The following is a 1,150,901-nucleotide window of genomic DNA, read 5'->3' as shown; positions in this document are numbered from 1 at the left end:
CCCAACCCTGTCCTGGAGGAACACCAGGCCAATTGGGTTTTCAGGCTAGCCCTAATGAATATGCATGAAGCAAATTTGCATGCCTATCACTTCCATCATATGCAAATCTCTCTCATGCATATTCATTAGGGCTAGCCTGAAAACCCGATTGGCCTGGTGTTCCTCCAGGACAGGGTTGGGAATCACTGGTATAGAGTGAACATAAGCAGTGCCTCCGCCGGGTCAGACCACAGGTCCATCCTGCCCAGAAGTCCGCTCCCGCGGCGGCCCAAAACAGGTCAAGACCTGTCTGAATCATCAGAAGGGGCTCCCTTGCCACCTTGGTTTCCCATTTAAGTCCTGCCTTCCTATCGAAGTCCTAGCCCTCCGGTCTTGCACATGCACGACCAGGTTAGTTTATACTCATTACCTGATTAACTTCCTATACTTGTGTTACATCCCAGCTCCTCCCTCAGTATCCCACGATCCCTTTATCCCTCAGGAATCCATCCAATCCCTGTTTGAATCCTTGTACCGTATTCTGCCTGATCACTTCCTCCGGTAGCGCATTCCAAGTGTCCACGACCCTTTGGGTGAAAAAAAACTTCCTTGCATTTGTTTTGAACCTGTCTCCCTTCAGTTTCTCAGAATGCCCCCTCGTATTTGCTGTCCCCTTCAGTCTGAAGAATCTGTCCCTATCCACCTTCTCTATGCCCCTCATGATCTTGAAGGTCTCTATCATATCTCCCCTGAGCCTCCTTTTCTCCAGAGAGAAGAGCCCCAGCCTATCCAGCCTCTCGGCGTATGAGCAGTGTTCCAGCCCTCTTACCAATTTCGTTGCTCTCCTTTGGACTCTCTCAAGTACCGCCATGTCCTTCTTGAGGTGCGGCGACCAATACTGAACGCAGTATTCCAGATGTGGACGCACCATCGCTCGATACAATGGCATGATGACTTCCTGTGTTCTGGTTGCTATGCCCTTCTTTATGATGCCCAGCATCCTGTTGGCTTTTTTCGAGGCTGCTGCGCACTGTGCAGATGGCTTCAGTGATGCATCCACCAGCACACCCAAGTCTCTCTCGAGTCTGCTGTCTCCCAACAATACCCCCCCTAATTTGTAGCTGAACAACGGGTTCTTTTTCCCTATATAGTGGAACACTATTGTTTAATCTGGGGCTCCTCCCCTATTTTTCCTCATTGGTTCTTTTTGCTCTGACGTTACTTGTGCTCAACTTTTTAGCGTGCTTGCGCGTCTCTTCGTACTCTCCTTTCTCTCCCCCAGCCGGCTCATCTCAACGTTCCTGATGAAGGGGTATTATTCTCCCGAAACTGGGCTTGGTTGAACGAACCTGATATTGCATCTGTCACCTGCATTGAACGAACCTGATATTGCGTCTGTCACCTGCATTTTCCAGGCTTATTCAAGCTAAGTTGGCTGTGGCCTTTTTTCTTTCTTGGGGAGTAGGCTAGGGAGGATTCTTTGAGTGTTTTTTGCTATTTTTCACTCTCAGTGTCACTTTTACTTTATTGTGGTTTAGCATTGATTTGCATTTAGATTTTGCACACGTGGGGCAATCCATGATGGTGTGCAGGCAGAGGTGAATCACCTGTGTCTCTTGAGTGTAAGCGCTGGAGTTTTTCTCCCGTCGCTGAACCTTCACACTGAAATTGCCCCTCATTCTAAATTTAAATTTATTCATATTTATTTATTACTTTAGGGGTGACTGGTTAGCATTTTACACTCTCTGAATCCTCAGACTTTTTTGCCTTTATTGTGAATCTTTTTAAGTATCTCTTGGCAATTTTTTGAGTAGTTATTTTGTGCTATTCTCTACTTCTGACATTACCTGGTAAGGCATTCCACAAGGATGGTCCTATATAGCTAAAAGCTCTATTCCTGCCTCTGGCCATACCCCCAGTTCTGCCCCAGCCCACCCTTAGCTTCACCTCTCCCTAGGCGGTTGCCTGCTGTGTGCAGTCAGGGTCTTAGCAAGCTATAATTGCACCCCTTCCTTTTTTGCATTGCCCCCCAACCTCTTCCCTATGATATATCAGAGTTTAAGTTGTGAGTTTTGTAACATATTAGATGATGGCAGATAAAGACCCGAATGGTCCATCCAGTCTGCCCAACCTGATTCAATTTAAATTTTTTCTTTTTAGCTATTTCTGAGCTATTTGTACTTTATTCAGAATTAAAAATACAATCATTTTTTTCTAATTTTCTAATCATGTTGGTTTCAGTCTCTGCTTTCTGCTTTCCTCTGTCTTCTCTTAACTCTTGTACCAGGGTTTTGTGTTCGTTTGTCATTTTTCTATCTCCTTCATCTCCTCTACTACATCCATCTCTAGCATTGTTTTTTTCCTCTCAATGTTCTTCAGTTTATTTTTCTCCCTTTCGTCACTCTTACTCTATAGTCTTCAATTTCCCTCTTTTTACTGTCTACCTACAGCTTTCTATCTCTTGTCTCTCACATTACACTTCTCATTTACCTTCCTCTTATTCCCCAGTATTTCACTAACTCTACACTCTATCTCCTTCCATCCAACATGTCCTTCTTTCTCTCCCCACATGCCTTCATCACCTTGTGCTTAGATTACTGCAACTCGCTACTCTCAAGTCCTCTGCTCTGCCATATTTCTCCCCTTCAATCTGTCAAGAATTCATCTGCACAACTCATATTCCTTGAGAGCCTCTATACTCACATTACCCCTCTCCTAAAGTTGCTTCATTGGCTTCCTATCCATTTCTGAATACAATTCAAATTCCTCTTACTGACTTGAGTATTCACTCAGCTGCACCTCACTATCTCTCTTCACTTATCTCCCCCCCCCCCCCCCTTGCTGATCTCTGCTGATAAGTCCCTCCTATCTATGCCCTTCTCCTCCTGTCAACTCCAGACTCCGTCCCTTCTATCTTGCTGCATTGTATGCCTGGAACAAACTGCCTGAATCCCTATGGTGTGCTCCATTGCTGGCAGTGTTCAAGTCCAAGTTAAAAGCCCACCTCTTCAAGAGTGCTTTCAACTCCTAACTCCTCTCACCTTGGGTTCTGAATCCACAACTCCACTGCCCCGTCCCTCCCTCCCTCCAGCCCCCAAAGCAGCAACGGCAGTGATCCTGCCCAGACAACCCCCCATCCCTCCACACAGCCCCCGAGGCAGCAGTGGCAGCGGTCCTGACCAGTCAACTCCCCTCTATTCCTCCATACAGCCCCTGAAGCATCAGCCAGTCAGCAGAAGCAGCGCTGTAAACAGGCTGTTCACGGCCAGCCCCAGCAGGGCCTTTCCTATGCTGCATCACTTCCAACATAGCAGGAGACCAGATCCACATGGAGGGAGAGAGGTGCACCAGAAGTGTGTGTGGGGTGAGGGTCTAGCAGGTCCAGCAAGGTAAAAAGCAGGTGAGGGGAGTTGGATGGATGTTGGACCCATAAGTGAGGGGGAGAGAAGGGAAAGGAGATAAAACTACTTTTAGAGTAACTCATCAACCAGAAAGCATGAATTTTAACATTGTATTAGCAATTTAGCATGAACTGCTGTCCTCCTCTCTGTGGGTCCCACTATGGCTAGTGCTGCCCGATTCAGGGAAAATTTTTTTTGAATCGATTCAATTTTGCCTATTGAATTGATTTTTTGATTTGCTTTTCCTGCCCAATTGGTCAATTTTTTTTTTTTTAAGGCCTGGCGGGTTTAATTTTGTAGTCTCTTCACCCACCATACATCCCTTTGCCCTCTCCAATCCCATGCCGATGCTGTGGTGTAAACAAAACAAAAAAAAACTTTTCCTCTCTCTGTTAGGTCTTAGCTCATGCTTGCTAACACCAGCTCTGGCAGGATACACATTTCAAATCTGACATAATGTAATCACAAAATAGAAAATTATTTTTTCTACCTTTTTGTTGTCTGGTCATCTTATTATTCAAATCATATTGGTCCCAGGCTCTGGTTTCTGTTTCTCTTCTGTTATCTTTCTCACCAGGGTCTCCTGCCATTTGATGTTTTTTCTTTCTCCATGCTCATCTTTCGTCTTTGGACCTTTCGTTCCACTGCTATATCCAACATTTCTCTCTCTAGCCCTCCATCTTCAATGTACCTTCATTACCATAATTCTACCCTTTGTTATATTTATTCTCTTATTACATTACATTACAGATTTCTACTCTGCCATTACCTTGCGGTTCAATGCAGATTACAAAAAGAGTTATAGAAGGAGGGTTACAAAGTTAGATCAAAGTTTCAGGATTGCTCAAATGAAGCAAAATATCATCTGCATACGCAGAAATTTTATATTTCTGACCTGCATAAGGAATACTCTGAATCTCCTTTGCCTGCTGAATAGCCAATAACAAGGGTTCCAGTACAATGTCAAAAAGCAACGGAGATAACGGGCACCCTTGTCTAACTCCCTTCTCCAGGCAGAAATGTTCTGAAAAAGTATTATTAATATATAATCTGGCAGAAGGGGAACTATACAAGGTTTGAATCATTTGTATGAATCCAGATCCAATACCAAACCAATCCATTGCTTGATACATGAAAGTCCACTCTAAATGATCAAAGGCCTTCTCTGCATCCAAGGATATACCGTCTAGGAAAAGCAGCATAATATCTGTTTTACAAGTACTTGTGACCAGGATCGGCCACTGCTGGAAACAAGATGGATCTGTGGTCTGTCCCAGCACGGCAACACTTATTTTCTTATGTATTGAATTCTGTCATCCCAGCTCAGTTATTCATCTGAACAATAAAATAGCTGAACTATTAGTACCTCTTTCTATAACTCATGCACAGTACAATTTTATCTGGGATTGTTCCTATAAGGATGAACTCATCTCAAAGCCATGAGCTGGAACACCCTAACCTTCAACATAAAATTTTTGAAATGCCTTGTTTTAAGCCTGAGGGAAATAGAAGCCCCCCCCCCCCCCTCCCACCACCACCATGTAACAATAAATATTGACGGCAGTATTCAGCACAGTAAACATCAATTAAAGCTTTGTTTGAAGTCTGAGGTAAACAGAAACACAACTTAAAATGTTTTTTCTTTAACCATAGCACAAAAGATATGTTTTGTGATGATTGAACACGTGACTTCTACTGTGAAATAAGATGTACATTTAAAACCTGTGAAACTTGCGCATTAATTGGGGAAAGCCTGCCGCACACATGCCACAAAGGTTCTGTGATGAGGGTGGCTTCACTACACATGACCAAGGAAAATGAAACTACCAGCACACATCTGCACATGAGCCAGAATGTTGTTCTGTGCATAATTATTAGCTTCACAAAAATTTCTCTCAAATAAAGCTAATATTTATGCTCAGCATATTATGGGGCTCATTTACAAAAAATAAAGACGTCCAAAAAATGGCATAAACCTGCACTTGAACGTCTTAATTGCCAAAATATCCAAGTGCTGATTTTCAAAACTGACTTTCTGGACGTCTTGCTAGGCTTCCTAACCAATGTGTGTCCAAAATCCAAGGGGGCGTATTAAGGACAGACTTTGACGTGGACATCATGCAGCGATAATAGAACCTTAGATATCCATAGCTGGTCCTGTTTTAAAAGTGTCTAAGTGTCAAATAGGTACCTAAAATGACCAGATGACCACTGGAGGGATTATATAATGACCCTCCCACACTCCCCCAGTGGTTACTGACCCCCTCCCTTCCCACAAAGATTTGAATGAAACAGTACATATCTGTCTTTAGAACAGCAGCACCTGGTAGGGGTAGTAGGTAGGGGTGGGTGGGCTGGTGAACCATAGATAGGAGGACCCAAGCCCATATTCTACTCTTATCTACTACAATTATGGTAGAAAGTGTGAGGCCACCAAAACCCTGCTATCATACCATATAGGTGACACCTGCAGCCATAAGGGCTACTGGGGTGGTCGACAGGTGGGTATAGTGGGTTTGGGGGGAGTTTTGGAAGGCTTACCATAAAGTATAAGGGGGTTATGATGAGATATACATCTGGCATCCTTTATGTGATTTTCAGGGGGGAAAAATTGGACGTCTAGCGGTTTTGAATATGGACGTTTCTCTGCCCTGACTTTTGGACATCTTGCGGGAAATGTCCAAAGTCGGACTTGGATGCACTATCAAAAACGGCCCTCTCTGTGTGATATTATTTTTGTTTTCTTTGGACAAGTGCTCAGAGCTGTTCCTTCCTCTTCTGACTTTTAAAGCTGTAGTGTGAAGAGAGAGAGCCGAGATTGACCTAAAGCAGTAGGAAAACAAGAGTGAGCGGGTTGGGAGGGCTACACCATGCACAGCAAGTCCTACCCATGCCCAGTAAGAGGAAAATACTGGCACACTGGATCTGTCAGGAGACATCACTAGAAAGCGTGCCTGCATCTTCCCTACTTTTCTCTGATGACCTACAGGTGCTGCTGCTTGTGTAGCTTTCTACATTAACCTCTGAGTGCATGAGAACATTATGAGAATGGGGGATTATGATTGGGGTGGGGGGGAGGGGGACAGTAAGTGATTAGATGGGAGGTTGTAAATAGATCAAAGTGTTGAGTGAGTGGATAATGTGATTGTGAGTACTGGATGCAGCTAAGGAAGTGTGTGTTTCAGTTCCATAGCCTTAGGTGGACCCAGGCTCTCCCATAACAGCACACCTGGGATGTGGTTAGTGGGGATCCCTATGCTCTGCCACCTGAAGACTCCTGGCATCTCCACCAGGGCTCCCCCCCCCCCCCCCCATCCCCTGCCATTGTTTCACTTCTACAGTAGCAGGTTGGGAAATGGCAATGGGGCCTCTTCTTGGGCATGGCCCGCCTATTGTGCCGCAATGTCCTGTTTTCCACGTAGGTGGGCCATGCCCGAGAAGAGCCCCCACGCTAGCTGAAGACTGCCTGTCTCAATTGCCTCTTCCGGACAAGTATGGAGGATGGGGGGGGGTATAGGGGTGAGTGGGCACAACTGAACATGGCCCAGAACATGACTAAAAACCAGGTGGCTAGAAATATTGTGCCTCTGTGACTTTTTCTTTGGATTTAAAACAGTGACTTGCTTCCTTCCATTACAAAAGATCTGCATATTTCTAAATCCATGTGGCCAGAGAAACACTACTGGCTTGCAGAAGACACCGAGATTTGCTTTTCCAGTGTTGTACCAGCTTCAGGGTGCTGCAAGATCATAACCTGGCTCTGTCTTATATAGTCATGAGGTATAGGCATGCTCTGTTGACCCATGTTGTCCAACTCATTGTTTGGGTTAATTTTCATGCCAATCTGGTTAGCCCCTGGCACATTATCTGCTGCTTTCTGCATTATGTTGTGCATGAAGAACTCTGTGGTGCTATAATCAGTGGGCACAGGGGCAGCTGGGAGCTCAGTGAGGTCCTGGACTCCAGGGCTTATTATTGATGTTTCAGGAACATTTGCAATTTCTGAACCGCTTGCTTCCCAGTCAGTGTTGTCATTTTCCTGCTTCAACAGTTCCAACATCAAAGATGCCCTGAGATTCCTCTCTTCAAAAACATGTATGCTAGCTGCATCAGGATCTTGGTCTTGAAGCAGAAGTTTCAAAGTGGGTTTCAGTCCATTCTAAATGTCAAACAGAACACAGGAAACTAAGTTAAAAACAGATTATTATTTTTTTTTTTTTTAAAGACACAGACGAGTAAGGAAATGCACCATTTTCTATTGTGTCACAAAATGTCTGACAGAGAAGGGATCCTGTAACCTAGGTGCTCAAATTTACACGTATGTTATATGCATAAATGTTTGAGATACTAGCATTTACCTGCATGTGTTCAGACCTATGTATGTGATTGCTGGCATGGTGTCTAAGTGCTATCTGCAAACACTTACTTAACTTACATAGCGTGCATTTACAAAGGGGTATTCATAGGGGCGGAGCAAGGGTAGGATATAGGTGGGGTTCCCACTTACATGCATCTCTCCCGCGCTTAGGTCCATGCACTTACACCAGCTCTTTAGGCAGTGTCAGTGTGAACGCTTACATGTTAGATATATTGATACAGTTGTATTATATAATGCAGGCACCCACTTCCCTTTATAGAATAGAGTCTTGCTACTTAATTGGAGGCATCCAGTTATGGAATTGCCACCTAAGCATTTTCCACATACACCCAAATGAAAGAAATCCTTCAAAGAATCTAGTCCTTGGAGAGTACCAAGGAATCATTTTGCTAAAGAACTAGAAACAAATAGGGCAGTTAAATATGTTAGCTGTTTGTGCTCATTTTTATTTTATTCATTATTTTTATGTTGTTCCATCAGGCTTGATACAAGCTTGTACTGGTGACCCCCCCCCCCCTACAGTTTAGAAAGCACTAGCTGATGCCCCGGCGTTGCACGGGTATTTAATTATAGCAATAACACTGTAAATGGATTCAAATAAAGATACTTTATAGTGGTGAATGAAATTATTTTTTAACAGCTTTATAAAAAGTACAATATTCAAATTATAATGTGAAATCATTGACAAAATGAATACAATACAACTAACACAAAACTTGATTATAAACAACATTTTTAGGAGCAAGAACATATAAATTCTTGGGTGAACCCACCCTTGAGCAAGCAACATAGAGTTGTCCATGGGAAAAACAGGGGGATCTTAAATCCACTCCACAGTATGTAATAGTCTGTCCCTGTGATTTGTTGATTGTGATAGAGAATGCAAGTCTCACTGGAATTTGCAATCTCTTAAACTGAAAAGGAAGATATGTTGGAATAAGTGGCATCCAAAAGTTTCAGTATTGATTTAAACAACTCAATATGTGGAAACTCAGGTTGAAAAGAAACTCCATGCAGTTTTTTCCCGGTTCAGAATGGAACCTGTGTTCCTAGTTCAGCATATGTGAGTACTCATGTAATGTAATAACATTATGAACTGGGGTGCATGAAGGAAACAGTTACAAACACAGTTAGAACATACAAACTCTATATGTATGGTGTCCGTGGTAGAATAGAAACGATGTCCCTAGTGGTTATAGTGTCATAGAAAGTGTTTTATAGTTGGAACTAGCTGATTACCCGGCGTTGCCCGGATATTTATTTATCCCAAAATGTCCAACCCCCTACATGTCCCACCCCACTATGTCCCACATGTCCCACACCCCACGTTACCTCCCCCCCACACATGTCCCATATGCCCCACCCCCATGTCCCAACCCCCTACCCTCCACATGTCCCAAAGGAATGTCCCTCTCTATGGGGCTGAACTTAGACTTAAACGGCATCGGGAGTGTCGGTATTCATCTCTGCGAGCCCGAAAACTATGGGTTGGACATAAATATCTGTCGCTTTTGATAATTTTAACATATCACCCCTTCCCACCCCCAAAGTATTTTACCCCGTCCCACCTGCACAATATTTTTCCCCAGATAGTAAGTCATATGTGTACCAAGTTTGGTTGAAATCTCTCCATGCGTTTCAGAGTTATGCTGAGTATTCATCTGTGAGCCTGAAAACACTATGGGGTAGATACTAAAATCTGTCATTTTCAATCATTTTTACATATCCCCCCCTTCCCACCCCCACAGTGTTTGTCCTCAGATAGTAAGTAATGTGTATGTCAAGATTGGTTGAAACCGGTCCATGCATTGAAGAGTTATGCTGGAACATACATACATACACACACACACACATATATTCAAATTATAATGTGAAATATTTGACAAAATGAATACAATACAACTAACGCAAAACTTGATTATAAACAACATTTTTAGTTTCACCTCCGGGAGCAAGAACATATAAATTCTTGGGTGAACCCACCCTTGAGCAAGCAACATAGAGTTGTGGGCCGCAAGACCCCCAGAACATATCACCCCAGGTAGTGAGGGATCTGCATACCAAGTTTCGTTCAAATCGGACAAGCCGTTTTTGAATTACTGTGAGAATGGCAGCTCTTTACATTTTTTCCATTGACATGAATGGGTGAAATCTGATTTTCTGTTTGTAGCTCCGCCCACGTGTGCAGGTGGGCCGCGAGACCCCCAGAACATATCACCCCAGGTAGTGAGGGATCTGCATATCAAGTTTCGTTCAAATCTGTCCCACAGCTTTTTACATTTTTACCATTGACTTGAATGGGTGAAATCTGATTTTCTGTTTGTAGCTCCGCCCACGTGTGCAGGTGGGCCGCGAGACCCCCAGAACATATCACCCCAGGTAGTGAGGGATCTGCATATCAAGTTTCGTTCAAATCTGTCCCACAGCTTTTTACATTTTTACCATTGACTTGAATGGGTGAAATCAGATTTTCTGTTTGTAGCTCCGCCCACATGTGCAGGTGGGCCGCAAGACCCCCAGAACATATCACCCCAGGTAGTGAGGGATCTGCATACCAAGTTTCGTTCAAATCGGTCCCACAGCTTTTTACATTTTTTCCATTGACTTGAAAGGGTGAAATCTGATTTTCTGTTTGTAGCTCCGCCCACGTGTGCAGGTGGGCCGCGAGACCCCCAGAACATATCACCCCAGGTAGTGAGGGATCTGCATACCAAGTTTTGTTCAAATCGGTCCCACAGCTTTTTACATTTTTTCCATTGACTTGAAAGGGTGAAATCTGATTTTATGTTTGTAGCTCCGCCCACGTGTGCAGGTGGGCCGCGAGACCTCCAGAACATATCACCCCAGGTAGTGAGGGATCTGCATACCAAGTTTCGTTCAAATCGGTCCCACAGCTTTTTACATTTTTTCCATTGACTTGAATGGGTGAAATCAGATTTTCTGTTTGTAGCTCCGCCCACGTGTGCAGGTGGGCTGCGAGACCCACAGAACATATCACCCCAGGTAGTGAGGGATCAGCATAGCAAGTTTCGTTCAAATCGGGCAAGCCGTTTTTGCGTTGGCAGCTTTTTACATTTTTTCCATTGACATGAATGGGTGAAATCTGATTTTCTGTTTGCAGCTCCGCCCACGTGTGCAGGTGGGCCGCGAGACCCCCAGAACATATCACCCCAGGTAGTGAGGGATCTGCATACCAAGTTTCGTTCAATTCGGTCAAGCCGTATTTGAAGTACTGTGAGAATGGCAGCTTTTTATAATTTTACCATTGACATGAATGGGTGAAATCTGATGTTCTGTTTGTAGCTCCGCCCACGTGTGCAGGTGGGCTGCGAGACCCCCAGAACATATCACCCCAGGTAGTTGGAATTACTGTGAGAATGGCAGCTTTTTACATTTTTTCCATTGACATGAATGGGTGAAATCTGATTTTATGTTTGTAGCTCTGCCCACGTGTGCAGGTGGGCCGCGAGACCCCCAGAACATATCACCCCAGGTAGTGAGGGATCAGCATACCAAGTTTCGTTCAAATCGGTCAAGCCGTTTTTGAATTACTGTGAGAATGGCAGCTTTTTACATTTTTTCCATTGACATGAATGGGTGAAATCTGATGTTCTGTTTGTAGCTCCGCCCAGTTGTGCAGGAGGGCCGCAAGACCCCCAGAACATATCACCCCAGGTAGTTGGAATTACTGTGAGAATGGCAGCTTTTTACTTTTTTTCCATTGACATGAATGGGAGAAATCTGATTTTCTGTTTGTAGCTCCGCCCAGGTGTGCAGGAGGGCCGCGAGACCCCCAGAACATATCACCCCAGGTAGTTGGAATTACTGTGAGAATGGCAGCTTTTAACATTTTTTCCATTGACATGAATGGGAGAAATCTGATGTTCTGTTTGTAGCTCCGCCCAGGTGTGCAGGAGGGCCGCGAGACCCCCAGAACATATCACCCCAGGTAGTTGGAATTACTGTGAGAATGGCAGCTTTTTACATTTTTTCCATTGACATGAATGGGAGAAATCTGATTTTCTGTTTGTAGCTCCGCCCACGTGTGCAGGTGGGCCGCGAGACCCCCAGAACATATCACCTCAGGTAGTGAGGGATCTGCATACCAAGTTTCGTTCAAATCGGGCAAGCCGTTTTTGAATTACTGTGAGAATGGCAGCTTTTTACATTTTTTCCATTGACATGACTGGGTGAAATCTGATTTTCTGTTTGTAGCTCCGCCCACGTGTGCAGGTGGGCCGCGAGACCCCCAGAACATATCACCCCAGGTAGTGAGGGATCTGCATACTAAGTTTCGTTCAAATCGGTCAAGCCATTTTTGAATTACTGTGAGAATGGCAGCTTTTTACATTTTTTCCATTGACATGAATGGGTGAAATCTGATGTTCTGTTTGTAGCTCAGCCCACGTGTGCTGGTGGGCCGCGAGACCCCCAGAACATATCACCCCAGGTAGTTGGAATTAATGTGAGAAAGGCAGGTTTTTACATTTTTTCCATTGACATGAATGGGTGAAATCTGATTTTCTGTTTGTAGCTCCGCCCACGTGTGCAGGTGGGCCGCGAGACCCCCAGAACATATCACCCCAGGTAGTGAGGAATCTGCATATCAAGTTTCGTTCAAATCGGTCAAGCCGTTTTTGAATTACTGTGAGAATGGCAGCTTTTTACATTTTTTCCATTGACATGAATGGGTGAAATCTGATGTTCTGTTTGTAGCTCCGCCCACGTGTGCAGGTGGGCTGCGAGACCCCCAGAACATATCACCCCAGGTAGTGAGGGATCTGCATACCAAGTTTCGTTCAAATCGGTCAAGCCGTTTTTGCGTGATCGCGGCACATACATACATACACACATACATACCTCCCATTTTATATACATATAGATAGCAAGCCTTGATATTACAGTACTAACTCATGCTGCCCTCTAGTGCTGAAAAAGCATAATCACACCCTGTCACTTGTACACCGTAAGAAAACAATGTTTGCGGACAGTGCTTATCTTTTTCTAAATACTGTATTATGAGGGTGATTTGCAAAGTGTTTTCCAAAATAGCCACTCTCAATGTAGTTCAAGCCCAAGGATTTCACCAAGAAGCCAGAAATCAATGTTCTATGACAATATTCTATTTACTTTGGGGGGGGGGGGTCAAATCTGACTCCAAAACAATTATGTGGAACAGAACAGAAAGGGAACCTAATTTAAGATGTAGCATATAGGATTTGTCTTGGCGTATTATCTGCTAGTAACAGAAAACCCAATATGTAAAAATGTAGTTTATATTATTTGCAAATGCTTGTCTACTATGAATATGCTATCAGATTATGCAATAATAAATGCAGCTTCAATATGATGCATACATGATCCTTTGCAAGATACCATTCAGTATAATTACTCCACTTTTAATTTAGAGAGCAACTCTCAACGGAAGAAAAAGCCTCAGGTTTTCTTAGGGTAGAGCATAAATGCTCAAACCTCCTCCACCAACATCATCAGCTAAAAAAACTTCTGAAGAGAATGTGCAAATTACCACATTTAACTCTTACTGCAGGACTGAAATAGCTCTCGCTCCAAATTTGTGAGGAAACAAGTGCTGAGGTCTCTGATCTCTGTATTTCCTCTGAATATCTACTTATTGTATTTCACTGAATGTCCAGCACTCTTGATTGTAAACTGCCTAGAAGTCGCAAGATTGTGGCGGTATAGAAGAATAAAGTTATTATTATTATTTAGATGTGAGCTAACATTTCACGGTCAAAGGACCGTTTCTTCAGGGCTTATTAACATTCACTATCCTCCAATATTTCTGTGGAAATAAATAAATAAATATTGTATATCAGTTGCCCTAAATGCACTCCTTTGCTTAACACCATTCCTGGCATGTGTGATCTTTATATTTTACACAGAATAGAAGGAAATTGATCTTTCTATTTCTTTGGTGTTGTACTACAAGGAAGGTTTAGCTTCTTGGAATTTTGGTTTATTTTATGTTTATCATTTTTGGTCAGCTATTATGTATTTGCCATTTGTGTACTGTGTGTATGAACAAGGTATTCTGTTACGATGAAGTTTCTATGTAGCATTCCATTTTTTTTTATAGTGAAGGGGATATTGTGAGGTGAGATGGGTTTTGTTGATTATTTTTCTGTATTGTGATTTATAAAATGACAGTTGTACAGAATATTGTTTCTTTTTATTCTTTAATAAAATTATTTCAACATAAAATCATAACTATTCAAGGCTTGTATGGATGGGATCAAACAGTTGACGGGTGGGGACAGACAGATTTTGCGGGAACGGGGACAAATTTTTTCTCCCATATCATTCTCTAGTCTGTGTGGCCAGTCTGCCAAAAATATTGCCTCCCTCCTACATCCCATTGGCTTGTTTTGTGCTTTTTTCTTTTGGACGTTTTCTTTGAAAATGGTTCAAAAATAGATGTACAGAGAACTTGCCATATTTGAGACTGAAAGTTGTTTTTCTGTTTCAAAAATGGTCATGTTCACTACTGGATTTCAGTGTGTGTTCCACAAAATGTCCAAACTCAGATTTGGACATCATATAAAAAATGCCCTCTATATGTACAAGAAAAATAATTAGTTAATCTAACTTTATTACAGAAATTAATGCAAATAATACACATACCTCTAGAAGAGCTCTCTCATTTATTTTGATGGCAGTGCTGTGTTCTGGATTTGGAATATTTGTCCAAAACCATATTTTCATCCTGCAAAATGTATATTAATTTAACAATGAGCTACTTACATAGTTTGGTTATAAAATTTAAGCTGAGTAAATTTATGGTTCTAACAGATAAACAAAACACAGAAAATTCAGTGTGATGGCTGCAATGATCCAGTATAATAATTAGCACCATAAGAAGGCTGCAGAGTACTCCAGGCCTTAGCTTGAAACAGACTAACTCTTGCCTGTTTTCACAGCTTACCATTTTCACACAGACTGGCAGTGCTACATAGAGAGGATGAAAAGGACAAAAATAAAGAAAATCGTCTTTATGCTTAAAATACTTATTTATTGCTGCAGCAGTTATATCAAGAGGAAGACTGTACTGTGATAAGAATAGCCTTACTGGGTCAGACCGATGGTCCATCCAGCCCAGTAGCCCATCTTCACGGTGGCCAATCCAGATCACAAGTACCAAGCAAAAACCCAAATAGTAGCAACATTCCATGCTACCAACCCAGGGCAAGCAATGACTTCCCCCAAGTCTATCTCAATAAAAGATTATGGACTTTTTCTCCAGGAACTTCTCCAAAGCTTTTTTAAACCAGTTGTGTTACAGCTCTTACCACATCTTCTGGCAATGCGTTCTAGAGTTTAACTATTCTCTGAGTGAAAAATATTTCCTCCTATTGGTTTTTAAAAGTATTTCCCTGTAACTTCATCGAGTGTCCTCTAGTCTTTGCAATTTTTGATGGAGTAAATAGAGGAAAGGCAGGAGAGGGGAGATATGACTGAGACATTTAAATTAACATTAGGTGAGTCTCTTTCAAGTGAAAGGACAATCTGGAATGAGGAGGAATAGGATGAAGGTGAAAGGGGATAGACTCAGAAGTAACTTCAGAAAATACTTTTCCACGGAAAGAGTGGTGAATGCAAGGAATGGCTTCCTGGTGGAGATAGTGGAAACAAAAACTGTATTTGAATTTAAGAAAACTTGGGACAAGTACATTGGATCTGTAAGAGAGAGAAGGGATAGTAGATGGCACGGATAGGAAGACTAGATAGACTATATGGTCTTTATCTGCCTTCATTTTTCTATGTTTCTATGAATTGACCACTGTTGGAACCAGGATACTAGACTAGATAGACCTTTGATCTGACCCAATATGGCTATTCTTATGTTCTTATCTACCGTGTTTCCTTGAAAACAAGACAGTGTCTTATATTCATTTGGGGGCCCCAAAAAGTACTAGGTCTTATTTTCGGTTAGGGCTTATTTTTTTCATGTACATGATCATCTCTCCCTTCTTCTCCTTTACCCCAATTCTTCCTCTTTTCTTTCCCCCACATGTGCAACATCTGTCCTCCCCGCTCACCCATCCCCTTGTGCCTTCCCTCTGCATCATCTTTCTATCCCTCCCTCCCATCCCTCGTGCAGCAGAACCCTTGAGCACCCTCCGCTGCGCAGCCGAACCGAAAATGACCCACCATCCTTTCCTCCCAACCAATCCCCGCCAACCATGACCACAAATACCTTGCTGCAGAGGAGCATCGGGCCAGCAGCACTCACAGGCTGCTTTGCAGCTTTCTCGCTGGGGCCATCTGTGTACTGATGATGTCAGTGAGACAGCCGCGAAGCAGCCTGTGAGTGGTGCTGGCCCGACGCTCCTCTGCAGCAAGATATTTATGGTCGCGGTCGGCAGGGATCGGTTGGGAGGGAAGGATGGAGGTTTGGTGGTTCGGCTGCGTGGCGGGGGAAGCGCGCCTGCCTATGACTAGGGCTTATTTTCGGAGATAGGGCTTATATTAAGACCTACCCCGAAAATCATGCTAGGGCTTATTTTCAGGGTAGGTCTTATTGTCGGGGAAACACACCGGGGAAATATTGTCGGGGAAATATTTTAATAGCTTATACACCAAGCTATTAAAATATTTTATTGTGTATTGTGTTGATATTGTAATGTAGCATACTAAAGCATACTTTATATTGTAATTTGAATATTTCACTGCTGTAATTGTCTATTGCATTCATTTAACTGATGCTTGTATACTGCCTTGAGTGAATTCCGTCAAAAAAGGTGGTAAATAAATTGTAATAAATCGATAATAAATATAGGTGCACAGTTATGGAATTACCTCCAAAAGGACCATCCTTTGCTCACATATTTGCAAATTACTCAACAAAACCCAAATTGGTCCTAGGCAATCAGACACGTTCACAAAACCTTTCCCATATAGTTCCCCCTTCCATTTCATTGAACAAATTTATTAGATTTCCTGAGCATAATATGCAAACGGAAGTTATTTCATGTTGCAAGTTAGTTTCACAGAATTAATGTACATACTTCAGAACAATTCCAACAAGTATTACATGGAATAACCAGTTCTATTTACCTTTTAAACACCAATGTAAAAATGGCTGTTGAGATCCCTAATGAAATGACGACAATGCACACTGCAATAGCGATGACATTTTTATAAAACGGATTCTCATCTGTTAGGAGATAATTCAGTACACAATCTGATGATAGCTTGTCTGATGTGAAAGAATAATTATAACAGAAAAAGACACAACAAGCTCAGGAAATCACATCTGCATTTCTGAATTCCAGCTGTGGCATGTAGGTTTAACTTATAAAACAAAACTCTGAGCCAATAAGAACTGTGAAAACACAAAAGATGATTTTCAAGGGGCATTACAATGGTTTTAAGTATCTCTGTAATTTATTAATAGGAAATTTGTGACATCTGCTAAGAGAGCTAGAATACGGTGTCTAAACGTTGTTTAGGATCCAGCAATTGTGGTGAATCCTGACTACAAAAGCAATGTGGCAGCTTCCTCTTTCTCTGATGCTGAAAAGTCAATTCTAAGGAGCACCACTAAGCTGATTCTTGGCCCTCAGAACTGGGATCCAACTTATTTGACGGAGAGCTCCACCATTCACTCTACTTTCCATATCTATTTCTTCTTGACATCTTTCCCATTATCTTTTCATCAACTCACCTCTTTCCTATTCAAAGTCCATTCCCCTTTCTTAGTTCCCAACTCCTCCTAGCCAATAGTCTGTACCTATCTGTCACCTCCTCCAAGAAACCATACTTGTTGGGTTCCCATTTCTTTCCCTAATGTTCCATAATACCTTCTCGTTGATCCTTAGCATGTACCCCAATCTGGACACCATCCTATGGATTCCTATCTCTTTCTTTAATGTTCCACTTTGCTCTAACTTAACTCAGCATTTCACCTTCATATCACTCTCCTCTGGCCCAGCACTTACTTTTCTCTGACTCACCTGACTCTGACAGCCCCTGGCTCAGAGTTCCTCCTCTTTGGAGGCAGTAACAGCAACTCAAATACAGTATAACAAACTTCTCCTGCTCCCTATCAGCTGTCTCCGGAGCAGTCCTTCCAAGTGCTGCCTATTTAAAAATATGTGCTTTCCACTTTTAAACAAGCCACACTTGCTCTGGGGACCATAGTACAGCTCTTCTGACATTTTCAGCCTGAGTTTGCCTGCATCATAGGACCTGTTATGCTACTCTTGGCTTCCATTCTTCCATTGCCCTGTTCCTTCTCTGTGTAACAGCTGAGGGTTGCTCTGAGTCCAGGGGATCCAATTAAAACTGGTTGGGAGTACAGATAACCTGGAGTCTCCTGGAAATCTCAGATATTTGGCCTGCGTTCAGCATCAATACAAGAAGCACAGCAAATGCACAGTGCAAAGGATTACCAGATTCCATAGTACTGAAATATCGTGGAAGGCTCAGGGTGCCTTCACCAGCCTGGGTGATTCCTGCAATCTCCACTTTGTAGAATGTATGTTCTGAAAGGTTTGTTAACAGATGGCTGGTATAACTGGAAGTATTCAAAGTAATATCTGTAATCCCCCCCCAAAAAAAAGAGGATGGGTTATGACACATTTTATTGGTTATACATAACAATTCTCCAAATATAATTTTGAACATGATATGTGGAGTCTTCATACATTCCATTTACATATAAAATGTCTCCTTTGGTATTAGTCCCCCTGTAATTCAGTCCAATCCAATGAGACCATGGAGGGGCATTTTCAATATGATGTCTGATTTGGAACGTTTTGTGAAAACATCCCAAAATTGAGTGATGAACAGAATGATTTTCAAACCAGAAAATCATCTACTTTCAAAAATCAACATTTTTCTAGATTTTTTTGTGCTCAGCATGTCTTTCTTTAGGTACCATAAAAATGCACAAAAGCAAGCAATTGGGAAGTCTGCGGGTCAGCATTTTTAGTAGACTAGCCATTCAGACATCCCAGCACAGCAGTGGGGTAGCCTAAGAGCACTGTAGTGCATTTCACATAAGAGGTCCCACTCCCAAGAACAATTTTCACCATAATCCTCTTGTATTGTACTGTGAGCCCTCCAGGCACACAAAATAATCCAACTGTACCTCATTGTGCACCACTCCAATAGTCCTCAAGCCTATAGGTGTCACCTTTATGTAGGTATAGCAGATATTTAGTGGGTTTTGGAGCACTCACACCTTCCACCACAAGTGGCCTGTCTCATCAATGTAATATCCTTCCAGTGGCATACCAAGGGGGGGGGGGGTGATCTGCCCTGGGTGCACGCACCAAGGGGGTGCACAGCTGGCCATCCACCGGGGAATAGGCTGCCACTGCCGCCATCGGGAACAAGCCAGCGCTGAGCTCTCCCTGCTTTTCTTCCCCGTGGGGCCGACCAACTCTCGCAACCAAATGTCAATTCTGACGCCGGAGAGGATGTTCTGGGCCAGCCAATTGCTGCCTGGCTGGCCCGAACGTCCTCTCCGACGTTAGAATTGACGTCGGGCGGCGAGAGTTGATCGGCTCCATGGGGAAGAAAAGCAGGGAGGGAGAACTCAGCGCTGGCCTGTTCCCAATGGCGGCAGTGGCAGCCTTTCCCCGGCGGAGGTGGCAGCAGCATGTTTCCCAATGGCGGTGGCATTGAGGAGGGAAGGGAGAAAGAAAGAAAGAAAGGGGGCAGGATGAAACAAAGAAAGAAAGAAAAAAATGGGGCATGGAGAGAGAGAAAGACAGACATAGAGAAAGAAAGGGGGCATGGAGGGAGAGAGAAAGAAAGAAGGGGGTAGGGTGAAACAAAGAAAGAAATGGGGTACGGAGAGAGAAAGAAAGAAATGGGGCACGGAGAGAGAGAGAAAGACATACAGAAAGAAAGAGTTCATGGAGAGAGAAAAAAGAAGGGGGCAGGATGAAACAAAGAAAAAGTTGGGGGAGGGAATGAGGTCTGGAGGAGAGGAAGCATACAGGAGCCTGAAAGAAGGGAAGAAATATTGGATGCACAGGCAGAAGAATAAAGTGCAACCAGAGACTGATGAAATTACCAAACAAAGGTAGGAAAATGATTTTATTTTCAATTTAGTGATCAAAATGTGTCCGTTTTGAGAATTTATATATGCTGTCTTTATTTTGCACTATGGCCCCCTTTTACTAAACCGCAATAGCAGTTTTTAGCGCAGGGAGCCTATGAGTGTTGAAAGCAGCGTGGAGCATTCAGCGCAGCTCCCTGCGCTAAAAGACACTATCGTGGTTTAGTAAAAAGGGAGGGGGTATATTTGTCTATTTTTGTATAGTTGTTACTGAGGTGACATTGCATAAAGTCATCTGCCTTGACCTCTTTGAAAACCCACGGAATATAAATGATAATTAACATTTTCTCTGCGTACAGTGTGCTTTGTGTTTTTAAAATTTTATTGTTGGTAAATCATTTTGACTTGGCCACAAAGTTAAGGGGGAGGGAGGGAGAGGAGCTGCTGAAAGACATCTAGTAATCCTTGCAGGCTTGACTGTGCAGGGAATTATTTTTGTAAAATCATGTTTTGTTATGTGACTGGCATTATTTAGGCTTTAATTTCTATGAATGAATAGAATGAAAATGATATAAAATTACTTGCTTGTTTTTATGTGCGTGCGCTGAAGGAAAGTGGAGAGAGTGGGCTGAGGACGCTGAAGGGAAATGGGGAAGAGAGAGTGGGGAGAAGATGCTAATTTATAAATTGACAATTGTACAGAATATTGTTTCTTTTTATACTTTAATATAATAAGTTCAATATAAAACAATTCAAAGCTTGTGTGGATGGAATCAGGTGGTTTGCGGAGATGGGGACCGAGCTTAAGGGGATTAGTCCAATAAAATAGTATTTTCTTATTTCTCATTATTTGTTTTATTTTTTTTTGTTAATTTGTAAAGTGGTGATTGTTATGTATCAGTTTTTTCAAATTTACATCTACTGTCTTTATATGTTGCACAGTATTAGAGGACATGTGTTACTGTTTTTGTGGTGTTGTATGCAGAGTCTGGTTTCTTGGCGGTTCAGTTTAACTTTTGTCTACATATTTCTATTTTTAGTTTGTAGTTATTCCATATTGGGCGAGGGTGTATCTCTGTTCTGTGTGTATGAAAAGAACATAGTTTTCAGTTGGCATTGACTGCAGGATAAATTGACTGTGCGGGATCTGGCTTGTTTAGTTTTACAATGTATGTGTTGGTGTTCTAGTGCTCACTGCAGTGTTTAAGATGCTGCCTTTTCCTAGGTACACTCTTGTTGTGCGATATGTGGATTGTACTAAAAATCATATTTTTCATATAGATGGGGCGGTGTCAAAAAATGATGGGCCCTGGGTGTCACATATGCTAGGTATGCCACTGCATCCTTCTTTGCATTTGTTACACTGAATGATATACACCACATTAGAAGATGAACATGTGAAGGATCCCTTTATGTTGAATGTTTTTCCCATATGAGTGACCGTGGGATCTTTTGAGATGTGCTCACACAGTTTACAGCTTACCACACCGCAAGGACATGTATCATTCTTTGGATTTGTGAGGGGAGCTTGCTTTTTACCAATTTTTGTTTTAGATTAGGTGGTTGACAGAAGGCCAGCATGGTTCATAGACAAAAGCGCGCGACGACAAAGGTGCAACAACAACCCAGCGCAGACAACTGAGTGCAAGGCGGAAGCGTGCCGAAGAAAAACAGTATTTTAAGGGGCTCCGACGGGGGTGTTGGTGGAGAACCCCCCCCCACTTTATTTAATAGAGATCGTGCCAGCGTTGTGGGGGTTTCAGAGGCTGTAACCCCCTTATTTACTGGAAACTTAACTTTTTCCCTCTTTTTTAGGGAAAAAGTGAAGTTTTCAGTATAATGTGGGGGGTTACAACCCCCCAAACCCTCCACAATGCTGGCGCAATCTCTTAAGTAAAGTGGGGGGGTTCCCCCCACACCCACCATCAGTGCCCTTTAAAATACTGTTTTTCTTTGGCGCGCTTCCACCTTGCGCTGGGTTGTCGGCGCGCCTTTCTTGTCACACACTTTTGACCTGTCACCGGCCAGCACAGGTGGAGCCAGGGCTGAATTAATGGGCCCAAAAATATCAGTAGGGCTCCAGGGCCGGCATTAGGGGGGAGCAAAAAGGGCAGGGGCCCCCCCCAACTGCCTGGTGAGGTCTTCTACCCTCCCTTCTATTCCCTCACTACCCTCTCACCTGCAAGCGAACTGAACTCAGGCCACAGGGCTCTAACACGGCGCGCGCTGGTTTCCCTTCGCATCCGAAACAGGAAATTACATCATTCCTGTTTCGGAGGAGAAGGGAAGCCAGCACGCGCCGTGTTGGAGCCCCGTGGCCTGAGTTCAGTTCACTTATGGGCCGTTACTATGGACACAGCAAGACGCTTTCCCAATTCCCGCCCAATACCTATCTCAGTGCCTCTCCGCTGGAGTTACTGGGCAATGGAAATGGGCCCAGATAGGAGAGAGAGAGCTCGTGGGGGTGGCAGACTGCCCACCACACCCTGAGGGCCACAGCAACTAGCAGATAACCGCCCAGCATACAAGACTCAAGCAGTCGACTTCTAATTAGTCACACTGGATGCTAATCATTTTGAGACATGAATAATCCTTACAGGAAGGATAAAAAAAAATCCCAAACGATTAGCATCCAGTGTGATTGACCATTCTACAAAGGTAGGGTTTTATGGGCTCTCTTACAAGTGTAGCCAGTATTCAAAGGACCACTGCTAAAGTCCTCTTTTTCAATTTTTTTTTTACCAGCACTCTAAGGCCAATACTCTAACTGAGCATCTGCATTTACTCATCACTTGAACATGGAGGGGGAAGGAGATAGATGCCAGACCAGGGGCAAGGAAGGGGGGAGGGAGAGAAAGGAAGGAGAGAAAATGCCAGATAATGGAGGGGGAGGGAGAGATATAAGAGGAGAGCAGAGATATGCCAGGGTATAAGGGAAGTAAAACTAAGGAGGCAGATGCCAGACTAGAGGGAAAGGAAGGAGAGGAGATGCCAGAGCATGGAGGGAGAGATAGAAGAGAAAGAAAGGCCAGAGATGCCAGGCCATGGGGTTGAGTGGGAAGGAAGGAAGGAAAGGAGAAGAGAGAGATACCAGAACTTAGGGGAAGGGGGTGGAAACAAAAATGGAGAGGGGTGAAGCTGAAATGAATCATGTACACAGGAGAGAAGGGGAACAGGACAGACAGCTTATTGAAGGACATAGAAAGAGGGAAATTGCCATATGGAAGATAGAGGGCGGACACTGAGAGAGAGGATATGCTCTTTCATTTCTGGATGGAAAGGGCAGAGAGGGCAGTGGATGGAAGTTGTGAGACAGAGGGTGAACAGTAGATAGAAGGGGTAGATAGAGGGGGACAGACGCTGAATGGAAGTGTGTGGAGGGGGCAGACATTGAATGGAGGAGGGGTGAGAGACGCTAGAAGGAAGTGGAGAGGAGAAAGAAAAAAGGGTAAATGCTGGATTGGGAGAAGAGAATAGAGTTAGATACTGAAAGGGATGAGGGAAAGAGGTGGCAAGCTATAGGTAGACACAATGAAAGAGGGAAATTGAGGACTGAATAGTAAGAGAGAATTTAGACAAAGGCAGAAAATAAATTGAGAAAGAAGAACAGGAGGAAAAGAGCGGAGAGAGAGATGCCAGAGCAGGGGGGAAGGGGAGGAAACATGCACCACACCTGGGAGGAGGAAGGAGATACCAGATCTGAGGGGAGGAAAGGAGGAGAGAAAGAAGATAAAATCTGCTAGGAGGGAGGGAGAGATGGAAGGGAAAAAGACAGATGCCACACCATGGGGGGAGTGGAGAGAAGTAGATGGATACCATACCAATGAAGGGGGAGGGGGAGATGGCAGGGAGAGGCAGATAGTTTCTGGAAGAGGCATAGAAAGACAGCAGATGCCATTTGGAAGAGGCAGAGAGAGGACAGACAGTGGATGGAAAATGAGAAGATGAGGAAAGCAGAAACCAGACAACAAAGGTAGAAAAAAAAAATCTATTTGTTTTATTTATTTTTGCTTTAGGATAAAGTATTATTGTAGCTGTGTTGATGATCGTTTATTAATAGAAAATGGAAATAAGGCGATCATGTTATATTGGACTAATTTTAATATATATATATATATTTTTTTAACTAATTCAGAGACCATAACAGGAAAGGGATACTGTAATAGCAGTATAGTTTACTGACCTGAAGAAAGAGGTTTTAATCTCTGAAAGATAATTGAGAAATGTATTAGTCCAATAAAATGATGGGCATTAAATTTTCTTCCTGCCATCCACTATGCCCCATGCCTCCTACCCAAATGCAAAATATAAATTGGTGTCTAGGAAGGAAAGGGGGATTTGTTCAGAGATGTTTAGAGGTTGCATAGAAGAAAAACTGTATACTGGCACTGTTTGTTTAGAATTTAACAATAAAAGAAATAAAGTGGAAATAAAGAAGCAAATAAGAAAATGGTTCAATAAATGGGGGTGGGGACGGGGTGGGGCAGAGGCCCAGTGGACTTGTGTGCCTAGGGGCCCTCGACAAATTAATCCTGCCCTGGTTGGAGCTGTCTTTTAGTAATTCGTCTTCTTGGAATAGTGGTTGTAGATCTCGTATAATTTTTCTTAGTTTTTCTAGCTCTGGATTGTATGTCACTACAAGGGGGGGGGGCCTGTCTGTGGTTTTCTTGTCCTTGTAGTGTAGTAAGTTTTCTCTGGGTGTTTTAAGGGATGAGGCAATATTCTTGGAGAATATTTTAGGGTTGTATTCTTTTTGTTTGAAGGATTTAGTCAGGGTCTTTAGGTGTTTATATCTGTCTCTTGGGTCAGAGCAAATGCAGTGGTATCGTGTGGCTCGGCTATGTATAATGGAATTTTTTATATGTGAAGGGTAAAAGCTGGAATTCTGGAGGTAGCTGCATCTGTTTGTAGGTTTCTTATTTTAATTTATTCTAAATTCTTTATTCATTTTTAAACGTACAATAAGTGCATCAATATAATATAACAAATAGATCATAAATATATCACTTAATAATCTTTAAGAGTACACATACAATGCTATTAACCACCATCCTCCCCATCCCTTCCTATTATATAATCAAATACAATGTACAATGTACAATGTACAATAATAAAATAATAAAATTATCCTCCCTCCCCCCTTGTAATTGAACCTGTAAATCAAGGGGGAAAAAATCATTTAATCATTGCAATATTTTGTTAATGGCTCCCAAACATCTTAAAATAAAAAGGATACAAACAAAAATGATACAACCGCATAATAGTCTCCAACAATATTGCCTCATCCCTTTAAAACAGGGGTGGGTCATGGAGATAGGGGCGGGGGGAAAGAGATGACAGTGGCAGTGTGGCTCAAGAGGGAATGCCAGTGCACAGCTGCAAGGGGCACCAACAAACCTGGCTCCATCCCTGATAAAAGGAGATATTTTACCTCATGCTGTGTGTCTCACTGGGACCAATAAAAACATGGAACATTTCTAGGTTTGTTCACATCCTAAAATCACTGAAGTATGGTAAAATGATGCTTTTAGTAGGTCCATTTCAAAAGTGTGCATTCATTTCTGGCTTCCACTAGGCATTTAGCTAATAATCTTATGAGACTTTTCATGCATGTAAAGCATATCTGACACATGAAAAAGTGATCATATAAAACGATGCATGGCATGAATATGGACCATGAGTAGACATCCTGGGAGTGGAGCTGGGGGCAGAGTTGCAAAGTACATGTGTACCTTATAAGATACAGTGGTACCTTGGATTACGAGCATAATCCGTTCCAGGAGCATGCTCATAATCCAAAATGCTCGTTTATCAAAGCGAGTTTCTCCATAGGAAATAATAGAAACTCGCTTTGATACATTCCCACCCCTCGAGGCCAGCGGCGCTGCTCTATCCCCCCCCATGAGAACTGGCATTGCTCCCCCGGAAGGCCCCCCCCTTCAATCCGGCACCCTCCCCCCCCCCGCGATCCGGCACCCCCCCCCGAGATCCGGCATCCTCCCCGCCGCGATCGGGTACCCTCACGCCGCGATCGGGCACCCTCACGCCGCGATTGGGCACCCCCCCCGCCACTGCTTACTGTCATCTGGGCACCGGCATGTCCTGTTTGTTGGTGCCAGTGCCCGAAGATCGGCCTCCTCTTCTTGCTGGGCCTTGAGCATCTGCATATGCTCAAGGCCTGCGAGTTCACGTTCTCTCTTGGGGTGGGTGGGTTGGATTGGTTTGGCTTTTGAATAATTAAATATTTATATAGGTGCTTACTATTTCTTTATAAAGATGAAAAATATGACATTTGTACTTTTGGAAGGTTATGAATATACTTCATTAATAACTATATAATAATTTTTGATGGGAAAATGTGTTGATCTTATTATCTATTCTAAGGATTTTAAGTGATGTATAAAGTGTAAAATGTATTTTTCTTGTATTCACTTAATGAAAGTATTAAAAATGAATAAAGATATTGAAAAAAAAAAACCCCAAACATTCTTGAACCTTGTACATTCCAATCTGCAGTCTCTTTTTTTGTTCATTGTGTTCGCCTTCACTGCAGACCTGTTGGATTTTTCTTTGTTTTGTCAAAAAGTTAGATACACATCTAAAAAATGGCCATTTTTGGAAAAAAAAGATAGGCATTTTGCAGTTTTGAAAATGAGCATGTTTTGTACTGAAATTCTGAGCATCTTCCACAAAACTTGGAATTGGATGTTATATCGAAAATGCCCCTCCACATAATTCTGGAAGCTTTAATAAGACCTTTAGGGTACAGTATATAATTGAGAGACACATTCTAGCATACATGCAAAACATTCTGCCATCTATAGTGGTCTGATTGAAATAGTAAAAAATACAGGGCAAAGAGACAGTCTGAGCTGGAAAAAAGTACCAGAAAGAACCCATCAATTCACTGGTGGCATGAAAATGATTTGACTGACCTAAAGTTTTGTTTCTTAACGTATCTGTGTAATATATTCGGTACCCCCGCAGAAAACCTAAGCAGTCTTCATCAGGAATTTCTGTCCATTTGACGACTGCCATGTGCTTTGTAATTTTCTGAATAGTGATGTTAGCTGGACCCGTCCTAGGAACTGAGAGCAAATATTAGATATCTATATCTACATACATTCATATATACACATTCAACAATTAAGTATGTCAATTGATTTAGAGTTTAGCTTTCCTTATGAGACAGATGCAAGGGTTAGCTTTTCTCCCCTTTTCATCCTTATTAGGGATGTGCACAAGAAAAATAAGGGGAAAATCAGTTTCTTTTCAGAAAATTTTGCTTTGTTCCCCAATTTTTATTAAATTTTTTTCTGTTTATTTAACAAATCACTGTTAATTTTTTTTAACCAGCATTAGAACTTTTTAATAAGCAGAAATTTATTGTATGTATGTAGGGGCATTTTGATACGATGTCTAACATAGAAACATGATGGCAGATAAAGGCATCCACTATCTTCATCTCTCCTTAAGAGATCCCATTTACCTATACCATGGACACGGTCTTTGTTTCCAACACCTCTAACAGGTGACCATTCCAAACATCTACCACCCTATGTCCATAGATTGCCCCTGAGCTCGGTGGTGTAGTAAGGGGGCTGTGTGTGTGTGGGAGAGGGGGTGGGGGCAGACCAGGTACTGTCCTCATGGGGGCACTGGCATCTCTCTTTCTCCTTATCCCCCTCCCGGGTACCTCTTGAAATACTTGTCAGCGTAAGCAGCATCTTCAACCTACTACTCGCACCAGCTTTGGCTCCCTTCTGAGGTCACTTCCTGATCACCGGACCAGGATGTGATATCAGAAGGGAGCTGAGGCCAGCACAAGCAGCAGGTGAACGATGCTACCTGCGCTGGTGAATGTTTCAAGAGGTAGGCAGGAGTGGGGGAGGTGCTCCAACAGCGAGGGATGCACAGCATGATGGGGAAGAGCAGGAGGGGTGCAGTGAATGGCGATGCCAGGTGCCACCACCCCTATGCCAACCTTCCTAGCTACACCACTGCCTGAACCTATCACCTCTTAACTTCAACCTATGTCCTCTCATTCTGGAGCTTCCTTTCAAATGAGATTTGCCTCAAGTGCATTTATGCCACATTGGTATTTAAACATTTCTATCATATCTCCCCTCTCCCATCTTTCCTCCAAAGTATACATATTGAGATCTTGAAATCTGTCCCCATATGCCTTATGACAAAGACCACTGGCCATTTTAGTAGCCTTCCTTTGGACTGACTCCATCCTGTTTATATCTTTTTGACAATGCAGTCTCCAGAATTGTACACAATATTCTAAAGGAGGCCTCACCAGAGTTTTATACAGGGGCATCAATACCTCTTTTTTCCCACTGGCCATACCTCTCCCTATGCACCCTAGCATTCTTATAGCTTTTGCTGCCACCTTTCAACCTGTGTGGCCACCTTAAGATCATAGTAATCAAAAACACAGAAATCTCCCCACTCCCAAAATAGAGGCAATCTAAATAACAATCAGTGGTGAGAAAAAACACATTAGAAGGAGGCCCGTTTCACTAATCGAGTCTTCAGGGGAATTATAGTGCTACACCATTAAATAATGTGACTTGATCACCTTAAGTCACAAACAATAACACCAAAAGGTGAAAAAAGTCTCCAAAACTGGATACAGATTCACTTTATTGCATGCAAATCTCTCATAAATATTAATTGTGAATATCCTGAAAGCCTGATTGGCTGGAGTGCCTTTAGGATCAGGTTTGAGAACCACTGAACTAGGACATTTCTTTAAAATTGTCTCTATGGTTTTGAATGTAACATATTAGGAATATGTTTCCCTCTCCATGATTCTTATGCTCTATTGGGCCTCATAGTGTTGCAACACCCTGAAAATATGAAGAAAAACACCTTCAGTACAAAAGTCTCTTTGTCTCTTTGTTTATTCCATGTCAAATGGTCCAGAGCTTCCCGCTCGACTATCTCAGAAATTTATGACATTTTTCAGAGAATACGTTGGGACCTCTAATAAAGATATCTAAAGTTTTGGGGCATGATCTCAACTAGGTCCAGAGTTAGAGGCCCCTTATTTGGACCACTTTTTTGTATTCATGGAAGATGCCGAGTGGGGACTTCCTTGAAATTGGACCAGTTGACATGGAATTACCCAAATAGGTCTTTCCATCTTTACTCACTCTCTTCTCATCCTCCAACAAAATGGCAATGCTACATGTTTAGAAGTGGGTTGGGCTAGTATTCTCTAACAAATCTTCAGTGCTTTGGTACTGTTAGGGGAATGGGACTTGATATATTTCCTTTCTGTGGTTGCAATCAAAGCAGTTTACCTATTATACTCATATATAGGTACTTATTTTATACCTACATCAGTGAAGGGTTACTTGCCCAGAGTCACTAGGGATTGAACCCAGTTCCCAGGCTATTTTACTAACCATTAGCCTGCTCCTCTACTCCTTTTATAGAATAGACTCCTAATGGAAGAACCCAGTTATAGAAATGCCAACCATATTGGTTTTTATAACTTTTGTAGTTCTTTTTATACAGAGTACATAATTGAGAGAGCAGTGTGATGGCCTGTTTTGGTTTTGGAAGGCTTAAATGCATAAAAATACACTAATATAAATAATACAACTCGCCATAGTTAAATAGAAATGAGAAGTGATAACTGATCCAAATTGCCACCTACCCTGCTTAGGGCACTGAGAAAACAGGCAATTATAGTTTGGAAAGGTAAGCATAGAACCACAATACTTGCCAGAGAAATAAAGGCTCTGTTCTTCCCCTTTTTTGTTGGAAAGAAAGAAAGAATGCAAACATACCCCCTTCAACGACATAGATGTAAGCCTTGCCAAATGTAGTCTCTGTTTTTCTAAATGAATGACAGTTGCACTGCTTATAAGTGTGTATCATGACCATATAACGTTTCATCTCCTCAAAAGGACCTAAAAACAAAAATATCCAAATCAAGGTGTCACACATAAGTAAATGTGATTATGCTAGTAAATATTCAAAATGATCATCTAAGCTGTCTCTGACCTGGTGATAAATTTTTGGCGTTATGGGCCATCATTACTTTCTGTACATGGCAGTGTATTCATTTGTGCTTTGTGAACGGTATAGTCTAGGAGGTGAAGCACTTCTGTGCATGGAAGAAGAACGGGATTGGGGGTAATTATGTCTGATGATCTCAGGGTGGCAAAATAGGTAGAAAAGGCAACAGTCAAAGCCAGGAAAATACTTGGGTGCTTAAGGAGAGGAATGGCCGGATGAAAAAGGAGGTGATAATGCCGTTGTGTAAGTTTCTGGTGAGGCCCCATTTGGAATATTGTGTGCAATTTTGAAGACTGCACCTTCAAAAAGATATAAATAGGATGGAGTTGGTCCAGAGAGCTGCTACAAAATTGGTTAGTGGTCTTTGTCATAAATTGTATGGGGACAGACTTAGAGATCTTAACATGTATACTCTGGAGGAAAGACGGGAAAGAGGGGATATGATAGAAACATTAAAAAATCTCCATGGCGTTAATGTACAGGAGGTGAATCTTTTTCATATGAAGGAAAACTCCAGAAGGAGAGGGCATAGGATGAAGTTAAGAGGTAATAGGCTCAGGAGTAATATAAGAAAATACTTCTTTACAGAAAGGGTGTCAGATGCGTGGAATAGTCTCCCAATGGAGGTAGTGAAAATGAAGACAGTATCTGAGTTCAAGATAGCATGGGACAGCCATGTGGGATCTCTTAGGGAGAGGAGGAGATGATGTATGTTATGGATGGGCAGACTGGATGGGCCATTCGGCCTTTATCTGCCATCATGTTTCTATGTTTCTACATGAAGAAATAGTTGGCCTCATTACCATCCATTTTAATACATTTCAATACAATTTGTGACATTTCTACTGTTCATGTTAATATTGGCACTCAAGTCCTCTGAACATATAGCGTATAATAATGTGTACGCAAACCCGGCATTGACCATTGGTGGTAGTTATGAGCATTGGCCTCTCCATTCTTTTTACCGGTAAGTTGTATCAGAGTCATTCCAAAGTTCTAACTAGAGAGTTGCGCGGGGACAGAAATCCCACCCGTCCCCACCCGTCCCCGCCAAAATCCCACCCATCCCCACCCGTCCCCGTGAGGAATCCCTCCGTCCCCACCCGTCCCCGTGAGGAATCCCTCCGTCCCCACCCGTCCCCGCGAGGAATCCCCTCCGTCCCCACCCGTCCCCGCGAGGAATCCCCTCCGTCCCCACCCGTCCCCGCGAGGAATCCCCTCCGTCACCATCCTTCCCTATAAACTTCAGAAATAGTTATTTTATTTAATTATGCTACTGAATTAAAGGCTCTGGTAGAGACCCATTTACAAATAAGCAAAGAGACTATTAATTTGGAAATATTATTTGGGAAGAATACATACTTTGTAAATGGGTTTCTACCAGAACCTCTAATGTAAATATAAAATATAAATACTCAGCTGATGAGAACCCACAAACTGTCAGCTGAGGACTTCCTTTGCAGTTGGCCTGGGGTCCCTTTTGCCAAGCTTGGCAGGCAGCAGTAGCGTCCCTGAGTCACAGATGCTGGCACCTCAGTGGCTCATGGATGCTGCCAGCGACTGCTGCGCTTGGTGGAGGGGAGTTCTGACCATCTCTAGAGGAGGTCCTCTGCTGGCGGTGCTTGGGGATCCCCACCAGTCACAGCAAGGGCCAACAAGTACTTCAACACTGTAGAAATAAAACCAGAAATGCATTTCCTTTTCTTTTGAACACAAAACAAAGATATCTGCCATATACATTTCCCAAGGCAGATGACTCTATGCAATGTCACCTCGGTAACAAAATACAAAAATAGACAAATACACCCCCTCCCTTTTTACTAAACCACAATAGTAGGTTTTAGCACAGGGAGTTACGCTGAATGCCTCGCGCTGCTCTCAATGCTCATAGGCTCCCTGCGCTAAAAAACAATATTGCGGTTTAGTAAAAGGGAGCCATAGTGCAAAATATAGACAGCAGATATAAATTCTCAAAACAGACACATTTTGATCACTAAATTGAAAATAAAATCATTTTTCCTACCTTTGCTGTTTGGTGATTTCATGAGTCTCTGGTTGCACTTTCTTCTTCTGACTGTGCATCCAATCTTTCTTCCTTTCTTTCAGCCTCCTGTATGTTTCCTCTCCTCCAGACCTCATTCTCTCCCCCAACTTTTTCTTTCTGTCTCCCTGTTCCCCCTTCTTTCTGTCTCTCTGTCTGCCCCCTTTCTTTCTTTCTCCGTGCCCTCCCCCAAGCCACTCGGTTTGCTGCCACCGCCATCGGGGAATAGTCCCCAAGCCACCGCTGTCCCAAGCTTTCCCTGCAGAAGCGTCGCGCTGACCAGCATTCCGCTCCCTGACGTCAATTCTGACGTAGGAGAGGAAGTTCCGGGCCAAAAAGGCATTTCTCCTCATTCCATCCAGCCTGAGCCCCATCTCTCCTTGATCCAGCATTTCCCTTCTGTGTCTGTCAGAATTACCATTCCACCTATTTTCCAGCATCACCCTTCTTTGTGTCCATCTCACCTATATCCCTATCTCACCACTTTTTCAGAATCTTCATTTGTCTCTGTCCTTGTCTTTACCCCATATTCACCATTTGCCCTTTCAATGTCTTTATCTCCCCCCCCCACACACACTTTTTCAGCATTACTTATATGTCTCTATTTCACCTCCTCTTCATGTCCCCTCTGTATCTCTATCCTTATTCAGAAGGTCCTGCTTACCCTTTCTCTTCTTTGTGTCACTATCTCCATTTTCAGCTTTCCCCCTTTTTCCTTTGTTAATGCACCCTGTAGCCAGAATCTTTCCACCCTCTCTCCACTCCGGCCCAGCCCAGTACGAAATATTTCCTTTTGTTTCTCTCCCCTCTCTCTTCTCCTCCCTCACCCACGAGTCCTGCATCTGGCCCTCTCCCTTCTACCTGCACCTGGCAACACCCCCCTGCTCCGCGGCTCTCTTAAGCAACTCGTCAGCAGCGGTGATCAAGACAAGCTGCCGACATCGAGGCCTTCCCTCTACGAGTCCCGCCTTTGTGGAAAAAGGAAGTTGAAACAAGCGGGACTCGCAGAGGGTAGGCCCCGACGCCAGAAGCTTGTGTCGATCGTTGCTGCTAAGTTGCCGAAGAGAGCCGCAGGTAGAAGGGAGAGGGAGATAGGAAGGCTGTAGAAGCTCCGGAGCATGACACCGAACCCGGCCAGGATGATTTCTTTTTCAGGCTGCTGCTGCCGCTGCCATCCCCCACCCGAAATGACAAAAAACAGCCTAATGCCCGCGTCGGGAAATAGCCATGCTGAGCAGTGAGCTCAGCACGTACACAGATGAAAGCCTTGCTTGCTGATTGGTCCGGCGGCACGGTGGGGCGGGGCCGCCGGACCAATCAGCAAGCAAGGCTTTCATCTGTGTACGTGCTGAGCTCACTGCTCAACATGGCTATTTCCCGACGCGACGCCAGACTTGCATCGCCAGAATTTAGGTAGGTTGTTTTCATCCCCGTGGGAGTCCCGTGGGCAAGGGGGCGTCCCCGTGGGAGTCCCGTGGGTCAGGGGGGCATCCCCGTGGGAGTCCCGTGGGCCAGGGGGCGTCCCCGTGGGAGTCCCGTGGGCCAGGGGGGGAACCCGCGGGATCCCCGCGGGACCCGCGGGATCCCCGTTCCCGTGCAGACCTCTAGTTCTAACAGCATGTGGAAGTTGCCCTGCTGGCAAGGCAAAGTGAGTCCAGCCAGTTCCTATGAGATCCTCTGGCATAATTTTTTTTTTTTTTTTATAATCTTTATTGATTTTTAAACTTTGACAGTGCAATACAATTAATTGAACATAAACACTGCATAAAACGCACTATTAAATACACAATTAATACATAAAACAATCATTTTCTACCCCCTCCTCCCAATTACTAATACAAGAAGACATATTATGTGATTACAATATTATAATTAGGTAATTTTAATAATCAAAATACATTTCCCTTCCCCCACCTCCCCCTGGATATGTAAGGAAATCTAATAAAAAGAGAGATACATGACAATTACTATTTTTGTAATTCTTTATTAATTTTCAATACTTTAACAGTGCAATACAACAAATGCAACATATAATGATAGAACAAAAGCACATTCAACTTTCACATGTTCATAATCAACCCTTTTCCCCCACCCACCCATCCATTCAATAATCATTCAATAAAACACAAAAACATATCTAATATAATAAAATGCTAGGCCGCGCATGCGCACTAAAAAAAACGTGTTCCCTGATCCGTCCCGAAAACACGAGTGCGCATGCGCACGTTTTACGTCATCACCTACTCTCCACCTCGCGCCACCTATCACTGTCATCACCTGCTCTCCACCGATCACTGTTCCTCCTGCACCATGCCACACCAGACATGTCCGCCGCCGGCCTCGAGCTCCTGGGGGCCGGCAGCGCTGTGCTGAGGTCCCGCCTCCCGCTTCTGCACTACACGGCGCCGCCAGACCCGGCCCTACACTGAGATCCGCGATCGGGTTGCCATGGAAACCCTGCCGCAGCCTTGCAGCTAGGTAGGGGGACAACAATCGTGCTTATGTTCAAGCCGCCGCCACGACTCCCCTCTCGAATCGCACCAGGATCGAGAGAGGAGCTGCGGCGGGGGCTTGAGCATAAGCGCCATTGTTGTCCCCCTACCTAGCCGCGAGGCTGCGGCTGCCTTCCTCACCCGGCTCACATTGAATCCAAGTAAACAACCGAGGCTGCCTAAAGAAACAAAGTTTCACGGTGCTTGGCCCGCAAAACAATTCCCACCGTTCCTTCCCTTCCTCCATCAGGTACAGTTCACCTCCGCCTAAGTTAAAAGGAGTTGCTTTGAAATTGGAGCCCTGCCGCCACCGTAACACATTCCCTCTGCCGTGGTCCCATATGTCAGAGAAGGGGCGGGACCAAGGCAGAGGGGAACGTGCTACAGCAGTGGCAGGCCTCCGATTTCGACGCGGCTCCTTTTAACATTGGTGGATTCACTGCACCTGATGGAGGGAGGGAAGGAAAGGTGGTTGGGCGCTGTTGAGCCCCTCTTTAGCCTTAGACCCTCTCCTAACTGCTCCCTCCTGTCTCAGACCACTGGGGGGAGGTGCCTGTCTTCAGCTGCAGGGATGGAGGGAGGGAAGAAGAAAGAAGGGGCCCTGGCAAGCGAGTTATCAAAAGCCAACCATAGTCTGGGACCCCTACATGATATGAATAATGACCAGACAACAAAAGGTAAGAAAAATAATTTTATTTTCTGTTTTGTGATTACAATATGTCAGATTTGAAATGTGTCTTGAGGGAGGCTTCCGCCGCGGCTTTGGACAGAGGGGTACCATTTTCGTGGGAGCCGGCCTTCGGAGAGGCTTGGGACACGGGGACGGATGCGGGAGGGGCTGCCCCTGCGAAGGGCTTTGGTGGGGGAGCCAGCCAGACCATAAGTGTGGGGACGTTGTAAGTGCGGATTGGTCAAGGAGCCGCCGCTGCTGAAGCTTTGAAATTGCTCTCCCACTGTCACTCCCTCCCGCCCCGGCTCTGCCTCTGCCCCTGCCCAGGTTCAAAAGCAGGAGACATCTAGCACCCGTTAATCTAACGGGCTTAAACACTAGTATTACAATAAAAACCTTACCCTGTTCTGAATATTGATATCTGGCATAATCTTAATAAACCCAACCCAGGTTTTGTCATTAGCGGCAATGCTTCTGCTTTTACTGCAACCAGGGAGCGAAACTGCAGAAGTTGTTAAGACTAATACTAAGCTGAGCAGGAGGAGTACTCCGAACATATTTCTGCCAGTGCAGTGGCATACCTAGGGTATGTGGCACCCGGGGCCCATCATTTTTTGACCCCCCCCCCAATGTAAAAAAATATTTTTTTGTAATGACCATGAAACGGAATAAATGGTCAGAATAGAAACAGGCAGTGAAAATTTTCTTATATTCCAAACATAACATAACATAAATTATGTCTGAATTGTCATGACATCAGAAGCACATATGGAGTAGTTGCAGGTGATGCTTGGGACAGTTCTGATTGTGTTAGTTCGGTTTTATGTGTTTTTTGAATAGAAGGGTTTTTATTTCTTTTTGAAGGTTTTGCAGTCTGTGGTCGATGTCAATTGGTTGTAGAGTTGGGGGTCGAGTGTTGCAGCTCGAATGGCTAGGAGGTTGTCGAACAGTTTTTTTCTTTTGACGTTTTTGGTTGGAGGGTGTGTGAATGGTGCGTGAGTTCTCCTATGTCTGTTTGAAGTGGATTGAATTATTTAGCTGAAGAAATTAGTTACCCCCTCATCCCACACACATTAATTCTCTTCCATTTTTGTTCCCATTATAAAAAACATTGATAAGTTCCCAGAAAAAAAATACATTAAAATAAGAAGTGAAAACAAAGGCCCCTACAGATGAGAACATAACATAAGAATAGCCTAACTGGGTCAGACCAATGGTCCATCATGCCCAGTAGCCCATTCTCATGGTAGCCAATCCAGGTCACTAGTACCTGGTCAAAACCCAAAGAGTAGCAACATTCCATGCTACCGATCCAGGGCAAGCAGACACTTCCCCCATGTCTTAATAACAGATTATGGACTTTTCCTCCAGGAATTTGTCCAAATCTTTCTTAAAACCAGCTACACTATCTGCTTTTACCATAACTTCTGGCCACTTCATTTTTAAGTTTAGATCTTTCCTTTCAAACAGAGACCTTGCTAGATGTCAAATACAGCACAAGGTAACTTCACATGGACTTAGCTGTGCAGGAAATGTGAATCTCCTCATACACCCACCATATAGTGCAAAAATGTGCAAAGGTCTGTTTCTTTCTTTCGATCACTACATAGCCTAATGCCACACAAGCAGCGCTGTTACAAACATATTCTGTAGGTCAATGCTAAGGATAACAAAGTTTCCTTCCTTGGACCAGAAGGAGATAAACCACTGGAAGAGATCCCAAAACAACACCCAAAGACCCACTCAGTGTGTGAACCAGTTGAGTGGAGTGGACTAACTGGGGGGTGGAAATGGGCCCGGAGTTTGCTCAGCAGAATTTCCCAGACCACCTCTTCCTCTCAACACATTGACACGCTGCCACCACCACCACTAGAAACACCTCACTGGGTAGGCCAGCTATGCTATAAACTTTATAAAACACATTATTATATTTTCTTATAAAGCACATATTTTAACTGAACTCTCTGACATCCTCAGCCTTTCCATTCACAAAAATAGAAGGAAGAAAAGTTCCCATTTCCTGCTATTTCATGTCCCCGGCCTATACAATATTTTTTTTCTGCAGACCCTTCAAAAGTCTGACCAAATCCTCGTTTCACTTGCATTATAAAGTACTGAGGATGCCATCTCTCCCCAATCCCAGGTCCTAAAGTCTAAGACAGTAGCGCAAACTAATGCTGCCAGATTCAGGAAAAAAAATTTCGATTCGATTCAGCCTATTGAATTGGTTTTTCAATTCGATTTTCCTGCCCAGTTGGGTGATTTTTTTCAAAACTCCTGGTGGGTTTTTATAGCTTTTTCACCCCCTTTGGCTTCTCCTAACCACACTGGCGCTGTGGTGTAAATAAAATAAAGAAACAAAAAGGACTTTTCCTCTCTCTGTTAAATCCTAGCTCACGTTTGCAGTCCAACACCAGCTCTGTCAGGATATACATTTCAAATCTGACATATTATAATCACAAAACAGAAAATAAAATTAATTTTTCTACCTTTTGTTGTCTGGTTATATTTCAAATCTTGTTGGTCCAAGGCTCTGGTTTTCTTCTGATAACTTGCTTGCCAGGGTCTCCTTCTTTCTTCTTTCTGCGTGCTAACCATCCATCTGCCAACTCTGTCCTCCCTTTCCATTTCCCTTCCCTCCCCAGGAAGTCTGGTATCTTTTCTTTTTTTCATCTCCCTCCACAGATCCACCTTTTCTTAACTACCCTTTCATCCGGCATCTCTCCCTCCTTCCCCACCACCCCAGAGTCCACCATCTCTCCCTTTCTTTTCCCAATTACCCTCCTATCCAGTATCTCTATCCCTCCTCCACACCATCCCTTGTGTCCAATTTCTCTCCCTTTCAGTTCCTTCCCTCCCTAAATCCCATGGTCCATCATTTCTCTCCCTCTCCTCTATTTTCAGACCCATTATTTCTTCATCCCCCCCCCCCAAAGTTTGGCATATGCACGTCTCTTTGAACACCCCCTTCCCTCTGTGTACTTCTAAACCAGGGTCCCCCCCAAAGGCCTGTGCCCCCTTAAAGGTCTGCCTGTCCCCCCTTGAAGGCCTGCACCCCCCTTGAAGGCATGTCCCACCCCCTTGTAGGCCTGTCCCCCCCCTTGAAGGCCTGTCCCTCCCCTTGTAGGCCTGTCCCCCCACCTTGAAGACCTGCCTGCCTGTCCCCCCCTTGAAGGCCTGTCCCCCCCTTGAAGGCCTGCACCCCCCCGAAGGCCTGTCCCCCCCCCCTTGAAGGCCTGTCCCACCCCCTTGTAGGCCTGTCCCCCCCCCTTGTAGGCCTGTCCCCCCTTGAAGGCCTGCCTGCCTGTCCCCCCCTTGAAGGCCTGTCCCCCCTTGAAGGCCTGTCCCCCCTTGAAGGCCTGCACTCCCCCCGAAGGCCTGTCCCACCCCCTTGTAGGCCTGTCCCACCCCCTTGTAGGCCTGCCCACCCCCTTGTAGGCCTGTCCCCCCTTGTAGACCTGTCCCCCCTTGAAGGCCTGCCTGCCCCCCCCTTGAAGGCCTGTCCCTCCCCCTTGAAGGTCTGCACCACCCCCCCGAAGGCCTGTCCCCCCCCCTTGAAGGCCTGCCTGCCTGTCACCCCCTTCCCCCTTGAATGCCTGCCTGCCTGCCCACCCGCCCCACCCCGAAGGACCGCTCGCCCCCCTGGCCTCCCCACACCACCTATGAAGCAGCACTACCTATGCTCCCGGCCTTGCTGTTCAGTCCCCACCACCACCACCACCCCCGAAGGACCGCTCGCGTCAGCTATCCCTGCGCTGCTTCCTGCGCCGCATTCCCGCCCCTCCTCTGACGTCAGAGGAGGGGCGGGACCGCGGCGCAGGAAGCAGCGCCCAAGCAGCTTAGGGATAGCTGACCTCGCGATCCTGCTGCTTGCTGCTTCACAGGTGGTGCAGGAAGGTCAGTGGGGCGAGCGGTCCTTCGGGGGTGTGGGGGGACTGAACGGCAAGGCCGGGAGCACCCCTTCAGGGCTGGCACCCGGGGCGGACCGCCCCTCCCGCCCCCCCCTTGGTACGCCACTGTGCCAGTGGGTTGTGGTGCTTTGATACTAGTTTTTTCAATCAAGAGGGACAGGCAGGTTCCATTGATTCCTACAGAACTTACCTGCTCCTCACTATTGAAATTGTGATAGTAAAACCGCACCCCCCCCCCCACACACACACACTAGCAGGACTGTAAGTGACAGACTCCTACTCAGCATAGAGGAAATAGTGCTAATAATCAGTACTTTATAAGATCAAGGGAGCCAATCACATCAGTGTTAGGCAACTAAGGCCCTCTTTTACTAAGGTGCGCTAACCGATTAGCGCTAAATGCTAATGCGGTGCATATTAGTCTATGGACGCATTAATGTTTAGTGCATGCTAATCGGTTAGCGCACCTTAGTAAAAGGGGGGTAAATATATATTAGGAGAACAAACAACAAACCTAATTTAGTTTTAGGAGCCAAATTAGGTGCCATTTTTAACATATGGCTTAGGAAACTAAGTTCAATTGAAAATAGATAAATTAGGCACCTAGATTTATTTGTAAGCACAGTGAGGCAGTCTATGGACCCTTCACTAAGCACTATATTCCTCTCATCGCAGGATATATTGGAGGTGGCAAGAATAATGAATGAACTGAAGCATTAGTCTCCCCATAGGTATGGCCAGGGGATTGGTGGTATAGTCTAGAGCAGTGTTTTTCAACCTTTTTACACCTATGGACCAGCAGAAATAAAAGAATTATTCTGTGGACCGGCATCGGTCTGTGGACTGGCAGTTGAAGAACACTGGGCTAAGTCGTGGGCCAGACCCCGCCCATCTCTACCCAATCTCCACCCCAGACCCCGCCCCATAATAGTACTAATTGCACCTTGCACATCCCGTGCCACATCTGGAAGCCTTCCCTCTGACGTTGCTTCCGGTTCAGGCGCAGGATGCCCGTAGGAGCCACTGCCCGTGGCTTTGTGCACTGAATCAGTTAGGAAGAGGGAGCTGGCTCGCAGATATCGCTGCATCGATCGCACCGTGGACTGGCAGTTGAAGAACACTGTTTTTGGCCTGATGCAAGTACTGGCCCTGTGGACCGGCAGGAAATTTCTGTGGACTGGCACTGGTCCATGGACCGGTGGTTGAAGAACACTGATCTAGAGGATTGGCTAAACACCTGAGAGAAACTTCTGGAAATTCTGGAAGTCACAGAAAAGAGTCTGGAGATGAGAGAGATTTGCATATAATGGAAATGACAGGCATGCAAATCTGCTCCATGCATATTCATTAGGGCTAGCCTGAAAACCCGATTGGCCTGGTGGTCCTCCAGGACAGGGTTGGGAACCACTGACCTAGAGGGTATACAGAGAATATAGAGAAAGATCAGGACCCTCTTGGGCAAATATTTAAAACTACTTATGTAGTCAGCACAGGGTGTCAATTGCATATAAGTTTATTTTAAATTTGCATATACAGTGGAACCTTGGTTTACGAGCATAATTCGTTCCAGAAGCATGCTCGTAAACCAAGTTACTCGTATATCAAAGCGAGTTTCCCCATAGGAATGAATGGAAACTCGCTTTGATTCGTTCTACCTCCTCCTCCCCCCCTGAGGCTACTGGCGCTGCTCCATCCCCCCCTCCCCCCGCTCTAATCAGCATCGCACCCCCCTGAACCGGCATCACAAACCCCCCCGCGAACGCTCCCCCCACGAGAACCGCATCGCACCCCCGCGGTGGAAGCGGCATCCACCCGCCCTCCCAAACATGCTCTTTACCCCATCTGCTGCTTGTGCGAGTGAAAGAAAGCTCCCGCCTCTTGCCTGGGTTGGGCCTTGAGTATCTGCGCATGCTCAAGGCTTTCTGGCTCTCGTTCTCTCGGAGAGAACGAGATTTCGGAGAGAATGAGATCCAAAAGGCCTTGAGCATGTGCAGATGCTCAAGGTCCAGCCCAGGCAAGAGGCGGGAGCATTCTTTCACTCGCACAAGCAGCAGATGGGGTAAGGAGCATGTTTGTGAGGGAGGGAGGGCGGATGCTGCTTTCATCAGGGTGTGATGCGATTCTCGCGGGGGGGGGGGGGTTGCGATGCCGGTTCGGGGGGTGCGATGCCTATTAGAGTGGGGGGAGAGGGTGATGGAGCAGCGGGGGGGAGGTGCTCGTGTATCAGAACATGCTCGGTTTGTGAGACAAAAGTTTGCTGTGTTTTGCTCGTCTTGCAAAACACTCGCACACTGGGTTACTCGCAAATCAATGTTTCATTGTATATTTTGACCATGCGCTATGTTAAATGGCCAGAATTTATGTGCTTCATTTGGTGGAGGATTTAGGGTGGGATGTAGAGAGTGGCAGGTATAACTTTACTGCTACTGAATATACATATAACTTTAGATGGATAATTTATGTTTTTTTTTATTATGTTTATTAAAAATTTTATATACTGCATAATAGCCAGCAAAGGATCCAAGCAGTTTACAATTTATCCATTTAAAGTTATATATAGGCCCACTGCTGACCTTGATTCTATAAATGATGCCTACTGGTAGGCACCTAGATCGGGACACCTTCTGATGTAGGTGCCTAACTTAATTTTTTTAATTGTTTAATTGGCACTGATAATTGACAGTGTCATTAAAAACAGATTAAAAAACAATTAGCAAAAAATTAATTTTCTGGTAGAAGCCTACATTGGTAGGCGCCATGTAGGCATCTACACCAAGGTGCATACTGATGCCTAGCAGTGTCTACCCAAAAAGTAGGCATGGTTAAAGGCAGGATTTGAGTATGGATTGCGTTCGGCACTAGTATACGTAAACCTCAGGCACCAGTATATTAGGCCAAGAAAACCCTGGCCTAATATACTGATGCCTAAATTGTAGACACCTACCAGTGAATAAGTTGATTTAGCTGCTGCTGGGCGTGGTTCTATAAAGGGCGCCTAACTGTGAATGACATGTGGTAGGTGTTATTTCACTAGGTGTTATTTCGCTAGGTTTATTTAAAAATTTGATATACCACCTTATCAAAATTCAAAGCAGTTTTACATAATATATAAAAACAAAGAGTAGAAAGGCATACATTAAAAACAAATTATAATTATTAAAACAGTCAAACACATAGACGAACATTAACTTACCGAAACAAAATGAAAAAGGGTAGAATACATTTGTGTAATGAAAAAGAGAGGGAGAAGGATCAAAACAAAAGGGAGGGAACAAAAAATAAATAATCTAGCACTTTGTAGAAAAGATTAAAATGAATAAGAAAAGCAAGGAGCGAAGTTCCATTACAGTCCTTAAAAGGACTATTATACTCCAAATGTGTCTTTAAAAAGAAAGGCCTTCAAGCTACTTTTAAATTTATCAACTGATGAACTTTCTCTTATATAAGCAGGCCCCCTGTGCCCATCTACCACTCTGCTCTTTGGAATTTTTACCTAAGTCTGATATCCAGCAAAGATATCATTCTGAAAACACCACCAGATATTTGAAGCATCTTTCTGATTACTTTACTAGACATGCACCTTAGGTTCTGAAGGTATATCCTTCCTGCTGTTGGACAATCCATGCTAGGGTTTAAAAAGGCGAGTCAGGACTAAGCTATGGTATCGAGCTGCGCTCCCTTGTCGGTTGTATAGAGCATTACTTCTCAACCCTTTCCTGGAGGCAAACCTAGAGCTCCTTTTACTAAGCTGCGTTAGGTCATTAACGTGCGGATAGCGTGCGCTACAATGTCGCGTACGCTGGACGCTAATGCCAGCATAGAACTGGAATTAGTTCTAGCCGCGTAGCGCTAAAAACGCTAGCGCTAAGCTAAAAACACTAGTGCACCTTAGTAAAAGGAGCCCCTAATCACTTGGGTTTTCAGGATTACTAGAACGAATATTTATGAGATAGATTTGCATCCAGTTGGTCTCCAGGCATATGCAGATTAATCTCATGCATTGGTCTAGAAGTGTATGGGGGTGGGGGAGAGGAAGTTACAGAGAAACTGAGCTTTTTAAAATATGGGCCTCATTCCTAGCAGGTGCTCTTAAAAACAGATTTTACCCATTCCTTACCACTCTGAAGGTCAATATATCATAAGATCATATAATTTGAAACCTCTAACTTAGATGTTTTCATACCACCTTGGGTGAATCTCTTCATATAGGTGTTCAATAAATCCAAATAAATATCATATGTACATTCATTGACACTATCCATTTACGTATGCTACTGAATATCCGTGTGTAACTTGAAACAACTAAGCTGGATGTTTCAAGATATATATGCTATTTGTGCAGGCCAGCTGCATGTTGATTATACGAGTATGTTTAGTGCAATCCCTTATTCTGAGTCAACTCGACTATTGTAACATCGCCTACTTGGCACTCCCCCAGAAGTACATGCGGCGATTGCAACTAGCTCAAAATACAGCGGTTAGACTACTTTGTGGACTAAAGAAGTTTGATCATGTGACACCTTCCTATCGACTTTTACACTGGCTACCGATGGAGGCACGTGTGAAATTCAGTTTGGTTGTTTTTGCTTTAAGGTACTTTATGGCTTAACCCCTAAATACATAACAGACCTTTTCTTTTTCTCAACCAACAGACACAAGCGAAGCTCACACCTGAACTTCGTTTCTCCACCGGTTAGAGGTTGTAAATTTAAAAGTCATCGTCAACATCTTCTAGCACATCAAGCAGCATTATGATCTTGAACAATTGCTTGTGCCTACTACCTATGGAGAATTCAGGAAACGCCTGAAAACACATCTATTCCTGAAATACTTAGGAAACCAACCTATTCAATCTTAGTCCTTAACAACCGAGTGCAAGAACCACCTGTCGCTAAATCTGTACTTTGTTTATTCACCCAATCTGTAACATTTCTAATCATTGTAAACCGCATAGAACTTCACGGTCCTGCGGTATATAAACTGTTATTATTATTATTATTGAAAATCACCATATCAATTGTTGCCGTGAATTGATGGCATGGAATGCTGCTGCTGCTATTTTGAGATTTTGCCAGATACTTGTGACTGGGATTAGCCTCTGAACATAAGAACATAAGAATTACCACTGCTGGGTCAGACCAGTGGCCCATTGTGCCCAGCAGTCCACTCACACAGCGGCCCTTAGGTCAAAGACCAGTGCCCTAACTGAGACTAACCTTACCTGCAGGATACTGGGCTAGATGGACTATTCTTATGTTCTTATGCCCCAAATCCCATACCCTTCTTGGAGAGATAGCCTCCAACTACATGACTGTTTTGAATATCAACCTCAGTATAACCTGATTAGAGTGGAACCAGCCAAAAGGTGGTATAAATGTCAGAGCAATTTATTCAAAAGATGGCACTATTGCTATTTCTGTGTGAGTGATGCCACCCATCTTAGGCAGTGATAAATGTTTGGAACAATTTGGACACCATTTGAGTTTCTGGACAATTTTAGTTTAACAAGTTGACAGCTATAGAATAATTTCTTTATCCCTGATGTAGGTATTTTCTGCCAAATCACAGTTATGCTATGTCATTTTTGTTATGTTAGGACATTTGCACTCTCTGTTGATTAGTTCTGCATTTTTTCCTTCAATATTATCTGTAGGATTTATTCTTCTTTCTTTGCATTACTGATTAGAGGAGCAACATGTATTTAGTGGAAGATCTAAGGGGTTCCTGCAGTAGGAAAATCGTCTCTCTACCCACCACATCTCGTTCTGAGGTCTGCACCTGGCAAACCAGGACACTTTAACAGCAGTTATATGAGTACAGTGACTGTCTAGATGGCCTGTGTGGGTGGTTGGTATCAGGAACTGGCATAGTGGTTAGAGCTACAGCCTCAGCACCATGAGCTTGTGAGTTCAAACCCCATGCTGCTCCTTGTAGTAGGAAAAGGAAGGTGATAATGCCGTTGTGTAAGTTTCTGGTGAGGCCCCAGCTGGAATATTGTGTGCAATTTTGAAGACCGCACCTTCAAAAAGGTGGTCACTTAATCCTCCAGTGCCCCAGGTACATTAGATAGATTGTGAGCCCAATGGGACAGATAGGGAAAAATGCCTGAGTAACTGATTTGTAACCTGTTCTGAGCTACTTTGGGAGGACAGGCTAAAAAAAATTGAATAAATAAATAATGCTCTTGTAGGTAGCTCAATGTTAACAGATCATGGAGGATTAAAGACTAAGGGATAGATTCAATAAAAGGTGCCAGTTCTTTGGTGCAAAAAAATTGAGTGCTATGTAAGTATTCTGCAACTGTGAAGTTGGGCACAGAAACCATTATAGAATACTAGTCAGTATTTGAGTGCCCAACTTTAGGCCCTTACTACCTAAATACTGTCAGTTACGCTTGCTCCCCTTCTTGATTCATTCTCTCTTAATACATTAATTCATTCCTTAGTAATCTCAAAATTAGATTACTGTAACTCTTTATTAAAAGGGGCTTACCAAAAGGATATAAGACGTCTTCAACTCATTCAAAATACTGCAATAAAGATTATTTCAGGCTCAAAAAAGTTTGATCATGTCACTCCCTTATTACAAAATGCTCACTGGTTGCCTATATCTTACAGGATTACTTACAAAATAGCTCTCTTAGTCTTTAAGACATTAAAAACCAATACTCCTGCTTTTATAGATAGGCTCCTGATTCCATATAGTTCGTCCAGAGTTCTCAGATCAGCTTCACAATCTACTTTAAATGTTCCCTCTTTAAAAGTTATCGGAACCCGCCGTGCTTCAATTTTCTCCGTTACTGCACCTATGTTATGGAACTCTCTCCCTTTGTACTTAAGATTAGAACAAGATTTGCAAATATTTAAAAAGAACTTAAAGTGTCTTCTTTTTAAAGAAGCCTTTGACTGACAGTTTACTTTTACAATATTATCAGTTAATTTCTTTTCCCTTAAATATTGACTATAAACACTCATTCTTACGACCTTTCTTGATCTCTTATTCTTTCCCTTTATTTCCCTTATTTGTTTCCCTTTTATGTACCTTTTTAACAAATATTGTATTTCTTCCCCGCTTTCCCATTGTTTCCAGTTTTCTTCTTGTCTAAAGGATGTAACCCTTGTTCGTTTAGTAGAATATTATGTATAAGTGAGTCCATTTTAAATTCTGTTTTATTTTATGTAAAACGCTTTGAAATTGGAAAAGCGTTTAATCAAACAATTTAATAAACTTGAAACTTGATATAAACTTTCGGCTATTTAAATGGCTATTTAATGATGCTATGTAATGCTATTTAATGGTCATTTGAAAATAATGAATTCCTTTATTTCTGACTTGGATTAGATCTGAACCAGTGACGTAAATGATGTGTCCACACACCAGTCTAGTTACATTTCGATTTAAGTTAGCCAATCAAAGCAAGAAGCACTTTTAACATTTCATAGCAACTGAAAAGCATCCCAGCAAATCAACATAAAGAGTTAAAATAATCAGGTCTTTCCTGGAAGAGGGCAGATGAAAGTTACCTTCTAAAGTATAATTGGTCCTTTTTTCCTCGACTGCCATCAAATTCATATCTAATGAACTAGTACCCCACTCAATCACAAAGCAGGGGCGACGAAAAAGGGGGCTCCAGGTGAGAAAAATATTTTTCTCTTGAACTGTGGCATTGATTTGTTTTAATTGCTCTGGAAAAAGTAAATAATGGTGTTATTGCACAACAGTAAAATAAAGATAGACATTGTCAACATACTTGATAATACAAAATCACCCCAATGTAAGCAAAAAAATTTCTTACAAAAGCTACAAAACTGGTGCTTAAAGGGACACAGAATAGAAGCAGAGAAAACTCAAATATATCAAAGAAGGTTAAATATTAAATGTTTAAATATTTAAACAGTGGTGTACCTAGCATATGTGACACCCGGGGCCCATCATTTTTTTGACACTCCCCCCTCCCATCTGTATGAAAAACATGATTTTTAGTAATAATCCACACGTCACGCAAGAGTGTACCTAGAAAAGGCAGCATCAGCATTTTACATACTACAGTGAGCAGTACAACATCAATATACCATAGTAAAACTAAACAAGCCAGACTAGTACAGATCAATCCTGCACAGTCAATCCTAACAGAAAACCATGTCTTATTTTATTGAGAAAATTCAGTTAAAAATAAATGATTATTTTCAAATAAATAATACGGAAGATATCTCAGTGGAGACTTTATGGGATGCTTTTAAGGCAACCATAAGAGGCCAAATTATTTCTTTTTCGGCGTATACTAAAAAAAACAAATTAAATATCAATTTTCTAGGTTAGAACAAGAAATTAAGATATTGGAATCAAAATTAAAGGATAAATGGGAATATTCTATTTTACAAGATCTTTTGAAAGCTAAAGGGAAATATAATGAGATTTCTTCTACAATGATAAGGAAAGATTTATTTTCTCAACAAGCATTGTATTATGCAAATTCAAATAAGGCAGGAAGATTACTGGCAAATTATTTAAAAACAAAAAAAACGAAAAACAAATGTAGTGGCGATAAAAGATGAAAAAGGAAATTCTTGTATACAAATTGATTCTATTTTAAAACAATTTTTACAATTTTATAAAGATTTGTATTCTTCTGAGCCTTATTTAGATAAAGAAAAAGATGGATTGGAATTTTTAAATTTAATCAAGGGGCCGAAAGTTCCTGAGCATATAAAAGAAAGTTTAGAAAAGCCAATATCAATTAAAGAATTGCAAGCAGCATTGAAGTCCCTTAGAGTTGGATCCGCTCCAGGTGGAGATGGTTTTATAGTAGAGTTTTATAAATCATTCCAAATTACACTATTACCATATTTACTAAATTTATATCAGAATCAACTAACTAATGGTTGTATTACAGGTACCATGGCAGAATCATTAACTATAGTCTTGCCAAAGCCAAATAAAGATCCCACTCTGGTTTCAAATTACAAGCCTATTTCTTTAATTAATGTTGATGGAAAACTTTTAGCTAAAACTTTAGTAATACGTTTGGGTAAAGCTCTCCCTTTTATTATTGGAATGCACCAAACTGGATTCGTTGCTCAAAGACATTCTTCTAATAACACTAGGCTTGCCTTGCATATGTTGAATTTATCAAAAGCTTTAAATGATCCGGCTTTTTCTATATCCCTTGATGCAGAGAAGGCCTTTGATCGTGTTGAATGGACCTTCATGTATCAAGCGTTGGAATGGTTTGGTATTGGTTCAGGATTTATACAAATGATTCAAACATTGAATAGCTCCCCTGTTGCTAAATTGTATATTAATAATAATTTCTCAGATGGCTTTAGGTTGCAGAGGGGGGTTAGATAAGGCTGGCCTTTATCTCCTCTGCTTTTTGATATTGTTTTGGAACCCCTGTTACTAGCTATTCAGCAAGCAGATGAGATTCAGGGTATTCCTCGTAGAGATCGGGAATATAAGGTCTCGGCTTACGCAGATGATATATTGTTCTATTTGAGAAATCCTGAGACAACCATTCCTTGCTTACTTAAAATGATTGAGAAATTTGGAAAATTTTCAGGTTACAAGATAAATTGGAGTAAAACAGAAATTCTTCCACTCAATGTCCATTGTACAAAAGGTTTGTTTGATTCATTTCCCTTTCTATGGAGGGAAGATGGAATAAAATATTTAGGCATTTGGATTAAAAATACAATGGAAGAAACAATAAAAATAAATGAAAAATCGTTATTACAGAAGGTCACAGAAATGTGTGAGCAATGGAATCCTTTACATCTTTCATGGTGGGGGAGAGTCCAAACTATTAAGAAGATGATCTTGCCTGTGGTTTGTTATCAGATGGGTATGTTGCCGGTTTATTTTCAAGGGTCCTTTTATAAAAAATTAAATAGTATTCTCATAAAATTTATTTGGCTGGGTAAAACTACCAGAGCCTTGGTATCTTTAGAAAGGCCAATTTCAGAGGGAGGGGTAAATTTTCCCAATTTTTATAGGTATCATCAAGCCTATATTTTGCGCCAGGGTATGTATTGGGTCCTATAAATCAATATATGTTATGTAGGAACCAGAGAGAACAAACTACATCAAAATATAATAACTCCCTGTGAAAAACACTCTGTCTGTTAGAATATGAATCAGTGGTCAGTGCTCAATACACTAACCCAATCTCTAAATCAGATAAAATATAAACTAATTTGTTTCTTTTATAAGAGGTAGGCCGATGAGGTTGTTTCCCTTTCTAATAATAATAATAATAATAACAGTTTATATACCGCAGGACCGTGAAGTTCTATGCGGTTTACAATGAATTAGAAAGATTCTATGAATTAGAATGAATTACAATGAATTAGAAAGATTCAATGCAGTTTACAATGAATTAGAAGATTCTACAAATTGAATGGAACATTCATAGCTAGAGATTAGTGCAGCTGATAAGCAGATTGCTGGCAGCACACGGGGATCTGAGGCCCCTCCTCTTATAAATGAAACAAATTAGTTTATACTTTATCTGTATATGTATTGGGTCCTCCCAGAGCTTATGGAAAAACTCCCAGATTGGTTGTGGCTTGAATGGCAACTCATGTCTCCTTTGCGCCTTTGTCATGTGCTCAGTATCAAAATGCCTAGTTACAGTAAAGATAACAGAATATTAGCTGATACATGGAAAACATTGTGTTATGTAAGTAATTTAACAACAATTCCAATTCACAAATCTACAAATCAATCTATATGGCTGAACTCCAAGATTCAAATTGGCGGAGAAAGGCTCGCCTGGAAGCATTGGATGATAGCAGGAATACGTTTATTAGATGATGTTATCTCTAATGGTAAAATGTTTGAATTTTCACAGTTGCAACATAAATATGGTCTTAGTAAATCAGAATATTTTAGATGGTTGCAACTGAAGCAGGCCATTCAGGTGGGGTTCCCTGAATGGAAAAACCTTAGTAATCATTTTAGTATGGAGTTCTTATGCTTTCAGGCGGACTTCTTGGTCACCAGGCCACCCAGTGGTATAAATTGCTGACTGGATTTATTAAAAAGAAACTAAACACTGGTCTGAGAGACATTTGGAGTATTGCATCTCAATGGCCATGAATTTGGACTTGGAGGATGAGATGTACAGTGTCGGCATCTATGAGACAAACTTGTTTTTTTCTGTTACATAGAGCATTATGGACCCCTGTTCGATTACAAAAATTGGATAGCTCTAAGTCTAATAAATGTTGGCACTGTCATCTCGAAGCAGGGACTTTAGATCATTTATTATTCTATTGTCCATTTATTATGAATTTCTGGAAATCAATTTGGGACCAAATTAATTGTTTATTAGACAACCCAGTGGCATTATCACATGATACTGTGCTATTTGGTATGGCAATGAGAGCAAAAAGTCAGATTTCTACAAACAACAAATTATTACTTATAATGACTGGGGTTGCCATTCAACAAATTACATATAATTGGAAAAATTGGAGTAGATTAAATTATAATTTCTGGTGGAATTCCTTATGTCATGTTTATAAAATGGAAAGATTTATTGCAATACAGCGCGGTTTTTTCAGGAAATTTCAGGATGTGTGGGAGCCATTTACAAAGTATTGTACCGATTAGATGACATTTTATTTTATTTTTTTTCCCTTAAATTTACAAGTTTGATTGTGAGGGGGGTAGGGGAGGGTAAATTTATTGTTACATATTGTATAAGGTATTGATTATATGAAAAGAAAGGGTGGGAAGGGTGGGAGATAAGAGCATATTATTTGTACCATTGATGATTATTAAGTGTTATATTTATTGTTAATTTGTTTGGATATATTGTTACACTTATTGTAAATTTGAAAATGAATAAAGAATTAAAAAAAAAAAAAAAAAAGAAAACCATTTTTTTCAAACACACAGAACACAGAAAACACCTTTGCTTAGTATGGAATATGTAATCTCAAACTAACTCCTCCCCTTTTACAAAACTGTAGTGTGGTTTTTAGCCACAGTGGTAACAGCTCAGACGCTCATAGAATTCTGAACATCAGAGTTGTTACCAACATGGCCGGCGCTAAAAAACGCTCTACAGTTTTGTAAAAGGGGGGATAAAACAGAAATAAGTAGACAAAGAAATTGAACCACCAAGAAGCTGGACTCTGCATACAATGCAACACCACAGAAACAGCGATGCATCTCCCCTAAAGCAAAAAAAATAAATAAAATTTTTTTCTACCTTGTCTTCTTTGGTTTCTGCTTTCCTCATCTTCTTGTCACTCTCTTCTTTTCATCCTCTGTCTACCCTCTCTCTGCCCCTTCTATATAGCATCTTCTCTCCTTGTATTCCCCTTCCAGAAACTTTATGCCTCCCCCTTCCATCTCGCATCCATCTTCTTCCCTTACCTCCTCCAATGGTCTGGCATCTCTCTTCTCTTCTTCCCTTCCCTCTCCCACACCCCCATAATCTGGCATTTCACTCTCTCCTCTCCCTTCCCCCATTTCCATCAGCATCTGCCCCCTTTCTTTCCCTCCAACCCAATTTCATCTAGTATCCTTTCCCCGCACACCAATTCCATCAGCATCTGCCCCCTTTCTTTCCCTCCAACCCAATTCCATCCAGTATGTTTCCCCCTTATGTCTCTCTCCCCTTTCCCTGCACACCAATTCCATCAGCATCTGCCCCCTTTCATTCCCTCCAACCCAATTCCATCCAGTATCCTTCCCCCTTATGTCTCTCTCCATTTTCCCTGCACACCAATTCCATCAGAATCTGCCCCCTTTCTCTTCCTCCTCCACCCTTCCATACCACCCTGACCCCCTTTCACTCCCTCCACTACCCTTCTATGCTCCTCTCTCCCTCTAAACCAGCAAGGTCCCGCGATGACTGCATCTGCTGCCTCTGCTCCAGAAGACGTTAGTGACGTCAGAATGGGTGGGCCAGCAGATGCAGGGAGTTGAGGCAAGGTCCCGCGATGACTGTGGCTGCCAGTCCACCCCCCTCCGACATCACTTACGTCTTCCAGAGCAGAGCTTGCAGACGCAGTCATCGCGGGTCCTTCCTGTACTTCAGTGAGGCTGACTCTGCTTCAGAATAAATATGGCAGCCGCGCTGAGGTGCAGGTGCCATTTAGAGCAGCACAGGAGGTTCTGGACCCAGCTGGCTGTGCACCCCTCCTAGGGCTGGCACCCAGAGCGGTCCACACACCCCACCCCGCCTTTGATACACCACTGTATTTAAATTATATGGGGTCCTTAGTGTGAGGTGTTAAGCTTCAAGGAGCAGATTATAAGAATCTGCTCAACTGCTTATAGCCAAAGGAAGAAACCCACTGGGTTCCAGCCGCACACCATCATAGGTACCTTACTGTGTGCTAATAGTGCCTTTATAGTGATTACAGTGACTACATAAACAAACACTTCAAAGCAACCTTCTTTGATATATTCTTTTTTTTAGTTCAAATATTTTTATTTCATACCTATGGAGTATGATTCCGGTGTCTCTCGGTGCTTTGAATACTTTGATATATTTGAGTTTTCTCTGCTTCCATTCTGTATCTCTTTAAACATACCTGATAGAAATAGCTATTGCTGGATTGGTGTTTTAATTTTTGACATAAGATAACATTTATAGAATTGCAGACACATGAATTGCACCAATAGGATTGCTAAGAAGAATAAAAAACAAAGGGCCTCTTTTACGTAGCCGTATAGCACAGGCCGCTGCAGTAATGGCCCCGAAACACATAGGGCTTTGGTGCCGTTGCCATGCAGCAGCTGCTAGCATGGCTTTGTAAAAGTGGGGTGGGGAGGGGGAAGAAGTAATGTATAATGTGACATAAGTTTAGTCACATTAACTTTGTTACAATATATTCATTCTTGTTGGTTAACTTGTATGTCTAACACCACAACCATAATACTGTACTTTATCAAAGGTAAGAACAAGAGGCTATTTTTATAAAACCACTAATTATGGGGTTCATAATAAAAAAAAAAACGTCTAAAAAGTGTCCTAAATGGTTACTTGGATGATCAAAAAGCCTGATCGTCCAAGTACCCATAACCAAAGCTTAGGCCTTTCCCCTGCCTCTAAACGCACAGAGAGAAAAGAGGGAAAGGTGGGCCGACCTACACCTAGGCGTGCAGCAGGTATAACCAAAACCTTAGGCAGGTTGCCTAGTCGGCACTTATATCTTTTTGACTTAGACGAAGTCAAACCAGGTCTAAGTGCCGAAAAAGGGGCCGCTGAGCTGATGGCTGCTAGCGCAATCAGTTCAGTGGCCCGGCAACCTACCCATCCACCCACCGCAACCATCGCGGCAGGAGAGATGGCTCATCTCCCCTACCGCGATGCCATCACTCCTCTACCTGAACTGCCGCGACCTGCGGCAGGAGAAATGCCCTATCTCTCCTGCTGCGGGTCGCGGCAGTTCGGGTAGAGGAGTGATGGCATCGCGGTAGGGGAGATGAGGCATCTCTCCTGCCGCGATACATCACACCCCCCCCACACACAAAACATCAGGGCAAGAGGGAGCCCAAGCCCTCCTGCCCCGTGCACCCGTGATAGCCCCCGACGACATCGGGGCAAGAGGGAGCCCAAGCTCTCTTGCCCCGTGGCACCCCTGATCTCCCTGATGACATTGGGGCAGGAGGGAGCCCAAGCCCGGCCCATGTGCTTAAGGCCCGGCCCACAGGAGGAGCCTAAGGCTCCCGGGCCTATTCTGATTGGCCCAGGCGCCTCAGGCCCTACCTGTGGGCGGGGTTTCAGCCACCTGGACCAATCCGGCCCCATTCTGGACCCAGCTGGCCTGCCGGATGGGCGGGCTTGGCACCCGTCCATCTGGCCAATGTTGAAAGGTACGGGGAAGGGTGGGGTGGGGGTGGGGGGTCGGGGGGTCAGCCGGGGGTTGTCACTGGTTGGCGGGGGGGCTGATCAGGGTTCGGGGGCAATCGTTGGGGGGAGGGGGGTTGTGTTGAGGGCAGGAAGGCCTGGGATCCCTCCTGCCCGTATTGTAGTGGGGGGTGGGGGATAGGGGGTCGCCGGGGCCAGGAGGGCTTGGGCTCCCTCCTGGCCAGATCCAGTCGGGGGGGGTTGCCGGGGCCAGGAGGGTTTGGGCTCCCTCCTGGCCCGATCATATTCGGGGGGGGGGGGTCGCCGGGGCCAGGAGGGTTTGGGCTCCCTCCTGGCCCGATTGTACTCGGCGGGGGGGTCCCGATCATCGGGGCAAGAGGACTTGGGCTCCCTCTTGCCCCAATGTTGTCGGGGGTGCAGCGGGTGCCCGGGGCAGGGGGGCTTGGGTTCCCTTGGGTGTGAGGAGCATTTTCCGAGGCAGTTTGAAGCCCAGAATGACTGCACGGGCGCAGCGAGACACTCGCGGGAAAGTGAGGTCGGCAGATTCCAAGATGGCGGATAGCCACGAGGTCCCCATGTTTACGATTCAGGAAGCGGCCATACAAGAACTCACTAAGTCCCTGACTCTTGTTATGGAAGACAAACTAGCGAAAATTCAAACTTTTATGGAGGACTTCAGGGAGACACTGGAAACGCAAGCTGGCCGGTTGCAGAGGGTGGAGGACCGAGTGGCCCAGCAAGAGGACCGTGCAGCCAACTTTGAAGAGCGCTTGAGGGTCTTAGAAACGGCAAAAACCACCTGCCTGGACAGACTGGAGGATCACGAAAACCGGAACTGCAGGAACAACTTAAGATTCATAGGCCTTCCCTCCGCTGTCCGGGATGTCGACCTGAGGACCTGCTTAGAATCATGGCTGCAGGGAAGATTGAACCTCGGCGAGACGGGGAAGCGGGTATTGATTGAGTGCGCCCATCGTGTGGGCCCCCAACGTGAGGGTGAACATCGACCCAGGCCGGTCCTTGCCCGTTTCCTTAATTTCGCCATGAAGGAACGTGTTCTCGCCTGTTTCCGACGGAGGGATGGCTTCAACTACAAGGGGCATAAGGTCCTGGTTTTTCAGGACTTCTCCCCCCAGGTGTCCTCACGCAGAAAAGCCATGGTGCCTCATTGCAATATGTTATATCAAAGAAAGATAAGGGTGTCCCTGCTCTACCCTGCCAGAGCCCGGGTCTCTTACAATAACAAGATCCACTACTTCGAGAACCCACGTGATCTGGAGAGATTCATACAGGACCTACCGGCGCCTCCACGAGTGGAACCGGAGATGGCCTAAACATGAGGACACTGCACCCTCTGGTCGAGGCTGGCTATGGCGTGTTCGGCTGCACTTATTCTGGCATGCACCCCTTAGCACTATTCTTCTGCTGCCGATAACCCTGAGAGCCAGCAGCACCGCAAGCGCTGACAAGGTTTCTACAGTGCCTGCCGGCGACATTGTGTCCTCAGCCGGGAGCGGCCTACCCACCTCGGGAGCAACTCACAGCCTGTACCACCTGCACCTCTGGCGAACCCACCTTTCTTGTGCTTTGAAGCTTTTGTGGACCTGGTGTATCGCAAGGAGTGAGTGAGGACTGCTGGGATCGCTGTCATGCTGCGGTACGCTCCCAGGTTGGGGACTTTGCAAGCTGCGGAGGCATCTATGAGTCAGGTACTTGGTGGCTGATGTGCACCGCTCATGTTGAACTGCTGTTGTCCCATGAGGGAGCGGCGCATCTCATCCCATAAGCGAGACTGATGGTTTGGGGGTTTTCTCCCGTTCTCTGTCCCTTTGGGAAGACAGACCTACTGTACTGATTTACTTTGTCTGAACAGGGGCGAAGGTGAGCGGCCGCCCCTCTGTCTGTCCTCCCTTTCTGTTGCGGAGGAGCTATCGCTATTGCTGTAGAGTGCACTCCTGCTTCTCTTGGTCTCTATGTACAGGGTTTTGACGCTGCGATGATGAATATTAAGGGGGCTAGAGGGGGGCCATTCAAACTCATGGTCCCTACAGGGATGCACCTGTTTTTTCGGTGTCTCCCCTGGCCTCCCAGGTGTGCGCCACATGCTCATACGCTAGTATTACTCTTGGTGTGTTTTGTTCCTGCCCTCTGTGGGCATGGCCCGGAGCTGTTTCCCTATTTTCTATAATTACTGGTTTTAGCATGGTTTTCCATGCTGGGGTTTGGGGGAGGGTAGATATGGGGGAGGGGGGATGGGTGAGACTGCATGGGGGAGTGTGTGTGTGTATGGATTGGGTTTGTGTGCGGGGTATGTATGATGATTGTTTGGATGTCTGTATGGTTCTTGCTACGATGAGTCGCTACATTAACCTGAGCAAGTCCCCAAGGTATCTTATGAGTGAGTGGAGGCATTGGCTGGGACGGCCTCCACCGCTCGGTTTCTGGTTCTTTACTGTATACTATATGCATATCTGTCAGCTCAATGGTACAATTGCATGTTAAATCATTGAACGTAGATGGGATCCATTCGCCCATCAAGCGTACCAAAATTCTAACGTATCTCAAACGTGAACATACTGACATAGCATTCTTACAGGAGACCCATTTGAGTTCTGGGGAACATGGGAAACTACGTAGGGGCTGGGTGGGTGACTCGGCCTCCTTTACAAACCGGAAATGCGGAGTGGCTATTCTCATTCATAAGAACATCCCCTTTCATATGCACAGCCAAATTGATGATCCCAAGGGGAGGTTTATCATTCTTGTAGGTGAATTGTGGGGCAAACCTCTAATTTTGTGCAATATTTACGCTCCTAATACGTACTCTCATCCTTTCTTCACATCAGTGGTGGGACATTTGGCACCCCTCCTGCCTCAACCGATTATCATGGGGGGCGATTTTAACTTTGTTGCGAACCCACAGTGGGATCGTCGACCGACTAAACCAATACCACGGGGCCACTTCACTAAGGGAGTACACTTCCTAATTAAAGAACTGGGATTGTTAGACTCATGGCGCACGTTACACCCCACTGAACTTGATTTCTCCTTCTATTCTCATCCTCACTCGTCTCACTCGCGCATCGACTACTTTCTGATCTCTGCCTCTCTGTTTCCGAACCTATCGGCGGCGACCCTCTTACCACCTCTTGTATCTGACCACGCTCTGCTCAGTATTGACTTACGTTTTGGGTCTCCAGACACGAGGCGTATCTGGCGGATGTCCCCATTCCTTTACAAAGATGCGGAGTTTCGGGACTTTTTTCAAAAACGATGGATGAAGTTCCATGCAACTAATTCAGTAACAGATGTGGACCCCGTTGTCTACTGGGAGGCGGCTAAAGCGGTCATGCGGGGTCACATCTTGGCTTACACAGCATCCTTGAATAAAAAACGGGACGGGGAACTCTTGGCGCTGTCACGGGACCTTGCCAGCTTCCATTCCCTTCATATCTCTCGTTTGGACGATGTTTCCAAACAGGCCATGTGTGATGTCAAGGAAAAAATTAACCTCTTTTTGGATCAAAGGGCCAATCGTAATATATATTGTTACAAATACAAACTATACCGCTGGGGACGGGGAGATTGCTGGCCAACCTGGTGCGCCCACACAAAACTCAGCACACCATTACTGCTATTAAAGATAAACGGGGCGACACGCATGTCACTCACTCAGCCATTACAGACCAATTTGTGCAATTCTACACTGACCTCTATGCTGCACAACTGTATGACGAGCTCGCAAGCGATCGTTTCTTTCAGGGCCTTAATATACCCACCTTGTCGGATGATCAATGCCTTGCCCTTAATGGTCCCATTCTGGGAGACAAATTACAGGTGGCCATTAAAAAGCTCAAGTTGGCCAAGACTCTGGGTCCGGACGGCTTTGGCCCCGAATTCTATAAGCTGTTGGACCCCCCAGCGTTAGCATCTTTACAACAATACTTTATGGGACTCCGTAGTGCTACTCCTCCCGAGAATTCACATAACAGGGCGCACGTTATTATCCTCCCCAAATCTGGGCGCCCACTTGACGCATTGGGGTCTTACCGACCCATCTCTCTTCTTAACCAGGATATCAAACTTTTGGCTAGTATCTTAGCGTCGCGTCTCAATAAATTCTTACCCACGCTCATCCACGAAGACCAGGTGGGTTTTGTGCCTGGCAGGCACGCATCTATGAATCTCCTGCGGGTCTTAGCGGTGCTACAACATCCTCGAGTAGCCTTCGACAAAGCGCTTATCACTAGCCTGGATGTAGAAAAAGCGTTCGATATGGTATCTTGGCCCCACCTTTTCCAGACGCTTGACCGATTCGGGATCAAGGGGGATTTTATCGCTTGGCTGTCGGCTCTGTATCATCTCCCCACATCCCAACTCTTAGTGAACGGCGCACTCTCTGGTCCGTTCCCTCTGGGAAGGGGCACGCGTCAGGGCTGCCCGCTGTCACCCCTCCTCTTCCTTCTCTCGCTCGAACCTCTAGCGGCTCGTATTCACCAGGATGTAGAGTTGGAAGGTTTAAGAGTAGGCTCTAGCGAATTTCGTATTAGTATGTTCGCGGATGACATGCTTTTATACGTTAACAATGCGGCCCGGACTATGCCTGCCCTGATGTCCCTCATTCGGACATACGGTGTCTTTTCGGGTTTAAAAATCAATTTTGACAAAACGGAGGCTCTTTTGTTAGGGGGCCAGCAGACGGAACCTTGGTGTGGTAGTCTTGGGGCAGGTATAGCCCCGGGAAAGCTGAAATATTTAGGTATCATGCTTTACAGAGACCCATACAAGCTGTACGAGGCCAACATATCAGCTACCATTGGACGGATCAAAACTCTGCGTATCAAATGGCAGTCGCTGCCTCTTTCACTCTTGGGGCGCGTGGCCCTGGTCAAAATGGTGATGTTCCCGAAATTGCTCTATCCACTACAAACCATACCCATCTGGATTACTCGCGCGGATGAGCGTGCTTATCAGTCTATCATTTGCTCCTTTGTGTGGAAGGGGAGAATGGCACGCATTAGCTCCCTTAAATTAACCCAGAGCCGAGCACGGGGAGGCTTGGGCTTGCCCTCCCTACGCATTTATAATGTCACCGCGCTCCTTCACTGGATTCACGAACAACTGGTTTCCTCGCGCCGCTACTCCCCTGAATCTTTATTAGAGGACTGCTGCTTACCCTGGTCCTTTTCCTCTTTTCTTCACGGAATGGGGGGAGGGGGAGCACGATCCTGCCCCACAGTGTTACCTTTCCTTCTCTCTTTTAGACGAGCGTGGCGCTGGTGGCGTAGCATTCAGAATTTGTATGCACTTAGCGACATTGAAGCATTCCTGGCCATGAGGTTGCCCACTGTATCCCCGTTTCTCTCCCTTCTGAGGAATCCTAACTTCACCTCTGGAGGGGGGGGGGTCTGGCAGGTCTGAGGGATCGCACCGTCCATGATACGACCGTAAGGGATGTCCTGGCTATGGGTGGGGGGAATTCCCTTCCTTTGCACAAATGCGGCTGGCATGGCGTCTACCCCTAGCGCACATGTACACTTATTTGCAAATTCACCATTATTTTCACTCCTGGGTACACACGCATGGGGATAACTGGAGCTGTGGCCCTTTGGACCTAGTTTTTCTTGCCACCCCTACAGCGTCTAATAAGATTTCTACATGGTATGGGGCGGGCAGAGATCATTTCGGAGAGGGAAGCCTTCGAGTGTTAGGGGGGGAGTGGTCCACAGAGCTGGGCATGCAAGTAACTATAGATGACCTTCACTCTCTATTTCACACCCTATACTTACATGTGAAGGCCTCGGGTCTGCAAGAAACACAATACAAAATATTACATCGGTCCTATATCACGAGAGCTAAAGGCTTTCGCATGGGATTATGGAATGCTGATACTTGCACCAAATGCACATCCCACAGGGGTGACTATGTCCATTCATTTTTCACTTGCCCCAAACTGCAATTCTGGAACCAGGTACAGCTCCACTTGGCGACTGTTTTGCACTGCACAGTGCCCTGGAATCCTCCCGCCCTACTATTGGGAGATGTTACGGACCTCACCCACCAGGGTTTAGATGTCTCAGCTCATAAATTCATCCTTCACGCGCTACTCGTGGGCAAACAGCTCATCTTGAAGCATTGGGCTTCTGAGGAGGTACCGACATATAGCATGTGGGCGACACGGATGCAACTCCAAGCGCGATTTGAATCGGATACTTATGCATCCCGACCTCAGCCCCATTGGAAACTCTATTGTTCCCTTTGGAGGTTATCTCTGGACCAGAACGTTTAGCCACTCCGCAGCACGTGAATGTGAACGGGCTTCTGTTGTGTGACCAATGACCCCCCCTGACATTGTAAATTATGATGCTGTATCCCATTGTAAATTGTGATGCTGTATATCATATCTCTGTATTGTCATGCTTACTTTATGTACTCTTCTCTCTGTTCTGGTGCTGTAGGTCACAAGTTTGAGTATGTGTATAAGTTAGCCATGCACGACTGAACAGTACCAAGTTTTTTCTTGCTCGGGTGACTCATAACCAACAACATGAATGTGAGTACCATGAATGTGAGTATGGGGATTGTTTGGAGTGTGTTTGGTTGTACGACTGATGAGTCTGGGGTGTGCATGTTGTGTGATTGGGGAGGATCGTTTGGGGATCCTTGTTGGAGCTATTGGTGCTGTTGCATATTCATATTTGAAATTTTAGACGAAGGTTGCTGGATGATTCACTATTGTTAATTGCCTGCTGGTCACTGGGGTGATGGGCCTCCGCCTCATACAACATTGCCTGTTCATGCACCTGTATCTGTTATCTGTTCATTGCTTACATGCTTACGTACTTGGACCGATCCTTTTTAATATTTATATCAATGACTTGGAAAACGGAACATCCAGTGAGATCATCAAGTTTGCAGATGACACAAAACTCTGCCGGGCAATCAGATCACAGGAGGATAGTGAGGAACTCCAGAGCGATTTGTGTCGGTTAGAAAAATGGGCGGAGAAATGGCAGATGAAGTTCAACGTGGAGAAATGCAAGGTAATGCATTTAGGCAGTAAGAATAAGGAATACGAGTACAGAATGTCAGGTGCAAGTCTGGGAAAAAGTGTACAAGAAAGGGATCTGGGTGTACTGATAGATAGGACCCTGAAGCCGTCGGCACAATGCGCGGCGGCGGCAAAGAAGGCAAATAGAATGTTGGGTATGATAAAGAAAGGAATCTCGAGTAGATCGGAGAAAGTTATAATGCCGCTTTATAGGGCAATGGTCAGACCCCACTTGGAATACTGTGTCCAACATTGGTCTCCCTATCTAAAGAAGGATATAAAACTGCTGGAGAGGGTGCAGAGACGAGCAACCAAACTAGTGAAGGGTATGGAGAAACTGGTATATGAGGATCGACTTAAAACACTGGGATTGTTCTCCCTTGAGAAAAGGAGACTGCGTGGGGATATGATCGAAACCTTCAAAATACTGAAAGGAATCGACAAAATAGAGCAGAGAAGATTATTTACATTGTCCAATTTGACACGGACAAGAGGACATGAAATGAAGCTAAGGGGGGACAAGTTCAGGACTAATGTCAGAAAGTTCTGCTTCACACAGAGAGTGGTTGGCATCTGGAATACTCTCCCAGGGGAGATTATTGCAGAATCGACAGTCCTAGGCTTCAAAAGCAAACTAGATGCATATCTCCTTGAGAGAGGCATATAAAGTATGGTTGGCTATAAAATAAACCAGGTGTATACCTGGCAGGGCCTCCGCGTGTGCGGATCGCCGGACTTGATGGACCGAAGGTCTGATCCGGAGATGGCGCTTCTTATGTTCTTACATTTACGTTAGGTCTGATGGTGTGTGCGCAGTGTTAGATAAATAGGTGATATATGACTTGGTACTTTAAGTACATCGTTTTATTATCTTTTACACATGTTTTGCCCTCACTCTATATTGACATTGAAATTGAACTTGTTCTTGTATTGTTTTTGTTATTACAAGTGGATGTCCCTGCGTTCTTCTTGTCTTAATAAAAATGATATTAAAAAAAAAAAGAAAGATGTCTAACGTACCTGTTACAGTTGCATCCGGGATTACAGAAATGGTAGATGGTGATTTACTAATTTTATTGCTTGCAGAAATATTGATTGTAAAATACCCCATGGAGAGATTTAAATACAGGTGGGTCTCTTTTAGTTTAAAGATATAACTTTTTTTCTTGCATGTAAACCCCTTTTTCTTGTATTGACTGCTTTGTCTTTTAATTTCAACGATATATTCATCCACTTGTCTATGTTGTTCATGCATCTGTATATAATAAGAACCAGAAAATACTGCAACTGAATGAAAAAATTGATGTAAAACTCACATTTCATTATAATTGAAAACTGCATTTAAATATAGCCTTCTTCATTTGAAAGCATACCAAAGTGCTATGCTGTCAGAATAGTGCTTCTCAACCCTCTCTGGAGGGTTGTGTTTTTAGGATTAACACAATGAATATACATGAGAAACATTTTGCATTCATTGTGGTCATTCTGAAAATTCCACTCTCAAGACATTTTGCCTTTTTGTATAAGTAGAGTTGCTATATGGTTCTAGAGAAAGGAGGACAGATTAGGACATCTGGGTTTTACTTCCATTGCTTTCCGTGAAAGTAAACACTGAATGTCTCAATCCATACTCTTTTTTCTAGAGCCATATGGTAATCCTATGTATAAGGAACTTGGACTTGCTAAAGAAGATTGCAAAGTAAGATGACACCTTCTGAAATCAAGAAAATGATCAAGTGTGGCACAGTGGTTAAAGCTATATCCTCAGCACCTTGAGGTTTTGGGTTCAAACCCACACTGCTTCTTGTGACCCTGGGCAAGTCATTAATCCCCCCATTACCTTAGGTACATTAGATAAATTGTGAGCTTGCCAGGACAGACAGGGAAAAATGCTTAAGTACCTGAATAAATTCAAGTAAACTGTTCTGAACCCCCCTGGGAGAATGGTATAGAAAAACTGAATGAATAAATAAATAAATGTTTTGTTTGGGGGGAGGGCATTGTTTTATAAAAGCACACGTAAAATGAAGTGGGTAATTTTATAAATGGGCACCTAGAACCAGGAGTGAACAGATCTTTGAATATCTGCCCCCCCCCAAGGAGGGGGGCAAGAAGCACTGACACATGTGGACAACTTCAGACATATGAGGGGCTGCTGAAAAGTTCTCAGCCCAACCAAGAAGTTATTTGACACTTTTCATTTCAATGATATGAAATGATTTGAAAAATGTGGAATAACTTGTAAGTTTCATGCCTCCACATCATTCCCTTCTTGATTGGGCTGAGAACTTTTCAGCGGCTCCTCATAAACTTCTCCTGAGGCGGAGGGGAGTTTGTTACCAAAAGGGGAAAAAGGAGCAATGTTATTGCTAATATTATGACCCAACCACAAATGGCCACATGAAAAAAACAGGAAATAAAATGGTCTTCACTTATAGGCGAGCATATAATAAAAAAATATATAGGATCGATATTCAAAGTAATTTAAGTGGCATGTACATGCACGGAGAACAGACACATATATGTGTTCGGAGCTGGTGAGCAGGAGGATCTGTTCACTCCTGGTTCTAGGTGCCCATTTGTAAAATTACCCACTTCATTTTACGTGTGCTTTTATAAAACAATGCCCTCCCCCCAAACAAAACATTTAGAAACAAAATGGAAAACTAAACAAAACAATTTTTCACTGTATACCCCTAAGAATTACCCTTACATCAATTGTAATCAAAAATACAGAAAGAAAGAACCAGCAACACCAGTAAAAATATCCATGAAAGTGCATGTTCAAAGGCAGGACAGAAGCCAATGTGGCTTTACAAAATCGACCTCCAAAACCAGCCCCCTGTAGCACACAAATATTTTCACACCCTTTTATACCCACTCAAGAGAGAGATGAAAATATGAATATCTACTCTATGCATATGCATAGTTCTTTTAAAAAGCGCAAACATACATTGCAACTCCATCCTGCTTTGTCCAAACTAAATTCCTTGGAAATCTACATGTGGACCATGTAAAAGTATGCATGTTCTTGTCAGTATCTCTATGTAAATGTACTTATTCTCCTGCACACCATTATCTGCATGTAAAACATGCTTTACACACAGGAAAACCTCTTTAAAATCACCCATAATGAAGGAAATTCTAAGCACCACAAGAAGAGTCCACAAACACCGAACAACAGAGAAAGCAGTGGGAACGGACAATGAGCAATCCACAAGTGCTGGTTATGGTTATGGTACTTATTTTTAGCTTATCCTATACGGAAGAGTAGGCCCTTACTTTATTCAGTACTAGCACTAATGGCTGAAAACACGCATGATCACTTACACCAGTGTTCTTCAATGCAAGGCCTGGATGCCACCCTTGGAGACCTCTAGGGTGACCCTGATCTTAATTCAGGATTTTTTCTGTTACAATGTGCTTCTCTATCCAAGCTCCCCATGGAAAGGGGAAATTAGATGAGGAGAAAGAGCTGCATGCTTGAAGGACAGGGTATTTTTCAATAGACCGAAACATAGAATGCATTTGGAAATGCCTATCTCCTTGAGGATACCCCCAATGAAATGTTTAAAGGTGGGCTGGTAGGGATGAATGTTACTGACATACTTATACACTGGTCAGTAGCGTCTCATCCCCGTGTGGGATGATATTTGGTGACTTTCCGTCATTTCATTTGGATCCAACTTAAAAATGAGTGAAGATCACTGACTTATACCAGCCCTATAGTTGGTATAAACCAGTGGTCTCAGACTCAAACCCTTAGTGGGGCCACATTTTGGATTTGTAGGTACTTGGAGGGCCGCAGAAAAAAATAATGAATGTCTTATTAAAGAAATGACAACTTTGCATGAGGAAAAACTCTTTATAGTTTATAAATCTTTCCTTTAACAGTTAAAGGAAAGATTTATAAACTATAAAGAGTTTTACCTTATGGAAAAATTGTCATTAACTATTTTTTCTGCGGCCCTCCAAGTACCCTATTTTTTCTGCAGCTCTCACATTTAAAGTTTAATATCTTTCCTTTCTCAAAACTACCACATTTCAATCACTATATTGAAAATAAAATCATTTTCCCTACCTTTGTTGGCTGGTGACTTTATTTTTCTGTGCTCTTAACTATGTTTCCAGGGCCTTCTTGTCCTTTGATTGTTTTTCTCTCCGTCTTCACTTTCTGCCTTGCATCCATCTTTGGCATTAACTTAATATTCAATTTTTCTGCTTTCTTTTCAAAATCTACGTTTCCATGTCTTACCTTCCCTTCTATCTCTCTCTTCTTCTGTCCCTATTTCCATGGTCTGACATCTCGTTCTTTCCTTTCTCTCCCTCCCTCCTTCCTTCCTTTCCCCTGGTCTAGCATCTGTCTCCTTCCCTCTCCCAACTTTTTATTTCTTTCACCCTGCCCCCTTCTTTCTTTCTCTCTCTCTGTGCCCCCTTTCTTTCTTTCTCCATGCCCACCCTTTCTTTCTGTCTTTCTCTCTCCATGCCACTTTCTGTCTATGTCCCGTCTCCCTTCTTTCTTTCTGTCTCCCTGTCCCCCCCTTTCTTTCTTTATTTCTCCCTGCCCTCCCCCAAGCCACCACCACACTGGGGAACAGGCCGCCACCGCCGCAATCGGGGAACAGGCCAGCGCCGAGGTCTTAGCTCTCCCTGCTTATTTTCCCCAGCGCAGACCGACCAATTCTCGCCACCCGACGTCAATTCTAACGTCAGAGAGGAAGTTCCGGGCCAGCCAGGCAGCGATTGCCTGGCCCGAAACTTCCTCCCCAATGTTAGAATTGACGTTGGGTGGCGAGAATTGGTCAGCCTGCGCTGGGGAAGATAAGCAGGGAGAGCTAAGACCTTGGTGCTGGCCTGTTCTCCGATTGCAGTGGCTTGGGGGAGGGCAGTGAGAAAGGAAGGGAAGCAGAGGACAGATCACGAGCCGCATGCTTGAGACCGCTGGTATAAACACAGAAACTGGAGCCAAATCCCCCAAAACAAAACACAAAGGCCTAAACTCACTGCATTGAACAATCAACGCTAAACCAGATCTTACTGGTTTAGCATTGAAGTATTTTACTCACCAATGCACATAGGCCCAAAATCTCTAAATGGCGCCAGTAAACTCAATAAAAAATGCCGTTGAAATTACTTTTTAACTGAGTTTCAAGATGCCTACTAAAGTCTAATAAATCAGCACCAGAATCGTGCTTCCATAGGTGCTTTAGGACGCCTAACACCACTGTGAGCATGGTTAACATTAGAAGTAGGGTTAGGCAACCTAAAGCGCCTACAGAAGCGTGATTCACATCAAAGGTAGGTGCTGGAAATATAGGCCAGGAAAACCCTGGCCTACATTTCTGGTGCCTACCTTTGCCGAAGGTGCTGTTCTGTACCTGGCACCATTGTGATTGACACGCGATCAGTGGCCACTTCTATGGCAGCTGTCAACAAGGGCGCTGGTTACAAAACCTGGGCCATAATGATTCACCGCGGTCTTGTCTGTGCTTCCTAGCAGCTTCTGACTGCTATGTAAATGTAGTAAAATGAGGTCCTTAATATTAAAACTAGTACTCCAAGCGATGCTCTGACTTTGCCTATTGAATCACAAAATGAAATGTCGACTTTTAACACTCCAAATTTACTGGCTGGTCTGGGGGTGCCGAAAATGTTAAAAAACATGGCTCAGACACATGTGTTGAAGGCACTTCTGAGCTGTGTGTGTCAAAGCTTAGATTGCCCATTGCATGTGAGGTTCAAGTTCATCATATTTTTTTTGGGGAGGAGAGGTGCTGATTGAATGAGGGGAGCACTTGTCCCACTGAAACAGTGTAATAAAATGTTTTCATATTTCGCCCCTCCCATTTTGTCCCCTTAGGACACGCACCTATGAAGCATTCCTATAAAGCACGCTTATGACTGACGCGCTTGCGCACATTTATGCCTCTTTCTGTGGACTATTCTGCCAAGTGTCAGTTGCTTTCTCTAACAACTGATTGGATGGGATTTCCATGGGCCTCCATGAACCTCATTTGCATGGAAAGCTGTTTGAACATCAATCATCATTTTCAAATGGGACAATTTACCATGACCACAGCAACCCACAGAATTATAATGGTGATTTTAGAGCATCTGGGGCCACAGGATTTGGAACGTCCAACCAAGGATATTTTTTGAAACAGATCATGACAAAATCTAATATTTAAAGTCTTTATTGTCACGCATCAGTTCAACCCAGATGTTAGTATGTATGTGCATAAATGATAAACTTCTATAAATTATTCATGCACCTGTAAGCTCCACCCATTCTCTGCCCAAACTCCACTTATGCAACTGTCCACTGGCAAAGTATGCACCATCATATTATGATTTGTACTTTTCTGCTAGTTATTCTATAATAGGTCATTAATGCATATGTGCAAGACTGGAATAGCACCATTTAGACAAGTAGTCTCAAACTCGCGGCCCGCCAGGGTCCTATTTTGAGGCCCTCGGTATATTTATCATAATCACAAAAGTAAAATAAAACAGTTTCTTGATCATATGTCTCTTTACCTATAAATGACAATATTATTATTAAAACCTAGCCAAAAGGAAAGATTTATAAACTATAAAGAGTTTTACCTCATGCAAAATTGTCATTTCTTTAATAAGAAGAAATTAACTATTCTTTCTGCGGCCTTCCAAGTACCTACAAATCCAAAATGTGGCCCTGCAAAGGGTTTGAGTTTGAGACCACTGATTTAGACTGACTCCTGCTGCCTGAAACTAGGTGGCTACTTATAGAATTACTCCTGTGATGTCTAAATATAAAATAAAGATTGCATCACAAATTTATGATACAGGAATCTGAGAGATCAGGAGAGATGTTGGATCATCAGCAGGAGAGGGGAGTAAGGAAAATTTCATGCCCACACTCTTTGGGTTCAGGTCCACCCAAAACTGGCCATCTAGCTACAGCACTAATCCAAACCATGCCCAGAACATATCCCCTTCAAATCTGTGCCTTCTGCAGCATCTACATATGCAAAAACAGCAGCATTGTAAAATTTGTATTTCCATATGAATGCCATTTATTTGTACAAATGCATATGCAGTAATTGCAAAAGTAGATGCCATACAGCCCTACTAAAATAACCTCAATATTTAACTTCATTTGCATAATATATAAGTGAAATGTTACCTCCCATCTCACGTAAACTTCCCGTCTGCCTGCAGATGTCTGCTTAGAAGAGAGATTTCTAATAATTGGACTTTCTGTCAGCTCTGCAAAGGAAGAACTGAGAATATGAAATATTCATCATTTTGATTCATAAAGGTTTTATTTTCCAGTCAAAACAAGATCCTAAATTGCCTTTTTTTTTTTTTTTTAAATTTCTTTATTGATATTTTGAACTTGACAATGTATACAGTACATGCATGCAGTCACCTAAGGGGTGAATTGTCTATAAATGATCCTGGAAGGAGGATCTCACACTGTTACGTGTATACAGGAAGGCTCATTCTATAAAAAGTCGTTTACCGGTAACTTTCTCTTTGAAATTACCTAAAAGAAAGGTCCAGTACATAGTTATAACTGGTCTCTGATACAGACACATTTCCTGATTTATCTTATGCACACACGTGTGTGTTTTAAACTCAGTCCCAACCTCATGGCCAGGAATGCTTCAATGTCGCTAAGTGCATACAAATTCCAGACATATAGATTTAGGTTCATACACTCTAGGCAATTTAAACAAGGCTAAAACACTATTGTAGCCACAGAAACGCCTATTAAAGCTTAACTTCTCAAGGAATTTTTTAAAAGTCATTTCTGGGCAGTCACTGAAGAAAACAGAGTTCAGGGCACATATTGCTTTCAGAACCCCCTTTACGGCTTGCATGTTTGCAGGCTCACAGCTGGATGCAAAAGGGTAATGTGGTACTGGGATAAACCCCTATGGCAGGTACCTTTCTTGCCCACCCTTTATGATAGTGTTCTGTGAGGGAACCTGAGCTGTTCTGTGAGGGAGGTTTTTTGACTAGTGAAAGTATCAAAAGCAGTTTTGAATTGTACCTTTTGGTTGTATACTGCTACATTAGTCTGAGGCTTTTTCTCCCTCTTTTTGGGTGCATGCTGGGTTTGAAGAGGGGGGTACCTCGGTGCCACGATCACACAACATTTTGAATCATATGAACATATTATATGTTGTGCGTCCTCGTATAATTTGTTAAAACAGTAGTGCACCACCTACAGAAACGTTGTATTTTTTTTTTTCCAAAACAGCCTGCTGTTTGTTGAGGCAAAAATACATGATTGGCCATTTCATTACTATTTTAATCTGCTGTAGGTAGCATGCCCAAGATGGGTTTTGAGTTACACATACATCTTTATTTCTTCATTTAGTTATAATACTGGTCACTCAGGCAGCGAAGATAGACAACCAAGTCTCCAACCTATTGACAACAACCCCAGACTACATGATGTTCAGAAAGGAAATAAAAACTATACTCTTCAAGAAATCCCTTAATAAAGCTTAATACCATGATAAAGCTTAACCCCCCTCTTACCATCCCCTCCCTAACCCCAGATCCTACTTTTCCCTCTCTTGGAAACCTTCTCTGATCTAACGTTGTAACCCTTCTTCCATAACTCTTTTTGTAATCCGCTTTGAACCGAAAGGTAATGGCGGAATAGAAATCTGTAATGTAATGTAATATTTATTTCTATTTATAGATTTCAAAACAAGTACAAGTTTGCATATGTTTTAACTCAGACAAAATTGCCACAAAAGAAAGTAGATATAAAAGTGAGCTGATAATTTTCAAAAGGAAAGTACATACTGTAGCTGGTTAACCCCCTTTTTACAAAACCATAGCGTGGTTTTTACCATCGGCCGTGGCAGTAACAGCCCTGATGTTCATAGGACTTCTATGAGAGTTGGAGCTGTTACTGCTGTGGCCGGCGCTGAAAACTGTGTTATGGTTTAGTAAAAGGGGGGGAAGGGTGTTAAGTTCTCTGTGTGTGCTTTTTGCCTACATGGGAAGTTATAAAATTACTCCCTTAGTGGGAAAATGAAGGAGGAGATAAAGAGACTGGCCTGAAGTCACCCAGCAGTAGCACAGCAAGAGAAGTTTGCACCTGGGGCAGAAGCTCTGGGAATTGCTGCGCCAATTGTCTCCAAGCTATCCCCAGCATTGCCATGCCATACCATATGTCTCCCCTCAATGTTCCCCCTCCTCACAGCCTTCCCCTCATACTTCTTCAAATCTTCACCAGTCATGAGCAGCATCTCTTACCGATTGCTCATGCTGGCATCATCCTTTCCCTGATTTACACCTCTTGGTCCCTGCGAACAGGAAGTGACATAAAAGGGAGGGATGAGGCTAGTATGAGTAGCAGGTAAAAGATACTGCTCACAACTGGTGAAGATTTGTGGAGGTATGAGGGGATGGTGGAACAGTGTGGAAATTCCTAAGGGGAGACCAGGAGTGTACAGCATGGCAAGGTGTCGGTGAACCTGCCAAGGCAGTGCTCAGGGTAGTTTGCCGCTTCACTCCTCTTTACTATACCAGTGTCACCCAGGAAGCCAGGGATCAACAGATGCTCTCCTGACTTCTGGTCCATTTGAAAGGATGATACTTGGAAGGAATGATTCTTCTATGAGGAAAGGCTAAAGAGGTTAAAGCTCTTCAGCTTGGAGAACAGATGACTGAGGGGAGATATGATAGGTCCATAAAATCCTGAGTGAAATTAAATTGATTGTTTTACTCTTTCACAAAGTTAAAGTTTAGAGGACACACCTTCAAGTTAGGAAGTAATTCCTATAAAACAAATAGGAGAAAATATTTTTCATTCAGTGTATAATTAAACTCTGGAATTCATTGTTAGAGGAGCATTATTTACTTTAAAGATCACGAGGATAAATTCCAGTGCAACTTTTGGGATTTATTTTCATATTTATACATCATTTATAGCCTAAGCAGTTTACATTCAGGTACTCAAGTATTTCTCCTGCCAGGCACTTGCAATCTGGATTGGAAGCAAGGTACTGGGCTTGAAGGACCTTTGGTCTTACTCAGTTTAGCTGAAGGAGTCTGGGACTGGTTTTCCTAAGTGTTGAACTAAGTTTTCTCTTTAATAAAATGCTGAATTATGTTTAGCTGCAGACCTAACTTATCTCATGTTCTAGCCTGCTTGCACTGGGGTGTTAGCTTGGGCATTCTAGCTTCTTATGGCTATCTCAGCATATATGATATTGTATTCCGCCTTCTTGGACATGTTACAGAAAGACTGCAGGGCTTAGATAAGTGACCTGCTAATGACCTGCTAGTGTGAGCTTAGTACCAATGATTGTTAAGAAAAGTAACACGTGAAAAGTTTTTTCTAGAATTCAGTTGTATAGGCAGAAGAATGTATAAATATTTCTGTAACTTCCTGATTTTGGGACTTCTGAAGCCAGCTTGGAGCTCAGGAGTCGCATATGTATGCTAATAAAACCTGTTGCTTTCTTCAAGTCTCTAAGTTTTGTGGCTGCCCAAAGTGACCTTTCATGGCAATTTTTATGTTCTAATATAAACCTGATAATCATCATTTATTGGGATACTATAATAGTCTATTCTGATACAAGCTACAGAATTACTCATTTGTTTTGCATACTTACCATGAGGGACCACAATCTCCTGACCCCAATCACAGTGGAAACAAGCGGCATTTGGTATACATCTAAGCTGAGCAACAAAAGATGATGAAAGGTTCGACTCAGCTATAGTCACAATGATTTCTTTCTTTGTTTCATTGGCCTACAGAGCAAAGAACTTATGTAAATAAAAATGCATTACAATGAGAAATTATGCTAGAAATCAAATTTACACACAACACAAATTTATACACTTTTTAACCTGAGCCCAATATTATTTCATTATGATTTAAAAAAAATCCATTTATCCCTTTATGTGTACTTAGAACACCAGTAAATGTATAACTGGCCTATCAGATCAGAACAAAGCTGGATTCATAAATTACACAGTTTACAGCCAAGGGGGACATTTTTGATAGGACGTCTAAGTCTGAGTATGGACGTTTTGGGAAAGATGTCCAGAATACAGTAGAGAAAATGTCAATTTTCAAAACAGCAAGACATCTATGTCTTTACTTCTTTTGAAAATGACCTATCTAAATGTTTGACCCCTAATACGTCGATCTTTTTTAGCCATTTTCAAATACAAAGATGTCCAAATTAAAAAAACGAACAAACACAAGCTATTGGGATGTCCAAGAGCCAGCATTCTTAGCAAACTGGCCACACAGACATCTGAGCAGAGCAGAGGGGCACTCGAGGGTACTGTAGTGAATGTCACAATTAAAGTCCCAGGTACATGTCACCTGCTTATATTGTGTGGTGAGCCCTCTATAACCCACCCCAAACTTACTGTATCACACCAATAGCCCGAATGCTTGTAGGTGACATCTTTAAGAGGCACTCCTTACTACTAATAATGGCTTAATAGTCAATAGTAATATATGCACTCTTCCCAAGAGAACTTACACTATAGCGACATTACTCGTAACTAGGATCTTCAGAATGCCAATAGGGTAGCATAACCCGTCTTGGAGGCAGTCGTCATCGATCCCATATTTTTATTTCTTTTACTTATGTGTGTAATATATATTAATAAAATTATTTTTTTATTTTTTCAAATCTTCAATTTATCTGTTCTCCAATATCTGTTGTTAGTACCTTAATGCGTCTGATGGTCCCACCAATATACATTTTATTGCATGGGTATAATATCATATAAATAACCTCTATCGTGTTACAGTCAGTATTCACTTGAGCTGTATATCCTTTTCCTATAAAGGGATGAGTCCACATGCTACCCTGAATGCATATGGGCACCACTGGCAGGAACCACATGTCATGTGATACCCACTGTAGTATTTCTGCTGTTTCAATTGCATACTTGAATTGATCAATTCTATGTTTTTTGTCGACGATAGGAGATTATTGGTCTATCACCCATTGAATCCATGGCAAGTTTAACCACCTGCCAGTGTTTCAGTATGATCTGGTTTATTTGAGGAAACAGAAGTTAAAACTTTTGAACAAACATGATAAGACCCTCTTTTACTCTTTCTGAGTTGTATTGCAGCAATAGCTCAAGTTGGGCATATATGGCTCTTTTGTGGGCTCGGGTTACTACATCTGATGGATAACCATGCTGGAGGGATGTGTTTCATATCTCATGCCATATCAATATTCCTCTAGAGAATAACATATTCTTTATTGACATAGGAACTGACTTGTGGGCAAACTTTGTTTTAGCTGAAAAGGATGGAAACTGTGAAACCTCATGAGACTATTTCTGTCTGTATCTTTATGATATACAGTTGTAATGAGGGTTCCTTATTTTTTAATTATTTTCAAATCGAGAAAAGAAATCTCCTGGTAATTAACAGTAGCTGTAAATTGAATGCAGGGGTCATAAGAACATAAGAATAGCCTTACTGGGTCAGACCAATGGTCCATCAAGCCCAGTTCTCGTGGTGGCCAATCCAAGTCACTAGTACCTGGCAAAAACCCAAGGTGTAGCAATATTCCATGCTACCGATACAGTGGCAAACAGTGGCTTCCCCTTTGTCTTTCTCAATAACAGACTATGGACTTTTCCTCCAGGAACTTGTACAATTGATATGCAATGTGGTGGGGTCTGGGGAGAATATATACACAGAAACAAAAATAAATAAATGGTTGCCACCATGAATCTTGTGAGGCTGCTACATGAAGTTTTGGCAGCTATTTTGAAAATGTATTAGAGGTGGGTCCAGCCGTGGCAATGGGCAGGATAGAAGAAGTGTTCTTTCTTGCCCCTGAAGAGGCCATTAGACCACCAGGATTCTTAAGACAGGCCTGGGGACAGCCAATTGACCACCAGGGTGGCTACTCTCTGAGAAGGAGAGGAGAGAGATACCAGACCATGGGAAGAAGAGAGATGTCAAACCAGGGGAAGGGGCACAGAAGGAGCAAGATACCAGACCTGAGAGGGGAAGGAGGAGAAGAGATTCCAGCTTAGGGGAGGGGGAAGGGAAGGAGGGAAGAGAGATGCCATATTGTGGGAAGGAAAGGATAAAGATGACATACCATAGGAGGGGGGAAAGGGAAGACAGAGATGGCAGACTGGGAAAGAGAGGGAGGAGATGGTGCACAGGCATGGAAGAGAAGGGGGAAAGAAAGGGAGGAGATGATACACAGGAATTGGTGAGAAAGGGAAGAGATGGAAGAAATGTTGTTTATGGATAGATGAGAATTAGGGGAAGAAAGAGGGAGGTGATGGTACCCATGGATGGGAGGAGGGGAGTTGAAGTAAAGAACAGAGTGCGTGGATAAATGGGAAGGGAAGACATGAAAAAGTAGAAAGATTTGCGAAGAACGCAGACAGATGGAATAATGTTGAATGTTAAAAAGTTAATGCCAAAGATGTAGAGCAGGAAGTGAAGGAGAGAAAAAAAGCAAATGGATAAGAAAGCCCTGGAAACAGTTAAGAGCACAGACAGAAGGAAGTGCAACCAGAGACTGGGAAAAATGATTGGAAAAATAAAATCACCAGACAACAATGGTAGGAGAAATGATTGAAATGTGTCAGATTTGAGAATTTACATTTGCTGTCTATATTTTGCACAGTTCAGAAAGAAATTAATTTATTTCTATTTCTCTGGTATTGTACTACATACAGAGTCTGGCATCTTAGGGTTTTGTTTGTATATATTAGTACTTTTTAGTTTGTAGTCCTGTATTTGTATGGGGTTTATTTGTGTTCTGCATGTGTGGCTGAGGCCAGGTGTTCCGGTAGGAATGAATGTTGAGAAGCATTATTAATGTCATAGCCCTATGTAGGAAGATATTTGTCATCTGTCCTTCAGCCCTTTTGGACCCAAAATGGCACTCACTTAAAAATTAGTGAAGACCACTGCCATGGGGTTACAATATGGCTTCAGAAAAAGGAAGACAGTTTAAGACATCAGGGTTTTACTTCCATTGCTTCCAATGGAAATAAAACCCGGATGTCTTAATCCATCATTCTTTTTCTAAAGTAAGTCCAGTTTGGTTTCTCTCTAAAATACAATAAGCCATATGCTATAGGCTAATGTTAAGGACTGTCTGTATAGATTCAAGATTCCTGAAATGACTGAGTGAAAAGCATAAGTTATTCTGAGGGCTTTACTAGATAGAATTTTTATTTCTTTATTTTCTGGCTTTGTTTTGTTGCTTGGAAATAGACATTGTTTGTGCTGTTCAGTTTGGCTTCACACTGAGAAAAGTACTAAACCATGTGCTATTGGATTGCTTTTACACTGGAAAAAAGCACAAAGTTAATTGGGTGTGATTTTATGAAGGCTGTTCTTGATATGTTTTGCACATTAGAACTAAAATTATTGTCTGGACTAAAATATCACTAGTATTGAGCTGATGTTTGGCTTTCTATGCGCAATACAGAACCCAGCATACCTTATAAGTTGTACTTTCATTGATGTTCTTTCAATCAAAATAAAAGTTAGACCCCCCCCCCCCCCCACACACACACACACTACAGGCTTAAAATTTGTACTTGCAAAGCCTTATGCCCATAAAAGTATATAACATCATCTTTCTGCTTTGAGCAGGGGGATGCAGGGAAGAAAATTAAGACTGCAGGGACAGTGAGGGGATGGGGATGAAAAATGTACTTCACTGTGAGAATTATATAATTAATCTATCTTCAAATACTTCCTTTTGATTGTTGGCTAGTTCAACTGATTGAGCAGTTAACACTTTATGATATCTTATTGGCATACTCTCTTCAGATGATGGTTACACTTTAACTAATTTTGTTTTAAACTTTGCAGTGGTTGCTTTTATACTTACAAAATTCCAGTCTCTGGATGACATTTCTCTGTATCGTAACTGATATTCTTCTGCATTGCTATTTTGTATCCACTGAAATATTAATTTATGAGATGACCAGTGGACGACCACATCTGATGGTGCATCACATTTTACTAAAATAAAGGAGTTGTTATGATACACAAGGCAAAAGGACCATTTCACAACTCAAACAACATTACACAACATTAAAATTATGAAGTACAAATGTAGTGCACATTTTGCAATTTCCGTTTTACAAATGAGATTTACTGCTGACATAGCAACTTGTTAATAAGCATAGTGTAATACAGTGTTTCCCAAGTCAGCCCAGGAGTACCCCTTGCCAGTCAGATTTTCAGGATATCCACAATGAAAATGTATAAAATTGTTTCACATACTGTACATTGCCTATGTGTGAGGGAGTCCATAGAACTCTGCCACTCCCTTGCAGAATATTTCCCCAGAGAGTCAGAATCACAATAAGGAAAGGGTTACACTCCACCTAGTGGACACTCTCTCACGTGAACAGAGCACTGCCTGATAATATACCGTATTTTCACGTAGATAACGCGCACCCATGTAAAACGCGCACATGGGTATAGCGCGCGAAAAACACAAATTTATGTACAGAAATTTTTATATACCGCGCACACCCGTATACCGCGCATGCTGCCCGACTCTCCCGTCGCCGCCCGACTCTCCTTTCACCCGCCCTGACTCTCCTCTGGCCACCCCGACTCTCCTTTCGCCCACCCCGACTCTCCTCTCCCCCTTGAAGTCCTGTCCCCACCCTGAAAGCCTGATGCCCCCCTGATGTCCAATTCACCCCCCCCGCAGGACCAATCGCACCCCCACCCCGAAGGACTGCTCGAACACACCCGCACCCCCACCCCGAAGGACCGCTCGCACGTACTCCCACCCGCACCTGCACCCCCACCCTGAAGGACCGCTCGTACCCCCACAGCCTCCTGACCCCCCCCCCCATCATGTAGAAGCTCCTACCGGTGTCCTGCTGCTTCCTCTTGGCGGTCCCAACTCCCCGACACGATCGGGGTAAGAGGGAGCTCAAGCCCTCTTGCCCCCCCGACTCTCGACACGATCGGGGCAAAAGAGAGCCCAAGCCCTCTTGCCCCGCCGACTCCCCAACTCCCCAATACGGTACTGTTAACCTAGAAAGGGGAGAAGGGAAAGAAGGAAGTAGAAAGGAGCAGCTCTCAGGAACAAAAAGGAAGGGCGAGAGAGAGAGAGAAAGGAAGACCTGTGGAGGAGAGCAAGAATGAGAATCCTGACTACAGATTTAACTGTTCCCTTTGCAGAACTGATTGAAGAAACTATAAGAGTTTTTAAGATGGAACTTTGATTCTTATGCCTGACTGATAAGCTGAGCCTACACAACAGAGGCAAGCTGAGAGAAATGTGTTTGGGCAGGGAAACTTCTAAGTATAAAGCAAGTTTGCTCCCAGTTATTTTGTTCTATCCCACTTTTCCATGGACTTGAGGAACCTCAAACTATATTTTGAAGAACATAAGAATAGCCTTACTGGGTCCATCAAGCCCAGTAGCCCATTCTCATGGTGGCCAATCCAGGTCACCAGTACCTAGCCAAAACCCAAGGAGTAGTAACATTCCACTACAGATCCAGAGCAAACAGTGGCTTCTCCCATGTCTTTCTCAGTAACAGACTATAGACTTTTCCTCTAGGAAATTGTCCAAACCTTTCTTAAAACCAGCTACGCTATCTGCTCTTACCACAACCTCTAGCAATGCGTTCAAGAGCTTAACTATTCTCTGAGTGAAAAAATATTTCCTCCTAATGATTTTGAAAGTATTTCCCTGTTATTTTGAGTGTCCCCTACACTGTAGTCTTTGTAAATTTAGACGGAGTGAAAAATCGATCCTGTTGTACCCATTCAACTCCACTCAGGATTTTATAGACTTCAATCATATCTCCCCTCAGTCCAAGCTGAAGAGCCCTAACCTTTTTAGTCTTTCCTCATACGAGAGGAGTTCCATCCCCTTTATCATCTTGGTTGCTCTTCTTTGAACCTTTTCTAGTGCCGCTATATCTTTCTTGAAATAAAGAGACCAGAATTGAACACAATACTCCAGGCTATGAGGCAACAGACTGTAACCTAGAAAAGAATACACCTTTTTCATTGAGAGCATTCTTATTTGTGATTGAATCCTCTTCCAACAGCTTTGAAAGGCTGTCACACTCCATTATATGCAAATCTCTTTCATGTATATGAAAACCTGACTGACAAGGGCATACTCCAGGACAAACTTGGGAAACACTGTTGAAATGCACTAGAAAATGTGTGCAAATGTATAAATATACTTGTTTTAGTGCCATTATACTTTATTGGCCCTGACAACATTCATATGCACACTCTGAGCTTCCTAGAGTTCAGTTACCATTTACACATTAAGAACAATGTGTGCACTTAATCAACATCCCATGAGACATTTCAAGTATGGATCCCACACTGAAGTTAGAATACCACTGCTAGAGGTGGCCCTCTTAAAAGTAGGACCTACTTCCAAAGAAGGATCCCTCTTAGCTTGGACCTCCCAATGAAGGGATTTCAAAATTACTGGATCTAATGACCCTGGACTGCTAGACCCAAGAACTGAGGATTACTCAACATGTGAGCCTTGGACGAAGCATCCTTAAACCTGTGAATCTCAAGTCTAAGAGCTCTGGGGCCAAGTACCCCAGTATAAAAGCCACTGAAGACTCTGAAGACATCTACAGAAGAGCCTTTGACCAAATGTGTCAGACCTTAAAGTCTCAGGCCTTAGAATCACAAACAGAAGCCAGATCTGACACCCTCAATCTAGGGGACTTTGACCTAGAAGCATCAGACTTGAGCTCCACACATGAGAACTTCAGAACCCAGAACTTCTATACCCAAGATCGCTGTGTTGAAAAACCCTAGATCTAAGATTCTCAGACCTGGGTATAATAGACCCAAGATTCCCAAATTTGTTCCTGTTGGACCTTGAAGGCTCAGACTCCAGAACAGGGCCTTTAGATCTGGAATCTTTAGATCTGAGAGGCCAGACCTAGGAGCCTCAAGTCTTAGAATTTTGAACCTAGAATCCTGAAACCCAGTAATCCTAAAATCAACACCCAAAGACCCAGGACTCCTGTGTCTGGACACTAGTGGTATACCTAGCATATTTAACACCCCTTCCTCTGTACAACAAAATTAGTTTCAGTAATAATCATGAAATAAAACAAGTAATAATAATGGCCAGAAAAAACCCACAGATAGTTAGACTAACAAAAGATTTTCTTTTAGAGGAAGAGTATTTTAGCACTGACATTGTTTAGAATTATTTTATTATTTTATTTATTTAATTCATTTTCTATTCCATTCTCCCCATAGAGCTCAGAACGGGTTACAGGTTAACATACATAATATACAGTTAACAAGTTACAATTTGCTATAATTTCAGTACAAGATTTTTTGATACAAGTTTGACACATACCAGGGATCTAATACCAATATACATGTGGCTCATTTTACATTGTATTGGTATTTATGGAAGAAAATGTAAGAGGTCTACCTGAACCAGAAATAGTTTTCAAGGGTGACAATGCAGAGGATCTGACATAAATCTTGAGCCACACTGACAAGTTAAAGAATGATAAATCACCGGGATAAACACCTCGGAGTACTGAAAGAACTCAGACATGAAAGTGCTGATCTGCTGTTAAAATCAACCATAGTACCTGAAGATTGGAGGGTGGCCAATGTAACACTGATTTTCAAAAAGGGTTCCAGGGGTGTTCAGGGAAATTACAGACCAGTAAGCCAGACTTCAGTTCTGGGCAAGACCTCAGCACTATCCAGACAGAGCTGGAGGACATCAAGTTAGTGGTGAGATTCAAACTACTAACTGGTTAAAGTTAGGACAGCAATAAAATTGTCCTAATGTTGTCTGAATCTGGTAAGTACCCTAGTTTGAATATTGCTGCTAACTGGAAATCAGTGAAAGCCTGAACTGATGGTCAGATATTTAGTGCTGGCTACTATAATAGAATATCCATTTTCTGACAGTGGCACAAATGACCTTAGTGAATGTGAAAGTCAGCATAAATGGTATGCTATGGCTACTTTTTCTGCGGCTTTAGTAAAAGGACCCTTTGCTTTCAGTAAAATTAAAATTTTGAAAATGGCTGTCACTCATGCGAGAGTGCTTATGAGATATTAATCCAACAAGTATACTAGCAAAAAGTAGATTGTTCAGTCTGATAAAGAGTTCCTTCAAATCAGGCCAGGCTGCAGTATTACTGATATCTTCTGACTGGGTCTGCAGGTTTTGATCATGTGACTCTGAAACACTTGACTTCTGTATAACATAGAGTACTTTATCATCATTATTATCTGCATTAGTTGTAGTGCAGTCTAATTCATCATTTACATCTTCATCTTCATCTTCATTAAGAACATAAGAATAGCCTTACTGGGTCAGACCTATGGTCCTTCTAGCCTTGAATCCTGTCCTTGTGAAGGCCAATCCAAGTCACAAGTACCGGGCAAAAACCCAAATAGTAGCAGCATTCCATGTTACCGTCCCGTGTCTGTCTCAACAGCAGACTGTTGTCATGATGTCCAAGAAAGCTTTCACAAAGTTAGAACCATTGTCTGTTCTAACAATTTTTTGTCTGATGGCAAACTATGAATATCTTTGAGAACTGATGCCAGATGTCACATGTATTGGAACCCTTCAGTCTTAAGATCAAACAGACAGACTTCCTCTCTAAAGACTCTATCAATGCAATAGACAGTCACCCCAATGGGGTTACCACCAATCTGTTCACCAAGAATTGCAACCAGCTTCAGCTTCATCTCCACTTTACAGTAACCCAACTCATCAGTGTTCTGTAAGGCTGGAGACCAGTAAACCAGTTCAACAACCACAGGCAACTCCACTGTTCTTATAGGCTACGTTCAATGAATAGCAAAACTTAAGATGAGATGATCCACTGTTTGTGTGACAAGGTTTGCAAAAGCATAATCCTGTTCCAGGTTTGCTGTTTCATTTGGTTTACTGTAGAATTCTCATTTACTTCTCACTCCCACTTTTACTTTTTACTGCAAGCATCACATGTAATTTGAGTAAAAGTAGTAAATATTGGCAAAGTTACTAGGAACACAACAGGGTGAACACAACAGAAGTACGCAGAATTGCAGAGGCACAGAGTACAGATAACTAGAATTATCAGGATGCATGTAAATCTAAGATGAACATTTAGTAGGTACATAGTAGTACTGCCCGATTCAGGAAAAAAAAATTTGATTCGATTCAGCCTATTGAATCAATTTTTTGATTCGATTCGATTTTCCTGCCCAATTGTGTGTTTTTTTCAAATATCCTGGTGGGGTTATTTTATAGCCTCTTCATCCCCTTTGCTCTCTCTTACCCACACTGGCGCTGTGGTATAAACAACATAAACAAACAAAAAAGACTTTTCCTCTCTCTGTTAAATCCTAGCTCACATTCGAGGTCTAACATCACCTCTGGCAGGATACACATTTCAAATCTGACATATTTTAATCACAAAATAGAAAATATAATTATTTTTTCTACCTTTTGTTATCTGGTCATTATTCATATCTTGTTGGTCCCTGGCTCTGGTTATCTTCTGATAACTTGCTTGCCAGGGTTTCCTTCTTTCTTCTTTCTCCATGCTAACAATCCATCTTCCATCTCTGTCCTCCCCATCCGTTTCCCTTCCCTCCTCCGGAGGTCTGGCATCTTTCTTTTTTTTTCGTCTCCATCCACAGATCCACCTTTTCTTAACTACCCTTTCAACCAGCATCTCTCCCTTCTTCCCCACCACCCCAGAGTCCACCATCTCTCTCTTTCTTTTCCCAACTATCCTCCTATCCAGTATCTCTATACCCCCTCCACACTATCCCTTGTGTCCAACTTCTCTCCCTTTCTGTTCCTTTCCTCCCTAAATCCCATTGTCCACCATCTTTTTCCCTCTCCTCTATTTTTAGACCCAAAGTCCGGCATATGCATGTCTGTTTTTCCCCCCCAAAGTCCGGCATACGCATGTCTCTTTGAACCCCCCTTTCCTCCCTCCCTCTGTGTACTTCTACACCAGGGCCCCCCTCTCCTGAAGGCCTGTCCCCCCTGAAGGTCTGCACCATCCCTGAAGGCCTGCCTGTCCCCCCTGAAGGCCTGTCCCCCCCAAGACTGCACCCCCGGAAGGCCTGCATGTTTCCCCTGACCTCCCATGCATCCATTTACCTAATTCCAGGAGCGGAGCAGCCTGCAGAGAGGATCGCTGGTGCTAGTGATCTTTGCAGGTTGCCATAGGCCTTCAGAGCTTTTCTTCCCTCTGCTGCCCTCTCCTCTGATGTCAGAGGCAGGATCGCGGCAGAGAAAACAGTTCCAGAGGCTGATGGCAACCTGCATAGATTGCTAGCAGTGGCGATCCTCTCTGCAGGCTGCTCTGCTGCCAGAATTAGGTAAATGGATGAGCGGGAGGCTGGGGGGAAGCCGGACACCAGCACTTCCCAACTGACCCTCTCCCTTCGCCCTCTACAGCAGGAGTGGCAGTGGCCGGCCAGCAACAGGCAGCGCTGCCGCTCCTACTTTGGGGGGAGAGGGGAGAGGGTCAGTCATTGAATCGGGAGGCCGATTTTTTTTTGTTTTTAAATCGATTCGAATCGATTCACCCAAAGTGAATCGGTGAATCAATTTGAATCGTGAATCAGGCAGCACTAGTACATTGTAAATGATACTAGTATTATATGTGTATACTGTATATATAGGATGATTGATTATAGTATAAATGTGTGCATATACATAGAATGATTGATTATGGTATAAATGTGTCTATTGAAAAACCATCTCAGAAACGCAATCTCAGTATTGTAACATTTACAGAAGCTCCTGCATTGTATTGTAACACTTTTATTTATAGAAGCTCATATAAACCACTCTGATTAGAAGGAGCTTTGAGGTTAGCTACGATTAAGGAAAGAAGTATACGGTAAATTTCTTCAAAATCAAAAATGTTTAGCATTGCTGGGGTACATCTATGGAATAATTTACCTGGACAACTAAGATTGTGTACAAATTGAACTAACTTTAAGAAGCTCTTAAAATCACAACTTTTTGTTGAAGCCTATTTGTAATGAGGCTAATTTCATTCTAACTGCCTTGATATATTGTTACCATATAAGATGAGATTTTAAGAATGTTGGTCTTTTATGTTAATATGTTTTATGGTAAATTTTTTGTGTGTGTTTGCTGCTGGAAACCGATTAGATATTCAGCGGTCTATAAATGTTTTAAATAAATAGTAAAATTATTACTCCAGTAAAAGTAACAAATTTTATCCTGATATTCTTTACAAGTAAAAGTAACTAGTTACATTTACCCCCTCCACACACACTTTTTACTAAACTGTGATAGCGTTTTTTAGTGCAGGGAGCCTCATTGAATGCTCTGCGCTGCTCCCGATGCTCATAGATTTCCTATGAGCGTCAGAAGCAGCGTAGAGCATTCAGTGCGGCTCCCTGCGCTATTAACCGCTTTCGCAGTTTAGTAAAAGGGGGATTTACTTAGTAACTATACAACACTGCTCAGTTGTCATCTTTACAGCAGACACTACCACAGACAGGGATTAGGAGGACCACTCTGCCATCACCAGGAGCTCCAGCTATTATAACAGCAATCGCTCTCTGTGGAAAATTGGAACACGTTTGACTTTGGTTAGTGCTGCCAGTGCCCATATGTCATCTTTACAGTAAGCCAAATCACATGCATTTGGTGCGTGACACATGTATCCATGGCCCTTTTCCAGTTCAAAAGCAAAGCAGCAATAATCTAACACATTGCTGATCTCTTTACTTTTCCTGCTTCTCCCACTTTCCTGGCTCCTGTAATCCACCAAACATGTTTCAGTCCACTGCCGGTAGCACTAAAGAGAGGCTGCTTCTGGCCAATGCTTGGGACCTTTTTTTCTGCCACTCCTGCCTCCTCTGATACTACTGGTTTTGGAAGGCAGGAGCGGCAGAAGAAAGACCCCACGCTGGATGGAAGCAGCATCTGTTCAGTGCTACCAGTGGTGGACCCAAGCATGTTAATGGATCACAGGAGCCAGGAAAGCAGGAGATGCCAGCTAAACCACTGGGGAGTAGGGGAAGAAGAGGGACAGCATATCAGTGGGAGGTGAGAGGAAAGGATGCCAATGTGGTGATGGGAGAAGGAGATATAAAAGATTTACCCGGATGGTATGGGAAAAGACAGATAGAGAAAGAGATGCCAGAATGGTGTGTGTGTGTGTGTGGGAGGAGGGGTTTGAGAAAGAGAAAGAAATGCCAGTATGATGTGGGGGAGGAGAGAAAGAGATGCCCAAATGGTGTTGGGGGAGAATGAGATAGAAGTGGCAGGATGGTGTTGGGGAGAGAGAGAAAGAAATGCCAGGACGGTAGGGGGAGGGAGAGAGAGAGAGATGACAAGATGATGGGGAAAGAAGGAAGAGGGAATGGTGCTGGACAAAGTCTTTTCAAAAGAAACAACTTCATCACCAGTTACTCAAACTTATGGTGTTCCTCAAGGCTCAATCCTCTCCCCTTTACTATTCAATATTTTTCTAGCTCCTCTCCTCACTCTGGCCCAGTCTATTGGATTCACAATCTTTGCATATGCAAACGACATCCAACTTCTTCATCCTATTGACCCCGCCAATATTCGCAACATACAGGAAATAAACTCTACACTAGACAAAATCAGCGATTGGCTCCATACAAACATACTTTCTCTCAACATAAATAAATCCTGTGGCATACTCTTCACGATCAGAAACAATGAAACTACAAACAGACAAATTTCCATCAAATCCTGCCCAATTCAAATGGAATCTAAAACAAAATTGCTCGGAGTCATCTTAGACAAAGATTTAACTTATCACGATCAGATAAGCTCCGTTATAAAAAGTTGCTTCTATAAACTTTGTCTTATCTGCTCCTTAACTTCTAACCTCGAAACTGCTGCTATCACAACTCTGATTCACTCTTTAGTCATTTCTCATCTAGACTATTGCAACTCTCTATATAATGAGATCACCCAAAAGGAATCAAGTCATCTGCAGCTTATTCAAAACATGGCAATCAAACTCATATACAAGGCAGGAAAATATGATCATATCACTCCTCTTCTGCAAGAAGCACACTGGCTACCCATCTCACATCCCATCACATATAAAATCCTACTGCTTGCTTTTAAATCAAACTTACACGCTTACCAGCTTTTCTTGATAAACTTATCATTCCCTACTCTTCTCCACGGACCCTCAGATCAGCTTACCAGAACTTACTGACTGTCCCCCCCCATCAAGGAATTTTATTACGCTAGAAGCACTAATTTCTCTGTTACAGCTCCAACCCTATGGAATGCCATGCCATCTCAACTCCGCCAAGAAAACTCACTTGAAAAATTCAAAACTAAACTAAAAACTTTCTTATTCCAAGACGCATACCATAGCGTTTAACATTACCCCTTTTTAACAGCACAGCAGTATACAAAATGAACCGCTTTCCAAGAAGCGCCCCCCTTTCCTGGTGTTTTTTCCTCCCCCCTCTTCCCCTCCTATATTTTTATTTTTAATGATGTAATTACAAATTTTCTCCCCCCTCTCCCTCTAATTTGCGTGTCATCGTATTTGTCCATTTAATGTTCCACCTTTTCTTTTTACCCCCATTCTTAAATTTATTTTAATGTTTTTAGCTTTGTAAACCGGTTAGATACATGATGATGGTCAATATATTAAAACTAGTGTTTAAGCTCGTTACATTAACGGGTACTAGAGTAGATGTCTGTCTATCTTTTTCTCTCTCTCTCCGTGTACGCTGTCTGTCTTTCTTTCTGTCTCTGTCTCCCTGGCCCCCTGCCTGCCTGCATTTCTCTGTTGTGCCATGCCTGCCTGACTCTCTGTGACCCCTTTCCTATGTCCTTAGTGTCCCATCTTGTCTTTAGTGCTCTCAGTGCCTCCTTCCTATGTCCTTAGTGCCCCCAGTGCCACCTTCCTATGTCCTTAGTGTCCCATCCTATGTCCTTAGTGACCTCAGTGCCTCCTTCCTGTCTTTAGTGCCCCCATTGCCACCTTCCTATGTTCTTAGTGCCCCCAGTGCCTCCTTCCTGTCCTTAGTGTCCCATCCTATGTCCTCAGTGCCTCCTTCCTATGTCCTTAGTGCCCCTTCCTATGTCCTTAGTGCCTTCAGTGCCTCCTATGTCCTCAATGCCCCCAGTGCCACCTTCCTATGTCCTTAGTGTCCCATCCTATGTCCTTAGTGCCTTCAGTGCTTCCTTCCTATGTCCTTAGTGCCCCTTCCTATGTCCTTAGTGCCTTCAGTGCCTCCTATGTCCTCAGTGCCCCCAGTGCCACCTTCCTATATCCTTAGTGTCCCATCCTATGTCCTTAGTGCCTTCAGTGCCTCCTTCCTATGTCCTTAGTGCCCCTTCCTATGTCCTTAGTGCCCTCAGTGCCTCCTATGTCCTTAGTGCCCTTAGTACCCTCAGTGCCTCCTATGTCCTTAGTGTCCTCAGTGCCTCCTTCCTATACCCTTAGTGCCCTCAGTACCTCCTATGTTCTTAGTGCCCCCAGTGCCACCTTCCTATGTCCTTAATGCCTCCTATGTCTTTAGTGCCCTCAGTGCCCCCCCACCCCCAAAGCCAGCCAGCCTGCCTGCCTCCCTCCCAACCCACCTGTACAGTAGAACCTATCATTTTTCTAACCCTCCCTCCCATTCCCCTGTGCAGTAGAACCCTTGAAAGCAGCATGTTTCCATCTCCCCCCCGCCACTACCGCCGAAGTGCAGCCGACCTCACTTACCCTCCCATCCGACCCTCCCACCACGAGGTGACCAGAAACCTCCTGGCTCGAGCAGCGGCCGCAGCACTCTAAACAGGCTGCTTCGCGGCCTTCTACTGCCCGCGATTCCCTCTGCCGCGTCACCGGCAGAGCAAATCAGGGCAGTAGAAGGCCGCGAAGCAGCGTGTTTAGAGTGCTGCGGCCGCTGCTAGTCAAGAGGTTTGTCGGGACCTTGGGAAGGGAAGGGGAGAGGCCAGACCGCGGTTGGAGGGTTGGATGGGAGGCTCAATGGGGGATGGGATGTGCCGGGGAGGGGAGGTAGGGGGGGCAAAGACAACGACACTGGAAAGGCTATGGACCTGAGCTTGGAGGATGACCAGCATTTGCTGAGGCTGCGGCTGCCTGGAGACTATGTTCAGCTGGCCAGGAACCCTGTTGGCCTGCACTGGACACTCCAAAGAGGGGAGCAGAAGGAACGGTGGTGGCGACAGCGGTTTCTTTCACAGTGAGTGAGGAGGGGAAGCTCCAGAGTGTTCCCTGCCGCTGCGTTCTAAAATAGAATCCGGCCACGGATCACACACCACAGCGGCAGGGAACACGAAACTCTAAGTGCGCATGCGGCGCTTAGACTTTTATTATATAGGATGTAAGTCATAAATGTGGGAGGGAGAGTCATACATTAGGTCATGCATTTTGGTTTTGCCCCATAATTCAGCACTTTTGGAAGTGAATAATAAATTATATGTCAAAAATAATTGGAAGATCTTTGTGCTGTTCTCCTTCTTTTTTTATTTTGGATTTGCCAGAAGCTTTTGGCCATTTACCTAAAGGAAATAAGGCGTTGTTTAAACCGTGCCGAGCTCTATAATCATGGAGAGGATGCGGTATATAAACTTAAGGTTTAGTTTAGTTTAGTTTAGTTGTGTAGGAAAATGAGTCTTTTGGCTAGAAAATGTATACTTCAATATTGGACGATCCCTGATTCTCCGAGGTTTTGGCATTGGCGGAACCAAATACATCAGTTGGCCATTTGGGAAGCTAGAGATGCTGGAATTATAAGAAAGCGAAAGATGTTATTTATACAAATCTGGGATTCATATTTGTAAGATTTGCATCCTAAGGGCCGTAGTGCGATTTTAAGTTGGATCTCTTAATTGGGCTTTTATTTAGTTAAATGAAGAGCGTATTATTGGGAAGAAAGTACTATTGGGTGGGGAGGGGTGGGTGTGGAGAGGGACGGTAAAGGTTCAAACACATATATATAAAGTGGGGGTTTATTGAAATTGGAATTTGTCTTTTATTATGTATATTATATTATAATAGTTGATGCATTATTGATGTGCTTTGATGTTGTATTTGTTGTATTTGATGTTTGCATCAATAAAAACTGTTTGAATCTAAAATGTAAATAAACTTGGAAACTTGGCAAAGGGGAAATGGAGCAGGAGTGAGAGAAGAGATAGGAACCCTTGCTGAACCCCTGGGGAGGGAGGCAGAAGAAAGGAAGAGAGGGAGAGATGCTGGCCTACTAGGGGACAGATTGATACATCTTTTTTCTGTAGCCACATGGTAACCCTAGGTATGGTAGACATGGAGAGAAAAGAAGTGCCAAAAGGACAGAGACCACATAATTACAAAAGTAAAATTATCAGGCAACAAAGGATAGAAATTGTTTTCTGTTTTCTATTTATTAATTAGAATATATTAACCCTTCTTTACAGAGCCGCGCTAGCATTTTTAGTGCCAGCCGCCGCGGTAACAGCTCGGAGCTGTTACTGTGGCGGCCAGCGCTAAAAATGCTAGCGCGGCTTTGAACAGGAGGGGGTTAGTTTATGCAAGGTATACATTTGTGAGTTTTGGCACAAGAATAAGTTACAGCAAGTGAATCTTGCCTTGATGAATGAAATTAATCGCATAACTCAAAACTGACAAAAAAATCATCTGAATGAATTATGGAAAAATATTCTTCTATTATGGATGTGAGAATATTTTTCATTTCTTGGGTTGTTTTTTTTTTCCTGATTCTTTTCATCATTTATGCATTGTATTGATGATCTTAAAATACAATAAAAATAAAATATATAAAAGAGAAACACTTATGTGGTCATATAACACCCCCTCTGGAGCATTCATGGGTTTGGGGCCCAACCTAGCAGGAACCCCCAGGGCCCATGTCCAACTAGGGTGACCAGGTTACCCAATCCAGAAGGGAGACTTTTTTGGCCAGTCCTGGTTTTAAAATTACAACCCAAAGCAACACAGTATTTTGTAGTCCATGATTCTATCCACTGAAAACAATGCTGCAGGTCCCATAATGCACTAAGATGGGGTTGGCAGAAATCCAGGACTGGCCAAAAAAGTCTCCCTTCTGGAATGGGTAACCTGGTCAACCTAGGTCCAGCTTTGTTGGACCCTTATATATATGTCACCTGGTTCCTCCACCTAAGGTAAAAGAGTATTCATGAGTAGGATTTTTTCTCCCTTTTCCCAGGAAAACTACAAGAAATACTTCAGTAAATGTAATACTTTCACAGTGAAATGCCACCAAACACTTCAGTGAATTTAACTCTCTCAGTATTTTTCACACTTCTCTCATCTGTGACCTCTCTCCCTCACAGATATCATCCAGATACCCATCAGAGCTGAGAAGTCGCATTCTACTTACTCTCTTCTCAAGAAAGCTCCTCCCGTCCAGCACAGTTTTCCATGGAGAAGAGAGAAATATACATTTCACTAAGCACATGTCCTTATTTGGATTTTGCCAGGTACTTGCTACCTGGATTGGCCACCATGAAGACGGGATACTGAGCTAGATGAACCATTCTTATGTTCTTATCAAAAACTGTCAGAGGAATTTTCACAAATCAAAATGCCATATCCCACTAAAACCCTTCTAGGGAGGTTTTTGGGTTTTTTTTATCAGCAACCAATGCTGTTCACAAAAGTGGTTTGCATATCAAGCCCTTAATTTAAGCTACCTTCACAAGATAAAGAACACATTGAAAGTGTCATACCAATCTGTTCTGGTATAATGGAGATGACCTTTGATCTTAGCCTGTCTTCAGTGCTGTGACTGGGTGAAACAAAAATAGTTGCATTCATTTTTGTATACAGATCATTACGGTCCATTTTCAGAAAGGTGTTCATTGTGTTGGCTTGACAAATCCTCTTCGGCCTTCCAAAGGGAAAAAAAATAAAATTACAAGAATTCTATTTCTCATATTTACCAAATTGTAAATACAGCAGTGTTACTATTCTTAAAAAAAGTCAGAACCAGAAGCAATTGTTATTGTCAACATATCTAATCTGCTCAATCCTACCCTGATGTAATAGATTCTTAATTGCGAACTCATTCAGGGAAAAGCTGCTTGCTGTTTCATTTTGGTTGGTAAAAACCCCCAAAACAAAACCAACAACAGATGATCGTTTAATAATTAGGTCTTCTATTCTTTGGTGTTTATAAATTGTAAATGTAGGTGTTATCTTAGGCTTCCACAGCTGGCGCCATAGTTCTTGTGGCTGTCTGGGTGGTGCCACACATGAGTATACTTGACTGATGTTTCAGCTGTCTTGCTATGGCTTTCTTTAGCTACAGTAGGATGGCTGAAACACCAGTCAAGCAAACTCAGACATGGCACCACCTGGCCAGCTGCAAGAATCTATATATATATAGGTGTTTATTTTCCAACAAATTATGGATTTTTTTTTATTAGAATACATAAATATCTGTGTTTATCTATATTTTTGCTCTACGGGTACTATTCCTGGTGAAATCAAATATATGCATTTGTGTCTCTTATGAGTCAGTGCAGAAAAGGCATAAAAACTAAGTGGAAGCTGCTTGATAAGCTAGAAGAGGGGTAAGAGAATACCAGGGAAAGTGGTGTCTTTCCAGTGTTTATCAAATAATCATCTATATTATTATTATTATTTTTTTTTTTTTGCATCATGGGTGTTTATCAATGTTGGTTGTTTAAAATCTAAAACCAGAAGCCCTAATAATAATTGTTGATAATGGTACATTATGTATCAGTATGAACTGTTGGTACCCTTAAATATTAAGTGTAAGTCAGCTTCAAATGTGCTTCAAGGTAGTAAAACAGGAAAAAAAATCTCAATATTCATTAATACTCCCTTTATAATCACAGATGGATCTACAGCACTAAAGTGCAGTACAATGTTAGTGTGTGCTAAAGCCATTATTACATGTTATTATTAAATATGTTCTGTTGCATAAAACAGGACTTACTTTAAATAATGCCTATTAACATATGTTAATGTGCAATAGTTCACTTTAGTAAGTTAGCCCTATGTGCCAACCATTATTATCACTATGCCACTGCTAAAGTTCATAAAGAAACCATATAAACTGTGTTTAGAAAAGTGGACTGAAAACCAGGAGAAATCCACTAGCACTACTTGTGACCTTGAGCAAGTCATTTAACCTGCTACTGTCTCAGGTATAAACTTACCTCCTTATTCTATTATTAGGCACCAACCACACATAAAGTTTATAGGATGCTAGCACACATGCGCATCAGAGACATCAATAATAATTAGCATTTACATGTGCAAGTGTTACATTAAGTGCTATTCTATAAGGTACATGCCAAGGTCATTTAGTGTGTAACTGCAAGGGGGGTGTACATGTCAGTAGAACAGGGGTCGGCCAAGGGTGTGTCACCATGTGACATACGCATTTTATACCAAGGTAAATAAAAAAGGAATAGAAAGAGGCATAGGCGTCGGAACGGGGGGAGGCTACAGGGGCCATGGCCTCCCCCCAAATTCTTGGTCACTTTTTTTTGGGGCCTTTCTACCCACTCTTCTCCTGGTGGTGTTGCTTAAATCTTCAGGCAGCCATCGCAGCCGTGCAGAGTCAGATAGCAGGCCTGCTCTGAAATACTTCATTCTACTTCTGGAGGCGGCCTGCTCATGGATGCTGCATGGCGGCGGCTGAAGATTTAACTAAAGCACTGGGAGGAGGTGGGTGGGGGACTCGGTAGCTGTTTGGAGGCTGTGTGCTAGGACAGAGCTCCTGGGCCCCCCAAACAAAGCAGTGTTCCGCTGTCTATGGGAAGAGGTATGGCCAATAGGAAAAAGGAGGCATTGATGGCCCTGTATATGACTCTGGTGAGATCTCATTTAGACTATTATTTATAATTCTAGAGGCCGCACCTTCAAAAAGATATAAAAAGGATGGAGTCAGTCCAGAGGAAGGCTACTAAAATGGTGTGTGGTCTTCATCATAAGGCATATGGGGACAGACTTAAACATCTCAATCTGTATACTTTGGAGGAAAGGCGGGAAAGGGAAGATATGATACGAGTCGAGTTTCTTTCATTTGAAAGGAAGCTCTAGAATGAGAGGGCATAGGATGAAGTTAAGAGGTGATAGGCTCAGGAGTAATCTAAGGAAATACAATTTTTTTACAGAAAATAAACAGTCTCCTGGAAGAGGTGGTGGAGACTAACAGAAAGTGGAACAGTCTCCCAGAAGAGTTGGTGGAGATAGAGACTGTGTCTGAATTCAAGAAAGTGTGGGATAGGCAAATGGGATCTCTTAGAGAGAGAGGAAAAGATAATGGTTACTGCAGATGGGCAGACTAGATGGGCCATTTGGCCTTTATCTGCCATCATGTTTCTAAAAAGTAAATGCAAAATATATTTTATGGTTTTAACAGAAGTAACTGTGAGCAACTGAACGTATCACTTTTCCACATAGTCCCCATGCAAGACAATGCATTTGTTGTATCGTTCAACTAACTTCTCGAGACTACAACGGGAACTCAAGGCAGCCATTTTTATGACGGCTTTGCAAGGGGCAGGAGAGTAGGACGATCTATCCTGCCCCACATCGCCGCTAGACCACCAGGTAAGGTCTGGGGAAGGTCCAGGATGCAGCATTCCTCCATAGCCCCAGGTACGTTAGATAGATTGAGAGCCCACTGGGACAGAGAGGGAAAAATGCTTGAGTTCCTGATTGTAAAAAAAAACCGCTTAGATAACCTTGATAGGCGGTATATAAAATCCTAATAAACTTGAAACTTATTTCTCATTTCAGAAGGGGAATAAACATCACTGTCTTAACAGATTGATGTCAGGATTTAAACCTACTACCAAGTATGTTCAGGTTTTGACAGACTGCTCCAATTTGAAACACACTGACCTGGAGGGATAAAGGGAAATCCCTTAGTGATGGTTGTCCCTCAATAAATCCAAACTGTGACAACATCAGGAGAATAAACATTTAGATTTCTAAACTGGATAAGATAAACATATATGTGCTGGCGCATACACATTTGTGTGCTAATTTTTGACCCGTTAAGATGAGAGGGCATAGGATGAAGTTAAGAGGTGATAGGCTCAGGAGTAATCTAAGGAAATACATTTTTTTTACAGAAAGTAAACAGTCTCCTGGAAGAGGTGGTGGAGACAGAAAGTGGAACAGTCTCCCAGAAGAGGTGGTGGAGATAGAGACTGTGTCTGAATTCAAGAAAGTGTGGGATAGGTCAAATCCAAATTACAAGTACCAGGCAAAAATCCAAATAGTAGCAGCATTCCATGCCACAGATCCAGGGCAAGCAATGGCTTTTCCCATGTACTTGTTATTATACTTTTGGACTACTGCAATACACTTTTTAGAGGAGTTGGTCATAGAGAGATCAAGCGTTTGCAGCTCATACAGAAAGTGGCTATGAAGCTGCTCTTTCATTCTACAAACTATGACCATGTAACTCCATTACTGAGAGCTGAACACTGGCTGCCAGTATCTCTCACAGGATGACCTATACACTTTTACTTTTAGCATTTAAGACTCTTCATATTGGATTTCCTCAATTTTTAGCACTCTGTTTGATACCTTATGTTCCCACACAAGCATTATGCTCCAGTCAACACCACCAATTGACGGTTCCCTTGATTCACACCGTCCTATTTTAGACTTTTTGGAAAATAATGTGTAATGTAGTTGGACCTACGCTATGGAATGCTCTCCCCATATCCTTTCAAACAGAATCCTCTTTCTCAACTTTTAAAGTATGATTATTATTTTAATATCTTTATTCATTGTAAAGCCAAAAATAAGTGCAACATATTTCACAGACAATTTACACTTTAATAGCACTTAAAATCAGTCAAAAGGGCTGCTTTTACTAAGGTGCGCTAGCGTTTTTAGCACGCACTAACCACGCGCTAAATGGAAAATACTAATGTAAGCTCTATGGAGGCGTTAGCGTTTAGTGCATGCAATATTGTAGCGTGCACTATGCGCGCGCTAAAACATGCACCTTAGTAAAAGGAGCCTTTAGTATCTGATCTGGGTTAGAAGACATGAGAGGCTGTGTTGGCCTAGAGGTCCTGTCAGCCAGAGCAAACCTACTTGCTTTCCTATCTTATTGCTATATATTTCTTTTCTTTATGAAATTTTAACCTGATGTAAACTGCTTTGATTGCTTTGCCCTAGGTGGTCACTCAGTCAATAAACTTTGAACCTTGTGATAAATGTTTAAGTACTAGTTTATGAACATTTCAAATGCAAATGGCCCTTCTACAATGAACCAAAATCCAGAAGAAGGAGCAAAGTCCACCTTGTAGAGCAAAGATTATGCGTACTTTGTTTTTGAATGCTTTATATTGTTTTATCGATACAGAATTATTTTAAAATGTGCTTATATATGTTTTTATGTAGTATTTTATTTCCTGAAGAAGATAATTTTATTGTCGAAACTTGGATCCTTGTTGGGACTTACACAATAACGTTTTCCCTTTTGGACTGATTTGATGTCTCACTTGCCCTCTTTTTGTGTGTCTTTCTACAATGACCATCTTATCCAGTCACATTTTCAAGACTGTCACAAAGATATCTGTGAGGTAGATTCACCAGTTTGGGGTGCCTCTAGGTAAAAAATGGAAAATACTCTTTTAGTATGGTAGGGCCACAAATGTGTAATTCCCTGCCTGATATTATTCATCAGATCCCAGAGTATTTAACTTTTTATAAGACTTTAAAAGTGCGTCTTTTTCAGAAGGCTTTTAGTACTACCTAAGAAGGGGTAAGGGCTGATCATTTGTTTTAATTTGCCAAGAATATTTTGTCACCGTTTTATTTTAATTTTTACAGTCTAGTTTTGATATGTATCTGTTGTTTGTTTAATTTATTTGTGTGTATACTGTAACCCACATAGATTGGTATGATTTGCGGAAGAAAAGTTTTTAAAATAAACAAATACTATGAGACATCCTATGCAGAGAATGGAAGCTTCTAAATGATTTGCACTCTACTACCCAAGAATAACAGCCAAATATTACCTTATAGGCTTTGCAGCAGCAGCAGTATTTACAGTCCACTAAATAACTATAAACTTACCAGTCCACATATACTATGTAATTGGTTGATTTGGAGGCCCATGGTACAGACATCCATGAACAGTTTACAAACACAAGATTTGTGACTTTCTTAGAATAACAGTTTAAGTTATCCTGCCAGTCTGTAAATAGAAGACAATCAATGAAAAGTTTAAGGACATTTCTATATTTGTTTAAAACAAAAAGTTATTAGTAGGGGGGAGGTTTGGATAGGGCTTCTTGGGGGGTAGATGGAGCACGGGGTGAGGGAATGGGGGGGGAGTTGGGTCGGGGGTGTGTGTGTGAAAAACAAACCTACCTATTGTTGTACTTCTTGTTTTCTCTGGCTTGTTGTGCTACTTGTTTACTGTGTTTGCTTGTTTGTTGTATAACAATAAAAAATGATTTACACTACAACAAAAAGTTATGGGGCTCATAATCAAAACTTTAAAACTTCCAAAAAAAACGAGCCTAAGTCGGCACTTGGATGTCCTAATAGCATGGATATTCAAGTGCCGATAATCAAAAACAACTTTCTGGACATGCAGCAGCACTTCTATGCTGCTGTGCATCCAGAGAGCAAAAGGGGCGTGTTGGGAGGTGTGTTATAGGCAGGAACTGGGCAGGCTTCAACCTGGACGTACCCCAGTCATAATCAAAGCTTTCCTAGAGGGAACATAGACGCCAGCAGTTAGACCTGTTTGAGTTGTGTCTAAGTTCCACAAAGGTGCCCAAACTGACAAGAAGACCACTGGAGGATGTAAGGCTCCCCCAGTGGTCACAATCCCCTCTCACCACCGAAAGAGCGACCCCCCAAAACCTGTAGGGTTTCCATCAGCTGATCGTGGCAGAAGGAATCCTCATCAGCTGAGCCAGTTTAGGGAATTCCTGGCGGCTCAGCTGATGGGAATTACCCCTGCCAGGATAATCTGAGCCGCCTCCATTTTGAGCCAATCAGGACCTTCGGCCCCTCACACTGCATCCCAAGATGCATTAGGAGGGGGATGCCCCCTCATTTGCAGCACATGGCCCTGTAGGCATGAGGGAGTGAGCTTCTCTCCTGCCATTTGCTCTTCCGAAGGTACAGGGGGGTTCCGGGGATAGGGGAGGGGGCCCAGAATGTTGGGAGAATGTGGAGGGGGTAGAGGCAGAGATGTCAGGGGGATGTGAGAGGGGTTTTGGGGGATATCAGGGGGATGTTGGGATGTCAGAGGGTTGTTGGGAAGTCAGGGGGATGTCGGGGATGTCAGGGGGAGGAATGTAGGGCTCCGCTGCTTAGATGATCCTGGCAGGGGGAATCCCCATCAGCTGAGCCACCAGGAATCCCCAAAACCAGATAAGCTGATGGAGATTCCTTCTGCCATGATCAGACAAGGTAGTTGGTGGGTATATCAATAAAACATGCTTTTATACATTTTTTATATGGACATTTTTATTTTTGAAAATGGGCAAAAAAGGTAGACGTCCTAAGGACCAAAACTTATGCCTAGCTCATTTTCAAAAATAAAAGATAGACGTTTGGCAGCTTTGAAAATGGACATATTTGCTGCTGGGTTTGTAGACATCTTGCACAAAACTTCCAACCTCAGACTTAGGCACATTTTTTTATTATGCCCCTCTATGTATTTATTTAAAATATTCATACAGTTATAGTTATTTTATTTGATATACCGCCATTTTAAACAAAAAAGTCAAATCAAAGCAGTGTACGGTAAACAAAAACAGCGGGCAAAGCAATGTACAATAACCTACCATCCATTTCTGGGCAAGCCACAACCAACACAGATATGCATTAAAAAAGAAAACAAACTACACCATTAAAATCAGGCAACAACAAACAGAAATAAACCCTATCAAATATAACGAAAAGACAAAATGCATGACCCTTTACCCTCTCTCACAGGTCCAGCATCTCTCCTATTCTCTTCCTCACGCATCCATGTGATCGCTCTCTTCTCATCCCCATTCACTTATCCCCACCCCCACCTCACTCCAGCATCTCTCCCCCTTTCCCTGTGGGTCCAATATTTCTTCTTCTCAGTTTCCCATCCCCTCATTAGAGCTCTCTTATCCCTCTCCCCCCACACCTATGATCTGGCATTTCTCTCCTTCCCTTCCCCCTCCCACAGTCTGGCATCTCTTCCCACTCCCCCTTCCATCCCCTACCACTTACCCCCTACCATGGTTTAGAATCTCTCCCTTCCCCTTTCATGGCATCTCTTTCCTTCCTTTTTCCTTTCCTTTCCTTTTCTTCCCTTCCTCCCCAGAGGTCTGGCATCTCTCTTTTTAATTTTATTCCTCCACCCCTACCCCCACCCCCACAGGATCTGGCAGGCAGCATTAGTGAAATAATGCCTTCAGTGATCCCAGAAGTTGTCCCTCTACAGCACCCCACCTAGGTGGGGACAGGAAGCAGTAGCAGAGGAAAAGCTTCTAGGGCCACCAAAGTATCCTGTCCTACATGGCCAGCGCCTACTTTCGACACAACCCACAAATCTGAAAGGCTTTGTGGGTTGTGTCGAAAGATTGACAGAATGCAGTGCTGCTGGAAATAAGAATAGTGAGACAAGTACTGAATCCTGCTAGGGGAGGGAGGTGGGATGCTGAACAGGAGCTCGTTTGGGAAGGCGATGCCCCCCCCCCCAACTATACTTATGCAACAGGCAAACCATTACAGACCCCCATTATGGATCAGCATTGTGGCTTAAACCTTTGAATCAATATTACAAAACATTTCCATTCATAGCTCCCAGTGCATGGAGGTGTAGAGCTAATGTTTTTTAGACATAGCATTAGAAAAGCATGATATAAAATACTTGCCTAGAAGGAAGTAAGAGTTGCAGAAATGGGCTGCAGTCAGGTCCTTACTGTAATACAAGGGTGTCAAAGTCCCTCCTTGAGGGCCGCAATCCAGTCAGGATTTCCCCAATGAATATACATGAGATCTATTTGCAAGCACTGCTTTCATTGTATGCTAATAGATCTCATGCATATTCATTGGGGAAATCCTGAAAACCCGACTGGATTGCGGCCCTCAAGGAGGGACTTTGACACCCCTGCTGTAATGACTTACCAAATGGATACAGACATATGTAAAACTGGCAGCACAAAGTGATCACAACCAATCATGCCTTAGAAACTGAGTAAGGACAAAACCAAGACAGTACTATACTACCGGGATTACTTTGCATACATTTGAAAAGACTGTCATAAGCTCACCTTTACAGATGTCGTAACTAGCAACCCCATGGTCTGACAAAAAAATAGGAAAAGGACACAATTTAATTTCATTTATTAATCTATGTTTCACCTTTTTAATTTTACCGACTGTAGAAGGTAGATTTCAGATTAAAACATATAATGCATTAAAACAATTAATAAAGTAGCAGATTATACCCATATACAATTTACCCATCCTACACACATTTCACAAGACCTCACCTATAAACACAAATAATTTGCGCTGGCTTTAACAAAGCATTCACCTTGCCGGCCCACAGTAGAAACCTCTAGCACAGCTTTGTATAAGGAGCCCTTAATTTTCAACAAGTGAAAATGGGAGGGAGGGGAACTCAGAGGGACAAGAAATGTTTGAAAAAAAAGGAACCACTAATCAATATGTTTATAGCAAAAGTTATTTTCATTTTCCCCACTCTTGAACAAAGAAGAATGAGACCAGGAGTTTCAAGGTACTAGTTTTGATAGATGATTTCCAATGAGTGTTCAATGAGTGTTTGATAGATTTAGGGGCTCGTAACACAGGCCAACAACAAAAATTCTTGGTGCCTTGGGTTTTTTGACCTGTTCCTGGGGTTATTTGGGGGCGCTGATTTAGAAAATTCCATTGGATAAACCACATCAGCTCTAGTTTCTCAGATATGGTTGAATCTATGCCTTTGGGATAGCAGAGCTTTGGGCAAAAAAAGATTGGCCTCTGAGGGAATATATGGTGGTTGGAGGACAAAATGTAATCAATGAACCTTTGGTAGTACGAGATAGAATCATACTGCCACCACTACATATAAAGCCAGGCCTAATGAAACAATTTGTAAGGACTTTGAATAAAGACGGTTTGTGCATTGAATACGTGGCGCATTTGTTACCTGGACTTACCTGGAAAAACTGAAGGCAAGAATTTTTGATGGTCCACAGATCAGACAACTTATATAAATGACCACATTTCATAGCATCAATGAATGAAATTGAATCATGTGCCTGGTCTTCATTTGTTCTTGTTATGAAAAACTTTCTTGGCAACAAGGCAGATAACTACACACAATTAGTACAGGATATGCTCTTTCATTTCAACAGGCTGCACAGGTCACTTAGATCGCTTTCCAGATAACCTTGGTGACTTAAGCAAAGAGCTAGGTGGCAAATTTCACCAAGACATAAAAACAATAGAAGCCAGGTACCAAGGAAGATGAGATGCACACATGATGGTAGACTATTGTTGGAATCTTATGCGGGATTGTCCTGGCAGATCCCACTCTCAGAAGTCTTAAAAAGGAGCTTCTTGTATGTCGAATGACTGGAATGTTGGTATCATAAACTTGTGCATTTGGTATGAAATAAGTAGATTTTCATTTGTACACTTTTAATTTTTAATATATTTCCTTCACACTATATTAAAATATCCAGAGTTTTTAATGGGTAAGCAGAATGAAGAATGATATATGGCACATGTTCTGTATCTCAAAAACTAGAGCTCATAGGAGAAAACTAGTACCATTTTTGGAAACAGCAGGTCAAATGTACCCAGAAACAGGTCTAATATTTGAGGCACCAAAATGAGTGTTGACCAGTCTAATCAAAAGAAAAAAATGCCCAAAAAATGGCATAAGTGGCAGATGGATATGTTTCTCAAACAAAAACATATAAATCAAACTCAAAGGAAAAACATGTTTAAGTTCTATATTCTTTAGAATAGATAAGAGTGTGGACCAATGGCAAACCTGTCTTTGGACCCATTTTCTGAATTTGAGGTGGAAGTGTTCATTTGTGAGAAATAGTGGAGTTTGCTGAGTGGTTTGTTACCTTTGTTTGCCTCTGTCTGAACCTTTTGACCCTCACATTTCTTGCCTTGCTTTCTTTGTGTCTCACTGCTTCAAGACCTTGCTCATATCTTCTGGCCCCTTCCCTCAGTTACACTCATCCCTTGCTCTGTATCTGGCCTAGCGCCTTCAGATCTCTCTCAGACAGATTCCTTAACCATCTCCTCACCGCTTGAGGGGCCATGGTGCCCCCAGGACCTGCCAGGGCAATATATGGTTTGAAGATTCAACTCTTGAAGGCCTCACTCATTGATGCCCTACAGCCATGAGTTGGGAGAAGGGAGTGGAAAAGGAGACTGCAATCCTGTGTGCTTCCCACTCCCCCTACTATGGTAGCAACTTCCATATACTTTACACCTGTGTCAGGTGCTGGAGTGGACAGGGTTACCAGACGTCCGGGAAAACCTGGATATGTCCTCTTTTTCGAGAACTGTCCGGATTCCCAGATGGACTTTCCAAAACCTGGAGGTTGTACAGGTTTTGGAAAGCCCCGAGGCTCCGGCTGTATCTAGAGGGCCTCTGAGCATACGTGGATAACATCACTCACATCTGCACATGCTCGAGGCCATCCAGATGCAGCTGGAGCTCGTTGGAGAAGAAGATGAGGCTTTGAGGAGTGGTGGTGGGGCTGGGGACAGAATGGGGTGAGGCTGGGGATGGAACAAGGTGGAGATGGGGGCAGAATGGGGGGAGGGGAGGGGACATACAACCAGGTTTGTGAGGCTCCAAATATGGTAACCCTATGAGTGGACAACCTAATTTAAACTGTTATTGCTGGCTGTGGCAGGCTCTAAGACATTCCCTGCTGTCACCTATTTTCTAGCTAGTGCGGGCAGGGCATAATAGTTTGTGGTGTGGGTGGGGTCCTGGAGGTGATAGGTTTGAGTCCCACAGTTACTTCTTCTGATGTAGGGCCCATTGAATGCCTCCCCATTGGGCAGCCCTCAAGTTGAGTATTTTACATTAAGGGGGGAGTGTCAAGGGCAGGATTTGGGCAGGGTGTGGGCCGACCTAGACTTAGTTGTACTGCATGTATAACCGAAAGTTTTACAACACCGCCTAGACGGACGTTGTGACTTAGGCCATCTAAAAGGAGGTCTAAGTCACAAGAAGGTACCCAAAGTGACCAGATAAACACTGTAGACACAAAGTACAAACCTCTACACACTCCCAGTGATCACTGCTCCCCCCCCCCACCCCCATAAAAATCATAATAACAACTTTACATATCTGCCTCCAGAACATCAGCACTTGGCAGCCTGGCAGAGAGATAGCTTAAGTGGTCTTGGGGGTGGGTTAGTGAACCATGGAGAGGAGGACCCAGGCCCATTGCATTCTTGGTGAAACATGTGCACTCCCCAAAAACCCTTTTGTACTGTCAATTAAGTGGCTCCTGCAGCCATAAGGGCTATTGGGGTGGTAGATAGATGGGTTTAGGGGGGCTCACCATGACATATAAGAGACTGTAGTGAGATGTTTATGTGGGACCCTTTTTGTGAAGTTCACAGCAATGCCCTGTAAGGTACCCCACTACTCTGGTGCCATGTCTGTATGTCCAGTCCTTCACTTTTCTGGCCCCTCCCATGCACAAAAGGTCTTTTTCTAGGCATTTGTGACTTGGATGAATTTTTGGACGACAATGGGGTATAAAGATGGATGACTTAGCGGTCTGGGCGATCAGACGGCTGGATGTACAGTTGGATGATTTAAAAAAAAAAAAAAAAAGTTGGACATATTTTTTGAAAATGGACCTTTTCCCGTGTCTGACTTTGGGTGACTTGCAACTTAGGCCCAAAACGGACTTAGACATTTCTTTTGATTATGCCCCTCCACGTCTTATTTTGTATGTTATGGGTATGGCGGTATACAAAAAATAAAATTATTATTATTATAAGGCCCTTGTATAAGGGCGGGCGATAAATAAACAAACTAACCATTGTACTTTAGATGAATGGCCATTAGACCAATTGTCCATTACATGAACTGTAAATAGACCAATTACCACAGACCAAAGTTGTGCAGCCAAGCGTGAACCAGCCTGTGTGCTAGGAATTTGAAAAGTTACAATTTGGTTAATATCTGAAGTTAACCAGACAAATATTTGACTACACAACAGCTCATGATTCCAAGCAGCTCAAGGAAGGCTCTCCAGACTCAGTTTTATTGTTTTTATTACTTCTTCCTGTTTTCCTTAAGGATCTATGAATCCTACCCCCACACACACTTTGGATGACCAGCAAAAATTCCTGTTTAGTGTGTCCAATGGACAGCACCACATTTGATGGGGGACATACATCCTGGTTTAAATTAGACTTTGGGGGCCTTTTATTAAGGCGCGCTGATTTAGCGTGCGCTAAATGCTATGGGCGCCTTAGCATTTAGCATGCGTTAAATCGGTTAGCATGCCTTAATAAAAGGACCCCTTTTTGCATTATCTGATTATCTAACATAGAAACATGATGGCAGATAAAAAACAAATGGCCCAACCAGTCCAAGTTCAAAACCATTGTAAAGTGATTTTCCTTTAACATTGATAAGGATTAAACACACCCTGAAATTGTTCTAATTACCTGGACAGGACTGGTACTCTTTACTACAACACTTCAGGTTACCATCTGGAACTGCACCTGCAGATAGAATAAATTAATTTTAATATCACTAATAAGAGTTCTACGAACAAGTCTTTTTTAATGTCCTCATTGAAGTTCTGTATTCAAATACTGATCGCATATTGATTTAGGTTTTATACTAAACAAAGCAAATTTCTTTTAAAAAATTAGCAAGAGCACCTACCCAATAACAATTAGCATGAGCTGGGCATGCTTTCTTTAGTAATGCAGGGCAGAAATTTCTACCATGGCTGTGCTATGAAAAGTGAAAATGTTGATCAATTAGGGCTCCTTTTATCAAGCCGAGCTAGCGGTTTAACTCGCGTAATACCGTGCGCTAAACTGCCAGCTGCGCTAGCCGCTACCGCCTCCTCTTGAGCAGGCGGTAGTTTTTAGCCAGCGTGAGGGTTAACGTGTGATGAAAAGTCGCACGCGTTAACCCCGCTAGCGCGGCTTGATAAAAGGAGCCCTTAGTTTATTGTGCTGTGGTGTCTCTACAAAAGTGGGTAATGGCTGGGGACGTGTGCAGTCCTGGTTAACACAATGAGGCCCTTGCTGGTTTCTGCATGTAATCCAGGCTCAAATGCGCAAAAAGTAGTCGCTCTAGCCAAGTGGGTTGCTTTGGGCCGATTCATTGTCCGATTTTAAAACAGCGATCAACATACAACGGACTTTGCATGCAACATTCCTCCTATCTTAAAATGCCTAAACCAATTCTTTACTTCTCAAGTGCGCTGTTCTCGCACTTTGGCTGTGTTGGCTATCAATCCCGTGCGTGCGCCGCTGGGACTGGGGCAATGTGTTCAGGCACTTGGAGCACCAATGGGACTGGGGTAGAGAAAGGGGGGAAACAATTAACTGGTTGCCACGGGTACGAGGACAAGGCCATTCAACATCTGTCCATTAAAAAAAGAAAAAAAGATTTCCTGCCCTGAACAGCTAAGTGGCAGAAGGCTGCTTTGGGGACTTCCCCTGCCTCTCAGCTGCTCGAGCTTCCCTTTGCCGGCTTTGTGCATGTGTGAGAATAACTCACACCATCAATTGGATGAGAGAGACTCAAACCTCTGCGCGAATCATTTGCATGCAATCTTTTTGGTACATCGATTGCTCTTCTGCAGTCGGCCAGAGAATCAGCCAACAGTGATCCAGTCGATATTAGCGATTATGTTTAATGCATCCAGGCCTAAGACAGTGTTGATGACATCACATTTACACACACTTGCTTGTGTTTCACAGCACCAATATACCTGTTTTGAACATTGTTGTAAATACAAACAGCAGGAAATATTTCATTTTTCTTCCTGAAAAATATAAAATAATATAATTTGTGAAGCTATTCACACATCAGTTCTACAGTCAACAAATAATTCCCCAACAGCTATGTCCTGTGAATGTCAGATCATCTATAATCAAAGATGTTTTTCCATGGAATGCTTAAGCCATAATTAAATATTTTCTCTATATGTAATATTAAATTTAAAGCACAAAATTATACAATTTGATAGAGAGTAGAGGGTTGTTTAAACATATACAGTGATTCTGTAATCTACTGTAGGTGCCCACATTTACATGTTCATTGCATACAAGATCGTTATGCTTAATCTCATAGTACGAAAAGCTAGGAAGGAGATCAGGAGCACCAGCCTGAACAAGCTACCATCTGCATGAGATACAGAAAAACATCAACAGGTTATATCAGTGAATTCCCTAGAAAAGTCTAGCTTTTCCTCTACCTCCATCTACTGGTAGGCGGGAACAGTGCAGCTTAGACAAGTGTTTCCCAAGTTGGTCCTGGAGTACTCTCTTGCTACTCAGGTTTTCAGGATATCTACAATGAATATGCATGAAAGAGATTTGCATACAATAAAGGTAGTGATTGCAAATTAATCTCATGCATATTCATTGTGATTATCTTGAAAATTTAACTGGCAAGGGGGTACTCAAAGACTGACTTGGGAAACATTGACCTAGACAACAAGGAAACTATACTATTACGTACATGCATACTGGGTCAGATCAATGGTCCATTAAGCCCAGTAGCCCGTTCTTACGGTGGCCAATCCAGGTCACTAGTACCTGGACAAAAACCCAAAGAGTAGCAACATTCCATACTACCGATCCAGCGCAAGCAGTGGCTTGCCCCATGTTTTTCTCAATAAGACTATGGACTTTTCCTCCAGGAACTTGTCCAAACCTTTCTTAAAACCAGCCACACTATCCACTCTTACCACACCCTCTGGCAATGCATTCCAGAGCTTAACTATTCTCTGAGTGAAAAAAAATTTCAAATTTCCTCCTATTGTTTTTAAAAGTATTTTCCTGTAACTTCATCGAGTGCTCCCTAGTATTTGTAAGTTTTGACGGAGTGAAAAATCAATCCTGTTGTACCCATTCAACTCCACTCAGGATTCTGTAGACTTCAATCATATCTCCCCTCAGCTGTCTCTTTTCGAAGCTGAAGAGACCTAACCATTTTAGCCTTTCCTCATATGAGAGGAGTTCCATCCCCGTTATCATCTTGGTTGCTCTTCTTTGAACCTTTTCTAGTTCCGCTAAATCTTTCTTGAAATAAAGAGACCAGAATTGAATTCAATATTCCAGATGAGGTCACGCCATGGATTGATACAGAGGCATTATAATATTCTTAGTCTTGTTAACCATCCCTTTTTTAATAATTCCTAGCATCCTATTTGCTTTTTTGGCTGCAACCGCACATTGGGCGGAAGATTTCATTGCATTGTCTACGATGATACCCAGATCCTTTTCTTGGGCGCTAATCTCCAAGGTGGACCCTAGCATCCAGTAACTGTGATTCAGGTTATTCTTCCCAATGTGTATCAGTTTGCATTTGTCCACATTAAATTTCATCTGCTATTTAGATGCCTAGTCTTCCAATTTCCTAAGGTCTGCCTGCAATTTTTCACAATCCACATATGTTTTAACAACTTTGAACAGTTTAGTGTCATCTGCAAATTTAATCACCTCACTCGTTCCAATTTCCAGATCATTTATAAATAAGTTAAATAGCACTGGTCCCAGTACAGCCCCCTGCAGCACTCCACTGTTTACTCTCCTCCATTGAGAAAAATGACCATTTAACCCTACCCTCTGTTTTCTATCCAATAACCAATTCCTAATCCACAATTGAACTTTGCCACCTATCCCATGACACTTTAATTTTCTCAGGAGCCTCTCATGAGGAACTTTATCAAAAGCTTTCTGAAAATCTAGATATACTATATCAACCAGCTCACCTTTATCCATATATTTATTCATACCGTCAAAGAAGTCAAGCAAATTTCTGAGGCAAGATCTCCCTCGGCTGAACCCATGTTGACTCTGTCTCATTAAATCATGTTTGTCTAAGTGTTCCACAATTTTATTTTTTACTATAGACGATCTTCATTTACTACAGACGATTTTAGCGACAGGTTACAGATCACTAACAGCAGGTCAGCAATTTAATTTTTGAGTTCTTTTAATACACTGGGATGTATACTTTATCAACTGGCTCACCTTGATCCACATGTTTATTCACACCTTCAAAGAAGTCAAGCAAATTTGTGAGGCAAGATCTCTCTCGGCTGAACCCATGCTGACTCCGTCTCATTAAATCATGTTTGTCTATGTGCTCCACAATTTTATTTTTTACTACAGACGATTTTAGCGACAGGTTACAGATCCAATCTTCAGGTAATACCCTGGGATGTATACCATCCAGTCCTGGCGATTTATCACTTTTTAACTTGTCGATTTGGCTTAGTACATCTTCCAGATTCACCTAAATTTCTTTCAGTTCCTCCGCATCATCACTCTTGAAAGCCATTTCCGGTTTAGGTGAAAAAAAAAATATTCAGATTACAATACAAATGGAATAGTATGTTATGTTACAATGTTAACACAATGCACAATAAAACATTTTAATAGACAACATAAGGGATAAGCAAAGAAGAAGTATAAGATAGAAGAGAGAGAACACCAGAAGTTAGAAAATAAGGGACTAATTTGAAGAAAGTTGCACATGAGGTAAGACTAGTGCTTGAAGATTCATCTAGGGTAGGAGTGGATAAACATGTCCTACTATAGTATGCATAGACAGCGGAATGCTTTTTTTTTTTGGGGTGGGGGCAAAAATCTCTGCCCTAGTTCCCACCCCAGACCGAGCCAAGCTCTGTCCCAGACCCACCCAAGCTCCGCCCCAGACTCCTCATTTGTAAATGCCATTTCTTCATATACTGTACACACAATATAATCTTATTAAGTTTCCAACTTTATTTAAAATTTGATTAACCGCCTAATCAAAATTCTAGGTGGTGTACAATATAAAATACATGCAAGTATTTAAAATTAACAAAATACAAATACTCGGGGGTCTAGATGCGAGACATGACGTACAGAAACAAATGGAGTATGGGGTAGAACTACAATCTTTGAAGATAAAGAACAAAAAAGGAAAAGACAAAAGGGGGGGGGGGGGAATAGTCTGATCTTCCTGTTGTCCTAACAAGGACAGTTATGTTTCAAATGCATCATTAAATATAAAAGTTTGTAATTTTGACTTAAAATGGTTTAAAGTTAATTCTTCTCTTAAGTAACCTAAGGTGGAGTTCCATAGAGAAGGGGTGGAGACTGAGAATATACTAAAACACGTGGTGTTTATGATAACCAAGCCCTGTTTACACACTGACAGGAAGGCATTTCACTCCCATTTCAGAAAGAAGAGGAGGAGCCTAGTTGGTAGAGCAGCTGGTCGAGACCCAGGGAAGCCTGGTTGAAATCTTACTGCTGCCCTTTCTGATCTTAGGCAAGTACACCATGGTGTTGCTCCTTTGAAGTTTCATTGAGATAAGGCCTCTTTCTTGGCTTGGGTACTTGGTGCACTAGGTAGTTATTTAATGGATGACAGAACATAAACTGAAGCTCAACCCAGATAAAACTAAATTTCTACTGCTTGAAAAGGACAAAACCCCTTCTATAACAGAGCTAGAAATAAAAACCACCAAATATCCCCTACAACCCACTCTCAAACTCCTTGGAGTAACAGTAGACAGAGATTGCACTCTTCAGGTGCAAATCAACAAAATCACACAAAAAGCTTTCTTCACCATGCGCAACCTTCGCAAAATCAGAAAATTCTTTGAAAAAGAACAATTCAGACTCATAGTTCAATACCTTAGTCCTAAGTCTATTAGATTACTGCAATATCCTCTACCTTTCTTGTCCTACCTACCTAATAAAACAACTACAGACTGTGCAGAACACTGCCCTCAGAATGATCTATTCCCTTGGAAAATTTGACCACATCACCAACGCCTTCCTAGACTCACACTGGCTTCCAATACAAGCCCGCATCCAATTCAAACTATACTGTATGTTATTCAAAACCTTAAACGGAACGGCACCCACCCACCTAAACAACCGTCTAAACAGGAACTTCTCAACCAGACAGAGGAGAACCCAATCCCCTTTCTCCTTCCCCCCTTTTAAAGGAACTAAACGCAAAAAGATGTATGACAACTTACTTGCAACACATGCAGCTAAATTGGACCCCTCCATCACCAACCTACTGACAGCATCAACTGACCTCAAGGCTTTCCGCAAAGAAATCAAGACCCTACTATTCAAGAAATTCACCCAAATGTCCTAATCCCTTCCTTTCCTCCTCTCTCCCCCTCTTAGAACCCACTCATCAAAATTGCTTTAGACCTTACGCCTTAATTGTAATTTGTATTTCTCTTCCTGGAAATGTCCAGTTATCGTTCTGATGTAATCCGCTTAGAACTGAAAGGTACAGGCGGAATATAAGCCAGTAATGTAATATTGCCTGGTTTCTGCATTGGTGGCGAGTATTTTTATATTTCCTTCATGTTTGTCACCCATGTGAGGGTTTGTGACTAACAGATGAAATTATAATTTAGTCTTTTTATTCACCCAATAAATTCTATTTTTAACCCAATGTACTGGGGTTGAAGTTAGTTTGTGGAAATACATGATGCAGGTGCAAGAAATGCCCAGCAAAACAATAAACATCATAAAACTGAAAGCTTTTAATTCACATCTTTTGTGATTGCTATGCTGTGTCATGAGTTCTAAAGATATAACATGGGCATTCACACTCTTCTCCTCCCAAAACCCACAAGCATAAAGGAAGCAAGAATAGGCAGTGAAACAAAACAACTTTATTAAAGTTCAGCTCAAGTACCTAACCTCTCGCTCCTTCCCACACTAACACTGACATCATACTCTTTTTAAGCCCAGGTATTCAGCACTGGGCTGTACCCAGATACCAGTGCCAAATAACTGGGTATTGAGAGTCTTCTGGCTGTTATTTGGGTACCAGCAATATTCAGACAGGTACCTGGATAACTATCCAGACTAGAGAATGACACAGTGAACAAACACCGCGGTGAGCCGTGGCTAAGGAGACACCATAGACTGACTCACCGCAGATAGGTAACAAAACTTTTCACCGCCCGTGAGAATGGTGAAAAGCTTTGTCCCTACAGTTGGAAGCATCCCCTCATTCCTTACCACCATTAACCACTTATGGAGGGTACGTGGCACTGCCAGGGTCTCCCGCCCCCTTCATCCCCAATGTGGACTGTCAGCTCCTACTGGACTAATTCATCTTCCTGCACCCTGACTGCAAAGATCTCCTACTTCCTCTCAAACATGCTGTACAAAATGTTTCATGTTCATTGGATCCACGGATTCATGACAGCCACCTTCCTAAGAAAGCTTTCCTGTACAGTTCAAGCTATTTACTGAACAATACCTGGTGTAGTCATTCACATCTGTCCTCCATCAACATTAATGGGACAACCTACTCCACATCTCTGGTAACTAATGATTCTATGGACATTCCAGACTTTATTTCATATGCTGTGCATCCACTACCTCTTGGTATGGGGAACGAGACATTTCACAAGCTGCTGAATTTTACAGAACTCCATACCTACATTGAACAACTTAAGAAAACCTCCACAGAAGTGAATCACTTTTGAAAATGGACAGATTGCACAAACTGTTGAACATTTGATGTCAGCCTCAGCATTTTCAGTGAATCTAACCAATGTCAGCAAAGGCCTATGAGAGATCATATTATTCATGTCTAATCTTAGGGCATGTCATTGCAAATAGCCTAAATTAAATCAGTGCTTATAGGTAACAAAGGACCTTGATACAGCTAAGAGGTGCGAAGAGGTTAAGATGTGCTAAGATGTGTTAATGTCTGTGCTTAAGATGGACAGCTTAAGAACATAAGAAGTTGCCTCCGCTGGGTCAGCCCAGAGGTCCATCGCGCCCAGCAGCCCGCACCTGCGGCGGCCCATCAGGTGTTCCTTGACTTATCCCTATAATCCCCCTTTTTCTTCTATCTATACTCTTCCTAACCTATCTCTACTTTTATCTGTACCCCTCAATCTCCCTATCCTTCAGGAATTTATCCAATCCTTCTTTGAATCCCTGTAGCATACTCTGCCCTATCACAATCTCCGGGAGTGCGTTCCATGTGTCCACCACCCTCTGAGTGAAGAAGAACTTCCTGGCATTGGTTTTAAACTTGTCCCCTTTCAGTTTCTCTGAGTGCCCCCTTGTACTTGTGGTTCCCCATAGTCTGAATAATCTGTCCCTGTCTACCTTCTCTATGCCTTTCATGATTTTGAAAGTTTCTATCATGTATCCTCTAAGTCTCTGCTTTTCCAGGGAGAAGAGCACCAGCTTTTCTAACCTATCAGCGTATGAAAAATTTTCCATCTCTCTTATCATTTTCGTCGCTCTTCTCTGGACCCTTTCAAGTATCGCCATGTCCTTCTTGAGGTACGGCGACCAATACTGGACACAGTACTTCAGATGCGGGCGCACCATTGCGCGATACAGCGGTATGATGACTTCCTTCATCCTGGTCGTGATACCCTTCTTAATGATACCCAAAGATCTGTTTGCTTTCTTTGAGGCCGCCGCACACTGTGCCGATGATTTCATTGTTGTATCCACCAGCACACCCAAGTCTTTTTCAAGGTTACTTTCCCCTAGCAATGATCCCCCCATTGTGTAGCTGAACATTGGGTTCTTTTTCCCTGTATGCATGACCTTGCGTTTCTCTATATTAAAACGCACTTGCCACTTTTTTGCCCACTCTTCCAGTTTCTTTAGGTCCCTTTGCAGGTCTTCACATTCTTCCACGGTTCTAACCCTGCTGCAGAGTTTGGTGTCATCCGTAAATTTAATAACTTCACACTTCGTCCCCTTTTCTAGGTCGTTTATAAATATATTGAACAGCAGCGGTCCCAGCACCGATCCCTGTGGAACACCGCTCATGACCCACTGCCAGTCCAAGTATTGGCCTTTTACTCCAACCCTTTGCTTTCTTCCTGCCAACCAGTATTTAATCCATCGGTATACATTCCCTTCCACCCCTTGGTTCCACAGCTTCCTAAGCAGCCGCTCGTGGGGTACATTGTCGAAGGCTTTTTGGAAGTCGAGGTAGATGATGTCTATGGATTTCCCTTTGTCCATCTGGCTGTTTGTCCCCTCAGGTGCATGAGCTAGCACAGATAGCTAAGATTAAACAGAAACCATTGTCAGAGGCATACTGGAAATTACATTTGACTCCAGTCTGTAAGGGACAGGCTCTCCCTCTATTCTTCTCCAGTCTCTCACACCTCACCTTATTCACCATTGTTTCAAACAGTTTACAAAAGATAGGGGTACTTAGATTCTATTTTTAGAACAAGCCTCAAATGTATAAATATGGGAGATTAGAACTTCCCCTCTCTCTTGCCCTCTCTCTGGAACCCGAAGCTTGGAACATCACCCTCCACCTCCCACCTCCCTTTTTCTCTCTACCTCTCTCTCTTTCTTTGTCCTCACAGCACCTATTCAGGAAGCTGTCTTTGCTCTCTCATTCACAAGAGCACAGACGCAGTCTCTGTAAAACTTATTTCTACTATTGTAATGCTTGATGTATCTTTATAAATCTTGCTTTTCTGTAATATTAAGCGTATTTCTGCACAATATATATATTCTTTATGCAAGCACTCTTAGTGGTCTTTGTCAGTAATTTTACTTCCTACTGAATCTTCAACAAGGGTATCGAACCCAGGACCTGGTGAATTGTAAGGCTGCTTCAACATCACGCCTACAAACCTTACATTTGGGGGGCTAAACCTTACAAGAACATAAGAACATAAGAATTGCCGCTGCTGGGTCAGACCAGTGGTCCATCATGCCCAGCAGGCCACTTCCGCGGCGGCCCTTCGGTTAAAGACCAGTGCCCTAACTGAGACTAGCCTTACCTGCATACATTCTGGTTCAGTAGCTTTGTCTTGAATCCCTGGAGGGTGTTTTCACCTATAACAGCCTCCGGAAGAGCTTAAGCCTTGATGCAAGAAGCTCTGCTTTTTCTTTTGAAAGATTTAGATCATGAATAAGATCATTGAGCTCAGCTTGTCTATAGGTCTCTGGTTCTGAATCTGCATCATTCACATAATCAGGATCAGTTTGCCTCTTGATATGCCCTACATTCTGGTTCATATATGCATTTCAGGAAATTATTAAAAATTTGTTTGGTAAATTTCAATAATTTAATAATTTATATGTATTTCTATGAAATAATTCACTGATAATGCTTTTGCATGCATTTTGTATGAATGTGATCTGCTGATAATATTCTGTTTTTTTGTTGTAAATCACATAGAACTGAAAGGCTTTGCAATCATACATAAACTTTTGTTTATGTTATACATAAATCTGTTTATGTTATACATAAATTTGTTTATGTTATACATAAATCATACATAAACTTTATGTTATGTTATACAAACGTAGGGGTTGAGCAAGGGAGGCTGTGTCCCCTGCCCAACAAAGATACCCCAAATCAAAAGTTTGTACAAGTATATGCATTTCCAGTTGAAAATATATATTCAATATCTATCAAAAGTCAACTAATTACAAATACAGCCTTTCAATAAATATCTAATAATATACAGTCAAACCTTGGTTTGCGAGTAACGCATTTTGCGAGACAAGCAAAACACTCAATCAAATTTTGACTCACAAAATGAGCATTGCCTCGGTAAACGAGCACGTGTCACGTGTAAGGATGCACATTGAGGAGCACTTATGTTGTGCGTGCTGCGCTTAGCGACGTTGTGCGTGTCTATATGTAATTTGTGCATGTGCGATTGTTTGGCAGGACGGCGCTCGTAGCAAGTATAGCAGCCAGCACTTCAAACGAGCACAGTTTATGGGAATGGAAGCCCCGAAACAGGTATGGAACAAACAGAGCCAAGTTGCTGGAGAGGAGGGAACCAAAGGTGAGACAGGGCCTTTTAAGCTGTGACTTGGCATATCTGCTATTCACATCCTGCCTCTTTCCTTTTTTCCCTCTTGCCTTCCTCGAGCTGTCTGCCCTTGTGCTCCTCCAACTTTTTTGTGGCAATAGCGCTGCAGCGAAAGTGCTTTAAACCGATGTGGGAACCTTTCTAGTGCTGTGTCCTGCCTCTTCTGCTTACTACAAATATTTTGGATGTGGAACAATTTGTCCGAGTTTCCATTATTTTCTATGGGGAATTTTGATATATGAGCGCTTTGGATTGTGAGCATGCTTCTGGAACGAATTATGCTCGCAAACCAAGGTACCAATGTAATTGTACAAAGGAAATGTCTCACTGAAAATTTAAAACCAAATTTAAAACCATATAACTATCTGTAGAGAGTCCCCAACCTATTCCGGCTTCATTTTCCTATATAGTATTATGTTAAATGACTGTGACATCATTTTCCAAGCTTCATACAATTATTGGTCAAAAGCATTTCCATTCCATATAAGGCATTCTTTACAGTTTCCTCATATGATACAAGTAAGTTTACTTTAGGATTTAAATAACTTTTTTTTTTTTTTTTTTTTAGAGTTCAATAGTTTTTTATTGAGTATTTTTAGAAAATACAGGAAGCAGTTCAAATACATGACGTCAAAATAAAGCTTTCTGTATAAAGAGCATATAAATCTATATTTAACTATAGAGGAGCATAACAGTGAGAAAGGTTCCTACTATTAGAACTTAATGTGAAGAGAATATAAGAAGAAAGTGAGGGAGAACAACAGAAAAAAGGGAGAAAGATGAAAGAAAAATAAAGAAAAGGAAATTAAAGAAAAGGAAGACAGGAGTGTCTACGAAGCAGAACGTACATAGGTATCTAGGAATGACCAAGGTGATTTGTTAAACTTCAAGTTCGTGAGGGTTCTGGATGTAATTTTTTTTCTCATATGCATATGATTCAAATCTATGGTACTTACACAGAGAGTTCCACCAAAAAGTATAGTCTAATAACGAAGATGATTTCCAGTTTTTCAGAATGTGCCTGAGAGCAGTCACAAACATGGTATCAATGAGTTTAGGAGGACAATTTGATTGTGCAAAGCAGGGATGTTGAGAGCGAAGGATTACAATGTCCATAGAGATCTCTTCCGAGCAGTTAGTAATAGATTGTATGGTGCTCCAAATGCGAGTCCAAAAGGATCGGACCTGTGTACAGTGAAAAAGCATGTGGTCGAGAGTTCCTACATCTTTTAAACCACAGTTCTTCAACCGCCGGTCCGCGGACCGGTGCCGGTCCGCAGGAAATTTTTGCCGGTCCGCACAGGGCCGGCAAGATTGACTCACTTCAACTTCCTGCCGGTCCGCGCAGGGCCGGCAAGATCAACATGTGAAGCGTGCGCTGGGCCGGAGAGATCTTGGGGAGCCTCCGACAGTGGCTTTCTCCCCTCTCTGCAGCTCTCCTTTACTTCCCAGCGCAGCGATTCACGAAGGCAGCCTCGGGGCTTTTGCTGAGTCGCGGCTGCCTCTGATGATGCAACTTCCTCTTTCCTCAGAGGCGGCGCGACCCAACAAAGGATCCGAGGCTGCCTTCGTGAATCGCTGCACTGGGAAGTAAGAGCTAAGGCGAGCGCATGAGCGATCGCTCACTATTTTCAGTGGCGTCGCTCATGCTTCTGGTGTCGCTCACTCGAGCGGAGGTGAGAGGAAGCGGCGGCGGTGGCGGTCTGCCCTGATCGCCTAAGATGCAGCAGCGGCGGCTCCTTTCATGATCCCCGTAATCAGTGGCGTATTAAGTGGGGGGCGGTCCGCCCCTTGTTCTCATTGGTGTAACGCCGGCCCTGCAGCTCCGGACTTCCCCACACCTGCCCCCCCTTCGGATCGCTATTATTTTAAATGTTATAGCGGCGGCGCTGTATCCATCAGTGGAGACGTCTAACCTCGGCCTGCCCCGGAACTCTTACTGCAACAGTGACTTCCTGTTCCTGCCTAGACGGGCGGCTGCTGCAGTAAGAGTTCCGGGGCAGGCCGAGGTTAGACGTCTCCACTGATGGATACAGCGCCGCCGTTATAACATTTAAAATAATAGCGATCCGGGGGGGGGGGGGGAGTCCGGAGCTGCAGGGCCGGCGTTAGAGGGAGTAAGAGCTGATGGTCCCGCAGGGGGAGGGAGGAAGGAAAAAGAGGAACCGAAGCATGGCAATTTTGGGAGAGCAGGTGTGGGGAAGTCCAGAGCTGCAGGGCAGAGTGTTGCGGTACCCAGCTGGAGGGAGAAGGAAGATGAGGGAGGGAATGAAAGGAGATGCCAGGGCTTGGAGGGAAGGAGGAAGGTATGCCAGACTAAGGGAAAAGGAAGGGGGAGATGTGAGAGCATGGAGGGGGAGCGAAAGATGGAAGAAAAGGAAAGGAGATAGATGCCAGAGAATCAGGGAAGGGAAGATACCAGACTATGGGGTGCAAAGGAAAGAAAGGAGAAGAGAGAGATGCCAGAGCATAGGGGATGGGGGTGGTGACAGAGAAAAAAATGGAGAGGTGGCAGAGCTGGCTGGCTTTGGGGGTGGGCAAAATCTGGAAGACAGTGGGGGGACATAAGAAGGAGGCACTGGGGGCACAAAGGACACAGGAAGGAGGCACTGGGGGCACTATGGACACGGGAAGGAGGCACTGGGGGCACTAAGGACATGGGAAGGAAGGAGGGAGGGAATAGAATGGGACAATTGTTGGGCCTGAGTGCAGAAAGAAAGAAAGGATACACAGTCAATTAATAGATGTCCCCTTTTGATGAAAAAATAAATGGTCACGTTACCACTGACTTACTTTCTCTTCAGCAGAGTCAGCATCCGCACTGAGGTGCAGGAAGGTCCCGCGATGACTCGTCTGCTGGCTCTGCTCTGGAAGAAGTAAGTTACGTCGGAGGGGGTGGACCCGGCAGACGCAGTCATTGCGGGACATTGCCGCAACTCCCTGCGTCTGCCGGGTCCACCCCCTCCAATGTAACTTACTTCTTCCAGAGCAGAGCCAGCAGACAAGTCATCGCGGGCCCTTCCAGCATGCGGCTGCTGAGTCCGCTCTAGAGCAAGTACGTCGGAGTGGGGTGGATTGGCAGCAGGCAGCTACAATCATCGCGGGACCTTGCTGCATGAAGGGAGAGAAAGGAGCAGGACTGCTGGAATGGAAGAGTGGTGGAGGGAAAGAAAAGGGGCAGGGTGGTATGGAAGGGTGGTGCTGATGGAATTGATGTACAGAGAAAGGGGAGAGACATAAGGGGGAAGGATATTGGAGGGAAAGAAAGGGGGAAGATGCTGATTGAAGAGGGGTGGATGGAGGGAGAAAGGGCAGACATTGGATGGTAGTGGGGAGCCTATGCTGGATGGAAGTGCAGATGGGAGAGATAAGGGAGCAAATGCCAGAAGGAAATGGGAGGAGAGAAAGAGGGGAGCAGATGCTGGATGGAAGTGGACAGAGAGAGGAGAAGGTACTAGATGGAAGGGTTGGAGAAAGAGGGTACATGATGGAAGGAGGGGATAAATAAAAGGAGGGCACATGATGGGGAGAAAAGGATTGAGTTAGGGAAACACTGGGGTGAGGGAAAGAGGTGGCAAGCTTTAGGTAGACAGTAAAAAAGGACATTGATGAGAGGGTAGTAAGAACATAATCTAGACAGATGCAGAAAATAAATTGAAAAGGGAAATGAGGGAAAAAAGGGAAAGGGATTGCAGAGAAGAGGTGTGGGAGAGGGAAGGAGAGGAGAGAGATGCCAGACCAATGGGGGTGAAAGGAGAGATGAAAGGGGGAGGCATACAGTTTCTGGAAGGGGCATAGAAGGAGAGAAGATGCGATATAGGGGAAGAGAGACGGCAGACAGTGGATGGAAGGAAGAGAGTTACAAGAAGATGAGGAAAGCAGAAACCACAGAAGACAAAGGTAGAAAAAAAATTTCTATTTATTTATTGCTTTAGGAGACATGTGTCACTGTTTCTGTGAAGCATTGTATGCAGAGTCCAGCTTCTTGCTGGTTCAATTTAACCTTTGTCTATGTATTTTTATTTTATCCCCCCTTTTACAAAACTGTGAAGCGTTTTTTAGCACCAACCGTGGTGGTAGCAGCTCTGATGCTCAGAATTCTATGAGCATCAGAGCTGTTACCTCCGTAGCTAAAATCCACACTACAGTTTTGTAAAAGAGGGAGGGGTTAGTTTGTTATTGCATATTCCATAATAGGCGAAGGTGTGTTCTGTGTGTTCGAAAGACATAGTTTTCTGTTAGGATTGACGGTGTAGGATTGATCTGTGCTGGTCTGGCTTGTTTAGTTTTACAATGGGTGTATTGATGTACTGTTCACTGCAATATGTAAGATGCTGCCTTTTCTTAGATACTCATGTGTGACGTGTGGCTTGTTACTAAAAATCATGTTTTTTCGGACAGATGGGGGGGGGTGCCAAAAAATGATGGGCCCCGGGTGTTACATATGCTAGGTACGCCACTGCATTATGTAAAGATACCAGAAAGCTGGCGAAGCAAAAACTTTAAGTAAATTGTTATTCTTCTAAGTTTTGAGTATTTAACCCTCCCACAATCTCATGGGCACTCGTTTCAAGTTTCAAGTTTATTGAGATTTTGATTTAAATGCAATATCAAATATTTTCAATGTGTATAACAAAAATAAATTTTGGGAAATAAATAAAACCATTTGAACAATAAACATACAAACATATCCATAGATGATTAAAAATACATAAGGAGTACAAGGATAAACTACATTTGTTTAAAAATGCGTCCTCCGTGCCTGCTCATAAATTTGTGGAATATGTAACTTGTCGCTCATGCATATTTTTTTTTGCACACACCTCATCAATCCTTAGAGGGAACATTGGTCTGGAAGCTGCTGGGCAGGGGGGAAAAAGGGACAGCTGCTACTGGAGAGGGAGAAGGAGAGATGCTGCTGGGAGGAGAGGAGGGAAATGAATCTGGGAAGCTGCTGGGCAAGGGAAAAAAAGGGATAGCTGCTACTGGAGAGGGAGAAGGAGAAATGCTTCTGGGAGGGGAGGAGGGAAAGGAAGCTGCTGGGCAAGGAAAAAAAGGGACAGATGCTACTGGAGAGGGAGGAGAGATGCTTCTGGGAGGGGAGGAGGGAAAGGAATCTGGGAAGCTGCTGGGCAAGGAAAAAAAGGGACAGCTGCTACTGGAGAGGGAGAAGAAGAGATGCTGCTGGGAGGGGAGGGAAGAGAATTACTGCTGGACAGGAGGAGGAGGGAAGGGAGAATGAAAAAAGGAAGGAAACAGCTGGCAGATAGATTAGAGGAGGGGAAGGGGAGACACAGGCATGAGAAAGTAGAGAGATTGATAATAGGAAGGGGTCAGCAGAAAAATAAGCAGAGAGGGACAACGATGATAGATCTGGTGTAGGAGAGATAAAAATGAAGAGAGCAGTGTTAACTGGAATGAATCATGTAAAAAGGAGAGAGGGGGCACAAGCTGGATGGAAAGGGGAGAGGGGCATAGAAAGAAGACAGATACCATATGGAAGGGGGAGAGGACAGACAGTGGATGGAAGGGGCAGATGCTGGATTGAAGAGACAGAGAGGGCAGACGCTGGAAGGAAGAGAGTGAAAAGAAGATTGAAAGCAGAAACTAGAGATGACAAAAGGTAGAAAAAATTAATTTTATTTCTATTTTGTGATTAGAATATATCAGATTTGAAATATATATCCTGCTAGAGCTGGTGTTAGACATAACTGGGGACTGCAAAGCCCAGGCAGTGCTTCTTTAGCTTCCAGCTGGCTTAGGGCGCTCTCTGACCAGGGGGCAGTTGCCCTAGTTGCACTCCCCTAAAACTATTCCTGTCATGTGTGACTGCAGTATTCTGTTAGCATGATATTTCTGTGTAGCATTCTGTAATAATTTGGCTTGTTCAGTTTTCTTGATAGTAGAGGGGATATATGTGAAGGGGAGGGGAGACAGGGGTTTTGTTGATCCTGCTCTGAATTATTTGTATTTGTAAAATGACAATTGTACAGAATATTGTTTCTTTTTATACTTTAATAAAATACATTCAATATAAAATCATAACTGAGGCTTGTGTGGATGGGATCAGATGATTTGTGGGGACCGACTCGCGGAGATGGGGCGGAAACGGGGTTTTTAAATTTTAGTCCTAGTAGTTTGCCGGTCCACAAAATAATTATTTTTTTTTTGCCGGTCCACGGGTGTAAAAAGGTTGAAGAACACTGTTTTAAACAGTTCCAGCAAACAGAGTCTTGTTTTAAATTGGCTTTCCACATGCGAAATGGAGTCCATACTGCATGCCACATAATAAAGAACATTGATTGTGAGACTCTAGAAGATAAAAGTGGGCGATTTGTTGAAGACCAGAAAAGTTCCCAATCAATGTCAGAAAGCGGAATAGTGAGTATAGTTTCCCAGTGTTTCATAGATTGGGGTGTAAAAGTGAAGGAATGATCTCTTAAAATACTGTAGAAAAGAGATATTGCCTTGCCTTTAAGTAGAGACAGTATAGACCAATGACGAATAGTATGAGTGGAAGTCATGAAGTCAAAACGTATATGCATAGAAGACAGTGTTTCAGTGAGTGAGAGCCATTGTGAATAAACAGAAGGAGGCAGCGAATATGTAGAGCAAATAATATCAAAAGGAACAGACAGATTTGGAGTAGACAATTGATGGGCAAACCATAGACCCGCCCGCTGCCATCTTTTCCATGAAAGGGATTTGCCATGGTTTTGAATTTTAAAGTTATTCCAAAGGGACATGAGTGGACTATCATAAACTGAGATCTCAGCCAATTTATCTAGAAGATGAAGAGCATGTTGCGTTGAACTCAGCAAAGAGTACCTTCTCAAGTGTCTGGGTATTGACACTGTTAGTAGGCAGGAGGTGTGTAAAGGCATGCATAAAAATAACTTAAATAACTTAAATGTTTGATTATACAACAATCCAATAGAGTGTAAAAGATCACAATATAGTGTGAGGCAAAACTATATTTTGAACTTCAACCTCAAGATTAGTCCTGTATTTTCTAGCTATGCTACAGCACAGGAAACAGAGCTACTTTACAGGAAACCAGAAATCAGGTTTGTATAGCAAAGATTAGAAGAGCCATTCTAAAATTTGAGAATAGCAGGACCAACAAAGCATGTATCTTTAGAACACAATCCCTGTTTGAATGCTGCACGCAACATTTCCAAATTCGCAAGCATTCATTCTGGGACCCCAGGCATACACACCACAAACAATACAATCCTATGTAACTATTATAAGAAGGAAATATTAAATAAGCAAGGCTTTTAACTCATAAATCTAATTCGGTAATCTTAAGCAGGAATTGAATGCAATCAAAGCAACTCCCATCACTCCACAGAATCATACTAATTTACCACTACTGCCTCAAAGAGTAATGCAATCAAGTAATAAATGGATCACAGAAACATCCACCCTCACGGTTGCAACTACAGAATTATTTTGCTCCACTGGAACATTGCAGTGCTCAAAAAAGAATTCAAATGGATCTGGAACCAGTGAAGGTAACTCATGAAGAAAAGCACCCACAAAGTTACAGTAAGAAAGCTCAATCAAATACTATCTATAATTAAGAAAGAAAATAAGAATTCAAAGCTGATGTTGGGAACAAATGACCTGGCCAACAACTCCCCACTTGCAATGCAGAAAGCCTTTCAGGAGCTAGGGGAGGGCTTAAAACCTTTTGTAAAGACTGTTGCTTTTTCAGAAGTACTGCCTACATATGGAAAGAGGAGAAAAGAGTTAAAAACACAGAGGACTTCAAAGGTGGCTCAAAGCCTGGTGTCATCAAGAAGGATTTAGGTACATAGGAGGATGGGAAAATACATGGAAGGATAAAAAACTATATTGTACTGATGGGCTACATCTTACTACAGCAGGAAAAATAATCCTTGCTGAGAAATTTAGACAATTCTAGGTGTTTAAACTAGAAGGTGGGGTGGCATATGTATGAAGGACAATTATGGAGGCCACCCCCAGCAAAAGACAAGATGTGATGGTAGTAAAGATTGCAATGTAAACAATATTAGCAACTTACTTCTTAGCAATGCAAAAAGGAGATTACCACTCTAAAATAGCTGGAAAGGAATGATCCGCAGTCTAAGCAACAAAGTTCATGATCTACAAGCCCTGATGTTAGAGGCAGACCTGAATATTGTTGCTATCACAGATATATGGTTCAGTGAATCCCATGAATGGGATGCAAACATACCGGGATATAATCTTTTTAGGAAGGACAGAGATGGTGAAAAAGGTGGATATCCAAGCAACTGAAATACAGACTTCCAACTCAATCACAGCAAATTGATAAAGATCTGATCGCAGATATCCAAAAGTTCAGAAAGAAAGAGGAGGTGCTACTGTTAGGTGATTTCAATCTGCCGGATGTGGACTAGAAAGTTCCATCAGTATAATTAGAAAGAAGTATGGAAATTGTGGATGTTTCAAGAGGCTCTGCTCAAACAAATGGTGACAGAACCCACGAGGGAAAAAGCAATATTGGATCTGGTCCTCACAAATGGGGAGAGTATCTCTAAAGTTTGAGTGGGTGCCCACCTGGAAAGTAGTGAACATCACATGGTTTGGTTTGATACAACAGCTACAGACTTTAGTAAAAATAGGAGAGTACCTGAAGAAAGAACTGCTAGGAAAGGAAGACATAAGAGAAGTGGAAAAACAGTGGGCTAAACTGAAAGAAGAATAAAAATGGCTACTGACCTTTATGTGAAGACAATAAAAAAAAAAAAAAAAAAAGGAAACCGATATGGTTCTTCAAACTAGTGGCATAGAAAATAAAGGCAAAAGAGTTGGCATTCCTGAAATATAAAAAACAAAAAGAGGAGTACAGAAAGGACTACTAGGTGAAACTGAAAGAAGCTAAGCGAGAGATATGACTGGCGAAAGCATACGTGGAAGAGCAAATGGCTAAAATTGTTGAAAAGGAAGAGAAAAGTTTTTTCAGATATATTAGTGAAAGGAGGAAGATGAAAAATGGAATTGCAAAACTAAAAGATGCTATGAACTGATATGTGGAGAGTGATGAAGAAAAAGTAAACATGCTAAACAAATACTTCTGTTCTGTGTTCACAGAAGAAACTCCTGAAGAAGGACCAAGATTGTCTGGTAAAGTTACATATGAAAATGATATAGATTCTGTGCGGTTCATGGAGGAAAGTGTTTCTGAACAACTTGAAAAATTGAAGGTGGACAAAGTAATGGGACTGGACAGGATCCATCCCAGGATATTGAGGGAGCTCAGAGAGGTTCTGGCAAGTCCTATTAAAGATTTGTTCCACAAATCTCTGGAGACAGGAGTGGTTCCTGGGGATTGGAGAAGAGCGGATGTGGTCCCTATTCACAAAAGTGGTCACAAAGATGAAGTGGGAAACTACAGGCCAGTAAACTTCACTTTGGTTATTGGAAGAAGCATTGCTCAAAGAAACAATAGTGAAATTCCTGATTTTATTAAAGGTGAATTGTGCCAAACAAGCCTTTGACACTGTTACTCATAGGAGACTCTTGAATAAACTTGTCAGGCTGAAGTTAAGACCCAACGTGGTAATCTGGATTAGAACCTAGTTGACGGATAAACCTGAAACCTTTAGGTTCAAACAATTTTTATTGATGCAAACAACAATAAATACAACATCAGGGCACCCCAAGGGTGCACAATACAAACAATGATGCATCATATATAATAAGATAACAAGCAGGTACAGAAGAAGAATAACAGCAACTAAACTCCCCCCCCACCCTAATTACTGAGGGCAAGCGAGACCAGTGGGGGCAGAAAGGCACGCCGAGGCCCTGGACTCTGATGAGCCCCGAAGCTGCCACCCCCCTCCTTTTCATACCCCCATCACTACCCCCCTCCCTTCCCCCTCCCTCCCCTCGTGGTACTCTCCATCCCACCCCACCAGTACTCACCATTGCTCTCCCATCCCTACAAACTGGCGCCCAAATTAGGACACCCATCTTAAGACCACACTTCGTCCCTTTGGATGCAAGGATTGCAAATATGGCTCCCAGATATTCAAGAACAACATCTTTCGCTTCCTAGCCCCTCCTGCATCTCGCGCCTCCCAGATGGCCAGCTGATGTAATTGGTTCTGCCAATGCCAGAATGCCCGTGGGTCAGGGACCGTCCAGCTCTGAAGAATACATTTCCTGGCCAGTAAGTTCATTTTCCTACACAGAGCCCGGCACCCCCTAGGCAAATGGCCAAAAGCATCAGGCAAATCCAAGATAAAGTGGGCCGGAGTACTGCGCAAAGCTCTCCCAATTAACAAAGATATGTAAGAGATTATATGCCTCCAGAAGTGCTGGATAATGGGGCAGGACCAAAAGGCATGTTCCAAAGTGTGACCCCCCGCCCCACATTTATGACACAGTGGTGTAGGGAGACCTCCACTATAATACAACTTTGTACAAGTCTAATAGGCATGTAAGGTCACCCTATAATATGTTTCACGCAAACAGGCACATGAGGTCGCCCCGGGCGTCACCCTCAAGGTTCGGGCTACATCCCAATGGTCCAAATCAATCTGCAATTCCCCCTCCCATTTACCCCGGATGAATTGGTAGTCCTTGGCTGGTTGTAAATCTTGCAAACTAGCATGGATGCTAGACACCGAGAGGTACTCCCCCTTCTCCCGAGCAAACAACTCCCGCAGCCTGGCCCCCAAATGTTTGCGCAATTGTGCTCTGGCGAGGGATCCAACATAATGCTCCACTTGATGACACGTGAACTGCGCTCCCCAGGTCTCCCCCATCTTAGCTAGCAAAGCTGCATGGGTCAACAGCTCCCCATCAACCCCCAATATATGTTCCAATATTGAGACCCCTCTTGCTCCCCAGGACAGGTACTCTCTGGAGTCCCTTCCCAGAGGAAAGGCCAGATTACCCCACAAGGGCAAGAGATCAGTGACCATCGTATCCCCTCCCAGAGCGAGTACAAGTCAACGCCAGGCCGCTTGCAATGTGCGAAATAGTACACTAGGTCAGATAGAAGAGGGCAATGCCCTCCGGGGACTGTGTAATAATGCAAACACATCATAGGGAGCAAAAAACTCACGTTCCATCTGAAGAGGGGTGTAGTAGCTGGTCATATTCACCCAATCTCTCAAACGGTGAAGCAAACACGCATAATTATAGACCCGCACATCCGGTAATCCTAACCTCACCCATGCCAAGGCCCCAGCAACTGAGACAACTGCAATTTCGGTTTTTTGGCCATCCAACAGAAACGAGTAACCCCTTTATAAAAAATGTGCAAGTCTTTCTTCATCAAGCACAATGGCAGAGTCTGCAAAACATACAGCCATTTGGGAAAGATAAACATCCTGACCAAACAAATGCAAACCTGAAACCTTTAAAGTGGCTATGCACTAGAGAATGACACGGTGACTGCTACCCATGACTAGCTGCAGGTAACCTGCCAAAACTGGAACAGAAAAAAAAGAAGTCACCACGGGTACAGGGCAAGGCCATTCACCACCCCATGGAGCGGTGAATGGCCTTGTCTCCACAGTAAAGTGAGGGAGCGCACGCGGTCACTGATCGCACGGTCCAGCATCCTCCTCCCTCCCAATTGCCGCCATGCAGGCATCTCCCGTCCCCGCCCCTTCCCTTCGTGGCGATTTTCATTTTTGTCTTCCAGCGGCACGAGCGTTTTAACAAGTCGTGTGCGTCTGTTTGAAACTTGAAACTTCTCCTCTGATACAACTTGAAAAGGAAGTTTGAGTGGGTGCCCTCAGAGAAGAAGTTTTGGCTGCCACATGTGACTTTAGAACATAAGTTGAAGAAGGTTACATGAACAATGGGTGACGGCTAGGGCAGAAAAGCATCAGCAACCATGGGGAAATCAATCTATAGGTACGGAGACTCAGGGCCTGAGAAGCCATTGCTAGTCACATTACCATATAGCCTGTCACTTTCAGTACCCCTACCGACATACTGTAGAATGAAAGGCATGGTAGGGAGCAAACTTTCTCTAGCAGGATTTTTCTTGGCTTGATCTCCATTTCCCATACTCTGTCATTCACATCTAGCTACATCTTCACCCTCTGACAATTATGTGGTCCCCCTCTCCCCCAGCTTTTACTGCTCAACAGCTTTGTCTTTTAGAGAAAAGCTATACAACCGACAGACCCTTTGCTCCTATCAGTGCCTGCCATCACACTTACCATCCCCCACCCTTGCATGGCTTTAACACTAAAATATAGCACCAACTATATTTTATCCTGGCTGCCAAGGAGCTTCCACACTTAGAGACAGTCATTACATATAGAAAAAATAGAAAAAAATAAAAATGATACCAGAGGATCGCCACCCATGGAAGGCATCACTAGCTATGTGATGGAGGGTGGTGCCGACAGTATGGAAGTACATCTGTACTTAGTGGACTCCATTAAGACAATACCCTCAATCCAAAACAAAAATAGAGCCTGTTTGAAAAAAAAAAAAAATGCAGTATCTCCTAATCATGCATGCCAAACAAACTACTTTCTTTTCCACTACATTCCAACTCTTTTCAGCAGCCATGTAAATAGCGAGGGGGGGGGGGGGGTGGGGATGAGGAGGAGGAGCTCGGGCAGCTGTGAGACAAAAAAATGAAAATCGCCACGAAGGTAAAGTGAGAGGAAGGGAGGGGAGGGAGATGCCTGGACCACATGAACATACACAAAACAGATAGCTTTTCACATGCTTTTAAACATTTTCTGTCTTTCATTGCTGCCAGTCTATCTGAATAGATCTAAAAACAAAAAACAAAAACTCTTAAAGCAAACAATGCTGAAAAATAGATTTACTCCTCATGCAGTAGGCTTGTTAATTCTGAATTTGGTGAGTGAGACCGCATGCATCGCTTTTTGTAAATTAATAAGCTTAGCAGTCATGACAAAATCTGAGAGACTGCAAGAAAAAGAAGGTGGGTTGGCATGATTAACGGCAAGGCCTTCCAAGCAGAGGAAAAAAAGCACCATCTTGCTTGAAGGCAAATGTAAATTCTCTCTACCATACCGTTTGACCATTATATCACCTCAGAAGACTCAACTGGAGACTGAGGTTCTCTTGGAATACCTGGCAGAAATCCAAACAGTAGCAAAATTCCAGAGCTCAGACTGTGATCTCATAATGCCTTATTCCACCAATGCTTAAGAGACAAACTCATCAGTGATGTCACAGTGCCTTGATTGTCCTATATTTGGCTCACATAAGAACATAAGAATTGCCATACTGGGACAGACCGAAAGTCCATCAAGCACAGAATCCTGTTTCTAACAGTGGCCAACCCAGGTCCCAAGTACCTAGGTAGATCCCAAGTAGTAAAACTGATTTTATGCTGCTTATCCTAGGAATAAAGCAGTGGATTTCCCTAAGCCATCTCAATAATGGCCTTTTTGTCTACCCTATCTATATCAAAAATTGTAACAGTGATCTTAGATATATGACACAGAACCTAGAATGAGATCAAACTTTCGAATAATAAAAGTACAAGAGGGCATTCAGAAAAGTTGAAAGGGGACAGATTCAAAACGAATGCTAGGAAGTTCTTCTTTACCCAACGTGTGGTGGACACCTGGAATGCGCTTCCAGAGTACATAACAGGGCAGAGTATGGTACTGAGGTTTAAGAAAGGATTGGACAATTTCCTGCTGGAAAAGGGGATAGAAGGGTATAAATAGAGGATTACTGCACAGGTCCTAGACCTGTTGGGCCGCCGCGTGAGCGGACTGCTGGGCACGATGGACCTCAGGTCTGACCCAGCGGAGGCATTGCTTATGTTCTTATGATAAAAATATTTTGGAAAAACTGATTAGATAAATTTTTTAGACACACATTGCTCAGAGGTGGTTTTTTTTGTGCACTCTGGTCCTTTTCAATCTGTTTCTGGTATAGCATTGTCTACAGTACTGGGAGTGTATGGATAAACAGATTCTCCTCTACAGGAATATGTTCAGCAATTAGCACAAATAGATACCATTGGGGGAGGAGCGAAAGAGGGGAGCAGACAATGGAAGCAGAGAGGGGGCAGATGCTGGATGGAAGTTGACAGAGGAGAAGATTCTGGATGGCAGGGGTAGAGAAAGAGGGTACATGATGGAACAGAAAAGGGAAGAACATAAGAATTGCCGCTGCTGGGTCAGACCAGTGGTCCATCATGCCCAGCAGTCTGCTCATGCGGCGGCCCTCAGTGCCCTAACAGAGACTAGCCCTATCAGTGTACGTCCTTGTTCAGCAGGAACTTGTCTAACTTTGTCTAGAATCCCTGGAGAGTGTTTTCCCCTATAACAGACTCCGGAAGAGCGTTCCAGTTTTCTACCACTCTCTGGGTGAAGAAGAACTTCCTTACTGTTCTGTCTGTGGAATCAGAACGAAGTAGGGAGATTGTTTATGCCTTTCAAGAGGCTCTGCTCAGACAAATGGTGACGGAACCCAAGAGGAAAAAAGCAATATTGGATCTGGTCCTCACAAATGGAGAGAATATCTCTAATGCTTGAGTGGGTGCTCACCTGGGAAGTAGCGATTATCAAACAGTTTGGTTTGATATAACGGCTAAAGTGGAGAGCGGTCGCACGATTTCAAATGTATGGACTTAAATGCAATGGGAGAGTACCTGAAGAAAGAGCTATTAGGATGGGAGGACATAAGAGAAGTGGAAAGACAGTGGTCTAAGCTGAAAGGAGCGATAAAAATGGCTAAGGACCTTTATGTGAAGAAAATAAATAAAAACAAGAGAAAAAGGAAGCTGATATGGTTCTCCAAACTAGTGGCGGAGAAAATAAAGGCGAAAGAGTTGGCGTTCATGAAATATAAAAAAAACTCAAGAAGAGGAGTTCAGAAAGGACTACAGGGTGAAACTGAAGGAAGCCAAAAGAGAGATACGTCTGGCGGAAGAACAAAAGGCTAAAAATGTAAAAAAGGGAGACAAAAATGTTTTCAGATATATTAGTGAAAGGAGGAAGATGAAAAATGGAATTGCTAAACTAAAAGATGCTGGGAACCGATATGTGGAGAGTGATGAGAAAAAAAGCAAATGTGCTAATCAAATACTTCTGTTCTGTGTTCACAGAAGAAAATCCTGGAGAAGGACTGAGATTGCCTGGCAAAGTTACACGAGAAAATGGAGTAGATTCTGCGCCGTTCACGGAGGAGAGTGTTTATGAACAACTTGAAAAACTTAAGGTGGACAAAGTGATCCAGGGGATCCATCCCAGGATACTAAGGGAGCTCAGAGAGGTTCTGGCGAGTCATATTAAAGACTTGTTCAACAAATAACTGGAGACAGGAGTGGTTCCTGGGGATTGGAGGAGAGCGGATGTGGTCCCTATTCACAAAAGTGGTCACAGAGATGAAGCGGGAAACTATAGGCCGGTAAGCCTCACTTCGGTTCTTGGAAAAATAATGGAAGTGTTGCTGAAAGAAAGGATAGTGTACTTCCTTGAATCTAATGCGTTACAGGATCCGAGGCAACATGGCTTTACAAAAGGTAAATCGTGCCAAATGAACCTGATTGAATTTTTTGATTGGATGACCAGAGAGTTGGATCGAGGACATATGCTAGATGTAATTTACTTAGATTTCAGCAAAGCCTTTGATACGGTTCCTCATAGGAGGCTGTTGAACAAACTTGAAGGGCTGACATTAGGACCCAAAGTGGTGAACTGGGTTAGAAACTGGCTGTCGGACAGACGCCAGAGGGTGGTGGTTAATGGAAGTCGCTTGGAGGAAGGAAAGGTGAGTAGTGGAATCTCTCAGGGTTTGGTGCTGGGGCTGATCCTGTTCAATATGTTTGTGAGTGACATTATTGAAGGGTTAGAAGGAAAAGTGTGCCTTTTTGCAGATGATACCAAGATTTGTAACAGAGTAGACACCGAAGAGGGAGTGGAAAATATGAAAAAGGATCTGCAAAAGTTAGAGGAATGGTCTAATGCCTGGCAACTAAAATTCAATGCAAAGAAATGCAGAGTAATGCATTTGGGGATTAATAATCGGAAAGAACCGTATATGCTGGGAGGTGAGAAGCTGATATGCACGGATGGGGAGAGGGATCTTGGGGTGATAGTGTCTGAAGATCTAAAGGCAAAAAAACAGTGTGACAAGGTAGTGACTGCTGCCAGAAGGATGCTGGGCTGTATAAAGAGATGTAGCCAGTAGAAGGAAGAAGGTGTTGATACCCCTGTACAGGTCATTGGTAAGGCCCCACTTGAAGTATTGTGTTCAGTTTTGGAGACCGTATCTGGCCAAGGATGTAAGAAGACTTGAAGCGGTCCAGAGGAGGGCGACGAAAATGATAGGAGGCTTGCGCCAGAAGATGTTTGAGGAGAGACTGGAAGCCCTGAATATGTATACTCTAGAGGAAAGGAGGGACAGGGGAGATATGATTCAGACGTTCAAATACTTGAATAGTATTAACGTAGAACAAAATCTTTTCCCGAGAAATGAAAATGGTAAAACCAGAGGACATAATTTGAGGTTGAGGGGTGGTAGATTCAAGAGCAATGTTAGGAAATTCTACTTTACGGAGAGGGTGGTGGATGCATGGAATGCACTCCTGAGAGAGGTGGTGGAGAGGAAAACGGTGACTGAGTTCAAAGAAGCATGGGATGAACACAGAGGATCTAGAATCAGAAAATAATATTAAACATTGAACTAAGGCCAGTACTAGGCAGATTTGCACAGTCTGGCCCTGATTCTCCAAAAGAGCATCCCGATTTTAGGCAGCTGTAGACGTCCTACAGCTGTCTAATCAGCCAATCGGGATGCACGTTTTAAAAAAAAAAAATGCTCCCCAGGCAGGCCTGAAGGCGCCTCCGGGAGCCTAGGGAGACCCGCAAGATGCCTAAGCTCGCCTACAGGCCTTAGGCGAACTTAGGCGGCCCTACGCGTCTCCCTAGTAGAGGAAGAGACGCTTAAAATGTAGGCCAGCAAAATGCTGGTCTACATTGTAAGTAGACGCGGCCGCTATACTGATCGCGGCAAGGGATCTCCCTGCTGCAATAAAGTTCAGGGGAGAACCAGGGGGCTGAACACTGATGGTTGGTAGTTTGAATGATGAAGGGTGCATGAGAATCAAGGATAGTTGAAAGAGCATATTTGACCTGGAGAATACTCAGGGGAAGAGGGAGGGAAGAGGAATAGACAGTAAGAGTAAAATTGGCATTAGTAATTTTAGAAACAGTGTCATTTGAAATCAGATCATAGGAGTCAACTTTTCAAAATGATTGGAGGTGCTCAAAAGCCCCACCCCAGACCACTCCCAAACTCTGCCCTTGACCTCATCCCCAAAATAATAGTACTAATTGTAATGCCATTTTTTTCCATTCATTTTTCATATATACACACAATATAATCTTAACAATATATAACGGTTAACCACAAAATTAAACTACACTATATGCTCAAAATTCATTTCTACCAGAACACCTGGCCTTGGTCACACATGCAGAACAATAGATAACCCCTATGCAAATACAGGACTACAAACTAAAATTACTAATATACACATATAAAACCCTAAGATGCCAGACTCTAAATGTAGTACTACACCAGAGAAAAAGAAAAATTAATTTCTTCACGAACAGTACAAAATATAGACAACAGATATAAATTCTCAAAATTGCCACATTTCAATCACTAAATTGAAAATAAAGTCATATACCCTACCTTTGTTGTCTGGTGATATTCTTTTTCTAATCATCTTTTCCCATTCTGTCTGTGCTCTTAACTGTGTTTCCAAGACCTTCTTATCCATTTACTGTTTTTCTCCCTCTTCACTTTCTGCCTTACATCCATCTTTGGCATTAACTTATAACATTCAATTTTCTTCCATTTTTCTGCCTTCTTCTCAAAATATATATGCTTTTCCATGTCTTCCCTTCCCATCTATCCATGTGTACCATCTCCTTCTGCTTTCTTCTCCCCTATTTCTAGCTATCCATAAAAAGCATTTCTTCTCTCTCCCCTTCCCCTCCATCCTTGTGCACCATCTCCTCCCTCTCTCTCTCTCTTCCCTCCTCTGTGCACCATATACTCCCTCCCTCCCTCCCCCCTTCCCCCCCCATCCCTGTGCACCATCTTTCCCTCTCCTCCTCCTGTGGACTGACATAAGAACATAAGAACTGCCATCTCCAGATCAGACCCTGGGTCCATCAAGTCCAGTGATATCTTTTTCCTCTCATTCCCACAGCATCTTTCTCCTCTCCTATGGTCTGACATCTCTCTCTCCTTCCTTCCCCACCCCCGGGCTACCTTAAAACAGCTCCAAGGGGCCCTGCGGTACGGGCATTTCTTCCCCTTCTGTCCCTCTCCCTGTCTTCCTTTCACCTTCCCAGTCTCCTTTCATAGTCAAATCTTTTTTTGGGGGGGTGGGGTCCCGGCGTGACAGCCATTCTCACAAGCTGCCAGAGCTACTCCAAAGCTTTTCCTTTGCCATGATCTGTCCAACCTCTGTCACAACTTCCTGTTTCCAGCTGGGTGGATTGTGGCACAGGGAAAGCTTCAGGGTAGTGCAGGCAGCTTGTGAGAATGGCTGCCATGCCAGTGCCCCAATGAAAAAGAAGATATGACTTTAAAAGGAGACAGGGAAAGTGAGGGGAAAATATGCCAGAAGCACACGCTGACCATGGTCACATGAGTTTCCAAAAATATTGGGGGTGCTTGGGCATCCACAGCACCCACAGAGCTGGCGCCTATGAATCAGATGACACTAATTTAAATAAGTTCAAATTGAATTTATTGCACAAATAGTTGAATAAAGTCCTAAGAATAAATGTTTAAAGGGACCTTTTATTGAGTTGTATTAAGGGCTAACATGCACTTAGCATTACAAAAATAGACTAACTTGGGACATGCTCCCATGCGAGTGTACACCACGCATGCAGTAATTCATTTTTTGAAAAAAAAAAAAAAAAATTTTTTGAGGGGCATGTTAGAGATGGCGTGCGGGCATTCAGGCCAGTCGGGTTTTCAGGATAGCCCTAATGAATATGCATGAGAGAGATCTGCATATAATGGAGGTGCCAGGCATGCAAATCTGCTCCATGCCTATTCATTAGGGCTATCCTGAAAACCCGACTGGCCTGGTGGTCTTCCAGGACAGTGTTGGGAACCACTGAGTTAGTGTATCAACATTACCAAGAGTTAACTGGTTATAGCATAATTAACGCAGGAGTCCCTAAATAGATGGCGCTAAGTGCTCCTGTGGTAATTTTTTTTTAATGACAGACTGTTAATGCTTCTTACTTTACAGGAGTCCAATTAATATAAATTCCAGTGTGTAAATTGTCATAAAAATAAAAATCACTGGTTTTAAATTCAATTATGTATAAAGTTCTTTTCAGTTATTTTTGTGTATATATGTGCTTGTGAATATATAAGTGCTCAGTGCCCAATCTCCTGCATTGGAACCACAGTAAGATCAAATAGGGACCATCATCACACTTATACGTCCCTTTTGTTAGTCAAGATCTTAATATTTTAAACATTAATTAGAAAACCATCAGTGCTTGTTCTTTACTCTCTGTGATTGTTATTATTAGAAGAGGATTTCTTGTTGTTTTCATGGGATCCTTTGTTACATCTAGGTGGTTTGATCTTTAGTCTTATCCCTGCCCTTGCTTATTGTGGCACATTTAACAAATAGAGTGTAGTGCAAATTAGGTTTCTTGTGATAACTGTGCTATATAACTCTAGGACCAAAATGCATAATCCATTAATTTTTTTCATATTCATTTAGGATAATGGGAGCTAGAGAAAAAATGATAGGATAATTTATTAAGTAACTGTCCTCATGAGTAACCAGGATCGCTCCGGATCACTCATGTTGTAGTCAATCTGTATTGATGATAAGAATATTAATTAACAATATATCAACAAATTTTATTATTTAACATTAACAGTAAAAATATTACACAGTGCATTTTAATCAATTTAATAAAGACATAATTTTAATTGATTTGATTTTAGTTGATACTCTTCCTGAAGAAGCCCTTCCGGTGAAACTCAGGACTGAGTTGGGGAGACGCAAGAACGTTCACATTAATTCACTATTTTCAACAGCAGGTGGTAGAATCCTGCAGAGCCACAATTGGAATCACTTACCAGTGCTGGAATTATAAAGATAAGCGCCTCTTCTAATAATAACAATCGCAGAGAGTAAAGAACAAGCACTGATGGTTTTCTAATTAATGTTTAAAATATTAAGATCTCGACTAACAAAAGGGACTTATAAGTGTGATGATAGTCCCTATTTGATCTTACTGTGGCTCCAATGCAGGAGATTGGGCACTGAGCACTTATATAGTCACAAGCACATATATACAGAAAAATAATTGGCCAATCAGGGACTTCCTTAGACTCCTCCCTAAGAAAGTCCCTGATTGGCTGAGGCGCCCCAGACCCCTCCCAAGGGAGGAGCCCAAAGTGTCTCAGCCAGTCGGGGCCTTAGGCCCCTCCCCATGCATCACATGATGCACGGGCCATGGCCTAAGACCAGTATTGCGTTGGACCAGGAGAAGCAGCAGGAGCAGGAGGACTTTGTGCTTCCTCCTGCTCCCAAAGAGGCCTAAGGAGCAGGAGGGACTGGGCACCCCTCCTGCTCCCAACATTTTTAAAGGTACAGGGAGGGAGGTGAGTCTGGCCTGGACCAACTATGGGTGGGCTGGTCGGGGATGTGGTGGGCCAGTCAGGGGGTGGTGCGGTCAGGGGGAGGTTGAGCCTATGGAGCAGGAGGGACTGAGCACCCCTCCTTCTCCCAACTTCTACATACGGGGGTGGGGGTGGTGGTATCGGGCCCGGGCCAGGTGTGGGCAATTTTTAACTCTCCTGCTCTCTGCTGCCCTTCTCCACAGTGCAGCCCCGCTTTAAAACCATGGACTCGCACTGCGGGAAAGGGCGGCAGAGAGCAGGAGAGTTTGGGGAGCTAGAATAGTCAGGGCAGGCAGAGAGCAGGAAGAGTCAGGGGAGCTAGAGAGAGTTGGGGTAGGCAGAGAGAGCAGGAGAGCCAGAGAAAAGAGTTGGAGCAAAGCATTTTTTTTACACAAGCGACTGGTCCTCACCAGTCACTTGTTCTAGATTGGCCAGCCAGTCGGTGTGTAGGGAAAAAAGTGTTGTGAATCGCTTCCTTGCTGCTTTACATGCCGATTCCCCTCATTTGCATGCACGGATCAGGATGGGATCACTACACAGGTTAGTGAATCAGGTCGGAGGGAAATCGGGTCACAAAGGGGTCGCAAACCGATCGGTACATGATCGGTTTGCATAGTGAATCTAGCCCAAAGACTAGGGGACACTCAATGAAATTGCAGGGAAATACTTTTAAAACCAATAGGAGGAAATATTTTTTCACTCAGAGAATTGTTAAGCTCTGGAATGTGTTGCCAGAGGTTGTGGTTAAAGTGGATAGCACAGCTGGTTTTAAGAAAGGTTTGGACAAATTTCTGGAGGAAAAGTCCATAGTCCGTTATTAAAACACGGGAGAAGCCTCTGCTTTCCCTGGATCGGTAGCATGAAATGTTACTACTCTTTGGGTTGTGGCAAGGTACTAGTGACCTGGATTGGTCACCGTCAGAATGGGCTACTGGGCTTGATGGACCATTGGGCTGACCCTGTAAGGCTATTCTTATGTTCATTAAACTAAATTGGAATTTTTTTAAATTTAGCCAGTGCTGTGCAAGGGGCTCAAAGTGCACTGCAGCTTCCTGTGACCCTGGGCAAGTCATCTTGCCCTCTGTTGCCCCAGGTACAAACCCTCCCCCCTCACTTAAATTGTGAATCTTCAAAGGATGGAGAAAGTACCTTCATATACTTTGTACATCTAATGGCACCATAGAAATGATAAGTAGTTGTAGTACTTGCATACTTTTAAGAGGCGTGTATGATGTTTATTTTGCTGTTAAGAGCTCTAATGTAAAACTCTTGTCAAAAGGGCCATCATGTTGTATTTAGTGGGAGCTGTGGTTTTCTACATGGGTGTGCCGCAACCTGTTTTTTTGTGGGTTGTTTTTTTTTTACCACTTTCGCTTCTGTATAAAAACATTGTGAATGAAACATTTCACCTACTTTCCACCTTTGTGCATGCCACATGCAGACAGTCAAGAAGGCAGCGTCGTAAGAATGAAATTCAACATAAGGATGTTGCGAGAGATTATAATAGATTCTTCCCTGAATTCCGAGACATCTGGTGGAAGTTCTGGCAGTAGGATAATGCTGGAAAAGTTTTCTGTTAAAGGTTTCAAATAAAAAAAAAAAAAAAAGACAATGATGTAAAAAGCAAACAAAAATCAGTCTTAATTTAAGTCATTTGTCATTCGCCAGTGAGTACTAAATGCTATTTTACTTTCTACACTTACCTTATTCCAATCCTCCACAGATAAAAAGGAAGAAATACTATCGACGATGGAGCTTAAATCAAATTGCTTTCAGTATGTGTAATAGAGAAAAGTAAGTCCAAAATCTGTCAGGCAAACTGAATCCATTTTCAAAACAGGGTGCTGTAGACTGCAACCATTCTATTCTTTTTTTTGTTGTTGTTGAACTAGAGTCCTAAAAGCAGATCACATTCAAATTTCCACAGAAAGGTTTCGTCAGTACTTAGTAACCCTAGAGGTCCACTAGTGCACAATTCACTGATTAAGAACTCTTTGGTCTTCAGAAAACTCCCACTGCTTTCAGTTCCTCCTACTCTGAGAATGACCTCATGGGGACATTCCCATCTCACTAGTGTTAGATTCTTATTTTGGTCATATCTGCTTAACCTGCTTTGCTGTTCATCTGGATTTTATCTAGAAAGCTTATCATGTTGTTTTATGTGAGTAACAGCATTCTTCAAAAAAATCTGAGTCTGAAAAGTTCCAGGTGATATGTAAGTGCAAAGGCTTTGTGAGGGTGAGAGAGGAAAGGAGAAAAGAAACAAGCGACTGGTATTTGCTTCTTACATGGATTTATTTACAAATGAAATAATTTTAATTTAATTTAATTTTAATTTAATTCTTATATACCGCTAATAACCGTGAGGTTTATTAACACACAAATTGTAGGGGAAAGATTAAATACATCTGGGGTAAATATTCAGCCAAAACTAAACAAAAATACTGCTATTCAAAATTGATGAATCCTGTTTCCTGTATGTTGCACTCCCTCCATTTTGTGATTTTTCAGTAAATAGCCACTAGTGCTGAGCGTTTTTTGGCTGCTGCCAGCGTTATGCCTGGATATTCAATCCTGGACTATGTCCAGGCACCAGCATTAAATATTCATGTTTCTGTGGCCGGATATTCCTTATCCGTTTAAGAACAACATTTAGCACTTAATAGCCTATGTGAAACTGGATAAAGACAGGACTGAATTTTATGTGGGTACTAGTCTTTAAGCCTGTTACGTTAACGGATGATATAACATAACATTGTGCTTATTGACCACGTAACCAGAAATTCAACGTGGTTTACAAAAAGTTATTAAAGTAAACATATTACATGAAATAAGATGATTCGTTAAACAGTCAAATATTTAGATAAAAGATAGGTCTTCAATTGTTTTCTAAAATGGCCATAGAATAGATGCTCCACTCAAAAAAACAAAAAACAAAGGCACTCAATGAATCATAGATAAACTTTATAAATTTGCAAGAGGAGCTCAGAACCTTTAGCTGGTATAGAAATCACAAACAGGGAAAATCCCTGCAATGTGATTCAATATGTCCTTACTGCCCCCAGTGCCTCCTTCCTATGTCCTTAGTGCCTCCAGTGCCTCCTTCGCCTGTCCTTAGTGCCCCCAGTGCCTCTTTCCATGTCCTTAGGGCCCCAGTGCCTCCTTCCTATGTCCTTAGTGCCCCCAGTGCCTCCTTCCCATGTCCTTAGTGCCCCCAGTGCTCCTTCCTATGTCCCCCTCACTGCCTTCCAGCCTTTGTCCCACCCCCTCCCCCGAAGCTAGCCATCCTACCTCCCTCCCTCTCTGCCGCACTAAAGCCTGCATGACTCCTTCCCTCCAGTGCCAAAAACCGATGCCTGTCCCCCCCCCTTACCGGCCCAGACAATTGCTACCTACCCATTATCTGTGCCAGCGATAAGCTGCCGCAACTAAAATCGCCACATGCTAGCAATAGGGAAAGCGTCAGAAACCGCTCAGCTGAAGGAAACTACAGCGCTTCTCCTACATTGCTGTGGAAACGTTCTGCACGCATCGGAAACAGACACTCCTACTGCACATGTGGTGACATGGTGCCATGGATCAGGGATCACGGCCGCATGAAGTTCCCACTGCGCATGTCCACTAAGGCTTTTATAATATCTGATAAGAAAATAAGAAGGCAGCCGGTCTACTAGATGCACCATGAGGAAGCGGCAGACTTACCAGCTGATCAATTTCCCTAGACACGTGGAGGGGCATAATCAAAACATATGTCTCTGTGCGATTGGTGCTAGGTCACCCAAAATCGGCAGCGGGAAAATGTCCATTCTCAAAAAGTAAGTCTATAATTTAAAAAAAAAAAATTCAAAAATTGTCTCTCTGTACATCCAGGCATTTTATTGTCCAGACCACGACTACCTCTATCTTTATACCACATTCTCAACCAAAAAAATATGTCCAAGTCCCAAATGCCCAGAACAAGACCTTTTGGATGTAGGAGGGGCCAATATTGTGATGAACTGGCCACCCAGTCATGGCAACAGAGCAGAGGGGCACCTCATAGGGCACTGCTGTAAACTTCACAAAAAGGGTGTCATATAAACATCTCACCAGAACTCCTTTACAGGTTATGATGAGCCCCCCTAAAACCCGCTATACCCACCTGTCTACAACCCCAATAGCCCTTATGGCTGCTGGTAGCATCTATATGGCAGTACAGTACAGTGGTTAGAGTGGCTTATGAGTCCAAGTCCTCTTCTCTGTGGTTCACTAGAAACCCCCCCCCCCCCAAGGCTACTTAAGACACCTGGAGGCAGCTCTACTAGGCTTTCCTATAGCAGGTGCTGATGTTCCAGAGGCAGGTATGTACATTTTTATTCTGAACTTTGTTGCGGGGTGCAATGGGGTCAGTAAACACAGGGGGGGTGTCTTTACTTTGTCTTTGTAGTGGTTATCTGGTCACATTGGATACCTTTTTGGCACTTATACCTGCTTTTACATCATCTAACGCGCAACATATAAGTTTCACCTAGGAAGACTCACCAAACATTTGATTATCACTGCAGGATGACTACCCTTATCACTGCAGAAACAACCCTTTCAGCTCTGTGTGCACAGCAGAATTCAGAGACCTAAAAAGTCCCTGGATAAGTCCAGAAAGCCATTTTGATTATTGGCACTTGGATGACCTGTCTTTTAGGACAATCAACTGCCGACTTGGGCGAGTTTTTAGACCTGTTTAAGTTTTGATTATGAGCCCCATATTGTATTGCAGCTTTGTTGTTTCCAGAGTGTAATTGACCAGCTGGTATGTTTGTCCCTGATGCAGTCATTTTGGCGAAACATGGGCATGTTTTTATGTCCTGGGAGAATGTTAATAAAGACTGTTTTTATATTTTATTTGGTCTGCTTCTCTGTTATTCCTCACTGAGTTTTTTGTGGTCTGATTTGTCTTGTTAACTTAGGAGCCCTTTTACTAAGCTTAGTGCTTGCTAACAGACATTAGTGTGTGCAAAGTGCCACACAGCCCATAGATATAAAATAGGATGTGCAGCATTAGCATGTGCTAATGTCCATTAGTGTATTTCAAGCTTTAGTAAAAGCTTAGGTGGTTAAGTGCTGAATACCGGCACTTAACTGCATAAGTGTCGACTCCATCTCTGGACCACCTCCAAAATAGCCTGCTATGGCTTTTAGCAGTCACTGCTTATATTCAGTCTACCATTAGTGAATTGAGATAGCCATTTGATACTAGGAACTGCGAGAGGAGAAGCATCCAGAGATTGTTCCTGGCCTTTCACGAATGTAGAAGTATACTGGGATACTGAAGGTCCTGAAAAGATCCTTATATTTGTTTTGTCATCCTCCATCCAACATGGGCCCTGAGGTAGGATGAATGACCTTCTAGCCACACTTGGAAATCTACTTAAAAGGAACCCAGGGATATATTTAAGTTTATTTAGTTGATATCTCATCTTCAATACAAATGAAAATCAAAGTGGTTTACAAAACATCTAGAAACAAAAAAATATATAAAAATAAAAGGGATGAGAGATAAAACCAAATAGAAATCCAACATAATATGCTTCTAACAAAGAGCAAGGAGTAATATTTTTCAAATCATATATATATCAGTAGCATTGACATATATGAGATGATCAGACAGCATGAATTAAACATGCTCCCTGGCTGATATTCCTGGGAGTCGGCTTATATGTGCTGCTGCTGCAAATTAAGCAAATGCTATGCAAGCCCCCTACCCCCCAAGCAAAGAAACACCACTCCTGAAGATACCTCAAGACCTCACCCTCTAGAAAAGGACCCTTAACCCCGAGTGCACCTGTAGAACCCCTCCTTCCAGAAAAGAACCCCTACACCTGAAAACATACCCCTTAGCTACCTTCCAGAAGAGATTCTCCTCCCATAGACCCTTCTAAGACATATCAGTGGTTTCTAGCAGGTGGTGCATGAGAAATCATCCATTATTCCTGCCCTATTAGATGCCCTTATTTGGAAGCCTGATCCCTTGTGAGAGTACAATGAGACAATGACTAGGGATCAACTAGGCCCATTTTGAGCCCGGTGCTCATTGCATGGTGATGTTCTATTGTACCCCTTCTTTTGGGGGGTAATTTATTGAAAAGGCTCATATAAAATGTTAAATAAATAAAATGCAGTGAAGTATTGTTCTGTTTTCAGTGATAAATTATACGTTATAAATTATGTCAGCATCCTCTTCTGTGGTGATTATGTTGACACAATAAAGCAGTGCTTTTCAACCCAGTCCTTGAGACACAACTAGACCCATCAGGTTTTCAGGATATGAATAATGAATATGCATGAGCTAGATCTGCATGCACTGCCTCCTTGGTATTAAATCTATCTCATGCATATTCGTTGTGGAGCTCCTGAAAACCTGATGGGACTAGTGCCCAGATTCTCAAAAATAAAATCAGCATTTAACGTGGTAACTAAACTGGTTTCCGATGGTTTAGCCTGCTTCCAATTTAGCGGCGGATTATCAAAACGGCTTATGGTGGTCTTTTGCAAGCTTTCTAGCAGTCTCCAACACTTTGGTATTCAAACGAGTGCTCTGATGGATTCTTAAACATAGCCAAGCCATTCTTCAAGAGTAACAATGGCTTTTGGTGACAAAAGTCAGCGACTGGTCCAGTGATGCCAGTACAGTGACAGCACTGTGAAAAATACATCTCTGGTGTGTGTTTTGCAAAAAATATTTCCAAATTGAAGTTAGCCGCCAACCAACACCCCCCCCCAACTCCCCTCAGCAGCGGAAGAGTTGCCCACACTCTCCCACCATCATGCAACCCATCACCATCCCTTTGACGACCCCAGCCCTCTCCCATACCTTATTTTCAAATGACTGGCTAGAGGGATGCCTATTCCCTATGGCCAGCAGGCCCGCCTCTTCAAAATGGCGGGCCTTCCATTCCCCAGTGCATCCTGGGGAGGGTCCTGGGGCTCTGATTGGCCCAGGTTTTTAAGGCCCCTTCTCAGGGTGGGGCCTTATGCATCTAGGCCAATCAGAGCCCTGGTTGCATCCAGGGAGGGGCCTAGGGCTCTGATTGGCCCAGATGCATAAGGCCCCACCCATAGGCCCATAGGAGGGGCCTTATGCATCTGGGCTAATGAGAGCCTTAGGCCCCTCCCTGGATTCCCACCTATAGGAGTGAATGTTGTGCTGCTGACTTCAAGGTAACAATGGGAGTGAAGAAGGGGAGGGGGAGAGAAATACTGCACCCAATTGGGGAGAGGGAGGGAGGGAGATGGAAGACCAGGGAAGGGAGAGTAGATAAAAGAGAGATGCCAGACCATGGGGAGGGAAAGGAGGTAGGGAAAGGAAGAAAAGGAGATGCCAGGCCATGGAGGGGGAGGAAGAGTTGCCAGGGCATGGTGAGGAGGGAAGGAGACTGAGATGCTAAACCAGGGAGAAAGGAGGGAAGGTGGGAAAGGAAAGAGAGGAGATACCAGAACATGGAGAGAGAGGGAAAGATCCTGGGGCATGGGGGAAGGGAAGCAGATGCCAGATAGTAGGGTGAGTTGGGGTGGGAATGAGGGAAGAAAAGGAGAAGGGAGAGATGCCAGAGCATGGGGAAGGGAGTGGAGACAGAAAGAGAAAATTCGAAGGAATAGAGAAAGAGGGCAGACGCTGGATGGAATGGAGATTGAAGAGAAGATGAGGAAAGCAGAAACCAGAGATGACAAAAGGTAGCAAAAATATTTTTTTTTTGTTGCTTTAGAATAAAGTAGTATTGTAGCTGTATTAATAGACATTTATAAATAGAAAATGGAAATAAGATGATCTTTTTATTGAACTAATTTAAATAAATTTTTAAGTAACTTTTGGAGACCAAAATCCCATTCCTCAGGCAGTGGCATATCAAGGTGGGGGGAAATGGAGCAGGGCAGAGGACAGTCCGCCCCAGGTGCAGCTCCTAGGGGGTGCTCCTCTGATCCCTTTTTATATTAGGAGGGGTGTTAAAAAATGTTCGCCCTGGGTGTCACATACCCTAGGTACACCACTGGATGGTCCCCACTTGCCTGTATGATAGGGCCTCACCCTGTCACAGTATGCATGCTCATGTTGGCACATATTCTTCTACACATACTGTTTGTTGGCTGTGAAATTTTATGAGAACAATTTTCTGTATGTAAAATGTTCTTTTCATACAGAAAATGCTTTATAAAATTACCCCCCTCCATCCTCCAAAAATGTATGATGAGTACCGTAAACCTGATGAGTGGAGCGAAGACCTGGCAACTTATTAAATTGCACTGATATAAAGAAGTAAGAATCCTAAGACTTTGTAATAAGACTTTGTAATATAATAACTGACTTGTGCTTCTGCTCTCTCATCCATTTTCTCCTCCATCCCATCTCCTGCTCATTCACAGGAGGAAGGCAGCAATGGTAGTCGTGGTAACAGTGGCAGCAATTAGCATACAGTACACTGGCATTTCCAGTTTAATAAGAAGCTTACCCAGGAGGGCTCAGAACTCACAGGATCTATGCTGACTGCTACTACTGGGCAAAGCTTACAGTGGATTTAAGAGAGGGGAGGAGTGGCCCTGTTTCTGTGACCCCCACTGATGATACAAACCCATTTGGGGTTCCAACTCAGTTTGGGAATCTAGCAGGACTGTTTATATGTGAATTGGATAGCCAGGAGTCAGTAGTGTACCTGGCTTGATGGCCGCCAGGAACAGAGTACCCCCTCCTCCAGCCAGAGCCCCCCCCCTTCTCCAGGCATTGTGGGGGGGTAGTGGTGCATGGAGCAGTTGCAAAACTGCAGTCCATATGCATGCGGCCATTGCCTCCACTAGTCCCCTGCCCCATATCAGGAAACTGATGTCAGAGGAGGCAGGGACCAGCGGATGTTCCACGCACCCTCCACTGTCTGCACCTGCCCCACCCTTGGCATGCTAAGCTGGGATTTTATATATCCTGAGTGGATGATGTTTCCTGAGGTATGTTGCAGCTGTCACTGTCAAAATATCATGTGTTCTTTATCTGGAAGTACAAAATTTCTTGAACAGTAATTATATACCATAACATGGTAAAAATACCACAAAATATTTTTATAATTTATTAGTTTTGAGCATGGTGCAAAACCCATCTATTTCTTGCACAGCAATTTTTATAAGTACTGAAATTATTATGCATTACTACATCTTCCTCTGAGGGGTCCTTTCTAAAGTGCTTTCAATACTTAACATGCAAATGAGCAAGTATTATCAGCTATTGCATAAATCTGCCAACTGTTACCACAGTTTGCAGGCACTAATTTGCTTTTTGTGTTGGGGGTGGGAATTAGGCTGGGTATGAGTGATGGAGAGTGGGGGTGGCTAGTATACAGCATTAGTGCAGGGAACACATTTGTGCATGCTTATGCACATGTACATGTATTCATTGCAAATAATATGCTGGGTAGGCCCCCAGCAGTCAGCATGCAGCTTTGTACCTAGTACTTGCAAAAACTTAACATACTTTAGTAAAAAACAAAACACAACAACCTACAGAAACCCTTAGTTTCAAGAACGCAAGAGAAAAGTGTTTTCTTAGCAAAAGGTGTCAGCCATTCAAACATTGAGAATTACTGTACTTAAACAGAAAACAGAGCTTCTTGCTACTCTAGCAGAAAAAGCAAGTGACACAGGAAGGAAAGCAGCTTAATGGTAATGACAAAAATTGAAGACAAGATCTTTTCCTGTTCTTAGAATTTCTTTTTTTTTTTTTAACCAAGATATTATTACCAAGAAAAGCAGAAGTATGCTTTTCTGCATTTTATCCCTGAACTGACTTTTAGGGCTTGCTGGTTGGGGCTGAGGGTCACCCCTGAAATGGGCCCACCATCAATCTGTAGTGTCTATGGCCAAATTTATTCCTGTTACCTCTCAACTTTAACTCAAGGCACAAAGTCTATTAACAGTTCCCCTCCAGTTAGTGAACTCATTAGAGTGGATAGTTCTAGAGTGGATTATTCACTATAGTGGATTATTCTTGCACTATATCTACTTGTTAAATACAGGAGTGGCATTAAAAGGACTTTTTATCTTAAAGCTAGAGTGGCTTTAAGATAAAAAGTCCTTTTAATGCCACTCCAGTATTTAACACGTAGGTATAGTGCAAGAATAATGAAAAGTAAAAGTAATAGGATTAGGGCAGTAGTCTCCAACTTTTTTCATGTAAAGGGCCGCAGAGTGAATACAAGAAAGCTCTGAGGGCCAACGATAGATTTATAGTTTACACATATAATTAATTGTGTAAACCACCTTAACCTGCTTGCTCAGAGTGGGCATTAAACATTAAAAATTGATTCTAATATTGATTCTACAACACTTCAAGGATATATATATATTAAAAAAAAATCACTTTAGTTTGGATTGTCAGCATTAGCAAATTCCACAAATGAGACACCTTAAGAGATTGTTTGTAGTTATATCAAGTGGGAAAGTTTGAAATTAACACTTTTCTAGGATTTGAAGAGCATTTCAGCTAACTGTTTGAGGGCCTCATACAGCCCTAGGGCTGCATATTGGAGACCACTGAATTAGGGTAAACTGGTTGCAACATTGATCATGGTAACATAGTAAATGACGGCAGATAAAGACCTAAATGGTCCATCCAGTCTGCCCATCAGCAGATTAGATTAACTTGTCTCTTCTCTGATATTTCTGGGCCGTAGACTGTAAAGTCTGGTATTGTCCTGGGTTCCAAATGCTGAAGTTGCCGTCCAAGTTCACTCCAGCCTATCCAACTATCCTGTTGTTTGCAGGATATCTACTGTACAGTCTGGCGAGTAACATCTTCATGTTCCATATTAGTGAGGTTCACATTGATGCCCACCCCAGCCCATCCTACACCGAATCACTATATATGGTACACAGACCTTGCAGGTCTGTCCAACACCAGCCTTAGTTCTTTAATTTGCATCCTTCATTTTCTAATTAGAGATCCTCTATTTTTGTCCCACGTTTCTTTAAAGAAAAACAGAAGTATAACTTCACTCACTTCCATTTACAGCATCTTTCATACATTAAGCAGCAGTGATGATATTATACCACTCCTTGCTCTTTAAGAGACTCTATCAGAGCCTCTGTTAGTTAGCCTGTATCCCTTTCATCTCAGCTTGGGATGATATGCTTACATTAGATGGATTATTGATCTTTTACTATCATCTTACTTGGGCTATGACAGAGTTACTGTGCTGTTATCCCAATGTGTTTGTAGTTAATTCTCTTTTAGATGTCAAAGGTGTTCCCTGAGTGCTGTTGTAAGCTTGCCTTCTGAACAGGTTAGGGGTAAGACTCTGACGGGAAGATTCTCAAAACTTAACATTGCCCTTAACGCGGTCGCTAAATCTGCTCCAACTGGTTTAACATGCATGTATTTTACCAGCGGATTATCAAAACGGTTTATCGTGGTCTTTTCTGAGCTTCCTAGCAGTCTCTGATTCTGCCATGCAAATGGTGTCATCAATATTTAAACGAGCATTCTGGGCGATTCTTCAGCATCGCCGAGTGATTCTCCAAGCGCGGTGTCGACTTTTGGCAACCAAAAATCAGTGACTGATCCAGGGGTGCCAGTACTGTGCTGGCACTGTGAAAAGTGCATCTCTGTGGCTCATGAAAAAAAATTAAAATTACAAGTCACATAAATTATAGTAGGTATTTTGGGAGAGGGGGCAACAGCAAGCTTCTTTAGCACGTGTATTATAGACGTGTCTTATGTGCCCACTCCCTCCCACCACCAAGCAACCCCCCAACACCCTCCCCCCTGGCAGAAGGAGGGATGCCCACTCCCTCCTGCTGCCATGCTCCAAGCACCATGCCCCATCATGCCCCTGCCCCCCCCCAGCTTGTTCATGAAAACCAGCTGGAGGGATGCCTAGTCCCTCCGTCCAGCATGCTCACCTTTTCAAAATGGCAGGTCTTCCCCTCCCTGGTGCATCCTGGGATGCGCCAGGGAGAGGCCTAAGGCTCTGATTGGCCCAGATACCTAAGGCCTTAAGCAACCTAGGCCAATTAGAATCTTAAGCCCTTCCTTGGCGCATTCCAGGATGCGCCAGGGATGGGTAGGCCCACCATTTTGAAGAGGCAGGCCTGCTGGCTGGAGGGTGTAGGCATCCCTCTGACTGGCCTTTGTGAACAAGGTGGGGGGGGCTGTGGAGTCATGGGAGGCATGGGGGCACAACAGTGGCAGGGGGAGGGTGTGGGCATCCCTCCCGCTGCTGGTGGAATGTATCAGGTGGGTTGCTTGATGGAGGTGGCAGGAGAAAGTGGGCATTCCTCCTGCAAATCTTTGATATGGGTCTTTTTAAAAAATTTGTGGTTTTATTCTGCGCATGTACTGATTACTCTCACCAGCGATCGGCATGTGCAGATTTAGTGACCCTCTGCGAACCTCATTTGCATGCATATTTTTAAAGAATGACTTGCCTTTTTGAAATCTTTACATAGTGACAGCAACCTGTCTGAATTTACCGTGAACATTTGAGAATCTTCCCGAGTGAGTAAATTATCCCCCTACACTTTTCAAAAGCCAGCACTTACCAATTGTACTGTTTTAACCCTTTTTTTTAATGTTCAAATCTATTTTTATTAAGCAATAGTAAACACAATAGTCATAACAACCATGGTATGCATTTTCAACAGACACCCGCGGAGGACTGGACTCTTATGCCCTCCCCGGACCCACCTCACCCCCACCCCACAGCAAAGAATCCTCAACCCCCCACCCACCCCTCCCCAACCCCCCACAGATACCGAAAACTCTTAGGCAGGGAACATCAAAGACACATAGAAGCACAGATTCAGAGGTGAAGTCTATTCAAAACACAGCTACGACTCTCAGGAGTCAAAATGTTCAAATACGGAGTCCAAGTGTGAACAAAGTCTCTGCTCCGGCGTCGAGAAGAACAGGCCAAACGGGCCTCCCAACCCAGAAGTTCATGAAGGCGATTCCTCCAATACCAGAAAGAAGGTGGTTCAGAAGAAAGCCAGCAACACAGGATACATTTCTTCCCCAAAATAAAACATTTACTAAGAAATAATTTTTCATAAGAAGTGTTCATATGCAAGAAAGAGAAATGGGCAAACAGCATAGACTGCACTGAGACTGGCACAGGGGTCTGCAACAAGCCCTGTAAAAAGGAGGCCAGCTCAGTCCAGAATACCTGAATCCCCTCACAACTCCAAATACCATGAAAGTAAGAGTTCACCTCCACCGAACAGCGGATGCATAATTGAGTATCAATACAACCCATATGGTAAGCCTGACTCTGGGAAGCATAGGCCCTCAGAACAGTGCGAAAATGACATTCACGTAATTCAGCACTATGTACCAAGCCCGCAGTGCATCTCAGGGCAGTTAACAAAAATTTTTCCCCCAAGTCTCTACCCAAGTCCCGCTGCCAGGCCTCCAAAATACCAGGGAAAACCCTCAGCGGGCAAAGAGCCAGGATCCGGCTATGCAAAACAGAGATAGAGACCCTGGAATCAGGATCTGCAGTCAAAAAAGTACAGAGCCGGGTCCCAAAATCCCCTTGCAAAGAAGTCCCCTGGAGGGAAGCCACGTAGTGACTGAGTTGACAATAAGCAAAAGGAAGTCCAATCTCAGGTACCCCCCTCCCCGCTAATTCAGCACAAGGTAAGAGAGACCCATCATCCCGCAGAACATGCCGCAACTGTTCCACCCCCGAGCCCTCCAATGACCAAACACAGAAGGTCCAACCCCCGGAGGGAAAGCTAAATTCCCCACCAACGGGAGAAGTGCACTAGTATGAGAGTCCTGATTCCACAACCGAAGGATTTGATGCCACACTGTCCACAAGGACCAAAACAAGATACTACGCCTACAGAGTCGCGGCAGTTTAGATAACGGGGCATGGAGGAGATACAATAGATGAAGAGGATAGAAATGATCCCGCTCCAGAGAAAGGTCCGTATAAAAAGAGGTACCCAACACCCAATCACTAATATGACGAAGCAAACAGGCCTGGTTATAAACCCTGATGTCAGGCACCCCCAAACCACCCCCGTAGGCAGGCCCCACCAACAAGGACCATTTCAATTTAGGTCTTCGTCCACCCCAACAAAACCGGATCAATAGGGAGGTGAGGGAACGAATATCCTTCTGCAACAAAGAAAGGGGAAGAGTCTGAAGAACGTAAAGCCATCTCGGGAAGACAACCATATGAAATAAATGAATTCGTCCCAACAAAGACAGCGGCAACGCCTGCCATTTGGCTAGCAACAGTTTAGTATCCGCAAGGAGTTTATCTAAGTTAAGACGATACAGTTGGGCCACATCCATAGTCAGCCTGATCCCCAGATATCTAAAAGAGGAGTCAGCCCAGCGCAACGGGAAACTATCCCCCCAAAACCGCCGAAGATGAACCGAGGAAGCCAGCGCCTCAGATTTCGCAAAATTCAAGATGAAGCCAGAGAAATCTCCATATTCCCGAAGGCTCTCCAATAGTACGGGCAAGGAACGCTGCGGGTCCGTTAAAAAGACCAATAGGTCATCCGCAAACGCCGCCAGTTTAAAATGGGAATCTCCCAAGACCAATCCCCGAATATCCGCATTGGCCTGAAGCTCCCGAAGTAGAGGGTCTAAAGAAAGCACGAACAGGAGCGGTGACAAGGGGTAGCCCTGGCGAGTCCCACGGCAAATAGGAAAAAAACCAGAGCAAGTCCCATTAACCAAAATCCTCGCCTCTGGATCACTGTACAGCGCCTGGATGGCACCAAAAAAGAAGGGGCCCAAACCGTACGTCCTCAGCACCGCAAAAAGGTAACCCCACCGCACCTTATCGAACGCCTTCTCGGCATCAAAACTAATGAGCATGGCAGGGCTACCGTCCTGTCCCACCCGTTCCAATGCTAACAAGATACGCCGGATATTCTTAGCCACCGGCCTATCCCTCACAAACCCCACCTGAGAGTCAGAGATCACCGATGGCAAAACGCACGCCAGGCGGGTAGCCAAAAGTTTAGCCAAAAGCTTCGCCTCATAGTTCAACAATGATATAGGACGGTACGATTCAGGCAAAAGAGGGTCCTTACTAGGCTTTGGGAGAACTATAATAGACGCTAGATTTACGTAGCGAGGGAGAAAGCCCTTAGCAACACTCAGATTATAAACCTCAGCCAACACTGGCGCTACGTCCGTCACCAACAACTTATAGAACTCACTCCGAAACCCATCCGGGCCCGGCGCCTTTCCCAACGGACTGACCCCAATCGCCCCTTCTACCTTCTCTGCGGTAATGGGAAGATCCAAAACGGCAGCATCCCGCTGAGAGAAACAAGGCAAATCGAGGCTGTCAAGATAAAGTTGCCCATCCAAAAGCTCTGGGCCTGGATCTGTATACACCTCAGCAAAAAACTCCCGCAATAGTTCACATATCTCCTCCGGCCGATGATGCAGCACCCCAGAAGAGCCCTGAAGAGCCGATATGCTCTCAGGTCCGCCCCTCAGATGCGCCAGGCGTGCCAACAATCGACTGCTCTTATTCGCAAACCGAAACAAATGAAACTTAAAGTACTCCCTCGTCCGCAGAGCCCGGAGATGCAACAATTCATTCAGTTCCTGCTGGACCTCCAAAAGCTGCGCTCAAAGCAGGAATGAGGGCGCCCTGCCGTACTGGCGTCTCAACACAGTCGCCTTCCGCTCTAAAGCCAGAATCCGCCTATGCTTCAGCTTCGACTCCCTGGCCACATAAGAGATGACATCCCCCCGTAAAACAGCCTTAGCCGTCTCCCAGTAGAGAATGGGATCATCATGATGCCGCTGATTATTAAGTTGAAAATCACGCCAGCGCTGTATCAAAAACTCATGAAAACGGGTATCCCTATACAAGTAACAGGGAAAACGCCAGGACCCTCTATTGTTCGGAGAGTCTGCCCAAATCCACCGAAATCCCACCCAAGCGTGGTCAGATATTTCAATGGGGCCCATATCAACCCCCAGTACACGGGGAAGCAGTGCGCGAGAAATGAGGATAAAATCAATTCGGGAAAGCGTCCCGTGCGCCCTAGACAAGTGGGAGTAATCCCTCTCCAACGGGTGAAGCACCCGCCACACATCAAGCAACCCCAAGGTGGATTCCAAAAGTTGACCACCCGTATAAAGTTTGGAGGTCTCTCTACCCCCCGAAGCAGAGCGATCCAACTTTGGATCCGGTACCTCATTAAAGTCCCTGCCCACCAGCATCGGAACATCTCCAAACTGCAAGAGTTGATTGCGAAGCCCCCTAAAAAACCTGGCCGAAGGATTGTTAGGAGCGTAAACATTACAGAGCAAAAGTGGCCGATTATCAAGTAACACTAAGGCAACTATGTAACGCCCCCTAGGGTCGCGGAGCACTTTCTGGGTGAGTAGGCGAAGACCCTTACGGATCAAAATAATAACACCTCCCTTTCCCCCCACGGCGGGCGCCTCCAAATATGAACCCACCCACCAGGTACAAAGCTTGGCATGTTCCACTGAGGATAAACGGGTCTCCTGTAAAAAAGCAATAGAGGTTTTAGAACGATTCAAACGCTGCAATATTTTGGAGCGCTTAATAGGGGAGTGGATCCCCCCAACATTCCAAGAAGTTAAAGTGTATTCCAGAGCAATCCACTCAGTAGCCAAATCACACAAGAAGAAAGAACCAGTAGAGTGCCAGAGAAGCATCCCAGCCATCGCTCCCCCGGCTTCTCGCCACCTCTTGCCCCAAGAATCAAGCCATACCCCTGCCACCAAGTCAATCCCCTAGCACAGAACCCCCCAACCCATCCCCCCCAAAATTCCACAAAAAGCCCCACCACAGAACCCCTGAAACCCTTCGAGACCCACCCCCACCCCCCAACTCCCCCCCTCCCCACCCCTCTATCCCCCCTCCACAACCTACCCTCACCCAATCTACACCCAAGACACCCCAAAAAGGGCATCACTTCCAGGAAACCAGGTACACCCTCTCATGGGAATAATGACCAGTACCCCCCGACCCACAAACCCCAAAACACAGAGAATAGCAAAAACATCCTCCATCAACCAAACCCCCCGAGACACTCAACCCACCCCTCCCCTCCACGAACACCACAGCCACAACACCTACCCTCAAGCACACTCACCAAGCCCAATCCCCAGTGCTCAAATAACCAGATAGGCCTGAACAGACCCAAACTAACAAAGGACAAGTAGGCCAACCCCCCTCCATCCCCCCACACATCAACCAGGCAGTCCCTCAAAAAACACAGAGACCCAACGCAGAGGGGAAGGAGAGAAACCCCCAGTCCAAACTCAAACCACAGACCCGGCCCCAGATATGGGTCTCCTCAGTCCACAGCCGCTCCCTGCGGTGATTCTTCAGGTATCATCTCTGTCACAAAACGCTGCGCGGCCTCCAAGGTGTCAAAATGATGAGCTCTACCCAGATGTGTCAACCTCAGGCGATCCGGGTATTGCAGAGAAAAAGCAATGTGGCGCTGGATGAGACGGGTGCATAAAGGTGAAAACCTGCGCCGTGCCTGAGAGACCTCCGCGGAGTAGTCCTGGAAATAAAGAATAGGCTTGTTGTCATACAAGAGCTTCTTGCCCTGTCGCAACGCACGCAGGACCTCCATCTTATGATGATAATTCAGGATACGGCAAATGACCACTCGAGGTCTGTCAGCATTCTCTCTCCGCTGCCCCAAGCGATGTGCCCTCTCCACCCGCAAGGGGCCCGAGGAAGATGATAGAGACAAAGACTCAGGCAACCAGCGTTCCAACATCGCCCCCAGCTCCACGTCCCGCACCGATTCAGGCAGGCCAACAAACCGAAGGTTATTGCGGCGGGACCTGTTCTCCAAGTCATCCACCTTAGCACGCAACGCAGCCAACGCTGTACTGTGGGCAGACTGTTCCTGGGCAAGCTGCTGGACGCGATCCTCCGCAGCACTCACCCGCTGCTGAGTCTCCTTGACCTCTGATGTGAGGGAGGCAAATCTCTGGTCCAGCGTATCCAGTTTATCAAGTATGCGCTGCAGTTTGTCCCCCAGGGAGCTCTCAAGGGCAGCCTGAACCTCTGCCATAACCGCGGACACCCAGGATGAGTGAGGAGCCTCCGGCGATGGGGGCGCCACGGGATCCGCCAACTTGGCCTCTGGCAGCTTACTCCACTCCCGATCCTTCCGGACCGCCTTAGTCGCCATGGCGATCCTACCCTAGGCTCCCAGATCTTGCCGCACCACCAGGAAGCTCCCCAGCACCGGGAAAAGACTCAACCCGGAATCCGGCCTGCAGGGGAAGAGCTACTCCGCGGTCCGGGGTTCAGAATCCCAGCCACATGCTTTCTGCGGCACCACGTGGCTACCGGGAGTCCCGAGCCCGAAACTGCAGGGCTGCTAGGAGGGCGAGTTCAGAGTTGCGCCGCGGCTCCAGTAAACTCCCCAGCACGGGGGAACCCGAAATCAGACCTGCAGGGGGAGAGCCGCACCGCGTTCCAGTTCAGCAGAGTCGCAGCCGCACGCTGCCTGCGGCGTCACGTGGCCGCCGGGCGTCCCGAAAATGTAAGGCAGAGCTGCTGTGAAAGGTACTTCCGAGTCGCGCCGCTTCTCCTGCAAACTCTCCAGTGCTGCAGCCAACCCGAACCAGGGGGAAAAAAAGCAGATTAATTGCCGCGCCGTGGTCTGGTGTAGCGGAGCTGTAGCAGCACGCTGTCTACAGCACCATGTTTCCGCCGGAAGTCCCGTTTTAACCCTTTAATTCTTTCCTCAATACGATCTGGTCTTCCTGTGGCCAGACCTTCTGTCTTAGAACACTCGGAGGGGCAGCTGTGGATCAGATTGACCTCACTGAACAGTTCATTGCAGGTGGAAATACTTGGTCCTGCTCCTTATGGCTCCAGGGAATAGCTAGTATAAGCCCTTATTACTTATCCTTCTCCTCTCTTAGTACCTTGAGCAGTGAGTTAGGGCTCCAACACTCATTGCTCCTCTACATCCTTTTTAGTTGAACACTCTGTAGAATAGGAAAGACTTCCTATCTGGAACTCCTCTAGGGGAGAGAGATCATGGCTCCTCCAAAAAGCTCATCATTCAATATTATTGGATCAGACTCTCTGGACGCACCTCCTGCTGTTATAGTTTGATTGGCATCTGGTTGTCTGGAGTAGGGCAAACGTAGCACAAACAGCAAAAAAGGAACAATAATAGTTATTAATACAGTTTCAAAAATGGCGTTTAGAATCCAAAAGTAGAGTAAAATAACTCAGCATAGGGAAAAACCCTTTTATAAATTTTCATAGAATCAATCATTGCACCATCTTGTTAGAATAAATGATTTTTAAATAACTTCATAGATTCATAAGTAATTCTTAAATTTCCATAATGTGAAAATAAAGGACCACCAGAGGGAAACGTCCCCCGAAACCCTAACCAATAGCAATGTGTTCAACCTATCTAGCAGAAGTCTATCTCCCAATGAACTTACTGTCCTTTCTCTGGGGTTATCTTTTGTTCCTTTTACCAACTACAACCCATTAGACACCAGAATTAGTTTATATAAACTTATCAGGAAATGCAATCTGTCCCTTTTCTTTCAAGACAAATCCACTATTCAGAATAGTACTGGTCTCTATAGACCATCCACATGGAACCCTCCTGGCAATTTGGACCCACATTTACAGGTTTTTCACAATTTAGTGGAAAAAGAGCTAGCATGTTTGGAAGAACAATCTTCCCACATAACCCGCAATGTCTCTAGAGAGCTTATGCAATCTGTTCAAGCTCTTGCTCATGATACTAGTATTACCATCCGAGCTGCGGATAAAGGTAGAGGCATTGTACTGCAGGACACCACGGCTTATGTTAGGGAAGCTCGTAGACAATTAAGTGACTCCCACTATTACAAACCTTTATCTATGGACCCTACAACTGAGTTATCGGACCTTATCCAACATGTTTTATTGCAGGCTTTGGAAAGTGGAATTATCACTGATGGAGAGTATCGTTTCCTCCATCAAAATTATCCAGTTATTCCAGTCATTTACTTCGTCCCTAAAATTCACAAAAGCCTTACTGCCCCTCCTGGGCGCCCTATAGTATCAGGGATTGGTTCCGTGCTGGAACCCCTGTCTGATTTTGTTGACTTTCATCTTAAAGAGCAGGTTTTATTAGCTAAATCATATATTAGGGATACTACCTACATGCTTAATTGGCTTCATGAATCCCAGTCGGTTCCACAGGGGGCTCTTTTAGTAACCTTAGACTAGAGAGCTGCACGGGAACGGGGATGACGGGAATCCCGCGGGACCCGCGGGGATCCCGCGGGTTCCCCCTTTGGGTCACGGGGATCCCGTGGGGACGCCCCCTAGGGTCGCGGGGATCCCGTGGGGACGCCTCCGAGGGTCGCGGGGTTCCTGCGGGGTTGGATCGCAGCGGGGTTGGTCGAGCCGCGAGGGTAGTCTCCTTCTCCTTACCTGCCCTGTCGCAGCACACATCCGAACGGAAATCTTCCCGATGTCAGCGCTGACGTCGGAGGGAGGGCTTAAGCAAAGCCCTCCCTTCCTCCGACGTCAGCGCTGACATCAGGAAGACTTCCGGTCGGCTGTGTGCGGCAGGGCAGGTAGGAAGAAGGCAATGGCGTACGAAAGAGGGGGGAGGGGGCGGACCGCCCCGGAGAATGTGCACAGCCGGTCAGATCCCCCGATCGACCGACAACAGGCCCGGCCGACAAATCTCCCTGCCCTGTAGCCGCGAATCTAAATTACCTCTTACAGCAGCTTCACTACTCCAGCTGCTGTAAGAAGGTAATTTAGATTCGCGGCTACAGGACAGGGAGATTTGTCCGACCGGGCCTGTTCTGTTGTCGGTCGGGTGCAAAAGCGCCACAAAGGTGGAGGCAGGGAGGGAGGAAAGGTGGAGTGGAGAAGAAAAGACGCTTAAGGGGGGAGAAGGCCGCTGAAAGTACTGGGGAAGACAAAGGGGTGGAAAAGAACGCTGAAAGGACATGGGGTAAACGGGAGAAAGGGGGGGGAAGGACCCTGAAAGCACTGGGGAAGACAAAGGGGTGGAGAATGTCACTGAAAGGACATGGGGAAGGCAGAGAGGGGAGAAGGAAGCTGCCTGACAGGACATGGGAAAGATGGTGGGGGAGAAGGACACTGAAAGGAAATGGGGAAGAGGGAATTGGAAGAAGACGCTGGCAGGGAAGAAGACAGAGGTGCCAGACTATGGGGGGAGCGGAGGGAAAAAGATGGGTGCCAGACCAATTTGGGAGGGGGGAGAAAGGGAGAGGCACAGTAACAGAGCAAATGGAAGACACAGAGAGAAGAGAGGCAGTGGATGGAAGGAATTGAATGAGAACATGAAGAAAGCAGAAACCAGGCAATAAAGGTAGGAAAAAAATTATTATTATTTTTTTTTTTTGCTTAAGGATAAAGTAGTATATTAGTTGTGTTGATAAAAATTTATAAACATTAGAGGCTCTGGTAGAAACCCGTTTACAAAGTATGTATTCTTCCCAATTAATATTTCCAAATTAATAAAGTCTTTTTGCTTATTTTTAAATGGGTTTCTACCACAGCCTTTAATTCAGTAGCATAATTAAATGAAATAACTATTTCTGTAGTTTATAGGGACAGGCGGGGACGTAGGGGATTCCTCGCGGGGACGGGTGGGGACGGAGGGATTCCTCGCGGGGACGGGTGGGGACGGGTGGGAGTCCTCACAGGGACGGGTGGGGACGGGTGGGACTTTGGCGGGGACGGGTGGGGACGGGTGGGATTTCTGTCCCCGCGCAACTCTCTACCTTAGACATCACATCTCTGTACACCAATATTCCCCAGATTAGTGCTATTGAGGTCGTCCGAAGACATCTTAGTACCTCTAATTTGTCAGCAGCTAGAGTTGAGTTTTTGGTCACTATTGCAAGTATAGCCTTACAGAAAAATTATTTTATGTTTGACACGGAATTTTTCTTACAGATCAAGGGCACTGCAATGGGTGCAACTATGGCCCCCACTCTAGCTTGTTTGTATGTAACTGACTTTGAAGAAACACATATTTACACCTCCAGTTACTATACTGATATTTATGTTTGGAAGCGTTACATTGACGACATTTTTTTAGTATGGACAAATACTCTTGAGACTTTTCATTCTTTTTTGCAATGGCTTAATGCTTGCAATGTACATTTACAATTTACAGCCTCTTACTCGTACACACAGATTGCATTTCTTGATATTCAAATCAGCTTATGTCATGATCATTTTGAAACTACTATTTTCCGAAAAGCTACTGATCGAAATAATTTGTTACACTATGCCAGTTACCACCCACGCCATTTAAGAGACAACTTACCTGTAGGACAGTTTTTAAGACTTAGACGCTTGTGTAGCAATAAAGATGAGTATAAGACGCGCTCTATGGACATGTGGCAACGTTTTTCTGATAGGGGGTACCCTTATGGTACCATCAAGAAAGCCTATAAAAGAGCTCTATATGCACACAGAACTTACCTCCTTCAGCAAACTCAATCTCCTGCAGAAGCCCGTATGGTGTGCACACTTCCTCACTCATACAAAGCGTTTAGGATTTAAAAAATCATCAAATCTCATTGGCATATCCTCCAGGTTCATAAAAGTCTCGCCCAACCCCCTATGTTTGCTTTTTCTAGAGGTAGAAATCTACGTGACCATCTCACCACTTCCCAATGAATATGCACTGAAAGCACTGCATGCACATAGATCTCATGCTTATTCATTGCGGAAATCCTGAAAACCCAACTGGATTGCGGCCCTCAAGGAGGGACTTTGTGACCCCTGTTCTAGAAGGTGCCTATTTTAAGCCTGGTTTATACCTCATACTCTGAAATTAATAGGGTGAAGACTGCTAAATTGAATTTATTGGCCATGAAAATAGATTTTACTGGAACTGAAATCAACACAGAGTAGTACTCAAAACATGGTTTTGTTAGTGTTTTCTTTTAGCTTCTGTTTAGTTGAGTGATCTTTGGCCTTTCTTTTCTTACATTATTTATCTTGATTTTGGGGATTGGATAATAAGAAATTAAAGATATTGCAGTTGAAGTTATGTTTTTCTAAAAATTGGGATTGATGATTGCATTTACCAAAAGTGCTTTAGGTGTCTTTTATAGAATCGGAGCCAAAATGCCAATAATTTGGCTACATGCTAGTCTACATAATGTCACCTAAATGAGATAGTGGGGTAGTTTGAAGATAGAGTGTGGGCAGCGCATGGGCAGGACACACTGTTATAGGGGTAAATTGTATGAGGGGTCGCTGGAAAGTTCTCAGCGCAACCAAGAAGAGAATGATGTGGAGCCATGAAACTTACAGATTATTTTACACTTTTCTTGACACTTTTCATTTCAATGATATGAAATGAAACATAAAGTGTCAAGAAAAGTGTTGAATAACCTGTAAGTTTCATGGATCCACATCATTCTCTTCTTGGTTGGGCTGAGAACCTTTCAACGGCCCCTTGTAGATGCTCTGTGATAGTGGTCTCCAAAGTGCGGCCCACAAAATCCTCTGTTGCAGTCCTCAAACAGCTAACTATCCTGGTAAATGTACTGTACATGCTTTCTCTCCTATAAAATGGATATGTAATCTTGCACATGCCTGCCTTTGCTTTATTTTATTTGTGATCTTGGCTTCTCTTTTAATCTGTATATGCATTCACACCATCTCTATAGATTCCACAGGATCTTCTCCGAGGTTTGAAGCTTGCTCTGCACAAAAACCTGTCACCAGCCCACTATCTCTCAGCCACTCCCCCTGGAGCTCTGATTCTCATTTTAAACAAGTCTATATAGCTCATTTACTTTCCTGTTTGTGTGGGATTTTTTTTTCTACCCTTTCTGCAATAAAATGGTGCTATCCCTCTGAGAAGCATGAAACCAATGAGCGAAGGGATGTGAGAAGAAGGAGATATAAGGCTATGGTAAGAGAAGTATAGAGAGAGTCAGTGCTGAGAAGCATGATTATCAAGGAGGAGGGAGATGGAAAGGGAAAGTTCTGGTCAGCCACCAATTGTAAAACGGACTTAGTTAATCATGGGGCCCCTAGAAGTAGAAAACTGTATGGCCGCCTAGTGTCCCTGCTTAAGGCAGGCCCTGTCAACAAGGGATCAAGCTCCAAATTCCTAGGTTCTCATAAGTTCATCCTAATGCCAAGGCAAGTGATAAGCCTCAACTGTTCAATATGGAAAACATCTACTACTTGATAGAGTACTTATAAACCTCTGAGTCAAAAGTAGGATATAGGGCCTAGAAAAGTTCTTTTCAAAAAGGTGAGTGCTATTATTTGGTGTGACTGCCTGTTAAAATGTACTTTTGACCTTTTTTTAAACATAGCTCTTTGGACGACGGAGACAGGAAGGGAGTGGTGAAGGAGGAGAAAGAAGTAGCAGAAAGACTTAACATGTTCTTTTCATCTGTATTTACAAATGAAGACACATCCAACATACCGGAACCTGAGCAAATCTTCAATGGAGTTCAAGCAGAAAAATCAACATCCATGGAAGTGAGCCTTGAAGGCGTATGCAGGCAGCTAGAAAAATTAAAAACTGACAAATCCCCGGGTCCAGATGGAATCCATCCAAGGATTCTGAAGGAACTAAAGGAGGAAATAGCGGAACTACTGCAGCAAATTTGCAATCTATCCCTGAAAACAGGCGTGATCCCGGAGGATTGGAAGATAGCCAACATTACGCCCAGCTTTAAAAAGGGATCAAGAGGTAACCCGGGAAACTACAGACCGATGAGTCTGACCTCGGTTCCGGGGAAAATGGTAGAAGCACTGATAAAAGACATCGATGAACATTTTGAAAGAAACAAACTTCTGATAACCAGCCAACATGGTTTCTGCAAGGGGAGATCGTGCCTAATGAACTTATTGCACTTCTTAGAAGGAATTAACAAATGGATGGACAGAGGAGATCCCATAGACATCATATATCTAGATTTCCAAAAAGCCTTTGACAAGGTACCCCATGAACGCCTAATTCGGAAACTGAAGAACCATGGGGTGGAAGGAGACGTACATAGATGGATCAGAAACTGGTTGGCAGGCAGGAAACAAGAGGGTAGGAGTAAAGGGCCACTACTCGGACTGGAGGAGGGTCACGAGTGGTGTTCTGCAGGGCTCGGTGCTCGGACCACTGCTATTTAATATATTTATAAATGATCTAGAAACAGGGACGAAATACGAGATAATAAAATTTGCGGACGACACCAAACTATTTAGTGGAGCTCGGACTAAAGAGGATTGCGAAGAATTGCAAAGGGACTTGAACAAACTAGGGGAATGGGCGACGAGATGGCAGATGAAGTTCAGCGTTGAGAAATGTAAAGTACTACATATGGGAAGCAGAAACCCGAGGTACAGCTATACGATGGGAGGGACTTAGGGGTAATGGTGGACATGACAATGAAGCCGACGGCACAGTGTGCAACAGCCGCTAAGAGAGCGAATAGAATGCTAGGTATAATCAAGAAGGGTATTACTACCAGAACGAAAGAAGTTATCCTGCCGTTGTATCGGGTGATGGTGCGTCTGCATCTGGAGTACTGCGTCCAATATTGGTTGCCGTACCTTAAGAAGGATATGGCGTTACTCGAGAGAGTTCAGAGGAGAGCGACACGTCTGATAAAAGGCATGAGAGATTGGAGAAACTGGGGCTCTTTTCCCTGGGGAAGAGGAGACTTAGAGGGGATATGATAGAGACTTACAAGATCATGAAGGGCATAGAAAGAGTGGAGAGGGACAGATTCTTCAAACTTTCGAAAAATAAAAGAACAAGAGGGCATTTGGAAAAGTTGAAAGGGGACAGATTCAAAACGAATGCCAGGAATTTCTTTACCCAACATGTGGTGGACATCTGGAATGCGCTTCCAGAGGGAGTAATAGGGCAGAGTAAGGTACTGGGGTTCAAGAAAGGATTGGACAATTTCCTGCTGGAAAAGGGGATAGAGGATTACTGCACAGGTCCTGGACCTGTTGGGCCGCCGCGTGAGCAGACTGCTGGGCACGATGGACCTCAGGTCTGACCCAGCGGAGGCATTGCTTATGTTCTTATGGATAAAGTTGCAAACCAGACATCTGCTGGCTATCAAAATTATTTTCTCTCATGTATATAGAATAATGTCTCTTTTAAACATAGGAAGCCTTTTAAGATTTTTTTTTATAAATTTTAATGAAGGGAACCAGTTAGTACAAAACTTATCTTAAAATATTTGGTTTCCTGAGAAAGAGCGCCTGGATCTAATCTTGGCAGATTGCTATCTTTGTGCTTTAACCTGAGCTAATTTATTGCTCTCCTTTTTGTTTTAAATTGAGCAAAATTATTAATAAGCTTCTAGGTTACTTTCTGAGAAGTTCTGAGATAATAAGACATTTCTCTGGGCAAGTGAGCATTATTTTGCTCTGTGCATTTGTGATTTAAAGATTGGGGATAAATGAGAAATTGAAGGGTTTATTGATAAAGACAGTTTGAATTTTAAAAAAGCAAACTTTCTCCTCCTTTTACTAAACCGCAATAGCGGTTATTAGTGCAGGGAGCCGCACTGAAAGATCCGCACTGTTCCTGATGCTCATAGAGTTCCTATGAGTGTTGGGAGCAGCGCTGAGCAGTCAGCACGGCTCCCAGCGCTAATAACCTCTATCGCAGTTTAGTAAAAGAGGGGGTTTATTAACTAGTTTCCATGGTGTAAAACTGTTTTCCCCATAGTTTTAAATTTGAACTTTCTGTCAGAGGTAGAAACTTAACTGTCACAGCCTATTGTATAAACAGAAGGTACAATAGGGCTAGTTCAGTCTTCATTCCTGCCCACCCCTAACATATCTTATACACGAATACAGGATGTCCGGTGCAGTACTCGGAGAGACCTCCCAGGAAAGAGACTTGGGAGTGCTAGTCGACAAGTCAATGAAGCCATTCGCGCAATACGCGTCGGCAGCGAAAAGGGTAAACAGAATGCTAGGAATGATTAAGAAGGGGATCACGAACAGATCGGAGAAGGTTATCATGCCACTGTACTGGGCCATGGTATGCCCCCCACCTGGAATACTGCGTCCAGCATTGGTCGCCATACATGAAGAAGGACACAGTACTACTCGAAAAGGTCCAGAGAAGAGTGACTAAAATGGTTAAAGGGCTGGAGGAGTTGCCGTACAGTGAGAGATTAGAGAAACTGGGCCTCTTCTCTCTTGAAAAGAGGAGACTGAGAGGGGACATGATCGAAACATTCAAGATAATGAAGGGAATAGACTTAGTAGATAAAGACAGGTTGTTCACCCTCTCCAAGGTAGAGAGAACGAGAGGGCACTCTCTAAAGTTAAAAGGGGATAGATTCCGTACAAATGTAAGGAAGTTCTTCTTCAACCAGAGAGTGGTAGAAAACTGGAATGCTCTTCCAGAGGCTGTTATAGGGGAAAACATCCTCCAGGGATTCAAGACAAAGTTAGACAAGTTCCTGCTGAACCAGAATGTACACAGGTAAGGCTAGTTTCAGTTAGGACACTGGTCTTTGACTTAAGGGCCGCCGCGTGAGCGGACAGCTGGGCACGATGGACCACTGCTCCGACCCAGCAGCAGCAATTCTTATGTTCTTAATTTATAGTCAGTTCTAGTTAGAATAACAAGAGGGGAGTTTTCATTAGAGTTTTAATTACATTTCATTACATTCTGAGAAGCAAATAAATAAATTACACAATATATCATATCTTTACTTTATCGGCACTTGATTTACCATCAACCTGGTCTATAAGGCCTCTAAATGATTTACATTGAGAACAAAAAAAAAAAACCAACCCCAAAACTAAATATTCATAATAATCATACATGGACAATTAATACAAGTCAATAATAATATATACAAAAAATAATGCATATTGGCCAATAATAAAATATACGAAAAAAGAAAAATGGATTTGATGGTATGGCTGCATTCAGTTTAGGTACCAAATAACTGTGAAAACAAATGAGTTTTGAACAGTCTCTTGAATTCCCAAGATGTAAGATTTCAAGAGGTGAAAGAAGACCGAGTACCAAGGAGCTTTCCTGAGAGGAGTTTTAGTTTTTGACCTGATGGGGTGTATTTGTTGATGATATTTTTCAAGATTGAGTGGAGACCCTCAGCTTGCTCATTTACTGAGCAGTGTCAGAGGGAGGGGAAGAATCCCTAAGAGCAGTGGTGATAAGTGTTCTTTATCACATTGGTCAACAACAACAAAAAAAGTTTTTCTTTGCTACTGAGAACCTAAGAAGCATTCATAGTTAATTTAATGATTTCAAATCTGTAATTGAAATTTAGCTAACACGTCAGGTTTCTGAGATACACGTTACTGATTTCTTAGACAGTTTGCCATATCGGAACTGTGTCCCACCAAACTTGTATTAAGGAGTTTACTCTGAAAACAAACACGAAGACAGTAAGGAGACATGTTACACAGCATATATTTATGCCTCTCTTAACTCACACAAAAGTGATGTCAGCATGTTCAGAAATGTTTGAGACACTTGCTTTTAAGCTTGTACTGTACATTTGTCTCTCTTTGCAAGAACCAACAATAGTCTCCCATCATACTGGGATTGAACTTTCCCTGATATTCGCTTTCCATCAGCTTGAATTGTATTTGTAAATGGATGGGAAGCCAATTAAGTGACTTTAGGAGAGAGGTAACATGAGCAAAGTGGCTCTCCCGGAATATGAGTTGTGCAGCCGAATTCTGAACAGATTGGAGGGGAGAGAATGGAGCGGAAGGCCTGAGAATAGTGAGTTGCAGTAGTCTAAGTGCGAGGTGATGAGGGCATGGATAAGAGTTTTGGTAGTGTGCTCAGGTTGTACCACAGGTTGAGAAACACTGCTCTAGAGAATCTATATTCTTGCTTCATAGAAAGATCACTAATATACCAAGGCATAGCACAATTCCATATATCCAACCTAAGTTGTAGATCTGTGTCCAATATATCTATAAAGGGCTTAATCATGGACCAAAAGAACTAGCATACACTTTTCCCCTAGTATTGTAGTTTCAATGAACTAATTTCCAAGGTGTTGCTCATCAGTGGTCCATTATATGACAAATTCCAATGAATAATGGTCTGAGCAGACCAAAGGCTGCTAGTCAACATCTGCATGATTTAAGTAAAAACTAATATTCAGAATATAAGATCCAACTGATGACTTGCCACATAAGAATCTCTAAAGCAGGGCTTCTCAACCCAGTCCGCAGGACCCATCCAGCCAATCAGGTTTTTAGAATATCCAAACACCAGACCTGTCTATAACATTATCTTCATTAGAAAATCTTTGACCTTTTGGACTAAATTCTCAGATGCCTGCACTGTACCATCATAACAGATGTCAACCACAGTTAAAGCAGGACAAAGGTATCTTTCATTGAGTAAAGTCTCGCAAATGTGCTGTTAAATAATATTGTCAAAGTGAATAAATCAAAATTCAAAATAAGAACCGACACTTATCTTTAGTGACTTGAGTGCCAATATCACAAAGGTAGCAGTGAACTTAAATGCCCAATGGGAACCCGTTTCACCAAATAAAGGCTTCCTCAGGGGTCAAATATCATGTGCAGCTATGCTCTGACTACAAGCAAAAATGGCGCTGTTATAGACAGGTCTGTTGTTTGGATTATCTGTCGATATATGTGCCTTGTTACCATTGTTCCAGTACTTTAGGTTTTTAGAATACCCACAATGAAAATACATGTGATAGATTTGCATACAATGGAGGTAGTACATGCAAATTTATCTCATGCATATTCATTGCACAAAAACCTGACTGCTCTAAGGGAAGGTACAGCAAACTCAAAATAAAAAAAAATTATAATAATCTAAATTTGAAGGGTCCAATGTATTCTCAAGGAATTCAAAACAGAGTAGAAAATAGGACCAAAGTAAATAACTTTGTATTCAGAGATATGTGGCCCCTCCGGAACACCAGCAGCTGCCTCCTTTCATCCATTTGCTGCTGGTTTTATTAGGAACCTGTAAATTAGGATGCAGCCTGTGCATTCTTCTTTAACCAATTTGCAAATCATTATAAACACCAGGCTATGTTCTTGCTGTTTGATTCTGCATTTTGTTATTGTTGTTTCAACCTTTCTAGCTTTGATTTTTCCCCCTCCTGAGAATCTAAAGATTGAGTAAATTGATTAGTTTAAATGATGAGCTACTTTTTCTACAAAGTTGCTGGAGTGCTCAAAAGTTAAAAACTCTCTTATCAAGTGTGATCGGCCAAGTAATTGCCCCAAGCTCAAGCATATTAACATAATTAATTGTAATACTGCTGAGTGGAAGTTAATCACAATCCATTGCCAGGCTCATTCCTTATGCATACTAAATGAGTCTAAAATTTGCTTCCAGATGCAATCTATTCATTGGCATTACATTGTAAACAAATAGGTGTTTCAGACTACCTTAATTGTTTGTTTTAAACAATTCTCATTTTTGAGTGCCATGAAGAATTGGCGCTTGAATACATGTGTGAAATCTCTCTCTCTCCATTGACTCAGGTATAAACTTAGGGGCCGAAGCAGAAAGCTGAAGTGGGCAAAAGTGTGTAGTTATTGAGAGATCTACGTGTACATTAGTGGTCAGATGATGCAGAAAGGGATTCAGCGCCAAAGTTGACTCACTCAGCAGACACTGGCACACGTAGCACATTAAAATGTCTGGTAACGAGGCCATTAGTCAACCCATCCTGATGCAGAAAAGTTCTTAAGGGAGCAGAATGTGAGTACAACACAAGAAATTTACTGCCAGGTCTGATGCAGCATAGAAGGGTTAGTTGCTAACAGTGACGTGGTGAGAGGCGCCCGGGGCGATGGCACCCCTCCCTGACCTCTTCTTTGCCCCACCCATCCCTTCCCTTCTCCTGTACCTCTTTAAAGTTCCCGGCACGAGCAGCAACCCCAGCCTGCTGCTCATGCCAGCGTCAGCTCTTCCTCTGATGTCACTTCCTAGGAAATGATATCAGAGGAAGAGCCGACACTGGAACAAGCAGCAGGTTGGGGTTGCTGCTCACACCGGGAACGTTAAGGAGGTACAGGGGAAGGGAGGGGGCGCACAGTAGTGGAGGGGGGCAGGGAAGGAGCGGGAGGGAGCAGGTGCCAGTGCCACCCCCAAGACTGCACCCGGAGCAAACCATTATCCCTTACTACACCACTGTTTACTAGTGCTGCCCGATTCACGATTTGAATCGATTCACCGATTCACTTCAGTTGAATCGATTCAAATCGATTTACCAGGACAAAAAATCGGCCTCCCAATTCGTTGACTGACCCTTCCCCCCTAAAGCAGGAGCGGCAGCGCTGCCTCTTGCTGGCCTGCCACTCCTGCTTTAGAGGGCGAGTGGGGATAGTCAGTCGGGAAGTGGCTTACCCGCTGGCCTCCCGCTGCTGTGCTGCCCATCTTCCCCACTGGCCTCCCGGAATCAATTTTCCTAATTTCAGCAGCCTGCAATAAGATTGCTGGCACTAGCGATCTTTGCAAGCTGCCGTACGGCTTCAGAACTCTCTTTCCTCTGATGCGGTCCCGCCCCTTCTCTAACGTCAGAGGAGGGGCGGGACCGCAGCAGAGAGAAGACATTCCGAAGCCATTTGGCAGCTTGCAAAGATCGCTAGTGCCAGTGATCTTATTGCAGACTGCTGAAATTAGGAAAATTGATTCTGGGAGGCCAGGGAGAACATGCAGGCCTTCCGGAGTGTGTGCAGTCCTTCGGGGGGAGAGGGGGAGTGCAGCCTTCTGGGGAAGGGGGGTGGTACAGGCCTTCAGAGGAGACAGGCAGGCCTTTAGGAGTGGAGTGTAGGCCTTCAGGGGGAGGTGCAGGCCTTTGGGGGGACAGACCTTCAAGGGGGGGACAGGCAGGCAGGCCTTCAGAGTGGGGGGGAGGACAGGCCTTCAGGGGGGACAGGCAGCAGGCCTTTGGGGGGATGCAGGCCTTCAAAGGGAGGACAGGCCTTCAAGGGGGAAACAGGCCTTCAGGGATGGTGGAACAGGCTTTCAGGGATGGTGGCACAGGCCTTCAGGGGGGACAGGCAGGCCTTTAGGGGTGGGGTGCAGGCCTTCAGGGGGGGGTGCAGGCCTTCGGGGGGGACAAGCCAGGGGAGGGGGGCCCTGTTGTAGAAATACATGGAGGGAGGGAGGGAATGGGGGTTCAAAGATGCGTGCATATACCGGACTTTGGGGGCGGGAAGAAATAATAGAGGAGAGGAAGAGGGATGATGCACAATCAGATTTAGGGAGGGAAGGAACAGAAAGGGAGAGAAGTTGGACACAAGGGATGGTGTGGATGGGAGATAGAGATACTGGATAGGAGGGTAGTTGGGAAAAGAAAGGGAAAGATGGTGGACCCTGGGGTGTTGGGGAAGGAGGGAGAGATGCTGGATGAAAGGGTAGTTAAGAAAAGGTGGATCTGTGGAGGGAGATGAAAAAAAGGAAGGATGCCAGACCTCCTGGGGAGGGAAGGGAAACGGAAGGGAGGACAGAGAAGGCAGATGGATGATTAGCACGGAGAAAGAATAAAGAAGGAGACCCTGGCAAGCAAGTTATCAGAAGACAACCAGAGCCTGGGACCAACAAGATTTGAATAATGACCAGACAACAAAAGGTAGAAAAAATAATTTTATTTTGTTTTGTGATTACAATATGTCAGATTTGAAACGTGTATCCTGCTAGAGCTAGTGTTAGACAGCAAACGTGAGCTAGGATTTAACAGAGAGAGGAAAAGTCTTTTTTGTTTGTTTATTCTGTTTAGCACCAGTGTGGTTAGGAGAAGGAAAAGGGGGTGAAGAGGCTATAAAATAAACCCACCAGGATGTTTGGGAAAAAACCCCCACACAATTGGGCAGGAAAATCAAATCGAATCGAAAAACCAATTCAAATCGAATCAAAATTTTTTTCCCTGAATCGGGCAGCACTACTGTTTATTAATGATCCCTGACCCAACCCCTACTGTCCCAGACACATGAAACACTCTGGCTAGACACAGCCCCCCCCTGAAATAACAGCCCCCATCTTTAAAAAAATCCCCGATGGTCTATTGACCTCCTCCTTTCCCCTAACCCAACTGCCCCTGCATCTGACATTCAAAATAATCCTGGTAGTCTACTGTACTCGCCTCCACTCCCTTCACCTCTTGGCCGTCATTATCCACTTCAAAATGTCAGAAAGCAGTATTGATGTCCACCCAAAATGGTGGCACATATCCAAAAATAATTGGGGTGGGACTACTACTACTACTATAATGCACACTAATAGGCACAGCCCCACAATTAACATGGCGGAAGGAAGAACGAGCAGTGCGGGCATGGAGAATCCCTCCCAATTTCTCCTTCTTCATGCAAGTTGACACTTTTAACACTGTTTGGGGTGGGGGGGGGAGAGAATGGGATGGGCGCTGGAGAATTAAGCTAAGCCTGCAACCAGTGCCATATTTTCCCCTATCCCAGCAGAGGAACACCCACCCCTCACACCCACCCCTTTACTTGCATTCAATTAACAACTGTCAAATCTTCTTAAGTGCTCAATGCTTTTAACCTTTAATCTACATCCAGTTCTTATACAAAATTCCTTTTTTAACTGCACTTTTTTTTTCTCTGCCCTATTGTTCTTTCCATAGATGTCTGTCCTCTGAACTTTAAAATACTAAACTGTAGTTCTATCCCTTCTTCCCTTCTGTATTAGTCGGACTGTATGTCTAATTGTCTACCCCATTATTTTAAATTTTAAACTGTAAAAATATATGTTTATATTTATTAATTTTTGATTTTTGTATCTCACTTAGTAAAACTAAATAAGCTATTAATCAAATTCTAATAAAAACTTGAAAACTTGATAGTTAATTAGATGTCTACATGCATGTAACATGTTCTGTAATTGATTACAATGACTATGTTAGATTGTCATATCTGTTGCAGCTGAGTGGAGCACCCGAGCCTTGTGGGCTTAGTGAATGATATAAGGGTGTAATACTGAAGTACTGATGTTCATCAGGGGCAAGGTAGTACCGCATAAGGGCAAACATACTATGAGCCTAGCTGCTTGGTAGGAGCTGGGGATCCTTGTGAAGTGGGTATGGGGCCTAGCTGGAATCACGGCTGATACCCATACAGTGGAAATGATATGCGCTCCTAGTTTAGACAATGAGGCAGGAGCAGAAGGTGAACAGTTATGTTAGACAAGGCTCGGAAGTCTCTGGCTGAGCTTGACATGATGGAATCATTGCTAAAGGTGCAGCCATGTGTTAACTCCAAAAGACACATCTCCATGTGTCCTCATTGCATGCCAATACAATGAATCTGATGTACAAGTGCAAGGTTACAGGTCAGGCATTCCTGACTGCCTATGTTATATATTTATATACTGAAGGGGTAACTTACTCAACCAATAGGTGAATGCAATAGAGTGACTAAAGGAAAATATTTGTAAATGAAAAAAGTCACTACTTGAAAAGTTCACTTCATGAAACTTTGTACATACTCTTGTATAATGAACTCTGCTCAGAGATGTGAAGGCATAATATTCCGCCTCACCCACCAATCATTGCAGTGTTCAATACAGACAAATTTCTCCAGGTTTAGATTCTGAAACTGTTGTGTTGCTAGCTGCTAAAGCTATGCTTAATTTTAATAGCTATAGCAAAAATATCAAAGAAGTCATTTACTTAACTTTGAAAAAGTAGCTGGAACCAAGCAAGAATACTATTTAAATTCTACTGCCTACTATTTAAATTCATAAATGGTGACAGCCCAGCCTACTTGAACAACCGCCTAATCCAAACTACCACAACCAGACACAGGAGAACCCAGACACCATTCACATACCCTCCAATCAGAGCCATCAAATGGGAACAAACTGTACAATGGCCTTCTAGCCACACAGGCAGCAAAACTAGACCACCAACTCTCTAATCTACTAATTGCAACCACAGACTACAAAACTTTCAGCAAAGAAATAAAAACCTTGCTATTCAAGAAATCCATGAAGACTAACTAACACCAAATGAAATATTTCAATCCTCTGAAGCAACCTGCCCCACTCTGTAACACCTCTGGAAATATCCAGAAATCCTCTTCTGTAATCCGCCTTGAACCGCAAGGTAATGGCGGAATACAAATCACTAATGTAATATAATCTTTATAAAATACTTATTGCCATAAATTAATCTCAATCAGGGAAACTTCAATATACAATCCAAACATTCTTTTACAAATTCTCTCCAATCTTTAATGGACCTCCTCAGTGCTGACACCCAAATGGCTCAATATCTTATTGCTACTGGAGATTTAATCACCAAGTCATCACCAGTCCAAGTTTATTAATGTAAATCTTCCCCTCATTGCAGACAGTTGTAAATCGCTGTAATTTCACTGCTGACTACTGTAAATCGTTGTAATTTATCGTAAATCTGCTTGTAATTTGTTGTAAATCTGCTTCAAATTTTGTTGTAAATCTGCTTGTCAATGCAGATCATTTGCTAATTGATGTAAACCGCCTAGAACTCACTGGGTATGGCGGTATATAAGAATAAAGAATAATAATAATAATAATAATAATAATAACAGTTCCTTTTTACAATATATAGTCTAAAGTGCCTTACAACTTACTCATTTTTTAAATCCTACTAATATTATTAATGTATCTTAAATGAGAATACTCATCTTAAGATTAATTTCAAAATCCTGAAGGGGGCTCTGTGCCATCATGAATCATGTTTCACTGTACGCTGTCTCAAGGATGTCCCCTTTATTGACTGTTGCCATCTCTCGGACATACTACTGTTTCTATTTGGTGTGTAAATCTCTAGCAGCATTGAGCTATGAACTATTTGAGTGACACCATTGAGGTCCTTTAAAGATTGGGGAGATCTTTATAAATAAGCAGAACATTCACCTACGTGCCTTCTGTGCCTGAGCCCCATATTATAAAATTGCACTCCATGTCTCCATGCATATACTAGTGTCAAAAATCACCAAAACATTCAATACAAGAAAATTACACAAGGTGGCACCAGAGTCAAAATTTATCATCAGGAGAAAAAAAGAACAACATACTTGGCAGTAAGATTATTGAACAAAAAAATCTCTTTTCATTCAAAGCTGATAAATCATTAAACAATTTAATATAAGAAGAGAGAAAGCAGAAACATGTCTAGCAATGTCTTATGCAAAACTGTGTTTCTGAATAGGATGGCAGATTCACATTCTTAATAGCTCGTAAACACATTATTAATCTTGGAGCCTATCTACTAACTGCCTTAAGATTCTGTGCATAACATGTGTTAATACCAGGGCTGGTGAAACATGATTAGCATGGTAAACATGGCAGGGGAAGGGGGCACCAAAAGCTGCTATTACTTACCCATACAAACGTAAGGAAGTTCTTCTTCACCCAGAGAGTGGCAGACAACTGGAACGCTCTTCCGGAGTCTGTTATAGGGGAAAACACCCCCCCAGAGCTTCAAGACAAAGTTGGACAGTTTCCTGCTAAACTGGAACGTACGCAGGTGAGGCTGGACTCATTTAGAGCACTAGTCTTTGACCTAAGGGCCGCCGTGTGAGCGAACTGCTGGGCAGGATGGACCACTGTTCTGACCCAGCAGTGGCAATTCTTATGTTCTTATCTCATTTATTTATTCATTTATTTATATAGCTTGTCTTCCCCAGGAGCCCAGAATGGGTTACACTGTACAGGATACATACACAGAAGTCTTCAGGATCAATAATACACATGCTACAGAGAACTTAAGACAAGTATCAGAACACACAATAGGTATACATCCCAGGGTACTGAAAGAACTCAAACATGAAATTGCTGTCTGTAGTACCTGAAGACTGGAGGGTGGCCAATGTTACACCAATTTTTAAAAAGTGTTCTGGGGAGATCCGGGATATTACAGACCTATAAACCTGACTTCCATGCCGGGCAAAACAGTGAAAACAATTATACAAAATAAAATTATGGACCACATAGACAAACATGATGTAATGAGACAGAGTCAGCATGGGTTTAGCGAAGGCAGGTCTTACCACACCAATTTGTTTGATTTCTTTGAAGGTGTGAATAAACATGTGGATAAAGGTGAGCTGGTTGATGTAGTGTATCAAAATTTTCAGAAAGCTTTTGACAAAGTTCCTCATGAGAGGCTCCTGAGAAAATTAAAGAGTCATTGGATAGGAGGCAATGTTCAGTTGTGGATTAGGAATTGGTTATCAGACAGAAAACAGAGGGTAGGTTTAAATGGCCATTTTTCTCAATGGAGGAGGGTAAATAGTGGAGTGCCACAGGGATCTGTTCTGGGACCGGTGTTATTTAACTTATTTATAAATGATCTGGAAATTGGAACAGCTAGTTAGGTGATTAAATTTGCAGATGACACTAAACTATTCAAAGTTGTTAAAATACATGCAGACTGTGAAAAATTGCACAGTCCTTAGGAAATTGGAAGACTGGGTGTCCAAATGGTAGATGAAATTTACGCAATGTAGACAAATGCAAAATGATGCACATTGGGAAGAATAACCCAAATCATAGTTACCAGATGCTAGGATCCACTTTGGAGGTTAGTGTACCTTTTTGCCACCCCAGTTCGTGTACAATCTTCAAGAAAAATCAGCTTGGAAATGCAGTAGCAGGTTTAAATCTTGGCTCCAGGCTGCCCACTACTGAAACAAGAATGCAGGAAGTGCCCCAACACTCACCTGACTGCCCTCAGCCCTAGCCCTGCTAAGTCAGACAGCAATGAAGGAATCAGAAACTGAGGACCTTCCCTCTTAGGCTGCACTGCCATAGGCTCTGCAGGTTCTGATCCCATCCACACACTGAAGTTACTTCCTGTTTTTGAGGGACAGGACCAGGACTGTCAGAGCTTATAGCACCACAGGCAAGAGAGAAGGCCCTGTGGCTTCTGTGTCCTTTATTGCTGTCCAACATAATGGGATTAGACACCTCAAGTACTGAATCCTCGAGGGACTACCAGAAAGAAGATTACTGAAAGTAAGAACTTAATCTTCCATCACTGTTTTCATGAGAGGCAAGCCTTAGAGAAGTAAATCAAGTGGTCCAACCAGTAAGAAGAAATCTGAGCATATCTTCCTGCTTTCTGCTGCCCCTTTCCATTCAAAGAAGAGATCTATAGCAGCCCTATTTATTCTATTTTCTCACTAGATGGTGTATTGGTGTTTTAGGGCCTGATATAATATTTATAGTGCTGCCGTTTCACAGATAAGGCTCTTGCTTATTGAGTCCTGGGAATTAGCATTATGGTATGGTAAGGTTCTGAGTGTGTTTTCTACCCAGGCTTTCTAACAAGTTTGTGCATAGTGTTTTCCAGGGGAAGGACTGTGTATTGGCCTTACTGAAGGAAAATCAAAACTTCAATATAATTTTAGTTTGCTATAATATCAGATAGTGCTTGCTAAGAATAATAGAACGTATGCATATGCATCTTTTTTTCCTTCTGAGATGGCAACTCTAGTGCAGGCGATTGTATAGGGGTAGTGTGGGGGAAGGGTATAGGCAATTGTCCTGCCCTTTTAAAAGTACACATGCTGTAAAACTGATGTACTGTACATACTTTTAACTACTGGGTGGAAGACAATTTTTACCACAAAAAATTTACCCTAATTGCTCTCCACTTTGTCTGTGCCCAGTTTCAGGATTATTCCCTTCTTCAGAAGTCTATTTAAATTGTGCCTACAAAGGACAAATAAGGAGGAAATGCCTCAGAGAAAATCTTTGGCGCCAAAAATTTTCTCTGAGGTATTTCCTCCTCATTTGTTCGTTGTAGGCACGATTTAAACAGGCCCTGAAGAAGGGAATAATCCTGAAACTGGGCACAATTGAGCCACATTACCTGGCAGCAATCACGTGCCAGAAACAATCACAGGGAGAGTTATCAACTGGAGAAACGCTATGAACCTGAGGAGAGCCTGAGATAAGCACTATGAAATCACTGGTTTGAGCACCTATTTAGTTTGGTGGATTTCAATTTTGTATTGCATTATTAAATATTTATCACAGAAACATTAGTGGGTTCACAATCATTATTTAAAAGCACAAGATGTGCACCTGTGATGGTGCTAAAGAGGCTTGAGATATGGCCTTTTATATACAGGTTTAAGCCTGGAACTCTGGTTTACCTGCGTCCCGATAGCTTTTACTCTTGCACTGAGGGTACATCTATCAAAAATTTAAATATTTTAGGTTAAGATATAGGGCTCCTTTTACTAAGGTGCACTAGGGTTTTAACGCGTGGAATAGTACGCGCTACATTGCCTTAACGGCAACATTGAGCTGGCGTTAGTTCTAGAAGCTTAGCGTGCGGTAATTTCCTGTGTGTGCTAAAAACGCTAGCGCACCTTAGTAAAAGGAGCCCATAGAGGTTATTTGATCCTTTTTGGCTATACAATCTTGTTACCAACCACTCTAAAGTGGAATAGAGGGATTGTTTATTACCCTCTGGGACTATTTGTATCATAGCAGACAGATTAACCGTCCACAACAGGTGTCTAAAAAAGACAAGGAACACACACACTTTCCTTCCCATTATGACTGATTGGTACCCTCACTGATATGTTTGAGGGAAGGTCAGTAATACTGCTAATTTTCTCCTACCCTTTTTTTCCTGCAACTCTACTTCCCTACTTCTCCCTTAAATACCTCCCAGCCTCAATTCCAAACCATATATACTTCTCATCTTATTCGCACAGCAATCCTAACCTCATCCACTCTTGTCTCCATCTCTTATTTCTACCCCTCTCTCATTCCACCAGAGCTGCCAAGGGGGCCTGATGTGGAAGACCCCAACCCTGCCCAGCTTTACAGTCTGCCTCCTTGCTCCACCCCTGGCTCAAAGGCCGCAGCACCAAAAGCCAACTCCTCCTTTGGCAGCTGGAAATGCCTTAATCAAATGTCATCACTCTGCTTCCTGCACCCCTCCCTAAGTCGTTATCACACTTACTGTTATACCCTTCCCCCACACTACCCCTGTACAATCGCCTGCACTAGGGTTGCCATCTCAGAAGGAAAAAACTGTGCATATGCATATGTTCTATTATTCTTAGCAAGCACTACCTGATATTATAGCAAACTAAAATTATATTGAAGTTTTGATTTTCCTCAAGTAAGGCCAATACACAATCCCTTCCCCTGGAAAACACTATGCACAAAGTTGTTAGTAAGCCTGGGTAGAAAACACACTCAGAACTTTACCACGCCATAATACTAATTCCCAGGACTCAATAAGCAAGAGCCTTATCCATGAAACAGCAGCACTGTAAATATTATACCAGGCCCTAAAACACCAATACACCATCTAGTGAGAAAATAGAATAAATGGGACTGCAATAGATCTCTTTACAGAAGCAACAAGCTAGCAGAATACTGCACCTTGGTCACATATGCAATACACAGACACACCCTCAGCAAATATGAAAAAAGAGACCATAAATCAGTCATAGAGATATGAAGGCAAAAACTGTAAACTTTATCATGTCATAAAAACATAAGAATAGCCTTACTGGGTGAGACCAATGGTCCATCAAGCCTAGTAGCCTGTTCTCATGGTGGCCAATCCAGGTCACTAGTACCTGGCCAAAACCCAAGCAGTAGAAATATTCCATGCTACCGATATAAGGCAAGCAGTGGCTTCCCCCGTGTCTTTCTCAATAACAGACTATGGACTTTTCCTCCAGGAACTTGTCCAAACCTTTCTTAAAACCAGCTACGCTATCCGCTCTTACCACATCCTCTGGCAACACGTTCCAGAGCTTAACTATTCTCTAAGTGAAAAAAATTTTCCTCCTATTGGTTTTAAAAGTATTTCCGTGTAACTTCATCGAATGTCCCTTAGTCTTTTTAATTTTTGACAGAGCGAAAAATCAATCCACTTATACCCGTTCTACTCCACTCAGGATTTTGTAGATTTCAATCATATCTTCCCTCAGCCATCTCTTTTCCAAGCTGAAGAGCCTTAACCGTTTTAGTCTTTCCTCATACGAGAGGAGTTTTCCATTCCCTTTACCATCTTGGTCGCTCTTCTTTGAACCTTTTCTAGCGCCACTATATAGATAAGGAGACCAGAATTGAACGCAATACTCCAAATGAGGTCACACCATGGAGCGATACAGGGGCATTATGACATTCTTAGTCTTGTTAACCATCCCTTTTTTAATAATTCCTAGCATCCTGTTTGCTTTTTTGGCCACTGCCACACATTGGGCGGAAAGTTTCATTGTATTGTCTACAATGATACCTAGATCCTTTTGTTGGGCACTAACCCCCAAAGGTGGACCCTAGCATCCAGTAATTGTGATTCAGTTTATTCTTCCCAATGTACATCACTTTGCATTTGTACACATTAAATTTAATCTGCCGCTTGGATGCCCTGTCTTTCAATTTCCTAAGGTCTGCCTGCATTTTTCACAATCCGCATGCATTTTAACAACTTTGAATAGTTTAGTGTTATGTGCAAATTTAATCACCTCACTCGTTGTTCCAATTTCCAGATCATTTATAAATAAGTTAAATAGCACCAGTTCCAGTACAGATCCCTGTGGCACTCCACTGTTTACTCTCCTCCATTGAGAAAAATGACCATTTAACCCTACCCTCTGTTTTCTATCCGATAACCAATTCCTTATCCACAACTGAACTTTGCCACCTATCCCATGATTCTTTAATTTTCTCAGGAACCTCTCGTGAGGAACTTTATCAAAAGCTTTCTGAAAAAGGCTCACCTTTATCCACATGTTTATTCATACCTTCAAAGAAGTCAAGCAGATTTATGAGGCAAGATCTCCCTCGGCTGAACCCATGCTGACTGTCTCATTAAATCATGTTTGTCTATGCGTTCCACAATTTTGTCTACGTTTTCCACAATTTTGCCCAGCACCGAAATGAGGCTTACCGGTCTGTAATTTCCCAGATCTCCCCTGGAGCCCTTTTTAAAAATCGGCGTATCATTGGCCACCCTCCAATCTTCAGTTACTATAGACGATTTTAGCAACAGGTTACAGATCACTAACAGCAGGTCAGCAATTTCATGTTTGAGTTCTTTTAGTACCTTGGGATGTATACCATCTGGTTCTGGTGATTTATCATCTTTTAACTTGTCGATTTGGCTCAGTACATCTTCCAGATTCACTGAGATTTCTTTCAGTTCCTCCACATCATCACCATTGAAAACCATTTCCAGTTCAGGTATAATCTCATACATCTTCTTCCGTAAAGACCGAAGCAAAGAATTCATTCAGTCTTTCCGCTATAGCCTTATCCTTCCTGAGCACCCCTTTCGCTCCCTGATCATCCAACGGTCCCACAGATTCCCTCACAGGTTTTCTGCTTCTGATGTACCTAAAAATATTGCTATGAGTTTTTGCCTCTTTTGCAAGTTTCTCTTCATATTCTTTCTTAGCTGTCTTTATCAATGCTTTGCATCTAACTTGCCAGTACTTGTGTTTCTTCTTATTTTCTTCATTTGGATTCTTTTTCCATTCTTTAAAGGATTTTTTTTTTTTTTTTTGCTCCAATAGCCTCTTTCACTTCACTTTTTAACCTCGCCAGCTCTCGTTTCCTCTTCTTTCCACCTTTGCTGATACATGGAATATATCTGGTCTGGGCTTCCACAACAGTATTTTTAAATAACATCCATGCCTGGTTTACAGTCCTAACCTTTGCAACCAACCCTTTTAGCTTCTTTTTAACCATTTTCCTCATTTTATCATAGTCGCCCTTTCAAAAATTAAATGCCCCCACAAGAGATTTCTTTTGCGATGTTACTCCCGAAATGGCAGACTAACATATACAGCAATATTAGAGACAGTGACATAGCGAGGGTGAGAGGCGCCCGGGGTGCAGGCACCCCACCCCCTCCCGTTACTTTGCCGATCCCCCCTGCCCCCTTCTCTTCCCTCGTACCTCTAGTTGTTCACCATGAGTAACAACTTCAACGTGCTCCTTGTGACCTAGGTGGCTCTTCCTCTGATGTAACTTCCTATACACGGCACCTGGAAGTGACTGATGCAGTCGCGAGAAACACATTGAAGTTGTTGCTCATGGCAGTGAACAACTAGAGGTATGGTGGAAGGGAAGAGGGTGCGTGCATGTCGAGGGGAGGAGAGGGAAGAGGCGGAGGGGGCAGAGAGGAGGAAGGGTGCCAGAGCCCCTACCAACATTACGCCTGGGGTGAACCACCCCTTGCTCCCCATTACTACGCCACTGATTAGAGAAATAGATACTGACATGTAAGATTAGAGATACACATTTCCCAAAGTTGTCAAATTCCAAATAATATGTTCAAAATATAATATTTTTTCTGCCTCTGTAGTCTGAGCATTCTATTTTTCTATTTGATTTGGTGCAAGTGTCTCTTAAGTTTTTCCAGAGACATTTCTTCTTTCTCCATGTCCATGATCCATGTTCTCTCTATGTCCCCATCTGTCTTGCCAACATCTCTCCTCTGTTTCCCTGTTCCTGTCCTCTCCTCATATTCACCACACCAAAACAGGGGAAATTGAGTGTGTAGATATACGTACAGTAGCTGAAATGTCTAACCCAATTATTTAGAAGCACCAAAGTCTCTAATCCTTTAAATAGCACACAATATCCAAGTTTCTTTATTTTAGTATATACTGTTTATCATACAGGTATCTAAACAGTTAACAATAAAATATAATTAAAAAATTTAAAGGAAGGAATGTCGTCAAAATAACCAAAAGTGGTCTAAAACCAAAATCCTGATAGGAAAGTTCCCTGTTTTGCTAGAGCTGCATCAGGGGAAAAGGACTCCAACTTCTCTCCATCATGCTCATCCATATTCAGCATCTGACCTCTTAGTTTCCCTATCTTCAACTTATATTCAGCATTGCCCCTCTCTGTCCCTATCCCACTCCTTTTCCATCATTGCCCCTGTGCATGCAATGCATAGGGGCAATGGTCACACTTGGAATACTGCATCCAACATTGGTCTCCCAACCTAAAGAAGGATATAAAAATGTTGGAAAGGGTGCAGAGATGAGCAACGAAGCTAATAACTGGTATGGAGAACTTGGAATACAAGGAACGACTCAAGAAACTGGGACTGTTCTCCCTTGAGAAGAGGAGACTGTGAGGGGACATGATTGAGACTTTCAAAATACTGAAAGGCATTGACAAAATAGAGCAGGAAAATAAATTATTTACCTTGTCAAGTGTGACATGGACAATAGGACATGGACTGAAGCTGAGGGGGGACAAGACCAGGACAAATGTCAGGAAGTTCTGCTTCACGCAGCGAGTGGTGGACACCTGGAATGCTCTCCCAGAGGAGGTTATTATCGAATCCACCATTCTAGGATTCAAAAGCAAATTAGATGCACATCTCCTTACGAGAGGCATAGAGGCATATGGGTGACTAAAACTACATCAGGTGTGCACCTGACTGGGCCTCCGCGTGTGCGGATCGCTGGACTCGATGGACCTTGGGTCTAATCCAGTGATGGCAGTTCTTATGTTCTTATGTACCTATGCTCAGCATCTCTTATCTATTCTGTGCCCGTTCCTCCCTTCTCTGCTCCCCTCCTTCTCTCCTCCCCTCCCCTCCCCTCCATTGCAGGCCAGCATATCTCACTCTCTCCCTCCATAGGCCCAGTGCCTCTCCTTATCTGTTTTACTCCCCAATCCAGTCTATCTCTTCCTTCTCTCCAGGTCCAGGATCTCTCTTTCTCTTTTCCTCCAGTCTGGTCTCTCTCTCTCTCTCTCCTTGACCCCATTCCTGGCAGGTTCAGCATGTCTTCTTCTTCTCCCACCCAGTCCAGTATACAGTGGTGCCTCACACAACGAACTTAATTCGTTCCAGGAGCAAGTTTGTTATGCGAAAAGTTCGTTATGTGAAACGCGTTTTCCCATAACAATACATGTTAAAAAAAATTATTCGTTCTGCAGCATAAAATATGCTAAGATGACATAAAAAAAGATAAATTTGTCAAAATGGTGAAAATGGTGGTCTTGCTGAGGCCAAACTCTTTGACGAGGTCACACTGTTTTACCCCACATTCACTCCTTCTAATTATTTCCCGTTTCATTTCAACAGAAATCACCTTCCTGCTTTTTTTAGAAGCCATGATATATAAAAAATATTGAGTTTATCTTAAAAGGACGACTGCCGTGATACGTGCGTGCGTGCGTGATTTAATTCGTAATGAAGAACGATTGCCGCGATACGTGCTTAAGTTAAGCGCAGTGACTAACGACTGCCTGCAGTGCCTGCGCGGAAGGATGCAATACATCGGCAGCGATCGTGGAAGCTCGGGCGACTTCGTTGTGTGAAACGAAGTTCGTTGTATGAATCATGACATGAAGTTCGTTGTGTGCAGCGTTCGCTGTGCGAGGCGTTCTTTATGCGAGGCACCACTGTATTTCCATCTTCTTCCCTTCCCCCCATGGGTCTAATGTCTCTACCTCTCCTTGCACTCCTCAAATGGGTCCAGTGTCTCTCCCCCCCATGCCCCAAGTCCTCCAACTTGACCACCTGCAAAAGCTGTCATTAAGGTGATGTGCCTCTGCCAACATTGGAGCTTTCCCCTTATAGTGTCCTGCCCATGTATAAACAGGAAGTTGCATCATAGGAGGTGGCACACCATACAAGGAAAGCCCTGACATTGGCACTTATTTTGTACCTGAGGCAATGAAATGTTAAGTGACTTGCCCAGAGTCACATGGAGCTGCCGTGGGAATCCAACTCACAGCCATAGAGTGCTGAGGTAGTTGCTCTAACCACTAGGCCACTCCTCCACTTTATTGGTTAGAAAACCTGGGTAGAAGCACTATCTAAAATTTTCAGATCAGTTCACTACATATAGTGCCTCCTAGTGAAAAGTCCCAATGTGAATGCAGCCTGCATGTTGCTAGTAACTACACTGTATTACAGTGAATGAAATCCCTACAGAACTGGGACAGTTAATCACTAAATATAAAAAAACATTTTGACTTATTATACCACCCTTCAACAGTAAATATAAGAGCGGTTTATACCAAACATTAATACACAATTAAAAGGAGAATAAATAAAGGCAGAAACTAAAGTGTCAAGTGACAATTCTTCCTCAACAGCAAAAATATGGGGGGAGGGGATATAAAGAAATATAAGATTTGTGCAAGTCTGTTATTGACACCTACCCTCTCTAGCCTCACCAGACACAACAGGTGGAGACAGAATGTTTCCAGGCTCATCAAGCTGAACTTGCATATGCTTGAGTACAGAACAGAACTGACAGGTTCACATGTAGCTGTGATCCATTCTAATCATGAGCTGCGAGAGACTAGTATTGCATCCATAAGTCATGTATGAGGGCAACATTTGACAGGCATGAGGGAAATGTGAAAGCAGCAAAAAGCAAACATGGAGCAACATGCTATCTTCTTGTCAAATGAGATTGTGCAGCTCTGTAGCCTAGATCCCTAACAAGGATTGAACTAGGAGAATTAGGATATGTCTTGGGGTATTTTCATAACAGGATGCCTATTTTAGCCTAAGGATATAAAGGTGCCTACAGTACAGTATATGTCTATAAAATGCTAGTGCAAATTATTTAGAATTCATGGCTAAAGAGTAGCATTTACACAAGCCATAGACCTAACATAAGTGCAAGAGCCTAAATGCAACATGGATGCATGTAACTAGGAGCCCTTGCCATGTTACACCCATGCTCCATCCCTGGATATGCTCTTTTGCAAATACATGGTATGGAAGATAAGCAGAATAGCACTTAGTGCTAGAAGGGCACCTAATACACACTAAGACCTAATATACACCTAATACACAGTAAGTCCAAATGGCCTGCAGAAAACTGCATCACAGAAAACAACCACATTCGACCCGAAGTCGGTCAACCTTCACAATTTATCCATTGCATCTCCTCACTTGACCTAAACACAGGCCCCACAACCATAAGAACATAAGAAGTTGCCTCCGCTGAGGCAGACCAGAGGTCCATCTTGCCCAGCGGTCCGTTCCCGCGGCGGCCCATCAGGCCCACTGCCTGAACAGTGGTCTCTGACTAATTTTATAATTTACCTCTAATCCTGTCCCTATAACCTTACCTCTACTCCTACCTGTACCCCTCAATCCCTTTGTCCTCCAGGTACCTGTCCAGACCCTCTTTGAAGCCCTGTAGCGTGCTTCTGCCTATCACATCCTCCGGCAGCGCATTCCATGTATCCACCACCCTCTGGGTGAAAAAGAACTTCCTGGCATTTGTTCTGAACCTTTCCCCTTTCAATTTCTCTGAGTGCCCCCTTGTACTTGTGGTTCCCCTTAGTTTGAAAAATCTGTCCCTGTCTACTTTTTCTATGCCCTTCATGATTTTGAAGGTTTCTATCATGTTTCCCCTGAGTCGTCGCTAGAGGAAAAGGCACAGGTGTAGCACTCTGGCATAAAGTCACTCTATGAAAAATTAGCTAAAGCCAAAGAAATCAAAACCAACACAAGATCATTCTCATCACCCTGGTTCACAGAAAACCTGAGAGAACGAAAACGGAAAGTCAGGAAAGCTGAAAAAACCTGGTGCAAAACACACAGCGCTGATGATAAAGCTACCTGGAAAACCCTTTTGAAAGAATACAAACTAGCGACACTCGAAACAAAAAAGGCACACTTAACAAACCTAATATCCAAGATCCCAAGCAGATCAAAGGCCATCTTCTCACTATCCAAAAACTTGCTTTCCTCCTTCCAAGGATCACACCACAACCTATAAACAAGCTTGGACAGTGAATCCCTCTCAAACGTCTTCCATGACAAGATATCCAAGATACGAAAAACCCTAGACTTAGAAGACAAAGCCCTGCCAAACACAACAACCCATGCAAGTTAGAAACTCTAAATGGCTTTAAACCAGTATACATTGATGACCTTAAAGGTACAATAGTCTCCCTACACCTCACAACCTCAATCTTGGACCCGTGCCTATCCACCACACTGCTAGCTACCAATGAATCATTCCTGAACTACATTTTACCTCTAATTAATGAGTCCCTACAATCAGGCATAATACCTCAGAGCTAGAAATCTGCCATAGTAAGTCCACTCCTGAAAAAACCCACCATGGATCTGGACAATCCAAGCAGCTAAAGAACAGTCTCAAACCTCCCATTTGTCTCAAAAGTACTAGAAAAGATAGTACTCGCACAACTGCGAGACTTCATGGAAACAAACACCACCCTCTCCAATTTCCAATCAGGATTCAGGAAGCACCACAGCACAGAAATGGTGCTTCTAGAGATCAGAAATGACAGCTGGAAAATCCTTGATGAGGGTAAAGACGTAGTGTTGGTACTATTAGACCTGAGTGCTGCCTTCGATACTATTGATCCAGACTACATTCCATTGGAATCCGTGATGTCGCCCTGGCATGGTTCTCCTCTTTCTTAAAAGAAATATTTCAGAAAGTACTACTAGGACTCTCCTTATCAGAACCAAAACCTCTCTGCTACAGAATACCCCAGGGTGCATTACTATCCCCACTCCTCTTCAACCTGTACGTCAAACCAGTACTCGACATCGCAGAAAAATATCAAATCAAAATCCACTCTTATGCAGACGACATCAAGACGCACAAATCAAAAAACTTCATTGCTGCCTAATTGAAATAAAGAACTGGATGACTGCAAACAAACTACAGCTCAACGCATCAAAAACCAAACTTCTCTGGATACATAAGAATTCCTGCACATACCCCCGCCCATCCCTCTTCTGGGGAAATGATACCCTTACAGCCAAAGACAACGTCCGCAGCCTGGGAGTGATTCTCAACTCAAACCTGTCGCTCTCAGATTACGTATCAAAATTAGTTTCTTCATGTTTCTATTACCTACGCCAACTAAAGTGCATCGGTGCTTACTTTTCAGAGAACGATTTTGCCCAGCTACTATATGCGTTTGTGTTATCCCACTTAGATTATTGTATGTGGTCCTGCTGACTTGCACTGACTCATTTAACAGCCCTTGTACTAAGACCACAGGAATGGCCCGATACCTTGAGAACTTTTCTTTGTGATGCCAGGTCATTTGCACTCGTATTTAAATGAGATTCGTGGCAATTTTCTTGTGGTGAAGATCAAACTTTACCAGAAAATTCTTTAACTACTCTTCCCTACAGCACAGTTAAGCTACACTAAAAAATCAGTTTTCCTGAGAAATTAAGAGTGTGGGCAAATAGTTGATGAGCTAATTTGCATAGCTCTTGAGCTCATTAGTTATTCTGCACCTGCATTGCATCTGCTTGTGTAAAATAATATGTGGACAACAAAATAATGTGCGTTACCATTCACAAAATCAAATATGAATGTAGGAATGGCCTAGTGGTAGAGCTGCTGCCTCAGCACTGAGATTGTGGGATTAAATCCCAGCACTTCTCTCTCTACAAGTTATTCGATCTTCGGTTACCCCAGGTACAAAATAAGTAAACCACTTTAAATATGTAACCACAAAAAGGCTGTATACAAGTCCCTTTCCCTTTTCCATCTGCTGTCACACATATAGACTGCAACCTGAACTTCAGTGTACCTGTCGTTTTGCATGGTTATTTTTAAATTTTTTGTTTTCTAATTTTAATTATTTCTACTTAATATGTAGGCATGTTGCTGGCACTGACAGTAACTACAGTCAAAAACGTAATACTAAGGTCCCCTTTTACTAGGGTTACCATATGGCTCCAGAAAAAGGAGTATAAATAACTCAGAGACTGTCACCCAAAGTGGCTCTAAAGAGTATTCTACCAAAAATGTAAAGAAACACACCACTTATAGAGATGCTACAACCACCTAAGCTTTTTTACTTATTTTTTAACAAAAATTTCCTTCAGAAAAACTTCTTCAGAAAACTTATTATACTGTATTCACTCAGGAAAAAGCCTCAGAGTAGGAGCCCACGCTCAGTCTTATCATAGACTTATCTTTCAGCGTGGTTTTTTCGCTCCGTGGTTCCAGTCATTGGCTAAAAAACCTGAGACTCAATTTTTACTAATAAATAGTTCAAAACGTTTTTATCATAAATATCTTTGCAAATTTTTGAAATAACTACTTGTTTTATATATAGCTGTGGATGCAACACTTCCTTAGTTTGAAAAAATTAGCAACCAAGCACTTATCTCAGCGTTCGTTTTAAACATAGAAACATAGAAACATAGAAAAAGCGGCAGAAAAGGGCTATTGCCCACCAAGTCTGCCCATTCCAAGTATCCCCCCCCTGAGTTTACTCCCTTAAAGATCCCACGTGAGTATCCCATTTTTTCTTAAAATCTGTTACGCTACTGGCCTTTATCACCTGGGGTGGGAGTCTGTTCCAATGGTCCACCACTCTCTCGGTGAAGAAGTACTTCCTGGGATCGCCATGAAACTTCCCTCCCCTGATTTTCAGCGGATGCCCTCTGGTGGTTGAGGGTCCCATGAGCCAGAAGATATCATCTTCTGACTCGATGCGTCCCGTGATGTACTTATATGTTTCAATCATATCTCCCCGTTCTCTTCTTTCCTCAAGTGAGTACAGCCGCAACTTCTTTAGTCTTTCTTCATACGTGAGATCCTTGAGCCCCATGACCATCCTGGTGGCCGTTCGCTGAACCGACTCGATCCTCAGCACGTCCTTTCGGTAGTGTGGGCTCCAAAACTGCACACAGTACTCTAAATGAGGCCTCACCATGGCTCTGTACAACGGCATCATAACCTCAGGTCTCCTGCTGACGAAACCTCTACGGATACACCCCATCATTTGTCTTGCCCTGGAGGAAGCCTTCTCCACTTGATTGGCAACCTTCATATCCTCGCTAATGATCACTCCTAGATCGCGTTCCGCCGTAGTTCTAACCAAGGTCTCACCATTTAGTACATAAGTTCTACGGGGGTTTCTCCTGCCCAAGTGCATTATCTTGCATTTTTTAGCATTGAAGCCTAGCTGCCAAGTTTTTGACCATTTTTCCAGCAGTAGTAGGTCGTGTGTCATATTATCAGGTAATAAGCATCTGCCTACTATGTTACAAAGTTTGGCATCGTCGGCGAACAGTGATACCCTTCCTCTAAGTCCTTTCGTCATATCTCTTATGAATAAATTGAATAGGATCGGACCCAGGACCGATCCCTGCGGCACTCCACTGATCACGTCTGATGCTTTGGATGGGGTACCGTTTACCACCACCCTCTGAAGTCTACCGCTCAGCCAATCCCCAACCCATGTAGTTAGAATGTCTCCTAATCCCATCGATTTCAGCTTGTTCAGTAATCTTCGATGAGGGACGCTATCAAATGCTTTACTGAAGTCCAAGTATACCACGTCCAGTGACTCTCCGGCGTCCAGTTGTCTGGTAACCCAGTCAAAAAAGCTAATCAGATTAGATTGGCAGGATCTACCCCGGGTGAACCCGTGTTGGTGTGGATCACGCAGTTTTTCTTTGTCTAGGATTGTGTCAAGATTCTGTTTAATCAGTGTTTCCATGAGTTTACACACTATAGACGTGAGACTCACTGGTCTGTAGTTTGCTGTCTCTGTCCTGCAGCCCTTTTTGTGGAGTGGGATTACGTTGGCTGTTTTCCAGTCCAAGGGGACCCTTCCTGTGCTTAGGGAAAGATTGAAAAGAACAGATAATGGTTCTGCCAGGACTTCCCTTAACTCCCTGAGCATTCTGGGGTGTAGGTTATCCGGTCCCATGGCTTTGTTTACTTTGAGTCTTGAAAGTTCGCCGTAGACACTACTGGGCGTAAATTCGAAATCCTGAAACGGGTCTTTCCGGTTATCTCCCGTCTGCAGCTGTGGACCAGCTCCCGGCTCTTCGCGGGTGAACACTGAACAGAAGTATTGGTTTAGTAATTCTGCCTTCACAGAGTCTGATTCTGCAAAGTTACCGTCCGATTGCTTCAGGCGAACTATCCCATCTTTGTTTCTTTTTCTGTCGCTAATATAGCTGAAGAAAGATTTATCCCCTTTCTTAATTTGTTTTATGTGCTGTCATGCTGTCAAATAATTGCCGCTGCCTGCCAACGTTTCGCGGATATAACATTTAGTCCACTGCTTCAGGGCTAAGGGCAGAAGCATTCAAGCATTGTTCTCAGCTGTAAATAATACAAAAAAGAAACAAGAAACTGACTTAGTAACGTTTCTTATCCTAGTTCACCTAAAACAGAGTGTAACTTACTGTTCTCAGCTGCAAAGGATTTTCCAAACCGAGGCAAAATGGCCCCGGCATTCATTTTATACTTTAACAGTAATATGCTGACAAAGGACGTTATGTCACGTGCTGACATCATCGTTCCCGACATTAACCCTTACAGGGAATAAAGAAGAATCTATCAGTAAAAATGCTGCCACTCTATATTCCTATTGAGCCCGCTAGGGGCTAAAGAACCCAGTCGATCAATCCAGCGTTGTTCTCGCTGGGCAAGATAACGTTTAAAGTTCCCCCCTCTATTACTTTGATGAACAATTTCAATGATTATAGCTTTGAGAGAGAAAAAAAGACACTGTGTAGAAAATAATCATGATTTTTTCTCTCTCAAAGCTATAATCACAGCTATATATAAAACAAGTAGTTATTTCAAAAATTTAAAAATTTGCAAAGATATTTATGATAAAAACGTTTTGAACTATTTATTAGTAAAAATTGAGTCTCAGGTTTTTTAGCCAATGACTGGAACCACGGAGCGAAAAAACCACGCTGAAAGATAAGTCTATGATAAGACTGAGCGTGGGCTCCTACTCTGAGGCTTTTTCCTGAGTGAATACAGTATAATAAGTTTTCTGAAGAAGTTTTTCTGAAGGAAATTTTTGTTAAAAAATAAGTAAAAAAGCTTAGGTGGTTGTAGCATCTCTATAAGTGGTGTGTTTCTTTACATTTTTCCAGAAAAAGGAGGACAGATTGAGACATCTGTGTATTACTTCCATTGAAAGCAATGGAAGTAAAACTTGGATGTCTCAATCCGTCCTTCTTTCTGGAGCCATATGGTAACCCTACCTTATACAGAGCTGCACTACTGATTGTGAACAAGTCCATTCTATTCCTATGAGCTTCTTCGCATTCAGTGCATGGTCATCAGTGGTGTGGCTTTGTAAAAGGAGCTCTTAGTTACCCAGTTAAGTAGTATCAGAAAACAGTTGTATATAGGTTGTTGGGTTTGAAAATTAATTCTCAATCAAATTAAGACTATCATTAAATGATATAGCAGCTGATAATATTAGATCCAGCTTTACTTTGAGAGAAAACTGCTTTAAGCCATTGCAAGCCCATAGCCCACAGCCTGAATAACACATAAGATGTCAAAGGAAGGACAAGGAAGACAGATCTTTGGAGAAGACATACCTTCATCGTTCTGCATGAGAAAATGACACTTGGTGCATTACACAGGGAGTGAAATCAGTTTCCATCACTGTCTCAAAACAACTAGATCTGCAAAAACTCAGGCTGGCCTAAAGGTACATCTTTATTAATTTTTCTGTTTAACAAAACTTGGCAAAGGCAGAAAAAGTGAAGTGTTGTGCAACATGAAATAACCAGCAGCACCTAGCTCACTGCACTGCCTTTGGCAACCAAACTGCTTGTGAAGGCAGTCTGCTGTGGAGAGCAGTCTTTCATTTTCTTTGAAAAATTTAACAGTAAAGCCTGCAAACAGAGCCGCTTCTTGCAGGAAGGACAGGCCTGTGGCCTGTGAAAGTTGTTATTATGGTGCACAGAAGCTAACAGAGGAAAAATATGCTGCACCAGGCAAAAGCCTATATAGGATTCCATGTAGCAGTCTCAAAATAACATTAATTTTTTTTTCATGACATACTGAATTGGCATTCAGCTACTGGGTTGGGCCTCACATGCTCCTTGGCCTTGCCAACAAAAACTCATCACACATGGCTAAAATTATACAAAACACCTCCAACAAGAAATCTATTGGCCAAAGTCAGGCAGTTAGCAAAAGCGCCGAAAGAGAAAATAAAAATAAGGACAAAGGGGTCAATGCAGTAGAGTCACAGGCTGACAGTTTTACCACGGCTTCTACTATGAGACTGATGAGAAAATATTCTGCAGCAATGCAGTAAGCTGAGATGCAAATTCAAAGCGCCCAGAACTTGTGGGCTAATCAGGGAAAGACTATCAGATAATTGCACACAAAAGTTCTGTGGTAAGGGTGGCTTCACTGTGCGCATGCAGTGGCATACCTAACATATGTGACACCCGGGGCCCATCATTTTTTGACACCCCCCCATCTGTATGAAAAACATGATTTTTAGTAACAATCCACACGTCACACAAGAGTGTACCTAGGAAAAGGCAGCATCTTACATACTGCAGTGAGCAGTACAACATCAATGCACCTATTGTAAAACTAAACAAGCCAGACTAGTACAGATCAATCCTACACAGTCAATCCTAACAGAAAACCATGTCTTTTCAAACACACAGAACACAGAAAAACACCTTCGCCTAGTATGTAATCACAAACTAACCCCTCCCCCTTTTACAAAACTATAGTGTGGTTTTTAGCCATGGTGGTAACAGCTCAGATGCCAACGCTAAAAAATGCTCTACAGTTTTGTAAATGGGGAGATAGAATAAAAATACGTAGGCAAAGGTTAAACTGAAGCACCAAGAAGCTGGACTCTGCATACAATGCAACACCACAGAAACAGCGATGCATCTTCTCTAAAGCAAAAAAAATAAATAAATAGAATTTTTTTCTACCTTGTCTTCTTTGGTTTCTACTTTCCTCATCTTCTTGTCACTCTCTTCTTTTAATCCTCTGTCTACCCTCTCTCTGCCCCTTCTGTATGGCATCTTCTCTCCTTCTATTCCTCTTCCAGAAACTTTATGCCTCCCCCTTCCATCTTTCCCTTCACCTCCATTGGTCTGGCATCCATCTTCTTCCCTTCCCTCCTCCAATGGTCTGGCATCTCTCTCCTCTCCTTCTCTCTCCCACACCCCCATGGTCTGGCATTTCACTCTCTCCTCTCCCTTTCCCCCACTTCCATCAGCATCAGACCCCTTTCTTTCCATCCAACCCAGTTCCATCCAGTATCCTTCCCCCTTATGTTTCCCCCTTTCCCTGCACACCAATTCCATCAGCATCAGCCCCCTTTCTTTCCCTCCAACCCAATTCCATCCAGTATCCTTCCCCCTTATGTCTCTTTTCCCTTTCCCTGCAATTCCATCAGCATCTGCCCCTTTTTCTCCCTCCACTACGCTTCCATACCACCCTGACCCCCTTTCTCACCCTTCACCATGCTTCCATACCACCATGACCCCATTTCTCACCCTTCACCACGCTGCATATCACCCTGACCCCATTTCTCATCCTCCACACCATTCTTTACCACCCTGACCCCATTTCTCACCCTTCACCATGCTGCATACCACCCTGACCCCCTTTCTTATCCTCCACACTGTTCTTTACCACCCTGACCCCATTTCTCACCCTTCACCATGCTGCATACCACCCTGACCCCCTTTCTCACCCTCCACACCCTTCCATACCACCCTGACCCCCCCTTTTTCTCCTTCCATCACCCTGCTATGCTCCTTTCCATCCAAATCAGCAAGGTTCCGCGATGACTACTTCTGCTGGCTCTGCTCCGGAAGAGGTAAGTGACGTCGGCGGGGGGCTGAGCCGGCAGACGCAGGAATTTGCTGCAAGGTCCTGTGATGACTGCAGCTGCCATCCACTCCCACCCCACCCCATCCCGACATCACTTACCTCTTCCGGAGCAGAGGCAGCAGAAATAGTCATCGCGGGACCTTGCTGCACTTCAGTGCAGCTGCCGTACATATTTCAGAGCAGAGTCGGCAGCCGCGCTGAGGTGCCATTTTCAGCAGCGCAGGAGCTTCCGGACCCAGCCGGCTGTGCACCCCCTTGAAGCGTGCACCTGGGGCGGACCACCCACCACCCCTTGGTACACCACTGTGGGCATGTCCCAAAAACAATGAAAGTGCCTGCACACGTCTGCAGATCAACCAGAATGTTGTTCTGTGCATAATTATTAACTTTATAAAAATCTCTTGAACATTACGAGGCTAATATTTATATACAAAACAAACTTACGGGCCATGCACAGATGTGTGTGTTGATACATTTGGTTTTCTGGGGCACACAGACAGAGCTGTTTCTTCCCGTTCTATCTTTTAAGGTTACAGGTACTTAATATGGTCAGAGAATAAAAAGGAAAATCTGACAGTAAATTCCTAGGCCTGGCATTATATTCTCTTGACTCTTCAACACTGCCTTGGAATTTCTCGTGTTGTACACACATTAAAATCATCTAATTACTTCTGTGCATTGTGGCCTACTGGCCATATTACCATTCATTTTAATATACCATGTGCATTAACTTCTGCATTGCACCCCTTCTTGCATGGTATAACTCATAGCGTGTTTTGATTCCTTGCAGTAGCTTTCTGGTTAGCCTCAGAGCAAAAAAAAAAAACCCCAACCAAACAACCTAAAAGAAAAATTGAGCTAATAAGATAAGTTTCTCAAAACCCTCAACCCCTTCTTCTAATATATGTCAACAATATGTTACTCTTGCCCAGTGAGCATCAGTAAAGTTGTAGTAAAGTTGTAGTAAAGTTTAGCAGTTTGTAAAGTCAGGACCAGTTTTCTTTAGGTAGCCACTGGCATAGATAAACCATGCAGTCATTACTTATCTAGTGTGCAATAAGTCATTCCAGGCCAGAATTTTAGTTCTGAACCAAAAGGGCTCACTTAAACTTGGATATTGAAGGGAAACAGAAACAATGTCAATAGCAGCTACATATAGGCTGAGACAGAAAAATAGTTTCACCATGTACAGTGCCTTATAAAGTTTCCCTGTGAACACTTTCTTTTGCTAGTTGTCTCTGGTACCTGTCCTATTACAACTTTAAGTAGAACAGGGGAAACAAAACCACAAACTCAAAAGCACAAAAACAAGAGTGGAATTGACCCAATCAGAATGGTGAGCACCAAAAAAGTGTCCTTCAACTCATCTGGAAAATGCAAATGCCTTTATTCATACAAAGTCTCACATATGCATCCAATGACTCAACGACATGCACATGTTTCGGCCTAACCGGCCTGCCTCAGGAGTCTTATGAGTCTTCAACGGGTGTATTAGAAAACTGTATAGTGTAAAGAGATGTGCACCCTCTAAATGCGGCTACTAAAATTCAAAGACGTAACACAGTGATGATCACAGCAGACGTTTTGCAACTGGGTCTGCCTCTTACTACTTCTCTCCTGAGAAATCCATTAAGCTCGGGAGTTGAAGACTCATAAGACTCCTGAGGCCGGCACATAGGCATGATTATTTTGATAAGTGCCCTGTAGTAAAACTTAACAAAGAAGAATTTATTTTCTGCAAATAAAGCAGTTCTTTAGTTCAGCAATAGACTGTTGGGACACAAGGGCCCTACACAATTATATCGGTCACAACCAGTGCCAAAGATACACACTCATACATTTGTGCACAGATATTCTCTGTTATTTCTCTTTTTTTTTTTATTCTGGGTAGCTTATAGTTTCATATATACACTGATTGGAAGAAAAGGTTGTACAAAATAGAAATGGACAATAGCATTTACTAATATAGCACATCCAGATCTTTCAGGAAAATTATCACAAACGGAGACAAAGGAGAGAGGAGATTTGTAATCCTGGCAGAGAAACATTTTTTGAGATGAGGAAAGACTAAAACGGTTAGGGCTCTTCAGCTTGAAAAGCGAAGGCTGAGGGGAGATATGATTGAAGTCTACAAAATCCTGAGTGGAGTAAAATGGGTACAAATGGATCGATTTTTCACTCCATCAAAAATGACAAAGACTGGGGGACACTTGATGAAGTTACAGGGAGATACTTTTAAACCCAATTGTAGGAAATTTTTTTTCACTCAGAGAATAGTTAAGCTCTGGAACGCGTTGCCAGAGAACGTGGTAAGAGCAGATAGTGTAGCTGGTTTTAAGAAAGATTTTGCCAAGTTCCTGGAGGAAAAGTCCAGTCTGTAATTGAGAAAGACAAGGGGGAAGCCACTGCTTGCCCTGTATCGGTATCATGGAATATTGCTACTTCTTGGGTTTTGGCCAGGTACTAGTGACCTGGATTGGCCACTGTGAGAACGGGCTACTGGGCTTGATGGACCATTGGTCTGACCCAGTAAGGCTATTCTTATGTTCTTATGAGACAGGCTTTTCTATGCAGCTGTCCCATGCCGGTCCACAGAAATTTCCTGCCGGTCCACAGGGCAAGCACGTGCTGTCGGTTCACAGGACCAGACAGTGCTCTTCAGCCGCTGGTCCATGGTGCGATCGATGCAGTGTTGTCTTCGGGCTGGCTCCCTCTTCCTCAGTGCTGCAGTGCACAAAGCCGTGGACAGAGGCTCCTACATGTGTCCTGTGTCTGAACCGGAAGCTTTCTCTCTGACGTCACAATGTCAGAGGGAAGGCTTCCAGATGAGGCATGGGACATGCAAGGAACTGCTGCCCATAGCTTTGTGCACTGTAGCACTGAGGAAGAGGGAGCCAGCCCAAAGACAACACCGGGGGGTGGCATAAAATGGCCAGGCAGGAACAGGCCAGATGGCAAGGCACAGCATGGAGGAAGGGAGACAACAACGGTAGGGGGAATGATTTTATTTTTGAATTTAGTGATTGATTTACATCTGCTGTCTGTTCAGGAAGAAATGCATTTGTTTCTTTTCCTCTGGGGTTGTACTGCATGCAGGGTCTTGCACCTTAGGGTTTGTTTGTATATATTAGTACTTTTAGTTTTTGGTCCCGTATGTGCATGGGGTTATCTGTGTTCTGATAGGAATGAATATTGAGAAGCATAAAGTGTGCTTTGTGTAGTTTAATTTTGTGGTTAATCATTATGTGTTGTTATAGTGTGTGTGTGTGTATATATATATGAATAATGAATGGAAAAAATGGTGTTACAAATAGTAATATTATGGGGGCGGGGTCTGGGGTGGAGATGGGTGGGGTCTGGCCCATGACTTAGCCCAGTGTTCAACTGCCGGTCCGCGGACAGGTGCCGGTCCACAAAATAATTATTTTATTTCTGCCGGTCCATAGGTGATAATAGGTTGAAGAACACTGGTATAGAGAATGATTCCACGCCGTATAGAGAATCACACCTCTGGGAAAAATAGACGCTGGAAATATAGGCCAGGATTTTCCATGCCTACATTTCCGGCACCTATCTTTGTTGTGAATCACGCCTCCATAGGTGCTTTAGGCCGCCTAACTCCACTTCTGGCATTAGCCACATCCACAGTAGTGTTAGGTGGCCTAAAGCGCCTATGGAAATATAATTCTGGTGTCAATTTTTTAGGCACTAATAGGTGCCTTGAAATTCAGTTAAAAACGTAGTTTGAATGGCATTTTTTACTGAGCTTCGGCACTTACCAGCACCTAAAAAATCAGTAATGATTAGAGAATCCAGTACAAAGTTTCCCCTGGGAGGCATTGCCATCCCAATACACAAATGCATGTGTATTAGGGAAGGCAAGACCTCCCTTTGCTGAAACTAGGACCTCTGTTTCTATAGGTTTCTGAGTAAAATATACAGAATAAGAAAATGCATATTCATTAGCTCAGATACCTTTCATGTAGCTAAGATCAAACCATAAGCCTTCTTTTGTTTCTTCTTATCTCCAGTGGCGTACCTAGGGTATGTGGCACCCGGGGCCCATCATTTTTTGACACCCCCCCCTATGTAAAAAAATATTTTTTGTAATGACCATGAAACAGAATAAATGGTCAGAATAGAAACAGGCAGTGAAAATTTTCTTATATTCCAAACATAACGTAACATAAATTATGTCTGAATTGTCATGACATCAGAAGCACATATGGAGTAGTTGCAGGTGATGCTTGGGACAGTTCTGATTGTGTTAGTTCGGTTTTATGTGTTTTTTGAATAGAAGGGTTTTTATTTCTTTTTGAAGGTTTTGCAGTCTGTGGTCGATGTCAATTGGTTGTAGAGTTGGGGGTCGAGTGTTGCAGCTCGAATGGCTAGGAGGTTGTCGAACAGTTTTTTTCTTTTGACGTTTTTGGTTGGAGGGTGTGTGAATGGTGCGTGAGTTCTCCTATGTCTGTTTGAAGTGGATTGAATTATTTAGCTGTAGAAATTAGTTACCCCCTCATCCCACACACATTAATTCTCTTCCATTTTTGTTCCCATTATAAAAAACACTGATAAGTTCCCAGAAAAAAAATACATTAAAATAAGAAGTGAAAACAAAGGCCCCTACAGATGAGAACATAACATAAGAATAGCCTAACTGGGTCAGACCAATGGTCCATCATGCCCAGTAGCCCATTCTCATGGTAGCCAATCCAGGACACTAATACCGGGTCAAAACCCAAAGAGTAGCAACATTCCATGCTACCGATCCAGGGCAAGCAGACACTTCCCCCATGTCTTAATAACAGATTATGGACTTTTCCTCCAGGAATTTGTCCAAATCTTTCTTAAAACCAGCTACACTATCTGCTTTTACCATAACTTCTGGCCACTTCATTTTTAAGTTTAGATCTTTCCTTTCAAACAGAGACCTTGCTAGATGTCAAATACAGCACAAGGTAACTTCACATGGACTTAGCTGTGCAGGAAATGTGAATCTCCTCATACACCCACCATATAGTGCAAAAATGTGCAAAGGTCTGTTTTTTCTTTCGATCACTACATAGTCTAATGCCACACAAGCAGCGCTGTTACAAACATATTCTGTAGGTCAATGCTAAGGATAACAAAGTTTCCTTCCTTGGACCAGAAGGAGATAAACCACTGGAAGAGATCCCAAAACAACACCCAAAGACCCACTCAGTGTGTGAACCAGTTGAGTGGAGTGGACTAACTGGGGGGTGGAAATGGGCCCGGAGTTTGCTCAGCAGAATTTCCCAGACCACCTCTTCTCTCAACACATTGACACGCTGCCACCATCACCACTAGGAACACCTCACTGGGTAGGCCAGCTATGCTATAAACTTTATAAAACACATTATTATATTTTCTTATAAAGCACATATTTTAACTGAACTCTCTGACATCCTCAGCCTTTCCATTCACAAAAATAGAAGGAAGAAAAGTTCCCATTTCCTGCTGTCTCATGTCCCCGGCCTATACAATATTTTTTTTCTGCAGACCCTTCAAAAGTCTGACCAAATCCTCGTTTCACTTGCATTATAAAGTACTGAGGATGCCATCTCTCCCCAATCCCAGGTCCTAAAGTCTAAGACAGTAGCGCAAACTAATGCTGCCAGATACAGGAAAAAATTTTTTGATTCGATTCAGTCCTATTGAATTGGTTTTTCAATTCGATTTTCCTGCCCAGTTGGGTGAATTTTTTCAAAACTCCTGGTGGGTTTTATAGCTTTTTCACCCCCTTTGGCTTCTCCTAACCACACTGGCGCTGTGGTGTAAATAAAATAAAGAAACAAAAAGGACTTTTCCTCTCTCTGTTAAATCCTAGCTCACGTTTGCAGTCCAACACCAGCTCTGGCAGGATACACATTTCAAATCTGACATATTATAATCACAAAACAGAAAATAAAATTAATTTTTCTACCTTTTGTTGTCTGATTATATTTCAAATCTTGTTGGTCCAAGGCTCTGGTTTTCTTCTGATAACTTGCTTGCCAGGGTCTCCTTCTTTCTGCATGCTAACCATCCATCTGCCAACTCTGTCCTCCCTTTCCATTTCCCTTCCCTTCCCAGGAAGTCTGGTATCTTTCCTTTTTTTCATCTCCCTCCACAGATCCACCTTTTCTTAAATACCCTTTCATCTGGCATCTCTCCCTCCTTCCCCACCATCCCAGAGTCCACCATCTCTCCCTTTCTTTTCCTAATTACCCTCCTATCCAGTATCTCTATCCCTCCTCCACACCATCCCTTGTGTCCAATTTATCTCCCTTTCTGTTCCTTCCCTCCCTAAATCCCATGGTCCATCATCTCTCTTCCTCTCCTCTATTTTCAGACCCATTATTTCTTCCCCCCCCCCAAAGTTTGGCATATGCACGTCTCTTTGAACACCCCCTTCCCTCCGTGTACTTCTAAATCATGGTCCCCCCCAAAGGCCTGTCCCCCCTTAAAGGTCTGCCTGTCCCCCCTTGAAGGCCTGCACCCCCCTTGAAGGCCTGTCCCATCCCCTTGTAGGCCTGTCCCCCCCTTGAAGGCCTGCCTGCCTGTCCCCCCCTTGAAGGTCTGCACCCCCCAAAGGCCTGCACCCTCCCGAAGGCCTGTCCCCCACTTGAAGGCCTGTCCCACCCCCTTGTAGCTTCTCCCCCCCCCCTTGTAGGCCTGTCCCCCCTTGCAGGCCTGCCTGCCTGCCTTTCCCCCCTTGAAGGCCTGTCCCCCCCCCCGAAGGCCTGCACTCCCTTGAAGGTCTGCACCCCTCGAAGGCCTTTTCCCCCCCTTGAAGGCCTGTCCCACCCCCTTGAGGGCCTGTCCACCCCCTTGTAGGCCTGTCCCCCCTTGAAGGCCTGCCTGCCTGCCTTTCCCCCTCTTGAAGGCCTGTCTCCCCCTTGAAGGCCTGCACTCCCTTGAAGGTCTTCACCCCCCCGAAGGCCTGTCCCCCCCCTTGAAGGCCTGTCCCACCCCCTTATAGGCCTGTCCCCCCCTTGTAGGCCTGTCCCCCCCTTGAAGGCCTGCCTGCCTTTCCCCCCTTGAAGGCCTGTCCCCCCCCTTGAAGGCCTGCACCCCCTTGAAGGTCTGCACCCCCCCAAAGGCCTACACCCCCCCCCGAAGGCCTGCACCCCCCCTGAAGGCCTGCCTGCCTCCCCTTGAAGGCCTGCACCCCTTGAAGGTCTGCACCCCCCCGAAGGCCTGTCCCCCCTTGAAGGCCTGCCTGTCACCCCCTCCCCCTTGAAAGTCTGCCTGCCTGCCCGCCCGCCCCACCCTGAAGGCCTGATGCCCCGACCCACCCCGAAGGACCGCTCGCCCCCCTGGCCTCCCCGCACCACCTATGAAGCAGCCGCAGCAGGATCGCGAAGTCAGCGTCAGCGATCCCTGCGCTGCTTCCTGCGCCACGGTCCCGCCCCTCCTCTGACATCAGAGGAGGGGCGGGATCGCGGCGCAGGAAGCAGCGCCTAAGCAGCGCAGGGATCGCTGACGCTGACTTCGCGATCCTGCTGCGGGCTGCTTCACAGGTGGTGCAGGAAGGTCAGTGGGGCGAGCGGTCCTTCGGGGGTGGGGGGGGACTGAACGGCAAGGCCGGGAGCACCCCCTTAGGGCTGGCACCCGGGGCGCATCGCCTCCCCCCCCCTTGGTACGCCACTGCTTATCTCTTTCATGTGCTTAGCCAAACTCTGGATTTTGCCATTTCTCGTTACGAACAAAACTTTTAATTGAAGGGCTATGATTTATGGGCATGGGGCTGATGGCTATGCATCTCCCTTTAGGTCATGTGAGTCACCCTGTACTCTCCCTGACGTAGTCTTACCTAAGATATATATTTTTTTTTTTTTAAGGAATGAAAGGAAGCTTAAAAACAGAATTGATATGAACAGTAGGAGGAAGCAGAGAGGAGGGTCCCCTTAGTAAAGCTGCTGTTTAGCCCTAGATAATTTATTTATTCCAGTAATTACAGAGTATAGGATTGTTAAAGTTATATAAGAAAAAGAAATTTTCAGAAAAGCATAAAAGTGCCTGTTTATAGTATCATTCTTCAGATCTAATTTTATGACCTCTTTCTTTTAAGGCTCAACCCTGAGGCCTAGAACACACACACCTGCACCTCCAATTAGCTTGTTCAGCTGCATTCATATTGGGTTTTCTGTGTGCAAGAGAGTAGGGGCTCACAGTGAGGAAAAGAACAGAAATATATTTTAGAAAAATTAAGAAGTCAGCCACTGTGAAAGTCACTCCCATCCACTTCAAATGTGAACCAATCAAATCTTAGGATTTTTCAGAATTTTGACAATAAGTAGAAAATCTGCAATATTTGCATGCACTGTCTCTATTGTAAGAAAATTGATCTTATATTCATTGTGCAAATTCCAAAACCTGACTGGGTTTCCACCCTTGAAGACTGAGGTTATGCATCTCTGGACAGCGGTATTTTCATAAAGTGGGTGCTAACATGTACATGCTGATTATATGTGTAACTGATTAGAAAAATTATGCATACGTATGTATATGTGCACAATGTCAGAATGCCAAAATTCCGCCTATGCATTATTCTGAAATTATATGCATATCTTCCTTAGCATTTATTTTACATATAGGCAGAATATGGGAAGAGTGCAGGCTAGACTGATACCCAGTTTTTAAATAAAACCTCTTTCATAAGATTATAGAGAGGAACTTTAATTCATTCTTTAGGTAGTCTTTTATAGTTCAGTGCATCCATGAGCTAAGCCTGCGATTGAGATTCTGACTCCATTTTATATTATAGAGCTTGCCTCATTTGTATGATAAACTTAGTGAAAGATAGATTCTCCAGGGGTGATTCCTTATGAAGAGGAGGAGTTGGGTCTGAAGAAACACTGTAAGTCTCTTCCACTGACAACTCTGGATAGTCACTAGAATTGTGCAGTTAGGTAACAGTCAGAGTCCTCGACATCATGCTCTCTCTCTCTCTCCCCAGTTGGACATCAAGGAGATGGATGGCAGTGTCTAGAGAAGTATCGAGGAGATCAACGTCCAGAGGAGATTGATGTCATGGAGAGCATAGAGTAAATTAATGTCGAGGAGAGTTTCAAAGAGATCGATGTTGAGGAGAACATCTACATGAGTGTCAAGAATGAGATGAACTGCGTTCTCTCAATGTGGACGTATGCGACGATGCAGGCTTTTGATGTCCAGGTGTCTGAATGCGAGGTGCTGATGAAGATGAAGGCCGATGCTCAGGCTGAGCTAAAGCTAACAATATGGAAGTAGGATTTGGCATGTATAGCTTAGCTACCTCCTTTTACAACAACATGGTAAGCTGTTCTTGCAGAAATGGTGCTGTAACCTGTATTTGCATGGATATCATAGGCGCATTAGTTGTGTGTCAAAGCACTGGTGACCCCAGTTTCGAGATGCACTTCAGAGGTAAAACCAACTCTAAGGATGGTGATCTGTCATCTGTGCATTGATGTTTAAGTGACAATGCCTGTGGTGAGGATGCTGAAGCAACATTGGAAGGGAAAGTATGCTTATGCTTTTTAGCCTTTTTACGTGGCTCCACCAATGCAGGCCATGCTGACGAGTTAGACATCAAATTAGATACTGATGTAACCGACATCATAGACATCGAAGTCGTTGGTACCAGAGGTAATGATGGATCTTACAGATCAGTGACTCCCACCATTTTCAATGAAGAGGACCCAAAAAGTTTATTGTACTGTAATTTTCTGGCTTTTAGTGATCTTTTCTGAAGTTTAGAACAGAGCGGGCAGGAAAAATCATGATGTTCAGGACCAACGCACTGGATATCATGAAGATGGGATATTGGGCAAGATGGACCATTGGTCTGACCCAGTAAAGCTATTCTTATGTTCTTATGTGGGTTGCCCTGTGACATCTATTGAAACATCTGACCACGATTACAACATCTCATACATTTAATTGTAATAATTAAATTGTAATGTAATTGTATCACATCATCACTAGGGGGGTTTACAGTTGTACTTGAGAAGAGCAGAGCAGAGCAGCATATTGGAGTGTGTGCTAGTATGAGTTATTTTCTTAGGACCATGTTTTAATTGAGCATTGGAATGTAAAAGTGTAATTTATTGGGAGCAGAAGAGCTTCTGAGTACACAAGAAAGGGGGCTCCTGAGAACATTAGTGGAAAATGTGAATGGTGAATGTGATCATCTGAAGGCTGCATATTAAATGATATGGGATAACTTTTCATTGGAATGGGCCCTTGAGTATTGTGAAATAATTTTAAGGTTGCTCAGCATTATGCAGCCACAATTTGGAACCCAAATAATACCCAAACTAACACAACACTTGAATGGAGTTTCTAAGGGAACTCCATGGTAACTTTCTAAAGTGAAGCCTTTAAACACAGAAACGCTTTTGTTTTTACCAAGAGATTTTAGGAGACAAATGAACTGTGAGGAAGAATTTGTGAAGCACTCTGACAAAATGCAAAAGTTTAAGGAGAAAATGTAGAAAGGTGTGAATGAATCAGTGCTAACATCTGAGTAGTCCACTTGTTTTATTAATAATCTAGGTAAGAGAAACAAGGTGGTGACAGTTTTAAGAAGAATGACTGAATTGCCCATTTTATCCTTGAAAAAATTGAAGCCACAGCCATAGTGTTAAAAATAGGGCCTTTCCTGAAACTAAGCAGGGAATCTGGGAAAAAACTACTGGCCACTGGGGGAGAGGGGACTTAATTCTACAACTGAGAACCTCTATTTAGATGCCCCTAGGACATGCAGTAGGAGCCTATTCTATAATGGAAACTGGCTCCCAGATTGGTTCACAGGCTTCCTAACAAACCGTACCTACCAGGTCCACAGTAATGGAGCCTTCTCCCACCACTGGCGTAACCCTTGTGGAGTCCCACAAGGCTCTCCCCTATCCCCCTCCCTATTCAATATTTACTTGACCCCTCTGGCACGAAGCCTAGCAAACTCTAACCTAAAATCGTTCATATATGCAGATGACATCACCATCATTGTCCCCATTACCTCACTCACTCTAGAAACGGAAAAACTCATCGCATCTATCCTCACCAAGTTAGAACTGTGGACCTCAAAACTCAAATTAAAATTGAACTCTGAAAAAAACCAAAATCTTCCTAGCGAGTCCCAACCACAAATTAACAAACACTTCCCTCAGATTGAATGGGCTAGATTACCCTATCTTACCCACCATAAAAATCCTTGGAGTCATCCTGGACCGCACCCTAACCTTCGATGACCATACCAGTGCCCAGGTGAAAAAATGTTTCTGTACCCTCTGGAAACTGCGCACCATCAAACGCTACTTCGACCACCAAGCCTTCCGTCTACTCGTTCAATCTCTGGTATTAAGCATATTAGACTACTGCAACATTATTTACCTGGGATCCTATAAAAATACCATCAAACGTCTTAGAACAGTCCAAAATGCGGCCGTCCGCCTCATCTATGATCTCAAAAAATACAACCATGTTAGCCCCTACTACACCAAACTCCATTGGCTTCCAGTAGAGGCAAGGATCATCTTTAAGTTCGCCTGCCTCTGTTTCAAAACTCTTACAGGATCTTCCCCAATCTACTTGTCTGAGCACCTTGAAATAGCAGGCCCCTCTCGCACACGAAACGCCCACCTATTCACCTTTCCCTCCCTAAAAGGCTGCCTCTACAAGAGATTCATTGATAGAACCCTAGCATTCCAAGCGGGCAAATGGAACAATTGCCTTACCGCCCTCATCTCCAACTCCCCGCCCTACCACCTGTTCAGGAAGTCACTAAAAACCTACCTCTTTGACAAATTCCGCTAATGCTGCCTTCCCTCCTTCCCTGCACCCTCCTGACCTCGACATGCCTCCATTCCCTCTGACTACGCCCCCCTCCCAAGCCACTATGGCCTCTCTTTCTCAATCTCTGTTTTATCTAATTGCCCTGCCTTTTCATTGCCTCACATTTAACATCACTGTAAATGTACCACTGCTATAACATGTAACATCGCTGTATACGTACAGTCTCTTCTTTAGTATATGCCTTTTTATTACTGCTATTTATGTAACATCTCTGTAAATGTAACAACACTGTAATATGTATCATCGCTGTAAATGTACAGTCTCTTCTATTGTTAACCGCATTGAACTTCCATGGTATTGCGGTATACAAGAATAAAGTTATTATTATTATTATTATTATTCCATTATAGAACACTACCATAACCTGGTACTAGCACATCAAATATTTATGTACCCGCAGTTACACTAATCATAGACCTGGTATAACTATGAGCAAGTAAATGTGGCCAAGAAAGCACATACTATATAGTATTCTGCCTTGATCCCACTAGACCCCAGGGAATGTCACAAGGTAGGCCCAGGGATGGGGGATCAGTTGCCAAATTCAAGCCGGCCTCTTTAAGAAGTGCCTGGGAGATATTTTGGGCTATGGTTTTATTGCCCAGTGCTCCCAATGATGTTCACTGCAAGATACATTGTTAAGTTTACATATTAATAAGGTGCAGTGGCATATGGTGACATTTATAGCAGGGGATTCAGTAGATGAGCTGAACCAGGCGTGACCTACCTCGGCACTCACCATGTCAAGTTTTCAGGATTTCTACAATGAATATGCATGAGATTTATTTGCATACAATGGAGGCAGTGCATGCAAATAACCACATGCATATTCTTTGCAACCTGTTTATAGTTAATCATAGTATCAGTTTACTTATCAGTCCATTGTCTTCATTTCATTGCAAAGTTCATCCGCTGTTAATCAAAAATAAAGTTTCATGGGCCAGCCCATTACAAATTTCATCCACTGTTAATCAGAGCTTGAAGTTCATAGTCCAGCCTGACATAGAACTGTGTTTTGCCTCCTTGGCGTCATCAGGAGTTGTGACTGCATAGAGTTCCCAATCAACTCTTTTCACTTCCACACTTATCATAAAGCTACAGCAAGAGGGAGATCCATTTCTAATGTTCTTACTGGTATAGGAGGGGCCTAGGGGATCTGGCCAATTGGAATCTTAGGCCACTCCCACATCACATAATTATCCACACTACAAAAATACAAAGACCAAGCTACCTCTTACAAAAACTCTCTACAAGCGGCTAAGAAACAATATTACGTTAAACATATAGCAAATGCACGTAATTCTTCAGCACTTTACTCTATCGTCCATTCACTTTCCCCATATGCTAGGAAACCTATCTCCAACCCAAATCGACTTGGAGCACAGGATCTTGTAAACTACTTTGACAATAAAATTAGAACTGTACGCGACAAATTCACCTATCTACCAAATACTGAGCCACCGAACTCCCCCACCTCAGAATACACTCCCTTACAGATTTCCTTAAGGCTATGAGACACCATTTCAAATGCTATAGAGCCCAAGTCCTCCTAGGGAGTCTTGGGGGATGCAGAGTTTATTGGTACCTGGTGCCCTACACCTGAAGGTAGATGACTGAGAGCAAGTTGTGTCAGGAGGAATGATGTATTGCAGCCAATGCTGCAGAGGCAGCAAACTGAAGTGGAGCTGTACTGTCAGTGGACTCTAGGACCCTGGGGCAGCCACCAGGAGCCCCAGTTTCTGGGCATGTGGCTGCTGCAGCTATTGTAATTGCTTGTTCCACTCCCTGTCGGCAGCGGAGACAACATCCAGGACATAGCCACAGGTTGGAGGGACATTCAGCAGCCGCAGGGAGGCTTCCAGCCAGGGTATGAGACACTGCTGTCAGTATAGTGGGCAGGGGCCGAGTCATGCTGCTTTGTAACTAGGGCTTATTTTTGAAATAGGGCTTATATTGTGAGCAGCCAGAAAAATCATTCTAGGGCTTATTTTCGGGGTAGGGTTTATTTTTGGGGAAACACGGTAGTGGCGGTCTAGATATCAAACGCCTGGATGTACAGAGAGACAATGAAAAAAAAAAAAAAAAATTTAGACATACTTTTTGAGAATGGACATTTTCCCGCTGCCAACTTTGGGCGACTAGCATCCTACGTCCAAATTGGACTTAGACATATGTTTTGATTATATGTCCTCCACGTTTTGATCCTCCACGTGTTTTGAAAACTTGGAATAGTTTTGTGTCATCTTCAAATTTAATCATCTCACTTGTCATTCTAATTTCCAATAAATATGTTAAACAGCACCAGCCCCAATACAGATCCCTGTGGCACTCTACTATTTACCCTTCTCCATTGAGAAAAATGGCCACTTAACCCTATCCTTTTTTTTCTGTTCAATAACCAACTCCTAATCCACAACAGAACATTGCCTCCTATTTCATGACTCTTTAATTTTCAGGATTCTCTCATGAAAAACTTTGTGAAAAGCTTTCTGAAAAATCTAAATTCACTACATCAACTGGCTCACCATTATCCACATGCTTATTTATACCTTCAAAGAAATATAGCAAATTGGTGAGGTAAGACCTTCCTTGGCTGAACCCATGCTGACTCTGTCTCATTAAACCATGTTTGTCTACATGTTCTATAATTTTATTTTTTATAATAGTTTCCATTATTTTGCCCACACTGAAGTCAGGATTATTGGTCTGTAATTTCCTGGATCACCCCTGGATCCCATTTTAAAAATTGCATAACATCGGGTGGCTAAACTCAAGCCATATTGTTTGTACAATTAAGCAAGACGTAAAGAACTGATCTAAGTTACAGTGTGTGTAGCACATGACCACAGCTGCACCAGATCTAAGGCACACTGATACTGGGTTACTCTAGTATTCTTTAATGGAGTATGGGCACTCAGATGCCATTATAAAATATCTTCTCACTGCATGGCATCAAGATGCCTACATGGAAGCACCCACTTATAGAATTGCTCCCATAATTTTATATTTCACACATTTTAAAAATATAATTGAAAACCTTTTTTGATATGATACATTGCATAATGATAATGGAAAAAAAAAGATCCCTGAGATGTAGGGGGAAAATATCTCATTGTCTTCCACATAAATGCATGAAACTATAATGCTCCTCAAGTGGTATATATATTCGGTTTGGTCTCTCTATCTTCCTGTTTACGACACTTCACACAAAGATGGTGCTTTATGCATAAATGATATGCATGAAATAATAAGACTATCACACCACTTAGGTGTTACACATCAGCTTGTCAGTTCTTGTTGCATATATTGTACATACAGTAGCTGAAGGATAACCTCAGGCACGGGTGTAGACAGTTTTGGGAAGAGTGTGTGCATGTGTACAATATAACAATTAGCCAAACGCCTCCTTCCTCACATGTATCCCCCACACCCATCTGACAGTGCACATCTATCAGTGTTTTTAGAAATCTTCACTGCAGCAATGACAGACTTGAATATTTTTTTATTTTCATTTTTTTTGGAAATATCCATGCAAACAAAAAGGGAGAAGAAAAAAATTATATTCTCAGCAAATCATTCAGGGCCCCTGCAAAATTTCTCTGCTTTGATTACATTTGAGACTTCCTGCACTATTCAAGAGTGGTACAAATGGTAACAGGGCAGAACTTTTTATATATACAAATATTATAGCCTACAGCCTGGCTGCCCTGGCTATTCTTACTATTGGAAACTAAGCAGCATCAGGCCTGGCTAGTACCTAGATGGGAGACCACCTGTTGGGCAGCAGCAACATAGTGGAGCTGCAAACCATTCCTATACTCTGCCATGAAACATCACAGGGTAGATTCCTCTTTGTGCATGTTGCCTTGAGTCAGTGGTCAACTCAGTGGCATGAATCATCCATAGGTATTATAGTGATAATTTTAGAAGCTCTATTCTTGTTTTGGACATCTGACAACTGGCATTTAGATGTCCATATTGCATGGATATCCAAATCCCAATTTTTTTAAAGCCAGGATATGGAGTGAATAACAATGTAATTTTTTCTTTGCGTAAATATCCAAACTTAGGGCTCCTTTAACTAAGCTGCGATAGCGTTTTTAGCACATGCAGGATTTGAGCGTGTGCTAAACTCGCGCTACGTGGCTAGAACTAACGCCAGCTCAATGCTGGTGTTAAGGTCTAGCGCATGCGGTAATTCAGCGCACGCTAAGTGCACACTAAAACCACTATTGCAGCTTAGTAAAAGGAGCACTTAGTTTCTATAAACTTTTTAAATTATATATAAATTTTTGCTTGTGTGGAATCCTCAGCAGGCTCTCAACCTTTTGTGTGCATCTCATATAGGAATCGCACGAGCCACTCTCTTCACCGGATCCTTTTTTATAATTTAATTATGCAAATACACCAATTGTGATAAATACAATATTTTAAATATTTATTAAGAAAGACTTATCTTTTTAATAAGTCAAGGGAGTGCCTCCACCGACATGCCATGTTTCAAATTCATTTCTTCAGGGTTGAGGCTCCCAGCACGAGATTCTAAAAACAGCAAAAAATACGTTCAGATCCTGTTGGTATAGAAGAGGATAACCTCCATACAAAAGCAAAAACATTTCTCTAATTTAATAGTGATAGTATTAGTTTATAGTCCTAACAATGAAAATAATATGCCAGCCAAAGATGCCTAACCGTATAGCACAAGTTATACTCAAGTCACGCTCCAGTAGATTTTATTTAGAATTGACGGCGTCTGATGTCAGATCCAGCATATTTAAACAGCAAAACAGCTGATTCTGGCACCGCCGATACCGGCATGTAACAGCTAGGGATGTATGTAAAAGTTTATCAGAAAAAGTATCCTCGTTACAGGATCTTCTTAGGATATTTATGTAAAGAAAAAATTGCATTAAGTTATCCACTGGGTAGCTGGTGTTGTATATTGATATTGATGTTTCCCCAGTCGATGAAATAGCCTAGAATCCAATTAATACATTTTGGGTGTGTGGTCTGGAAATATTTTGGTTAATACTAGGGAGGGGCCAAAATGTGGACATTGAATTCTGATCTCAGAAGGCGATGAGACGTCTATAACTAAAAAGACTGGTGTTATTTAGGACTGGTACTTGGCACATTCAGTTTACAGAAAGGTGCTCAGGTTGGGCAGCTGTCTACTGGAGCCATTAAGGCACATTACCTTCTTAATCCCCTCCCTCCCCTAAATGTGAACCTGGCAATACCAGGATCTATGACAGTGTCAGGAACTACAGACATTCTTAATAAAGCTTTGTGGTTTGTGCAGTGGACTGAGAACCAATGGACCCAGGTTCAAATCACACTTCAGCTGTTTTTTTTCCTTTAAACTGTAGGCCTTTATAACCCTGGCCTACATTACAGGCACCTAAGTTTTAAGTTAGGCGTCATTAAGTGTGATTCTGTAACGGGTGCCTTAGTGTGATTGACATGGAATAGGTGCCTAACTTTAGGCACTTTTTGTTTCAATGATATGAAATCTTTTTTAGGCACCCATTACAGAATCTGGCCCTTCATGTTTCTTTAATTGCTAATTTCCATGCTGCTGAAAATAATATTTTACAAACATATGAATAATACACAATTTTACTAATTTTCAATTCATTCAATAATACTAAATATTCTAATATTCCAGTTCCTTTGTTTGTATTCACGATATGTCCAATTGCTCAGTTTCTTCAATTAAAAAAATCTAGAAATTGTGATGAATAAATATTAAATGGTCACAAATTCAGCATGAATGCCTGGTGTTGCCAAATAGAACAATCCTTTTCTGGGTCTGAATTTCTCTCTCTCCTCAACTCAGCATAAGTTTCAAAATTTCTTCATCAGGATGAGGATTACATCTGAAAACATATAGGGCCACTTCACTAGTAGTAGCATGATGAGTTCCTATGCAGCGCGGGCCATTCAGCGCGGCTCTCTGTGCTAAAAACTGCTAGCGCAGTTTGATAGAAGAGGCCCATAGTTGTAATGTGGTCAGAACTTTTCACATGTAACAAATAACATCATTACAATATTTTGTAGCTATGTTCTAACAAAACATATTCTTATACTTTAAGTTCAGTTTTAAATACTAATTCAAAATAAGGCCATATACCAGTTTGAGATCTCACAAAATATTAGTAACTTCCACACTGTTATAGAATATGTTTGAACCATGCACAGCAGGCATTTATGGCAGGTTTTCATTAACCATGCCTAAATTTTAGTCATGTGGACGGGTGCTATGTGTATTCTGTAAACTGCACTTAATTTTGGATGTGGATTATAGAATAGTGCTAGGCGCAGATTTTTTTCTGCACTGATTTTTTAGGGGACATAAATAGAATTCCCCCATCATTGCAAAAATTGCTTGGCTATCATGAAATGAGTCAGGAGCTGGAGCAGATAGAGAGATATATAGTGGAGATCATCGGGGATATAGTGGAGCAGATATACCAGGCCAATGGTTGCTTCATGAATAAGGTTACCATATGGCTCTAGAAAAAAGGGGACGGATTGAGACATTCGGGTTTTACTTCCATTGAAAGCAACCAAGATGTCTCAATCTGTTCTCCTTACTTCCATTGCTTTCAATGGAAGTAAAACCCGGATGTCTCAATCTGTCCCCTTTTTTCTGGAGCCATATGGTCACACTATTCATGAAGCAGCTGGTTCAAGAACTAATCAGAGGGGAAATTAATTTAGATCTAGGAATCAAGAGCTGAAGCAGTCAGAGATATAGTGGAGATCATCAGGGATATAGTAGAGAAGACATGCCAGACCAATGACTGCTTCATGAAGCAGCTGGTTCAGGAACCATTCAGAGGGGAAATTAATTTAGATCTAGACCTTTCTAGTACATAGGACCTGGCCTAAAGGGTAATATTGCTGGCGCTGCTAGGCAACAGTGATCACAGTGTTACCACAGCTTTGTAAAAGGGGCCCTAAATATGACCATTGCATTATTTGCAACATTTCTTAAAAATAAACAGGCTGGACAGAATTATTAACTAAGATGGTATACTATTTGTACACTGACATTTCTTGTTCACGGCATTCTATACTCCTGTAAAAAGTTATATGTTGGAAAAACTTCTAGACAACAAACAAGTACAATTTGATGAAGTACTAAAGGAGCTTCCATTTTTCTTTTTATTAAATTGAAAGCAACCATAATATTTTTGATTTAAAATGCTGGGTTTTGTTGTACCTGAATAGAAACATGGAAGTCACTGCAATTGTGCCCTGTTATAGTTGGAGTGAAATTGGACTTTTAGGGTTAAACACTGTTGAATTTTATGAATTTGGTCTTAAATTAGAAGGTTTTCTTTTATGTCTCGTTTGATCAAATCTATTTGAATTCTAAGCATGGATGCGAATAAATTGTGCTGCCTTAGAAGTGATGTCATGGCATTTTTGTATGGCCCTCTTTTATTAAGCCACGGTAGAGGTTTCTACTGCAATCTGGGGCACTAAATACTCTGAAGCTGCTCAGACACTTATAGAATTCCTATGAACATCAGAGCAGCATCAGAACATTTAGGTCCCGATACTGCTTAGCACTTCTAATGTTAGGCGGCCTTTGTAGAATCACGCTCAGCACTTTTTAGACATCCTTTAAAGAATCGGGTTTTAGGCAAGAGTTAGATGTCCAATGTCATAATATTTTATTATTATGACATTATTAGAATGGCAATTTTATGGTGTTTTTCATTATAATTGTGGTACTGGGAGTTGGTTCTGTTTAATGCTTTTATTTATTTTTCTTCCATCAGAGAGAGTGACTGGGATACGAACCAAAAACAATAGAGTAGAAGGCTATAGATATAATGGGTGTGCTACACAGTGAGCTAGGCATAGTTTGGATGTCCTTAATGCGATCTGCTAAATAGCTCTCTGGGCTTTTATTTTTGTTTTATTAAGCTCAAAATACATTTAATAAGGCACCACATAAACAGGGCACATCAAACAGATATATTGCATGCAAAACCTTCTATTTTTGTGGAAAAACAGCAATGCTATTTGCTAATTAGAGGAAAAGATCCATTAACTGAAGCACAGCACATGAAAACACAGCTTTAGGTTTCTTGCTAAAAAGCTACCCTTTTTTCTGACTAAACAGTACTCCAATCAGCTCATTCTTGAAAATAAAGAAAGCACATGAAAAAAAAATATAGATTGCATATATAACTTCATTTGCAAAAGCTTGCAAACAGAAAAAAAATAGATACAGACCTTAGCATGGCTTCTACTTAATTTACAAATGGAGGTGTGCAGCTGCACAATGCTGACCTCATTATGAGATCATCAAGGTGCACCTGCAAGGTAGAATTCCACAATTAAAATATGTGCTGGGATTTGAACTCATGATCTCTGGAAGATTAGCACAGGGCTTTTACCTGCTGAGCTATAGCCACTTTGTTTTGGTTGTGGGGGTTCCTACCATGAGAGCTTAGTGATCCTAGCCATATGAATGTGAACATACCTGAGACAATCATAGCTTAGCAGATCCCTAAACTATCATATCAGATGTGAGGAAGAAAAACATTAGCAGAAGCTGTTATGGCTCAATGGGTAAAAGCCCTGTTCTCATCTTCCATAGGTCATAGGTTCAACTCCCAGCACATATTTTAATTGTGGCATTCTACCTTGCACTCTGGGCCAGGGTAGAAACCTCTACTGTGGCTTAGTAAGAGAGGAGAGAGAGAGAAGGAGGGTGGGGGGGGGGGAAAAGATAATTTTGAAAGCCCAAAAAAAGGTTGAGAGGGCTAGATGAGAAGGTAGTGGACAATGCAGTGAAAAATCAAAAGAGTATCTTTCAGATAAGATCAGCAGATCCTAATGAAGAAAGTAGAGAACAGGAGGAAAAATCCATACCAAATTATTAACTAGATAGGCTTTGGAGCAAGAGCCAAATTTTCAAAAATGATTGTCACTGCATTGACACTGTCTAGGAATTTGCTCAGTATTGGGATGCTCAAACACCCACTGCACTGGCTCCTATGCATGGGAATTGTTCAGACCTGGAAGTGAACTCGGGGACATTGTCAACTTTTTCTGACCTGTCAGATACTTGTGACCTAAAATCAGGCACAAGATGATGGACTTCATTCATCTTAGTCTGGCTCACAATTCCAAGAAGTTTACCTTTAGGGTACCTCTCTACTCCTTATCTGGGTTGAATATGAATATCATAACAGAATAATGCCAAGAAACTTTTGATTTTTTTTTTCTATAGGGCTACTAGACAGGCAGTGCTGTTCACATTATAGGTATTTTTTCTGTCCTTAGTGGGCTCACAATCTAAGTTTTTGTACCTGGGGCAATGGAGGGTGATTTGCCCGGGAGTCACAAGGAGGGGATAAAGAGTAAAGGGGATGGGACTTGGTATACCACTTTATCTGTTTGGTTTACATAGGAAGATGAAGTGTTACGTCACTTGCCCAGATCTCGATCTACTGTACTAACCATTAGGCTACTCCTCCACTCCAAACGCTTCCTCCTAATTAACCTTCGGTTTACAGAACGGCATTTTTCAGCTTCTCCCTTTCTGCGGACGTACTGTTCACTTTTATATGTACAGGAAATAACCACATGAGCCACTGGGTCTACTTCAGCTAACTTTTGCTGCGGTTTTAAAGCAACGACGGGGTATTTCAGCTAGCAAGAAATAACCCCCCCCCCCCGTCCCCCAAATCATCCCACTTCTCGTCTACCTGTGCCGCCAGATCTGTCCACGAGTTCGGGCTTCCCTCAATATTGCTCTCGTTCAAGTCCCGCCCCCCCCCCCACCCTCCAAGTGCGCCGCGATTGGCTGGCTGTCAGTCATGTCCCAGAGGCGGGCGGGACTGCGGTAGCCGCTGGCGGCAGTGCGGTTTGCCTTTCAGGGACGATGCTGGCTCGGGTGTTTACTCTGGATGGCTCAGGTAGCAATAGGAGCTGCGTCCGGAAAAGTACTTGAACACACACATATGTACGTAGCGAGTGCGATAAGTCATGGGTTTTAAGCACGAGACGGTGCTTCTGCTTAGCCAACCCGGCCACCGTGAAGGGTGAGGTTCGAGGGAACCTTTTTGCCTGCCTCCGGCTCTAACTTTCCAAGCGGCGCCCTGGCGATGGCTGGAAAAGTTCTGGAAGTGGCGGGCAGCGGTCGTAGGAGCTGCTGCTCCTCGTCGTCCTCCTCGGGCTCGGAGACCCTCTCCGAGGGGGACCCGAAAGCTTCGGCCCACGCCGACTTCTCGGATTCAAGACGGCAGACGAGGGTCGGGCGCAGAGAGGGCGAGGGAAGCCGGGAGGCGAAGACTGAACGGAAGACGAGCTCGGCCGGCGAAGGTGACACGCTGGAGGAGCGAGAGGAGGAGGTGAGTCTATGTTTTGACGGGATTTGGTTTCGCCCTGGGGCATGTGACAGGTTGTTCAGTCCTCAGCGGTACGAGTTGTCCGGAGCATGGAGCGTGGATTCCTGGGACCGGGAGGTTCTGTGACATCCTGACCCCTGGGAAGACGGATCACAGAGCTGCCGAGCTCCAGGAGGGAGACATTTTTCTCAGTCCTGGTTTTGAGTGTGTGTGTGTTTGTAATCCCCGACGCTGCCCCCTTGAAATCAGGACTGTAGGGCCCATAATGCACCAGAATGGGGATGGTGGAAGTTGAGGACTGGCTCCCAAACCTCCCTCCTGGATCGGTTTAAGTGGCAGCCGTGAAAGCCACAGAGCAGGCAGCTTCAAGACTTTCACAGGTTGCAGATAATACTTATAGCCTTAAGACAGACAGGAATGAAAGCCAGAAATTGAATACGTTCTTCCCATAGGTGATTGGTGACTAGATGTTTGGGGGAAAGGGGTGGGTAGGATGGTGCAGGGCTAGGGCATGCCATGCCATGATAATATGGGTTGTGGTGGTCCAAGTTAAAATCCCCTCTAAGTTGCATTGCCCCTCTATCTCTTCCCCCCCATAGTCCTCTTCTCACGAGTTCCATTCCTCACCATCGTCCCATCTTATTCCATCACCCCATACACCCCCATCTCTTTCTCTCCCTCCCCCCTTCACTCACACTGTTAACGTCCATCAGGCCACTGTCTGCCTAAGTCCTCAGCAACAAGAACAAATAGGAAGAGTGATCTTCCAATCCCTGCTACTGTCTCCCTGACTCCAGAGGCTGGAAATAAAATTAAATAATATGCAGGGCCAGAGTCCTGGAGTGCTTCTGCTGGCTCTGTTCATCTCTTTCCTTTTCACTCGAAGTAACATCCTATTTTGGGGAAGGAGGAGGAGGGAGACGAGCAGAGCTGGCAGTGGCCCGCACGCACTATGAAATGAGCCGAGGCAGCAGTGGTGTGCATAAGGCCTCTGGCCCTACACATGGTTTGTTTTTTGTTGCTGCCTCCTGGAGACGGTGGCAGGGAAGGGAAGATCACCCTTCCTATTTGTTCTTCCCGCAACAGACTTGGGCAGGTAGGGGAAGTTAGTCCTTGGGGCTGGGGAGGCTAAGTCTCCTCAAGCCTCTTAATCCAGGTCACCTGTGGTTCTTCGGAGTAGTTGTAAAAGAGTGTGCACTCCAGGTGGCTTGTGAAGCGATTTTCTGTACCTTGCATGTCACCATATGATAGCTAAGAAGTTCCCCTTGGTTTCAATGGTGTAGTAAGCATGTTGGTTTTCTGCAGTTCTCACTTTTGCTAGTAAACTGGATTACACTGAAGTTTTCTTATTTAGACCATTTCATAGTTCCTAGCCTTTGAAACCCCGCCACACAACTTGACGATTACTCCAGAACAGCTAGTGTTGTATAGTAACGAAGTAAATGTAACTAATTACTGTACTTAAGCAGAAGTTTTGATACTTGTAAAGAAGTACAGGATAATTTGTTACTTTTACTTTTACTGAAGTAATAATTTTACCAAGTTGTTTTTTTTTTTTACTACTTTTACCTAGTTACATTTTGATGCTTGCAATAAAAAGTAAATGTGGAAGGAAGATATAAATTATAATCCCTCAGTAAACCAAATGAAACAACAAAACTGGAAACAGGATTTTGCTATTGCAAACCTTGTCATGCAAACAGCGGATCATTTCATCTTAAATTTTGCTGTTCATTATATTATATATATCCTATAAAACAGTGGTGTTGCCTGTGTTTGACCTGTTTAGATGAGTTGGGTCACTTTAAAGCGGAGATGAAGCTGAAGCTGGTAACAATTCCTGATGAACAGACATTGTTGTGGTATTATTTTAGGCACTTTTTTACCTTTACTTGAATACATTTTTGATTTGGTTTTCATTATACTTTTTACTCTTACTTAAGTATCAAAATATGCATTTGCATTTACTTAAGTACTTTGACCCAGTTCTTTTAACAACACTTAAAACAGCAAAAGGTGATATGCAGTAAATATATTTGAATCTTGGAAGGAACACTTTTTAAAATCTTTTAAAGTTGAGGGAGGATTGTATAATTTAGGAAAACCCTGCTAGGGTTTAAATTCAATCTCCACAATTCGTGAAACTTTTCCAGCTGTAGAGTGACTATTGGACGTGAACTAGTACTCAAAAAGTGCCTCAGTTATTCATAGATGTGTCCTGTGGCGTAATAAGGGGAGGGCAGACCGCCCTGGGCGCCTCTCCTCTTCTCTGCCCCTCCCCCTCTCCTCTGCCCCCTCCCCCTCTCCTCTGCCCCTCCCCCTCTCCTCTTCTCCACCCCCTCCCCCCTCTCCTCTTCTCTACCCCCCCCTCTCTTTAAATGCTCGCCAGCACAAGCAGTATCTTCACATCAGCCTCAGCTGCCTTCTGATGTCACTTCCTGGTTGTAGGACCAGAACGTGACATCAGAAGGGAGCCAAGGCCAGCATGAGCAACAGGTGGAAGATACTTCTTGTGCCATTTCAAGAGGTACATGAGGGGTGGGCACTCAAGTGGTGGGGAAGAGTAGGGGGCACAACGATGCCTGGCACCACAGCCCCGGGTGCCAACCTCCCCAGCTAAGCCACACCTGTTAAGGTAACTGTACACACTAGTCCATGAGCCATTCCTGTGGTATGGAGGCTGATTACTGGACAAGAGGTGGTTCCTTCGATATATATACCAACAAAATAATCCTTTATGGCTCAGGGCACAGATGCTTTAGAGATGATCCAAACCTGTTAGCAGGTCTTTAATGAATTTGAGAGAGAAAATGGTAAAAAATGTTCACTTTTGGACAACAGTCAGAAATCCAGCCATCTTGGTGGCCTCTAGAGCCAACCCACCCACTAAGTGGCATAATTTGGAGGGGCAACATTGATGTGGCAATCATGGTGGCTATAGTGCCCTGAAATAGAGAATGACAAGGTGACAGAATTTGTCACTGTCCCTGTCCTTGCGGCAAACCATCTCCATGTCATTCTTTAAGGCGAGAGAGGAGAATAAGAGTATGGATGGGCACAACCACTGAACCTTAATCCTTGCATTGAAGAATGCTGTTATAGAAGGTCTGAGGTAGAGAATGACATGGGGAAAAAAAATCTGTCCCCGTCACCGGACCACAGTCCCCCTTCACTGCCCCATCCCCATAGCATCCACCCTTCCCTCACGCCACCTCATTGCTCTTCGGCACCCCTCGCGTGGTCTGTGTATCTCCCTCCCTCCCCCCTTACCTTCGCGGTGCGTTTTAAGGTTTGAGTAGCTTGTTGAAAGCTGCCTGAGTGTTCGTGCAGTCGCGTGCATGTGTGGGCGGAAGCTTCGCTGACGCAACCGGAAGTTGCGTCAGAGGAGAAGCTTCTGCCACACGTACGCTCCGGCACGTACCCACACGTACGCTCCGGCAGCTTTCAACAAGTCTCAAACCTTAAAACATGCCACAAAGGTAAGGGGGAAGGAGGAAAATCGATAGATTTGGGTAGGTAGGAAGGAGGGAGGGGGCCGCACGCGATCAGTGACCGCATGAGTTCCCTCCCTTAACTGCGGGGACAAGGCCATTCACCGTTCCATGGGGCGGTGGATGGCCTTGACCCCATACCTGCGGTGAGCACCTTTCCCCCTCCACTGTTTTGGCGGGTTACCGCGGCTACTCGCGGCTAGCTGCGGGTAACATCCACTGTGTCATTCTCTAGTCTGAGGCTGAGATAGACTGTAAAGAATGTCATGGGTTGGTTTCCTGCAGTTATCCACAAGAACGGGAACAGTGACAAATTCATTCACCGTGTTATTTTCTACTATGAAAATCCAGTACATGGTAACTCAGTTTTTGTCAAAACTAAGCTAACATGCCAGATGTCCTGTAGCTATGTGTATTTTTTTATTTTTTTTTACTGTGGAAGTCATTTAACATTTGGATGCATTTTGAAGCCTGTAGCCAAAGTCCAAAACACTCTATCTCTTGATAAATGGGGAGATATGTTAAAGCCAGAATACAGTACTGTATTAGTATTAGCCAAGAATTACATCACAGGGATTTATTTAAAGAAATCTGTTATTTGGACTTTTCTCATATTTACAATCTCAACAGTTACTGTGTTTTGGCTTTTTAGAGCAGCATAGAAATGTCATTGTAGCCGGCCTGGTGCCTTGAGAATCCACATATGCTCAAGACTTGCCAGGTCCAGGTTAGGCTTGCAGATGTTATGTTTAAATCCTTTTTATTGAGCACATGTTCAACAAACAGAAAGCTGTGATACAAAAGAATCATATAAAAGCTACTAGAAACAAATACATTTGCTCAAACATTTCAGTGATGAGAAAAACCCTCGCAGCACCCCTACCCAACCCACCCAACTAAGAAATCAATCGCCAAACCAAAATAATAATAAAAGAAAGAAATTTACTTGGGGGGGGAAAAGGAAATTATAGCCATAAACCTGTGATCTTCAAAAATTCAAAATCCGAAAATGAATTCCAAAAATGCACGCCCCATATGCGCATAAATTGCTTCCCTGATGTGGAATCCAGGTTCAGTATCTGAGTGCGTTCCATTTTTAGAAAAGAAATCATGTGCAATCTCCACTGCTGTATGGAGGTGCCCTGCGGAACTAGCCGGCTTGCAGATGTTATAAAACTATTCAAAGTTGTTATATTACCTGGGGACTATGAGAAATTAAAGGAGGATCTTGGGGGGTTGTAAGACTGGGATCCAAATGGCAGATTAAACTTAATGTACACAGTGCAAAGTGATACACATTGGGAAGAATAACCAGTCTTATGCTACATGATGCTAAGTTCTACATTAGGAGTCACCAGGGATTTAGGTGTTGTCATGGCCATACGTGAAATTTGCTGATCAGTGTGAGGAGGTAGCAGCCAAAAAAGTAAACTGAATGCTAGGACTTATTAGGAAAGGAATAGAAAATAAAACAAAGGATAGTTACTGTATTGCTCCATGCTGAGACCATACCTTTTTTATTATGTGCAATTCTGGTTGTTGTATCTCATAAAAAGATACAGAAGAACTGGAAAAGGTACAGAGAGAGGCAACTAAAATGATTAAGGGGAGGAATAACTCGTATGAAAATATTTTTTTCACTCTATGAATAGCTAAGCTCTGGAACTCATTGCCAGAGCAAGTGGTAAAAGCAGTTAATGTAGCTGGGTTTAAAAAAAAAAAAAAAAGGTTTCGATAAGTTCCTGGAGGAAAAATCCATAAACCATTAAAGTAGGTCTGGAGAGACTCATTTGTTATCCCTTAGTATAGATAGCATAGAGTCATGTTACATTTTGGGATTCTGCCAGGAGCTTAACTTGGATTGGCCACTGTGGGAAATAGGATACTGGACTAGATGGACTTTTGACCCAGTAGGGAAACACTCATCTTATTTCCTGCCCTCTCTGAATCGGAAAATTCACAAGGGGCGGGACCCTGCAGGTCTTGAGTATGCACAGATACTCAAGGCTCTGTGGTAGCCATTCTCCAGTAGACACTACGACTGCCATGTTGGCACTGGTGCCACCCTAGAGATAGTGGGGATAGGAGAAAGAAGTGGCTGAACATTTCACAGAGGGGGAGGTAATTAAGGAGAGATTTAGGTATCATAGAGGGGGAGGAGGACATTGCTGGACTATGGAAGAGTAGGGAAGGGAAGATGCTGGATGTGAGGTAGAGAGCCTTGAACCATCATTTATTGGGTGAGGTGCACCACTGATGATTCACCTAGGGTGTCTAGTGCCTTAGCTATTTACATTTGAGTGAGAATTATGTACTTCATGATTTTAATTCTAATTTAAATGATCTGGAAAATGTAACAAAGTTCCTAATATCATAGCTATTAGGCCTAACTACCTGTGATAACATGCTGTTATAGGACTTTTAGGAAGATGATTTCTAACATATCCAGAAGTGCTGATGAAACTCAGGGCTGCTGATTTGAAGTCTGGATATTTATTATGGCGTATAAACTGTTGGCCCTTGCATCTTCTCACCACAGTGTCATAATAATTGCATGTGTGATGGGTACAATATGCAGTAGAATGATGCTTAACTGTGTGTGCAACCTGTTACCTTAGATGTGCTATGATTATGTGGACTTTGATCAACATGCCTCTTGAGAAGAGGCAGAAAACCCCATGCCAGATCAGTATGGACTTTTGTTGTATTTCAGTACTTGCTTTTCCCAAGCCTTTGATCGAGGTGAGTTGCAATTCAGGTACAGTTGATGGATCCCTTCCTAGAAGGCGTACAGTCTAAAGAAGGGGTGTCAAATGTCAACCCTTGAGGGCCGCAATCCAGTTGGGTTTTCAGGATTTCCGCTATGAATGTGCATGAGATCTATTTTCATGCACTGCTTTCATTCTATGCTAATAGATCTCATTCATATTCATTGGGGAAATCCTGAAAACCCAACTGGATTGTGGCCCTCATGGCATCCCTGGTCTAAAGGGTTCTATTTACTAAGCTGCACTAAGGCAATAACATGCTATTATGCCAATATTGCAACTTAATAGGGCTTTTTTTAACTTCACCACATGAACTATGAACATACTCCATACCTATTTGGAGTCTTCCTGGTGAGTAATTATGTGTTTGTGTGTGGAGGGGGAGAGACAGAAACACCCCCTTAATATGTCTGCCCTGGATCAGTCTGTCAAATAAAGGATTATCTATGGATGAAATGGGATTCAAATCCTGGCACCTTGAAGAACAGGCATAAAATGTAGAGAGCAAATTCTGGAAGTGCGACAAGGCTGGAGATTAGTACGGTTCAGGATGGGGAAGAGGAGAAATGAGGGTGTCCAAGCAGAAGAGTATATAGCTTATAGGAAGAGACTACCACATCAACAAACTCTTGTAATATAGTGGATGAGAGGTCAGATGAGAAGGATCTTCACATAATACAGAATCGGTGATTATGCAGCCACAAACTGAACTGGAAACCCCAGGAAGCCAGGATGAACAGACAGATGCTGAAATGTTATCGGAAACTAGGGAGGCTAGCAAACTGCTGGGTGATTTCAATAACCCTGATATTGATTGGGTAAATGTAACATTGTGGCATGCTAGGGAAGTAAATTCTTTGATAATATCAAGGATTGCTTTATGGAGAAACTGGTTCAGGAATTGACAAGAGGCAAAGAATTTCTAGACCTAGTCCTTAGTGGAGCACATGATTTGATGCTGGGGCCGCTTGATAACCATGATCATTACATGATATAATCTCTGGAGTAAGTATACACAGGAAATCTAATACAATAACATTTAACTTTTAAAAAAGGACAGCTTTTGGCTCCAGGTCATGGCAGGCCCATGATGTTGCTCCTTCTCCTCCCCAGGATCCAAACATCTAAGCCAAAACTCAGGTCTAGACTCCATGGGACTCTGCCACTGCCCTGGTGAATTAAAAAAAAAAATTAATAGGTTGGTTACACATGTATTAAAAAAGGAAGAAGGAAGACCAAATGCAGCCAGCATGGCTAACAAGAGAGGTGAAGGTAGTTATTAGAGCTAAAAGAAAATCCTTCAGAAAATGGAAGAAGGATGCAACTGAAAATAATAGGAAACAGCAAAAGGAAGGCAAGTCAAATACAAGACATTGATAAGGAAGGAAGGCAAAGAAAGACCTTGAAAAGAAGATTGCATTGCAGGCAAAAACACACAGTAAAATCTTTCTTAGGTATATTAGAAGCAAGCAACTGGGAAAAGAATAATTTGGCCTGCTAGATGACTGAAGGGTAAAAGGAGTGCTCAGGAAAGACAAGGCCACAGTGGAGAGATTACCGGTAAATTAATTCTTTGCTTTGGTCTTCACCAAGGACAATTGAGGGGGAGATAACTTGTGTCTGAAATAGTAATCATTGCTGATAACTCAGGGGCAATTTGACAAACTAAAGAATAACAAATTGCCTGGACCATAAGAACATAAGAATAGCCTTACTGGGTCAAACCAATGACCCATCAAGCCCAGTAGCCTGCTCTCACAGTGGCCAATCCAGGTCACTAGAACCTGGCCAAACCCAAAGAGTAGCAACATTCCATGTTACTGATCCAGGGCAAGCAGTGGCTTGCACCATGTCTTTCTCAATATCTGTCCATCCCTGCCTCCAGGAAATTGTCCAAACCTTTCTACACTAGCTACACTATCCACTCTTATCACAACCTCTGGCAATGCGTTCCAGAGCTTAACTATTCTCTGAGTGAAAAAATATTTCCTCTTATTGGTTTTAAAAGCTTTTCCTTGTAACTTCAAAGTGTCCCCCTAGTCTATGTAATTTTTGACGGAGTGAAAAATTGATCCACTTGTACCCCCATTCTACTCCATTCAGGATTTTGTAGACTTCAATCATATAACCCCTCAGCCGTCTCTTTCTTTTCCAAGCTGAAGAGCCCTAACCTTTTTAGTCTTTCCTCATACGGGAGGAGTTCCATCCCCTTTATCATCTTGATCGCTCTGATAGAACTGAAAAATGAATTTGCAAAGTTATTGTTGGTAATCTATAATTTATCTTTAAGATCCAGCATGGTACTGGAAGACTGGAGGGGGGGGGCCAATGTAGCACCAAGTTTTAAAAAGGGTTCCAAATGTGATCTGGGAAATTATAGCCCGGTGAGTCTGATATTAGTGCCAGGCAAAAGAGTAGAGGCTGTTTTTTTTTTTTTTTTTTTTTTATAAAGAACAAAATTACAGAGCATATACATGAGCATAGATTGAGACAAAATCAACCTGGATTTAGTCAAAGGAAATCTTGCCTCACCAGTCGACTGCATTTCTTTGGAGAGATGAATAAACATGTGGATCAAGGTGAGCCAGTTGATATTATGTATTTGGATTTTCAAAAGGCATTTGACAAAGTACCTCATGAAAGACTTCTGAGGAAATTAGAAAGTCAAGGGCTAGGAGGTAATGTCCTATTGTGGATTAAGAACTGGTTAAAAGATAGAAAATAGACAGTAGGGTTAAATGGTCAATATTCTCAATAGAAAAGGGTAAATAGCCTAGGGGGAGTTCCCCAGGGGTCTGTGCTGGGTCCATTGCTTTTTAACATATTTACTAATGATCTAGAGCTGGGAATAACTAATGAGATTATTTAAATTTACTAAGGACAAAAGCTGTTAAATCGCAAGAAGACCTTGTATGACTGGGCTTCAAAATGGCAGATGATGATGTTTAATGTGAGCAAGTGCAAAGTGATGCATGTGGGAAAGAGGAATCTGAACTTGAGCTACATTATGCAGGGCTCCACGTTAGGAGTCGCTGCCCAGGAAAAGGATCTAGGTGTTATTGTTGAAGATATGTTGAAGCTCTCGGGTCAGTATGCAGCAGTGGCTATTTGCCTCATCATGAAGGGAATGGAAAACCAAAGATGAAAATGTTATAATGCCTTTGTATCGCTCTTGCTCCGTGGTGTGGCAGCACCTTGAATACTGTGTACAGTTCTGGTTGCCTCATCTCAAAAAAGATAGTGGAATTAGAAAAGATACAGAGAAGGGTGATAAAAATGATAAAGGGGATGGAACAATTTCCCTATGAGGAAAGGCTAAAAGTGGCTAGGCTGCTTCAGCCTAGAGATGAGATGTTTCAGAGGTGATATGATACAAGGGGCGTTCAATAATTTATCTATCACAGTCGGAAAGAAAAGAGTTAAAAAAAAATAAATTTCTGGCTTTTTTAAAAATTGAATTTTCAAAATGTATACAAATAATAGCAATAAACCCAAGTAGCTGCATTTCAAAAGACGTAGAGTACATTAAAGATTATAGTTGGGTGTAGTACAAGATTAAGAATGATAAAGGAAGGTAAATGGTTATGTTTTAAAGCTATAATGTCTTCTTATTTTGTATATCAGTACAGCCACAGTACCGTTTTGCCAAACTTCATTCTATCTGGCTTAAACAATGCATTTAGGTCCTCAGCGGGCCACCACACACTCAAGTTGTTTCATTGTGTCTGGCTTTATGCTCCCATTCCTCATCGGACCAATAGATATTTTTATAAATATTTTTAAGACTTATTATTTTAAATATAATTTTAAATATATGCTAAGAATACTTAGCTTTGTATGTTCGACGCTAGTCGGGAGGGAACAGCAATCGCCAACATGTTTCGCCCGTAAAATTCCAAGGGCTTTATCAAGGCTCCCTCTCCCTAAATAGATATAGAATACACCCAAGTGTTCATAAATATCTTAACCCAGCATATATATTTATAACATGCTTCATTAAAATCCTTACAACGTTAAAAAAATGTGTTTTTTAGCTCTCACCATTCACACAGCTCTCTCCACCATTGCGTCAGAAACGAAATGGCGGTCACGCTCTAAGTCAGCTGATTTATGCGTAGCCCCGACAATGACATCAGGGGCTAACGTCATACAGTTTTAATAGCATTTTTTAGTAAATGTAGTACAATTTAATGGATGACAAAAAATAGGGAGCCCCCGGGGGCATCTATTATATTAAGGAGCCCCACTCGAGCTCATTATTTAGGCCATTCGGGACTACAGTATTCAGACGATAAATCCATCGTTGTTCAAGTAGATTCATTTTACCTTCCCAATCCCCTTCATTTTCATCTTCACTAATACTGTCAATAATTCTCCATTTCAAATGTTGGGTACCATGCCCTTTATCCACCCTGTGCTGAACCATCGGGGCTAGCATAGCCCCGGTGTAGATGCGTGACTTGTGTTCATTCAAACGCACATTGACAGCCCTCTTGGTTCGCCCCACATACACCAGGTCACATGGGCAGACTAAAATATATACTACTCTAGTGGTTTTACATGTCGTGTCAGCCCTCGATTTAACCTTGTACCCTGATTGGGGGTCAGTCCATTGGAGCCCTTCTATCGCTAGACTACACCATTGACATTGCCGGCAGGTAGTATGACCAGTGTGAACTGTCCTCCTTGTATCAGATTTACTCAAAGCCTGCCCAATAGTCTTGCCCCTCTGATAAGAAAAAAGGAGGGGTTCAGAGAAACCATCATGCAAATGCAAAATGTGCCAATGCTTAATCAGGGAGATCAAAACCCCAGACGCTTTAGAGTAAGGAAGCACACAAATCAAACGTTCCTCTTCCTGCACGCGTGGTTTGTCCATCAATAACAGTTCCCTCTTGGCATACCGTGCCCGAAGGTAAGCCTGCCTCGTGGAACTTTTAGGGTACCCTCTATCTTTTAACCGCCCTTCCAAATCTTTAGCTATTTTTTTAAAATCCTCTAGCCTAGAGCACACTCTCCGCGCTCTTAAATATTGACTTATAGGGAGACTGTGTTTTAGATGGTAGGGATGGAAACTCTCAAAATGGCACAAGAAGAAGGTGAATTTATTGGATATACAGATGAACAGTTTAGGTCTGTATTGTCCAGACCTGCATTACTGGATGACATAACTGAGCCCCCGGGACTATCATCTTGGCAAGAGTGGGAACTCACTCAAAAGAGACTGATTCGGGCCGAGCTACACAGCAGTACACTTGTACAGTACCTGAAAAAGGCTGAGATACCGCTTGGATTACGTATCCTGAAAGAACCTATGCTAATGGGTATGGACAAATCATTTATGGACAAATGGATTGGGATACTCAATCAATGTTCCCGGGACCTAATGATACTATTGGTGGAGACTACTACTAACATTGAACATGACTTAAAGGTGAAATGTGTAGACATTGAACAGGAATTGTTGACTAAAATGGAGAAAGAGGAGTTTGACACTAAACATAAAGAGCTGGATGATTCATTGCAGCAGCTTCGGGAATCAATAAGACAGACGAAAATTAAGAAGTGGAAGAGAGATGAACGGGACTATGTGGCTGGCAAAGTATATACCTGGAATAAGAGACAGACATCAACGCAGATTAAAAAGAAAGTTGTATTTGTAGGTTCCACAGATGATTCTGAAGTCACAAGTGGGGACTCGGGGGACTCCTCTACCAACAGAACATCGGGGGACGAAGGGCAACAAATGCCATTGAGAACGCAAAGCACAAGGTCCAGGAACAGAGGACGGGGCCAAGCCCGGGGCAGAGGAGTGAAGTCGAAACAACAAAATCCCTAGTCGTCAACTTGTCCTCTTCTGTGGGACTTACACCAGACCAATTGCAAGTTTTACAATTTGGCTTAGGATTTGTTATCCAAGAAAGACCGGATTTTTTTCAGCTTAAAATAGCATTCCATAAATTTATCAGAAAATTAAATATTAAACTATTTTCTCAATCTGACAATATGACCCCAGATTATGAGGATCCTTCAATTATTAAGAAAGAATCCAAATGGGTTCCTCCAGGACTGATGGATCCGATACTTACTACCTTTAAGGACTTAGTTCTTGATGGGATAACCCGTTATGAAATATCTGCTAAATCTCTTAAGGCCCAATATAATTTGTCTTATCGACACCATCAGGCATTGCGACAGCTAAGGGATATGGATCAAATTATAATAACTAAAGCAGACAAGGGTGGGGCTATTGTTATTCAGGATGTACAACATTATCAGGAAGAAGCTGAAAGACAGCTGAGCGATATGATTGCATATAAAAAGTTGTCTGGTAATCCTACGGGTCCACTAATGAAGGACATTTTCAATTTTATCACTCAGCATTATGAATCAGGTCAAATTTCTCGTAAAGAATATCAGTTCCTGTTGGAAAAATACCCTAGGGTCCCGAGTATTCGTTTTGTTCCCAAGATCCACAAAAGCCTCACCAAGCCGCCTGGTAGACCTATAGTGAATACCAGGGATAGCTTGTTAGAACCGTTGTCCAAATTTTTGGACATTTTTTTAAGAGCTGAGGCAGGGAGAGTAAAATCTTACCTTAAGGACTCTTCTCACCTCCTTAGGGCCCTCCAGGATATTACTATCCCCCATAGTGATGTTATTCTTGTTACATTAGATGTGGTATCATTGTACACTAAGATACCCCAAAATGAAGCCTTAACTATTGTTGAAGAGGTAATGAGCAATAGGGTTGAACATCTGAGAATACCCACTCCTTTTCTTATGCAGTTGGCCCAATGGGTCCTTAAATATAGCTTTTTTGAATATAAAGGGACGTTTTACCAACAAATTGAGGGAGTGGCCATGGGAGCCACCCTGGCTCCGTCCATAGCAACATTGTATATGCATAAGCTTAAGTTTGAGATGGAGGTGATATACCCTTCTGATTTTTTTAAATTCATTTCTCTTTGGAAGCGATTTTTGGATGACATTTTTTTCCTATGGGAGGGCACGGAGGAAGGTTTGAATGAGTTCTTTGTATGGATCAATTCTATTAGTCCTAATCTACAGTTTGTCCCTCATTCCAGTACAACGGAGATAGAATTTTTGGATATTCTTATTAAGAAGGAACATTTGAAAATAGACACCACCTTGTTCAGGAAGCCGGTATCTCGCAATACACTTCTCCATTTTGAGAGTTTCCATCCCTACCATCTAAAACACAGTCTCCCTATAAGTCAATATTTAAGAGCGCGGAGGGTGTGCTCTAGGCTAGAGGATTTAAAAAAAATAGCTAAAGATTTGGAAGGGCGGTTCCACGATAGAGGGTACCCTAAAAGTTCCACGAGGCAGGCTTACCTTCGGGCACGGTATGCCCAGAGGGAACTGTTATTGATGGACAAACCACGCGTGCAGGAAGAGGGACGTTTGATTTGTGTGCTTCCTTACTCTAAAGCGTCTGGGGTTTTGATCTCCCTGATTAAGCAGCATTGGCACATTTTGCATTTGCATGATGGTTTCTCTGAACCCCCCTTTTTTCTTATCGGAGGGGCAAGACTATTGGGCAGGCTTTGAGTAAATCTGATACAAGGAGGACAGTTCACACTGGTCATACTACCTGCCGGCAATGTCAATGGTGTAGTCTAGCGATAGAAGGGCTCCAATGGACTGACCCCCAATCAGGGTACAAGGTTAAATCGAGGGCTGACACGACATGTAAAACCACTAGAGTAGTATATATTATAGTCTGCCCATGTGACCTGGTGTATGTGGGGCGAACCAAGAGGGCTGTCAATGTGCGTTTGAATGAACACAAGTCACGCATCTACACCGGGGCTATGCTAGCCCCGATGGTTCAGCACTGGGTGGATAAAGGGCATGGTACCCAACATTTGAAATGGAGAATTATTGACAGTATTAGTGAAGATGAAAATGAAGGGGATTGGGAAGGTAAACTGAATCTACTTGAACAACGATGGATTTATCGTCTGAATACTGTAGTCCCGAATGGCCTAAATAATTAGCTCGAGTGGGGCTCTTTAATATAATAGATGCCCCTGGGGGCTCCCTATTTTTTGTCATCCATTAAATTGTACTACATTTACTAAAAAATGCTATTAAAACTGTATGACGTTAGCCCCTGATGTCATTGTCGGGGCTACGCATAAATCAGCTGACTTAGAGCGTGACCGCCATTTCGTTTCTGACGCAATGGTGGAGAGAGCTGTGTGAATGGTGAGAGCTAAAAAACACATTTTTTTAACGTTGTAAGGATTTTAATGAAGCATGTTATAAATATATATGCTGGGTTAAGATATTTATGAACACTTGGGTGTATTCTATATCTATTTAGGGAGAGGGAGCCTTGATAAAGCCCTTGGAATTTTACGGGCGAAACATGTTGGCGATTGCTGTTCCCTCCCGACTAGCGTCGAACATACAAAGCTAAGTATTCTTAGCATATATTTAAAATTATATTTAAAATAATAAGTCTTAAAAATATTTATAAAAATATCTATTGGTCCAATGAGGAATGGGAGCATAAAGCCAGACACAATGAAACAACTTGAGTGTGTGGTGGCCCGCTGAGGACCTAAATGCATTGTTTAAGCCAGATAGAATGAAGTTGGGCAAAACGGTAAGATAACTACTTACTGTGGCTGTACTGATATATGGTTATATTCTTCATTCAAACCTACGTTAATACTGCCAAGGGGTTTCTTATTTTGTATAAGCACATAAAGTATTCTACCATTCATGATAAGTGACATATTGATTGTTTTTCCAATATAGTCCCCTGATAGTACATTTCATCTACTTTTCCTGTATTGACTTTAACCCCTTTGAAAATAATTCTTCTGTTTGACCTTCAAACCAGGATGTCACAGTTTCCTTGATGTTTTCATCACTTGAAAACTGCTTTCCACAGCGATTTTTCTTCAAAACTCAGAACAGGAAATAATCCAAGAGAGCCAGGTCAGGACTGTAGGGTAGATGGTTCAACTGCTGAAACCCATATTCTTGGATGGCAGCCTCTGATTGTCATGACGTGCACTGGCACATTGTCGTGAAGAAGAAGCATGTCTGCTGTGAGTTTTCCTCAGCTTTTTTCCTTTGACTCACACAAAATGATCATTGTATTGGTGTAACTCTCCCTGGTTATGGTTGTCTTGTGTGGCATGAACTTCAGAAGCACAAGTCCTTCATCTCAGAAGACAGTTGCCATGACTTTGCCTGCAGATTTTTTTGTCTTGAACTTTTTTGAGTTGGGGAATGACTTGTGCTTCTACTGCATTGACTCCATTTTGGACTCAGGATCTCTGTGATAGACCCAAGTCTCATCTCCAGTCACCAGATGATGAAAAATATTCACTTGGTTTTCACAGAGCATCTCCAAGTTCTCCTGAAGCACTGGAACCTTGTGGCCTTCGGACATGGCGTCGGCATTCTTGGAACCCATCTTGCACTAACCTTGGACGTGCCCAACTTTTCATTAATTATTTTCAAACTGTACCTGCCGAGATGCCCATTCCTTCAATAATTCAGGAATCCTTAATTAGTTTGTCTTGACTTTCTTACACATTTCTGTGGAAGTTGCTTCCACAGGCCATCGAGTGTGAGGGTCATCTTCAATGGACTCTCTAACTCATTTAAACTCTACCTCATTTAAGAAGTTTGGACAACTTCTTAAAAGAAAAGGCCATTAGCTATTATTAGATGGGCTTGGGGAAATCCACTACTTATTGCTAGGATAAGCAGCTTAAAATCTGTTTTACTCTGTGATCATGCCAGATAATTGAGACCTGGGTTGGTACTGCTAGAAACAGAATATTGGGCTTGATAGACCTTCGGTCTGTCCCACTGTAGCAACTCTTATGTTCTTATGGAGTGCAACATTTAGAGAAATAGAAACAGAAATACATTCCCAAGGTTCTGTACTGAGTAAAGTTATGAAGAGATCAGCTGAGAGAACAAAATAAAAAAAAGTCCTACAAAAGAGTGAGCAGGAAGAACTCTGTTTAAGCCTGAGGCAAAACCAAATCTAAACAGAATCTGTAGCATGTCTGTGGCAGAATCTGTAGCAGGAAAATATAGAATCCTGCCACAAGATGAGAAACGACATGGAAATTGGTAAGAAGAGCGAGGTGATTAAATTTGCAGATGATACAAAGTTATTCTGAGTAGTGAGGATGCAGAAGGATTGCGAAGACCTGCAATGTGACATAAACACGTTCTAGAAATGGGCTGCGACATGACAAATGAGGTTTAATGTAGATAAGTACAAGGTGATGCATGTCAGTAAGAAAAATATTATACATGAATACAGGATGTCCGGTGCAGTACTTGGAGAGAACCCCCAGGAAAGAGACTTGGGAGTACTGGTCGACAAGTCAATGAAGCTGTCTGCGCAATGCACGGCGGCAGCAAAAAGGGTGAACAAAACGCTAGGAATGATTAAGAAGGGGATCATGAACAGATTGGAGAAGATTATCATGCCACTGTACCGGGCCATGGAATGCCCCCACCTAGAATACCGCGTCCAGCACTGGTCACCGTACATGAAGAAGGACATGGTACCACTCGAGAGGGTCCAGAGAAGAGCGACTAAAATGGTTAAGGGACTGGAGGAGTTGCCATACAGTGAGAGATTAGAGAAACTGGGCCTCTTCTCCCTTGAAAAGAGGAGACTGAGAGGGGATATGATCGAAACATTCAAGATAATGAAGGGAATAGACTTAGTAGATAAAGATAGGTTGTTCACCCTCTCCAAGGTAGAGAGAACGAGAGGGCACTCTCTAAAGTTAAAAGGGGATAGATTCCATACAAACGTAAGGAAGTTCTTCTTCACCCAGAAAGTGGTGGAAAACTGGAACGCTCTTTCGGAGGCTGTCATAGGGGAAAACACCCTCTAGGGATTCATTAGACAAGTTCCTGCTGAACCAGAACGTACGCAAGTAAGGCTAGATTCAGGGCACTGGTCTTTGATCTAAGGGCCACCAAGTGAGCGGACTGCTGGGCATGATGAACCACTGGTCTGACCCAGCAGTGGCAATTCTTATGTTCTTATGTTAACTAAACCCTGATGTAAATTCCTGCACCTAAATTCTGCATGAATCAAGTATGCTCTATAACAGAACACATAATTTAGAGGAATGCTCACAGCCTGCTCATGCCCCTCCCATGGCCATACCCCCTTTTCAGATCCACAGATTAGAATTTACATGCAACACTTCTGTCCAACTATCTCCGTTGTAAAATACTATACTCTTTCTAATTTCACAGCTAAAATAGTGTGGTAGCCATGTTGGTCTACTTTTAAAGGTAATATATAGAAATAAAATAGAAATTTGATTTACCTTCGAAGGTTTACCTTCAAAAGCTAATAAAAAAATGCATTGTTAGTCCAATAAAATAGATATCACCTTATTTCATATATGTTTTGTTTATTATGTTTATTTCTATGTATTACCAATCTCGTAGGGAAATGCACATGCTCTGACTCTCTCACTTTGTATGTATGTATGTATAAGCAGTAGCTTTAAAGTGCCAAATAGGTGAAAAAGAATTCTCAAGGTTAGTGCTATTGATAATTCCATGTGGTACGGCATAGAAGGAGCAAGGCTGGTGTTACTCTATTAAATGCCAGGTCAGTCTTTCTCTTATACGTGGAATTGCTTGCTGCTCTCGCTCACGGTGAGCACAGAATTCAATGATCATTCCTCACATGCTGTCCTAGGCTGTTCTGCATGATCTGGCAATTGGGTACATATTCAGCAAGATAAACTGCATGGTTACCATGTCCCTGTGTTTCAAAGAGCTCATAACTTAAATCTGAGAACTACAGTCAGAAGGGCTCAGTGACTTGTACAAGGATACTCATGGAAGGATGATATGGTTGAAATCGCTTTACCAAAGCAAGTTCTGTTTTCTTCTCTGCAGGTCATTGATGCAACTGAAGTAATTTTATTCTTGGTGTATTTAACATAGATGTAAGCATTTTAGGCAGTGATACTGTGAATCATATGTGTTGGAATGGGGGGGAGCCACCGGGGGCCATGGTCTCCCCCAAAATTGGCAGTGATTCTGCTCTACCACCTTCCTCCTCTTTTAGCCGCTTTAATTTTTAATTTTCGGAATGTGCCATGTTATTCTTTCCTTCCTTCCTTCAACCCCCCACTAGCAGCACCCTGAAGCACAACATCTCTCTTTACCTCCTGACTCCCCCACTCCTCCTCCCTGGTCACTGTTATTTGAAATCTTTGGGCAGCCGCAGCATCAATGAGTTCAGACATGGAACCCTCCATTCAGCAGCAAATTCCTGTTCCTTCCTAGGCGGGCTGCTGCTGAATGAAGGGTTCCAGAAAGAACATACGCCACGGGCTGGGGTAGGAGGTTGGGAAGATAGGGAGGATAGATGCTGCATGGGCTGGGAGGGGGGGAGGCAGGGAAAAACAGATGTTGCACGAGCTGCAGGGAATGACAGATGCTGCACGGGCTGGATGGGGGAAGGCAGGGAAGGACAGATTCTGCACGGGCGGGGGGGGAAGAGAAAAAGAGAATTGTTGGACTAGGTGCATGGAGTGGGAGGGAAAGAGTGGTATACATGGAGAAAGGGAGAATTGTTGGACATAATAGTGGTGGAGAGGAGGGAAGGAGAAATGTTACACTGGGAGGGAGGAGAGATGGCTCAAAGAAGGGAGAGATGTTGGATTCTGGAGAAGGGTGATGGAAGGAGATAGAGAGTTGTCAGACCACTGGGAGGGGAAGGAGGGGAGAGAGAGATGTCAAACTGCAGAAAAGAGAGAAGAGAAAGAGATAGATGTTAGACCATGGGAAGAGGGCGGGAAGAAGAGAGATGTCAGACAATAGGAGGAGAGAAGGGGAAGACGGAGTGTACCCCGTCAGCCTTATCTTTACGAGCTTCTACATATTTCTGCCCTTCACCTTTTGAGTCTCTCAATGCCAATTTAGAACTTCTTCCTATTACTAATATATCTAAGAAAATATCTTGTTCTCCCTATTTTACCGTGTTGGCTATTTTTTTTTTCTTCCATTCACATCTTTGATTTTCTGACCATTTAACCTGCCCCTCTTAACCTTTCCAGAATTTTTTTTTTGCTTTCTTCTTTCTTCGATCTTTTGTAGTTTATACATGCAGTGCATCTTTTGTAGGTCCATACATGCAGTGGAACACAGTCAGGATTGACATCACATCTTTCAAGACTTCTTGGCTGGCTATAGCTGAAACTAACAACTAACAGTTCATTAGAAAATAAAACAACACAATCAACCTGCAAGATTAATTTTATGTATTTTTGCAATGTCCAGACATTAGACCCATATATTTGAGTTGTATTAAATTATAGATTTCAAATAGTGATGTGAGACACACTTATTTCAGTGTTTAAGAATGCAAACACATCATTTTCGTTCTTTTTCTAGAAATGTCTTTGTAGGTCTTTGCCAGTCTAATCCATGAGGAAGCAAATAAAATTTGGGTATTGCTGTGCATTATATATTTGCACAATCCTACTCTAGAGCATTTAAACTAATAAAAAAGAGTTTACTCCATATGCAACTTTAGAACCCCAATGAGGGGCATAATAAAAAAAACAAAACCATCTAAGTCCCCTTTTGGCCTAAGGTCTTAAACGTTGAAAGTAGAAGCAGGGAAAATGTCCATTATAAAAAAAAAAACGTCCAAAAGGAGGTTTGTTTGTTTGTTTGTTTTTTTATAATGGCCTGCCTCTATGTTCAGCTGTTTAAACGCCCAGACCACCACTATGTTTAAACTTACTACATATAATGGACCCAAAAAAGCCTAAGTCCCATATACCCAAAACAAGGGCTTTTAGGCGAAGGAGGAGCCAGTCCTTCGCCTAAAAGCTGGATTCCGTAACCGGTGTCTGTCAAAAACAGCACCAGTTTCAGAATCCACCCCCCCCCCAAAACAATGATCTGGGCGGGAGAGAGCCCAAACCGAGTCCAATGGGGCCAGGAGGGAACCCAAGCTTTCCTGGCCCGGGGACACCCTCTAACCCCCACCCCCCACTAAAATATGGGCAGGAGGGATCCGAGGCCCTCCTGCCCTCGATGCAACTTCCCCCCAAGACCGCCCTACCCCCAATCCCACCCCCCATACCTTGAAATTGTTGGCTGGATGGATGGGTGCCAAGCCCGCCCGTCCGGTAGCCAGCCATCCCAGGAATGGGGCCGAATTGGCCCAGGCAGCTCAAACCCCGCCCACAGGTGGCCACTTACCCTTGGGCCTCACTCTAAAGCCAAGGATGGGCAAGCTCTATATACAGAGGGTCGCATAAATGTCAAGCTACATCATTACATAATGTCAGAATCGGCTATTCTGAAAATATTTGTGTAATAAAGTATTGCAAATCACCAAAGCTCTGGTTAATGATTCTCTCTGTGTATACTTCTTTTGGTCAATGGAGGGCTGCAGATTGCTCATCCCTGCTCTCAACTGTTAGTAAATGACCCCCCTGAATCAGTTATAGAATTGATTTTAAGCAACTTTCAGTCTTTAGCCAACACGGAATGAATTTAATGAGTTTGAAATTCAAAGCAGATGCATAGTAGAGAAAGTTTAAATAAATAGGAACTGTATCGTAACTGTGTATATTTTAGCTCTCCTTGGAAAAGTAAGGAAAAGCTTATCATATTTACTGTGTGTTGAGTCACCCTGTCATACTTTCTTTGTTTTTGTTGATATACGCACCTAAGGCATGACCTTGGACACAGGTTATTATACAGTCAAAACAGTCTGTGGGTCAGTTAATCAAAGTCCATTCTTTTTCTGATTTATCAAACAGGAATGTAAGAGATAAATATAGACTTACAAAATCAAGCCTCGGCTATGGTGGATGTGTGGACATCTAGGGTAGAATTACCAGAGAGCATCCATTTTTTCTGAAACCAATTGAACCAGTCCTGGTTTTACTTCTATCGTATAAAAAAAAACAAAAAAACCCCAACTCCAACAACCCCAAAAACTTATTCAGGTGATCCCTAATGACCTGAATGCAACTATCTGCTGCACAGTTGTTCTACCAACCCAAGCCTATATGCATGAGAAATTGGCGGATATGGACAATCTCAGAACTGCCAGATGGCCCATTTCCAGAGGGAGACTATGTATGTATGTATGTATGCATGTATTTATATACCACTTCTTGCCTAAGTGGTTTACTTCTTGGCCAGTCCTGGTTTTGAACTAATACCATAGAGAAGAGGTGCCCAAAAGGTCGATTGCGAAGGCAAAGTGAGCCGATCGCAGAGCCCATCCCGGCCTCCGTGATAGACTTGCGTTGACTTCGCATTCTACCTGCATCCCCACGCCGTAAACAGGATGCAGAAGCTCTGGGCCAACCAGCCTGGCTGGCCTGGAACTTCCTCTCCGACGTCAGAATTGATGTCGGGGAGAAGAAGGCTGGTGGCCTGGCGCTTCTGCGTCGGGAAGCAGGGAGAGCAAATTTATCTCCTGTGTATTCATTGTGAATATTTTGAAAACCCAGCTGGCTGTGGTGTCCCACGGGCAGGTTTGGAAGGTGTATGCTAGTAATGAACATAGTATTGTCAGTTGGCTCCAGATTTACTGGACAGCGTTGATCCAGATTTAGGATTACCCTAGTGCATTCAGGGACTTGTAGTTCTGCTTTTCCATTTTCCAGACAGCAATCCTGGCTGAATAACTACATAAATAAAACCAATCTGACTTACGGCACATTTCGAAAATCAATTAAAACCGCTCTGTTTTTTTTTGTTTTTTTTTAACTTTTTATTTATTCAATTTATCAAAAAAAACAAACAAAAACCCGCTCAGTTTGACAAATTCATCTCCTAAACAGAAGCCTCTCCACTCTCAAGGATATATATCCCCTGTCTTTCACGATGCAATTTAATATCCTCTTTCTATTTCTTATGTAACCCTCATTCTTGCCTCTTGTAATTCGCTGATTGTCCAGCCTTCTTCGAATGTAAACCGCCTAGAAGTCTCTCGACTATGGCGGTATAGAAGAATAAAGTTATTATTATTATTATTTGCAGTTCCTAAGAAAAACAGTACTATAAATTCCTATATGCAATGGAGTAAACCCAGGATAGAATTAATTCTATCTGCTGAATCTGGAGCTGGTTGGTGATCCTAACAAGCAAATAGATGGCAAAGCTTTCAGTAGTAAACAGTGTCCAGATAAACCAACTATTGCACTCAGCAAACAGGACTCTGCAGACATGATGATCATTTCTCAGACTATGCAACTGTAGAGTATAGGGCTAGCCCAATCACCAGAGAGACTAGGCATTTGCCAAGTGTGGCACAGATTAGGGGACAGCAGTCCTGAGTCCACATAAGACTCATCACTGCTGGTATAGAGCCTCAATATCCAAGCATCCCATCCGAACTTCCTTAAGAGGGGATGGGACTCTGTAGCCTTGAGCATTCATAAATGCCCAAGGCCTTGTGTTGACAGCGACACACACGCACGCACGCACACACACACATACACGAACACCTTGAGGGAGGAGAGAACAGAAGATTATTTCACCACATTCTATGGCAACGAATTCCAGAGTTTAATTACACGTTGTGTGAAGAAATATTTTCTCCGGTTTGTTTTAAATCAACTAAGTAACTTCATCGCATGCCCCTTAGTCCTAGTATTCTGTTTTTCATATCTCTGGTGTGGGGGGGAGGGGAGGTGTGGAAAGTCCCATCCAAAATATTGGGTTTGGCTATGCCACTGCTGAAACCTGGTATAAATGCTTTACCCAAATTTGGCACACTGAGGCCGTGGTACTTGTGACCTGGCTTGGCCACTATTGGATACAGGATATGGGGCTTGATGGACCTTTGATCTGTCCCAGTAAAGCATATATATATATATATACACACACATATATACACCCCCCCAAGGGGTTAGAAAAAGAAGGCACTGAACACCTTGAGGGAGGAGAGAACAGAAGATGCTGAGCACCTTGTTGGAAGAGGTGGGAGGGAGAAAGAATGGGAGATGCTGAACATCTCAAGGAGGGAGAGAGAAGGAGAGAGTTGCTGGATATCACTGAAGGTATGGGGTAAGTAGGGAAGGGCAGGGCCTTGAGCCACCCCTTGATGGGGGAGCACACAGCTGAAGGTTTGACTAGGGTAGTGGTTCTCAAACCTGTCCTGGGGAAAACCCCAGCCAGTCAGGTTTTCAGGATATTCACAAAGAATATTGATGAGAGAGATTTGCATGCAGAGGAGGAGGTGCATGCAAATTTCTCATGAATATTCAATGTGGGTATCATGAAAACCTGACTGGCTGGGGTTTTCCCCAGGACAGGTTTGAGAACCACTACCCTAGTCAAACCTTCAGCTGTGTGCTCCCCCATCAAGGGGTGGCTCAAGGACAGGTTTGGGCCCACTGGCCTAGGATACCAGATACCTTTGTGTGGTCCTGGTAATGTGGCCACTACAACTATCCAGAGAAGTTAACGTGTAACAGTTCAAAACTCAGCAGTCTAGCACTGGGACACAAGCGGTCGCTGACAAATGAACATCAAGCTTAAAAGTGCATCAGACATATCACATGTGGCAATCTATGCAGCTGGCCCCAAAAGAGCAACCATGGAATGAACAGTTCGTTCAGTAACCAGTGGTACACCAAGGACTGTATGAGCAGTATAACTGCACCAGGGAAAAAAGTGCTTTCCTCTCCTTGGCGTTGGTGAAGAGACTGGGGATAGGGTGACAGTAGGCAAGTCACACAGGGAAAAACTATAATTCAGTACAGTTCTGGCAGTAGTTGATAACTTGTTCAAAAGAAAATTTATTTTTAATTTTAAAGTTTAGAAACGTCCCTGAATACCCTCTTTTGGGGGTAGGTCATTTTAGAAAATGAGCAGGACCCTGCATTCCATATACAACTAATACTAAAATCTGTTGGGTAGTAATGGCTGAGTGAATACACAGAAACTGTCAAGACTGCATTATTCTGCAGAATATTTGTAGGTCACTGTGACTTGAAATACAGCTTTTGGGCTTGGTCTGACTCGTTGCTGTGTCTCTTTGAGACTCTTTGCCAGACAGAAGTGCCCCTGGAAGTTCTGTGCATGCCATTGGCTGGAAGAGCTGCTTGTCATCCTGGTACTGAAGGCAGGCAGGAGGTTGGATTTGCAGGAGCAGCTAGCTGTGGCCAGCTCCCGGTAGCAGCATATCTTGTCTTGTTAGAACAGTACTTGGCATGTTTATGAATGGCACTGTTGCTGCTTCCCTTCTAAAACATTTGATTTAAGAATGTGTGGGATTTTTACTGGAATAGTTAAGTCTGAAGGACAATCAGTGAACCAGGCACTTGGACTGTATCCAGGGACTTTGCAAGGTCTGAATTTTCACAGTATGAAGGTGGAAGTTAAGTGAATAATTTTGCCTGTCCTTCACTCTGGTTGTAGTTTCTCAGAGGTGTCTTGGAAATGGATGAAAAAATTGTGAATTTGACAGGAAATATAGCCACAAGCAGAGACCCTTCATCTCTGCATTCGGTTTCCTCCTCGGCCTTGGACGATTTCTTCCAGGAAAATATGAATATTTTGTTTTTAAGAAATAAGGATTCCTTGATTTCAGAAGGATGGCAGAACAGGAGATCAGAAGAGGAAAATAAAATCCAGGTAGGAGAAGGGGCGAATGGCTCGGAGAGTTTCCTGCTAGACTGAAGTATGCTTGTTATGGAATTATACAGTATGTAAATAGATTTCTTCATTAGTATACAGATATATGTAGCTCCGTAGGTATAACAAAATATTGGATAAATTAATGAAACAAGGTACACTTGTGAGCTTTTTATTTCAGGGGGTGGAGCTTTTGGGAGTTGAACGCAGAAGGAAGAGTTCTGCTATCCTATGTACCCTTGTTTTATATTAACGGATGATATACTTGTGACTTACTTATCTAACCAATGCTAAGCATCTTTTATAGGGTTGTGTAAGAATCTTGCTTAACGAGTAACAAAAAGTATACAGAGCTGCTTAAGTTACCCAGTTCCAGGAGGAAGACTTCTTGGCAAGTTCTGGTTTTAAGTTACATTACAAAGCTGCATGGTACAGGGCTGAAATTACATAATGCACCAGGATAGGGTTGTTGGCAGGGCTAAAATTTCCCTTCTAGAACCAGATGACTTGGCAGATCTGCAGTCTACAGGTAACCTGAAACACTTGAGTAAATTGAAATGGGCAGATATCATCCTAGGGAAATAAAACCATTTCCACAGCAGTTTTTAGAAGCAGACAGCAGAATCATTACAAGGTGTTCTTGCAAGGAGTGAGGAGGGGCAAATGTTTAACCTACATAATCGTTAGGACGACATCTGAGCATTAATTACTGTGAAGTTTCTGCCTTTTTTGCCTAAGGTAAGGGTGTGTACTCTGACTAATGTTGCATGGACATGCTTTATTCATCTTTTAGTCCGTATCCCTTGTAGAAATCTATATAGTGCAGCTTAATCTTTAACTTTGGAGAGTAAGAACAATTTTTGTTGTCTGTAGTTTGGTGATGTGAGAATCAAATGAAGCTCTAACCTTTTGAAAGAAAGAGACGTAACCAGATTCTAGCTGCTTCTCTTTTCTTGTTTGCCACTATTCTTGTTTTTCACTAAAAATTGTGTCAGGTAATAGGTTTTGCAGAGTGGCCAAGTTAGCCAGTTCCAGGAGGGAGATTTTGGTTTATTTCTAGATTTCTGGCAACCTTATCCTGGTACATTATGGGACCTGCAACAGTAATTTTAATGAGTAGGATTGGGAACTACAAATACAAGACTGCTTTGAAATTTAAGGTCAAAATCAGGACTGGCCAAGTTTCCCTCCTGGAACTGGGTAACTTGGCAGTTCTGGTTTGGTTTGGGGAAACTTGCTCAAAGATGCCAAGCTACCTAATTCCAGGCTGGAGATTTAGGACAGACCTGGATTTCTGACTACTGTACCTTAGTGCATTACAGGACTTGCAGTACTGATTTGAATAGGTAGAACCAGTCTACAAATCCCATGCTGCTTTGGAATGTAAGTTGAAGACCAGGACTGGCCAAAAAGTCTCGAGTCTGGAACTGAATAACTTGGCGTCTCTGCTTGCTTCTGTTGGATTAACTAAAAATGACTGAAACTGAGAGCAGGTTTAGGGCCTTTGTAGGGCCTTTGACAGAAAAAGCTTCTGGAGGAGTGTGTGGCGCAGTGGTTGAAGCTACAGCCTCAGCACCCTGGGATTGTGGGTTCAAACCCTGCACTGCTCCTTGTGACAATGGGCAAGTCACTTAATCCTCCATAGCCCCAGGTACGTTAGATAGATTGTGAGCCCACCGGGACAGAGAGGGAAAATGCTTGAGTACCTGATTGTAAAACCGCTTAGATAACCTTGATAGGCGGTATATATATAAAAAAAAATCCTAATAACAGGGTCCCTAATCAGTTTGCTTTCAAGGTGCTGCCAGCTTGTAATCTGTGTGTCACTATAGATCTTGTCAAAGTAGATGATAGAGGCTCTGAATCCAACAGATATATTCCCCAAAGAAAGGCTGATTGTTTGTTTTTCTGTTTGGAATTGTATATCAACTTTTAGTATATGCCATAGGGTATTATTTTATGTACATCCTGGAAGTGAGTGCCATTAGATCTGTGTGGGACTACTTGTTACATACCTAAGCCTCTTTCTCTTCCTTTCTGATGTAGCTGCCTTATATGAGGGCTTTGTATTTATTTTCTAGCACTTGATTTTCATACCTCATGCCAAAATAGCATGAGACGTGATACTAAAATGCTCATGACTTCAGTTTGCATGCATTGCAGGCTCAGCACATGCAGATTGGCATCTTGCGTATTTAGTGTGGATATCCTGAAAACATGGCTGGCTGGCTATAGGGTCAATTGTAATACAAAAACACCCAAGTGTCTCCCGACTCTTTATAATAATAATAATAATAATAACTTTATTTTTATATACCGCCAACTATCTTGCGACTTCTAGGCGGTTTACAATAAAGAGAAGTGGTTTACAATATAGAGAAACTGTAGTTACAATATAGATAAACTGTAGTTACAATAAAGAGAGACTGTACATACAGCGGATTAAAGGGTATAACATTGTACATCTGGTAGTTCCAACATTAATAAATATTAACAGCAGTTTGTGTGCCGTGCTGCTTACACATGATTAGAAATGTTCCTTAAATTGAATATAGTGTTCATGGTTGGTGATTGGGTTGGGGTTTATAATTTAATGATTTGGGTATGTTGTGGTATTATAAAGGGGGCTGATGTTCTGGTTCGTTATCTAAGTATTTCAAGAACAGGTATGTTTTTAGGTGTTTCCTAAATTCACCATAGTTGGTTGTATATGCAATTAGTTTTTCTAAGTCTTTGCCCCATGTGGCTGCTTGGTTCGATAACAGTTGTTGATGGTATCTCTTATATTTACACCCTCTAGCCGGTGGGGAGACAAATTTCAGGTGTGTTTTTCTTTCATGTCTGTTGGTTGGGAATGAGAAGAGGTCTGTGATGTATTTAGGGGCTAGACAGTTTAATACCTTGAAACAGAGACATCCTAGCTTGAACTTTGTGCGTGCCTTCATCGGCAGCCAGTGTAGGAGTCTGTAGGAAGGGGTTATGTGGTCGTACTTCTTCAACCCAAAAATCATCCTGACTGCTGCGTTTTGTATGAGTTGTAGTCTTTGCATTTGCTTCTGGGGGATTGTCAGATGGGTGATGTTGCAATAATCCAGGTGGCTTAGTATAAGGGATTGTACTAGAATTCTGAAGGCTGAAGTGTGGAAGTAAGCCTTAATAGACCTAAGTTTCCAGAGGGTGAAAAACCCTTTTTTGATTAGGGAGTCTATATGGTCTTTCATGGTTAGACCTTGGTCCAGCATTACTCCCAGGACCTTCATCGTTGGTTGAATAGGGTAGTTAAGATTGTTAATGTGTAGTGATTTTGTCGTGTTATGTGCCTGTGGCGAGGCTATAAAGAATTTAGTTTTCTCTGAATTGAGCTTCAGTTTGAAGTCTGTGGTCCATTGTTCCATCATGTTTAGTGCTTCAGTTGCTGTTGGGGTGATTTCGGAGGGCGATGTATTAAACGGGATAATGATTGTGAAGTCGTCTGCATAACTAAATACTTTTACACCTCGCTGTGTCAGCTGCGTACCCAGTGAAGCTATGTAGACGTTGAAGAGTAGTGGGGATAGTGGGGACCCCTGTGGAACGCCTGATGGATTTCTCCATATTTTGGAGAGGTTACAATTGGAGCGCACTTGATAGGTGCGGGTCGTAAGGAATCCTCGAAACCAGTCCAGCACCTCGCCTCCGATGCCGATTGCGTCTAGGCATTGTAGTAATTTTTCGTGGTCTACCAAGTCGAAGGCCGAGCTCATGTCGAATTGCATGACTAAGGCTTTGTGGCCTTTGCTGAATAGGTTGCTAGGTGGACCATTGAGCTAAACAAAATGCTATAAAGTGGACCTCAGAATCCAAAAGGATGGATGCTCTTGAAGCATACAACTTCATAAGAGAGCCAAATTATAATCATTGGTCCGCTCCAGAAACAGATCAGAGAAAAAACTCCCCTAATACTAGGGAAGAAAAAGTTTCTGGCCCAAAATCCGGGCATTAAAGAATGGCTTGTAAAGGCCACCCAGCACAAAGAGTTAATCAACAAATGCCTAAGAGGTTACTATGAGCTAGCTGGGTGCTGCTATATCACTACAGAACAAACCCCTCTGGAGCTCCATGGAAGGAAGCTTCCTCCCCAGTACACTCACTGCGTGAACAGAATTCTGTGGAGGACTCTCCTGCCCTGTATGTAAAAAAAAAATAAAAAAATAATATGAAGCCTATTTCTATGCTGGCTTCTATGCTATCTTTATAACCCCTCTCTTCCTCCCATCTTGCAGGTAATGAAAACCTAAGAGACAATGAGTACAAGGTGAGGGGATCCCTGGGTTGAGGGCATCTGGTTTCTACTGAGCATTGGCAGGTTGGGCAAAGCAGTGCATTTCTCATAGTGCTACACTTCTCTAGCACGTGTCAGCATGGTTGCAGATAGCACTCTATGGCATTCTACTGCCCTGCAAATAAAAACGCTGCACTGTGCCACACATACTTATTAAACACTGTTTTGTTCTGTAGCACTGTGCTATAGAGAGCATATCTCTGTGCCCGGCTGAATGACAGTTTTTTTTCTTGGATATTTCTGGTTTGTTTTTTTGTTTGTTTTGTTTGTGCTGCTTCCTGGCAGAGAGGAAACGATTTGAGGTTAGCACTCGCAGTCCTGGAGGGTGCTCTGTTCCCACCTATGCCCATCTTTATTTTTTGAGGTCACATTGGTTACCTGTAGAAGCAAGAATACTTTTCAGATTTTATTTTTTTTGTCTAGAAAATTTTATTTGGTATAGTCCTGATTTATAATCCAATTTAAAATAAAAAATGAAGATCGTTCTTTAAGAACAAGTTCAAACAGATTTACTGTTTTCATTCACTTAAAGATATTAATAGATTGAAAATCTTTGAACAACTTTCAAGATACTGAAGGGAATAGACTTAGTAGATAAAGACAGGTTGTTAACCCTCTCCAAGGCAGAGAGAACGAGAGGGCACTCTCTAACGTTAAAAGGGGATAGATTCCGTACAAACGTAAGAAAGTTCTTTTCACCCAGAGAGTGGTAGAAAACTGGAACGCTCTTCCGGAGGCTGTTATAGGGGAAAACACCTTCCAGGGATTCAAGACCAAGTTCCTTTGATCTAAGGGCCGCCGCGTGAGCAGACTGCTGGGCACGATGGACCACTGGTCTGACCCAGCAGCGGCAATTCTTATGTTTTATCTTATCAAGCAGCTAAATTGAGTATAGAAATCATTACCTTAATAAAGTCTTCATCTTATCGAACATTCTGTAGAAATATCAAATCTTATCTGTTCAGGAAGTATTTTGTATTATCTTGATATTGTGTGCATTTGTAGCTACTAATTTATAGACTATGTTGTAAATTTCAAAATATATTTAGAAGTCTTGCAAGAGGATTGTGAAAAAATTGCAACAGGACCTTGTGAGACTGGGAGATTGAGTTTCAAAATGGCAGATGACGTTTAATGTGAGTTAGTGCAAAGTGATGCATGTGGCAAAGAGGAACCCAAACTATAGCTATGTGATGCAGGGTTCCACATTAGGAGTCACTGCCCAGGAAAAGATCTAGGTGTCATCATTGAGGATACGTTGAAACCCTCAGCTCAATGTGCGGCAGCGGCTAAGAAAGCAAATAGAATGTTAGGAATTATCAGGAAAGATTGGGATTGCCTTAGTTTTACTTTTTGGTGGGCGAATTTATGCTTTATTTATAAGTATGAGAAAATGAATGCTGACATGCTTGGGCATACTGAGATATTCAAATTAGTTTGGGGTCCATTGACATCTGTTGTGTTATAGTTGTCTTTTATCTTTATTTTCTATTGTTTTAGCACCCATAATAACAGGGGAGGTTGGGGGAGGAGGGTTATCTTTTGATGGGTATTATTCCCTGATGGGAAATGTTGGATGGGAGAGGGTTTTTTTTTATTTTTTTTGTATTGATACTGATTGATTATAAGTGCTTATTATGATTATTAATATCAGTATGTATATTGTTTTGCACTTTTTGTTAGTTTTGAAAACTTAATAAAGATTAAAGAAAAAGAAAACAAAGATGAAAATGTCATTGCTTTTGTATTGCTCTATGGTATTAGCACACTTTGAAGACTGTGCAGTTCTGGTTGCCATAGCTCAAAAAAGATATAGCAGAGACGGGTGACAAATATGATAAAAGGATTGGGACGACTTCCCTATGAGGAAAGGCTAAAGTGGCTAGGACTCGTCAACTTGGAGAAGAGTTGCCTCAGGGGAGATATGATAGAGATCTATGAAATACTGAGTGGCATGGAAAGGGTAGATGTGAATTGCTTGTTTACTGGGACTAGGGGGCATGCGATGAAACTTCTAAGTCAGGGGTGTCCAATGTCGGTCCTCGAGGGCTGCAATCCAGTCGGGTTTTCAGGATTTCCCCAATGAATATGCATTGAAAGCAGTGCATGCACATAGATCTCATGCATATTCATTGGGGAAATCCTGAAAACCCGACTGGATTGCGGCCCTCGAGGACCGACATTGGACACCCCTGTTCTAAGTAGTAGATTTAAAACAAACCGGAGAAAATATTTCTTTACTGAATGTGTAATTAAACTGTGGAATTTGTTGCTGGAGAATATGTTGAAATCAGTTAGCTTAGCAGAGTTTAAAAAAGGTTTTAATAATTTCCTAAAAGAGAAGTCCATAGACCATTATTGAGGTTGTTTGGGGGGAATCCACTGCTTATTCCTAGGATAAACAGCAAAAAATCTGTTTTACTCCTTGGAATCGTGCCAGATACCTGTGACCTGGGTTGGTCACTTTTGGAACCAGGATACTGGGCTTGATGGATCTTCGGTCTGTCCCAGTATGGCAATTCTTATGTTGGTTTAAAGTCTTTGCACTGTTGTTCACAACCGACCCAAATTTGCTCTGTTTCCAAAAACTGCCTTATCAAAGTACATAATAAGTTACACAGAATCCAGCTGAGCTGATTCAAATAGTCCTGGATTAACAATCAATGCCGTCTGTGTTGTATGAAATGAATTTGAAACAAATGTCTAAACATGTCAAACACAGTGATGCTTAGAGAACTGTAGGATAAAGTTATTCACAGATAAAGACTGGGGAAAAGCAGTAATAAAATTTCACTGTTTAAATATCCCTTGGGGCACTGTTAGGTCAGTTATTGTAAAGTGGAAACAGTTGTGGTACCAGGAATAACGCCGGTGGCGGTCAGCATAACATTCACTGCTGCTGGCTGAATATTGACCCTTGTGTGTTCTACTTTGTGGCTGGTGGTATCTGGGGCTCATGCTGTTTCACATACAATAAATACATAGACTTGAAGCTGAATGGTGAGAGACAGTGGACTTAGTAATAGAGGAAGTCCACAGACTGAGAAGTAAGAAAAGTGATGGGGAAGAGTGGGTGGGGTGTGCGGGGGAAAGATGTGCCGGGCAGAAATCCTCTACTGAATTTTGAACACAAGCTAACATAATTATGATACCTTTACATTATCACTATTATGTTTATTGATGTTCGATTTGTTGTACTGTATGTGATTCTGTTTGTGTATGTAGTCTATTGTGATCCGCCTTGGGAAGGGCAGGGTATAAATAAATACAAATACCTTACTATTTTTGCTTTTTTTAAAAATGTTTGTTTGTTTCAAATATGTTTATTCAACTTAAACTTAGAATTAGAAGCAAACAGAATACAGGTTAATAGACAAATAGTCTTGATTAGTACCAATCAGTTTCCAAGATTTACATCCAGTCTACCCCAGTACTTACACCAGACATTGAAATCTACAGGTGTGAGATTTTTCCAATTGTTACAACTGAGTTTCAGAACTATGGTAAGCATGAAGCTCAACAAATGGGTGTCTGCTGTGTTTAATGACTCCATAACCCCAATAGAATTCCAGATTAATATTTTGTACGATAATAGTTGCTTGCCTAAAATCAGAACTATCCTATCCTATACTTTGTCCCAGAATCGATGAACTACCCAATTAGAAAGAGTACTCACTTCTTGAGTATATAAGTATTAGCTCTTGAAGTGTTCTAGGTTGCTTCCCTGCAATTGCTATGTGCTTCTGGGAGTGGCCCTTTAGGGATGTTACAAATATACACTGGATAAACTAGAGATTCCACTATGTGTAGTGTAATCATGTCAACCAGTCCCATTGTTTAACCAATTTGTAACCAAGTCATCTTAAGCCCTACCTCTCCATCTCCAACCGAATTGTTCCCAAGAACTCTCATGCCTCACCTCTGTATCCTGCTCTCCTGTATTTTGATAATCTCACATTATACCTATATTCGCTGATTGTCCAGCTCTTCTTTGTTGTAAACTGCCTCAAACTACCACGGCTTTGGCGGTATATAAGAATAAAATTATTATTATTGTGTTAGATAATACGTGACTTTTTAACATGGTTGCATCCAGACATTCATGGGAATGTGCTAAATCACTGACTTAGGGGTGCCTGGTGGTGTAGTGACTAAACACATGCCCCTCCCCCCATATATCCCATACCTTCAAAGCTGGAAGAAGTGATGCTCACTTGCTCCTGCTTCTAAGGCTGTCATATTGAAAATGGTGGTTCCCTGCCCAGCATTAAGGCCAATTTTTTACCGCAGTCTAGTAAAGGACCCCTTAGCTAGCATGCAGGCTGCACTAAGTCCAATCCAAGGATAGTTTTCTTATAGTACTCCAAAAAATGCATCTATAAAATTATCAAAAGTCAAAGTGGGACAGTAAAAAAAAAAAAAAAAAGATAGCATAATAACAAAAATCTGAAACATAACAGATATTTCTGCAAATCCTGCAATGCTTCATGTCCTCTTTCCTTGGGCATCATTTGGCAGCCACATTTTCCTGGCATGCCACCAGCATCTCACTTCCTCATATCCAGACATGATCTTGTCTCTCATTTTTGAAAGATGATGTAGTTTGTTAGTGTTTTTAGACCACCGTTCAGCTACAGCCATCAAAATAGTTTAAAAATGTCAAAGTAACATGAAATAAAATAATGCCAAGATGGTTTACAGTATATCAGATAACAGAATAACATTAGGATAGTTTTACAGAATGTCAAATAACATAGCAGGGTAGAAGTCCACAGGTGGGAGAGGGGAGATATGCTAGACATTTAAGTACCTACATGACATAAATGCGCATGAGGTGAGTCTTTCATTTGAAATGGAGCTCTGGAATGAGAGGGAATAGGATAAAGTTAATAAGTGATAGGCTCAGGAGTAATCTAAGGAAATACTTTTTTATAGAAAGGGTAGTTAATACAGGAATAGTCTCTCGGTAGAGGTGGTGGAGACAAAGACTGTATCTGAATTCAAGAAAGCATGGGACAGGCATGTGGGATCTCTTAGGGAGAGTAGGAGATAGTGGATGCTGTGAATAGGCAGACTAGATGGGCCATTTGACCTTTATCTACCATCATGTTTCTATTAGAGTCTCCTTGGTATTAAGTACACTGAGCCTGATTCTATAAATGGCTCCTAAATCAGTAGGTGCCAAGGAAAATGGCTCCTAAATCAGTAGGCGCCTAGAAACAAGTCATTCAAAGTTAGGTGCCATTTATAGAATTGCGCCGGTAGCCATCTATAAGTTAAGGCATTGGTATTTTAGGCCAAGAAAACCCTGACCTAATATACCAGCATCTAACTCATTTCATGCCCAGACTGCCTCTAACCATGCCTACTTTTGGGTAGGCACCTTGGTGTAGATGCCTACTTCGCACCTAACAAGTTAGGTGCCTACCCCAAAATTAATTTGTTTGTTTTTAATCATTTTTTAATGGTGCTTTTAATTATTGGTGCTAATTAACCAATTAAAAAAATTGTTAGGTGCCTAACTTGGTAGGTGCCATTTATAGAATCGGGCCCACTGTGCCTCTTCCCTAAATCTCTTATGGGTAAAATACCAAAAATCACACTATAGTACCCCCTCTGAATCTGCGGTTTCAGTACCCACAGATTTGGTTATTTGTGATCTCTTCACTGGTGGTCTAGCGGTGACGCGGGGCAGGATCGATCATCCTACGCTCATGCTCCGTGCAGAGCCGTCATCAAAATGGCTGCCGCGATGTCCCATTGTAGTTGATTTTTAATTGTTTATTAATGGTGCTGTTCAATTAACTGTGCTGATTGAACCAATTAAAAATTTGAACCCCTCTCCCTTTTCTAAGCCGCGATAGAGATTTTTACTGCAGCCCAAAGCAGTAAATGCTCAGACGCTGCTTCAATGCTCATTGAATTCCTAAGAGCATCGGAGCATTTAGGCCCTAGGCTGTAGTAAAAACCTCTATCACAGCTTGGGGGGGGGGGGGTAAGTTAGGAGTCTAGATTGGCTGAGTGCGCCAATCTAGGCACCTAATGGTAGGCCCTGATTCTATAAAAAGTGCCTATCTGTATAATCAATATAGATTTTTTTGAAGTTATTGAAACAGACCATGTGTAATCACCAGGTACAAGGGAATAATTATATTTGGAAGAGTATTGGAAGTGATACCTCACAACCACTGTGTCCAACTGGTTGTTTTGGTTGAGATGTAAAAAACACAATATGCAGAGTGTGGGCCCCTTTTATCAAACTGTGGTTTTTTACCACAGGTAGTCGAGGTAAATGCTCCAAAGCTCATTCAGTTCATGTCGGCGTTGGAGCAGTTACCTTGCCAGCCCGCGGTAAAAAGCTCTACCGCAATTTGATAAGAGGCCCTGTGTTAATTAAATATGCCAACTGACAGGACGTATAGTGCAATAGTGGATCAGTTGTTGAAGAATTATACAAAGCAATACTGATAATAAGAAATATTCCTTTGTATGGACTTGGGTAGGTTCTTTAAGAAGAATTTCAGAACAGTTGTTTTTATGTAGTGCTGCCATTTGCAAGTATGGGACACAAGTATATCTGTTTGGTGCAGCATTAAATAAATGCAATTATTTATATATTTATTTGATCTTTGATAAAACTTGTTATAAAAGTGCTTATTGCTTAAATGGCTGATTTGCAAACACTATTACATTAACCCACGTTCTTTACTGCAGTTCCATTTTATGCACTGGGTCTTGTTTAATAAAAATGCAGTTTAATGGTGTTAGCGAAAAACATAAGAATATAACTGTTGCCATTCTGGGACAGACTGAAGGTCCATCAAACCCAGTATCCTGTTTGTCACAAATATCTGGTATGATCCCGAAAGAGTAAAACATAGATCTTATACTGCTCACACTAGAAACAAATACTGTCTTAATGACTTACATACATATCTTTTAGGAATTATCCAAATCTTTTTTTAAAACTAACTGCTCTTACTACATTCTTTGGCAACAAATTACAGAGCTTAATTAGCAGCTTCATTGGGTGTCCCCTAGTTCTTGTGTTTTTGGAAAGAGTATACTACCGATTCACAGCTAACCATTCTACTCAACTCAGTATTTTTATAGACCTCTTTCATATCTCCCCTCAGCGATCTCTTTTCCAAGCTGAAGAGTCCTAGCTGCTTTAGCCTTTTCTCATAGGGACGTCATCCCATCACCCTTCTCTGTACCTCTGCTAATTCCGCTATATCTTTTTTTTGAGATTTGATGACTAGAATTGCACACAGTATTCATGGTAGGGTTGCACCATGTTTTCAGAGATTAGGAAAGCTGGCAAATTTGACAACAGTATAATAATGGGTGATTTAAATTTCAAACATGATTTTGGATCATTGAGGTGTGTTGTATTAGAATGTGTGTGTGTGTGTGTGTGTATGTATGTATGTATGTATGTATGTATCATATAGGGCATGGTTGTTTGAGATTGAGTGATTCAATTACCCCAACATTCACTGGTTAAATGTTACATCGGGGAGTGCTAGGGAGGTAAAATTCATTGACATAAATGACTGCTTCTTGGAGCAACAATGTTGGGATAATTGAAATCACTCTTAATCTCAAACAACCATGCCCTATATGATATAGAGAAAGAACCCCACATCACTGCTAGACCCTAAACAGAAAGCACTCATACACATTGCCCTCACTGAGAAAAAATATGAAAAGAAGTGGAGAAAAACATCAGTTCAGCTTCATTAGTTAAAAAAAAACTCCACTTGGAGCAACTGGTCTAGGAATCAACAACAGGAGGAGCTATTTTAGATTTGGTCCTTAGTGGAATGCAAGGCATAGTACAGGAGTTAATTGTGTTGGGTCTGCTGGGAAACAGTGATCATAACATAATCAGATTTGAGCTGATACCTGGAGTGATGTCGCAAAAGAAATCTATAGAGGCATTTAATTTTCGTAAGGTAACTATGATAAAATGAGGAAAATGGTTAAAAAGAAGCTAAAAGGACCAATTGCAAAGGTTAGGAGTATAAACCAGGCATGGATGTTTTTAAAAAATACCATTGTAGAAGCCCAGACCAGATATATTCCACATATTAACAAAGGTGGAAACAAGAGCCGGCATGATTAAAAGGTAAAGTAAAAGAGGTTATTGGAGTAAAAAAAAAATATATATATAATTTAAAGAATAGAAAAAGGATGCAAATGAAGAAAATAAGAAAAGACACAAACTGGCAAGTTAAATGCAAAGCATTTGATAAAGAAAGCCAAGAAAGAATGTGAGGAAAAACTTCCCACAGGGGCAGCAGAATCGTGGAGGTAAAAGGCAAATGCATACACTTACATAGCCATTGCCAACATTGGTATATAGATCTCAGCAAAGGATGACTCCTAGTAGGAAAAATCTGATGAGGGCGCTTAGCATGAAGATAATACAGCAGGTGAATAGGAGCCATCAGTTGCTGCTCTAGAGAGATGGGTGTGTAAAACTGTGTGTTCTTTATCCAATCCACCAGGTATCGAAGAAGACAAGCTATGTTGTATCTCCTCAGATCTGGCAGTGCCAGTCACCCCGCCCCACAGATAGACAATTGAGCCAAAGTCATTCAGGGTTTTCTGTTATTCCAAAAAAAATTGCGTAATATAGTTTGGTACATAGTTAGATCCTTGTTAGTAATTTACAGGGGAAAAGTCTGTATTACATACACCCACTTAGGGAACAAAGCCATTTTGTAAAGGGCAATTCGACCCCTCAAGGCAAAGGAAAGCGAGACCAAAGACCCAAAAGATCCCTCGTCCTTCCCAGTAAAATTTTCCTTGTAGGCCTGAGATAAATTGCCAGTGATATATACCCCCCAAATATTTAAGTTTGTATGCCACCTTTCGCAAAAGGAAGGGAATTGTCCAATCCGCGTAATCATACCTACCAATAGCCATGGTCTCTGATTTGTCTAAGTTTAATTCCAAACTGGACACCTGCCCATGAGTATCAACCAACTGCAGCACCCACTGAAGAGACCGACCAGGCTGAGTCAAAAGGAGCAAAATATCATCCGCGAATGCCAGACAACGTACCTCCTCCTGCCCCATAGACAGCCCTGAAACCAACCCGTCTGCACGAATCCGCCGCTATAAAGGCTCCAAGGATAAAATAAAGAGGAAAGAGGGCAACCCTGTCGAGTACCACGTTCCACTGGAAAGTAACTGGAAACCAGACCATTAACCAACACTGCCGAACTAGGAAGGTGATACAAAAGACGAACCATGTTCTAAAAAGGTCCCCCCAACCCATAGCCCTCAAGCATGGCAAACAGATACTCCCAATTCACACAATCAAATGCTTTACTAGCATCAAGACTAATCGGGAGGCCCGGGAGGGAAACAGTAGCACTCTGGCCTAGGGCTGCCATCATCTTCTGAATGTTCCAAACCGCTTGTCTCCCCCGAATGAACCTGACCTGGTCTAACTGAATCAGATCAGGCAGAAAACCAGATAGTCGGTTAGCCAAAATTTTAGCCAGGATTTTAAGTTCGTAGTTAATCAATTAAATTGTCGATAAGATTCCACATAAGCCAGATTTTTTCAGGCTTGGGGATCAACATAATGTGTGCCCGATTTAACATGAGTTGGCAAGGCCCATGTTCTTCTTCTTATAACATTCCTCATTTTTGTTTTCCTTTCCTAATAATTCTTAATATTCTATTTGCTTTCTTATCTGCTGTTGCTGCACACTTTTTCTCCCTTACAAGTAATGGCCTTGGACAAAAAGAAACAGCAGATTTCTTCTACTTGAGAGCGTTCATTTCTAAAATTCTAGCATGCTTTACTGTTCAACATGGAAACACAATGAAGCAATCAGTTATATAAAGCCAATTCCTCTTTCTGCTTCATGAGGAAGTAATAAGTTGTATGACAGATTCCAGCCAGTTTCTGCACAATGAAATAATTTTTAGATGGGAATTTGATGATGATGAGTCTCGATCTTGCTGAAGATGGATGCATTGGCTTCCTCAGAATGGAAAGCTGAAGCATGTCTGCCAAATCCCCTTCCATTAAACTTGCAGCCAATCTTCCAGGGTACGTCTGTGATGATGATTTACTTCTGTTGAGATGCACAGGGGCATACATAGAAGAATGTGTGAAACTTTTGCCTTTTTTTTTTCTTTTTTAGCACAGCAGATGTGTAGTGTTCACATATCTTTTAATTCGGAGTGACTATGTACTACATATGCACAGTAACAAGGCTGCTTCTTGATCAGCTTTTAACCTTGCAGATCATGGGGGAATCAAATTCAATACATCTGAAGACTATGAGCCTTAAATGTGAATTTTCTTCTTTTTATGTTTTAAATCTACAGATTCAGACCTAGGGCTCCTTTTACTAAGGTGCGCTAGCGGTTTTAGCGTGCGCTACATTGCCACGCGCGCTACACGCTAACGCCTCCATAGAGCTTGCGTTAGTATTTTTTGTGTAGCGCGAGGTTAGCATGTGCTAATCTTTAGTGTGCGCTAAAAACGCTAGCGCACCTCAGTAAAATGAGCCCTTAATTTTTAGTGTCTATAAGATTGGGAAAAAAACTTACATTTAAAAAATTCAAGCTTGAGAGACAAATTAATCACTATAGAAACTGGAATTTCATTAAAATTTTGCATTAGCCACTCTCAGAATAAATCGGTACCAAGCATGAAATCAAGAAACAACAACAACAACAACAACAAAAAAAATCAGAAGATATGGCTTTAATGATTTGATTTCTTGATCAAAGGCAAGAACTTTAAAAAGATGTATTATAATTAATGTATGTGTGCCTTCAATACATTACCTTCAATTCTTTAGGCATGCATGATTATTATAGCTTTGCTTCCAGTTAGCTGTAGACTCAGTCAAAAATATACAAAAGGGGCTGATAACTCAACCAAAAAATATATGTTGAGTGACTCAAAGATAATGTAACAAAAAATTATGAAGAAAAAAGTCACTCTATATTCTTTACAACGCTAGGAAACAGGAAGGTTTGTTGAGACTTCATTACACAAAGTTTGAGGTGGTCTAGCAGTGTAATGTCGGTTCCCTGAAGCAGTACCGAAACATGCCACGTCAGAACCAGTTAAATTCAAGCTAAGTTTTGATCTTCTTAAATAATCTGTTTAAGATATAGAGCTTATAGCCATTCAGGCAATTGCAAGTTGAACATCTACCACTGTCACTGTTCTGACACTGTAATGAATAATGCGATGATTGGGTGGTGATGTGGTTTTATCTGCCTTAATGTCTCTGAGCATTAGTTTTAGAGCAGTTGATGGACATTTGCTTTTATTCTACTATAAAAGAATATAGAGTGATTTTTCTTCATAATTTTTTGGTCCAGTTAGCTGTAGGCTTTGCTGTTGAAAGAATATTGAGTTACCTTCAAGGACAGACTGCTCTATACCATATGCCAATAACTAAAAGTTTGGGGATGAGTTCTCATTGCATAGGGAGTCATTTTTTTAAAGTTTCAGACTTAATGGATTCCATAAATTCCCAGAGCAAAAATGAAGATGAAGAGTGAGGCAATCTGGTAATTCCCACAACAAATAACATGTCAAGCATGCCCCGACGGGACCCGTTTCGCCCATAAAGGCTTTTTCAAGGGTTCAAATGAGGAGCTCTTGTTTCAGCGTCCTCTCTGTTATGGGGCTTGGACTGCTCAGTAAGACATACTTAACATGACCATTTGTTTTTTTCCTCAAAACGGGACAGGACCCCCGGATCCATTCCGGATCCCATTCAATATAGTGCAAAATATAGACAGCAGATCTCAAAAGTGACACATTTTGATCACTAAATTTAAAATAAAATCATTTTTCCTACCTTTATTTGGTGATTTCATGACTGGTTGCATTTCCTTCTGATTGTGCATCCTCTCTTTCATTTCTTTCTGTCTCCCTGCTGCCCCAAGCCACCCTGCTTTCCCTGCCCCCGACAAGCCAAACCAGCCTACTTCCCCAACACACCCTAGCCAAACCACCCTGCTTCCCCGACGCAGCCTGCTTCCCTTGCCCCCCCCGACAAGCCATCACCCTTCTTCCCCTGCCCCCATGCACCCTGCTTTTCTGACCCATCAAAGTATGTGCAGCGACTGCACTGCACAAGCACCAGGCCTACAAGTCTTCTCTCTGCTCCCCCCCCCCCCCGACATCAGTTCTGATGTAAGAGAGGAAGTTCTGGGCCAGCCAATCCCTGCCTGGATGGCCCGGAACTTCCTCTCCGATATTAGAATTGACGTTGGGAAGAAGGCTTCTGGGCAGCAGTGGCGGCCCGGGGAGGGGGTTTGAATCAGCGCTGGAGGGAGGCTGGCTTTGGCGCGGCAGGGAGAGAGGGGTTTAGGTCTCTCTACAATGTTTCGTCTACAGCTTTGCTAGGTGGGGGGGATGGGCGGAAAAATGTAAAAACTTGGGTTTGTTTGAGGCTGGGGCTGCTTGTTTTTTTGGGAATCTCCCCTTTTATGATGTATGGATCGGTTTTTAGTATTTTCTGGTGTCTGTAAAGTGGACTGATGTTTTTGCTTGTACCTTAACTAAAGTTAAAAAAAAAAAAAAGAGCCAGCCCTGCTCTCCGGACTCAATCTTTGTTTCTGCTTTACCCAGCACAGCCTTAACTCCTGCAATCCTCCCCAACCCCGAGCCACTAACCACACCAGCCCCAACTGCATGCTGGCATCGGCCCATGCCCATCTTCACCTTGCATCAGGACACCGCCATCAAACTTAGCCTAATTAGTTTGCTCCTCTTTTACATCTTTTTAAAAATTTCATCTTCCCTTCCCCCATGAAGAAGGCAGGGAAACCACATGACGTCAGCACTCACTCCCTATGCTGCCACAGCCACCGTGTAAGTCCGGAACCCTGCCCCGCCCCCTAGTGCAGAAGGGGGTAGTGTTTTAGCCAGTAGCTGGTGTGCCCCTGCGTGTCGCGTCATGTCTCAGGTGCTTGTGCTTCCGGGTTGCAGGCGTCGGCGCTGGAGGGAGGGAAGCTGACAAGCAGCGGCAGTGGACCGGGGGGGGGGAGGTTGAATTGGCACTTGAGGGAGGGAAGGAGGCTGGCTTTGGCGCAGCAGGGAGGGAGGGGAAGCGATCCCCTGTCCCGTTGTCCCAGTGCACAGCTTCGGGACGCTGTCCCTGAAAACAGGACATTTCGGCGTCCCGAAGCTGTTTGTGGGGACAACGGGACAGGGGATCCAAAAACGGGACGGTCCCATTCAAAATGGGACGTATGGTCACCTTAGATATACTGCATTAAAGGATAAGTAAAAAGATTCAACAGTCGTGGTAATCTTCTTTTAATAGATAACAGTGAACTGGAATAGTAAGCTTATTAGCTATTAGAGAGTTAGCAGAATTACTACCGTTTCTGGGCAGGTCGGATCTTTGATTAAAAAAAGAATATTACAAGTTTCTAGGCCTTTCTACAATCAATTCCCAACCAGTGGGGTTGTTATTTGTTGTGGGAATTCCATAAATTTCCCCCTTCATTATCCAGATAATTACATATTAGAAATTATTTAGAGTGCACAAAACTGCCCTGTGATATGATAGCTTAGGGATCTGCTAAACTATCATATCACAGGGTAGTTGCTATTTCTAATATTATAAAATCAATAAAGCTTTGAACTTAAAAAAAAGAAAAAGAAACACCTGCCTGGAAACTGCTATAGCTCAATAAGTAAAAGCCCTGTGATCCTCTTCCAGAGGCCATAAGTTCAAATCCCAACCAGCTCCCCAGCACATATTTTAATTGTGGCATTCTACCTTGCATGTGCACCTTGATGATCTCACAATGAGGTCACCATTGTGTAGCTGCAAACCTCCATTTGCCATGCTAAGGTCTGTATCTAGTTTTTTTTTTTCCTGTTTTTAAGCTTTTGCAAATGAAGTTGTGTATGCAATCTATATATTTTTGTCATGTGCTTTCTTTGCTTTCAAGAATGAGCTGATTGGACCACTGATTAGTCAGAAAAAAAGGGTAGGTTTTTAGCAAGAAAACTAAAGCTATGTTTTTCATGTACTATGCTTCAGTTAATAGATCTTTTCCTCTAATTAGCAAATAGCATTGCTGTTTGTCCACAAAAATAGGTTTTGCTTGCAATATATCTGTTTTGATGTGCTCCGTTTATGTGGTGCCTTTATTAAATGTATTTTGAGCTTAATAAAGCAAAAATAAAAACCCAGAGAGCTATTTAGCAGATCGCATTAAGGACATCCAAACTGTGCCTAAGTTCTGGAAGAATGTCCAAAGAGTGCCTAAGGGCTCCTTTTACTAAGGTGCACTAGCGGTTTTAGCGCACGCTAACCCTGTGCTACATGAAAAATACACAAGCTCTATGGAGGCGTTAGCATGTAGCGTGCGGCAATGTAGCACGCGCTAAAACCGCTAGCTCACCTTAGTAAAAGGAGCCCTAAGTTCTGTCCATAAAACTCATATCTATGTGAAGCCCAAACTGATCTCAAAAGAAGACCTGGTTTCCATTCGCCTACAATATAGGCATGATATGGATGCCCTAGGTCGCTCGGTGTTATGTAAATGAATCAAAGGACACCTAAATTGAGTCATTGCCCATACCACACCCTTTCCACACCCACACCTATTGAGTTAGGTGTGAGTTTTAAACATGGCATCAGTAAAATTGTGGCTGCATCTTTGGACGCCTAAATACCAATTATCGCTTGTAAAGACCCTTAATTGACTCATTAACTACTTAGATTGGATGCTTACAGCACGTCTAATTTTAGGCATGACTTAGGTGCCCTCTATATAGAATCGGGGCCATCAGAATGTAAGTAGCCAAGAAATAATTGACTTTCTCTGTTAGGATTTAGGGAAGCAGTTGTAATATAACTAGGGCTTCTATCTGTTAGGATTTAGGGAAGCAGTTGTGATATAACTAGGGCTTCTATTCTTAGGTGTTTATAGAATATGGGCATTTAGGACCATATTCAATAAATGGTACCTGTTTCTAGACACCTAAGTCAAGTAGCACAAGCAGCAGAGAATGTGAGGTATGTGGCTATGAAACCAAAAATGTTTTCTCTTGTAGGTATGTCTCTTTGGAACAAGCTGTCTGGTCATTTGAGATTATGTATTGATCATTACAGTTTTAGGAAATTGCTAAAAACTAATATGTTTGATGCTTATGTTTAGAACTACAGTGGTACCTCGGTTTACGAGTGCACCGGTTTGTGAGTGTTTTGCAAGACGAGCAAAACATTCGCAAAATCGGCACCTCGGAAACCGAGCGTGCTTCGATTTGCGAGCGCCCCCCCTGCGACCGGCACCCCCCCCCCGCGAACCGGCACCCCCCCGCTGCCATCGGGCACCCCCCCGCCACGACCTGAGGTCCCCCCAACCCACCCGAACCCTCTTCTTACTTTTCTGTAGCCTCCGCAGCGGCACCGGCACCAGCATCTCCTGTGCGTGGTGCCGGTGCCTGAAGATCTGCTTCCTGTGCAAGGCCTGAGAGTTCACGTCGAACGTGAACTCTCACGTCGAATGTGAACTCTCAAGGCCCAGCACAGGAATCAGATCTTCAGGCACCGGCACCACGCACAGGACATGCTGGTACCGGTGCCGCTGCGGAGGCTACAGAAAAGTAAGAAGAGGGTTCGGGTGGGTTGGGGGACCTCAGGTCGCGGTGGGGGGTGCCCGATGGCGGCAGGGGGTGCCCGATGGCGGCGGGGGGAGGGTGCCGGTTCGCGGGGGGGACCTTCGGGGGGAGCAATGCCGGTTCTCGGGGGGGGGGGGAAGGTGGAGGGTGGAAACATATCAAAGCAAGTTTCCCTTACTTCCTATGGGGAAACTTGCTTTGATATATGAGCATTTTGGATTTCGAGCATGCTCCTGGAACGGATTATGCTCGTAATCCAAGGTACCACTGTACTTCTGTACATGTTATTTTCGTTTCTTCCAGAACATAGTTTGTTGTTTTTATAGTCTTGAGGTAGGATATCCCAGGTTGTATTTTGTTATTTGTTAAGATGTATGGATTGCTCCAGGATGATGTAAATGATTTGTCAATTGAAAGACTTATGTGTGATTATGTATGTATGTATGTTTGTTGTATGGAAACCGCTGAGATCTCAGGTGGTGTATAATTTTTTTAAATAAATAAGTGAAAAACATGGTTTAAATGCTGTTATAAACTGATTTTCAAGGCGCCTACTGGTGCCTAAAAAACTGACACCAGTAGGTGCCTCCGGAGGCACATCAAAGGTAGGCGCCGGAAATGTAGACCTTGAAAACACTGGCCTACATTTCCAGTGCCTACCTTTGCCAGAGGCGAGATTCTCTAAATGGTGCCATTGCATGATTGACACGCGATGATGGCCTCTGACCATGGTGGTGTTTAGAGAATCCGGCCCTGGGATGTGAGGGTACAAAAAATTAGTTTATAGAAACATGATGACAGATAAAGACCAAATGGCCCATCTAGTCTGCCCATCCGTAGTAACCATTATCTCTTTCTCTCTCTGAGAGAACCCATGTGCCTATCCCAGGCCTTCATGAATTCAGACACAGTCTCTGTCTCCACCACCTCTTCAGGGAGACTGTTCCATGCATCTATCACCCTTTCAGTAAAAAAGTATTTCCTTAGATTACTCCAGAGCCTATCACCTCTTACCTTCATCATATGCACTCTCATTGCAGAGTTTCCTTTCAAATGAAAGAGACTCGACTCATGCGTATTTACATTACATAGGTATTTAAACATCTCTATCATATCTCCCCTCTCCCGCCTTTCCTCCAAAATATACAGATTGAGATCTTTAAGTCGGGGCAGAAAAAGCACAAAACCTGAAAAGGAAGGATACAAGATAAAAATGTTCTTGCATGGTTTCATTCTTTCACCAACTGTTCTGCCATAGTTTCTTTCAACACTACCACCTCAGGAGCAATCTCAGCAAATTATGGAATCCCCCAAGGATCTATCCTTTCGCTGCTCCTTTTCAACATCTTTCTTGCACCGCTGATGACACTCTGAAAATCCATTGGATTTAATGCTTTCACCTATGCATACGACATCCAGCTTCTACATCCTGTAGGCTCTGAGAACTCCTTGGAAGTTCTTACTATCACTGAGAAACTAGAACAGATCCATCAATGGCTTGATACTAATAGGCTAGCTGTTAACATCACCAAGTCAAAAGTAATGATGTTTCCATGGAAAGAAGGACTTAAATACAACTCCCTCCATCTCTTTCAAAGGCATTATTCTTCAGGCAGTCACCACTATCAAAATTTTGGGGGGTTGTATTTGGCCAGAAACTGTCATACCATGAACATATTAGCAGTGTAGTAAAATCAACATTCTTCAGATTACGGCAAATTCGTTCGGTTTCTAAATGGTTAGAACCAAAATTGCTTTAACATATTGATCTACTCATTGGTCATCTCCAATCGATTATTGTAATGCTCTATTTCTGGGTATTGCTCAAAAAGAAATTAGACGCCTACAACTAATAGAGAACGCCTCTACAGAAATTATTATGAAAGCAAATAAATTTGATCACGTCTCACCACTTCTCAAAGAATCTCATTGGCTTCCGGTGTTGCACCGAATAAGCTATAAAATATGTTTACTAACTCTTAAAGCGCTGGTGTACAAAACCGCAGCCTTTACTGATAAGGTGCTGATCCCGTATTTCCCAATAAGAACACTGATCCAGTGATCAACACTTATTGACTGTTCCTTCACTAAAATCCATTAATACTTGCAGACAGTACATTTTTTCAGCTACAGCTCCCCAATTGTGGAATTCATTACCTATTTATATAAGGGAAGAGAGACATATAGATAGATTCAAGGGCAAGTTAAAATGCTTTCTTTTTAAAGATGCTTTTGACTTTTATTTTTTTTTTTAAACCCATTTTTTAGCCTATTTTTAAATTTCTGATTTTTTTCTAAACCCCACCTTGTGTTGCTTCCCTTATTGTCTTATTTACTATTAATTAATGTATTTCTATCCCTGCCTTTCCTAGTGGTTCAGTCAGTCTTGTAAGTCATGTCAGTAGCATTTGCATTTCCCCTTATAAGTTGTAAAATAATTTTAGTATTGTACATCGCCTTGAATATATGATTAGGTGATTAATCAAATTTTTAGATAAACTTGGAACTTGAGAATATGAAAGGAAATGATATTTTTAAAGAAAGTACATTTGAAAGTCTTCCTGTTGTATTTTAAAAAACATTTTATTTAACTTGGATAGACAACAAAGAAAGTTTATAGTACAAAGCACATACAGGCAAACCAAAATAAACATCACCATAGATCAAACTGTTCTTTACTAAACAAGCATGATCATGAGAGAGAAGAAAGATAACACCATTACTATTGAGTGATTTGTTCTTGGATCAAATTTTAACATATACATCATTTTGCCATTTAAGTGACTTTTCTATTGAGATGATCTCATCTACCACCCATGGAGACCACTCTGATCCCAACTTGAACTTAGGAAGTGTAACCCTCCAGCAAATCACTTCCACTTGGAAAAGGTATATTCCCACAGCATGCCTAAATTGTGAAGCCAACTCCCACCAGCCTTAAGGGCTATTGAGAATCTATTGCCCTTCCAGAAAGCAGTAATGGATGGATCATACCACCGAGTTAGCCACCGATTCTTAGAAACATGCATAGTGAGGAATCTCCCCTGTGGTGGTTCATGACAGAGTTTAGGAGTGGTTTGCCTTTGCCATCTCCTGCACAGTATGTGTCTCCAATATGTCACTGCTGCCCAACTTAGGGCCCCTCAGCTTATAGCACTTGGTATTCCTAGGTGGTCTCCCACCAAGTACTAGCCAGGCCTGACCCTGCCTAGCTTCCGATAGTAAGAGTGGGTCTACTCAGGGCAGCCAGGCACAACTCTGCTCCCACCATGTCTGCAAAACATAAAAGCAAGTATAAAAAGTAATCTTACCAACTTCCTATCATTGTTTTTACACAACGTTTTGCATACGCTGACACACAGTACTTATATTAACGTAGCTCTCTCTCTCTAAGACGCCGGCCCTGTGTTGATGCGGGTTCTCTGAGGCAGCATGGTGAAATGCGTCAGAACCCATTGAACCCCTACATTTAAAAGCTAAGTCTGTTTATTGAACTATTTGAAGATTTAAAGTTATTTAAAATAGGTGATTTAAAGTTTTTGAAATTTATTAAAAGGTTTAGCATATAATGCAATGATTGAGAATTTGAGCCGTATCAGTAGTGGGCTAAATTATGCTTACCCATCGGTCTCATAAGCAAAAAACGGTTCTCTGAGCACCGAGTAGTGTTACAAAGTTTGTGGTGCTAATTATATCAGTGTGTGCATATTCACTTATCTGTTTCTAGTTTAATGCACCTGGGGTAATTAATTCATTATATTTATTCCCGAATATATTTGAACATCATCTCATGGCCATTAATGTGCAGCACCAATGCCTGGAACAAACTGCCTGATTCAGTACGTCAAGCTCCGTTTCTGGCAGTATTCAAATCCAGACTCAAAGCCCTCTTCTTTGAAGTTACTTTCAATTCCAGACTCCAACCCACCTGCTAAGCACCAGGAAAATGGAAATTTCATATTTATGTGAATTGTTCGGTGAAGTAAGACAATAAGGGAAATCAGGACACACTTCTAGAGGTATTAAACTGCCTCCATGTTTCTTTCTCTCTCTCTCTCTGCGTCTTTGTGCAGTTTCCCGCCTTGATCCTCATGGTCTAATTGATATCAGATGTGCTTGAGCTGGGTAGCTTGATTTCACATTCCAATGCTGGGCATAGAAGAAAAGCTTTCTTGTATTGATTAGGAATGAAATATATTGTGTGGATCTGTGGATGAAAGGGGCCTTGAATGAATGTAGTGATTATGTGTATGAATGTATATTGAACATAAGAATTGGTTTTGCAAAACATATTTTATATATTTTAAACCTGAAGAAACTCTAAGGAGAAATCTTGAGGCAACATCTAGAAATGGTTAGGTTAGAATCAGAGACACTGTACCAGTCTTTGCAAAGCTCAGAGCAGGGAAAGGTCAGCTAGGTTGACCTCCAGCATAGGAAGGGACCTGGGTCTTCTATGTGTGTGTGTCAGTGAAACTTGAAACTGTCAGTTTTCCAAAGCAAGTTTTTTGTCTGACACAGAAAGCAGTTTTGGATTTAAAGTTTTCTTTGGATATGTTATAAAATGTTTATGTATGCTCAAAAATTAATGTAAACAAAAATATGACTTTAAAAACTTTGTCTTTGAGTTTGAAAAACTTGTAAAGGAATTTCTTTGTCCAAATCTAAGGACAGCCTCTGTCAACCGATTGGCTGACAAGTGTGATGTCAAACTGGACTGAAGATATATATTGGTGAATAATGGTTATAGGATTGAGATTCTTTGCCAGAATGCCAGCGTTTGGCATCTGTAAAGATCTCCCGGTGATGTAATAATCTTTTGAGAATTAATATGGATAATTAATAAACAATAATGTTTTGGAACCTTTTACATCATGTGCCATTTTTCATGTACCCTTTACCCATCTATGAACAAACCTGGCTGCTCAAAATTCAGATGGCTGCAAGCACTAGAGGTCTCCTTTTCCCCATAAAAAAAGTATTTAAAAAGTTTAAAATAAGTTTCAGAAGAGAATATTACCCTAAGCATCATTAGTAGGGTTGTTAGTCATTGACAGAGTTCTTGGAGGTAATGATCTCAAGGTGGCCAAACAGGTTGAAAAGCTGACAGCAAAAGCTAGAAGATGCTAGGGTGCATAGGGAGAGGTATGGCCAATAGGAAAAATGAGGTATTTATGCCCATGTATAAGATTCTGGTGAGACCTCATTTAGAATATTGTGTGCAATTCTGGAGACCACACTTTAAAAATATATAAAAAGGATGGAGTTAGTTCAGAGGAAGTCTATTAAAATGGTCAGTGGTCTTAGTCATAAGGTGTATGGAGACAGACTTAAATATCTCAATCTGTATACTTTGGAGGAAAGGCAGGAGAGGGGAGGTATGATAGAGATGCTTAAATACATATGTGGTATAAATGCACATGAGATGAGTCTCTTTCATTTGAAGGGAAGCTCTGAAATGAGAAGGCATTGGATGAAGTTAAGAGGTGATAGGCTCAGGAGTAATCTAAGAAAATACTTTTTTACTGAAAGGGTGGTAGATGTTGGAACGGTCACCCAGAAGAGGGTGTAGAGACAGAGACTGTGTCTGAATTCAAGAAAGCATTGGATAGACTATGGGATCTCTTAGAAAGAGGAAGAGATAATGGTTACTGTGGATGGGCAGACTGGATAAGAACATAAGAATAGCCTTACTGTGTCAGACCAATGGTCCATCTAGCCCAGTAACCCATCCTTATGGTGTCCAATCTAGTCGCTAGTACCTGGCAAAAGCCCCAAAAGAGCAACATTCTATGCTACCGATCCAGGGCAAGCAGTGGCTTCCCCATGTCTGTCTCAATAACAGACTATAGCTTTTTCTCCAGGAAATTGTCCAAACCTTTCTTAAAATCAGCTACGCTATCCGCTCTTACCACAGCCTCTAGCAATGTGTTTCAGAGCTTAACTATTCTCTTGAGTGAAAAAATATTTCCTCCTATTGGTTTTAAAAGTATTTCCCTGTAACTTCATTGAGTGTCCCCTAGTCTTTGTAATTTTTGATGGAGTAAAAAAATTGATCCACTTGTACCTGTTCTACTCCATTCAGGATTTTGTAGACTTTGATCATATCTTCCCTTAGCCGTCTCTTTTCCAAGCTGAAGAGCCCTGACCTTTTTAGTCTTTCCTCATACGAGAGGCGTTCCATCTCCTTTATCATTTTGGTCGCTCTTCTTTGAACCTTTTCTAGTGCCGCTATATCTTTCTTGAGATAAAGTGGCCATCATGTTTCTATGTTTAAAATAGTGTGCACTATTTATCACAGTTCTCTAAAAGGGGGGAAGGGAGAGAGCAAAACGAAACATCATGTAAAAAATATTGGAAACTAAATTAAACATAAATTTGTTGGCTGCATACTTCTAATATTTTTCCTGTATTTATCCAGTAATCACCTATTGTATTTCTGTTTTTTTCATTGGGGTGTTTATTAATTAACACCCCCCCTTTTTGCAAAGCCTTGCAGCAAAAGCCCTGAAGCCCTTTAAATCCCTATGGACTTGGGGCAGTTACCGCAGCAGCAGCAGCCTCCAGCACGGCTTTGTAAAAGAGGGGTTAAAATATAACATAAGCTTATGGCTTATGATATAAATCTGCTCCATATAGGAGCTTTCTGCTACAGGATGGCACTTACTGATGGGTGGAAAGCAGTACATGCAACTTGAATAGATTGTATAATGACAGGTGATGCAAAACACTGTGTGGCATGGAGAAATAAACACAAACAGAGATTTTCAAATTGTGGACCGTGACCCCAGAAACCCATGTTTGGGGTTGCGACCTGATCAGACCCTCCATGAGACACCATTGACCTGCACCATGATGTAGTCTTGCTATTTCTGTGGTTGTGTGAATAGGCTCATAGCCAAATAAAGACTGATGTGCTGCTTTAGTACCTCTCACATACATACATACATACATACATTTATGTATGTATGTATGTATATATAAATATAAAATAAAACCCTAAGCGCGCATGCGCACTCTTATCTGCGTGTTCCGTTTTCCGTGATCTGTAGGTTGCTGGCAGGCAAGAGTGCGCATGCGCACTTAGGGTTCTTTCCGTGTAAGGCAGATCATTGTCGTCGTTGCCCCCCCGAAGCACCACTCCCCGTCACACGCAAACCCCCGTACGACCCTCCCTTCATGCGGTCTGGCCGCCACTCTTAGTGCCTTGCCGTCCCCTGTCTTCCCTTCCTGTGGTCCCGACAAACCTCTTGCCTCTAGCAGAGGCTGTAGCACTCTAAACACGCTGCTTCGCGGCCTTCTACTGCCCTGATTTGCTCTGCCGTGTCTCTGATGATGTTATCAGAGACGCGGAAGAGCAAATCAGGCAGTAAAAGGTCGCGAAGCAGCGTGTTTAGAGTGTTGCGGCCGCTGCTAGAACTGGGAGGTTTGACGGGACTGCGGGAAGGGAAGGGAGGCAGCAAGGGACAAAGGGAGCAGGCCAGACCGCGGGAAGGGAGGGGTATGGGGAAATGCTGCTGATGCTGCATAGGGACGTGGAGGGGGAGGGAAATAACGCTGCTGCTGCTACACAGATAAGTGGAGGGGGAGGGAAATACTGCTGCTGTTGTTGCACAGATAAGTGGGGGGAGGAAAATGCTGCTGTTGCACAGGGAAGTGGGGTGGGGAGAAATGCTTCTGCACAGGGAAATGGAGGAGGAGGGAATGCTGCTGTGGCTGCTGCACAGGGAAGTTTGGGGGGGGGGGAAGAAATGCTGCTGCTGCGTAGGGGCCAGGGAGAGAGACAGACAGAAAGAAAGACATATATTCTAGCACCCGTTAATGTAACGGGTTTAAAGACTAGTATATATATATATATTGAATACAGATGTAGGATCCTTTCAGATTTAAATGTTTTCAAATGCATCCTCTTTTTGCAGGATGGATTTGTCAACATTATCTGAAGCCATGCTCTAGGACTAAATTTTTATTTGTGATATGTCATGTTTGTATCGAGCCTCTTTCAAATGTTTTCTGTTATCCACTTAAGCCTATCGTGTAGGGCAGTGATTTTCACAACTCTTTAAGTTGGGGGCTGCTTTGAATCCAGATGAGCTGAAGAAGAGCCACAAAATATCTTCACATGTAGGGCTTGATGCTTTTGCTAGCAGATGACAATAACATCTATCCCTTCAAGCCCACTTAAAAAATTTTCATTGGGGTATCCTCAAGGAGGCAGGCATTTCCAAATGTACTCTTATTCATTTTTTTTTTTTTTTTAGAAATTCCTTAAGCATGGAATTCTTCCCCCAATCTACTTCCTGATTTCATGAGCTTAGAAAGAGGCAGAAAGCAGTAAAGAAAAAAACAGAATGATGGTTCAGGCCACCTCAGAGATTTCCAGAGGCCACCATTGGCCCCCAGGCCTTGCATTGAAGAACACTGGTGTAGGGTATAAATTAAATTAAAAAAATTAAATAGAGTATTAGAAGCATCTGAAGAATGGTAACAGTTATCTTGCCTTGAAGAATAGATTCTCAGTCAGGAAGATTTTAAATAGTTGAAAGAATCTCTATAAAAACAGCAAGCATGCATTATATAATATTGCTATAGTTGCATTATCTAGAATTAGATGTCCTTGGGAATTTTCCCATTCTGTAATCTGTGGGAAAATTTGCAAAGTACATCTGGTCCTTTAGTTGGGTTACAAGACTGTATCAAGTAAGCTCTACCTTCCTCAGTTGATTTGTGGCAGTACAGACAGAGGCAAAACCTTATGGAACAAAAGTCTTTAAAAAAAAAAAAAGAAGAAAAGAAATGATAATAGTAAAGAAATTTTAGTTTAGGATTCATCATAGCCAGGTTTATAGTAAAAATCAGTTTAGTAAAATGCAAATGGCCAGGAGCAACCTAGGGGATGAACATAAGAATTACCGATGCTGGGTCTGACCAGTGGTCCATCGTGCCCAGCAGTCCGCTCCGCGGTGGCCCTTAGGACAAAGTCCAGTGCCCTAACTGAGACTAGCCTTACCTGCGTACATTCTGGTTCAGCAGGAACTTGTCTAACTTTGTCTTGAATCCCTGGAGGGTGTTTTCCTCTATAACAGCCTCCGGAAGAGCGTTCCAGTTTTCTACCACTCTCTGGGTGAAGAAGAACTTCCTTACGTTTGTACGGAATCTATCCCCTTTTAACTTTAGAGAGTGCCAAAAGGGGATAGATTCCGTACAAACGTAAGGAAATTCTTCTTCACCCAGAGAGTGATAGAAAACTGGAATGCTCTTCCGGAGGCTGTAGGACATAACATAAATCTTTATTTGTATCCTACAATACCTTCCAATTCGATGTGGGTAATAAGAGAACTATACAATAACAGTGCATTACAATTCAATAAAATATCAATAACCATAAGTTACAAAGTAGAAACAAGGGCCATAAAATCTTTCCCCTAAAAACTTACGAAACAGATAGGTTTTTAACATTCTTCTGTAATGTGAATAGGAAATAGATTAGAAGCAACAGTTCCATTTGCCAACATGCAACCTTATAAGAGAGTATTTGTTCCAAATACTTTTTATATAAACAGCCTCTAACTGATGAAAATGCCAAAAACATGGAGGCCTGCAACAAGCCAGTAGGTCAACTAAATAAAAAAAATGTTCAACTAAATAGTTTGGAGCCAAGCCATAAAGAACCTTATAGCAAAAACAACCAAATTTAAATAAGGTTCTTGCCTTCAAAGGAAGTCAATACAGTTTCCAGATTACCAAGTTTTTCGTATTTAATATACTGCATTTGGCAAATGTATCTACGTGGTTTATAATCAAAAAAATTTAAAACAGTGTGGGAAATGAAGTTACATCACAAACAATTAAAAGAATGACAGGAGAAAAAGATTAAAATTTAATTTAAATTGAGTTTAAATTCAATTTTAATTATAGTAGTGATTTTTTTGTTGTTCTGATTCCTTAGCAAAAATCACGGTGTTCTGTCTGAAACAAGTTAGTGCTGATTAGTTGAGGGTTTTTAAGCAAAAGCATCTGAGAATAAAAATGATTTCAAGAGGGATTTGAACAGTTGACAAAGATGTTGAGTAATATGGTCCGATTTCTTCAGCCTATAAATCAAGCATACTGCAGTGTTCTGAATTAAATTAAGGGGTCCTTTTACAAAGCCACGCTAGCAGTTTTATCGCACGCACCGGATTAGCGCGCACTATAGTGCGCACTAGCCAGAAATCTACCACCTGCTCAAAAGGAGGTGGTAGCGGCTAGCGCGTGCGACAATTTAGCACGCGCTATTCTGCGCGTGAAGGCCCTAGCGCAGCTTTGTAAAAGGTGCCCTAAGTCTATGGAAATGTTATTGGAAACTTGCAAAATAGACAACATTACAGTAGTCCAAAATAGATGGAACCAATGGTTGGACTAACAAACGAAAAGAAAAATCATTAAAATAAGATCTAATAGAACATAGCTTCCAGAGTGTAAAGAAATCTTTATGGACCACAGCATCTACTTGTATGTCCATATTTTTATATTTAGATTTATATCCCGTCTCCCGGTAGCTCAGAACGGTCTACAAGCAACATTCACAGTGAAGTACATTTAGACAATACAAAGATTATAAAGTAGTTTAAATACAAGGACTATACAGTAATTTAAGTAAAGTAGTTTAAATACAAGGACTATATAGTGATTAAGTACAGGTTAAGAGTGGACTATACAACAATTTAAGTAGTAGTTTAGAATGGAGAAGAGAGGGTAGAGGGGAGGGGGTTTAGGGGTGTGTGCATGTATGTATATAAGGTATGTTTTAACCCTAAACTCAGACAACCTATTTACTAAAGAAAACATGTAAATATTAAAAAGTAACAGAGAATTGGTGGATTTAAGGTCATCTGGAAATATTGGATGAAGGCAGGTATATGTACCTTAGATGATGTTATTTCCAATGGTAAGCTGCTTGACTTTTCACAATTGCAACACAAATATGGTCTTAATAAATCACAAAATTATAAGTGGTTGCAATTGAAGCAGGCCATTCAGGTAGGGTTCCTTGAATGGAAAAATCTTAGTGATAAGTATAGTTTGCCTTTCCTGTGTTTACAAGTGGACTATCTGGGACACTAGACTGCTCAGTGGTACAAATTGATATCTGGATTTATGAATAAAAAAACCAAGGACTGGTCTTCGGGACATTTGGAGCATTGAGATTAAGCATCATATTACTGCAGCTCAATGGCCATGAATTTGGTCTTGGAGGATGAGATGTACAGTGTCTGCATCTGTGAGACAAATCTGTTTTTTTTCTGTTACATAGAGCATTTTGGACCCCGGTTCGTTTACAGACGTTAGATAGCTCTAAATCTAATAGATGTTGGCACTGTCATCTTGAAGCTGGGACATTAGATCATTGTTTTCTATTGTCCGTTCATTCTTACCTTTTGGAAATCAATATGGGGTCAAATAAATAATTTGTTAGAAAATCCAGTGGCATTATCATATGACACTGTATTGTTTGGCATGTCAATGAGGGCTAAAAGCCAAATATCCTCCAATAATAACAGGCTTCTGCTCATTATGACAGGGGTTGCCCTAGAACAGATTACGAATAACTGGAAAAATTGGAAGAGGCTGAATTACAGTTTTTGGTGGAACTCTTTATGCCACATATTCAAAATGGAAAGGATAATTGTTATACAGCTGAGAAATTTTAAAAAATTTCAGGTTATTTGGGAGCCATTAACAAAATATTGCAAAGATTGAAAGTATTGTATAGATTAAACATTAATTTTTTTTAACTTTGGTTCATATATGTCCAGGGTGGGGTAGGGGGATGGGAATATTTTATAATTTCTCTTACTTATGAATAACTCTATAGGATACAAGGGAGAGGGATTATTCGATATAGTGTAGAATTTGATGATATACTAAGTGTGATTTAAGTATTGTATTATATGTTACACTTACTGGGAGCTTTAAAAATGAATAAAGATTAATATAATAAGTTATGGGGAGGGGTAATGATTGTTTTTATGTTTTAATTGTATATTTAAAGTGCCTTCTTTGTAGTTTTTATATCTAAATTAATTGTATGGCACTGTAAAAGTTTGAAAATCAATAAAGATTAATTTATAAAAATAAAAAAAAGTAACGGAGAAAAGGTTGAACCCTGTGGAACTCCATACAAATTTCTCCAAATATGAAAAGGTCTTGTTTGGTAGAACTCTAATATGAGCATGTGCCAAGACTTCTTATGGGGTCTCATTTGCATAAATATTTATATAAGGCAATAGGGCTGAAAAGTTAGGTAATGTGTGAAAAGAAGAAACACTTATGCATTGGATTTGGCCTTGTACATGATTGGGAATAAGATTTAAAAAATTTAGTTTGAAATCTGAAGAATATGGCCTTTGTTTACCAAGTTAGTGTCACTTTTCTATCCAGGGCTGCCTGAAGTGCAGGAGGAACACAGAATTCTCCTGGGTGTGGGGTTTGGCCTGGCCTAGATGCCAGCCTGCAAGTGGTAACAACTTTAGCCAGCCTGTCTCAAAGTAGGTCAAGCAGTTGTGAATTCAGAAACTACTGAAATTGCACAGCATCTCCTGCTTACATCTTTATCCTGCCATGTTCTATAAACTTATTTCTATATTCTTCTCCATTAATGCAGTTTTCACATCTCTTCCCCAGAACATCTCATCCTGTAGTTGTGTGGGATTATTTTCCCTCTCATAAAAGTTCTTATTGAGTTTCTACCACAGATTCCAGTATAGAATCCACTCTGATGAACCATCTGTCAATAGGTCATGGTAAAGAAGAGGAGGAGTATGCTGATCTAACATCCTGATTATGTACTGGGATTCATATTGGCATATCACTGTCTGTCTTCAGTGTTTTTGACTAGACTGTAAGTTTTGGAGATACAGAGGGAGGAGCTTAAGGAGGAGCCAATCAGGGCCTTAGGCCCCTCCCCATGCATCACATGATGCACCGAGAAGGGGAAGGCTCACTATTTTGGATCAGCGGGCCTCAGAGCTGGAGGGATCGAACTTCAGTCCTGCTGTCTTCAGACAAAAGTACTGGGAGTGGGGGAATGCCAGGGGAGGTTCAGAGGAGCATCCGGTGGCAGGAGAGAGTGGGCATCCCTCCTGCCTTTTTTGGGGGGTAGGGGATGGTTCGGGGTTGGTGCCTGGCATGGGGGGGCAGACCTCCATTTCTAATTTTTTTCTCTGGTGGGGATGGGAGTAGCATGGTCAGAGGGAGTGGGCATCCTTCCTGCTTATTTTTGCTGGCATGGGGTGGAGGGGTCGGTTCCTGGTGCCGGTTCATTGGGGGGATGTTTAGGAGGGCTGTCATGGGGGAGGGGGATCTTTTTTATGGGGCATTTGTGCCCATAAAAAAAAAGAAAAATATTTTCATGTCTTGAACAGCTGAGTGGCAGGAGGTTTCCCCTACCTCTCAGTTGCTTGGGGTTCCCTGCGCATGTGTGAGAATCGCTCTCGCTGCGATCAGTCAGATGGGAGAAACGAGAATTATGATGAACCTCCATGCGAATACATCTAGCTCTAAGTTATAGCCCTCGATGGAGACTACGTTGTTTAACTTGCTTGTTTACCAAACTTTTCAAACCACCCTCGTATATCAGCTGCATAAATTGAATGTGAAACTCCAAAAGATTTTAGCACTTTACACACTGGTGCCAAGTATACATTAAATGACAGTACTGACCCCTGTGGCACTCCTGTGGACGCAGATCGTATGGTTGACACTTTTCTAATCTTATCTGAATTTCTGTATCGCACTTATCCAGTATAGGTTCAAGGTGATTTACAAGTTAAGAGGCCTATGATGTAGTATGGGCAACGTTAGAGTTCATTGAGTTCATCATTGAGTGAAGGTAGTTCATAGCAGGCAGATAGGGCAAAGGGAGGAAGAGCTACATTTAAATTTTCTATTGAAACAAACTTGAAACTTTTGATTGAAGTATGATTCAAACCATTCCAACACAGTGTCCCTGATAACACATTCCCTCAATCAGTACAGCAAGACACAATGATCTGTTATGTGAAAAGTTGCTGATACTAAATAAGTTTTATGTCTTTCCAAACCACAATATAGCTCATCCAACAGAGCTACCAATAGGGATTCAGTATTATGAGCTTTTCAAAACCCATAATGAAATAGCTGAGACGCGTATTGTCTTCTAGATATTCTTCTGACAAAACACTACATGCTCAGGTATCTTAGCATCAACTGGCAAGGATCAAAAATTAAGAACAGTTTCACAGTACAGTACTTAATTTCAGCTGTTTGGCATGGCTTTCAGCATCAACAGACAACACAAATCTGTCACTGAACCTGTTGGTTGACACACATTCAAACAACCTTGCACCTTGGACACAAAGTCAAAAGTAAAACAAGGAAATATCTAAACTCTAAAATATTCTGTTTTATTGAGATTTTATAGAATGGTATACTGGATAGTATTTTATGAATGGGGCTTAATGGATCATTTTGTTTATTTGGTATGTTTTTACATTCTGTTTCTCTTGTGTTTTGATTTAAGTATAGTTTGGTGGTATTCTACTCAGTTGTTCTGATGGGTTATTAATATATTTAAAAAAAGGCTTATGCTGAGAATTTCCTAATGCATGTCTTTGATGATGACCTCACTGTATCTCACTTGGGCTGGTCTTGTAATGAAGCTATTGACCCAAATGATTCTCTCCCTATGACCAAAATTATATATTGAAGTGTTAGGTGACATCTTGAGCAGATAATTGTTTTAGTCTGACTGAAGAGTTAAGGTGCTTTTATAATTACAGGCAGAGTCGGCAGTACTTTCCTTTAATCTGCAGTCATATGATTTGCATTCTGTTGTGTGGTCAGTTATGAGGGCATTCTACCTTAACTTCAGTAAATGTAGGTGCTTAATACACTAATAGGTAAACTAAAGTTTAAAAAAATATATATATTTGGTGCTACTAAATAGAAAATTTCCCCCTTTGTGTGTTTTGTACCAGTTAGAGTCTTAATGGAGAATTTGTGGTCTGTAGGATTTTTTTGCTTGGAACAATGCTTCCCAATATTTTTGTGTCTGTGACTCCATTATTGTAACTCTTGGAAATGATTCTTTTTTTAAACATAATATTATTTTTAATGTAATTCCTGGAAATAGCCAGCTTTTTTTGTTCTTTTGATCCACCTCGAACTGAAAGGCTTTGGTGGACTACAAATCAATAAATGTAATAAAATTGTGTGACCCCCCCCCCCCCAGAGGTGCAGAATAATGATGCATGGAGAACCTACCTAGATTATGATCCCATTTGGGGTCCTAACCTACAGTTGAGAAGATCTGGCTTAGAGGGCCCAAAAAGAATGAAGAAACAAGGATAACAGTAGTTAAAAATTAGGGGTAATGAGGACGACATCCACAAGCAAGTATGGTGTGTTCTTGTTATCCATGTGTTCTGTATTCATGCAAAATAGTGGAACCCATTTTTTGCTATTCACAGGCATTTTTTTTACTTATTCACGACATGCACAGTATATTCCCATGAGGACGAAGAAATTCATAGAACTGTACGGGAGTATTGTAACACTAAAAGACTATACCTACTGTAGTTTTACAAAAGTGTATAAAATACATTTATAAAATGCACAGTATAATAAGCAAGTTGTTCTTTACAAGATGAGTACATGAAATGATGAGTTTATAGTGTTAGGTAGCAGCAAAAGCATACAGTGAACATGGTCACACATTTATTTTTATTTATTTATTTATTCAATTTTCTATACCGTTCTCCCAGGGGAGCTCAAAACGGTTTACATGCATTTATTCAGGTACTCAAGCAGTTTTCCCTGTCTGTCCTGGCGGGCTCACAATCTTATCTAATGTACCTGGGGCAATGGGGGGATTAAGTGACTTGCCCAGGGTCACAGAGTGGGTTTGAACTCACAACCTCAGAGTGCTGAGGCCGTAGCTTTAACCACTGCGCCACACCTTTTCCCCATAGGATCAATTGCTCCGTATTCGCATTTTCGGTATTCACAGGGTTTTCTAAAAATCTAACCCCAGTGAATAATGAGAGTGCACTGTAGTTAAGACTTTTCTCTTCTAGAAACATAAAAACATGACAGCAGATAGAGGCCAAATGGCCAATCCAGTCTGTCCATCTACAGCATCCACTATCTCCTCTCCCTAGGAGATCCCACATGCCTGTCTCGCTCTTTCTTGAATTCAAACACAGTCATTATCTTCACCACCTCTATCGGGATACTATTCCACACATCTATCACACTTTTGGTAAAAAAAAAAAAAAGTATTTCCTTAGATTTCTCCTGAACCTATCGCCTCTCAACCTCATTCTGGATTTTCCTTTCAATTGAAAAAAGACTTACCTCATGTGTATATATGCTACATAGGTATGTGTATATGTCTATCAAATCTCCCCTCTCCCGCATTTCCTCCAAAGTATACATATTGAAAACAATAGGCCTGTCCTAGCCGAGGATGGTTTTGATCCATTGACCTCTGGATTAAGGGCCCTGCATGCTCCATTCTTATATGGAATACTGCTTTAGTTTTTCTTGACTTTACTTTATCCATTCCAAATTCTCTGTTAAACTAGGACAGGTGAAGGTATTACTCTGATTGTTAACAAAGAAGAAGCATTTCTCTAACTTGTCAGTAGTTAAGCCACAAGTGAGTTATACTGATTCCTCTTGCTCATGTACTCGCCTTTTTGATTTAAACTTGCTTCTAATGAATTCAATTATGTATTTTTTAAAACCATATATAAGTAGGATTTTTGAAAGGAATCAATGTAACATATAGGGCTCTTTTTTCTAAGCCGCGTTAGGGCTTTAACGCGCGGAATAGCGTGCGCTACATTGCCGTGCATGCTAGACCTTAACGCCAGCATTGAGCTGGCGTTAGTTCTAGAAGTGTAGCGCGCAGTGCAGCGTGCGATAATTTCCTGCATGCGCTAAAAACGCTAGCCTACCTTAGTAAAAGGAGCCCATACCGTTGCTGTTTTGATTGGTGCATCTGTGCCTTGAGACTGCAGCTCCTCTGAGCCATAGTCTCGGAACTTGTTTCACTAAGGATTACTAAGATGGACTGTCTTATCTGATATTGATGGTACAGTAGTTTTTAAAGTTTTGTTAAATTATTGCTGATGTAGCCTTTTTTTTTATTTTTTTTTTTGTATAATTTACAGAAAGAATGAGTGCCTGTCTGAAACCTGAAACTATACTGGAAACTCCTATTTAGAGGGCTTCTGAAACTCACTTCACATAACGTCATTGGTTTTGGTTTAGGGAAAAAAATTCCAGCACAGCAAAGTACACAGTTTAGCTGATGAGAGCTTTGAAGTTTCATGCACTCTTCAGTGACTAAGAAAACCAGGCAGTGTCTGCAAAAACAATGTTTTAGAAAGTGCTGAGCTGTTCCACCATGCATGCAGGTCAGAGTTCTACTAAATGAATAGCTCTGCCTGGTGGTTAGTTGTTTTCTTTTAATGATCATCACAGGAAAATGAATACATAATATGGCAAAGGGAAGTAGTCTGCTGCTCTAACCACTTGAATGAGAACTAGGAAACTCAGGATTCAAGTCCTGCTAACACTCTCGTGCTCTTGGATCACTCACTTCACCCTCCATTCCCCCAGGTGTAAACCTAGATGGTAAACCCTCTAGGAACAGGATAATATCTACCTGCAACTCACCTTGAGCTACCAATGAAAATGTATGAGCCAGCGAGAGATCTCTTCGTAAGGTGACGGAAAAAGAAATATTAAGGAAATCTGAATTTGAAAAGAGGTTAGGGAATCCAGTTATGAAAGGGTGTATCTCGTGGTTATACAAAATCATACATGTGGATGAGAAAAAGAAAACATCATATATGAAAGCACGGGAAAGAGGCATGGGGAAGGAATGGTCAACTGCTGAACGGGGTGTAATTGTATTACATCTTTTTCATATAGCTAGAGTTCCTACTTTGGTGGAAAATGCTATTAAACTTTTAGTACGATGGTATATCACCCCGGTATTAATTGGCAAATGTGTGAAGGGGAAAAATGATGCTTGTTGGAGAGGATGTGTTGAGAGAGGTACATTTTATCATATGTGGTGGAAATGTCAAATCATTCAAAGATATTGGGAACAAGTGTTTTATTATGTGAGTAGGTTAATTCAGATTCCTTTGGATATGAGTGCTGAAAAGGCACGATTGGGAATTGGGCTGGAGGGATTATCATCTTCCTAATCCAAGTATATGGATTTGACATTTATAGCTGCCCGACTAACTGTGGCTCAACAGTGATGTACCCCAAATGCTCCCACAATAAGAGATATGAGGGATCGTTTAGGATTAGTATGTGAGAAATATAGATTATCGGCCCTGTTAACAAATCGATGGCTGAAGTATAACAATATATGGGGGAAATATATTGAGTTGGAAAAAGAGGATTTTTGAAGGATTTAAAATTTGTTATCCTGTCCTTATGAAAAGAAAGTCCAGGCCTCCTAAGCGGGGGAGGGGAAGGGAGTGGAAATGCTTTTAAATGTTTGTATGGTAAGGGTGTGTCATCTCCACATTTTATTGGGGTTCTGAATCATGATATGCTGAAATGTAATTTATGCTTTTTATGAGAGTATTGTGTCATATTTTTGTTAAAATTATTAAAATAAAGAATTAAAAGAAGAAAAGAAAATGTATGAGCCATACCCATATAACTATTTATCATATCTTCAATATGATTTGATGTATGATATGCTCGAGTATATGGTATACGTACTTCGCTGAACAGGAGGTGAGTAGTGGTAGATCTGTTGCTTCAGCACCCTGAGATTGTAGGATTGATCCTAGCGCTGTTCCTTGTGAGCCTGAGGAAGCCACTTAGAGCTCCTTTTACGAAGGCCTTAACGCGCGGAATTAGCGTGTACTAAAATGCCGCACGCGCTAGCCGCTACCGCCTTCTCTTGAGCGGGCGGTAGTTTTTTGGCTAGCACACACTAATTCGGTACATGCGTTAAAAACGCTAGCGCACCTTCATAAAAGGAGCCCTTAATCTTCCATCCCCCAGGTACAAAATAGGTACCTGTATACTATATATGTAAACTGCTTTGAATTTGCAACCACAAAAAGGTGGTATACAAGTCTCCAAGTCTCATCTTCTTTCCTTATTACGTACTTTCTACCTAGGATGTTATTTCCTGGGTATGTAGTATATGTATGGAAACTTGTGTATTTTGTTATGAAAACTTCACATACTGGCAATTGTTGAAAGAATGCAAGTGAGGCTCCTTTTTTTTTTTAGTGTTGTTTTCCTTCTGATTGATCACTTCCTCCAAGTGATTGCCTCCTAGTGATGTTTGCAGAGGAACAGGCTCTGAACGTGTGCATGTTTGGCAGAACTTTAGCATTCTGATTTGTCTCCTAAATCAATAGCTTGTCGTATGTACTGAGTGACAAGGATAGATAAACATTTCCATTCCCCTGACAGACGGCACTGCCTGCTTTATCGGCACTGACAGGATCGAAATCTGGAAATTCATCACTGTCAGCTCAGGACACAGGCTGAGATGTAATTCCACTGAATACCGACTGTCCAAGCTTCTGCATAAAATAAGGAGAACAAGACAGGCTGTCATGTTTGCTCTTCTGTAGGAAAAGGTCAGGGTTACTTGCGCCGTAATAAGAGAAAACTGTTTCTCCGTTCTGTTCTGGAAAAACATCATTTGCGTGCTTTCACTCTCAAAACTGACAAAGCATAGTATTGCTTTATAACACAGTATCTGTTATGCAATAGAGCAGTGTTCTTCAACCTTTTTACACCCGTGGACCGGCAGAAAAAAAATAATTATTTTGTGGACCGGCAAACTACTAGGACTAAAATTTAAAAATCCCGTTTCCGCCCCATCTCCGCGAGCTCGGTCCCCACAAATCATCTGATCCCATCCACACAAGCCTCAGTTATGATTTTATATTGAATGTATTTTATTAAAGTATAAAAAGAAACAATATTCTGTAGAATTGTAATTTTATAAATACAAATAATTCAGAGCAAGGATCAACAAAACCCCTGTCTCCCCTCCCCTTCACATATATCCCCTCTACTATCAAGAAAACTGAACAAGCCAAATTATTACAGAATGCTACACAGAAATATCATGCTAACAGAATACTGAAGTAAGCCATGACAGGAATAGTTTTAGGGGAGTGCAACTAGGGCAACTGCCCCCTGGTCAGAGAGCGCCCTAAGCCAGCTGAAAGCTAAAGAAGCACTGCCTGGGTTTTGCAGTCCCCAGTTATGTCTAACACCAGCTCTAGCAGGATATATATTTCAAATCTGATATATTCTAATCACAAAATAGAAATAAAATTATTTTTTTCTACCTTTTGTCGTCTCTGGTTTCTGCTTTCAATCTTTTTTTCACTCTCTTCCTTCCAGCGTATGCCCTCTGTCTCTTCAATCCAGCATCTGCCCCTTCCATCCACTATCTGTCCTCTCCTCCTTCCATATGGTATCTGTCTTCTTTCTATGTCCCTCTCCCCTTTCCATCCAGCTTGTGCCCCTCTCTCCTATTTACATGATTCATTCCAGCTTCACTGCTCTCTTCATTTTTATCTCTCCTACACCAGATCTATCATCGTTGTCCCTCTGCTTATTTTTCTGCTGACCCCTTCCTATCATCAATCTCTCTACTTTCTCATGCCTGTGTCTCCCCTTCCCCTCCTCTAATCTCTCTGCCAGCTGTTTCCTTCCTTTTTTCATTCTCCCTTCCCTCCTCCTCCTGTCCAGCAGTAACTCTCTTCCCTTCCTCCCCTCCCAGCAGCATCTCTCCGTCTCACTCTCCAGTAGCAGCTGTCCCTTTTTTTCCTTGCCCAGCAGCTTCCCAGATTCCTTTCCCTCCTCCCCTCCCAGAAGCATCTCTCCTTCTCCCTCTCCAGTAGCAGCTGTACCTTTTTTTCCTTGCCCAGCAGCTTCCCAGATTCCTTTCCCTCCTCCCCTCCCAGAAGCATCTCTCCTTCTTCTTCTCCCTGTCCAGTAGCAGCTGTCCCTTTTTTTATCTTGCCCAGCAGCTTCCCAGATTCCTTTCCCTCCTCCCCTCCCAGAAGCATCTCTCCTTCTTCTCCCTCTCCAGTAGCAGCTGTCCTTTTTTTTTTCCTGGCCCAGCAGCTTCCCAGATTCCTTTCCCTCCTCCCCTCCCAGAAGCATCTCTCCTTCTCCTTCTCCCTCTCCAGTAGCAGCTGTCCCTTTTTTTTTCCTGGCCCAGCAGCTTCCCAGATTCCTTTCCCTCCTCCCCTCCCAGATGCATCTCTCCTTCTCCTTCTCCCTCTCCAGTAGCAGCTGTCCCTTTTTTTTTCCTGGCCCAGCAGCTTCCCAGATTCCTTTCCCTCCTCCCCTCCCAGAAGCATCTCTCCTTCTTCTCCCTCTCCAGTAGCAGCTGTCCCTTTTTTTCCTTGCCCAGCAGCTTCCCAGATTCCTTTCCCTCCTCCCCTCCCAGATGCATCTCTCCTTCTCCTTCTCCCTCTCCAGTAGCAGCTGTCCCTTTTTTTTTCCTGGCCCAGCAGCTTCCCAGATTCCTTTCCCTCCTCCCCTCCCAGATGCATCTCTCCTTCTCCTTCTCCCTCTCCAGTAGCAGCTGTCCCTTTTTTTTTCCTGGCCCAGCAGCTTCCCAGATTCCTTCCCCTCCTCCCCTCCCAGATGCATCTCTCCTTCTCCTTCTCCCTCTCCAGTAGCAGCTGTCCCTTTTTTTTCCTGGCCCAGCAGCTTCCCAGATTCCTTTCCCTCCTCCCCTCCCAGATGCATCTCTCCTTCTCCTTCTCCCTCTCCAATAGCAACTGTCCCTTTTTTTTCCTGGCCCAGCAGCTTCCCAGATTCCTTTCCCTCCTCCCCTCCCAGAAGCATCTCTCCTTCTCCTTCTACCTCTCCAGTAGCAGCTGTCCCTTTTTTTTTCCTGGCCCAGCAGCTTCCCAGATTCCTTTCCCTCCTCCCCTCCCAGAAGCATCTCTCCTTCTCCCTTTCCAGTAGCAGCTGTCCCTTTTTTCCCCTGCCCAGCAGCTTCCCAGACTGATAGTGGTTTTCTCCCCTCCCAGCAGCTCTTCTTACTTCCCAGCGCAGCGATTCACGAAGGCAGCCTCGGGTCCTTTGTTGGGTCGCGCCGCCTCTGAGGAAAGAGGAAGTTGCATCATCAGAGGCAGCCGCGACTCAGCAAAAGCCCCGAGGCTGCCTTCGTGAATCGCTGCGCTGGGAAGTAAAGGAGAGCTGCAGAGAGGGGAGAAAGCCACTGTCGGAGGCTCCCCAAGATCTCTCCGGCCCAGCGCAGACTTCCGATGCTGATCTTGCCGGTCCTGCGCGGACCGGCAGGAAGTTCAAATGAGTCAATCTTGCCGGTCCTGCGCGGACCGGCAAAAATTTCCTGCGGACCGGTACCGGTCCGCGGACCGGCGGTTGAAGAACTGTGCAATAGAGGACATGTCATCGCAATTAAAGAAGAAAACGAATAGGTGTTTGAAGGAGATATCCTTCCACCAAGTCCCCAGTCACATGTACACTTTCAAGGGTCCCATTTGCAAAATATTCTCTTCAAGGCTAATGCAAAAATATCAAGCACTGTAGGTGAACCTTGCCCTCAAACTGGTTTTCAGGATCTTAGGCTTACTCTCCCATCCCCAATTTTGAAAACTGAGCACAACAGTCCTGTTTACCCAGATATGAGCCCTCCCAGAACAATTCTGGAAAAAAAAAAAAAAGCCTAATTTGACATCATACTCCTAAATGTTAAAATTTGCATCTATATCTGTCTGAAGTAAATAGAGCAGTTCTATAAGTGGATGCCTCCTTTTAGGTGCTCCAATGTCCATGGTGAAAGACTATTTTAGTATGGCATCTGGGCACCCAGATTCTGCTATGGAATACTAAACTAAACTAAACCTTAAGTTTATATACCGCATCATCTCCATAAAGATAGAGCTCGGCACAGTTTACAGGTAAATTCAATAAACGAGGGAAGGACATAATAAGAAATTAGAGGTTCTGAAGAGGATAGCTAGCTTTACATTTTAAATAGATAGCTTTACATTTTGGAGAAAAGCCAGGTTTTCAGATGCTTTTTAAATAATTGGAATGAGCCTAAGTTCAGCAGCGGGGCAGGGAGGTTATTCCAAATCTCAGTGAATTTGAAGAAAAGGGATTTCCCTAATTTACCTGCATATATGACGCCTTTTAACGAGGAGAAAGATAGTTTGAGTTTATGGGCGGATCTGTTAGTGTCAGGTCTCGAAGAATTCCAGGATAATGGAATTAGGGGAGGAAGAATGCCATGTAGAATCTTGAATATTAGGCAGGTACATATAAAGTGAATCCTAGAAATCACCAGAAGCCAGTGAAGTTTTGACAGAAGCGGGGAAACATGGTCAAATTTGCTTTTTGCAAAGATCAACCTAGCCGCAGTGTTCTGGATCCGCTGAAGTCTGAAGATTTTTATTGGCTAGACTTAGATAGATGGAATTAACATCAATGCATCTTGTATTTAAACTAGCCATACTGCTGGTGCTTAAATGCAGCAATGGCATACGTAACTTAGAGTATTCTGTAAATTTTGAGTGTAAGTGGTGGTGGCGCTCATGGGAACGCTCCTTGCCATTTATCTACGCCTTTGCAGATTAGTGCATAGTTACTTTTATACCACTTATCCCTTAGAAACAGAGAAAAAATGAAGGCAATTGAAGAACATAAGACCTATCGATTTTTATTTAATTTTAAAATTTTATATACCGGCTATATCTAGATGGTTTCCATATAAAACATACATAACAGAAAATCAACAAGCTGAGGCTTCATGACATTTCTTGCCCACTTCCATCTATTACCTATTCATGATATCTACTATTATCCCAGGACTAGCAGGCAGCCTATTCTCAACATATGGGTGACGTCATCCATGGAGCCTGGATGCGGACAGCTTCCCAAGCAGACTTGCTTGTAGAACTTTAGAAAGTTTGTGACTACTGCACCGCGCATGCGTGAGTGCCTTCCCGCCCAACGTGCATATCCTCAGTTTTCCACGGAGCTGAGAAGTCCTTTTTCGACGCTCTGCGCTAGACTCAGTTCTACTTCGTGCCTTCTCTCACCGCGGTTCGTGTTTTATTTCTTTTCAGTGTCGCTGTGTTTTTCTTGCGTGCTTTTTTTTTTTTAAAAAAACCAAACTTACTTTGTTTCTTCTTTCAGTCATGGCGGGGCCTGCCTCGTGGCCTCAGCCTGTGTCTTCGACCTAGCTGCAGCTATTTTCCCATTTATGTCCCAGCTGGTCACAGGTTTCAAGAAGTGTAGCTGTTGCCAGCACGCGATCTCCCTCACTGAAGCACATCGGTGGTGTATTCAGTGTTTGGGACCTGACCATTGTCCGGAGTCATGTGCTCACTGCGCAAACCTTCAACCTCGTGCCTGCAAACGTCGTCGAGTTCAGGTGGAAAAACTCTTTGGAGGTATGGATCCACTTGCCCCAGTCTCGACCTCGACTCCGGTCAAGCATCTCACCGGGGTTCTGCCTTCTGCCTCGACCTCGGCCTCGACTTTAATCAAGCCAGCCTCGTTCGGCGGGTCCTCGTCCTTGAGCAAATCTGCTAAGTCTTCTCCTGACGAGACGCTTGCCTCGCTGCCTCCCTCAGGTCAGGTACCAGCAGTAGTTATCAAGCTGCCCAAGAAGCATGTCTCCAAGTCAGAGTCATTCTTCCTCATAAGAACATAAGAATTGCCACTGCTGGGTCAGACCAGCGGTCCATCATGTCCAGCAGTCCACTCATGCGGCAGCCCCTAGGTCAAAGACAGTGCCCTAATTAAGACTAGCCCTATCTGCGTATGTTCCAGTTTAGCAGGAACTTGCCTAACTTTGTCTTGAATCCCTGGAGGATGTTTTCCTCTTTAACAGTCTCAGGAAGAGCATTCCAGCTTTCCACCACTCTCTGGGTGAAGAAGAACTTCCTTACGTTTGTACGGAATCTATCCCCTTTTAACTTTAGAGAGTGTCCTCTCATTCTCTCTACCTTGGAGAGAGTGAACAACCTGTCTTTATCTACTAAGTCTATTTCCTTCATTATCTTGAATGTTTCGATCATGTCCCCTCTCAGTCTCCTCTTTTCAAGGGAGAAGAGGCCCAGTTTCTCTAATCTCTCACTGTATGGCAACTCCTCCAGCCCCTTAACCATTTTAGTTGCTCTTCTCTGGATCCTTTCGAGTAGTACCATGTCCTTCATGTATGGCGACCAGTGCTGGACACAGTATTCCAAGTGAGGGTGTACCATGGCCTGGTACAGCGGCATGATAAACTTCTCCGATCTGTTCGTGATCCCTTTCTTAATCATTCCTAGCATTCTGTTCGCCCTTTTTGCAGCCGCTGCGCATTGCGTGGACGGCTTCATTGACTTGTCGACCAGTACTCCCAAGTCTCTTTCCTGGGAGGGGGGGTCTCTCCAAGTACTGCACCAGACATCCTGTATTCGTGTATAATATTTTTCTTACCGACAAGCATCACCTTACACTTATCCACGTTAAACCTCATTTGCTATGTCGCGGCCCATTTCTCAAGCGTGTTTGTCACGTTGCAGGTCTTCGCAATCCCCCTGCGTCTTCACTACTCTGAATAACTTCGTATCATCTGCAAATTTAATCACCTCACTCATCGTACCAATTTCCAGGTCATTTATAAATATATTGAAGAGCACAGGTCCAATCACCAAACCCTGCGGCACTCCACTCGAGACGTTTTTCCAGTCCAAGTATTGTCCATTGATCCCCACTCTCTGTTTCTTACCCACCAGCCAGTTTTTAATCCACGTATTTCACCCTTTATTCCATGGCTCGCAGTTTTCCTTAGTAGTCGTTCATGCGGATCCTTGTCGAATGCCTTCTGAAAATCCAAATTCCAGGGACTTTTCTCTGTTTTCTTCCATAGGAACATACAGTAAGAATTGCAATATTGGATCAGACTAAATAATCATCTAGCCCAGTATCCTGTTTCCAACAGTGGGCAATCCAGGTTGCAAGTACCTGTTAGAATCTCAAAAAGTAGTAAAATTTATGTTATTTACCTCCAAGGATAAGCAGTGGCTTTCCCCAGGTCTTCCTTTTTAAAGCACATTCCCTTTGCTTGTTTCCTCACTGCAATTCTCAACTCCCATGGAAAAGTCAATGGGCCTGGAGTCAAACCGTTCGTCAGGGGTAATGGCAGGTTTCTGAACTTCATGGATTGGATGTGCATTCTATTTGACAGTGCTTATTACTTCCTATGACCTAACAGAGTTTTCACATAGAGCGGGAATCCATCCCTGGTACTCACCTTGCTGGTCCTGCAACCCAATGTAGACATTTCTGTAGCACCTGGATCCATTTGTTCTGCATTTTTCTACTGGACTTTTCGTGATCTGTTGGATTCTAGTTGAAAGTCAGAAGACTCTTGTGCGATTTAAAGGAAGATTCTTTCCAGTCACAGCAGAAGAGTATGATTAACACTGGGTCCTGTTCTTTAAGGTACCTCTAACACAGAGGTAGGGAACTCTGGTCCTCGAGAGCCGTATTCCAGTCGGGTTTTCAGGATTTCCCCAATGAATATGCATTGAAAGCAGTGCATGCAAATAGATCTCATGCATATTCATTGGGGAAATCCTGAAAATCTAACTGGAATACGGCTCTCGAGGACCGGAGTTCCCTACCCCTGCTCTAACACTTTGTTCAGCGCACAAAGTCTTCTTTCTCAACTGCAAGGAAGAACTTGGACTTAAACTACCTTACTATAGTTCCTTTTTGCTGTACTTTGATTACAAGATTTTTCACCAGCTTTGAAGCAATTCTCCTGGACACGGTGGTCTAACTTGGCCAAGTTTTCTTCTCAAGGGATTGGAACTTGTATACTGCCTTTTTATAGTTTCACAACCACACTCAAAGCAGTATACATACAGGTACTTCAAGCATTTTCTTTATCTGTCCCAGTGGGATCACAATCTATCTAATGTATCTGGGGCAGTGGAAGAGTAAGTGCCCAGGGTCACAAGGAGCAGCACGGGGTTTGAACCCTCCACAACCTTAGGGGGCTTAGGTTGTAGCTGTAACCACTATGCCACATTCTCCTGCTCAAATGCTCGGGTTTTCCTTCTTTCTTTCCAAGTCCGCTTCATAAAGGCACCAGTCCTCCAGGGCAGAGTTTATAGTAAATGCATTCGTTGTTGCATCTCTTTACTAGTTTGGGTTGAGAAGATCTATTGGTCATGTTTGAGTTATATTAAGTATTGTACTTTTTGTTATAACAGTTAATAAACACTGTTCCCCTCGCCCTCCCTTCATTTTTCCCTTCCCTCCCTGAAACATGTTACAAGTACAAAGCATCCTTTACACTGGTACAGAAAATCTAAAACACAAAATTGCAATCTGGATAACGGTCCCACTGGACTATTTAAGAAATCCACCTCCCTTTTTTATAGTTGGGTTTCATATGTGGGTTCAAAACATTTAGAAGATTGGTCAGTTTCGTACTATTGTGCTTTAGGATGGAGGAGTAACCTTAATGGTTAGTTCAGTGGGCTGAGAACCTGGGCAAGTCATTTAACATCCATTGCCCGAGGTACAAAAATAGATTGTGAGCAAAGTAAGGACAGAGATAGCACCTGAACAGAGTATGTTAACTGCTTTAGTTATCACAAAGAAATATGAGATACACCTTCCCAAAAGGAAATTGGAATACTTGCTAAAGGTCTATAATTAGAAAGTTGCTGTTTTTCCACTAAAGGTTTATTTTTATAATAGGAGTTAGTAAAAGGGTAATTGACTTTGACTTGATATACTGCCTTTCTATGGCGCAACTAAAGCAAAGACAACAACAAAGGTGACCTGGGGTGTTCAGTTTCTTTATTATATATAGAGACTCAACATGATCGTGTTTCAGCCAGAGGCCTGCTTCAGGAGTCTGAATATTTGTTGAGATGGTTTCAAGGAATATCGCTGTAGAAATTATGTGATCTTATTTCATATGTAGATTAGCAAGTGTAAAAAGTGGTAAAGTGCTTTATAAATTTCCATCTTAAATTCTTGCTAGCTAAAACATGTGCACCCTTTCACTTTTGTGTGAAGAGTAGTTGATATACACACCAAGACAGAGTGTGCATGTTTTAGCTAGTGAGAATTTTAGACGGAAATTTATAAAGCACTTTACCACTTTTTACATATATACAATAAAGAACTTGAACCCCCCAGGTCACCTTCGCTGTTTGTCTTCACTGCTTTAGTTGTGCCATAAAAAGGCAGTATATCAAATCCAAGTCCATTACCCTTTTGCTAACTCCTATTATAAAAATAAACCTTTAGTGGAGAAACAGGAACTTTCTAATTATAGACCTTTAGCAAGTATTCCAATTTCCATAAAAATTTTGGAAAAAATTATATACAATCAGCTCACTTCTTGATAAGCATAATATTCTTCAACCCTTTCAGTCTGGGTTTAGAAAGATGTCAGCACCAAAACATTTTTATATTCATTGGCAAATTATATTAGAATGCTGTTAACTATGGGTCTTTTTCCTGCATTTAACTTTGTGGACCAGATAGTATTACCAAAAGTCAGACCATATCAGCCCTTTCTATAGAAAACTTCATTGGCTACCGTTTGAAGCAAGGGTCATCTTCAAATTCGCCTGCCTCTGCTTCAAAACCCTAACTGGCTCAGCCCCGATATACCTGTCACGCCACTTCGTCTTCCCAGGCTCTAACTGTACACGCAATGCCCACCTGTTTGCCTACCCCTCCCCAAAAGGATGCATCTACAAAAGATTCTTCGACAAAACCCTCTCTTTCCAAGCTGGCAAATGGAATGACTGCTTGACCACCCTCATCTCTCTTGCCCCAACTTATCTATCCTTCAGGAAATCTCTCAAATCATACCTCTTTGATAAATTCCTCTAACCCCCGCCCTCCCAACCAAACTACTAATCCCAACCTCGCCTCCCTCCCTACCCTTCCTCCCCCTCTTCTCCGGTTGTTTTTCCTTTCCCCTTTCTGCACCCCCCTTGCAACAGTTATTGGATCATTTTGTAATTGCCACTGGTTTATACCATACATTTGATAACTAATTCTCTGTACCTTCATTGCATATGTACAGTTTTCATCTCTTGTAAACTGCTCTGAACTGTTTTCTGATATTCTGTAACTTCGCTGTAAATGTACAGTCTCTTACCCTGTAAACCGCTCTGAACTGTTTTGTGGTATTGCGGTATACAAAAATAAAGTTATTATTATTATTATTATTATTATGGCAGCTTTGAACAATATGTCAGGAACAGTGCTCAAATGGATTAAAGGTTTAATCACTAGATCTTAAAGTGAAATGGTCAGGAGCTGTGGCAAACAGTGTTCCCTCTAAGCGGGCGGGTGTTGTGAGCAAACTTTTTTCACCGTGAGCCAAAAATATCGGGCGCCAGCAAGTTATGAGCCAACTCGCCCGATTCTCCTCTCGCCGCCCTGCCATCTGCCGTACGCCTCTTCCGATCGTGCGCTGTGACGAGAAACGTGTGCGCTGCGATGTAATATTTTGTGCGCCAGCGCACGCCAGCGCAGCTTAGCGGGAACACTGGTTCAAATGGTTTTATTTATTTCCCCAAATTTATTTTTGTTATACGCATTGAAAATATTTGATATTGCGTTTAAATCAAAATCTCAATAAACTTGAAACGAGTGCCCGTGAGATTGTGGGAGGGTTAAATACTCAAAACTTAGAAGTTTTTGCTACGCCAGCTTTCTGGTATCTTTACATACAGTGGCGTACCTAGCATATGTAACATCCGGGGCCCATCATTTTTTGGCACCCCCCCCATCTGTAAGAAAAACATGATTTTTAGTAACAAACCACACGTCACACATGAGTACCTAGGAAAAGGCAGCATCTTACATATTGCAGTGAGCAGTACATCAATACACCCATTGTAAAACTAAACAAGCCAGACCAGCACAGATCAATCCTACACCGTCAATCCTAACAGAAAACCATGTCTTTCGAACACACAGAACACAGAAAACACCTTCGCCTAGTAAGGAATATGTAATCACAAACTAACCCCTCCCTCTTTTACAAAACTGTAGTGTGGATTTTAGCTACGGAGGTAACAGCTCTGATGCTCATAAAATTCTGAGCATCAGAGCTGCTACCACCAAGGCTGGTGCTAAAAACGCTTCACAGTTTTGTAAAAGGGGGGATAAAATAAAAATACATAGACAAAGGTTAAATTGAACCAGCAAGAAGCTGGACTCTGCATACAATGCTTCACAGAAACAGTGACACATGTCTCCTAAAGCAATAAATAAATAGAAATTTTTTTCTACCTTTGTCTTCTGTGGTTTCTCCTTTCCTCATCTTCTTGTAACTCTCTTCCTTCCATCCACTGTCTGCCGTCTCTCTTCCCCTATATGGCATCTTCTCTCCTTCTATGCCCCTTCCAGAAACTGTATGCCTCCCCCTTCCATCTCTCCTTTCACCCCATTGGTCTGGCATCTCTCTCCTCGCCTTCCCTCTCCCACACCTCTCCTCATAGTCTGGTATCTCCCCTTCCCTGATTCTCTGGCATCTCTCTCCTTTCCTTTTCTTCCATCTTTCGCTCCCCCTCCATGCTCTCACATCTCCCCCTTCCTTTTCCCTTAGACTGGCATACCTTCCTCCTACGCTCCAAGCCCTGGCATCTCCTTTAATTCCCTCCCTCATCTTCCTTCTCCCTCCAGCTGGGTACCGCAACACTCTTCCCTGCAGCTCTGCACTTCCCCACAATTGCCATGCTTCGGTTCCTCTTCTTCCTTCCTTCCTCCCCCCCCCCCCCCCGCGGGACCCTGCGGCACCATCAACTCTTACTCCCTCTAATGTCGGCCCTGCAGCTCCAGACTTCCTCGCACCTTCTCCCCTCCCCCTTTGGATCGCTATTATTTTAAATGTTATAGCCGCGGAGCTGTATCCATCAGTGGAGATGTCTAACCTCGGCCTGCCCCGGAACTCTTACTGCAGCAGCCGCCCGTCTAGGCAGGAACAGGAAGTCACTGTTGCAGTAAGAGTTCCGGGGCAGGCCGAGGTTAGACATCTCCACTGATGGATACAGCTCCGCGGCTATAACATTTAAAATAATAGCGATCCAAAGGGGGAGGGGAGGAGGTGCGAGGAAGTCTGGAGCTGCAGGGCCGACATTAGAGGGAGTAAGAGTTGATGGTGCCGCAGGGTCCCGCGGGGGGGGGGGGGGGGAGGAAGGAAGGAAGAAGAGGAACCGAAGCATGGCAATTGTGGGGAAGTGCAATCCCCCCAATGCGTCCCCTTACCTTACCGACGCGTGTGTGCGCTGTGAAGAGAAACTTTGCGCTGCGATGTAATATTTTGTGCGCGAGCGCAGGCCAACGCAGCTTAGCGGGAACACTGGTGGCAAATTCATGGGAAGCTGACTATGGAGTCCCTCAGGGCTTAACAATCTTGTCAATTTTATTTAACGTTTTGATGAGTTCTTTAGGTAAAATCATGTTTTTCCACCAGGTACCAATTTATTTATGTATGCTGATTATATCACACTGTTGCCAAAAAGGATTTTTTCTTATACCACACAGGAAGATCACTTCAAAATTACTTGTATGCGTGTTGTCAATAAACAAGTGTATCAACACATAATTTTTATGGTCCTCAGTAAGTACAAATCAAAGCGTGTTAGTTTGTTTAATGAGTTGTAAGCTTATAGAAACCCAGCAGGGTATGGTAAGGGTAATATATCCCTGGACCTTATTATGTGAAGTGTTGTATATAATAAAGTCAACTCAAAGTGAACACCAATCAAAAATGTAATCTTTACCCTGTGGTTAAACACAAAAATTGTTAATTAAAAAAGGAGATCCTATCCACTGATGCAAATACCCAACAATAACGGGCGGTATTCAAAGTACGTAGAAAAATTCACAGTACATAAAGGAATATATAGGGTACTTATCTATATACTTATCTATATACTTCGAAAGTCCGTGCTGGATATTTGGATCTCACTGTTGTCAGAATCTGTTGTTTTACTAAAGTATAACTGCAGCCAGGGTCAGTGAAACACACTTTTGGACCATGTACAAATGATTACTGAGGTAATACTACCCCTTTCCCAACACACATAAGCTCAGAGTGAATAACTGATCCTTTCATAAGCTTCTCTATTTTTTAATATTACAAAATTACTTATATAGTATAAGTTTGTATTGACTCGGTTGAAACTTGGACCTGAGAATATCAATTAAAATTTAAATTTAGGTAACAACAAAATGCTTGCAGTAGGTTCTCCCCATTATCTATCTTTAGATGAAATAATACGCTTTCTTTGGAACCCCATATAAAGATGTTGGAAATCACTATTGTCCTTACATTTTCTTTTGAGCTGCCTATAAATGTAAAAAAATGTTTTTTTTAAATTAAGGTAGGTATTTAGGATTAAAAAATTTCTTTTAATTAATCATTTTAAAATCATAGTCCAAGCTCTTATCTTGCCCAGTTGAACTATTAAATATTTTTTATATTCTGGGAACTAGGGTCAAAATATCTAAGTATTTTTGTAGACTTTACTGAATACAGCACTGAGACAGGTATATGGGACTAGGGGATTTGATCAATGACTTTGTTGACAACTCTGCATTGGTTACCTATAGAAACTTATTCATTTTATAAATGGAATTATCATATTTTGAATTACAGTATTTACAACTTGGTTATTTTGCTTTCTGTCTCCTCACAGAAATATCTCCTTTTTTTCTGAAAGGTAATCTTAAATCTAAGTGAATCTTCAATTTTTTTTCTTATCAGGCAGCCAAATGTTGCAAGCCATCACCTGGTGATTTAAGGGCCCTTGCCAACTATGGGGTCCTTTTACAAAGACACGGTAGTGGTTTAACGCACGGAATACCATGTGTTAAACCGCCTGCCGCGCTAGTACCTAACACCTCCATTGACGAGGCGTTAGGATTTTAGGCTGCCGCGGGGGTTAGCGCGTAATGAAATGTCCGACGCGCTAACCCCCGTAGCGCACCTTGATAAAAGGAGCCCTATATGTGCTTTATGTTTTGAAGCTATCACATTGAAGTTAGGGGTGGGTGGAATAATACTGCAATCCTGATAAATATGATAGACAATCCAAAATGGCATCCATCCTGCAGATTTTTTCTCGGGGGTTGGGGGGGGTGGTGTCAGTATGGAAGGAGGGAATGGGCATCCCTCCTGCCAATTTTCACTGGTGCGGGTGGGGGGGGGGGACTGGATTTTCAGAGGATTGTGTTTGTGAGGAGCTAGCTAAATTACTAAACTGCTATAAGCGGTAGTGCATGCTTACCGCATCTTATCATATCACCTTTATAGAAGCTCATGTAGTGCAACACCTTTGCAGGGGCTCATATAGACCACTCTGAATTGACTCCCTAGTCATTAGTAGTGGTATAGAAGCTCTCAATAATCATAATCATAATCGCTGAACTTGGGATACACTAAGGCATCCTATGGAAATTTCCTGATCTGAACAGGATTAGTGGCATCGTATGCACTAATATTTTTTTAATGGCCACATGCCAATGGCAACACTAACGCATGGCCATTAAAAGGGGAAATCTGCCATTTAACTTCCTATGCTCATGAAAAACTCATGTAAGGACATGCTAAAGCTGCTTTTTTGTTGCAGCTTAATGAAAGGACTGCTTAAACTAAGTTCATATTTTTAATTCTGCTAGATAATGAAATGAGTGTGAAGGACTCTGATCATGTGCTTATTTTTGTCTGCAATTCCTTAACTTATTTCTTTTGCTTTTCTGTACCTTGTTAAATTCAAAATGCACTTTTTAAAATTTATTTTTGTAACTCTGTTTTTGTCAGAAGTGTTCACAAACAAAATTCATCATAGCCTATGGTGCAGAACTGATGGCTTATGAGAAAGCAGATAGCAATATGGCAGGATATGAGGTTGCAATAAGTTCATTTAAAATGATAGATGAGGCCTCTGTGATTTGAAAATGCAAACCCGGGTTGCCCTTCACTACTCTTTTGCTGGGCTGATTGTGGTAAAAGGAATAGGGAATGCACACGGTGTGAGGGTGTGTGTATATGGGGAAAACTGATTTTATTTAAAGGAATTATACTGTAATTCTCATAGGATGTGATTTTGAAAGCCTCATATGTGTTAAAAGTACATACAAATATTTATAAAATATGTTTTTAAAAAAAGGTGATACTACAATAATGGTAAACTTTGGTGTTTTCATGCCATTGCAGAAATGGAACAGCTGCAGTTATTTCAAACATGTTCTGCTAAAAGGGACATGAGGGTGGTTGTTAGCACTCTTTGTAACTGAGCCACAAGCAAGAGTAGCTGAAGACTAAGGCCCGGGACGGGCATCCTATACAGAATCGGGCCTACACCCACCCAAACTAAACCTGATTCTGTAACCGATGTCCATGTTACAGACACCGGTTACAGAACCGGTTACTGAATACGGGTTACTTTAGATGCGGCTACTATACTTAATCGCGGCAAGTGATCTCCCTGCCATGATTAGTATAGCGGCTGCGGCTATGGCCACCAGTCTCCCCTCCTCTCACCCCCGACGATCGCAGCAGGAGGGTGCCCAAGGTGAAAGAATTAGATACTGGGAAAGCTGAGGCAGAGAGAGCCGACCAGTAAAAGAATAAAGAACAAAGTTCAATATAGACAGATTTGGGAGATGAATGGGGATTACAAAGGGGCTAGAAAGGGGCAGGGAGAGATGGCAGAGGGGGTTGAAGGGGGATAAGGAGATATGGACTTAGGGGAGGATAGAAGGAGCAGATGGCAAAAAGGGTGACAGGGGTTCAGGGAGAGATGGTGGAGGGTTAAAAGGGGGGAGAGAGATGGACTTGGAGGAAATGGGAGAGGGAGAGATGAGCAACTCAGGAAAGCAGAGAGGAGAAGGAGAGATAAGGAAAGGTGGAAAGGAATATGGACTCAGGGCCAGAAAGGAGAGAGATGTCAGACTTAGGTGGATGGGCTAGAAGGGCAGAAAGGAGAGATGTTGGACTTGGGAGGGAAAGGAAAGGAAGGAAGGAAATGTTGAGTTACAAGGGTGGAGTAAAGGACGGAGGATGATGCAAAAATTGGTGGATCCAGTGGGAGAGTTTTGAAGGAGATGAGTGAGAGGAGAATGAGTACAGAGGGTAGAAATGTGGTAATGGGGAGCAGATAAAAGGGTCAGACCAATATGTAAGCTTCATAGATGCTATGAGGTACATAATTGAAACAAAAAGACAGGTCATCCAAGTGTTGATAATCGAAATGGGTTTTAGACTGCTGCTTTGCGTCCAGAGCGAAAAGGGGCATTTTATGAGGAGTGGTTAGGGCAGATTGCGGATCGACCAAACTTAGTCGTCTTGCAGCGATAACCGAAAGTTTGACGAGACTGCCTAGACGGAACTTATATGATCTGACTTAGGCGATATAAAAATAGGTCTAAGTGCCCAGAAGGTATCCAAAGTGACCAGATAACCATTGCAGGGACAAAGTACAGACCCCCACATATTCCCCTTGTGTTGACTGACCCCCACCACCACACCGCCATAAAAATCAGAATAAATCATACATACCTGCCTCCAGAACATCAGCACTTGGCAAAGGTGGCTTAACTAGTTGGGGGGGGGGAGGGGTCTACTGAACCATAGAGAGGAAGACCCAGGCCCATAAGCTACTCTAACCACTGCATACAAGATTCAATTGGCAACTAATGCCCTGCTTTTAAAATGGAATATGATTGATTTCATTGCAATGTTTTGCATCAGTTGTAGATGTCTAATTTCTTTTGCACTGAGGCCCTTAATTAAAGCATTACAGTAGTCAAGGTGTATAAATTTTTCATTTATGCAATTTTTCACAAAAAAATAAGGAAATATCAATCTTACATGTATTGTAATAATCATACCACAATAAAAGGGGAGAAGCTATAAGAAAAAGGCAGAATTAATTAGAAACGATTAAATAATTGCAATGAAAAAGGATGGCACTTGAGAAAGAATTAGCAAATTTAACCTTGAACAGAGATAGCAAACAACCTAAGGAGTACTAGTTATAATTTAACCTTTACCAGAAATAAAACTAAATAGCTGTTGAGGTACAGAAAACACATATTGTACCTCATAATCCACAACTTTAGATTCCATATTTGATATTCTGTTTTTAATTTCCAAATTTTCTGAAAGAACCAATGTACATTGGGAGGAAAGAGCTTATATTTGACTTTCCAGAGATAATTGCAACCGAAATACATCCATTCCAGAATCAAAAGCAGAGGTAAATAACTTCTTTGAATCTTAGCTAGAATGGTGCTGCAAATTTTCCACCAGTGTTCTTGATGATTCTTCCAGTTCCACCACAATAGCGGATTCCACTTCTCTTTCACAGCCCTGGTATACAGGGGAAACACCTTGGTCTAAAGGGGCCTGCATAGCTGCTTCCTTAAACTGAGGGTGCTTTAGTGGACTCCGCTCCTCTGGAGATAAGGTGACATCTTCAAGGGGAGAACGAGTTAGTTTCTGCCTCCAAGCGACCTCCAGCCAATGTTCCCTCTGGTCTCTGCATGCCAGAGCTCCACATAGGCATCCATCAATTCAGAAACAAAGAATAGTAGAAGCTACTTCAACCAGAAAACCCGGGTCTTCGATTTCCTTTTTACCATCGGTAATAACAGGAAAAAGTTCTGATGGCGTCATAGCAAGCAACTCAAGCCGCCTTCTTGTTCTAGCTCAACCTAAGGTGTATAATTTAATTAGCAGAGAGTGAGGATTCATAGTGCATAATGTATGAGGAAGAGTAAATTGAATCTGACATAATTTGAAGAAATATTTACCAATAATAGATGAGAGATGTGGATGAAAATGGAATTTAGAATCAATGATTACCCCAAAATTCTTGTAATGAGAATTCTTGTGTATGCAAGATTAATAGATTCCAGTAATGTTTGCTTCTGGTCTTTGGAAAACAATAGTGCCTTTGTTTATTTAGTTTTATAACATCTGGTTATCCTTCAGCTATTGAGAAATTGTTGATTTGAGTGCTGGAAGGTCATGTGTATTACAAGAATCAGGCGTTGTCAGAACTTGTATGTCATCTGCCTAAATGTAAGGAGTTCATTCCAAATTTATATTAATGTAGCTCATGGACCCATATAAAACATTACATAAAATAGGAGCTAGCAGGGAACTTTGTGGCATTCCACATATAAAAGGAAAAGAATCTAAAGTAATGTTTTTGCCATGATACCCTAAAGGTTCTGTCGGAAAGATAAGAATGAAACCATTGCTATGTCATAGCAGTTATTCCTATTTGCTGTAGTCTATTTGGTAGAATATAATAGTCTATTAGATCAAATGTGACAGAAAGATTAAGGGATAGCAGAAGTATGGCTTTGTCCTGATGTAAGCATGCCTATAACAGTTGTTTTCAGTGTTATGATTTGCATAGAAACTATTTTGATTAGGATGTAAGATATATGTTCAATGAAATGTATCTAAAATGTATTCTGCTATTTTTGAAATAAAGGGAAGATTTGCTCTAGGATGATAGTTGGATGTGATAGATCAGCGGTCTCAAACTCAAATCCTTTGCAGGGCCACATTTTGGATTTGAAGGTACTTGGAGGGCCGCAGAAAAAATAGTTAGGGGTCCTTGCACTAAGGCATGCTAACCGATTTAGCACACGCTAAATATTAGCACGTGCTAAATGCTAATGCATCCATTAGATTCTGTGGACGTGTTAGCATTTAGCACGTGCTAAATCGGCTAGCGTGCCTTAGTAAAAGGACCCCTAACTATTTTTTCTGCAGCCCTCCAAGTACCTTCAAATCCAAAATGTGGATTATCAGAAGCAATTGAGAAAAGATTATCAGCAATAATCCCATAATTTTCTCTTTTCCTTTTGTTCTTCTTTTGACGTGACCCCTACCCTATCCTAGTATGCTAAGCCCCTCCCTCTCTTCCCTTCCTTTTGCAATTTTATTTTCTCATTGTATTAATCTCTCACCATTTCCCACTTATTCTTTTTGGTACCAGTAAGTCTACATGTTTTGTCGCCCCCCTCTATTTTTAAAACTTTTTATTTTGTTTTTAATAATATTTGATAATTGTAAACCATTTAGGTATGCTTTTGATAAATGGTATATCAAAGATTAAATAAACTTGGAAACTTCCAACTGAATCATATCTGGGATAAAAATCTGGTGTCATGAGGCTTCATTTGCAACTACCCAGAGATTTATTCATGTCACCTTTGATATTATCTCCTCCTAATTCACTTTTTTATGATTTACCTCACCCTTTTTAATGTGCTACATTCATGCATAATATGTAGTTATTAATATTACATACTGTTCCTTCAAAAAGCTATAGAGCAATTTACAAAAACACAGAACATTAAACATCAATCCCTAACATCCCTTCTTCATAAATACCAGAGTAGCAACTATCCATTTCCTTCTGTCAGTTGTATAAGCAGCTACAAATAACCATGCTTTACACCATTTTCTGATATTTTCAATTTCAAAATATCATGCAGCTCCTCTGGAATGTTGTTCTATAAACTAAGACCCGTAAATGAGAAAACAGTTCCTTATATCACTCAGGGCTCCTTTTACGAAGCTGCGTTAGTGGTTTTATCGCACGTAGCTTTTTAGTGTGCGCTAAACCCGCGCTATATGGCTAGAACTAACGCCAGCTCAATGCTGGTGTTAACGTCTAGCGCAGCCAGCAGTTTAGCGTGCGCTATTACGCACGTTAAACCGCTAATGCGGCTTCGTAAAAGGAGCCCTCAGTGTTCTATCTCTTGGCACCTCCAATAAATGCTTTTGGGACAATTGCAAAGTCCTGCTTGGCTTATATGGCTGAATTTAAGCATCAAATTATCAAGAACTAATTCATAAATAACTGTAACAGCGAATACTAAAAATTAAATCCCTGCTGGATTTCATAGCTGTATTACCACTGCAACTGTATTTTGGATCAATTGTAATTTATACAGTTGATATTTAGGCAATCTGACATACAATGCACCTTGATTACTGCAATTCTTTGTAGTTCATGCACTGATTAAAGTAAGAATGTAAATAAAATATGTCACAGATAATAATAATAATAATAATAATTTTATTTTTTATATACCGCCTAACTAGGAATGGTTCTAGGTGGTTCACAACAAATAAAAACTGATCATACAGCGAAGAATACAATTTAAAATGGAAGTACATCAGATAATAAAACATAAGAAATGCATAACATTTTTAAAAATGACACTTCAATGAATATTCTGCAGACTGCAGACATTCAATATCAGATCAACCAATTTAACTTCTTGACAGACAGTTGAAAGCCTAGGCCTATACAAACACAATTGCTGAGTTTTTGAATATCTAAGCTTCAATTTATTGTGTCTAACCTTCCATTTTTTATCAACCCATGTTTAATTCTTCTGATTATCTTCCTTATCAGAAAACATGCAGAAAATCTGAATATCATATGCATACATGTGTATAATAAGATAATCCCATATTCTCTATCAACTTTGCACATACACAAACAATACAGGTGATAACCTAGATCCTTGTGGTATACCAGACTCAACCAGTCTAGGAGAAGCATACATATTGTCCCAATGTATTTGCTTTGTTCTCCTTTAAGATCTAAAGCATAGATCTGTTCGATCCCTAAAATATCTAATCGCTACAAAAAATCTCATGATCAGCTGTATCAAATGCAGTCTGGAGATTCCACGTAATGATTACACTGTCTCTGCCTTGTTCCAGCCCTCTGGAATTCCTGTTGACAAGCTCTTCTAAAGTAGTCTTTGTTCCATGACCAGCATGAAAACTTACTTGTCTAGCTGCCAACCTACCCACCAATTCCAAATGACGACCAAATATTGAATACCTACTTACCTGTTCAATATTTATCTAACAAATGGCAGCTAGCTAATGGGCCTAAAATCATCTACCCTAAAATGGGTAACAGAACTATCCTTCAGAATCAGGGTAACTATTGCTTTCTTCCAGGGGCCTGAGAGAACTCCTTCCTGCAATTTATCCAGTAATTATAACATCAATTCTTCCTTTATCAACCAGGCTGGAAGCACATCAAAATGTGACTGTATTTTTCTCATCTAATGTTAACCTGGGAAACCTATCCCATTTCACTAATTCACCCTGCCTGTATGCCCTAACTTTACATACTCCATCAAAACAAAATTCAGTCTCCCACAATATACCATCCACCACCTCTGCTTCATTTTTCATTGGCCCATATATATCTTTCAACTTTTTCTCAAAATACCTTGACAATTCCATACCTTTCTATGAGGTCTCCTTTAAATTGTTCTATACTTCCACATTATCTGATTTTCCCCACAAATGATATACAAAACTAAAATAATTCACACAGCCTATTTAGGGAGCCCTTCAACTTGTCAGCAAAAATGTTTCTTCATCTCCTTAACTTCTCTACTGTAATCCATCAGCATTCTCTTATGCTATTCTATAATGGGTGCTCATTTTTGAGTGCTGATATTTGAGCTCTCTTTATTGAATCTAGCAAATATGGAATTTTTCTAGTAGTTCTACCTGTTTTCCAAAAGCCCTGCATATGTACCATTAGGGCATCAACATTCAGCTGTGGCAAGCTATCTGCTGTTAATTCATATTTAGATCTAAATAATATTTGTGTTCCTTGACCAAATTTAGCAATAGTTGGTATGGTCCTTTTTTTTTTTAAACTAATACTCATTACAGAAGGAATCTCATCTTAAAACTGAAAAGGGCCATTTGTTCCAGAAAAAAAACCCATCAGATCCAAACTATGGGGCTCTTTTTATACTAAGATGCAGTAAAGCGTTTCCTTAGTGTGCCCTTTAAGCAGATTTTTCCTACACGCTAAGGCCATTTATACTGCATTCAGAAAATGGCTGAATTATACATTAATGTTGCCATTAGCATGTGTCCAGTAAAATGAATTACTGCGAGAGCACCTATTGACACCTATTTTGTAGATCAGTGGTTCCCAAACCTGTCCTGGAGGACCCCCAGGCCAGTCGGGTTTTCAAGATAGCCCTAATGAATATGCATGACAGAGATTTGCATATAATGGAGATGCCAGGAATGCAGATCTGCTCCATGCATATTCATTAGGGCTATCTTGAAAACCTGACTGGCCTGGGTGTCCTCCAGGACAGGTTTGGGAACCACTGTTGTAGATGGTAAGGGCTTATGCAGTAATCCTGTACTAATCGCACTACTGCGTACTAACTGATTTGCACAGGAATGCCTACTTTCCAGTCCACAGCTTATTAAAAGACTCCTATGTGTCTCTTCATGTGTGGGAACCTTAATTTACTGTCTAAATCCTAAATCTTTCTGTACTTTCCCTCTTCTCCCATCATAAATATTAAAATCATCCATATAAAAAAAAGTCCCAAAAATCCAAACATATATCAGAGAAATCTGTAACAAGTCTTCCAGAACTTCTACATCATTCCTCTGGGTTCTGTAAATCACTAATAACCCAAATGGTTTAATACCATCAGTTATAAGCATCAACCATTCCATCCCTTTTATACCAAGCAATTGAGCCCTATGGATATTAAAAGAATCACAACATAAAATTAAACAAGCCTCCATCCCATTTTTCTTTATTGGGGGTCAAAAACCTCCAAAAACGTTTGGATAAATTTTCCCCAAATTTATCTTATCATCCTTCCATGACCCTGTCTCTGTCGCACACAATATATAAATTTTAACATCTGGTAATATAGCATAAGTGGATGTCATTTTAAAGAGAATGCCACACACATTTATCATTCCACCAGAGGTCCATGCATGTGCTTGGGAGGGCCTGGGCCTGTCCACTTTCAGTTCAGACCTATTTAGTAGTTAACACACCATTGGTGTAGCTGGTAGGGATCCCCAAACTCCTGCCAAATCTCTAGGCCAGGGGTAGGCAATTCCGGTCCTCGAGAGCCAGGTCAGGTTTTCATGATATCCACAATGAAATATGTACGAGATGGATTTACATGCACTGCCTTCTTCAGATGAAAATCTATCTCATGCATATTTATTGTGGATATCCTGAAAACCTGACCTGGCTCCGGTTCTCGAGGACCGGAATTGCATACCCCTGCCCTAGGCTATCTGAAAACTGAGGCAATCGATGGCAGCACTCCCTGTTCATTACCAAGAACTGAGCATGAATGGGGCCCTGTCACTGGGAGCACTGTCACTGAATGCCCAGGGGTTTAGGGCCAAATTCTATAAACAGCGTCCTGATTGTAGGTGGCAGTAGTTGTCCTATCGCTGCCTAACCAGCCAATTGGAATGTACGTTTTCTTAAAAAAAACAAAACCCAACAACAAAAAACCCAAGGCAGGCCGCCTACACTGTAGGCATCTGTTGTGGGTGCAGGAAGGTGCCTAGGGATGTTTAAGCTCGCCCAAGGCTGGGTGTGGATGTGGTTTCACCCGGAAGTGGTCTTAGGCAAGCTTAAGTGGCCCTAGGTGTCTGAAACAATTCAAATAGACTTGACCGCTAAACTGATCACAGCAAGGAAATATCCCTGCTACAATCAGCTGAGCAGCTGTGGTTGGGAACCCCTGAACCCCACCACAAGTCAGCTGGTAGGAGGGATGCCCATGCCCTCCTGCTGCCACCTCAAACATCCCACACACACTGTCCTCGTTAGGAGGGATTCCCACTCCCTCCTGTCTGAACCCCCAAACAATTCCCAGCAGGAGGAATGCCCAATCCCTCCTGCTGCAAACCCCAAAACAATCCCCAACAGGAGAGATGCCCATTCTCTCCTGCTGGCACCCCTCCAACATCCCTGGCAGGGGGGATGCCCACTCCCTCCTGCCGGCACCTCTCTGAACACATGATCCGCCAAACCACAGGCAGTGGAATGCTTTTTTGTTTGGGGGGCCCTAACTCTTTGCCCAGACTCCACCTAAGCCCTGCTCCCTACCTTTGTTGTCTGGTAATCTAATCATCTTTTCACAATCTCTGGTTGCACTTCTTTCTGTCTTTGTTCTTGTGTTTCCATAGCCTTCTTATCCATTTGCTGTTTTTCTTTACTTCTTCACTTTCTGCCCTACATTCATCTTTGGCGTTAACTTTTAACATTCAACTTTCGTACATTTTTCTGCTTTCTTCTCAAAATCTACTTTTCCGTGTCTTCCCTTCCCATCTATCCATGTGTATCATCTTCGCTCTCTTTCTTCTCCCCTATTCCCATCTATTCCATAAGAAGCATTTCTTCTATCTCTCTTCCCTGCCACACCCATTGTTGTGCACCATCTCTTCCCTCTCTCTCCCCCCCTTCCCCTCCATTCCTGTACACCATCTTCTCCCTCTCTCTCCAGTGGTCTGACATCAATCTTCCCCCTTACACCCTCATATGGTCTGGCATTTTTTTCCTCTCCCATGGTCTGGCATCTCTCTCCTTCCCTCTCTCTTCCCATGGTCTAACAACTCTCTCCTCTCCTTCTCGCAGTCTGTATCTCTTTCTTTTCTCCTTCCTTTATCTGGTCTGGCATCTCTATTTCCCCTTCCAGTGGTCTGACAACTCTCTCCTTCTATCACCCTTCTCCAGAATCTGACATCTCTCACTTCAAGTCATCCCTCCCAGTGTAATATTTTTCTTTCCCTCCTCTCCACCACTATCATGTCTAGAGTCGAGTCGGTTCAGCGGATGGCCACTAGGATGATCTCGGGGCTCAAGGGTCTCTCGTACGAAGAGAGACTGAACAGATTGCGGCTCTACACTCTAGAGGAACGCAGGGAGAGGGGGGACATGATTGAGACATTTAAATACATCACAGGACGTGTCGAGGTGGAAGATGACATCCTTTTTCTCAAAGGACCCTCGGCCACAAGAGGGCATCCGCTTAAACTTACAGGGGGGAAATTTAGTAGTGACACCAGAAAGTATTTCATCACGGAAAGAGTGGTGGATCACTGGAACAGGCTTCCGGTGCAGGTGGTCGAGGCCACCAGCGTGCTTGACTTCAAGAATAAATGGGACATCTACGTGGGATCCCTACGAAGTCGAGTTAAGGAACTGGGTCATTAGCATTCAGACTTATCGGGGTGGGTCAGTAGAGTGGGCAGACTTGATGGGCTATAGCCCTTTTCTGCCGTCATCTTTCTATGTTTCTATGTTTCTAACAATTCTCCCTCTTCTTCCTTTCCCCATCTCTTTTCCTTCCACTCCATGCACCTATGCACAACAATTTTCTTTTTCTCTTCCCTCCCCCCACTGGCAGCATCTCTCTTTCCCTCAGTTCCCAGCACCCCATCCATGCATCATCTGTCCTTCCCAACCTCTTCCCAGCCCATGCAACATCTGTCCTTCCCTGTCTCTTCCAGCCAGTGCAGAATCTGTCCTTCCAACCCCCTCCCAGCCCATGCAACATCTGTTCTTCCCTGCATTTCCATCTGCCTCCCATGCCATATCTCTCCCTTTCCAACTATCCTCCTATTCTATACATCTCCCTCTACATCACCCCCAGGTCCACCATCTCTGCCTTTCTCTTTCCATCTTCCCTTCAAGTATCTCATTCCTCTTTCCTTCATAGCACCCCATGTCCAACTACTCTCTTTTTCTATCCCTCCAGACCATTGCCCACTAGTTCCCCATATTTCTGGCCCTATAACTCCTTCCCTTTCACTCCCCACCTGGCACGTCTTTGCAACCCATTCTATTTTTTAAAAAAAACAGTAACCAGTCCTGGGGGTTTCCTGGCCCGGCATGTCCTTTCCCTTCACCTCCGCTCACATTTTTGGTACAGGGAAATGCCAGCTGCGGCAGTGAATCTGAAATACAGCCTGCAGCCTCTTTCCCCGCGTTCCTTGTGCCGTGGTCAGTCCAGGCTGAAAAAGGAAGTTGCATCATTGGGGGTGGAACGCAACACAAGGCACATAGGGAGGGAGGCCACAGGCTGCATTTCATTGTCAGTGTTGAAAGCAACGTTGGACCGGCATGCATACCTGCCCTGTTCACACCCTCCTCCTAATGCTGGCCCTGCTGCTCCGTGCTTCCCCCGCCCCCCCTCGGTCGCAATTGTTTTAAATGTTATGGCAGCTGCAGCGCTGAATCCACCAAATGAGACTTCTAACTTTGGCCTGCCCCGGAACTCTTCATGCAGCAGCCACCCGCCTAGGCGGGAACAGGAAGTTGCTGCTGCATGAAGAGTTCTGGGGCAGGACGACGGCAGAAGTCTCATTTCTATGCCACGGCTGCTGGAACAATTAAAATAATAGTGATCTGGGGTGGAGGCAGGTATGGGGAAGTCCAGAGCTGATGGTGCCGCAGGGACCCACTGGAGGGAGGGAGGAAGAAAGGAAGAGGAGGAACTGAAGCATCGGCAATTTTTGGGGAGTCCCCGGCCCCTGTGGCCTCCTCCGTTCTGACGCCTATGCCCCAAAGCACACCCGGACCCCCAACCTTTATCAGCAAGGCCGACCAGAGGGATGCCTACTCTCTCTGGCCAGCAGGCCCACCTTTTCAGAATGGTGGGCCTTCCCCTTTCCGGTGCATCCTGGGGAGGGGCCTTAGGCGCCTAGGCCAACTGGAGTCTTAGGGGGACCTATGTCAAGCCCCCCCCCACCCGCAGAGGGCCCCAGGATAGATAGGGATGAAAAAGCTTGTCACATGACCAGGGATTTGTTCTCCCAGTCTTGATGAATTGAGAGGGAATAGATTTTAACTGCCAATGGACAGGTGCACTGTGAAAGAGAAATATATCCATTTGAGCTGAAAAGGGGAATGGAAAAGCCCATATAAAATGCTTACTGAGATAAGACTGACCAAATGAGTTCACATTTTACACACTATAAAAATAATCCATTATCCTTGCTCAGCTGCTGGCTCTGAAGGCCACAGTGTGTGCGGGCGCTTTTTTCACATGTCCTAGCGGGTTTATTTTGTAGCCTTTCCACCCACCCCATCCCCCTTTTCCCTCTCCAACCCCACACCTGCATTGTGGTGTAAATAAAAACAAACAAAAAATTCCTCTCTTTGTTAGACAGTGAGAGTGAGCAGGAAAAACTCAGTCAAACTAACTAATCTGGGTCCGTCTCGCCTATCTGCAGTTTCCAGTGAGCTAGATCATCCCATCCCATCATTAAGTGCATAAATAATTATTCATAGTACTTGAACTGTGTTATGGAACTACTATGTTTACTTGTATTATGTAAATGTAGCTTAAGATACTCTGTCACTTGTGCTAATATTCTACTATACTATATTACACACAACTGACAAGGTTGTTTGTTTACAGAATTTATTTTGATTTCTTTGTAAGTTCTTGACCACATTTAATTGCATTGTGTACTTATACTTGGTCAACGACTTTTTGTATGTTTGGAAAATTCAATAAAGATGATTGAACTTAAAAAAACAACAAAAAGACAGTGAGCTAGGACCTAACACCAGCTCTGGCAGGACACACATTTCAAATCTGATGTATTGCAATCAAAAAATAGAAAATAAAATAATTTTTTTCTACCTCCCACTGCCATATCCAACACTTTGTTTCTTTCCCACTATCTACCATCTCAATCTCTCTCTTTCACCTCTCTATTCCCTTCCATGCAGCATGTTTCCTTCTTCTCCTCTATTATGATGAGCAACATTTCTCCCTCTCTCCTTGCCCTCCACCCTATGTCCAACATTTCTCCCTCTTATCCCTTTCTACCTCTTCTCTCTTTCCCCCCATGTGCAGCATCTTCCTCTCCTCCCCCTCCCACCCATCCCTGTGTAGCAGCTTTCCATTCTTCCCATCTCCCTGTGCAGTAGTTTTCCCTCCCTTCCATCCCCCTGTGCAGCAGCACCCCATCGACTCTCCCATCGTGAGACCTGACATATCTCTGAGGCCTCCTGAAGCAGCAGCAGCGGCATTACTCTGAACGGGCTACTCGTGGTCTGCCCCTCTAGGGCTTCCCTCTGACACAGCAGAAGGAAGGCCCCGGCATGGCAGACCGTGAACATCCCATTCAGAGTGATGCTGCTGCTGACCGTCCATCACTGCCGCTGCTTTAGGAGGCTTTGGAGGTATGTCAGTTCTTACCTGGGGGGGGGGGGGGAAGGGAAGAGAGGAGGGTGTTGGTCGCTGAATCAGTGAGTCCAATTTTTTCTGATAACAAATCAATTGACCGAAGTGAATTGTGCAACACTACTGCAGAATTCAGATTTCTCTACCTTCACCTGCTGGCAGGAAAGGATAATACCCACTGGTTCAGAAAAGTGAAGCTGATGCTAAGAAAATATATTTAACCACCTATCAAAAATTCTGCATCCCCTAGCTTTCCTAATATCTGAATGCACAATACTCTGCCTAAATCTGCAGATAAAATGAATAATATATATATTTTTTTAATCCACACAATTCGCACAAAGGAGCTCACTAAGGAGTTCTCTCATTGGCGCGTAACTTAGGGTCCACTATATAGAATTAACCCCCCCCCAATGTGTCTAAGTATGATTTTAAAAAAAGCTCTCAAGAATACAATTGCCTTTAAAATTATGTGAGATTGTATGTAAAAGTTGTTTATTGTAATCCCTAACTACCATGTCTTAACTATTTATTCTGTGCGCTCAGCTGACTAGAGCTTCAGGGACAGTGCGTGACTGATCTCAACTAGCATTGTGCACATTAACAGCACTTCACTAAAACAAAATTCATTTATGTCATCCAACCAAAACAAAGATTTTATTGATTTGTATACAGCCATTAATGGTTGATGTGTGACAGTGCTTACTGAAGGCTTTTCTTTAAGCTTCTGTCTGAAGAACCCTCCCCCCCCAACCTTTTTCTAGAAGGAAAGCAGGTAATCAACAGAATGTGTTTCATAGAATGTTCAGAATCTCCAGTATCCGGTCTTGAAATAGAACGGGCTGATGTGGACTTATAAAAAGTAAGAATGCTAAAAAAAATTCTTTAACAGCAGTAGCAGCAACACTGCAGGAGCTTAGGCAGCACAATCTCTCCCTCTTAGATCACCAGCTGTGATAGAGTACTTCAGAATAAAAGAACCACAAGAAGCCACCAAACAAAAAGACAAGCACAGTCCAGGGAACAAGAGAGAATATATAAATATATAAAGTCAAGTGTGAGATCAGGTGCACAGATAGCAGGTTGCAAACATTAAGCCTGCATTCTTCTGCTATAGGATCTGCAGAGCAAAAGTGAAGCCCCATGGCAGAGAAATTGAATTGTATGGAGCTATTGGGGGCCTGTTTCCTAAGATGCTTTAGCATGTGCTAACTACCACATTAACAGCATGGCATGCTCACTGTAAATGTGTGCTAACTGCTGCTAACGATTAATACAGAAGGGACCATGAAATAAGAACATAAGAATACAGTAGTCTTACTGGGTCAGACCAACAGTCCATCAAGCCCAGTAGCCCGTTCTCACGGTGGCCAATCCAGGTCCTTGGCCAAAACCCAAGGAGCAGCAACATTCCATGCTACTAATCCAGGGCAAGCAATGGCTTGCCCCATGTCTTTCGCAATTACAGACTTTTCCTCCAGGAAATTGTCCAAACCCTTCTTAAAAACCAGCTATGTTGTCTGCTCTTCCCACAACCTCTGGCAATGCATTCCAGAGCTTAACTGTTCTCTGAGTGAAAAAAAAGTATTTCCCTGTAACTTCATCGAGTGTCCCCCCCTAGTCTTTGTAATTTTTGACAGAGTGAAAAATCGATCCACTCAGGATTTTGTAGACTTCAGTCATATCTCCCCTCAGCCGCCTCTTTTCCAAGCTGAAGAGCCTAACCTTTCGTCATATGAGAGGAGTTCCATCCCTTTTATCATCTTGGTCGCTCTTCTTTGAACCTTTTCTAGTACCGCTATATCTTTTTTGAGATAAGGAGACCAGAACTGAATTCAGTAATCCAGGTGAGGTTGCACCATGGAGCAAATAGGTGGAGAATGGATGGGACTTGTGCTTGAGAGTTGACACAGAGTTGTTTACTATGTGTTAACTGCACATTAGCTATCATATTAACAGTGAACACCACCTGAATAAATGTAGTTGACGGCATCGCATTACCTGCAATGTTCTTAATTCACAGGGATGACATTTCTTTTGTGTTAATTGAATGGGAAGAAACTGGGCATACTGTACAAATGTTGCAGTTGCCACATTTTAATATAGCTAATTAGCATGTGGTGGTTGCAAACATGTGCCTCACTTTAGTAAATATGGGTCTTAATGGAGTAGCTTAATGGTTAGTGCAGTGGATTGAAACTTTGTTGGGGATCCAGATATCAAATCTTATTCTTTGTTTATTGCAAGTGATTGATCTCATCTGATAGCCTAGATAGGAACCACCAGGAATCTATGAGTTGTTGCACAAACTCAGTAGTTTGCCCATTTTCATACAGTGGTTTGGCTATTATGAATGCATCACCTCTAACGCTGAAAATCTATCTCTGTTGGAGATGTAAATATGCTAGTTTTCCATGAAGGCGGTGAGAGTTATGCAGTTACACAAAGTTGCGTGACAGTGGGCCTAAATTAACCATTACTTTGATTTAATTACACATTGAAGCCTACTGTATGCATGTTGCAGAGCAGAAATTAACAGGAGGTGATTTTCCTAGAACATCTGTCCATCAGCTTCCCAGCATGCATCAACTGAGAAAGAGAAAGTGATGTTGATCCTCCTTAATTACCAAAGTCCAGTTGCGATCGTATCCCCCTCCTTCCACTCCCTTCCTAAACTTCTATACAAGGGAATAAAATGAAACAAGAATATAGCATTTGAATTAGAGAACAGATGACTGAAAGCAACTTTTAAAAGGAGGGAAAGGAGTATGTGATGAATCCAAGTAGCATATAGGAAGAAGGGGAAATAGCTTTTGTCTTCCATGCTATGTTTCATCATGTATGCTTTACTATTTAACCGTCATATCATACTATATTAACCATGCTTTGTAATGCTATGTTTAGCTGAACTATACTCGCCATGCTATCATGTTTAATCATATGATGTTTTACTATCTTTTGTCTGTTTGCCATGCTATCTTTTACCATACTATGTCTGAGAATGCAGCACCGTGGGTAGAGCTGCAACCTAGGCACCTTGAGGTTGTGGGTACAGGCCCACGCTGCTCTTTGTGACCCTGGACAAGTCACCTGCACCCCCATTGCCCCAGGTACATTAGATAGATTGTGAGCCCACTGAGACAGAGATTATGCTTGAGTACCTAAACCATTCTGAGCTCCCCTGGGTGAACAGTATAGAAAATTGAATGAATAAATAAATAAATAAATAAATATTGTACAGTTTGGTAGCCATAAGGGAAGAGATGATAGACTGGAGATATACAAGTGCAGGGAAGGGACATAGTTTGAGAAAGTGATGAAAATTGAGATGCAGATTAGTGTAAAGATGTTAGCCAAATAAATAATATCACAACTGACATATTAGGTACAAATATAAATTGATAGGAGACAGTTTTCGATCATACAAACAAACCATATAGGTTGATTCCATTGGAGCTTGTTTGCTTGTTTCTCCCATCTGGATTCATCATGCTAATAAAACACTTGAAACCTTGGTTGACTTCCCAGAAAAAGAACAAAAGTCAATGTTCCCCTATTTTACATTAAAAGTGCAAGCTAACATTTTAACAGCAAAAGTTATGATAGTTTATTTTAAAGCTAATTTTAGCTCTGCATGTGAACAAATATCCTTCTCTTGACGTCTCTCTCTTCTACCATCTCTAACGTTAAAGCTAATAGGGCCCACTTAAAAATGTAGCACTAGTTAGATGGTTCAAAGCGTCTGCTGGCTTATTTCTTCTTGTTTATATTTTGGTCTACTTTATAGGCTCTTGTTTTATCTTAAACTGTTTTATTTTACATAGATAAACATCTTGTTGGAATATAAGATATGCATCTTTTCATTGTAGTTCTACATACTTTCTTTTAGGCAGTGGTGTACCAAGGGGGAGGTGGTCTGCCCCAGGTGCACGCCTTAGGGGGGGTTCACAGCCGGCCAGGTCCGGGTCGTTCGGTGCCGGTCCGTGAAGGGCTGGCAAGATCGCATTGGGGCCATCGGCAGCGTCTAGGCTGCAACGGCGATGAGCAGCATCAGCGCCCCCCCCTCGCAATGCAATTAATGATCAGCAACGCCCCCCCCCAGCGATGACACTTAAAATCGGCAACGGGCCTCCTTCTACTCCCGGCATCAACAGCGCTTCAGATCGGCAAACACGGTGCTCAGTCCAAAGCTTCCCTCTGACTGAATTGCCTGGGCAGAAACAGGAAGCTGAGTCAGAGGGAAGCTTTGGACTGAGTACCGCGTTGCCGATTTGAAGTTCTGTTGATGCCGGGGGTAGAAGGAGGCCCATTGCCGATCTGAAGTGTCATTGTGGGGGCAGGGGGGGGCGTTGCCGATCTTGTTGCCAAAATCGGAAAGGTGAGAGGAAGGGAGAGAGATGGGCCTGTGGTGGATGGAGAGATTGAGAGAAGGGGGCTGATGATGGAAGTGGGGAGAAAGGGAGAGAGAAGAGGGCACATGATGGAAGTGGAGAGAAGCGGAGAGAGACGAGGGCAGATGATGAAAGTGGAGAGAAGGAGGAGAGAGAAGAGGGCAGATGATGGAAGTGGGGAGAGAGAAGAGGGAAGATGATGGAAGTGTGAGAAGGGAGAGCAAATGCTGAATGGAAGTGGAGAAAGTGAACACATACTGGATGTAAGGTGGGATAAAGAAAAAGGACATATGCTGGATGGGGGAAGAAGATAGAGTTAGTGAGATAGTGGAGGGGTGAAGGAAAGGGATGGCATGCTGTGGGTAGACACAGTGAAAATAGGGAAACTGAGGTCTGCAAAATAAGAAAGAATTTAATTTAGACAGAGGCAGAAAATAAAGAAGGAAGACCAGAGAAGGAAAGGGAAGAGAGAGAGGAGAGAGAGATGCCAGAGAATGGGGAAGGAGACAGAGATATCAGATCTGAGCGGAGGAAATGAGAAGAGAGAGATGCTAAAAACCACAGGGGGGAGGGAAAGAGAGATGAAAGGAGAAAGATGCCAGACCATGAGGGAACAGAGGGAAGAAAATGGATGCCAGACCAAAGTGGGGGGGTGGGGGGGCTAGAGGAGAGATGGTAGGGGAAGACAGACAGTTTCTGGAAAGGGCAGACAGTGGATGGAACGGGCAGATGCTGGATTGAAGAGACAGGGCAGACGCTGGAAGGAAAAGAGTGAAAAGAAGATAAAAGCAGAAACCAGAGACAACAAAAGGTAGAAAAAAAATCATTTTATTTCTATTTTGTCATTAGAATATATCAGATTTGAAATATATATCCTGCTAGAGACATAACTGGGGACTGCAAAGCCCAGGCAGTGCTTCTTTAGCTAGATGGAAGGGGTAGAGAAAGAGGGCACATGATGGAAGGAGGGGATAAATAAAAGGAGGGCACATGATGGGGGGGGAGAGAAAGGATTGAGTTAGGGAAATACTGGAGGGGGGGTGAGCGAAAGAGGTGGTGAGCTGTAGGTAGACAGTAAAAAAGGAAATTGATGAGAGGGTAGTAAGAACGTAATCTAGATGGATGCAGAAAATAAATTGAAAAGGAAAATGAGGAAAGAAAGGCTTGTTTAGTTTTACAATGGGTGTATTGATGTTTTACTGCCTCACTGCAGTATGTAAGATGCTGCCTTTTCCTAAATACTCATGTGTGATGTGTAGCTTACATGTTTTTTGTACAGATGAGGGTGTGTGTGTCAAAAAAAGATGGGCCCCGGGTGTCACATATGCTAGGTATGCCACTGCTTTTAGGATGCATTTGTTTCAGAAATTAATACTTGTGCATAATTTACCCCTACCCACCTTTTTACGAAACTGTAGTGCGGTTTTTAGTGCAGGTCATGGAGGTAACGGTTCTGGGACTCATTGAATTCCTATGAGCATTGGAAGTGTTACTGCCACAGCTGATGCCAAATACTACATTACGGTTTTGTAAAAATTGAATGCCCATCTAAAATTTAATTAAAACAGAAAAGTTCCCGTCTGTCTTCACTTCAGTTTTCTCATAGAAACATGATGGCCAATAAAGGCCAAATGGCCCATCTAATCTGCCTATCCACAGTAACCATTATCTCTTTCTCTACTCTTTTCATACTTTGCATATTGCTCTGTGATTTGTATGTACAGTATATCTCTCTACCTCTCTAATCATCTTTGGTGGGGGGAGGATTAGGCTGAAGATTTGTGCAATAGCATCCCAGATTTATTTGAATTCATTATACAGAGAACAACTAAGAGGGGCTTATCACATTTTAAAACACCAATACAAATTACCGTATATACAAAATAAGGGGACCTTAGTTTGTACATAACCCAAACAAAATCATTAATAAGTGCTAACGTGTTATCACATTGGTGTGTACCAATAGAGTTAACACATGTCTTTACCACAGGTTCCATTTTATGCAACAAATTTTACACAGACCATAGAAGTTTGCCTAGTACTGTCCTTACATCCGTATTACGGGAGTTGCCATCAAAGCTCATTCTGATTTGTTTTCCATATATGAGACAGAGACTGCAGAAGTCTGCCTGGCACCGGCCTTAGTTGCTCACAGCTCGAGTTGCCATCCAAGCACCGCTCCTGCCATCCTTTTTCTATTTAGGGATCTTCTGTGTTTATTCCATGGTGATGGAATTCAAAGATGTATGGGATAAACACAGGACACCTAAATAGAAAGAAGATGGCAGGAGTGGTGCTTAGACAGCAGTTTGAGCCGTGAGGAGCTAAAAAGAGTGCTGGGCAGACTCCTATGATCTCTGTCCTGAAAATAGCAAAGAAAGATCATTAATTGATTGTTTTAGCATTGATTGATAATGAATGTGTGGGTTGAGCAAACTGAATGGACCATTCAGGTCTTTCTATCTACTCTCATCTACTACAGTATGTTACTATAACATATGTTAATGGCCTTGGTGTGCAGTGATGCAATAGCAATATTTTAGTGGCTCCTAGCTATGGATTTGCTAAATAATAACAGGTCCTTATTATCATTACAATCTCTTTCTACAGGGTGGGCCATGGAAAAGTGTCTATGAAGACTGATAGGTAATTAGGTATCTTCAGTTTTTGGTTTGTTTCTCTGCTCTAGCATCCCTCTTCACACCTTTACCATTGGATCATATATACTATATTCCTAGAGAAGCATGAATGTGAATCTTTTATTTTGAATGTCTTTCCCCTGTGAGTAACTTTAGGGTCCTCTGATATATGCTTGCACAACTTGTGAGAGGGTTTTGTATCATTTTCTTATATTAGGGTAATGGATTTTTTTTTTTTAATGTGTGGACAATAGAAACTGAATCTATGAAGGTAGTTGCATCTGTCTGTTTCCTTATACCGGTAGTTCCCAAACCTTTCCTGGGGGCTCCCCAGCCAATCGGGTTTTCAGGATATCCACAATGAATATTTATGACAGAGATTTGCATGACTGGCTAGGGCACCCACAGAACAGGTTTGAGAGCCACTACCCTTCAGCTACCCAGTTGGGAAAGGCATTCATTCTTCCCTATGGATGTTGTATATATGATCCCATGAAAAAATGTGAAGAGGGATTCTACATTAGAGAAACAAGCCAAAAATTGAGAACACCTATCAATCTTCATAGACATAATATAAAAATTAGGGAATGACAACTCAGCTGAACATTTCTCAAAAGATCACTCCTGTAAGAACCTCTTGTAATGTAATCTGACCATGAGCTGAATAGTTAAAGGCGGAATAGAAAACCTGATTAACATAACAATAAAGGTGCTTAAACTTCAGGAGCATACAAGAAAAGAAAAACCTTAAAAATCAGAATGATTAGACACTTTCAGGCTCACACTCAGACCGTGGGAAGTTGCCAGCAAAACCGGAAATTCAATGCCAGCACTGTATTCAATGCCAGCATTACATTTATGGTTTATTTTTAGCTGGCTGGGACATAGCTGGCTATGCTAGTATTCAGTGACTCGCTGGCTAAGTCTCAATGGCCAAAGATACGCCATCCTTTTAGGTGGTTGTCTTTGGCCACTAAACTTAGCCAGCGAGCCAGTGAATATTGGTGGTGACCGGCTATGTCGGTCACTGGCCAATCCAGAGACCAGGATATTCAGCATGAGATAGCTGGCCATCCCCTGCTGAATATTGGTGGATGGCTGGCTATGTGCTCTTTAGGTGGCCAGAAGCTGTTCCTGGCTATCTAAATATTGCCGAATATCAGGCCCTTTGAGACTGACACACAAGAACTTGATGGATGCAAAAGCCAGTGCCTCTATGATCAGATATAGGGCCTTTGATCTGTGTAAGTGTTAGTTTCATCACCTCTGTTCCACCTTCACTGTATAGTGATAACATGTGCAGACAGCCTAATGCCTAAGTGAGCATGTACTATTTAAACCCAACTTTATTTCTTCTCTGATCTGATGGACAGGATAACTCTTGAAAGCTTATTGAAGATGCTTTGTTATTCCAATAAAAGATATCCTCCAAAACTCTGTTAATTCTTATTCTATCTTGCTATCTATATGAATATGTGAATGTATGCATATATTTAAAGCTTAAAAGCACACTGGGAGATATATAATGGCTCTAAGAAAAGAGGTTGTGCAGTGTTCATGTTACTTAAGCAGGAAGGAATGCTCTTACAGGAATGTTATTTCTAAAATAAGTGGCTTATGACTTTCCTCTTCCTGGGGGACTTTGCCTTCTGATACTTGAAAAAGCGTAAGAGGAGGAAAGGAGGAAAGTCATGCTGCTACAGTTCTGTTTAGAAGTTTAACATACAACTTAAACTGCAGGGAAATAATGGATGCACACGGCATCATTGTCTCCAGGGGTTTGCACTCTTTCCTCTATGCCTACTGTTTTGTTCCTCTTCTGAGGTACATCTGAAAATGAGAATCTCAAGACAGTCATTGATGATCATAAAACAAGTAGGAAGGATAGCAATGCTACTATTAAGATTCAAAAGCAAACTGTGGTGTGAAAGCTGCAGATACAGAGTTGCTGCATCAAGCAAGGTACATTTTCAGGGTTCTGGTGACTACCGTATTTTCACTCATATACCGCGCACCATTGTAAAACGCGCACACGGGTATAGCGCGCGGGAAACTGTAATTTATGTAAAGACATTTTTATATATCACGCACACCCCTATACCGCGCATGCCGCCCCGACTCTCCCGTCGCAGCCCGACTCTCCTTTCGCCCGCCCCGACTCTCCTCTGGCCACCCCGACTCTCCTTTCGCCCGCCCCAACTCTCCTCTCCCCCTTGAAGTCCTATCCCCACCCTGAAAGCCTGATACCCCCCCCCCCCGACGTCCGATTCACCCCCCCTGCAGGACCGCTCGCACCCCCACCCCGAAGGACCGCTCACACCCCCACCCCGAAGGACTGCTCGCACCCCCACAGCCTTCCCACCCCCATCATGGAGAAGCTCCTACCGTTCTGCTGCTTCCTCTGCTGGCGGTCCCGGCCCTTCTGTGTGCCATGCGTCTGAAATGCTTCCTCTTCCGGCGGTCCGGGCCCTTCTGTGAGCCCTGCGTCTGCGCTGCTTCCTCTTCCGGCGGTCTCGCCCTTTCTCTGACGTCAGAGAAAGGGCGGGACCGCCGGAAGAGGAAGCAGCGCAGACGCAGGGCTCACAGAAGGGCCAGGACCACCGGCAGAGGAAGCAGCAGGAGAACGGCAGGAGCTTCTCCATGATGGGGGGGGTGGGGAGGCTGTGGGGGTGCGAGCGGTCCTTCGGGGTGGGGGTGCGAGCGGTCCTGCGGGGGGGAGGGGGTGAATCGGACATCGGGGGGGGCGCGAGCGGTCCTGTGGGGTGAATCGGACGTCGTGGGGGGGGGGAACTATGTAAAAAAAACTTTGTAAAATGCGCTCACGCGTATAACGCGCAAGGTTATGCATGGTTTGTAAAAATAGTGTATAACGCGCGCGTTATATGCGTGAAAATACGGTAGTTTTAGGAGCAGCACATCTTACAATGCACAGATTTAGGGCCTGATTTTTATTAAGGTCTTATCACCATTTACTGTCTATGGTAAGAAAGCTTAGCAAATTGAGCAATAGAAACAGTAACATTGAACTGTGTTAATGACTTCATAATTTTTTTGGGTGTAAGTGTAGATGAGTTGATGAGGTGTTGGCGAGTTCATGATTATGCAAGTTAAATTTTCTATCCAATGAGATCAGTATCATCATGCATCACCAGCTTTATTCAACTCCTCCCTATGGATAGAAATTGTAGGTGGCAATTGGGACTCTCATTTTTGAAAAATCTGTAATTGTTTAGTTGCTTATATTAAGATGACATGCTTGGGGGGCACAAGCTTAAAAAAAGACTAAAACAATATCACTTATCCCATTTTGAAAAATTATATTATATTATATTAAATAATTATCAACTAAAATGTCTTGGTAACTAATTGCTGTATATACATGTATGCTCTAACAGTAGTGTGTAAGAATATACCATTTAATTACATTTAAATGAAGTTATAACAATTTGGGGGGCATAGGAGTTTAATAACAAATCTCAGAATAACCAAAAAGAACTATTATTTTTCTTTTAGGTATCTCAAGGAAATGCAAAATTGAAAGTATGTCTTATTATATGACCCGATAAATCTTCTGGTCATATAAAAAAATCTGGCTCATTTGCTGGTTTTGATACTTTTTTTCCCTCAGGTTAACTCAACCATTCTCCAAAGAAGATGTTTATATGAGTTTTCTAGACATCTATTTCTCCACAAGGGACTTTGTGTTACCAAATGTTTTATGCTGTTCTAGTGAAACAGGCAACAAGCACTAAAGGATATAGCATTAAAAATAACTTTCCTTTTATAATAACTTGACCTAATTGTAGCTCACACCAGGAAACTTTATTCTGAAATTTGCTAGGACTTGTTAAGACTCTCCATGAACTGATATGCTTTCATGGGCTGAACTGAATAATATGTTTCTATGCTGGCATCTTTATTGCTAGTTTTTACTTTCAGTGGGTTCTAAGCTCACAGGTGTTTTGCCTCATCTATCTTAAAAATGCAGAAACGCATCATGGGAAATCTGGGAGAACTCACTGCATAGTTTAACCTCAGTCCTAACTGCGCCAGCCACCTCACTCCGACATTGAGCCAGTTCCGACTCAGCTATGAAAGAACAATACAAATTAACAACTTTTTGATGAAAATTCTTGGCCAAGTCATCAACTGAAGGTTCTGAGTTACCGTATTTTCACTCATATACCGCGCACACGGGTATACTGCGCGGGGAACACAAATTTATGTAATAAAATGTTAATATAGCGCGCACACGCGTATACTGTGCATGCTAAAACCTCCTCCCGCCTACTCCGAACCAGCATCCTCCCCCCCACTCGCGTCACCCCCCCCCCCCTCTTATCCGAGATTATCTGATCTGGCATTCCCCCTGCGAACCGGCATCCTCCCCCCCGCTCGTGTCACCCCCCCTCCGCTCGTGTCACCCCCCCTCCCCTGCGATCCTACATCCCCCCCCAGCACCGCAAAGACAACTCTTACCCGATTGGGCACCGGCACCAGCACCCATGCACAGCATGTGCCAGTGCCCGAAGATCCTCCCTCGTTGGTTTGGGCTGGGCTGGGCTGGGCTGGGCCGGGCGGTGCGAGAGAGATCCTCCTTCTTCCTCTGCCGGGCTGGACTAGACTTTGAGCATTTGCGCATGCTCAAAGCCTTCTAGTCTCGCTCTCTCTGAGATAATGTAAAAAAAAAATAAATTGTAAAACGCGCTCACACGTATAACGCGCATGGTTATGCACGGTTTGTAAAATCGTGTATAACGCGCGCGTTATATGCGTGAAAATACGGCAATCTCGCCAGAGTGTAGATGCAGTTTTTTTCAATGTCCAATATTGGCAATTTCACGTATCCATGTCTGTGCAAATTATGACCACAGTTAGCCATTCCTGCCACTGTGTTCACATATTTATGGACCTGTACATTTAAAAATTGGCCGCCTTGCTTTCATTTTTGCTTCTGAAAATGACTAACAAGCGTCCAGGGAGTGATTTGCAAGCAGCAATGCCAAAAAGAAACAGTACTGCAAATAAAAATATGTTTGCAACATTTCTGAATATTCTACATGGTTTTTGTCAAGTGCTGTCCCATGCAGGAACCTAATCCTGTTTTTTCTATAGGATCCATTATTCACTTTCTGCAGTTTTGAGGAACTTGTATGGCTGGAACCTAATATCTATTCTCTCACAGATGCATTTTTTCATGGTCCGCAAAGATTTTCAGGAACCAAACTGCTGTGAATAGTGAGAATATACTATGATTCAGTAACCAAATTCTTCCCAATGATACTCATGAGCAATTGAAACAGGTTGCAGGATACACTTTAAAAAAATCTATAGAACATCAGCCTTCTAGTCCTTCAGAATTTTGATATTCTGCTTGATATGCCATAGAAAACTGTCATTTGGTACTGAAGAGTTAATATTTAACAATGTGCTTGGCAGAGGGGCTTTCAGTTTGGGCCTAGCACTGAAAACAGTCTTGGATGCTATGTATACCAGATGAGTTACATAAATGCCTAGCGAGAGATTCATTGACTGTGCTGGTGGCCATGGCTTTTGATATGAGTGGATCGTGGCGTCCTGGTATAGCAGTTATTGGAAGTAGATAACTCTAGAACTGTTTTTGAAGTGGTTGAATTATTTTGTTGTGGGTCAGAAAAGTCAGAGTGGAAACCCCTTACTTCAGAAGTGTCTCGGAGTTCCTCTGTTATGTTATGTAACTTCTGTTTGCAGCTATTAATTGATTATTTCCAGGAACAGAGCTTTTTTTTCATAAGTAGAGCAACAATTTTCAAATTTTAAAACCTGTCAAGCATGGGGAGGAGATATCCATCATGGCTTCATGTTTAGACCAGGTGGATGATGTAAATGATGTGTAGTTATTTGGTGCTGAATTACACTAAAACTGAACATTTTGGTAAGTTGTTTTCACCTGGCATTTGGGACCCCCCTCTTTCATTTAAGAACATAAGAATTGCTGCTGCTGGGTCAGACCAGTGGTCCATCGTGCCCAGCAGTCCGCTCCCGCGGTGGCCCTTAGGACAAAGACCAGTGCTCTAACTGAGTCTAGCCTTATCTGCGCACGTTCTGGTTCAGCAAGAACTTGTCTAACTTTGTCTTGAATCCCTGAAAGGTGTTTTCCCCTATAACAGCCTCCGGAAGAGTGTTCCAGATTGCTACCATTCTTTGGGTGAAGAAGAACTTGATGAGCTTTTGATCTAGGTTGTTTCCATTGTGCATGATGTGGGACTTAGACAGATTTATTTTGAGTGCTAAGCAACAGGTTAAGCAGGTGGTTAAAATCACTTTTTACAAGTTTCAGCTTTGAAGATGGCTGAAATATTTTTTACTTCCATCTGATTTTAACACTGTGTTTTAGGCCTTAATGCAGTAGTCTTCTTTGCAAGACCCGCAAGTCAATGGCAGCCCTCTGAGACTGCAGAGCTTGTGTAGAATGTCATCTTCCTGTTGAGATCTGGCACTTTTTTTTCCCAGCACTGCCGTCCTGCACTCTTCAAGCCGTGGGCAACATGAATGAAGTAATAATCTGCTATAGCTTCCTACCACCTATTGCTGCCTAACTTATGGCGCTGTTTGTAGAATATGGCCCTTTATGCAAACCGGATGTTTGGACTTGGTCTCTAATTGAGTGAGTGGGTGAGAAGGGACATAGAAAATGTGGACATTGCTCAGTATGTGAAATCATGTTGGAAGCTGATAAATATGACCATCCTGAGGGTTTGTTTTGTTTTTTCAAAATACTTGACAGATTGTTCTTCTACTCATGTTATATACCTGCTGAAATTTCCTTGTCATCTGCTGCAGATAGGTCAGACATATAGAGTTCTGAAAACTGGACTGATTGAAAATAGAAGTTGTTTATCATTGGGGAAGATGACAGCTCCTTTGGTACCACATTATATAGCTGCCCATCATAAATTCATTGATTTGTGATATTGTTGTATTGGACCACATATCTCTATCAATTCAGCGAGGAAACATTCAAAGGCATCTGTGGCAGATGGAACAGATATGGATCATTAAGTAGAACACCATTGCTTCTACAGAACTGATTAATAATATTCAGTGGAATGCTTTTTATTAATTATTGATTGCATTCTTGTGACTATACAATCTTTTTTGGACTGCTTAGCACTTTTGTTTTTATTGGGGGGTGGGGGGATTTTCCTCCATGCGTTGCATTTTTTGTGCTGTTTTATCTGTGACATCATCGCACTGAGACATTTGTACATGCTGATGTCTAGATGCAACACCAGTTTTTGGCACTTTCAATAATTGATAACGCCATCGTGAAGTTTGTGGTAGAATGGATTTAAACGCTGGGCTCCTGGACTGAGCTTCAAATTATTGGTGAGTCTAAGCTCGGAAGTACTTTTTCTTGTTTGTGGTTCATTGGAGAAGAAACTCTTGCCAGTTCCCTTGAGATAGGCAGTAGAATGAGTTTTTTTAAGATATAAGTATAGGTTTTCTCCATGATCTTGAACCTAGTTTTGTTGGATTTACAGTTCCCTTTACAATTACGATTTGAAGTACATGACTATATGTGTTTTACCTGTGATATGGAACTTGGGGCTCCTTTTACTAAGGTGCGCTAGCGCTTTAACGCGTGGAATAGCACGCGTTACATTGCTACTCGCGCTAGAACTTAACGCCAGCATTGAACCCTTAGTATTTGTGGAGTATTTTTCAGAGACCTATGACTGTGCATAGCCCAGATGCAGGACAATTTTGTGTGCTGAATTAAACAGGAGCAATATTTTCTGAGGTCTCATTTTCTCCATTTTTTTTTTTTTTTTTGGTATGTGTGATTATGATATTGCAGACAGTCTTCTGTCCTAGTTGTCTATTATGTTTATTGATTTTGCCGCTAATGGTATTTTTCATCTTCTTGTACTAATATTCCTGAAAAAAGTGACATTGAAAAATTTGCATTGAATGATGGTATTGAATAAAGTCTACTATTATAATGGTGAATTTATTGTGTTATGGCTACAGGAAGTTATGATCATGCCTGTGTGGTTTTATAGGATATATTTGTTCTTTTGCTGAATTAGAGGGAAGTCTGTTACTTAACCCTTCAGTGCTGTTTTTTTTGACCAGTTGTTTGACTTACAATGATGTCATTGTCACTTCTTTCTTTGCTACTATGGGTAACTTTCTTATGAAAAACTATAGATATGGGTCTCCAGTATTATAGTGGACCAATGGGGTAGTTATTATTTGTAAGGCTTCTCTAGCCTATGCCCAAAGAGTGGCAATGAAGGCTTTATTCTTTGCATCTTTGAGCCATCTGTGGTAAACACTTTAGAAACCTGAACATTTGGAGTAGGGATGAATATAGCATGACACATTTCCATTTCCTGTTGCATAGAGATGAATAATTTAAGGATTTGGGGGGGGGGACAAAGTGTCTAGGCTCAGGGTGGCATGCTGTGGAAGGTATTATAATCTACATCTTGGATCCAGGCTTGGGAGTATCCAGAGGAGATGCAAATGTGTCTATAGCCAGTAACATTTTCCTTTGCCATGTTTCAGCTGGTTATATCTTGTCAGGGATGAACACAGATTTAATTGGCGATGCTAATTAAAATTTTTTGTTATTAATAACATATCCATTGCATTTTCTTAGTAATGAAAGGCTATTAACAAGTGTTACGTGACATTTGGATCTATAGATGGCAAGTTACATGTATAAAGCAGCTACTGATATGTATATACAATAACTGTGGTTTATACAGTTTTGAAGGGGACCTGTTCTCAGGGTTACCAGATTTCCTCTTTAAAAAAAGAGGACATGTGATCCCATCCCGTTACGCCTTGGTCCCACATGAACCTTGTGTCTCCTTCCCCAAGCTCTGGGCCACTTCGTGGTATGGATGTTGATGCACGATGTCTGTGCATGCGCAGAGGTCCTCCAGATGTGGCCCTGAGCTCAGGGCCTTCCAAACCCCGGACAAATTACTGACAAATATTTTCCTACTTGGGATCATTTCACCAATAACACTTCATGACATTCATTCCTACCAGAACACCTGGTCTTGATCACACATGCAGAATACAGATAAACCCTATACAGATACAGAACCACAAACTAAAAGTACCAATATACACAAATGAAACTTTAAGGTGCTAGACTCTGAATGCAGTACAACACCAAAGAAATAAAAATAAATACATTTCTTCTTGAAGAGTGCAAAATATAGACAGCCGATGTAAATTCTGAAAACTGTCGCATTTCAATCACTAAATTGAAAATTACATAGAGCTTTTTATGCCAACAAAGACCTTTTGCTTCATCCTAACAACTCTCCAAGTGAAGACAAAGTAGTGTATGTGTTAACTTTCACTGACCGTTCTGCTGATATAGTTAAGGAAGGAGAATCCTGAGATTGGTGATCACCATTGAAGTGCCACAAGAATCAGTATTTAGTACAGTACTTTTTAAATTATACTTTTTATTAAAACAGTATACAGTATAACTCATAATCATCTCAGATTACTCAGTAACCAGATATAACCAGTTTACAACCTGGATGCCTGTTGCATAACTGTTCCTTACTGTGTCATATTTAATATACCTAACCTTCCCTTAGCCTCTTCCCCTCATATCCCCCTCTTCACACTTCTACCATCCATATCCCACATTCACACTCCCTTCCCTTCTACCCTCTCTTATCAATTGCCCCAACCCCCATATTCTAGTGCCTGCAGTGGCCTACAAGTTTCAATTGGTGAATATTTATAAAATTATTTATAAGGTTCTACATACTCCTCATTTACTGTGTAAGATTCATCATTCTGTTACACTATGCTGCCAATGAGGGCACTCTTTTCTCTATCCACTTCATCAATACATGCTTCTTGGCCAATTATAGCTAAGTCTTAATTATTATTTTGTACCCAGATGTTGCTTCAAGTGTCTTTAGTGGTGATGTGGACATCCTGTCTGCAAATGATGAAGAACCATGGGGTGGAAGGAGATGTACATAGATGAATCAAAAATTGGTTGGCGGGTAGGAAGCAAAGGGTGGGAGTGAAGGGACACTACTCGGACTGGAGAAGAGTCATGAGTGGTATACCACAGGGGTCGGTACTCAGACCGCTGTTGTTCAGTGTATTTATCAATGACCTAGAAACAGGGATGAAGTGTAAGATTATAAAATTCGCAGATGACACAAAACTTTTTAGTGGGGTTAGGACTACAAAGGACTGTGAAGATCTACAAAGGGACTTGAACAAACTGGGAGAGTGGGCAAAAAAAATGACAGATGAATTTTAATGTAGAGAAATGTAAAGTCTTGCATGTAGGAAACAGAAACCCGATGTACAGCTATACAATGGGAGGGCTGGTAATGGGTGAAAGTAGCCTAGAGAAGGACTTGGGGGTACTGGTTGATAAAATGATGAAACCATCGGCACAGTGCGCAGCGACCTCAAAGAAGGCGAACAGCATGCTAGGTATTATCAAGAAAGGTATAACAACCAGAACGAAAGATGTTATCCTGCCGTTGTATCGGGCAGTGGTGCGCCCACATCTGAAGTACTGCGTCCAATAGTGGTCGCCGTATCTAAAGAAGGATATGGCAATACTTGAGAGGGTTCAGAGGAGAGCAACGCAACTGATAAAGGGTATGGAAAACCTTTCATATGCTGAAAGATTAGAAAGACTGGAGCTTTTCTCCCTGGAGAAGCGGAGGCTTAGAGGGGACATGATAGAGACTTACAAGATCATGAAGGGCATTGAGAAAGTGGAGAGGGACAGATTCTTCAAACTTTGAAAACTACAAGAACAAGAGGGCATTCAGAAAAATTAAGAGGGGACAGATTCAGAACCAATGCTAGGAAGTTCTTTTTTACCCAAAGGGTGGTGGACACCTGAACGCGCTTCCAGAGGGTGTGATAGGAAGGGATTGGATGATTTTCTGAAGGAAAAGGGGATTGAAGGGTATAGATAGAGAACTACTATACAGGTCCTGGACCTGATGGGCCACCGCATGAGCGGACTGCTGGGCGCTATGGACCTCTGGTCTGACCCAGCAGAGGCATTGCTTATGTTCTTATGATGATGTGAAAATATGCAGCATATTAGGTACGTCAAGTTGGTAGATAAACAACTTCTAAACTTTAGTTTTCTTTATGTCTATATTTCTGTTCACTTACCGATTTAGTTAATTTAATTTGCCTGAAAGACTTATCGTGGAAACTTAAGTTTATGGTAGACTTGTCTTTACTCAGATTTACTATGCAGTTATTTCTCTTCCTAGACAGTTTCAAAATGGGGAAGTTCTTTTTCTCAAGCTACGATAAAATCAAGCCAGTGTCCTTGTGATAGTAAATAATTCCCTGCTTATATTTTAACTAGTCTTGAAGCCCGTTACATTAACAGGTGCTAGAATAGATGTGTCTGTCTTTCTTTCTTTCTGTCTCTCTCTTTCCTCGGCTGTCCACCATCACCCTTTGCCTGCTCCCCCTGTCCAGCAGTAGCCCTTCTTCCTTCATTTTACCTCTCTCCTGTCCAGCAGCAGCCCTTCTCCCTTCATTTTATGTCACCCCTGTCCAGCAGCACCTCTTCCCTGCTCCCCAGCAGCATTCCTTACCTGCTCCCCCTGTCCCTCTTCCCTGCTCCCCCTGTCCAGCAGAACCCCTTACCTGCTCCCCCTGTCCAGCATGCGGCTTTCTTGCCGTTTGTGTCTGCCCTCCTCTTCTTTAAAGTGCCACATAATTCTTCCCGCAAATAAGAAATTAACATAGCGGTGGAGTGGTGGGGCTGAGGCGTCCTTTATTTGCTAAGAGAAACTTGTGATATATACAGGTCCCTTAGCTGTGATTGTGACTCCTCTTCTTTAAAGCAGCCTACTGAGGATCACAGCTGGCTGTAGCGAACCTCGCAGGCCACTCTGCACCTCGGGAGCACGTTCCTTCTGACGCCATTGCGTACGTCAGAGGGAACGTGCTACCGAGGTACAGAGCGGCCTGCGAGGTTCGCCACAGCCGGCTGCAATCCTCAGTAGTCTGCTTTGAAGAGGAGCGGCGCTGTCAGCAGCGGTTGGTGAGTGATGTAGGGGAGAGTCGCCAGCGTGTTCCCTGCCTCCTTGTTCCAAAATGGAATTTGGCAAGGAGGGACACAGCACGGTGGCAGCGATCAGAAAACCCTAAGTGCGCATGCACACTTAGGGTTTTATTAGAGAGGATAAACAATAAAATTAAGCATAATAATAATAATAATTTATTTTCTTGTATACCGCCCCACCAATTAAAAAGAAATATAAAAACCTTATCTAAAATATTGCTCAGATCTACCTTCTTGTTCATCAAATAGGTAAGTTTTTTTTTAATGATTTCCTGAATGTTAAATATGAATATGCTTGAACAATCAGGACTTCATCTTCCCTGCCTGATATTCCAATGTCCTGTCCAAAAAAGTCTTATAACGACAGGCCCTTGGTGTAGGGAAGATGAGCATACTGGAATTTCTGATACATTTTGTCGAATAAGATAATTTCAAATAGGGTACCAAATAAAAAGGTAATAATCCAAAAAGTGCCTTGTAACAAATACACCCAAATTTAAAAAAACACTCTGGCCTCAAATGGCAGCCAGTGCAGTCTAGCATAAAAAAGACTGACATGATCATACTTCTTAAGATTGAAAATCAAGCGGACTGCAGCATTCTGAATCACTCACAGTCTTAATATTGTTTTTTTAGGTAACCCCAAGTAAACAATGTTACAATAATCCAAATGGACAGTACAGTTGATTGGACCAGCATCCAAAAGGACTCCATATCAAAAAACTTCTTGTTGGTCCTCAATTTCCACAATATGCCATAACTTTTTTTAATTGCCCGCATTTGTAGTTTTTTATGTTATGCTACTGAATATCAAGTAAAGTCTGTGCCCTTTGTACTCCAGCCCAGACTTCTCATGGTCTACTCTAGCCATCTCTCTCATTCTCTTTTTCTCCTTCTTCTATGTCAAGCTTGCTAGCTGTGGGACAGGGTGACCTAGCTAGCTACCGTATTTCCCTGAAAATAAGACGGTGCCTTATATTAATTTTGGGTCCAAAAAACACACTAGGGCTTATTTTCAGGGATGTCTCTTATTTTTTTCATGTATAATGATCATCTCTCCGTTCTTCTCCTCCACCCCAATTCTACTTCTTCCTTTCTCTCACCCACATGTGCAGCATCTTTCCTCCCCTCTCACCCATCCCATTGTGCCTTCCCACTGCAGCATCTTTCTATCCCTCCCTCCCATCTCCCTGTGCAGCAGAACCTCCTGTCCGACTCTTAACTCTCAGCTCCCTCCCGCTTCCCTGATTAGTAAAAACATACCTTTAAAATCTCTAGTGGTCCTGTGGTGAATCAGGGCAGGAGCAATCTTCATACGTTCATGACCTGTTCAGAGCCGCTATCTGAATGGCTGCTGCGAGTTCAGATCGCTCCTGTCCTGGGCCACCACCACAGGTATTGTAAAGGTATACTTTTTACTAATCAGGGAGTAAGGAAGGAGGTGAGTGTTAGAGTTGGCCTGGACAATAGGCAGGAAGGATCCCTCCTGTCCTGGCCCAACCCTGGATCACCAGGGCATATGGCAGGCCTGGTGGAGGCCTGCAAGGCATCAAGAGAGAGGGGGGACAGGGTACAGAGCCAGGCAGGAAGGGAGTGGAGACAACATTCAGAGTCTGGCAGGGAGGGAGGGGTGCTGGGTGCAGAGTCTGGCAGGGAAGGGAGTGAGGGAGGGATCTGGGTGCAGAACCTGGCAGGGCACTTGATTTAATTCCCCCTGGTTAATATTCGAGTCAACCTTTTTTTTCCTCCTTTTTGGGGAAAAAGGTTTCCTCAGTTTATGTTCAAGTTGATTTATATTCAAGTATATACAGTAATATTTCCGATGTTCAGCATTTTTATTTCGACCACCAGCTATGTTCCTGGATGTTCAATGCTGAGCCATGTTGGGCATTGTCATTGACTATCAAGTTGGATGTTAGCTACAAAAACATTTGTGATTAAGTGCAATATTTAGACCTTAACTGAAAAAGCTGAATCACTTATGATTGCTGTTTATGCGGTCCAATTTAAGTGGTCTTCTTATGCGATGATGGATTGAATTTTGACATTTAACAGCATAAATGCCAACTCCATCCTCAGTAAGCCCACAAATTAGCCAGTTTTGGCTCAACTGCTAACCACAAATATTTGGCAGCACTAAGAGGTTGCTCCTGAATGTTTACGGTTAGCCTGGACAAGTGATTTAAACAGCCAGGAGCCTCATTGGACTGTTTAAATTGCTTTGAATATCGGGTGGTCTATGTTTTGCTTTTGAAGAAGGGCAAGGAAACGTCTGTATTAAGTGTGCTGTGCATATATTGAGTGGAGGGTTGAATGTATTTTGAATGAGAACAATCTTGAATTCATAAAACATTAGAAATCTTCAAAGTTTGTTATCTCACACAGTACTATTTCATTATCTTAACTAGACAAGCCATTATGTTGTTTATTTGGAGTTAGCTCATACCTTTTTCAGTTGTAGCCTACCATGTAGGAACCCTTAAGTCTGTTCAGCTATTCACTGCTGTTTCCAGTTTTTATCCAGTTGTTAGCCATCAGGTTTTCTTGCATTGACATATTACAGATTAGGACCCCTGAGGAAGAAGTATTTCTTCGAAACACGTATATGTCGGGTCCGGCCTTTATTTGTCCTTTTAGATACAAACTGGTTATATTTTTGTTTGTCCAATAAAGACTTGGCATCCTGTACACCATCATTGCAGTTTTTGCTTTTGTTCTTATATTAAAATACAGCAGGTATTTCCAGGAGGACTCGCAGTCTAAATTTGGACCTGAGGCACTGGAGGTTTAATTAACTTGTGCAACATCAGAAGGAACCAGAGTGAGATTTAAACACTGGCTTTCCTGGTTCTCAGTCTGCTGCTCTACTCCACGTTTTGATTTCTTTTTTAAAATTCTTTATTCATTTTAAAACTTTCAATAAGTGCAATACAAGATAAAAAAACATTTTACACTTTAAGATCACTTAATATTCTATCAGAAACTAATTCAAATCAAATATCCCACCCCCAAAAAAACCCAACAATTACCTTCAGTTATGAGAAAACAAAAATTATCCCCACCCCCACCCCCATTTTGGATGTGTATGTTCAAAGGGAAAAAGTATTTACAGTATTTCTTTAAAAGAGGAAGCCCATTCAGATTATTTCACCTTCCTACCATATTTTTATAACATGTAAAAAGCACAATTCAGCAATAGTAAAATATATTCACAATACATAAAATATATTGTCTCCAAATTACAATGATGCTCTGCGGGGATTGTTGCAATTAGAGATTGTTAGCCTCACTGTTTTTAATTCCAATTACTAGTCTAAGAATACAGAAGTCATTTATTTTTCTGGGATTAAATGAATATTCATTTTATTAATTCAGTTGCATTCTATTTATCAATTGCAAAAAAAACCCCATTAATATTATTGCATATAAATAAAAGATTTAGAATAGTGTATTACTAAAATTGGTTTAACTAAAACTGTTCACAACTTACTGACCCAAAATATGGATTAGAATGATTTCCAAACTTTAATAATATTTGAGGCTAGAAGGTACTTTGTCTTCTCTCTGGAAAGTGATGGCAGTGCTGACAATAGAGAGCACTGGGATTTTGGTCTCTGGCTTCCTTAGGTACTCAAAGGTTTATAGGCTAAAGGAAGAGTGGTAGTAGCAGTCACAATGGTGACTGTCCATGATGATATTGTCTCCAAAGCCTTCATCTTGGTTTTCAAAGTCTGAAAAATGAGAGCTTTTCCTATTGGTTCATTCCTTTTTTTTTTTTTTTTTCTTGAAACATCTTTGCTGAGACCTTAACATTACAGTCCATTTAAAACTTGTTTATATGTATCAGTTATTGACCAGATATTGCTAACTTGTGAATAGCTTAATCAGTGACTGGAGGGTGTTTTCTCTGTCTTCTTATTTCTCAGTTCTTGAGAAGTAGCAAACTAGTGATAGCTCCATGATGTTCTAATGTACAGCAAAGTCATCATAACAAAATTTTAAAAGAGTCCTCCTTTGTCATATCCAGCCAGCCTTCAATGGAAAGTCAGTAGGTTCCTTTAATTCAGGGCCAATACAAGGGTACTGGATACATTGGGCATACTTCAGCCATGCAATCCTGCACCACCCTTTCCTAATTATATTTTGAAAATTAATGTTCATTACTATGAATAGAAAATTCTGAATTTTTGTGCAGACAGAAATACATACCATTTAGTCAGTCAGACTATGCTTGGGACAGGAGCTATCCATGCCTCTACACCAGGGGTAGGGGACTCCGGTCCTCGAGAGCCCTAGTCCAGTCGGGTTTTCAGGATTTCCACAATGAAAATGCATTGAAAGCAGTGCCTGCAAATAGATCTCATGCACATTCATTGGGGAAATCCTGAAAACCTGACTGGAATTCGGCTCTCGAGGACTGGAGTTCCCTACCACTGCTCTACACCCTCCCTATATGTTAACTATTTATTCAGGGTAGCAGAAAGAACACGATAGCATCGCAGTTACACATATGCCAAAAAAATGTGAGAAGTGATTATAACACCTTCAAATCCAGTAAATGTATTTTGAGATATTTAAACCCTCTCCTTCATCTCCTACCACTACCTCCTCCTCCCTTATTTATGGGGGAGTTAAGAACGTCACTTCTGGTGTTCAGTGAGAGAACACGTATATAACTACCCCAGTTATTCAAGAAGAGCCATCTCTTGCTTGGCGAGCCTGGGAAACCCTTGTAATCTGATGCTCATTGAAAATGTGAGTTCTTTCAGTGTCAGAAAGATGGTGACGATGTCTCCTTAATCTAAACAAAGATAATTTTTTTCTCTAGTAAGCATGCTTTTCTAATAAATATCCTGCACCCTTTTGTCTTTCATTTCCAGACTGTAAGGGACATTGGACAGCATTTCCTATACTGAAAATGTAACGTTCTTCTGCATAACTGAGACTGACAGGGCAGGCCCACACAGGACCATGAACCCTAGGCCCAATCTATATTTCTGATGTTCCTCTGTGTAAGTTTAGCTTTTTGTACCTGGGATACTGGCATATATGTCCTCAACAAATGCTTACAAATGAAAGAACCTCCCTCACCCCAAGAAGTCTGCAAAGATTAGGGAAAAGAGATGAAGTCCAACTCCAAACTAAGCAGAAAATGAAAATAATTCTATAATTTAATTTAAGAGCATTAACCGGATAAGCCCTCAGTCACACAGCAACCTCTGGAAACTCCAGGGAAAAGCTGTCGCGAATTTACACCCAGAAAGGTGTTACCGTATTTTCACGCATATAACGCGCGCGTTATACGCGTTTTTACCTACCGCGCATACCCCTCGCGCGTTATATGCGTGAGCGCGGTATACGAAAGTTTTCAAACATAGTTCCCACCCCGCCCGACGCCCGATTCACCCCCCCAGCAGGACCACTCGCACCCCCACCCCGAACGACCACTCGCACGCGCTCCCACCCGCACCCGCATCCACGATCGGAGCAAGAGGGAGCCCAAGCCCTCTTGCCCGGCCGACTCCCCGACGTCCGATACATCCCCCCCCCCCCGGCAGGACCACTCGCACCCCCACCCCGAAGGACCGCCGACTTCCCGACAATATCGGGCCAGAAGGGAGCCCAAACCCTCCTGGCCACGGCGACCCCCTAACCCCACCCCGCACTACATTACGGGCAGGAGGGATCCCAGGCCCTCCTGCCCTCGACGCAAACCCCCCTCCCCCCCAACGACCGTCCCCCCCCAAGAACCTCCGACCGCCCCCCCAGCCGACCCGCGACCCCCCTGGCCGACCCCCACGACCCCCCCACCCCCCTTCCCCGTACCTTTGGAAGTTGGCCGGACAGACGGGAGCCAAACCCGCCTGTCCGGCAGGCAGCCAACGAAGGAATGAGGCCGGATTGGCCCATCCGTCCTAAAGCTCCGCCTACTGGTGGGGCCTAAGGCGCGTGGGCCAATCAGAATAGGCCCTGGAGCCTTAGGTCCCACCTGGGGGCGCGGCCTGAGGCACATGGTCGGGCCCATGTGCCTCAGGCCGCGCCCCCAGGTGGGACCTAAGGCTCCAGGGCCTATTCTGATTGGCCCACGCGCCTTAGGCCCCACCAGTAGGCGGAGCTTTAGGACGGATGGGCCAATCCGGCCTCATTCCTTCGTTGGCTGCCTGCCGGACAGGCGGGTTTGGCTCCCGTCTGTCCGGCCAACTTCCAAAGGTACGGGGAAGGGGGGTGGGGGGGTCGTGGGGGTCGGCCAGGGGGGTCGCGGGTCGGCTGGGGGGGAGGGGGGTTTGCGTCGAGGGCAGGAGGGCCTGGGATCCCTCCTGCCCGTAATGTAGTGCGGGGTGGGGTTAGGGGGTCGCCGTGGCCAGGAGGGTTTGGGCTCCCTTCTGGCCCAACTACCAAAGGTACGGGGAAGGGGGGTGGGGGGGTCGTGGGGGTCGCCAGGGGGGGTCGCGGGTCGGCTGGGGGAGCGGTCGGAGGTTCTTGGGGGGGGCGGTCGTTGGGGGGGAGGGGGGTTTGCGTCGAGGGCAGGAGGGCCTGGGATCCCTCCTGCCCGTAATGTAGTGCGGGGTGGGGGTAGGGGGTCGCCGTGGCCAGGAGGGTTTGGGCTCCCTCCTGGCCCGATATTGTCGGGGAGTCGGCGGTCCTTCGGGGTGGGGGTGCGAATGGTCCTGCCGGGGGGGGGATGAATCGGACGTCGGGGGGGGGGGTGAACGGAGAGTCGGGACAGCGCACGGAGAGGCGGGGCAGTGCACGGAAGTCAGGGGGGTGAACGGAGAGTCGGGACAGCGCACGGAAAGTCAGGGCAGTGCACGGAAGTCAGGGGGGGTGAACGGAGAGTCGGGACAGCGCACGGAAAGTCAGGGCAGTGCATGGAAGTCAGGGGGGGTGAACGGAGAGTCGGGACAGCGCACGGAGAGGCGGGGCAGTGCACGGAAGTCAGGGGGGTGAACGGAGAGTCGGGACAGCGCACGGAGAGGCGGGGCAGTGCACGGAAGTCAGGGGGGTGAACGGAGAGTCGGGCAGCATGCGCGGTATAATCGTGAGCGCGTTATACCAAAGTTTTTGTGCTTATCATCGTGATTTCTGCGCGCTATACACGTGTGCGCGTTTTATACGGGTGCGTGTTATTTGCGTGAAAATACGGTAACTGCGAAACATCCCCGGGCTTACTCCGGATAATGTTTGTGGTGCTTAACTAGTGCAAAATGTGCAATGTGTGAAAAAACTCAAATGAAAAAAACACACATTATCAAAATAAAGAAGGAATTCATCTCTTACCCCTAAGCTGGGGGCCAAACTGGAAAGTTAGTGTCCAAATCCAACCAAGCTCAAAAATACACAGGATGTAAGGACTTAGCTTCTCCGTGTGTAATGGAAATGGTGATCCATAAGCAGTAAATGAAGTGAATGTCCACTTCATTTACTGCTTATGGATCACCATTTCCATTACACACGTAGAAGCTAAGTCCTTACATCCTGTGTATTTTTGAGCTTGGTTGGATTTGGACACTAACTTTCCAGTTTGGCCCCCAGCTTAGGGGTAAGAGATGAATTCCTTCTTTATTTTGATAATGTGTGTTTTTTTCATTTGAGTTTTTTCACACATTGCACATTTTGCACTAGTTAAGCACCACAAACATTATCCGGAGTAAGCCCGGGGATGTTTCGCAGTTAACACCTTTCTGGGTGTAAATTCGCGACAGCTTTTCCCTGGAGTTTCCAGAGGTTGCTGTGTGACTGAGGGCTTATCCGGTTAATGCTCTTAAATTAAATTATAGAATTATTTTCATTTTCTGCTTAGTTTGGAGTTGGACTTCATCTCTTTTCCCTAATCTTTGCAGACTTCTTGGGGTGAGGGAGGTTCTTTCATTTGTTAGCTTGTTGTTGTACCTCCTCCATTTAGGGTTCTATTTTTTGTCTTGCTCAACAAATGCTTGACATTGCCTGAGCAAAATGTTTCCAGTCAGCCGAAGAATTCAAGAGATGCAAGCATGCAAGTTTTAACCTGCTTTATTTTTAATGCAAACACCCAAATCTTACATCCATCTTGCAAACAGCTTGGTAAACTCTATATAAAAGCCAGCTTTTCCAGTATCTTACATAATATGACGCTGAGATTCTGTCCAATTCCTCAATTGTAAAAAGCTCCTCCATACTCTTCTTACGATCTTTGTTAAAATTAGCAGTCTTTGATCATTAACTGCCTAATGCTTGACTCCAGCGATTTCCTCTGCTTACTATTGATTTTCTCCTCTTCGTGCTTTTTTTCTCCCCTTCCTTTTGTGTTCACTTGTTTGTGTTTTGACATGTTCTAATTGTAATAAGAATTAGCTGTGCTGAGCCATTCCTTCCCCTCCCTCTATTGTATTTTTGTTGTCTTTGTTTTTTAGTAGTATAGTACTTTGTTAATTTTATTCTTTTTTTTTTAAATCTCCTTCATATCTTTGGATCATATGGTGGTATAAGAAGTGAACACACAAATAAATAAATATAGTGGTACAACTACAGGTATAAAAAAAATCCCTATTATCTAGGCCCGGGGTAGGCAATTCCGGTCTTTGAAAGCTGGAGCTGGGTCAGGTTTTCAGGATATCCACAATGAATATGTATGAGATGGATTTGCATGCACTGTCTCCTTGAGATGCAGATCTATCTCATGCATATTTATTGTGGATATCCTGAAAACCTGACCTGGTTCCGGCTCTCGAGGACTGGAATTGCCTACCCCTGATCTAGGCTATATGTCTGAGAGTGTAAAAAAAAAAAAAAATAATCAAAATCAAGACCTGTAAGATTCATGTTATGTAGAATCTTTCCTCCTTTTTGCAACAAATATTATTGGCGCTTTATGTCAAGATAGAGTTTCTTGGGCCACTGTTCTGTCAAACATTACTGCCAATGTGAAGAGCTTGTTTGGATTTAGCTCATGCCTTTTCAATAGTAATTCAAGGCAAGTTACAATCAGATAATGAACAATCAGAGAGCTACAATCTGAGGGCTAGATTTACTAAAAAGTGCTACAACTTTACCTGTGCTTTTACTAATTAACATACTATAAGATTTCTTAGCATTAAATCTTAGCTGCCAAATTTCAGACCATTCTTCAAGCTTCGCTAGGACCTTTCTCATATTATTCACACCATCAGGGATATCTGTCCTATTGCAGATTTTGGTATCATTCACAAAGAGGCAAATCTTACCTGACAGCCCTTCAATAATATTGCTTACAAAAATGTTAAAAAGAACATGCCCAAGAACCAAACCTTGAGGTACACCACTGATAATATCCCTTTCCTCAGAGAGATCTCCTTTGACCACTACCCCTGTCACTTTCCACGCAACCAGTTCCTGACCCAGTCTGTCACTTTGGGGCCCATCCCAAGGGTACCCAATTTATTTATTAGATGCCTGTGTGGAACACTGTCTAAGGCTTTGCTAAAATCTAAATTTACCACATCTAGCGCACTCCCTCTATCCAATTCTCTTCTCTAGTTACCCAATCAAAGAAATTGATCAGATTTGTCTTGACAAGACCTGCCTGTAGTGAATTCGTGTTTCCTCGGGTCCTGTAATCCACTGGATTCCAGCTCTGTTTTAAAAGCATTTCCATTAATTTACTTACCACAGAAGTCAGACTTATCGGCCTGTAATTTCCTACTTCTTCCTTACACTTTTGTGGAGAGGAACCACATCCTCCCTTCTCCAGTCATTCAGTACCACTCCCGATTCTAGAGAAGCACTGAAAAGGTCAGCCAGTGGAGTTGTCGGAATTTCCTTAAGTTCCTTCTGTAACTTCGGATGTACACTGTCTGGCCCCATTGTTTTGTCCACCTTTAGTTTAGCTAGCTCCTCGCGAACACAATCCTCTTAAAAATCGATCAGAGTCTACCACACCTATGTTAACTATTTGCGTTTGCTCCCAGCGCTTCAGCTGTGAACACCGAATATAAATATTTGTTGTTCCTGTCCTTGCTGATGCCTTCATTCAAAAGGGTGTCAGCAGCCCCTAGCAGCCTTTTGTTTCCCTATAGGGCAAACCATGTTCCAGTATTTGTATAGTAATGAACTGTTTTAGGTGCATTTACATATTTGCATATCATTACTATGCCAAATAGGGTGACCTAAATAATGCAGTGTTAGGACACCACAGTTAGCATTAGAACCTTCTAATGCAGTGGTTCCCAACTCTGTCCCGGAGGACCACCAGCCAGTCAGGTTTTCAGGATAACCTTAATGAATATGCATGGGGCAGATTTGCATACCTATCACCTCCATTATATGCAAATCTCTCTCATGCATATTCATTAGGGCTATCCCAAAAAGCTGACTGGCTGGTGGTCCTCCAGAACAGGGTTGGGAACCACTGCTCTAACTTGTTAAGAGGCAAGCCCTAATGTAGCTTAATAACTACCACCCCCCGTTTAATGTGATATATTCCCTACGTCTCCTTAATTTTTAAGCAATATTATACTGTACAGTCATCTCATGTCATGGCTATGATAAGTAGCTTTTCATGGTTTTCTCCATTATTTTAGTCTTGATATGCTACAAGTATCATAGAAACAGAAATATGACAGCAGATAAAGGCAGTTCATATTGACAAGATTGACAACTTTGAAAAAATTTTGAAGACAGCAGAAATAGTAAAATAATAGTATAGTTCATTGGTTTGATCACCATCTGACTAATCAATTTTCTTTTGCAAGAACTGCTGTTTCAAACCATAAGGCCAGTTTTGAAATGGCTGCAGTGTAGCTTCTCAAAGAATGGGCTAGATTCACTAAAGCCCTCTTATCTTTCCGATCCTGTTCTGCTCCATTTCCGATTCTTGCTGGGCGACCCTTTCACTAAAGGCTCCCCATGCAAATCACCTAATCGTAAACACGCCCGCAAGCAATCCCACAGATTGCTGAAGACCGCTTGCAACGCATGCATAGACCATCATTGATGGCTGTACGTGCGATCCCGCATGCGCCACTCTCCTGCACCAACGGGAGAAGGGGGAAGGGTTGGGGAAGTAATGGCAGACATGCAAGGCAAAGGCGGACTCGCTGCAGCCTCTAGAAGCACAGGGTGGGAACTGCTTGACTATGAAACTGAACATGAAACCTGCCCCGACTCTCCTGCTCTCTGCTGCCCTTCCCCGCAGTGTGAGCCTGTGGTTTTAGAGCAGGGCTGCACTTCAGGGAAGGGCAGCAGAGAGCAGGAGAGTCAGAGCGGCATTTTTCCCCACAGACTCAGCAGGCTTGCTGCTTGAATACAGGAGGCAGGCAGGGCAGCAGGCAAGCAAGGCAAAAGCAGTTGAATCCATGCATTTTAATTTGTGAAGTACATTCCAGGAAGAACAACTTATCCATTCTCTTTCCCAGAATACCAGGTCTCAGGCTGCTTATCCCGACACACACTGCCGAACTGAGAATGAAAGTTCCACTCACAAGTATGAGACTGAGCTTGTAACAATGGCAAGGCAGAGAGTAGAGTTTTTTTTAAAGTGCGTCTTATTAACTCCCCCAAGGACTGTTGTTTGTGCTACTGCTCTTGCTTAAAAAATGCAAGTGGAGTTTCTCGTATTCTGTGGTCAGCTGCAAGCAGGGAGTTTCAGGGCTGCAGGGCTGGTATTTCAGCGCGGGAGAGAGCAGGAAAAGAGTGAGCGACTGGTCCTCACCAGTCGCTTGGTTTCGGATCGGCTAGCCCAGTCGGTGTGCCTGAAAAATGTTGGTGAATCGCTGCCTTGCTAGATTTGCATGCAATTTCCCTAATTTGCATGCAAAGATCGGATCGGGTGTGGACAGGATTGGCAAGAAGGTTAATGAATCGGGTCGGGGTCGTAAAGGGGTCGCAAACCGATCGGTTTGCGTAGTTAATCTAGGCCAATGTTATATTAACCCTGATGGTTAGTCTTTTATGAATTATTAAGAAGAAAAAAATGTTCTAGGCTTTGAAATTAAAAAATGAGGAGGTCTTTGGCCACTTGTTATTCTTTAGGATAGCTTTATCCTACATCTTTTAAAGCGGTTGCCATGTCGCTAAGAAACCTCTTTGTATTTCTCAATCTTTTCAATTACTGTTGTATTTATTCTTTTCAGTACTTTTTAAAAAGTGATTTATTTATTTCTTAGCATGACTGATTGCACTAATGCTAGAGTAACCAAATGCAGTCAAACGGTGACCATATAACAAGATAAAATTACAGCAGACCCTCAGTATTCGTGGGGGTTGGAGGCAAAGCTGGCCTGCGAATAGGGAAAATCACGAATAATGTTTTTGGCCAACTCTTACCCTACCCTGCCTCCCTCCTACGTCCCTGATCTTACCTGGTGGTCTAGCGGTGACGCGGGGCAGGAGTGATCTTCCTATGCTCCTGCCCCGTGCAGGGCTTTGCTGTGAGTTCCTGTAGTCTCATGAGACTACAATGGGAGTTTCCGTTGTAGTCTCGTGAGACCACAGGAACTCACAGCACAAGTGCACAGCACAGCTTTGCACGGGGCAGGAGCGTAGGAAGATCGCTCCTGCCCCGCGTCGCCACTTGACCACCAGGTAAGGTCTGGGGGATGTCCGGGGCAGCGTTTCTCAATTAAAAATCAAGGCTATAAAAAAAAAATTGTGAATAACAGAATTCGCTATTGGGGAAACCGCGAATCGGGAGGTGGAGCTGTACAGTATACATCAAGCCAGGAAGCGGCCTACACATAAAGAGTAAAGAGCTGCAGATTTGATATACTGCTTTTCTGTGGGAATAACTAAAGCAGTTTATTTAAATTACACAGTCCGTTCTCATTATTTGTGTATTCCTGATATGTAATTTCGCTTATCCATTGTTGAATGAATTGTGACCGCTATTTGCCATTCACGTTTTGTGTTTGTGGCCATGGGTCCGGATTTTAGTTCTGGAAAATCTGGTAACCCTAGAGCAGGTCTTCAATGTAGATGAGACTGGCTTGTTATACAAGCAGGCTGGGAAATGGACATAATGAAAATGGCAGCAAAAGCCCCAGGATTCAAGGCATTTAAAGATCACTCCACTCTGCTGTGTGCCAATGCCAAGGGTGATTTCAATTGCAAGCCTCTTGTGGCTTACAGAGCCCAAAATACTAAAGGAAAGAACCTGAACTGCATGCCAGTCCACTGGAGATGGCACCGCAAAGCTTGGGTGATGTCCATGTTATTCTGGGATTGGTTCAACAACTGTTTCATTCCAGAAGTTGAATGCTATCTCCACCATAAAAACCTTGCATTTAAGGTATTGCTGATTTTGGATAATGCACCCAGTGTACTGTCAGCAAGACCTGAAAAATGCACACCCTGATGTTGATATGCTCTTCATGCCTCCTAACACTACATTCCTCATTCAGCCCCTTGATCAGTGAATAATAAAGGCTGTGAGAGCTGTACAGCAAGGACTGTGAAGCTTTAGATGCTGACCACGAAACCACTATGGGCCTTTTCTATCAAACTGCACTAGCAGTTTTGGTGCAGAGAGCCATGCTGAATTGCCTGCGCTGTTCCCAATGCTCATAGGAACTCTATGAGCGTTGGGAGCAGCGCAGGCCATTCAGCGCGGCTCACTGCGCTACAAACTGCTAGCATAGTTTGATAGAAGAGGCCCTATGTTTTGATTACTGGAAGATAGTGACAATATGTAATGTAATAGACTGTTGGCATAGCCTGGGATGGCATCACACAGGCTACTGTGAACAATTGTTGGAAAAAAGTTTAGTAAGACTGTGTAACAAACTTTGAGGACTTTGAAGGTGTTGTAGAAAACACAAATAGAAGTGTGGAAACCATCATGTACTGTGCTCGAAAAATCAGAGAAGAAGGACATGACACATGAAGATGTGGAATAAATTTTAGAAGAGAGTGCCATAGAGCCAACAATGAAGACTTGGATGAGATAGCGCAACAAGGTATCAGAGATAGTGATGATGGAGAGGTGTTAAAATTGTGCATCCCACGTCAGCAAAAATAGGATGGGCATCGATGTTGGGAAAACTGTTCGGTGACATGGAGGAATGTAATCCCATGTTGGAGTGCAGTCTAAAATTCAAGCGTCTGACAAGCTTTGCATTTGCCCCTTATGCTGAGTCACTTAAATACTTCAGAAGGAAAGCCAAGCAGACAAGGCTGACACAGTAACAGTTAACAAGTCACGAGACTCATGCACCAGAGGTTGATGTGACAGAAGTTGACTTGCCAGCTTTGACTCATGTACCAGAGGTTGATCAGGCTGAAATCAACCTACCAGCATCGACATCTCCATTTTTCTTTTACAGATACTGTCATTCTTGAGCTGTACAACTGTCCCTCTCCAGAGGTTGATGTGTCAGAAATCGACCTGTCAGACTCAACTTATGCACCAGAGGTTGATCAGGCTAAGGCCTTCATCTTCTACGTCTTCATCTTCTACTGCCATTCTGGAGCTGCAAGCCTCTACCTCTCCAGTTGTTGATGTGACAGAAGTTCACCTTGAGTGATACTGTACACCTGGAACAACCCTTGCGGAGTCCCCCAAGGCTCCCCACTATCACCAACACTTTACATAGCCACACTTGGTACATGCTTAGACAAACAAGGTATAATGTCAAACAGCTACGCAGATGATATCACCATCCTTCTGCCTTTCGACCAAACCACCCCCAACACAACGAACAAACTACACATTGCACTAGAAACTGGATGAGAGACACCTTGGATGAGAGACACACTGGATGAGAGACACTGTCAAAATGGATGAGAGACCACAAATTAAAACTGAACCAAGACAAAACCAAATTCATACTTCTAGAAAGAAACAAACCCCAACCATAACAAACCCAAAAATAAACTCCATCACGTATCCCTTACAACCCAACCTAAAACTGCTGGGAATAATGATAGGCCAAGGCTGCACCATGCAACTTCAAATCAGCAAAACGGTTCAAAAGGCATTCACAACCATGCGCAACTTAATACAAATCCGAAAATACTTCAACAACGAACAATTCAAACTCATAGTACAAGCGCTAATCCTAGGACTCCTGGACTACTGTAACATTCTTTACCTGTCATGCCCTACCAACATGCTAAAACAATTACAAACAGTCCAAAATACAGCCCTAAGACTAATATACTCGCTGAAAAAATACGACCACATTACCTCAGCTTTCTAAGACTCACACTGACTCCCAATACAAGCACGCATACAACACAAATTCTACTGCACCCTATTCAAAGCCCTAAATAAAAATGGATCAAGCTATCTGAACAACCGCCTAATCAAGAAAAACACATCCAGACCAAGGAGAACTCAAGCACACTTTACCCACCCCCCAATCAAAGGCATGCAAAGCAAAAAAATATATGACGGTCTACTAGCCACCAGAGCAGCAAAAAATAGACCACCACCTCTCAAATCTGCTGACCACGACACCCAACTACAAAACATTCAGGAAAGAACTGAAAACCATACTATTCAAGAAATTTGTCAAATGATCTAACCAAACCGTATCGACCATTCCCAGATCCCAACCATACTATAGCTATCAACCTTGTAATCTCCCTGGGAATGCCCAGGCTAATTTCTTGTTGTAAACCGCCTAGAACTGAAAGGTATTGGCGGGATAGAAGACATCAATGTAATGTATTTCTGTAAAGCTGGTTATTGTCAGGCAATGTTTCCATAATGGTAGTGTACTATCTCTTTATAAGTCTGTTTCACATTCTGCACTGTAGCATCCTATAGTACCTCAAATTGTTTTGTTCGGAAGGTCAGCATACTAAAGGCCCCTTTTAGAAAGCCCAGTAGTGTGTTCCAATGTGGCTAATGTACCAAAGCCCATTCAATTCCTGTGGGCTTTGGTACATTTGTCACAGTTGAATCGCTACCGTGGCTTTGTAAAAGGGACCTAATTGCTTACTGTGGTTGTGTGATAGAGTACAGTACATTGCTGTATTTATATTCTAGCACTGTTGTGTGCAATTTTTTTTGTTTAACAGTGTTTCTGTACTTCTAAGGGTGAGAAAACCATGGTGCATTGCATTGGCTGATGAGCAGACTAATTGCTTACTGTGGTAGTGTAATTACTATACAGTACAATACTATAGAGGTACAAGATCCTTTATCCAAAATCCATGGGACAAGCATATTTCAGATTTTAGAATTTTTCAGAATGATAATGCTAAGTCAACACTCCAACCTTTTCTGCTTCTCGCTTCCACCCTGAATGGAATCTGCAGCTCTCTTTGCCACTTTCCAGCCCTCTGACCTGAACTGCACAGGGGTCAGGAGAAAAGCATACACCTTCATTGGTTTCAGTGTGTGTCACGCTGGGAAAATTGACTATTTCTGGTTCATGTCAGATTTCAGTTTTTGGAGCTTTTTGGTTTTCAGAATTTGGGATAACATAGAAACATAGAAAAAAGCGGCAGAAAAGGGCTATAGCCCACCAAGTCTGCCCATTCCAAGTATCCCTCCCCCCTGAGTTTACTCCCTTAACGATCCCACATGAGTATCCCATTTTCTCTTAAAATCCGTCACGCTGCTGGCCTCTATCACCTGGAGTGGGAGTCTGTTCCAATGATCCACCACTCTTTCAGTGAAGAAGTACTTCCTGGAGTCTCCATGAAACTTCCCTCCCCTGACTTTCAGTGGATGCCCTCTGGTGGTCGAGGGTCCCATGAGCCAGAAGATATCCTCTTCTGTCTCGATGCGTCCCGTGATGTACTTATACGTTTCAATCGTATCTCCCCGTTCTCTTCTTTCCTCAAGTGAGTACAGCCGCAATTTCTTTAGTCTTTCTTCATACATGAGATCCCTGAGCCCCAAGACCATCCTGGTGACCGCTCGCTGCACCGACTCGATCCTCAGCACATCCTTTCGGTAATGTGGTCTCCAAAACTGAACACAGTACTCCAAGTGAGGCCTCACCATGGCTCTGTACAACGGCATCATAACTTCAGGTCTCCTGCTGACAAAACCTCTGCGGATACATCCCATCATTTGTCTTGCCCTGGAGGTAGCCTTCTCCACTTGATTGGCAACCTTCATGTCCTCACTAATGATCACTCCTAGATCACTTTCCGCCGTGGTCCTAACCAAGATCTCACCATTTAGTACATAAGTTCTGCGCGGGTAATGGATCTTGTACCTGTATTTATTTTCCAGCGCTATTGTGTGCAATTTTTTTGTTTTAAGAATGTTACTTCTATAAGCAGTACTGCAAATATTAAAAAAAATTAAATGTTTGCAACATTCTAAATGTTCTACTGTGGTCTTTGTCAAATGCTGTCCCATGTACTATTTTTTCCTATAGGATCCATTATTTACTTTGCACAGTTTTGAGATACTGCAGGAACCTAACTTCTGTTTTCCCATAAATGCAGCATTTTGTTATTCACGATTTCACAGTTCACAAACTTTTATGGGAAATCATACTACCGTAAATAATGAGACTATATGCAGGTACTTTTCTGTCCCTAGTGGAATCACAATGTACAATAAGAGGTGTAAAGTGGAAATTTTCATTTATTGTGGTTTCCAGTGAGAATTTTTCCAATTTTGGGGGGGGGGTGGGGGTTAAATTTTTTTTTTTCTTTCAAGAGCAATTAATTAGTAGCATATACTCTTTAGAAAGAAGGGTGTGTGTGTACTAAGTTTCATTCTTGTTGTTCTAATTCAGCCTCTCATACCGTTTAAGCTCCAGCTGTGACCAGAGAATATATTTGAGTATGTCCAGATAAATAGCCTTAGCTTCCTTTTTGCTTCACCCATTTTGAGTTTGCTTAGTTTTTGGGGGGGCTGGGAAAGGAGAGGACAAGAAAAACAATCAGTATCTTGAAACATTTGGAGACCCACCAACCTCTCATTAACTATGCCCTAGTTCTGAAAACTTTACTCAAAAATAAAACTCATTATCGTAGTTGTGACTGTTTTTATAATTGTTTTGTCATGAAAATGCAGCACAGGAGAAACAAAAAATATGGAGCCTGTTTGAAGGAAATAAAACTCAGCTGGTAAGACCCTCCTATCCGTGCCAACTCCAGACTCCGTCCCTTCTACCGTGCTGCGCCGCATGCTTGGAACAAGCTGCCCAAATACCTACGGCGGGCTCCGTCTGTCAGTGTTCAAGGCCAAGTTAAAAGCTCACCTCTTAGAGACTGCTTGTAACTACTAACTCCTTTCACTTTGGGTTCTGCATCCCTAACCCTATATGTCATATCTGTCCATCCAAGTTAGATTGTAAGCTCTTCCGATCATCTATTAAAAGGGGTCATCTATTAAAAGTCAAAATGTACAGCGCTGCATATGTCTTTCAGCATTATATAAGTGATAAATACATTACATTACATTAGAGATTTCTATTCCGCCATTACCTTGTGGTTCAAGGCGGATTACAAAAGAGCTAAAAAAACGGAGGGTTACAATGGAAGAACATTTGTCCTTTCTAGAAAGGTAAAGAGTAGGTTATATAGTTTCTGTGTGGCGGGAAGAGGGAGGGGGGAAAGACGGTAAGTTTGAAGTTAGGGCTGTTTCAGCAATTTCTTGAAGAGTATAGTTTTTATTTCTTTTCTGAACGTCTTGTAGTCTTGTATCATTATCAGTAGATTGGAGATTTGGTTATCTAGTTTAGCTGCTTGAGTGGCCATGAGGTAGTAGTAAAAGACTATTCATTACCAGTGTTTAAAACAGGCTCTAGACACCATGTAGAAAACTATAGATAGTGAGCCTGATTTTGTGGATGGATATTGACTATTATTGGAATTTATTAATCACCTTTAGAAGAGATTCATCCAAGGTGGTGTACAGAACAAACAGTTTGATTAAAAAAGAAAAATGACTAAGTATAAACATCCCTTTTAATAAACCTTAGCATGCGCTATCAGATATTAGTGCATGCTAAATGCTGGATGCCCTATTTTATATCTATGTGCCATGTGACAGTGCATGCTAGCTTTAGTAAAAAAAAAAAAAAAAGCCCCAAAAAGAGGTAAACTTGGAAACGGAAAAATGAAACCTAATAATAGGACTAACATGAAACAGTATTAAAAATATACACCTTTAATAGCACTACAAAAATATGATCAATGTCAGTACAATGCAAGCAGTACCATAATAGGCAGCATGGAAGCCCATTCAAATAGCATACATATATAGTAATGATTCCAGAAAAAGAAATGGAACATCTAATAAGTACACATTAGAACATTCCAATAACATACATACAGTATATACTGATGTTTTTCCTCCAGTGCAGTTTACTATGTGGAAATTTCATGTTTAATTTGTATCCAGCTAGATGATCAATTGTTAATTTATGCACCTGTATACAGTACATATTATGGATTTGCTAGTTTTGACAATCCCTGTTGAACTGGCAATCTGTGCTTTTGATTGGTGTATATTTCCTATCATGTTGTGTGCTTCAATGTCAGACTCTGCTGTAAATGCAGTGATATTTTTTTAACTACAATGGCATTTTCCTTGCTGTCTATTCCTTGATTGTTCCATATTCAATTTTGCAAGCCTTGATAAATAAGAGGCATTAAGTTGTAATCTGAAAATATTCATAATGTACTCATAATTATCAATTACATGTTCTCAGGTGCTGATTGAAATGTCATATATGTATACACAGGGAGAAATATTGGTTTGAATTTTACAGTAATAGAAAAATGTTCTTTATAAAGAGAAAGCAAGAATTACAATTCCACTTTTCTTAAATACCACCTGTTCCCTTCCACCCACATTAACAAAAAGCATATGTTGGGTGCATGAATTAGTTTGGACTGGACTGAGTTCACTAGTTTTGATGATTGTTGTTGCTTTTTAATAAAATTATAGGTGTTCAAAAAATAATTGTTAGGTTGCTGCCCTGTGCTTGCTGCTACCTTTCATTGTATCCCTTCAGGGGTAATTTGAAGGAGAAAAACTGGGCTGAATAGAATCACAGGGGACATTATTCTGTTGATTTCAATAGTATCTCACTGCAGGTGACACTTTGTGTGTTCTCAATGTGATAGCCCCGTTTCTAGAGCTATTTTCTAACATTTGACAGTGTAAAGAAAGAAAAAAATATTCTTTTCAAATATGTGGACATGAAATTGGATTATATAGAAAAAGACCAATGAGAGAGTTAATATAAACGGCGAATCAGAAATATGCATCTTAAGCTTTTAAAGGAAAACAGAACATTGCCGTAAGTTTTCTCAGGGTTTCTGCAGCTGGTATATTGCTTGTTGCAGGTTTCTGGGTCTCTCTGCATCTTGTCAAGTAGAACCGATATTTCAGTTATCATGCTTTGGCTTTCTTCAAGTTAAAATTATCTTCCAGGCAAGGAAATTCGACCATGTTTCTCCTCTATTAATCATAGCACATTGGCTCCCCATCGAACATAGAATCACTTATAAAATTATTCTACTTACATTCAAAACTAGAATCAGTAATCAACCGGAATTCATAAATAGACTTCTTATACCCTATACCCCCCTCAGATCACTCCACTCTGCTACACAACATCTTTTCAATATCCCCTTTTTAAAAAATATTAACATCATGCGCTTAAATATTTTTTCGGTTACTGCACCTTCCCTCTGGAACGCTATACCCAATTACATAAGAGAACCCGAATGGTTTTTAATGGAGCGATACATATTACTCGGCTTCAAGGGGAGAACATCTTTAAACTCACCAGAGACTTTTCCATTGTATGGGAAAATGAGACCAACTGATTTTCCCACCAAAATTCAAATTTGTGACCAACTGACTTTCCTGCCTCATTCACCTCAAGCCCCAACCAGTTAGATTTGAGGACCAACTATATAAAGACAAACTGCAGACCTTGCAGCATACCCTGAAGAAAGCCACAGCATGACGGCTGAAACGTTAGTTCTACATACTCAGATACGGCAAGACCCGAAAATCTGCATGATGACAGCCACGGAAGCCTAAGAGAACTTATGCAATCAAGACTTTTTGGTATTTTATTCTTAATTATTTTTTTTAATATTTCTATATTTCTCTAATGTTGAAAGTGGAGAAAATGTATAAATCAGAGAAACAAACTATTGCTTTAATCTATATTAAACTGCATTTGTTAAAAAGCAAAAAGTGACTTTGCAAGAAGCTGTAGGTGCACTGGCATCCAGCAACTAGTCCTTGAAACTTATTTGTATATTTATATTAAATCTCCACTCACTAGTACGCTTGTATTCTGAAGACCCTTAGCAAAATACAGCTGGAACTGAGTTGTGGCTTTGAATATGGCCATTAATAAAAATTAGTCTGCCAGCTATTATGCAGGTGGTAAGGGCTCGCATGCTAATCCTGTGTTAGTTAGTGTATGGCAATGCTGATACACTAACTGATTAGTACAGAGACTCCTAGGGACTGATGCTATAAAGGGCGCCTAACTTAATTGGCAAAACACCCTTAATAGCCTCAATAATTGGGGAAAAAATTTGAATTAGGTGATGGGCATCTATCTGATTCTATAAAAGATAGGCTTCTATTTCATGGTGCGTAGCGGCACTTAATATCTAAGTGGGTGTTTCTATGGGCGGAGCATGACTTAGGTGCTGCTAAGCACGATTCTCCAAAAACTGAAATGTAGGCCCTTAAAACCCTGGCCTACATTTCAAGTGCCTAAGATTTTACATAGTGCCGCTAGCCGCAGTTCTATATATGACACTTAAGTGTGATTGACATTCAACTCGCACTGATTTAGGTGCTGTTTATAGAATCAGCCCCTGTCTACCCCCAGACATGCCTCCTTGGCTAAAAAATAAAAAAAATCATTTGTAGTGCGTGGGTAGTGCGCACACATTTGCATCTTATCGTGGGATACCTCAGCATGCCCCGTGGTACGCCATTTGAAGCTGCAATAAGCAAACATTGGTGCTTACTGCACCTTAGTAGAAGGACCCCTTTGTACCTGTCTTGTACAATGTCCTGTGAACCTTTTGACAAATGTTATTTCCGAGAGAGGTGATTATGAACAGGCAGTTTCATGGGATCCACAACACTGCACATCATTTGTTAAAAAAACAAACCAAAAACAATGAAGCATAGCAAACACAAATATATTGTTTTAGATAATATGTATGATGAATCATTTTCGCATCTGTATACTCGAGGCATTTTAGCACAGCATTGGTATGAGTGAATTATTGTGTGGTGGTGGTGTCAAAAGAATGCTTTACATTTGCCAAAGGAGTAGAATAATGAACAGAATTGTCAGCCTGTTTCTCAATTTCACAAATCGTGCACTCAGCACTTGGTGCTCTACCCCTTGGTCCGGAAAACAAAGACACTACACAAGCGTTTTCAACTAGTGTGGAATTTATTAGGCCGCAGCCATAACAGCACTATTACATCACAACTGTCATCCATTGAGCAGAATAACCAATCAGGTATGACCACCACATGATCAGGTGCACAGCATATGCCTCTTCATCCTCTCCGAATCTGAGTTGCCGTAACAGCTTCCCCTGCTCGCTGGACCTATCCCGTTCAAGGATGTGTCCTCTCATCAGCAGTACGTTGCTGTGAAGATCAGGGCCTGGCCTCCCTGCCGTCCAAGCAAGGTGACATGCCCAATTTCCTAAGCAATGTAAAGGTGTATGTCGTTGACTCATATGCTGTGCTTACCCTCCTTTCCAGTCTGGCTGCGACAGAAGTAGAGGGTGGGCGGGAGGGAAGCCGCGTCCGCCTCATGTGAAGCCGGATCGAAAGGGGCGACCTCCCCTCCGCTCACCCTAATCTATCCTACCCCCCTTCCCCCCCCCCCCTGCGCCTAGCCGATTGGCCCCCAAGGCTTCGGCCGATTTGTCATCGCTCCTCCCTAGGTGGTTCGGAGCTTGTTCTCAAATCGTGCACTCAGCACTTGGTGCTCTACCCCTTGGTCCGGAAAACAAAGACACTACACAAGCGTTTTCAACTAGTGTGGAATTTATTAGGCCGCAGCCATAACAGCACTATTACATCACAACTGTCATCCATTGAGCAGAATAACCAATCAGGTATGACCACCACATGATCAGGTGCACAGCATATGCCTCTTCATCCTCTCCGAATCTGAGTTGCCGTAACAGCTTCCCCTGCTCGCTGGACCTATCCCGTTCAAGGATGTGTCCTCTCATCAGCAGTACGTTGCTGTGAAGATCAGGGCCTGGCCTCCCTGCCGTCCAAGCAAGGTGACATGCCCAATTTCCTAAGCAATGTAAAGGTGTATGTCGTTGACTCATATGCTGTGCTTACCCTCCACTACCCGGGATAGCGAAACCTCGCTTATCGCGGGTTCCCCCCAAGTGCTGTAGCTGCGGCCTATATGCTACCCACTGCATGGGTATGCAAAGGTACTGATAACTTTTCGTACTGAATCGCCTCAGTGTAATGAAATATACTCAACCCACTGCACGGGTTTCATCAACTGATATTTGCAAAACTTCATCAACTGATATAACTTCATTGTCTCCGCTTACTCAAGTTATGTATGCAACCCACCATATATATATGGCCCTGTACTGATGAGCCTAGCCAATGTAGGAGCCTAGCAAATGTACCGAGGAGGACATGCTATGTACTGATAAGCCTAGCCAATGTAGAGCACATGCGATGTGCTGATAAGCGTTGCCAATGTACCGAGGAGCACATGCAATGTGCTGATAAGCATTGCCAATGTACCGAGGAGCACATGCAATGTGCTGATAAGCGTTGCCAATGTACCGGTGGCCGTGGAAGCCCCTGCTGTTAGAGCCGCTGATGTTGTATATTGCTGATATTGTGCTGCCGTAGAAGCTGCCGCTGCAGTTGAGGCCGTGGAAGCCTCTGCTGTAATAAGCCAATGTAGAGCATTTGCGATATGCTGATAAGCGTTGATAAGCGTTGCCACTGTACAGCGGAGCACATGCAATGTGCTGATGTACCGAGCATGCAATGTGCTGATAAGCGTTGCTGATGTACCAAGGAGCACATGCAATGTGCTGATAAGCGTTGCCAATGTACCGGTGGCCGTGGAAGCCCCTGCTGTTAGAGCCGCTGATGTTGTATTGCTGATATTGTGCTGCCGTAGAAGCTGGCGCTGCAGTTGCTGATATTGTGCTGCCGTAGAAGCTGCCGCTGCAGTTGAGGCCGTGGAAGCCTCTGCTGTAATAAGCCAATGTAGAGCATTTGCGATATGCTGATAAGCGTTGATAAGCGTTGCCACTGTACAGCGGAGCACATGCAATGTGCTGATGTACCGAGCATGCAATGTGCTGATAAGCGTTGCTGATGTACCAAGGAGCACATGCAATGTGCTGATAAGCGTTGCCAATGTACCGGTGGCCGTGGAAGCCCCTGCTGTTAGAGCCGCTGATGTTGTATTGCTGATATTGTGCTGCCGTAGAAGCTGGCGCTGCAGTTGAGGCCGTGGAAGCCTCTGCTGTTGTATATTGCTGATATTGTGCTGCCGTAGAAGCTGCCGCTGCAGTTGAGGCCGTGGAAGCCTCTGCTGTTGTATATTGCTGATATTGTGCTGCCGTAGAAGCTGCCGCTGCAGTTGAGGCCGTGGAAGCCTCTGCTGTTGTATATTGCTGATATTGTGCGTAGAAGCTGCCGCTGCAGTTGAGGCCGTGGAAGCCTCTGCTGTTGTATATTGCTGATATTGTGCTGCCGTAGAAGCTGCCGCTGCAGTTGAGGCCGTGGAAGCCTCTGCTGTAATAAGCCAATGTAGAGCATTTGCGATGTGCTGATAAGCGTTGCCAATGTACCGAGGAGCACATGCCATGTGCTGATAAGCGTTGCCACTGTACAGCGGAGCACATGCAATGTGCTGATGTACCGAGGAGCACGTGCAATGTGCTGATAAGCGTTGCCAATGTACCAAGGAGCACATGCCATGTGCTGATAAGCATTGCTACTGTACAGAGGAGCACATGCAATGTGCTGATGTACCGAGGAGCACATGCAATGTGCTGATAAGCGTTGCCGATGTACCGCGGAGCACATGCAATGTGCTGATAAGCGTTGCCAATGTACCGAGGAGCACATGCCATGTGCTGATAAATGTGCTGATGTACCGAGGAGCACATGCAATGTGCTGATAAGCGTTGCCAATGTACCGAGGAGCACATGCAATGTGCTGATAAACCTAGCCAATGTACCGAGGAGCACATGCAATGTGCTGATAAGCCTAGCCAATGTACAGAGGAGCGTATCCAATGCACAGAGGAGCCTATTCGATGTACTGATAAGCCTAGCACATGCAATGCGCTGATAAGCCTAGCCAATGTACAGAGGAGCGTATCCAATGTACTGATAAGCCTAGCCAATGTACAGAGGAGTATATCTAGTGTACCGATACAGAGGAGCACATCCCATGTACTGATAAGCTTAGCCAATGTACAGAGGAGCACCTGCAATGCGCTGATAAGCCTAGGCAATGTACAGAGGAGCATATCCAATGTACCGATACAGAGGAGCACCTCCAATGTACTGATAAGCTTAGCCAATGTACAGAGGAGCATATCCAATGTACTGATAGAGGAGCATATACCGAGGAGTATATCCAATGTACTGATACCGAGGAGCACATGCAATGTGGCCTAGCCAATGTACAGAGGAGGATATCCAATGTACTGATAGAGGAGCATATCCAATGTACTGATAAGCCTAGCCAATGTACGGGGGAGCGTATCCAATGTGCTGCCTACCTAATGTACAGGGGAGCCTAGCAAATGTACAGAGGAGTATATCTAATGTACTGATGAGCCTAGCGATGTACAGAGGATCCAGAGTACAATGTACTGATAAGCCTAGCCAATGTACCGAGGAGCATATCCCCTGTACTGATAAGCCTAGCCAATGTACCGAGGAGCATATCCCATGTACTGATGAGCCTAGCCAATGTACAGAGGAGCATACCCGATGTCCTGATACAGAGGAGCATATCCAATGTACTGACGAACCTAGCCAATGTACAGAGGAGCATATCCAATGTACTGATGAACCTAGAGGAGCATATCCCATATACTGATGAACTTAGACGATGTATAGAGGAGCATTCAATGTACGGATAAGTCTAGCAGCCTATCCAATGTACTGATAAGCCTAGGCAATGTACCGATGAGCATGTACTGATATCCCCTGTACTGATAAGCTTCGCCAATGCACAAGGGAGCATAACCAATGTACTGATGAGCCTAGCGATGTACAGGGGAGCATATCAGAGGAGCATATCCAATGTACTGATGAGCCTAGCTATGCACAGAGAATTACCGAGGAGCGTATCCAATGTACTGATGAGCCTAGCAATGCACAGAGGCTCCAATGTAAAATATCTGGATCAGTGTGTAGATATCAAACTATGCTGTTGAGGTAACGTAAACCTTCTTAATGAAGGTCTTATGTAAGTCGTTAAATGGATAAAGCGATAGTAGGCCCTTTAAGGTAAATTAAAATGATTTGTGAATTTATATTAATTTATTGTTGTGTTGTACACCCCAATGTAAGGGCCGATAAAGCCATGTCCCTTCATGTATCGGACTTACCTCCCAGATGCTGATTATCGCATTGCCGCTGCTTGTACAGGATTCCAGAGGTCAGCTGATGTGGTCTCTGTGCTCTCGAATGAAGCCAGTGTTGTACAGTAGTATACATCGGATCCATGAATCGAAGTCTAAGGGCAGGACCTGTGAATCGAAGTTCCCGCCGAGTGGATGCTGCCCCAATCTCGGGAGATCCTATCCTAGGCTAAGCAATTGGACTATCTCATTTGCCCTCTAGCTTAGTGGGGTTAAAATTGCGGGCGGTGCTGAGCTCCAGCTGAGATGTGCGGCCGTAGAAGCCGCGGTGGTAGCGCCTCTTTGGTGCTGGTGGCTTCTTCGGCACGGCGGCATGGATCGTGACTTGTGCTGTCGAGAAATACTTATAGAATGATACAGTAAGTACCGGCATAAGGAGAGTGGAACATGATTGTATATCAGCATGTCATGTCAAAGGAAAACAGAGCGGCCTCCAACTAGTGTCTTCCTTGTTTTATGAGGTAAAGTTATATAGCAGAAATTAATAAGGAAAAAACAGTACATTTGTAGGTTGTCGGCAGTCAAATCCAGTTGCCACAGCTATTCCCTATTGCAAGTTCTAGTTAAATTCTCGGAAATAAGAAATTTATCACTAAAGATAATTCCCGGAAATAAGAAATTTATAGTTAAAGAAAATTCATTGAATGAAGAAATGTGATGAGTCCAGTGTCATCGCTGTCTCATTAATTGGAATAACTGGAAAGATAAATGCTTTTAATATTTCTCATCCCAAGGATAAGAATTATCGGATCATTAAAATTAGCTGATTGGATAGATGGGAAGACTCGAAATAACCCGTGAAGCATAACTTCCTCATCTAGCACAGCCCTGAAGGCAAGGTCTTATATTTTGCCCAGCACATTGCAGCCGAGAAGTAGACTCAGGTAGCAATAAGGAAAGCACAGAATGCAGAGAATTACACTCAGATAGCAATAGGGGAATCCGAATGCAGGGAATTGTCAAGATAATTAAATTTGTCGATCCCTCCCTGCAGAAACCGCAGCGATGGCCGTGCCGAGACATGTGGCCGTGGCTGGCAGCCTCCCGGGTGCCCGGAGCGGTCACCCGCCATCTGCCTCGTCGGACCCAGGTAGAAATGCAAATGCACTTTTCTATAGTTAAAAGAAAATTAGGACAAGTTCCTGGAGGAACAGCTCATGGCTGCCACTGAGACCCTGGGCGGGTGCCCAAAGCGGTCAACCGTCATCTGCCTCGTCGGACACAGGTAGATTCCTGGTGTTACGTCCAGACTGAGTCAATATCCAATGGTGCATTTCCACAGGTTTTACTCCCTCTGTCCAAAGAAAAGCGCACTACTGTACGCTGTTCTTCGATGGTGTAATCTTGCAAAGGAGCGCCTATGTTTCTGACCTCGCGGCTGCCACATGACTAAACTCCGAGTGCTACACCGAGCGTGGATAAACAATCCGACAGGCAACGTGCGAGTACATATGTTCCGGTTCTTGCGTAATTTAACAATTGCCTTTAATTTTTGATTCGCCCTCGTATTAGTTTGTAGGAAGTAATCAGGGTAAGGATGAACTGAAATTAGTTCAATTGAAGCTCTGTCCCTTTCTGAGGAAGTTTCAAGCCACACGGTGGCTGTAACAGTTTCAGTTTAATAACATTAGTCATGTTTGGGTTAATTAGCATTTTTGTTAAATCTGATTAATGATTAGATTATACGTTCTTTATTTGGGGTAATTAAGACACTGGAGCTCTGTTAAGAAGTATGATTCCTGCATAGTTTATACTGAAGAAGAGAACACAGAAAGAGAAATGAAGAAAATTAAACATTTGAACATAGAAACATTATTTTTCTCCTAATTCTGTTCAGTTCATCATGGAGAAAATTTTTTTTTTTTTTGAAAATGGTACTATGCTATAATCAGCACGAGTAACTAAGAAATACTGATGCACCAAATAAAAGGACCCCTCTTCCAATTGCTTTTAAGCTCCGAACCACACCCGATCCGCAATGGGCCCCCGTCGGGCCATACCGCCGCGTACAACGCCCCAGCCATGGGCCCAGGGCACGGACAGCAACCGTTAGCGGCCGGCCGTAGTCGGGATGCCACGCGGCCCAGTGCGGCCGCAGGCTGCCATGATGCCTGGTTCGGGGTGGGAGCATGGCAGCTGGGAGGCAGCGACCCCAATCCCCTTCCCCCACCGCCGGAGTGCTTAGGGAGGGGAAGGACGCTGCTGCAATGGGCCCCGCGTGGCAGGAGACCCCTATCCCCCCTTTCCCCACCGCCGGATTGTTCAGGGAGGGGAAGGAAGATAGCCACGCATCGCGGGAGGGATGGCGCCAGGGACCGCCGCCTCGCCGCAGCAGGAGATGGGCCGCGCAGCTAAAACCGGCCGCGTCGGGACGAGCAGTTGGCTGCCGCTCCCGGCGCCCCCGGCAACAGAGGCAAATCCCCCCCTCGCGGCACAGACGGGCCCGCAACGCTGCCCGTGCAGCAGCCCCCAGCGCTCACACCCGCAGGTCCCCTCACAGCGCCCGGGCCGCTGGGACCCCGAAGCCGCGGCCGTCCCCCCGCCCACCGCAAGGCACAGAGCCAGAGAGGGCAACAAACGAGGTGAGGAACCCAATGCCTTATTTTTTTTTTTTTTTTTTTTTTTTTTTGAGAGTGAGCGGGAAGGAAGTCGCGTCCGCCCCGTGCGCGCACCCGGACGGAGAGAGCGCACGCAGCAAGAGAGGACACTCGGCGAAAAGGAGCCGCAGACGGGAGCTCCCGGCCACGCGCCCAGGCCGCCCGTGCAGCGGCCCATCCCCGCCGAGGCCCCCAGCGCCCCCACCCGCCGGTCCACTGGCAACGCCTGGGCCGTCGGGGCCACCAAGACACGGCCGCACTCCGCCCACTCCAATGCACAGAGCCAGAGAGAGAACCTCCCTCCGTGGCGACCAGCCACCCAAATCCCTGCAAGCGAAGACGACGGCAAAGCCCGTTGCTGCCGGCCTGTGCAGTCGAGGGTGAGCGGGAGGGAAGCCGCGTCCGCCTCATGTGAAGCCGGATCGAAAGGGGCGACCTCCCCTCCGCTCACCCTAATCTATCCTACCCCCCTTCCCCCCCCCCCCTGCGCCTAGCCGATTGGCCCCCAAGGCTTCGGCCGATTTGTCATCGCTCCTCCCTAGGTGGTTCGGAGCTTGTTCTTAGTTGCATTCTAGTCAGGAACTTCTGCAGCATGAGAAACTGAATGTGTTCAAATATCCGGGGGGCCAGTGTAAAAGCAGCCTCCTATCTTCCATTTGTTTTATTTACCATAATTGAGGGGAAAAATAAAATACAGATGACAGCAGTGGGGGGGGGGGGGGGAAGGGGGAGGGACCATGAACATTTTGCAGCTAGAAAGTGAAATAAATGGGCAAATGAAAGCATGCTTGTTAGGCTTTTGTTAGAAATTGAACGTGGCATGGAAATAGATTTTTTTTCTCCATTGGTATTCGTGGTAAACAGGAAAAACTCCTCCCTGAAGACAAATTACAGCATGTGTGTTCAGTAACAAAATTATGGTGATGTCAGCTATAGATGAAGATGAAGTAGGTTTTTGTTTGTTTTGTGTTTAGCCCAGTTAAACTCATTTGCTTTCCCAGAATTGGAAGGTAAAGATATATAATCTCATTCTCTCTTGCCAAGCATCTTATTTTGGGTATCATGGTTTAAGGTCATTAAATCATTGCTGCATCTGTCAGCAAAAGATTCATGATATGTCATTTCCTCATTTGTAGAAAAGTGGGATGCTGTAAATATACATTTTACATTTCAGCTTCCTTTTGCTAGATAAGAGAACTTCAATGTTTTCTTTTAAAAATATTAATGCGTAGCCCCAATGGCCAACTGTTTTACCAGTCAAGGGTCTCAAACCTGTCTAACCCCTGAAGCAGCATCTGCCAGGCGAAACACAGCTGTGTCAGGTGTACTTTTTAAAAATTTGTTGATCAATAAAATTTTCTATGCTCTTGTCACCGTGTCTGCTCCAACGCTTTCATTCCCAATGGTTTTCACAGTATCCACAATGAATATGTTGTATTTATGATAGTATCAATGATCATTAATTTAGTGTTAATTTGCTGTTTTTTTAGTTTTGGTTTTTTTTTTGTTATTCATACATAAGGGGGCTCATAATCGAAACAGAAAAACATCTAAAAACCGGCCTAAATTGGCACTTGAACGATCTAAAAGACAAGTCGTTCAAGTGCCGATAATCGAACCGGGTTTTAGACATATTTAGGGATGACCTAGGCCTTCACAGTGCTGCTGAATGACCAGAGCTAAAAGGGGCGTGTCAGGAGGAGTGTTGAGGGCGGGATTTGGGTCTTAGGCCAAAACGGATTTAGACGTTTCTTTTGATTATGCCCCTCATGGTCTATTTTATTAGTATTGTGATGAGAGTCATAGATGTATGATATTTTTTTTTCTTAAAACCAATAAAAACTTATTGAACTAAAAAAGAAAGAGGTTTCTATGCACTGCTTCCATTCTATGTAGATATATTTTATTCATTGCAAATTTCTAAAAACTAGATGGACTTGCTAACTTCAAGGTGGTGCAGTCAGGACTGATTTTATTAGTGTGCCCAAGGTGATCATATGTACGCACTAAGCAGTGCAGATATTGACACCACCTCCAGTTGTCTTCTCACTGGCCTGACTTCAGAGCAGGGTAGGAGGGGACATAGATTTCCCAGGTCCACCTATAGCTATATCCATGTCTTAAAGACCATAATTGTAACAAAAACACTTTCACCAGAGTGGAATAAATAAAGGTACACCAGTAATGAAACACAAGCAGAAACCGATCTTAACAGAGGAAAAAGCCTCAGACAGGGGCCCGCCCACCTCCACAATGGTGGAATAGCGGTGTTCGGGCGATCACTTCACTGGCACAAAACCTCCTGTTTTGATGGTCCTAGCATTGTGTTTAAAAATTGCTTTCAGAGTTGAGTGAAGTAGAAGAAGATAATAACTTAACTTTCTCCTTTAAGGATCGGTACACCGGTGGCCAGCGTTTCACTGTCAAGTTGCCTCAGGGTGTAACAAGTCCGATCACACTAGAAACACAAGACACTCAAATCAAAATTAAGTTTAAATATCCGGTATGTACTATAACTTCATACATTGTGAAACTGGCTACATACCTCTCATCCGGACGACGCCGCGTCTCAAAAGATCCAAAGATGGCGGCATGACAAGCAAACCAGATTAAATCATGCCGGTGCAAGGTCGTGTTGGTTTGTAGTTTCACAAGATTCGGAGCAACAGTTTGATCGTTGTGTTTTAGAGCATATTTATCCAATTGATACCTAAAGACTCCTAAGACTCCTGATGCAGGCCGGGTGGCCGAAACATGATCATGTCGAGTCATTGAGTTACTTTGGATGAATGAGTTATTTTGGATGAATAAAGACATTTGGATTTATCAGATGAGTTGAAAGACACTTTTTGTGCACCATTCTGATTGGACATTTCCACTTTTGCTCTTGCTTGTTTGATTTTTGTGGATTTGTTTCCCCTGTTTTAGTGTGCCTTCAACCTTTTGACACATATGGACTGGCGGAAATAAAATAATTATTTTGTGGGCCGGCATCGGTCCGCAAACCGGCAGTTGAAGAACACTGGGCTAAGTAGTGCCCATCTCCACTCAATCTCTGCCCCAGACCCCGCCCCCATAATAGTATTAATTGTAACACTATTTTTTCCATTTATTTTTTATATATACACACAATATAATTGTATTAACAACACATAATGGTTATACCTTCTTTAAAATTGATTAATACGTTGCGCTCCAATCATTTTTCTGTCACTGCCCCTACTCTCTGGAATTCGCTGCCTAACCACTTGTGTGGTGAATCCGATTTAAAACAATTTAAAGTAAAACTAAAAACATTCTTGTTCCAGGATGCCTTTGGATAACAACTGTCCTTTTAAGGACAAAATTATAGTAAACTGTTACTTTTTACCCTAACCTATTGTACTTTCCTTTTATGTTGCACTTTTCAATAACGATTGTAGTTCTTCCCCACTTTCCTATTGTTTGAAGTAGGTCCAAACGTTTTATCTGTGCTTTATTATGACACTTGGATTTTATCCAGTATCCCTTGTTTTTATATGTTTTTACATTTTAATATGTTTTTATGTAATTTTATATTGTACACCGCTTAGAAACCTGATTAAGCGGTTTAAAAAATCTTTTAATAAACTTGAAACTAATAAACTTAATAAAGCACACTATGCTTTTTAACATTCATTCCTACTAGAAAACAGATAACCCCATGCAAATGCAAATCTTTCGCTAAGTGAGAGAAAAGTTTCCCTGGACTGGAAAACTGCCAATGTTATTCCGCTCCACAAAAAGGGATGCAAGTCAGAGGCTGAAAATTATAGACCGGTGAGTCTCACATCAATAGTGAGCAAACTCATGGAGAAGTTGATCAAGAACAGATTGGACACATTTCGGATGATGAAAGATTAAGGGATCCCAACCAGCATGGCTTTACAAAGGGAAGGTCTTGTCAATCCAATCTGATAAGCTTCTTTGACTGGGTAACAAAAAAACTGGATGAGGGCGAGTCCCTGGATATCGTGTACTTAGACTTTAACAAGGCTTTTGATAGTGTTCCACACCATAGGTTATTGAACAAGATGAACTTGTTAGGACTAGGAAAAACACTGACAGCATGGGTACAAGACTGACTTAGCGGCAGACTTCAAAGAGTAATGGTAAATGGTATCCCCTCAAAATTGTTAAAAGTGACCAGCGGAGTGCCGCAGGGTTTGGTCTTCGGCCTGATGCTATTTAATATCTTTATTAGTGATCTAACTCAGGGACTTTGAGGCAAAATTACATTATTTGCTGATGATGCTAAACTATACAACACTGTGGGCAAAGCAACAGAACCTGATGCCGTAACCAGGCCCAGCACTATGGAGAAGGACCTGCTTTTGTTGGAGCAATGGTCCAGTACTTTGCAACTAAACTTTTAATGCCAAAAAATGTAAAGTAATGCACCTTGGGAGCGGCAACCCATGCAGAACATACACCTTAAACAGTGAAAACTTAGCAAGAACCACTGCAGAAAGGGACTTGGGAGTTCTCATCTGGGAAGATATGAAAGCTGCCAATCAGGTGGAGAAAGCTTTAGCAAAGGCAAGACAGATGCTGGGTTGCATCAGAAGGAGCTTTATCAGCCGAAAGCCTGAGGCCATACTGGTGTCATATAGATCCATGGTGAGACCTCACCTGGAGTACTGTCTCCAGTTTTGGAGACCACATTATCAAAAGGATGTGAAGAGAATGGAGTCGATCCAGAGAATGACCACTAGGATGGTCTCAGGACTTAAGAAGAACGTCAGACCAGACTGCACTTATATTCTCTCGAGGAGCGCAGAGAAAGAGGGGACATGATAGAAACATTTAAATACATCACGGGTCGCATTGAAGTGGAAGAAGAAATATTTTTTCTTATGGATCCCAAGGCAACAAGAGGGCATCCACTAAAACTTAAGGGGGGAAGATTTCATGGTGACACCAGGAAATACTTCTTCACCGAATGGGTGATTGATCGATGGAATAAACTTCCACGCCAAGTAGTCGAGGCTAATAGCGTGCTCGACTTCAAAAGTCGATGGGACAAACAGGTGGGGGCGCTACAGATTTATGCATAAAAGATGGGAGGGTTCTTGAGTGGGCAGACTTGTTGGGCCGCCGGCCCTCTTCTGCCGTCATACCCTATGTTTCTATGACCAAAAACTAAAAGTACTAATATTTACAAACAAACCCTAAGATACAAGACTCTGCAAGCAGTACAACCCCAGAGGAAAAGAAACAAATGCAATTATTCCTGAAAAGAGAAATCAATCACTAAATAAAAAATCAGACAAATCAATCACTAAATAAATAAATTAAAAAAAAGCATTTCCCCTACCATTGTTGTCTCTCTCCCTCCATGTTCCTTGCCTTCTGGCCTGCCCCCCGGTGTTATCTTTGGGCCGGTCGAATGTGCGATCAACACAGTGTCTTTGAACCAGCTCCCTGAGTGCTACAATGCACAAAGCTGTGGGCAGCGGCTTCTCGCACCTCATGTGGAAGCCTTCCCTTTGACATTGCAATGTCAGAGAGAAGGCTTCTGGTTCAGGCGCAGGCCGCGCATAGGAGCCTTTTCCCATGGCTTTGTGCACTACAGCACTCAGGGAGCCGGCCCGAAGAAGCTGCGTTGATTGCACCATGGACCGGCGGCTGAAGAACACTGTCTTGGGCCCTGAGGACCCGGCACTGGTTCACGGACTGGTGGTTGAAGAACACTGGTCTATGCAACACAAAAGGAGGAAAAAGGTAAGCTATATAAATGTGATCCAAGAACTAAGAAAAGAAAGAAGAAATATTACTAAATCATCAAGACAAAATAGAAGTAAGAGAAACAACCCTCAGCAGCCGGTTCGTTAAACTGTAGGTACCACTACTGGACCAATAGTCACTTCCCCCTCCCTTCATTAGCAACAACAAATTGCAATAATTGTTTTGGTTAAAAAAATACTCAAAGTTTTTTTCCCTTCTAAGGAGACACAGCATTTGGCAGGAAATTTTAGAACAAAAGATGTGCCCAAAGCCAAAACTCTTGGTCTGTAGACCAAAAAGTCTTTTCTTCTGTGTTGCTTGGGATATATCAGGAAATATTTGGATTGTTGAACCAAAAAAAGGTATTATAGATATGTCTGAAGTAAGTTCGAAGAATTAAATCTCTATCAAACCCTAATGCAAATGTCACTATAAGAGTAGATCTCTCAGTTATCACTTACAGTTTTCCAGAAAGTGAGTTTTCCAGAAAGTTTGTTAAATTTATTCCACTTTTATCATTTTCAACTGAATCCATAGGAGTAGAGCTATCTCACTTATTCTCTGAGGAAATATATTGAGCTCTGACTATGGGTGGTAGACTTTCTTCTGGTATTAACAGAATCTCTCTCAAATATTTCCGGACCATTTCCATTCCAGGAATCAATGGAGACTTAGGAAAATTCAACAGCCTCAGATTATTCCTTCTCTGTTTATTTTCCATTAATTCTAATTTTCTATGCATAAAAGATCTCTCTTTAACAATCTCTGATTCTAGAGATTTAAGTGAATTAATCTGTTCTTCATGCTTCTGAATGATCTCACTCTGTTCTTTTAACTTGACTCCTTGAACATTCACCTGAGAGCTCATAGTCTAATCATACTATTGAAACAGCTTTTTTGAGGTTGGAATCCATTGCCACAATAGCGTCCCACAGTGTTTCTAAGTTGACTACAGCAGGCTTAGTTAACTCTCCAAACTGATCACATTTAGGGACATAAGTTAAGTTCTTACCAGCATCTCTGTTGGGTGTCATTAAACTGGCTGCAATGAGAGTCTCGTACCCCACTTCTCCTTCGGGGCTCTCCTATTGCACCTCTCACCGAGCAAACTGGAGTGCCACACCCTCCACAGAACCTTCTCCCCCAGGTTGGAAAGGAGCCTGGCCTTCAATCGGGCTAAGAGAAGGCCGATCAAAAATTAGGTTTGCCACTTCCTCTATCCAATTCTCTGGTCAGCCAGTCAAAGAAATTGATCAGATTTGTCTGACAAGACCTTCCTCTAGGGTCTTTCCTTTTTCTATTGTTCATTACACAATCTAGTTGGTGACCTATTTTGTGGGTTTTTTAGAAGGACAGGATCTCTAGATCCATGTCTTCCAGGAAAGAAATAAATTACTACTACTACTACTTATTATTATACTACTACTTATTATTTCTAAAGAGCTGAAAGGCGTATGCAGTGCTGTACATTTTAACATACAATAGACAGTCCAAGCACAGAAGAGCTTACAATCTAATTTAGACAAGACATTTCAGGATTGGGGAGGTTATAGTGGGTATAGGTATCTGACAGCAGCAGGGTTGGGGAGATTATAGTGGGTATAGGTATCTGACAGCAGTGAGGGGAAGTTAAGAGTTGAAAGCAATTTCAAAAAAGTGGGCCTTTAGCATAGATTTTAACAGTGCCAGGGATGGAGCATAACGCATTGATTCAGGCAACCTGTTCCAGGTATATGGCACCGCAAGAAAGAAGGGACGGAGTCTGGAGTTTGCAGTAGACAAGAAGGGTACAGATAAAAGGGGCTTGCCCGATGAGCGGAGATCACGGGGGGGGGGGGGGGGGAGAGGGAGGGGAGCATAGGAGAGATGAGTGAGGAGAGATATCGGGGGTTTTCAGAGCGAATGCACTTGTAGGTCAACAAGAGGAGTTTAAACTGTATTCGGAAATGGACAGGGAGCCAATGAAGCGATTTGAGGAGGGGGGTAATGTGAGATTAGTGGCTCTCATGGAATATAAGTCATGGTTCAGCATTTTGAACGGATTGAAGAGGCGAGAGAAAGGTGCGTGGGAGGCCCTAGAGAAGTACGTTGCAGTAGTCTAAGTGTGAGGTGATGTATTTTGGTCGTGGTTCAGAGAGAATGATGGATTTTGGTAATGTTATAAACTTGTCTAAGTGTATGTTTAGATCTTCTGCAATTAGCTTTGTCTTGCAGCATTAGATTGATTAGGAAGGCACTGAAGTGGTCTTTGGCTTCTATTCATTTCCCTGGTTGGCATTAGCATATGGCACAGATTAGTTTGTCTTTTAGGGAGTGGTCTTTTATTTTGCATGCTATGATTTCCATTGATTCTGAGAGGTAATCATTAGTTATGGTGACTTCAAAAAAGTTCTTATAGATGATTGTAACTTCTCCTCCTCTTTTTTTCTATCTGCATAGATGTAGTATTTTATAACCAACTGGAAGAAGGTATCTTATTATTTGGTCATTCTGTAATTGCAACCAGATTTCAGTTACTAGTAATAAACTTAGTTGGTCTTGCAATAGCCAGTCCATGATTGTCTGTTTTTCTTTTCAGGAATCTAGCATTAATATAGTAGTTACCAGGGTTGTAATTTCTTCTAGGGCCTATTAGCTATGATTACCTCAATTTTCCTGTTTATCCCATTGAGTTTGTACTATCCATTTTGTCCACATCTATATATTTGCACTTGCCCCCTCCCCAGCTAGATAATAAGATGTTTCCTTGTGCTGTAGGAACAGAAGTAGCATCATATCTAGATTGTTTGAACATTCTATGAGGGGGTGCTGAAAACTTCTCAGCCCAACCAGCTTCTTAAATTCTGAGTGTTATTTTGCCACTATAGCTGAAAAGTTATTATTTTATTTTGCAAAGTGCCAATATACAGAATCGTAATGCTATATTTTGACATTGTTTCAGATCATTGATTGAACCATGTCAATGAAAAGTGTGGTTTTTCAAGTGTGGAACTCCGAGCCATCATGAAGTTCCTATTCCTGCAGAAGAAAACTCCAAAGGAAATGCATGAATGTATGATGCAAACACTGAGTGACAAATGCCAATCATATTCCACAATAGAAGTGATGTGCAAACTTTTAGCATGGAGATTTCAAGACCGAAAATGCAGCAAGGTTTGGGAGGCCTCAAATGGTATCAACTCCTGAAGCTTTTGACCATGATTTTGGCAGATTGGCGAATGTTGGCTAAAACAATTGGTGAGACACTACAGATATCCTGGGATTGTGTTGGGTGGGAGAAGAGGTTGGAATCTGCAAGAAGGAGAGAGAAGCCCAACACCTCCACCTTGACCAGTAGGGCATGGTTTATGGGAGAAGTGGTAGCCACCATAGCAGAGGGCAGCAGCTGCAGTAGTCCTCAGAGCAAATCTAAGTTTTAGAGCAAGCAGGTGGAGGGTCTGGGAGTTAGAAGTCATGAATGTAGAGCAGTTTGTTGGAGGCAGAGTGAGCATTCCATAGGGTACATGAAAAAGGGAGAGAAGAGGACTGAAGAAGAGGAATAGGTACATGGTTAGGGCGGTTGCACATGTGGGGAAGCAAAAGGCGTGGATGGGCCAGGGTTGGGATTGACATCCCCAATGGTGAGCAGAAGAAGGAGTAGAAGAGTGCACCAAAGCATAGGGGAAATAATGGCATTGATGAAGGCAGGAGGTGCTCAAAGAGAATGAGATGGGTGAATGGAAGGGAGAGAATGTTTGAGCTCAAGAGCAGAGAATATGGTAGAAACATAGAAACATGACTGCAGATAAAGGCCAAATGGCCCATCTAGTCTTCCCATCCACAGTAATCATTATCTGGTGAGGGGATAGGAAAAGGGAAAGGATAGTGAGGACTTGTGTAGAGAGGAGAGGGAAAGGGGGTGAGATTGGGGAGAGTGAGAATGAGAAGCAGAAAGTGAATTGGAGCCATAGTGAGAGAGATGCCTAGGCACCGGTAAGCGTTCTAATATTTAGGCGCACCCAGTGTTTTCTTGGCCTAAATGACTGTGCCTAAGTTAGACACCCAACGGTGCCTAAATCAAAAACACGTCTATGATCTGCCCCTAGCCTCACTTACTTTTAGTTATGCTTTGAACTAGGCACCTACTAAGTTAGGTACCTCCAGGAATTCCCTATGAATGTCCTCAAGTTACTGTACTACTCAGCCTTGTCCTTTTGTAACTGTATTGTATAGAATTGTATTGTATCGCCAAATGCACTGTCCAATGTAACTTCTGTGAATGTTGGCCTGTAACCCATTCTGAGCTCCTGGGAGGCCGAGATAGAAATTGAATCAAATAAATAAATTAAAATTAATTCCACTTAGTACTAACCAGGAGGTGTTCAGTATCGATTATTGGCACCAATTTAGCCTATTACTTAAATTAGGCTCCTACATCAGCTAGGCGTGCCGATGTAGGCGCCTAACTGTAGGCGCAGTTTATAGAATTTTGGGGTATGTGCATACATTACCATATCTGCTGTCTAACTCAGATCACATAAAAGTAGGCACATCCTTTCTGCACATGCATTTTTAAGCACATATGCTGTCCAATTTATAAAAGTCCTTATCTGTATGTAAATCAGTCTTTACATGCAGAAGGATCTTTATAAAATTACCTCCATAAAGTGAAGAAGCTCTTGTGGAAATAGGACCCACTACTGGTGCTGAGCACATCACACCTGAAATTGACTTCATTTTCGGTGGCGGAGCATATCCCACACTCTAATCCTTTCTTCTTCTTTCCATAAGAAACTGACAGCTAAGCATGAGCAGGGTGTTGGTAGCTGGAACTGCGAATGCTGACTGCCACAGTGTTCTGATGGTTTGGGGATTTGCTCTGAGGATGCCTTCAGCTGGCGGGGCTTAGGGATCCCTTCCAAACACACTAATGGTACATGCCACTTCTGAGTGGGCCTGAGCCAAAAGTGGATAGGTCTAGGCACACTCAGACCCATGTAACCCATATGTGTCTACACTTCTGAATCAAAAGTAGTAAGGTAACATCCCATGCAACTGTAGTGGTAGTGTAGGAACTTAGCTTGCAGTATGAAAAAGCAGGAGAAAAGGAGACCAGGAGGATGGAAGAGGTAGAGCGCATTGTGGATATGGGAAGAAGGAAAGGAATCAGGGGCTGAATGATTATGAGGGGCATAAGGTATAAAAGTCATAGGCCCCTACCTACCTATTAAAAATTATTAAATTAAATGGAAAATAGGAGGTCTTGGGCACTGATCTATTGTTCCAATGGCTAGTCTGCTCCTGGAAGGGATAATGGAGGGTAGGGCTCTTAAGAATCAAGGGGAGAAGAGAACTCAAAGGAGAAAAGATAAGATGCAAAGAGGTGAGAATAGTGAATATGTTGAGACCCGGGAGAGAAACTTATGAGGGGGTCCTAAAGCTCACCAGCAGGCTAGCTGTCTTTCAAATTTATGCAGACGTAGGTGCCCCCTATAGCATCGGGGCTCAGGGCAATTGCCCTGTTTGCATCTCTGTAACACTAGGGTTACCATTTATGTAGTAGTGAAAAAAAAGAAGACACTTGGTTCCCCACCCTACCCCAGCTCTGCCTCCATACAAACCTCATCTCCTTTCCTTCCCTGAGTTTGGGGTTGCGTCTGAAGGGCCTCTGAGCATGCATGAATGTGGCTTGATGATGTCACTCACAACCATGGGTGTAACGTCATTATGGTGCATCCGTGCATGCTCAGATGCACTCCAGATGTGACCCTGAGCTCTGGCAGTGCAGGGGCCTTCCAAAACCCAGACAAACTGCTGGGTTTTCAAATTCTATCTGGACACCTGGACAGCCCTGTAAAAATAGGACATGTCCATGTAAATCCGGACAGCTGGTAACTATATCTAACACCATCCCTGGAGGGAAGAGATGTCAGGACCAAAGAAAGGGATGAGAAGGCAGCAAGTCAGAAAGAATCATATTGGAGAAACATATTGGAGAAAGAGAAGGCTTTTGTTCGATTTGATTGCAAGCATCTGCCATCTGACAGAGGATCAGAAAAACTGTAACTGCACTTGTAAATCACCTCAGTAAAAGTAGAAGTTTTGAGGAGCATGAATTCAATGACTTATATTTATACACTTTTATCAACAGAAGCTAAAAGATTAGACTCGGGAGATTGTTCTTCCCCAGTAGACAAGAACACCAATGCTAGAATCAGACCAAATGAGCCTGGGCTTGTAGCCAGGCATATAGGGGAAAGGGATTGGGCCTTGTATATCCATTTTTGTAGTTTTACAACCACTCTCAAAGTATTTTACATAGGTACTTCAAGCATTCTTCCCTATCTGTCTCGGCAGGCACCACATCACACTTCTAAAGGTTAAAAAAAAAAAGAGAAATTTGAAAAGAGGAATAAGAAGAGAGTTGAGTCTGACTAAACAAAAAGCAGATAAACTAGAAATACTAACGAGATGGAAAACTATTTCAATTTATTTAAGACGTGAGCTAATTTCTTCTTAAATGATTGACTCATAGAGTCAAGCCAGTCTCCAAATAATGATGTCTTCTACACCCCTATCAAATTTTCACATCTCTCAATCAAATATCTATTAAGTCTGTTAGGTATGTTAAACTATAAAAAAAAATCCTATCATGCATAAAGTCTGACTTTATGCATGATAGGAATTTTTTTTATAGTTTAACATTTTTGAGACTACCCTCTTGTAGTAAGAAACTAAAAACTCTAATATTCTTTTCAGCTTTTAGCAGAGCACTATTATCTACTGTTTTCTTATTCATGGAGCATCTATTCTTATTTTACTGACATGATTAATGTATTAGTTCTCTTATGTTATGCTTTGTTGAGCTTTGACATTGTTTCACGGTACCAATGATGCAGTCCATTGAGGATAAAGGCATTTCCTTAAATTGGTGGAATGTAAACTTGTAAACCAAATAAACAGATACATAATTCTATAGAAAATAGAATTTCATGATCTGACTTGCCATAAGTATAATCCCTAAGCAACTGTAATTATGTTAATGTTAAGAAGCACTAATTAGCTTTTTGCATGTGGGAAGGCTTTAAGAGCCAGAAAGAGAAGCAGTCTAGGAGTATCTATAATTGACTCATTACTCTTGTTCCTAAAAGTATTTTGCTGAAGTCTTTGTTTTCAAATAGAAGAAAGTGATTACCTAATGTGGTAATCATATCTGTCTATCTGTGTCCTGGTTTCTACTAACATACCAGCAGATTTGCTAGGCTGAATATGAAAACTTTTGATGGTGTAGCATACTTGTTCCCTGATTGCTGTGTTCTGTCATATTGGGATTGGCATTAATACATGGTATTTGCCTACATGGTATTTGCCTGTGTTCTGTCATATTGGGATTGGCATTAATACATGGTATTAGCTTGTGTAATATGCACTAAAATCACGATTCTGTACTTCCTGTTAATGCAGATGAAACTGAGTTAGCTCATAATGGTGGTAATTCAGTATAGTGTGTCAAAAGATAGGCACCAAAATACAGACGATGCTGGGTACTAAGGCCCAGATTCTATAAAAGACATCTAAAGTTAAGCAACTAGATTGGTGCATCTAGCTGATCTAGCACCTAACTTAATTATTTAAAAATCTTAGTGCCGATAACAAGCAATCAGCACCTCATAATTGGCTTAAATTACAATTAATTAGATGGTAGGTGCCTAACTCGTCAGGCACCTACCACTTTCAGGTAGGCATCTTGCCTAAGGTGCCTACCAGAAAGTAGGCGTGGCTAAGGGTGGATCATGGACACGTTTAGCATCTAGGTGCCTGTTTTGAACTAGGGTGCCAATATTTAGGCTAAGAAAACCCTGACATAAATAGGGGGTGCCTAAGGTTCAGATGCCTACCTGTGCCTAAGTCCACTTTATGTGTGGTTAGGCGCGATTCTAAAAATGGTATTTACATTACATTACATTTCATTTCTAGACTACAAAACCTCTCGGATTGATGTGGTTCACAAAAAATAAGAAACTGGACAACCCCAGCGACCTACAGAATAATCATTAGCCCTATTTAGTTTTCTAGAAATCGCACAAATAAAGTTGATTTTAATAGCTTTTTGAAATATATTTATGAATGCAACCTAGCAAACGGAGTACGTAACTCCCTATTCGAACTAGCTGCCTGATTGGCAAGCAAATGTTGTAATAAAAATTTCTTATAAGTGCAACCTCAAGCAGGAAGGAAAACAAACAGAGATGTAATGCGTAATGGGCAATCCACTTTAAAAAAGGTAAATAATTCCGATAAATACTCAGGTATCTGCCCATATAAGACTTTATAACAGAGGGTTCCAAATTTAAATAATACCTGAGCCTGGAATGGAAGTCAGTGAAGTTCCCTGTAGGATGCAATATGATCAAATTTCTTCAAATCGAAAATCAAGTGCATTGCCACGTTCTAGATTTTCTATAATCTGACTAAATTTGTACAATGCTTGGCAAGATGCACTGAATTACAATAGTCCAGAGTACTAAGTATCAAGAATTGGACCAAAGTCCTAAATGCCACAGGGTCAAAATATGATTTAATAGTATGCAATTTCCACAAAATAAAAAAGCTTTTTTTGACCAGTACTGAAGTAAAAGGCTTCATAGACAAGTTTCTATCTAAGTACACACCCAAAATTCTAATTTCCGATTCAATAGAGTAGGTAATTTTGCCTAGTGTCAAATCTCTGTCTGTCATTCAATTTGAAGGAGAAGCAAAAATGATCTTAGTTTTATCTGAATTAAGTTTTCATTTATAATCTCTCATCCAATTATTCATACTGCTCATGATCTCTTGAATGACATTAAGAGAAGCACTAAGATTCGCAGAAATAGAAATAACAATCGTGATGTCATCTGCATGACTAAAGATTTTCAAATTGAAAGCTGCTGGTTTCTCTCCCAAAGATGCCAAATAGATATTAAAAAGCACCAGGGACAGTGGGAAACTCTGTGGAACACCACACGGATTACTCCAGATTTTAGAAAAAACACCCTTGAAATACACGTGGTACATGCAAAGTTTTAAAAAATCCCGGAACCATTGTAGTACCTTACCCGTAGTGGTCAACTAAATCAAAGGCACTACTTAAGTCAAACTGCAAAGGCAATGTTTCCATTCCTCTGCTAAACAGGGCATATAAATAATTCAAAAGTGAAATAATGTTTCAGTACTGTGGGAGGATCAAAATCCCGATTGAGATGGATATAAGAAAGGAAATTGATCCAAATAATTCATCAATTGTTGGTAAACAATTCCTTCCATTAACTTCACAAATAAAGGTATGGAAAAAGCAACAGGTCTATAATTATTGACCTCAGCAATGGAATTTTTGGAACTTTTAACAAGTGGTGAGATTTAGAGAATGACACGGGTAAAAAATCTGTCCCCGTCACTGCCACATCCCCGTTCCCATCCCCATAGCATCCATACAAGTCTCAGTACTACAATATTTAGTTTATTCCATTCTTATAAATCAAAGTTCTGGCTGCTGAATTAGAGAAAGAGATGTTCAGCTGGCAGGGCTTTGTTTATAAATTTTTATCAACACAACTAATATACTACTTTATTCTAAAGCAAAAAAAATGAAAAATAAATAGAATTTTTTTTTCTACCTTTTGTTGTCTGGTTTCTGCTTTCCTCATCTTCTCATTCAATTCCTTCCATCCACTGTCTCTCTTCTCTCTGCGTCTTCCATTTGCTCTGTTACTGAGCCTCTCCCTTCCCCCCCAAATTGGTCTGACACTCATCTTCTTCCCTCCGCTCCCCCCATAGTCTGGCATCTCTGTCTTCTTCCCTGCCAGCATCTTCTCCCCACTCTCTCTTCCCTATTTCTCTTCAGCGTCTTCTCCCTACTCTCTCTTCCCCATTTCCCTTCAGCATCTTCTCCCTACTGTCTTCCCCACATCCATTCAGCATCTTCTCCCTACTGTCTTCCCCATGTCCATTCAGCATCTTCTCCCTACTGTCTTCCCCACGTCCATTCAGTGTCTATTCCTCTCCACCCCACCTTTCCTCCTTTTCTTCCTCCTTGCCCCTTACCTTTTGTAGCGCTTTCAGCCCCTGCAGCAAGAACACCTCTTAGCTGCTTTCACCATGCACCCGTGCCCCCCTCCCGGACAACAGGCCCTGGTCCAACAGGCAGAAGGAGTGTTTCCTGCTTGTAGTGCACAACTGTGTCGACAAACCTCCCTACCTCTTACCTTCGTTGCAGACGATTTCTAAACTGCCTTCTTACAGCAGCCGGAGTGTTGAAGTTGCATATGGCTGCCGGAAAGGTTGTCTCTGATGCAACTTCCGGTTTCCTCAGAGATGACCTTTATGGCAGCCACACGCAGCTCCAATGCTCCGGCTGCTGTAAGAAGGCAGTTTAGAAATCGCCAGCCACGAAGGTAAGCGGCAAGGAGGGAGTAGGGAGATGTTGGGACTGGGCAGCGGCAGCAGCAGCAGTGATCAGTAAGGAGGGCGGGAGCACGATAGGTGATTGCGCGTGTTCCCTCCCTTAACTGCGGGGACAAGGCCATCCACCACTCCATGGGGCGGTGAATGGCCTTGTCCCCGTAGCCATGGTGAACACAGTTTTTTCCCCACCATTTTGGGGTAACAGCCACCGTGTCATTCTCTAGTGAGATTATTATATGTGTTTTTTCCTTTTGGAAATTATCCCTCACCCAGCATATACAGTTGAAAACATCTTTCTGAAAAGTGAGACTTGAGGTCATTATAATCTTTGGCGAACAAGAGTCTAGAAGGCAAAATGATTTAGCATATTTAAAATATAAATTTTTAAACTGAATCCAGCTTGGTAATTTAAGATTGACATGCACTATGTGCTGCGTTCCTCGGTGGCTATGTTTTAGGCACTGTTATAGAATTGGGGCCTAAGTGCTATTCTATAATAGCGTCTGGGAGTGAGCCTGTATGCCTGGGCTATGGCTGTAAACAAGTCAAATGGACATCACCTCAACTGTTCCGTCTCTTTTGACCCTAACAGATTGGGCAAGCCTGTAACCAAGAGAACTATTTCCACCTGGCTAGCAGCTTGTATTTCCTTCTGCTATGTTCAGGCTGGGCTGCAGTTTGAGGGTCATGTTATAGCACACAAAGTCCGAGCTACGGCAGCATCAGTAGCTTTCTTACGTTCCACTCCTATTGATGAAATATGCAAAGCAGCTGCTTGGTCCTCAATTCACATGTTCACATCTCATTAATGTCTAGAATCCTATTGAAGACGAGATGGGCATTTTGGCCATGCAATATTGCACAAGTTATTTTCTTAATGGACAACTCTCCCTCCATCCCATTTCAGTAAGCTAGGGAGTCCCACATGTGAGAATATGCTGCCTGTTTGTCCTAGGACAGGGGTGTCAAAGTCCCTCCTCGAGGGCCGCAATCCAGTCGGGTTTTCAGGATTTCCTCAATGAATATGCATGAGATCTATTAGCATACAATGAAAGCAATGCATGCAAATAGATCTCATGCATATTCATAGGGGAAATCCTGAAAACCCGACTGGATTGCTTCCCTTGAGAAGGGACTTTGACACCCCTGTCCTAGGATAAAGCACAGTTACTTACCGTAACAGGTGTTACCCGGGGACAACAGGCAGATATTCTCACATCCCTCCCACCTCCCCCCCCACCTCCCCTGGTTGGCTTCTTAGCTTGCTTACGGAACTGAGGTACCGCGAGCCTATGTCGGGTGGGAAGGCATTTGCACATGCGCGGTGTGGGCAGTTGCAAAGTTTCTAAAAACTTGAAGTGACAGTTCACTTTGAATGCTGTCTGTATCGGTCTCTGTGGATGATGTCGCCCACATGTGAGAATATCTGCATGCTGTCCCCGGATAACACCTGTTACGATAAGTAAATGTGCTTAATGGTGGCAATCGACAGATTACCCAGATATTCAGCACCAGTATCTGAACAGTGGTCAATGCTGAATTTCCAGACATATTAAACTAATGGGTCTGGCTTTTATAAGGAACTCTACCATGGAGCTTAGATATTAATCCATACATTTCTTTCAGGATAGGTGTTCGTCATTTCCAGGTTATCCCAACATAAGGGATAGAGTTGGTTTTTGGTTTGGTTTTTTTTTGTACAAAACATGGAAATCTGACCTATCAATATAGTGATTTAAACCAAACTTCTCTTCCTTTACAGTCTTGGTATAGAAGTTTGTGAACAGTACTTGAATATAAATAGCTGCAAAAAAAAACCAGAGCATTTGCAGTTATTCTGAACTTGTCTCCAAAGTTTTAAACAAAGCAGAGCACCGAGTCATAGAATTACTGCACATAAAATTGCGGGTAATAAGTTAAGAAGTTTCAAATGAATTACCGGTATATACAGTACAATATAAACTTATCTCATCTTTGCCAAATGTTTTTTTTTTCCTTGCAGTGCACTGAAAGTAAACTCTTTAGTTTCCTTGGTGGGATAAATAGTGATATTATCCTTTAGTCAAGGAAATTATAGATCATTGTGCCCTTAAGTTAGAGGCTTTGACTGATGCATAAATTATAGGGATATGCATTTGTTAGCATGCATTTGGGTTGTTAGCAAAATCAATGTAACACGCATTAATTTATGAATTAGTTTGTATACAATTGATTTGCATGCATTAAAAAATATTATTAAAATATCTGAAAGGAACCAAAAATCATGAAAACTCCCTAAAACAAATGGAATATTTTGCTTATGCAAATTGCAGATGAATTCCTAGATGAGACTTGCTATTCTAGTAGGCAGAAAATAACACATAAAAGCTCTGTAATGTAGCAAGAAGAGGCTGGCATTTACATGAAGTGCTTTTGCGATGTTCAAAAATAGTTTTCAACTTTGACAATGCTATATTTCCTGTCTTCAAGATGTATTCAGACCTTCAACAGTGAAGCTAATACTGCTTTAACATTTTCACGCCAAATGAAAGAATGAGAGAGGTACCGGTTTCAGTCAGTTTAGCTGCATACGAGTGGGGGAATTTAATTTACCATGTTTAATGTGATAAAGGAAGAGGATATTATGCAGCCGGCAGAGATTTTACAAAGCACATTTTCTTGAGAGATGTTGCTTCATTAGATTTGACTGTGCTTTTGACTACATTCAGGCTGCTACAAAATTGTCTCAAGAATACAGAGCATGTGTAGGCGTTTATTTTGGTTCCAATTCTTATTGAATTTATCTAGCATGTAGTTTTAAGTTCTCAACTGTCTGCTGAGGATACACCTAACCAGTCAAGTTTTTTAGGGTTACCACAATGAATATTCACGAGATGGACTGTATCTATCAGAGATCCATTGTATGTAAATCTACATTATGCATATTCATAGTGGTAATCATGAAAATCTGACTAGCTAGGTGTGTCTCAAGGAGAGGGCTAAAAATTGCATTAGATTATGGATCCCAGACTCTCTGATCTGTTATATGTTTGCCTTGTTTTTTGTGTTATGTAGATTTTTTTTTCTAATCTCTTAAAATAGGTGCTTGTATTCAGATTCATTCTTTTAAGGAGAGTAATATTTTGTATACAGTTAATATGCTTAGGGGGGGTATTTACACATGTCCAATAGTGTTTTATGCTCTGTAATGACCTTTAATAATTCTGCTTGGACTTATGGGTAGAAAAGGGGTTTTTGTTTATGCGATGTGGCTGTTGGGTATCTCTAAGCTCCACCAACTAAAGACTCCTAGCATCCCTCTCTCCAAGAGATTGGGGGGGGGGGGGCGGGTCGCATAACTCTACTCCTATGCTTCCCCCCCTCACTTCAATACCTCTAAATCCTGTAGGTCTTTGCCAGCCTGAGCCTTCCCTTTGACTCAACTTCTCTGCTTTCCATCGGTTTCATGCTAGAGTAAAATCACTTTTAGAAAGTTCATTCTGTTTCCAGTCTGCTAAAATTTGGAACTCGCTTCATTCTGCTATCTGGCTAATACCTTCTCATTATCTTTTCTGAAGGCAATTGAAAACCTATCTTGTTTTTAATAAATGCTTCATTCAAAAATTGTAATACCATACTCTTGTTTTATTTTGTATTATGCCATGTGCTAGTCACTGGATTCAACTGTGACTTTGCTTTGGACCTCATAGGGAGAAGGTGAATTATAAACATGTTGAATTTTGAATTTCAGTAAAAAATTGTTTTACCATAAAAAGTGTGTGCACATTTTTGTAAAATAAGCCATAATATTTGTGGATATACTTTCTGTGGATTAATTTTCAAAGAAAGAGTATGCAAAGACTTTCTCACACAGGTTAGCCAGCCTATAATAAAGATTATTTAGAGTTTAGCATCTTTTTTGTAAAGATGGAGTTCATAGTTTTATATAATTCTTGAGCCCTATAGCTTCTATGTACCTTTGCATTTATCAGGAGAAGATGAGTTATAACGGCTTGGCACCCTTCTGTCTGGCCAACATTTTTTGAGGTATGGGGGTCATGGGGTTGGTGGGGGGCAGGCAATCGGGGGTTTGGGGGGGGATGTGTCGCGGGTAGGAGGCCCTGGGATCCCTCCTGCCTGTATTTTAGTGGGGGGTGGGGGTTAGAGGGGGGTTGCGGGCCAGGAGGGCTTGGGCTCCCTCCTGGCCCCAATGGATTCAGCCCGGGGGGGGGGGGGGTTGGGGATTGCAGGGCAGGAGGGCTTGGGCTCCCTCCTGCCCCGATCCTGTCGGGGAGTTCAGGGGTGCCCGGGGCAAGAGGGCTTGGGCTCCCTCCTGTCCCGACCCTGTCAGGGGTGGGGGGGGGGGTTTGGGGTGGATTCTGTAACTGGTGTTGTTTTTGACAGACACCGGTTACACAATCCAGCTTTTAGGCGAAGGACTGGCTCCTCCGCCTAAAAGCCCTTGTTTTGGACGTTTGGTGCTTAGGCTTTTTTTCGGTTGATTATATGGTATAAGTTTAGACATAGTGTTGGTCTGGGCGTTTAAACAGCTGAACTTAGAGACAGGCCATTATTTTTTTTTAAAAACCTCCTTTTGGATGTTTTTTTTTTGATAAGGGACATTTTCCCTGCTTCTACGTTCAACGTTTAAGGCCTTAGGCCAAAAGGGGACTTAGACGTTTTGTTTTGTTTTATTATGCCCCTCCACGTGTCTAAATTAATGTGGGAAATTTGCACATGCCAAAGAGCAGGTGTAAATATATGTGCATAAATTCCCTGGGGTAATTTTCCAAGTAGAAGTAGATGCATACTCTTGTTTGAAAATTCACCAGGGAAAAGTATGTGAATGCTGTTTATGCATCTGAACAATTATAAACTTACCCTCTAAAAAGTGTTTCATTGCTCAGACCTCATTCAATGTTCAGATTTTGGGGAAAAAGGATTAAAGTAGTACAGCTTTTTAAGATGTAAATATTGGGGCAGCATCAATGTAATAAACTGGATGGATGTAGGTTTTTTAAATCTGCACTGTTGGCATAGTCAGTTGATTGAATTCATTATTTGCTCGCTGGTCATTGCTGTATTTCTGATATAAACAGCACTATAACTTCTTCCACACAGTTCCGCATAGACAACTTATAAATAAACTGAGTTTCCTTGGAATGGACCCTAAAACGACTGACTTGGATAGGAATTGGTTAAGTGGAAAGTGATGGAGAATAATGATAAATGGAGCTCACTAGGAGAAAACTCCTATACGCCCAACTCCTATACGCATATGTCCTCTCCAGAATGGATTATTGTAACTCGCTATTTAACGGACTAACCAAAAATAATATCAGACGCCTCCAACGGGTCCAAAATGCAGCCATCCGCCTCCTACACAACCTCAACTACCGCGATTCCATCTCCCCGGCACTCCATGCTGAACACTGGCTCCCAATTAGCCAACGCTGTACTTTCAAAGCCCTAACAATTGCCCACAAGAGAATCTACTCCACCACCCCCTCCTACATAAAATCCAAACTTCCCATCTACAACCCCACTCGCACCCTCCGCTCAAAGTCAGAGACACGCCTATGCGTCCCCCCCGGAAGATCCCTGCTCACAGAAACTGCCCACAAACGATCCTACAGCCACTTCATTCCACACCTCTGGAACCAACTTCCCCCCCAACTTAGACAACAGAACTCATTATTAGCATTCCGTAAATCGGTAAAGACCCTCCTCTTCAATTAAAGATCTCCTCTGTCTCTCCCCCCCTTAAGCCCCACCCTCCACTCTCCTATCTCCTTCCCGAAATTCCAGTATAACCCTCTCTTACTCTATCCACTAAAAATTTGCATCTATATGCTTATAACTTTCCGTAAATTAAACTACAGTATTTCCCCCTTCTCTCTCTCTGCTTAATCTCCCTGTATTCAATTCTCTCTAAAAACTATAAATCCAACCACTAAACCTGTTGTACTACTTATATGTCTAGTTACTCCGCACTGTGTATGTTCATTTGTAAACCGTTCTGAGCTATTGGGAGGACGGGATAAAAATCTAAATAAATAAAATAAATAAAATAAAAAGAAAAGTGATGTTACCAGTGATGTGCTGCAACTTTCAGTTCTTTGTCTGATTCATTTAACATGTCTGGTGCAGACTTTACCAGAAAGTCTGGTGGGCTTTCTGATAAAGTTTGCCTCATTGCAGATGAATCCAAAATCTGAAATAGAATAGACAACCCTGATGGCATGGATATGGTATATAGGGACCCAGTCAAGCTTCAAGAATGGTCCAGAATTTGGCAGCTAAGATTTAGTGCTAATAAAATGCAGGATCATGCACTTGGGCTGCAAAGGCTCGAGGGAGTGATAGGTTTAGGGCAGGGGTTGGCAACCTTCTGGTCAGGAGCCATATGCAATTCTCTCACCAGGTGGCTGCTGCTCTTCTCTTGCTTCAATGGGTTAGCGCAGGGGTCTCAAAGTCCCTCCTTGAGGGCCGCAATCCTGTCGGGTTTTCAGGATTTCCCCAATGAATATGCATGAGATCTATGTGCATGCATTGCTTTCAATGCATATTCATTGGGTAAATCCTGAAAACCCGACTGGATTGCGGCCCTCAAGGAGGGACTTTGAGATCCCTGGGTTAGTGGCAGTGATTCCTACAGCTACCTGCTGCTAACTCATAAGCCTCTCCTCTGCCATGTCCCACCCTCTGTCAGAACTTCTTGTTTCTGCCTGGGCAGGATGTGACAGAGAGGAGAGGCTTCCAGGTTAGCAGCAAGCAGCTGAAAGAATTGCCGCTGACCCGTTGAAGCAAAAAAGAACATAATATTTGTGAGTAGGGTTTGGGAGGGGTAAGGAAATATGTTGCAGGAGGGATGAGAGTAGTGAAAGAGGGAGAAATGGACATAATGGTGGAGGGGAAGGAAAGATGTTGCATGGGGAGAGAAAGAGAAATGGACATGAAACAACTCTGTGCGAAATTAATGTCAAAAGTCTCATTATGAGGGGCTGCTGAAAAGCTCTCATCACAACCAACAAAGTTGGGGCAGCGTCCATTGAGGGCTATACACTTAATTCAGTGATTTTCCACTTTTTTCATTGGAAAAATACAGAATGAAAAAAGTGGAAAATTGCTGGACTAAGTGTATAACCCTCAACTTTGTTGGTTGGGCTGGGAATTTTGTTTTTCTTTATTTTCTATAAGTACTTGAAGTTTTGTTTTTGTGTTAGATGCATATATATCCATATCACATTAAAAATTGTATTTCAAACTCCCTTCTCTACCCATTGCAGCCCTTTGTGAATCTTAGGTCAAACAGGATAAATGGCTTTTTGCTTTAAAATGATTTTTGACCGCTGGTTTAGGAAGTGAAGTACTTATGTGCATGAAAGAGGAGTGGGCTTTGGGTGTGATCATATGGACTGACCAAACAGCTAGAAAAGGCAATACAAAAAAGCCAGAAAGAAGCTTGGGTGCATTGGGAAACGAATGACCAGTAGGAAAAAGGAAGTGATAATACCTTACTTTTGTGAGACCTCATTTTGAATACTGTGTACAGTTCTGAAGACTATAACTTCAAAATTATATAAATAGGATGGAGACAGTCCAGAAGGCAGCTACTAAAATTGTTAGTAGTTTTCATCATAAGGCATATGGGAACAGACTTGATGATCTCAACAGGCATAATTTGGAAGAAAGGTGGGGAAGAGAAGATATGATAGTTGTTTAACTACCTCTGTGGCAAAATGCACAGGAGGCAAGTTGCTTTCAGCTGAAAAGAAGCTCTGAAACGAGGGGTCATGGAATGAAGATGAAAGGGGACAGAGTCTTGGATAATCTGAGGACATTTTTTTGTACCAAAAGGGTGATGTATCTGTTGCATGGCTTGTAGCATGGAGGTGGTGGAGAAAAAGACTATCAATTCTAGCAAGCTTGGGACAAGTACACAGGATCTCATGATGAGGGGGTCCTATTCCCAGTCAAAGCAATAAGACTGCATCTCTGAATCAGCCCTTCAAGACAGTTATATAAATTGGGACCTCCGTTTTGGGTGCCCCCAATGCTGTGTGCTTAGCACTAATTCTACAACTATCTTGGCACTAGCATATTTTGCCATTGGTGTACCTCCTTGACACTAGTGTCTGTTGCCATGTTTAGGTGCACCCTCTTATACCATGTCAATGGCAGTCTTAAGTTGATGTGCCAAGTGACAATCACAATTTATAGCATCCTATAAACTACCCATATAATTGGAAGACATGTCCTTGGTCTGCCCATGTTTATGCCCTCCTTGCAGTTAGGCACTGTGGTACTTAGGTGCTATATTATAGGTAGTTCTTGGTGCACATAGGAGCCTGTCAATTAATGGTGCCTTTGATGTATATATGTGATGCATACCTCTAGGCACCAGCTTATAGATATGCTCTGGTTGTGTTTTGAGTTAGCATTGTATTGACTCAGCAACACAGGAAGCAGTTGGTCAAAGTTATTGAGCAACATGGTGCTTATGTTAAAAGGAATGTGTCTTTGATTTCATTGTATTTCCCAAAACCAGACTGATAATGTAGACTGGGAGACCTTGGTCTTCCTCGTAAGTTATCAGGGAGGTATTTCTCAAGATGTTGAAGCTTGTTTAGTAGACAATTTGAACCTTAACTGGAGAGAAATTCATTGAATTAGAGTTGCAGTAATGCCATTGGGTAGAAAGTCAAGGGCAGTTTTTATCTGTCATCGTAAGTTCTGTATATGAATGTTTTTCTTTTCCCGTTGGTCAAGTCAAGGGAAGTTTGTGCTTGAGGTAGAGGCATCTGTCATCACCATGCTGTATGCCCCCTGCATTCCCCCCCAGTATAGCTGCATCGTGCACCCCTGATGCACCCTTCCCTGTGGCCCTCTGTCTTGTACCTCTTCAAATCTTCACCTGCCTTAAGCAACATCTCTTCCTTGTTGCTTGTGCCGGACTCATCCTCCTCTGATATCACTTCCTGGTCCCAAAAGGAACTGACATTAGAGAGAGGGATAAGGCCGGTGCAAGCAGCAAGTAAGAGATGCTGCACATGGCTGGTGACAATTTGAAGAGGTACAAGGAGAGAAGAGGTGAGGTGTCTGCGCCCCCACCACAGCAGCACCCAGGGCGGTTGCTCTTCTTTGAACTTTTTATAATTCCAATATATCTTTTTTGAGATACGGCGACCAGAACTGAACACAATACTCAAGATGAGGTCACACCATGGAGCGATTTAGAGGCAGTATAATAATCTTTGTCTTATTTATCATCCCTTTCCTAATAATTCCGAGCATCCTGTTTGCTTTTTATGGCCACTCGTGCACATTGGGTGGAAGGTTTCAGCTTATTGTGAACAATAACCCCTAGATTTTTTTCTTGAGTGCTGAGCCCTAAGGTGAACCCTAGCATTTGGCAACTATGATTTGGTTTTATTCTTCCCAATGTGCACCATTTTGCATCTGTCATTTGGATGCCCCATCTTCCAATTTCCTAAGGTCTTCCTGCAATTTTTCACAATTTGTATGTGTTTTAACAACTTTTAATAGTTTGGTGTGTCATCTGCAAATTTAATCACCTCACTTGTTCCAATTTCCAGATAATTTATTGATATGCTAAATAGCACCGATCCCAGTACAAATTTTTATAGCACTCCACTATTTACCCGCCTCCATTGAAAAAATGGCTATTTAACCCTACCTTCTGTTTTCTGTCCAATAACTAATTCCTATTCCACAACAGAGCTTTGCCTCCTATCCCATGATTTTTTTTTATTTTCTCAGGGGTCTCTCATGAAGAGCCCTGTTGAAAGCTTTCTGAAAATGAAGATATACTACGTCATTTATCCACATGTTTATGCTCACCTTCAAATAAATGAAGCCAGTTGCTGAGGCAAAACTTCCCTTGGCTGACCTATTCAACTGACCTGGAACTGAAATAAGGCTTACTGGTCTGTAATTTCCCTAATCACCTCAGGAATCCTTTCTAAAAATTGATGTTACATTGGCCACCCTCAACATTGTACATCTTGGTTGCAGATTGTAATCATCTGCATGCAGATGCAGTTTCCCTTTTATATATTTAAATATAAAAGTATTTTTGTGATGCATATCAGTATTCCTATGCAGTGCACATGTAACATAGAAACATAGAAATAGACGGCAGATAAGGGCCACGGCCCATCAAGTCTGCCCACTCCAATGACCCTCCCTATCTATCTTTGCGGATAGATCCCACATGTCTGTCCCATCTGGCCTTAAAATCTGGCACGCTGCTGGCCTCAATAACCTGAAGTGGAAGACTATTCCAGCGATCAACCACCCTTTCGGTGAAGAAGAACTTCCTAGTGTCACCGTGCAGTTTCCTGCCCCTGATTTTCCACCGATGCCCCCTTGTTGCCGCGGGACCCTTGAAAAAGAAGATATCCTCTTCCACCTCGATGCGACCTGTGAGGTACTTGAACGTCTCGATCATATCTCCCCTCTCTCTACATTCCTCGAGTGAGTAGAGCTGCAACTTCCCTAAGCGCTCCTCGTATGGGAGCTCCTTGAGTCCCGAGACCATCCTGGTGGCCATTCTCTGGACCAATTCCAGTCTCAACACATCCTTGCGGTAATGTGGCTTCCAAAATTGCACACAGTACTCCAGGTGCGGTCTCACCATGGATCTATACAGTGGCATAATGACTTCAGGTTTACGGCTGACGAAACTCCTGCGTATGCAACCCATGATTTGCCTTGCTTTGGATGAAGCTTGCTCAACTTGATTTGCAGACTTCATGTCTTCCCTGACAATCACCCCTAAGTCTCTTTCTGCTTCAGTTTTTGTCAAGATCTCGCTATTTAGGGTGTAAATCCTGCATGGATTTCGGCTTCCCAGGTGCATGACTGCATTTTTTGGCATTGAAACTGAGTTGCCAGGACCTAGACCAGTGCTCCAGTAGAAGTAGGTCATGCATCATATCAACTGCCATTGAATTATTGTCTGTTGTGCTCTTGTTTACTACATTGCTTAGCTTGGCATCATCGGCGAATAATGTTATTCTTCCTCGGGGCCCTTCTGTCAAGTCTCTTATGTAGATGTTGAACAAGATCGGGCCCAGGACAGAGCCCTGTGGCACTCCACTTATCACCTCTGACATTTCGGAGGGGGTGCCATTCACCACTACTCTCTGAAGCCTACCTCCAAGCCAGTTCCCAACCCAATTTGTCAATGTGTCGCCCAAACCTAAAGAACTCATCTTGCTTCGCAACCTGCGGTGTGGTACGCTATCAAATGCTTTGCTGAAATCCAGGTAGACGATGTCCAGGGACTCACCAGCATCCAGCTTCCTCGTCACCCAGTCAAAGAAGCTGATCAGGTTGGATTGGCAGGATCTCCCCTTAGTAAATCCATGTTGGCGGGGATCCCATAGATTCTCCTCGTCCATGATTCTATCCAATTGGTGTTTGATTAGGGTTTCCATTAGTTTGCTCACTATTGATGTGAGACTCACTGGTCTGTAATTTGCCATCTCCATCTTGGAGCCTTTCTTGTGGAGTGGAATGACGTTAGCTGTCTTCCAGTCCATCGGGACGTTACCTGTACTAAGGGAGAGATTGAAGAGCGCGGATAGCGGTTCCGCTAGGACATCACCCAACTCCCTGAGCACCCTAGGGTGTAGGTTGTCAGGCCCCATTGCCTTGTTGACCTTGATTTTTGACAGCTCGCAATAGACGCTGCTGGGTGTAAACTTGAAATTACTAAATGGGTCAACTGATTTAACCCTTGTCTGTGACTGAGGGCCGGTTCCCGGCGCCTCGCGGGTGAAGACTGAGCAGAAGTATTTATTTAACAGTTGGGCTTTTTCCGAGTTCGTTTCTACATAGTCTCCGTCTGGTTTTCTGAGACGTACTATCCCGCCCGAGTTCTTATTTCTGTCACTGATATACCTGAAGAAAGATTTATCTCCTTTCTGGATGTTCTTTGCTAGAGACTCCTAGAGAAAAGAAAAAGAAAACAAAAAACCCCACAAATTATAAAAATTATAAATATAAACTAAAAAGGAACATGAATTAAAAAAATGTACAAAATAGATTCCTAAGCTATTTCAGCTATTTTACAAAGTCCCTAGCAAAGGCATTGAGGAAGATTGGGCCAAGCACTGGTGTCTTTGGCATCTTGCTGATTACGTTTTTCACCAGGCCTCTTTCACAACTACTCAACCAAATTCTAATTCAATTTATCTTACATCCACTAAACTTGCAAACTGTTGTTCTTTGTGGAACAGTTCAAAGGCCTTAATGAAATTTACATTTGTTTAGGATTTAGTTTAAAATACTTCTTCTGTTACATCGTGCTTTCTACTCAGATATGCTGTTCTATTTAGCCTCTCCCCTGGTACTGTGTATCTCTATATGGCCCATTAGATCTTCGCTCTTTTCAGCTGCAGCTTCCCTTGCCTGTTGAGATTTTATTCAAAGTTACTCACTGGTCATATTTTACCTGTCAATGTCTGGAATAAGCATTGGAGGAGAATCTAGCTTCCTCAGATTTAAAGCTGCTCTTAAGACATGGCTTTTTATCTGTTTGTTCCCCTCAGTTGCTTCATAACAACTGATCTGAACTCTTGGATGGAACTTGCTTTGTACTTTATATAACAAATGAACTAAAAAAAAGTATCCTTATTTGTCCTATACCTGTTTTGTATCCGACTGTTATATTGCTGTCCGTTTGTCCTTTTCAACATGTTTTTACTAATTTAATTTTTAACAACACTAGGGCCCTGTTTTACAAAGGTGCGCTAACCGATTAGCGCACTCTAAATACTAACGTGTGCATGTTAGTCTATGGACACGTTAGCGTTTAACGCATGCTAATCGGTTAGCGCACCTTAGTAAAACAGGGGGGTATATATCACTTTGGTAGTTAATTAAATTGATAAACCTTAAACTTGAGTAAGGGAACTGCTAGTACAGATTGGCAGGCTGAGGAGCATTGAGAAGAATGAAAGCTTTTATTTATAGGTTATACTTTTGGCATTTGGCATGGAAGGTTGGTGTATGCATTGGACAACTTCCCAGTGAAGGCGGTGAAAGCATAAACACTAACAGGATTCAAGGAAGTTTGGGGTAAACACAGATATCATTATTTATGAGGAAGCGAAGATAAAGCTGCAGGTCAAGCAGCGCCTGTGCTATTGCACCAGGTTAGGAAATTGAGAAGACTAAATGTACTGAAATCATCACCCGCCATCATATTTTGTGTCTCCAGATTTACTGTGAGCATTCCAGTATCAGCAGCAATGCCCTGACACAACAAATGACCTAAATCTAGACACTTTTTTCAGCACTGTTTTAACTGGTCAGTGAGAGAGGCTTTATAGGCCTAGGTGGAGAGGTCTATGATCATGGATAGTACTGAATGGTCAGGATCTGGTGTTAAAAGCCTCTCATGAAGAACTTAATAGCTTGGACTAATTCTTTGATGAGGCCAGAAGTTATCATAGGTAGGTCCTATACAATGTGAATGTTTACACCACTTTCAGTTATCCTCTCTTCAGCCTGCTGCTAACCGGGTAGGCTTGTGGCTATACCCCTGCTTTATATCAAAATACCATATTGTGGATTTGAGTCTCATGAGATCCTGAATTGATAAGCCTCAGTTGCTAAGTTCTCTCTTTTTCTGCCTAATGCCTAATACCTAATGCCTAATACTTTTTTCTTCTGTGTAACTACCCCCTATCCTGTTTAAGAGGCTAAAGGACTTTGAGTGCTGTATAAGGGATCCTGAAGCTATTCATTTTTCCCCCCATGAAATTTTATTGAAATTTTTAAAAACATTAGTACAAGAAATGCTAAACATGGTCCATAACGGAAGTATTAAATAAGCAGAGATTGAAAAATGAAAATTACGAACAAAAAAATAGAAACACAGCCCATATACAGATCTGGGAAAAGTAATAATAAACTTTTAAGTATTAATGAAGGACTCAAGAAATTGAGAAAGATAACATTGTAATAACATAACATCGTGCTTCTTAACCGTGTAATCGTAAGTTCAACGCGGTTTACAAAAGATTATAAACAATAACCAATAACAAGAAGAACAAGAAGTTGACCAAGTATTTTGAGAAAAGATAGGTTTTCAACTGAGTTCTAAAATGTTTCTAAGAACAAGCTGTAAGCAATAACGATTGAAATTCTTTATCGCGGGAAGCTGCTTGAAATGCTAAAGTATGATCAAGAAATTTCTTGCTTTTACAACCCTTAATGGATGGAAAAGTGAACATGGCATGAGATCTTCTACTATGTTTATACGATGCTATAGAAAATCTATTGACTATATAGAACAGAGCAGTGCCATACATAACCTTATAACAGAGACAGCCCAGAGTACCGTATTTTCACGCAGATAACGCGCACCCGTGTAAAACACGCATACGGGTATAGCGCGCAGAAACCACGATTTTATGTACAAAAACTTTTGTATACTGCGCTCACGGGTATACCGCGCATGCAGCCCGACTGTCCTTTCGCCCGCCCCGACTCTCCTCTGGCCACCCCGACTCTCCTTTCGCCCTCCCCGACTCTCCGTGCGCTGTCCCGACTATCCGTTCACCCTCCCTGACTTTCCGTGCACTGCCCCGCCTCTCCGTGCGCTGTCCCGACTCTCCGTTCACCCTCCCTGACTTTCCGTGCACTGCCCCGCCTCTCCGTGCGCTGTCCCGACTCTCCGTTCACCCTCCCTGACTTTCCGTGCACTGCCCCGACTCTCCGTGCGCTGTCCCGACTCTCCGTTCACCCTCCCTGACTTTCCGTGCACTGCCCCGACTCTCCGTGCACTGTCCCGACTCTCCGTTCACCCTCCCTGAACATGGGTGGGGCCCATGTGCCTCAGGCCGCGCCCCCAGGTGGGACCTAAGGCTCCAGGGCCTATTCTGATTGGCCCACGCGCCTTAGGCCCCACCAGTAGGCGGAGCTTTGGGACGGATGGGCCAATCCGGCCTCATTCCGTCGTTGGCTGCCTGCCGGACAGGCGGGTTTGGCTCCCGTCTGTCCGGCCAACTACCAAAGGTACAGGGAAGGGGGGTGGGGGTGTCGTGGGGGTCGGCCAGGGGGGTCGCGGGTCGGCTGGGGGGGGCGGTCGGAGGTACTTGGGGGGGGCGGTCGTTGGAGGGAGGGGGGTTTGCGTCGAGGGCAGGAGGGCCTGGGATCCCTCCTGCCCGTAATGTAGTGCGGGGTGGGGGTAGGGGGTCGCCGTGGCCAGGAGGGTTTGGGCTCCCTCCTGGCCCGATATTGTCGGGGAGTTGGGGAGTCGGCCGGGCAAGAGGGCTTGGGCTCCCTCTTGCTCCGATCGTGGATGCGGGTGCGGGTGGGAGCGCGTGCGAGCGGTCGTTCGGGGTGGGGGTGCGAGCGGTCCTGCTGGGGGGGGTGAATCGGGCGTCGGGCGGGGTGGGAACTATGTAAAAAAAATTTTGTATACCGCGCTCACGCGTATAACGCGCGAGGGGTATGCGCGGTAGGTAAAAACGCGTATAACGCGCGCGTTATATGCGTGAAAATACGGTATTAGAGTCACAATAAGAGGATAGAAGAGACCAGGTTTTTTAAAAAATAACTCTAGATGTCCCCATCCTGTCTGCCAAAGCAAGTTCACATCTATGATGAAACAAAAGTGAATTCCACCAAGCATGAACATTAAGCAAATCATAGCAAACCTGGTTGGCTTTCAGGTAACATTAATTTAAAATAGACTTTGCAGCCAATTGGGCTATACTGCTTCTTCTTCATGTTAGAGGTAGGCTTCACAATGTTTTTGGTTAAAGTTTGGGGTAATGGGTCCCAGACCACTGGAGATACACTGAGCTCACAGGGACATGGAGGAGATGGGTTTTTTAAATTTCAGTCTTAGTAGTTTGCCAGTCCACGAAATAATTCTTTAATTTCTGCCGGTCCATAGATGTAAAAAGGTTGAAGAACACTGCACTAGAACCTTTATCATACAGTCATTGACTTTCCAAAAGATCTTGAATATGGTTGAATATGACATTTTTTTTTCTTTTGCAGCAGTTGACTGATGATCTGAAAAAGTTTTAAAAGAAGCTAATCTTGGCCAAAACAAATGTGAAATAAATCTACCTTAATCCTTCTATAGTCAGAACCTGTTTTTCTGTATTGAGATTGACATTTCTGGTAGCATACTGTGTTAGAGGCCAAATTTCAAACTATGTGCTTATGGGTGCAAAGTCCATCAGGACTTCAAAATGAAATACCAGTGGGTGATCCATTGGCTTTACCCTAACCCAACCCTTGTTGCTGTTTCTTTTCCTGCTATGCATACTTTTCCCCACATGGAAAATAGGTAGGGATACATATTCAGCTCTAGTACTCATTAAAAAAAAAAAATATTGTACGCTAAAGTGAATTAACATATGTTAAGTCAATTGGCATGTGTTGAAAAGTTCAATACAAGTTTGTTTGTTTTTTTCCTATGGGTAAGCAAGTGTTTGTTTGTGGCAGTCTTCTTTGAAAGTTGCTTCCAGAAACATGGGAAAAAAATGCAATGTGAGCTATGTATTTGGATTTTATCATGGTTAATAAAAATAATTATTATTTTTTAAATTCTTTATTAAATTTCAAGTTGAAAACAGTGCATTAAATTATACATACAATTAACATTACAGACAGCACTTACAGTTGATCAAAGAATACTACAAAATATTTTCCCCCCTCTCACTCCCTCCCAACCTAATTTGAAAACAAAGACAAAGTGCTTTAAATTATAGATACAATTAATATCCTAAACAGCACTTTTATTTGATCAATGAATATTATAAAATATATTACCCCCCTCCCTCCCACCCTTCCTGGATATGCAAATCAAAAAAGAAAAATAAAAGGCATAATCCAACTAATCAGAGTTAACAAAATTTGTCAATTGTCCCCATGTTAATTTAAATAGTTTATTATGACACGATATTTCTGAATTCATTTTTTCATACATATAACATAAACATAAAGTTTCCCACCAAAAGGAAAAATTAAGTCTATCCAAATTTTTCCAGTAGTGCTGCCCGATTCAGGAAAAAAAAATTTTGTTTCGATTCGATTCGGCCTATTGAATTGGTTTTTCGATTTGATTCGATTTTCCTGCCCAATTGGGTGGGGTTTTTTTTTTTTTTTTTTTTCAAACATCCTGTTGAGTTTATTTTACAGCCTCTTCGCCCCCTTTGCCTTCTCCTAACCACACTGGCGCTGTGGTGTGAACAAAATAAACAAACAAAAAGACTTTTCCTCTCTCTGTTAAATCCTAGCTCATGTTTGCGGTCTAACACCAGCTCTGGCAGGATACACATTTCAAATCTGACATATTGTAATCACAAAACAGAAAATAAAATTAGTTTTTCTACCTTTTGTTGTCTGGTCATTATTCAAATTTTGTTGGTCTCAGGCTCTGGTTGTCTTCTGATAACTTGATTGCCAGTGTCTCCTTCTTTCTTCTTTCTCCCTGCTAACCATCCATCTTCCATCTCTGTCCTCCCCTTCCGTTTCTCTTCCCTCCCCAGGAGGTCTGGCATCTTTCCTTTTTTTGTCTCCCTCCTCAGATCCACCTTTTCTTAACTACCCTTTCATCCAGCATCTCTCCTTCCTTCCCCACCACCCCAGGGTCCACCATCTCTCCCTTTCTTTTCCCAACTACCCTCCTATCCAGTATCTCTATCCCCCCTCCACACCATCCCTTGTGTCCAACTTCTCTCCCTTTCTGTTCCTTCCCTCCCTAAATCCCTTGTGTCCAACTTTTCTCTCCCTCTCCTCTATTTTCAGACCCATTTCTTCCTCCCCAAAGTCCGGCATATGCACATCTTTGAACTCCCCCCCCTTCCCTCCCTCCGTATACTTCTATACCAGGGCTCCTCTCCCCTGAAGGTCTTTCTCCCCTTGAAGGCCTGCCTGTCCCCCCCTTTGAAGGCCTGCCTCTCCCCCTTGAAGGACTATCCCCCCTTGAAGGCCTATCCCACCCCTGAAGGCCTGCCTGCCTGCCTGTCCCACCCCGAAGGACTGCTCACTCCCCCCCCCCCCCCTGGCATCTGGCTTCCACCCCCCTGGCCTCCCCGCACTGTTTACCTTCCAGGAACAGCCTGCAAACAACATCGCGGTGCTAGCGATCTTAGTATCACTTCGGAGCTGTTTCCTCCATCGCGGTCCCGCCCCTCCTCTGACATCATTATGTTTATCCAACTAACTGCACTTCATTCATAAATTTTGCTCAACAATCGTTCATCAATAGCAATAATTCGAACTTGTTCCCTTTTCGAGACAAGCCCAAAGATTGACAGCTAGATCCTCAGATGCATCACTCCACATTCAATTCAATTTTATAACGTTAAGCTTAATGTGCATTGTCTTCACCGGATCCAATTTATAAATACATATAATACTCCATGTCCATCTTGATTCATAGAAAAGCGTGGTCTAGATGGATGACGTTTAGCTATTAGGGATCCGGCCTTGAAAAAGCTCTCTTCAGTGAAACATGTTGGCAAAAGGAAGTCCCTAAGAAAGAGAGATCACGAACTAAAAGATAAATTAAAATTTAAAAATTAAATCTATATATTTAATTATTTATAAAGTTGAACATGGAGTATTATATGTATTTATAAATTGGATCCGGTGAAGACAATGCACATTAAGCTTAACGTTATGAAATTGAATTGAATGTGGAGTGGTGCATCTGAGGATCTAGCTGTCAATCTTTGGGCTTGTCTTGAAAAGGGAACAAGTTCGAATTATTGCTATTGATGAACGATTGTTGAACAAAATTTATGAATGAAGTGCAGTTAGTTGGATAAGCATAATGGGGACATAAGATGACTCTCTAAGATCAGCCAATCCAGAAGATTCTCCATGAGTTCAGGCAGGATCCAATACAAACCCTGACACAAAATGAAGGCTTGATGATAATTATTTGTTCTTTTGAGGCTGGTAGGATTTGAAGATCTACTTAATGCTTTTTAGTCATGGTAACTAGTAAAGCAGAGCATATATTGTAGGGAGATTTTTTTTTTTTTTTTTTTTTCTTTTTTGTGAATTAGTTTTGACCTAGTTTTGTATGTGTTCTATGTACACATTATAAAAAAAACCAAAATAATTTTGAAGATAAAAAAAGCAGGGGAGAATTGGACTTGGACATCCTTCAAGTGGGTCAAGGTTATATTTATATTGTATACCAAGGTGTGGTGTACTTGGCCAAAAAAGTGATGCAGTATCGATTAAATTATAAGGCGGAAAGTGGGAAGGTAATAGAAGCAAGTACCAGCTGACACACAGTTACACAAAGTCCCTCAGGCTCTCGCTTTGTACTGGTCACACTGGAGATAAGTTGCACTCTAGAATTTAGAGAACACATAATTCAAAAATTTGTTTTTGGAACATGGGACCCACAATTCTATTTTCTATAGTTGTTGTCTGATTTGTTAGGTGAAACTATTGAATCTCTACATTGAGAGTTGCTCTCAAACTGAACCTAACAAATAGACTGCCCTAAAGCAGTGAAACTTAGAAAGAGGAAGAGCTATGTTTATTTTGGGTGGCCAGATTAGCAGATTCCTTTTGATTGTTTTGGGTTTCTAGTTCATTAGAGCTATTCTCTTCTTTCCATGATTGTAAATTTTAAATTATATGAGCATTTGTTCCCATTTTAACCCCCTTTGGATTTAGCTCAACCACACTAGCAACAGTCCTTCAGTCAGGAGCCAAAGGCCATGGTTTATTTTGTAACTTGAGTATCTGTGAACTTTGAGATTGACCATTAAGTGTCAACATTGTATAATGGCCAGAATTTCCTGCAGCTTTTGTTGAACCTGTGGCTGTGAAAGCTTCCCTCACAGTAGAAAATGACATGGGGACAAATTTGTCCCAGTACCCACAGGAATTCAATTTCCTCGTCATTGTCTCTGTCTCTGTCGTTGTCCCTGTCTCTGTCCCAATCCTGGAAGCTCTGCTTTAACTGCACAAGCCTCGAATACTTATGATTTTAGAGTGTCTGAGGCTTGTGCAGATGAGGACAGAGCTTGCAGGAATGGAACATTGACAGGTAAAGAACTCACTGGGACGGGACAGGAAAATGAGTTCCCTTGTCATTCTTTATTTCATAGCTTTTCTAGCTAGCTCTAGGAACAGACACCAGCCTTGTGAACCAAGAAGAGCACTGCCACTGAGCCATCGGGTTTCCCCACAGAAAGACATGGTATAATAAAAAAAAAAAAAGTATTTTGATCCATTTGCGCATAGACTCATTGTTCAAGCCTTAATTAAGAACATAAGAATAGCCTCACTGGGTCAGACCAAAGGTCCATCAAGCCAGTAGCCCGTTCTCACGGTGGCCAACCCAGATCGCTAGTACCTGGTCAAAACCCAAAGAGTAGCAGCATTCTATGCTACCGATCCAGGGCAAGAAGAGGCTTCCCCCATGTCTTTCTCAATAATAGACTATGGACTTTTCCTCCAGGAAATTTTCCAAATCTTTCTTAAAACCAGCTATGCTATCTGCTCTTACCACAACCTCTGGCAATGCATTCCAGACCTTAACTATTCTCTGAGTGAAAAAATATTTTCTACTATTGGTTTTAAAAGTATTTATTTTATGGGGTGTAGTAAGGCTTCTATGGGAAAATTGCAGGTGGTTCAAAATACTGCAATTTAACCGATTTATTCAGTGATTCCTTTTATGGTAAAACTACACTGGTTCCCTGTAATTGCCAGGATTCAATCTAACCCCTCCCTCTCTTTTACTAAGCTGTGGTAGAGGTTTCTCTATCGTGATCCGGAGCGCTAAATGCTCTGATGATGCTCCCACCCTCTTAGGAATTCTATGAGTGTTGGAGCAATGTTAGAGCATTTAGCTCTCTGGGCTGCAGTAGAAACCTCTACTGTGTCTTTGTAAAAGAGAGGGTAAATTAGGGGTAACTATTTTTAAAATTTTATATGGTGAAATTGTTATATGATGGAATTAGTCTATTATTACCGTGTTTCCCCAAAAATAAGAACAAGGGTGTTTTGTTCCAAAATTTTGTTTTATTAGAAGAATAATGATTTTATGGTAATTTATTCTGTAAGCTCCTGATACATTGGTTCAATTAATTCTTATTGTTGAGTAAAATGGTGTGGTAGCCAAGTTAGTCTACTTTTAAAGGTGATACGTATATAGAAATTAAACAAAACATAAAGGAGATAAGGTGATACCTTTTTTATGCATTTTTTTGATTAGCTTTCAAAGATAAGCCGTCTTCTTCACCTTATCTACTTTATGAGTATGTTTTGTTTTGTTCTTATTGTTGTAACTCACAATGAACTATTTTTCGTATTTGCGGACTAAAAGCTCTATATATTGTAGTGTAAAATATTAGACTCCAGTTGGCCATTCAGAAGACTGACTTGCAGAAGATCCTTGAACCTTTCTTAGAGAAATTATTGCATGACTGAGCTCAATAACAATGAAGGAGAAGGGATAAATGGGAGTATAGCAGGCCAGTCACAAGTGAAGTTTTATAGCAATAAACGTCTTGTAAGCTATGAAGAGAATAATTGGCTAAAGAATATATTACCCCTTCTCCAAACAATTAAGTAATTTGCTATGTTTATCATTCTACAGTAAATATAAATACTAGAGCAATATATTTACTGTAGCATTAAACAAAATAGACTGACTTATACGTATGTGTGTAGTTATAAAAATGTTTAAAGCATCAGCTATTAGGCAGCTTTGCAGCTTTGTCAAAAAAATAAGATGAAGTTTTCATGTGGCTGTTTGACTACTGTAGAGCACCACCTGGTGGCTCTTGCTTGAATTCTTAATTAAGATCTAGGCTTTGATTTATTTATTCATAGACACAAAACACGAGACACCTATGTTTAAGAGGTTTTTTTCTTGGCATAAAATAGAACAACTTGGGAATAACCTGCTTTAATTTCTGAACTAACGTATGTTCTGCATTGTGTAAACAGAACACTTGAGCTCTCTCAGAGGTCGATTTACTGAAGTTCATATAATTTTGCTTGCAAATGGTGATATTCCACATTACTTTTCTTTCTTTTTTTTTTTTTCTAAATCTTTATTGATTGTTAAACTTTGACAGTGCAATGCAATTATTTGAACATAAACATTTCATAAAACGCACTATTAAATACACAATTTTTACATAAAACAATCTTTCTCCCCCCTCCTTCCAATTATTAATTCAAGAAGACAAATTATGTGATTACAATATTATAATTAAGTAATTTTAATAATCAAAATACATTTCCCTCCCCCCACCCCCTGGATGTGTAAGGAAATTAAACAAAAAAAACACAACAAAAACATGACAATTATTGCGATGCAACAAAAGCAGTCAATAGGCTCCACGCTTTATTAAATATATTACTAAACCCCAAACACTCTGCATTCATTCTCTCATACTTATAAGTGGTACAAACATTTGTCCACCAAAATGTGTAATTCAGTCTGTCATAGCTCTTTCAATTATGTGTAACCATTTGAATGGCTATTCCCGTCATGATCAAAAAAGTCAACTTTTATATATATCCAAAGAAGGCTTAACGTGTAAAAGCGTACCACAAATTATGGCTTCATAGGTTAAGGGAATTGCTGATTCAAGAATAAGATTAATTTGTCCCCAAATTGACTTCCAGAAATTAAGTATCAAAGGACAATAATATAACAGATGATCCAAAGGACAATAATATAACAGATGATCACTATGCCAGCATCTATTAGATTTAGAACTGTCTAATTTTTGTAAACGAACTGGGGTCCAAAAAATCCTATGCAATAAAAATAACCAAGTTTGTCTCATAGATGCTGACATTGTACATTTCAACCTCCAAGACCAAATTCGTGACCAACGAGATACAGAAATATACTGTTTTGTCTCTAAGACTATTTTTTGGCTTTTTATTTAAAAATTCAGAAATTAATTTGTATCACTGGGCAGTCTGATTACTTTTCTATTGTGAAATTTATGAACATGTCCTAAGGACATCACAGCAAAGATAATTATACCTCTTGAGGTATGCAAAAAGAGGTATGCTAAGTACTTTTTGCTCATAATTTAGCACTGTGAATATTGTTAAAGAAATGCTGGTATGAAAATTCATATAAAGCAGTTAAATGAGTAACATTTTGAAAGTGTGAACATAAGCGTATGTATGTGAAAATCTTGTTTTCTAAATGTAAAGCCAGCCTCATGAATAAAATAGGAAAGTTGTGTCCCTAAAACCAATCAATGCTTAGTGGGTGCTAAATACTATGAATCCCATGTTATACCAATAGGTTTCTTAGCATTTAACATGTGCTAAACTTTAGAAAAAGGGAACCTGGGGGGGCGCTGCTGAGCCCGAGCAAGATGGCAGCTGATCTCTGAGCTCCCGCGATTTCCCTCAGTAATCGGGCAAACAACTTAACGGAATTCGCCCAATCTTGCTCGGAGGAACGCACACCGTGTCTACTAAGGTACCTCTTACCTCTTTTCCAACTCGTTTCACATCCACGATGTCGGACAAGAAAGTGGGGAAGCGGCATAAGCCAGAGCCGCTCTCCCCTTCAAAAGCACCGCTTCCTGCGTCTGCCGACGATTCTAGCCGCGAGATTCTCGCTGAATTGCGAGAATTGAAAGAGCTAGCCACAGACACCAAAGCCAGCACCGACGAAATAAATGAAAAATTAACTGTGATGTCGGCTGACTTTGCCCAGATGCAGACACGTGTTGGTCTGCTTGAAAACAAAATGGAGGCTGCTACCAACCAGCTAACTGAGCTGAAGAGACAGACAAATCGCATATCCCTGCTGGAAAAAGAACTTGCTGATAGCAATGACAGATCTAGGCGATGTAATATTCGTATACTGGGGCTACCAGAAAATGGAAGAGATAAAGATCTCATCAAACAATTGGAAACCTTGATCCCACAGCTGCTGGATATAACATTTCAAAGAGAATTTGAAATTGAAAGGGCACATAGGGTGCCTTCCCACCGTGCTGCTGGTGATCGTCTGCCCAGACCCGTCGTGATCAAACTACTGCGTTACCAGCATGTATTGGATATCATGCAGAGAGCAAAGATCAAGGCTCCGGTCAAGCATGAGGGTGCTACTATAATGTTTGTTCCTGATTTAAGTAAAGCTACTGCTCTCTGTCGCAAGCAACTACTCTCCTACAGACCACAATTAAAATCACTGAATGCAAAATATGGTCTGCTATATCCGGCTCGCATGAGAGTGACCTTAAACAACTCAACTAAAGATTTCCTGAAACCAGATGAACTAGCCTCCTTTATTGAGCAGCACTCTCCTACTCCAATCAATCAGGTGTGATTCACTCAAAGTGATATACCAGTAAAGACAAATGTAAGATTACTCATGTTTAAGGTTTGAAAATGTAACATCACGGTGTGCTTTTACTCTGAGTTAGATGGATCTGTGTTATGTTTTAAAATGTGTTTGCTTATTTAATATGAATAAGAATCACTGTGGAGGGTTCACAGGGATTTTCTTTGCTATCCTGTCTCTCTTAGTCGTTCTCACACATTTTATTGTGACTTGTTAGTCACTTACAGTTATTCAGGAGGTATACTAATTTTGAGTGATGAAGGTATATATTATATGATGACAACGATTTGTTTAATAATGTGTGCATTAATATGTCTCAATTTCCATTTAACTGCATACGCATTCCTTTTCCTATGTCTTCTTGAATATCTTTATGTCTCTTAAAATAGTGTCACTTAATACAAAAGGTCTTAATAATAAAGTAAAATTAAAAAAAATCCTAAATTACCTGGACTGTCAGCAGCCAGATATCATAATGCTACAGGAATCACACCTTGACACTTCAACGTCAGCCAAAGTGAGGTTACCCTGGTCATTACCGCCTTTCTTTTCTCCTGCAGTGGACAAGAAAGGGGGTGTAATAACTTTGATAAAGAAAACTAATGCCATTTCTATCCTGTCGTCTTCTTGTGACCTCAATGGTCGGTGGGTCAAGGTTACAATTAACTTTGCTGGTTTAAGTTATTGCATATTTAACATATATGGTCCAAATACGGACAATCCTGATTTTTTTCATTCCATCTCTGAATCTCTACTGGATGATGCATATTCAAAATTTATTTTAGCTGGTGATTTCAACATGGTTCTAAATCCGAAGATTGATAGAAAATCAACTTGCGCATACAAAAAAGGCCGCTCATGGTATGCACTACAGGACCTCATAAATAATGCCAAGTTGCTCGACATATGGAGACACAAACATAAAGGGGAGGAAGACTACACCTTCTTTTCGCCCCCACATTCCTCATATTCGCGTATTGATTTTTTTCTTATTAGTGACTCCCTGAGGACATCTGATATAGAAGCAGAGATTCTACCAATAACTATATCTGATCATGCGGCTATCACCATGCAGATCACAGTAAAATCATCTATCAAGTCTCCGAGACAATGGCGCTTTAACAATGCATTATTGCAAGATGAAGTTTTCTGTGATACCATAAGAAACCACATTCAAGAGTACTTTCTGTTTAATACACCTGAGCAGACATCTTGGACATGTTGCTGGGATGCCTTCAAGGCATTTATAAGGGGAATCATTATTACATTTACAGCTAATAAACACAAGAAATTAAGAGAAGATTTACATTGCATGGAGATGGAAATTAAAAACATTGAGCTTCAACATCAGCAATCACCGATGGACACCAATTTACTATTCTCTCTGAATCGTGCCCGCTTTAGATTTAACTCCCTCTTGAGTAATAAAGCTTCGTTTGCCATACTTCAACAATCTGCATCCTACTTCGCGGAGAACAACAAATGCGGACATTTATTGTCCAACTTTTTAAAAAGAAGGGAGGAAAGATCCCAAATTACTGTTATCAAGTCAGAAAATGGTGATGAACTTACAGAACCGACAGCTATATCTCATGCATTCATGAATTTCTACAAATCACTTTACTCCTCTGAACTTGATTCTCCGATGCTGATACCGTCATTTCTGGAAAAGATCAAACATCCGCGTTTGGATGAAGCTGATAACGTTTTATTAGACGAACCCATCACATCTGACGAGATCTCAGAGGTCCTAATATCCATGGCACTTAAAAAATCACCTGGACCAGATGGCCTGACGGTAGAATTTTATAAAGAATTCAAAGATGTACTGATTCCCTTCTACTTGCCATTCATAGAACATCTCATTGAAACGGGAGAGATTCACGGGTCTTTCACTGAAGCTACAATTATAGTCCTGCCAAAGCCTGGAAAGGATGCCCGCTACATTACTAACTTTAGACCTCTGTCCTTGATAAATGTAGACGCTAAAATTTTTGCTAAACTTCTAGCCACCCGTCTGCAACGTGTAATCACCAAGCTAATATCATCAGATCAAAATGGCTTCATCAATGGACGCTTTTCAAATGATAATACTCGTATCCTCTCTCATGTTATTGCTAAAGCACAAGATTTGGACACTGAACTACTAGCAGTTGGATTAGACGCGGAAAAGGCCTTTGACCGTGTAGAATGGCCTTTTTTATTTTCTGCATTGCAATGGTATGGCTTCTCTGATTCCTTTATTGCTAAAATTAAAGTACTCTATACAGCTCCCACCACCAGGACTCTCATAAATGGAACGCTGTCATCTTCATTCAGACCTTCACGTGGAACAAGACAGGGGTGTCCTCTGTCCCCCCTACTATTCGACCTAGCATTAGAACCCTTACTGTTACATATCAAACAAAATCCAAATATATGCGGATGTGGTCTTCAACAACAAGAAATTAAACTATCGGCGTACGCCGATGATATATTACTTTATATTACGCCTGCTTCATTTCCTCACTTACTTTCCTTGATTGACTCTTATGCGAAGGTATCTGGATACAAGTTAAACACCAGTAAAACCGAGGTAATGCCTCTAAATTGTCCAGCGTCTGAATCTGAAATAACATCGCATGGTGTAAAATGGTCTCCCAATTCTCTGAAATATTTGGGCGTTCTTTTCGGCCCTACCATTGATGAAACCATTCAACTCAATGTGGAGCACATACTGAATATCATAAAATCTTCAACATCAAAATGGTCCCCCCTGTCACTGACATGGTGGGGAAGACTCGAATCAATCAAGATGACATTAGCTCCGAAGATTAATTACATATTATCCATGCTACCCTTCTACTTGCCTCCTACTTTATATAAACAAGCGGATTCTCTTCTAACTAAATTTTTATGGAAAAACAAACAGCCCCGAATCGCATTATCTAAATTAAAGGCCCCACGCTATGCTGGTGGGGTTAACTTCCCTAGCTTCTTACATTATCACCATGCTTTTCTTTTACGTCAATGGACATATGGACACCATAATACTCTGCAATGTTGTTCACCAGCATGGCGGATAGTTGAACATAAAATGTATGGAGAACAAAGACTGAAATTCTTGGCTGGGACCTCACTATCAAAATCTGATAGGTCAGATAAAATTCTATTGGCATATAAAACAGCTGTTGATGCTGCAGACTCTACTTTTACATCTAGATGGGCAGACTCTTCTTTGATTCCCTTATGGAACAATGAAAAGCTTAAAATATCAGACAAACAGCTGGTCTGGCAAGAATGGCAAAATACCGAGATATGGCTAGTGAGGGATCTTCTGAATAAGGATAAATGGATCCCCTTTTCTGAACTATCACTTTCTCGTGACTTAGCTAAATCCCAATATTTCAAGTGGAACCAACTTTATCACTGCATAAGCCACTCACTACCGAACCTACTCCACCGAACTTCTGAACCTGGTCTATATGTATTACTGAACTCACTGCCTGTCCAGACAGCTAAAGCTTCTTTTTGGTATAAACTTCTTCAGAAAGCCTCATTTCTGGAACCCTTGGAAATGGAGGTGAAATGGATCAAAGATCTCAATCTACCTTCGGATGCAATTGACTGGTCTGATTTATGGGCAACATTATTTAAATCAATTAGATCTGCTTCATTGTTACAATCCACCTTCTTCGTATTACATAGGGCTATATGGACTCCTGTACTGTCTAACAAAATAAATCCCACTACATCCCCACTTTGTTGGTCCTGTAAACAGACTACAGGAACGATGGAACACCTAATATTCTCATGTCCTTTAATTCAGGACTATTGGAGTAAAGTATGGTTAACTATTTGTAATATATTGGGTCTAAATGATACTCTATCTTATGCTATCATCATAGGTAGAGAACAAGCTCTCTCAGGCTCTATTAATTCTGTTATGTCTCGATTATTCACGCTTATGATATCATTAGCAATCCAATCAGTCCTATATTGTTGGAAAGATCTCTCCAAAATAGATTTCCACATGTGGTGGAACTCATTATGCTTAATAGGAAAGTATGAACGTATTCTTGCGGAACGATCAAATACGCTATCTAAATTTAACATCATTTGGAAGCCTCTTATAGATTATTGTGGCAATTGACCTTTTGTTTTCAAACTGGTGTATGTAGATATGCTCATCATATATAACTTTGTTAATTGTACCTATTCTGATATCTGCTTATGCACATATATTACGTAGTAATAATTGAAGTTGTTACTAATGAGATTTTTGATATCCTCATCACACTTATTATTTTTATTAATACTTGTATAACATGTTGAAATGTATTCCCTGAATTGTGTTCATGTTTATCTACCTGTTATTTCTTTTCTGTAACTGAAGCAATACATAAAACCAATAAAAACGTCTGAACTCAAAAAAGAAAAAGGGAACCTTTTTGCACAAATGTTCATTTTTTTGTGCAGACTTCTCAAAATTTGGCACATTTTAGTATATTGGCCTCTTAGTCTGTGGCACTTGGAAACTGTAGCCTGATTCATGGAAGAACAATGTAAGATGTTGGAATTATTGATTATTAAGATTTCTTGACACACCTATCTAAAAGTATGCTCTGAATTGCTTGCAATCAACATAAATTATAGAAGACAGTGCATAGAATATTATTAAATAATACATAGAGCGGGTGAATTTATAAAACAGTATGACAGTTTGATTATCTTTTTCATCTCTGAAAGAAGTAAAATACAAATCAACTACAAAAATCTGGAATTCACTTTCTGTAGAGATTCATGCTACTCTAGTTATCAGTTTCAAAAAATTCTGAAAATATGATTCTTTCGTATGTCTTTGTCAAAAGTTTAGTTTGACCTTGACTTTCACTTTATGTAATGAAAATGCTGTTTGTAATCCACTGTTTTAGAAGCCTATGTTAGGATCTTGAGACTCTGTTTTTGATTTTGCTGTATTTTGCCTTTATGTAGCAATAATATTGTTGTTTGTAATCTGCCTTGAACTCCACTTGGTGAGGATTTGGCAGTTTATAAGACTATACATAACATAACTTTATAAAGGCTTTTTATGTATATATGCCTCAGAAGCTGCTGTTGTATAAAAATATGGATGGTGAAGTTAGGCACATACTTACATGCATCTTTAGAGTAGGTGTGTTTAGGGGAGGAGTTTGAATGAAACATGGGTAGAGTCATGATTTACCGTATATACTTGAATATAAACCAACCTGAATATAAACTGAGGTAACCTTTTTCCCCCCCAAAAAGGAAGAAAAACGGTTGACTTGAATATAAACTAGGGAGTTTATATTCAAGTGCCCTGCCTTGCACCCAGCCCTTCTTTCCTCCCTCCTTTCTTCTCTTCCTACCCAGCCCTTGATGCCCACTACAGGTTTGCCTGAAGCCCTGATGGTCCAGTGGTGAACCAGGAACAATCTTTCTCGTGTCCTGTCCTGATCAACTCTAAACCACCCCGCCTCCCTCTCACCTCCCTGACCCCTGCAGACCTTACCTTTAAAGCCCTGATGGTATAGCGGTGAAACAGGGCAGGAGCGATCTTCCTACGCTCCTGCCCCGTGAGAGCTGCAATCAAAAATGCCTGCCACGAGTTCCCATTACAGTCTTGCGACCTGGGTTGACCACTGTTGGAAACAGGATGCTGGGCTTGATGGACTTTTGGTCTGTCCCATTATGGCAATTCTTATGTTCATATGACTTCTTAGTGTTTATTAACTTAGGTATGATGCTGATGGGAATTTCACTAAACATCAGCAGAGTAGATGGCAACACAGTAGGCTCTGATGTTGTTCTCAAGAACAAGCTTTATTATAACACAAGTATCTTACTGACTTGAGATGAATTGTGTTTCAGCCAACTGACCTGCATCAGGAATCAGTATTTTCTGAAAGATGTTGTCACCTTAAGCTCTGTTTGGTGCTGTTTCAAAGGCTTTCACAAATAGAGAGTGTTCTTGTTGTGTCACATTAATGATCCCTGCGTAATGCAACAACATCCTTTGGCAAATAATAACTCCTGATGCAGACCAGTTGGCTGAAATACAGTTTATGTTGAGTCAGTGAGATACTTGTGTTATAATAATAATAATAATAACTTTATTTTTCTATACCGCCATAGTCAGGCGACTTCTAGGCGGTTTACATTATAAGAAGGCTGGACATTCAGCGAATAGCAAAAATCTTAATACAATACGATATCATAGATCCACTTACAATACAATACTGTGAGTCTAAATACAATAACATATAATACAGTCTAAATACAATAGTATATAATACAGTGAGTCTAAATATAATATTTATAATAAAGCTTGTTCTTGAGAGCAATATCAGTACCTATTGTGTTGACGTCTACTTTGCTGTTGCTTGCTGATGGGAATTTACCATTCCTGTATATGATTAATTTGCAAGGTCCAAACTCTGCCTTTGGTTACTATAACACTGATGCATGTTTCTATCTTTCCACAGCTTGATCATATACTCTCACCTCCCTCTATGCAATATCGGAAATCCAGTAACCCAGAAGTTTCTTCTAGCCTTTCTAAGTCCTCCAAATTGAAAAGACAGCTCAGTGCAGATGGACAACAGTTGAGAAGGGGGAGCCTTGGAGGAGCCCTAACAGGTAATATATAGATTGGCGTAGAATATTTTAAAAATGAATATTAGATAACTGTTTCAGTTGAAATACAAATTTATCTTAACTGAAAATTTGTAAAAGATGGATATTAAAACTGATATTTGCTTTTGCTTATATCTAGGGCTAGTACAAAAGTGTATTGGTGATATAAGTGAAAATTCAGTCATGCCCCTCCCCCCAACTTTTAGACCCTCCCCCAACAAGTCTAGATATGCCTAATTGGATAGTAAGAGGATCATTCTATAATGATCAGCCAAATGTGGGCACTAAAATGCAGGGTGCTGAGTATGAATTCTATAATGGCATCTATGGACCCAGATTCTTATAAAATATTTATTTATTTATTTTATTTAGATTTATTAACCATCATTTCATGAAGAGATTCACCCCAAATGGTTTACAATACATTGAATAGTAATCAGGTACTCTTAAGTATTTTCCCTGTCTATACCACCTTTAACTGGCAAAGCAGGATAAAGCGGTGTACAATCTAATATTTATAAAATATCGATAAAAGGCATCACCCATAATAACATACTCACAAAGAAAAAACAGAGAAGGGACAAATGGGTAGTACACCCAAGCAGCACCCAAGTCAGCCTGGATATGCTTGCCAAATAACCAGGTCTTGATTTCTGCCTTAAAACATTTAATGGATAGTTCTGAATTCCAGAGCAAAGGAGCTATAAGAAAGAAAGTATAATGTAGTGTGAACTAACAGCTAACGTACAGAATCCCATGTCTTTATTAAAGAACATTTATGCCTGCCTTTTACTGAACGTAACTGATAATGTTTATACGTTGGCGAACAAATACTGGCTTGCATTCTATCCATTCCCCGTGTGGTTCACTGTTGCTTCCCACTAATTGTGAATCTGCAGAATGGTATCACTTTAAATCTCTGAACTACTCCCCTTCTGCAGTGGAGAATAGCTCCCTTTTCAGTTTTTCCTTCTGCAAGCAAACTCAGAAGGTGTGTTCTGATCTGCTGTGTTTCTTTTTGTTATTTTCAAGTGTTTTGCCGTTGGTCTTTGAATTCTTATCTGTGTGGCTTCAGTGCTTGCAGGTCCCCTTCTTGGGGCATACTTCACCAGAGAAAGGATGCAGTCCCACGTGGTTGGACTGCTGCTCCCATGTCAATCTCATCAAGTACCAGTGGAGTCAGCCTGCTTTGTGTCCCTTCAGGAGCTTGGGGTCCATTCCCCTGGGAGCTGCTCATCTGCTGATTTATGAGACTTGAGCACAGGCTGTAGGGCCCCTCTGGGTATTATAGAGTCAGCTGTGAAGTTTCTTCTTCCCCCCCCCCCCCAGCATTTTTGGTGTGAAATTTCCAGCGGCGGCCATCTTGGATTTGTAGCAGGAGTGATTGTTGATCATGGTAATGATCCCTGAGTGTGTCACCTTTTCAAATCAGTTTCCATTTCACTTGTCATTTCTGACGTTGAAGCTCAAGGCCCAGCAACCCTCTACCTTTCAGTGTTCTGTTATGAGCAGCACTAATCCAAAGATGCCCTTTTTCTTTAGTCACTGACCAATGGGAGTCACCTGAAGGCTCTATGAAGGTAGCTAAGGCTATGTCTAGGTTCTGTCCTATGGCTGCAGACTTCCAACAGCTGTTTATACAGCTAAAAGTGGATTCCACAGTAGTACAAGTGACTAAGCACAGCTCCCTTCCTAGTGAGGGTGGAGTGATGCTTAAGGACGCACAGGACCGTAAGATGGACGTGATCCTTAAAAGATAGTTTGAAGTGCTGGCTTTGGGTATGAAAAGCCGCTGCCAAGCTCCTCACTAGCTGACTCCAAGAACCACGCAGACGTGCAAGGTACTAAAATGAGACAATATTTTATTTAAGCAGAGTATAAAAATATAACAGCAAAAATGTATTAGCAAAATATATTGTCTCAATTGGTATACATTGGAGGGATTGGTACAGGTAGATGTCAAGGCAAGAAATATCTAGCTGTAAGCATCCTTAGTTTACACAAAGGCCTGCATCGATTTTTGTAACCTTCTCTCATGGCTACACTTTCCACTCTTGTGCCAATCAAGGCTCATCTTATCATATTGCAAATTTGCTCCTATCTGCCATATACTATCATTTTCCGGTTACCATGGCTGCTCTTATCTATAAATGACCAATCCTTACACACATCCATAGTTTCTTCCTGTAGTTCTGTCTTTCCTTATTTGGCAAGTTGTGGGCAGCATTGCTAGCTGTTTTTCTGTGCTAGCCTGTGTCTGTTCGTCCTAGGTAGACATTCCTAAGACCTGACTCCTGTGTCTTTACATGCAGGCTTGTTTTTCTGTGCTTCTCTGTACCTTTTTGCTCACATGATCCAAGTTCAAATACATTACAGGCCTGTATTCTTCCAGCAAAGCCTTATTTCCCAGCAAGACCTACATAAAACTTAAGCAGACTGAAAATCCAAATTGAAATACAGGTCAAGCCTGCTTATAAAGTCTTGACATCAATGGTAAATAAGAGTTCCATTTCATGGGGGACAAAAGACCCTGCCTCAGGTATCAAAGCTGTAGCAGCCGCCTTCTTCATGACATGGGCCCATCATACCAGATAAGATGCGAGCTTCCTCACATCCTAGCACAGACTAAATTAATAATTAGCACATTTCACTTGGATCTCGTCAGATGACCTATCCGGACCAATCCAGAAACATAACTTAGATGAAAAGCCTTTCTGTATAGAGTCTCGCACAAGCCATGTAACAGAGGTGCCTTCATTAGATAAGAAACATAGGAGCAATGCCTCCCCCAAGAATCACACAGGCTGAGCATATAGGCATAGCTGGATGTCCTTGATTAGAATACAGTTCTGGTACATACCCAGAATGCTTCAGGCAGAAACAGCAAAGATGTATTCTTCTTTCTCTTCTTGCAAGGTTTAGACTGGAATGATTTCTTGCAAACAATGGTTCAGGCTTGATGATGTCAGAGAGGCCTAAATGCAAATAAGGAAACACCCCTACAGAAGATTAGCAAAGTATAAACCTAATCTTTCAAATTTTAATGCGGAACTTATAGTTTTCTATAAGTTATGCATGTAAGTATGGGACCTGCCCATTTGTGTGTCTTCCTTGCAGTTGTACACTATGTGGGTTGCACCTTAAGCTTGTAGAACACGCTGAAGGATTTAATAAATGGTGCAATTAAGATCTACTCTAAGCATCGGTTCTATAAAGTTCACTTAGCACTAAGCAATCTTTATAGAAAAGTGCTTACTGTAGATTTCTGCACCCAACTTTGGGCTCAATGACTTTTCTACATGTTGAAACCTGGTGTAAATCCTCTTGCCCAACTGGTGGTAGTTGGGTGCATAAATCAAAGTATTCTATAGTATCACACCTAATTTCTGGGAACTCCACTGACCCAACCATGTTCCTCCCATGGCCATGCCTCCTAATGAGTTGCACACTCTGAAATTTAGGAGTGCATGTTATAGAATAACATGTAGGGCAGGTGTGTGTGTAACTCCTAACTACTGCCAATTAATTGCTAGTTAACCACCCATTAATGCCAATAATTGATTACTGGCTCCCCACCCGGTGCATCCCATGATGCACTGCATGGGGTGGGGTGCCACCATTTTGAAGATGATGGTGCCCAGAGACAGAAGCAAGTGAGCATCACTTCTGTCTCACTTCTTCCTGGTATAGAGGGAGGGAGGGGCACTAGACTATCAGAGATATCTTTTTTTTTTTTTAATGAGACTCTGGGGAGAACTAGACTAGCAGGAAAGGTTTTGAGGAGGGGGAAGGTTACGACCACTATATGTATGTGTGTGTGTGAGAGGGAGGGAGGCCAGAGGACCATTAGACCACCCAGTTACTGCCTTAATTTTAACCGCAAATAGCTGTATGTACTGTGGGTTTGAGGGTTGTGCAGTTTGCTTCTGAACTTAGAGACATTATTCTGTATTTACTGTGCCTGTGAGGTAACAAGAGTTCAGAATTTGTTAATAAAGGGGCTTTTGTTTCACTTTTTATCCTTGTCTGAGTGAGTTTTATGAAGGCCTCACTTTCACAGCAACACACACACTACCACACCAGATAAATAGGACCGCATAAAAAGTAGTCGTATCTTTGTCTGGTTTAACTTATCCAGTTAACAGCTGAATATTTTAAAGACTTTGTAATTTATTGTGTAAACCGCCAAGAACTGATGGTGTGGCTGTACACAAAAATAAACTATTATTATTATTATTATTATTAATATTGGCCTTTCCCTGGATAAGTTCTGATTACCCAGACATTTCTCAGCATTGAATATCTGGGCATAAAGTTAGTGGTGGCAAAAAAATTCCTGACTGCGGCCAGCTGAATATTTACTCCTTTATTGCTACCATCAAACTCAATGCATTTGTTTTAGATAGGGTATAAGTGTTTATTGTTCTGCTGAAATGGCAGTTATTCACATTTAACATGTACAGGAAACTTCTCCTGAAAGAACTGGATTCTGTTGCTGTCAAAACACAAGGAGGGAAACCTATTTATCGTTTTATTAGTTTTAAAGAATGTGATGCAAAGTGTATTCAGAAATCACAGAGAAAATCTATAGGAAAGTTGCTGGTGTCACATTAGTTCTACACTTGCAGGAAAATTCTGTACCTGGGCACTCACCTTTGCGCGCCATTCAAATGTATGAATGTACAGAATATCAGTAGTTGTTGGTATGCATAATTGGCAGCAAATCAACTGAGTTCTGTTCTGTAAGGGTGCATGTAAATGCCATAGGTATAGATTCATTAATAGCCCTCAAAAATTGACACCAGAAAAAAAAAATTGGCGCTCAGCTTGAATAACCTTTATAGAACAGTGCATAGCACCAATTCTTGCATCCAGATTTGAGTGCCAAATCTTATACCTGCTGAAACCAAGTGTAATTCCTGGCAGCCATTTGTTTGTGCATCCCTGGTATTCTGTAACACTGTGTGCAAATTTTTGGAATGCTCTTGACTTGCCCATGCCCCTCTTATGGCCAGGATCCTTAGGTTACGTGCTATGGGATTTGGATGCTCAATTTTATAGAACAACGCATAGCCAGATGCATGCACAAATCCTAATTGTGCCAATTAATGTCAATAATCAATTGTACCCAATTATTGCCATTAATTGGCTCGTTAACCAATTAGCTTGCAAGTGCATCTCAGGATCACATTCAAATTTGAGTGACCTTTATAGAACCTGAGGGAGAGCACCTAATTGCAATTTGAGCATACCACTTATGCACGTAACTTAAGGAATACAGTTATATGCTCCTTTGTTGCATTTAGGTGCCTATAATTATGACAGGTCTATGGCTGGATGTACTGTAACTGTGGAACCTAGATTTTAGGCTTTCTGATGCCAGGTTATAATTAGTATTCCTTAATAGAATCTGGGTGCTGGCCACACACTCTTGGGCCCCTACGGTAGTTAATTTTTTTACATAAGAACTGTAATATCATTTTGGATGAAGGGTCATTGTGCCCTTTTTGCAAAGATCTAAATAGAAAAATTTTGAATAAGAATAATGTGAAATCTGTCCTTCTACCTAGTCTTCTTGATAGAATATATTAATTAGGTGATGTGAAGTGGTATATTTTTATTTAACCACAAACCATAGAAAAACTGTTTATGCAGTATTGACTGTGAAATGTGATATCGATGAAGGTGGTGATTATTCTTTTAAACTACCGTATTTTCACGCATATAATGCGCATGTGTGTATAGCACGCATACGCGTATAGCGCGCGGGTCCAAAGCATGTCTGTAAAAAATTTTTTATATAGCATGCATACGCGTATACCGCGCATGCTGCTATAATCTCCTCCCACTCCCGCTTACTCTTCTGGCCTGCGAACCGGCCTCCTCCCCCCGCTCGCATCACCCCCCCCCCCCGCGATCCTACAACCCCCCAGCACCGCAAAACATCTCTTACCCGATTGGGCACTGGCACCAGCACCAATGCACAGGACGTGCCAGTGCCAGTGCCGGAAGATCCTCCCTCATTGTGCTGGGCTGGGCTAGGCTGGGCTGTGCGGTGCAGGGAGATCCTCCTTCTTCCCTGTGCCGGGCTGGACTGGGCTTTGAGCATTTGCGCATGCTCAAAGCCTTCTGGTCTCGCTCTCTCCGAGATTCTCAATCTGAGAATCTCGGAGAGAGTGAGATCAGAAGGCTTTGAGCATGCGCAAATGCTCAAAGCCCAGTCCAGCCCGGCACAGGGAAGAAGGATCTGCTTACGTTGGAAAACTGGTCCTCGACATGGCAGCTGGGCTTCAATGCTAAGAAATGTAAGGTCATGCATCTCAGCAGCGATAATCCATGCAGAACTTACACCTTAAATGGAGAAACACTAGCTGCGACTTCAGAAGAACGAGACTTGGGAGTAATCATCAGTGCAGACATGAAGGCTGCCAAACAAGTAGAGAAGGCCTCATCCAAGGCAAGGCAAATGATGGGATGCATTAATAGAAGCTTCATCAGCCGCAAACCTGAAGTCATAATGCCACTGTACAGAACCATGGTGAGACCTCATCTGGAATACTGTGTGCAATTCTGGAGGCCACATTACCGTAAGGACGTGCTTAGAGTAGAGTCTGTTCAGCGGATGGCCACTAGGATGATCTCTGGGCTCAAGGGTCTCTCGTATGAAGAAAGACTAAACAAATTGCAGCTCTACACTCTAGAGGAACGCAGGGAAAGGGGGGACATGATTGAGACATTTAAATACATCACAGGACGTGTCGAAGGGGAAGACGACATCTTCTTTCTCAAAGGACCCTCGGTCACAAGGGGACATCCGCTCAAACTCAGAGGAGGGAAATTTATTGATGACACCAGAAAGTATTTCTTCACAGAAAGAGTAGTAGACCACTGGAACAAGCTTCCAGTGAAGGTGATCAAGGCCACCAGCGTGCTTGACTTTAAGAATAAATGGGACATCCATGTGGGATCCTTACGAGGGTCGAAATAAGGAACTAGGACATTAGCACTCAGACTTAATGGGGGGGGGGGGTCAGTAGAGTGGGCAGACTTGATGGGTTATAGCCCTTTTCTGCCGTCATCTTTCTATGTTTCTAAGGAGGATCTCCCTGCACCGCACAGCCCAGCCCAGCCCAACGAGGGAGGATCTTCGGGCACTGGCACGTCCTGTGCATTGGTGCCGGTGCCGGTGCCCAATCGGGTAAGAGATGTTTTGCGGTGCTGAGGGGGTTGTAGGATCGCGGGGAGGGGGGGTGACGCGAGCGGGGGGATGCTGGATCACAATGAAAAAAAAAAGTTGTAAAACGCACTCACACCTATAACGCGCACGGTTTGTAAAAATTGTGTGTAACGCGCGCGTTATATGCGTGAAAATATGGTAATGGTCCTGACAACACTGGTTTGGATTTATCACTGTCCATGAGGGGTGCGTCTACATACATAAATAGTTTTCATTGGATAGAAATAAATCGGTTGATGTTTGTCTAATGAGATTGTTGTTACTCTGACTCTATTTTCTTTGGATCCTTCATATTATACCATTTTAATGTTGGGAAATGTGTGTATGTAGTTGTTGGGTTGCATTGCTCTAGACAGAGAAATATTTATTTTATTTTATGTAGAAAGGCAAACAGTATTATGTTCCTGTGCTTAGGCAGGTATATTCCATAGCTGCACACACTGATAGGGAGATAGTTTCTCTCCTTTTTATTTATTTTAGCATAAGTTTAGGAAGACGAACAAGTGAAAATATACACGCAAGAAGGAGGAACGGAAATTAAAGCTGGAAGAAAAGCTAAATGCACGAAGATTGAAGAGAGACTTTTTACACAGACAGTACCTGTAAAACCCCCATACTAATTATTTGTGAATATACTTATAATACTGGATCCAGTTAGTTGGGTATATAGGAGACAAATGTTCGCAGATTTAACTTGTTGAAATTCTTAAATTGGTTTTAAATGGTTTTAAAATATTTTATTTGAGCAAACTGCAATTAAAGAATCTTTTGCAATTTAAAAAAAAACCCCACATTTGTGCTATATGTAACATTGAGTCTGATTCTGAATTAAATTTTAAATTTCATCCCAGTCAGGTTCTTCTTGCCAAATAACTCAGTCAAGATTTGATTGGTACATTTCTCTGTTCAGACCTCATCTGTACACTGTACATCTAGCCTGAGGTAACTTGGCTATAAAACTACATTAAAGATAAAGCAGGGCTGGTGTTACAGAACTACAGACTAAGGCTGGTTACACTGTGTCTGAATTTAAGAGAGCGTGGGACAGGCACATGGGATCTTTTAGGGAGAGGAGGAGATACTGGATGCTGCGGATGGGCAGACTGGATGGGCCATTTGGCCTTTATCTTCCACTATGTTTCTGAACCTAATTTTAAATATTTGTTAAATCACTAAGGTATTCTTTTACTAAACTGTAGTAAGTTTTGCACTTATGACATATATTAACACAAAAATAAATGTGCAGTAAATGCAGAGGAACATGTCCAGTATTTGCTCTGTATTTACTACAGAGGGCAGACAGCTACTGCACTGTTCAAGAGCATGGGCAGGAGCAAGTGGGAATCTGTCTTGCCCTAATGTGCTGCTAGAACACCAGAGAAGAATGGTTGGCCTGTGGAGGCGACTTCCAGTGGGTCCAGGAGGAGGGTTCATTGAGAGGGGAGAGAGGAAGAGCCGTGCCTGTTCAGGTGAGGGGGGGGGGGAAGAGGGAGAGAGGGAAACTCTGCTGGTTCGTGAGGGGGGGAATTCTGTCTGTTTGGGAGGGGCCTGATGGTGGCAGTAGAGGAGGAGGGACACTACTGGGAGTGAGTTTGCTAGGAATGCGTATATCAGGGGAGTGGGAGGGAGGGAGGACTCAAATATAAACCATGACCCTCATTTTGGGGCTAATTTTTGGGACCAAAAGTCTGTTTATATCTGAATATAAACAGAAGCTCTATCCTAATACTTTGTGTAATGATCATGGCTGTTAAATTTTGCATATGACTGAGCTTATTCTATAAATTCCATGGGAACCTGAGATAAAGTGGTCCAGATGACTTTAAAACTTGTCATCTGGACAACTGCATGAAAATCCTGGGTTCTCAGGAACAACCTGAGCTACCAAGCCTGTTTTAGCTTGCACCAAGCTCTTTTACCAACCACTACAACTTATATCTCCGGTGTTACCTGTAAGTTGAATATCACCCCTAGACTTTTGACTGTCCAAAATGTGATATCTGGTTTCTCTGTATCCAGCTCTTAGGCGTAGATGATCTCCCAACCCATAACAGCTTTTTCATTATTAAGTTTCAATCTATTATGAGTTAATCAGGTCTCCAAAATCTACAAACATTCTGTCAACTGGACAGATTATCATATTAAATCTTTCTACAAGCTGCTGAGAGTAGTACTGGCTGCTTAAATATACTATTGCTCAACAGGTTATCGAGTAATTATTCTGTTCTTGCTAAAAGGACAATGTGGCCATTTAGACTTCATGGTTTAGAATGGCTATATCAGCCAATCAGAAAGCATCCTATATCGTCTTCTAACCATTTCTGTGTGTTCAGCAAAGAAAAGAATTCTTTCCCTCCCCCCTCCCCCCCCCGCAATACTTAAGCTTAGCGCACAGATTGGTGCGACATATTTACCTTCCTACATTAGGCATCAAAACTGGTCCATTAACTAAGCTCTTGCAGTTAAACAATAAAGTTGACAGATGCTTATTTTCTTAAGTTGTAAACAGTAAATGGTGCATGAATGAAAGAGCAATGTGCTGTTTTGGCTGATGGCACTTATCCCAAAAGGGATTTAAGTAAAGTTTGTTCATGTATCCACAAGCAAGGTGAAATGTTGAAACCAGAGGAGAGCTCTGTTTTCTCAGAGAGGTAAATTTTTCCAGCTCCATAAATTTAGTAAGGAAATGTTAACACTGAAGTAAGCATTTCACACATTATTTCTTTATTGGGATCTATTCACTGCCTTTATGAAGAGACTCATCCAAGGCAATGCACCAGTGTAGATTGACATAAATAATTTATATTGTAGTAATAACATACCTATAGTAAAATAACCAAATGTCAGAGTAATATTCAACTAAAACAGTGGGGTGAACTTCGAAATGAACATATTTAAATCCTAGCATATAGTAAAAGCAATCGCAAGATAGCGTGTTAGTAATGTACATATTAAAACAGCACATGATACAGTGTCAGCAGAATACAAATGATACATCTTAATAGGTAGCATAAAAGAGCATTCATATAACATAGGTATAATGGAGATTGACACAGCAAGAACTGAAAAACTGGGGCATTATCAATCATTGATGACTCTTTGCAAGAGGGTGAAAAAAGGCTTCAGTGCAATGGGGCTGGGAATGAAGGGAGACTGCTCCTTCCCTCACGGTATTCCATGAATATCTCTGATTGTACGACTCCTGATGCAGATGTCTGCTAAGTTTTCATGCTTCTAAAATTTGGTGCTTGACACCCTTTACAAGCCTTTTTATAAATTTGATCTGTGGTTGTATGTAGTTTGTCAGCAACAGTCTATATGTGTGATCCCTGGTGCAGACATATTTATGTATTCAATTTTCTATACAGTTCTCCCAGGGTAGCTCAGAATGGTTTACATGAATTTATTCAGGTACTCAAGCATTTTTCCCTGTCTGTCCCGGTGGGCTCACAATCTATCCAATGTACTTGGAGCCATAGCAGTGGAACGTTTTTTTGTTTAGGGGTGCCCAAAAGCTCCACCCTAGACCCGCCCCAGACCTCACCCCCATAATAATAGTACTAATTGTAAACACCATTTCTTCCATTCATTTTTCATATACACACAAAATAATCTTATTAATAATACACAATACACTCTTTCCCCCCACCACTGCACAGCATTTCTTCCTCTCTCCTCCACCCACATGTGCAACGTCTTCCTCTCTCTCATTCTCTCCCATGCTACAAAGGGAGTGGGGAAAGAGAGGGAGAGAGGGATCCAGGGTGCCTCTCTCCTACCCCCTCTACTACCACATCCAATATTTGTCCCTCTCTTATCCCCCAGACTGTGTGCAGCATCTTTCACCCCTGCCTACCAGCTCTGCTACAACAGCGAATATCAGTATTACTATATGACTGTATAATAACCTTGTTTTAATAAACAATCATTGTAAATCAAAACACATCTTGATCCCGAGCTACTATAACAATTAAATGGCCCCCGACCCCGCCTTGCTAGTAAGGGTCTGAGGGGTGGCATATCTCCACATGCCCCATTGTCCAGGGTCAACCGACCTACCAGTCACGGCTCCCCGCCGGCCCACTGCTCATCCCTTGATGAGCTCAGCAGCCAGTAGCTCGGGATACCGCCCCCTCCCCCGAGCTACCCCTACCTCCCCGGAACTCTATCACGGGCGGATGGGTAGGAGAGCAGCCTCGGAGGACCTGGTGACTGTTTGGGTCCTCCGAACTCCCCCTCTTTATTTCCCTCCCATCGTCCACCTCGCCACGGCCTTCCCCCAATCCCGAGTCTTTCCCGCAGCGGGAAAAACCCACTCCATCCCATCTACCCAAGCCCCTGCCCTGAACCAGGCCCCTCCTCCCCCCGTGGGCGACCTCGCAGGCCTCCAGATCCACGTTAAAGGCACCTGTCGAGACAGGCTCTCGGGCTTTCTTTTCAACAACAGCCATAGGGCATTAGAAAATGCAAGGTGCAGGTAAATAGATGGTAGCAAATAATATTGGGCTAATAAGGTCTATGTTTTTTATAGAGATTTTCAGCTTCCAAGCTGACTAGCCCTGATGGTGTTCTTATGAGCATGCAGGTTGTCAACATCAATAATAGCAGCATGCAGACCCCAAAAAGAAGGCTGAGCAAAGCACTTATGTAATATATTGATTCCTGAGTTGTGGCGCATTGATCAGCAGTGGAAGTATTTGCTTCTGTCACTGAGAGCTGTGGAAGACAGCAGACCCTGAAGGGAGCAAATGACAAAGAACAGAGATGATAAACCTAGATTTTCATTAAAACATATTTTGGTGAATAAATTACAGTTTTGTATTAGTGAATGAAAAAGAATCTGGAGTGGCTTGAGGGCCAGAGGTCATCCTCTCTACAAGTTGTACCACAACAAAAATAAACATCGAAGCTATTCAAGAACTTCCTAATATAGAAGAATACATTTACAGCTGCCTTTGAGGAAATGTAGCATGGGTGACTTGGAAATCTTGCCACTGAAATCAGCATGTACAGTGGTACCATGGATTACGAGCATAATCCATTCCAGGAGCATGCTCGTAATCCAAAATGCTCGTTTGTCAAAGCGAGTTTCCCCATAGAAAATGATGGAAACTCGCTTTGATATGTTCCCCCCCCCCCCCCCGATAACCGGCATTGCTCCCCCCCGCTCGCAAAGGCCCCTCGCTCCAACCGCCCCCCCACCTGAACAACTTAAACACCCCCCCCCCCCGTCTAGTGCAGGCACAGATCGTGTGCCTAGAAGATCTTCCGGCTTCCGCTTCTGCCTGCCTGCCTTGAGCATGCATCTGCGCATACTCAAGGACTTCTAATTCTCCCTCTCAGCGAGAGGGAGAATTAGAAGTCCTTGAGCATGCGCAGATGCATGCTCAAGGCAGGCAGGCAGGCAGAAGCGGAAGCCGGAAGATCTTCTAGGCACACGATCTGTGCCTAAGCTAAACGGAGGGGAGGTAAGTTTAAGTTGTTCGGGCGGGGGGGGCAGTTCACGCAGGGGGGGTGCCGGTTGGAGCGAGGGGGGCCTTTGCGAGCGGGGGGGGGGGGGAGCGATGACAGTTATCGGGGGGTGTGTGCTCGCAAATAGAAACAACATTCGGTTTGCGAGTCAAAAGTTTGTTGAGTGCTTTGCTCGTCTTGCAAAACACTTGCAAACCGGGTTACTCGCAAACCGAGGTTTGACTGTATATCAGAGTGACTAATTTGCTTCCTGCAGGAGGAGAGAAGGAATGAATCACTTGGCTCTAAAATGCCTCCACAGCCAAGTAGTCAAGTCAAGGATCAGCATGGTAGAGGCTGACTGAAATCAAATCTACGTCTGTAAACATAACCAGTTCCGCCCCTACCACCGCTGCTATAAGTCAGCTTCCCCTCCCCCCTCACCAGGCCACCCTCCTACTGCCTTCCTCTCAAGTTTCAAGTTTATTAAAATTTGATGCAATGTTAATCATAATTCTAAGCGTTTAACAATTAAAAATTAAAAAGGGGCACAACTAACATACTTGTTATAGACAAGACATAACTTACATGAAAACAAAAGGATAGTAGGGGGAAATACAATTTAAAAAGAAAAGAGTACAATTAAGGGTAAAAACAAAAGGGCAATGGGAGAAATCATTTCAATGATGAATGAGAATAGTACAGAAAATGGTAGCGTGGACCCAGAGATCATTAGTATTCATATGGGGGGGTCTTTAATTGGCAAAATAGGAGGGGAACCCCTAGACTACGTGATGCTGAAGGTGTTGGCCCCTTTAAGATTGTGCCCAGGGGCAGTGCTCTTTCGGCTGGAAAAATAATGCAGCTTGGAGTTCAACACAAGCTTTATTATTCAATTTGTATAATTATGTGGTGTTTGTTTGCATTTGCATTATTTGCATCTCATTACTCTGCATTCCATGGTATCTTTTTTTTTTTTTTAATTTTTTATTTATAAATTTTCCATTCTTACAATATTTGAATCATACAATAAATATCAATTATTACATATTCAAAATATTATCATTAATAATTCATAGTATTTAAAATGTTATATGATAAAGATTATACAATAACATATAAAATATAATTCCCACTCCCTTTTTATATAATATATTTCCATTAATTAATCAAATCCCACCCCATTCATATATAATTTTTATCATTGTGCTAAGAAGCTAATCATTAGAATAATTTGTCAATGGTTGCCAAATTTTCTTGAAATTAAGAAGATTTCCCTGTTGTAACGCTATTATTTTTTCCATTTTATAAATATGACAGACAGAATTCCACCAGAATGTATAATTTAATTTGGTATAATCTTTCCAATTTTGAGTAATTTGTTGCATGGCGACTCCTGTTAGTATTAGTAATAGCTTATTATTATTTGCTGAAATCGGACTCTTAGTTCTCATTGCAGTACCAAATAATATGGTGTCATATGAGAGTCCTACATGATTCTCTAGTAACTTATTAATTTGGGGCCAAATTGAATTCCAAAATGCGTTTACATAGGGACAGAAAAAGATTAAATGATCTAACGTCCCTATTTCCAATTTACAATGCCAGCATCTATTAGATCTAGTACTATCTATTTTTTGCAGGCGCGTTGGGGTCCAGAATACTCTATGTAATAAGAATAACCATGTTTGATTCATAGATGCTGACCTTGTAGATCTTAATCTCCAGGACCAAAATCGTGGCCATTGAGATTCAGAAATTGTCTGACCAATCTCAATACTCCAAATATCCCTAAGACCTGTTTTCTTTTTTTTATTTAAAAATCCGTATATCAATTTGTACCATTTTGCGGCTTGGTGACCCAAAAAATCCGTCTGGAAACATAGAACCTGTAGACTATATTGATTATTTAGATTTTTCCATTCAGGGAACCCTACCTGAATGGCCTGCTTCAATTGCATCCATTTAAAATATTGTGTTTTATTTAATCCAAATTTATTTTGCAATTGTGAAAAACTAAGCAGTGATCCTTCTGATATGACATCATTCAGTGTTCTTATTCCTGCATTTATCCATTGTTTCCAGACGATTTTAAATCCGCCAATTCTGATCCTGGAGTTTATCCATATTGATTGATTTAGAGATTTAGCAATAGGTTCTGGTGATAGATTACTGATATATCTCAATGTTTTCCAAGTGTCAAATAAAATTCTGTGATCTTTGTATCTTTTAGGCATTGTTATAGTTATTAACTGTTCTGGATATAAAGGGAACAGGAGCCGCCATTCTAAATACAGCCAATCTGGTACATTTTCTAAAAGGTCTGGGAGGATCCAATACATACCCTGTCTTAAGATATAGGCTTGATGATACCTATAAAAATTTGGAAAATTTACCCCCCCTTCCACAATTGGTCTTTGTAATGATACTAATGCGATTCTTGGTCTTTTCCCACACCAAACAAATTTTGTAAGAACATTGTTAAGTTTTTTATAAAATGACCCCTGAAAAAATATTGGAATCATACTCAATTGGTAACAAACCACAGGCAATATCATCATTTTAATTGTTTGAATTCTTCCCCACCAAGAAAGATGTAATGGATTCCATTGCTCACACATTTCTGTTATTTTTTTCAATAAAAGTTTTTCATTCTCTTTGAGTGTGTCTTCAATTGTATTTTTGATCATAATTCCTAAGTATTTTATACCATCATCTTTCCAAATAAATGAATATGGTTCAAATAATCCTTTGGTACAATGAACATTTATTGGGAGAATTTCTGATTTATTCCAATTAATTTTATATCCAGAAAAAGTACCATATTTTTCTATTAAATTAAGTATACATGGAATAGTAGTTTCCGGTTCTCTTAAATATAATAATATATCATCTGCATATGCAGATAACTTAAATTCAAAACTGGTAAATGATATTCCCTTTATCTCCTTAGTTTTGTTTATTGCAATTAATAAAGGTTCTAGGACAATGTCAAAAAGTAAAGGAGACAGAGGGCATCCTTGTCTAACTCCCCTATGCAAGTTAAATCTATTTGATAAATTATTGTTAATATATAATCTTGCTCCAGGAGAGCTATACAATGTCTGGATCATTTTAATAAAACCGGATCCTATACCAAACCATTGTAAAGCTTGGTATATAAAATTCCATTCCACTCTGTCAAAGGCTTTTTCTGCATCTAAAGATATTAAAAAAACTGGATCATTTATATTTTTTGCTAAATTTAATGAGTGGAATGCTAATCTAGTATTATTTGATGAATGTCTTTTAGCAATAAATCCTGTTTGATGTACATCAATAATGAAAGGGAGAGCTTTTGCCAATCTTAATGCTAATACTTTTGCCATTAATTTGTTATCCACATTCAATAATGAAATAGGCCTGTAATTTGAAACCAGAGTAGGATCTTTGTTTGGTTTTGGTAAGACTATAATTATCGATTCTGCCATAGTACCAGAAATATTTTCATTCTTTATTTGATATTGATACAAATTTAACAGATGTGGTAATATGATATTTTGGAAAAATTTATAAAATTCAACAGTATACCCATCTCCACCTGGAGCGGATCCAACTCTAAGAGACTTCAATGCTGTTTCTAATTCTTTTAAAGATATAGGTTCTTCTAAACTTCCTTTTATATGATCTGGAATATTTGGTCCAATATATGAATTTAAAAAAGTTAATCCGTCTTGTTCTTTATTTTTATAAGAATTGGAAGTATATAATTCTTTGTAAAAATCAAGAAATTGTGTTATAATATCTTTTGTGTTGGTATGTGTGTTACCTTGTGTATCTTTAATTGCAATAATCTTAGATTTTCTTTTCTTTGCTTTTAGAAAGTTTGCTAATAATTTCCCCGCTTTATTTGAATTTCCATAATATTGTACTTGTTTGTTGAAAATGTCTTTCCTCACAATTTGAGAAGAAATCTCATTATATTTAACTTTTAATTTTAATAATTCTTGTAATGTATTATTTTCCCATTTCTCAATTAATTTATTTTCTAATAATTTAATTTGCTTTCCCATCTCAAGAAATTGTTTTTTTTTTTTGTTTGTTAATAAATGTTGAATATGAAATAATATTTCCTCTCATAGTTGCTTTAAAAGCATCCCATAAGATCTCAGCATTAATATCATCTGATTCATTAAATTGAAAGAATTCTTGCATTTTTATTTTAAAATCTTCAAGAAATTTTGAATCCGCTAATAAATCATTATTAAATCTCCAAATTAAATCAAAGTTTTCTATATCATAATTTTGAAGATTAATCCACACACCAGCATGATCTGAAATTATAATGGGATCAATTACTGCTTTTAAGACACGCTGTGCTATATTATTAGAAACAAATATATAATCAATTCGTGAAAAAGATTTATGGACCTGAGAACAAAAAGAAAATTCCTGATCATTAAAATGAAGAATTCGCCATATATCTACTAAATCACAAGATATTATCAAATTATCTAAGCCTAATGATTTCATAACTTTACTTGGTTTTTTATCCAAAATCGGATCCATTACAGCATTGAAATCCCCTGCTACTATTAAATTAGATGTAGCCAGTGGTAAGAGCAATTGTTGAATTTGTTTAAAAAACTCCATTTGATTCGTATTAGGAGCATATAAATTGAATAAATTCAGGGTTGTATTTCCCAGAACCATTTCGATATGTACCCATCTTCCTAAGGGATCATAATTAATTAATTTAAAACCTGCATTACATTTTTTGTTTATTAGAACAGCCACTCCAGCTTTTTTCTTTAAAGCCGGTGCAAATAAACATTTAGAAATCCAACCTCCAGATAATTTTTTTGATTCAATTTCTGAAAGATGGGTCTCTTGAATGAAGTAAATGTCCGCATTTTGATTTTTAAGGAACGATAATAATTTCTTCTTCTTAATAGGATGATTTAAACCATTGACATTCAGGGAATACATTTTTATATCCATCTAATTAATAATTATGTTGTGACCAATATTCTATGATAATTTACAAGATTAGTTCCTAGCACATTCAATAAAAATTTATCTCCTATCCCACCCATTATTTTCCCTCCCTCCCCACCCATTATCATATTCTGATTTGGAACACGCATTGGTCATGCAAAACCTAAATCTCCATCCCCAGGCAACTAATAATTCATTATATTATTTAAAAACATATTTCTAAATTCAATAAGTTTCCATGGTATCTTAAACTAACAAGTAACAGGGACTGGATTTTATATACCGCCTTTCTGTTATTACATTCAAAGCAGTTTACATATTATTCATAGGTATTTATTTTGTACTGGATCAATGGATGGTTACATGTCTTGTCCAGAGTCACAAGGAATTAAGCCCAGTCTCCAGGTCACTGCACTAACCATTAGGCTACTCCTTCTTTCTAATGTGTGTTAGGGCAAAGTAATGTGTGTTAAGTAAAGCAGTGCATGACTTTTCCATTTAATCTGCATTAAGGGGCAAAAACGGCATGATTCACGTCATGCACTTAATTAACTACTCCCTTTATTTCTAGATTAGGATAATGTGAGTAATCTTTGATGTTTTAAAATTCTCTTTTTCCAGATTTTTTTACAGTCTCTCTCATATCTTAGATCTGGGTGCATTTGAATTGTGAAAAGAAAATACGCTCAGAAATACCAGTGTTATTTAATGTAATAATTTTTTCTCCTAATGGCCTGTATCCATATTTCATGTAGCAAAACAAATGGGGGCTCATAATCAAAAGAGACAAATATCCAAAAACGGCCTAAGTTGGCACTTGGACGAACATTGTCAAAATACATCCAAGTGCCGATAATAAAAATGGGTTTCAGACATATTTATAAACGACCTAGGCATTCATAGTGCTGCTGAACGACCACAGCTAAATGGGGCATTTCAGGAGGAGTGTCGAGGGCGGGAGTTGGGCGGGACATGGGCCGGCTTAGACTTAGTCATACTGCATGTATAACTGAAAGTTATACAGCACAGGATCGACAGAACTTGGACGTTGTGACTTAGACCATTTAAAACATGGTTTAAGTCACAAAAACCCACCTAATGTGACCAGATAAGCACTGCAAACACATAATACAAACCCCCACGCACTACCCCAGTGATCACCAACCCCCCCACCCCCATAAAAATATTAATCACAATTTGAAAATTGTGCCTCCAGAACATCATCACCTGGCAGCCTGGCATAGGAAAGCCTAGTCGTGCTACACAGAGACATCTTAAGCCGTCTTGGGGGTGGGTTAGGGACCCATGGAGAGGAGGACCCATGCCCATAAGCCCCTGTAATCACTGCATTGATATTGAAACATGTGCACTCCCCTATTGAAGAACCAGTTATTTTGGCCTCCACTGACAGTTATTTTGGCCTCTCTTTATGCTGGTCCAAATAATATGAATTTAATAATCAAACAGCAATAGCTTACAGGAACAAATCACACAGCATACAGAGTGATAGAGCATACACCAGGCTGGCCAGACTGATGGAGAACTTCCGAAGAGTTCTGAAACTATGGTCCAGGGAGCTTTCTTTTATATGATTCTGACAGCTCTGGCCCACCCTGGTGCAGGTTACATTTCATATTTTCATTGGTTAATCATATTTATTATTATTGATTGGCTAGTATAATGAGTGATATTGTGTGCCACGCCCCTTCTTATCTAATTCTATCCTATTTCCCAGTAAATGTCCTGTTAATATATCAAGATCCTCCTTCGAGCACCTTGGCCTAACGGCTTTTCAGCTCTGTGGTTAGCTCTCTTTCATTCTTACATCTCTTGTTTCTTGCGCAGCATCCGTCAGTATCGTGGTGAGTCTTCCCCATCATCATCCTTTTCCTTGTGAAACTTCTATCGGCTGAACCTGCTAATAGAATTGTTTTTTTTCTCCAGCTGTGCCTTCTGTTTGACCTTGCTCTCAAGAAAGCAGAAGTGTCTTTCAGAGCTGACAGTTTTTAGTCAGAGTGTCCATTTTGCTCTTTCAGCAACATTTTAGGTCTTAGCTGTATTGGCCGGTTTCTGCTATATTGGGGAATTCTCAGGGTCTTCACCTGGGCTTTTCCTACACAGGACTTCTCTTCCCTTCCTCACTATACACCCCCAAAACCCTTTTGTACTTGCATATAGGTAGCTCTTGCAGCCATAAGGGCTATTGGTGTAGTAGATAAGTGGGTCTAAGGGGATTCTGGATGTGGTTTGGGGGGCTCACCATGACCTATAAGGGAGCTGTAGTGAGATGAATACATGGCACCCTTTTTGTGCAGTTCACAGCAGTGCCCTGTAAGGTATCCCACTATTTAGGTGCCATGTCTGGTTGTCTAGTCCATCACATTGTAGACCCCTCCCACGTCCAAAAGGTCTGTTTCTAGGCGTTTTTGCCTTGAATGAAAAGTTGGACGAAAATGTGGTATAAAGATGGACGATTTAGCAGCTTGGACGATCAGATCAGCAGGACGTATAGTTAGACGATTTTTGAAACTGAAAATAATTTGGATGTATTTTTCAAAAATGTGTCCTAAGCATTTACTTTGGACAACTTGCGACTTGGACGAAAATGCACTTAGACGTTCCTTTCGATTATGTCCCTCATGGTGTTTTAGCAAACATTTAAACATGCTCAGACTCCCTTGTTGCTGTATATAGCCCGGGAGTTTATTCCATTATGCTGGACCCACACATGAAAAGGCTGCAGCCCTCATGGTTTGCATCCTCAACTCTTTTCTAGTTGGTATAAATAAATCTCCACTCTGCTTTGTGTGAAATGTAAATTTCAAATTTCAGTAAAACTTTCCTTCCTTAAAGAGAGAGCGATAGAGAGAAGAAAAGATCAATGATAAAAATATTTGATAGTTGGCTTTGAATTTCAACATCTTGATTGGTAAACTCCTGTCTTATTGAATTTAGATTAGGGCATATTAGCATCTGGACTAATGAATCAGAATTAAAATAAAGTCATGTTCAGATGACTGGTTCTTTCTATAAATAGAAGTAGAATTGTATAAGATCTCTACTGTATTGCATTGAAAATGATACCGGAGCACCTTTTCTTCTGTTGCCTTTGTATTTGCTGATATTTCGCTGTTGCATTAACCATTACCTTTTTGGAAATTTTATACTTTTGTTGGGTCACACTGTAGTATGACTTGTGTTTCATGTTTTCTGTATTGGCTGCTTTACCAATAAAGATTATTTAAAAAAAAGAAAAAAGAAAAGAAAATTTAATAAGGTCAGCTTTCAATTTTTTTTTTATAGGAAGGTACCTTCTACCTAGTTACATTTTCCAGCAATCATGGCAGTCATCTTCAGAAGCCTCCAATCTTACTCGGATGCGCAGTCAGGCCCTTGGGCAATCGGCTCCCTCACTTACTGCCAGCTTGGTGAGTAGAATTAATTCTTTATATTAATTTTAAAAAGTATGTTCTGTGTCAGCTTTAAGCACACAAGAAAATTATCTTAACAAGGGTACATAATCCTACTCAATGATATAAGCAGTAGATTTATACTGCCCTATAGCAAAATCGTGACCTATATATTTGTAGTATGTTTGTGTACGTTGTATATGTTTCAGGGACTCTAGTTTATCTTGTCTACTATAAAGTAGTGCAGTCTGGGCAGACCTCCAGATTTTGGATGGTGCTTGAAGCAGAAGCATTACACATCTCAGCATGGAGGACAGCTGCCGTTATGGTGGTGAAGATGGTGGAAATGGCAGCTCCAATATCAGCATGGGTTAGGAGGCCATCTTAGCCTATTAGTTTTGATGGATCTTTCTTGCTAGCAGTAAATTTTCAACTGCTTTCTTTTTATCATTAGTAGATTGATAGTGGACTCTCATCTGAATTAAAATTTTCTAGCATTGGTTCTTAATTCGTTTTTTTTAATAACTGTTATTAAAAAGAGTAAATTTTAAAAGTATATATGTATAACCAAGAACAAAGTGTGGGTTCCAATATTGTAAGCTATGCTATCATTTAGTGCAGTGGTCTCAAAATCTTTGCAGCGCCACATTTTGGATTTGTAGGTACTTGCAGGGCCACAGAAAAAATAATTAATGTCTTATTAAAGAAATGGCAACTTTGCATGAGTTAAAACTTGTTATAGATTATAAATCTTTCCTTAATTGCTTCTGATAATTTTAGCTATACACAGCTGAAAGCAGTGCAACATGCAGAAAGTGAAGTTTAGACAGTTTTTCCACTATTTTGAGGCACATATCGAGGGCCTCAATATAGTACCTGGCAGGCTGCAAGTGGCCCGTGAGTTTGAGATCACTGGTTTAGTGTGATGGTTTGCTTTTCATTTTCGTGTTCTAACGATACTCCCAATGCAGTAAGGGTTTTAGCATAGCAAATTTCTCAGAAAAAAACAAGCTAAAGAGTATCATAGTTGGAATGTAGATATGCATACAAACCTATTGAATCAGAAATTGCTCCTGTTGTTATCAAAAATGTACTGAATTTACTATCCCTGTAGCAAATGGTCATCTTGGGGTGAAATGCAGGGCGTTGCTGCACTGGTTACTCCCGATTCTATATTAACAAGTGATCCCTAGTGACAGTATAGACTTTTAAGTTTTGGTAGGAGTAGGCGCTCCACCCACCTGCTGCACTGCTTTTCAGTCATTGAGAGTGAAGCAGAGATCTATGTATTGGTTACATAATATTAAAGCAGTTTTGGTTTGTTAGGAGGTTTGTTGACTGTTCAGCTTTCCTGTCTAAAAACACCTTAAACTTACCTAAGTGTGTCTTAGCTTGAGAGATCCAGTTGATTACATGATTATAGGAGATAAAGACAGTTGGATACCCATCTGGTACCTTGTGTATGAGAAGAAACAGAGAAGGTATACGAGCTTGCTTAGAGGAGAAATGTGAAGAAGAGGTTTACAAGAGAAGAACAGAAAATAATTGTTATAACTTCAGATATGGAAGGGGAAAACAACAGAAGTAGGTGCTGCTCATTCATAAACCTAAGGATGTCCCAAGAACTAAGATTAAATATACATTCACAAAACCATTTCAAAAAGTCAAAATGGACAGTAGACTAAGTCCCAATTAGTATTATATTGTATTTTATATATAGGGACAAGCCTCAGATTGTCCCTATATATAAAATTCAATAAACTACTAATTGGGACATAGTTTACTGTCCATTTTGACTTTTTGAAATGGTTTTGCGTATGTATATTTAATTAATAGACAACCATTTAATCTTTTTGGTCTTTTGTTGTGCCAAGAACTAAAGAGACATTTTGGTCCAGGGAAGAATTCTAAGATTTACAGATCCATTGAATTAAGTTTCACCATACAAATGGATGCAGCAAGAAGAAAATGTAACCAATCCAATCTTTAGTTTTATATACCGATTCTTCCCTCAGAAAGGGCTCGACTCGGTTAACAAGATTACCCTAATCAAGTGGAGAGAGAAAAATAGTCTCCACTCTAACCATTAATTTAAAGCAGGTGAATCTATCAAAAATATCTGGAAAAAGTAAGTTTTTACCATTTTCCGGAAGAATGGTATTTGAGAGAGTAATCTAATCTCATATGGAAGCTCATTCCAAATTTTTACAAATGAGAAGACAAAAGATCGACTGAAATTGGATATAGTTTTGATTCTCTTAATAGTAGTAAAGCCAAGTTTGTATTTCTGAATACTTCTAGAGTTAAATGGTGTGCCAGAATTAAAGAAAACAGGAACTAAAGTGAGAAAACCTCCATACAGAATTTTAAATATCACATAGGCGCATTTAAATTGAATTCTCCAGAAGACAGGAAGCCAATGAAGTGCCTTAAATAAAGAGGTGACATGATCATATTTATGCTTACCAAATATCAGTTTTGCCACAGTATTCTGGATGTGCTGTAACCTTTTCAGGTTACATTTGTTCAAACAAACATAAAGTGAATTAGCATAATCCAATTGTGATAAAATAACTGCCTGGACCAAAACAGTAAAATGTTGTTGGAAAAATAAATGACGAACCTGTCTAAGCATCTTGAGGCTGAGAGAACATTTTTTCGTTACATTACTAACTTGAGAAGAAAGAGAAAGTGAAGAATCCAAGATAAAGCCCAGGATTTTAGATGTAAATTAAATTTTCAATGGATCACCTGAAATTAATAACACTCTAGAGGGTAGCATTTCTGTTTTAGGGCCAAACCATAAAAGTTTTGTTTTTGTGGTGTTTAATTTCATACGTACCGATGAGGCCCAGTCCTGAATCCTTGAAATACAGGGATTTATACTGGATGTTAAACTTTTTAAAGAAAGGTCAATTTCGAGCAGAACAAAAATATCATCTGCATAAGTAGATTGATTCCATTAGAAATAATTTCAGGTATTGTAATGTAGTCATGTACATATTGAATAGAATAGGGGACAACGGTGAGCCCTGTGGCACTCCACAACTAGAGGTCCAAGGGGAGGACAGTTTACCTTCATTGTGCACCTGATACGATTTTAATGTTAGAAAACCTTTGAACCAATCCAAAACTTTCTCACCAAGGCCAATGAGAAAATGATGATCTCTATAAAGAACATTTTGGAACATGATGAAGGATTTTGACTTTTATTGAGCATGTTGAACAGTGTCTCAAACTTGCGGCCTGGGGGACACATGCGGCCTGCCAGGTACTATTTTGAGACCCTTGGTATGTTTATCATATTCACAAAAGTAAAATAAAAGTTTCTTGATCATATGTCTCTTTAGCTATAAATTGCAATATTATTATTTAGACTTAACCAAAAAGAAAGATTTATAAACTATAAAGAGTTTTACCTCGTGCAAAATTGTCATTTATTTAATAAGACATTAACTATTTTTTTCTGCGGCCCTCCAAGTACCTACAAATCCAAAATGTGGCCCTGCAGAGGGTTTGAGTTTGAGACCACTGATGTAGAAGAAAATCACACTTTCTATTTTGGGATCTAGAAACTAAACTTCCCTCTTCTCCCTAAGGGCTAGATTCACTAAAATCCACAAATCGATCCTATTCATGTTCTATACGTTTCAGCGTCAATCTGGCCAATCGATTCAGTAAAGCTTGTCCATTCAAATGTTCAAATTGTAAACACCCCCCCATTCGTGCACACATCTCGCTGTAACATCGATCCTTGTTGGTTTTGAAGCACATAACGCATGTGCTAGCTCTTTAGGACTTTACTGCATAGAAATGGGGTGGGGTTTAATCGCGGACATCATTGGTGGGCTCCAAATGTACCTACCGCAAAGCATTGTTGTCGTAAAAAAATGCAATATAGGAACTTTAGTTTTTACCAATCTCTCTTTTTTACTTAAGTGCAAGCTATATAAGCTGTGACCGTAGCTTTTTGAAATATTTGTTGGAGAGGTTTAAGGAGAAATAGCATCGGAGGTTTGTGAGCGAGCTGTGGAATTCCTCGAGTTCGTGTTCCAAAAGAAGCAGATAGTGTAGCCGACGAACGCCGTCCATTTCTCTCTGGAAAATTACTGTTAAGTTGCTAGAAGGCACAACAGTTAACAGCAGTTGAATACATTGGGATAATGCGTTGTTTTATACAGCCTAAGAATCCCAGGAGGCTGTGCGGCTCTTTCTGCCATAAAGCATGAAGCAACCAAAGGCGACTCCGTGATGTCAGATGCATGCAACAATCTAGCTGGAAGGAAAGTGGGGGAGGGATAGCTGGCCCTTTAAAATATATTTTTGATTTTTTTTTAAATTTGGCATTGATATATGAAATATACAATGTGCAAGGAGAGCACGGGGTTAATCCATGATTTTTTCACCATGCGCATTACAAATCTGAGATTCACTCCTGCGCTCACTATGCGCATTCCAAAAAAATAAAAAAAATATTTCTAATGCTTATGTACATGAAAGTTTACATATATTTAAAGTTTATATATATTTGGGATTTTTTGTGGGGTAGATATATATATTTTTAATGGGGTTCTTAACATGCATGCGGAAGTTGCTATGCAGGAATAGTCGGCGAGGATGTAAAGCGACTGGTCCTCAGCAGTCAAAACTTTTTGGATTGGAAAGGCCAGTCGATTTGGACAAAATGGTTTCATAAATCGATGCCTTAAGAAATTTACATGCCTTTTTACTCATTTGCATGCGCAGATCGGATCGGGTGCAGATGGGGTCTGGAGGAAGGTTAGTGAATCGAGCCATAGTCGGAAAGTGATAGCAAACCGATTGGTACACGATCGGTTTGCTTAGTGAATCTAGCCCTAAGTCTCTATATCGAGACTGGCTTCTTAAAAACAGACCCAAGATGGGGCTTATGAACAATATCGGACATAGGAAGGACAATTTTCTAAAGCCATTTACTTGGGTAGTTACATTTTTACTCTAGTACAAAGGCTTTTTGCAAATCACCCACCCGAAAACCCCCTAAAAGTACATACAGTTTAGAGAATCAATGCAAAGCTTGCTGGTACACTTTATACCAGTATATACAATTTTGAAAACTTATACAAATAGTGACAATATTTCTAGTATTTTAGGGGTCCTTTTATTAAGGTGCACTAAATGATTTAGCGCACGCTAAAGATTAGTGCACGCTAAATGCAAAGGCATTCATTATATCCTATGGGCATCTTAGCATTTAGTGCATGCTAAATCGGTTAATGCACCTTAATAAAAGGACCCCTTAGTCATGGTTTGCATATCTATTGCAGCTGTTAAGATGAAGTTTTCCAAGCAATAAACTATTGAAGCTTTTCAATGAATGCATAGGGAGAAATGTCTAATCATCCACATTTGTGCAAAATTCACAGGCATTTTTTTTAACCCTTTGAGGTGGTTCTTGTTTTCCAAATGAAAGTATGCATCTACTTTCACTTTGCAAATTAATTTAGGAGAAAAGCATTTATACTTCCAAATTTGTGTGGATAGATTTTCCAAGAAAAAATTATATGTATAGTTTAGAAATTTTTACATATTTTACATAAACACAACCTCTCATCTGGGAATGTTTCTTCCAACTGTGAGTAATTATCATGTGTTATAGTGATGTTACATGCATATGATTACTCACACATGCAGAGAGCAGTTTTCTAAAAGCCAATTTCTGCAAGTAAAACAGTTTTGTCCATGGAAATCACTAAGAAAATTAATCTTCCCAGTGTAAATATTCAGCACCTCAGTTTGACATCTCAGTGGGAATTGTCAATTCTGCTATAAAAAATGTAAACTAAAAACACCCTTCTTCTCAATTTATTAATTATAAATCTATGACCCATCAAAGAAAGGAAGACTTCTAAGTTCATTAACATGTAATATCCTCCCATTTTTTTTTATCAGTCAGTCTGAATACAGTATTTCTTATATACAGTAGTTAGCACAAGAGACAACTTTCTGTCAAAAAAATAAAAAATAAAAATTAAAGGTTCACTTGTCTGATTAAGTTCCCCAGTCTGTTCATCCAGCATGAATTTGTTTTGATTCAGCATCTGCCTCAGGGATCTGACTGGATCAAACTTCTGAAACTTCTTCTGTACTATATAACTTCCTCACAAAGGTCCAGATTATGCATCACAGCTATGAGTAGAGGAGAAGCCTAGTTAGTGGTTAGAACATCAGGCTGATAACAAGGTTCAACTTCAATTCTCATCACAGCTCCTTATGATCTTGGGCAGCTCACTTAACCCTCTATTGTCTCAAGTATTGAGATTAAATATGCCCCTGTCCTTGGAAGATTTAGGATCTAGTGTACCTACATGTAACTCACCTTGAGCTATTTCTGAAAAAAGTGTGAGCTAAATCCAAAAATAAATAACAAATATGCATTCTTTGGCTTGATTTTCAAAGGACAATGTGCACGTTTCCCCTGGAAAATTGATGTAAGCGATATATATACCCACTGCAGAAATTAGATTGACATGTGATAGCTAAAATACCACAGCACTCTCTCATAAGAACATAAGAGTTGCCATACTGAGACAAACAGGGAGAGTTAAAGCTACAGCCTCAGCACCCTGAGGTTGCTGCTCCCTGTGTCCCTGTGAGCAAGTCACCTAATCCCCCCATTGCCCCAGGTACATTAGATGGATTGTGAGTTTGTTTGGTTGAAATAACCATATACTCACCAGGATAGACAGAGAAAAATGCTCATGTACCTGAATAAATTCATGTAAACTGTTCTGAGCTCCCTTGGGAGAACAATAAAGAAAATTGAATAAGATCCATTAAGCCCAGTATCCTGTTTCCAACAGTGACAAACCCAAGTCCCAAGTAGAAGATTTTAAGTTGTTTATCCAGTGGATTTTCTCCAAGTACATCTTAATAATGGCTTATGGACTTTTGTTTTAGGAAATTGTCTAAACTTTTTTTAAACCCTGTTAAGCTAACTGCTTTCACCACATTCTCTGACAACAGATTCCAGACTAACAGAAGCAGAAGCTGAATTTGGAAGCCAAGTCTTCCTTAGGGTCATGCCCTCGAAGCCACTGAGCCAGAGAGCTGACCCCAGAAATTAAGACATTTTAATATAGGATTCTTTCCTTTTGTGCCTTTGCTGAGTATGACACAGTGAGTTATACACAGTATTTATATTAAAGAATGAACCTGCAATAATTTGATGCTGTGATTGTGAACATTTCAGCACAACCCTTTCCTGAATTAAAGCAATTTCAGCTTGCCTGTAGCATCTGTTCTTTTAGTGGTCATGTCTCTGTTGGTATTAAAACCATAAGTTCAGACATATAGAAAGGTCCAATGACTTGTTTATAGATATAACACAGCTTAGCCCATATTAGAACCCTTATCTCCCAGTTTCCCATTTGCTTTCTGTAACCGATAAACAAAAGTTAATTTCTAAGGTTGATCGTAATGGCAATGTTTCCTTATTTATTTCACCAAACGTTATTTGATTTCTTTTATGGTATGGATTTATGCCAGAGCTCCCTGATTATCAGGCCTGTTTCTCTCATAATTTTGTGAACATAAGATAAATTTGTGTGTTTATGAATATTTGCTAGACACTAACAAGGAAGTATTGCTACATTTCATCAGAACAACTGAAAATTGCTGGGATTTGCTATGAATATAATGATTTATCTATATGTAGAGAGAGAAAGGGAGTGAGGCAGACCGACATAAATATATAGATGATAGGAAAATAGAGAAGTTGTAGTAGTACTGTAACTGGAGTTAATGATGCATGGATGTAGAATCTTGTATTAATTTTATGCTATGCTATGTGTATATCCTTCATTTTTACTGTAATTAGATTGTATAGATTTTATAAATATACTGTATATCACATTAGCACCTACATATTAAAGATCATTAAAGGGAGAAGTCGGGAAAGGAGTCCAGCAGCAGTGAAGGAATTGTTCTACAGTGGTACCTTGGTTTAAGAGCATAATTCGTTCCAGAAGCATGCTCTTAAACCAAAACACTCGTATATCAAAGCAACTTTCCCCATAGAAGATAATGGAAACTTGAACAATTTGTTCCACATCCCCAAAAACTTAATTACCATTAGGGATGCCTCCACCGCTGCCTCTGCCACAGACCCATCCACGCGGCTCCTCCAATTCTCCTCCTCTGCTGCTGTTGGCTGCCTCTCACTGCGGGTGGTGCTGGCTAAGCAAACGCTGCCACCGCCGCCGCTGCAACAGAGCCCGACTGGACACTGTTGGCTCTGCCGCTCCGGATGCTGCCCCCCCTCCCCCCTGATGCCACTACCCCCTCTGCTGGGACTCTCAAGTGCTGACTCACTCCTGCCAGACGCACCCCGACTCCCAAGCTCCACCTGAGGCCACCGGCGCTGCTATTGCCTCTTCCCCCCCCCTCCCTGACTGGCCCTGTCCTTACCCCTGCACCGCCGGTGATAAAAGTGCCTGCCGCCGGTCTGCTGCTGAGCTTTGAGCATCTGCGCATGCTCAAGGCCTTCTGGATCTCATCCTCAGCGAGATTCTCATGAGAATCTCGGAGAGGGTGAGATCCAGAAGGCCTTGAGCATGCGCAGATGCTCAAGGCTCAGCAGCAGACCGGCGGCAGGCACTTTTATCACCGGCGGTGCAGGGGTAAGGACAGGGCCAGTCGGGGAGGGGGGGGGGAAGAGGCGATAGAAGCGCTGGTGGCCTCGGGGGGAACAATACTGTTGGTTCCCGCGGTCGGGTCGGGTGGGGGCTCGCAAATCGAGTCAATGCTCGGTTTACGAGTCAAAAGTTTGCTGAGTGTTTTGCTCGTCTTGCAAAACACTCGCAAACAGGGTTACTCGTAAACCGAGGTTTGACTGTATTTTGAACATAAAAGGGTTAAGCTGGGGAGTAGGGTTATGAGTAAAGACTGGGGCTTTCTAAAACTATCCTGAGGTCACAGTCTACCATGCAAGCTGTAAAACATCTTCACTGGAGTTGTGACTAGGGTTCAGGCTCCTTTTCTTGAGCAACACTTGGAGCACTGTGGCATTAGTGATCACAGCCTGTGGTGAGGCAGTATCAGATGTCGCAGTCGTAGGCTCATTTTGTATAGGGGGCTATGTATGAAAAATGGGACAGCCAGGTCGGAGTGTTCACCGTTTCCCCAGTATTTTACAAAAGGATGTGCCAAATAGGCATCCTTTTGTATAATGTGTGTAAGGATGCCAGTAGATGCACATAGAACTGCTGGTACATAAAAGGTGAGCAGCAATTTTACAACGCTACAAGCGGAAAAAAAGAACAATATTATAAGAGAGATTATACATTAAAATGTCAGTGAAAGTTGCAATTTCATTGCTTCACTATATAAGCACCATAATGGTGTCTGGGACAACAATGGGGCCCCTTACATAGTTTCAAAATCATTTATAGTCCACTAGCCAGCAATTAGTTCTTAGCGAATAACATAAAAAAGAAGCTAGATCAATAATAAATCTATGATTATTTTGTGTAGTTGACCAGTTTATGATTATAGAAGACCATTAATCCAACTATCATCTACGAAGACTATACTTTTGAAACATAATTGCTGAAGTGCTTTTCTAAATGCACTAAAATTTGATATAGATTTTAACTGGTTTGGGAGAGTCAAATAGATAAAAGCAGCTTATTAGGAAAACAAGGTAGTGAACAGCTTTTCTGAAATAATGCCCTTAGGGCTTGGGAATTGCAGTGGCAGTGCATCTCGAATATTATAATATTGACTAGTTGATGATCTACATAACAGATGGTTCATATACCAAGGAGTTAGGCCATGCAAAATTTTGAACAATAAGCAGCACAATTTGAATATTATTCTGACCTCTATCAGAAGCCGGTGCAAAATAATAAAAGGTATAATCCTGTCTTTTTTGTTTTTTTTCAATTTATAAATCAGCTGAACCACTGAATTTTGAAGAATCTGCATTTTCTTGAGTAAGTTCTTAGAAACCCCAAGATAGATGATGTTGCAATAGTCTAATTTACTTGGTAGTGATTCAACCACCAGTCTAAATTGATCGTGCCACAAGTATTTTCTGATGTTTCTAAATTTTTTCAAGACCCAGAATGCACTTTTTACAAGATGATTAATCTGATCCTTCATTGTTAATTATCCAGTATTTTTCCTAATATTTTTTATGATTGCTTTTAGATTATAATCTATTTCATCTACTTTGAGTGGAACCTTCTTCTTGAGTATGTATTTATTTTAAAATTTCTATACTGTTTTTTTCCGAAATGGTTTACAAAAAGTTACATACATAAAATATTATAAAAATCAGAATAAGATAGGAACAAAAACAAAGAGATTTAATCTTTACATAAGGTCAATTGCTCAAAGAAATGCATCTAAATGCATCTATGGGGTCCTTTTATCAAGGCGCGGTAGGGGTTTAACACGCAGAATACCGCGTGTTAAACCGCCTGCCGTGCTAGTCGCTAACGTCTCCATTGACGAGGCGTTAGTTTTTTGGCTTGCCGCAGGGGTTAGCGCATGATGAAATGTCCGCGCTAACCCCCGTAGCGTGCCTTGATAAAAGGAATCCTATGTGTTTTTACATTTTCCTAAATGTAGTCCTGTCTCTGTTTAGAACCTTTTAATAAAAATGTAGTTTTATCTTTATTTAATTTCAAATAGTTTGAGTTCATCCAATCCACAATTAAATGGAAACAATAGAAAACCTTCTGATGTATATCTTGTATCTTAGAGTCAACCTGAAATAAAACAGCAGAGGTTCTTCAGCAGTAAGAACAGCTCTCTTTCCTGCTTTCTTCAGTCAGTGGCACTGTGTACGTGCTGTCACCTCACTGGCTTCCCCCTGCTGCACATGCTCAGTTTTCACACATGCATGGGGCAGCATCAGAAGTGCATAGACAATGCTGCTAGCTGGAACAAGTAGGAAAGAAAGTTGTTCTTGCCTCCTAGGACTCCAGCTTAGGTATTTAATGCCTTGAGTTTGCATGAGGAGGTAGAGAATGTGGAGACCACATTGCCCATCTACCGTATTTTCGCGGATATAACGCGCACCCGTGTAAAACGCGCACACGGGTATAGCGCGCAGAAACCACACTTGTATGTACGGAAACTTTTGTATACAGCGCTCATGGGTATACCGCGCATGCTGCCCGACTCTCCTCTGGCCACCCCGACTCTCCTTTCGCTCTCCCCGACTCTCCTCTGGCCACCCCGACTCTCCTTTCGCCCTCCCCGACTCTCCTCTGGTTGCCCCGACTCTCCGTTCACCTGCCATGACTTTCCGTGCACTGCCCCGCCTCTCCGTGCGCGGTCCCGACCCGGAGTTTTCTCAGCAGAATTTCCCAGACCACCTCTTCCTCTCAACACATTGACACGCTAGTGGGTTTATTTTATAGCTTTTTCACTCCCTTCGGTCTGCCTGTCCCCCTTGAAGTCCTGTCCCCCCTTGAAGTCCTGTCCCCCCTTGAAGGTCTGCCTGTCCCCCTTGAAGGTCTGCCTGTTCCCCCTTGAAGTCCTGTCCCCCCTTGAAGGTCTGTCCCCATCCTGAAAGCCTGATGCCCCCCCTCGACATCCGATTCTTCTCCCCCCTCGGCAGGACCACTCGCACCCCCACCCCGAAGGACCGCCGACTCCCCGACAATATCGGGCCAGGAGGGAGCCCAAATCCTCCTGGCCACGGCGACCCCCTAACCCCACCCCGCACTACATTACGGGCAGGAGGGATCCCAGGCCCTCCTGCCCTCGACGCAAACCCCCCTCCCCCCCAACGCCCGCCCCCCCCAAGAACCTCCGACCGCCCCCCCAGCCGACCCGCGATCCCCCTGGCGACCCCCACGACCCCCCCCACCCCCCTTCCCCGTACCTTTGGTAGTTGGCCGGACAGACGGGAGCCAAACCCACCTGTCCGGCAGGCAGCCAACGAAGGAATGAGGCCGGATTGGCCCATCCATCCTAAAGCTCCGCCTACTGGTGGGGCCTAAGGCGCGTGGGCCAATCAGAATAGGCCCTGGAGCCTTAGGTCCCACCTGGGGGCGTGGCCTGAGGCACATGGTCGGGTTGGGCCCATGTGCCTCAGGCCGCGCCCCCAGGTGGGACCTAAGGCTCCAGGGCCTATTCTGATTGGCCCACGCGCCTTAGGCCCCACCAGTAGGCGGAGCTTTAGGATGGATGGGCCAATCCGGCCTCATTCCTTTGTTGGCTGCCTGCCGGACAGGCGGGTTTGGCTCCCGTCTGTCCGGCCAACTACCAAAGGTACGGGGAAGGGGGATGGGGGGATCGTGGGGGTCGCTAGGGGGATCGCGGGTCGGCTGGGGGGGCGGTCGGAGGTTCTTGGGGGGGGCGGTCGTTGGGGGGATGGGGGTTTGCGTCGAGGGCAGGAGGGCCTAGGATCCCTCCTGCCCGTAATGTAGTGCGAGGTGGGGGTAGGGGGTCGCCGTGGCCAGGAGGGTTTGGGCTCCCTCCTGGCCCGATATTGTCGGGGAGTCGGCGGTCCTTCGGGGTGGGGGTGCGAGCGGTGGGGGTGCGAGCGTCCTTCCGGATGATGAATCGGGCATCGGGCGGGGTGTGAAATATGTAAAAAAAAATTTGTATACCGCGCTCAGGCATATAACGCGCGAAGGGTATGCGCGGTACGTAAAAACGCGTATAACGCGCGCGTTATATCCGCGAAAATACGGTAGTTTGTCCAGTGGCCCATCTAAAGTTTGAGATCTGGCTGCACCTCTGCCTATAACTTACATGTGCAACTATGAGCTCCTCCCGTGTTTCACCCAGACTCTACCCATGTGCTTGCCCACCTTAAACTAAGTGCCATCACATTTTGGTGTCATTTTACAGAATATTGGCCTTTATATGCTTGTGTTCTGGTATTGTATTCATTTGTATGCATTCTTGATGCTTTTATGTTGGCTCCTTCCTTACAGAATTTCACCTATGATGGCCCAATTAAATTTTTTGAAAATAAGAAAAACCTATACCTATATGTGGCAATGACTAATCTGCAAAGCCACAAATGGTTAGTTGTTTTTTTTAATATTTTGGAGACAGAGGTCCCTTAGCCAAGGTGTATCAACTGATTTAGTGGACTCCGAAATGCCTATGGGCTACATGGCATTTAACACATACTAATTTGTTAGCATGCACTAAATCCATTAGTGCAGTTTTTCAACCTTTTTACACCTATGGACCGGCAGAAATAAAAGAATTATTCTGTGGACCGGCATCGGTCTGTGGACCGGCGGTTGAAGAACACGGGGCTAAGTCGTGGGCCAGACCCCGCCCCCTAATAATACTAATTGCACCTTGCACGTCCCGTGCCTCATTTGGAAGCCTTTCCTCTGACAACGTCAGAGAGAAGGCTTCTGGTTCAGGCGCAGGATGCACGTAGGAGCCACTACAGCCACTACCCGTGGCTTTATGCACTGAATCAGTTAGGAAGAGGGAGCTGGCTCGAAGATAACGCCGCAACGATCGCACCGTGGACCGGTGGTTGAAGAACATTGTTTATGGCCTGATGCACGTGGTGGCCCTGTGGACCAGCAGGAAATTTCTGTGGACTGGCACTAGTCCATGGACCAATGGTTGAAGAACACTGCATTAGTGCACTCCAAAAAAGGACCCCAACATAAATGAATGGTGGATTAAGGAAAATAGAGCTAAGTCAAAGAACCAATGAAGCCAGGTTTAAATTCTATTGCTGCTCCTTGTGATCTTGGGCAAGTCACTCAACCCTCCTTTGCCTCAGTTACAGACTTAGATTATAAGCCCTCTGGGAAGAAGGAAAATGCCTAGTATAGCTGAACTAATAAGGCATGAGTTAAATCTCAGTTGACAGCCCTGGCTTGAAGCAAACACTTTTATGAAACCCATGCATACTTGGGATCAGTGGCGTAGTAAAGGTGGGGGTGGACTGCCCCGGGTGTCATCTTGGTGGGGGCACCGGCACCTCTCCGCTCTCTACACCATGCTCATACCCTCCCTTTCCCCTCTTACCTCTCACCTCTCTACTGGTGCGAACAACTTCTCTGCTTGTGCCAGCCTGGCTTCCCTCTGAAATCACTTCCTAGTCTCGGGGTCAGGAGGTGACATCAGAGGGAAAGCCAACGCCAGTGCAGGAGAAGCTGCTTGCGCTGGTGAAGATTTAAAGAATTACAAGGGGGAAGGGAGGTGTTATGCCACTATTTTCTGACAGGTAGAATGATCAGTAACACTCAGGAAAGCACCCAGACAATATAAAGCATAAACAATAACACTTTATTATACACATATAAGAATTAAATATAAATTATCCTCACCTTGACCCCAGACCCCATCCTCACTATTGTGAACCCCTACAATAGATGGATGGAAAGACCAAAGGACTGTCCCGTGAGACGTGGCCAACCGTCATGGATTCTACTGTCAGGGTCAGAATCCCGGTCTTATATAGGATGCACACTGCGGAGTTCATAGTAAAAGCATAAACAGCTGGTCCTGCTGTTACAATTAGTCCTGCTCTTTGGTTCTGTATTTTGACAATACCCAGGTCAGGATGTCAGAAGGAGGTGTTTGCAGAAATTGTTTTCCCATGAGACTGGTTTCACTGTCCCTTTGAAGATCAAGGAGGTTAGGATGTTTACTGTCCCTTTCTTTTTGATGTAGTTTCCCATCTGTCTTTACTGAGGTTATTTGAGCGGCAAGGAGGTGTTGTATCCAGTTGTCATTCAAATAAAGGAAGTCAGGATAGGTGTTGCACTGTCTCTTTGATGCTATCAAGAAGGTGTTACAGAGGCCATCTGTTCTTTTGGTGTGATCAAGGAAGTCAGATCAAAGAGGTTCAGGTCAGCAGATTTGAGAATACATATTAGTAAACAAACTTATCAGTAATATGCTGGGTCAGCAGACTTGAGAATACATAAACAAAATTATCAGTAATATGCTGGAGCATAACTGGCATAACATTCCACCCTTGGATTCTTAAGTCTGTTCCCATAAAAAGTCCTCCTAATAGCTAAACACCTTTTGTGCCATATCTCAGCCTCTAGTAATAGCATCCCACCCATGGAGTGCAGTGGTAGCTTCAATATTGCCACAGAATGCAAGTTAGTATTTCATAAGTTGCATTCTTTGCCCACTGCAACATACTAACATTCTGTAAACATACTGAAAAGGGAGCTTGACTAGCAGGAATCACAAGTTCAACCGTACCAAGGACACATTGTTTCATTTCAAAATTTACACCATTTTCTATCTAAGGGTACAGAATGTGATGTGGTTTTTAAATCAATGCAATAAAGTTAATTCTTTGTGATATCATTAACGAAATGTAATATTAACTGATCATATCGTAGCGTTAGTTCATAATTATGTACAGTATTTGTCACCCATTCACCTTCCCTTCTAAATACATCTGCTACTCTGGAGCCAAAATATGCTTCTTTGCCAGCCAGTATTTCAGAAACAATAGTATCTATTCTACTTTTAAGCAAAGGTAAAATGGGAAAATTAATTTTCCCTTCATAATTTATTTCCTTATGTGCTAAACCTGGTGTCCTTGCATTCCCTAATATTTCTTGCTAATTAGGCCTTTCACTTGAAAGTATCACGTATTGGGAATCATGAAAATTAATAATCTTATTAATATTATATTTGTGCTCTTACTCATGGCATACATTTAGGGTAGCTTCATATTCACCATCGATCACCGCAGTTATCTGGTATCCCGTTTTTCTTAGCATCTTTGGTTAGGGTCTGGCTATGCTCCGGTTTCAATAGGCTTGCTATGCCACTCACATGCCTTCACTCATGTAAGTTTCAGGCCCCACCTCCAGAGACCAGCCCTAATGTGAAGTGGCAGGATATAGGCTCACTTCTATTCCCCAGTTGGTGCCACATAACAGCCTCATGGCACGGCACTGTATATCTGGTTGCGTCTTCATCTTCTCGGTCTGGTGAAATTTTCTCTTAACCCAGCATGTTAGCCAAATCATCAGAATGAGAGAGCAGAGCTGACCAATTTTATCACAAAAGGATGAAAGTCTATATGGAATAACATTTCCCAGTACGTGATTTTTCAAGGAAAATATTTCCTTATGATTGTTTATCTTCAATGCTTTAATTACATTAAACCCCCCTAGTGGTAAAAGAGAGTATAAGAGAAAAAGGAGAAAAACCACTTTCTGTACAGAAGGTGATAACATGTGACACAATACTTGTGTGTAAAGTAGTATTTGTGTGAGATGAGAGAAACAACACTAATGCACTTAAAGGTAGTCTGTAGGACATTCAGAAAATACACCTTTTTATGTTCTGGACATAATTATTATGTCATTTAAGAGAGACCATACACACGTACAGAATGTGATAACATTTGACACAATACTTATGTGTAAGGTAGTATTTGTGTGAGATAAGAGAAACAACACTAATGCACTTAAAGGTATTCTGTAAGACATTCAGAAAATATACCTTTTTATGTTCTGGACATAATTATTATGTCATTTAAGAGAGACCATACACACGTACAGAATGTGATACTAAAATAACTTATGTCATTTATGTGCACTGCACTGTTTATACCTGGTAAGTTGAACACCATTTTACCAGGTATAAAGCTTTCTAATTATTTCTCTTCAGATATCCTTTTATAATATAACCCCTAACTAAATTATCATTGGGCTGTATAGAAACATAGAAACATAGAAAGATGACGGCAGAAAAGGGCCAAGGCCCATCAAGTCTGCCCACTCTATAGACCCTTTGCCCTTAAGATTAACCAATGTTTTGCCCTGACCCACGTAGGGATCCCACATGGGCGTCCCCTTTATTTCCAAAATCTGGCACGCTGATGGCCTCTATTACCTGTGAGCCATAACATAAAATCATTGTGAGCATGGTCTTCATAAGATACTTTCTGGTATGTGGGGGAATCTTTTTTGGAAAGGGATATGGTACCATTTGGACTAATAGAAGGGGTGGAATAAACTCTGGAAATGGCCAATGTGCAATGTTGGGGTACCCCATAAGCTAAAACAGACAACACATAACAGAAACAGACAAACACAGAGCTCCGGCATGCTTTCTTCCATCAGTAATGATTCAGGGTTGAATTTAATCTGTAAATAAGCACACTATTAATCAAAAGAGTCACAAACAAATGTGGTATCCATTGGATTCCCACTATCAGGTCACATTGCTGGAAGTATTTTAAATGTGGCACAGTGAAATTGGTTCTCTGGACCATGTCTTAGATAATAAGCTTCTAAAAGAAAGAGAGAGATAGAAACTTAAGTTAATTGCTCTATATAGTTTTACTGGTCTTCTTTTCTATTTTCTTCCATTTCAAAGCTCTGTCACTCAATCGTAAGAGAATGCACGCAGGGAATTTTTATTCTATAAAATATACAAGAGAGGTTTACGTGCAGTTACAGTGGTTCACAATATTAGTGTTTTAGGTAAAAGACACATTTGCAAAATTACTTGGAGTGCAACTTCCTTATACTATCTAACAAAACTTTATACATTATAAAGGTCACTTAGCAATATTTCTACAGTTTAGCTTTCTCTATCACCTCTAGGCATCTGTAAGTATTTTTTGTGGTAGTCTGGTATATGTATATTGCCTCCCTTGCCAAGTGAATGCAAATTGTTCTGGACATTGCTCCACTATAGGGATAGTAAAAATGCAAGCTGTCATGTTAACCCTTTTTTGGATATCTGGCAAGGAATCCCATAGATTAATCCCATATTGGTAATTGTCCAATTTTAAAATTTGTAAAATTTTTTCTTCCTGCTTGTATAATTTTCCTCCCAATCCTGATATTTATATTCCTACACCCCAGCGTCCACTACAGCTTGTACCTGTTGCTCCCCAGGTTACTACTAAATATTTATCTCTACCTGCGGACACTGTTCTAATTTGGTCCAGGCACACACTGAGGCTCGGCATTCACATTATTGATTCTCCCAACACTTCCACCCTTTTAAATCAGGATAAAGAATGGAAGCAGTTTCCTCAGGGGGAGCCGTTGGCACCCTCTCTCCTTTGTTTACTTGTGCTTGAGGCATAGATTTCTTTCCCAGTCCTCTACTTTTATACATTCCCCATAATGTCCTTGTATTTTTTCCATCTATTTCTTCCCTCTTTACACCATCTTTTATTAATGCCAAAAACATATTCCTCCGAGACACCCGCTTAGCCCTGTTTGAATTGGATTGTCCTGTTCTCTTTTTATCAAAAGTATTTTGAGGTCCCCAGTCCCCCCGATTTCCTAACTGTCGGATCGCTTCTAAGGCTTCCAAAATAGTCCTGTCTATTTGATTGATCAACAAAGTTATCTTTACCTGTTTGTATGCTGGTGCAGCATACTTAATCATTTTATTTCTCATGGACTCAGTAAAAGGTAATGACATATATGTGTCAGCGTGACCTATTACTAAGGCTGCCTTCATAGACTCCTCCTTAATTCTCATTTGAGCATCTTTTAATGTATACCAAATCTTATCATTTGAGGGCCAATCAGATTCAAGTGGATATCGCCTCGTGTCACCCCTACTAATTATCTCTAATAAAGACCATTGGGCATTTTTTGCAGGATAAGGATCCTCCCGTAGTGCATTTTGTATTGCTATTTCTTGACTAATTTGAACAAATTTAGGGGCATCTGTGGCATCCCACATAATCCCTGCTGCGCCCATCTCCTGTACCCGAATTATCCATGGCATTAGTGGTTCCCCAGGCTGCTGTGTAAAGCGTGCCATCATATCCATGATTTCATGTGGAGTAACATCCTGCTTCACAGGCTCTGCTTCTAAATTTTCTGCCTGTTCTCCTTTAACACAGATATCCTCCTCACTGTTATTAGAATTTGAATCCCAAATATTCCCATCCCGTTTGTTTGGATTCCAATCATTCGGCAGATGATAAATTAAGATTTTAACTTTTCTGTAACTCACTTTCCACCTCCGTTTCTTGTATTTATATCGTGCATATTGCATAGCTGACTGTTCTATTACATTTTGATAGGTTTCTACCTTATCCATTAACAACTTATTCTGACATTGTAGCATTGTAATGGCATGCTGTTGATTACACCTATTCTTTTCCAGCTCTCCTGATTTCAATTGTAATTCATGTTTAGTTTCATGCAAATTCCTCCAGTCTGACAAAATCATCCTTCCTTGTCTAGAAATTACTTCTTGCTCTTCTCCTTTTGAGATTTTCACCTTTTGTAAGGAGGCACATAATTCATGTGGATCCCCACTTCCAAAAGTACAGGATTCACACAATCCTGCTTCTACAGACCACTCAGTGGCCATTAATTTTCCCATAATTTCATTCCCATTTGGAATGGAGGGATTGGGAGCCTGCTCCTCCACCCCTTGTTTTCTAGTTAACTTTCCTGACAACATGATTACCCCACTTCCTGGTACCAATTTGTTATGCCACTATTTTCTGACAGGTAGAATGATCAGTAACACTCAGGAAAGCACCCAGACAATATAAAGCATAAACAATAACACTTTATTATACACATATAAGAATTAAATATAAATTATCCTCACCTTGACCCCAGACCCCATCCTCACTATTGTGAACCCCTACAATAGATGGATGGAAAGACCAAAGGACTGTCCCGTGAGACGTGGCCAACCGTCATGGATTCTACTGTCAGGGTCAGAATCCCGGTCTTATATAGGATGCACACTGCGGAGTTCATAGTAAAAGCATAAACAGCTGGTCCTGCTGTTACAATTAGTCCTGCTCTTTGGTTCTGTATTTTGACAATACCCAGGTCAGGATGTCAGAAGGAGGTGTTTGCAGAAATTGTTTTCCCATGAGACTGGTTTCACTGTCCCTTTGAAGATCAAGGAGGTTAGGATGTTTACTGTCCCTTTCTTTTTGATGTAGTTTCCCATCTGTCTTTACTGAGGTTATTTGAGCGGCAAGGAGGTGTTGTATCCAGTTGTCATTCAAATAAAGGAAGTCAGGATAGGTGTTGCACTGTCTCTTTGATGCTATCAAGAAGGTGTTACAGAGGCCATCTGTTCTTTTGGTGTGATCAAGGAAGTCAGATCAAAGAGGTTCAGGTCAGCAGATTTGAGAATACATATTAGTAAACAAACTTATCAGTAATATGCTGGGTCAGCAGACTTGAGAATACATAAACAAAATTATCAGTAATATGCTGGAGCATAACTGGCATAACAGGAGGGCACGAGTGAGGCGCGAGGGGTGCACTTCTGCCATGGGCGCCTCCTACCCTTGCTATGCCACTGCTTGGAACTGACGGGAAATTGTTTTAAATATACACATCTTGATAGTTTTAAAATAGGAACTATCCATATAACTTTTCAGCCCACCCTAACCACAGCTCCTTGAAATCTCTGCATCCCAGGTCATCTATGGGCATTCCGAAATCAACATTTATGCACGTGCAATCTACATGCACAAGTGCCTACTATTTACATGTGTAAATGCTTAATGACCTGCTTTGTCTGTTTGCTTATTAGGGATTACAACATGACAAACATTGTAGGGAAACTTGTCACTTGCCTTCTAGATTATACGCGAGGAAGTATGGTGTATAGGTTCTGTGCACCATGTGCTCTGTGCTCATGTGACATATCCCCATTGTAGAGTAAGCATCTGCCATAAATAATAGCATAGTTGAACAGTGTAGGGATGAATAGCACAGCAGTGTGTGCAGCTGGGGGTTTGTTATAATTGGAACACAATACAACAGGAGAAGGAGAGGTCTATTGTGGACTAAATTTGTTTGCCATATATAAAACAATCCAATTTTTCCAGCAACTGGCACAGAAGATAGTGACAAAATATGTTGTGGAGTCATTTATCACCACATTAGTGAGATTTTATGAAGTTTATTGTTTTAATTATGTAGGTGAATATATACTATGCACATGAGTACTTGGATTCTCCTTCCCTTCCCCCCACCATCACTGTACAGAGAAAGGACTCTGGCTATTCCTAAGCTATTTACAGGCATTTATTGTGAAGAATACAGGGAGGGTAATTTCTGTTTGCTCTTGAGAATGATTTCTGGACTGTATTTGTTTAACAAAACATGCAAATAATTAAAGTTCATCTTATTCATTCTCAGTCGAGAGCCGAGAATTTGTCCTTTTGTGTTGTTTGGCAAGCTGGTTCTACAGCTGTACTTTTAACTTTTCAGATTAATCCATAGGAAAACAATTTATCAAAAAAATGCAAATGGAGAGAGTTCAGTCATCAGTTTCATATATTGCAACTGAGTCCCCCTTGAAATAACATTGTATGACATAAATATAGCAAGGTTTGAATTAAAATTGTATGGCCGTATCCTCTCCTTCTTTAGTAAGGATATAATTTCAGTGATATAATGTAAAAACATGTTAGCAATTTAAATCAGGCAGCTCTAGCCATGAAAGGAAGCAGCTTGTAATTTTTAAAGGAATTATGCAGTAGAAAGCAAGTAGAACCACTGAGCTGAGTATTTTCAGGATGTGCCAGAGAAGGCACTTTGCCCACACCAATTTATGCTGATGTCCGTTTTAGATGTTTTAGTGCAATGTTGCAAAGTAAAAGTGAATGAGTGTTGGATCTATTTGTCAACGACTGTTTTCAGCTGCTATACGAGAGGGGGTGTTTTGTCATTCTTTTGAGGGACAGTGCCCCTAAGTGGGTTAATTTTATGAATATCATACAAAATCCAATATAAAAGGTAACAAAAACTAATGTCACAGCTATATTTCAAGGGTTTCCAAGCCTGGCAGTGGAAGGAGCAGTCACAAACCTGTGGAGAAAAAGGCCTCAAACTTAAGTAGCAGCAAGAATATAGAAACCTCTAACTGCCTTCAATTGTGTCACTGGCTTTAAAAAAAAAAAAAAGCACAACTCCACAGAGAATTTGCTCCATATCTGAAAAAGGTTCAAACTACTGTCTGTGCACAGGAAAATTAGAAAAGCACGTATCTTTAGCTGGAGAATCAAAAACTCATAAGAACATAAGAATAGCCTTACTTGCTCAGACCAATGGTTTATCTAGCCCAGTATCCCGTCTTCACAGAGGCCAATCCAAGTCAAAAGTACCCGGCAAAAATCCAAATAGTACCAATATTCCATGCCACCGATCCAGGGCAAGCAGTGACTTCTCCCATGTCTGTCTCAACTGCAGTCTTTTCCTCCAGGAACTTGTCCAAACCTTCTTTAAAACTAACTACATTAACTACTCTTACCACATCCTCTGGCAACGTATTCCAGAGCTTAACTATTCTCTGCGTGAAAAAATATTTCCTCCTATTGATTTTAAAAGTATTATTCTGTAACTTTGAGTATCCCCTAGTCTTTGTAAATCTTGATGCAGTAAAAAAATCGATCCACTTGTACCAGTTATACTTTCCTTCCTACATGTGCCCCCCTATCTTCCCCACTTCCTTCTAATGTGTGATCTTTGTCTCCCCTGTGTCCATCCAATATACCCCCAACCTCCTCACTTCCAGCATGTGCCCTCTGTTCTCCCCCTTTCTATCCAGTGTCTGGCTCCTTCCCTGACACTCCCATCGCTGCTGTTGTTGTTTCTCCAACCCAGCAGCAGCAGCAAAAGAAAATACAGTTGTCATGGGTCCACACTGGACCTACCTGTGGCTGCCGACTCTACTCTGGAAAAATAAGTGACTCTGGAAGGGTTGGGGCCAGCAGCTGAGGTTAGGTACAATGCGGTCCTGCAGACTGTATTTGGTTTTTGCTGCTTCTGCTGATTTGGGAAAGCAGCAGTAGTGGTGGTGACAGTGAGAAAGCAGAAAAAGCAGTGCTTCCGGTGGGTAGGCTGCACAGTGACCCAGAACAACTGCATGGCCATTTATCGGAAGGTGCACAGCTTAGAGCCTGGTTTAATATGTGAGGAAGTATGGAGTGAAGGTTTTGTGCATCATGTGACTTGTCCCCATTATAGAATAAGCATCTGCCATAAATAATAATAATAATTTATTTTCTTATATACCGCCCTACCGACAGTTCTGGGTGGTTCACAACAAAGAATAAAACTGAACAATTCAGTGAAAGGGATACAATTTCATAATAAGAAACAATACTTCATAAGCAATCAAATGCAGCAGAGACTATTATTCATTTAAAATATTATAAAATCCGATGAAGAGAAACATAATAAAAAAAAAATCGCCTACAGCAGATTCTTCTAAAAACTGATCAACTAATGATTGGACCCATCACAATTAAGATCATCAATCTAATTTATCAAATAAATATGTTTTTAAAACTTTCCTAAATGGAGTATAAGAATAAGTTTGAATGATCAATGGATGTAACCAGGAATTAGACTTCCTGGCCTGGTACTCCAATGTCCTGTCAAAAAAAAGTTTTATAACGGCAGGACATCGGGGCAGGGAAGGAGAAAATACCTTCATTCACGTATTCATTGGGGGAAATCCTGAAAACCCAACTGGATTGTGGCCCTTGAGGACCGACATTTGACACCCCTGGCTTAGAGGGAACAATGTGTTATGTGTAATAGGTAGACTATCAAAGTGTGTTTGGAAGTTGCTTTTAATGTATCATACTACTACTACTATTTATCATTTCTATAGTGCTGAAAGGCGTACGCTGCGCTGTACATTTAACTTACAATAGACAGTCCTTACTCAAAAAAAGCTAACAATTTAATTTGACAGACAGGACACCTCAGGGTTGGGGAGATTATGGCAGAGGAAATGATACAGTGGGTATACATATCTGACAACATGGGAAATACTTTTTTATTCCCCCATTTTCTTGATCTCTGAGTGAATTTCCTTCTACTTGAGGGCTCTATAAGCTTTTTTCTGTCTCAGTTTGACTTTCTTGTTTTGAGGGTGACTGCATGACAGAGCGAGTGAATGGTAGCAAAGAATGAGTCAGATAGATTGAGAATGAAATTAAATTCTTGGTGGAAGTGGTGGCAGAGAGACTTGCTGCTGGAGAGAGAAGACCCACCCTTATGTACTATTCTCAGTCATAACATATATTTAACGCATTACTAAACAGCTAAAGTAGTCCAGCAAACAAAAGGAAGACTCACTTTTCTTGATTTATAATTGTTTATTACAAATTGCAACCAAGTAATTTACTGCATGCAGGTAGCTGAAACAAGGGGTCTGCCTAGGCAGGATGAGACTTTGTGGCTGGAAGCTGATGAATTGGCTGCCAGATCGAAGCGGTGGACTTTGAGCGACTAAGCTCATGAATTCTGAATTCTCACAATTCGGCATCTATGTGAACTGATTGACAAAATAGATGCTAAGTGAGAAGAGGATGCTGGGCTTCAAGGCCCAAGGAGTATGCAGGTTCAAGGGATAGAGGGAGAGGGAGGCTGTTGGCTATCTACTCCTAAGCCCAAGATGGAGAATTCTGCCTTGTCGGGAGCAGTGCAAAGAATACCCAAAAGGCTTGGGACTGTGGATTGACCAGTAGGGTCAGAATGTACCTTGTGACCTGAAGCATAGATCCGGAAAGGTCTCCTACTAAGGGCAGTTCTGTAACTTAGGCACCCACATTTTACACACCCTTAACATGTGCAAATATATAGAATATTACTAGCACTTATGCATGTAAATGTACACTTGCCTGCAAATGTGTTGGGAGAGCAACTAGTCACTATTCTGTTACAATGCACATTGCTTCTATAGTGTGTAAATGCAAAGGTGGGTTGTGGACCAGGCTCCCACTTATGCATGGGATGCACAGAATGCTGTAAGTTTCTTATTTCCCTGCCATATTTAGGTGCTCACAGTTACTTCAGGTTTATGATTGATATAATTGCAGGCACATGAATGTTAGGGGGGGGCCAATGCAGGATGTGCTAGCATTCTATAATGGAATCTGGGCACTACAGATCAGGTGCTGTTATAGAATACTGCATGTTCTTACGGAGTCTAAATGGAAATACTCAGCTGTAGACTCGCCCTTGCATTGATAGAGAAATTAGATCACATGCAATGTTACAACAAGGAGTTACCACTAGCTTGGCTTAACAAGCTGCAACCAGAATTACCAGACAAATGTTAACATACACACACCACTTTGGTGCCAGAACAGCTTGGTCCCAGGGTTCAGTACAAGATGTGCAGTAAAGCAGCAGCGGCATCTTCCTTTTCTCACCCCAGGGATGATTTTATTGCCTCTACCAGATGACATCAGTGGGGAGAGGTGAGGTCAAGATCGGAAAAACCTCAGGAGCTGCTTTAGCTTCTTTATTTCAGCATTTCAGATAATGTAATTCTTAAACTGATTGTCTTTTCCATGCTTTGCATGTGGTGTCTATGAGCATCCATGGCTTTCTGGGTTTAATACAGCAGGTATCCTTCCAAACCCTGATTCACATTGTTGTCATATGCTACTTCTAGTGCTGCAAAGAATCAAACACATTTAATTGGTATGCTGAAAAAAGTTTGGAGGTAAGTTGTGAGGCTATATGTGGATCTGCTGCAGATTACTTCATTGTAATTTTACTGGAGATTGAAATAATTCACACATTTATTTTTATTATTTTAAGTGATTAGTGATCATCTCTTCAAATTATACATGAAATTCTTCAACGATAAGGTTTCTTCCTCGAGATGCTCCTTCCCTCCTTCAGTCTCTTACAACTCCCTAGTGCCCACCGATTCCACTCCCACCCTAATGGTCTCCAACCCTATCCCAGCTGACAGATCCTGGACCACCTTTGAGCGCCGTATCTAAATCCCTGGTCCTCAATCTCTGCCTCAAACTGAAATCCTGTAATTGCTCCTTGGACCCATTCCCCTCCTACCTATACGAGAACATTCCCGCTCAGGCTATTTCTTCTATCACCATTCTCATAAACTCCGCCCTTCAGTCGGGCCATTTATCCCCAGAAATGGGTCATATCGCCTTGACCCCACTACTGAAAAAATCTGACCTTGACCCTTCCCTTCCATACCATCCAGCTATCGCCCAATTGCAAATATCCCTCTCCTAACCAAGATGCTAGAGTCCATCATTTCTTCCCAACTCTCATTATACTTAGAGAGATTCTCTATTCTTTTACCCTATCAAAATGGCTTTCGTCCTAACTGCAGCACCGAATCCCTACTGTCTTCCCTGATTTCAAGGGTTCAACAACTTCACTCTCGAAACAAGTTCGCCGTCCTCCTACAATTTGACCTTTCCGCTGCTTTTGACGTTGTTCACTATGATATTCTTGTTTACCAACTCTCTGAGATAGGTATCAACTCCACAGTCCTAGGTTGGTTCTCTAAATTCCTCCACTCTCATTCTTACATTGTTAACATGAATGGCACCTCATCCTCCCCCTGGAAACCGAATTGTGGAGTCCCGCAAGGCTCTCCACTATCCCCTATCCTTTTCAACATCTATATGTCCTCCCTAAAACTCCTCCACCTATCCCCCCCTTGAAACAATTTACACATATGCAGACGACATCCTCGTCCTCCTCGAGACCGATTCGAACCTCACCAACCTGTCTAAGAACATATCCTCTTGTATAATGAACCTACAATCCTGGGCCCACACTGTGCAAATGAAATTGAATGAGTCCAAAACAAGACTTCTTTGGCTCGGTCCAAAACTAGATCACCTACCCACCTCCATCCCACTACCCTCTGGCTCCTCTCTGCAGCTTGAGTTCTCGAGCAAGGTCTTGGGCATCATCATTGATTCCACATTGTCCTTCAATGACCACCTCCATTCCTTGGTAAAAAAATGCTTTTTCAGCCTTCACATGCTGAGGAAAGTTAGATCCTGCTTCCATCAAAAACATTTTACCCTCCTTGTCCAATCCATCATCCTCTCCAGATTGGACTATTGCAACTCTATCTACTTAAGCCTAACTAAGAAAAACCTCCACAGACTCCAACGGATTCAGAATGCCGCGGCCAAGCTCATCTTCGCTAAAAGTAAATTTGACCATGTCTCCCCGCTCCTGGCCAAGCTCCACTGACTTCCGATAATCGCCAGGGTCCACTATAAATGCGCCTGTTTAACTTTCAAAATCCTATATGGTATCCTCCCTCCCTTTATCCCTCTTCTTGGAATTCCTAATACCACCAGATCCTCCCACAAATTAAAACTATCCTTCCCCTTGCTAAAAGGCATTTCCCACACAGGAAAGCTAGGGACCTCCCTCCACTTCAAAATCACTGAGCTCTGGAACAACCTTACCTCCTCTCTTCGGAACTTGAGCTTTCTCCAAGTTTTCCGCAAACATCTGAAAACCTGGCTTTTCTCAAAAAATGTAAGTCTCCCTTCAACTTAGGAATCAAGGAAACTCTTATATCTTGGCATCCCAAGTCCTCTAAATTTTCTTCACACTTCTACCTCTAACCCTCTGTTGTAGTTCCTTCCTATTTCTCCTACTGTAAACCGCATCAAGCTCTACGAACGTGGAGATGATGCGGTATACAAACCTAAGGATTAGATTAGATTAGATGAAAGCTTGAGTTTATATGATGAATGTTTCTTTACCTTACATGCACAGTGTTCAACCTCTTTGCAATGAGCAAGGCATGTGAAAGACATTAGTTAAAATATGCCACAGTTGACAGATCAAATATAAACACCATAGAGAGCATGGAATACTTTAACTTGGATTGGGAGACAACCAAGAGCCCTATAAAATAAGGCTTGAATACCTAAATAGGCAAACATAAGAAAGGAAGAAAAGAGGGGATATAGATAAATTGGTCCTTGGGGCAAGATCGCATCAGTGATAAGATGTCCATATGTGAGCTCCGTTATCCTCCAGGCTGCTGTATTTTCTAAGCCAGCTCATTCGATCCATTGAAGATAGGTAAATGAAGGGGAAAGCCCAGGCTTTATTGCTCTGCTTCTGGGCCACAATCTGACTTGAAACAAGTGACTTTGGACATGTTTAGGAGCTTCCATGGTCCAAATGTTGATCAAACTTCAGTTTCCAACACAGAATATAGCACAGATGAGGTTTCTCCTAGCCCAGATCATAGACCAGTTCTCCAACGACCCAGAAGCATTAGCCAAGGAGTGCTACATGATGTTGGTCTGGTAGTGAAGATTTTTGCTGGATTGCAAGGAGGAATCCTGAAGGCTGCTCCCTCACCAGTGCCTATTAAAGCTTATCCGTCTGCTCTGAAGCTGCTAGGCTGGGCAGATGCTCTAGGTGAGAGTTTTTCCATGCTTGCTCTGGTTTCAAAGGGGAGTTGCTAACTAGTCTCGAGAATTGAGTTGCCATAATGCCAGTCTTAGAGTTTGAGACCAAGATAGAAGTAGTTAATAATCTTTCCAGTGCAATAGGTAAGACATTCTGAATCTAGACAGATGGGTAATATCCCCATAGCCGCATGCATCTGCAGAAGGAATCCACTCCAGATATTTCCTCTTGCATCTGCTGTACTTCACTGGGCTCCTTAGCTCTATGTACAGTTCTTTCCTTCTGCATGCATGCAGGAGTGTTTGTTCTGCTCTCCCCATTTTATTATTTTATTCGGTGTATTTTTTTTCATCCTTTTTTCAGGGATTCTGGTGCTTTTTTCCCAATTCTGCCTGCTTTGATCGGTTTGTAGCTGACGGGCCAATCCCACTGGGTAACAGTTAGCCAGCCTGCATAGTTTTCTCAGCTACTGTTAAGCAGGGGTCGAACGCAGGCTGTTGGGCACCCCTAGGAGACTCAGTGGTGTCTTTCAGGGTTCTGGCTGCTGTGTCCTCTCGCCTCTGCCTGTTCCGGTGCGCATCCATTAGTCCACAGGGGTAAGGTGCAGTCAGGTCACAGTGAATACAGGCTGTCAGCCTGTGAGGTGAATTGAGGGAGGTTGGAAAAGTGGGTTTTAAGTGTTTCTGAATGTTCCCCTGTGCTCCCCCTCCTGAAAAATCCTAAAATCGCTTTTTTTTTTAGTTTGGGAAGTGTAAAAAAATCACAATTTTGGAATGAATTTCTTGATGGCAGCCATCTTGGATTTTTAGCGATCTTTTTTCCTATAGCTCCGTTTCTCCAACACTGCAAATTTTGCCTAGAAACTTGTTGAGAAGGAGTCCTTGGGCTCTCCTTATGTGGATTCTTCCCTGGATTGCACAAATTTAGTACTTTTAGAGTGTTCTTGTGCCACATACTGCATGGCACATCTGGAGGAGGTGGCAGCATCCAGCTTAGCCTCTCCCCTGCTGAAGCAGGTGACTAAACTCTCAGCTAGCCCTGTGGGCAGCCTTCTTTGCTTTTGGGGCTCGGCACAGCTGTTCTGTCTATCTAGCTGTGGACCCTTCTCAGACTAAGAAAAACAAATTTAAGTCATCTAGGGGTGGCTCTACGCCCCAGGACCCGGCCACTTTTTCAGACTTTATGAAATTTTTGTGGACTGAGTTTCAGAACCGGCGTTTTCCTCCTGTGCAATCCTAATCTGCTTCCGTGGCATCTGGCGTTGCTCCTTTGGACCCGACCTTGACTCAGTCTGTTGTTGTTGCAGTGCTGCTACTACTACTACTATTTCTATAGCACTGAAAGGCATACGCAGTGCTGTATATTTTAATAATAATAATCAGTTTATATACCGCAAGGCCGTCAAGTTCTATGAGGTTTACAATAGTTAAAAAATAAAAATAAATTAAAGAAGTTGAATATAACTAAAAAAGTTAAAAGCCAATAATTAGAGACACTAAAATGATCAAAATAGTGCATAATAAAATTTTTACGAATTAGCTGCCTAAATACTTCGAAAACAGGTATGTTTTTAGATGTCTCCTAAATTCCTCATAAGTGTCAGTAAGCAAAAGCAATTGTTCTAAATCCTTACCCCATAATGCTGCTTGATATGAAAAAAGATTTTGATGATTTTTTTTAAGTTTACATCCTCTAACAGGCGGAAAAACAAAATTCAAATATGGGTTTCTCTTATGTCTGTTGGTTGCAAAAGAGAAAAGCTCAATTATATATTTGGGAGCTAAATCAAACAAAGCCTTAAAACAGAAGCAACCAAACTTAAACTTCACCCGCACCTCCATTGGCAGCCAATGCAGTACAAGATAGGAGAGTATTATGTGATCATATTTCTTCAACCTAAAAATCAGCCTGACCGCCGCTTTTGTACTATTCACAATTGTTGCATATTCTTCTGGGAAATTGCCAAATAGGCAATATTGCAGTAATCAAGCTGGCTTAGTATAAGAGGCTGTACCAAAACTCTAAATGATGAAACATCAAAATAGGCCCTAATGGACTGAAGCTTCCAAAGAGTAAAGAAACCCTTTCTGACCAAAGAGTCCACCTGGTTCTTCGTAGTCAAGCCCTGGTCCAATATTATTCCCAAAACCTTAATGGTAGATTGAATAGGCAGTCAGAAGAGCTTACAATCTAATTTAGACAGGACATTTCAGGGTTGCGGAGATTATGGTAGAGGAAATGATACAGTGGGTATAGGTATCTGACAGCAGTGAGTGGGAGTTAAGAGTTGAAAACAGTTTAAAAAAATGGGCTTTTAGCTTGGATTTGAATACTTCTAGGGATGGAGCATGACATATTGATTCAGGCAGCCTGTTCCAGGCATACGGTGCTGCAAGAAAGAAAGGATAGAGTCTAGAGTTGGCAGTGGAAGAGAAGGGTACAGATAAGAGGGGCTTGACTGCCTGACCCTGATCTGGGGAATCCAAATGCGGATGATTCACTTCTTGACTCCTTTTTTGCAGATGCTGGATCCATGGATTCCTCTGGGGTCTTAGATCCTAGGGATGATCCCACAGTCCTGCACTTAAGTCTACAGCTTTGCTGTACCTTACTTCTGAATCTTTGCAGGAGTTGAATTTGGTCACTCAGCTGGCTCCGTCCACTTCTTCTTCCTGACTTTGTGGTGTGCGCTCATTGTCTGCTACCTTTCCATGGCACCCTGATATGAGCGTTTTGGTCTCAGAGCAGTTTGACTTTCCAGACAGTGCTCTTAAAATTGCTAGAGCTATGTCATGCTTATATCTTCTAGCACAAGAGTGTTGGCATCTTTTGGGTCAGCCCATGGTGGATTCTTTGTTTGCGCAGGTGACTAAATGCATCTTTCTGCCCAGTGAAGGTGGTATAGTGCTAAAAGATATGCAGGACCGCCATGTGGATGTGATCCTCTGGAAACTCTGACGCAGCTGCTTTAGGCATCAAAGCTGCTTTGGCGACGTCCTTTGTCATATGCACCTGTCTCTCTCTCGACTGAACACACTGGATTGAGAGGCATTGGATCCTCCTCCTCAGCTTCTTTTGGCTGGGACAGATTAAATGGCTGATGCATTGTATGACCTTATGTGAGTTTTGGTAAAGGTGTCATCATATTCCATCTCTGCCCGCAGAATGCTCTGGATCAGACAATGGGTTGGTGATTCCATTTCCAAGGCTACTTTGACTAGACTGCCCTTTAAGGAGCAGTTATTATTTGTCAAAGGTCTGGACAACCTCGTGGATTCTGTGATGGACTATCACCCTAAGACTGCCTGACAGAAGACCCAGGACCTCTCAAGATTCTGGTTGCTCTAATTTTTGTGGCTCCCGGCAATCCCGACCGTATATAAGTGCCACGTCACAGAGATTTTCACAGGGCTTCCATCACCGATATGCTGGCTACAGGCATCCCCAGCCTTCCACCTTCCATTCTGCACCCTTGCCTAAAAGGCACAATGACACCAGACCAAGGGATGCTCCTCTATAGATAGGGGACAGGCTCTCCACATTTCTTCCCACCTAGACTCGTATTACGTCCGAGTAGTGCGTCTGGACTGGTTTGTCAACGTTAGAAAGAACAATCTGATGCCCACACAGTCACTAGAATATCCGGGGGTTCTCTTCAACATGGCTGCGGGCCACATCTATCTCCCAGAAGCCCATAGGCAGAAACTGTATTCCCAGATTTCTTCCCTTCTAGGGCAGCTGGCTCCTCCAGCATGGTACTATCTTCAAGTTCTGGGATCCATAGTTGCCACACTGGGTGTGGTTCCTTGGGCAAGGGTGCACATGCGTCCTCTTCAGCATGCTTTGCTCTCTTGTTGGGCTCCGCAAAGAGATGCCTTAGAGGCCTGTCTTCCTTGGACTCTGGAAGTTCAAGCGAGCATGGATTGGTGGCTTCTCCTGCATTCGCTCTGCAGGGGCATACTGCTGCAAATTGCCTCCTGGATTGTGGTGATGACAGATGCCAGCCTTCGGGGCTGGGGAGCCCACTCCAATCATTGTCCTGTTCAGGGGTGTTGGATGCCCTCTCAGCAGAAATGGTCAATCGGTTGGAGCTCAAAGCCATTTGTTTGCCAAGTTTTACAGAGTAGATGTAGCAGCAAGACAGGAATCTGCTTTTGGATCCTCGGTCTTGAGGGTCGGCGCAGTCAGCCTGCTCTAGTTTTTTGGGGACTGCTTTTGTACATCCTATCTGTCTAGAATATCTCACCTATTGCACTGGAAAAAGAGATTATGTACTTACCCTGGTAAGCTCTTTTCCAGAAGATAGGGGAGACATTCTAGACTCCCGCCCAGTCCTTCCTGTGTCTGCCTACTGTTTCAGTCTGTTTATGCTTCTCCAGGTTGATTCTTGGATGCCTGTCAGCCCTGGGGGGCTGGGAAGAATTTCTATATATGTTTCCATTTTATATGGGAGTAGTGTCTGAGTTCCTTTGAAGCCTTTGTTGGAGGTTAACAGTACTGTTTGATTTAATTCTTGAGCAGAACACTTTGGTTTTAAGTCTGTTGTTACAGGTGCCCTTACCGCATGTGGATTGGGTGGCTCTCAGTGCTTGGGTACTAACTGTAGGTGGAGCTAAAGAGTCCTGTGAAGTACAGCAGAGGCAAAAGGAAAAATTCAGAGTGGATTCTTTCTGTAGATGCACATGGCTAAGGGAATATTTCCCATCTGTTTAGAATGTCTTACCTATCTACTGGAAAAGATCTTACCAGGGTAAATCATAATCTCTTTATGCTCAACTCTATCTAAGGATAGAGGTCTTTTACATTGGCAAATAGAGCATATGGTAATCAACTGAGAGAGAATAATCTGAGATTCCTTAATTTTTGCAAATCTCCATTGATTTCTCCCTTGGATTTGGTTCAAAAGTATTTTAAGGAAATATTGGGAATTGTAGATGAACTGCTACCAACTAAGGACTAAGGGCTAGATTCTCAAAAATTTGCGTTATAAACCAATGGACCGCTGTTGTTGCCTTTAGGTAGCGATTTTAAAAAAGCGAGTCATTCTCTAAAAAGCGCTCATGCAAATTTGGTTGGTGGAAAGTAGTGAAGATTCACTAAATTTGCATGTGCCTATCGCTAGTGATAGTGATGGGCACATGAACAGAATAAACGCAAAAAAACCCCAACAATAAATCAAGTCGCTGAAGTCAAGCAACCCTCCAGCCGACAGCAGGAGAGATGCCTACTAGAGAATGACACGGGGAAAAAATCTGTCCCCGTCACCGCCCCGTCACCGGCCCACCATCCTCTGCACCGCCCCGTCACCGCCGTTCCCTTCACCGCCCCGTCACCGTCACCGCCATCCCTTTCACCGCCCCGTCACCGCCACTGCCATCCCATTCACCGCCCCGTCACCGTCCCCGCTGCATCCATATAAGCCTTAGTACTGTAATATTTAGCTTATTCCTTTCTTATAAATCAAAGTTCCTGCTGCTGAACTAGAGAAAGAGATGTTCAGCTGGCAGGGCTTTGTTTATAAATTTTTATCAACACAACTAATATACTATTTTATCCTAAAGCAAAAAATAAATAAATAAATATAATTTTTTCTTCTACCTTTGTTGTCTGGTTTCTGCTTTCCACATCTTCTCATTGAATTCCTTCCATCCACTGTGTGTCTTCTCTCTGCGTCTTCCATTTGCTGTTACTGTGCCTCTCCCTTCACCCCTCCCCAAATTGGTCTAGCACCCATCTTCTTCCCTCCGCTCCCTCATAGTCTGGCATCTGTCTTCTTCCCATTCTGTCTTCCACATTTCCCTTCAGGGTCTGTTCCTCTCCACCCTCCTTCAATGTCTGTCCTATTCCTTTCCACCACCACCCTTCCCTCCCTCCTTTACCATCTGTTCCTTTCTACTACCCTTCAGCTCCTCTCGCGTGGCCTATCTATCTACCTTCCTCCCTCTTATTTTCATGGCACGTTACAATGTAATTTGTGCAAGCCACTGGAGCCTGCGAGCTCGATCCCTGTCCCATCCCCACAAACCATCTCACTTCTGTGCTCCTATTTTCCCCATTTCTAATATCTCCCCTATGTATCTGCCATTGCCCCCCCCTGTGTCCATATACCATCCCCATGGCATGTCCCCTTTTTGTCTCTGTCCCTATGCCCCATGCACATAATTTCCCCTCTTTCTGTTACCTTCCTGTGTCCAGATTTCCCCTATCTTCCTCTTCCATACCAGTGTGTCTCTTCTTTTCAACCCCATCTAGCTTTTTTCCCTCTTTCTTCCCCCCCCCTGCTTCTAGCATCTGGCTCACCTGCCTGTCCTTCCCTTTCTTTCCTGCTGTGGGTTTTTCTTTCCGTTTTCATCCCCTTGGCCCAGAATCCTTTTCCCTTTCACTCCCTCCTTACAGTCTGAGCCGGGAACACGGGTGATCGCACGGTCCTCGCAGCCCCCACCCGCCTGCCCAATCGATCCTAGTGTTTAGCCAGCTCTCTCCCTTCTCCTCACCTTAATTTGCAGGCTTTCTTTTTCAGCGACCTGCACGCTTTCCCAAAGAGCCGCACACGCGCGGCTGCTCAGTGTTCAATCTTCTGCTCTGCTGCAACTTCCTGTTTCCGGTTGCGTCAGAGCAGAAGATCGAAACTGAGCAGCAGCGGCTCTTTGATAGCGTGCGGGTCGCCGAAAAAGAAAATCTACAAACTAAGGTGAGGAGAAGGGAGAGAGCTGGCTAAACACTAGAATCGATTGGGCAGGCGGGTGTGAGCTGCGGGGACCGCGCGATCCTTCATGCCTCACTGCGGGGACAAGACCCATTCACCGCCCCGCGGGCGGTGAATGGCCTTGTCCCCGTCGCCGCAGCGACTGCTAGTTTTCTTCCCCGTTTTCGGCGGGTGACCCGCGGCTAAAATGCGGTGGCCGCGGGTAAACCGCCACCGTGTCATTCTCTAATGCCTACTCTTTCCTCCTGCCAAGCTGCTGGGGTGGGGGTGCCGGGGTGGAATGGCTGCCATAATTTTTCACAAGTCCCGCCAGAATCTATGGCAGCCATTTAGAAAGCAGCGCAGGGCCGAGTGGGAGAGCGTAAAGCTTGCTTCTGACGTCTGTGCGCCGCTGGCAGGGAATTAAGACGAGGGAAGGATACATGCTGGACCGCCTGGTTAAAAAGGAGGGACGATGGACAAATGGGCAGGGGGAGAGGGTTAAAAAAAAAAAGGTGGTGCGGTAGCAGCGGGCGGATGGGTTTAAAAAGATGGTGCAGCGGCAGTTTTTTTTTATTTTTTATTTTTTTTACAGTGGTATGGGGGAGGATAACAAAATGTGTACCTTCGCTTCATAAGACGCACCGAGATTTGCACCCACTTTTGGGTGGAAAAAAAGTGTGTCTTATGGAGCAAAAAATACAATAATTAATTAAATCCAATGATTTAATTATTGGAGCCAACAAGCACTTAATTGGTACTAATTATGATTTGGGTACTATACATGCTGTTCTATAACTGCATCGTGCACAACTCAAAAGAAGGCGTGGCTATGGGAAGGAGCAGTCACAGAAGATGCATACAGTGTGACAGACTAGTGGGGATCCACGCCTAATTTGCATACCAGGATTTATACTAGGTTTCAGCTGGCATAAGCCCTCAAACCCAAAGCTGAGTGGTGCTCAAAAAAGAGTGCACATCCTGGAGCACCATTTATAGAAGAGAATTAAGTGCCAAATTTTCAGTGCAGTTCCTAGAATCTGGCCCACAAAAGGGTAGTTTCATAACTAGGCACTTGGGATCCATGCCCCTTATGTGCCAATGCAGAGAAAAGTAGCACATATGCACGCAAGAACTGTAAGCACTATTCTGTAAGGGTGCACATAAGTGCTGCACTCGAAAATCAGTGCCAAGCACAATTTTATATGGGATGCATGCCCTTTATAGAATTGGCATTAGTGCTAATTCCCAGGCCTAACTTTGGGTGCCAGATTACATTTTTTGGAAACCTGGAGTAAATCCTGGCGTCCAAGTTAGGATGCCGAGGCCATATTACATTACATTACATTAGTGACTTTTATTCCACCATTACCTTACGGTTCAAGGCAGATTACATAAGAGGTTATCTGGACATTTCCAGAAGAGTTATATAGTTGAGCGGGTTACTTTGGGGGGATTGAAATGCTTCCTGCGGAGTTAATTTGTCTTAATGGATTTCTTGAATAGTAGGGTTTTTATTTCTTTTCTGAAAGTTTTGTATTCTGTAATTCAGCCCACAACTTTTTGGAATGCCCTTGCCATATCCCAAGCCACACCCCATTTTGAGTTATGCGCTAGTAGAGTTAGGTACATAGTAGTATAGAATAGTGCAACCAGATGCGTGTGCCAGTTAGCATCAGTAATTGGTTGTTAGCACCCAATTATTAGTACAAGGACTTAATAATTAATTTGCACACACATCTTGGGTGCGGATCCAATTTAGGTGCATAATTCTGGGCACCATATACTTAAAATCTGGGGGGATAATGCTTAATTGCAAGGGGGTGTATGTGAGGGTGGAGGATGGGCTGGACATAGGCAAGGCCAGTACTCCCTCTAAGGATTGGCCAGGTGTGTGCAAATTTTTTCTCATGTGAGTGACAAGTTCTAAAAGTTGTTTTTTTTTTCATGTGTGCAACAAGTTATATAAATAAATCAAATATGTTCCAAATTTGCAAGTGTTTTTATGAGCGACCATGTAAAATATATATGAGCAATTGCTTACATGCTCAGGTTAGAGGGAACATAGGGCAGGGATCCCAGTTACTTTTGCTGCATATAGGTGCCCACAATTATCCCAGTTCTATGGCCAGTGTAACTGCAGATACCTAAATATAAGGTGCATCGATGCCAGGTTACACTAGTATTCTTTAATGGAATCTGGTCACCAGCTGCTGGTTACCATGTGACATTGGGGCACCTAGAAGAAAGCAGCCACTTATGGAATTGCCCCCATATAGGATATATATATTATATATATATATATATATATATACGCATAAATTATATATATATATATATATATATATATACGCATAAATTATATATATATATATATATATATATATACACATAAATGATATACATATATATATATATATATATATATATATATATACACGCATAAATGTACTGTAAGTTTAGAGACTCTGGCCATTTTTAGAAAAGCACTGAATTATAATCAATGGATAAAGTCCTCCACGTCAATACAGCAAACAAAAGGACTAAGCTTACCTAATCGTCAGAGAATGCTCCTAAGCTCTCAGAGGCCTGCACTGATAATTCAAGGTATTTAAATCAGTACTTGCAGGAACAGGATATCACAGCTCAATGAAAGATATCCTGTTCCTGCAAGTACTGATTTAAATACCTTGAATTATCAGTGCAGGCCTCTGAGAGCTTAGGAGCATTCTCTGATGATTAGGTCAGCTTAGTCCTATTTTTTGTTTGCCATTTTTAGAAAAGGCCATTTCTGCACTGCTATAGTCATGAAAATGTTTTTTAAAATGAGCATCTAGACACTGGTGGTGATGAGTCTAGAAAAGAGGTGAGCAAACAATTCCAGAATTTACAGGTTTTCATGTTAAGCTATTTTAAAGATGCAAGGAAAAACAAGTACTCTCGCCAATAGATTTTCTTTTTAATAAGCTTTGTCCTGAGGAAAGGGGCTCAGAAATGATGACTGTTGGTAATATGTAGTGAGTTTGGGGATTTTCAAACTGTTTTATCCAGGGATGCTGTGCGTTAAAAAATCCATTGCACGCACCTATTAAACCAACAGGGTCCATCTCCAGCCAATGTAAATTTTTGAAACATATCTTTCCGTTGGGAAGTAATTTTATTAGGGCCAACAATCTTCTTACCAAACCTGACTGGATTTCCATAGTCTAATTATACTATACTATAATAATAATAGCTTTAGCTTTATTTATATCCCGTCATGCATTTTCAGTTCAAGACGGTGAACAACAAGAGATGCTGTAAGGACAGCGAGGTTACATCAGTTAGATTTGAGAAGGTATGGAAGACAGTTGAGCCCGCCTAATCCCCATCATAGTGGGTTCAAGGTGGATAACAACTATTGCAAATATAAATAAAAACCCTCCCAAAAGTTATTATTTTACAGCTTCATAGAATTTCTTGAATAGACAGTATTTCAATAACTTCTAAACACTAATATAAGTAGGAACAAGACAAACATTTAGGGCTCCTTTTACGAAGATGCGCTAATGTTTTTAACCCGATTCTGTAACCGGAGTCTGCAACATGGACATCGGTTACAGAATCAGGTTAACTTTGGGCGGGTGTAGGCCCGATTCTGTATAGGACACCCGGGACGGGCGTCCTATACAGAATCCGGGCCTAAGAGTGAAAATTTGTATCATATTTATAAATATATTTTAATATTAGGTTTCTGTATCAAGAGTCTTTTGTAATGTTATATATATTTTTAAAAAGTATAGAAAGGGTGTTTTTCTGGTGGCCAAAAACTGAATTTCTTAACTCTTTCTGCATTAATATCAGATTCATTATAAAAGAGCAATCATTTTTAATCATTACAACAAAAATATTAATGATCAATAATGTTAACTGATAGGATAATTCAATGATGCCACAGCAAGTAGTGTTTAGCCCACTAGGTGGCAGAAGAGCAAACTTTATAAAATATCTATTATACAGTACCTCTATATGTTAAAAAAATTATATATATATTCATACGCACACACACACACAAAATAAATCCATTTAATCTCATAGATGACCTTTTCTAAAACATAATAGCATAGATGGTGCTTGCTCTGAAAAAAAGTAAAAAAAATAAAGATAATCTTTCAGAAAGTGTAGTTTCGGTCCCATAGGTCTTCATTATGTCAAGGAGATGAATACTGTGAACAGTGTTAAAAGATTGCTGGCTACTACTGAGGTGTAACTTAGTGGGTCCTGCAGAAGTGAATATGTGCTTTACAGACCCAGGCATGGAGTGCTGGAGCTCTTCTAGGCATTTATTAGAAGTGTGCATTCAGAGTGCTAAAGCTGAGACATCATTATACATGAAACCATAGGCTATGAGTAGAATCAGATATGACTTTATACTTTCAGAGACCACCAGCCAAGTTATTCTAACCCAGGACTGAGTGTTTCCTTGGGGAGAGCTTGCGTTTGACTAGGTGTTTTCATTATTTTTTTTCATAGCATTTGCTATTCTGATGTCTTGCTATCTTTAAAATACATGTTCCTTCTGTTATCGCAGATTGAATTGGGAAAGCAAGATCAGATAGCTGCGACCTCTAATCTGACAGCAAGGTGAACGCTCATGCTCAAAGATTCTTCATCAGCTGTCTAATTACCTTTCTGAGATATGAAGAATGCCTTGCTGCTTTGTATGGGCCTATGGGCTGCTGGAGATAAACAATCTAACAAAATATGTTGCAAGGGAGGTCCATAAGTATTCTGTCTCTTGCCAGGCTACTCAATAGAGCTCTTTTGTATCTACATGGTGTGGGCTGTAAGGGGACATATGTTGTTACAAGCTAAAATACAGAATTTGTACCATCAAGGTCGACTTAGAGGAGTATCCCCTTCATCCCCCTTATTCTTGACAAGATATACAGCTTTATCCTTGGGCGCAGCAGTTCACATTCTTCCTGACACAGTTTTATTATTGCTTTTGAATTAGGACAAGAAAGGGCTAGTGGGCTGGTTAAAGCCATCTGTTTGGAAGTATGAGAACTTGCTTCCTGGTGGCCTGATTGGCTGCAGTTTGAGGGGTGTAGGAATGTGAACAAGGGCCTTCTGGTGTATTCTATTGCAAATGATCTGCTAACAAGAGTCAAAGTCTTAAAACTGCTCAAAAGCCAATGCACGTGCAGAATTTGCCTTCACTTATTTGTATTGTTCTTTTTGCCACAACTTAACTTTTATTTAACATGGGTCCTTGCTCTACTTGAGAAAGTAGTTGGTGGACATGTTTTTTAAATGAAAGATCAAAATATCCTACCCTTGTTTTGAAACCTGAAAAGTTCACAGAATGAGATGGTCACTCTCTGTCCTCTGAACTTGTGGGTTGTGAGCTACTTTAATATAATTCTATATAGCATATGGATAATTTTCCATTGATGAGCAGCAATGAATCAGGCACACAACTGGGTGATGTCATCCAACAGAACAAATGTGAAACGAAGCTCATCCATATAATTTGTAAATTTGTAGATTTCACTAGTTCTTTGACATTGATGTTGTCATTCTTTTTTTTTTTTTTTTAAATAAATGACACATGTTTCTTAGTATATTGCTGAACTCAGGATTTAGACTTTTCCTGAAATGCAACAGAAAGATCCAGAATACACATACAAAAGTGCCTTTTAAGCCTGAGTTCTGACCATGATCCAAACTATAAGTCTTGTGCATGAAATACAGCAGGAGTTCAAAGAGAGAGTATTAATCACCTTTTTGAGTATTTTCAAGCCGAGAGTGAGCTGTTCCTCCAAAAATTACCCTAGAAGGCTTCCTGTATAGAGAGAGAATACTGTAGGTCTTGCTGTGCAGGCCAGTGACTCTTTCACTGAAAGACCATCACCATTGGGAACCATCAGACAGTGGTAATAGTAGATTGACTTATCTCATAGTTTTCCAGGCTCATAGTTCAGCTGCTTCTTGGGCACCTGCAAATACCTGAAGGAAAGCTGCTTATGTCAACCCTGACCAAAGTGCTAATGTAGTATTATACATACCAGCGCAAATGTCTCCTGCTGAGAGAAAGTGCATTGACTTTTTTCATACACAACACCAATAGTGCAGTGCCAGTACCTTTTTTCGTAGAGTCATACACCACAGTGAAAGACACTTGGCACATAACCAACCCACTTCTGTGTAGTTCATTCCTTCTACATCAGTGTTACAGTAGCAAACTAATCTTTGTTTTCAACGTCTTTATAAGTTCCTCTGCTTCAAAACCTTAACAGGCTCGTCTCCAATCTACCTATCGGATCACTTTGAACTTTCAGGCCTCACCCGCACTCGTAATGCCCACCTGTTTACCTTCCCGTCCCTAAAGGGCTGTGTCTACAAGAGGTTCCTAGATAGATCCCTGGCATTCCAAGCAGGCAAATGGAATAAATATCTTACCACTTTCATCTCTAGCTCACCCTCCTACCAAACTTTCAGGAAATCAATCAAATCCTATCTCTTTGACAAATTCCTCTGACCCCCCCCCCCCCCCCCCGCTTTGTATCCCTGCCTTGTATCTACAACATACTTCCGGATTCCCTGACCACTCCCTACTCGCTAAGCTATGCTGATTGATTTATTTGTAACATCACTGTATATGTACAGTCTCTTACTCTGTTAACTGCTCTGAACTGTTATGGTACTGCGGTATACAAAAATAAAGTAAGATTACTTCATCACTGTTCTAAGTTTGATCAGGTCACACCACTTCTAAAATCAGAACACATCCTACTGGTGTCATATCGCATTCCTTTTAAATATAATATTCTTTCTCATCAGATTCTATCGAGTGGTCGTCCTTCTTTTCTATATAGTTTTCTGTTTTCCATACTCACCACAACGAACTTTACAATCTTCACAACAGTTATTAGCCGTTCCCTTATTCTGCCAACTCTTCCTTGATTTTCATAGGAATTCTTAATTTTCTATCATGGCTCCCACTCTCTGGAATTCTCTGCCTTTTACAAAGCTGCGCTAGTCAGAAATCTACCACCTGCTCAAAAGGAGGCGGTAGTGGCTAGCGCGTGCGGCAGTTTAGCACTTGCTATTCTGCTCATTAAGGCCCTAGCGCGGCTTTGTAAAAGGAGCCCTAAGTCTGCTGTCTTTTAGTGAATGGTCACCTTTAGTTTGGTCAGACCATTATTTATGCAGATTTACTCTAAATTGTAGATGATCTTACATAAACTTATGTCCAAAGGAAAAGTCGATTAGGACGAGGGAAAATCAATATTCAGCTGTTTTGGAAAAGAATGGGATCTTCTCTACAGACAATTCCAATCCTTGCCTAAATCGTATAGAATGGCCGAAATCCATAGAGACCACACTAGACTCTGTGGCTCCACTAGTTAAGAGAAAAGAACCAAGAAGTGAAAAAGACTATGGTTTTCTGCAGAACTGAGGAGTTTGAAATAAGAATGTCACAAATTAGAAAAGGCTTGGAGGAAGTCAGGGGATCCATTACTTAGAGATAAATGGAGGAAATCATTCTCACACTGCAACTGTCAAATTAAGTAATGCAAATGCAAATATTTCTCATATTTGATTGGGGAGAACCAAGCCAGATTTAAGGAAACTATTTAAAATTCTGACAGCACTTTCTAACTGGTCTTCTGTGAATTCTTCAAATGTAGATTCCCCTACATTTAACACACTAGCACTATTTCTCAAATGAAATTGAGAGTATATTTAAGCTATTTGGAAATTCTGCAGATAATTAGATTATCTGTTATCTATTAGATGATGCTAACTGTAAGGACGGTCTAGCTAGTACTGTATATCAATAGATAGTGTGGACAGCTTTTAATATAGTCACAGCCAAACAAGACTGAATAAAAAGGTTATTTGGAATGGGTTGGCAACTGGATATATGTTCATCTTATCTGTATCATGATATTTCAGAAGAAGTACTTAACTGGTTAGAAGACTTGGTCAATTGTACTTTGAAGCAAGGATGGTTTTCAGAGGCATTCAGTGAAATTTTACTTACACCCATCCCAAAAGATGTAGATTTAGACCCATCTCAATCCACTAGATATAGCCAACAGCAAGCATACGTTTTTATGACAATGTTGATAGAGTTTGTAGCTGTTTCATAGCTAAAATACTATATTATGTGTTGGAATCTGCTGTTATCCACTGAACGTGGGTTTAGAAATTCACACAGTACAGAGACATGCTAGGTTGTTCTGGTGTCTAGAGGAAGATCAGTGTTAAGTGAGCAAATGCTGTTACTACAATTTCCTGGAGGAAAAGTCCATAGTCTATTATTGAGAAAGACATGAAATGTTGCTACTCTTTGGGTTTTGGCCAGGTATTAATTACCTGGATTGGCCACCATGAGAATGGGTTACTGGGCTTGATGGACCATTGGTCTGACGCAAAAAGGCTATTATGTTCTTATGTCTCTGCGGTATTTGATAAAGTAAATCATACTTTGTTACTAAACAGACTATCTGAACTAGGAATTTCAGGACCTGTTCTATAATGGTTCCAAAGTTTCCTGGTAAATAGATAATTAGGAGTACTAAAAGATGGATTGTATTCTAATTTTTGGACTCCACCATGCGGTGAATTGCAAGGATCTCCTATTTCACCATTGTTATACAATATCTTTATTACCACTCTTAAGTTCAATTATTCTAAACCCTGTGGAATGGCTATTGTAATATGCAGATGACATTTTTCTTTTCATTTCTGCGGATCTGAATTTAACAAGTCTGTCTACCAAACTGTCTAGAACAGAGGTTTCCAACCTCGGCCCTCACCAGGTTGGGTTTTCAGGATTCCCCAATGATTTTGCATGAGATCTATTTGCATATAATGGAAGCCGTGCAAGCAAATAGATCTCATGCAAATTCATTGGGGAAATCCTGAAAACCCAACTGGATTTCAGCCCTCGAGGACCAACGTTAGACAACCTTGGCCTACAGTCAGCAAAATACCATCTTAGATTAAACACTGAAAAACACTAAACTACTATCGTTTGGATTACAGATACATTTGATTCCATCTACTATTATGCTGGCAAATGGAATTAGCGTCAACTGAGAAATCCTCCAAGGTTCTGGGAGTCACTCTAGATAGCTCACTGAGTTTTTAAAATTATGTTAACTATATAATTTAAGTCTTTTTCTACACTACAACAGTTAAGAAGGTCTACACCCTATTGTTTCCATCAATATTACAGGATACTGATCCAGTTAATTATTCTGTCACTTCTGGACTATGGCGACAGGATAATTGCGCGCCAGACACCAGCGTGCTGACAATTCGGCGCAAGAAAGAAGCGTGCCGCAGGTAAACTTAGTTTTAAAGAGCTCTGACGGGGGTGTTGGGGGAACCCCCCTACTTTACTGCATAGTGTTTGCGCTGCCGTTGGGGGGGGTGTGGGGGGTGCAACCTCCCACATTATAGAGAAAATGGAACTTTTCCCGAAAAAAATCAGAAAAAGTTCAGTTTTCTCTATAATGGAGGGTTCCAACCCCCCAACCCCCCCTAACAGCAGCGCGAACACTATACAGCAAAGTGTGTGTGTGGGGGGGTTTCCCCACTCACATCCCGCTTCGGAGCTCTTTAAAACAAAGTTTTCCCGTGGTGCACTTCTTTCTTGCGCCGAATTGTCAGCGCTCGATTGTCGGCGTGCTGGTGTCTCGCACGCGACTGACTATGAACCTGGACTATTGTAATGCACTTCTTGCAGGAATTTCAATGAAATTAATGAGAAAACTCCAGCTGATAACAGAATACCACAGCGAGACTAATATTTGATAAATCGAGATTTGATCACGTTATACCATTGTCCATGGAGTTATATTGGTCACTGGTAGAAAAGCGAGTTGAATTTAAGTTAAGCTGTATAACATTTAAGATCTTAAATGGAAATGCTGCTGATGGTTTCTCCAGATTTACTGAACTATTAGGCAGATCTGTAGAACATTGTAACTTTAATTGTTTTACTTTATCCTTTCCATCTCTGAATGGTACAAAATACAAGTCAACTAACTGCAAATCATTCAATTATCAAACTATAAAAATCTGGAATTCACTTCCCATAGAGATCTGTATTACTCCTAAGTATGCTCTATTTCATGAATATCTGAAAACATGGCTATTTCAAAAAGTCTTTGTTAGAGGTTTAGTTTGACCTTGACTCTGCAAGGAATGTTAATCTCTGTGTAACAAAAATGCTGTTTGAAACCCACTATTTTACAAATCTGTGTTAGGAATTTAGACTGTTTTTGATTTTGCACTGTATGTTTACCTTTGTGTAGCAATAAAGCGGATTGTAACCCGCCTCAAACTCTGCTTAGCAAGGATTTGACCAAGATATAGGATTACATATAACATAACATGGCATGCATAAAGACCAGCAATTCTGATTATGGCAGAATCCATGTACAATTCAGCCTATTTCCAAAAGATTGGGCATAAAATATAAAGTCCAGCTGTCTCTGGGATTTAATAAGCTGCAACTGTCAGTAGTAGTTGAAGCAGCCATGAGAAAAGCAAAGAAATGTAGGGATTTCTCCAACACTCTCCTGGGAAAGCATTCCTGTTTGTTAGATCACTTTGGAAAAAAAGATTTTCAAAGTCATGCTGTCTGTTTGAACTGCTGCCCATCAGCTCTACATAGATAAGCACCTACTAATTTTGTATCCATATCTGTTTACATGCAAAAAAAAGCTTTATAAGATTGCCCCCTAGGTATGAATTGTGCTTATCAAATCACAAAAATGTATGGGGGTTTTTTTTTTTGCCGTGAATTTATTCTAATATGCAAATTAATGACCTAATGATAATTACCCTTAGGCAATATATACAAACTAAAATGCAGACATAATGGACTCAGGATTGAAAATGAAGCAATATGTTTCCACCCAGCAGAGGAAGCAAGAGCAAAACATCCATCTCTGACTTACAGCCTGTCTGCAACCTTAGAGACAGATTTACTAAGCTTTTGTTCCCATACACAAAAAACAGGAGAAAGCTTTAGTGAACTGGGCCTTTGGTATATTTGCTTTTATAACTTTCAAAGAGAAGATGACCAGGAAATACAGAGTTGTTTGTTGAAAATTGCCCGTGTGTAGCCGTGAGTGTGTATAGCCCAAGACAATGTCAGAGGCAAAGAGCAACTCATCATTATGAATCTTGAGGGATGATAGAGTAAATTACAATGTTGCTGTGGATATGAGTGCTCTAAGTGGAACCTAAGGACTTGTTTTTATTTTATTTTTGACTTCTGTTGAAAAGCCTGCAGTGATGTGATGCTCAGACAAATTTAATTGTTGAGAACATGCATGGAAATTGCAGAATGTTAATTGTATACAGAAGGGCCTGTGAGGCACTGTTCCTTCAGTAAGCTCTTTTAGGTAGGGACTTGATTTCTGTTACATTACCAGAGATAAGGCATGAAATGTAGGCACAGTTTTCATTATTTCAGTATTTGTAAGCCACATCTCAGTTTTACTGTCTCAGTCATCAGCACATTCTAGGCATACTTGTGAGGAGCTAAATACAAGACCGTATCAAACTTCGTAATGTATAAACCTGATATTTTTTGTTTAATGAGGTAACTTAGGTCTTCAAGTCTGTACCACAGCTCAACTGATTTTAACTTTAACTCATGATTCTTGTCTTAATTTTGATACTTTTCATGTTTATTGTACGTTACATTCTGGTTATCTGCTTAGTGTGTTGTATTTTCAAGGGAAAACTCCAATAAAAATATTGAGAGAAAAAAAAACAAGCCAGCATCAGTTCATGAAGTGAGAAAACAACCCCTGCTTCCATGAATTAGGAAAACTGCCCCCCTTATCGGTCTTTTGATTATCTAGTCAGAAGCATGCTTTCTATCTTCCAGAAAAAAATCTCAGTTTCTGTTGCCCTCAGACTCTTCCTTCCCAGCTGTCTGTTTTTTCTTTCTCCATTCCCAGCTTAATGTCCTAATTATTTTCACTTGACAGGGAGAGGTTGTGTGCTGGGGGTAGGGAGGACATAAGAACATAAGCAATGCCTCTGCTGGGTCAGACCTGAAGTCCATCTTGCCCAGCAGTCCGCTCACGCGGCAGCCCAACAGGTCCAGGACCTGAGCAATAATCCTCTATTTATAACCTTCTATTCCCTTTTCCAGCAGGAAAATGTCCAATCCTCTCTTAAATCCCAGTACTGTATTCTGCCCTATAACGTCCTCTGGAAGCGCATTCCAAGTGTCCACCACACGTTGGGTAAAGAAGAACTTCCTGGCATTTGTATTGAATCTGCACATATTGGGAGAGGGTTGGGGATGTCTCACGTTAGTTCCACGTTTGTTCACGTTTGTTCCATGGTGGATGACCAACAACCAGAAGAACAACTGCATCATGATCTGTGAGAATCTTCTTGAGCAGGCAAATGAAGACTTGGCCCCTGCTGACTTCTTGTTTCCTAAACTTAAATCCACGCTGAAAGGAAAGCGATTCAACACCATTGAAGACATAAAACAAAATTCAACGCAGCAACTTTTGGCAATTCTTGAAGATGATTGATGGGTTGATCTGTGCGCAGCTGCAGTACTTGAATGTGGTTCCCCTGTCCCTTTTCAGAGTGCCCTGGGCAAAGAAGATAGTACAAATATAAATTCCTTTCCTTGAAAATTGAGCTGCTGACCACTAAGAGTGCTCAAGAACAGCTATTTAAAGTCAAGGTTGCTCCTGAGCAACATTTGCTGTGAGGGACACTCACCTAGAAAGCTGTGCATTCCATTTAATTCTTGATCGTATCCAGTTTCCTTGGTTTGCACTTCCTATGTTTCATGTTCCAATATTTAACTTGTAAGACATCTTTGCAGCTTCTGAATCTCATTTCATAAGCTACTACAGTCAGCCATACAAAGGCCTTTGTTTTGTCCACTTCAGAAATGCTGGTTTTACTCTGAAGAGTCATCAGCATGTCCCTAGTGGCCCATTGAGTGCCTTACAGCCTGAGAGGCTCATTCTCCCGCATTATAGTCAGTTCAAAGACTTGAAGAGGGCTTGCAAAGCTGTAAATGGGTAACGGCTCCCTTATATCAGATCGTCTGGTTATTTATGTTCTCACTGGAACCCTGCTGCAGAGGAAAGCTTTTTTTGGAACCCTCAGCATTAAAATTAAATTGATTGTGATCCTTACTCATGCTTTTCTCAGGTTCCATTCCTAAGTTTTAAGAATCATTTACCAAAAGCAGTACCCCAAGTTCAAGCAGTATTGATTTTCAGAAAATTGATGAAATAATGGTTTTTTACATAGACTTTTGGTGAAAGCTGACATCTTGTTGATTTTCCATGCTGTGCTATAATTATTATGTTTTGTTACTTCTGGCTTACATTTCATGACTATGTGATTTGGTTTGGTTTATTTATTTATATCCCGCCCTTATTCAGGGTGGGTTACAAACTTACAAATAAAAAATTACAAAAATCAAGATTAATAAGATAAACAGTATATCAGGAGATACATACTGCAGTTACAGTAATAAAACAATATTTCCAATAAGACAAGTAATTATTCTTTCAATAACACATATTTGCAAAATAGATACATCTTAAGAATCTTATGAAACAGCAAATAGTTTTTAATTACTCTTATAGAAAGTGAATTCCAAGATATAGTTGCCTGGTACGAAAAAGAATAATTTAATATCTTATTAGATTTGAACTTGTTTACAATCAGAAAACCTAGTAAAAATTGATATACGTGTGTTGTGCAAATTGCCTTTATGAAGAAGAGATACAAACCCAATCATATATGGAGGCTCCTAACCATACAGAATATTTTTAAAAAAGTAGTGCATATCTTGAATTGTTTTCCGGCTTTAATTGAGAGTCAGTGTAATTTCAAATAAAATGGAGTCATCAAGTTGAATTTAAAATCTGAATAAATTAGGTGGGCTACCTTATTCTGCACAATCTATAGCTGTCTAATCAATGAGCATAGGTTTTGCCTAGGATGGACTATTGTAATATTAAGGCTTGGATTAACAATCTAAATATGGGTAGTTCAAAATATTTACAGAGAGCTCTGAGTTTCTTTAGAATGAAGAAATAATTTTTCACCAAGGACTTCACCTGGGGTTTCAGGGATAGAGAGCTATCCATCTCCACTTCTAGAATTCTTGATGACGCCTCAAAGCTAAACTTATCAGATTCGATAGTAAAACTTTGGGCTCCTTTTACAAAGCTGCGCTAGCAGTTTTATCGTGCGCTAGCCGGAAATCTACCACCTGCTCAAAAGGAGGCGGTAGTGGCTAGTGCGTGCAGCAATTTAGCACACGCTATTCCGTGCATTAAGGCCCTAGTGCAGCTTTGTAAAAGGAGCCCTTTGTGTAGACCAGAAATGCTCAGAAGGACCAATCCATATAAACTTGGTTTTCTTGCAATCTTAAACAATCCGATTACAGTAGTCTTGATTATACAATATAAACAGGACTGACTGCCCAATGATGGATAAGTGAAAAGTCAGGTAATATGGAAAACAATGGTAACCCCTTAAAAAATATACAGAAAAAATGGTACCCTCACCAGAAAAGTAGAGACTCGGATCCAAAAATTGCTGCACATACTGGAAAAGTATGGCCTCAGCTCAAAAGCGTGGCTTCCTTGCAGCATGTGAAGCCAGAAACAGGAAGTGAACCTGCTGACTTTTTTAATGGAGACGCAATGACATCGGAGGGGGGGGGGAAAGGGGGTCTGTTGGATTTGCTGGATGGTCAGATTAGCGAAGCTCAGATGATCAAGACTTTACTCTTGTTTAAGCCTGTTTTAAATTTTTTGATCTGTACCGTTTTTACTACCATGCCCAGCAGGTTGTGTGCCAACAGAGCCTTTTGCTTTTACTATGCTTAAGGTGTTTATTATTAAGCAGTGAATTTATTTTCTTAATTTTTTTTTTTTTTTGCTGCTTTATACCTATAGATGATATGCAACTAAAGGCTGTTTCATGTATCTACATACTGTACTTTTCAGTGAAGTATTATTTCCTTAGCTTATGCCTCAATAGACTAATATTCTTTAACAAACTAGGTTCAAGCATTTGCACCTGCAATATAGCTGCATTGTTAATCTATTATGCTAATAATCTACAAAGAAAAAGTAGGGTCCAATTCTCTTTATAGCACATGCTCCAAATAAGTGCACCATTATGGAATTTACAGTACCCTAGTTTGTTAAATAATGCATGCACGTTATAGTATTTTATAATGTACATATTAAACTGTGCACTCTGTCCAGCTTCCTCCTATATGCACATCCACCTGCAAAGTATGCACCATTGAATATTGCTACATACAGAATAGTGTGCAGTGGAAATTGGTCATTTATGTGCATTCTTGCTGTCTAAATCTAGGCAGCTCCTTATAGAATTTTGTATACCCTATGGACTAGATTAAATAAATAGTGCTCAAGAAAAGTCACAGAAAAAATCTGCACAGAGCACTATTCTATAAACAGCACTCTGAGTTATATGCCATTTATAGACTAGTATTTACAGCCAGTATCCATGCCCAAACTTTGGGCATGAGGATTTTACCGCATCGTTAGCGAACACTCCTGATTTTTGCATTCAAAATTTTTGCACTGGTCTTTATAGATTTTAATCCATCATGTTACTAAATAAAGTCAGTAATTGTTATAAGCCAATTATTTGTGCTAATTGGTTCATTAGCATATTAAGGGATCCTTTTACTAAGGTGTGCTAGCGTTTTTAGCGTGCGCTGCGGATTAGCACATGCTGCCCCCGTGCTACACACTAAGAACTAATGCCAGCTCAATGGTGGCATTAGCATCTAGCATGTGTGGCAATGCAGCGCAGCTTAGTAAAAGGAGTTCTTAGTTCCACAGATCTCAGGATCGCACATTAATAAATCAGATGTCTTCATCTTGGACTGTTTTGCCTTTTTGGTGTTTTTACAGAAATTTGTGCACCATTTATAGAATCAATATATACCTAGGTGTTAGTCTGTTTCTTAAAAAAAAAAAAAAAGGGTCTCATTTAGCACATCTGTAGCCAAAAAGATAGACGTTGTAAAGTTGGATATCCTGACGGCCAATATATCCTAGTAGGCGATTTTTGAAAAAAGAATTTGGATGCCTAGCAGTTTTTGAAAATGGACATTTTTCCACCCTGACTTTTGGATGTCTCGTGGGAAACATACAATGTCTGACTTGGACGCACTATTGAAAATGGCCTTCCATGTGGCATAAATGCACATGAGGTGAGTCTCTTTCAATTCAAAGGAAACTCTGGAAAGAGGGGGCGAAAGATGAAAGTGATAGTTTCAGAAGTAACCTTAGAAAATACTTTTTATGAAAAGGGTGATAAGTGTGGGGAATGGCCTCCCAGTAGAAGTGGTGGAGACAAAAATTGTATCTGAATTCAAGAAAGCTTGGGACAAATATGTTTGGATCTCTAAGGGAAAGGAGGAGATAGCAGATGGCTTGGTTAGGCAGGCTAGAATAGACCATATAGTCTTTATCTGCCTTCATTCTTCTCTGTTTTATAAATAGTTTGCAATAGTGGCATACCAAGGGAGAGGGTGGGGGGGAGGGTGGGGGGGAGGGGGGGAGGTCCGCCCCGGGTGCAAGCCCTGAGGGGGTGCTCCCAGCCTTGAAGTAACTGGCGTCTGGTCCCCCCCCCCCCGGCGTCCGGTTCCCACCCCCCGACGTCCGGGTCTCCTGTCTGACATCCGGATTCCCCCCTGGCCTCCCCGCACCATTTACCGTAGAGAAACAGCCTGCAGGAAGATCGCGATGCCAGCAATCTTTGCGCTGCTTCGGCGCTGTTTCCTCCGCCGCGGTCTTGCCCCTCCTCTGACGTCAGAGGAGGGGCAGGACCGCGGCGGAGGAAACAGTGCTGAAGCAGTGCAAAGATTGCTGACATCATGATCTTGCTGCAGGCTGCTTCTCTACGGTAAATGGTGCGGGGAGGCCAGGGGTATGAGCGGTCTGAAAATAGAGGAGAAGGAGAGAGATGATGGACCATGAGTTTTAGGGAGGGAAGGAACAGAAAGGGAGAGAAGTTGGACACAAGGGATGGTGTGGAGGGGGGATAGAGATACTGGATAGGAGGGTAGTTGGGAAAAGAAAGGGAGAGGTGGTGGGGAAGGAGGGAGAGATGCTGGATGAAAGGGTAGTTAAGAAAAGGTGGATCTATGGAGGGAGACGAAAAAAGGAAAGATGCCAGATCTCCTGGGGAGGGAAGGGAAACAGAAGGGGAGGACAGAGATGGCAAATGGATGGTTAGCATGAAGAAAGAAGGAGACCCTGGCAAGCAAGTTATCAGAAGACAACCAGAGCCTTGGACTAACAAGATTTGAAAAATAACCAAACAACAAAAGGTAGAAAAACTAATTTTATTTTTTGTTTTGTGATTACAATATGTCAGATTTGAAATGTGTATCCTACCAGAGCTGGTTTTAGACTACAAACGTGAGCTAGGATTTAACAGAGAGAGGAAAAGACCTTTTTGTTTATTTATTTTATTTACACCACAGCGCCAGTGTGGTTAGGAAAAGCCAAAGGGGGGGGGGGTGAAAAAGCTATAAAATAAACCCACCAGGATGTTTGAAAAAAACACCCAATTGGGAAGGAAAATCGAATCGAAAAACCAATTCAATAGGCTGAATCTAATCAAAATTTTTTTCCTGAATCGGGCAGCACTAGTTTACGCTACTGTCTTAGACTTCAGTGCCTGGGATTGGGGAGAGATGGCATCCTCAGTACTTTATAATGCAAGTGAAACGAGGATTTGGTCAGACTTTTGAAGGGTCTGCAGAAGAAAAATATTGTATAGGCCGGGGACATGAGACAGCAGGAAAGGGGAACTTTTCTTCCTTCTATTTATGTGAATGGAAAGGCTGAGGATGTCAGAGAGTTCAGTTAAAATATGTGCTTTATAAGAAAATATAATAATGTGTTTTATAAAGTTTATAAGCATTGCTGGTGTACCCGGTGAGGTGTTCCTAGTTGTGGTGGTGGTGGCAGCAGCGTGTCAATGTGTTGAGAGGAAGAGATGGTCTGGGAAATTCTGCTGAGCAAACTCCGGGCCCATTTCCACCCCCCAACTCAACTGGTTCACACACTGAGTGGGTCTTTGGGTGTTGTTCTTGGGTAGTTGTTTTGGGATTTCTTCCAGTGGTTTGTCAGTATCTCCTTCTGGTCCAAGGAAGGAAAATTTGTTAACCTTAGCATTGACCTTCAGAATATGTTTGTAACAGCGCTGCTTGTGTGGCATTAGGCCAGACCTTGCACATTTTTGCATTATATGGTGGGTGTATGAGGAGATTCACATTTCCTGCCCAGCTAAGTCTGTGTGAAGTTACCTTGTGCTGTATTTGACATCTAGCAAGGTCTCTGTTTGGAAGGAAAGATCTAAGCTTAAAAATGAAGTGGCCAGAAGTTATGGTAAAAGCAGATAGCGTAGCTGGTTTTAAGAAAGATTTGGACAAATTCCTGGAGGAAAAGTCCATAGTCTGTTATTAAGACATGGGGGAAGTGTCTGATTTCCCTGCATTGGTAGCATGGAATGTTGCTACTCTTTGGGTTTTGACCAAGTACTGGTGACCTGGATTGGCTACCATGAGAATGGGCTACTGGGTATGATGGACCATTGATCTGACCCAGTTAGACTATTCTTATGTTATGTTCTCATCTGTAGGAGCCTTTGTTTTCACTTCTTATTTTAATGTATTTTTTTTCTAGGTACTTATCAGTGTTTTTTTTATAATGGGAACAAAAATGGAAGAGAATTCATGTGTGTGGAATGGGGGGGGGAGTAACTAATTTCTTCAGCTAAATAATTCAATCCACCTCAACCAGACATAGGAGAACTCACACAGCATTCACACACCCTCCAACCAAAAGAAAAAAACTGTTCAACAACCTCCTAGCCATTCGAGCTGCAACACTCGACCCCCAACTCTACAACCTATTGACCTCGACCACAGACTACAAAACCTTCAAAAAAGAAATAAAAACCCTTCTATTCAAAAAACACATAAAACCAAACTAACACAATCAGAACTATCCCAAGCATCACCTGCAACTACTCCATATGTACTTCTGATGTCATGACAATTCAGACACAATTTATGTTATGTTATGTTATGTTTGGAATAATGGTTACATATATGAGGTTCAATAAAAGAAAATTTTTACTGCCTGTTTCTATTCTGACCATTTATTCCATTTCATGGTCATTACAAAAAATATTTTTTTACATAGGGGGGGTGTCAAAAAATGATGGGCCCCGGATGCCACATACCCTAGGTACGCCACTGGTTTGCAATTCTGCTATACTGTACATTGTTCTGTACAGTATATGACATCAGATTCTTTACATTAGACGTATTTAGAAAATCAGATTATTCTTTTAGAGTATTATTGTAATGGTGAAGTTGGCATATTGATGGCTGATGCACCTTTCTTTCTTGTAAGCAGTGGCATCAAATGTATCATGTTTAGGGTTTTGCAGAGTCATCACAAATTGCCTAGGAGACGGTCAAGAGTTAGTGAGCAAATTGTGACATAAATCTTTTTGGGGGTCTGTTTCTATCTAAATTTAAAAAGACAACCTGTATTAACACACCATGGATACATTTTCTTTCACTTTCTTGAAATGGCAATCAACTAAGGCCTTTATTAAGGATCAATGCACAGATGTGGAGAATGATCCTTAAGTTAGGAGGGAATCCGTCTTTACATAGTGAAGCAAATGCTAGGCCCAGTATTGGATAAAAAGTAATGTTTTTTAGAAGTAAAGCTGGTGGAAAAATAAATGTATACATACCTGATGGAGGTTCAGGGACTTCTGGACTTTCCATAATAGACTACAGTTATAGGCGTTGGTGTCTTGGGAGGTGGCCATGCTTGTTTAAAGAAAAAGAGGATATACAAAACAATTCATTTTTCTTGTAGATATTTTAGGTTACTAAAATTACCTTCATTTTTATCATTTTTTTAAGTAAAAGTTTACAGTAGCAATATTGCCTTTCAGATGGTGCATCACTTGTGAAATACCGACTTTTCTCCACTAGCCATGAGCTGCAAGGTATCTTCTTTATCAAGTAATATTGCTTATTTGTGTTTTGAATCCCATAAAATGTTTACTTAAATAATGATGCTAACCAATGAATGAGGACATTAATTTGATTACCATAACTGATTTGCATTTTAAATGTTGTGCCGCATGAATATTCATGGCAATTTCTTGTATTTATTAGGAAGGTCTTCATTGTGCCTTATTAAGGTGATCATGATAACCATGATTGTTGGTGTTTTGATTCTGGCAAAATGTAATTAGCTGCTGAGGAACACATTGTACAATAATGAAAACATTAAGATTAATGAATATAAACAGATGAGCAAAGGATTTTAAAGAAAGACCATAATTTTGTCATTTTGAACGTGAGACCTATTTTCCTTTTCTGGTTTTTCTTTTCTTTAACGATAACGTAATAGCCACATTCCTTGGTTTTGTGTAGGTCCAGCAGATACAAGATAAGGGCTGAAAAATGGTCAGGAAAGTAAATAAACCATGAGAATGGGCACCATCTGTTCTAATGCATTCATACTGAATGTGGTTAACACTGAAACATCCACATTTACTAATTCTTTTCATCAAGGTAGATTGCGCAAGCTGTTAATGTTTCAGAAGTGATGCTCTGTACAGACAAATTTAGAATACTGCCTCACTATCTTGATTCTAAATGTTATTTTACTTGGGATGTTTTGCTTTTAAATAAATTATTTTTTCTTCTTCTTCCTGGTCTGTTCTGACCAAGTCTTGAGCAGTCAAACTGTTCTTTCTAAATAGCTCAATGCCTTCATTTCAGTTGAATCTCAGAGTCATTGAACAATAAACTAGAACTGTGCAAAGTCACAGAGGGGCCAGTGCAGAAAGCTTCCATGAGCATAGTAACTGTTAGGTGTATGTGCACATTGCCGAGTAATCAGTGCCCAAAGGAGTTCAGCACAGAAGTTAACTTGTGCAGTACACATGAGCACACTGTATATTAAAAGGGATTGTAATGAATCTATTAAGTATTCAAAGTATGCAAATAAGTAAACATGATTTTAATGCATGCAAGATGTGAGAAATTCACCGCAGGTCTGGGGCAGCATACAAGGATTAGTTGAGAGGATTCATTGCCATATTTGGGAAATTAATGCCAATTTTTTCTGTGACCATAGCAAGTAACTGCAACTTTAAAAGAAAAAAAAGGGCAGTAATAATTCTGTGCTTGTGTCTAAAGAAAACAAAAGTACCAGCCTCACAAAAATTTGTGCACAAAAAATGGTTTGTGAGGCTATTATTTATGTGCAGAACAATATACATAGATGCATGCATACAGTAAAGCTGCTTTTACCACAGAACCATTGTGTGCTTGTATCCAGCGGGCTTTCCCTGATTAATATAACCTGAATTACTACCACATTCTCTGACAACAAAGATGCACCCACTTGCCAAGTAAGCGATTTTACCTCCTTGTGATATCTACACTGAATATGCTGCAATTTAATCCATCCTATGTCCACTAAGTCTCTATTTTAAGTCTGTATGTTATGTCTATACTGTAATCTAAACCCCCTTTGTCTATACTATAAATGCTGTAAAGTCTGTATTTCTCACTAAAGTTTGTCCTAACCATACTATGAATGTACTCTTGTAACCCGTTCTGGGCTCCTTGTGGGAGGACGGGCCAAATAAATGACTAAATAAATAAATAATAAATATGCGATTACTGAAAACTTTTAATTTGCATCTCAATTTACTGCATTGCTGTGGAATATTTTTTTGTTAATCTCCTGTTAAAAGCCACTCACTTAGCCATTGGTGTATGGTTCTACTGCCTGATTTTCTTCGTTCACATCGGAGTCTGCTCATAGTTAAGTTCTGTAGCTTTTAGTTAGATAAGAGGATGTGGGCTGCATGCTAAGTCCCTTCAGCCTCTACTGAAAAAGATGTGAGATAAAATAAAATCCTTAAGTGATGCTTAATGTAACCATATGTCCCATTTTGAACGGGACCATCCCCACCCACAGCTACGAGATGCCAAAATGTCCTGTTTTCAGAAACAGTGTCCCTAAGCTGTGCGTGGGCACAACGGGACAGGCGATCGCTTCCCCACCCTGCCGCACCAAAGCCAGCCTGTCTCCCTCCCTCCAGCGCCGAAGCCTACAACGATTCAACCCCAATCCCCCCGCCCCCGATCCACTGCCTGCTGCAACTGAAGAAAAGGAATGTCCAGGCGCCGGCCCACAAACCTTCCTGATGTCAATTCTGACAATTGAGAGAAAGTTCCGGGCCAGCCAGGCAGCGATTGGCTGGCCTGGAACTTCCTCTTCGATGTCAGAATTGACGTCGGGAAGAAGGTTTGTGGGCCGGCGCCTGGACCTTCCTTTTCTTCAATTGAAGCAGGTAGTGGATTGGGGGGGGGGGAGGGTGTTGGGGTTGAATCGGTGGAGGCTTCGACGCTGGAGGGAGGAAGGCAGACAGGCAGGCTGACTTTAGTGCGGCAGTGAGGGAGATAGGCTGGCTAGCTGGCTTCGGGAGAGGGGGTGGGACAAAGGCTGGAAGGCAGTGAGGGGGACATAGGAAGGAGGAAGAGAAAGAGGCAGATAAAAGGGGGGAGGGTTGTAAGCAGAAGAAAAACTAGAGAGAGAAAGGCCTGGACCAAAGGGGAAAGACAGGAGGCAGATTCAGGATTATGCGAGGTGCAGACAGAGGGGGAGAGACCCTGAGGAAGAGCATAGAGATGCAAGATCATAACAGAGGAGGGAGAGAGAGGTACAAAGGTACAAAGAAGAACTGACACTGGATCTGGAGAGAGTAACAGAGGGAAAAGAGAGAGACCTGGACCCAAGGGAGATGGGGCTAAAGAAAGAAAGAAATATTGGATGCACAGTCAGAAGGAAGTGCAACCAGAGACTCATGAAATCACCAGACAACAAAGGTAGGAAAAATAATTTTATTTTCAATTTAGTGATCAAAATGTGTCAATTTTGAGAGTTTATATCTGCTGTCTATATTTTGCACTATATTTGTCTATTTTTCTATAGTTACTGAGATGATATTGCATATTTTAAAGTCATCTGCCTTAACATCTTTGAAACCCCTCCAAATATAAATGATAATTAATATTTTCTCTGCGTATAGTGTGCTTTGTGGTTTTTTTTTTTTTTATTTTATGGTTACCATTATGAATTAATAATATATTATGTATACATGAAAAATGAATGGAAGAAATTGGGGGTGAGGCTAGTGCGGGATTGGGGGACAGGACTGAAAATTAATAGATGTCCCGTTTTGATGAAAAAAATAAATGGTCACGTTAATGATGCTGTGTCAGGAACAAAGGGGGAGGAACTTATAGTAGAATCTTACTGTAGTCCTACCTACCTTCTGCCATTCTGTAGACCTCCAGTCTCAGACTCCTACATGACTCATGGCAACTTACAGCCAGTGAGTTAGCTTTGTTGTGATCTATTCTCACTTCTTGCTTCTGATAACCATTGTTGCTGATATAATAAAGTACATAGGAGAGAGGGTCCAGAGACTTACTTGAGGAGATTGGATGTCTGGGGAGGAGAGGAGGATTTGGCTGGCATGCTAGCAAAAACTCAGTTTGCTTTGATTCTCTTTTTCCAGACTAGATTATTCAGAGATTCAGGGAGGAGTTCTGAATAATGAGTAATGACATGTAAAATTCAACCATTTTTGACTGATTAATATAAAGTGTCCATATTTGTGAAAATAATTGCTTCAGTAGGAGAATATTTGTTCAAAGTTTGGATGGTGGGGAAATCTACTAGCTCTGCAGCTGTTCAACTTCAGGGCTTTTTTTTAAAACAGGGTTTGCAAATGGAGCTAAAAGATTGAATTCTACTGATTTCTTTTTCATCTCCCTTTTCAAAATGTGCTTGTTAAATCTTGAAAGTGAAAATATATGTAGAAATGCAGCTAAAAATTGGTCATGCAAGGGAAATATTAACGTAATATTCACACATTCCTAGACCTAAGTTCATGCCCTCCTTATTACTGTTGGTTTAATTTTCTTATTGTGAGACCTGCCTTCCCTTTAGTGGAATTTCCAAATTTTTATTAAGTGTATCATTCTGCATTTAAAAGCCACGATAGTGAAAAATTGATTGAATTACTGAGTCAGAGGGAAAGGTGATCATAAATCACAATCTCATTCAGAACTGGTCAGATGGATAGTATCATGAAGAAACCAGCATTGACATTTCTAGGAGACCCATATCTGTACTCTTATATAAACTTAATTCCATATGACAGTCTTAGCTGCTATAGTAAGAAACATATGGTTTTAAAGTTTTTGAGGCTTGTGCAGATGAGGACGGAGCTTGCAGGAATGGGGCAGGGACAGGAGAAGAACTCGTTGGATGGGAAGATGAGTTCCCGCGGGGATAGGGAAAAATTTGTCCTCATGTCATTCTCTAGCTAGTGTATATCAAAATCTTTCCAATATAGAAATAAGGAAAAAGAAATACTTTCTCATGTAAAACACTCAATATCAAGAATTAAATAATAAATCAAGTGTAAATTGAGTAAGAGTACCGAGGGTCCTCAGTTTACACATTTCTATACAGGAACCCCTGTTTCAAAGCGATGACAATATTCATTTACCCAAACGGGTTAATTGGTGTGAAATATCCCTGTTCCTAACGGTACTCAATGTGTACAAAATCAAAAGTGAATATGTAATACAGTCAAAATGTATTTCTCAGTCTCTATTCAACATCCAATGTATATATCCAATTCAAAAAACTTTTTTTCCAGTATATTCAGTTAGTAACAGATGGATAAACTTATATCATATACTCAATAGCCAAAGCACTTAATGATAAAATATACTTAGCTTCGGATCAGCCCAATTCAAGCGTGCCATGCAGGAGATTGTTCAACAGAGCTCCATTTCAGAGGAACCACCTCCTTTATCGGGAGTAAATGCACTCCTGGAAAAAAGAATATACATCTCAATGAAGAGGATATCAAATGGTGCTGAGGTGTGGAGATGCCCACGAGTACAACTGCAAATAAAGAATTAACATGCTAACACAGGGAAGTTGTAATAATGACACAAACCTGTGAAATAAGTTAATGGGACTGAAGAAAATTGATGAAACAATAAATGGAAAGAAATGAAAGAAAAAAGTAATTCAAAAGCACAGCTGCCAAATAATAGAATAGAGAACAAGTTAAACATCCATGGATCCGATCCAACCTGTAGTTTTGATTTCTTTAACTGAGTTGGTCCTAGATCGTAATTATTTTTCATTTGATGGGGAATTTTATCTTGAAATCCATGGGGTTGCCATGGAGGCTGCTGCAGCCCCTAGTGTGGCCAATCTGTATGTCACTTCTTTCGAAGAAACTTTTGTCGGAGTGGTTCAAAAATGTTAAGCTCTGGCATATTTTTAATTTGGACCGGTACTGAGACTTCATTGTCTCTATTTCTCGAATGGATTAATTCCCTTGATGTCCATCTCAGGTTTAGAATGACTACACATCATTATTAGATTTCATTTTTGGATGTGCTGGTGCTAAAGAAAGCTCCAATTTTGGCAACTATTGTATACAGGAAGAAAGTAGATACAAACAAGTATTTAAAATACAATAGCTGTCATCCTACGAAATTAAAACAATCTCTTCCGATCAGTCAGTCTTTACAAATACGTAGATTGTGTTCAACGACTTTAAAGTTTAACAAGCAGGCCAGGTTGCTGTATGACCATTATGTTCAAAGAGGATATCCTCACACTGTGTTACAACAGGCCTATCTTTGTGCTTTATATGCTAATCCGGGACCTTTTAGGATTGTATGTACCTTGACGTTTTCTGACCAAGCTTCTGCTATTGCTAGAAGCATTAAGCGGCACTGGCACATCACATAATTAGCACCGATTTTTCACGAATCACCTTGTATAACGTATACTCATCGCAGGAACATCTCTGACCAAGTCGTACATTCAACATTTTTGTCTGATTCTACTTTATTCACCTCAGTTGGTCAACATTCTGTTTGTGGACATTGTGACGTGCACTGATACCATTGCAGGCACTCAGTGGACTAATCTGGGCACACCAAAAACATATATTTTCAGATTGTTTACAAACTGTCAATTTACTTGGGTTGTCTACATCATAATTTGTCCATGTGCCCTTATTTATGTTGGCCGCACAAAAAGGTATATGAGAATAAGTTTAATAGAACAAGGAAGTCCCACACTAAGGCCCTCTTTTACTAAGGTGCGCTAACCAATTAGCGCACGCTAATCGATTTAGCATATGCTAAATGCTAACACGTTCATGTTAGTCTATGGTCGTGTTAGCGTTTAGTGCGCACTAATCGGGTAGCACACCTTGGTAAAAGGGGATAAATCTCTTACTTCATGATGGTTCCCCACTGCTTACAAAAACGGCATTCCTTCATTGATCTAAAGTGGTTTATCATCAAAAGGATTCCTGACCAATACAGTGGCAACATATTAGAGAGATTGCAACTTTGGGAACACTTTTGGATATATGAACTTCAAGCCAGGAGAAAAACCTCCGCAAACAAGTTCAGAAGCAACAAACCAAAGTGGAGGTCCAAGAAAAGTTGGTGTGCAATTTTATTAGTCAAATAACTGTTTTGTGCGGTGGCTCGGCATGCACATGTTTCGGCCTCTACGGCCTGCCTCAGGAGCCTTTGTAAATCACGTCCTTAATTTCTCAGTGTACAAGAAAATGGTAGGAAAATCAATCTAAAAAGTACGGACATACACTGCACATGCCAAGCAAGAAAAAGGCTACGGAATTAATTCACATGACAGCTTTTCAGTTTAAGATATTGAATGTGTTTTAAATTGAGCAGATGCACCCTTCTTGCAGGGTCTGCACAAAGAGGATCAGCCTCCAGAGGCTGTAAAGTGAAAGTTTCTAGGGTATCTTTGGGCATTTTCTTTTCCCATGTTAGTAAAGAACTACAATCTAGGATGCTAGCTCTCCTAGACTTGGATAGATTAGTTGTATGCCTGTGTTTTGGGGGGTTTTGATTTTTTGGGAGCACTGCAAAAGAGCAATGTTCTATCCTCTTTCAGTTTTATGTCACAAACATCTGTGCTCTTCACAGATATTATTTTTCTAATTACAAGCATTACAAATGCATAATTTGTTCCATGAATCTTGACGCGTGTAAATTTATAATAGCTGTTTTGCTTTACTAAACGAGCTACTTGCATTTTGATTGTTACCGGCTTTTGTTGTCTTCTCCTAGCTCAGCTTCTAACTCCTCCTAGCTGGGAATTATCACCTGAATCTATTATTCATAACTGTCTGCAGTTTGTTTCTTCCTATTTTCTTCTATCCCTCTCCAAATCAACCTTGTCAGTCAGAGACCACAAACTACAGCTCCTTCAGAAAACTGGCCTGAGTCTCAGATTCTTGCCACTAGGTGTTGCTATTGAACAAGATCTAAGGCTTCCTCCCTTTATGGTCTCCAAAAGCTGCCTCATGAGCATTCCCAGTCCTGTCTGGTTCAGAACAGAGGAGCTGGCTCAAGAATCGAATCAAAATCCTTGCATGGCCTGGTTTCTTCTGGATTGATATTTGTAGAAAACTTTTTATTTTTTATTCAACAAATCTAAAAGGTATTAAGGCTTCGTGGTCTAAAATTAACTCAAGGGCTGTGTGAAGCTATTAGTTTCATTCTGTTTCTATTTTATTTTATTTAACTTTTTTCTTTCTTTCTTACTGACACATACCAAGTTGCTATATCACGGGCAGATATACATCCTTCTGCAAACAGCTATACTAGGGCAGGCCAGTCCAGATCTACAGAGCCCACGCTCCTGTACTGATAATTGTGCAAAATTGTCTGACTTGTATTGTGATGGCAGGGAAATGTTTCCTGGGATTAGGCCGAGGCCACTAACTCATTTCAATTCCTGACCTAAATCAGATTTGAATGCAAGTCTTCAGACGTGAGAGACAACTGCATTAACCGCTGAACCACCTACATCCCTCAGGGTAGTTGTTGAAGGATTTCAAGCTATAATGTTTGAACTTCAGAGCTACTATAATAATACCATCACTGAACTCTTCCTATTGACAGCTTCATGCCTCCGGTTCTATATGTGTCTTTTGAGACTTGTGGAAAATATGACTGTAGCTTAATTTATGTTCTGGCTAATGCAAAAAAGAACAATGAACAGACCAAATGCCAAAGGATTTTTTCACCTGCGTATGCTTGCACCTTTTTGTGATGTGCCCGTTTTTTGGGGGGGGAGGAGAAGAAGGGATGGAAATTTGTATCATATACATTCAAAGAATTAATGAATAAAGCCCTAAAGGTCACTTGCTGTTGTTTTCTGCATCATTATTGTTTGGCAAGTGTCATCAATGTATATGTCACTGTAGAAAGAAAATGGATAAAATAGACAAAAATAGCCATGAATGCAGAAAGGTATAGAGGTTAAGGTCCTTATTCAGAAGGGCTTTATGTATAGGAGAGCTATGACAGGGAAGGGGATATGAATCTCAAAATGAGGTATATGAGCTGCAGTAGTGGCATAGCCAGACCTGGCATTTTGGGTGAGCCTGGACTTAACTTGGGTGGGCCTTTCTGCCCTCTTGTAGTTCAGAATCTCTGCCTTTTCCACTTCCCCCCCCCAAAAAATATATATAAAGTATAGGATTAGCTGTTTTTGTTTTTTTTTATTTTTCCACAACACCTGCATTCAACAACTCTCCCTCTCTCTTCTATCTTACCCCCTCTGCCCAACATCTGTATCTTTCCTCAACCATGGCCCAGCAATTCCCCTATTCTTCCCTGGTGTACCTCTGAGGCATTGAAAGAGAAATATGAACAAAAGCCAAAGTTGACTGAAAGAAGGAAAGGATGGGTAATCTTGCCACAGACAGACACAGAAAACTTTTCTCTGTGTTTGTTTCTAAGGTCCCCTTTTACAAGCCATGGTAGCAATGCTGCCATGATAAATGCACCAAAGCCCATAGGAATTGAATGGGTTTTGGTGCACTTACCATGGCATTGCTCCCATGGCTTATAAAAGGGGCCCTAAGTGAGGTATTATGGTTCATGGGCTACTTCATTTGCTATATTGCCTTTCCTTAAACAATATCAAAGCGGTGTACGATAAAATTTCCACCATGGAAAAGAATGCCAATCTGTGACAGGGCAGCAAAGAGAGAGCAGTGTAGTGACAAATCTTTAGATCCAGTGACTGTCATCTTGCATCCATACTGGATTATCTCCTATACCTCTCTGATTCTGGACTAAAGACTAATTTATTAAAAGTTCATCTCGGTGCTATGTGTTTTTCATACACCCTGGACAACAAGCCCTTAGCAGTACATTTCTAGATTCATGAAGAGCCTTTACAATACTAAGCCACCTCTGAAACCATCCTCCACTGGCTTGGGACCTTAATATGGTACTTTCAGTGCTCATGAAACCACCATTTGAAACACTGTCCACTTCATCTCTCAAACACCTCTCTTGGAAAGTGGTCTTTCTCATTGCTTTCACATCGGCACACCAAGTCAATGAGCTCTAGGCGCTAGTATCAGATCCAAGTTATACTAAATTTTTTCCAGACAAGGTGGTTCTTCAAACTCATCTGAAATTCCTCCCAAAAGTTGTTTAAGTTTCATCTCAACCAGTTGATGTTGATTTTTAAGGCTCTGCATGATGATATGCCATTTTTGTGGCATCACTATTCAAGTCTTATTGTCCTATCCCTGATTTATGGTCGTCTCAAACAAACTGTTGGATGTTACATCTTTTAAGCAAGTGAGACGGCAAGTGAACCGTGGTGCTGTGGTCCAGATTGAGGAGGGTGTTAGGATCTGGAATGTGTTGCATTTTGAATTACGTTTGAAAACAGCTGCATTGCTGATTAGGAAGCATTTGAAAGCTTGCCTTTTTTTCCCCCTAGGCTTTTGTGGACTAGCTTACTTATGTATATTCCTTGTTTTTTTGTGGATTATATGAAGAATGATTTGTTGTTGTTGTTGTTGCGTCTGTATATAAAATTTTTAAACCACCTAGAAACAGGATGGAGTGGTTAAGAAATATATCAACAAATCAATCATAAATTACCTATAGTTGGACAAAATGAAGGCATTTCCTCAAATAAATAAATAAATAAATATTGGAGGTGCTCAATTGCTCACAGCACCCATAGAGTTTGCTCTTATGCTATATAATACAATATTTCTTTTTAAATGATAATGCAGCCTTTGTTTCATGGTAGAGAATGACACGGTGACAAAATATGCCCCATTCTTACGCTGTCCCCATCTGCACAAACCTCGAACATTTATGATTTGATATTGAAATCTTTCTATTAAATTATAAAAAGGAACAATATTCTGTACAACTTTTTATAAATCACAAATAGTAAACAATAACAATGAGCAACTGAAATAACACCCCCCCTTCACATTCTTCCTTTCCAACCCCAATAGTATCTGACTTCTACTACCCTATGAAGCACTGTTATGATTTTTTTTTTAATCTGTGGATGAATAAAAAGCCAATAACAATCTCAGAAATCAGTCTAGCTTTCCTGTTTTCCACAAATTTATTTTTCTGCAATAGAAAATGTCCTTTTAAGAGATCTGCTGATAGCAGGAAAAACAGGATTCCCCCTGCAAGTTTTGCTAGATTTGGCCAGCACTTTTGTTTGTTTTTCCAACAAATCAGAACATCGTCAGCATTACTCAACCATAAATAACTGTTCAATTAATTAGCAATGCATTACAATACAAAGCTTTTTATATTCCACCATAGCCCTTATGAGTTGCAGGCGGATTGCAATAAAACAGATGACTAGAAAAAAACCCAGTTAAACAGGCAGTATTAAAAAAATCATAAAACAATCAGTTCAAAAATTTCTTGAATAAAACTGTTTTTAAAAGCAATAGCCTTCAAAGGAGGCATCATTTCATAAGAGTCGCTCATAAAACTGCTAACATCCATTTTCATTCTTTTGGAGGGGGCTCTTCCACAGATGTGATACTTTCTGGGAATGTGTATTCTGGGGAATCTTGAGTTGTTGATGGACATGAGCCTTCCATTTCGATTTGGTTTTGGTACAACCTTTTCAAAGATTGGTTGCTTAGTTTTACATTATCTGGGAAGATAATTGGGATTGTCTTTCAGATGCGGACATAGAAGAGAACCAACACTGTGTAGTGGATGAACAGGAAAATTAAGTGTCAATTAAATGTTGAAATTCTCCTTGATGCCAGCAGCAATGGATGGATCTGTTGCAGCAACTGTAAGATGCTTGAGCAACTGGGCATGTGATGGAAGGACGTTCAGAGGGTAGGAGTCTGATCGGCAGACAAGACTCTTGTTGCCACATCAAAGGCAGACCAGACACAAATGATTTAATTTAACAGTAGTTCATTTAAATCCAAAAGCAGCTTCTGCAATTTTTTCTAATCATTTAATTCAGTTGTCAGTTGTCTAAGATGTGTTTTTACATATGTACTAGCATTTTATAGATACTATTCCACCTAGTTGGAACAGCCTGTTTAAGACTGGTCTCAAGCTTTTAGACAATGCCACAGGGACAAAATTTGTCCCTGAACCAGGGGCTCTGTCCCTATCTCTACTCTTGTCTCCACAGACTCTGTCCCTGTCCCCGTGATTACCTATGGGTCTCTGTCCCCATGTCATTCTCTATTTCAGTGTTCTTCAACCACCGGTCCATGGACCAGTGCCGGTCCACAGAAATTTCCTGCCGGTCCACAGGGCCAGCACATGCATCAGGCCCAAAACAGTGTTCTTCAACCGCCGGTCCACGGTGCGATCAATGCGGCGTTATCTTCTAGCCAGCTCCCTCTTCCTAACTGATTCAGTGCACAAAGCCATGGGCAGTGGCTCCTACGGGCATCCTGGAAGGCTTCCAAATGAGGCGTGGGACGTGCAAGGTGCAATTAGTACTATTATGGAGGCGGTGTGTGGGGTGGAGATTGGGTAGAGATGGGCAGGGTCTGGCCCACAACTTAGCCCAGTGTTCTTCAACCGCTGGTCCACAGACAGATGCCGGTCCACAGAATAATTATTTTATTTCTGTTGGTCCATAGGTGTAAAAAGGTTGAAAAACACTGCTCTATTTCATGGTTTCTGATATTACTGTGTAAGGATATTGTCACCAAAAGCAAAAATGATGAAATTTTCAGGTTTTCACCATCTTGTCAACATTTTCTAAAAATCTGTTTTCATGAGGTTTTTCAAGCTGCTAAAATTCTGAGGAACTAGCCATTTCTACCAGGTGTCACATTTCTGGTGAAATTTCTTCCATTTAACCTATCTGCTGAATAATGCAGATAAACCTTTAGGACAAGACTTGCAAAATTGTGAATGAAAAAGTTTCTTTTATGCACCTCGCTTCTCTTTTGGCCATATTATTGGCTATCCTTTCTTCTTTATGGCTTGGTAGCTTCTATTTTTTTTTCTTTTTGAAAGAAAAGCCCACTTTTAATAAGTCCACTTTTGCGCCATCTGTTCTGTTTCCTCAGCCGACATGAGGTCTGCATGGACTCTGACAAGGATCAACCCAGCGGTGCTCCTCATGCACTCAGGTGTTTAGTTTTAATAGTGAAGTACATAAGTGAGAGGAGCTTTCTAAAACATCAAACTAATATCTTCTCAGCAATTAAATAACACTCTGAATTTGGAGGGAGGGGGAGAAATCATTTTTACATTGATGAATTGTGCCCCCTCCTTTTTTGCTGCTATTTTTATGATAAATCTTTGTGCAGTACACTCATTACGTTGAAGCTATTAAAACAGACAGCTAAAATGTGTCTTGTCAGTTTTTTGAAAATAGGGCTTGAATCAAACTTATAACCTCATCCAGCCTTTTCCTGTACAAATCTCTCATCTATGTGGGAGATACATGCCTACAGGCAAAGCAGAAGTGGGTGCTTAGTTTTTAGTCAATTGTGTCTAACTAGTATCTGTCTCTAGCAAACATCAATGTGTCATGTGGGATTTCAGATTGATTTGGATGGGCTGTAGGGTTTTTTTTTTCCCTTCACCAGTTTGGCCCACATATGGGCTGTTTAGCTAGGGAAGTTTTGTGCCTTTTGATTGAATTCCTATTCTTTTCTGTGAAAAGTAATTACCTGAGGTGTACTTAAAATAAACAGTAGCCTATAGCAGTGAGTAAGTAGCAGCAGCATTGCAATAATGCTAATTTAAGAACAGAATTCTTCACTCCAAGTGGTTCATTGCACAGATGGACATGAATCCTTGGAATGTTGGCTTTTAACCCTCTGCAGGACAGAATGACACACCAGGATCACAGTTGTTTATCAACATACATGTTATCAAGGTATATGAAGAAATAAATAAGTCATACGGTAAATGTAGCAATTTTCATTTTAGTGTTCCCCCAGTTAAGCTCTTTATTTGTTCAGTCTTATTCTGTCACAAGCCTCTCATTTTTGTCCTGTATGTTTTTGCCCCTGGCAGGTTTTGTTTCTTTAAAATGTATGTGGATTACTTCTCTGAGTGATACATTTTGACAGGAAATCAATACCTTTCCCTCGTAGATTTGATGGTGTGCTTGTCATAATCCTCATATCTGACTTTGTTAATGGCTGAATACTAACCTGCTTTTTTTTTTTTAATCTTGACTTATGCCCCATCGATGAGAAGTGTTCCTTTCCACCTCTTCAGAACAGGTTTTAGTAGAGTGCATAATAGAACAGCTTTTCAGTACTGTGCTGGCATGGTCGTAGAAAAAGCAGGAGCCTGGTGCTTCAATAATTGGCACTACCAAAATTCCTAGATAAATGACTACCAACCTGCCTGCCGCAGTATAAAGTCATGCATCCAAGAAAACATGTGAATACTTGTCCTGATCTGGTCATTCTCTCTGTGAAGACCTGAGGTCATTCCAAACTGCACAGCGTCTAACAGTGAGTCAAGAAACTTAGAGACAATGGGCCTGATTCTAAAAATGTCCTCTAAAATCACACCTAGCGACTTCTAGGCATGCTTAAGCATCACTAGGGGCCAGATTCACTAACCTGCCCGATCGGGCCCGATCCAGGCAGGTCTGACGAATTCCCAACAAGTAAATATGCAGATGGGGGTGATCGGAGGAACGCCCCCATCTGCAGGCACGGATTGCTGTTAAGCGATCCCTGCGCATGCACAGACCATCTGTAGATGGTCTGCACATGCGCTAGACCTCCGGGCCCGGCTTAGATTTTTTTTCTTTTTTTAACATTAGAAGCCCGTGGTTTTAAACCGCTTAAAAGCCCGCGAGTTAAAACCACGGGCTTGCACTGTGGGGAAGAGTGGGAGTCGGGGCAGGCAGGCATTCGGGGCAGTGGGAAAGTCCGGGAGAGTCGGGGCTGCAGGATGTTTTCGGGGCCGCAATTTTTTTTTTATTTTTTGCTTTTTTCATCGGGGCATCAGGCAGGAGAAGAGTATGGGGCAGAACAGGCAGGAGAAGAGCATAGGGGTGGCAGGCAGAAGACGAGCATGGGGCAGAGCGGGCGGGAGAAGAGAGCAGGGTATGCAGAGAGCAGCGCTGGAGAGTCGGAAAGACGTTTTCGACTGGTCCCAGCAGTTTTCGGCCAGCCCAGTCAGATCTGAAATTTGGTGTTGTGAATTGTGTCCCAGCTTACTTTGCATGCGTTTAACCTCATTTACATGCACGGATTCGAAGCGGATCGCAGGAGAGGTAAGTGAATCAGGCCGGAGGGAAATTTGCTAGTAAAGGGGTCGCAAACCGATCGGTACACGATCGATTTACTTTGTCAATCTAGCCCTAGGTGTCCTTGTGGTAGGTACCGGTATATTAGGCCAGGGTTTTTTTGGCCTAATTTATCAGCGCCTAGTGATGTCTAAGTCAACCATGCCTATTCTCTGCCCCTAACCATACCTACTTTTCAGGTAGGCATTAGATGTCGGAGGGCACCTTGAATTAGGCATTGCTAGGTGCTGCACGGATAGCCATACATACCCTAAATTGATTATTAAAATAATGTGAGAGAGTTGTTAAAAATTGTTTTTTATGTTCAAACAGTTTTTTATTTCCAAAGTCAAAAACAGCCAAAACACACTCAACATCACATCATCAAATAGAAAAGATTGCTGTCAGAAAATACTAACACAAGCAATACCCAAATCCCCCCCCCCACTTCCCCCTGATGGCTCTCATTCACAAATTCAAATAATCACAGCCAACCCAGAGAACTGCCCCTCCCCCCCAGGTACTCTCTTCCCCAACATTACATGAACCAAACCAAGCTTTAAGTCAACCACATAAGTATCGCACTGCGCCCTCTGGGGTGCAAAGACTGCAAGTAAGGATTCCAAATACTCAAAAATAATAGCTTCAGTTTTTGCGACCCCCGAGCATCCCTTGCCTCCCAGGTAACCAACTGATGCAACTGATTCTGCCAATGCCAGTATGGCGAGGTCAATTATCACACCATTTAAACCAAATAAAAACAAGTTGCACACAGAACTAAGTTAGGTGTCGACAGGGGTCTGTGACAAGGGTGCCTTGTGGCAGCTAATCTAGGCATCATTTATAGAATCAAGCCCAGTGTCTCCAAATGGGTTAGTTTGTGCATACCTTGAGATGAATGAACCTTATTTGAAAGCCAGGGTATGTTGCATGCAATTGCAGTCTCAAATTTACTACATGTGCCAGGTCCTTTAGAAGCTTCTTTTTAATCAGGTTAGTGGAACAGTTCCATACACTTCACTCCATACATTACATTTATTAAATGATCATTGGTTGGTTTTACCCATTTCTCAGTCTGTGTGCTTAGAATCCACCCACTACTCTGCGTTTTTCTTCACTGCTCCAGGATTGTAGAATGTATTACATCTATCTATTCATGGAGAAGTTTCTTTAAAGAGACTTAAAATGGCAATCAGAACATGGCTATTTGAGGAAGTGTTTTCATGCTGATTGAATGGTCTCCCAGACTCTGGGCTAGATTCACAAAGCAAACCGATCGTGTACCAATCGGTTTGCGACCCCTATGCGACCTGATTTCCCTCCGGCCTGATTCACTTACCTCTCTGCCGACCATCCTCTGATCCATGCATGCAAATGAGGGGAATGGCATGCAAAGTAGGCAAGGATGCGATTCACTAACCAAAATCCTGCAACACCAACTGGGCTGGCCGATCACAAACAAGTGACTGCTGAGGACCAGTCGCTCAAGCCTTTTCTGACTGCCCTGCCTTCTGCTGCCCTGCTCTCTGCCCTGCCTGCCCAACTCTCCCGCTACCCTGATCGCCTGCTCTCTGCCGTCCTGCCCCGTAGTGCGAGCCCGTGGTTTTAAAGCGGGGCTGCACTGCGGGGAAGGGCGGCAGAGAGCAGGAGAGAATAATTGCCTGCTTTTAAAAGTCCCCAGTTGCTGTGGCTCTTCACAGCAGGGATTCGCCGGGGCAGTAAACTTGTGTTGGCGAAGGGGACTCTCCTGGCCCGATTTGTGCTCCAACTCTCCTGGCCCGATCTCTGCCCCAACTCTCCTGGCCCGATCTGTGCTAGATGCCGGTTTGCAAGTGCTGCTGAGGAGAACCAAACTGTGGAGAAGTTCGCGGCTTGTGCCCAGCGACACACAAGTAAAAAACCAAAAACAAACCACGGATATCAAACACATTCGCAGACCATCTGCAGGCAAAGCAGATGGTCTGCGCTTGTGTTGGGATAGCACACCAGCAATCCGTGCATTCCTTCGATCGCCCCATCTGCATATTGCAATTTCAAGGATCCATTGGACCTGCCCGAATCAGACATGGATCGGTCCCGATCGGGCAGGTTCATGAATCTAGCCCTCTGTCTGCTGCCAATTCCTGAGTCCATGTCTTCCTCCTCCCCCTCCCTCTTATTGTTATCTATTTATCCCTCTTTGAGCTTCAAGCTTGTGTGATTGGTTCTGTCCTAAGTGGAAATTATAGTTCTTTTTCTGTTTGTATTAGCAGACAGTACACCACCTTGCTCTGTTATTGCATTTAAAGGTGGTATAGTAAATCCAACATAAAATAAAAATAAAATGCACTTAAAGGTGTAATCTAGCATAGTTACATGGATCATTGCATGTTAGGAGTTTGATTTATCATAACTTTTTCCCCCATTCTGGACTGAATTCTATAAATTGTGCCAAAAAATCAGTGGCAACTAAAAAATTATGCTAAGCGCCATTTATAAACGGTGCTCAAAGTTAGGTGTTGTTTATAGAGCATCGGTTGGTGCTGGGAACTTTGCCTAACTTTAGGTTTGACTATTTACACCAACTAAACTCTAATTTAAATCCACGTTCCTAAATTTGACGTGGAGAGGCATAATCAAAAGAAACATCTAAGTCTGTTTTGGGCCCAAGTTGCAAGTCGCCCAAAGTCGGACACGGGAAAAGGTCCATTTTCAAAAAATACGTCCAACATTTTATTTTATTTTTTTTTTTAATTGTCCAACCGTACGTCCAGCTGTCTGATCTCCCAAACTGCTAAGTCGTCCATCTTTATACCCCATTTTCATCCAAGTCACAAACGCCTAGAAAAAAACCTTTTGGGCGTGGGAGGGGCCAGAAAAGTGATGGACTAGACACCCAGACATGGCACCAGAGTAGTTGGGTACCTTACAGGGCACTACTGTGAACTTCACAAAAAGGGTTCCACATAAACATCTCATGACAGCTCCCTTATAGGTCATGGTAAGCCCCCCAAAACACCCCCAAAATTTACTAGACCTACCTATCTACCACCCCAATAGCCCTTATGGCTGCAGGAGCCACTTATATGGCAGTGCAAAAGGGTTAGATTTTTTTTTGGGGGGGGAGGGTGCACATTTTTCACCATGAATGCAGTGATTATAGTGGCTTATGGGCCTGGGTCCTCTTCTCCATGGTTTACTAAACCACCTCAAGACCACTTAAGCCACCTCTGTACAGCTCTACTAGGCTTTCCTATGCCAGGCTGCCAGGTGCTGATGTTCTGGAGGCAGATATGTAAAGTTGTTATTATGATTTTTAGGGGGGGGGATCAGTGGGGCAGAATGTGGGGACTTTGTGTCTGCAGTGCTTATCTGGTCACTTTGGATACCTTCTTGTGACTTAGACCTGGTTTTAGATGGCCTAAGTCACAACGTCCAAGTTTCGTCTAGGCAGTGTTGTAAAACTTTCAGTTATACATGCAATACGACTAAATCTAAGACGTCCCACCCAAATCCCGCCCTCAACACTCCTCCTGAAACACCCCTTTTAGCTCTGGTCATTCGGCAGCACTGTGAAGGCCTAGGTCGTTTTCAAATACGTCTAAAACCCGGTTTGATTATCGGCACTTGGACAACTTGTCTCACAGACTGTCCAAGTGCCGATTTAGGCCGTTTTTTAGATGTTTTTCTGTTTGGATTATGAGCCCCATGGATTCCCTTTATTCCACAACAGCATGTCTAATAACAGGAATGCCCTTGAGCTGCCCATGACCCTCCCATGGCCATGCCTCCTTTTTGAGGATCACATGTAAAACTTAACGTGCAGATCCAGGTGAGTAACTTTGAGTGCATAACTTATGATCCCAATTAACACCAATTGATTGACAGAGCTCAATTATCAGATCTAATTGACTCATAAATTGGGCATGTGCCCAAATTTATGCACACAAGTTTTAGCATTATATATAGAATTGAGGGGTCTGTATCTGTGGAGAAAAAGCTTTAGGGGTCCTTTTACAAAGCTGCTTTAGAAAGCAGCTTCAGTGCATACTTACTTGGGTCCCTTCCTGCACACTAAGGTCATTTCTACCATAGCTATAAAATGGCTGATTTTCCATTTTCTGAATTAATGGCCATGCACTAATGTTGAGATTCAATAAAATAAGCTAGATTATTATAATGTCCTTATATTGCTAAATTCATATCATTAACAAAGAGGATGGATCTCAGAATCAATAATAGGCAAAATTAATGTTTTAATAATAGGCAAGTGCACAATCTCCAAAATACATAACTTAATAGAACTAAGGTACATAGCCCAAAAAGATACACAGTAACAGTTGTTGTCATTATGCTGAAATTTTGCTTGTTGTAGCTGTATCAAGGGGTGATGAAGAGTCTTGAATCATAGAGAAGTCTTATATTTTAAAAATGTATTCAGACTATGGGTGGTCTAGATATTTTGTGTTGCCCCAACCAATCTAATTCAGGAGCTAAGCACTAAAATACTTAGTAAACTTTAATCAAAGAGGACCTTCAGATAGATTTCATTCAAAATATGATCCATTCATAATAACTTCAGATCATCACCAGTTCTTTATCAGTCCTCAAATTTTCATTAATTTCACGTTAAACTATTTTCTGAGAAAAATAACCATAAAGCACTTCAATTTCCATTTTCAAAGCTGCACTTATCTTAAAGATGAAAGAAAATCAAATGGTGCCTCAGGACAGCCTCCAACATAACATTATGTTTCGCCAAGTCCGGCTGCATCAGGAAAGCAAATTTCTGTATACACTGTAATCAGAGAAATGGCTGTCTTCAAAATAGGCATGTGGATGCCTTGAAACTTTCCCCACTGGCAGGAAACAGGAAGTGACATCACTACGATGACAAAACATAATTGTCATGACCCCGAAGTCAAAAACAAAACTTGCAAACAGTACTGTTAGAAGATCTAATTATAAATAATTTATTAAAAGAAAGCCCTCCAACCCTCCCAGAATATGTTGCTAAATAATTTTATTCTAAAGAATAGAGTTCCAATCAATGCAATCATTGAGCTCTGTATGGATCAAGAACTTGATCTTAAAAACCAAAAACTGTTCTCTACAGACAAGTTTAGCCTTGTGATCCCCACCATTGATGAGGGCTTCAATAACAAACCACCTTAAGTCACTGAAATCATGATTGTTATAGAAAATGAGGAACCAGAGGAACTGTCAAAGTCTGAGGGTTAAGTTTACTTTTACGAGTATATTCAATCAATCTGATCCACACTGGTTGGGTGGTACATCCAACACACAATTTTGACCATGGACACACTATACTGTAAATGAAGAGTTACAAGTGGCAGAGCCCTTAATATGATGTTGAGGTGCTAGATCAGTCCAATATGTATTAGAATCAGTAAGTTCACAACAACTTGTAGTTGTTGCCTCTTATTGCCTCTTATTGCCTTTTATCTGCTTCCCATTAGCAAATTTCTACTCTCATATACTCGTTATTCTGCTCACTCATCTCCTTGACAACTCTCCCACATTGATTCACCATTTCTAGCATCTCCCATTCCTATCGCTTACTCCACCCTGATGTCCTCCTTTCTTTCTCTCTGCCTCCTTTCTGCCTTTCCACTACCTCCTCCCAAGTCTGATATTTCTCCTCCCTCTCCACTACTTCTGGCCCCAAGTCCATATCCCCTTTGCCTTTCCCTGTCCATCTGTCCTCTCCCTCCTTTGCTCTCTGAGTTGTCCATCTCTCCTTCCCCCTTCTGCCCCCTCTCCTGAATCTCTTTTTCTTATCCCATTTTGCCCTCTCCACCAAATCCATCTCTCCCTCTCCCCATTTTGCCCCCTCCACATCCATCTCTCCTTTTCTCCCCTTTCTGCCATTTCTCCCCTTCACTTCCTTCTGCTATCTCTCCCTGACACCCTCTACCTTCCTCCATGTCCATCTTTCCCTCTCTTGCTCCCTCTGTTCTCCTCCAAATCCATCTCTCACTATTCCCCTTCTACCCCTTTGCCATCCCCAAATCCATTTCTCCCTGTCGTTCACAAATCTGACATCTTCCATTCCTCCTTCCTTCCTTCCTTCCCTTACCCCATTCCTGAGTCTTACATCTTCCCCTCCATCCCTCATTTGAGTAACATCTCTCTCTTCCCTGTCCCTTCCACAAGCCCTATATCACTCCCACTTTAACTTCTACCCCCCCCCCCCCCCCCGAATCTGAAATGTCTCGGAAAGGGCCCTATTTCTAGGCGGCACTCCGGTGGAAGCCACATCTTGCTTCTGGCCAGCGTACCTGCTGGTCTGCTCTCTCTGCCATGTCCCTGCCCCGACATCTACACCTTCCCTGCCCCCAATCCTGTGCCTCAACCTTGAATTTCTTGTAAAAGTTGCTGGGCGGTGGACCCAATTCACAGCGTTTCTCTGCTGCCGGCACTGGTGTCTTCTCTCCACTGCAGCCCGCCCTCTCTGACAACTTCCTGTTTCTACTGGGGTGGGCCGCAGTGGAGAGAAGAAGCCATGGCCGGCAGTAGAGCGACACTGTGAATCGGTTCTGCCACCCAGGAATTTTTACAAGAAATTCAAGGTAGATGCATAGGAGGGGGGAAGGAGTAGATGTTGGGGGAAGGGATGTGACAGAGAAAGCCAACCAGCAATATGAGTTATTGAGCTTGAATATTAAATGATTGAGCAGTAAAGCAAATTAATTTAATATATAGAAATTGTCCCACAGGTATGGAAGCATGTAATCTGTAAGGATGAAAACTTTAAACATTTAGCAATGTATTATATTCAGAGGGTTTCCTGTAAATAGTTGTATTTAGTGGTATAGCTGGGACTCAGTGGGCTGTGGGCAGGAGGACCAAGATATCCCTCCCCCAGTGTGTTCCTCTCCTGGTTCAGCATCTCTCCCCCTGTGTCCAGCTGCTTTCCCATCCACTGGGTCTTCTAAATGCTACAGCGGCAGGGCCTTTCTTAACAGGGCCTTTCCTTTGCCATGTCCCACTGCTCTGATGCAACTTCTTGTGGGTGGGATGCAGCAGAGGAAAGGCCCCATCAGTCAGAGATGCAGCTTTAGCGCCATCCCTGCTGCTTTAGCGTTTTTGGAGGGTAGGTATGCAGCTGGGTACAGGAGGGCGATGCTAGACCCGGGCAGGCAGAAGGGAGAGTTCAACTGCAGGTGGCTCCTAACAGTGGGCAGGCCTGGGCATTTTGCTGGGTTTGCTAAATGATAACTATGTCCCTTGTTTTATAAAATCTCTTATCCTCTATATATATATATATATATATATATATATATATATATATATATATATACCAGTGTGCCAAGGAAGGGAATTACTCTGCAGTCACCAAGGCAGTAAACTTCAAATTGACATCTAAGGTATTAAGCCACTGTTCAAATTGGGCCAATTGATCAGATGTAGAATGCCAAATCAAAAAGACATCATCTATAAATCTATTTTATAGGCAGAAAGGACTTGCACGCTAATACTGCACTAATCAGTTAGCTCACTGTGGAACTGACGTGCTAACTGATTAGTGCAGAATGCCTACTCTCTGTGTCCCCCAGACATGCCCCCTTGGCCAACAAATTAAAAAAAAATAATTTTAGTGCATGGGCAGCATATGCACATTTGAAATTTACCAATGTGCCCAGTATTATTCCCTTTTAAGCTGCTGTAAGCATGAGCTTGTGCTTACCGCAGTTTGGTAAAATAATCCCTTAGTAAGTTAGATTCCTAGATGTAATAATTTTAATGTTTCTCTGGGGAATGTGTCTGCATGTTCCTTGGGAAAAGCACATGCTTTCATCAGGCTTCTAAAGTCAACTGTGTGGCAAAAGTTGTCATTGTTACATATATTGCCCAAGATGGACAGGGCAGATGCCTTTGAATCTTTACACAGGCAAGCAGGACATCTGTACTGCTTATGTGCAAAGAATTGTAGCTTCTTAGTTTTTTAGCCATGTCCTGCTTTATGCAGAAGTGTAATTTTAAAGCCATACTTTCTGTACTCTTAGATAGGTAGTTCAGATGCTCTCTTGACAAACTGAAATACTTGCCAGTATCTAGTCACTTTAAAAAAAAAATTATTGTCAAAAATCTGCTTCAAATAATGGTCATTTTAGGGGAAAAAAGAATCTTCAGATTGCCTATGCAAGGTACTGTACCTCTATGGCTCACAGGTTGTATCATATCTACTCCATTAACTGAGTAAAATACTTTTTATACACATTGAGTCATATTCAAATGATTTGAGAGAATAAATTTTTCAGTTCTGTCATCATTACATAACTGTATCTTCCCATTGTCAGCTGTAGTCCACTTCTGAAAGAGTTATTTATAAATTTGCCTTCAAATTCGGTCTTTTTTTTTCCCCCTTGAGAAGGCCACTTTATTTTGCATTCCTCATGTGGCAATGAGCTCACCGTCCATGATTTAATTTGAAACACGAAGCATTCTGTTTAGGGAGACCAAAGAGGACCAGTTTAAAGAGATTTTAAAGCGACTTCCCAAGCCATTATGATCTGGAAATTTCTTCCTATGCTTTTGGATTTCTAGCTTAATCAAAGCTGTCCTCTACAGGGCTATGGCATTGTGAGTCTTCATTTGCAATTACATCAGACCCTCCATCCTCATTTCATGTCCTCTTCCCAGTTCAAGCCTTTGGAGTAACCACCCTAAGCCATGGGTAATCAGCCACAGCTCCTTCATAGCATCGTTGAAAGATGTCTTGATTGGGAATTGAATGCAAGCTTTCTGCCCAGCACTTGCGCTGAGCCACTGGACCTGCCAGCTTTTCATTTCATTTCTAATATATTACATTTCCAATTTAGTAACTGACAAGTGCAGATTACAGTCATAAAAACATATAAAAATAGAAACAATCCAAATTGGAAAGAAACCGCAATAAAAAAAACTTGGTAAGCGTATATCATGATTGCTGCAGCTTGCAGTGAATATACTTTTTAAGTTGTTGCTCTGATTATGCTGGACCTGTGCTGCCTTGTTGCTTGTTTTGTTTCTGTTTGTTCTTACCTATGTTGTTTGTATTATATCTTTCATTTATAATAAAAACAGATTTGAACATAAGTAACAGCGGGATCTGGATAGCCCCTTCTGCCTTCCCCCAAACCCCTAACCCCTCAACAATAAATGAAACCACACCAACATGGAATTTAGCCGCAGCTCAATTTATTAGAAAATTATATAATATAAACAAATTTATGTGCATAAATTAACATCTTTAACACAGTAACTTCATATAACAAAATCTGCCAGCTCCTCCCGAGCTACCCGGTGTGACCATCCATAAATGGCCCCCAACCCCACCATAAACAGCAAGAGTCTGAGGGGTGGCATGACCTCATGCCCCTTTAACCATGTCAATATCCCCCAGACACGGCTCCCAGCCGGTCCTCCGCTCATCGCCGGATGAGCCCCAGCACCTAGTAGCTCGGGAGATCCGCCTACCCGAGCTACAAGAGCCACTAAAAGAGGGTGGGTGGGCGGGAAAAGCCGCCCTGGAGGACCAGAAAAAAAAAACTCCAGTCCTCCAGAGTCCCGGCTTTAAAAACCTCCTCCTTCTCCACCCCCTCTTCCTTTCGCCAATCGCGCACCGTGTTTCTTGTGCGCTTAGCAACCCTATCTTCTCTTCCCCCCCCCCTCTAACCCCTCACCCAACTCGAAGGCGACACGGGCTCCCAGCCCCGTGTTATCTTACGCCCTTCAAGACGGGCTCTCGTGCTACTCTTTATTGCTCTGTATAGAGATGATCCAGCTTTCTCTTATATTAGGGCCTCTTCCCCCTAGCTTGGTATTAAACGAAGAACTATAAGTGGGTAAGTCAATCAAAGCCATACTTTTCGTGAGCATTACTTTGGTTAAGGTTTCATTCTTTGTTGGTGAGATTTTGACATTGTCAAGCCAAAAGATGTGTGCAGCAATCATTTTTCTTTTATTTTTAGCTTAGTGTTTAATCAGTTATACTTGAGCGTTTGGATTCATAAATCCCAGAGCTGCTTTTAATGACATAATCTAATCCATCGATGTCAAGTCTAATAGTCTGATGAAGGTTACAAACAAATCAATCAATGGAGAGTTTGCAGCAGGTGTACTGATAAGACAAGGTGAAAAAAAGCCTATTTAAATATCATCAATAGGTGGAACTGTACTGGAGTAATCCTTATTTATCAAAGGCTTTTACTAAAGGAACAGAATGGGACAAAAATGGACTGATAGATCCAGCTCAATATATTTGATATTATTTAAGCATTTTTTCTCCAGATGATTCACAGTCTGAAAACAGTTATTGTAGATCCTGCGTTACTCAGTGAAGAATGGGAATTGAAAAGTGCCTGATCTGCCTCTAGGTCCTTCTGCTCTCCCCCCCCCAAAAAAAACTATTGCTTGTAGAAGCATAAGAGCTGAGTTGATTGGACATCTGATTTTTCAGCTGATATAGCCACTATATGATGGGAAGTTTTGGAACTCATTTATTTGCACTTCTGGCTGCCTCTATTAATCAATATATTTCATCTCGCATCAGCCCTCTAGACTTGAGTAAAGGCATCTAAAGCTGACATGTCTTCTAGTTCTAATTGCTGGTCCTATTAAGTGTACTGTAGGTACTCTGTCTCATATCTTATTCTTTTGTTCAAATCTTGTGAAATACCAGGCTGTTATTTTTTTTTATATCATATCTCCATTTTTTTTCTTGTCCTTTACTTCTTTCATGCAAGGTCATAATATGAAAATCCATGTCGGCTCAGGTCCAACTGGTAAACAGTCAAAGCTATTGGACTTAGCTACTTCGTATTATTTTAAAAGTTGCATTCTGCAACTGGAAAGAAAACTACTATATCTATGTGCAAAGAATTGTAGCCACTGATGCAAAGAATTGAGCCACTGGTGGAGCCATTTGTTTAATACTAAAATATGGAGGGAAACAGCAATGAAGGGTTCTTGTTCCTCCATAGCAACTTATGTAAATGCACAAACTTCATACCTGGTCATTCTATGAATAGTGCAGTTATGAGCTCAGTGGCTCTATAGTTATACAATACTTCAACTTATATGTGTAAATTATATTTAATTGGCAATTATCAGTAATTGGCACCCATTTGCAGTTATGTAGGTGATTTATGAGTCGATTCTGTAAATTGCATATGCAGTTTCTATAGCGCACATCTGGAAAGAGGACATAATGTGAGTGGGGATGGGGATGATAGGTCATATGAGTGGAGGAGTGGCCTAGTAGTGAGAGCTGCTGGCTCAGCACTCTGAGGTAGTAGGTTCAATTTCAGCTTGTTCCTTGTGACTCTGGACTAATCACTTAACCCTCCATTGCCCCAGGTACTATAGTTAGATTGTGAGCCCACCAGACAGATTGGGAAAGTGCTCAGAGTACCTGGGAATTAAGAACTCAGAACTTCTAACTCTGTCAGACAGAAATCTTTCTTTTCCTCATCCTTTCTTTGAGGACAAAACTTCTGGAAAGTATAGAACATAACTTTCGAGAGAGTCTCCATAGCCACACCACACACTCTGCCCCAGACCCTCATACCCTTCCCTCTCCCCACCCACCCCAAGGCTCACATCACATATATACACTCTCTAAAGCTAACAAGATAATATAGGTAATGCACTAGCTCAAATGTTTTACCACCTTATATTTGTAGCAATCCGTAACAATCATAGCACTGGGATAACACTTAAAGCAAAGAACATAGGAACACTCTTCCAACAAAATGTGCTATGAAAAGGGCCCAATAAGATCAAAAACACCAAGGAGAGAGCAGAGAACACAACAGAATAGAAAAAGAAGAACCAGGCAACAAATAGACACCAACCATAATACAGAAAAACATAATACACCTTGGAAAGGAGACCTACTGAACACAAGGTCCATGAACAAGAAAGGAATCCAGATTGCTGACCTAACAGAGAAAAACACACTAGATTTCCTATTATTACAGAATCCTGGTTCTCAGAATATAGTGGGGTCATTATAAGTGAGACTTTCCCACCAGACTATCACATCATGCTCCAAAATAGAAAAGGTAAGAGAGGGGGTAGCAGTTATACACATATCCAACCTGGACTTCCAACAAATGAAAATTACCCAACCAACAGGAGCAGAATGTCTACTTTTTCAAGTAGGAAACTCACACACAATAAGCATAATGATATTATATGCCATCCCTGACAGAAGAGTGGCAAAACGCCATAAACCTCAACACAGAAACAACCTTATATTCTCCTCATTCTGGGTATGTGGAGACATTAACCTACATGTAGATGACCCAACATGCCAAAAAGCCCAACAGGTAGTTCAACAACTGGAAGGACTAGGACTACACCAAAAGGAAAGAACAAACCCACACTAAAGGATACACCTTAGATGGACTGTTCAGCAAAGAGGATATAAGAGACTGCACCCCCACCTCTAAGAAAGTGCCATGGACAGACCACCACTTAGTCAACTTCAGAATAAATCAACCAGAAAACAATCACACAAAAATGGAACAAGACCAAGAATGGGGAGAGAAATCACAGACAGCAGCAAATTCAAAAACAGACTGGAAACACACCTCATGGAAACCAAAATAACCAAGACCACAAACCTCACAGAACAGATGAGACTTTAGGATGAGGCAGTGGACCTTAGCCTAGAAGAAGTAGCACCATTAAAACTACAGAAACCAAACAAAAGAAAGGAAGGATTCACCCCCTCAGAAGAAATCATGAAGCTGAAAAGAAAGCTCAAAAGAAAATGGAGGAGATCAGACGAAGATGAGGAAACTAAGAAAAGCTGAACTAGAATCAACAGAACATGCATCAAGAAAAGAAAGGAAAGATTTCCTCTCAAAAAAAGATCCTTAAAGCCGGAAACTCTACTAAAACCCTGTACCAGGTAGTAAGATAAGATTTATTGGGGAAGAAACAGAAAGAAATAACCACTAAATGCTCCCTATCCAGCAAAGATTTCAGCAACTTTTTCACAGAGAAAATATTGAAGCTACAGAAAGACAACAGCCTAAAAAACAACATACCAATGATTAAACATACAATGGAAACAGAAAACATAATGGGAAGAATTTGAACCAATCACTGAAATCCAAGTGAGGAAACTACTAAGAAGAATAAAGCCAGGCCCATCATCCCTTGAAACATGCCCTTTACACCCGATAAGAGAACTTGAAGACCTAGGACTCTCCTAACTCATGAACATCATCAACAAATCACTACAGTCGGGACAAGTCCCACTTAAATGGAAACTCTCGGTCACTAAACCCATTCTGAAAAATAAAGAAGACCAAGACGACCTCTCCAACTACAGACTGGTAGCCAACCAACCGTGGATCTCTAAACTAATAAGCAAACTAACCTGCCAACAAATATCAGATTTCCTAGAAAACAGGTCAAAACTTGACCAGGCCCAATCGGGATTCAGAAGACACCTTGGCACAGAAACCATGCTAGCAGCAGTACAGGACTTGGTTCTGAGACCTCATGCTAAAGGAGAGGACATGCTACTAGGATTCCTGGACTTCTCAGCAGCCTTTGACCTCATCCAACACACACTGTTAAAATCAAGATGCATGGTCCTGGGCTTTAAAGGAAATGTTATGGCTTGGATAGAATCCTTTCTTACAAAAAGACTAACAAGGGTAGAATGTAGGGGAATACAAGCAACTGGAAAGAAACAGACATAGGGGTACCACAGGGATCAGCCATGCCACCCATGCTCTTCAATATCTCCGTCCAACCACTGGGGAATTTCATCAGAAAACTTGGATGGGAATGCTGCATCTATACGGATAAGACAAAAAATAGAACCCTAAATGGAGGAGGTACAACAACAAGCTTAGGGGTAAGAGATGAATTCCTTCTTTATTTTGATAATGTGTGTTTTTTTCATTTGAGTTTTTTCACACATTGCACATTTTGCACTAGTTAAGCACCACAAACATTATCCGGAGCAAGCCCGGGGATGTTTCGCAGTTAACACCTTTCTGGGTGTAAATTCGCGACAGCTTTTCCCTGGAGTTTCCAGAGGTTGCTGTGTGACTGAGGGCTTGTCCGGTTAATGCTCTTAAATTAAATTATAGAATTATTTTCATTTCCTGCTTAGTTTGGAGTTGGACTTCATCTCTTTTCCCTAATCTTTGCAGACTTCATTTGTTAGCATCTATACGGATGACATCCAACTGATCATTCTACTAAAGAAGTAAAACGTGAAAATGAAATAAAAGATCAAAACATGCCTGGGAAAAATCTTTGGATGGTTCCAAACAAATGGACAACAAGGAGAAAATGCAACTATTGCTAATTAACAAATGGGGAGGAAATAGCCCAAGATACTAACTAACATTGAACGGCAATACCATAAAATCTTCCATGGATGAAGTGAGAAACCTAGAAGTATGGTTGAACCCAAACCTAGACGTGACAATACAGATCAAACGCATCATGAAAAACACATATGGCAAACTCTACTGGATCAGAGGACTCAAACCCTACCTCACCCATCAAGAAATATCCAACATAATTATAACCCTGGTTTTTTTTTTCAATCTTCAACTACTGTAATGCAATCCTACTGGGCATTCCAAAATACATGATTAAACAGATTCAAATGGTATAAAACGCAGTAGCAAGATTTCTGCTGGGAAAATTGAGGCAGATGAGTGCCATCCCCTCTACTGAAAGAACTACAGTGGCTCCCGATTGAAAGCAGAGTAAAATTCAAGATCCTACTGCTGACGCACAAAATCATTCATCTCTCTGAACCACAATATCTAGCAGCCAAACTACTTCAGCACACAACATGTGCACTACGCTCGAGCCAAAATCACCTGTTGGAAATTCCCTCCTTCAGAGACATCAAATACAAAAGCATCAGGAAAATAATGTTCTCCGTGATGGCTCTAAGGTGGTGGAATACCCTCTCAAAGGAACTAAAACTAGAAAAGGATACCGGAAAGTTCAAGAAAGGGATAAAGACTATCCTCTTCACAGACTACTTTAGCCAATAAAACAACCTAGAGGAGACAATTGACCCCTCCCCAATCAGGAACATGATTGGATGAGCACAATAGGGATATAAATAGACAAAGTGCAGAAGCCCAGAAAACTAGACTCTGTGGGAGATAATATTTCAAAGATAAACATAAAACATGATACAGATACACGTATATAGATAATATTTAATTGAATTGGCCAACCTCCTTAGGAGGTGTGTAAATATTGTGTACTTAGCTGCAATAGTAAACCTAATATTATATGTGAAAATACATAGGATGATTGATTTGGTATAAACATATACATATAAGTAGGTTGATTGATTATGGCATAATTGTGCCGGTATTAATAACTCTGTATTGTAACACTGCTACAGAAGCCCCAGTAACTCAGTATAGAGCCCATGTATTGTAACACCTCACAGAAGCTCTTTGTAACTCTGTATTGTAACACTTCTACAGAAACTCATGTATTATAACACCTTTACAGAAGTTCATGCAAACTTCTCTGAATTGACTCCCTAGTCATTAGTAGCGGCATAGAGGCTCACAATAAACCTGATTACTATTCAGTATAAATCACTTTGGGGTGAATCTGTTTGGTTAATAAATCCCACTCATTGAATAGTAGAGAATGACATAGAGACAAATTTTTCCCTGTCCCTGAGGGAATTAACTTTCCCATCCTGGCGAGTTCTTTTCCTGTCCCTGCCCCATTCCTGTAAGCTCTGTCTTCATCTGCACAAGCCTCAAACACTTTAAAATCATAAGTGTTTGAGGCTTGTGCTGTTAAGACAGCTTACAGGAATGGAACAGGGACAGCAACAAAACTCACAGGGACGGGACAAGGAAATTGAGTTCCTGCAGGCACGGAGACAAATTTGTCCCCATGTCATTCTCTACTCAATAGACACTCTGTTCTGGGGTGTGCTTTATAGAATTCTTTTATGCACAACTGCTGCATTTTGTTGTATAGAACACCTAACTTTAGGCACATTGCCGCCAACTTTAGCTGGCATTCTGTAATGGCTTTGAATTGCAAATTTGCTGTTCTACAATACCAGGTTAGTGCTCACCTTATAGGCGCTTACTTTTTAGTGGCCTGTAGTGAATTGCCCTCATAAGATGTAAACCATAATGCATGTCACATAACATCTGTTTCCTGCTTTTATGCTGTTCTTTGCTGTCCACTGTTCTCTTCGTTTCTCTGTACTTTGACTTGAAAATACGTTTCTTTTAGACTTACAAAAAAGTCTGATGATCTTGACAGTATAGAATTGAAATTGGCTTAATCTAGGATCCCAATCGTGGTGGTGGGGGGGGGGGGGGGGGGGGGAGTTGCTCAGGGTGATCCAGTCCTGGGTTTTACCCCACTGCATGCAGGGATGATCCAATTTCTCAATTGCATTCTTTAGGACAGTGGCTCTCAACCCAATCCTCAGGACATGGGTTTCAGAATGTCCCTATGAAATATTCATGAAAGCTGTCCATGCATGGTCTCTTGTGTGCAAATCTCCTGTCATGCATATTCCTTGGGTACATCCTGAAAACCAGACTGGCTGAGCACTGGGATGAAAATCACTAGATTAACCTAATGAAGGTATCATCCTTGGATTTCTAGTTGCCTCTTAATATTTTTCTTTCTTCTCTCATCCCCTGCTTTTTTGTGGGCTGATGCTGGGAAGGTTCTTGCCAGAATCAAAGGTTTTTTATTTATTTTTTTCTTAATGTATTTTTCTTTATTAGAAATTTGTATACAAGATAAAAGATATAACAATCTGAAAATGAACACAACCTGAAACAGAACTTAAGATAAGAGAGTCTACCGCGTGGTTTCTTCATGAAGACTAAAAGAACCCAGCAGAAACAGATCACTATCCCCCCCAAGCACTCCAGTGTCACAAATTCAAAAGAGCACTTCGGGCTCCATGGGACAAGCTATCCCAAACAGGAGCCCAAATTATTCAGAATTTTCTCCAACGGCCAAGGCCACAATTCTTAACATCCAAATATTCATACTGTAACAAGGTAAATAGTTCATTTTTCCACATACTAATGATAGGTACCTTTGCCTGCCACCACAGTAAAACTGTGCATTTCCTAGCCAACAAAGACGCTTTTTGCAATAACAAAGAATTACCCTTAGACAATCCCAATGAAAAGATTTGAGAAAAAAGTAGGACATTCATAAGAACATAAGCATTGCCTCTGCCGGGTCAGATCAGGGGTCCATTGTGCCCAGCAGTCCGCTCCCGCGGCGGTCCCCCAGGTCCATGACCTGTAAGTGATCCTTTACCTAAACTTTTTATTCCCTAATCATTTAATATTCTGTGTAGTAACCCTCTATCTATACCCTTTAATCCCCTTCTTTCAATCCCCTTCTCCTTCAGGAAATCATCCAAACCCTTTTTGAAACCCAATATCGTACTCTGTCCTACCACCTCCTCTGGAAGCGCATTCCAGGTGTCCACCACCCTCTGAGTGAAGAAGAACTTCTTAGCATTTGTTCTGAATCTGACTTCTTTCAATTTTTCTGAATGCCCTCTTGTTTTTGTTTTCCACGCTAATCTGAAGAATCTGTCCCTCTCCACCTTCTCTATGCCTTTCATGATCTTATAAGTCTCTATCATGTCCCCTTTAAGTCTCCGCTTTTCCAGGGAAATGAGCCCTAGCTTCTCTAGCCTTTCAGCATATGAAAGGTTTTCCATAATTAATGTAATGTAATTTATTTCTTATATACCGCTACATCCGTTAGGTTCTAAGCGGTTTACAGAAAATATACATGCCTTTTATCATCCTTGTTGCTCTTCTCTGGACTCTTTCGAGTATCGCCATATCCTTCTTAAGGTACAGCAACCAGTATTGGACGCAGTACTCCAGATGCGGGCGCACCATCGCACAATACAGTGGCAGGATACCTTCCTTCGTTCTGGTAGTGATACCTTTTTTGATAATGCCCAACATTCTGTTTGCCTTCTTTGAGGCTGCTGCGCATTGTGCCGCCGGCTTCATCGTTTTATCCACCAAAACCCCCAAGTCCTTTTCCAGTTTGCCTTTCTCCAGTACCATCCCCCATCGTATAGTTATACATTGGGTTCCCTTTCCCTATGTGCAAGACTTTACAAGCTCATCTGCCATTTATTTGCCCACTCACTCAGTTTGTTCAGGTCCCTTTGTAGTTCTTTACATTCCTCAACAGTTCTAACCCTACTGGAGAGTTTTGTGTCGTCTGCAAATTTTATAACCTCGCACTTCGTCCCTGATTCCAGGTTATTAATGAATATGTTGAACAAAGGAACTCGTCTCCGCATGATCATCTGCAGATGAAGGCCAGCAGGTTTGCAATCTGTCACAGGACCAGAACATATGAAAGAATTTTGCCAGAATCTAAGTTTAATGTTTAAATTTTTTACATATACATGTATACTGTACTGAAGCGCCAAATATCATAGTACCATAGTAGATGACGGCAGATAAAGATCCGAATGGTCCATCCAGTCTGCCCAACCTGATTCAATTTATTTATTTTTCTTCTTCTTAGCTATTTCTGGGCAAGAATCAAAAGCTCTGTCTGTTACTGTGCTTAGGTTCCAACTACTGAAGTCTCCGTCAAAACTCACTCCAGCCCATCTACACCATTGAAGCCCTTCCCAGCCCATCCTCAACCAAACGGCCATATACAGATACAATCTGTGCATGTCTGCTCAGTACTGGCTTTAGTTCTTCACTACTTACTATTATTTTCTGATTCTAGATCCTCTGTGTTCATCCCACGCTTTTTTTAAACTCTCTCACCATTTTTGTCTCCACCACCTCTCTTGGGAGCGCAAAGTGGTTTACAATCAAACTGGAAAACAGAAAAGAACTACAAATTCATCATTGGAAAGATTGAAAAGGGGGGGCGGGGCTAACCATCAAAATCAAATTAAAGAAGGGTGAGCTCAAGGCCATCCCCGCCAAATGTATTTGAAGAGGTAGGACTTGAACAGACTTAATATAGGAAAGTTCTGAATGTATATCTTATGGGAGGGAATTCCACAGTACAGGAACAGTTGCAAAAAAGGCCTAGTGATGATTGGATTGTAACTTAGATGATCTGACGGAGTTGAGTTGGTGTCCTGTAATTGAATGGAGAGGGTGAGAAGGTTTATAAGGAAATAGAAACGAAGGTAGGTAGCTTAGATAAAGAGTGCAGTCTTACATGCCAATGAGAGAAGTTTAAATTGGATTAAAAAAGGGATGGGCTATTTTTTTCAATTGTGGGTGGCCACAGTTTTTTTTTTTTTTTTAAATGTTCCAATGCATTTTTAAGGTAAATTACTGGCAATTCCATGTAAATGCTCTCATACCCTTTCCATATTTTTAACAAGCAGTTTTAATTCATTGTGTTGATAATACCCTACCTGCCTCTTAGGGCTCATTTTACAAAGCCGTGTTAACGGCTTTATCGCATACAACTTTTTAGCATGCGCTAACCCCCGTGCTAGCCGAAAAACTACCGCCTGCTCAAGAGGAGGCGGTAGCAGCTAGCGTAGTCGGCAAATTAGCGTGCGCTATTATGCACGTTAAACCGCTAACGTGGCTTCGTAAAAGGAGCCCTTAATTGTCCTACTGTTGTTTTTAAAATGAACTTTTCAGAAGAGGGAGCACCTACTCCATGAAATTTATATTTTATTTTTTTAATAGAAGTACAGGTGATTTTAAATGGTTCTTTTTGTGACTGGAAATGTTTGTGTGTGACTGGAAATTGGATGGCAACCTCTTCTCACTCGAAACCAGCTGAATTCCTTGAAAGCAGCCCTGATATCATGTCACCTTTTCTCATCTGCGGTTGCCTTCCATGCAAGTTTCTTTGGCGCTCAGTTATACAATTCAGAGCTCATTTATGAATGGAGGGGGTTTACAGACAGGCGGAATACTTAATATTCATCTCGTGGTCACATCAAATTGAAATAAGATTAGAGTGAGCAAAGAAAACAAGCCGAGACAGACTGTGAAATTGCTCCTGACAGGATTCGCACTGTTATGGTTTCTCGCTTAAAATGTAGCTAGGGTATTGCTTCAGCTAATATTTGTATTCGGTCTTTTTATTCTACTTTTTTTTTCATACTTTTTTTTTTTTTTAGCTGACTAATAGAAATAAAATCTGACATTTTTCTTTTAATTTCTCTTCTGTAAGCCCCGTGTGCTGTTTTTTTCCCCCTGCTAGGAAAACTCAGTTTGAAGGTATTTATGCAAATAGCCTGTGGTTTTCAGGCTGTTGAGGTAAGAGGGAGAAAGTGTTTTCGTACTGCTGAAAGGCAGCTTCTTCTTCCTTTGATGCCGTCAGAAAGCCGGGAGCCAGGCTCAGTTGTGCCGCTTGACTGGCCCCCATCCTCCCTCCCCATCCCATCCGTCTGTCTGCCTTTCGTGAGGTGTCGCTGCTGATTTACTCGGCCACTTTGACCTTCCCGTCGCCTCTGAGAGCGCGTGACCTGAAGTGCCCGGAGCGCTGGATGCCGGCGCTATTGTTCCTCGCAGGATTTCCTCGATCTGGCCGGGGGCCACTTGCTGCTTTTTTTTTTTTTTTTTTCTCTTCTTCTTTCTTTCTCTCTGTCCTAAAAGGCGCAGCAGCCGCGTTCGCGGGCGCCCAACTTGCCGGAGTGAAGAACTAAAGGCGAAGTCAGCTGACTGCCGCTGGCCAATGGGGCGCGCCGTGATGTAAGGGCTGAGCGGCGGCGGGCGGCTTCTGCAATCGCTCGGAGTGTGGGCGAGTGTGAGGTGCCACGGCATGGCCGGCCCGGCGTGGGGGGTCTGAGAGAGGCGCTGCGGGGGCGCCATGGATGAGCCCAGCATTCTGAGGAGGAGAGGGCTTCAGGTAGGAGCGTCGGACAAGACTGTGCTTGAGGAATGGGGAGAGCTCCGGAAAGTTCCTCTTCAGGTGTCTGTAGTGATGGCAAAAGGGCGGGAGGGGAGAGTCGTAGCTACTGTACTGTCTTTTCTAATGCCACAAGTGTTGATTGTTAGTGGCTATGAATGAAGACCGATCTCTGAATTTTCTCACCATAAACAAGCCTTTTCACTTTTATGGACTGGTCCGCAATTCTGGCTTTTTTTTAAATGCACAAGTTTTTTAAAAAAAATATAAAGTCAGCAAAGATGCAGGAGCATGTGCAGGGAGCAATTTAGGTCACTATTTTCCCTTATCTGAGAGGAAGCAAAGCTTTTCTGTAGCAGCTGTATACTCTCACTACAGATGTGTCCAGCTGTAGATACTAGTTTAGAAATTTTTTTTCGGTGCCTTCTGTGTTTAGTTACAGAGCAAAATGTAAACAAAGAAAGTGGGGGTGGGGGGGGGGAATCGATTGTATGGTTTACTTTACATATGATTTGAAGGGAATGTACCCTCTTTTGGAGAGAAGTTATGTAGGATTCCAGTTATAGTGTGGTGCTGCAGCAGCATTGAATTCAAAATTTCCAAACTTTGCTACCTATTGTGTGTTGTGAATAGCTCACCTGCTGTCAAACAGTTGAACTGTTATCTTACTATCAAATCCTACAGCTGTTATTCCAGTTGCTATTTTTTTTTTTTTAAACTGTGCATTATGATAATGGTAAAATCAGGACATAATCCCCTCTCATCTGCTTATCACCTTCTTATCCTGCTATGTCTTCACTGCACCATTCATATTTCCAGTTCTGGTGACATAAACCTGACAAGAGTATGTTCAAGGATCCGCTAAAACATGCTTTGCATGAGGCTTTCCCAGACAGAGGGCGAGAGCTTCAGAGAAGAGAAGGATTTCCTATTACTGAACCAGCAATTATCCACTGAGTAATGTGAATTAAAATATGTCTCGTGGCATATATTGGACGGGAGCCTTCTACACTGTTGAAATGAATGTGTACAACTGCAGTGCATAATGTTATTCATAAATTCTACAGTCTGAACTGCTGTTAAGATGATCAATTGCACTTTATATATACCCTTATTTATGATTTCAGTCATTTACAGCAACTGATTTGTTTTTGGTTATTTTTGAAGTGTTCATTTTTATTGTGTTCTTCCCCCTCCCCCTCCATTGAAAAGCATATTTGTTTCCTGCCATGAAGTTCACAGTTCTGATAGTTGTGCTAGCTAGTTTCTACTATAGCTTGAGAAGAGTCTTCCCCAAAGCCATTATTAGTAAGATTCTTCAACCTGGCCAAATCTTCACATTCAAAATCATTTCCTTCCATTAAATATACACTTTACTCCACAGGGAGGGCAGTGGTCAGTTTGTTGATGCATCTTTTCAATAGATCAATCAATGTCTTCCTCCCAGTTTGCTGTAGTACAGTTGAGGTGAACCTTAGGGTCATGATCAGGAGCCTTTTTTCCTGTTTCAGTAAAGTTATTGTTCATGCCTTTTGCACTTGAAATTACATACTTCCTCTTTGCCCAATTACAGGAATATAGAATTAGATCCAGGAAGTGCAAACAATATATTCACCGAGGGAAGTTAGCAACATTTGTGCTTTACCACTTTTCACTGGGTTTTTATTTGACCTTAGTTTAACTTGGTGCTTCTCACTCTTTGTATGCACATCAATATGCAATTATATGTCTATGTCTATGTATATGTGTGTGTATATATAAAACAACTTGTTAGTATGCTACTAAAATCAATATATATATATTCAGCTATTGTAGTCAGATGCACAGCTTCCTAATGGATTCTTCTATGTCTTGCTGTGCAGGAAGAACTGACATTGGGGAAAAAGCTGTAGCTTATGATACCTGTTGGTTTTAAACTTTCTGTGTGTTATAAATGAGGATCATTTTGCAAGGTATCCTATGGAATTTTTTTTTTAAGAGCAAGAACATGGGATTTGAAGTGTTAAGTCAATATCACTTTTTTCTTTTTATCAAAGTGTTAGAAAAATCTGACTATTTTCTAAAGTGGTCTCCATGGTTTCTGAAATGGGTACTAAAAAGGTAAAAGTAGTGACACAGAATGATAATTTTTTTCCACGGGTTGGTAATACAACTCATGCCTGAAGTTAATATATTTTTCAACCATGTTTAACAGGGCACCTTTTCACGTGCTAGGGTCCTTATTTAATGAAACAATATATATTCAACCAATCTTAATAAGTCCAGAAGCTGAGGTGGTGGAATAGGTAATGTGGGTTTGGATGGAATCTGCACACTCTGAATTACAGTGCCTGTTCTGAAAGAGAATTAAATGTACTTTCTTACCTGGTTTAATGCCAGGTGCTAGAAAGGTGCTATAACTGTTGTATATTTAGGGTATATTTTTTTTTTTTTTTTTAACAAAATAAACAGCATAAATAAAATCCTAGGATTCAGTTTCTGCCAATGGAATATACCCTTAGGGGTCCTTTTATCAAGCTGCGGTAGGGGTTTAACGTGCATTAAACCGCCTGCCGCGCTAGCCGCTAACGCTTGCATTGAGCAGGCATTAATTTTTTTAGCCGGCTGTGGGGGTTAGTGTGTGAAAAAATGTTCGACGCGCTAACCCTGCTAGCGCGGCTTGATAAAAGGACCCCTTAGTTTCGAAAAGAACAAAAGGTTTGACTGAATTCAGTCCCCGTTTTATAAGCTATAGTTTCATTCACCTTTTTGCATTCTAGTTTTGCATAAAGTAAGCCATGAGGGTGTGCTGCAGCATCCCTGTAGGTGCCTTTTGTTGAGAACATACTAAATGCTTTCTATCAGGAGCACAAAACAAGAGACATTCCTTTGAAACTAAGATCTGGAACATTTAAGTGTGCAGATCTTAAAACTGCTGCTGAAGACATGATTTTAGCTTGAATCTTAAGTTTCCTGGTATATTTTGTAATCTGTTGAACGCCACTGCCAGAATTTTCACTGGCAAGAGTGTTTTTCTTTATCCCAGTAATCTTGGGAGTATTTGTGTAAATGCTGATATTTTAGTTATTTATATGCATATATGATCACAAAGCTCTGTCAGCTGGATCCGGATTCACAGGCCAGGGTCGATACAGTCCTGTGTTTACCCTGTTGTAGTCTTGGATGTGTAGTCTTCTTGTTTTTCTTAGGGAATGCAATGGGGGGAATCAGAACTAAAAGTCCCTGCATAGAACAGGGTAAACCCAGCACTGTGTTAACCCTGTCCTGAGAATCTGCCATTCTGTAGGTATGCACCTATCTTTGATAGCATGTAGGTGTACATTGATTCTTATGGGTGGAGTGCATGTTTACATATTAGAACATGTGCATTAGTGTTGCCCTATTCAGGAAAAAATTTTCAATTTGATTCAGCCTATCAAATTGATTTTTTGATTCGATTTGGTTTTCCTGCCCAATTGGGTGGTTTTTTTATTTTTTTTTTTCAAACATCATAATGGGTTTATTTTATAGCCTCTTCACCCACCCCACCCCCTTTTCCCTCTCCAACCCACACTGGCGCTGTGATGTATACAAAATAAACAAAAAATACTTTTCCTCTCTCTGTTAAATCCTAGCTCACGTTTGTGGTCTAACACTAGCTTTGGCAGTATACACATTTCAGATTTGACATATTGTAATCACAAAACAGAAAATAAAAAATTTTTCTACCTTTTGTTGTCTGGTCATTATTCAAATCATGTTGGTCCCAGGCTCTGGTTTCTGTTTGTTTTCTGATAACTCGCTTGCCAGGGTCTCCTGCCCATTTGTCATTTTCTTCTTTCTCTGTGCTAATCATCCATCATCCATCTCTGTCCTCCCCTTCCGTTTCCCTTCCCTCCCCAGGAAGTCTGGCATCTTTCCTTTTTTTCATCTCCATCCCCGCAGCTGCAGCAATGGACCCCACCATCCCCAGATCCACCATCTCTCCTTTTCTCAACTACCCTTTCGTCCAGCATCTCTCCCTCCTTCCCCACCACCCCAGGGTCCACCATTTCTCTCTTTCTCTTCCCAACTACTCTCCTATCCAGTATCTCTACACCATCCTCTGTGTCCAACGTCTCTCCCTTTATGTTCCTTCCCTCTCTAAATTCCATTGCACACCATCTCTCTCCCTCTCCTCTGTTTTTAGACCCAATATTTCTTCCCCTCCTCCCCTTCCCCCTCCCTCAGTCCGACATATGCATGTCTCTTTGGATCCCCCTTCCCTCCCTCTCTCCATGTACTCCTACACCAGGGCCCCCTCCCCAAAGCCTGCATATTTCCCCCTTCTTTTTAGCATCCTCCGGCTTCCCCCCTTTGGCCTCCCAGTCTCACCTTCAAAGCTAATTACGGCAGTCTGCAGAGGATTGCCGGTGCTGTAGCGATCCTAGCAGGCTGCCGTCGGCTTCCACAGCACATTCCCTCTGCTGCAGTCCCACCCCTCCTCTGAGATCAGGGGTGGGATTGTGGCAGAGGGAATGTGCTGCGGAGACCCATGGCAGCCTGCTAGGATCGCTACAGCACTGGCGATCCTCTGCAGGCTGCCGTAATTAGTTTTGAAAGTGAGACTGGGAGGCGGGGGGGTGGGAGCTGGAGGATGCTAGAAAGAAGGGGGGAACATGCAGGCCTTCGGGAGGGGCCCCCTAAATACGCAGAGCCAAGGGTACCCAGCGCTGGTGCCTATGCAGCACTTCCCAACTGACCCTCCCCCTCCACCCCCTAAAGCAAGATCAACAGCTGCAGTGGACGGCCAGCAGGAGGCTGTGCTCCCGCTCCTGCTTTAGGAGACCTGAAGGTATGGGGAGGAGGAAGATTGGTCACCGAATTGGCGAGCCCAATTTTTTTTTTTTTTTGTATGAATCGATTCACCAAAGTGAATTGATGAATCGATTTGAATCAGCGAATCGGGCAGCATTAATGTGCACATCTTCCCAATCTAGGCATAAGAATTTATAGCACCTTGAATACATTCTCGTTCTTAAACACATACATATGCATATACCTGGTTATATAAATATCGTGTAAAGGAATTTTGGCGGAAAAGCCTACTTTCCCTTATAGGTATCTCCAAATAGATACCTTCTTGGCCTCTTTATAGACTTGTTCTCCTAATATATAATTTAAAATCACCGCCATTACAAAATCAATCATTCCTTTCCTAAAGTTCTGTGCTCTTTAGTTTGAAAATGATTACAAGTTGTTCATGCAGGGGTTATTCTCACTGCGAAACCTACAGCATCTTGTACTGTAGTTTAGTAAATTGATAGGGGTCTCAATAAAGAATTTAGGGGATCATTTGCTAAAGGTTAATGTGCAGTAACACCATTATCAGGCATTACCTGCTGCAGGGGTCCATTTCATTGCAGTGTGCTCTGTGGAAGATAACACATGATAGTGCTGTTACCTTGCGATAACCTTTAGTAAATGATTCCCTAAGGGGTAAATATTCAGCCTGCGGTGGTCACCATTTTTATTTCTGGCGGTGGCATTATCCCCAGATATTCTGTGCTGGGCCATGTTTGAGTACCTGCATTGAATATTTGAGCATATGTGGCCAGCTAACACATGATTAAATTAAAGGTAGGACTGTGTTTTATGTGTTCCTTTTTATCTGGTTTCCTTATGTGGTTAAGCACTGAATATCTGCACTTAACTGCATAAGTACCAATTCCACCCCAGACCATTGATAAATTAGCTGATTTCTGCTTAGGTGCTAATTGTAAATATTCAGCAGATCTAACCAGTGAGTGCCACTGGTTAGCCTGAACAAGTGACTTAAAGAGCCAGGAACTTTTCCTGGCTGTTTAAATTACTTTGAATATTGACCCCTAAGAAGATAATCAGTCTGCTCAAATGGAAACTAAAAAACATTCCCTAGATTCTAATGTCTCCTACTGGATGCTTATGTGTGATAGTTCTCCTTTTTGTGCTTTGTTTGAAATCAGAACATCTTTATGGGGGCTGGGCGCCTCTTCTGTGTTCACTGCTTGCAATGCTTCAGTGGTCCTGGGCACTGAGGAAACGCTCATTTTTTCTCCTCATTAGCAATCACTTCTGTGGGCCCCACAACCTGCTGCTAAGTTATTTCACCTGTGTAGGCAATGGATGAATGAATGGAGAATATGTTTGTCAAACTCCCCAGGAAGCTGTGGCAGCAGGCAGGTCTCCTTTTGAAAGAACGTAGTATATAATCCTGCTTTTCTGAAACAATCTGGAAATGGTCCCTTGGTTTCATGCTGTAGTGGAGCTCTGAAATTAAGATAGCTGTGACATTCTTAAGTCATAGAGCTTGGCTTTTTGCCTAAGATTTTATAGCTTGTACCATTCATCTTATAGTGCTCTGTGATAATTGCATTAATATCTCTTGACAGTAATTGCGCTATAAAGTTCAGTATTTGGAAGGACTGTGCATACCCTGTAGTACCTATACTTTTGATGGACCATGAAATTTTTATCTTGTCAAGGGAATTGAGTAGACACAAGAACATCTTTGTACATTTTCAGAGCAGCACAAAGTCTGTCACTAATATTTGTAGCACTTTATCGTAGTCTGTGTGATACTTCTCACCAGTTTAAACTTTTCCTGGAAAAAAAGGAGGATGTAAAATATTTGTGTCTGCAGTTAGTGTTTTTAATGCATAATAGTGACGAGTTTATTTTTGAAAGGGAATATGGGAATGCCAAATGGCATCCAGTATGGACCTTTGGAGTTCGACATGCTATTCAATATCTGAATGATATAATATTAAAGAAATACTTCTAAAACTAAAAGAAAGTTTATTGATGAAAACCATGGAATAGTGCTAGCAACTTTAACCTGTTTTACTCAAAGAAAACAGTTGCTGTCAAACGACATAAATACAGTGCCCTTAAACTTAGGCTCAGTACAGAAGAACATATGAATTGCCATCCTGAGACAGACCGAAGGTCTATCAAGCTCAGTATCCTGTTTCCAACAGTGGCCAACTCAGGTCCCAAGTAGTAAAACAGATTTTATGCTGCTTATCTTAGGAATAAGCAGTGGATTTCCCCAAGCCACCTCAATAACGGCCTATGGATTTCTCTTTTAGGAAATTATCCAAACCTTTTTTAAACCCCGCTAAGCTGATTTCACCACATTCTCTGGCAATGAATTCCAGAATTTAATTACACCTTGTGTGAAAAAAAATATATTTTTTCCGGTTTGTTTTAAATGTACTAATTTGTAGCTTCATCACATGCTCCCTAGTCCTAGTATTTTTGGAAAGAGTGAACATGTGATTCACGTCTACACTTTCCACTCCACTCAATATTTTATAGATCTCTATCATATCACCCCTGAACTGTCTCTTCTCCCAGTTGGCTCATTCCTTTTATCATTTTTGTCATCCTTTTCTATATCTTTTCCAATTCTGCTATATCTTTTTTGAGATATGACGAACTGAATTGCACACAGTATTTCTATCTCTAGATCATAGATAAATGTTAAAAAGCAGTGGTCCCAGCACAGACCCCTGGGGAACCCCACTATTTACCCTTCTACATTGAGAATATTGACCATATAAACTGCTCCCTGTTTTCTGTCTTTCTACCAGTTCTTAATCCATAATAGGATATTACATCCTATCCCATGACTTTCTAATTTCCTTAGAATTTTTTCATTAGGTACTTTGTCAAATGCCTTCTGAAAAATATCCAAATACACAACAATAAACCAGCTCACCTTTATCCACGTGGTCATTTACCCCTTCAAAGAAATGCAGTAGAATGGTGAGGCAAGATTTCCCTTAACTAAACCCCTGAAAATTCAGACTGTGAGGTGCTTGTGTTTTGGACGTCAGATTAATAAGAGTGCCTTAACTGCACATCCAGAAATGGACAGGTTTTTGAAGGGTGCTTTGTGCCTCTGTCCTCCGGTGTGACAACTTTTTCCGGCATGGAATCTTAATTGGTCCTCTGGGCGCTAGCTAGAGCACCCTACAAACCTCTAGATCAAGATGGTGTTGGAACTACAGGCTTTGTCGTGCAGCGATCCCTTCCTCAGAATTTCAGATTCAGGTATGATCTCACACATAGTCCCATCTTTCTTTCTGAAAGTGGTTTCCAGCTTCCACATCAACCAAAGAAGTATGCTTGCCTGCCATCACTCCCTCAGGATCGAGAAAGAGTGATCAGGTATTAAATTATTAGATGTGTGCAGACTCTTACTGTGGTATCTAGAGGTTGCAATTTTGAATGTGAGATCATTTGACTGTCTGATCATTTGCTTGTATTGGCAGCCTCAAAAGGGTCCATTTCCAGTTGGATCTGTATGGCCATTTCTTCAGCCAGTGTTGGAAGTGAAAAGCTGGCCGCCTTTATCCGTGAAGGCACACTGCACTAGAAGTATCACTTCCTCATGGGCAGAATATTTGATGGAACAAATCTCTAGAGAGGCCACTTGGTCCTCTTTCTATACGTTCACAAAGTTTTACAGGGTGGACGTGGCGGCCAAACAGGACTCCGCATTCGGATCATCCATTCTGTTAGCAGGCTCATTCGTCCCACCTAAACTCAAGGAACTGCTTTGATATGTCCCAAAGGTTCAGGAAAAGCGTGTCTGTTGCACTAGAAGGAAAGATTAGGTTCTTACCTTGGTAAGTTTCTTTCTAACAGACAGACACTGATTAGTCCCACTGTGCTTTGCAGGATTAGCCAAATAGCCAGCAGCAAACTGGGACCTGAGGTTCTTCCTCTGGTAGTAGGAACATATAACAGTTCTAACTTGAGTAGAATTGTCCCAATACATCTATGTTTTCACTTATTTAAAAACAGTGGAAAGAATGAAAAGGTGAAGAGTATTTTTATAGGAATTGATATTTTTCTCTTACACTGCCTATATATTTTGTATGTATCTGTAGAATCTCCAACACTTTTAGTGCAGGTTACACTCAGGTTGGTGACTTGTTTATTTTCACCATTTGACTGTCCGATCATTTGCTTGTATTGGCAGCCTCAAAAGGGTCCATTTCCAGTTGGATTTGTATGGCCATTTCTTCAGCCAGTGTTGGAAGTGAAAAGCTGGCCGCCTTTATCCATGAAGGCACACTGCACTAGAAGTATCACTTCCTCATGGGCAGAATCTTTGATGGAACAAATCTCTAGAGAGGCCACTTGGTCCTCTTTCTATGTGTTCACAAAGTTTTACAGGGTGGACATGGCAAATGTCTAAGTTTTGTTTTATCTCTTATATGTTACTGATATGAGAAGAGCTGACATGTTTCTTGGGGGAGAGTTCCCTTACTCCACCCTATCATGTTTCTTCTCCATGGCTGACAATCCTCTTTGATATGAACTGAGGAACTTGAGGACAGCCCAGAGGTATGAGAGGCAGAGCAAAATAATGCTAATAAGGCTCTCTACAAGAATTCTTGCAGGAAAAGATTGACTACCCACAGGTTCAGGAATAGTGTCTGTCTACTACAGTATATCGCAAACTGTGTGCCCCACAAGATTTCACGTGTGCTGCGAGACGCCAGGGAGGAGGAGAGGCGCCAGCACCATCTGACTGCCTACAGGATGTGCCTCTCGTGGGGAGACACATCCTGTAGGCAGTCAGCCACCACCAGCGCCTCTCCTTCTCCTCCTCTCTGTACCTCTTCTTTTTCAGCACCCTCCAACTGGTGGTTCAGGGCCCCCATCTGGAGGGCCTCTGCACATGAGCAGATGTCAACGTGATAACATCACGGTGATGTCCATGAACTTCCAGATGCCCTCGAGTCGTGGCTAGTTTAGTGTGTCACAGCTCGTAAGGTATGCGAGACATTGGTCTACTAGAAAGAAGATTATTGAGGTAAGAACCTTGCTAAAATTAAAACATGGCTCGCTGAACACAGACTAATATTGAATTTTGGTAAAAGCTGCTCCTGTTGGTTAACAGGTCATATTCCAGCACCAAATCTGATGCTGAATTTGGATGGGACTTTAATTCATGCATTCTTTGTATCAAGATTGGACTACTGTAATATTGTCTATGCAGGTTTATCAAAATTTAACTTAAGACGATTGAAAACTTTACAGAATGCGGCACTTAAGTTGTTAGGTCATAAAAGCAAATAAGATAGTCACTCTTCTCTATTTACAATACCATTGGTTACCGGTTTTGTATAGAATTAGGTTCAAGGTATTGCTCTTAACACATAAGGCATTACATACATGTGAAATCGGTTACTTACAATCATTGATTATTACTTATACACCAAGTCGGACATTAAGATCTTTGCAAGACAATAGATTAGTCATTCCATCAGTATATAGAACAAAATGGGAATTGACACGTAATAAATCATTTTTCTATCTATCTCCTAGTCAGTGGAATCTACTTCCACAAGACATTCATACTGAAATGAATTATATGACATTTAAAAAATGACTGAAAACGTATTTTTTCAAGAGGCATTTGGTGTCAATGCTACTCCAGATGAACATATTCATTAATTTGAAGGATTAATAGGCAATTGACCTATTTTGGTTTTGTGAGATTAGATATGAGTATTTGAACGTCAGAGAAAGGGGAGATATGATTCAGACGTTCAAATACTTAAAGGGTATTAACGTAGAACAAAATCTTTTCCAGAGAAAGGAAAATGGTAAAACCAGAGGACATAATTTGAGGTTGAGGGGTGGTAGATTCAGGGGCAATGTTAGGAAATTCTATTTTACGGAGAGGGTGGTGGATGCCTGGAATGCGCTCCCGAGAGAGGTGGTGGAGAGTAAAACTGTGACTGAGTTCAAAGAAGCGTGGGATGAACACAGAAGATTTAGAAACAGAAAATAATATTAAATATTGAACTAAGGCAAGTTACTGGGCAGACTTGCACGGTCTGTGTCTGTGTATGGCCGTTTGGTGGAGGATGGGCAGGGGAGGGCTTCAATGGCTGGGAGGGTGTAGATGGGCTGGAGTAAGTCTTAACAGAGATTTCGGCAGTTGGAACCCAAGCATAGTACCGGGTAAAGCTTTGGATTCTTGCCCAGAAATAGCTAAGAAGAAAATAAATAAATAAATAAATAAATAAATAAAATTGAATCAGGTTGGGCAGACTGGATGGACCATTCGGGTCTTTATCTGCCGTCATCTACTATGTTACTATGTTACTATGTTATCTTGGATGTGAATGAGTTTAGGTCTTTTCTATCCACAATGGAGTTCCCTTTTATTTTCATTTATTTGCAATTTGTTTTATTTTAACATGTATTGGTACTTTTATGTTATCCACTGAGAACTTGTGAAAGATTTAGTGTAATATCAAATTTTAATAAAAATAAACATATTGTTACCTTATTTAGGTACCCTTTTACTAAAGTGCATTAGTTTTTGCACTTACCACACATGTTTAATGCAAAAATTAATTTGTGTTAACTTCAGGGGGCATGTACTGCATAGCACCTGTCTTTATCGTACAGGGCAGTAAGGTAGCACAGCACTGATATCACGTTACATGCTGTGTGAGATAGTGCAGGAGCACTAGGTCTATATATCTGCCACTACAAATCATTTCTATAGTGCTACTAGGCATACACAACATTGTACACATTATATGCAGGTACTTTCTCTGTCCCTAGTGGGCTCGCAATCTAAGCTTTTGTACCTGGGGCAATCATGGTATGTAATGTGGTGCAGGTCCAGGAAACAGCAGAATGTGATATTATTACAGTGGCAACCCCCTCCCCCCCTCCCCCGCCAATACAACTCAGTCCTCCCCAACATCTCAAACAACTGATCAACCTTTACCCCACCAAACTGAGTAGCTTTCAACCCTGATCCTCCTCCTAACCCCCCCAAACTGAATAGCCATCAAACCCAATCCTCTTCCGACATCCCAAACATAATAAATCATAGCACTGATTTCCCTCCCCCCCTCTTCTCAGTCACAAAGCAGTAGTGGTGTGCACTGCCAAGTCATGGTGACTGTTTCGGATCCTGGTGCAATCCCAGGCAGCAGCAGTGGCACTCCACTGCTACCCAAATATCACTAGGCCACCAAGGAAGCCCCTAGTAAGTCTGGGAGGGGATTGAGGGGGAGTAGAGGGGAAGGATCAGGCTCTCAGATGAGGATGCTTTTGATGAAGGGACCAAATTTAGGAGGAAGTAGTTGAAGCCATTGTAATGGGGGGAGGCAGAAATCAAGGCTATGATCTGTTATGTGTGGAGTGTTGGGAGGGGAGGATCAGGTCGATGGTTATTCAGGAAGGACCTAGCGAAGCTTGAAGAATGGTTTGGAATTTGGAAGCTAAGATTTAATGTAAAAAAAATAAAATAAAAAAATGCAGGTCATGTATTTAGGTGCAAAAGTGCAAGGGGAATGGTATAGTTTAAGGGGTGTAGAACTTTTGTGCATGAAATAGGAGTGATGTGATGATCTTAAGGTGGTTAACAGGTAGAAGAGACAATGGCGACAGCTAGAAGGATGCTTGTATACATAGGGAGAGGGATGACAAGTAGGAAAAAGCAGGCGATGATGCCCCCTGTATAAGACTCTAGTGAGACATCATTTAGAATATTGTGTACAATTCTGGAGACTGGAGAGTGTACTTTTAAAAATATGTAAACAGGATAGGAATCAGTCCAGAGGACGGCTACTAAAATCAGTGGTATATGGCTTAAAGTGTATGGAGACTTTGGATGAAAGGTGGGAGAGGGGAGATATGATAGAGAGATTTACATACCTCTGTGGCATAAATACACAGGAGGCATGTCATTGAAATGAAGCTCTGGAATGAGGGGGCATAGAATGAAGGTGAAAGGGATAAACTCAGAAGTAACTGGACAGGGTGGTGAATTTGTGGAACTGCCTCCCATAGAGGTGGTAGAGAGGAAAAATGTATCTGAATTCAAGAAAGCTTGGGACAAGAACATAAAATCTAAAGGAGTGAAAGGGAGAGTACTTAGCGTAAATGGGAAGACTGCTTAAGCCATGTGGTCTTTATCTGCCTTCGTTAAAGGAAAAACAGGTTTGGGTGCCTTGGTTGTTAGGAGGGGTTTAAGGTTGGTGGCTAATCTGTTTGAGGTGTTGGGAAGGGGGAATTGAATATGTGAGCAAGCATCTTCTTTAAAAGTGTGGTGCACTACTGGATTGCCAATGGCACAGCTGCACACAATGTCTCTTCCTAAGATGATGGGAAGTTCAGCTGCGCCACTGGCAGTTGTGACAGTTAGCACATGGGACAGACCCATGTGCTAGCTGTCACAGTTAGCCATTGCTCTGCTCACCCATTTCATACCCAGAAGCTGTCTTGTCCCAAGTTGCCAGCTCATGCTAGATTTTTAACACAAAGGCTCCCTTTTCTGTTGCATTTGACCAGTAGCATGAGCTGGTGCTACTGTCTATTGCGCCAAAACCCCCGCATTGGCTGCTTAACATAACTTAGTGGAAGGGCCCCTTAGTGTGCTATGTACCAAGGCTCTTCTGTGCACATTAAATTGAGGTCAGAAGACATTGCATGTTTTTAAAATTAATGCCTACCCACATGTAAATGAGGGACCATTGTTTGCAAATTTAAGAGGCACATGATAAGTAATATGGAGTTCTCGCATATACTTGCTGTTTTTTACCATACAGCTTCTAAAAACTAAAATATAACCTCTGATGCAGTGGCATAACCAGACCTGAAATCTCAGGTGGGCCCAGAGCTAATATGGGTAAGCAGCATTTCTTGGTATACTATTAAATAATGCCTTAGAGTGCATTTGATGATGATGCGTGCTGTAGACAAGAACCTTTTTCTGACTTTTTAGTAGGGTGGAGATGAATGTTGCCAAGCATTATTTCCTCCTCAATCCTGCTCTCTCAAGACCCAGGCCATAAGAGGTTAAAATGTGAGTTCTTCCACTAGGGTAAAGGGGATAGGACTTGATGGACCACTCGGGTCTTGACTGGATGGACCACTCGGGTCTTTATCTGCTGTCATTTACTATGCTACTACATAAACTAAACCAAACTATTTCTGTCATAAAATCTGCATGTGGGGTTAGTCCACACTCTTAAATAGATCTGCATAGGCATCACAGGAGACAGGAAATTACAACATCTCAGTAGTGCCATGGCCAATAATATATGAGGACTTGTACCAGATGTATGGGTGGCAATTTAAGATTGGATGTTACATGCTTCTTTGCCCCATTAAGTTGAGGTCACAGCATAGTTCAGGAAGTACTATAATAGAATGTGCAAGATACCTCCGAGATCTGTGGGCTTTCTCCAGTAGGGCTTAGGTATCATCCTGGGCAGAGCTTAGGTCTTTTCTACACCAGGATATTTTCAGGGCAGGCACTGCATTTATTTTTCAGGAATTATCAGATTGCCATATAAAAAAAGGCACTGGTGAGTGAGTTAACAGAAAACAAACAGAAACCAGAGCCTGGGACCAACAAAAGGTAGAAAAAAATAATTTTATTTTTTATTTTGTGATTACAATTGTGATTACAATATGTCAAGATTTGAAAAGTGTATCCTGCCAAACTGGTGTTAGACAGTGAGCATGAGCTAGGACCTAACAGAGAGAGGAAAAGTCTTTTCTGCTTGTTTATTTTGTTTACACCGCAGCATGGGATTGGAGAGGGCAAAGGGTGGGTGAAGAGGCTACAAAATAAACCCGCTAGGATATATGAAAAATAAACCCACCCAATTGGGCAGAAAAATCCAATTGAAAAATCGAAACAATAGGCCAAATTGAATTGAATCAAAATATTTTCCCCCTGAATTGGGCTGCACTAGTAGGAAAGAGAAGCACTGCAGGTAAGCTTCCAAGGGTTAAGATAATGGACACGTAATACACCAAGAGTATAGGGAGAACTAGTATCCTTGGTTTGCTGCTTAGAGTTGAGGGGACATGGGGGCAGGGGGAAAAAGATTGTGGAAACTATGATACAATGATATTAGCTTCCTGGCTACACACAGATTTGCTCTGCTTCCATTTGCTGGAGGGAGGGGCATAACTCTCTGGTCTGGCAGAATTCAAGAAAAGAAAATTATTAGGGAAGTATAATTTAACCAGAAGTGAGACATGAAAAGATGCACTTTTAAACAGAAGCATATACCTATCTGAACCGTCTAATCTAGATAATGAAAGGCAAGCCCAGTTGGCTTATCCAGTCAGTCCAGTCATTCGTATCCAGATTGCCAAGTTATATATAAAATTGATCTAACTTTGAGCAATGGTGACTGGTGCCTCATTGGTTATACCTCAGTAAATTAAAGGGTAATAAGTTAGAAAGAACTAAAAAATATAATAGGATGAGACGCCTGGCATGATTTTGCCAAACCAGGCGTTCATTTTGGCTGTTTGGAAAGAGAGAGTTCTCTTGAGAAATCTCTTCAAACGACACGATTTGACAGTAGGATATGTGAATAACTGGACTCTACATGTGGGCTTATTGGAGTGATTTAAAGAGAGGAAACAGAGTATGACTGAATGATCAGTGTCCTCCCTGGTAAAAGCTTAGTAGTGGAGTGTTCCAAGATTCTCTGCTGGGAATTGTGCTGCTTAACATATTCTAAACTAAACTAAAACTTAAGTTTATAGACCATGTCTTCTCTATAAAAACAGAGCTCGACTCGGTTTACAGTAAAATTAATAGTAAAGAAAATGGAGGAGAGAGAGAGATTTTACAATTTTGAAAATAACCAAGTTTTCAGACATTTACGAAATATTTGAAGAGAGCCCAGATCTCGCAATTGTAGAGGAATATTATTCCATAATATTGTTATTTTGAAAAATAAAGATTTCCCCAATTTGCCAGTAGAGAAGATGCCTTTCGGTTGGTAAAAGGAATGACGAGGGAGGTGATCAAGTTTCTAGATCACACAAATTATTCAAGGGTACTAAAATGACAGGTGATTGTGAGGAAAATTTGTAAAAAGTTCTTTTGAGACTAGGATTCTGGGCATTTAAATGACAGATCCAATTTAATATGAATGAACTTAAACTGATACACATAGGGAAAACTAATTGTAACAAGAGGTACAAAATTCTGGGTCTTGAACTAGGATTGACCACCCAAAGAAAAGATCTTGGAGTCAACATGGACAGAATGTTGAAATTTTCAATCCAGTGTCTTGACTGCGGTTAAAAAAAAAAAAAAAAAAAAAAAGCAAATAAAAAGTTATGATTATTTGGCAAGAAATGGAGAACAAAAGTAAGAATTTCATTATGTCTCTGTATAGGTCCATGGTGCAACCACACCCTGAGTATTGGGTGCAATTCTGGAGGCCCCATCACAAAAAGGATATAGTAAAACTAGAAAAGGTTTTGAGAAGGAAAATGATAAAAACAAGTATCTTATACCCCCTCCAGAAACTGACTTGGCTTCTCTATGGGTTTTCTTAGGCTTTTGGAACTGCTGGAACTCCTGTCCTGAATCCCTAGCCTTTTCTAGAGGTGCCTGCTGGTCTGTACATAGTCTGTGGTTCCAATGGAGATCCAGGTGCATGAACCAACTGCCAAACACTCTGCGCAGTTGTGCCCTTCTTACACCAGTACATAACGTACAGCACTGATAATTGTAAAACTCTCAGTTTGCAGTTCTGGGAAATAGGTGCACCCCCTAACTCCTCATTTCGGTGCATACTGTTTGTCCAGGGCTACAAGTTTTCAGAAACATACATAATATATTAGCAAGATAGATTTAGGCGAGCCATGGTTTCTCTTTAGATATGAGTTCTAGGAAGTAAATTTGGGATCTGCTGGGTACTTCTTTTCTGGACTGGCTGCTATTGGAGACAAGATGCAATACAGTACTAAAATGGCTTTCCTATGTTCTTAAGTAGTTTAGTGTCTTGGATTTCTTGCTCGTGCTACTATCAAAATTTGTATGATGATGGCTTACAGCAGCTAAAGCAGAAGAAATAGATACTGTTTTATCGGTCTTGACTTTATAGGGCTTGAGCTGAGGGAGCTAAGGTGAAAGACCTGTGTGTTAACCATTAGGTGAGCTTGGCAACACACTAGCAGGTGTACAATATTTGTGAAATGGTTTTAGCCGCTGAACAGAAAAAAGATAAGACTCATTTCTATTGATGGAAAATATAATGTAATATTTTGTAAGACCCAGAAAGCTGGTTTTTTTCCCCCCAGCTGCCAGCATTGATAGGGACTTGGTAGTTGAGAACCGAGCAGTGATGAAGTGGCCAGAGTTATTAGACTGTATCTTGCACTATTTGACAATGATAAATGGCAGAGTCAGTGTACAGGCATGAAGCTGCATATCATCTCTGTATTTTATCACTTCTACCCTGAACAGTTGCTAATATCTATAGCCCATGTTGATTGGAGTTGTTCTAAGGCCAGGGCAGTTGACTTCCAAGCTTGTAAGGGGAGGGGGGGGGGGGAGAAAAACCTCACCCAGGAAACCTCTTTTGCTGGCCAGACTGAAATGGACAGTAGCTTTTCTTTTTTTGTTTCACATATTCCTCTTCTCTGTTGTTTATCCTCATTTGATTTGTGAAATATCAGTCCCTTATTTTCTTTAACCCTCCTTTTCTGCTTTGTGGATAGTCTTTTTCCCCCCCACCATGCACATCTGATCCTAATTATGTAGCTTAGGCAATTTGTGTGATGCTTGGTCACAAAGAACCATCACAGGGCAGAATGCACACAGTCCTTTATGCTCATGCAATTTTATTGTCTCCATAAGAATTTTTATGTACAGTTTCCATTTAGCAAAAATACCACAACCTCATCTGGAGAATATTAATACCATCATTGTTTTATGATAGCACAAAAGGGGCTATAAATACAGCATCTTGAATAGATATAATTTTTCATAGATTTCCCGATTTGTTGAAAATTTGTATTTATATCTTGTGTTGTATTTTTTTTCAAATATGTACTACTAGGAAGGAGCCACCCTTCCAATAATTTATATAATTTGATTGGCTGCATCAAAGTACTGCAAAGTGCTTTGCAAAAAAATGTAAAACAGTTCAGCAGAATGAGTAATAAAGGCCAGAAATACATTCAAGGGCTTGTGGAGGTCGCCGGGTACCTCCAGGTACCTCCAATATAACGCCAATTTTTAAAAGGGTTCCAGAGGTGATCCTGAAAATTATAGGCTGGTGAGTCTGATGTCAGTGCCAGGCAAAATGGTAGAGACTATTATTAAGAACAATATGACAGAACATACACATAAGCGTAGATTAATGAGACAAAACCAACATGGGTTTAGTTATGTTTTATGTTAATGTTAATCAGGTTTTCTATTCTTCTTTTACCTATAAGGTCAGATTACAAGAGGTTGGGTCAGTTTGACACAGACATTTAGTAGAGTTGCTAGTACAGGTAGATCAGTACAGTTACTAATACAGTTAGGTCATAGCTACAAATACATAGTTACAAGTTCAAGTAGGTCATTGGTGACTCATCATTATGTCCCAGGAGTTGCATTAGACAGTCTAGAAATGTGCTTTTACAATTATCATTTCAGTTACGTCAGGAGTGTAGCATGAGTCAACTGAGGGTCCTAGCCAACAGAATTTGTTTTTTTTTTTTTCTTATTTAGTTTGAGGTGGCAAGCTGAGGTCCAGTTTTCTATGATGTGAACACATTTTTTGACAGTGGTGAGGGTGTTGGCTAATGCAGCCATTATAGGTAGCATGATTGTTATGTCATCTGCATAGGTGAAATGTTTTATTCGTGTAAGATCTAGGTTGGCTCCCAAGGATTGTATTAGAAGGTTGAATACTGATGGTAAAAGTGGGGATCCTTGGGGAACCCTGCTGGAAGGGTGCTAGCTGTCAGAAAGTTCATCATCCTTATGTACAGCATAGTGTTGAGTGGTTAGGAAGCCGCTAAATCTCAAATCACTGAAGATCTCAGACATTTGATCAAAATCTACTAGGTCAAATGTGCTACTTAGGTTGAATTGGATTATGAATGTGCTTAGACCCTTGCATAGTAGTTCTTTGCCATATGTTACTAGAGCTGCGACCATCATCTTGGTGCTGTGATTTTTCCTCAATCCTGATTGTGAAGGATATTGAAGCGTTGTAAGTAGTATTTGAGTTGTTCTGTGAAATATCCTTCCATCATTTTGATAAATAAGAGAATGGAAGCTACTAGACAATAATTGGTCACATCAGAAGAGTTGAGTTTTGGGGTTCTTAGGAATGGGCATTAAGAGAATTCCTCCTCCTGTTTTGGAAAAAACGCCAATTTTTAGGTCATAGTTGAGCCATTGGGATATTTTTCCTATGGTTGTTGGGGTGGCTGCTTTGATCAGATAAGGTGGGCAGGTGTCAAGGCTGCAGTATGCTTTGGAGTATTTTAGGAGAAGCCATTTTGTGTCTTTAACTTTAATCTCTTCAGAAACTTTCCAAGATCTGTCTGCTAGTATTTCAATAGGTGGTTTTGATGCAATGAGTCTATCTGGACTGGTGGGGAGGGGGGGGGGGGTAGCTGGTCCCATGTGGATTGAATAGCGAGGCTGTTGGAATAGAGGTCTTGTCGCTGTTTATGGTCTTGTTTGTATTGGTTAGCATATCTAATATTGAGAACAGTTTGTTGATTTTAAGATTATTTTCTGTGCTGATCGGTTTAGAGTAGTACTCTATCTTTCTTTACATCAGTAGTGATTTTTTTTATTCTAGGCACTTATTTCACCTGTTAAACTAGTATTCTACAAAGGAATGTAGGTGCCTAGTTTCCTTTATAGAAAATCAAATCATATCATATCATATAGGCACTATGACAGAATACCCTCATCTGTCCGTAGAGACAAATGGACAATGAAGGAACACTCTAGGTAACTACTTTATATTTAGTATTTGGAGCAAAGAAAATTCACCAATAACATCATTCTACAGCAGGACCCCACAGCCACAATATTTGCAATGAACAGGCACTGAAATATGCTAACATATATAAGAGATGCAGTATGTGAAAATGTATCTCCTGCATAATCATTGAATATCCTGAAAACACAACTGGCATAACAGCCAAGGGTTGGCAACCATTGTGCTAGAGGTCCCATAAAACATGTATATTTGTACTACTATTAAATATTTATTTTATAGATTATAAATTTTATAATTGACACACTCAGTGGCAAGATGGCACCAGTATTTCGGTGAATGTGTCAAATATGGGTTACAACAATAGGAACAATCAATTCTAGGATGAAAAGTAAGACCTATAAAACAATTGTCCTGCTGACTGCAATTTTTTGCCAGTGAAACATGATTCCTGTGAAGAATTCATGGTGTCACCTATTTCCACTATAGTAAACAATGAGGATATTTTGAGAAGAAGTGACTCATAATGGTTGCAAGATATTTTAGCTTCTGGACATATTCTAAGACTGCAAAATTACCATAAGAACATAAGCATTGCCAAACTGGGACAGACCAATGGTCCAAGGTGCCCAGTATCCTGTTTCCAACAGTAGCTAATCCAGGTCACAAGTACCTAAAAATATGCTAAAACAGATTTACTGTATGCTGCTTTGCTTAGCCATCTTAACAATGGCTTATGGACTTTTATGAAATTATGCAAACCTTTTTAAAACTCTGATATAAGCTAACTGCTTTCACCACCTTCTCTGGCAACACTTTCCAGAGTTAAATTACATGTTGAGTGAAGAAATATATTTTTCCAGTTTGCTCTAAATTTACTACTTAGTAGCTTCATTGTGTGCTCCATAGTTCTTGCATTTTTTTTTTTTTTTGGGAAAGAGCAAACAAATGATCCACATATCACATCTGTCATTTCTACTCCATTCAGTATTTTATAGACTTCTATCATATCTTCCCTCAGCTGTCCCTTCTCCAAGCTGAAGAGCCCTAACTTCTTTAACCATTCCTCCTAGGAAAGTCGTTCCATCCCCTGTGCAATTTTCATCACCCTTCTCTGCACCTTTTCTAATTCCACTATATCTTTTTCGAGATGCAGTGACCAGAATTGCACACGGTATTTGAGGTGGGATTGCACTATGGAGTGATACAAAGGAATTATAATATTCTAAGTTTTGTTCTCCATCCCTTTCCTAATATTTTATCAATACAGTCGACTCCGCTTAAGTGCAAAGCCTCTGGACTGGATTGCCACGTGCACTTAAGCGGAGTGTGTGCTTAATAGGAGTACCGCTTTTTTGTCACGCGTCATTTAGCCAGTATCGGCAGCTACCTGGGGTGATGGCAGCAACAGCAAGCAGTGTTGAGAGGAAGGTGCTGGTGAGTGCTCGATGTGCTGGCGTAGGCCTCCCGTCTACTTGCTGCCTAGTACAGCTCGTGATGCTGTGACGTTCCAGGGATGGGGGTGAGGGGATAGTAAATGTGGTGCAATAAATACAGAGGACCCGTGATTGCATTTAACTGGTGTCAATGTAACGTGAAAGAATAGAGGTGGGACCTATGACATCAGTGCGCATAAGTGGATTGTGTGCTTCTCAGAAGGGCAAATATCCGGAGTTTCTGTCCATTGACTTTAATGTAAAAAAAAAAACGGGACCGTGGTGGTCAGGTGCGATTAACCGGAGCGTGCGCTTATCCGATGTGCACTTAGGTAGAGTCAACTGTATCCCAAAAACCCATTAAGATGGACATCAACATGTGAGAATAAAGAGAGGGGGAGATCCCAGCTGGGAAGAGACGGAAACTTTTGTTGCTGATTAGATGTGCTGGAGAACATTTGCAGCCAAATGTGCCTAGGTGCACTTATAGACTTAAGTCTAAGTAAGAAACATACAGCACTGTAAAGAAACACATGGCGCCAAACTGATGACAATTTTTTCTCTCTCTTTTTCTAGAATTTTTCTCCCAAAAGGCAAGACCATTATGGGCCTATAATTCCCAAGGACTGTTTCATCTAGATGTGCTCTTTTTAGCTTAGTACTGTTGTAGTTTTCAATTTTGGCATAGTATTCATTCGTAAAGATCTATTTACAATCATAGATAAGGAGGGAACACGGATCATCAAACGATCTATCTAGAAAATAGATTTCAAATATAGCGAATTGGATGGGTTTGGCAAGAAAAACAACCATCTTCCCCTTTATGTCACTTTTTGGATGTGTTTCTTTTTTGAAAATGAGCCCCATAGTATCACAAATATACACATTAAAGCCGCAGAATACAAATGATATGTCATATTGTGGAAAGAATATTCATACAATACTGATATGAGATGATAATGTCAGTATGAAATAAAGAAATATTTTAGTGGGCAGCCCAAGGAGGCAAGTGCAATTGAAACGTAGACACTGACAAGCTGGGTAGGGTAGAGTCATTTAGGTAAATCGTTGGTGGCTAAATTGAAAGATTATTATATGTATAGTTCAATAAGGTATGAAGTACTGGTCTTAGTTACAGAGTGCATAGCAAGCAGAATACAACACAATAGTTTTGCATCAGTGAAATAAGCGTTACAAAATGTGACTGATTCATCGGTCTAAATTGCCCATGAGTTCACTTGGCAGTTTTCTATTACTCCTTTATCCCTTCAGCTTAATTGAAACCAAGACTGGAATCTGACACTCTGAGCCTTCATTCATTCATCCAAGAGATTCATCCAAGAGATTCATTCATTCATCCAAGAGCCTTCATTCATTCATCCAAGAGATTTTCCCCAGTAGTTTATAAATCTTTTTCCTCCTCCCCAGTGTTCCTATTCCTATCATTGTGGTGATGGCCTTGGACTGAGGGCCAAGAATCGAGACTACTTCAAGAACCTTACAATCATGGACTCCTTCCCCCTCTCTCCCCCAAGGACTATGAAGACCCCTTCCTCAACTTTTCCAGCCAAGCTGACCCAGGCATTGAACTAGAGACCTTCCATATGATAACACACAGCATGTTACTTGAGTCAATATCATTAACATAAATGTTAGAAATTACATTATCAAAGACAGATGTCTCTAATTTTGAAGACAGTAGATCTATACCTATACTTTCAATACTATATTCTTGGCAAAAGCAAAGCTACTCTGCTTTACTGTGCTGGGAAATTTTGATAGTTGCTAAAGTTAGGGAGTCAGCCTGCTATTAGAGACTTGATTAAATTCTACCTAAAGCCATCCAGTCCTAGTGAATTACGAGGAGTTAACGATTTAATGGCTTCTTGAATTTCCTTTACTGCAATTGTAGAACCTAAATTACTTTTGTTTTTCCAGATTTAACTGGGATTGTGGTTTATAAATTTGAAAAGTAAATACATAAATATGTTGAATGTTACATTTAGCATATTTTATTTTAATTTGCAATTTTTATTTTCATGATAATAATGAAAATAACATACAAAGGAAATAGATTCACATAACCTATGGGAATATAATAAATAATAGGAAACAAACTACAAGCTTATGAAGATCCAAGCCCACAATATAGGGGAAGATCAATCATCTCAATATAATAATTCAAGAATCAAGAATAATTTAATGAAAAGCATTAGGCACTGCAGCATAACCACTTGATGCCACCCTACAATAATGTGTTCCCAAATAGGAACACAAAGCCTTGTAGTTCCTTATTCTGCAGGAAATCTCTTAAATAATCATTATAAATGTGTTATCTTCATATTTAAAAATAAATTTACAGGAGAATTTCTAAAAAAAAAAAAAAATTAGCTCCCAAAGCATAGACCTGTGCCTAATGAAACAATTTGTCAGAGCTCTAGATAAGGAGTCGACAGCTTTCATGTACCTTTAAGACTTCTTCCCTAATCTGTCTGAGGCAAAGGTCAAAGTTGGCGTTTTTGCCTGATCACAGATAAAGAAGATCCTAGAGTGCAAGCAATTTCCCAAGAAGCTAACTAGGAAGGAGAAAGTGGCTTGGAACAGTTTTGTCGCAGTGGTTCAGGGCTTTCTGGGCAATCACAAGGCCAAAAACTATGTGGAGTTGGTTGAGAATCTTGTGTGGAATTACATAAAATGGGCTGTAGGTTGTTTCTCAAAGTCCATGTCCTTAGTAACATAGTAAATGACAGCAGATAAAAGACCTGAACATTCCTCCAGTCTGCCATGTAATTACATTCATTACAATTTCATGATTAAATTAAAATATCTTTTTTCTTTGTTATCTCTGGGCCATACACCTTGGTAGTCAGGTTTCAGGTTTTATTAAAATTTGATATACCGCCTTATCAAAAATCAAAGTGGTTTTACAAAATATTTTAAAATTAAAAAAGGGGCAACAAAACAACGTCAAAAACAAAAGACTGACAGACAAACAATGACTTACTGGAACGAGAGGTGATGGGGTGGAACTACAATGTTTAGATAGGAAAGAACAGAAAAGGGGAAAAACAGAAGGGAGGGAAAGCAGGAGCGTCAGCCAGAGTGACAGGGCTAATGAAAGCTTAAAATATCCTTAAAACATCCTTAAAAGGATGATCAAGATTCAAACACATATTTGAAAAGAAATGTTTTTAAACTGGATTTAAATTTGTCTAGGGATGTGATCTCTCTTAAATGGCTGAGAACTGAATTCCAAATAGAAGGGGCCGTAAAAGAAAAAATACTATTTCTCATTGTGTTGATGTGCCTTAATAAGGGGATAGACGACAAGTTTTGGTTAGAGGAACGTAGGGAGCGATGATTAGAGTGAGGAATCAGAAGCCTGTTAATAAAATCAGCGACTTTAGTTTTAAAAGTCAACAACATGAATAAGTAATTTGATGTTCAATGGGCAGCCAGTGAGTTTTAATCAAAAGGGAAGTGACATGATCATATTTGCGAGTAGTGAAAATGATTTTTATGGCTGTATTTTAGACGATTTGAAGCCCAGCTGTTACTATCCTTAGGTTCCAACATCTGGAGTTGCCATTTTTTTAGCTCATTCCAGTCTATCCAAACCATCTCTTTTGCAGGATTCAGACCATGAAAGTTTGTCCATTTATATTCTAATTAGAGAGATTGTATGTTCCTACCACACTTTTTTTTTTTTTAATTCTGTCGCCATTTTCTTCTTCACCACCTCCCTTGGGAGGGCATTCCAGGCATCCACCACCCACTCCTTGAAAAATAATTTTCTAACATTACTCTTAAGCCCCTTGACCTCAATTTATGTCCTCTAGTTTTACCAATTTCCCTTCTCTGGAAAAGATTTGTCCACCTTCAACTTTTCAAGTTGTTCATAAACACTTTCTTCCATGAATGGTGTAGAATCCACTCATTGCTATGTGCAATTTTGCCTGCCAATCATGATCTCCAGGATTTTCTTCCTTGAACACAGAGCAGAAATATTTGCTTAGCATGTTTGCTTTTTCTTCATCACTCTCCACATAGCAGTTCATAGCTTCTTTCAGTCTCACAATTCCATTTTTCATCTTAATTCTTTCACTAATATACCTGCTCATCTTGAGACATTCAATGAGAACAAGGGAGCATACTCAAAGGAGCAAGGTGAGTGCTTCCACCAGGATATACTGGACTTCGAATGCTGCTACCAAGGACAATTTAATGAGAATATGTTGGAAGACTACATCTGTGGATGATTCGTGAAAGTGACTTACAATATAATCGTAAATCTCGAAAAAACTACTTACTTCTAAATCTTTTGTGGTCATTTTTGTATAACTTTAATATAAATAATATTAATTGTGATTCATATGTTGCTCCCTGAGGTTGTGGGTTCAAACCCATGCTGCTCCATATGACTCTGGGCAAGTCACTTAATCCCTCCATTGCCCAAGGTGCATTAGATTGTGAGCCCACCGGGACAGACAGGGAAAAATGCTTAAGTACCTGAATATATTCATGTAAACCGTTCTGAGCTCCCCTGGGAGAACAGTATAGAAAATTGAATGAGTGAATAAATAAATAAATAAAACAAAGTTTTATAATAAACATTGCCTATACTTTTTAGGCATGAGCGATTAGGAAATTACTGCCCAGGAACAAAAACCATGTTACACAGTGTAATCTGCGATTGAGACTGTGCTATTGCTTTAGGCCAGTACTCTGGATATACTCAGCTGGTCAGGTTTTCAGGATATGCACAGTTTTTAATGGAATTTTCTTTTAAACTTTTTGGAATTTTGGATTGAAATGCGTAAACCGCTGTTATGCAATAAGGGTGGGCAGTAAATCGAATATTATAAATAAAAAACAAACATAAATATGCATGGGATAGATCTGTCTTCACTCTGTCTACTGTTTTCAGATCTCTTTTATATGTATTTTAAGTGGATATCCTGTAGACATTGTTTTACCCTGTTTATTTAAAAGTATTGGCAGAAAATAATGATATTGGGTAGCATTTATTTTATTTAGTAATTTTAAGTATGAGACCTCCAGCATGCCTAATGTGTAAGATTCTATAATTTGTTGGTCTCTTGAATTCAAATTCATCTTATGAAAAAAAAAAAAAAAGAGCACCCATGCCAACGTTGCAAAGGTGCAGCAGACAGCATCCACTGAATGTTTTCTTCCACTGACAGCCATGTTTTCAGGCCAGTTTAATTGGTGTGACAGAGAGTCCTAACATTTAATTTCTTTTTTTTTTTCACTGAGAAACTGCATTATATACACCAGTCTGGTCCAAAGGCAAGTAGCTGGGAGCTATCATGTCTTGCTAATTGACTACCTGAGCTTTCCTGGGAAGAAATCCAAAAGAAATAGTTTCACATTAATTAAAGGCATCCAGTATGAACAGCTGGGCCATACTGGACTGCCTACTACAATTATCTGCAGTGGGTGTAAAATTAGTTTAGGTACAACTGCAGTGTCAAACATACAGGTTGTCAGCACTGTCCTAGTCGAGGTTTTTCTGACCTGCATTTTTGATGAGTAGTTGGGCTTTGTTTCTAATTTCTTAGCAATTTGCAAATACCTTTTACGTACTAATGGTCCAAGGCTTCTTCCCTTGCTTTTAGTGTCATTCATTCCCATAATCCAAATATAAGGAAAATCTAACCTGGTAATACCCCTGCCACTATTAGGGCTTCCTGGTTCTTTACAAGATAAACAGGCTATTTTGAAAATATTCAGTTCTATAGTAATAGGAATCACCTGCTTAGCTCCCTTTTAGGTAGGGTAAAGATGTGTAAAGGAGTATTTTGTTGTAATAAATTCTGTATGAAACATGAATATATGGAAAATATTTCACACATCCCTTCCCACCTGGTGTGTCATTGAAAAACCTTGTTAATTCTTATGGCAGAAATGAAATGATGGCGCCAGAGAAGGATCCTTTTTTAGTTAAATAACCTGAGTCTTGAAGGAGGAGGGAATCAAAATGATGTGTAGTTGAAAGTGAGAAGTGATCCTGCAGCCCAAACTGAGACCAAGTCAGCATGAGATTTGGTATGTAGGTAGAAAGTCAAACCTACTGTGACACAGTTGGAACAGATCGGTTTATCTGTTTTTGACCAACTCCGTCAAAGCACCTCTTAAGCTAGATCTGAATGAACTTACTGACCTATACTGAATGACCATGGCTAAAGCCTGGTTCATCTTTCTTTCTGCTGGGGAATTTTCCAGCACAGCATCAGCAATCCTTGTTCTTCCACAGTCTATTTGTTCATCCTACTATTTATCTTAAACTATGTGTGGCTAGTGGCTGGCTGCAGGATCTCATATAGGTGTGTCACATGCACACACACATTCCAGTCAATGCTTTTAATGGGCTAGCTCCTACCCAGGCCCAAACACTGGGGCAACTAATGCCATCTTGGGTCTCTTCGGGAAACACCCCAAATTCACACACTTTATATATATGGAAAAGAAACTTCGAAAGTAGGAGAGAGCCTTGTAAAATATTCCCAATCAACTTCTGGAGACTGACTGGCACTTCTCTTCTCTTCTTCCCTGGCTCTTTCCTCAGGACTGTAGCCTTACAGTATCATTCCCTTTGTATCATTGCTGGGAGGCCCTCTCTCAGGACTGCTCCCTTGAGGCTTCTTGAGTCGGGCCTCTCTCACCTATTCTACCTCAGGGCATTTAGCTATTAACTTGCTTGATCCTCCACCCCTCTAATCTGGCAGGTGTAACCTACCCTAAGGTGGCTCACTGTTTATCAATGAAGCAGTAATCCTATGGGAATCCAGCCATGTACCACTCCCTCACACTGTCTGTCATTCTTTCTAAGAAATATGTGCACCGCTGTGGTACTTAGATCTTAGATGCAAGTGCTATGATCTCAGTCTAGCTGTAGCATGTAGAGGGACAGAAGTAATAGAAACATAGAAAGATGACGGCAGAAAAGGGCCACAGCCCACCAAGTCTGCCCACTCTATTGACCCACCCCATTAAGTCTGAGTGCTAGTGACCTGGTTTCTTAACTCGACCCTCGAAGGGATCCCACGTGGGTGTCCCATTTTTTCTTAAAGTCGAGCACGCTGGTGGCCTTGATCACCTGCACTGGTAGTTTGTTACAGTGATCTACCACCCTTTCTGTGAAGAAATACTTCCTGGTGTCACCACTAAATTTCCCTCCTCTGAGTTTGAGCGGGTGCCCCCTTGTGACCGAGGGTCCCTTGGGAAAGAATATATCATTTTCCACCTCGACACGACCTGTGACGTACTTAAACATCTCAATCATGTCACCCCTTTCCCTGCGCTCCTCTAGGGTATAGAGCTGCAGTTTGCCCAGTCTTTCTTCGTATGAGAGACCCTTGAGTCCGGCGACCATCCTAGTGGCCATCCGCTGGACCGACTCAGCTCGAAGCACATCTTTCCGGTAATGTGGCCTCCAGAATTGCACACAGTATTCCAGATGAGGTCTCACCATGGTTCTGTAGAGTGGCATTATGACTTCAGGTTTGCGGCTGACGAAGCTTCTATTGATACATCCCATCATATGCCTTGCCTTAGATGAGGCCTTCTCTACTTGTTTGGCAGCCTTCATGTCTGCACTGATGATTACCCCCAAGTCCCGTTCCTCTGAAGTACTAGCTAGTGTTTCTCCATTCAGGCCCTCTATCTTAAATGCTGACCTCTGGAAAAAAAAACCATATACTCGAGTTTCTTTGCACAGCTACATTTTCCTCCTAACCTACCCTCAGATGCTAGCCTGTTCTCAGCTGAGCTCCTCTGTTAATAAAACCATATTGAGTTACTGAGTGCCAGTAGAAAGTGGATTAATTTGCCAATGACCCCTCAGTGATATTGGTCCTGATAGGGACCCACCAAAATTAATGTAATCAAATAAAGTAACTCTCTTATGACTATTCTGGGCAAGAAGGGGTTATAAAGGCATTTGTCAATCAAGAAAAGATACAAGATTAAATACAGTTGGGTAGAGTGGAGGACAATATATAATGAATGTGGCCCTCCATTGCAGCACTACTACCAAAGAGGTCACAAACATTGTCATTTTAAGTTTCTTTGTAGACCTTATTCTGTTTCCCAAGCATACCTTAATTTTAAAGCTCTTGTCCATGGTAATTTGCAGTAAGTACTTTGTTGCCTTTTATGTAAGAAAGGCCTGAATGACTTAGGGTTCTTATCTGGCAAGACAAGGGCCTCAGGAAGATGCTCAGTATAAGGGAAGTTGTTCCATTTGTAATCCCTGTGGTGTTCGACCTCTTGGGACCTCCCCAATAAAACACACATACCAATCAAAAGTGGTTCCAAACGGGGCCGGATTGCCACTATAGTGGGCCCTAAGCAAACATATATTTTTGGACCTTCCCCTCTCTCTGATTTACTTCTTTTCTCACCCTTGCTCCCCCCCCCAAACATTTCATTTTCCCAGAAGTAGCAGAGAAAATGCAGAGCTTATATGTGAGAATGGTGGCATAATACTTTGTGTGGGAGCTGGAGGATCCTGCAAGCACATGGTTCAAATAGAAAGGCATAATGGTTAGAGCTGGAGTTACCCAGTTCCAGGACGGAGATTCTGAACTAATTTGGATTTCTGTATGGTACATTATGGGACATGAAGCGTTGATTTCACCTGATAATATCAGAGACTACAAATTGCATACTGAATTGGAATGTAAGGTCAACTACTGGACTAGACAAAAAAAATCTCTCTCCTGGAGCTGGATAACTTGGCAGCTCTGCAGCATTGAGCCAAGAACTAAAGAAGTTGTGTAAGTCATTTTCACCCTTCTTTGCCTCTGTTACAAGCTAGAAATGCCAAGGGACAATATAATTGAGGTATATATTCACAAAGTTTTACGTTCACAAATGGAAGTAGCAAAATAAAAAAACATTCACTGGATTTAAGAAAAACAGTAGAAATGACAAAAAAATTAAAACATGGGCCTGTGTTTTGGTTTACAATGCCTGTATCAGAAGTCTGTGAAAGATTAGTAGCAGCAATCGAAAAGCTAAACATGCACAATGCTGATATCGGTACAGTAGAGTCTCAGTTAACTGCGACTCTCACACGACTGGCAAAAAAATCACCGGTGGGAAAAAAATGTCCCCCTGAAGCATCAGTGGCAGTGGTACTGAACCACAAACCGCCCTCCCTCCCTCAAGCCCCGAAGAACTACAAGCGTCAGCAGTCCTGAGCCATGAACCCCAACCCCCCTCCTGACCTGAAGCACCAGCATGGCGGCAGTCCTGAGCCGTAAATTCGCCCTCCCCCTCAAACCCCAAGCCCCTAAGCAGCTACGAACCCCCCTCCCTCCCACCCCAAAGCACCAGCGCAACAGCAGTCCTGAGCTGCAAAGCTCTCCTCCCTCCCTCAAGCCCCAAAGCAGCTATGAACCTCCCTCCCTCAAGCCCTTTGGTGACAGAAGCAGGTGCTGGTCCTGAATCGTGAACTCCCTCTCTTCCTTACTTGAAATACAGCGGTCAGCAGGAGGCAGCCTCAAAACAGGCTGCTCATGGTAAGCCTCAGCAGGGCCTTTCCTCTGACGTGTCATTTCCGATGTATCAGAGGGAAGGCCCTGCCAGGGCTGGCTGCAAGCATCCTGTTTTGAGGCTGTTTCCTGCTGACCTGCTGTACTTTGGGTAAGGAAGAGAGGGAGGGGGTTCAAGGCTCAGGACCGCCGTCTGATTCTGCCACTTTGGGGCTTGATAGAGGGAAGAGGGCTTTATGGCTCTGAACCACTGCCATGGTGGTGCTTCGAGGGGGGGGGGGGGAAGAATTGGGACTGTGGTAGACAAGGTTTCGAACACACTCTCAACCAGAAAAACAGTTATCCGGTATCCACCAATCCCCTTGGGTGCCAGATAACAGATTCTACTGTATAATGTACACTCTTGGCTGCAGATCATACTCCTGATGCAGGCACTCTAAGTTCATGTCGAATCAACAAGAATCAATAAAACAGCTTTTTCAGTCATCTCCACTGTTTTTCTGTTGTTGCTGCTTGTGGAGTGTTTGTTCCTCTATTTTCGGATATGAATAGATATAGACAGAGAGAAGGCAGTGTTAGGACAGTATTCAAAGGAATTTGTCTAGGAAAAGTAAGAGCTAACTGGATACATTTCCCAGGCTGAAAACTTCCCTTCATTTAGTATGCACAGAGGTACATTGGTAGCAGTGGACTTTCAAAGCAAAGGTTTTCAAAAAGAAGCACTATTTACTGTATATGACACAAAATGCATTTGCTCTCTCAAGCAGTGTTCCCTACCCACACACCATCACCCATCACCCAAAGCTCTTGCATTCACTGGCAGTTCTCTTCCTTAGCCTGTAGCAGACCCTTCACAGTTTCCTGTTCTTAAATTACTACTCTTTGAACAGTTCCATTTCTCCACTAGTTCCATAGCTCTCTCCAAAACCCCATACAGGGCTCAGTGCCAGCCTACTCTCCAGCCCTCCAGCCCTTGACTGGATTCTGGAGTGGGGGAATAACTTAATGGTTAGTACAGCGGCCTTTGAACCAGGGGAACAGGATTCAATTCCCACTAAAGCTTTTTGTGACTCTGGACAAATCACTTAACCTTCCATTGCCCCAAGTATAAAATAAGTACCTGTAAATAATATGTAAACAACTTTAACTGTAACCACAGAGAGGCGGTATACTAAATCCCTTCACCTTTCTTTGTTTCTCTGTTTCTGTTAAGGAGAGGATTGGATGCTGCAGATGGGCAGACTGGATGGACCATTTAGCCTTTATCTGCCATCATGTTTCTATGACTCTGCTTTGGAGGGGGAAGCATTGGAGAGCTACAGAGGGCTAAATTGTGAAAAATATTCAGATTCTTTTGACATCATTCTGACTTTGAGCCTGGCAATTTACAAATTTGTAGAATCCTAAAAATTCCAGATAGATAGCAATCCAAGGCTCCAGAGTCCTCAGAATATTTGACAGCCCTCACTCCCTAAACTTTAGGGCCTGAGGCATATGCCTTGTTTGCCTGTGCCTTAATCCAGGTTTAATTTCTTTACATTCAGAGTTCAGCATAGCATCTGTTTCACTAAAGCAGTGAGGTTCACAGGTCCTGGAATCTCAAAATCTCCAAATTAGAGAAGTCTTTGTATAGTAGAATTTAATTTCACATGATGCTTGAACAGGGGTGGGAGAAGTTAGGATATTTCTTGCCTATTGCTTCTCTCCTTGGAAATTTCATTGACTCTTGAATTTACCAATAGTAACTCTACTTGCAGTCCTAAAACTAACTGTATCCCAGGCTTCTAGATACTAGTGGTTCACTCAGAAGTGTCCCAGTTTCCTCCCAGAAACTGCTGAGCTATATTACTTCTACCTGGTGGTACCCCCTTTTTTCCCCAATCCTAGGCAATCTCCATACCATAGATCACTTTACAGGCCAAACGTGCGCCATTCATCCTTGCCAAAAAAAACTAGGGGCTCTGTTAAAGGGCTCTCAATATCTTCCATTACTTAGAGGTTTAGTATTTTTCTTTATTCAATGTAGATTAAAACATTGGTTCTCAAACCTGTCCCGAGGGACCACTAGCCAGTCAGGTTTTCGGGATATCTCTAGTGAATAAGAATGGGAGATATTTGCATATAATGGAGGGGACTGGCATGCAAATCTGTTTCATTCATCTTTATTACGGATTCCATGAAAACCTGACTGGCTGGTGATCCCCTAGGACACTTTTGAGAGCCACAGACTTAGGCAAATTAATGAGGGAAAAGATATTCTGGGACCCTTAATCAAAAAGCATAGACATCCAAAAAGCATCTTAAATCAGCACTTGGACATCTTAATCGCAAGGACTGCCAAGTGCCAATAATCAAAACCGTCTTTCTGTATGTCTAGCGAGGTGTTTAGAGCAGGAGATAGGCATGATGTTTGATTTTTTTCTTCTTCTTTTTTTATATTCTTTATTGAATTTCCAACTATCAACAGTGCAATAAATAAGTAGATGTACACATAATAATTCAAGAAATGCACCTTCATCTTGCAGAAATACATAAGCAATAATTTTTACCCCTCCCTCCCACCCAAATGACTAATCAAGAAAAACACAAATACATAGATTCCTTCAATAACCTTTCCCAAGTTAATGGTATATCCCCCTTTCCCCCCCGGACGTGTATACTCAAAGGGCTAAAATTAAAATCAATGGTCACTCCTTACAGAATTTTGTCAATGGCTCCCAGACATCCTTAAATTTCCTATAATGTCCCTTTTGTAGTGCATTCATACGTTCCAGTTAAGTGTGGCATAAAAATTCCCACCAGAAATTATAATTTAACCGGTCCCAGTGATTTTTTTCTTCTAATTCCTGTATTTTACCACAACTATTATTGTAAATATTAGGTGAGGAGGTGACCTATTAAGAATGCTTTTGGAAATCAGAAAATCAGGATTCAAATCTTCCTTCTCCCACTGATATTCATTGTGACAGTTGCAAGTCATTTTATTTCCCACTGCCTAAGGTGACCACTTAGACTGTGTTCTTTAGGTTAAGGACTAGCCTGTATATACATCGTTATGCAGGTACCAGATTTATGACATTAGATAAATAACTAAAGGGTCCTTTTTACTATGCTGTGGCAAAAAGTGGACTTTGCGTGCCCTTATGCAGGTTCTTCCCATGTGCTAAGGCCATTTTTACCATTAAGGAGTGGCTATTAAACAATCAGCACATATGTACTAGTTGCCACCCATTTTGTAGGTGTTAAGGACTCTTACACTATTCCTTCTCTAACCAATTAGCAGGTGGTAATAGAAGCTGTGCTGGTCCTCAAAAACAAATATATTTGTAGAGCGCAGTTTGTGAATGCACATTTGCACTTAGAGCAGGGCACCTGAGCGTGTCCTGTGGCATACCATTTTAAGCTGCGTTGGGCACATAGTGCTTTACACCGCTAAGTAAAAGGGCCCCTAAATACCTTTAGCAACATTTTCTTATGCTGTTAATTGCCACAGCCCTGAATTCACTTCAGATTTTTAAAAACCAGACCCGTGATTTGCTCTTGCTCATTTTAATGGTTCCTTGTGGAATCTGGTGAACATATTATAAAAGCAGAAAATGGTTTAAAAAAAAGAACCCACAAGTTCGGTTGGTTCTCATTTGGTTCTTTCGTCCCATATGGAGAATCTACTGCTATGCCTGCTGTCTAGGAAGGAAAATGTGTGTACAGAACACATTTGTTTGCTGATTTTGGTGGACTTTCATAGCAAGCATATTGATGTCTTTATTTTCCTTTCCATTCTTAGAGATTATAATTCATGGCTGTTCAGAGATCTGCAGTTTGTCTTTCTTACAAGAGGATTATGGACTTCTAGTATGGAGTAAGAAGTACAGTACTTGGATTTTGATACAGGAAAACTATTGCACACATTTATCTTAAGTAACTAGCAGCAAAGGAAGTTAGAATAGCTCTGTACAGGGTTTGTGATGACCTTATTGACTTGTTTGCTACTCTTTTGAAATTTGACTTTGTGAATAATGGTAAAGTCCCTTTATTTTCATCATTTTTTACGCTTCTGGTTCATTAATCCTTTGAGATTTTCCCTTGAAAACTACCACACTGTTTCTAATTAACTTTGTGCATATAATTACAGTAGTTTGCAAGGCAACTAAGGAATCTGTTTGCTAATGAGAAAGGAAACTGTTTGCACATAACACATTTAAATGGGTTTTTGTATTTGATTCACAAGATTAGAAACTGTGTACATAATGCATATGATATATTTCTTACAAATGATGAAGCATATAGCGTGAATGTGAACATATCAGATGTGAGTATATAATATGAAGGGGAGTCTCTCTCAAACTTTTGAATAGTGTTTAAAACAATATCTCCATTTTTCTCTCCATTTGCTTCTGTTCACCCAAACAACAAACTATGTGCTAGGTACATGAGATTTCAGGTGTACTGCCAGATGCCAGGGAGGAAGAGAGGTGCCAGCGCTGGCTCACGGCGAGAGGCACATCCTGTAGGCAGTCGGCCACCGCCAGCGCCTCTTCTTTTTCTGCACCTCCTCCACTGGTGGCTCAGGGCTCCGTCTGAAGGGCCTCTGTGCATGCGTGGACGTCAATGGGATGATGTCACGGATGCGCGTGACATCATTGCATTGACATTTGCGCATTTCCAGGTGTCCTCGAGCCTCGGCCGCCAGTTTAGTGTGCCGTAGCTTGCAAAGCGTGCAAGACACTGACCTAAACTATTTTGTGCTTCAATTTTGAATGAGGTCCTTCATAGCAATTTAATCCTCTTGACAATTTTATCCCAGTTGGGAGTTTGCTGTTTGACAACAGGCAGTAGTCAGCTTAGCTATTGCTGAAAACAGAACAGTAATTTTGTAGTATGTATGTTAATGTCTTTCCCAGTTAGACCTTAGCTGAGAAACCAAATAGCATAAGGAAGATGTTACATTTTTTTTCTACATGAGTTACTGAGTTGTCGGTTTTTTGTGGCTCATTTCATATATGCCTCCTTCAGCTTTCTGCAGGCTGTAAACATTAATTCTGATGCTTTACGAGAGTTTGATGTTCTAATGAATGTGCCTCCTTCTTTGGTCCTCTCCATTTCTCCTTAAATTTTATTTATTTTGGTCTAGTTGCTACCTGCTCTTCTTCCTTTGCGTATTTCCTCCAGCTTGAGCAATGATACAAATTTCACAATTACTTGGGTATATCCCCCCCAACCTTTTGTTCATGCCATCTGCTATAGCATAGTCCATCCCAGCAGCAGTCCTTTTGGCCGAGGGTTTGGTTCCCTTCATATCATGTGATGATATTATTTAACTGCTGGGCTGCCTTCTCTCCTAAGAGCTGTGAATGCTTCCTGCAAAGTAGCCACAGCTAGGTAGCTTCACATTGCTGACCAGCACTACCAGTGAGCCATTGGACTGGCAGGTTTGTTTAATTTTATTCCAAACAAGTTGATTTAAAATGTCTGATAGATTAATGCCATATTTTTATGATTTTATATTGACTATGGCTCATTTAACTGCAATAATTAAGATCATGTTGGAAGATCTTATGCACATATAACTTGAGTAGAAGAATCATGCTTTTGGTACCTGGTAATCTCAAGTTTCAGGATATTTTTTTTATTTTTATTTTATCTTTACTGCATTTTAATATAATCACACAATACAAACTTGCTAAAGAGAATGGAATACCTCATAATCATTTGTAGTTAAACTCTTATCTTTCAAAACTGGTTTATAATTATTTTTTCTCATGAAGATGCTGGCTTTGTACAGGGGAAAACTCTGTTCTGAATTCTGAGTTCCTTAGAAAAAGTTGAGAGCAGGGATTTACTGTCAGGATTTTCCAAAGAGGATATAATGTGTCATGAGAGCTGCTGTGTTGTAGTATTGGATAGTGGCTAAGCAGATTGAATTTGAGAGTGGCAATTTTGCCATATCACACTTGTGCTAAAAGAACTGCACTGGCTGCCTATAGGTGACAGAGTTCAATTTAAAGTCCTTTTTCTAATTTTCAAAGCCTTGAATAATAAAGCAACATTAGCCATTGCATCTGCTCTTAAGATTACATTACATTAGTAACTTTTATTCCGCCATTACCTTGTGGTTCAAGGCGGATTACATAAGAGGTTATCTGGACATTTCCAGAAGAGTTACAGAGTTGCTTCGGGGGACTGAAGTGTTTCCTGCGGTGTTAGTTTGTTGTGATGGATTTCTTTTCTGAAAGTTTTGTAGTCTGGTCAGTAGATTGGATAGTTGGCGGTCTAGTTTCGCTGCCTGCGTGGCCAGTAGGTCATCTATTTCCTGAGTGTCATTCTGAAAGATTGTTTCTTGATGATCCCGACTTTCAGACAAACTCGGTTTGAGACATTTTGAAACCCCTTGATCCAAGTTGAAGGGGCTCGATTGTGGAATTCTTTGCCATACTCTTTGAGAAGTGTAAGCTCTGTATTGCTGTTCAGAAAATTGTTAAACGCGCATCTCTTTTCTCAGGCCTTTAACTTAAAAATCCTGGCTAAATGATCTCGTGAGAAACACTGGGAGAACTAATCAGTGTGTATGTGTCTTGCATATAGTAGATTAACTGGCATATGTGTTTGGTTTGTCACTCTGAGTTTTATAGGCTTTATTTAATATACATTTTTACTATGTACACTATCTTGAACAGTGGAATAGTGTGATATATATGATTTTTGAAATAAATAAAGATGTGTCTATCTCATTCTCCATGACACCTGGTATAAATCAGAGAAACAGTGTTTCAATGGAACAGGCTCTTAATTCAGCCATAGCACTGGGGCTTTGTGTTTCTCATTTAGAATGATTGAAATGCTGAATATATCTAACCTGACAAATCTGGTCAGTTGATTGTGGATTTTCTGCCAAGTAAATCACTTCTAACAGCTGTTGCTTTGCCTGGTAAAAGTTTCTCCTTTCTGTTGACTAAATCTCGATTATCTGGGATGGAATAATTTTACTAAAGTAAATAAATAAAATGAGCTGCTTTCATGTTTCTGTTCGCTAAAGCATATCTCTGAAGGACATTGATCAAAACCACAGCTTTCATATTCCTCAGTCTTGAAGGGTTCATAATTGTTTAAAAATGCAACAATGGAACAGGTTGTGAAATACAGCTGAGCAATTCTTCCTGAAGAGCTGGATCTACTTGAATAAAATGAACATATTTTCAATTGATGTACTTTCTATTTTTACCCCGGAGTATTTTTTCTGCCAGCTTTCTTTGTTTCTTGTATGTGCTTGTTTATACAGTATATGTGCATGTGTGTGTGTGTGTGTTTATTCACTTTTGTAAACTAATTCTTTTCCGTTTCTTGTGATTTTCATTTTCCTTTTGTTCTACTGTGCTCACTACAATGTGCTCCTACTTTTTTTTTTTAATTCAATGTCACAGTTGAGACAATGAGTGTGGAAAGGCATTGACACCACATGAAACAAGCTTTCGAATGGCAGTCATTTTTATAATAGAATCAGGATAAATGACTTGCCTGGTGATAAAATAGCACCACCTGGTTTCTGGACTTCAATGTACAGAGCATAGCAATCTGGTGGCAACATAGACACTGCCAAAGCATCTCAGGCAGAATAAACAAGAGATTAATCATCTCGGGAATCCGTAAGTGTCCAGTAGATGCTTGTGTCACAGGCAGTAACCTTTCATCAGGTGAAATGCTTAAGTGTTGACATGTTTTATTACTGTAATGTCTCAGCAATAATAGACTGGCTTATTGTAGTGATCCCCCTTTTTGCCACAGAAGATGCAAAAATCAATACCCAGCCTATATGGGAACTTGAAGTGCCTTCTGTTTTGCTAATCAATGTTTCTAATCTGAAAAAAAAAAAAATCCACAAAGCTGGGTCCTTTGGTATTTCCCAGTACTTCCTAAAGATAAAACAGGAGTTCTTTTAGAATCTAGTTTTCTTCTTTTTTTTTTTTTTTGTCTCGCTTTCTGGTTCATGAATGAATGATTTCTGGACTCCTGGGCTAATTAGGGATGCAATACACTCTGCTTCGTACCAGGATGTGTTCGTCACTTTTAGGCTCTCTTTATTAGATTTTGATTTGAATGGAGCGAAGTTTGTTGTGAAGTTGGGAATTGAATTAATTCTTAGACTGAAGCAATTTCTTTTGTTAAGATGCAGATTGTGGATACTGACAATCAGAAAATGCTCCAGCATCAGTGATCTCAAACAGGAAAGAAGAGAAGGCAGTTTCATTACTTAAGGACCTCAAAAATATAGCATACTGATTTTCTTATATATTTTTGAAAAGTTTCCACAAGCTATATCAATTTGTTAAGTCAGGGTTCATTCTGAAGGATTTGAAGACAGAACATGTTAAAATGCCTAAATTTTACAGCTCATAGGAATAGGGCTCCATCTAACAGGTTCCCTTTATTGTTACAATATACAAGTCTAAAATGAGTAGTATATAACTGTTTCTCAACCTTTTCAAGCAAAGTACCCTCTAAGCCTAACAAGTACCCCCACCTAAACTACGCCCCAAACCTGCCCAAACTCCACCTCTGACTCCACCCCCATAATAATAATACTAATTGTAATGCAATTTCTTCCATCCATTTTTCATATACACACAATATAATCTTATTAATACATAATGGTAACCACAAAATTAAAAAAAATAAACACACAAAGCACACTGTACCCAGAGAAAATGTTAATTATAATTTATATCCAGGGTTTTTTCAATGATGTCAAGGAAGATGACTTTAAATTATGCAATGTCACCTCAGTAACAACTATAGAAAAATAGACAAATATAATGCAAAATATGGACAGCAGATATAAATTCTTAAAGCTGACACATTTTGCTCACTAAAATGAAAATAAAATCATTTTTCCTACCTTTGTTGTCTGGTGATTTCATGAGTCTCTACTTGTACTTCCTTCTCACGTCGGAGAGAAAGTATGGGCCCGGACCTTCTCTCTGATGTCAGAATTGACATGCAATCGCTGCACGCGCCTGGCCCTTCCCTTCCTGGAGTTGCGGCGGCGGGGGATAATTAAATGGAGTGGGTGGTAGCAAGTGGACAGCGGGGGTGGGGGTGGCAGGGAGGAGTCTGTGGTCAGCCCGCGTACCCCCTAGGGCAGGGGTAGGCAATTCCAGTCCTTGAGAGCCGGAGCCAGGTCAGATTTTCAGGATATCCACAATGAATATGTATGAGATGGATTTGCATGCATTACCTCCTTGAGATGCAAATCTATCTCATGCATATTTACTGTGGATATCCTGAAAACTTGACCTGGCTCTGGCTCTCGAGGACTGGAATTGCCTACCCCTGCCCTAGGGTATGCATACTGCAGGTTGAGAAACACTGGTCTATAAAACTGTATTCAGTGGTTTGTTTTCATAGCAATCTACTTTTTGGTGGAATTCTTTACCATTGAGTATTAGGAAACACATTCATTATAATTCTTTTGGAAGGGCTCTCAAAACTTATCTTTTTCATCTTTTTAATAATCATCCCAATAACATTTTGTCAATTTATAGTTAAGTATAATTGTAGCTTTCCTAGATATACCCAGCTTCTTTAAATTGTAAACCACATAGAAATCATGGGACTTTGGGCTTCTTTTACAAAGCCAGAGTAGCGATGCTGCTGCTGTAAATGCACTGAAGCGCATTCAGTTCCTTTGGGCTTTGATGTATGTACTGCGGCTTTGTAAAAGGGGTAGAAGTACTTATTGTATTGTATTATACTGAATTGTATTGAAATAATAGAGCAGATGAAATTGGTCGTGGGATGGAATTTCACAATAAGATGGCATAGAATAAAAGTTCTGCAGAAAATAAACTTCATTGGAATTTCTATAGGTACAAATCCCATGTATGATAGGGAAGAGTAAGGTGGTGGGGGTGGGAATGGAGTGACAGTCCACTTAACCAGTGCATTAAACAGATTATGAGGTGTCAAGAGATCAGATAGGCTGCTAAAATTGGACACACTTATGGGAAAATTCAATTCATCAGTTTCAAAGAGGTGAGTGCTGCCTAAGTTTTAGATTGACTATATGTAAATACGAGTATACTTTTTGGCCTGGATTCTGTATAGGACGCCCAGTCTCAGAAGCTGATGGGCGTCCTATACAGAATCGTGCCTAAGCCTGCCTAATGTGACCCCGATTCTCTAACTGACATTCATGTTATAGACGCCAGTTAGAGAATCGGGTTGTAGTAGACGCAGCCGCTAAGCTAGATCCCTTGCCGCGATAAGTTTAGCGGCCACAGCTGCAGCCGCCCTTCCCCCCAGAATGATCGCCAGTAGGAGGAATGCCCAATCCCTCCTGCTGGAACCCCCTTCTCCCTCCCTCATAGATTGCGGAAGGAGGGATTACCAATCCCTCCTGCTGGAACCCCCCACCCTCTTATAGATCGTGCATTCCGACTGGCTGGTTAGACAGCGGTAGGATGCCTACCGCTGACTACAATCGGGATGCTGTTTATAGAATCCGGGCCTTTGAGTGTATCTTCAGCTAAGCTATCTGTACTACTGTTACTGCTTACCATTTATATAGCACTGCTAGACATATGTAGCGTTGTACATTAAAACATTCAAGAGATAGTCCCTGCCTAGTAGAGCTTATAGTCTAATCAAACAGGCAAACAGGACAAGTAGGGGGTTAAGGAGTTTCTCAGGCATGGATACTTTACAAACAAGTGGGGGTTAGGAATTAAAAGTTCAATGTGGTGTCTGAGTACAAAAATTAGAACCACACAAATATATTTGTTAACATAAACAATTGCTTCATACAGTATTTGGTCTTGGAGTAGAGTTGAGAGAGAGCTTCTTTAGATGTAGTTGATAATGGAACGTGTGATCTGGTGTAAGGGGATAACAGTAGTGAAGCTCCTTGGTAACAGTGATCATAGTACTGGCAAAACTGGTATTAGCCAATAATTTTCCACTCTGCACAGTTGATAAATTATTCATGATTCTCATTAAATAAGCTAAGGTATTAGTTTACAGATATGATTTCTGATGATTGTTTGTGTGTCTGTTTTATCATGTTTTTACAAAATTATATATGTAAATTATGTAAATCATTTAGTTTTAAATAGTATAGAAATTTTTAAAATAAAGAAATAGAAATAATTCAGTAGTACTTACCCCTTCTTCTATGAAACCGCGCTAGCATTTTTTTAACGCAGAGAGAGCACAGAGAGCCTCGCTGAATGGCCCGCGCTACCCCCGACGCTCATTGAGTTCTTATGAGCGTCAGGAGCAGCGTGGGCCATTCAGCGTGGCTCCCCATGCTAGAACCTGCTAGCGCAGTTTTGTAGAAGAGAGGCTTAATGTAAATAAAGAGATGGGAAAAATAAAAAAATTAATTAGAAGGAAGTGCACAGTTAAAGGTTAAAATCTGCATGAGGCAGAGATCGTTTAAAAATACCATCTTGCTTGATCAGATAAAATGTATTACACAGATTTTAAAAAGGTTGAAAGTAGACCGAACGTCTGCCAGTGTGACTAAATGGTGCTGTGAATGAGGCTATTAAAGCCAAAGAGGCATACATGGAAAAAGTATAACGCAGTCTAATGAGGAAAATAAGAAAGAACATAAACACTAGAAAAGTAAATGCAAAGGATTAATAAGACAGACCAAGAGAGAATTTGAATAGAATTTTTCCAAATATATCAAAACAAGAAGCATGTGGAGTCGTTGTTTGGATTGCTAGATGACTGGAGGTAGAAAGAGCACCAAAGGAGGATATAAACATGGCAGAAGAACTAAATTTCTACAGTCTTCACGGCGGAGGTTTTATAGATTTGGTATAGCATCTTTTAAAAAATTCAGCTAAATTGACATGAGTATGGCTAAAGCCAATGGCATAGGATCTTCAAATCTAATCCAAATGAATTGATGGAAAAACATCCAGTTCCAAGATACTTTTTAAGTATTTTATTTATTTATGTGAACTTTTGTTATACTATAATTTGTTAGAACATCATGGCAATTTATTATTTAAAGCTTTTATACCACTAACTAATGACTATGAAGTCAATTCAGAATGGTTTACATGAGCAGCTTTGATGGAAATATGAACATTAACTTCAGTAATGATGGTACAGTACATGAGTTACAATATATGAACTATAGACGAGGAGTAACACTGCATTGCTGGAGTTATGACACAAGAGCTTAGTAATGGTGCTACATGTAGAATTCAAAATACCATAAGAACATAAGAATAGCCTTATTGGGTCAGAACAATGGTCCATCAAGCCCAGTAGCCCGTTCTCACGGTGGCTAATCCAGGTCACTAGTACCTGGCCAAAACTCAAGGTGTAGCAATAGTCCATGCTACCGATAACAGGGTAAGCAGTGGCTTCCCCCATGTCTAATTATAACAAGGACAAAGAAAAAGAGAAACAAAGGAAAGTAGTTTAGGCAGAGGAGTTGGCAAAGGACAAAAGAACATAAGTGCTGCTATACTGGGACAGGCTGAAGGCCCATCAAGCCTAGTATCCTGTTTCCAACAGTGGCCAGCCCAGGTCTGGCAAGATTCCAAGGAGGAAAAGCAGATCTTATGTTGCTTATCCTAGGAATAAACCATAGATTTCCCCAAGTCCATTTTAATAATGGCTTATGGACTTCTTTTTTAGGAAGTTATCCAGACCTTTTTAAAAACTCTGCTAAGCTAACTGCTTTCACTACATTCTTATAGTTAAATAGTAAATGATGGCAGATAAAGACCAGCACAAGAAAACTGGAGTCTGATGGTACTGATGCAGACTTTATTATATCAAAGAAAATATGTAATCCACATTAGAAGCAATAAAAATCATCCACCACTATAAAAGGGTGGAGAGGACCCAACATGGTCCGTGTTTCGACTTTAATATCTTCCTCAGGGGTCCTATGGGGTATACATTTATATATGAGTGTAAGGTAATGGGTATGCTATCCTATGAATGGTGATATCTCTTGGTGAACTCCAGTGAGAACATATGTGCTCTATAAATTTGAATGATCGAAGTGTTATAGTGGAAAAATATCCATGTGGATGTGTCTCTGTGAACCAGATGTAGTGAAAGAGTATCTGTGTGAATATATCTCTATAGGACAAATATGAAAATTAAAAATGAGTGTGAAGGCGAGTAAGACATAAGTGGAAAAGATACAGATATGGAAAGCCAGCTTCTAAGCCAAAGTGACCGAAGTGAATTGCGGATAGGCACGTGACTGCAACAGCTATGGAATTGAATTTTGAGAAAGGGAAGGGTTCATACCTGAGTGGTCTCTCCAAAAGATAAGTGGATATAATGACCTACGCCCTTAAAAAACAAAATATGAAGTTAAGTCTATACTCCTTTATTTAAAAAAATTAAATTTAAAAACTGAGAAATTAAAATCTGAAATTTTAAAAAGATATTAAAGGATATGGTCCATCCAGTCTGCCCAGTAGTCACATTCATTAGCAAGGTAATATTGAATCAATACTTTAGTCTCTGGCAACAAATCTGTTGAGTGAAGAAATATTTGGGGATAAAAGCTAAATTGTAGGATTTTATTTATATAGATAGTTTAGATCTTAAAGAGCAAACTTTACTTAGCTAGTATCCATAGAACAAAAGCCTTGAACCTTTCTACTAGAGAGAGTCTCTGGCAGGCAGTGAAGGGTCTGGCTTAGTCTTCATTCCCTCCCACCTTCCCCACTCCCGCCTATTCTTAGTTTATTTCTTTACTTATAGTCTTAATTTATAGTCAATTACTGTATTCTAATTAGGAGAACAGCATAATGTAATGTAATGTAATTTATTTCTTATATACCGCTACATCCGTTAGGTTCTAAGCGGTTTATAGAAAATATACATTAAGATTAGAAATAAGAAAGGTACTTGAAAAATTCCCTTACTGTCCCGAAGGCTCACAATCTAACTAAAGTACCTTGAGGGTAATAGAGAAGTGAAAAGTAGAGTTAGAGGAAAAATAAAAATAAAATAAACATGTTAACAAGACAGCATTGATCTAAATACTTTGGAAGGTAGAAGAGAGGAGAGAAAGGAATAGAAGCAGAAGGGGGAGCCGTTGAACAGTAGAATTCTGGAGAAATTTAAATGATAGAAATAGAACAAAACAAAGACAAAAGGCAAAACAATAGATAAGATTAAAGATAAATCATAAGCTGGAAAGAAAAATAAAATAAAACTTTGTCTTCAATCCACGGTTTCAGCGTCAGTGATGAAGTGGAGCAAGTAAGTTTAGGAGGAGCGATTGACGTTTCCAGAAAGGGCTTCTTCAGGGAAGAGACTTGGCAGACAGTCCCAGGATGCCTATGTCTCCTCCCCTGCGATGTTCTCCCATCCATGCTTTATTATATATTGTTACTATATTTCATTGCCTGCTAAGAATCAAGCACTAAATAAAGCATACAATATAAACCTAAGGCTCTCTATACTAGTCTAATATATTCCTAGTAGCTTCATAGGGTTTAATTAATCAGCTCAATAATAAGATGCAGACAATAGTCCAGCAGCTAGAGGAGTGCTATCCAGTCTTTTGCACTGAGTGGGAAGAATAACCCAAATCACAGTTATTGGATGCTAGAGTCCCCCTTGGGAGTTAGCACCCAAGAAAAGGATCTGGGTGTCGTCATAGACAATACAATGAAACCTTCCGCCCAATGTGTGACAGCGGCCAAAAAAGCAAACAGGATGCTAGGAATTATTTAAAAAAAGAATGATTAACAAGATTAAGAATTTTATAATTCTCCTGTATCGCACCATGGTGTGACCTCATCTGGAGTATTGCGTTCAATTCTGGTCTCCTTATCTCAAGAAAGATATAGCAACTCTAGAAAAGTTTCAAAGAAGAGCAACCAAGATAATTAAGGGGATGGCACTCCTCTCGTATGAGGAAAGACTAAAAGGGTTAGGACTCTTCAGCTTGGAAAAGAGGTGGCTGAGAGGTGATATGTTTGAAGTCTACAAAATCCTAAGTGGAGTTGAACGAGCATAAGTGGATCGATATTTTATTCTGTCAAAAATACGCTTAATGAAGTTACAGTGAAAAACTTTTAAAACCAATAAGAGGAAATATTTTTTTCACTCAGGAAATAGTTAAGCTCTGGAACGCATTGCCAGAGGTTTGGGGTAAGAGCGGATAGCGTAGCTGGTTTTAAGAAAGGTTTGGACAATTTCCTGGAGGAAAGAGTTAACATAAGAACATAAGCAGTGCCTCTGCCGGGTCAGACCACAGGTCCATCCTGCCCAGCAGTCCGCTCCCGCGGTGGCCCAAAAACAGGTCAAGACTTGTCTGAATCATCAGAAGGGGCTCCCTTGCTACCTTGGTTTCTCATTTAAGTCCTGCCTTCCTATCGAAGTCCTAGCCCTCTGGTCTTGCACATGCACGACCAGGTTGGTTTATACTCATTACCTGGTTAACTTCCTATACTTGTGTTACATCCCAGCTCCTCCCTCAGTATCCCACGATCCCTTTATCCCTCAGGAATCCATCCAATCCCTGTTTGAATCCTTGTACCGTACTCTGCCTGATCACTTCCTCCGGTAGCGCATTCCAAGTGTCCACGACCCTTTGGGTGAAAAAAAACTTCCTTGCATTTGTTTTGAACCTGTCTCCCTTCAGTTTCTCAGAATGCCCCCTCGTATTTGCTGTCCCCTTCAGTCTGAAGAATCTGTCCCTATCCACCCTCTCTATGCCCCTAATGATCTATCATATCTCCCCTGAGCCTCCTCAGTGGAGAAGTGATTCACATCTACCCATTTCACTCCACTTAGTATTATATAGACCTCTATCATATCTCCCCTGAGCCATCTCTTTTCCAGGCTGAAGAGCCCAAGTCACTTTAGCCTTTCCTCATTTTTGTTGCCTTTCTCTATACCTTTTCTAATCCGCTATATCTTTTAAAAGATGCAGTGCCAGAACTGCACACAGTATTTGAGCTGTCGGTACAATATAGAGTGATACAAGGCATGATAACATTTCCATCTTTGTTTTCTAGTCATTTCCTTATAATTCCTAACATTTTATTTGCTTTCCTAGCCACCACCGCACACTGAGCAGAGAGCTTCAATGTATCTTCAATTATGATGCCTAGATCCTTTTCCTGGGCGGTGACCTCTGCATCACATAGCTATATTTTGGGTTCCTCTTTCCCACATGCATCACTTTGCACTTGTTTACATTAAACATCATCTACCATTTTGAAGCCCAATTTCCTAGTCTCACAGGTCTTCTTGCAGTTTTTCACAATCGTCCTGTAATTTAACAACTTTGAGTGATTAGCAAATGTAATTATCTCACTAGTTATTCCTATCTCTAGATCATTAATAAATATGTTAAGAAGCAGTGGTCCCAGCAAAGACTCCTGGGGTACCCCACTATTTACTCTTTTCCATTGAGGATATTGACCATTTAACCCTACTCTTTGTTTTCTTTCTTTCAACCAGTTCTTACCGTATATATTTGAATATAAACCGTTCTGAATATAAACCAAGGTATCCTTTTTTTCCCCCCCAAAGAACCTTTTTTCCCTAAAAATGGAAGAAAAAAGGTTGACACAAATATAAACCGAAGTTAGAAATTTGGGTACATGAGCGTTGGGTACATTTGCGTACATGAGAAATTTGGGGCCTTGACACCAACCAAAGTTTCTGGACTAATATCCCCACCAGAACACCTGGCCTCAGTCACACATACAAAAAAACAGAAAAACAAACAACAAAAAAAAAACCTTTTCAAATACAAACCCACAAACTAAAAGTACTATTGTACATAAACGAAACCCTAATATCCCAGACTCTGCACACCGTACACCACAAAATAGAAAGACATGCATTTTTTCTTGAACAGTCCAAAATATAAAAACAATAGATGTAAATTTTCAAAATTGACACATTTCAATCACTAAATTGAAAATAAAAACATTTTTTCTACTTTTGTTATCTGGCGATTTTATTTTTCTGGTCATTTTGTTCCATCTGTTTTCTTAATGATGTTTCCAAGGCCTCTTTACACATTTGTTTCTTTTCTTTCCTTCACTTTTCGCACTGCATCTTTCTTTGACACTGATGTTCATATTCAATTTTCTTCCATTTTTCTGCCTCCATCTCACCATCTCTTCCCCTTCCCTCCGTCCATGTGCATCATCTCTTCACTCCTCTTCCACCTATGTGCCCCATCTCTTTCCCTTCCCTCCATTTATGTGCCAACTTCTCCTTCCCTTCATCTATGTGCCTCCTTCTCCTTCCTCTCCCTCCATCTATATGCCATCATTCCTCTTCTCTCTGCCACTCGCATTAGTCTTTCTTTAATTCTCTTGCACTACCCGCTGGCCTCTTCAGCGCCATTCCTTTGCTGTGCTCCACCCAAGCAGAAACAGGAAGTACAGAGGAGGCCACCAGCAGTGCTAAAGAATTGAAGAATAGTGTGGCTTGGGCAATCCTATCCTCCACTACCCGCTCGCCCCCCCCCCGGCCCCAAACTGACATCGCACTTACAGGCCTGATGCTCTGGAAACTGTCGCCAATGCTCTGTGCTGGTGAAGGGCCTTAAGCATGTGAGCATGCTCAAGGCTTACTAGACTCCAAGAATCCTGGAGAAGGCAGGATTCAGCAGGCCTTGAGCATGCGCTCATGCTCAAGGCCCTTCACCTCACCAGCACAGAGCATTGGCGATGGTTTCCAGAGCATCGGGCCTGTAAGCGCGATGTCGGTCTGGGGCAGGGGAGAGCTGGAAGTGGAGAATAGGAGTGTCGGTCATAGGGGGGTAGGAGATAGCAATGTTAGTCTTCGGGGGGATAGCAGTGCTGGTCATTAGAGAAGTGGGGGAGGGAGATAGTAGGGTGCACGTCTCAAGCAAATGGTGCTGGAACCCACCAGGGACCAGGCGATACTGGACCTGGTACTCACCAACGGGGATAGCGTCTCAGACGTCTCGGTGGGTGATACACTGGCCTCCAGCGACCATAATATGGTATGGCTCAACCTCAGGAAAGGTTTCTCTAAGTCAACCACAGCAACAAGGGTTCTCAACTTTAGAGGCACGGACTTCAAACACATGGGAGATTTCGTCCATCAGGAGCTATATAAACAAACAAAATCTGACAATTTAGAGGATATGTGGTTGTCTCTGAAGTCTATCCTACATGAAGCAACAAGCCGATACATAAGAACAGCAAGTAAAAGCAGAAGAACCAAAAGACCCCGATGGTTCACTAAGGAAATTTTGGACCTAGTTAGGAAGAAAAAGGAAGCATTCATCACCTACAAACATTTAGGGTACCAGGGGGCGAAAAAGGACTACCTAGATAGAGCTAAATCTGTCAAAAAAGAAGTCAGAGAGGCCAAACTCCGAATGGAAGAAGAGCTAGCACGGAATATTAAGAAAGGGGATAAATCTTTCTTTAGCTATATTAGTGACAGGAAAAGAAGCAAAGTTTGGGATAGAACGGCTGAAGCAATCGACGGTAACTTTGCGGAATCAGATTCTGCCAAGGCAAACCTACTAAATGAATACTTCTGTTCAGTCTTCACCTGTGAAGCACCAGGAGCTGGTCCACAACTTCAGACGGGAGATAACCAGAAAGACCCGTTTCAGGATTTCGAGTTTACGCCCAGTAGCGTCTACAACGAACTATCAAGACTCAAAGTAAACAAGGCCATGGGACCAGACAACCTACACCCCAGGGTGCTCAGGGAATTAAGCGAAGTCCTGGCGGAACCATTATCTGTGCTTTTCAATATTTCCCTACGCACAGGAAGAGTCCCCTTGGACTGGAAAACTGCCAACGTAATCCCACTCCACAAAAAGGGCTGCAGGACAGAGACGGCAAACTACAGACTAGTGAGTCTCACATCTGTAGTGTGTAAACTCATGGAAACTCTGATCAAACGGAATCTTGACACAATCCTAAACGAGGATAACCTACGTGACCCCCACCAACACGGGTTCACCCAGGGTAGATCATGCCAATCTAATCTGATTAGCTTTTTTGACTGGGTTACTAGACAACTGGATGCCGGAGAATCACTGGATGTGGTATATTTGGATTTCAGTAAAGCACTGATAGCGTCCCACACAGAAGGCTATTGAACAAGTTGAAAATGATGGGGTTGGGAGACACTCTAACTACATGGGTTGGGGATTGGCTGAGCGGTAGACTTCAGAGGGTGGTGGTGAACGGTACCCCATCCAAGGAGTCGGACGTGATCAGTGGGGTGCCGCAGGGCTCAGTCCTGGGCCCGATTCTATTCAATTTATTCATAGGAGATATGACGCATGGACTTAAAGGAAGGGTAGCACTGTTCACTGACGACGCCAAACTTTGCAACATAGTAGGCAAAAGCGTATTACCTGACAATATGACACATGATCTACTGCTGCTGGAAAGATGGTCAACTACTTGGCAGCTAGGCTTCAATGCTAAAAAATGCAAGATAATGCACCTAGGCAAGAGTAATCCGCGTAGAACTTATGTACTGAATGGAGAAACATTGGTCAAGACCAGTGCAGAACGCGATCTAGGGGTGATTATTAGTGAGGATATGAAGGCTGCCAATCAAGTGGAGAAGGCTTCCTCCAGGGCAAGACAGATGATGGGTTGCATCCGCAGAGGTTTTGTCAGCAGGAGACCTGAAGTAATGATGCCGTTATACAGATCCATGGTGAGGCCTCACTTGGAGTACTGTGTTCAGTTCTGGAGACCACACTACCGTAAAGACATACTGAGGATCAAGTTGGTTCAACGAATGGCGACAAGGTTGGTCTTGGGGCTCAAGAATCTCACGTATGAAGAAAGACTAAAAAAGTTGCGGCTTTACTCACTTGAGGAAAGAAGAGAACGGGGAGACATGATTGAAACATATAAGTACATCACAGATGATCTCTTCTGTCTCATGGGACCCTCAACCACCAGAGGGCATCCGCTGAAAATCAGGGGAGGGAAATTTTGTAGCGACTCCAGAAAGTACTTCTTCACCGAGAGAGTGGTGGATCATTGGAATGAACTCCCATTGCAGGTGATTGAGGGCAGCAGCGTGACGGATTTTAAGAAGAAATGGGATATTCACGTGGGATCTCTAGGGGAGTGAACTCTGGGGGGCGGATAATTGGAAAGGGCAGACTAGGTGGGCTATGGCCCTTTTCTGCCGTCATTTTCTATGTTTCTATGTTTCTATGTAGTGCTGGACATCGAGGGGGGTAGGTAACAGTGTTGGTTATCAGGTGGGGAGGGGAGGAAAAATGCAGCATCATTGGAAGGTGGCTTGAATATAAACCGAAACCCCCCATTTTGAGACCGTTTTTTTTGCCCAAAAATCTCAGTTTATATTCAAGTATATACAGTAATTCCTAATATGATGTTACCTCCTATTCCATAACTTTCTAATTTCTTCAGAAGTCTTTCATGAGATACTTTGTCAAATGCCATTTGCAAATCCAGCTATACAATATCGACTGGCTCACCTTTATCAACATGTTCATTCACCCCTTCAAAAAAATGTAGTAGATTGATGAGTCAAGATTTCCTTTGACTAAATCCATGTTGGCTCTTGTCTCATTAATTCATGGTTTTGTATATGCTCTGTTAATTTGTTCTTTATAATAGTCTCTACTATTTTGCCTGGCACCAAAGTCAAACTCACCAGTCTATAATTTCCCGGATCACCTCTGGAATTATTGCTATTACTACTATTTATCATTCCTATAGCACTGAAAGGCTTTTAAACCATTTTTTAAAAATTGTCATTATATTGGCAAAACAGCAGAGGTGGGGTGGTCCAGACTTGGCTGGGACAGGATGTGGGAGGGATTGTTCCTGTCCCGGTTTACTGCTGTACCATCAGAGCTTAAGGCAGGCCTGCTGGAGGCCTGTTATGGGCATCAGTGGGCTGGATGCAGAGCTGGGCATGAAGAAACGAAGAGAAAGAGTGCTGGATATAGGGCAGGGTACTTGAATATAAACCCTTGGTTTATATTTGAGGTAACCTTTTATCCCCTTTTTTGGGGAGAGAAAAGGTTACCTCAGTTTATATTTGGATAGGTTTATATTTGAGTACATACAGTAGGCCTATATCAGCTATAAGAACCTAACTTTATGAGCATGTTTGCATGTGCAACTTAGTTGGCTAATGAGCTGTTAACAACCAATAGACTAGCCACTAAAAACCAATTATTGATGTTAATTGGCACTAATTAGGATTTGCTCATGCATCTGACTGCATAGTATTCTGTAATGCTTCGCGCCCAAATTCCATAGTGCACAACTCAAAAAGGTTTGGCCATGGAAGGGGTGTTCCAAAACGTTGCTCACATTGTTATAGAATAATAGGTCAATGCACTCAACTTGGGCACCAGGATTTACACCAGGCTTCAGCAGGCGTAAATCTGGTGACCAGAGAATCAGTGTTAAGCACTATTCTACAAAGAGCATGCAGTGTTTAGTGCTGATCTTTTGGGGTGCCCAATTTTGAGTGCCATTAATAGAATCCAACCTTAAGTATGCATAAAGCACTGCTTTGCCCACAGAAATGCTTTTGAAAATTGCACTCTTGGGGGCAAATTCTATTAACAATGTCCCAATTGTAGGCAGCGGTAGGGGTCCTACCGCTGTCTAACCAATTGGGATGCACGTTTTCTAAAACAAACAAACAAAACAACCCGAGCAGACTGGGGCCCAAGGAACAAACAAAACTAAAAAGCAGGAAGAAGAGAGAACAGCAGGAGCCAGAGGGACATCCAAAAATGGGGAAGCAGGCTGAGTACGAGATAAACACACCCCACAGGAGGAGGATGAGGACGAAACAGACATACCACAGGAGGAGGATGAATGAAACGAGGCTCGGGGACTGGCAGCCCATGAGGGGGTCGGCAGGAGCACCAAACCACGAGGAAAACCAACAGGGAAGGTAAACAACCGGGACTTAAATTGCCTATACACTAATGCAAGGAGCCTAAGAACCAAAATGGGAGAGCTAGTAGTCATAGCCAGTAAGGAGGACCTAGACATAATTGGAGTCACAGAAACATGGTGGTCCGAGGACAACAATTGAGATGTGGTCATACCAGGGTACAAGCTCTATAGGAGAGACAGGACATACAAGAAGGGTGGAGGAATAGCGCTATATTGTAGCCACCACTGTAGCCCAGACCAGGGCTCAACAGCACTCCCAGTGGTTACCACAAAATAGCACACCAGCGTGTGACCCAAAATGGAGTCACCCTGCAGGACTGGACTTTAAACAGGAACCATAAATCACAGCTACAACAATTGTAGTTCATAGGAGAATCATTCCATTTTATTCCTTCCTTCACAAAGGTAAGTAGTTCATCAATGCAGCTGAAAAATTGTCAGAACTCCAAACAGCAGCCAAAACAAAAATACCAAAAGAAGCAAGAAAATAAACAAGCACAAAATAAAGTTCAAACTTGCTCTCAGTATAATTTAGTCCCAGCTGCACCTGAGGATACAGCTCTCCTCAGAGCTAGTACTGCCTGCTCCCAAGCAGGTAGCCTCAATAAACAAAAATAATGTTCATGGCACTTGTTCCTCAAACACCAGTGCCCAAAGTTCCATTCAAGCCTCTGGCAGATTCAGTCCACTGCCAGGAAAGGAGAGTGTAACAGGTTTTGCAAAGAAAGGCCTCAAGACAGGCTTTCAAAATTCCCTCCCTGGGTGGTAGCAAAACCTCTCCCCATTATTCACACTCCTAGCTTTGCAAACAAAAAGAATAGTCCAAACAGTCAAGTGAAAAACCAAACTCACTGTTTGCAGCTTGAGGCCCAGTCCACCTGCATGGCCTCAGGAAAGTCAGGAGCACATTCAACAAGACTTTCTTCACAATCCATGGGTTGTTCTTCCTCTGGAATAGGCAGCTCCTCAGCTTGTCCAGCCTCTAACAACTCCATGGGAATGGGTTTGTTGCTCCTGCTTGGCCCAGGGGACTCCCTAGGGAGAAAAGGTTTAAACCTTCTCCCTAGCTGACCTGCCTGTCTGTTCTCTACTGCTGGTTTAAATACTCTGGGGCAACGCCCTACTCTAGGTGAGTCAGCAATGTTCCAGGGGCCTCTTGGGCTCCCCCGGTGGTGACTAGGGTATAGATCACCTAATTCCTCCTCAGTCAATTCAGGCTCTCTCTGGTGGTCAAAGGAGATATTATCAGTCTCAGGAACTACCTGTACCTTCCTTATTCCTCCCCAGGATTTCTTTTTTACTTCTTCCCCTGCCCTAACTGGGACCTTGGCAGGGAGAATACCTGGCTGGTCACAATATATAAAGGACTCCATTCCTTCAACCAGGATGGAAACAACAGTAAGGGCGGATGGCTTGGAATCACTATGGGTTAAGCTACCAGGAGGAAATGGAGCAGACATAAAATTGGGACTGTACTATCGCCCACCAGGACAATCAAAAGCAAATGACCAGGACCTGGAGGCTAAATTGAGGCAGGTATGCAAAAGCGGAAGTGTGGTTGTGATGGGAGATTTCAACTACCCTGGAATAGACTGGACTATTGGACACTCCAACTGCACGAGGGAAACAAAATTCCTGGAGGCTATGAGGAACTGTTTAATGGAACAACTGGTCAAGGAACCAACACGAGGAGATGCCACTCTCGACCTAATCCTCAACGGGCTAGGGGGACCCGCAAAGGAGGTGGTAGTACTAGCGCCACTAGGAAACAGCGATCACAACATGATCCAGTGTAAGCAAGCAATAGGAACATCAAAGGTGAAAAGAACCACAACGACAGCACTCAATTTCAGAAAAGGGAATTATGAGGCCATGAGGAAAATGGTGGGAAAGAAACTCAGCAGCAGCTCAGGGAAGATGGAGACTGTAGAAAAAGCCTGGTCCCTACTCAAGGACATGGTGCACAAAGCACAGAACCTGTACGTCCCCAGGTTTAGGAAAGGGTGCAAAAAGAATCGAACAAAAAACCCGGTGTGGATAACAAATGCAGTGAAAAAGGCGATAAGGGATAAGAAAACATCGTTCAGAAAATGGAAAAAGGACCAAACCAAGGACAACCAGAAGGAGCACAAAAGACACCAAAAGGAATGTCACCGAGTGATTAGGAAAGCAAAAAGAGAATATGAAGAGAGACTGGCGGGGGAAGCAAGAAACCTCAAACCATTCTTCAGGTATGTGAAGGGGAAGCAACCGGCCAGGGAGGAAGTGGGACCATTGGATGATGGAGACAAGAAGGGAGTGGTAAAGGAGGAAAAAGAGATAGCTGACAGGATAAACAAGTTCTTCTCGTCAGTCTTCACGAGAGAGGACACATCCAATATTCCAGAATCCGAGGAGATCATAAGTGGGGATCAGGATGAAAAGCTGGTCCAACTAGAGGTAAGCCAAGAGGATGTCCTCTGACAGATAGACAGACTGAAGAGCGACAAATCACCAGGTCCGGACGGCATCCACCCAAGGGTTCTAAAAGAACTGAGAAACGAAATAGCGGATACACTTCGCCAAATATGTAACCTATCCTTAAAAACTGGGGAGATCCCGGAGGACTGGAAAATAGCAAATGTCATGCCCATCTTTAAGAAAGGATCAAGGGGTGACCCGGGAAACTACAGGCCGGTGAGCTTGACCTCATTTCCGGGAAAGATGATGGAAGCACTGGTTAAGGACAGCATCTGTGAACACATAGAAAACAATGGACAGCTGAAGGTGAGCCAGCACGGCTTCTGCAAGGGAAGGTCTTGCTTCACGAACTTACTGTACTTCTTTGAGGGAATAAACAGCCAGATGGATAAAGGGGAATCCATAGACATCATTTACCTTGACTTCCAAAAAGCCTTCGACAAGGTACCCACGAACGGCTGCTTAAGAAGCTGTGGAACCACGGGGTGCAAGGGGATGTCTACCGATGGATCAAAAACTGGCTGGCAGGCAGGAAAAAGAGGGTTGGAGTAAAGGGCCATTACTCAGACTGGCAATGGGTCACGAGTAGAGTTCCACAGGGGTCGGTGCTGGGACCACTCCTGTTCAATATATTTATTAATGACCTTGAAGCGGGAACAAAATGTGAGGTTATTAAATTTGCGGATGACACCAAACTCTGCAGCAGGGTTAGAATCGCGGAAGACTGTGAAGACCTGCAAAGGGACCTAACGAGGCTGGAAGAGTGGGCAAAAAAGTGGCAAATGAGCTTTAACATAGAGAAATGCAAGGTCATGCATGTAGGGAAAAAGAACCCGATGTTCAGCTACAAAATGGGGGGCTCATCGCTAGGGGTAAGCAACCTTGAAAGAGACCTGGGGGTGATGGTGGACACAACATTGAAAGCATCAGCACAGTGTGCGACAGCCTCAAAGAAAGCGAACAGAATGTTGGGTATCATTAAAAAGGGTATCACGACCAGGACGAAGGAAGTCATCGTGCAATGGTGCGCCCACATTTGGAGTACTGTGTCCAGTACTGTTCGCCGTACCTCAAGAAGGACATGGCAGTACTTGAGGGAGTTCAGAGAAGAGCGACTAAACTGATAAAAGATATGGAAAACTTTTCATACGCTGACAGGTTGGAAAAGCTGGGGCTATTCTCCCTGGAAAAGCGGAGACTTAAAGGAAACATAGAAACCTTCAAAATCCTGAAGGGCATAGAGAAGGTAGACAGGGACAGATTCTTCAGACTGTGGGGAACCACAAGTACAAGGGGGCACTCGGAGAAATTGAAAGGGGACAGGTTTAGAACAAACGCTAGGAAGTTCTTTTTTACCTAGAGGGTGGTGGACACATGGAATGCGCTTTCGGAGGTTGTTATAGGCCAGAGCACGCTGCAGGGGTTCAAAGAAGGTTTAGATAGGTTCCTAAAGGATAAGGGGATTGAGGGGTACAGATAGAAGTAGAGGTAGGTTATAGGAATAGTCAGGGACCACTTCACAGGTCATAGGCCTGATGGGCCGCCGCGGGAGCGGACCGCTGGGCGCGATGGACATCTGGTCTGACCCAGTGGAGGCAACTTCTTATGTTCTTATGTTTCAACTGGAAGTGGCCTTGGTTGACCTTAAGCAGTCCTAGGCGTCTCCCTAGGGGTTGCGATAGGTGCCTGAAAATGTAGACCATTGAAATGCTGACCTACATTTCAAATAGACATGGCTGCTAAACTGACCGCAGCAAGGAAATCTCCCTGCTGTGATCAGCTGCTTCGGCAGGGAAATTCTGCCCTCATGAACATCCTCGGCAGGGGGGGATGCCCAATCTCTCCTGCCACTACCCCAGAAACAATCCCGGCAGGAGGGATGCTCAATCCCTCTTGCCTGTACCCCCTCCCCCCCAACATCCCTGGCAGGAGGGATACTCCCTCCCTCCTGCCGGCACCCACCCCCGAATGCATGACCCCCCCCAAACCTCCACCACTATTGATTTAATTTGTCATTTCAGTTTTAGTTTGCTTTGCTTGCATAAACTAAGGCCTGCTTAATGGTTCAGGTTCATAGTAGTATGCAGTAAGAGTCTTAAAATGTTTCCTCGTAAATATATCCATAAATGTGTAGCAGTCGGCGTGAATGCAGATTTTTTTTTTCAGAAGCAATTAAACTTGAGAGTTAAAGAGGGTTAAAAAACAAACAAACCCGAATGATTTCATCTCAAGATATTTGAAATCCCAATCATACTACCTTTGGAGGAACTTCACTTCTCTAGTGTCTCCTATCTGGTTAATAAGAACTCAGACTATAGTATTGGGGCAGCTGGTGCCTGGCTCTCTGTATGAAACCGTGCATGTTGATCTGGAATTACTTATTAAAATATATATTTTGTATGTGACTACTCTGTCTTCTGAGACAACTCAGTGTTGAGTTTTGCAGTCCACGTCTGATTAAGATGTAGGGTCATTGCTCCATGTGTTATTAACTCATTTATCTTTACTTGCCATGATTAATATATCCTTTCTTTAGGTTCTTTTTGAACACAAATCCCATTTTATTTCTTTGAATCTGACCAGTCTCATCAGAGAACAACTGAAGAGGTTTTCTTGAGTCTATTCTAGGAAAGTGTTTGTTTTATAGATGGCGAGGAATAACATTTACTTAATCTCTGAAAGAATACTGATGTAAATTAAGCTTTTATATTATCAGGTTCAATATTGTTTCTGGTAAAGGTTAGTGAATTATTTTTCCAAGCAAAAACAACAAAAAATATATTGAAGGAGCAGCCTTCAAGCCTATTAGAGGGTCTTTATTAGAGTCAAGTGTGAAGAACCTGTTGGCTAAAGGCTTATTTCTGAAGAAAGCCATTTACTAGTAACCAATCTTTAACGTTTTCTCCCTCGGTTGCCATTTCTTATCCATGAGCATTCTAACCAAGGGCAGCAGACATTACTGCTTTCATTGCTGGCAGTAAGGCCTGCCCCTGGTTTCTATAAATGGTGCCCAAATTTGCACATAATCCTAAAATCATGAGTACAAATAAATCAGATAACGAGCGATTAACAATCAGTTGGTTGTTAAAGCAATATTTTATTAGTTCAATAATTTTTATTCAAATTATCAAATATAACAATAGGAAAAAAAATATAGCACAAAGAACAGTTTAAACCAATGAGAATACTGACTTTAATTGGCACTAATTTTGATTTGCATGCGCATCTGGGGGCGTGCAGGTCTATAAAGATCAGCACCCAAATCCTCTTGTGCACAGTCCTAAAGGGTGTGCGCCATGGGAGAGTTGGGGATGTTCACAAAAATTGGCACACATGGTTACAGAATTCCAGGGATGCGCACCAGGATTTATACCTGTTTTCAGATGGTGTAAATCCTTGTGCCCAAAGTTTGTGCGAATCCCCACTAGGCACTATTCTATAAAGGGTGCTAATCCCGGAGTGCCATTCATAGAATAGTTCTGATTGCTGATTTTCCCAGCACCTATTTTTCAGCACCATGTATTGAACCTGGCTCAATAAGAGTGTGTCCAAAAGCTAGAGCTCAGAACTTTGAAACTTGTCTACAATGTATTATTTTATTTTATTTTTTTAGTGCTTATATACCACTTATAACCTAAGTGATTTACATTCAGGAACTCAAGCATTTTTCCCTATCTGTCCCGGTGGGCTCACTCTCTACCTAATGTACCTGGGGAATTCTATGAGTGTCAGAGCTAATACTGCTGCGTCCGGCGATAAAAAAGCCTAATGTAGCTTTGTAAAAGGGGTCATAGTATGTTACTTACAATGTCAGAAAACAAAAGGAATTGACCCCAAAATACTTACAATGTCAGAACAATGTGCAATAGAACAGGGATCTCAAAGTCCCTCCTCGAATTTAGTCGGGTTTTCAGGATTTCCCCAATGAATATGCATGAGATCTATTTGCATACACTGCTTTTATTGTATGCTAATAGATCTCATGTATATTAATTGGAGGAAATCCTGAAAACCCGACTGGATTGCGGCCCTCGAGGAGGGACTTCGACACCCCTGGCTTAGGGTGTAAATAGAAATGGAATATATTGACAGATAGAGTAATAGGAGTTAGAAGATAAGAGTGACTAACTTAAGGAAAAGTTGCACAAGAAATCAGAAAAGTATGTGTAATAAGCAAGTCCTACTATAGTAAGTGCAGCTGATGTTAGTGTGCATGAACTGCCTTTAACAGAAGACTCAACTAACTAACTAAAGTGTCGTATGTTAAGTGAAACTTTTCTAGGACTGCATTAAAGAACATGGGCTATTCTGGAGAAGGCTCACTGGTGGCATCACCTTTCTGATTTCCTTTAGCGAGCATGTGCTTAGAGAGTGTAGTAGCATCTCCAATCACAAAATGGCTGACATGGCCTGCAGTGGCAACCTTGCACCCCCACCTCCAATCCCCCCTCCCCCAGAGGATGGCAGAATTCTTCTATGACAAGGTTCACAAGATTCACCTTGAGTTCTCAACAGGATCACCCCTCTCATATATACATTGGCTTGTTTGTATTTTGTAATTTTGAATTTATAACATTACTATTTGTTGTAGGTTTCTCTGGGTGGCCCTCTGGAGCGGGGTGTTAGTGTTAGAATAGGTCTGGTACTTCACTAGTGTAAGCACACACTGGGCCTAATTACAGTAGCTATCCTGCCTGTACTCTAAACCGTCTTAGCATGCGTGTTAAGTTTCAATACGCAGGTCCCAAACTGTATGCAAATTTTGAATGTCTGTTTTACTTTTTGCCACTCAGTTATCTTGCAAGTTAAAATACTGCTACTTGTAAATGTGGAAAACTTTTCAAATCTGCTTCCTAGAATGTCAGCAGAGAGAATTAATTGTGGTGTCCTAGTTCTCTTTGCATATGTATTAGGTACTGTCATTGTGAACTCTATTACAATAAATTCCCAAATAGAATAAACAGCTCCTGAAATTCCTTTTCCTTTTTTATGTAATTTAGTCAAGCACAAACCCTCTCATTGTGAATGACTTTTTGCAGCCCGTAAATGAGAAAAGGTAATTCAGAGGTGCATCCTAGCAAAATGTATTGGGAAAAAATATCTTTATATGCTTTAAATTCAAAATTTTGTGTGTGTGTGTGTGTGGGGTGGGGGGGGGGGGGGTGCTGGGGGTTTTTTTTTAAATTTTTTTTTTAGCAAATAGTACCTTCAACAGAGAAAATAATGTGGGTATACCCAGAAAATCTTGTTCCAGTGCAATAGGTGAGACATTCTAGACCAGACATGGGCAAACTACAGCCTGTGGGCCATATCTGGCCTGTTTAGTGTTTTAATCAGGACTGCCAAAAATTTACTGCAGGTCTGTGCAGGGGTGGCGAGATTGTTGCTCAGAAATTTCCTGCCTGTCTGTGCCGAGATCAGGGGGGCCCAGTGAGCTCCGATGTTTTGATTCCCAGCCTCCGACAGTGACTTCCTTCCCTCCCCTCCCAGCAGCTGTCAGTACTTGCTTACAGCAGTGTCAGTAGCATCAGTGCAGTGATTCACTTAGGCAGCCTTGGAGCTTTTGCTGAGTGGTGGCCCACCTCTGATGATGCAACTTCCTCTTTCCTCAGAGGCAGGCGCGACCCATCAAAGGACCCAAGGTTGCCTAAGTGAATTACTGCATTGACACTGCTGCAGGCAAGTACTGAGAGCTGCTGGGAGGGGAGCAAAGGGAAGGGGAGGAAGCCACTGTTGGAGGCTGGGAAGGAAAATAAAGGGAGAGCTGCTACTGGACCTGGAGGGAGGGAGGGAGGGGAGGAGGGAAAGGGAAGGGGTTACTGTTGGATAGGGGGAGGAGGGAAGGGAGAAGGGGTACTGTTGGAGAGGGGAGGAGGAAAGAAAGGAAGGAAACAGATGGCAGGGAGATTAGAGGAGGGGGGAGGTCAGGGTGTAATGGAGAGATCAGATGAGGGAAAGGGGAGAGAGAGGAATGAGAAAGTAGAGAGAGATTGATGCTGGGAAGGGAGAAATGAGAGAGGGACAGAGAAATAAGGAGAGAGGGACAAAGATGCTAGATCTTGTGTAGGAGAGATAAAAATGAAGAGAGCAGTGAAGCTGGAATGAATCATTTAAAATGGAGAGAGGGGGCGCAGACTGGATGGAAAGGGGAGAGGGGCATAGAAAGAAGGCAGATACCATATGGAAGGGGAAGAGGGCAGACAGCAGATGGAAGGGGCAGATGCTGGATTGAAGAGACAGAGAGGGCAGAAGTTTGAAGGAAGAGAGTGAAAAGAAGATGAAAACAGAAACCAGAGACAACAGTCTGCCCTTTTGGGGGGGGGGGTCTTTTTTTCTTTCTGCCTTAGCCCTTCTCTTACCATCATCATTCTAGGTGGCCGTGAAACACTGCTCTTGCGGAAATGCGGGACGCATCAGATCCCCCCCCCCCCCCAAGATCGCCCGGCCCCTCTGGCAAATTTAAGAACCCATTGTGGCCCATGAGTCAAAAAGTTTGCCCACCCCTGTTCTAGTCAAATGGGTAGTGTTCCCATGGTCGTGTACCATCTGCAGAAGGGATCCACTCTGGATTTTTTTTCTCTGTGCCTCTGCTGTACTTCACTGTGCTCTCTAGCTTCACCTGCAGTTTTTCCTTTCGGCATGCATGCCTGCAGAAGTGTTCTGCTTTCCACAATTTTTATGTTATTTGGTGTATTTCGTCCCTTTTTTGGGGTTTCTGGTGCTCGGAGCGATTATTCAGCTCTACCTGCATTAAGGTTTCACAGACTTCGGTCTGCAGCTGACAGGCCGATCCCTGGTACCTGTCAGACAGCCTGCATTTTATTCAAAGGAGCTTGGGGCCATCCCCATCTTTCTTCTTTTGCTGAGTGTGTCCATCGATTCACAGGGGTGGAGGTATAGTTAGGCATAAGGTCTGACTGGCAGCCCAAAGATCAGCAATGTAGAGGACAGTCACCCTAAGACCCTGCCTGACAGCAGACCTGAGACCTCTAGAGGTTTGGTTGCTCAAATATTTGTGGCTCTCAGTGATCCCGACTGTATGCGAGTGCCATGTCACAGATATTTTCCTAGGGTTCCTGACCCAGGTATGTCAGCTCCAGGCAGTCCCAGTCTTCCATCTCCCGTCCTGCACCCTCTGCCAAAAAGGCACAATGATGCCAGGCCAAGGGATGCACCTTCTCAGATAGGGGGCAGACTCAACATTAAGGAGAGGGTTCCACATCAGTTAAACAAAATGCCTTCCACCACAGACCATCAAGCCATAACCTGCACCATGATAGACCGGTTAACTCCAGACCATCGACCTATGGTAGCACCCTAATTCAGTACAGGATCTCTGGCCAGTACCAACACCCCCACAAGTGAAAACTCAGGAGACACCAGAAGTAATCGTGGGTAACAGGAAGAAGATAGCTCTCCCACCCTCCCATCATAACAACAAAAAGGCCTGAACTCCTCTCGTATGAGGAAAGACTAAAAAGGTAGGGCTCTTCAGCTTGGAAAAGAGACTGCTGAGGGGAGATATGACTGAAGACTACAAAATCCTGAGTGGAGTAGAACAGGTACAAGTGGATCGATTTTTCACTGTCAAAAATTACAAAGACTAGGGGGATACTTGATGAAGTTACAGAGAAATACTTTTAAAACCAATAGGAGGAAATATTTTTTTTCACTCAGAGAATAGTTAAGCTCCTGAACGCATTGCCAGAGGTTGTGGTAAGAGCAGATAGCATAGCTGGTTTTAAGGAAGGGTTGGACAATTTCCTGGAGGAAAAGTCCATAATCTGTTATTGAGAAAGACATGGGAAGCCACTGCTTGCCCTAGATCGGTAGCATGGAATGTTGCTACTTCTTGGGTTTTGGCCAGGTACTAGGGACCTGGATTGGCCACCGTAAGAACAGGCTACTGGGCTTGATGGACCATTGGTCTGACCCAGTAAGGCTATTCTTATGTTCACTACAGGGTGCAGATGAAAACTAATGTGATTGTCTATGTCAAGACTACAAATTGGCAGCAAATGCACTTAGAAATGAAATTGACCAACTTATTCATGAAACTGGTGGAATTAGTAGTCAAATATTCAATTTGATATAGGAGAGAAAATGAGATGACATTAAGAGGATTAACTTCCAGTGTCTTTAGCACTTCAATATACAAAGCTGATGATATATATTTTTTATTTTAGACAATTTGTGAGTTTGAAACAAACCAATGAACCTGTGAGAATTGAAATTTAAATTGCTCTCTCTCCAAGCTTTGCATTAACCTTGTGCAGATGTATTCATTCAGGGTGTTTAGATGCCAAAATATAGATTATTTTTGAGAAATGATCCAGGATATTAAAGAAGAATGGTACAATGTATCATTCTGGTTATTGGAAGGCATTAGCAACAAAAATATGTAATGAAATCAATCCCAAAGTCACTTTCCAGTTACTGTATATACAGCACAGTATCACGGGAGGGGGAGGGGGATATGTCAGTCTTACTTATATATAAGTTGTTTGTTGGAATATTATAGTATCTGCCCTGATCACCAAGATTGGGGATTTAATACATTGCTAGAAGGCTACTTGGAATCCAGCATCAAAATCACATCTGGGTAAAGAGAGGCAAAAAAATGAGAAGAGTGAAGGTTAGGATTATAGTAACCAAGGTTTAATTAATAATGAAAGTTAAAGTTTCTGAAAGTTATGAAGATATCTTCAGGTATGGTTTATTAGATTTTATTTTATTTTGATTTTTGGCTGGTTTAATGCTGTTTTTGCATGAGTGATTGTTGGAATTCCATGCTGCTGATGTCTGCAACAGGTCTGATGACCTCATGTAGAAGTCAGCAATGCTGGGGAGTTCTAAAACTGCCAAGGAGAGCAGTTGGGGAGAGTTGGATTGGTTTGTGGCAGAGACAGGTGTCTGTTATATGTTGTCTCTGTAAAATTGGGGCTCCTTTTATCAAGGTGCGCTATGGGGGTTAGCGCGTCGGACATTTCATCACGTGCTAACCCCTGCGGCAAGCCAAAAAACTAATGCCTCGTCGATGGAGGCGTTAGTGACTAGCGCGGCAGGCGATTGAACGCACAGTATTCCACGCGTTAACCGCCTACCACACCTTGATAAAAGGAGCCCTTGGTTTTTACAGATAAATTTTCAATGTGTTAACTTTGAGTTTGATTTGGAAATTTTGGGATTTGAGCTGTGATATTAGTTTATTAGAAGTGGTGACTTTAATTCTCATTTTAGAAAACCTTACTTGAGGTGAGAGACATTATCCTGAAGATATCGGATATCATTTGAATGATAGGGTTTTTAAAGAAAACCTAACAGCAATTTTGTTGAAGATACTTAAAAAAAATTGTTTGATGTGATTGAAGCCACTATAAAGAAAACCTGTTTTGAGCCGAAGATTCTAAATAGAACTAGGCACTATTGCTGACAGGGCTATTGGATATTTATAGATCCTATAAAGAAATTGTATTAATTTTTAATTAAACCTTGGTTCGATAAAAAGTGGGTAGGAATAGTTTTAGGGACATTGAATTATCATTTTTTTTAAAGAAAGTTTAGTATAGGGAAATATTTTTGTTTAGTTAGAGGAGATTTCTTTCCTTTTGTTGTTTTTTTTTTATAGATAGGGAGTAGGAGGTTCTATAAGCAAGAACACAGAAGAAAAAGGTATCCAACGCAAGAGAGTCAAACCTGAAAACAAGGAAAACTCAGAAATCTACCTATAAGAACCCGTAAGAGAAGAGAACCCCCACCCCCCAAAGTATCAATTTTCTTAGAGACTAACTGAAGCAGTGTTTTCAAAATTAAGTGCCATGTTACATTAAAATTATTGCACTTATTAGGTGTGTGGATAGTTTTCTTTTACTTATTTATTTTATCCAGGTATTAAAATTGTGGAATAAGGAAATTTTAATTGTAAATCTGTTACTTGCATTGTCTAAAATGTAAATGTAACATTAACGAAATTGTAACTTCGCTGTAAATGTACAGTCTGTTCATCTGTTAACCGCATAGAACTTCCATGGTAATGCGGTATACAAGAATAAAGTTATTATTATTATTATTATTACTTCCCTAAGGAAATAAAATTATACTCTCAGCTAACGCGACTACATTGTTGAGAATTTCACCTTGAGGAAGTAGCAGGTTACAGTATGTCAAAATTGGTGCAATATGGGTGAAGGTGTTGGAGAACGAAATCAGATGGAGGAAGGAGAGGTAAGTAAGAAAAAAAGAAAATTAAAGCAAATAAATTATAAAAGTAGGATATTGGATAGAAGTGGGCAAGATAAATCATGGGTAGAAGATGGGAAAACATGAGGGAGTCTTATGAGGAGCTCTAAGGAGGAGTATTGAGTGGTGGAGGGCAGTGAGAAATGGAAATTTGGATAGGAAAACAAACAAAGCGGGAGAAAGGAAGAAAGTTGTGAGGGGCATGGTGCACTCTCTTGGACACACTCAGTTCTGTAAGATTGTGCACGGTGGAGAATTATTTACACGTGTCTGTGCTCTCAGGTTCACTGTGCTGGCAATAAGGACCCTAAATAAGCAAAGCTAGTAATGTTTCTCAGCAGCAAATTCATTCCTAACTTCTCAAGAAACATCCTAAAGCAACTAATAAATTCTTCCCAATGAAACAAAGACAAGAGTGTCAAATAGTTTGTCTTACTCTTCACAAAGCACAGGAAAATTTTCTAACAGATCCCATGCCTTAGGAAGAATGGAAAAAAAAATACAGACTTTGGGGCATATAAGATACTGTCTGATCCATTCCAGAAGATCTCTGGAATAGGGTCGCTGAGCCACATATGTGGCATAAAGAGAAATAAGTAAACAAAATGTAGTTTCCAAATAAATCTGTTGGGGCCAGATTCTCAAACCTTACCGTTTTAGCATGCCAATATCTTACTGGCTGATTATCAGAATGGCTCATCATGGTCTTTTCCGAACATCCTAGCAGACTTTGACTCTGCCATGAAAATGTAGTACAGTCAAGTCATTAACAGTACAATGGTAGAAAATGGGCTCACTAATATTTAATGAGCACGCTGAGCAATTCTTAAACCTTGAACTATATTCGCAGGCAAAATTTTCCAGCAGGGTCTGAGCTGTTATAGCCTTATTTTCCAGTCAGGACCTGAGCGCTCATTGGCTCAGGCACTGACAGGAAACAAAGGCTTTTCAGCTCAGACACCACCTCCCCCAAGTTTAAAAAAAAAAAAAAAGACCTCCCTCCCTCCCACCGATCTTCCCCCCAGGGCCATTTGATGCCCCCCATTCAGCAGGATGAATGCCCACTCCCTCCTGCCACTGCCCCTGACAATCCGCCACCCCCCATACCTTTAAATTGAAAGACAGCAGGAGGGATGCCCACTTCCTTCTGCCACTGACATCCTCCACCCATGACAATCCCCCAACAGCACATTCCGCCCCTTGAAATTGAGGAACAGCCAGAGGGATGCCCACTCTGGTTGGCAAGCATGCCTCTTCACCTCTTCAAAGTATCTCAGTGCATCCTGGGATGCATTGGGAGGGGCCTAAGGCCCTGATTGGCTCAGGTGCCTAAGGTCCCTCCCCTGATGGGGCATTAGGTACATGAGCCAATCAGGGCCTTAGGCCACTCCCAGTACTTCCCAAGATACCCTGGGCACAGGCCTAAGGACCTGATTGGCACCTAAAGCCCCACGTAGAGGTGGGACCTTAGATGCCTGAGCCAATCAGGGCCTTAGGGCTCTCCTAATGCATCCCAGGATTCAACATGAAGGTGAAGGCCCACCATGTTGAAGAAGCAGGCCTACTGGTCAGAGGAAGTGGGCATCCCTCTGGCCAGCCTTCAGTTTTAAAGTACGAGGAGCTGTCGGGGAGTGTTTTGTGTGTGTGTGTGGGGATGGAGGACATCCATGACAGAAAGGAGTGAGCATCATTCCTGATGTCTTTCAATTTAAAGGTATGGTGGGGCAGTGGGTTTTCATGGAGGCAGGGGATCCCTGCAGTGGTGGGAGGGCATGGGCATCCCTCCTGCCGTCTTTCAATTTAAATGTATGTGGGACCCTGGGGAGGGGTTGGCAACAGGATGGAGTGGGCATCCCTCCTGCCCATCTTGTACAGGGTGTTGGGGTCCAGGCAGTGGCGGGTGAGGGGATATCAGGAGGTGGGTGACTTTTTCTTTCTGCTGCCGGTTAATCAGATGAGCCAGCAGGACTCGAGGAGACCTGCGGCTCAGCTGATTGTGGCAGGGAGAGCAGCTTTGACAGAAGGGAGGAGCTGTGCTTTAGTGATTGCTGTTCTGAACAAGTGCCAGGCAGAGTTCCTCCCACTCTTCACTGGTGATTCTGCACACAAACAGCGTACATATAATTTGCATGCTATTATACTGAGAATTGCCTGTAAAATCAAAATCGCTTCCTCTACAGTCACTAATTGGCTGGTAAAATCCGACTCGCTGGATTTTACCAGCGAGTTTTGAGAATCCAGCTCTTAGTCTTGTTGGGATAGCAGTACAGGATATTCCTGCCCTCAGTGACTTAGAGAAACCTGTAGGAGGCAAGTGTCAAAAAAGAAATAAGGCAAAAAAGCAAAATGATTGTGTCTTCAGCTAATTAGTATTTTTTCCATTATCAGTGCTTTGTGAAGGCCATGCCTGAATTCTGGAAGCAGTTTTTGTGATTGGTTGAATCAGAGCTGACTAATGAGAGCGGAACAAAGTGGAGCTGAGAAATCTGGAAGTCCCAAACTGTCCCAAAATAGTAATAATGTACCTCTTCAAGGTTTTCTTAGATCAGTGTCCCGCAAACTTTCTCGAGCTGCGGCACACTAAAGGAAGTGGCCACGGCTCGAGGCACCCAGGAGTGCGTGGATGTCACCGTGATTATGTCACGCGCATGCGCAAAGGCCCTCCAGACAGACCCTGAGACGCCACTGAGGGAAGAGGGCCGGAGAGCAGGAGAGGTGCTGGCGCTCGCTGATTGCCTACAGGACATGCCTCGCCGCAAGAGTAATGTCCGGTAGGCAGCCAGCCCAACGCCTCTCCTCCTCCCCAGTGTGCCATGGCACACAGCTGGCGATACACTGTCTTAGATAGATACAGCCTAAAGCTTCAAGTAACAGAGCAGAAAAATAAACATTATGTTCTTGAATTTTTTATACACATGCAGAATGGAAAATTTCAGTGTCATAGATCCAGAGTGTTTTATAGTAGAATCCACATTTGTTTGATTCTGGCAGCTTAGACAAAAAGTTGGTCATGCCAGTCCTACAGATGTCAGTGAAAGAGCAGAAAAAAGCAGATTTGAAAAAGAAAAGGTGGAAAAAAAATCAATAGAAGAAGCAAATAAAAACAAACTTGCTGCTGATTAGGCAGGCAGATGCAGATGGCAAGGAGGATTCTTTTTTTTTTTTTTTAACTGGCCTTGTTAAAGATTTTATTTAAATTCTTTATTCATTTTTAAATGTACAATAAGTGCATCAATATAATATAACAAATACAGTGGTACCTTGGATTACGAACATATTCCGTTCCAGGAGCATGCTCGTAATCCAAAATGCTCGTTTATCAAAGCGAGTTTCCCCATAGGAAATAATGGAAACTCGCTTTGATGCATTCCCCCCCCCCCTCTCGAGAACCGGCATTGCTCCTCTCGAAGGCCCCCCTCTGCGATCAGGCACCCCCCTCCTGCGATCCGGCACCCCCTGCCTCGAACCGGCACCCCCCCCGCCACGATCCGATCCCCCCGCCACGATTGGGCACCCCCCGCCACGATCCGACCCCCCCCGCCATGATTGGGCACCCCCCTGACACGATCCGACATCCCCCCGACACAATTGGGCACCCCCCCGCTTCTTACCCTCATCTGGGCACTCTTGAAGATCGGCCTACTTGTCTGCTGGGCCTTGAGCATCTGAGCAATCCTCTATAATAAAACCCCAAGCGTGCATGCGCCCTTAGGTTTTTCTGATTCCTGCGGTTGCTGTGTCCTTCCCTGGCCATATTCCATCTTGGAACATGGAGGCAGGGAACACGCAGGTGACTCCCCCCTCCCGCCCTCACTCACCAACCGTTACCGCCCTGCTGCTCCTCTTTAAAGCAGCCTGTTGAGGTTCGCCGGCCGGCTGTAGTGAACCTCGCAGGCCGCTCTCCACCTCAGTAGCACATTCCCTCTGACGCGATAGGAGGCAAGCAGACAGCAATCATGCTTTGCTCTGGGAGGGGGGAACAGAAGGGGGCCACGGAACAGGCAGGCATGGCACAACAGGGGGCAGGGGGAGAGAGAAAGGGGGCTGCTTTGGGGGAGGGGTGTTCTGGGGAGCAGACATCAATCATGCTTTGCTCTGGGAGGGGGAAACAGAAGGGGGCCACGGAGCAGGCAGGCATGGCACAACAGGGGGCAGGGGGAGAGGAAAATGGATGCTGCTTTGGGGGGAGAGGTGTGCTGGGGCAGACAGCAATCATGCTTTGCTCTGGGAGGGGGGAACAGAAGGGGACCACGGAGCAGGCAAGCATAGCACAACAGGGAGAGGGAAAGGAGGCTGCTCTGGGAGGAGGGGTGTGCTGGGGGGCTGACACCAATCATGCTTTGCTCTGGGAGGGGGGGGGACAGAAGGAGGCCACAGAGAAAAAGGCAGGCATGGCACAACAGAGAAATACAGGCAGGCAGGGGGCCAGGGAGACAGACAGACAGAACAAAAGAGAGACAGACAGAAAGACAGACACAGACAGAAAGAATGACAGACAGACAGACAGCGTCCAAGGAGAGAGAGAGAGAGACAAAGAAAAAAAAACCAGACAGACAGACATCTACTCTAGCACCCATTAATGTAACGGGCTTAAACACTAGTTTATTCATAAAGAACTAACTAACTAACTAATGCCAGATACTTACTTGACATAAAGCACTGTATATGCATACAGTATCTTCCTACTTAGTCACTAAGGACCTGAATCTCAAATCGGCGTCCTGATTGTAGACAGCGGTAGGCATCCTACCGCCATCTAATGGGCCAATTGGGATGCACGATTAAAAAAAATGATGTTGCGAATGATGCCTATGATGTAGGCATCTGACTCGCGCCTATGGAAGCACCTAGGCACACCTATGGATGCCTGCCAGCATAAGCGTGGCTTATGATGGAAGTGGCCTTAGGCGTCCATAGGCATGCCTGGACACGAGTTAGGTATCTTAAATGTAGGCCTGTAAAATGCTGGCCTACGTTTAAGGTGTCTGTAGAAAAAGTAGACATGATTTTGGACATAGCGCCTACTGGTGATTGACATGCAGTAGGTGCGCATTTTGCAGGCACCTACCACAGCAAGCACCATTTCCAGAATTAGGCCCTAAAGGTACACTAGAGTACATGTTAACACAACATCCAAATCACAGAACACCCACTTTCACACAAAGTGGACATTATATGCCACATGCCTATAATTGTTGACATTGACAAAGCACACTTTTTTTGGACGGTTTCACTAAAATACAGCTAAGTACCACATTACTTTGCAAGTGTTAGGAAAATTTGAAGGGAAGATGAGATCATTTATAGTTGGAAGATTGCCTGATTTCATGTCTTTCACAGCTCTGACATCATCAAACTAAGAAAACAGTCTAGCAAACATGTTTTTTTGAAAGTAAACATTTTTGGAAATGGCCTAGTGGTTAGAGCTGCAGCCTCAGCACTCTGAGGTTGCAGGTTCAAGCCCATTGTTGCTCCTTGTGACCCTGGGCAAAACACTACATTGCCCCAGGTACATTAGTCAGATCGTAAGACCACTGGGACAGATAGGGAAAAATATTGAGTACCTGAATGTAAACCACTTAGGCTACAAGTGGTTTATAAATACTAAAATAAAATGGAACAATATATGGGTAGAATTTACTACATTGCCCTCAAAATTCTATACATGGCTCCTGAACTTGGGCATGCAAATTCATGCCCAGAATACTTCGGTACAAGTTCAAGTAGGTAATAGGCTCGTTGTTATGTCCCAGGAGTTGTATTAGACCAGTGGTCTCAAACTTGCAGTCCGGGGGCCACATGTGGCCCACCAGGTACTATTTTGAGGTACTTGGTATGTTTATCATAATCATAAAAGTAAAATAAAACAGTTTCTTGATCATATGTCTCTTTAGCTATAAATCACAATATTATTATTAAGACTTAGCCAAAAGGAAAGATTTATAAACTATAAAGAGTTTTACCTCATGCAAAATTGTCATTTCTTTAATAAGACATTAACTATTTTTTTCTGAGGCCCTCCAAGTACCTACAGATCCAAAATGTGGCCCTGCAAAGGGTTTGAGATTGAGACCACTATATTAGACAGTTTAGAAATGGGTTTTTACAATTACCATTTCAGTTACTTCAGGGTTGGCTCTTGTGCTGGTTTTCCTCGAGAACTAAGACCCTTTCTCCTGCAGCCATAAAATCGCTGATTTTCCATTTTTTGTATTAATGGCTATACACTAATATTGCCATTAGCAAGCGACCATTAAAAAAAATTACCTTGTGAGTGCTTGCCACCCAGTTTGTAGGTGGTGTGGGCTCATGTAGCAATCCTACACTAACCAGTTTGCGCATAATAATGTAGCTGTTCTAACTTAGGGTTACCGATGTCTGCGAAAACCCAGACATGTCTGCATTGTAGAGGACTGTCCTAGACAGACTTCAAAATCCGGCATTTGTCTAGGTTTTGGAAAGCCCCAACGAGCTCCAGCCACATCTGGAGGGCCTCTGAGCATGCGTGGATGATGTCACACACATCCGCGCATGCTCCAAGCCCTCCAGACCTTAAGAAAGATTTGGAGAATTTCCTGGAGGAAAAGTCCATAGTCTGTTATTGAGAAAAACATGGGGGAAGCCACTGCTTGCCCTGGATCAGTAGTATGGAATGTTGCTACTCCTTGGGTTTTGGTCAGGTACTAGTGATCTGGATTGGTGGACTTGATGGACCATTGGGTCAACCCAGTAAGGCTATTCTTATGTTCTTAGACCTGGCTGGAGCTCATCTGGAAGAAGAGAGGAGGCTTTGTGGGGGTGGGTCTGAAGGCGGAACAGGGCGATGTCATGTGTCTGTGGTTTCCCGGCGAAAAATATGGTAACCTTATGCTAACTGATTAGCTTAGGTTGGGCCCCCCTGACATGCCCCCTCAAAAAAATCTAGAAAAAATGTTTTAGCGGGTCGATTAGCATGCACTAAAATGGCACTTATTTAAGGATGTCTGAGCACATCCTGTTGTATACCATTTTAAACTGCACTAGGTGCACATTGAAAGTACATAGCTCAATAAACAGGTTAATCTATAAAGTACCATGAGCAGCTTTGTCATTTTTCAAAGCAGGAACAATTCTCAGGCGCAGTTTAATTTGGGTTATTCTTCAATTTTCAATCAGGCCTTGCGTTTCTTTCTTGCCCTCGTTGCATTTTGCATGCTTATTTGTTTTCTTCATAGTAGCTACAGAAAATTCTTTAAAATATTCCCACATTGAATTTCTTTTGCAGCCTGCTGGCATGATAGGTTTATGGGTTTTTGTTTTTCAGTAACCCTAAAAAAAAATAAATTAAAAATAAAAAAAAATTGGTTGGGGGGGGTGGAGCTGGGGATATCTTTAGAAACAGGCATTTATTCCTCAGACCTGCAAGAATATGCTCTGATGCTTTAGTTTCACTTTCTGTTCTTCTCCCCCCTACATTTATATCCACGGTTTTCCTCCTTACCCAGATCTACACCATACCTCAAAATCCTCTTATCACTAACTTTCTGACCTTGTCTTTGTACTTCTAAAGGGAGGGGGAAGAGGAGGATGTGTTGAGGGCTTGACTAGATGTGCATGTAAACCACTTACAAGTGCTAATCAACTCTGTTTTCTTTGACCTCCATATGTTGCTGTTAGCAAGCATGTCCACAGAATTTATGATTACTATTCATATAACTTTGAGCTATGTTTAGTTTTTGCAAGTTATTTTAAGTTCTTAAAATCTGATTTAAATTCTAAAAATATTTTAAATCTTTAAATCCCTCGCAAGAAGGTTGATTAATTGATTATGAGTGTGGGGTTAGCAAAGAAGTGCAGTGTGATGCACTGAGGGAGTAGAAATCCAAAGGAGCCATGTGTGCTAGGAGGTGAAAGATTGATATGCTCATATAGGGACAGGGATGATAGTGTCAAAGGATCTGAAGGTGACAAACAGTGTGACAAGGCAGTGGCTTTTCCTGAATTGGGCAGCACTAGCTTGCACCAAAAGATGTGAGAAAAGACTGGAAAACATGAATATATCCTGATGGAAAAGATATGATATGATATGATACTGATTTTTAAATATTTGAAAGGTATTAATTTACACTGTGAACAAGAACAAAAACCCCCCAAAAAACCAAACCCACACCAAAATGTTTTTTGTTGCATCTTCCACTGAACTTGGCCGATTCTTATGAAATTTACCCCCTCTTATACTAAGGTGCGCTAACCGATTAGCGTGTGCTAATCGCTAACGCGTACATAGACTAACATGCACGCATTAGCATTTAGCGTGCACTATATCGATTAGCACGCGCTAATCAGTTAGCACACCTTAGTAAAAGAGGGCCTTAGTGCGTTGTGACCTGAATGAGGATGTCAAATGTAAATATTTCCCACTGCACCTTGTGAAAATGAATTGTGAACTGAATGGAAACACATCAAAAAGTTTTATGATGTATCTTGCAGAAAAATGTAAAGGCAAAAGTAATGTTTCAATTAAGCAGATGTTCGAAGTGCGCTCCCTTTGCACGAAGGCACACCCTCAGTCTTGGCTGCCACTGATCTATGTACTTATCAATGATGCTCTGCTTCAGCTCCAGCTCAGCCCAAACAGAGATGAGGTGCTGTTTAAAGTCTTTGACGTCAGATATCGCTGTCTTGTAGATGCGTTCCTGTATCAGCCCCCAGATCTGGTAGTCAACTAGGTTTAGGTTTGGTGAATTCGCAGGCCAGAGGTCTGAAACCAGTGAAGCCTAGAATCTCCCAATGTAATGTAATGTAATGTAATTTATTTCTTATATACCGCTACATCCGTTAGGTTCTAAGCGGTTTACAGAAAATATACATTAAGATTAGAAATGTAGCGGTTCTACGATGTATTTTGCCTGATATGCTGGGGCATTGTCCTGTTGGAAGATAAAGTAGTCTCTTGACATGTGACGTATTGCTGGCAACAGCTTCTGCATCAAAAGGACATCCTGGTAGTTTGCACTGTTGATCTTAACCCCAGGATATTGTGTGAGACTCAAGCACGGCCATCTGATGCCTGGCTTACGATCCACAGTGCCCTTTGCTCGGATTCTGCATAGCAGCGCATCAAGGCCAGTTTTATTCCAACCCTTCTGTGGGAACTCTTTCAACAATCGTCGACTGCTGTAACCTTTTAGCTCTTTATCAGAATTCGGTCTTCTGCAATGAAAACCATTTTAATACAGAGATTGTTTACAAACTATCGTCCGCTTTTGCGTATTTCCCATAGCAAACAATTCATTTTCACAAGGTAGTGTTGTGTTGCAGTGGGAAATATTTACAAAATTTACATCAACTTCATTCAAGACCCGACACACTAAATTTCATAAGAATCGTCCAAGTTCTGTGGAAGATACGACAAAAAAAAAAATTTTTGTTGGCTTTTTTTTTTTTTTTTTTCAGTTCATAGTATAGAAACAAATCTTTTCCAGAGAAGAAAAAAAATGGTAAAACTAGAGTACGTGGATTGAGGTTGCGGGGTAGTAGTAATGTCAGGAAATTCTTTTTCATGGGAGGGTGGTTGATCCTTGGAATGCCTTCCCAAGGGACAAAACAGTGATGTACTTCCATGCTTACCACAGAAGCCTCTTGGTGTGAATACAGTTCACCTGTTGGTCAAGAGTTACAAACAAAACCTGACATATTTACATTTACTTGAAAACTTTAACTTTGTAGGCAAAAATAATAAAAGTAAAAAGATGATATCACTTGCTATCGGAATAAGGTGAGTTCATTATTAATTGATTTAAAACCAGCATAATCCATTCTAAACCACCTATGGGGCATCATTACCAGCTCTGAGAAACTCCAGACTTGGGGGGCAAATTTTACTCACCCAGTTTAATGAAAACATCCATTCAATGGGACAGAGAAATTGCTTTAGGATCTCCTCAAGACCAATATGAAGAAATACAACATTGACCCCCAACTCCAATGAGCTGGTGAATACCTACGTTATTACCTGCAAGAGGAGAGTGAAGTTCTCATCCAAATCTTGAGAAGTATCTTTATGTGGTGACCCCACTGCATAAGATCAATACCAAATCTCACCAATTTGACTATTGCAATCCAAATATGGCAGGAAGGAAAAGTAAATCATCACCGAGCATAAAAAAATGAGCCTAACATTAGCTGAAGGAGGTGGAAGTGAGAGTACACATACCTGAGGTTAGAGTAACTCTCCTGTTGTAGCTCTGGGCCATGGTGACTCACTGCAGCAGGAGACAAGCCATAAAACTAATGACAAAACTGAGCAGACTAGCAATGATTAAATGGACTCCTGGAGATAAAAAGGAGATAATGAACTGCTATTATGCTACAAACCCTGTTCTAACGATAAGGTATATAAAGAAAGCTCACTATACAGGAATACTGCAATAGAGAGTGAATATACCAATGGAAATGCAACAAAAGGCAACTGATGAAATATTTCCTGATGCGGTAAAGACTATGCAAATGCACAAAAAAATTGTTTCTCCAATTGAAAACCAGGACTCCTACAGGGGGAGCTAGTTTCTTTTTGAAATTTTCCTCTGAACATCTGATTAAGTTTCCTTATGCATAATACAGTAGAATCTCTGTTATCCAGCACCCACGGGGATTGGTAGATACTGGATAACTGTTTTTATGGTTAATTGAGAGTGTGTTAGAAACCTTGTCTAACACAATTCCCTCCTGCCCCAAAGCACCAGCGCGGCAGCAGTCCTGAGCCGCAAAGCCCTCCTCCCCTCTCTCCCTCAAGACTCTACTGTATGTGGTTTCTGACACCATCCTCCTGCCAGATGTGGTATGTTTGGTTTTTTTTATTTTGGGTACTGATTGTGCTTAAAGGATTAAAACAGTAACATTTTTAAAAAGCAACTGATGGAATTTATGGTCTCAGAAGCAACAAATCAAAGAGATACTGTACTTCACTGATCACACCTTATAACAAGTGGAAGAAGCAAGAAGAAAGTAAAGAGGAGCAGGAAAAGAGGTATCAAAATGAAAGTGCTAGGACAGTTAAGATGTACTATCAGGTGAGAAGCTAGGGGATAATACAAGATGGCAAGAGCAATGCAAAACAGGAATATTTTATGATTTCTTTTACTTATGAATAAATATAGGTTACAAGGGAGAGGGATTATTCGATATAGTTTAGAATTTGATGTTATATTAAGTGTGATTTAAGTATAAATGATTGTATTATATGTTACACTTACTGGGAGCTTTAAAAATGAATAAAAATTAATTAATAAAGAAAAGGGCAATGGGGGGAGAATATAGTTCTGGTAGCCCTTATCTGCTATCTTAATTTGTTTGTATTTACTCTAACATCCAAGTGTGCAAATGCCTGGAAATTTTAGAATAGCAGCTTAAGTGGAACAATTTTGTGTGTGTTTGATGTGGAAATACAGCTTGAAATCGCCATACTTTTTTTTAAATTATTATTATTAAAAGGAGCCTAGTCATTTCATAGGTTTCAGGTAGGCTGTTAAACCAAAGAGATATAATAAAGAAACCTGAAGATGGAAGAGACTTGATCTTGATGGTAGTCTTCATTTTACTGAAACGAGTGACCCATTTCTGTTCTGTAGTATCTTTTGAGCATTATATGCCCAGCTTTACTTTGATTTGAGTGCTCCTGTGGAAACGAGTTCAGGCTGTAATTAAGAGACATGTTATTAATAGAAGTAGTTACCACTGAAATGAACTGTTTGGCTCTGTAGTCATAAAACAGCTCAGGCTATTTGGGACGCTCAGCTGCCAGCAGTAGTGCATTTGAGATATGGTAGTGTATAAAGGAATCTATGCAGACTGAAAGAATATGTGGATTTCTTTCCATTTTCCACTTGGCTAATAAATTTTGGGTAACAAAATAGCCTGTATGTAAATAAATGAATGCATTTTAGATCAATAGCATGTTTTATTGAGCAGAATAAATCTTTGGCAATCCAATAATTCTAACATTTTGTATAAAAATTAAATGGCCAATTTAAGTTGCCTTTTTCTCTTTTGCTAAACTTTTCCAAGGTAGATAAAGTGTTTATACCTATTTGCAAGGAAAACAAAATGTTAATCTGGTGTTAATGGCTAAATGTCAGTTCAGGACTCAGCAGCCTGGCTTCTTAAAACTCTAAAATAGAAGAAGATATAAAGGACCCCTTTGATCAAATCATTGTAGAGCTTTTTACCGTGGGCTGGTGAGGTAAATGCTCTGACGCTCATTCAATTCCTCTGAGCGTCGGAGCATGTACTTTGCAAGCCCACAGTAAAGAGCTCTACCGCAGTTTGATAAAAGGAGGCCAAAGACCCATATTTTAAAATCCATATTCACAGTTTACATATATAAATACTGCCATTTATACAGGTATATCAAATACATGATTTAAAGCCAGTATTAACATAGGAAGGGGCCAGGGCTTGGGTAAAACTAAAATCTATAACATAACATATAACATAGCATAACTTTATTCTTCTATACCGCCATAACCAAACGATTTCTAGGCAGTTTATACAGAAGAGGGCTGGACAATCAGCGAAATATAATTGATTAAAAAATACGACAAGTTTCTTACATATGCATAGTGTAAAATTTTGCTAACAATAGTACTCACAGTTAGGAAATAAATTTGTCCAACCAGCACTGACTTAATTCCTTATCGAAATGCACCATAAGACATTACATTACATTACATTAGAGATTTCTATTCCGCTTGTGCCTTGCGGTTCTAAGCGGATTACAAAATTGGGTGAAAACTGGACATTTCCAGGGAGTTTACATATCAGGTATATAACATATACATAACAAGTTTACATAGCAATAGCAATACATACAAATTAGGAAGATTATTACATAACGTTGAGGGACGGAATAACTCCACTAATGTATTTGCCCAGCCAGGACTGTTGCTTACCCGCTTGAAATGCAAGAGTCTTATCCAAAAAAGTCTTGTATTAGCAACCAGTAATTTTTGGATATGCAAATAAATGAAAATAACTAGTTTTCCTCGTTGGACTGTACAACACAAAATGTGATAAAAGATAAGTTGAAGCCAGTTCCCAAATCAACTTAAAACAGATACAAGAAAATTTGAATAGTAGTCGCGCCTCCACTGGTAACCAAGGCAGAAATCGGCAATAAGGACTAATATGGTCATTTTTCTTCAAACCATATATCAGTCAAACAGCCGTATTCTGCACTATTCTCAATTTTCTCAGTACTTTCTTTGGAGCTCCCAAATAGACAATATTACAATAATCCAGTATGGCTAGAACTAATGCCTGCACCAATAATTTGAAAGATAGAGCAAAGTATTTTTTTATAGTCTTTAGTTTCCATAGTGCAAAGAAGCATTTTTTAATCACTGAATCAGTATCACTATGAGGTTGGCTGCTGGCTGGTTAATCACTTGTTTGGGGCTAACTGGTCATGTTCATTGGCACTTAACCAGTTAATGCTGCTGAAAATGCCTGGTTAGCATACAATTCAAAACCAGCTACACTTCTCCCTCCGTATTTGTGGTTTCGGCACTCGCGGTTTCACATATTCGCGATTTTTTTGTCAGGTGACTCCGCCCCCCAAAATTACATCATGATTAAAGTTCCTTTGCTTTGCTGTACTGTAAAAAAAGTTTAGTGTTTACCAACATTCACTCAGCTTCCATGCTTCTTCCTACAAAATCAAAGTTTCAAAACTTTCACCCTGAAAATCGCTGGTTCACATCGTGCACATCATGATTAAAGTTCCTTTTCCTAACTTTTACCAATATTCACTCTGGTTCCATGCTTTCTCCTACAAAACTGAAGTTTCAAAACTTTCACCCTGAAAATCACTGGTTCACATAGTGCACAGTGAAAAACGCTGCTTCCCAGCATCCATAGAGTGAAATGCTGCTTCCCAGCATGCATGGAGAAAATCGCTTGCCTGTTTAAAGCTTTCTGAATCACTGCTTGCATGCTTAAAGCTCTAAAAGCTCTTGAATCGCTGCTTGCCTGCCAAAAGCACTAATATATCTGGGATATTGCCTCTCCTTCAGGAACAGGTCAGGTCTCCCACCATGGCTACAAAGCACAAAAGTTCAAGTGCTACTGAAAGTGCTCCCAAAAGGGAAAAAAAAGTGAAAATCTTACAAGCAAAGGTAGAATTATTGGATATGCTTCAGAGAGTAAAGTCCTCCTCTGCTGTTGCTCGACACTGTGGCATTAATGAGTCAACCGTTAGATACATTAAAAAAATGAAAAACAAAGACACTGCCTAATTACTGTACTGTACAGGTATTCCAATGTTGAACTTTCAGTATTGAACATTTCTTTTTTTCCTTGTTGAGATAGCAGTACTGTATTGAACTTTTTTGTTTACCCTGAGATTACAGTATTACTTGTATTGCTCAATAAATATTGTTACAGTATTCAATAATACAGTACTGTATCGTTATTCCACCAACATTGTGAATATTAATAGTATTTAGTAGTAGTCCTTTCACAAAACCGTGAATAACTATTGTATATGTTATTCGCGGTTTTAATAACAAAACCGCTATCTTTTACAAAAAAACACGAATAACATGTACAATAGTTATTTGCGGTTTTTCCATATTCGCAGCTATAACTGGAATGTATCCCCCGCGAATACGGAGGGAGAAGTGTATCTTGAAAGCATTCAGCACTTGACTCGTTAAGTTCTGATATTCAGCACTTAAACTGGCCAAGGTACCTGTATAATAAATAGGCCCACATAAATGTCAGTCCTATCTTCATGCAGTTCGTCATTGCCGGTTAAGTGCTTAACTGGCTATGATTTCATCAGCTCTGTAAACCTGGTTATTTAGTGCCAGGACCTGGACATGGCCCAGCATTGAATTTCTGGGTATAACACTGAATGCCGCTGGCTGAATATTGTCCTTTTGATTAGGAAACTATGAGCCTTTAAATTCAGCATTTGAACTGGAATGTTGAAGTCGTTTGTGGTTAGCATACTCCAGTTCCTCCTAGTGATTTACGATTTGTGATTACAATGAATATTGTCCTCTACATTTCTATGTCTCAATATTTCAGAAGATTTACAGTTGCTTTTTTACACCTATGTTTTTAAAAAGTGCTTCTTTCAACCAGGAGCGATTAAAGGAACTTTCTTCTTGATCCCCCCATTGCATAATTACCCCTTCAAAATTAAAATAAAGATTGCAGCCTCTTGTTAATCAGTGACATGCACTGTATAGATGTAGGTTTGCAAAATGGCAGGCATATATGTACAATTTAAAGTGTAAGTTGCATATTGAGTTCATATGCATGAAAAATAATAATAAAAAAAGCCATGTTGACAACCCACAAGTAACTGGCAGGCCCAGAAATTAGATCAACTTTCTCATAGCTCACTTCAAAGGATAAGCTGTGGTTTTCCTAAGCATACCTGGCTAATCATATTATATGGACTTTATCATAAGAATTGCCATACGGGGACAGACCGAAGGTCCATCAAGCCCAGTATCCTGTTTCCAACAATGGCCAACCCAGGTCACAAGTATCTAGCTAGATCCCAAGAAGTACATCAGATTTTATGATGCTTATCCTACGAATAAGCAGTGGATTTCTCCAAGCCATCTCAATAATGGCTTGTGAACTTCACTTTTAGGAAATTATCCAAACTTTTTTTTTAACCCAACTAAGCTAACTGATTTCACCATATTCTCTGGCAATGAATTCCAGGAAAATGAATTCCAGGAAATTAATTACACATTGTGTGAAGAAATATTTTTTATCTGGTTTGTTTTAAATCTACTACTTAGTAGCTTCATTGTATGTCCCCTAGTTCTAGTATTTTGGGAAAGAGTAAACAAGCAATTCATATCTTCCTTTACCATTCCACTCAGAATTTTATAGACCTCTATCATATCACCTCTGAGCCATCTCTTTTTCAAGCTGAAGAGCCCTAGCCATGTTAGCCTTTCCTCATAGAAAAATAGTCCCAACTCTTGTATAATTTTTGTCGCCCTTCTCTGTACCTTTTCTAATTCCACTATAAGTTTTTTGAGATACAGCAGCCAGAATTACACACAGTATTTGAAGTGCGGCCATACCATAGAGCAATTCAAGCGCATTATAACGTTTTCATCTTTGCTTTCCATTCCTTTCCTGAAAATTCCTAACATTCTATTTGCTTTTTTGCCACAACCGCACACTGAGCTGAGGGTTTCAATGCTGAGGGTATCCTCAGCGATAACACAGATTCTTTACCTGGGTGGTGACTCTTAACTTGGAACTCTTCATCACATAGCTATAGTTCGGGTTCCTCTTTCGCACATACATCACTTTGCACTTGCTCACATTAAAGCACATCTGCCATTTCGGTGCTCAGTCTCCCAATCTCCCAAGGTCCTCTTGCAATTTTTTACAATCCTATTGCGACTTAACAACTTTGTATCATCAGCAAATTTAATTATCTCAGTAGTTATTTCCATCTCTAGATCATTGCTAAATATGTTAAAAAGCAGCAGTCCCAGCACAGACCCCTGGAAAACCCAACTATTTACCCTTCTCCACTGAGAATATTGACCATTTAAACCTAGTTTCTTTTTTCTGTCAGTCCTCATGACCACCTCCTGTGACAATAGATTCACAGCTTAACAGTGCTCTGCATGAATAAATACTTTCTATAATTAGTCTTCAATCTGCTGGATGTCAAAGTATCCTCTTGTTTTAGAGTCTGAAAAGTGAAAAACAAATGATCCCTATTACCACCCCATCCCACTCATGATTTTTGAAACTTTTAGCTTAGTTTCAGACATGGAGTTAACCCCCCCCCCTTACAAAACCGTAGCACAGTTTATGGTGCCAGCTGTGGAGGTAACAGCTCCAATGAGCATAGGAGATGTTACCACCTTGGCTGGCAAACTGCTGCAGCATTTAAAAACTATACATTTACGATACAATACACATTTTATTTATATACCACTAATACCTTGAGAAGTTCATAGTGGTTTACATAAAATAAATAAAACCAACAGAGAAGAAGTTTATATATAAAGTTACAACTTATTCAACACGTATTCCTTGAACATATGTGTTTTCAAGGCCTTTTTAAAAGTCTTGTAATTGCTTAGTAAGCCAATCTGATCTGGTAAAGTTCTCCAGAGTTTGGATGCCTGATAAGCCCATGTCAGAGTAAACACTCTGGTATATTTTACCCCTCTTACCTTCGGGAATAAAAAAAAGGATTGTTGTCTCAAACCATATGATCTAATGTCTGAATAACCACTGGAGGAATTAAGTAATGACCCGCCCACACAAACTCTCTCAGTGGTCACTAATCCCCTCCCACCCCTCAAAGATCTAAATGAAACAGTACATACCTGCCTCTAGAACATCAGTAACTGATATGGGAAAACCTAGTAGAGCTGCACACAGGTGTCTTAAGTAGCATGGTGTGTGGGCTAGTTAACCATAGAGAGGAGAACCACGGGCAGCCAGGCCCATAAGCCACTCTAAACTCTATATTGATGGTGGAAAGTGTGAGCACTCGAAAACCCTACTCTACTGCCATATAGGTGCCATCTGGAGCCATAAGGGCTATTGGGGTGGGAGACAGGTGGGCATAATAGGTTTGGGGGTGTGTTGGAGGGCTCAGCATAAATTATAAGGGAGTTATGGTGGGATATACATCTGGCATCCTTTATGTAAAGTTCACAGCAGTGCCCTCTAAGTTGCCTCACTGCTCTGTTGGCATGTCTGTGTGGCCAGTCCATTATAATGATGGCCCCTCCCATGTCCAAATGGTATGAATTTGGACATTTTGATGTTTTTATGGTAAAAAATTGCCCCAAAAATTTAAACATCCTAAGGTTGGACAACCTGACAGCCTAGATGTCTAAATAGGCAATTTTTGAGGAAAATAAAGTGAACGTCTAGTAGTTTAGATGGTTATGAAGATGTCCATTTCTCCACTTTTGACTTTGGATGTCCTGTTGAAAATGCCTCTCATAATTAATATATAGAAATATAAAAGAAATAAAACAAAAAGAATTCAGGTGATACCTTTTTCATTGGATTAATTAGAGCATGGTTCAATTTTTTTAAAAAAAGTATCACCTGAATTCTTTTTATTTTGATTTATTTCTTTTTATTTCTGCATATTAACTTTAGGAGTTAGGCTAGCATGGCTGCCACACAATTTCTCTGGGACATACATTGGCCTACTAGCAACTCTTACTGATAACAATGCCTGATTACAAAACCCTCCAAAGGGAAATAGAAATCCTGCTATTCAGAAAATTTGTCAAGACTAACTAACGCAGTACTTTAATTATCTCTGATCCTGTAATTATCTCTGATCTGTAATTAACACCTAACCTTATAACTCTCCTGGCAATGTCCAGCTTACCTCTTTTGTAATCCGCCTAGAACTGCAAGGTTTAAGGCAGCGTATAAGTCACTAATGTAATGTAATTAATTTTCCCTATGCATACTGCTTTGCACTTGTCTCAGGTATAAAAGACTATGGCCTAAATTCACTAAGCAAACTGATTGTGTACCGATCAGAATGCGATCCCCTTACAATCCCAACCTGATTCACTAATCTTCTTGTAGATCCTGTCCGCACCCGATCCGATCCACGCATGCAAATCAGGAAAATGGCATGCAAATCTAGCAAGGCAGCGATTCACCAACATTTCTCAGGCACACACCGACTGAGCTGGCCGATCAGAAACCAAGCGACTGGTGAGGACCAGTCGCTCACTCCTTTCTTGCTCTTTCCCACACTGAAATACCAGCCCTGCAGTTCTGAAACTCCCTGCTTGCAGCTGACCATAGAATACAAGCAACTCAATTTTTTTTGTGTAGTGTGGGGCAGCCATGTGTGCTATGTGGAGGAGCCATAAGATGCACTTAAAAAACTATTCTGCCTTTCCGTTGTTACAAGCTCAGTCTCGTACTTGTGAGCCTGAGGAGTCTGTGGGGAAAAATGCTCCTACTCTCTGCCGCCCTTCCCCGCAGTGCAGCCCCGCTTTAAAACCACAGGCTCGCACTGTGGGGAAGGGCAGCAGAGAGCAGGAGAGTCAGGGTGGGTTACATGTTCAGTTCCATAGTCTGGTAGTTCCCCCCTCTGCTTCTAGAGGCTGCAGCGAGTCCACCTTTACCTTGCTTGCCTGCCATTACTTCCCAACCCATCCCCCTTCTTCCGCTAGTGGAGGAGAGCGGAACATGCAGGATCGCACATACAGCCATCAATGATGGTCTGCGCATGCGTCGCGATTGATCTTCAGCAATCCATGGGATTGCTTATGGGCGTATTACGATTAGTTGATTTGCATGGGGAGCCTTTAGTGAATGATCTCACCAGCAAGACTCGGAAACGGAGTGGAACAGGATCGGACAGGTAAAAGGGCTTTAGTGAATCTATAATTCCTCAGTGGTCAGGGGAATGAATGCCTTGTCTAGTGTACCTGAACGGAACAATCCTTGAGAAACCAAAGAAAAGACAGGGCTAAAAGCAAATGCCTAAGTAAATTTACGTGCTTAGTCATATGCTCTCACATCATTCTGCAATTCTTCATAATCTCTACTGCTTTAACAACTTTTAATAATTTTGTGTCATCTGCAAATGGGTTCACTTCACTTTTTCCAGATAATATATGAATATTATACAGCACATGTCTTGATGCATTTGACTATTGACCCTTTCCCATTTAGAAAGCTGGCCATTTAGTGTTATGGTTTTATTTCTTGACTTTTAGTTAGCTTCCAGCATACAAAAGGGCATTGCTTTATCCCAGGGGTGCCCACACTTTTTGGGCTTGCGAGCTACTTTTAAAAGGACCAAGTCAAAATGATCTACCAACAATAAAATTTTAAAAAGCACGAAGCACACTGTATGCAGAGAAAATGTTAATTATCATTTATATTCCATGGGTTTTCAAAGCGGTCAAGGCAGATGACTTTATGCAATGTCACCTTAGTAACAACTATACAAAAAATAGACAAATATACCCCCTCTCTTTTTACTAAACCGCGATAGTGATTTTTAGCTAAGGGAGCTGCGCTGAATGCCCTGTGCTGCTCTCGATGCTCATAGGCTCCCTGCGCTAAAAACCGCGCTAAAAACCGCTATTGAGGTTTAGTAAAAGGGGGCCATAGTGCAAAATATAGACAGCAGATATAAATTCTCAGAATGGACACATTTTGATCACTAAATTGAAAATAAAATCATTTTTCCTACCTTTGTTGTCTGGTGATTTCATGAGTCTCTGGTTGCACTTTCTTCTTCTGACTGTGCATCCAATATTTCTTTCCTTCTTTCAGTCTCCTGTATGCTTCCTCTCCTCTAGACCTCATTCCCCCTCCCAACTTTTTCTTCCTCTCTCGCTGCCCCCTTCCCCTTTCTTTCTGTCTGTCTTTCTCGCTCCATGCCTCCTTTCTTTCTCTCTCCATGCCCCCTTTCTGTCTGTCTCCCTGTCTTTCTCCATGCCTCCTTTCTATCGGTCTCCCTGTCTTTCTCTCTCCATGCCCCCTTTCTGTCTGTCTCCCTGTCTTTCTCTATGTCTCCTTTCTATCTGTCTCCCTGTCTTTCTCTCTCTATGCTCCCTTTCTTTTTTTTTTCCCAGAGGTAAACAATATTTTAATAATAGTTTAAAAGTATGTACACAACAAAACAATCTTGTTTATGGTTTCCTCTGTCCTTTTTGAGGTGCCTTACTTGTCACAGTTTCTTGATTGCTGCATCAATATCTGGAATCTGCTCCTTCAGCTGGTTCCACTGATCAGGAAATAAAGCAATTCCTGAAACATGTTCCCTTCAGTACTGTCTTCCTGTGGATTCTTAGCAGGAGCCTTTATTTCCTTTGCAACCTTCTGTTTTTCTCTCTTAGTTTTAGCTGGAGGAGGTTATGTCTTTCTCTTCTTCCTCTCACGTCTATTATCTGAGTCACTGCAGGAGTTGGATGAGTTCAAGTTCTCTTTGGTCTTAGGCTTTCTAAGCCAAAAGTCCTCACCAGCACCTTCGTTCACGCTGCGTTGAAAAACCAGAACAGACCTCTGTACAGACAAACGCCATCTCCATGCTCCCTTTCTGTCTGTCTCCCTGCCCCCCCTTTCTTTCTTTCTTTCTTTCTTTCTCCCTCCCTGCCCTCCCCCAGGCCACCGCCGCCACCATCAGGGAACAGGCTGCCACCGTAAAGAGGATGCTGAAGCGCCGGGCTGACCAACCTTCCCCACCCGATGTCAGTTCTAATGTCGGAGAGGAAGTTCCGGGTCAGCCAGGCAATGATTGGCTGGCCCGGAACTTCCTCTCCGATGTCAGATTTGACGTTGGGTGAAGAAAGTTGGTTGACCCTGCGCTTCAGCATCCTGTTTACAGGGTCAGGAAGAAGGTAGAACGGAAGGCAACGTGAGTCTATCATGGAGCCCGAGATGGGCACCGCGATCAACTCGCATTGCCTTCGCGATCTACTGGTCGATCGCGATCGATCTTTTGGGCACCCCTGCTTTATCCTGTGCTCAAACTTTTTATTAAGAAAATGATCAACATACAGGCCATGTCAAACATCTTCTAAATCCAGAACAAAGACAAATCACTAATATTAACATAAGAACTCAAAAAGTTGCCATACTGGGATAGACCGAAGTTCCATCAAGTTCAGTATCCTGCTTCCAAGAGTGACCAACCTAGGTCACAGGTACCTGGCTTGATCCCAAAGGGTAAAACAGATTTTATCATAGGAATAAGTAGTGGATTTCCGCAATTTCATCTTAATAATGTCTTATGGAATTTTGTTTTAGGGAGTTAACATAACATAACATTGTGCTTCTTAACCGCGTAACCATAAGTTCTATGTGGCTTACAAAAGATTATAAACTAAAGACAATTTAAGAGCGATGAGAAGGGAGGAGAGAGAGAGAGAGGAGACATGATCGAGACGTTTAAGTATATTACTGGCCGTATCGAGATGGAAGAAGAGATTCTAATCTAATCTAATCTAATCTAATCTAATCTAAACCTTAAGTTTATATACCGCAAGATTCTCTTTCTCAAAGGACCCTCAGCCACAAGAGGGCATCCACTCAAACTCAGGGGTGGGAAATTTCATGGCGATACCAGGAAATATTTCTTCACCGAGAGAGTGGTTGATCCTTGGAACAAGCTCCCGGTGCAGGTGATCGAGGCAAACAGCGTGCAAGAATTTAAGAGCAAATGGGATGCCCATGTGGGATCCCTTAGAGGGAACCTGTCACCAGGAGTGGGATCCCTAGGATAGTAGACTTGGGGATGGGTCAGTAGAGTGGGCAGACCTGATGGGCTATGGCCCTTATCTGCCGTCATCTTCTATGTTTCTATGTACAGGTGAAGAAGTTTAAGTCCTCTATGAAACTAGAGGTGAAGAGCCCCCCTCTGAAATCCCCTAACATATTAGGCCAATAAACACAACTAAAGGCCTAAGAATGCTCTGACTAAAACTGTCAAGCCTTTGCATAATCTATGCTTGCTGAAATCAGCAAGCCAAGCGAAACTTATGCTAAAATGAGCGAGTGAAATGAAACTTATTCTTTTACATGGCAACTGGTATCACATCTGCTGTAATGCCAGGCAGTGGAGTACCTAGCATATGTGATACCCGGGGACCATCATTTTTTGACCCCCCCCCCCATCTATATGAAAAATATGATTTTTAGTAACAATCTACATATCGCACAACAAGAGTGTACCTAGGAAAAGGCAGCATCTTAAACACTGCAGTGAGCACTAGAACACTAACACATACATTGTAAAACTAAACAAGCCAGATCCTGCACAGCCAGATCCTGTACAGATGCTATCAGAAAGCTATGTCCCTTTCATACACACAGACAGATACACCCTCGCCCAATATGGAATAATCACAAACTAAAAATAGAAATATGTAGACAAAAGTTAAACTGAACCGCCAAGAAATCAGACTCTGCATATAATGCAACACTACAATACCACAAAAACAGTAATACATGTCCTCTAATACTGTGCAAAATATAAAGACAGTAGATATAAATTTGAAAAACTGAAACATAACAATCACCACTTTTACAAATTAACAAATAAAAATAAAACAAATAATGAGAAATAAGAAAATACCATTTTATTGGACTAATCCTCGTAAGCTCGGTCCCCATCCCCGCAAACCACCTGATTCCATCCACACAAGTCTTGAATTATTTCATATTGAACTTATTATATTAAAGTATAAAAAGAAACAATATTCTGTACAGTTGTTAATTTATAAATCAGCATCTTCTCCCCACTTTCTCTTCCCCATTTCCCTTCAGCGTCCTCAGCCCACTCTCTCTCCACTTTCCTTCAGTGCACGCACATAATAAACAAGCAAGTAATTTTATATCATTTTCATTCTACTCATTCATAGAAATTAAAGTCTAAATAATGCCAGTCACATAACAAAACATGATTTTACAAAAATAATTCCCTGCACAGTCAAGCCTGCAAGGATTACTAGATGTCTTTTAGCAGCTCCCCTCCCTCCCTCCCCCTTACCTTCGTGGCCAAGTCAAAATGATCTACCAACAATAAAATTTTAAAAACACAAAGCATACTGTACGCAGAGAAAATGTTAATTATCATTTATATTCCACGGGTTTTCAAAGAGGTCAAGGCAGATGACTTTATGCAATGTCACCTCAGTAACAACTATACAAAAATAGACAAATATACCCCCTCCCTTTTTACTAAACCATGATAGCGTTTTTTAGTGCAGGGAGCTGCGCTGAATGCCCCACTCTGCTCTCAACACTCATAGGCTCCCTGCGCTAAAAACCACTATTGCGGTTTAGTGCAAAATATAGACAGCAGATATAAATTCTCAAAACGGACACATTTTGATCACTAAATTGAAAATAAAATCATTTTTCCTACCTTTGTTTGGTAATTTCATCAGTCTCTGGTTGCACTTTATTCTTCTGACTATGCATCCAATATTTCTTCCCTTCTTTCAGCCTCCTATATGCTTCCTCTCCTCCAGACCTCATTCCCTCCCCAAACTTTTTCTTTATTTCACCCTGCCCCTTTTTTCTTTCTCTCTCCATGCCCCCTTTCTTTCTTTCTGTATGTCTGTCTTTTTCTCTCTCTCTTCGTGCCCCATTTCTTTCTTTGTTTCACCCTGCCCCCTTCTTTCTTTCTCTCTCTCTCCATGCCCTCTTTCTTTCTCTCTGTCTTTCTCTCTCTCTCTCTCTCCGTGCCCCATTTTTTTCTTTTTCTTTGTTTCACCCCGCCCCCTTTCTTTCTGGCTCCCTTTCCCTCTCCCCATTTCTTTCTTTCTTCCTCCCTTCCCCCATGCCACCGCCTTTGGAAAAATGCTGCCACTGCTGCTGGGGAATAGGCTGCCACTGCCACCATCGGGAACAGGCCGGCTCCGAGTTCGCCCTGCTTCTCTTCCCTGCGGGGCCGACCAACTCTCGCTACCCGACGTCAATTCTAACGTCGGAGAGGACATTCCGAGCCAGCCAGGCAGCGATTGGCTGGCCCAGAACGTCATCTCCGACGTCAGAATTGACGTCAGGGTCGGCTCTGCAGGGAAGAAAAGAAGGGAGAACTCGGCCGGCTTGTTCCCGATGACGGCAGTGGAAGCCTTTCCCCGGCGGCAGCCTATTCCCCGGTGGGTGGCTAGCTGTGCACCCCCTTGGGGTGTGCACCCGGGGTTGACCTCCCCCCCCGCCTCCCCTCCTTGGTACGCCACTGATGCCAGGGAAGTGAACCTAAGAAGGATGAGAACATGTCTTGACTAAGAATATAAAAATATACATTATTTTGCAAGAACATCCTGTGATGGGCAGGCTTTTACTGGCCGATGGCTTGAAATTGCTGACATGATGATTAAAACGGCATATGACGGGAAAAGGTGGATTTTCAGTAAACAGGACACGCGTATGGTATGACAGATATTATGAACCAATTAATAAACTGATGACGTTTGTAAGTGACCAATAAAAATTAACAGTATGATATGTGCCAACGTGGCCTCAGGCTGTCAAGAATTGTATAAGAGACAGCCTTTGTGATTATGAGAGGAGGACAGACATCCAGGTATACTCAAGTGCTTGAGGCATACTATCTGTCAGCTCCATATGCTGTAAAGATTTGTTCTTGTAACCTGTTGTTGATTATTAATAAAATATATATTAATTAAACCAGCATATTGAGTTTCCATGAAGCCAGGTATTGAAGGCTGTAAACATGCAGCTTTTCAGTGATGTCAAAGGGAGAGCCGATGCCAGTGCGGGCAATAGGTTGGCGTTGTTGCTTGCACCGGCAAAGAATTAGAGGTATAGGGGAAGGGAAGTTACGCATATGGCAGGGGGAGGGAAGGAGTGGGGGGCACCATCCCCCTGGGCACTATTTTCCATAGACTCTCTCATGAGGGATTATCAATTGCCTTGTGAGAATCCAAGTATACTATATTAGCTGGCTCCTCTTTGTCCACATATTTGTTTCCATCTTTTCAAAAATATCTAAAAACATATTCCCAAGGTAGAGAAAAACAAAAATGATGGCACGCTGCCAGTGGTATAGCAAGAGTGAGAGGCACTTGAGGCAGAGGCACCCTCCCCCCACCTCCATACACTCCTTCCCTGCCCCCTTCTGCTGCAAGTGCCGCTTCCCTTCCCCATACCTCTGTAATGTTCCTGGTGCAAGCAGCAATCTCCAACCTGCTGTCGCGCTAATGCCAGCTCTTCCTCTGACGTCACGCACGGGTCCAAGAAGTGTGGTGTGTGTATAGTGAAACAAAAGCATGTTTATTTCACATAGTGTTGAACAAAGGCCCAGCCACCATGTTGCAGGAGCAATGTGTTTGTCAATATTCAATATTGCACTCTTGGATAAAATACATGAAAATGCTCTGTATTCTGCTGCATATGGAAGTAATATTGGGTGCTAAGTGTGCTTGCTTTTGAATCTAACAGATTTGCAGCAGTGACTCGGTTGATGGTAGTCTTAAAATAACAACAGAGTGATAATATTACAGATAGTGTGACTCTGTAGTAAGTGAGCATTTCTCAAAGGGAAATCAGTCCATTGATGATTTCTGAGATCTGGAAATGGAATTTTACAGCTACACAAAGATGCAAATGATTTGAGAGTAAGATGATCAGACACTTCAAAACAAATACATAAGGTTTGCTGAGGACACTGGCTTTCATTCACTATCAAATATAAGCCATCTGAACTGTAAGGCTGTACTAACACCCTTACTTCTGGCAAATGCTCTGTCTCCTCCCACCATTTACAGCCTTTTCACAAAGGCGCGCTAACGGCTGTGCTGCGCTAATAGCCCCGAAGCCCAAAGAGATTCACAGGCCTTCGGGGCTGTTGCCGCGCAGTTTTGTAAAAGAGGCCATTAGTTTTTACTGAGCTGTAGCTGAAACATATAGGGACTCTGTACTATTTAAAACTAGTGTACCAATATTGAATTGTACTATTTCTTCATTAACCTGATGAAGCAAGTTTAGATGTTGAAAACTACATAGATATGGGATTGTGACCCCTGGTGGTGGTACCATGAGTCTACTACTAGGGGATGATTGGTGCATTGATGGCACAGGGGTGTCAGTCTGAAGATCCTGGACAATGATGACACAGAAGTGTCTGAGAATTGCCCCTGCCCAGTTTCATACCATGGCCTGTGTGAGCACTGCAGCTGCATAGGATGCAGATATGGAGGACTGCAAAACTCTCTTCTCATTGGTGGTGGTCGGGTGGAGGGTTGCCATTGGGCAAGTCACAAACCATTCTTATGTGCTACTCTACTATACCTTGGTATGGTCCTGCTCCTGCTCTCTTCTCGAACTAGCTATCAGAAAAATCCCTAGCAAGTGGGGGAAGGGAGTTTAAATTGTATATCAGAGTGGGTGGGTTAATTTGTCTCACTGCCAGCCACTTTCAATTAATCAACCCAACTTGGTGTCTGCTATTTGTATTATGCAAACAGGAATGTGCAGTGTTCTGGCTGTAGTAATGCAAATTTAAATTTTCCTGCAGGGGTTACTAAGCTGGGTTTTTGCCAGGTACTAGGGACCTGGATTGGCCACTGTGAGGACAGGCTACTGGGCTAGATGGACCATTGGTCTGACCCAGTAAGGCTATTTGTATGTTCTTATGCAGTATTAAGGTACCACAAATTAATGACTTCCACAGTGCAGTAAAATGCTTTATTTTACTACATCATAGTGACTATCCCCCCTTGAAGAGATATCTGACTGAAGGATACGTATCTGCCTCAGAGTACCCTTAACCCTTCCTTTATCTAAATGTGTACATTTTATCTATTTAGGAGGGAATTCATCAAAGTGTGCTACTGTTGAGATTATTATAGATTATTATTATTATATATATATATATTTTTTTTTTTTTTTACCACAAGTTGTGCTATTTTAGTGCAGGGTCCCATTTTATCCAATAAGACCTTGTCCTAAAATAGCAAGACTTGTGCTAAAATAACCCATCTTAACAGTAGCACACTTTGATGAATTCCCCCCTTAGTAAAATTAATCTCTTTAATTACCAGTAATATTTGGAAAAAAAGGATGTGCATGGTTGGCACTCACTGCAGATTGCGTAAACTCTTTTGAATATTATACAGATTATAGTCAGAGTTTGCTATACTGGTGATGTCAAGGAAATGTAATATAAGGAAATAATTCAAGGATACCACTGTCAGACAAGTGAATAGCTTCTGCTGACATTTAGGGCTGTTATCATCCTTCTTGAATATTGTAGCCTCTAACCGTTAAGCAGTGCTGCGGTGATCCTTGGTGTGCTCAGACATCACCGTGAGGACAATAGGAGAGGATTTATAAGGATAAGATTTGAAAGAAGAGATGAAATGCAGCATTATGTGGTCTAAAATGGCACTTAACCTTTTTTGAGAAATACTTCAGTGGCATTTTATTTAACTAGTCTTCACTTTAGAGACAGTTTCCAGATCAGAGGGAAGAATCTATGATCAAATTGGTCTTCCCTTTGGATTTTTGAATAATGATACTGGTTCAAATAGATTACAAAATGTGTACCTAGTATCTCAAGCATTAGTCATCTTTTTATCAGCTCACAAATATTGTAGTTTCCATTGATTTTTATGTAAATTGGACTTGGCAGAGAATAAAAGTTGATTGTACTTCTCCTTTCTCTTGAATATGGATAGAAGGATCTATATATTGAGTTTACTGAAACTGAGTGTTAATACATGAGAAATGTGCATGACTTAACAGGGTATACAGTAGCTGTAAATGGCCTATTTCACTGAATTGTCTCCCATAGGTCACCTTTCTCCCTATTAACAGTGGAAACTATCCTGCAACCTTCTTGTCAAGATTATATATGTTTGTGTATCTCTAAATGAAATGGCAATGTAGGCACTTTGACAGCCATTTGTAAGCTTAATAGATTGTGTCAATAAGATATATACACATATATAAAATTTTTATAGATTGACTTACGATGCTGTATGTGCGTGTGCTTTTTACATCCATAGAATTTACTTTACCTCACAGACACCTAAGCATGAACTTCTTGAGTTTTTGAACCTATATATGTTTTTTTTTTTTTAACCTACATTGTGAATGAGTTCTTTACTTGCATAGGTGAGACATTTTTTTAGTGTTAAATCAGAAGTGATTTTCTGCCAGGTCTCTGACCTAGAATGTTTTGAAGGAATTAAAGGAAGAGATAGCGGAACTACTGCAGCAAATTTGCAACCTATCCTTGAAAACAGGCGTGATCCCAGAGGATTGGAAGATAGCCAACGTCACGCCCATCTTTAAAAAGGGATCAAGAGGTGACCCGGGAAACTACAGACCAGTGAGTCTGACCTCGGTTCCGGGGAAAATGGCGGAAGCACTGATTAAAGAACACATCGATGAACATTTGGAAAGAAACGAACTTCTGATAACAAGCCAACATGGTTTCTGCAGGGGGAGATCATGCCTAACGAACTTATTGCACTTCTTCGAAGGAATTAACAAACGGATGGACAGAGGAGACCCCATAGACATCACATACCTTGATTTCCAAAAAGCCTTTGACAAGGTGCCTCACGAGCGTCTACTCCGGAAACTGAAGAACCATGGAGTGGACGGAGACGTACATAGATGGATCAGAAACTGGTTGGCGGGTAGGAAACAGAGGGTAGGGGTAAAGGGCCACTACTCGGACTGGATGAGGGTCACGAGTGGTGTTCCGCAGGGCTCGGTGCTCGGGCCGCTGCTATTTAATATATTCATAAATGATCTAGAAACAGGCACGAAGTGTGAGATAATAAAATTTGCGGACGATACAAAACTATTTAGTGGAGCTGGGACTAAAGAGGAATGTGAAGAATTGCAAAGGGACTTGAACAAACTGGGGGAATGGGCGGCGAGATGGCAGATGAAGTTCAACGTTGAGAAATGTAAAGTATTGCATGTGGGAAGCGGAAACCCGAGGTACAACTATACAATGGGAGGGATATTATTGAATGAGAGTAGCCAAGAAAGGGACTTGGGGGTAATGGTGGACATGACAATGAAGCTGACGGCACAGTGTGCAGCGGCCGCTAAGATAGCAAATAGAATGCTAGGCATAATCAAGAAGGGTATTACAACAAGGACGGTAGAAGTTATCCTGCCATTGTATCGGGCGATGGTGCGCCCGCATCTGGAATACTGCGTCCAATATTGGTCGCTGTACCTTAAGAAGGATATGGTGTTACTCGAGAGGGTTCAGAGGAGAGCGACACCTTTGATAAAAAGGATGGAAAACCTCTCATACGCTGAGAGATTGGAGAAACTGGGTCTCTTTTCCCTGGAGAAGAGGAGACTTAGAGGGGATATGATAGAGACTTATAAGAGCATGAAGGGCATAGAGAGAGTAGAGAGGGACAGATTCTTCAAACTTTCAGAAAATAAAAAAACAAGAGGACATTCGGAAAAGTTGAAAGGGGACAGATTCAAAACTAATGCTAGGAAGTTCTTCTTTACCCAACGTGTGGTGGATACCTGGAATGCACTTCCAGAGGACGTTATAGGGCAGAGTACAGTACTTGGGTTTAAGAAAGGATTGGACAATTTCCTGCTGGAAAAGGGGATAGAAGGGTATAGATAGAGGTTTACTGCACAGGTCCTGGACCTGTTGGGCCGCCGCATGAGCGGACTGCTGGGCATGATGGACCTCAGGTCTGACCCAGCAGAGGCATTGCTTATGTTCTTATGTTTTAATTTGTCTTCTTAGCCCCATGTGGCTGGAATGGAAAGTGGAACGTTCCTAAACTCCCACTGACTCTGATCTGGTATTATTATTAAAGAAAATGATCACCATGTTTAATGCTTGTTGCAGGTTTCTGGGTCTCGCTGCATCTATGTCTGGTAGAAACCGACGTTTCAGCCACCATGCTGTGGCTTTCTTCAGGGTATGCTCTGAAGTTTGCAATGTGACTTTGGAAATAGTGGGTTCACTAACCTGATTATGAAAAGGACAATCCACTAATTTGAATTTTGGCGGGAAAGCCAGTTGGTCAGAAATAGAATTTATTGTGAAAGTTCATAGAATGGAATAGAATGGTACCTACCAGGGGCGATACAGGTTGTCATTTCTAAAGCGTATTGTTTTTTCAGGCACTCACGCTTCAACACCTATGGCACTTGTAATACCATTGATGTTGTATTATTATGGTGCTTCCTTATCAATGGACATCGATGCTAATTAAGATTTGATTCTGTTCTACATTAGTAGAACCCAAGTTTCTAATGCACAATTAACCAGGGATAGTAGTTTGAAGGCTACACTACTTTACTTCTAGAAATATACTTTCATGGGTTCAGGTCTCAATTTTAGTAACACATCTTAGTAACACTCTATCCTTGCTAAGCTCCTCTTTTTTTCAATAAATAAGGAGCCCCCCCCCACAAAAAAAAAAATCAACTTTTTGTTTTTACAAGGATGTTAATTCTGTTCACTCTTTCCTTTCTAAGTCTCTGAGGGGATTTCGTCTTTATTGGCATATTGTTTGTGTAATATGCTTCCCCCTTCTGTTTTCTGCTGATTCTCTCATTTTAAGACTTATTACAATCCTTTCTCAGCCTTTGAAAGAGATATTTTTTTTTAAATCTATCTACTAACAATATTTTTTGTCAGGAGGTTATTTTCTTCACAGTAAGCCACTACGTCATTCTAATTTTATATTTCATAGCATTGGCTTTTCTTTCCTTCTAGGATAGTTCCTCCTTTTAATCCTCTCAGACTATTCTTTTCACGAGAAGCATGCTTTTGTTGTTAATGAAATTTCTTTCCCTTCTCATTCGTATCTACTCTAAGACCTGGTTGGTTTCATCTGCTCATTCGGTCTGCTATTCCATATGGGTGCATTTACCAATAGTCCTTATTTGATTCTTGAATCTTTTTGGTGTCTCCATCGCCTATATTTAGATTCACCTGCCTCTAGGAGGCTGTTTATTATTTTCTCAACCTATTGTAGAGCATGGAGCTTCTCTATTCATTTTTTTTTGTTAGGTTCTTTTCCTTGCCTTCGCGCTCTCGGATCAGACATTAGGTCATGGTTTTTGCAAGGCAACTCAAATTTTTCTGAGTTCTTGGAACCCAACTCTCTCTCTATCCCTTTACTAAAGCTAGGGAGTTCAACATATGAGAATATGCTGCCTGCTTGTCTAAGGATAAAGTACAGTTACTTATCATAAGAGCTGTTATCCTGGGACAGCAGGCAGATATTCTCACAACTCGTCCACCTCCCCTAGTTATCTTCTGCGCTTGGGCATAGAACTGATGACCTCTCGAGCTGGCGTCGGGCGGGAAGGCACATGCGCGGTGCAGGCAGTCTAAAAGCTTGTTAAAGCTTAAAGTGATACTACACTTTCCACTGTCCGTACCGGGGCTCTGTGGATGACGTCACCCACATGTGAGAATATCTGCCAGCTGTCCCATAATAACACCTGTTACAGTAAGTAATTGTGCTTTTGTGTTCACAGTCTCCTGCTTTACTTCAACTGCCAGTAAACCTTAATAAAATAATGTAGCTGAAATTATAGCTGTTCATTCAATGGCTTATTGTGACTGTTACCACCAGGAAAATGTGAAATAAGAATAAAGAGAAAAAATTAAATCACAATTAGGTACGAGCAAGTCCTTTAATGAGGTATGGGGTCCATTGACTAATTTTATTACGTTATAATTATGATTTTTTTTCCTCGTTAGATTCCTTTACACATCCAGGGAGGGTGGGAGGTAGAATATTTATTTGGAAGAGTAAAATTATTATTATTTTTTTTATTATTATATTGATAGTATAATATATAATATTATTGTTTATAATTAAGATAAGAAGGGGATAAAAAAATTGTTCAATGTAATAATGTGATGATGATGTATTTTCATACAGTTTTTTTCTGATTTGTCAATTGTATACATTATAAAGTTTGAAATGTCAATAAAGATTTACAAAAAAAAATCACAATTAACTAGCCTAGGGAAAAAGTTGGTAGCAGTTAATTAGATTTTTATTATTGTCCTATAATGGGAGAGTGGCAATATATAGCCCACTAACTAGTTAGCCAGTAGGGTAAAGTTAGGACACCAAAAGCTGTCCTTATGCTGTTTAGTTAGCTAACCGATAAAACAGGCTGAATATCAGAGTTAGTTTTTCTATTTCCTTCTTCCCTCCCCTAAAGCCCCACCAAGAGCATCGCCCCCTCCTGAAAAACCTCCTTGATGAAGCCTTCTCCTGAAGACCTCTCCCAAATCATCTACCACTCCCAAAGAACCTTTTAGAAGAACCTCTCTCCTGAAGATCCTTCCTGGAGCATCTAGCCCTGCATTTGTCAGTCCTGCTGGCACTCTAACATTTAATATCATTGAAATGTCTGCAGTTCAATCTATTTGGGACTGCCCAATAAACTTTTGGGTAGACTACAGTTAGTTCAGAATATAGCAGCAAAAGTGACTGCAGGACCTAAAGTCTGGGATAGATCTACACTGGCTTTTTATCAAATTGTGAATCACTTTTGAAATCAACTTAGACTCTTCTATTTTTCTAATGTCCGACTCTGACTTGGACTGATTAGGCCATGTTAGGAATGATATTAGGCTTTAAGGACGAAATTCTATTAAAGGCGCCTAACAATTAGTAAATTGGCTTCAATGATGCGCTTTTAATAAGCTCATAACTGAAAAATAAAAAAAAATAATTGGGAGATAGGCACCTATCCTCTTAGGTGTGATTCTACAAAAGATAGGTGCCTAACACCAAAGTAGCCATATTTTAGGGTATAGAAAAAGACTTAGGTGCTGCTAGGCATGATTCTCTAAAGGATTTAGGTGCCTATAATGTAGGCCTTTAAAACCTTGGCCTATATTACAGGCACCTAAGTTTTAAGTTAGGCTGGTAAGCACGATTTTGTAATTTATTTATTTTTAGTATTTATATACTGCTTATATCTCAGCAGTTTTGATTCAGGTATTTAAGTATATCTCCCTATCTGTCTCAGTGGGTTCACAATCTGACTAATGTGCCCAGGGCAATGAAGTGTTAAGTGACTTACCCAGGGTCACAAGGAGCAGTGCTGGGCTTCAACCTGCAACCTCAGGGTGCTGAAGCTGCAGCTCTAACCACTAGGTCGCTCCACCACTCCTAATGGGTGCCTAAGTGTGATTGACATGCAGTAGGCACCTAACTTTAGGTCCATATCTTTTTTTAGGTGCCAATTATAGAATCCAGCCCTAAGTGTCCCTTTTAGAAAGCTGTGGTAGTGATTCCCGCACACCAAATGCAATGGAGCCAATTCAGTTTCTTTGGGTTTAGTCACATTCGCTACACTGAGAATCACTACCGCAGCTTTGTAGCAGAGGCCCTACATTTATTGTCCTGAGTCTAAAGTACTGGTAAGTACCAGTAATTTAGATCCAGGACAAAGATACTATGCATGATATATTTACCATATATTATAATGTAAGTTTTTATTTTGAAGCTGTTGTTGGAGTTAGTATATTTTTACCGATCTCAATTCCAACTCTGACTCGGCCCCAAGATTGTTTCTGATTCTGACTCCAGTTCCACAGCCTTGGTATTTAGATACTTAGTTTCTGGAAGTCAATTTGGGACAAATAAATCTCATTCTTGGGTCATCTATCCCCTTATCCTATGAGGCGGTAAAATGTGGTACGTTACTTCATGTTAAGCCTACTTTAGACAAGTATAAAAGTCGCCTTTTCCTGATCATGACAGGAATAGGTGTTCAATTGATCACACATAATTGGAAGAACTATGACAGGATTAATTATACTTTTTGGTGGATAAATGTGTGTACCACGTATAAGTATGAAAGATTGATGGCGGAACGTTTGGGGACTAGTAAGTCCTTTAATGATGTATGGAGTCCATTGACTACTTTTGTTGCATTACAGTAAGAGTCAGGTTTCTTCCCTTTTCATTAGATTTCTTTAAACATCCAGGGAGGGTGGGCGGGGGGAAGGAAATGTACGTTGAGGAGTTAAAGTATTTAATTATAATATTGAAATCACATCATATGTATTATTATATTAATAATTAAGATGAGGATGGGAGTAAATGATTGTTTAATGTAATAATTGTATAGTTATTAGTGCGTTCCATGTAGTATTTATGATTTACCAATTGTATTGCATTATCAAAGTTTGAAAATCAATAAAGATTTAAACAAATAATAAAAAAAAGAATTCTGAAGGAAACTGTACCAGGATCTGATGCCATCAGTAAATTTAGAGAGAGAGCACCTATTAGTGACTCAGCCCCTAAATCTGTAGTTCAATGTGCTCATTGAAAACCACTCTTATATAGAACTGCATATTTGTTCCTATTATGGCTGTGTCTGAGGTACCATTGCTGACCTAGCCAGAAACTAATGTTCTCATTAACCTAGATGGTTATTATCAAATTAATCTTTCTCTGAGATACCTAGGTTTATCTGTGTTCAGCACCTTAATAAGCAGAACCAACAATTCAAAATGGAATCTCACAGATATAGAGCCAGTGCAGAATGGGCACTTTATCAGTGGTCAGTGAGACTAGTGCCCTCTGGAACACTTGCAATCACCTAAGAGTCTTATTCTAAAGTCTCACACAACGTAGGCTATAACAGTTCAGAGCGTTCGACAAGGTTCCACATGTAAGACTTCTCAGGAAATTACAAGGCCATGGAATAGAGGGAGATATACTAAGATAGATAGGCAAATGGCTAGAGAACAGAAAACAGAGAGTGGGCATAAATGGGAAGTTCTCAAAATGGGAAAAAGTAACTAGCGGGCTCGGTACTTGGACCCATCTTATGACCTGGAAGAAGGAACATCCAGTGAAATCATCAAGTTTGCAGATGAGACAAAGCTATGCCGGGCAATCAGATCGCAGAAGGACAGCGAGGCACCCCAGAGCGACTTGAATCAATTGGAGAAGTGGGCAGATAAATGGCAGATGAATTTTAATGTGGAAAAATACAAAGTGATGCATTTAGGCAGACAAAATAAAGATCACAAGTATAGTATGTCAGGAGTAGCTCTGGGAAAAACCGAACAGGAAAAGGATCTGGGTGTACTGATAGATAGGACCCTGAAACCGTCAGCGTAATGTGCGGTGGCGGCGAAGAAAACAAATAGAATGCTAGGCATGATAAAGAAGGGAATTACGAGAAGATCAGAGAAAGTTATAATACTGCTCTACAGAACCATGGTCAGACCGCACCTGGAAAACTGCGTCCAGCATTGGTCTCCATACCTAAAGAAAGATATAAAACTGCTAGAGAGGGTGCAGAGACGATTAACGAAGCTAGTGAAAGGTATGGAGAACCTGAACTACGAGGAACGACTTAGGAGACTGGGGTTGTTCTCCTTTAAGAAGAGGAGACTGAGAGAGGATCTGATCGAGACTTTCAAAATACTGAAAGGATTTGACAAAATGGAGCAGGGAAAGCAGTTATTTACAATGTCCAATGTGACACGGACAAGAGGACATAGACTGAAGCTGAGGGGGGACAGGTCCAGGATGAATATCAGGAAGTTCTGTTTCACGCAGCGAGTGGTGGACACCTGGAATGCTCTCCCAGAGGAAGTAATTGCAGAATCCACCGTTCTAGGATTTAAGGGTAAACTAGGTGCACATCTCCTTAAGAGTGGCATAGAGTGATACGGCTAAGGGTAAATTAGATGCACATCTCCGTTGAGAAGCATACAGTGATATGGGGACTAAAACTATGTCAGGGTACACCTGGCGGGGCCTCCGCGTGTGCGGATCACTGGACTTGATGGACCCAGGGTCTGATCCGGAGATGGCAATTCTTATGTTCAAACTAGAGAATGACACAGGGACAAATTGTTCCCCATCCCTGCGGGAACTCATTTTTCTGTCCCGGAACTCATTCCTACAAGCTCTGTCCTCATCTGCACAAGCCTCAAACACTTTAGAATCATAAATGTTCAAGGCTTATGCGGTTAAGGCAGAGTTTACAGGAATGGGACAGGGACAGTGATAAAACTTGACGGGACGGGGAAATTGAGTTCCTGCGGGGCGTGGACAAATTTATCCCTGTGTCATTCTTCAGTTCAAACCCATGCTGCTCCTTGTGACCCTGGGCAAGTCACTTAATCCCCAGGTACGATAGATAGATTGTAAGGGACAGACAGGGAAAAATGCTCGAGTATGAAGCAGATTCTCAAAACTAAAATCTGCCTTTAACGTTCTTGCTAAACTGGTTCCAGCCAGTTTGGCGTGCATGTATTTTTAGCAACAGATAATTATCAAAACAACTTACTGAGGTCTTTTCTGAGTTTTCTAGCACTCTCCGATACTGCCATGCAAATGTAGTACAACGAGGTCATTAATACTAAAATGATGACTCCAAGCGATTCTTTATAATCACCGAATTAATCTTGTGCCACATTTGCAGCCAAAATTTACTGAGAGGTTTGTGTTGTCATTGCCTTACTTTCTGATCAGTGCCTGAGTGCTGATTGGTTCAGGCACTGACAGGAAATTAAGGTTTAACAGCTCAGACCCCTCCATGCAAATTAAAATCATAAACCAAAAACAAATTGAAGATTGGCAGGAGAGATGCCCACTCTTTCCTGCCATATCGCAAATCATCCAACACTAATAACACCCCCAGCAATGGGAGAGATGCCCACTTTCACTACCAAGCAATCCCCCTCACCCCCCCCTTGGCAGAGGGAGAGATGCCCATGCCCTCCCACCGCTGATGTCAAGCGACCCTCCCCCTTCGCCTGACAACCCCCTCTGTCAGCAAGAGAGATGCCCACTCCCTCCTGCTACTGATATCAAATGACATTCCCCCCCCCCCCCCCAGCAGCGGGAGAGATACCCACTCCCTTCTGCCACCAAGCGACACCCCCCTGGCACCCCCTAGTAGTGCAAAAGATGCACGCTCCCTCCCGCTGCCAAGCAACCTCCCCGAAACCCCCCTGTGCCTCCGATGATCCCACTCCCTCCCCTTACCTTACTTATGATGGCTGCCCACAGAGATGATTGCCTACTCCCTCTGGCCATGACCCGCCTCCTCAAAATGGTGGGCCTTCACCTCCCCGGTGCTTCTTAGGGAAGGCCCACCAATTTGAAGAAGCAGGCTTGCTGGCCAGAGGGAGTAGGCATCCCTCCAGCCAGCCATTATAAATAAGATAAGGGGAGTGGACCGGGAGGGAGGGAGGGTTGTCGGAGGCATGAGGGGGGGGTTGCATGGCGATGGGAGGGAGTGGGCAGCACTCTTGTTGCCAGGGAGGTGTCGGTGGGCGCATTTCTTGGCAGCTGGAGAGAGTGGGCATCTCTCCCGCTGCTGGGTAGGGTGTTGGGAGGTCATTGCTTGGCGGCAAGAGAAAGTGGGCATCTCTCCTACTGCCGGGGGGGGGGGGGTTCAGGTCACGGTTGCTTGACTTTGGCGGCTCGATTTCGTTTTGGGGTTGTTTTGCATTTATTCTGTGCATGTGCCCATCACTATCATCAGTGATGAGCACATTCAGATTTAGCGAATCTTTGTTACTCTCCACTAACTTCATTTGCATGAGCGTTGTTTGGAGAATGACTCGCTTTTTTAAAGTTGCTACAATAACGGCTGCGACTGCAGCCCATCGGTTTTTAACACAGATTTTTTAGAATTCAGCCCAATGTGAATAAATTCATGTAAACCGAACGGTATAGAAAATTGAATGAATGAAAAATAAATAAATGAATAATGCTGAGCACAAGGTAGAATTTATCAAAAACTGCCATTAAGTGGCTGCTAAGTATTTATGTGCATGAACAAACATTTTAGCATATAGAGTGTACAAAATTAAAAATATGCTAAAGAGAGTTTATTTCATACAAAACATGATTAGGATTTCTGTTTCCAGACATGATTAGGATTTCTGTTCCTGTACAATTAAAAAAAAAAAAAGATGGTTTAGTTACATATTTCTCATTTATGTTTCAATAAATTTTTATTAAACAGACAAAACATTGTATATAAACGCCAGTGTCAAAACAATATAGTTACAATCATCCTCTGATAGTACCGTGAATCAAAGTTTTTACTTAATAAAGAGCCAAAGAGTAAATCTTCCTTCTGTGCCCCCCTCCCCACCTGCATCGTCTTTCTCATTTAAAGCTAAATGGTGATTTTACTTGGCAGGAAGGGAGGCTGTGATTGGGCTTGGGGGGGGAGGAGGGGGGAAGGAGGCTCAATAGCATCCCCAGTATGTGTCCCATGAACATGCCTAGTAGTACCTAATGGGAGGAATAATAGATCTTGCCTCTGTATGTAATTATTAGCACCTTTTTGTCCCCTAGAAAAAAAATAATTTATTATAAACCCATTGCTTTCCTAAGGCTGAAAGATATGAACTCTTAAGAATGATAGAATTCTGTTCACCACACTGTGTGTGCAGCAAGTGCTTTCTGCTAGTGAATGGTGTACAGAGACCGTATGAAAAAGCTCATATGTTTCCTGGAAGAGGAAAAGAGGTATACTGTAAGTGCCTTTCCGTTTAAGGGAAATCGGAGCGGTAAATCTGATTCAGTCTAGAATACCTATAGCTGAAACGGGGGAAAAGAAGGATCTAGAAAAGTTCTTTTGAATGGTGCAGCTCCAGAACTGTAAGATCTTTTATGATCTGAGACCAGATAAATTAATATCAGAAACAATAGTTCATCTCTGTACTAGGATACCTAAGGGGTGCAGCTACTTTTACATTTTGCCTTTCAAGCTGACAAGGTCTTTGATTACTCAGATATTCAAATGAATCAAACTACATGGGAACCTTTATCTTATGGAATCTAGTGCTAGATGCACTAAAGTCTGTCGGTAATACCGACTGGATCACTGTTGGCCAATTCTCTGGCTGATTATGGAATAACGATCGATGTGCTACCACGTTTGCATACCAATGATTTGCATGGAGGGGTAAATCATTGGCATGCAAACCTGACAGATCAATCGCTCAGTAAGTGACTGACACATATGCTGAGCCCTAACAGCAGTGACAGGGGAAGCAGCATCTTGTTAGAGCTTCTTTTTTTTTTTTTTTTTTTAATGGCACAGATGTTGTGCGTGTGTTACACAGGCACAATCTGCCCCATTAAAAAAAGGAAAAAGCCCCTACCTCGCTAATGGCCTTCCCCAATGACCCCCCCCCCTCCGAACTGGCACTGCAATCCCCCCCATGGCAGGAAAAATGTCTACTCCCTCCTGGCCAAATACCCCTGTGCCATACTCCCATCCAGTCCTGGACCCCTGTGCCACTGACCTCCCCCTAAAACCATCCCCTCCCTTCCCCCATCCTCCTGAAAAAAAAGGCAGGAGGGATGCCCACTCCCTCTTGCCACCGGATGTTCCCTTGAACCCCACCCCCACTTCCCGAACCTCCCATACCTTTGCTAGACATTGGGAGCTGGAGGGCAGCACATCTCTCCAGCTCCAAGCCCCGTCCATGGAAAATGACAATTTCCCCTCCCCGGTGCACCATGTGATGCACCGGGGAGGGGCCTTAGGCGTCTGTGCCAATGAGGGTCTTAGGCTCTAGGCTCTTCTCTGTGTGTATAACACATGCAAAATATCTGTGCCATTGAAAGAAAAAAAAAAACAAAAACCAGGCAGACTTGTCAGTAACAATTACCAACAGCTCTAAACTAGTTGTTTTTTTTCTGATAGCTAAAACCACTGTGTTTTTGTGGTTTTTTTGCACAGCCAAGCGCATCAGTCGCTTGGCTACTTTGCATGGCCGGATCGGAAAATAAGCGACCGAGGGGAAAAATGCATGGTGAGCTGTTTTATGCATTGGATCGGTAAAAGTGATCGTTGCTAAAGCTGTGAAAACAGGTTTAGTGACGATCGCTGAACTTAGTGCATCTAACCCTTAATCTGAGGAAGGAAGAAAAATCAGTGATGGGCATAGAGTCTCCTTATGTGTTTAATGTACAGCATTGCGTATGTTTAGCAGCCTTGTAGAAATGATTAGTAGTTGTAGCTGCAAATACAATAATAGAAAATCATTTACCATTTAAAGTAAGTGACTGGATGGGAAGCAGTAGCAGTGGGATACCTTTTTAATTGGAGGGGTCAAACAGACCAATCTCCAGTACCACCACCAAGCTCTTTAATTGTGATGTGTTAGGCAAAATATTGGGAGGAGCTATGTCCCCAGTGACTTTCACCCCATTCTGCTGCCTATGGTAGGAAGCAATTCCCTCTAAGGACTGAGTTAGCATAAGCAAAACTTTTCTATAGCCTACTGAATATGGCTAAAACTCTGAATATGGCTAAAACGGAGCTGCTCATCTTTACATCACATTACGGTTGCAGTTTACAAAAATAGAAAACTGGGCATTCCCAGTGAACTACAAAGTAGACATCAATCAATTCAGTTCTCTAAAAATTTAATAAACAAGACCAATTTCAGTTACTTTCTGTAATGTATATAAGAATAGGACCTGCCAAATAAAGAACATAACTCCCTATCCCAGCTGGCTGCCTGAAAAGCAATTAAATGCCTAAACCCACCTCCCCACTATTCCCGTTCTCTGTCTCTATGGGCAACACTCTCATCCTCTCTGTCTAGTCTGCTTGCAATCTCGAGGTCATCTTTGGCTCCTCTCTCTCTTTCTCTGCCCAGATACAACATACCGCAAAAAACCTGCTGCTTCTTTCTCTATAATATTACCAAAATCTGACCCCTTCTCTCTGAGCACACTACCAAAACTCTTATCCATGTTCTCACCATCTTGTACTTTAATTACTGCAACTCGCTATTCTTGGGTGTTTTCTGTGCATCAAGCTATTCAAAATTCAGCTGCATGACTCATATTTCCTGAGAGCTGCTACACTCACGTTAACCCCCCCCCCCCCACTCCTCCTAAAGTCTCTTCATTGGCTCCCTATCCATTTCCAAATACAATTCAAACTCCTCTTACTGACCTACAAATGCATTCACTTGGCAGCTCGTCGTTATCTCTTTTCACCTATCTCCCCCTATGTTCTCCCTATGAACTTTGCTCAGTCAGCAGGTCCCTTATGTCTGTGCCCTTCTCCTCCACTGCCAACTCCAGACTCTGTCCCTTCTCTCTTGCTGTGTTGTATGCCTGGAACAAAATACCTGAATCCCTATGGCAGATTCCATCTCTGGCTGTGTTCAAGTCCAAGTTAAAAGCCCACCTCTTTGAAACTGCTTTCAACTCTTAACTCATCTCACTTTGGGTTCTGCATTCCCAGCCGTATATGTCATGTCTCTCCAAGTTAGACTGCATCCCCAACTGTATATGTCATGTCTGTCTGTTCAAGTAAGACTGTAAGCTCTTCTAAACGAGGACCGTCTATTGCAGGGATCTCAAAGTCCCTCCTTGAGGGCCGCAATCCAGTTGGGTTTTCAGGATTTCCCCAATGAATATGCATTGAAAGCAGTGCATGCACATAGATCTCATGCATATTCATTGGGAAAATCCTGAAAACCTGACTGGATTGCGGCCCTCAAGGAGGGACTTTGAAACCCCTTGTCTATTGGATGTCAAGATGTATAGCGCTGCGTACGCCTTTCAGCACTGTAGAAGTGATAAATGGTGTAGTCAACCTTAGCTCCCCAGTTCAGAGCCTTTCTGTTGGCCACTTTAATATTAAGTACTCTACCAGCAGCACGCTACCAGAAACTGAGGTTACTCACAATCATAAAATAATTTACCCAACAATGTTTTTGGTAAGTTGCCAAAGGGTCACCGGGCTTAAGCTCCTCTAGCCTTTAGTTTGCCGATGAGTTACCAAACATAGAGCAGCAGGCTGATAACCAGGAAGCCAGAGCTGAAATCCAACAGATGTTGCTTGAGCTATATTCTCTTCCCTCATCCAGCATTTTCCCTTTTTTCCTTCTTCCATTCAACAGCTGCTCTTTTTCTTTATCCCCTGTTCCATCAGCATCTGCTTTCTTTCCTCCCCACTTCCATCCAGTGTCTTCCCCTCCATCCTCCCCGCTTTAATCCATCGTCTTCCCCTTCCATCCACCCCGCTTCCATCCGGCGTCTTCTCCACTCCATTCATCATGCTTCCTTCCAGGATTTCTTATAATGTGATCTGCTTGAAATTCAGAAGGAAACTGAAATATAAGAATTACTTAGCATAGTATAGCATAGCAATGAATATTTGCATTACATTTATCTAGACAACATTGGACAGACGAAATTCAAATTGAAGATTATTAACTTTTCCCAATGAAAAAGCTGTTTCAGAAGCTTCTGTTAGGTCTTGGGTGGTTCAGCCAGGATATTAGCATTAATTTTAAATATTTATTATTTGCATGTTAAGCCATCAAATATCTCATCATTAATCTTATCTGTTTAGTCTTGGAAGTACAGCTTGCATTCTTCAGGGTTTTGGGTTTTTTTTCAAATTTTTGCTGTAAAAGCGCTTCAACAGTGTGGGCCTTATTTGCCTTGGAAGTAAATAAGAAACTCATGTTAAAGACATCCTTTTGGCATAATAGGAAGTTATTTCTTGGTTTGAAAATGATCATATTCCCCAATGTCTCCATATGTATTTAAGGAACAACATAAACATTTCTGTTCTTAAAGTTCTTGTTACTGTCTGTGAGGCTCATTATGTCTTAAGGTTTGCCTGTACATACATATCTTGTCAAGATGCTTGGAATTTAGATGTACATTTTGGGAACCTGACAGTTGAAATTATTTCTTCAATAAAAAGCAGTTGTTATCCTACTTCTTAATATGATAGGTGTGACATTTCATCTAACTAAATATGTACAAGCTTTTCATGAAATAATTTTGGTAGTTATGCAATTGTAAACTGTTCCTTTCAATTTACTCCACTTGTTTATCTCCAGTAAGGGCTCCTTTTACAAAGCTGCCCTAGGGCCTTAACGCGCGGAATAGTGCATGCTAAATTGCCGCATGCGCTAGCCGCTACTGCCTCCTTTTGAGTAGGTGGTAGATTTCTGGCTAGCGCGCACTATAGCGTACGCTAACCCAGTGCGTGCGATAAAGCCGCTAACTTGACTTTGTAAAAGGAGCCCTAAATGTGGCATAGTAGATTTTTTCTATGCACATTTAGATTGTAGTTCTCGTATTGTATGAATCTACATATTTTTTGATTTATTGGTATATAACTTTATATTCAATAGATAGATTGGACCTCAATTAAATTAATCTTACATTTTGTAGTAGTCAAAGTCCCCAGCCAGCTCAGAAGAGTCCATAGCACAATATAACCATGCACCAATCCAACAGAATATGCCTTCCATTGCCATCTGAAATAATTTTCAGACAGGAAACCCTTTCCCCCCCCAAAGACCCAGAAGGGTCTACAATCTTTCCTCTGGTTGTGGCTCCCTCTCAAGCCTTTATTAAAGACCATCTTTCAGATTGAAAAGGAAAAACTCAACACAACATTCAACATTAGTCCATTTCCCTTGCCCCTTTAGGATAAATGGAGACTAGTCTCTGATGTCATTCCCTATTAGCTGGGATGGCTTCTTCCACCTTCTTGTAAGTCCCTATTCAAATGTTGCACATCCTTATACAAATGAAGCATGCAAATAAGGACTCCCAGTATTCTCCATTCAGTTTTATGTCTCTTTTATAATTCCAATAATAGGATTTCCTGCTTATCAATATTTCTTTCCCACTCAGGGACTCTGACAGCTCCCCTTGGGATAATTTTTCCTCCTATTAGGGTCTCTCACCACTATTACTTTGTCATTACTCAATAAATGACCCTAGTGATCACCAATTAGCTAACACCCAAGGAAATGATATACCAGCAGACAGGATCTGGAGTTCCTTTCAAGACCTAGAATGGAGTAATTACACCAAACTATATAACAAATACTCCAAATCTTATTGCGTTCTGGACTCATGCCCCCCCGAAATTATGAAAGCGGCGCCTTTAGAATTTAAATTATCGCTGCTGCAGTACCTGGCCCACAACCTAAAAAATGGGAAGTTCCCTTCTAATCATGGTCACATAATAATTACCCCAATTCTAAAAAATCGTAAAGAATCTTCAGCCCTACCAACCAACTACAGACCGGTAGCATCCATTCCTTTTATTGTAAAAATCATGGAGGGATTGGTTTGATTGTATTTGTACTTATTAGGACCCCTGACGAAGGTTAGTCCGAAACACGGACCGTGTTGGGTCCCTTACCTGGTAAAAGGTTTTTAATCAAAGATTTATTTGTCATAATAAAGCCTGCCTGCATCGTGTAAAAGGTCTGCAGTTTTTTGTTTTGTTTGTTCGGGATTGGTACACACACAACTGATGGATTATCTTAACCAGTTCTCTCTCCTACATGAAACTCAATCTGGCTTTAGACCCTTATTCAGTACAGAGACAGTAATTGCGGCCATTTTAGACAATCTGAATCTACTGTTTAGTAGGGGCCTCAATGCCCTGATTATGCAGTTTGATATGAGTTCAGCCTTTGATCTGGTAGACCACAAGAAAATGCTACAATGCCTAGACGCTATCGGTATCAGGGACGAGGTGTTGAACTGGTTTTGTGGCTTCCTTATATCTCGCACCTATCAAGTATGCTTCAATTATGAGCTTTCCGAAACCTGGAGCAATCCATCCGGTGTGCCACAAGGGTCACCACTGTCCCCGCTGCTATTTAACGTCTACATGTCCTCACTGGGCATGCAATTAACCCAGCTGGGGATAAAACTATTCAGTTATGCAGATGACTTTACGATTATCATCCCATTTGCTAACTCCAACTCGGAAACTATTCCCAAAGCTTCAGAAGCCATAAACGTAATAGAGCAATGGATGACAGACTTCAAGCTCAAACTTAACTCAGAAAAAACGAAATTCTTCGTTGCCTCACCACACCCGATTAACACCAAAATACCACTATGTATCAATAATCTTAGTTATCTTATCCAGCCCACCATAAAAATACTAGGTGTAATTCTGGATCAACGCCTAACCATGAAAGACCAGGTGGACCCCTTAATCAAAAAGGGTTTCTTCACTCTCTGGAAGCTAAGATCCATTAGAGCCTACTTCGATACGTCGGCTTTCAGAACCCTGGTCCAATCCCTCATACTGCGTCTACTTGACTACTGTAACATCGCCTATTTGGCAATTTCCCAAAAAATATGCGACGTTTACAAGTAATACAAAACGCAGTGGTCAGACTGATCTTTGGGCTAAAAAAGTTTGATCACGTGTCACCCTACTACCCGCAGCTGCATTGGCTACCGATGGAGGCACGCATAAAGTTTAAGTTCGCCTGCTTCTGCTTCAAAGCACTATACGGACTTGCCCCTAAATACATAACCGATCTTTTCTCCTTCTCAGCCAACAGACACAAGAGGAACTCACATTCCAACTTCGTTAGAGGTTGCAAACTGAAAAAACACCACGAACACCTTCTCTCACATCAAGCAGCGCTGTGGGGTAGGGACCTAGAACAATTGCTTTCGCCCACCACTTATGAGGTTTTCAGGAAACGTACAAAAACACACCTGTTCCTAAAATACCTAGACAACTGACCCTCTTCTCCTTCCCCCTCGATATTGATCACCATATCCTATTTATCCTCAAAAATGGATTTCCTGTCCCACCAACTCTCTTTCTTCCTCCCCTTTTAAGTTCAATCAATTTGTACCTCGCTTAATCTTTTGTAAACCGCATAGAACTTCACGGTATTGCGGTATATAAACTGTTATTATTATTATTACTGTGAGCTAAAAGGATAGATGGGAATTTCCCTTCCTATTATATCCATTCCATGGCTTGATCTCTCCTAGGTTTTCAGGATTGGTGCAATCTATGCCTTTGGGGGTCTGGTAACTGACCCTCCCCAGTCTCCCCTGATATTTCCATTTCAATGTGATCCTAGTCCTCCATCTAGGTCCTTTCTGCTCTACAGCTCATCCTCCCAACCCCCATAGGAGGGGGGGGGGGTGTATATTGTTTGCAAACCCATGGGGGGGTGTCATCCTCCCTGATAGTTTCTTCACCCATAGTCAGCAACCTGAAAGCCCCTTCTGCTCTCCCTCCTCCCCCCCCACCCACACTGTGACCAAATCTCTTTTCCTGATGTACCCTTGTCTTTATCCATCCTAGGAGAAGTATTTCAACAAGTGATAAAGGGCTTTGGGAAAGATGCTCTCCTCCTGATTATGACAGACCCCCCCTTAACATGCTGTTACTCTCCCAGGAACTGCTTGCCTTCCTTGGTGAGTCAGCAGTCCAAGAGAAGGCAATGGCATTATTATGTAATCTCCCTGCTTAATGTTTTACCCAATATGAAAATGCCTGTAAAGCCAAGTACCACTTCATTAATCTACTATTATGATTCCTCATCTGTTAGAACCATTTTAAGGGGGCATGATCTGTTAGCAAAGTCAACTCCTTTCCTGTGAGAGAATACCTCAGGGGACTCTATAGTTCACTTAATGGCCAAGTATTTCTTCTCCATAGTAACATAAATTTTCTTGTGCAAGAACAGCTTTCTACTTAGATACAGTATAAGATGCTCTTCATTTTCTTCCACTTGTAACAGAACTACCCCTAGCTCTGTCTCTGAGGCATCTGTTTATAACATAAACCTCATCTTGCCATTTCATATAACACAGGAACCTGATATGGGATGCTTTTAAACTGCTAGAAGTCTGTTCCTCCTGCTCTCCCCACTGTAGTTGATTAGAGTGATTCTTATTAAGCATTTTGGTCGAGGGGCTGACTTTTTCATCAAAATGGGGAATAAACCTTCTGTAATACCCTACCAAACTCAAGAAGCTAAGTAGCTGCTTTCTTGTGATGGACTGGGAGAAAGTCCTGATACATTCTACCTTATTTAACAGGGGTCTTGCTTGTCCCTGCCCTACTAGAATGGATGAAGACAGGGGTACAAAAGGAAAAGGCATGGGGGGCAGCAGGGACTTCCAGGTGGCTGACAGTTATAAGAGCTCTTTTCAGGATGTGCTGACTTCCATTGCCAGAAAGACTCATCTTGTTTTTTTTTTTAAAACATATGTTTATTAACAGTGAAGCAACACAAACAATCAGGCGACAACAATGCCCGATATATACCATTCCTAGGAAGGTTGTGAGGCAAAGACCGTATCATCTACCTGGGGCCAAAGAGGCAGGACGTATTTGTAGGCAAAAAAAACCCCGAAAACACTTCTGAGGGTTTAAAATTAACCCTACCCTCCTTAAGGACTCCAAGACTGTTCTAATCCTAGGTAAATGAGTCTCTCAATCTGAACTGAATATTGTGATACCATCCATGTAGGCAGTGGTATAATCATAATGGTGTTTCATGTTAGCATCTACCAGCCTTTGACATGATGCTAGGGCCCCATTTCACCCAAAAGGGAAATGTCTAAATTGATACAATCCTTCTGAGGTGCTAATGGCAGTTTTGGGTTGAGATGCCTTTTGAAGAGGAATCTGCCAGTATCCCTTAGTCAAGTCCAGTGTGGTCAAATATTCTGCCCAACCCAGGAGGACCAGAGGCTCATCTATTTGAGGCATGGGAAATGCACTGAATTGAGAAATTAGTCCAGGAACAAATTTTGTAGGCACTCACTTCTTCATCGATCTCTGCTTTTTTATTTTCATTGTTATCAAAATGCCCAAATTTTAAAACTTTTTCAAGATATTTTATAATATTTTCATTACTTTCATGACTTAAACCTTTAGCTTAAATGCACTTAGCTTTATGTCGTCAGGGGCACCTTTCGACATATATTGCTCCGAGATAAAGCTAAGTGCATTTAAGCTAAAGGTTTAAGTAATGAAAATATTATAAAAGATCTTGATAAAGTTTTAAAATTTGGGCATTTTGATAAAAATAAAAAAAAAAGTATAGAGACTGGTGAAGAAGTGAGTACCTACATACCCAGTGATAAATTGGTTTCTGGGATGCACTACTGAGGTCTGTGTAGTTTAGATTGGAAGAACATTATATTGGACAAGCTTTTTATGTGTTTCGAATTTACTCTATGGAGGTCCAATTACTATTTTGAAAAGAGAACCATTGCTGATTTTGAATTGAGAAATGACATTGACTTGTCAATACAGAACCTTTGGGAGCCATCTGGTTTGGGAACCAGCACAAAAGGACTAGACCAAGATCTTCTGAACTCTTCTATAATGCCCAGTTGCTCCCTCTCCCTGATCTGCTGGACTATTTCCTGCCTCTTTGGCCTTAGGTAGATGATATGGTCTTTGCCTCACTACCTTCCTAGGAATGGTATGTATACTATGGTAAACACGAAAGTCTTTCTGGGAATGGGAGTCATCACATCCTGAAAGGATCCCAGGAGCTCTTGTAACGGTCTGTACTCAGCCATCTGGAAGTTCCTGTTGCCCCCTGTGACCCCTGTCTTCATCCATTCTAGGGGAAGTATTTTCAAAAGTGGTAGAGGGCTTTGGGTTTAGCCTTAGTCCTCCTCCTGATTATGACAATTTATATTCTGCTTTTCACAGATACATGTTACTTCAAGGCACATTACAAATAATATAATAAAAAGTAACAATCCATCAAATGATAAAACACGTAAATATACATATATGTTATATTTACCAGTACTTTAGATCCATTACAAAAAAATTAAAATCTATTACCAGTTGGAGTTATAGAAGAAAAATAGAGGAATCCGAGTTGAAGATTGGTATACCAACCCCACAGCCTTACGAAATATCAAGCTCATGATTTTAAAAGTGATTCTAGGAAGCCAATATAGGTCTATCCCAGACTTTGGTCCAGTGATCACTTTTGCTGCTTTATTCTGAACTACCTGTAGCCTACCCAAAAGCTTGTTGAGCGAGCCAAAATAGATTGAACTACAAAAAATCAAATGGCTATGCTTGCATCATCACTTTAAAATCTGATCAGCAAAAAAAAAAAAAAAAAAAAAAAGCCAAATCTGAAGGACTATTGTAATTTATAGGATTGAATTTCCAAAGAAAGGGAAATATTAATCATTGTACCTATACTTGGCCCTTTCAAACTCAGGGTCAATCAATGTTGGTCAACATGCGGACTATAGCCTGGAATCCAAGTCCTAGATTTCATCATCCATAGCAAGTGTGTTATGTTGTATTCTTATGAATTTGGGCAAGTCCTTCAGCATTACATTGATTCATGTATAAAACTTAGACTATAAGCCCTCATGAGCAAGGAAATGCCTACTCTATCTATATGTTATGCCTTAAGCTTAGATTTGGAAAGGTGAGTTTATCATCTTAAAATATAAACTGGAGTTAAATCAGTGTTTTTCTACCAGTTTCAAGTTTATTTAAAATTTCTTATACCGCCCAATCAATCTTCTAGGTGGTGTACAAATTCATAAAAACATAAAACATACTTTAGCTAAAATACAAGTTTAAGCTGACATTGCATCACCAAACAGTAACAATAACTTTCGAAGACTTTTAAAAACAAAGACAAACAGGAACAAGAGGTAAAAAGGCAAGAACTACAATAGTCAAAGTAAAAGAGAACAATTAAGGAAAAAAACAATAGGAGGGGCTGCTATAAATAATGTTGAACTCAATTTCCCTTAAAAGGACAGTTAGGTCTCGAAGGCATCAAGAAAGAGAAATATCTTTAGCTTCGTCTTAAAATTATTAAGAATTGATTCTTTGTGTAAGTAATTTGGGATACTATTCCAGAGAGAGGGGGCTGTAACAAAGAAGATAGTAGACCTCATTGTATTTATATACTTCAGTGACGGAATAGAGAAAAAGTTATTGTCTGTCGATCTTAGGGTCTTAGAAGGATTATAAGGGGTAAGAAGATTATGAATAAATTCGGGTTGATTGTTTTGTCTGGTCTTAAATGTTAACAGAAGAATTTTGTAAGTGATTCTGTGTTCCACTGACAATCAGTGGGCTTCTTGCAAAAGGGGGGTAACATGGTCGGATTTCCTTGCATTGAATATAATCTTTACAGTGGTGTTCTATATTATCTGGAATTTTCTTATTTCTTTTTTAGTTATGCCTTTATAAAGGGCATTACAATAGTCAATGCACGAAATCACGAGAGAATGAATCAAGATGTTCAAAGACACAGCATCTAATAGTTTGGATAATGACCTGATCATACGTAGCTGATAAAAGCAACATTGGACCACTGTACTGATATGAAGATGATAATTAAATCTACTATCATAAGTGACTCCAAGTAATTTGAGTGAAGTTATTGGAAGTTATTCTTCCCAATAGACGAGAAACCTACCGTATATGTTAGAGTGAGTAATAATTACATTAGTGTAGTAATGACTAATGGGAGTCACTTGCAGCAATTTGAAATTCACCAGGCTACTTGGCAAGCAGGCCTATGTGCCCTTTATTTTTTGTATTGGCACCGGAAGATTTCACCCAAGATGATAGCATTTTGATAACCCTTTATGTAGCCGATAGGTTGATATGTATGTGTTCAAATGTACTGTAGCACTGGGTATTCTAGAGGTAAAAATGCAGTCCTGGGCACCTTAACTAGGACTGGAAGGAACATAGGCTCTATATAAACTTTGATAGATTTTTTGTATTGCCTCTAGACCAGCTCATATAAGGTATAGCTTATGATTACCCCATTTGAAAGACCTGGAGTTGCAGAATAATTAATCTTTTTATGAACTAGTAGATTCCCCTAGATGCCTTAATGTATTAGATTGTGCTAAGTATGTTAGATAAATTGCATGCTTTCAGCACTTGCATAGGGTAATGTGAACTATAAATGACTAAGGGCCAGTATGAAGAATCTCCAAATGATTTACCTGCTGGGACAGTTATAATATATCTATGAATGATTTAGAAAAGAAATGCTAACAAAGCTTTGATAGTTGAAATGGAAGTATCTGACACTGTCCCTGTAAAAGAATGGCTATATGTACCTTCAGATGAAGCTAAAGAGTGCATAGTAAGATTATTGGATTAGCAAAATAGAATTTGATCAAAAGTAATTAAATGTCAAGGAGGAATGGTAAACACCTCAAGGTTATTTCTCATACAATATGTGGTTAATTTTCCCAAGAGCATATTAGAGAGTAGAATGGAGCAGGAAAGCGACTGGGGGAAAATAAATTGGAGATTTATATGGCCAAGTTGTCTTCAAAAAGTACAAGAAAAAAATAATAGAGATCATTCAGGAAAGAATATTGTATTTTTAAGTAGTATATGCAGATTAGGACTAGTATCTGAGATGCATATATGATGATATGAAACATTACTGCCATAATGCTACTGGGAATGGTAATTTTGAGGAATCAATATTAAGTAAATTAGTCTCTGAAATACAAAATCATGCAGCTAGACATTACATACCCAATACTAAGATATAAAAATTATATGGAAAAAATGACTTGGCATATTATTGGGTCTGAAATTTGATTAGGATTCCTAAATAGAACATGAAACTTTTTGCTTAACACTAGATATGAATAAATATATTTCATCTCTGTTTATAGAATGTATTAACTTCACAGAGACTTTGCCAAATGGAAAGGAATGGAAATTTTTTCAGACATATAAATGTCCAGGTGCTCTCTTACAAGAGAGGATTAAATTTGTAAATAATATAACCAACAGCTGTGCATATACAGTATATAAATATGGGAAGCAAGGTATAAAGTGCAATTTAAGAAGCACTGCTATGTGTTAAGAGGAAAAAGACCTCAGAAATAGGCAAGTTGAAAGATGTCCTATTTGTCAGTCATAGGTAAAAAAAACACCTCTGTAAACTCATCTCTCAATATTAAATTGTCAAAATAATTACAAAATAATGTTCACTTACTGTGTCTTAAAATCTCATACAATGCATCAGTTTTGCCAAGTAGAAAATCAAATTGTTTCTCCCATATGTAGGTACATTTGATCCTTCTCTGCTATTCAGTAATGCTGAGGGCATTTAGCGGATTGCTGCCTCAGATTCACCAAACAAAAATTACCCCCCCCAAATCTTCAAAATGGATATCTAACATATTAAGAGGGTTATTTTAGAAGCTCTAGGCAGCTGACCCATACAACTCTTTCTCCTCAATAACTGATCCCTTGAGCTGTTAATCACTAGCTTCCACCCTGTTAAGTTCAATCTATTTGTACCTTCTTTTAATCTTTGTAAACCGCATAGAGCTTCACGGTCCTGCGGTATATAAACTTGTTATTATTATTATTATTGTTTTGGAAGTCTGAAAACTGGAATTTAGATGTCCATATTGTATGGATGTCCAAATGCAAATTTTACAAAGGTAGGATATAGATATCTTAATACTGTATTATATCCATATAGCAAGGGGTGCAATCTGGGCATGTTATGGGTGGGGCTAGGGAGGGCCCAAAGTACAGATGACCAGCTCTGATTACAGAAGGTAAAGGGATGACCAAGTCTTTAGAGGGATATTGCTATTTAGATGTTAATCAGGGTAGAATCAGATTGCTGGCATCAACATTTAAAAAGGAGATAGAGCAGTTTTTAAACTAGAAACTAAGGAAAGGCTGAGTCACTCAAAAGATCATGGTTCAAATCAAGGTATCACCACAAAAGGAAAGACAGGGCATCCTGATAGTGAGGTTGCAAGAGAGACCATAGTAGACCAGGTGTTCTTAAGTACAGAGCAGACTGATTTTAAAGACTGCAAATTATCCATGTCAACTGCTGAGCAAGTTGTAAATAGGAATAGCAAACATTGTTTGAAATGGCTGTATGCAAATGCCAGAAGCCTAAGAAACAAGATGGGTGAATTAGGGCCAAATTCTATAAACGGCATCCTGATTGTAGGAGGTGGTAGGTGTCCTACCACTTTCTAAGCAGCCAATCAGGACGCACATTTTCTAAAAAAATAAAAACAAAAAACAACCCAAAGTAGGCCGCCTACACTGTAGGCATCTGTCGGAGGTGCAGGGAGGCACCTAGGGACGCTTAAGCTCGCCCAAGACTGGGTGTGGGCTTGGTTTCACCCAGAAGTGGCCCTCCCTAGGCATCTCCCTAGGGCTGTGAAAGGCGCCTGAAATGCTGACCTACATTTCAAATAGACGTAGCCGCTAATCGCGGTTAGAAATCTCCCTGCCACAATCAGCTGAGGGCCATGGCAGGGATCCCCCAAACCTCACCACAAGCTGGCCAGCAGGAGGGAAGCTCACTCCCTCCCCCCACCACCCTAACTCACTCCTGCTGGCACCCCATCCAACATCCCTGGCAGGAGGGATGCCCATGCCCTCCTGCAGATATCCCCAAATTCCCCAACCCCCTGAAACCCACACTAAAGCCCACCCAGACCCCCCCCCCTACATTATTCAGCAAGGCCGGCCAGAGGGATGCCTATTCCATCTGGCTAGCATACCCACCTCTTCACTTTCTCGCACTAACAAAGACCTGTATCTGCCCTGATGACTGTATCTCAGCTGCTGCCCTGTGTCATGAAGGCTACCTTTTCTTTCCCACATGCCTCACCAGGTTGGTGAAAGAGGAGGCATGGAACTACTACTCTCACACTCTTTCAGATTTCAAACCCTTTTCCCACCACCATCTCTTCCTCCTTTGAAGTCCATTCCATCCGTCTTTTTGCTTTCCTACCTCTCCGAGTGGCAGTTGTCTACTGACTCCCAGATATGCCCCACTCTTCCTTCCTCACCGACTTTTGAATCTTGGCTGTCTTCCTTCCTCGAGCCCTCGTCCCCTTCTCTCATCCTTCATGACTTCAATGTCAATGACCCCTCCAACTCCTTCGCCTCTTAAGTTTCTTGCCCTAACATCCTCATACAATCTCCTGCTGTGTTCTACAACCCATACACACCAGAAAGGACACTGCCTAGACCTAATTCTTTCCTCCAACTGCTCAACCACCAAATTCTGCAATACCACCCTTTCCCTCTCTGACTATCACCTGTTAACATTCACTATTCATCACCCTATCCTCCAGATCCTGCCAATCACTGGCAACACATTCAGGAATGTTCAGGCTATTGACCCCAGTAATGCAATTCTCTAACTGGCACTTGTGATATGGATGCCAGTTAGAGAATCAAGGGGGGGGGGGGGGTTAGGCATCTGTCCGCTAGGACAGACATAATTCTATATAGGACGCCCATGTGCAATTCTCAAAAGCCACGTAGGCGGTTGCTGAGACAAAGTGTCCTATACAGAATCAGGCCCAATGTGTCTATTCTTGTTTAACCCTAGATCAATTTAAACCACGGTCTCCACCAAGTTGACATTTCTTCACTTGCACAGTACAGAAACATTTTAAAGCTTCAAAAGCAAGTTTCCTTTCTAAGAAGTGTTCAGTTATTGGGACTTAAATTTTTTACATATTTAAAGTGATCATATAGATTAATGCACTGTTAGGGGCCATTTTACTAAAGTGCACTGGAAACTTAACACAGGATTTTCCTGCTTGCTAAGCCTAGATTTAATGTGGCACAATATATGGCTTTTTTTTACCACTTTTCTTCAAGACATGTAATACCTGTAAAAGATTAATACAGGAACCCTTATTTCCTCCTGCATTAACTCCATGTTAGCCAGTTAACCAGCTAGTGCATTTCATTAGTGTGTGCTAATTCTGGTTTCTGGATTCATTACTGTGTACTAATTCTGGTTTCTGGATTAATATATTATGAAGAGCTGTGAACTAACTGTCTTTGATGTTTGTACATGTCTTGTTTGCTTTATTTTATGTATGCTACTATTTGTAAAGCCATCTAGGAATAGGCGGTTGAGAAATCTTTTAAATAAATGATGCTTCCATGCCCATTTTGTGCTCCCTCCCCAAAATATTTTTAAAAAGTAGCTAGTGTACAAGTTATCACACACTAACAGGCAAAATACCACAAAATGTATTTTGCTTTTACTCTAATTCAAGGATCCTCAACCCAGTCCTTAGAACACACTCAGCCAGTCAGAAACATAGAAACATGACGGCAGATAAAGGCCAAATGGCCCATCCAGTCTGCTCATATGCAACATCCACTATCTCCTCGTGTATACTATGGAGGCAGTGCATGAAGATTGATCTCATGTACTGTATATTCATTGTAGATATCTTGAAAACCAGACTGACTGGGTGGGTTCCAATGATTGGATTGAGAACTCTTGCCCTAAGCCAGTGGTTGGCAAACTCATTAGTCAAAAGAGCCAAAAATCAGCAGTACAACGATTAAGATTTCTTTTGAGAGCCAAATTTCTTTTGAAGAACCATGTTTTTAGGAGTCGGTTTAAACTAGCTACTAACATTAAATAAAAACAGATATCAAAATAATAATAATAATAATCTTATTTATTGACAAAAAAATATTTTTCTATCTTTTGTCATTTCTGCTTTAATCATCTTGACTTTACTTACTTCTTTCTAGCAGCATCTTTCCTCTCTCTTTCTTGCATGCAGCATCAGCACCTTCCATGTCTGCCCTCTCTCTCTCTGCCCCTGCCATCCACTGTCCGCCCTCTCCACGTTCCATATGGCATCTTCCTTCTTTCTATGCTCCTTCCATAAACTGTCTATCTTGTGCCCCTTCTCTCCTTTGTACATGATTCATTTCAGCTCTACCACCTCTCCATTTTTCACTGTCACAACCCCCTCCCCTATGCTCTGGCATCTCTCTCTTCTCCTTTCCTTCCCAACCCACGGTCTGGCATCTGTCTCCTTCCCTTCTCTAATATCTCTCTCCTTTCCTTTCATCTGTCTCTCCCCATCCATGCTCTGACATTACCTCCTTCATTTTCCCTTGATCTGGCATACCTTCCTCCTTCCCTCCATGCTCTGGCATTTCGGTAGCCAGAATGTTCCTTTTCAGAGGGGCCCCAACATGGAAGCTGTTCTCACAAACTGCTGGCGGCTGCCCTGAAGTTTTTTTCTCTGCTGCAACTTCCCGTTTCCGACAGGGCAGATTGGCGCAGAGGGAAAGCTTCGGGACAGCCACCAGCAGTTTGTGAGAACTGCTGCCATGTCGGGGCCCTTCTGAAAAGGAAAATTTAGGTTTTTAATAAAGAAGTTTGGAACACAGGGCCCCCTGAATCTGTGGGGCCCAGGGCAGCTGTCCTGTTTGATTTTCTGTTAAAAATAAAAATGTCCAACTGATGCCTTCTTTGAGCTGTGCTGGATCAGGGACAGAACTACTAATCTTCTTTTGTCTCACAATTTGACAGATCAGTTAGATGAAATATCCAATGTGCACCCAGAACCAGCCCCCATAACACACAAATCTTGCATAGATTTACACTATGTATCTATTCAGTACTCCTGGGGGAATTATGTGTATAGTATTAGAAAATTCTGAATACTTTATTTGTAATTGTGCAGAATTATAAGGGCTTCTCCCCTCAGGCATGAAATACCCTCCCCTAACCACCACAGCAGTTCTACCTTCTCTATTTCTCTCCTAGTTTGTTTCTCTTCACCTCTGTTTCTCTCCACTGAAACATTCTGTCCCCAGGTTTCTCTTCCTTCTGTAAGTGAATACTTCCTATTTTCTCCCCCTCTGCCACCCCTTTTCTGTTTATCTGTTTTGGTTTTTTTTTTTTACCTTCTTGCAGCTCTTTCTATCTTTTACAGTTTTCTCCCTCATCCCTCAGACTTCACTGTTCTCCAGCTCCTGAACTCTTCTCTCTGCTGCATCCCGCCTGTGCAGGGACAGGAAATTGTATCACAGAAAGTTGGATGTGGCAGAGAGAAGCATTCAGGAGCTGGCAGCAGGTGCCCTCAATCACTGACACTACCGGCAACAAATCTGAGGCTTGAAAGACCACCGGGGTGTGTGTGTGTGTGACTAGAGAGGAAGTGCCTGGAGGACAGGAAGACATCCACACTTCGAAGGGAGGTAGAATGCATTAATATACTGAGTGGACTTTCAGAGCATTCAGCTTGTTGTTTTAATATCCGGACAAACATAAATTCCCGTTAAAAAAAAAAAGCCCAGACACCTGGACAAATGGTAACCCTAATCCAGGGGTGTCCAACCTGCGGCCTGAGGGCTGCATGCGGCCCTGTGAAGTATTTTGTGCGGCCCGGTTGAGGGCGATGTAGTGTTTTCCTCTGCTGCTTCTGGGTGTTTACCATCTTTCCGGCTCCCTCCTCTGTCTTGATGCAGCGTTTGCGCGGCCCCAGAAACATTTTTTTTTTGCCAATGCAGCCCAGGGAAGCCAAAAGGTTGGACACCCCTGCCCTAATCCATCCACCTTTCTCCAGCTGCTCCCCATAGTGCACCCCACCCCCACAACTTATGGCTTACCCCATTCTATCTACCTTTTTCTAGTTCCCTCTGTCTCACTTATGGCACACAACTCCATCTCCAACTCCACAAACCATCCCATTCACCGTTCCCCGGCTCTTCACCTCAGCCAAGTCAAGAGCAGGAGGTTCTGCCCTGCCCTGCTGACTCTGAGAGCCAGCTCTACTTCAGCCCATCCGAGGGCTGCACAAGGCTAGCGTGACCCGGCCTCTCTTCAGCCCACTGCGGGCCGCCGAAAGCTTTTTCTCCCGCTCCAGCGCCTCCAAGGCAGAGGAAGGAGGAAGCTTCCTCCATCGTGTTCCTCCTTCCTCCACCCGACGCCATTCGAGCAGGAGGTTCTGCCCTGCCCTGCTGACTCTGAGAGCCAGCTCTACTTCAGCCCATATTTTACTATTCTTTTCTGTACCATATTTTACTACTGCCTGCTCCGTTTAGATGCTAAACTCTTCTCTGCTTTTGCTTTGTTCAACACCAAACTGTACCATATTTTACAATTGTCTTTGCTCCTGTTTAGATGCCAATCTTTTCTCTGTTTTTGCTTAGTTCAGTACCAAATTGTACCTTATTTTACCAGTGTCTTGCCCCTGTTTAGATGCTACACTTTTCTCCGTTTGCCTAGTTCAGCTCCAAACTGTACCCTCAGCCAAAAGGTTTCCTACCAGTCTCCCACTTTCTCGGTTGCCCCATTTCCCCTAGCACATCCTGGGCTACACACATACCTTAACTGTGCAATTTCTCCCTCGTTACCCACTTACTGACCCTAGTCTCTCCACTCCAGGCACCACATGGAAAGCGCCTAGACACCAATTGTCCCCTCTGATATAGCCCCCTTAGTTCTAAAAAAAAAAAAAAAAAAAAAAAAAAATAAGGCTCTCCCCTACTTGCCCCTGCTCTTAGCCAGCCCGACTTAAGTTTCCCCTGCTCCTTCCTCAACCAACTCTATCCCCTCTCGCTGCAGACTCTCTCACACCAAACACCCCACCATGAATCCATCCATCTGGATCCTTCTCCTCCTACTCTGCTCACCTCTCTATCCCTCCCTCTGTCTGAAACCTCCCTCCCCCAACCTACTCGACCCTGCAAACACCAATACCATCTGCCCCGGACTCAGAATCCCCACACTGATACGCACCAGAAACTCCCCTCCCAAGAAAACCCCCCGAAAAGTCAACCAAGATTCCCTGAAGCCCCTACCCCCTGCCAATCTTCCCAACACTGTCCCGGACTCCCTCACCCCAGTCCCGATACTTTATTGTAATGCCAGATCTGCGTGCAATAAGACCCAAATCCTGAAAGACCTTCTAGATGAGCTCAACCCTGGTTTCCTGTGCATCACAGAATCATGGATCGCCAAAGACGATCAATTCACACAAAACGAACTCCTCCCCCATGGCTACCAAGGCCTCTTCTCCTCCAGACCCAATCGAAAAGGTGGTGGTCTTGCACTCCTCTCCAAATCTTTCTTCGACGTCCAGCTCCTTGAGACGGGCACCCATGCTTCCCTAGAATATCTACTTGCCTCAGTAAATGACGAACTCCGTGCCCACCCATTGGGCATCCTGTTATTATACCGACCACCCATCCCTTGGACCAAATCTTCCAATCTCGTCTACGAGACTATAACATCTGCCTTCCTTAAATTCCAAAGACTTCTAATCGTTGGTGATATCAATCTCCACCTCGACGACACCAATAACATTGATACATCCGAATTCAACAACTTCCTTACCTCCCTAGGCTTTCCCTCACCCACCCCATCCCCAACCCACGAAAAAGGGCATACTCTAGACCTTACCTCTTTCATTGATCTTACCGCTTTCAAAACCTCAACCGATGACACTCGCTGGGAACAAGTCCCTTGGTCTGACCACTTCTTAGGGACTACCTGCCTCCCCATCTTCATGTCACATCTTCACTCCCCACCCCACTCCTCTCATTCCATAACCTTCCGCAAAAAAACCTTGAGCAATCTATTCTGGTCCAAATTCCTCAACAAACTCTCCTCAAACCCTAGACCTACAGACCCCGAATCACACTGGCATAACTGGACCGCCCTTTCCGAGTCCACCTACCACTCCCTTGCCCCATTAACCACCAAAACCATCTCCTACCCCCGAAAGGCCCCCTGGTACCTACCTCTCCACAGAGAATTGAAACAGAAATGTCGCGCTCTGGAGTGCAAATGGAAAAAATTTAAATCCCCCTCAGATAGACAGACCTGGAGAGCTAATATTAAATTTTACAATTCAACATTAAAAAAAGCCAGGAAAAACTTCTTCGGAGATAAGATTTCGAGATCCAACAACCAGACCAGTGCGCTGTTCAACATCTGGCGCTCACTAACTACAAAAAAAAATGACCTATCTTTGCTCCCACCATCTCTATCAGCCGATGCCCTTGCAAATTTCTTTAACGAAAAGGTTACCACCCTAAGATGCTCCTTCCCCTCCACAGTCTCCTATAATTCCTTGACCTCTATTGATCTCAACCCTACCTCACTTGTATCCACTCCCATTCCTGCCGACAGATCCTGGACCTCCTTCGAGCTTGTCTCCGAACCGCAAGTCTCCAAACTCTGCCTCAAATTAAAAACTTGTACCTGCTCGCTGGACCCTTTCCCCTCCTACTTATTCGAGAATATCCCTACACAGGCCATCGCTTCCCTCACTGAACTTATTAACTCTGCCCTAACATCGGGCCTTTTCTCCCCCGACATGGGACACATTTCATTGTCCCCTTTACTGAAAAAGGCCGACCTTGATCCCTCCATTCCATCAAATTACCGCCCTATAGCAAATATCCCTCTCCTAACCAAGCTATTAGAATCCATCATATCCACCCAACTCTCTTCCTACCTAGAAAGATTCTCTATCCTCCTACCCCACCAATTCGGCTTCAGACCCAACTTCAGCACCGAATCCCTCTTGGCCTCACTAATCTCTAAGGTGCAACAACTCCACTCATGTAACAAATCTGCTGTTCTTCTTCAATTCGACCTCTCCGCAGCCTTCGATGTCGTTCACCACGACATCCTAATCTTCCAACTCTCCGAAATAGGCATAAGCTCCACTGTCCTAGACTGGTTCTCGAAATTCCTACGCTTCCGCTCCTACACCGTTAATACAAACGGTACCTCATCCCCCCCCTGGAAGCCGAAATGTGGAGTCCCGCAAGGCTCACCCCTCTCCCCTATCCTTTTCAACATCTACATGTCCTCTCTGAAACTACTTCATCTATCCCCCCTAGAAACTCTCTACTCCTACGCTGACGACATCCTCATCCTCCTCGAGACCGACTCGAACCTCTCTAACCTCACTGAAAACATATCCTCTTGTATTACGAACCTCCAATCCTGGGCCCAATCTGTATAAATGAAACTAAATGAGTCCAAAACAAAACTACTTTGGCTTGGCCCTATTTCAGACCATTTACCCTCCTCCATTCCACTACCTTCCGGCCCCACTCTCCAGCTTGAGTTTTCAAGCAAAGTCCTAGGCATCGTCCTAGACTCCTCCCTCTCCTTCAGTGATCACCTCAACTCCCTGGTAAAAAAATGCTTCTTTAGCCTCCATATGTTGAGGAAAGTAAGATCCTGCTTTCACCATTCTCATTTCGCCATCCTCGTTCAATCCACCATCCTCTCCAGCCTGGACTACTGCAACTCCCTCTATATATGCCTAACTAAGAAAAACCTCCACAGACTTCAACTAATTCAGAACGCCGCGGCCAAGCTTATTTTCGCAAAAGGCAAGTTTGATCACGTCTCCCCTCTCCTCTCCAAGCTTCACTGGCTCCCAGTATACTCCAGAGTCCTCTACAAATGTGCCTGCTTATCCTTCAAGATTCTACATGGCATCCTACCCCCCGTTATCCCACTCCTTTGGAATTCCTCTAACCCATTCTCCTCTAGATCCTCCCAAAAACTGCAACTATCTTTCCCATCTACAAAAGGTATATCCCGCGCAGGAAAACTTGGAACATCCCTCCCTTTTAGAACCACAGAACTCTGGAACAACCTCTCATCCCCGCTCAGAAATGTTAGCTCCTTCCAATCCTTCCGTAAACACCTGAAAACTTGGCTCTTTTCAAAAATCTAATCACCCCTCGTTCTCTAGTACCCTGTTCCCTCCCTATCTTCTTATTCCCTCTCCTATATTCATCTTTGTAGTTCCTTTCCTCCTAACCTCTGTAAACCGTGCCGAGCTCTGCGCTTGCGGAGATGATGCGGTATACAAACCTAAGGTTTAGTTTAGTTTAGTTTAGCCCAAGGCACACAACTAATCCACTTTTTAACAGCCCTCTTCCATAGCACACACCTCATTCACCTTTCTCCATCCTTCAATGGCACACACTGTCCCATTCAACTTTCTGCAGTCACACTCCTCCTTTCCGATGGCATACTAAGAGGAGGAACTGCAGAACTGTACGTTGTGACAGGGACACCCAGCTAACACTCCCTCAGCCGGCTGGAGCCCTGTCCGGCCGAGTAGTTGGGTGTGTGACTTTAATTATGCGGCCTAAGATTCAGTGCCTATCATGCACACTGCTGGACCTGGCTTTACTTGGATAGGTTTCACAAACACCACACAGTCTTTAAAGGTGAAAAAATAAAGGTTTCAGCTTTTATTCTCAGGTTTGACTTAAAGCCACTTATTTTTAACTGGTCAGGAATACCATTCACTTGTCAGGATTACGGTACAGTTCATTTCCCCTCCATGAGGGTAGCAATTGCAGAGCTTGAAACAAAACTCCCAACTGAATATGGCAGCTCATTCAAAAACAATAATGTAGAACCAATGAATCAAAATAGTCCTTTTCTTCTGGGGAGCAGGAGAGCTTTGGCTTCTCTACCTCTCCCATCCCCCACACAAAAAAACCTCCAAAAGGCAAAAAACCTTTGCCTGCTCTCCCCAGCAGGGAAAAAGAAACCAAACTTTAATACTGGTTTAACCCAGAAAGCCAGGCTCTTGCTATTCCAAGGACTATTGGGCCTGGATGCCACTCGCCTGGACTGGGTAGGCTGAATCCCAGTTCTTTCAAAAAGCCCACCCACCCACCCAACTTTATGCAGGTTGTATTTTGCACATTACAGCCACTTCCCTGTTCTTCCTCAGGCAAAGTAAAATGGGGAAAATAGCCTTCTTAAACTTCTGGTCCTCTCTCTCATAAACACAGTCTCAAACATTAGAGAGGGAAAAAAAAACATTTAAAAAAACCAAGCTTCTCATAATGTCCCCAAACACTTGAAGCTTCTGGCTTTGCTTTATACAGTACCACGGCTCAGGTTTCAGTACAGGAAAAAAGAACCAAAGTTAGTAAACTTTCCCCATTTCAGCTTTAAAACTCTGACCTGCTTTACAAGCTGTGCTGCAGTCCATGGCCTCGGGCAATAGCGGTGTACAGGAGCCTTCTCCAAGTCCATTGGGCTTGCCTCCAGCATAGGCAACTCCCCTGCAGGAAAATCTCCACCACAACTGTTACCAGTATCCATCAGCCCACATGTCTCCTCCTCCTAGACTCCTCTGACCTGCTCCTCCCCAGCTCTCCTCTGGCTCAGCTTTGCTGGAGGATAAGGGCTCACATGTTTCAGGCCCCTCCCCCCTAATTGCTCTCAATGAGCACACCAGAGGCCTCCAGGCTTGAAGCCAAGGTACTTTTCTGTCTCCTCTTAAAGCAGTGGTCTCAAACTCGCGGCCCGGGGGCCACATGCGGCCCGCCAGGTACTATTTTGAGGCCCTCAGTATGTTTATCATAATCACAAAAGCAAAATAAAAGTTTCTTGATCCTATGTCTCTAGCTATAAATTACAATATTATTATTAGGACTTAGCCAAAAGGAAAGATTTATAAACTATAAATCTTGTAACCCATTCTGAGCTACTGGGAGGATGGGATAGAAATTGAATTAAATAAAATAAAGAGTTTTACCTCATGCAAAATTGTCATTTCTTTAATAAGACATTAACTATTTTTTTCTGAGGCCCTCCAAGTACCTATAAATCCAAAATGTGGCCCTGAAAAGAGTTTGAGTTTGAGACCACTGTCTTAAAGGGACATGCTTAAAAGGTGCAGCACAAGTCTGCTTAACTTTTCTAGGCTTCACTGCTCAAAGCTTGGGAAAAGACACAGGGATAAGACTACAAGGCTGCAGATCAATGTCAGGGGAGCACAGCGCGGTGTCCCTATCACAACATCTGCTGTTAATCATTTCTATGATGCTACTCAATGTACACGGTACTGTACACATTATATGCAGGTACTTTCTCTGTCCCTAGTGGGCTCACAATCTAAGGTATGTTTTGTACCTGGGGCAATAGTGACTTTCCCAGGGTCACAAGGAGCTGCAGTGGGAATTGAAACCACTTCCCCAGGTTCTTAAGCCACTGCACTAACCACTAGGCCTCACCTCCACTCCACATCAGATTGCTTTCTCTTGGATCTTTGTATAACTGAACAATTTAAAGGAACAGTTTGGACCAAGGAGACAGAGGAGTAGGAAGAGTAATAATTCCAATGTGCAGCCATGCACCACTTCTTGATTGCAGCAGGGAAAGAAGGAGAAAGTGAAGGAAACCAAACCTTGCATTCTGCCTGGGTGGGGAAATCTGCCAAATTTTGCAGATTTCCCTCAGTAATCTGCATGTTTTATGAAAATGATGAATGTAGGGAATGCCTACAAGAGAACTTTGTAAAAAGTATGTCTTAATTTTTTTTGACGCGTGTACTTTTTATGCAATTTTATAAAAAGCTTTTAATCTGTGTAAGACATGCTTTATATTCATGAAAATTCATTTGTTTAGATTTTGTGAACACTTTTTTTCAGTAGTACCTTTTAAAATATTTCCCTCCCATAATGTAGAGTTTCTAGGAGAGAGAAGTTTCTGGAAGTCTGTAATGAGATGCATATAGAAAATTATGGAGCTGTGTATAATCTGGAGTTGTGATATTTGTTGACAGCATGAACAGAATGTGTGAATATTACATTGAAAACAGCTAAGAAAGTAATTGCTGTGTGGTGGAAAGTAGAACCCTCCCCACCCCTTTGCTTATTTTCTAATTGAACTGCTAGTGGTGAAGGCTCAAGAAAGAACCTGTTGCATAGCCAGTGGTATTAGCAAGATTTGCTAGAGTGTCTTGGAGCCTGGTTTATTTGGTTATCGGTCTGTAGTAGGGTTCCTAAGCTTGGTCCTTATTCTAGAAAAATGTTTTCAAATTAGTATGATGTATGCCAACAGTGCAGTGAGTCGGAGAGACCCAGAGGGTTGGTTTTTGACTTTAGAAGGAATCATGAAAGTGGGGAAAGCCACTGCTGCTGAGAGAGAGGTGTTCCTCTATTCCTACTGACATAATTTGCTTTCAGGCCCTGAAGTAAAAGTGAAAACTGGAAAAATCTGACACATTTTTGCTGTACGCTTTCTTGGATAAATTTCTTCAGAGGTGGTAAATAAATGCATGAATGAATAAATGTGAAACAAAGCATGGAGTGGAGACATCTATTTTCTCCAGCATAGAGGTCCTTGAACTAACCTGTGGCAAAGGCTCTGTCCTTTGTGTGCCCTTGAGTGGATTTTTTTTCCATGCGCCAAGGCCATTTTTACTGCATTTTTTGTATTAATTGTCACATGTGGCCATTGAAAAAAAAAATTAACATGGGAGTGAAGGTGCCTCTTTGGATTAGGCCCTTCGTCAGTAGTGCAGAGACTTGAGCCAGAGACTGAAGAGATGTAAAAAGGCTTTTGGATCATCTTTTATTTTTTTGTCCATTGATACTTGGCTTTTGGAAGTCGATTTGGGGGCAAATTAATAATATTCTTCAATCCTCTATTCCTTTGACATATGAAGCAATAATTTTTGGAACGATTCTGCATGATAAACCCACTTTGGATAGAAATAATAGTCGCCTTTTCGTGATCTTATCAGGAATAGGGGTTCAAATGATCACATCTAATTGGAAAAATCATGATAGGATTAATTTTAGTTTTTGGTGGGCAACTGTATGTGCAACATATAAATATGAAAAGATTATGGCAGAGCGTTTAGGGTTCGTTAAATCTTTTAAGGGGATTTGGGGTCCATTAACTAATTTTGTCACATTATAATTAAAGTGATTCCTTTTTCTTTATGTTAGATTCCTTTGCACATCCAGGGTGGGTGGGTGGGGGGGGATGTATTATTTATTTAGAGGTATAAATTTCATAATATTCTATAATATTGATGAGTATAATATAATATCATTACTGTTATAGGTTAAGAAGGGATTTAAAATTTTTATTGTAATATTTCTGATGTTAATAGTGTATTTTCATATAGTTTTTTTTTTTTTCGATTTTTCAAATGTATACATTGTCAAGTTCAAAATATCAATAAAGAAATTAAAAAAAAACAAAACCAAAAAACAAGCATATATGCTGGACTTCTGGGCAGAACTGGCTGCATAAACAGAAGACCCCGAGAGTTTCGGACACAAAGGTTATATAGGGTCCTGGCCAGTCCAAACCGGTATAACCAGCTCTGGCCAAAAGGTAAGAGCAGAGAGAAAAACAAAACCATAAATCCATCCTATAGTCTATACATAAAAGCTAGCTAACAGCAGCATCCTGTTGCCCCCTGGCCGTGCCTGGCACCAAGGCAGATACATAGAACAGGCCTGCATGCATACGTGATTTCTCAGAGCAATAAAATGGAGTCACAGGTTGTTATTTGTACCAATTATAACCCACTGATCTAAGATGGAGTTTCTTCATCTACACCGTGACCCAGCTATATCAGCTAGCTAGGGATCCTTCAGGAGCACTTACCAGTACCTAATTTTTAGGCAGTAAGGGGACACATGGTAATTCTGTGTTAACCAGTTAGTGCATAGTAATATAACCATGCTATCTGATTAAGGCAGGCATGCCTACTCTCTGTCCCCTGACAAACCACCTAAAAAAAAAAATAAAAAAAGTTTTAAGCAGACAGTTAACACATGCCCATTTTGGAGTTAACGCAGGATACTTGAGTGCATCCTGTGACGTGTCATTTTAAGCTGCATGTTAGCACCTAATGTAGCTTAGTACTACTACTATAAGACTATATGGCCTATTTAATCTGCCTATCCATACCATCGACTATCACTTCCTCTAATTTACAAATTCCGTGTACTTGTTCCACGCTTTCTCAAATTTAAATACAATCTTAATCTCCACCAGCTCCACTCTTTCTGATTAAGGAGTCTACCTGGTCTTTCATAGTTAGGCTCTGATGTAGTGTTACACCCAATACCTTCATAGTAGACTGAATAGGATAACTAAGCTTGCTGATGCATAGTGGTGTTTTGGTATCTAGTGGGTGTGGCGAAGCTATGAAAAATTTTGTTTTTTCTGAATTAAGTTAACCTAAACTCAGAAATTTAAGGCCAAGCTAGAATAAAAAGTTGATTCTAATAGCCAAATGTATCCCTTTTAATGTGGTACACAGACAAATCTATTGGTTCAACAAAAATTTTAAATAAAAGGTGAGAAAGTTGAACGAATGCAAAATTCACAAGTTATTCCAGACTTCTGCACACCACTGTAGCATCGAAAAAACCCTCTGAGCAACACTTAAAGTTAGACATGGGGGCTCCTTTTACTAAGCCGCGGTAGCGTTTTTAGCACGTGCTGCAGATTAACCCCCACGCTACGCAGAAAATCTAATGCCAGCTCTATGGAGGTGTTAGCGTTTAGTGCATGCGGCATTGTAGCGTGCGCTAAGTACGCGCTAAAACCACTAGCGCAGCTTAGTAAAAGGAGCCCACAGTGTATAGGATAGCACTTATGTTTGTTAGTTAAAAGGTTTATTTACTAACCTTCACGTAGCACTTATGTCTGGGAACTGTGCCTAATTATAGGCTAGTCCATTTGAACTAGCTGAAATGTGATGCAAATCCTTACGCCTAATGGCTCCTTTTATCAAGCTGCGGGCCGGAATGGTAAATGTTCGATACTCACAGAATTCCTAAGAGCATCGAAGTACTTACCTCACCGGCCCATGCTAAAATCCTCTAGCGCAGCTTGATAAAAAGGGGGGGGGATAAGGTAGGTATAGATCCCCCTTATGCACATAAATGCAAGAAATACCCTGATCCACCCATGACACTCTCATTTTCGTGCCCCATTTTTTTGACCCATGCATAAAATTTAGGCCTGTATTCAACATCTAAATTTATTCACGTGGAGGGGCATAATCGAAAGGGACGTCTAAGTCCGTTTAAGTCCATCTCGCAAGTCGTCCAAAGTTAAAAAGATTTTCGAAAGATACGTCCAACTTTTTTTTACTTTCGAAAATCGTCTAATTATACGTCCTGCCGATCTGATCGTCCAAGCCGCTAAATTGTCCATCTTTATACCACATTTCCATCCAAGTCCAAAACGCCTAGAACAAGCCCTATTGGACGTGTGAGGGGTCTGTAAAGTGGTGGACTGCACACCCAGACATGCCACCTAAATAGTGGGGTACCTTACAGGGCACTGCTGTGAACTTCACAAAAAGGGTGCCATGGCTTCGCCTCACTACAGCTCCCTTATAGGTGATGGTGAGCCCCCCCCCAAACCACCTCCAGAATCCCCTAGACCCACTTATCTACCACCACAATAGCCCTTATGGCTGCAGGAGCCACTTATATGCCAGTAAAAAAGGGTTTTGGAAGTGTATAGGGGAGTACAAATGTTTAAGTATGAATGCAGTGATACAGGGACTTATGGGCACGGGGCCTCCTTTTCTCTATGGGTCCCTAACCCACCCCCAAGACGACTTAAGCTGCCTCTGGGCTGAACGACTAGGCTTTCCTATGCCAGGCGGCCAGGTGATGATGGTCTGGAGGCTGAAATTTAAAGTTGTGAATAAATTTTTTATGGGGTGGGGGGGGGGGGGTTGGTGACCACTGGGGTAGTGTGTGGGGGTCTGTGTTATGTGTTTGCAGTGCTTATCTGGTGAGTTTAGGTGGGTTTTTGTGACTTAGACCATGTTTTTCATGGTCTAAGTCACAACGTCCAAGTTCCGTCGATCCTGGGCTGTATAACTTTCGGTTATATATGCTGTATGATTAAGTCTAAGCCGGCCCACGTCCCGCTCAACTCCCGCCCTCGACATACTTCCCAAAACGCCCCGTTTAGCTTTGGACGTTGAGCGGCACTAAGAAGGCCGAGGTCGTTTTTAAATACGTCCAAAACCCATTTTTAGTATCAGCGCTTGGACGTTTTTGAGAAATGTTTGTCCAAGTGCTGACTTAGGCCGGTTTTTGGATGTTTTTCTCTTTCGATTATGAGCCCCATAACTTTTAATTACAACTAACTAGTACCAATAATGGCTTGTTAAGAACACAATTATTTGCATGAATTGACTTGTTCAGTTATATTGTGCACACAAATTGGATGCATGCCCAAATTTGCACAGTCAATTTTTAGCACTTTTTATAGAATTTGGGAGTCAGTGTTGCCTATGTGGAACTGTCAAAAGTTTTGCTTAAATCCATGGGCCAATTCAATAACAGGGTGCCTATATTTAGGCACTTCAATGACACATAGAGAGCACATATTCTATAATAGCATCTGGGTGCCAAGATTCCATTATAGAATGCTTGTGTAAATCCACATTGGTTTGCCTAAATTTAAGATGTGACTATTTACAGCAGGTGTAAATGGATATGCCTAAGTATACAATTTTATATGCTTAACTGATTGATAGTATTCTTTAAGTTATGTGCATAAGTTGGAGATATGTCCATGTCCCTCCCATTCTTTGCTCAGGTGTATGCTCCTTGCAGTTATGCATTTTAGAGTAGCATGTAGTGCACTTCTTATTTCTCTGCACTTATGTGTGCAAGGTGCATGTAACTACATGTGTCAGTTATAGAATTATCTTTTACTAGTCTTATAGCCCGTTACATTAACAGGTGCTAGAATATATGTTTGTGTGTCTCTCTTTATTTCTTTCTCTCTCTCTCTCCTTAGCTGCTTTCTTTCTTTCTGTCTTTCTTTTTCCTTGGCTGTCCATCACCACCCCTTGCCTGCTCCCCCTGTCCATTCTCCCTTCCTTTTACCTCCCCTGTGTCCACCACCACCCCTTCACAGGTCTCCTTATGCAGCAGCAGCCCTTCTCCCTTTGTTTTACCTCCCCCCTGTCCAACAGCACCTTCCTTCTCCCCCTGTCCAACATTAGGCCTCCGTTCCTTTTTCTTCACCCCCCCCCCGTCCATCAGCACCTCTTTCCTTCTCCCCCTGTCCAGCAGTAGGCGTCCCTTCCTTTTTCTCCCCCCTCCTCCTTCTTATCCCTATGATACACTTACCTTGCTCTGCCCCTGATCAGAGGCTCCCGACAGCCGCCCAGTTGCACCCATTGGAAAAGTTCCCTCTGCTGCATCCCGCACCTCTCCTGACGCGACTCCCGCTGTCTTTCTTTCTGTCTGTCTCTGTCCCTGGCCCCCTTTGTCTGTTTGTCTTTCTGTATATCTCCCTGCCCCTGTGTCTTTCTTCTTGTCTTTCTGTCTCCCTTCCTCCCTCTGTCTGTCTGTCCGAAGCAGCATTCCCTCCCCCTCCATTTCCCTCCCCCCACACCAGTTCCCTGTGCACCTGCCTCTGTGTCTTTCTGTCTCCCTTCCTCCCTCTGTCTGTCTGTGCAAAGCAGCATTCCCTTCCCCTTCCATTTCCCTCCCCCCACACCAGTTCCCTGTGCAGCAGCATTAGCGTTTCCTCTACCCCCTTTTCCTTCCCACAGTCGCGACTACAAACGCAGGCCCGAGTCCTTTGCCAGCCCCCCCCTTCCCTTCCCGCGGGCCCGACTACACATGGTGATTCAAGCAGCAGTCTTCACACGCTGCTTCGGGTTCTTCTACTGCCCTGATTTACTCTGGCACGTCCGGAGCAAATCAGGGCAGTAGAAGGGCCCGAAGCAGCGTGTGAAGACTGCTGCACACATCGCCAGTTGGGTCCCGGGCAGCGGAAAGTTGCTGGGCTCCTCGGTGGGGGCGCTGAGTGGCCGCGGTCCCTCTCCTCCCAGACCCTCCCCCCCCCCCGGAGGAACGGAGATCGAGTTGCCGTCATTTTGAAGATCGTTCTGCCCTGCTCCTTGCCTTAGTATATTTTTAAGTTGAAAGACACGGTGGCGGCGGCTCCTCTCAAGATCCCCGACTGCATTGGACTTCCGACGCAGCTTGGGATCCTGAGAGGAGCCGCTGCCTGGTCTTTCAACTTAAAAATATAGTAAGGCAAGGAGCAGGGCAGAGCGAAGAACATTGATTCCCATAAGATCATCCGCCTCGGGGGAGACAGACGACTTCAGGCAAGGAGCAGGGCAGATCAAAAAACAGCACGGGCCGACAGCCGTGTCCGACATCCGTCTCGGGGGAGGAGAGAGAGAGTGTTTCCGGCGCACTCCTATCTGAGATGCTGTACATCTCACGGAAAATGGACGCACACGATGGGACTGCGCATGCGCGGCCTAGCGTTTTATTATATTAGATGTATACCACATCTAGCTTCGTTCCTCAATCCAACTTTCTGGTCATCTAGTCAAAGAGACTAATGAGATTTATCTGACAACACCCATTTCTTGTAAAATCACCATGCCTCAGATCCTGCAATTCATTGAATTCCAGAGACTACTGATGCCCCAGATGAGAGACAGATCTGGCTGATGTTGTAGTGATATTTGACTACTACTCCAGAGTGTTATGATTTACTTTGTTAATGAATGATTTTTGGTATGAAGGAGTCTTTCCTATGTAATTTTGGGGTTCTTGTTCCTCAAAAGTAGATTTTATTTTATGTAAACTGCCTTGACTTGTATAGTAAATTAGACTGTACTGTATATTAGGTTCCAGAATACTGTGCAATCGCTGCCTGGCTGGCCTGGAACTTCCTCTCCGACATCAGAATTGACGTCCGGAAGAAGGCTTCTGGGAGGCAAGCAGCGGACTAGGGGGGGGGGATTGAATTGATGCTGGAGGGAGGTAAGGAGAGAGGCTGGCAAGCAGCAGTGGTGGACCCGGGGGGGGGGAGGGGGTTTGAATCAGGCACTGGAGGGAGGGAAGGAGGGAGGCTGGCTTCGGGGGAGGGACAAAGGCTGGAAGGCAGTGAGGGGGACATAGACAGGAGGCACTGAGGGCACTAAGGATATAGGAAGAGGCACTAAGGACATAAGAAGGAGGCACTGGGGGTACTAAGGACATGGGAAGGAGGCACTGGGGGCACTAAGGACATAGGAAGGAGGCACTGAGGGCACTTATAGGAAGGGGCACTAAGGACATAGGAAGGAGGCACTGAGGGCACTAGGGATATAGGAAGGAGCACTAAGGACATGGGAAGGAGCACTGGAGGCACTAAAGACATAGGAAGGGGCATTAAGGACATAGGAAGGAGGCACTGGGGGCACTAAGGACATGGGAAGGGGCACTATGGACATAGCAAGGAGGCACTGGGGCACTAAGGACATGGGAAGAGGCACTATGGACATAGGAAGGAGCACTGAGGGCACTAAGGCTATAGGAAGGGGCACTAAGGACATAGGAAGGAGGCACTGGGGGCACTAAGGACATAGGAAGGAGGCACAGAGGGCACTAGGGATATAGGAAGGAGCACTAAGGACATGGGAAGGAGTACTGGAGGCACTAAAGACATAGGAAGGGGCACTAAGGACATAGGAAGGAGGCACTGGGGGCACTAAGGACATGGGAAGGGGCATTATGGACATAGGAAGGAGGCACTGGGGGCAGTAAGGACATAGGAAGGAAGGAGGGAGGGAATAGAAGGGGACAATTGTTGGGCCTGAGTGCAGAAAGAAATGAAAGCAAGGATGCACAGTCAGATGGAAACGCAACCAGAGACTCATGAAATCACCAGACAGCAAAGGTAGAAAAAATGATTTTATTTTCAATTTAGTGATCAAAATGTGTCAGTTTTGAGAATTTATATCTGCTGTCTATATTTTGCACTATATTTGTCTATTTTTCTGTAGTTCCTGAGGTGACTTTGCATATTTAAAGTCATCTGCCTTGACATCTTTGAAAACCCCCCAAATATAAATGATAATTAACATTTTCTCTGTGTATAGTGTGCTTTGTGTTTGTTTGTTTTTTTAAATTTTATGGTTACCATTATGAATTAATAAGATATTATGTGTACATGAAAAATAAATGGAAGAAATTGGGGGTGATATTGGGGGCAGGGCTAGGGTTGGATTGGGGGCGGGACTGACAATTAATAGATGTCCCGTTTTGATGAAAAAATAAATGGTTACATTATGCATACAGCTTTCAAAATGAAGTTGACTAGAAGGCAAATTCATACTAACCTACTGTCAACATCAATAAATTTTGACCCATTACAGAGTACAGAGCTGGGGATGTTTCCCTTACAGCTTGTCATACAAAGCAAATATATATTTAAATTCTGGTGTTGCCTCAGTAACAACATCACAATATTCTTCCACTGCCAGATACTGTAAAGTAACACAAAATCCTGTAAATATGCTGCAGAACCTAAGAACAGCACATCTGCGATATTTTTAGTTGAGGCTTGTGGCAGTAATTATCATTAGGGGTAATGGGGAAGTAGAAATAGGGACCAGTTAATAGGGATTTTAAGTACCAGACTCTCTGTTCTCACTAGCTTGTAGGCACAGATAATAATAATAATAATAATAATAATAACTTTATTTTTTATACCGCAATACCACAAAACAGTTCAGAGCGGTTTACAGGATAAGAGACTGTACATTTACAGCGAAGTTACAGCTTAGTTATAGCGAAGTTACATCGAGGTTACAGCATATCGAAAAACAGTTCAGAGCGATTTATACAATGTAGGTGCAGAGAATTAGTTAACAATTATATGGTATAAACCAGTGACAATTACAAAATGATCCAATAATTGTTGCATGGGGGGAGGGGAAGGGTAGGGAGGGAGGCAAGGGATTATTAGTTTCGTCGGGGGGACGGGGGTTAGAGGAATTTATCAAAGAGGTATGTTTTTAGAGATTTCCTGAAGGATTGATAAGTTGGGGCAAGAGAGATGAGAGTGGACAGGCAGTCATTCCATTTGCCAGCTTGGAAAGAGAGGGTTTTGTCGAAGAATCTTTTGTGGATGCATCCTTTTGGGGAGGGGTAGGCAAACAGGTGTGCATTGCGTGTACGGTTAGAGCCTGGGAAGGTGAAGTGGCGTGAAAGATATATCGGGGCTGAGCCAGTTAGGGTTTTGAAGCAGAGGCAGGCAAATTTGAAGATGATCCTTGCTTCGAACGGTAGCCAGTGAAGTTTCCTGTAGAAAGGGCTGATGTGGTCTGATTTTTTGAGCCCGTAGATGAGGCGGACTGCGGTATTCTGAATAAGTCGTAGTCGTTTAATGGTTTTCTTGTAGGAGCCCAGATATATGATATTGCAGTAATCCAGGGAGTTTAGAATTAGGGATTGGACCAGCAATCTGAAGGTGGGAAAATCAAAGTAATGTTTGATGGAGCGGAGTTTCCACAGGGTGGAAAAACATTTTTTGACCTGGGTGTTAGTGTGTTCTTCTAAAGTGAGGCATCGGTCCAAGATGACTCCGAGGATTTTTATAGTAGGGTTGATTGGATATGTTAAGCCATTAAGATGCAGGGTGGTGGATGTTAGTTTGTGGTTGGGACTTGCAAGGAAGAACTTGGTTTTTTCTGGGTTTAGTTTCAGTTTGAAGCGAGTGGTCCAGTTTTCTACCATGGTGAGGACAGTTGAGATGAATTGTTCTGTCTCATGTGACAGTGAGGTGATGGGTATGATGATTGTAATGTCATCCGCGTAGATATAGGATTTCAGGTTACGGTTCGATAACATGTGTCCCAGTGATGCCATGTAGATATTGAATAGTGACGGGGATAGGGGGGAGCCCTGGGGGACTCCGCAGGGGTTGCTCCATGTGTGGGAGAAGGTTCCGTCATTATGGACTTGGTAGGTTCGGTTTTTTAGGAAGCCTGTGAGCCAGGTTAGTACTTGTCCGGCGATGCCTATGGAGTCGAGGCAGTTAATCAGAATGTCATGGTCTACTAGGTCGAAGGCACTGCTGAGGTCGAACTGTAGTAGCAGTGCGCTGTTTCCCAGTGAGAATAGTTGGAGGAGGTGATTGGTTAGTGAGGCTAGAACGGTTTCCGTACTGTAATTGGTGCGGAATCCAGACTGGGATTCGTGGAGGATGTTAAATTTCTCTAGGTATGATGTGAGGTAGTGATTGACCAGTCCTTCCATGATTTTTTGGAAGAGAGGAATATTGGCGATGGGTCTGTAGTTGGAGATTACGGAGGGAGATTCTTTGGGGTTTTTAATTATTGGAGATACGAGGATGTGTCCAAGTTCCAGTGGGAAGTGGCCGGTTGTCATGCACAAGATAGCTCTTAGATGGTGACAGGTCAAAAGCGCGCGACGACAAAGGCGCGCAGACAACCCAGTGCAGACAACTGAGCGCAAGGCGGAAGCGCGCCAAAGAAAAACAGTATTTTAAAGGGCTCCGACGGGGGGTGTGTGTGGGGGAACCCCCCCTACTTTACTTAACAGAGATCGCGCCGGCGTTGTGGGGGGTTTGGGGGGTTGTAACACCCACAAATCAATTACTGAAGAAGTGTGAAAACCAAATGGAAACACAAGCTCACTTCTTGAATCACATGTAACAATGCAATGATTTATTTTTATATATACCACGCCTCAGAGACCAAGTATACCAGCACACATTGGCTAAATACTTTGTTGGGTCTTGATATCTATCATTGGCAAGTGGTAAATTTAGATATTTTTATCCTTTTAATTTTCTTCTTAACTATTTTTTATTTTTTATTTGTGCTTTCTTAAGTTCTTCTCAAAAAATTTTTTAAACTAGATGTGAACATCTTATCCACCAAATACTATGAAAGATAGCTCTAAGATAGTGCATAATATTCAAAGACAGCACTTATCTGAAAAGCAGTTCACACTGTTTGTGATCCCAACGGGGCCACCGTTTCACCTGAAGTGGCTTCGTCAGGGGAACGTCGTGAACAGTGTGGAACCAGTGGGGGGTTTGGGGGGTTGTAACACCCCACATTATACTGAAAACTTCACTTTTTCCCTAAAAAAGAGGGAAAAAGTTAAGTTTCCAGTAAATGAGGGGGGTTACAACCCCCCAAAACGCCGGCGCGATCTCTATTAAGTAAAGTGTGTGTGTGTGTGTGTGGGGGGGGGGGTTCCCCACCCACACCCCCCATCGGAGCCTCTTAAAATACTGTTTTTCTTCGGCGCGCTTCCGTCTTGCACTCAGTTGTCTGCACTGGGTTGTCGGCGCTCGCTTTTGTCTATGAACCCTCTTAGATAAAGCATAGGATTGCTGTTTAATTTGTCAAATTTTGGTGACTCCTTCTGAAAGGTCACTTGGACACACAAAGTCAGAGGCGTGAAGAAAATACAAGTTTTATTCACAGCATGCCGGGACTCTAGTGCAGTTAATAGCCTGCCTACTAGAGTGTCAGAAACAGGAAATACACGGACTTTTATGCCCTTTTCGCAAACTAATATATGCAAAAACTACAATTTTCATTTGTTACTTCTATAACTTTCTACAATTATTATTGGTCCTAAGCCAGCACTTATGATAGGCTCAGGGATACAACTTATAGTCCTATAGGAAACTAGCTCATTTCTCTGCTTATCTAAATCTTACAGGTCTAAAGGCTACATGTACAGAAGGGCAGGGCACATCATGGCTCAAACTCTTATCTATTCAGCTTACAATGTGGTAGGGCAAGGACATACATTTTAGGCAGATGCAGTCAATAGATTAAACACTGTTTTCAGCTATGTAGACCAGAGCAATATTTTAAACAACAGTTAACTATTTCATGACCCTACATTCCCCCCTTTCAGGCTGGCGTACCTAAGGAGCCAAGCCTGACAAAATAAAGTTAGGGGTCAGGAAAGTCGGGGTTCCCAGTGGGTAAGGGACGATACTGGGAGAGGGCCAATGCAGCAGTGGAACGTTTGACAACAGAGTCCATAGTTCAGTGGAGCAGCTTTATGGCTATGGGGACCATACAGGGCAGGCAGCAAAGGAGCAGAGAAGACAGGGCGGCAACCAGCAAGATGATCTTCAATGCTGAACCAGAGGGCAACTAGGAGCTGAAGGTACCAGAGATCCAGTCTGCAGTAAGGTCACGCCAGGTCTGCTCAGGAACATGAGCCAGTTTGGTGATACGATCCACAACGTCCTCGATCATTTTACTCAAGTTCAAGGCAGCAGTTGGAGAGGTTGAATTTATCACAGGCACAGCAGCTAGTAAATAGTCCAAAGCTAGACGATTCTGATAAAAAGCAGTGCACATTTTAGCATTCGCTCTGCCAATGGTACTCAAAGCTCGGGAGGTCTCATTGGTTATCAGTTCAAGTACAGTTTATAGACAAATAATGCAGTTCAGCATATAGATTGGGGTCCGATAGCCCCAGGTGCCATCTTCGGCCCATGTGGCAGGTCCGTAAACAGCAATGATCCGTTCTGCAGGCCAGTCATCACCCCATTCACCTATTTTAAGGGAATTGGTGGAAGTAGACCGCTTTTGGCGACCTCTGGTGTTGAATACAGGGGCTCCCAGGTGTTCACCATCGGCCAGCGGTAACAGGAAGAAGCTGGAACGGATCATGCAAAGTACACATGTACCAGTCTAGTTAGCAGGCAACCAAGAGTAGGCAAACAGATCACAGAGCCAATATCAACTATCAGGAGCTGACCATAATTCAGTATCTGAAGGGCTGAAGACAGTGGGAAGCAACAATGGAGGTTCACAAGGCCCATCGTGAAGGTCGTGGATCTGACGTAAAAGTGAGGGTCTGTGAAGTCAGGTTTAACATGTCCAGCTGCATTGCCTCCCATAGCCACTGTTCTCCCATACCAGTCCCTCCTCATACAAAATAATTGCTAACATTAAGAGTCTGACCTATAGTTTCAGCAAACTATATAAACAGATTTCTAGTGATTACAGGATATTAGTATCTACTTTCATAATTTCATAAAACTGGGGAAACACCACAGAGTGATAGACAGGAGCACATGAGTGGGATACAATTCGGACATATACATCAGTACCTGAGTCTCACCTTTTACCATCAATATACAATGCCATGCAGTCTCTGGCCTTCTGGACTTGGACATTGGCATTCCAGTTATATGGGTCAGTGATAGTGAAAACCATGGGATTACAGTAGCCTGTAGTACACAAGGGGCCGGAGCTAGGACCTATAGTAAGGGAGGCAGACGGGGTATTCTTTCTCATAAAGGACAGGCTCCACCATTAGTGAAGGTTTCCTCATAGGGGCAGTTCTTAAAGGCATCAGGTTATACAGACATATATACTTAGCACATTTGGTATAATAACACTGTCAATCTAGGGAGCCATATAAAACTGTATTAGGGGTAGTACCATGACCTTGATAAACATCAAATAGCACACATGTATCACAATACAAAGACACCGGGCTAGTGGGGTCTACAATAAGAGTCTAGTTGATAAGTGGACCCTCAACATCATCAATGCAGATTTCCGCCCACTTTTAAACTTCATCACCAGTAGGTTGGAAACAGAAAATACCCTCAAATGTTTGACACTTTCTGTACTTAACTCCTTCATGCAAACAAACATCAGGCAAAGGGGCTGCACTTGTTAAGTACAATAGGAAAGAAATACAGAAGAAAGAAGCATAAGTAAGGGCAACACAAATATCAGATATATATATACTAACATAGGAAACTCATTTTTCTTTCAGGCACAACTTAGAAAACTTCAAACAGTTATACTCAAGACACTTGCTAAAGGCAGTGTGAACCACAGGCAGTCAATTAAACTCAAACACTTATAAAGAATTATATTCAGAACACCTGCTAAGTACAGTGGTAAATATTCAGAACTTTTGAGGTCTTAGAAAGCTTCAGCTGAAGATCCGTGTTGTAGTGGAACCAAGTTTCATGTCCGGACACCTTGACAACTGTAAGAGAAGAAATTAGGACAGTAAAAGGACCTATCCACCTAGGTTTCAGGGGGGTCTGACTTCCAAGTTTTAGCCATACTGTATTTACAGGGACATACCCATGGACTTGTGTAGCTATTGATAGTGGGGCCCTTTCCAGGACCCATTTGTGGAGCTCTTAAAGGGCTTTAGCTAAAGACTGGACCTGACTCTGGAGGATATCTGATCCCAGAGTAGCAAAGGAACCAGGATCTGGGTTCACAATGGGTGGTGGCCGGCCGGACATGAGCTCAAATGGGGCTTAGATGGGATGCATCTAATCTGAAAAAGAACAGAAGGCAGCAGGACAGGCCAGGACAGATTAGTTTCTTCAATTCATTTTGTGAGAAGGGTCTTAAGAGTTCTGTTTATTCTTTCGACCTGACCAGAGCTCTCAGGATAGTAAGCAGCATATAATTTCTATTCAATTTGGAGGGCCTGAGCAATTTGTTGGACAACATCGGCAATGAAAGCAGGGCCATTGTCACTGCCTATAAAAACAAGGAGATCAAGGCACGGAATTATTCAGGAGGTGTTTGGTTACGTCTCTGGCGCGTTCAGTGCAAGTAAGGAAGGCTTTGACCCATCTAGTCAGGGTGTCTGTGAAGACTAGGAAGTGACTGAGGGTACGGGAAATGGGCATGTGGGTAAAATCTACAGACAGAACCTGCATCGGATATGTTCCAATAGGTTGGTATCCAAGAGGTGGCAGTCATCTGATTGGGAATTTTATTCTAGAACCGACAACACACTGTCGGACCATATTCCGGACTAGCTGATCAAGGTGATTGATAAAGAAATGTCTCTTGAGAGTCAATTTTCATAGCGGGTTCTCCAGAGTGTGCCAGATCATGGCATCTTTTGACAATCATGAGGGCCAGGTGTTGAGGAATAACTATGAGGGTGTTGTGCTTGCGTTTGAAGTATCAGTGTGTGGGTCTGGATTGGCACTTGAATTGGCGCATTTTGTATCCACCCCCCTTTCAGGACAGACTGGCCCAAAATAATGCATGCCCAAGTCTGTTCCTGAGAAGCGTACTGGGGTGTAAGGGAATCCAGAAAAGGAATGATTGTATACAGAGGGGCCGAAAGAGGGGGCAGAGACTGGCAGCTCGGGCTGTGCGGTCGGCAAGGGCATTGCCACGAGAGACAAGGTCCATCACGCGTCTGTAAGCATTTCAGAGCATAACAGAAACACGTGAGGGTAGTTGTACGGCCTCAAGAAGGTCAAGAATGAGGGGAGCATGATGGATCAGGCGGCCGGAGGCTATAAAGAAACCTCGATGTTTCCAGATGGCCCTATGGGAATGCAAGTTAAGGAAAGCATATTTGGAGTCAGTATATATATATTGCAAGACTGAGAGGCAGAGTGGCGCAGGGCAAAAGTGAGGGCATACAGCTCAGCTTCTTGGGCAGAAGGGCCAGAAGGCAGGGGCCTGAGTCAGAAGTTTTTGGAGGCAGCGAAAAGACCGCTCCTGAAGTTGGGTCCAGACAAAAGGGGCTGAGTCAGCGCCTTTGGTGGAATCATACAGAGGACGAGCAATAGTAGAGAAATCAGGGATCCAGATGGGACAGTATCCTGCAATACTGAGAAAGGTGCTCAGAGCCTTGCAGTTATCAGGGACAGGGAGACTACAGACAGCCTGGACACGGGTGTAGGAAGGGACCTGGTACCCTGGGAGATTTGAAAGCCAAGGTAGGTGACACGAGGAAGGCATACTTGAAATCAATGTAAATATGGCCACAGGAAAATTTAAAAGGCAGACCCACTATCTGAAAGACTCAGATAAATAATAATAATAACAGTTTATATACCGCAATACCGTGAAGAGCTATGTGGTTTACAAAAGATTAGAGAAGGTACAAAATAATTGAACTTAAGATGTGTACTAACACATAAGAATTGTTCTCAATCCCTATTCTATATCAGGTTCCTACCCCAAAGAGCTGACTTATAAAATTAAGCTAAATGCAGTTCTGGATCCACCCACTAAGCAAGGTAGTCTGACACAAGCGCTCTCTAAAGCAGCAGTCCCTTCACTATCAGCTGACTGGCAAAAATATTTAATTCAATACAAAAGCATTCCTAAAAATTACATTGTTATACCTAAACTTACATTTTTTATATACAGAAATACAAAACAAAGATTGGAATATACAGTAAAACTTTGGATTGCAAATAACTTGGTTTGCAAGTGTTCTATAAGACAAGCAATGATTAAATTTTAACTTGCTATACCAGCAACGTCTTGCAATACACATACATACAGTATAGAAGCATCACATTTTCACAACTGAGCCAATAGGTCCTCTCTATATGACGCTGCAGAAATGCAGTGACTGTTCCAAACGAGCAAGGGCTTGCAATACAAGTATGTATATGTTTGTACACGAGTACCCTGAACTACAAGCATGCTTCTGGAACAAATTATGCTCCCAAACCAAGGTTTTACTGTACTCACAAGTTTAAACATTGTTCATTTTTATTTTTTTTTACAATCAACATGGGTCTCAGTAGAGACTTACTCCCCCTTCCTACAGAATTTCACAAAGGAGAGAGAGTTGCTTAAAGATCAAAGAGATCAAATTACAGATGTAGTCCTTTTCAGAACTTTTAAATTTAACTTCTAAATTTGGACAAAGAACTTCTTTTTAGCATGGAATATAAGTTCCAGAAATCATATTTTTCATTTATATGCATTTCTGAATATGCATATACATTTTATAACATAGCCAAAAACTTCAAATGCAAAACCACTTATCTGTTTCAGGAGAAACCACATTGGAAGTGCTACACACTTCATGGCCCTTATCAGCACAAAAGGAAAAGTACTCTCCTCTCATGCTGTGAACAACTGACAGTTTAAACTTCACTGATACTTTTGAACAGACAGAACTCATAAAGAACCCGGGATACTGCAGGACTTGGGAATCAGATGAAGGGAAGAATTTGGCAAGGTCTGAAGCAAGGGCAGTGCTGAATAGAGAGGGGCTAATTTTAAAGCCCTGGGGTAGACGGGTCCAGGTTACTTAGGAGGTTTGTCCAGTGGAAGGGTTTTCCCATTGGAATGCAAAAATTGGCTGACTGGAAGAGGAACTGACAGCAAACGAATGCATAAAAACCTGACGAGTTATGTCCTCTTCCAGGGAGCCAGAGGGGGGCCAGCCCACACCAAATATCGGCCATTCTAACTGGCACAGACAAATAAGGGTTGATTTGTTAAGTATAATCAAAGACAAATTCCTTTTTTAAAATTAGCTAACATATCAAGGGATCCCCACAGGTAGACAGACATCCCCCCATTGTGCAATGGAGGACAAAAACACTTCCCTGTATTCCTGGCCCCGCCCGTCTCCGGGCTAGGGAAACGCAGTACTAACAGGTCCACACTCGCTTCGTCCTCAAGGACGTCTCAGACACTCTCAAACACACAAAACACAACAGATTTCAGTTCAGTTACTCAACCAGAAAATAACAGTTCCTAGAATCCCTTTCCCACAACTTTTCAGCGACAGATCACGTGGCTTACTAGGCAGGAGACGAGAGACAGGATAGGGATGATCAATCCCCACTTACCAGATAGTGGCCACTCCAGGTACAGATACAGATACAGATTCTTGTACTTTAAACTGAGACTAGATAAGTCAGTTGAAGCGGTCCAACATCCTGAGGTCTGCCAACCCCCCAAAAGGAAGGCAGCCGGCTAAGCAGACATATCAGCCGTAGGACCAGAAACAAGTGACCAATCGAGTAACCAGTGGTCAAGAGACCTTCAAGTCCCTGTTCGGAAGCCAAATGAAAGGTCACTTGGACACACAAAGTCAGAGGCGTGAAGAAAATACAAGTTTTATTCACAGCATGCCGGGACTCTAGTGCAGTTAATAGCCTGCCTACTAGAGTGTCAGAAACAGGAAATACACGGACTTTTATGCCCTTTTCGCAAACTAATATATGCAAAAACTACAATTTTCATTTGTTACTTCTATAACTTTCTACAATTATTATTGGTCCTAAGCCAGCACTTATGATAGGCTCAGGGATACAACTTATAGTCCTATAGGAAACTAGCTCATTTCTCTGCTTATCTAAATCTTACAGGTCTAAAGGCTACATGTACAGAAGGGCAGGGCACATCATGGCTCAAACTCTTATCTATTCAGCTTACAATGTGGTAGGGCAAGGACATACATTTTAGGCAGATGCAGTCAATAGATTAAACACTGTTTTCAGCTATGTAGACCAGAGCAATATTTTAAACAACAGTTAACTATTTCATGACCCTACACTTCCACCTCTTGGTGACACACCAATGTGTCCCGATACACTGGTTGAGAAATCACTGGTAGAGACTTGCACCTTCTTTTTCTGCAGATGTCTTTTTTCTGACCTCAGTAGTGGAATTACCCTCATTGTAGAACTGAAGTTAAACTGTATTCATTGAATGAACTGTGAGTCTGTTAGTAATACTGATTTATATAGTTTAATATAAAGTCTCAGAAAAAAAGCAACAGCTCAACAGCTCTCTTTTCTAGATAGGACAGCTTTCCTTCAGAGCACAACTAACCACAATTCACAGTTGACCTCAGACCAAGGTGAATTTTAGCCTAGTTTCGAGTTTGATGAAAAAAATTAATTTCCCATTGAGCCATAGTGGAAATAAGTCTGACTTTTACTGGTGAATCTAGAAAAACCCAGGACTGAAAATTTTACTTCAGAAAGTTTGAAGTGGATCTGATGATCTACAGAGATCTGCCTCAGGTTCTTTCAAGATATAAATAAGGACGGTGGGGGGAGGGGGGGGGGTGTGTGTGAAACCAAGCAGACCTCGCTGAGAGATCAGTGCAGAAAGTCACATGGTAGAGCTGTGTGTGGCATCTAATGTGAGCTCAAAAATGTGCAATGCAGAAAGATATTTTTTGCTAATCTTATGCATGGAGAATTTGCACACTAATCAGGGAAGCCTGCGGGGCAGATGTGCACAACAGGGATAAAATAGTAAGCACAGCTTTTCGTGTGCATGTCTGAAGAAAACAAAAGTTGCCAGCACATAAATATTAGCCTCACAAACATTTCATGCACATAAAATTATTTCAAAGCTGATATTTGTGCAGAACAGCAGCTGCAGATCTGGTCTAACATTTTCATTTTTGTTTGAACATGCACACATTATTGCTATTACTTTCAGCTAATTTTTAAAGTTGCAAATGTTATTTTGTCTGGAAAGAAAAAAACTGAAACAAGACATTTTAATTTCTAAGCAACTCTTCAATGGCTGCCCTGAATCTGGTGAAAAATTTCTCACATTATGTGTGCGTTAGAAGCCACTGTTTCCTTCTGTGCATTGATATGGAATACATGATGGCTTCATTACCATTCATTTTAATGTAGTGCATGGTCATGTCTTCTGCACGATTGTCATTGGTGCTCAGCCTCTCTCTGCAATGCTTGGCCAATAACTTTCATGTACAACCTGTGGTAATAAAATTGAGGTCAGCATTATTTATGAGCAGGGGGAGGGGGTCTTAGTGCAATAATGTTTACACTTAAAATGAGTTAGATGCAAAAATTAATGTCTGCTATGTGCAAAACCTGCTCTATTAATTGTTGAGGACATTCCCAGCATGTTTTCATATAGCAGCGTGACCAACTATCCCGTATTTCCTGGAAACTCCCGTATATGAGCTAATTTGGGGGGATCTTCTCGGTCCCCATATTGACCTATTTCTCCCATATATTTCTAACAGTCCTGTCTTCCTGCTGCTGGTCTTGAGGGTAAAGTATAGCATAGTTTCCTCCCCTTCTTGCTGCTGGTTCTGCCATCCTGCAATCTCCTCCCTCTTGGGGGCTCTTGCAAGTGTTGCGTGAGCACGCCTCAGGGTCTCAGCGGCAGCTTCAACTGCTGAGCATGTGACAGAGCAATGAAATGAGGATGTGAAAGCCGCCAGCAAGTGGATGGAGACATAGAGCAGGAGGCATCCACACCCCACACTGCCATCTCTCCACTAATTCTGCTAGGCAGCCAAGGAGCCGTCCCAACCTGGGAGCTTCAGGGGAAAAGGAAAATGCTGTGGAAGACCAAGCTTGGGGGAAAGTATCTGTGTGTGTGTGTGCGTGCGTGCACATGCCTGGAGGTGAGCCTTTATTACTGCCGTTCAAAGTCGTTCAGCAATTACAGTCATAAAGAATGTGGAAAATAACAGAGGCAACAATTAGAGAATGACACGGTGACAAAATCCATCACCGTCCCCGTCCCCGCGGATAACCGTGGGAAATAATCCCATGTCATTTACTAGTGTCTATTTCAACCTCAGTCCTACACCAGCATTCTTCAAAGCAAAGCTTGCGGGTCAGTGGTTGTGTCCAATTATATTCTGATTCTTCCCTCTCTCCTTAAAGAATGACATGAAGATGGTTTCCCGCGGTTATCCGCGGGAACAGAAACGGTGATGAATTTTTTCACCATGTCATTTTTTAGCAGCAATATCATGTGAAGGAGATATTTCTTATGGGAAGGGATTGTGGTGCTTGTCAGGATAGAAAAGACAATGAGTGCTAAAAAGCACAAAAAAAGTTCTCAAGGAAAACCTTCTATTCTCATCAAGAAAGCTGAAACTGGGACAGATGGTCAACTTTCAGGATGACAGTGACCCAAAGCCAATAGCCAGAGCTGCAGGAGAGTAGTTTAAGAAATTAAAAGGTAAATTCCCTTGAGTAGTTTACTTAGAGCCTTGACCTCAACCCAATTGAAAATCTGTGGCATTAAGAAGAATGGTCTAATATTAGGACATCAAAGTGTGTAAAGTTGGAAACCTATCCTAACAAATTGCTGTAACTGCTATCAAAAGTTCTTTCACTAATTATTGACTTATATTGGTAGATTTTATATAATTGTTGCGTAAACAGATTTGCTTTTTGGATATATACATTGTCCCCTAATTAAACATATTTTTGCACCGGGAGGTAGAGAGTATGGGGTGTTGCATTCATTGAAAATGACGTTTTACCCACATATCAAGTCTTACTCAGACACATCAAAATGTGAAAATCATAAATGGGGGGTATAGGCTTTCTATAGCTAATGTAGTCCCTAAGCAATATAAATCTTATCCAAAGTGTTTGACTGAGCTATGTTGATAGCTTTAATCTTATTTAAATGAGACACCATGGAAGGATTCCAACCACTTATCTTTATCACCCTGTGAAGTAATTGGCAGATTTAAATTATTTGAATTCTGTTACGACCCAAGCAAATCAGTCTAAAAGAGTATATGCAGAGTTACAGAGAGTGTTGGCAGAAACTAGGAGGCAGAAGCAGAGTGGAACTCTAGAGTTACTGATTGTTCCAGTAGTTAAGTTATCCCAATATACTCCACTTCCATCCGGTTTCCTTTATCACACTAGAATCTAGGGTTCTCCACTGCACTGTGCAGTATGCAGCAGAACAGATCAAGGAGGAACACTTGCAGATTTTGTTTAACAGCAGTAATATAAGAGCAGTCCTAAAGTACAAGGCTTATTCATTTAGGAACTCAGTATTGCTTCTATAATTATGGCCCAGCCCTTGTTCTGCATTTAAGTCTGCCCCAGCTCTGTTCAGATAAGGGTTAATTCTATTGAGCGTGCCTAAAGCTAAGTGCCAAAATGCAGTGTTCAGGAAAGAGAAGAATAATGTCCAATGTGAACAGCAACAGCCAAATAAAGCAGGACATGTGGGAACAAAGGATTCTCTCACAATCTTTATTTGGAGGTCTTGACGTGGCCATGTTTCAGCCGGTCAGCCTTTTTCAGGACACTCCTGCCAGCCGGGTGAAGGAGTGTCCGGTCCCTGTGCCCCTCCTGAGGAAGCCAATCGTGAAACCCAGGTTGGGGGGGTTTAACAGCTTATGGCAGTTGCAATGTGTTAGTACTTTAAATATGTACCCGGAGCAGTGAAAGAGCAACAGCAGTGCCATCCTGCATTCAGATAAGTTATCTATCTTTTCCTTGTATGTTATTAGCAGGTGGCAGAGACAGTGAACTTGCTGTGATGGTCTCTATTATAACTGACCGTAATTTTTCACTAGAGTTTGGTTATGGGTCTGAGCGTTCACTTAGAAATCTAGCGTCACTGTGTGACTATAAAAGTATTTGGATGCTTATGTGGAAATAAGGTGATTATTTTTTGAATTCTTATACAGTTTTATCAACACAACTAATATACTACTTTTGCTAAAGCAAAAAAAGAAAATAAATAGAATTTTTTTCTACCTTTGTTGTCTGGTTTCTGCTTTCCTCATCTTCTCATTCAATTCCTTCCATCCACTGTCTTGTCTTCTCACTGCACCTTCCATTTGCTCTGTTACTGTGCCTCTCCCTTCATCCCCCACCCAATTGGTCTGGCACCCATCTTCTTCCCTCCGCTCCCCCATAGTCTGGCATCTCTGTCTTCTTCCTTTCCAGGTCCTTCTCCCCACTCTCTCTTCCCCATTCCCTTCAGCGTCTTCTTCCCACTCTGTCATCCCCTTCAGCGTCTTCTCCCCACTCTCTGTTCCCCATTTCACTTCAGCGTCTTCTTCCCACTCTCTGTTCCCCATTTCCCAGCGTCTTCTACCTACTCTCTTTTCCCCATTTCCCAGCATCTTCTCCCTACTCTGTCTTCCCCATTTCCCAGTGTCTTCTCCCTTCTCTCTCTTCATCATTTCCCAGCATCTTCTCCCCATTTCCTCCACCCCACCTTCCCCAGGTCCCTTCAGCGTCTGTTTTTCTCCACTCCATCTTTCTTCCCTTTCTCCCTCCCTGCCCCTTATCTTCACTGCAGGCAATTTCTAAATATGTTTCCTACCAGCAGCAACTTTCGGTTGCGTCAGAGATGACCTTTACGGCAGCCACACGTGATTTCATTATAATACTGGGAAACATGGAACTCTGTAGCTATGATCCTCACAAAGGAAATTATACTTCCTCTTTGTCATTTTACAACCACACTCAAAAAAGGTACTTCAAGCATTTTCCCTATCTGTCCCGGCAGGCTCACAGTCTATCTAATATACCTGGGGCAGTGGAGGATTAAGTGACTTGCCCAGGGTTTGAACCCGCAACCTCAGGGTGCTGAGACTGTAGCTCTAACCACTACATCACACACTCCTTATTTTGGTAGTATTGCTAGGATTGCTTTCCCATTTACCCACTTTTTAAATCTTGTCCAGAAATTATGCAAAGGTGTGACTTTGGGAATGTTTTCCAATATAAATTTGCAAAAGGGGATGGATAGGGTTCTTAGATTGTGTTGTATCATGAGAACAAAAAGAAAAATCTCCTTGAAAAAGCAGCTGTTTCAGGATATAACATTTTCTGTTTTATAAGATTGTGCTTACATTTCTTGGAAATTTACATCAAAGTTCTCACGTGGAGGGACAGATGGAGGAGGGGAAACCATATTGTTTACATCTTGAGCTGTCTAGCACCAAAGAGCTGGCTGAGGTCAATTCCTCCTCCTGCAAACAAAAATAAAAATCTCCTTGAAAAAGCAGCTGTTTCAGGATATAACATTTTCTGTTTTATAAGATTGTGCTTACATTTCTTGGAAATTTACATCTAAGTTCTCACGTGGAGGGACAGATGGAGGAGGGGAAACCATATTGTTTACATCTTGAGCTGTCTAGCACCAAAGAGCTGGCTGAGGTCAATTCCTCCTCCTGCAAACAAAAAGAAAAATCTCCTTGAAAAAGCAGCTGTTTCAGGATATAACATTTTCTGTTTTATAAGATTGTGCTTACATTTCTTGGAAATTTACATCTAAGTTCTCACGTGGAGGGACAGATGGAGGAGGGGAAACCATATTGTTTACATCTTGAGCTGTCTAGCACCAAAGAGCTGGCTGAGGTCAATTCCTCCTCCTGCAAACATAGCACCTTCTTCCTTGACTTTGCAAATGTAGTAAGAAAATAAATTTGTTTAGCACTGGGGAGCTCATTATTCTTGCTCGCTGTCTAAAGTTTGAATTTACACTAGAGTGGTTTGTGGTAACTGAGCAGATTTTCATAAACCTGCCAACCATGGGAATGTTGGTAAATGTCATTTCTCTGCATATTTACATCATTGAAGCTACTCGCAACTGGAAATATGCCCTCCATTCTATGTTAAGGATATGCAGTCACTGAAACATTTCATGTCCTTTTCCTAACAGGACCCCCTTCCCCCATTTCATTGTTGTACCATTTCTATTGTTTTTATATGTGTTATTTGCAATTGATGCCCGTTAAGATGCTTTACTGCAAACTCTTTGTACATACTGTGTTTTCCCCCAAATAAGCCCTAGTCCCAGGATTCGCCAGCAGCAACTGTAAAATCCGCCCCCGCCTTCCCCACCACGCAGCCAAACCCCTACTGACCTCCATCCTTCCCTCCCCGCCGACCATGAGTGAGCCCTTCCTTGATCCAAAGGAGCATCGGGCCGGCAGCACTCTAAACCACAGTTCTTCAACCGCCGGACCGCGGACCGGTGGTGGTCCGCAGAAAATTTCTGCCGGTCCGCGCAGGGCCGGCGAGATCAAGTCGGCAGTTAAATTTCCTGTCGACTGCGGTTCCTCCTGACTGCAGTTCCTGCTGACTAATGTTCCTCCCAGCCTCAGGCAATCAAGAAAGGCTGCCGACGTTGGGGCCTTCCCTCTGTGAGTCTCGCCTGTTCGGAAACAGGAAGTTGAAACAAAATAGGCGGGACTCAGAGAGTGAAGGTCCCGAAGTCGGCAGCCTGTTGATCGCCGCCCCTGCCGAGTTGCTGAAGAGGGCCGTGGGGAAGTTGCGATTAGAACGGAGAGAGCTGCAGATTCAGGTGCAGGTGGAGGGAGATGGTCAGCATGTGCGAGCAAGATCCCGGGGAGCCTTCACAGTGGCTGTCTCCCCTCCCACCAGCTCTCCTATTTGCCTGGGCAGTGATTTACCGGCAACTTCCTGCAGGCAAGTACTGAGAGCTGCTGGAAGGGGAGACAGCCACTGTAGGAGGCAGGGAAGCTGCTGGATAAAGGGAGAGCTGTTACTGGACTTGGAGAGAGTTAGAAGGAGAGATGCTGCTGGGAGGGGAGGAGGGAAAGGGATGGGAAGAGAGTTAATGTTGGATAGAGGGAGGAGGGAAGGGAGAAGAAGGAGAGATGCTGCTGGGAGGGGAGGAGGGAAAGGGATGGGAAGAGAGTTAATGTTGGATAGGGGGAGGAGGGAAGGGAGAAGAAGGAGAGATGCTGCTGGGAGGGGAGGAGGGAAAGGGATGGGAAGAGAGTTAATATTGGATAGAGGGAGGAAGGAAGGGAGAAGGAAAAAAAGGAAGGAGGGAAGGGAGAAAGAAAAAAGGAAGGAAACAGCTGGCAGGGAGATTATAGGAGGGGAAGGGGGTCAGGGTGGAATGGAGAGATCAGATGAGGGAAAGGGGAGAGAGAGGAATGAGAAAGTAGAGAGACATTGATGCTGGAAAGGGGGTCAGCAGAGAAATGAGAGAGGGATAAAGATGCTAGATCTGGTGTAGGAGTGATAAAAATGAAGAAGGCAGTGAAGCTGGAATGAATGATGTAAAAAGGAGAGAGGAGGAACAGGCTGGATGGACAGGGAAGAGGGACATAGAAAGTAGTCAGATACATATGGAAGGGGGAGAGGGCAGACATTGGATGGAACGGGCAGATGCTGGAAGGAAAAGAGTGAAAAGAAGATGAAAGCAGAAACCAGAGACAACAAAAGGTAGAAAAAAATAATTTTATTTCTATTTTGTCATTAGAATATATCAGATTTGAAATATATATCCTGCTAGGGACATAACTGGGGACTGCAGTATTCTGTTAGAATGATATTTCTATATAGCATTCTATAATAACTTGGCTTGTTCAGTTTTCTTGATAGTAGAGGGGATATATGTGAAGGGGAGCGGAGACAAGGATTTTGTTGGTCCGTGCTCTGTATATTTGTATTTATAAAATCACAATTGTTCAGAATATTGTTGCTTTTTATACTTTAATAAAATACATTCAATATAAAATCATAATTGCGGCTTGTGCAGATGGGATCAGATGGTTTGCGGGGACCGAGCTTGCGGAGATGGGGCGTAAAAGGGTTTTTAAATTTTAGTCCTAGTAGTTTGCCGGTCCACAAAATAATTCTTTTATTTCTGCCGGTCCACGGGTGTAAAAAGGTTAAAGAACACTGCTCTAAACAGGCTGGATGGCCTTGTCCGTTGGGGAATTCACTCTGCTGAGTTACTGATGACATCATTAGTAACGCGGCAGAGTGAATTCCCCGACGGACAAGGGCAAGGTCAGGGAATTCACTCTGCCGTGTTATGGATGACATCATCAGTGACACGGCAGAGTGAATTCCCCGATAGACAAGGCCAAGCAGCCTGTTTAGAGTGCTGCCGGTCCGACGCTGCTTTGGATCAAGGAAAATGCCGCACGCGCTAGCCGCTACTGCCTCCTCTTGAGCAGGTGGTAGTTTTTAGGCTAGTGCGCTCTAATCCGGTACGTGCGCTAAAAACACTAGCACACCTTTGTAAAAGGAGCCCTAAATATTTTCTGTATTGGAAGGCTTAAAGTCTAAGGGACCCTTTTACTCAGCTGTGTTAGGCGCTAACATGTGCCTGATGCAGTAAAAATGACCTAACATAAGATATGTTAAAGCATTCTGTGTTAGTTTTGCCTTCTGCATTCGATAACTGTGGAGCAATTATTTTTTTATTTTTTTTGATGGCCTGTTAGGTGGAGCATGGACATGAATATATTAATAAGCTAGCGTGGGTACATTACTGCCATGCTAACTAGTTAAGTCTGCCAGATTTTCTGGAACCAAAAACCAGATGTGGCACCACCCCAGCCCTGCCCCCACACAAACCTCTCTCTATCCTTGAGCTCGGGGCCACATCTAGAGGGCCTCGGGACATGCGCAGATGTGATGTAATGATGTCATGTTTGTGCACATGCGCTTGACATCATCATGTCATATCTGCTTATGTTTGGAGGCATTACAGACGCGGCCCAAGCTCGGCGCTCTTAAAAAACCCAGACAAACAGCTGTTTTTAAAAAAAATCCATCTGGATACCAGAGAGTCCTCCAAAAAGAGAACATGTTCAGATTTTTCCAGAGGTCTGGTAACCCTAAGCACAGGGAAAAGACTCGCATAAGGGTGTGCTAAGACCATTCTTAGCACAGCTTAGTAAAAGAATCCCTAATTTTGTACCTGAAGCAAAGGAGGGTTAAGTGATTTGGCCAAGATCACAAGGAACAGCAGACTTGAACCAGGATCTCCTAGTTGTCAGCCCGGTGATCTAATAACTCCCCTTTTCTTTTCATACAATACACATTCCCTATCATGTCAACTGACAAAACTCCAGTCTTCAAGGATCCTCAGACCACCACCGAGTAACGTAACCTCAAGTGGCTAAATCCTCATTGGTCCTGCTGAAGTTATGTGATATTTTTTACATATATGTTTTTATATTTTCAGAATTACAGGTACTTAGCTTTTAGTATCTATTCTCCATTGCCTCCGCCGCATTTTCAAGGTGGGGAGATACGTTGTGAGATTAGCACTTGCACATTTTGTACTGCCACTGCTGAGCCATTTTAAAATTGTGATTCAATTAGTATGGCCCCCTCTTTTCTTTTACCATGCCAGATATGGTGACTTTTTTTTCTTCTTTGAAAACTTATTTTGCCTTTAGAGAGGGACAAAATGTGGCACATTTGTGTAATCATTTTTCAATAAGCTATTTATGATCAGAAATCTTGAAAAAAATTAACTTTCCTTGTTCCTCAGTGTGAACTCTTCTTCCCCCTTTACAATTTAAAAATCTCTTCTAAGGTTATGTAGGGCCTTCCTGTACTGAATTGCCAGAATTAGCATGCACTAATAGCAGCAGCTTGAAAATTAGGGGGCAATTCTATAACTGGGTGCCTTGATTTTGGTGCTCTGAGAATGAATGGTGAGACCCTATTCTATAATGGCATCTGGGCACCTAGATTTCATTACATAATACTTGCATAACCTGGTATTGGTGTGGTTTACGTTGACTGCGGACTCTTAAATACAGCAGGGGTGTGTACCTTGCAGTATTCTGTAAGGTTATGTGTGCACACCCTCTTGCATTTTCATGCTATATGCAATGTATGTACACCATTACAGAATTAACACTTAAGTGTCCTGCTAATGCTTTCACGGCTAAGCGTAGACTTAGAACGCATAAGTGCTCATAATCTGTAAATTTAAGTGTGCATGGGGCAGTTGTAGAATTGTATCACCAAAATTATATACAGGATGAGAAAGAATATATATATTCATTTCAAAAAATACCCTTCTCAAATGTCATTTCAATTTTCTTAGTCCAAGTTATCCACTATGAATAGCTCATAAACTTAATTCCTTTTTGGTTACTATCTAAGGGGCTGAGCCTCAGATCCCCGTGTGTTTGTATGTTTCACAAGCACACTGCTGTGGTGAGCTTGTGAATCATAGAGCCATAACATTATACTGGACCACCACAGCCCTGATGCAGCGTAAGGGCGAAACGGACAGCTAGCTTAAAGTTGGGCAGGAGGGGAGCCAGTGAGGTTAATTCCCTTTCTAGTGTGCTTGTGAAACATACAACACACGGGGATCTGAGGCTCAGCCCCTTAGATCAGTGGTTCTCAACCCTGTCCTGGAGGACCACCAGCCAATCGGGTTTTCGGGATAGCCCTAATAAATATGCATGAGACAGATTTGCATATAATGGAGGTGACAGGCATGCAAATCTGCTCCATGCATATTCATTAGGGCTATCTCAAAAACCCGACTGGCTGAGGGTCCTCCAGGACTGGGTTGGGAACCACTGCTTTAGATAGTAACCAAAAAGGAATTGAGTTTATGAGCTAGTCATAGCAGTTGTAGAATTGCCCTTTTGGAGGATAATTGCCAATAAACCAAGACAACCTACCACATATCTTGACTTCAGGAAAGAACTAAAGACATAACATCCTCACCTCTTCCTCCCAACAATCATCACCCACTCTAAAAATGTAACTTCAAAACTTGATCTAACTCTTATTGTAAACAGCATAGATTCATTTGCAGAGAATTGTGGTATATAAGACACTGTATTGAATTGTATTGTATTGACATGTTACCTAGACATGTGCCTGCTTATCTTTATGAAACATCAGCACAAATTCTGCAGAAATTGTACTGTGGACATTTAGGCTTGCTTTGGAGCAAGAATAAATGTTTGCGTTTTATAAAATATATACATAAATCACAAGTCTACTTGCACTCTACTCAAGACATGCCATAACATGCTCTCACCTGAATCGGATAAAATAATTTGTTTTTGTCATCACTCATACTTTTATATGTGGGGTGATTTTGTATTTAGCATTTTATGCACTTATATTGTTGCATACAAAAAAATGCCTTTATAAAATTGTCCTCTTGCAAGTTTAATTCCTGTATTAACTAACAAACATGAAACGAGAATGGACTATGCCTTACACTGAGGGCTCCTTTTACAAAGCTGCGCTAGGGCCTTAACACGCGGAATAGCGCGCGCTAAATTGCCGCACACTCTAGCCGCTACTGACTCCTTTTGAGCAGGTGGTAGATTTATGGCTAGCGCGCGCTAATCCGGTGCGTGCGATAAAACCGCTAGGGCGGCTTTGTAAAAGGACTGTATCGTGCATTAAGTCTTAAGGAAGCAGATAATTCAGATCACTTCATGCTGTCTTTGTAGGTCATGTTATCTGCAACACAATTATATGCAATAAGCAAAGTGTCTCAGATTTAACTGTATGGGAAGATGTTGGGAACGTCCCCACCAGTTTAAGTTGGAGGTTTTCCAGTCAGGGCAGGATTAACCAATAGGCCAAGTAGGCACGTGCCTAGGGCCCAAAATGGTCAGGGGGGCCCGATGAAGGAGGGCATCAACATTGTTTTTTCCAAACGGCGATGGGCCCCTCCAGCATCGATCGGCAACGCGGGCCCCTCCCCGATCAGCAACGCGGGCCCCACCCCAATCAGCAATGCAGCCCCCCCCCATCGATGGAAAGTAAGACAAGCAAGGAACGCGGGTAAGAAAGGCAACGGGAACTGTAATTATGCAAGCGGTGCTGCTTGCCCAAAGCTTCCCTCTGACGCAGCTTCCTGTTTCCGACTGGGCGCATGGTGGGGTTGGGCGGGGCAGAGGGCCCAATGTACTTGTGTGCCTAGAGGCCCTCGATGAATTAATCCTGCCCTGTTTCCAGTTACAGCACATTAATTTTGGACATTCATATGAAGGTAGCTGTGTAATCTTAACATAGCTTAGTAAAACATGAGTTTTTAATTGTCTACTTCAGATTTTATTGCATATTTTTTTAAAAATGTAAATATCTGAAGCTTTTGAAGGTACCTTCAATTTAGTCACTTTCACCAAATTAGAATGTACGTGCATCCTGGGGCTCCTACGTCAAAGGTCATTAAAAAGCATCATCCTGACATATCAAATAAATGCAGGGTGAAGACCTAGAGGAAATTCAGGAAAGGGGGATATGATGTAGGCATTTAAATACTTCAGATATATCCATTGACAAACATGTTATTTTCAGTGATAGGAAAGTGTTAGGAGCAACATCAGAAAATACTTTTTCAAGGACAGGGTGGTGGATGCCTGGAATGTCCTCCTGATGAAGAAGGTCAGGATAAAAACAGTGCCTTAATTCAGAAAGAGAGGATCCCTTTATAGAAAAAGGATGGCATCCAAAGCAAAACTCAAATGACCTTCATACTTCAAAGAGGGCCTGGACACCTTGTTGGGCAGACTGGATATACAGAATTTTATCTGCCATCAAAGTGACTAAACTGAAGGGTACCTTCAAAAGCTTCAGATATTTATGATAGGAGGGATGTTGATTGGCACTATTTGTCTTGATCGTGTTTGGTTTTATGTACCCCTGCATAGGTGATAGGTGTGTTATAAGCAAATAAACAACAAATCTTTTTTTTAAATCTTTTACAGAAGGAATTGAGCCTTCCAAGAAGAGGAAGTTTGTAAGTAGCAAGAATTTCCTTTGATGGGATGATTGTGATGTGGTTTGGTTTGGACAGTTTTTTTTATACTTCTGATCAGTCCACGGAAAGATGGTATTTTCTGAACAAAAGGATTCAGTGTTAAATACAGCTGTTTGAAACTCATTAGTTACAGTTTTCACCATCCTTTAAACAAAGGACTAGATCAGGGGTGGGCAACCAGTAGCCCATCACTGAATTTTATGCAGCCCACGAAACTATGAGAAGTATACACAGAAAATGTTGTCAGTCAGAGTTTTGGCAATAGTAAATACTGCATTTCACAAATATTTTCAAAGGGCTAGATTCACAAAGCAAATCAATCGTGTACCGATCGGTTTACAACCCCTTTGCGACCAGATTTCCCTCGGCCCCATTCACTAACCTCTCCTGCAATCCATGCATACAAATGAGGAGAAACGCATGCAAAGTTGGCAGGGACGCGATTCACAGCACACATTTCACAATCCGACTGGCCGATCAACTCCAGAAACGACTGCTGGGGACCAGTCGCAGACCTTCTTTTCCCACTCTCCAGCGCTGCCCTGCTCTCTGTTGCCCCGATCTCGCTGTTTCAGGGGCTGCAAAAAGCCCTGGGGCCAGGGACACAACTTTAAAATTCCTCTTGCTGCCCAGGCTGATCTCTGCTGCCTTCCCTACAGTGTGAGCCCACGGGTTTAAAGTGGGGCTCCATGCCACAGTGCAGCCCCACTTTAAACCTGAGGGCTCACACTGCAGGGAAGGAGGCAGAGAGCAGGAGAGTCTGGGCAGCAAGAACAGGGCTTGGGGAGAGCAGGAGAGTTGGCGCGCATGACGATGGATGAGAACAATTCCAATGGGATTTGAGGGGGGGGGTGGAGTTGTAATTGGGAGATGCCATTTTGGAAGTTTAAGAACAGCAATTGGAACATATGTAAAGATGTCCTTGAGGAGATTTCTCACAGCGCACAAGGCTAAGGCTCAGTGGCGACTTCCAATCTCCCAGCCCGGAGGTCCAGCACATGTGCAGACCATCTACAGATGATCTGCGCATGCGCTGGGATCACTATCGAGTGATCCGAGCAGGCAGATGAGGGCGTTCCTCCGATCACCCCCATCTGCATATTGGGGTTTCGAGAATTCATCAGACCTGCCTGGATCAGGCCCGATTGGGCAGGTTCGTGAATCTAGCCCAAAGTAACACTCAGTTTTCCATCATTTTTAATTAAATGTTTACTTATCACAGCAAGTTCGTGAAGTTCTGTGCATTTCCTGTTCCAACGTTGCATAGTGTAATGTTGCAACCCACTAGGGGTAGCTTTGACATTCCTGCAGCCCTCTGTGTATAAAGGTTGCCTACCCCTGAACTGTGGGGTCAATATTCAAACACTATGTGCATTAAACACTGGCCGAAGAGTTTAAATCTATGATATGTATAAACAGAATGAGTGGTGCTAAATATACATAGAGATCACTGACCAATAACAGCAATAGTCAGCCACTATCCTTATAGTTTTGTGGTTTCATGCAGGAAAACTTTTATGTATGTTTTTATATTGGAATATGCTTAGGTTGTAAGCAGATTACAAATGGCATAAATAAATAAAATAAATCACATTGCAATACAAACAAATAGTGGCATAACGAGGGTAGGGGACACCTGGGGAGGTGGTGCCCCACACCCTCCTCTCCGCTTCCTGCTCCTTCCATCCCCTTCTGCGCTCCCCACGCCACACTCTTGCCCTTCCTTTCCACCCCCATTCCTCTTTAAATCTTCATCAGTGCGAGCAGCTTCTCCGTTCTGCTGCTGGCGTTGGCTTTCCCTCTGATGTCACTTCCTGGCCCCATGACCTGAAAGTGATTTCAGAGGGAGCCAGACCATCGTGAGTAGAAGACCAGAGTAGTTGCTCGCACAGGTAGTGGGGGCAGGGAAGGAAGGGCGCATACGTGGTGCAGGGGGGAAGGGGAGGTGCAGATGCCTCAACCAAGACAGTGCCTGGGGCAGTCCGCCTCCTCCCCCCACCTTTACTATGCCACTGTAGACAAAATTAGGTGGAATGCCCATGCTCCACCCCAGCACTATCCCCAGATATCAGCTTTGGTACTATCCAGTTAGACCAGCTTAAATTTCATGGATAGGGCAGATCTCTGCAGTGACTGCCCACTATCTCCTGGATTCTGTATATGGTGCTTAAAACTACATGCATATATTTGGGCTTGCCCCCAATTTCCACATGCAATTTAACATGCAATTCCACATGCAATTTCCAATTTAACTGATAAACGAGCCAATTAGCACCAATAATTGGTCATTAACAATTAATTATTGCCTTTAATTGGAAACAATTTGGATTTATGTGTGCTTCTTGCTAAGCGCTAGTCTATAAAGATGTGCGTGTGAATCTTTTAGCATGTAACTTGAAAAGGAGTTGTGGCCATGGGAAGAGCATGGGTATGTCAAGGGCATTCACTAAAAATGCATGTAATATTATAGAACTCAGGGGGACCTGCATCTAATATACACATGAGGATTTACACCAGGTTTCAGTTGGTGTAAATTCTTTCACCAAGCGTCACGAGTGGATCCTGATGCTACATGCTATTCTATAAACAGTGCCCATCTTAGAGCGCCATTTATAGAATAGCACTCGGCGCTATTTTTTTCAGTGTCCAAATCTGGGCACTGAATCTGGTCCTAAATGGATAAATGCTTTTGAATGTCGGGTCCTATGAGCCCCTTTTACAAAGCTGCAGTAGCGAGTCCTGGTGTGGCAGATGCAATATGGCCCATAGGAACTGAATGGGCTGCACCACATTTGCCACGTGGGAATTGCTACTGTGGCTTTGTAAAAGGAGCCCTGTATTTCTACTTCAGGATATTAATAAAGGGATTTTTTTCTAGTTGAATTTGAAATCTTATTATGTTTCTGAGTTTCATCTTTTAAGATATATTATAGACAAAGTCAAAAATAAACGACCTAAACATGCAGTACATAAAGACTGTATTCCACCTTGCAATGGCACTAGTAAGTCCAATACACTAAAAAATAAGTTACTGTAAGTGTCTATCTATAAAACGAGACGTATATTTGATTATATTTCCTATTGGACTTCTGCATAGCCCCTTTAGGATCCCCAATTTTTCAGAGGCAAAAATCAATGAGCTAATTGCAGAGCAACAAAGCTGAATATGGTTTTATTTTTCTATTTTTCCACAACTCAGCCGGAATGAACTGACTTCTGCCATTGCAGAGTAGCATAGGGGGTCTACCATTAGAATAGCTTGGTTGTATAGATTGCAATAATAAGGAATTCTAGGATTAGCTATAGTAATCAGAAGCAAGGACAGTTCATGGGGAAAAAATGGCACTCCAGTTAAGTGTTGCTTTCAGTGGCCCCTTTCTTATGGGTTTCTTGACTCAGAAGTGTGGCTTTGAAGTCCTGGCAGTCACCCTTCTTGCCTGCTCCTTGTGAAGGCTCTGCCAAAGACTTGTATCATTAGTATAGAGCTAAATATGGAACCTATCCAGATGACAATCTCCTCTGGAAGGGAAAAGTTCAGTTGAGTTGGATCTTCTGCTAATTATGTTTTCTTTTTTATCAAGCTGTTATACTGCTACACATTTTTAGTGCATTTTATTTACCACTGTCATGTTATTTGCACTGGGTCCTATTTGGTTTAACACATGTTAACTTATGTCCGTTTGATGAATAGACCACTGTATGTATTTGACTATAAAATCCCTCTTGCATGGTTGATCTACACGTAATTCAGTCTCAAGCTGCAAATATATTGTTTGCATACACAAAAAAGTAAGAAATTGAAGCGTGTTCCATGTGATCTTGTATGTCTGACTGTGCATTCTATCCAGAGCAGCAGGTGGACCTTAACTTGGAGTTAATTTATTTTAATGTATGGATTTACAGAATCCTGACAATTAATTACATTGCATCAAAAATTGTAGTCCAGCCACATAAAATTTGTGCTTTTCATTAAGTTGTCCAGTTTCTGACTTTATTGAGAGGATATCAATAATCATTTCAGAATATCTTTTTCCTAGTTGTCTGTTTTCCCCAAGAAAGTCATAAAAGAGGTTATGCGGTTGCTCTAAAGAAATCCATAACAATATATATGTAAATGTCCTACTATATGTGTGTATGTAGTTTAAATTGGGCTTTCACTGACTAATATATGGCATGATAACAACCCATTTTAAGGCACTTATGTTGAGACTTGTGTGCAATATAAGAATGGAACATGGAACTCTACAGCTACTCAAATCATGTCATCCACACTAGAAACCATGGAGCTTGGGTCAGAGTCCAATAACTAACACATTCCCCCCTTCTTCCCCAAAGAGAAGAAATGTATGATGGGAAAAGTCAGATCAGTTAGTGAGAGATGGCTTTTCATAGTTTGTTTTCCATCAAATTTATCTGTCAGAAGGAAATGCAAGCCACAAATTAGAACCTAGAGCTGCTGTAAGAGCACATGTGATCTGCTTTCTGATGAGTGGAGCACTGATGTACTTCACTTGTGGTATTAATAAAGGGATAGGTAGGGAAGTATTTTGAAAATAATTTGGCCTGTAATTATGGTATCTCTTTGCAAAGAATCTACCCAAAGTTTTTGTGAAGTATTTAGAACTGTTGGGGCTTTTTTTAATTTTTGTTCTCCACTCCCCAGACATGTGAAGGACAATTCTATAACTGGGGGTCAGCAGATAACATGCCACTTAATATGCATAACCATGAAACTGCTAGCATTGTGTACATTTACTTGTTCTAGTGGCAGCAGGATGACCAAGGACTAATCTGTAACAATGTTATAAATGGCATAGCATGTAAATTCAAGAGGGACGTTTACATGGGAGGGGCATGGGAGGAGCTGCCACTTATGAATTTAATTTACAGAATACTATTATCTAGTGCATTCCTGTTGCATTATGAGACAGCAGTTATGCCAGGCCTCGGGGAATCTAAATGGAGGTGGCCCTCTTCAGAATTATACCAATGTTCTTTTGGATAAAGACATTTAGAGGCCCTTTTACAAAGCTGCACTAGTAAAATGGCTTTGCATGCCAAGCCCATTTCTAGTGCATGCATTAAAAAAAGGCTTTTTTTCATTTTCTTGAAAGTAGTGGCCATGAGCTAATTTTTGCATTAGCATGCAGCCATTTAAAAGACTATGTGAGCATTTTTGCCCCAATTCTATAGCTATATATGCTGAGGAATGTGATACAATAGGGCCTATCAATGTCTGGTTAGGTACCATTTATGGAATTGCACCTAGCAGTGCCTAAAGTGGATTTAGGTGTCCCCTATTTATGCCAAGGTTTTCTTGGCCTAAATACCAGCACTCAACTCCATTTTAGGTGCCTACATGCAAAGCACATCCAAGATCCCTAACCATGCCCACTTTCTAGTAGGTGTTACGAGCTAGGCGCCTACCACTCTTCACTCTAAGCTGAGTGAGAGTCCTCCAACTGCATTGCTGCCAGTTAGGGGGTGGTGCTTCAATCATGTTTTCACTCATTAGGGACAGGCAGGTTCCCTGGAGTCCTGCAGAGCTGCCTGTTCCTCACTATTAAAAATGTGATAATGAAATTGCCCTTCTCACTGGCAAGACTGTAGATGGAGGACTCCTACTCAGCTTAGAGGAAACAGTGGTAATTATCGAAAAGCATTAGGCACCTACCACCCAATTAATTTTAATTTAAGCTAGCAGTCCGCTCCCCTGGCAGCCCTTAAGTCAAAGACCAATGCCCTAACTGAGACTAGCCATACCTGCGTACATTCTGGTTCAGCAGGAACTTGTCTAACTTTGTCTTGAAGTTTTCCTCTATAACAGCCTATGGAAGAGCGTTCCAGTTTTCCACTACTCTCTGGGTGAAGAACTTCCTTACATTTGTACGGAATCTATCCTCTTTTAATTTTAGCTTGGAGAGGGTGAACAACCTGTCTTTATCTACTAAGTCTATTCCCTTCATTATCTTGAATGTTTCGATCATGTCCCCTCTCAGTCTCCTCTTTTCAAGGGAGAAGAGGCCCAGTTTCCCAATTGCTTGCTATTGGTGCCATTTAAGCTTTTTAAATTAGTTAGGTACCTAGATCGGGTAGATGTGCTGATCTAGGCACCTACTTTAGTCATCTTTTATAGAATCAGGGGACCCAGATGCTCATTGTTAACCATATGCTAACCCGTTAGTATGCAGCAGTATAAGAATGCTAACTGGTTAGTGCAAGAATGCCCAGTTTTTTTATACAGTTAGTGCGTGCAGACAGCAAAACTAACACAGGACTCCTTAGCATGTCCTGCATTGACCATAAATGTTTCATTAGGCACAGATTAGCACCAGTGCAGCTTAGTGAAAGGGCCTCTTAATGAAGGAAATACAAGTGGAGAGAAGCATTCTTGCACAGTTGCTGTCAGGTTCTATCTGAACATTGCTTGTAGGAATGCAAATAATAAGTCTAGGTACGCAGGGATGCTGAAAAATTCTCTGCTGACTTCCAAAATTCTGAGTGTTATTTTATTTTGCAAAGTGCCAATGTGCAGAATCGTATTGTTATGTTTTGACATTGTTTCAGATCATTGATTGAACCATGTCAACGAAATGTATGGAATTTTCAAGTGTGGATTATAAAGAATGACACTTTTAAAGTGTTCAAGGCTTGTGCAAATGAGGACGAAGCTTGCAGGGATGGGGCGGGGACAAGGATGGAGATAGATCCCGTGGAGACAAGCATGTCATTTTCTAGTGTGAAACTCTGAGCCATCATGAAGATCCTATTCCTGCAGAAGAAAACTCCAAAGGAAATCCATAAATGCATGATGCAAACATTGAGTGACAAATGCTCATCATACTCCAAAGTGAAGAAGTGGTGTGCAGACTTTAAATATGGAGATTTCAAGACAGAAGATGCAGCAAGGTTTGAGAGACCTCAAAGAGTGTCAACTCTGAAATTGTTGAACATGACCATGACCTGATTTTGGTAGTTTGGAGAATACCAACTAAAACAATTGCTGAGAGACTACAGATATCCAGGAAACATGTTAGGTGTGTAATCCACGAGCAGTTGGGCATGCAGAAGCTGTCAGCCAAGTGTGTGTCCAAATGTTTGAATGCTGATGAGAAACGATGTCAAGTGGACACTTCCAAGTTGATTTTGCAGCATTTTCAGCGAGCTGGTGCCAATCTTTTGTAACGACTAGTTACTGTTGATGAAACATGATTACACCACTATAATGTTGAGACAAAACAACAGTCCATACAATGGCAGCACTCAGGTTCGCCAAGGGAATTTAAGACCCAAAGGTCATCAGGGAAGGTCTTGGCCGCAGTGTTTTGGGATCAGGAATTATTGTAATGACTGACTGTCTTCTAAGGGGCCAAACAGTTAATGCAAAATACTACTTGCTATGCCAATTAGAGGTATTGAAAGAAAAAAAAAAAAAGAAAAGGGAAACTGCAGAAAGGAGTTTTCTTTTTCCAAGACAATGTAATAAGAACATAAGCATTGCCTCTGCCGGATCAGACCAGGGGTCCATCGTGTCCAGCAGTCCGCTCCCACGGCGGCCCCCCAGGTCCATGACCTGTAAGTGGTCCGTTACCTAAATTGTTTATTCCCTAGTCATTTAGTACCTGTATAGTTACCCTCTATCTGTACCCTTCAATCCCCTTCTCCTTCAGGAAGTCATCCAATCCCTTTTTGAAGCCCAATATTGTACTATCACCCCTTCTGGGAGCGCATTCCAGGTGTCCATCACCATCTGAGTGAAGAACTTCCTAGCATTTGTTTTGACTCTGTCTCCTTTCAATTTTTCTGAATGCCCTCTTGTTCTTGTTGGCCCGGTTAGTCTGAAGAATCTGTCCTTCTCCACCTTTCATGATTTTATAAGTCTCTATCATGTCCCCTCTAAGTCTCCGCTTTTCCAGGGTAAAGAGCCCCAGCTTCTCCAACCTTTCAGCAACCTTCCAGCTCTTCTCTGGACCCTCTCGAGTACCTCTTTCCAAACCTTAAAAAGAGTTTGAAAGGGCAACAATTTTCAAGTGATTCAGAGGTGATTGCAGCAGCGGCAAAGCAGTATTTCAGTGACCAGACATCAGAGTATTTTTTTGAAGGGATACAGGAACTTCAGACAAGATGTGCCAAGTGTGTTGAACTTAAGAGTGAATATGTGGAATAACTTGAACGTTTCATGGCTCCACCTCATTCCCTTCTTGGTTGGGCTGAGAACTTTTCAGTACCCCCTCGTAATTCACTAACATTTGAAACTGAAAATATTTTGCTTAATTATGGTAGTTATTATTGTAAATTACACTGAGGGGCTTCTTTGCCAAACAATAAAAACCCACCATAAAATGACCCCAAATACGAGAAGCAAGGACAGCCAGGCATTTGCATTAGCATTTTAAGTAGTGGGCTATATGATGTGCTCACAAAGCAAATAATAATTTCAGGATGCATTGAAGATGTTTGTTGCATATTTTAGTTTTATATTCATGGAATATATTTTTGACAATTTGCAAAATTGTGTTCACAAAGATGCTAATGACCAGGCTATGTACTGAGAGCTGAACCAGAGTTTGGGTATATTTTTCTGGATTTTTGTGGTTATTTTAAAATGTTGCATGTTAATGTTTGTTATATCTTTTTGTTTTTTTAACTTAAAATTTGATCTATGGTTTGGGGGTCAATGTCCCCTTTTTGTAACTGGTTTTCTACTTTAATTATGCTTCTGCTGTATCAATTCTTTCCTTAGCTACACTATATATAATTTAATGCAAAATCTATTAAAGGCTATACTTTTCACTGGTTAAAATCCTGGCTGAGGTAAATAGTAGAAGCTGAAAGCTGCTGGGTAGTCCAGATGAAATTAATTGGTGATCTTAATTCCCATCACCAAAACCAAGTGTATTTCTTATTAATTAGCTCTGTTCTTTGCAGTCTCAGCAGAAATGTAAAAAATCTGAATAAAACTAGAGACTGAATTATCATTGATAGAGGGGATCCGTGCCCAGAATGCTTGTAGGTCCAGTAGAATAGTACAATAGGAAAATGGTCCATCGCGATTGACCAGTAGATTGCAAAAGTTGCCTTTGCGATCTTGTTCTTCCTGCATCCCCGAGCCCGGCCAGGCGCGTAGAAGCGCCGGACCCACAAGCCTTCATCTCTGATGTCAATTCTGATGTCGGAGAGGAAGTTCTGGGCCAGTCAGAATTGACATTGGAGGTGAAGGCTTGTGGGTCCGGCGCTTGTATGTGCCAGGCCAGGCTCGGGGAAGCGGGGAGAAATTGGCGTGGTGGCTTGGGGGGGGGCAGGGAGAGAGAAAGAATTGGAGAAGTAGAGAAATCAGCGTTGATGGCTTGGGGGGGGGGCGGTGGGCAGGGGGAGAGAGAAAGAAAGACAGGCAGGCAGGGGGAGAGAGAAAGACAGAAATAAATAGGGGGAGGGGGGAGAGAAAGACAGAAATAAAGAGGAGGGCAGGGGGAGAGAGAAAGAGAGACAGAAAGAAAAGGGGAGGGGTCAGAAAGAAAGAGGCAAAAAGAAAGAAATATTGGATTTACAGAAGAAGGAAGTGCAACCAGAGACTCATGAAATCACCAACCAAAATGATTTTATTTTCAATTTAGTGATCAAAATGTGTCCGTTTTGAGAATTTATATCTGCTGTCTATATTTTGCACAATGTCCCCCTTTTACTAAACTGCTATAGTGGGTTTTAGCGCAGGGAGCCTATGAATGTCGGGAGCTGCGAGGGACATTCAGCACAGCTCCCTGTGCTAAGAAACACTATTGTGGTTTAGTAAAAAGGGGAGGGGGTATATTTATTACTGTTATATTTGTCTATTTTTGTTACTGAGGTGACATTGCATATTTTAAAGTCATATGCCTTGACCTCTGAAAACCCCCCCAAATACAAATGATAATTAACATTTTCTCTGTGTAGTGTGCTTTGTGTTATTTAAAGTTTTATTGTTGGTAGATCATTTTGACTTGGTCATTTTTAAAGTAGCTCGCAAGTCAAAAAAGTGTGGGCACCCCTGGTCTATGCTATATCGGTTCTGTGGATCTAGCAGTTTTTGCTAGGTGTAAACACCTGATTTTCCATAGGTGGGAAATGGGACATACATGCTGTGTATTTTACAGAAGCCTGTGCTATGTGGAGAGTCTTTTATAAAACATACAGTATATGAGGATATATGGAAATACATTAGTTTGTTTGTGCTGTGGTTGCTGGTGCTCTTTACTGCCCCTTAGAAGTTGTCATCCTGGGCATAGTCACATGTTGTATTCTTTGTGCCTTAGGCACAATGTTGTAAAAACTGCATTCAGTAATGTGTGCCAAAACTTGTTGCTTCTTTCTATACAACCTTGTAAAAATCTGGAGTTTCTTTTCTGAGCATGCTGCCAAGACCATTATCCATGCCTTAGTCACCTCTTGCCTGGATTTTTGCAACATGCTTCTCGCAGATCTCCCACTAACCCATCTCTCCCCCCTTCTATCTGTTCAGAATTTTGCTGCATGGCTTGTATTCCAGGGGCATTATGCTCATGTTACCCCTCTCAAGTTGCTTCATTGGTTCCCTGTCCGCTTCCACATACAGTTAAACTCTTCTTACTGACCTACAAGTGTACCTGCTCTGCGGCTTCTCAATATTGCATCTCTCCCTACACCCCGTCCCAGGATCTCTGTTCTTCGGGTAAGTCTGCCTTGTCTTTACCCTTCTCCTCTACTGCCAACTCCTGACTCCGCCCCTTCTGCATTGCTGTGCATTACTCCTGGAACAACCTGCCTGAATTAGTACATCAGGCTCCATCTCTGGCGGTATTCTAATCCAGACTCAAAGCCCACTTTTTCAAAGCAGCGTTTAGGTCTTAACACTTCCAACTTGTAATACACTATATCTGTTTCTTATTCTTTCTGTAGCCCCTACCCTCTCTACCTCTTCATCCCTTTTTATGTCCCTTAATGAGCACCATAGACTGAGCCACCCTGTGTCCTATGTGTCTGTCATAATTTAGATTATAAGCTCTTTCAAGCAGGGACTGTCTCTTGCATATTTAATGTACAGTGCTGTATGCATCTGGTAGTGCTATAGAAATAATTGGTAGTACAGTGTTAAGATATCAAACTTTGACATAATCACAGCTGTATGAATTTTTTATGTTAGAAAACAGATGGGATAGCATAAATAAACAAACAAAAAAAACCCCCAGAATAAAATTGTCTCTCTCAAAGCACCATCCAATGAATGGAAGAAAATATTGTGAAAAGTGGGTGTCCAATTCTCAGGGATCTGTCCCATATATATTTCATTTTATGACTGTGGGTATGATTCATCTGTTTACATACAACCAGATCTAAGAAGACTGCAGTTTTTAAGATGACAAAAGTAAGTTTTTTTGTTGTTGGCCTAACAATTTTTTTCCTCCTTTGGATCCAATCTCTTTTTTGGACTTCAAAATCATGGGCCTTTTTGGATTACCAACTGGGACCTTTACCGTTTTCTTATTTTATGAACTACTCCAGTCTAACTCCGCCATTGGAATCACAGTCCTTGGCCAGGAGCTGCAGACCATGGGTTCCAGTACCTCTATAAGGCAATGGTTCTCAACCAGTGTGACCCTGTGAAATAGAAACATGATGGCAGACAGATAAAGGCCAAATGGCCCATCCAGTCTGCCCATCCGCAGCATCCACTATCTCCTTCTCTCCCTAAGAGATTCCAGATAGGAGTTGTGTCCCAAAAGGTTTGGCATAAACAGCAAGCCTGTACTTTTCTTAACAACCAGAGATTCAGAGAGGCAGGCACTCAAAATCTCCATAACTGGTCCCTATTTCTGCTTCTCAAAAGCTCCATTGATAACTGTTGTGACCAGTCTCAAATGGAAATACTGCAAGTCTGCAACCCATATGTTCTGTTTTCTACATACTGTAGCTTCCAAGTAGCATATTTGCAGGGTTTTGTGTTACTTCACAATATCTGGCAGTAGAAGGATTTTATGTTGCTATTACTAAGGTGACACCAGAATTTGAAAATATATTTGTTTTATATGATATGCCAAATAGACTCTAAAACTGATAAAAGTTTTTATTTATTTATTTTAAAATTTTCTATTCTGCTTAAAACTTAAGCAGATTACAAGAAAATGTACATAAATCAACAAGACATCATCAATACATCACAAAACAAAGTAGATTACCATAAAACATACATAAGTAAGTTAATTTATTGTGAATTTCCCTACTATTCAATCCCTTATGGAAAAACTGTATGCAACCTATCAGTCCAAGATTTCTTACTGATAAAGAAAATGAAGATTTAAACTTAATTAACATTTCATTTTAACAATAGTTTATAATAAGCAAATTCTGTTTCAGAATATTTTATATTTCTTTTGCATCATTTTTAACAATGAAATATTTAGGTTGTGCCAATAGGTGCCACCACTGAGTGATGGCAGTCAATTTTCCTCTAATGCTTGTGAATATTGTCTCTGCAGCAAGCCTGGGAATTCAGTGCAAGTCTTGCACACAGCTGCACACTTAACTGACACTGAGCACCACTGAAATCACTTGTAAAAATGGAGCAGTGCTTCAGATGGTCTGTCACATTTCATCTGCCTGATAATGTGAAAAGATTAAAGAATTGCTTGCATTTGATTTAACAAAGACCTGTTTAGAGTCTGATTGTGTCAGTCCTAGCTAGTCTGTCAGGACTCAGAGCCGTCCTGAAACAACTTAAACCCTGTATTGATCTCTGGTTATATTATGTGCCTCTTCTAACCTGACAGTTACAGAAGAACTGTAACCTGATAAAAGAGGTATATTGGAAATCTAAGCTTGCAAACAGCAGAGCTGCATCTAAGAAGCATCATTTTATCATTGCTGCTAATTGTGAAATGCCCACAATTATACAGGATTGTCACCTGATCAAGGTGAACACAAAAAGTTGATCTAGTTCCTTTTTTGAAATTATTTTTTGTTCTATTGCATTCATTGAAGGTTCTGTTTTCACTAAGAAAAGCATGCAGCAAACTAGGGGCTCCTTTTACTAAGGTGGACTATCGTTTTTAGTGCATGGAGGATATTACTGCACACTACACGGCTAGAACTAATGCCAGCTCAATGCTGGCATTAAGGTCTAGCACACGCAGCAATTCAGCACGTTAATGCCCTAACACACCTTAATAGAAGGAGCTCAAGGTCTGAATCTGCCCATTTGGGGTGACCTAGGTCAGGTGACAATCTCATGTTCAAATCTTAAAACTTTCAATTACAAAATCCTGCACAGCCCCATTTAATTTCATCTCCTTAACATGAAGACTCCAAGCTTTGCCACTTGCATTGCAGATAGAAACATAACAAATAAAGACAGATAAAAGACTATAGAACCTATCCAATCTGCCCATCTATACCATCTACTACTATCCCTTCCTCTCCCTTAGAGATTCTATATACTTGTTCTGAGCTTTTCTGAATTCAAATAAAGTGTTTGTCTCCACCACTTCCACAAGGAGGCCATTCCATGTATTCACCACCCTTTTTGTGAAGAAGTATTCACCCTTTCACCTTCATTCTTTACTCCTCATTTCAGAGTTTATTCCGATGCATTTATGCCACAGAGGTATTTCAATGTCTCCATCATAGCTCTCTCTCTCCTGCATGTCTTCCAAAGCATACCTTTTGAGATCTTTGTCTGTCCCAACTTCCGATAGGCTTTATGATGAAGAGAACTGATCATTTAGTAGCTGCTTTTCTAAACCAACATAATCCTGTTATACAGTTTTGAAGGTATCACCTCCAGAATTGTACACAACACTAAGGCCCCATTTTACAAAGCTGCACTAGTGATTTCTGTGCGGCAAATGCAACGCAACCCATTCGATACCATGGCTTTGTAAAAGGGGCCTTAAGTGAGATTTCATCAAAGACATATACAGATGTATTATCACCTCCTTTTTCCTGCTGGTCATACCTCCTCCTATGCACCTAAACATCCGTCTGGCTTTTGCCGTCATCCTTTCTTCCTATTTGTCCACCTGAAGATCATCATATAGATTACTCCTAAGTTCTGCTCTTCTTTTGCGCACAGAAGTACTTCACCCCTTAAATTATACTACTCCCTTGGGTTTTTTGTAACTCAAATTCATGACCCTGACAAATTCTGGACTGGTCTTCGAGATTTGCTAGGTTCATTTTCAATCTGCCCACACTATCAGGGATGTTAACCCTATTGCAGATTTTGGTGTCATCCGCATAAAGGCTAGCCTTACCAGATGACCATTCTGCAATATTGCTTACAGTCCTCCCCCCATTTACCACTGATACTCAACAACACGAAGAGCATGCATATAATTTGCATAATGTTTGTGTTGAGCTTTGCTCGGTATACTAAAATCGCTCTCTTACTGGTGTTTTCCAGGCAGTGCTGGGACTTCTGTGTATCTGCCTCTTAAGTCCAATATGGCCTTAAGTCCTGTATGGATTTCATTACCAACTTAGTTCTCCCTGTAGAGAATTCAGGATCATCCTACTTTTGCACAAAAAGGGACACCCCAGTTCTCATCTGGCATATTAAAATCACCTAATAGTACTTTCCCTTTCACAGATATATTTTGAATATCTTCAATTAAATATCTGTCTACTACTCTATGTTTCTATTAAATGGGATACCCATGTGGGATCCCTACGAGGGTCAAGATAAGGAAATTGGGTCATTAGGGCATAGACAGGGGGTGGGTAATCAGAGTGGGCAGACTTGATGGGCTGTAGCCCTTTTCTGCCGTCATCTTCTATGTTTATGTTTCTATGTTTACTTCTGCCTATGAATGAGGCCTGTATATCACACCAATGTGAATAGAATTTCCACTTTCTTCAGATTAGCCTTCCTGCAATTTTGTTGGTTTAATATCGTCTATAAGATAAAATGTGACCCCTTCCCTTTTTCCTACCCTATTCTTCCTAAACAGATTATAGCCCAGTATAATGACATCTCAGTATAATGGCCATAAGCCACATCTTTGCGACTGCCACTAAATCCATATCAGCCTCTTCCAGAACCTTATTTCTTATAGTATTGGCATTAGTATAAAGAGATTTCCAGATGTTGCCCTTTTCCCCCATATCTATAGATGCATAGTAACATAGTAAATGACAGCATCCATCCAATCTGCCCAACCAAACACACTCTATAAATTAATAATTTAATTTAAATGGTCCTTTTTCTTAGATATTTCTGGGCCAGAAACCCAGAGCTCTGCCCGGTAGTGTGCATAAGTTCTATCTACTGGAGTTTCCATCAAAGCTCACTCCAGCCCATCTAAACCATCCTAGCCATCGAATCTCCCCAGCCCGTCCTCAACCAAATATCCATATATGGGACACAGACTGTGCAAGTCTGCCCAGTATTTTAGTTCCTTCACTATATACCCATTATTTTCTGATTCGAGATCCTCTGTGTTCATCTCACGCATGTAATGTTTATGATTATACTATCTTTTGTAAGCATATATCAAAGTGGTTTACATTAATTAAGAAAGAAATGTCATTAAAATACGTAGGAAAGGAAAAAATAAACTAGAGAGAAGGAAAATAATAATAAACTGGAATTACTTAACTGAGGGTTTGGTCACCCAGCTGTAATGATTCTAAATTAAAGCCCTGTTTAGTAGGTTAGCCAGTCTGTTGCTGAAAACATGTCTTCCTTTCTTTGTGTGACTTTAGTGACACAGACACGTACCAATAACTTCATGTATTGAAAGTTGGATTCAGTCTTTTTTCTTTATATTAAAGCATTTTGATTCTTTTAGTACTGTATCTCATGGAAAAGTCAAGCTGAGAACAAGGACGAATTAAGATGCGAATTTTGAAAAACAAAGAAAAAATGATTGAAATATATGGTTGGGCTGGTAATACCTAAGTTTCTACCTTTCTCATGCATGCTAAAAAGTGCAAACTGTGAATTTTTGTTCTTGACATAGAATCAGCCTGCCTTCTTTGGAGCTGTCTTAATTGACCACCTTTGACTATTTTCATTTTCCTAATTAATCAAATGACAGTTAATGAAATTGAGTTTGAGCTGTTTTACTTTCATGCATGATAGTGAAATAGCTACTTTATGTTTTGTGTTTCATTTCTCCTCTGGTAGCTGCTTTGCCTTTATCCACTTTTTTTTTCCTTCTTTGCCAGCTGCTGGTTTTATAATCATCATGAAAGTCATTATGCATTGGGGAAAATAAGAAATCACATAACCTCATCACAACGTGCTAACTAGAAAATCACACAAAGAACTAACCACATCATATTTAACAGCGGGAAACATAATTTCAAGCGACTCCCTGTTTTCCCCCAAATTTCATTAAAGTTTACACATGATCTCTTAAATCAGCATCTTTATCGGCTAGACTCGGATAATATATGGCACAGTTTTCCTGTTGGGGGGAAAAATGCAACAGAGTAAAAGTAGACACTAACTTAAGCATTCTTAAAGGAATATTTGTTTAAATAAGAGTCACGCTGTGCCCCGCAGCAATAGGACATGATCAATTGCTGTATCGTTTGTCTGTTGAGACAAATGCCTTACTTTGTACCAGAGGGAGTGAGCATCTTCCATTGGAAATATCTGTGCAAAAAATATGGGGTTGTTCCCCTGGATGCTAAAGAATTATAAGACATGTTTATTAGTGCAGGCACTTTTTTATGTTTAGATGTTATAGTATATGCAGCTTGGCTGTAAAAGGAGGTTTAAGTGGTCTTTGTTTTGTTTAGTTCTTATTGTTTATATTGAATGTGTGTGTGGGGGGGTGTTTTTATATATATTTTTTTGTAATTCACCTAGGTTGCACTTTGTAGACTACTTAGTGGTTTAGAAAATTGCAAACAAACAAGAATTTAAAATAAATGCATAAAATAAGAGCAATTATATAACTGAGCACCTGAATTTAGGCCCACCTTTGCATGCATAAGTGTTCAGAATTAAAGGACATGTGCCTTTGATTGTACATTTAACGATGAAAGTACATTCAGTGCACTTAGATAAGAAAGAACATAAACATTGCCATACTGGGAAAGACCAAAGGTCCATCAAACCCAGTATCATGTCCAACAGTGGCCAATCCAAGTCATAGGGGCCAACTGTTGCAAAATGTTTGGGGGTGCTCAACCCAACTCAAGAAATTTCCCCTCAGCCAACAAAGAAATAAAAAAAAAAAAAAGCAAAAGCAAAATATATCTGGTAGTGAGTGACCAACCTGTATCTAAATGTTACGAGCAGGGCAGGTAATGTGGACATATCAAAGTTAGGGTCCTCCATTCTCTCCTCCCCCTCGCAGCTTGCCAACGTAATACTTGCTCTCTCCATTCAAGACACTCATAGCGCTTTTCTCCAACAAGCCTCTCTTCCCTCATCCCATCTACAATACACTCTGTTCCCCAAATTTTTCATTTCCTCTAATTTCTTCTTCCCCCTCATGCCTCATGGTCCCTCTCTACTCCTGCTGCATAGATATAATTTGATGATTTGTTTTTATTTTTTTTTTAATTTGAAATTTTCTCATTGTATTAATACAAAGTACAGGATATGGAAATAATTATAATAAGGAAAATATATCTTAATAAAAGAAACTACAAATATAGATTACATCAATCCCACATTAATGAGAGGAAAGTGCTTATTTAGCACTAAGAAATTTAAAGGGAAATACAGATAGGATATTAACAGCGGGATCTGGATAAGCCCTGTTGTCTGCCTAAATACTCTAAACCCTCTTCATTCACAACCCTCCCTTTTACTTTACCATAAATACACTACAGTCTTCTGGTTGGTAAAATTTAGCCGCAGCTCAGTTTATTAACCATAAACATAATAACATATTTCAACTTCATTAAGTATATTAACATTATAATAAGAGCTCCTCCTGAGCTACCAAATGAATGAGTTTTTTATTCCCTCGACGCCGCCACCACAGCATGATTCAGAGGGGTGGCATGTCCCTCATGCCCCATTTTCTGGGTCACCTGACCCACTGGGCACAGCTCCCTGCCATCCCAGCGCTCATCACCTGATGAGCCCCATGACCCAGTAGCTCGGGAGATCCACACCCCGAGCTCCCCATTCCTATCCCCACAACAAGGGCGGGCGGGTGGGACCTCGGAAGGAGAAGAGTCCTCCAAGGTCCATTCTTTATGCCCTCGCCCCTCGCGCCCACAGCCAATCATTTTAAAATTTTCTTTTCCAACAGGCACCACTGTCCAATCCCTAACCCAACTTCCTATCCTCCCCCTTTAAACCCCCCCAGCTGATGGGCAACACGAGGGCTCTACCAGCCCCGTGTTACATTCTGCCCATTGACAAAGGGGTCTCGGGCTCCCATTTATCCTAACTTTCTATGCATTAAACATATTTATTTCCCCATATGTAGAAATCGAAGAAATAAAGCCTAATTCTCATGCACTTTAAGAAATTTTTCTAATTACAATGGATCCCAAAATACAAAATCCTTATTCTGAAAACTTAAGAAACATTTGCAAGGAAATTTTAAGAAAAAAGTAGCTCCTAAAACCACAACTCTAGATTTCAATGCCAAAAAGGCTTTTCGTAGGTTTAGCCATCTCAGGAAACATCAAAGCCTTAGCTCCACAAAACATTGAGTATTTGTTTTTAAACTACATTTTCTAATCAAAACTTTTATCAGTCTCATTTAAACACGTCACTAAGAGAGTGGACCTAGCCTGAATCAAAACCTTAGAGTCTTCAAGAAATGCAGTAAGATCAAGTTCAGAAGATACAAGCTGGTCCATTCCTTGTTCAAGTGGGAGTTTTTATTTTTTTTTTTTAGTAATATAATAAAGAGTAGAAATTAATAATGTATCAACATTCTGTAATCCTAAGACCTCTTTAAGATACTACTTAAAAAGAATCTCATGAGATTTTAAATAAGCTATAGGAAATTTTACCAGATACAGGTTTCTAGATCTTACATTTTCCATCATTTCAAGTTTAAATGACTATTATAGTAGGGTTACTAGACATCCGGATTTACCTGGCTATGTCCTCTTTTTAGAGGGCATGTCCGGATGGCTTTTCAAAACCCGGCACTTTGTCCAGTTTTTGAAAAGCAGATCGCGTTGGGAGGGGTATCTGTGCATGTGTGGATGCCCTCCCTCCTGATGAGCAGGCTGAGGGGGGGAGGGGACTAGGGGGCGTGGCTGGAATGGGTAAAACAGGGCGGGCCTGGGGGGCTGGGTCTATGGGTCCGGATTTTGCATAAGTAAAATCTGGTAACCCTATAGTAAAGGAATCTTTAACCGATGAGGTAGAAAGTGATTGCAAATTAGAAACCAGTTTTTCAGTTGATAACATTCGTCTATCAAGAATCTGAATATTGGAGTCCGCACTTTCTAATTTCTCAACTTCTGTAGAGAAAACCTGAGTTTGAGTAACACCTGATTTTATTAATCTGATGTTTTATATTTGGGGTCAGAAAGCCCTGGCATAAATGGAATGTGCCTAAGGTTTCAACGCTTACTAGCACCTAATACCACCTGGGCACTGCAATTCTATAAATGGCTCTCAGCAGATATTGACAATTGCATTCCTCAAAGCCTAGAAGTTAGGCACCATTTATAGAATAAGGACCTAAGTGCCAGTTCTGTAAAGGCAATTACACACGTAGCTGCCATTATAAAATACCAGCATAAGCCTGCAGTTATGTGTCCAAAGCATTTAAGCTGGCTCAGTGGCTGGTTGCAAATGCAGATTGCTGTCAGGCACGTCACTGATAACATTCTATAACAGGGGTAGGCAATTCCGGTCCTCGAGAGCCGGAGCCAGGTCATGTTTTCAGGATCTCCACCATGAAATGGATTTGCATGCACTGCCCCCTTGAGATGCAAATCGAAGTCATGCATACATATTGTGGAGATCCTGAAAACCTGACCTGACTCCGGCTGCAGTCATCTCAACACACCCTGTCTGTTACATCATGGGTCCCTAGCCTGAACTTTTCTCTCATCGCTACCACCATCAACGTCTCTTCTTAAGACAAAATCAGGACCTCTATGAGAAGTGGTGACAGCCAAGTTTAAATACCCCTTTGCCCCAGGGGTTGGTTTTACTATGTGTGTTAATGCTGCATTAGCCTTGATGAACATTAGCATTTGGTCCCTTAGAGAGCAGATGACTTCAGCAGTCATTAACAATGTGATGGCCTGCAGTGCTGCTAAATATTCTTTGGTTGGTGGACATCATAACAAATTTCCTGCTTTTATACAATGGAGCTTTCACTAATTTTGTTCTTTCTGTTTTCTGTGGCCAAAATGTTTTCAAATTGTGTCTTAGGTCGAAACTGCAGTGCTTACTTTCTTGTTACAAGACTCTCTCCAGATATATAAACTATTGGTGATAGTAGTTAAAAGTAATTTATAAATTCAACGATACTTAATTAAACTTAATTCAGCTCAAGTCCACATAGGATCCAAAATGTTATTATGAACGGAGAGAAACAAGAAATTATTATTAAGGAAAATAATGCTAGTCAGCTAATGAGGACATCTAATTTTCTATACTCCTTCTTTCTTTTCCTTCTTGAGCCGAGAAAGAGATAGGAAGGATGTCAGCTGGTAAGGCTCAAAGAAAACATATTTTTTTTTCTCTTGACTTAATAGCTTTCTGTACAAGTTAATCTTGAATTGTATTTTTGAAAATCGAATAAAGAAATAATAAAAAAAAAAAAAAAAAGTAATTTAACTGATACCCAGGTAAAAGGACTTTTGAACATTGCACACCTTATGTTTTAGGGGTCCTTTTACAAAAGTGCGGTAGCGGTTTAACGTGCGGAATACTTTACGTTAAACCGCCTGCCGTGCTAGTACCTAACGCCTCCATTGGCGAGGCGTTAGGATTTTAGGCTGCCGCGGGGGTTAGCGTGTGATGAATTGTCCGACGCGCTAACCCCGGTAGCGCGCCTTGATAAAAGGAACCCTTAGTTTATTAATTTTATTAGTTTATTTGTTTGGACTCTGTTCATAACTTTTTCAGTTGTAGCTCAGGGCAAATTACATAAAATCAGGATCTTGGGAATAATTTTTGACGATAAATTATCTTATCACGACCATATTAGTCATGTAGTCAAAACAACTTTTTATAGGTTACGTCAAATTCGTTCTATATCTAAATTTTTATGTTCAAAATCTCTAAATATTCTAGTTCACTCACTAGTCATTTCTAAAATTGACTACTGTAATGCTCTGTTTAAAGGACTTTCTCAAAAGGAAATTAGACGTCTGCAAATTATTCAGAATGCCTCAATTAAACTCATTACGAAAGCCAAAAAATTCGATCACGTCTCTCCCTTACTTGAGAAAGCTCATTGGCTTCCTGTCACTCACCGCATTATGTATAAACTATGCGTTCTCACTTTTAAATCTCTGGCATCTAAAACCCCAGCCTTTATTTATAGGGTTTTAATTCCGTACACATTGCCTAGACTTTTGAGGTCAAGTGACCAAAATTTGTTGGTCATTCCCTCTCTTAAAGTAATTAACACAAGGCGGCAGACTATTTTTTCTGTTACGGCTCCTCAATCTTGGAATTCTCTTCCAATTCACCTAAGAGATGAAAAGAATCTTGGAATATTTAAGAGTAAATTAAAGAGTCTTCTTTTTCAAGATGCATTCAATGTTTAATTGAACTGCTTTTGGCTCTGAAACTTTTTTTTTTTTTTTACTACTTCTATCATTTTTTATTCCCCATCCTATTGTTTTTACCTTAGTTGTTCTACTTTTATATCTAAATTGTATTCCATCCCGAGTTTTCTTCTTGTTTCTTTTTTTATCAATGTATGTCTATCTTAATTTATTATGTATTAGTAGCTACGAAACGTGTTGTTTATATTTGTAATTTTAATCATTATTATGTATCAGTAGCTATGATACATTTCTTTTAAGTTTGTACTTTTGTAATTTTATTACTTTGTACATCGCTTAGAATTCGGAATAAGCGATTAATCAAATGTTATAATAAACTTGATTCAGGTACAGTATATGCAGACAAAAGTACATGTAATGTTCACAAAGGCCCAGATTCTGTAAATGGCATCTGAAGTTAGGTGTCTAACTTAATTATTCAACTAGGCTTAATTAGCACCGTTAATTGAAAAGCGACATTAAAAAGCAATTTTTAAAAAAGTAGGCGAGGTTACGGGCGGATTTTGGGTGTGGTTTGACTTAGGCACCTAACTTAGGCTTGCTCATTTAGGTCAAAAATCCCCAGGCTTAAATGGGAGTGTGCTAAATGTTTTGACGCCTACTGGGGCCTAAGACCGCTTAGGCGTTACTAAACATCATTCTATAAATGGTGCCTAAGGGATGAACAAAGGTGGATATACCGTTTGAAAACAGTGGCTCCGGATGGGTTAAATGAAGAGTTAGAATGGGGCTCTTTGATCTAATCGATATGAGATTGTATAAGTATAGTTATTTCAAAAAGTTTTTTTAGTACGAGTTGAGTCGTCTTTATTCAGTAGGGCAAGACAAATAGTCATATGATATCTTCCCGGTGCGGCCTGACAGTGGTGACGTCACCGTGTTTTGATCACGTTCCACCCAGCTGTCCCGCTTGGGAAGTAATATAAAAAGGGGGAGTGAAAGCACGCCGCCACTATCTCATTCACATAAAAGTAGTGGTCAAGATGGTGGCGTACAACGATATAGGTAAATTCATTCTATATATTTTTTATCAAATTAGCTTTAGGCTTCTGATTTAAAGTTTAAGATTTTCTTGGCGATGTGTATTTGGTCTAAAACACGTTTCCTTTTTATAGGGACCCAGCCTTGAAAAAGCTTTCTTTAGCGAAACATGTCGGCTACAGAAAGTCCCTACAATAATGAGACCACAAATGTAAAAAGATAAGTTAAATTATATACGATTGATTATATTTGGAATATAGAAGTTTAAAAATAGTAGTAAAACCACAAAGAATTCAACTAACTAAAATATTCATTAAAGTGATCCGGTGACGATTATGCAACGTTATGAAAGCAATTTGAACGTGGAGTGGTGCATCTGCGGATCTAGCTGACATTTATATTACTGAGTTCTAAGAGGAACTACCGTAGTTAGTTATTGGTTTATTAATGAATGAATGTCTAGCTTACTTTCTAAAGAATAAGTGCAGTGATTTGGATTGTTTAGAACATTGACAACATAAACAACATTTTTCAATTTTTCATATTAACTTTCTTCAAGCTTATAAAATTAACTTATTTCATAAAGTTTGTGTGCTAATCTTTAATCTCAGTATCTCACCTTGTTTTTTTCTTACAAATTCCACTGATTTTTGCATCAGTATTCTGTCTCCTTTTTTGTTTAGACCAATTGTCTTTTAGACCAACTTGTCCGGGAAAACCTGGAAAGCTATTTTAAGCTGCAGTAAGCTTGTGCTAGTGCTTTCCGCAGTAAGTTTGAAATTGGGTGAGGGGTGCAGAGTGGGTGTTTCTGCACTAATCAGTTAGGTGCCCTTTTACTCAACTGTGGTAAAAAGCCTTAACACATTCTTACATGGGTCATTTTTAGACATTAAAACCATTTTATAATGATGGGGTAAATGGCAGATTTTTCTATTTTCCCCATTAATGGCCGCACACTAATTTTTCCATTACGTCGGTGATAAGTGCTCAAATGCTAATCAGTTAGCATACAGCAATATTGCAATGCTAAGCAATTAGTACAGAGCACGCCCATTCTTTACCCCCAGAACCAAAAATATAATATAATCAGTGTCTGAGTATTTCCCAGTTCTGTCCCAACTCCACCCTTTTACTGCCACTTAGAAGAATCCCCCAAGTGCGGGTTACCCCATGCTAAAAGGTTTATTTATGTTTTCCATTCAATCATGTGCCCCATAGCGATAACAGCTTCAACGCTCATAGGAATTTTATGAGCATCAGTGCTTTTACTGCACGGCTGGCACTAAAACCGAGCTACAGTTTTGTTAAAAAAAAAAAAAAAAAAAGAGGGGGAGGGGGTAAGTATCTAGTGGTAAAAATCAATGATAAGCTTCTTACTTTGTTCTGAAATCTGCCTCTGTTGCCATTCAATTTTTAGGATCCTAAAGTTAGTAATTTTGTAAAAATTTATTTGTAGTACCAGAAATTTTGCATTCTAAGATAACTAAACAAGTAACTATGGTACAATAAACTTAAACATACTGTATTTAGATACAGCCATCCAAGTCCACTTTCTCAGGGAGTAAAGGGTTTTATTACCCAAATATCATAAAAGAAACTAGGAAGAAAATAATCTTCCAGCAAAAATCAATGAGAGCTAAATAAACCTCTTATTTTATCCCTCGGCCACCTGAGAAACATTTTTTCAACCCAAATGTTTTCCAGATGTGATGGATATATAAAAACATAATTGCTATCCTCAAAAGTAGCCAGATGCTTAGAGGGAAATGTCAAGAAAACAATTTCCCCAGTTGCAAGTATTTGGGGTTTCAAAGCAAGAAAAAGCTCCCATTTCATTTGAGTAGTAAAACTACACCTAGAAAAATGTGAAATTTTTGCCCACAGAATAATAGTTTTGTTTTTTTTCTTTTAAAAATAAGCCTTCATAAACTTTTCTCTCTCTCGTTGGCAAATGTGACTAAGAGCATAACATACCTAGAAATCAAATCAAAGAGCTCTCTAGAAATCCTGTTTTTGTTTTTTTTTAACTTAAAAAAAAAAGAAATCTTGTTCGTTCAATGCTTCCAAATGAAAGCAATTTTTCTTTTCTTTTTTTTATTAAATCTTTATTACGTTTTCAAGGCTAACACAAAGTGCAGAAAATTGTACATACACTAATAATCAGAATAAGCACTTATAATCAATCAATAACAATACAAAAAAATTAACACCCCCCTCCCTTCCAATACATTCAGACAAGGAATGAAACAAAAGAACCCCCCCCCACCCAGCCCTGGATCTGTACCTGAATCTAAAGAAAAAATAAAGGTGAAAGACCACTATATCGAAGTAACAAAAGACGTCAATGGACCCCAAACCAATTTGAATAACTTACTATGCCCCATCATGTCAGCGTTCATTTTCTCATACTACAGTAGTTTGCCCTGAGTCTTGGTCACCACACGTTTTCTGTGAAATAAAATAGCAGTTAACAAATTTTCATCATCTCTAGACTAGCTAGGACTTCATGAAGTATACCTGCAACAAGATTTCTGCAGAAAACAATTTTGTTAGTGGAAAATTAAGAAAAAGAAGATTCATGGCCTTAGAAACATTTTTAAAATTTGCATTGCAAAAAAACAACTAAAGAGAACTTTGATTTATGGAAATACATAAATAGCACAACACAAAAATTAAACACCTTATAAAATATTTGGAAAAATAAGTACCACATAGTGGAGTTTTCTTGTTTTAAGATCCTTCAATAAGAGCACAAGTGCAGCCATACTGGATCAGACCAATGGTCCATCTAGCCCGGTATCTTGTTTCCAACAGTGACCAATCCAGGTCACAGTATCTGACAGAAACCCAAATAGTAGAAACAATCAGTGGCTTCCCACATGTCTGTCCTAAAATCATGCTATGGACTTTTCCTCCAAGAACTTGTCCAAACCTTTCTTAAACCCAGCTATGCTGACCACAGTGTCCACATCCTCTGGCAACGAGTTCCAGAGCTTAACTATTCTTTGAAGCTGGTAGAACAAAGAAAAGGGGAGGAGGAGTAATACAAGTAGAACTTTGTTCACAGGGTTTCCACAGCTGGCATTGTGCGTGTTGCAGGTTTCTGGGTCTCACTGCATCTTGTCAGGTAGAAATCGACATTTCTTCAGTGTCTTTCTTCAGGGTATGCTCTGAAGTTTGCAGTTTGACTTTGTAAATAATGGGTTCACTGACCTGATTGGGAACGGGGTAGCCCACCAATTTGAATTTTGGCAGGAAAGTCAGATGGTCAGAAATTTGAATTTTGATTTTAAGGAATTGGAAAACCTGGGATAGACTAAATTATAACTTTTGGTGGGAGTCTTTATGCCATATTTTTAAAATGGAGCAAATGTTGGCTGTACAGCAGGGAAATTATAGGAAATTTTCAAAGATTTGGGATCCATTGATAACTTATTGTAAAGATTGATCTTATTTTGTTCATTTTATTACATACATCCAGGGTGGGTGGGGATTTACAAGGTTATTTTAAATGAGATAAATTATTGATAATCTTAAAGTATTAATGTTTATGGATTATTAATTATAGGGGTGGGAGGGTTAAAATGTTTGGTTAGAAATATTTGTTAGTACAAAGTGCTTTTATTTTATTATTATATGTGTGTTTATTTGCTAATGCACTATGATTGTTTTTTAAATTAATAAAATTTATATATTAAATAAAAAAGAAATTTGAATTTTATTGTGAAAGTCCATAGAATGGTTTCTACCTGACAAGACACAGCGAGACCTGGAAACCTGCAACAAGCAACTGTACCAGTAACAGTTCTGTCCCGAGTACTAACTAGTGAGAGGTATTACTATTTGTCTCCCATCCAAAAAAATCCCTTGATATTACTGTTATGCGTCCTTATTAATCTTATGTAAGCCACAATGATTCCTCACTGATAATTGCAGGGTATAATAAATGGTATGGTTAATTATGAGGGTTCAAAAATTTGAAGTGTCTGTATACAAATGCTAGCAGTCTAAAAAATAAAGTAGGAGAATTAGAGTATATGGCATATATATATATATATATATATATATATATATATAATTTTTATGTTTTTAGGATTATATGAGAAAGAATTTCAAGTGTTATATTGTAGTTATTAATGACATATTCCTGTACACTTGCTGTAAGACTTTACGAGTGCTCCGGTTTGCGAGTGTTTTGCAAGACGAGCAAAACATTTGCAAAATCGGCACCTTGGAAACCGAGCGCGCCTCGATTTGCGAGCGCCCCCCCCCCCCGTGAACCGGCATCCCCCCCCCACCATCGGGCACCCCTCCCCGCCGCCATCGGGCACCCCTCCCCCCGCCGCCATCAAGTACCCCCCCGCACGTGAACTCTCAGGCCTTGAGCATGCGCACATGCTCAAGGCCCAGCACAGGAGGCAGATCTTCAGGCACCGGCACCCACGCACAGGACATGCTGGTGCCGGTGCCGGTGTGGAGGCTACACTAAAGTAAGAAGAGGATTTGGGTGGGTTGGGGGAACCTCAGGTCGCGGCGGGGGGGATGTGGTGTTACCCGATGGCAGCGGGGGGGGGGGGTGCCGGATCGCAGGGGGGGTGCTGGATCGTGGGGGGGCCCTTCGGGGGGAGCAATGCCAGTTCTAGGGGGGGGGGAGCAGCGCTGCTGGCCTCAGGGGGAGGGGAAGGGGGGTGGGAACATATCAAAGCGAGTTTCCATTATTTCCTATGGGGAAACTCGCTTTGATAAACGAGCATTTTGGATTACGAGCATGCTCCTGGAACGGATTATGCTCGTAATCCAAGGTACCACTGTATATGGCACTGAATGATGAGGTAGATATAATAGGTATCTCAGAGACCTGGTGGAAGGAGGACAATCAGTGGGACACTGTTACCTGGGTATAAATTATATCACAATGAGAGAGTAGATCAAATTAAAGGGAGGGGGGGAGGTTGCATTATATGTTAAAGAGTGAATTGAATCAAACAAAATAAACATTCTGCATGACACAGATAACAGTGTGGAATCCATACGGATAAAAATTCCACGTGTGAATGGAAGAAATATACACGTAGGGTTATACTACCATTCCCTGGGACAGAATGAGCAGGCAGATGAAGAAATGTTTTCAGAGATTAGGAAAGCTGGCAAATTGGGAAACAGTAGAATAATGGGTGATTTCAGCTATCCCAGCATTGACTGGATAAATGTTACATCAGTGATAGGGAGGTAAAATTCCTAGACGTCATAAATGACTGTTCTTGGAGCAAAAGTGACTCTGATTGGCTTCTGTGAAGATGGGAAACTGGGCTGGATGGACCATTGGTCTGACCCAGTAAGGTTATTTTTATGCTCTTATGTTCTTAAGTTGTTACTTTGAATAGTTATTCTGTGTTTCTGTGGACCATTAATTTATCCCAAAATATAGTGGACCAAACAGCTTTAATTTGTGAAGAATTAGTTACTAGTTATACCATCTTGTCCAAATGATCTTTAAATTGAGATTCCAAGTTTCTATCTTTCAGTTGAGCAAAAGTCCACTCTCATGACAAGGGCTCTTCCTTGTCCCTTGTAACAGAACATCCGATTGAGTTGGGCAAAATCAACTATCAATCTCTGGTTAGTCTCAGAAGGGGCTTCTTAGAGTGGCAGGGGGAGAGTGTCACCACAGTCTCCCTTGTCTCTTAGGTATGAGGGGAATTAAAAGCAAGAAAATAATAAAATGCATACTGAGAAAGAAGGCAGAGATCACTGGGTTAGCAGTATAACTCATTCCATTGTGTCCCACCAGAAAGATCTTCTAACGATTCTAACTTATGATGAATTAGTAAGCTGCCTATAATTGCAGACATTGTCTCCATTGTGAAATTGCAGAGTTGTCACAGTGTTCTTAGGCATTCCCTCAGTCCTTCTTAGCCACCTATCAAATGTACTACAATGAAATTTCCTGATACCAAATCAGTGGTCTTCTGAAGACTGATGATTTCTATTAGGTGTGACATAGAATGTGGCATATTAATGAACATCTCATTAGTATACTGATTAATAGGGAGTCCTTTCTGGTATCTTTGCTGAGGGATCCCTTGTCATCAGCTGATTGCAGTAAGGGAGTCCCCAATCAGCTGAGCTGGCAGGACTCCCCGAAACCGTGGGTTTGGGGAGTCCTACTGGCTCAACTGATAGGGGGAAAATACCCCTGCCATGATCAACTGAGCCGGCAGCCATCCCCCACCCCCAACACCCAGATCTGCAATTGGCAGGAGGGATGCCCACTTCTTCCTGACTAACACCCCTGACTGCCCCCTGCATCCATTCAGCAGAAGGGATGCCCATTCTCTCCTGCCATCAGGCCCCCTCGATCCTCCAACACCCCCTGACACTCCAACATGCTACCACGACACCCCTCAAACCCCCAACATCTCAACCTGACACCCCAACATGCCACCCTGTGAACCCCCAATATGCCACCCCATCTCCCTACCTGACCCCCCTGATCCCCCATACCTTTGGAAGAAGGCCCACTCCCTCCTGCCAGCAGGCCCACATCTTCCAAAATGGCGGGCTTTCCTCTTCCTGGTGTATCCTGGGATGTACTGGGGAGAGGCCTAAGGACCTGATTGGCCCAGATACCTTCCCTTCCCTTCCCATAGGAAGGGCCTTAGACTCCTGGGTCAACTGGGGCCTTAGGCCTCCTTCCTGATGCATCCTGGGATGCCCTAAGACTCCAATTGGTCCAGATAGCAAAGGCCATTTCTGTGACAGATGCCTATAATGTAGGCAATCTTCCTCCCCTAAGTTTTTTTTTCTAAAAACATGGGTCCCGATTGGCTGCCAAATGGTGGTAGGATGCCTATCACCGCCTACAATCGGGATGCCTGTTTGTAGAATCAGCCCCTAGGTGTGTAATTTTCAGTGGCTGACAATCCACACTGCGCATTCAAATAACTTACGCCAGTAGAATCTTATTTCATGTGCTTGAGTTCAACTGTAATTCTGACTATTTATCCCTTAATATTCTATTGAAGTTGAATGGTCACATTTTGACACCAATTCCATTCCCTTCTTTACTTTTTCTCCTCTGCCTGGTACCTTGAGAAATATGGATAATTCGTTTTTCCATGAAAAGTTTCTTGCATGTCCTGGATTGTGTTTATTTTCTCAGAATCCCGAGCGCTTTAGTTGAGATGGGCTACAAATGATATTCTGAGTGGCCATTTTTCTCCATCTTGACAATTGCATATCCACCAGAGTCCTCTTTAATGAGGCATTTTATATTTGCAGAAGGTGGTGTTCAGTAGCGAAGTGTAACTGATTGTTGTTTTTGTAAATTGCAGCTTGTGTAGTATAAACTGCTCTATAAGACTGCAGCGAGAGTAATATAATTTGTATACAGCAGTTAAGGTGTTCCTATCAAGCTAAAAATACTTTTATTATTTAAGAGCTTTATCACTCTCTGCTGTCAGTCTCTTTTAATCATTTATGGTCTTGACTAATTAAATTTTGTTGTAGGCAATGCTAAAGGCAGCTCATGTAAGATAGATTTGTTGAGATGCTAAACAATGATTTAATCAGTATTTTTAAAATATTGCCACCTGGAAGCACAGTTCTATATATTATCTGAAAAAGAGACAAGAAAGAGAGCAGTTGATATAATTCTTTGTGAGGGAACCAACATAAATTAAAATAGGCTATTACGACCTATGAGTCAGGCTGACTTCATTCAGACTGCTGTTTTCCAAACCACTGAATGGTAGGAAGAGCCTTCTGCATTAAGGGCTCACTTTGATTCTTTTACTTGATTGATATGCGGTCATGCTTTGGGTGCTAACCATTGGAAATGATGACTTGTTCAATCTTGGCCACATCACCGTTTTCTCCAGAGAATAAATCTTAGATATGCCACTATGCAATATGCGTTGACTATGTAAAAGATTGAATTCTAAAGTGAAATTTTGTTATAGATACAGTAATTCTTTAAACTAGATAGTAGCTTTCTCTCTTCCTCTCTCTAGAGTTATTACTTATTACCTCAGTACCCTAACAGTTGGGTAAGGAATTGCACCGGATTTTTATGGGTTTTATTATGAAAATGTTATGTAACTTGATTTATTTGAGAGACATTCCTCTGGCTGTTGACATAAATATCTCCCCCCCCCCCCACCTTTTTCAGAGCCGTGTTAGACATTTTTTTATCACTGACTGCAGTGGTATTAGCTTTGATACTCATAGAACTCCTGTGAGCATCAGAGCTAATATCGCCACGGCTGGCGATAAAAAGACCTAACACAGCTTTGTAAAAAAGGGTGTGTGTGTGGGGGTGAAGGGGGGTGTAGCAGAAACAGAGAATTGCACTAAATGGTTAGCTTTCTCAGTGGAGTGGGCTGAGATTCTTTATTGGGGACTGCTTATTTATAAGCAGTGGCGTACCTAGGGTATGTGGCACCCGGGGCCCATCATTTTTTGACACCCCCCCCATGTAAAAAAATATTTTTTGTAATGACCATGAAACAATAAATGGTCAGAATAGAAACAGGCAGTGAAAATTTTCTTATATTCCAAACATAACATAACATAAATTATGTCTGAATTGTCATGACGTCAGAAGTACATATGGAGTAGTTGCAGGTGATGCTTGGGACAGTTCTGATTGTGTTAGTTCGGTTTTTTGAATAGAAGGGTTTTTATTTCTTTTTGAAGGTTTTGCAGTCTGTGGTCGATGTCAATTGGTTGTAGAGTTGGGGGTCGAGTGTTGCAGCTCGAATGGCTAGGAGGTTGTCGAACAGTTTTTTTCTTTTGACATTTTTGGTTGGAGGGTGTGTGAATGGTGTGTGAGTTCTCCTATGTCTGTTTGAAGTGGATTGAATTATTTAGCTGAAGAAATTAGTTACCCCCTCATCCCACACACATTAATTCTCTTCCATTTTTGTTCCCATTATAAAAAACACTGATAAGTTCCCAGAAAAAAAAATACATTAAAATAAGAAGTGAAAACAAAGGCCCCTACAGATGAGAACATAACATAAGAATAGCTTAACTGGGTCAGACCAATGGTCCATCATGTCCAGTAGCCCATTCTCATGGTAGCCAATCCAGGACACTAATACCTGGTCAAAACCCAAAGAGTAGCAACATTCCATGCTACCGATCCAGGGCAAGCAGACACTTCCCCCATGTCTTAATAACAGATTATGGACTTTTCCTCCAGGAATTGTCCAAATCTTTCTTAAAACCAGCTACACTATCTGCTTTTACCATAACTTCTAGCCACTTCATTTTTAAGTTTAGATCTTTCCTTTCAAACAGAGACCTTGCTAGATGTCAAATACAGCACAAGGTAACTTCACATGGACTTAGCTGTGCAGGAAATGTGAATCTCCTCATACACCCACCATATAGTGCAAAAATGTGCAAAGGTCTGTTTTTTTCTTTCGATCACTACATAGCCTAATGCCACACAAGCAGCGCTGTTACAAACATATTCTGTAGGTCAATGCTAAGGATAACAAAGTTTCCTTCCTTGGACCAGAAGGAGATACTGATAAACCACTGGAAGAGATCCCAAAACAACACCCAAAGACCCACTCAGTGTGTGAACCAGTTGAATGGAGTGGACTAACTGGGGGGTGGAAATGGGCCCGGAGTTTTCTCAGCAGAATTTCCCAGACCACCTCTTCCTCTCAACACATTGACACGCTGCCACCACCACCACTAGGAACACCTCACTGGGTAGGCCAGCTATGCTATAAACTTTATAAAACACATTATTATATTTTCTTATAAAGCACATATTTTAACTGAACTCTCTGACATCCTCAGCCTTTCCATTCACAAAAATAGAAGGAAGAAAAGTTCCCATTTCCTGCTGTCTCATGTCCCCGGCCTATACAATATTTTTTTTCTGCAGACCCTTCAAAAGTCTGAACAAATCCTCGTTTCACTTGCATTATAAAGTACTGAGGATGCCATCGCTCCCCAATCCCAGGTCCTAAAGTCTAAGACAGTAGCGCAAACTAATGCTGCCAGATTCAGGAAAAAAAATTTTGATTCGATTCAGCCTATTGAATTGGTTTTTCAATTTGATTTTCCTGCCCAGTTGGGTGAGTTTTTTCAAAACTCCTGGTGGGTTTTATAGCTTTTTCACCCCCTTTGGCTTCTCCTAACCACACTGGCGCTGTGGTGTAAATAAAATAAAGAAACAAAAAGGACTTTTCCTCTCTCTGTTAAATCCTAGCTCACGTTTGCAGTCCAACACCAGCTCTGGCAGGATACATATTTCAAATCTGACATATTATAATCACAAAACAGAAAATAAAATTAATTTTTCTACCTTTTGTTGTCTGGTTATATTTCAAATCTTGTTGGTCCAAGGCTCTGGTTTTCTTCTGATAACTTGCTTGCCAAGGTCTCCTTCTTTTTTCTTTCTGCATGCTAACCATCCATCTGCCAACTCTGTCCTCCCTTTCCATTTCCCTTCCCTCCCCAGGAAGTCTGATATCTTTCCTTTTTTTCATCTCCCTCCACAGATCCACCTTTTCTTAACTACCCTTTCATCCGGCATCTCTCCCTCCTTCCCCACCACCCCAGAGTCCACCATCTCTCCCTTTCTTTTCCCAATTACCCTCCTATCCAGTATCTCTATCCCTCCTCCACACCATCCCTTGTATCCAATTTCTCTCCCTTTCTTTTCCTTCCCTCCCTAAATCCCATGGTCCATCATCTCTCTCCCTCTCCTCTATTTTCAGACCCATTATTTCTTCCTCCCTACCCCAAAGTTTGGCATATGCACGTCTCTTTGAACACCCCCTTCCCTCCATGTACTTCTAAACCAGGGTCCCCCCCAAAGGCCTGTCCCCCCCTTAAAGGTCTGCCTGTCCCCCCTTGAAGGCCTGCACCCCACTTGAAGGCCTGTCCCACCCCCTTGTAGGCCTGTCCCACCCCCTTGTAGGCCTGTCCCACCCCCTTGAAGGCCTGTCCCCCCCTTGTAGGCCTGTCCCCCTCCTTGAAGGCCTGCCTGCCTGCCCCTTGAAGGTCTGCACCCCCCCCGAAGGCCTGTCCCCTCCTTGAAGGCCTGTCCCACCACCTTGTAGGCCTGTCCCCCCCTTGTAGGCCTGCCTGCCTGTCCCCCCCTTGAAGGCCTGTCCCACCCCCTTGAAGGTCTGCACCCCCCCCTGAAGGCCTGCCTGTCCCCCCCCTTTGAAGGCCTGCCTGCCTGCCTGTCACCCCCCTCCCCCTTGAAAGCCTGCCTGCCTGCCTACCCGCCCGCCCCACCCCGAAGGACCGCTCACCCCACTGACCTTCCTGCACCACCTATGAAGCAGCCGCAGCAGGATCGTGACGTCAGCGATCCCTGCGCTGCTTGGGCGCTGCTTCCTGCGCCGCGGTCCCGCCCCTCCTCTGACGTCAGAGGCCGGGAGCACCCCCTCAGGGCTGGCACCCAGGGCGGACCGCCCCTCCCGCCCCCCCCCCCCCCCCCTTGGTACGCCACTGTTTATAAGCATACATAAAAATGATCAGGAAAAGAGAGAAACATGAGGTGATCAAATATGGAGATGACACAAAGGTATTCAAAGTTGTTAAATCACAAACATGACTAAGCCCACCGATTGTGTTTGCGATCATGTACCGACTCGATTTTCCTCCGACTCGATTCACTAACCTCCGATCCGATTCAATCCACGCATGCAAATGAGGGGAAACGGCATGCAAAGTAGGAAGGCACCAATTCACTAACCAAAATATGGAACACTGACTGGGCTGGCCGATCCAAAAAGAAGCGACTGCTGGGGACCAATTGCTCACGTCCTTTCCGACTGCCCTGCTCTCTGCCACCCTGCTCTTGTATGCAGCCATCAGAACAGAACACGCCGTGAGGAAGGATGGAAGAAAGCAAGTTAACAGTTCCTTTTTTAAAAAAGCTTTATTGTTGCGAGCCCATGGTTTTAACCCGCTTTAAACCCGCAGGTTAAACCCATTGGCTCTCGACAATAAAGCTTTTCTAAAAAAGGGAACTGTTAACTTGCTTTCCTCCATACCGAAGGGAGGCAACCAGAAGACAGCAGTGCTTGAGTAGCTGCCAAAGGAGATTAGACAAATCCCACCCCCGGCTCTGTTAAACTGGGGCTGGTTTTCCTTTCTGTGAATCCCGGTGGAGCTGCACTTCTGCCCCCCGGGGCTGAGAATGTAAAATAGGGATGGCAAGCAGCTTGCTGAGGAGAGAGGCAGGGAGCGTCTTTAATTACTCGAGTTGGGGCAACGGAACAAAAGAATTTCAGCAGTACTAGAAGGCTTGAATTAGGTTAGTTTAGGGGTGGTGAAAGGGAAGCATAGAAAAAGAGATAGAAAAGGCCACATTTTCTTGCAGCATGTTCTCTTTTATGGAGTGAGAAGGAAGTTAGGAGAGTCAGCGCATGTGCAGACCTTCTACAGGCAAAGGCAGGAGTCTCAAAGTCCCTCCTTGAGGGCCGCAATCCAGTCAGGTTTTCAGGATTTCCCCAATGAATATGCATGAGATCTATGTGCATGCACTGCTTTCAATGCATATTCATTGGGGAAATCCTGAAAACCCGACTGGATTGCAGCTCTCAAGGAGGGATTTTGAGATCTCTGGGTAAAGGAGATGGTCTGTGCATGCGTCAGGATCGCTCTGCAGCAATCCGTGGGATCGCTTGTGGGCGTGTTTGCGATTAGAGCATTTGCATGGGGAGTCTTTTGTGAATTGGTCGCCTGGGGTTGGATCAGCTACGGACCAGAACGCTTTAGTAAGGTTAGTGAATCTAGCCCAGGGGTGGGCAACTCTGGTCCTCGAGTGCCGGAATCCAGTCGGGTTTTCAGGATTTCCCCAATGAATATGCATTGAAAGCAGTGCATGCAAATAGATCTCTTGCATATTCATTGGGGAAATTTTGAAAACCCGACTGGATTCTGACCCTCGAAGACCAGAGTTGCTCACCCCTGATCTAGCCCAAAGAGTTGTTGGAGGACTTGGTCAGACTGGAGAACTATGCATCTAAAATGGAACATGAAATTTAACATGGACAAGTGCAAAGTGATACATATAGGGAAAAGTAATTTTAAATAAATTTACACATAAGAACATAAGAGTTGTCATATTGAGACAGACCAAAGGTCCATCAAGTCCATCAAGTATCCTGTCTCCAACAGAGGCCAATAAGTGTCACAAGTATCTGACAAGAGCCCAAAGAGTAAAACAGATTTTATGTTGCTTATTCTAGGAATAAGCAGTAGATTTCCCCAAGTTCATCTTAATAATGGCTTATGAACTTTTGTTTTAGGAAATTATCGAAACCTCTTTTAAATTCTGCTAAGCTAACCACTTTCACTACATTCTATGGCAACACATTCCAGAGTTTACATGTTGAGTGAAGAAATATTTTCTCCAGTTTTTTTTAATCTACTGTTTAGTAGCCTCATTGCATGCCCCCTAGTCCTAGTATTTTTGTAAAGAGTAAATAAGTGATTCACATCTAACCTTTCCATTCCACTCAGAATTTTATAGGCCTCTATCATATTTCTCCTGAGCCATCTCTTCTCCAGTCTGAAGAGCCTTAGCCACTTTAGCCTTTTCTCATAGGGAAGTCACCTCATCCCTTTTATGATTTTTGTCACCCTTCTCTATACCTTTCCTAATTTTGCTATATCTTTTTTGAGCTGTGGCGACCAGAATTGCACAAAGTATTACAGTATTGCTAATTATGTTAAATGGTGTTAATTTTATTGTACGTTGATACAGATTTTATTGTAAGCTGCTTAGTTACTCTGTGATTTGTGGGATATCAAGAAATAATAAAAGCTTGAAACTTACAAGGGCATTATAACACTCTCATTTTTATTTTCAATTCCTTTCCTGATAATTCGTAACATTCTATTTGTTTTCTTAGTCGCTGCCACCACACACTGAGCTGAGGTTTTCAATGCATCCTCAACAATGACATTTACCCTCTCTTCTACAAAACTGTGCTAGCGGATTTTAGCATGGGGAGCCGCGCTGAATGGCCCATGCTGCTCCCGACGCTCGTAGAAATTCAGTGAGTGTCAGGAGCAGCGCAGTTCCCCATGCTAAAAAAAAACGCTAGCACAGTTTCGTAGAAGAGGGAGTTAGATTCTTTTCCTGGTTGGTGACTCCTAACGTGAAATCCAGCATCATGTAGCTAAAGTTCAGGTTTCTCTTTCCCACATGCATCACTTTGCACTTATATTAAGCAATCCTTTTCCTAAGGTGCGGTAGCCAATTTAGTGTGCGAATGCATCCATAGGATATAATGGACATATTGGCACCCGTTAGCATTTAGCGTGCGCTAAAACGGCTAGAATGCCTTAGTAAAAGGATCCCTAAATGTCTTCTGCAATTTTGATGCCCAGTGTCCCAGTCTTGGAAGGTCATCTTGTAATTTTTCACAATCCTTTTCCAATTTAACAACTTTGGGCTCCTTTTGCAAAGGTGCGTTAGGGCCTTAACATGCAGAATAGTGCGCGCTAGCTGATACCACCTCATCTTGAGCAGGCGGTAGTTTTTCGGGTAGCGTGTGCTAGAGCACGTGCTAATCCGGTGCGTGCACTAAAAACGCTAGCGCACCTTTGTGTCATATGCAAAATGAACAATCTCACTAGTTATTCCCATCTCTAAATCATTGATAAATATGTTGAAAAGCAGCGGTCCCAGCACAGACCCCGAGGACTCGCATTATTTTTCCTTCTCCATTGTGAATATTGACCATTTAGCCCTACTTTCTGCTTTCTATCTTTTAACCAGTTCTTAATCCATAATAGGACATTACCTCCTATTTATTTATCTCCTACCTCTAATTTCCTCAGAAGTCTTTCATGAGGTACTTTGTCAAATGCCGTTTGAAAATCCAAATATACAATCTTGACTGGCTGACCTTTATCTACAAATGTAAAAATGAGATGAAAAAAATGTAGCATTTATTAGAATGTATTAACTGCCTTTATGAAAAGATGGACCCAAAGGGGTTTAGAATACATTGAATAGGAATCTGGTACTCTTAGGTGCTTAGATAGATGAGGCACGATTTCCCTTGACTAAATCAACATTGGCCACACACTTGCACTCACTCTCGCACTCGCTCTCTCACTCACACTCTGTGAAGTAAGTCTCAGGGTGTTAGAATTGCCAACTATCTATTTGTTTTCTTCAGAAGTGAGCAGAATTTGACATTAATGTCCAGAAGGTAGATCAGTACTTGAAGCTGAGGTCTGTGTCTCAAACTAACCTGCAGCTGGTAGGAATCACCTGTGTGCACACACTTTATCAGCAAAGATATTTTAACAATACAAGAAGCTGTGTGGCTAACAGATAACACCTTTAAATATGAAGACCTAGTAAGGATGATGGGATGATGGAATATTGCATCGCTCAAGGCTTATTAAGCTGGGAGGGAGGCTCTATTGTTGAGCTTGCTATAAAAGAAGACACATTTTATGTGTTAATGTGTATAGTTGTAATTGTTATATTTCCTGTAAATGAACTGTATATGCATACATATGGATTCGCGGTCCCGGTCATTCACGGTATTTTCTGACCACGAATGATCGGGCAGGGGAGGGCAGCCGGAGCACCAGTGAGTGAAGGAGATCACTCGCTGTATGCTCTGACCGCCTCTTCCTGTACTAAAGTTGGGCCTCACCAATCAGGAGCTGCTTTGACATGCAGCTCCTGATTGGTGAGGCCCGACTTTAGTACAGGAAGAGGCGGTCGGAGCATACCGCGAGTGATTTCCTTCACTCACTGGTGCTTCGGCTGCTTTTTCCTTCTCCGGCTGCCCTCTCCTGTCTCCCCTGCTAAAAACCGTATTCGCGGTTTTTCAACATTCGCTGGGGGGGGGGGGTCCTAGAATAGAACCCCCATGAATATCGGGGGAGTACTGTAATTGTAACCTGCCTAGATGTTGGTTAGGCGGGCAAGAAATTTTAAATAAAATTTTACGATCAAGCAATTTTTTATAAATTCTAAAATAAATAAATAAGAATGGCTAATGTCTGGATATTTCTCCGAGTTTTAAAATCTCTATCTGCATTTTCTAGTCCCCCAGTTTGTATGTCAGTCTGCCCTGCCTGCTTCCATTGAGTTTTGACCTGGCATCTAGGTCTACTTGTTACAGAGGTTGATACTGTGTTATTTGTCAAAATAAAACTCATTTAGAGAGATATATACAATATGATAATGGACTTGAAGGATGAGGTCAAAGGACTTCAAAGACAGTCTTCCAAAAAGTAGTTTACATCTGTGAGGAGATTGATTTTATGACTGGCTTAATGAGAATAAAATCCCTAGAGAAGACAGTAAACAATCTCAAATAATGACATGATGACCTTGGAAATAGGCAATGCAGACCCAATATATGAGACAGTTCATATGAAAGTGTAGATAATCTAGTTAAACAAATAAGAATTCAAGAATTGCCATACTGGGACAGACCAAAGGTCCATCAAGCCCAGTATCCTGTTTCCAGCAGTGGTCAATCCAGATCAAAGATACCTGGCAAGATCCCAAGGAGTAAAATTTTATGCTGCCTTATCCTATGAATAAGCAGTGGACTTCTCTTTTAGGAAATTAACCAAACCCTTTTTTAAACCCTATTGAGCTAATCTCTGGCAATGAATTCCAGAGTTAATTACATGCTGAGTAAAGAAATATTTTCTCCAGTTTGTTTTAAATCTAGTTTCAAGTTTATTTATGGCTTGATATATTGACCATCACATGTATCTGGACGGTTTACAATAAGAGGAGGGTAAAACTAAAACTATGACAAATTAAGACTTATTAGAGACAAAAGGTACTAGAGGATAGGGAAGTTTTAATTACAATTGTAAATAAAAATAAAAAGGAAGGATAGAGGGATAGGGAATAACGAGAGGGAGACAGGGATGGCGTTTCTTAAAAACTCCCCCCCCCACACACACTTATTGATAGGCATCTTTAAAAAGAAATGTTTTAAGATTCATTCTAAATTTATTTAGGGAATTTTCGTTGCGGAGATAAAGTGGCATTGAATTCCAGAGCGAGGGTACGACTACAGAAAAAATAGAATTTCTAGTATAGTATAGGTCCTTGATTGAGGGTACTGTCAATAAGTTTTGATTTGTAGATCTAAGGATCCTAGGAGGGGTATGTGGAATGAGATATTTGTATAGGAAAACAGGGAGGTGAGAGGTCTTAATTTTAAAAGTTAGAAGAAGAATTTTATATGTAGTTCGGTGAGAGACTGGTAGCCAGTATTACTCAAAGAAGCGGGGTAATATGATTTATGGTATTTTGAATTAGTTGTTGTCTGCGGGTTTCTTTTTGAATTATGCCATGGTAAAGAGAGTTGCAATAGTTTACGTGTGAAATGATTAAAGAATGAATTAGAATTTGGATTGAAGTGGGTTCTAGAACAGAGGTTATGGAACGAATTAAGCGGAGTTTGTAGAAACAGTTTTTGGTCAGGGAACTGATTTGATCGTGGTAGGTACTTGATAGCTACATCACATGCCCCCTAGTCCTAGTATTTTTGGAAAGAGTAAACAAGCGATTCACATCTACCTTTTCCACTCCACTCAGTATTTTATAGATCTCTTTCATACCTTCCCTGAGCTGTCTCTTCTCCAAGCTGAAGAGCTTCAGCCGCTTTAGCCTTTCCTCATAGGGTAGTCATCCTATCCCTTTTATAAATTTTGTCACCCTTCTCTGTACCTTTTCTAATTCCACTATATCTTTTTTGAGATTGTTTGGTCTTGGATTCTGTGTTTGATTGAAGAGTCTGTCTGAATGATTGAAGAGTTTTAAAATTGTTGAAAATAAATATTTGTAGTTTATAGTACCAGAGTAGAAGGCACTTTTTTTTTTCTCCTGAGAACTTGGTATGTGAACCAGTCTATTAATGTAAGGTAATATCTTTCTTTTTTCCCTTAAGTCTTTTAGTGCAATTTCATTTTCTTCTGACTTTTCATCCCATATAGTGATTTTCAAAGAAGTGAGGGAAAGTATAACACCAGTTGAAAGGAAAAGAGGGAATACAAAAGAAAAAGAAAATAAATTATACATAGTTTATTTTATTTTAATTATTTATATACCACTTATTTCCTAAGTGATTTACATTCATCATATTTCCCTATCTCTCCCGGTGGGCTCAAACTCTATCTAGTGTACCTGGGGCAATGAGGGGATTAAGTGACTTGCCCAGGGTCACAAGGAACAGCGAGGGATTTGAACACACATCCTCAGGGTGCTGAGGCTATAGCTCTAACCCCTGCACCACATACTCCCTATTATCCCAGGACAAGCAGGCATGATATTCTCACATGTGGGTGACGTCATCTACGGAGCCCCGGCGCGGACAGCTTTTCAAGCAAACTTGATAGAAGTTTCAAGTTTGCACACTGCACCACGCATGTGCGTGCCTTCTCGCCCACTAGAGGGCGCATCCCACCTCGTGGTCCTCAGTTCAAATTTTTCCGCGGAGCAAGAAAGCCCTGTGGATCTGAGCTCCAGTGTTTTTGCCTTCTAGCTGCCGCGTTTAGTTTGTTTTTCCATCGAATTAGTTCGCGGTACTGCTTTTTTTCTTTTCGGTTCTTTTCAAAAAAAAAAAAAAAAAAAAAGTATTTCGTTTTCGTCTGGCTCCGGGGGCTCCCGGAAGCCGTGGCCGGGGACGTCGGTAAGTTCCCGGCCTTCTTCTTTTTCTTCGTGGATGTCCCGTCCTGTTACGGGATTCAAAAAGTGCAGCCGGTGCGAGAGGTTGCTTTCCATCACTGACCCTCACCGGTGGTGCATTGTCTGTCTGGGGCCCGAACATCCGACAGAGTCGTGTGATCGCTGCTCTACCTTCCAAAACAGGGCCCTACGTCGCCGCAAGGCCAGAATGGCGGATTTGTTCGCCGTCGACGCGCCGCCTAAGGCCTCGACGTCGGCCCCGGCTTCGGCCCCGGCCTTGACCTCGGCCTCGGCGTCCTCAGGGGCCTCGGCCTCGCCCCGACCCTCATCCTCGAAGACGTCGTCAGTGAAGCAAGCTTCGGGTAAGTCCTCTGTTCCATCCCCTTCAGCAAAGAAGCCATCCTCGAGTCAGGCCAAAGCGGGTGGGTCGACCCCGGCCCCGCATCGGACCTCGACTCCGCACACCCCGAGGGAATACTCGAGACCGAGGTCGCCCTCCAGGGAGTGTGCCCCGGACTCGGAACTCCCCACCTTCGTGGGGATTCCGGCCTTCCAGGATCTCCTCCGAGCTCTGATCTCATCGGAGCTATCGGGAGCCCTGGAAGTGTTGCAGCGTGCTGCGGTCCCGGCGGCCTCGACCTCGGCCGGAGCGCCTTCGGTCTCGGAGGCCCCGGCCTCGGCCCCCTCGACCGCGGGAGCCCCGGCCTCGGCGACCTCGGTCTCGGGTACAGTGACCCCGTTCACCTCGGTCTCGGCCCCGCCCCGGACCTCGACCTCGGGGGAACCCCCTGAGCGGAGTGTAAGGCCCAAAGAAAAGTTGCGCAGAGTGCGCCGTCTTTCCTCCTCTTCCTCCGGGTCTTCCAGACACGCCTCGCCCTCGACGCGACCTCGGACAGGGCGTCGATCGAGGAAGTCTAAGCGACCTCGAGGCTCGCCTCGGCGCGACCGTTCCTCGTCGTTCGGGGGCGAGGCGCTGCAGGTGTCGGAGTTGCGCCTCGACAATCCGAGGCTCCTCCGCTCACCTCGTGGGAAGTCTTCCCGGGCCGCCTCGCCGAGGAAACGGGAAAGTGTCCCACGAACCCCGGGGTCCTCACCCAAGGGTTCTGCGAGGAGGACAACTTCCCCTTCCCCCTCGAGGGCCCTCGAGAGGGGATCCTGGGATTCGGGATCGGTTAGGGATCCTCATTATTCCCATGAGGCCTCCCCCCTCTCCTCGGTGGGGCGGTCGAGAACCCCGTCTCCCCAGGCTAGGCCGTCCTCATTTTCATCCTTCGTCCAGGACATGGCCCAAGCCCTGGGGATTGACCAGATGGTATGTTCTCGGTATTCCAAAGAATTTTTGGAGGAACAGGACCTCCCCACTCCTCCTAGAGAGGTGCCTAGACTCCCTCTCAACAGCGTCCTTCTGCAGACCTGGCTGAAGAACTTGTCAAACCCTCTTACAGTCACGTCTGTACCTTCAAAAATGGAATCGAAGTATAGAACGATTCCTCCTAAAGGGTTCGATAAGGCGCAACTCTCACACCAGTCCCTTCTGGTGGAGTCAGCCCTTAAAAAATCACAGCCCTCACGGGTTTCTGCGACGGTTCCACCAGGCAGGGAAGGGCGAACCCTGGACAAGTTTGGCCGTCGCCTCTATTCAAATTCCCTGATGGCCACCAGGGTTCTAAATTACGCCTTCACCTTTTCCTCCTATTTGCGGGGTATGGTGAAGGATCTTCCTCAATATCGAAACTCGTTACCGGACTCCCAAAGAGCAGGATTCGACAAGTTTATGTCCAACCTGTCTCAATTGCGGTTGTACCTATTCCATGCAGTGTACGACGCCTTTGAGCTGGTTTCGAGGGTGTCGGCCCTCGCGGTGGCCATGCGCCGCTTGGCCTGGCTTCGCACCCTCGACATGGACCCAAACCTGCAGGAACGCCTGGCAGACTTGCCCTGTGTGGGGTCCGAGTTATTCGACGAGTCATTGGATGCGGCGACCAAACGCTTGTCGGAACAGGAGCGCTCTCTAGCATCCCTGGTCCGCCCCAAACCTAGGCCCCCGCCTCAGAAACCCTTTCGGCCTCCGCCGCGCCGATACCCTCAGAAGTCGACCCCGGCTTTCTCGAGACCGCCTCCGAGACGTCCGTCTCAGCGAGGCAGAGGGGGACAAACCCAAGCCCCGGCGCAGGGCCCTTCTAAGCCAGCGCCTTCCTTTTGACGGGCTGAGCGGACGGGGCGGGTTCCCCTCCGCACTTTCACAGGAACCCCTTCCTATCGGGGGCCGTCTCCGGTCCTTCCGGGAGACATGGACCGGGATTACCTCAGACGCTTGGGTGCTCCGGATCGTCTCCGAGGGCTACTCGCTCAACTTTGTGTCCTCGCCGCCGGACAGTCCCCCGAGTTTAGTCCCCTGCAACCGTTCGCAGCTACCGACCCTTATAACCGAAGCCAAAGCCCTCTTGAAGCTTCGGGCGGTCGAGCCGGTCCCCAAGGACCAGTGGGGTACGGGGTTTTACTCCCGCTACTTTTTGGTCCCAAAAAAGACCGGGGACCTGCGCCCCATACTGGACCTCAGGAAGCTCAACAAATTCCTGGCCCGGGAGAAGTTTCGAATGCTATCTCTCCCGGTTCTGTATCCCCTCTTGGAGGAAGGGGACTGGATGTGCTCCCTCGACCTGAAGGAAGCATACACCCATGTTCCGGTGCACCCCGCCTGTCGAAGATTCTTACGATTCCAGGTGGGGGACCTCCACCTCCAGTACAGGGTACTGCCCTTCGGCCTGGCCGCGTCCCCACGAGTATTCACGAAGTGCATGGTGGTGGTTGCAGCAGCCCTCAGGTCACGGGGACTCCACGTGTTCCCTTACCTGGACGATTGGCTCATCAAAGCCCCGACCAGGGAGGGGGTTATCTCAGCGACCCGACAGTCTATTACCTTCCTGCAAACTCTCGGGTTCGAGATAAACTTTCCAAAGTCTCAGTTGAGGCCGTCGCAGTCTCTTCAATTCATAGGTGCGGTGCTGGACACGGTGCGCCTACGCTCCTACCTGCCGACCCAGCGGTTGGAAGCCTTGGTACGGATGAGTCGCCAGGTCTCTCAACTGTCGAAGGTGTCGGCCAAGCACATGATGATGCTGCTGGGCCATATGGCCTCGACGGTACATGTCACGCCGTTTGCGAGGCTACACCTGAGGATCCCCCAGTGGACCCTCGCATCCCAGTGGCGTCAGGAGTGCGACCCGGTGTCTCGCCTCATTTCGGTGACTCCGCTTTTGCGGAAATCGCTACGTTGGTGGACAGACTCTTCAAATCTGTCCAGGGGGCTATTGTTCCGCACTCCGCCTTTTCACAAGGTCCTGACCACGGACTCCTCGGAGTACGCGTGGGGAGCCCATCTCGACGGTCTTCGCACGCAGGGCCTGTGGTCGGCAGAAGACCGTCAGTGTCACATCAACGTGCTAGAGCTGCGGGCCATCTTCCTAGCACTTCGAGCCTTCGTTCACATATTGCAGGACCAGGTGGTCCTCGTCCGCACGGACAATCAGGTGGCAATGTATTATGTGAACAAGCAGGGAGGAACGGGGTCATGGCCCCTCTGCTCCGAGGCTCTTCGCCTCTGGGAGTGGGCGGCCTCCCGGAACATCTTCCTCCGGGCGGTCTACATCCAAGGAGAACGGAATTGCCTGGCGGACAAACTGAGTCGACTTCTGCAACCGCACGAGTGGACTCTACACTCAGCAGTTCTACGCGAGGTCTTCGCTCGCTGGGGAACGCCACAGGTGGATCTGTTTGCCTCTCCGGAGACACACAAACTACCACTATATTGTTCTCGGATGTACTCGCAGGACCGTCTGGAAGCGGATGCCTTCCTACTCGACTGGGAAGGGAGGTTCCTGTATGCATTCCCTCCGTTCCCTCTGATCATGCGAACGTTGGTACACCTAAAATCGTCCACGGCCACGATGATTCTCATAGCACCTCGGTGGCCGCGCCAGCACTGGTTCTCCCTACTGCTCCAGCTCAGCGCCAGGGAGCCCCTTCCCCTGCCTGTCTCTCCTTCTCTGCTATCTCAGAGTCAAGGATCCATGTTACATCCCAACCTGCAGTCATTGCACCTGACAGCTTGGTTTCTTGTTCCCTGACTCCTCCGGACCTGTCTCAATCGGTAAAGGAGGTGTTGGAAGCCTCCCGCAAGATCTCGACGAGGCTTTGCTATGCGCAGAAATGGACCAGGTTTTCCACCTGGTGTTCGTCTTTTCACCTGGACCCGGTATCAGTTCCGGTATCCTCGGTCTTAGAATATTTATTTCATTTGTCGCGCTCCGGCTTGAAAACCACTTCGGTGCGGGTTCATCTCAGTGCGATTTCTGCCTCCCACCAACCTCTGGAGGGACGCCCTCTGTCACTCCACCCCTTGGTGACACGCTTCATGAAAGGGTTAATCAGGGTTTGCCCCCCTCTTAAGCCTCCGCCTGTCGTGTGGAACTTGAATGTAGTTCTGGCTCAACTGATGAAACCCCCTTTTGAGCCACTCAACAAGTCCCCCTTGAAATTTCTGACTTGGAAGGCGGTGTTTCTGATTGCCCTCACCTCCGCCAGGCGGATCGGGGAGTTGCAAGCCTTGGTTGCGGACCCTCCTTTCACGGTCTTTCATCACGACAAGGTGGTTCTCCGCACCCATCCTAAGTTTTTACCTAAAGTTGTGTCTGACTTCCACCTCAATCAGTCCATTGTCCTTCCGGTGTTCTTCCCGAAGCCCCACTCCCATCCGGGCGAGACGGCGCTTCACACGCTTGACTGTAAGAGGGCGTTGGCATATTATCTTCAACGCACCAGGTCTCATCGGAAGGTTCCTCAATTGTTTTTGTCCTTCGATCCCAATCGATTAGGGCATCCAGTTTCCAAGCGCACTCTGTCTAACTGGTTGGCCGCTTGCATTTCCTTTTGCTACGCTCAGGCTGGCCTTCCTCCCCCGGGTCGAGTCACGGGGCACAAGGTCCGAGCAATGGCAGCTTCGATAGCCTTTCTCCGATCCACTCCAATGGAGGAAATATGTAAGGCTGCCACTTGGTCTTCGGTTCATACATTCACCTCTCATTACTGTCTGGACACCTTGTCCAGAAACGATGGCCGGTTTGGCCAGTCGGTGTTACGTAACCTGTTTTCATAAATTGCCATCCTCCCACCTACCCTTTTTTGGTTGGCTTGGAGGTCACCCACATGTGAGAATATCATGCCTGCTTGTCCTGGGATAAAGCACAGTTACTTACCGTAACAGGTGTTATCCAGGGACAGCAGGCATATATTCTCACAACCCGCCCGCCTCCCCGGGGATGGCTTCCTTGCTAGTTATGGAACTGAGGACCACGAGGTGGGATGCGCCCTCTAGTGGGCGAGAAGGCACGCACATGCGTGGTGCAGTGTGCAAACTTGAAACTTCTATCAAGTTTGCTTGAAAAGCTGTCCGCGCCGGGGCTCCGTAGATGACGTCACCCACATGTGAGAATATATGCCTGCTGTCCCTGGATAACACCTGTTACGGTAAGTAACTGTGCTATTCCCTAGTTCTTTGTATAAAATGTACTGAAGTGAATTTTCAGTAGTTTGAAAGTAGGAACAACTTAAATATTGTCTTTCCAGCCAGAAACAGTTTGGTTTAATCTTTGTTTTAAATGAAGTTTTAGCAGGATCCAATTTGTAGTTTTCATTCAAACACTTTTTAGCACACACAAATCAATTGTATGTATGTTAATATATAGGCAATCTGATATGTGCAACTTTAAATTTTTAGGCATCCTTGAAAACCAAATGCATACCCCTATTAAGTTCTGATAGCATTGTATACCAAGGCATAGTTCTTTTTGCTTATTGAAATTGTTTAAATTTTACATACATAATATACAAAAAAGAAACAACTGACTTGTAAAGAAAATTAAATTACTGAAATTTATATAAATTATAACCTTTGAGAAACTTAAGTCAAACTTATTCCACATCGTGGGAGCATTCAATTGTATAAATGAAGAAGAAATAAAAAAAGAAAACATAAAAGGGTAGAAAAAACTTACATCTTAACAACAATGAAGAATCCCTACCCTAAAACTTATTAGGGGTACATTATGTATATGAGAACACATTCACTTCACCAATACAATTATTTATCAACAACTTTATGATCATCCAAAAATATTTCTAAATGAATAGGGTCAAAGAAGACAGATCTTCCCTTGGCAACCTGTTATGCATTTGCAAAGGAACCGTAAAAAAAGAAAAAGTGTCTCCCAAAGCAATTGCTTGAGAATTTAGTAGTCGAGTGTCGTTATCCACGTCAGGGAAAATCTGAATCTTCTGGCCACAGAAGGCAACATCTTTGTTTTTAAAGTAAGTTTTTAGGTCCATAATTTTATATTCTTGGAGAATTTAACAGTGAGGATAGCCCTAGTATTACAAACAATATTAAATGAGCTCTCTAGGAAATTGATGAGATCTATACTCATCCCTCCTATTAGATTTCCTTCAGTTGGATTCTCCAGCTGAGCATTCTGAGAAATATAGGCCCAGATTTTTTAAGTGGCGCTGTTGTAGTCACCTGCCTAAAAAATGGCTGTTGATCATGTATAAATCATGCAACAGTACCGTTGATAGAATTGTGGCTTCGTGAAAGGTAGGTGCCAGGGTTTTCAAGGCCTACATTTCTGGCACCTGCCTTTCACATGAATTGTGGCTTTGGAAGCGCTTTACGCTGCCTAATTCCACTTCTTATATTAGCCACACCTACACTGGCTTTAGGCGTCATAAAGCGTCTAAAAGCATCATAAAGTGTCATAAATGCATCATGGCTACAGATGCATCATGCATCTGTAGCCATGATGCAGGTGCCTACATGTTTTTTTTTTTAAGTCACTATTATTCATTTTAAAATGGTGTTTTCCACTTAAGTTAGTTGCTGGTAGGGTGCCTACCAGCAACAAACTTAAGGTGCCGTTTATAGAATATGGACTATAATAACTATTAGCAATATCAGTTTCTTCTGAATTGGAAATGTTTAGTATCTCCTTTAAGTATGTATCTAACAGAAATTCTATAGTACTTGTAAGTAATCTTGCCTGTGAGAAATTTAGAAACCTTAGCAAGGCATAGTTTTATACATTTCTAGTATTTGTTGAGGTTCCTATCCATGGTATCCTACAAGGAATAAAAGGATGCCATGCCATTGAAGTAAACTAGATAGACCTAAACCAGAAAGAATACTAACGTCTCGGGTAAAAAAAGAAAAAAGTCAATTTGAAAAAGTTTGGCCTTCCTTTAGATTGAGAAGGGATGATAAATCCGGAGAAGTTTATGTTGGAGGAAAAGAACTGGCTTCCTCTGGATATAGCATGATAAGGAGTATGTGAAATTAAAATGTTAGGGAGTAGGTGGCTATTCCATACAAGACAAATGAGATTTGGAAATGGAGAGAGAGGGGAGAGATTTGTAACCCATGAAGATATGTGAAGGTTGCAACAGGGGCTATAAGTGTTTCCTAACCGAGGATGCCTTAGATATGGCATGTACTGTCATAAATAGAGAGGATAATCTGACCCTGTATGAGGGGATTGTTAATGAATAAGTATTGATCTTAATAATGGACTCCTTTGTTTTAGGACAGTAGTGCATAGTTAAATTGAGAGTGTATTTTTCGCTCCATAAGACGCACCTGACCATAAGACGCACCCTAGATTTAGAGGAGAAAAACAAGAAAAAAATCATTCTGAACCAAGTTCTCCCTGCCAAGCTCTACACCCTTCCCCCCCTCCCTGCCATGCTCTGTACCCTGTCCCCCCTCTGGTGATCTAGTGGTAGGCTGGGACAAGAGCAAACTGTCCCAGGTGACTAACAATTTTTTACACCCTCAGTACCTTTTTAAATCATCCCTCCATACCCCCAGTACTTTTAAACCATCGCCCCCATACCCCCAGTACTTTTAAGTTTAAATCTTTTCTGATTAGAAATTCAAAATCATAGACTACAAAGAATGCAAGAATATATTAAATCATCCAGCAGAGGTTACAGGAAGTACCCCAAGCCCATCTCACCCATCCCTCTCTCCCTCTGCTATGATCAAACAATTTGTATTGAGGAGAAAAATTACAAGCAGAACAGTATACAAAATACACAACATTGGTAACAAGATCAGAAAAATGACATTCATAATATCAAATATTCACAATGTTACAATATCTCCCAACCCCCAAAAGCAACAACCCCCCAATCTACCCCCCCATGTCAACAACACATCCATGTGGCATCAGTGCTGGAACTAGCCAAGGCTCTGGTTCCTAAGAGACCCCAGCACTCGGCGGATGAAACGAGAGGCATTGAAACCCCAGACACAAACAAAGGAAGAAAGGTCCGGTTTTCACACTGGCAGCCCCGACCGTAGGAAAGGCAAAAAAACCTTTCATCTCCGGTTTCCTCCCCGTACCTTTTCACAGTGGCAGCCCGAAAAATCTTTTAACTCCGGCTTCCCCAGTACTTTTTTAAATAGACGGTTGTCTTATCCTATTTCCACAGCACACAGGTCAGGAGCGAGCTTTGTCCCCTCTCCCTACGTTCCTCGAGAGTGTAGAGCTGCAATTTGTTCAGTCTCTCTTCGTACGAGAGACCCTTGAGCCCCGAGATCATCCTGGTGGCCGTCCGCTGAACCAGTTCAATTCTGCGCACATCTTTACTGTAATGTGGCCTCCAGAATTGCACACAGTACTCCGGATGAGGTCTCACCATGGCCCTGTACAACGGCATTATGACTTCAGGCTTTCGGCTGACAAAACTTCTATTGATACAACCCAATATCTGCTTTGTCTTAGATGAAGCCTTCTCCACTTGATTGGCAGTTTTCATGTCTGCACTGATGATTATTCCTAAATCTCGTTCTGCTGAAGTCCTAGTTAAAGTTTCTCCGTTCAAGAAGTACGTCCTGCATGGATTTCCGCTTCCGAGGTGCATGACCTTACATTTCTTAGCATTGAAGCCTAGCTGCCAGGTTGAGGACCAACTTTCCAATGTAAGCAGGTCCTGCGCCATATAATTCTGTAAACTGCATTCACTTACTATATTACATAGTTTGGCGTCATCGGCGAATAGTGTTATTTTACCTTGAACCCCTTGAAAGAACACAAACTAAAACTTATACCTGCAAAACAAACTTCATCCTTCTTGAAAACTGCAAAACCCCAACCTTGACAAACATAGAAATTAACTCGATCTCAACCCACGCTAAAACTCCTCGGAATGCTAATAGACAGAGGTTGTACCATGCAACCACAAATCAACAAAATTATAAAAACATCATTCGCCACTATGAGAAACCTTAGACAAGTCCGAAAATTCTTCGACAGAAAACAATTCCAACTTGTGGTTCAACCACTAATCCTAGGCCTAATAGACTACTGCAACATACTATATCTCCCCTGCCCAACAACAAAGATGAAACAATACAAAACACAGTCCTAAGACTTATCTATTCTTTGAAAAAATACAACCACATCATGAAGGCCTACCATGACTCACACTGGCTCCCAATACAAGCCAGAATACACTTCAAATTCCTTTGCCTACTATTATTCAAAGCTATAAACGGAAACAGCCCTTCCTACTGGAACAATCAACTAACTCATTCCACCTCAATCAGACACAGGAGAAACCATACAATATTCACTCGCCCGCCAACCAAAAATGTCAAACAAAAAAAAAATATGACAACCTTCTGGCCACCAGAGCAGCTAAACTGGACCTACAATTCACCAATCTACTGACTTCAACCACAGACTACAAAACTTTCAAAAAAGAAACAAAAACCTTACTCTTCAAAAAACACATAAAACCAATATAACTTTATCAATAAAGTCCCAAACCCCACCTGCATTACCAATCTACTCCCTAGCAAATTAAAAAATGCTCTTATTTAATCTTATGTATTAAGATCATAACAATTCTTATGTAATCCGCTTTGAACTGCAAGGTAAAGGCGGAATAGAAGTCACTAATGTAATGTGGAAATCGTAGGGAAACAAGATTTTATGTATGTAACTTGGAAACCGCATAGTTGTATGTGTTATATACATTTTTTTAAATAAATAAATAGTAGGGTGCTGGTCACTGATGTATTTTATTGTCTGGATTGTTTTTCTTGTTTTGTAGGTATGTTTGCTATTGATTCGACTTGTCTGTTATATGTATTCTATTTTTTTGTATGTAAGTGTGTAACTCGCTATGGATAAGGGTGGGGTATAAATAAATAAAACAACAACAGTGCCCAGACATGGCCTAGCATTGAATACTGGGGATAATGTTGGTGGAAGACAAAAAAAAAAAAGGTAGACTGCCGCTTTAAATGATTAGAAGAATGGAATATACAGATGTATGCACATAAATGCCAAAAGTGCACCTGCGCGCTATTCTGTAACTTTGCACATGTATCAGCGCATAGTTTGTTAGTGAGCATACACACGGGTGTAGTCAGGATGGAGCACATACTTAGGCGCATAGGCCCGAATTCTGTAAATGGTGCCATTATCGGCGGCAACCTAAAAATGGCCACCAATCGCAATGGCACGATTTGCAAATTGCAGCTACATGAAGTTTCCAAGTAGGCGCCAGAAACATAGGCTAGGGTTTTAATGGCCTACATTTCTGGTGCCTACTTTTTAAGAGAGTTGCGCCTACAGAGGAACCTTTATGGCACCTAGCGCCACTTCTGGCATTAACCACACCTATGGTGGAGTTAGGCATCATAAGGCGCCTCTGTAGGTGGGATAATGGCGGACTTGGACATTTTAATTGGTTTTTAATTGGCACAGCCATGTAGTGCTCCAATTAAACCAATTAAGTTAGGCAGCAGTAGGGTGCCTACCACCACCTAACTTCAGGTGCCATTTACAGAATATGGGCCATAATTTATAGAATACTGTAAGCTGTATCTCTGGAACATAAGCTGGCGTAAGTGCTCACACCTAGGTGGATATGTACCTAGTTATGCTATTGTTCTATAAAGAAAAGTAGACACCCGTTTTCTTTTCTAGAATATGCATCTGTACATAGGGATAAAATTAAAGAATTTATCCCTTTAATGCCCAAAATTGTCACTGTTCGTATTTTTCCTTTCTACTCATAAGGAGCTTCATGGGTGCTAGGAAAGAATCTGTGTGAACTTGGTAAGTTGAGGTTCATTTTGCAGAATAGTCAAGTTTTGAATGATTCTTTTAAGTGAAGGCAGGTTTTTTATAAAGCAAAAGTGGGTTGGCGGAGTTGTTGGCATAGAAGAGAGCATGCTTCCCTCTTTTCATGTTTTGTGCTATTGCATGTCTTTGTGGAGCAGATCTGGATTTCCTCTCTGTGCAGAAACTACAGAAAGCTAAACTGAAACCAGAAATTACTACCTTGGCAGCCTCTCTTAGAAGGTACATGTTTTTTCTTTCCTATGAAAACTAACATTACATTTCTTGTTTTATTGCTGGCTATGAGAGAATAGGGAAAAATCATTTGGGGGCAAGTTTCCAATTCTGAAATTTACTGAGAACTTGAGAAAATGAGTGAGTAACATTCTTGTTGCTTATAAATTTGACTAAAGTAAATGATACCCAATGCAAATTTAATATTATCATTTCTGTTGCTTATCGATGAATTGGAAGTACTCTTAACCAAGGCCCAGATTCTGTAACTATGTCCCGATTGAAGGCAGCTGTAGGCATCCTACAACTGTCTAATCAGCCAATTGGGAAGCACGTTTGTTTTTTTTGTGTTTTTTTTAAAAAGCTCCCCAGGCAGGCCACCTACATTGGAGGTGCTTCCAGGAGCATAGGGAGGCCTGCAAGCCCGCCTAGGCCTCTCCCCGGTGCATTCCACAATGCACTGGGAAGGGGCAGGCGATCTTCAGGGGTGGGGGGTGTTTCTGCAGGAGAGATTGGGCACTCTCCTGCCGGTGATCTTTGGGGGGGGGGGGTGTTCTGGCAGGAGGGATTGGGCATCCCCCCTGCCATGTTCATTCGGGGGGGGGGGGGGGGTACTGGAGCCTGCAGCTACTATATTTATTGCAGCAGGGAGATCCAGATGTGTTCTCCAGGCCTTCCATTAATTTAGCAGCAAGAGGGATGTTTGCGACAGGTCTAAAATTGGCTATGTTATTGGATGTTTCTTTGGTGTTCTTTTTAATAGGAGTTATTACAATTTGACCCAAGTCCTCTGAAAACTTGCCAATGGATAGTTGTAGGTTGATCCAGTCTAGTAGTTTGGCTTTGAAGTTGATAGGGGCTGCTTTCATCACAGCCGTCTGTATGGTATCCTTCTCCACTTAGAGTGTGTTTTTGCTTTAGCTGGTAATACTGCAGTTTTCATTGGATTCCTTTGTGTTATACAGACTTGAATGTCCATATTCTGAGTTGAACAGGTTCTTCCTAAAATTCTGCTCTACATATTCTCAATTCCACTATGGTGGGAGGAGGTGATGAAGTCCATGTAGGAAAAACATGGTACTAAGCAGTTTCAGCTGCCAACACTGCAGACTTTAAACACAGACTTATTTTATATTTATTTAAAACATTTATTTTAGAGAAATGCTATTGTTAGAAAAGTGTGATTGTGCGTGAATTCTTTTAAAAAGGTGGTAAATAAAATCCTTATAAACAAATAAATATAATAAGGAACAGTCAAGCATTCTTTGGGGCCTTAAGTTTTGCACAGGCATACTCCAACTCTAGTTTTGAGTACAATGGCATAAAACTAATTTGAGTAAGAAATTATATCTTACAGTAGCTGACAGGTAGGATATGTCTTTGGGAGTGTGGACAGGAAAGTTGAGCAGACTCTATGGACCAGGTGTCTTTCTTTCACTATTTATTATGCTGTTATAGTACACTATATAGTGGAATACTGATAGTATAGGATAGATGGAAGGCAAAGACCTTGGACCAGCATATTATCGGTGTGCATATAACTGAATCTGAATCTGGAATTGTCTTACAAAAGTCACTAAAAAGCACGCACACAACCAGGTTTATGGCATCCTCTAACCTCCTTCTGGGGCTGTTTAATTCTCATACAGTACTGTCCTGTAAGTTGTAGTAACTATGCCTAGTCTGTGTCCCATGAGCAGAGATAGCATGGAATGTGACTGAGTGGGGCTTCACAAGGAGCCAATTGCTGTGTGGAGCTCCTGCCACTTTGCAGGGGACAGAGGTTGGATGTGTGCAGTAGCTGGTTTTAATAAAGGTTTGGACAATTTCCTGGCAGAAAAGTCCATAGTCTGTTGTTAAAACAGATATGGGGGAGGCCACTGCTTGCCCTGGATCAGTAGCATGGAATGTTTCTACTATTTGGGTTTTTGCCAGACACTAGTGACCTGGATTTGGTCACTGTAAGGACGGGCTACTGGGTTCGATAGCATGGAATATTCTACTTTTTTTGTTTTTTTTGCCAGGTACTAGTGACCTGGCTTGGCCACCGTGAGGATGGGCTACTTACTAGATGGACCTTTGGTCTGACCCAGTAAGGCTATTCTTATTTTCCTATTGGTTATGCTGCGGTCACCAAAAACTCTAGTTGTGTGCATGCTTTTTGGTAACTTTTGTAAGAGAACTCCGGAGGCAGGCAGACAGGAAGCTGCTGATAAAAGTAAAATGAAATTAGGCCCGACGCCTCAGCACACCTCCTCACTGCAGGGATCTCAATCGGGACGGTGTGGGAGACGAACTCCGCCTCCCGACATCCCTAGCAGGTTAGACCAACATCTGGACTTGAAATCTCCTACTTCAGAGCAGCTCCACTACCAACGGGAGCTACCCGACGCCTCAGCACACCTCCTCGCTGCAGGGATCTCAATCGGGACGGTGTGGGAGACGAACTCCGCCTCCCGACATCCCAGCAGCGCTTGGGACAAAAAAGACTTAACTCTGATGCTGTACGATCCCTTACTAGAAGCTATTGTCTACCTCTAACCAAGTTTCACATGCTGTATGATCCCTTACTAGAAACTATTGTCTACTTCTAACCAAGTTTTACATGAAACTAACACCTATTAAGCTGTTAAACTGCAAGCAATTTTCTAACCCCTCTTTGCTTTTATCTCACTAGCAGCAGTTGGTTGCTCAGTCTTCATCCAACCCAACTTGTTTGTTTTCTGGGGTTTTTTTCTCTCTCCTCCAGTTGTCTCACTAGTAACAATTTGGCACCAAGCTCCCATCTTAGCTCTGTCATACTTGACCCTCCATTAGGCTCCAGCTGCAATGGTAGGACTTGCCAGGACCTGATAGTAAGACTCTCTCGAAATTCTTCCAGCCCAGCTCCTCAGTCTCCCCATCCTATCATGTCCCCAACTCTCCGGGCCACCCCTTCCCACCACTTTTCAAACCACCCTCTTCCTCGCCTACATCCCTACCACATCCCCAATACTCCTTACGATACTATACTTCACCATCCCCATCATTACAGGCCAAGGCAGATACGGTGATCTTACCTCCCAGCACAAAAAAAACCACACCAGGAACCCTGCCAACATCATCCCCATTCTACCCTCACCCCCAGCCCCCCCAGCAATACTCTCAAACTAGCACTGATCAATGCAAGATCAGTTAACAACAAGACCTTCCTCCTACACGACCTCATCTGTGACAAGACTTGGGACGCCCTCATGATCACTGAAACCTGGCTCCAAGACAATGATGGGATAGCACTAGGCGAACTATGTCCTCCAGGCTACCAGGCCCTAACCTGCTCACGTACCTCTGGGAAAGGAGGAGGAGTGACTACCATCATCAAGACCTCCACCATACCAAAACTGATAAACTCTATCAACATTCCCTCCCTAGAAGCTCTTGCTTTCACCATAGGCCACAAACACAAAATCGCCCTCATACTCCTCTACAGAGCCCCCAACTCCCCAACAGATACCCTAGAGACCCTCCTCAAATTCATCACCGAACTGTCCATCTCCCACAAACACGTGACCATCCTGGGAGATTTCAATTTCCCAGACTACCCCAACACCTCAGGACAAAGAGACAGCTTCCTCTCCTCCCTCACCAACCTGGGATTTTATCAAGCATAACCACCCCCATACATTCAGCAGGCAACATCTTAGACTTAATCTTCACCCTCAGAGGCCCAACTGCAGAGCACCAATAAACAATCTACACCACCACACCTGTCCCATGGTCAGACCACCATCTCATTGAATTCCAACTCCCACTCGAAACTACCCTAGCCCCGCGTAAAGACCCTAACCCTCCCACCTTACGCCAACTCCCTAACTCTGTCAGCCCTCCAGCCATGGCCGCAGGCATTCACACCCTAAACGAAACCTGCACCCACCATCCCCACTCCATCAACCTAGCAGCCTCCACGTGGCACTCCAACATCCAATCCCTGTATAACAGCCTTGCCCAGACAAAACCAACTCGAATAACCGCCAATAAAACACCTGCTCCCTGGTACACCAGTGACCTCCGATCCATAAAACGATCTCTGAGGAAAGCAGAAAGGAATTGGATCAAACACCCAAATTCAGAAACCAAAGCCCACTGGAAAAGAACATCCATCACCTACAAAGCTGCCATCCTAGAAGCGAAGAAAGCCTACTACTCTCGCCTCCTACAATTAGCCCTTGCTAGATCCAAACAACTATTCGCCTTCACAAACTCTTCACCAACGCCCAAGGAAAAAGCCAAAACAACCAAACAGAACTTGATAGTGAGACTCTCTCGAACTTCTTCCAGTCCAAAGTACAAACCATCCGCAATAATCTTGACACAAACACCAACCCCACTCCTGCACACCCCCAGCCTAACCCAAATACCCCATCCTCTACCACTCTCCCCATGCCGAGGTTCTCGAAACCCTGAGAGAACTCAAACCCTCCAACACCATCCTCGATCCCTGCCCATCCAGCCTCCTGCTGTCCACAGAAGACGCCATGGCAGAATCCATCCTCCCCATCATTAACACCTCCCTCTCCACAGGGACAGTTCCCCTCAGCTGGAAATCAGCTATTATCAAACCCACTCTCAGAAAACACATCCTTGACCCTAACGAACCAGGCAACTAACACCCGGTCTCCAACCTCCCATTTGTCTCCAAATCCTAGAACAATTTGTGCTCCGCCGACTACAGCCTTTCATAGAAGAACAAGCTGCTCTGTCCCCTGCTCAATCTGGCTTCCGAACAGGCCACAGCACAGAGTCAGTACTCCTAGATATCATCGATGACAGCTGGTCAATACTCAACAAAGGCAGCGATGCCCTACTAGTCCTACTTGACCTCAGTGCTGCCTTTGACATAGTCGACCACCACCTCCTCTTATCCAGACTCTATGACCTTGGAATCAAGGACTCTGCCCTCCAATGGTTCACCTCCTTTCTCCACCAAAGGACCCAAACTGTCCTACTAGGGACACACAAATCTAACCCCAAGCATATCAAATATGGCTCCCCAAGGCGCCCTTCTATCCCCCCTCCTATTCAATCTCTACATCAGACCTGTCATTGATATAGCGCAGAAGTACAACATTAAAATCCACTCCTATGCCGATGACATCCAGCTGCTCCTCCCACTAGGCGAAAACCAATCGTCCCAAATTGCTAACCTCCAACACTGCCTCTCTGACATGAAAACCTGGATGACAAACTACAACTGAACGCCTCTAAGAACGAACTCTTATGGATCAGAAAAAAAAACACCAAATACACACGCCCAACACTATCATGGGACTCTACTCTACTAACGGCAACAGATCAAGTACGCAGCCTAGGAGTAACTTAGACGGACACCTATCCCTATCCACCCACATATCCCAAGTAGTCTCTACCTCCTTCTACTACCTCCGCCAACTAAGAAGGATCAAATCCTACATCTCTACACCTGACATATCCAACTCCTCTACGCATATGTCCTCTCCAGAATGGATTACTGCAACTCCCTATTTAATGGAATAACCAAAAAAGATCTCAAGCGCCTCCAACGGGTCCAAAATGCAGCTATCCGCCTCCTAAACAGCCTCAGCTACCATGATCCCATCTCCCCAGCACTCCGCGCTAAACACTGGCTCCCAATTAGCCAACGCTGTGCATTCAAAGCCCTGGCAATAGCACATAAAAGAATTTATACCACCACCCCCTCCTACATAAAATCCAAGCTATCCATCTACATCCTCACCCGCACCCTCTGCTCAGAAACAGAGATACGCCTATGCATTCCCCCTGGAAGGTCCCTCCTCTCAGAAACCGCCTGCAAACTCTCCTACAGCCACTTCATTCCCCAACTCTGGAACCAACTCCCCTCTCAACTCAGACTACAGAACTCACTAATGACATTCCGGAAAATGGTAAAGACCCTCCTCTTCAACTAAAGGTCACCCTCAGTCTACACCCCACCCCTTAAACCCTACCTCTACCCTTCTTTCTCCATTCTAATCTTCTGCCTAAATTTCTGTATAGTCCACTCTCAGCCTATACTCAAATAACTTGTATTTAAACTAAACTACTTATATTTAAACTGCTGTTCTTAATTTGCTGTATACTCCCTATATTTAAACTGCTACACAGTCTCGTATGTCCAAGTATTTAAATCTACTGTATAATCTTGTATGTCCAATTACACTCCATTGTGAATTTTACTTTTAAACCGTTCTGAGCTACTGGGAGGACGGGATAAAAATCTAAATAAATAAATAAATAAATCAAAGACTACCCATTCTACTGCCAACAAACGAGTCCCACGTACAAACCGGCATCCTTGGGAGGCATGTTGCTATCTTAAATAATTCATACCAATGCTGTAATGGTGCACATATAAGTGGTGTTTCCTTGTATAAGAGGGAGATTGGTAGATGGTAATATGCAAATTGGTATATAGATATTAGTAACACTGTTTGCTAGAGGAGTAGAAATACCTACACTTGTAAAAGTTTTCACTGTGATGAAAATAAATGGGGGACGCTGCAACTTTAATTGGGATTATATTTTCAAAGCAGTATCCTTACCCTGCAAAATGCAGCTTTTCCAAAATATAGAAAAAGAATCTCAGTCTCTTTACTGCAAACTGCACATCAATAACATTATTACTGTGTGTGTTGTAATGAAATCTGAAATCTTGATGTTTTACTTTCAAAAATATCAACATGAACCCTCTCATCGTGTGCAAGAAATTGAATGGTGACCTGAAGAAGATGGTAAAAAGCCGAGCCGCAGGATCTTGGAGTAGAGAGGGTGGTGCTGATAGATGGTTGACGTCTGCTGAGGTAAACTATTCTAAATTTACGTTGCTGTTGGTTTCCCAAGCACTGTCAATCCATCTGGTGAAGAGGACTTTTCATTTCCCTGAGGTGAAAAGTATCCTGACAACAGAGCGTCGGGTTTGTGCTGGTAACAGCAATCATGGAGCTTGTTACGCAGAGATCAAGGCTTCATTCTCCATTCATTTCAAATATCATTTCCGCTGCACAGTCGGCACCGTGGGTGCTGTGTTAGCATAAATATAGCAGCTGGCATCTCTTTATTACAGCTAAAGGTGGAAGGACCCAAACTTGCAGCACCCCCCTCCCCCAAGAGATTGTTAGTCCATTCCTTTATAGTGGTTCATTTTGGCTTTCTGTCAGCACTAGGATGCTGGAAGTGAATGTGTGTCACTGTTGAACTGGAAAGTGGTAAAATATAACAAGCATGAAAGCCCAGCGGGAAAGGCTGCGCATTCCAGGGCTGACCTTGGAGTAAGTATTGCTTGTCTTTTAATATTTTAATGGTTTCTCTGTGGCAGAAGCTTTTTTGTGCAACCAATGGCCGTTTAGCATATGTTTATACTGACAGGCTCAGAGCACTGCAGCTTTAGAAATGCTTTCAGTGCGCTGCGGCTGCTCTCAGCTGCCATGTAAGTCTACAGCCAGAATATTGCAGCACTGATAAAGGATTACGATATATATTTTTAAGTTGTTAAACCTTAATGCTTCATAATCTTACCAGTTCAGTGGGAAAGAGTGTTTCTGTAGGCCCCACTGTGTGTTTGTGTCTGTCATTCTCCTTCCCCTCCCCCTCCCCCTTACTGTTTGTCCTAGTGCTGCCTTTCGGAAAGGCCTCTCTCTCTCTCTGCTGAATAACAGCACTGCAATATGTTCACATATGATAGACCTGCTATTTGTGAACATTCGTTAGGTAAATACAGAACGTGTTACACAGAGGAAGGTGAATACATCATTTTTCTGAATTATCCTTGCTCAGTAGCCAGACGTTTCAAAATGTATACTGCACTAGAGCAAAAGGCTCACGCTGTTATATTTTTTTATAGATCTGATTAATACTTCAAAAACATTTTGGTAGCTGAGCATACTGATTTGCTTCACAAAATGAAGTAGAAAGGCATATTATATGCTTCATAAAAGCACTAAGAGTTCTAACAATACATTTTGTTCAAAATATGCCATGTAAATCGCAAATGATGATTACATATTTTCATCATTGTATCAGAGGAGAATACATGTATATATCTACAGTCTGTGTGTGTATATATATATATATATATATATATATATATATATATATATATATATATATATATATATATACACACACACATACACAGACATAGACACACACACACACACACATATATATATATATATATATTTTTTTTTTTTTTTATTTTTAATTCAATTAGGTTGGGTTTAACTTTATTTGACATCAACTTTACTTTTGTGAGGCAGGGTGGTGGCTTTTCAAGAGCTCTAAAAATGTTAAAAAACCAATTTTTTTTTCACCCTGTTAAAATGGTAAGATTATTCTATTGCTTTACAGATTTTTTTTTTTTTTTTTTTGAGGGGGGAAACAGAAAGGTAGTTGGCATGCAGTTTGCATGCTGAGTTATCACACATGCTTTCTCCATGAACTTGTAAGAGAACAGGTTTGCATGGAAGGGGCTGCAGGATTAAACAGAAGAACATATTTCACAGTGGCAGCTCTCATATAATCAGTTGCTCTGCTGGTTGCTGGCAATTATGCTGGTACGGCCTAAAAAGTGGAAACTACATGAACTCTGAATTATATTGTTTACACATTCTATAATAAATTTCAATCAGAAGTTCTGAAGAACATGTACTGTCTATAAAAGTTTTCAAACAATACAGTGGCTCAAAACTGGGAAAATCTTCCTCATGGACCATGGACCACTATCCTCTCTGCATTTCCCCAATTTCTAAGTCCCACTATTCTAGTATTCCTTCCTGCTTGGAGGGAACAAGAAGATGAATTCTCATCCCATATGCTGAAAAATCAGAAAAGAGTGAGAGTTTGCAGACTTTGAGGCCTACTTAGGAGTTTAAAAAAAAAAAAAGGTGGCAGGGATCCTTGAGAGTTGTGAAAATCAGAAATTTGGACCACAAAATCAGACCACTCCCAATACCATTTTAATTTTCCCTATTTACTTTAGAATGCAAAGTTTGCAGAAGTAAACATACAAATGTCTCTGATATTTTCTGGGTTTTGGGTTTTTCTGATAAGGCCTCTTTTATTGACTCATAAATTTAGTGCACCTCCAGTCTGGACTCACAAACAATTGCTTTAGAAAAATGAGACCCGGACTTGCTTCCAAATACCCCCCCTTTGAAAGGGTGTCCCCCAGCCTGAAGATTCAAGTGTACTGCAGTATTGGGTGTTTCAAATTACAAGTGAAGAGCCTTTTTAAAAGTTTTATTAATAAACATTGCAGCTGTACTTCAGATTACACTAAGCCTTTTAAAGTACATTAAAGACACGATGCCCCCTCAAATCAGTAATTTCAGTAAAGCAAAGTTTCAAGCCAAGCGTGCTATCTTTTACAAAACAGAAAGAAAAAAAATAGAATCTCATTCCATGAGACATGAAACATAAAATTTACTTTAAAAAATTCATAACACAATCAATATGTTCATCTGTCCATATAGATGTATACCCACTATTGTTATCATTCAAGCCCCACAAATTGTGCCAGACTTGTAAGTTGGAGTGCAAATTCGTAATGTCAACAGTATTCCCAAAGTGATAATAGCATAGGACTGATCTTTTTCTGCCTCTGTTTACTATTGGATCTGTCTTGTTGTATTGTCCATCCTGCTAAGAATACATCTCAGCAGCTGGTTAGAGAACAAAAGTAATTTTTTACCTTATTCAAGAAAGTCTTCTTTTTTTTTTTTTTTTGTCTTTTTACCCCTATGGTCCGCCATCTGGGATGGAAAAGCTTAGAAAATACTTTCCTATATGTAACTACAAGGATCTGTAATAAAGTAAATAGCCAGCAATACCAGTGTGGTCATTGCCTAAATATTTAGCAGATTCAGCTTTAAGAGTACCTGTGTTTTCACTAGGCCTTCTATAGGAAATTGCCCAAAACATGATTGAATGACACCACTAATAATAAAACCCTAAGCGTGCATGCGCACTCCTACCTGCGTGATCCGTGCTCTGTAACTCCATGGCTTCACATGCGCAGTAGAAGGAGTCAGCGGTGGTTTCTTCTGCGCATGCGGAGGCACTTTAAGCAGGGATGCAGGAAGGCGACTCCCTCCTCTCGCCCTCACTCCGTCTAACACAGCGCGGCCCACAGTCTGGCCGGCTCCCTTACAGTCCCTTGCCAAAGTTATTTTTAAGTTCAAAGCCGCTGCAGCAGCTCCTCTCACGAGCCGCACCTGCGTTGGAAGCCTCTCTGACGTCATGTGAGAGGAGCCGATGCGGCAGCTTTAAACTCAAAAATAACTTTGGCAAGGGACTGTAAGGGAGCCGGCCAGAAACAAACAGAAATGCTGCTGCACAGGGAAGTGGAGGGGGAGGGAATGCTGCTGCACAGGGAAGTGGGGGGGGGGGAGGGAAATGCTGCTGCTGCACAGGGAAGTGGAGGGGAGGGAATGCTGATGCACAGGAAAGTGGGGGGGGGGGAAGGGAAATGCTGTTGGTGAGAAAAGGGGGCTGGGGCTGGAAGCTGAAAGGGAAAAGACGGGAGAAGGGGGCTGGGGCTGAAAATAGGGGACATGAGAGGGAAGGAGGCTTTACTAGCACCCGTTAATGTAACTGGCTTAAACACTAGTCTATAATAATTCAAGATTAAAAAGAATATCTGTATCAAGTATTTTATGTGTGATGTATGACTGTTTTGAACAATGTGTCTCAGATTGCTACAGTAACCAGTTAAAGCATCTCACATTTCCAATCTGCAGTTGCCAGTGTAACATAAACACATTGAATTGATCTTGTGTGATGATTACTATGGATTTATGATACTGACAATGAACACTTAAATTAAGTCTTCTCAAGAATGATATTTTGACATTGTTCCGGAAGTTCACCTGGTACCATGTAGTTGATACTGGCATCAATGATTCACTTAAATGTTGTTCAGCAAATCAATTTTATTTATATTCACAAAACAGTTATTCTACCTGATTATTCACAAAAAGAGCCACTAATTCACCATCTCGCAGCTTTTCTCAGTTTGAATGAATCTTTCAGATACATACGTTTCAATAATGGCATCAATGTGATCTCTGAATCCCACAAAAAAAATCACAGACTAATTTAACTAATAAAGCAACATAGAGGAGATAGCTGGCTAATCCCTATTAGGAACCCAAACTAGAACACAATACAGGTATTATGTTTGCTTATAAGTAGGATTTAGTATGAACATAGTTTGTTTATTCATTTATATCCCATCCTTACCCAGGGCGGGTTACAAACTTACATACAAAAACTATAACATTATATCAAACATTACATACACCATCAACAATACGTACTCCCACAATACAAAACCTTCCATACAAAAACTCCCATAATACAAGAAGTATAAACCCTAAAATATACAGGCAACCAGCACCTTATTATCTTCTTCTCTTTTTCATTAATAACACAGTCTGAGACCTTATCTTTCAATAGTTTTTTAATATTCTGATACACAAGAAAAGCCTTCAAAGACTTAAGCAGATTCAGAATACCGCGACTAAGCTGATCTTCGCAAAAAGTAAATTTGACCATGTCTCCCCGTTTCTGTCCAAACTTCACTGGCTTCCAGTAATCTCCAGGGTTCACTTTAAATGTGCCCCTGCCTAACTTTTAAGATCCTACACGGCATCCTTCCTCCCCTTATTCCACTATCTTGGAATTCCTCGAATCCTGATACCACCAGATCCACCCAAAAATTCAAACTATCCTTCCCCTCGTTAAAAGGCATATTCCATGCAGGAAAACTAGGGACATCCCTCTCTTCAGAATCGCAGAACTCTGGAATAACCTTACTATCCCACTTCGGAATCTGGGCTCCCTCCAAACACATCTGAAAACTTGGCTTTTCTCAAAAATGTAATACTTCCTCCCTATTTCTTCTTTATACTAAGTCCCTCTAGATCTTCTTTATACTAAGTTCCTGTAACCCTTACTTTGGTGTTCCTTATTTATACCAGTTCCTGTAAACCGCGCTGAGCTCTACGATTGTGGAGATGATGCGGTATACAAACTTAAGGTTTAGTTTAGTTTCTGCTATCTTTTCTTGTAGTTGGAACCCTTAAATGATACAAATATGTACATACAGTCTATGGCAGGGGTCTCAAAGTCCCTCCTTGAGGGCCACAATCCAGTTGGGTTTTCAGGATTTCCCCAATGAATATGCATGAGATCTATGTGCATGCACTGCTTTCAATGCATATTTATTGTGGAAATCCTGAAAACCTGACTGGATTGCGGCCCTGAAGAAGGAACTTTGAGATCCCTGCTCTATGGGAACATTGATAATGCCAGAAAAATCAAGTATAAAAGAGGTGTACTAGAATATGCCTAAGCCAAAATCACCTCTGTGATTAGCAACTAATATAGTACAAAACTAGTTCGTGACAAGCCTTAGAGACCTTACATTCAAGCAGTGTGCTGCTGAGTACGTTTATCAAGTCAGAATCTCAATCACTGGCTTGTAACAAAGAAATGTGAATACTATTTTAAATATTTTTAAATATGTTTTAAAATAAATTTTAAATGTGTCTGTTAATAAAAAAAAATCCCACATTCAACGATAGTGCATAAACTAATAAACAGCACTTATCTTTAAAGTAGTGAAAATCGGCACTGCAGTTAAGACCTTAATTTAGGTGGCAAAAAATTCCATAAACTTGAAAAAGCTGAATTAAAAAAATCTCATATGTGTCGGCTTCAACGTGGTCTGGAAGCTCAAACATATTTATATGGGCCAATCCTTTACACTTAAGACCAAATTTAATCATCCTGAGTGTCTCTATATAAGGAAGACAATTACTATATACTGTATTGTACATCTTAAAAACCAAACATAGAATTTTAAAATCAACTATTGTTGCTATTAGAAGCCATGTCAATGTCATCAATAGAGGAGATGCTCTGGGTTTCCCTAATATTATCCTAGCAGCAGTGTTTTGCATCCATTAGAATCTATGGATTGAAGTTTTAGATATACCTAAATACAATCCAGCATAGAAGAAATAAATGCATGTATTAGCTTCTGCAAATCATTTACTGTGAAAAAGCTCAAGCATGGTGCAAGAAACAAAATTGTCTAAAAAATGGAAGAGTCTAATGAACATATCTGTGATTCTTCATTTAAAACTTGAATCGATCCATATCCCTAAAATTCTAACTGAAGAGTGATCACTTTGCCATCTAAAATAGGACCTAATGTTATGTTATGTTAATCAGGTTTTCTGTTCCGCCTTAACATATTCAGTTCAAGATGAGATTACATTACAAGAGGATGGGTCAGTTTGACATGGACATTCAATAGAGTTGCTAGTACAGGTAGATCAGTTCAGTTATTAATACAGTTAAGTCATAGTTACAAATACATAGTTATAAATTCAAGTAGATAATTGTTGGTTCATTGTTACGTCCCACGAGTTCCATTAGACAGTTTAGAAATGGGCTTTTACAATTACCGTTTCAGTTAGTTCAGGGTTTTTTCCCTGTCTTGGTACAGAAATGCTTTCAAAAATTTTCTGAATTTGAGATAGTAGTTGCAAGATCATAGTGTAAGTGGTTCCAGCATGTTGCTATTTGATATTGGAAGGATAAGGTAATTTGCCTGGTAGACTTTACATTGTTGCATGCTGGAAATTTTAAATGGAAAAGATTTCTGGTGGAATATCTGTTGTAGGCGTCCTGGAATAGAATGGCCAGCTCTGTTAGGTAGTTGGAGGTGTCACCAGTCAGGATCTTAAAGGCAGTGATGCCTAATTTAAACTTGATCCTTGCAATTATGGGCAGCCAATATAATTTCATATAATAGGGCTGTAGGTGTTCTGATTTCCATAGTCTGTATGTGAGTCTTTCTGCTGCATTGTGCACTAGTTGTATACGCGATAACATTTTAGAGCAAAGAGCTAGTGTTACATTACCATAGTCTAGTAGAGATAGGATTAGGGATTGCACTATAATTTGGAAAGCCTCTGTTCTTGAATATTTTCTAATGGATCTTAGCTTTCTAATCACAAGGGAAGATTCTTTTATTATTGATTGTATGAAGGTAAATCAAAAAGTAAAGGCAAAATACTTTTAACGACTTTAGTAGAAGTAACTATGAGCAATTGAACATACTACTTTTCCACATGGTCCCCATGCAAGAAGACACATTTGTATTGTTCAACTAGCTTCTGCATTCCTGCAGAGAAGTAGTTTTTCGGCTACTGCTGAAGCCAGATGAGCACTGCTTCCTTTACTTCCTCATGCTTTGACTTTTGCTCTCCTGGTTGCAGTGATGCACCCATGTCTCGTCGCCAGTGACAATTCTCTCCAGAATACTTGGATCTTCTTTATACTGTCACAACCTTGTGCAGAACAGCAAGCTGTGTGGGGACCATTGTGCACAGGCTTTTCTGTATCCCAAGTCATCATACATTATGGCAAATTCAGATCTATAGCTGATATCCAAATTTGCAGCCAATTGAGACACCGTTATCCGTAGGTCCTCTCTAATCAAGGCATCTGCCCCGTCATGCCTTGTGTGCTTGATAGTGATGGGCGACCAGAACGACCTTCTTCCCACTTTAAACTTTTTCACCCACTCATAAACCTTTTGTTGATTCACGATGCTGTGTCCATACTGAGTCAATTTCCACAGGTTTCACTCCCAGTGGTGTAGCAAGGGCATACCAGATCTGGGACCTTCTCCTCTACTCTGCCGCTGCTGCTTTTCCGAACCAACATCAGCAGTAGTAAACTTTAAATTCAGCCATTGTGGGCTGCTGGCCCACCCTCTCTTGACAACACTTCCTTGTTCCCAAACCACTCCCTATTTTCCACTCCATTCCAGGATATAAACTCAGCATGTGAACTAGTGTGCACTATCATGCCGGTGTGGTAACTGTTACCATGGTTGTTTACTAACAGTTCTGCTTACCACATATCTATAAAAGAGACCCTTGGTGTGTCTTCAAAACGGCTGTTCACATTTCCCCTAATTCTATATATAGTTCTCAAAATTGTGTGTACAAATTTGGGTTTATTCCCAAATTGTGCATGTTATTTAATTGTTTAACAAGTCAGTTAGCACCATTAATTAGGTGCCAGCAATTATTGGTGCTAGTTGGCAAAAGTTGAAATTTACACGTGCATCTTTACAGTTGCTAATCTATAAAGATGCATGTGTACATTTTTCTCCATGGATCTGAAAAGGGGGTGCGGACATGGCAGGTCAGGGTATTTCATGCAGTGTTGTAGAATTTGGGAAATCTGTGACTAATTTAGGTGTGGGGATTTACACCAGGTTTCAATTGGTGTAACATAGTAACATAGTAGATGACGGCAGATAAAGACCCAAATGGTCCATCCAGTCTGCCCAACCTGATTCAATTAAAATTTTTTAATTTTTAATTTTTTAATTTTTAATTGCGAGAGAACAGAAATAAGTTTGTTTCATCCAGCTGAGAATAAGAGGAAAAATGAAATTAATATCCCACTTAGTAAGGAATAAATTCTCATGCTCAAAATTGGACACAGATCCTGACACTAAGGGCTATTCTATAAATGGCTTCTGAATTTGAGCACTATTTACAGAATGGCACTTAACGTGCATTTTTTGGGGCACCCAGTTTACAGAGTTCTTAGTGTGCATATAATCAATGTGTCATACTGATAACTGTGGATTGGAAAAACAAAGCACTTTGACCGGTCACTCTGGCTACCTCAGTTGCATTGGTCATGGACAATGTATTAAATATTTGATACTTTTATTTTGAAAGCCTGATTAAGCTGTCAAGATGGTAATCCCTGCAGCATTTACTATCATTTTAAGAATATTGTTGACATCATGAGTTTGTGGGTGGACTTAAATTTTTCACGCTTTATGGAACCTGAATACCATTGGTGGTGGATATACATATTCCATCGGCATTATCGTATGTATAACCCTGAAGAAATCTACTTAGAGAGAGTAAAACATTTGTTATCTTATGGGTAAGTTCACAAGGTTAAAATGATTTCTATGTCATGATAAGCCGAGGGGGAAGGGCTTGCTTTTTTCTACTAAAGTAAATTCTCATTTAATTCTCTCCTTCTCCCTGCCCAAACACACACTCACATTTAGTATGATCACAAAAGCATTTCAATTCTTTTAATCATGTCTATCCCCCCTTCAATTTTGTGTGAGAGATGGGTGGAATTTATTCATTGGAAGTAATAGTTTTTGCTTCCTTTAGTTTTGTATTGACTGGTTTATATTGCAAGCTACTTGCACATTTCATTTGAGTGGCATGTAAGTGGCACTGGGAGACAGTGTAATGGTGGTTGAAATAACAGCAAAATTGTTATAGAACCTAAAATACAGACTGAAAAACTTAGATCTTCTTTCATAGTTATGATTATCTACAGTGCTTTTCAATTTCAAAAAGTGGAGAGGATTGATAGGTTTCTCACATCATGTAAAAAGCTAAAGAACCTGTTACTGAATCATGAGCTTTTCTGTTTTCACTAGAGATAACATTATTTTAACTTGCAGTCTCACCCCAAGAAGTTTGAGCCCAACCCCAACAAGCCCTTGCAGTCCATGCAGTCCTTTGTACGCATTTCACTTTTGGAGGTAAGGGAACTTCATCGTGCAGTCTTTTTTATGACTCGGAACCGAGTGTATTTCAGAAGCCAAATAGAAGCAGCATCACCCCTCTCATTCTATAACATGGCTCCTAAATTTGAATGCTGATTGCATGTATAAGTTTGTAGACTCCTACTTTTGGTACTTGTGGGGAAATGTACACTTGCGTGAGTAAGTGCCAGCTGATCACTATTCTGTAAATTATGCATGCAACTTGCATAGTGCATGAATGCAAAGAGTATGTTCACAGAGAAGAAGCATGGGTGGGACCAGCATTTTCAGGTGTATCTTACAGGAATCTGTATGTTATCGCACTAAAGTGCCTCACTTATTTGCACCTTCTTACACCTGCTATTGACATGGCATAAGCGGACACACATAAATGTACGGTATGTGTGTTGATGCTGATTTATGCTAGTGTTTTATAATTTATTTATTTATTTCTAAAATTTCTTGACCGCCTATAAAACATTCACAATGGTTCAACAGGCAACATACAGAGTAGTATCAACACACCACAATGACATTATAATGATGTTATAATGAAGGGAATTACATATCCTCACTCTTCAGTAATTATAAAGCAAAGATCATCATTCAAATATCTTTAGGTATCTCTCTACAACATAGCATTACAAGAAGGTCTCCACATATAATTGAGTTTTTAACCTTAAACTGTAACTGGTCTAAACAGGTCCTCAGGGTGCCAGGGACTCTTATAATGGACTCTTAGGGGTCATTTTACAAAGGTGCAGTAGCGGTTTAACACGCGGAATACCGTGTGTTAAACCGCCTGCAGTGCTAGTACCTAACGCCTCCATTGACGAGGCGTTAGGATTTTAGGCTGCCGTGGGGGTTAGCGCGTGATGAAATGTCTGACACGCTAACCCCTGTAGCGCGCCTTGATAAAAGGAGCCCTTAATCACTGATTCTATAAAAGTTAGGCTCCTAGATTGGTGTGCCTAAATTATTTTAAAAACCTTAATGCCATAAATTGAAAATTGCAATTGAACTGCAATTGAATCAGAATTAATTAGATGGTAGGTGTGGTTAGGGGTGGATTGTGGGTAGATCTTGAGTGTGTTTTGATTTAGGTGAACCTAGGCCAAGAAAACCCTGACATAAATAGTGCATCTAAGGTTTCAACACCTACTGGCGCCTAAGACCGCTTTAGGTGCTGCTAGACATGATTCTATAAACAGCACCTAACTTATGATTGACACTTGCACTCCTTGGTGCCTACATGTTAGGTGCCATTTATAGAATCATGGCTTTCGTGCCTAGATGCTGTTACAATATTAGTGCTTAGTGTGTGGCATCTGGGCACCTAAATTGTGACATCCAGTTATAGACTTCCCCTTTTACCACTAGATTTTATATATGGCACTCAACATTGCACATACAAGTTTGTGCATGCAATGTAATTGAGTAACAAGCCAATTGGGCACCAACAATATTTGGTGTGAATAGGCAATAATTTGTATTTTCACACGTATCTTGCCAATGCTATTCTATAAAAATATGCGTATAAAACTTTTAGTATGCAACCAAAAGGGGTGTGGCCATGGGAGAAACATAGGCAGGCCAGAGGCATTCATTAAAGATGTGCAGGTTAGTGTAGAATTTGGGTGATCTGTGTGAGGGTTTCAGTTGGTGTAAATCCTCATGCCCAAAGTTGGGTGTGGATCCTGGCATTGCTTGCTAATCTATAAATGGCAAATATAGAACAAAGAAAAGGAACAACCCCCCCCCCCCTAAAGTACAACAAAGAGAGAACAAGTGGGGAGTGAGATAGAACACGCCTACCTTGGGACAAACAAATTTTAATTTTTATAAATTCAAAATAAATACAAAAACACATGTATAAAAAGGTCCTATGAACATAATGTCCTTATATTGAAAGGATCCAGCCGATGACCCAACATGGGAGACTTCTTTGTACCCTATTGATTTCGTCCTTCGGATTTTCTATGAGCCTTTTAAACACTCTTAGTATTTTTAGAGAATTTTTAAAGTTTGTATTCCCAGCACTGTAGTGACACCTAGTGGACCTACATACAACCCCTGAGGCAGACCTCCACCTGTGGGCCGAAACCCGGACCGTGTCGGGTCATCAGTTGAATCCTTTCAATATAAGGACATTACGTCCATAGGACTTTTTATACATGTGCTCTTATTTATGTGCTCTTGTATTTATTTTGAATTTATAAAAATAAAAATTTGTTTGTTCCAAGGTTGACGTGTTCTATCCCTCTCCCCATTTATTCTCCCCACTTATTCTCTGTTTGTCAGAGCACCATTTATAGAATAGAACTCGGAGTCCTTAGAATGTAAAATGAGGTTATTGAGAGATATTAACAGTTCATGGAAGGGACCTCATCCCATCTTCCACATAACATAGCACAGTGCAGATATTGGATGCAAGCATACCAGGTTTCAAAGAGCGCCACTATCTATGGCGCCTAGACAAAACACTGTTGGAGTAACATTTTAATTAAAAGTTGAGAACAGATTGGGTGGTTATTCCTTCCAAACTTGATATCCACTTATTAAAAAAATAAGAAAATAATTGAAAACGAAATGTTTTCGGTAATATACTGTATGTTGTAATCCTATTTCCTAATTTACACTGGGAGAGGGCAAGTCTATAAATGGGTTATTACATATAGTTGCCCCAGTATAGCACAGGAAGAGTCTATTCTCTAACATCATCTAGGCTCTCAGATTCCATTATAGAATAATGACATAAACTTGCATCAGCATGCATACATGAAAGGACATCCACTTACCCCAGGTCTGTTGCAGGCATAAACGATTGTGCCTATGTATTGAAGGCAATGAGCGTAACTTACAGAATTCTATAAGTTGTGCGCATAAGTGGGAGACATGCCCAGCTCCATTCACATGTCTGTTTCCCCCCTTACAGTTATGTATTATGCCACATACATGTGCCCTCACAGAATAGAGCTTAGGATGCTGGTGTGCAGTTATAGACTTGCTCTTAATATAATTTAGTGAGCCCTGTGAATTTTCAAATGGTTTTAAGTGCTGTATCCAAAAAATCAAGAAAAGGATGCCCAAAATAAATCACAAAAAATTGCACCCTCCAAAATACAGGACAGAAAAGTCACCTTTCTTTACAAAAAGGGAGAAAAGACCTCAGTGTCTAATAGGGGCTCTTTAAGCTTCCCATATAGACAGGCTAGTTTTAAACAGAATTTAATCCTAGCAGACACATCCTTGGTCAGAAAAACTCCCAATTAGTAAGTGAACCTCTATTCTAATTTTCTAATAGTTTTATATATTTTCTTATAGTTTTATATATTATTTTAAACTTTTCTTCAAACAACAATTGTCAAAAATAGAAGTCACTTATCTGAGCACTTCGATATTCAGGTGTAGTCCTGGAGTAAAGCAAGCAGGAAAAACTGCTCTTTGGAAAAAAGCTATCAGTCAAAACATTCTTCCAAAATATCCAACAGGGGCCCCTGTTTCGCAACAAAATGCTTCGTCAGGGATTTGCTGTAAAACATGAAAGACACATTGTAGAAAATTTTCAAAGAACTTGAGAAAACAAGCAGAAAAACGATAGCTATACCCACAGCGATCACACACCCGCTTCCACTCCTGTCATGAAAATGGCCTCTCAGCATTCTCCTTAAATAGGCACCTCCCAGTGACACCACGTCAAAGTGTGATGACATCATCTTTATGCAAATCATGCAAAAAACGTGGTGACATCATATTACTGCAATTCTTATTGTTCTCATTGCAGACTATCAAAACCAGGCTTTCCAATCCACCCCACTATTCAAACCCATAGGGGTAAAAGTTTGCAAAGAAAATATCCAGCGTTGTTCCCTTTTCAATAAAACTTGTTTAAAATCACCACCCCGTGCAGACGGTGGCACTCTCTCCAAAACCCAGCAGCGCAAATCTTCAAAAACATGTTTACAGTCCATACAGTGCTGTACCATGGGAGCCTCAAGCCTTTCTCGTGCAAGGCATGAGCGATGTTCAATAAGGCGTGTTTTCAAAGCCCTTGAAGTCTGACCCACATACAATTGCTGACACGGGCACTTGATAATATATATAACTCCACTGGTGGCACAATCAGAGAAATGGTGTAGATAATACACTTTACGATCTGCTGGATTCACAAAGGATGTGCACACCTCCATAATATCACAGACAGAGCAATGTCCACATTTATCATGTCCAATGTCCATACTCCCATTCATGCATTCATTTACAGGTACAATTGCCACACTGCTCGTGGGACAAAGCTCCTCTTGGATGGATTTGTTTCGTGAGTAAGAAAACATCATAGTACAGTCACGAAAACAGGGGTGCACTGACAAGCACTCCCAATATTTCTTCAAACTGCGGCCATAAGCACCCCCCTGCTGGGAATAGGGTAGTACACAGGTAATCTTAGAGTCCAGATCTTTAGATTTAGAGTATTCTAACAGACGTTCTCTTGGATTATATAGTGCCCTAGTATAGGCATTCTTCACACATTTCTCAGAGTACCCTCTAGCATATAGTTTTTGTTTTAACACCACTGACTGGCGCTTGAATTCATCCTTAGTCGAACAGATTCGTCTATACCTCAAAAATTGAGAATGGGGTAAACTTTCTTTTAAATGTGTGGGATGGGAACTCGAATAGTGTAGAAAAGTATTTCTGTCTGTAGCTTTACAATAGACAGTAGTAAAAAAGTTAGAATCTCTAATTACTACTAGGACATCCAGAAATGCAATTTGCTTCAAATCAAAAGAGCATGTAAATTTGATAGTCTGTGTATACCGGTTCAACTCATCCACAGCATCCATAAGATCTTCAACTGTTCCCTCCCACAGCATAAAGATATCGTCAATATACCGGCACCATAACTTGGTATGGAGGAACCAGTTAGATGAATACACAAATTCAGTTTCAAAGTAGGACATGAAAAGATTAGCTAACGCGGGAGCACATGATGCCCCCATCGCAGTCCCAGTTGTTTGAAGAAAAGTTTAAAATAATATATAAAACTATAAGAAAATATATAAAACTATTAGAAAATTAGAATAGAGGTTCACTTACTAATTGGGAGTTTTTCTGACCAAGGATGTGTCTGCTAGGATTAAATTCTGTTTAAAACTAGCCTGTCTATATGGGAAGCTTAAAGAGCCCCTATTAGACACTGAGGTCTTTTCTCCCTTTTTGTAAAGAAAGGTGACTTTTCTGTCCTGTATTTTGGAGGGTGCAATTTTTTGTGATTTAAGTGCTGTATGTCACTGAATAGCTGTTCTCTTAACATTAAGAGTCTTTCTCTCCTAGCTGTACTAAGACATCTGGTCAAGATTAAGACCAATGTGAAAAATAATTGCATAAAATAATTGGTGAACTGAACTAATAATTATGTGATGAAAACTATTAAGATGTAATGGCTGGTGCTTGGTTAGATAATTTGCACTAGATTTTGTTGCACTTGATTCTAAAGTCCATTCAAGTGTTTCTTACAGCTGAATTCAAAGGGGGAAATGATTTCTAAGTCTAAGCTGCATGGTTTTCTGCATTACATACATGTGGAAAATACGAGTACCACTAGTGTGAATGATCTTTCGTGATATTACATTAGGGAGGGCCTTGATAAAGAATGATCTGATCTTGCATGAACACATTTAGTCATGATTCTTGCTAGTAACTAGGGGCCATTTGTAAGAGTAAAAAGCATAAAATGAAATCTATAAAACAATGAATTCAACAACAGCTCCTGAAAAAAAAACCTAGAAGGTAGATGAAGTTATAAACTTTATTTTTTTTTTCTTACCTCAACTTCTTGATACATTGGTCAAGAAAACATGTTTTCATTGGGTTGTATGTTGTACTTCTATAGGTATCTCTGGTCCACAAGTGCTGCAAGCTGGACAATTTTTTTTAAATATCCATACTGAATGTGCAAAAGATCCATTTGCATGCACTGAATACATTGTATACAGGTTCAGCTTGTGATATTTAAAGGTGGAGATAGTTTTATAAACAAATACTATATTATGCATGCAGAAACAAACCTTTATAAAATTACACAACTGTGTATGTTCAGAAAAAGTACACACTGAATAATTGTGTATACTTTTTCATGGGCCATGCAAAGGTGTCCCTAAGAACAGGGCAGAACAGAAGTGGAGTTGCATTGTGGTAGAGGAGTAGCCTAATGGTTAGTGCAGTGGCCTGAGAACCAGGTGAATCAGGATCAGTTACCACTGTAGCACCTTGTGACTGTGAGCAAGTCACTTCACTCTCCATTCACGAGTGGACCCAGGCCCACCCACCTGGGACTCAGGCCCACCCAAAATCAGGCCAATCTTGTACACGATGTGTCAGCAGTTCAGGAAGATTGCCGCTGGCTGCAGAGGGCATGTTTCTGCCAGAAGGAGGTCTTCAGCTGGTGGGACTTGTGGATCCCTGCTAGCTCAGGTATATCTTTTTTGGGGGGAGGAGGGGGAAGAATATTTATTTATTTATTTCTCAGATTTCTAGACCACCTAAAACTAAGTGGTTAACAATTGAAAGACATTCATAATAATTCATAGACAATACATTTACAAAATGCATTCATGTTACATTGCAATTACATAGTAATATCATCCTTCTTAAATAATGACAAAAATTCAATAAAATTACACAATAGCCATCCCATTAAATAAAGTGCAACAATCACAGCTTAAAATTCTCATTAAATATGGCTCCCAAATAGTTAAAAAAAAAAAAAAAAAGCCTCCACAAACAGTTGTGTCTTCAACATCTTTCTGAATTCTAAATGGTCAGAACAGGTCCTCAGGATACCAGGGAGGAAATTCTAAAATTTTACCCCTGCCACGGACAACATTGCCACTTTGGATTTTGCATACCGGACAATTTTCTCTATCATGAAGATTAATCTCATAGTACCTTCAGACCTTAGGTTCCTCCTCGGCTGATACACCTACACTAAACTAAACTAAACCTTAAGTTTGTATACCGCATCATCTCCATAAAGATAGAGCTCGACACAGTTTACAAATAAATTCAATAAATGAGGAAAGAACATAATAAGAAATTAAGAGGTTATGAAGAGGATAGCTAGCTTTACATTTTAAATAGATAGCTTTACATTTTGGAGAAAAGCCAGGTTTTCAGATGCTTTCAGAATAATTGGAATGAGCCTAGGTTCAGCAGCGGGGCAGGGAGGTTATTCAAAATCTCAATGAATTTGAAGAAAAGGGATTTCCCTAATTTACTTGCATACATGACGCCTTTTAACGAGGGGAAAGATAGTTTGAGTTTGTGGGCGGATCTGGTAGTGTCAGGTTTCGAAGAATTCCAGGATAGTGGAATTAGGGGAGGAAGAATGCCATGTAGAATCTTGAATATTAGGCAGGTATATTTAAAATGAATCCTAGAAATCACCGGAAGCCAGTGAAGTTTTGACAGAAGTGGGGAAACATGGTCAAATTTGCTTTTTGTGAAGATCAACCTAGCCGCAGTGTTCTGGATCCGCTGAAGTCTTTGAAGATTTTTATTGGTTAGACTTAGATAGATGGAATTACAATAGTCCAGTCTGGAAAGAATGATTGATTGTACAAGGACAGCAAAATGTTGTTGGCGGAAACAGGATCTCACTTTCTTCAACATGTGAAGACTAAAAAAACATTTTTTTACCAGAGTTGAGATGATCATTAAAGGAAAGTGTAGACTCAATAATGATGCCCAAAACTTTGCTTGAGAATTCGATCTGCAGTGTGGGACCAGAAGGTAGTGGAAAGAGCGTGGGTAACTGATCTAATTTTTAATTTTGGGCCAAGCCAGAGTAGTTATCCCATAGAGATTGAAGGTTCAAGGGAACAGATTCATAAAAACTCTGATAACATTTTATAACAAACCCTTTGTGACACTGGGAGCCAGTGCAGCTGTTTTAGCAAAGGGTTTTAGCTAAAACAGCTGCACTGGCTCTGTGCGTGAGATTCCCCAAATCAACCTCGCAGTAATGCTGCAATGCCTTATATCTAATTTTAGTCATTCCTAAATAAAGCATATTACAGTAATTTAGGCGTGTCAAAATCAGTGCCTGTGCCACCGAACGAAAATCATATGGCAACAGCATTGGCTTCAACTGTTAAAGTGTCCGTAACTGCGAGTACCCACCCTGGATAACCCTGAGAACCTGTCTTCCCATTGAAAGAGTTTAATCCAAGCAGACACCTAAAATCACCATCTAAACTAAGGGCTCCTTTTACAAAGGTGCGCTAGGGTTTTTAGCGCATGCACAAAATTACCACATGGTAGCCGAAAATCATGAGTGGCTAGCGCGCTCATGAATTTAATTTTGCACTATTGCACGCGTTAAGGCCCTAGCACACCTTTGTAAAACGAGCCCTAAAACTTAGCTTTATATACCGGGTCATCAACCAGAGGAAGCTTGACACGGTTAACAATAATTAATAAAGATATGCTAGAATTGCAAGGAGATTAATTTTCAAAATGTTTAGCAAATAGAAAAGTTTTTAAAGATTTATGGAAGGATTGGAAAGGACTGGGACATCTCAAAATTAAAGGAAGCTCATTCCATAATTGGGAAAATTTAAAAGCCAAAGAGAGGCTGAAATTCTTGACTCCTTTAATTCCTTTCCTAGAAGGGAGGGAAAGTTTAAATTATTGAGTGCCTCTTGCTTAAGAAAATCTGTAAACGTTCCATAGAAGAGGAACAAGAGGAATAAAAATACCTTTTAACCTGCAAGATCATTCCTTGAACCTGGATTTCAGTTGGAAGATGCTCCTCATCATCCTCTCACTGCCATCACTTCAGACTTCCCAATATTCAGATGTAACTCATGTTCATCCATCCACTCATTCACAGTACTCATATACTTATTCACATCTTTCCCAACTTCGAGCAATGCAGTCTCAGTGGGGAAGAAAAATAAAATATCATTGCATAAAATCGATAATGCACCCCCCTAGTTCTCAAAATCTTTTTCCTAATGTAGCCAGATATAAATTAAATAATAGCTTATAAAGCAGATCCTTGGAGAGAGTGGGGAAAAGTTGAATTTTCAGGCCCATCTTCTTTGGGTTCATACCTACCCTAATTGGCTGTCTGGCTGCCTCCATTACCCCATGATCAAAATAAGTACCTGTATATAAAATATAAACTGCTTTGATTGTAACCACAGAAAGGCAGTATATCATATCCTATCCCCTTTCCCCTTTTCTTTCCATTATGTGAACTTATTTTGTAAAATGCCCCAGGTATATATTTTTAATTTAATTTAATTTAATTCTTATATACCGCTAATAACTGTGAGGTTTCTAAGCGATTTACAAAAATGATGTATTAAAAGATACAATAAATAAAAATAAATAAGATAGGTACTTGGAAATTCCCTAACTGTCCCAAAGGCTCACAATCTAACTAAAGTACCTGAAGAAACAATTTATGAAAAGTAAAGATAAAAATATAAAGACAGAGGTAGAGATAGAGATAGAAATGAATATTCCAACAAGATGGTGGCCAGTTAGGTCATCTTCTGTGCTGTCTCCCTTGTCCTGCTTTTATTTTTGTTTTATTTTGCCTTTGTTGATTTTTCTTTTAAATTTCTTTTTTGTTGGTTTTTGTTCTGTCTCTTCTGTTTTCATTTGGGACTTCCAGTCGCGTTGGTGTTTGCTTCTTTTGAGCTCACCTATCGATTTCCAGTTTGACAGTTGCTCCAATCTGGCAGCTGAGGGAGCCGTTGCCTGATGCCTGAATGGTTCTATGGTGGCGGTTAAGAGTTGAAGAATTAGGTCCTGTTTCTTTTCGTGGTGGATGGGAGAGTTCTGGCTTTCGGCTCCATGTGTTCATGTCCAGCCACTAGCGGAGAGGAGTGTGGGAGCACTGCTTCGCCCCCTCCCGAACCAGCATAGGAACAGCTCCGTTGAATTCAAGCTGCAACAACGGCTTGCTGAGGGCAGATGAAGGCGGGAGCCAGCCCATGCCGCCACAGAGGGACTACATCGGACCGGCATGCAGGTCGGTCGAGCCAGCTCGACCTCCTCCCCGTTACCAGCAGGGAGAGGAGATTAAATCTTTTTCTCCCTGTTAGGTCGTGGGAGAGGCGGAGCGGTCATTGCACTCCTTTCCTGAGCGGGCTGGCGAAAAGATATCAGCCCGCTGCTTGAAAGCATTCTTTTTTTTTTTTTCCCCATACATAAAATACACAAACAATTTGCAACAAATATAAATTTGTGTATGTGATTTTGCATGATATTGAGACTCATTCAGGGTGCCTATTTTATAGAAGCATGCAAGTATCTATATTGCCTTTAGAAAATAGGCTTTTTTGAGTTTTCACCTAGGTACCTTTCTGCTCCCTGGATTGAATGCTGCTGGGAGTAATACAAAGGCAGCTTTTATAGCCCTCTAGGGTGGGGGAGATTTCATTGTTTCAGGATTAGAGAATGACACAGGGAAAAGTTTTCCCCACCCCCACAGGAACTCAATTTCCCCCTCCCGTCCCTGCAAGTTTTATCATTGTCACTGCCCCATTCCTGTAAGCTCTGCCTTAACTGCACAAGCCTCGGCCACTTATGATTTTAAAGTGTTTGAGGCTTGTCCAGATGAGGACAGAGTTTGCAGGAATAGGCCAGGGATAAGAAGATAACTTTCCTGGATGGGAAAATGAGTTTCCGCGGGGACAGGAAAAAAATTTGTCCCCGTGTCATTCTCTATTCAGGATCCATGATTGCTGGGTTCCAAAAGGAGCTCCAGTAGCATGGTTCTTGTCTCAGGATCATCACTGCAATAAACAGACTATGTATACTGAGGTTGGGAGGGACATATGAAAATGGGAGAAAGAGTTACAGATGATGGTTGATGAAAACCAGGATTCTTGCTCTGGTTCTGAAGAAGTTAGAGCATGAAAAAGAAGGAGAAAACTGCAAAGTCAATAAAAAGAAAATTCTGAATTACTGTTGAGAGCAGTTTACAGTTCATTGCTAAAGAGGACAAAAGTATCCATTCATGTTTTCAACCATGCAATGCTGAAAACAGGAGTTACTTTCCCTGGCTAGAAATAGAAATATCACTGGGTGTTTGAAGAAAGAAAACATATGCTGAATGCCAAGACCCTTTAGCTTCAAGAGGATATCCAGAGACTATTCAGAAACATGATGGCAGATAAAGGCCAAATGGCCCATCCAGTCATCCCATCCATAGCATCCACTATCTCCTCCTCTCCCTGAACTACCCAAGAGTGTAGAAAATAGGACACGGAGTGATAAGTGTCACTTCACTGAAGTACTTTCCACAGAAGCAAGAGATAAAACCTGAAGGCTCCATATAACATCACTAAATACCTCAGTAGTGAAATTGAGGCTAACCAGGATGTTCCTTTGAAGGACAGGTATGACAAGACTCCTATTTGATGAGAGAAACAATTTTAGAATGATAAAAGCACTTCCAAAATAATAACGGATCAAAGTTAGCAAGCACAGCAGATATTGAAAGAGTAGATAATTGTCTGGAGGGCAGCTTATACTGAGTTAATGAATCTAAAGTCAGGGAATTCATTAAGGTATTTACAAATAGAAAATAAGGTCATGAGATTAGTCCAAGCATGCTGAAAACTGAGGAGAAAGAATCACTTAAGATCTGCAATATGCTTTTGATGATATAGGATACCAAAGATATTCGCACACACACACAAATGAAATACTGGCATTATTGATGAGTTTCTTTAGGGGTACTTTTACTAAGGTGCCTTAATGGAGTTAGGGTATGCTAACAATGGGCTTCTTAGCATTTAGGACCTGATTTTTAGCATTTAGGGCCACTAGGGTCCCTAATCATGGATGCCTAGTGATGCCTAACTTAGTTCCACACCATACGCCCCGGCGTGCTCTGCACTTGAGCCAAGAATCCTTACTACAAATACCTTCCTTCAAAGACATCAAATACAAAAGCACCAGGGCAAGAATGTTCTCGGTAATGGCCCCAATGTGATAAAATGCCCTACCGAAGGAATTAAAGTTAGAAAAGAACACTGAAAAATTAAAGAAAGGGATAAAGACTATCCTTTTCTCAAACTACTTCAACTGAAATTACGAAGTTGACAGAGAGAGGAAACTAGAACTTCCACCACCCCCCATGATCAGACAAAATAATTGGATCTATGGAGGCTTGTGTTACCTGTTGAACTAATTGATTTGAAACAAATATATAATCTATTCTTGAAAAAGATTTGTGAACATGGGAACAAAAAGAAAATTCCCGATCATTAAAATGAAGTATTCGCCATATATCTTTCAAATCACAATTCTGTACCAAATTATCTAATCCTAATAACTTCATAATTCTACTAGGTTTTTTTTTTAATCCATTAAAGGATCCATAACAGCGTTAAAATCCCCTGCCACAGCTAACTTAGAAGCAGCCAGTGGTAGTATCAATTGTTGTAGAGATTTTAAAAATTCAATTTGATTTGAATTAGGTGCATATACATTTCTTGATTTTGAGATCTACTCCCTGGGATCTTGTGTGCTCTCTCTATTTCAATTGGCACTTTTAATGTGATAGGAAGTATTTTCGGTATTGTTTCTTCTAAAAAGGATATCATATTTCTTCCTTCTGCCCCTTCCTTTAATCTAAGGACCCTAATATTCTGTCTTCTTGATCTATTCTCAAGATCCGTCATTTTTGTAACCATTTCCTTTAGGATCTTAGGATCTTCTTTATGGTCTTGCTGCACATGTTCAATTTTTTCTATTCTATTTTCAGTCTTATCCATTCTATTTACTAAATCCAGCTTGCTATTCATGATGTTCATCTCTTTCCTCATCTCAGTTAATGTTAAATTGATGTTTCTGAGTTCCTCCATTACCTCTTTCACATCCAAGGCATCCATTGGCAAAGAAGTCCCACTAGGGGTCTTCTTTTAGTCTTTTTGTCTTTCAGGCAGATTTTACAGGAATTTCTTGCAACTTCTGCTTGTTAGAAGCCGTTGGTAGAGGATTTTATAGTGAAATAGAGGAAGAATTATAACGCTGGAAACCAGTAGTGATGCTCAGAGGAGGGAGCTTAACAGCTAACCAGCCATCCACCACACCTCCAAGTTGAGTCTCAATGGCCATGGATTTGGTCTTGGAGGATGAGATGTACAATGTCTGCATCTATGAGACAAACTTGGTTTTTTTCTGTTACATAGAGCATTATGGACCCCTGTTTAATTACAAAAGTTGGATAGCTCTAAGTCTAATAGATGCTGGCATTGTCATCTTGAAGCAGGGACTTTAGATCATTTATTGTTCTATTGTCCATTTATTATGGCTTTCTGGAAATCAATTTGGGGCCAAATTAATAGTTTATTAGAAAATCAGGTGGCATTGTAATATGATACTATATTATTTGGCATGTCAATGAGGGCAAAGAGTCAGTTATCTTCGAATAACAACAAGCTTTTGCTTATAATGACAGGGGTAGCCATACAACAAATTACATGTAATTGGAAGGACTGGAATAGACTGAATTATAATTTTTGGTGGAATTCGTGCCATATATATAAAATGGAAAGAGCTATAGCTACACAGCAGGGGTACTTAAGGAAGTTTCAAGATGTGTGGGAGCCGTTAACAAAATATTGTAATGAATAGATACCATTTTTCCCTCAAATTTATAAGTTCAATATATGGGGAGGGGGAGGGGGTAATTTTATTTTATTTTTTTTTGTTTGTTTATCATCATTTTATTTTTTTTGTCTATCATCATTTTTTGTCTATGAAGGGGAAAAAGTTTTATCATATGGTATTTATATTTTATTTTTTGTTATGAAAGGGTGGGGAGGAAGGGAGATAATATTATATGATTTGAATTATTGCTGATTATTAAGTGTTATACTTAATGTTAAAATGTTTCAACCTGATGTCACACTTATTGTAAGTTTTAAAATGAATAAAGATTTTATAAAAAAAAAAAAAAAAAAAGGAAACTAGAACTTTCAGGGATGCATGTAAATAGATTATATCTAGTTAAAATGGTCAACCTCCTTAAGAGGTATGTAAAAAAGTGTATAGTGTATTTAGCTGCACAAGACAGCTGATTTGGTGTAAACGTGTACAGATAAGTAGGATGATGGATTATGACATAATCATGCCGGTATTAATAACTCTGTAACACCACCACAGAGCTCCGTGTATTTCAGTTTAGAGCCCATATATTGTAACACATCACAACTCCTTATGGTGAAGGTATCAAACTCTGGCCTGCAGGGTAATTAAATTTGGCCCGCCGTTCCTTCCCTCCCTCCATCCCGGCTTCCTGGTCTCATCTTCTAAACAGCCTGCCGAGGATCGCCGGCCGGTTGTAGCGATCCTAGCAGGTTGCCGTAGCCTCAGCAACATGTTCCCTTTGCTGCAGTTCCATATGTCGGTGGGGGGGGGGGATGGAGGGGGGCAGGACCGCAGCAGAGGAAACATGCTGCGGAGGCCAAGGTAGCCTGCTAGGTTCGCTACAGCCAACCGGCGATCCTTGGTAGGATGCTTAGAAGATGAGACTGGGAAGCCGGGATGGAGGGAGGGAAGGAACGGCGGGCCAAATCTTGAAGGTGAGACTGGGAAGAAGAAGGGGAAAAACATGCAGGCCTTCGGGGGAGGGGGCATGGTGGCGGCAGGCCCTAGTGTAGAAATACAAGGAGGGAGGGAAGGAAGGGTCCAAACAGACATGCATATGCTGGACTGAGTGTTGGGGAGGGGAAGAAATAATGGGTTTAAAACAGAAGAGAGGGAGAAAGATGGTAGACAATGGGATGGAGAGAGGGGAGGAACAGAAATGGAGAGAAGTTGGACACAAGGGATGGTGTGGGGGGGGGAAGATAGAGATACCGGATAAGAGGGTTGTTGGGAAGAGAAAGAGAGATATGGTGGATCTGGAATGGTGAGGCCCATTGCAGCAGCTGTGGGGATGGAGATAAAAAAAGGAACGATGCCAGACCGGGGGAGGGAAGGGAAATGGAAGGGGAGGACAGAGATGGAAGATGGATGGTTTGCACGGAGAAAGAAGAAAATGACAAATGGGCAGGAGACCCTGGCAAGCGAGTTATCAGAAGACAACCAGAACCTGGGACCAACATGATTTGAATAATGACCAGACAACAAAAGGTAGAAAAAATAATTTTATTTTCTGTTTTGTGGTTACAATATGTCAGATTTGAAATGTGTATCCTGCCAGAGCTGTTGTTAGACAGCAAGCGTGAACTAGGACCTAAAAGAGAGAGGAAAAGTCTTTATTAAGGTGCACATTTAGCATGCGCTAAATCAGTTAGCATACCTTAATAAAAGGACCCCTAAGTATCTTAATAAAAAATTTGCCCCGTGACTTAGCCTATGTTTTAGATTTTGGCCCCTTATGTGATTGAGTTTGACACCCCCTGCCTTATGGTATCATCTCTACAGAAGCTCAAGTAGCGTAACACCTTTGCAGAGGCTCATTTAGACCACTCTGAATTGACTCCTCAGTCATTAGTAGCAGTATAGAAGCTCTCAATAATCATAATTGTTTTTAATTGATTTAAACAGCACGGTAATTGACCACACCATTAAAAATTGATTTAAAAAAGATTATTTTAATGATCAATTTAGGTTATGCATGGATGTCCACACAGCATCTAGCAATGCCTAAGTTGAGATGCCCTATGACACCTGCTTGGTGTCTAAGGTAGGCACTATGTAATTAGGCCAGCTAAAAGCTAGCTTAATATATACTGGCACCTACCTCTAGGACATCTAGTGACACCAATGTCCACTAAGGCACCGCTAGGTGTGATTCTATAAAGGATGCCTAGCAGTTGATTGACAATCGCATAGAGTGGCACCTACAAGTTACGCGCTGTTAGGCACCATTTATAGAATCAGCCTCTTAGTTTGTGCTAATCATTAGTGCATATTAAATCCATTAGGACACCTTAGTAAAAAGGACCCCTTAGTGAGGTGATCCTGGGTATAATATAACTCTAGAGGAATTTAATTTTTAATCACATATTTATTCCATCCAGAAAAATCATATAGACAAAAGTGTTGGTTATGGATGTTCTTTACTGCCAACTGCCATACAAATGAATTGTTGTACATGTTACTTTTTTCCCAACCCCACAAAGTAATAACCCTACACCTCCCCTGCCCCCTATTAAACTCCTAATTGAAACTTGAGTCCAGAACAGTTTAGTCAGTACAAGTCTTCAAGATCTATTCTTCCTTCTAAATAATTGTACAATGATAAAATAGGGATTTAGATTTTCTTTTCTTTTTTTCATTCCTAGTGAAGGTTTGGAACCATCCTCAAGACTTTCAGCCACAGTCAATAGTGTTATCCACCAGGAACAGATTTGGTTTTAGGTGAGGGATAAAGCTTGAATCATTTCATTGTTGCTCTCAGACGTACCCTTGAACAAAGCCTAATGAAACAGTATTTTTAAATTCAGTTTTATAGCCTTTGAAAATGTTTTTGACAGCCCCCATCATGACTCTAATTTAAAAGTCCTCTGTTTGTATGGAATCTCCTAGGAGATTATGAATGTCATTAAAGCATTGTACAGAGACTTCGAATACAAGCTTATTTGTAACCATCATCTCACAGTAATTTTAGCTTTACTATGGGGTTAGGTTAGGCTGTATCCTGTTACTGCTGCTATATTTTCTTTTTAGGCATTCTAACATATGGGATGTTGGAAAGAATTGAAAGGGATAGATATCTCTCTGACCATTTGTTTTATTTATTAGTTCATTTGTATACCACCCTAATAACCCAAAAGGGTCATATCCATACAAAAATACAAAATCCCTCCAAAATATGAATTTGAATTCACTAGCTTGGCATACCGGAACAAAATTTGAATACATGGAAGGAGTTTGAAGACCAGTACATCTAGTCAGTAAGTTCAGAGAACTGGTCCTCTCTCAAAAACTGTATCACTTTCTATAGGACTGAAATGCTCTATTCTATCCCATCCCTTCCATAGCAATACTGCTAAACTGAGGCTGAAAAGAATGAATGATGCAGCTGGTGACAGATGGTACAAAAATGCTCCTTGAAGGTACCAACACCTCCAAAATCACTCCACTATACATGCACCCACAGTCATGCCTCTTTTTACAAAACCCATACCCAGAAACCCAATTCCCTATTCACCTGTTACCTAGATCTATTCTATCCTGTGCACACCAGTCATCTGTTCATACAGATACCCCACATTCCAATACCCACCACATATACAAACATACACAATCCATACTTTCCTATATCACAGATTTTCAGCTTGACAATATCTTTAAAAGAGGTACCAAATATTTCTGGATGATGGAATTATATGTTTACCATAGATGTCAGCTCTGTGGGTTCCTGAGCACCCCCAATATTATTGGATCCTCATGTGACTGCAGACACACTTCTACTATTAAAATGGTATACTAAGGAGGAGGGGCAGTCTGCCCCGAATGTATCTGATCAGGGGTGCTCCAGTCCAGAGTCCGGTCTAGCCATGCTGCAGCCTTCAAGCTCTGGGCCGCTGCTAGTGTTGATGAGCTGAACACACTGCCTTTGGCAACTTTGGAAGTTTTCGCTCTGCTCTGTGGGGAAAGGATGTTGAAGCGGCTTGATGTTGAACGGCTTGACAAATTACAGCTATACTCGCTCGAGTGCAGAGAGAGGGGGGACATGATCGAGACGGGCTGCATCGAGACGGAGGAAGATATCTTCTTTTTCAAGGGTCCCACGACAACAAGAGGGCATCCGTGGAAAATCAGGGGCGGGAAACTACGAGGTGACACCCGGAAATTCTTTTTCACTGAAAGGGTGGTTGATCGCTGGAATAGTCTTCCACTGCAGGTGATTGAGGCCAGCAGCGTGCCTGATTTTAAGGCCAAATGGGATCGGCACATGGGATCTATTCACAGGGTAAAGGTAGGGGAGGGACATTAGGGTGGGCAGACTAGATAGGCCATGGACCTTATCTGCCGTCTATTTCTATGTTTCTATGTAAGCAGAGGGAAAGTTTGCAGGTCTGCTAGAGGCAGTGTGTTCAGCTCATTAACGCTGCTGGTGGCCCAAAGCTTACAAGAGAGAGATAGAGATAGGCACGAGAAATGTTGTACCCAGTTGGAGGGAGAGAGGGAGGGAGAAAGGACTTCACTAAATTGGAAGAAAGGATGGAAGAAGGACCACCAGAAAATGGAAAGGAGAGAGAGATGCCAGACAATGAGGGAGGGAAGCAGAGCAGAGAAAAGGAGAGAGATGGAAGGGAAGGAAACAGAGATGCCAGACCATGGGTAGGGGCTGGGAAGAATGAGGAGAAAGTGGTACCAGACCATGGGGAAGGGAGGGAATGGAAGGGAAACAAGAGAGAGAGATTCCAGAACATGGAGCAGGGAGGAAGACGGGAGGGAGACATGGAAGGAGACAGGGATGCCAGATCATGTGATAGGGACAAGGAAGAAAAGAGATGAGAAGGGTGAGGGGAGAGAGAGATAATAATAATAATAATAATAATTTTATTTTTCTATACCGCCATAGTCAGGCGACTTCTAGGCTGTTCACATTGAAAGAAGGCTGGACATTCAGTGAATAACAATAAGTCTTAATACAATACAATAAGTCTAAATACAATACAATAAGTCTAAATTAAAAAAAAAACAAAAAAACTTACATACTAATTGGAGTTCTATGGGTAAAGAGTACATGAATATATGAAAGGAGCTTCTTGAGAGAAAGAAAAGGCGTTTACAGAAGGGGAAATCCTAGTGAGGGAGAGGACAGTTTTAGTTAATGAATTTGGCGAATAAGGCGGTTTTAATTGATTTTCGGAATGCACTGTAAGTCAGATTGGGTTCATTTATGTAGTTTCTCAGCCAGACTTGCTGTCTGTTCGCTTGGAACTTAAAGGTTCTATCCAGAAATGATTTGTATCTACAGCCTGTGATCTTTGGGTATGCAAAGATGTTTTTGTTTCTGGTTGTTCGTGTGGGGTTGTGTAGGATGAAGTGAGTTTGCAGGTATGAAAGTGCTAGTCCCCAGACTTGTTTGAAACAGGTGCAAGCAAATTTGAATAGTATTCGCGCTTCTATTGGTAGCCAGTGCAGTTTTTTATAGTAGGGGCTAATGTGGTCATTTTTTCTTAGTCCAAAGATTAGGCGAACGGCGGTGTTTTGTACTAATCTCATTTTTTTTACTGTTTTTTGTGGGATACCCAGGTAGATGATGTTCCAGTAGTCAAGAATGGATAGGATCAGCGCCTGCACCAGCAACCTGAAGGATGTTGGGTCGAAGTATTTTTTAATGGTCCTTAGTTTCCATAGTGTGAAGAAACATTTTTTCACTAGTGAGTTTGTGTGGTCAGTCATGGTTAGATGTGTATCTAGAGTGATACCGAGTATTTTTATGGTTTTGGATATTGGGTATTCGTGATTGTTTATTTTTATCGATGTTCTCGTAATTTTGTCATTAGGGCTTGCCAGAAAGACTTTTGTTTTCTCTGCGTTTAGTTTCAGTTTGAAATTGGTGGTCCATTTTTCGATTTCTGTCATTATGTTTGAGAGGTTGTCTACAATTTCATTTGTGATGTCGTTTAAGGGGATTAGAATGGATATGTCATCTGCGTATATGTAGTGCTTTAAGTTTAGTTTTTGTAGGAGGTGACCTAAGGAGGCGATATAGATATTGAAAAGGGTGGGCGATAGGGGAGAGCCTTGAGGCACGCCTGACGGGTTTTTCCCTGGGTTGGAGTAATTTCCATTGCTGATTACTCGGTAGGATCTGTTTGTTAGGAATTCTTGGAACCATTTCTTTACCTTTCCAGAGATTCCCATTACATCAAGGCACAGTAGCATGATTTCATGGTCTACCAGGTCGAACGCGCTGCTGAGGTCAGTGCGTTTTTGCCTTTGCTAAAGAGATCATAAAGGTGGTTCAGTAAGGAGGCTAAGACAGTTTCTGTGTTGTATCCTTTCCTGAATCCTGATTGGTGTTCACTAAGGATGTTAAATTTGTCTAGGTAGTTTACTAGTTGAAGATTGACCAATCCTTCCTGTATCTTTGTGAAAAGGGGAATGGGTCTGAAATTGGATGTCAGTGCTGTAGAGGTTTTCTGATCTTTAGGGATGGGAGTGATTAATATGTGTCCCATTTTTTTGTTTAGTGTTCCGCTTGTAAGGGCAGTTGTTAGCCATGCGAATAGTTCCTTTTTGAATTCTGGTGGGGCAACTGTCATGATTTTGGGGGGACATGCGTCAAGTAGACAGTTAGATTTGGTGTAATTGTTGAATAAATTTAGGAACTGATGCCAGTTTGGGTATTCGAAGTGGTCCCACATCATGTCTACTCTGGAGTCTTGGTCATGGGGTTCGAGGTAGTGAAGTGCGTTTATTGTGGTTGTGGGTAGAGTTGCTCTTAGATCAGCGATTTTATTTTTTTAAAAGTTGGCTAGGGTTTGTGCCGATGGAGTGCGCTCATTGTCCTTTTTCAAGATTTGTGTTGTATCGGTTAGTGTTTTTACCAGTTTGAACAATTCTTTGCTGTTTATTTTTGAAATACCAATTTTTTTTTGCATAGTGCTTAGTTCATTTTTCTTTGATCAGATTTTTGTATGCCATGGGCTTGCCATGGGCAGAGGGGAGGGATGGAGATGAGAGAGATGCCAGTCTATGGGAGTGGGTGGGGAGAAGATATGGAAGTGAAGGAGACAGAGATGCAACTATGGGGGGAAAGGAAGGAAAAGTGACAGAGATGCCAGACCATAGGGTGGGAGAGAGAGATGGAAGGGAAAATTAAGATACCAGACCTGGGGGGAGGAGAGGAGAGAGATGCCAACCATTGCAGGGAAGGGGGAAAAAGGAAAGGAGACCATGGGATAGGGTAGGGTGGGGTGAGGAAGGAAGGCAGGAAAAGGAGAGGAGAGACATGCCAAAGTATGGGGGGGGGGCAGAGAAAAGAGAGAGAAAAATGGACAGAGGAGTGAAACTGGAATGCATCATGTAAAAAGGATGGCACAGGCTAGATGGAAGAGATAGAGGGTATACAGTTAATGGGAAGGGACAAAGAAAGAGGGCAGATGCCATATGGAAGGAGGAGGGGGGGTGAAAAAAAGGCAGATGCCATATGGAAGGAAGAGAGTGAAGAGAAAATGAAGAAAGCAGAAACCAGAGATGACAAAGGTAGAAAAAAATAATTTTTAAAATTGCTTTAGGACAGGGATAGGCAATTCCAGTCCTCGAGAGCTGGAGCCAGGTCAGGTTTTCAGGATATCCACAATGAATATGTATGAGATGGATTTGCATGTACTGCCTCCTTGAGATGCAAATCTATCTCATGCACATTTGTTGTGGATATCCTGAAAACCTGACCTGGCTCCAGCTCTCGAAGACAGGAATTGCCTACCCTGGCTTTAGGATAAAGTAGTGTTGTAGTTGTGTTGATAAATATTTATAAATAGAAAATGGAAATAAGGTGATCTTTTTATTAGACTAATTTTAATATATTTTAGATTAACTTTTGGAGACCAAAACACCCTTCCTTGGGTAAGTACAAGATACCATAACTGCAGTATACTGTACTGATCTGAAGAAGGTAGTTTTAGCATCTGAAAGCTAATTGAAAAATGTACTAGTCGAATAAAAAGGTATTATCTTATTTTCCATCTTTTGTTTTGTTTCTATTTTTTGTTTTTTATTATGAGTTTTTTTTTCAAATTTACATCTGCTATCTTTTATATTTTGCACAGTATTAGGGGGGCATGAATCACTGTTTCGGTTGTGTTGTACTGTAAGCAGAGTCTGGTTTCTTGGTGGTTCAGTTTATCTGTTTTGTGTTAATGAAAAAAGACATGGCTTTCTTTTTGCATTGACTGTGGTGACAAACCTACAACAATCCCAAGGTTTATCACAGGGAAATATAGGAAATCATACAAACCACGGTGCAGAAGGGCATACCTGGTCAGAGCCCATGATAGTAATTTAGCTGACTACCCTATGAGCAGTGAAGATGAGACTGAGACAGAACTCTGTTCTTCTTATTTCGTTAGACCTGTCATCAGCATTTAACACAATAGATCATAAGCTTCTCCTGTCACGTTTGCAAGACATATTAATCACAGACCAAGTTTTGGACTGGTTCTCTTCCTTTTTTACTGATTGGGCCTCCAAAGTCATCTTGAACACATTCTCAGATTCAATAACAATAGAATATGGAATTCCACAAGGTTCAATTTTGTCTCCTTTACTGTTTAATATTTTCCTAGCCCCTCTTTTAACCTTAGGACAATCTATCGGTTTTACAACATTTGCATACGCAGATGATATTCAATTATTTCATCCGATTGACCTAAACAATGCAAATGAAATAATTCTTATTATCCAAAAACTAGAAAAAAAATCAATGTTTGTCTCGTCTCACATATGCTCTCTTTGTACATCGATAAGTCCAAACTTATGATTTTCCCCATCAAAGATGTACTCACCCTTCAAACTTCCCTTAAGTTCAAAACTCAATCTATCAAAGTGATATCTTCATTAAAGTTACTAGGAATCATGTTTGATAGTAAACTAACATACCTTCTACATATTAGCACAGTAGTCCAATGTTGCTTTTATCGATTGCGTATGATAAGATCTCTATCTAAACTATTAGAACCTGCTTCTCTGAACATTTTGATTCACTCTCTTGTGATCTCATGTATCGATTATTGTAACGCCCTCTTTAAAGGCACAACAAAAAAAAGAAATAAGAAGACTCCAACTAGTACAAAATACTGCAGTAAAAATTTTATTTAATGCAAAAGAAAATATGATCATGTCACCCTGTTTTTACATAAAGCTCACTGGTTGCTTATACAACATAGAATCGCCTATAAAATTATTTTATTAACATTTAAAACTAGAGAAAATAATCAGCCTGATTTCATTAATAACCTACTTATCCCTTACAGCCTTACAAGGACTCTGCAGTCTACAGCTCAAAACCTTCTTGTTATCCCATCAATGAAACATATAAAAACATTAAGGTCTGCAATTTTTTCTGTTAGTGCTCCTTCTCTTTGGAACAGTATTCCAAACTACTTACGCAAAAAACTTACACTAACAGACTTTAAGCCAAAATTAAAGATATTTCTCTTTCTCGATGTTTTTGATACCTAACATCCTAGCACTTAAAAGGAGTTTTAATACCTGTTCCCCTTCCTATTGTTCTTCTACATTACATGTTTTCTTTTTCTTTACATATTTTAGTTCCAGCCCTCCTTTCCTTCTTGTCTCTTTTTGTTAATTTTTTGTTAGTTTATTAGTCCTTAAAAGCTAGTATTTGCCCTAGTGTCGTTGTCTGTTTTTAAACTGTATTTTAGTTAGTAGAAGGTTTTAACATTTTTGTATAGAAACATAGAAAATTGACGGCAGAAAAGAGCCAAAGCCCATCAAGTCTGCCCACTCTATTGACTCTCTCTCCTAGTTACCCTTTGAGAGATCCCACTCTGATGACCCATCCTGTAATTCTACCCTCTTAGAGATCCGACATAAGCATCCCATCTATGCTTAAAATCTGGCACGCTGCTGGCCTCGATCACCTGCACTGGAAGCCCATTCCAATTGTCAACCACTCTTTCGGAGAAGAAGTACTTCCTGGTGTCGCCATGAAACTTCCCGTCCTTGATTTTTAGCGGATGCCGCCTAGAAGGTTTGATTGGGCAGTATAAGAAATTTTAAATAAACTTGAAACAGGAAAGGTTTACCTTACCTTAGGCAGTGCCAAAGCAAAGCAGGAAATCTCTGCCCTACTATTATCCAGTTCTTGTAAGGCAGAAAACAGACAGACAGTTTTCCTTCAGAGAAACATCCCAGGCTGAGGAAGGAAAGCCCTTCACCCCTCTGAAGCCAAGGGGGTGTGGTTTTTTTTTCCTCAGCTTAAAGCGAGGCTCTGCAGAGAGGAGGACAGGAAGCTTAGAATGGGACTGAGCTTACCACAGACCAGGCAGGCAGCCCTGACTGGGAAATGAGAGAGGAGCAGGCTGAAGAAAACCTGTCATCAGAGCCAGGAGAAGCAATGATAGTGGATGATAACAGTGCTGCAATTGCAGTTTAAACTAAGTGCTACCATGCAGCTCGGCCCGGATCAACCGCTTATGCGTTTGCTCCCACTCTACCCATGAGGTTTCTGTCGGGGAGTCCTCAAGGTTATCCAGGAGGGCTGGTCTAGACAGAATTGATTAAAAATGTTCATCTGAATAGCCCATGAATTCAGTATCTTCAAGTGCCATTTTATATAATAAATTGAGCAAACAGCACAATAGTTAAAGTTAAATTTTCTGTGAGAGTGTAGCCCAAACTTCAGATTGGAAGGGTGTATATTCTCTTACCCCTCCTAACTCTCTTCACAGTAAATAGTACAAGGTTTATAGATCCTCAGAAGTACCACCTAGCACTCATACAAATTAATTGTGTCAGGCTTTATGTACTACTTCCTCACCGGATCTTCCATACTTTGCTATTACATTTATAAATACTTTTTTCCACCTTAGTGTATAAATAGTTTAAATACTTAGCTTAAAACTTGTGGTCATGCTTTCAGGGATTTACACCGCCAACATGTTTCATCCCTGAAAGCATGATTAGTTGACTATTGTATATAGGGTGACAGCATTCTTCTCTTTTTCTAAGCAAACTAGGTATATTCTTTTTATAAAACTCTGTTATTATTTGTTTTGGATACAAAAAGGCAATTGTTAATATCAAACATGCAAATCTGAAGGTGAGCTGTCAGCACAGATGCCTGCTAACTGGTGTGTAACTGAAGTTTTCATTTCCTCGGAGAGATCTAGAGTGCTAAAGCATAGCACTTCAATTTGCTTGCCTCTCTACAAAGCCTTAATTATTGAATCTAAACATTGTTTTGGGCTTTTTTTTTATTTTGAAGCTTTAAAGATTGTTGTCAAAACTAAACAATTTACCGTGGGTAATTGGTATTACCAAATAAGAGAGAGAAATTGCTTCATTTTGTGTAATTGAAAGTGTGACTCACCAGGTCTGTTTTGTGCAATAGCTGTATATAATTCATCAGCAAGAGACTGTTATCCCTTAATAAACCTTATGAATTTTATTGCACACAGATGAATCAAAAACGCTCTGAATGAGTCAGTATAATTCTTTTGATATTTTTTTTTTTTTTTTTTCCATTCAGGTGAATGTTTTAAAAGGATTTTGATTTTGATATCCAAACACACCTTGAAAATATTTTTTGAAATTAATATTTTATTTTCACAGTGGCCTGATAATAGGATATATGGTAGGAGGATGTATTTATTTTATTCACATTGCTTATTAACCACTTCCCTGAATAAACATTGTTCAAAGAGTTGTACAAATCACTAAAAATCACAATTCATGAGAGGCTGCAGTAACAACATGAAACAAAATTTCCCACATTATGAGATAGCTCCACTATACATGAAAGCACAACCAAAGACCTCAATCAAAAATGAGTTGTTGTTGTTTTTTTTTCTGAACAACAAAAGGTTAGTTTATAACTGAAGCTCAGTGATAAACCATGCTAGGGGTTATGGTGGTCATTATGGATCCCGGACCAGTCCTGAGCTCAGCTGCTGTTTAAACTGGGACACCAAGGAGATTCTTGGGTTTGTCGTGAGGGAGGGGCCTGTTTTCAAGTGCATCCAACTTCTGCTTATGGAAACAGCGCCTATATTTTTTGGACCATACACTTAACATTATCAACATAGTATATGCGTTTGCTTTTGATGAATGGCATAATTCAGTAGTGGTACTTGCAGACTTATCAATATTCTACTCAAATATAGGGTACATTATTTGTGTAGTTACCATGTAGCCCCATGTTTGCTTATTCCCATACTGATTACCACAGGCAAACTAGAACTAATCACCATAAGGGTAATTTTATAAGGTGCCGATAAGAAAGTAAAAAGATGCCTAATTTTTTAAAACAAAATGCTAACTCAAGTGGCTATCATAGCATTGAGGACTAACTACAGAATGACATGGGGAAAAATTTTGGCCCCGTCCCCACAACCACTGTCCCCGTAGCATCCATACAAGCCTCAGTACTGCAATGTTTAGCTTATTCCTTCTTTAGTTCTTTAGTTCTGGCTGCTGAACTAGAGAAAGAGATGTTCAACTGGCAGGGTTTTGTTTATAAATTCTTATCAATATAACTACTATACTACTTTATCCTAAAGCAAAAAAAGAAAATATTAATTTTTTTCTATTTTTTAATCTAGTTTCTGCTTTCCTCATCTTCTCCTCATTCAATTCCTTCCATCCACTGTCTGCCTTCTCTCTGCATCTTCCATTTTCTCTGTTACTGTGCTTCTCCCTTCCATCTCTCTCTCTCCCCCCTCCCAATTGGTCTGACACCCATCATATTCCTTCCGCTCGCCCCATAGTCTGGCATCTCTGTCGTCTTCCCTTCCAGCGTCTTCTCCCCACTCTCTGTTCCCCATTTCCCTTCAGCGTCTTCTCCCCTCTCTCTCTCTTCCCCATTTCCCTTCAGCGTCTTCTCCCCATTCTCTCTTGCCCATTTTCTGTCGGCATCTTCTCCCCACTCTCTCTTGCCCATTTCTTGTCAGTGTATTCTCCCCACTCTCTCTTTCCCATTTCCCTTCAGTGTCTGTTCCTCTCCACCCACCCCCCTTCAGCACCCCTTGCATGGTCCGAGCATCTTCCTCCCTCTTACCTTTGTGATGCGTTAGTGTAATTTGTTCAAGCCACCGGAGCCTGCCTGAAGTCGTGGGCATCTGCGGGCGGAAGCTTCTCCTCTAACTCAACTTCCAGTTGTGTCAGAGGGGAAGCTTCCACCCGCAGATGCCCTAAGATTTAGTTTAGTTTAGTGAACACTTTTTTCCCTCCACCGTTTCGTCGGGTTACCCGCGGGTAACAGCCACCATGTCATTCTCTAGGACTAACCTACTGTTCGATTCCCACTGCAGCTTTTTGTGACACTGGGCAATTCAATTAATTCTCCATTGTCCTATGTACAAAATGAGTACCTGCATATAATATATAAACTGTTTTGATTGTAACCACAGAAAGAGGGTGTATCAAATCCCATCCCTCCTTTCCCCATTTACACCTGTTCTATTTTTGTCATGTATGTGCATAAATTGTAACATTTTATAATCCACACCCATGCTTGTGTGCTCTGCCCACCTTCCATTCAAATTCCACTCCTGCGTGCCCACTGTTGATGTACAGTATATGTCAAAATTTTGTAATAATAATAATTTATTTCTTATGTACCGCTATACCAGAAGTTCGAAGCGGTTTACAACAAAAGTACATACAATCAATTTAAAATACAAACTGAAGAAAAGTTTACAATCTTAAGAGTAATAAAGTCTATAAAATTACATGTTTTAAAGTCCAATAAGATGGTATGGTCTACCAGGTCAAAGGCACAGCTCAGGTCAAGCTGCAAGATCATAGTAGGATATTAGGACACATATGTGGCCATATATGCATGTTAATGACTAAGGTACCACCAAATGGGTGCATATCTTACTGTTTACATATGCTTGAGGTTTGTGACCCCCCATATAAAATTGCCTCCCATGCTTTTAATGATTCTACTCATTGAGCATGCAGTGTTAAGTGGCGATTGAAAAATTGAGGATAGAGATGGGGGTGAGTAGTTACTAAGGTGTGATAAATTTTGGTCTTTTACTGCACCTTAGTATATCATGGGAATGACTATCCTTTGACAACACAATACCTCAGATTAGTAACTCCCCAGGTATAAGAATGATGCAACTTGAGATAAATCAGTATTAACAGCAGGTTTTAGAATAATACAGTTAAAGATATGTTTTGTAAACAACTCTTCACTGAATAGGATCATATTCAAAAGAGGTATTTAATTATAAGCCTTTGGCCAATGCATGATCTTGATTAACTGTTCCAGAAACATTCATAATTGTTGTTTTTGTTGGACTTGTGTTCAGGGTTTAGAGCTGTCTTCCTGATTGACTTATGGGGCATGATTGTATAAATGGCGCCTAAATAGGTAGGCACTTAGGGAAATAGTGCCTACAACATTCCAATCAAATTTAAGCACCATTTGTAGAATTGCACCTACCGGCACCTAAATCAACTTAGGCACCAGTATATTACGCCAGGATTTTTCTGGCCTAAAACACAGTTCCTAATGCTTTCCACACCCAAACTCTGCCCCTAACCATATTTATTTTTCTTGTAGGTGGCAGTAAGTACCATGCCAAATTCCGCATGGAACTATAATTAATCATTTAAAAAAATATTTTTAATTGGCTTTTAATGTTGTTTTCAATTATAACACTAGTTAAGCCAAATTAAAACAATTATTTACAAAATTTGGCAAGGTACCACTGATCTAGGTACCATTTATAGAATTGGGGCCATGGTGCCTGATTCTATAAATAGTGCCTAAATTGTTAGGGGCCTAGGAAAATGGTGCCTACCGCATGTCAGTCAAATTTAGGTGCCATTTGTAGAATCAGCACAAAAGTTGACACCTAAATCAATTTAGAAACCAGTAAGACCCAGATTCTGTAAACTGTGTCCTGATTGTAAGCAGCTGTAGGTGTCTTACAGCTGTCTATCCAGCCAATCGGGATGCACGTTTAAAAAAACAAAAACAAAAAAAGCTCCCCAGGCAGGCCATCTACATTGGAGGCGCTTCTGGCCGCATAGGGAGGCCCGCAAGCCCACCTAAACTCGCCTAAGGCTAGGCATAACCTTAGGCAAACCTAGGCGATCATATTACATTACATTACATTACATTACTGGCTTATATTCCGCCTGTACCTTGCAGTTCTAAGCGGATTACATCAGAAAGATATCTGGACATTTCCAGGAAGAGAAATACAATTAAAGAAGTTGGACCTAGTACAACAAAAAAAATAGCTGGACTTTTCCAGTAAAAGGAATACAATTGAAGGCGTAAGGTCTAAAGCAATTTTGATGAGATGATTCTAAGAGGGGGTAAGAGGGGAAAAGGGAGGGATTAGGACGTTTGGGTGAATTTCTTGAATAGTAGGGTCTTGATTTCTTTGTGGAAAGCCTTGAGGTCAGTTGAAGCTGTCAGTAGGTTGGTGATGGTGGGATCCAATTTAGCTGCATGTGTTGCTAGTAAGTTGTCATACATCTTTTTGCGTTTAGTTCCTTTAAAAGGGGGGTAGGAGAAAGGGGGTTGAGAGGTTCCTGTTTAGACGGTTATTTAGGTGGGTGGGTGCCGTTCCGTTTAATGTGCCAGCGGGATACATGTACAATATAGACCAGCAAAATTATGACCTACATTGTAAGAAGACGCAGCTGCTACACTTATCGCGGCAAGGGATCTCTCTGCCACAATAAATATAGCAGCCGCAGCTGCGGCTGCCTGTCCCCCCACCTGCTTGAATGAACGTGACAGGAGGGATGCCTAATCCCTCCTGCCCAGAACACCCCCCACCCTCCCCGAACAAACGCAGCAGGAGGGAACCACACCCTCCCCAGACCCCCCAATGAAACCCCCCCAGACCTCCATATAACTAACCTTTAAAGATGGCTGGACGGATGGGTCTTCCCAACGTCCGTCTGGCAGATCGGCCTCCATCAGAATGAGGCGGGCCTGCCCCTTCTCGGTGCATCTCCCTCCTCATCCTCACAATAAAGTTTAGGCTCTTTGAATTATTTTTTCCTGGAAAATTGATTTTTGTTTCAAATACTTAATCAAAATAGTACTGTGAAGTTCAGTTAGAACCAAAATTTAATATAAATCTGTGTCCATGATGATAAAGTTTGAAATTATGATCCTTGAAATAATGATGCTTCTTTAAGGACAAATGTTCATCAGTGTAATTGAAAGCAATTTTCCCACAGTACATACACCTTGGATATTGCTCAGTCAGGTTATTGCATGCTCTTAACTCCCATAGAAGTCAATAATATTCCATTCTACTTCATAATAGAATAAAAAATGTAATGGTAGTGTAGCTTTAGCTCTGCCTACATAGGTCTCCCTCCCTTGGGCTCCGGCCAGCTCTTTGCATCGGGGACCTGCAATCAGGGCTCACAAAGAGATGAATCACACAAATCGTACAGGTCACGACCTCACAGTCTCTCCTGAGCTTGGGTATAGGCCAGGGGTGGATAACTCCAGTAGGCTGGAGGAGCTGACATCCCGGGTCTCAATCGCCACCCACTCAAACAAGGCACTGCTTTATTGCTGAAAGAACTTAGCTAAAAGTCCAAAATTTAGTTGAACAAACTGGAACCTTTTATTTAACTTGATTGCAGGCTTCAAACTCAAGTATTTACAATTCATTCAGTGTTGGTAGCTATCGAGTTCAAACAAACATATCATTTTATCATGGCAGTTAATTTTCTATCCATCCAGAGATGGGAAATGATGTCCATGCATAAGTTGTTTAAATTTGGAACAAGGTTGAAGTCTGATGGACTCATGTCTGGACTTTAGGGAGCATGAGGTATCACCTCCCAGCCGTTTTTGTGTAGTCTTACAATGATGAGTGGAGAGTTCCATCTTCCCCATGGCCAAAAAAATTTTGACGAGCTCAATCAAAAGTCAAACAAATGATGATTTTTGCTTATGATCATGAAGGCATCATCATTACAGACAAAGTTCCATGTGTAAGAAGTGTCACAGCAGTATATTATTGTGATTTTTTACCAAAAATGCACAGAAAAATGAACTAAATTCAACCTCAGTTGCTCTTGGCTGGGCCACTCATTCTTCACGACAATGCTTGCCTGCACATAGGGAATGTCGTCATTGAAAAACTACTCAAATACGGCTGGGAGGTGTTACCTCATGCTCCCTACAGTCCAGACATGAGTCCACCAGACTTCGACCTTTTTCCAAAGTTGAAACAACAAATGCGTGGACATTGTTTTGTATTTCTGGAAGAGCTTTTTTCCACCGGTACCTGAGCCATTCAGCAACTGAACAAAAATGGTGTCTTGGATGGAATAATGAAGCTTCCCAGAAGTTGGGACTCGGTCATTTCAAAGCAGGGAGACTATATTGAAGGATTGTAAAGAAATACTTGGAAAACCCCCCACAAAACATGTAAATTTTAAAAAGCAGTGCGCATTATTTATGAAATGACCCTCGTATGTTCCTTTTCAAACCTGGCTCCATCTAAGTTCTCTAGATTGAAGGTCATTGTTACCCTCATGATTTACTCATAATCCAGAACTAAAACTCCCCTGGTAACCCAAAGAATTTATGACATAGAATTACCTCAGTTCTGAAATAAATTTGAAGGAGATGTGATTTGGCCTTGTTTGAACTATTTCTATAATAGCTTCATGCAGAACTTTGGTATTTAAGAGTTCTATGGTGACTAACTTCATATTCTCTCTTATCCCTATAGCATCTGTCTAATCCTGAGCATCACGGGAGGGTCTCTTACATTTAATTTGATCTGAGAAAATAGTCCCTGTAATTTGACAATTATTCTATCACTATCCAATGATTGGAACTACAGATTAGTTAGGAGAAGAGGCGATTGTAAATTTATATACTTTGGAAATGGCATACCAACAAGGACATTTCTTTAGCCATCAAAACATATTTCCATATACCATAGATAAGCTTAATTATTCTATTTACTTCTCAATATTGGCTGTAGGATCCTGCCCTAGTTTCTTCAATTTTGAGAATTTTTATATGCTGACATTTAATTTTTTTTTACATATTTAGACAGAATTGGGGTGGGCCTTAGGGCCATGGCCCTACAAATATTTTCTTTGTACAGCATTGGCAACTAGCAAGCTTTGGGGTAGGCTGGAGATTCAGTTGTTTAGTCCAGGGGTGGGAATGAGGGCCACAATCTAATCAGATTTTCAGGATTTCCCAAACAAATATGCATGAGATCTATTTGCATGCACTGCCTCCATTGTATGCAAATAAATCTCATGCATATTCATTGAGGAAATCGTGAAAACCTGACTGAATTGCAGCCCTCGTTCCCCACCTCTGGTTTAGTCCATCCAACCAAAATAATGTTATGCTGCCTTGTCTGTTGGTATAATTCCCTAATTTCTGTTATCACCTGCCTGTTCAACTTAAAAAGTGATTTGCACAGAGTTCTTTCCATTGCCTCTGTGTCCTTCAAAACTAATGTCATAAAGGTGGCAATATGGGGAGCTAGGGAGCACACCACTGAATACTTCAGCATTTCTCTCACACGTTTTTTTAAAATACAGAGTGAGCCAAAAATAGGTTTGCAATATTTATTTAATTATTTTTATTTTACATGTGACATGAATAACATTCATATAAAGTTTTTATATCAATTACATTGTTTCACTTTTACTTGATTATTGTTCTGTACTGTATTATACCTATTCAATACTCACTTTTTGTCCCCTCCTGATGTGTTACCCATAAATGTTTCTCTATTTTCTTTAACAATTGTAGTTCATCCCTCTCTCTCCTTTTCTATTGGTACTAAATTTGTATGTATGTATATTATTATCTTGTAGTAGAATGTCTTATGGTTTCCCCCCCAATTTTTTAACTTGTAATACGCATTGAAATATTTGACATTGCGTGTATAACAAATTTTAATAAAACTTGGAAACTTAATAAAAATAAATACCATATACCTACTTTTATACTCTGTATAATCTGCAATTAACTTATCAATCACTACTTATCAACTAAGCATTGGCAATGACTAAGTAACAATGTTCAAACATGTAAGCTTTTATGTCCATCAAAAATTACTTGCTAGACTTGTAGTGACTGATTTTGATAGGTCTGTGACTATTAGGGGTATGCATGGCAAAATTTGAATTTTATTTAGTCCCTCTTCTCATTTGTAGTATTTTTCAGTTTGTTCATTTTTTTTGCTTTTTCAATGTTTTTGTTTCAGGGCAGAGTAACTTAGTAAATGATGGTAGATAAAGACCAGTATGGTCCATCCAGACTGCATCTTTGTACAGGCCACCCTCTCTTTGTCTTTAGACTTGTAACTGACACTTGGTGCAGTCTAGACTGCTATATGCCGTTTTTTATATTCTTTAGACTTTGGAAGTTATTTAAATTTTATTGTGACTAGAAATACTCAATAGCTTTATTCCATCTTTATACTATATAGAAAAATAGAAACATGATGGCAGATAAAGGCCAAATGGCCCATTTATTATGCCCCCTTTTGACTTTGTCACAGTTTTTAACCCCACAAATTACCCTGGAAGTGCATTCCAGGCATTCACTACCTTCTCTGTGAAACAGTATTTCCTTGTACTGATTTTCAGTTTCCCTTCTTGCAGATTCATTTCATTTCCTCCATGTTTCAAAAAGACTGTTTTGTTTCTTACTATTTTTCAATAATTTTTAAGGGATGTAGTTATAGTACATGGGCTACTGTTAAGATGTTATTGTAGCATTAACTCATGCTATTTTAGCACAGGTCTCATTTTATGCATTGAGGCCTAGTACTAATAACTGGGGTTAACAGTACAGTGGTATTCCACATTGATAACTTCCCCCCCTAAATGCTTAGAAACTTTGTCTAAGGCGGTTAATCAAGCCATCTAATAATAATAATAAACTTGTATCATATTTTCCCTGTTCCTCTTCTTCTCCAGGTTAAACTTCAGTGTGCACTGTCCCACAATAGTGAGCCTTTTTACTCATTTTTTCTTCTTTGTGAAATAGTGCTCACTATTGCAAAATTGTGCAAAATAGTGCAAACTGTTGATGACGCAAGAAAAAGCCCAGAATTTTTTTTAATCTTTATTCATTTTAAAACCAGCACAAAATGCAACATATTATCAATCAATTAACACAATAGACAGCACTCAGTTCCTTCAAATGATACAATAAATACATAACCCTCTCCCCATCCCCTCCCACCCTTCCTAAAAGTGTAAAAACACTTAGGGCTCCTTTTACAAAGCCGCGTTAGTGGTTTAACATGCCTAATAGCGCGTGCTAATTTGCTGGCCGCGCTAGCCACTACTGCCTCCTCTTGAGCAGGCGGCAGTTTTTCAGCTAGTACGGGAGTTAGCACGTGCTAAAAAGGTATGTGCGATAAAGCCGCTAACACGGCTTCATAAAAGGAGCCCTTAATATAATGCAAATGATCAAGATAAACAACCTTGCAATCAAATAATAAATTAATTCCATACCCTCCCCCCTCCCACCCACTCATCCTGGATGTGTATAATCAAAGGGCTAAAACCAATAATCAATCTTTACAAAGTTTTGTCAATGGGTCCAAAACATCCTTAAATTTCTTATAATGTCCCAATTGTATTGCTCTCATACGTTCAAATTTATAACTTTGACATAAGGATTCCCACAAAAAACTATAGTTAACTATAGTTGTCCCAATTTTTCCAATTCTTCATAATAAACTGTATGGCAACTCTTGTCATGATGAAAAGTAATTTGTTGTTATGGGAAGTTATTGGACTCTTGGTCCTCATTAACGTGCCAAACAGCACTGTATCATATGTCAGTGCCACTGGAGCTTCCAGTATTCTATTGATTTGACTCCAAATGGATTGCCAAAATTTAAGTATCAAGGGACAAAAGAGCAGATGATCCAGTGTCCCTATATCGAGTTGATAGTGCCAGCATCTGTTTGACTTAGAACTATCTAATTTTTGTAATCTAACAGGGATCCAAAAACTTCTATGTAACAAAAAAAAAACAAAAAAAATTTCTCTCATAGATGCTGACTCTGTACATCTTATCCTCCAAGTCCAAATTAGTGGCCATTGAGATGCAGAAATCTGCTGCTTTATTTCAATGCTCCAAATGTCTCTAAGACTAGTTTTTGGTTTCTTAGTCATATAACCAGATATTAATTTATACCACTGGGCAACTTGATTTCCTAGGAAATCTATATGGAAGCATAGGACTGGCAAGCTATACTGAATTTTATAGATTTTGCCAATCAGGAAACCCTTTCTGAATGGCTTGCTTCAACTGCAACCACTTATAATTTTGAGAATTTGAAATACCGAATGATTGCTGCAGTCATGAAAAATCAAGCATTTTCCCATACATCATCTAGTGTATGTATACCTGCCTGCATCCAATGCTTCCAGAATTGAATCTTGGAGTTTAGCCATAAGGATTGACTTCTCTACTGGAAGACTTCTCTACTGGAATATCTGTTAAGTTGTTAATAAATTTCAAAGTTTTCTAGGTGTCAAATAAAATACTATTGTCCTTAACATATTTGGGTAACTTGATACTTAAAACATGACACAATCTCAATGGGGACATGAGTTGCCATTCTAAATAAAGCCAATCAGGGAGATGTTCCACAAGCTCAGGAAGGATCCAATACATACCCTAATGCAATATATATAGGCCTGATGTTACCTATAAAAGTTTGGGAAATTTTCCCCATCCACCGCAATTGGTTTTTGTAAAGATACTAAAGCAATTCTCACAGTTTTACCCAGCCAAATAAATTTAGTAAGAATACTATTTAATTTCTTATATAAGGACCCCTGAAAATAAACTGGCAACATACCCATTTGGTAGCAAACTATAGGCAAAATCATCATCTTAACCGTTTGAACTCTCCCCCACCAAGACAGATGTAAGGGATTTCATTGCTCACACATTTCTGAGACCTTCAGCAATAAATATTTTTCATTTACTCTCATCGTCTCTTCCAGCATTTTTTTAATCCAAATACCTAAATATTTTATACCTTCTTCCTTCCAAAGAAAAGGGGAATGAGTCAAATGATCCTTTTGGACAATGTACATTAAGTGGAAGAACCTCCGATTTACTCCAATTTATTTTATATCTAGAAAATTTTCCAAATCTGTCAATCAAACTTAGTAAATATGGAATGGTAGATTCAGGATTTCTCAAATGAAGCAAAATATAATCTGCATAAGCAAAGACCTTATATTCCCGACCTGCATAAGGAATACCTTGTATCTCCTTTGCCTGTTGAATAGTGTCACACCCACGCTCTCTGAGAACACCTTGAGCCTTCGGGTAGTGACATGAAGCTTGCTACTGGCGTGGTCCCTTTAGAATTAGGGTAACCTTTCAAGTTGGTAGTCGCTGGCAAATGCCCAACTAAGCTTATTCTCCAAGGGTTTTGAAAAAATCACACTTTGTCAGAATGGCCTTGGTGAAAACATAAGCTTTTATTCGGCCACCGGCCGTGGAATTACTGTGCCGCTCCGGGTTTTCCTGGGAGCATGAACATCATACAAAAACAACAGAAAAAGTTCATTTCACTCTTAGTCACCCAGTAATCAACTCTGGGCTGGGTTGGTAAACCACATACAGTCATTAATATTCCATGAGGCTAGGAGGTGAAACAGTTAGCACAATTAACTCTCCATTGTAGCTTTACAGGAGAGACATTCTTGTTCATGATTGAGAAATATTCTGTGCTGTCTTGCAGTACATTCTCTCTCTCTAGCTGGGTTGAACTTTCTCCCTAGTCTCGAGCAGGCTTTTCACTGAGAGGGTTAATCTCACTCTTCCTACGAGGCAGGCAGACTAATTGAGTTAGTTAGTTGTTATGGTAACCCCTTTGCAGCTGGGCGTCCTGAAGCCAGGAAAATCTGAGGTTTAAACTAGCCAGCATTACAGTCGGACATGGGGTTCAGCAGTGCTCCTAGCCTGAAGAGGACATTACTGTATCCCTCTATACATTCCAGCAAACCAACATGTGAAATTGCCGTACAGGATTATTTCACTAGTAACTCCCACAGTCATTAGTTCACAGAGCAAGCAGAGAAATACAGCCAAGACAAAACCTCTGTTCACAGACCTTTTCAGGATATTCAGCTCTCCATTTCCTCTGGCCAGCTTTCCTGTATAGCCCCACTTTCCTCCAACACCATGGGTTCTGGGGGAAGGAATTCAGTGGCCAAATTACCAGCCTGTTCCTCAGTCATTTCCCAGTCAGTGCTGAGGAACTGCTCGGCCCCGTCCTGCCTTTGCTCTACTGCCAAGCCTCGTTCTGCTCCTCCTCCTTCCTCCCCCTGCTCTCTAATGAGCCTGGCTTTAAGCTGAGGGGAAGAACCACTCCTCCTTGGCTTTGGATGGGGGAAGGGAATTCCTTCCTCAGCCCATGCCGTTTCTCTGAGGGAAAACTGCTTGTGAGCTTTCTGCCTTACAGGCAATGGACAATAGCAAGGCAGCTTCTTCCTGCCTGGCTTTGGGACTGCTTCAGGTAAGTCTAAGCCTTCCTGTTCTATTTCCATTTCATTGTCACTCACCAGGTAGTCAGCTAATTTATTGTCCTGGGCACTGACCTGTCAGCCCTTCTGCACTGGGGTTTATATACTTTCCTTAATTTCCCTGTGGCAAACCTTGGGAAAGACGTCCGTTTGTCACAATAGCCAATAGCAAGGGTTCCAGAACAATATCAAAAAGCAGAGGGGATAATGGACACCCTTGTCTAACTCCGCTCTCCAGCCAAAAATGTTCTGAAAAAGTATTATTAATATATAATCTGGCAGAAGGGGAACTATACAAGGTGTGAATCATTTGTATAAATCCAGAACCAATATCAAACCATTCCATTGCTTGATACATGAAGGTCTATTCCATACGATCAAAGGCCTTCTCTGCATCCAAAGATACAGAGAAGGCCCGATCTTCCATGGCTTTTGTTAAATTTAACATATGAAAAGCCAGTCTGGTGTTATTTGAAGAATGTCTTTGAGCAATGAATCCCCGTTTGGTGCAAAGCCAAGAACTTTAGCTAGAAGTTTTCCATCTACATTAATCAAAGAAATAGGCCTGTAATTTGAAACCAACATGGGATCTTTATTTGCCGTACAGTGAGAGATCAGAGAAACTGGGCCTCTTCTCCCTTGAAAAGAGGAGACTGAGGAGGAGCAAACATGGCGTTCTAAGCAGTGCACATATTTGAGTGCTCTCCTTCTATGGGGCAACATTTTCGGAATAAATATAATTTTTCAGCCTTATTCAAAGCCCAAAAGATGTGGGAAACAGAGGAGATTACCCCCGCCTACCTCTGTTAACTCCATTATGCGACAGACTGTAATGACATCGTTTACAGTCCAACCTACCATTGTGGACGGATCTTCTGCTGAGTTTGGGGAGGGACTCAGCTTGGACGGTGACTTGACACTGAGCTCGAGAGGCCACACATGCCCCCAATGCCTGGAGAAGCTTCGGAAGACTGGTCACTGTTGGGGGGCTCCCCGAGTACAGCGGGCGAGACGCTACTGAGGCCCGAGGCTGAACCGGAAGTATTAATATCGATTCTGACTCCAGCCGGAGAGTCGCAGCGTTCTGGGAGCATTATGTCTCGAGGAGCAAGTGTTGGGGAGGGTGAGGGAACCCAGGATTTGGCACCTGGAGGAAACGCTGAAGAGAAGCTGGCAGCTATTTCCCCCCTCAAACCACTTGAGAGACCTTAGGCGGTTACACTCAACTTCATCTGGACAGTGTTGGAGAACCTGCACTCGGTATGTGCAAACTTTGTTTCAATAACATTAAATTCAACTTCTAAGATAGCTCTGTTGGAGACATCACTTCAGCAGCAACAATTAAAGATGAAGAATTTAGAGAAAACAACAATTGAGACTAAGAACTTGATGACTAAACAAATTTCAGATAAAATGTTCCTGAGGAAGATTGAAAACTTGGAGAATCAACAGAAAAGTTTGAATTTTCCAATATCCAAGTTTATGTCCCCCGGGAAACTTTTAGGAATTTCATGATAACTACATTAAAGATATCAGAATCTGATCTCCCACCACTACAAAAAATTTATTACTTAAAGAAAATTTCAATCAAAGAAGGAGAATTAGGAAGAGGTGAGGGTCAGATGGATTTAACTGATATATTACAATCATCTGATATTGAAATATAGGGTCGGGCTACTTTATTAGTCTCTCTTGTATTTCATCAGGATAAGGAAATGCTGGTGAAATTCTACTTTAATTTGAAACAAGTATCCTATTTGGGAGGAAGGGTATACATTTTTCCTGATGTCTCAAAATGGACGCAATCTAGAAGAAAAGAATTTCTATCATACCATGCGAAAGTGATTTCATAAGGGGCAGTTTTTCCAGTTAAGATTTCCCTATAAATGTGTTGTTTCCCTTAAGGGAAGTAAATATGTGTTCTTTGAACCTGCCCAATTAGGTTTCTTTTTAGAAGGTAAGGGTATCTCTATGCGCCCGGATTGAATCAGGATGGTGTAGTGTTAAACTAATGGAAAGTTGTTTAACTGCTCTCTTTGCTAATTTTAGTTTAGTTTTATGTATCCCTGCCCAAGGGTTTGTTTTCTTCTTCTTCTCTCTTCCTCCTATTGTGGACTATGTGAAATATAATATTACCTTGTGTTAACTTTTGCTTAACAGCAAGTACTGATTGCATTGTATTTCAGTATTTCCTTATTTTGATGTAATGATAATTTGAAATGATAAATAAAAAAAAAGAAGAAAAGAGGAGACTGAGAGGGGACATGATCGAAACATTCAAAATACTGAAGGGAATATACAGCAGATAAAGACAGGGAGAACGAGAGGGCACTCTCTAAAGTTAAAAGGGGATAGATTCCGTACATATGTAAGGAAGTTCTTCACCCAGAGAGTGGTAGAAAACTGGAATGCTCTTCCGAAATCCGTTATAGGGGAAATCACCCTCCAGTGATTCAAGACAAAGTTGGACAAGTTCTTGCTAAACTGTAACATACGCAGGTGAGGCTGGACTCACTTAGAGCACTGGTCTTTGACCTAAGGGCCGCCGCATGAGAGGACTGCTGGGCACGATGGACCACTGGTCTGACCGAGCAGCGGCAATTCTTATGTTCTTATTCTGCCATAGTACCTGTAATGCAATCTTTAGTTAGTTGAGCCTGGTATAAATTTAAAAGATGCGGTAATAATATAATTTGGAATGATTTGTAAAACTCTACAGTGAAACCATCACCACCTGGAGTGGATCCAACTCTAAGAGACTTCAATGCTGCTTGAAGTTCTTTCAGTGATATGGGTGCCTCAAGATTTCCTTTTTTATGCTCCGGAATTTTAGGTCCCTGAATTAATTTTAAAAACTCTAACCTTCCATTTCTTTGTCTGAATAAAGCTCAGAAGAATATAAAGCTTTATAATAGTTCAAAAATTGTTTTAAAATATTTTAATTTTGAGAATGAGTTTCACCCTTCTCATCTTTGATAGCCACAATCTTTATTTTTCTTTTTCTTGCTTTGAGGTAATTAGCCAATAATCTTCCCGCTTTATTCGAGTTTCCATAATACAGAGCCTGTTAAGAAAATAAATCTTTCCTAGCCAACTTTGAGGAAATCTCATTGTATTTATATTTAGCTTTCAAAAGGGCATGTAGAATAATTTGTTCCATTTCGAGGCCAATTGTGACTCTAAGGGCTCCTTTTACTAAGCTGCAATAGCGGTTTTAGCGTGCGCGCTAGATGCTAATGCCAGCATTAAGCTGGCATTAGTTCTAGCCGTGTAGCGTGGGTTTAGCATGTGCTAAAATTCTGCACGCGCTAAAAACACTATCACAGCTTAGTAAAAGGAGCCCTAAATTTTAAATATTTTGTTCCAAATTAGAAAATTCCCTATTAAGTTCTTTCCTAATTGTGCCGAATACAAAATGATTTGCCTTCTCACTGTAGCTTTGAAAGCATCCCACAGTATTTCTAAAGAGATTTCCTCTGAGGCATTGAGTTAAAAATATTCATTCATTTTTAATTGAAATTCCCCAAGAAAGTTTGAATCTGCAAGCAATGTATTATTGAATCTCCAAACAGGTCTACTGCAATCTTGTTCAGCAAATTTAAATTAAATCCAAACTCCAGCATGATCTGATAAAATAATTGGGTCTATGCTAGCTTTTGTAACCTGTTGAATTAATGGGTCTGAAATAAAAATGTAATCTATTCTTGAAAAGGATTTATGTACATGGGAGCAAAAGAAAATTCCCGTGCATTAAAGTGAAGAATCTGCCATATATAATCAAGCCACAGGACTGTATTAAATTATCTAAGCTCACTGATTTGATTAGCTTACTAGGGGCTAGATTCACTAAGCAAACCGATCGTGTACCAATCGGTTTGTGACCCCTTAACGAGCAAATTTCCTTCCGGCCTGATTCACTTACCTCTCCTGTGATCGACTTCGAATTCATGCATGCAAATGAGGAGAAATGCATGCAAATTGGACAGCGACCCGATTCACTATACAAAATTTCACATTGGACAGGGCTGGCCGATCAACGGAAGAACCGACTGCTGGGGAGCAGTCAAAAATGTCCTTCCGACTCTCCTGTTCTATTGAAGCCCTGCTCTCTGCCCTGTCAGCACTGATCTCCTGCAGCCCCGAACACCTCCTGCAGCCCTGATCTGCCTGCCCTGGCTCTCACGGTCCTGCACCCCTGGGCTTGCCTGCCCCGAATGCCTGCCTGACATGTCCTCTCTGCTCCCCCTGGCTCTGCCCCCTTTCCTCCAGTGCGAGCCCGCGGGTTTAAAGCGGGGCTGCACGCCGCAGTGCAGCCCCGCTTTATACCCACAGGCTCACACTGAAGGGAAGGAGGGAAGAGGCTGCCGCATGTAACAGCACTGCCCCGAACACGTCTGCCCCGACTGCCTGTGCAAGCCTGTGGGTTTAACCCGAAGCGTGATAAACCCACAGGCTGCAAAAGTTTAAAGTTTAAAAAAAAGTCACGGCTAGGACGGGTCTGTGTGGTCTGCGCATGCATACCGATTGCACATGCGTGAGCCATGCAGGCAGATGGGGCGTTACTCTGATCGTCCCCATCTGCATATTTTTGTTTTTTGAATTGGTTGGACCTGCCCGGATCGGGCCCGATCTGGCAGGTTAGTGAATCCTGGTCTAGGTTGTTTGTCCAAGGGATCTATAACAGCATTAAAGTCCCCATTAGAAGAAGCCAGTGGCAAAAGCAACTGTTGAAGAGTTTTGAAAAATTCAGCCTGATTTGAATTAGGGGCATAAATATTACATAGTGGCAGACTATCTTTTCCTGAGCTCATGCATACCTGAATCTATGTTCCTACAGGATCTGCTGAAATTACACTAAATTGAGCTGAGCATTTTGGCCCTGATTCTACAAAGTGCCTCCCGCCCATCCCCACTAAGCCTAAGACCTGATTGGCCCTTTTATGAAGGGCCTTAATGCGCAGAATAGTGAGCTTGTCTTTTTAGTAGCTTCCTGTTTCAGTGCGAGCCTGCCGATGATTGTTCATATTTTCGTAAAGGAAAAGGCAACTACAGTCCTCAACCAAATTTTTTTTTCCTATTTTTCCTTCCACTCTGAGAGGACTGTTGAGTGCGTGAGGGGGGGTGTGTTTGTGTGTACTGCCGCGCGTTCGAGTGAGGCCCGAAATCACAAAGTTGACCTCAAGGCAATTGTAGAAATGTAAGCCGAGGTTTAATGCACCAACCCCCCTTCAATAGACTGAGCTGTTATCTGATGCAGGGGACTCCACAGAGACTCAGCGATCTCGCCAGGAAACGAGCAGTGAGCAATTACAGGAGTGCATCCATCTTGCGCAAGAGGGAGGGTGAGCCGAGTGACATATACAAGAAACACATCACTCTCCAAATGAAGGTGAGGCTGCAGCATAGCAAATTACATGCTTGGGATATCATCCATGTTGCCAGGTTACAAGCCCCGGGGCAGGGAACAAAGGCCATCAGCACAAGAAATAAATGCATGCCTTCTTCCAACATCCAGCTGAAGGCATCTCAACGAACAGGGATGATGCGTAAGTAAAGTAACAGGCCGCAACAATTGTGATGTCAACTTCACCACTGCCAGCACTAATTCAATTTAAACATTCCAAACCAACATTTAACTATTAAGTTTCTAGTGAGATCAAACCATATCTTCTCGGCTAGCAAATCACTAAATAAACAATATGCATGAAGACCATTTCCCAAATAAAACAAAACAGTAAGGGATTACAAAGTCAAACAAAAATGATTAAAATAGATAACATCAGGTTATGACATTCCATCCTGGAATTGATTAATATAGTCTTGTAATTTTGCAGGATCCTCATAGTTTAAGGTTTTATCACAGTGAGTGACCCTCATTACTGTTGGATAAAATAATCCATATCTTGCACCTAGCTGCTTCAACTGTGGACAGAGATCTAAAAATTGCTTTCTCACAGCTGCAGTGTTTTTTGCAAAGTCAGGCAAAAAAAAGAAATTTTGATTCTTGCCATCTCAGATTTCTTTCCTCTTAGCAGCATTTAAAATATCTATTGCCTGAGTAAATCTGAGCAGCTTAAAAATAAGGAGGTCTGGTGCCAGTTTTAGAGTTATTTCTTCTCATTGGAATCAGATGAGCTCTTTCAAACTCCAGTGGCAGTTGAAAAGACATGGAGAGCATTTTGGGTATAAAGGATTCCAGAAATTTTATTGGGTCAGATCCTTCAGATCCCTTTGGTAAGCCTAACACCTGAATATTTTTCCTCTGACCTCTGTTGTCCATGTCCTCCAGTTGCTTGGTGAGACGCAATATTTCCCTGTGGTTAGACTGACTCTAAATTAAAACAGTTTCAGTTGCTGTCACCATCTGTTCCAAAGTCTCCAGTTTAGCATTAGAAACTTGTACTTGGGCAGCTAGGGTAGAAAATTCCTCCTGGACTGCTGAGAGCTTCGCTGAAGTATCCTGAAGCTGTTTTGTATTTTCCTGTAACAGATCCTTAATACCTTTCATATCCATTGCTAACTGCTCCAGGATCTCCATGGAATCTTTGGGCAGAGGGATTTTTGAAGGAGTAGGTAGATCAGATTTCAGACACTTTTTAGTCCCTGATGCTGTAAAATCCAGTGTTTGTTTTCCAGAAGGCATAGTAACCAAACTTGAACTTTTGGAGGCGAACTAATTTCTAAATCTCTCAAAAAATAAACCAGTAGAGGCCTTCAAGGGGGAGCTCAGCAGTTACCCCACCATCTGCTTCACAGCCAAGTTCTGGAATCCCTGTTGTTTCTATTTTTAAAAAATATGCATCCCTAGTGACCATATGATTGCTGTTACCCAGCTCTTGTCTGTAATCTGTGCTTTCCCCCAAAGCCGGGTCACTTCCTCCGGGAACTCGGGTTGCCGTCGTCAGAGCCGCAAAGAAGCGGTCAACAGTTTGCTGAATGGTTTGCTGGATGGGTGTCGAAGAAAGGGCTGGCGAGGGAACGGCCCTTTTCACCCCTTTCCTCTTCGGCGGCATCTAAGCGTCAGGAAAAGATTTTCAGGTAAAAGAAAAGGCGCCTGCAATCATTCAGATTCTTCCTGCTCCGCTTCACTGCGACTCACAAACCGCCACCATCTTGTCACACCCCCTCGTTGTCCCATATTTTGATGTCATCCAACCTGGTTACTTAAGGAAGCTATTACTATATGACCTCTAATGTGAGGATTTAGCTGAAACACAGACAATGCTGGGTTCTCCCAATAAATCTTGTATCCTTTGATTTGAGGATCTGCCTACTTTTCATTCTCATCTGGGCACACTACATTTTATCTCCCTTGCAGTCAGAATGAAAAAAACATTTTTATACATTTTTAAATATGAAATGTAGAAAAAAGAATCAACAAACAAGTTTATTAGGATTTGTGATATCTTTTTATTGGAGTAGCTTAATGTTTCTTTGTCAAGCTTTTGAGTTATCCTCTCTTCATAAGTCATTATAGAACAAAAAGTTTAAATAGTATAAACTTATCTCAGTTGTAGTTTGTCTGTATACTTTGGTATAACTCAGTGAAAAGGTGTTATGATATACCAGAGGTGATGAGACATAGAAACATGATGGCAGATAAAGGCCAAATAGCCCATCCAGTGTGCCCATCCACAGTAATCATTATCTCTTTCTCTCTCTAAGAAAACCCACGTGCCTATCCTAAGCTCTCTTGAATTCAAACACAGTCTCTGTCTCCACCACCTCTTCCAGGAGACTATTCCATGCAGCTATCACCCTTTTTGTAAAAAAGTATTTCCTTAGATTATTCCCGAGCCTATCACCTCTTAACTTCATCCTTTGTCCTCTCATTCCAGAGCTTCTTTTCAAATGAAAGACTCATGTGCATTTACGTCATATAGATATTTAAATGTCTCTATCATATCTCCCCTGCCTTTCCTCCAAAGAATACATATTGAGACAATGACACTTTACGTTCAAAGGCCCTATACTTGGTAATGAGAGAAAAAGCCAATGTTCCTATTAATTCCTTTTTTTAAAGTTTTCTTTTGCTGTGTGCTCTTGAAATTACACTTAAGTATCTTCATTGTAAGGCTATTAAGTGAAGAATGGAAGGTACAGTCTGAGATAATATCCTCATTTAAAGTTTTGAAGTTATCTACCCGATATGTAACCATGGTAGTCAGATTATAAATGCCAGCCAATTCTAAATATACAGTTTCAGTACTATCCCAGAAGTGTTATCCTGATAGGGGCCATTATGGATAGCCTGTCACTGTTCAGATAGTACTGAAGCAGTAAGAGAAAATCTTCACTGGCACTATCCGGTTAGTGCTACTGAATAACCCTTTCACTGACACTTACCAGCAGCGCCTGTTAACCAGATAAATGCCTTTTAAAGCCTACCCCAGCCCAACTTTGGGCTCAAGTCCCCTCAAAACTTGCAGAACCCCCTTAAATGGCTGGCATCTTTGCCAGCAATGGTATTTCTAACACACGCAGGATGGTGGGGAGAGAGGAGGGAAAGTGTTGCCCCACCCCCCAGTCTGCTCCAGAATTTGAGATCTGGCTAGGCCTCTGCTATGTACAGTACAATATTAAAATGGATCTTTTACTAAAGATTAGTGTGTATTAGCTGAAGCAGGGCCCTTAGGATTAAGATGAGTCCTATAGCAGATAACATGTGCTAATCTTGCTTTAGTAAATGACCTCGATAAATAATCTTTCCATCAACTCTCCATTGCAAATATGGGAAGTCATGTAATTAAGACACATCACATGCCTCGAGTTAATAAACAGACATTGTGTCATGGTTGCAGTTACTTTATATTATATTATAACATTTGTATCCCACACTATCCTTATGAGTTCTGTGTCGTTTACAAAAGTTAAACAGAAACGGAACATTCTCAGGAAGATACAGAATACTACCGTGTTTCCTCAAAAATAAGACCTACCCTGAAATTAAACCCTAGCATGATTTTGAAAGGTGCTCCTAATATAAGCCCTACCCCAAAAATAAGCCCTAGTTGGATCAACCCCTGAAGCCCCTCCTGAATGTCCCCGACACTCCCTGAATCCATCCCTAACAATAGTGCTGCCAGATTCGCTGGTGGCAGCGCTTTCTCCCCCTCCCCCCATGTGCAACATCTTTCCTCCCTCTCACTCATCCCCTTGTGCAGCATCTTTAAATCCCTCCCTCCCATCCCCCTGTGTAGCAGAACCCCACCGACCCTCTCACCCATCACCTTGCACAGCATCTTTCTATCCCTCCCATCCCCATAAGCAGTAGAACCCCGCTGACCCTCCCACCCCCCTTGCACAGCATCTTTCCATCCCCCCATGTAGCAGAATGCCGCCAACCCTCCCACCGCGAGACTGACATATCTCTGCTCCAAACAGCAGCAGCGGTAGCACTCTGAATAGGTTGCTTTGCGGCATTCCCTGCCGGGCCTGCTCTCTGCTGCGTCACTGATGCGGCACAGGGAAGGCCCCAGTGGAGAAAGCCACAAAGCAGCCTGTTCAGAATGCTGCTGCCACTGCAGTTTGGAACGGAGGTATGTCAGTCTCGTGGTGGATTAGTCGGCGGGGTTCTGCTGTGCGGGGGGATGGTTGAGAGGGGAAGAAAGATGCTGCACGTGGGGTGGAGGGGAAAGAAAGGAAAGAGGAAGAATTGGGATGGAGGAACGAAAGGGAGAGATGATCGTTGCACATGAAAAAAATAAGACATCCCTGAAAATAAGACATATTAATTTGAGGTCCAAAAAACACATTAGGGCTTATTTTCGGGGAAACACGGTATTAAGTTACATGTTTCTGTCATCAATTTAACAAATTACAATTGTTTTGTACTCCTGAAGCAAATAGACAAAGTTGCCTGCTGTTCAAGTAGCTTACAATCCACTTGAAAATTAAGTACAGCAGCTTCAAGATGGTTTTTCTTTGGGTAACGATACAGAAAGCAAAGCAAATGTTGCTGACATTCCGCAGGAGAGGACTGAATGGTGTTTTCTGTAAAACTGCTAGTTGCATGCTGTTTGTGCAGCTGCCTCTCAGCCATGTGTTTGGCAGCATTCAAAGGTAATGACAGTTTAATCTGTCAGCCTATTCTATGAATTAGCTTCACACTCAATCATTTCTTAAATGTTCTAAAATGACTCTTTTTAATTAAAAAAAAAAAAAAATCTCTCAAACTGGGTTAGAGAATTATATTTTGCTCAACATGCCTTCACTTTTTTTTTTTTAAGTGTAGTTACTTTACAATCGGTGGCATCCAGTAGTTGTTCTGAATAGTAGCAAGTTATTTGTAAACAGCTATATTTTATCCCAGGATTTTCTTGAGTTCATACATTTTCTGAACTATTAGTTGTCCTGAGATGGATCCAGTTCAACTCAGTGTGGATTAACAAACTGGAAGTTGCAGATTTACTTTGTGACCCCCCAATGGTTTGTTTCCCTATCTTCCCTTGGCAGATTCAGGCAGTGTTTCAGTAGGGGGTGTATGTTATAGTTAGATGCTATCAATTCATGTTCGAGTTCTAGTGATGTGATAATGAAATCGAGTTTTCATGGCAGAATACAAAAGTACCAAATATACTAGAATATAAACTGAGATTTTGGGGCCAAAAAAATGGCCCAAAAATGGGGGTCTCAGTTTATGTTTGGGTTAGTGCTGAGGGGGTCCCAGGCCTGCTGTGAGATCTGGTGGTCCAGCAGTGGGCCAGAACAGGAGGGATCCATTCCGTGTCCTGTCCCAGCTGACTAATAACTTTTACCTCCCTCCCCCTCCCCAGTGTACCTTTTAAATCCCTGGTGGTCCAGTGGTGGGCCGGGACAACAGGGATACCACCCACCTCCCCCGCATACCTTTTAGACTCCCTGGTGGTCCAGTGGTGAACTGTGGCAGGAGGGACCTTCCTTTGCTCTTGCCCGTGCAGAGCCACTAACTGATTGGCTGTCGTGAGTTCTCGTGCCCAGATGGATGGTACATCGTTAGTCTGCCATCTCCACTAAAACCTGTCTGCCTTGGGAGACCCTGCTGGTAATGAAACTACCAACAGCATAGCTTTCAATTTCACAGATACGAGCAAGCCCCAGTGGCACAACAAGTCCATGTACCATGACTGGAGAGGGGGGTTGTATGCATAAGCATTAATACTTCAAAATGACTGGGGGTTCTAACCATAATCCAAATGATCCCTCCTTGGACACAGTGGAGGAGCTTTCTCAATATTGGTGTGTGCGTGTGTGCATGCACATACTGTACATGGGATATGGGAGTGAAAAAGTGTATGTTTCTTGAGGGTAGATTTTTGTGTGTGCATGTGTGTAGAGCATCTAGAATGGCCTTGTGTGCACACATGAAGTGGTGTATGTACAGGGTAGATGTTGGGGTGAGGAGGAATAGCATCTCTCCATATTCCATGTCTCCCTTTACTTTCCTCCCCCTCTACTTGCTCCCCACTTCCTCCAAACCTGCTTAGCACATTCATTGTCATTGTCATTCTTCAGGTAGTGAGGCCCAGATTTTTTGACACCCTCCTATTTTTCTACCATCAGGATGTCTTCAGATGGTAGGGCCCGGGATCCAGCCTTATCACCTGTGGCTTCAGTTTGTACTTCTGCCAAGGAAACCACTTGTGCCAGTGGAATTAGAGCTTCCCATTGGCACCAGATTATTTTGCCTTTATGTGAGCGTCTTCTCTCCAGCCAGTGGCGTACCTAGGGTATGTGATACCAGGGGCCCATCATTTTTTACACCCCGCCACCCCTGGTCCATCATTTTTTGACACCCCCAGCCCATCATTCTGGGTCGCAGCGCCCAGGTAAGATCAATCAATGGCTGAGAACGCTGTCCAATGGCGTCACAAAGGGGGCGGAATAGAGCCAGATCAGGAGGGTGTTCTTAAAGGACTCTTTCGCTGCTCCCACTGGCTTCTTAGTCTTTTTCTTGGCTGCGGGGGTGGACCGGCAGCTGCGCTGAAATGCAGGTCCCAGGAGATTCTGGACCCAGCCAGCTGTGCACCCCCCTGGTGCATGACCCTGGGCGGTCCGCCCCCCCCCCCCCGCCCTGCCCTTGGTACGCCACTGTCTCCAGCATTTGAAAGTTTAGTTTCAAATGCGCCCATGTTTCTGAAACTCAAAATTCCTGCATATATATTTATATATGGACAGACAGACAAATGAATGGATTGACGTTTGATGAAAGGTGCCTGAAACAGTATATTAGGGGTTCGCATAAAATTCTGGGAACATTACTTAGAAGTTTTCCTTACAGCATTCCTACACATTTTTTTTTTTTTTTTAAATTTAGAATTGGAGGAATGGTCAAATGAAAAACCGTAAGAGTAGGGCACAGAAATTTAAGGATCTTCTACCATTTTGTGGAGAAAAAGCTAGCAGGCTCCATGACACCTGGCATCTGATAAATTCATGGTAGGCAATCAGTGTGACAAACCACTGGAATAACTACTAGTATACTGAGGTATGTAAAGAAGTATTAATAATATAAAGAGAGCAGTAATATTTTGTTTACTCAGTACTGAATTGTTGTATGCAGTTACTGAGACCACATCTTTAAAAAGGGACTTTGATAAGGTAGATCCGCTTGCATTATAAGCACTTCTTAGAGAGGCCTAAAATTAGTCACTTATGTGAGTTTTTTCTTTGTATTTTAAGGCCATTTTTCCTGCTGGGGTAAAATGGCAGAATTTCCTATTTTTCTGTATCAATGGCCATGTTCTTATTTTGCCATTAGTGAGTAGCCATTAGTGAGTAGCACATGAGCCCTTACCACCATCCATTTTGTAGGAGGTAAGGGCTCACGTGCTACTTAGTTAGCACACAGCAATGTAGCTGCACTAACTGATTAGCACAGAAGGTGTCCACTTTTTGCTTCCATACACATCCCCTTTCTATTACAAATGCAAGCAGTGTCTCACTTCCGGCTCACCACATAATTGTTTTCCACGTATTCACCTTTATAGGACCCCCAGGGACCCCTGAAGAAGACTTTTTGTCGAAACGCGGACTGTGTTGGGTCCTGTATCCCTAGTGGACTAGGTCCTTTAAGGCTTTTATGTGGATGATTTATTTTTATATAGATGGAATTATTTTATGTGGATGATTTCAGTGTACCTTTGGAACTTTGACACTTTCAAAAAAAGTCCATTTAGGAATATCGTCACTCCACAGAGTTTTTTTGGTTTTCTCTGGATTTTCTTCTTTGTGGATATTTTGGGGTCAATTCCTTTTGTTTTTTCCATACACATCCCGCCACGAAAAACTAAAATGTATTTTTAAGCATCTGGGTAGTGCACACACATTTCCTGAAATTACCATAGAATCCCTCAGTATTCTCTGTAGTATGCTTTTTTTTCCTGCGGTAAGTATGTATTAGTGCTTACTGCATCTTTTTTTTTAAAAAAAGGCCCCTTTATGAAAGGCAAAGGTGAAATAGGGTGCAAACATCCAAATATGTACTGAGTAAAGTACCAAAATATATCATTTGTTACATAGAACTGAATTTCACAAGGATCAGAGGTGGGCATATGAAGCTGAAGAGAGGGAACCTCAAAGGTAATATAAGACTATAGATTTCTATGGAAGTACAGACATGAACAGACTTCAGTGGAGGAGGAAGGAGCTGAAACAATGGCAGAATTCAAATATGCTTGTGATGAAAGGGAAAGGGATTGGGATTTGTATACCATTTTTTTTATAGTTATACAACCACACTCAAAGTGGTTTACATTCAGGTACATAGGGTACATAAGGGCTTCACTGCCCATGAAAAGGAAGTGCAAACGGGAATACTTAACAGTTCCCTCTCTCAAGGTTATCAATATGCGTCGACAATATATCTTCTTTGTTACGGCTCCACAATTGTGGAACTCCCTCCCTATTCACTTAAGGGAGGAATGTATGCTAGACCGATAAGTTGAAATACTTTCTTAGATGCCTTCAACTGTTAGCACTCTTGACTTGAATCGTTCCTTAAGGTCTGCCCTTTGACCTTCTTTCTTTTCAGTGTCTCTCTTTCTTTTCAGTGTCTCTTCTTTCTTTTCAGTGACTCTCCCTTTTGTTCTTTCCTATTTTGTCTTATTTTCTTTAAAATTGTATTTATTTCCCTCCTCCCTCATGATGCGTACGTTTTGTCTGTTAGATATATGATCAAGCTACCTCTAAAGGCTGCATTAGCCAATACACTCACCACTGTTAAAAAAAAACAAAACACACATTAAAAATGTGTCCACATCATAGAAAACTGGACCTTAACCCACCACCCCAAACTAAATAAGAACAAAATCATATTCCTTTGACTAGGACTCGCAACTGACACATGCTACACTCCAAGATTACAGTAACGACACTGACTTTCCATTAGAACTACAATCCCAAATCTTAGGAATAGAAATTGATAGCCACCTATCCATGAAGAGCATGTACAATCAATAATAAAGCAATCTTTCCTTGTGATGAGAAAGCTAAGATCCATCAGAAAATACTTCAGAACAGAGGCTTTCCAAATCTTACTGCAATTCCTAATCCTATTTCTACTAGACTACTGTAATGTAACACTAGTTCTTTGCTCTAAAACATTGCTACCATGTCTACAACTAGTTCAAAATGCAACAGTAAGACTCATATTGTCACACAACTATCCCCTGCTCAGGCCGGCAGATGGATTAGCCGTTGTGGCTTCTCCAGGAAAGAGGAAGGCCTTTCAGGGAAAACAGACCTAGGCTCCTGCCTAGTCTGCCCAGGCCCCACTGAGATACGTTTGCCAATAAAGGGAGAGACAATTCAGGTATGGTCAAATTCTCATTCATAGGCTTTATTTGATTGGGGGGCCTGAACACGGTCAGCCACCCTCAGGACATGCATAAGTCAGGCAAAAAAGTAAAAATAGACCCTACAGTTGTCAGAATGGCCTAAAGTCCAAGTATGGCATACAATTCCATTCTCCTGGACTTTCTCTGCTTTAAAGATAGCCCTCTTCACCAGGGTTCAAATAAACAAAAATGCTATGAAAATAAATTCCAAAACAATGAAAGCAAAAACTGCATAAACATAGCAGGCAAGTAAAGTAGCAAACTTTGGAAATATAGTCACAAGCTCCCCAGCTAACCTTGCAGAGTAAAGTGTTCAGTTCCCAACTCTGACTCAGTTCAGAGCTCTGCCGTTCAATAGAGCTTATCATCATCAGCTGGGCTTTTAGCGACGGAACACAGCAGGGCTTTAGATAAGCTGTTAGTTTTGGACGCTTTATCACAGTGGCTTCACAAGATAAGAGATACAGCTTCTTTAGCAAACAAAACCTCCGGGCAGTGTCAGAGTAAAATGGAGAGGTTTTCCTTCTCTCCCTAATCAATGACACCTGGTCTCTGGTTACAGAGAGCCAGCACACAAACACAACTTAGATAGACAGCTTCCTTGCTTCACTTCAACTTATGGATTAACCTCCATTCCCTCTGGGTTACAGTTGGCATCTAGAAGCAATTCAGTTGTGTCCATTGCCTCAGCTCTTGCCAGGTTCTCAGTAGCTAGGCTCAAGCTAGGAAAGTCCTCCACCATATCCACGTCCTCACTGCTGTGGGGCTGAGGAGAGAGATTCCTCCCCTCACCTTCCTGCTTGTGTCTTTCTGTTTCTCTGTCCTCTGTGCCTCCGACCCTGCTTTCTCCTGTGTCTCTGTGATTCAGAGCTCTGCTTTTACGTGTGTCATTGCCCCACCCCTCTCTCCTAGGAGCAGGGGGGTTGGGCTGGAAATCCCTAGGGAAATAACTCTGGTTTCTCCTAGGCTGATAGTGAGAATACCATGCAGGACTAGGTCTCCACTTCTCAGTAAAAGTCCTAACAGGCTTTCTGATGTATCTATTCTGGTATGGCACACTCTGCTGGATATTCTTAGGCTCATACCCTTCCTGTTCTACCTCACTGTCTGAGGGGGGTAGTCAGCCATTTCTATAACTTTACTTTTAACCATCCATTACAGGGACAAAGCTGGCCACGGGTTTGTCACAATATGCAGACTATGGAAATTGAAACACCTACAGCCCTACAATATGAAACTAAATTGGCTGTCTATAACTGCAAGGATCAAGTTTAAATTAGGCATCACTGTCTTTAAGGTCCTGACAGACAACGCTCCCAACTACCTAACAGAGTACACCAGGGTGCATCTCCTCCATCAGAAACCTTTTCCACTTAATATTCCCAGCATGCAACAATATAAAATGTGGAAGGCAAATTAGCCTTATCTTTCCAGTATCAATTAGCAAAATGCTGGAACCAGCTACCACGTATACTACGACCTTGTGACCACTATCTCAGATTCAGAAAACTTTTAAAAGGATTTCTATACTAAGACCTGAAGTAACTGAAATAGTAATTGTGGAAGTCCATTTCTAAACTGTCTAATGCAATTCCTTGGATGTATCAATGAGCCAACAATGACCTACTTGAACTTGTAACTATACAGTATACTGTATTTATAACTATGACCTAACTGTATTAATAACTGTACTAATCTACCTGTACTAGCAACTCTATTGAATATCCATGTCAAACTGTCCATTGTAACTTCCTAGGTAACTGACCCAAACCTCTTGTAATGTAATATTACTTTGAACGGAATAGGTATTTATTTATTCAGTTTTCTATACCATTCTCCCAGGGGAGCTCAGAACGGTTTATATGCATTTATTCAGGTACTCAAGCAGTTTTCCCTCTCTGTCCCGGTGGGCTCACAATCTATCTAACGTACCTAGGGCAATGGGGGGATTAAGTGACTTGCACAGGGTCACAAGGAGCAGCGTAGGTTTGAACCCACAACCTCAGGTTGCTGAGGCTGTAGCTTTAACCACTGTGCCACACTCTCCTAATTATCGTCACATAACATTCCAGGGCAAACATTGGCTTCCAAAAAAGAGCAGAATCCTAGGATCCTTGCTTCACAAACCACTACACTAGCCAATAGCCTACTCTTCAGATAAGATGGAAGGAGTAATTAAGGGGTACTTGTGGTAGAAAGGAGAACAGTTGGATTTACATTTTTTCTTACCAAAGGAAGTGGTTTAATTATTATGAGAAATTGGAACGTCATTGCATGTCAGAAACACCACTGTACCTTCTACACACCTACCTTCTGCATGGTGCAGGTAGAGCCAGAAGACAAGTTCTAGGCTGTGACTGGATGTCACAGCTTTTGCCCACAAGAGCTGCAGCTGTGTGGCTGCAGTGGCCATTTGAAATAGAAAAAAAAAATGGCTGTTGTATTTTGGCTTAGTAATAAATTGGCTATGAAATGAAATTTTATACATAAAACAAGACTATTTGTCTTTGAAAGTGGCTGTTGAGCTATTAATAATAGATGCCAGTGTCTCATTAAGACCTTTAATATTAATGACAGAGAAACACATTAATTGCTTTAATATTTGCTCTCAGTTCATGTATAATGAAAAAGCAACAGGGAGATAACTGTTAAACCCAGTTTTCATTGGTTTAGTTGTTAGTTATGAGTTGTATAATGTTGGTGAGAATATAAAGTGAAACACAACTATACTTTCACTCCTGTAATCTGTTGTGGAAGTAAGAGGGGATATTAAACCCAATGGTTCCCTGTGCACTGGCATTTCCTTTCCAGTTTCAGTAAGAAATATGGATAAGATCAAGGATGTACTTCAGCACTGATGGAACGATGCATACATAATTGTCCACACCAAAGGCAGAAGTCTACTTTTATGTGCTAAAACACATATTTAAGGTTTTGAGTTTCTTTTTTTCTGGAAGAATGTTGGACAATTTGTATAGGGAAGTTTTGGTTTTATCCTGACATAGGATAACCAGCTGACCACATTTTGGCAGACACTAATCCAGTGGTTCCCAAACCTGTCCTGGGGGACCCCCCAGCCAGTCAGGTTTTCAAGATATCCCTAATGAATATGCATGAGAGAGATTTGCATACCTATCACTTCCATTATATGCAAATCTCTCTCATGCATATTCATTAGGGATATCTTGAAAACCTGACTGGCTGGGGGTCCCCCAGGACAGGTTTGGGAACCACTGCTCTAATCCATTCCTACACTCATGCATGCCAGCTCCCTTTTGCAGAGGCAGTCAGCTCACGTCTCTTGAATCAGCTGGGAAAGCCTTGGGTGGTTTGCTCTCTCCCAGATTCATGCCAGGTTGCCAAAGAAAACTGCAGTTTGTGGTCCATCCCCCTGGATGCTGCTCACCTCCCTCCCAGATAGTAGGAATAATCTTTCTGAAGGGGCTTGAGCGCAGACTGTAGGGCCCCTGTGTAACAACCCTCTAGGTATCAGGGAACCAGCTTCGTAGTTTCTGCCCCTGTCGCTATGTGAGGAATTTCGGGGTGATAATCTGTAGTTGAGGTCCATCTGACTTGCAACCACAATATTTCCATTGACAGTTAAGGTCTTTCCCTGCAGCAAAGCAACAGAAATCACAGTGAATATTCCCTATGGGGAAAATCTGGAATGGGGGGGTCTGAATATTTCATTTTTAGGGGATTCTGAGATTAGGACTTGGTTCCCCTCCTCCAAAACCCTAAAATCACTATTTTTTTTTTGTTCAGGTGTCATGGCTCCTTTTTGGCGTGAATTTCCAGATGGCAACCATCTTGGATTTTTAACTATCTTTTTTTAAACTTCATTTTTTTTGCCTCAAAACCACTTGATTTGACTAGAGCCTACCTCTCATGAATGTCCCAGGGCATTCTAGCCCGGATCATGCATTTTTTTGCACAAATTTACCAGTTGAGTAGCAACCGTGTTCCACATGTCGCAGGGCAAGAGCTTCAGGCTTGGCCCCATTCAGTCCTCCAAGGCCTTGGAACCCCGAAAACCTGTAAGATCTGGTCTAAGGAGGAGAGATTCTGCTCAGATCTGAGCAGCGAAGGGGCGAAGCACAAGTGTATGGTGGTGGACGAATCTCCTCTTCCTCAGTCTGGGATTGTATAAGGAATCTCAGGTCCTCAGATGCAAGAATTCTCCAATTTTGTCAGCCTTTTATGGAAAGCCAACTTAACAGGACCTGGAAGTGCTGTGCTGCCTACCCTCGTACCAGCTCCACCTCAGGGAAATCCTTCTCCCAGGCAGGCTTTTCTGCTTCATACCACACAGTCTCTTAGTATCGGTGTCCCTTCAGAACAGGGTTGGGATGATTGGAAGCACTTCAGAACAGGGCTGGGATGATTGGAAGTCCCTTTCCATGCCATTATTTTTCTATAGCTCTTATGCATCTATGGGTGATTTGGGATCCCTGATGGGGTTCAGTATCCAGGGAACAGGATTGATAGTGGATCACTGTGATGATCCCTTAGTATGTCGCCTTTTCAAATCAGCTTCCATTTCCATGTAATTTCTGACACCATCTCTGCATTGAACTTTGATGCCCAGAAACCCTCTACCCTCTGTCATGTGTGGCACTAATGCTTTTCCAGACATCACCTTCTTAGTCACTGACCAATGGGAGTCACCTGAAGGCTGTCTACAGGTGGCCAAACCTATGTCTAGGCTCTTTCTTATGGCACCGGACTCCCAGCAGCTGTTTGTAGATGAATGTGGTTGAAATGACCAAGTGTACCTCCCTTCTTAGTGAAGGTTGAATGATGTTAAAGGAAGCACAGGACCATAAAGTGAATGTGATCCTTAAAAGACAGTTTGAAGTGCTGGCTATGGGTATTAAAGCTGCAGCAGCTGCCTTCTTCATGGCATGGGCTTGCCATACCAGATTGTAGACTAGTTCATAAGAGCTTAGGAATTCCAGTCCCCACATGTTTAAGGAGGGAGCGGATTATGTGGCTGATGCTGTTTGACATCAATAGAGTCCTGAGTAAGGTTTCAACTTACTCCATTTCTGTCTGCCTGTGACTCATCCTCCAAGGCCATTCTCAGCAGATTGCCCTTCAATGGGCAGATGCTGTTTGGCAAAGGGCTGGACAATCTGTGGTGGATCACCATCCCAAATCCCTCCGAGATAGTAGGAATCATCTTTCTGAAGAGGGAGGCAGAGGCAATTCTCGTGCTTCCAGGAGATCCCGACCGTTTCCCTCCAGTTACGCTTCTCAGAGCTAGGCAGAGATTTGGCAGTTACAGGTGCCAGCAACCCACAAGAAGCAACAATGATGCAGGTTGACAGTTGCCGCTTCTCTTATTGGAGGGCAGCTGTCAGCTTTGTGGGAGGAATGGGAACAGATTTCATCCGACCGCTCGGTTCTGGACATTATTCAGGAGGGGCACAAGATCGAGTTCTCTCAGGTTCTTCCAGACCTGTTCCTTGACTCTCCAACCAGATGGCTGGAGAATGACTCTAAGACATTCATGCTATAGAACCAGTTCCTGAAAAAGAATCAGATTCAGGAAGATGCTTTCTATACTTCATAGTGCCCAAGAAAGGCACCAAAGATCAGAGGCCCATTATTGATTTGAAGTCAGTAAATGAGACCCTAAAGGTTCTCCACTTTTGCATGTAGACAGGCCGCTCCATCATAATGGCGGTGGCTCTGGGAGAATTCCTTACCTTTCTGGATTTGATGGGGGTGTATCTTCACATCCTCATCTTTCCAGTTCGCAGTGGCATTTCTAGTGTGTGGCTCTTCCTTTTGGTTTGGCCCCGCCTCCCCACACCCTTACCAAGGTGATGGTGGTTGTAGTGGCCCACCTGCACAGAATGGGTGTTCAGGTGCATTATTACCTGTATGACTGGCTGATCAGGCCTTCTTTTTTGAGGATGGCAAGTGTAAGGTTCAGCAGGTGTGAACCTGGGTTGGATAGTCAACTTCTGAAAAAGTCAGCTGCAGCCAACTCGGTACTTGGAATATCTGGTAATCCACTTTGACACAGCGCAGGGCTGTATTTTTCTTTCTGAGCCATGCAAACAGAAGCTCAAGCAGCAGATCACGGAGATCTTGGCTCTTCTGAGCCCCACGGCCTGGCATTACCTGTAGGTACTACGCTTGATGGCCGCCTCCTTGAAACTTATTCCCTGGGTGAGAGCTCATATTTGCCTACTCCAGTACTCCCTTCTGTCCAGGTGGTTTCCGCAGTGCCACTCCCTGCAGACGCAGCTCCCCTGGACTGTGGAGGCAAAGCACAGCTTGCATTAGAGGCTCCAAGGAGAGGAGTATGCCTCTCAGAATCGATGAATGGGTGACACTCGCAACTAATGCCACAACTAGGCTCACAGCTGCGGTCACCCCCTCCAGGGCAGATGACCCCCATCGGAAAGTAAGTGGTCCATAAATTGTCTGGAACTGAGAGCCATTCAGTTGGCCTTGCTGGAGTTGCAATCATTCCTGACACGGAAGGCTGTCAGGATGTTTTCAGACAATGCCATTGCAATGGCTTATGTGAACAGACAGGGAGGCACAGAAGCGCTCCCCTTCGTCTGGAGGCATGGATGTTATTCCAGTGGGCAGACTGGATCCAGGGGAATGTCCCAGAGGGCAATTTCCCTCATTGTTTAGACTTGGGGCAAACCAGACATGGATCTCATGGCCACAGTCAAGAATACAAAGGCAGTTCACTTCAACAGTCAAAGAGCTGAGTGGGGAAGCACAGGGCTAGACACTCTAGTTCATCCCTGGCCCACAGACCCTTCCATCCTAGTTTATTGATGTTTAGAGATCTGGTCTTTCAGGAATTAGAAAAAATGGAAGAGCAATTTGGGCCCTCTAGCAGGATAAGAACATAAGAACATAAGCAATGCCTCTCCTGGGTCAGACCTGAGGTCCATCATGTCCAGAAGTCCGCTCATGCGGCGGCACAACAGGTCCAGGACCTGTGCAGTAATCCTCTATTTATACCCTTCTATCCCCTTTTCCAGCAGGAAATTGTCCAATCCTTTCTTAAACCCCAGTACTGTACTCTGCCCTATTACGCCCTCTGGAAGCGCATTCCAGTAGTCCACCACTCGTTGGGTAAAGAAGAACTTCCTAGCATTCGTTTTGAATCTGTCCCCTTTCAACTTTTCCGAGTGCCCTCTTGTTCTTTTATTTTTAGAAAGTTTGAAGAATCTGTCCCTCTCTACTCTCTCTATGCCCTTCATGATCTTATAAGTCTCTATCATATCCCCTCTAAGTCTCCTCTTCTCCAGGGAAAAGAGACCCAGTTTCTCCAATCTCTCAGCGTATGAAAGGTTTTCCATCCCTTTTATCAGATGTGTCGCTCTCCTCTGAACCCTCTCGAGTAACGCCATATCCTTCTTAAGGTACGGCGACCAATATTGGACGTAGTATTCCAGATGCGGGCGCACCATCGCCCGATACAACGGCAGGATAACTTCTTTTGTCCTGGTTGTAATACCCTTCTTGATTATACCTAGCATTCTATTTGCTTTCTTAGCGGCTGCTGCGCACTGTGCCGTCGGCTTCATTGTCATGTCCACCATTACCCCCAAGTCCCTTTCTTGGGTACTCTCATTCAATAACATCCCTCCCATCGTATAGTTGTACCTTGGGTTTCTGCTTCCCACATGCAATACTTTACATTTCTCAACGTTGAACTTCATCTGCCATCTCGCCGCCCATTCCCCCAGTTTGTTCAAGTCCCTTTGCAATTCTTCGCATTCCTCTTTAGTTCCAGCTCCACTAAATATTTTTGTATCGTCCGCAAATTTTATTATCTCACATTTCGTCCCTGTTTCTAGATCATTTATGAATATATTAAATAGCAGCGGCCCGAGCACCGAGCCCTGCGGAACACCACTCGTGACCCTCATCCAGTCCGAGTAGTGGCCCTTCACTCCTACCCTCTGTTTCCTACCTGCCAACCAGTTTCTGATCCATCTATGTACGTCTCCATCCACCCCATGATTCTTCAGTTTCCGGAGTAGACGTTCGTGAGGCACCTTGTCAAAGGCTTTTTGGAAATCAAGGTATATGATGTCTATGGGGTCTCCCCTGTCCATCCTTTTGTTAATTCCTTCGAAGAAGTGCAATAAGTTAGTTAGGCACGATCTCCCCCTGCAGAAACCATGTTGGCTTGTTTTCAGAAGTTCGTTTCTATCCAAATGTTCATCGATGTTTTCTTTTATCAGTGCTTCCACCATTTTCCCCGGAACCGAGGTCAGACTCACCGGTCTGTAGTTTCCCGGGTCACCTCTTGATCCCTTTTTAAAGATGGCCGTGACGTTGGCTATCTTCCAATCCTCCGGGATCATGCCTGTTTTCAAGGATAGGTTGCAAATTTGCTGCAGTAGTTCAGCTATCTCCTCCTTTAATTCTTTCAAAACCCTTGGATGGATTCCATCTGGACCAGGGGATTTGTCAGTTTTAAGTTTTTCTATCTGCCTGTGTACATCATCAAGGCTCACTTCCATGGATGTTAATTTTTCTGCTTGATTTCCATTGAAGATTTGCTCAGGTTCCGGTATGTTGGTTGTGTCTTCGTTTGTAAATACAGACGAAAAGAACATGTTAAGTCTTTCCGCGACTTCTTTCTCCTCCTTCACCGCTCTCTTCCTGTCTCCTTCGTCCAGCGGTCCCACCTCCTCCCTAGCTGGCTGTTTCCCTTTAACATATCTGAAGAACGGTTTGAAATTTTGTGCTTCCCTGGCTAGCCTCTCTTCGTACTCTCTTTTGGCTTTTCGAACCACACTGTGACATTCTTTTTGATACTTCCTATGCTCTTTCCAGTTCTCCTCAGTTTTGTCCTTCTTCCATTTCCTGAATGAATTTTTCTTATTGGCTATCGCTTCCTTCACTATTTTAGTCATCCATACCGGGTCTTTTGTTCGACTCTTTTTGCACCCCTTTCTGAATCTGGGGATGTACAGATTTTGCGCCTCGCTCACCGTGTCCTTGAAAAAAGACCAGGCATGTTCTACCGTTTGCCATTTCTTGGAAGTGTTCCTAATTTTCTTCCTTACCATTTCCCTCATTGCTTCATAGTTTCCTTTCCTGAAGTTGAAAGTTGTCGCTATGGTTCTCTTTCCGTTCGGTATTCCTACTTCAACCTTGAACTTGATCATATTATGATCGCTATTTCCCAACGGTCCCACTACTTCCACTTCCTTTGCAGGTCCCATTAGCCCATTTAGGATTAGATCCAAAGTTGCATTTCCTCTCGTCGGTTCTCTAACAAGCTGCTCCATGAAGCAATCTTGTATAGCCTCCAGGAATTCTGTCTCCCTGGCGCATCTTGAGCTTCCAAGACTCCAGTCTATCCCGGGGTAGTTGAAGTCTCCCATAACAACCGTGTAACCTCTTTTGCATTCTCGCTTCATCTCGGCATCCATTTCTTTATCAATATCTCTGGTTTGAACAATATTACCTATGAAGAAGCTCTAATGATTGCCATTTGGGGGAGAACCAATCCATTTTTATATCTAGGGCAGATAAGGGTGGGGCGACTGTAATTCAATCCACAGAGAAATATAACATTGAAGCATATAGACAATTGAACAACACTATGCATTACAGACGCTTACCGAATAACCCTACTGAAAACATTAAAATTGAAATTGCTCAAATTTTGTCCCAGAGTTCTAAAAAGAATATGATCACTCGCAAAGAATTTGAATCCCTCAAAGAAAAGTTTCCTATAACCCCTCAAATATATTTTTTGCCGAAAATTCACAAAGATATGCAGTCCCCTCCAGGACGTCCAATTGTTTCTATGAGAAATTCCATCTTAGAACCTTTATCTAAATTTATTGACATCTTTTTGAGTGAGGAAGTGGGTAAGATATGATCATACATCAAAGACACCACTCATATGCTTTCTATACTAGCCTCTGTCACTAGGGCCAGTGATGATTGGATATTAGTTACGCTGGATGTGGCTTCACTATATACAATGATTCCAGCTGATGAAGCCCTTGAGTTGTTGCATCAAATTTTTGATCAAAAGACAATGCATCCCAGAATTTCTACTGACTTTCTCATGAAGCTAGCTAAACTTGTACTTACTAGAAGTTATTTCTGGTTTAATGGTGAATTTTTTGAACAGATACATGGTATTGCAATGGGCGCCTCAGTAGCACCCTCCATTGCAAACCTGTACATGGCAAATATGGAAGAAAAATACATCTATAACTCCGAGTGGTTTAATAATGTAATTATATGGAAAATATTCCTTGATGATATCTTTTTTGTTTGGACAGCTTCTGTACAAGAATTGAAATTATTTATTGCATGGCTTAATGAACTATTACCGAATATCAACTTCAGTGCAACTATTAATACGAAGGAGATTGCGTTTTTAGACATCTATATTCAGAAGGAAGCGAATGGCTTCAAAACTTCCCTCTATTGCAAAACAACAGATAGAAACAGTCTATTAAGCTACCACAGTTTTGCACCTTAACAGTTTGAAGAAGAGTCTCCCTATTAGCCAATTCCTCCACTTACGACAGATTTGTTCATCAGAAGAAGATTTTAAATACAGGCTAAAGAGTTGGAAGACAGATTCCATCAGCGAGGCTAGCCGAAGGAAATTATACATCTAGCATACAACAAGGCCAAATTTGCGCAACGTGAGCTGTTATTAAACTATCAAGAGGACAAGGAAAAGTTGGGAATTATCTTTGTTCAAAAATTTACTCCTCTTTCCCTTAAAATAAATAAGGCAATATTAAAACACTGGCATGTAGCTAGGCTAGCTATCCCTGACTACCCTGAAAAACCTATTTTTTCTTACAAACGCATCAGAAATATTGGTGAACTGGTCAAGAGGAAGCCCTTAGGCGGGCCTCACAATAAGATTAGAGGGACTCACAGTGGTTGTGGAAGATGCCAATGGTGCCACCTCACTATGTCAGGTCAGTGTTGGGTGCATCCGCACACTGGGGCTAAATATTATAATCAGATCTCTACTAACTGTGACTTCACGTGTGTAGTTTATTTAATTCAGTGCCCATGCAATAAAATCTATATTGGGCGCACAATGCAGTCCATCAAAACCCGCGTAAATGAACACAAATCACAGGTTCGCACTGAACGAGACATTGCCCCTTTAGTCAAACATTGGCAACTCATGGTCCACCAGTGGTCAGACATCAAATGGAGAATCATCGACATTGTTATTGCAGGGTGGGAGGGAGGCAATATTCAGAAAGCACTGGCTATTAAAGAACAGAAATGGATATACAAGTTAAAATCCCTGGCTCCCAGAGGATTAAACGAGGAAATCGAATGGCTATCAATCCTATGAGAACCTGACACTTCCGGGTTTGGTCCTGTGAAAGCTGAGCCTCGCATTGGATTGCTGATTAAGTCAGACATCCTGCGATGTGCGTTTGGCCAGCTGCATTTAATGGCAGTAATTGTTTATCGCGGCCATATTACAAGATTGTAGTCAGCTCCCTCAAACGGTAAGCGCCAGTTTTCAGTGTATAATATTTGCTTTAAGAATTGCTTTAAGAAAGGCAGTATCTGTTGTAGTTTGTCATATATAGGAGAAAGTAAGGCCTTCATGCATTTGTTAAATTGCAGTTTCCCTCGACCCTAAAGAAAGGTTTCCTTGTGAAACATGCATGTTGGGAGAGGTGAAGATAAGACAAAATCACTATAAGCTAAGTGATATTTTGTGGTTATATACACATAAGACAATTTTTTAAAAAATAATTGAGTAAAAAATAAAATAAAAATGACATAAACACTATTAAAGGTTGGACTGACGAAGAGCATAAGCATTCAGCAGTTTTGTACCAGATAGCTGTCTGAAGGTCCATACACATGAAATGATAAATATACCCTAAGGGGGTGGTTTAATACAAAAAAGCATGGTTAGTCCTTAGTGTGAATTCCATTAAGACAACCACAATATATGATTTTATTTATATTAATACATAAATAAGTGAAGTGCTTAGTACACCAACATCAAGGTCATATGCGCAGAGAGTTAGACCACGAGTATAAGGAGAACCATCACAGCACTCACTTGTTCCCCAATTACCAACCTACCTATCTATGAATCCTATATAGAAATCTATTTGTGACTATATGTGTAGATATTAAGCTTCTCTCATGAGTGCATGTTAAGGTTTCTGATGGTATACAAAGTGGATACTTATCTGAATCAGTGAGGACTCCTTTCGATATTGCACTGTTGTTCCAGCCTGATCATTAATATTCCTTGGGTCCACAAGTCCTTAGCAGTGAATTGTGCTCAGTGTCCCAAAACGCATTTGTGAAATAAAATCAATCCTAACATTGTTCATTGATGTTGGTGTACTGAGCACTTCACTTATTTATGTATTAATATAAATAAAACACACACGGATGAAAGTTTATATTTATTTATGATATTAGTTTTAAGGATTAGTAGAGCATTGGTTTTTTGACATACTTTTATTTTATACTCAAAAAGTATTATTTACTTGAGTAAATATTTCATTTGTTTTTCATTATACTTTTTATTTTTACTTAAGTATCAAAATACGCATGGAGGAGAGTGTGGCATAGTAGTTAGAGCTACAGTCTCAGCACCCTGAGGTTATGGGTTCAAACCCCGTGTTGCTCCTTGTCAACCTGGGCAAATCACTTAATCCTCCTCTGCCCCAGGTACATTAGATAGATTGTGAGCCCGCTGGTACAGATAGGGAAAATGCTTGAAGTACTACAAAAAGGCAGTATACAAGTCACAGTCCCTTTTACTTTATTTTGACATACAGTATAATCTCATTATAACGGACTTCAAGGGACCTAGAAAAACAGTCCGTTATATCCAAAGTTGCATTTAGAACATAAGAATTGCTGCTGCTGGGTCAGACTAGTGGTCCATCATGCCCAGCAGTCCGCTCAATTCTTATGTTCTAAATGCAACTTTGGATATAACGGACTCTGGATGTAATGGACTGTTTTTCCTGGTCCCTTGAAGTCCATTATAACGAGATTATACTGTATGTCAAAATAAAGTAAAAGGGACTGTGACTTGTATATTGCCTTTTTGTTGTACTTCAAACTTTAAAACTTTATTTAGGTCAGCTTGAAACAATGTACAATCAATGAACAACAGTCACTGCACAAGCATATCGGCAACATCAATAACAAAACTCAGCAAAACATTGGTATAGCACGAAATGATTGCAAAACCAGAATACTAAAAGATGTTCTAAAGCATTATGTTGTACTATACTGGAAAGAAAAATAATCTGTCATTTTCTTCTGGGCTGCATTTTGATACTATATCACTGGCATGCCACGCGCCTTGTAGACGGAGCCTGCATGTCAGTTATAGCCAAACAAAACTACAGCTAAAAGCAGCTCTGGGGCCCAAATTGGTTGTCCGTTATATCCGAAAGTCTGTTATATGCGAATCCGCTATATGAGATGATTTTCTGTATGTTTATAATGGCACACGGCCGGGACCAGCGGACCTTGTCCGCTATAGGTGAGGTTCTGTTATAAGCGAGTCCGTTATAACGAGATTATACTGTAGTATTTAAAACAAACAAACAAAAAAAACCCACTGCCCCCAGGTCGTTTCAGTGTCTTCCCCCTCTCTTCTGCCCCTCCTCCCCAAATCTTTCATACATATTTTAAGTAGAAATGTAGTTTTCCTTGAAAGGAATTAATATTGCAGTGTTTTTGATTTGAGGCTTCAGTTGAGACTCTGAATCTCGAAACTGCTTTTATTTTTTTACCATATTAGGTAACACTGAAAGAAATTAGTCTTAGTTAATGCCTGGATATATCCTAGTGAAACAAAAATAATGGTTAAATATAGCTGTGACTTGGTCAGTGTAGGAGTGGTAGAGCTTCTGTAGTGAGTGAATGAAACTACAGTCAGGTACAGTATAAAAGTAGTGGTGCATGAATAATATAAACCACTAGAGGGCACAGTGAGCCAAATTTTTATTAAGGTATAATTGATGATCAAGTTAAAAAATAGACCATTATCCTAGTAAAGAGACTATCATTTTTCAATAACCAGTTTGTTTCTTCTAAGCCTGCGTTGTTGATCTTCTAACCCATGGCATTTGAAAAGTGGTCACTGGATTTATACTTTTCACATGCTGCATCTGGGAGATAATTCTGAAAGGCAGATCTTCAAAAGGATCTCTTTTGTTCCGCTGTGGAAAATAATTTTGCTGGCACCTTAATATCTCTTTTTTTTATTTTGCAGACCATAACAAATTTCAGAATTGAGAGGCATGGTGAAGATTCTCATTTGTACATTATTGGTTTGTAATTGAAAAGTGAGAGAGATTTCCTTTTTCATTATTCAAGTTACTTATGAAAACATTTTATATGTTCTTATCACCTTTTATTTAAGAGGTTTTTTTTTTTTTTTAGATTACAATGTGAAAATGTCTGGTTTCTTTCAGGAGATTAAACATAGTGCTGGCATGTATGGCATCACTGAAAGTGAAAGATTTTGTAATAAAATCTGATTCCTATAGCTAGTGAATTGAGGTGGAGGGGAGATGGTCCTGATTATTTTGTTTTGTGAGCTATAATTAAACCTGATCTAGTGCAGCTTAATTCAAATCACACGTAACATATGTGACATCTCTCTCCCAAAATTTGAGCTTACCACAATTGCCGCCGTTAGGTCAGACCAGTGGTCCATCGTGCCCAGCAGTCCGCTCACTTGGTGTCCCTTAGGTCAAAGACAAGTGCCCTATTTTAGTCTAGCCTTACTTGCGTATGTTCTGTTCCAGTAGGAACTTATCAAACCTTGTCTTGAATACCTGAAGGGTGCTTTCCCCTATAACAGCTTCCGGGAGAGCATTCCAAACCTCCACCACTCTCTGGGTGAAGAACTTCCTTACATTTGTACGGAATCTTTACCGAGTGCCCTCTTGTTCTCTTCATCTTGGAGAGGGTTAACAATCTATCTGTCTCTACTAAGTCAATTCCCTTCAATATCTTGAATGTTTTAATCATATCCCCTCTGTCTTCTCTTTTCAAGGGAGAAGAGGCCCAGTTTCTCTAGCCTCTTGTTGTACGGCAACTCCCCCAGCCCCTTAACCATTTTTGTGCTCTTCTCTGGATCCTTTCGAGTAGTACTGTGTCCTTTTTCATGTACGGCGACCAGTGTTGAATGCAGTATTCCAGGTGGGGGTGTACCATGGCCCGGTATAAAGGCATGATAACCTATTCAGATCTGTTCGTGATCCCCTTCTTAATCATTTCTATCATTCTGTTTGGCCACTCATTGCGCGGACAGTTTCATTGACTTGTCTACAAGTACTCCCAAGTCTCTTTCCTGGGGGCTCTCTCCGAGTATAGCACCGGACATCCTGTATTCATGCATATGATTTTGTTACCGATACTTATCCACGTTGAACCTCATTTGCCATTTTGCGGCCCATTCCTTGAGCATATTTATGTCTCTTTGTAGGTCTTCGCAATCCTTCTGTGTCCTCACTACTCTGAATAACTTTGTATCATCCGCAAATTTAATCACTTCACTCATCTTGCCAATTTTCTAGGTCATTTATAAATATGTTGAAGAGCACAGGCTCAAGCACCGAACCCTGCGGCATTCCACTCATGATGCTTTTCCAGTCCGAGTATTCACCCCCACTCTCTGTTTCCTATCCGCCAAACAGTTTTTAATCCACATGAGTATATCACCCTTAATTCCATGGCTCGCAATTTTGTGAAGTAGACGTTCATGCGGAACCTTGTTGAACGCCTTCTGAAAATCTAGATATACGAAGTCAATCGGGTCACCCTTCTTGGATTCAAGCTTCTGAAAATGACTGCAAATCACAGAGGGTAAGAGGAGTTAGAAAAAAAAAGGCATGGAAGAGCACCTTCTGAAGTGAAAATGATCACAGAGTTATGACATCAGCTTGAACATATACAATGCTGTGCAGCGTTTGCATTTTCTCTTCATATTATGAGGCAGTGTGTGGTGTGGCACACTAGAAACTGGATGATATGGTCAGATGATACTAGCACAGCTGTAGAGCAGGATATACAGTACTACATACCAGTTTGCACCATTGTAAACAAAGGCTTACTAAGGTCATCCCAACCATTAGTGGGTGCAAATGAGCCATGTAGTCATTAGCAGACATTAACAAATGATGCAATCTGCATATAAGGAGGCCATAACACAGTGCAGAAATCTTAAAAAGATTCCAGGCCTCATTCTCCCTTATATCACTGGTAAGAATTCTAGATAATCTTTCATTTGCACTTTTTATCCCCTGGCATGGATGTCTGTGACAGATTAACTCTTTGGTAAAAGCTCTTCTTCCTTTGTAGTTAGATCAATGGCAGTGATGACAGTGGACAGCATGCACTCTTCCTCTGTGTCTGCTGTCACTAGCTGATGATTGACAATCACGCTCAACGACGCCTAGGAGATAGGCACAGTTTGTAAAATCAGGGCCTACGTGCTTACGTGTATGCCAGCTCTCATGAAAATATCTGCGGTTTCAGTCTAGGTGATTTTTCTGCAGGTTTTGTTGTAGAATTTTTAGAAAGGCACATAGGAGCTTATTTTAAAGAAAGATAGATGTCCAAAAGACAGCATAGTCAGAATTTCCAAGTGGGCAATCTTAAAACAGACTTTCTAAATGTCTTTCTGGTCACTTTCTCTCCAGTGCATCTAAATCTTAAAGGGGTGTATTAAAGGCATGTTTAGGACTTGGATTAGAGAATGACAGAAAAAATGTGTCCCCATCCCCGCGACCACCATCCCTGTCACTGCCTCGTCCCCGCAACCATTGTCCCCACCCCGTCCCTGCTACCACTGTCCCCGCAGCATCCATACAACCCTCAGTACTGCAATATTTAGCTTATTCCTTCCTTATAAATCAAAGTTCTGGCTGCTGAACTAGAGAAAGAGATGTTAAGCTGGCAGGGCTTTGTTTATACATTTTTATCAACACAACCAATATACTACTTTATCTGTTCACCATTTCCCTTCCAGCGTCTCCTCCCCACTTTCTGTTCCCCATTTCCTTTCCAGCGTCTTCTCCCCACTTTCTGTTCCCCATTTCCCTTCAGTGTCTTCTCCCCACTCTCTCTTCCCCATTTCCTTTCAGCGTCAGTTCCTCTCCACCTCCCTTCAGTGTCTGTTCCTTTCCACCACCCCCTTCCCTCTCACTACCCCCCTTCAGCGTCAGTTCTTTTCCACCCTTCAACACCCCTCGCCCTTCAGCACCCCTTGCACAGTCTGAGCATCTCCCTCCCTCCCCCTTACCTTTGCGGCGCGTTTTAAGTTTACAGAGTAACTTGTTCAAGCCGCTGGAGCCTATTTGAAGTCACGTGTGTCTGTAGGCAGAAGCTTCTCCTCTGATGCAACTTCCGGTTGAACAAGTTACTCTGTAAACTTAAAATGTGCCTGAAGGTAAGGAGGAGGGAGGGAGATAGATACCTCCCCAATGTTTTGGCGGGTAATAGCCATCGTGTCATTCTATAACTTGGATGTTCTGCAGGTATAATCAAACTTGTAACAAAACGTCTGGGGCACTATTTAGATGTTTGAGGCCAGACAAAAACATATATTTATTTAAAAATATATACCCTTCCTAAAAATACCTAGGTAATTTCCAATTAGCATTCATAATCCTTTTAAAAGCAAACATTACATACATATAGAATAGAACAACTTAATATCTGCCCTGCTACTCAGCCCGCTTACTCCCTCGCATAAAACTACTTACAAACAGATGAGTCTTTAATAGTTTTTTAAAAGAATATTGCTCTCCCCTCACAGAACCACATTTTCCATGGCAAGGCATTCAAAATAAGAATCTAAAAGGTGCCCAAACTGACCAGATGACCACTAGAGGGATTAAGGCATGACCTCCTCCCCTTACTCCCCCCCCAGTTGTCACCGACCCCCCTTCCACCACCCAAATTTGTGACCCCCCAGTACTTTCCAGCCTGTCTTACAGATTCACATGGCTCATATGCATCTCCACAATAGAACAGAGGAGCACTCTAAGGGTTACTGCAATAAATGTCACATTAAAAGTCTCAGGTCAGATGTATGGTGAGCCCTCCAAAACCTACTATACCTACATAAAGATGACACCTACAGACATAAAGGCTATTGTTGTGTTGTACAAGTGTGTACAGTAAGTTTTGGGTGGGTTTTAGAGGGCTCACCATACAGCATAAGCAGGTTATAGTGACATGTGTACCTTGGACTTTTTATGTGACATTCACTACAATACCTCTTAGAGTGGCCTTCTGCTGCGCTCAGTTGTCTGCTAAGAATACTGGCTGCTTGAAGGCCCAAAAAGCTTGCTTTTATGCATTTTTCATGTGGACGTCTTTATATTCGAGAATGGCCAAAAAAAGATAGACATGCTAAGGGCCAAAACGTCTGCATACTGTATTTTTCGCTCCATAAGATGCACCAGACCATAAGACATACCCTAGATTTAGAGGAGGAAAACAAGAAAAAAAGCATTCTAAGCCAAATTCTCCCTGCCAGGCTCTACACTCAACCCCACACTCCTTGCCAAGCTCTGTACACTATCCCCCCTCTAGTGGTAGGCCGTGACAGGGCACAGAGCAGGCAGGCCTAGTGGCTGACAGATAGGCAGAGACAGGGCAGGTAGGCAGGCGGGCTTTCCCTCCTCAGGCAGGCAGGCAGTGGCCACCCCCCTTACCTTAATTCCTCAATGCAGTTTGATCAGAGCTGTCATAAGAAATTGCTCCACGTCTCTGGGAGAGCTGCCTAGGATTGGGACAGCCAAAGAGCGCAGAGCTGGAGTGAAACTGATGGCTCCTCAGCGGCTGAGGATATACTGGGGCACTGGCCTGTCCAGGGGCAGCACCGGCAGCTAGTAACATATGGTACTTCCATTGAACAGGTCTCCAAGTGAGGACCCAACCCTCAACTCCCCCCCCCGGTTCCCCTCCAAAAAAATAAAAGAAACGCGTATCCACCCTGCCCTCTTAAATTTTATTTTAACATACAGGGTTCTACACCAACAAAAAAAAAGGTCTATTTGTTGAAAGGAAATCAAAATGAAACAGACACAATTATCTTTAAAAAAGTAAAAATGCAGACGGCACTAATGAATAAAAGCTCGGCCGGGACCTGTCCCTCCCCCTCTCTCAGATCCAGGTTGGCTAGGGTTGCTCTTTATTAGTCAATAGGTGGGCGGATGGGAGTTTGGTGCTGTGTGTGCTCGACTGTTCCAGCCCCAGTTGCTCACCTCGTGGTCTGGGTGGGGAGCAGAGCCGATCAGCAGCAAGGCGAGAAGGGTGAGTGCTGGCGGTGGGATGGCTATATAATGGTGGCTTCTCCTCCTTCACTGAGTAGTGCAGGACAAGGCAGGAAGCAAAAATCTCACGCCTGCCTTCTGCACTGCTCTGACACTTGGGAGTCCACCGGAGGGAAGGACAAGAGGCTGAAAGCTCCTGCCTTACAGTGCTGGACCGCCGGAGGAATTAAGGTAAGGGGGGGGGGTTGGTGGGTATTCGCTCCATAAGACTCACCATTATTTCCATACACTTTTTGGGGTGGAAAAAGTGCATCTTATGGAGCGAAAAATAAGGTTAGTCATAAAAAAAAAAATAGACGTCTTGTAGTTTTGAAAATTAACATTTTCTCTACTGAATTTCTGGACATCTTTCTCAAAATGTCCAAATTCAGACTTAGACGACCTATTGAAAATGCCCCTCATAGGCACCTATGTGGGTTTTTAAATATAAAATATGGTAGACACCTTTTCTACCTCTAGATATAGGTGAACTATTATTAAATATATTTATTGAGCTCGTCAAAGAAAAAGAAAGATACAGCATAACAGAGCAATAAACAAGCTCACAATTTTGAAAAACAGAACCTCAACAAAGCAACTCCCCTCATGCCCACCCTCCCAGCCCCCCTCCCCCCCCCACACACATAAACATAGGTGAACTATTATAAAATTACAATCTATGGAGGCAGTTCTATAAGAGGGCACTTCCTTCTAGGCATGAGAACGTATTCTGTAATGCCATCTAGGTGCACAGATTCCATTACAGAATACTAGTGTAACCTGGCATCGGTGTGCCTTACATTTATACACCCAAACTTACACCAGATTTGGCAAAGGTGATGGTAGCTTCCAGGATTGCCTTTCACATATGTATTTTATACACACTTGTACAATTGCAAAACTAACCTTAGTAGTAGTAAAACTACCTCCATGTTACCTAAAAGCTTGTACATACTAGTTAGCAAAAGAGTAGGGACCAGATTCAGGATGCAAGAATGCAGAGTTCCAGAAAGAGCTCTAGTGGTGCTCGCTGCACTTCTGCTGCAACAACCAGACTACATATGGGGAAGCAGGGGGGAGGACTCATATAATAATAAGGAATAAAATATTCCCTGATAGAAGGTTTGTGGCATCAGATTCCAACCGTGGTGAACAGGAATCTGGACTGTAAAAAAAATACAAAATATATATAAATAAAAAATAGTCATTCTATTAAAAATGGTCCCTACAAACAACAGCAAAAAAAAAAAAAAAAAAGAAGAGCCAAAGAAAACAAAGACAAAAAGTTTACCATTTGTATTGAATATAAAGAAGCCCTTACTGGCTCCCACTAATGAGAGAAGATAAAACGACCAATATAATTAAGTGAAAGGTTAAAATATATATCCCTATTAAAATCCAATTACAAGTATGCATATAGAGTTTGAGACCTTTAAGGTTAATACTCTTTTAATCAAATCACAAGCCTGAAATTATCACCAGTAATTTATCCTGGATATTTATCTACTTGCAACTACAAAAACATTGGAGGAGCAGCAAGCAGGCCTGGAAGCAGAGAGCTTGGGAGGAGGGGTTTCAGAAGAGCTATGTGCCTTAACTGGCTGTCAGAAGGATAAAATGATTCAAACAGGGTTGCAGTAGCTGAGCGGTATGGTTGCTTTCTGTAAAAGCATAATAAGATGACAGAATGAAGGCAGTTCCCAAGCATCCATTAGGCATATGTGAGGGCTATTGACAGTATTAGTGAAGAAGTGTTACTGAATATCTATATTTCTGAATCAGTTACATCTATATAACTGCTGAATAGCTGTGGACAGCTGAAATGATTTTCTCTTTTCCATTCAATATATGCCATTTTCAAAAAGACTGCTCAAAGCAGCTTACATAAAATCAGTTAGCTTAGCGGGGTTTAAAAAAAGGTATGGGTAAATTCCTAAAAGAGAAGTCCATAGACCACTATAGAGATGGCTCAAGGAAATCCATGCTTTTTCATAGGATAAGCGGCATGTTCCCCCCACTTATCCTGAAGGCCTGCCCCCCTTGAAGACCTGCATGTTCCCCCAGCTTCCCCTGAAGGCCTTCCCCCCCCACCGAAGGCCTGCATGTTCCTCCAGCGTCCCCCCGAAGGCCTGCATGTTCCCACTTCCCGCAGCTTCCCCCGAAGGCCTACCCCCTGCCTTCCCCAAGGCCTGCATGTTCGCCCAGCTTCCCCGCTCTTACCTTAAGATAATACGCCAGCCTGCAGGATCGCCAGTACTGAAGCGATCCTTTCAGCTGATGTCTTCCTTAGCGGCACATTCCCTCTGCCGCAATCCTGCCCCTGATGTCAGGGGATGGGCGGGACCACAGCAGAGGGAACGTGCCACTAAGGATGATGGCAGATGCAAGGATCGCTACAGCACTGGCGATCCTGCAGGCTGCCGTATTATCTTAAGGTAAGAGCGGGGAAGCTGGGCGAACATGCAGGCTTTTGGGAGGGGGGGCAGGCCTTTGAAGGAAGCTGCGGGAACATGCAGGCCTTCCTGACTGATCCTCGCCCCCTAAAGCAGAAGCCTCAGCATCAGTGGACAGCCAGCAAGAGGCAGCGCTGCCACTCCTGCTTTAGGAAGGCACGGGGAGGAGGGTCAGTCACCGAATCGGGAGGCCGATGTTTTTTTTATATCGAATCGGTGAATCGATTTGAATCGGAAATCGGGCAGCACTAATATGACCACATCACCCCCCCAGCTCCCCCCTTACCTCACCACTAGCTCCGCCCCACCATACCCTCACTCCACCCCCAGCAGCCTTACCCCTGTGGGATTGGGACTTGAATACTGCTTTTTTGTAGTTATACAACCACACTTTAGGAGATCTTTGCAATCATCATGAAAAGATCAATTTAGGGTGTCCATTTCAAGAGAAATCAAACTGGAGTTAACCAGAAAGAGAGCTTTTTCTTATGTTGGGCCAGCTCTTTGGAACTCATTGTTAAATGGCTTCTATGATGGTTTGTCTTACTATACTTTTGTAAATAATTTAAGTTAATCTTATTTCAACAATACTGAGGATCTGAAAATTATTGATTTGGGGTATATGAAGTAGTCTTTTTTTTCTAATTATTTTCTGCAATTGTTGTCTGTGATATAGTTGTATTGTAATTTTGTTTAAAATGTAGTATTGTAAATCGCTTAACACATGTCTCTTAGCAGTATATCAAGTGTAATAAATCCAATCCAATATGTTGTGTAGGCAGGCCTGAGCCCAGATATGAGACATAGTAGCCCAAATTCTTCAGGCCCCCTGACTCCATGACTATATGATCCAGGAAGTAGAAGTAAAATATGTTTTTCAGTCCAGAATAAAGTCATGGCATGGGGCATGTGTGTCTTGAAAATAAATATATAATTAAGTAAACGGTGTTGACACCATCACCACTTTGTTTTCTTGTATCATGGTATGATAGTTTAAAATCGTTTGCTGACTTGATATAGGATACTACTTAGAAAAAAATTCAAAAACCTCTGAAAGAGTAGTTTTAATGAGATAATGAAAAAATATTCCACACATAAAGAAGAAATAATAGTAGATAGTGTGTGAAGTCATTGGAATAGTGAGATGAAGGGTCAAAAGGGTAAAGGATCGTCGTGGATTTGATATACCACAGTTCTGTGGTACATACAAAGCAGTTATATTTTTATTATATGCAGGTACTTTCTCTGTCCCTAATGGGCCCGCAATTAAGTTTTTGTTTTTTGTACTTGGGGCAATGGAGGGTTAAGTTACTTGCCTAGGAGGTATAGTGGAAATTCAACTGGTTCCCCAGGTTTATAGCCCACTGCACTACCCATTAGGGACTCCACTCCAGAGATTCATGTCCTAGCTGATAGACACAAACAAGCAGTGGATAATTCAGAAGCTTCTTCATGTGATAAATGGAAGACTATAAATTGAGGGGGAGCTGATTCATTTTCTGGTTTGTCAGAACAGAAGGTTATAGAATAGTGTGTTCACCCTTAGAGAATGAAAACCTATAGTCACTTCTATAATAATAGAAACTAATACATGAAAGACATGAGTGAGAGTGAGTCAGATAAGTGTTTGAAAGAAGGAAGTTTAATTTGGAAGAGTTGACAGATGTATTCTTCAACTAACATATTGGCCCAAAAATGAGGTTTGTTTGTTTTTTTACTGTTTCAAAAAAACTTACCTCATCCCTTAATCAGAGCCCAGTGAAACAGTGCTGTTCATCTGAAAAGAGAGCTCCATTTATTCACATCCAGCAGGGAAGTGAACAAATGTCTGCTTGGTCCTGTGGAGGAAAGTCACAGAGACCCACCCATGCCTTTGTTGGAATGCTGCAGAGGCCTAACAAGGGCCAACAAAGAGCGCTATTGCAATGACAGCAAGCTAACAGAACAGAAGACCTGAGTGAGAGAGAGAAAAAAAAACCCAGAGAGGAAGGGAGTAGAAGGAGATGAGAGGAAATATGAAACAAGGGGAAGAGGAGAGAAAAAGGGGATAATGATCAGAGGAAGAAAGTTTTTTTTCTGATTTATTGTCAAATGGGAGTCATCTTGTATACAAATGAGCCCTTTTATTAAGTTGCATTAAACAGCTAGGGTGGGTTTTACCTTGTGGTAGACCTTATTGTGGCTTCATGCTAACATCTACTCCACTATTAAAACAGTTAATTCAGTAAAAAAAAATTTGTGCTAGCTGTCTAACGGAGGAGAATGTAAAAATTGGATATTACATGGGCAGGTTGGAGGAGTGGCTGACTGCAACAGCATACGGGTTGGTACTATGCGCTAGCTGTCACAGTTGCCAAGAGAATGGCTACTCTTACCGTTGCCTCAGGAAAAGGCAGTAAGGATAGCGGCACTACTCGCAAATTTTCCTACTCTGATCCCTCACCCCCTCATCAAGATGCCCCCTCTAGGTCCCCCCCAAACAATTTATATCCCTTTTTAGCCCCCTATCAAGCCTCTCCCACTTAGTACTAGGTAGGCACTAAAGTACCAATTTTGTCTTCACCTTGCCTAGGGGTACATGTCTACTATGTGGCAGGGCAGCCTATTAGGAAAGCCACCCTGGGATGGAAGATATAATTTTTTTTTATTTTTTTTTACCTTAAATTAAATGATCTCTCTCTCTGTTCTGGATCCAGCTGACCATTGGTTTAACTAAAACCACTGGGAGAGGAGAATATAGCTGATAGGTAATAGCAGGTATACTAACTACAAGCATATATTGAATATAACCAAGATTTGGGGGCCAAAAAATGATTGGTGGGAGTGGCTGCGGGACCAAGCGGGCTGGCACCGTTTGGGTGCGTGGAAGATAGCTTGGAGACCATCTGCAGTTAAGTGATTTTGTTTATCCTGCTTGCCACTGACTGTGTTTGAGACTTTAACATGCGCTATATGTTGTGCTTACACCTTTGAAAGTTTTGAATTTTTGGCGTGCTAATGTTTTTTGGTGATTCCTATCAGGGCTACTATCTTGTCTCTCACTGCTGGTTTTGATTGATACAAATTTGGACCTTACTTGTTTGTGGTCTTTAAGTGGAGTTTTTTGCCAGATGAAACTGAACTGAGGCTTTTTCTCCACATTTTTTGTTTTTTGGTTGATGTTTGAGCGAGTGGGTCTGTGCATGAGTGCAGTGAGTGGACCTTGTAGAGTCGTGGTGGGTTCCCTAGTTGTTTCCAATAGGGCATACACTTGAGTTTATTGGGATTATATATGTCTTTTCCCTAGATTTGTCTGGGCCAAAATATGGCCCAAAAATGGGTGTTTCTGTTTATATTTGGGTCCACTTTAAATCTTGATGGTCTAGTGTTGTGATGAGCCAAGCTGAGATGGGAGCGGATCTGATCCCTCCCTTTCCCAAGCTGAGGTGTTATGTCCTGTCCTGGCTGTAAAATCACCATGGGCCTCCCCTCTCCTCCCTCCCTCCCTTAGAGAAGCAGCATAGGACTCCCTCCCTCACCCCGGGCCTACCTTAATCACTGGTGGTCCAATGGGGTGAGTCTGGGCAGGAACAATTCTCTTATGCTCCTGCTCGTGCAGTCTCACTGAAAAAAAATGGCTGCCATGAGTTCCTACCACAATTCACGAGACTGCTTCAAGTCTCATAAATTGACGCAGGAACTAGTGGCAGCCATTTTTTCAGTGAGACTGCATGGGCAGGAGCATAAGAGAATTGCTCCTGCCCTGACCCACCCTGCTGGACCACCAATGATTAAGATAGGCCCAGGGGAGGTCTATGCTTCTTCTTTGAGGGAGGGAAGGAGGGAGGGGGGAGCATGGTGATTCTACAGCAGGGAGGGAGGGAAGAAAGTGCTGCATGGTGATTCTACAGCCAGCTGGGACAGGACCTGACACCTCTCCTCTGGGAAGGGAGGGATCGCTCCCGTCCTAGTTTGGTTCACCACACCACTGGACCACCAGGCTTTAAGGTGGACCTGGGGAGAGGCCAGCACTAGGTTCGGGAGAAGTGGGTGGGTTTACAGCTAGGTGGCACTTGAATATAAACCCTCGGTTTATATTCGAGTTAACATTTACTCTCTTCCCCCTCCCCCCCCTTTTTAGAGGAAAAATATCATCTTAGTTTATATTCAAGTACATACAATAGACTAGCTTGTCTCGATCAGTCATAACTGGCTACTAAACCATCATTGGGTGCATGCAACATCTTTGTAGAATGCTGTTTGTTTAACAGGATACAAATCAACCTCTTGTACCTTAGTTCGAGTCAAAGTCTCCATCATTTATTGTGAGAGGAGGTTTGCGCTTGTGCTTAATATATAAACCGGATGCTGGTTACAAATGCTAGAAAGAAAGGGAGCTGATGAGGATGATCTTCTCTTCAAGTCTTTGCAGAGCACATTCCAGTTACGTACCGTGTTCCTGGATTTCAGTTCTGAAAATGGGGTAACCCCTACATAGGGGCCCAGTTTTATTGATTAAACTAAGAATGTGAGAAAGGTGTGAAGATTGTGCCTGAAAAAAACATTTTTCCCCAGCGGTATTTGCTGTGGTTTGCAATGATTGTATCTATGGTGGATCTACTAGAAATCCGATCAGTCCGTGGCCTTTGAGAACTGAACAGGATTACTATGGTTTATGCCTCTGACTTCATCTGACAGGAATGTGCTGTTACATAGCTGGTTAGGCTGAAAGAAAATCAGAGGTCTGTTCACTCCAACTGTCTTTTAAATTGCCCAACAGCTATCTGTACACTATAATCATTTAATAGCAGCTATTGCCTTTACAGCCGGACATTGCGGACCCTGTTTTAGTGAAAGGGGATGGAGATGAAGTGTATCCTGATTAGGGACAAAAGTAGAGATGACCTTCTAAGGGAAAAATAGAAGAGGTAAACAAAATGATGTTTTTCTGTCTCCAGTCATCCTCCAAACATGAATGAATGTCAACTTCACTAGATGATAGAGAATGTCATTGGTAAACTATGTCCTTCATCTGCATATTGGTGGCTTCCTGCTGTGCTCATATGAGTTATTGAAATATTTAATGAAACAGGGGTGGAGAGCTGCATGTTGAAATTGGCTGTGGAAAACAGCTGTAAATGTTTTAAAGCCAGAAAGATATATAAAAGCAGTGCAGTTTGAGCTTGTTTGTGCCCCAGCAGAATAACAGGTCAATTCTAGTGTCCAGGAATGATGTCTATCACACATAAGCCCTGATAAATTAGTCCAGGTGCACAGAGAAACTCTGGTGACATAACCAAGAATAGAAACAAATACCTCTGTTCCCCTCACACCTCCCCCCTCAAAGAAGAAAAAAAGCATTAGGTTTAAGTCATGCCATGGTGCAGAGGCATTTGTGTTTTGGTTTTGGATGTAATTTGAAAATCAAAGTCGTTTTCTTCTTAGTTGTGCCACTTGAATTTCCATGTTTGCTCGGTTTGGATTAATTTGCTTGAAAACTGGATTGTACTGGTGGGTGTTTGAGAGGATTATATCTGAACACCTCTTGGTGATTTGCCAGGGCAAACACTAACACTGTACTTATGCAGGCCCTTGAAAACAGAACAATAGTGGAGGTGAAACTTTTTTTCATGGGACAGCTGATCTGTTGGAAGGTACTGTATTGCTTACTGAGGTTTGCAACTCATGTAAGGATCCTTGCAACTTGCAAAGCTCGCCGCGTGTTTGTGTTTCACTGGTGCCCAACACTAATTCTGATGCAAAGTTATTTACTTACTGAAAACATATAACAGTGGGATCTGGATAGTCCCTATTGTCGCCCACATCCACCCCCCACCCCTTCATTCACTACCCCCACTAACTAATAAATTCAACAAACTCCATAATGGGAAATAGCCGCAGCTCTATTTATTGGTCAACAATACCATATAAATTAACATTGCATATACAGTGGTGCCTCACACAACGAACTTAATCCGTTCCAGGAGCAAGTTTGTTATGTGAAACGTTCGTTGTGTGAAACGCGTTTTCCCATAACAATACATGTTAAAAAAAATAATTCGTTCTGTAGCATAAAATATGCTAAGATGACATAAAAAAAGATAAATTTTTGGTTATTATTTTTATTTAGATACATCTAAAAACATAATTGTTTTTTAAAACAACACACATTTTTTAAATTTAAAGACAGACTAAGTAGAGTCTAATTTTACAGTGAGAGGGCAGAGTCTCAGCGGCAAAAACTGGGACTTAACTGTTCATTTTTTTTTTTTTTCTACCGTGTTTCCCCGATGATAAGGCAGGGCCATCAAATAAGACAGCCCCCCCTTTTTAGAAAAAAATGTAAAATAAGGCACCCCCCCGCAAATAAGCCACCCACCGATACCTGCGCTTACCCGAATCGGGTGGTACGGTGGGTGACTCCGTGTGGTCCCTGGCACCCCCGACACGATCGGGGCAAGAGGGAGCTCAAGCCCTCTTGCCCCCCCGCCTCCCCGACACGATCGGGGCAAGAGGGAGCTCAAGCCCTCTTGCCCCCCCCGACTCCCCGACATGATCGGGGCAAGAGGGAGCTCAAGCCCTCTTGCCCCCCCCGACTCCCCGACACGATCGGGGCAAGAGGGAGCTCAAGCCCTCTTGCCCCCCCCGACTCCCCGACACGATCGGGGCAAGAGGGAGCTCAAGCCCTCTTGCCCCCCCGACTCCCCGACACGATCGGGGCAAAAGGGAGCTCAAGCCCTCTTGCCCCCCGACTCCCCGACACGATCGGGGCAAAAGGGAGCCCAAGCCCTCTTGCCCCGCCGATTCCCCAACTCCCCGACAATATCGGGCCAGGAGGGAGCCCAAGTCCTCCTGGCCACGGCGACCCCCTAACCCCACCCTGCACTACATTACGGGCAGGAGGGATCCCAGGCCCTCCTGCCCTCGACGCAAACCCCCCCTCCCCCCAACGACCGCCCCCCCCCAAGAACCTCCGACCGCTCCCCCAGCCGACCCGCGACCCCCCTGGCCGACCCCCACGACACCCCCAACCCCCTTCCCCGTACCTTTCTGTAGTTGGCCGGACAGACGGGAGCCAAACCCGCCTGTCCGGCAGGCAGCCATTGACGGAATGAGGCCGGATTGGCCCATCCGTCCCAAAGCTCCGCCTACTGGTGGGGCCTAAGGCGCCTGGGCCAATCAGAATAGGCCCGGGAGCCTTAGGTCCCTCCTGGGGGCAGGGCCTGAGGCACATGGTCGGGTTGGGCCCATGTGCCTCAGGCCCCGCCCCCAGGAGGGACCTAAGGCTCCCGGGCCTATTCTGATTGGCCCAGGCGCCTTAGGCCCCACCAGTAGGCGGAGCTTTGGGACGGATGGGCCAATCCGGCCTCATTCCGTTGTTGGCTGCCTGCCGGACAGGCGGGTTTGGCTCCCGTCTGTCCGGCCAACTACAGAAAGGTACGGGGAAGGGGGTTGGGGGTGTCGTGGGGGTCGGCCAGGGGGGTCGCGGGTCGGCTGGGGGGGCGGTCGGAGGTTCTTGGGGGGGGGCGGTCGTTGGGGGGAGGGGGGGTTTGCGTCGAGGGCAGGAGGGCCTGGGATCCCTCCTGCCCGTAATGTAGTGCAGGGTGGGGTTAGGGGGTCGCCGTGGCCAGGAGGACTTGGGCTCCCTCCTGGCCCGATATTGTGTGGGGAGTTGGGGAATCGGCGGGGCAAGAGGGCTTGGGCTCCTTTTTGCCCCGATCGTGTCGGGGAGTCGGGGGGGGCAAGAGGGAACCAGGCGGAGAGAGGGCAGTTAAGCGCAGTGCCTGCGCGGAAGGATGCAGCTCGGGCGACTTCGTTGTGTGAAACGAAGTTCGTTGTACGGATCAAGACATAAAGTTCGTTGTGCGCAGCGTTCGCTGTGCGAGGCGTCCGTTATGCGAGGCACCACTGTATTAACATCCATTACCAAATTAAACATCTATTAACAACATCAGCATGCTCCTCCCGAGCTACCAGGCGTACACAGCAACATATTGCCCCCCGACCCTACCACAAACAGCAAGAGTCTGAGGGGTGGCATGGCCTCATACCCCTTTAACCGGGTCACCTGACCCCAAGGCACGGCTCCCAGCTGGTTCATCGCCAGATGAGCCCCAGCACCCAGTAGCTTGGGAGACCTGCCCCTCCCGAGCTACCATTGACAAACTAAACACGGGCGGGCGGGGAAAAAAGCTGCCCTGGAGAACCCTGGAAGGAGCTGAGTCCTCCAGAGTCCCTGCCTTATAACCTCGCCCCCCCCATGTCATCTAAACTCCCCTGTCCATCCCCTTCCTGCCTTTCGGCGCGAACATCCCCTGTTCTGTCTGTCCTAACATAATACTACCCATCAACACTCTCCCCCCAACTTGTCTCAATGGGCGACACATGGCCTCCCAGCCCCGTGTTACCCTTTGCCCATCAAGACAAGCTCTCAGGCTACATTTTAAATGTTTTGTTTACCCTGGATCTTACTAGACTGCATAGCACTGGTGCCTGGAACAATACATTACCATTATGCAATATATTTGAGTACATTTGTATAGAGATGTTTTGTAAGTTGACGGTTATGGCTTTTAATTTTTTTTATTTATGAAAATTGGTTAACCCAGAACATTCAGCCAGCTTCCAGATTCCCTGAGAATGGAAAAGAGATTTCTATAGTAAGCAAGAAGTGACTCTTCACTGCTCATGAACCTGCAACTAATAGTAAAAAATTAAGGGTTATCTACTGATGACAGTAATTATTCTGCTTTCTTGGCAATGAATTTATTGACGTACTGTGAAGAATAGATGTAAGATAGCTTAAATGAGACATGTGTGTATGTATGTATATACAGTATTTATATACATATACATGAGGGTAAATCAAAAAGTAAAGACAAAATACATTTAACGGCTTTAATAGAAATAACTGTGAGCAATTGAACATATCACTTTTACACATAGTCCCCATGCAAGTTGACGCATTTGTTGTATTGTTCAACTAACTTGTGCATTCTTGCAGAGAAGAAGTTTTTCGGCTGTTCCCAAGTAAAGTGAGCACCGCTTCCTTTACTTCATCATGCTTTGTCTTTTGTTCTCTGGGTTGCAGTGATGCACCCATGTCTCATTGCCAGTGACCATTCTCGCCAGAATACTTGGATCTTCCTCATACCATCTCAGGAACTAGGTTGCAACCCCCACACGCTGTTTGGTAATCTAATCTAATCTTCTATTTGTGCGTCGCTCATACCTATACAGGCTCAAGGCAACTGTAAAGAGAGGTAAGAGGGGAGAGAAAGAGAAAGAGAGGGAGAGAGAGGAGGTGGATAGATAAGAGGGAGAGGGAGGGGAGAGAGAAGGAAAGGAGGAAGGGAAAGGGAGAGAAGAGAGGGTAAAGGAGATTAAGGAATCGAGGGTGAAATACTCACGTGGATTAGAAACTGGCTGGAGCATAGGAAACAGAGAGTGGGGGTAAATGGACAATACTCAGACTGGAAGAGTGTCACCAGTGGGGTGCCGCAGGGCTCGGTGCTTGGACCCGTGTTCTTCAACATCTTTATAAATGATCTGGACATAGGAACGACGAGCGAGGTGATTAAATTTGCGGACGATACAAAGTTATTCAGAGTAGTGAAGATGCAGGGGGACTGCGATGATCTGCAATGTGACATAATCAGGCTCGAGGAATGGGCATCGACATGACAAATGAGGTTTAACGTGGATAAGTGTAAGGTGTTGCATGTCGGTAACAAAAATCTCATGCACGAATACAGGATGTCTGGGGCAGTACTTGGAGAGACCTCCTAGTAAAGGGACTTGGGAGTTCTGATTGACAAATCGATGAAGCCATCCACGCAATTTGCTGCGGCGGCGAAAAGGGTGAACAGAATGCTAGGAATGATAAAGAAGGGAATCACAAACAGATCGGAGAAGGTTATCATGCCGCTGTACCGGGCCATGGTGCACCCTCACCTGGAGTACTGCGTCCAGCACTGGTCGCCGTACATGAAAAAGGACAAGGTACTACTCGAAAGGGTCCAGAGAAGAGTGACTAGGATGGTTAAGGGGTTGGAGGAACTGCCGTACAGCGAAAGATTAGAGAAACGGGACCTCTTTTCCCTCGAACAGAGGAGATTGAGAGGAGACATGATTGAAACATTCAAGGTACTGAAGGGAATAGACTTGATAGATAAGGACAGGTTGTTCACCCTCTCCAAGGTAGGGAGAACGAGAGGACACTCTCTAAAGTTGAAAGGGGATAGATTCCGTACAAACGTAAGGAAGTTCTTCTTCACCCAGAGAGTGGTAGAAAACTGGAACAATCTTCCGGAGTCTGTCATAGGGGAAAACACCCTCCAGGGATTCAAGACAAAGTTAGACAAGTTACTGCTGAACACGGACATACGCTAGTCTCGGCTATGGTGCTGGTCTTAGACCAGAGAGCCACTGCGTGAGCGGACTGCTGGGCATGATGGACCACTGGTCTGGCCCAGCAGTGGCAATTCTTATGTTCTTAAATATCGAACAGATGGGTTTTCAGTTTTCTTTGGAAGATGATGTGGCAAGGTTCAGTTCTGGTCTTTTCTGTAAGGCCATTCCAAGTTTTGACTCCTAGGAAGGTAAGCATGGAGTGGAAAACTCATTTATAGTGAAGATCTTTAGTGGAAGGGAGATTTAGTAGCATTCGGTTGAGGGTTCTGCGCAAAGTAGACCATGATATTGAGAAGAGTGGGATGAGTGGGGCCGCAGAGTTTCCATAAAGTATGCAGTGAATGATGCAAGATATTTTGAATGTTATTCGTGATGGGATGGGTAGTCAGTGCATTTGTTTGATGAAGCTTGTGACTTGAGTCGTATTTTCTCAGATTGAAGATAAGTCTTACGGCAGTGTTTTGGATGAGTTGCAGTTTGTGAATTAGACCAGTGTTGATTCCCATGTAGATGGAGTTACAGTAGTCCAGTTGTACGATTAAGGCAAAGTGGTATTGGTGAAAGTAAGGTCTGATTAGTCTTAAATGTCTCTGGATATAGAGGGATTTCTTTCAGAGACTAGATATTTGGGGTTCCATGGTTAGAGTGGAGTCCAGTATGCAACCTAGGATTTTGGAGGACTCATCTATGGAAAGGGTTTTGCCTGATCAAAGGGTGATGCTTGTAGGTGCCATTTGCTGGGCTGTGTGGAAGTATAGAACTTTGGTTTTATTGTGTTTTAGCTTCAGTTTGTTGATTGTTGCCCAATTTTGTGCTTTCCTGTATCCCAAGTCATCATGCATTATGACAAAAATAGATCCATAGTTGACATCCAAATTTGCAGCAAATTGAGATACCATTATCCATCGGCCTTCTCTAATCAAGGCATCCACCCTGTCAATGTGCTCTTGTGTGTGCAATGTTGAGGGGCGACGAGAACGAACTTCGTAGGTTACGCCTGTTCTTCCCGCTTTTAAACCTTTTTATCCACTCATAAATTTTCGATGATGAATTTCCACAGGTTTCACTCCCTCTGCCCAAAGAAAGCACACTACTGCACGTTGTTCTTCGATGGTACAATCTTGCAATGGAGCATCCATGTTTCTGACATCTTGGGTGCTACATGACTAAAGGCCGAGCACTGCACTGTGCGTGGACAAACTATCCAAGGCAATGTACGAGTACATAAGTTGCATTTCAGTAGCTCTGTTCCGGTTATTGCGTAATTTAACTATTGCCTTCAATTTTTGATTCGCCCTCGTACATTTATATACATGTGTTTGTGTTTATCTATATCTGTGCAGGTGCTTATAACCTATACTGGCCACTATTGGAAACAGTGGTTACTGGGCTAGAAGGACCCTTGGTCTAGCCCAGCAGAGCAGCTCTTATGTCAGCAAAGACTGACCTAAGTCTGCAACTGCTGTGATGGTCAGAGTGACTAGAGAATGACTAGCGGCGTACCCCAGGGTTCGGTTCTTGGGCCTATCTTGTTTAATATTTTTATAAATGACCTTGAAGAGGAAACAACATGCAATATAACAAAGTTTGCAGATGATACAAAACTATGTCGAGTGGTTGGCTCTATAGGGGACTGCGAGGATCTCCAGAAGGATCTAAACCAGCTGGAAACTTGGGTGAAAAAGTGGCAGATGAATTTTAACATAGACAAATGCAAGGTGATGCATCTGGGAAAGAAAAACAAAGAACACGAGTATAAGATGATGGGGGTGACATTAGCCAAATGTGAACAGGAAAGGGATTTGGGGGTACTGATAGACAGAATCCTAAAGCCTTCGGCTCAATGTGTAGCGGCGGCGAAGAAAACAAATAGGATGTTGGGCATGATCAAGAAGGGGATCACGAGTAGATTGGAAGAGGTCATAATGCCACTTTACAGAGCAATGGTCAGACCTCACTTGGAATACTGTGTCCAACACTGGTCTCCATACCTTAAGAAGGATATAACTCTGCTGGAGAAGGTGCAGAGATGAGCCACGAAACTAGTCAAAGGTATGGAGAATTTGAGTTACAAAGAACGCCTCAGAAAACTGGGACTATTCACCCTCGAAAAGAGAAGATTGAGAGGGGATTTGATAGAGAACTTTAAAATATTAAAAGGATTTGATAAAATAGACCAGGAAATAGCATTACTAACATTTTCGGAGGTGGCACGCACACGGGGTCATAGCCTAAAACTGAGTGGCAGCAGGTTTAGGACAAATGTTAGGAAGTTCTGTTTCACACAGCGAGTGGTTGGAGCTTGGAATGCTCTCCCGGAGGAAGTTGTGGCGGAAACTACTGTTCCGAGTTTTAAGCGCAAGTTGGATGCACACCTTCTGGTAAATTGTATTGGGGAATAAGGGGTATAAGAACATAAGAACATAAGAAATGCCATCTCCGGATCAGACCTTCGGTCCATCAAGTCCGGCGATCCGCACACGCGGAGGCCCTGCCAGGTGTACACCTGTCGTAATTTATAGTCCACCATATCCTTACATGCCTCTCTTAAGGAGATATGCATCTAGTTTGCTCTTGAAGCCTAGGACGGTCGATTCCGCAATAATCTCATCTGGGAGGGCATTCCAGGTGTCAACCACTCTCTGAGTGAAGCAGAACTTCCTGACATTAGTCCTGAACCTGTCCCCCCTTAGCTTCATTTCATGTCCTCTAGTCCGTGTCAAATTGGACAATGTAAATAATCTTCTCTGCTCTATTTTGTCGATTCCTTTCAGTATTTTGAAGGTCTCGATCATATCCCCACGCATTCTCCTTTTCTCAAGGGAGAACAATCCTAGTGTTATAAGTCTGTCCTCGTATTCCAGTTTCTCCATACCCTTCACCAGTTTTGTTGCTCGTCTCTGCACCCTCTCCAGCAGTTTTATATCCTTCTTTAGGTAGGGAGACCAATGTTGGACGCAGTATTCCAAGTGTGGTCTGACCATTGCCCTATAAAGCGGCATTATAACTTTCTCCGATCTACTCGAGATTCCTTTCTTTATCATTCCCAACATTCTATTTGCCTTCTTTGCCGCTGCCGCGCATTGTGCCGACGGCTTCAGGTTCCTATCTATCAGTACACCCAGGTCCTTTTCTTGTTCACTCTTCCCCAGAGTTGCACCTGACATTGTATACTCGTATTCCTTATTCTTATTGCCTAAATGCATTACCTTGCATTTCTCCACATTGAACTTCATCTGCCATTTCTCCGCCCATGTTTCTAACCGACACAAGTCGCTCTGGAGTTTCTCTCTATCCTCCTGCGATCTGATCGCCCGGCATAGTTTTGTATCGTCTGCAAACTTGATGATCTCACTGGATGTTCCTTCCTCTAGGTCATTGATATAAATATTAAAAAGGATCGGCCCAAGTACCGAGCCCTGGGGTACACCACTAGTCACTTTCTCCCAGTCGGAGAACTTCCCATTTATGCCCACTCTCTGCTTTCGGTTTTCCAGCCATTTGCCTATCCATCTTTGTATATCCCCCTCTATGCCATGGCTTTGTAGTTTCCTGAGAAGTCTTTCGTGTGGAACTTTGTCGAACGCTTTCTGGAAGTCCAAGTATATTATGTCCACCGGCTTCCCACTATCAATTTGCTCGTTCACGGTCTCAAAAAATTGGAGTAAATTCGTCAAACATGATTTCCCTTTCCTGAATCCATGTTGACTGGGTTTCATCAAGTCGTGTGCGTCCAAGTGCCGGACCATGCTATCCTTGATCAGTGCTTCAACCATCTTGCCGGGGACAGACGTAAGACTCACAGGTCTATAGTTGCCCGGTTCCCCTCTCGATCCTTTTTTGAAAATTGGGGTGACGTTCGCTATCCTCCAGTCGTCCGGTATCTGTCCAGTTCTGATTGTCAGGTTTGCAAGTTTTTGCAATAACTCTCCGATTTCAACCTTCAATTCCTTTAAGACTCTCGGGTGAATTCCATCCGGTCCAGGGAATTTGTCACTTTTAAGTTTGTCGATCTGATAGTATATCTGGTCTAAGTCCACTTCAACTGTGGTGAGGCTGTCTTCTATTTCTCCTGCAAACACTTTCTCCGCTTCAGGTATTGTTGAGGTGTCCTCCTTCGTAAAGACGGACGCAAAGAAGGAATTTAGTTTGTCTGCGATTTGTTTATCTTCCTTGATGTACCCTTTTCTTCCCTGGTCGTCCAAGGGTCCGACTGCCTCTTTTGCAGGTTTTTTCCCTTTCATGTATCTAAAGAAGGGCTTGAAGTTTTTGGCCTCCTGGGCTATTTTTTCCTCATATTCCTGTTTTGCATCCCTCACCGCCTTGTGACATTTCTTCTGATCATCTTTATGTTTGTTCCAGGCTTCGGTTGTCTTTATGTATTTCCATTTTTTGAAAGAGTCCTTCTTTTCTTTTATGGCTTCCTTCACCTGTTTGGTAAGCCATGCCGGTTCTCTTTTGCTCTTTGATCTCCGATCTTTGGAAATCCTCGGAATGTAGAGATCTTGTGCTTCTGTGATAGTATTTTTCAGTAGGGACCATGCCTGATCTACCGTTTCAAGTTTGTCCACCTTCTTTTCGAGTCGTTTTTCTACCATGGCTCTCATGCGATCGTATTTACCCTTTTTAAAGTTCAAGGTGGTGGTTAAGGTTTTGGCATGTTTCCCTTTCCCGATGTCAAGTTTAAAGTTAATTACATTGTGATCACTCGTTCCCAGTGGAACCATGACTTCCACTTCTGTTATCGGTCCCGTGAGGCCATTTAGGACCAAGTCCAAGGTGGCGTTGCCTCTTGTCGGCTCTTTTACCATTTGTTCCAGGAAGCAATCCCCTAGCACCTCCAGGAACTTGGCCTCCTTGCCGCAGTTGGAGGTTGCTAGTTTCCAGTCTATCCCTGGGAAATTGAAGTCTCCCAATATAATTATATTGCCTGTCTTGCATTCTTGTTTGATTTCCTCCATCATTTCTGAGTCAGTTTCCTCCGCCTGTCCTGGGGGACGATAGTAAAGGCCAATTTTCGTATCTGCGCCATATTGACCAGGAATCTTGATCCAGAGTGACTCAAGCTTCTCTTTCATTTCTGTTGTAACCATTTCAACAGACTCTATTCCCTCCTTAACATATAGAGCAATACCTCCACCTTTCTGCCCTACTCGATCTCTTCTATACAGCTTGTATCCCTGTAGTACTGTGTCCCATTTGTTTTCTTCATTCCACCATGTTTCTGTTATGCCAATGATATCCAATATGTCATGTCTTGCTATTGTCTCTAGTTCCCCCATTTTGTTACCTAGACTTCTAGCATTCGTATACATACATCTAAGTTCCCTTCGTGTTACCTTTTTGGACCTTCTACTCTTGGCCGTCCCTGTAGTTTCAATTACGGTATCCTTTACTGCTCCTGTGTTATCACCCTTGTTTGCTGTGTGGTCGTCCCCTCCTGTATCTGAATTGTCCCTTCCTGCTTTTTCTCCCTTATTTGCCGTGAGGTCGTCTTCTCTTGTGTAGGAGTAGTATCCCGGTCTCCAAAAAGGAGTACCTAAATGGGCCACCGCGTGCGCGGATCACCGGGCAGGATGGACCTCGGTCTGATCCGGTGAAGGCATTTCTTATGTTCTTATGTCAAGGCTCATTCACTGCCATTTGCTGCGGTGGTGTAATAATGATCTTGTACAGGTGCTCTTCAACATTTACCTCACATGTCTAGCTCTGATATTTTAAGTGACCTGAACATTGCAAATTAAAACTAAATCTGCACGTTTCCAGGCTGCATGAAGAACAAGTAAGTTACTGCGTGTCTGGTGTTCCCACATGTCTGTGTCGGCATAAATATATTACACAGCTGCCAGACAGCATGTTGTAGTGACAAACTCCATGAAGACGCACTGAAGGTTTAATAATTTTTCATAACTAGCCTCCATATTGCCATCTGCTGAAAGAATGCAGTAGCTTTAGTTTCTTGTGTTTAGAGATCAAAGGTGACAGGTTAAGTTTTTTGTAAAAGACTTTGTGCAGGGATTGAGGGGAAAGTGTGCTTTTGTATAACTCATTGTCAGTTTTTTAAAAAATGTATATAGAAGAGAAAAGCAATTACTAGTGTTTTCGGTTGCACTTCTAAAACAGAGAAGGAAGGGATTCACCCAGAGATTACGGTCCAGTAACATGGCATTAACAATATGTTTCCTGTTCCCCCTCCAGGGAATAGCTGAATGGTAGCTGCCAAGCAGATGACAGAATACCTTAGGCTGGGTTGCATAGCAAGGCAGCACTTGCAGCAGTGCACCAGGCTGGGTGAAGTGTAACTTGATCATTATTTACAAGCTGGCAGTGCCTGATTCCCAAATGGCATATGCCAGAGTGAAGGCAGCAGTGTACAGAGCCCTGGAGAAGGACGGGTGGGATCACTAATGACCCCCCTCCCCCTTCAGAATGGCAAAGCGGTAACTGCGAGGTGCTCTTTGCTATTTCTTCAGATTTCTCTGCTGGAAGGCAGCTGTTCCAACATGGTGATTACAGTACTGAAATATTTAGGTTATCAATCTTAAACTTTCAGTGACTTACCGAGGGGGGGAATCGCCTTCTCTCTCGCCTCCCAAAATTGGCTATGTCTGATTCAAACTTCTGGACCGTTCTTTCCAACTTTACTTTGCCTCACCTGAGGAGTGGAAACCGGCTGCGCAGAACTCAGAGGTAAAACTTGCTGTCAAGTATTTTATATATTTTTTTTCCTCGTAAGAAAATGTTCTTTCCTGTAAGTAAAGCTTTCTGATAACTTATATGTAAAGAGCAGAGCAAATTTTTCAAAAGTACTAAGTGTTTACCTCCAGTCTGGCTAATGAAACTGCCTATAACTTTAAACACTGTACTTCCTTGTTCTCTTATTATGAACAGATTCAAGAAAGAAACCGCAGAAGGGTGATGGGTAGAGAGGATTCTTTATTAGGTTAACAAATGAGACAAGCTTTTGTTGGACTATGAAGGGCCTTTCCAAATCCAAAGAAATGTGATAGTTTTCTTTTAAGAACATGGTATGATGACACTTTTCCTTGATTAAAAAAACAAAGAATCTAACCGCCCAGAGATTACTTACCCAGAAAAGAAAAACCAGGACTTTTTCACACATTTCCACCTTTAAGCTGATAATGAGCATCTATTTTAAACAGGAGCTAGTGTAATGTCTTTGTTTTCCCGGTTTATGTTATTTTGGCTGGCACATGTTTGCTGAACTGCCTGCTTTTGAATGATCTACTGTGTACATATGTGGTATTATCGTATATCCCAAAGTATATTTTAAGTTAGTTATTGCACATACATGTTTTTTTGCCTTATAGTCTAATAAATGGACTAGTGCATAATGAAGGTTTATAGTTCCCCACTTACATGTTGATTTAGGAGCGATTAGAAAACTAGGTACTGTAATTTTGTAGGAAGAGAGAAGTGTGGAAGAGAACAGCTTTCCTATTCTGTTTTGAAAGGAAACGGAACAAATACACACAGATACTTCTTTGTGGTTTAGAACCTAAGGGCCAGATATATCTGTATTTTCGTGAGATGTTGTGCTCATCTATGTGAATATTGTAATCCACTGAGGTTATAAGCAGAATAGGCATTTATAAAATAAAATAAAATAAATAAATATGGTGAACATAAAAAAAAAATTACAGTAAAAGACACAGGGCTCCTTTTACTAAGCTGCGTTAGGGCTTTAAAGTGCAGAATAGCGCATGCTACAGTGACACACACACTAGACGTTAATGCCAGCTTTGAGCTGGCATTAGTTCTAGCCGCATAGCGCAGGGTTAGTGCTCGCTAATCTGCTGCATGTGCTAAAAATGCTAGCGCATCTTAGTAAAAGGAGCCCACAGTGCCATTAATCCCCCTCAAAATACTCTCCTTCGCTTCCAACACACTTATCCCATTGTTCTTGCCACTTTCTGAAGCAGTTCTGGAAGTCATCTTTCGTGAATGTCTTTAGTAACTCTGTCGTGGCTGCCTTGATGTCCTGAATCAATTCAAAATGTTTACCGTACCTTTCATGGTCATTTTGACTTTAGGGAAGAAGACTTTAGGGAATGAAGTTGCAAGGTGCCAGATCCAGTGGATAAGAACGCACCATAATGTTTTTATTTGACATTGACTGTACCAGAAGTGATGTGTGACACAGAGCGTTGTCACAATAAGGGATGAAACCGTTTGTCCATTTCATGTTCAAATCTGTTGTTAAAATCTTTTGAACGGAACCATAAGAGATGTTCAGATCCTCAGAAATTTCCCTAATAGTTGCCGGTTTGATCGAATCATTTTGCTTACTATTTCAACATTTTCTTGGGTTTATGATTTTGAAGGATGTCCCGATTTCTCCTCATCTTCAACCGATTCACAACCATTATGAAATCGCTCGAACCACTTGTAAATCATCTTCTTGGTCACTGCAGTATCACCATAAACTAATTGTAACATTTTATGTATTTCTTTAGCACTTTTTTGCAGTTTGTAACAAAATAGCATGTTAATGCGTTGTTCGTGACCCATGATTTATAGCACACTTTAAAACAAAACAAAAATTAAACAGACTATATAATAATAAAAAGCAAATAAATAATTAATTAAGCACAAGGTGCTCAGTAACATGATTATCGCCATTCGAAATGGTAATGGTCCAGTCTACCACATCATAGCACCACCTGTCTACCAAACTCAAAACATGCGGATTTGAAGAACTTGGTAATAGACAACACTATCTGCTACACCCAGTGGAAAAATGCATCTGGATGATACTATGAGATAAGTGATTCTCTATTTTTCCAAAAAAAGATTAGCTTTTGGATTTTGTCATGGGTTTGGTAGGCAGATGGTGCTATGATGTGGTAGACTGGACCATTCCCAATTGTACTGGTGATAATCATGTTATGTTTATGTTTATTAAAAACTTTATATACCGCATAACGGCCTAAAAGGATCCAAGCACCTTGTACTTAATTAATCATTTATTTGCTTTTCATTAAAATATAGATCTGTTTATTTTTTGTTTTGGTTTTCTATTGAAAGATCTAGAATAGTTTTCATAAATATATTTCATGATTTATTCTTGGACACTTTAAAACACATACCTTCTCTCAACCATAACTCACAACTGACTGCACCAAACAAAGGGGAGGTATGTCGGTTGGCGGCGGGAGAGACTGGGCATCTCTCCTGCTGCCAAAAGGGGCTATAAGAAGCGTGCTTTTACTACTCCCACCAAAAATAAAATAGATGACAATTCATGATTCTTTATGTAATTTTTTTTATTTTTTTTCATTAGCCATAGTCAAAACACACGCCACAAGATGTACTTTTAACAGTGCTGTCACTGTACTAGCATCCCCGGACCAGTCGCTGATTTTTGTCACCAAAAGCTGATGCCACTCTTGGAGAATGGTTCGGCAACTTATAAGAATCCACCAGAGTGCTCATTTCAATATTGAAGATCCTATTTGCATGGCAATGGTGGAGACTGCTAGAAAGCTCGCTAAAGACCTAGATAGGCTGTTTTGATAATTTTCCGTTAAAACAGTGTTTTTCAACCTTTTTACACCCGTGGACCGGCAGAAATAAAAGAATTATTTTGTGGACCGGCAAACTAATAGGACTAAAATTTAAAAACCCTGTTTCTGCCCTATCTCCACAAGCTCGGTCACCTCAGTAACTATAGAAAAATAGACAAATATAGTAGAAAATATAGACAGCAACTGACACGTTTTGATCACTAAATTGAAAATAAAATAATTTTTTCTACCTTTGATGTCTGGTGATTTCATGAGTCTCTAGTTGTGTTTCCTTCTGTCTGTGTATCCTTTCTTTCATTTCTTTCTTTCTGTACTCAGGCCCAAGAATTGTCCCTTTCTATTCCCTCCCTCTTTCCTTCCTATGTCCTTAGTGCCCCCAGTGCATCCTTCCCATGTCCCTCTCACTGCCTTCCGGACTTTGTCCCACCCCAACCCCCAAAGCCAGCCTGCCTGCCTGTCTACCTCCCTGGCCAAAGCCAGCCTGCTTGCCTGCCTACCTCCTTTCCTCCCTGCCACACACAATAAAAAGCCTCCCTCCTTCCTTTCCCCGGTCCGCTGCTATCTTACCGCCCTGCTGCTGCTATTGGCTGGCCCAGAACATCCTCTGTTGGCTTTAGCAGCAGCAGCAGGGCGGTAAGATAGCAGTGGACCGGGTGAAAGGAAGGAGGGAGGCTTTTTTTTTGTGCGACAGGTAGGGACAGGAAATGATTGCCTGTCCCGTTTTCTCCGATCACAGCTTTGGGACGCTATCCCTGAAAACGGGACATTTCGGCATCCCGAAGCTGTGTGTGGGGACAACGGGACAGGAGGTCTGAAAACGGGACCTATGGTAACCTTAATCTTGCCAGCCTGTGCGGACCGGCAGAAATTTCCTGCGGACTGGCACCGGTCCGTGGACCGGCAGTTGAAGAACAGTGATAAGAGCAGTGGAAGGTTTAGAGATAACTGTAGAGGTAGGCAATAAAATTAGTCAGGGACCGCTGACCAGGCAATATGCCTGATGGGCCGCCGCGTGAGCGGACCGCTGGGCTGGATGGACCTCTGGTCTGCCCCGGCGGAGGCGACTACTTATGTACTTATGTACTTATGTACTTATATGCAGGCTAAACCATCTGGAAACCAGTTTAGTGACCTTGTTAAAGTTTTGAAAATGTAGGCCCTAGTGTTTAGATGCTCTGTTTTCAAGGGACATGGAAAAAATTAGTTATTCTTTTCAACCAAACAAAAGTTGGAAAGAATTATACAAAAGAGATTGCGCATGTCTGTCTGTCTGGGTGCAAAATAACTCTGAAGTTTTAATTATATAGCATGAAATTTGGCAAGAAGGGAAATAGGAAAAAAAGATAAAACTGGGCCAAATCAGACTGTAGGTTTCAGAGAAATAAGCACCCTCTTTTCCCCCCAAACTGGCTCAGTACTTTTTAATAAAAATTCTAGCTTCTTTAGCACAAAAACTTAGAATAAAATGTATCAGCCCCCCCGAACTACCCCCTTGCCAGTGCCCACATCCCTAAACTTCCCACACCAACTCAAACTGCCCCATCCCAAAAAACTACCTCCCTCAATTGCTGTACCACCCTACAGACTGTCCATTCCCCAAATGCAATCCCCACAACTGCCCTACCATTTTGTATACTGCCCCACCTTAAAAAAAAACCCCAAACTCCTTACTACCTCACAAACTACACCATCTCCAAAAACTACCCCACCACTGCTACACCACATTGGAGACTACCCCACTACACCATAGACTTTCATCCCAAAATCTATCCCTCCCCCCAACTGCCCTATCCGAGAAAACTTACATTTGCAACTATCCCACACCCAAAAATATCCCCTACAACTGCCCTCTAAAACTAATCCTGCAAACTGTCCCACCCTCAAAAAGTAACCCATCACAACTGCTCCAGTTATTCCACAAACTATCTGAACCCCACAAACTACCCTGTACAACTGCCCACCATACCACAAATTGCCTCATCCCCAAGACTAGTACCCTGCAACTACTTCTACATGCCATAGACCAGGGGTATCCAACCTTTTGGCTTCCCTGGGCCGCATTGGCCGAAAAATATTTTTCTGGGCTGCACAAACGCGCAAACGTTGCAGCAAGACAGAGGAGGGAACCAGCAAGACGGTAAACATCCAGGGGCAGCAGAGGAAAACACTGCATCGCCCTCGACTGGGGCCACACAAAATACTTCATGGGGCCGCAGGTTGGACACCCCTGCCATAGACAGTACAAAATTAAGCCATTGTCAAAATGTACACATATTTGTGCCCACATATTTAGGGTACTCTTTAAAGTAAGCTCATGACTCAGAAAGTGAGGATTACCAACTGTCAGGCTTTCTCTTAGTTTGTAGGGGGAGAGGAGGGTGGAGAGGGGAAGTCAGTAGAATTTTACATTAATACAGTACTCAGAGGGTAGAAGGATGGGTAATATGTGGGCTTTGTTTTCAAAATTTAAAACCTCTGTGTGCTTCCGTAGTTCCCTTGCTCTCTCTCACCCCCCCCCCCTTGTGAGTTAGCATACCGTGTCTGCTTTTGTTTTAACTGGCAGTAAAGACTGATATGATCCAGTCAATGGGAAGGCAGTGGGAGAGGGGGAACAGGACTGGAAGGCGGCTCTATTCAAAAGAAGGGAGCAGGTGATCTGGAGGAAGTTTCTGTATATGGTGGGAGGCAGAAGATAAATGAACACCCCCTCCCCCCAAAAAACAAAAACCAACACCTCAGTTTATATGGTAAAAGCAATTTCAAAAGCTGCAGTAACTTAGAGGAACATTTTCAATATGAGGTCCAAGTCCAACTGTAGAAGTTTTATGAAAACGTCTAAAATTCTCATCCTAAATGTAGCAGTTTTTGAACCAGAAAAATGTCTTGTTTTTTATTTCAAAAATCATTAATTTCTAGATGTCCTTGTGCTCTGTCAGGTACTATTTTCAAAAAAAAATCTAGAGAAAAATGCATAAAACTGTGACTGGCACCATTCCTAGCAAACTGTCCACACAGACATCCCAGCACAGTAGAGTGGCAGCCTAGTGGTCAGTGCAGTGGACTTCGCATAAAGGGACCCAGGTAAAATACACACCTTAACACCCTTAGTTTCAATTGTGAACCCTTCAGGAACTCTTAAAAACCTACTGACCCTAACTGTACACCACTACAAAATCCCTTAGGCCTACATGTGTCCCCTATCTATATTGTGGATTTTGGAAAGCTTACAATTTCTACCACAAGTGTATTAGTTAGGGACCCATGTCCATATACCTAAGAGTAAGCTAATGCACTGACCATTAGCTTACTCCTAGGACCAGCTTGCTGCTCAAATAGGAATGGCCATAATATCAGAAGCTGTCATAGAGCATGGTATATACTGTCACTGGGTTCCATAACTAAAGCGCGCCGGACATTGGTGTGCTGACAAAGACATGCCGACTGTTGTGCGCAGGGCGTATGCGCGCCGCCGTTCCCACCACTATAAACCGGTAATGTTACCGCTGTGAGGGGGGACATGGAGGGAAGCCCCCCAGTACATGTAGAAGTCCTTGAACTCCCGTTGGGGGGTGGTTTGGAGGGGTGAACCCCTTCCCCAGTACACTTAAACTTCTGTTTTCCGTTAAGTTTTTGGAGTTTGGGAGTTTTTCAGTGTAGTGGGGGGGAGCACACGGATTCATACATGTAGTGGGGGGATTCCCCCCACCCCCCCAGCGCTAATGTAACGGGTTTAAAACAGCGGGATTGGCAGAGCACATACATCCTACGCACGACTATTGGCACGTCTTTGTCAGAGTGCTTTTGTCCTGTGCTCAGTTGACGGGTCACCTGTCACTGCCACATCTTTTACTACTACTACTTCTACTACTACTTCTACTTTTTGGGGGTAGGGAGGGATCAGTGACCATTGGGCATTTAGGTGGGTCATGCCTTAATCCATCTTGAGTCAGCTGGTCAGTTAGGTCACCTTTTTGTGATTTAGCCATGATTGAAACAGGTCCTGATGAAAATATCCCAAGTTTTGCCTTAGAGGTTTATATCTTGTTCCATTATCCTGGGAAAATGTCCAAATTCTGGTAACCCCCCCAACATACTCCCATGTGATTTAGGCAAATTATGGAGAAAACCATCTCAAATCTGATTTGGACGTGTCCCCATGAAAAACATCTGTCTGGCTCTTTGTGACACATATACACACATGCACCCCCCCTTTCCCTCAATACAGACACATATTTACATGCCGACGGGCTTGAAAGAATTCCATTAGCCATGCTCTGGATGCTGTCCTAGTTGTTATGAAGTGTAATCACTGCACACAGTACTGCCTATAATAAAGCCCACAGTATCCCTGCCAAGAAGGGCGTGGACATCTAAAAGACTGAGTAATAGACTAAAGTGCAGAAGGATTTGTGCAGGATTTGGTTCTTTTCTTTGTTAATAGGTCAAAAATAAAACAGCATGGAGATGAAAAGTTGAGATGATTACGTGGCTGAATGCTAGGCTAAGTGGGAGGTTCTGTAGCTGTGAAGTGTTTGCAGACACTTAAATGGTAGCATCCCAATAACATTTATGCATTCCACACCTGCACATGCATGTAAAGTGTGTATATATAAATTCAGATGTAAGGACACACTATTTTGTTCACACAGTATTTATTTGTTATTTATATACCACCTATTAATGGAGGTTTTCTAAGCAGTTTTTACATTTAGGTGCAATGGAGGGTTAAGTGACTTGCCCAGGGTCACAAAGAGCAGCGCTGGAATGAATCCACAATCTCAGGGTGCTGCAGCTCTAACTACCAGGCCACTCCTCCTCTCCTACAAAATCATTTGCATAGCTAAATGTAAAATCATGAGTGCTGAATTTAGAGCTAAAATAAGTAGGGTGATGCCACGTGCCAAGTCTTACAGATAGTTAAAAATAATTGCAATAAATTATAAACGAAATATATAATTTCAAAATTATAAATGAAATATATATTTTCATACAGAATGAATCATATTCCTGTAACTAAAATTAATTTTTTCCCTCTGATTATATTGTTCTTTCATTTTTATGCTTTTAACCTGTCTACTTTCCCTTAACTGCATGTTTTTCTTTTTGTTTTGTTTTTGGATTTTCCATCTCCAATACCTTTCCCTAACATAAATTTCATCTCATGTTTTTTTCATTTATTCCTTGTCTGATGCTGCTGCTCTCTCTCTGTCCTGTAAGTCCTTTTTCATTTTTTTCTTCCTTTCCATCTTTAGACTTAACTGTTCTTCCTCCCTTCCATATCTCTCACGTTCTACCTATACAATATATCATTTAACCCCATTGTCCTCTATCAAATCTTCATCTAAATTTTCAGTTTCTCCCTGTCTATCTCTTCTTACCCCTTCGTCATCTTCTTAGTGACTCTCCATCTTTTCTCTGTCTCTTTCCTTCCCCTTTCTCCACCCCACATTCACTATCTCCCCACATTCACCCCCCACATTCACTATCTCCCCTTCTCTGACTTAATTTTCATAATTCAGCATAGGAGACTGGGCCACCTCTCCCATTGGCAGTGGTACACCATAGAATATACTGTTTCCCATAACAATAACATGGGAAACAGTATATTCTATGCTGTACCCATAACATCAATGTTCTCTCTGTGCCTCCTCCTCCCTTCTTCAGGAAAGACCTGTGGCAGGAAGAGAAAGAGGGGCTATTACAATGACAGCACAGACAGCTCTTGTTAGCATTCTTCTGTTGCCTACCTCATTCCAGATGTGATACTGCGGTTCTTGTTCAATCTCACTCTATTCCTGAACAAGTGAGTTATGTATCCCATCTGGCAAGATCTCTTGTAGGAAACCTTATTTACATATTTTTAATCCTCCCCTCTTCAGGACTTCCCTCTGATTTCAGTTGTCTTCTTACAAGTGAGACAGTAGATGCTGTTCTTTTCTTCTCGTGGGTTGTTGTTTTATTTTTCTTATCTTCGGTTATTTTATTTATCTGAGAATTTTGTTCTGTAGAGGATCCCTTTGGGGACAGCTTTGGCTGCGGGAGATCACACACTGGAACGAGATAGAGTCTGCTTCCAAGGTGTGACTGCTTTGCAGTGCACCTCCTTAAACAGCCAGCTTTTCCAGGTTTGGAGGTCAGAGACCATTTTCTTGGAATCTATGCTTACCCCAGGTTCGTCCATTAGTGGTTTGGAGTGCAGGCTGCACAGCTGTGTTGCAGTGTGTCCAGAATTGGGGCTGACTGCATCACTATCCCTGTAGCATGTTCGACGGATCTGGTGGGGGTCAAGGTCTCCAGCCAAGTCGTGGGCCTGAGAGGCAGTCAGAAGAAACCGATAATTCCATATTCCAGATTTATCGAGGCAGAGATCTCCCTGTAAGCTGCTTCAGCTTTTTCTTGCAGCTCACAGCTCACAGCATGGCACAGTGAGTAGCAGGCTGACAGCCTGAGAGATTGATTTGGAGGGATCTGTAAAATTGATTTTTGAGGATTTCTGGAGTTAGTACTGGGTTCCCCCACCTTAGAAATCCTAAAATCACTACTTTTTTGTTTTCTGTGTGGCTTCCCCGGGCTGTTTTTGGTGCTAAGATCGCTGCCACAGCGGCCATCTTGGATTTACCAATTTTAGTTTAAAAGCTTTTATCTGTCTCAAAACACCTTGTTTTAGCAAGAAAACAGGTGAGATGGACTTACTAAGGGTAGCTTATTCGGATTCTTGCCTTCTTTGTGGTGGATGGCGACTTTTGGGATCATCTGTATTTCACATGTTAAGCAGCGTGGAGGGGGGGAGGTGGCCTTGACTATAGTCCCCCCTGCCCCTTCAGGGAATTCTGGTGCTCGGTCCATCTGTGGAATGTCTAAAAAATCTAAACTACAGCCGAAGGGTAGCACAAGTGTATCTCAAGCGAAACACAGCTGCAATTCAACGCCAAAAACCTGCAAAAGTTCAAAGAGCTCTAATCTGGGTTTTGGAGGAGGTATCTGAGGGCAAGGTTCTTTGTCCAAGGCAATCTTCAGTAAACTGCCCTTTAAGGAGCAATTATTGTTTGGGAAAGGTTTAGATGACCTATGGCTAGTGTGCAGGACCGCAACCCTAAGTCCTTACCAGACAGCAGGTCTCTGTCTTCTAGGGGACTGGAGTATTCTACTTTTCATTCCTCCAGGTGATATTATCAATATGCCTGAGCGCCCTCAGGTCAGAGATTGCTCACCTAGATGGGGTCAGATTCTTAATGGGTGCAGTGTGGTTCTGCCCTCTTTTACACCAGCCATTGCCTTCTTGGAATCTGAACATGGTTCGCAGGTTACTGACATAACCACCCTATGAACTGTTGGACTGAGTTTCTTTGATGGACCTTACCATCAAGGCTGTCTTTCTGGCGGCCATTGCATCAGCCCACAGGGTGTCTGAAATTCAGGCTTTGTCCTGTAGAGTTCCTTTTCTTTCGTTTATGGGCTCTAGTGTTCTCCTATGCGCAGTTCCTCTCTTTATTGAAAGTGGTATCTAGATTTCACATCAATCAAGAAGTGAAGTTGTTGGCGTTTTCACCCTTGGGTTCGAAGGCACAATTGTTAGGCATGCGCAGAATCTTACCGTGGTACTTGGAAGCCATGAATGAATATTGTTTGTCGGATCACCTCTTTGTGCTGGTTGGGGCAGCCTGTAAGGGCAGGCCAGCTTCAAAGGTCACTATTTCTAGATGGATTCGGGAGGGGATTTCATTGACCTACACTGGAGCTGATAAGCGTTCTCCTGTGTCGGTGAAAGCATTCTCCACACAAGGAGTGACGTCCTCATGGGCACAATCTTCAGAGGTCTCCCCAGCAGGTATTTGGGGAGTGATCACTTGGTCTTCTTTGCATACATTTACAAAGTTTTACAGAATTGATGTGGCAGCCAGAAGGGATCCTTGGTTCTGAATTTGAGAGACTACTCTGTTATGTCCCACTTGTTCAGGAGTAGAGGGGTTTGTATAAGAATGAAAGATTAGGTTCTTACCTTTGTTAATCTTCTTTCGTGTAAATTCACACTCAATTCCTCAAACCTACCTTGAGAGCTGCTGATTTGCCAATTTTTACCTTAATTTGCCAATTTTTGCCTTTGTCAAGTATAATATCTTCAAATTTTTGTGCACTTTGCTCTGGTGAATCCTCGATTACTAGATCCCACACTGTTAGTGCAGGCTAAGTCTCAGTTTGTGTCAAGTTAGGATAAAAACTTGTATCGTAAACTTGTACTAAAATTAAGGCAACTCCAGTCCAAATTATAACCTGTTAACTGTATACTATGTATATTTAACCTGTAGCCCATTCTGAGCTCTTTGGAAACAATGGGATAGAAAACGAATTAAAAAAAAAAAAAAAAAAAATTCAATTTCTGATTAATTGTTCTGATGTTTGTTGGTGTTGTTATGAGCAGATTAGACTTATTTCTTGGGAAGTATCCCCATACCCCTCCCCTTTCTGTATCCTATATAGGTATGGCTGTCTAATTTTGTACCAACAGGAAGTCAGAGGGCATTCCTGAGGTAAGAGGAGAGGATCAAAAATATGTAAATGAGGCTTCCTACAAGAGATCTTGCAAAGCTGGGATACATAACCCACTTGTCCAGGAATAGCATGTAGATTTACAAGAAAGAAGATTAGCAAAGGTAAGAACCTAATCTTTTGTTGCTTCTGCCTGTTCTCAGGGCTGGTGCTAGGGGGTGACAAGCAGGGCTGTTGCTCTGGACCCCTATGACATGAGAGCTCCCATGTCTGCCTCAGATTAAGAGACATAGTTTGGAGGTGGATAATGGAGCCCCCCTTCATGTGTTTTTAAGGAAGACTAGATATACAGTGTACCAGAAGATCTAGAAAAGTTGGATTGTCTACATTTGTCATGATGATGAGAGGAAAGAAAAAAGTTCTGCACCAAGAATAGGGGCCAGAGCAAAACTATCATGCAAATGGTCTGGAATATCCTCCTTGTGAAAGAGTTGGTGTTACTGAGTCAACATTGCTAATGTTTTTTATCATATATTGTCTAAACACCATGTATATTATCATGTGCTTCAGTGTAATGTGAAAGATTTATAAAAGTGTTATATACTTTCATACCCAAGCAAAGAACAATGAGTTGCCTTCATTTATTTAGCAATAAAGTTAGCAGTTTCGGAGTTGACCTGTCCAGTTTTGAGAACTTACATTGTAATGCAGTGTAGTATTTGTAGTCCCTGGTTCTACTCATTGGTCATAAATGTATTTCTGTCCTTGTAGAACCATTTTACATATTAATTATATTGTAAAAGTCAAACATATGATATAAAGGAAGCCAAGCCAGTAGCCTGGTTTTCTAGTCTGCAGCTCCTAGATACTTCTGTCCAGTGAAGAGAACAGGAACAAGAAATGGAGCTGTTTGGCAGATCTTTTTCTTAGAAATAGTTTGACAGTTCTCTGTATTGAACACATGACTTTGTGCTATATGGAGCTGAATATTCTAGGTGAAGAAGAGAAAAAGAGCTTTGTCCTTGACAGCAAACCTATACTGCTTGAGCTGCATTGTGTGACAGGTCAGGTTAGATCTGAAGTTGAGAAATGAGTCAGCTCAGTCTGAAGATATGAGGTTCCTCTCAGAGCCACATCCATTCTTCTCACTCCTCACACGCTTCCTCATGAGCTGCTATGCTTGGGTTTTGCATAAGTCCAAAGCACATTTCCTTTATTCAGGTTATTTCTGAAACATATTTTTAAGTTTATGTATATGTGTGTATGTATGTGTACATATGTGTGTATGTATACAGTATATATTTAATTTAACCTGTAATTCCGTTCTGAGCTCCCTGGGGAAAACAGACCAAAAATCAAATTATATATATATATCAATAATAATAAAACGCTAGAGCGCACATGTGCTCTCGAAAATTCGTGAGGTGTGGCACCGTGAGATGTGCTTCTGTGGCAACATTCTAACCTCACGGCGCATGCGGGGGCTGAAGGCGTGCAACTGTGCTCTCTCCCTGTCCTCGGCGTGTCACCGCCCGCCCTCGCTCGCCACTGCCTCTCACTCACTGCCTGCCCGCATCCTCGCCGTGTCACCTCACTCGCCGCCGCCGCTGATCCTCCTCTTCAGAGCAGCCTGCGATCATGGCTGGCTTTAAAGAACCTCGCCGGCCGCTCTTCAACCTCAGTAGCACGCTCCCTCTGACGCACGGGATCGCTTCAGAGGGAATGTGCTACCGAGTTGGAGAGCGGCCTGCTAGGTTCGATAAAGCCGGCCACCAAGATCGCAGGCTGCTTTGAAGAGGAGCAGGCCAGAAGACGCCGGGATGGAGGGGAGGGTAAGAAGGGGATCAATACCAGGAGCCAGGGGGAGAGGGAAAGGGAAAGGAGGCTGATTTGGGGGGAGGAGTGTGCTGGGGGGAGACAGAAGGGGCCATGGAGAGGGAGAGGGAAAGGGGGCTGCTTTGGGGGGGAGATGTGCTAGGGCCAGCTTTGCTCTGGGAGGAGACAGAAGGGGCCATGGAGAGATAGGGAGAGGAAAAGGGGGCTACTTTGGGGAGGAGGTGTGCTGGGGACAGACAGCTTTGCTCTGGGGGGAAGACAGAAGGGGCCATGGAGAGACAGAGAGAGGGAAAAGGGGCTGCTTTGGGGGGAGGGGTGTGCTGGGGGGAGACAGAAGGGGCCATGGAGAGATAGGGAGAGGTGTGCTGGGGACAGACAGCTTTGCTCGGGGGGGGGGGGGGAGAAAGACAGAAGAGGGCCATGGGGAGACAGGGAGGGGGAAAGGGGGCTGCTTTTGGGGGGAGGTGTGTCCTGGGGGCAGACAGCTGTGCTCGGGGGGGGGGGGGGAGACAGAAGGATACAGACAGCGGCCAAGGAGAGAGAGATAAAGAAACATAGACAGACAGACAGACACATCTATTCTAGCACCCGTTAATGTAACGGGCTTAAAGACTAGTGTATATATATATATACATATATATATATATATATATATATATATATATATATTCACACACACTTATATTGGGGTTTATTGAACTGCCTTTATGAAGAGATTCACACAAAGTGATGTACATATACAGCTTAATCTAAAACTTACAATTTTGTTAATAGCACAACAATAATAAAATGGCCAAATACAGTATAAACATAAATACAATTATGAAATGTAAAAGGTCTCAGTTATTTTGCTTTTTTGATGCTTTATAGCTTGGGGTATTAGAATCTTTTTTCCTATTAGACTACAAAATTTCTATTCTGTGAACAGATTCTCTTGGCATTTTTATTTCTGTGCTGACTTGTAGGGTTCCTTTTCTTTCCTGTTCTAGATTATTTTGCTTTCATAACATCTTGTCTTAATCATGCTAATATGGTCTAAACATGTGAATACTGTGGGTGCCTAAGATGATAAGGTGTGAAATCAAATTTGACTAAATAAATAAATACTACAAGACCAATTACACAGCGTAATGGCTCATGTCTCATACCAGAATTCACTTTCACTCCTTGCTATCATCCTTCCTTTTACTAATTTATCAGGGATCTTTGAAATGCAGCGTTCCCTTCATATTCGCGGGGGTTAAGAACACAATGAATTAAGAAAAAGAGGAATAACTTTTGGCCCCCACCCTGACTCCCAGACCCCTCCACAGCTTACCTTTAAAGCCCAGGTGGTCTGGCAGTGAAGCGGGGCAGGAGCAATCTTCCTACACTCCTTCCCCGAGCAGATCCGCTATTAAAAATGGCTGCCTCAAGATCCTAGATATGTAAGGTCATCTCAGTCCCATACTTGTAATCTGTTCTAAGCTGTCCTGGGAGGAAGGGTTATTTTTTTTTTTAAATTCTTTATTTATATTTTGAATATATTATCAAGAATAAACTTCTTGTACAGAATATGATTAAGTCAACATAACATAAAACAAATGAAGTAACATTTATATAACGAAATTACTATTTACTCAATCAAAATTAAAGTCCCAAAATTTGAGATCCAAGATGTTCCTGAGTGAGAAACTATTTAAAGAAAAAGAAAAATTCAAATTACAAATTAGGCGGTCAGATGAGAATGGACCAAGAGTAAATTATGCATTGAGATTTTCTTAATCCTCTTCAAGGCCCCTCCTGGAGAGAAATCCTGTCAGCTGCGAAGGTTCAAAGAAAATATAATTGCAAGATTTATACTTTACAATGCATTTACAAGGATATCGTAAAAGGAATGATGCCCCCATTGCAGCAACCCCAGGCTTAAGAAGCAAAAATTCCTTCCTTCGTTTCTGAGATTCCCTTGTCACATCCGGAAATATTTGAACTTTATATCCAAGAAATTCTTTATGTCTGTTCTTAAAATAAAGCTGTAATATCCAATTTTTATCTGGTGATAAAACCACCGTAGCCAATAGGGTAGCTGGGATAGCTACCTCCCTCATTGAAGATTCCAATAATAATGTTATATCCATTTGTTCACCCTGACCTTGTTGTTCTAATTGATGTTGTTCTTGCAAATTTTTGGATGTTGGCAAATAATATATTTTAGAGAAAGGAGGAAAAGCATCATTAGGAACATTAAGAACCTCACTAAAGTACTTTTTCAAAACTTCTTTTGCTGATAAAGAAGGAATCTTTGGGAAGTTCAAAAATCTAAGATTATTCAACCGCATATTATTTTCCATCATTTCCACCTTTCTCCTAAGGTTGAGATTGTCTTTAATCAGTGTCGTTTGGACTTGATTTACTTCACTTATCTTTTTATCTATTTTTTCCACATTATTTTTCATCAATATATTTTCCTGTTTAAGTCCATTTATTTCATTTCTTTGTTCTAGGAATTTGTCTTCTAGTACTTTAATTTACTAATATTTGAGTGGCTAGTTGTGCATATAATGTAGTTATAGCCTTCAGATAACAGCCTCTAAAACCAAAGGAAGATAGAACCTGGTAGAGAACCTTTCCTAAAATTACCTACTGAGTGTCTAACTTATCCTTACTTTCCAAGATTATACACCATAGAAATGGAATGGTAATATGAGATAGAGAATGACACAGGGACAAATTTTTCCCTCTTCCCACAAGAACTCAATTTCCCCGTCCCCTCCCCTCGAGTTTTGTCACTGTTCCTGCCCCAATCCTGTAATCTGTACCTTAACTGCACAAGCCTCGAAAACTTATGATTTTAAAGTGTTTGAGGCTTGCGCAGATGGGGACAGAGCTTGCAAGAATGGGCCAGGGACAGGAAAAGAACTTGCCATGATGGGACAGGAAAATTTAAAGGTATTATTGGGAAAATTCCCATCCGATAAGGGGCATATCATCATTACACCTATTATGAAAGACCAAAAGGTTTCCACCGAGGAGATTGCAGATTATAGACCAGTAGCCTCCATTCCTTTTTATTGTAAATCTTATGGAGGGTGCAGTACAATTGCAATTGATGGATTATCTTGATAGTTTTAAACTTTTGCATACTTCACAGTCTGGATTCAGATCACTTTATAGTACTGAATCAGTGCTTGTATCATTGTTGAATCATATATGTTTTTAGTGCATTGATTTTACAGTTTGATTTAAGTTGTGTCTTTGACTTGGTTGATCATAAGTGTTTGCTAAATTGTTTAGAAGCTTTTGGGATAACTGGTGATGTATTTCAATGGTTTTCTGATTTTTTTTATCCTCTAGATCAGTGATTCTTAACCTTTTTTTGAGTCATGGACCCCTTTAAGAATCTTATGAAAGCCCTTCCCCAGAAATATTCACATAAACGCAGCTTGGCATGCAATGAATATAATGTACTTTAGTTATCGAGATTTGATTGTTTCATACATATAAGATATACACAAAGTATTATTAAAGTTTAAACAATCTAAAAAAAAATCTTCTTTTTAATGCAAAAAGTAATGGCCACTCATTATAATTATGAAATACAATCCTCTTGTGCAAATTAAAACAGATCTACTACTACGATGTTTTCTACTACCATTACTATTACATTTACTCTCTCGTTATCTCTGAGAAAAATCAACAGTACCGGGCTATATAGTGAACATAAATGTTAATTTTTATCTGATCCTCACGGACCCCCTGAAACTCATCCGTGGACCCCCCCCCCCCAGTGGTCCATGGACCCCAGGTTAAGAACCCCTGCTCTAGATCATTTCAAGTATTGTTTCAGTCTGATTTTTGTTATACCTGGATGAATCCTCGTGGTCTTCCACAAGGTTTGCCATTGTCTCCGTCATTATTTAACATCTACTGTATATGTCATCTTTGGTTTACAGAGTAATGCATTTATGAGTGCATTTGTATATATATGCTGATGACATTACAATTCTAGTACCTATTGACAAAGAACCATCGGATCAAGTTAAGTAAATTACCCAGGTTAAGTCAAAGGAATTTAAATTGGTTCTTAATCCTATGAAAACCCAATTTTTTTGTGCCACCCCTACTAAGCGCGTAATAGAGAGTTTATTACTGAATGGTGAATTGTATCAGACACTTCTTTCTATTAGAATTCTTGGAGTGCTTTTAGACAGAAATTTAACTATGGGAGATCAGGTAGAATCAGTGATTCTTTGTTCTTTGGAAGTTAGATCTATTGAATCATATTTTGAAGAGTTGGCTTTTTGAATTCTGGTTTATTCTTTGATTCTCCAATTGTTAGATTATTGTAATATCATATACAGTCAAAACTCGGTTTACGAGTGTTTTGCAAGATGAGCAAAACACTTGAGTAAACTTTAACTCGCAAACCGAGCATTGACTCAATAAGCGAGTGTGTCACCCCACCCCGGGAACCGGCTTTTCTCTTCCCCGTGGCCCACTCCCAAACCCTTACCTGTAGTGGACACCGGCATGCACCAACCCACAGGACATACGTGTGCTGGTGCTGAAACAGCCTGCCTCAAATTCTATGCTGGGCTGCTGCGGGGCCTTGAGCATCTGCGCATGCTCAAGGCCTTCTGGCTCTCACCCTCTCCGAGATTTTCATGAGATTCTCGAAGAGCTCTGAGAATCTCGGAGAGGGTGAGAGCCAGAAGGCCTTGAGCATGCGCAGATGCTCAAGGCCCCGCAGCAGCCCAGCATAGAATTTGCAGTAGGCTCTTTCAGCACCAGAATTCGTGGCAGGCTCTTTCAGTACCAGCACACATAGGTCCTGTGGCTGGCGCGTGCCGGTGTCCGCTGCAGGTAAGGGTTTGGGGGTGAGCCACGGGGGGAGAGAAGCCGGTTCCTGGGTGAGATGAAGCAAGCAGTGCCAGTGGCCTCGGGCAGGGGCTGCTATTTTTGGGATGTACTGCAGGGGAGAGAAGCCGGTTCCCGGGGTGGAAGCCAGCAGCACCAATGGGTCTGTTTTTGGGATGTGGAACGAATCATCTGAGTTTCCCTTACTTCCTATGGGGAAATTTGTTTTGATATATGAGCGCTTTGGTTTACGAGCATTCTTCTGGAATGAATTATGCTCGCAAACCAAGTTACCACTGTTTATCTAAATGACCAGTGTTAACAAATTTTAAGACTGATTCAAAATATGCCTAGAAGATTGATTTTTAATTTATGAAAGTTTAATCATCTTATTATGTTCATTGATTACCCATACAGGCTAGGATCATTTTTAAACTAGGATGTTTTTGTTGTGGAGGAGTGTGTGGTGCAGTGGTTGCATCTACAGCCTCAGCACCCTGGGGTTGTGGGTTCAAACCCCGCGCTGCTCCTTGTGACCCTGGGCAAGTCACTTAATCCTCCATAGCCCCAGGTACGTTAGATAGATTGTGAGCCCACCAGGACAGAGAGGGAAAATGCTTGAGTACCTGATTGTAAAAACCGCTTAGATAACCTTGATAGGCGGTATATAAAATCCTAATAAACTTGAAACTTGTTGTAAGTTTCTTAATGGTCTTTTGCCTAGTTATTTGATAAAACATTTTATTTTTTAATTCATCAACCCGGAAATTGAGAAGGACTACGTGTTTTGTTTTTGCCTCAGTGAAAGGTAGTACACACAAGAAAATTTGGAGTTGTATGCTTTCTCATCAAATAGCTCAATGGGAGTCTGTGTGTATCCCTCTGGTAAACAATGAGTCTTATTTAAACTTTAGGTGCATGTTAAAAATGGCTTTATTTACTAAATTTCTGTGGAATCAGTGATTGCATATTGATGTAATACTGTAATACTTAGTGATGTCAGATTTATATTTTTGCTCTTTTCGTACAGCTTGACTGTGAATTGTAAGTCTCAGTGGGCTATAAATAAAGTTTTATGTTATGTTTCCAGCCCACTGCTGCCCAACCAGTAGATGAATGCCAAGCCAGGCATTGAAGTTATCTTGTGCAGATTTGGACCCCACCTTGTCTATCACTGATTGTGAAGGTCATACTCCTCTAATCAAAAGAAAAAAATATTTGATCTGAAACACCATCAAAATGTTTTCTTAAATGCTTGCTTTAACAGAAGAGTCCAAAACTAAAGCTACCAAAAAAAAACCCCAAACCCCATGACTGCTTGTCAGCACACATTTCATTCCTCTTTTAAATCTGTAACGGGAGCATTTTAAAGGCAGTGAAGCAGACAGGCAGGCAGGTATTAGTTTTTAAGATAATAAGAACTAATTGAACAAACGACATCAACGAACAAGGCTCCAGAGAGTTGAAAAACAAAGTGGTGCCAACAAGCACAGGTGGTCAGTGTTCATAAAAATGGCTCAGGGGCCCACTTCTCTATCTCCTCCTCCCATCCCACTAACAATTTACTCCAGTCCACGCTGTGGGCAAGCAGCTTAAAAACAAAGAGAACATTAGGTAAATGATCACTCAGGATGTTGGAGCTAAGATCAGAAGAAAGCCTTTAAAGCATCAGTGTTTTGGTTGTTAATGGTATAGAATCTCTTTTATTTACTAAGGACTCCTTTTATTAAGCAGTGATAGAGCGTTCAAGGTAAATGGTCCGACGTTCACTCAGTTCCTATGAGTGATGGAGCATTTACCTCGCTGGCCCATGGTAAAATGCTCTACTGCTGCTTGATAAAAGAAGCCCTAAGTTTGGCATCCATTCTATTTTCCCAGTTTGCTCAAAATGAGTTACAATTCATGTACTTATCTTATTTAAGGGATCAGATTGAATGACAGATTTTAAAATGTCTTTATATGACTAATAAGCAAATCTCATGTAAAAAAAATCCCAATGTAAAAGTCATCTATAAATCAAATGACTATCTTAAAATCATATACAATTACCTTCATAACCAACAATTCTCACCCATTTGAAATAATGTCACTAATAGGGCTGCATGATTAAAGGTAGGGAGTGGGATGGGAGAGAGGAAAGAGAGATATAATGGACCTGGGGTAGAGGGGAGGAAGGGAGAGACGCTGGATAATGGTGGTGGGGGATATCTGAGCCTCCCTGCTTTGCCAGAGGACATGCTAGGGGAGTTCCAACATTGGTGGCCAGAGTCACGCTGCTGACTTCCACCCTGCTAAGACAGTACAAGGAGGAAGGGGGTAACTCAGGCAGTGAATTTCTTTGGCTTTTGAAACTTCAACTACCCCCACCAACCATTGAACAGGTACTGGAGCTTTGGAAGAGGCCTGAGTAGGAGGCCCAGGTCCACAAGGAACCTCCCCTTCCCACTCTCCAGCTTTTCTCCCATCTCCCCCCTCAGAGGCCAACACCTCTCTTTCTTCCTTCCCTCTACCTTCTCCACCCCACTAGGTTTATTATAAATCTCTTTATTCCCTTCCCTCCCTCTGAGTACATCTCTCCCGCTCTCTTCTTTTCCCTCCCTCCCTCCCTCCCTCAGTTCAGCATCTCTCCCGCTCTACCCTTGCCCTTCCCCTATGCACTGTCTGACATCTCTTCTTCCTATCCTTAGCCCTACCTGGAGTTCTGTAAAAATTTCTCCAGTCCCAGTATGCCTGTTAAAAATCAAGTCTCCACTCTGGCACCACCAGCAGCAGTGATACTCATATAGGCTACCTGGGGCCTACACCGGGCCTTTCTCTCTGACCTATCCTACCCTTTCAAAAACAGGAAGTTGTGTCAGAAGGAGCAAGATGGGTCAGAGGAAAAGGTCCCATGCCAGCCTCAGTCTGCCTATGAGTATCGCTGCCATTGACAATAATGAAGATTTGTTTTTTAACAGGTACACTGGGGGGAGGGAAGTTTTATGGAACAGCAGGTAGAGCTTGGAGGGAAAGAAGAGATGCTGGACTGATACCAGACCGAGGTTAGGTGGCGGGAGGGAGAAGAGAGGGAAATGTTGTTCTGTACTCAAATAATTATGTCATGATTAATTTTTTTTATTACAGCTAATAATTGCCATGTTAATTGTGATTAATGTGCGGCTCTAGTAAATAATAGGCTGGGTAAAAACTGGTGGCCATTTCTTCAACCAAATGGATGCACTGTATTTGGGGAACCAGTTCTAAAACCACTTAAAGCACCTTCTACTTCTAAAATACATACATGTTTTCAATATGTCTGAATTTACATCATCAAGGGCCCCCGAAAGCAGAACAGCATAGAAAAAAATTCAAGGGCGTAAGTGATGCTGCCTCGTAAGGTACAAAAATAGCTCTCTGATCACCATTTCCTCTCACTGGAAGTGGTAAAGGGTGTTGGGGGGGGGGGGCAACCCACAAAGGGTGAAACATTTTGTGGTGCTGTTTAACTAGAAGTTGGTTGTTGGGTCTGAGCTTTTCACATACACACATATTTATTTATATTTAGTAAAAAAATTTAAGGTAATTTGTTAGTTTGAGCTGTTTAATTACTGTCTGGTTAAGTTTGTGCAGTTCTCAGTCACATATTTAGTAGACCTCAAATATCCAAATATTTTAAATGTGATATTCAGCTGTTAACATTATCTAGAAATCATTAAGTATAAACACTCCACTAAATATGAGCCATTTATTTTTCATGTTAATTGTAGCCTTCATTAAGTGTACTGTCTCTAATAGCACAATTTGGGCATAGTATGAATTCAAAAGATAAATAAATGACAAAAGGAAACCGATAAAGCACACCCTGATTGATTCACCTTTCCTGTTAGAGTTGTCCTATACCATTGCTGGGCTCATCTTTATCTGTAGTCCGATGAAGACACCAACTTTGACCTTTGCCTCAGATAGATTAATAATAATAATAATAATAAAGAACATGTCTTGAAGGTACTTGAAGGCTGCTGACTCCTTATCTACAGCTCTGACATATTGCTTCATTAGGCCCAATTTGATGTGCAGTGGCGACCTCAGCACCTTCTGAGGGTCCACCAGTTGTTCCTGTTTGATATTGTTTCTTCCCACAGAGAACTCAGTCCGCTGTGGCCAGCCCCACCTTCGGTAGTGTGCCTTTGTGTCCCTGTTGTCCCAAAGGCAGAGATATCAGGGGAACTTGGTAAAACCACCTTAGAGACCCATTAGGAATACCACCATTCCTATGAATGCTATTCATAGGTGCTATTGATAGGTGCCAGCTCTGTGGGTGCTGTGGGCGCTTGAGCACCCCAAATATTGAGCAAACTCTTTGTATACTGGGAGGGGTAAGGTTTAGCATCCCCTGTCATTTTGAAAAGTTGGCTCTTATGATGCTGTTTACTATGTGTATCATCTGTTCATTTTTGACATTGACTTGAGAACCATTTGCTTGCCCCTTTGCCCTTTCATGTCATCCCACCCCACGTCCTGTTTTCTGCAGAGCCGGGATCACTATTTCAATTAAAGTGGCCCCTGACTCTTGGTTTTCTCAGTGAATTATATGGTACCTTTGTTCATTTTCTGGTTTATAAACTGGATGCTGCAGATTTTCTAGTGTTTTTAGGAAGCTTTTCATGTAAAAAAAAAAGCCAGCTTTTTGCCTAGTTCTGTAATAATTTAATTATGCTTATACTGATTCAAGGGCAAGTCATATTTATCCCAAGATTCCGTCAAGAAGAACAGTCTCATTTCTAAAATTTTAGCCTTAAATGACTTTAGAAACAATGAATAAGAACTGTAAGTTAAAAATTCCAATTTTTTTTTAAAAAGTGTTGATTTTTCACCAGTGCAAAATGTAAAGTTCTACAAATAGCTTTTTGTTGTGTTTATGTAGAGTAGGTGTTTTAAGTCCCTTAAGTGCACACTTCCCAAAATCCTTCCTTTTTGATTTTTTTTGGTTAACTACTTCTTTTGGCTCCACTGTGTGAGCTGTATTTAGATTGTTCTGGTTTCTCTTTGACCTGTGAAATAGGTGAATTTGGAAAATATTTATTTTTATGTTTAAATATTAATAAACTTGCATCACCAAAAGTGTGAAGCATGGAACTAAAAACATTTTCTATCTCTCACACACATACACACTCACACTCTTACACACACACACTTACTTCAGACCAAAGAGTTTACGTAAACGTGGATTTTTCAGGCTAAAATCTGGGTCAGTGCTCAGCATCAACTGTATACACAAACAGGTAAAATAGAAAGAATAATTTTCACTAGTGCTGCCTAATTCGCCGATTCAAATCGATTTGCTTTCTAAAAAAATTGGACTCATCGATTCAGTGAGTCCTGTCACCTTTGGGTCTCCTAAAGCAGCAGTGGCCGTCAGGAAGAGGCAGTTCGGGCTGCTCCTGGCCTGCCCTGCTGGGGCCTTCCCTCTGCCAGGTCATTGATGACATCACTGATGATGTGATAGAGGGAAGCCTTGGCGGGGTAGGCCAGAAGCAGTCTGTTCAGATCGCTGCCTCTTCGCGCCAGCTATCGCTATCGCCTCTGTTGTTGCTTTGGGAAGCCCGTACATCAGATCTCACAGTGGAGGGGTCGGTCAGGAGGTACTGTACAAGGGGATAGGAGGAGGGATGGAAAGCTGCTGCACAGGGGGAAAGGAGGGATAGAAAGCTGCTGCACATGGGAGAGAGGAAAAATTGGGTGAAGGAGAGGAAGGGAGAGATGCAAAAAAGAGTTAGAAAGGGGTGAGAGAAAAATCCCGGGGTGAGAGGGAGAAATCCTGCATATGCTGGAGGGAAGAAAAACATGCAGGCGAAGAGACAGGGAGAAATATTGTACATAGGGTAGAGGGCAGGGAGAGATGGTGCATGGGGAGAGAGAAAGAAATGTTGCATATGATAATGGAGGGGAGGAAGAGAGAGATGCTGCATGGAGGGAAATGGAGAGGTTTGACCCAGGGCACAAGGAGACCCAGGGAGAAAGAGAAAGATAGTAGACAGTGGGAATGAAACAGAAATATTAGATATGGCAATGGAAAGGAAGGTACAGAGATGTTAGATAGTGAACACACAGAAAGAAGAAAATATCAAATGTGCAGGAGACCCTGGCAAGCAACTTAACAGAAGACAAAAAATAAATCAGAGCCTGGGACCAACATGATTTGAATAATAAAATGACCAGACAACAAAAGGTAGAAAAATAATTGTATTTTCTATTTTGTGATTGCAATATGTCAGATTTGAAATGTGTATCCTGCCAGAACTGGTGTTAGTCAGTGAGCATAAGCTAGGAACTAATAGAGAGAGGAAAAGTCTTTTTTGTTTATACCACAGCACTGGAATGGGGTGGGTGAAGAGGCTACAAAATAAATCCGCGAGGACATTTAAAAAAAACCACCTGATTGGGCAGGAAAAGTGAATCACATTGAAAAATCAATTCAATGGGCCAAATTGAATCAAACATTTTATTTCCTGAATGGGACAGCACTAGTTTTCATAGCACTTGCCAATTTCTTCAGAGTTCTCAGAGTCTTTGGTAGCTGGTTCCTCCCCAGATGGGAACTCCAGATGGGTGTTTTCATTTTTATAGATTTTCAGGGACTGTCCTTTGGTCTTTCCTGTTCCTCGGGCTGGATGATTCAGCCCCTAGAAAGCCTGTGGTAGTGGGTTGGCACCCCATTCCAGATTCTACCTGATGCAAGTAATCTAATCTAATCTAAACCTTAAGTTTATATACCGCATCATCTCCATGAATATGAAGCTCGACACGGTTTACAAGAACTTAAAAATATAGGTAGAGAAGGAAAAGGTTTACATGAACTTATACAGCAGCTTACTTGACTCTGTTACAGCTTTCCACTCTTCCTCTTTCCAGATACACTGACTGAATTTTCCTAAGTGGGAGGGGGGCAGGGGGTGCAGCTGGTACATCCCTCCAGGGCCTATGAAGCTCAAGGGGGCCCAATAAAGCCCAAGAAATATCATGAAAACCGAAATGTGTCATCTGGAGAAGGAGATGTCCTTACAAACTAAGATGAAGAACGATGCAAGAACTTTCACATACAAAATCGCAAAGCATTGAGTGAGCATGAAGCAATAGAAGGCTGTGACAATGATAAAATAAGATTCAATGAACAAAAACTTGTGAAAGTGACTATCAATGAGTGTTCTCACGTGTTCATTCCTAGCTTCAAACTTATTGCTCGGATTACTCCTCCTTGCTTTCCCACCAAATCCTGGGATAAGAGGAAAATGGTAGACGAGCTATGCTGATTCATCATGGACCGCAAAGAAGACTTTACAGGACAACGAAGGAAGAAATAATTCCATAGGTAAAGTTCCCTGTAAATGCTGTAATTGTAGCATAAAAGACCCACTGATATCGCGTACCTTTTTGTCTACATTATAGAGATTCGGGACTATAAACGTCTTGACGGTTATCGGAAAGACAATAGCAATATTGTCCTAACTTTAGAACCACTAACAAAATTCTCAATAGCAATATGGCAAATTTCTATGTTATATATTTTATTTCAAGTACCGGCCTTAAACATGTCATCTCAAAAATCTTTGTACTGGGGCCCAGATTTTCTCTTGGTGGCCCTGGGTGCAATGGCCAAGGAAACAGAAACCAAAGATGATACAGTTAAAGCTGAGCTGAGATTTATACCAGCACTGTTTCCTCCTCCCCCTCCCCCAAGAGATATCTCCTACTACTACTACTGCTGTCAGTCTGTGATTAGGAGATCTAACCCTTTGTTCCAGAAGCAGTGGGTGTATTTAGTACACTAGTGGTTTCTGCAAATCCTTAAGGAAGCACGTAGGGTTCTCATCACACAATACCCCCACTTGGTTTAAAATCTCCTAACTAACTTATTCCTAAAGAATGGCTAAAACCCCTCAAGATGTAAATCCACTGGCAAATATTTCTATACTTTAGGAAGGCACACTAGCCAGTTAGCTGCAAATGAACCTTTCCTGGCACTTAGAAGGGGAATTGCTGTGATGAACAAAGATCTCATGAAGACAACCCTGCTTTACCACTGGATGACCTTATATTCAAAAGCACGTAGGTATATTCTACTGGTTGGCAGATCTGAACATACATTAAAATATCAGTTGCAACACATTTTAAAAACTGATTAGCAGAGCCCATTTACATTGCTTATAAGCCAATTCAACATGCCTCTCTGCTCTTGATCAAACACAATTATAAGTTAGGCCAACCACCAGGCCTGGTTCAACCGGTTGATCAAGTGTATTTGCTCAGTCCCTGTAGTACTTTCAAGTCAATTCAAAGCAAGGTGTCCGATTTTATCTTTAATGAAAACTTCACTAAGCAAAGCCCTTCAAAGTGTCCTTGCTATTAGCAACACCATTGTAGTATTCACATTATTTCTAAGAGCAACTAAATTTATTTAAAGCAGAAATTCAGTACATTTGAGTAAAACATTTTGCTTGTCCATGTTTCTTTGAGGTGAAATTGCTTATTGACTTAAGAAAGACACAATGGAAAGCATACAGGTGTTCCTCCATTCTCTAGTTTTCTGTACTGTATTTATTCTGACTCTTGCTGCCTCATAAAAAAAAATCTTTTGTTCATTTATTTATTCAGTTTTCTGTACCATTCTCCCAGGGGAGCTCAGAACGGTTTACTTGAATTTATTCAAATATTCAAGCATTTTTTCCTGTCTCTTACGGCGGGCTCACAATCTTTCTAATGTACTTGGGTCAAGTCTGACAAAGATGGCAAAACAAAGTTTACAAAGCATGGTAAAAATATAATATCCACTCCAAATAACTTATCACCTTAAAAAATATTTTTTTAAACTTTAGTTTCTTAAATAAATAAATACAGGAAAATGTGTGTATGTGAAAAGCTCAGATCCAACAACCAGCCTCTAGTGATCAACACGGAGCAGGTTGTTAATGAGACCAACACAGCTGATCACCATCTCATACCACCGCTTGCAGCAGGGGTGTCAAAGTCTCTCCTCGAGGGCCGCAATCCAGTCAGGTTTTCAGGATTTCCCCAATGAATTTGCATGAGGTCTATTAGCTTACAATGAAAGCAACGCATGCAAATAGATCTCATGCATATTCATTGTGGAAATCCTGAAAACCCGACTGGATTGCGGCCCTCGTGGAGGGACTTTGACACCCCTAGCTTACAGGCATAGATCTTAAACGCTAACTTATTAGCCTGTATGTATCTTATTGTATGTAAGTTCTTTGGAGTTTATATCTTGATCACCTGATATAAGAGTTTTTTTTAATCACGTTTTGAGTTGAAAAATATAATATGACAAAACATGGTATGGTGAGACATAGCATGGCGAGCATAGTTCAGCAAAACATAGCACATAGTATTACAAAGCATGACTAGCAAAAATGGTTAGGCAAGCATGCATGATGCATGGAAGACATGGAACGGCAAACATGGTATGAGAGATTGTAGCAGGGCCAACATAGTATGGCAAATATGGCATATAAAGTATAGTAGGACAAGGATGGCAAACAGTATGAAAGAGTGTGATAGAACATTGGATGACAAAATATGTCATGGTCAGCCATAGGACGAAGCACTTCAGCATTTGAGATTTGAGACAGTAGAGAGTCAGGCCCTTTGTCAGAAGGTCTGAGGAATTTGGATTGACACATTTTCATAGAGGGTCAGGGGAAGAGGTGAGTTTTTATTGCCTTCCTGAAGTTCAGTAGGCCTTCTAACAATCTTATGCAGGTAGGTAGTGCGAGTAAGATCTTTTTCAGGCATTCTCAAAGCAGAGGGCGTGCATAATCACTTTTTTTCTTGCGAGCGACGTGGTTAGTTTGGGGTGTAGAGCAGAAGTTTGGAGGCCATTTAGGCCGGTACCATTCTGCTGTTTAACATATGCAATTCAACATGTATTAAAGTGTAGATCAGAGAAACAAACTCCTACAACATATTCTACACTTTCAATGTGAAAGAAAAATTATAGACATAGTGAAAAAATTTCAGAATAAAAACCAAAATTCTCATAGCATTCCAAATTGCTCCATTTCCAAAAATTGTCTTTATAAAGGCCCTTAAAAATATATAAAGCCCATATTCAAGCACTATAACTAAGGTGATTCAAATACTTCTGAATGAAGAATCGAGCTGTTTCTGTTGTACAACATGAATTTGAAGCAAACGTCTAAACATGCCAAACATGAAGCTTCAGAAAGAGTAGTGAGCTATTCAAGAGTTATGAAGCTATTCGAAGATAGGAAAATTTCAGTGCAATTGAATATCCCTTGTTGCACTGTCACAACCATTACTGTAATCTGAAAACAGTTTGCTTTGATAAGGCCATCCCTCCAAAGTCAGTTGCCATGATTTAAGGATACTACTGTGAAAGTCCACTGTGAGGCCTAAGATTACTTCAAACGAATTGCAGTGGTGACTAGATAAAACTGAGTACAATGTTAACAGTGCAACTATTTAAAGATGAACCTTTGAATGAAAATATGGCTTGTATGGGAAGAAGTCACTGCTAAAGAAAAATATGTGATGTGTCACATAGCATTTGCAAAAAAAAAGTTAGTAGTCACTGTACACATGGGAGGTTTTGTTGTTAGATGTGATAAAAGTAGAACCTTTTACTCTCAATACAGAATGATATGTGTAGTGCAAAACATTATGCATTGTGATTATCCTGTGCTTTATTGAATTTATTTGCCATGGATGTCTACACATCTCCATGCATCTACTACCATTTTTCAGTAAATATTATAGGAACTGATGGATGACTTAGAGGCAGTGCTGTGCCCTACCATGTGGAAGGTTCCTGGTCTTCTACTTCCTAAGTCACCTAGGAATGGGGTACTGTGGACACAGTGTTCACAGATCTCATGGAAGATGCAGGGGGGTGGGGGGTGTAATGGTCAATGTTCAAGGCAACACTTACATGACTGGAGGATTCTGGATGGAGTCATGATGCTTGGGCTGTCATTGCAATCACCAGACTAGTGAGAGACTATAGAAGGACAAACCACTGGGTAGTTGTAATTGAAGGCTCATGATTTCAGGTCGCACATTGGTTCCATCTCAGCTGGAGGCCTGAGAGAACAGCAAGAATCAGCCAAGCCAAACAAAAAATAATTTCAGATGTTGCGCCTAAGTCAACATGTTTTAACTTCTACTATAACCTCTTTTTGAGTATATTTTTCCTCTGAAAAAGGATTGCTTCTAGTGCATTGTGATTGGTTCATCATAGCCCCAGAAAGAACCTTATTTTAGGTTGAGACCGGGACATCCTTGTTTAGTGTAGTTTCCATAAGACTAGTTTTATCTCGGTAATTAGCATTTCCTCTGTGATACATGTGTGGACTTGACCAGTCACGTAGATGTCCACAGAAGTTATAGTTCAAAAGGAAAAAAAACGCTGGAGGCAGTTTAAGAAAAGCCGTCAAAAATACTTTGAGATGAGATTGAAGGTTCTAAATATGAATATCCTATAGGAACGCATTGCCAGAGGATGTGGTAAGGGCAGATAGCATATCTGGTTTTAAGAAAGGTTTGGACAGTTTCCTGGAGGAAAAGTCCATAGTCTGTTATTGAGAAAGACATGGGGGAAGCCACTGCTTTCCCTGGATCGGTAGCATGGAATGTTGCTACTTCTTGGGTTTTGGCCAGGTACTAGGGACCTGGAATGGCCACCATGAGAACGGGCTACTGGGCTTGATGGACCATTGGTCTGACCCAGCAAGGCTATTCTTATGTTCTTATGAGAGATACTTCAGCCAGGGAGCCCAAGTCCAGGACTCAAAAATATGCTTATTCTTTCTAGAAAGACCCCTTAAGCCCCAGCTTGAAGAGAGTATTGCAGTTAATTTTGTTGTTTTGTATGCATGGATATGCTCAGATGTGAGCCAGAATATAGCAGATGCAAACTAAACATGATCAAATACCTCAAGAATTGCTTCTACCAAAAAGCAAACACATCTTGACAGTAAAGAAGGGCAGTTCCCAAGCCGTTCTTCCATTAGGTAAATAACTTAAAAAATGTACACAGCATCCTTGCAGAACCCCAGCTGACTGGCAGGCAGATACAGAAATGTTGGACTAGTTCCCAGTATAAATGTCTACTGCTTTTTCTTATTTGTCCATTTATCAATGGAATTCAGGAAAATCGTCATTCCATTGTTTACCCTTAAAAGACTTGGTAAAAAAAAGTGTTTTTCTTTAAACTCTTATTCAGCTACCAAGTCATATTTAGTGCTGTAATTTCCTGGTCCCACCCATTCTGTGTCTGCATATAAGCTTATAATTGTCCTAGCCTGATATATAGCTCAGTTTAATCAGTTAATTCATTTGGATTAAAAGCATTTAGTAAGAGCACTTTATCCTTCTGTGATAGTTATTGGGGTAATATGAGGTGAAATACAGCTGTGCAGTCTCATGTGAGACAGACATGTAAAAAGTCTGAAAAAGCATTGAAATGAGATGCTTTGGGTGTTCAAATGAAAGGAAAATGGTATTGCAATTTATTTATAACTAAAGCAGCATTTTAGTGTATTTTACCTGTTTAGATACAGTCCTATAGGAATAATTAACATTGATTTGTAAGGGCTTTATGCTTATTAATTATGGCTCCCTTTTATGAAGCCGTGCTAGGTTTTTTTTATCACTGGCTGTGGCGGTATATTAGCTCTGCCACACATAGGAATTCTATGAGCGTCGGAGCTTTTTCCGTTGTGGCCGGTGATAAAAAAGCCTAACGTGGCTTCATAAAAGAAGGGGGTAAGTAAAAAAAGACCTAGTTTTGATATTTTTCAGTGTGCTAAGAGGATTGCTTAACTTACCCCCTCTTTTACAAAACTGCAATAGCAATTTCTAGTGCAGGGAGCCGCACTGAATGGCCCACGCTGCTCCCGACGCTCATAGGAAGTCAGTGAGCATCGGGAGCAGCGTGGGCCATTCAGCGTGGCTCCCCGTGCTAGAAACTAGGAGGCCCTAGATTAGAGAAGATAAGGGGGAACTCTAGCCAGTAGGTTATGATATTGGAGTAGACCAGGCTAGGTATGTATACAACTTTTTGTAGTCATATTTGTTTTGGTTTTTTTCTGCCCCAATTTTTTTTTAATAGGTCATTTCACACATTTGTGTTCATAAATCTTTCACTGCGTTAGAACTTTTAACATGTGCAAATTGGAATTAATTCATAGCTTATTACATGTTAAATAGATTTTGCACATACTAAATTTTTTAAAGTGTGTTAACAAGCTAAATGTGTACTAATATATGCACATTCATAATGTAGTGTGTTTCTTCTCTTCCTCCTCTGAGGGGTTAGCTCAGCTGCCTATTAATCTTGGATGCAGTGGATGTGTTCTGTCTATACTGCCTGTCCTTCTGCAGAGATGGCATGTTTAGACCTGTTCATCAAATAACAGACTCTAAAAGCAGCAGCTCTCAGGTTTCTTTGCTATTGCATAAAGCTGTGTGGTTGCCATGTTAGTGCACCTAGCTACATAGCAATAAAGATCAACAAACAAGGTCATGGTGATACCTTTTTATTTGACTGTACACGTGCTGCTAACCTTCAAGACTTGTATTCCCTTCCTGAGGTCAGCATGGAATGAGCTATGCATGATGCCTGAATATTGAAGTGAATTTTTAGCGGTTGTTTTGTTTTCAAAGATGTAAAGATTTGGAGTGATGGAAGGTGAGGGTATAGAGTTTACAGCAGAAGGAAGATTACGGGTATGTCTGGTATTGAGTGAAGAACATATATTTCTACAAAGTCCCCTTTAGCTTGATATTTAGAATTTCTTACATAGTCAGCAGCAGATGCTGGGCCCATAAATGTTCTTTTTAGATTTTCCAATCTAGTAAACATTTAAACTTTGTATGTTTAAGTTGCAATGTACTGTATGTGATGATCTTAAGGTGGCCAAACAGGTTGAAAAGGTGTTGGCGAAAGCTAGAAGGGTGCTAGGTTGCTTAGGGAGAGGTATGGCTAGTAGGAAAAAGGAGGTATTGATGCCTCTGTATAAGACTGGTGAGACCTAATGTAGAATATCGTGTACAATTCTGGAGGCCACACATTCAAAAAGATATAACATTGATAGAGTCGGTCCAGAGGAAGGCTACTAAAATGGTGTGTGGTCTTCGTCATAAGGCATATGGAGACAGACTTAAAGATCTCAATCTGTATACTTTGGAGGAAAGGTGGGAGAAGGGAAATATGATAGAGACGTCTAAATACCTATGTAATGTAAATGCGCATGAGTCGAGTCTCTTCAAATTGAAAGGAAACTCTGCAATGAGAGGGCACAGGATGAAGTTAAGAGGTGATAGGCTCCAGAGTAATCTAAGAAAATACTTTTTTACAGAAAGGGTGGGAGATGAAGCTAATAAAAGGCATGGAGAACTTGGAATATGAGGAACAACTTAAGAGACTGGGATTGTTCTCCCTTGAGAAAATGAGACTGCGAGTGGATATGATCGAGGCTTTCAAAATACTGAAAGGAATCATCAAAATAGATCAGGAAAAAAATTATTTACAATGTCCAATGTGACACAGACAAGAGGACATGGACTGAAGCTAAGGGGGGACAAGTCCAGGACAAATATCAGGAAGTTCTGCTTCAAGCAACGAGTGGTGGACACCTGGAATGCTCTCCCAGAGGAGGTTATTGTGGAATCCACCGTTCTAGGATTTAAAAGCAAACTAGATGCACATCTCCTTACGGGAGGGCATAGAGGGATATGGGTGACTAAAATTACACCAGGTGTACACCTGGCTGGGCCTCCGCGTGTGCGGATCGCCGGACTTGATGGACCGAAGGTCTGATCCAGAGATGGCAGTTCTTATGTTTCAAGTTTCAAGTTTAATAGAATTTGATTTTTACGCAGTGTCATATATTTCAATGCGTATAACATGTTTCCGTTACATAAAAAGATAACAGGGTGTACAAAATAAGATAAAATAAGACATTACATACAGATCATTTTTGTTCTATTACAAACTGATACAAACTGGTACAAATGGATAATGGGAGGGATTACAATTAATAGAAAAAAAAAAAAGAGGAACATTTAAGGTAAGAACACAAGGGATGGGATCGCTTAAGGCAGTGGTTCTTAACCTGGGTTCGACTGAACCCCAGGGGTTCGGTGAGTCAGTCTCGCGGGTTCGGCGGAGGTCAAAACACACATCCGACTCATATAGCGCTTCGGTCACGTTCAATCATCTATCAGTTATTCAGTGATTTTGATCAAGACTGATCTTGTACTCGGTTTCTTGATCTATCAATCTGTAACTAACGCCTTATATACATCAATCAATTCCTGATCAAAATTTGTGATTTAACTGATAGATGATTGAACGTGACCGAAGCGCTTATGATTCGTGATGATATGCCCCGCTTGTCCATAATTGGCTGCAGGTGATCACGCAACATCGCTTGGCCTATCTGTGCTGCAGGGGATTTGATGCGCACAGTAGTCGAATTGTAACTGTTGTGATGGTACGTCGTGTGATACCTATCTTAATATTTTAATCCCTTACTAACTATGTCGAGCAAAATACGAAAGTGATCGGACGAATATGTACAATATGGATTCACATGTATAACGGAACGTGATGGGAGTCAGCGTCCTAATTGCATGATTTGCAATGCCAAGTTGAGTAATTCTAGTCTAGCTCCGGCAAAACTAAGGGAACACTTCCTTAAGCTGCATGGAGATGGAAAATACAAGAACACAACGCTCGCTGAATTCAAGGTGAAGAGAGCAAGATTCGATGAAAAGGCTACTCTGCCTGTTCTCGGCTTTGTACCCATCAACAAACCGATCCTCACAGCATCGTACGAAGTTGCTTACCTGATCGCAAAGCAGAGCAAACCACACACCATTGGTGAAACACTCATAAAACCAGCTGTGTTGAAGATGGCGAATATCATGCTGGGAAAAGTGGCTGAAGTTCAGTTATCTGAAATTCCTCTTTCAAGCGTGAAACAGTTTCCCGGAAGAGGTAATTGGCAGAGACTGTGTTGGAATTCAAGAGGGCCTGGGATGGGCACGTGAGATCTCTCGGAGAGAGAAAGAGATAATGGTTACTGCGGATGGGCAGACTAGATGGGCCAATTGGCCTTTATCTGCTATATATATATATAACAAGAGGGAACAGGGGCATTCTGGAGGTGAAGAAAAAATTGGATAGACAGCTTTGAAATTCATCTGTTCTCTATCTACTTATACATTCGTTTGTGCACATGACTAGCACAAGTAACTGTAAAAGGGTAATTCTATAAAACATTTTCTGCATGTTTTACACATGGAAAATGTCTTTTATGAAATTGTGCTTGTGTGCATGCCGGTTCAAGAGTGTATGTCTTCTAGAGCTTTTGTAGTTTTATGTAATTGCATAGATGTTCTCAGGGAGTGGGTTTGGATGGAGCTGTGATATATACAGATAATTTATAAGTACACACATTTATCCCCACCACAAAGCAGGTATTTGTGTGCCATTGATTGTAATTCTGTGGACATTTTGGACACTGCATTCCAGAATTACACACATTATTTCCAACACAACTCTTGGGTATAAATAAGTTGTATGCTTGAGAGAGGTGCAGGGCTGCTGGTTGCCTTCCTTTTTTTTCTTTTTAACCCAAAAGGTTAATATAGTTCTACTGTTATCTTTCTTACCGAATTCTTTCCTCACCTGAAAAAGTTCAGCCCTCATTTCTCTGTTTCATAGGAAGACCAATATGCGTAACCTTATTTTCCTAACATTATCTCCCAAAGGCAATTTCTCCAAATGGGTTCATTTTTCACACACCATGACAGTGATGAACTTTATCCTGAGCCAGGGAATGTGGAGTAGGATCTTAATCTCTCAAATTTATTGCTAACTCTCTCCGTAGTACTTGCATTGTCCCAAAGAGAGCTTCCCTCTGGAGTTCATAAGATGTATCATGCATAGGCAATTTATCCAGGTGCACTTGGAAGTTCTTTTTCATCAAGTGTGTGGCACCTAAAATGATGAAAAATATTTCTGTGTTTTTCTGCTAAATTTTCTTGGTCTCATACTGCATTTCCGGGCACTTAACACAAATCGCAAGGTAATAGATTAGGACTGATACCTCTACGATTGATGATATTCTGGAGTTTTTCTCTTTCACCACTGTATTCAGTTTTCTTGCATCTAGATTTTTATCTGTTGAGAAGAGTATGTCCCAGGTGTAGTGCTGCCCAATTCAGGGAAAACATTTTCAATTCAATACAGCCTATTGGATCAATTTTTCGATTTGATTTGCTTTTCCTGCCCAATTCGGCATTTTTTTCAAAAGTCCTGGCGGTTTTATTTTGTAGCCTCTTCACCCACCCCACCCACTTTGCCCTGTCCTATCCATGCTGTCACTTTGGTGTAAACAAAATAAACAAAAAATACTTTTTCTCTCTCTGTTAGACAGTGAGCGTGAGCTAGGACCTAACACCAGCTATGGCAGGCTACACATTTCAAATCTGACATATTACAAAACAGAAAATAATTTTTAAAAAAAATCTTTTGTTGTCTGGTCATTATTCAAATCATGTTGGTCCCAGGCTTTGGTTTCCATTTGTCTTCTGATAACTCGCTTGCCAGGGTCTCCTGCCCAATTAACGTTTTCTTCTTTCTCTGTGCTCACCATCCATCTTCCATCTTTGTCCTCCCCTTCCATTTCTCTTCCCTCCCTCAGAGGTCTGGCATCTTTCGTGTTTTACATTTCTATCCCTGCAGTCCAGCATTTCTCTAATGACCTCTCCCTCCCCCCCCACGATCCTCCAGCGTGCTTCTCCCTTGTGTTCCTCCCATTCACCTCCCCCCATCCTCAGTCCAGCATATGCCCCTCACTTTGAACCTCCTCCCCCCTCCATGTATTTCTAATAGCTACACCAGGGGGCCTCCCGAAGGCCAGCATGTTTCCCCCTTTTCTTCACCATTATCCCCCTGGCCTTTTGGTCTCACTTTAAAAACTAATTATGGCCTGCAGAGGATCGCCAGTGCTGCATGGTGCTTGCGGCATTCGCCGCACATTTCCTCTGCTGCGATCCCACCTCACCTTTGACGTCACGTCCTGTTTTGGTCTGGGATGGATGGCGGCAGAGGGAGCGTGCAGTAGAGGCCTACAGCAGCATGCTGCACCAGCGATCCTCTGCGCAATTAGGCCTGCTGTTTTTTCTTGGTTCTTCATGTGTTGAAATGCACTTAAAATATTCAGAACTCATTAAAATAAAAGCCTACAGATGAATCTTACCGGTAATGTGTTCCACACTGTATGAAAGAAAATATCACACATTTTGTCTGGAGTTAGGCATCTTGTAGAAAATGTCTTAAAAATTTGGTTATTCCAAAAATTTGTATTACAATAAGAAGCTTGAATTGTATTGAACCACTATATTTTTTTCTCTTCCCTGGGTATGTTTATGTTCTTTGAGATTGTTAGCCACATTGAATTAATTTAGGTATATGTGGGATATAAACATTGTATTGATATTGGTATTTGTGATGCTTTCTTTTCTTTTATCTGGTAAGGTGTGTATCAAGAGCCAGTATCCTTCAGGTACCTTATCATACCCTCATACTCATGACTATATGTGGTCTAATGTTTAGACATTTTTTGGAACCTTGTTTTTAATGAGAAACTGGGGAGAATTTTTTTTCAACATCTCTTTATACTTTTCTTTATTTTTAGCTATTCCTTTTTATTCTCTTCCTAGGTGATTGCAAAATTTCATTAATAGATAATGGTGTCTTCCTTGCTCTTTCATTGGACATAGAACTCTACTCTGTGCGAGAAGGAGGCAAAACTTGACTCTTGCCAATCCTCCCTCTTTTCAAGTGAAAAAATTAGCACCCTGATAGGACAAGTAGGTATAACATGAAACAAGTCCAATTTATCATGTTCTTATGAATACTCAACTTCCAGTGCCAAGATGTGGCAGGTGTGATACACTAAATTTACAATGACTGAATTTTTATGCCTTAAATCAGTATTTCCCAAGTCAGTCCTGGAGATATCCCCTTGCCAGTGAAGTTTTCAGGACATCCACAATGAATATACATGGAATTAATCTGCATACACTACCTCTATTGTATGCAAATCTTTTTTATGCTTTTTCATTTTGGATATCCTGAAACCCTGATTGACAAGGAAGTACTCCATGACTGACTTGTGAAACACTGCTTTAAATTACAGATCCAACTATTTGAGCGGCTAAATATAGTTTTAAGCATATTCTTAAATTATTCTTGAATTTGTTTAGAGAGAATGCTGGGTATAATTTTTAAGTTCCTTGCATATTGATTATCTTTTGGGAATTATCCAAATTTAACTGGAGAAAACTCTTTAAGTGAACATCTTCCTTTAAGCATCGCTAGACCTCATAATTCCTGCCCATGCTTTTCTCATATGTATGTCAATTTTCAATTACCTGTGTTAAATGGGTATTTGCAGAATAGCACTTAGATGCCCTGCTGGCACTTTTGAGGTCACACATGCATCTGTAAGTGTTGGCATTCTAAACATTCATCTCTGCAATGTGTGCTTAAATGTGAGGGCCTAGATTATAGAATTGCCCTTATACTGATATAAAGGATCCTAGTAAATGTATGATTTAAAGCTTGCATGTATTTCTGAATTGATTGAATTTGTGCTCTATCCCTATTATACAGGGACGATTAATAATCTTCACCGCCGCACCTTTTTCAAGCCTGGTTTTCCAGCGTATATCCCGCCCTCCATGGCGGTCAGGCCCAAGCTTTACATGCTCCTGCTTGGGCCTGCACCACTTTCTGAATAGCTGGTGGCAGTTCTTGCGGGACTCGCAAGAACTGCTGGTAGCCATTCAGAAAGTGGCGCGGGGCCAGGTGGGAACGCGGAAAGCTTGCACCTGACTTCCGGGCTCCTGACTTGAGCGCCTACTGCCGGAAAATAATGCAGAGCCTTGGAGGGAGGGAGGGAGGGAAGAATTAAAAAAGGTACTTAAAAAAAAATGTATAAAGGGGGTATGATTAAAAAGGTGCAAAGGGGGGGCTATGATAAAAAAGGTACAAGAGGAGGTATGATTTAAAAGCTACAAGGGGTGCATGATTAAAAGTACAAGAGGAGGTATGATTAAAAAGGTACAAGAGGGGGTATGATTAAAAAAGGTACTGGGGTACATGGGGGGATGATTTAAGGTACTGGGGGAGCAAGTGGGGGGTATAGGGCCTGCCTGCATGTCACTAGGCCTGCCTGCTCTGTGCCCTGTCCCTGTCCCGGCCTACCACTAGACCACCAGAGATGGGGACAGGGTACAGAGCTTGGTAGGGAGGGGGGACAGGGTACCGAGTCTGGCAAGGAGTGTGGAGTTGGGTGCAGAGCCTGGCAGGGAAAATTTGGTTCAGAATGTGTTTTTTTTTTCTTGTTTTCCTCCTCTAAATATAGGGTGCATCTTATGGTCAGGTACGCCATTAGGAGCGAAAAATACGATACCTCCCATGCCCGTTCTCTGCCCATGATATGTTCCCTGACGTAAAGCACTTAACGCATAGCTTACTGCATGGTAACTGCAAAAAATCCTTCAAAGCCCTGTAACGTGGAACTGTGTTTGCAGTTACACATGGTAAACCGTGAGTTAAATGCTTACTACAGTTTAAGAAAAGGGCCCCTAAATGAGCTGAGGTCCTCTCTCTAACAGGAAGGTAGAAAAGAAATTCTGCAATTGGTTTGTGGCCCAAGTGCACCTTGGGGCTAATAAAAAAGATGGGAGGCAAGGAAAGGTTTGTCCAGACCCATAAAAAGTATTACTTTTTCTAGAAAAATCTCCCCTCCTTTGTGTATGTGGGAACTTGATAGCTAAGGTTTCTTTATTCATTTTGATATGATTGATTTATTTCCCTCGGCGATAACTTTGGATAATACATAAATTTTGCTTTCCCCTACAAGTAAATATCTGTAAGTCATTTTGGACTCTACCTTGACTTTTAAACCCCAGATACGATCAGTGGTTTCTAAAGCCTTTTTCAAACTGGTTGCTTCGTAAATTAAGGGACTTTCTGCCAGTAGAAGACTTTCGCACAGTGATAAGTATAATATTGACCTCAACACTAGATTATTGCAATGCCCTTTACTTAGGTCTGCCAAAGTATGTGATTTGAGCATTGCAGTTGGTACTAAATTCTGTGGTGCGATTAATTGTAGGGGCTGCTAGATCTGATCATATGACTCCAATTTTAGTCAATCGTCAATGGTTACCTGTTTCTGCTCGGATCGAGTTTCTGCTCTGTTTGATTTACAAACTGCGACACACTCAACAGCCGGCAGCGATGAGCAGTCTTTTGAATCCATATCGGCCAGTTTGGATAATACGTTCTGATGAGCAACTCTGTTTAGAGGTGCCATCTTTGAAACAGGTTAGACTAGGGTGTCATCGCCATTCAGTGCTTTCAGTTCAAGGTTTGTTGTTGTGGAACGCCTTGCCGCTTGAAGCAAAAAGAGCTCCATCCTTATTAAGCTTCAGGAAATTAATTAAAACAGTACTGTTTGAGCGTTACTATTCAGTTTAACCTGATGCTGGTATTACTGTTCCAAGATAAAGCTGATTTTTAGGTTGATTTATTGTTTGTTTAGTACTGTGAAGTATGTTTTGAATTATGAGTGTTCTTTTGTGGCTCACACAGAATTGTAGGATGTCGTAAGAAATTTTTAAATAAATCTTATGTGAACCTGCATTTATACTACTATTGTTTTTAGACTTGTAGAAAATATATAAAAATTAAAATGAATAAATAAACATTAATAGCACTTACTGACTGTGTTTGGTTATTGTGCTATAGAGATGTGGAAGGCCATCTTATGTTTATAGTTGATCTCAGGGATTTAGTTCTCTGAATACTGTAGTGCGCCAAAAGATATAAAGTAGAGAATGACACGGGGACAGATTTTTTCCCCGTCCCTGCGGGAACTCATTTTCCCGTCCCCGTGAGTTCTTTACCTGTCCCTGCCACATTCCTGCAAGCTCCATCCTCATCTGCACAAGCCTCAAACACTTTAAAATCATTAGTGTTCGAAGCTTGTGCAGTTAAGGCAGAGCTTACAGGAATGGGACAGGGACAATGACATTGAGTTCCTGCGAGGACAAGGACAAATTTGTCCCCATGTCATTCTCTAATATGAGTACAAAACACAAACCCAAAAAATGTAAGGGAGGAAAAAATATCACAAAAGCAAAAACCTCCCCAACCCCAAGAAAAACAAACCGACAAGGGGGAGAGACAAGAGAACTCTGACCTTGACCTGAATAAACCTGCAAAAGGTATAATGTGAAACAGGAGAACCCTCAGTAACACAGCCGCCCACTTGGGGAAAGGCTGTCACCGGCTAACACTCAGAAAGAGTGTAAACTGTGAAACATCCCCGGGTTCTTCCTGTTATGTTGTGAGAATAAATCAAGTGCACCCCCAAAAAGTGCTATGTGTGAAAAAAGATATTAATGAATCAAAAAAACACACAAATATATATAGTCAAGAAAACTCTTGTCTCTACTCCTTGTCAGGGGGGCCAAACAAGGAAGGAAAGTGTCCAAATCTGTCCAAATCTGAACCAAGCCAATCAATGAAAGGAAGTACTTAGCTTCTCTGAACAATAGAACAGCCAGCTGATGTGAGACATCATCCGTCCATGATGATGTCTCACATCGGCTATATATGACTATATATATTTGTGTGTTTTTTTGATTCATTAATATCTTTTTTCACACATAGCACTTTTTGGGGGTGCACTTGATTTATTCTCACAACATAACAGGAAGAACCCGGGGATGTTTCACAGTTTACACTCTTTCTGAGTGTTAGCCGGTGACAGCCTTTCCCCAAGTGGGCGGCTGTGTTACTGAGGGTTCTCCTGTTTCACATTATACCTTTTGCAGGTTTATTCAGGTCAAGGTCAGAGTTCTCTTGTCTCTCCCCCTTGTCGGTTTGTTTTTCTTGGGGTTGGGGAGGTTTTTGCTTTTGTATTCTCTAATATGAAGCAGGGCTGCAGTACTTGGGATGCACCAGCAACAGTTAGTGAAAGAACTCTCTAAAGAGGAAGGAGGAGGTTCCATCATCTTTCCTTCTTGGTATAATATTATAGGATAAACAGTGTTGTGTGCTGTGCCTGACTTGCTGTGAGGGTTGAGAATTATCATGTAACCTTTATGCCATTTTAAAAGTGAGTTAAACAAAGCTGTGGCCCTCTAAGTTTCCAGTGCGGAACTCCTACGGTGGGTTTTCAGCTCTTGTATTTCCTGACGAGGAGGCCTGAGGAAAGAGTACGTGCAGACGCGTCTGTATGCAATTATTAAATTGTACAATACTTTTCTAAAAGAGTTTATCTGCATTGTGTAATGAAACTAGCTACTAAATTGAGTAGAGAGCTAAATTATAACAGACGGAAATTGGAAATGAATTTTCTTTGTTTTCTTACTTGCTGATGCTTTACTCTAATCTGTAATGGTTGATCTGAGCCTGCCCTGCTTCCTGTCCTCCCCTTTCCCAGCCTCAGACAGTGAAAAAAACAGGAATGGGCTGTGTAGCTCTTTGTACTCTTTCACTTCAGTTATAACCTTTTTGAAATGTTTAATTTAAAAAGAGCATTTAACCTGTAAGTTCTCCTTTTCTGAGATTAGTTTTTGACTCCAAGTTAGGTTGAGATGGCTTTGGAGTGTAAGAACTGAAAAATATAATTCCACTTTATTTACCCATTCCAAAATGTTCTAAATAAATAATATAACCATGCGTGTAAAACAGCAGTAACCCCCTGATCCGCTCATGACCCTCCCAAGACTGTGCCACCTCTTTTGGAATCATTCATTCCAAAATGTTCTATTTGGTCCAGCAAGCAATTTTTTTTTTTTTGGCCAAATGTCATCATTTTTATCTCATTTATAATTGTGTAGTCACTCAATTTGTTCTTTTAAATCTATGCCATCTGATCTTCTATATTTATTCGTCGTAAATAGTCTACCACGTAACTCCATCGTCCACCACACCATTTAAAGAATGTTCTAATTTCACATGCAAACCTCCTTTTCTCCATGGTTGAATATCCCTAGTTTCTTCTGTTATAATTGCCCCATTTATATTGTGAGCTTCATTTGTATTTGAGATGTTTGGTAAATGGTTATGGGTTATGATCATGGGTGGCTAATGGAAATCTATCCCCCCTTGAACATATTTCATATTTTGTTGCGTTAGTACATGGGTCAGACTAAATCTGTCAGACAAAACGTTAGAAATTTTTTTTTTTCTAAACAGTGTTAGTATGTTTTAAAAAGAAACTGGTTGCAAATATCTGTTAAAAATGCTACATTTCTACAGTTGTAGTTTATGTGGGCAAATTCTAATGCCATTTCATTTTAGGGTTAAGGTTACATTTATTCTGTGTACCTGGGGGGGGGAGAGATTTTAGGAGCTTAATGGCACAGTGCTTGAATTTTCAGCTCCAGCAGTTTATAGCACAATGCTTAAAATCTGCTCCTGTAATTCCTCACAATGTATGATGTCTTTTTTTTTTTTTTTTTTTTTGCCTTCTTTCAGAAGGAAAAGGAGGCTTATGAGATTACTCTTGCTGAGTATTGTATTTGGTGTGTTATTCACAGCAAATTGTGGCGATGTGTCAGAGAGAACAGGGAGTCTCTTGACAAAGGCATGTGTGTGACCTGTGGGTAGGCAATGCCACATGTCCTGAAAAGAAGGCACCTTTTATTTTTAGTTGGCATTTCCCATTTGGAGGCGGTTCTTGTGATCCTAAAATTGATCTATTAAAGGTCCTCATTTTTTCTTAATTACTACTGCTATTAATTATTTCTGTAGCGCTACCAGATGCACGCAGCACTGCACAGAGTCACAAAGAAAACAGTGCCTGCTCGAAAGAGCTTACAATCTAAACAGGCAAGACAGACAAACAGGATATCATGGATACAGTTAAAGGGAAACAGTTAATGACAGATTGTACTGTGTTCTTCAATGGACAGAGTAACTGGGCCACAGTAAATCATCTAATATCCTTTTCTCCGTTTTTAATATTATATATAGTAAATCTGCACAGGTTTCTAATAAATAACATAAGCAGCTCAGCCATCACATACTATTAGATGAAATATAAATCTACTGCCTTATTGTGTTAAATGAAAATAATCTGGCTGATATTCAGCCTGCAGCAGTCAGCATTTTTTGAATGCAAATTTAGCCCTTGATATTCAATGCCAGGCTATGTCCAGGCACCAGTATTGAATATCCAGGCCAATATTTTTATTCCATGTGTATCAAGCTTTACTTTGTTTTGACCCACAGATTGCACTTTCTTCTTTGGGCTTTAAGTGCAGTTGGAATCGGGGCTGAGATTTGATATCATGAGACTTCCTTCATAGCTGCCAGGAGTTTCTATTTTCCTTTCTTTTTTAGCACTTCCCAGTCATCATACTGTGTCTTGACATCATGCCATCACCGACTCCCCTCCCCTTCCATCCAGGGCTGTGCATGCTGTCTCTGCAGCATTCCTGCTTGACCCATGCAGTGGAGGGAACTGAAACCAGGATTCAGTCTGAGGTCCCTTGCAAGGCAGTGCAGAACTCCATTACTCTCCTCAGGTGCTTACTTAAATTGTAAGCTGTCTGAGAACAGAAAATACCCAGAGTGGAGAAGTAGCCTAGAGGTTAGAACAGCACGCTGTTAACCAGGGTTCAAATCCCACTGACATTCCTTGAGGTTTCACGCATGTCACTTTAATCTTTTATTGTCTTATGTACAAACTTTCAGCGACAGGGAAATACCTACTATACCTTTGAGCTTCAAAACTTCTCCCTTTCCCTATTGGGTTTTGCAGTCTTTCTTTTGATTACAGAATTCATCAATTATTCTCATCAGTTTGAATCACCAAGGCTTTAGTGAACAGAAGTAGTAGCTGAGGTTGATGTCTTGATGATTGGCAGTACCATTCACTTTTCAGACTCGTTTGTGCATGTTACCATGTGTGCAATAAATATGCATGTACTTTTTATCTTTATTTTTTGTTTGAACTGAAGAAAAATACGTAGTGAATCCAATTTTATATAGATCACGTGGATTGGAAAAGGCACATACGAGTCAGGATATTCACAATTTACAGCTTGTTTGGATTAGAGTCTTTTGTAAAATACGAGATGGCAGAAAAAGATGCATGCATTATAGTGATACATACAATTAGAACACCTATTTTCTTTTAAGCATTAAAAAAAGAGGAGACTATCATACTAGTTGGATTTCCACCAGGTACTTGTGACCGAGATTGGCCACTGTAGAAACAGGATACTGGGCTAGGTGGACCATTGATCTAACCCAGTATAGCTGCTGTTATAATTTTTAGCTTTGTTCCTACAAATAGTGACACTTATACATATAGCCTGCAGGTTTTGCAACCTACATGTCTCATGTGGCCATTTTTTCAAAATTTTATATGATTAGTGTAGTGGGCTGAGATCTGGGCAACTGGGTTCAATTCCCACTGTATCTGCTTGTGACCCTTAACAAGTGGTTTGACCCTCCATTGCCCTAGGTACTAAACTTAGATTCTGAGCTCACTAGTGACAGAGGTTTAATAGCCCTGATAATTGAAAGTGCCATTAAAAACCAATTAAAAAATTAATTAGCCAATAGGCACTTATCTCTGTACGCACCTACCACCGTATTGTAGGTTTCAACACCGAGGAAGACAGACAAACAGAAAGGGATATGCACAGACAAAACAGAAAGGCAAAAGAGGCGTCTTTTCAACCAATGATCAAGTCTTTATTTGAATCAAATAATCTCAACATCTATTGGCATCTACCAGGCATCTACTGGCGCCTACATGGAAAGTAGACATGGTTAGGTGCAGACTTTGGATGTGGACTGTTAGGTGCCGGTATATTAGCCCAAGAAAACTCTGGCTTAATACAACTGCGTCTAACATTAGGCACCAGTAGGCACAATTCTACAAATGGCTTCCAACTTTGATTGACTTGTAGTAGATGCTACTTTGCTAGGTGTCTACAAAGTTAGGTACCGTTTATAGAATCTGGCTTGTAGTGCTCAAAATTATGCATCATTTATACTGTAGAATAGCGCTTGGTGATGGGAAACATGCCTAACTTTAGACATGGCCGGTCTATAAATTTTTTTAAATAAATAAATAATATAACCATGCGTGTAAAACAGCAGTAACCCCCTGATCCACTCATGACCCTCCCAAGACTGTGCCACCTGTTTTGGAATCATTCATAAAATGTATGTGCAGATAATGCGCCTAAATTTATGCACATAAAATTTAATTCCAATTAGCACCAATGATTGCATGTTAAGATCCTAATTAGTGCTAATTGACTCATTATTCAGTTAAATAGTGCATTCAAATTGAATGCCTGTCCAAATTTGCATACATAATTTTTAGCACCAATAAAAATTAAATAATTCCAGCATTGAAACAGTAAGATCTATTAAAAATCTTAGGAGTAGTGATGGATCAAAAACTCACCTACCATGATCAAATCAGCTCAGTTGCCAAAAATTGTTTCTTTAAACTATGGATGATAAAGTCTATCTCAAAAGTTCTTCAACTGTAACTCTCTGTACAATGGTATATCACAAAAAGAAATAAAACTTCTGCAGATAATCCAAAATACTGCAATAAGAATTATTACAAATTCAAGGAAATTTGACCATATCACACCACTTCTCAAAAATGCTCACTGGCTACCGATCCCTCACAGAATCACCTATAAAATAGCCATCTTAACCTTTAAAATTCAACAATAGAAGCTACCAACATTCTTAGATAAGCTCATAATTCCATACTCGATTCCAAGGACTCTCAGATCCGCAAATCTGCACCTTTTATCCATCCCCTCCTTAAAAGTAATAAAATAAGACGTACATAAATTTTCTTGATCACCCCGCCCCCCCATATTTGGAGCCATCTACCACTTTACCTTAGAGAAGAATCTACCCTGGAGAAATTTAAGGATTCTCTTAAATGCTATCTCTATACAAATGTGTTTGAAAGATAATAAAATACCTAGGTATTTTGACACCCTTTCTTTTTAATCGCAGTCTAGGTATAATCTAAGCAGCAATTTCTTATAGGTAATTCTTGATCCCTTCCTGGTGTTATTTTCCTTTTTTTTGTGCTTTCCTATGTAAATGTAGTTCTCCCTTCTATCCTCCCCTAAAGTATGTCATGAGTAACATCTTATGTTTATATGTCTCAAGGAATATTTTTATTTATACTATAAATCGCTTAGAAATTTTTATAAGCATTCTTATCAAATTGTAATAAAAACCTGAAAATTAAGGCTGTATGTCTTCCTCCTTCATAACATATACCAACTGTTCTAACTTTTGAAGATCTTGTAAGATTCCCCAATGATGCAAGCCCCACATTTAAGAAATAAATAGTTTGGGGCTTTGTAGTGGTCATTACACTGATTCAAATGAAACATTAGCACAGCTTTAACAGATGAAGCATAGACACAGAGAAAACATTTTAAACATCAAATGTGACATAAGGAAGGATGCAGATCTTTGATTTCAGTAAGTAAATTGAAAGAATTAAAAAGTTACTGGAAAGAAGAGGAGAATAAATGTGATTCAAAGAGAAAGATCTAGACTCAATAAATAGCACTATTTGGCTAATACTGATGCTAAGAGACATAATAATCAGTGTATGCCCCTAAATTTTATATACATAAAGCTTTTTTGGGAGCCAGGAGAGGAAGTGAGAGAGGTTAGGTAATTTCAAAATCTTCCCTTTTTGAATGTGTGCATTTCATCATAAAGTTCTTGAATTTTTTGGGAAGAGTTGGGAGGGGGGATTACAAAGCAATTGAGACTGCAGTTCATAAGTCATCTTCCTAGAGTTAAAATAGCTATTTGTGTGAAATGAGGTAGAATTTCCAGCAAACCTGGGACTAGTTTTAGATTGTTTTGTCAGTTCACCAAATTGATTGATTGAAATTTGGTGTAATGGCATTAAATGATTTTTATAGTTCAGCATCTCTTTAGTCACTCTAATGAGGTTTGTGTAAATAGTACTATTAGTGCGGGTTGGGATAATGGAGTTGAAGTAAAATAATTGCAAATCAACCCCCTTAGAATTAGATTGTTGGGTTCTTTTTCAATATTGAAAAGTCACTCCATTATGCTCAATCCAGTTTCAAAAAATTCAGTCACTTAGTGGTGAGTCATCCTGATGACACATACGGTATTAGTGAATGTTGCTTTCACTTTTGAACTATGTCATGGTCTTACATGCAATGAAATTCTTTACAGCATGACAAGAAAATCTGTTAAAGTTTTGTGCCTTTTTTTTCGTAAGTTTATTATTTCTTTGTAGGTGGAAGGACCCTTTTACTTATAGCAGGAGGTACTGCATTCAGGCTTTTAACCTGTCTGTAGTAAATGGATTGATTTGGGTCCATTTTGAGAATATGGTTCATGCATTGTCTATATGAGTTTCTATGCTGTATTCCAAATTATTGGTTCTGTGTTTACGTTCAGTAGAATCAGGCTTAATTTAGTTTGGAATCTAGTTTTTTTGTGCTATAGTAATACTGTACATTCAGTCTGGAGGTCATGCTTACTAATTAACATATAACAATAGAATCACTATTGATAATATTTTATGGCCAGTGTGTTGTTTTCCACAATTTTATCCTCATTTCATGCCTGTGATTATAACTTGCCCGTGAGTGTGTTTTGTTTTTGTGCGATGAGAGCCTTGAGAGTTTATTGAATTATATGTGGAATTACCTGCGACAAAGGACTCATGTGTAGACTGCTGAAAGCCAATGCAGAAAAAATTAATTTGTTTTCTAAAGGCTATTTTATATACACAAAAGAATAGACTATAGGCTAAGACCCTTATTTTAGTAACATCCCCACATTTGAAATGATAGCACTTAAACTGTCTGGAGAGAACCAGATGTTTAAATGCCATTTCAGAAAAGGACCAGCACGGAGAAAGTGGTGTGATGGCTTAAATGGGGATGCTCCTTGAAACAGCTCCTTGGCGTAACGCTGAATTCACGTCGGAGCCCTGATTATTATATCATTAAGATAAGTCAACTTAGGCTTTATACTTTATAAAATAAGTTTATAATGAAAACATAGATACCGTGGCCGATGAGGAGGCTGGCTATGATGTGACTCAAGCTTTACATGAAATATAATGCTTGAGTGTAGCCGCTGAGGTCACTAAAAACTATTTATTTATTTATCATGGTTTGAAAAGGATGATGAGTATTAAAAAGAAGAAATACTGAAAAGGAAGATACTAAATTAAATTATTTATTTATTTTGTACATTGAAAGTGAGTGTGGCAGTTTATTATATTTCAGAAAAGGAGCCATTCAGTTGTGGGAAAGCAGAGGAGGAAGGCGGGAAGAGGGAATGATCCATGCAGGATAACAATACAGACATATTCTATATTTCACATAGGGAATTCATGGCTGTGTTGGGAAACCTGAGCATTGGAAAATATATCTGTTCTTAAGCATAAATGCCTGACGTAGGGTAGCTGTAAATCCCAACATTCAAGTCCCCACAATGCCAGCCCCCCAATCATCCCTACCCTGGTCTCCCACTACACAGCCAATCCCTCCACCAACAAAGCCACCCTGAGACATTACCCAACTCTCCCCCAACCAGCAAAGACACTACCCTGAACATGTTGAGGAAGGCCCCTATTTGTGAGCATGAGCCCAACACATGGCAGCCTCCCCTGGACTTACCCCAGGACCCAAGGCCATCATATTTGGCTCTCAGGTCGCAAGTATCTCTGCCTCCCCTTCTAATCTTTAGCCTTTCTACAGATCCTTAGTTTCTGGTGAGGAGGGAGCAATGCCTATTTGCTCCCACTCATGTCCTCCATGTCTTCAAAATGGCCACCAAGACTTCTATTGGTGATATTGCAATTGTGATGACTGTGGTGGCAAGGAGGGACAGAGGAGTCAGTGTACCAGTGGATTTCTTCCCATGGCCCCTACAGTGATGGGAGTTCTTCTCTCTTCATTATGGGAAGGGAAATGGTGGTGGTTTTGGCACTGGCATTTTGAGCTATGGAAAGCTATGTGGCAGCAGCATTACACCAAGAGCTTCTAAAATACTGAGATGCTTAGGAGGTTGGAGGTGGGGAGCAGGTGCTCAGATGGAAAAGTTTGTTCATCCATAGGTTCTGTGCCCAGGATTTAATGTACTGCTTATTAAGTGATGCTTGATTATATGTATTACATTTTCAACAACTTGGATGCTACTTACGAATCTTTTAGTTAAAGTTTTAGAACATGGACCCCATAGATGTAGGCTACAGTTCAAGTACAAACTTTTAATTGAAATTATTAATTTACTTGATTGGTAATCCTTGAAAAATTTGTAGCTGACTTGTAATAAATCAATACTGTCTTAATTGACATCTTTATTAATACAGCAGATGTTCTGTGGTGGTTTATGCTGGGCCACTCAAGAAATCTTTAATGAATATTGTAATTGACAGATAGCAATCTCATCCGTATATCTAGGCTTCAGTTTGTAGGTACTTCTAAATTGTATACTTGATTGTTTATTTTTCATCACACTAAGGCTTCACTTTTAGTCCTTACCTACTCTTATGTTCACCTGTGTTTCAGTTATCCCATAAATTTTTCACTGCTTGTGAAATGTGATTTTAGATCAGTCGGGCTCTTTCTTTTGCTGACAGTAAGACTTTTGGGACTTAAACTAGGACCCTTTCCTCTGATACCGGTTCTGGAATGTTGTTTTGAGTGAAACCCCATTCGTCTATTTGGAGATATTTACAGAAGAGATAAAAGTGGCTCACATAATATAAGATTAATCTACATATTAATAAATATAGAAACAGATATATATCAAGTAGAGGGCGACTGAAATGCAGGTTTTCGGTTTCTACAGAAACTGAGCCTGTGGCTAAAATTTACTGCTTAGTTTCAGCTAAAAACAAAGCTGAAACCAAAATGATGACACCCTCCCACCATCTGTAGGCCCTTCTCAGGCCTACCATAGAATCCCTGGTGGTCTAGTGGCAGGATCAATCCCCAGTTGTTCCTGCCTATGTCGACTCTTCAGTCAAAATAGCTGCTGTTACTGCCTGCACCAGCCTCATGAGACTGCCGTTGGAGGTCATGGCAGCCATTTTTAAATTGGAGCTGCAATAGGTAGGAGTGAACCCCCTGACCTCCCCAAAAGAAGATATAAAAACTCAAAAACTAGTCTTTCATTAGTAACAAAATCAAGTGGTCCCAGATAGGTATATTCAGACTTCAGAACAAGTTCTTTTTATAAAACGCCCAACACATTTTAGTGTCTTAGAATCTGTGATTGATGTTCCTGACATAGATGCTATCTTGAAGTCTGATAAAAACTATATATATATGAGTATATATCCACCTTTCAAATTGGACCACTTTTTACAATAGCAAGCCTTCCAAGCACTGAATCAATGCTGTAGGACACTGATCATGTCAAAATCGTTTTGCAGTGCTTGGAAGATTCTGCTATTGTAAAAAGTGTTTTTTACACTGTGTTTTCCAGTTTTTCTTTTCCTGTGTTTTTTATTGTCAGTAGGTAGGAGTGAACCAAGTTGCTCCTGGCATACTGGCTCCAAATTCAAAGTGGCTTCCTCAGGAAGTCATGGTAGTAATTTTGACTGTGGAATCGACATGGCCAGTTACAACTGGGGATCGTTCCCATTCTTCCAAGGTAGGCTCAGGAAGAGCCTATAATTGGGAGGTAAGCACTTGTGGTTGGGGTGGAATAGAGAGTGGTTACACTTGTGGTAGGGAGAAGGGAGTTTCGGTTTCAGCCAAATATGTCATAGAACATAAGAATTGCCATACTGGGACAGATCAAAGGTCCATCAAGCCCAGTATCCTATTTCCAATAGTGGTCAACCCAGATCCCAAGAAATAAAACGTTTTATGCTGCTTATTCTAAAAATATGCAGTGAATTTCCCCAAGCTATCTCAATAATAGCCTATGGACTTCCCTTTTAGAAATATATTTATCCAAACCTTTTGTAAACCCCGCTAAGCTAACTGATTTCATCACAGTCTCCGGCAGTGAGTTACAGAGTTTAATTACACATTGTGTGAATAAATATTTTCTGTGGCTTGTTTTAAATTTACTACATAGTAGCTTAATCACATGCCTCCTAGTCCTAGTATTTTTGGAAAGAGTAAACAAGTGATTCACATCTACCCTTTCTGCTCCACTCAGAATTTTATAGACCTCTATCATATCTCTCCTGAGCCATCTCTTCTCCAAGCTGAAGAGCCCTAGCCACTACTCTGAATAACTTCGTATTGTCATCAAATTTAATCACCTCGCTCGTCATACCAATTTCCAGGTCGTTTAAATATGTTGAAGAGCACAGGTTCAAGCACCGAACCCTGCAGCACTCCACTCGTGATGCTTTTCCAGTCCGAATATTGTCCATTTACCCCCACTCTCTGTTTTCTATCCACCAACCAGTTTTTAATCCACGTGAGTATTTCACCCTCGATTCCATGGCTCGCAATTTTTCGAAGTAGTTGTTCATGCAGGACCTTGTTGAACGCCTTCTGAAAATCCAGATATACAATATCGACCGGGTCACCCTTGTCTATCTGCCTGTTTACTTGAGTACCTGAATGTAAACCACTTAGGCTATAAGTGGTCTATACATACTAAAACAAACAAGCAAATAGAATTGCACATAGAACATTTTCATATTTGTTTTTCATTCCTTTCCTGATAATTCTTAACATTCTACTTGCTTTCTTAGCCACCGCCGCTGCACATTGAGCTGAGGGTTTTAATGTATCCTCAACAATGACACCTAGATCCTTTTCCAGGGCAATGACTCCTGACATAGAACCCAGCATCACGTAGCTATAGTTTGGGTTCGTCTTTCCCACTTGCATCACTTTCCACTTGCTCTCTTTAAATATCATCTGCCATTTTGATGCCCAGTCTCACAAGGTCCTCTTGCAATTTATCACAATCCTCTTGTGATTTAACAACTTTGAACAACTTTGTGTCATCAGCAAATTTAATTATCTCACTAATTATTCCCCTCTGTAGATCATTGATAAATATATTAAAAAGCAGTGGTCCCCGCTATTTACCCATCTCCACTGAGAATATTGACCATTTAAACCTACTCTCTGTTTTTTGTCTTTCAACTAGTTCTTAATCCATAATAAGACATTACCTCCTATCTCATGTCTTTCCAATTTCCTCAGAAGTCTTTCATGAGGTACTTTGTCATATGCCTTTTGAAAATCCAAATACACAATATCAATCGGCTCACCTTTATCCACATGTTCATTCACCCCTTCAAATAAATGTAGTAGATTGGTGAGGCAAGATTTCTCTTGACTAAATTCATGTTGGTTTTCTCTCATTAATCCATGCTTATGTATATGTTCGAGAACAGTGTGGAAATGCGCAGACAATGTGTGTAAGCTAAGTAAATAGATTCCCTGTTGTAGTCTCGTGAGACCACAGGAACTCGCAGCACGGGGCAGGAGTGTAAGAAAATTGCTCCTGCCCCACATCACCGCTAGACCACCAGGTAAGGCCGTGCTCCTGGGACGGCTGCTCTCCTCCCCTCCTCCTCTGATCATCTCCCTCCTCCTCTGATCACCTCCCTCCTCCTCCGATCTCTCCCCTCTGCCTCCGATCACCTCCCTTCGCCTCCGATAGCCTCCCACCTCTTCCGATCGCCTCCCTCCTTGCCCTGATCCCAGTCCCGGGTTCGTTTTTATTTCAATGCGGGCTGCCAATGTGCGATTCTTGGGGTGAGGGGGCATATGGAAAAAAATCATGAATAATCGAAACCGCGAACGTTGAAACCGCGAATAGGGAGGGAGAAGTGTAATTTAACCAAGGGATACATCTGGAGTGGGGGAAATACAGCTACAATGAAAGCAAAAAATTAGGTCCTGACTACACAAACTCAAAGAACTGGGAGAGTAGGCATTTTTCAAATATACAGTTTACCAAGCTAAATGGCTTTTAGAACCTGCATATGTACATTTTGAAGTTTAAAATTTAGAAATGTAATGACCAATTATTGCCATGGGAGAAATGCTATTGGGGTGATCATGATGGTTAGGCTTAATTATAAAAATCTCAAGGGGAGGCCTAGGACCATGAAAGTTAATTTGTGAAGGGTGAGGCACTAGGTTGAAGGTTCATCCTGAACCTGTCTGATTGATAACACATTCTAGCTCTGTATAGGTATTGTTGGCAGTTTGAATCTTATTTTCAGTTCAGTAGCCTGAAGGGTAGCGCAAGGGGCGCAAAACCTAGGGAACTGGGTTTGATTCCCACTGCAGCTCATTATGACCTGGGCAAGTCACCTGTCACCAATTACTCTAGGTACAAAAAACAAACTTAGATAGTTAGCACATTAGGGACAAAGAAAGTACCTGCATATTATAAATGTCAACCACTTTGACTGTACCATAGAAAGGCAGTTTATTCTATATTCTAAGCCTCATCAATGGGCATCCTGGGATGAAAAAGCCCCATTGGTCAGAGCAGCTGTCAGTTGTTTTTTTTATGATGTGTTTCACCAAATGAATCTTGTTTTTCAGACTTTTGAAATTGTTTAGGTACTTTTTATAAAATCAGATTATTCTTTTTGGGCTAATTACATTACATTAGTGATTTCTATTCTGCCAATACCTTGCGGTTCAATTGTAGGTTGTGTTTAATTTATATAAGAATAGCCATACTGTGTCAGCCCAATGGTCCATCTAGGCCAGTATCCTGTTTACACAGTGGCCAATCCAGGTCACAAATAACCTGGCAGAAACCCAAGTAGTCCCATGTTACTAATCCCAGGGCAAGCAGCGGCTTCCCCATTCCTGTCTCAATAGCAGATTATGGGCTTTTCCTCCAGGAACTTGCCTAAACCTTTTTTAAACCCAGCTACATTAACCACTGTTATCACATCTTCTGACAATGGGCTAAAGATCTGGAACAACTGCTCGTGCCCACTACTTATAGGGAATTCAGGAAACACCTAAAAACACATCTGTTCCTGAAGTACCGTATTTTCGCGGATATAACGCGCGCGTTATACGTGATTTTACGTACCGCGCATACCCCTCGCGCGTTATATGCCTGAGCGCGGTATACAAAAGTTTTTACACATAGTTCCCACCCCGCCCGACGCCCGATTCACCCCCCCAGCAGGACCGCTCGCACCCCCACCCCGAACGACCGCTCGCACGCGCTCCCACCCGCACCCGCATCCACGATCGGAGCAAGAGGGAGCCCAAGCCCTCTTGCCCGGCCGACTCCCCGACGTCCGATACATCCCCCCCCCGGCAGGACCACTCGCACCCTCACCCCGAAGGACCGCCGACTCCCCAACAATATCGGGCCAGGAGGGAGCCCAAACCCTCCTGGCCACGGCGACCCCCTAACCCCACCCCGCACTACATTACGGGCAGGAGGGATCCCAGGCCCTCCTGCCCTCGACGCAAACCCCCTCCCCCCAACGACCGCCCCCCCCCAAGAACCTCCGCCCGTCCCCCAGCCGACCCGCGACCCCCCTGGCCGACCCCCACGACACCCCCACCCGCCTTCCCCGTACTTTGTGTAGTTGGGCCAGAAGGGAGCCCAAACCCTCCTGGCCACGGCGACCCCCTAACCCCACCCCGCACTACATTACGGGCAGGAGGGATCCCAGGCCCTCCTGCCCTCGACGCAAACCCCCCTCCCTCCAACGACCGCCCCCCCCCAAGAACCTCCGACCGACCCGCGACCCCCCTGGCCGACCCCCCCACCCCCCTTCCCTGTACCTTTGGAAGTTGGCCGGACAGACGGGAGCCAAACCCGCCTGTCCGGCAGGCAGCCAACGAAGGAATGAGGCCGGATTGGCCCATCCGTCCTAAAGCTCCGCCTACTGGTGGGGCCTAAGGCGCGTGGGCCAATCAGAATAGGCCCTGGAGCCTTAGGTCCCACCTGGGGGCGCGGCCTGAGACACATGGTCGGGTTTGGCCCATGTGCCTCAGGCCGCACCCCCAGGTGGGACCTAAGGCTCCAGGGCCTATTCTGATTGGCCCACGCGCCTTAGGCCCCACCAGTAGGCGGAGCTTTAGGACGGATGGGCCAATCCGGCCTCATTCCTTCGTTGGCTGCCTGCCGGACAGGCGGGTTTGGCTCCCGTCTGTCCGGCCAACTTCCAAAGGTACAGGGAAGGGGGGTGGGGGGGTCGGCCAGGGGGGTCGCGGGTCGGTCGGAGGTTCTTGGGGGGGGGCGGTCGTTGGAGGGAGGGGGGTTTGCGTCGAGGGCAGGAGGGCCTGGGATCCCTCCTGCCCGTAATGTAGTGCGGGGTGGGGTTAGGGGGTCGCCGTGGCCAGGAGGGTTTGGGCTCCCTTCTGGCCCAACTACACAAAGTACGGGGAAGGCGGGTGGGGGTGTCGTGGGGGTTGGCCAGGGGGGTCGCGGGTCGGCTGGGGGACGGGCGGAGGTTCTTGGGGGGGGGGCGGTCGTTGGGGGGAGGGGGTTTGCGTCGAGGGCAGGAGGGCCTGGGATCCCTCCTGCCCGTAATGTAGTGCGGGGTGGGGTTAGGGGGTCGCCGTGGCCAGGAGGATTTGGGCTCCCTCCTGGCCCAATATTGTCGGGGAGTCGGCGGTCCTTCGGGGTGGGGGTGCGAGTGGTCCTGCCGAGGGGGGAGAAGAATCGGACGTCGAGGGGGGCATCAGGCTTTCAGGATGGGGACAGGACTTCAAGGGGGGACAGGCAGACCTTCAAGGGGGGACAGGCAGACCTTCAAGGGGGGACAGGACTTCAAGGGGGACAGGCACGGAGAGGCGGGGCAGTGCACCGAAAGTCAGGGCGGGTGAACGGTGAGTCGGGGCAACCAGAGGAGAGTCGGGGCAGTGCACCGAAAGTCAGGGTGAGTCGGGGCAACCAGAGGAGAGTCGGGGCAGTGCACCGAAAGTCAGGGTGAGTCGGGGCAACCAGATGAGAGTCGGGGCAGTGCACCGAAAGTCAGGGTGAGTCGGGGCAACCAGAGGAGAGTCGGGGCAGTGCACCGAAAGTCAGGGTGAGTCGGGGCAACCAGATGAGAGTCGGGGAGGGCGAAAGGAGAATCGGGGTGGCCAGAGGAGAGTCGGGGAGAGCGAAAGGAGAGTCGGGGTGGCCAGAGGAGAGTCGGGCAGCATGCGCGTTATATGCCTGAGCGCGGTATAGAAAAGTTTTTGTACATATCATCGTGATTTCTGCGCGCTATACCCCTGTGCGCGTTTTACAATGGTGCGCGTTATATCCGCGAAAATACGGTACTTGGGTAACTGACCTATACAATCTTAGTCCTCAACAAATGATCTTTAGAACTGTTATTCTCTAACTCTGAACTTTGTTTATTCTACTCAATCTGTAACACCTTTAATCATTGTAAACCGCATAGAACTTCACGGTCCTGCGGTATATAAACTATTATTATTATTATTATTCCAAAGCTTAACTGAGTGAAAAAAAATTTCCTTCAATTTTTTTTTTTTTTTAAATATTTCCATGTAACTTTGAGTGTCACTTAGTCTTCATAATATTTGAAAGAGTAAAAAAAACATTTTACTTTTACTTGTTCTACAGCACTCAGGATTTTGAGGTATTAATATATAAGAAGATACACAGACAGATACCATTTGGTTTTGAAAGTGGAAATTTCTAACTAATAACATGACACATGCGCATAATTTGTAGTTTGTAAAAACAAAGACCTTTTGGCTACATTTTATAAAACAATATCTTATAACAATAAAATAAATTGCCATACTTGTTCCCTGAATGAACTCCTTGGAATGAAAGAGAGACACTCAGTGATGCCATATTGCCCTTAGCTTTTTGACCACATATTCTCTATTTGTCCCTATCCCCTAATATGGAGTTGATGTTTTCCATTAGATGACCTTATATTATATCCAATGAGTCAGAGAAGATGATAATATCCAACATAAAATAAATTGTCCTCTCAAGTGTTGAGCGGCTCTGTTATCAGAAACGAGTGGTGTGCTAGGAGCACAAGAAGGGAAGGGGAAGGGATCTAGAATTAACTCATTTATTTTTAGTAGAAGTTCAAGGTGATTTCCATATTCATGTACACTGGAAGGTTCACTACCTAAGTTTGTACTGGAGACAGTGGAGGGTTAAGTGACTTTCCATGGCTTCCCTGGTGCTCTACCCGTGAGGCTACTCCACTCCTTTTCTTGTATTTCTTCAGATAGTGACATCAAGCGAGTACATGCTGCTGTATTTCACTTGATTATTTATTTATTTTTAAATTTTCTATACTGTCTAAATCAGTGGCTCTCATCCCTGTCCTGGAGGACCACCAGGCCAATCGGGTTTTCAGATTAGCCCTAATGAATATGCATGAGAGAGATTTGCATATAATGGAAGTGATAGGCATGCAAATCTGCTCCATGTATATTCATTAGGGCTATCCTGAAAATCTGATTGGCCTGGTGGTCCTCCAGGACAGAGATGGGAACCACTGGTCTAAATCCTAGGCGGTTTACAATATATCCACAGACATAATACTTAAAAACAGTACAAAAGAGAGAGAATGGCTCTTTGAGAAGGATCACTGATCTATAAGAAGGCATTTTGTTGCTTGTCACCATTACATGCTTTTCAGAGCCATTCTTCAAAAAGTAAATGTCAAAAGTAATAGCATAGTTAAAATGGAGTCCCAGTCCGGGAGGTGCTCGACTATATGAAAGTCCTGGTGGGAGCAAGTCCTGGCAACATTTTTATTAATTGTTATTTATTACTCAGCTCTTCAGACCACTTGTGATTTATATGACAAAATTATATGAAAAACTGAAAATCCTACACTTTGAACAAATGTCATATAGCAAAAGTTTGGCAGTGCATTATCTACAGTACTCATTACCCCCCCCCCCAGCCATTTCCCCTTGCCCTCAATTACATACCCTTTTAAAACTTATCTTCAGTGATAATAACAACACAGTATATAACAAATTGGGCCAAAATATATATTTTGTTTCATGCTATTGATAAAAAGAAATAAGGCTTATGTACTTGAGTTCCTCAATAGTGAATAGTAACCTCAAAAGACAATGTTGTTTTAAGACTTTGACTTAAAATCTTTAAAGTACTGCTTGGGATCAATATTTTCTACTCTTGACCATCTCTATGTTACAGACTGTCTCAGTGGTCACTTGTTAATTGACTAAGTTGTATTAGGTGTTCAATGCAAAAATTAATGCACACTAAGCACTAGATTCTGTAAATGGTTCCCAAAGATACGCACTGTAAAGGGTGCTCTGTGCAGAACAAGCTTGACAAATACTAGCTAAGTGCACATTCTGGCCCTGATTGAGGAACGCGGTGCATAGTGCCTGTCAATCATCAGAATTGGGCCTAGTGGTGCCTAAAATAAGCTTAAGTGCCCCCTATTTATGCCAGGATTATCTTGGCCTAAATACTGGCACCTAACTCCACTTTAAACGCCCACACGCAAAACGCTGAAGATTCGCCCATGATCCATCCCTAACCATGCTTGCTTTCTGGTAGGCGCCTACTTAAAAGCGGTAGGCACCTATCACTCAATTAATCTTTTAATCTAATTTTAAAGTGCTAATTGCTTGCTATAGACACTGATTAAGCTTTATAAGTAAAGTTAGGTGCCTAGATTGACTAGGTACACTGATCTAGGGCCTAGATTCCATAAGCAAACCAATCGTGTACCGATCGGTTTGCGACCCCTTTAATACCCCGGCCCGATTAACTTTCTTGCGATCCTGTCTGCACCCAATCCGATCCGCGCATGCAAATTAGGGAAACGGCATGCAAATCTAGCAAGGCAGCGATTCACTAACATTTTTCAGGCACACCGACTGGGCTGGCCAATCTGAAACCAAGCAACTGGTGAGGACCAGTCGCTCACTCCTTTCCTGCTCTCTTCTGCGCTGCAGTACCAGCCCTGAAACTCCCTACTTGCAGCTGACCATAGGATATGAGAAACTCCACTTGCGTTTTTTAAGCAAGAGCAGCAGAAGAAACAACAATCCTTGGGGAAATTAATAAGGGGTGCTTAAAAAAACTTTACTCTCTGCCTTGCCATTGTTACAAAAATAAAGATAGTTGCCATTGTTACAAGCTCAATCTCGTACTTGTGAGTGGAACGTTCATTCTCAGGTCGGCAGCGCGCACAGGATAAGCAGCCTGAGACCTAGTATTCTGGGAAAGAGAAAGGATAAGTTGTTCTTCCTGGAAACAAAACTGTATTTCACAAATTAAAATGCATGGATTCAACTGCCTTTGCCATGCTTGCCTGCTACCCTGCCTGCCTCCTGTATTCAAGCAGCAAGCCTGCTGAGTCCGTTGGAAAAATGCTACCCCGACTCTCCTGCTCTCTGCCGCCCTTCCCCGCAGTGCAGCCCCGCTTTAAAACCACGGGCTCGCACTGCGGAGAAGGGCAGCAGAGAGCAGGAGAGCCGGGGCGGGTTTCGTGTTCAGTTCCGTAGTCTGGCAGTTCCCCCCTCTGCTTCTAGAAGCTACAGCGAATCTGCCTTTGCCTTGCTTGCCTGCCATTATGTCCCCAACCCTTCCCTCTTCTCCCGCTGGTGCAAGAGAGCGGCACATGCGGGATCGCACGTACAGCCATCAATGATGGTCTGCGCATGCGTCGCGATCGGTCTTCAGCAATCCGTGGGATTGGTTGTGGGCGTGTTTACGATTAGGTGATTTGCATGGGGAGCCTTTAGTGAATGGGTTGTCCAGCAAGACTCGGAAACGGAGCGAATCAGGATCGGACAGGTAAGAGGGCTTTAGTGAATCTAGCCCTAGGTGCCTGACGTTAGGCATCTTTTATGCAATCTGGACATGTCGAAGGAAAAAGGAACGGGGACTTGTAGACTGCCTTTTTGTTGCTTCGGCATTTCAAAGCTGTCGTTCAAAGCGGTGGGCCCTAGAGGATTAAGTGACTTTCCCAGGGTCACAAAGAGCAGCACTGGGATTTGATCTCACAGCCTCTAGGTGCAGAGGCAGCAGCTCAACCAGCTGATAGAAATGCTTATGTTCAGCTGATGGCAGTTAGACGTGCAAATACAGGTATTCAATAATATTGTACCTTATCTATGGGAACACCCATGCTTCTCCCATAAGCCACACACCCCTTTGGAATTGCATGTTATGAAATTTAGGTGCATATGTTATAGAATAGGACATAGGGCTGATCTACACATAATTCCCAATTGCTGCCAGTTAAGCCTATTAATGCCTCCGCTCAAGGAAATACAGTCAAAACAAAGAAAGAACAATCTGGAACAACCTAATTAATTGTTGGATCTGTGATCCATGCCCAGAATTTCACACCCAACTTTGGGTGACCTATACAGAATCCAAGAGCATAGCCATCGTTATCGTACATTATCTACCACAGGACCTGAAGATGGGTGGTGAGAACCTGTTCTATAATGGCATCTGGGCTCCCAAATTCCATTATAGAATACTGTTGTAACCTGGCATTGAACACCTAATATTTACGGGCCCGCAGTTATACCAGCCATAGACCTGGTATAACTGCAAGCAGTGGTACACATATGTTACAGTATTTAGCATGTTAAGTGCATAATGGAAGCTTGCCCATGCTCCTTCCTTGGGTACATACACCTTGCATTTGTGTGCTATGCCACTTAACATGCATCCTTACAGAATAATATTTAGATGCTCTGCTAATAGTATGTGTAACTTGCAAAAGTTCAAGTATTCTTTAAATCTTTGCCTGCAAATGCAGGCACCTAGTTATAGTGTGCCCTTTAATAGTGTAACACTGCACAAATACTTTGTGCATTAACTATCACATTCAGAAAGAGGCGGGGAGTGAGGCTTGCAATTAACTGCATTTTAATTGCTAGTATGACAGAAAGCAGGCAGTTGAGCTATGTGTTCAGAGATGCAGCTGACTGTGTTCTACTTTATTTTACATACGGTTAACTTGTGGTAGCAACTTTTCTGCCATATTAACTGCATGGCAACACTCCCAAGAATGCCCCAGCAGTTTCTGCAAACGTTTTGTCCCTAATGTGCCTTTTTGCAGTTCATTCAACTAGATCTCACCGCAGCATTTGACCTGGTAGATCACAACATCCTACTACAAACACTGGAGGCAATAGGAATCACATACTGAGTCTACAACTGGTTTGAAAGATTCCTCTGCTCAAGGAAATACAGAGTCAAAACGAAGAAAGAACAATCTGAAACCTGGAACAACCCTTGCGGAGTCCCCCAAGGCTCACCACTATCCCCAACACTCTTCAACCACCTGTACATAGCTATACTTGGCACATGCCTAGACAAATTAGGCATAACCATCATCCTGCCTTTCAACCAATCCAACGTCACAACAATCAAAATACACACAACACTAGAAACAATATCACAATGGATGAGAGACCACAAATTAAAGCTGAACCAAGACAAAACCAAATTCCTACTTCTAGAAAATAACAAAACACCTTCCATGACAAACCTAGAATTAAACTCCATCCTATACCCTTTGCAACCCAACCTAAAACTGCTGGGAATAATGATAGACAAGGGCTGCACCATGCAACTTCAAATCAGCAAACAGTCCAGAAGGCATTCGCAACCATGTACAACCTAAGAAAAATCTGAAAATACTTCAACAAAGAACGATTCAGACTCATGGTCCAAACACTAATCCTGGGACTCCTGGCCTACTGTAACAGCCTCTACCTGTCATGCCCCGCCTACACTTTAAAACAATTACAAACTGTTGAAAACACAGCTCTCAGACTGATATATTTACTGAAAAAATACGATTACATTACCACTGCGTTCCAAGACTCACACTGGCTCCCAATATAAGCACGCATACAATACAAATTCTTCTGTAACCTCTTCAGAGCCCTAAATGTAACTGAGCCTAGCTATCTAAACAACCACCTAATCAGAAATAACACATCAAGACCTAGGAGAACACAGGCTCTCTTCACCCATCCCCCAGCAAAAGGCATACAAAGAAAAAAAAACTATAAGGCAAACTACTAACCATAAGAGCAACGAAAATAGACCGCCACCTCTCCAAGCTACTGTCCAAGACGACCAACTACAAAACATTCAGGAAAGAACTGAAAACTATTCTCTTCAAAAAATGTGTCAAATGATCTACCTTATTAAACCCTTCCCCAAATCCCATTGCTCATGCTATCCATCAGCTCTTATAAAATCATTCTATCTATCAACTTTGTAAGCTCCCTGGGAATGTCCAGATCAGTTCTTTTTAGTAAACCACCTAGAACTGAAAGGTATTGGCGGGTTAGAAAACAATAATGTAATGTAATGTTAGTGTACTTTAGCAACTAGGGGATCTATCCAGTCCATTCTCATTATATGCGGTAGTATGGCTCCTGAAAATGTTTGCAAACCTCACAATCACAAATAACAAAACACCGAGTCTATAGGAAAATAGCTATTGGGTTCCAGCAGTACACGTTGTGCCTCAGAACCATAGAAAACAGGGTTAGGTTCCTGCATGGGACAGCACTTGGAATACCTGTAATTCAGTGTCTGGATGCTCGGGGGCCATATCTAGAAGTAAACACCTGACTGCAAGGTGAAAGTGAAAGTAAAGAAAGCTGTTTTTTAAGAGCTGGTCTTCAAATACATGACTACAATGGTACAAATGGGAAATATTAGTAACAAATGATGCAACTGTGAATATGTGAAATTACGCCTCAGGAAAGCACAAATAACAAGAATGGACTGTATGTTATATTTAAAAGGCCAACATGCAGGCTTACGTATTTAGTAACCCCCTCTTTTCTCAAATTGCACTAGAGGTTTTTAGTGTGGGTCAATAAGGTAAGTGCTCCAGTGCTCTTAACACCCTTATTCATTCACTAATCATTTCTAGGCTAGATTATTGCAATACTTTATACCATGGCATAACCAATAAAGAAATAAGAAGATTACAGATAATACAAAATACAGCAATACAAAATTATTACGAATTCAAAAAAATATGATCACGTCACACCACTCTTACAAGCTGCACACTGGTTACCTATCACACATAGAATAACGTTTAAAATCATATCACTAACATTTAAAATTCAACAATCACACGTGCCGATATTCTTGGATTGACTTTTAATATCTTACTCTCCATTTAGGACACTCAGATCAACACAACAAAACCTACTAACCATTCCTTCTTTGGAAATAATTGGGACCAGAAGAGCAACCATCTTTTCAGTATTAGCTCCCCAGCAGTGGAATAATTTGCCAATTTACTTGCGTGGCGAACCATCCTTAGACAAATTCAAGCGCGCCTTAAAAGGCTTTCTTTATAAAGATGCATTCAACATATAGATAGAGTAATCAATTAAATACAATATCTTGACCCTAATGAATTAAACGAATAGGTCATCAAATTAGAAAATGTAAGTGCTCCTAAAACCTTTTTTTATAAAGAGGCTATTAACACATAGACAGTTCACTTAATCTAAATCAATATCCTCAGATCCTAATTGAATTAACTATACAAGTTATTAAAGTATCTTCATTCTATTCATTTTACACCTTTCCTTAAGCGATCCTATCCTTTGTGTTCTTACCTTAAATGTTCCTTTTTTTTTTTTTTATAAATTGTAGTCCCTCCCATTATCCATTTGTACCAGTTTGTATCAGTTTGTAATAGATCAAAAATGATCTGTATGTAATGTCTTATTTTATCTTATTTTGTCCACCCTGCTTTCTTTTTATGTAACGGAAACATGTTATACTCATTGAAATATATGACATTGCGTAAAAATCAAATTCTATTAAACTTGAAACTTGAATTCTGGCGCAATGGAGCATTTACCGCGCCGGCCTGCACTAAAAACCTCTAGCCCAGCTTGATAAAAGGAGCCATAAGTTTATTTCCTTTGAAATTAAACGATGGAATTCATTGCCAGAGAATGTGATGAAAGCAATTAGCTTAGCTGGGTTTTAAAAAGGTTTGGATAACTTCACAAAAGAAAAGTCCATAATCCATTACAGTCAAACCTCGGTTTACGAGTAACCCGGTTTGCGAGTGTTTTGCAAGACGAGCAAAACACTCAGCAAACTTTTGACTCATAAACCGAGCATTGACTCGATTTGCGAGCCCCCACCCGACCCGACCACGGAAACCAACAGTATTGCTCCCCTCCGAGGCCACCGGCGCTTCTATCGCCTCTTCCCCGACTGACCCTGTCCTTACCCCTGCACCGCTAGTGATAAAAGTGCTTGCTGCCGGTCTGCTGCTGAGCTTTGAGCATCTGCGCATGCTCAGGCCTTCTGATCTCACCCTGTCCAAGATTTTCATGAAAATCTTGGTGAGGATGAGATCCAGAAGGCCTTGAGCATGCGCAGATGCTCAAGGCTCAGCAGCAGACTGGCGGCAGGCACTTTTATCACCGGCGGTGCAGGGGTAAGGACAGGGCCAGTTGGGGAGGGGGGGGGGAAGAGGTGATAGCAGTGCCGGTGGCCTCGGGTGGGGCATGGGAGTCAGGGTGCGTCCGACAGGAGTGAGCTAGCACTTGAGAGGCCCAGCAGAGGGGGTAGTGGCATCCGGGGGGGGGGGGGGTGCAGCATCTGGGAGCGGCAGAGCCAACAGTGTCCAGTCAGGCTCTTGTGGCGGCGGCAGCGGCGTTTGCTTAGCGAGCACCATTCGCAGTGAGAGGCAGCGAACAACAGCAGAGGAGGAGAATTGGAGGAGCCGCGTGGATGGGTCTGTGGCAGAGGCAGCGGTGGAGGCGTCCCTAATGGTAATTAAGTTTTTGGGGATGTGGAATGAATTGTTCAAGTTTACACTAACTCTTATGGGAAAAGTTGCTTTGATATACGAGTGTTTTGGTTTAAGAGCATGCTTCTGGAACGAATTATGCTCGTAAATCAAGGTACCACGGTATTAAGATGGAGAAATCCACTACTTTTTCCTAAAAGAACCAGTATTAGCTCTGTTTTATTCTTTGGGATCTTGCCAGGTACTTGCGACTTTGGTTGGCCACTGTTGGAAACTTGGCTTGATGGACCTTTGGTCTATTCCAGTATGGCAAATCTTATGTGACTGCAGTAATGTACTTATATCTTTAAATTAATCATTTACTAATCATTAGCATGTGCTAACACCATTATTGCACATTATTTATTTATGTGTGTATTACTTTATTTAAAATATGTTTAACCCACGGAGCTTACCACAGTTCAAGGTGGAGTACAATAGGCGTAGATAATTAAAACTATTGTATAAAAGACTGCGTTATCTACCAAAGGAGCCCATTGCATAACATGATAGTGGCATTATCACAAGCATTATCACATGCAAATTGTTGTTAAACAATCACCTGAACCTACATGAATAGTTAGCTAGTTTTCTTATCACTTATTTTATTTTTAGCAGATTTATTTAGTACCCCCTTTCTTCTTCCATAACACTTTGGGATTAGCAATTGGAAGTTAGACCTCATCCTTCAGAGGATTAAACTGATCAGCAGGTCATATTCCCATGATATATTTTCAATTTTCATTAAGCTTAATTTTGTGGGGGTTTCAATTCATGCTGTTACCTCGCTTTTCTCGACTGAAAAACTGTCCGCAGATTTCTCAGATAGTATGCCACCTTGTTTGCCAGAGCTAGAAATGGTGTAAATATAGGTGTGAGTTAACCCAAGAGAAAATCAAGTTCAGATTTAAACAGGAGAAATAGCTGGATACACTTGAAGAGCATAGTGTAGCCTATAGAACTAACATAAGAACATAAGAATTGCCGCTGCTGGGTCAGACCAGTGGTCCATTGTGCCCTGCAGTCCGCTCACGCGGCGGCCCTCTAGTCAAAGGCCAGCGCCCCAACTGAGATTAGCCCTACCTGCATAAGTTCTTGTTCAGCAGGAACTTGTCTAACTTCGTCTTGAATCCCTAGAGTGTGTTTCCCCCTATGACAGACTCCAGAAGAGCGTTCCAGTTTTCTACCACTCTCTGGTGAAGAAGAACTTCCTTACGTTTGTACGGAATCTATCCCCTTTTGTACTTTAGAGAGTGCCCTCTTGTTCTCCCTACCTTGGAGAGGGTGAACAACCTGTCTTTATCTACTAAGTGTATTCCCTTCAGTACCTTGACCAAAGAGCTCCCCCCTTTTTTATCAAGCTGTGCTAGAGGTTTTTAATTTGGGCCGGCGAGGTATGTGCTCTGACACTCAAATTAATTCTATGAGCAGCGGAGCATTTACCGTGCCGGCTCTTGCTATAAACCTCTAGCGCAGCTTGATAAAAGGGGCCTAGAATGAGTAAGGATAAGGGTAATGGGATTTGATGTACTACCTTTCTGTAGTACAGACAAAATGGTTTACATTTATTATGACACATTATAAATTAATGGTCGGGTGACGACGGAATGATTGCGGGGAACGATCCTTAATAAAGCGTAATGCACGCGAAACATAATACTTGAATAACTTTAAAAAATAATACTTGAATAACTGCACTTTAGTTATATAAACCTTATTGGATAAATAAGTGGGCCGGTGAGGAGGCAACACATCAAGCTTATCGCTATGATAAACATTTGAGCGATGAGTGGTGTTTCTGAGGTCCAAAGCCTAAAACGTTATCCTAGATATTAAGAATTTTGAACTATATATTAAAACTGATATTTATTACTTGGGATGAGAGATGATTATGAGCTACATGCGATTCCAAGTTTGATTAATAGTATAAGGACAAGCATCTTATTGGTTACATTTATTATGTGCAGGTACTTTTTTCTGTTCCTAGTGGGCCCACAATCAATCAGATTTAAATGCCTTGCTCAGAATCACAAGGAGCTGCAGTCTTGCTAATTGCTTTTATAACTTTCTGGTACTAAAGTTGTTGTCTGCAGTATTTAGCGTTAATGTTTCCAACAGCAAAAGCCTATCTTATCTGAAAGTGTATAGTGTACTTGCATGATCTTGACTTTCCAATATTTTAATTATAATTTACAACCTAAGTTGACAACAAAACAAGTTTGTAATAGCATCATTTATTTTACTACTTGGGCTCTAGCTTGGTACTTGGGACCTGGGTTGGCCACTGTTGGAAACAGGATACTGGGCTAGATGGACCTTTTACTCTGTTCCTGTATGGCAATTCTTATGTTCTTATCTTAATTTTCATAGAAAACAAAGTATGCCTTCAACACTAAGGGCCCCTTTTATAAAGCTGCAATGCTGCGGTAAATGCACCAAAGCCCAAAGAAGTTAAATAGACTTTACCATCATTTACACCAGTGTTCTTCAACCACCGGTGCGATCGATGCGGCATTATCTTCGAACCAGCTCCCTCTTCCTGATTCAGTGCACAAAGCCAGGGGCAGTGGCTCCTACGGGCATCCTGTGCCTGAACCGGAAGCCTTCTCTCTGACGTTGCAGAGGGAAAGCTTCCAGATGAGGCACGGACGTGCAAGGTGCAATTAGTACTATTATGGGGGCGGGATCTGGGGTGGAGATTGGGTAGAGATGGGCGGGGTCTGGCCCACGACTTAGCCCAGTGTTCTTCAACCGCCGGTCCATGGACTGATGCCGGTCCACAGAATAATTCTTTTATTTCTGCCGGTCCATAGGTGTAAAAAGGTTGAAAAACACTGATTTACACAGCTTTGTAAAAGGGACCCTTAATTCATGATATAAGCAAAACAACTTGAAAGCAGGAACACTCAGCTACCTAAAAGTCCTGGTGGAAGCAACGGATAATACTGTATTTTTCTTTCTTTATTTCAACTGTACTATAGTGTGCTTAATGTTTCCTGTGCTGTATTCTCAAGTTTCAAGTTTTATTAAGGTTTGTTGTACATGCAATGTCTAATACTTCAATGTGTAGAACATTTTAAAAACAAGGGACAGAACAGTTTTATATAATTACGTAAATACAAAATATATACGTACTAATGAATAACTGGTAGAGAAGGTGAGGGGGATGAACTACAATCTTTAAAGAAAGAGAAGAAACATTTAGGGAAAAACACATATGGTGGGTAGCACAAAAGAATAAGGAGAAATAAGGCAGAAATAATCATAGAAAGAAACATTTTTTTTTCTCTTTGAAGAGCAAAAGAAAGAAATGCCCTCTTTCTTGAACCTTTGCTACATTTCATTGTTTGCACGCTATATTTGACAGGAGAATGACTTTCGTTGGTTGTTTCACCATATCCAGTCAGTGACCTTGTTGCAATTGCATGACTGTCTCATACTCAGGCATGCTGATCACAGATTGTGCAAGTATACTTAATTAGACATGAATGATTAATCTTCTGGAACTTGAGACTGATGCAATTAAGTATGTAATTGGTAACAAGTGGAGATACTGGACATAAACAGACCTGGGAACCTTTCGGTTTTGATCATCCTAAAATTAGTAGAACTGGGATAGAAGAAATAACTGAAGGACTTTGTACACGTTTTAGTTATGCAGTAATGACAGGAATTGCCTTATACCAACTTGGCTTGATATATCTGTTTTTACTCTGTTAGTATGTGGGGCTCTTATTTTTGTTCAAAAATTGCCATATAAACATTAATGTGACCAGATGCAGGACCTCCCTACTTTGCATATCTCTTTGGCCTCATTCCCTTCTTGGCCACTCTCATATACCTCTGTTTGTTTCTTCCCTCTTGCGCCTTTCTATATATTTCACCTCTTTCCTTCACTTCCCTTCTCCTCCACTGCCAATTCCAGACTTTGTTCCTTTCATCTAGCTGCCCCCTATGCCTGGAATAAATTACCCAAATTTGTCAGCCAAGGCCTTACCTTGTTTAAAAGCAGACTGAAAACCCACCTTTTTGATATAGCCTTCGATCCATAGCCCTACTCCCCTCTGTCCACCAACCCAGCAAGCAGATTAACCGATCCCCTTAACTGTATCCATGACATCCTGTTTGTCTGTCTTGTCTGTTTAGATTGCAAGCTCTTTCGAGCAGGGACTGTCATCTTTGTGGCTCTGTACAGCACTGTGTATGTCTGGTAACACTAAAGAAATAATTAATAGTAATGGCAGGAATGGTGAAAAAGCATTTTGGAGAATGAAACTTTTTATATTTACTAAACTAAACTAAACCTTAAGTTTATATACCGCATCATCTCCATGGATGTGGAGCTCGGCACAGTTTACAAGAACTTAAAATATAGGAAGAGAAGGAAAAAAAAGATTTACATGAACTTATATATAGAAGAGAAGAGTAAGGGGGGATAGAATTACATTTTAGTGAAAAGCCAGATTTTCAGTTGCTTGCGGAATAATTGGAGGGAGCCCAGATTCCACAGCGGGGTAGTAAGGTCGTTCCGAAGACCTGTGATTCTGAAGAGAAGGGATTTTCCCAGTTTGCCTGCATAGCGAATACCGTGTAGAGAGGAGAAGGATAGTTTATACCTTTGGGCGAGTCTGGTGGAATCAGGACTCGAGGAGTTATAAGAGAGTGGGATTAAGGGAGGAAGGATGCCGTGAATGATCTTAAAAGCCAGGCAGGAGCATTTGAAATGGATTCTGGAAATCACTGGGAGCCAGTGAAGTTTGGCTAGGAGTGGGGAGACATGGTCAGACTTGCGTTTTGCAAAGATCAACTTGGCTGCAGTATTCTGGATTAGCTGGAGTCTTTGAAGACTTTTTTTGATAGGCTTAAGTAGATGGCATTGCAGTAGTCTAGTTTGGAGAGGATGATGAATTGAACAAGGACGGCAAAATATTTACCTCACATTTTTTTCATTGGTAGTTCAAGGCAGATTCATTCAATTACAGTAGGCTTACAATCTACCTTTTTAACCTGAGATAATAAAAGATGACATGACTTGCCAAAATCACAAGGACACCCAGTAGCATTTAAACCCTGCCTTCCCTGGTCCATAGCCCACTGCTATGCCCAGAATGCTAATCCTGCTTCTGTTGATCAAGTACTGAAAAGGGGCATAACCAGACATCTGATTTTGGGTGCCATAAACCCTATGTGGGTTGAAACAAGAACCTCACCTCCCTTTTGTCTGGTATCTCTCTCTTCCCTAGGGTACTGGGTGTCTTTCAACTCTTCCCCCCTGCCTACCCACCCAGTCTTCCCTCACTTCCTCCATTCTTTTAAAACCTTCGTTTCTTTGCTGGCCGTGAACAGTGACTTATACCCACTGCATACATTGGCCCCTAGCCTTTCCTCTGACCTGATCTTGCCTATGCAGAAACAGGAAGTTGTTTTAGAGCAGTGGTCTCAAACTTGTGGCTCGGGGGCCACATGTAGCCCGCCAGGTACTATTTTGAGGCCCGAGGTATGTTTATCATAATCACAAAAGTAAAATAAGTGGTAGCTCTTGTTCATATGAATTTTCCCTGATGCAGCAATTTCGCAAAACAGGGCCTTGTTGGGAATTCTGTTCTTTTTGATTCCCCCGAATGCTTCAGATATAACAGCTTCGGGAGACTGGGACACTAGTGGTAGAAACTGAGTTTTTTCAGACCAAGGATGTTTTTTCCTATGGTAGCTTTGATGCTAGCATAGAGTTCCTCCAAGTGTTGATTAACCTTGGAAGAAACTGAGATCTTTTCTCCGTGAAACTTTGGGACCTATATCTATGTTATCCACAGCATTAGTTTGAATAAATGAATATCATTGAACTGATCTATTGCCATGTCTTTGTTCAACTACCACTATGAGACAGAAAACAGCTTAATTTATTCTTGCCTGATCTGAAATAAACGCCTCTGTTCTGTAGCTTGGCAGACAGCAATTGAGTGGGCCCAGGTGGACCACTAGGCTTGCAGTTGGCACTTGGACCTGGATAGGGCAGCTGGAGCAGGCATGCAGATAGCAGATTGGGTGGGCCTGCAAGAGCAGACATGCAGTCAGCACTTGGGACCAAGTGGGCCAGCAAGACGCACAGATTAGGTGGGCCCACGTGGACCACCATTGCGTACAGATGGCAGATTGGGTGGGCTCAAGTGGGTCAGCAGGCACTCAATCCACATATCATAGCTCTGCAATCTACTGCATTTCTCTGACTTGCACCAACACCATTGACTGTTCATGTTTGTGGTTGCTGGCATCGAAGGACTCGGGGAGGTGCAGTAGACTGCAGAGCAAAAGAACAGCATACAGCGGGCATACAGCAGGCATACAGCGGGCATACAGCTCCAGCTAAGTTAGGGGGACTCGTAGAAGGGGAAGACACCATGGACAGCACTATGCAATGATAATTTTCACTAAGGGAAATTAATAATTTTAGTACTTATTCCATTCAGGTCTGTAAATTTGTTGTCCAATTTTCGTTCTTACAAAAAAAATGATAATTTTCATTATAGTTCTCTAGAACCAATGACCTAAGTTTTTTGTTCTTATTCTTCTTAATGAAAATATCCCTGCTGGTGAGATCCTTGGCACTTGGGCTAAAAAACTAAGGGCCCCTTTTATCAAGCTACATTAGAGGTTTTGAGCATCTGAGCACTTACGTCGCTGGCCTGCGTTAAAAACCTCTAGCGCAGTTTGATAAAAGGTGGTAAGTGAGTCAAAAGTCAAATGTCTGCTATGTGCAGATGATTTGGTAATTCTTTCTCCTTCCTCAGAAGGTCTACAAGAGAATTTAATTCCACTAGACTCTCACATAGTAACATAGTAGATGACGGCAGATAACAACCTGTATGGTCCATCCAGTCTGTCCAACAATTTAAACTCATAGCATAAGGTATGATGCACGACACATGTGGAGGTCACTTAACTGCAAACCCTGGGTCCTACAAGTAGTAAAACAGAAATAGAGGGCTCTTAACTGCGCAAAATATACAAATCAAACAAAAGAGCACAGTTTGCCTCAAGAACAGGGAGAAATCACACTTTTATCTAGATCTAGATCAGTGTTTCTCAAGTCGGTCCTGGACCACAATGAGTAGGCCTGAGATTGGTTAGCATACACTGCCTCTATTATATGCAAATTTCTGTCATGCATATTCATTGTGGATATCCTGAAAACCTGACTGGCAAGGGTATACTCCAGGATCGACTTGAGAAACACTGATCTAGATGACCCAATTTGGCCCATGTTTCAGCTGAAAGCCTGCATCAAGGGTCAGTAAATCCATGTATTCCTTCTCTGATTTTAAGAAGCACAAGTCTAACAAAGTTCCAGGAAAGTAAAGAATCGCTCCCCTGCCATCACACTTCAAAACAGAATGTGATGCCATTATTTTGTAACACCACTAACTTATGGGAGTAATAATAATATCAGCCTGTGCATTCATAAAACAGCCTAATTCATCACAGGATATTCCACCATATAATATTATTCAAAACAAAAAAAAAATCTAAATTTAAAATATATTGTAATATGTGTTAATATGGGTCTGAGCATTCAGCACATGTTACAATATATTTTAAATTTAGATTTTTTAAAATGTTTTGATTAATATTATATGGTGCAATCCCCTATAAGAACATAAGAAGTGCCTCTGCTGGGTCAGACCAGAGGTCCATCGTGCCCAGCAGTCCGCTCGTGCGGTGGCCCAACAGGTCCAGGACCTGTGTAGTAGTCATCTATCTATACCCCTCTATCCCCTTTGCCTCCAGAAAATTATTCTTCTTGAACCCTAATACCGTACTCTGTCCCTCTGGTAGCGCATTCCAGATGTCCACCGTTGGGTGAAGAAAAACTTTCTAGCATTGGTTTTGAATCTGTCCCCTTTCAACTTTGCCGAATGCCCTCTCGTTCTTGTAGTTTTCGAAAGTTTGAAGAATCTGTCCCTCTCCACTTTCTCTGTGCCCTTCCTGATCTTGTAAATCTCTATCAGATCTCCTCTAATTTTCCTCTTCTCCAGGAAAAAGAGCCCCAGTTTCTCCAATCTCGCAGCGTATGAAAGGTTTTCCATACCTTTTATCAAATGTTTCGCTCTCCTCTGAACCCTCTCGAGTATCGCCATATCCTTCTTAAGGTACGGCGACCAATATTGGACGCAGTACTCCAGATGCTCCAGATGTTGAATTATGCTCTTATTTTGTAACAGACATATTCCGTAGTGTGATTTGTCCTTGTTCTTGAGGCCAATTATGCTTTTTTGTTTGATTCCTGCAAATTATAAACCTGGAAAAGATAAAGATTGTGTTTGAGGTTTTTTGAGTCTTTTCTGGGAAATCATAATTTCACATTCTTTATAAATGAGCAAGAAGTAGAACACACTTAGGGCTCCTTTTTTGAAGCCGCGCTAGCGGATTTAACGCTCATGACTTTTCATCACGCGCTAACCCCTGCGCTGGCCGAAAAACTACCGCCTGCTCAAGAGGAGGCGGTAGCAGCTAGCGCATATGGTGGTTTAGCGGGCGCTATTATGTGCGTTAAACCGCTAACGCGCCTTCGTAAAAGGCGCGTTATACCTCCTAGATGTATTTAGCCTCAGGCCAAGTTATGTATATTCTATCTATAAAGAACACTTCAAGAAAAAAAAAAAAAAAAACCCAACTCTAAGAGAACTATATTCAACAAAGTAAACCTTTGGACAACTATAACATCCCCACTCCCCAGTTGAACTACAATTAAAAATAATTTGATTGCATCATCTGACTCATCCTATTAAATGGGAATAAGGTCTGGGATATGACATTAACCAAAAACTGCATAGAATGGGACGAAACTCCAATGGAAAACCTTCATTTCCAGTTCTGCAAACAAATACACTGCATACAAAAGAACACCCTCAATAATGGATGTAGAGTAGAATTAGGACGCTTCCTCTTAGTATTCACAATAGAAAAGATAATATACAAATGTTGGTGCCATCTCACTAATGACAAAAATAAATAAATCCTCCCTCCCTCTCTTCAGGCACCTCATGGAGTAGTACAAAATAGCACCCAGAATCCAAACAAAGATGATCCTGCCTTTGACAAACAGACCATCTAAACCAGAGTTTCTCAACTTCTTCAAGCCGAGTGCCCCATAAGTCTAACAAATATCAACAGAGTACCCCCGCCCAGGCTCTGCCCCTGACCCCCCCCCTATAATAATAGTACTAATTGTAATGCAATTTCTTCCAACCATTTTTCATATACACACAATATAATTTTATTAATATATAATGGTAACCACAAAATTAAAAAAACCACAAAGCACACTGTACGTAGAGAAAATGTTAATTATCATTTATATTTGGGGGGGTATTCAAACAGGTCAAGGCAGATGACTTTAAAATATGCAATGTCACCTCAGTAACAACTATAGAAAAATAGACAAATATAGTGCAAAATATAGACAGCATATATAAATTCTCAAAACGGACACATTTTGATCACTAAATTGAAAAAATCATTTTTCCTACCTACCTGGTAATTTCACAAGTCTCTAGGTGGCACTTCCTTCTTATTGTGCATCCAATATTTCTTTCTTTCTGCCTCCTGAATGCTTCCTCTCCTCCGGACCTCATTCCCTTCACCCAACCAGCATCTCTCTCTGTCCCTCCATGAGTCCAACTTTTCTTCCTCTCTCCTCCACCCCCATGGGCAACATGTCTCCCTCTCTCTCTCACACTGCACGTGGCTGGATGCATCGAACCTTATGTGGAGGTGGTGCAGGGGTTGACTGCAAAAGAGGAAGAACAAAGGTAGATTCTGAAAAGGGGAAACAGAAGGTGGAGGGCAAGGAGGAGCAGCAGTAGAAGGCATACTAGAGTGAGAGGGGTATAGAGAAGGGGTTAGCAACACTGCAAGGGATAGGATATTGAGGAATCTAGTATGAGAGCTAAAAAGAAAAACAAATGGAAGGAGGTAATTTACAAAGTGATACTAAAAACAGCAAAATAAAGTTATATATAGTATAGAGAGGTCATTAACAAGAACAATATCAGGGTTCTGGTTCTGGTCTAGTCTCATTTTGTTTGGTGGCAAAATAAAACATTATACAGAGCTGCTCCTGCTCATTCTTTTATGGGAAGCTTTTTATTTTCTCTCTTGGTTTTGGGAAATGTGTACCTCTGATGTCTTTGTATTTTGCACGGTACAATAGCATTTCTGTTTCTTATTTCTCCAGTATTGCTTTGCATACAAAAACATTTCTTGGGGTTTCCAGTTCAGTTTTTGTCTGCCTCTATTTCTAGTCTGTGATCACTTATGATATAATATCTGCGTATTGCATGTGTGACCAAGGTCAGGTATTATGGCAGTGTATAGTTTCGTTGCAAGAATCTATAGCAGTCCAGTTTGCTCTGTTTTTTGATCTGTGCCCCTCAACAGGAGTGGTTTTGGTGCTCCAGGGCACACTGTTTAGATCAGTGTTTCTCAACATGCAGTAAGCAAACCATTAGGGGTACGCAAGCTACTTGTTGGGGGTGCTCAGAACGGTTTACATGAATTTATTCAGGTACTCCAACATTTTCCCCTGTCTGTCCTAGTTGGGCAATTGCATTAGTGGAGCTATGCTGTTTTATGGTGTATTTCGAAAACAAATTAAGTCAGCATTGTTTGATAAATTTATTTCTTAAAATGTGGATATTGTAGTCATGATAATCTGATATTGAGTATATTTAAGAAAATTGTTGTATTTTAACTATTTGTAATTCGCTGATTGTCCAGTCTTCTTCCTTGGAAACTGCCAAGAAGTCATGGCGATATAGAAGAATAAAGTTATGTTATCTTATGGTGGGCTCGCAATCTCTCTAACGTACTTGGGGCAATGGGGGGATTAAGTGACCTGCCCAGGGTCAAAAGGAGCAGTGTGGGTTTGAACCCACAACCTCAGGGTGCTGTGGCTGTAGCTTTAACCACTGCGCCACACTGTCCCGCATCGGCCACTGCTGAGTATGTAATGTAATGTAATTTATTTCTTATATACCTCTAATCCGTTAGGTTCTAAGCGGTTTACAGAAAATATACATTAAAATTATAAGTAAGAAAGGTACTTAGAAATTCCCTTACTGTCCCGAAGGCTCACAATCTAACTAAAGTACCTAGAAAGTAATAAAGAAGTGAAAAATAGAGATAGAGGAAAAAATAAGAAAATAAACATTCTAACAAGACTACATTGATCTAAGTACTTTGGAAGGTAGAAGAGAGGAGAGAAAGGAATAGATGCAGAAGGAGGAACCGTTGAACAATAGAATTCTGGAGAAATTTAAATGATAGAAATAGAACAAAACAAAACAAGTGGCAAAACAATGAATACGATTAAAAATAATTCATAAACTGGAAATAAAAATAAAACATTGTCTTCAATCCACGGTTTCAGCGTCAGTGATGAAGTAGAGCAAGTAAGTTTAGGAGGAGCGAAGATGTTCCCAGAAAAAGGGCTTCTTCAGGGAAGAGACTTGGCTGATAGTCCCAGGATGCCCATGTCTCCTCCCCTGCGATGGTATCCTCCATGCATTCCTTCCCACGACACACTTCCATGCCCTCCTTATTGCCTGCCTGCCCGCCTGCTCCCCTCCACCGAAGCCAGTACCGGAGATCCCATGCCCTCCTTCCTGTCCGCCCCCCTCCACCGAAGCTGACTCGGAAAGCTTTCTTCCGATGTCAAAGCTGACGTCGGAGGAAAGCCTTCCAGGTCAGCGGGGGATCCCAGTTACCTCCTTCCAGGTTGGTTGTTTCTTCCTGTCTTCAGCGGCACTTTTTTGCGAAGACGCATCAGTGACTCTTTCATGCTGCACGTGGCTGACCCAGAAACCTTCTCTCCGACGTCAGAGCTTTGAGAGATTTTTGTTCTTTACTTAGTTTTCTATTTACTATGCTTAGGGTTAGTTGGTTAGTATGGGACTTACACTGCACTAACAGTATGCCATGCAGCTAATGCGGTAACAAACTTTGTTCTGTATTAACCGAACCACAGCCTTCCCAGAAATGCTGGTAAAACTTCCAATTCATACAGAAATTTTGCAGTTACTTCACATTGATTTTGGTTATTACCATGAAGTAACTGCAAAATTTGACCACACTTTAAAGCCCATTTTGCATAGAACGTAGAGATCATAATTGAGATAGTCAGGTCAGGATGTGCTCAATTTCAGCAGTATTTTACAAAAGGATCTGCTGCACATGGAGCCTTTTATAAAATACACATAAGGACGTGGCAGAATGGATGTATATTTCCTAAGATGAACAGCGGGAATATCCATTTTACAAACACTAGGAAAAATGAGCAGCACAAAAATGACAAATTCCATATGGAAGTGCCAGTTTTGCAAATTCCACATGTAAGTGGCACCCCTTTCCATATGTAGCATGCCCATGTTACAAACTAGAGTATTGAGGCCACAGGGTTTTTAAATTTTATTTATTTTTCATTTTAGAGATGGAGATGAACAGCAGGGAATTAAGGAGACTTATTCCCTTTATCCTTATTGTACAATCAAACAAATCACCTTTTGTAAATCTTTGTTTGCCTCTGAGGTGGTGCAAAAATTGTCAAAGAGGGGTCCCCCCCTCGGCCATGCACACATATCCCCATTGTAAATTGGGGAATACACATGCAAAATTTAGTCTATTCATGCCATACTCTCTTGAAATCTTTGGTGTGGCTCTCCATGTGTAAAACAGAGGCTTTCTGTTTACATCCATGTATATAAATGCCATAACTTACATGTGAAGATATGTTCTCTTGGGTTTCCACGGCTGGCATCATGATTGTTGCTGTTATCTGGGTCTTGCCATGTCTGGGTAGATAGACGACATGCCTTCCACTGCTGTTCCTCCTTGCCCTTTCACTCATCCCTCCATCTTCTGTTTCCTCTTTCAGACATCATACTGTGGCTTTCTTCAGGGTATGCTGTGAGGTCTGCAGTTTATCTTTATATATAGTGGGACCACTGACCTGATTGAGAATAGAGAGGATCGTTGGCCATGAATTTGAATTTTGAAAGTTTGTTGCTCACAAATTTGAAATGTGGTAGGAAAGTCTGTTGGTCTCAGATTTGAATTTTGGCAGAAAAGTTTGTTGGTAGCACAAATTTGAATTTGGGCAGGAATATCCATTGGACATAATTTTAAATTCTGGTGGGGAAATATGTGGTCACATTTATTTTTAATTCTATTAGAAAAAAGGGGGGTGGAAACTTTTAGATGAAGGGAGAAGGCGTTTATCTTTTGCCCCAGTTCTTTTTTTTTTTTAGTCAAGGTTTTTTTATTGAAAAAATTTTATGCCCCAGTTCTTTTTGCACTGAATTTCTTTAGGATGAATGGTTGTTATGCTTTGTTTCTGGAGAGCCCTTCATCTCCATTGAAGTTATTGGGGTGTCTTGCTCTCTCTATTGCCTCTTTGATTCTTCTCGGCCACCAGTGGTCTTCTTTCTCCAGGACTTTTGTGTTCTCAAATTTAATTGTATGACTGGTTTCCCTGCCATGGAGGGCTACAGCTGATTTTTCTGTGTTGCATAGCTTGTGGTGTCTCTTGTTGCTCTTTCAGCCTTTCCTTTATAGTGCGTCCAGTTTCACCAATGAGGATTAGCTGCTACTGCATGGGATTTTGTACACCTCAGGGGTTTGGAGCTGAGGTGGAGATGTTGCTAGAATAGCCTTTAAAAAAAATAATAAATAGGGTCTATGGCAGGGGTGTCAAAGTCCCTCCTCAAGGGCCGCAATCCAGTCGGGTTTTCAGGATTTCCTCAATGAATATGCATGAGATCTATTAGCATACAATGAAAGCAGTACAGGCGAATAGATCTCATGTATATTCATTGGGGAAATCCTGAAAACCCAACTGGATTGCGGCCTTCGAGGAGGGACTTTGACACCTCTGGTCTATGGGGTTTTTTTTTTCCTTTTTTTAGAATGTAATATAAATTAAGGATCAATAAGTTCCATAAATATTTTGTGGTATCTAATAGTATGTATAGAGAAATTGCTGTCATTATACGGAATAAACAGAAGGAGAACAATTATGCCTAAAATTGTGATCGACTGTGTAAATACTTGGAGGAGAAGGACAGTTTAATTAAGTGCCTACAGCTGGTGCCAGCTAATTCACAGAGTGGCACTGATGTTGATAGGAGAGAGAGAACAATTCACTAGCTATCTCTGGTGGAGGCAAAATGTCAGAACAGCAGCTGATGGCAGAGTCAGGGATTAGCTTTCTACTGTTTTTCCCTGGTGTGAGCCACATGTTCGGATATTATTTTTCATTTTCCTGAAAGACACTTTAAAAGATACTGAATTTGCTCTTTTCATGTTGTTCAGCTCATTCCTTTTTGGACTGCTTATTTGGGATTGCGAAGAGTAATGCTTTTGAGATGTTCCAGAATGGTGGGGATAAACAAAAGTAACTTCTTATCTGTTTTCAGGATCTCCACCATGAGATGGATTTGCATGTACTGCCTCCTTGAGATGCAAATCTATCTCATGCATATTTATTGTGGATATCCTGAAAACCTGACCTGGTTCCGGCTCTCGAGGACCGGAATTGCCTACCCCTGGACTAGATCAATGGGAGCTATGCTCTGTTTATTAATATAATTAAAAGTGACAATAAAATATGGTATTCTTGTATGCATTCTAGATTTTATATGCCTTCAAACAAAATATCACATCTGATTTGTTTAACACTAATAATTTTACATGCCACTCTGCTAGTTTCAAGCCATTTTCAGGTTTTATGCTCAAAGACATATACATTGTTTTGCTCATATTTTTATCTTTGTACCCTACATCAGTGGTTCCCAACCCTGTCCTGGAGGATCATTAGGCCAATTGGGTTTTCAGGCTAGCCCTAATGAATATGCATGAGAGAGATTTGCATATAATGGAAGTGACAGGCATGCAAATCTGCTCCTTGAATATTCACTAGGGCTAGCCTGAAAACCCGATTGGCCTAGTGGTCCTCCAGGACAGGGTTGGGAACCACTGCCCTACGTCATCTGGACCCCTGAGGAAGGTGGTCTCGCCGAAACACGGACCGTATAGGGTCCATCAGGACAATCATACGTGTATTACTAATTCAGACTTTTATTTGTATTTTTATTGTGAAGAGCGAATAAAATCATCTTTCAGGACATCCACATCAATAGTCTGTTGTTTTTATCTTCAAACAAAATGTCACATCTGATTTGTTTAAAACTAACAATTTTGTTTAATTCTTTCTGTTTTCCTTTTTGTATTTTGAGCAACTAATTTTTTTTAGTATGACATAAGCAAACTGCTGACAAATGAATCCTGACCTATAAAAAAAATAATTGTGCATTGTTATAGCAACTAATTCTTAAACTCTGTAATCAGTTCTTGAATGCTGTGATTAAAAGATATAATAGAATAGAACGAAATGTTCTGATCTTAATAAAATCCCATATTTGGATTAAAATATACGTATCAAGACTAGAACATTTCATGTGTCATAAAAATGAAATACAGGATTTAGCTAATCAAAAACGGTAGAGAATTCGCGGAGCAAGTAAGGATGCCTCAGTATCGAGCAGCAACACCAAAACGCACTCCTGCTCGTGTCGCTCAGTGGCCTTAAAAACTCCGGCAGCTGGTTAGTAGCAGGGCAGGAACTTGGAAAGTTTGCTCCTGCCCACTCCACCTCCACCGCGGATCGCCAGATGAGGTACCTATGAGGCTAGGGCAGGGAGGGAAGCGGGAGCAGAGCCTGGCGGCGACCTGAAAAAAAATTCTGGGAGGGGGCATTGACCTGAATATAAACTGGGACCCCCATTTTTGGGCCAATTTTATGGCCCCAAAATCCCAGTTTATATTAGAGTATATACGGTACATGGATTTTAATTTCAATTCAACTTGAGTCAAATTTTCATGGGAAATCTATGGCACAAAAAGCACATTGTAACAGGAAAGCATTCATATACTTGCTCTTTGAAAATTGATGCAAAATCTGAGGGCAAAAATTATGCATGCACACAATAAAAATTGTCCTTGAATTTATAAACAATGTAGTGTATTACATACTATCATAGTTATTATTTATTTATTTAAGGGAATAGACTTAGGGCTCCTTTTACTAAGCTGCGATAACATTTTTAGTGCACGCTAAACCCGCGCTACGCGGCTAGAACTAATACCAGCTCAATGCTGACAATTAGCATCTAGCTAAACCCCGCTATCGCAGCTTAGTAAAAGAAGCCCTTAGTAGATAAAGGCAGCTTGTTCACCCTCTCCAAGGTAGGGAGAACGAGAGGGCACTCTCTAAAGTTAAAAGGGAATAGATTCCATACAAACATAAGGAAGTTCTTCTTCACCCAGAGAGTGGTGGAACACTGGAACGCTCTTCTGGAGGCTGTTATAGGGGAAAACACCCTCCAGGGAGTCAAGACAAAGTTAGACAAGTTCCTGCTGAATCAGAAAGTATGCAGGTAAGGCTAGTCTCAGTTAGGACACTGGTCTTTGACCTAACGGCCGCCGCGAGAGCGGACTGCTGGGCACGATGGACCACTGGTCTGACCCAGCAGCAGCAATTCTTATGGTCAAATATTTATAGCCCACATATCCAACAATTCTATACATTTTTATTAGTAATTAATATTTTGAAAGTCTGAGTACAAAGCAATGGGAACCATTCCAACTATTATTTTACAGCTTCACCTGGTATGCCTGAGTTTCTTACCTGCAAAGGTGTGGCTAATTAATCTCACAATCAAGCCTGGACTGGCTCCAACTGCTACACAATGAGAATCTTAAAATCTCTACCTGTCGAAAGCTTACCACACAATAAATCTAGTTATTTAATGACTTGAGATACATTTCCTTCTCAAAGAACTGTATTTTAGTGAAGAGGGAAAAGAAACATGTTATGGCAATTGACTTTTCTGTTCTGAAAGACTTGTGGGCAGTACATAATATTTTCTTTGTGTTCTGACTTGTTTCAAGTTGAAAATTCAAAACTAGCAACTAGCCATGCCATCCAAAGAAAAAAGAGGCTCAAATTAGTACCATGGAAAATAACATGGATACTTGAGGGACACGGGGACTGACTAGGCATCCTGTTATATGGTAAAGGGGGGGGGACTTGATATACTTCTTTTTCTATGTAGGCTTTATACAATCAAAGCAGTTTACTTGGGGCAATGAAGTGTTAATTCACTTTCTCAGAACCACAAGGAGCTGCAGTGGGAATCAAACTCACTGCCTTAGGGTGCGGAGGCATCTGCTCTAACCACCAGTGCATTCCTCCACTCCATATATATGTATAAAAATCAGTACTAGTTGATTTCTGAAGTTTGTATGGATTTATTTTGTAGACAAAGTACATTAAATGTGGGCCCTTAAAGACATGGCAGAATGTCCGTGATTAGTCAGTTCCAAACTATGTCTCAATTTTAAACCAATAAAGGAGGTTACATAAACATAGTATGTTAAATAGCAGAGCTGAAACAAAGTAGTAAATAGTATTGGTCAAGTATACTGTTTTTGTTAGATTTAAATTAACCTTCCTGTTCAGTTGATGCATGTTTACTCTCTGCTATAAAACACTAATTAATTTTTACATGTTATTTAAACTGAGCTGTTTTATTTTGGTGATTTGACACAGCTAGTCCCATCTCATGTGCATTTTTAGCATTGTGGATTTACATGGCACTAAAAAGTACCAATTTATCTTTATGAGCCTGTGCATATTTTCATAGAAATCATAACTCATTCTGACCATTTTCAATCAAATGATACAAGAGTGAATGCAGCATATAGCTGAATTATAGATTAAATTTGTACAAAATTGCAGTTTTATTTTTATCATATTCACTAGGTCTATCTTCCAAAGAACATAAGATATGCCATTCCTGGATCAGACCAAAGGTGCATCAAGTCCAGCATCCTGTTTCCAATAGTGGCCAATGCAGATCGCATGTATCTGGAAGATCCCAGAGAGCAGGTCCATTTCTTGTTGCTCACTCCCATCTAACCCAGTATCCAGTCCTCTTACAATTCGACATCTCCACAGCCTTTGATGCATGGGACCACTCACTATTGCTCCTATACCTGGATGAATTAGGAGTAAAGTAAAGTGAGAAAATGGTTCACAAAATACTTGACCAAAATAACTTACGAAGTAAGGAGGGGGGTCAAAGAAAATCACAGCCATGGAAGGCATTCTGTGTCATTCCTCAAGGCTCCCCAGTCTCACCATCATTATTCAATGTAAACATAAGTGTCTTGGGCAGACATATCTCCGACACCCACATCCACACCTTTTCCTACGCAAACGAGCTCTACCTCCTATGCCTAGCCAAAGATTCAGTCACAGACACAATACAGCACATTGCTACCCTAATAGAAGATCTAAGGTGCTCTGGTTTGTCAACCAGAACCCTCTACCACACAAGGAGATCACTTTAACCATAGGAGAGAAGATGACTATAGGTAGATCATCAAAGGTACTTGGAGTAATACTCAACTCAGAACTGACCATGAGAGACCAAGTCAACTCACTGGTTAAGAAAGTCTTCTTTCGATTAAGGCAATGAGGACAATTTAGATCAGCCTTGAGACCAATCAATTTCAGGACAGTGGTACAGGCGGTCCTCCTCCCCTACATAGATTACTGTAATTCCCTCTATTGTCGCATTGCTGAGGAAGACCTTAAGAAACTGCAATTACTCCAGAATACAGCAGCGAGGCCTATCCTGCGCAAGACCAAGTTTGAGAAGGCAAGTCGCTGTTTAAGGAACTACACTGACTACCAGTCAAAGGCAGGGTTAAGTTCAAAATTGCATAGTTGGTCCATAAGACCATATATGGAGAGAACTCAGCTGGACTCACTCCTGCCATCCAGGTCACACAGTCCTTCAACATCTTGAGGACAATCCAGTGCTGGAAACTGCCACTTTCCTCCCCATGCCTGGTCTGGAGGAAAGCTCTTTTCGAGACCACCTTTGAGTTCCAAGGCCCCAAAATCTGGAACAGTCTCTTGAGCAGCTTGTGCCAAATTCCTACTTACTTCTAAATCTGAAAGGTACTGAAAACACATCTGTCTCTTCACCGCACTGACCTATTCTTATACAGTCATTTGTATGAAGTCTGTGCCTCTATCATTCCTAATATTTTGTAAGCCGAAATGATTCTTAGCTGACACTTGTGGGATACAAGAATCAATATGGTATAGTATGGTTTGGTTTCCAACAGTGGCCAATCCAGGTCACAAGTACCTGGCAGGATCCCAAAGAGTAGCAACATTTTATGCTATCAGTCCTAGGACAAGCAGCAGCTTCCCCCATGTCTGTCTGAGTAACAGACTATGGAGTATGGTGAGAGTTCATGTGTGTGCACTCAGTACAAAGAACTCCTTGCTCTCAGAGAACAAATTTTGATCTATTGAGTTTAGAGTATCAGACTTGGAAGCAATGAGGCAGACAGAGAGGTAGATACTGTAGAGGAGACCTACAGGAACATAATAGAGAGGGCCATACCCTCTCAGGCAGTTTTTGTTCTGCCTTTGAGGAGGGAGGTCACTTGACAGGAGAACAATATGTTATCTGTTTCCAGGACCTGCCTGCAAGGGGATGCAATATCCTCTCATTCTGAGGTTGTTTGTCCATGGTCTTGTACTCGGGATGATCTAGGACAACCATTATAGTGGAGATTCAATCATAGACATCCAGACAGCTGGGTGCGTGGTGGGCATGAGGATCTCACTTGTCTGCCTGGTGGAAAGGTTGTAGGCCTCATGCATCACCTAGATAAGATTTTAGACAGTATTGGAGAAGAGCTAACTGTCTTGGTACATGTGGGTACTAATGACATAGGAAAGTGTCAGAAGGAGTTTCTGGAAGCCAAATTTAGTCTTTTAGAAAGCAGAATAACTCAATTGTGTAGATGTGATCTTTTGTCTTTTAGGTAGAAGGTGGTTGCTATGGCAGCTCTCTTCCATCTTAACTACACTTGCAAATATAAGGTCATCTTTGAGCAAAATCTTTTGTGTTTTTGACCGGAACAGTCATCTAGCTTTTTGGAATCATATAAGCATCAAATAGCAATTACACCTGGTGGTTCTACTGTTTGTTCAAATGACTCAATTATTGAAGGATAGTTATAAAGAGTGTCTGTCTGAATAACTGTTTTTGTTATTTTCTGTGTAGGCTTGAGTCATTCTATATATCCATTTCTTGGCTTGATGAACAAATACGATTTATGTTGTGATCATTTTTGTGTTTTTTGAGGAGAGTATGGCACAGTGGTTAAAGTTACAGCCTCAGTACCCTGAGGTGGTGGGTTCAAACCCACACTTCTCTTTGTGACCATGGCCAAGTCACTTACTTCCCCCCTTTGCCTCAAGTACATTAGATAGATTAAGAACATAAGAATAGCCTCATGGTGGCCAATCCAGGTAACATGTACCTGGCCAAAACCCAAGGAGTTGCAATATTCCATGCTACCAATCAAGGGCAAGCAGTGGCTTCCCTCCCCTCCCTGTCTTTGTCAATAACAGACTATGGACTTTTCCTCTAGGAACTTGTCCAAACCGTTTTTAAAACCAGCTATGCACAGACAGGGAAAAATGCTACAGTATCTGAATAAATTCATGTAAATCGTTCTGAGCTCCCTTGGGCAAACTGTATAGAAAATTGAATAAATAAAAAAATACATGGCTCTACCAGTTTGGAAATAGAAGTTTATTTTTGCCCTTGATTTGTACTTTTCTTGATTCCTAAAATACTAGGCTGGGTTTATTGAAGTGTACTATTAATTTAGCCTGTCTAGTGCAGCTACCACACATTATGCTCAGCTCTACTTGTTGTGAACCGCCTAGAGCCATTTCTGGGCTGGTGGTATATAAGAATAAATTATTATTATTATTATGGCTCTTTTACTAACAGTGATGCTAGGTCCTACAAGGGGGATGCTGAAAAGCTCTCAGCCCAACCAAAAAGAGAATGATGTGGAGCCATGAAATTTACAAGTTACTCTACATATTCATCTCTAAGTTCAACACGCTTGGCATGTCGTGTCTAAAGTTTCTATAAACCTTCTAAGAAATAATCTAATATCTGATCACTAAAATATTGCATCACTGCTTCTATAAACTCCAAATCACTCAAAAATTGCCACCCTTTCAAATTCTTTTTAAGTATTTTAAATAAATATTGCTATGTTTCTTTTATGTTTAATCTTTTGTATATATATTGAAAAATGTATAAATAAATGTTAAGAGTTGGAAGCAGCTTCAAAAAGTAGGCTTTTAGCTTGAATTTTGAATACTTCTAGAAATAGAATATGACATATTGATTCTTGTCAGCCTGTTCCAAGCATACGGCATGACAAGAAAGAAGGGATGGAATTTGGAGATGGCGGTGGTGGAGAAGGGTACAGATAAGAGGGACTTACCTAATAAACGGAGTTCACGGTAGGGAGCACAGGAATGGATGGGGAGCCAATGAAGTGACTTGAGGAGAGGGGTAATGTGAGCGTGGTGGATCTCGCAGAATATGAGTTGTGCAGCAGCATTTTGAACGGATTGAAGCTGAGAGAGATGGTTGAGCAGAAGACCTGAGAGAAATACATTGAAGTAATCTTAAGTGAGAGGTGATGAGAGCGTGGATAAGGGGTTTATAATGTGCTTGGAGAGGAGAGGTTGGATTTTGGTAATAATTATAGAGGATGAAGCGACAGGTTTTAGCAGATTGTTGGATCTGAGTGGAAAAGGAGAAAGAGAAGTCAAAGATTACCCTGAGGTTGCTAGCTGACAAGGCAGGGAGGATGAGAGTTATCCACAGAAATAGAGAATGGGGGGAGGGGGGTTTAGGTGGAAAAATAAGGAGTTTGGTTGTAGCCATATTCTGTTCTCCAGTCATACTCCCACTTGTCCTTCCCCAGAAATGTTCTGCACAAACTGCTTTGTTTTTAAGACTCTTCCTCTCCCCAATGTAGAAAACAACTGGATTAAAATGTTGTACAAACCTAAGCCTATGATCTCTATTCAGTCAGACTTAGAAACATAGAAAGATGACGGCAGATAAGGGCTACAGCCCATCAAGTCTGACCACGCTATTTACCCACCCTCTTAAGTCTACTGACCCCCTAAAGTATAATTGTAATTATACTGTCACTCTACTGACCCGCTCATTCAAGTCCATACCCTAGTGACCCTATCCCTTGGCATGACCCTCGTAGGGATCCCACATAGGTATCCCATTTGTTCTTGAAGTCTGGGATGCTGCGTGCCTCGACCACCTGCACTCAGGTTATAAAGAAAATAGCCAAAGTCTGACAAAAGGAAGGTACATAAATTAATCAACATAACTTTGATTGCATTTTCCCTTGTAAATATTGTCATCTACAGTTCCTTCGAATCATCCATTTAACTCCCTAGAGCTGGTAACTGCTTATTCTTGCCCCGGAGCCTTTTAGTTTGTCATAGTTGACCTTATAGTGCTGTACAGTGCATTGAAATTCTGATATTGCATCACAGATAGAAACCTGAAGTTGCTCTGATTGATTTTGTTTTCAGGTAGTTTCATGGGTTCATAAGACACCTTTCAGCATTCAGTTTCATCCATTTTCTTTTCACCACTCTATAAACTGCAGCGGAGAGCTTCAAACCGCATACCATGAAGAAGTGCTTCCATGGAGATTTGCTGTCACTATCTGTCTTCATTACATTGTGCCAGCATTAATTATTAAGGACGTTGTAATGCAATCATTATAAATGATCCAAACAGGTGCTAAATTTTGTGTGAAAAGCTTGTCTAGTATAACCTTTCCAAAGGAAAAAAAAAAAAGTCCCTCTGCTTGTTTGTTTTTGTTAGCACTTAACCTTTATTACAATTTGCTCATATAATATATGAACTAGTTTGATTCTTCTGCTGGTATACCATTTAATCATTTAAGCTAACCCAGAAAATGGTTTTCAGTAGGGTTGCCTGTGATATGTCCTTTAGTTGAAGCCATTTTGTATGTTTTGCTGCCCAAACACATTTTTGTAATATCTATCTTATCTTTATATTCTCTTAAACATCTTGTGGCACCAGAAGTGTTTCTTTCCAAGGGAGATGTTTCCCCCCCCCCCCAAGAAGAATATAATTTGTTAAAATTGATGCACACTGTGGCAGCTAAAGATATGTGAATATATTTATCTTGGCTGTGCGACTCTTATTAATTTATGGTAGGTGATTCACAGTATGTGAGATGTGTCTCTGTTAAAGTCCTTTCAGTCAAAACATTGCATAATAAGTGCAGAAGCAGAATTATTTTTGTTCAGCTGGTTATATTTCTCGATGTAAACTTTTAAGAATAAAAAATATCAATATGTCATTGAAATCCGTGTAGTGGAGCCTGTGAACCTTTTATGAAGGTTTTACATTCTTTCCAAAGACAGACAAAATTGAAGATGGCAAGAATAGTGAAAGAGCTGAATCTGTGCTATGGCCCTCTCTTTTGAGTTTGCCACAATTGTATAGGTCTCAGATTGGCTAGAAACCCAAGAGTGTGACTATCTGTAGAAGGGAATTTGGAGATGAAAGAAGTCTATTTCCTGTCTTGGATATCTGCAGTGAGTGTAGAGGGTCACATAGTCTGTCTCCTTAGTGCCATTGAGGAATTAGCTTTAGAATGGAAAGTTTTCAGACTATGAGGCTATATTTCATTTACGGTGGGGCTGTGCTCTTGGCAAGAGCACCCTAAGGTTCCAAATAATGATATGTAATGACAGTTCCACACCCAGAAGGGCTGTTGACTTTTCAGCACTGTGTGTGTTGCACTGTACTGGTATCAAGTTTCAAGTTTATTAACTTTTTAATATACCGACCATCACCAAGTATTTGGCCGGTTCACAATACAATTTATACAAAGGAAAAAAAAAGATAAAATTTAAAATATAAAATGTGGTGGGTGAACATTAAAGACATAATTTGACTAACATGAAAGTGAGGATATGAGGGGAAGGGGGGGGGGAAAGTTACATATTCTGGAGAAGAGAGGGAAATAGTGAGGGTAGGGTAAAACATATTGGGTAGGATCGCTTTAATTAAAGCGGTTGGCTAAATAAGTTGAAACGAATCAGTTGAAGAAGAAAAATGATAAGGAATAGGGTGGAAAAGAGGAGAAAAAGGTAGGCAAAGATTGAAAAAGTAGGGTAAGTAAAAGAGAGAATTTAGGAGAGAGAGAGAAAAAAATGAGGTAATGAGGGAAAAAGAAAAAGATGGAACTAAGAACAGACAAAAGCATCTCGGAATAAAAATGTCTTCAAATTGCACTGTTCTCATAGTCTCACAAGAGCAGCATGGCAGTTCAGGCATTTTGCATCTCAAAATGAGGAATGACTTAATATAGGACAGGCAGAGAGAATATATAACAGGCTGTAGTTGGAAGTTCCAGGAGAAGACCCATCTATGAGATTTATCTTCCCATAGATGGAAGAACTGATTGAAAACCCTTGCTGTGCAAGCAGGATAACAAGCTATTAGCATTCGTACCTCCCTTTTACTTTTCTTGCTTCGTGTATATTAGAGAATGACACGGGGACAAATATTTCTCCATCCTCACAGGAACTCAATTTCCCTATCCCGTCCCCGTGATTTTTGTCACTGTTCCTGTCCATTCCTGTAAGGTCTGCCTTAACCGTACGAGCCTCAGACACTTATGGTTTTAAAGTGCTTGAGGCTTGTGCAGATGAAGACGGAGCTTGCAGGAATGGGGCAGGAAAAGAACTCTTTGGGACGGAACAAAGAAAAATTTGTCCCCATGTCATTCTCTATTGCATATATCTATAGAAGAAGAAGGAGGGATCCTATTGCAGTTCTATGTGATAAAATAACAAACTGTTTTATCCTAATACATTAAAAAAAATGAAGTTCCTTATAATCCTGCTAGACAAGTCTAGGGAAGTGGGTTATTCTTCCTAATCCCTAGTTAGCAAATGGAGACAGAAAACTCTGGCAGTTCTGTGACATCATCATAAGAGAGTGCAGCGATGGAACTTGCCATTATTTCTCTGCAACAGGATGAAACCTTTTTAGGCCTGAATCCCTTTAGGCCTATTGCTCCAGGGTCAAGCCCTTGACTGAAGAAGTTGTCAGAGATTAGTCTACAGACCTTTCCCTGATTGAGCACCGAAACTTAAGTGCATAAACATCAGTATGCTGTACAATGCATACAACTGATTGTGTTCTGTAAGTCGTATCGGCTGCTTGGAGACATGCCTATGACACACCCTTGCTCTACCCACATATATGCTCTCTTGCGTTTATACCCAGAGGATACAGTTCTATAAGGGTCACTAAAAGTTGGTTGCAGAAAATCTGAACACTAGACTAGAGTAAATTTGCATGCCAAATCCATTATAGAAAGGGAAAGGAAAGGAGATGGGACTTTGCATACTGCCTTTTTGTGGTTACACATTCAAAGCAGTTTACATAAATGCAGGTACTTATTTTGTACATGGGGCAATGGAGGATTAAGTGACTTGCCCAGGGTCACAAGGAGACTAGTGTAAGTCAACAATGATGCTTAGGTTTGAACATTTATGACTGCTCTATGGTAGGTGCAAATGTGTGTGACTAACTGTGCACCATGCATGTTCAACTGATGGTATTCTATAAAGAGCATATTGGAATGGTCAGAATGCCCATGCCCCACCCATGTGAATGGAGAAGGGTAAGAATACAAGAACAGAAGAATAGCCATACTGTGTCAGACCAATGGTCCATCTAACCCAGTATTCTTTTGCCAACAGTGGCCAATCCAGTATGGCAACTCTTATGTTCTTATGCCTGAGTGCACTTAAACGACAAAAGCAATCCCCAGACATTTTCTTAATTATTTTTTTTGATCCTCACAGACTCTTTCAATGCTTGTGGTGGCAAGTGTCCACCACAAAAACTCCATTTTGTCATAGGATCAATATTTTCCTTTTCTCAATTATTTTATTCTTATTTTTATAACTTTATATTTTAATTTTTAAAAACCTTGTTATCTGCTAGGGCTAAATGCAAGAGCACCTCTCCTGACACGATCATATTTCAATTCTACTTCATCAGGGTCGAGGCTCCTCCAGCGCTCTGTTACATCAACTCCCTATTGAACTTTTCTCTTTATTACAGATTTTTTTTTTCTCTGCCCTCCCTCCCCCCGCTATACAGATTATGTCGGTAACTGTTTCCTCAATTTTACCTTTTACAATTATTTCTGAATAAATTTATTCAGAAATAATTGTAAAAGGTAAAATTGAGGAAACAGTTACCGACATAATCTGTATAGCGGGGGGAGGGAGGGCAGAGAAAAAAAAATGTAATAAAGAGAAAAGTTCAATATTATATCTAATATAATATAATATAATATAATATTAGAATCTAATTTCTCAATTTATATTTGCATTGTATGCACTGAGTTAGAAGTTCAATTTTTTAAGTTCAATTTTTTTCACCCACAGTAATTTATGTGGTCAATTTGTGGTTTAAAATTTAGAAATTAGACATCTTTGTCTTCAAATGTGATATTACTTTTGTAGAGGGTATGGACATTAATCTAATCCAATATTTCCAAGTCACACTATGCCTAAATAGGTTCAAGGCAATTTACAATATAAGGAAAACAGAATGTATATTCTACATTATAGCAGTTTGAGGAGGACAGAGTTATGAATGGAGCAATGGGGAAGAGAGGTTTGAGGTTCCATGACTATACTCAGCACATGACTTGTGCTGAGTATAGGATTTAATGACACTAGGTATTTTGAGTTAGTTGTCTATAGCTGTATGTTTTCAAAGAAGAGAGTTGGTAATTTTTTTTAAGAATCTGTTGTAGAATGTTTCCATCCTGATATTTGTTCAAAGGTTGTTCCATGTCTTGGTGCCAAGATAAGTAAAGAGTGAGTCGAAACATTTCCTAGAGGTGTGGGATATAGAAAAGGTTGGGAACCACTGGTATAGGGAAATTCTCTATGCCTCCTCTGCCAAGAAAGTTTTAGATGCCCAAAATCTTTTCCACTTAGATGACTAACTTCACAGTTATGGGCCTATTCCAGAACTGCCAAGTTATTCAATTCCAAGAGGGAGCTTTTAGGTTTACTTGTCCTAGGTCTGTTGGCATTATTCCCAGGCTGTCCATCTGCTTCCACCCTTACTCTGGTACCCTCACTCTGGTATTATGATCACAACTATCTCTATTGTCTCTAATGGAAAGAAACAAAACCTTCCAGTTGGCCTTTTGCCTTGTTCAAGGCCTAGTTCAGGCCTGGAAGCCTTATGTCCCATTTTACCATCTTAGCAGAATAGAGTCCAAAGACCTTTTTTCCCCTCCAAAACATTTTTAAAAAATATATTTACATACCCCCTCATTCTATAATCTTGCACCCAAAGTTACACACCTTGGGTGAACATTTTTACATGTCTATTATAGAATAGTAGCAGTTATATACATAAGTTAATTAGATGTGAATTAATTGTAGCCATCACTAATAGCAATAATTGGAGTTTATTGGCACTAATTTGCACTTTTTGTGCATTATTTTTGTGAGAGGTGTATGGATATGGGAGGGGTGTGGGTGGAGCAGGAGCATGCCAAGCACTTATGCCTGCCATAGAGCTAGTAACATAGTAACATAGTAGATGACGGCAGATAAAGACCCGAATGGTCCATCCAGTCTGCCCAACCTGATTCAATTTAAAAAAATTTTTTTTTTTTTTTTTCTTCTTAGCTATTTCTGGGCGAGAATCCAAAGCTTTACCCGGTACTGTGCTTGGGTTCCAACTGCCGAAATCTCTGTTAAGACTTACTCCAGCCCATCTACACCCTCCCAGCCATTGAAGCCCTCCCCTGCCCATCCTCCTCCAAACGGCCATACACAGACACAGACCGTACAAGTCTGCCCAGTAACTGGCCTAGTTCAATCTTTAATATTATTTTCTGATTCTAAATCTTCTGTGTTCATCCCACGCTTCTTTGAACTCAGTCACAGTTTTACTCTCCACCACCTCTCCCGGGAGCGCATTCCAGGCATCCACCACCCTCTCCGTAAAGTAGAATTTCCTAACATTGCCCCTGAATCTACCACCCCTCAACCTCAAATTATGTCCTCTGGTTTTACCATTTTCCTTTCTCTGGAAAAGATTTTGTTCTACGTTAATACCCTTTAAGTATTTGAACGTCTGAATCATATCTCCCCTGTCTCTCCTTTCCTCTAGGGTATACATATTCAGGGCTTCCAGTCTCTCCTCATATGTCTTCTGGTGCAAGCCTCCTATCATTTTCGTCGCCCTCCTCTGGACCGCCTCAAGTCTTCTTACGTCTTTCGCCAGATACGGTCTCCAAAACTGAACACAATACTCCAAGTGGGGCCTCACCAATGACCTGTACAGGGGCATCAACACCTTCTTTCTTCTACTGACTACGCCTCTCTTTATACAGCCCAGAATCCTTCTGGCAGCAGCCACTGCCTTGTCACACTGTTTTTTCGCCTTTAGATCTTCGGACACTATCACCCCGAGGTCCCTCTCCCCGTCCGTGCATATCAGCTTCTCTCCTCCCAGCATATACGGTTCCTTCCTATTATTAATCCCCAAATGCATTACTCTGCATTTCATTGCATTGAATTTTAGTTGCCAGGCATTAGACCATTCCTCTAACTTTTGCAGATCCTTTTTCATATTTTCCACTCCCTCTTCGGTGTCTACTCTGTTACAAATCTTGGTATCATCTGCAAAAAGGCACACTTTTCCTTCTAACCCTTCAGCAATGTCACTTACATACATATTGAACAGGATTGGCCCCAGCACCGAACCCTGAGGGACTCCACTAGTCACCTTTCCTTCCTTCGAGCGACTTCCATTAACCACCACCCTCTGGCGTCTGTCCGACAGCCAGTTTCTGACCCAGTTCACCACTTTGGGTCCTAACTTTAGCCCTTCAAGTTTGTTCAACAGCCTCCTATGAGGAACTGTATCAAAGGCTTTGCTGAAATCCAAATAAATTACATCTAGCATATGTCCTCGATCCAGCTCTCTGGTCACCCAATCAAAAAATTCAATCAGGTTCGTTTGGCACGATTTACCTTTTGTAAAGCCATGTTGCCTCGGATCCTGTAACCCATTAGATTCAAGGAAATACACTATCCTTTCTTTCAGCAACACTTCCATTATTTTTCCAACAACTGAAGTGAGGCTCACCGGCCTGTAGTTTCCTGCTTCATCCCTGTGACCACTTTTATGAATAGGGACCACATCCGCTCTCCTCCAATCCCCAGGAATCACTCCCGTCTCCAGAGATTTGTTGAACAAGTCTTTAATAGGACTCGCCAGAACCTCTCTGAGTTCCCTTAGTATCCTGGGATGGATCCCGTCTGGTCCCATCGCTTTGTCCACCTTCAGTTTTTCAAGTTGCTCATAAACACCCTCCTCCGTGAACGGCGCAGAATCTACTCCATTTTCTCGTGTAACTTTGCCGGACAATCTCGGTCCTTCTCCAGGATTTTCTTCTGTGAACACAGAACAGAAGTATTTGTTTAGCACATTTGCTTTCTCCTCATCACTCTCCACATATTTGTTCCCAGCATCTTTTAGCCTAGCAATTCCATTTTTTATCTTCCTCCTTTCACTAATATATCTGAAAAAATTTTTATCTCCCTTTTTTACATTTTTAGCCATTTGTTCTTCCGCCTGTGCCTTCGCCAAACGTATCTCTCTCTTGGCTTCTTTCAGTTTCACCCTGTAGTCCTTTCTGCTCTCCTCTTCTTGGGTTTTTTTATATTTCATGAACGCCAACTCTTTCGCCTTTATTTTCTCAGCCACTAGGTTGGAGAACCATATCGGCTTCCTTTTTCTTTTGTTTTTATTGATTTTCTTCACATAAAGGTCCGTAGCCATTTTTATCGCTCCTTTCAGCTTAGACCACTGTCTTTCCACTTCTCTTATGTCCTCCCATCCTAACAGCTCTTTCTTCAGGTACTTACCCATTGCATTAAAGTCCGTACGTTTGAAATCTAGGACTTTAAGTATCGTGCGGCCGCTCTCCACTTTAGCCGTTATATCAAACCAAACCGTTTGATGATCGCTACTACCCAGGTGAGCACCCACTCGAACATTAGAGATACTCTCTCCATTTGTGAGGACCAGATCCAATATCGCTTTTTCCCTTGTGGGTTCCGTCACCATTTGTCTGAGCAGAGCCTCTTGAAAGGCATCCACAATCTCCCTACTTCTTTCCGATTCCGCAGACGGAACATTCCAGTCCGCATCCGGCAGGTTGAAATCTCCCAACAGCAGAACCTCCTCTTTCCTTCCAAACTTTTGGATATCCACAATCATATCCTTATCAATTTGCTGCGATTGAGTCGGAGGTCTGTAGACTACACCCACGTAGATAGAAGTTCCATCTTCTCTTTTCAGAGCAATCCATATCGCTTCTTCCTCTCCCCAGGTCCCTTGCATTTCGGTCGCTTGGATATTGATCTTTACATAGAGAGCTACTCCTCCACCTTTATGACCATCTCTGTCCTTCCTAAAAAGATTATATCCCGGTATGTTTGCATCCCATCCATGTGATTCACTGAACCATGTCTCTGTGATAGCAACAATATCTAGATCTGCCTCTAATATCAGGGCTTGCAGATCATGAACTTTGTTGCTTAGACTGCGAGCATTTGTGGTCATCGCTTTCCAGCTATTTTTCAGCGATAATCTCCTTCTTCGTATGGATTTTTGTGTCGTTTCACTTTCCGTTGCAATACTAAGAAATGAGTTGCTGATATTGCTTATGTTGCAGCCTTTACTACTATCACATCTTTTCTTTTGCCGGGGGTGGTCTTTATAATTGTCCTTCGTACATACACCACCCCCACCTTCTAGTTTAAATGCCTGGAAAAATATTGTCTAAATTTCTCTGCAAGGTTTCTTTTTCCTGCTGTAGTAATATGTAGCCCATCAGTGCAATATAGCTTCTTGTCCTTCCATGTATTTCCCCATCCTCCTATGTACCTGAAGCCTTCTTGATGACACCAGGCTCTGAGCCATCTATTAAAGTCCTCTGTGTTTTTCACTCTTTGCTCTCCTTTTCCATATGCAGGCAGTACGGTATTTCAGAAAAAGCTAAAGTCTTTACAAAAGGTTTCACGCCCTCACCAAGCTCCCGAAAAGCTTTCTGTGCTGCAAGTGTGGAGTTGTTGGCCAGGTCATTTGTTCCCAGATGGATAACAACATCAGTGTTAAAATCCTTAGTTTCTTCCTTAACTATAGTCAGTATTTGCCTGGAACTCCTGGTAGCTGAGGATCCTGGAAGACATTTCACTATTTTGGACTCCTCGCCCTGTGTTCCAAGGTTAATGCCTCTGATGATGGAATCCCCCAACAGTAATAGTTTTCTGTTTTTGGCTTTTTTATTTGTACTTAGGGTGCTCTTGTTCTCTTGAGTTTCCTTCATTGGTTCCAGTCCCACCTCCCTTCTGTTTTCCTGAGTATCGCAGTGCACTAGTGGAGCGAAGGAATTCTGTAGAGGTAATATTAGTGAAGGTGGATGTTTCTGTGTTACATGTCGCAGTCTTCCTGAGCCTACTGTGACCCATTTATTCCTGGGCTGTTTTATTCTTTGAGGTAGAGGTGGTAAGTTGGTATGATTTTGTGGAGTGATGGAAGCTGCTTTAATTGTATTCAATTCCTGTTTAAGTTTGCAGAGCTCCTCCTTAATACTGGCAAGTTGAAGACAGATGGGGCAAGCCTTAAGCCTCCAAATAGTATGTCTTGGAATTAAAGCACCACAGTGATTGCATAGAATAAAGGTCATCTTGATTGGTTGTGAAGTCCTGATTATATGGGTCTCTATATATGAATAGTGGTCCCTGGGGTTGGTGGGACTATAAGTAAGACTACTAGTAAGGCAGAAATATAGGCTCTATACCACCTAAAACACAGTATTTTAAACAAAACTGCAGGAAGAAGAAATAAGATTTAACAGAGGAAAGAGAAGGATTTTTTTGTGCTTTTTTATATTTTTTTTTTAGTAAGAAACAGGGAGGAGAAGAGAAATTAAGCAGATATAATGCTGAAAACCAGTGAAAAGAGCAGAATATGAAATGGTAACTTAGCTTTTAGAAGTTCACAGGGCAGCCTTGTTTCAGCAATGTCCCAAAGATAATGCAATTAACCTTAGAAGTAAAACAGAACCCCTCCCTTCTCCACCTAATCAGCAGAAAACAATGGCTGAATACTGGTAAGACAGAAATATAGGCTCTATACCACCTAAAACACAGTATTTTAAACAAAAATGCAGGTTCTATCAGTGCTACCCTAAAACACAGGATTTATAACAGGATTTTCCCTACTTTAGTCACCCTGAGCCACAGGCACCAGAAATATCAGCTCTATACCACCTAAAACACAGTATTTTAAACAAAAACGCAGGTTCTATCAGTGCTACCCTAAAACACAGGATTTATAACAGGATTTTCCCTACTTTAGTCCCCCTGAGCCACAGACACCAGAAATATAGGCTCTATACCACCTAAAACACAGTATTTTAAACAAAAACGCAGGTTCTATCAGTGCTACCCTAAAACACAGGATTTATAACAGGATTTTCCCTACTTTAGTCCCCCTGAGCCACAGACACCAGAAATATAGGCTCTATACCACCTAAAACACAGTATTTTAAACAAAACTGCAGGAAGAAGAATATAAGATTTAACAGAGGAAAGAGAAGGATTTTTTTGTGCTTTTTTATATTTTTTTTTTAGTAAGAAACAGGGAGGAGAAGAGAAATTAAGCAGATATAATGCTGAAAACCAGTGAAAAGAGCAGAATATGAAATGGTAACTTAGCTTTTAGAAGTTCACAGGGCAGCCTTGTTTCAGCAATGTCCCAAAGATAGTGTAAATTATTGGGCTTAAAGTTACACACATAAAGGCAGACTTACGGTACGTTAGTATTCTTTAATGACAATTACAAGTTTAATTTCTATTATGAAATTTGCACTCAGCGCTCATACTGTAGGTATCCTGTAGAGAATTACCCTCTTGGTGGCTTCAAACTCCATCCATCTCCCTAATGGGGAGAACACGTTATTTCCCTTTCACACTCATGTGGAAAGGCCACATTTATTTATATCCATCTTCCTCTTAACTAACACAACAGAATTGGGTGCTCTAAATTCTTTTGAATAGTAGAGGTCCCAATTAGTGGCTGAGTCACATCTACAAAGAGAAGTGCTTGAAAAAGAACTTGAAATAGGCTCTATCGCATCAGCTAGCATCTTTGGGCTAGTCATCTGATATAAATTATATTCTTCTGAAAATTAAGCTTTCTTGTTTTGTTTAACATTTTATGCTATGGAAGTGAGTCCGATTTGTGTTGACTTTCCTGTTGTGCATTCCGTTATGTTTAGCAGTTGTTTGATTAATTTTTTTATGTTCATCTCAAGGCTCCTTGTCCAGTAACTATAGCATTTGAAGCTCATTACTTTAGAAACAGGCATACTAATGAAAGCAAAGCATAAAAATTACAAGAGCCACTCAATGATACTGAGGCAAAATTAGGAGTACATTTTCTTGACTGACCCATAAAATAGAAGTGTTAATGGAGTCTAGCTAGTTTATCACAACTTTATTCTGAATTAAAGCAGCCATATCACTATACTTGCATTTGAAATAATCAGAAAAGATCTATAATAATTGCAAACTTGTACTTTCATCATGGTGATAAGTCAAAAGCGCGCGATGACAAAGGCGCGCAGACAACTGAGCGCAAGGCGGAAGCGTGCCGAAGAAAAACAGTATTTTAAAGGGCTCCAACGTGGGGTATGGGGGGAGAATCCCCCCACTTTACTTAACAGAGATTGCGCCAGCGTTGTGGGGGGTTTGGGGAGTTGTAACCCCCCACATTATACTGAAAACTTTACTTTTTCCCTAAAAAAGAGGGGAAAAGTTAAGTTTCCAGTAAAGTTAAGTTTCCGCCTTGCGCTCAGTTGTCCAAAAATTAATCCAAGTCACAAACGCCTAGAAAAAGACCTTTTGGGTGTGGGAGGGGCCAGAAAAGTTATGGACTGGACACCCAGACATGGCATCAGAGTAGTGGGGTACCTTACAGGGCACTGCTGTGAATTTCACAAAAAAGGTCCCACATAAACATCTCACTACAGCTCCCTTATAGGTCATGGTGAGCCCCCAAAACACCCCCAGAATCTACTAGACCCACCTATCTACCACTCCAGTAATAATAATAATAATAATAACTTTATTTTTGTATACCGCCATACCCCGAAGAGTTCTAGACGGTTCACATTAGTTAAACAGAGATTACAAGTGGTTACATATCAAATTGATCATAGAGTTGCAAACAGCAAGGCGAGAGTAGTTACAAGTGGTTGCATATTAAATTGATCATAGAGTTGCAAACAGCAAGGAACGAAGTGGGGGGGGAGGAGGGAGAAGGGGGAGGGGAGTAGATCAGGACGGGGGGAGGAGGAGGGTAGAAAAGGGGCATTAAGGGTCTTGGTCTTGGAATAGGTGAGTTTTGAGTGATTTTCTAAAGTCGAGGTAGTTGTAGGCCTGGAGGACCATTTGGGCTAGCCAAGGGTTTAGTTTGGCGGCTTGGAAGGCGTAGGTTTTGTCAAGGAATTTTTTTGAGTGGCATAGTTTTAGGGAGGGGAAGGCGAAGAGTTTAATTTTTCGGGAATTTTTATAGTTGTGGTTAAGGGTGAAGTGAGGGGTGATGTAGCTTGGGGATAAACCAAATATTGTTTTGTAGCAAAAACAGGCGAATTTGAATATGATTCTGGATTCTAGTGGGAGCCAGTGGAGTTTGTGGTAGAAAGGGGTGATATGGTCCCATTTTTTTCAGGTCAAATATGAGGCGGACAGCGGTGTTCTGGATCATCTTTAGTCTCCTGATTGTTTTATTTGTGGAGCTCAGGTAGATGATGTTGCAGTAGTCCAGTATGCTAAGGATGGAGGATTGTACTAAGAGGCGGAAAGAAGAGTCGTCGAAGTATTTTTTTATGGTGCGGAGTTTCCAAAGTGTCGAGATACTTTTCCTGACTGTGATATCAGTGTGTTTCTCGAGGGAGAGATGTTTGTCCAGTGTTACACCCAGTACTTTTAAGGTTTGTTCGAGGGGGAATGTGGATCCTTTTATTTGGATTGTGGTGTCTTTGATTTTGTCTTTGGGGGTTGCTAGGAAGAATTTGGTTTAGTCTGGGTTTAATTTTAGTCTGTAGGATTGCATCCAGAGTTCTATCTGACTAAGTATGCTTGTGAGGGAGTTAAGGAGTTCTTGAGTGAAATTGGTTAGAGGGATGACTATGGTAATGTCGTCTGCATAGATAAAGAATTTTAGCTTGAGGCTTTGCAGGAGGTTTCCTAGGGAGGTGAGGTAGATATTGAACAGGGTGGGGGACAGGGGGGAGCCTTGTGGCACACCGCAGGAGTTTTCCCAGGAGTAGGAGAGGGAATCGTTTTTAAATACCCTGTAAGATCTGTTCCGTAGGAACCCGTTGAACCAGTAGCCCTTATGGCTGCAGGAGCCACTTATATGGCAGTACAAAAGGGTTTTGGGGAGCTGCACATTTTTCACCATGAATGCAGTAATTAGAGTGGTTTATGGGCCTGGGTCCTCCTGATTCACTAACCCACCCCCAAGACCACTTAAGCCACCTCCGTGCAGCTCTACTAGGCTTTCCGATGCCAGGCTGTCAGGTGCTGATGTTCTGGAGGCAGATATGTAAAGTTGTTGTTATGATTTTTATGGGGGGGTCAGTGATCACTGGGGCTGTGTGTGTGTGTGGGGGGGATCTGTCACTTTGGATACCTTCTTGTGATTTAGACCTGGTTTTAGGAGGGAGGGAGGACAAACACATGCATTTGCATTGGGTTCAGCATGTCACATCAGGGAAATTACCTACTTCTGGTTCACATCAAATTTTGCTTTTCAGAATTTCAGATAAAGGATCTTGTACCTGTACTTAAGCATAAAATTAATACTTTACAAGTTTATGGCAAACACTAGGAAATGTCTAACCAGTTGCTGTCAGTTTGGTTTAGTGATTAGCTCCTTTTCTTTAAATCCATTTGTTTCTCTATCTTTGTTTACTCCTGGTCTGTATTTGTTTTATTTTCTCCATCCAGTTGAGTGAAAACAGAGGTAGCTTTGGGTTTTCAACTGAAATTATCAACTAGCTTATTTTCAGAATAAAAGTGCTTTAGAGGTGATATCTTGAACTTAAGGATGAAGATTAATGCATATAACCCCTCCCCTTTTATAAAATCGTAGCTCAGTTTTTAGTTCCATCAATGAGTGTTGGTACTGTTATCACCGCAGCCAGCACTGAAAAACACACTATGGTTTTGTAAAAGGGGGGATATATTGGTAGAAATTTTATGTTCAGTTGACATGAACACAGAAAGCTGGTTTTGTAAATTAGCCTTTTAATTAGCATATTGTGATAAATTGTATAAGTCCCTGTCTTCATTTTATTTTGGTACGTGTGTCCATGGCTGTTGAGCTGGAGTCAATTTTGGGTAGAGCCGGTATAAATTCACCATCTCTGACTCCAGCTTTAAAAAAAACAAACAAACAAAAAAAGACCTTACAACCGTGTTTTGCATATTCTCATTTGTCTGCATTTTTTTTTTTCTGTTCAGGCTCTTTGTTCGTACTTCAAATAAATATATTTTGTGGTCTATTAGTCCTAATTTTGTACAGAAATAAATATCCTATGTTTCTATAATCAACTTTCTCTTTGGCATGTTAGATTTACTCTACACAGTAGGAGATGTGTTTGGACAGTAAAAATGTTGAAGTCAAAAGTTTGGTGTAACAATTCCACAGCCCTGTGTGTGAATATATATGTACTGAGTATAGATTTTTAGCTATATGAACAAGTAGTCTGTCTTGTTAATGGGAAAGAGATCAGGTAAAAGTGTGGTCATTTTTTAACCTAGAACTATAAACACTGGCTTGATGTAAAATTTTCATTTATTTTCTTTTCCTCTATTTCCTTTATTGACTGTCATTTCTTTTTCTGTTTTACAGTTGCCGGACAAGTAACCGAAAAAGTTTGATAGGCAACAGCCAGTCTCCAGCACTTCCTCGGCCCCATTCTCCTCTTTCAGCTCATACAGGTATGTTATCTAAATTTGCAAAGTAAATGAACTATTCTCCATTAATTGTGTTAAGAAAGGAGGCCTGTTTTTGGTAACCAGACCTTTTTTAGGTGGTTCAATATATTTTTAGTTATTTAGGGGATCCTTTTATTAAGGCTTGCTAACCAATTTAGTGCTCACTAAATGCTAAGGTATCCATTATATTCTATGGGCACCTTAGCATTTAGTGCATGCTAATCTTTAGTGCGCTTTAATAAAGGGACCCCTAGGTGAGCTAAAATAATCTATTTTTTATACTAACTGGTTTCTGGTAAGCTTTAGCAGGGTTAACAATTCTGTTTGGGTTTTGGTTTTTTTTTTTTTTTTTTTTGCTCAATCACATTTTATTGACTTTTTAGCACAGGTAACAACATAACCAAACCAAACTATTTTAATAGACATAGGCAAGTAAGTATATAATGTGGTAAACATAAGTTTAAAGTCTGTTCATTCAGTGATTGTTTTAAATTCATCAGAGCCGATCAGACACTTGGTTTTGGGGAGTTCCTATACCCCTCCATCTCCTGTTTTCTTCTGTAGGACTGTCACCTGCTTTAGTACGAACTGAAGAGGCAGCAGAGATTGGGGAGAAAGAAGAGAAGCTGAAAAGCTGTGATTGACATCTGCAGAATGCTTATGAGCAGGAATGGGCAACCCGATCATGCAGCATACCATCCCAATCTACTGGAAAAGATATTATCAAGATAAGAACTAATATGGATCCTTCCCTAAATAAATCTTTCCAGCGAGAGAAACCAATTTCACTTAAGCCTCCTTTTATTAAACTGTGCTAGCAGTTTTTAGCGCCGGGAGCCACCCTGAATGCCTTGCGTTGCTCCTGACACTCATAGGAACTCTATGAGCGTCGGGAGTAGCGTAGGGTATTCAGCGCGGCTCCCCGCGCTAAAAACTGCTAGCACAGTTTAATAAAAGGGGGTATTAATCTAGTGTGCCAGGAAGTCCTTAAACTAAAAGGGTGCATCATCCCCCTTATCACCAAAGCAGCCTTTGCCCCTTTCCAGACCATGAGAAACCCTATCTTTTTTGTGGTTGCTTCCGCCCTTTGGAATTCAGCCCCAAACTCATTAAGAGAGACAACAACCCTGGAGAAATTTAAATCTTCTCTTAAAACATTCCTTTGTAAATATGCTTTCCAAGTTTAACTGTCCTTCTAAGGATTTTTTAAACCTTTTTAGTCCATTTCTGCTGGACTTGCACATTGTTACCCTGCCCCCTTGTTTTTTCCAGTTCTCTTCTCTTTCCTATAAAATTATATTGTTGTTCTCCCGTTTTCCTTTTGTACCTGTAAGTATCTGTCTTATGAACTGTCTGTTCCGCTTTTGTTTGGCTATTTGCATTAGCCTTGTTTTTATTGTAAAATCACCTTGAAATATATGATAAGGTGGTATATCAAATTCTCAATAAACTTGGAAACTTGGAGTTAAAAACAGATATTCAAAGAACTTGTTCTCCCTTTTCAGAACTTTCATATATATCCTTATCCAGTTCAAATATGGAATGGTGGCAAGCACTCTTATTCAATCTGAACCCAGTGCACAGATCTGTTTTCTAGATAATGCTTTCTTATTGCTCTTAGAACTGCTGCCTTATAGTACTGTTTTAAATTTAGGGACTCCCAATCCAGCCTGAGCTTAGTACACTGAAGTCGAGCCCATCTAATTTTAGGTTCCTCCCTAACTTGCATTTGCAGTGTTCCCATTGCCTCGCCATTTTTTATCTTACTGTATTTCTAACATGTGCAGCTAGCCTCCCTCTTGCTCTAATTTGTCTTGCAGCACTTCTAGTGTGCTTTCCAGTTTGGCAATAACAAGATCTGCAATCTCTGATTTGGTGTTTCTCAACTCACAGAGTATGACCTTCAATGCTTCATCTGCTCCCAGCACCATTGGCTCAGTATCCTCTGTCAGGGATGCCACAGGGTCCCCACCACCATCACTTAAGGGCCAACATCCTGGTTCACATCTAGGCCGATGCTGTGTTTCATGGTGTTGGCAAAATAGAGATGTTTAATCAACAGAGTACTCTTACCTTTCAGCACCTGAAGCATATTTGAAAATCTTAAAGCACTCTCCAATATGGTTTTCCACTCCTACCACATAAGAACATAAGAATTGCCGCTGCTGGGTCAGACCAGTGGTCCATTGCGTCCAGCAGTCCGCCCACGCAGCGGCCCCCAGGTCAAAGACCAGTGCTCTAAATGAGTCCAGCCTCACCTTCGTATGTTAAAGTTTAGCAGGAACTTGTCCATCTTTGTCTTGAATCCCTGGAGGGTGTTTTCCCCTATAACAGACTCCGGAAGAGTGTTCCAGTTTTCTACCACTCTCTGGTTGAAGAAGAACTTTCTTACGTTTGTACAGAATCTACCCCCTTTCAATTTTAGAGGGTGTCCTCTCATTCTCCCTACCTTGGAGAGGGTGAACAATCTGTCTTTATCTGCTAACTCTATTCCCTTAGTATTTTGAATATTTTGATCATGTCCCCTCTGTCTCCTCTTTTCAAGGGAGAAGAGGCCCAGTTTATCCAATCTCTCACTGTACGGCAACTTCTCCAGCCCCTTAACCATCTTAGTTGCTCTTTTCTGGACCCTTTTGATCCTTCTTCATGTATGGTGACCAGTGCTGGATGCAGTACTCCAAGTGAGGGCGCACCATGGCCCGGTACAGTGGCATGATAACCTTCTCAGATCTGTTCGTGATCCCCTTCTTTATCATTCCAAGCATTCTGTTTGCCATTTTCACTTTTTAACTCCTTCCAACAGTATGAATTAGGGGGGATCGGCATGGTAAGGATGAAGCTATTTCACTTGCCTCTACCACAAGGCAGTGGTAAACAGTTTGTCCATTTAGCATGCGCAAGTCAGTTATTTTGGGTGCACATGTGTTGACTGATGACTGTGAAATTCACTGTAAGTTTCCCAGTTCTGCACCTTTTTCAGAGCACAGCAGACAAAAAGTAAAGGGCACATGAGTCATTTTCTCTAATTGTAAAATTATATATGCTTTTGCCTGAATAGGTACAACAAATGGACATGTAGTTCAACAAATGCAATTTATGACATTAAAAAGAAATCCCATTATAATTGAAGAGTTGTCATGCTGTTTCTCAAAATATATTTCTGGCTATGCCTCCTTTTGTTTTGGAAATCTTGTTGGAATGGCTTAGTGATTCAGCCACAGAGCTGTGCGACTCAAATATCTTACCTGGGGCCAGCAGGGCTGAGAAAAGGAAAGGTAGCTTTGACTCTTGCTGAGAAGGACAGCAATACTGATTGGCTCAGTCTCTTAGGAGACTTCCCCTCTCAATTTCTAGACAGAAAAGGAGCCCGGGTCCCCAGGCATGCTGCTCGAGAAAGGTGGGAAAAAGAAAGGGCAAAGAATACTACAGCTAAGAAATCTAGTTAGAAATTTAAAAATAATAGTAGCAGTACTAGTCATTCATATAGGATGTTGTCCTCTTGAGACTAATGAATTAAACAAACGTAATTTGGGCATTAAAGGGATAATCTTATGAAGTGTTTTCCACATGAAAAGCATGAAATTGGCTCTTATAAAGTTGCTCAAGTATATACATGTGTGAAAAGTTGGTACTGTTATGCAATATGCCGTAGGCATTCTCAGGGCTTAGTTTGAATAGGGAATGGAGTTGTGATGTACATTGGCACTTTATTTTATTTATTTATTTTAAAAATTGATATACCGCCTAAGCTTTAAGCGGTTTCCAAGTAACAAACATGAATAAAATTAAAGTGAGATCCAACCACCCTTATCTACATTTAAGATCTTGTCCACATACAACATGCATTATTTATCCTGCATAAAAATGTTTCCAAAAATTGGAACAAATGGAACTTACTGTGACCTCTACATATAAGTGTTAACGAACAATTGATTTGTTAGTAATTTCTTGAATTTAGGGCAGTCCGTACATAGCCTTAATTGTTCAATCAAAGCATTCCATAAGGTCACTCCGGCCACTGAAAACATTTTAGATTTTGTGGCCACATAACATACTCCCCTTTCCATGTTTGCTATTAATTTCATGGCTCCAACCGATCTCAAGTCTCTTCCAGGTTTGTAAACCTCCCACAGTGTTAGAAACCAGACAGGGGCAATCCCATTTAACACCTAGTGCACTAATGATAACACCTTGTATTGCACTCGTTGTTTTATGGGTATTGTGAAGTATTAACTGCCTTTTCATGAAGAGATTCACCCAAAACAGTTTATAATATATAAATAACAGTGGAAACAGAAACAAAGAAAAAGACCATATGGCCAATCCAGTCTGCGCATGAAAATATATGCATCTAGTACACATCTGCAGAGCAGGTATAAATTTGTGCAACAAATTGCAGCTCTACACTCTCGAGGAACATAGGGAGAGGGGAGACATGATCGAAACATTTAAGTACCTCACGGGACGTGTCGAAGTGGAAGATGATATTTTCTTTCTCAAGGGACCCTCGGCCACAAGAGGGCACCCGCTCAAACTCAGGGGCAGAAAATTTCATGGCAACACCAGAAAGTATTTCTTCACAGAGAGAGTGGTTGATCATTGGAACAAGCTTCCAGCGCAGGTGATCGAGGCAGACAGCGTGCCAGATTTTAAGAATAAATGGGATACCCATGTGGGATCCCTACGAGGGTCAAGATAAGGAAATTGGGTCATTAGGGCATAGACAGGGGGTGGGTAAGCAGAGTGGGCAGACTTGATGGGCACTTACCACCTATGTGCCTATTTACCACTGTATTTGCCATGCAGCAAATAACCGATCTCTGTAGTATATGCAGGGCACATGCACATCCCCAACAGTTACTACACAGGCTTTGCACTGCCAATGCATCAATTTTTATACCTAATGCATGCCAATTACTTTAGTTTCCAGTCTTTTTAGTCTTTTGAGGAATCAGATTAGATTTTTTGGTTTAAAATGCTAGTGCACATTTCTAGTAGTCTACAGAATGATAAGAAGTAATTTTGAAGAACAGTTCTTAAAGCCAAAGTATAGCAGAACACCTTACAAAAACAATTAGAGGATAAAAGTGAGAATAGAATGAAGGGGAACTTCAGGGAGGAAGAAGGGGGAGCATGGGACAGTGGGAAAAGGAAGAAAAGCAATAAGTAGCTGGTTGGTATAACAGGGTATAGCAATAAGGGGTGAATATGGGCAAACTGGCTAAATATAAGATTCTTCTACCAACTGAGGGTAAAGAGCTGCTTTAGCTTAGTCATGGTATGGAGACAAAAGATCATAGCTGGAAACAGTATGGCACTATGGAGTGTTAACATTGTGCAACTATGCAATATTAGTTTGAAAGTTTGGAACAGAGCTTTGCTTTTCATAGAGTCAGATTGATGGAGTAGTTAATTACTGCGTATATTTAAGGCTTTTGACTACATTAATTAAGTTATCCCTTCCTATTATATATAGGCATCAGCGATTGAACCAATTTTAAAAGACAAGTCACAACAAGGGATTTATTAGATACATAGCAAGTGACTGAATGTATAAAGTCTCCATCCATATAAATAGCACTCTACAAATGATGACTATCCTTGTATGTGAGAACAAGGGGGATGAAACAGTTTAGAAATGTTGCAGCCTGTTAACAATTTCCTGGCTCACCGGTAGTTGCATTATTAGAGGAAGAACATATATCTTTCTATGTCAAATGGAACAGACTCGGATAATATTGTGTTTACTTTCATTGCCTTGTATAGACTTGAAGTTACAGAGGCATTATAATATCTTTAGTCTAGTTAACCATCTCTTCTTCAATAATTCCTAGCATCTTTGCTTTTTTTGGCCACCGCTGCCACACATCGAGCGGCAGGTTTCATCGTATTGTCTACAATGACACCCAGATCCCTTTTTTGGGCGCTAACCGGCACTTGTATGTTTTGGTGAGAAAAACGTGAAAGTGCCAGTATATGCCACTTTTTGGATGTCTTTCTTTTTTGGAAATGAGCCCCTTGCTACTCTTTAATTATGAAACTTTCCAGTGTTATGGCAATTTGTTTCAGTTTGTCTTGACTCATCAGCACTAAATACAATTTCTGGCACCGGTATCTCCCCCACAACTTCTTTGACAAAGATCAAACCAAAGAATTCATTTAATCACTCCACCCTGGCCTTATCTTTCCTGAGCATCCCTTTTTCCCCTTGGTCATCTAGCAGTCCAACTGATTCTTTTCCCCACTTCTTGCTTTTAATATACTTAAAAAAGTTTTTACTCTCTGTTTTTGTCTACAGCACAATCTTCTTTTCAAGGGCTCTCTTTGCCTTCCTTATCAGCATCTTGCGTTTGATTTGCCATTCCTAATGCTGTTTCATTTTCAGTCAGATCCTTCTTCTACTTTCTGAAGGATTTTCTTTTAGTTCTAATAACTTCCTTCACCTCACATGTTAACCATATCAGCTGCTGTTTGGTCTTCCACCTCCTTTTTTAATACATGGAATATATCTTGTCTGGGCTTCCGGGGTGCTATTTCTGAATAACATCCATGCCTTATATAAAGTTTTTGACCTTTGCAGCTGCTCCTCTGTTTCTTTTTTACCAATCCCCTCATTTAATCATAGTCTCCTTGTCTTGGATTTCTTGTGTGTATTTACTCCAGAGATTATATCAAATCTGATCATGTTATGATCACTATTATCAAGTGGACCCAGCTTCATTACCTTCTGCACCAGTTCATTCACTCCACTAAGAACTAGGTCTAGTATTGCTTCATCTCTTGTATGTTCCTGAACTAGCACTCCCCACACATTAGTGCTACACCATTCAGGGGGAAAAAATCGATTCAATTCAGCCTATTGATTTGATTTGATTTTCCTGGCCAAGTGGATGTTTTTTTCAAATATCCTGGTGGGTTTATTTTATAGCTTCTTCATCCCTTTTATAGCCTCTTCACCCACTTTGCCCTCTCCTACCCACACTGGCGCTGTGGTGTAAACAAAATAAACAAACAAAAAAGACTTTTTCTCTCTCTCATAAATCCTAGCTCACTTTCGTGGTCTAACACCACAAAATAGAAAATAAAATTATTTTTTTACCTTTTGTTGTCTAATCATTATTCAGATCTTATCGGTCCCTGGCTCCGGTTGTCTTCTGATAACTTGCTTACCAGAGTCTCCTTCTTTCTTCTTTCTCCGTGCTAACCATCCATCTTCTATCTCTGTCCTCCCCTTCCATTTCCCTTCCCTCCCCCGGAGGTATGGCATCTTTCCTTTTTTTCGTCTCCATCCACAGATCCACCTTTTCTGAATTACCCTTTCATCCTTCATCTCTCTCTCCTTCCCCACCACACCAGGGTCCACCATGTCTCCCTTTCTCTTCCCAACTACCCTCCTATCCCCCCTCCACACCATCCCTTGTGTGTCCAACTTCTCTCCCTTTCTGTTCCTTCCCTCCGTATATCCCATTGTCCACCATCTCTCTCCCTCTCCTGTTTTTAGATCCTTATTTCTTCTATCCTTCCCCATCTTCCCTCTCCATGATCTCCCCCAAGTCCATCTCCCCCCTCCACCAAGTTCATTTCTCCCATCTATCTTCTCCCCATCTCTCCTCCAGTCCACTAACTCCTCATCTCCCCTCTCCCTCCATTTTATTTATTTTTTTATGGCACTCCTAAGCCCCCTGCACCTTTCCCAAAGAGAGTCCAGCAGGAGGGATGCATCTGGGAAGAGGTCTGCCAGTGGCGCTAGCGATCCACTCCTGCCACTACTCCTTGCGTCTTCTCTCCTCTGCGGCCCACCATCAGTGAAAACTTCATGTTTCCGCTTGGGTGGCCAAATGGAGAGAAGATGCCCAGAGTAGCAGCAGGTAGTAAATTGCAAACGGTACCGCCGCTTTTGAAAAACCGGAAGTTACATCAGAAGCAAGGACTCCGGTGGCAGAGAGAAAGCCCGAATGGGTCCCTGGTGTAAATCAGCGGCAGCAAGGCTCTTTCCTTCCTGGCAGCATAGAAACATAGAAACATAGAAGATGACGGCAGAAAAGGGCTACAGCCCATCAAGTCTGCCCACTCTGCTTACCCACCCCCTGTCTATGCCCTAATGACCCAATTTCCTTATCTTGACCCTCGTAGGGATCCCACATGGGTATCCCATTTATTCTTAAAGTCTGGCACGCTGTCTGCCTCGATCACCTGCACTGGAAGCTTGTTCCAATGATCAACCACTCTCTCTGTGAAGAAATACTTTCTGGTGTCGCCATGAAATTTTCCGCCCCTGAGTTTGAGGGGGTGCCCTCTTGTGGCCGAGGGTCCCTTGAGAAAGAAAATATCATCTTCCACTTCGACACGTCCCGTGAGGTACTTAAATGTTTCGATCATGTCTCCCCTCTCCCTGCGTTCCTCAAGAGTGTAGAGCTGCAATTTGTTCAGTCTCTCTTCGTACGAGAGACCCTTGAGCCCCGAGATCATCCTGGTGGCCGTCCGTTGAACCGATTCAATTCTGCGCACATCTTTACTGTAATGTGGCCTCCAGAATTGCACACAGTACTCCAGATGAGATCTCACCATGGCCCTGTACAGGCAGACCTCAATTACAACTCAGCAATGGCAGGGAGGACAAGAAGCGCGAAGTCTACAATCAAGACCAGTATTCCAGTCGCTATGGGGATCCAGGAAGCGACCACGGACTGCGTGCAGAAGGAGGAAGACCCAGGACGGTGGACAGAGGTCTCTCTCCTCTCCTCTCTGGCCAGACAAAAGCGGTGGTAGCAAGGGGGCCAATGAATCAGTAAGTCCGATTTTCTTCAATAACAAATCGATTCAAATCGATTCACCCAAAGTGAATCGGAGAATCGATTCGAATCGCGAATCAGGCAGCACTACCACACCACCCAGGTCCTGAACTCAACTTTCTTCCTGATTCCCAAACTCCCTCCCCTCCCTGGAGTTTACCAAGTCTCACTGGTAATCTAGTGGACAAAGATTGTGACAGAAAAACTCTCCCTCTATTCCTGCCCCATAGCCACTTTGGGTTTATATTGGTGAATATGACCCCCTGTAGTAGTCTCATGGTATTACAACTAGGGGTCTGTCTGACATTTAAGGGCAATCAGTCCTTATTAAGCAGATTGATACCTAGAAGTAGTACCATAAGACTATCACTATGGGTCATAGCTGCCATTTTGAACCAGGAGCAGAGAGGGACTGCTCCCTTCGTACACTAACCCCCTCTTCTACAAAGCCACACTAGTGGCTGACACGCGGCAACAGCCCCGAAGCCCTTTAAATCTCTATGGGCTTCGGGGTCGTTACCACACGGCAGTCACTAGCACGGCTTTATAGAAAAGGGGGTAAAACTACCAGGGAGACCACACAGTAAGACCCTTGAGGGAGAAGAGAGTTGTGGGCCTTAGGGGTGCTAGATTTTTTTGGCGTGAGGATACTTGGGAGTGGGGTCTGTGGGGATGCAGATGGATTCAGATTAAGGGAGTGACAGACATTTGGTGGGTTATTGCTTCAGTAAGGTTGGGTTGTTTTTTTGGGGGGAGGGCATAGCTGTGTTACCTGACTGCTAGTAGTGAAACTGCACTTAACACAATTGATGTACTTAAGTGCAGCTGTGCTATAGTTAGGCCTGACAGCTAGCATTTAGTATAGTTCCATGTGCTAGCAGTCAGTGCCAGCTATGCCCTATCCCTGCCCATAATCCGCCAGGACCCTGCTGCTACCAATGCTAAGCAGATAGTTTGGGATTTTTACCAAGCTGACTTGTTTAAGTGCATGGTAGTTGTTGGCACAGGTCTGTGCTAATGTCTGCCATACATTAGCACCTGTGTTAGCTGCTCAGTGGAGTTTGGTGACTTAAAAGGCAAATATTGCGTGTTCCCTGGACCACTATTACAACTACTGCTGACTGCATATGTACTTTTGTATATTGAACTGTGTAGCAATAAAGACAATTCTATCAGTAGTAAAACATAAAATCACACACTAAAAACAATACAGTTGAAATTCATCAGTCAAGCTGAAGAAATTCAGAGTAGGTAAATTGATTTGCAATAAAGTTTTTTAAACCCCCCCCCCCCCCCCAAAGAACAGTAGATAGTAGATCAAAAAGCTAAACCCATCAAAAGGAAATAAAATCAACAATAAAAAAGTAAATAGTAAAATCAGAAAAGAATAAGTTTTATTCAACTTTCAGTAGCCTGATGGAAAAGTCATGCTTTATTTTCTGTTATAAAGGCAATAGAGTTGATAGTACAGTGAGAGATTGGACAAAAAGGGCCTCTTCTCCCTTGAAAAGAGGAGACTGAGAGGGGACATGATCGAAATATTCAAAATACTGAAGGGAATAGGGTTAGCAGATAAAGACTGATTGTTCACTCTCTCCAAGGTAAGGAGAACGCGAGGGCACTCTCTAAAGTTGAAAGGGGATAGATTCCATACAAACATAAGGAAGTTCTTCTACACCCAGAGAGTGGTAGAAAACTGGAACGCTCTTCCGGAGTCTGTTATAGGGGAAAACACCCTCCAGGGATTCAAGACAAAGTTGGACAAGTTCCTGCTAAACTGGAACGTACGCAGGTGAGGCTGGACTCATTTAGAGCACTAGTCTTTGACCTGAGGGCCGCCGCGTGAGCGGACTGCTGGGCACGATGGACCACTGGTCTTACCCAGCAGTGACAATTCTTATGTTCTTTTTATATTTATACAAATGTAAACATTCCAGAGCCTGCATTTTGAAAGTTCCTGAAAAGAATGCATGCTGATAAATAGCAGTCTGAGCGTTAATTTTATTCTTGTCAATCCATTGTGTTCCCTAACTATTCTCAGTTGGCATGAGTGCTGAATACCTATTGTTTTTATGTTGTGAAAATGCTAAGAGGCATCATTTAAGCTGATCATCAAACAGCAACAAAAAGGCTTCAAACTGTGACCAACTTTTATTATCTGCCAGCAGTTTCCAATATCAATTATCATTAATCCTCTAATTCCCTAAGCGCTAATATAAGTTCAGTGCATCTGAAACTCTTGTTTTTGTAAGTAGACAGCTATTAAAAGCACATTAATAATCTGTGGAGTGAGTGTAACATATGCCTTTTCCAAAGATTTGCAGTTCTACCCTCTGTGGTAGGCATAGGACTTCTCGAAGCTAATTCCGAAACAATCAAACAATTTAATTAATCTCGATATAGCTTTCTTAACAATAACTGCTTCTAAAATGAGGCACCCTGTGTAGTGCCATTAGATAAAGCGTTATTTTGGTATGCTGATTACCTACTCACTGTCCTACTTCCCTCTGGAGTTGATGGAGTTAATTACCTACCCAATGCCTGACCACCACTTAAGTTTTACTTTATTGGGCCAAGAACATGGGCCATAATCTCCACAATTTATAGTAATAACCTGGGCCTCCAACAGACAAAAGCCAACAAATCCCCGGGAACAGCAGGATTTGAGTAATAAGTGAGTGCTACACATATGGGCAGAGAATTAACTGGCAACAGTTTTCATCTGACAGTCTCTCAGGTATTTGCTTGCAGATGGGTGGATGAATACTGAGAACAATGCTGTGAGTACTGAAGGTCATGCATACGACTCCAATTCTAATCCATTACACTTTACCTCATCTGTCGGATTTGAAGACCTGAGTAGTACAGAAGACTATAGCACCCTGTGTATTGTTTTGCTCATTTGTCTCAAAACCAAAATGGATTTTTTTTTTTTAAACAAAAGGCTTCAGGGTAAACTCATTGTGTTTATTCTGAACCTGTGTGAAAATCGTCATGAGAACTGAGTAATCCATCCGAAGAGCTGTGGAAACAGGCATAGGTATAGAAACAAGCAGAATAGGTATTGCAATGAAAATCTCTTTTTTTATACACGTCTAGGGCAGGGTGGGTGGGTGGGGGGGGGGGATATCTTTCTGGTTATTCTTTGATTCATTTGCTGGTTGGGAGGGGAGGGATATTTTTCTTCTGCATGTTATTGATTGAATTTAAGTGCTTATGTTGTTTGTTAATGTCAATATATTTCCTGGCACTTTGTATTAGTTTGGAAAATTAATAAAGATTTATTAAAAAAATAAAAAAATCTCTCCAAGCATTTTACATTTCTCTGGTATCTATGCTTAAGTGAGGTGTTTTATATTTCTTTTTTTCTTCGGAATATTACCGTATTTATTCTGTATAAAGCAATGATTATTTGTTGAAAATTGAGTTGCATATTTTGGAAACGGAACAACAATATAAAGCTGAAAATAAGCAACATTTTGAAATTATATTGGTATTCCTTCCTGGGACGGTATTGTGGCCTTCTCTTTTTAAGACTCCTCCAGCTCTCCATCGCTCTGACATTTTATAGAAAAGTCATTTGTATTAGTAATTTAAAAAAATATATAAATATACAAACAACAAAGGCTCATTGTCATTTTAAAGCATCCTTTTCCCTGGAACTGAAAGGCAAAGAACGTGTGTATGACTCTTTTACATTTAATATTTGTTTTTGTTTTTCCATGCTTTCCATTCCTTTTTTATCTATATTTTTATGAATGTTTTTCTGACAGTAATGAAGCACATATCATACTCAGCCTGTAGGTACTTCCGCTAGAACTGGTTTCAAGGATATAAATATTCCCAAGTTATATTTACCTACGGTTGTTCTAACCGCCAAGATTTTCCATGAGAGGGACTGAGCAGATGCATCTCTTTTTTTGTTACGTACTTTAGTTTGTGACTTTTGCCAACACGATCAAGAGAGTTAAAAAAAATGCCAAGTGAAAATCTGCTTCAACTCCTTTGGCATGGCTGGATGAGCTGGGTCAAACATTGCAAGTTGATTCAAGTCATGATTAACTTAGATGTTGATGAGTTAGTTCAAACAGGTTTAGATTTAATTCAAGATGTGTCTGGTCCAAGCTGGCCTTAATGCAATTTATGTGAACTGAGTCAACACCCTCTCGCTACTTTTCCAGTCTTAGGTGAGCTTAGATTCTTCCCAATCTGATGCTTCAGAGCCAGAGTAACACTATACTGAGCCCTAGGCATCCACACATTTGTAGGCCCTTTGATCATGCACCCCTGTTTAAATCCCCCTCCATCTCAATTCACATTCCCTTTCCTTTCCATAGTTATATGAAATGGACCCCACCAGAGACACTAAAACATGCATAGACACATGTGTACACCAGAGCCAGCCCTGCCAGTAAGCAGACTAGGCAAATGCCTAAGGTGTCAGAATTTATTTATTTATTTTTGGTGGTGGTGGTGGTGGGGGGGGGGGGTAATTCTGGTAAAAAACAGAGCCCTCTTTCTCTTCCCCCTGAATACATATGCATGCACTCTTTTGCTCTTCAAATGCTCTCACACTTCAGACACATACAAGCACACTTTTGTTCTTCAGACATACGCACACATTCACCCACTTCAGGCATGGGCAGGAACGTACAATGCACTCTGTCACTTTTCAGACAAGTGCACATTCACACTTTTTTTCTGGTAGTATGCCTCTCGTGCTCAGGCACTAAGGGCTCCTTTTACTAATGTGCGCTAGCGGTGTTAGTGCGTGCTACAATGCCGCCTGCGCTAAACGCTAACACCTCCATAGAGTTTGCGGTAGTATTTTTCATTTAGCGCGTGTTTGCGTGTGCTAATCTTAAGCGCGCGCTAAAAACGCTAGCGTGCCTTAGTAAAAGGAGCCCTAAGTCTCGTATCTCAATCAGGTCTGCCTATAGTCATGTGAATTTTTTTCTATCTGGTGCACCTTTTTTTCTCAGGTTGTAGCAGCACCCTCCTCACACTTCTCCTTATTCATTTTATATTCCTTTCCCTTCTCAACAAACCTCTCCTCTCTAGGACACTCAATGGTACCACTAGCTTTTTCCAAGGCCCCGTGTAAAGCTGTCTTACCCATAACACTTGCAACTCCCTTCCTTATTCCTGTGACTAGAGCAGCACTCCCTGGAGTGAAGTGGTGGCCTAGTGGTTATAGCAGCTGGTTGTGAGTTTGATTCCCACTGCAGCTCCTTGTGACTCTAGGCAAGTCACCTAACATTTCATTGCCCAATATAAACCGCTTTGATTATGTAAACCACACAGAAAAATCTAGGGTTACCATTCCTGGACATGTCCTCCTTTTCAGACAACTGTCAGGCATCCGAGTGGTTTTGGTGATTTTCCACCATTTGTCCAGGTTTCCGACAGTTGTAGAGAAAACAGGCTGGGCTCCGGCAATGGGTCAGTGGCAGGCTAGCAGCGATTTTCACAACCCGGAAGCCTCTCTTCTGCCACATCTCACCCTCATCTTCCTGTTTCTCTGTGGCAATTTCCTGTTTCTCTGTGGCAGAGGGGAGGCTTTCAGGTTAGCAGCAGGCAGCGTGTGAGAATTGCTGACGGCTGCCTCTTACCCATTGAAAAACAAGAGGAGAGTTGTAGGAATGGGACAATGAGGGAGGGAAGGAGAGATGCTCGACATGGGGTGAAGAAGGTTGCTTTGGAGAAAGGGAGAGACAGCAATGAAGTGTTGGGAAGGGAGAGATGCTTCTTGGAGGGGGAAAAATGTTGGGCATGTGAAAGGGAAGGGAGAGATATTGAATATGATGGAGAAGAGGGGGAGAGAGTGCATGGGGGAAAGGGAGAAATATTGGAGGAAGGAAAAGATGATGCATGGAGGGAGTGGAAAGACAGATGTTGGACCCAGAGCACAAGGGAGGGACAGAGAGATGTTTTAATTTGCAGAGAACTATTTGTGTGATCCCATAGGCATGTAAAAGGACATGCATGGAAAGTCTTACTAACTTTTATGTAATCTGTGCATAGGAGTTCCTGGGGACATAGTTTGGGCAGAGGTGCAATATATATGCACATTTTGTATAAGTACCCAAAAACAAATTTTATTATAGAGACCCAACATGGGCCGTCTTTTGGCAATATGCTGGCATCAGGGTCAACAGAATTAATGTTCCAACAAAAGTCAATGATGTTGAATCGATCAAGTTAAAATAGAAGCATCCAAAGTAAATACGGCCAAAACCACTTTCCCTATTAGCATGAACATGGTGACACATTCATGTTACTTTGTCTCCCTCCCTATGGCGCATTCACATTGCTCTGCTAAGTTTGTAGAGGAGGAAAAGGTGGCCTGATGTGCAAGTGGTTCAGTTCCTCCTACTACTGCTCAATCCCTGTGGGGAAGGGGAGAGAGATCTGAGAGGGAATTCTGCGTTGCACAGAATTCCCCTAAAAGTTGTGCCTATTTTATAAAGACACAGACACTTATTTTGCCTTTATAAAACAGGTGCACTTTTTTAATAAATTTCTCACATCGGCGTATTATAAAAATCAAGCCCCCCCCCAAAAAAAAAATAGAAACAGAGAAAAAATGGCCCATCCATACCACTCACTCTATATATTTGGATTTATTAACTGCCTTTTCATGTCACCTCTTCTCGCTTTTGTGGATAAAAATGTTGAGACCTAGTAAAACGTCTCTGCATTCCCTTTTTGTTTGTTCTATAAAAGAAGAAACATCAACAGACATTCTGCAATGATTTGTCACATGCCAAGTATTCTATGCAATTGGAAAGCAAAATACTGTCTTCTATATTTTTATTTCACTCAGGGACTTAGTGGCAAAAAGAGTTGAACAAACTCTTGCAAATCCTTGCCAAGGCCAGTGGTTCAGAGATCTTGGGCTTAATACAAAGAAGGCCCATGTTGGTATTTAAATTGACCAAGTAGATTTTGAGGGCCAGATTCTACAACAGCTGCTCTATCGCTACCTAAATTAATTGGTTTAATTGGCATGATAATTAGTTGCACCATTAAAACCCATTTAAAATTTTGTTTAAAAAAATAGCTGCCACTACGTGGCTCAAGACTGGCAGCTAGCGGTACATAGTGACACCAAAGCCCAGAAGTGTGCATGGTTAGTGGGGCGGTGCTAGACTTTGACCCTACTAGGTGCTGCTGGCTGCGATTCAGGAAGGACCCTGGGCACCAAAAATGTAGGCCTGTGAAACCTTGGCCTACATTTCTGCCACCTAGGGTCCTTGGGGAGCCGCAATTCTGTATGCGGAGCCTATGGGTAATTGACACATGGCAGGTGCTGCTTACAAAATCAGTGCCTGACTGAAGCTTGCGCTTCTGCAGAATTAATTTTCTCTCCCTTTCCTGCCTTCTCTCTCTCTGGCCACAGGACTGACTGTTCTGGCACTTACTACTTTGTAATGTATGTTTCTCCTGTGGCAATATAGAGCAATGATGTTGCCCTCAGGGATGCTGGGAGCTTCCTTTTTTTCAACAGTTAGTGCTAATACTGGGTTTGATTGTGAAGATTCTTCTGCTGTTAAAAATTATGTGCAGCAATATGAAGCACAAGACAGACTGCTGTGGAGCCCAATGGCAGGCAATCAGCTATGGAAGTTATACTAAAAAAAAAAGTGATAAGTTAATTTAAGACGAGCTTATCTTTAATTATCAGGAATGTGCTAGTAATGGAAATAAAAATACAGCCAGGAGCTGTTACACTTAATGAGCTGTTGCTCCCAGTAATTTGCTTTGTGCAGTTCAGCAGGACAGCAGTAAATTATACAGGCTCCCAAATAAAGATCAAAATCTATATTGAGATGACTGGTTTCAGATTTTATTTTCCCTTTAGGAACAAACTTCATGCCACCTTGAAATTGCCACGGCCCCCTGAGATATACAGACAGTAATGCTGTCACCTGGGGGTAGAGAATGGTGAAAGCGCTTGATTCAGCCACACCAGATAATGGACAAAGGAATGGGGGTGTTTGACAATACAGACAGACTCCTGGCCTCTAGGGACTCTCCCAACAGCAGATGCATTTCAATGCAGGAAGGAACAGGCATTGCCCCGGTTCTGCACCACTTTCTCCAGATACAGTTTTCAGAAGTATGCAGATCTATTACCGGTACATTACTCGGTTTTAGTGTAACATACAGGAGTTAATATAATTTCTTCAAGAGATACCCAGAGACTGTTTAAAATGTGACTCTTAGGGCTAGTACAATGAAAAGATATTTTTGAAAAACAGAAGGAATTTTGTTTCCACATGCTATTTTTTAAATCATTTTAATGATGAATTGTATGCTTCAATTGAATACTTTTTTCCATGTTGCCTGATATAAATGTTAATGTCTTCCTCTGGAGATGATTATAGAAGTGTCAGGCAACATTAATTTATTTATTGGGATTTATTAACCACTTTTATGAAGAGACTCACCCAAGGAAGTATGCAGCAGGTAAACCTTGACATAAAACTTACAATTTTGTTAATGGCATATAATAGTAATATGATCAAATATAAGCATAAGTACAATCGGTGAGGTAAACATGGAGATAGCAAATTGAACCCAAGTAAAAGTACTAACATGGCACAGTACCAGAAATAAAAACACATTTAACAGAACTATAAAACAATCATAGAACAGAAAGACGATTCAATAAATGTTAGCAGAACACAAATGATACAATAAAAGACCTTGTGGAAGAATATTCCTATAACATCGAAATGATAGTCACAATGTTCACACAACACAGATGAAACACTCTAATAAGCACACATTAGAATATTTAAATAATATAAATTTGATGTTTCACTTCATAGCATATGATGAAACGTGTTAATAGCTAAGTGATGGGAAAGAAGTAGTTGAAATAGACAGATGGGACTTACAGTAATGAGTAGTACAAGTATTGGGATAAATAGATGTCTGGCTAACATAGATGCCCAGTGGAAGGTTTCAGAGTATTGTCTTCGAAGACACCTAGATCTTTTTCTTGCGTGCTGAGCCCTAAGGTGGACCCCAGCATCATTCTTCCCAATGTGCATTACTTTGCATTTGTCCACATTAAGTGCTCCTTTTACTAAGGTGTGCTAGTGGTTTTAGCGCACGTGCTACACGCTAACGCCTCCATAAAGCGTGCGTTAGTATTTTTGTGTAACGCGGGGGTTAGCGTGCGTTAAAAACGCTAGCGCACCTTAGTAAAAGGAGCCCTAAATTTCATCTGGTATTTGGATGCCCAGTCTTCCAATTTCCTAAGGTCTTCTTGCAATTTTTCGGTCTGCATGTGTTAACAACTTTGAACGGTTTAGTGGAAACTGCAGATTTAATCACCTCATTTGTTCCAATTTCCAGATCATTTCCAGGTCCCTGTGCTACTCCACTATTCACCCTTCTCTATTGAGAAAAATAGCTATATAACCCAGTTCTCTGTTTTATGTCAAATAACCAGTTCCTAATCCACAACATGACACTGCCTCCATGACTCTTTAATTTTCTCAGGAGTCTCTCATGAGAAACTTTGACAAAAGCTTTCTGAAAGTCTAGATACACTATCAACTGGTTCTCTTTTATCCATATGTCTATTCACACCGTCAAAGAAATGCAGCAAATTGATGGGGCAAGACCTCCCTTGACTGAACCCATACTGACTATGTCCTTTTAAACCATGTTTGTCTACTTGTGTAGCAATTTTATTTTTTCATAATGGTTTGCTATTTTGCCCAGCACTGAAGTCAGGCTTACCAGTCTGTAATTTCCTGGATTATCACTGAAACTCTTAAAAAAAAAAATCAGCGTAGCATTGGCTACTCTCCATTCTTCAAATACTACAGACAATTTTAGTGATAAGTAACTAACAGCAGATCAGTAATTTCATGTTTGAGCTTGTTTAGTGGGGAGGGTATCTCTAATTTGTCAGAGTAATCCAGATAGCGGAAGAATTAACATTTGATTAACTATGAGGGGTATTTTTGAAAGAACGTCCAAGTCAGAATTGGGACATCCTGCTCATAATGTCCAAAAAAATATCCATTTCACAGCCATTTTCAAACAAGAAAGATGTAGATTCCGTGTTTGAAAATATATGAGAAAGGATGCTCTTATGCTGGAGATGTTCATCTTGAACAACCATTATACAAACTGAAACTTTTAAATTATAAGCATGGAAAACAAGACACAGGAATGGTTGGCATCATTCTTATTAAAATGGCCACTCGGACATCCTTTTGCAGAACAGAGGAGTCTTCTAGTGCATGTATCACACACTGTGTGCTATGGCAGATTCCAAGTGTTGGCTGACTGCTTACAGGACATGCCTCTCACAGTGAGAGACACGTCCAGTAGGCAATCCACCAGCGCTGACAACTCTCCTCCTCGCCAGCATTTTTCTTCCTCTCCCCACACCTCCCCTCCTCCAGGATCCTCCATTGGCGATGTGACAGGTTCAGGGTGCACATGACATCATTGCATTGATGTCCGTGCATTTCCGGATGCCTTCATGCCGCGGCGCTGTAAAGTTTGTGGGACACAGGACTAGTGGTTAGTGTAGTGGAGTGTAAACCAAGGGCATAGGTTCAGACCTTACTCTTTTGTAAATATGATCCTTCCAGACACTGAAAAATACCTACTATACCTGAATGAACACCAGTCCAGTAGCTTTCAGGCTTGCAGATGTAATGTATTTTTAGGTACAATATTTTTCTGTTCCTTGAAGGAATCCCAGAAAAAAAAAGTAGTGTATCATCATATGGAGATCAATTTTACAGGACCAACACTGAAACGGAAACATGAACAGTTGTTAGGGGTGGGGATATTTCAAGCCAGCCTCGTGTCTTTATATCATATTCAGGTATTTTCTCATAATGAAACAAATTCACTCTTAGCTTCTTCCTCCATCTGCTGGCCTCTAATTTTCTTTTTCTTTTCTCCTCAGTCTTTCATCCTTTGTTCCCCTCTTGTTTCTATCTTCTCATTCTCTTTCATGCACCTCTGGTTATTTATCTTTATAGACATAAGGTATGGTCTTCTAGGATTCAGAAAAGAGAGGAATTCTTTGTTGTTGTTGTGGTGGTGGTGGTGTGTTGTTGTTTTGGGGGTTTTTTTGAGGGAGGGTTGTTTGTTTTTGTTGCTGTTGCTATAGAACTGCTGAGCAACCACTTATGTCCATTAATATGGCAGAGAAAGGGAAATGATTTGAAAACTGTCAGTACTATTGACCAATTTTGCTGTTATACAGGCACTTAAATGGGCACAGGAGATGAACCTAATGGTCCTTAACTGACATTCTATTTTCTGTTTTTATGGTTAATTGTCCAGGGGAGAGGGAATCACTCCAGTTGTGAAAGATTGACATGCCCTTCTGTGCCCCATTAGTGTGGATCCTAAAAATGTGTCCCACATGCTAATTAGCATTTTTGTGCAATACACTGTTAGAGTTGGTATATCTTACAGAGAATACAGACAAACCTGGTTTGCACCCCCACCCCCCGGACAGCTCCTGGAGTGGTCTTCACCTCTGTTTCTATTCCACTGCACAAGACCATGGGACTTATACTTACTGAAAATGTCATTAACCAGAGTTTTGGTGATTTTAAATACTATATTTTGCAAATATGTATAGAATAGCCCTTCTAGCAGCTTCTTTCCATCGTTTTTAGTAAACTTTTTACCTATTTACTTTTCACAGAAAGTTTATGGAGCTCTGTGCATTTCTGATTCCAACATTACGGAACATTACTAACACTCATATACGGCCCTTTGTGTATAAAGGTTGCCCAGCTCTACAAGAGAATTTCAGACACAGAGTGAAACTGCAGTTTTCCTGCAAACAAAATAAAGCAAAATAGCAAAAGCTGCAATAATAAAATAAACCAATATGACTCTTCTTTGGGGGAGTACTTAAGGACCAGAGCACTGCATCAATGATTTTATAGTCAGGGTATTAAATGGAAACTTTAGCATGCCCTTCCCCCATCGCCGGCAGTCCTGTCATGTTCCGGCTGTCAGACGGCTGTGGGCCGCCAGTGGGCTGCAGACCAGGGGTTGGGGACCCCTGGACTAGAGAATGACACGGGGACAAATTTTTCCCTATCCCTATAGGAACTCAATTTTCCTGTCCCGTCCCGTCCCCGCAAGTTTTGTTGCTGTACTTGTCCCTGCCCCATTCTTATAAGCTCTGCTTTAACTGCACAAGCCTCAAACACATGATTTTAAATTGTTTGGGGCTTGTAGAGATGAGGACAGAGCTTGCAGGAATGGGGCAGAGTACAGAAAAAGAACTCGCCGGGATGGAAAAATGAGTTCCTGCGGGGACGGGGAAAAATTTTTCCCACTGTCATTTGTCCCAGTGTCATTCTCAGCCTGTAAATTGCCTTGAACCTGTATTGGATAAGTGTGATCCAGAAATTCAGATTAGATTACAATAGATTAGATAGCTATGTTGGTAGGGACTCTCCCTTATGGTTTATCAGATAATTTTTTTAAATTTGAATGCTACATTGGAATGTGTTTTTAAACAATTTGAGAAGAAAAATGTATTAAATCAAATGGGAGTGATGACGAGGTGTCAGTTGCTGTAGACCTCTTGTTGGTGGAGTGGTAGAACTACCTCTAGATATAAGCTGATGCAAGTGTCACGGTACTTAGCAAGGTTCCCAAATGACTCCATTCAACCAAGGGATCCAACAAGAAAAGAAGTATAAAGTTCACTGAGCAAAATTTTGTGAAGAGCACTAGGTTAGCTCTTCAGGGTAGGTACCAATTTGTAAGGCTGGATGGCATTCAGGATGTTGTATTTACCATTTAAAGTTCATAGAAACTTAGGTTAAATGCTACAAGCCACAAACTATATCACACGTCTACCCCTAAACCCGTATGACTATTGAAACAGTGTTTCAACTGATCACATTTGGGATTTCTATCCTCAGATAAGTTAGTCCCCCTACTCATGTGGTGGTCATCCATACATGCTAGGACAATGGTCCCCTGTCCACAAATACCCTCAATCACCCTTCCCCCCACCCCCTTACAGGTGTCAGCAAATTCACATTCCACAGGTATCGCTTAGGACAGATACACTACAATGCACATTATCATTAACTTAAATACACAGATCTGAAATGTGTCTTGCTAGGATGTGGCCTAGCACAGTACATATGTGTGCACATAGTGTTACCGGTCTAGTAGAGTCTTTGTAAACGTTGCAGCTGTCATGCATTGGGTACCATGATCCTCGGCGTCTGTGTCTCTATTGGCTTATGAAGTCAGTCGTCAACTAAGGAACTCTTGTGCACCTACTATGCTGACTATTAACAAATCAATAAAGGAAAACCCTGATCTAAAAACAAACAAACAGGGGACTTGGCAGAGAAAGGGAGTGCTAAGTAAATGGAAAAAAAAAAAATCACAGAGACATGGTTCAGTAATTCCCATGGATGGGATGTAAACATACCAGGATATAATCTTTTTAGGAAGGACAGAGATGGTCATAAAGGTGGAGAAGTAGCTCTGTAGGTAAAGATCGATATCCCAGCAACTGAAATACAGGGGACCTGGGGGAAGAAAGAAGTGATATGGATCGCTCTGAAAAGAAAAGATGAAACTTCTATCTACGTGGGTGTAGTTTACAGACCACTGACTCAATTGCAGCAAATTGATAAAGATCTGATTGCAGATATCCAAAAGTTCGGAAAGAAAGAGGAGGTGCTGCTGTTGGGTGACGTCAATCTGCCAGATGCGCACTGGAAAGTTCCATCTGCAGAATCGGAAAGAAGTAGGGAGACTGAGGATGCATTTCAAGAGGCTCTGCTCAGAAAAATGGTGATGGAACCCATGAGGGAAAAAAAACGATACTAGATCTGGTCCTCACAAATGAGGAGAGTATCTCTAATGTTCAAGTGGATGCCCACCTGGGATATAGCAACCATCAAACAATTTGATTTGGTTTGGTTAGCTAAACTGGAGGGCAGCCTCACAAAGCTCAAAGTCCTAGATTTCAAACGTACGGACTTTAATAAAATGGGAACGTACCTGAAGAAAGAGCTGTTAGGATTGGAAGACATAAGGAAAGTGGTCTAAGCTGAAAAGTGCAATAAAAATGGATACTGACCTTTATGTATGGAAAATAAATAAAAACAAGAGAAAAAGGAAACCGATATGGTTCTCTAAACTTGTGGTGGAGAAAATAAAGGCAAAAGAGTTGGTGATCGTGAAATATAAAATAAACCAAGAAGAGGAGTACAGAAAGGACTACCAGGGAAACTGAAAGAAACCAAGAGAAAGATACGTCTGGCGAAAGCAGAAGAACAAATGGCTAGAAATGTAAAAAAGGGAGACAAATTTTTTTCCTGATATATTAGTGAAAGGAAGAAGATGAAAAATGGAATTGCGAGACTAAAAGATAATATGTATCGATATGTGGAGAGTGATGAGGAAAAAGCAAACATGCTAAACAAATACTTCTGTTCTGTGTTCACAGAAGAAGATCCTGGAGAAGGACCGAGATTGTCTGGCAAAGTTACACACGAGAATGGAATAGATACCATGCTATTTACGAAAGAAAGCGTTTATGAACAAGTTTAAAAATTGAAGGTGGACAAAGCAATGGGACTGGATGGGATCCATCCCAGGATATTGAGGGAGCTCAGAGAGGTTCTAGCAGGACCTATTAAAAATTTGTTCATCAAGTCCTTGGAGACAGAAGTGGTTCCTGGGGAGATGGGAGTGGTCCCTATTCACAAAAGTGGTTGCAGAGATGAAGCGGGAAACTACAGGCCGGCAAGCCTCACTTCGGTTATTGGAAAAATAATGGAAGTGTTGCTGAAAGAGAGAATAGTGAAATTCCTAGAATCTAATAGATTACAGGATCTGAGGCAACATGATTTTACTAAAGGTAAATTGTTCCAAACTAATCTGATTGAATTTTTTGATTAAGTGACCAGAGAATTGGATTAAGGGCATATGCTAGATGTAATTTACTTAGATTTCAGCAAAGCCTTTGACACGGTTCCTCATAGAAGGCTCTTGAACAAACTTGAAAGGCTGAAGTTAGGATCCAAAGTGGTGAACTGGATTAGAAACTGGTTGACGGACAGATGCCAGAGGGTGGTGGTTAATGTGAGTGACATTGCCAAAAGGTTAGAAGGAAAGGTTTGCCTTTTTGCGGATGATACCAAGATTTGTAATAGAGTAGACACCAAGGAGGGAGTGGAAAACATGAAAAACCCAACTAGTTAGGTGTGTTTCTAAAAGAGGGTTGAGATGCACTACTCGAGTCTAGCTCACCACCAGGGACCTGTCTGCTTTCTTAATTAGATTTTCTCACGATTGGCCTGATCTATTCCCTGTTTGTCCAGTTTGCATTTACGTGCTTGTTACTTTGTTTGTCTAGTTCTCGCCTATCCTTATTATAATGGCATCCTTTTGACATTAATGAATACTAATACTTAATATTGTGAATAATGTTTATAAGCTAAGGTGGTATATCAAGTTTGCAATAAACATATTTCACCTCTCAACTATTTGCCCTCAATACTTAGGTTATATTAATACACTTGAAATAATATCTCCCTATTTGGTTAAGCTTTTCTCAATAAGTAAGACTTTTTAATTCAGCTGCTCCTGAAAAATGGAACTTTCTTTTAATATTAGAATTCAAATAAATTATCTGAGGTTAAATATCTAAGGCAGGGCTGCCCAAGTCCGGTCCTCGAGATCTACTGGCAGGCCAGGTTTTCTGGATATCCACAATGAATATGCATGAGAGAGATTTGCCTGCACTGCCTTTTTGGTATGCAAATCTCTCTCATGCATGTTTATTGTGGATATCCTGAAAACTTGGCCTGCCAGTAGATCTCGAGGACCAGACTTGGGTAGCCCTGATCTAAGGTAACTATCTTCAATTATTAATTTTAAATGGTTTTAACCTTTAAATTGTTTTTTTGTAAACTATTCTTGTGCTTATTGGGTGAAGATAGTAAATGCCACATATTTTCTCCTTCCATATCCTTTCCTTCCATTTCTTTTCTCATCCATTCTTTCTATCACTTCCTTTTATTCCATTATATCCATATTATATTTCATCCATATCTACCTGTTTCCACCAACAACTCTCTATTTCTCTATTCTCCAGCCTCCTCTATCTTCTTTCCAGCATCTACCCTCCAGCTTCCTCAATGTCCCCTGCTTCTGCCCTCTCTCCCCAGATTCCTCTTCCTCCATTCCCCAGCATCTGTTGTATGTTTCTCTCCCCAGCTTCTCCCTCCATTCCTCAGCATTTGTTTTTTCTCTCCTTCCTTCTCCACCATCATTTATGCCCTGTCTTCTTTCCTCAGCATAATCTCCCCTACTTCTTCCTATCTTTCCTCCAAATCTGTCCTCCTTCCCTCCTTTTGTTTCAGCATTTGCCCCATTGCTCCTTCTCCCTCCTCTAACCACATCACCATGCATCCTTTCTACTCCTCATGGCCTCTTTCTCTCCTCCTTGAGCATGTCCTTTCCTTCTCTTCATTCACTAGAAAGTGCTACCTCTCTTCATTCACTAGGAAGTTCTACCTATGAATTTAAAATAAACTTACCGTACAGAGCTGCAAGAGTGGCAGCGAGTCAAACTTCCCCACTAATTGTGCATGGCTACTTTAGATACAGCAACTGAGGTTCTTTTGGGCATACTACAGGAGATTCAGAATATGGTCCCATGTGCCTGGTGCTAACAATGCCCCTGGAGTTATTACTTATAGGATAATATGAACACCTTCAAGAAGCTACTTCAGTGAGGAAAAAGGAGAATGATTGGTAAAATGTTGAATAGAACTGTGTGTTATCTGCAGATCTATGGTAGCAACAACCAAATAAGGAAATAAAAGCACAAAGGGTTTGTGTACAAAAGATAAGGGAGCTCGACAAGAGACCCAAGGGACACAACAGAGATGAATCAGTGTTGTGCACAAGACCTTTGAAGGTTAGGCCATAGAGATAATTAAAAATCTCATTTGTGTGTACTTGCAAGTGCTATGTTTTTAGAGTTCCATAAGCAGTGTAGCAAGTTTCTTTAATAAATGCATAATAAAATTAACTGAAATGGTCTGGAAAAAACAGTCAATAGCTGGAAAAAATTAACTTTTTTTAAATATTCTTCCTTTACAGGAAGTAGCCCTCAAGATAGTCCTAGAAACTTCTCCCCCAGTGCCTCAGCCCATTTTAATTTTGCACGAAGGTAAGGATTCATACAACATAATTTATATTTTATAGGGAAAAATATTATGGTATGTAAAGCAGTTTGAAATATTTGATTGCATATCACAGAATTTGTTATACTTCAGAACCAATGAGTTTACATATGTGTAATATAAATATTTATCTATCTGGAGGAGTAGCCTAATAGTTAGTGCAGTGGGCTGAGAACCTGGGGAATTTGGTTTGGTTCCCATTGCAGCTCCCTGTGACTCTGGGCAAATCACTTAACCCTTCATTGCTCCAGGTACAGAAACATCGACAGAGAAAGCACCAGCACATAATAAATGTAAACTATTTTGCTTGTACTACAGAAAGATGGTATATCAAATCCATGCCCCTTTGACACATATCCAGATAGCAGCATATGCTAGCTAGATACCTGACGCTGACCAGAGTCATATCAAGATTTTCAGTGGTATTACCTAGATGGCACCAATGCAGTGCGACAGCAGAGCTCGGAGGGATTCAGGAGTTACCCAGAGACAGGCAATATTGAGCCCTAGTATTCCAATAACTTAGTAAAGCATAATAGCTGTCCCAAATTAACTGGGTAACTGCATTGAATAATGCTATTATCTGTGTCTTTTCCAGCTCTACCTGTTAAGACTGGATTTTGGCATTGAACATCTGCGTGTATATGTACATTAAACATGGCAGCTGTTATTTAGGTAAAAAAGAACATAAGAGTTAAGAACATAAGAATCACCACTGCTGGGTCAGACCAGTGGTCCATCGTACTCGCGCGGTGGCCCCCACGTCAAAGACCCAGTGCTCTAAATGAGTCCAGCCTCACCTGCGTACGTTCCAGTTTAGCAGGAACTTGTCCAACTTTGTCTTGAATCCCTGGAGGGTGTTTTCCCCTATAACAGACTCCGGAAGAGTGTTCCAGTTTTCTACCACTCTCTGGGTGAAGAAGAACTTCCTTACGTTTGTACGGAATCTACCCCCTTTCAGCTTTAGAGGGTGCCCTCTCGTTCTCCCTACCTCAGAGAGGGTGAACAATCTGTCTTTATCTGCTAAATCTATTCCCTTCAGTATTTTGAATGTTTCGATCATGTCCCCTCTCAGTCTCCTCTTTTTAAGGGCGAAGAGGCCCAGTTTGTCCAATCTCTCACTGTACAGCAACTTCTCCAGCCCCTTAACCATCTTAGTTGCTCTTTTCTGGACCCTTTCGAGTAGTACCGTGTCCTTCTTCATGTATGGTGACCAGTGCTGGACGCAGTACTCCAGGTGAGGGCGCACCATGGCCTGGTACAGCAGCATGATAACCTTCTCCAAACCTCATTTGCCATGGCGATGCCCATTTTTCGAGCTTGATTATGTCGCGTTGCAGATCTTCACAATCCCCCTGTGTTTCATTATTCTGAATAACTTTGTATCATTCACAAATTTAATTACCTCACTCGTCGTACCAATGTCCAGATCATTTATAAAGATGTTGAAGAGCACGGGTCCAAGTACCGAGCCCTGCGGCACCCCACTGGTGACACTCTTCCAGTCCGAGTATTGTCCATTTACCCCCCACTCTCTGTTTCCTATGCTCCAGCCAGTTTTTAATCCACGTATTTCGCCCTCGATTCCATGGCTCACAATTTTCCGAAGTAGTCTTTCTTGTGGAACCTTGTCGAACGTCTTCTGAAAATCCAGATATACAGTGTTGACCGGGTCGCCCTTGTCTATCTGCCTGTTTACTCCCTCGAAGAAGTGCAGCAAGTTTGTCAAACAAGATCTGCCTTTGCTGAAACTGTGCTGACTGGTCCTCATCAGACCGTGCCTGTCAAGATGATCAATGATGCGGTCCTTTATCAGTGCCTCTACCATCTTTCCTGGTACAGAGGTCAGGCTCACCAGTCTGTAGTTTCCCGGATCTCCCTTCAAACCTTTTTTGATGATTGGCGTAACATTCGCCACCTTCCAGTCTTCCGGAATCTTTCCCGATTTGATCGACAGATTTGGCTATTAGTTGAAGCAGCTCAGCTATAGTCTCTTTCAGTTCCTTGATGACCCTCGGATGGATGCCATCCGTTCCTGAGGATTTATTGCTCTTAAGCCTATCAATCTGCCTGCATACCTCTTCTAGATTGACCATCAACCCTGTCAGTTTCCCATCTTCGTTTCCAGCATATAGCCTGATGGGTTCCGGTATGCTGTGTATATCCTCTTCGATAAATACAGACGCAAAAAATGTGTTCAGTTTGACGGCGATTGCTTTGTCCTCCTTTAGCACTCCTTTTATTCCATGGTCATCCAACGGTCCCATTGCTTCCTTTGCGGGTCGTTTCCCCTTAATATATCGAAAGAAGTTTTTCGCCTCCTTGGCTATTTTTTCATCGTCGTCTCTTTTGGCCCCTTTTACTGCCTTATGGCACCTGTGTTTATGTTGTTTGTGCTTATTCCAGTTTTCGTCCGTTCTTGACCTTTTCCATTCCTTAAACAAAGTTTTCTTGTCTCTGATCGCTTCCTTCACCTTTATAGTGAGCCATGCCAGTTCCTTGTTCTTTTTCCTCTTGGATCCCTTATTGATACGCAGTATATAACTAAATTAGATGCCACCAAAGAAAAAGACTCGGAAAGAAGAAACATGCAAATATACAACTCTCAGAAAAAAATAATTTTTACAGAATACACTTAACATATCAATGTAGAAGCTGACAAATTTAAACAAACAAAGGGAGTATATTTAAATAAGCAAACTGTGAAGGGAAGTGCTGGGGAAATATTCATATACAGTTCCAGTGATGGAAAGCCATACAGGAATACTATAAACCCTCCCCTTCAAAAAAAAGAATAATACATCAGTAGACAAAATAAGATAGTTCTTGAAAAGGTTTATTCCTGGGGAACTGAGGGGAACTGAACCCACACTATTCAAGGCTCAAAAATATAATAATATGAGGCTCACTTTCAAAAAAGAAAAATGTCCTAAAAGTGCATAAAGGAGCAGATTTTTCTTTCCAAACCCTTCCAAAACGTTATTTTCAAAATCTGTTTTCTGAGTGGATTTCTCTGCTGTTCTCAAGGGGAGTGTGTTAGTGGTGTGGACAGGACTAGAACAGGTTTATGACTTGGCTGCTTTTTTGCCATAATAGAATATTTTAGAATACGTCCAGGGCGCAGATTGGACATTTGGATCTAGACCTATTTTAACAATGAATAAGTGGCAAAGAGGTGCCCAAATTGACGAGATGACCACTGGAAGGATGTAAGCATGACCCCCCTTACACTCCCCCAATGGTCACTGACTCCCTTCCATCCCCAAAGATGTAAATGAAACAGTACATACCTGCCTGTATGACAGCTTCAGATGTTCTGGGCAGTCCTATTAGAGCAGTAAGAAGGTCTCTGTCAGAGTAACCTGTTGGTCAGTGTAGTGGACAGCGGAGAAGGGGACGCATGCCCATATCCCACTCTAACTACTATAGTTGTAGTGCAGCATGTGAGCCCACCAAAACCCACTGGACCATCATATAGGTGCCCACTGCTCTGCTGGTCTGTGTGGCCAGTCTACTAATAATGCTGGCCCCCCCTCCTACATCCCAATGACTTGTTTTGTATGGTTTTCTTTTGGACATTTTTTAATGGTTCAAAAAGATAGATGAAGTTTTTGTTTATTTTCAAATTGGTCCAGCTATCATTTAAAAGTCAGTAGTTACTTTGGCCTGTCTGAACACTCACAAGAAACTTTGGATTTTGTGCAGAAAGGTTCACAGACTTCCATGGAAATCTATGACTTTTTTGGCAATCTGCGCTAAATGCCTCTTGGTTGTAGGGTTAGGTCTTGAAATGTGAAGCATGCCATCATGCAGTGGTCCATGCCCATATTGTTTGGGAAGTAGGGCAGAGAAGCCCCCTTCCAACCAGATGCAAATCTACCTCAGCATTGGAAGACTGTTTGGAGAACCAGGGGCAACAACTTTCTAATCGAAAGCTTCCTGAATAGAGGAATAAATAATAATAATAATTTTTATTCTTATATACCGCCCTACCAACAGTTCTAGGCGGTTCACAACAGAAAAAAAAACAAACATTTCAGTGAAAAAATATAATTTCATAAAAGCAATACTTCATACAGCAGTCGGATACAGCATTAGTTAAAATACAGTTCCAAATATTACTAAATAATAAATAGTTTAGAAGGATAAAAATAAAACTGCATCGTAAAATTAAAATCAGCATTCTTATTTTTCAAATAAATACATTTTTAATGATTTCCTAAATGTAAAGTAAGAGTTGGTTTGAGCGATCAACGGATTTAACCAGGAGTTCATCTTCCCAGCCTGATACTCCAATGTCCTGTCCAAAAAAAGTTTTGTAACGGCAGGCTCTTGGGGCATGGAAGACGAACATACCCGAGTTTCTGGTACCTCTTAAGGGGATTGGTCCTGGGGAGGAGCAATGACATCTTCTATCATCCACCCACCTGACACATCAGAGCTCATGAACAGGCTATGCTGATGCCATGTTTATTACAGCATATAGGAGCTGCAGTGATTCAATATGATAAATTGGTACATCACTTTCTAACTGTGTCACGTTGCTTAAAAAAAAGTGTTAACTAATTCTATACTCTGACGCTATGCAATAGAATTGTTCACCAGAGAACACTATTCATATATTTCTTTCCACAGAAATGCTTAAAATGTCATATATACTGCAGTATTTTACATGAACTAACCTCAGTTTTACCACAGGACTGATGGACGTCGTTGGTCTTTGGCATCACTTCCTTCGTCTGGATATGGCACAAATACACCCAGCTCCACAGTCTCGGTAAGAGCTGGTTTTCATTCAGCTACATATTTGAGCTCTGCAAACTGTTTTGCAAAGTTTGTGCCTTGGGGGAAGTCAAGGATAACATGTACAATTCTGTTACCCTTGGCGGTTTGTGCTTCAGATGATGTGCTGACAAATTAATGTGATGTGAATGCTTTCATTACTGGAATACTTTCATTACCCGTTTGTGATGCACAGCTAAATCCCGGTAGTGTGAGAACACGCCAGGTGTTCTACTCCTTGGTTTTTCTGAGCACTACACACATTAGTGAATTGGGTTCTTTAAATTAGCCTTCAAGTTGAGAGTTTTTGGTTAATGGTTTCTTTTTCATACAGTGATCCAGGAGGTAATTCTGTGTGGTGCGCCAAATGTTAGGCGCCTATGGGCAAGAGCGGATGGTAGGTGCCAAAATGGGACAGAAACTGCAGTTAGCCACCACAGGGCTCCTTTTACTAAGCTGCGATAGCGTTTTTAGTGCACGCAGGATTTTAGCGCGCGCTAAACCCTTGCTACGTGACTACAACTAACGCTAGCTCAATGCTGGCGTTAAGGTCTAGCTGGCGCGGCAATTCAGCGTGCACTAAGTGCACACTAAAACCATTATCGCAGCTTAGTAAAAGGAGCCCACAGTGCCTTTAGGTTCTATTCTACTACTACCCATTTCTATAATGCTACTAGATTTATTTATTTCAGTGTCTCTCAAATGGTGTGCCACGAAAGATTCCAGAATTTTACTTTATTTTTTAAAATTCCCTTCACAAGTATACACTAGAATAGATAACATGTATGTCACTTATGCAAGAGTCTGTCATTATTATGAATGTCTGTAAAGATACAACCACCCAGACAAGCCTCATTCTTTGACGTTATTGGTCCTTAACAACTAACGGCAAGTAATTTTATTTGGATTTTCTTATCTTCGCGTACTTGGATTTTTAGCTCTGACAGAAATTAAATTGGCAGGGGAGGGAGGGAAGGGGGATGGCTGCTGTGCCTGGCAGGAAGGGGGATGGGTGCAGTGCCTGACAGGAGAGGGAAGGAACATAAGAACATAAGCAGTGCCTCTGCTGGGTCAGACCAGAGGTCCATCATGCCCAGCAGTCCACTCACACGGCGGCCCATCAGGTCCAGGACCTGTATAGTAATCCTCTATCCATACCCTTCTATCCCCTTTTCCTTCAGGAAATTGTCCAATCCCTTCTTGAACCCCAATACCGTACTCTGTCCTATCACGCCCTCTGGGAGCGCATTCCAGGTGTCCACCACCTTCTGCATGAAGAAGAACTTCCTAGCACTGGTTTTGAATTAGAGAATGACACGGGGAAAAAATCTGTCCCCGTCACTGCACCGTCCCCGGCCCACCATCCTCTGCACCGCCCCGTCACCGCCATTCCCTTCACCGCCCCGTCACCATCACCGCCATCCCTTTCACCGCCCCGTCACCGCCACTGCCATCCCATTCACCACCCCGTCACCGTCCCCGTCTAGCACCCATCTTCTTCCCTCCGCTCCCCCATAGTCTGGCATCTGTCTTCTTCCCTTCCAGCGTCTTCTCCCCACTCTGCCTTCCACATTTCCTTTCAGGGTCTGTTCCTCTCTACCCTCTTTCAATGTCTGTTCTATTCCTTTCCACCACCACCCTTCCCTCCCTCCTTTACCATCTGTTCCTTTCTACCACCCTTCTTTCATATCTTCTATCAGTCCCCCCCACCATTACTAGCAGTCTCTCTTCTCCCTTACCATGAGCAAATAGAACTTCTGAAAATTGTTTTGCTGAGGCATTATTTCTAGTACGCCTTTTTTTCCAGATGGATAATGACATCAATTTTATAATTCTTACTCTCTGCTCTGATTTCATTCACAAATTGGTTTGTGTTTTGTACCTGAGGATTCCATGAGGCATTTAACCTTTTCCTTTCTCTTCTGTGATTTCAAGTTGATTCCTTCAATAATGGAGTCTCAAGGCAGTAGCAGTTTTCTATTTTGGGCTCTTTTGACATTGTTTAAGGGATTTCTTGTACATTTGGTGCTGGTCTTCTTTGATGAGGTCACTTCAGAATCTATTTCCAAGGAAGAGAAACTTTTTCCCTTTCACCCCCTCCTTCCTTGTGTGAGCCGGAACACGCCGTCACCGCAAGCAAGTAATTTTATATCATTTTCATTCTATTCATTCATAGAAATTAAAGTCTAGATAATGCCAGTCACATAACAAAACATGATTTTACAAAAATAATTCCCTGCACAGTCAAGCCTGCAAGGATTACTAGATGTCTTTCATCAGCTCCCCCCCCTCCCTCACTTTCCCTTACCTTTGTGGCCAAGTCAAAATGATCTACCAACAATAAAAATTTAAAAACACAAAGCACGCTGTACACAGAGAAAATGTTAATTATCATTTATATTCCGCGGGTTTTCAAACAGGTCAAGGCAGATGACTTTATGCAATGTCACCTCAGTAACAACTATACAAAAATAGACAAATATTCCCCCTCCCTTTTTACTAAACTGCGATAGCGGTTTTTAGCGCAGGGAGCTGCGCTGAATGCCACACGCTGCTCTCGACGCTCATAGGCTCCCTGCGCTAAAAACCGCTATTGCGTTTTAGTAAAAGGGGGCCATAGTGCAAAATATAGACAGCAGATATAAATTCTCAAAACGGACACATTTTGATCACTAAGTTGAAAATAAAATCATTTTTCCTACCTTTTTGTCTGGTGATTTCATGAGTCTCTGGTCCTTCTTCTGGTTCTTCTTCTTTCTTCTCCTGCCCCCCCTTCTTTCTTTCTCTCTCCCCCTGACCCCTCTTTATTTTTTCCTTTCTTTCTCTCTCCCCCTAGCCCCCACAAAGCCATCGTGCCAATTTCTCCACTTCCACGATTCTTTCCCTACCCTCACCCCCAAGCCAGCAGCCAATTTCTCCCTGCTCCTTCCCCGATGTCCTGATGTCCTGAACTTCATCGGGCAGCAGCCGCATTTACAATTCACTGCTTTTGCCCGCTTCAGGCCTTCCTCTCTGTCGGATCCTGTCTTCATGAAAACAGGAAGTAGGCAGGACCCGGCAGAGAACAAGGCCTGAAGCCGGCAACAGCAGCGAATTGTAAATGCTGCTGCTGCCCGAAGAAGGTAATGGAGCACCGAGGCAGACCGTTTCTCCCCCCTCCCAGCCGAACCCCCACTGACCCTCCTATCTCCCCCCGTGAACCTTTCCGATCCTCCCAGCGAGAGCAGCAAACCTCCTTCGCGGCTTTCTCCTCCCTCTGCCGCGTCACTGATGACATCATCAGTGATGCGGCAGAGGGAGGAGAAAGCCGATGCTACTGGAGGGAGGTTTGCTGCTTTTGCTGGGAGGGTCGGAAAGGTTCACTTGGGGGGGGAGAGATAGGAGGGTCAGCGGGGGTTCGGCTGGGAGGGGGAGAAACGGTCTGCCTCGGTGCTCCAAGGCCTGGCACCATTACCTTTTTCGCCCCTCCCGCCCCCCCCCCCCCTTGGTATGCTACTGCTCTCCAGCTCTCCTTAGTTTGCTGGTTTTCTTTTTCGGCGACCGGCACGCTTTCAAAGAGCCGCGCATGCGCGGCTGCTCAAAGTTCAATCTTCTGCTCTGCTGCAACTTCCTGTTTCCGGTTGGGTCAAAGCAGAACATTGAATACTGAGCAGCCACGCGTGCACGGCTCTTTTGAAAGCGTTCCGGTCGCCGAAAAAGAAAGCCGGCAAACTAAGGTTAGGTGGAGAGAGGAAGCTGGTTAAACGATCGAGCCGGCGTGCGGGTGGGGGCTGCGGGGACCGCACGATCCTTTATGCCTCACTGCGGTGACAAGACCATTCACCGCTCCACGGGGCGGTGATGGCCTTGTCCCCGTCCCCGCAGAGGCTGCTAATTTTCATTCCCCGTTTTTGGCGGGTTACCCGCGGCTAAACGCAGTAGCCGCGGATAAACCGCCACCGTGTCATTCTCTATTTTGAATCTGTCTCCTCTTAATTTTTCCGAATGGCCTCTCGTTCTTTAGTTTTTGAAAGTTTGAAGAATCTGTCCCTCTCTACTCTCTCTATGCCTTGTAAGTTTCTATCATGTCCCCTCTAAGTCTCTGCTTCTCCAGGGAAAAGAGCCCCAGTTTCTCCAATCTTTCAGCGTATGATAGGTTTTCCATACCTTTTATCAAACGTGTCGCTCTCTTCTGAACCCTCTCAGCGACCAATTTTGGACATAGTGTTCCAGGTGCGGGCGCATCATCGCCCGATACAATGGCAGGATAACTTCTTTCGTTCTGGTTGTAATACCTTTCTTGATAATACCTAGCATTCTATTCACCTTCTTAGCGGCAGCTGCCCACTGTGCCGACGGCTTCATTGTCTTGTCCACTATTATCCCCCAAGTCCCTTTCTTGGGTACTGTCACCCAATAACAGCCCTCCCATCGTATAGTTGTACTTCGGGTTTCTGTTTCCTACAGGCAAGACTTTACATTTCTCTACATTGAACTTCATCTGCCATCTCGTTGCCAACTCTCCTAGTTTGTTCAGGTCCCTTTGTAGATCTTCGCAGTCCTCTTTAGTCCTAGCCACACTAAATAGCTTGGTGTTGTCTGCGAATTTTATTACTTCGCACTGTGTCCCTGTTTCTAGATCATTTATAAATACATTGAACAGCAACGGTCCAAGTACCGACCCCTTCGGAACACCACTAGTAACCCTCCTCTAGTCCGAGTAGTGGCCCTTCACTCCTACCCTTTGCTTCCTACCCGAGTCACCTCTTGATCCTTTTTTAAAGATGGGCGTAACATTGGCTATCTTCCAATCCTCTGGGATCACGCCTGTTTTCAGGGATATATTACAAACTTGCTGTAGTAGTTCCGCTATTTCCTCTTTTAGTTCTTTCAAGGGTGGATTCCGTCTGGGCCTGGAGATTTGTCAGTTTTTAATCTCTCTATCTGGAAGGGGGGAGGGGGCTGGCTGCAGAGCCTGACAGGACAGGGCACTTGAATTTTAAGCCGCCTGACTTACATTCGCGTCAACCATTTTTCCTCCTTTGGGGAAGGAATGGGGGTCTTGACTTATATTCGGATCAACTTACATCCAAGAATATATGGTACTCGCAATCCAAGGTTTTACTATATTATGTTTCCAGTGGTACCCAATCAAGGTCACAAGTACCTGGCAAGATCCCATGGGGTAAAACAGATTTTATGCTGCGTATAGTAACATATGTATAAGCAGCATAAAATCTGTTTTACTCCTGCTACATCTTAATAATGGCTTATGGACTTTTGTTTTAGGAAATTATCGAAACCTTTTAAAAATCTTGTTAAGCTAAGGGGCTCATAATCGAAAGGGAAATACGTCCAAAAACCGTCCTTGGGACGAACATTTCTCAAAAACGTCCAAGTGCTGATACTAAAAACGGGTTTTGGACGTATTTCTAAACGACTTAGGCCTTCGTAGTGCTGCTGAATGACCAAAGCTAAATGGGGCGTTTTGGGAGAAGTGTCGAGGGCGGGAGTTAGGCGGGACATGGGCGGGCTTAGACTTAGTCGTACAGCATGTATAACCAAAGTTATACAGCCCACCTAAACTCACCAGATAAGCACTGCAAACACATAAAACAGACCCCCCCCACACTACCCCAGTGATCACTGACCCCCACGCCCCCATAAAAATATTAATCCCACCTTTAAAATTCAGCCTCCACACCATCATCACCTGGCCGCCTGGCATAGGAAAGCCTAGTCGTCCAGCACAGAGGCAGCTTAAGTCGTCTTGGGGGTGGGTTAGGGACTCATGGAGAGGAGGACCCATGCCCATAAGCCCCTGTAATCACTGCATTGTTATTTAAATTCCCCTATACACCCCCAAAACCCTTTTGTACTGGCATATAAGTGGCTCCTGCAGCCATAAGGGCTATTGGGGTGGTAGATAAGTGGGTCTAGGGCAGTGGTCTCAAACTTGCAGCCCGGGGGCCACATGCGGCCCGCCAGGTACTATTTTAAGGCCCTCGGCATGATTATCATAATCACAAAAGTAAAAATAAAATAGTTTTTTGATCATATGTTTCTTTAGCTATAAATTAGAATATTATTATTAAGACTTAGCCAAAAAGAAAGATTTATAAACTATAAAGAGTTTTACCTCCTGCAAAATTGACATTTCTTTAATGACATTAACTATTTTTTTCTGAGGCCCTCCAAGTACCTACAAATCCAAAATGTGGCCCTGCAAAGGGTTTGAGTTTGAGACCACTGGTCTAGGGGATTCTGGAGGTGGTTTGGGGGGCTCACCGTAACCTATAAGGGAGAAGACATGGCACCCTTTTTGTGAAGTTCACAGCAGTGCCCTGTAAGGTACCCCACTATTTAGGTGCCATGTCTGGGTGTGCAGTCCATCACTTTGCAGACCCCTCCCATGTCCAATAGGGCTTGTTCTAGGCATTTTGGACTTGGACTAAAAGTTGGACGAAAATGTGGTATAAAGATGGACGATTTAGCGGCTTGGACGATCAGTTCAGCACGACGTATAATTAGACGATTTTCAAAATGAAAAAAAGTTGGATGTATTTTTCGAAAATGTGTCTTAAGCTGTTTTTTACTTTGGACAACTTGCGATTATTCCCCTCCACCTGTTTTTACCACATTCTCCAGCAATGAAGAAATATTTTCTCTGGTTTGCTTTAAATTTGTTATTTAATAGCTTCATTGGAAGCCCCCTAGTCCAACTGTTTTTGGAAAGAGTAAATAAGCGATTCATATCTACTCAGTATTTTATAGATATCTATCATATTTCCCCTGAAGAAAAAATTGTAATCAAGAATGAAGAAGCCCTATGAAAATACATATGTTCACATCCTAGTAGTACACTTTCAGGAATCTTATAAACACAAATATGACACCAAGCATGGATGCCTCCTGATACATTGCCAAGAACTGTTTCCTTCTCTCCTGAGTTTTCTAAACACATCAGGACAAATTTAAATCCTCTCTTTTGTGAACATAGCCTTCTGACATCTGACAAAATTACATAACAGAATCCTTATCTTGAACATAAACAAAAGATACTAGTAATATTGCTGTCATGGGATCTTCTTCCCCAGAGCTCCAGTTTCTCCTCATGTCCAACCTATCTCACAGATTTCCTGCCAAATGTTCTGATTGAATTCTACTTTACCTGCTCTTTCTTGTTGATAAAATACCTTAAAACAACTAAAGGAGGATGAGTTAAATGTGGATATGTTTAGAACTTCCCACAAAAGTGTTAAGTAAAGATCCCTAGCTTAAGATGTTAACTCCTGTGGAAAGTTCAGGAGTTTTAACATTCAAGGATCTAGACTAATTGTCCAGATTCTCCATGCACTACCAATTTAACCTTTATTAAAGCTGTCTGTACAGCTATTACCTGATTAGACCTGTGAGTAAGTTCTTCCATTTTCTAGATCTGAGAAGCAACTCATGAGCTTGAAAATTCTGAGCAGATGAATTAATAAATAATGAACAAATCTGCTAAAGGGAAGCTAAAGCTGTCCAAATCAAGCCCAAGGTTATTTGTGCAGATCTCACCAGGGGTTGCATCTTCTGTGTAGAATCTAAACTCTCCACATTGCAGAAATCTAGTCCTCATGTTGAAAGCAGTGTTCCCTCTAAGCGGGCGGGTGTTGTGAGCAAACTTTTTTCACCGTGAGCCAAAAATATCGGGCGCCAGCAAGTTATGAGCCAACTCGCCCGATTCTCCTCTCGCCGCCCTGCCATCTGCCGTACGCCTCTTCCGATCGTGCGCTGTGACGAGAAACGTGTGCGCTGCGATGTAATATTTTGTGCGCCAGCGCACGCCAGCGCAGCTTAGTGGGAACACTGGTTCAAATGGTTTTATTTATTTCCCCAAATTTATTTTTGTTATATGCATTGAAAATATTTGATATTGCGTTTAAATCAAAATCTCAATAAACTTGAAACGAGTGCCCGTGAGATTGTGGGAGGGTTAAATACTCAAAACTTAGAAGTTTTTGCTACGCCAGCTTTCTGGTATCTTTACATACAGTGGCGTACCTAGCATATGTAACATCCGGGGCCCATCATTTTTTGGCACCCCCCCCCATCTGTAAGAAAAACATGATTTTTAGTAACAAACCACACGTCACACATGAGTACCTAGGAAAAGGCAGCATCTTACATATTGCAGTGAGCAGTACATCAATACACCCATTGTAAAACTAAACAAGCCAGACCAGCACAGATCAATCCTACACCGTCAATCCTAACAGAAAACCATGTCTTTCGAACACACAGAACACAGAAAACACCTTCGCCTAGTAAGGAATATGTAATCACAAACTAACCCCTCCCTCTTTTACAAAACTGTAGTGTGGATTTTAGCTACGGAGGTAACAGCTCTGATGCTCATAAAATTCTGATCATCAGAGCTGCTACCGCTAAAAACGCTTCACAGTTTTGTAAAAGGGGGGATAAAATAAAAATACATAGACAAAGGTTAAATTGAACCAGCAAGAAGCTGGACTCTGCATACAATGCTTCACAGAAACAGTGACACATGTCTCCTAAAGCAATAAATAAATAGAAATTTTTTTCTACCTTTGTCTTCTGTGGTTTCTCCTTTCCTCATCTTCTTGTAACTCTCTTCCTTCCATTCACTGTCTGCCGTCTCTCTTCCCCTATATGGCATCTTCTCTCCTTCTATGCCCCTTCCAGAAACTGTATGCCTCCCCCTTCCATCTCTCCTTTCACCCCATTGGTCTGGCATCTCTCTCCTCGCCTTCCCTCTCCCACACCTCTCCTCATAGTCTGGTATCTCCCCTTCCCTGATTCTCTGGCATCTCTCTCCTTTCCTTTTCTTCCATCTTTCGTTCCCCCTCCATGCTCTCACATCTCCCCCTTCCTTTTCCCTTAGACTGGCATACCTTCCTCCTATGCTCCAAGCCCTGGCATCTCCTTTAATTCCCTCCCTCATCTTCCTTCTCCCTCCAGCTGGGTACCGCAACACTCTTCCCTGCAGCTCTGCACTTCCCCACAATTGCCATGCTTCGGTTCCTCTTCTTCCTTCCTTCCTCCCCCCCCCCCCCGCGGGACCCTGCGGCACCATCAACTCTTACTCCCTCTAATGTCGGCCCTGCAGCTCCAGACTTCCTCGCACCTTCTCCCCTCCCCCTTCGGATCGCTATTATTTTAAATGTTATAGCCGCGGAGCTGTATCCATCAGTGGAGATGTCTAACCTCGGCCTGCCCCGGAACTCTTACTGCAGCAGCCGCCCGTCTAGGCAGGAACAGGAAGTCACTGTTGCAGTAAGAGTTCCGGGGCAGGCCGAGGTTAGACATCTCCACTGATGGATACAGCTCCGCGGCTATAACATTTAAAATAATAGCGATCCAAAGGGGGAGGGGAGAAGGTGCGAGGAAGTCTGGAGCTGCAGGGCCGACATTAGAGGGAGTAAGAGTTGATGGTGCCGCAGGGTCCCGCGGGGGGGGGGGGGGAGGAAGGAAGGAAGAAGAGGAACCGAAGCATGGCAATTGTGGGGAAGTGCAATCCCCCCAATGCGTCCCCTTACCTTACCTCCCCTTACCTTTGCGACGCGTGTGTGCGCTGTGAAGAGAAACTTTGCGCTGCGATGTAATATTTTGTGCGCGCGCGCAGGCCAACGCACCTTAGCGGGAACACTGGTTGAAAGCACCTTCCAGGCTGAAGTCCTGCTGTAGGACTTGCAGAACCATTTTCTTCCAGCTTTTCCCTCCCCCTGTTATATTTCTGTACCTGGTTATACCACCAGGGAGACAGTCACAGAAGTAGTCAGCAAAGTCCTTCCGACTAATGCTCTACCATCAGAGCTCATCTCCACTGTACTGAGCATTTTCCTCACCTTCCCTGCATCCTCCGAGGAGCTGCTGGTATAAACAGCGTGAGCAAAACTTTGTTGTTCTGGACAGAGCTCTTCCCTAATTTTTACCTGATGGAAACACATGAATAAAAGGCTTGACTACCCAACTGGAGAGGAAAAGTCAGCCCGAGAGCTCGACTCAATGGGCACAGATAACATGGGGCTGGAAGGCCTGTGTGTTGGCCCATCGGGATTGGCGCCCGGAGGGTTTAGGGGCGGGAGTTTCGGGGAAGGTGCAGCGCGATTGGCCAGTTTGTCTCCTGCTTCGTGGGACATTGGGAATAGGTTGCAGCGGGTGAAGAAGGGGCAGGACTTTAGGCTGCAATGGCTGCTTTGGGACCGAGGTTTTTCAGGTCCTTGTGGCTTCTTCCCCACTCTCCCTCCCTCATAGTTATGGAGTTGGTTCCTAGAGCCCTGAGCTTGCGGCGGTGGGTATTGAGCTACCAATTGAGGCTCATCGTGAGATGAGTGGATGGTAGGCAGCTGTTCGAATGGGTATCCCCTGGCGGGCTGGGGACCTATTCGAAGGGGGCAAGGAGGTCCCTGCCACCCCCAGATCCTTGCTGGGGCTGAGGCGGGGTCACGGGAAAAAAGCTGCTTGGGTATCTTTCTGGTAGCTTGATTTTGTTTTAATTAACTGTTTAATTTGTTCAATATTAACTGTTAATTTGTTCAATAAACAGAGCTGCACTAGAGGTCTGCATGGGAACGGGGATCATGGGAATCCCGCGGGTCCTGTGGGGGTCCCGCGGGAATCCCCCCTAACCCACGGGGACACTCCTCTGGCCCACGGGACTCCCATGGGGACCCCCCTCTAGTCAACGGGACTCCCACGGGGATGGAAGGCTTTGGAAGCAGGGTTCGTCCATATAATATAATGGACACGTCAGCCTTAGTAAAAGAGGGGGTTTATAAGTTAATTACCTGAACAGAAAACAAAAAAAGGGTTTCACCAAAGAGATTCCACAAGGAAAACAGCAGCGCAAACACAAAAGAAACTGGAATTCATGATCCTGTCAGAAGTAATTGCTGCTTTTTATGGGGAAAGGCGGGGATGGAGGTAATTTCTTGCGGGGATGGGTGGGGACAGAGAGGATTCTGGCGGGGACGGAGAGGATCCTGGCGGGGATGGGTGGGATTTCTGTCCCCACGCAACTCTCTAAGCTGCACCTCGGTTTTACTAAAATAGAGTTTTGTGGTTATTGTGTGTTAATTGTTATAGGTAGGTTTAAGGTAAAGTGAAGAGGGTTAGGAATTAAGGGACAACTGGGCCTTTCCAGGTCCAGATGTTAACGCAAATCTTGTGACTGCACATATTCATCCAGAAATAAAAAAATAACAGTGCAGCCAATGCCCCTGCACCTGTAGGGAGCTGTAAACCACTGTCCTATCCTGTTGCCATGCATTTTTCTTCTTGCGCATATCGATGACAATGAAATTGAAGTAGAGATTACAGTTTTATATCTTGTGTGAAATACCCTGCCAAGAGCATGTCTTAGAAGTCTGGCGTTTCCCATGTAGCAGAGGCCTCAAAACTGATGTTCTACCCATTCCAAATCGCATAGCCTGAACCTTCTTTCACCCTCAACACATAAAATGGTTTTGTAAAATCATCTTAAACATCCATTATTTAATTTTTTTGAGAAAGAAGAAACTAAAGAAAGCTTAATATTGCCTTCTCATGCAGAATGTTTTCCTCCAATCTCTAACATATTTGTTCCAATTTCTTGCATATTTAAGTTAACCTTGTTTGTAATCTGGTCAACCAGTTATTTCACTGTAAATAGTTACTGTATAGTAATTGATGATCAGGCATGATTAGTTCATTCTTCATAGTATATAATTTTGGGTAAAAGAGTGACTTCTTTAATTAGTGGCAAAAATATGAGAAAATATGTTCTTTTCTACAGGCACTATTAGAAAGTTGTATAGAAGTGCATACTCAAAGAAAATAAAAAAGTTTTCTGTATTTGTAATATAAATATCCCGTTTTGTTTTCTTATAACTCTGACACTGAAATTCAGAAAACAGTCCTGGAATAAAATGGTTAAGATCAAACAAGACACAGAGGGGAATCAAATAGAAAATGTGTAGCAAGCTTTAATTTTTGTTAACTTTGTAAAGATCAAGTGGAAGTCAAAGAAGAAAAGAGTTTGATCAGTGTTAACAAAATCTCATTATGTTATAGAGCTGTAACAGAAAGAAATGGCTTATGTCTCCAAAGGGAATATTAAGAGCCATGTGGATGCATCTCTTAAGAGGAATACAGCAGCCAGTAAGAGTGACAGGAAGTTTGCATTTGTACATTAACTTCAAGGGTAGTGGGTCCTTGATATGTCTTGTTCCTTGGAAGACTGATATTCTGTCAGTCAAAAAAAATTAGTAACTAATCAGAAACTGTCAACAAGGCAATTCAAGAAACACTCCTTAGACACCAAAAGGAAAGACAGGGGAAATCATTAAAATGTCTCAAACTATTTCAATAAATTCAAAAAGATATAGGGCTTATGCAGTAAATCTCGCATAAGAAAATTTTAGCAATAGCTCATAATAATAAGAAGAATAAGAAGAAGCCACTTAACAGATGCAAAAAGATTTAGCATGGTAAAAATATCCCTAGTATCATGGCCAAACTATTCTTTTTTACAGATATAAGAGTATTAGCTAAATAACTTGATCACACTGGTCACTGAAGGGAACTCAACTTAGACTAAAATGGGAGCAGAAAATTGTCTCCAGGCTGTCACCAACCATCCCTTAATCAGAGTTCAGGTATATCTGAAGGATCACCAGCTGAAGGTGCTGCCACTGGTTGCTGCATCCACTGGGCTATAGTCTGAGTCTGTTATCCCATCATCTGTATCAGCTCCTGATGCTGCCGCCGTGTAACCTCCTGGTTAGCATGCCAGAGGTCCTGGTTTCTGCGTAAGATAGCCTTCAGGTCTTCTGACTGCTTCTGGCGCTCATTGGCCAGCATGGCCATCATCTGCTGGAAGTCCATGATGACCTAAAAATTGGGCCCCATTACTCCCTGTAATTGCTCCCAACCAGCTCATAGCCTTCCCATTATCCACACCAGTCTCCGTCAGGTACTCTTACCCAATATACTGGCGAGTCTAGGCATTTTTCAGGTACAGCACACACCAGTGTTTGACCTCTGTCTAACAAACAGGCTCCTCTCTGATCTAGTCTCAGCAACTGCTCTGCTCTGCTGTGCTTTGGATTTTAGCCCCTTACCTTTTGTTTTTACCTTTTTCTACCAAATTTAAGATTGTAAACTTTAATCCTTCCCTACCCCCTCATGTCTGTATTTTATGTAATTATATTGTTAATTGATAGTTTCTTTGTATTACTTTCTACATGGATTTTTGTACATCGCCTAGAAATTTTAATAGGCGATTCATCAAATGAATAAATAAACTTGAAACTTGAACTTGAAACTTGCTATACGTGACTCTCTGGGGTCCTTTTCGGGTCCGAACTGTGCTCCCACTTATATTCTATTTCTGGTCCTTGGTTCAACAGTCTTAGCTCAGAGTAATATCCGCAAATACTTTGGTGTATCCAAAGCAACAATGGAGATAGGAGTCAATCAAATACAGCAAACCCCCACCATCACCACCAAAATAAAACAAAAAAACAAACAAACCACCTTTTCTTTTGCTAGGTATATTTCTTATTACCACCAGAAGAAGGCAGTCAAATTCCATGAAATGACACCACTTATGCCACCAACCATCCCTTAATCAGAGTTTAGGGGGCAGCCAGTCATACTAATTATATAAGCACTTCCTAACTGAAGAAGCTATTGGTGGTCAGCAATCAAAACAAAAAAAAAGTTCCCAAATGAAAATCAATGAAAGTCTTAAAGTAAGATGGCTTTTATTTTAAGCTGGTGCAAACATCCAACAGGTGGTCAGGATGTTCCAACATTCTCAGTGTCGGCACCACTCATAGCACAATAAATGCTTACAGTCTTTTCCCCAATCAAAACACAAAAACAGAGAAAGAAAAAAATGAATATGCTGTGCACACCACTTTTAGGACAGTGCCCTTGAGTGTACTGCTCTTGACCAACATAGTCAGGAAAAAACATCCAGGAGTTCAACCCAATAGAGTCCTCCCAGTTCCGTAAGCTTAGTCCTTTACAGTGTCATTAACATGCTTGTCAGAGTTTTTTTTCCTTACAAAATACCAAACAGCCTATTATAGCCTTCCTTCTGTTAGGTTATAAGCCAGTGCTCAGGGTGCTGCTGGAGAGTTGTCGAGTCTGTGTGATAGTATTCAGAGAAAAATAAACCCACAGACCCACCCTAATGACAACAGACTCTCCCACAACTCTTTAGCAGTTGGTAATCAAGCACAAAACAAAAAATAGCTCCAAAACAAATGGATAGCTGTTCCTTTAAGCTGGCTTCAGTCAGTGCTTTAGACTCTCTCAGTCCCTGGTAGATTCAGGCAACTTACTCAGCACAAATTCATCCAAAAACACTTGCCTTTTCACCTTCAACTGACTTCCATGTCCTTGGGTTCTGTAGTGCTTGTGTCTGTTTCCATTTCCACATCCATTGACTGTTCCTGACTTGCCTCAGGTCTTGGCTTAAACTTTCTGTATTTCCAATTTCCATCTCCTCTGGGAGCTCTGCTTGGTGTAGTTCTACAATTCTCTGATGTTGGATGCTGGCTCTTGCTCCACAAGGTTGGCTGTTTGCTGTGGCTCTACAATAAATGCAGGCTGTGGATCCCTAATAGTGAATGCGGGAGATGGCTCAGGGATGGAAGTTCATTGCTGCTAGATATATACCCACTCATCTGAACTGGTCCAGCAGCAAGGAAAGGAAATTAGTAGGTAAGAACAAATTTCACCTTCCTCCTGCTGACTTCCAAAAGGTATACAGTTAAGCCTAGCTAAGCCTGGTAGCCACATGCCAGTAGAGAAGGAAACATTTGGAGTTCTTTTTTTTTTTAATTGTGTTTATTGAAAGTTATAAAAAGAACACATACAGAAAGTCCAATACAACCGGGTGAAACAAGCAATGCAATACATAACAAAGGCAGCTAGAAAGGATCCAAGCAGCTAATACATTACTATACTAGGAACGCTACTCTGCACACACCATTTTTCTTTTTTGTACAAGAAAAAACACAGTCAAACATGCTGGCCCCCACATACCTCAACCCCTCTGTCAAGGGCATAGCCAAAAGACACTCTACACATTCACTCCCCCCCCAGCCAACCCTTCCCCCAGGTGAGGAGTGCAGTGAGTTTTCAGAAAGCAGAAAGAAACTGCAAAGAGCAGAGGGGGTTAGAGCAATACTTATAAGAGGAAAGACTGGGGCGATTGAGGCTCTTTAGATTTGGAGACGAGAAACTGAGGTGAGAAATTATAAAAGTGGAGGGATAGTCTAGTGGTTAGAGCTGCTGCCTCAGCATCCTGAAGTTGTAAGTTCGACTCTGGGCAAGTCACTTAATACTCCAATCTACCACAGTTAGATTTTGAGCCTGCTGAGACAAATAGGGAAAAATACTTGAGTACCTGATTACTATTCACTGTATTGTAAACCACTTTGGGCGAATCTCTTCATGAAAATACAGTTACTAAATCCAAATAAATAAATGTATAAGTAAATGCAAATTGATTGTTTACTTTTTTAAAACTGCAAAGACAAGGGGACATGCCATGAGATTACCAAGTAGTGTATTTACTTCAAGAAAATATTTTTCACTCAACACATAGTTAAACTTTGGCATTCTTTGCCAGAGGATATAGTAAAAGCAGTTAGTGTAGCTGGGCTTAAAAAAAAATGTGGACTTACTCCCAAGGATAAGCAGATACTTATAGCATGGATTGGCCACCATTGAATGCAGGATACTGGGCAAGATGGACCAATATGGCAGTTCTGATATTCAACGTGAGAGGACATGGTTGGGAACATTGAAGAGAGAGATGGGAGAAATCTGGCTGCCCTCAGGGATAATGCTGTTGTGTACATACTGCAATGTCTTTATATCACAGTCCTCCTGCTGCTGCTCCAAATTGTGCAGAAATTAATCGGCACTCAAATTAAAGCACATGTTCATAGAAACTTTGAAGCGTAGACGTCATCTCAGCCCCAGCCTTGGAATGGCTGCAGTGGTCATTGAGCATAATAATAGTGTTAATGACAGCATAATCCATAGGCCCTATCCACTTTGGGATTTTTGATTTCAGCTCAGCTTGTAAGCATATCTTTGATGACCCAAGCTGTGCTGATTAAGAATGGGGCCTATATGCTTGGCTAGTATACTACTGATGTACTGGAACAATGAAGCATTTAGCAGCCTTCTGGAATGGATTATAGGAGCAGATCAAATATGATCAGGCTTCTCAGAAGCTGCCTGCAGATCTAGAATCCATGGTGTCTACCGTATCTTTCAGTTTACAACAGTGATAACGCCAGTATAAAATGAGCAGTAAAATCTGGTTGTCTATGATAAATCTATGTCTGAAACTTCCCGATGCAAAGTTGGGCCCTAGGTTACAGAAAGGATCAAACTTGTAACCTTGTGCCTTCTGCTTCATAGTTTGTTTTTAAATTAAAACCAGCTACTCCAGACCCTTTTTGGCAGAAACCAGATGCCTCAAATCAGCTTGAATGTGAAGTGGAAGATATAATGGATTCCAGTGTGTCCCACTGAAGGAAACTTCAGTGAATTTCAATGGAAATATTATGGCCCTAAGGAGAGATCTAGGTTGATACGCATACAGTCTATGCATCCCATCTTCTAAGGCAGTTCCTTGTAGGAAAGTCTAAGGTTCCTCCAGGAGTTCCACCCCCCCCCCCCCAAACAGAAGGGATACTGTGAGATCCTATTAGCTAGTAGTGGCCTCTGGTGGGCCTTTAGGATTAGCTGTAAGTCCTCCCAGCTCTATGAGCTATAATTACTGCTGGGTGGTGGTCATCTGGTCACACAGATAATTCCAGGAGCCTAGTTACAGATTGATAGAATTTGTTTCTTCCCACACCTTGTATTTTGAAATTCTGCATCAAGTGCCATTTCACTATTCAAGTTTAGCCTTCTATTTCCATTGTACTTTGGTTTTCATCTTCCTGCCTAATTCTGCTTGGATTTCCCTACCTAAAGCCTGGTTACTGGCAGCACCTGGGATAATCTAAAAAGGAAATCAGCTTGTGCAGGCAGTAGTTGTCTGCCTAATCTGACTGGAACTTTTCTAGACTCTTCTTGAACTGTGTGTGCCTGCCCCTGGCTCAGAGCTTCTTTATTTTCATCTGACTATGCTGTGTCAGAAATTAATTTGTTGTGTAAAGAAAGACAAATTTACCATATTTTTCGTGCCATAAGACACACCTGACCATAAGACGCACCCTAGATTTAGAGGAGGAAAAACCAAGAAAAAAATATTCTGAACCAAATTGTGCCTCTGAACCCAGCCCCCTAGAAAAATAGACAAATATACTGCAGGAGGCAGACTTTGCTCACTAAATTGAAATCCTACCTTTGTTGTCTGATGATTTCTGATAGCACTAGATAATTCGTTCTTTCTTTCTTTTCTTTCTTTTTCTTTCTTACTTCCTCAGGCCCAACAATTGTCTTTCTATTCCATCCCTCTCTCCCTCCTTCTTGTGTCCCGAGTTCTTGCCCCTTCCCCTTCACTGCCTGCCAGCCTTTGTTCTTCCTCCCTCCCCCCCTCCCACACCGAAGCCTGCCTGCCTTCCTCCCTGCCGTGCCGATTTCTCCTCCCTGGACCGCCAACAGGCACTGCCACCACTGCAGAACGACCCCTCCAAGCTCCACCACCCCTCCCTTCCCTGGAACTAGACTTTTTAGCAGGCGCCATAAGGAGCACAAAAAAACCCTTCACCAAAACCTGGTAAACCCCAACCTACCAACACCACACTACCTCAAATAACCAGAGGCTCACCTCCCAGGCCATGCCTTACTAGTGCCATTAGCACACCCATGCCAAGCTCCCCATACACACACACAGCCCCACTGAACTTGCCACAAGAACGAGCTGTCAAGATCATCAAGGCCACACCACAGAAACTGGAGCACTGCCAGCATCCCAGGAGCCTGAAAATCCCACGAGATCTCTTGACTGAAGTCCAAACAGCTGGCTCCTCCGACCAAAATGAGGTTCCTGCACTCCTGGACCTCAGTGCACCCAACGTACACACCCGACGCCGCTGCCGACATGGCAAAGTGGCTGACTCAGCGGCGGGGGGACGGGGGACGAGCAGCAGTAGAACGCCGAGGGGGGGGGCGGAGGTGTATTCACTCCATAAGATGCACCCCCTTTTTGGATGTATGGAAAAAGTGTGTTTTATGGAGCGAAAAATATGGTATTTATGATGGATTTAAATATGTCTTCTCTGTCACTACCTCCTTTGCCTTATTTTTTCCCTCTCCTGTCTTACTAATAGCCTATGAAACTGTACTTTCAGTGGAAAAGGGGTAGGGAAAATATTTGTGGCAAGCTTGTCTCTTGCATCCCTGAAAAAATGTCCTCCTACTTTTATGACTAGCTAGGAAGTCGAGCTAGATTCCACACAGAAAAGATGCTTATGGTCAGATATTTAAATAATAAGAGAGCTTGCTAGCCTGTGCAATCCCAGCAGACCACAGTGATCCTTAGAATCCTCGGACCCTGTCTTCTTCCATATTAGTGTGAATCATTGCTTCTAGACTCTCTGGTATGTGTAACAATTATTTTTTTTTTTGAGAAGACATATTTATAGTCTGACAGTAGACAATTTTCATGATTTCCCTTATAAAGTATATATTTTCTGTATTTTGTTTGTACAAATAAAAGGGTAATCAAATGTATTCATCCCCAGGTGCCTGTAGGTACAGATGTACAGTGTCGTCACTCGTCGTGACCTTAATTTTTCATGCCCTTTGTTTCCAGTTAGTTGAGCCATCTCAAAAGCATGTTTAACATTACTTTTTTGGATTTATCTCAAGCCTTTTTGTTGATAGTTCAGGACAAATTTAATGCAGGTACCATAGGCTCTGCATTTTTCAATCCCCAGAGGATTTACAGTCTAAAGTCCTCAATTACTAGCATGTATTATGCACATACTAAACAGGCCTCATTGAGAATAATGAGCCTCATGTTCTTTAATGTATTAAATCATGTTAATGTGCCTTAATAACATGCATTAGTAAATAAAGTCTGAGATGCTGAAGTGACTGCTCAAAGTCACCAGGAATATTGGAGGGTTTCTCAGTCTGCTGCTCTAACTTCTAAGGGGCCAATTTTATAACTGGGTGCCTCTGTTTAGCACACAGTTATACCGACCTTGTGCTCGAGCTGAATCAGAAGCCTAGGCCACTGGCGAACTGCATAGGTAGTGATTAGGGTGTGTACATATATGTATACAATATATATTATATACTAGTTTTTTAGCACGTTACATTAACGGGTGCTAGAAAGATGTGTAGACTTAGGCATTTCTTTCTAACTTTTTCTTTCTTTCTTTCCGTCTCTCTCCCTGCCCCCTTTCTTTCTTTCTGTCTGTCTTTCTGTTTCTTTCCCTGGCCCCCTGTCTGTCTTTTTTGCTTTCTGTCGCTCTCCCTTCCCCCTGTCTGTCTGTCTTTCTTTCTGTATCTCTCCCTGCCCCCTTTCTTTCTTTCTGTATTTCTTTCTGTCTCTCTGCCTGTCTGTCTTTCTTTCTTTCTGTCTCTAATGGGTGCTAGAATATGTGTGTGTGTGGCTGTATTTATTTCTTTCTCTCTCTGTGCTTAGCCTGTTTCAGTATTTCTGTATTTTTTTCAAATCTGCGGGAGGAAGAGGAGGCCGGGGCGCACGGGATGGCGGAGAGTCTGGGGTTGGGCGGAGCTAGACAGAGCCGGGTTCAGGCATGGACCTTGCGCCGCCCGGGCCAGCTCCTCGTCATGCGGCCGCTTCTGCTTCCCGGCGACAGGCACCGCGTCAATATCAGCACACTGCGTTCGCCGTGACTCAAAACCTGCACCGTAGGCAAACAAATGACTCGGTCGGCTCCTCCTCCCTGCGCATGAACACCTCTCCCAGAGCCGTCATGGCACCCCGTCGGGTCTTCGTCACTATAACGGCCTCGCCTCCCAGCTCCGGACAGCCACAGTGCCCGCCCACCTGCCAGTCTCGCGCTCCCAGCCGGGGCTTCTGAGCGCCGTCACCCCAGCCAATCGGCGGCCGCCTTGGTCTTGGCCGCTCCACAGCACTAGGCGGGTGCAGCCAATGCCGCTGTCACGCCAACCTGCCGCCGAGCAAGCCAATTCACATCACCCTTGTGACTGGCGTTGTGAAAGGGCGGCGCGGTGCGGCCTGCTCTGAGGGGAGGGGGAAGTCCGCTGTCTTTTCCGCCTCCAGTTTCGGTCCGCTCTTGTTTCCACCGCGCTATGGGCCCGGGACACTTCGTAACAGTAAGTAGCAGGCTCGGGAAGGCGACGGTAGGACTCCGCATTTGTTCCCTCCACCGCCTGCGGTGACGTAGTAAGCGCGCATGCGCACTCTTGCCGGCACATCCCGACAGATCAGATCTCAGGGAACAAGCGGTGAGAGTGCGCATGTGCGCTTAGCATGTTATTATAGATAACTGAACCGCGTAAAGTTGTTCATGACTAGGCTTGTGTACATAGTGTAAATAAAATGTCCAATTTATTAAGCAACCTTGTACAAGGGGAGAAGAAGAGGGTGAACCCACCCGCTAACCCTTCTTTTCCCCAGGTTGAGGCACCAAGTGCCAACCGAGTGAGGAACTGACAGAGACAGTCGTGTCCCAAACCCAGAGCTGCCCTGAAGGGGGTGTTACACAACTCTAAACACACAGAGGAGATATGGGGCAGGTTTTTTTCTATGTAGATTTGTTACAACCTCCCCTTACATTGGCTTTTTTGGTTTAGAGTTGTGTGTTCAAACCCATGCTGCCCTTTGTAACCTTGGACAAGTCACTTAATCCCTCCATTGCCCCAGGTACATTAGATCGATTGTGAACTCACTGGGATAGATAGGGAAAATGCTTGAGCACCTGAATCCTTATCTGTTTGTTTCCTTATCTCAAAAAAGATATAGCGGCACTAGAAAAGGTTCAAAGAAGAGCAACCAAGATGATAAATAGGATAGAACTCCTCTCGTATGAGGAAAGACTAAAAAGGTTAGGGCTTTTCAGCTTGGAAAAAAGACAGCTTAGGTGAGATATGATTGAAGTCTACAAAATCCTGAGTGGTGTAGAACAGAGGTACGAGTGGGTCACTTTTTTACTGCATCAAGATTTACAAAGACTAGGGGACACTCAAGTAAGTTACAGAGTGATACTTTTTAAGCCAATAGGAGGAAATATTTTTTCACTCAGAGAATAGTTAAGCTCTGGAATGCGTTGCCAGAGGATGTGGTAAGAGCAGTTAATGTAGCTGGTTTTAAAAAAGGTTTGGACAAGTTCCTGGAAGAAAAGTCCATGAACTGCTGTTGAGATAGACTGGGAGAAGCCACTGCTTGCCCTGGATTGGTGGCATGGAATGCTGCTACTATTTGGGTTTTTGCCAGGTACTTGTAACTTGGAGTGGCTTCTGTGAAGACGGGGTACTTGGGCTAGATGGACCATTGGTCTGACCCAGTAAGGCTGCTGTTATGTTCTTAGGAATACATTCATGAACCATTCTGAAATCCCCTGGGAGAACAATATGGAAAACTGAATAAATAAATAAATGAGCCTATTCTATCATAGCACCTGAGCTCCTAGTTTATTTTATAGAATACTTATGGAACCTGAAATTGTCACACTTAACATTGACGAACCTGCAGGTACACCAGACATACATCTGGCTTAACTATGAGAGTCTAAGGGCTCCTTTTATCAAGCCGCGCTAGCGAGGTTAATGCGCGCAATGTTTCATCACGCGTTAATCCCCGCGCTGGCCTAACAATTACTGCCTGCTCAAGGGAGGTGTTAGCGGCTAGCGCGGCTGGCGGTTTAGCGTGCCGTATTACGTGCGTTAAACCGCTAGCGCGGCTTAATAAAAGGAGCCCTAAATGTGGCAGGGATGTGCATATTTTATAGCATTCTATCCGTTATTTGCATAACTGGGAGCCACACCCATATTCTTCCCATGTACACCCCCCCCCTTGTGTACGTGTTTACTCACATATGTAAGTGCTTGTATTCTACGTAAATTAGCAAAGAACGCACCAACTTATCAAACCTCTTCTAAAGTATGCAGCATCAAAGGATTCACAGCAGAAAAACTGTGCATATGTCACTCCACCAAAAGCTTTTTTGAGATTTTGGACCGTCAGAGGTATATAGGGTATACGGTTCAGCATAATGTAATGCTTAAACCTCACTTCTCCATCAGTCCATATTTTAAGTATTTTTAACTGTTTAAGCGTTGTTTACTCTCTATTGTGACTAAAGTATTCCACAATTATCTTTAAAGATGTGTTGGGTATTGCCGACATAAATCCATGTTTTGCCCTGACCAGGCTGCTTCCAGTTCCTCTGTATTTGTGAATGGAAATAAAATGGAGAAAAAGTCATCCATTCATAAATAGTAGGCTTATGAGAGTAAGTTAACACCAGTATGAGAGAGTGCTCGCTAGATAGAATGGAGGATGAGCATAGTGTGCTTTTTTTTTTTTTTTTTTTTAACCAGTCACTTGCTTTTTATTTGAATGACACTCCCATTTGAAAATGTGGGTATGAAAATTTTAGCAATCTCTTATTGTCTTTCCAAACACCTTTAACCTGCAAAGTCAGCCCTTTTTGCATACCTTTCTAATTTTAGCTTGCACATAAGGACACGCTAAAGACAGCAAGCGATGCTTAAATTTATTGTACAAGACCCATCAAGAATTAGAGTGTCATGTGTTGTACATATACTGTACTTAATCATCTTGACCGCCAGCCTTATTATATGTATGTGTAGTATAATCTGTAATATCTAAAGCATGTATATGCCCAATATAATTGCAATTGCTGAACAGCATATATTAAGTAATAAATACAAAAGCTACAAATTAATTATACTCTGTGTACGATGTACACTTCATGCTGATAAGAATTTGGTTTCTTATTGCGCTTGTTGGTATTGGGTGAAGTATAAAATGGAAGAATAACTATATCCATGACATCCTGATTGTCTTATCTGTTTAGATTGTAAGCTCTTTCAAGCAGGAACTGTCTTCTTTGTGACTCTGTACAGTGTACAGTCTGGTAGCGCTATAGAAATGTGTCTGTTCACCCTCTTGCCATTTCTATATGGCCCTGGTTTTCCTATAGGAGAAAGTTCCTGGAACAATCTACATAGCAGTCATGCAGAAAAATACTCAGAATAATTGCATTTTTGAGGTGGTTCAGCTCTTTTTTTTTTTTTTGCACTGTGATTATCCATGTGTGTATTTGCTTGTTTAAATATCTCCCTATTTGTATTACTTATCTTGATAACTTTGGTGTTCTGCTGTATCGTTTACAGTCCTCCTCCTCCTCCCAAGAGAAGTTACACCAGCTACCATACCAACCAACGGCAGATGAATTGCATTTTCTGTCGAAACATTTCTGTACTGAGAGCATTGCCAGCGATGACAGATGCAGAACCACTCCAATGCGCCCTCGATCCAGGAGTCTCAGGTGTGTGTGAGCTGCCACTGTTTCGAAAGCAATAATTAAGCCTGAATAACATTTCGCTGTTCTAAGAAGCTTGACATCTTTAGATGAACTGCTAGGCCAAATGTGGCTTTCTTTTTATTAACCCCGGAAAAGTAGTTTCCATTTCTCCATCCATAGCAGAGCCAAGATATTATTCCAGCATGAAACATCATGTTTTATCTTTACCACTAATCAATACCATCATTAACATTGTAATTTGGGAATACTTCCAAAATACTTTTGGCTACTTGCAATTGTCAAGTAGTTAATTATGACTAATTAAGCTAATTGTTTAAAATCGGTCACAACTATTAATTGCATCTTTAGCTCTATTTTGACTCGATGCTTGTACAGCATCATCAAACATAGTAGAAAAGAGATATAAAGCCTGATTTATTGGTTGTCTGAATAGGAAAAAGAAGTCCAGCTGGGACATCATGATTTGAAGTGGTTTTCTGCAACGAGCTCACTAAATTCAGAGCCTTTTGAAAATATCTATCCAGCATAGGAAAAACCCCATGTATTTACAAGCAAAACTGCCATTATGTAAAAAAATTTGGAGCTTTGAATGTGTAAGTGTGGATTTTACAAAAGTGGACATAGAAGATGAGCCAATTAAGGAGCAAAGTTATAGCATTCTAGTATCTTTGAGGTACTTTTTAATAACAAAGAAGAAAATACAGCTCTCCCTCCCCCATCACTCTTCTGTCCTAGTCCCAGGTCCAAATGAGTATATAGCTGACACTATGCATGACTCAGAGCAGCTGTAAATGCTGATGCATAGATTTTGTGAAGTAGACATGTAATTCCCATTTAACCCATACAAACCATGCCCACAACATGTTTTCCGTAAATTGTGCGTGTAGCATACATATACAGGTTCTACAATTTACTCTGTAAACCTGCTATTTAAACATGCAAATGTTCTGCTAGCTGTCCAAAATGTGCCAGAATTACTTTGCACAAAATAATCTTATAAGAATTTACATAGTATTTGTTACAAAATTCAGCTGAAAATTGTCAATAAACATCTGGTAAGGCACTTTTCTCCAAGGACAAGCAAGACATTCGGCCTCTTTTACAAAGCGGCGCTCGTGGCTGCCCTGTGCTAACGGCCCCGAAGCCCATAGAGTTTTAAAGGGCTCGGGGCTGTTGCCGTGTGGCAGCCGCTAGTGCGGCTTTGTAAAAGAGGCAGATTGTTTCTCACATATTGAGTGACATGATCCAATGGAGCCCAATGTGGATGCTACCCAGCATTCTTTTACTTTTAAAAAGCAGCTGAATATGCATATATGGTTATGTGCACTGACCAAACCACTGTAGGTGTTCCTGAGCATGTATTTTGGGCAGAACTGGTGGTGGAATGTTGATGGATGTTTGAAAAATATGCATATACACGTAAAGTATTTGCACACCGTTAAAGGTTCTGTGGTGCAAGCATATATTTGTCTCTGGGAATTTGTGTGCTGTTGGGAATAGTTCTGAGAGCATATTTTGTAAAGGCACATAAGCAACTTTATTGACTGTATAAAATAGGTGCTTTTTGAGAAGTTTTACACTGGTGTTTATTATTATGAAATTACTTCTTTAATCTTTCGTGGGGGCTATATAATGGTATAGTCCCTTTTGTTATACAGTACTCCCCCGAAATTCACGGGGGTTCCATTCCAGGAACCCCCGCGAATCTTGAAAAACTGCGAATACGGTTTTTCAGGGGGAAGACTGAAGAGGGCAGCGGGAGAGGTAGGAGAGAGCAGCCGGAGTGCCGGCGAGTGCAGGAAATCACTTGCTGGATGCTCCGACCGCCTCTTCCTGCACTAAGTCGGGCCTTACCAATCAGAAGCTGTGTGTCAAAGCAGCCCCTGATTGGATAAGGCCCAACTTAGTGCAGGAAGAGGCGGTCGGAGCATCCAGCGTGTGATTTCCTTCACTCGCCGGTGCTCCGGCTGCTCTCTCATGCCTCTCCAGCTGTCCTCTTCTGGTCGGCGGTCGGACAATACCGTGAATGACTGGGACTGCGAACCACCAACCGCAAATGACCGGGGGAACACTGTACAACAATTTTTTCCCTTAGCTTCATATTTCATGAATATTGAAAATTTAACAAAGATCCTTCCCTTCCTCTCCCCTCCCCCCCAACAAAATTACAAAAGGTAAAACATATCAAACATGAATTATCATAAGGGCCTTCTTCTGTATATAATATGTTACAAACCATTCTGTTCTGTAATTATGTAATACAGTAGTTTCTTTGAACCACCTAAAGGGATAGTATGTGAGCTAATAGCATTGTAACATAAAGTTCATTTTCTACCTCTGGTAATGCAAATCTCCCAGGGGAGGTATGTGCCAGAAAACGTCTTGCTCCTTTGCATAAAAATTGTTTACCCACAGCAAAGGTTGGAATCGGGCCCAGTGTGATTAGATTAATAAAAGACATTTGTCTATCATTTTAGGCTTCATCCTAATTGTATTTGTAGCTCATATAGCCCCATTCTCAGTACTTATAAATAACTGCTGTAGTTTTCCTGACGCATCTTCAGACCTCACCTTAAGGTGCTTTGATTATACTTGACAGGAGTTAATTTTGTGAAACTTGTCTCCCTTATTGTGAAGAATGCTTTCCATGATCTTGAACTAAATTTTCTCTGCTAGTTCAAACACCCTGAACAATCAACAAATCTAAGTCATGTGTTGCCTTTTTTGCATTGTTTTTATTCCCTATATTGGCCATTTTTCTAAACATTCATTTCGCCAGTCGCAAAGGACAGAAAGAATGGAGACACTTTTCCAATAAGCCAAATAACTCAACTTTGACCTAGGCAAGATAATGTGGTAACAAATCACACTGCTTTTCAGGTGTTATGCTATGGCCCGATATCAACCCTTTTTTTTCCACTGATGAATGTTCTTTTCAGAAAACGAGTTGTGTTTCCTTGCCGTTGTGGCCTTTGTGAAGTCATTCTAGTTGTCATTTATTATTCTCCAGTCTTTTCCGAGTCACAAGGCTCAATATCTTTCTCTCCACCTGACAAATTGCTTTCCCATTTTTGTAATACTGAGTGAATTTATTGCTCATGAAAGGTGCTGAATTGACAGCTATAGAAGTTTGAAGCCCTCTGTCAACAGGAATAGATAGTACAGTGCCACAGAAGGCCTGGTGATGTTGCTGTGTGTTTGTCACTTGTGTCTGGGAGCGATCACAGGCAAGGACGAGAGCAATGATGTATTCTGTGCCCATTCAAATCCCTCTGCTAAAGCTTACAGTGGAGTAGCAATTTGTGTTAATCAAAGTGGGTTTTTTTGTAATGATATGAACAGTTCATGGGAGGGGGTTGTCTGGGTCTTTGTAGTCTGCTCTTTCTCATAGGCCACTGAAGAACTTTCAGATGGTACTAATTTTGATGTAGTTATCTGGAAAAGAAATGATCTATATCCTTAGGTTGAAATTTTCAGTCTATCTCAGGGGTCTCAAAGTCCCTCCTTGAGGGCCGCAATCCAGTCGGGTTTTCAGGATTTCCCCAATGAATATGCATGAGACCTATGTGCATGCACTGCTTTCAATGCATATTCATTGGGGAAATCCTGAAAACCCAACTGGATTGCGGCCCTCAAGGAGGGACTTTTTAGATCCCTGGTCTATCTGATTATTGTTGTAGTGGTGGTAATAAAAATCATAAGTATTAATTTTATTTTGTCTCTTATTCAAATAGTTACCTGAAACATTTAACTTAGTCATATTGTAGTAAAGTTTATGCAAACCCCATTGAAGTAAATGCTCCGAAAGCCCCTTTCTGCAGCATGAATGTTTTCAGAGAGGGGCAAAGAGGCAAGAATCTTGGCACTACTAGTCTTATCTAATCAGAGACTTATACAAGTGCACCAATACAATAAGATCAAAATGTCCTCCCAGCAGAAAAGAGCACACTTGGTCCTTGAAAATATGTCCTTATCAGCTCTTATATTTCAAATCCACTGCTTGGGGCACCTTTCTCAGGAAGGTTATACTCTGCTTATGATGCAAAAATGTATCAGAATGTAGAGCAGCGTTCTATTCCTGCTGAGATGAGTTTAAAGGGATAATTTGCTTTGCTTGCAGCCCTGGACGTACGTCTGCCTGCTGTGACCATGAAATAATTATGATGAACCATGTCTACAAAGAAAGATTCCCCAAGGTAATGAATTACAGATGAGATTCCATACCTAAACTGAAATGCTATTTGAGTTCAAGTAACAGTGGTATATACCTTACAATCATATATTTGGAGTAATGGTCTAATTCAGTAATGATTTGGGGGCATCAAGGACTTCTACATGAAACCATTTTCTCTGAGACACAATAGAAAAGACCCATAACTACCTCAGCCCCATAGAGCACTTTGTTTATTAACAATTTATATCTCACACAATCTAAAATTCTTAGTAGGGTACAAAAATGATACATACATGGAGGGCCATTTTCCCCATCAGAAACTTTAGATATTTTTCTTTTAAATTTGTCTTCTTATAAATTTTTCTTCTTAATTTGCTCCTACAGTGCCTATATGTAGAAATAAGTTACTAATTAGATTAATATTAACTGGTCTTTGTCATAATCTTAAGGGCAAAAATGTTCAACTTCCTGGAAGAGGTGTCATTGTAAAGATAAGTTGAACATTTTTGCCCTTATGATTATGACAAAGACTAGTTAATATTAATTTAATTAGTAACTTATTTCTACATATGGACACAGTAGAAGCAAATTAAGAAGAAAATAATAAAAAAAGAAATATCTAAAGTTCTGGTGGGAATCAATGGCAATTGCAGCCAATGAGGGATATGTTATCCTAGTGGCATTTTGAAGATCCTCGTAGCTGTAAGTGTTGCTACAGTTTCTTTGCTCTTTAGAAGTTTATACGAGTGCTTTTAATTGAAGATTTCAGCAGCCAGATTACTATTAGTTGGGAGTGGCTTATTAAGTCCAGTTTGGACATTTCTCTCTAAACGTCCAAAGTCAGAAACACAGAAATGTCCATTTTCAAAGCCGAACCACTAGACGTCCCCCCCTCCCAATTTTTTTCCTCCAAATAAATCACCTACCTGTACATCTAGGCTGACAGGATGTCCAACCCTTAGGACACCTAACTTTATGCCCCATTTTTCACCAAAGAAGCATCCAAGTTGAAATCATCCATATCCAAACCATTTGGACATAGGAGTGGCCATCATTATGATAGACTGGCCACACAGACGTGCCAGCAGAACATTGGGACACCTTAGAGGGCACTGCTATGAACATCACATAAAGGGTGCCAGAAGTATAGCTCACCATAACCCCCTTCTAATTTATGGTGAACCCTCACAAACTCCCCCAAAACCTACTAGACTTACCTGTCTACAACCCCAATAGCCCTTATGACTACAGGTGCACCTTTATGGAAGTGGAGTAGGGTTTTGGTGGGTTCACACTTTACACCATAAATGTAGTGGGTAGAGTGGCTTAAGGGCCTGAGTTCTCCTCTATGGTCACTAGCCCATCCACCAGGTTACTTAATACACCTGTGTGATGCTCTACTAGGCTTTCCCATACCAAGTGCTGCTGTTCTAGAGACAGGTATGTACTCTTTCATTCAGATTTTTGTGGAGTGGTAGGGGTTACTGAGGATTTAGGGGGGTGTCATACCTTAATGTATCCAGTGGTCATCTGGTCAGTTTGAGTCCCTTTATGGCACTTAGATGTTTCTAAAACAGGAATAGCTCCAAAAATCTAAGTTCCATCCAGGATGTTTTGGGAAAAGTTCAATTATTGCTGCAAGACGTCCAAGTTAAGCATGCCTAAAACATGCTTATAACATGATTCCCAACATACCTCCTTGAACTATGGACACACAGCAGAAGAAACATCTCACTAGATGCCCAGGAAAATGGTTTTGATTATTGGCACTTGGATGTCCCAGTGATTGGGATGGCCAAGTGCCGCCTTCGGCTTTTTTTTGGATGTTTTAGTTTTTTTGATTATGAGCCCCATTATATTATTTTTAAAATAAACAATTAGGTCAGTTTCAACTGGGGGTTCCGAGTCACAGGGGTTGGTTTAGCTTGGGTTTATACTAGGGTTTCACACTATAGCTGTACTTTTGTTCCTTTTTTGTCTGTTATCTTTCCTTTATATACATTATTGTTCAAATTTGTTATTGTATTATTGCTGCTTTGTATTACTTAACTATAAAAATAGACAATCAAACACATTTAAATAGCAGCCCAGTCCTTAGCAATTTGGAAACATATATGGATTAAAAGTTTGCACATGCATGCTGTCAAAATATTCCGATAAGGAGCAAATTAGTTATTAGTGAATAGGGTGATTAACTTATTGAGGCTGGCCGGCTACTGTAAATTTTAACACCTATTCCAAGTGGTAGTAAGCTGTAAGCTTAATATATGAGAAGGTTGTACTCTTCAGACCTACCCACCTGACCAACCTTCTCCACCTCCCGTTACTCCTTGGGAAGCAGCCTGACCATTCAGGACCCACATCTTCAACCCATCTGTCTTGAAGAAAATGATTATTCCCCCATGATATGACACTCTAGACTCAAAAGAATAACATCCCCCTAGAACCCCCACTGAAAGAATGGAGGGCCTCCAGAATACCCTTCTCCAATCCCCACTCTCCAGACACCTCTTAAAGTCTTTACCAGTAGAAGCCATTGCCCTCCTGCTTCATATCAGCAGTTCACGGTGTATGGTATGCTAGTCAAGGTTCTGAGGGGGCCCCTGGGAGCATGTTTAGGTTGAGATATGGGAAGTATCCAGGAGGACCTTCAGTCTTTTGGGGCTTCTCAGAAGGCATGATTCTTCAGGGACAATGAGTGGAGGAACTTTAGAGGAATCAAAATTTGGAGGAAGGCTGAAGCCCCTATTTATTATTAATCTGCTAAGTGTAGGTAAAATGGGAAACTTTACCTACACAATCAACATGCAGTGAAAGGCACTCACTCCCCCTAGAGAAGACCTTTTTCTGCATGCACACTGTTTCAACAAGGCTGATTTATCAGAAAGGGTTGCACACTTTTAACACATGCTGTTAGAAAATACATCATATTCAGATCAATGATAAATAATTCTCCAGGTTAATGACTAAACTGCAAGTCACAATCTTAGTGTAGATATTCAAGTTATTTCAGCTTTCTGCTCAGTGACTCTACCCCTTAACAACTTCCAAAGCAACTCAGTTCATTATAAAGAATTGTAGAAAGACGATTCCCTTCTGGTTGGAGGTGAAGACTTTTGATCCTTTGTCTAACCTGATAGCGAATAGGTTTATGAAACTAGTTTTCTCTGCAGGCTGCATAAGCAGAAAGGTGACATACAAAGATGCATTCTTTTTATTTTACATTGTTTGCCACAAAACTGCCTGCAACATTTCATTTAAAAGTATATATTCCCATAAGACAAAATCTTGATGTTTTCTTTCTCAGCAACTTGTTCTATAGTGCAATACCACATTATACTAACAAAGTCCCAGAATGCAATTTATAAATAAACTGGAAAAGAATGCTACCGCAGTACACTGTAGAATACTTTACAATAAGATACAATATCTGTAATGATGTTATAACTCTTTATTAAGGGCTCCTTTTACTAAGCTGCGCTAGCGGTTTTACCGCACGCTGAAGATTAGCGCGCGCTAACCTCCGCGCTACGCGGAAAATACTAACGCCAGCTCTATGGAGGCGTTAGCATGTAGCACGTGCGGTAATGTAGTGTGCGTGGTAAAGCCGCTATCGCAGCCTAGTAAAAGGAGCTCTATTTTGGTTTCTACTGTGCATGCTGCTGAATCAGCAGGAGAAACTGGCACAGAACACAAAGATGTAGAATAACTGTTTATCATAGAAAAAATTATGGATGAGCATTGACTTGTCACCAGCTATACTATAATACTGTATGCATTCAGCACACACACTGCATGTGTTAAAAGCATGAGACATGTCTGTTGCATGCATTTCTGAAGAAGTCTATTTACCTTCATATTGAATATCTTCCTAAAAATTGCTGTCTTAGAGCGACATCAGCTGATAATTTTGGGCAATAAACAAAATTCAGGTTTTATTAAAACTGCTCATGTAGAAATGTGTTAACCATTTTACAGAAAGCAAAGTGTGCTGTCAGATGGCAACGTGGTTTTCAGGCAATAGAGATTAAGCATATAACTTTTTTTTTTTTTTTTATAATTAGGCGACAGCTCAGATGGAAGAGCGGCTACGGGAGATTATCACCACCTATTCTCCTGACAACATTCTTCCCCTGGCAGATGGAGTGCTCAGTTTCACCCACCATCAGATCATTGAGCTGGCTCGAGATTGCTTAGATAAATCCCACCAGGGCCTTATCACCTCACGATACTTCCTTGAATTGCAGCAGAAATTAGAAAAATTGTTACAAGAGGTAGGAATTATGCACCATGCAAAAATAATTAATGTTAACTAAAGAATGGTTTGAATATGTTTGCTGGGGAAAACACTTACCTCTTCTCTGATGTAACTAAGTATCCTCATGGCTCTTGTGTAGAGAGAGCATCTCATTTTGCAATGGGAAAGCACACTGGCCAACATTGCTCTTTTCTGTGTTGGACTGGATTCATATTTCATTAGGACAAAGTGTTACTGTGTTGTAATGCTATTAGTATTTGTCTAGAGCCCTGTGCGTCAAAAGGAATCCAACATTCTTTCAAAATGCAAAAGAGATGGCTTGCATTCCCTCCACTGAAAGCTGTTTCATGAATATGTTTATAGAGTCAGCTGATTCTAGGATTCTCTCTCCCTCTTGGGTCTCCAAATCTATACCCATACCAAGACCTTACCTCTGCTCATCCCTTGCGCTTTCCTTGTATTCCCTACTTCCTTTGTTCTTAACTCCAACCTTACCATGGTCTTTTGTTATTTGTATTCTTGTGTTACTAGTAATTGCAATCTCACCTCTTATGTACAATCTCTTCAGTTAACTCCTGTATAGCGGTATACAAATAAAAGTATGTTACAAGAGGGATAGATATGTAAGAAGGAGGTATTCACTGAACAAAAGACACACGTCTTGTGAATTTGTAACTCAACACATTTGCAGTTGGGTGCTGCTAATTTTGGAGGAGATATACTAGTCATTTCTACAATTTTGTTCTAATTTTTTTTTTTAATGTAAAAGAGTTGTTCTATAACATGGCACCTCGGTGTAGGTGCCACCATGGGACATGCTTAGTGGCAGTTCTATAACAGTTTCAGGGCATTCCTAACCCATCATAGAATACTATCATAAAGGCTCATTGGAGCACCCAAAACTTAGGTGTGCCGACTTAAGGCAGGTCAGTGAGTTGTTGGCGCACCCAGCCATGCTTTGCCTGTATATATGGCCCTCTTGTAGTCATGCACTAAGCAATTTAGGTGTGTACTTTAGCACTTAAGTAAATAAATGAGAATTATTGGTGCCTATGGCATGCGAAAGTGCTAGTTTTCCATAACCTTCGTGCACATATGGTGCCAATCATAGAATTTCCATTAATTCTTTAAATCTTTATAGTGCGCCACAAGCTAGGCGCCAGTTAGTCATCTAACTTTAGGCACCCAAACAGGGGTAAATGGCAAATAGGCACCTAACCTAAAAAGCAAAAGCGCACTGATTCTGCAACTAGACCTTAGCAGTGCGTTCGACCTAGTAGACCACGAAATCATGCTACTATGCCTTGATGCGATGGGAATCTCGGAAAGGTAAAGAAATGGTTTCAAGAATTCCTAACAAACAGATCTTACTGAGTAGTCAGCAACGGAAATCACTCCAACCCATGGAAAAACCCGTCAGGGGTACCCCAAGGCTCCCCTCTATCACCTACATTATTCAACATCTACATAGCATCCTTAGGTCACCGACCACAAAAATTAAACTTAAAGCACTACATATACGCAGATGATATATCCATCCTAATCCCCTTAAATGACATCTCAACTGAAATTATAGACAATCTCTCACACATTATGATAGAAATCGAAAAATGGACCACCAACTTCAAACTGAAACTAAACACAGAGAAAACAAAAGTCTTCTTGGCAAGCCCCAATGACAAAATAACGAGAACATCATTAAAAATAAACGACCATAAATATCTGATTTCCAAAATCATAAAAATTCTAGGTATCACACTAGAAACGCACTTGACCATGGCTGACCACACAAACTTAACAGTGAAGAAATGTTTTTATACACTATGGAAGCTAAGGACTATTAAAAAATACTTTGACATAACATCCTTCAGATTACTGGTACAATCGCTGGACTACTGCAACATCGTCTACCACAAAAAACAATAAAGAAACTGAGATTAGTGCAAAACACTGCAGTTCGCCTAATCTTCAGACTGAGAAAAAACGACCACATTAGTCCTTACTGCAAAAAACTGCACTGGCTACCAATAGAAGCGCGAATACAGTTCAAATTTGCATGCATCTGCTTCAAACAAATCTGGGGCCTAGCACCTTCCTACCTGCAAACACACTTCACTCTACACAACCCCAAACGAACAACCAGAAACAAAAACATTTTCGCCTATCCAAAAATCACTGGCTAACAAACAACAATCCTGGCAGGGAAACTACATAAATAAAATCAGACAGACCTACAACACATTCCGAAAATCTATCAAAACCACTCTGTTTGACAAATTCATCACCTAAACAGACCGACCTTCGCTCACCACGCTTTTCCTCCTATAAACCCGAAGCAATCTCTCGGGCAACCCCTCTCACTTCCCTCCCCTTACAACCCCTCTTACTTTTCATTCCCTTACTACCCTTTTCTTCTGTAACATTCCCCTCATGCATTTGTAATTCGCTGAATGTCCAGCCTTCTTTCGATGTGAACCGCCTAGAAGTCGTCTGACTATGGCGGTATAGAAAAATAAAGTTATTATTATTATTATTTTAACTGCATTTAGGCACTATATTATAAGTAAGTGCCTACGTACTTTAGCACATAACTGCAGAGGAAGGTGCATGTGGGTGGGGCATAGGTGAGTCACATATTTGAATGCCAAACTTATAGAATACTGTAAGTTGTGCACATTTTGGCACTAATATTTGCACGTGCCTTTTTATATGTTAGCGGTGTTGGTGTCCAAATGCTAACTTGACTCTATGTTATAACAGAATCTGGACACCCATATGCCATTATAGAATACTATCTTAGTACTCAGATTTTAGGTCCCTAATTTTTAACACCCTTTATGGAATTGTCTCCTGAATGACTGAAGAAAAAAATCAACTGGCTCATGCAGTCTACCCGGACTTAGATTCTTTCTCCTGTTTTTTAATCACTTAGGCAGACCTGTATGCGAATTTCCATTGCCTAAACCAGTCTGGTCTTATCACAGCCTTATTGAATAAGCATTTTATTGAGGCATGATCTTTTGAGGACCAGAATCCCCTCTGTCAGATTCCCATTTACCCTATCCAATCATCAACCATCCTCAGTAAAGGAACATTTTCTCGTGTTTCCTGTACACTTTCCTCCTGCAACATCACAATATGACCCCCTTCTCCTTGAATTTCCTTCTCTGTGCAATATTTTACCATCCAATATTTTACTGCAGTCTGTCAAATAGTAGAAACTTTCTGTCATGTCCCTTGATCCTTTTTATATCCATTGAGTCCATGTTAAGCTTCATAAGCCTTTCTTTTTAGGATTTGAGCCACCAGTCCTGTATCGTGTTAGCAGCCTATCCTGAACCCTTTTGCTTTTTTTTAAATATATATATATCTATCTTTATTGATATCTGCAAGCATGAAACAAAAGAAATAACACATTATCTTTAGGAAGCATTGGCCTCTATAATTGAACACAATATTCAAGGTGGGATCTTACAAGTTAAGTATTAAGGAGCAATAGTAACACTTTTTCATGCTAACACCTCTGCTTATTCAACCAACCCTGCTATGAGCTTTTACTGTTTCCTTAGCATATTGATGGGCTTCTATGAGGTCATTTAAGATAATTACTTTGTCAACTCTGATTATATGTTGATTGAAATCAAGCAGAAAATTTTCACTTGGAAACAGGGTTACATTTCCCAAGTTTTTTGGGTTTTTAAAAAAATATTTTTATTCATTACACTATAATAGCACTTAAATTCAATCAAATTATAATCAATGACAAATACACATATCACACATCCCGCCCCGTCTACATATTTAAAAATTGCACTCAAAATTGAACATTAAATAAAAAATTTTCAGATCCACCCACCCTGGATGTCTGCCACCAACAAAAGGACTAACTGGTCTACTGCATAGTTTCCTGCCTTGTCTCTGTGCATAGTGACCACATCCCCTTTCTTCCAGTCCCTCAGACGCTGCATCTCCCAGCCCCATTTTTCTTTGTGTCCTCCTTAAAGCATAAGTCTCTTTGGCCTGTTTACAGGGCCGCCATCAGGGCAGTACTACCAGTCCTGCATTCAGGGGCCCGGAGCTGACAGGGGGCCCGGGCTCCCCCAGGGTCCTAGGCCACAGTCTAGGGAGGGGGCGGGCCGCCCCAGGTGCACAGGAGAGAGCTGGACGGTGAACCCGCGGAGTTCAATACATCTTGAGCCGCGAGGCTCGTCTTCTGTTCCTACCTGCCCTGCCGCTCACATATAGCCGATCGGAAGTGTTCCCCGATGTCAGCGCTGACGTCGGAGGGAGGGCTTAAACAAAGCGCTCAGATGTGTAGTTTTTTCTGATATATTTATTAAGCTTACAGTATTTATAAAAACACATTTAATACTTGTTACAAAAAATATTGTGCAATTGTGATCTACTTCTGGCCTACAAAGGTCAAAAGAAATCCTTAACTGAGATTTTACATTCAAAAGTGAATTATAGCTACTAGCACTATTATTTATTAGTTATTTATTATGCAGATGTTTGTTAGTTTGTTATTAGTTCAGTATTAGACATATGTTAGTTTAGAATAGATAGGTATAGATTAGTTTAGTTTAGGTTAGGTTAGGGCCCTGCTGAAAGAGTCTACCTTGACGTGGTTGCAGGCTTACAAATCTTTTGGTCAAAGAGTGCGGCGACAGAGAAAAGTATGTGTGTATTCGGCCCATGGAAGAAGGGGGGATCGGGGGGGAAGGGGTGCGTGGGGGGCCCAATAGGATTGCTCAGTAAGGGGCCCAGAAATTTCTGATGGCGGCCCTGCCTGTTTAACAAAAGAATCAGATGAGCATCATAGTTGCAATCCTTTTGTAGCAAAAAACCTCCCCCAGGCACTAGTAGTGTTGTTTCTAGATATTTTTCCTAAATGTTATCATAAACATTGCTTAAAATGTATGTGAGCATCTCAAAATTATCAATTCCATGCCATCAGGTTTATAATATGGATGTTTTCTGCCTATCTGCAGCCTTCATTTTCCTTTTGAATGTTTTCCAGCTTTTTATCTTCTGTTTGCTAGCTTTCTTTACAATCATGTTTACAGTATCCATCAAACACTGAAAGCATACAGGCGTTGCAGGACAACTTGCCCTTTCTGGAGTTGAATTGTCCAGGACGTGCCTTTGGTTTTCTTTTGATGTGTTTGCTGTCATAAATGTGACGCTCAATGGCTAACTGTGTCTCCTGCCACCGCTTGGCACATTGGAGTGCAGAAAAGAAGTCATCCCCAGTGATTTTCATCAGCTTTGAGTTAACTGACACTTTTGTTCTGAGGTCAAGGTCACATCAAATAGAAGGCTTTTGTACCTCTCTTATCTGTGCCTGGGTGTGTGTAAGCAGAAAGAGCACTCTGGCTCCTGAACTGGTGTGTGTGTGTGGGGGGGGGGGGGGGGGGGGGGAATGAGTGGTGTTGCTTTTATTTTCAACTGTACTGACAGAAAAGGTGCATATTAGAGAAATATTTTGTAGTCCCCAGAAGATGTGCAGCAAATAAGAGTTGTCAACTGAGATGATGCCCGTGGCTAATCTGTGGTTTGCGGTTAATTTCTTTACTGGACACTTTTCAGTTTTGCCAGCTTTAAACTTCTCCACAGGGTTATTTCATTGTCATTTTGGTTTGACTTTTATTTATCTTAATTTCTTATATACCACCTACAAGCTTGAAAGTTATCAATGCAGTGTACATTCAGGTACAGTGAGTATTTTTCTCTTTGGAGGGCATACAATCTGAGTTTGTTCCTGGGGCTATGGAGGGTTCGGTGATTTGCCCAAGATCACAAAGAGCTGTAGTGATTCTTAGCCTAGTGCTCTAACCATTAGACCAGGAGTCTCACTTCCGGCTCACCACACAATTGTTTCCCACGTACTCACCTTTATAGGACCCCCATGTACCCCTGAAGAAGACTTTTTGTCAAAACGAGGACCGTGTTGGGTCCTGTATCCCTAGCGGATTAGGTCCTTTAAGGCTCTTATGTGGATGGAATTATTTTATGTGGATGATTTCAGTGTACCTTTGGAACTATGACACTTTCAAATAAAGTCCATTTAGGAACATCATCACTCCACAGAGTTTTTTGTGGGTTTTTTTTGTTTTCTCTGAAATATTTGTTTGACATTTCCACCTCATACATTTGTTAGTTCAGGCAGCTTTAAAGGAAAACCATACCATAGCAAACAAACGGAAAACCTTTTATCAGGTTTAACACAGTAGCCTTTAGAACAGTGGTTCTCAACCCTGTTTCTACCAGGTACTTGTGACCTGGTTGGCCATTGTTGAAAGTAGGATACTGGGCTAGATGGACCACTGGGCTGACCCAGTGTGTTCTAAAGTAGTGGTTCTCAACCCTGTCCTGGGGACCCCCCAGCCAGTCGGGTTTTCAAGATCTCCCTAATGAATATGCATGAGAGAGATTTGCATACCTGTCACTTCCATTATATGCAAATCTCTATCATGTATATTCATTAGGGATATCTTGATAACCCAACTGGCTGGGGGGTCCCCAGGACAGGGTTGAGAACCACTACTTTAGAACACACTGGGTCAGCCCAGTGGTCCATCTAGCCCAGTATCCTACTTTCAACAATGGCCAACCAGGTCACAAGTACCTGGTAGAAACCCAAATAGTAGCAACATTCCAGAATCGCAAAGAGCAGCAAGATTCCAAGCTAACAATCCAGGACAAGCAGTGGCTTCCCCCTTGTCTATCTCAATATCTTATTTTTGATAGCAAAAACAAATTGTTACAGCTTATAGGGTATTCGTATTAAAGTATTTGCATCTAAGCTCTGAGGTACGATTTGACATAAATATGTGGACTCAAGAGGAGAATAGAGATCAGGGGGTTATGATACATTTAAATATCATCATGGTTTTTACAGGTCTGCTATAGTAACCAATCAGTCTTAAGAGCAGTATGAATAATGTTGACCTTGTTGACTTTGTCCTTTAACATTGTATACGTTTCTTGTAAAGTGCAATATCATGTAATTTAAAATATCATGGCAAGACCCAAGTTAACAAGGTCTGGTTCAATTATAAGCCAAATAGTCTAATAGAATTTGCCAGTTCAATTTTGCCTGTAAATTGCAAATGCCAGGATTTATTTTTACTCTCAGTCCATTACTGATCATATAAATGAGGGTGAAATAAATGATAAGGTGGTATATCAAAATTTTAATAAACTTTAATAAACTTGATCTAGTGTGCCCAATTTTCCACTTGTTATCCCTGGCTTTCTCTTCCCTCCTTTGGAAGTTAGGATTCTGTGCACACATCCCTTGTGGTCTTAAATTCCATTACTGGTTTTACCACCATCCCTCCAACCAATAAGAAATTGAATTTGTCTATTTTAAAGTAATTTGTTCATATATAAGGGTTATGTATTCAGGAAATGATAAAGCTGCTTAACTTGGCTCTATATGTAAAAGCAACTTTTTACAATGAAATTAATATGATTATCAATTAGGGGTCCTTATATCAAGGTGCGGTAGGGGTTTAATGCGCGGAATATCGCACGTTAAACCACCTGCCGCGCTAGTCGCTAGTGCCTCCATTGACGAGGCGTTAGTATTTTGGCTTGCCGCGGGGGTTAGCACGTGATGAAATGTCAGACGCGCTAACCCCCGTAGCGCACCTTGATAAAAGGAGCCCTTAAAGTAAAATATTTTTCATGATTTTTCATTTATAGGGATGTCAAAAATGTCCTAAACCAGAAGTCGAGCTTATTTGAAACTAACCATACCCTGATTCTTTTTCCAAACAGGAGTTTAACTTGTTCATAAGAATAAGGGTTATTGTTTTTATGTCAGATAATGCATTTCTTTATTTTCCAGTTTTTTAAATTAAGTGCTCTACTATACTTGTACAATATATATTTGCAATTAAAAATACATTAGCATTCATAGCAGGACTGAATTACAAAATTCTTTGTGTGATTTCAGATTGGGCCATATGGACTAAGCATTTTCCTCCCAGGCATATAATGGGAAAACCCTTTAGTACATCTGGTCCATTGTTTGGATGCTGAGGTGCAATCAACTAGATTAATGATTTCCAAGTCAGCAAATATTGATGTTCGTTGGATCGCCAAAGAAAGGCTGGCTATTTTTGCTGCTCTCCATGTGTCATCTTTTATCCTCCTCTTTTATATTTTCCTCTACCTAATATGGTCTTGTGAAATAAAAAATAAACTCAGTTGCCCTACCTAGCTTAATTGAAGAATTCACCTCTGTAAGAAGGCAGCTTAGGAGATAACTAATCTATTTTTTTTTCCTTATAGATATTCCCAGTGTTTTTCTGACCACCACCAGCATTAAACCAGAAGTTCAATGTTGGGGCACCAGCACTGAATTTCTGGGTTTCTGGAGCTGGCTAACACATATCATGTTGTGTGTGACATTCAGCACTTAATTGACTACGGGTTACCGCACATAGATAGTGGAATTAGAAAAAATTCAAAGAGCGACCAAATGATAAAAGGGATGGAATTCTTCTCATATGAGAAAAGGCTAAAGTTTGGGCTCTTCCAGTTGAAAAAGAGATGACTTGGAGGGGGGCAGGATATGATTAAGGTCTACAAAATCCTGAGTGGTCTAGAACAGGTAAAAGTGAATTCACTTTTTACTCTTTCAAAATGTACAAAGATTAAGGGACACTCAATTAAGTTATTTGGAAATAATTTTAAAGAAAGTATTTTTTCACTCAAGGAATAGTGAACTTGTTGCCAGAGAATGTGGTAACACCAGTTAGCTCAGCTGCATTTTAAAAAATTGGGACAAATACCTGGAGAAAAAGTCCGTAGTCTGCTATTGAAATAGACTTGGGGAAGCCACTGCTTGCCCTGGGATTAATAAATAGTGAGGTTCCCCAAGAGTCAATGATCTAGAGATGGGAATAATTAAGATAAGTAACAGCTAATTAAATTTGCCGATGACACAAAGTTGTTAAATAGGATATTGAGGGAGCTCAGAGAGGTTCTGGCAGCCACAGATCTACTGATCATGGAAGCACGCTGATAGGAGTGCGCGTGCGCGGCTAGCGTTTTATTATATAGGATTGTCAACTAGTAAATTACATAAATGAGAAATCTAAGTAACATGTTTAAGAGATTGTTTGCAAGATTGAAATTAATGCACTTATAGGATTTGAAGAGCATTTCAGCCAACTGTTTGTGAGCCACAATGGAGAACTTCGGGGGCTGCACTTTGGAGACCACTGTAGTAAACAGTATACTGATCTGTCTCTTATATTCTTTTCATTTTTTTTAAAATTTCCTTTCAATTGTATGAGGTGGAAAGCCATTTGGAAAACTAAAATGGATTTGCTCTTGTATACCGTTTGCAATGAGCCCCAGGCTACGTAGCATTCTGGAATGTGATACTTTATTTTCCAACAGTACAGTTTTAATGTTTTTCTTGTATATAGTATCTTGTTGCAATATATTCAGAACATTGTAGTGCAGTATAATTCGGGGCTCCCAAGTGCCCTTTTTTCTCTCTTGATATTTTATGCAGTGGGGCTTGTTTCTAGACTTTCAGTCTTATATACAGCAGCAGCAGTGAATCAATTGTAGATCTGCATTAAGGGTGCTAATTAATTTTCACAGTAAAACTGCTTTGCAGAGAGTATAATGAATCATATAGTTGACTAATTTTGTGCTAAGTTTGCTTGTGCTTTATATTCCTATGTTCCATTCTCTGTGTTATTTTGCAAGTTCTTTATTGGCCAAAAAAGGGAATGGGACTTGATATACTGTCTTTTTGTGGTTACTTATTATGTACCTGGGGCAACGGAGGCTTAAGTGTCTTGCCCAGAGTCACAGGGAGCTGCAGTGGGAATTGAACCCAGTTCCCCAATTTCTTAGGCCATTGCACTAACCACTAGGTGGCTACTCCACTCCCTTCCCTGAAGAAGCCCTTTCTGGAAACGTCAATCGCTCCTCCTAAACTTACTTGCTCCACTTCATCACTGACGCTGAAACCGTGGATCGAAGACAAAGTTTTATTTTATTTTTCTTTCCAGCTTATGATTTATCTTTAATCTTATCTATTGTTTTGCCTTTTGTCTTTGTTTTGTTCTATTTCTATCATTTAAATTTCTCCAGAATTCTACTGTTCAACGGCTCCCCCTTCTGCTTCTATTCCTTTCTCTCCTCTCTTCTACCTTCCAAAGTATTTAGATCAATGCTGTCTTGTTAAAATGTTTATTTTATTTTTATTTTTCCTCTAACTCTACTTTTCACTTCTCTATTATCCTCCAGGTACTTTAGTTAGATTGTGAGCCTTCGGGACAGTAAGGGAATTTTTCAAGTACCTTTCTTATTTCTAATCTTAATGTATATTTTCTGTAAAGCGCTTAGAACCTAACGGATGTAGCGGTATATAAGAAATAAATTACATTACATTTTTATTTACAAAAAGGTAAATACTGTAAATGCAACTAATTTTCTTTGCAGTCATGTTTGCAAGAAGAGCCTTTACTGATTAATACTTACTCATTTAATGTTCTTATCCTCCTGCATTCTGATAGGCTCATGAACGCTCAGAAAGTGGAGAATTGGCATTTATCAAACAACTAGTTCAAAAGATTCTCATCATCATTGCTCGCCCAGCTCGTTTATTGGAATGCCTGGTAAGTAGATGTCATGTTATGCTGGTTATTTGTTCTGGGGAAACAGTAAGAAGAGCATAAGAATAGCCTTACTGGGTCAGACCAGTTTGTCATCAAGCCCAGTTGCCTGTTCTCATGGTGGCCAATCCAGGTCACTAGTACCTGGCCAAAACCCAAGGTGCAGCAATATTCCATGCTACAGATCCAGGGCAAGCAGTGGCTTCCCCCATGTCTTTCTCAATAACAGAAAATGGACTTTTCCTCTAGGAACTTGTCCAAACCTTTCTTAATACCGGTTACGCTATCCGCTCTTACCACATCCTCTGGCAACGCGTTCTAGAGCTTAACTATTCTCTGCATAGAGTCAGAGTTCTAAGACGAGGTAACAAGGTCCATCCTTAAGTACTGCAAACGGGTCAGTTTTTTCAGGCTATTTCTAATGAAAATGAATGAAAGAGATCTGGATAGCCTGAAAACATAACCTGCTGTCATCCTTCTAGGAGTGAATGTGTGCACACCTGTCCTAAGGGGGATAAAGAACATGTGACTTTTTCAAATGGTTGTTCTGTTTGAGATTTTTATCTCGCTTGGAAGTTAAAAATCAAGTCAATACCTCTGCCATGGTCTAAGCGATAAAGCAGAACAAGTAAATATGAGATAAATGTGCTTGTGCTGTCTCCATCTTATGCAAATCTAGCTCCTGTATATTCTGAAAACTCGATTGGCCGGGTGTGTCCTGACAACTACTAGCCTGAAGAGAAGGCAACCTGATTGCTTGCTGGGCTCCAGAAGTCTTTTTGTAGTTCTTTTTGCCAAAACCTGCTGTTTTGATTCCCGGTTCAGAAATTAAGGATGCCATGGAAGCAGTGTTTGGAACATTGCTCTAGGATACAATAGAGCGTGCCTGTATTTAGGCACTTAGAAGGTGCCTGTTAGGGACCTATTCTTTAAAGGAAAATAAGCTCCTACAGGTACGTGCTTAGGCACAAGGGCCTAGTATTCTGTAAGTTATTTGCATAAGATTGTGCTCTGGCCATGCTCCACTCAGACTGCATCCATATGTGTCCATCTGTAACATGGATTTTTAATGTAAAATATGCACATGAAGTATTATAGAATGATCGTTAGGTAGATTTTTGACATTTATGCATGTTCTATGTATACTATATACCAGTATTCTAGCCATTTATGCATGTAATTGGTACATATGTGTTTGTGTTTTCTTGATAGAATTACCCTGCTAGTGGTTGGACTTAGCAGTCTATGATTGCAGGATTCCATATGGTGGGGGGGAGGGTAAACTATTTATTTATATTTTGAAAATACAATCACACCTACCAGAAAACAGGCATCTGCAGTATAGGCCAGGGTTCTACTGGCCTACATTGCAGATGCCTAAATTCTTTAGTGAATCGTGCCTAACAGCGTCTAAGTCTCAGTCCGCCCCTAACCGTACCCACATAGGCGACAGACGTCATTAGATGCCCTGCTGTAGACACGATGCTAGTACTTACACTTTAGACGCCTCCCGGCATCTACTTTTTTTAAACGATGCAGTAAGTTACTGTGCCGATTAAATCAATTAAGTTAGGCAGCAGTAGAGCTGTTTGTAGAATATGGCCAGTGGCATAGTATTGGGGCGGGGAGGTGGTCTGCCCCCCGGCGCCATCTTGGTTGGGGCACCAGCTCCCATCCTCCTCTCAATACCCCCCGCTCCTTTCCTGCCCCACCCCACTACCGCCCATGCGCACCCCTCCCCTTCCCACCTCTTTAACATTCCCAGGGTGAGCAGCAACCCCAACCTGCTGCTCGCGCCAATGTCTGCTTTTCCTCTGACTTCACTTCCTGGACCCGCTGCTCGTGCCAGGAACGTTAGTGGTACGGGGGAAGGGAAGGTGTGCCCATACGCGGCAGGAGAGGGCAGAGAAGGAGCAGATGGGGGCAGGGGAGCAGAGAGGAGGGCGAGGGAAGGGCACCACCGCATGGGGTGCCTCTTACCCTCGCTACGCCACTGAATATGGCCCTTGGTGCACGCATGCCATTGTTCCTCTGTCCTTAAAAATGTAAGATTTCATTTTGAAAGATGCAAAATTTCTTCTTAGGAGTTTGATCCTGAAGAATTTTACTACCTTTTGGAAGCAGCAGAAGGTCATGCAAAAGAGGGACAAGGTATTAAAACTGACATCCCCAGATATATAATCAGCCAGCTGGGTCTGAATAAGGATCCCCTAGAAGGTGAGTATGATTCTGAACTCAGAACCATTTCAGATCTTTTTCAATTGTAAGAATTATGGAAACTAACATTCTTTTCTCAATTGCCAGTAGAGCATCATCATTTGTACATATGTTGGCAATAATAATAGAATCAAACATTTCTTATGAAGAAATTTCTCTTCACCTGCTCCTGTTTACATCAGTGGCTAGAATCCAACCTACCTATCTAATCTTTCTACTGATCCAAGATGGTTGTCATGTTGTAAGCAGACACTGAGCTCTTATCTTGGTGCTGCAAGTTTCCTGTTAATGGGGAAGCATATGGTTAGATAGGTGCATAGACACGCCCAGTCTCCTGTTGTTCTCCTCAGTAGTTTTGTGGTTTGGAGGAGGGAGCAGCAGAGGTGTTCAGAGTGGTGTCTGCCTGGGCTGGGTCCTGTTGGAGGTAGGTTAGAACAGTCCTTAGGGCTGGAAATTACTCTGAGCCTGGATTCACAAAATCTATCCCTGCAACCTTCACATCTAACCACCATTTTGATTACTAGGAAGGTGTTTGGGGTAGCCCTGTAAATGGGATTGCTTGATTTTAAGGTGTATTAAGGGTTCTGCTCTTGTAACTTACACATGACCTGTTGTTCTCCTAGCTACACTTTTCCCCTTGATAGTTCTGAATCTCTTAGAAATTGGTGAACTAGAGCTAAATCGTGAATTCTTTTTCCTTTCTGGTGTTGATTTTCCTTTCCTATATTTCTTTTTCTTTGTGATTTTACTTTTTGTATATTTTGATTGTCTATATTATGAGAACACGATAAAACATTTTAAAAAAGAAACTTCATCCTGTGAGTCATTCTACAGCGATTGGCTGGCCTGGAACTTGCTCTCTGATGTCAGAATTGATGTCGGCGGGGGGGGGGGGTGGGTGGGAAAGACTGTGGGCCCCCGGCGCCTGCACGCGCCTGTCCTGGCATTGGGGAAACAGGGAAAACAGAACACAAAGGCAACGTGAGTCCATCGCGGGATGGGCTCCGCGATCGACATACGTTGCTTATTTGATCTACTGGTCAATCGCGATCGACCTTTTGGGCACTCCTGCTTTATAGTGATAAATTGTATTTTGTTCAAATCTAATCATGAATAGTTACTAAAAATTCTGACTGTCTTTATTTTTTCTTGATAAGGAAACTTGAATTAGGAAAAATTTGTTTTTGGGCAGCATATTGGTGCCTACTATGATTGTTTTTATAATTCATTGGATTTAGGAATTTAGGGCTCCTTTTACTAAACTGCGGTAGCATTTTTAACGTGCGCTGCAGATTAGCGTGCGCTAATCCCCGCGCTACACGGAAAAACTAATGCCAGCTCAATGGAGGCGTTAGCGTCTAGTGCACACGGCATTTTCATTTGTATTTGACACCAATCTTCCTAATTTTGTGGTATAGTTTTGTTTTTTTTTAAATTGCAAATTCTTGAGGGTGGGTGGTGGTGCCCTCTGTTAGCACCACTCCATCTTCAATACTGAATCAATTCCAAATGCTGTTTGTATCCATTTTGGGCCAACTAATGGAGAGATCTGTGGGTGCTCAAATAACCTTTTTTTGGATGAGGCAGGAGGCTTAGATTTCAGGACAGGATATAACACTAAGCCATTAGTCAAAGGTTTGTGGTAATGTTAGACTCTAGTTTGGATTTAGAAGCCCACACTACGATTCTGGTATCCAGTTTAGGTCAGTCATTCAGGCCCTAGAAATTTTGCAGTTTGATTATGGCAGTGGCTTTTGTTTTGAGTCCTCCATCTTGGCTTGTTTGGAAACTGCATGCAGAATATGGCTGTCTCTTGTTTTAAGTAGTTCTTGATTTCTCCTCCGCTTTGTAAATTGCACTGACTTCTTAGATCAGCCAAGATGAAATTTAAAACTTTGTGCTAGTTTTTATTGAATTTTTTTGTGTGTTGCATGGACCTGAGCCATTGTAGTTAAAGATTAAGTTAAAGTAGTATTGTTTATTGAAAGCTTCTATACTGCTGCTGCTAATGACAGGGGGTGTCAATTCAGAGCGGTTTATATTGAACTTTGTAATGGTGTTACAATACACGAGCTTCTGTAAAGGTATTGCAATACAGTTTGTGTTTCCTGGGATGGTTCCAATACAGCCCTTTTAAACCATAATCAGTCCTCTTTCTTATTTCCACCTATAATATATAATTAATCTGCTTGCTTATACATACATACTTGTACAAACAGTACCTATATAAAATATAAAATATATCGGGTATCCTGCTGCTTCTTCAATCAGAACTAACTGTACTGAGATAGTTCAGCATTTTGGAAATTCAGGAGGCTCAGTATGAATTAGAACTATTTGTGGGAGTGAACTGTGAAAGGTGGAAGCTGAGATGTCTGTTATATGAATGAGGTGGGGAAATTGATGCCCTCAATCAGGTTGCACCTTGGATTTCTGGTATTTCAGTTATCATGTTTGTGTTTTATGGATTGTATTTTGTCCTAATGTATATAAGTAGAGTATTAGAGTTTGGTAAATTTGTAAAATTATTTGTATTCCACATATCCTATAATCCTATGCCGATTACAAATTATTCAAGTACTCAAGCATTTTTCCTTATTTGTCCTGGTGGGCTCATACTCTATCTAATGTACCTGGTAAGGTGGTATGTAAGACTTTTAAATAAATAAGACTTCTCACACCGACTGCCCCCTCTGCTGGACACAGATTTGCCTCCATGCTTTCAATGGAATGAAGTTTTCCATCTTTGTTCTATTTCCTTCCCCCCCCCCCCCACTCCCCATGCCCAAATATTCAACTTGCAGCATTTAAGCATCTTTTTTAAAAAAATCTTTGATTATACATCTTGGATGTTTCTATCTTCCCCGGACGCCCATGCCGCTTTTGTGGTGGTTTTTGGATATCTTTATGTTTTGAATATGAGTCCCATTCCCTCTTTCTTTGGCTCAAAATGACTATAAAAATCTTAGAAATTATATTTTTTCTCACAGCTTAAGGAAATGAATATAATTTAATGTTTGCTTAGAAGTCAGCTCTGTTCTGAGCAGCACACATTGTATCTTAAAGCTCAGTTTTCCCTTGAACCACCACGCCTCCTTTGCCATGGACCCTTGCCAGTGTGAAGTTCTCACAGTTGATTTAACAGAAGAAAACACTATGAATGAAAGAAATCTTTAGCTTTAAATTATTCTCACTTTGTTCACCACACCCACAAAGATGCATTACTTAAAAAAAGAAAACATTAAGTCACCTCCTTCACATTAGTCTGATTCCAAAGTGTTTTCTATCTAACTGACCAATGTGTGAAAAGTAAGCCACCAATGTGTGAAAACTTTTCTTCTTTAGGGCTTCAGACATGCCAATCGCGAAAGTATTAGCGAACAACGATTGGCATGTCTGAAGCCCTAAAGAAGAAAAGTTTTCACACATTGGTGGCTTACTTAAAAAAAGATGCATTACTTAAAAAAAAAAAAAAACCACCAGCCTCTGTAGGCAAAAAAAGGATATTCAGCAGAAGTACCCAGATAGCAACTGCCTTTGATACTGCGGTGATTGTGTGTGGCATTATCTGAGTAGCAACAATATTCAGTCACTATCCAGATGCATTTAAAACCTCTGTATTCTGAATTCTGCCCTGGTAATTTGTATAATTGCCAGGGCAGTGGGGCTGAGAATTACCAATATTTGGCTAATTTTGCTCTTTGCCCACAGAATGCCTTCATTAATCTGTTCAAAGAAGAATGTACCCTTTTTTTTGGCCAGAAAGTATTGATGTTCCCCAATGTCTCCAGACAAACACAGAAATGGCGTAAATCTTTCCTCCAGCTGAAGCTTAAAGTTTTGGTTGGAGATGGATCTTTTTTCCTTAAGTTCCCATGTACAGTGGAACCTTGGTTTACGAGCATAATTCGTTCCAGAAGCATGCTTGTAAACCAATTTACTCGTATATCAAAGCGAGTTTCCCCATAGGATGTAAGGGAAACTCGCTTGATTCATTCCACCTCCTCCCCCCCTTCCCGTGGCCACCGGCGCTGTTCCACCTTCCCCCCCCCCACGAAGCCACCGGCGCTGCTCCCCCTCCTCCCCCCCCCCCCCCCGCGATCCGGCATCTACCCCCCCCGCGATCCGGCATCCCCCCTCACATCGCCCCCCCCCCCCGCCACGATCTTGTATCTCCCACCCACCCACCCACCCAAACACATTCTCTTACCCCTATCTGGCACCGGCATCAGCAGCAACGCATAGGACATGCCGGTGCCGGTACCCAAAGATCTTCCCTCTTCCTTGTGCTGGGCCTTGAGAATCTACGCATGCTCAAGGCCTTCTAGTTCTCGCTCTCTCCAATCACCAGTCAGTCCTCAACTCCGACCAAGAAAGCAACAAACAGAAGAGAACCCAAGCAAGAAAAAGCTCCTTCTAGCAGGAACCTCTCTGACCCGGGACAGAGGAAAAACTTCTGCTGGTATCTGAAGCGGGCACTCCGTTTCAGATTTCCCAATCGCACAGTAGCTTGAGAGAGACGTGCAACAAGTGATTCCCTGGGAAACTCTAACGCTCCGACATGCAAGGGAGGGGGACGCACCTTTCTGAGCTCAGCTCTGCCCGAGCAGGAGCAGGAGGAGCGGCAGGAGGGCTGTAAGCCTCCGGAGGTTCCCACTCACCACGATTCCCAGCGTTTTTCTCAGTGCACACAGGGAAGCAGTGAATTTGTGGGAGAAAGTTTATAAGCAGCGATTTTCAGAGTTAATGGTAAGCAAAAACTTTTTTATCGGTTCAGTATGGTACAGTAAAAGGAAGAAGTACTTTAACGATGATGTAATTTTTGGGGGTGGAGTCAGTGGCCAAAAAATCACGAATAAGCGAATCCGCAGATACGGAAACCGCAGATACGGAGGGAGACGTGTACTATGAGAGTGCTTAGTCCTTGTGTGCAGACATCACCAACATTCAAAAGGCATACAAACTTCTTAAGATCACTTCCTTTTCCATGACATTGTTTCTATTATAAATCAATATCAAAATCCTTTTTTTGTCCCAGTTTTAAATGTATCCCTTACCACCCACTCACTATTCATGCCTCCCATTCTCTTTCATACCATTTATTTCCATTTCTGTTTTACTGGGCTCCACAGCCGACTCATCCACTGTTTCCTGCCTGCTTTTTCCCCCAGGGCTTGCATTCATTGCCAAGAATTGTTTTGTTTTATTTTGAGCCCACTCCCTTAAAAAAACAGTCTTGAGTGCTCACATATCCTTCTAACTTAAATGTGCTGCAAGCTGTGTCTGCATCCTCCCTATTATCCAAGTAATTAAACACCCCCCTCCCCTCCCCATGCCTGCCAACTGCGTGGCCAAGTTCTGTTAAACAAAGTATTTCTGAAAGTTTATGAAGGCACAAAAATCTGTCTCTTCCAATATTAACAGGCTGCAGGGCTCCTAGGTACAAATACTTGCATTTTTTATACTAGCTTACATTCCATGAATATTAACCTTTTTTAGTAGGCAATAACTATTTCTGCATTTCCATTTCCCCCAAACACCTTCACAAACAGGCATGTATTCCCCTGTTTCTATCTATTTAACAATGAAAGTCACCTGCACAGTCCATTTTAGTGGCTGAATAAGCAGTGAATATATTATTCCCCTTCAAGTGTTAACTAAGAAAAGCCCAAGGGCAAGCAGAGTGACATCATCTGACAAAGCCTGTTTCAGGAAATTGTAAACCAAGCTCTCAGAACTTTTTAGAGCTGCTCATAGACATGAATAGTGGATAAAGCCAGTTCAATGCTCTTTTTATTGTGGAGCCCAGTGGTCATGGTTTTTCTGTGGGATTTTATGAGTAGAAAAAAGTGGAGATGAAATTTCGTACCCACCCAGTTTGGGTTCAACCTAAATTAGTCATCTGGCTACACCACTGGAACAAACAATAAGAATCCTAACAGAACATTCTTCTGATACAGAATCTGAATGGTCCTAGGGTTCAACTTCTGTGACCAGTTGACTTGGAGGAGTGTGTGGTGCAGTGGATGTGGGTTCAAAACCCCGCACTGCTCCTTGTGACCCTGGGCAAGTCACTTAATCCTCCATAGCCCCAGGTACGTTAGATAGATTGTGAGCCCACCGGGACAGAGAGGGAAAATGCTTGAGTACCTGATTGTAAAACCGCTTAGATAACCTTGATAGGCGGTATATAAAATCCTAATAAACTTGAAACTTGAAACTTGTCTTTTCTTTTTTTTTTTAGCAAATCAATACAGCAAATCTTTTAATAAACATAAACATATTAATCTGACTTTAGATTATTTTCTTTCACTGATTATGTTAGTGAAATGGTGGAAGCGGGTGTGTGATCGCTCAAATCCCTGACGAAGCATTTTGTTGCGAAACAGGTGCCCCTGTTGGATATTTTGAAAGAATGTTTTGACTGATAGCTTTTTTCCATAGAGCAGTTTTTCCTGCTTGCTTTACTCCAGGACTACACCTGAATATCGAAGTGCTCAGATAAGTGACTTCTATTTTTGACAATTGTTGTTTGAAGAAAAGTTTAAAAAAATATATAAAACTATAAGAAAATATATAAAACTATTAGAAAATTAGAATAGAGGTTCACTTACTAATTGGGAGTTTTTCTGACCAAGGATGTGTCTGCTAGGATTAAATTCTGTTTAAAACTAGCCTGTCTATATGGGAAGCTTAAAGAGCCCCTATTAGACACTGAGGTCTTTTCTCCCTTTTTGTAAAGAAAGGTGACTTTTTTGTCCTGTATTTTGGAGGGTGCAATTTTTTGTGATTTATTTTGGGCATCCTTTTCTTGATTTTTTGGATATTTTTGAAACTATTCCATAACATAAGAACATAAGAGTTGCCGTACTGGGATAGACCAAAGGTCCATCCCAGTAGCCAACCCAGGTCACAAGTACCTGGTAAGATCCCAAAGAGTAAAACAGATTTTATTCTGCTTGTCCTATGAAAGAGCAGTGGATTTCCCCAAGTTCATTTTAATGATGGCTTATGGACTTTTAGGAAATTGTCCAAACTTTTTTTTAAACCTTGCTAAGCTCACCTCTCTCTGCCCCTGTGCTTTCACCACATTCTCTGGCAATGAATTGCAGAGTTTAATTACATGTTGAGTGAAGAAATATTTTCTCCAGTTTGTTTTAAGTTTACTACTTAGTAGCTTCATTTCATTCCCCCTAGTCCTAGTATTTTTAGAAAGAATAAAGAAGAAATTCACATCTACCCATTTCACTCCACTCAGATAGTAGAGATAGTGGACATTATCTAAGTTCTTAAAAACCACTCCAAGGAAGCCATAGTAGTGCCCATTCAAAATTGTACAAATTATAAGACCTCCCTTCTCTATGCAATCTGTTAAGAAGAAGAGTGTCTTTGTATAGAGTCCATAAGGTTCCCAGTTTTAAGAAGTGACAGTTGTCAACCAGTTAGTTGTGGTCAAATGTGCTGCAAAGAAAGTCAAGAGGGCAGACACACACTCATGAGCGAGGCACACATACCCTGGGTCTTGGTGGAAGGAAAGTGTATCAGAATGCAGTGCTCATCTCCTGCATAGCTTCTTACCAGCTCTTCATGAGCCAAAAATTCTGAACGCAGTAGAAGGTTTGTCAATTTCTTGCCCAGGGGTAATGTAACAATCCTAGAATGTTTGCAGACAATGGAAAGGAGTGCAGAAAACACATGATCAGATTGATCCATGGCATTTTCAGAATGTCAGTGAGAGATCGTCATGTGTATTAGTGCCTGCAGATTTTTCTAGCTGTTGGCATTGACCCTCGGATGTAAAGTGAAGGAAGACGTGCCTATAAAAGAGAAAATCTCTCAGGTGATCAAGTTAAGAGCAAGTTGCTTAAATGAAAAACAAAGTTTAGAGGCTAGTTGAAGCAAAAAAAGCTCCTCTAGTTCTAATCAGGATTTGATGATATGGATGGAAACAAAACTTGTCCGTTGAAGAAATCTTTTCTTTACTACATCCAAGACTATATTGGCTTTAAACATCTCAGTTTATATCAAAACACTGATACCCAGGCCAGAAGCTCTCGCAAACATTATAGTTGATCTGGTCATGTGTTTCCTGCAGTCTTTTGCCTTGTCCACAAGTATCCTAAGGTTTTCATGTTAATGTTGTTCAAGAAACTGACCCTGTAAAAGATATTTGTAAAGATGCAGTGTTTTTGTTTGGATAGATATAGTATATTAATGAGTAGGCAAACACACAGAACATATGACGAAATAAACCTGTCCAATTGAACATTAATGCTCAAATGATGAGACTTCAACTTTCATACTTCGGACACATCATTAGAGAAAGACATCATGCTTGACAGGTTGAACATCTTTGCAAAAGAGGAAGACCAGTAATGCAATGGATCGATAACAATAACAGCAGCTATAGATGCCACTCTGTCAATGAAAGCTGCCTGATTAAAGACCGATAGTTCAGGGCAACTATCCACCGGGTCGCCATGAGTTGACAGTACCTTAACAACACTTAACAATGCAGGTCACACATTTTGATTTAATGTTATTAAGCTCCTCTTTCCAAGCTTACATACACTGGAAGCCTACAAATATATTTAGATTGGGCACAGCTGGACTAAAAAGACAGGAAGACATGCTGCAACTGTGAAAATAACATGGTCAAAATGTGTAAATAAGGTTAATTTAAGAAAAATGCTTTTGCAAATGAAGACGTTGCTAAATCTGTCATGTGCAATCAATTCATACAGGTATACATGAAAGCAAATACAACGTTGCTTTCATTTTAAACAGCTAAAAATATTGAGTTTCTTCTAGCTGTACGTTTTTAAATAGTTTTTTTTTTTTTCTTTATAAAGTGTTGATCTAGAAACATATAATTTAGTTTAATGATTTCCTGTTTACTTCCATGGCTTTCTTTTAAGTTAGTTATATTGTTGCACCGGGATCATCTATTAAAGCCCTTTAATTTATGCACAGAGGAAAGGTTATAAAAAATGTAGCTGAATCTCTCTCATTTGCAGCTATCTTAGCAAATCACTAGTGTGCAGGGCCCATAAACTGGTTTAATCTCAGTCAATTGTAGCTGATAATGTTTGCAAGTGATGTGACAGATTAAACATTGCCGGCTAGGGGATCCGGCTTCCAGCCTTAACTTCCTTACGAATTGTTTTGTTTTGTGCTTCACTGTTATGACCATATTATCTTCTGGTGAAACGATGCATGAATTTCTTGACGGTAATGCCAGGTAGAATGATGCTGTATTGAAAGCAATACCGCAACAGATTCATCACATACCAGACACTGGTGACTGTGTTTCTGTAGTGTTCCCTGGGGAGAGATTCTAGACCTCCATTCCTAACCTCTCCCCCCTCCCCCAGCATTTAAATTACCATCTTTACCTTTTTGAATCATGAGTCTTCAGAAATGGTTTAAATCAATGGAGTAAAAGGGGCAGATGTTTAATGGTATTTAGATGAGATTTAAAAATCTCTTCAGGCATTGCAGAATAGTTCCTTAGTTCCCCTGCTCTAAATGCTGACTCTCGGTTTCGTACAATTACTACCCACTGTTTGCAGATATGATGTCTCTCCAAGATAATAGTTATTTAACAAAATTTCCTTTCTGAAATGGAATTATTCTAAAATTTGAGTTTCATGAAGAGCAATTTTGGTGACTAGGCTGTCCACGTTCATTTCAAAGCATTTTAATGACTGTAGAACAAACCATAGAAAATGGATTTTAGAGTACGGACTCTGCCTCAGTGGCAATCTTGCATGTTTCAGTCCCTAGGGGGTTTGATGAAGGGGGCAGAGGGTATCCTACCCACTACCAAATGCTGGCAGACTCAGGGTAGAGGCTTCAGTACTGAAATTCAGAGAGATCAGCAACCTGTGGCCTTGGTTAAGGACTGTTTCTCTTCTGGCTGGAGTAAAATTTGAGGGGGTGCATGCCCTGAACCTGCAAATAAAGGCTTGTGATGGTGGCATTCAGTAAAGGACCAGTTTATAGCTGAGCTGGAAGCACAAAAACTATATGTGCCAGAAAAAGGCATTCATATGGAGATTTGCACATGTAAATTAGGTTGGTTAATGTTTATCAAATAAAGTTATAGTCTCACAAAAAGTGTCATACATTTCTTTTATAATAATTGCACCCTAATTTGTTTTCAATAGATTTTGTTTGTGATGCATTCATGACAGCCTAGTGTCCCTGTACCTCATTGTGAGCTTTTTAAGCAGAGAGCTGAGTGCGAAAACTCCACTTAAATGCTACTTTTTTATTTAGTTATTTATGCAAGTTTAGACCGTAGCTTATGTCTTCATAATAGTAGCTCAAAACAAATTACATGTAGATACAATGGCTGTTTACCTGGCCCAGAAGGCTTACGGTCTAAAGAAGTGGTTTCAAACGCGGCCCACCAGGTACTATTATGAGGCCCTCGGTATTATAAAGAATGATTCTTTATGGAAAATTTGTGCCTTAAGTGTCCGGCGGTCGTGTTTTAGAACAGCCTCACTGCTGTAACCTCATGCAAGCGCTTTCCTGCATCTGTACGCGATTGTCCTCTCCACTCCACCTCACAATCACGTACAAATGCAGGAAAGCGCTTGCGTGAGGTTACAGCAGTGAGACGGGCAACGTTCCAGAATGTAAGGTAACCATTGGAGGCAGTGCAGCTTGTGCGTGTGTCTGGTGCTGGAGGAGGTGCGAGCTGAGGGTGGTTGCGGACGCGACCACCGGACACTTAAGGCACAAATTTTCCATAAAGAATAATTCTTTATAATACCGAGGGCCTGAAAATAGTTGGTCCAAAATCTTGCAGTTGACACTTTGATAGTTTTTCACTTTCTGCATGTTGCACCGCTTACAGCTGTGTATTTCTTTTCCCATCCTTTCCTTTTGTATTAATATGTTTGTAAAGTTAATCTCCAATATGTTTCGTAAGGTTTAGTTCTTTGTTTGTTTTGTTGCCCCTTAAACTTTGTAATTTTACTGATAGGTTCATCACTTAGAATTTTGAATAGGCGATCAATCAAATTTAGAATAAACTTGAAACTTGTATAGCTGAAATTATCAGAAGCAATTAAGGAATGATTTATAAATGATAGTTTATAAATATTTCCTTAATTGCTTCTGATAATTTCAGATTTTAGATAATCCACATTTTGGATTTGTAGGTGCTTACCTCATGCAAAGTTGTCATTTCTTTAATAAAACATTAACTATTTTTTCTGTGGCCCTCCAAGTACCTGTACCTACAAATCCAAAATGTGGCCCTGCAAAGGGTTTGAGTTTGAGACCACTGGTGTAAAGGGTCTATTTGCTAAACTGCACTAAAACAACACATGTGCATTACCACTACATATGTTAAGTAGTGAGCTGCAAAGCAGATCATTATTATGCAAAATGAATAACGCAGCTCGCTTTACACCTTGCAACTGCATTATTCATGGAAAGTAGACACTTCAAGAGGTGATATTATACTTTCCTCGCTAGGAGCTTTGGCTGCTAAAATGCAATCTGATGCTCCTAGGCAGTAAGATAAAGGGGCCACTGCTTAGTTAAAAGTAGGCCCTTACCATCCATCCCTTATGTAATTACAGCACCTGCTCCCAAACCAACCCCTACTCCTTGATTCCCTTAAAAGAAAGCCCTTGTTTGGCAGTCTTATTTAATCCTAGCGGTGATCCTACAAGACTTACTTCTAGGAGACTGAGCATTCATTTTGATTAGAGGAGCCATTGGAGCAGGAGCACTAGAAGGTTGCTCCTACCTACACCCATGTCCCACTAGTCACTAGGGAGAACACCTGGTATATACTGGGAGGGGTCCAGTTGGAAAGATTTTTACAAAAAAAAAAAAAAGAGGATTCATGGCCCTGTCCTGTTCCTCCCACAGGCCTACTTCATCCCCACCACAACCTGGCCCCACACAATCTTTGTCTCTTTGGGGCCATGTCTGGAGGGCATCTGCGCATGCACACATGCATGTGACATCATCGAGTAGCCATACATGCACGGATGCCCTTCAGATGTGGCCCCAATCTCAACGCTTTTCAAAACCTGGACAACGTGCCAGGTATTGAAAAGCCATCCAGATGCCTGGACAGGACAGTCCGCTAGGTAAATCCAGTCGTCTGGTAACCCTAGAGGGGGGATGCTGCCATTTTATAAGGTAGGGAGGGAAGTATTATTTTTTGCAAGTAAAGGCTTAAACCTTTAAACACAGTGGGCACAACTTGGAGCCCATTATCTTTACATTATTGCATCCAGGAACATTCAATAATCCCAGCTACAGGAACTCAAAAGTAGTGCAGGATTTACTAACCTGCGCTACTAGGCTACTACAGGTAATGGTAAAATAGTGCAGTGATGTGGCATTTTACCACAGTTCTGTAAACAGGGGTCTGAGCTTGTATTTGAGGCAATGGATGATGAAGGAGTGGCAATAGAATTTGAACTCTTGGCTCCCCTGTACTATGCCCTTGCTTTGACCAAATCTATTTGATCCTCCATGCTATGTTAGAACAAAAAGAAACCTCTTGATATTCAGATATTTAACCAGCCCGAAATGACACCTGGCCGGTTAAATAGCATTTAGCAGAGTAACCACTAATATACAGTGGGAGATAGCCAATTATCGTCATTGAATATTCATAATTAGCTACCAGCTACTAACCGACTATGTCTTACGACTTAGCTGGCTAGCCATGAATATTTAAGAGCTGGCTGACTAAGTTTAGTGGCCAAATTTGTACGGTAAATATCAGACCTATCTTTGGTTGCTATTAACTTAATCTTTCAGCACTGAATATTGACTTAGCTGATTAATCAGTGGCCCAAAACACCCTGTATATTCAATGCCAATCACCAGAAATGGGCCAGGATAAACTATCCAAGCTTACTACTGACCATGAGGCTTAGCCAGGCTGCCTCCTGAGTCTAAATATTGGACCTAAAGGATATACAGTAGAATCTCAGTTATCCGGCACCTGTGGGGATTAGTGGATGCTGGATAACTGCAGTTTCTGGTTGCTTGAGAATTACTGTAAAAATAAGTTTGATCTCCTTTCCCATCTCGCTCTATCATTCCCCCTCACCTCCACTTGTAGGTCCAGCATCTGCTCTTCCCTTCTTTATCTTCCACTTTTTCTTTCCCCTTCTCCCCCCACTCCCTCCCTTTCTCTGTTCCCGAAGCAGTAGAGCCGGTCCAGATAACCCCCCCCCTCACTTCATGCCTGAAGCAGCAGAACTTCCTAACAAACTTCCCTCGCAGCAGAGGAAAGACCCTGCCAAGGCTGGCCGGAAGCAACCTGTTTACCGGGGTTTTCTCTGCTAGCCAGTTGCCGCTACAGCTTTGGGTGAGGGAGGGAGGGAGAGATTTGTTAGGATGCTCTGCTGCTTCGGGGATGGAAGGGGTTGTCAGGACTGGCTCTAACCTTCAAAAACGGAGGGAGGGTTGTCATAACTGGCTCTACTGCTTCAAGAATGGAGGAAGGGAGATTTGTGACTGCCGCAATACTTTGGGAGTTGGAGGGAGGGAGTAAGGGGGGGGGGGTTGTTGGGTCAGGAGCACCACTTTGGACATTGTCTGAAGAACATGGGAGATGATTTTTAAATTTTTGTCGGTTGGTTGAGAGTTCTAGTTAACTGAATAACGGTTAACTGAGATTCTACTGAATAAGGGAGTCACACTGAAAATCTAATAGTACTGTACAGTGCTTGGAGTGTAGTTTAATTTGTGATCATATGCAACACTCTGTGGTTGATGATCATTGGCTTCTAAATATTTTAACAGTTTATCACATTTACACCTGGTGCTATGGGTCACTGCATTTGTTGACAGATTGATTCTGAAAATCCTTTTCCTCTGTTCTTTTAGAAATAGCTCAACTGGCTAATTATAACAGTGGTACCGGACCTCCAGAAACCACTGCATCAGTCGGGGTAAGTCATTTCACAGCAGCTGCAGTCAGGAAGGAGCAGTACATCTTTAAGGGGTTAATTTTTATAAACAGAATATCAAAACACAAAATATAGTGAACGGACCCCTATGGGAAGATTACAATCAACCCAAAATGTGGAGAAAAAGAGACCTCAGAGAAGTAGCTACTGGTGAGCCTTTATTGGACATTTTCTTTCTTCTTTTGTTTTTGATTTTTGCTCTTTTGTTGTTATTTTGTGAGGAGTACTGAGGCCAGGACTCTTGAGATAGCTATGTGTGAAACAGGGCCGCTGTTGAGTCTGGCTGGTAAACTCTGGACTTGTGAACTGCCTCCTTACAATAGATCGTTTTTGGTTTTTTTTGTCATGATTTGATTTGTCCTGCAGTATGTCTGTGTGGAAGAACATTGTTCTACAATCTTTATGGAGTAAGAGTTTTGAAATGATCTGGTTGGTGCAGTTTTTTTAAGACCAATGACTGTATTAGAGCCCAGTTTGCACGATTTAAAAATGTGCTCTATGGTGTGGGGTCATTTCTCTGAGGTCTCTTTTTCTCATAAGAACATAAGCATTGCCTCTGCCGGGTCAGACCAGGGGTCCATCGTGCCCAGCAGTCTGCTTTCACGGCGGCCCCCCAGGTCCGTGACCTGTAAGTGCTCCTTAACCAAATTCTTTATTCCCTATTCATTTAGTACCTGTACAGTATAATTACCCTCTATCTGTACCCTTCAATCCCCTTCTCCTTCAGGAAGTCATCCAATCCCTTTTTGAAGCCCAATATTTTTTGGTTGATTGTAATCTTCCTGTAGGGGCCCATTCACTATACAGTATGTTGTGTTTTGATATTCTATTATTTATATATAGTTTAGTTCTTTTGACTTTCATATTAATTTTATAAAGACATTTCCACATATTTGTGGTTATAGGCACCCTTAAATGGCCTCTCATGAAATACTAACTGGCATAATAGTATGCACTTTCATATATGATGTGTACTGTACCAGCAGGCATGTATTGTAAGGGGCAGAGTGTAAGCAGAGCATGCATTATATGTGTAGACTATAGAATATGCCAATATACATGCATACTTACAAATTATAGGTGTAACTGTCTGTACCTGCAATGTAGGTGTGATTTCTACCCATCTTTGCTAGTATTATATAAAGCAGTGTATCTCAAACTGTGTGCCGCCCGAGATTTCAAGTGTGCCGCAAAATGTACTTACCTTTCCCGTGATGTTAGTCTTAAGTTATGTAATCCCCCCTTCACTAAATTCGGCGATGGGTTTTTCTTTCTCCCCCTTTTTTTTTTTAACATTTGCTTTTAAAATTTATTTTATAAATTGTAAACCGCCTAGATATTCTTTTGAGATAGACGGTATATCAAGAGATTAATAAACTTGGAAACTAATGTGCATAAGTGCTAGTATTCTATGCACACAGCTGGCACCTAATTTTTTAGGTGACCTGTTATAGAATGAGAAGGATTTTTTATTGTGCCTCATGTGCATGTGAAACATTAATATTTTCCTTTGCTTGTAGAGATCAAATACTACTTTGAAATTAAGAAGGAAACCATGTGAAAGCGATTTTGAAACAAATAAATTGATCAGCAATGGAGCATATGGGTGAGTAAAGCGTACAATTGAACTAGGCAGTTTTGTTTCTAAAAGGGAGATCAATTCTGAAAATCCCTTGAGGGCTTATTAGTAGTAATATCGTTTTAATAGTGCTACTGGATGTATGTGGTGCTGTAATGGCATTGAGTATTTAGGTAAGGCACATCCTTCCCCCAAAGAGCTTAGATAACTAGGTGCTTAATGCAGCAAGGAATAGGTATGGGTTTTGGGGGGGGTTACCTGACCATCTGAAGAAATTTTCATTTTGAAAAATTATCTAAACTTGAGCCAGTATCTCAGCCTTGATTTGTGTCTCAGTGTAACAGTTCTTTCTCTCCAGCTTATGGGTTTTTTTCTCCTTTTTGAGATCTAATAACATCTCTCGTTGCACATGATTGAGTTAGCAATTTTCAGTGCAACTTTCTTTTCATATTAATGAAGGTTATTTTTTATTTGTGAAAATTTTGAACAATGTAAGAAGACTGAAGCTCAAAATTGAAAACAAACAAAAGCAAAAATGTATCCAAGGTCAAAAGAAGAGTAGTAGAAGATGCAAAATGTGAACCTGGTTTTGCATATTCTCAGCCTGCTGTTCTCAGCATGGAGCTTCTCTTCTCTCCTTGTACTTGTGTGATCATCAACCATTTTCAAAGCAAAACTCCTTGAAGAATTTTCCTTTGAAAACTTTGCATCAGTATGCATCTCAACCATTATCGCACACTGACAGCAACCACACACTTTTCACCTATAAAGTACTATATATGTGAAGAGCAATTCTATAACTGGGTGCATGCAGTTACACATACCTTGCACACAAAGGTACACAGAAAAGAAGTGCAAGGGGGATATACATATAGGCAGAGCATGGATAAGGTGTGTGTGTGCAGAAAAATCACAATAATACCCTACTGTGACACTTCTTCCACATGGAACTTTGTCTGTGATGATGATGCCTTCATGATCATAAGCAAAAATCATCATTTGTTTGACTTTTGATTGAGCTCATCAAAATATTTTTGGTCGTGGGGAAGATGGAGCTCTACACCCGTCATTGAAAAACTACGTGAATAAGGCTGGGAGGCGTTACCTCATGCTCCCTACAGTCCAGACACGAGTCCACCAATGTTAACAACCTATGCGTGGAAATCATTTTGCATCTCTGAAAGAGCTTTCTTCTGCCAGTACCTGAACCATTCGGCAACTGAACAAAAACAGTGTCTCGGATGGAATAATGAGCAGACTGGAGGGCCCAAACTGGTATCTACTATATTGAAGAATTGTAAAGAAATACTTGAAAAAAAATAAAATATGTAAATTAAAAAAATAGTGTGCATTATTTATGAAATGACCCTCGTATATTGGCAGACTTCTTCAGCCACACAGTCTCTAAGTGCAATCATCTTACATCAGATTTTCTCCATAACAGCAAACTTCCACAATTCTGCTCCAGATTCTATAACCCCCATCACATTGCAATGGATGCCTTCCTCATTCATTGGGGGGGGACAGATTCATTTATGCATTTCTCTCCTGATATCTCTCATTGGGAAACATCTACTCAGGGGGAGTGTCAAGATGGCAGCATTCAGGCCTGTTTTGTTCAGTGAGTTTCTCCTTTGCTCTTGAATTCCATTTTAACTATGCTGCATACTAAAAGGAAAGCAGTGGTAAAGATGCTTCCCCAAGCTCAAGAACCACTTTTACCTCACAGCCAACTATTGAGACCTTTACTGTTTGGGCCCCAATTCTAAGCTCTGGAGGATTCCCAGTGTTACCACGTGAGGAAGGAGAATCCTTGGTATTGGGTTTGGATGTGTCACTCTCACCCCCAGAGAGCAATCCGATGCCTTGTCACGTGGTCCCTGCCTTTCTGAAAGGGTCTCCTTCAATGGATATTGCTGAAATGGAGGCAGCCCTTGGGGGCAGAATCACAGCAGGATATTTGGGGCAGAATAGAACACCTGTGGAGCAGTGTGCTATTTTCTCCAGCAAGACAAGCCCAAAGACAGTGCTTGATATGAGGTGGAGACTTAAACTAATGAAATTTCTTCACTTGTGAGTAAAATTGACTCATTTTCTGAGACTTTGACTGGGACAAAAATTGAATTTTAACACACAACTTCTATCAATAAAGGATGAAATGAAATCTTTAAAAGATACTTCTTCTACTATAATTAAAGACACAAATGATTCATAAAAAGATTGAGATGCTAGAGAATTACCGTATTTTCGCGGATATAACGCGCGCGTTATACGTGATTTTACGTACCGCGCATACCCCTCGCGCGTTATATGCCTGAGCGCGGTATAGAAAAGTTTTTAAACATAGTTCCCACCCCGCCCGACGCCCGATTCACCCCCCCAGCAGGACCGCTCGCACCCCCACCCCGAACGACCGCTCGCACGCGCTCCCACCCGCACCCGCATCCACGATCGGAGCAAGAGGGAGCCCAAGCCCTCTTGCCCGGCCGACTCCCCGACGTCCGATACATCCCCCCCCCCCCGGCAGGACCACTCGCACCCCCACCCCGAAGGACCGCCGACTTCCCGACAATATCGGGCCAGGAGGGAGCCCAAACCCTCCTGGCCACGGCGACCCCCTACCCCCACCCCGCACTACATTACGGGCAGGAGGGATCCCAGGCCCTCCTGCCCTCGACGCAAACCCCCCTCCCTCCAACGACCGCCCCCCCCCAAGAACCTCCGCCCGTCCCCCAGCCGACCCGCGACCCCCCTGGCCGACCCCCACGACACCCCCACCCGCCTTCCCCGTACCTTTGTGTAGTTGGGCCAGAAGGGAGCCCAAACCCTCCTGGCCACGGCGACCCCCTAACCCCACCCCGCACTACATTACGGGCAGGAGGGATCCCAGGCCCTCCTGCCCTCGACGCAAACCCCCCTCCCTCCAACGACCGCCCCCCCCAAGAACCTCCGACCGCCCCCCCAGCCGACCCGCGACCCCCCTGGCCGACCCCCACGACCCCCCCACCCCCCTTCCCCGTACCTTTGGAAGTTGGCCGGACAGACGGGAGCCAAACCCGCCTGTCCGGCAGGCAGCCAACGAAGAAATGAGGCCGGATTGGCCCATCCGTCCTAAAGCTCCGCCTACTGGTGGGGCCTAAGGCGCGTGGGCCAATCAGAATAGGCCCTGGAGCCTTAGGTCCCACCTGGGGGCGCGGCCTGAGACACATGGTCGGGTTTGGCCCATGTGCCTCAGGCCGCGCCCCCAGGTGGGACCTAAGGCTCCAGGGCCTATTCTGATTGGCCCACGCGCCTTAGGCCCCACCAGTAGGCGGAGCTTTAGGACGGATGGGCCAATCCGGCCTCATTTCTTCGTTGGCTGCCTGCCGGACAGGCGGGTTTGGCTCCCGTCTGTCCGGCCAACTTCCAAAGGTACGGGGAAGGGGGGTGGGGGGGTCGTGGGAGTCGGCCAGGGGGGTCGCGGGTCGGCTGGGGGACGGGCGGAGGTTCTTGGGGGGGGGCGGTCGTTGGGGGGAGGGGGTTTGCGTCGAGGGCAGGAGGGCCTGGGATCCCTCCTGCCCGTAATGTAGTGCGGGGTGGGGTTAGGGGGTCGCCGTGGCCAGGAGGGTTTGGGCTCCCTCCTGGCCCGATATTGTTGGGGAGTCGGCGGTCCTTCGGGGTGAGGGTGCGAGTGGTCCTGCCGGGGGGGGGGATGTATCGGACGTCGGGGGGGGGGGCATCAGGCTTTCAGGATGGGGACAGACCTTCAAGGGGGGACAGGACTTCAAGGGGGGACAGTGCACGGAAAGTCAGGGGGGGTGAACGGAGAGTCGGGACAGCGCACGGAAAGTCAGGGCAGTGCACGGAAGTCAGGGGGGTGAACGGAGAGTCGGGACAGCGCACGGAAAGTCAGGGCGGGCGAAAGGAGCGTCGGGCATCATGCGCGTTATATGCCTGAGCGCGGTATAGAAAAGTTTTGATACATATCATCGTGATTTCTGCGCGCTATACCCCTGTGCGCGTTTTACACAGGTGCGCGTTATATCCGCGAAAATACGGTATAACAGAAGATTGAATCTCTGGTTCTTAAATTTTCCAAAATCTCTTAGAATTTCTTCTCTTGATGTGTTGAAGAAATACTTGATAGATGTTTTAAAGTATTCCCCAAATGAACCAAGTATACTATATTGCCTCAAGGAAGGCAGGGAGACCCTTTGGAGATTGATGAATCTGAGATATGAATGAAGATCTTAATATTCCAACTATTCTTGAATCTTCTATGACTGAGAAAGATCAATGCTATTGGCATCATTCATTTTTGAACAAGATGTGAATTTGATTATGAAGCTGTACTTCAGAAATGCTCAAAATTTGGATTTACCCAGATGTTATACAACAGACACAAAATACTAGAAAAGCTTTTTTGGAAAGGCAAGAAGTTTTGACATTGGGGGCTAAATTTTTATTGACTTATCCATGTAAATGTCATATAAAATACTTGGGAATAACCTGTGTTTATTACCAACTAGAACATTTGAGGGCCTTTATTGATTTAAAGAACTTGTCCACCTAAATCTCAAGCTCTTTGTTTGCTAATTTAAAGATATATTAAGGCTTAAATTCACACTAGAGCCTTTCCTATTGAATTACTTCTGTTTGAATCTCCTTACTATTTCGATACCTCCCCCCTTATATTGAGGTCTAAGGAAGAACTTTAATTTGTTTCCTACTTCATCATCTTAACTTTTATTTTAAATATGTTTCTTTTTTTTAAGTTCTGTATTTCTTGAACAAGTGGATGATTGTATGATGTATTTTGAAAATACATAATAAAAATAAAGGAAAAAAATCTACTCAAGCTTCAAGTTTGGTTTCCACTCATCCTAGAACTCTAATCCAAGAAAACTATGCAAGTTGCAACCATTTCCAACACTACTGATGCAGAATGAGGGATTCCTCTTTCATCCAAACCCCCGCTTATTAGCACTAACAGCATGGTTTCTTTCACCAATCAAGTTAATGCTTTCTGCTTCATGCCTGCAGTATCTACTGTCATTGGAGCATCTAGAAAACCTTCCACAGTGCTATTACTGCTTCATGGATCAGATTGTCTTCCTGGTATGTATCACATTCTCTGGAATTGTTTCATGTCTACTTCTATCCATACTGGACTGCCTTCTTCTCCTCTCCAACTCTGGTCTAAAAAACAATTCAGTTTGAGTGAATCTCAATGTGCTATCAGTGCATTTCATTCTTCCTTGGACAAGAAACCTCTATTTGTTCATTCCTTCTATCAAGCCTCCACCTATTGCTTGGGATCTTAGCATAGAACTATCTGCTCTTATGAGGTCTCCCTTTGAGCCGCTTACATCTTGTTTCCTCATCTTGGATTTTCAACTCAATCAATCCATGTGCTCCCTGTTTTCTTTCCAAAGCTGCATTTGCATCCTGCACACCTTGGACTGCAAACATGCTCTGGTATACTACCTGCAATGCAGTAAACCTCATAGAGGATCCTCCCAGTTCTTTGTGGCTTTTGACCCTAAGAAACTTGGAGTTCCGGTTTCCAAGAGAACCATCTCCACTTTGCTTGTGAACTGTAGCTCTTTCCTGTATACTCAAGCTGGGCTGGCGCTTCAGGGCCATGTAAGATCTCAAAATGTCAGTAAGTATCTTTATTATTTTAGCAAGCCACTGTTTACACATAGAGATCTGCACCATGCAGAGCATTCAAGGAAGCATAGTTTGGGCATACTTTGGGACAAGCATCTAATATATATTCCTCATTTTACAAAAGAAGCTCATATTATATAGAGAAAAAAAATTCAAAGTCACATTCAGAATTTTAAAAAGTGCTCATTTCAACCAGGGCTATTCACAAGGGGATAAGGAATTACTTCTCCATAATCTTTCATTAGTTATGATGATGCTGATGATACCCAGATCTACAAGTCTACACCTGAAATTTCACCTAAAGTCCAAGATAAAGTCTCTGCTTGTTTGGATGACATTGCTGCCTGGATGTCCTGCCGTCATCTGAAATTAAATATGTCCAAGACTAAGTTGCTCATCTTTCCTTCTAAACCCTCTGCTCCTCCTCCTCCTTTCTCCATCTCTATAAATAATACTGTCATCTCTGTAAATAATACTGTCTGTTCGTAACCTTGGAGTCATCTTCGATTCTGACCTCATTTTCTACATTTATCCAACAAGCTGCTAAGACCTGTTGCTTCTATCTCTTCAGTATTACCAAAATTTGCCCCTTCCTCTTTGAGCACACTACCCGGACCCTTGTCCAAGATCTCGTAACCTCACGCTTAGATTACTGCAATCTACTCCTAACTGGTATCCCTCAGTGTCACCTCTCCCCTTTGCAATCTGTGCAAAACTGTTGTGCGACTCATCTTTTACCAACCTCGCTATGCTCATGTGACCTCTTTCCTGAAGTCACTTCTCTGGCTCCCTATCTTCCATCGTATACAGTTCAAGATCTTATTGCTGACCTACAAGTGTGTTCATTCTGCTGCCCCTCAATATCTCTCCTTGCTTCTCTCTCCTTATACATCTTCCAGAGAACTCTGTTCTTCAGATAACTCACTCTTAACATTACCCTTCTCCTCCACTGCCAATTTCAGACTTCGTTCCTTTCATCTAGCTGCCTCCTATGCCTGGAATAAATTACCCAAGTTTGTCCGTCAAACCCCTTCCCTTGTTTAAAACCCCCCTTTTTTATATAGCTTTCAATCCTTAACCCTACTCCTCTGTCCTCCAACCCAGCCAACTGATTAACATTTCCCCTTAACTGTATCCATGACATCCTGTTTATCTGTCTTGCCTGTTTAGATTGTAAGCTCTTTCGAGCAGGAACTGTTTTCTTACTCTTTGTGACTCTGTACAGCGCTACATCCATCTGGTAGCGCTATAGAAATAATAGTAATAGTAGCAGGTTTGTAGATGGAACCGCTATATCGAGAAGTACCATGTTTCCCTGAAAATAAGACAGTGTCTTATATTAATTTGGGGTCCAAAAAACGCACTAGGTCTTATTTTCGGGGTAGGTCTTATTTTTTTCATGTACAATGATCATCTCTCCCTTTCTCTACTTCACCCCAATTCTTCCTCTTTCCTTTCTCTCCTCCATATGTTGTGGGACAGGATCCTGGCTAGGCCTAGTTGCCCCTCTGAATCCCTGTCCCAGAAAAGAAAGAGAGGCTGTGGAACACAGCTCTCAGTGCCTCCCACAGATTGCACACAGACTCCCCTGTTGTATAATGCAGAAAACACTTTAATGGCAAAAACAAAATTTCAACAGGATGGTAGGTATGGCACGAACTCCCAAGAACGCTCATGTCCTTCAATAATTTTCAAACGTAAAGTAAAGTTCTCACGGTTTTTCACACTGGAGCTTTTAAGCAAACTGTTTACCCTTTAGCTCCAAGGATTGCTCTTAAGTTCCAACTCAGCACAACCAGTGCTCTAGATAAAGTCCAACTCTCAAAACAAAAATCCAGATACTTTTCTTCTGGCCACACTAGCTGGCCTATCAGAAACAGAACATTTTAAACAAACATTTTCCTTTTGAAAAGTACACTCTCTGGCTGAAGCTCTGTTGGGTAGAGCTGAATCCCCAACAGGCTGGGAAGAGATAGGCCTGTCCACCACAGGTGTTGCCACCCTCCCAAAGACAGGCACAGTTTTTAACTTCTCACCCCCCTAAGCACAACACAGAGAAGTTCACAAGCTGCTCCAAAAACCAAAACAAACAAAAAGGCAGTTTCTGCTGTACAGTTCTTTAGGATGGCTGGACACACCCTACAATGTCTTAATCTGCTGCTGAAAAGAGAGCTAATTATTACATAGGTACAGATGGTTTTTCACACTCAAGACGTTTCAAAGAGAGGAAAGCAGTCAAATGAGCTGGTTCTACAAATATATATTTTAAGGAACAGTATCTAATGACACATTTACAGGGATACACGGTAGCTCTATTAACCCATAGAAGTTGTAAAATTTCTGTATCCACATGAAAGTACTGTGTTCTTGCTATTTATTTTTGCCACATGTGTACTTGTAAAGTGGCTTGCATGCTTGCAAATACTCTTGCATGTCCTTTATAGGTATTTTACATCACAGCTTTTTGAAAAATACTGCCGGAATTTAGCATGCCCTGACTTGGCTGGCTGAATTCCAGTCTTAATGTTTTATGTAAAATGGACCTACACATGTGTTCAGGTGCAAAGTGATGAATCAAGGGAACTACATTCCAAACTATAGAGATACTGTACTGGGTTCTGTATTAAGGGTCACCACCAAGATAAAGGATCTCTGCATCAATGCTGACAATACATTAAAATCCTCTGCTCGGTGTACTGTGACAGTCAAAAGAGTAAATAGAATGCTAGGCATTATTAGAGAAGGAATGGAAAACATATCATCATGCCTCTTTATTGATCCATGCTGCAACAGAACCTTGAGTACTATGTGCAATTCTGGTTACTTCATCTCAAAATGGATATACAGTATTAGAATTAGAGATGTTCAGAGAGAGGCCACCCTGATTTGTATTTAAATATTTTTTATTAAGTTTCAAAAAATTTAGCAGTGCAATGTATAAGTTAATAACAGACAATAAAAGCAGATACAACTTACAAGTATTTATGCACAATCAATTTACCCCACCCTCCCTTCCAATAAATAATCATTATAAATAACAAACATTTTTGGGCTTGGAGGATGAAATGTACAGCATCATCATCTATGAGACAAATTTGGTTTTTCCTGTTACATAGATCTTTTTGGACCCCTGTTAAGTTAAATAAGGTAGATAGTTCTAGATCTAATAGATGCTGGCACTGTCATCTAGACATAGGGACACTGGATCATCTATTGTTCTATTGTCCCTTGATACTTAATTTTTGGAAGTCGATATGGGGGCAGATTAATGCAATACTTGAGTCATCATTTTCGTTAACATATGAGATAGTGAAATATGGTATGTTGTTACATATTAAACCCCCCTTAGATTGCTATAAAGGTCCTCTCCTCATAATTATGACTGGAGTAGCAATGCAGATAATAACACAAAATTGGAAGAACTTCTCTTTATGGTGGACAAATTTATGCTCCACATATAGGAATGAGAAGATAAATGTGGATATATTGGGGCAGGGTAATAAATTTAAATTGGTTTGGGGCCCATTGGCATCTTATATTTTATCAGGATAGTTTTAATTTGGTTATTTCTATGCACATCCAGGGTGGGTGGGAGGATAGGGTGAAAATGTTGCTACTCTTTGGGTTTTGGCTAGGTACTAGTGACCTGGATTGGCCACTGTGAGAATGGGCTACTGGGCTTGATGGAACTTTGGTCTGACCCAGTAAGTCTATTCTTATGTACTTAATCTTCATTGGTTATCAGTTGAGAGGCGAATTAAGTTTAAATCAGCTTGCATAGTTCATCATATATTACAGACTGACTCTTCTATAATCTGACTTTGCTTTTATCTCATTTGCATTATTCTTCTACCAGATTATGTAGTACTTTATTACTAATGTGTTAACAAATTATATGAGGACGCACAACATATAATATGTTCATATAATGATTCAAAATGTGTGATTATGGCAAACCCAGCATGCATCCAAAAAGAGGGAGAAAAAGCCTTAGACCAATGTAGCAGCATAGAACCAAAAGGTACAAATCAAAACTGTTTTTGAAGCTTTCACTGGCAAAAAACTCCCTTACAGAACAGCTCAGGTTTAGAAAAGGGCAAAGTCACCTGGAGGCACGTTCAAGGACTTAGCTGACAAAAGACGACTTGAGCTCCAACGCTATCACGTCTTCTCCAATCTTCCCAACAATGTTTGGCTCATCAGGGGAACCAACAATACAGCCTTAAAAACTACAGCCACGCCGAGACCAGCCTCCCTCTTTTTGGGTGCATGCTGGGTTTGAAGAGGGGGGGTACCTCGGTGCCACGATCACACAACATTTTGAAGTATTTTATTACTACATTTTCCATTGATTAGAGAAGTACAGTATAAATGACAACTCAACTCCTCTTTTACTTACGTTGCCATTACAATTTTGAATAATCTACATGTTTATATTAGGACTGATATCAATTACTTAAGGTTTCGTAAAAATTTGAAAACATTTTTGTTTCACTTCTTGTAGAGTAATATTCTTAATTATTGATTGCTTTTGTATTTTCCCATAGATTTTACGGCCTCTTTGAATGTAAATTGCCTTGAACCTTTTTGGTATAAGTGTGATTAATAAATTGTATATTAGATTAGATTAGAATGTTAGTTTATTGATAGTTTGTGGTATATATGTGTGTTCGTATTCCTTTTGAGGTTCAGGGTAGAATATAAATGAATAATCCATAACCATTCCTCCATGTAGTTGTGACCTAGAATGGCTTCTGTTATAAAAAAAAAAAAAAAGATGCTGCTCTCTTGGATCTTTGGTCTGACCCAATATGGCAATTTAAATTCTTAAAATAAAAAAAAACAAAAAACACTTTGGTGAACAAAAACGCTGGGCCTCATTTAAGGCTCCCCCCCCCCCCCTGCCATCTGGTGCTCATATACACAGGTTTAATGGAGCAGATAAAAACAGATCATCAGATTAAAGGCATATATAATGGTATAACATGCAGGTAGTACATGCTTGAATAAAAATTCTGAAATGTCCTCAAGGTGCTTAGTTAAGACATATTTCCACTGTGGTGTAAACCAGTAGGTTAATTAAGCTTTAAGATAGGACAGGGAGTGCTTTATTGTATGCCACCATTACAGCATACATGGGATGGTTTATGCTCAACGTGACTGAATTTATCACAGAAAAGAGCTGCCCTCGATGAAAGTAAAGCAAAACCCTGGGATACTGTTAAAACTGAGAGTTTTATTTAACATGATTTTATTTCTTTTAAAGTTTGCTTTTTGTGGTGCGTTTTAAATGAAGTCATCACAGTGTAGGAAGGACAGCACTGGCTTGGGTGTCAGGAACAATTTGTTTGGTGGCTTTGAGCACCCGCTATCTTGAAGAGCCATTATACTTTAGCTTTACTGTTTGCATATCTGCAGAACAGATATTTGACAGGTGTATGACTTGTAAATCATTGACTGTGACTGGGTACAGCAGTCTGATCTGTAGGATTAAAGGGTAACGAGTTCCGAGCACCTGAGCACGGTTGAGACTTGCATGGAAACTGGGTATAATTAAGCCATCATTTCTGTTACAGCTGCACAAATTCAGCAATAAAGAGTGCGAGAGGTGTTTATTACTGGTTGGAACAAGTGCAAGCAGATGAATGAGGAATAGTTATTGTTATGCTACAAGGGCTTTCTACACCAGCCTGGGAGTTATTTTCCAGTTTGTTAATTTTGTAAAGTAATATTTGTGAGTCCTTCCTGTGAATCACTGGTGTGGGAGGGTTTTTTTTTTTTCTGTGTATGTCTAATTACAGAGGTGGATTTGCCTTCTCAATGCTCGGCCTTTACAGCACAGTAAATTGAATTTTGCAACTGAAATAAATGAAACATCTATCTGTAGAAATGATCAAAAGAAATTTTTGGATTATCTGCTTTCAGTGGGTTTTTCTGCATTTTCTGACTGGCTGTGACTGCTAGTTAGGGCACAGTTCTTTGATTAGTTATAATGGGAGCCATTTGTTATCAGAAAGTTTGAGTAAATATCTTTGTTGAATTTGGCTGTATAATTGCCTAAGTAAACTAATTTGTAGTGTAATTAAATGGCTGTATAGTAGATGAAGTATATCAGACATTTGGGAATCATTCGGAATATACAAGAAGTTAAACAAGCTGTGAATCAGTAAGCACTAAGGATACAAGCCAGCTTGTTAATTGATCGAAAAGCTGTTTAACTCCAACTTTATTGAGAAACCAAAACTATTTTCTTTTTGTAATTTCATAATTATATACTGTATATGCGTATCACGTCACCCGCTGACTACCAACCGTGTGGCCTGTTGTGATCCTTCTGTGGTGACTGAAGGGCAAGTGGGGAACATAAGAATTGCACACTGCTTCTAATAGTGGCCTAGCAGAATCCCCGAGCTAGCAAGATTCCCATCTATATACCCCCAAGTAAAAGTAATGACTTTTTCAAGGTCAACCTTAATAACTGTTTATGGACTTTACTTCAAGGAATTTGTCTAAACCTTATTTTTAAAACCTGCTAATGTAGCTGCTTTTATCACATCCTCTGTTGAGAAGTTCCAAAGCTTATGGTAACTATGCACTGTAAAAAAAAAAAGTTTTTTCCTATTTGTTTTGAAAGTATTACTATGCAATGTCATGGTGAGTGCCCTAGTTTTTGTACTATTTGAAAGAATAAACAATTGATTCATATTTATGTTGCATTCCACTCAGGATTTTATAAACCTCTTGTCATATCATGTCCTCCCCCACCCCTCAACCCCCCAGTTGTCTCTTCTCAAAGATGAAGAGCCCTAACCTCTTTAGCCTTTGTTCATATGTCATTCAGCCCTCTTGATCATTTTGGTTGCCTCTCTTTTCTAATTTCACTATGGAGCTCATTTTCCAAAGAGAAAAATGTCCCCCAAAAAGTCATAAAGTGGTATTTAGATGTTTTGAGCCCCTTTGGAAAGCTGTGGTAGCAAGCCCTGGGGTGTCAAATGTGACGCAGCCCATAGGAATTGAATGGGCTGCGTCACTATTGCCGTGCAGGACTCGCTACCACAGCTTTGTAAAAGGGTCTCTTTGCCAAAACATCCAAATTGCCATTTTCAAAAGGTATTTTTTTAGACAGTTTTCTATGCTTTGTCTGCAGTGCATATAAATCTTGAGGGCATGGTGGGGGCGTGTTTTGAGAGGGATTAGAGCGGATTTATAATTTGGACATTTTTTTACACTAATGGAACTTTACAGGAAACATCCAGGGCAAAACTTGGAAGTTTTAGGCTAGACCTTTTTTAATAACAAATACACGCCCAAAAGGTGGCCAGACTGACCAGATGGATGTGAATAAAACAGAACATACCAGTCTGTATCTCCATTGCTGTAGTTCGCTGACTGTTCCTGTAAACCAGGGGTCTCAAAGTCCCTCCTTGAGGGCCGCAATCCCCGGGTTTTCAGGATTTCCCCAATGAATATGCATGAGATCTATGTGCATGCACTGCTTTCAATGCATATTCATTGGGGAAATCCTGAAAATCCGACTGGATTGCGGCCTTCAAGGATGGACTTTGAGATCCCTGGTGTAAACCAACTCGAACCTAAAGGCTTTCATGGTGTGTATATATATATATCCTAAAACCACACAACCCAGCAGTATATATCACAATCACCAAAAAATAGTATGAAATACCACTTGTACAGAACAATACACATCAGTATTGTTGCTAGAGAGGTTGTCGGCAGAGCAGTGTGTCCAGTGAGCCTGTGACTGTTAATGTCCTGGTGGCCCTGATGCAGCGGATGTATGTAATTCCCGCAAAACGCTGGCCGCGTCGGCAGACAGACATTAATAACATGAAGTGTTTTAAAAAAGACTCCAACAGCGAAGACTCCTAAAGAATAAGATAAGTTTTGTGGTCTAGTTTTTCAAATCTGGAAACATATGCACAGTACTTGCTGAAGATTTTTGAGTGTTTTTGAAGAATTATTTTATCTTCAGAAGTGTTTAGTGAAAGGTTTAAATTAGCTTTATATAAACACCTTAAAAAAGTAATTATTGGCCAATGATTGGAGCAGGAGTATCACAACTACGCGGATCATCTCAGCTTGTGATTTAACTGCTGTGCGTAGGCTCCGTCTCTGAGGCCTTATAGTAAGCCTTAAACTTTAATGGGCTAACAATACTGATGTGTATTGTTCTGTACAAGTGGTATTTCATACTATTTTTTGGTGATTGTGTATATATATAAGATTTATGTTATGTATGAGAGCTTCAAATGTTATGACCTGTCCTATTAGAGCAGTAAGCAGGTCTGGAGTAGCCTGGTGGTTGGTGCAGTGGATTGCAGTCCCATATCCCACTCTAATTAGTACACTTGAGGCAGAAAGTATGAACCCTCCAAAACCTACTGTAACAAGTATTTTATTGTAACCCGTTCTGGGCTCCTGGGGAGGACGGGCTATAAAAATGAACAAATAAATAAATAAGGTGACATCTGCTGGCATAAGGGCTGTTGTTGAGGTTTACAGTTGGGTACAGTAGGTTTTGGGTGAGTTTTGGAGGGCTCACTATATAGTGAAAGGTAAGATGTGTACCTGGGACCTTTTATGTGACATTCACTGCAGTGTGCCCCACTGCTCTCCTGGGATGTCTCTGTGGTTAGTCTACTAAGAATGCTGGCCCCTCTTATGTCCCAATGGCTGGATTTTATGAGTTTTTCATTTGAACAGGGGCTTTTTCTCATAAATTGTTCAAAAAGGTAAACGCACTAAGGACAAATATATCTAGGAAATCTACATTTTCAGAACAAAAAGATATTTTTTTCTGGTTTGAAAATGGCCATTTTCTCTACTGGGTTTTATTGCAAGATGTCCAAAATCAGATTGAGACGTCATGTTGAAAATATCCCTCTATATCATTTTTCGAGATGTAGCAGAATTGTGCATAATACTCAAGGTGTAATCACAGGATGGTGCCATGCAGAGGTCTCATGATATTCACTGATTTTCCTTTTTTTTAAAAAAACAAAACCCTTAGTTTCTTTTCTAATATTTCTGAACATTCTGTTTGCTTTTTTGCTACTGCTGCATACTGAGTAGAAAATTTCAATTTACTGTATTGTCCTTAATGACACCTAGGTCATTTTCTTGAGTGATGACCTCTAATGTGGAACCTATAGCTATAATTTGGGTTTTCTTTCCAATGTTTATTATTTTGAACTTGTCTGCGTTAAATTTCATCTCTTGTTTGGATACCTGGTCTTCCTGCAATGTCTCACAGTTTACATACAATTTAATAACTTTGAATGGTCTTGTGTCAGCTGTAAAATTTGATTATTTTACTCATTGTTATGTTCAGACCATTTATCATAAACAGGTTCCTATAAGAACATAAGAATTGCCCTACTGGGACAGACCAAAGGTCCATCAAGCCCAGCATCCTGTTTCAAACAGTAGCCAACCCAGGTTCCAAACACATAGCTAAATGCTAAGTAGTAAAACAGATTTTATGCTGCATATCCTAGGAACAAGCAGTGGATTTCCCCAGGCCATCTCAATAAAGACCTATGGGCTTCTCTCTTAAGAAATTATCCATTTAACCCTACTCTGTTTTCCTATCCCATGGCTTTAAAATTTCCTCAGGAGTCCCTCATGAGGGACTTTGTCAAAAGGCTTCAGAAGATTTAGATAACACTACATTAACTAACTCCTCTGTATCTACATGTTTATTCAGACCTTCGAAAAAATGTAGCAAATTGGTGAGGCAAGACTTGCATTGGCTAAATCTATGCTGACCATTTCCTGTTAAAACTACTGTATATTTGAAAGTTTCCGAAACCTCCTATCCGCCTCTCACTAAAATTTATTATTTACCAACCAGAGCATCTGTTCAAAAACCAAACCAGCAGAATTTGTCTGCTGATAGTTTGGATTTGACAAATTTCCTGGAGAGGTCAGGTGAAGAGATACCAGCAACTGCTACGCTATTTGTACAATTTGCTATAGATGCTGACAGGGAATGGATGCTTAAATTGTTTTTCAAGTTTATAGATGTTCCATTTATGACTAAAATAGTGAGAATGTATCCAGACGTGTCACGAATGACCCAAAAAAGAAGAAAACAATTTCTTATTTTGAGACCAAGGGTTCTGCAGTTAGGTGCGACGTTTGTACTCAGATTCCCCTGTAAATGTGTAATGACCTATCAAGGGAACAGATTTATTTTCTTTGAACCTCAGCAGTTGACAAAATTTATTTCTGCTAAAGAGCAAACTTAAATTCTTGAGATAAGTTCAGTCTCAACCTGCTCAAGTATAAGGTTTTTGGTTATGTTCTCTCCCGCTACCATTTTCATTTTTCTTTGTACTATTTGATTAAGATTTCAGCAATTTTAAAGCTTTCTCCCCCATGGATTGAGGTCTAACGATACAAACCAGTAAAAATTTATTTTGTGTTTAATGTTATGCCGTATGAGAAAGGGAAAAATTTTGCCTTGATTCCTTTATTTCAATTGTAAATGTTTATTATTACCTATTGTCTCATTTTAATCTTTGAACTGACTTGTATTATTTTCTTGTTTTGACTAATATTATGTCAATACTATAAAATGAAAATAAAGATTAAAAAAAAACAAAAAAAAAACTACTGTATATTTTCTATGTGTTTAGTAATTTTATTCAGCCTTTATCTGCCATCATGTTTCTATAATACTTTCTATAATTTTGTCCAGCACTGAAATCAGGCTCACTGGTGTCTAGTTTCCTAAACCGTCCCTGGAACCTTTTAAAAAAATTACTACATCTTTGTCCACTTTACAATCTTCAGGTACCATGAATAATTTTAATAATAGGTTAATTAATATTATTAGATCTGAAATTTCACTTTTGCATTTTTTCAGTACACTGGGATGTATGCATGTGATCTAAGTGATTTACTGTTCTTTAGATTGTTGATTTAGCTTCCAAGTTCACTGAGGATTCTTTATTTTCTTCTTTATTGTCACCCTTACATATCATTTCTGGCACAGGTAGCTCCCTCATATACTCCTCAGTAAAGACTGAAGCAAAGAATTCAGTTGATCTTTCCAGTCTGGCTGTGACCATCCCATGTTACTCCGTAAGGATCTAATAGTCCAACTAATTCCCTCACAGTCTGTCTTCTTTTAATGTATCTGACAAGTTTTTACTAAGAGTTTTTGCATCTACAGAAAGCATCTTTTCAAATTATCTTTCAGCTTTATTTATTGATACTTTGCATCTACGTAACTTGCCAATACTCAGGTTTTCTCCTAGATTTTTTTTTTCCATTCACAACCTTTTTCCATTTTTGAAAGATGTTCTTTTGGATCTAATAGTCTCTTTTACCTTAATGTTTAACTATGCCGACCTGTCCACCTTTTTTAATATGTGGGATACATCTGGTCTGGACTTCCAAGAAGCTGATTTAAACTCCTAACCTTTGCTGCTGCTCCTTTTTAGCTTCTTTTTAATCTCTTTCCTCATTTTATCAGTTGCCCTTTTGAAACTAAATACTGACACAGTAGATTTCCTTAGTGTCTTGCCTCTTATCTCAAATTTGGTCATGTTATGATCACTGTTTTCTTACAGACCTAAAACCATTCCTTCCTGCACCAAGTCCTACATTTCACTGAGGACTAGATCTAAGATAGTCTTCCCTCTTTTTGTTTCTTGAACCTGCTGCTCCATGAAGCAGTCATTTATTTTATCTATTAGGAACTTTATTTCCTTAGTATTTCCTGATGCTATATTTATCCAGTCAATATTGGGGCAATTGAAACCACATACACGCAAAGGTATGTTGCAGTTGATGCTACCCATTATTGCCAAATGTGTTATTTATTTACATTTTGGTATTCTGTTTCTCATAACAAAGCATCAGAACAGTTTATAAACCAGTTTCCAGAAACACACAGAAAGACAAACTAAATGACAAGACAGCAGGGAAAATCAGCCAGAAATTCATAAATTAAAATCCACTCATCTTCCTGAGAAATTACCTGTGAAAGAGCCATAATTTTAGTTTCTTTTAAATCCTAGTATAATTCTCCATTCTGTGTGCCAAGGGTTAAGAAACTGCAGCGTGCTGAATAATAATAATAATAATAACAGTTTATATACCTCAATACCGTGAAGTTCTATGCGGTTTACAAAAGATTACAAGAGGTACTAAATGAGTAATCTGAAGAGAGAAGAGAGTGAGAAATAGGTCAAGAAAACCATTGTTGAGAGTGGTGTGCGGGTCAGTTGTCTAGGTACTTCAGGAATATGTAAGTTTTTTTAGGCGCTTCCTGAATTCCTCGTAAGTGGAGGGCGAAAGCAATTGTTTTAGGTCTTTGCCCCATAATGCTGCTTGATGTGAGAGAAGGTGTTTGTAGTGTTTTTTTTAGTTTGCAACCTCTGACTGGGGGGGAAACTAAGTTCAGGTGTGAGATTCTCTTGTGTTTGTTGGTGGAGGAGGTGAAAAGGTCTGTTATGTATTTAGGGGCTAGACCATATAGTACTTTGAAGCAGAGGCAGGCGAACTTAAACTTTATGCATGCTTCTGTCGGTAGCCAGTGCAACTGCCGGTAATAAGGTGTTACGTGATCAAACTTCTTTAACCCGAAGATAAGTCTGACCACTGCATTTTGCACAAGCTGCAGACGTCGCATATTCTTTTGGGAAATTGCTAAATAGGCGATGTTGCAGTAGTCAAGTTGACTTAGTACGAGGGATTGTACCAGGATTCTAAATGCTGACGTGTCAAAATATGACTTAATGGATCTCAGTTTCCAGAGAGTGCAAAAACCCCTTCTGATTAAGGAATCCACCTGGTCTTTCATGGTTAGGCACTGATCTAGAGTTACACCCAGTATCTTCATGGTGGACTGAATAGGGTAATTAAGATCGTTGATGCATAGTGGGGTTTTGGTGTCAAACGGGTGAGGGGAAGCAATGAAGAATTTGTATTTAAGTTTGATGCGGTTTACAAAATTTATTGGTTCTGAATCTGCATAGGCGACGCAGCTTGGCAGATAGATTCTAGTCTTACCATTGCTAGCGTTGGAATAGTTAAGATTGCCCTCTGAAGATATTAAGGAACAGGACAATGAGGTTTGATTACAGAACCAAGAGAAATAGGGATGCCAGTGAAGAAAACCCAATGAATAAAAGCCAAAATGTTTGAATGTAATCCTTTCACTGATCAATAACCAGTACTGAACACTATAATTAGGGTAGGAAATCCAACGTAGACATGACTGCTTCTCTTAATATTAGAATACCGGTATGACAAAACAAGAAACAGCAAGGTTTGATCAGCTGGATGTCATAAGTGATCTGGTGTTTCATCATACTGTGCAGAACATGGTGATATGATACACTTCTAATCAAGCCAAATATGTGTTCTACTGCATAAGAGGGAACAGTAAACAAAGCCTTGGAAAGTAAGCTGGGCCAAATGCAAGCTGAAATACACCTACGCTTGCTTGTAATTTGTACGCCATAGTGCTCAAATTTTATTTAGTATTTTATACGCTGCTTATGGCCTAAGCAGTTTACATTCAGGTACGCAAGTATTTCTTATGTGTCCCAGTGGGACACATAAGAAGGTACCTGGGGCAATTGAATGTTAAGTAACTTGCCCAGGGTCACAAGGAAAAGTGTTGGGCTTGAATCTGCAACTAGAGAATGGCACAGTGGTTGTTACCCGTGGCTAGCCGTGGGTAACCCGCCAAAACGGTGACCAAAAAAAAAAGGTCACCACGAGATCAGGGACAAGGCCATTCACCGCCCCGTGGAGCAGTGAATGGTTAGCACACGCGGTGAACAAGCGTTCAATCCGGCAGCTCCCTCTCTTCCGCCGGCCATGCATCTCCCTCCCTCCTTCACCTTTTCTTGTTGAAACTGGCGATTTCTATAAGGCTATGAGCTGTATTACAGCCGGAGCCTTGAAGTTGCGTCACGTTGCCTGCTGGAAAACTCCTCTGACGCAACTTCCTGTTTCCGGTTGCATCGGAGGAGACTTTTCTAGCAGGCAACCCGACGCCACTTCAAGGCTTCGGCTGTAATACAGCGCATAGCCTTATACAAATTGCCAGTTTCGCCACAAGAGAAGGTAAGAGGGAGGGAGGGAGAGAAATGCATGGCTGGCTGGCGGGAGGGAGCTGCTGGACCGCGTGAAGGGTGCTGGGGGTGGGGGGATGGAGAGGAGAAGACGCTGAAGATGGGGACGGGGCAGTGAAAGGGACAGCAGGGACGGTGACGGGGCGGTGAAGGGGATGGCAGAGACGGGGACGGGGCGGTGAAGGGGCGGCGGGGACGGGGCGGTGAAGAGGATGGTGGTCTGGGGACAGGGCAGTAACAGGGACAGAATTTTTCCCTGTGTCATTCTCTACCTGCAACCTCAGGGTACTGAGACTGCAGCTCTAACCACTAGACCACTCCTCCACTCTGCTGTACTGAGTTGAGAACTTTCTTAATGTTTCAACTGTTTATTAGTTTTATAACATCATACAGAAAATGCATAAAATGTAATATAATAAAATCCTTAAAAGCATTTCAATTCTACATATGAAACAATAAGTCCCTTTCCTTCCACCTACCCTCCCTCCCAACTCCACCCTCTCATTCTTACTATGGATGTGCTTTCGGAATTTGAAAGTTGACAGGATCATATAAACCTTATTTAAAGATCTTTTATGTAAAGTTCCAATGGTCCCCAAATCTCCTTAAATTTCCTAGAATCACCTAGTGGAATCTGCTAATATTTTCGCACATCGATAGTACAAACAGTCTCCCACCAGAAAGGTAAATTTAATCGATCCCATTGTTTCCAATTCCTCATAATCATTTGTAAGACAACTCCAGTCATAATAAGGAGAAGATGATCCTTATGTTTTTTAAGTAGAGTGAGGTTCCAAACAATAAGGGGCTCATAATCGAAAGAGAAAAATGTCCGAAAACCGCCCAACTGCCGATAATCAAAATGGGTTTTGGACATATTTCTAAATGACCTAGGCCTTCATAGTGCCGCTGAACAACCATAGCTAAACAGAGCGTTTCAGGAGAAGTGTCGAGGGTGCGAATTGGGCGGGACATGGGCAGGCTTAGGCTTAATTGTACAGCATGTATAACCAAAAGTTTTACAACAGAGCCTAGACGGAACTTGGACATTATGTTTTTTAAGTAGAGTGAGGTTCCAAACAATATGGGGCTCATAATCGAAAGAGAAAAATGTCCGAAAACCGCCCAACTGCCGATAATCAAAATGGGTTTTGGACATATTTCTAAATGACCTAGGCCTTCATAGTGCCGCTGAACAACCATAGCTAAACAGAGCGTTTCAGGAGAAGTGTCGAGGGTGGGATTTGGGCGGGACATGGGCAGGCTTAGGCTTAATTGTACAGCATGTATAACCAAAAGTTTTACAACAGAGCCTAGACGGAACTTGGACATTGTGACTTAGACCATTTAAAACATGGTCTGAGTCACAAAAACTCACCTAAAGTCACCAGATAAGCACTGCAAACACATAATACAACCCCCCCCTACACTACCCCAGTGATTACCGACGCCCCCCAACCCCATAAAAATTGTAATCATCGCTGTAAAATCCAGCCTCTAGAACATCATCACCTGGCAGCCTGGCATAGGAAAGCCTAGTCGTCCTGCACAGAGGCAGCTTAAGTCGTCTTGGGGGTGGGTTAGGGACCCATAGAGAGGAGGAGGCCCCGTGCCCATAAGCCCCTGTAATCACTGCATTGATATTGAAATATGTGCATTCCCCTATACACCCCCAAAACCCTTTTGTAATGGCATATAAGTGGCTCCTGCAGCCACAAGGGCTATTAGGGTGGTAGATAAGTGGGTCGAGGGGATTCTGGAGGTAGTTTGGGGGCTCACCGTGACCTATATATGGGAGCTGTAGTGAGATGATGACATGGCACCCTTTTTGTGAAGTTCACAGCAGTGTCCTGTAAGGTACCCCACTATTTAGGTGCCATGTCTGGGTGTTCAGTCCATCACTTTGCAGACCCTTCCCACGTCCAACAGGGCTTGTTCTAGGTGCTTTTGACTTGGATGAAAAGTTGGACGAAAATGTGGTATAAAGATGGACGATTTAGCGACTTGGACGATCAGATCAGCAGGACGTATACTTAGACGATTTTCGAAAGGGGAAAAAATTTGGACGTATTTTTTTGAAAATGTGTCTTAAGCTGTTTTTTACTTTAGACGACTTGCAACTTAGACGAAAACGGACTTAGACGTTCCTTTCGATTATTTCCCCTCCACATTTTTATAAGATAACGAAATGGGCACTTCAAGAATAGAAATTATCTTACTCCATATAGACTTCCAGAAAGCTAGTATTAAGGAGTAGTGAAATAGGTGATCTAAGGTACCCACCTCCAAATGACAATGCCAGTACTTGTTAGATGGCGTTTTATGAATTTTTTGCAATTTCACTGGGATCCAAGGAATTCTGTATAATAAAAAATACAAAGATTGTCTCATAGAAGCTGAGAACTTCCTAACCTAATTCTACAACTAGGCATCTTATATCTCTTAAAATTCAATGTTATGATTATTATTTTTGTAGCTTACATTTCATGGTCAGTTGAGGGGGTACAACAGTCACTGGGCAAAACTTTGGATTCAAAAGTTAAAATCCCAAAGTGATTTTTAAATATCACCATCTCACTCTCCAAAAAATCCTTAACTAGGAACATAGTGCAAAAATACTCCCGTGGCATAAACTTGTAGAAAGCATATACTATATCAAACATGGAGGGGCATAATTTTTTAAAAAAACCTAAGTCCCCTTTTGGCCTAAGGCCCTAAACGTTGAAAGTAGAAGCAGGGAAAATGTCCATTCTAAAAAAAAATCCAAAAGGAGGTTGTTGTTTTTTAAAAAAAATAATGGCCTGCCTCTACGTTCAGCTGTTCAAAGGCCCAGACCAAAAAACCCTACGTCCCAAACACCCAATACAAGAGCTTATAGGTGAAGGAGGAGCCAGTCCTTCACCTAAAAGCTGGATTCTATAACTGGTGTCTGTCAATTCTGGTTGGCCCAGGCGCCAAAGGCCTCTCCTGTGGCGGGCCTTGAGGCACTTGGGCCAATCAGGCCCTAAGGCCCGCCATTCTGAGGATGGCGGGCCTGCCAGACAGATGGACTTGGGACCCGTCCGTCCGTCCAACTTTTTTTTAAGTTAAGGGGGTGTCAGGGGTGGGAAGGTGTCGCAGGGTCTGTGGGGGGGTCTCACAGGTCAGAAGGTGGGGGAGTTCGGTGGGCTGATCAGGGGTTCAGGGGGTGGTCGGGGGGGCTGTATGTTAGGGGGGGTGGGGGTAGGGGGGTCTCCGGGGCAGGAGGGCTTGGGCTCCCTCCTTTCCCGGACCGAGTTGGGGGGGTCGCCGGGGCAGGAGGGCTTTGGCTCCCTCCTGCCCGGATCAAGGCAGGGGGGGGGGTCCCTGGGGCAGGAGTGATTGAGCTCTTTACTGCCCGATCTTGGTGTGGGGGGGGGGGGGGTGATTGATTGCAGCAGGAGAGATTAGCTATCTGTCCTGCCACGATGATGATCACTCCTCTACCCAAACTGCCACAAACCTCGGCAGGAGAGATTTGGCATCTCTCCTGCCTCGGGTCGCACCAGTTTAGGTAGAGGGGTGATTGCCATCACGGCAGGGGAGATAACCCATCTCTCCTGCCGCGATGGTTATGGTGGGGGGTGGGTAGGTTGCCGGGCCGCTGAGCTGATAGCGGCAGCTGCCATCAGCTCAATGGCCCTTATATTATTATTATTATTATGAGCCCCATAGCATTCTGCACTCTTTGATCATGAACAGATGGAGTTTTGGAAAAGAGCCATTAACAAACAAGAGAAACTCAACACCTCAATGACGATTTAATAATAATCATTGCAAAGTAGTTGACTGATTCCAAAATGTACGTTTAAATCAGTGACTTTCAGTAATAACTTTGACAGTCTTGGGGGTAGGGGGGAGCTCAGATTCCTAAAAATGGTCTGGACCAGTTTATGCTTTACAATGCTATGTAATTATTAATGGTGGGTGTTTCTTAACATCCTAAAATTACAATCTACTTAGGAAATTCTCTTGTTTCTTGGCCATTTGGGAAGGTTGATAAACAATTGTATGCAGAGCCCTTGAATATTTACTGCATCATCCACAGTACACTAATTCTGTTTTCCAAAGCAGAGATATCAGTATTTCAGCTTTTAGAATCGGAACTAAAGATATTTAGGAATGAACTAAGAAGGTGCGTTAGGGCCTTAACGTGTGGAATAGCGCATGCTAAATTGCCCTGCGCACTAGCCACTACTGCCTCCTTTTGAGCAGGCGGTAGATTTTCAGCTAGCGTGCACTATAGCGCGTGCTAATCCGGTGCGTGCGTTAAAATGCTTAGCGCACCTTCGTAAAAAGAGCTCTAAGTGTCTAGATGAGACTTCTGTTTTATTCCAGCACACTTGTGCTCTCTCCTCATTGGTAGGCATTAGGGCAAATTTTAAAAGTCAACATAAAGCATCTTATAAAGCAGCGGGTGGAGGGGGAACTGTGCAAGAGGATGTTAATGAAGAGGAATAGGCCAGTGAGCAGAGAGAGGGAGGAATGTCAGGAAAGGGATTGGGAGGAATTGGCAATGGAGCTCCTGGCCTGCATGGAGATTGGTAGGTGTGCTTTAGGCACAGGGGAAGGAATAACTGTCTAAGCTAAATCTAGCATCAGGAGTAAAAAGAAGCCATAATTCATATAAAGAAACCATCTGTTGATATTATGGAGGTAAATTGAAGCCAATACTGTGCAGCAAGAACAGTTATTGAGAGAATCCTACAAGGACACAGGGCCAGAAGAAAAAGGAGAAAGATAACAGCGATGTGGGGGGTTGGGGGGGAAACATATTGAAAGAAAAATAGAACGATTGCTTGCAGAAGTGCTTCTGATTAATGGGTGTCTCAAAGGAACAAGATTGCCTAAGATGATGAGAGATTTTAAATAACAAATGGAAATATACAGTATTAATGGAAGATCATATTAATGGAAGATTCATGAGCTTCAACAATAAATTGAAGGTAGCAGTAGAAGTACAAGAATTGCTGAGATATGAAGAAAAGGGAAAAGAAATATAGCAAAATAAAAACAAGTACACAACTACAAATACTTCATAAGGGTTTTTTTTTTGTTGTTGCTGTAAAGTTTAACTGGGAGTTCTAAGATTACAAAGGTCATAATCTTGGCACATAACAGAACCTATAAATAAAATGCAAGACAAAAATCCATCAGCGCGCAAAACCCTATTGAAAAATAAATATGTCTTAAGCTACTGACTAAAACAGAGAAGATCACTGTCTAGACTTAGGACATAAATTTCATAAGGGGGGGGGGGGCAGTGATGGAAAAAGCCTGCACTTGATTCTCAGCACAATAGCTCTTCCCAACAGGTGGAATACTGAAGAAAGGTAGATTAAATGACAAGTCTTGGTTCACATTTAAGATGCTTAGGAGCATTGCTCTCTATAGAGGGGAGAGTGTGGCGCAGTGGTTAAAGCTACAGCCACAGCACCCTGGGGTTGTGGGTTCAAACCCATGCTACTGCTTTTTACCCTGGGCAAGTCACTTAATCCCCCCATTACTCCAGGTACATTAGATAGTTTGTGAGCCCCCCAAGACAGACAGTGAAAAATGCTTGAGTACATGAATAAATTCATGTAAACCGTTCTGAGCTCTCCTGGGAGAACGGTATAGAAAAAATAAATAAATAAGGTCTTGACAGTCAAAGCCACAGCCTTGAATCTGAGTTACCAACATGCAGGGAGCCAGTAAATTGAGTAAGGCAAGGAATAATTTGTTCATATGAATGATATTCAGTCATTTTGTACCAGCCATGGCAAGTAGGCCAGGATAGGCATTAATTTGTTAGATTTTCAAAGGGAAAGCACCCAAATAGTTTCCATTTTGAAAATTCACTACAATTTACTTAGTAGAATTGTATCCATGTATCTTGCTTTGTAAACTGTCTAAATGAAAGTTGCTGCTCTTGTGACTTGCTCAAAGTCACAGAGTTGACATTAGAGGTGATTCTTTAACACATTTCCAAAGGTTTCCCTTGGATCTAACCACAGAATTCTGTGCAAAAAAAAAGCTAAATTCTGTGCACAAAATTTGCAAACTCTGCAAGTTTATTGGCCAACATTTAAACAATATTTTTGCTAATTATCCAGAATTTCTGTACAATTCAGTATTTTCATTTAATTATACTAGAGAAAACAAAGAGCCTTCTAGTTTTTCTCAGTGACTTTCTTTTAGCAGCACACCTTTGTAAAAGCCCACCTTAGTTGGTTTGTTTTCATAGTACTTCACTTTGCCTATATGTTGCTGGAAAACATTTCTGAAAGCTGACATTTCAATAAATTCAGAATAATAAATGTTTTTTCTATCTTTTGTTATCTTGATCAGTTTATTTTTCCATTCAATTAGGTCCCAGAGTCCCTTTTCTGCTTTTCTTTGTTTTTTTTTTTTGTAACTTGTTTTCCCAAGATCACCTGTCCATTTTATATTTTGTCTCTATCTGTCCTGTCCAGAATCTGTTCCCATCTCTATCCTGATCTTCTCCTCTCTATGTCCCTCTCTATTCCCCTGCATCCATCATCCCTCAGTCAGAATCACCTCTTTGCAAGCAATGTCCCCGTGTCTAGCAGTCCTTCTGTGCCCCTATCTCAGTGCTCTCTTCCCATCAAGCATTCTTCTCCATGTCTGTCCCTCTCTGTGCCTAGCATTGTTTCAGTGTCCTTGTCTCTATGCTCAGTCCCCATCTAAGATTTATGCATTTATTTATTTATTTATTAAATGTATATGCCGCCTAAATACCTAGGTGGTTCACATGCAACATACATAATAAAATAAGCATATTAAAACAAACAGCCTAGCCAAACATCACAATCAAAATACATGTCGCTGCAATACCCTCAAGTCCTGCCCCAGATCTTATAACATACAAGCAGGCAAAACAAAAACCCTTGCAAAGAGTTGAGTTTTCAACATTCTCTTAAATTTCTCTGTTTCTGTGCAGGATCTTCTACCTCTGAGCCCACCTCTCGCCCCTACCGCCTCAAGTGTATATCTCTTACTCATCCCTCTCACACTCACTCTCCCCTATCCCCTCCCAAGCCAGAATCTCTCTCCTTTCCCCCCCCCAACACCCTCAGCCAGCATGACATGCTATCTCCCCATGAGTCAGTACCTCTCTCCTCAACCAGCATCTCTCACTTTCTCTCACCTCTGACCCCCAGCCAGCATCTCTCGTACCCCCCAACCAACATTTTTCTGTCTGCTGTCCCAACCAGCCTGTATTTCTTTCTGCAGGCTTCCCTCTAATGTGGTCCCACCTATAGGAGAGGCCTTAGGTGCTTGAGCCAACCAGGCCCTAGGATCCTGTGGGTTGTGCAGGGGAGGGGCGGGCCCACCTCATTTGGACAGAGGCGGGCCTGCTGGCCGGACGGTGTGAAGACCCGTCCGGCCAACTTGGCGGTAAGCTTCAGGGGGATTTCGGGATGGGGGGTTCGTTGGGGGGTCCGGCAGGTGAGGTTGGGCACCCTCCTGTCAGCGATCTTCGGGGGGGCGTTGAGGGGTCCGGCAGGAGGGGTTGGGCACCCTCCTGCCGCGAACGTCGAGGGGGGGTTTGGGAGACTGACGGCTGTAGCTGCGGCCGCTATACTAATCGCAGCAGGGAGATCCCTTGCCACGATAAAGTATAGCAGCCGCATCTACTTACCATGTAGGCCAGCATTTTGCTAGCCTACATTGTAAGCATCTCCCGTTCTGCTAGAGAGACACGCAGGGCCGCCTAGGTTCGCTTAAGGCTACCGCCTAGCCTTAGGCGAGCTTAGACAGGCTTGTGGGCCTCCCTGGGCTCCCAGAGGCGTCTTCAATATAGGTGGCCTGCCTGAGGAGCATTTTTTTTAGAAAACGTACCTCCCAATTGGCTGATTAGACAGCTGTAGGACACCTACAGTTGCCTACAATCGGGACGCACTTTGCAGAATCAGGGCCAGACCATGCAAGTCTGCCCAGTACTGGCCTTTGTGTGCATGTTTTCTATACACATATATACGTTATGAACAATTTTCAAGAGCCCCATTTCTGTATATAAATCCCTGATTTATGCACAAAATCTTCTTTGAAATTTGCCCTCTAAGCTTTGATTCATATTTTTTTTTTTCATTGTATTCTATAGGAGCAATTCTGTAACCGGACACCAAAGGCTCCTTTTACTAAGGTGCGCTAGCGTTTTTAGCGCATGCAGCAGATTAGCGCATGCTAACTCCACGCTGCACGGCTAGAACTAACGCCAGCTTAATGCTGGCGTTAGCGTCTAGCATGCGTGGCATTGTAGCGCGCGCTATTCCGCGCTTTAAAGCCCTAACATAGCTTAGTAAAAGAAGTCCCAAATGTTAGGCACCATGATGAGAAGCACTAAGTGCCAATTCTATATTGGCATCTGTGTGCACAGTTGCTGTTATAGAATACTGACTTAAGCCCAACGATGTGTGTGCCAGGTCAATGGCTGATGTGAATGTAAATAAACCATGCTTATCATACACCTAGATTACAGTTGTCTGTAAATTGCTCCAGGTATGTGATAACACTGCCTAGTTGTACTTCCTCTTCTAGTAATGCACTATTTCACAGTGTAGTGTGCAGTGCACTTATGAGTAAGTAAGTGCTTATTATCTCAGCACTTATGCAACTAGCTATAGAATTGCCTTTTAAATGCATAGCAAGAGGAACAGGCTGTACCAGCCAGAAGGCCTTGAGCATACGCAGATCCTCAAAGCCATTACAGTGACAACTCTATGCATAGTCAAGGGGGTTGGTCACAAGCCCAGTATTATGGGACTCTTTTTTGCATGCTCCCTTTTGTCCCAAACCTGACCTCATAAACCTTTCTTTAAAGAACCTTACTACCACAGGTGTCAGTTTTCTGCTTTCCTCAAATTCTCTCCTCACATTTTTATTTTCATCTGGATTACTGTTTTTGTAGGTCCATGTTGAAAAAAAAAATGAGCAAGTTTTACTATCTACGAAAAGCATCTTTTGATCACAAAGCTTTTGATCTGATAAAAAGAGAACTGTAGAAGGAACTTTTTGTTTCTTCATAAAGGTTATTTAATCGGCACAGCTGTACAGATGCTGCTCTCTGTGAGTCTCTGGAATAAGTTATAGGTGCCATGGGTTGGGAGAAGAGCAAGTGTGAGGGTGAGGAGAGCAGTCTTAGGGGTGCCCCAAGAAGGTGGAGGGACAGAGCAAGCTTTGGAGCAGGGATCTCAAAGTCCCTCCTTGAGGGCCGCAATCCAGTCTGCTTTTCAGGATTTCCCCAATGAATATGCATGAGATCTATGTGTATGCACTGCTTTCAATGCTTATTCATTGGGGAAATCTTGAAAACCCAACTGGATTGCGGCCCTCAAGGAGGGACTTAGAGATCCCTACTTTGGAGTATACCATGTATGTGGAGGGGTGGAACAAACTTTGGGTTATGACATGGGAGTAGGGGGAACGTACTAGATATAATACGATGGAATGTTGCTGCTATTTGATTTTTTGCCAAGTACTAGTGACCTGGATTGGCCACCGTAAGGACGGGCTACTGGGCTAGATGGACCATTGATCTGGCCCAGTAAGTCTATTCTTATGTTCTTATGTAACATCTAAGCATTTTGCACTCTGAAAAAATGTTTATCAACTGGACAAAGGCAGGTTTGGACAATTTCCTGGAGGAAAAGTCCATAGTCTGTTATTGAGAGGGACATGGAGGAGGCTGCAGCTTGCCCTGAATCGGTAGCATGGAATATTGCAACTCCTTGGGTTTTGGCCAAGTATTAGGGACCTGGATTGGCCACCATGAGAACAGGCTACTGGGCTTGATGGATCATTGGTCTGACCCAGTGGGACTATTCTTATATTCTTATGAGTACAAACTGCAATATACAAAAGATGCAACAAACCCTGTTATTAACTACACATAATATCTTGTTCCTCAGAGTAATTCACAGTTTTTGCTGTTATTGAAACAACTTAACATCAGTTTTAGAAATCCTCTCTCCATTTGTGATGTCATCTCCATCCTATTATGGAATGGGGTCACTACATTACCATTGCAGTGTTCCATGATATCATATATAATTCCATTTAAGAAATTATCTACACAGAGCATACACCAGCATAGGCTGATAAATTAATATAGTAAAGGGGGAGACAAGTTATTAAAAAAAAAAAAAATAAAAAACATTTTCTTAGTTTTTTTGTTCCACTTCCATTCTCTCTCTCTCTCCCTCTCCCAAGTCTTGTTAGGAACCATTCTTGGTCGAGCTCTCCTTGCTGATGGGACATAGCAAGCTGCTTGTCTGCTGCCTGTCAGCTCCTGGCATATCAGCCCCGAAAATCAGAGTAATCTGTCCGGTAGAACAGCTTAGTAAAGATGGACTTTCCATTCAGCTGTGCTGAAGTGCTGTTGTAAATCAATCATGATTGTAGATCAGCCACGTGTAAACCTTCCTACACCACTAATTCAAACGGACACTCCTTATAGCTTATTTTATGTCTTTATTTTTTGAAAAAGAATACAATTGTGATTAGTTTTATGTTCAGCAGAGATGATGGCAGTCACATGGAAGAAGAATATTTGGAACTTGGTGTAAAACAGGCTTCAGCGTGTCTTCATTTAAACATACTGTAGACATGATAGACTCATTTTTTTTTCTTTTTCTTGTCTTGGGTGTTTTCCTCTTCAGTGCTGTTTACTTTGTACGCCATAAAGAAACAAGGCAGAGGTTTGCCATGAAGAAGATCAACAAACAGAACCTGATCTTGCGGAACCAGATCCAGCAGGTCTTTGTGGAGAGGGATATCCTGACATTTGCAGAAAATCCTTTTGTGGTCAGCATGTACTGCTCCTTCGAGACCAAACGCCACTTGTGTATGGTGATGGAATATGTAGAAGGTAAATTATTCTCCAACACTTATCAAAATTTGGGGAAGGGGGAGAAAAATGAAAAAGGGTTGGAAGGAGGTGTTATAATCAGAGGTCATGTTTGCATGACAAATGCACATGGAAGCTTTGTGCTCTGACCATACTCCCAGGATCCAGACAATGAGTTGGACGCAATCCCAGTCATTATATCTGGATGATTTCCTGCAAAATGTTTGTGCTAGAGCAATAATGGGAAATACTACCATGAAAAATACCATTTGTTGGTTTCTAATGTTCACTATGACAATGATATCTCTAACCATTGAATGTTAAAAGATAGATATGCCCATTAGTGCACTGCATAGTATATTACAAGGTTACATACCGTATATACTCGAATATAAATTGACCCAAATATAAACTGAGGCAACCTTTTTTCCCCTCAGAAAAGGAGGAAAAAAGTTTGACTCGAATATAACCCAGGGGGGGGGGTTGTTAATATTCAAGTGCAGTGCTTTTGCCTTGTCTTGCACCCTGTTCCCCCTCCCTCGCTGTTCTGCATTCAGCCCCCTCACTCACTCCCTCCCCTGCCCTGCCAGTCTCTGCACCCAGCCCCCCTACATCCCTGCCAGGTTCTGTACCCTTTCCCCCCTCCCTCCCAATGCCTTGCAGGCCTTCACTGGGCCCGCCGTGACAGCTGATGGTTCAGCGGTGTCCGGGACAGGAGGGATCCCTCTTGCCTCCTGTCCCAGCCGATTCTAATTATTTTTATTTCCCTCCCACCTCCCCCTGTATACCTTTAAGTTTCCCTGGTGGTGCAGTGGTGAATGGCAGCAGGAGCGAACTTCCTTTGCTCTTGCCCGTGCAGAGCTGCTAGTTAATTGGGCTGCCAGGAGATCTAGCGATCCCATTAGCTAGATAATTGACTGCACAGGCAGGAGCACTGACTATCACTGATATCCTGCTAAATTGTAGCTCTACCCCACTTATCTCTCCTCTAGCCTATGTAGTGATTTTTAGTGGCATTATCCAAATAATGTGGCTAGAAGTCCATGGATGTCTGTAATCATTGTTACTTATTTTAGTTCTGAATATTGACCTGACTGTTTTGTTTGGTGTCTTATTTAATCACCACTTGATAGTTTTGAGCATTTTAATGGACTAGGGACTGAGTAAAGTTTCAGGCAAAGTGTAGGGCTAAAAAGGTATCAAGAGCTTCCACAAATTTTAAAGGACACGTTTTCTTCAACCCAAGGATTTAATGTCTTGAAAAGTTTAGAGGGAAATATGCAAGTGAAAACTTGCGCAAGAAATGATTTAACACTTTTATCTAAAATTCTATACTACATTTATAGAGGTTTTACTCGCAAAGGTTTTTTGTACATATTTGTCCACTTCCTGAAGTTGCAGGAAATTAAATCCTGAAAGGATGCACAGGTACAAAATTTTGCAGGTAAACATGATTTTTTTGTTGTTGCTATTTTTGAGAACTTTACGCCAAAACATAAACCTTTCCTTAACATTGTTTATCTTAGATGAAAGAGCCATTAAGAAAACATATTTTGAAACTGTGTGTTATCAAAATTTTACTATATTGCTTTATATTTGGTAATAGAATAGGGTTCATAGTTAGTTGCGCGCGAGACACCAGCGCACCGACAATCGAGCGCTGACAATTCAGCGCAAGATACCAGCGCACCGTGGGAAAACTTAGTTTTAAAGAGCTCCGAAGCGGGGTGTGAGTGGGAAAACCCCCACTTTACTGCATAGTGTTTGCGCTGCTGTTGGGGGGAGGGGGTTGGAACCCTCCATTATAAAGAAAATGGAACTTTTTCCGATTTTGGGGGGGAAGTTCCGGTTTCTCTATAATGTGGGGGGCTGCACCCCCCCCCCACATAACCCTAATGGCAGCGCGAACAGTATGCAGTAAAGTAGGGGGGTTCCCCCCCACGCCCCCCGTTGGAGCTCTTTAAAACTAAGTTTTCCCACGGCGCGCTTTTGTCTTGCGCCGAATTGTCAGCGCTTGATTGTCGGCGCACTGGTGTCTGGCGCGCGATTGTCCCGTCACCTAGAACAGTTATCATTTGTAAAAAAAAATACAGTGGAACTTTGGTTTACGAGCATAATTCGTTCCAGAAGCATGCTCGTAAACCAAATTACTCGTATATCAAAGCGAGTTTCCCCTCCCCCCGGCCACTGGCGCTGCTCCACCCCACCCCACCACATCCCCAAAAGACCCCCCCACCCCGAGGCTATTGGTGCGCTTCCACATTCCCCCCCCTGTGAACTGGCATCCCCCTCCCTGCCCGCAAATGCTGCCCCCCCCCGTGAACCGGCATCGCCCTACTCGTGAACGCCTTCCCCCCCGCCAGCCCAAACTGAAGGCTTATCCCCAATGTGGCACTGGCACGCAGCACCAACCCACAGGAGGTGCCAGTGCCGGTGCCCGAAGATCCTGCCTCTTCCCTAACTGGGTCTTGAGCATCTGCACATGCTCAAAGCCCTCTAGCTCTCGTTCTCTCCAAAAATCTCGGAGAGAGGCGGGAGCCAGAAGGCCTTGAGCATGCACAGATGCTCAAGGCCTAGTCCAGGAAGAGGCAGGATCTTCGGGCACCGGCACCTCCTGTGGGTTGGGGCTGCGTGCCGGTGCCAAATTGGGGGTAATCCTTCAGTTTGGGCGGGCGCAGGATGCCGGTTCACGAGGGGAGGGGCGGGTGTTCGCGAGGGGGGTGATGCTGATTCACGGGGGGGGCAGCATTTGTGGCAGGGGGGGTGATGTTGGTTTGAGGGCAGGGGGACTCGCAAATCGAGTCAATGCTTGTTTTGTGAGTCACGATTTGCAAAAATGTTTTGCTTGTCTTGCAAAACACTCGCAAAACCGCGTTACTCGCAAACCTAGGTTTTACTGTATATATAATATGGAGCATATATTACGCACAGACAATTTCTGTCCCCACTCACATATTCTAATTCAGTATTCACCTGCTGTGGTTAGGGGGGGTTGTTTGGGGGGGGGGGGTAATGCTGGCCACCACGGGCTTAGTTAAATCTGGATATTCAGTGCTGGCTACCACCTGGTATTGGTAATGAATATCCAGGTCTTCAGCAGCTCCCAGAAGTTTGCTAGATACCACCAATAGTCAGTGCCAATATCTGATTAGCTAACCAGACAAGTTAGGACTGCTATGTATCTGAGCACCAGTTCTGACACTATTCTACCCCTGAAGCACCCCAGCACCAACTGAGGAGTGCCATGGCAGTCTCTGCTAATATTCCACACTATTCTCCAGTTAAGCGCACTGAATATCATCACCAAACCCAGTCGGCATAATTTAACTGGGCATGTGGGGGGGGAGTCATCGGAGTCATCATAGTGGATTACCATTTGAACAGGTTATTTTACCAAACATTGTGCTATTTTAGCACAGAGTTACTGGCATTCATGCCGATGGATGTACATTTTAAAATATTAATAAAGATGATTGAACTTAAAAAAATGGCACCCTGTGCAAAAATAGCATGACTTATGGTAAAATAATCTGATTAAATAGTAACTCACTTCGATAACTTCCCCTCTGAATTATGCTGAAGATTGACCCCCTACATGTTTTAAAATAGGCCTAAAGACAGCATGTAAAGAATTATACTATTGGGTGAAGGATTACTTTGTGTGACCTTGAACTAGAACTAAGGATGTGCAACTTTATATTTCAAATGTTTTGACATGTGAGCCAAAATTAGATAGAAACATAGAAACATGATGGCAGATAAAGGCCAAATGGCTCAATGCTGCCTATCTGCAGCATCCTAACATATAGTATCATAGTAGATGACGGTAGATAAAGATCCAATGGTCCATCCAGTCTGCCCAACCTTACCCACTGATTTAATTTAAATTTTCCTTCTTCTTAGCTATTACTGGGCCAGAACACAAAGCTCTGCCCTGTACTGTGCTTAGATTCCATCTAATGAAGGTTTCATCAAGCTCACTCCAGCCCATCTAAACCATCCTCTATGTCCTTCTCTCCTTAAAAGATCTCACATGCCTGTTCCATGGCACAGTCTTTATCTTCACCGCCTCTACCAGAGACTATTCCATGCATCTACAATCCTTTCTGTAAAAAAAGCATTTCCTTAAATTACTCCTGAGCCTATCACTTCTTAACTTTATCCTATGCCCTCTTACTCTGGAGTTTCCTTTCAATTGAAAGACTGACTCATAGGTATTTATGCCATGTAGTATTTAAACATCCCTATCATATATCCCCCCTCTCGCCTTTCCTCCAAAGTATACATATTGAGATCTTTGAGTATGTCCCCATATGTTTATGACATAGACCACTGACTTCCTCCAAAGTATACATATTGAGATCTTTAATTCATCCCCATACACCTTATAGCAAAGACCATGCGCCATTTTAGTAGCCTTCTTCTGGACCAACTCCATCCTTTTTATATCATTTTGAAGGTGCAGTCTCCAAAATTACACACAATATTCTAAACAAGGTCTCGCCAGAGTCTTATACAGGGGCATCAATACCTCCTTTTTCCTACTGGCCATACCTCTCCCTATGCAACCAGAGCAATGAAATCACTTTTGATACGTTCACAGGGGTCCCTGACAGTATCATTAATACCAACATGGATGAGCAGCATCAAATAATAATCATCAGGCTTGATGAGTCTCGGCAAGCTCTCCATAACATCATGGATTTTGGCACCAGGCAGACAGCATACCTCCAGGGACATCATGTCTGTTTGCAGATGGATGCTTAAGGGAATCACCAACTACCTTATTCTTCCTAGTGGTCATGGATCCAGTAATTTTGGGGATTTCAAGCTTTGGTCCTTCATCTCCCTGGCATGCTCCCATCTCATCCACTTCTAGGGTTGCATACTAGTTCTTCAGTTCAAGGGTGGATGGAGTCACAGTACCAATCTTGCAGGGTTCTATAATCTCTGAGTCCAGCTGTCTTCTCGCAGCACAGCCTCCTCTTCATCACTGCTAGAAATCTTTGACGCCTCACGAACCATTTCATTGATGTACCTCTCATTCTCACGTATGCATCTCAGTCTTACCACCTCCTCTCAGTTCCTTTACTTCCCTCATGAGGGATTCAAGCTGAAGACAGCTTATACATGGAACCACTCCCTCTGCTTGGGTAACATTTTCTGTCTGCACAGAGACAGAAGTTGTAACACGAGCAGCAGCTTTGGTAACACAATGTTTCCCAGTCATACTATGGTTGCAGAAGTACTTACACCTGGAAGAAAAAAGACTGCCTGTGCCTATTAGCAGTGCTTTATACTGTAAGAATTTTACAATAGCCCCTTGAAATGATAGCCTTTGTACTCTGTTGAGACTTTTTATGCTAAGAAAAAAATTATCCCTTAAATTCTCTTGCTAAGTGATCAGAGTCCTTTAAATAAAATAAAATACTTAATAAATACTTACCTATTTAACTTTAGGTCTCCCTTTGTGCAAGTTGCAATCAATTTCCCAGCAAAGTCTTACCAGTGAAAATCTGTCTCTGGAAGTCTTCTCACAGCACCTCTTCTAGATGCACTATCATTTCTCAGACACTAAAATTAGATAACTTGAAGGGCAGCATTTTAAGAGAACTGTGCATCTATTTTGAATATAAGGTTTTGCTTCAGTTATGACATTTTTATGTTTAATTTGCTGTTATGTTATGCTATTTTATTTTGTAAGCAACTGGGTGCTGGTATTATAGTTTTTCTCTGAAGTTATACACTTAAAAAATATTGTGAATGTTTGAAATCCAATAACAGCAAGGATATCACCCTCGCAAAACTCATCCCAATCTTGAAATGTTTTATTGTGTTAATCATTATTAGACCATGGCCTCTTGTGATGACCTTCATTTTCAATTGTTTCCTATCCTAGGTGGAGACTGTGCTGCCTTGCTGAAAAACATGGGGCCTTTACCTGTAGACATGGCGCGGATGTACTTTGCTGAGACAGTTCTTGCTCTGGAGTATCTCCATAATTATGGAATAGTACATAGGGATTTAAAGCCAGACAAGTATGTATAAGGCCCAACTGAACTGAAATAGATATCTACACTGGGGGATCCTCAGGTTCCATAAAGTTGTAGTTTAAGCAGGATTTTACCTATTCAATTTCCAACTGGCTGATTATCACAAGTTTGTCCTGTCTGCTACTTGGCTGCACTAAGATTTTATCATGGCCTGAGTATGTGTGTGACATAAGCCTTACCATGAAAACAGAGGCTGTCAGATTTACCTGCATTTTTAATTTGTGAAAAGCAACTTGTGAAAAGCAATCAGGTTCTAAAATGGCAGGCATTTGTTATTTATGTCAGCCTGTTCTGAACTATTGCATAATGGTTGAACTGTTCAAGTAGAATGCTTACTTTAATAAGAGATAATTTGTTGTTTTCTGTGGTCACTAAAGGAGCAAAATGGCTTATTAATAGTAAAGAAGCTGTCTGTTTTTCTTTGGCAAGTTTTCATAGTCCTAAAATGATTTTTTTCCCCACTGGGCAATTTCCACCTGTTCCCCCACACACATCCAGTTTATTCAAATCCAGATGTGAGATTTGGGAGGGTCTTTTTTTTTCTTCCAACCATTGGAAGTTATAAAGAATTATAGAAGAGGAGTTGAGAAATGTCTAGGGGCAATATAACTCTAAAAATGTAATGGAATGGGATGAAACTTTATTTCTAAAATAAAAATGACTCCATTCAGTTCTGTGAGAAAATAAGTTCCAGCTTCTATAACATAGAAACTCATATACAATGAAACATATCAGTTAGGGAATTCCTCCTTTGAGACTGCATCTCCCCAATCTCTACTCTTCCAACTGCACAAGTTGCTCCCATCCACTTAAAGTACTCCTGCAAGTGCCCCCACCATCCTTCAGACTGACCCCAATCCAAAAGGTTATCCCCTGCAATTGCTCTATCCCCCAAATTACCCCCACCAACCTGCAAACTAGAGAGTTGCATGGGAAAAGGGATGACGGGAAACCCACGGGACCCGAGGAGGTATCCCCACGGGTTTCCCCCTTATGTCGCGGGGATCCCGTGGGGATGCCTCCTCGGGTCACGGGAATCCTGTGGGGACCCCCCTCGTGGTCTCGGGGATCCTGTGGGGTTGGAGCCAGCTCAAGCCAAGAGGCTCGTCTTTTACTGCCTGCACACGTACACGTAGCCAACCGGAAGTCATCTCCCCAATGTCAGAGCTGACGCCGGAGGGAAGGCTTCACGTTAGTCATGTGCAGTGTGCAGGCAAGCAAGCAGGAGCTCTAGTCCTTTTCAGTCCTTCCCTCCCCCATCCAGTGGGTATTGTGGAGGCCGAGCACATCCCCCCTTCCCCACTCCATCCCTCCTCTGGCCGCGTTACCTGGGCACCGCTCTCCGTCCCTCTGCTCTGCTCCGCTGGAAACAGGAAGTGACGTCACCGGAATGCAGAAGATGAGCTCAGGAGGAGTTGGGGGGGCTCTCTCTGCGAGCTCTGGATGGAGGTAATGAGGGTGGGGGGATAGAAAGGAAAGAGGGATGGAGCAGACCTGATGGAAGGAAAGAAAGATAAAAGGACCAGGAAAGGGGGAGAGATGCTGGCTGGAAGAAGGGGAATGTAGAGATGCATGGGAAGCAAACTGTGACACTGAAGGGGTAGGGAGGGAGTGCATTTTTGGACACAAGGCATGAACTTAGGAGAGAGGATGGAGGAAGGGAGAGAAAGAGATGCTGAGGTGGGGGAGGGATAGAAAGGGAGAATTGGGTGTGGGTGTGTCAGTGAGAGGGAAAGAGATGGATGTGTACATGGGGAATGGAAAAAAGGTGAATTTTTGGTCATACGGAGGGAGGGAGGTATAGATGAGAGGGAGAAATGTTGTGGTGGAAAGGGAACATTGGGACAGATTGAAAGGGATACAAGATGGAGGAATGTTGGACATAGTGGTGAAGGGAATGGAGGGAGAGATGTGGCATAGTGCTGGAGAGGGGTAATAGAAGGAGAAATGTTGGGCATGGAGCTGGTGGCAGGGGTGAAAGACGCTGCACATGGTCCTGGGAATGAGAGAGGGGATAAATGCTGGACCATGGTAGGAGGAACCAATGGACAGCAACAGAAGAATTTACAGAAGATGGGAAAGTGGAATAAAGAAACTGGTTTCCAACTTGATGGAAAAATAAGTCTCCAGACAACAAAGGTAAAAAACGGAATTTATTGGTAAATGTATATAGCAGATGTCTTTGTATTGTGTTCAAAAGAAAAGGAAATGCTTTTCTGGTTTTATTTCTACAGTGTTGAAGTACTTGCTGACCCTTGCTGTGCCTGGTGGGATCCCCAAGCACCGCCAGCAGAGGACCTCCTCTAGAGATGGCCAGAACTCCCCTCCACCAAACGCAGCAGTCGCTGGCAGCATCCATGAGCCACTGAGATGCCAGCATCTGTGACTCCGGAACGCTGCTGCTGCCTGCCGAGCATGGTAAAAGGGACCCCCCGGCCAACTGCAGAGGAAGTCCTCAACAGACAACTTGAGGGTCCTCATCAGCTGAGTATTTATATTTTCATTAGAGGATCTGGTAGAAACCTGTTTACAAAGTATATATTCTTCCCAGTTAATATTTCCAAATTAATAAAATGTTTTTGCTTATTTTTTAAATGGGGCTCTACCAGAGCTTTAATTCAATAGCATAATTAAATGAAATAACTACTTCTGAAGTTTGTAGGGATGGACGGGGCGAATTTGATTCCAGCGGGAATGGGCGGAGACGGTTTTGACTCCTAGCGGGGATAGACGGGTTTGATTCTACCAGGGATGGGCGAGGAGGGATTTGATTTCTGTCCCCGTGCAACTTTACCTCAAACCTCTTATCCACATGCTGCAAATTTCCCCATACCTAACTATTCCCCACAAGTGCTCCACTACCCTGCAAACTGCTCTATTCTTAAAACGACCCTGTGCTGCTGTCCCACCACTCTGTAAACTGCCTCCACTTCAAAATCTACCTGGAGAATTTTGTGCAAATTCTGTATTGCACAGTTGTGCAGAATTCCACCAGGAGTGAAGGACCAGAGGGCATGCAATGAAGTTTAGAAAAAAATACTTCTTCACTCAACATTTAATCTACCAATTAGATATGTAAATAGCAAAATCATCATTAACGACATGTATAATTAGAGCTACGTGCATGTGCAATGCCCTATGCTATGCCACTCTCTTTTTTTCTTTTTTTTTTGGGGGGGGGATTGATACTCTCTGCTTTAAAATGGCTTCCTCTGATGTATTTTGTGCCATACATATATTTATTTACAGGGTGCTCAGAATACTACTGCTGTTCTGCAAACACCTAAATTAATATTTTTTGGCCTATAGACTTCCTGTAAAAAAATTATCCTCTTGGTTTGCAGCTTGTTGGTGACATCCATGGGACATATAAAACTAACAGACTTTGGGCTTTCGAAGGTGGGTTTAATGAGCATGACAACCAATCTATATGAAGGCCACATTGAAAAGGATGCCCGTGAATTTCTGGATAAGCAGGTAAGCTAGGTTCATTTCTTCATTGCTGTCCTGTAAGTAACTTAAGATGTGAAGAACTGCATTATTTTGCAGTGGGAGATAGAATAAAACATTTTAATGATGAATTTTTAACAGCCCGCCTAACTTGTGCTACTAGTACATAATAAGTTATTCTAGCTTTCAAAAAGCACATGTACTTTCCAATAGAAAGTTATTGTTTTACAGAGTGACAACTGCTATTTAATAACACAGAAAAATCCAGAATAATACATGTAGGTCTAAATACGACCCTAGCTCTGGATACACCTTCACTTGCCAAAGGCGTGGAGGGGCATAATTTAAAAAAAAGTCTAAGTCTCCTTTTGGCCTAAGTCAGTAGACACTGAAGTTGACAGCAGAGAAATATCCATAATGAAAAAAAAAACATTCAAATTGAGGGTTGTTTTTTTTAGAATGGCCTACCTGCATGTCATCAGGAGTAAAGAGAAAAGACTGAGATAAATTACTCTGTTCTCTGAGGTTTGTCCCTGTCAGTAAATTTTGATTTAAGAAAGTTTTTTTTAAACAATTTAGCTTGATCTTTCCATGGTTTTGTTGTTTTATATTTAACTATTTAATTAACCATTTAGTTCCTCAATTTCAAGTAGATCTCTTACATCTTCTTCCATAAAGATTGAAGCAAAGAATTAATTCAGTCTCGGTTATGGCCTTATCCTCCCTGTGTGTCCCTTTTGCTCCTTGATCATCCAACAGTCCCACAGATTCCCTCATAGGTTTCTGCTTCCGATTTACCTTAAAAAAATTGTTATGAGTTTTTGCCTCTTTGGCAAATTTCTTTTCATATTCTTTCTTAGCTTTTTTTTATCAATGCTTTGCATCTAACTTGCCAGTGCTTGTGTCTTTTCTTATTTTCTTCATTCGGATCCTTTTTCCAATCTTTAAAAGATTTTCACTTCATTTTTTAACCATGCCGGCACTCGTTTCCTCTTCTTTCCACCTTTGTTAATACGTGGACTACATCTGATCTGGGCTTCCATGATGGTATTTTTAAATAACGTCCACATCTGGTTTGCAGTCCTAACCTTTGCAACTGATCCTTTTAGATTTTTTTAAACTATTTTCCTCATTTTATCATAATCGCCCTTTCAAAAATTAAATGCCTCTACAATAGATATTTCTTTTGTAACATCACTCCAGGTATCAGCTCAAATTTATTCATATTATGTTAAGATCACTGCTTCCCAGTGGACCCAACACTGTTAACTCCTGTACTATGCTTTGCATTCCATTAAGGACCAAATCTAAAATAGCTCCCCTTCTTGTCTGTTCCTGGACCAGTTGCTCCAAGAAGCAGTCATTTATGATATCTGGGAATTTTACCTCACTAGCACTCCTTGATGTAACTAACCAGTTCAAAAGACTGCTAAAGCTTGTCACTTCTATCTCTACAACAGCACCAAAATTTGCCCCGTTCTCTCTAAAAACACTACTCTGACCCTAGTCCACATCCTCATAGCCTCATGCTTAGACTTCTGAAGTTGACTTCTAACAGGTCTCCCACTGAACTACCTCTCCCCCTTGCTGCACGACTTATCATCTGCAAACCTCACTACACTCACCTTACCCTGACTCCCTGTCTGCCTTCACATCTAGTTCAAATTCCTATTATTAAACTACAAATGTGTTCATTCTGCAGCCCCTCAATATCTCACCTCTCTTGTCTCTCCTTTTACGCCTCCCCCAAGAATGTCATTCCTCAGATAAGTTGCTTTTATCTCTACCCTTCTCCTCCACTGCCCACTCCAGACTTCGTTGCTTTCATCTCGCTGCCCCATATGTCTGGAGTAAACTACCTGAGTCCAGCATCACACTTCTTCCCTTGTTCAAAAATAGACCAAAAACCCACCTTTTTCAGAGAACCTTCAACTCATAAGTTTTCTCCTCACTACCCTCTGCCCACCACCCTATCCACCAGTTTAACCATCCCTGCTAGCTGTAACCCCTTCCCTGGCATCCTGTTTGTCTGTCTTGATTGATTAGATTGTGAACTCCTTTGAGCAGGGACTGTCTCCTCTGTGACTCTGTACAGCACTGTGTTTATCTGGTAGCACTCTAGAAATAATTAATAGTAGTAGTAATAATAGTATTAGATTAAATTTATTGCAAATGCAAAGTGATGCACATCGAGAAGAATAATACAAATCATAGATAATGGATGCTAGGGTCCACCTTAGGAGTCAGCACCCAAGATAAAGATTTGGGTGTCATTGTAGATACTACATATCTTCAGCCCAGTGTGTGGCTGTGGCAAAAAAAAAAAAAAAGGAAGCAGGATGCTAGGAATTATTAGGAAAGGGTTGGTAAATAAGACCAATAATGTTATAATGCCTCTGTATCACTCCATGGTGCGTCTTCGCCTTGAGTAACGTGCACAGTTTTAGTCTCTGTTTCTCAAAAAAGATACGAGTGTAATTAGAAAAGGTTAAAAGCATATTATTTATCTATTTAAAAATTTATATGCCACATAAAAACTATGCGGTTTACAAAATTACCTGCATACATATTAAAAATATTAAAACATGTTTCAACAGAATAAACGCAATAAAAACATTAACTAACAGTATCATTATTAAAATCTTCTTTCAAATTCATCCAACAAGATGAGAAGACCAAATCCCATAAAAACATTTACAGGATGGTAAGGCTTCAGCAGCAAATAGCATTAGCACATGAAGACATTAACAAATAATTGTGTTTTTCAACATTTTCTTAAAATTCAGTCTCCCATCACAAAATCGCAGAATACCAGGTAGCGTATTCCAAAGCTTGGCATCTGCTACAGACAGCATTTTTGCCCCAATCTTAACATCTTACCCTCCAAATTCAACTTCATACCATTTTCAGATCTCAAACATTTTCTGGGTTGATAGATTTCAAAAAACTCCTTTAGTGCCCTTTGGGAAATGTGATATAAGATTTGCTGTAAGATTGAGAGAATCTTAAACTGAACTCTCTACTGCATAGGTAACCAGTGCAGTTGTTTCAACACTGGAAATAGTGACCAAAATGATAAAAGGGGATGGAACTCCTCTTAAATGAGGAAAGGCTAAAAAAGTTGGGGCTCTTCAGCTTAGGAAAGAAAGGGTTAAGGGGAAATATGTCTGAGGTCTATAAAATCTTGAGTGGTGTAGAACGGGTAAGGGTAAATTGATTTTTCATCCTTAGTGTAAAAACCAGGGAATGTTCAATAAATTACACTGGAATACTTTTAAAACAAATAGGAGGAAATATTTTTACTCGAAGAATAGTTGCCAGAGGAGGTGGTTAGAGCGGTTATTGCAGATAAGTTTAAGAAAAATTTGGACACGTTCCTGGAGGAAACATCCATAGGCTGCTATTGAGACAGATGTGGGGGGAAACCACTGTTTGCCCTGGGATTGGTAGCATGGAATGTTGTTTCTATTTGGGATTCTGCCAGGTACTTGTAACCTGCATTGGCCACTGTAAGAAACAGGAGACTGGACTAGATGGCCCACTGGCCTGACCCAGTATGGCTGTTCTTATGTTCTAACTTCCCTTGATAATTGTTTGCACACCCTTCTTGCTTAGAACCAAGACCAAATTTGAAATAAAGCTATTTGTAATTGTTCATTGTTACTCATTTCTAAATGATTTATTTTTTTCACATTTCTTTAATATTCTTTTAGTCCATCGTCTGCTATTGAAACAGACATGGGGGAAACCACTGCTTGCCCTGGATCGGTAGCATGGAATGTTGCTACTATTTGGGGGTTTTGCCAGGTACTTCTGACCTGGATTGGGCACTGTGATAATGAGATACTGTGCTAAATGGACCACTGGTCTGATCCACTAAGGCTATTCTTACGTTTTTATGTTCTTACTCTTGATTTGTGACTGTAAAGAAATAATCCTTTGCCCATTACAGTTATATGATAGGAAACTAAGAGGACTGTGCATCTGTCCTATTTAAATTTGTTTAGATTTTGTTTTGGCAGTAATTCCCAGGTCTGGTTTTCAGGATATCCGCGATGAATATTCATGAGCTACATTTGACCAAATGGCTAGATTTAATGTGCCTATTTGATTACCTTGAAACACCAGACCTGTCTGTGGGTCTCAAGAAATGAATATGGGAACCATTGGTGCGTAAGCAAGCACCTTTCCTGGGGCATTACAGATGGTTTCCAATTCCCAGTCTCCCTAGCATTATGGTCTATTAGTAAGATGAACGATCTAATTGTTTGCAAGAGAGACAGTGAAAAAGACGAATGGAAAACTGTTATTATAAAGGAATTCAGAAGTCTCTGCAGAGTACTTTTGGAAGTCATGATGCATTGTACAATCAAGGGTGCTCAAATTCAAGCTATGGCCCATTTCCTTTAAAGCATGCCTCATTACCGTTTGCCCACAATCTGTTCACTGTAAAACTTACTTAAGGTAAACGTGTCTTAAATGTAGTACACAAGGATTTGTATGTGTATTTTTAGCTGATGTTCCATTAGCATGGCTGCAGAGATTTGGTGTGTGATAGGGAGTTGTGTGACATTGAGTCTCCCCTTCTTGTTGTTGTTATTGCACAATTTATATAGGAGTGTAGAAAATAACATCTTAAGGGCAGAGACCCATTATTGAGTTGGTGATATTGTTCAACCAGATGCTTGTGTGGAAGTGATTGCTGCATGCCAAAGAGCTTAGATTGCTTTTCATATGCTTGAAAATAGCAGAGTTTTGTGATGACCCCTGGAATGAACTGTAGCTGCATCAGAAATCTTTGACCAGTTTCAGTAAATCTGTGGATCATCTAACACTCCCCCCCCCCCAAGGACTTTCTGACATGTCTCAGTAGATTTGAATCTGGATTTTTAGATTTATTTGGCTTTCCAAATCCAAGCTCAGAGTTACATACAAGTACAGTGGACAGTACTTCAAATAAAAAAAAACAAATCATAATTTTAAAACATGGCAATGATACTTAAGCTGCTTATTTTAACAGAATTTTGTAACCAGATTAGCAGTTTTATGTTATTACTATTTCAGGTCTGTGGTACGCCTGAGTACATAGCGCCAGAAGTAATTCTGAGGCAAGGTTATGGCAAACCAGTGGACTGGTGGGCCATGGGGATTATCCTTTATGAATTTCTGGTTGGGTGTGTACCATTCTTTGGCGATACGCCAGAGGAGCTCTTTGGACAAGTCATTAGTGGTAAGTAGCACTAAATAGAACTGAATTCTTTTGAACAATCACGTTTATGAAGGTGTTACAAAATTTCATATACCGTACATATATTTTTGTAATTTAGGACTTTTGCACTTATGCAAAAAAAAAAATAAATAAATAAAAAGGTAGCCTTGTCACACTATAAAAAGAAACATCAGCAACAATTACTTGATGACTATTCAGATATGCTAGAAATCAAACACAGAACCATCTCATATGAAGGAAAAAATCATCTTTTGTGCTGCCTCAGTTTATTACTAAGGATTCTGTTTCAGTTAAATCAGAGCATACACCACCCCTATAAGTGCTTCTAACACCTAGGAAAACTGTTTCTACTCAATGTTTAGGGATTTATTTATTAAGCTGTGATAGTCACTGTCAGTGATTAACCTCCACTGCAAATGACCAGGTCCGCAGTAAATAAAAACACATTGCCATGCTTCACAGGTTGACAAATGGGCCCTCTTAATTTCTAAATATAAAAGAGTTCCACGTCTCCATATTCTTTCTTCTCCATTTAGTCCAATCACTTTTCTGTTTTGTTGTAAGAGATTTGATTCTTGAAATTTTACATTGTTTTTTTTAAAAAAAAGTTATTATGACATCCCGCTCTTTTACAAGCTGGTCTTGCGTGTCTTGGCGCCTCATTCTTGAAACAGAGACGCTGACACGATTTATATTGTCCCCTGAAGAAGGTGATATCGTCGCTGAAACTGGGTCCTAGTTGGGACTTCATATTTTTAAGACTTCAAATCAATAAAAGACTCATTTTCCCTCACTGTGACATCTCCATTGCCTCTTTTTGCTGTTCTTCATAGTATCTCGAGGCTTGGTTCTTTCTCCTTTTTTTTCTGTGGTCTTGTGTGTCATCGTAGATGATATGTTGAAACCTTTTGCTCAGTGTGTAATGGCGGCTAAAAAAGCAAATAGAAATTTAGGGCTCCTTTTATCAAGCCGCCCTAGCGGTTTAACGCGCGTTAAACCACCGGTCGCACTAGCCACTAACACCTGCCTTGAGCAGGCGGCAGTTTTTTGGCCAGCGCGTGGATTAGCGCATGATTAAAAGTTGCATGCGCTAACCCCGCTAGCGCGGCTTGATAAAAGGAGCCCTTAATGTACAGCGCTGCGTGTGACTGGTAGCGCTATAGAAATAATAAATAGTAGTAAATAGTAATGTTAGGAATTATCAGGAAAGGAATGGAAAACAAAGGAGAATGTTATAATGATTTTGTATTGCTCCATGGTATGAGTGTACCTCAAATACTTTGTACATTTCTAGTCCACCATATCTCAAAAAAGATATACCGGAATTATAAAAGGTACAGAGAAGGGCAATGAAAATGATAAAGGGGATGGGATAACATTCTTATGTGGGAAGGCTAAAAAGCAGTTTATGCTCTTCATCTTGGAGGGGAGATAGAATAGTGGTTTATAGGAACAGGTAGACGAGAATTGCTTGTTTACTCTTTCCAAAAATACTAGGACTAGGGGGCAAGGATTTAAGCTACTAAGTACTAAATTTAAATCAAACCAGAGAAAATATTTTTTCAAGCAACGTTTAATTAATTTATTTGGCATTGTTGCTCAGAAGCAACTTGTCTTCTATGGCTCTTTTTTTTTTTTTTAATCATTTTTATTAAGGAAGCATCAGGATTTTAAAAAGGTTTGGATAATTTTGTAAAAGAAAAGTCCATAAGTCATTATTAAGATAGATTTGGGAAAATCCACTGCTTATTCCTAGGATAAGCAGCATCAAATCTGTTTTACTCTTTGGGGTCTTGCCAGGTACTTGTGACCTGGGTTGGCCACTGTTGGTAACAGAATACTGGGCTTGATGGACCTTCAGTCTTTCCCAGAATGGCAACACTTATGTTCTTATGGCACAGCAGGGTGAATGTTTAAAATCCCACCAAGCGGTAAATACCATATATACTCGAATATAAGATGATCTGAATATAAGTCGAGATGCCCTGTTTCCCCAAATAAGGAGGAAAAAAAGTTGACTCAAATATAAGCAGGGTGAGGGTTAATATTCATGTGCCCTGCCCAGCTATAATTTTCACCCAGCCCCCCTCACTCCCTGCCCTGCCACACTCTCCACCCTGTAACACCTCCCTGCCCTGTACCCTGTTCCCCTCTCCTCTCTCCCGATGTCCTACAGGCTTCCACTGAGCCTGCTGTATGACCTGGTAGTTCAGTAGTAGGCTGCAACAGCAGGGATCCCTCCAGTCTCCTGCCCCAGCCAACTCTGACAAATTTTTTACCTCCCTCCCATCTCCCCCCCGCATACCTTTTGAATCCCTGGTGGGCAGGTGTGAGCTTTCTGCATTCCTGCTCTGAACTGAGCCCCTCCCAGAATGGCTGCCTCGAGTTCTCACGGTCCAGCCTTGTACCGGGCATGAGCAAGCTTTTTGCACTCCTGCCTGGCCCTGTGCTGCTCCATGAATGGCTGCCATCAGTTCTCATGAGTCTAGCAAGAACTGGCGGCAGCTATTCAGGGAGCAACTCAGGGTTGTAGTGCAAAAAGTTCACTCGTGCCCGATACACTGCTGGGCCACATGAATGTGAGACAGCCATTCTGGAAGAGGCTCAGCACGGGGCAGGAGCACGGAAACCTCACTCCTGCCCAATATACCGCTGGACCACCAAGCATTCAAAAAGGTATGCGGGGAGAGGTGGGAAGATGGTAAACAAAATTGTCAGAGTCAGCCTCCAGTACCGACCCACCAGGTCATACATCAGGCTAGCAGAGGCCTGCAACAAGTCCGGAAGGGGGGAAGGTGGGCGCTGACCCGAATATAAGATGAGACCCCCATGTTTAATAATAGTTTTTGTTAGTCATGTCTGTTTCCCTCTATTCTGTAATTTTTAACTGTACATCGCTTAGAATTTGAAATAGGCGATTAATCAAATATTATAATAAACTTGAAAACTTGGATTTTTGGGCCATTTTTTTGGCTCCAAAATCTCATCTTACATTCGAGTATATACGGTAAGTTAAACAGCTTTACCACAGATTCAGTGGAATTGATCCAGATAAGTATGGTGCTGAATATACCCGAATAAATTTGTCCAGATAACTCGAGTCAGTCCAATTGCTTTCCTAAAGTTATCAGGACTATTTTACATGTCTATCACTGACTATCATCACTAGCTGTTAAAGCTTAATCATGCCTTGGGAACACCCTCAGCTCTATCTCCGTTTATTCAGGTAAATTTCATGCAGGCAGTAATTTACTCTTAATAGGATGTAGCTGGTAAAATGGGGGAAAAGTTTGAAAACATGGGCTTCATCTTTCTAGCGCCTAAGATTATGTGGAAAAACCCTTTGACCGTGAATGTTTGAGAGTATATGTGCATCTCTCTGATAGCATGTTTATCTGAATTGTTGAACACCTCCCAGCTTGACTTTCCTGTACCTCTATGGTGCCTGCATGGGATTATGTGGAGAGTTGACAGAGTCATTCCACCCCACCCCCCATGGTTGTGAAAACAGGAGCTTTCAATCATTTTAAACACTTGCATTTTGTCTGGAAATGAAATAAACATGAGCACAATAAAAGAGGCCTTAATGATTTTATATGTGCTGCCTTCCGTCTGAATTATTTACAAATAGATTTTGCTGGTGCTACTCTCTTAAGATTGAACTAAAATATTTAACGCATTCATTTGCTTGTGTTAATTTGTGTGGTGGTGGGGAGGGGGTCCTTTAGCTGAATCCCTGGAATGAAATTTCTTTGTAGAAGATCTTGCAAATTGAATGCACAGGCATAGAATTCAAAGGTGTACTGTAGACCCTAGTTATATTTTAATACGCTAGAAAAAGAAACCCCTTCACCCCCAATCAATCAAAAGACTTGGAGCTCTTTTACTAAAGTGTAGTAAATGTTTGCAATAGGTACAGAAATTAGCACAAAGTAAGTGCAAAGACTGTGCAGTAAATGCAGGAGGTATGCCACCCTGCATAGGACAAATGCTCCTTAATTTTATAATCTTTTATGCACAAATTATAGCCACACTAGCAGCTGCCACGTGGTGACAGCACTCCCAAAGGGCTTCAGTGTGATTTACGTGGGCTTCTGCAGTAATCGGCTTTAGTAAAAGAGGGTCAGTAGAGTGGGCAGACCTGATGGGCTATGGCCCTTATCTGCCATCATCTTCTATGTTTCTATGTATGTTTAATTTTGATAATTGCTGCTAATTGGCATTGATGACTATTGCTTATAATTGGCATTGGCCCTGAATCAAGATTCTGCAAATTGCGCATGAAAAAATATATAGCACACAACTGCAAGGGAGGTGTGAACCTGGGAGGGATGTGCTTTGCACTTGCACGCATAGGTTATACTGTAGAATATCAATTGTTATGTCCTAAGTGCTTATACCAGCTATTGTTCCAATGTAGGTGCTCATGCCTAAAATTAACTCTGGACTTGCGCAATATACTCCATTGACAATCAGTAGCTTGTTCTAACTCAGTGAACATCATATCATCAATCAATGTAAACTATACTTCTGATGTCTACACTATACTTTCCTTGTAGAAGACTCAACTCCTTTTCCCCCTAGCTTACTGTCTCCTTACTCCTTTACTCTTCTATACATTTGTTTATCATTTGAATTGTACATTGCCTTGAACCTAATTAGGCATAGAGTGACTCATAAAGATTAGATTAGAATTGCATTACAGAATTTGCCCTTTGTGTGCATCATCCCAGTGCCTAGCTTTAGGTGATCTAGACAGAATTATCCCTTTACTGCACAGCACTGCACACCTGCTTCTTTGCTATCTGCCACTACATAGAATTTGTTGGGGGCCCAATCAAAAATTAGTAAATAAAAACATTTTTAAAATGCTGCAGCAGCACAACCTCTGACATCTTTCACCCCCATCTGATCTCCGCGAGTACCCCGATACCCCTATGATAACCTTCACCCTCAATGCCTCCCCTGTCATCTTATCCTGCCAGTTTAAGCCTTGCCCCCTGAAGTCTAAAACTGAGGTTGCCAGGCATATGTGCCTCCCATTTCCTACCCCCCAAATATCGTTAGATGTCACTTGTGCTATTTTGGATCCCAGTGCAGTCCCAGATAGGAGCTGAGAAGGTTCTACTTCTACCTAGACTCATTGGATTTAATTAATTTGTATGTTGTTGGTTTTTTTATCCAATTGTATGTGAGACCACTAACTAGTGGATTTTTAAATTGTACATCGCTTAGAAAATTTGTATAAGCGATCCATCAAATGGTAATAAAACTTGAAACTTGACTACAGTGGAGACCCCTGGGTAGGACCCAGGCCCCTGAGGAGGAGGTGCATATGCTTGGTGGTGGGGTTTGATCAAGGGAGATTGGATCAGATTATGGGGATCAGATGTCATGGGGTGCTGGGTGAGGAATTAAGATACTGGGATGTGTCAGGGAGGGATTAGATCAGTGTTCTTCAACTGCCGGTCCGTGAACCAGTGCCGGTCCACAGAAAATTCCTGCCAGTCCACGCAAGGCTGGCGAGATCAACGAGCTGAAATTTCCTGCCGGTCCGCGCAGGGCCGGCAAGATCATGGGGAGCCTCCGACAGTGGCTTTCTTCCCTCTCAGCAGCTATCGGTGTTTGCCAGCGCAGCGATTCACTTAAGCAGCCATGGGGTTTTTGCTGAGTTGCGGCCCGCTTATGATGATGCAACTTCCTCTTTCCTCAGAGGCGGTGCGACCCAGCAAAGGACCCAAGGCTGCCTTAGTGAATCACTGCACTGGCAAGTACGGAAAGCTGCTGGGAGGGGAGAAAGCCACTATTGGAGGCTGGGAAGCTGCTGGACATGGGAAAATAAAGGGACAGCTGCTACTGGACCTGGAGGGAGAGAGAAGGAGAGATGCTGCTGGGAGGGGAGGAGGGAAAGGTGTCTGGGAAGCTGCTAGACAAGGGAAAATAAAGGGACAGCTGCTACTGGACCTGGAGGGAAGGAGAAGGAGAGATGCTTCTGGGAGGGGAGGAGGGAAAGGGAAGGGAAGAGAGTTACTGCTGGACAGGGGGAGGAGGGAAGGGAGAAGGAAAAAAAGGAAGGAAACAGCTGGCAGGGAGATTAGAGGAGGGAGAAGGAGTCAAGGTGGAATGGAGAGATCAGATGAGGGAAATGGGAGAGACAGGAATGAGAAAGTAGAGAGATTGATGCTGGGAAGAGGGTCAGCAGTGAAATAAGCAGAGAGGGACAAAGATGCTAGATCTGGTATAGGAGAGATAAAAATGAAGAGAGCAGTGAAGCTGGAATGAATCATGTAAAAAGGAGAGAGGGGGCACAGGCTGGATGGAAAGGGGAGAGGGGCATAGAAAGAAGACAAATACCATATGGAAGGGGGATAGGGCAGACAGTGGATAGAGGGGACAGATGCTAGATTGAAGAGACAAAGAGGGCAGATGCTGGAAAGAAGAGAGTGAAAAGAAGATGAAAGCAGAAACCAGAGACAACAAAAGGTAGAAAAAACTCATTTTATTTCTATTTTGTGATTAGAATATATCAGATTTGAAATATATATCCTGCTAGAGCTGGTGTTAGACTTAACTGGGGACTGCAAAGCCCAGGCAGTGCTTCTTTAGCTTCCAGCTGGCTTAGGGTTCTCTCTGACCAGGGGGTAGTTGCCCTAGTTGCACTCCTTTAACACTATTCCTGTCATGTGTGATTGCGGTATTCTGTTAGCATGATATGTCTGTGTAGCATTCTGTAATAATTTGGCTTACTCAGTTTTCTTGATAGTAGAGGGGATATATGTGAAGGGGAGGAGAGACAGGGGTTTTGTTGGTCCTTGCTCTGTATATTTATATTTATAAAATGGCAATTGTACAGAATATTGTTTCTTTTTATACTTTAATAAAATACGTTCAATATAAAATCATAACTGAGGCTTATGCAGATGGGATCAGATGGTTTGCGGGGACTGAGCTCACGGAGACAGGGCGGAAACAGTTTTTTAAAAATTTCAGTCCTAGTAGTTTGCCGGTCCACAAAATAATTCTTTTATTTCCACCGGTCCATAGATGTTAAAAGGTTGAAGAACACTGGATTAGACAATAGGGGGAGCACTACCACAGAATTTCTTCTGACAGCAGCTGCGTTACAGCACTGTTGATGGGGCAGCTGCACCTACCACCTCCTCTTGAAGGGTGGTGGTAAGCGTGTCTTTATCTTTATTGGAAGCTTCAATACTATCAGCCGCTTTAAAAGACATCTGTATTAGTTTTTAAATATAGATGCAGATGGATTCCACTGTGATTGTTGTCAGCCTCCTAGCTGCTTGGCTAGTATATCATGTTTGCATCTGCTTCAGATACCCTCCTTGTGTCAAATAAATACCATTCATACAACAATTTACTTGGTAACGACCCCTCAACTATAGAACTCTATGCCTACATACCTACGGGAAGAGACATCACTAGTCGAGTCTTAAAACATTCTTATTTAAAGACGCCTAAGATCTTTAACTATTTTTAACCCATTCAAATCAAGTAATATTGGATCTACGAAGGTCATTTCATAAATAATGCACACTATTTTTATTTTTTTTTTTTAATTTACATGTTTTATTTATTTTATTTTTTTCAAGTATTTCTGTACAATCCTTCAATATAGTCACCTGCTTTGCAATGACTGAGTCCCAACATCTGGAAAGCTTCATTATTCCTCCAAGACACCGTTTTTGTTCAGTTGCCGAATGGCTCAGGTACTGGCGGAAAAAAGCTCTTCCAGCGATGCAAAACGATGTCCACGCATAGGTTGTTTCAACTTTGGAAAAAGGTCGAAGTCTTATGGACTCAAGTCTGGACTGTAGGGAGCATGAGGTAACACCTCGCAGCCGTATTTGTGTAGTTTTTCAATGACGACATTCCCTATGTGCGGGCGAGCGTTGTGGTGAAGAAGCAACTGAGGTCGGGTTTTGTGCATTTTTTACAAAAAAATCACGATAATACACTGCTGTGACACTTCTTCCACATGGAACTTTGTCTGTAGTGATGATGCCTTCATGATCATAAGCAAAAATCATCATTTGTTTGATTTTTGATTGAGCTTGTCGAAATATTTTTGGCCATGGGGAAGATGGAGCTCTCCACTCGTCATTGAATAACTACAAAAATACGGCTGGGAGGTGTTACCTCATGCTCCCTACAGTCTAGACATGAATTCACCAGACTTCGACCTTTTTCCAAAGTTGAAACAACCTATGCATGGACATCGTCTTGCATCGCTGGAAGAGCTTTTTTCCACTGGTACCTGAGCCATTCGACAACTGAACAAAAACGGTGTCTTGGATGGAATAATAAAGCTTCCCGGACGTTGGGACTTGGTTATTGCAAAGCAGGGAGATTATATTGAAGGATTGTAAAGAAATACTTGAAAAAAAAAAAAAACATGTAAATTAAAAAAAATAAATAAATAGTGTGCATTATTTATGAAATGACCCTCCATTTGAATCCATCTCTTTTTTGCAGACAGATTCCCACCCTTGTTTTTTCCCCTTACATGTCTCTCTATCCTATGCATTTTTGTATTTCTACCCTTAACCCTTTGTATCTTAAAGTACGTCTGTCCTTGTCTAAAAATCTGTATCCCCTTGATTTTTATTTAAATTTTAACGCATGCTGCTTAGAAATTTGATAAGCGGGTAAACAAATTTTTAATAAACTTGAAACTTGATGATGGCTAGGGTCATCACTTCCCCGGTCATGCCTAGATATCACCCAATCATGCATTAAGTATGGGTTTTTACTGTGCTAGACATAACTACAAGTCCACACTGTCATTTAACACAACGTGAATTTCACACTGGCTGTGTAATGCAACTTAGTAAAAGGCCTCTTATATAGTTTACTGTAATATAATCTTTTCAGGTTTTTACAAGGAAAATACAGTTGGGTGGGGGTAGGGGAGCAAACAGTTAAAACTTTGACATAAAAAGGGAAATAGCTAATAGCACAATGAAGGAATTAATGGCAGTGTAATAAAACTCTAAATAAATGCCTACCCCATAATAAAGTGTGTGGAAGAGGAGGTAGCAAATGCGATTCACAGATTGTTAATGATTTCAGTGGTGGTAGTTATAGTGTCCTGTTATTTCTATAACAGCTGTTCTTCTTTCACTTAAAATTCAATAACCTTTCAGATCTCAACCTGCAGGATGACCCTAACTATTGTTATGCAGCTTGTGGCAAAACTAGCTGATAATTAAACAGAATCCCTCACTATCCTTCCTGCTGTTTCCATAAATTTCCCAGATGCCTAAATGGTCTCTGTTTTAATGCCAAAGGTTTGTCATCAGAGCAGCATTCTGATGCTGACTGTTGCCTAATCAGTTCCTGGGCTGTTTAACAGATTCTGTGGAAAAGAAATCACTTCTCTGCAGGTAGTTTATCATTCTTGCTACTTTCCCTTTGTAAGTCAGTCCCATTTGTTAACTCTAAAGCGGGAGATCTGTGAACTGCCAGTGATGCCTGGGCCCTTCTTACATCCCAACCAGTTGCTTTCTGGTTTTATAAACATGGCATTTGGTGATATGATATACACTAAGGCCTGAGTGACGAGGGGAATCAACTGTTTAATTAAGGCAAGCAGCAAATGCCATCTTTATTCTTCATGCCTTGCGGCAGCAATGCATATTCATATACTGTTTTCCAAATTCGATTCGAGCTGCAGTGGAAGCTGCCGGCCGACAGACAGGGAAACAGTTCACTGTATTCTGTTTCCAGCTGTCATACACTTATTCAATTAGCTCTCACATTTTGAGAAACCAGACGCATGTTTCTAATAAAATAGTGTGTTTTCATCAAATGTTCAAATTTACTTGTGTGTATGGTGCACCAGGTTTGTTAAACGTCTTATATGTCCAGAAAATGTAGCTTAGTTGTATTCTGCATTCCCTCTCTCCTGCCTTTGTCCCAGATGTTTCCTTGTAGCTGAAGCCTCTTTTCTTGTTTCTTTGGCAGATGTCTTTGTTTTTGGCAGGTTTTTGTATGGTTCTACAACTATCCATTAAAATCAGCTGGAAATTATTTAAAATTGCCTGTCTGCTAGCCAGTACATGCAAAGAATTAACGTGTCATTTTCCCGTCTGGTCCGTATACCATTCCTCCAGCAAAATATTGACAATCCGTCTGGACCTAGCTTAGGTGCCAATCACGTTAGCCTGACTTGGCTTAGATTTCTGACCAGTTTTCTGAGCCAGCCTAGCGTACCTTCCAAATATTCTTGGTCTCTTTGGATCTGCCTAGCTTGATGTAGGTTTTTGTTGTGAGCTAGCACAGGCTGGCATGATGCACTGGGTGAGGGTTGGGTAAGGTTTTTGCAGAGCTCTGCAGCTCTCACATATGACCAATAACTTGACAGCATGGTAGTTTATATTATAAAATTCCAATTTCCTTGGTAAATTAGAAATAATCAGTATTTTTATTTGTGTACTGTAAGTCCAGTGCTGAGTGAAGATCATCTGACATTGCCACTTGAAATCACCAGTCTGAAAGACTTCCAACTTTTCTTTATCTTCCTTTACAAAGATATAAGAGAAGAACTTTGGTGCTTCTTAAAAACATCTCAGGGCATTCTGTAACTGGGCACCAGTAGTTACATACACATCTTGCACCACTTAAATATCAAGACACTGGCACTTACACCCTACCTTATAGAATTACACATAGCAAAATTTTGTGCTTAAGTACCTGTAGTACATAACTAGTAGTGGCATGGGTGTATCTCTGACTTATACAACTTATTGTAGAGTACTATGGGAGAGTGGGCTACTGCTAAGTCACGTTATCAAATGCAATGAAAGCCTGTGGTAAAATAACCCAATTTGTGGAAAAATAACCCATCTTAACAGTAGCCCACATTGCTATCTTCCCCCCTCTAAGTTATGCCCATTGCCTGGTGCATTTACACCTGGTGTAGTGCTTTTGCATGAATGTAGGTGAGCCAATTTTAGTTTACTCTAACATTCTGTAATGGCTTCTTGGCACGCAGATGCCAGTATAGAATTGGTACTCAGAACAAAGCATCGGCACACCTAACTTGAGGCAACAAGTTATACAATTGTCCCCTATGACTTTTCATTCCCACTGCCAAACACTCAGGATCATATCCAATATATGATTACATTACATTACATTGGGGATTTCTATTCCGCCATTTACTTGCGGTTCAAGGCGGATTAGAAATATTTAGGGAATAGTCTGTACATTTCTTTGAGTTGTTAAGGATTACATCTGAGTTGTCATGATATTAGAAGTTCATATGTAGCAGTTGCAGGTGATGCTGGTGTTAGTTCGGTTTTATGCGTTTTATGATGCCTAACAAGTCATCACTGAAAAGAACAGCGCTTAGCATTCTGTAAAATGCTTTCAGAGTTAGGCATAGTTTATAGAATCATATGTAACACTCGTGTGTATGACTAACATTTAGGGGCACGAAAACCAGGCCTAAATACCTATGCCTAAGGTGTGCATGGATTGGGCATATTCTGTAACAAGGTGCCTAACTTTTAGGACTGCCCAAGACCTGCCCATGCTCCTCCCCTGGCCACGCCCTGTCTGAGATCCATGCACTAGAATTTATATGAACCACTTTATAGAATATGCTTAGAAAGTAGTAAATTTTAATTAGCTTCAATTATTACTTGTTAATTGCCAATTATTGGCAATGATTGGCTCGTTAAACAATTAAGATGCCCGTACAAATCGTCAATGTGCACAAATTTGCTTGTGCAACCTTGGGCACACTATACAGAATTTAGCCCTTAATGTTCAAACTTGTTACAAATATCTCCTTCTTTAAGATTATAAATTTGATGCATTGATTATATTGTTATAATTGTGAAAGTGTTCTGAAGGATTACCAGTGTGAGGCGGATTAAAGTAATAAAATGATAGATAACGCCCTGTGGTGTTGTAGCCCAAGTATAATTTCATTCTAATTTAGTTGGAAGAAGCTACTGGATTAACCATCCCCCCCCCCCCCCCCCACCTGTAAAAAATAGCAAAAAAATAGTCCAGCCTATCATAGCCACTGACATGGTATCAGGAATATAGAAACAAGGTTTGTTTTCTTTTTTTCATTTACAAACTTTCTCTTCCTGCAGATGACATAAACTGGCCTGAGAAGGATGAAGCTCCACCTTATGATGCGCAGGATCTCATTGCTTTACTGCTCAAGCAAAATCCTTTAGAGAGGATTGGAACAGGTAGCATCTCCATTCTAATGTTGACAGTGCTCTCTCTTGCTTATTTGCAGATGTATGTTGCTACGTACTGCTGTTTGTATAAGATTCCAGCAGTAAGCAGTACGGAAGAGAATTCTCCCTTTTGTGCTCACCTCACCATGTTCCTTCTGTGATTTTATGGGGTCACACAAGTATATAATTTTACAAATGTGCAAGCGCAAAGGCCTTTCATGTACCATTACTAACATAGGTGCCAGCTTTGTGGGAGCACTCCCAATATTTTGTGCCGTACTTTGTTATTTATAGCAGAAATCTTCATGCTGCAGAGCAGCTGGAATGAAGTACTTCTGTATCCCATCTACCGTTCCTGCTGCCTCCTGCAGCCTATAGGCTGTCTGAGTCTGACCAGTGTAGAAGTAGGAGAGAACTACTGCAGCCTACTGACTGTCTGTATCTGACTGATGGGCTACAGGGGAAGGAAGGAGCTGGTGTAGTCTAGGATAGAGGTACTTTTTGACTACAACTACCAATGATAGGGTTACCAGATGTCTGGGAAAACCCAGACATGTCCTCTTTTCTGAAGACTGTCTGGGTGCCTGGACAGTTTTTGAAAACTGGGGGAGTCTGTCCAGGTTTCGTCGGTTCTCCCGATTCTCTCACCTGTTTCTTCAGGCCCCCCTCCCTCCATGCTATTTCTTCAGGCCCTCTTCCGCCCTCCATGCTTTTTCCTCTGCCCCCCCTCTCTCCCTTCTGTTTCTCTAGTCCCCTAACCCCCCTCCCCCTTCTGACCTCCGATGCTGTTTCCCCTTACGATCTCTATCTCCTGACTCCTTCTCCTATCTCCTTCCCGGCTGTCTGTTGTAATTTAATCTTCAGACAGCTGGCAGCAGCAGCAACGAAGTAAGCTGCTACCGCTAACCTGCTCCGAAAGCCGCTTCTCTGCAGCAACTTCCTATTCCCGCATAAGCATAACTTACAGTGAGGCGCTTCCAGGACAGGCCGGTGGTAGCAGGCTTACCTCATTGCTGCTGCTGCTGCTGCTGCTGCTGCTGCTGGCTGCCCGAAGATTAATTACAGTGGCCGGCGGGGGAGGAGGTAGAAGAGGGAGTCGAGAGATAGAGAGATTGTAAGGAGAAGCAGCATCGAAGGTCGGAGGAAGGGAGGGTAAGAGACTGGAGAAACAGGAGGGAGAGGGGCTGGAGAAATAGCATGGAGGGAGGGGATGGGGCTGGAGAAACAGCATGGAGGGAGGGGAGGGGGCTGGAGAAACAGCATGCAGGGAGAGAGGGATGGCTGGAGAAGAATGCAGGAGAAAAGAATGCAGGAGAAATAGAATGCAGGAGAAAAGATCAAGGAGTAGGGTAGTGCTGGATGGGAGGGAAAAGACAGAAAAAATAGGAGAGAGGGGCACCCACAGTTGGGGTGGGTGGGTTGGGGGTTAGAAGGAGACAGAGAAAGAAAGCACACACAGGAGAGGGGGGTTAGAAGAACAGATATGGAGCTAGAGAAGCACTCTGGGGGAGGAGGTTGGAGGAAGAGCGATAGAGAGAGAAGCACTAAAAGGGTACAGAGGATGTGAAGGGGGCCCAAGGAAATGGGTGGAATGAGGTGGGGGCTGTGGGTGGAGTGTGGGCGGGGTAATGTGTTCTCAGTTTTTTTGTCTTCACAATCTGATAATCCTAACAAATGGTACATAAGAACATAAGAACATAAGAAATGCCTCTACTGGATCAGACCTGAGGTCCATCGTGCCCAGCAGTCCGCTCATGCGGTGGCCCAACAGGTCTAGGACCTGTGCAGTAATCCTCTATCTATACCCCTCTATCCCCTTTTCCAGCAGGAAATTGTCCAATTCCCTCTTGAACCCCAGTACCATACTCTGCCCTATTACGCCCTCTGGAAGCGCATTCCAGGTGGCCACCACACGCTAGGTAAAGAAGAACTTCCTAGCATTCGTTTTGAATCTGTCCCCTTTCAACTTTTACGAATGTCCTCTTGTTCTTTTATTATTTGAAAGTTTGAAGAATCTGTCCCTCTCTACTCTCTCTATGCCCTTCATGATCTTGTAAGTCTCTATCATATCCCCTCTGAGTCTCCTCTTCTCCAGGGAAAAGAGTCCCAGTTTTTCCAATCTCTCAGCGTATGAAAGGTTTTCCATCCCTTTTATCAGACGCGTCGCTCTCCTCTGAACCCTCTCGAGTATCGCCATATCCTTCTTAAGGAACGGCGACCAATATTGGACGCAGTACTCCAGATGCGGACGCACCATCGCTCGATACAATGGCAAGATAACTTCTTTCGTTCTGGTTGTAATACCCTTTTTGATGATGCCTAGCATTCTATTTGCCTTCTTAGCAGCCGCTGCGCACTGTGTCGTCGACTTCATTGTCAAGTCCACCATCACCCCCAGGTCCCTTTCTTGGGTACTCTCATTTAAAAACATCCCTCCCATCGTATAGTTGTACCTCGGGTTTCTGTTTCCCACATGTAATACTTTACATTTCTCAACATTGAACTTCATCTGCCATCTCGTTGCCCATTCCCCTAGTTTGTTCAAGTCCCTTTGCAGTTCTTCACAGTCTTCTTTAGTCCGAGCTCTACTAAATAGTTTGGTGTCATCTGCAAATTTTATTATCTCACACTTCGTCCCTGTTTCTAGATCATTTATGAATACATTAAATAGCAGCGGCCCTAGTACTGAGCCCTGCGGGACCCCACTCGTGACCCTCCTCCAGTCCGAGTAGTGGCCCTTCACTCCCACCCTCTGTTTCCTACCCGCCAACCAGTTTCTGATCCATCTATGTACATCTCCTTCCACCCCATGGTTCTTCAGTTTCCGGAGTAGGCGTTCATGGGGCACCTTGTCAAAGGCTTTTTGGAAATCTAGATATATGATGTCTATGGGGTCTCCTTTGTCCATCCATTTGTTAATTCCTTCGAAGAAGTGCAATAAGTTCGTTAGGCAAGATCTTCCCTTGCAGAAACCGTGTTGGCTGGTTATCAGAAGTTCGTTTCTTTCAAAATGTTCATCAATTTTTTCTTTTATCAGTGTTTCTGCCATTTTCCCCGGTACCGGGCCATCCAGTGTGAGGGCCATCTTCAATGGACTCTCTTACCCCACTTAAATTGCTTGCTCCAGATTTGTACTTTATAGGATGATGGGGCAGACTCACAATAAACTGCAGTCATGTGTTCATGGATCTCCTTTAGTTTTTTCCCTTCTTTAGCAGTTTCTTATTTGATTCGCATGAGGACTCTCCTGACATCCTGTCTCTCGGAATGTTAGACTTGTACTGAGCTGCAACTATGCATGAGTAACCTTGAGACAAGTCACAACATGCACAGACTTGTTTCAAACATGCTTGCTACATTCCCTCAAACTCAGATAGATATATTATTGAACACCCCTCATACCTATCCTCAGGAAGCTTACAATCTAAGCTTATACTTCAGGCAATGGAAGGTTAATTGATCTGCCCAAGGATTTGGACTGTGGCTTCTCTGCTTCTCAGACTGCTGGGACTACACCTTCATTCACCATTTAAAGGTAATTTCTCTCTACACTCTGCATGAACTCTGCTCATCAGATAAGTCACTTTTATTAGACCTTTCTCTCTACTGCTAAGTCCTGAATGTGCTACCTACCATGTTATAACGTCGTATGCATATAGTAAACTGAGTTGGCGAGTCATAGTTCCTCTCTGGCCTTACTCAAATCCATTCTAAAAACCAGATTGTTAAAAGAACCTTCTTTGGGTCTTACCCTCCTTCCCTTTCCAGGTTTTGAGGTGGCCTGCATGGAGCCAGTTCCCTCACTCCTCTCTTGTAGGAAAGGTAGTGTTTGCATTGAGTGGCATATATCCAACAGACTGCTAACCTGTCATTTCTTTCATTATAACATCACCAAAATATTTATCTTCCTTTCTGAGCACACTACCAAAACACTTATCCACACTCTTATCATCTCACATTTAGATTACTGTAACTTGCTTCTCACAGGTCTCCTACTAAAGTAGCTCTCTCCCCTTAAGTCCATTCAAAATTTTGCTGCACGACTTATATTCCATCAGTGTCGCTACGCTTATATTAGCCCTCTCCATAATTCAACTCATTGGCTCCCTGTGTATTTATTTATTTGGATTTTATTAACCGCCTTTTCGTGAAGTCCATTTCCACATACATTTCAAACTTCTCTTATTAACTTACAATGCATTCACTCTGTAGTTCTTCAGTATCTCTCCACTCTTATCTCTTCCTACACTCTTCCCCAGGAACTCTGTTCATCAGGTAAATCCTTCTTATCTATGCCCTTCTCCTCCACTGCAAATGCTAGACTTTGCTCCTTTTTATCTTGCTGCACCGTATGCTTAGAATAGACTTCCCGAGTCAGTAGTCAAGCTTCATCTCTGTCCATATTCAAATCTAGGCTAAAAGCCCATCTTCGTGTTTGTTTTATCATTCGTACCATAAACTACCTACCTTATTTATCCTGTTTGTCTGTCTTGATTAGATTGTAGGCTCTGTCCAGTAAGCACTGTTTCTTACTTGTTTAGTGTAAAGCACTTCATATGTATAGTAGCGCTATTGAAATAAGTAGTAATAATTGTGTGTAATGGGATGGGGGAGTTTAGGCTATGGGGAGTGGAAAATGCTTGATCTTTTGCCGGGATGGTCATTGATAGTATATTTGAGGGAGGGAGAAGAAGATTATATAGTACCATAGTTAGGATTACCAGACGTCTGGGAAAGCCCGGACATGTCCTCTTTTTAGAGGACTGTCCAGGCTCCCGGATGGGCTTTTCAAAACCCAGCGTTTGTCCGGGTTTTGGAAAGCCCCGAGAACTCCAGCCACATATGGAGGGCCTCTGAGCATGCGCAGATGACATCACACACAGCCATGCATGCTCCAGGCGCGACTGGAGCTCGTCACAGAAGAGAGGATGCTGGAGACAGAACCGGGCAGGGTTATGTGTCCAGGGTTTTGTTTTGTAAAATATGGTAACCCAAAATATAGTAAATGTCAGCAGATAGACCCTCGCAGTCCATTCAGTTTGCTCAACAATCTGAATTGAATCTGGCACTCTGCACAAGTTCCAATTCTTGATTAGACACTGGTCTACTTAATCTCTGTCTCTCCCTGCCAATTTTGGGGCACAAACCATGGAAGTCTGCCTGGCACAGGTCCTAGTTCCCAGCTACTGGATATGTTCTCAAAGCCCACTCCTGCCCTGACTAGGGTTACCAGACGTCCGGGAAAACCCAGACTTGTCCTATTTTTCAAGGACTGTCCAGGTGCCCAGATGGTTTTTCAAAAATGAAGGAGTCTGTCTGGGTTTAGCCAGCTCTCCTGACTCCTTCTCCCTGGGCCCCGCCATTGTAACTGAATCTTCAGCAGCCGGCAGTAACAATAAGGTAAGCATGCTGCTGCTGGCCTTCCCCGGAAGCCACCTCTCTACAGTGACTTCCTGTTCCCATGTAGGCGCGATTTGCAGAGAGGCAGCTTCTGGGGCAGGTGGCAGCAGCAGATTTACCTCATTGCTACTGCCGGCTGCCCAAAGATTCAGTTGCAGTGGCCAGTCCGGGGAACAGGTAGGTGGGGATTCGGGAGCTCGAGAGCAGAATCAGAGGAGGGAAGGGAGGGGATTAGAAAAACTGCAAGAAGGAGGGAGGGAGGGCTGGAAAAACAGCATGGATGGAGGAAGAAACAACATGGAAGGGAGGGAGAGTAGGAGGGAGAAACAGCATGATGGAGACTGGAGAAACAGAATGTTTGCATTTAACCGGAGTGAATGTAATGTGAAAGAATAGAGGTTGGGCCCATGACATCAGTGCGCATAAGTGGATTGTGTGCTTATCTGAATTACAAATATCCAGAGATTACATCCATTGACTTTAATGTAAAATAAATGGTAGGCTGCGGATAACCAAAGCATGCGCTTAACCGACGTGCTCTTAGGTGGGGGTCGACTGTAGTGTTTCTCTGTGTTTATCCCACGCATTCTTGAAACACCGGTTTTGTCTTCACAAACTCCTCAACAAGATCTCATGCTAGTAATGGTGATACCTATATATTATTGATTCCACTTTACCTAGGGTTAGCATATTTGGAGCCTCACAAACCTGGATGCATGGCCCTGTTTTGTTCTTCCCCATCTCTGCCTTGTTCTGCCTTCTGCCCCACCTAGTTCTGCCTCAAGTCCAGCCCCGCCCCCTCAAAGCCTCATCATCTTCGTCTGGAGGGCCTCAAGCATGCACGGATGTATGTGACATCTACACATGCGTAGAGGCCCTCCAGATGCAGCCGGAGCTCTTCAGGGCTTTCCAAAACCTGGACAAACTGCTAGGTTTTGGAAAGTTCGTCTGGGAACCTGGACAGTCCTCTAAAAAGAGGACATGTCCAGCTTTTCCCCAGATGTCTGATAACCCTAACTTTACCTTTGTTGGTAAGGCTTGCATGCTAGTTTAGATTTTAATTCCAGATTTTTCCCAGTTTTAGTAAATCAAGCTTGATTGTGATGCAGGTTAGTAAATAATCTTTTATATGCCTTACTATGTAATATGCTGTAAAATAAGAAAGTTGTACTGACTTTTTTTTCCCTGTCTGTGTCTTTGGAGGAAAACACCTTCCATCCTTAAATGCCCTTTTTTTATGTGTTGCTCCCCCAGGTGGTGCCCATGAAGTAAAACAGCATCATTTTTTTAACAATTTAGACTGGAATGGGTTATTGAGGCAAAAAGCAGAGTTTATTCCCCAACTGGAGTCAGAGGATGACACTAGTTATTTTGATAGTAAGTACTGTAAATAAAACATTAAAGCATATACAGTATAGTTGTAAATCATTTTGTCCATTGCATTTGTTTTCATTGGTGCTCATGTATTTATTTATTTTCTTTATTCAATTTTCTGTACCGCTCTGCCAGGGGAGCTCAGAACAATGGGGGGATTAAGTGACTTGCCCAGGGCCACAAGGAGCAGCGTGGGTTTGAACCCACAATCTCAGGGTGCTGATGCTGTCGTTTTAACCTGTGCCACAGGGAATATCCTTGGGCCTTTCTATAGATCCCCAGTGAGGAATGGGTGTACTTCTGGTCATCTCATCTGAAAAACATACCTAGATATAACATACCTAGAAAAAGTATGGAAAAGGGCAACAGAAATGAGATAGGGAATGGATTGATTTGTTTACGAAGAAAAGCTAAAAAAAAGAGTGGCCTAATGGCTAGTGCAGTGGACTGTGATCTTGGGGAACAGGGTTCAGTTTTACAATATGACATCAAACACTTGTAAAATGGAAAAGGAGACAGTAAATACAAACTTCCTTTGAAATTAGTTTCAACAAAAGGAGGAAAAAAGCTTCAAACCCCCATCAAGAGCAGACACCCATTGTCTGACTGGAAAGGGTAATTACCGTGTATACTCGAATATAAGTCAATCCGAGTATAAGGAGGAAAAAAGGTTGACTTGAATGACTATTCATGTGTAGGGTGACCAGACGTCTGGATTTCCACGGACTTGTCCTCCTTTTGAGAATATGTCCGGGTGTCCAGACGGCTTTTCCAAAACCTGGCACTTTGTCCAGATTTTGAAAAGCTTTCCTTCATGCAGGAGGGCATCCGCGCATGCACGGATATGATGCGAAGACATCACACGCACATGCGTATTTTCCAGATGGAAAATCCACATGCGTATTTTCCAGATGGAAAATCTGGTAACCCTATTCGTGTGCCCTATTTTTTAATTTATTTTTTTAAATTTATTCAATTTTTCTATACTGTTCTCCCAGGGGAGTTCCGAACGGTTTACATGAATTTATTCAGGTACTCAATCATTTTTCCCTGTCTGTCCCGGCAGGCTCACAATCTACCTAATGTACCTGGGGCAATGGGGGGATTAAGTGACTTGCCCAGGGTCACAAGGAGCAGCGTGGGTTTGAACCCACAACCCCAGGGTGCTGAGGTTGTAGCTTTAACCACTGCGCCACACACTCCCCACAGATCCCTACTAGGATCTATGCTCTGCCCTCCCCCACTCCTTCCCCTGCCAGGCTCTGCACTAAACCCCCCTCACTTCCTGCCAGGCTCTGCACTAAACCCCCCTCACTTCCTGCCAGGCTCTGCACTCAGCCTCCTGCCCTCCCTGCCAGACTCTGCACCCAGCCCTCGCCATACCCTGTCTCCCCCTCTCTCCTGAAGGCCTCCACCAGCCTGACATATGACTTGGTGGGCTGGAATAGGAGGGATCCCCTACTGTCTGCTGTCCCGGCCAACTGTCAAATTTTTTTTTTTTTACCTCCTGCCTCTCCTCACATACCTTTTTGAATCCCAGGTGGTTCAGTGGTGTACTGGGCAGGAGCGAGCTTTCCGCACTCCTGCCCTGCGCATAGCTCCTCCCTGAATGGCCGCCTCGAGTACTCATGGCCCGGTGTATCAGGCATGAGCGAGGTTTTATGCTCCTGCCTGGCACTGAGCCACTCACTGAATAGCTACCCCAAGTTCTCGCGGGATTCATGAGAATTCACAGCAGCCATTCAAAAAGCAACTCATCATCAGGCAGGAGCATGAAAGCTTGCTCACGCCCGGCACATTGGGCCATGAAAACTCAAAGCGGCCATTCAGGGAGGAGTTCAGCGCAGGGTAGAAGCACGGAAAGCTCACTCCTGCCCAGTACACTCCTGGACCACCAGGGATTCAAAAAGGTATGTGGGGGGAGGCAGGAGGGAGGTAAAAAAAAAAAAAATTGGCAGAGTTGACCGGGACAGAAGGGAGGGATCCCTCCTGTCTTGGCCCACCCCACCAGGCCATAAGGCAGACCTGGCAGAGGCCTGTCACATGTGCGGGAGGGGGGGAGCAGGTGAGTGATGACCCAAATATAAGATGAGATTCCCATTTTTGGGGGGCCCCAAAATCTTTTTTTTTAATATCATTTTTATTGAAAATCACAATAGGAACAATATAAGCATAAGGCAAAACCTTCCAAATCATAACAAAATGGTAAGTACAGAAGAGCTCCCCTAAAAGCTTATCTTATAAATGAGTATATACAGTACTTTATAGGCTAAAAAAAACCCTCCTATTCAAAACTAAAATTACAAATCATTCGTTTTTACACTTTCATTCTGATTCACAGTTTTTTTGTAAGAGAACATATATATGTTCACACTCTAGTTCCAAAGCCACAAACAATGTACATATGAAGTGACTAATTTTCAAATGCAGAACTCATTTTTCTTCCTTTATTGAAACTAATTTCAAAAGAAGTTTGTATTTATTGTCTTTTTTTCCGTTTTACAAGTTAGGCTAGTGTTTGATGTCATATTGTAGAATTGATTGAGCTTCATGTCATTTTTCTTAGTGATTTTGTGAACTGGGTTCAATTCCCACTGCAGCTCCTTGTGACCCTGGGCAAGTCACTTAACCCTGCATTGCCCTAGGTACAAAAAATTTAGGTTGGGAACCCACTGGAAGAGCACTGTGTACATCTAGTAGCCCTAGAGAAATGATTATTATTAGTGGTAGATTAGGGTTCTTCAACTTGAAAAAGAGGGTACAGATGTAATATGATAGAATTTTATAAAATCGTGAGTGGGGTGGAACAATTAAATTAGAGATAGTTGTTTATCCTTTTAAATAGCACTAAAGCAACAGTATACTCTGAGGCAGATGCACAAAACCTGGCGCTAAAACGCATAACACAAAAACCCATAACTTGTGACAAACACAGAAATATAGTGAAACAATGCTCAGAAGAAATTCTGTGCAAATGATTTGTGCATTTAAATTGCACTAGTAAACTGAAAATAAGGAGAGGAACATGCATGGCACATGCACACAAAGGGTTTGTATTAAGTGCAGCTCTTGTGTACATGTCAAGACAAAAAAAATGGAAGTGCAAGCACACATTGGCTCTGTGCCTGTCAATATAAGCTTTTCAGAAATGTTTGCAAGTCTCATATAAACAATATATGTGCAAGGCAACAGGCTTTCACTTTTACTAAGACTCACACACATTTGTTTCTCACTACAGCACTTAAAATGTGCACAGGTTTCCAATCTTTCCCCTTGAAAAACCTGCACTTTAATGTGCCAAATTGACAAGCAGCATTTCCATTGGAGCACTGAGAGAGAATACTAACTGACCGCATTGCATCCATTTAAATGCATTTTAATACAATTTGTGGCCATCTTTGACATGCATGTTAATACCTGCGCTAGAACCCTCGAAATATCCTGCACAAGTTAATGTGCACACTAGTCTGGCGATAACTGCTTTTAATGATGGCATTAGGCTTGAGCATTGGCCCCTCTTTAAGAGGAACCGCCAATAGATTGGGGACAAATTCTAGCAAGTATTTTTTCATACAATGCCCAATTAAGGTGAAGAATCTGGTCAAGGCAACTAATATAACAGTTCAAAATAAGAGCATAAGAATAGCCTTACTGGGTCAGACCATTGGCCCAGGTACATTAGATAGAGTGGGAGCCTGCCGGGACAGTTAGGGAAAAATGCTTGAGTACCTGAATAATTTGTAAGCCGCATAGAATTGTAGGATATGCTGAATATAAATTATAAAGAAAAAGTCCTTCAAGCCCAATAGTCCATTCTCAAGGTGGCCATTCCAGGTCACTAGTACCTGGCTAAAACCCAAAGAGTAGCAAGTTCTTGGAGGAAAAGTCCATGTCAAATTATTAGCTATCCCTGGAAATGACATTTTGGGATCTAGTGAGTACTTGTGATCCAAAGTTGTCAAGGATTTTGGATCGACTTGGCAAGGCATTTCGTATGTGATTATATGTTGTCATAAATGTATTCATTTGTTAAACCAGATTCATTAGAATGAGAATCACATCATGTACACCTTCCGCTTCATGTTAATTCTGTGAGTCTGGATTATAATTTGAGGCTTTGATACAGAATTTTCATTCCTGCAGCTCGATCTGAAAAGTACCATCACATGGAAACCGAAGAAGAGGAGGATACGAATGATGAAGATTTCAGCTTGGAAATAAGGCAATTTTGCTCATCTTCACATAGATTTTCCAAAGTAAGTAAAAGTATACTGCAGAAAGCAGTATACTAAACAACTGTATAAGTCCCAGTGCTACGTTGCTTATAGGCAGGCAAGAAGATAATGGGGGAAATTCTCTAAATGGTGCTCAAAAATGGGCAGCAAAAGACATCGGTGATGAGCTCTATTCTGTGAAAGGCACACGCCCTTTATAGAATAACACCTAACACTGATTCCCACACCTAACTATAGGTGCCAGACTTATGCAAGCTGAAACTTAAAATAATGCTGGAACTCAAGTGCTTTGAGGCAGTATTCTATAACTACGCATGAACATGTGCTTTTAGAGTTAGACTCCATGACTTATAGAATAGTGTGCAGCCAGATGCACATGCAAATTTTAATAAATGCCAATTAACATCAAGAATTGGTTGTTAGCACTTAAGAACTGGTGGTTAAGGGTTTGTTCAATTAATTTGCGCACACAAACCTGGATGCCACATATAGAATCCAGGGAAATGTGTACAATGGGGGAAATTCTGTAACTGGGTGCCAGATGCAGTGTGCTGAGCACCAAGGCCCTGATTCTGCAAATCGCGTCTAAAGTTAGGCGCCTAAGTTGGGCGTCCTTTGAAGAATTGCGCTCAGCGGAGTTCAGCACGGTTTAGGCATCTAATTTTTTAGGCGTCCTTTAGAGGTTTTAGGTGAGATTTAGACGTCCAAACAATGTCCTTAAGGTTATATTTTATGATTATGCTATTAGAATGGCAATTTTATGCTGTTTTTCATTATAATTGTAATACTGGGAGTTGGATCTGTTTAATGTTTTTACTTATTTCTCTTCCATCAGACAGAGTGACTGGGATTTGAACCAGCAACATTAGGATAGAAGGCTCTAGGTTTAACCAGTGTGCTACAGAGTGAGCTAGCAAGCTACATAGCAATTGTAAAACTAGGTCTTTTAGGCATTGTAAGGAAGTCTACTTATGAGCACAGATAGGCCTGAGTTCTATGATTGGAACTTAGGCACAGTTTGGATGTCCTTAATGCGATCTGCTAAATAGCTCTCTGGGTTTTTATTTTTGCTTTATTAAGCTCAAAATGCATTTAATAAGCCACCACATAAACATGGCACATCAATACAAAGATATTGCATGCAAAACCTTCTATTTTTCTGGACAAACAGTAATGCTATTTACTAAAGCACAGAATATAAAAAAAACAGCTTTATGTTTCTTGCTAAAAAGCTTCCCTTTTTTTCTCACTAAAGATAGCTCCAATGAGGTCATTCTTAAAACAGGTGGATTATTGAGTCAGGCACGAGTTTTAAACATGGGCATCCATGAAATTGTGGCTGCATCTACAAAGTGGTGTCTACGTTCTTTGGACGCCTAAGTACCAATTATCGCTTGTTAAGACCCTTAATTGGCTCATTAACGACTTAGATTGGACGCCTAAAGCATGCCCAACTTTAGGCATGACTTAGGCGCCCTTTATAGAATCGGGGCCTAATTGTATAATGACATCTGGGCACCCAGATTCTGATATGGAATACTAGCCTATGTCAGCATCTATGTGCCTGCATTTAGGTACCCCCACTGACATTATGTCAAAAGGTGTAAATGCACATTCCTAAATGTGGCACTTTAGCACATAAGTTACAGTATTCTGTAAGGTGAACATGTAATTGTTGGACATGCAAATGCCCTGCCCTTATATCTCTAGCTGTTCACAGCCACTTGAATTTATGCACTAAGGGCCCGATTCTATAAACGGCACATAGTTTAGGCCCTACTAGGTGCCCTATTTGGGGACATCTAGCTGAGTTCCACATAGAGCTCAAAATTGCAGAGTAATGCATTTGGGGATTAATAATAGGAAGGAACCGTGTATGCTGGGAGGAGAGAAGCTGATATGCACAGACGGGGATAGGGACCTTGGGGTGATAGTGTCCGAAGATCTAAAGGCGAAAAAACAGTGTGACAAGGTAGTGGCTGCTGCCAGAAGGATGCTGGGCTGTATAAAGAGAGGCGTAGCCAGTAGAAGGAAGAAGGTATTGATGCCCCTGTACAGGTCATTGGTAAGGCCCCACTTGGAGTATTGTGTTCAGTTTTGAAGACCATATCTGGCAAAGGACGTAAGAAGACTTGAGGCGGTCCAGAGGAGGGCGATGAAAATGATAGGAGGCTTGCGCCAGAAGACGTATGAGGAGAGACTGGAAGCCCTGAATATGTATACCCTAGAGGAAAGGAGAGACAGGGGAGATATGATTCAGACGTTCAAAAACTTGAAGGGTATTAACGTAGAACAAAATCTTTTCCAAAGAAAGGAAAATGGTAAAACCTGAGGACATAATTTGAGGTTGAGGGGTGGTAGATTCAAAGGCAATTTTAGGAAATTCTACTTTACGGAGAGGGTAGTGGATGCCTGGAATGCGCTCCCGAGAGAGGTGGTGGAGAGGAAAACTGTGACTAAGTTCAAAGAAGCGTGGGATGAACACAGAGGATTTAGAATCAGAAAATAATATTAAATATTGAACTAATGCCAGTACTGGGCAGACTTGCACGGTCTGTGTCTGTATATGGCCGTTTGGTGGAGGATGAGCTGGAGAGGGCTTCAATGGCTGGGAGGGTGTAGATGGGCTGGAGTAAGTCTGAACAGAGATTTTGGCAGTTGGAACCCAAGCACAGTACCGGGTAAAGCTTTGGATTCTTGCCCAGAAATAGCTAAGAAGAAAAAATTAAAAAATTTAAACTGAATCAGGTTGGGCAGACTGGATGGACCATTCGGGTCTTTATCTGCTGTCATCTACTATGTTACTGTGCTATGTTACTATGTAATTGAATAACAAGCTTAATTGGAGCGGTAATTGGCTACGCCATTAATAGCTCATTAAAAAAATTAAAAAACACTTAACATTTCCTTGTGGAACTTGGAACGGCGCCTACCAACACCTACCTCAAAATTGATGGCGGTTAGAGGTGGAGCATAGACGTGTTATGAATTAGACCAGTGGTCCCCAAACCTGTCCTGGAGGACCACCAGGCCAATCGGGTTTTCAGGCTGTCACTTCCATTATATGTAAATCTCTCTCATGCATATTCATTAGGGTCAGCCTGAAAACCCGATTGGCCTGGTGGTCTTCCAGGACAGGGTTGGGGACCACTGACTTAGACATTGTTAGGCATCTGTGATAGGCACCGGTAAATTAGACCAGGAAAACCCTGGCCTAATATAACAGCACCTACCATTAGGACACCAAGCAATGCCTAAGTCAAGTTACACTTGTAAGCGCGATTCTATAAATGGAGCCCAGCAATTGATTGACAACTGCGCCACACAGCGCCATTTATAGAATCAGGCCCTAAGTGAGTCGTGTGCTAAAGTTATAGACTATAGTAAATGCTTAAGTGCTAGTATTCTGTCACTTAAGTGCACATTTGGGGGGGTCTTTTATTAAGGCGCACTAGCCGATTTAGCACAGGCAAAATGCTAATGCGCCCATATTCTATGGACGCATTAGCATTTAGCATGTACTAATATTTAGCGCGCCTTAGTAAAAGACCCCCTTGGTGTATAAATGTAGGCCATGACTTTTGCCAGGGATGCAAAGGTAGTGAGCAAGAGGGTGTTGAAGAATTTCAAGTTAACAGATGTAATGTGAGGTTCTGGACTAATCCTGAGGAACACCAGTTATGATACCATAAGGTTTTTTAATGGCTGCAAGCTATGGCAAAATTAATGCATGATTGTTTATTAAAAAAAATAATAAAATAGAAAATTTGCTGTTTTCTGGCTGTGGTAAAAATGGCCCTAGTAAGCGGGAAAGACTCATGTGAGAGTACACTAAGGCCTCTTTTTACCACAGCTTAGACCCCTAAAGCGTTTGAAAGAATCATTTTGTGAAGGGGAATACATGAAATCAGAGAACCACCAAAATATTCACATTTGTTTTAAGACAGAGTAACATACTCCACTTCCATGTTTACTTTATATTCCATCACTCTTATGATAAGCCTATGTAATCCATATATCAGTTTACATTTTAATTGCCCCAAAGGCTGAAAATAAATCCAAGGTGCACATGGTTCCCAGGACCTGAAAATCAACGGCATATTAATGACAATTGCTTTTTATTTTATTTTTTTATTAAGTGTCAAAGCTCACACAGTGATATGGGAAAATGGAATTAATAGATCTAGAGTTCAAAAAATACTAGCTTAGAAATAAAATGTTAGAAAACTTAACCAAACAGACTATATTGAAATGGACTATTATATGCTAATATTCTGTTCCCACAGTTTACCAAATGAGAGTATTGATCCAATTTTTTCTGGAACAGGTTTTCAGTAGTATAGTATTTATTTCAGAAGGTAAACTGCTGGATTTTTCACAATTGCAACATAGATTTGGTCTTAATAAAACACAAAGTTTTAAATGGTTGCAATTGAAGCAGGCCATTCAGGTTGGGTTCCCTGAATGGAAATCATTAAACAATCAATATAGTTTAAAGTTCTTATGCTTTAAAGCAGACTTCCTGGGACATCAAGCCGCATTGTGGTATAAATTAATATCTGGATATTTGAATAAAAAACCAAAAAATGGTCTGAGACATTTGGAGCATTGAGATTGGACATCAAATTAATGCATCTCAATGGCCACTGATTTGGTCTTGGAGAATGGGATGTACAGTGTCAGCATCTATGAGACAAACATGGTTCTTTTTATTACATAGAGCTTTTTGGACCCCTACTCGTTTACAAAAACTAGACAGTTCTAAGTCTAATAGATGCTGGCACTGTAATCTAGAACCAGGGACATTAGATCATTTATTATATTACTGTCCTTATATTAAAATATTTTGGAATTCAATTTGGCCACAAATTAATAAACTAATGGAAAATCATATTGCAATATCATATGATACAATTTTATTTGGAACAATGATGAGAAAAAAAAGTCAAATTTCACCAGAAAATAATAAACTTTTATTAATTATGACAGGGGTTGCCATTCAACATATAACTAACAATTGGAAAAATTACAACAACCTAAACTATACATTTTGGTGGAATACAATATGCCATGTTTTTAAAATGGAAAGAACAATATCAATACAAAAAGGGACATATAATAAATTTATAAAAATATGGGGGCCATTGACAAAATACTGTAATGATTAAATAATAGAATACTTTTTCTTCCTTTCTTCTTTTAGAGATCTTCTTATGACACACATATAGGGGGGGGGTAAGGAAAACAATTTAGATATAATATATTATAATATATGATACAAAATGTAACAAATGATTAAGGGATAATAGAAGGGTGGGGGGAGGGAAAATGAATAAAATTTATCCAGAATATATTGCATTAGATATAAATATATTATTGAATAATTATCAATTGTATTCTAATATGTTATATACTTTTATAAAATTTGAAAATATTATATTAAAGTGGTGAAGGGGTGGGGGGAGGGTGAAGGGGAAAATCAAATTTAGATATACATTGTGATAGATATAAAAGTGATAACATACATGTATCAAATATATTTTATTATTATGTACACTTTTTATGAAATTTGAAAATAAAAATATAATGAAAAAAAAAAAAAGAAATAAAATGTTAGAAAACTTAACCAAACAGACTATATTGAAATGGACTATTATATGCTAATATTCTGTTCCCACAGTTTACCAAATGAGAGTATTGATCCAATTTTTTCTGGAACAGGTTTTCAGTAGTATAGATCGAATAGTGCAGGGTCAAGGAGACGAAAAGGAGGATGAGGAAACCAAAGCAAAGGCTCTGACGTTGCCAACTACGGAACCCTTAAGCTGGAGTTCAGAATTTTCTGAAATGTAAGTATAATCAGTGTTGCTAATTTTGGAATAATTGTTTAATTGAGATTGTTACTAGTGAAAAGTAGAGAAATTAGAGGGATTGGATCTAGCTCAGAATTATTTAATTATGAACGAAGAGAGATTTAAGTTTTAATTAGCATTTCTTTATTAATTATTTTTTGCTTGCTGTAGTCACTTTATATCAATGCAAACCTTTTATACTGATGTGGATAGATGGAAAATGCGAAGAACTGTATTATTTTGTTTCCTTTTTTCCTTCTTATCTTCCTTTCTCCTTTCATTATTACTTTTATGATTCATAAGACAGCCACATTAATGTTGATATGTAAATTGAGCAGACACAAAAGATCAGCTTTTGGCATTCTTGATATGTTCTTTGCTCTTATTAAAATACATAAAAAGCAAAGAGATTTTTTTTTTTTTTTTAAATCAACATTTTGCTTAACCTTGTGTATACTTGTCATCTTCATGGGTTCTGTTTCGGTGCTTCTCTCTTATTTTATCCTCTCTGTTGGTGTCAGTACATATGTTATTTATGTGCAATTTTCTTCAGGCGACAACTGTCTACTGCCTCTGATGCTGTATGTACCAAGCAGCACAGTGCAGGTCTCTTGCCAAAATTTGCCATATCAGCTGAGGGAGAATGTACCAAGTCATGTTTGAAACCATCCCAGGAAGACCATGACAAAATTGCTTCTGCATCAGAGGAAAGCACTCAGGAAGACCCAGAGGTCACCACTCCAGCTAGTACCATCAGCAGTGCCACACTTTCAGGTCAGATTTTATATCGATAAAAGTTTTGCAATCTAGGATCTGGTATAATTAGGGTTACCATATGTCCAGAAAACCCAGACATGTCCTCTCTATAGTGGACTGTCCAGGTGTCTGAACAGGTGTTTTAGATCAAGGGAGTCTGTCTGGGTTTAGCCTCCTCCCTGGCCGCTGCATTAAATGTTTGGGCAGCCTGGCAGAGGCAACGGGATGAGCCTGCAGCCATCAGCGTGCCCCCAGAAGCTGCCTCTCTGTAAGTCCTGCCTCTGTGTGAACAGGAAGTTACTGCAGAGAAGTGACTTCCAGGTCATGTTGAAGGCAGCAGGCTCACCTCGTTGCCACTGCCGGGCTGCCTGAAGATTCAATACAGTGGTCAGGGAAGAGGTAGATGGGGGAATTAGGAGGTGGACAAAGAGGTCATGTGGATCCCACTGGGGGTGAAGGGAAGGAGAGAGAGAGAGACAGAAAGAAGCACCCACGGGGGGTGTTGAAAGGAGGGGGTAGAAACAGAAAAGCACCTATGGGGGGTGGGAGTTGAAAGGAGAGAAAGAAATAGGGGGTAGGGAAAGATGCTACCACGGGGGATCTTTTGAAGAATGTATTGTTAAGGGAGAGAGTGGCAGAGAGTGGCAGATGCTGGGATGGTGGGGGAGATTGAAAAATATAGTGAATTTGGAGAGAGGAAGAGAAAATGCAGTACCATGGGGAGGGGCAATGGAAAAAAGAGGAATATTGATGTTGGGGTGGGATAAAGAAGGAAGAGAAGCGGGATAGAAGAACGGCCTTGGAGGCAAGGGAAAAAAGAAGAGTTAGGGATGGGGCTGGGACTGCTACTGCTGCTGTTGCTGCTACTACTAATCATTTCTATAGCACTACTAGACATACACAGTTCTGTATGCATTCTATGCAGATAAAAATGTGCAGACAGTGGATGGGAAAGGAGACTAAGGAAATGAGTGAAAGGTGGGGGGGGCAGGGGGGTATGGGAAGGGCTGGAGCAGGGTCAGCTGTCCTCTTTTTTGTCTTCACAAATATGGTAACCCTAGGTATAATACTTGGGCATTTGCAAAAGAACATCCCTGTCAGAATTGAGACAATAATGTCCCCCCCCCAAAAAAAAAAAAAAACATCCAACTTGCAGCCATAGTTTAAAAAGGGAAAACATTAAGGTTTCCTGATTGAAAATACTTGAGAATGTCCAGAACGGACAGCTATTTTCCAAAATAAAATGTCCAAATTATGAACACCAAAAATCCAGGAACAAGGTCATCTGTCTGGCAGCATTTGTACAAAAATTGTTGCACAGATGTTCCTGCAGAGCTGAGGGGCAGTGGACTTGAATCCAGTGCATCCAGGAACTGCAGGCTGGTAAGTCTGACTTCTGTGGTAAGAAAATTGATAGAAACGTTTCTAAAACAGAGAATAGTGATGAGTCTGGAATCCTGTGGATTACAGGACCAGAGGCAACATGGATTCACTAGAAGAAGAAGAAGTCATTTCTATACCGATAAGTTTGATGCGGTTTACAAAATTTAACAAATAATACAATCTAAAGAAAATGGATTAAGTTGTGAACAAATGTGTCTTCAGTTGCTTTTGAAAATGATTACAAGATATGGAACTCAATAACAAAGATTTCAGGTCTTGTCAGACAAATCTAATCAATTTCTTTGACTGTTTGACCAGAGAACTGAATACAGAAAGTGCACTAGACGTGGTGCATTTCGATTTTAGCAAAGCCTTTGATAGTGTTCCATTCAGGATGGGCCCCAAAGTTACGGACTTGGGTCAGGAACTGGTTGAGTGGAAGGCAACATAGGGTAGCGGTTAATGGAGATCTCTCTAATGAAAGGGATGTTACCAGCAGTGTACCTCAGGGTTCAGTTCATGGGCCTGTTTTTTAAAAATAATTTTTGGAAGCGATGTTGCTGAAGTGGTATCAGATAGGATTTGCCTCTTTGCGGATGATACCAAAATCTGCAATAGAGTAGACACCCCTGATGATGTGAATAACAAGAGGAAGGGCCTAGTAAAGCTTGAAGAATGGTCTGAAATTTGGCAGCCAAGATTTAATGCTAAGAAATGCAAGGTCATGCATTTGGGCTGCAAAAACCCAAAGGGAACAGAACAGTTTAGGGGGGTGAAGAACTTTTGTGCACAAAAGAGGAGCGGGACTTGTGTGTGATAGTATGTGATGATCTATAAAGGTGAGTACGTGGGAAACAATTGTGTGGTGAGCCGGAAGTGAAACACTGCTTGCAAATGCAAATGCAAGCAGTGTCTCACTTCCGGCTCACCACACAATTGTTTCCCTCGTAGGACCCCCCAGGGACCCCTGAAGAAGACTTTTTGTCGAAACGTGGACTAGGTCCTTTAAGGCTCTTATGTGGATGATTTATTTTTATGTGGGTGGAATTATTTTATGTGGATGATTTCAGTGTACCTTTGGAACTATGACACTTTCAAATAAAGTCCATTTAGGAACATTGTCACTCCACAGAGGGTTTTTTTTTTGTTTTCTATGTAATATAAGTCATTATAGCGTAAACTACCTGCTTTGTAGAACAGTCCATATAAGTATTCATATAAAACAATCTGCTGGTGTTTGGGAGCGAATTTGACTTAATTCCAAAGAGTGTTTACAATAAACACAAACTCCACATTTGATGTCCCTTATTGCTACTATTCACGTGATTCTTAGTAATATTCCGAGATAGTAATTCTTCTATATTCTTTCCCCTGGTATAAGCAAATCTAGGGAGAGACTGACTGTAATTGAGTATGCAAACCCAAAATTCCTCAATATTTTTTTAATGATCATACACATTTGTACAGCTTGAGGGGAATAAGGTAATACACAAGAAATTGCTGTATCATGACCCATTTTGACCGACTTTAATAACCACTCTATGAGTGAATTTTGTTGTCTGATATGCTTTGTTAACTACTCTAACTGAATAACCCTGCTGGATGAATCTTTGAGTCATATCTGAAGAATGCTGCTGAAAATCAGTTTGAAAGGAACATATTTGATTGAGTCTCAAAACTGCCCTACCAGTATACCTTGATGTTAATTAGTAGGGTGGTAATGCCGCTATTGTAAAATAATGTTTCGATCTGTTAATTCTGTAAATATAGAAGTCTTAAAAATCTGAAGATCATACTCAATCTTTATATCCCCAAAATTAGCCACTTTAGTAGATACTGTAGTAATGAATATGTATAAGATAGTTTGCACGTTTACTGCCTTCATTGTGCGCAAACCTCTCTCTTGCACACTTGTTAGGGATATCCTGAAAAGTCCATCTGGTTTGTGGCCCTCAAGGACTCCAGTTTGAGATGCCTAACTTAGTGCAAGTAGTCACAGTCGTTACCTTAAAGCATGAATGAGTCATAATTTCTTCCATAATGATATGAAATTTATATCGCTAAGAGTACTGTAAAATAATATTGTCTTAAGGAGGAGGCTTGAATAGTCAACTTAATATTTTAATCACAACTTTGTTCCTAAAACCACCATGCCCACTATGTATGTCTATTCCCCAACCCTATTTAAAAAAATTCCCCAATGCAGTTCACCAGCTTTAATGTTCTTACCGTATTATATAAATTTCTTTTCAAGGTAGAAGGAAGCTTGCTTACAACCATTATGTATCCCCATGGTTTCTTACAATGTGTTTATCCTATTCTTTTTCCCCTTATACAGTTGATAGTTTTTCAGAACACTTATTTCAGATAAATGGAAAAAATGAGTGTGTGGACAGTGCAGATAATTCCTCAAAGCCAACCAATGACTCAACTTCTTCTATGACTCGTCAGCGATTAGAAAATACAGGAAAACAAAAACTCTCTGGAAAAATCACTAAGTCCATCTCTACTAGCGCTCTGTCCCTCATGATCCCTGGAGGTAGGAATGCATATCTTGAGCATGAAATGACGTAATACGTGTGTTTGCCCTTTTCCTCTGTGTTGATTTCAATGCAAGGGTTGTAAAGTGTTTGAGTTGTCGCTTCTAAAGTACATCTTAGCCTCTGTCCTGAGCCTGCAGGCACTGCACTTAATGCTATATCCTGAGTACTTTTGATGTGTATGCTGACTCATTCTCTGGTTTCTGACCAGGAGCTCTCAATAATTTATATGACCAACCGGTTATGCGGCAGTGTGTGGAGTTTCTTTTGGCATGAATATGTTGAATAGACACATTTGGGAGTGATCCTGGGGACTCTTGCAGCTCCACTTCACCTCTTGATCAGCAGGGCTGTGTGTTTGGTCTCTTGCAATGAAAAAAGGCCAAGAGGGTGTTGACCATTCACGGTGTCCTTCTGCAAGGTGTAATGGAATGCAAGAAGTGTGTGGCTAATGATTGCAGGAAAAATGGGGTGCAGAAACCATACACCACGGTGTTTAATTTTGACTAATACCGACTTGTGACATTAAGGTCTGGATTCTCGAACTGGTGCTGATCTTTTTAGGCACTGGTAGGCACAGACATTCAGTTAAAAATGCCATTCAAACAACGTTTTTAACCGAGTTGCAAGGCACTTTAAAAAATCAGCACCGGAATCACGCCTAGGTAGGTGCTTTAAGCCGCTGAACGCCACTGTAGGCTTTTGGTTTCTGATTATGTCTTGAAGCTATCTGTTTATGAAACTTGGCGTGCTTTTACATTTCAAACAATTTTTATTGATGACAGTTCCACTATTGCACGTAAGACATCCAGTTTCATTTCAGCCTGATTACAACAACATGTCAGATACTACCTAGTCATCAAACATTTTGAACAGTATTATACCCGTACTTCCCACCCCCTTCCCTATAACCCCAGCTCAGCTTCTATCACAGGAAAATAGAGTCATCTTCATGCATCTTACGAGCTAAAGGTCCAAGGACCTTGATTCTTAGGATCCCTGAACTTTAAAACAACAATAATGGAAAATTATCTAATTACATTCACAATATGAAAAGCAACCAATATCCTAATAGAAATTGACCCACACACAGCTAAGCCAAAAGCATACATATTGATGTCTAAAGAGAAATTGGTCCCCACTAATCTGTCCCTGAAGAAGCAGACAGCTTCATGCAGGAAAAGACAGCCCACCCCCCAGCCCTAGGGTCGGTATAGCTTGGTGTGCTTTTTTAAAAAAATCTTTATTCATTTTTAAAACTTTCAACAAGTGTAACATAAGATACAATCATTTTATCCTTTAACATCACTTAATATACCATCAAATTCTAACTTACATCAAATATCACCCTCCCTTATACCCAACAATTGTTCTTAAGCATAAGAAATCATAAAATATTCCCTCCCCACCTCACCACGCTGGATGTATATGAATAAAGGGAGAAAATAATATTCATTTTCTACAATGCTTTGTTAATGGCTCCCAAACATCTTAAAGTACCCCTGCTGTATAGCTATTACCCATTCCATTTTAAAGATTTGGCATAACGAATTCCACCAAAAATTATAATTCAGCCGATCCCAATTTTTCATAATTTGCTGTATGGCAATCCCTGTCATGATGAGCAAAAATTGGTGTACTTTTAATAGAACAATTGCTGCTCTTATATTCAAATTCTCCTAAGCACCTTAGCCGAGGAATATGCTGAATATGTCAGGTTCTTTTTCATGTTAGGAAGAGTGCAACTTGTGGTACACAGGTGTATAATTTAAAACTTTAAAACAACAAGATGCATCCACTGAAACCAAGTCAGTGTTTCAGTGTTATTTCTACAGGTTTACCACATCCTGTTGTTGTCAGGGCCTAAATCATAAAACTAAATCTAATGCTGATATTTCAGCTGATAAAACCACCTCGAAGCAGCTTTCGGTTATTCATGTTGCAGAAAGGAACATGGCTAGTTTGCACCTATAGCTGATTTTCATATTGAAGCTACTTGTGTAGTTTCCATCTGAAAACTTTCTAAAAGGTGTATAGATACAAAAATACCTCTGTTTTTTGTGTGGGCATATATGTGAAAATCCAGTTGTATATGTAGAGTATATTCATGTTATTGAATCATTCCTTACATTCCCCCCGCCCTTCCAAATGTTTTCTTTTTAGTTTAGCTAAAAACGCATACATTTCACACTTCTAGAATCTCTGAGGATGATCATTTTCATCCAGAGAAAACTTAGGGCTAGATTCACTAACCCCCGATTCCGTGTCCGATCCGTTCCCGAATGCATGCAGGCCAATGAATTCACAAAAAGCCTGCATGCAAATGGAGACGATCGTTGACACGCCCCCCACCCACAGCACAGATCGCTCTTTAGCGATCCTTGAGCATGCGCAGACCCTGATAGTAGTGACAGGAGAGGCAGCCTCCTGTCACTGCTGTCAGGGCTTCTGCCGCTTTTTTTGTTTTTATTTTTAATCGGGCAGATATTTTGCATGTATTACACATGCAAAATAACTGCTTGGTTAAAAAAATAAAATAACCCCCCCCCCCCCCGAAGTGCTTCTTCCCTTCTCTAAACCCCTAAAAAATGCCCCCCAAACGCGGCCCCACCAAAGAACAAGAGGCAGGAGGGATGACAGCTCCCTCCTGCCATCTCAAACCCATCCTGGCTCGGCCCACCACCTCCCTGTACCTTTAAAATCATTGGGAGCAGGAGGGGTGCTCAGTCCCTCCTGCTCCAGGCCTCCTCCAACACCAACTGTGGCCTTAGGCCACACCCTGGTGCATCATGTGATGCATGGGGAGGGGGCTAAGGCCCTGATTGGCTGAGGCGCCTCGGGCTCCTCCTTTGGGAGGGGCCTGGAGCACCTCAGCCAATCAGGGACTTACTTAGGGAGGAGTCTAAGGAAGTCTCTGGCCAAAAACAATGGCCAATCAAGGACTTCCTTAGACTCCTCCCTAAGGAAGTCCCTGATTGGCTGAGACATCCCAGGCCCCTCCGGAAGGGAAGAGCCTGAGGTGCCTCAGCCAATAAGGGCCTTAGGCCCCTCCTCGTGGATCACTTGATGCACCAGGGTGTGGCCTAAGGCAGCAGTTGGTGTTGGAGGAGGCCTGGAACAGGAGGGACTGAGCACCCCTCCTGCTCCCAACAATTTTAAAAGTATGGGGAGGTAGTGAGCTAGGCCCAGCCAGCCAGCCTAGGTACAGAGAGGGAGGTGGGTCGGGCCCGGCCAGGATGGGTTTGAAATGGCAGGAGGGAGTTGGCATCCCTCCTGCCTTTATTTGGCAGGGCATCAGGGGGTCATCTGTGCGGGGGGGGTTGAGATGGCAGGAGGGGAGTTGGCATCCCTCCTGCCTTTTGTTCTTCAGTGGGGTATCAGTGCGGGAGGCATCAGTGTAGGGTGGGTCGGGCATCAGCATGGGGTCATTGGCGCAGGGGGAGCAGATTAAAACCACAGGCTGGCAATGCATTTTACAGAATATATAAAAAAGGAAGGATTCCTTTTTTATGTATTCTGCAAAAGCGCATTGCCAGCCCGTGGTTTTAAAGGGCAGGAGAGTTGGTAAGAAGTGAAGTGACTGGTCCTCTGCAGTCGCTTCACTTCGGATCAGCAAACCCAATCGGTCTTCCTTCTTCTGTTTAGTGAATCGTGTCCCTGCCTACTTTGCATGCTGTTTCCCTTCATTTGCATGTTCGGATCGGAAGCGGATCGCAGGAGAGGTTAGTGAATCGGGTCGCAAAGGGGTCGCAAAACGATCGGTACATGATCATTTTGCTTAGTGAATCTAGCCCTTAGTTACCAGACTAAGGGACCTGTTAGCAAAATGTTCACCTGTGATAAATACCAGTTTGGGCATTATTTTCATGACACTATCAAATTGTGTTATGCTGTGTGGAAATAATATACAAAAGTTGCAATTATGCCAAACTTTCACCTGCTTCCTGGCAAAAAAATTAATCAGATGCATAGGGTCATTGCCATATCAACAAAAAGTGGAGCCTAAAAACCACTGGGAGATTTAACTACACTTCAAGTGGTGTAACTAACTTTCCACTATGGTGCCTTTGATATGATGAAGGGGCCACAAGACCTGTAAGTTTTCCTTTCCAACCTCCACCGGAATCCCTCAAGATGCAGTGCCAAGGTAAAGTCACCGGTTCCATTTCACATCCACCTGACAATAGAAATATTTGTAAAATGCAGCTTTGACGACTAGCCCTGCCTTATTTCCAAAAGCTTCCTGGGTGTTATACCACACTTTCAAAATCCACAGGTTACCCCATTAACCTGGAGGTCCAAAGGGTCCTGCCCACTGATACCACATTACAATTGGGATTTGCTAATTCCCAGTCTGTACTTAGCTCTGCACATGTTGGGCATTTGTCAGCCACAGGTCAGTAATATGTTGAATGATGACATTGGTTGAGCAGGAAGTGGGGGGTGGGGGGCATGGCTTAATCACAGCAGCATTGTAATATTTATGTTCTATGTAGGCAGATTCCCTAAAGACTTTTATCCATGTCACAGAGGCATACCACGACTCACACTGACTCCCAATACAAGCCAGAGTACACTTCAAATTCCACTGCCTACTATTTAAAGCTATAAACGGAGACAGCCCAACCTACTGGAACAATTGACTAATTCAATCCACCTCAACTAGACACAGGAGAAATCACACACTATTCACACACCTGCCAACCAAAAATGTCAAACGAAGAAAACTTTTAAGACAACCTACTGGCCACCAGAGCAGCGAAACTGGACAGACAACTCACCAATCTGCTGACTTCGACCACAGACTACAAAACCTTCAAAAAAGAAACAAATACCCTACTCTTCAAAAAGTACATAAAACCAATATAACACAACCAGATCTGTCCCAAGCTTCACCTGCAATGCTATCTACTCCTTAGCAAATTAGAAAATGTTCAAACTATTCCTTATGTACTTCTTAATATCATGACAATTCTTATGTAATCTGCCTTGAACCGCAAGGTAATGGCGGAATAGAAATCACTAATGTAACTTTATCTGACCATCATGGATTTTTGTTAGGAGAATGTTAAGGGTCTTTTATCCCTTTTAACATGGTAGCCATGGGTTTTGAGGGTCATCATTTTACATATTAGAGATGAAAACTGCATTAATTTCTTGCCTGTGGCAACACAAGGAAAAATGTAAGTGCTGCAAATGACTTACCATAGTTTAGTAAATGGACCCCTCAAGTGTCTTTTGGGGCCCTTTTACTAAAGCTTAGCATGCACTAAATGCAAGAAGCCTATTTTGTACCTTTGGGCTTTTAAGCATTTAGTATGCACTGACGGAATTAGCATACACTAAGCTTTAGTAAAAGGGCCCCTTTGAAATTTGACTGTCCCAAGACACAAGCTTGCTATTTCAATAAAGATTAGAAAATATTGTAAGTCATTAAAAATGTTGTTGGTCTCTTTGAGGCAAATGTTTTGCAGAAGAAATTCAATTACACTTAAATGGATGACCACGTAAAGCTAATTAATTAACTGTTTCAAATATTGGCCTCTTTATTTCCAACAGAAAGTTATACTTTAATGAGGGAGGGTGAATATCACCAGTACTAAAGAGCCACACATGGCTCTGTATTGTGATTCTTAATGCAGACCTGTTTGTAACTGTCCAGGATCAAGATTATCTACCCATTGAAACTCGTTTCTAGTCAGATGAGAAGCAAGTGTGATCAATTTGCTTAAGAATGAAGCTTTTTTTTGTTTAGCATAACTGGGTTAAATGAGATTCACAACCTGAAAAAAGAACATAGCTGAACTTTTTTTAAATATCACAATACCTACTGCATATTTTACAGAGCTTTTTGTAATATTTTCTTTGAAAATCATCTCAAAGCTACTTGAAGCATGTTTATTTCCTGGTAGTACTGTATAAGCTTTGTGTGTGAATGAGGTTTTTTTTAATGTCCCAATTTTTATGTAAAGATATTTCCATAAGGGATGCTAATTAAGGTCTCCATTTACAAACATGCATTAATGCAAGCCCCATTATTCTCGGTGGAACCTATTTACTAACTACGCACTTGTCTCAAATTATGTTAGTAAATGGAGGTTTTATTTAGTGGATGTCTGTCTGAGATAAGGCTTGGATTATCGGAATCATGTCTGATAGGAAAACTATTTGTTTCAGATATGTTTGGTGTTTCTCCATTGGGGAGTCCTATATCACCACATTCCCTATCTTCGGATCCTTCCTCCAGAGATTCATCTCCTAGTCGTGACTCCTCAGTTGCTTCTGTTAGTCCACGCCAGCCTATAATCATTCGCAGCTCAGGGAAGAAATTTGGCTTCACTCTGCGGGCAATAAGGGTCTATGTTGGTGACAGCGACATCTATACCGTTCATCATATCATTTGGGTAGGACTAACCAAAATGATGTTCTTTGTAGAGCTCCTTGGACACAGACTGTGGGGTAGTAAGAATAATCATAATTTGTGTATATTCCAACAGGATCCTCCAACACATTTCCTCCCCAAATTCTATAAATGGTGCTTTGAGTTGCATGTGCAAATTTGGGCGTGCAGTGTAAATAATGGCCAATTAGCGTTGATTGGCTTCTTAACAAGCAATTATTAGCATTAATGGATTTTAATTTTAAAAGAGGGTGCAGAAATGGGAGGTAAATCAGGGTATTCCTCAAGTTAAGTGCGTAATTGTGCAATAAGGGCATCTGCACCTAACTTTAGGTGGCAAGTTATACACCATGTTTTATTGGTGCAAATGGTCACGGCTAAAGTTATTCTTAAATGGCACCTAACCTTTGGAAGAACTGATTCAATGCCAATTTTTTTTTGTGCAATATATAGAATTCAGTCCTTTATGCATTTCCACAGTGTCTGGAAAAAAAAATAGGACCCCCTTATAGAGTTACAAGATACCTTGCAATTGTTTAAACGTTCAGTATGACCTCTTAAAATTCATTAGTCCAGTCTTTATTAGGAAATTCCCTTAGCAAACGTTATGCACCACATGCCTTATTTTCTTGCAAAGATTTAATTGCAACTTTATAGTCTTCACCGAATGTCATTTGCCAAATTGGATCTTAATCATCACTTTCTGAATGATGTCAATGTGAAAATAGGGATCATTCAGTTTTTACAGCTTTTTGAAGTAACACCTAACAATAATAATAATAATAATCTTTAATAATAGTGCACATGTTTGGGGGTTATTTGAAAAAATGTTGGGGGTCTCATTTTTTCCGGACACTGTATTTTATGATGGACGTTGTTGTTGAGCTCTTATTTACATGAAATACAATATAAATACCATAAATTGCTGACAAATCAGGACAGTCCTAAACAAAAAATGTTACACAGAAACATTGTGCAAAAGAGAAAAAAATCCTCAGTGCTGGAGATCTAAAAAAATACTCATTTCTTCTATTTTACCAGTTGTGTTTTTTTAAAATCCAGATAAAGGGTACTTAGCTTCAGAATACTGTTCAGGATCCCCAGCAAGGTCCTTGTTTCGGTATTCCTGCTTCAAGTGAGACTTTCTGAATCACACTGCATTTCCCAATGCTGTGGTGTTTGTTTAAATAGTGTGCTGCACGCCAGGCTTCATGAAATGCAATGAGGTTCAGAAAACTCCCATGAAGCAAGACTACCCAAGCAAGGACCCAAGCATTAGTCATTTTTGGTGCTCAGAAAAAAATAATTTATTGCTTAATTAAGAAAATGTTCCCTTCTCTGTTCTTAATCTCAGAGTGTAGATGAAGGGGGCCCTGCATCGGAGACTGGACTTAAAGCTGGGGACCTCATCACCCATATCAATGGAGAACCCATCCATGGTCTTGTTCATACAGAGGTCATAGAGCTTCTGTTGAAGGTACTGCTCTTTTTAGCTTCCTGCATGGGGCAAGTTCACATCTGATATTTACATACTTGTGGAGTTTAAGATTTCATGACACTTCTGTTGGCTGAGAATTTTATTATGGCTCTTTCAGGATTTGATGTAACATCTTGTAAATAACTGCCTGAGAAAACAAATATTTGGTCCAGATCAAAGTCCTGAGTTTGCTCAGTCACCTAAACTCAGATTGTGCTATAACTGCTTTTGAGGTCAATAATTTTGATCTGTATAATAAGAACACAGAATTCCACAAACCATAAAATCTGGGTCAATACATGATTACAGTATGCCTACATAAGTAATCAAACCATAGTAGGTATTTATACTCAACCAAAAATCTACCTGAAGTGTGGTCTATGGCTGTCACTGGCCAGTAGAAAAGTAAATTATATTTTAACACATCTTTTATTAACTTATAAGCACTATCTTAACTACACATATCACTGTTTTGGCAGAGTGGAAATAATGTATCAATCACTACAACTCCCTTTGAGAATACATCCATCAAAACGGGCCCAGCTAGAAGGAATAGCTACAAGAGCCGTATGGTGAGACGCAGCAAGAAAAACAAAAAGAAGGAGAACCTAGAAAGGTTGGTGACAAGACTGTTTTCACATTTTCTATTTGTCTTAAGCTAGATAAATCAATCACTCTTATAGGTTTTGAGTATGTAGATATATTTCAGAAAGAAGAATCCACCATCGGCCTGTCAATTAACCTTTTTCCCCTCCTTCAGTGTTCCAAATGGATGGGCCCGATATTCTGAAAATGTTGACCTCCTAAATTGGTTAAATATATTCAGCCAAACTTAGGAGCATGCATTTTTCAGCTAAAATATATCTTGCTTAAGGAGCTTAAAAAGTATACTTATAAATTCAGGCCTGCCATTCATTTGCCTAAATTTATGAACCTAGTTCTGAATATTAGGGCTAAACTCCTAACTTTTTTTTCCCTGCCTTTACTTTACACCTCTTGCCACCCCCTTGTAGTGAAATTTTGAATATGAAGTTATGAACTCGGCCCTAGTAAATTTCCAAAGAGACATTTTTATGAACATAACACTCAAAGGCGCCTTTTTACAAAGCCATGTTAGGTAGTCCCAGCATGGCAAATGTGACTCAGGAATTGAATGGGCTGTGCCACATTTGCTGCGCAGGAATCGCCACTACTGCTTTGTAAAAGAGACCCAAATTTAGGAGCATAAATCTTTTGAATATTAAGTCCAACATTTTTAAGCATATACTCCAAGGTAAAATGACCCATTGCTTTCAAATAGGTTGTGAGAGCAACAATCAAAATTCAGTTCCCCTTCACAATTCTATCATAGCACTGTACAAATATGTGCTTTGGAAATAATAATGATAATCTTTTCTAATTAATTGTTCAAATAGAAGTAAGAAGGTAAACAATTGTCCAAAATGGGCCAGAACTGCAGGTTCTTCGTTATAATGAATATATTGAGTAATGAACTGGAAAATTGCAACTTGTGATAGTCATTCTTTCCTTTTCCACTAGGAGGCGATCTTTTTTCAAAAAGCTAGCCAAACAGCCCTCTCCCCTCCTGCATACCAGCCGAAGTTTCTCCTGCTTGAACCGATCCCTCTCATCTGGAGAAAGTCTGCCTGCTTCCCCTACTCATAGCTTGTCTCCAAGATCTCCTACACCAAGTCTCCGTTCCACCCCTGAGTTTCCTTCGGGTGAGTTTGGTGTATATAAAATCTGATGGGGAAATCTCTCCTCCTGTATATATGTAAAATTTATCTATCTAGCTATCTTATCTATCTATCTATGCAAAAATGTAACCGCCTAGAGTTTTTTTTGCTGTTTTCTCAGCAACCACTTGGAAATCCAGCATGAAATTATACAGCTTTTTTATTGTTACTATCTATTACAGTAGAGTCTTGGTTTTACCAGGTCTCAGTTAACTGGGACACTCACAAAATCGGCAAAAAAATCACCAGTGGAAAAAAAAGTCCCCTTGAAGCACCAGCGGCAGTGTCCTGAGCCGCAAGTCCTCCCTCCCTCAAGCTCTGAAGCAGCTATGAACCCCTCTCCCTCCCACCTCGAAGCACTAGTGCAGCAGCAGTCCTGAGCTGAAAAGCCTTCCTCCCTCCCTCAAGCTCTGAAGTGGCAGAAGCAGGTGGTAGTACGGAGCTGCAAACTTCCTCGCTCCCAACTTCTCTACCTTCCTTACTCGAGCTCAGCTAGTCAGCAGGAGGCAGCCTCAAAACAGGCTGCTCATGGCCAGGTCTGGCAAGATCCGTCCTCTGATGCGTCGGAAGTTACACGTCAGAGGAAAAGCCCTGCCAGGGCTGGCCACAAGCAGCCTGTTTTGAGGCTGCCTCCTGCTGACCGGCAGGGATTGTTAACATGACTAAGAATGTTATAATGCCCCTGTATCGCTCCATGATGCGACCTCATCCATGGTGCATTAAATTCTGGTCTCCTTATCTCAAGAAAGATATAGTGGTGCTGGAAAAGGTTCAATGAAGATCAACCAAGATAAGGAAAGACTCTTCAGCTTTGAAAAGAGACGGCTAAGGGGAGATATGATTGAAGTCTACAAAATCCTGAGTAGAGTAGAATGGGTACAAGTGGATCGATTTTTCACTCCATCAAAAATTACAGATTAGAGGACACTCAAAGTTACAGGGAAATACTTTTAAAACCAATTGGAGGAGATTTTTTTTCACTCAGAGAATAATTAAGCTGGATGTGATAAGAGCGGATAGTGTAGCTGGTTTTAAGAAAGGTTTGGACAAGTTCCTGGAGGAAAAGTCCATAGTCTGTTATTGAGAAAGACACGAGGGAAGTCACTGCTGCCCTGTATCGGTAGCATGGAATATTGCTACACCTTGGGTTTGGCCAGGTACTAGTGAGCTGGATTGGCCACTGTGAGAACGAACTTGATGGACCATTGGTCTGACCCAGTAAGGCTATTCTTATATCCAACATTTGTTTCGTTCCCACTGACTACCAACTTTCTCTCTTTTTCACTGACTTGTGCCCTGGGTCAAACTTCTCTACTCCCCTCATGCAATATCTTTCCCTTCCTCCCCTCCATTATGATATGCAACATTTCTTTCTCTCCCTATGCTCCATCTCTTCCTCCCCTCCACCCTACATCCAACATTTCTCCCTTCTCTTCTCCACGCATGTATCCCTCCCCTCTACCATATGCATGATTTTCACCTCCCACCCCTTTCTACCTATTCTCTCCCTTCCTCTCCTCTACCCCACTCCCTTCTGCTACCCCACCCCATCCCCTTTGCTAAACCGCCTGTCATTTAGACTGCATATTCTTTAAAGCATTATCATTAGTCCAACTATTAAGATTTTCTAATTTTGAGCCATTGGTTTGAGCATTAACATATTTTAAGTACATCACTTTGTTATGTATTTTATTTATAAATATTAATCGCATGCCTGATAAATATTTTATACGTATACTTATTTAAATTTATGTCCTTTGGTTGTTGTAGATAATTTGACTCCTGAGGCAAGTAAATTTTGAGGCTGAAACACAGCTCCATGTCGAGTCTTTGAATAAACCTGGTTTGATTTTGATTGGCCTGATCCCACTTTGCTTGCCAGTTTTGACTGTTCTTGGGGGCCTCCATTCCCTTGTGGTTTCTTATAGTTTTACAATGCAAACATTTTTGAACATGCAAAATTTGCTGGGTAGTCATGCTAAAAGGTCTGTAACTTCGCTATGTTTAAAGACAATTTCATTTCACTTGGCATATACAATAGAATCTCAGTTATCCGGCACCCACGGGGATTGGTGGATACCATATAAGTTTTCCTGGTTAATTGAGAGTGTGTTAGAAACCTTGTCTAACGCACTCTCATTTCCTCCCCCCACCCTGAAGCACCAGTGCGACAGCTGTCCTGAGCTGCAAAGCCCTCCTCCCTCTCTCAAGCCCCAAAGTGACAGAAGCAGGCAGCGGTCCAGAGGGCTTTGCAGCTCAGGACAGCTGTCGCACTGGTGCTTCAGGGTGGGGGGAGGAAATGAGAGTGCGTTAGACAAGGTTTCTAACACACTCTCAATTAACCAGGAAAACTTATATGGTATCCACCAATCCCCGTGGGTGCCGGATAACTGAGATTCTATTGTATATGCCAAGTGAAATGAAATTGTCTTTAAACATAGCGAAGTTACAGACCTTTTAGCATGACTACCCAGCAAATTTTGCATGTTCAAAAATGTTTGCATTGTAAAGAGTCTTTCCTTATCTTGGTTGATCTTCATTGAACCTTTTCCAGCACCACTATATCTTTCTTGAGATAAGGAGACCAGAATTTAATGCACCATGGATGAGGTCGCATCATGGAGCGATACAGGGGCATTATAACATTCTTAGTCATGTTAACAATCCCTTTTATAATAATTCCTAGCATCCTATTAGCTTTTTTGTCCGCCGCCACACATTGGGCGAAAGATTTCATTGTACTGTCTATGATGACCCCCAGATCCTTTTCTTGGGCGCTAATCCCCAAGGAGGACCCTAGCATGTGGTAACTTTGATTCAGGCTATTCTTCCCAATGTGCATCTTCCCATGTGCATCTGCCATTTGGACACCCAGTCTTCCAGTTTCCTAATGTCCGCCTGCAATTTTTCACAATATTCATGTGTTTTAATAACTTTGAACAGTTTAGTGTCATCTGCAAATTTAATCACCTCACTCGTCGTTCCAATTTCCATATACAGTCAAACCTCGGTTTACGAGTAACCCGGTTTGCGAGTGTTTTGCAAGACGAGCAAAACACTCAGCAAAATTTTGACTCGTAAACCGAGCATTGACTCGATTTGCGAGCCCCCACCCGACCCGACCCGACCGCGGGAACCAACAGTATTGCTCCCCCCGAGGCCACCGGCGCTTCTATCACCTCTTCCCCCCCATCCCCGACTGGCCCTGTCCTTACCCCTGCACCGCCGATGATAAAAGTGCCTGCCGCCGATCTGCTGCTGAGCCTTGAGCATCTGCGCATGCTCAGGCCTTCTGATCTCACTCTCTCCGAGATTCTCATGAGAATCTCGGAGAGGGTGAGATCAGAAGGCCTGAGCATGCGCAGATGCTCAAGGCTCAGCAGCAGACCGGCGGCAGGCACTTTTATCATCGGCAGTGCAAGGGTAAGGACAGGATCAGTCGGGGAGGGGGGGGAAAGAGGCGATAACAGCGCCGGTGGCCTTGGGGGGAGCATGGGAGTCGGGGTGCGTCCGGCAGGAGTGAGCCAGCACTTGAGAGTCCAAGCAGAAGGGGTAGTGGCATCCGGGGGGGTGCAGCGTCCAGGAGCGGCAGAGCCAACAGTGTCCAGTCGGGCTCTGTGGCGGCAGTGGCTGCGTTTGCTTAGCGAGCACCACTCGCAGTGAGAGGCAGCGAACAGCAGCAGAGAAGGAGAATTGGAGGAGCCGCATGGATGGCAGAGGCAGCGGTGGAGACGTCCCTAATGGTAATTAAGTTTTTGGAACGAATTGTTCAAGTTTACACTAACTCTTATGGGAAAAGTTGCTTTGATATACGAGTGTTTTGGTTTAAGAGCATGCTTCTGGAACGAATTATGCTCGTAAACCAAGGTACCACTGTAATTTATAAATAAGTCAAATAGCATCAGTCCCAGTACAGACCCCTGTGGCACTCCACTATTTACTCTCCCTTATTTTTTGATTACCATATGTCAGATTTCAAATGTGTATCCTGACAGAGCTGGTGTTAGCAAGTGTGAGCTAGGACCTAACAGGACAGGAAAATATATTTTTGTTTATTTTGTTTACACCACAGCGTCGGCGTGAGGTTGGAGAGGAAAGAGGGAGTAGAAAGGCTACAAAATAAACCCACCGGGACATTTTTAAAAAACCCGCCCGATTGGGCACGAAAATCGAATTGAAAAATCAATTCAATAGGCCAAATTGAATCGAATCAAAAATGTTTTCTCTGAAGGGCATCCTGCATCACAATAGCTGGAGAGGATTGGCTATGATCTATGCTCTTGCCCTATCTGACATGGAATTAGATAGAGCCTCCAGATCTTCAAAAAGGCCCCCGGTGTGCTCAATCTGGTCAACAATTTTTCCATCACTCTTAAATTATGAAGGGCAATGCACCATTGTGTCAAGAAAGGGGGATTAACCCCTCTCCAGTGAAGCAAAATGCATCTCTTCACTGTAAGAAAAGCCTTTCTAAGAAATGGCCTGGACCACTTTGACTGATTTGGCAGAAATGTTATCTAAGAGAAGCATCTCTGGGGTAGCTGAAACTCAGTTAGTGAGGTCAGATAGCATCCTATCAACATCCAAAATTGGTAGATAACCAGGCAAGAAGAAAACTCTTGACCCAGCATACTTTTGCAGTATAGCACATGGTGAGATCCTTTTACTAAGCTGCCCTGAGAAGTGGCCTTAGTGCAGCCCTTATGTAGGTTTTCCCCACAAGCTAAAGCCATTATTACCGCAGCAGGAATGGCTGATTTTTCAGGTTTTGTATTAATGTCCATGTGCTAATGTTACCATTAGTATATGGCTATTAAACAAAATTACCACATGGGCAATTTCTGATACCTATTTTATAGGCAATAAGGACTTGTGGCAATTGCACTAAGCAATTAGAATGTGGCAATATAGATGTGCTGAGTACTATAGGAATGCCCACTCTCACCCCCACTCCAGACATGCCACCCCACAAAATTTTTCAAATAATTTTAGTGCACAGTTAGCAGTGGTGTAGCGAGGGTGAGTGGCGTTGGGGCGGTGGCACCTCTCTCCCGCCCTCCCCCCCGCCGCGCACACCCCTTCCCTGTACCTTTTTTATCTTTGGCATGAGCAGCTACGAACTTGCCGCTCACGTCGGCTTCAGTGCTCTTTGATGTCACTTCCTAGGCATGGGTCCCTCTCGATTTTAATGGCCTTGCACTAATGGCAAAATTAGAACATGGCCAGTAATACAAAAAGTAGGAAATATGACCATGCTACCCTAGCAGTAAAAATGGCCTTAGCATGCAGGAAAGATCGGCATAAGGGTACGTTAAGGCCATTTTTTACCGATGTTTGGTAAAAGGTTCCCTATATGTGAAATAGATTTACCCAAACAGAGCAAAGGCATTCCTGGTGTTAAAGTTAGAAAGGGATTAATATTTGTGTACATATTTTAATATACAGTATACACAGAAAAAAAGCTTTCTAGTGATAATTTGCATATACCTGCGGCACCAATTAAGAAGCCTGTTACAAAATTATTATTTTTGGTTTTTAACAAGTGCACATTAAAACAGTGTATACCATTGGTGTGTTTTTGTTTTGTTTTGTTTTTTTGTTTAGTGAATAGGCCTATGAGTGTGGTTTCTTCCTTTCCCTTGAGACCGCATGAAGGCCCCTTGAAGCCCCTAACAGCTTTGTTCTTTAAAGAAAAAGTTTTTGTTCTAGTTCTTTTTCTGTGCCATCTCCTCTGCCAGACTCTTTTGCAATCTGGCACTGTGGATTCATTTCAGCTGCAGTCTGCCACTTCACATTAGACCTACTCCTTCTGGAATCACCCCTGCTGCAAAGTAGCCAGCCTGTTTTACGTTTTAGAGTCTGCTGGCAGACTGTGAACAAACCTATCCCTGGAAGCCATAGCAGAGTTGATCACTTGCTATAAATAAAATAGCTGTCAAATGTTCCCTTATGTCCTGTGTCCTCTATCTGTTAGCAAGAAAATCCTAACAAGTGAAACAATTATTTATAGCAAACTAGCACCTCTGTTGCATCATGTTTGATGAGAGTAGTGACAGAGAATACTTACTGCCGCACTTCAATTTATCCTATTAAAAAATCCTCTTAAAGGGTGCTAGTTGCTGTTGTATGTTCTGCTAGCAAAAATAAAAAGCTTTTTTTATTGTTTTAAATTAAGCTTCAATATGTTTGTTTGTTAGACCATAAGAATAGCCTTACTGGGTCAGAACAATGGTCCACCAAGCCCAGTAGCCCGTTCTCACGGTGGCCAATCCAGGTCACTAGTACCTAGCCAAAACCCAAAGAGTAGCAATATTCTATTCTACCAATCCAGGGCAAGCAGTGGCTTCCCCCATGTCTTTCTCAGTAACAGACTATGGACTTTTCCTCCAGGAACTTGTCTAAAACTTTCCTCCAGGAACTTGTCCAAACCTTTATTATTGATCTTTTGTTAACCATGTTGAACTTATGGTTACGCGGTTTATACGTACGATGTTATATTATGTATGTTATGTTAAAACTATACTGAAAATGTGCCCTGAATTAGAATTTATTGCAATATTCATAACTTTTTACTGTTTAGTAATGACTTGGAAGTCCTTGGAATTGCATCTTGAGTGGATCATATGCAAGAAGTCTGTGTTCATCATTCTGCAATAACAAAAACAGTGGAGAAGGTTCTATTGTCCCTATCAGCTGTCTTTTGTATTTTAACTTGTTTTCAGTATAACCAAAGCATTCATTGGATACAAATTATAAAAACAGTACAAATAGTCTTATACTGTATTATATGCTGTTAGGTTCTGTGTGGATTCCATCAAAAGAGACCATTCATATATAGGAAGTAACAGCAAATAAATATCCCCTCTAAATTACAAGAATATGCATTCATTATCTAAAAATAATAGAGGTAAAAAAGAAAACTAGCATTTCCAAATATGTTCTAGTAAAATGATTTCTAGCAATAAAATATTTGCCTTTACTCCTTATATTGAAGGGGGAAAATTAACCAAAGTAAAATATGAAATGAAAAATGATTAGTATTTCAACTTCAAGTATATCCTAAATAAGAAATATTTCTAATGTTTCATAAAACAACCCAAAAAAACAAATTATTTTCCCCTTATGTTAAAAGAGAGAGAATGGCAGGTAGTGGTAGCCTGATAAGAAAATGTAAAAATATAATTTCTTTTGGATCTGTATAATCTGGGGTCAGGACAAGACAATAACAAGGTATTTCCTAATGTTCTCAATATGCCTTCCTTTAGAAAACAGATTGCATCCAAATAGTATAATGGTGCCCTCCCAAACATTACGTGGAATACAATTGTACAAATTTTACAATGAAAGAGCTTGGCCTGATCAGGTGGTAAGCATCCCAAAGTCCCCTACCCTCAACCCAATGTTTAAACTCCACAGTCAGCATTTCTCTTAAATGCTGACCTTGGGGCCAGATGCTCTAAAATCGCCATTAAAATCCTGCAGGTCACTGCAGGGGCCAGTAAAAGTCTGATTTGAAAACTGCAATTGAAGTTTAAACAATTTCGTGTGCAAATCAGTTTCATGGAGGTCCGCCATAATCCCATTTGATTAGTCATTGGAGCAAGCGACTAACACATGCGCAGATTACATCAAGTATAGAGGCACAGATGTTTGCATGCGCCAAGAAAAGCTACGTTGTAGTTGTGCATGAGCATCAATTATAGGCGTGAAACTTCTATGGCAGCTTTAACCAGCGCACATGAGACATACCTTTAACACATGTTGAACATGGGTAATTGGACGCCAGCGCACTCATAAAGCTGCAGTTGCCAATTAAGCTGCTAGCTTTCACTCAAAGTGTCCAAAATAACAAAAACATGGAAATGACGCATAACGCAAGGTTTACCAAAATAATTATTTATTGCTTTTATTTTTCCATCATGGAACTCAAAAGGCTAGTTGTGTTAGTGGGAGGTCGTTATAGTTGCCAAAATGCTGGCCTTCTGATAACGATCTCAACCCGATACTTCGAAGCTACCCGATATATACCTTCAGTCCAGTTTGACATCATTGGCCGTCAGCCAATCCACTAAGAGAGGCTGTCCTGAAATTTGGACAAAGAACTTTTCTTTAACATGAAATAAAAGTTCCAGAAATCATATTTGTTTGTTTACATTCATCCTTGAATATACATTAACATTTTATAACATATTCAATATTCTTTTTGTCCTTCTTAAAACTTATTTCAGACAGTTTGTCTATGTATCAGGCAAGCTGCTGAAATGTTCTCAGCCTTATCCTGGAGGAGGGGTACTCCCTCCTCCTGCTTTGAACAACTGACAGTTTCATGTTACACCTACACAGTCCTAAGTGTGGGCTACCAATGCTGGAAACTGGTACAGCAGTTTCTGACTCTAATTATTTCCAGATGTTACCTTAGGATTTTTCCTTAGTGTTCCTTATATAAAACATTTCACTTTAAGTACCCCTTCTTTTACCACCACATATCACACATTTGGGGGCCCCCAAACATTCATAGCTTCACACATTATATGTCATTCATATTTAATGCATGTTATATCTCAGTTTGGGATACGTAATCTAATATGCTCTTCCTAACCAGCCTAAGCCACATCTGGTATCAATTAGAACCACAAGACTAAAAGCGGGAAAAACCTGAACAAAGACTAGGGATATAGGCTGAACACAAAATGGAGTAAAGCCAAGCAGAAGACATAGAAAAACAGAGATGGAGTTCATGTATATCCTGATTTCCTCTATGGTCTGGCTTAATAGCAAAATACATAAAAAGAATATTATTATGCTTTTCCTTAATGCTAATGTGTAGTGTGTTTTTCTGGCCTTGGCTACATCCATATTCAGATTTTTATTCACCAACTTTTCGTACGCTTCTATTGGGTGTGGCCTTAAATAACACATATGCTTGTATCTAACTAGTTACCCAGAATCATACGAAAAGCAGGCATTTTTGTAGAAAAACTCCACAAAATACTGCACTATCATGTCCTGACGTCCATTCCATTACCGTCCAATAGACATCGCCCCCCACTGGCCATGAGCCACTATTCCTCAATGTGCATAAGATGCACTCTTTAAACACCCTTATATTATGGTTCAATTCCATTAAAAAATATAATTTTTAATGAATTTCCATATGTAATCGGCAGCCCAGATCTGCCAGTATATACGTCTAAACATGCATTTCAACGCTACCAGCACCTCCTGACCTGTCACTAAATTTGGATCGTTAAAGGCCGGCACTTCATTTTGTGCGTCATGTGGTCATTGATCAGCATACTCATTTTAATACTGATGAACTCATTGTAATATATTTACAAATTATTCATTTGTAATTCAAGATATTGTAATATTATTCATTTGTAATTCAAGATATTTTGTATAAGTCTTGTATGTTTCATTTTATGTATGTAATTTTTGTAATGCCGTTTAGGAATAGGCAGTTGATAAATATTTTAAATACATAAATGATTATCAGAAGCTGCTACAAACCATGGAAAAGACCAGGATTTGCCATTTTGAGCATCGATAGCTGAAATACTTTGATGTTAAAACTGGTTTAGCAATGATCATTAAACGCACAGTGAGTTTTGTACATCTGGGCTCTGGTCTTTAAAGATAAAGTTGAATTTTCAGCTGTCATTCACATAGTGCTATTGAAAATCCAGGAATAGAGATATCTGGTGCAATTATCCAGGTATCAACAATATTCAACATTTTTGCTGTGCTGGGTTAACTGGATAGTTACACAGACATAAGACCATCAGCATTTATATTCTTATAATACCTGCGTAAAAATCCATTCTGCTCTGACCCTTTCACATAGACTGCCTCAGCACTACCTAGATAGTGCTAAGATGATCTGTCTAGATTTTCAGAGGCATTGTTTGAATAATAGCTCTGAAAATCCAGGGATGGCCTCAGTGAGTGGGACTTATTTAGGCAGGGGACAGCTTCTACCCAGGCAAGTCCCACTGGATATTGGATCCAGTGATTATAAGAGAGAAAAATCTTTTGAGAAAAAAATTTTGGTTTTTGTCCTAAAAATGTGGTTTTAAGAACAGTCTATCCTGTATTTAAGTGAAAAGTAATTTTATGAGTGCCTACATCAAAGTTTGAAATAGGTCCCTATTTTATAATGGCATCACACAATAAACAAGGTCAAAGTGAATCAAATTATAAATACAACAAACTCCCAAAACTCAGATAATAAATACTAAATCAAAAAATCATTTGTTTATATGAGAGGACCATGTACAGTCATGTGAAAAAATTAAGACACCCCATTAAATATTCAGTTCTTTCTTAAGAAATGTTCACATATCGATGTCATATCTTTTTTTATTTATTTCTGAAAAAGAAAGTGATGTAATTGTAGGTAAACAACAAACATTTTCCTTGATTTACTCATGAAACAAAAGATATACACAAAAATGTGTATTCTAACTGAGGAATAAATTAGGACACCCCCAACTTAAAGTGGCTCAAATCACACACAGGTGTATCAAATCAGGTGCACATGATTAGAACATCGTTACTCAGTATTTTGAAGGAGGTTTGCCCTACTTAAACCTCAAACATATAGTTTGGTGTGCTCATGACTGCTGTGGTGAGAGTGAACACCATGGTGAGATCAAAAGAGCTGTCTGAGGCCTTCAGAAAGAAGATTGTAGCAGCTTATAAGTCTGGTAAGGGATTTAAACAGATCTCAAAAGAATATGACATTAGCCATTCCACGGTCCGGAAAATAGTGTACAAGTGGAGGACTTTCCATACAACTGCCAACATGCCCAAGTCTGGCCATCCAAGCAAGTTGACCCCCAGAGCAGACCGCAAGATGCTAAAAGAAGTCTCCAAAAACCCTAAAATGTCATCACGGGACCTACTGCAGGCTCTTGCTACTGTTGATGTGAAAGTGCATGCCTCTACAATCAGAAAGAGACTATATAAGTTTAACTTGCATGGTAGGTGTGAAAGAAGGAAACCTTTACTCTCTAAGAGAAACCTCAAGGCCAGACTGAAGTTTGCCAGAGAGAATGTAGACAAACACCAGGACTTCTGGAATAGTGTTCTATGGATAGATGAGTCTAAAATTGAATTATTTGGACACCAGAAAAGAAGGCATGTTTAGCGTACACCAAATACAGCATTCCATGAAAAGAACCTACCAACTGTGAAACATGGAAGTAGAAGTGGAGATTCTTTGCTGCAGCAGGACCTAGCCAGCTCACCATCATAGAATCCACCATGAATTCTACTGTGTATCAAATGGTGCTTGAGAAACATGTGAGACCATCTGTAAGAAAATTAAAGCTGAAGCAGAACTGGACCCTGAAACATGACAATGACCCAAAACATACCAGTAAATCCACTAAGGACTGGCTAAAATCTAAGAAATGGAGAGTCCTGGAGTGGCCGAGTCAAAGCCTGATATTAATCCCATTGAGATGCTATGGGGTGATTTGAAATGGGCTGTCCATGCAAGAAACCTCTCAAACATCTCACAGCTGAAAGAATTCTGCATTGAGGAATGGGCCAAACTTTCCTCAGACTGATGTCAGAGACTGTTAGATAGCTACAAGAAGCGTCACACTGCAGTAATTTCATCCAAATGGGGTAACACCAACTATTAGGGTGTAGGGTGTCCTAATTTATTCCTCAGACTACACATTTTTGTGGCTATCTTTTGTTCATGAGTAAATCAAGGAAAATTTTTGTTGTTTACCTGCAATTACATCACTTTCTTTTCCAGAGATAAATTTAAAAAAAAGATTTGACATCAATATGTAAACATTCCTAATTTTTTTTCATATGACTGTATATATATATATAATCAAATTCTCCCCATATCTCAGGACTTATGATTATATCTTTATTCCTTCTCTGAATTTGCTGTACATATTTGAATATAAACTGAGATTTTTGGGCCGCAAAAATGGCCCAAAAATGGGGGGTCTCAGTTTATATTCAGGTCATCACTGATCTGCCCCCTCCCAACCTGTTGCAGGCTCTGCTAGGCCTGCCATGAGACCTAGTGGTCCAGAACAGGAGAGATCCCTGTCTCTTGTCTCCGCCGATTCTAATAATTTTTTATCTCCCACCCCCTCCCCTGTGTACCTTTGAAATTCCTGGTGGTCCAGCGGTGGACCCGGACAGCAGGGATCACTCCCACCTCCTGTCCCAGCTGATTCTAAGAATTTTTACCTCTCTCTCACCTCATCTGCATACCTTTAGAATCCCTGGTGGTTGAGCAGCGAACCGCGGCAGGAGCAACCTTCCTTTGCTCCTGCCCATGCAGAGCTGCTAACTTATTGGCTGCCATGAGTTCTCGCAGTAGCCAATCAGCTAGCAGCTCTTCATGGGCAGGATCGAAGGAAGGTCGCTCCTGCCCATGCAGAGCCTCTAGCTGATTGTCTGCCATGAACTCGCGACAACCAATCAGCTAGCGGCTCTGCACAGGCAAGAGCGACCATCCTTCGTTCCTTCCCATGCAGAGCCGCTAGCTGAATGGCTGCAACAAGAACTCTCGACAGCCAATCAGCTAGTGGCTCTGCACGGGCAGGAGTGAAGAAAGGTCGCTGAACCACCAGGAATTCTAAAGGTGCATGGGGGAGGCCGGAGGGAGGTAAAAATTCTTAGAATCGTTTAGGAAAGGAAGTGGGAGGAATTCCTGATATCCCGGCCCACTGCTGGAACATCAGGACTTACGGCAGGCCCAGAGGAGACTTGCAAGGCATCGTGAGGGAGGAGGGACAGGGTACAGTGACTGGCAAGGGAGAGAGTAAGAGAGGGGGGTAGATACAGAGCCTGGCCAAGCAGGGTCAGAGGGGGAACAGAGTGCAGAACCTAGCAGGACAAGGCACTGCACTTGAATATTAAACACCCCCCTTCTCCGGTTTATATTTGAGTCAACCTTTTTTCCTCCTTTTTTTAGGGAAAAACCGTTACCTCGATTTGTATTCTGGTTGGTTTATATTCAAGTATATACAGTATTATATACAGTATATGGGGAGAATTGAATTATATATGATGATCCTCTCTTATATATATAAAAAAAGTTTTGATGATGTATTTATTATCTGAGTTTTGTGTGTTTGTTTCATTTTGCAAAAGTAACATAGGTGCCTGTCTGCCCTTATAAAATAGGATCTCAGAACCATCCCCAACAGCACATCAGTCCTCTCATACAAATTTACATCTGTGCCAAAAAAGGTTTAAATTTATGCTTGTTCCCCATGTTTGTACATATGTATTTTTATAAAAATATGCATGTACAGGTCCAGATTAAGGATACGAGGGAAGAAAATGGATAATAGTTATCTAATGTGAAGTATAGAAATAATGAGACAAGTAGTTTGAGCCACCTTTTTATTTTTGTATTTTCTTGTTTTTCTTGTGTTTGATCTCTTGGGAGATGCCTCCTTACCTGAAATCTCTCTCCCCAATATAGTGGGCTTATAGGGGAATTATAGCCATTTAAATTCTGAATTGTATGAAGTTTTTCTTTATGTAACTTTTGTTATGTAATCTTTGATATGGCTACCTGATTTATATTACCTAATGCATCAATATGTTATATTTCAATTTAAAATTGAATAAAGAAATAATAATAATAATTAAAAAATTAATTATCCACCTCTCTTGCTTTTTTCTTACAGGAACAAATTCATCACAGAGCAGTTCCCCAAGTTCAAGTGCACCTAATTCTCCAGCTGGTTCAGGGCACATCAGACCCAACACACTTCACGGTTTGGGTCCAAAACTTGGTGGGCCAAGATATAGATCAGGAAGGCGTAAATCAGCTGGCAGCATCCCCCTGTCCCCATTAGCACGGACTCCTTCTCCAACTCCTCAACCAACGTCCCCTCAAAGATCTCCATCACCTTTACTTGGGAACTCTGTTGGAAGTTCAAAAGTAACTCAGACTTTCCCTTCCAAGATGCATTCCCCACCAACTATTGTAAGACACATAGTCAGACCTAAGAGTGCTGAACCACCCAGATCTCCACTGTTAAAACGAGTCCAGTCTGAAGAAAAGCTTGCACCAACTTATAGCTGTGAGAAGAAACATCTTTGCACACGTAAGAAGAGCCTGGAAGTAACTCAAGAAGAAGTTCAAAAAGAGTCCTCGCAAAGAGACTTAACACTGCAGTGTCTGGAAGAGAATGCCTGTGACGCTCCTGCGGTCACTAGAGTTAGACCAGTGGAGCAAGGCTGCTTGAAACGTGCAGGATCAAGAAAAATAGGAAGGCAGGAGTCCGTGGATGAGTTAGACAAAGAAAAATTAAGGGCCAAGATAATTATGAAAAAACAAGATTCTTCTGAGACACAAGAATCTCTTCAGAAGCAGAGCATTAGTGAATTGGGAAATCTTACACCTTTAGGTCTGGAAAAGAGAGATGAGAAAATATTTCCAAAAAACTTGCACGCATTAAGCCAGTCTGAAAATAAAGCTCTATCCCTGGAGCCTCATTCAGGGGGTGGTATTTTCAAAGATACTGTTTGCAATATTCATGTGAGATCAAGGGACAACAACCTTGCCTTAGATGCGCAGAATCCTCTTGATGAGCTGCATCTCCATGAAACAGGTCAGACATCATACAGTTTTAAAAGAGCTTCCCCTGCGTCTGTGTCACAAGATGTGATATCTCATCCTTCAGACCAATCATCGAATACCAGAGCAGGGAATACAGATAAATCAGTCTCAAATAAAGATGATGCCAAGTTTGAAAGATTAGATGGTAAGCTTTCAAGTAATGATTATGATAGGGAGAAAAAATATTTTGAAGGAAAGGATGATGGCCCTTGTCTAATGATAAAACCCAAAATTACTCCAACTGCTTCTGAATACCTTCAGATAAATGCTAGACCCATCAGTTTATACCAAGAATTTACAGCAGTGGCTGATAATGTGGCTTTTAATGGTGGTGCACATGCCCCTCTTAAGAACTTCAATGCTCGAACAGAAAGTGGTAGTGAAAAATCAGCTGTCATGTCAACGGACTCTTCTGTCAGAAAAAGTCCCTCTGAGCACAAGCTGGAAGGGAGGGCAGTCTCTTGTCTGAAACCAATTGAAGGCACTTTAGACATAGCCCTGCTTTCGGGCCCAAAGGTTTTAAAAACAGAATTACCTTCATCTTCAGTTCTGGAAAATCAAAGCAGCAGCAGTGATGTTATACCTTCAGTGCCTGTAAATCAGAAGAACACAGTTAAAGGGGAATTTTCATATCGGCATGAGTTGCCTGCGGCTTTCTCAGAAGTTAACAAGCAAGATGCTTTGGAAATGCAATATAAGCAGGCAGGCTATGGTTTACCGATGCTTTCCACAAATAGAGAATTAGAAAAAGAGAAAAAAGAAGCAACCAATTCAAGTTTAGTTGCAAAGCTCAAGGGTTCAGTACCTGAAATCAATCAAGGGAATAACCCTGAATTGAAAAACAGAAGTAGTTTAAGTGAGGCAGCATCAAGCACTGCACCAGCTCAGTGTGTGCTCGGAGTTCAGATGTTATTTAGGCCTTCCACAACTCTGAAATTTTTCACTTCTGATAAAGCTGTCAGCCGAGAGGCGAAAAATCAGAAAGAACTGTCTGTCAAATGCTTGGATGAGCAGAGGAACAATGAATATTTCACAGTAAAAACTGAGCTTGTAAGCGATCACTCTCCTGAGACATCCACAACAGACTTGTCTGCAGTGAGGGATTCTGAAAACATCTTGAATTGTCAAAAAAATGCCACCGAGGATAGCATTAAGTCTAAAACAGTGGGAACTGATATACCTCAGGCAGCTACATATAGGACCAGTTATACTGATAATCCAAGTTTACCAAAAACGTTCACCAAAGACTGTCTTAATTCTGTCAGTACCCCTTTTGAAAGTGAAACAGCCAAGCAGAAGTTTCCCATTTCATCAAAATCTGAGACGTCTTCCTCCAAAACCTTGATACAGCCGACCATGCTTTGTAACAGTAAAATGGAGAAAACGACAGAACTGTTACCTGTGGAAAAAGCAGATATCACAGGAAAATCAGCCCAAACTGCCTCAAAACAATCGAGCAATATACCCGTTCTTACTTACAGCAAAGGTAGACCCAATGAGCAGTGCAATTTTTCAAGCATCCCTGTCGGAAAAGGAAATATAAAGAAATACTCTATTGCTGACCTCTACCAAGGGCCCCGAAAACATTCTCAAGCTGCAGCAGCACATCTGGAAGGCGGCAGTACTAAGCCGAGATCTGCAACTGATGCTCATTTTCCTGTATCTAAACATTCAGACAGATCTACGCTTTTATGGAAACAGTACACTGCAAATATGACAGATAAAGACACAGCAATGCAGATGCTCTATGATGACAGCAAAGGTGGTAAAACTACCAGCACAAGTATGCCAGAATCATTCCCTTCTGTTTCACGTTCTCCAATAAAAGCATGCTGTGAGTCTGTTCTGGTGGGAAGGCTTCAGGGATTAGACTATAGATCGGCTCCTGTGCAAACAAACATCACTTCTGAAACCAAGAATAAATCATTTGGTACTGGCCAGGCGTCAGCAGCTTCAGAGAACTGTAAATGTTCACAGAGTCGAGAGGCTATACACTTTAATGAGTCGACAAATCAAACTCCAGGCTGGGTGACAGAAAAAAATGTAATGGCTCCACAGCAACCAATGCTAAGCACTGTGAAAGACTGTCAGTCAACTTGCACGCAGGCTGATCTAAGTAAATCAACCCCTCTCTCAGCCAGGAGAGCGGAAGAAAGAAAATGCACCAACGCACTTTACGTTCAAAGCAGCAATGAGAAGATTGAGCCGAGGGCTGCGTCTACGAACTGCTACACTGGAGGTAAAGATATGAGCAAAGGTGATCAAGATCCAAAAAGATGCGTACCAGTTAATCAGAATCAGCCGAGGGATGCTCTTGGACAGAATTCAGCTAAACAGTTACCAGTGACCACCACACAGAGCACCTTCCCCACAGCTGCAAGCTCAGAGAAGCAGGTTAAGCCCCATGCACGTCTGGAATGTCAACAAGACACTGTTCTACCTTCACACAGTGAGGCACCTTCAACAAAGGGTAAACCAACTTCAGCAGGGCTTCCTGCAACTAGCTTTAAGGAACTGAAAAAATTAACAAACCCGCCTGGGAAAAATGAAATGAATAAAAAAGATTCACATCTGTCTTTCGGTACTACTGACATTGCAGCAGAGAGCCGCCATCCCAAATCAAGCCTGGGCCTGAAGCCTGGACTTTCAGAGAGGTCAAATACTACAGCCAGTAAGGGCAAGGAGGCGTCTCCGTCCCAACTCTCTGTCACGAGGAAACAGAATTCAGGTAAAGACTTGTCACAGTTGGCGAGTGCGCATGACCATCCCAGCAGCACTTGCTCTTCGGAGAAAGACCTCATGCAGCAGAGACGAGGAAGACCAGCAGAGACATCCCAGAGCGGCCCTCCCAAAAAGATATCCTAGTTTGTCAGTGTCAGGTGGATATAGCCCGAGGACTTTTACTAACGCAGTTACTGTGTCCTGACTACTTTCACAAACCAGCACTGTGCATATGATTTTCACAATTAAAAACATTATGCCAATTCAAAAAAAAAAAAAAGGGAAGGAGGATTGAGGGGAGTGATAAAGAAAGGACTCTTTTCAGTATGCCTTCCTGTCTGCAACCGTGAAAACTGTTACTATATATTGTAGTATTTGTATAGAATTACCTTTGTGGGTGAGAACTGATGAATAGGAGGAAAAGGGAAGAATCTCTGTGTAGAGAATAATGTGTTTGGTTCTGAATGTAGAGTATACTTTTTGCTGCTGGTTTGCATTGTTTACTTAGCTTTTTTTAAAAAAAAAACAACAAAAGCTATTTCTTTGACATAAAAATGTCATCATATAATTGAGAAAATTACTGAGGTTTAGAAGAGAGGCACAAAAAATTTTTGGTATGTATTAAAAGCATTTCTACTAGTTAAGCTAAAGAAATGTGGGTTTTGGCAGAGTATTTTTTATTGTTATTAATTTTGATCCTTGATGAGGAATTTGATATTACACTGATGTATCTGGATACATCTGTCACCAGATCTAGGCAAAACCCCAGCTGTACCTCCTAGAGCAAGGCCAGTTAAGATCAGTCACGATTCTTGTTAAACACCAGCACAGCTAGTGCTGACATGAACTAAAATAGTGCTTCTCAAATCTCTGCTGGCCACTCTGCAATGGAATCTAGTTTATTAGAGATTAAAGCACTTACGGGAGTAGATAAGGACTCAAGGGGGGGGGGGGGGGCAGGAGACGTTAGATGTCACCAGCCTATATAAAGAATGTAAATTATAGGGCTCCTTTTACTAAGCTGCACTAGCTCCATTGAGCTGGCATTAGTTTTTGGTGCTTAGTGCAGGGTTAGTGTGCGTGGCAATGTAGGGCGCGCTAAAAACACTAGCGCACCTTAGTAAAAGGAGCCCATGATGACTGTAAAAGGAGAGTTAATAGGGATGCTAAGAAGATATTTAAAAATACCAGGCCCAGAATTGAGCACAGGCCTCGGGGAAGAGGTTGGGTCAGGGAAGTGAACTACATAAAAGTGGTCAAATAGGTATGAATGAAATCAGTGAAGTGCCAGCCCAGGAATATTAAAATCAAGAAGTCATTAAAGTAGCGTAGCGTGATCGGTTACGTTGACTGCAGCAGACGTATCTAAGGAAAACAGTACAGCATCCCTCGCTCCATCTGAAATTAGCTTTACTAATGAACCAGTCCCAGATGATTATATTCTATTGCAGGGGTAGGCAATTCCAGTCCTCGAGAGCCAGAGCCAGGTCAGATTTTCAGGATATCCACAATGAATATGTATGAGATGGATTTGCATGCACTGCCTCCTTGAGATGCAAATCTATCTCATGCATATTTATTGTGGAGATCCTGAAAACTTGACCTTGCTCCGGCTCTCAAGGACTGGAATTGCCTACCCCTGTTCTGTTGAATGATGATGGTGGAGATGGTTGAATGATGATGGTAGTCTAGCAGAGCTTTTGTGGGATGGCCATCTCCAAAGCCCATGACTGCTCGGGAGTACAAACAAATGTCTATAACCTAGAATAAGTGTGCCGTCCCTGCTTTATTAACCTAAAAGAAAATCATATCTTAGTATTTTCTTGTTTTCAGATATGCATGAGTCATGAAGCAATTCCCTCCATCAAATGAAAAAAATGCCACTAATATATATATATTTTAATTAAGTTGCTCCCTTTGCAGTTTCATGTAACCCAGGACAACTTTGTTTGTAAGAGTCTCAGTGGATCCTATAGTTTGTTAGGTGTGATGTCACACAAACCATCACACAACATTGAATCCACAGGAGGTAGATTGCAACACAGTTGTGGACATAACCGTTCCCAAGGGTGTCAGAAGATTGCAGAGAAAGGATTGGAAGAATTTAAAAATAAAATTTACTGGTAATAAAGGGAGATGCATATCTTAAAAAAAAAACAACCCTGCAGGTACTGCTTTCTCATAAAGTAACATTACAGTCACAGATTTGAGTACTTCCCACGAAATCACTTTTAAAAAAAAATTATGACATCATTTGTGACCAGAAGGGAAAACAATGTTGTTTCAGCATTCTCTTACTATCAGCATGCCCTGAGGATTTCTAAACAGTATGTAGCTGAGGCAATCTGCTGTGGTTAGCGTTTGCTGATTTTATCAAGCATCTTGGGGGGTGGGGGGGTCACATTCTCTTTTAAATGCCTTGAGTAGCTCCGTGCCTTTCAAAACATTTGTAAGCAAAAGCAAAAAGTAGTCCACATTGCAAGATTAATCATTTAAAAAGTGCAGTTTGGTAACAAAGGGGACCTTTTACTAAAGGGCGTTAAGCCCTTAGCATGGCATTAGCAAGGAAAATTGGCTACTGCAAAATGTGTAAAAGCATTTTGTAGTATTTTGCCTGTTTTCATGCACCAAGCACACATTAGTCTTTTTTATATATACATATTTTTTTTTTTGAAGAGGGGGTATGTCATGGATAGAAAATAGGCATTCCTGCCCAATCCAGCTAAATAAGGGGTGATAAGTACTCCCACATTAATATTTTTCAGGCCTCATATACTAATAACATTAGTGCATGACCTGCAAAAAAAAAAAAAAAAAATGAATAAAGGCCTCCTTTTATCAACCCGCATTAGGGTTTTTTTAATCCCTGGCCGCTGCAGTAAAAGCTCCAATGTTCATAGAATTCCTATAAGCGTTAGAACGTTTACCACTGTGGCTTATGATTAAAAAAAAAAACCTAACATGGCTTGATAAAAGGGGCCAAGAAGCTGTGCAATAAATCTAGGCTTAGCACACTAGAAAGTCCTGCTTTAGAATGCATTAAACCCAGACTAAAGCATACTTTTGAAAAAAAGGCCCCAAAGGGATTATGTTGGAGCTAATAGATGCTTGAATATGATGGTCAAGTTTTCTTTTGTTAAGCCCCTTTTCAATCATATACATTTTGAACCTTGGAAGTTATCAAATTATTCTTAGAGTTGAGGTGTTTGGCTTGCTGAATTAGAGACCCATGTATTTAATGAAAGAAGGTTGTGTTATAGAAGTGGCCATATAAATGAATATTTGTAAGATGTGTGGGCTCAATAACATGCCATTTTGGAATCTTCTCCCTTTCTGTTAACAGTGATTGCTAAGATACTGCATCCGCCCACACAAGTGCCATTTCATTACCAATATTTGTTGGTCTTTCATTGGGATTGTATAGAGTTTCATCATATTTTTTTATATATTTTTTCCTCTTTTACTATTTTAGCTTGGAAAGACTTTTTAAAGTAACGCTTCTGTATAGCCAGAAAAAAAGAATCATCATGTTTAACTTAATGGCTATAAAACTTTAGGGGAAGAAAGAAAACATTTTTAGAAAGCTATTGTACCAAAATACTGTTGATTGTTTCATATTTTTCATCGCCTGACTTGTAGTACCCCTGATTGAGGATCTAATGAAGAGATATTCACAACATACTAAGGATCCACAAAAGAGACATTCACAACATATGATTCTCTACCCTGATCAACGAGCTGCTGGGGATGGAGAGATAAAGGTATTGGGCACATGGCAAAGTTTTTGTCCTATATTAAAAAGAAGGATTGCTGGATATTCACAGCAAAAAACAAAACAAAAAAAAAAATCCAGTATCTCTGACCTCCTGCTGTAACCATGCAGAGCAGGTCTAGAAAAGTATATATCTTTGGCCATCAAAATACTTTAGGAAGACGCCAAACTGCCTCTTTTACTAAGCTGCAGTAGAGGTTTCAACCGTGGCCCAGGAGGCTAAATACTCTGACGCTGCTCTGATGCTCATAGGAATTCTATGAATGTCGGCGTATTTAGCACTCCAGGCCACAGTAGAAACCTCCACCGCGACTTAGTAAAAAGAGGAGGGGGAGGGGGGTTAGTGTACTTCAGGAAATGGTTAATCGGCACAAAGCCTAGCCTGATCCTTTCAGCATGTTTTCATGTGCCTCTGTATAACTTTCCCTCTCCATGTGCAACTCTGTGAAACCAAGGTTGAAGAATTAACACCTTTTGGAAATTATCAACAGTACCTGTGTACCTGTATATGAATGTTTGTTTTGTTACAGCCAAATACTAATGCACTGGAATTTAAAGATGTTTCTATCTGGGAGCTTTTTCCTAGTTTACATCCTTTTTTTTTTTCGTTTTGAGCTATCTTATTGTTCTTTTAAAGCACATCTAACCATTTTGTTTACAAATATTTTTCTGTATATTTTGTATAGCATATTACTGATTTACTTCAGAAAAAAAAAACCTGTTGAGCGAGTTTTGTAAGTCTAACCGTACATGACTTGTGTTTCTGTAGTAACTGTCTGTTGGAGTTGACCCTACCCAGTAAGCTGTTAGATATAGATGTCCTTGTGTTCTACCTATTCTGTCCTAACGTGACTGTATATTGAGATGTGCCTCTTTGTAGTCTTTCTTGCTGTACATTTTGCGGCTTAAAGACATGTTCATTAAGATCTGTGCAATAAAGTGTTTGCAATCTTATTTTTCTCTGAAGACTTCCCTATGGATGTCGTAACTGTTGTATATTGAACAAATATTTATACTTATGCAGTTGCATAACATTGAAATAAAAATTCAGCATGACTGGGAAATGAGCAATTGTATTTTTTAAGGTTCTGTAAATTATATTTATTTTTGCTAAAGGGCTTGGCTCGGCAAGCAATCTTAAGCATAAAGAAACAGTAAGGAATATCAGTGTAATAGAAGAATAACAAATGCAGTCATATTCCTCTTGGCGAAGGACCCACTGAACACCACTGCCCAAACTTTTTGCCCTAATTGCCTTAGGGTCTTCATGCTAGTGTTGGTGCAACTTTGCCCCTTCCCTGGTACCTTGGAGTCTTTCAGCTACTTTATCCTTCTCTTCGTACTTTGGGGACTTTCTTTCAGTGTTGGTGCAGCATTGCCTCCTTCCTCATACTTTGGAGTTTTCATTCTACTTTTTGTGCTATTTTGCTGCACTTAAGTTGGTTTTGAGTCTTCAAACAGCTATTAGTGCCCTTTGTCCCTCTTTTGCCTCCATTGTTGATGCCACTTTATTTCTTTTCTCTTACTTTAGGAACTTCATGTCAATGTTGGTGCAACATTGTCCCTTTCCTGGTGCCTTGGAGTCTTTCAGCTACTTTATCCTTCTCTTCGTACTTTGGGGACTTTCTTTCAGTGTTGGTGCAGCGTTGCCTCCTTCCTCATACTTTGGAGTTTTCTTTCTACTTTTTGTGCTATTTTGCTGCACTTAAGTTGGTTTTGAGTCTTCAAACAGCTATTAGTGCCCTTTTCCCTCTTTTGTTCCCATGGGATCTTTTGCCACATCTTGAGGTAGTTCTGTAAAGTAGTTGCTAACATTTACACATTAGTTAAGGATGTAAATGTTCAGATTGCTAGCATATACGAGCAATGCACTATTCTGTAAAGAAGAACATAGCATGCATTATACAGATTAGTATACACATAGGCGGAGTCTGAGTGGAGTGGGGTGCACATTTATACATGTAACTTATAAAGTAAGTTATCCCAGGACAAGCAGGGAGCATATTCATACATGTAGGTGACATCCACAGAGCTCAGTATGGACAGTCCATAAGCGCAGTATCACATTGAAAACTTGAAGACCACCGCACCATGAATGCAATCGAGGGGCCATCAGTTCTTTGTTTTCTGTGGAACTGAGAAGCTGTTTCTTTCAGTTTCTCAGTGCATATACTATATGTGTCTATTTTAGACATATTGTATATGCATACTTTTTGTATGCATGTTCCTTATTAGTACTTTTAGGACTTCCCATTAACCCAGTTTTATTGTTTTTCTTTTTTTTTATTGAGTTTTATTTTGTGTCTTCAGGCCACGGTCATCAAGCCTTTTCAGTTTACAATCTGCTTGTCCTCTCTGAATCATTCAGTCTTTTGACTTCACGTCGGTGATTTTCCTTCCAATGTCCAAGGCTTCTAATGGATTTAAGTGGCGTTCTTGATGTCACAGAACTATTTCTCTTACTGATCTGCATAGCTATTGCATTCAGTGCCTAGGTCTTGATCACCGTGATTTTTCCTTCCCGCTCTGTTCAAAATTACAGAAAAGATCACTAAAAGCCAGAAAATTACAGTTTGAAATCTTTTTGGGTCATCTGTTTCTATGTCACAAATAGTGGGAGTCTCTGATGCCATTCCTCAGCATCAGATAACTCCATTACTGACAGCATTGACATCGCCTACGTCATCAGTGCTGCTTGCATTGGGGGGGGGAACCTCTTACAAAGGCTAAGAAACATAAACACACTTCCCCTCCCAGGAGCACTTCAGTATCATCTCAGGCATCTTCACCATCAATGCGCTCTAAGCATCGATCACAGGTCACCATCTGTATAGTTGGTGTCACCTTTGGAGCGCGCCTCGATACCGGGGTCACCAATGCTTCAACATTCAACTAATGCACTTATGATAGTAGTGCATTTACTGGTTAAGGCACCATCTCTGCAGGAACAGCATTCCATGCTGTTGTAGAAAGAGCTAGCTGTGTTGCTGCAGTCACAGACACTGCAAAATTCTACTCAAACAATGCCAGTTTCAGCTCATTCCAAGCGTTGCCTGGATACTGAAGCATCAATCTCAGAGCATGCAGCCTCAAGCATCAACATTTATAGTTAGCGTTCATGACCAACACACATCATTGGCGTCTGTCATAGACGCACATCAAGGACACACATTAATGATGCCTAAACGTCAAGCATCTACATCGAGGCATGCATCTTCATCAAGAGAGCCCAGTTCATCTCATTTTCAGTGCTCCTATCAAGGTACTTCAGTCAACATTCACCTCGACATCCCCCTATCTCTCTTTGATGCTCCTTCCCACGATCTCCGTGACATCGTTCTCAATTAACAGAACCCAGCATTGAATACTTTGACTTTGACACGAGTCAACATTTTTCTAGAAACTGTCCAGAGTTGTCAGTGGACGAATCTTATGCTTCTCCTGTTTCATCTCCTTCCCTGTCTCAAAATAAGTCACCCCACAGAAGGTCTATCTTTCATTAAATTCATTAGACAGATGGGGCAGGAACTCCCAATAAAGATGGAGTTAGATTCAGCGTCTCAGGCAGAACTTAGAGAGGCACTGGATTATAAAAAAATTGCCTCCTGATTGCATAAAGGTTCCTCTTCACAACCGCAAGAAGGAGGCATTACTGAAGAACTGGGAATCTCCTCTTCATGTTGCAGTAGCTCCACACAAGCTGGACTCACTTTACGGCTTACAGCCTTGTCTTGAATTTGACAACCTGCAGCTGCAACATCAGTCTGTAGTCATAGAGCAGGTCTTCAAAACATCTCAAAATTCCAGACCTTATGCCAGTACTCCTCCAGGAAGAGAAGGCAGGATGCTAGATAGGCTTAAAAACAGAAAATTTCAATCTTCCATGCTGGTGAATAAAATCTTAAACTACAATTTCTGTCTCATTATGATCAGTATATTCCATCAAAACATCTGTCCTCTTACCAGTGTCTGACAAATGATCTGGAAACCAGCAAGTATATGGTACACTCTACATTTGATGCTTTTGACATCACTTCTTGTACTTGCAGTCTCAATAACTATGCACAGACAAGCCTGGCTGAGAATCTATGACCCTAGATTCCAATATGCAGGACTGTCTCTCTAATATACCCTGTATAGGGGGATAATTTACTTGGAGACTAGGTAGAGGAAGCCACAGAAAAAAAATGTAAAAAACCTACTGACTGCTTTGTCCTCAAAATCTCACTAGCATCGACCATCATGAAGATATTAGAACATAAGATTAGACTTACTGATTTAGACCAATGGTCCATCTTGCCCAGTGTTTCTCAACTCGGTCCTGGAGTACCTCCTTGCCAGTCAGGTTTTCAAGATATCCACAATGAATATGCATGAAAGAAATTTGCATATAATAGAGGAAATATATGCATATGAAGTTTATGCAAATTCAATGTGGATATCCTGAAAACCTAACTGACAAGGGGGGTACTCCAGGACTGAGTTGAGAAACACTGATCCAGTCCAATATCCTATCTTCATGGAAGCCATTCCAAGTCACAAGTACCTGGCAAAAACCCAAATAGTAGCAGCATTCCATTCCACTGATCCGGGGAAATCAGTGGCTTCACTCATGTCTATCTCAACAGCAGATTATGGACTTTTCCTCCAGGAACTTGTCCAAACTTTTTTAAAACCAGCTACATTAACTGCTCTTACCACATCCTCTGGCAACCCATTCCAGAACTTAACTATCCTCTGAGTAAAAAATATTCCTCCTATTAATTTTAAAAGTATTACTCTGCAACTTCTTTGAGTATCCCCTAGTCTATGCAAATCTTGATATAGTAAAAAATTGATCCACTTGTACCCGTTCTACACCTCCCAGGATTTTATATGTGTGGAGGGGCATAATCAAAACAAACGTCTAAGTCCCCTTTTGGCCTAAAGCCTTAAACGTTGAAAGTAGAAGCAGGGAAAATGTCCATTATCAAAAAAAAGTCCTAAAGGAGGTTTTTTTTTTTTTTTTTTTGATAATGGCCTGCCTCTACATTCAGCTATTTAAACGCCCAGACCATATAATCAACTTAAAAAAACGCCCAGATCATAGTCCCAAATGCCCAAAACAAGGGCTTTTAGACGAAGGAGGAGCCAGTCCTTCGCCTAAAAGCTGGATTCTATAACCGGTGTCTGTCAAAAAGAACACTGGTTACAGAATCCACCCCACCCCCCACAACAATCTGGGCAGGAGAGAGCCCAAGCCCTCCTGCCCAGCGGCACCCCGATCCTCCGACTCAATTGGGACAAGAGGGAGCCCAAGCCCTCTTGCCCTGTGGCACCCCGAACCCCCCCTCCGCTGATTACTATTGGGCAGGAGGGAGCCCAAACCCTCCTGCCCAGGTGAACCCCCCTACCACCACCCCCACTGATACGGGCAGGAGGGATCCTTGGGCTCTCTCTTGCCACGATCATAGTCGGGGGTTGGGAGTCACCAGGGCTTGTGCTCCCTCTTGCCCCGATCGTAGTCGGGGGTTTGGGGTGCCACAGAACAAGAGGGCTTGGGCTCCCTCTTGCCCCGATTGTAGTCGGAGGTTGGGGAGTCACCGAGGCAAGAGGGCTTGGGCTCCCTCTTGCCCCGATCGTAGTCGTAGGGAAGGGCTGATCGCTGCAGGAGAGATATCTCATCTCTCCCGCCGCGATGGTGACCGCCCACCCCCCCCCTCCGAACCACGGCACATCGAGATGAGGATCGCTGGCAGGGGAGATGGCCTGCCGCGAAGCTCACTCCGAAGTGCCGCAGGTTCAGAGGGGGGTGGGTGATCACCATCGCGGCAGGAGAGATGAGCCATCTCTCCTGCAGCGATAGTTTTAGTAGGTGGTAGGCAGGTTGCTGGGGCCGCTGAGCTGCAGCGATCAGCTCAGCGGCCCCTTTTTCGGCACTTACACCTGTTTTCATCTGGTCTAAGTCAAAACATATAAGTGCCAACTAGGCAACCTTCCTAAACTTCTTGTTATACCTGCTGTATGCCTACGTGTAGGTCAGCCCACCTCCCACCCACCGCCCGCCCTTTCCCCTCCTCCAAAAACACCTGTTTTCGATCTATGCATTTAGAGGCAGCGGAAAGGCCTAAGCTGGTTTTAGATACATCTAAAACTAGCTTTGATTATGGGTACTTGGATGATCAGGCTTTTTAATCATCCAAGTACCCATTTAGGCCACTTTTTAGACTTTTTTTTTTAAAATTATGAGCCCCTTAGATCATATCTCCCCTCAGCCGTCTCTTCTAAGCTGAAGAGCCCTAATCTCTTTAGTCTTTCCTGATAGAAGAAGAGTTCATCCCCTTTATCATCTTAGTTGCTCTTATTTGAACCTTTTCTGATGCCGCTATATCTTTTTTCAGATAAGGAGACCAGAACTGAATGCAGTACTCAAGGTGAGGGTGCACCATTGAGCAATACAGAGGCAGCATTATAACATTATTAGTCTTGTTTACCCTCCCTTTTCTAATAATTCCTAGCATCTTGTTTGCTTTCTTGGCTGCTGCCATACATTGGGTGGAACGTTTCAGTGTATTGTCCACGATGACACCCACATCTTTTTCTTGAGCGCTGACCCCCCAATGTAGACCCTAGCATCTGGTAGCTAACTATGATTTGGATTATTCTTCCCAATGTGCATCACTCTGCATTTGTCCACATTAAATTTCATCTGCCGTTTGGATGCCCAGTCTTCCAATTTCCTAAGGTCTTCCTGCAGTTTTTCACAGTACACATGTGTTTTAACAACTTCGAAACAGTTTAGTGTCATCTGGAAATTTAATCACCTCACTCATAGTTCAAATTTCCAGATCATTTATTAATAAATTAAATAGCACTGGTCCCAGTACAGATCCCTGCATCATACCACTATTTACCCTTCCTCATTGAGAAAAATGGCCATTTAAACTTACCCTGTGTTTTCTGTCTGATAACCGATTCTTAATCCACAATTGAACATTGCCTCCAATCCCATGACTCTTTAATTTTCTCAGGAGCCTCTCATGAGGAACTTTATCATAAGCTTTCTGGAAATCTAGATACACTACATCAACTGGCTCGCCTTTATCCACATGTTTATTCACACCGTCAAAGAAGTCAAGCAAATTGGTGAGGCAAACCTCCCTTGGCTGAACCCATAGTAACATAGTAACATAGTAGATGAAGGCAGATAAAGACCCGAATGGTCCATCCAGTCTGCCCAACCTGATTCAATTTAAAAAATTTTTTATTTTTTTTTTTTTTTCTTCTTAGCTATTTCTGGGCGAGAATCCAAAGCTTTACCCGGTACTGTGCTTGGGTTCCAACTGCCGAAATCTCTGTTAAGACTTACTCCAGCCCATCTACACCCTCCCAGCCATTGAAGCCCTCCCCTGCCCATCCTCCTCCAAACGGCCATACACAGACACAGACCGTACAAGTCTGCCCAGTAACTGGCCTAGTTCAATCTTTAATATTATTTTCTGATTCTAAATCTTCTGTGTTCATCCCACGCTTCTTTGAACTCAGTCACAGTTTTACTCTCCACCACCCTCTCCGTAAAGTAGAATTTCCTAACATTGCCCCTGAATCTACCACCCCTCAACCTCAAATTATGTCCTCTGGTTTTACCATTTTCCTTTCTCTGGAAAAGATTTTGTTCTACGTTAATACCCTTTAAGTATTTGAACGTCTGAATCATATCTCCCCTGTCTCTCCTTTCCTCTAGGGTATACATATTCAGGGCTTCCAGTCTCTCCTCATATGTCTTCTGGTGCAAGCCTCCTATCATTTTCGTCGCCCTCCTCTGGACCGCCTCAAGTCTTCTTACGTCTTTCGCCAGATACGGTCTCCAAAACTGAACACAATACTCCAAGTGGGGCCTCACCAATGACCTGTACAGGGGCATCAACACCTTCTTTCTTCTACTGACTACGCCTCTCTTTATACAGCCCAGAATCCTTCTGGCAGCAGCCACTGCCTTGTCACACTGTTTTTTCGCCTTTAGATCTTCGGACACTATCACCCCGAGGTCCCTCTCCCCGTCCGTGCATATCAGCTTCTCTCCTCCCAGCATATACGGTTCCTTCCTATTATTAATCCCCAAATGCATTACTCTGCATTTCTTTGCATTGAATTTTAGTTGCCAGGCATTAGACCATTCCTCTAACTTTTGCAGATCCTTTTTCATATTTTCCACTCCCTCTTCGGTGTCTACTCTGTTACAAATCTTGGTATCATCTGCAAAAAGGCACACTTTTCCTTCTAACCCTTCAGCAATGTCACTTACATACATATTGAACAGGATTGGCCCCAGCACCGAACCCTGAGGGACTCCACTAGTCACCTTTCCTTCCTTCGAGCGACTTCCATTAACCACCACCCTCTGGCGTCTGTCCGACAGCCAGTTTCTGACCCAGTTCACCACTTTGGGTCCTAACTTTAGCCCTTCAAGTTTGTTCAACAGCCTCCTATGAGGAACTGTATCAAAGGCTTTGCTGAAATCCAAATAAATTACATCTAGCATATGTCCTCGATCCAGCTCTCTGGTCACCCAATCAAAAAATTCAATCAGGTTCGTTTGGCACGATTTACCTTTTGTAAAGCCATGTTGCCTCGGATCCTGTAACCCATTAGATTCAAGGAAATACACTATCCTTTCTTTCAGCAACACTTCCATTATTTTTCCAACAACTGAAGTGAGGCTCACCGGCCTGTAGTTTCCTGCTTCATCCCTGTGACCACTTTTATGAATAGGGACCACATCTGCTCTCCTCCAATCCCCAGGAATCACTCCCGTCTCCAGAGATTTGTTGAACAAGTCTTTAATAGGACTCGCCAGAACCTCTCTGAGTTCCCTTAGTATCCTGGGATGGATCCCGTCTGGTCCCATCGCTTTGTCCACCTTCAGTTTTTCAAGTTGCTCATAAACACCCTCCTCCGTGAACGGCGCAGAATCTACTCCATTTTCTCGTGTAACTTTGCCGGACAATCTCGGTCCTTCTCCAGGATTTTCTTCTGTGAACACAGAACAGAAGTATTTGTTTAGCACATTTGCTTTCTCCTCATCACTCTCCACATATTTGTTCCCAGCATCTTTTAGCCATGTTGACTCTGTCTCATTAAATCAGTTTGTCTACATATTACACAATTTTATTTTTTATAATTCTTTCCACTGTTTTGCCCGGAAATGAGGTCAGGCTTACTGATCTGTAATTCTCTGGATCTCTCCTGGAACCCTTTTTAAAAATTGGTGTAACAATGGCCACCCTCCAATCTTCAGGTACTACAGATGATTTTAGCGAAAGTTTACAGATCACTAACAACAGATCAGTAATTTTGTATTTGAGTTCTTTCAGTACCCTGGGATGTATACCATCTGTTCCAAGTGATTTATCACTCTTTAACTTGTCATTTTGGCTTACTATATCTTCCAGGTTCACCAAGATTTCTTTCAATTCTTCCACCTCATCACCTTTGAAAACCATTTCTGGTTCAGGAAGATTTCTTACATCATCTTCCGTAAAGACTGAAGCAAAGAATTAATTTAGTCTCTCCACTTTGGCCTTAACCTCCCTGAACATACCTTTTACTCCTTGATCATCCAACAATCTCATGGATTCCCTTACAGTTTTCTGCTTTTGATGGACCTTAAAAAAAAGTGTTACTATGAGTTTTTGACTCTTTGGCAAGTTCTTCATATTATTGTTTCACTTTCTTTATCAATGGTTTGCATCTAACTTGCCAGTGCTTATTTTCTTCATTGTGACCCTTTTAAAATCCTGTAAAGGATTTTTTGGGGAGCTGTAATGGCCTCTTTCACTTCACCTTTTAACCACGCCGGCTCTTGTTTTCTCTTCTTTCCACCTTTTTTAATACTAATGTTTCTGAAAGGTCCACATATTATTCAAAGCAGAGATATCGCCAACCTTCTGCAATTGTCTGCTCAGGGACTCAGCAGTGTCCTCGGTAACAGAGAAAGCAGAAGACTGCTGCATCAACTCAGTCTAAACAACAACAGTCCTTTTGACTTACTTCTGGAGAGCATAGTTAGTATTTCACAGCCTCCACCTCGGATTTTACCTATATAGGAGGTCATCTTACCCATTACCATCAATGCTGGACCCTGATAACATCAGACAGTTGGGTCTTCCAGGTTATCAGATAGGGTTATGCGCTTCACTTTCAAAGGATACCTCCAAACTACCCTCCAAGAGAGTCCCTTTTCTACTCCCATCATGAAATTACCTATTCAAGAGCTGTCAGCCCTCCTCAAGCTCAGAGCGATAGAACAAGTTCCTCTGCAGAAAAGGGATCAAGGGTTTTCCTGTTATTTTCTAATACTAAAAAAAGACTGGAGGCCTCCATCCAATTCTAGACCTCCAAGTTCTGAACAGATATTTGGTGAAGGAAAAATTTTGCATGATCCTCACTGGGAACCTTACTGCCACTATTAGAAAAGCATGACTGACTTTGCTCTGAAGATCTCAAAGAAGTATACACTCATATTCCCATTCTACCTGCCCACAAGAAATACCTCCACTTTTGAATAGGAACACACCATTTCCAGTACAAGGTGCATCCATTTGGCCTAGTATCAGCACCAAGAGTTATCACAAAATGCCTAGTATTGGTAGCAGCTTTCATATATTCCCATAATTGAATGACTGGATGATCAAAGCCTCCACACTTCTGCAGGCCAAACAAACCAGAGATACAATGATTCACCTACTAGAGCTCCTAGGGTTTGCAATCAATTACCAGTAGTCACATCTGGAACCCACACAGACTCTAGAGTTCATTGGAGCACTCTTGAACACCATTCAAAGTCATGCATTCCTACCACAACAGAAACTCGACACTGTATTTCAACTTTGCCAGAAAGTCTTCTCTTCTCGCTACACTTCAACACACCAAATGCTCCGAATACTTGGCACATGGCATGTACAGTGCATGTCACTCCGTTTGCCTGTCTCCATCTCAGAGATCCTCACTGAGTTCTTTCCACCCAGGGGTCTCAGGCCATAGTCCTTCTCTCCCAGCAGATCAGACTGACATCACAAAAATTACTCCAGTAGTGGTTAATACCTACCAACCTTTCCAAGGGACTTTTGTTCCAAGTGTTGCCACATCAAAAGATCATAACAACTGATGCTTCCATGATCGGATGGAGAGCCCACTTCGATGGTCCCCATACTCAGGAACCTGGAATACTCAGGAGAAAACTCCACATCAATCTGCTCGAACTCTGAGTGATCTGCAATGCTCTGTTCACATTCCAGGATTGTCTCCTCAGTTAAGTAGTACTCATTCACATGGACAACCAAAAAGCCATGTACTATATGAACAAGCAGGGGGGAACAGAATCTCACCGCCTCTGCAAGGAAGTGATATAGATCTGGTCTTGGGTGATCCCTCGCAACATTTTCCTGCAAGCAGTTTACCTGACAGGAAAGCAAGATGTATTGGCAGACAAATTAAGCAGAATCCTTCAGCCTCACAAGTGGACAATCAACTCCAAAGTTCATCAAATTTTTGTGGATTGGGGGACTTCAGAGATAGACCTCTTTGCTTCTCAGCACAACCACAAACTTACGCTCTTGTTCCAGATTGTACACTCCCAATCATCTGGAATCATATGATTTTCTCCTCAACTGGTGGTATGCATTCCCTTCAATTCCTCTAATCAGGAAAACTTTACTCAAACTTCAACAAGATCAAGCTACCATGATTCTAATAGCTCCACGGTGGCCTCTCCTCCTACAACTCATCAAATGGAACTCATCGCACTATAGATCTTTCCAACCTTGCTAATGGAGAATGAGGGATCTCTGCTTCATCCAAATCTACATTTGTTAGCACTCACAGTGTGGTCTTTCTGCCAACAATTAGATACCTCGACACTTTCTGCACCAGTATCTGCCATTATTGAAGCTTCTAGAAGGCCATTCACTCAGCACTGTTACCGTTTCAAATGAACTCGCTTCACAGTCTGATGTGATCATCACTTGCTGGATCCTTTCACATGCCCACTACCATCAGTGCTTGAATATCTCCTGTACCTTTCTAACTCTGGTAATAAGACTACTTCAGTCAGAGTTCACCTCAGTGCTATCTGTGCTTCCCAATAGACAAAAGGCAATTGTCTGTTCATCCTTTAGTTTCTAGATTCATGAAAGGACTTTTTCATACCAAGCCACCTCTCAGACCTCCTCTAGTGGCATGGGATCTTAATGTGATACTGTCTTCTTTGATGAGGCCTCCTTTTGAACCACTCTTGACCTCTTCTCTCAAGTATTTCACTTGGAAAGTGATATTCCTCATATTTATTACAGCTGCACACAGAGTCTGTGAACTTCAAGCACTATTGTCTGATCCACCTTTTACCATATTCTACCACACAGGGTAGTTCTCCACACTCATCTGAAGTTCCTCCCTAAAGTCGTCATGGACTTTCATCTGAACCAGACCATAGTTCTACCTGTCTTCTTTCTAAGACCACATTCTCAACCTGGCGAAAGCCATATTCATAAGAACATAAGAATTTCCGTTGCTGGGTCAGACCATCATGCCCAGCAGTCCACTCATGCAGCTGCCCTTAGGTCAAAGACCAGTGCCCTGAGACTAGCCTTACCTACGTTCAGCAGGAACTCGTCTTAACTATGTCTTGAATCCCTGGAGGGTGTTTTCCCCTATAACAGCCTCCGGAAGAGCTCCAGTTTTCTACCACTCACTGGGTGAAGAAGAACTTCCTTACGTTTGTACGGAATCTATCCCCTTTTAACTTTAGAGAGTGCTCTCTCGTTTTCTCTACCTTGGACACATTGGACTGTAATTGAGCCCTCGCGTTTTACTTAGATCAAACTAAGCCTCACAGGATTTCTACTCAGCTTTTCCTATCATTCAATTCAAGCAGACTTTGGAACCCCTGACACATAGAGAACCATCTTAACATGGGCTGATGCTTGAGGGCTGTGTCACTGTACATAAAGTGCGAGTAATGGTGATTTCAGTAACTCACCTACATTACACTCCCATTGAAGACATCTGCAAGGCAGCCTATTGGTCCTCAATCCATACCTGCACATTTTGTTAATGTTTGGAAAATCTTTCCAGATGAGATAGTCAGTTTTGTTCAAACAGCTCTGAAAAATGTATTTTCCATTTAGAAGCCAGCTTCTCTCCAACCTATTTGGGTTTAGCTATTGAATCCCACATGTAAGAATATGCTGCTTGCTTCTCCTAGGTAAAGTACAGTTACTTAACCTGTAACAGCTGTTATCCAGGGACAGCAGGCAGATATTCTTACAACCCTCCCACCTCCCTAAGCTGGCTTCTTAGCTTTTTTACTGAACTGATGGTCCCGTGTGTTCAGGCAACAGGTGGGAAGGCACTTGTGCGTGTATGGTAAAGCAGTCTTCAAGTTTTTAAAGTGACACTGAACTTGTGAACTGTCCGTACTGGGCTCCATGAATGACATAACCCACATGTAAGAATATCTGCCTGCTATCCTTGGATACCACCTGTAACAGTTAAGTAACTGTACTTTATGTGCATATCACTGGCTCTTAGGCACATACCTGCTAGCTCTTTGGCATGCCTCAGTACATATGCATGTTTATGCCTGGTTATGCTAGTATTCTATGAAGGAAAGTAAACGTCTGCTTTCATATGCACTATGTATATGTGCACCATTACAGAATTACAAGATCTTTTGTCAGGCTAGTTTTAGGCAAATCAGGTTAAAACTAAATGTACAGGAGTGCAAAATTGTTTTCCACGTTGACTTGGCCTCAAATGAACTGAATAATTGAGAGACAAGCCGAAAAGGTGATTGACCCCCAAAAAGGTGATTGACCCCCGAAATGACGGAGGTGATCAGTGGAGTGCCACAGGGCTCAGTCTTGGGCCCAATCCTATTCAACATCTTTATAAGGGACTTGGCAGAAGGGCTTCGAGGTAAAATAACATTATTCGCCGATGACGCCAAACTAAGTAATGTAGTGGGCAAATGCACAACAGACGAAGATTCAATGCCCGACAACATGATGCACGACCTACTCCTGCTGGAGCGCTGGTCTAGGACATGGCAACTCAACTTCAATGCCAAAAAATGCAAAATTATGCACCTGGGCAGCCAAAATCCATGCAAGTCTTATACCCTTAATGGCGAGATCCTAGCAAAAACGGTAGCAGAACGAGACTTGGGGGTGATCGTCAGTGAGGACATGAAGTCTGCCAATCAAGTGGAGCAGGCTTCATCCAAGGCAAGACAAATAATGGGTTGCATACGAAGGGGTTTCGTTAGCCGTAAGGAGGAAGTCATTATGCCATTGTATAGATCCATGGTGAGGCCCCACCTGGAATACTGTGTGCAATTTTGGAGGCCACATTATCGCAAGGATGTGCTGAGACTGGAGTCGGTGCAGAGAATGGCCACCCGGATGGTCTCGGGACTCAAGGATCTTCCATATGAAGAACGGCTTGACAAATTACAGCTATACTCGCTCGAGGAGCGCAGAGAGAGGGGAGACATGATCGAGACGTTCAAGTATCTTACGGGCCGCATCGAGGCGGAGGAAGATATCTTCTTTTTCAAGGGTCCCACGACAACAAGAGGGCATCCGTGGAAAATCAGGGGCGGGAAACTACGAGGTGACACCAGGAATTTCTTTTTCACTGAAAGAGTGGTTGATCGCTGGAACAGTCTTCCACTACAGGTGATTAAGGCCAGCAGCGTGCCTGATTTTAAGGCCAAATGGGATAGACACGTGGGATCTATTCACAGAGGAAGATAGGGGAGAGTCATTAGGGTGGGCAGACTAGATGGGCCGTGGCCCTTATCTGCCGTCTATTTCTATGTTTCTATGTTTCTATGACCCAAATAATTGTTGCTGTGTCTATTCCTACTAAACTCATGCTTGGGATGAATGCATGCATGCATGTGTTTGCTTATGATGGTTTCTAAGTCTGATTCACTGAACCATGCACACAGCAAGACCCACACCTCACTCTCAGCCAGCAAACCTTGTTCAAGAAGTAAGTCTGGGAATTACAGTTCACTGCAGTATAAGTTCTGTTTGACTTCTGAACCAGGGAAATTAGTCAGATGCAGGACTGGGTACAGAACAAAATGATGAGCAATGCTCTGTGCTAGTGATATTCAATGTTGTTCCTACAGAGCTCATATTGCCCCCCTCCCCCCAAAAAAAACCAAAACCCATCATCATGAGAGCCAAGATCATTGCTAGACAAAGCAGACAGCATACTGGGTGAGAGGGTTGTCCTTTTCCAATGACATAGCTGTGTTGAGGGGCTCCCTTCTAATATGGTTGGCCTGGCTGCTCTGGAGTATTTGGAGCTATTTATGTATCTAAAATAAGTCTACCCTCACACATTTTTTCCCCTAAGCCCATCTCCCCCACACCTCCAATTCATCTCTCTAGCACATTCTCCTCTAACTCCATCCAACCTAGTCTGCATCCCCATCCACTCCCCATCAATTAGCCTTCATCTTCCTGGGGCAATACTATAACTGGACTTCTCAAATTTGGCACCTAGATGCAGTACTCTGAGTTCGAATTCTATAATTGCATCTGGGTGTCCAGAACCATTATAGAATACTAATGTATATCCTACCTACATTTAGATGCATTCACATAAACTATGTCAGTAGTAGGTATGAATACACATGCCTAAATGCACCACTTAGAGTACCGTAACTTAGAGTATTTTGTGGTGTTTTATTTATTTATTTTTTAAATTTCATTTCCGCTTATAACCTAAACAGATTACAATAAAACAAACACAAAATGTTTCATATAGTCTTCATAACAAGACAAATGACAGCAAACAACCTTACTACATCACTCACTTTTACAACTATTATAAGTATAGAAATCTCACAAAACATTTCAATGTTTCAATAACATTTCATTCAAAAAAAAACCTGCTTGTACAAATAAATAAGTTTTCAATTCCTTTTTAAAAGATTTCAACTCCTTACATAATCTCAAATGACCTGGCAATCGATTCCATAAACATGGACCTGCAACTGATATTGCTGTTGTCTGTGTTCCT

At 41.9% G+C, this 1,150,901-nt stretch overlaps 2 protein-coding genes across 7 annotated transcripts; one reads left to right on the top strand and one right to left on the bottom strand.

Moving 5' to 3' along the window:
- Positions 1 to 6,726: 6,726 nt before the first annotated feature.
- Positions 6,727 to 106,096, bottom strand: LOC117352633 (interleukin-6 receptor subunit beta-like). The gene is made up of 17 exons (XM_033929207.1): positions 106,054 to 106,096; positions 103,785 to 103,838; positions 102,499 to 102,555; positions 98,094 to 98,126; positions 94,897 to 95,017; positions 89,544 to 89,704; positions 75,687 to 75,820; positions 71,448 to 71,586; positions 67,988 to 68,070; positions 61,843 to 62,077; positions 46,465 to 46,626; positions 29,596 to 29,718; positions 26,725 to 26,877; positions 18,171 to 18,317; positions 16,834 to 16,933; positions 14,401 to 14,482; positions 6,727 to 7,539 (listed from the first exon to the last, which is right to left on the bottom strand). The coding sequence occupies exons 2-17, from the start codon at positions 103,828 to 103,830 to the stop codon at positions 7,060 to 7,062; spliced, it is 2,256 nt and encodes a 751-aa protein (XP_033785098.1). The 5' UTR covers positions 103,831 to 103,838; positions 106,054 to 106,096; the 3' UTR covers positions 6,727 to 7,059.
- A 104,757-nt stretch (positions 106,097 to 210,853) lies between these two features.
- On the top strand, positions 210,854 to 1,135,601 carry MAST4 (microtubule associated serine/threonine kinase family member 4). 6 transcript variants are annotated; one of them, XM_033929917.1, is made up of 30 exons: positions 210,854 to 211,383; positions 398,630 to 398,783; positions 419,749 to 419,873; positions 671,422 to 671,453; positions 740,800 to 740,880; positions 933,763 to 933,851; positions 959,798 to 959,867; positions 964,579 to 964,657; positions 987,985 to 988,139; positions 992,257 to 992,332; positions 996,375 to 996,584; positions 1,007,119 to 1,007,220; positions 1,009,302 to 1,009,434; positions 1,023,313 to 1,023,377; positions 1,024,916 to 1,025,001; positions 1,055,426 to 1,055,634; positions 1,061,513 to 1,061,651; positions 1,065,011 to 1,065,143; positions 1,070,181 to 1,070,346; positions 1,082,475 to 1,082,576; positions 1,089,222 to 1,089,344; positions 1,093,485 to 1,093,597; positions 1,099,298 to 1,099,425; positions 1,099,982 to 1,100,202; positions 1,103,906 to 1,104,106; positions 1,110,285 to 1,110,511; positions 1,111,862 to 1,111,984; positions 1,112,464 to 1,112,600; positions 1,113,524 to 1,113,705; positions 1,127,397 to 1,135,601. In XM_033929917.1, the coding sequence occupies exons 1-30, from the start codon at positions 211,138 to 211,140 to the stop codon at positions 1,131,197 to 1,131,199; spliced, it is 7,710 nt and encodes a 2,569-aa protein (XP_033785808.1). In that variant the 5' UTR covers positions 210,854 to 211,137; the 3' UTR covers positions 1,131,200 to 1,135,601. The 6 variants fall into 6 exon arrangements, with proteins under 6 accessions (XP_033785808.1, XP_033785814.1, XP_033785843.1 ...); XM_033929923.1 differs by lacking the exon at positions 740,800 to 740,880; XM_033929931.1 differs by lacking the exons at positions 210,854 to 211,383; positions 398,630 to 398,783; positions 419,749 to 419,873 and adding an exon at positions 510,314 to 510,367.
- The last annotated feature ends 15,300 nt before the right edge of the window (positions 1,135,602 to 1,150,901 follow it).

This window comes from Geotrypetes seraphini, chromosome 1 (genome assembly GCF_902459505.1).
Source record: "Geotrypetes seraphini chromosome 1, aGeoSer1.1, whole genome shotgun sequence".
NCBI classification, from domain to species: Eukaryota; Metazoa; Chordata; class Amphibia; order Gymnophiona; family Dermophiidae; genus Geotrypetes; species Geotrypetes seraphini.
This window is presented reverse-complemented; position numbering and strand designations above follow the sequence as displayed.

Excerpts from the sequence above, each read along its gene's own strand:
- LOC117352633 (XM_033929207.1), bottom strand. The coding sequence starts at position 103,830 with ATGAAATATTTCCTGCTGTTTGTATTTACAACAATGTTCAAAACAG. Across the intron at positions 89,705-94,896 it reads TACATAGTATATGTGGACTG|GCCGAAGAGGATTTGTCAAG; the intron begins GTAAGTTTATAG and ends TCCCTTTGGAAG. Across the intron at positions 7,540-14,400 it reads ATGAGAGAGCTCTTCTAGAG|AATGGACTGAAACCCACTTT; the intron begins GTATGTGTATTA and ends TTTGACATTTAG.
- MAST4 (XM_033929917.1), top strand. The coding sequence starts at position 211,138 with ATGGCTGGAAAAGTTCTGGAAGTGGCGGGCAGCGGTCGTAGGAGCTGC. Across the intron at positions 1,104,107-1,110,284 it reads GTCCCTCATGATCCCTGGAG|ATATGTTTGGTGTTTCTCCA; the intron begins GTAGGAATGCAT and ends TATTTGTTTCAG. Across the intron at positions 1,111,985-1,112,463 it reads TCATAGAGCTTCTGTTGAAG|AGTGGAAATAATGTATCAAT; the intron begins GTACTGCTCTTT and ends CTGTTTTGGCAG.